The sequence below is a fragment of the Dermochelys coriacea genome, chromosome 1 (assembly GCF_009764565.3).
Source record: "Dermochelys coriacea isolate rDerCor1 chromosome 1, rDerCor1.pri.v4, whole genome shotgun sequence".
Lineage (NCBI taxonomy): Eukaryota > Metazoa > Chordata > Testudines > Dermochelyidae > Dermochelys > Dermochelys coriacea.
Genome location: NC_050068.2, coordinates 340,003,886 through 340,965,162, shown reverse-complemented (window position 1 = coordinate 340,965,162; position 961,277 = coordinate 340,003,886). Strand labels below are relative to the sequence as shown.

The 961,277-nt window shown below is 41.2% G+C and overlaps 3 protein-coding genes and 2 long non-coding RNA genes across 51 annotated transcripts; 3 read left to right on the top strand and 2 right to left on the bottom strand.

The window, feature by feature from the left end:
• Positions 1-77,481: 77,481 nt before the first annotated feature.
• On the top strand, positions 77,482-627,139 carry CELF2 (CUGBP Elav-like family member 2). Of its 43 annotated transcripts, none has more exons than XM_043498695.1 (17): positions 77,482-77,502; positions 258,265-258,300; positions 472,402-472,598; positions 517,266-517,348; positions 544,853-544,901; positions 554,170-554,304; positions 564,423-564,452; positions 566,298-566,377; positions 570,610-570,768; positions 572,410-572,473; positions 583,381-583,515; positions 586,291-586,422; positions 608,657-608,776; positions 614,635-614,832; positions 617,899-618,042; positions 621,373-621,544; positions 622,871-627,139. In XM_043498695.1, exons 3-16 carry the CDS (start codon positions 472,421-472,423, stop codon positions 621,498-621,500), a joined length of 1,635 nt encoding a protein of 544 aa, XP_043354630.1. In that variant the 5' UTR covers positions 77,482-77,502; positions 258,265-258,300; positions 472,402-472,420; the 3' UTR covers positions 621,501-621,544; positions 622,871-627,139. The 43 variants fall into 43 exon arrangements, with proteins under 43 accessions (XP_043354630.1, XP_043354590.1, XP_043354605.1 ...); XM_043498655.1 differs by lacking the exon at positions 77,482-77,502 and adding an exon at positions 172,476-172,893; XM_043498670.1 differs by lacking the exon at positions 77,482-77,502 and adding an exon at positions 172,485-172,893 and having other exon boundaries at positions 614,653-614,832.
• Positions 627,140-721,987: 94,848 nt separating this feature from the next.
• USP6NL (USP6 N-terminal like) lies at positions 721,988-952,785 on the bottom strand. 5 transcript variants are annotated; one of them, XM_038397301.2, is made up of 15 exons: positions 952,749-952,785; positions 946,401-946,490; positions 848,128-848,201; positions 841,925-842,007; positions 811,777-811,816; positions 802,519-802,599; positions 775,965-776,072; positions 771,398-771,507; positions 766,910-766,958; positions 764,710-764,830; positions 759,948-760,042; positions 749,084-749,149; positions 748,895-748,994; positions 742,522-742,674; positions 721,988-725,841 (listed from the first exon to the last, which is right to left on the bottom strand). In XM_038397301.2, exons 2-15 carry the CDS (start codon positions 946,402-946,404, stop codon positions 724,400-724,402), a joined length of 2,526 nt encoding a protein of 841 aa, XP_038253229.1. In that variant the 5' UTR covers positions 946,405-946,490; positions 952,749-952,785; the 3' UTR covers positions 721,988-724,399. The 5 variants fall into 5 exon arrangements, with proteins under 5 accessions (XP_038253229.1, XP_038253222.1, XP_043354558.1 ...); XM_038397294.2 differs by lacking the exon at positions 952,749-952,785 and adding an exon at positions 952,672-952,708; XM_043498623.1 differs by lacking the exon at positions 952,749-952,785 and adding an exon at positions 947,633-950,496.
• On the bottom strand, positions 772,101-775,958 carry LOC122456867. The gene is made up of 3 exons (XR_006275991.1): positions 774,445-775,958; positions 773,908-774,254; positions 772,101-772,269 (listed from the first exon to the last, which is right to left on the bottom strand). It is a non-coding gene; the product is annotated as an uncharacterized LOC122456867 (long non-coding RNA).
• Positions 951,676-953,793, top strand: LOC119853818 (leucine-rich repeat extensin-like protein 2). The gene is made up of 3 exons (XM_043508372.1): positions 951,676-951,823; positions 952,682-953,234; positions 953,544-953,793. The coding sequence occupies exons 1-3, from the start codon at positions 951,676-951,678 to the stop codon at positions 953,665-953,667; spliced, it is 825 nt and encodes a 274-aa protein (XP_043364307.1). The 3' UTR covers positions 953,668-953,793.
• A 714-nt stretch (positions 953,794-954,507) lies between these two features.
• LOC122456866 lies at positions 954,508-958,055 on the top strand. Its single transcript, XR_006275990.1, has 2 exons — positions 954,508-956,991; positions 957,236-958,055. It is a non-coding gene; the product is annotated as an uncharacterized LOC122456866 (long non-coding RNA).
• The last annotated feature ends 3,222 nt before the right edge of the window (positions 958,056-961,277 follow it).

Here is a 961,277-nt window from a genome sequence, read left to right as displayed (position 1 = left end):
CACTTCACCGTTCAGATTAGATATAAATGAGTATAGTGTATGTGTGGTGTACCCAGATATGTTCAAGTGACTTTTTTAAAAACATTAAATAGCCTCCTGTGGCAAAAAGTAGGTTAATCAAAATTACACTGTCAAGTGCAGGGTACAGACCTTCTTATAAAAGAAAATTAAGTAGAACTGGTAATTATAACTAGCGTACAGTCTTTGAATGTAGTCAATAAGACAGTCAATTTGCTTAAAATAATGAGGTACTCTGGCATGAACAATCTGTTCATACTTTGTTCCCAGGAGCCTCTAGTGGAAATCACAGCCCTAGCTGACATTTGATACTTTCTGTCAATTTATTAACTCCATGTCAGCCTGAGTTATAAAATGGTGCTGGGAGGTTGTTTAGGGAGAGATATGAAACTGGGAATGTAGAGATCCTTTTCAATGCAGCACATGTTTATTAAATGTAGATAAATAGCTCACATTTCTGTCTACATTAGTCAAATTTGCATTAGGATTTGATCTTTTTTGTGGATAACAAGAATTTTGGGAGGGATGTTAAATCTCATGCTTCAGGGTTTAAGACAAACTAACTATTAGTGATCAGGCTAAAACTTAATGTGCAGGGTAGATTGCCACACGTCTGCTTACTGCAGGGTTCTTACACCTTCCTCTAAAGCATCTGATACTGGCCGTTGTCAGAGACGGGATGCCGAATTAGATTGACCTCAGGTCTGATGCAGTCTGGCAATCCCTATTTTCCACATGTTCCAAGAAATCAAAGCAAGCCCAGACATCTTGGATTCACTTGGAATGCCTTTGCCCCAAACACAGCATCTGAAAAGGTTCGTGAAACCTAACTCTGAAAAAATACACAATCAACAAAGTAGTTGAGGGGGCCTCTTATTGTGGCCTGTGGCTCCTCTTTACTGGGCCAACTTGCCCCAGTCTACACCCAAACCAGGACTGAGACCTTCACAACTTCAGAGAATGCCCCATTAAAATTAGTGGTGCTCTGGGCGGGGACAGTAGGTCTTCTGAGAGTGGCTTACAAAAGATATGTCTGTACATATGTAGGTAGTAAGCTAATGGACCTAAGTTTGCCTATTTGCTTGAACAGGTTGCAGCGTCAGCAGAACTTAAACAAATTCCATCCTCAGCGTATCACAACCAGTTAATGGCTGAGCAGAGGTCTGTTGAGATTTCCAAGAAATTGCTAATAAAGGCATACTGGGATAATAAACCCATGGACAGCATTAGTAGACTTGTGGAATAAACCAGCAAAAGGCATGGGCAGCAGCCCAGTACAGCATCTCATGTCCCACTGTACATGGTCAACATGCCTACAGCAAATAAAGTTTTGAAGCCAGCAGCAGAAACAGATGATGTAACAAATCAAATAGCGGCATGACAAGTAGTATGATGACAGAGGTATCAAAGAGCTCCTTGAACTCCAGTTTGGACAGCCAGTAACAGTATACCCAGCACCTATGTGACATTCCACAGGTACAATCTGTACTGTTGAATAGCGGTGTCCCCTTAACGCTGTATTTTGGGGTGCCTTTACACTGTTTTGCTGTCAGAACAGTCATACCTGGCCTGTTCACACAGCCTTCAGCATGCAAAATCATTGCCAGCTGAATACATGAATGTTCTCCTAGCCATCTATGAATTACATACAGTGCGACTCCTGCATATTCCTAGACCCACCCCAGAAATATTCATCTTGCATTGCTCAGTATCCCTCTGGACAGTACAAGCTCATAGTAAGTTTGTCATTTCAACAAAGGAAAATGAGTATGCACCAACTTTGTGCCTCAGATGTAGTTTCCCAAACACTTCAATCCAGACACACACTGGATTAGATAAAATAATAAAATCAGTTTATTAACTTCAGATAGATTTTAAGTGATTACAAGTGGTAAGGCATAAAAGTCAGGATTGGTTACAAAAGAAATAAAAAGATAAAAACACAAGCTAATTCCTAAATTTTAACAAGCTAATAGGATTTAAAGCATGTATCTTTCTCTCACCACAAGTTTTAATAGTTCACAGGCTGGATTTCCTTTCAGCCAGAGATCCCTCCCCCAGTTTGGAGTCCATCAGGTGTTCACTGATATCATAAGCAGAGAGATGGGAGGATGAAATGTGAAGTCAATGTTTTCCTCCCCCTTTATAACTCAATTTCTTTTGATAGAAACATCATTGCTGAGTCTTGGTGTCACACAGTCTGTTGTGGACATGAGGTTTGAAATATTCCTGTGATGCAATGTAAATTTCTTGTTTACACTCTCCACATGCTGAGGAGATGGCTGCTTAAGACAGTGATCTTCTTTAACACCTGGCTGGAGTGCCAGTGAGTCATTGCCTCTAAAAAACTGGCTTGGACCTGCTTGTCTGAACCTTGGAGCACATTATAACAATGATACATGGTAGAAAAAACTATAACTTCACATACAATATTGATACATGCATTTTACCAGGACAATAATACTCATCAGATTATGACTTTTCAAATTATAGCTCACCAGGCATATTTTACACAAAACATATCATGCCCTTATAAAAATGGTGAACATGGGGTACAGGATGTCGCAACCTAATGACAGAGAAAAGAGATGAGGTTGGGGACATATGTGCAGTGTAGTACCAAGATCATATAAGGTATTAGGACAAAGACAACTCTACCGCTGCAACTGTTATTTCCCAAGAACAATGAAGGTAAGACTCAAATGAGTCACACTGCCTTACTTTGGCTAAAAGCTATGACTGGGAAAGGAATTTGCCTTTTAGTGACTGTCCTGAGTTGGCAAAGACAATGCCATAAAATCTAGCACAGAAATTTCCAGTGAGCAAAGAGCAACAGATAGAAGAGATATGGATAGGGAGAGCAGCAAGTCATTTCAAAAACTTTATAATTAATTGAGATTGTGCAGTTTCCTTTATAGGAAGAGAAATGGTCCAAGAGTGGACCATGTCTGTCTAGATGTTAACAGTTAGTTCATGGGAAAAGTCCCTGTAGATGGTGCTCAAGAATAAGCAGCATTGGTCATAGATTAAAAAGCTTAAAGAATGTAAAATGAATATGCACACATTAAGTGGATTAAGAGCTGGCTATCTTCTAGATCTCAAAATGTAATTTGTAAATTGGGAATCATCATTGAGTGGGTGTGTATCTAGTGAGGTTCCACAAGGACTGGTTCTTTGCCCTACCTATTTAACATTTTTCTTAATGACTAAAAGAAAACATAAAATCATCACTGATAAAGTTTGCAGATGAAACAAAAATTAGGGGAGTGGTAAATAATGAATAGGACAGGTCACTGATTTAGAGCGAGCTGGATGACTTGGTAAACGTGGTGCGAGCAAACAATATGCATTTTAATATGACTAAATGTAAATGTATACAGCTAGGAACAAAAAATGTAGGCTCGACTTACAGGATGGGGAACACTATCCTGGGAAGCAGTGACTCTGAAAAGATTCGGGGGTCATGCTGGATAATCAGCTGAACATGAGCTCCCAGTGAAATGCTGTGGTCAAAATGGTTAATAAGATCTTGGAATATTAAGTATGAGTAAAGAGATTATTTGACCTCTGTATTGGCACTCGTGTGATCACTGCTGGAAAAATGGGTTAGAAAACATGCCTTATAGTAATATTCTCAAGGAGTCAATCTATTTATCTTCAAAAAGAGACAGTTATGGTGTGACTTGATTGCAGTCTCTTAGTACCTGCATGGGGAAAAAATATTGAATAAAGGGCACTTTAATCTAGCAGAAAAGGGTATAATGTGATCCAATGGCTGGAAGTGGAAACTAATCAAATTCAGACTGGAAATGAGGAGTACATTTTTAACAGAGAGTAACTTACTGTTAGAACAACTCCTGGTGGCATGCTGGATTCTTCATTACTGACTATTTTTAAATCAAGATTGGATGTTTTTTTCAGAAAGATTTACTTTAGGAATTATTTGGGGAAAATTCTATGACCTGTGTCATGCAGGAGGTCTGGATGATCAGAGCGGTTCCTTCTGTCCTTGGAATCTGTGAATACAAGTTGTTGTGCCCACGTGCCAGAGACTACAGAACTGCACATCACTTGGTGTCACACGGGCTGATTCTGGCACACTGACTGCTGCCACGCCCCCGTCTTCAGCTCTGGCACTGGTTTGCGAATGTTCACTAAGGATACGTGCACCCTGCAGTCAGAAGTGTGAGTGCAGCACACATAGACATACCCAAGCGACCGTTGATCCAGCTAGCAGTACCGATAGCAGTAGCTATCGGTACTGAATCAATAGCCAAGGTCCCAAATGGGCTTATACGGCCTGTGCTGAAACCTGTCCTGCTATATAGCTTTACTGCTTGTGGTACTAGTGCTAGCTAGATTAAAGCTAGCTCCGGTATGTCTGTCCATGCTGCAGGCACACCTCCACTTGCAGTGTAGACATACCCTAAGTCTCAGAACTCTTCAATACCTATTTTACAGAAGGGAAACTGTTCAGCACAAGTTAAGTGACTTCATGAGGTCATGCAGTGAGTCCGTGCCAGAGTTCAGGAGAGAACTCAGGAGTCCTGATTCTTTGTCCCCTGCTCTGACCTTTAGTGAACTTGTTCCTTCCACCACACAGTCAGTGCAGAGGCTGAACACATTTGATCTTTAACCTGGGTTCACAGCCCGTTTTCTAGGTCTGTTGATTTGCCCTGGTTCTGCTGTTTCTTATTCCCCATTTATAACACAGTGTCTTATACAGGGCTCTTCATCACAGAAGGATTCTTATCATGCACGTTGCTGTATTCATTAGGATGTATATTCTACCCCTAGTGGTCAGGCAGGAGTTAACATGAATGAGAGTTATGTACACATGTAATGCTGACAGACCCCGGTCATCGGTGGGCAGGATCAAACTGAGGATCTCTGGAGCTTAGTGCATGAGCCTCTACAGCATGAGCTAAAAGCCAACTGCCTGTTAGCTAAGGCTGTAGAGAGGACTCATTTTATCTCTCTATTTAAGTGGTCTCAGTGCCGCTAGATGGGACAGAGCTGTCCCAGAAGGTGTCTGGGTTACACACACACGGGTCAGCCACCCAATTTGTTCAAAATTTCAGTGCAAATAGCATAAATGGACAAAGTCACATATTGACCATCCTTCCCCCCACCAGTCAATTGACTTAATTTACTCCCTCATCATGTGATGGCATTTCCCAGGTGTTCTTTGAAATAAACATTCTGTAGTTTATCTCATGACCTCCTTCATAGTTGCCATGCTGCCTGGCAACTCACAATAGCGGAGAAGAAAGAATCCTCATCCTCCGATTCTACCATGCAGGCTCCTACTGCTTGAGCCAAAGAAGAGTCTTTGTTAGGTGTTTGCAGTTTATCAGTTCTGATTCAGTCCTCACATATACACTAATTGGTGGATGGCAGTATGATTGGAGATCCTGTTTAACTGGATGCGTGATAAAAGTGTATGGCCAGATGAATAGGGACTAATGTCTGGATAATAATTCTCCTTCTTTCTCCTTGCTGAAGTGTGAGCATATTGTGTGTGGTTCGTTTTAATGAATCAGCCCCACAGGGATTTTTTTATTATTAGTTTTGTAAAAATGTCTTGCCTAACCGTTGCTAAGACCATCTCCTGATGGAGATCTATTGGTTCCAGGAATGAAAGGCATTTCAAATAAAAAAATAACAATTCTCAAGTACCTATTTTAACTAATGTTCCAAGCCCATATAGTCCTAATGATATGTAGCAGATCTAAAATATTTCCCTTTGAGTTTGATATGCTGCCTGACTATTTAGTGTATTTGAAATGCTAAAGTATCCAGTGACTGATTTCTGAATCTGTAGACAGCATACATAAAACATGAGCATGTTTATTGAATGTTGTCTTGATATCGCCTCTGGAAATATTTTATAGATTTATGTCAGTCATCACTAGTTCAGAAGTGTTTTCCCGTTTACCATATTTCTTCAGGGACCTAGCAGTGAGCAGTGTGGAAGGACTCTGACTTGTATTGAACAGCCGTAATGATCAAGACTGAAACATGGGACAAAGCTGCAGTAGCAAAATGCTTATTAACATGGAGATGCGTGTGTAGTGAAAGTGACTCACTGTAATGCTGCTGGCAGCACATTTGTGTTGGTGTCTTATTGTTTTTATTTGGTCATCTGATAAACATCCATAACTGAGAATTACAAGCTCATTAGTTAAAATTTAGTGTTGTGTCTGGAATCAGGTCAGGCTGCTGAAACTGATGTTTCATGAAAGCTATTAATAGCCACAAAAAGTTCTCTCAGTAGGAAACATTGAAAGGAAATATTGTGTTTATAACTGTTCAAATAGTCTGACGGTTGTCTTGTTTGTTTATCTGATTGTAATGTATGCAAAGTATATTTTCTCACCTTTTGGTGGGGGAGGAGTGGTTATGGTGGCAACTCATAAACTCCTAAATCTTTTGTATAGAAACTTTGTGCTCAGTCTGTTTTTAGAAACATACTGTTAAATCGCTAGCCATTTTGGTCAGTGAGCATTGTGGGTATGACAAAACCTATATATAACTGTATAAAAATCACTTATAATAACTTATAAAAACACCTATCTTCTGTGTCTTATAGTTTTAAACCTTGCTAGTGTGTGTTTGATCCTTCAATGGACTTAAGATTTTCACAGCATTAGTTACATTGCAGATGTGGAATTATAATTTATATGGCTTGCTTCTGAGATCCATGAGACTGGATGTTTAGATGCAAAAGAGCATGATTTATGGGATAGTCCCCAAATTATTACTGGGCTTTCAAAAGAGCTGGTCAGATGATTTGTGTTTTTTTAACAAATGTAGCCATTTCACAGGGGGAGAAAATTGCTGTCTGCAATTCTTCCTAGAGCATGCCATAATCTTGACTGTAGAACCCAAAAAACAAAAATCTGGCATTGTTTGGTTATATCCTGAGAGCCATCATAAACCAGGGAAGTACTATTGTCCCCATTTTACAGATGGAGAAATATGGCACAGAGAGACTAAGTGACTTGCCTATGGTCACACAGGAAAGCTGGTGCAGGAGGTGGCTGAACCCAGGTCTTCTGAAGCTATTACCCAAACCACAAGATCATCCTTTCTGTAATAAATATGTATGCATTCCTTTACATAATAACAAATATTAGGGGCAGTCCATGCAATGCAACCTGGTCTGCAACTGCAGTTGTCTCCCAGGGACGGGTTGAGACACTGTGTGATGTTTGCTGGTTGCACTCCTGCACTGTATGGAGCACAATCTAATTTGTGCTGACAGAGCTCTATGGTGATAACTTGAATCTTGGAAGAGGTAAGGTTTCAGGGGGTTTTCTCCTTTCTGTCACCACAGATCTCCTCCCCCCACCTTTGGTGTTGAACAGGAACTCCCCACCGGTCATTTTACCAAGTCTCTACAGAAACTACCCAGCAATGATGGACCTGTAACTTTCTATCTGTCAAGCTGGCAAGGTATATGAGTCTGGGACTGGTAGGATGTGGGAATAGGTTCAAGTTATACACTGAACCTTTGCCCTTGAAGCCCAAGAATGCCAATCAAGGGGTCTCAGACTTCTTTGAACCAGCCCTGCCGTGCACGGCAGTTCTACAATCACTAAAGCCACTGGCCTTATAAGGATTCAATAACATCTTTTCACAAGCATCTTCCTGTAAATTTTGACTTCTACCGTCTTGTGCCAACATATTGTTGTGCCTTGTCCCTGAACTCTGACTACTGTAGCCAAACTTGAAACAGCTTTAGCTGCAAATCCTTTTAAACAGAGGGAGATGCGAGAGGGCTTAGTTTGTGATGCACAACATTACTGACACCTTAACACAGCACCCTTCGATCCAAATAGACAGACTTAAAATCTATTCTGCAACCATGTTAACCATACTGAAAAAGCAAAGATGGCTTTGTATAGCTTCAAAATGTGAAAAACTGTAAAGAGGACACCGAATTGCAGGTAGAATTATTTCCCATATATTGTGAAAACTTAGGAAACAGGATTTTCATTCAAGCAACTGCTTCAATGGGTAGTGGAGTTAGCACCATATAGGTGAAGATATAGATTACTTTTGTAACCCATTGTTCAGTGAATATCACGTCTCCTTCCGTGCCTGATTTACAGAAGATGTAGCTCTGTTATAGCCCCCAGCTTGCTGGCTTGCCTCTTTAGCTACAACTTTAAACTCTGAAGGTTCCCGGTTCAGTCCTTGATGTTGGCCAAGATAGAAGTCATCATCCCTTCACTCCACAAACCAGCCAAGTTTTTGGCAGCTCCATGTATGGAGGAAATCCCCCACCATGGAATCCCCCACCAAACACTGTATGCCAACCATTGGGAGCAAATGTGGCTGGGAGTTAAAAGTCTATCCCGAATGTGAGCACCGGAAACATACAGTGAGAGGACACAGTGGGAGGGTGCCCTGGGTCATTGAGACAGGTGAAGGAGGAGATGGGGCAACTGGTAGGCTGGAGAGAGAAGGGTGTTGGCAACCTGGGTGTTGGCTCTGTGGGGAGTACCTGGGGCAATCTAGTGAAACGTTGGGGTGTGAGAGGTTGCCTGAGCAGCAGGGGTTTGTAGGGAGAGTCCATTGGTGGTTGCATGGGTCAGCTGATGGGGGAGACTTGAGGGTGAGTTATATTCAAGGGGATAAGGAGTGCCTCATGTTGGTGGGTCAAGTGCTCTCCTAACTTCTCTAGGCTGTGCATCCCCATTGCTGTCTCCCCACTCTCACTTCTGCTCATCAAGCCAGACACCAGCAGGGGCAGTGGGAGCAGCAAGAGAAGGGACAGAGCAGGCACCAAGACAGCTTCATACAGATACTAATATCTCAGCTGGGCCATGAAAGGACTGTCAATTATGTGGGTGTCATGCAAGATGCCTGACACTGGCCAGCCTTGATATCTCGGCTGCTAGGTCCTTTGTGTGTATTTTTTATCATGGCATTAGGTTCCTGTTTTTATCTTTTTTAATGCCAGTCAGGTGAAATACTGGCTTGCAGCGTGAACTTTGAAAGGTTCTTCTTTATCTACTTCATTTATTTATTTTTAACTTGCACTGCAAGTTCAGTGTGATGCTCTTGAGAGTTGCTACAGTCGGAAACTGTTACAGAACTATGGAAATTTCCTCTGGGAAGGGAACCATGTTGCATCTTTAAAAAAAGGTTCAGAAGGAAATGCTGTTTGATGCTGATATTTAGTGGAGGATTGGAGTTCAACTAGATCAGAGCCAAACAACGCGGGGCATTGAAGCTGTTCAGATCTGGGCTTCAGACAGCAATAATAGGTCAGGCCACCTACAAATTTCCAGTGTCTATATACTGCTGATTACATTTACATCTATGGCTGAAAAGTCAGTGTAGATCATACACTTCAAATGAATAATACACATGTTATTTGGCCCACCACATATGTTTTATTAAATGTATTTAATTTTACTTTTGTGGGAATAATATTAAAATCAGGGTATGGCAGTGAATCACACAGCTCTTTAGGAAACCAGGTAAGAAGGGGAATAGATTGTGGCTTTTGGCCCATCTCTAAGCGAGGGTGGTAAACTGCACCAACTCACATGGAGATGGGACTCAGACATCTGTCTGAGAGCATACCGCTCCTGCTTATTTATATGCTGCTAGACCAGAAGTGGGCAAACTAAGGTCTGCGGGCCACATCCAGCCCCCAGAACCGTCCTGCCTGGCCTCTGAGCTCCCGGCCAAGGAGGCTCGCCCCAGCCCCTCCCCCGCTGTACCCGTCCCCCACTGTACCACTCCCCCACAGCCATGCCGCCGCACAGGCAGTGTAGTTTGCGCCCGCACACCTCCCAGGCTTTCCAATAAGCCTGTCCTGCCGCTCTGAGCAGCGTGGTAAGGGAGCAGGGGCGAGGGGGTTGGATAAGGGGCAGGAAGTCCCGGGGGGCAGTCAGAGGACAGGGGGTGGTTGGATGGGGTGGAGGTGGTCAGGAGACAGGGAGCAGGGAGGGTTGGATGGGGGTGGGGTCCCAGGACGGGGGGGACAGGGAGCAGGGTGGTTGGATAGGGGGTGGGGTCCTGAGGGGGGGCAGTTAGGGACGGGGGTCCAAGGAGAGGGTAGTCAGGGGACAAGGAGTGGGGGAGGATAGATGGGTTAGGGGTCCCGGGGGCCTGTCAGGGGGCAGGGGGTGTGGATAGGGGGCAGGGTAGGCAGGGGACAGGGAGACGGGGGGTTGGATGGGTCGGGAGTTTTGAGGGGGGCGGGAAGTAGGAGGGGGCGGATAGGGGGCATGGGGCCAGGCTGTTTGGGGAGGCACAGCCTTCCCTACCCGGCCCTCCATACTGTTTCGCAGCCCCAATGTGGCCTTCGGGCCAAAAAGTTTGCCCACCCCTGCGCTAGACCCAAAATTCACATAGTTCAAGTCACAATCAAGATCTAATGGGACTCTGTTCTGGGCTGAGACTTCTTGATTCTGCTGTACTACGAACAATAAGTAGCTCTTCAAACCCATAAAATACAGTGAGGAATACTATATCCACTTGAAATTCTGTAGGACATAATGAAGTTGCCCAAAGTCCAGTTTGCTCGTTTAGCATGTACTGCACATTTTCCCCCTTTGAGACCAATCTGACGGGGATCTACTAAAAAGCATAGTTTATGCAGAAAAGCCGTACTATTTGCATGTTCTTCTGCTTAAATAATGCAATATTATGGAAAGGAATAGAAAAAGATTATCCTCTTTTGAATTCCAGTACTGAGATGAAGGTTGAAAAAAAAAAATTATTGTAGTTTGCATCATTACACTTGGACAAAGAATTTGACTATCAATAAGCTGAGAGATTTTTAAATGGATATTTACATATAATATCACTGCGTGTTTACAGTTAATATATATTGGATTTAATTTTATTACATTCAAGAAAGCAATTGGGTGAAGAATAAACACTGTGTGATAGTATCTCATTGATATGCAGAATCAATATGATAATCATATTGCTGATATGAACTCATACGAAAAGCTTCTGACATTTCATCTAGGCTTCTTAATTTAGTATTTACAATGGATGTATGAAACTATATACTGTAGTCTTATTGTTTAATTATAAAGAGTAAACTTTGTATCATATTTTTGATTTTTTCTAATGACTCTTATTTTGCTTTCAGATTATTTTCAAACTACCAAAATGTCATGAAGACATTTCTTTTAGATTTTTTTTATTAACAAAGATATAGTGAACATATACAACAAAAGGCTAGATGCAATCTACACTAAAACCAGCCTACGAAGCGTGTGTGTGTGTGCATCCCTAATGTCGCAAACTCATTCAATCCTCCAAGGGGACATCCCAGAGTTCATTTAAATGTATTAAATGTAGTAATTTGGACATATTCCGAGCTAAAAACATTTAGGAATAGGGTGACCAGATGTCTCGATTTTATAGGGACAGTCCCAATTTTTGGGTCTTTTTCTTATGTAAGCTCCTATTACTTCCCAGCACCTGTCCCGATTTTTCATATTTGCTGTCTGGTCACCCTGTTTAGGAATCATGGACATGGCACTGGCCTGAGAGTCAGGAAAACTGAGTTTTATTGTTTCCAGCTGTGCTATTTTAGGCAAGTTCCTTAGTTCCTGCCGTGAACAAAATAGACAAAAAATATCTTATGTTTGTACAGCACCAAGCATGCTGGTACTCTGATCTCTGTTGGTATCTCTCATCGCTACTGTAATACAAATAAGAAAAGGCCCTCCAACTCTATATAATCTTGTGCCTGTTGAGATAAAGGAAGACTCAGTAAGATAACACTGGAAGTAGGTCTCTTCCTCGCTTTCTGGGTCATCAAGTAGAGGACAGCATCACATACAAGGCCAGTACATTACAATTGCACTCTTACAAGCAAAGACAACAATGACAAAATATCTTTCACGAGTGTCTTTAACGATGAGAGGCCCCGTCATAAAATATATTTCACTGTTGTGTTAAAACAAACTTACTGCATTGGAGAGGGTTCTGTAAAAAGTTATAAAAGTCCAATACCTTGAAAGCTGATATATCATTAAAGTCACTACAACATTCCAGGCACCGCCACAAATAATTTTGTGAGGTAGGATTGGTTGAGTCTCTATTCAAGAATAAAAAACAAGCAGTGTGCCAAGAATGTTGACAAGGAGCGATATGAATCCAGTCTTATCTCAGTGTTATTGCTCTTGCCAGTCACTATCTTACTATTAAGATAAAGCAAGTTACCCTGCTGTGTAAGCCACTGATTGAAGGCTGGATAATGATTTCTGGATTTTTCACTACAAGTACAATATTGGACAGAGTCTGGAAGAAGATGGATTGCTAAATTGGAATTTACGTTTTAGGATGTGCACCTAAAAAGTAATTTAATACATTTAGGTATCTGTACATATATACATCTCTCTCTCTTTCGTCAGGTGAAGCAAATCACATCTAATCTTTATAAATACATACACCTAAACATTCTGTATATGCTTATTTGTATAATACCATATATGTGCTTTGCATTTCAGACATAAAAAGACACGATTCCAGATCTGAGGAGTTCTATTGTATATATGTCTCTCTCCTTACCCAACAGAGGTTTGTGTAACATATACATTGTATATTCATATGCACTATTTGCATATGCAAAATACATGCATAGTGGGCCTGATCCTGAGCCCACTGAAATCAAAGTAAAAACTTTTATTGATTTCAGTAGCTTTTGGATCAGATCCAGAATGTGTAACACACTCATATGATATTGCATATTTTTGTTTAGAGGGGGCAACTGTTAATACATTAAGTTTTGCCTGTAACTCCTAAAAGGGTGATCTCTGCTTACAAGCACACAGTCTTCATTATCTGCATGCCTTACAAGTTATTATGGATTTACCTTCACAACCCTGCTGTGAGGGAGGGAAGTATTATTGTGTTGTATATGTCTGTGCAGCACCTACCACAACAGAATTGAAAGCATGTTTGAGCAATTAGGTGATAATACAAATAAATAACAATTTTGATGTTACAGATGGGGATCTGAGGCACTGAGTGATTAAGTGACTTGCCCAAGGTCACAGAAGATGTTTCTGGCAGAGCCAGAAATTGCAATCAGATCTCCGGAGTCCCCATGTGTAGGCCCTTAATCATGACACTATTTTTCTTGATTAATGATTAACAAGCAAAGGAGGCCTCAGAAACAGAGGGAGGGAGAAGGATATCATATAGGTCCAATCCACTGGCCATTTAGACACAGTTGCAGAGCAAGTGCTACAAAGGTGAAACTGGCCACAGGGTTGCGGGGGAAGGGGAGGGGAGAGGAGATTTGCCTAAGAGGAGAAGCTATTAGAGATTGCCCAAGACAGTGACTAGCCTTCCTTCCCCCCTCGTGTTCCCTTCCACACACCCTCCTATTTTTAAGGCAGGTAGACATTGCAGCCCTGATGGGGGCTCTGGATGCCTGCTCCTTGTCCGTGCCCTGTAGTGGGACTTGAGGAGCAGTGCCAGGGACTGGAGATAATTGGACTCAGACTCAGGAGTGAGCCCAATTCCCAGTGGTAACAGTGAACTTGCCTAAGAGCAGGGATGCCGGACAAGGTCAAGGGACGTAAAGAGATTATAACTGAGCCCAGGTTGAAGGTCGACTGACTGTTGGCCCTAACAGAAATTTCAGATTCACTCTGTATGATTTTGTTCTCCCCCTCCTCGCCATTTAAAAGCAGCTCTTTATTCTATTTGGGTGCGTATTACAGCTGTGTCAAACATTTCCAGTGAAATCATATGAGATTTGGTTGGGTTTGGATTGGTTACGAATCTGAAACTGGGCACATTAGAAGCGTGAGGTTTGTGCACCTCAGGCCAATTTCTGGTTTTCAATTGAAATCCTGCAGGATTTGTCATTTCACATGGTTTGGACCCAAAGCCAAGTGAAATTCAATGGTTTTGACTGTTTTGCATAAATATTTTGGTGAGAGTTAGTCGATTTTTTTTTTAACAAAAATTCTTTCATTCAAAGATACCTTTTTTTTCCTAAGTAGGAAAAATGCTCAAAAAACTGGATTTTTTCCTGAGAATTTTTCTGTTTCTTTCACAAAATTGGAACACAAAAAATGTGGTTGTGTGAGGGGCAATTAAAGGGGGGCTATTTAGGATTTTATCCCATCTTTTTTTTTTCTTGTTTTCTGCTTTTTCATTAGCCAAATGGAAAGCAGAGAAAAACAAAGATAGGTGGGTGGAGAGAAGGAAGGAAAAAAAACACTCAGGAAAATCTTGAAAAACCCCCATAATGAAACAAATGGGTATTTCCATTAAAACATTCAAAAATTTTTGACTAAACGACAAAATGTTCTTTTTCTGAACTTGTGGAATTAAAATAACTTTGACATTCTCCAACCTTTTTTTTAACTATCTATAATTTAGGGTTTGTTTGAACGTGCAAGTCTAACCGAGATTCAGGGATTGTAAACCTGAGCAGATTGAAACGAAGGGAAAATCTGCATAGAAACCATTATCCAATTATAAATGTGTGTGGAGCTGAAGAACCAAAAGTTCTGAGCCCAGTATTTAGCTCATCATTAACTGTTTACATCATGCAGGTTTGTTACACACTGTGCATTTTCCTAAGCAAAAAAACCCATCAATAGCCACTGCTAGGTTAAATATGGATATAATTATTCATTATCCTGCTAAAGAGAGAAGCACACTTACTGTCTTCCATACAATTTCTTTAATATGCACTGTATTAGATGACTTAATAGGACTTTTCCATGTCTAATTTCTGATTGTGTGATTCATTTGGTCTCTCGGCAAATGTTTTCCAATAGAAATTTAGCTGACAATTGAACAGTGAAGGGGAGAGGAATTGTTCAGAGTGGTCAAGGGTATTAAAATGAATCATGCAATGTAAATGATAAATGAAAATTTGGGCTGGATATCAGGTAAGTTCCTAACACTGAGGACTATTAAACTGTGGAGTAGCTTCTTGAGAACCCATTGCTTGTACTATTGTACCAGACTGGACAAAACACTAGAATATATGCTGCAGGAAACATTCCTAATTTGGCCAGGGAATCATAGAGTCACAGAAATGTAGGGCTGGAAGGGATCTGGAGGTGTCAGTCCAGCCCCCTGTGCTGAGGCTGGATCAAGTAGATCTAGACCATCCCTGACAGGTGTTTGTCCAACCTATTTCTTTAAGACCTACAATGATGGGGATTCCACAACCTCCCTTAGAAGCCTATTCCAGAGTTTAACTATTATGAACTATTTTAATGGATTAGCTAAACTAGAAGAAGTCTTTTTCCACCTCTAATTTCCAAGGATCTCTCCTCAACAGCATTTTTGATAGTCTTAGCACATGAGACTATCAAAAATGAGGTCATGAAATGTCTGAAACTCTAGCATGATGCCTAGAAGTGGTCCCTCAGGGTTAGACCTGAGGTGCATTGACATGATGTAATGAGGCTAAAGCTCTCTTTGGTATGCTCAACAAGGCTGGGAGACAGAGTTTTGATTCTGCCACAAAACTGTTTTAGTTTCAGACTGCTGTTGATTTTTGTTTTGTCCTAAGCAGACCAGTTCACCTATCCCTAGGATTTTTTTTTATCATCTCATGGAACTCATAGGGTCCCAAACCCAAAAAGCATTTCTAAAGGTGATTTTTTCCCCCCAACATGGGCCATGATAATAAAAGCAACAGAAGCCAAGTTATCAGTTCTGGGCTCAGATAGACTAAGACATTTGTTCACCAGGCTTTGAAATTCTGGCAACCAGCCTGCCATGGGCTCTAGTATAACTGTCCAGTTCTAAATCAGAGCTAAAGAGAGAACATATTATGTGGTGTGAAATCAGAAATAGCTAACAGAGAGCCAACAGCTTGCTGCCTAGTTTGATCATTATAAGGCAGACTTTGGACTTATTTCTTTAATTGATTGCATTAAAGGATCGGGACATGTTTATACAATGTAAACTTTCTTCGGTTTCTAATTAGTCCTTAACTGATTTTGATTGAATCAATGTGTTGTTTTAAATTGCACTGTGACAAATTAGATATTTTAAGGTGAAATTAAAAAATTGAAATTAACACCGTTTTCACTTTGTGTTTATGGGTTTAGAATTTGCATAGGGCCGTGTGTACATTTTGCTTACATTACATATATTCATGTCTTTCTTCTGAGGATCTCAGAGCTTCACAAACATCAGCTAAGCCCCTTGTAAAGTAGAAGCAATCATTATCTCAATTTTATACATGGGGAAACAGAGGTATGGAAATTAATTCAAAGTCATATTTCATTTTCATGGGAAAGCTTTCTAGCTGGTTTCTTATATGACCCCCCGCCCCCCTTTTCCCGTGGAAGGAAAAGGCCTGGGTAGGGACCGTCGAATCGTGGAGGTCAACGAATGGCTACGCAGGTGGTGTCGGAGAGAAGGCTTTGGATTCTTTGACCATGGGATGGTGTTCCATGAAGGAGGAGTGCTGGGCAGAGACGGGCTCCATCTTACGAAGAGAGGGAAGAACATCTTTGCCAGCAGGCTGGCTAACCTAGTGAGGAGGGCTTTAAACTAGGTTCACCGGGGGAAGGAGACCAAAGCCCTGAGGTAAGTGGGAAAGCGGGATACCGGGAGGAAGCACAGGCAGGAATGTCTGTGAGGGGAGGGCTCCTGCCTCATACTGGGAATGAGGGGCGATCAACAGGTTATCTCAAGTGCTTATATACAAATGCACAAAGCCTTGGAAACAAGCAGGGAGAACTGGAGGTCCTGGTGATGTCAAGGAATTATGACGTGATTGGAATAACAGAGACTTGGTGGGATAACTCACATGACTGGAGTACAGTCATGGATGGTTATAAACTGTTCAGGAAGGACAGGCAGGGCAGAAAAGGTGGGGGAGTAGCACTGTATGTAAGGGAGCAGTATGACTGTTCAGAGCTCCGGTACGAAACTGTGGAAAAACCTGAGTGTCTCTGGATTAAGTTTAGAAGTGTGTGCAACAAGAGTGATGTCATGGTGGGAGTCTGCTATAGACCACCGGACCAGGGGGATGAGGTGGATGAGGCTTTCTTCCGGCAACTCACGGAAGCTACTAGATCGCATGCCCTGATTCTCATGGGTGACTTTAATTTTCCTGATATCTGCTGGGAGAGCAATACAGCGGTGCATAGACAATCCAGGAAGTTTTTGGAAAGCGTAGGGGACAATTTCCTGGTGCAAGTGCTAGGGGAGCCAACTAGGGGGAGCGCTTTTCTTGACCTGCTGCTCACAAACCGGGTAGAATTAGTGGGGGAAGCAAAAGTGGATGGGAATCTGGGAGGCAGTGACCATGAGTTGGTTGAGTTCAGGATCCTGACGCAGGGAAGAAAGGTAAGCAGCAGGATACGGACCCTGGACTTCAGGAAAGCAGACTTTGACTCCCTCAGGGAACAGATGGCCAGGATCCCCTGGGGGACTAACATGAAAGGGAAGGGAGTCCAGGAGAGCTGGCTGTATTTCAAGGAATCCCTGTTGAGGTTACAGGGACAAACCATCCCGATGAGTCGAAAGAATAGTAAATATGGCAGGCGACCAGCTTGGCTTAATGGTGAAATCCTAGCGGATCTAAACATAAAAAAGAAGCTTACAAGAAGTGGAAGGTTGGACATATGACCAGGGAAGAGTATAAAAATATTGCTCGGGCATGTAGGAAAGATATCAGGAGGGCCAAATCGCACCTGGAGCTGCAGCTAGCAAGAGATGTCAAGAGTAACAAGAAGGGTTTCTTCAGGTATGTTGGCAACAAGAAGAAAGCCAAGGAAAGTGTGGGCCCCTTACTGAATGAGGGAGGCAAGCTAGTGACAGAGGATGTGGAAAAAGCTAATGTACTCAATGCTTTTTTTGCCTCTGTTTTCACTAACAAGGTCAGCTCCCAGACTGCTGTGCTGGGCAACACAAAATGGGGAAGAGATGGCCAGCCCTCTGTAGAGATAGAGGTGGTTAGGGACTATTTAGAAAAGCTGGACGTGCACAAGTCCATGGGGCCGGACGAATTGCATCCGAGAGTGCTGAAGGAATTGGCGGCTGTGATTGCAGAGCCCTTGGCCATTATCTTTGAAAACTCGTGGCGAACGGGGGAAGTCCCGGATGACTGGAAAAAGGCTAATGTAGTGCCCATCTTTAAAAAAGGGAAGAAGGAGGATCCTGGGAACTACAGGCCAGTCAGCCTCACCTCAGTCCCTGGAAAAATCATGGAGCAGGTCCTCAAAGAATCAATCCTGAAGCACTTAGAGGAGAGGAAAGTGATCAGGAACAGTCAGCATGGATTCACCAAGGGAAGGTCATGCCTGACTAATCTAATCGCCTTTTATGATGAGATTACTGGTTCTGTGGATGAAGGGAAAGCAGTGGATGTATTGTTTCTTGACTTTAGCAAAGCTTTTGACACGGTCTCCCACAGCATTCTTGTCAGCAAGTTAAGGAAGTATGGGCTGGATGAATGCACTATAAGGTGGGTAGAAAGCTGGCTAGATTGTCGGGCTCAACGGGTAGCGATCAATGGCTCCATGTCTAGTTGGCAGCCGGTGTCAAGTGGAGTGCCCCAGGGGTCGGTCCTGGGGCCCGTTTTGTTCAATATCTTCATAAATGATCTGGAGGATGGTGTGGATTGCACTCTCAGCAAATTTGCGGATGATACTAAACTGGGAGGAGTGGTAGATACGCTGGAGGGGAGGGATAGGATACAGAAGGACCTAGACAAATTGGAGGATTGGGCCAAAAGAAATCTAATGAGGTTCAATAAGGATAAGTGCAGGGTCCTGCACTTAGGATGGAAGAATCCAATGCACCGCTACAGACTAGGGACCGAATGGCTCGGCAGCAGTTCTGCGGAAAAGGACCTAGGGGTGACAGTGGACGAGAAGCTGGATATGAGTCAGCAGTGTGCCCTTGTTGCCAAGAAGGCCAATGGCATTTTGGGATGTATAAGTAGGGGCATAGCGAGCAGATCGAGGGACGTGATCGTTCCCCTCTATTCGACACTGGTGAGGCCTCATCTGGAGTACTGTGTCCAGTTTTGGGCCCCACACTACAGGAAGGATGTGGATAAATTGGAAAGAGTACAACGAAGGGCAACGAAAATGATTAGGGGTCTAGAGCACATGACTTATGAGGAGAGGCTGAGGGAGCTGGGATTGTTTAGTCTGCAGAAGAGAAGAATGAGGGGGGATTTGATAGCTGCTTTCAACTACCTGAAAGGGGGTTTCAAAGAGGATGGCTCTAGACTGTTCTCAATGGTAGCAGATGACAGAACGAGGAGTAATGGTCTCAAGTTGCAATGGGGGAGGTTTAGATTGGATATTAGGAAAAACTTTTTCACTAAGAGGGTGGTGAAATACTGGAATGCGTTACCTAGGGAGGTGGTAGAATCTCCTTCCTTAGAGGTTTTTAAGGTCAGGCTTGACAAAGCCCTGGCTGGGATGATTTAACTGGGACTTGGTCCTGCTTTGAGCAGGGGGTTGGACTAGATGACCTTCTGGGGTCCCTTCCAACCCTGATATTCTATGATTCTATGATTCTATGTAGTATGCAAGTATCTCCCAAACATTAATAAATTATATATAAATATATATATTATATGCACACACCTCTGTGTGATAGGGAAGATTTTATAGATTTTATAGATAGAAAACTGAGGTACCAAGAGATTAAGAGACTTTCCTAAGGTCAGAGACGAAGTCTGTGGTAGAAGCAGGATGTGAACCAAGGTCTTCCAAGTCCTGGTCCAGTGCCGTAAACAGAAAAACATCTTCTCTAGAACAGAACCCACATTTTCTGACTCCTATTCCCTATTTTAGCCACTAGGAATATTGTTATTTAGTATCTATTTGTTAGGTCTGAGGACACTCTCAGTAGCTGAGTACAAGAGACAGAATATATGGCCTGTAACGCTTTCTCAGAGGATCCAGAACTGTAAGTCAGTCACCCTGTAACCTCCGCCTTAGCAAGTGGAATTTGTTGATGATAAATTGGGTGACAGCTCCCTGCCACTCCAGTCTATTAGCCATCCAAACAACTCATTGGGACTCCATCTGTCCTAACTTTGTCTTGCAGGTTAATCTTTCATGGACTTCAGTTCCCAAACTCTCTAGAAGCATCTTTCTGCAGCACCCAGTGCCTGACACTGATCATTTGCAGAAATTACTAAGTCTTCTGTCTCCAAAGAGACAGTATACACAACAGCCTGTTGGTTCAGCTAAGTATTCACATCTTACTTTATTAATAAACGTATTCTTGGTTTATTATAAATTCATCTCATCTCAGTTCTGTTATATTAAAGAACAGAGATTTAAGTGACACTAAGCAGAGATAATAGAAAAAGAAATGGTTACACATAAAACAAAAGTATAATCATGCTCCCTAGTGTCTAAAATTTAATGAAACACAATCCTTGACTAAGCTACATTTTTTATCTTAAGTAACCTTTCAGCATTACCCACCCAACGTGGTTGGTAATCCATCTTTCACAGAATTCAAAGAGCTCTGACCTCTTTGTTCCTCAGTGATCAGTAACAAAGGGATTCTTTCCCCTTCTGATAGTCAAGTAAACCTTTGAAATGTGTTCTTTTGAAGTGTATCCCCAGATAAAGTTTTTCTCCCCAACTGTTTGTACTCTAGTGAGCTGACCCCATGCTGTTTTCTAATTTCCCTGATACCTGTTTTTTTCTGTAAACTTTTTCTGATGACTTAAAATGCAAATGAAGTGTCCTTTGTGTTGGTTTCACGATGCTTGATTCACAACAGGTAACGAGGCAGACGGGTAAATTAACATTATTTTGTCCGAGGAAGACTTGTTGATGAACCCAGCTTGGTTACATGATTTTAAACATATTTGTAGTATACACATACAACTTTTTACTTAACACCCAGACATACATCACAATGCCAATGATCACCATTACATCACATTTTCATTTGATACCCTAAATGATGTTCTTTATAGCTAAATACCAATGTGTTGTGCATAATGAGTTTATCAGTCTTGATAGGAATTGCTGTTATGTGGCAGTGAACCCTTTGCCAGTGGAAATTGAGGGGTTGTGAGGGCCACATGGCCCCTATTCTGATGAGTTTACAGTCTAACTACACAAGCAACGAATATACACAGTCAGGCTTCGACATAAGGTTCAGTCAATTGGGAATTATCTTTTTCACCTATTCCTTTAACTGATGGTTTGGAAGGATGGAGCATTTGAGCTTCCCAGAAGTAGAGAGTCCTGAGAAGGAATTTCAAAGGAGAGAAGGTAGGCACATAGGCAATAGCATGGGGGAAAGGCGTGAGGACTGGAACGTCAGAGTAGAAGGCAGTGGAAGAGATGAGGTGGGATTTGTCGGCGGAGTTTGGAAGGGGAGTAATTAGAAATGACAAAAGAGTTCTAAGTAGCTGCAGAGCTGCTCAGAGTTTAGAAGGGGAGGATAGAAATTTGAACTTGACACAGAAGGCCAGAGGAAGCACTAGAGAGATTCAAAAGACAGAGTGATGTGAGATCTGATTTAGATCCCATAGAAGTCAATAGGATTCTGTTATTGACTTCAGTGGAAACATGGTCTGGAGGTTAGCAGCAGCATTTTGACTGGATCGGAGGGCATCAAGAAGAAAGTCAGGTAGATCAGAAAGCAGGAGGTTACAGTAATTGAGGCAGGAGAGAAGCAAACAATGGATGCATATTTTAACTGCAGGGATGAAAAGGAAAGGTTGGATATTAAGAAATTGTGGAGAAAAGAGCTCCCAGAACTTGATGACTGTTTGGATGTATGGGAAGAAGGAGGAGAGGGCATTAAAAATCACCTCAAGGTTGTAAACCTGGGCAATGGGGAGGATGACTGTAGTATCAATAGTGAGGGAGAAGGGATGGTTTGGGAGGAGAGGTGATTTGCAATATAAAAATTTCACAGGGCTGCTGATCTTCAGCTCCGGTAGACACTTCTCTAACATGCAATAACCTAGAATGGAAATATTGGTCCTGAAATTATCCAAAATAAAATGGTGATGCTGAGTTTTATCTGTCCAAATTGATTTTAATTTATCTGGCACACTTGTGTGCCTGTACCAAACTGTAAAATGTGTTGGCTGTTTTACTGATTTGCAATATAATTTACAGGCTCTCTCTGATTAAATTACAGCTTGGTGCACAATAGCACTTGGGGTACCAGGGTTTCATCATTCGAGATAGCTCATTCATAGAATGAGCTTATGTTACAGTTCCGGACCCACGAGTGCATGGATGAATTTGTATTGGGTAATGTATGGACTAAATGCAGTAAAACCAGACCAGAGGCTGTAAATCTTAAAGCAGTTAGCAGCATTTAGATTCATGTGATTAACAATCTCATGCATGTAAGGCGGCTCTGCTAGCTGTCACAGAGAAAAACCCAATTATACATAAACAGATCTTGAATTCTCCCTCTGGGCTTGTTTCTCTTAGCTAAAGATTTTCATTCTTACTTCTGATTTTTTTTCAAATGTAATATTTAATACATCTAAAGATTGCTGTTTTATTGAGGAGTTCAGACAGTGTAATCCCTTGGGTAGCATTCTTTGATTGAATGCGATACATTTTAAAATTGAATATATTGACAGCCTATTATAACATGCTTTGTCCTATAAATTAACATACAGATTTTTGTATGTATGTTGAATGTGGATTGTAATTACCTATTTATATTTGTATTTTACTCTTTTAACCACTCTTCACATATGAGCCCCAAGACCTGGAATACAAATGTCTGGTGATAACAGTCAAATAATAGATTTTTGTTATTCTTAAAGCAAATTTGTGAAGGAAACTAGATGACTTAGCAGATTTGTAAGAGTATAAAGGGGGCTATTCGCCTCCTATGTTATTGGTTAGAATTCAGGTGGACAGACATTTAAAGAGAGTTACCAACCACCCAATTGCTTGTTCAGCTTGCGCAAGGCAGGTCAGTTCCCAACCAGTTCATACTAGACAACTGCCCACATCTCAGAATCCACCTTTGCAGTTAGTATCTTTGTAGCCTCAGCAGAGAGATCTTGAATTAAACGAGGCTGAATCTGAACCATTGTGCTCGTAGACATGGTCCTTCCAAAATAGCTTGAGGTATGAGACGTGGAGGGTCTGGGGAGCTTGCTCTGCTGCTGCCCATGCTGTAGGGGTAAATAAGGACTCATATCTCAAGTTTTGTCCATCTAGGACATTTCATGAGTGCTGAATTAATTTTGTTTTTAAGTATCTTATATTAATAAAAGGAAACGTAGAAATGTTAGATATTCATTACTTGGCATTAGCTTTCTTTTTGTGCATGTTTCAATACAATGTACCAGTCAGTAATTAAAGACATTATTTATGGCCTGAGCAGTCCCACGTGATCTGAGGCACCTTTTTGGGGGCACATAGTGAATTGTGGGGTATATGTAATATGGAAGCCCCAGAGTACCAGGAAACATGCAATAAGTGACCCATTTGGGAAGCTGTGAAGGAAGGAGAAACACGGGGTAATGGGGTTGGGATTGGATCTAGGGTTGTATGAGAGGGAAGGCAGGAGGGGCAGAGGGTTATCTTCCACAAGAGTCAATTTCTGAATTATCTTATTATTCACTTCCCCTCCTTCTTGCTTTCCAGCCCACAGTTCTGATCTCCCCTCTGACCTTGAATTCTTGTACATCCATCCCAAAAAAATGCTGCTCCTAATTCACCTCCCTGCTCCTCTCTAATCAACTGTCAACTGCAGCAAATCTGACCCCAAGATATTAACCCTCACTACTGAATGAACTTCAGGTCTCCCCGCTCAATGTATTCCTGACATCAGCTTCTCCACTGCACCTCCCGCATTCCCTCTCCTCCCTGCACCAACCTCAAAAGATCAGCACTTCCCACTGCACACTCTCTTCCCCTACAAATGTGGGTGGAGCCTTGATTAGGGCTGGTAGAAAATTTTCTGTCAAAACTGTTTTTTTCCAATGAAAATTGGGTTTTTAGTTAAATGAAATATTTTGCAAAAAGTTTAAAGTTTATTGAAAAACAAAATCAATAGGAGAATGCCACCGCAGTGCCTCTTGGTAGGTGTAGTTCAGCTGCCTTATGCTCCCATTCTCTTCTATGTATTGGGCTCCCCAGTCAAACTACATCTCTTGTGATGCCTCACAGGCATGGATACCCATAATGCACCGTGGTTGCTCAATAAGAGGGGGATTCCATGGTTCATCATGGGAGAGATAGTCCAGCCAGTGAACCTGGCCCATAGAAAATGGAGCATGAAGCACCTGAACTTCAACTCCCATGGGGCCCTGTGGTAGCATTTCCAAATAGAAATATTCAATTTTCAGCCAAAAATTTTTGGTTGATATTTTTTTTGCCAAAAAATCAAAATTTTCTATGAAAATTTTTGATGAAAATGATTTTTTTTTATTTTCATCAAACATTGTCCGTGGGGGAATGGGGGGGCTGAAATATTTCCAACCAACAGTGCTAGATTTGACCCTTCGACAGCAGGGCTGTTGGAGTCTACTTACAAGCTGTGCATAAGATGAAGAGCCTGCTCAAAGAGCCAGTATCTTGTCTCATGTGGTGGTCTTGACTGCTATCCCTGGCCTCTGGAGTATTTAGCCCTTAGGTACTGCAGAAATAAAATTCAGTCTTACAATGTGGAGATGAAATTGGATACAAAATGTGACATACTTAGATTAGAACAGCCAAAATATTGTAATTCTTACAAACTAATTGGAGTGCTTAAATGATTCCCATTATACAAATCTAAAGTGATGACTGCATAGAATATAAGTTAAGCAGTAGGTGGACAAGTTTAGGACAAGTATATAATTTCATTTCAGGTTAAATAAAAGGGGAGGAAAGCCCTTTCATTCTAAAAAAAGTGACTGATTATTGGTAACAAAAGAAACACGTACTTTGTATTTATGTACATAAAAGAAAGATTAATGTGAGACACTCAAGAAACTCGATCTATTTAGCTTCTCAAATAAAAAGTGAAGAGGCAACTTAACTCATGGTCTGTAAGTATTTATGCAGGGAGAAGATATTCTCAGACTACAGGGCTCTCTACTCTAGCAGACAAAGACCTAACAAGATCCAATGACTGGAAGTTGAAGTCAGCAAAGTTCAAACTGAAAACAAAATGCAATTTTTAAAGAAAAGTTTTAATTTGTTTTAAGAGTGAGGGTAATTACCAGATTACCAAAGGATGTGGTGGATTCTTAGTCATTTGGAGTCTTTAAATCAAGACTGGATGTCCTTCTTCTACAAGATATAGCCTAGCTGAGTCACAAGTTGCTGGGCTAGATGCAGAAATCATTGAATGAAATATGGCCTGCGTTATTTAGGAGGTCAGACTAGATCATAATGATCCTATCTGATCTTAAATTCAACGAATCTGCTCATTTAGTGGGATTGTCAAGATGTGCACATAAAGCTAAGTAACTGTAGGATCTTTTGATGCATTTCCTCCTTTTGCCCTAGTCACACCCAATAGTTTGTTGTATCACTCTTCTTGCAAGCTCTTCAGGATTGGGACTGGGTCTATATTCTTCCGGTGAAGGGTCTATTTAAAATGTATGAGCAAGCACTTGGGTTTTTCCCAGGACCTCATTTAAAATACCAGCGCACACATCTGTACTTTTGCACACATCTGTACTATATGCTCACAGGGCTGTGACATGATGGAAGAGCATATGCTGCCAAATAAGGCACATTACATCTGGTGTGCGCATGACCAAGTCCATGGTTCTCCCGAATGTTTAATGGATCTAATTTGAGCTGTACTTTGAACAAAGCATGTTTTATTTTGGCCTGTCTGATAACAGCAGGGCGCAGTGCTGTGTAAGAGAAATGTGGTTCAGATCATGCAGGGGGCTCCTGCTTCTGAAGAGGATTTAGGCAGCAGCATAACGCTGATATGCTAGGGCTCCTGACAGAAGAAGTAGGAAGAAATAGAGAATGTGTGAACTGTAGCTCCGGAGTATTAAGGTACGTCTGCTCAGCAAAAAAAACCCCGACGGCAGCACATCTCAGATCCCAGGTCAACTGTTGGCGTGGGTCCAGCTCCCTCCTCCCTGTCAGTTTTTAGACATAGTTTGCTGCAAAATAACAGTTCAGAGTTTAGTCTGCAGGCAATTTTGTGGGTTTATTGGGGCTAAATAAGCAAGCATCTTTTGAAGCCTTTTATACCAGTTGGGCTATTTTTATAGGATGATACAGTTGGTTTGTTTTTCATGATAGTTTTATATGCGGATGGAACCGCCTTCTTCTCTTAACCCCTCACTTTGAACGCCAATGGAGCTCCCTTTTCTTCCCCTGTTTTTTGGCAAACTTAATTATACTTGTAGTACCCTTTTTTTGGTACCACCCTTTCCAATACGTGGTCATGTTCTGTTCTGGGGTGTCCTGAATCTGGGGTCAATAAGGCCACCATTTTTTGTACCTGATGGGAGAGGTAAAGAGCGGGGTTTCTTTTGCTCATAGTCACTCTTTTGCAGACTTTGCGTCTCCTCCTTACAGCCTTCCCTCCTCTCCATTTACTTGGTAACCATTGCAACCCCATTCTCTATTAGCCCCTTATCTTCAAGGCTACCAGCTGCCGGGGGAAATGGGGGGGGCAGCCTTGTGTTTTCACTTATATTCTCTTACTTGCTTATTCAGCCTAATTAAACTAAAAGCAAAGCCAGAAGCAAAATGATTATTGTTTAATGTTTATCTTATTTACTTTTACATTCTCCTAACGTCAACTGACTTGGCTCACAGGCCTTGTGTTACAGGGCTAAAAATACCAGTGTAGATGCTTGGGCTGAAGCCTGGGCTCTGAAACTAGGTCATGGGGTTTTGTGTGTTTTTTTTCTTGTGTAGACATACTTTTTTTGTATAGAAGGATTGTCTTTCTTATAGGCACTCAGTTGTTTACTCCCTGCAGGAGAGATGGAATACAAGACTCAGATTTTCAGAGGGACTGACCTACGGGTATAGGCACCCAACTCCCAGTGACCATCAATTGGAGTTGCAGCCTTAAACTCCCATGGGCCCCTTTGAAAATCCCAGCCACAAGGCCAAATAAATTCCTCTTCAGCACCTTCTACCCTGCTAAGCAATGGGACAGCAGCTTTGCTTCCTGTCCAACAGAGTAAACTGTCTACCTTAGCCTTTCAACTGGAGCACACAAGAGGTGATCTGTTGGAGGCTATGGAAAATTATGGTGAAATGAGAGAGATCCCAGTGAAAGAACTGACAGATTTTGCTTGCCTTTGGCTCCCAGACGAAACACCCACCACCAAACTTTAACATGGACTCATGAAAGGAGAAATGTAGCTTGTGATGCATAAATTAAGCAGAAACACATGAAAAGAGCATGAAAGCTAAAGGAAATATGGATATGCCTGTTTTTGAAGCGCTCTCTCTTGGGACGTAGGGAATTATGCAGAAAATACAAATACACTTCCATTACCAGTGCAAGATAAGTTACGGTTGCCACAGCAATTTTATTTTGGTTCCTTTTTGTAAATGTAGTATTTTATATTGTATTAGCTGTAAAATGTATGTCTTAATGTATTGCAGAATGTACAATGTGCTCAGAGTAGTTTTTGGTATATTTGAATTTCCTGAATTCTGTGCATTAAATTTTTCAACCATAAAACCACATTTAAATACTGGCTGGTGGGAGAATGAAGGGGGTTGTTGTACTGGATTTTCTTGTTTCTGAAGGGGGAAAAAGTGCGTGTATAATGATAACTTCACATGTACCCTATATTCATGTCAGAACCTGGACATGATTCTGTAGCATATAAACTCCATCTCAGTGGAAGTTTGATCCGAATAAGAAAGGCAGGAGTGGTTTCTTGAAGCTGGCTGGAGGGAAGCCAGTAATCAAAATAAACTGATTTTTTAACATCTGACATCTTTGGGTTCGTCTACACTGTGGTCACAGGGTGTGATTGAAGCTTATGCCAATATCTGAGCTATCTGTATCTGAGCTAGCTTTCACCAAGCTAGCTTGGGTACTGGAGGAGTGAAGTGGCAGGACTGTGTGCTTCAGCTTCAGTAATTACCCCAGGGTTCTAAATGGGCTTGTATGTCCCTTGCTGAAGCACATGCTGCTGCAATTAGCAAGCAAAGCTACCTTACTGAGGTCAGAACATATAGGGATAAAGTGAGAAAGGCCAAAAGCCATGTAGAGTTGAACCTTGCAAAGGGAATTAAAACCAATAGTAAAAGGTTCTATAGCGATATAAATATGAAGAAAACAAAGAAAGAAGAAGTGGGACCGCTTAACACTGAGGATAGAATGGAGGTTAAGGATAATCTAGGCATGGCCCAATATCTAAACAAATACTTTGCCTCAGTCTTTAATGAGGCTAATGAGGATCTTAGGGATAATGGTAAGACGACAAATGGGAACGAGGATATGGAGGTAGTAGATATTACCACATCCGAGGTAGAAGCCAAACTCAAACAGCTTAATGGGACTAAATCAGGGACCCGGATAATCTTCATCCCGGAATATTAAAGGAACTGGCACATGAAATTGCAAGCCCATTAGCAAGAATTTTTAATCAATCTGTAAACTCAGGGGTTGTACTGTATGACTGGAGAATTGCTAACACAGTTCCTGTTTTTAAGAAAGGTAAAAAAAGCGATCCAGGTAACTACAGTTTGATATCTGTAGTATGCAAGGTCTTGGAAAAAATTTTGAAGGAGAAAGTAGTTAAGGACATTGAGGTCAATGGTAATTGAGACAAAATACAATATGGCTTCACAAAAGGTAGATCATGTCAAACCAACCTGACCTCCTTCTTTGAGAAGGTAACAGATTTTTTAGACAAAGGGAATGCAGTGGATCTAATTTACCTCAATTTCAGTAAGGCATTTGATACGGTTCCACATGGAGAATTATTTGCTAAATTGGAAAAGACGGGGATCAATATGAAAATTGAAAGGTGGATAAGGAACTGGTTAAAAGGGAGACTACAGCGGGTTACACTGAAAGGTGAACTGTCAAGCTGGAAGGAGGTTACTAGTGGAGTTCCTCAGGGATCGATTTGGGGACCAATCTTATTTAATCTTTTTATTATTGACCTTGGCACAAAAAGCAGGAATGTGCTAATAAAGTTTGCAGATGACACAAAGCTGGGAGGTATTGCCAACACAGAGAAGGACCGGGATATCATACAGGAAGATCTGGATGACCTTGTAAACTGGAGTAATAGTAATAGGATGAAAATTAATAGTGAAAAGTGCAAGGTCATGCATTTAGGGATTAATAACAAGAATTTCTGTTTTTAACTGGGGACGCATTATTTGGAAGTAACAGAGGAGGAGAAGGACCTCGGAGTATTGGTTGATCACAGGATGACTATGAGCCGCCAATGTGATGTGGCCGTGAAAAAAGCTAACACGGTCTTGGGATGCATCAGGCGAGGTATTTCCAGTAGAGATAAGGAGGTGTTAGTACCGTTATACAAGGCACTGGTGAGACCTCATCTGGAATACTGTGTGCAGTTCTGGTCTCCCATGTTTAAGAAGGATGAATTGAAACTGGAACAGATACAGAGAAGGGCTACTAGGATGCTCCGAGGAATGGAAAACCTGTCTTATGAAAGGAGACTCAAAGAGCTTGGCTTGTTTAGCCTAACCAAAAGAAGGCTGAGAGGAGATATGATTGCTATCTATAAATATATCAGAGGGATAAATACCACGGAGGGAGAAGAATTATTTAAGCTCAGTACCAATGTGGACACAAGAATAAATGGATGTAAACCAGCCATCAGGAAGTTTAGACTTGAAATTAGACGAAGGTTTCTAACCATCAGAGGAGTGAAGTTCTGGAACAGCCTTCCAAGGGAAGCAGTTGGGGCAAAAGACATATCTGGCTTCAAGACTAAGCTTGATAAATTTATGGAGGAGATGATATGATGGGATAGCCTAATTTTGGCAATTAATTGATCTTTGATTACTAGTGGTAGATATGCCCAATGGCCTGTGATGGGATGTTAGATGGGGTGGGATCTGAGTTACTACAGAGAATTCTTTCCTGGGTGTCTGGCTGGTGAATCTTGCCCACATGCTCAAGGTTTAGCTGATCGCCATATCTGGGGTCAGGAAGGCATTTTCCTCCAGGGCAGCTTGGCAGAGGCCCTGGGGGTTTTTCGCCTTCCTCTGCAGCGTGAGGCACGGGTCACTTGCTGGAGGATTCTCTGCACCTTGAAGTCTTTAAACCATGATTTGAGGACTTCAATAGATCAGACATAAGTTAGGGGTTTGTTACAGGAGTTGGTGGGTGAGATTCTGCGGCCTGTGTTGTGCAGGAGGTCGGACTAGCTCATCATAATGATCCCTTCTGACCTTAAAATCTGTGATTCTATGATTCTATGCACTTCTCTGTTGCACAACCCAAGCTAGCTATATTAAAGCTATCTCTGGTATGTCTACATGAGCTGCAGTCACACCCAGTTATTGCAGTGTAGATATTCACTTCTAAACTGTAAGGGCTACAAATGAATAGTTTATAGTGCTAGCGAGTTGAGTTCTCAGTTCCGGTCTTCTATTTCTACACAATGGCATGAGAACCTTCATCGCTGCAACTTCTGCCATCTGAGACAGCCTTTCCTGTATCTTTGTAACTCATTGGCTTCTAGTGTCTGATGACTCTGATGCAAAGCACACTGAAGTTAAGAGATTTCCATTGACTGCAGTAGGGTTTGGATCAGGCCCATTAATAATAAACTCATAGAGTCTGGTACTGACTTAATTTTGTCTTGTACAGCCTCTTGCATACTATTGAAGCTTACCAAATAATAGTGGTAACTGGCTGGCTCCCTCTTTTTACACATCTTATTTGGAAATGTACCTTTTCCTGTCTTGCCTATCTCTTTGCTTCCATCATCTTCTGCTTCTACAGGTACTACACAATTTAAACATGTATCATACTGTATGTGTGTGTGTATGTTGGCATAGTTCTATTGAAGTAGTATGGTCAACAGTGACCGTGATCCTTCCGACTCTAATAATATTTTCAGAGAAGGAAAATGTTCAGATAGGCTTGGTGTTCATTTATTATTACAAGGTGTCTGTCATTTATAAGTGGCAAGAGTCCTGATTTCAAGTCAAAGCACTGAGTTTGTGGTATTAATGCTATTTTGCACTACCCCTTGTGATGACAGTGTTAGCCGATACGTATAGGTTAGGCACAGTATTAATATAAGTGTTGAGAAGTTATGTTAACTGAATGTATTATACTCTCCCTACAATTCTCTCCATCCATGTAAAGTAGAGCCCTGCACGGATACAAATCTATATCCGCAGATATAAATCAGTATCCACAGAACCGTAGGGCTCTCCCGGGAACCGCAGCGGCGAAAGGAGCAGAATTTGGGGCTGCCACTCCAAGGAGTAAGCACCCTGCGCCAGCAGCTCCTCCAGCATGTATTGCCCCAAGCCAGTGGGGCAGGCACCAGGCTCACCAGCAGCTATCCCTGGTTGCGCTCTTGTGTTCAAGCAGCGCGTATGCCCCCTGACAGAAGATGCAGACAGCTGTGTGGAAGGGATGGGAGCAGGGCTGGGGGCGGGGATGGGGACTATACAGCCACGCTGGAGGAACTGCTGGCATGGGGTGCTGGCTCCTGGGAGTGGCAGCTCCACATTCTGTTCCTTTTGCTGCTGCAGTTCCCAGGAGAGCCCTGCAGTTCTGCGGATACCGATTTATATCTGCAGTTATCCGCCTCCGCACATATAAATTTGTATCTGTGCCGGGCTCTGATGTTAAGTATCCCATAACACCTTGCATTAGCTGAAGAAAGTTTTGTCTTAAATGGATAGGAAAACTGTCAGGATCAGGACTTGTGTTTTACCTTAGCAACAGGTACGGAATTACTCTGACAGGCTAATGTAATATCCTAAAGGAGAAGGAGACAATAGAGCAATGCTTTATCCTAGGAGGTGCCTTCATGACTCTTGGTACCTGGGATGCATGTTCAGAACAAAGAGATAAGGGGTACACCATAGTACCAGAAAAACAAGGTAGAAAGTCAGACTGTTTAAATCTAGTTTCAGATGATGTACACAATACCTTTACTTGAATACAGGTAAGGTATAAAAAGATGGCTTTAGGGATATAACTTAGAGAGAATACCTTCTGTATCAGGTGAATGGAACAGTGTTGCACTAGATGGCTTCCTGGAGACCCAGGAATCATATTGAACCTCTTTCCTGTATTATATTATTATTGACTTACAAGAAGAAACCTGACTGAGATTGGTTATTTGATCTCTTGGATATATTTCATAACGAACCAAAGTGTGGTCAAGCAATTGACTCTATGATTTATCAACAACAGAAAACATGCCCAAGAAACTTGCTGAAGAATTAATGGGCTCTTAAAAATATTATGTCCAATTCTGTTACCTGTGCAACCTCATTGAAGCTCTCAAGCAAGATTTTCAAAAGGGACCTATAAGGGAGTTTGAAAGTCATTGGGAATTGGACACCTATCTCCTTTGAAAATTTGGCCTAACCGATGGGGTTGCTATCTCAAATCAGCAAAATTTAGGCCCTGGGGCAGCAAAACATGTAGGCATATGTTTAGATTTCACCATGTCAGTAGCCTTCCAAAGGATTTACTCCCATGCTTAGTTAAGCAAGTGGTTAAATTCATTTCTAGATCAGGTCCTCAAGATGTTACTTTTATGTCTAATGCTTTTAATCACTTTTTGAATTATTCCCTGTCGATTATCAATATTACTAATTAAAATATGGGAGGGAGAACCATTATTAATACAGTCCTCCATCCATGATCAAAAAGACAGTTTCTAAATGTAACTCCAAATGGTTTGCTGTGATACAGACCTAATAATTAGCTTTTCAACCTGCAATAAATATTCCCTTCCCTGTGCTCTTCTGATTGCTCTATAATTATCACTAGGAGGACACAGGTTTAACTCTATATTACAGATATTAAAATACAGATATATTTTAAATACCTTCTGCTGCATATATTAACATCTCTCTATGTACCTTTTTAAAGCAGCTTTGAGTTCTGCAATAAAATCAGATTCACAGTTTAGTTATGTTAATAGCCCTAAGTGGTAATAGAATGGATCAGTTTGCAGGAAGGAGAGGTGAATCAGTCAACATAATTGTGTGTGTTTACACTATAGAGAAATGTATATAGAGGAAGCACAATGGTAACATATGACTCACATAAATATCACTTTGGCTGAATAAATTGTGGAGGGAAGATTTGTAGAATGGAGGATTTAATTCCATCAAAACACATGTACCCAAAGCATACATTGATGCATTAACTGGGTCTTTCCCTTAGCCTTTGTATTTTTGGAAACAATGCAATAGCAACATTTATTCTGATAGTTACCCCTATGTAATTGTTTGAGGGGAACTTCACCCTTGCGTACCACTCAAAATAGGGGCTTAAGTGAGAGAATATCACTACTGATGAGTACTATATAAATTGGTTTCCAGTCTCAGCAATTCAAGCCAGACACCACATCGGTTGTGAGGAATCTTTAAAAAGTCTTTTATAGCTACAAGTGAATTATTACAGGATACTACTTGCATGGGTAACAACCGCTGCCATTTGCTCTTAATTCATTGCATTTTAAATACTGAATGGCATGGCATGTCAACTGATATATGCACAGACATGTATAACCAGCTCTTCTTCAGTGTCAAAAGGCCCACATAGCGATCTCAAAAGTTCATACCTCAATGCACCGTTGACATTTTGGCTGTATGATTTACGTTTCACCTTGTAATAGCAATGTTGGGGATTCCTGACAAATGGGCTTGTGCAACTAGAACATAAACTTTATGGTTGAGATTTTCAAAGCCAACTAGGGGACTTTGCCACATAACTCATTAATTTCATTGGATGTTGTGTGGCTCAATCCTCCAGTCAGCTGTGAACATCTCAATCCATAGCTCTCTGTGTTTCCCAGTGAAATGTGAGAATTTTCATCATGTGCTACTCTATGAAGGATGGGATCAGGTATCTTTCCATAGGAATATCCCAGCTCTTCATTTTGTATTTGCTACCGGTGAGAATTTGGTCATTTTGCCATTATCTGTATTTTAGTCATTACAAATCTGAATAGTGATTTTCTTTTTAATTTAGCCACCTTTTGCAGTAGCATCCTCCTACAGCTTGAGCTAAAGAGATATCACAAGTCTTGATATGCTGCAAGCACCACTTTCAGTTTGTATCAGCAGCTTCCTTTTTTGTATCCTAAACCAGAAGATTCTATTCTATTCAGGTTGTTTTACTGCTTTCGTCACCGTGGTACCTGAGTGCCTTCCACTGATGTATAAAAGGACATGACTAATATCTATCACATGTGGTTTGCCCTCTGTCTAATTCTCTCACCAGGGGAGGAATTATGTGTGCTGCATACTATTTTGTTTTTATATGGATTTGGGTTTTTTTAATGTATATTCTGATGTGTAAAAAGACTATTACCAATAATAAAGCAGTCACAGATGGAGGAAAAGATTAGTTTCTGGTTAGATGTATTACAAAAGACTCACAGATCAGCCTGTTTTCCTCAAATATTAGAGTTTGCAACCAGTTCTCGGGGTGCTGAGTAAATATTCAGGCAGCTAGACAGCATTCTGCTGGCTACTTATCTCATGTGCAGGGTACAGATGAATCCTACCAAAGTCAGTTGTAATTTGCACTCAGTAAATTGGATCCAGATCCACTTTTCTGACAGAAGCATAGAAATAACAAGGATTTGGTGTTTCAGAGTAGCAGCCGTGTTAGTCTGTATTCGCAAAAAGAAAAGGAGTACTTGTGGCACCTTAGAGACTAACAAATTTATTAGAGCATAAGCTTTCGTGAAGTGAGCTGTAGCTCACGAAAGCTTATGCTCTAATAAATTTGTTAGTCTCTAAGGTGCCACAAGTACTCCTTTTCTTTTTAAGGATTTGGTGGAAAGTGCCCATATTTGGTCAGATGACTTCTTGTTGGGGCTCTGCCGTCACAAACACAGAGGGGATGTAAGAACAATCATTTGGAGTTCAGTAAACCTTGTCGTCTGAAGATCTCCAAGTGCTTTCCAAGTGTTAATTAAAGCCTCACAACATCCATGTACTCAGGCATAGCAGCTTTCAGGTTGTTAGGCTCTTCCTGTGATCACGATGGCTCACTAACCCTGCGTAGCACTGATTACAAAGGGAGACTGCAGATTCCTCCACCTCTTGCACTTCCTGCTCAGAAATCAGAGCTGTGGTCCCCAGCTAATGGTTTCAAGACCCAATTCATACAGGGTAAAATTTTCTAAAGCACCTACGGGTATGTCTACACTGGAATAAAAGACCCGCTGCCCAGCTGCAGTTGGCTTCAGTCAACTGATTTGGCCTCACTGGGCTAAAAATTGCTATGTGTTCAGGTCCCGGCTGAAGTCTGGGCTCTGGGACCCTCCCATTTTGCAGGGTACCAGAACTCAGGCTCCAGCCCGAGCCCAAATGTCTTCACAGCAATTTTATAGCCCCACAGCCCAAGCCCCGGAAGCCTGAGTCAACTGCCCTGGGCCAGGCACACATATTTAATTGCTGTGTAGACATACTCTAAGTGATTTAGGAGTCTAAATGCTTCAGAAAATGTAACTTATCTTACACAAGTAATATTTTATCATCAGTTTTAGAGAAAGTAGCATAAAAATAAATGCAATGCAGGCATTCAATTTAGGCATAAAATAGTGAATATTTACCCAGAATGGCAGTTCCAAGCAGTCAAAAATCATGAGTCAGGCTCCAAAATGTTATTTTTTTTCTAATGATGATTTTATTTGGCTTCTGTTTTTTGAGACTTTAAAGTTCATGTGTTCAGGCTTTCTCCACAACTGTGAAGATAAGAAAATTACATTTGTAAATGAAGGCTGGGTTTAATCACATGACTCCAGGAGATGGGACTTTAAGGAAAAATACTAAATATTGCGAGACTCACTAAACAATTGTGAGACTTGGCACCACAGTTTACCTGGCATTAGCTTGTCTTCTTCTCTGAGCAGGACAACTTCTGATGCAAAAAATACTCAAAGTGTTTGTCAAAGAAGATCCTCCAATCCCTGTCCCAAGCATCTCTGTGTAACCCACTGAGCATAAGTGAGCTGTAGCTCATGAAAGTTCATGCTCAAATAAATTTGTTAATCTCTAAGGTGCCACAAGTACTCCTTTTCTTTTTGAGGTTCCCATCTGTGTCCCATCCCCAGAGGCTATGCATCCGTTATAGCCCCACCCAGGGAGCCTTAGCTTAAATTGTAGCAGTTCATGTTTTTAGCTTCAGAGGTCCTGAGTTCAATCACCAGTGTGACAGCCATCGCATGTGGATACTAGTAAATATTCTCCCAGCCTTTTCTTCATAGTGTTTCTTTCCCCTCAGATATCATCAATGGTACTTTACAGAAATTCTCAGCGCAGTTTGCAGGAGAATTAGTCTCTTAAGGACATGGCAGCGCTTCCATAGTGTTTCACAGGAAGCATGTGTGAAACAAGAGCAATATTAGCTGGCAAACTTCAGAGTCAAGACATAGCAAGTAACAAAATAGATTTCAAACGTGGCTTTATCTGACATTGTTATTAAACATGAAGCACCTTGTTTAATTTATAATTGTCACAAAAACACAAAAAAATCCCATTGTCTAGGAAAAAATATTGCTTTCTTTGTATTATTTGTATGTGATTGGCATGGAAGTTATGAAACTCTCACTAGGAACCAGAACACAATACCTAAATGTCTTGATTTGTTTTTAATGGCTAATATCATTGTCAGTTTATGGCATGCAGTGTTTTTAAATGACAGAGAGGATGAATGCCAAACTGAATTAAATACAGGCTGCAAAGCACATTTTAAATGTAGAGTTTGGTTTGCCTTGGCTTGATATTTAAAGTGGTCTCCTGTTCCATTCTATATATAATACTGACAGACTTCGGTCGTCAGCAGGCGGGATTGAGCCCTGGACCTCTGGAGCTAAATGCATGAGCCTCAAGCCATATGACTGTTAGCTAAGGCTGTAGAGCAGACTCATTAATCTCTCTCTCGCTTTAAGTGGTCTTGGTGCCACTAGATGGGACAGAACACCGCACCCAGGAGGTATATGGGTCACATATACAGTAACTCCTCAGTTAAAGTCATCCCAGTTACGGTTGTTACCTTGCTGATCAATTAGGGAACATGCTGGTTTAAAGTTGTGCAATGCTCTCTTATAATGTCCTTTGGCAGCTGCCTGCTTTGTCCACTGCTTGCAGGAAGAGCAGCCCGTTGCAGCGAGCTGGTGGGGGCTTGGAAGTAGGGTGGGCTGGCAGCCCCAGCTATCAGCTCCCCGCTCCCTGAAGTTCCCTGTGCAGCAGCCACCCAGCAGGCTATCAGTTGCCTGCAGTTCAGCTGTCTCTCCCCCCACTGCCATGTGCTGCCCCTGCTCTCTGCCTTGGAGCTGCTCCCCAAGCCTCCGGCTTGCTGGGGGGGAAGGGGGAGGAGAAGACGGGGGCTAATGTCAGGGTGTCCCCCTCCCCCTTGCTCCTGCACCCTGCTTACCCCATCTCCATAGAGCAGGGGGACACACAACAGGGCTCAGGATGGAGGGAGCTTCCTGGAAGCAGCTGTGGTCTCAGCTTGCTGATTAACTTAACAAGGCAGTGTACTTCAGAGGCGGTCACACACACACACACACACACACACACAGAGTGTGTCTCTGTCTGCCATGCTGTCTCCCCTCCCTCCATTCCTGCTGCCTTGTAGAGTGTGAGGCTACATTAACAAGGCTTACCATATGCCCGTATTTTCCCAGACATGTCTGGCTTTTTAGTTCTTAAATTGCTGTCTGGGAGCAATTTTAAATATCTGAAAACATCTGGGAAAATACAGATGTATGGTAAGCCTTACCAAAGTCCCAGGGCTGGCGGCACTTCCTGGGACAACTCCCAACGCCTGCCCGCCGGCAGGAGCCTGCAGTGTGGGTGGCCGCTAGGCACAGAGGCGATGGGGTGTCCACATGCTGCACCGGCTCCCTCCTGCCCAATCAGAGCTGGGGGGCCAGGGCTTGCAGGCGCCAGCAGAGAGCCCTCTGCCCCCGCCCCCGACCCGACCCTAGGAGCCAGAGGGACCTGCCGGATGCTTCCCAGGAGCCACCCTAGATAAGCACCACCAGGACACCCCACCTCTCCCCCCAGCAGGTCCCTCTGGCTCTTAGGGTCGGGGTGGACAGGGCTCTCTGCACGCTGCCGGTTCCTGCAAGCCTCGCTTCGCAGCTTCAGCAGCTCCCTTTGGTACTTTTCCTGGCCAATGGGAGCCACAGAGCTCGCGCTTGTAGCAGGCGCAGCTCGTGGAGACCCCTCGGCTGCCCCTCATCCTAGGAGCCAGAGGAACCTGCAGCAGGAGGGGTGAGTAAGTGAGTGGGGCGGGGTGAAGAGGCGAGCAGCGAGCCAGCAGGGAGTTGGGGGTGAGTAAGCGAGCAGGGGGTGGTGGTGAAGAGGCAAGCGGCCAGGGAGCCAGTGGCTGGCTGGTGGGCGGGCAGGTGGGTAAGGAGGCAAGAGGCAGATGGGGAGGGTGAAGAGGTGAGCGGCGAGCCAGCGGGGGGCAGTGAAGAGGCGAGCGACGAGGGAGCCAGCAGCGGGCAGGAGGGTGAGGAGGCGGGTGGTGGGCAGGGAGGGTGAGGAGGCGGGTGGCGAGCCAGGGGCAGGCGGGGGGAGTGAAAAGGCCAGCAGTGGTTGAAGAGGCGAGCAGGGAGGGAGCCAGCAGCAGGTGGATGGGTGGACGGGCGGGGGTGAGGAGGCAAGCGGCGAGCCAGCGGCAGGCGGGGGTTCTCGGGGCAGGCATGGGGGTTTCTGGCAGGGGAGTGAGGAGGTGAGTGGCAGGTGGGAGGAGGTGAGCAGTGAGTGGGGGACTGAGGAGGGATACCGCAAGCCAGCAGCAGGCCAGGGGGTGAGGAGGGGTGCGGTGGCGGGGCCGAGCGGGGAGGGCTAGGACCTGGGGAGGAGCGGGGGTGGACCGTGGGCAGGGCTGACAGCCCCCGTAGAATGTCCTCCCTTTTGAATGTTCAAATATGGTAACCCTACATTAACGAGTTAACCCTTTGAGGGCTCAGCCAATAGTTAGTTCATCATTTAGCAGTAAGGCATTCCCTGGGAAATATCCAACCCTCTGACTTCACCACCTCAACCAAGTTTCACAATCATCATTGCTGTGTACAGTATTAAATTGTTTGTTTAAAACTTATACACTGTGTGTGTGGGTGGGTGGGTGTATATATATAGTCTTTTTGTCTGGCAAAAAAAAATTCAGTGGAATCCCCCCCCCCTTTTACATTCATTCTTATGGTGAAATTGCATTCGCTTAACATCATTTCACTTAAAGTTGCATTTTTCAGGGTCTCCTTCCCTGATCTTTGTTTAAAATGCTTGGTGGTGGCAGCATACTGTTCAAGGACAAGGCAAAGTTTGTACCTTGGGGAAGTTTTTAACCTAAGCTGATAAGAATAAGCTTAGGGGGTCTTTCATGTAGGTCCCCACAGCTGTACCCTAGAGTTCAGAGTGGGGAAGGAACCTTGACAGCATGAATAAATACAGATTTTCAGATCATAGTGTGCACATTTATCGTCTTATATGACAGGGATAAATCGTGCATGCAAATCACGCATCAAAGTCATGAAATGGGCTACCCATGCAAAAAAATAAGGTATTCAAAAATTTAACAAATGGAGGGGGACACCTAAGGTGCTAACGTTACATGCAGAGTTACTGTACATGTTCTTATACAGTACTCACTACCTTCCAGCAGAGCATTAAGAAATGTGACTAACGTCTGTCATGTGTTTGTTCTCTCACCCTCTTCCCCAGGATTTTTTTTTTATAATGCATGTGCACACACATTATATTAGGGAAGGCAAGGTCAAAGAAGTGCACCTTGCACTTGAAGCAGAAGGTGGTAAGACCTTAGTGATAGTCCTTAGTTCCTATGGGAGTTCATTGCACAGTCTTAGGGAGGCATCCAAGAAAGCTCAATTTCCTTGGTATTATGCACAGCCCTGACGTTTCAGGACATCTACCACATCCATGGCAGCCCTGGTCTTTCTCATGGCACATTCTGTGTAGCTTCCCACCTCCCAGATGACATTCTCCAGGAAAACTTTTAGCACCCCCGGGTCTCTTTATAGTTCAGCCCCTAGATGAGTTTCACCACCATCACCAGCCCTGCAGCGGGCGTGGCGGTGGATCACAGGCCTGGTAATGCCCTGGATGTAGTCCTGCAGCACTTTGTGGTCCGTGCCTTTTGGTGCCTCCCTTCAAGACATCCTGAGACACCTTTGTTGAGATCACTGGCTGGAAGTACCCTCCAAATGATACACAAACGTTTTTGCCCAAGAAAGATCCTGAACCATTTAATCCAAGTATAATAGGAGAATCTCCTATCTATCTAGGAAGGTAATACACTGTAATTCAGAGCTGGGAACTACATCCATGTCTCTTGAGTTCCATTAGAGCGTATGAACCAAAAGATCATCCTTTCTCCCCAGATTTGTCTCAGTGGGAGAAGAGAACCAATACTTCTTATACTGACTTTACCGTATGTGTACAACAGTATATACTGCTAAAACAATATATACCACCAGTGCAGTCTATAAACCAATGTATAGGTCTCTTGGCAACCTTGCAGCATATTTAAGCTTTGATCATAAATTTAAAAGGCATCACTTTTCTGTGTCATGACTGTACTCTCCTTTCAAAGCCTTGTTTCTGATGAAAAATGGGATAGGACGTCTTTGAAGTTAATAACTATCAGGATATCATTAATGTTATGTTGACCCAGTCCTTCATCCTTCTGACATAGATAAATTGAGAGTTCTGTGCCAGTTTCTCTGTGGATGAGACCTGAAAAAGTGTCTGCTTATGACTATTATTATATGGCTTCAGGCAAGATCACAGCCCCATTATAGGGAGGCAGTGTGGCCTACTTGACAGAGCACTGGATTGTGACTCAGGAGACCTGTGTTGCATTTGTGCTGGCTGACTGTTGGTAAGTCTTTTCTCCTCCCTGTTCCTCAGTTTCCCCATCAATAAAATGGGAATAATATTACTGACCTATTTTGAAAAGCACTTTTCGATCTACAGACAAAAATCCATTATGTAATAGCTGGGTATTAATTATTATTAATTATTATTATATTAGGCTCTCTGCATATACATAGTAAGAGACTGCTGCCACTCTGACAGAGTTTACAATCTAAACAGACAAATCAGAGAAGTGGTGGGAGAAAGGCAATATTATTATCCCATTTTTAGATAGGGAATCTGCAGCACAGATTAAGTGTGTTGCTCAAGGTCACACAGGGAGTGTGTGACAGAGCTGGGAATGCAAGTTGCACTCCAGTGCTTTAGTCACAAAACCGTCCTGTGTCTTCCCATAATATTAACCTAAGTGTAATCCATGTGTTCTGCCTGGCTCTTGAGGATCCAATGGCAGAGGGTTTGCTCCAGTGTCTGCAGCTAGGATTCTTTCCATCTCACTGTGTTGTGCAGACTGCTGTTTGCTGGCTGCCTCCCATGCCCTAAATCAAATGGCGCCCCAGGTGAGAAGCATCTTAGGTGCCCCCCTCCATTTGTTAAATTTTTGTATACCTTATTTTTTTGCATGGGTAGCCCATTTCATGACTTTGATGCGTGATTTGCATGCATGATTTATCCCTGTTATATAAGACGATAAATGTGCACACTATGATCTGAAAATCTGTATTTATTCATGCTGTCAAGGTTCCTTCCCCACTCTGAACTCTAGGGTACAGCTGTGGGGACCTACATGAAAGACCCCCTAAGCTTATTCTTATCAGCTTAGGTTAAAGACTTCCCCAAGGTACAAACTTTGCCTTGTCCTTGAACAGTATGCTGCCACCACCAAGCGTTTTAAACAAAGATCAGGGAAGGAGACCACTTGGAAATGTCTTCCCCCCAAATATCCCCCCAAGCCCTACACCCCCTTTTCTGGGGAAGGCTTGATAATAATCCTCACCAACTGGTACAGGTAAACACAGACGCAAACCCTTGGATCTTAAGAACAATGAAAAATCAATCAGGTTCTTAAAAGAAGAATTTTAATTAAAGAAAAGGTAAAAGAATCACCTTGGTAAAACCAGGATGGTAAATATCTTACAGGGTAATCAGATTCAAAACATAGAGAATCTCTCTAGGCAAAACCTTAAGTTACAAAAAGACACAAAAACAGGAACATACATTCCCTCCAGCACAGCTTATTTTACAAGCCATTAAACAAAAGAAAATCTAATGCATTTTCTAGCTAGATTACTTATTAACTTTACAGGAGTTGTAAGGCTGCATTCCTGATCTGTTCCCGGCAAAAGAATCACACAGACAGACAAAACCCTTTGTCCTCCCCACCCCGCACCAGATTTGAAAGGATCTTGTTCCCTCATTGGTCATTTTGGGTCAGGTGCCAGCAAGGTTACCTTAGCTTCTTAACCCTTTACAGGTGAACGGGTTTTGCCTCTGGCCAGGAGAGATTTTATAGCACTGTATACAGAAAGATAGTTACCCTTCTCTTTGTATTTATGACACATGCCAACAACAAAAACAGCACCCCAAGCCTGGCAACCCAGGTGTTCGCCACATAAGCACATATTCTGGGGACCATTCAAGGTAGAGTGTCCTGTTAACATCTCTACAGTCAGAAGGACAAAAATGGGGGTTAGTGGCTTATAGATTGTTGTAAGAAGCCATAAATACAGTGTCTGTTCATGGTAATCACTGTGTTCTTCACTTTTTCAAGATTTATAGAGTGTCCAGCTTCATACTTATAAATTCTTATAAACTGCCGAACTTTTTCCAGGATCTGACAACAAATGTCATGTACTACTATACATTTAATGGAGCTCTGTTTTTAAAAATATACACCTAAGTTACCTCACCTGGAAGTGCCCAAATCTTAATAATTCATTATTATGAAGAATAAAAGGTCTATCAGTGAAACTTATTCTAAACATAGTAGAGGACATACACATTTATTCTCTCTCTCTCCCTTCCTGTCCATTCAGTTATTTTTGAAAATATCAGTGTCTCAGGCTGACTGGCTCTTCAAGGGGAGTTGGGCCCAGCCTCACCTTGGATCCTCTACCTCCCTGTTAAAAGAAAAGGAGTACTTGTGGCACCTTAGCGACTAACAAATTTTTTTGAGCATAAGCTTTCGCTCACGAAATCTTATGCTCAAATAAATTTGTTAGTCTCTAAAGTGCCACAAGTCCTCCTTTTCTTTTTGCAGATACAGACTAACACAGCTGCTACTCTGAAACCTCCCTGTTGACACTGTTTAGGTGGGGATTAGGTGATTATAAAAGCCAGCAAGTGACTCAGTTGGGGCGGAGGGGTGCTGGGAGTAGGAGAGTTCCTGCAGGAGAGCCTGGGGTGGGAGAAGCTGAGAAATCAGGCTGGCTCCTGTGGAAGGTCCTGGAGCAGGGGGAATCCCAGGCAGATGGCATGTAGAAAGACTGGGGAAATTGCTGCCTGGAGCAGGGAGGTTCCAGCAGGTAGCCCCTGGGTCAGGGGAAGGGACAGGTTTGGATTGTGGAATTTGTGTCACCAGTTGTATATAGAAAACATAATGCTGATGCCTTGAGAAAGGAGCCTGACGCAGACTCTGGGTATGGTGTCAATCTTTCCTGGGCTCAGGGAACTACTAATTTGAAAGATTTACTGGCATTTGAGATTGTAATGCTGTATAAAATTATGGTGCAGCAAGAGTTCTAGCAGCACATACAAAATACATGTGTTGTCCTTTAGGTCCCTAGCAAACAAAAATTGAATAGTAACAATTAAATAGTAACAATTAAAAAAAAAAGTGGGAGAGGTTAAAGCCTGTTAACATATTGTTGCAATTTTGGCTTCCTTTACAAAATCATGTCTAGTGTCTACTAGCTCATGATAAATAGAAGTTGTACTGCATGACACTTGTGAACAATGGGTGAAATGGATATTAGAAAAATCTCATTTATCTTCAGCCTTATTTCTTGATAGAGGCCCTTGTCACCAGGACTATTATGTGACTAGCCCTAGAAAGGCCATCTCATTAGTTTCCCTTATCAAGATAGCAAGATCCCTTTTAACAGGATAGCACGTACATTGTAGATTCAATTAGAAAATGGATTTTTTATTTATTTATTTATTTTTAGTGCCGTTACTTCTTCTTTGAGAAGAGTCTGACTGTTTGGCTGCTTGAATGCATATGTTGTTTCCATAGTTGCTATTACTGTCATCGTGCTGAAATTAACACTCCCATCAGGAATAAGGTATCTATGGGCTACAGATGCTGAAAACAGTGTTTTATGTGCAGATTGCTAGTATTTGCCATGTGTATTTCTTTAATAAACAAAAAACATCAAAAGCAGTCCTGTGACTCTGAATTCTGAATATTTTTTCCCTTTGTTTCCTCCACTCACAAACATATTCTCCAATCCTCTGACAACCGCTTTGAAAATTTTACTCTGTTGCCACCAAGGCAACAGTGTGAATGTCAACAAATCAGTAACAATTTAGATTATGTCAAATGGAATTCAACTTCTTAGACTCCTTTCAAAAATCTTAATGACAGCTCGATCAAGTCGGACAATGCTATCTCCATTGTCTTTCTCCAAATTTAGCTGGGGATTTTTACAAGAAAGAAAGCTTAGCAGATTTCTCCAACAGACATGTCAGGAAGACTAATACCACTCGTGCAGAGCTAATAGCACTGAATTGTCCTATCAGCCACATCTAGTTTTATGCATAATTAAGAAACATTTCAGAGATTGTGAGAGAAAAGATCAATGATTACACAATCTATATTGTTAGTTTCTCTGTGTTGAATCATGGTGTAAGTAGAGATTAGCTGTCATACAACACTGCTAGGTTTTGATAAAAATCAAATGAGTGGATACTGCTCTACAACTTAGCAGGGAAGAGTCTCAGTGGAAAGAGGCAGACAGTGAAGTGAATTTGACAACACTATTAACTTTTGCTATAAATCATTGTGACTCATTTCATTGCTATTTAAATGAAGATAAAATACTAAATACAAAGAAATTATATTAATAGAACATTAAGGTTACTAATTTAAAGGCATATAAATCAGGAAATGTAAACATTAATGCTCTCATAGTAGCAAACTCTATTTCATATTTATTTTCAGTGACTAATTTGATTGACAAATGTTATACCTAAACATGTAAAATATATTTTATTTGCATCTTTCTCAAGCTGTAGGGCTTGAAATGTTTGCATTACTTGTTAATTTATAATTTTGAATATAAGAAAATGCAAAACATGGCATGGGATTTTCCTAAAAATTTCTGCATGTACTGCCACAACCATACTGAGATCAGGACTGAGGCCCAGTGTATGCTTAAAATGTAAGTCAGCATAAATATGGCTCTCAGGAATGTGAAACATCCACAACCCTGAGCAACATACCAACCTAACCCCCGGTGTAGACATAGCTAGGTGGACAGAAGAATGCTTCCATTGACCTGGCTGTCATTGCTCTGGGAGTGGAGCTCCAACAGTGATGGAAAAGCATCTTCTGTTGCTGTAGTCTGCGTCTCCAGTACAAGGTTATGCTGGCATAACTACAGCACTGTAGCTAAGCCATGATAGTCAGGGTAGCGTAGGCACTTTCCTACATGCAATGCTGCATGTGTGTGGGTTGCCGACAGTTAGGATTGAACCTGGGAGCTCTGCATCCAAAAGCATGAGCTAAAATAGCCACCTCTGTTAGCCAATGCTATAACGGTTTCATCAGCCTCTGTGACCAACCCACCACTAGAGGGAAACAAAGTGAGCTGTAGCTCACAAAAGCTTATGCTCTAATAAATTTGTTAGTCTCTAAGGTGCCACAAGTACTCCTTTTCTTGTTGGTGCCTCACTGACTCACTGAATAGGTTTCATGTGTATTGGCTGATTGTTTGGTGCCAGTCCTCAGAGAAGAGAGACAGTCTCACTCCTCTACCGTTAGAGCTTGTGTTGCTGGAACTTAACCATTTCAGGGATGATGGAGGAACAGTCAGTGGCTTCATGGCCTCATCCACAGGGAGCATGGGGCTTGCTCATGGGAGCTTCTTTTCTCTCAACCTGCTGTATATAGGGTAGGGGCTTGGCTTGTTTGCTTTGATATGTGTTGTTTTGCGGTTACAGCCACTGCACAAGAAACACAAAAGAGACCAACATGATTGTTCAGCATAGGTCAATGAAAAGTCGCCAGGTGTATGGCCTTGAACATTGATTCGATCTGGATTCAAGCTAACTAATGACCTAAAGGGGAAAGGTCATGGTTTCTTTGGAATCTGTACTGTGTGGAGTGCCTGTTCCATTATTAATCTTTATTATTTTCACTACAATAGCATCTAGAGGCCTAAACTGATATTGGGTCCCTATTGTGCCAAGCATTGTAGTGTTAAATTAGAAGATATTTATGGCTGCCATTAAGCATTTCTTTGATCTATAAATCAGTTGCAGACCTGGTGAAAGTCAATGGACGTGCTAACCACCCTTCTTTCAGACTCAGTGTAAGGAAGAATTAAACCTCTTGTCGTAGGGTATGCACACCCCGTCCTCTTCTGGAGTGGGGTGGGGTTGTGATACCACTGCAATTACAGTCTTCCAGATCATCCCTACACTGGATGCAGCACAGCTCAGTGGCTGGAGTCAAGATAGCTGCCTTCAGGTGCAGGGCAGTGCAGCCTGATGGCCAGAGTCAATATGGCTGTTGTTGTGTTCAGGATTGCGTGGCCTAGTGGCTAGAGTCTGTTCAGCTACCCTTAGGGTCAGGGCCGCTTGGCCTAGTGGCCAGAGTCTATACAGGTGCCCTTGGGGTCAGGGCTGCGTGGTCCAATGTCCCAAGTCAATATGGCTGCCCTGGGGATTGGGGCTGTGTGGCCTAATGGCTGGAGTCAATATGGCTGCCCTTAGGCTCAGGGCTTTTCAACGTGATGGTCAGAGTCAATCTAACTGCCCTTGAGGTCAGGTATGTGTGGCTTAATGGCTAGAGTCAGGGGCCACCACCTTGGGAGTGATGGCCGGGATGGTGGGACCTGGGCCCTCCCTACTCCATCAGGTCCCAGCCCAGGGTCCTGTCAGCAGTGAGTGTGGTCACCACCCATCCAGCAAGGATCCTCTGCAACATGCTAATGTTCCTCAGATGGGAGATACCACTCACCCTACTGCCCTGGGCTACTTCCTGCTGTGTGTCCTGAAGTTGGGGTTCATTATTCATCGGGGATTCCAAGCTCCTTGGCGCAGGTAGCTGGCTGGGATTCTGACTCTACTGACCAGCCGTAGCACCAGGTCTCCAGACCGTGCCTCGGGATCTCTGGTTCCTGCGGTCAGGGGCTGATGCAACTCCTGGGCTGGAGTCTCCACCAAATATCCTTCCTCAGTCAGCATAGAATGAGCTGGGTTGCTACCTTTTATATTGAGGCAGCAGTTGGAGCATGCCCAGCATGGCCTGAGGGGTGGGACTTCCGCCATCCATAATGTGGGATTAACCCTAACTTGTCCCGTGTGGGGTATGCATACCCCGTCACACCTTTTTATGGTGTAAAATAGCTAGAGACAATGCCACTGACCAAGACACTGGGCCACATGGCAAAGCCAGAGTAGGGCTAAGCAATGGGGTCTGTGCAAATTTAGGGACAAGCGGATTGTTTTTGGCAAGCTCTGCGTGTGTGTGTGTGTGTGTTAAAACAGCCAGAAAGTCAACAGACGAGAGAGGGAGGGTAGAATCTACCTGAAAAGGAGCAGAGGGAGAGAGCTCTTTGGGGCTGGAGAGGCAGGCTTGAAAATTGTGAGCAAGGAAACTTGCTTGCCTACTGTGGTTAGTTTATACTGTGTTCAGGGAAATGGGACATTGTGCACGTTCTTTGTAAATAAACAGGACCAAAGAACATACCTGACTCAAAGTCAATTGTTCCTTCTAATGGAAACAACCCCACAAGGCCTCAAATATTGGCTCAGGGCAAAGTGGCCACAGTACAAACTGCTGAGAGATCGCTCTTCAGGGCTGGGATTTATAATAACTAGACCAGACAGGCGAAGGATGGGGGGAGAGAGATACAGAAAAGTAATGCGAGTTGCCCAGAGACCATGCAGCAGGTCTGTGGCAAAACAAGGACGAGCACCCAGATATCCTGACTTCCAAGCCAATGAACCTCACTGGCTCCTGTCCTCTGAGCCCATCCATTTCCTTCTTTTTTTCTTATCCCAGTCTAGTGCAAAAATACATCTTTTAAAAAAAATGTCTCAGACACCCTGAATTCCACCACCTCTCAAATTCTGGAGGGTTCTAAACAAAAGAAAGGGGAAAGGTGGCTAAGTCTTTAACTTCCTTTGTCATGCTCATGTGTATATTGATCACCTCTATGGTTCATTGACACCATCACACAGACCAAAAAAAACCCCACAACCTAGGTCGTATAAATACCACAGGTATTACAAATCTTTATCTATTTACTTTTCTGAACATTAGATCGATCTGTTATGATCTTTGGTCTTCCCACAATCATAACTATTATTGTTTCCCATTCAGTGCAACTGCTGAACTATCAGGTGTACTGCTAACAGAAAGACCATGACCTTACTTATTACACCACTGATGCACCCTTGAGAGCCCTGTAATTGAAGCATTACATGTTGACTCACCTTTTTCTCGTAATGCATTGTTACTTCTCAAGGCTAGACTTTTCAGTCATGGGTTTTCATAGCTGTAGCACTGAAAATGATTTCAAATCTATTCTTCTCTGAAATAGGCTGCTCTCCCTCATGAAGCTCTCAACCTTTCCCAGATATTTTTACTCCATTGAAAAGGAGGCTTTTGAAACTAACTTTTTAATTTTTTTTTACTCTGGTTCATTCTTTATAAACAAACATTATGTTAACTGGAACAGTTTGTCATTTCTGTCAAACAGTTCAGAGCCAGCGTTGGGGGATCTCTGAAGCCAATGGCTGATGGGAATGGGTGTTTCTATTAAAGGGAGCCTCTTATATGTGCATCAATCCTGAATTTTAGGTGGTACGGTGATATCTAATGCTATCCAATTTTACTGATAGGCCCTCAGGATGACCAAGAAAGAGAGAGCTATCCATCCTTTCCTCCCCGCATCTCCTAACAACTGGGGGAAAGAAAAGGAAATAAATGTCTGGTTCCAGAAACATATTAGGCCAGATTCTGTATTGAGATCTGGCCCCTTGCCCCTCTTACGCAGCTCAATGGGCTGCAAATGGTCATCAGAAATTCCCTTGGTGTAGGAGAACTCCATGCTGGACCAAGTGTGTCTGGGCTTACTGCCTTCCCATGTACCTGTCGGGGATGGGTGGGTAGGGAGGCTGCCTGGCAAAGTACTGCTATGCTACACCTATCCTTCACTGGTGTAGAACTCATTAAAGAACCTAAGCAAGTAAGTTAGAGCTGGAGGTGGCTTTCTGAATCAGGAAGCTAGAACCCGCTTCCTGATACTCCCCATTTCTTCTGGTCCAAGCTGATCTCTGGCATAGGAGAGAATCCACCCAAGCATATTTATTTATTTCACTTTGAATACTCGTACTTTAGGCTGTGGCTACCTTGCCGCAATTAAACCCAACAACCCTTCCATGTGAAATGTAGAATCATTAACTAAAACCCCAATAAATAAATAAATAATCACCAGGCTCTTCATGCTAATATGTAGGTAGACAATGCAAGCAGTGCCGGAATGCCCTGTGATTCCATACATCACTAAAAGCAGAGGTATCTATTCAGAATGGATGCTTCTCTAGTTTATAGGAAATCATGTTATTCCCTCTGTGCTGAAGCATAATTTAATTTTAATTATAAACCAAAACACCCACACCATGTTCTGGTGATCATCCGATGTCTTTGCAAGCCTCAACACCTTAAATTAGCAAATTACTCGTAAGTGCATTCCAATGATGGACATGTCACCTCCTGCAGTAGTTACAGCAGGGAGTATTTTACTAGATGTTACAACTGCAGAAGGAGCTGCTTACTGAAGAGAAAATAGACTCAAATTTGGGGTAAGCAATTGAGCATCTCACTTGATAACTAACGATAGGGTTGCACTATAGAGTTGAATCATTGGTAATTGAGCTGGTGCAAGTAACACTGGTTCATTCAGTTACTAGCGTGGACTTGCATGGGGCTACACCACTGCAGATGCAATGCTTTCTGGCTACTTATCCCTTAGTTCCAATTTTGTTAACCATTTCTGGAAGTCTGCAAGGGTTGCCTAAAGGATATGGAGCACTAGATTGGTTCTCAGGGGACCTAAGTTCCAATCTTGGCTCTGTCACTAGCCTGCTGAATGACTTGGGGTAAATCAAGAGACCTATCTGTGATGCAATATTCCCATCTCTAGTACAGGGATAATGATGTTACCTTCTTGGTAAACCACTTTGAGATTTACTGATGAAAATTTCTATATTCGAGCTAGGTATTATTCAAGCAGTATGGGCAAAAAGGTTAAATTCCCATAGTGCTCTAGGAAAATCCAATAACTGGTGGGGATAGAGATCACTTGTCAGTCTTTGGTCCTGGCACCATAACCTAGTTGTCTCCTCAAAATGTCATGCAGACCATTGTATCCCTATTCTGTATATTTTAAATGATGAATGTTCTCTTTTACAAAAAAAAATAGCCTGAAAATTAGGCTTGTCTTTAGTTGCTAGACTTTGATACCAACCATGTAGATTACTATTACAAAAATGTTATTCAAATGTTTATGTAAGTCTACCTTAAGAGCTTAACCATGAATGGCTTTTGTTTTTCAAGTTCTTGACCTGCATTATCCTATGGTTTAAATTCATGTGGGAAAACAGAGGTGTATTAAGGAAATCATGCTCAGTGTACAAATAATTTTTCATTATTTGCATAATGAGGAAGTAGTCTTCCAATAACGCTCTCTTTTCACTGAAATATTTCTTCTTGTCTAAAAGATATGCTGCCTCAAATCAGAAACTTCTAGCATATGAAAAATATTCAGTGCAAATCATTTAAAATGAACTGTACCAGTTGCTTTCTGTACCAGTTCTGTCAATTTATAGGAGTAAAAAGAAGTTTAAAGGATTTATTTTGTTGGTCTAGGTGCAATTTCCTGGGTGATTTGTATATTTAAAAATAATATGTCATAGGAATAAAGAAACCTAAACATTCTATCATTCTATTCAAGAGGCACAGAGGAATTCCACACCGGAGAAGATATTTAGCACCAGCATTCTGAAGATGTAAACATAACCTATGTTAGTACAGTATGGCTCTTTGTCCTCATATATTGGCTAGCCCACATATAAAGACCAAGATGTCTGCTACTGCTTTCAAGTTAATGGTTCTGGTACCCTTGCTCAAGCAGTAGACATTCATGTTTCTAGATGTCCCAAGTTCAAGTCTCACAAATGACTTGCCTACGATGGTATTACACAAATACTTTTCATACGTTAGTCCTCATAACACATATGGACAGAGGGTATGTCTACACTACGAAATTAGGTTGAATTTATAGAAGTCGGTTTTGTAGAAAGTGTTTTTATACAGTCGATTGTGTGTGTCCCCACACAAATGCTCTAAGTGCATGTAGTCGGCAAAGTGTGTCCACAGTACCGAGGCAACCATCGACTTCCGGAGCATTGCACTGTGGGTAGCTATGCCACAGTTCTCGCAGTCTCCGCCTCACATTTGAATTCTGGGTAGAAATCCCAGTGCCTGATGGGGCTAAAATATTGTCGCGGGTGGTTCTGGGTACATATTGTCAGGCCCCCCTTCCCTCCATCCTTCTGTGAAAGCAAGGGCAGACAATTGTGTTGCGCCTTTTTTCTGGAGTTACCTGTGCAAACGCCATACCACGGCAAGCATGGAGCCCGCTCAGCTAACCATCACCGTATGTCTCCTGGGTGCTGGCAGACACAGTACTGCATTGCAACACAGCAGCAGTTTATTGTCTTTCGGCAGCAGACAGTGCAGTATGACTGGTAGCCATCTTCAACGTAGTCCTGGGTGCTTGATGAGATCAGGGGCACCTGGGCAAACATGGGAGTTACTCAGCCAGGTCATTTCCCTTTTAAGTTTCGTCTCATGGCGATTGAGTCCTACCAGCAGTGCACTGTCTTTTAATCGGCAGCCAGCAGAAGATGATGGCCAGCAGTCACACTGCACCGTCTTCTGCCGAGCACCCAGGAGATCACGATGGCTAGCGCTCGTACTGCATAGTCTGCTGCCAGCAAGTTGTATAAAGATAGATGAAAAAAGAAAAGGAGGACTTGTGGCACCTTAGAGACTAACAAATTTATTTGAGCATAAACTTTCGTGAGCTACAGCTCACTTCATCGGATGCATTCATTGGAAAATACAGTGGGGAGATTTATATACATAGAGAACATGAAACAATGGGTGTTACCATACACACTGTAACCAGAGTGATCACTCAAGGTGAGCTATTACCAGCAGGAGAGCGGGGATGGGGGGGGAACCTTTTGTAGTGATAATCAAGGTGGGCCATTTCCAGCAGTTGTCAAAAACGTCTGGGGAACGGGGGGGGAATAAACATGGGGAAATAGTTTTACTCTGTGTAATGACCCATCCACTCCCAGTCTCTATTCAAGCCTAAATTAATTATATGCAGTTTGCAAATTAATTCCAATTCAGCAGTCTCTCGTTGGAGTCTATTTTTGAAGTTTTTTTGTTGAAGTATTGCCACTTTTAGATCTCAGAGGAGCAGCCGTGTTAGTCTGTATTTGCAAAAAGAAAAGGAGAACTTGTGGCACCTTAGAGACTAACAAATTTATTTGAGCATAGTGAAGTGAGCTGTACCTCACGAAAGCTTATGCTCAAATAAATTTGTTAGTCTCTAAGGTGCCACAAGTTCTCCTTTTCTCTTTCCACTTTTAGATCTGTAATCGGGTGACCAGAGAGATAGAAGTGTTCTCCAACTGGTTTTTGAATGTTATAATTTTTGACGTCTGATTTGTGTCCATTTATCCTTTTACGTAGAGACTGTCCAGTCTGACCAATGTACATGGCAGAGGGGCATTGCTGGCACATGATGGCATATATCACATTGATAGATGTGCAGGTGAACGAGCTTCTGATATTGTGGCTGATGTGATTAGGCCCTATGATGGTGTCCCCTGAATAGATATGTGGACAGAGTTGGCAACTGGCTTTGTTGCAAGGATAGGTTTCTGTGTTAGTGGTTCTGTTGTGTGGTTGCTGGTGAGTATTTGCTTCAGGTTGGGGGGCTGTCTGTAAGCAAGGAGTGGCCTGTCTCCCAAGATCTGTGAGAGTGATGGATCGTCCTTCAGGATAGGTAGTAGATCCTTGATGATGCGTTGGAGAGCTCGTTGCCAACTGTGTCCCCATATCTATTCAGAGGACACCATCATAGGGCCTAATGACATCAGCCACAATATCAGAGGCTCATTTACCTGCGCATCTACCAATGTGATATATGCCATCATGTGCCAGCAATGCCCCTCTGCCATGTACATTGGTCAAACTGGACAGTCTCTACGTAAAAGAATAAATGGACACAAATCAGACGTCAAGAATTATAACATTCAAAAACCAGTCGAAGAACACTTCAATCTCTCCGGTCACTCGATTACAGACCTAAAAGTGGCAATACTTCAACAAAAAAACTTCAAAAACAGACTCCAACAAGAGACTGCTGAAATTGGAATTAATTTGCAAACTGCATACAATTAACTTAGGCTTGAATAGAGACTGGGAGTGGATGGGTCATTACACAGAGTAAAACTATTTCCCCATGTTTATCCCCCCCCAACCTCCGTTCCTCAGACATTTTTGACAACTGCTGGAAATGGCCCACCTTTATTATCACTACAAAAGGTTCCCCCACCCCCGCTCTCCTACTGGTAATAGCTCACCTTGAGTGATCACTCTGGTTACAGTGTGTATGGTAACACCCATTGTTTCATGTTCTCTATATATATAAATCTACCCACTGTATTTTCCAATGAGTGCATCCGATGAAGTGAGCTGTAGCTCACGAAAGCTTATGCTCAAATAAATTTGTTAGTCTCTAAGGTGCCACAAGTCCTCCTTTTCTTTTTGCGAATACAGACTAATACAGCTGCTACTCTGAAAGATAGATGAAGTGGCTCAAAACAAGAAATATACCAGATTTGTTTTGTATTCATTTTCTCCTCCCTTCCTCCGTGAAATCAGCAGCCTGCTGAACCCAGTTTTGAGTTCCATCCTTGAGGGGGCCATTCAGTTTCTCACAAAGCCACCCCCTTTGTTGATTTTAATTTCCTATAAGCCAACTCTGTAAGCCATGTCATCAGTCGCCCCTCCCTCCGTCAATGCAACGGCAGACAATCATTCCGCGCCTTTTTTCTGTGCGGACGCAATACCACGGCAAGCGTGGAGCCCGCTCAGATCACTTGGGCAATTAGGAGCACATTAAACACCACACGCATTATCCAGCAGTATATGCAGCACCAGAACCTGGCAAAGCGAAACAGGGCGAGTAGGCGACATCAGTGCGGTGATGAGGACATGGACACAGACTTCTCTCAAAGCATGTGCCCTGGCAATGTGGGCCTCATGGTGCGAATGGGGCAGGTTCATGTGGTGGAACGCTGATTCTGAGCTCGGGAAACAAGCACAGACTGGTGGGACCGCATAGTGTTGCGGGTCTGGGACGATTCCCAGTGGCTGCGAAACTTTCGCATGCGTAAGGGTACTTTCATGGAACTTTGTGACTTGCCCCTGCTCTGATGTGCAATAATACCAAGATGAGAGCAGCCTTCACAGTTGAGAAGCAAGTGGCAATAGCCCTGTGGAAGCTTGCAACACCAGACAGCTACCCGTCAGTCGGGAATCAATTTGGAGTGGGAAAATCTACTGTGGGGACTGCTATGATACAAGTAACTAACGCAATCAAAGATCTGCTGATATCAAGGGTAGTGACCCTGGGAAATGTGCCGGTCATAGTGGATGGCTTTGCTGCAATGGGATTCCCTAACTGTGGTGGGGCCATCGACGGAACCCATATCCATATCTCGGCACTGGAGCACCAAGCCAGCAAGTACATAAACCTCAAGACATACTTTTCAATAGTGCTGCAAGCACTGGTGGATCACAAGGGACATTTCATCAACATCAACGTGGGATGGCCGGGAAAGGTACATGACACTCGCATCTTCAGGAACTCTGGTCTGTTTCAAAAGCTGCAGGAAGGAATTTTATTCCCAGACCAGAAAATAACCGTTGGGGATGTTGAAATGCCTATAGTTATCCTTGGGGACCCAGCCTACCCCTTAATGCCATGGCTCACAAAGCCGTACACAGGCATCCTGGACAGTAGTCAGGAGCTGTTCAACTACAGGCTGAGCAAGTGCAAAATGGTAGTACAGTGTGCATTTGGACGTTTAAAAGCACGCTGGTGCAGTTTACTGACTCAGTTAGACATCAGCAAAACCAATATTCCCACTGTTATTACTGCTTGCTGTACGCTCCACAATATCTGTGAGAGTAAGGGGGAGATGTTTATGGTGGGGTGAGAGGTTGAGGCAAATCGCCTGGCTGCTGGTTATGCACAGCCAGACACCAGGGCGGTTAGAAGAGCACAGGAGGGCGCGGTGCACATCAGAGAAGCTTTGAAAACCAGTTTCATGCCTGGCCAGGCTACGGTGTGAAAGTTCCGTTTGTTTCTCCTTGATGAAACCCCCTGCCCCTTGGTTCACTCTGCTTCCCTGTAAGCTAACCACCCTCCCCACCTCCCTTCCATCACTCCTTGCAGAGGCAATAAAGTCATTGTTGCTTCACATTCATGCATTCCTTATTAATTCATCACACAAATAGGGGGATAATTACCAAGGTAGCTCAGGAGGGGTGGTTGAGGAGGGAAGGACAAGGTCACACAGCACTTTAAAACTTATTGAATGTCAGCCTTCTGTTGCTTGGGCAATCCTCTGGGGTGGAATGGCTGGGTGGCTGGAGGCCCCTCCACTGCATTCATGGGCATCTGGTTGAGGAGGCTATGGAACGTGGGGAGGAGGGTGGTTGGTTATACAGGCTGAAGCTGAAAGGTGGCGGCAGTGTGATGAGAGGAGATAGGATTCAATGCTGAGGCTGCTGGAAGATCAAACTAATATGCTCCAGCATATGGATGAGCTGCAGGAAAGGCAACAGAAGCACAGACCACCGCTACAGCTCTCTCTTCAGCCCGCTACCTCTCCTCCCAGTCATTTTGTTCTTTCCTGCACTCTGACATTCTCTGCCTCCACGCATTCGTCTGTGCTCTGTCAGTGTGGGAGGACAGCATGAGCTCAGAGAACATTTCATCACGAGTGCATTTTTTTCACCTTCTAATCTTCGGTAGCCTTTGGGAAGGAGAAGATCCTGTGATCCTTGAAACACATGCAGCTGGTGGAGAGAAAAAAAAAGGGACAGTGGTATTTAAAAAGACACATTTTATAAAACAATGGTACACTCTTTCACGGTAAACCTTGCTGTTAACATTACATACATAGCATATGTGCTTTCGTTCCAAGGTCACATTTTGCCTACCCCCCAGCGCATGGCTAGCCCCTCCCCCCTCCCCGTGGCTAACAGAGGGGAACATTTCTGTTCAGCCACAGGCAAACAGCCCAGCAGGAACGGGCACCTCTGAATGTCCCCTTAAGAAAAGCACCCTATTTCAACCAGATGACCATGAATGATATCACTCTCCTGAGGATAACACAGAGAGATAAAGAAAGGATGTTGTTTGAACGCCAGCAAACATACATTGCGATGTTTTGTTCTACAATGATTCCCTAGTACGTGCTACTGGCCGGGAGTGGTAAATTGTCCTACCATGGTGGATTGAATAAGGCTGCCCTCCACAGAAACTTTTTGCAAAGGCTTTTGGAGTACATCCAGGAGAGCCGCGAATGCCAGGGCAAATTAATCATTAAACATGCTTGCTTTTAAACCATGTATAGTATTTTAAAAGGTACACTTACCAGAGGTCCCTTCTCCGCCTGGTGGGTCTGGGAGGCAGCCTTGGGTGGGTTCAGGGGGCACTGGCTCCAGGTCCAGGGTGAGAAACAGTTCCTGGCTGTTGGGAAAACCGGTTTCTCCACTTGCTTGCTGTGAGTTATCTTCCTCATCCCCAAAACCTGCTTCCGTGTTGCCTCCATCTGCATTGAAGGAATCAAACACGGCTGGGGTAGTGGTGGCTGAACCCCCTAAAATGACATGCAGCTCATCATAGAAGCGGCATGTTTGGGGCTCTGACCCGGAGCAGCTGTTCGCCTCTCTGGTTTTCTGGTAGGCTTACCTCAGCTCCTTAAGTTTCACGTGGCACTGCTTCATGTCCCTGTTATGGCCTCTGTCCTTCATGCCCTGGGAGATTTTGACAAATGTTTTGGCATTTCGAAAACTGGAACGTAGTTCTGATAGCACGGATTCCTCTCCCCATACAGCGATCAGGTCCCATACCTCCCGTTCGGTCCATGATGGAGCTCTTTTGCAATTCTGGGACTCCATCATGGTCACCTCTGCTGATGAGCTCTCCATGGTCACCTGCAGCTTGCCATGCTGGCCAAAAGGAAATTGAAATTAAAAAGTTTGTGGGCTTTTTCCTGTCTACTTGGCCAGTGCATCTGAGTTGAGAGTGCTGTCCAGAGCGGTCACAATGGAGCACGCTGAGATAGCTCACAGTGGCCAATACTGTCTAAGTGTGTCCACAGTACTCCAAATTCGACCCAGCAAGACCGATTTCAGTGCTAATCCCCTCATCGGGGGTGGAGTAAGGAAATCAATTTTAAGAGCCCTTTAAGTCGAAAAAACGGGCTTCGTTGTGTGGACAGGTGCAGAGTTAAATCTATTTAACACTGCTAAATTCGACCTCAACTCCTAGTGTAGACCAGGGCTAAGACAATTTCAGTAAATTGAGAAAAAGAAATTAAGTCATCTGAGCAAGATCATAGAAAGGAGTAACTGTGAATACAGAGATTAGATCTCCCAGTGTAATGCCCACTCCACAACCATCCTAAAACAATACTCAAAACCCAAAATCTATTTATTATATTCTTCCCTTGTAAAAAGGAAGTGAGACATGAACATTTTGTATTTTTCCCTTACTGAAGTTGCAAAGATTCTAGTATGTGGTGGTAAATTGCTTCCCTCTCTTGGAATATGTTGGACCAAGTATTTTCACCACCTCATCCTTGCCTTTTGAGAAAAAGCTGCCTGGATTTTGTCACACCTACTCTTAGGCCAGAAGAAAAGATTGGGAAAATTATGAGGGGAATCAAACAATGTGTTTTGGAGAAAACGAAACTACTGATTTTTCCCTTTTCAGAAGTGTTTCTGGTTTTTAACTATTTCAAAAACGACTTTGGTCTAAAATTATAAAATTAGATTTCTGCATTACTCTTCAAAGGGGTATAATGAAGTGGAGCATTTGTATTAATGCTGGGCATTAAACTTTGGTGGTGTTAGGTGTATAGGTGTGAACCTGTGGGCGTTTCTTCAATACCTGCAAACTTTATAAGTTCCTGGAGAGGACTTGCACAAGCTCTCACAACAAGCATTCCTGTAGAGCTTATAAGTCCCATGAAACAAATACCTAAAATTGGAGAGTGTGTCTCCATGATAACTCTGATTTCTATTCTTCCTATCTGAATAAAGCTCCATTGTACCCAAAATGTGTCACATGTGGGGCACATGTAACATAACATGTTGGGTTTATTTTAACATTTTGAGATAGAAAATATAGGAAGATTGTCCATGGGAAGGATGGCGGGGAGGGGCAGGAGAAGGAGCAACTGACTACTCAGAACCCAAATCCCTTAGTCTTTCAGCATACATTTGGTCTGCAGATACATATTAGGGCCTGAATTTTCAACTGTAATTAGTGAGTTAGGATGCTCCATTTCTGGCTGCCCAACTTGAGATATCTGAAATGGCCCTGATTTTCAGTGGGTGGGTTCTCAGCACTTTCTGAAAATCAGGCCCCTCTAAGGTATCTCAAGTAGGGTACCCTAAAACTGAAACACCCAAAATCACCATTTGCTTGTGAAAATTTAGGCCTGTTTGTTTTTCCATGAGAACCAATGCATGGGACCATTTTTGTTATGTTTCTGTGGAAGATTTGAGCTATTGAAAATTACATTTTCGACTTATGGGAATCACAAGGTGGTCTCAGGGAAGGAGTATGCTCTCATATTTACCAGCTCCAGGATTGATTACTACACTATATTATAGCTGTGGTAGTGGGAAATGTCACAAAGATACTCCAGATAGTTCAATATGCTTTGCACATCTTCTGAATAATTTAGATCACTGAGAGCATATTGCCTTGGTGTCCTGCGTGCTGCACTAACTCCTTCTTCACTCTTGGGTCTAAGTTTAAGAAGATCCAGCCCTTCGAGCAATCAATATACTGAACTTTGTCTCTCTCTCTCTCTCTCTCTCTCGAATGGTTTCTTTCTACAATGATGGCACTAACAGCACAAAGAACAATATGCAGTTGCTCCAGGAAGACCAGGTCTTTTCAGATATGAGCACCCAGGAATTCATAGAATATCAGGGTTGGAAGGGACCCCAGAAGGTCATCTAGTCCAACCCCCTGCTCAAAGCAGGACCAAGTCCCAGTTAAATCATCCCAGCCAGGGCTTTGTCAAGCCTGACCTTAAAAACCTCTAAGGAAGGAGATTCTACCACCTCCCTAGGTAACGCATTCCAGTGTTTCACCACCCTCTTAGTGAAAAAGTTTTTCCTAATATCCAATCTAAACCTCCCCCATTGCAACTTGAGACCATTACTCCTCGTTCTGTCATCTGCTACCATTGAGAACAGTCTAGAGCCATCCTCTTTGAAACCCCCTTTCAGGTAGTTGAAAGCAGCTATCAAATCCCCCCTCATTCTTCTCTTCTGCAGACTAAACAATCCCAGCTCCCTCAGCCTCTCCTCATAAGTCATGTGCTCTAGACCCCTAATCATTTTCGTTGCCCTTCGTTGTACTCTTTCCAATTTATCCACATCCTTCCTGTAGTGTGGGGCCCAAAACTGGACACAGTACTCCAGATGAGGCCTCACCAGTGTCGAATAGAGGGGAACGATCACGTCCCTCGATCTGCTCGCTATGCCCCTACTTATACATCCCAAAATGCCATTGGCCTTCTTGGCAACAAGGGCACACTGCTGACTCATATCCAGCTTCTCGTCCACTGTCACCCCTAGGTCCTTTTCCGCAGAAAAAGGAGGTATAAAAGGAGATTCCACCACCTCCCTCCGTAACCCATTCCAGTGCTTCACCATCCTCCTAGTGAAAAAGGTTTTCCTAATATCCAACCTAAACCTCCCCCACTGCAACTTGAGACCATTACTCCTTGTTCCGTCATCTGCTACCGCTGAGAACAGTCTAGATCCATCCTCTTTGGAACCCCCTTTCAGGTAGTTGAAAGCAGCTATCAAATCCTGCCTCATTCTTCTCTTCTGCAGACTAAATATTCCCAGTTCCCTCAGCCTCTCCTCATAAGTCACACGCTCCAGCTCCCTAATAATTTTTGTTGCCCTCTGCTGGACTCTTTCCAATTTTTCCACATCCTTCTTGTAGTGTGGGGCCCAAAACTGGACACAATACTCCAGATGAGGCCTCACCAATGCCGAATAGAGGGGAACAATCACATCCCTCAGTCTGCTGGCAATGCTCCTACTAATACAGCCCAATATGCCGTTAGCCTTCTTGGCAACGAGGGCACACTGCTGAATCATATCCAGCTTCTCCTCCACTGTAACCCCTAGGTCCTTTTCTGCAGCACTGCTGCCTAGCCGCTCAGTTCCTAGTCTGTAGCAGTGCATGGGATTCTGCCGTCCTAAGTGAAGGACTCTGTACTTGTCCTTGTTGAAACTCATCAGATTTCTTTTGGCCCAATCCTCTAATATGTCTATGGCTCTCTGTATCCTATCCCTCCCCTCCAGCTTTTCTACCACTCCTCCCAGTTTAGTGTCATCTGCAAACTTTCTGAGAGTGCAATCCACACCAATGAAGATATTGAACAAAACCAGCCCCAGGACCACCTTTGGGGCACTCCGCTTGATATCAGCTGCCAACTAGACATGGAGCCATTTATCACTACCCGTTGAGCCCGATGATCTAGCCAGCTTTCTATCCACCTTATAGTCCATCACACTGATGTGAGGCATCTCACCACCACCTTCCTTTAGAGTGAGGAAGTCTTGCCTGTGCCTATGGTGGGTCAGTTCCCTGACTCTATCAGACTGTGGCAACACAAGCACTGCCTTCCCGGCCTCCAAAGGCTTTGCTCTTTCTGTATAGATAGTGATAGGCACATACAAACCCTCAGTCCTCTGAGCATTCCCTGTAGTGTCCAGTCCCTTCTCCACTGAACACTCAGAGAATTACCAGGCCTGTTGTTCCCAAACAAACAGTATTTCACAGCTTATTTGTTATTTCTTAGAACTTGGCTCTGTTAAACACATGGCATTTATATATATTAATAGTGAAAACAAGAATAAGTTTATTCTCTAAGTACACAGATTCAAGTGATCATGAATAAGAATATTGGAAAGAAATGGTTACATATAAAACAAAATCATAACATGCTTTCTAGAGACTACACTTAACTAGCAGTTAATTTTCTTTCTTTGAAGTTTTCACAATCCTTCATTAGCATTTGGTTCAGACTGGTGAGTAGAGGTCCACTGTGAACCATACAATATTTAACTTACATGTAAACAGATATGCAAACGATTTCCATTTCTGACCTCTCAGTCCTTGTCCTCAAAGGAAACCTGCACAATGCTTCCAAAAGTCAGTCCTGGGAGCTTACATTCATTACTTTGCTGGACAGGAACAATCATAGTCTTAATAAAGATACTGGATTTATGGCTTATCACAACAATCTGTAACCCACTAACTCCCGCCTTTTTGTCCTGTGACTGCATAGATGGTAACCATTCAGCTTCAATGGTCTCTTAGAATGTAACTACTTATGCAAAGCAATCTGTTTCACCTTGTAATAGGGTCACACTCACCTCTCATAAATTCCCTCTGGCCGAGTGCCCATGCCTGCACACTCTCTCTCTCTCTCTCTCTCTCTCTCTCTCTTTGTGGTGGGACTTCGGTGACTCAGCCCTCCGGCCAAGTCACACACTCTGTGATAAAAGCAGAGCAAAACCCCTTCCAGGGTACAAATCCAACAAGGGTATTTCTCAGTGCCCTCTCTAATGTCTCTATCCCCTCCCCCCCCCCAGTTATCCTTGCTCCAGGATAGAGCAGTGCCCCACAGCTTCATGCCTGGTGACAAAGTCTTTGCCCTCTTAGGGCCTTTCCGGTCATAGAATCATAGAATCATAGAATATCAGGGTTGGAAGGGACCCCAGAAGGTCATCTAGTCCAACCCCCTGCTCAAAGCAGGACCAAGTCCCAGTTAAATCATCCCAGCTAGGGCTTTGTCAAGCCTGACCTTAAAAACCTCTAAGGAAGGAGATTCTACCACCTCCCTAGGTAACGCATTCCAGTGTTTCACCACCCTCTTAGTGAAAAAGTTTTTCCTAATATCCAATCTAAACCTCCCCCATTGCAACTTGAGACCATTACTCCTCGTTCTGTCATCTGCTACCATTGAGAACAGTCTAGAGCCATCCTCTTTGAAACCCCCTTTCAGGTAGTTGAAAGCAGCTATCAAATCCCCCCTCATTCTTCTCTTCTGCAGACTAAACAATCCCAGCTCCCTCAGCCTCTCCTCATAAGTCATGTGCTCTAGACCCCTAATCATTTTCGTTGCCCTTCGTTGTACTCTTTCCAATTTATCCACATCCTTCCTGTAGTGTGGGGCCCAAAACTGGACACAGTACTCCAGATGAGGCCTCACCAGTGTCGAATAGAGGGGAACGATCACGTCCCTCGATCTGCTCGCTATGCCCCTACTTATACAACCCAAAATGCCATTGGCCTTCTTGGCAACAAGGGCACACTGCTGACTCATATCCAGCTTCTCGTCCACTGTCACCCCTAGGTCCTTTTCCGCAGAACTGCTGCCGAGCCATTCGGTCCCTAGTCTGTAGCGGTGCATTGGATTCTTCCATCCTAAGTGCAGGACCCTGCATTTATCCTTATTGAACCTCATTAGATTTCTTTTGGCCCAATCCTCCAATTTGTCTAGGTCCTTCTGTATCCTATCCCTCCCCTCCAGCGTATCTACCACTCTTCCCAGTTTAGTATCATCCGCAAATTTGCTGAGAGTGCAATCCACACCATCCTCCAGATCATTTATGAAGATATTGAACAAAACGGGCCCCAGGACCGACCCCTGGGGCACTCCACTTGACACCGGCTGCCAACTAGACATGGAGCCATTGATCACTACCCGTTGAGCCCGACAATCTAGCCAGCTTTCTACCCACCTTATAGTGCATTCATCCAGCCCATACTTCCTTAACTTGCTGACAAGAATGCTGTGGGAGACCGTGTCAAAAGCTTTGCTAAAGTCAAGAAACAATACATCCACTGCTTTCCCTTCATCCACAGAACCAGTAATCTCATCATAAAAGGCGATTAGATTAGTCAGGCATGACCTTCCCTTGGTGAATCCATGCTGACTGTTCCTGATCACTTTCCTCTCCTCTAAGTGCTTCAGGATTGATTCTTTGAGGACCTGCTCCATGATTTTTCCAGGGACTGAGGTGAGGCTGACCGGCCTGTAGTTCCCAGGATCCTCCTTCTTCCCTTTTTTAAAGATGGGCACTACATTAGCCTTTTTCCAGTCATCCGGGACTTCCCCCGTTCGCCACGAGTTTTCAAAGATAATGGCCAAGGGCTCTGCAATCACAGCCGCCAATTCCTTCAGCACTCTCGGATGCAATTCGTCCGGCCCCATGGACTTGTGCACGTCCAGCTTTTCTAAATAGTCCCTAACCACCTCTATCTCTACAGAGGGCTGGCCATCTCTTCCCCATTTTGTGTTGCCCAGCACAGCAGTCTGGGAGCTGACCTTGTTAGTGAAAACAGAGGCAAAAAAAGCATTGAGTACATTAGCTTTTTCCACATCCTCTGTCACTAGCTTGCCTCCCTCATTCAGTAAGGGGCCCACACTTTCCTTGGCTTTCTTCTTGTTGCCAACATACCTGAAGAAACCCTTCTTGTTACTCTTGACATCTCTTGCTAGCTGCAGCTCCAGGTGCGATTTGGCCCTCCTGATATCTTTCCTACATGCCCGAGCAAAATTTTTATACTCTTCCCTGGTCATATGTCCAAGCTTCCACTTCTTGTAAGCTTCTTTTTTATGTTTGAGATCCGCTAGGATTTCACCATTAAGCCAAGCTGGTCGCCTGCCATATTTACTATTCTTTCGACTCATCGGGATGGTTTGTCCCTGTAACCTCAACAGGGATTCCTTGAAATACAGCCAGCTCTCCTGGACTCCCTTCCCTTTCATGTTAGTCCCCCAGGGGATCCTGGCCATCTGTTCCCTGAGGGAGTCAAAGTCTGCTTTCCTGAAGTCCAGGGTCCGTATCCTGCTGCTTACCTTTCTTCCCTGCGTCAGGATCCTGAACTCAACCAACTCATGGTCACTGCCTCCCAGATTCCCATCCACTTTTGCTTCCCCCACTAATTCTACCCGGTTTGTGAGCAGCAGGTCAAGAAAAGCGCTCCCCCTAGTTGGCTCCCCTAGCACTTGCACCAGGAAATTGTCCCCTACGCTTTCCAAAAACTTCCTGGATTGTCTATGCACCGCTGTATTGCTCTCCCAGCAGATATCAGGAAAATTAAAGTCACCCATGAGAATCAGGGCATGCGATCTAGTAGCTTCCGTGAGTTGCCGGAAGAAAGCCTCATCCACCTCATCCCCCTGGTCACAGCTTTCCAGGTGGGCTGATGCAGTTTGGTTACCCCCCGGGGTTCCTCAATGTCCAGGCCACTTCCCCCAGTGGTTAAGGGAGATTGGGGGGGGGGGACCTGGGACCACTGTCTACTCTGGGTTCCAGCTCAGGGACCCTGTAGATAGAAGCTGTCCGCTGTGTCCCTTTATCTAAGTCGTGCTGCTGCTCTAATTCCCTGGGCCACTTTCCCACAGCCCTGTGCCATCTTCAGCTTTACCTCAGGGCCTTGTTCTGATGGGAGTCCCCGTGACCAGGTCAGGGCTCCTTCTCATTCTCATTCTCCACAGCACTCTCTGGCAACACTACCCTGTCCAGGGTCCTGCAGCTCCCTCAACCATCCACACTCCTCCAGCTCTAGCAAGGAACTGAGCTCAAGCTGCCCCTACAGGTCTTCTTATACTAGTCTGCTGGGCCCCGATTGGTTGCTTCCCACATAGCCACTCTTGGCAGCTTAGAGGACCTCTCTGCTGCCCTTTTCAGAGGTGGGGTGTGGCAGGGCTGCAAGGCCTCCAGCAGGGGGCCTCAGGGCCTAGTCCACCCAGTCACACACCTTGTACAGTAACTCCTCACTTAAAGTCGTCCTGGTTAACCTTGTTTCGTTGTTACGTTGCTGATCAATTAGGGAACTTGCTCGTTTAAAGTTGTGCAATGCTCCCTTATAACGTTGTTTGGCAGCCACCTGCTTTGTCCACTGCTTGCAGGAAGAGCAACCAGTTGCAGCGAACTGGTGGGGGCTTGGAACCAGGATGGACCGGCAGCCCCAGCTATCAGCTCCCTCTTCCCCTAAGTTCCCTGTGTGGCATACATATATGTATGTATATATACATTATAGTCTTTTGTCTGGTGAAAAAAAATTCCCTGGAACCTAACCCCCCCATTTACACTAATTCTTACGGGAAAATTGGATTCACTTAACATCGTTTTGCTTAAAGTCGCATTTTTCAGGAACATAACTACAACATTAAGCAAGGAATTACTTTATTTAGATGTGATAACTCTGAGTATCTTTTCCAGACCTGAAGAACAGCTCTGTGTAGCTCAAAAGGGGGTCTCTTTCACCAACAGAAATTGGTCCAATAAAAGGCATTACCTCAGCCAGCTTGTCTCTCTAATGTCCTGGGACCAACACAGCTACAGCAACACTTCAAGAAACATGTAAACCGACAGCTAGATAAACATTACTTACCTAAAAGAAAGAAAACCTGTGTTTTCACTTTTCCTGGTGACCAGTCCCTAGACATAGACCTTAAGAATGTTAATATTCATAACTCCTTACACAACATCCATTATGCATTTTGCAATGATACTGATGACCAGTGTGACAGCAGCTTTTATTTGGGACCTCACATGACAGTCTTTGTTAAACTAGAAGGTACATACCAGATCCAGGAGATCCCTGTAACTGCTAAGCACCCCCTTTGTGCCCCAGGCCAGTTGGTATAAAGAGGTCTTTGGGTCATAGGTACAACAATGTGACACAGACATCATGCTTATTCAGTGTACATGAATGAAAACCTGGGCTCATTCACATAACATATTCAGGCAACTCCAGCAAACATCAGTGGATGGGATCGGTGACCAAAAAAGGGTGGTTTAAATCTGTATAATCAGTTTTCCACAACGAAATATTCAAATAGCTCCAATCCAGACTGTGTATGTTTGAATCTCTTTCTTCACTGTGCGTGCTTGTATTCTTATCTATGTGCAGCAGTGACAGCGTGGGTGCAGCTACTGTGTCTGTATGGTGGGGAAAGGCAGGATGGTTCGGATGGAAAATAGCTCAAGGTGAAAGCCGGGTTAGAGTTGGCGTTCGATGTTTTTCCATTTTCACTCATGATCTAGAATTTAAAATCAATTCAAATGACCAGAGTGCCAGAAAGGCTTCAATAAAATTGCAGGTATTGGAATTTGGAGCCAGCTATGCCATAGGCTGAAGCTTAAGCAGATTGCAAGGTTGCAATGGTCAAGCCATTGAATTGAAGAGAGCGGTGGGGAGATGCGTGGGAGTCAGAGGCATAAACATACTGAGTTAATCTAGCCTCCCTCCTGCCCGCTGCCATCATTAGATTCCTACTCTACCACTGAATAGTCTCAGGTAGGGTTTTTAGAATTTGACAAAAGAAAGCAATTTGAGGATTTTATACTTGGGGATACATTGCAGGATTTACTGTGTGACTTAAAAGCGTTTTTTTCCCCCTGTAAATCAGGTATTACCTAGGAAAATAACAATGCTGGCAAATGACACCGGTGAGGTGCCACTCAGTCCTGCTCTAATCATGTTGCTTTTAGGGAATGTAAAGCTTTTAATCATGCAGGGCTGCAGAGATTGGGGTTACAATTCATGGAAACCTACAGATCCCATATAAACACAATGGGAAACCTATTGACAGAGTGAAGTCACAGTAATTTTTTTGTAAAAAATGGAATATAATAACTTCACATTTCAAAGCCCAGGCCTAAGTTCCTTCATGGCACATTTAATGAAAAGTAGGTTTAATTTACTGTGTGTTTGGATCTTCAGGACCTCTGCAGCCTGTCTATATATTCTCCCAGGCTAGAACATTAAAGTAATAGTAGAGACTGACTCTATGCAAAAACTCCAAGCATATTTTGAATGTATGGTACAGTCAGAGCAATAGCTCAGCTTCCCTATCACAGCCTTGATCCTGAACTAACAGCCACATGGGTGGACCCTTGCACCAATGCTGCTTTCAGTGAGGTGTCTGGGTTAAGTTTCATCCTGTATAGGACACAGGAAAGCTACTAACTGCCGGGGGATAGGATGAAATGTCCTTTATTAGGTGATTTCATAATTGTGTGTAATGGGACACTATTTATTTGTACTACAGTAGCACCTGAAGGCCTCAACCAAATTGGGGGCAGTGCTAGGCCTGTACATAAATACGGCGAGAAACAGTTCTGGCCTTGATGAGCTTACCATCTAAGTAGAGGGTGGGAGGGAGCCTAAAGATAAAGTGACACGCTCAAGGTCAAATAGCAGGTTAGTGGCAGGGTCTGGAATAGAATCTGACTTGCAGTTCAGTGCCCTATGCACTATATTCAGATGATTAGTGGTACATTGATCTCATTTAGTATGGCAATTTCTAGTGGTCCAGGATATGAACAAAATACACAAACAGAATTGCATCTGTTTCAGCAAAAATGTATTAAGAAACCATCAAACATGGTGCATTTTATTGTATTTTTTGCTTCTCCCTAAGTTTGAAAATGGTAATGTCAGAGCAGCCTGGTACCAAGTTTCAGACTACAGTGATCTGAAATGGCATGTGGTACAAACTTAGAACTCCAAAACTTAGAAACAGTAAGAAACCTGAATCTACAGAGGTACCCACTGGTCACCATTATAAGTCAATACTGGACAAATTCACCATAGAATAACTACCATGTAAGCCTGATTTTATGGGATATGTAGTATGAATCTAAGCCTTTTGAATATTCCTCCAGCTGCAATATTCTTCTTATTGACAAATCTTTTAAACACCTTATGCAAGCATTGGTTTATGCAAATCAGATTTTCAAAGGTGCCATGTGAAAGCGCATTAGATCCAAATCCACCAGAATGCCAGGGATAAGTGCATGTTACAGAGTCATGGGAAGATCAGGGAGGAAAAGAGGGTGGGGGGAGCAGCTTTTCCAGAGTCCAGATTCATTTTCGTACAGCACCACTTTCCAGCTAGATTTATTTCTGAACATCAAAAGTTTTCAGTGCATCTTAGCTTGACTTTCTAAATCCGAGGACTGTTTGAACAGCTATCTATTTTTTCAGACATTAAAATTAATCTATTCATGGATATGCATGGCTTGTAAACCTACTTCTACACACTGATCTTAATGAGATTTTGCTCTCCAGACTTCTGGTTATGGGCAAAACAATACAATCCTGTGACTCCAGTGCATATGTCTTGAATATGAAATGTATCTATGCATTTCTAAGCTGTCCCTCACCTTGGTATCTGGGTGTTAATACATATTATAAATAAATGCATAGGTTTTAAATTAATAATAAAGCCATCATAATCTTTCTAAAACCTTGCAGAGCTCATGTATTTGAAACCATGCATAAGCACAGAACAAGCTGCTGCAGCTTGTGTCTAACAAACGGAGCTTTTAACAAAATATCTACATGCTGCTACTCTGAAACCTATCTACATGCTGTTAACATTGAATATAGTGGGTCTATGCTATTTACAGTGCAATTAGAGCCATTTACATCAGAATGCAGTACAGTACAGTAGATTTCATTTTTTGTGCAAGGTAGGTTACTATTGAAATTGTTAATTAACTGAACAAAATTAGCTAAGCAAAGTATAAAGGACTGTATCACCATAACCCAAGTTGCTTAACCTTTAAGTGCTCTGATTTATTAGCGTTATGGAGTTGCTTTGAATACAGTCTAAAAATCCAAGCTGATTCTACTCAGCTGTGGGCTGTGTAATTTCAGAAACATATTTTATTGAAGAAGATGGAAACGCATACCAGCCTAGATTAGCTGACACTAAGGGCTTGTCTGCATGAGGAAATTGGTCAGCATAGCTATAGCAGAATAACTTTTGCTATAGCTATTTTGATATAACTCCCTCCTGTGGATATTCCATTCTGGAATAAAGTGACTTTAATTCATCCAAAATAAAGTCACGTTTATTGCTAAATAATGTCCACATGGGGGAGTTATACTATGACGCTACACCCCATATTCTTCAGGGAAATATGGTTATGTTATAGATATGACATAACTGAAATGTACTTTATGCAAGATGGCTCTTATAAGATATCATTGGAAAGGTTATAATTTTCTGAATGTGTTTATCCAATTTGTATGCAGCTATCATTTTTTATCTGAAGCTGGGAATATTGACCATGTCTCTGTATTTCAAATGTGCTATGTTGGATGAGGCCAGTCCAACAACCCTCAGCAAGTTTGCAGATGACACTAAGCTGGGGGGAGAGGTGAATATGCTGGAGGGTAGGGATAGGGTCCAGAGTGACCTAGACAAATTGGAGTATTGGGCCAAAAGAAATCTGATGAGGTTCAACAAGGACAAGTGCAGAGTCCTGCACTTAGGATGGAAGAATCCCATGCACAGCTACAGGTTGGGAACCAACTGGCTAAGCAGCAGTTCTGCAGAAAAGGACCTGGGGATTACAGTGGATGAGAAGCTGAATATGAGTCAGCAGTGTGCCCTTGTTGCCAAGAAGGCTAACGGCATATTGGGCTGCATTAGTAGGAGCATTGCCAGCAGATCGAGGAACGTGATCATTCCCCTCTATTCGGCACCAGTGAGGCCACATCTAGAGTATTGCATCCAGTTTTGGTCCCCCCACTAAAGAAAGGATATGGACAAATTGGAGAGAGTCCAGCGGAGGGCAACAAAAATGATCAGGTCGAAGCCCATGACTTACGAGGAGAGGCTGAGGGAACTGGGCTTATTTAGTCTGCAGAAGAGAAGAGTGAGGGAGGATTTGATAGCAGCCTTCAACTACCTGAAGGGGCGTTCCAAAGAGGATGGAGCTGTTTGGGAACTGTTTGGCCAAGGTCACAGCAAAAAAAGCTTTCCAGCAAGTGGGGGGAAGATATAAAAGAGGGACAATGACAACATAACGGGTCCTCACTCTCCCTACCACAACACACCTGAAAACACCTGAAGAACAAAGACTGGACTGTGAGAAATGATGGTCCCAGGCTAAGATCTTTAACCTGTGTATGAAAACCTGGGAAAGCCAAGGCAACTTGTGCCGTAAGAATCTGCCAGCCTATTTATCACTCAGGGTGAGACTTTGCTAATTTGTATCCTACCTATCTAGAGCGTCAAGCTTAGTTTGCGTGTTTTGTTTCATTTGCTTAGTAATCTGCTTTGTTCTGTTTGCTCTCCCTTGAACCACTTAAAATCTGCCTTTTGTAGTTAATAAAATTCATTTTTTTTATAATATAACCCACTTTCTGTAATTTCTACCTGGGGGTGGAGGGGTGAGGAGGTGTGCATACCTTCTTTCACGTTGAGGGACGAGGTGGATTTCATAATATACCTTTGGGTCTGCACTCCAAGGGAGGTGGACACCTGAGTTTTGAAGCAAGTCCCTTAAACTGACTCTTCCCAGAGCTGATCTGTAGCTGGGTGTGGCTCTATCTGTGTGTGTGTTACATGAGGCTTTAATAGCCTGGCTCAGCAAGACAGGTTAAAGGGGTCCCACGCTGGCCGAACAGGTAGACTCAGTGGTATCTCAGCATATTAGGTGACATCCCAAGGGGCCCAACCTGTCACATAAACCATAATAGTTTATTATTAATTATTATTATATTTATATAATATCTTTGTATTTATATATATATATATATATATATATATAATTTATAGATATATATAATTTATATCTTCCCACGCCAATGTCAGTGCACAAGGCAGAAACTCTTCTTTTCCATTCCTCTCTGTGATTTGCTGCTGCTTCCAGCTGCTCTCTGGTGTAGAGATCAACTGTTCTGCCCTACCAACTAAGGGTTCTTTTTAAGATTTCTCTTGGGGTCCCTCGTTTCCTCACACCAGTTGTTTTCCACATGATGATTGCATGTGGGAGTTAGGTTGTTGGCATCCGGAGTACATGCCTCAGATATGTTCAGTGCTTCCTTCTGATTCTCATGTTGTTGGTTGGTGATTTCTCTGATCTCTTCATTGGTAATGACCAGGGTCTCCTGTGGGCACTTATTTTTGAAAGGGTCTAGTTTTCTAACATTTTGGTAGATCTCTTGCAGCCATATGTTAGCACTAAGATTATGTTTGAGTTGAAAAGTCTCAGTTTTGTTCTGGTGCTGTATATTTTTGATTTCCATACACACACACACACACACTCACACACACACATACACTATATATAGGGGCTTGCCTACATGGAAAAATTTACCAGCATAGCTACATAGGACAATCATCATTCTGCTAACTATATATATATATATATGCTAACTATATGTAGTTAGCAGAATGATGATTGTCCTATATAGCTATGCTGGTAAATTTTTCCATGTAGGCAAGCCCTTAAATTCCAGAATCCTATGCTAAGGCTCACACCATGAAGCACAAATGGGACTTTTTTTCTTTGTGGGAGGGTCCCCATCCAAGGAAGGAGAAGAAATTTTTCAATAGTACTAGAAAGGCTGATAAGTTTGCAGTAGAGTTGATAAAGAAGATTTTAGAGGACTGTATTGTTTAGGGAGTTTTGTTTGTTTGATTGTTTTTGTTTTTTTTAAAAAAAGATTCCAGACCAGGTCTCTTGTATGAATCTGTGAAAGATTGAAAGTGACCAAAAATTAGTCCTTTGTTTCTTATTTGTTTATATTATGGTAATGCCCAAGAACTCCATTGAAGGGGCTCAATTATGTACAGATGAATAACAAAGGAGACGGCTCTTGCCCTAGAAGTTCACAATCTAGGTGGTGCACAGGATGCAATAACTGAATGAAACAGACAAATGGGAAATTGGGATAACAAAATGAACAGCCACTTAAGCAGGAAAATTGTAATCTTGGCTTATCACTTGCTCAACAAATAAGAGAGGTCGTGTAAGCATCCTCACCTTGAGGGTGCCTCCTCATGCCTGGATGCAATATTGCAGAAGACTTCACCTATAGCCAATAGCTACTTCCTTGACACTGGAAAGGCCAGTCCAGCCAGCATCTTCTCCCAACTTTCCTCTTTGGGTTTCTTGTGGCTTGTCCCTCCGGCCATCTCACCTAGCAGTTCACTCCCCTTCCAGAGTAATTAAACTTAAAGTTCACAGACAATGTTGAAATGTGTAGTTCAGCATCTCTCGGGCCTGGGTGAAAACCCATGCTTCCTGGGCCAAGCAGAGATTCTCTTGAGCTGTATCTTCCCCAACATCTTTGCCCCACTGCTTCCATTTGCTAAGGACTCCAGCAATTACATCTGAGAATCTCCCTGCTCCTTTTAGGCCCTATCTCAGGGTTCCCCCAGAGAGGAACCTCCCCTGATTCCTGTGGATGACAGCTTGAGTTCCTCAGGCTCTTTCCCAGAAGGGAACTCCCCTTGTTCCTCTCTCAAGGATCTTCTTTCCTTTACTGAGATCCCAGCTCTATTTAAGTAGTGCTTTCCCTGCTCTACCACCAGAGCTAGGTTCAGTCTTTCTAATTAAGTCCCATTACACCCAGTTGGGGTCACAATTTAGCCCTTATGTTGCCAGCTCATCAGTGGGGCAGAGGGAGAACTACTAAGTCACAGGCAAGTCTTAGTCCAGCTGGCCTCGAAGGGCCAGCCAGCCTTTGACAGGTGATGATCTGTGGGCATCACAGCAGAAGTAGGTTATCATCTCACAGCTTGATATGTGAAATGAGCTAGTGGTGTCTTTATTCCTAGCAGGCAGGTGTCTCTCACCTAAAACATTTCAGACATGGACAAACGGGTGGATTACTCTGGACTTTCGTCCCAACTTGAATTGCAGTGGTAAACGAGAAGCACATGGATATAGTGTGAACTTGATAAGATTGAATTTGTTGCAAGGTCAGGCTCCTAGATATAAATCAAACTATAAACATCAAAAAGAATAACACACTTTAAAGCCTTATCACAGATTCAGCTGATTCCAAAAAATATTTTATAAGCTTTTCAAGATTTATTGCAGTATGTACCCAGATAAAGAGAATTTCAAACCAATTTTTTAAAAAAAATATTAATCCCTGAAAATATTGAAGATAACTTAGCATATTCACTATTTTTATTGAGGCTTAGAAAAAGCTTTTGAAAAGGCTTTCAAAAAGTACATATTTTTAATTTTTAATCCCCCTTGTACTTCCTGATTCTGGCTGCACATGGAAGTATCAGAAATAATAACCATACACTGTTCTCAAACTATTTCTGCCCCAACAAGAAACAGGGAGTATTAGAAATCCCACAAGAAAACTTGTTAGATTTCCATCTGCTCTTTATAACTTGAAGTTTGAATAGTTTGGCCTCAGGCCAGATAAAAATCTAAATCTTTGGGTGTTTGTTCATATTTTACCTCTGCGTCTTTGGAGGTTCCTCCTTAATAGTGCCTTGAAGGCAGTCTGTGAGGCCACAGATTTGAATGGGAATTGAAACAGGACTGTCCTCTCAAACCTGCTCTGGAAGGAACACAAGTCAGGGTATATTAATGGGACAGTGTGGGAAAGCCTGTATTGCTATTGATTCCATGGCATCTCTTCTGTGGAGGCTTTCAGTCTCTAGTGTTCTCAATCTGGACTCAGCTACAAGTGTTAATTTTAGTTGTTACAGAAGAGAATAGCAAGGACACATCTCTGTACTGTATTTAAGACAATAAGAGAAAAGAAAAGGTGAAATCCATTATAAATATAAGGTATTGATTGGACAACAGTGACCACAGGAGGAGCCCAAAGATCTTTCCCTTTTCTCCTGTTTGAATGTTGTTAAAGTCCTACATCACAGCAGTAAACCTTTCAACTAACTGTTGGCTCACGGTTAGCTGGGACTCCATTCTTGAGTAGGGGTAATGTTCCTTTCCTGAAAATTAGGTACCAATCTAGCTTCAGTATAGATAAGGGTATTTACAGGCAGGTCTAAGTTCTCCTGGGAAACTTGGTAGTTTTCTCACACAGTAGCCTGCATTAAGCTCTGGGCAGCCTTGTTTAGGCACTGCAATGGTTGTAAATTTTGGTTAGTCCCTAGTTAAGCTCATGACATGATACTTTGAACACTTAATGGAGAACAGGTCACTGACAGCTCCTGGCAGCTGTTATATGATGCAAATAATAGATTAAGTATATTATGGTATTTTAAAGTGTAGCTGTTTGAGCTGATAGGACTACACATCTAGCAGCTAAGAAAGCAAATAGAACAAGATCTATCATCTCCTAATGCTTTGTTCCTTGTCATGCTAATGGTGGCCCTTGCAATTTTTTTATTTCTATAACTTTAAGGTTGAAATGTTGGAGTATTTAGGTAGTCAAAGTTGTATTCAGGAACACAGCTCTGCTTAATATCTTTCAATTCCCTTAAGCCTCAATCCAGCAAAGCACTTAAACACATGGATAACTTTCACCAAGTGTGAGGTCTTTTACTCAATGGTACCATCTGTGTGTTTAAAGTTACATGTGGGCTTAAATGCTTTGCTGGGTCTACAGAACTAATTTTTTTTTTTTTGGTCCTGACAGTTGCTTAGAGCCTCTGGCATGCACAAACTTCTTCCCACTGACTTGCATATGTACATTTAAGGGATGTATCTGGCATTTAATTCCTGTCTTTGTGTAGTCAAATGCTTTATACTTTCATCTCCGCTCTAAACTAACGTTTTTGTTAGTGGGGTTTTTTCATTCTTTGTGTACCAAAATGTGAACATACCAGCTGCATAAACTACACTCTCTAAACAAGCTGATTTATATTGTGATGAGAGTGAATCCTTTTAAATCTAAACTTTTACTGCTTTAGGCTCTGATCTTGCAATCCAATTACAACACTGGACCTCAGTTGCTAACACTACTGTTATTCAACTGAAAGAATGACTTGTATGGTTTTTTACAAAATAAAATGAGGTGCTAATTATGTTAATATGAATAAATAAAATGTATCTCTTAGGGTTGAAACATTATTTATTATCTTTAATTTCTGTTCACAATTTTGTTTGTTAGGTCTGTGGATTTAAAGATCTAAAGGCGTTAGCCAATTGAATAGGTAAGAATCAAACTTTATCTAGCTTTAAGATTCACTGTTTTCATAAGTCATCCCTTTTCTACTATTTATATTATAGATCTAAATTATCTGATTTTGCTTCCAATTTTTATATTCTATTTGTTATTCATCTTATGCATTCTCTTTGTTAATATGGTATTTTATTGTTTTCTTTTTGGCATTTGTTTATTTCTTTCATATTGTGTTATTGCTTTTTCTTGTGTTTTCATTTCTAGTTATTTTCCATATTTTATTTATTAAATTTTCAGTAAAAAAAAAAGATTGTCAACAACATACCACTAATTTATTTTGGTCAGTATACAGAAACACAGCAGGCTCGTGTATTTTTAACTACTGGGAAGCAGGAAAAGGTATGAGCTAAAGAAATTACATGATAATCATTCAACACCAGGTTCCTAATGCTTGAACAAATTCTCTATATTAATATTTGCTCCTGCACACACACACACACACACACACACACACACACACACACACACCAAAATGCCCAAATATACACTTAAAAAAGATAAAAACCGAGCATAGTCTTTCTCAAAAAAAGAAAAGGAGTACTTGTGGCACCTTAGAGACTAACAAATTTATTTGAGCATCGGATGCATTCGGTGGAAAATACAGTGGGGAGATTTATATACAAACAGAGAGAATATGAAACAATGGGTTTTATCATACACACTGTAAGGAGAAAAGGAGTTCTTGTGGCACCTTAGAGACTAACAAATTTATTTGAGCATAAGGTTTCGTGAGCTACATCCGATGAAGTGAGCTGTAGCTCACGAAAGCTTATGCTCAAATAAATTTGTTGTTCTCTAAGGTGCCACAAGTACTCCTTTTCTTTTTTGCGAATAGAGACTAACACGGCTGCTACTCTGAAAACTGTAAGGAAAGTGATCACTTAAGATGAGCCATCACCAGCAGGAGGGGGTGGGGAGGAGGAAAACCTTTCATGGTGACCAGCAAGGTGGAACATTTCCAGCAGTTAACAAGAACGTCTCTGCCATGTACATTGGTCAAACTGGACAGTCTCTACGTAAAAGAATAAATGGACACAAATCAGACATCAATAATTATAATATTCAAAAACCAGTCGGAGAACACTTCAGTCTCTCCGGTCACTCGATTACAGACCTGAGAGTGGCTATCCATCAACAAAAAAACTTTAAAAACAGACTCCAGCGAGAGACTGCTGAATTGGAATTAATTTGCAAACTGGATACAATTAACTTAGGCTTGAATAGAGACTGGGAGTGGATGAGTCATTACACAAAGTAAAACTATTTCCCCAAGTTATTTCTCCCCCCCACCCCACCCCCCACTGTTCCTCAGATGTTCTTGTTAACTGCTGGAAATGGCCCACCTTGCTTGTCACCATGAAAGGTTTTCCTCCTTCCCCCCCCTCCTGCTGGTGGTGGCTCATCTTAAGTGATCACTCTCCTTACAGTGTGTATGATAAAACCCATTGTTTCATGTTCTCTCTGTGTGTATATAAATCTCCTCACTGTATTTTCCACCTAATACATCCGATGAAGTGAGTTGTAGCTCACGAAAGCTTATGCTCTAATAAATGTGTTAGTCTCTAAGGTGCCACAAGTCCTCCTTTTCTTTTTGCGAATACAGACTAACACGGCTGCTACTCTGAAACCTGTCATAGTCTTTCTGTGATCAAATGAATTTTATCAACGTAATTACTGTATAAGTGAAATGAAAACTGCTTCCTCTGATGTATTATAAAGCTGCAGTTAGACTATATTTATTGTTTCTGTAACAAAGCTTCATTAAAATGTACAGGGGTTCAAAGCCCAGAAGATAAATTACAGCTAATATCAATAGTTTACTTGACCACAATTTGGTAAATACATAAATCTTTTTCTCTTTTCCTTAGATATTCAGCTGTTTGCAACTGAAAAATAAGGACTAGGTAAGCAATGATGATAAATTATTCCATCCACTATCATATTCTATTTATAGTATTTTCATTCATTAGGGTTTTTAATTTGTTTTGCTTTTGTTGGTTTTCATGCTTGCTCGTATTTCTTTAGAAAAAAATTCATTACAGTTCAGATTTCTTTCTTGTCAATATTTTAATCCAATTACTTTTCTCAGTAAACAAGCATTCTTCCTATCTATTTGTAATGAACTACAACCAGAAGTGATTTTTGATTAGACAAGCTAATTTTGAAAGGACAGAAGGAACCAAGCAATAAACTGGATAAAAATAATTATGGAAGATACCTTGTTAGATGACAGATAGAACAGATTAAGAACATGTAGTAAATAGAGGAGATACTTAATGCTAAGATATATAAATAGGCTTTGTCTTATGTATTTATTATTTATAGATCAGTTATTTTTTAAAAAGCAGCTTACTTGAAACCATCTAGCTACCTACATAGCTACCCTTTATCAACATATGTTCTTATTACTGTTTCTCTCTTCTTCATCCTGTTTTAAATTAAGCCCTAGTCCTCTCTGCAGGATTGCGGTGTTAGGTTGTAAACTCTTTGAGATTGGAACTTTTTATTTTCCATTTCTACAGAATCCTCACTCTGAGGCTCTTATCTTGTTTATGGCCTCTAGGTCCTACCCAAACACAAAAATAATAATAATAAACAGTTTTGTTAGGAAATCTGCAAAATGGAAACAATTACGCAGCATGTTGTTCAGACAGTAAGAACCTAAATAAGCCCCCAGTTTGGCAAAACAATTAAGTATGTGCTTAACTTTAAGCATGTGAATACTCCCACTGAATTCAGTGAGATTGCTCTTCTGCATACAGTTAATCATGTGCTTAAGTGCCTTGCTGAATTGGGACATTAAGTATCATCGCCTCTTCAGTTTGATAGAATCCTCTTCAGTTGGAACCTAAGAGCCACTATCCTGTGAGTTGTATGTATTATTGTTATTGTTAATGGTTTGTCACCATGACACACATGACAAACTTGGGCATGCCGGGGTGAAAAGTGGAAGTTCTGAATTTATGGCTTAAAAATATCAAAAGGAAAATCTCCTTTAATTGGCAATTAAAGCTGGGTTTGGGACACTAACAAATACTCCAAAATAACATAAAATTCTTTCCCAGTGTCTGCTAATTCTGGATCTCCACAACAGCAATGCTGACAGGAGACAGCTGCTTTCCTCTTTTCCCTTGCTTCCTTGTCTGCTACGGAAGAAGTATCACACATCTTTAACCAGTTATGCAAGCTGCAGAACGCCCCCCCAACCCCCTCCTTCCCCCAAACCATGTCCTCCCTTCTTAATGACTGCATGAAAAAACAAGTATCTTAAGTTTTTAGTCTCTTGTGTTGCTTAGGTCACTGGAAGGTTTCAAGCTTTCCATTTGGAACTGGCTTGACTGTTTTTCAATTGCATGCTCTCCTCTCTTCTTCTTGCACCCCACCTCCTCCCATCTTTTCATATGCTGTGTATTTATACCTTCTTACTGTATGTTCCACTCCATGCATCTGATGAAGTGGGTTTTAGCACCCCAAAGCTTATGTCCAAATACATTTGTTAGTGACTAGCAAGATTCTGTATCTAATTGCAGTAAAAGGCTTGGTAATTTTTTTCATACAGTTTGTTTGGTTTTTTTTAGTTGAATCCTAAAGATCTGCATTGCAAGGGATAGGGCTTGATTCTCTTGTCTCAAATTGTATACTGAACTTATATAACTGATTTATCATCCTAATAGAAACAACCTGGTAATGCTGTGAATTTCAGCTAACTGCTTGGACCAAACAGGCAGCAATATCAATGTCTAGAGGGGAAAAAGAGTGCAGAAAAAAAGTTAAACAAAATTAAATGAACCTGCTTAGCCCTTGTTATAGGGGAGTTACAATAGCATGACACTAACCACAGTTGTTTATGCTTAAAGCCAAAAGGTAAGCAATTAGTGGTTGAGTCAGGCCAGCTCACATGCAGTTTATTTGCCTTGTGTTCAGGATCTCCCCTGTGTTTGGAGCAGGGAGGAATTTTACATAAGACCAGTACCATTGTCTGTTTTAATGTATTTCCTTTTGTTAAAGTTTTTGCAGGTTTTCTTTATTCTTTCTTAGAAAATCATATATAACTCTCCTTAGGTAATCTTGAAGATATTCTGCATTCAAACAGTAGAGAAATACTTTCTAAAACTATTAAGAGGTCAAAGTTTGATCTCATTCTCTAATGGTATATTATATCATCATATTTTATATCAAACAGCAACATTTACTGCTGTGAAAGACTCTGCAAGAACACTATGAAGTGAACAGTCACTGAAGAAGGCGGCAGCAGCAGCTGCAGGAGCAGCTTAAGCAGGAACTGCTGCACTGTGGAGGGATAACTAGGGCCACCCTTCTCCCCAGCACCCAGACACTCAGAATTGTGCAGGGGAGACCCTCTGGGGCACTAGGTCCTAATCAGCACCCCCCCCTTCTCTTCTTGCATTTCGCCTTTGGGAAAGAAATTACAGGGAGGAGCCAGCCAAAGATGGTAGGGGCAGCTGCAGAAGTAGCTTAAGAAGGGACCAATACACACTGATGTTGAAGTATTTGCTACAGTTTTGACTGGGCATCCTATTCCCTGTGCTGATGACTATTTGCTCCAACACCCTCCCATCTCCTCTTTCACAGTGTCTTCACCTCAGCCCCACCTGCCCTGCATTCCCTTCTCGTTCCTATCCTGGACAGTTCTCCCTATACTCCTCAATGTCCTCTCTCCTTTACTTTGTTGTTCTGTTTAGCATATCTCCTCCCAACTCAAACCCCACCTCCCCAACATAAATCATGGAACTAACGGGATGTTTTCTGTCATCCAATTGTTCATTTTTGTCTATTTACATTGCAAGCTTTCTAGGGCTGTGAATGTCTAGTACTCTGTGTTTGTATAGTGCCTAAACCAATGGGGCCCCAGTCTTAGCTGGTGCCCAGGCACTAATGAAGCAAATATGATTAACAGGAAAATGTGATTGATGAGTTGTATGTGCAGATATGCTACAATGTATAATAACTTCTCAGTATACTATACAGACCAGGGCTTCTCAACTAAAGAGATTGTCCAATGGTCCTCTCCCATTCAGAGTCACATGGACCACCTCCTCTTTTGTTTGTCATGTGTGGCCACTACAGCAAACGGTTACATAGAAAAGTGATACTGAGGTATTTTACACTGTTTCACTGATGAGCTCCCATCCTTGAGGATAATTCCTGTTCCCTCTCTTCTTATGTGCTATTAGGAGAAGGATGCGAACTGGCTCCTCCTCCATGTTTCCAGCTGAGTTTACAGGCACCCAGGCTCTTCTTTGCAACATCCCTAAGACCTCTGGTGAGACAAGGAGGTACAGTCAGTGCCATTTGACTCACCAGCTCTCTGGAGACTACCAACGAGAGCTAAACAGACCACAGTCTGAGAATCACTAGTAGAGGCTACACGTAAGGTTTGCTATTCAAACAGGTGCCTAATGTTAGGCCCTAAGGATGAGATTCCTCATTCCCACTTTGCAGTCCCTGTATGGCAGGTAAAAGGACTGAAGCTGCATAAAAGGTTACTAAAAGTCCCTGTTCCTCCTGGGAGTGGATTCCCCCCACCGCAGGCACTAAAGAGAAAGCTGAAGACCCTTTTGCAAGCCCCAGCATAGGGGACATGCTGGCCAAAGCACTGTGCAGATTCCAGGCAGGGCTGCAGGCCATATGGTAGCCCAGGGAGGCTGCTGTAACTTTGACAGGCCCCCAAGGCAGACCAAGGATATGTCCGTACTGCAATCACAGGGTTTGGCTGCAGATCAAGTAAACATACCAGAACTAGCTTTCATCTAGCTTTAGTCAAGTCCTGGAGCAGTGAATCTGTGGCAGCATGCGCTAGCCACCTGAGTAAAGTGCGTGGCTTTACTGCTCCAGGACCCAAACTGGCTAGATTAACACCACTTGGGCATATCGACAAGATGGGCAATCACACCCTGCAATTGAGGCCTGGACATACCCTAAGTCACAATGGGGGCTTCCCCAGCACTCAGAGCAGAAGCCTGACTTTTGAAAGGGCTGGGCACTGAGCAGCTCACATTGAAGTCAGTCTCTAACTCTCTCTGTGCTCCAGGGATTAGCAGCTGCTTAAAATCTAGTTGGAATTGAAGTTGGGTGGGGTCAGCAGGGCTATGTTACTTTATAGTTATTTCTAGAGCTACTGTTACCTTGGTATCTAAATCCAGTGTGAGAAAATCATCGGAATGATGGGACTTGAAGGTGTGATGGCCTGCAACCTGTCATGGTAGAACAATAATGAATACTGTCTGTATCAGTAAACTCTGCCCAACATGGGTCAGGTGGGGGGAAGACAGGAAGAAATATAAACCATATATTACCTTTGGCCCCTATTGTTTTTACAGCCAGTTATTTTACACAACTATCATGAGTAATTCAGGTGTCACCAACACATTGCTGTTAATGGGGAATATTCTTAATGCATCTTTTTCAAAACAATTACTTGAATCCTATGTGAATTATTTAGATTCGGTCTTTGAGGACCTGCCCCGTGGGACATTCTTCTTACTGCGTCCTGCATTCATGCTTTCACAAGACAGATGAGCACAGTCCCTCTGCTTCCGTCATAATGAAACCTCCGATTGATTTTTACATGACTTTCTCATATGAAAATCTGCACCCATGCCTTTCGTCAGGAATAAAAATATTCTTTTAAATGAGTGGCTTGTTCTATTAACAAAATACTAACTCATTCTACTGTGTTTGTTTCTCTCTTCCTGATTCCAATTCCTCACCCATCAGGCATCTACCAGCAGCAGCAAGCCAAGAGGACTCTTGATGGCCTTGCTGATTGCACAGGAACTAATCTTATTTTGTTCTAAATGATACATTCTTATAACTTAAACATGGACAAAACTGAGCTCTTTATCTTCTCTCCGAGCCATTTCCCTTCCCCCATTCTTCATGTGCTCTTTTAAAGGCAATACACCATTCTCCTTGTCACTCAGGGCCATAACCAAGGTTGATCTCTGCCTCTCCTCCCTCCCTTTCCCCATCCAACCAAGCCAGGTCTATATCCTTTCACTTCTTCCTGCACAGTACCTCTACGATCAGCCGCTTTTTGTGTTTTTGCAGCTGAAACTCCCATCCAGGCCCTAATCATCTCCGTTTCTGTAACCTACTTTTCTCTGTACTCCCTGACATCCACATCACCCCCCTCCAGTCCACACAAGCCGCCTCCATGAAGAGCATCTTTTTAGCTGTGTTTAGCTGTGGACACTTATATGTGTCCTCCTTTCATAGCAGTCAATTCATTTCCTGTTGCTCTCACCTTTTCTGTCTGCACTGCAAGCCAACACTATACTTATGGGGCAGCAAAGAGTGTCGCACACTGATCACTGTATATCTTGGAACATTATCTGTTGCAGGTTAGTGGCTTAGTCATTGAATTTAGTTCTGGTGAAAGGTGTCACATAGGATAAAGAAAGCAAGTTCTCCCTAAGTATATCCAGGATATTATGACATGAGCAGTAGCTATTGAAGATTCCACATATCCATCGCCACCTATGTGTCAACATCAAGACTGAAAGGATGTTCTGTTCCTTCTGTCTGTCATATCCACTCAAGTTGTAACAGGGACTATATTATGGGGAGGGACTATATTTTTGTTATGTGTTTTTACAGTGCCTAGCCCAATGGTTCCAGTTTCTAGATCACGTTGTAATTAATAATCATAAAGATCAAGGATGAATTCTCTAGAAGTGTGAGGGTATTTGAGTTTCCAGACTTATTTAATGAAAAGGCTCACTGCTGATGCTAATGCAAAGAAGCCTATAAATTGATAAAATGATGCTGCAGATAACCAAACCACCCAGAATGAGTAAGCAATACACAGTGTTTGGATTGTCATTGGACGATCTGGCATATGAAAAATGTGCACACCAATAAAATTTAGGCTCTTACCACTTCAGATGCTTAATTGCAATATTTCAGCTAGTGCCCTGCATTATATAGCTAAGCTGATTTATAATTTAGATGAAAATCAGGTTAATTTTTCTCACTTCTCATATATAGTTCTGAAGTTTAGTTAACGTTCTAAGTAGCATAATTTATTTTTGCTCTAATTTTCTCTATTCATGGAGGGAGAACTATGATCTAATGAAACTGACATTAAATTATCAAACAATATTGAACAACCTAATGAAAATCTTAAGCAAAAGTCACTGTAAATTAGTTATTTACTATACTGACAACACAAGCCTTTGTAAACCTGATATTGTTCTTATGTAAACTCATGAATGGAGACTTTCTCAAATAAATTACTTAATAACATCAGAGAGTCATTGGCTGTGTAAATATTTCCCGGGGCACACACTCAGTTTTCTGAATTTAAATGTTCAATAGAATTTCATATTTGTCACCTTTACTAACGAGTTTTTCCTTATGAAATCATTATTAGCATGAAAAGTTACATTTTGTATCTAACTTCTTGAATTAATGCTGTTTAAAGACCCTGAGGGTTAGAAAGTTCTTTTCCTGGAATGCATCATTTACATAATTTTCATAGCCCGAACACTTTCATTCTCTCAACTATGACTGCACATTGTCATTTTTTTTATGCTTCAAGGTAGCAGCTTTTATTTTTCCCCACACAAAACAATTAACAGAAAATAACAGGTAATAAACATACTTTATTTTTCAAAATTATATTAACAATGAAGGGCCATATTTCATGGCTCTGCGGCAGTACTGTCTGCTAAATAGTAAAACAGCCTATGATGCTCTTGTAAGTTTTACACTATGAAAATATTTGATTAGAAAGGGGAAACAATTGCATTAAATGAGATCAGGAAGCTTTCCATCGTTTTCGATGTGAGACATTTGCAAGCATGCAGCAGCATGGCCAGACTTTTAAATAGACTAGATGGTATTTCCTCAGACATTATATGGGCATAGTCGATCCCACTTAACGTGAATGGATTAGTTACCTGACAGATTTTGGTCTACCTGTCCTTGCTGATATAGCTTCCCTTTATGACTTCTCTGCTCCCTGAAACATAGTGGAACTTTCTGTCTCTCTCAGTCCACAAGTTTACTGTCTTAACCAAAAATGTTCCTGACTTTGACCCATTGCTGGTTATTATTTATTATTTGTATTACGGTCGCACCTAGAGGCCCCAGATCAGATGTGGTAGGCATCGTGCAAACACGTCATGAGACACGGCCCTTGTCCTGAAGAGTTTCCAATATGTTGGTGCTAGAGCTAGGATTAGAACCCAGGATTACCTGGTTTACAGTTCAGTGTCCTAAATATTAGACCCTACTGCCTAATTTAAGTGAATGTTATAGATATTTAGGGATAGTTCAGGGGCTGAAGAAGGCTTGTTTAGGTAATCTGTTTTGGGACAGACTGTTAAGACTCAATTATTAAGCACCCAGATAGGTGCATGAAAAATATACTACAGTTAACACACTTTTAGACGAGTGCATTGGAATAATTTAGCCTACCACTTCAAACCCGAGGAAAATTTTCCCCATCAGCTGCCTCCCCCTTGAGCCAAAGACAAGTTAAGAGAAAAAATGCAGTGCAATAGACATTGACTTTTAGAGTCAATCTGCTGTATCTCAGATTTCCCTCAGTTTTTTCAAGCTCCCACAAATATATGGTAGGCAGGACTATTTTGGACTGGAAGAAAAAAATTGTCTAAGTAGCCACAGAGTTTCTAGAAATTTCTAGATGGACATTGGTCACACCCAGTATGGCCGTTCTTATGTTTTTAGATGACTAGATGGATCAGTGGCTCTTCCCATCCTAATTTTTGACTGTACCCTATCCTTGGTATTGGTGTTGTTGGGCCATCCCTTTCAGGGCAGTGTCAAATGCGGAAAAGAGAAGCGCTTAATCAAAACAGAATTTACTGTTAAAAGTAAAATCCAAATTCTACAGATTCTATAAAGTATGAATTATTATCCAGCATAGATTGCTAGAAATGCCTTGTGGCTGGTTATAATAGGATTGGTAGGTTACTTGCATGTGCATGTCAAAAAGAGGGTTAGACATCCAAGTCTCGTCATCATCAATCTTTCCTCTTGCACTGGCTGAGTCTGATTACCCAGACGCTTGCAGAGCTGTAATGGCCACTCATGCCATCCAAATTAGCATGTGCCCTTTTAATTGTGTCCAAACACCATAGGTCCACATGTTTTTTTCTCCTGGAAAACTTCATAAAGAATGTTGTGTAAATAGTGAATGTCAATATCCAGATGGCAAAGGATTTTAAGTGATTTTAAGCCACTTGCTGCCTCCTAGGTCTTTATGCTTGTAAGTTGTGTGCTGAGATGCTAAATGAATCCAGATATTGATTTCTCTTGTGTTTTGCATGGTATCATCCAGTGATTTAGGGCCTAATCCACAGCTCACAGAAGTCAGTGAAAAGACTCCAATTCACTTCAGTGGGTTTTGGATCAGGCTGTAAGTGAGTCTCCATGCAGCATTACCCTTGCCTATTGAGGACTCTCAACCAAGGTTCTAGCTGAGCCCTGAAACATTCTACAAACATGTCATTTTTGCTTCCATTTTGCAATATGCCTTAGATTCCTGGTTCATTCCAGTGACACTGGCTCCAGGGTAGAGAAGGCATCCCCAAAACTCAAATGAAAACATGTAACTCAAGTTCTCTATGTATTAGCAGTGTTTGGCTAGTTTAAATATTTTTTTTAAAAAGACCTTGCATTGAATTTGGTACCACATTTAAACTTGGGGTGAGGTTGTTGCCCTTGAAAGCCAAGGACTACCATAGAGTCAGAAAAAAACAGGAGTAATAGCACAAGGACAATGGCATTTCCTGCTTAGAGTTCCATATTGTAATCAGTGTTTACCTGTTGTACGCTGAATAGTGCTTCGACATCCAAGGCTCCAAGCCTGTTCTGACACTGCTTATACTTTAGTCACTAAAATGTTGTTCATCCACAAAAACTGGTAGCCCAAGAGTACTCCCACATGCCTAACCTGGGATTCACTGCACCACACTTTTACCTTTCTTTTTTTCTTGTATTTATTTTACAAATTAAACTCTAAAAGACCTAGCGGGTTAAAAGTTCTTCAAACATGCAAATAGTTTTCATTATTGTACATCTCTCTCTTGCAATGTAAGAAATAAACAATACATCAAGGGGTACTTTGTTTCTCAATATAAAATTAAATTATAGTTTGGATGATAGACAGGGAAAAGCTAGGTGTCCAGTTTTATTTTCTGAGAAATATATGCTTAGTAATTCTGACTTGTCCACTCAGCATGCCATACAATAGCATGCCATACAACTCCACTGTTGCCTCTTGACACACACTTACCATTGTGACTTTTATTCTATGGGATTTGTTTTCTCCACTGGCTTTTGGAAAGAGAGTGGACTGAGTGGTTGGAAAATCTTTGAATTTATTATACTCACTGTATTTGTGGTGTTGTCAATGCATGATAAACACAGGCTTTTGTACTGTACTGGTGTTTAGATTGTGTGTTTCAATTTAGGTAATGGGTGCCCACTTTATAGAGTGGGATGATATACATCTTAATTAAAATGAGAAAAGATCAAGCTATTTAGTTTATTGAAGACAGAGGTTAAAAGATGACTTGATCATAGTCTACAAGTACCTACATAGGGAAGAATTTATGATAGTATAGACAGCTCTTTAATCTTACCCAAAAAAAGCACAATGAGATCCAGTAGTTGGAAGCTGAAGCTAGACAAATTCAGACTCGAAAATATGGCACAAGTTTTTAACAGTGAGAGTAATTAACCATTAGAATAGCTGCCTAGGAATGTGATACATTCTACATTCTTTGCCATCTCTAAGTAAGACTGGACGTCTTTCTAAAAGATATGCTGGCGCGCAAGCAGAAGTTATGGACCTGGTGCACAGCTTATTGGGCAAGGTTATTTGGCCTGTGTAATGCAGGAGATCATACTAAATTATCACAAAGGTCTCTTCTGGTCTTAAAATATATGAATCTACAAATGCATTCTATAATTCTTTGATTAGCCAAATTAATTATAAGTTGCTAGCACCACTTCGTGCATCAAAGTAGGGTTATATCAGTCACTGTAATACACACAGGTTTCAGAGTAGCAGCCGTGTTAGTCTGTATTCACAAAAAGAAAAGGAGTATTTGTGACACCTTAGAGACTAACAAATTTATTTGAGCATAAGCTTTCGTGAGCTACAGCTCGCTTCATCGGATGCATTCAGTGGAAAATACAGTGAGGAGATTTATATACACACACAGAGAACATGAAACAATGGGTTTTATCATACACACTGTAAGGAGAGTGATCACTTAAGATGAGCTAGTACCAGCAGGAAGGGGGGGGGCGAAGGAGGAAAACCTTTTGTGGTGATAATCAAAGTGGGCCATTTCCAGCAGTTAACAAGAATGTCTGAGGAACAGTGAGGGGGTGAGATGGGGGGGAGAAATAACATGGGGAAATAGTTTTACTTTGTGTAATGACCCATCCACTCCCAGTCTCTATTCAAGCCTAAGTTAATTGTATCCAGTTTACAAATTAATTCCAATTCAGCAGTCTCTCGTTGGAGTCTATTTTTGAAGTTTTTTTGTTGAAGGATAGCCACCCTCAGGTCTGTAACTGAGTGACCGGAGAGATTGAAGTGTTCTCCGACTGGTTTTTGAATGTTATAATTCTTGACGTCTGATTTGTGTCCATTTATTCTTTTACGTAGAGACTGTCCAGTTTGACCAATGTACATGGCAGAGGGGCATTGCTGGCACATGATGGCATATATCACATTGGTAGATGCGCAGGTGAACGAGCCTCTGATAGTGTGGCTGATGTGATTAGGCCCTATGATGGTGTCCCCTGAATAGATATGTGGACAGAGTTGGCAACGGGCTTTGTTGCAAGAATAGGTTCCTGGGTTAGTGGTTCTGTTGTGTGGTGTGTGATTGCTGGTGAGTATTTGCTTCAGGTTGGGGGGCTGTCTGTAAGCAAGGACTGGCCTGTCTCCCAAGATCTGTGAGAGTGATGGGTCGTCCTTCAGGATAGGTTGTAGATCCTTGATGATGATTCTGTTTTTTTCTTTGTTGGGCCTGTCCTGTAGTAGGTGACTTCTGGGTACTCTTCTGGCTCTGTCAATCTGTTTCTTCACTTCAGCAGGTGGGTATTGTAGTTGTAAAAATGCATGATAGAGATCTTGTAGGTGTTTGTCTCTGTCTGAGGGGTTGGAGCAAATGCGGTTATATCGTAGAGCTTGGCTGTAAACAATGGATCGTGTGGTGTGATCTGGATGAAAGCTAGGGGCATGTAGGTGGGAATAGGTCAGTAGGTTTCCGGTATAGGGTTGTGTTTATGTGACCTTCGCTTATTAGCACCATAGTGTCCCGGAAGTGGATCTCTTGTGTGGATTGGTCCAAGTTTTTTGTTGAAGGATAGCCACCCTCAGATCTATAATCACTCTCACAGATCTTGGGAGACAGGCCAGTCCTTGCTTACAGACAGCCCCCCAACCTGAAGCAAATACTCACCAGCAACCACACAACAGAACCACTAACCCAGGAACCTATCCTTGCAACAAAGCCCGTTGCCAACTCTGTCCACATATCTATTCAGGGGACACCATGATAGGGCCTAATCATATCAGCCACACTATCAGAGGCTTGTTCACCTGTGCATATACCAATATAATATATGCCATCATGTGCCAGCAATGCCTCTCTGCCATGAATATTGGTCAATCTGGACAGTCTCTACGTAAAAGAATAAATGGACACAAATCAGACGTCAAGAATTACAACATTCAAAAACCAGTCGGAGAACACTTCAATCTCTCCGGTCACTCGTTTACAGACCTGAGAGTGGCTATCCTTCAACAAAAAAACTTCAAGACCAGACTCCAGCGAAAGACTGCTGAATTGGGATTAATTTGCAAACTAGATACAATTAACTTAGGCTTGAATAGAGACTGGGAGTGGATGGGTCATTACACAAAGTAAAACTATTTCCCCATGTTATTTCTCTCCCCCACTCCACCCCCCACTGTTCCTCAGACATTCTTGTTAACTGCTGGAAATGGCACTCCTTGATTATCACCACAAAAGGTTTTCCTCCCTCCCCCCGCCGTTCCTGCTGGTACTAGCTCATTTTAAGTGATCACTCTCCTTACAGTGTGTATGATAAAACCCATTGTTTCATGTTCTCTGTGTGTGTATATAAATCTCCTCACTGTATTTTCCTCTGAATGCATCCGATGAAGTGAGCTGTAGCTCATGAAAGCTTATGCTCAAATAAATTTGTTAGTCTCTAAGGTGCCACAAGTACCCCTTTTCTTTTTGTAATACACACAATGCTTATTTACCCAGTGCATACAGTAGAGTGAATATATCTTGCATGTTTCACAAAGGATATTTTTAAACAGAAATCACAGAACACTTATCCTAACTATACTTATAATATGGTGACAAGAGCATGTTGTTTGTGCATCCCCGTAAATGTCTATGGTGCTTGCTGATATATAAAACACAGTAAGGAGATTTTCAAGGTACAAATGACAGTTGGGCACTTAACGCCATTCACAGTCACTGGGAGTGAGGTGCCTACCTGCCATTTATGACTTTGAAAATGTCTCCCCATGCTGCCTTGTAAAGCTACAGTCACAAAGGTCAAGATATAGGTTATGATGGAACAGTAGAGAGGCAAAGAGAAAGGAGGAGTAGGGTATCATCAATAAGATCTGCTTTGGTTATTAGAGCATGCTTTTTGAAAGTTAGCAGTGGTTAGAAGGTTTCAAAGAAGAAATGTATTTTTAAATAGGGATTTGGAATAGGAGAGGGTGGAGATCTCTGGCAGATTGGGTCAGAAATGGGGCTCCAGGCATAGGGGACTGTATGGAAAAAGTCATAGAATCGAGAGAGAAAGAAACAGAGGGATTAAAGGATGAAATCAATCAATCAATCAATAAAAAAGACTAAATCCCTTATTATTCATTGGCTCTTACTAGAAAGGATTTAGGCACAGCCAAAAAGGGATTAGGACAGACAATCCTGCCTTCATGCAGATAGTTTCAATCTCAAATTCCCATAACTTTTCATTATTGGAAGAGTTCCAGATCAATTCTTAGTTTAAACGGATTTGTTCCTTTTCACACTGATGCCACACACTGCGGCACATTCTGTCTACTTCCTTGTTGTAAAATAGATGGATTTATGTGGGTGGGTGAGAGGAGCCTCGGGGCCCTCTATACTGAGTGGCATCCATTCCAACGCAACAGCACTGGAGAGTTTTACTATTAGGAAGACACTGCATCTGACTAGTGTCATTAATGTCAACTCTAGTGTAACCATGAGGTTCCTAACTATTTACGCCTCCGAAGTGTGTTAGTTGGGGTGAATTTGTATAATTGTATGATTCTGTGAATCGGGTTATGCTGAGCAGTTGGTTCCAAATCAATTACTCAAAATGCTGATGTAGAGTCAAAACTCACCACCGTCCCAGGATTTGATTTTATTAAGGCAATCTAACAAACTCTAATCCTAAACTTCTTCCCAGGATGGGATGTTCCTAGAGTTAATCTCTTTGGAGTTCTAATCCGCACACTCTAGACAGGCCAATCCCACATCTTCTCATCCAGGCTGGGGTTACACTGTTACACTTGCCACAGTGAGTTAGCATCTCCCAGCAAAGTTCAAACACCTGCTAACAGGTCAGGTCAATTGAAGAATCCAGCCACCTACAGTTAATGTTACATAGTTCATAAATGGTGGACATCTATACAATTTGACTATTTGCATAAGACATTTTAAGAGGAAATCTGATGGGAAGTCTGTTCATGTGAGATTGTAGCCCTATCCAAAACGTAACCAGAAAATGGGCCTCTTCTAATTCTAGATCTAATGACTAACCCAACCCATGCAGTCCAATCCAAGGATTCTAAGCCAACTCCTCCAGGAATTTTGAAAGTGTTTGGATTTGATTTTCTGGTTTCAGCCCACTTCTGGCTATGGTTATTGTAAGAAGACATGAGCTACCAATCTGAGTCATATGAATATGTAATTGAGCTTGAAATATCAGCCCTGTAGTGAGTGAGGTAGTTAATTCTGCCAGTAAATGTTGAGCAATGCTAACTGCTAAACCGAAATTTAACAATTAGTTTAGAAAATTTAAAGATTAATTTGTAATGGGAGATGAGAAGCAGGGTGCATCTTGTGATAATCATTCTTTTTGAAATGCCTACAGCAGGTTAGGAAAAGAATGCTACAATACAGTGGGAGTATGAGTTTCCAATAGAGAAATCTGACCAAGAATTGAATGCATGCCTAATTATCTTCAACCAAATTTAACACATGTACCTACTGAATTAGACTGAGCTATTGCTACAAAACACAGTTTCTAACAAATTGCAAATGGACTGAATCTTTTGCTTTCCACATTTGCCAATATTAATGAACTGATATTCACTTAATTACTTATTTATTTATAACAGCAGTTGACATTGTCATAGCATAATAGTTGGGTGGCTATGAGTCCTATCTATTTCCAGTCTGTTTAAAGAGGAGTGTCTGCACGTTCCATTCCCTGGTGTTGAGATTAAAAAGAGATGGCAATACCTTTAGCCAAGCTGCATAACTTCAACAGTGGAAATCAAGACATTTTGAGCTACAAAGTTCTTAGAAGATGATAAAACATTGGCCAATATTTTCAAACCTGCATGTTTAAAGTTAGGCACCTAAATTAGAGCTGGGCTTTTTCCCTAAAAAAAGTAAAAAAAGAAAAAATTGAATATTTTGTTTCAGAAATGCTACCATGGTGCCTCTGGGAGTTGTAGTTTGAGTTCCCTCCTCCTCCCATTCTCTTCTCTAGGTTAGGCTTCTGGTCAGCTTACATCTTCCGTGATGCAACTGCCTCCCCTCACATTTTGTCCAAAAAAAAAAATTCCATTGGAAAACAATTTCAACAGAAATTGTTCATACTGTCCTGACCTAAAACCATAGCTAAGTCTTGAGACACCACCTGGTCTTTCAGAGAGTGGGTGGTCAATGCTTTCTCAAAATCAGATGTTTTCAAGGTGGATACACAAAATGGAAGTTCCCAAAATCACAAGTCATTTGTGAAAATGTAGGTGTAAATATCGATTTAGCTGCCTAGCTTTAGACAACCAACTATGAAAAATTCTGGCCTTTGACTGGTTTTAAGGTAAGAAAGAGAAAGCTATGTCTCAGGAGAGTTGTAAATTTGCGAGAAATACAAACAAGTTGAAAATTGTGACTGCTCAAATCTAATAATACAGAAAATGTACTCATCAGGCTTTCAGGTTTTTTTCATTTGTGTCATACCTTCTTCTGTTTCCCATCTCCCTTCATGATATGAAAATCAGTGGTCATTTACCTTGGGTATTCTGATTTTTGTCAGTTCTATAGCAATGTAATTATAGAGACACTGCAGTTTGCTCATCTGCAGAATCCATAGTTGAGTACAGGATAAAGCTTGGTTTATGTAACTTTGTAATCCTGGAAATAGTTACCCTTTTTGAAGGGCTAGATCCTCAGCTGGTGTAAACTGGCATAGTTCCATTAAAGTCAATTGGGAAATGCAAATATGTGATAGTGGAGGATCTGGCTCGAAAGGCTTAGCGTAGGCAAACTTCATGTTCTGATACCCTGCCCATCTTTGTGGATTCTGACTTAATGAGTGTTCCATGACTGCAGAATAGATCAGAATCAAGATCTGCCAGACAGAGCTGAGAGCAGGATTTTGCCCATGGATTAGCAGCACAAATCCAATCGACCAAGAAAATACCATAGAAGGAGAGAATGTTCATATATTTCAACTGCCCTTTAAGCAGTGTAGTATAGTCATAGTGTACTCACTGCACTGCACCAGTATGAGGGAAAACAGTTATTGAAAAGAATTTTAATATATGAAGCAGAGCCACATCATTCTGAAATGCTTTGAAAGGACCTTCCCTCCTGATGCATCATCCTTTGTATTCTCTTGGCTTGTAAAAATGCCTTGATTTTCTTTTGCACTGACTCCTCAGAAAGTATCATTTTCTAGCATTATAAACAGAGTATTCAGGGTGCCCCATTCTGTATTGACCTAGGTGTGAAAGGATGGTTCATTATTATAGAGAGTCAGTACTGTATATCTTCTCGTCCATTTTTCCTTTGTTTCCATGATGTATTCTGTATGCAGTCCAGTGGTCCTCCTGGGGATTGCAGCCACAGAATTATGGAATGCTCAAGCAACACTAATAACAACCACGTTTGAGCCTTCTAGGCAGTACTCTGTACTGAAATGTACATTATATGGCCACAGTTGCAATGATCAGAAATGGTTTTGAAATTTAAGGATGCACTAAATGAATCAAACATTTTGTTATAATGACTAAATCTAATGTGTAATGACTCATCTAGGTCAACAGATTTTCTCCTCTATATTACAGATTTGCATTCTAACCTCCTTTCTTAAAAGAGAGAGAGAGAGAGATCAAATTGTGAGTCTATCATAGGCACAGAAGGGGTTGAATATGTGATAGATGTTTCAATGGAAGCCTGTGTATGATTGCTCTGATAACCACAGAGCCAAACTGAATACAATAGATTTCTTTACACTTGTGTTGTAACATCAGCAACACCTTTCTAGTTCTCTTAACCCAAAATGAAACAAATGAAATGATCCTAAAAGCAAGATATGTTATATTTTACCTTGTAATCAGGAAAAATGAACAAGATTATATTTCTATTCATTTCCACAAATAACTTCAAGTTCTAAATATGGATTTTAGTGCTCTCTTCATAAAGTACTAAATGTGCAATAAATTAGTAAGTTACTGTTGTCCATAAAATCAAATTGTAAATATAATGCATCTCAGTCAATGTAAATTAACTTGCTTAGGGTTTACACAGTAAGATAAACCTGTCGATTATGACAAGTATTTCTGTCTCTTTCTTACTGTACATGAATTTCAGAATGTGTTTTAACTCGAGTTTGTGAAAAGGAGATTAAGACTGAGCTTTCCAAGGGGTCTAGTCTATGGAATTTAGGAACCCTTAAGATCACAAAAACAAAACAAACTGATGGGCATGGAAGTTTTTAGCAGCTAGAGTTTGGATGGGCTGTAGCAAAGCAATATGGGTGTCAAGGAACCTAGAGAGCAAAATACTGAAGTCAAGATGTGAGATGATTGAGGCTTAGACAAGAGGTTTATCTGTTGGGCTTTAGAGGATGGGATAGAATAATATCCAAGATCTGTCTATGACCTGGACAAGTGGGAAGGAGGAGACAAAGGACTTTTTCATATGGAAACTTAGTGTGTGGCACAGCAGAGTGTGATTGTGCAGTGCTCCAGCCTGACGCACACCAAGTCGTTATGTGCAGTATGTCCTACTGAAGTACGTCAAAGCGCACATTAAATGCACAGTAGCATGATCAACACTGCCAGTCAGAATACAGCAGGTTACAGTACTGTAGATTTAAACCCCAGCTTGCTGTGCACTAAATGACTGTGTAGACAAGCCCTAATGTGACTGCCAGCTTATGAGCCACAGCCATAAACAATTCTTACATTTTAAAAAAACCTGAAATAGTAGGGAAAAAAGTTTCACTTCCTGTATTATTTATCCTTCAAACACTAATGTAATAGTGAAAAAATATATGAATAAAATTGGACAACAGTCTTACCAAATAATGTGCATTCTGTCCAACACAGGCCTAACGCCGATCATTGTTATTTGTAAAGCTAGTCATTGGGCTTATCATCTGAGGCACTATACATGTAATAGAGAATTTCAGCTTATTTTTTTAAGCGGCTAGCCCTTTTTCTTGCAATGATAGACTTGAAAAATGGAAATCGATGTAACCCAAAGTGAAATCAATCACTAGGTTGAAGGGAACAAGTAGCTGGTTTCTACTTCTGTATTAGGAAAGTAGGAGGAAAATGTATATAATGCACACACACTTTCTGTGAACCATTTAAGTTTGGGTTGTCTTCCAAAGAACCATCTCACTAGCCCAGTCCAAACATTTAGGTCAACCCCATGTATGATGGTGTGATAATAATAGATGGGAATCTGTTATGTCTGTAGACCAGAGGGGCTACAAAAAACTTGTTTTGCAGGCCTACTCAAATATGCTAAGGTTGGCTGTTGTTAATAAGCACTAAAGGTGGGATGCTTAATAGCATTCTGTTTTTGCCTAGCTCTCCTTCCATTGAAGTCAGTGGGATTTCCATTGACTTCAGCAGGAGCAGAATTTGCCCAATACTGAGTGCTTTTTAACATTCCACCCACAGAGCATTATAGCAAGGGAAGAAAAAGTCCCATGCTTTTCCCTACCTTACATTTATATTACAATTATTTTAGATTTTGAATTAAATATATAACTGGGAAGCCATCGATTTTGCAGTAGTTTTAGTCCTGGAGCATAGAACTAGTCATCATAAGTTCTGGCCTGGAACTGGAAAAAAAGGTAAACTATATCCCTTTTATATTAATATCCCATATTAATGTCATATTAAACAAAACCTTACTTGTATTATTAAAAGCATACTCATTTTTTAAATCTAAGTTTCTTTTCACCATTGATTCTGTATTAATTTTTCATTTTATGTTGCTTGGACAATAAAGTTTAACTGGTCAGTATCATTTCCTGGTTCTTATGCAATAGCATAAGGCTCTTGCTTGTGTTTCTAGCCCTGCCAGGGAATGTTTAATTCTCCCAAGACACTGTTTATGACCACTCTTATTTGCATCAAACATTTCTGTTCCTATTCTATGTTGTAAACCTCAAAACTTAAATTTGGAACACATGCTTGCAAACAGTGTCTCTTTAATAATACATCTGTGTTGCTAATCAATGCGAGTGCAATGCATTATATAATGAAGTGGATAAATCCAGAATTTCTAACAGGTGAGGATAAATCATGTTTGCCTGTGAATAACAGTTTTTATCAGTGACTCAGTGGGATCATAATGTATTCTTTCAATCTGCTCCAAAGGTAGTAGCAGGAAAGCTATTTTATAGATTTCTTGGTAATCTGAGCTGATGTTATACCTGTTACAGGACATTTCCAATAAAATAGAAACACAGCAGGATAAAAAAGATACAAATGGTGTTTTTATACCAGTCAATAAAAGCATGACTCTGTAGTAACAGAAAATTTGTTCATGAATTGTGAAGTATCAGCAGCTTGGTTGGTAAGATATTAAAATAATTCATGTCCGACCTCTGTAACTGTTCTTACCATTATGTTAGCATGTGCCTTTAATTTGCTGTCTTATTTTCATTGTCAACTAGGAAAAAAACAAATCAAGTACATAGAGACACTGTATAATCAAAATAGCATATTGGAATGATTTCTTAAACTACTTTATAAGTCATTAGTTTTGACAAGGGAGGAAAAGTCCAGCGCATTTATACATACCAATTTACCTCTCATGATTGTGTTTCATACTACGGAAATGATCTAGTAATGACACAACTTTGTCTTTTCCTATAGCCTAAGGCTATTTAACAAAGCTAAAGCACATTTGTTTTTAACCTCCTAAGAAATCATAGACCGCGATTGTGCAATCTGAGACCTGTGGGCAGCCACTTGTCCGATTCAGAAACTGCACTGATTTCAGTGGGACTTCATGAATGAACCTGTCTGGATCACGTGGCAGGATTTGAGGCTGTAATTTGTACATCACAGCTAACCAAGCCAAGTCAGGTGAGCCAGATTCTGATCTCAGTTACCCCAGTGTAAATCTGGAGTAATAAAAGACTTCATTGATGTTACATTGGTTCATAATTTGGCCCATGGATAAATCTCTCTCGTGAAGCTCTTTAGGTTAATTTTAAATCATATGCTGACAATTAAAAACAAAATCCAAGAAAGAACAACATAGGAATTGTCATACTGCATCAGAACTGTGCTTCCCCTAGATGCTGGAGATGATTGAGATATAGGTGATTTTGTTTTCAATTTTGACCAATTCTGTTAGTTTTCAATATAGCAGAAGTACAGTCTTCTGCCCTTCCCCTCCAAATTTCGCATGTTCCTCACATATGCAGGTAAGTTGCTATGCTATTTGTTTTGTCAAATGTAAGAAAGTAATTTTTTTTCCTTGACGGGTTTTTTTTTGTTTTATACAAACGTGGTGTAATTAAAAGACATATTCTACTAAGCACATTCAAAACCATAAGGGATTTTTCTTTCTACCTTCCATGCAAAAAAAATATATGAGTAGTATCAATTTTACATTTCTGATCTCTTTTCCTCTCTCATATATAAATCTTGCCCAAAGAAAACAGGAGTTGCATTATCTCTTAAAGATAAAAATGTTTCTAATGTGGATAGTCCACATTTCCTCAATAATATTCTTGGTGGAAATGTTAATAAATAATTAACTAAATGCCCTATTTTGCAGACTCCTAGTTCATGATGATGCATCTTTCTTACATATTTCATTACATTTCAATCTTTATTAGAAAGGGTTAGTGGAAAAATTTAGGTTCTCTTGCATAGGTTTATTTAATACTGAGTTATGTAATAAACAGGAAGACTTGTTACATTTTTGTCTGTTTATCATCTTCTGGTGCAGCTGTTCATAATTTTACAGTGGTTCACAAGTGCAGGAAAAGCAGCTAAATTTCCATGATGCTATCCGTGGCAGGCATGCTGGCTGCCGCTGCATTAGCTGAAGCACTTGTCAAAATGATTTCAGGGCAGTTTACTGTTAATGGGGAAAAAAGTCAAGAAGATTTGAGAAGATTACACTTAATATTTGAACAACAATGTCCATCTGAGCCATTGTCAGACAGCTCTAGTAAGACTGCTTATGCAGGCTCTCCTAGTCCAAGTTATCCAGAGCTTTCAACACTGAATAAATCCCAGTAATACGGGAGGTTGTGGATATTTGCTGTCACTAGCCAGGGAGGTCATCTCCAAGGTCTGCTGAATTATTGTAGCTTTTAATGTTTTGTTCTTTTAATTTCACTTCAATGGCCCATTGGTCAGTGGGAAGGAAGAATACCTTGTGCTAAATGGACTCTCCTGCCTCTGACTGGATGTTGCTTCCTGGTTTGGTTTTGTTTTTCATTATTGTCCCATAGGTTATCTTGCACAATGGAGTGAACTTGGGTAAAAGTTTCAAAAAAGTCCAAGTGATTTAGGAGCCTTACGTTCCATTTTCAAAAGTGACTTGGGCACAGAGAGTCTAAATAGAAAAATGAGATTTAGACTCTCTATGCCCAAGTCACTTTTGAAAATGGGACTTAAGGCTCCTAAATTGCTTAAGAACTTCTGAACACGTTACCCTTGGTGCCCAGGTCTGAAAATTGACTTTTAACCAGTGTTAGGATATTTAGATTTTTGTTTAAAATTTCTCTTTATTTTATGCTTAACATAATATTTTAACATTTAATAAGTTTGCTAGAACTCCTACCACCTGTCTGCGAGCCCCATAATTTCAATCTAACCCTTTTCTTTTTTTCAGCGTATGTTTGGCAATTATTCTTAAAATCCTGGATGGTAAGTTACAGGCTCTGTCACTACAGTCAGTTACAAAAAGACGCAATAATTCCATTGGAGACCTAGCTTTATATTAAAAAAAATAATAACCGTGACCTTTCAATACTTTTACTAGAGTAATGGCAATGCAGAAAATGCAACCTACGTGGAGTGGGACTGCCATGGCAGGCCAGAGTTGTTGCACACCAGTTATAGGAGGGAGAGTTTTTGTCAGAATCAGTGTTTGCTGAAGACTGATAGAGATATAGTTAGAATTCTGTATGAGTCAAACTTTTGGAATTAGTCATGAGACTGGTTAGGACACTGACTTTAGATATGTAAAACTCACGTTCAGGTAAAAGGGGACTTGAACCTGGGTCCCTCACATCCCAGCTGAGTGCCCTAACCATTTAGATATGGCCTATTCTAAAGTTGCTGTCTCTCTCTATTCCCATTTTGCAAAAAATTTCAAAAGGTCTCATTTTCATTGATACAAAACAAAAACAACTTTTGAAACCTCGAAGCTTTTGTGAAACAGAATTGATTTCGAGACAGCTCTGATATTTATTATCTCCATTTTAGATAGAAAATTAAGGCACAGAGATAGTAAGCGAGAAGTACCATTGACTTCAGTAAGACTTCTTGAATAATTAAAGTCAGGCACATGCTTAAGTATCTCATTGAATCATGGCCTAAGTGACTGGCCCATGGTCACGTGGGAGGTTTGTAGCAGAGGCACGAATTAAATCAAGATGCTCCTGAGTCCAGTCCTGGACCTTAACCACAAAGCCTTCATTCCTCTGTGTAGTTGCATATAATTAATCAAGTGAACTGTTAGATGTCCCAAACAAAGGGGAATCTACCACTGAGCTGGGGCGACTCTTTGACAGCCTAGGCGATCTCATTGGTGGGAAGTGTCTCCAGATATTACTTGAAATATTTATTTTATTAATTTTACTTTATTTCTAGGGTGATTGGAATTAGTTTTGAGCCACAAAATAGTTACTTTATTTAGTCTGAATTTGTATTTACTCCAGTTTTGATGTTATTGCACTGGCATAGTAAGTGAGGGTCATTTGGGACTTTGAAGTTCTTCTGTGACTGTCTAGCATTACCACCAGTTCATTGGTTGCTTAACTCTCAATTGCTTTGCTTTCTGTACCATTTGCTCTTTTAAATACTATGCGCATAAAAACATCTGTTACCCTTATTAGTGGACATTGTGTTGCAGAACATCATATTTATCTATCTATATACATGTAGATGTTTCTCTATTATTATATGTGTGTGTTTGAGTATACTTTCAAAACCTACATGACACTGGTGCCTTAAACATTCTATTTGCAATACGCAGAGCAAGAGAGGGATATTTATTTATGGAATCACTTCATCTGCCTCCAGAATGCCCCAGGGTAAAATGTGGCAGCTGTTTAACAGTGCACAGCATAGTTACATAACCATTTAGGACAGGAAGTGAAGACAAATTCCACCTCAGTAATGGAAATCTAATTATCCTTTTGGAATTGGGCCAAGACACTAGGGCTAATACCCATATGGTATTTTTACAATAAGTAATATGAGTTCTTAAGAACCACATGTGGTCAAGATTTCTGTTCCACTTTCCATAGTAAAGACACCTCCACTGGCATTGTGTCCCCTAACATTATAACAAAGACATTATGTCAGTACTAACTCAGAGGGAAGCATGCCATCTATTGAATCTATCAGTATAGTACTATTTCCTGCAGTTGTCTGGCCTTGCCTTAGAAGTCTCCAATGCATGTATTCACCAGGCGAGAGCCTGCTAAATCTGTGAGATCTGATGTGGTGTGGCGGCAGATAGGATAAGGTTGAGTACAAAAGAAAAGGGAGATTAGAACGTCAAAATCTTAATGGTGAATCGCAACTAGATCCTACCAGCACAGAATATTAATTCCTAATGTTGACTTTTTTTCCCAAGGATATTTTAGCTACTGTACTGACATAGTTCATTAGTTAGTCACTATGGCTGATCTGGAGTTATTGGCTTGCCTTTCATCAGTCTCCTCCTTACAGAGCATATTTAGCATGGGTACCAAATGCCTTTGTATTTTTTGCAGTAATGGCAGTCTGAGGGTTTATTTTGCCAGAAGACAATAGCAATGCTTTTCTAAATTCAATGCATTGTTCCACATCAAATTGCCTTCTTTCATTGAAAATGCTGTGAAAATTATGCTCTGAATTTTGTTTGCTGCAGTTACTTTTCTCTTGTACTATGCATCAGTATGTAAACGGTTCTGACTTCTCCCAAATTATCAAGTGATGGTAAAAGTCAAAAGTTCCTATTACAAGAATATTTTATAGCTGGGACAAGGGTGTCCTATTGGTGCTCTAAATATCTAAATGGATTCCAAATATTTATATGGACTCTGTAACATGCTAAAATTCAGTACATAGTAGAGTCCCTATTCTCAGTCACAGTATATGTGCCTGATGTAAATATGAAGGGAGAACTAGGTCTCTAGATAAATCTATCTATAAACCCCATTCAGCAAGGTTCTTAAGTGTATGCCTAACTTTAAGCACATGAGTAGTTCAATGGAGCTCAAATATCCAGGTTCTTATACAGTCCCCTACACCAAAGTATCCTGAATGACTCAGTTTACTTATACAACCTTCAGGATAATTTAAAGATATTCTCTTGTCTAATTTGTTTAGCCAGCAAAATTATGACTGATCTTAAAATATTTTGTTATGATGTTGTCATAGTCCTCCTTCAGTGCTGGGAGTAGTGTATTTTCAAGATAATGGATAGAGTATTGAAAAAGACACTGCACGATAGAATCTCTATGGATAGAAATTCCATGCTTGAGTAATAAGAGAATAGCAGTACAAATATACTACCGACCACCTGACCAGAATGATGGTGATTATGAAATTCTCAGGGAGATTAGACAAGCTATAAAAATAGAAAACTCAATAATAATGGGGGATTTCAACTATCCCCATATTGACTGGGTACATGTCACCTCAGGATGCAAGGGTAAAGTTACTAGACACCATTAAAGACTGCTTCTTGGAACAGCTCGTTCTGGAACCCACAAGGGGAGAGGCAATTCTCGATTTAGTCCTGAATGGAACACAGGGTATGGTCTAAGAACTGAATATAGCTGAACTGCTCAGTAATAGAGACCATAATATAATTAAATTTAACATTGGGAAGAGTGAGAAAGGGAATACAAAACAAGCCCACCACTGTAGCATTTAACATCAGAAAGGGGAATTACACAAAAATGAGGAACCTAGTTAAACAGAAATTAAAATTCACAGGAGTGAAATGCTTGCAAGCTGCATGGAAATTTTTTAAAAACATCACAGTAGAGGCTCAAATTAAATGTATATTTCAAATTAAAAAAAAAGTAAGAGGACCAAAAAATGTCACCGTAGCTAAACAACAGACTAAAAGAGGCAGTTAAAGGCCAAAAGGCATCCTTTAAAAATTGGAAGTCAGATTCTACTGAGGAAAACAGAAAAGAGCATAAACTTTGGCAAGTCAAATGTAAAAGTATACTTAGGCAGGCCAAAAAATAATTTGAAGAGCAACTAGAAAAAGACTCAAAAACTAATAGCAATTTTTTTCAAGTACATCAGAAGCAGGAATCCTGCCAAACAATCTGTGCGGCTGCTGGATGATTGAAGTGCCAAACGAGCAAGCAGGGAAGACAAGGCCCCAGTTGGAAAGCTAAATGAATTCTTTGCATCTGTCTTCACTGCAGAGGATGTGAGGGAGATTCCCACACCTGACCCATTCTTTTTAGGTGACAAATCTGAGGAACTGTCCCAGATTGAGGCATCAATAGAGGTGGATTTGGAACAAATTGATAAATTATTTAAGTCACCAGGAGTTCACCCAAGAGTTCTAAAGGAACTCAAATATGAAATGGCAGAACTATTAACTGCAGTATGTAGTCTATCACTTAAATCAGCTTTTGTATCAGATGACTGGAGGATAGCTAATGTAGCACCGATTTTTTAAAAGGGCTCCAGAGGCGAAGCTGGCAATTACAGACCAGTAACTTCAGTACCAGACAAATTGGTTGAAACTATAGTAAGAAACAGAATTATCAGTCACATAGATGAACAAGATATGTTGGGAAAGAGTCCAAAATGGCTTTTGTAAAGGGAAATCATTCCTCACCAATCTACTGGAAGTCTTTGAGGTAGTCAACAAACATGTATAAGGGTGATTTAGTGGATATAGTGTACTTGGACTTCTTTCAGAAAGCCTTTGACACGGTGCCTCACCAAAGGCTCTAGAGTAAAGTAAGCAGTTGTGGGATAAGAGGGAAGGTCCTGTCATGGATCAGTAACTGGTTATAATACAGGAAACAAAGGGTAGGAATAAATGGTCAGTTTTCAGAATGATTAGGGGTATGGAACAGCTTCCGTATAAGGGGAGATTAAAGACACTCGGATTGTTTATCTTGGAAAAGAGACGACTTAAGGGGGGGCGAGTATGACAGAAGTCTATAAAGTCATGAATTGTGTGGAGAATAGAATAAGTGAATAGAGAAGTGTTATTTACCCCTTCATCTAACACAAAAACCAGGGATTACCCAATACAATTAATAGACTGCAGGTTTAAAACAAACAAAAGTAAGTACTTCTTCACAGAATGCACAGTCAACCTGTGGAACTCATTGCCAGGTCTTCATGATGAAGGCCAAAACTATAATAGGGTTCCAAAAAATTAGATAAATTCTTGGAGAATAGGTCCATCAATGGCTATTAGCCAGGATGGGCAGAGATGCAACCCTATGCCCTGGATGTCCAAAGCTTCTGACTCCCAGAAGCTGGGACAGGATCAGAAGATCACTCAATAATTGCCCTGTTCTGTTCATTTCCCTCTGAGGCATCTGGCATTGGCCACTGTTGGAAGACAGGGTTGTGGGCTAGATGGATCATTGGTCTAACACAGTATGTCTGTTCTTATATTCACCATCAACTTAGAAATCACATTTTTCTCAAAGTTTTTCCACATGCTGTTATTACAGATAGCACCAAAGATTCTGGAACTGAAAGACTCAAATATTTTTAATGAGTTTTTCTTTGACCATTTGACAATGCTTTGTGCTTAGTCTTCTTCACTAGTTCCTATGTATAGGCACTCAGTTTTGCCTTTTGTTTATGTGGGTCTTTCACACAGCCATGGGGGAGATAAGTATTTTTTTTAACAGGACATTGTGATAACAAAACCATGACTCAGGAGCAGGTATAGAACCTGAAACTACTTTATCTCATGTTTTGAAATTAAACTGTCCCTTTACCATGCTTATTTTATTTAAGGGTTTGGTTATGGCAATTGACATCATATATCTTGCTGGATTTTAGATATAGTGGTGGTGATTTCAACAAAATCAAGGTGAATTGATACCAGGATTATTGAATTACAGCAGGCAGCATTAGTTTCTATGAAACGGGTCTCAAGTTGCACTGGAGGAGGTTTAGGTTGGATATTAGGAAAAACTTTTTCACTAGGAGGGTGGTGAAGCACTGGAATGGGTTACCTAGGGAGGTGGTGGAATCTCCTTCCTTAGAGGTTTTTAAGGTCAGGCTTGACAAAGCCCTGGCTGGGATGATTTAGTTAGGGATTAGGTCCTGCTTTGAGCAGGGTGTTGGACTAGATGGCCTCCTGAGGTCCCTTCCAACCCTGATATTCTATGATTCTGTGAAACAGATGTGTATAGAAAAGAAATAACATCTGGCCATTACCAATTTAGCAACAAAATTGTTATCATGGCAAACGTACTTTAGAATTTATACACAAGATGTAGTTAGAAAAGTAGAAACTGAACTTGCATAATAACAGTCTGATACAGCTGTGCTTTAATTCTTAAACCATGGACAGGTATTCTGAATTTATATCTTTTCATCCTAATAGATTCCAAAGTGTTTGTACTGAAATGTAGGCACCTGGGGGTGGAGTGCAACTGCCATCTGATGCAAAACACACAACATATTTGTTATGTTTCCTGGCCTGTGAATGACGGCTATATTTTAAGCTTTGTGGACAAAGAAGCCAAAAGTTTTTTTAAATGCCAGAGGTGCTTGATACAGAATTGAACTGTGCTCCGGAAACCTTTAAAGAAACATTTTAGTCTGCAAAATTATAGTCTAACTTTCCAAGTCATTTCTATGTTTGTATCATCCTTGACAGATAGTAAACAGATAGTACTAAGTGATAGTATTAACTATCTAACTTGTTCTTATATTACTTTTTATAGTTTCTATTCCTTTTCCCTCTATTTCTTTAGATTTATTAAGGGCCATTACTGGACTCTAAGCATTTAACAAATTTAAAATTACTGTGCATAAAATAAAAATGCCAAAATAAGGCTAAGATGACCAAGTCATAACTCAGTAATATCTATCCTCCATGAAAATAAAACCCATAAAATCTCCAAAATATCCATACCAGCTTTATAGAGCCTAATCCTTAAAGCAGAGATGACTACCCTGTGGCTCCGGAGCCACATGTGGCTCTTCAGAAGTTAATATGCCTCCTTGTATAGGCACCGACTCCGGGGCTGGAGCTACAGGTGCCAACTTTCCAATGTGCCGGGGGGGTGCTCACTGCTCAACCACTGGCTCTGCCACAGGCCCTGCCCCCACTCTACCCCTTCCAGCCCCCTCCCCTGAGCCTGCCGTGCCCTCACTCCTCCCCCACCAACCCCCAGAGCTTCCTGCACACCACGAAACAGCTGATCAGGAGGTGTGGGGAGGGAGGGGGAGGCGCTGATCGATGGGGCAGCAGGTGGGCGGGAGGCTCTGGGAGCAGGGAGGATGGAGCTGATGCAGGGCTGCTGACATATTACTGTGGCTCTTTGGCAATGTACATTGGTAAATTCTGGCTCCTTCTCAGGCTCAGGTTGGCCACCCCTGCCTTAAAGGCTTTCAACCCCCTCCCCCAAATGCTCTGAGTTTAGTAAGAGACAAGGTGGGTGAGGTAATATCTTTTTCTGGACCGATTTCTGTTGATGGGAGAGACAAGCTTTCAAGCTCCAACGAGTTCTTATTCAGGTCTGGGAAAGATACTCAGGGCTTGTCTACATTGGCACTTTACAGCGCTGCAACTTTCTCACTCAGGGGTGTGAAAAAACATCCCCCTGAGTGGCTGCAAGTCTCAGCGCTGTAAAGTGCCAGCTTAGACAGTGCACCAGCGCTGGGAACCGTGCTTCTAGCACTGGTAGCTATTCCCCTCATGGAGGTGGGGATTTTTTATAGCACTTTAAGGTTGCTAGTGAAGACATTCCCTCAGAGTGTTACAGCTAAATACAAGGTGAAACAGATTGGTAAGGGTAAGGAATGTTTCAAGAAATCATTCAAAATGAAGTGGGCAATTAACACCTCTGCAGTCAGAGAACAAAGGAGAGTTAGTGGATTACAGATTGTTGTAATGAGACAGAAAACCAGTGTCTCTACTAAAAAAAAAAAAGGAGTACTTGTGGCACCTTAGAGACTAACAAATTTATTTGAGCATAAGCTTTTGTGAGCTACAGCTCACTTCATCGGAGGAGTAGCGTAACTTAGGTCGACTTACCCCAGTAGTGAAGAGAAGCCCTAGTAGACCTATGAATGTAAGTTTAGTTTAATGTAATTCGAGTTTAATCAGGTAGCTTACTTAGTCTGGGTGATAGGAGTATTTGATGAGCATTAGTGCATATAAATGCTGATCAAATAAATGAAATTTCAGAGCATTCACATTCCATAAGCACTTGCAGGGTTCTCTGAGAGCCTCAATCTTGCCTCAATACTTCAGAACGTTTACACAAGAAACACAATGTGGAACATATAAACACTACTGGATTGCACTCAGCATGCTGTGCAAATGGACTGCATCTTGGATGTTGCCTTCAGTTCTGTGTACCTCAATTCCAGAAAGAAGTTGACAAACTGGAGGTTGTTGAGAAGAGCATCACAAATTATTAGAGGACTGCGAGGGGAGTGGGATTGATTTAGGAGGATGGGAAAAGTAAAAAACGAAATAGGACTTAGCCAAGCTATTCATATCTAAGGTGTGTGGCAAAATTGGTTTCCAATAATATCTTTGTCCAGGATCTACTGCCACTTAAGCAATTTTCATTACTGGTTCAGATGCATCCATTGCAAAGCTGCATGTTCACAGAGGCTTGCTCACTGATCCTCTGTAGCTGAACATATTGTTTGTCATATGGTGACAAGCCATTCATTTGGAAAAGGTGTTAAATTATTGATGCACATTCCTATAGTATACACAGAATGTTCTTTTTCATTAGGTAAATGCAACACAGGTGTAAACTGATTATCTGATTGTCTCAAGGGACAGCCAAAACATTTGGATAACTGCAGATTCATATCAGCTAATTTTAGTTGCTATATAAATTTTGCATTCACGGAACAACTCAATTGCTGATAACCTAAAATCTGGGTTCAGTTGTTGCTTTCCATTTCTATATCATCTTCTATGGGATAGATTCAGCAGACGTTGCAAACTTTAGCTTCGCCACACACATCCCCTGGGAGGTAGGTAGGTGTAGCCACAATTTTCAGACGGGAAAAGTGAGACAAAAAGCAGAGGTTGCTTTTCCAATGTGTTTAGCACATTTGGAAAGAGAATGCAGGTCTCCAGACTTTTAGGTCTGTGCCTTAAACACAATGCCATCCTACCTCTTTGGTACCAACCTTAAAAATTAGGGTAAAATAGATGTTCACCTGTCTAAAAAACTTGGTCCAGTATTAGCAAAGACAGCTAAGTATAATAAAGAAGCAAATATGAGGCCAAGTGCTCCCCTTCACTGTGTGAAGTAAAGGAGGGAAACCAAAATAATTAAGGGTAATTAAGGTGGTCCTGAAACTAGTTGATACAGTGAGCTCTGGCAGACCTGGGACATGCTCCCCAACTTCCCCCAAATCCTCCCCATGAACACTAGCTGGTAGGGGTTCTGTGGGTTTAAGGAAGCATGCCAAGCTAGCAAGAAACCCCTTTTTGCTGCACAAGTCTCTCCAAAATTTGACAGCAATCCATGTGGGAGTTAAAAGGCTGCTTATAATAGCATTAACTCCCACTCAGTGAGGGGGAGTACTTCATAGTCATATGGGAGGGTGCCCATGACAGCATAGCAGCTGTAAGTGAGACATGCTGATGGAGGGAGGGGAAGCAGAATAAGACAGAGAGGCCAACAGGTTTTGCCTGCTGATCAGTACGTCATGCTAGTGCATTCTGCCTCAACACAATCCCCTCTCGCCAGAGTGGAGAATGTAGCAGGAGCTAAAAAAACCTCGGGAGGTACCTTTCCTCTAAACTGAGGTCTTGCATGTATATTGTGGCCTCTTGTCTTTCAAGTCTCTCTGATACTAACACATCCAAGGAGGTCTCACAACAAATTTTTTGGTGGCCTCAGAATTTGGCCACCACCTCTTGCTGGCGGCTGCTCTGACAATTTTTCCTAAAATACTTAATTAACTTTAGGGAAACAAACACATATGCACAGATACATGTCCAAATCATTGTAATTTATTTATAGGATTTTTTTGCAGATAAATTCATTCATTCATTATTATTCAATAATAAAAATAATGGACAGTTGTCTCTATCCTTTACTGGACCTAAGCAGAATAGAAACACAAATAAGGTGCTTTGCATGTTTTGCCTTTTTTTTTTTGGTTGATTTTTTTTTAGACTTGCTAGCTAGTAAGTCTGCTACTGTGAAAAGTGATATTTGTATATTTGTTAATATCACAGCAGACTTACTTATCCCCTGCAAGCTAGGGGACAAATTAAACCCTGGATGGGGAGGTGGGTAAGGAGGCAGGAGGGCCAAGGGTGATGCAGGACTGGATGGAGGGCTGGAGGAGGCAATGGTGGTCATGGTGATGCAGGAGAGGGATGAGTCCAGGGCTGGAGCCTGAGATCCTGCTGTATGGCTGGGGGCTGGCCGACGCAGCAAGGGCCAGGGGCAGCTTGGGTTGGCGGGGGAGGTTTGAGCCTGGGGCTGGAGCCCAAAGCCTTGCAGCTGGAGGATGGAGCCTGCTGCCACATGGCCAGAGCCTGCCGCCCACCACCCCAGAGCTGATGCCCAAAGCCCAAGCCCCATCGCCTTTGGGAAGGTGGGGAACTCACACTGGTCACCTGCTCCTCCAGTGTTTGTGGCTCCAGAAGGAGGCAGGGACCAACCCCTGCCGGTGGCAAGGGTCCTCTGCTTCCTTCTTCCCCCTGCCCCCTCCAATCACCACCCAGGAGGCAGTGGTCACAAGAAAAGCCCCTGTTGGCCGCATTTGAGAAACGCTGCTCTAGAAGCACTGAAGCAGGGTTGAGGTACATTGCTGTGGCATTATGTGGAAGTTCGTGTTGCCTTTAGGACACAAATCAGCCTGTTATGGAGGTGAGGAAGAAATTTTACCCGGGAGGTAAGTTATTGCATAACAGCTTACTGCAATATCTAGTGCTGGCTACTGCTGAAGGCAGAATAATGGACTATATGGATCACTGCTGTCATCTGGGATGGACATTTCTGTGTACTCTAGGAGTTTTCCATACAGCACCTTGCACAAGCACTACCATTCACTCATGCATGTCTGTAATGAGAATCTTATTTAGAGAACTGACCTGCTTCTTTGTACTTGGAAGTGCATTGAGCTTGAGTTTTATTCAGAAGATTTCAGGCAGGCCTAGACCTGTCCCAAAAGTTGACAAATATTAAAAATATGCTTGCTTGTCCTTAGTATAATTTATCCATGTTAACCTGTACCAGAATGTCACTTGAAAGTTAATAGCAGTTTATACACAAGCATCAAATATGTTGTCGCGGTTTAGGAAAATAATGTGTGGTTGTGGGCTGCATCAGTTAAGACTGATTTTAATTGAACTGAAAAAAACATGTAATGGAAACTAAATGAAAAATGTCCATTGTTTCAAAATTTCACACAATTTTGGAGGGAGACTTTTTGTTTGACATTTTTGACTGGGGAAACCAGTTTTGTTTTGCTTTGTCTTTTGACAAGCAATAGTAAACATCCATTTTTAGCACCCTTACACTAAAGGGGTGATAGCGTTGCCGAGAATTCTATGTGTATGGTGCTGTGAGAGCTTCAGATGAAAGGGGTCATGTGAATGGCCATCCTTAGTGCTCCTTCCCTTATGAAAACCTGAAGAGTTTGAAATGAATTTAGAACTGGAAGGTTTCAGAGTAGCAGCTGTGTTAGTCTGTATCCGCAAAAAGAAAAGGAGTACTTGTGGCACCTTAGAGACTAACAAATTTATTTGAGCATAAGCTTTCGTGAGCTACAGCTCACTTCATCAGATGCATTCAGTGGAAAATACAGTGGGGAGATTTTAAATACACAGAGAACATGAAACAATGAGTGTTACCATACACACTGTAAGGAGAGTGATCAGGTAAGGTGAGCTATTACCAACAGGAGAGCGGGGGGGAGGAGTGGGGGAACCTTTTGTAGTGATAATCAAGGTGGGCCATTTGGGTCATGTCTTGAACCAGGATCGCATCTTGCATGAGGGGAGGCTGATGACTGTTGTAGAGGGACTTAAAGACTTTATAGATTATAGATTATTGATGTGATGCTAATGTTTTAGGGGGGGGGGAATCCCACAAAATTTTCTCTTTAACTGTGATAAACCCCATGTGGCAGGATGCAAATAAGCCAGTTGGTAAGCAATCATAGTACATTGACATGAAAAACTCATACATTTTCTCTTTTGTAAAGTATCTTGGTTCTGTAGCACAGTGCTCAGCTTGTGATACTTGAAAAGGTGGCAGGAAATGAAACCCTTGTTTGGGGTGCGGGGGTATTGTCTCCTGGGAAATCTTTTGAGATTATTCACCTTTTGGTGCAATCTAGTCCATTCCAAGGGCAAAAAAATTTGCTCTTCAGAAGTATTTTTATGAACCCCAGGGGTTAGTCATTCCTGGCAAGAATGATTTAGCCTGTATCCAGAGAGGGGGTGGACTCCATCAGAGGCAGGGAAATCACTCCCACTGTTTTCAAACTGGTGGTGAAATTTTTAACAAGGGGCTCTTTTAAAAGGCCCCCACTTGTGTGTCCTTTGAAGACATTTTCTGGAGACTTGGGGCAATATTCTTCAAAGGGTAATGCATAGATATCCTCTTTGTACAATTTTAGCAAATAAACAGCAATCCTTTTAAGTGATTCTTTCACTTCCTATAGAAATTATGTTCTATGAAATAGTTTAAGCAAATGGTTTCATTAACTGTTTCCAGTGTTAGCATCTTAGAAAACCAGTGCCAATTATATTGTCTTCTGGACATAAACTATAGAACCAAATTACCATAAATTTGGGGGAGGAAAAGCAGATGAAAGAGCGATCAAATGTTCAGATTGCAGTTACATACATGTGTGGCATTAGAATAAAATCTCTGACATATGTACACTAGTATTTCTGCTCCTGGTGTAGACATGCATTGTAGACATGCATTGATATAATTGTATCTACCCTAGACTTGTTTTGGAATCACCATTTTTAAATTAAATTGATAAAAAGTCACACTCTTTACCAACACCGTTATACTGGTAAAACTTTTTAAGGGTATACCAGGACTTTTTAAAAGTTGTAGCTTTGTGCTTATTGAAGGACACCATATGCAACTCTTGTTGGTCAAGGGTGTGAAAAAACACACCCCTGACCGACATACGTTTCACCAACAAAAGTGCCGGTGTGTACAGCTATGTCAGTGGAAGGGTCAGAGGGTGATTTAATCATGCTCACTGGAGAGCTCTCTCCTGCCGGCATAGAGCAGCTACACGAAAGACCTTACAGTGGTGCAGCTACAGCAGTAGAGCTGTGCTGCTGTAGTGTAGACATAGCCTAAATCTGCTATGCTGTAGTTTGAACCTATTGCCTCTTTTCCAAGCTGAAAAGTCCCAGGCATTTAATCTCTTCTCATATGGAAACTGTTCCATACCCCTAATCATTTTTGTTGACCTTCCCTGTACTTTTTCCTATTTTAATAAATCTTTTTGAGATGGGGCAAGCAGAACTGCACACAGTATTCAAGGTGTGGGTGTACCATGGATTTATATAGTGGTATTGTGATATTTGCTATCTTATTATCTATCCCTTTCCTAATGGTTCCAAACAGTCTGTTAGATTTTTTAACTGTCCCTGTACACTGAGCCGATATTTTCAGAGAACTATCCACAGTGACTCCAAGATCTCTTTCTTGAGTGATAACAGCTAATTTAGATCCGATCGCTTTATATGTATAGTTGGGATTATGTTTTCCAATGTGCATTACTTTGCATTTATCAACACTGAATTTCATCTGCCATTTTGTTGCCCAGTCACCCAGTTTTGTGAGATCCTTTTGTAACTCTTCGCTGTCTGCTTTGGACTTAACTATATTGAATAATTTTGTGTCATCTGCAAATTTTGCCACCTCATTGTTTGTTTTTCCAGCTCACTTATGAATATGTTGAACAGCACTGGTCCCAGTACAGATCCCTGCGGATCACCACTATTTACCTCTCTCCATTCTGAAAACTGACCAGTTATTCCTACCTGTTGTTTCCTGTCTTTTAACCAATTACTGATCCATGAGAGGATTTTCCCTTTTATCCTTTGACTGCTTACATTGCTTAAATACTACATGTTAAGTACAAGTTACAACATGTTTAGCTAATCCATAGTAAAAACACACCCTTTTTCCTAATGTGAACATACTGAAAGTGGTTTTTCTCTTTGTCAGAGAATTTATATTGATGTTCATTCTGGTCTGAGAGCTTCCTTTTTTCTTTTTTTTTCAAAGGAGGAGTGGCAGGAACTAGGTGTTTTTGTTTTGGTTACAGCATTTTTTAACTTATTTTTTTTTATTTTTTATTTTTAGAAACTGTAATCTTTTTAGATTAAACACAGCTGAATTTCAGGTCTCAAGGGGAAAAAGATCTTTCTTCATTCCCAACATACCTTCTATTTAATTCTTTTAAAAAGAAAAGAAAAAAGGGGAAAAACCTTTGGGTGGAAAAACTTGGTACTTTTGAAAAGGTATTAGTAACAACTTTTAAATTTTCAAGAAGCAGAGCTTGAGAAATATTCATTGTGTATATGATACCAACACATGCGAATGCAAGATACAAAGAATTTTTAAAGCTTTTGGGCCATATTTATGATGTGACCCAAAGCATAATACAGTCAAGTCCACATAAGAACCCATTAAAATGCAAATTCATTCCCCCAAGGTTTTCACTAATGTAATATACACCTAGTTTTTCACCTTGAAAACACTCATCCGCACAAAATCCCTGGGAGAGAGAAAGAGTTTTTATTATCTCCATTTGGATAGAGAAACAAGATCAGAAATCAGCTCACTTTACCAAGACCCCAGTCTTGCTGTCACAGTCAGGATAAGAATGGACTTCTTGGCTTGTGGGCATGGGTTCGGGCCATTAAAACAGATGGGGGGAAAATGGAGTCAATGAGACCGAATGTCTGTGCTCAAACTAGAGATATAGTAAATATCTAGTGAGTTTCCACCTGACTCCCATTCCTCTGCTCAGACAACTAGACTAGTGGTTCCCATTGGATATTGACAGCAAATGATTCCCTTTTCAATGTCAATTAAAAATCAGCAACTTTCTGCTTCTCACAGCATTTACCATTGCATGTAGCACAGAAGTTGTCTACTTTATTCAGTTAGCTGCACTATACATTTTAATGTTTTCTGCTGCCAGGTCGGTTTGTAAAACAACAACCTGTACAGGAACTGAACACAGATCTGAGTCCCACTCCACGCCTTAACTCTAAGACCATTAAACCCTCATTCACTGAGTCAAAATTAAAATAAGTTGGTCAACACTTCAAGGACTGTATGGACTGTAAAGCACCCAACTAATTTTGGGGACTGTAGAAATAATTAATTTTTATTACTCAGCTGCTTCATGAGTAATAGGAGAACAGATCTGCTTCCAGATGATTGTATTAAGGATAACTGGTATAGGGCATCTTCTTACTACTGTCCATGAATTGATTACTACTAAGAAATAGGGCATCTTCTTATTACTGTCCATGAATTGATGCTCCTCAACTATAGCCTGTTTTATGTTTAATGACTGGTATCTTCTCCATTTACAGTAAGCACTGTCAAATGTGTCTCTTCTAAAGAGACTTAACATATAACATATATAGAGACAATGTACTGTATTATGGTGGGCAACCTGAGGCCCGCAGGCCACACGCGGCCCATCAGGTTGCTCACCACTGTCAGTATAAGTATTTTGCTAGCTGCATGAGATTTACTCAGCCAAACTGTAAAGCTAAACAGCTAGCCGGTTTCTATATTTACAAGAACCGAAGCAGTTAAATGATTCAGCTGCCTCCTAATGTGGTTTATATTTGAATTCTTGGGGGGTGGGGGAGAAGTTATTGCCATAACAAGGTCTACTGCTAAACTGAACATATGTTGCTCATAATGTCACTTTCTAAATCAATGAAATTATCATTATAGAACATGTCGACAAATTAGACATGTAAAGTGCAGGCTGTATGTGGGAGAGATGTAATTTGGCTCTATAAAAAGAAATTAAACAATAAAATATCAATGACAGATGTAGTTAGCTAAAGGTTTTGAGGTTTAAATACCAATTTGTGAAAAAAAAATTATGCAGATCCAATCAGGATACAAGATAGAAATACCAGCTTTCATGCAACAAGATGATTAAGTATTTGGACCAGATGTTCGGAGACCTTAGCTGTGCCCTTTATTTAACTGGCAAGCAGGCTGGCAAGTTCTTAAATTTGTAAAATCCAGGTAACAAAGGTTAGCTCAGATGGAAGTAATAACACAATCAAATATCTAGAGTCATTCATGTCTGTGCACTATAGACGTTTTATAGTTCTGAAACATATTTTCATGCACACCAGCATTAGTTTTAAAGAAAAAGGCAGGGAGGACGGGGGTTTAAAAAAGAAACTTACTTTACATTGGAAAAAGGAAATATTTAATTTTGTTTTCCAAAATGGGTCCAATCATTGAATTAATTTAACACATCGTAGATGTTATCACAGGTTATCAAATTTTATAGCTCTCAGGTGACAGCTAATATCTCTATGTCAGGATTATGGATTATATTCCAGGTTTGCAGTTGCAGTGTGACTGTGGTTAACTCCTTTAGGACAAAATTTTCAAACGGTCACAGGTCCATCAAGGATGGTCTTGTAGTTAAAGCCCTGGTTTGGCATTTGTAAGATATGGGTTCCGTTTCCAGCTCTTCCACACACTCTGTCATTTAGTCTCTCTGTGCCTCAATTTCCCTTCCATAAAATGAGAATAATAATACGTTCTTTATGTGACTCCGAGGTAGGAACTGACTCTTATTCTATGCCTAGGTAGTGCCTAGTGATCTTGGCTAGGTCCTCATGTTATTGTCATAATACAAATAATAGCTATTTTAGGTACACCTGGGGGCATTCTGTGCCAAAAAATTAAAAATTCTGTGCACAATCTTTTCAAATTCTGCAAATTTTATTTGTCAAAATAACACTACATAATCATGCCAGTTTCAATTATTTTGGTAATTTAGTAAAATATGTCTATCAGCAAATATGTCTGTAATATATGTCCCCCAGGAGTAGAGAGCTAAAGAAACCACTACAAACCAGTTCCTGTTTCTCTGCCCCTTTCCCTGCCCAGAGCCCAGCCAGGTGAGCATGGGTGGGTGCCTCCTTGCCCAGATACCCACACCACTTTCCTCCCCAGAGCTCAGCTGTGGCCCCCCAGCCAGACACATGCCCCCTTCTCCCTCCAGAGCGCAGGGATCCAGAGGGAGAAACAGCCTGATGCTCGGTCCCAGGCTCACACGATGTTTCCTGTGTCGCCCTCTCCTTCCCTCATTGCACGCTGGGAACTGCAGCTGCCAGGAGCCCTCTAGCTCCCTTTCCCTCCTCACAGCAGTGTCTTCTATGTGTGAGCTGGGCTTTGCCAGGCCCAGCAGCCCCTAGTGGCAGCCAGCAGCTCTGCAGCCCATTTCTGTGGGGAAAAGGAAATTCTGCACACTACAACATTAATTCCTGCTAAATTCTGCCTTGTGCAGTGGTGCAGAATTCCCCCAGGACTATTTAGGCCACAAATAGCAGCTTCTCATGCATGGATTTTTCAGAAAGATGGCTGGGTGCATGTAAGATCTTTGCCCTCCAAAGAACAGGCTCCTGAAAATGGGCTGAGTTATGGAGGTGGCCTCCCTCAAGCTTATTTGCACCCACAGCTTATTTTCCAAATTGCATGAGGCTGTCTTATTTGTGCATAAGTTAGCTATTGTTCAGTCAGGTGGAAGTCACTGGTGTAGGTGGTCTCCTATCACCCTCCACAGACTACTGGGCCGTGTCACTACAGGTCAAAGGAGGCAGTTGTAGAGGCATTCTGGTGCATAAATTGCTTGTTTGCCAGCCTCTGTGTCCACCTCAATATGGCATCTCCTCTCCATTCAACATATTGGGCTTCCTTTCAGGATCTAATCCCCCTCCCTAGCTATTTAGACCACTGCTTCCACCAGCAGTTTTGACAACATTTAACCATAGAGCTGCACAGCCTGGCCTGCGTTGTAGTGATAGTTTTATATGCATGGAGCCAGTCTGTATAGGTTAATAATATCTGTTTTTTTATACTTAGGTGACCGCAAGAGGTGTTTTCCATGTAGTGCCAAGCAGCCAGCCTTATTGACACCCAAGCTTTCAAAATTGGCTGAATGGAGGAAGCTGCACCTCTGAATAGCATGTGTCCAATCTGCCAGCCCCCCCGGGTGAATGAGGCAGCTGCAGGCAATTTAGAATCTTGGCTGTCCAGAATAAGTGACTGCCCTTGAGGGGAATAGCAGCCTGGTGATAAATGACTATTTTCATTTGGTACCATGCGCTCACACCAAACCTTGCAGCACCATCTGCTCTAGCAGAGAAACATACTGTCCTATACCTGCCCTTCTCCCCTATCGCCTAGTGACCTAGTCCTGAACCCCTTCTCCCTCCTCTCCGAACCCCTTCACCAAAGGGAGGCACAGTTTGATTTCATGGTTCTGCTCCATAATATTTTTATTTTGCATATTGTCCCTGGGGTAGGGTCTGGACACAAGTTACTAACAATCTGTTGCTGCCCTGGGGGAAGTGAAAGTGGAAGGAGAGCCCACCTCTACCTTTGCTGCACTAGCTGATTGATATGGGCTCCCTCATTAGTGTAGAGGCAGAGGAAAGTTAGGAAAAGTTTTGAAATAAGAGAAACCATGCAGGCTTTAAAATGGAAGGAAACAGCAGGCTCTGTTGCTTAGTATAACGAGTATGCCTCAGGCACCAGTGACCTGTCATGTATATTTCTCCTCAGAAGGAGTGTCCTAATGCCACTGCTATGGAGAGCAGAGTTCCAAGTCCATGCAAAGCTTTGTCCTGGATCCAATTTTTCTCTGATCTGATGTTGCCAGGTTGATAAAACACTTTGCAATCTTCTCCTCCAATTTAGCCACAAGTTTCCAGTCCTTATTTACAGGGTCAGAATGCTGGCTGGCAGGAGTTGTTTGAAGGATTCCAGCCCACCCTCTCTCTCGGCGTCCATGGCCCGGGCAATATAGCAACTCACATGCAGAGGACAGAAGAGCTGGGACTTTTAGGGTGAGGTACCTGTGGTTACCTGGGGCAATGGATATTCTGTTTTCAACCTCTCCTGATTATGATGCAACAACCACCACAAATCTGTCAAAATGATCAAAAAGCATATTTGGCTATATTTTAATTAACCCTGTGGCCACATCAAACTATTGCCTAGCCAAGAAATGTGTAATCCATGGATAGGAATTCAGGAAGGAAATGATTTGCCCATCCAGCCATTTTATCTCATGCACATTCTAAAGCTTGCAGCTATCTTCTAGTTCTTGAGCATGTCATTGCTCTACAGCAGGGATCTCAAACTCAAATCACCACGAGGGCCATGTGAGGACTAGTATATTGGCCTGAGGGCCACATCACTGACACCTTTTAATACAAAGATACAAAAGCCCCCCTGCACGCCCCCAGCCCCACTCTTTCCCCGCCCCCATTCCAACCCCTTCCCCAAATCCCGCCCCGGCCCTGCCCCTTCTCTACCTCCTCCCCGAGCGCACCATGTCCCTGTTCCTTCCCCCTCCCTCCTGGAAAGTCCTAAGCACTGCTAAACAGCTGTTTGGTGGTGGGAAGCACTGGGAGGTAGGCAGAGGATTAGGGACATGGAGGCGGAGGGTGAGGGGAGCTATGGCGGGCCGCCTGTGGGCTGCGTGTTTAAGACCCCTGCTCTACAGGATCAACAATCACCTAATTTCCTCTGCTCATTTTTTGAAGTAGCCCATCCCCTGGTACTCCTTGCATTATTGCACAGGAAGTTGATGCCACTCTGAACTGCTGTTGCCTGGGGAAGGGTCAATATAGCTTAATGGCACACACAAGCCATATTTCCACATTAAGAGCTTCAGGTGCAGGCAAGTCTGTGTGTGCAACCCGACTTTGGAAACAACCATTTATAGCTTACTTATGAGCCCACCTAAGCTTGCACACCCATCGTTGAAAAGAGCAGAAACGTTATTTAAGAGTTTTTCTCCAGACCGGCTTTAAGAGATAGATCCCAGGCTATGTGTGCCAGAGAGCATGCGCCTCTGAGCTCCACTGCATGTGTATGTAATTCTTTGAAATGTGAACTTCCCCATTTCTGTTACCATGCCCACCTCTGTGGATAATACTTGCAGTTCTTCACAGGAGGTGGAAAGATTTAATGAATGTTTGTAAAGAAAGAACAAATGAGTCTCAGCTGGCCATAAATAAATTTAGTCTGGAAACTAGAAGAAGGCTTCTAGACATCAAAAGAAGAGAAGTTCTGGAGCAGCCTCCAAGTAGGAATAGGGTACAAAAAACCTCACTAGTTTTAAGATGGTGCTTGATACATTATGAAAGGGCTTAAATGGTTGGGTTGCCTGCAATACAGGAAGGGGAATAGATTTAGGACTAGAAGGGGCCTCCTGGGTCATTATGTCCTTCCTTCCTAAAATGCTTTCAGTTTCCTTAAGTCAAGGATACCATGAGCTGGCTTCTGTATCCCTTTCTCATGGTGAGTAATACCTCTAAAATGTGACTAAATTTGACAGAATCTGGTCCTAAATTAGCAATTTATTATTTGCATTGGGGCAAAGGAATTTTTAGGGATCAGATTCTGATACCCTTATACTAAAGCAAAAAACCTAACTGGCTTCAAGACTGAGCTTGGTAAGTTTATGGAGGGGATGGTATGTTGAGACTGCCTACAATGGCATGTATCCAATTTGCTACTGCTAGCAGTAAATATCTCCAGTGGCTGGTGATGGGACACTACATGGGGAGGGCTCTGCGTTATTACAGAGAATTCTTTCCCTGGTGTCTGGCTGGTGGGTCTTGCCCACATGCTCAGGGTCTAACTGATCACCATATTTGGGGTAGGGAAGGAATTTTTCCCCAGGTCAAATTGGCAGAGACCCTGGTGGGAGGAAGGGGGGTTCGCCTTCCTCTGCAGCAGGGGGCACAGGTCACTTGCAGGTTTAAACTAGTGTAAATCGTGAATTCTCTGTAACTTGAAGCCTTTAAATCATGATTTGAGGACTTCAGTAAGTCAGCCAGAGGTTAGGGGTCTATTACAGGAGTGGATGAGAGAGGTTCTGTGGCTTGCAATGTGTAGGAGGTCAGATTAGATGATCCTGATGGTCCCTTCTGACTTTAGAATCTATGAGTCTATGATTCCTCAAGTAGCCCCATTGACTATTCGCAGAATAGTAGCTAAGAGTCCCAGAATGCAGCCTTTGATATTTAAAGGCACTTGAATGCACTGACTACTTTCTTTTTAATGTTTCACATACTAGTCATTCTCCTATTAGTCCTCTGTTTTAAAAGTGACATGGATTGAGGGAGTGCTCATATCAATCTCTCGTGGTTTCTAAAAGTGCTTACAACATCTTTGCCTGTAGATTTTACATGCTATATGGAGAGTTCCCATAGAATTCCACTTACATAACTGCATTTGATTGAATGATATGTTTTCCTTGTGCATGGGTCTAGCTTGCTATAAATAGGATGACCAGATGTCCTGAATTTATAGGGGCAGTCCCGATATTTGGGGCTTTGTCCTAGATAGGCTCCTATTACCCCTACCCGCTGTCCCGATTTTTTCACACTTGCTATCTGGTCACCCTAGCTATAAATCACATCTGCAGAGTAATACCTGATTTCTGAGAGTCATTACCCTTTTTTTTTAAATTCTTCTGTCCTTTCATTTCTATTGTACTGTATTAAGTACACCAACTTACACTAAACTACATCATTACATTTGAATCAGGATAGCAAAACACCATAACCTGGGCTAGCCAGAAGTCAGCTAAGACTCCCTACTTGCTGCTGCTTGAAATTTTGGAGCATTCAACACATTTCTGTTTCTAGGATTGGGCTGGTGTTATTTTTAATTGTGTTTTCTTTTGTCCAGACACGATTAGAAATATATTCAATATTTTTCTAAGATGCCTTTCAAAAAGAAAAACCTGCTGATGCCTCACAGTAAACTTTGCAATGATCCCTTTATCTGCAAACAATCTATTCATCTGCACATTATCAAGAGCTCTGTTATTAAGGACAGAATTGCTTTGCACGTTGAACTTACGGAGAATGAGATCCACCTACCCTACCCAGCTCCTGATATTCTTTTCTTCTTTATTGTGTGTGTTTCTACGGTGCAGTTTACCAAATTGTCTGGGCATCATTTAAGTAAGAGGAATCAAGATTTGTCAAAATCAGGATCAGTGTTGTCATCTCCTATAAAGCCTCGCATAAAACAGTCTTTACAAAAGGACCATATCCTGCAGGTGAGTGGCCAGGAAATCAATTGTCAGAGAGAATCTGATACTCAGGAGACAGCCTATGTAGAGAAATGTATGGCATCAAAAGGTGATGGGGCAAAACTCCAGCTTTATTGGGAGCTAATCGTCTATAGCTGAGGTCTCTCTTGCAAGATTGCCTTGCCCCTATGAGTTTAAACCTGGCAATCAAAACCCAAGCCTATCGATTGCATCTGCCATCGCATTTTTTCACCAACAGAGAAGACATTCTGTAAACACAAATGAAGAACAAAATAATACAACATTTCTCCAAAATAGAAACCTTCTTCCATGTGACCTGAGGCCTGCTATACTGATTCATACTTCTTGTATTATAAATACAGACATAAGGAGCCCAAATTGGTACAGCTAGAGGTTTAGTAGTGAAGTCACTAACAGATGTGTGACTTTTAGAATATGGACCAATGGCTTTTAATTTGAGCTTGTTAAAGATTTTTTTCTCAACATTTTTTGATGGATTTTGTTGTAATGAAATGGAAACATTCAAAGACCATGTAATTTTCATCAATAAATTATGAGTTTTTGTTGGAAAAAATGAAAATTGGAAAGTTCATCAAAAATCTTGAAAAATGTAAAATAAAGATTTTGACCAAAATATTTTCATTGTTGTCAACATTATTTGTAGAGAAAAGCAGAAATCATTTCCTGGGCTTGCTCTCTTTTTAATACACATTTTGTATACTACATAGAAGTTCCTCTTCTTCCTCTAAATTGCTGTTAGCAAAAGTAGATTATGGGCGTGAATCCAAAGAGCTGGCCTGAGTGGTACATCTTCCCTTGTCATGCCCCTGAATCCAAACACTGCAGACAACTATTCTGCAGTGAATAAGTCACCCCTTTCTTACTGTGCTCCGATTACATCCATTGCTGTATTTTTTGAGGGAGGACATTTCAGTTTTGCAGCAGTCCCCAAGGCAGCTTTAAGCTTGTTGCAACATCCCAGTTTGAACTCTCATGAATTGGAAGCAGTTGAACTCCACCATGATTCTCATATACCACAGCCCCGTGAGCAATGTCAGAACCTACACAGGTACAATAGATTGATTGGATTAGACATTTTGGGTTAACTCAGGCCTTGTCTACCCTACCGGGTTAAGTTGACCTAAGTTACGCTATCCAGCTGTGTGAATAATGTAGTTAGAGTCGACGTAGCTTAGGTCAATTTACTGCTGTGTCCTTACCATACTGCGTGGATGGGAGACGCTCTCCCATCGACTTACCTTACTCTTCTCATTCCGGTGGAGTACTGGAGTTAACCAGAGAGCACTCTACGGTTGATTTAGCTAGTCTTCACTGCACCCGCTAAATCAACCCCCACTGCATCAATCGCAGCAGTGTCGATCCCCGGTAAGTATGGACATGGCCTCAGTGTCCTGACATCTGTCAGAGATGTGAATCTCTATGGCCAAAACAACTTCCTCCTGATAGAAGGTAATCTGATATTTCTGTATGGTCAATAGTAAAAGGCTTTCTCTAAAGAAAACTAGCACATTGGTGTATCTCTGTAAATTTTGTCTCCTCCTATGTCATGTAAATAAGAGGAGTTCCCCCCAAGTAAATAATAAAATGTAGTCTCTTAAAGGATACTCATTTCCCATGCATTTTATACATCTTGTGAATTCAACATCTTCTGCCTCTTTTCTTGATCATATTTATAAATGTCATACTCCTTTAAAAAGATGAAATTAAAAGGTTTTCAAGCAGAAAAAGTGCAAATCTGATAATGGCTTTTTTAAAATCTGTTTTGTCTTTTCTTCAGTCTTTAGTTCCCATGAAACCAGAATGTTGAGTCTATAATTTCCTGTTATGTGTTGACTATCTGAAGTCTTCATCCTTCTTGTGATATCTTAATATATAAGCACTTGAAATGGAAATGATTATGGACAGCAGATTCTAACTCTGATAGAGCAATTCCAAAAGCATGTGAAATCAGGAAACAGAGATCATATTTCTGGTCCCATTCTTGCAGAGACTTATGCACCTGCTTAACTTTTTAGGCATTCTGAGTAGTTCCATTGACTTCACTAGGACTACTCGAAAAGTTAAGCCCATGTAATATGCTTCATATGCTGTGTGGTCTTATTGGTTAAGTAAACTTTACACAAATATGTCACAGGTGGCTGGTCCTTTAAGAGCAATTGGGCCCAGTATCACTTGTGATGGATCAGCTAGCTCACAGGTGAGACTGATCCGTTACGGATCAAGTGATGATAAAAGCCATCAAGTGGCTCAGTTGTGGTGAAGAGGTACAGGAAACAGGTTGGTGGCTGTTAGAGGTTCTGAAGCAGATGGCCTGGAGACAGACCTGCAGATAGGAGGAAGAGACAACTGGCATGTTGAAGAAATGAAATCTGAGGGCCTGAGAAAAAGGGGCCTGACACAGACTCTGGATATGGTGTCACACCTTACTGGGCTGAGGGGACAGGTCAGCAACCTGCAGGCCAGTACTCATCACGCTTTTTCAGAAAATTCACTTGTTTTTTTACAGACACTGTCAATCAATTACTGCAACAAAATATAACTGCAGCAGGTAACTCAGCCTTCATCATGTTAAAACACGTCCAAAGCAGCTAATAGGGACAGATCCAAAAGCCACTGGTGTCAATGGGCTTTAGTCAATTTCATAGTTTAGAAAATATCCTGCCTTCCTTGCCATGAAATTCTGTTCACTCAAGTAACTCAGAGCCTGTCCAAAAGCCTGAGCCAATGAGTGGGCTCTGCAGCCTGGCTAACAAATGTTGGCAAATAGCTTTCCACTTTTGTTATTACAGAACAATAAATAAAATAAGTTTCACAACGCTAATTGTTTGTTGATCATCCTAATCAAACCCACTTAATTCATATTCTATCTATACCATAGTATATGAGTATCTCTGAATTTTTAATGTAGCTCACAACATCCCTGCGAGGTAGGGCAGTGCTATTATGCCCATTTTAGAGGTGGGGAACTGAACAGAGAGGCTAAGTGATCTGCCTGATTCACCAGGAAGCCTGTGGCAGAGTAGGGACTTGAATTCAGGTCTTCAGCTAGCTCCAGAAGCACTGAGCCATCGTTCCTCTCTCTCATTGTCAAATCCTCGTGCTTAGGTGTTTGGCTGAATTGGGACCTAACACATTTGTTTTCAGCCAGTTTTATCTTAGTTCCTTTCCCAGAACTGTTTTACGTTGTTGACCTTCAAAAGTCTTGTATGTAAACAAAATATGTCTTAAATACCACAGATTGCTCCCTGAGGAATATTCTTCATTTAAATGTTCGGTCCAATTATAAATGGCCAAAGTTACTGAGCTCCCACCTCTTCCCTGGTGAAGCTATTCAAGACTCTAACTTCTCTCACATAACAGTCAGCAAAATTTGCATTCGTTTAATTTCATCTTATTACTCTCACAGCCACTTGTAGTACCTAAAAATTAATTTTCACTGAGGGTGACCAGATGTGCCTATTTTATAGGGACAGTCCCAATATATGGGGCATTTTCTTGTATAGACACCTATTACCCCTCCACCCCCTGTCCCGATTTTTCTCATTTGCTGTCTGGTCACCCTATTTCACCTGTACTGTATTGTGATGCTTTATATAAATCATTTAACTTGCTCTTATACATATCCTTGTCTGACCTTTTGGTCAAATGACATATGAATGGAAACATATGGCGGGGCGATTTTTTTTACATGTTTTACAATCAAGCTTGAGAGTTAATTCCATAAACCTCCCATCTTACTCCCTTTTATTATTTCCTGTTTTAATTGTCTTAACATGGATAGCCACAGCAAAGCATTCATCCTATCAGCTGTGCCTTTTAAATCTAAAAAATCTTTGTCCAGATCAAATCAACAGTCTTTTTTGTATCCGTCCTCAGCAATCCTCTTTCTGGATTGTATCATGTGGTAAATTGTTTTATTGTTTAAAGATGAGTTGGAAAGAAAAAAAATCCTAAAAACTATTTTTTAAAATAATTTATCTGATGTTAGGATTTTCAAACCCCTCTAGGAGATTTACCCATCCAGTTTTGATAAATTCCCATAATCTCAGTTTGCAAATATATATTATAACAATCAGCTTCTCCTCTGTTTATCTGTGAAGATCTTTCCTCCTCCCTCCCTCTTTTCACCTTCAAGACATCATAGACACTTAAAACTGAGGCTGGGCCTGGATCTGACCTTCCCACCTTCTCCCCGAACTCCTGAAAAATTTGGATCAAGATCTGAACTTTGTAAAATAAGACCCTCTCTCTATTTAAAGGGCTGGGAAAGCTGGTTTAGATTTAAAAAAAAAATCTTGTCTAAAAAACACAAAAAGGTAATCAAACCCCATTCCAGTTTCTACACTACAAGGCAATACATGTTCCCCAAAACTGACTTAGCAGTGGAGAAGTCAGATGGAGTTTTTGTTGAGTCTGGATTCACTGAAGATGAAACCAAAAATGGGAAGCAGAAACTAGAGAGGAAGGCTGGTGTTGTGGTTAGCACGCTAGACTGGGACTCACCCACTCTGGCCAGGGACTTTCAGTGTGACCTTGTACATGTGGCTTTATTTCTCTGTGACTCAGTTTTCCCCATCATAATATTTATTTCCCTCCAACCTGTATCTGATTTGTCTGTTTGATTGTAAGCCCTTTGAGGCCAGGATGAGATCTCTTACTATGTATATGTTCAATGCATGGCACAATGGAGCCCTGATCTCGACTGGGGTCTCAGGTTGCACTAATGAATGCTAAAATGCAATCTCAAAATGTGAGCATATATAGCATATACCATCTATTACTATTAGTATTTGTAATGCAATGGGTGCTAAGACAGTTGTTGTCCCATTTAGATTGGGACCAGATGACATAGAGGGTGCAGATGCCAGAAGTAGAAATGGAGAGAAGAAATGTCAGTAATAGGAAAACAAGGCTGTACATATTGTTAGCTAACCAAACAAAGCTTTTTTCACTAGTAGCATCATTTTTCTTTAGTCTTTGCTCTCTCCCCAATCAGCTGATTATGCAAGACTCTGTGCACCTCCCAAAACACCCTTAACTCGCACTGAAGACAATGGCATCCAGCACATTGTAAGGTGAGGCAAAACAAAATTTAAATAGACACAGCTATAAAAATGGTAAATATAGCTGTTGAATAGCAAAATTTGCCTGTATAAATACTGTATATATGTTGCTTTTAGACATAATTTTTATTATTGAATTTAGCTTTTACTCATTTAGGTGGCAATTTTCAATACCACTCTTTGTACCCTTTAATTATTGTCACCCTATAATAGTTGCTGTTCACAAAACATATATCAGAGTAAGAGTTTGTTTTCATTCAATAAAACAAATTCAATTTGTATGGAACTGAAATGCAAACTGGTAACAGTAGCATTAGTTGCTGTGCTCATCTGTTCATGACAGTTGTGTTGTAGTTCCTGTGATAAAGTGAAAGATCATTGCATTGACATCTGCCTGTCTCCTCATCTATCATTAGGCTAGAATTGGTTAAAGAGTCACATCCCCTGATTGATGTAGTGGGATGCGGTTCAAAGTAGGTTGCTATGGGTGTAGATAGCGAAGTCCCACAGTCACTAAATCCCATTTTATTTCAGTTCAGACTCCAAGTCTATAAAACTACTCCATCCCTTTGTTGAAGTCGAGTTGACACTAAATCCACTGCACTGACTCACATCACTTCTTAAGATAATAGTTGGAACTGCAGTATCTAAAAATCCTTCAAGATTCTCTCTGCTTAGTATAGAATGTGGGGGGGGGAAGGGGTGAAGAACACAACTGGTTTTGTTACAGTCATCACCAGACTTAAAGAATATTTGGGAAATGAGCATTTAGGTATGCTGGCATTTGTTCTGTATATGCCCAAGGCTTGATCCAAGGCTCCCTGAAGTCAATAAGAGTCTTTCAGAATGTACCAGTCTTTATTTATTTTTTTTTTAAATAGAGCCACACAGGAGAGCCACTTAAGTTTTGGGATAGGAACCTGTACAAGCAGTGATGTTGTGTAATGCATCAGAGACAGGCCGATTGAAGGGCAATCCCAATCAGTGGTCAGAGTTTGCACAAGAGGTCCGATCACCAAGAGACCCAATCCAAGGGGAAGGTACCGCAAGGTGGCTGGTGGGTTGGGTGAGACAGGAATGTAGGGTCAGATAGGTGCAAGCAGCAAATAGCAGGCAATGACTTGTTGTCCAGACAAGGCCAGAAGGGAAGCAGGAATTTATATATAGTCACTAGCCAATCAGGGCCAGGACCATGTGGCAAATCAAATAGTACATCACAGAACCCTGGAAGTTGGCCCACCCAAGTCTGAAGAGCCATGATGACCAGAGCTGCTGCCTGAAAACCTCGCTGGTAAGGGTTTGAGACCAGTGTCCTGATGTGTTGGAATTGTGAAACCAATATAAGCCGTTAGTCACTCTTCACTTCCAGTACAAGAATGTAATGTAGTTGCGACGGTTTACATTTTCATTATATTTGAAGTTCAGAGGGGTCTAAATTTCTAGAGCCTAGTATGGAGAGAAAAGGAGTACTTGTGGCACCTTACAGACTAACAAATTTATTTGAGCATAAGCTTTCGTGAGCTACAGCTCACCTCATCCGATGAAGTGAGCTGTAGCTCACGAAAGCTTATGTTCAAATAAATTTGTTAGTCTCTAAGGTGCCACAAGTACTCCTTTTCTTTTTTGCGAATACAGACTAACACAGCTGCTACTCTGAAAACTAGTATGGAGAGAACAATTTCAATTATTTTACATTATCATTGTTTTAATTTGTACCATTTCTCTGTTATGATCTTGATTGGGATCAGAGCGTTTCAAAAGTCCTCACAATCAATTTGAACCTCTAACACAAAACACAGCATGTGTGTTAAAAAAAAGAAAAAAAAAGTAAAACCAAGGTGGCATTGTGGGTAATGTTATGCTAATTGCCATAAACGCAAGCTCAATAATGCTGACTTTTCAGCAATACCAATAAGTGTCCTGCCAGCTATTTGCATGACATTACGCACAACTGCTGATTTTACTTTTACATTATAAGTTGTTCTATACAGCAGTCATATTAGAATACTTTTTCTAGAGCAAATTCTGTTAGAGATTCATTTGATTTCATAGAGCAAGGTGAAATCCAAGTGACAAGTATAAACCAATAGCCAGAAAAAGGCTATTTAGTATTTCTTTTTATACTGAAGCTGCCTCTTATTGATATTTGTAGCTATTGTATTTTTATTGAGTTTTCATTATACTACAGATCTTGATGTGATAACAACTAAAAAAACACATGGAAAAATTCATATCATTGTACATGAAGTATTGTTATAGAGAGGCATAAAATATTAAGAGTCTTAGGGTTTGAGTCTGGAAATACTTACAGAAGTCATTTTAAGCTTGTAGTCCTATTAAATCCAATTGGCACTAACAGCATATATGATTGGGCACCATTTAATTATGCAATAATTCTTTTTCAAATAGATGCCTGTCTTTTTTTAATCAATAAGTACAGTAGCAAATGTTTTCCATTAGATTACAATCAATTAGAATCCACTATGAGAAAAGAAATATCTTCAGCTGTAAATATTGTATTTTAAAACCAACCCCCAGTGCTGTCTGACTAAACCAATGTTTAAGCAAACAAATATATTCAAAGATATACTTGATGTCATAACACTATTGCTCAGCCTAATTCAAAAGTCATCACATTGCAATAAACAGAGTCCCTCCTCCCCCCACTAAAAAGCCTAGAGAATATGAAACAAGCCAGGATTGAACTGCATATTAATGAATAATAACCAAGATATATTCAACTGTGAATCTCATATCAGTGAAAGAGATCAAGTTCCATGTTAAATATAAGAAGCATAAGATGGATATTAAAAAAAATAATAATTGTATGACTAAACAACAGGAAGTCTTCAACTCTACTGCACCATTTCAGTGTTGCCAACCCCAAATGTTTAAAATTCATGAATCAGGCACCCAAAGAATCATGAGATTTTTTTTTTAAATAATAAATTTGGATTCTTCGTATTTGCCTTCTGGTTTCTGAGTCTCTAGGGTGCGCTCGAGTCACATTTTCAAGCTCTGCTCCACAACCCTGATGGCTTGCAACTTCTATTTTATAAATGAAAGAAGAGATTCACATGACTCCAGCAGCCTGGAGCTCTAAGAAAAACACCAGCTATCCCGAGACTCACAATAAAATCACAAGAGTTGGCAACACTGCTATCCATATTACAAGGGAAGGCCAGACTTAATGTTTAAAAAATTCAGTTCATTTAGGTCATGATTCATTAAAGCATTTAAACATGCGCTTGACTTTAAGCACTTGCTTAAGTCTCATTTCCTTGAGCACATGCTTAAGTACATTGCTGAATATGGGCCTTAACTTCTTCCTGGTTCTTACATTTTCTGCCAATCCATAAACATTTGGTTCTGGCTCTTTGGATCAATGTTATATGGTTGAGAGAATACTCTCATGGCTGGGGACTTCAATGAATGGTCAGTACTAAACATGCCAGATGAAATTTGTATGCAGTGCAGCAGCCTGATCAGTAGAGGCAAGGAGAGATTACATTTCCCACTGCTCGGTTTAATTGGTGTTAAGTAGATCTATTATGTCTGTGTGCCCCATAGACTAGCTGTTTATTTTGATTAATGTATACAATGCTATGAGTGAGGGTTTGTTTTGTTCTGTGGTGGTTTTGTGTGTGTTTGTGTGGAAGGGCATTTAATTAAATAAATGAACAACAGGAAAGTGTTATGTTTAACTAAATTTTCCACAGTGACTAGTTCATTTTAGGTGGCCTCAGGGTGGAGTACCCATTTTCAGCCTCCTTAAAGGGGTCCTCTTTTCAGAGTAGGTCCCAATCAGCGCATTCTAAAAATTGTGCACTTCTCAAGGTGTCTCCAGTTGAGCCCCCAAGAACTGAGGCACCCCCAAATCATCAGTCACTTTCGAAAATTGAGGTTATTGTATAACTGTTCCTAAATCTAGCCTATGCCTTCTCCCACCACCTCAATAGCTGGGCTTTGAGGGGATGCAAGACTGAGAATGCAGTTATTTTCTGCAGTTAAAAGAAATGGTTTCAAAATAAGATGTGGAAATAAGATGTGGAAAAGTGAATTGAGAAGAGGCTTTCTGTCATGGTCATAAATAGATATTATTTAAAACGGGATGAAGGGTTATTGAACTAGAAGGAGATAGGAACCTTATTTTTATGTTTCACTTTCTTTGTACTTCCTTGTCCATCTGTATCCATCTGTTGCCTCTTGTCTTATACTTAGATTGGAAGCTCTCTGGGGCAGGTACTGTCTTTGTTCTGTTTGTAAGCACCTAGTGTAGTGGGGTCTTGGTCCATAACTAGGATTCCTAGGACCTACAGTAATATAACTAATGCATAATAATTTTCAGTCCGAAACAGAAGGTTGGCGCATTAGCTGGAGGTCAAAGGAGAAAGCAGGTGTATTGAAGCCATGGCGCACATGACTTACAAGGAGAGGCTGAGGGAACTGCGGTTATTTAGTCTGCAGAAGAGAAGAGTGAGGGGGGATTTGATAGCAGCCTTCAATTACCTCAAAGAGGATGGAGCTCGGCTGTTCTCAGTGGTGGCAGATGACAGAACAAGGAGCAATGGTCTCACGTCGCAGTGTGGGAGGTCTAGGTTGGATATTAGGAAACTCTATTTCAGTAGGAGGGTGTTGAAGCACTGGAATGGGTTACCTAGGGAGGTGGTGGAATCTCCATCCTTAGAGGTTTTTAAGGCCCAGCTGGACAAAGCCCTGGCTGGGATGATTTAGTTGGTGTTGGTCCTGCTTTGAGCAGGGGGTTGGACTAGATGACCTCCTGAGGTCTCTTCCAACCCTAATATTCTATGATTCTATGAAGGAGCTACAATCAAGTCAGTGGCATGTGATGTAGTCTGTTCCACATAGCAATCATTTTTTTGATGTATAAAGCTATTGTTAATCTGTTTTGACTGGGTCATAGGGAGAGGGGAATGTCTCTACTGGAGGATGAGAGACGGATTAACTTTAGTTGAGGGGAAAAAATGAGAATCAGGACAAACCTTTTCTAAACAAAACTTGAAATTCTATCCAGGTCTCGTAAAGATCTCCCTCTCCCCAGTAGTTTCTCTCCTTCCTAGCTCACTGATAAGAGGCCCTTTCCAATATACCTTACCCTTACCAGAGCATGGTAAATCTTTGACTGAGGAAGAATTCAAATCTAGCTTGCGGTGGAGCACAGCTCCTTGGAGAGAGAATGCAAAATTACAATGTACTGGTGCACTGCTACTGGGTCCCCACAACATACAGTGAAGCAACTATTTAATGTAGTTTCCAATCTACCTATATGTAGGCTCTCTGAACTTTGGAATACAAGTGCCAAACTTCAAATTTCATGAGATCATTGGCTTGGGGAAAGCTGTTGTGTATTTTAGAACTTGAGGAAAGGAAGAACCTACTCTGAGGCTTTATTTTGAGCTTTGTAAAAATGTGCCTAGACTTACAATATGTGATAACAAAAGTGTAGAATCTGCAAATATCAACTCCCTGAACTCCTCTGAAAACACTGCTCAGTTCATCCCACTCTGTCACCCTCCGCAGGGTTAAAAAAACAGCTGAGAAAATCCCACAGGCCTCATAGTATCCTGAAAGTCAGCAAACTTGGTCTGTGCTGAGGCATTCAACAGGAGATTGAGTTCCAGAGTCAAAGTCCCTCCACCGAGAGCAACCGCCCTTTCTCTGTATCTAAAAAGACCAAGCTCTGATTCTACTAAATATTTAGCTTGTGCCTTGTGGTGGCAGCTCTGCTTTATTTTGTGTCCTATTCCAACTGGCTATGCACAAGGAAAATTTTGCTGTGCCCTGCCCCGAGTCTCTGTCTGAGAAGCTCAGCCCTTAAAGGCACAGTCCTCAATACCACATGCCTAATTCTAAGCATGTGAGTAGTGCCATTGCTTAAAGTTAAACATGCTTTAAAACCTTGCTGAATTGGGGGCTGTTAGCAGAAACTCCTCATCTGATCTTAGCTCCTGCACTGATACATAGGGAGAGTAGTGTGTAAGTCAGAGAGGACCCATATGGAGCCTTGTGGAATCAAATCAACCCTTTGAAATGTGCTGTGGGTGTACTGGAGGCTTGGGGCTTTTATTGAAGGTCATGAGAACAGGAGCTGAGTCCTCTTGAAAAATCAGGGAGAAGAAAGGGGAGATTAACTCAAAGTTGCAATAACTGCTTATAAGCACTCAAATTTTCTAGATGATTATCCCAACAAAAACTGAACCTCTGAACCTTTCGAAGTTAACATGTTACTGCTTATAACGTAATTAAGAGATAATGTCAATGGAATGGAACATTGTCCCAAGATAGTAGTTTCCCGATGCTAAGTAAATGCTGAGCCAAAGCCAAGATATTTATTTTCGAAGTGGGAGATATTTATCCTATAAACATGTTCTGTTCCAGTGACTTTATTTCTATTACACCAAATTACTAATGAGGTGGACACTGTCTGATGCATATGGATAAACTAATAACGCTTTCTCTGTGTCCTACTATTAACGATCTGGATTCTTTTTGGTTTAGAGAACAGATTAGTTCAGCCTTTCAGCCAATCTGAAAGCCAGCGGATTCACACCATTGTGTTTTCTAAAATGTGTCCTACTTCAGTGGCGCACAAACTTTAACAGATGGAGAGCTACATTGTCATTAAATGGAGCTACAGAGCTATCACATAATGGCCTTGCAAGTATGACATCTGCAACTTGGAACTGCACTGAGATGCGAAAACAACACAGGCTGAGATTTTGAAAGCCACTTGGGAGACTAAACAGGCTTCCTCTTCAGCTCCTGGAAACCCTGGATGGTAAGCTCTCTTTGTGACTTAAGCAGCATGCACAGTCTACCAGGGTTTCTCTACCAAGTGTCTGTATTACTTATATACCTCAACATAGCAGCAGTTATATAGAGCCCTCCTTCCTATTCTCTGACTCAGCCTTTTATACTGCTTTGCTTTCTTCTCAGAACTAATGAGCTAATTACTTCATTGCTCAGGCTCCCTACAGCTGCAAGTGATCCTTTCTACTCTTCCAAACCCAAACAACAGAAGCCCCTCCTAGTTTAACTACACCTACTTCCCTGGGTGTTCTAAGTGACCAGGGTGCTCATTTCCAAAGGGATCAATTTATAGCAACTAACAGCACCTGTCACAGAGATTTAGATGCACAATTCTCTTTAATTTCAATGGGAGTTTTATATCTAACTCCCCCCGCCACCACTCCCGGGCAGTTTTGAAAATCTCAGGCCCCAGTTTCTGACTGAAGTTTCAGTCTGAAATTAATACAAATTCAGTTTGATTTCATTGCACATATGCTTTAAAAAAACCATTTCAAGCATGAAAATAATAAATCATAAAGTTAAGATTAACAAATATACCCTAAAAAGGCTTTATCCTAGCTAGATCTTGGAAAACCCCTCCAAAAATATCCCAGATGAAATGAATAAGTTCTTGGAAATAAATTGAATAGCCAGCAAAAGGACTTCATGCCTTAGAGTTACCAAACAAATCAGAGTTCATTCCATTGCAAAGCAAGTGCCTATTAATAGTTGTGCAGCCCTCAGCTGGAAGCTGACACAACCAATTTAAAACATATAGACTGAGAAGGAATGCATATATATTGCAAGTTTCCTGGTTACAGATGTTTTTTACTGGTTGATTTGAACTGAACTGAGAGTCGACTTTGTCATTTGCACCAATCTGCTTCCCTAATTACCTTCATCACTGGGGCTTTCTCTGGCCTTAGCCCTGGAAACTGGATGGGATACCCTAATGAAACCATTAATCCTACTCCTAGATTGGCCATAGAGGCCTGTGCAGAACTGTGCTTTTCTGTGTACATACAAATCACTTTTTCTCTCCTCACTCCCTTGTTAGGCCAGGGAGCACAATCCATTTTTATGGAATGAAACATGCTCTTATTTCAGAGCATTAAGCACAAGTAGGGTTGCCAACCCTCCAGGATTGGTCTGGAGTTTGCAGAAATTAAAGATTATATTTAATTAAAGATTACATCATGTGATTAAATCTCTAGGAATATGTCCAACCAACATTGGCAACCCTAAGCACAAAGCCTCCTAGATGGCCCTTATAACATATTTTGTTCCATTTTCTTGCTTTTGTTATGAACTCTCTCATTGTTGTCCTCAGTTCTGTAAGGGCTAAAAAAGGAATGCAATTTCCAGGAACAATACTAGACAGTCAACAAAGGTTAAATGCTTCTAGTCATGCATCATCTGGGGATTTGTTTGTCAACATTCATCTACATGGAAGAGGCATTCACTCTTAGTCTTTCATAATCCCCACTGTTCACAAACCCCACAGCCTCCTCTACATTTTAGGTTACATCCACACCGTTTGCTCTTTCAATTGTAACTAAGTTCATTTTAGGATATTTCTGGAGAAGGTGCCATTGGGATCTAATAATCACAGCTTATTGGGTGGATAGGGAGTGGGTGAGGGGTGGGACCCCAAACATTACTTTGTATAGGGCACTGCAAAACCTAAACCCAACTGACCTCCATCAGTTTACCCGTTAATGTAGAAATAGGGATCCTTTCTCCCTCTTTTAATTTTCAAATAAATTCAATATTACCATGACTTCCAGGATCAGGAGACATGGATCACTGAACCCTACTGTTAGTTTCTATTCAGCATCTTCCAAAAGCTTTATTAATTTAATGTTGGCTTCCCTGTTAATCCCCATATACCAGTAACAAGTACTGGGAAGTGTCGATTTTCTCACATTTGTTGTCCTGTCCAATACCTGCTTGGAGACCAGGAGATGTGAAATGTTAGAGTATCATCTCCTGATGTTCTTTAAAAAAGTTTATTATGAAGCTGTTTCTGATATTATGAACTGTTTTCAGTAAATTGGTATGATTTGGGACGTATTAGTTCCTTCCAATATTCAGCTCAGTACAGTCTTATTGTTCTCTAAATAGATTCTGGATAGGAGGGGAGATTGTATGTCTGAGGGAATTTGTAATGGGATTATGATGGTTTGAATCCAGCCCACATTGGTGGTGACTGAAAGCCACCTATGTGAAAAGCACTGGTGGTCTTGGTCCAATTCCTAGAGGATAATTATTATTCACAGTTGACAAATATCCCTATATCTGACATTAAATGGTATCTTTTTGGCAGTCACAGCAGAGGACAAAGGATTGTCCACCCTTTTACCTGGGCCTTCAGGTCAGGGTTTGAGTCACATTAATGGAGCCAGGTGGAGAAAGCTTGAACTGCCACTGCCTATGCTTTGTGTTCTGTGTCTTTCTCCAGGGCTGTCAGTTTGTCGCCTTTCACACACACTAACCACAATTTGAATCTTAGCACTGTTTGCCTCCAATGCATTGGACTCAGGAATTGTAAAAGAGAAAGTTGAAATACTCTACTTTAAAAAAAATTGCATTCCTTTCAACAAAAATTTTAATTGTTAATAACTGGAATCCATCGCAGACACTGAATATGTAGTTTTAGTTTAAAAATCACTTTTACCATAGAACTGTTGATCAGAATCCCAACTGATCAGCACAAAAAGCAATTGCAGACTTAAGTCTTGTATATGCTGAGCTTTTTACCTGATCTCATCCATCACTTTCCTGCCACCATTGTAGATGCACCAGGGAAATTCCCTAGGATAAATTGTAAGCTGCCATTTGCACTGGGATAGCTAACCCCAATTTCAAACAGGGCTATATATACCAGTGCTACTATCAGCTTTAGAGCTGGTTGAAATTTTTCAAACTAAGAATATTTTTGCTGAAAAATGGCCTTTATCCTAAGCTGCAAATTTTTATGAAAAAAGTTCATTTATTTGAATTTTTACTTTTTTTATGAACGTGAAAAATTAAAAATTAAATTGTTTTTTCTGTTTTTAAATTTGTTTATTTTTGTCCTTCTTTGTAAGTGGCAATAAGGGGTCGGGGGGGGGGAGAGGAGAGGAGAGGAAAACCCCAAATGAAAAATTTCAAAAATGAAAATTTTGGCTAAAAATGTTTGTGGCAAAACTTTGAATAAATGTGAAGTTGTTCTTTTTCTAAACAAAAAAAGTGAGTTTGAAATTTAATTATTTTTTTAACCATCTCTAGCCAACTTTGCTTGATAACACTAGCAGTTACATCAGTGCAGATATATCAATGGCAGGCCAGCAATGGCAGAAATCAGGACAAATTCCCAAGGTAGACATGGCATGAGGAGAATTTTTATGAATATACAAACATGCATACCAACATTTTAATGTACCCACTATTCCAGATAAAAATTCAGTTCACAACATGTAGGAGAAGATTTGAGACATAAAGTCTGTTGCAGTCTAAGAAGAAAGCTTAATTTGTATATTCTATGTTTATTTATAGGTATAGTTTTATTATGAACAGGATGTTCATCTGATCAAATGCAATGATGTAATTAAATTGCTGCTTGTTGAGACAGGTTGTATACTGCTTATTAAAAGTAAATATAAATAAATGTTTGGAGATTTGTGTATTCTGAAGCAGTTCTTGATATTGGACTGAACTATTCTGGCAGATAAAATGTATTAACCCTTAGAATGCTGCAGAGGATTATATTAATCCTCACCATGGTGGATTAATATATAGACAGTTGACATAATTTCTTTGGATTTTCAAAAGGCTTTTGTTAAAGTCCCTTACAAAAGGCTATTGAAGAAACAAGGTAATCATGGATGAGAGGTAAAGAACTGTTATTGCTTAGAAATTTGTGTAAGAGGTAGAGTACAAAGAGCAGGAGTAGACTTTTCAATAGAGCAAAAGGGTAACAGTGAGGCACTCAACGAACTGTGTAGTTTAATATATTTGTTAATGATATGGATAAGTAGGTAAACATTTGAAGATTACACAGAATTATTTAGTTTAATGGAAACTAAAGATTTTGATGAGGAATGTTGAAGGAATAGCAAAGCTGAATGGGCAGTATAATGGCAGATGATATTTGATGATGTTGACAAATGCATGGTGTAATGTCCATTGGGAATAAAACAGTCTGAATTCCTCATTCACATTGCTGGGTTCTAAACTAACCGTAACAACTCAGGAAAAAGACCAGTCACCATTGTGACTAGCCCAATGAAAGCAGCTGCTTAATAGTCTTAAAAATAGATTATGTCTGGTTAATATACATATTACATATAATATACATATAATATATAGCATAGATGGATCTTTGCAGTTGTATGACATTGGGTTGGCTATCAGCAATCTGTAGATTTTCATGTTGAACTCTGGCACCTTGGAATAAGATGGAGCAGAACTAATATCTCTGCATTGTGCATCTGAGTCCAGAGAGATCTAAAGTTCTGTTTACTGATAGGCAATGAACTATATTTGTGACTGAAGAGTGTTTTTTTTCCTATTGCAGAAAAAATAATGATTGAACTACTTTTATTTGAGGAGAAAAGCAAACAAACCAAATAACTCTGTATTAGGCTCAAAATTCACCTTAGGCTCTTTATCTACTTATTTCATCCAGTTTTCTCCTTGCTTTATTCCCTTCTCTGGCCTGTAAGGATTTGTTAGCATCACTGCCCTTCAGCAACATTTGCTGTACATGGGAGGGCAGCAAAATATTGGCTAGTTTAATGACATACTCCTGCTCTCTACAAGAGCAGCATTCATCATCATTATTTAAGAAAATCCCTCATCTCCGGTAGACAAGCTCAAACAGATTATTACATCCACATTTTGTCATGAAAGTGGTTACATCTACCTAGAGGTTACCAAGAGTAACATACATTTTACTACTATTTCATAGAGAATTAATGTATTGAACCGCCATGTTAGTTAATTATCTGGATCACTGGCCTTGATACCTTAATGGAAAATATTGTTCAACCAATGCATGACAGTTCATGCAGAATTAGTTTTGCATTCAAGATGCTATAATTAAGGGTTATAAGCTTCATAAACTATTAGGAACAAGGAAAGGCCATTCAATCCAAATTGCTAGGCCACTCTTGGTCTACGTTAATCCCACCTTCCTGCTCTTTCCTCAAATATATATTTTCTTTCTTTTTCCAGGCATAACTCTGTGTGCCTTGAACTCATTTACTAGACATATTTTGTTTCAATTACTTTCCTTAGTAATATATTTCATATATTTATTATCCTTCTCATAATGCAGTTCTGAAGTCTCTATTTACTTATAATTTCTAGATGGCCATATATTTTTGAGCCTCTTGAAAATTGTTATGCTCCCTTTATAACCTACTTGTCAGTTCTGTTCTTAACTTTGAAGACTTCTAGTAGGTCTCTTGCAGACTCGACTTTTTCTGTGGAAATCAGCCAGACTCCCAGACTGTTGCCTCATAGCTTAGTCTTGGAATTAGCTCCATTGTCTTACCTTGTATTGTTTCCAAGACACACAATTTTAGTATAATTACTCATGGTGAATGAAAAACTTAGAAAAAAAAAAAGCACCCACATTTTGTTTATAGATCAGAATCTTATGTTCATGGCCAAAACCTGCTCAATGTCGTACAGTGGGATAGAAATGTCAACAAGTATTAATGGGACACTTTCCAGTCCCTCCTTTCCCACAGGTTGGAAATATCATTGGAGATGCCTTTGATCAGTATTTCAATCCCTCTGCTTCTACTCCTTGCTGGAAGCAAGAACTGAGCTTAGAAAATAATTGACATAGGAGGAAGTTTCAGTTTGTCAAGATATAGGACTGGGAGATATAGGTATTGTGTAGCTTAGTTCTGATTTGTCCCCGATGCTTCAGTGGGTGTGCATTAAGTGGGGATAATGTTCAAGTACGTATGCATAGTAATTTCAGGTAACTAACTGACAAGCTTTTAAAGGTTACCATGGTATTGGAACAGTTGCCATCTTTAGTAAGAAGCAAGAGACCATCATTATGGAACTGAGGTACTCGGGGCTTGTCTACATGTAAAACGCTACAGCAGCACAGCTGTGCCATTGCAGCTGCTCCACTGTAGCACTTCAATGTAGGCACTCCCTATACCAAAAGGAGAGTTACTCCCATCACCATAGTTAATCCCCTGCCCCGAGAGGCAGTAGCTAGGTTGAGAGAATTCTTCCGTTGACCTAGCACTGCCTACACAGGGACCTATGTTAGCTTAATTATGTCGCTCAAGGGTGTGGATTTTTCACACCCCTCAGTGACATAGTTATGCTGACCTTATTCGCTAGTGTAGACCAGACCTCAGTCTCTCACAGAACACAGCTGGATGGACAATGCTGAAGTCTCTTTCTTGTTTGGGCCTGTAATGGGGCACAGTCACCCAGCGGCGCCTCCTGCTGGCTGTCTGGGAATTAGCTTTTTACCAGCTCCGGAGCACCCTCTGCCAGCGTCTCACCGGTGCTAGCTCCCCATGTCCTTCCCCTGTTTGCCTGTCCCCCCCCTTGTGCTACCCCTCCAGGCAATACCCCCCAGATCAGGGTCTCCCCTCCCTGGGGAACCCCCAGCCTGCCTCAGCCTATGGGCTATTGCCAGTCACCATCTAGCCCCCTTTCACTAGAGCCAACTGCAGTCTGTACAAGCCAGTCATCATAGGCAAGGGGGGTTTGGACCTGCTGCCTCCACCTACCCTTGGGCTGCCCTGTTGCAACCCCAGTACCCTGTTTTAGGCCATCTGCCAGGCCTGCAGCCTGTTGTTTTTCCAGTCTGGAGCCTCCCAGCTTCTCTAGCCTTCCCCAGCCCTGCTTCACCTCAGGTACCCTGGTATGCTCCCTAGCAGCCAGGCCCATCTCCCTCCACAGCTAGAGAAGACTCTGTATGCACCTGGCCCACTGCCCTCTTATAAGGGCCAGCTGGGCCCTGATTAAGCCAGCTGTGGCCTGACTGAGGTATGACCCCCAGCTGAGGCTGCTTCTCCCAATCATTCCCACTTTTCCTTCCCTGCCATAGCCTTCTCCCTGGGCTCTTTTAAGCCTTTTAAGGCAGGATGGGTGACTATCCTGCTCCAGAAAGGAGAGATCAGTCTGTTCAGGATGCCCTGCTGGCTGGAGCTCTCTGCCTCTCTGGGCTGCTGCTGTTTGGAGCTCCCTCCCTGGGCCTTTGCTGCTGGCTGGAGCTCTCTGCCTCCCTCCCTGGAGGGCCGCTGCTGGCTAGGATCCCTATTGCTGCTGCTGGGGGGAGGGGGGGAACCTTGCTGGCCTGTCCCCCCCACCCCCCTGGAGGAAGGAGAAGCGAGGACCCCATCACCACTGTTGTCACCTCTTCTGTCTGGGTCCTCACCTAGCTGGCTGCCGCCTGCTTGCTGCTGCTCCTAAACTTGCTGCCTCGTAGAGGAGGAGGAGGAGGAGGAGGAAGGCCGCTGTGAGGAATTATGGAGGGGGTTGGTTATTGGACTGAGTGACTTGAACAGCTGGGCTCCTGGGGTGGTGGTAGTAGCCTTTTGCTGCTGTGGGGGGCTGGGGGAGAGGCATGGAGCCCTCCCCCAGTCCAGCTGCCCCCCACCACATCCTCCTTCACCACCACCACCACCCCTTTTTGCCACTGTCCCCTCCACCAACCTAGCCGACCATCAACACCTGCTGCTCGCCCCTCGACGGGGCTGCTTGCTTCTTTGCCCGCCACCACCCGGGACTGTTTCCAGCAGCGAGCAAGGACTGGAGCGAGCCCCACAAGTGCTTGTGGGTGTGCTCCCCCTCCTCTTTTGTTTGGACTTGATCCCCCTCCCTCAGTTGCATTTGGGTGGGGGGGCCTCCCTGTTACCCCCCAGCCCAGTTTTTTCCTCCTGTAGCTCCCTGGAGAATTTTCCCTGGTTGTTTTCCTGTCCCACCCTGACCCCATCCTAGGTTGCAGGATTTGTTGGTGTGCCTGCCCCGCCCCAACTCTTGCAAGTTTGTTGCTTTGGCTGCCCCAGCCTTCCCCAGGAGTTTGGTCCCTCCTTGTGCTCTACTTGCCCCGCCCTCAGTTGTTTGCTGTTTCCCCCTGACTCCCGCTGACCCCGTCCCACCCAACCCCCAGTTTGGTGTGCCCATCTCCTCTTTTGAAGTGCTTGTGCCCCTCCCCCCTTTAAGTTGTTTACCCTGATCACTGCACCTCCCCTGATGCAATTGTAGTCCTTCCCCGTCTGAATGCAGCCGGAGGAGCCGGCGCCCCGCCCTGCGCCTGTGATTGTCACCCTCTCCTTTGTTGTCCCCTTATCTTTCTGTTGTTAGCACCCTCCTCCCCTGCCTGCAGCCTAGCCGGGAGGAGTGGTTGCTTCTTCCCATCCCCCGGTGCCCCTCTACAGTTCCCCCCCCACGCCCACGCTGGTACCCTCCTTCCTGCATACAGTCTAGCAGGGAGGAGTGGTTAGCCCTGTCCCACCTTCCCTATTCCCAATACCCTGTTTGCTGGACCCTCCTCCCCTGCCTGTTGTCTAGTGGGGAGAAGTAGTTGTCCATTGTCCCACCCCTGATTTAGGGCCTCCTCCTGCCTCTTTCCATTATGGAGGAGGACCCTGCCCCTGCTCCTGTCCCTACTGCTCCCATGGTTCCTCCCTTGCCCACCCCAGCGGCTACCCTCTCAGCCACCACTAGCCTAGACTCCGCCGCTGCCATGGCTGTCCCTTCCAACGGCACAAAGGGCAAGGGGAATAAAAAGGGCAAAGGCCCTGCCCGGAAAACAAAACCTCCCATCGGCGGGGCTACCCTCCCTGCCGCAGCCCCGACATCTGCCGCGGCCCCTTCCTCCCCAGCCATTCCTTCCACCAGCTCTGGGGGTGCTCCATCCCTAGCCCCCAGAGCGTACGCCCAGGTGGCCGCCGCCCCCCCACATGCCGCCGTGCCATCTGCCCCGACTGCTGCCTCCGGTGCCATTCCTGGCGGCCAGGGCCCCTTCCCCTCACTGACCGGGAGCCATGGCGTCCGCTGCCTCCTGGTGTCCGCCTCGCCCCACGTTGAAATGTATGTGCGGGCTCTGGCAAGGGTGGTAGGGCCCACGGCCATCATGGCGGCCTCCAAGATGTACGGTAAGGTTGTGTTCTTCCTAGCGTTGGAGGCTGCCGCTCAGGAAGCAGTAGAGAAGGGCATGGCGGTGGGGGGGGTTCATTCCCCTAGAACTTCTGGAGGACTTGGGCGTATGGGTGGTATTGACCTCTGTCCCGCCCTTCTTGCCCAACGTTCATAGAATCATAGAATCATAGAATATCAGGGTTGGAAGGGACCCCAGAAGGTCATCTAGTCCAACCCCCTGCTCAAAGCAGGACCAAGTCCCAGTTAAATCATCCTAGCCAGGGCTTTGTCAAGCCTGACCTTAAAAACCTCTAAGGAAGGAGATTCTACCACCTCCCTAGGTAACGCATTCCAGTGTTTCACCACCCTCTTAGTGAAAAAGTTTTTCCTAATATCCAATCTAAACCTCCCCCATTGCAACTTGAGACCATTACTCCTCGTTCTGTCATCTGCTACCATTGAGAACAGTCTAGAGCCATCCTCTTTGAAACCCCCTTTCAGGTAGTTGAAAGCAGCTATCAAATCCCCCCTCATTCTTCTCTTCTGCAGACTAAACAATCCCAGCTCCCTCAGCCTCTCCTCATAAGTCATGTGCTCTAGACCCCTAATCATTTTTGTTGCCCTTCGCTGTACTCTTTCCAATTTATCCACATCCTTCTTGTAGTGTGGGGCCCAAAACTGGACACAGTACTCCAGATGAGGCCTCACCAGTGTCGAATAGAGGGGAACGATCACGTCCCTCGATCTGCTCGCTATGCCCCTACTTATACATCCCAAAATGCCATTGGCCTTCTTGGCAACAAGGGCACACTGCTGACTCATATCCAGCTTCTCATCCACTGTCACCCCTAGGTCCTTTTCCGCAGAACTGCTGCCGAGCCATTCGGTCCCTAGTCTGTAGCGGTGCATTGGATTCTTCCATCCTAAGTGCAGGACCCTGCACTTATCCTTATTGAACCTCATTAGATTTCTTTTGGCCCAATCTTCCAATTTGTCTAGGTCCTTCTGTATCCTATCCCTCCCCTCCAGCGTATCTACCACTCCTCCCAGTTTAGTATCATCTGCAAATTTGCTGAGAGTGCAATCCACACCATCCTCCAGATCATTTATGAAGATATTGAACAAAACGGGCCCCAGGACCGACCCCTGGGGCACTCCACTTGACACCGGCTGCCAACTAGACATGGAGCCATTGATCACTACCCGTTGAGCCCGACAATCTAGCCAGCTTTCTACCCACCTTATAGTGCATTCATCCAGCCCATACTTCCTTAACTTGCTGACAAGAATGCTGTGGGAGACCGTGTCAAAAGCTTTGCTAAAGTCAAGAAACAATACATCCACTGCTTTCCCTTCATCCACAGAACCAGTAATCTCATCATAAAAGGCGATTAGATTAGTCAGGCATGACCTTCCCTTGGTGAATCCATGCTGACTGTTCCTGATCACTTTCCTCTCCTCTAAGTGCTTCAGGATTGATTCTTTGAGGACCTGCTCCATGATTTTTCCAGGGACTGAGGTGAGGCTGACCGGCCTGTAGTTCCCAGGATCCTCCTTCTTCCCTTTTTTAAAGATGGGCACTACATTAGCCTTTTTCCAGTCATCCGGGACTTCCCCCGTTCGCCACGAGTTTTCAAAGATAATGGCCAAGGGCTCTGCAATCACAGCCGCCAATTCCCTCAGCACTCTCGGATGCAATTCGTCCGGCCCCATGGACTTGTGCACGTCCAGCTTTTCTAAATAGTCCCTAACCACCTCTATCTCTACAGAGGGCTGGCCATCTCTTCCCCATTTTGTGATGCCCAGCACAGCAGTCTGGGAGCTGACCTTGTTAGTGAAAACAGAGGCAAAAAAGCATTGAGTACATTAGCTTTTTCCACATCCTCTGTCACTAGCTTGCCTCCCTCATTCAGTAAGGGGCCCACACTTTCCTTGGCTTTCTTCTTGTTGCCAACATACCTGAAGAAACCTTTCTTGTTACTCTTGACATCTCTTGCTAGCTGCAGCTCCAGGTGCGATTTGGCCCTCCTGATATCTTTCCTACATGCCCGAGCAATATTTTTATACTCTTCCCTGGTCATATGTCCAACCTTCCACTTCTTGTAAGCTTCTTTTTATGTTTAAGATCCGCTAAGATTTCACCATTAAGCCAAGCTGGTCGCCTGCCATATTTACTATTCTTTCGACTCATCGGGATGGTTTGTCCCTGTAACCTCAACAGGGATTCCTTGAAATACAGCCAGCTCTCCTGGACTCCCTTCCCTTTCATGTTAGTCCCCCAGGGGATCCTGGCCATCTGTTCCCTGAGGGAGTCAAAGTCTGCTTTCCTGAAGTCCAGGGTCCGTATCCTACTGCTTACCTTTCTTCCCTGCGTCAGGATCCTGAACTCAACCAACTCATGGTCACTGCCTCCCAGATTCCCATCCACTTTTGCTTCCCCCACTAATTCTACCCGGTTTGTGAGCAGCAGGTCAAGAAAAGCGCTCCCCCTAGTTGGCTCCCCTAGCACTTGCACCAGGAAATTGTCCCCTACGCTTTCCAAAAACTTCCTGGATTGTCTATGCACCGCTGTATTGCTCTCCCAGCAGATATCAGGAAAATTAAAGTCACCCATGAGAATCAGGGCATGCGATCTAGTAGCTTCCGTGAGTTGCCGGAAGAAAGCCTCATCCACCTCATCCCCCTGGTCCGGTGGTCTATAGCAGACTCCCACCATGACATCACTCTTGTTGCACACACTTCTAAACTTAATCCAGAGACACTCAGGTTTTTCCACAGTTTCGTACCGGAGCTCTGAGCAGTCATACTGCTCCCTTACATACAGTGCTACTCCCCCACCTTTTCTGCCCTGCCTGTCCTTCCTGAACAGTTTATAACCATCCATGACTGTACTCCAGTCATGTGAGTTATCCCACCAAGTCTCTGTTATTCCAATCACGTCGTAATTCCTTGACATCACCAGGACCTCCAGTTCTCCCTGCTTGTTTCCAAGGCTTTGTGCATTTGTATATAAGCACTTGAGATCACCTGTTGATCGCCCCTCATTCCCAGTATGAGGCAGGAGCCCTCCCCTCACAGACATTCCTGCCTGTGCTTCCTCCCGGTATCCCGCTTTCCCACTTACCTCAGGGCTTTGGTCTCCTTCCCCCGGTGAACCTAGTTTAAAGCCCTCCTCACTAGGTTAGCCAGCCTGCTGGCAAAGATGTTCTTCCCTCTCTTCGTAAGATGGAGCCCGTCTCTGCCCAGCACTCCTCCTTCATGGAACACCATCCCATGGTCAAAGAATCCAAAGCCTTCTCTCCGACACCACCTGCGTAGCCATTCGTTGACCTCCACGATTCGACGGTCCCTACCCAGGCCTTTTCCTTCCACGGGGAGGATGGACGAGAACACCACTTGCGCCTCCAACTCCTTTATCCTTCTTCCCAGAGCCACGTAGTCCGCAGTGATCCGCTCAAGGTCATTCTTGGCAGTATCATTGGTGCCCACGTGGAGAAGCAGGAAGGGGTAGCGATCCGAGGGCTTGATGAGTCTCGGCAGTCTCTCCGTCACATCACGAATCTTAGCCCCTGGCAAGCAGCAGATTTCTCGGTTTTCCCGGTCAGGGCGGCAGATAGATGACTCAGTCCCCCGGAGGAGAGAGTCCCCGACCACCACCACCCGCCTTCTCCTCTTGGGAGTGGTGGTCGTGGAACCCCCAACCTCAGGACATCGCATCTCATGCCTCCCAACCAGCGGAGTCTCCTTCTGCTTTCTCCCCCCAGACATATCATCTGGTCCACTCTCCGCATTGGTACCTGTGGAGAGAACATGAAAGCGGTTAGTTACCTGTGTCTGTGTTACTGGAACCCGGACATTCCGCTTACCTCTTCTGGAGGTCACATGTTGCCAAGCTTCTTCACTGGCCTCTTGGCCCCTCTGTGCAACCTGCTCTACATCTTTAGAGCTTTGTGCCCCTAGAAGGCTATCCTGAGTTTGGTCCAGAAAATCCTCAGTCTCTCGTATACAACGCAGGGTCGTTACCTGTTGCTCCAGACCTTCAATCTTCTCTTCCAATATGGAGACCAGCTTGCACTTTGTACAGACAAAGTCGCTTCTGTCCTGTGGAAGAAAGACAAACATGGCACATCCAGTGCAGGTCACAACAGCTGAATCCCCCCCTTCCATATCACCTACCTACTATGAGCTTCCTCAGAGACGTTGGCAAGATGTAAGCCTCACTGGGCTCACTCCAGGCGAACTCCCAGGCAAACTCCTGCTGTGAGCTGCTCTGCTGTCCCCGCTGCTCCGCTGCCGCTCAGCTGGTTCGCGAGGCTCTGGCTATTTTTAAACAGCCAGGCTTCCCTGACGCAAACACACAGACACCCTAATGCCCGCCCCCTGCAGGCTAGCAGCCAATCAGACACTCACTCAGGCTCTCTCCCTGCCCTCCCAGCAAACACACGCTCGGATACTTCCTCAGCAAGCAAACACACACACTCGGATACTTACCAGTCCCAGGCAAACTCCTGCTGTGAGCTGCTCTGCTGTCCCCGCTGCTCCGTTACTCTGCAACGTTACTCTGTTGTCTGCCCTCTCCACCCTGGGGAAACCCATCTCCATCATCAGCACCCTCCCTCTGGGCTGCAAGGACCCCACCCTCCGCCATGTTCTGTCCTTCCACGGGCAGGTGCAGATTCAAGTGCTGCCAGCAACGCATGGCAGGGTGGCACTCGAGGGGTCCTTCTTGGTGCCCTATCAGGGGGCCCATTACCAGGTCCATTATTCAATGGGGGAGGCCTGGTGCTTTCTCTGCCAGGTGACGGGGCATGTCCGGAGGGATTGCCCTCTGGCCTGGCCTGGAGAAGCATCTGGGACCCCCAAGACCCAGGAGGGCGTCGGCTCTGGCATCGCTGGTGACCCTGGCTGCCACTGCCGATGCCCCTCCTCCTGCGGAGGAGAGGGCAGCAAGACCTCTGCCGGCTGAGGGAGAGGGCCTGCCCCAGGGTAGGTTTCCCTTCCTCCCGTTGTTCCACTCTTGCCGCTCCAAGCCCCAATACAATCGCCCATGCCCCTTGGCCCTGCCCCTGTTGACCAGCCCTCCACTTCCACTTCGGAGGGCTGGGTGCTTGTCCGGGGGAAGCACGGCTCCCGTAAATTGTGGGCTAGATCCCTCCCCTCTGACGTAGAGGGAGAGGAGGCCCCCCGAAAAATGCTGCGGGGGGCTGACGATGTTACATCTTCTGCCGCACCCCCGGATGGAGCCCTGCAAGAGACGCCGGCCATGGCAGCCATGACAGCAGCCATGTCACCTCCCAAGGAGGCCTCTGTAGGCGTTCCACCCGGTCCCTTTGCCATCTGTGCCCCCTACCGCTGTCAATAGCGGGGCTATTACTGCCCTGATTCCTGGGGGGGAGGACTCTGAGGCCGCAGGGACTGAATTTATTTCCATATTTGAGGAGATCAAGGCCCTGGGTCTGAACCCGGTCACTTGGGGAGAACAACCCCCCTCAGCCAGCGGGCCTCGATCTGGGCAGTGGCTCAATTCCACCATCCCCTCTTCCTTCTCCCTGCCCTTCACTCCCAACTGTAGCCCCCGCTCTGGTCCTGGAGGCGCCCCTGGCTCTCCCTCTTTGCCCAGCCGTGGATGGCACCTCACTTGAGGCCGCTGAGCCCCTACAGGCAATGGCCGATGCCGAGCGGCCGGGCCCCAATCCTGTGGGCGTCCCCTCTAGCACTCGGACGGAGCGCTTGGCTTCCCCTCTGGAGGGGGGCCCCACTGAAGTTTCCGTAGTGCCTGACGCCATGGCTGCGGGTGACGTGTTTCTCACAGCTCCTGTGCCCAGCATCAGCAAATGCCCCTCTCTAGCCCCGGTCCATTTGTCTCCCAATCCCGGCCGAGAGGAGCCACACCCTGATAGCCCGGCTGTGGGGGACCGTGAACCCATCAGTGTCCCTGCTCCTGTTCCTACCCCTGCTCCCGTCCCCTCTCCTGCCCTGGTCCCAATATTAGCCCTTATCCCTGCTCCCGTTCCTTCTTCTGGCCCCATCCCCACACCCACCCCGATCCTATTTCCATCCCCAATGAGTCGCTCACCTCCTTCCCTGCCACCACCCATGTTATTGCCGCCCCCGAGGTTGTCTCATTTCCTCTGTCTATGGACAATTCTCAGGGGGCGGTTTTCGTGTCCCCTCTTCCCAACATTATGGGGGCTGCACTATTCCCTCCGCTGCCCCATCCTGTGCCGGGGATGGGGATGGGCTGCCTGGCGCAACTGCACCAGGCTTCCGCTCCATGCTTGCCCATCTCTGCAGGACGTGAAGATCTTTTAGGGGCCTCATCGGAGGACAGCAACGGGTTGGCTGCCACGTCTCCCTCTGCGCTGAGGGAAGAGCTGCGCCGTTTCCTGCTGGACACTCGTGGCTCAAAGGGCAAGGTGCAGCTCGCCCTCCAGTGCGGGGGGGTCTTCCACCGCGTCCTCTGGGCCGTGAAGGGCCTTTTGGGGGAGGGGAGAGGGATTGGGAGGCAGGGCCTCGCAGCCTATCGGCGGGCCCGTAAGTTTCGTGACTCCCTGACGACCTTTGGGGTCGAACATGGGTTGTTGCGGGGCCCGCTGGAGGCCGTCAATTCCCCTGCCCGTGAGGATTCACCCCAGGCCTCCCTATGAAGGATACCATCTTTGCTACGTTGAACACCAGGAGCTGTAGCGTGGGTCTCCGCAGGAGCCAGGTGTTCTCCTTCCTTCGGGAGGGGGGGTACTCTTTGATCTTCCTGCAGGAAACCCACACGGCTCCAGCCGTCGAGGCTAGCTGGCAGCTGGAGTGGGGGGAAAAGGTTTACTTTAGCCACCTCAGCGCCCGTTCAGCTGGGGTGGCCACCCTGTTCTCCCCCGAGCTATGGCCCGAGATGCTGGGGGTAGCCGAGGTCATGCCGGGTCGCCTGTTGCTTGTCCGGGCCAGTGTGGAGGGGCTGAGATTAAACCTGGTCAAAGTTTGCGCCCCAAACGTGGGCCCGGAACGAGTGTGTTTCTATCGGCAGGTGTCGGCCTTCTTCGGCACTCTGGATCCTCACCAGTGCCTGGTCCTGGGCGGGGACTTCAATGCCACCCTCGAGGACTGGGACCACTCAGGAGTCAAGATATCCCAGGCAGCCACGGGAGTCCTCAGGGAGATCATGGATTATCACTCCCTGGTGGACGTCTGGCGCAACCACCACCCGGACGACGATGTTATGTTGTTTACTTATGTCCGGGTGGAGGGGGATCGGTCGCGCCACTCCTGGTTGGACCGCATATATATTTCGTGTTTCCATCTGGCACGAGCCTAAGCCTCCGGCGTCTGGCCGGCCCCATTGGTGACCGTGGCAGCCTCTCTCAGTTTGGAGAGGCTGGGGCCGGCCTATTGGCATTTTAATAACCGCTTGCTGGAGGACGTGGGCTTTGTGGCATCCTTCCGGGAGTTCTGGCTGGCCTGGTGGGGGCAGCGGCGTGCCTTTCGCTCGGCGAGGCAGTGGTGGGATGTGGGGAATGTGCGCACACGGCTCTTCTGCCGCGACTACATCCGGGGCACCAGCCGGCGGAGGGATGCGGTGATAGGGCAGTTGAAGCGGGAGGTTTTAGAGCTAGAGAGGCGTCTCACCTCCAGCCCCGAGGATCCACCCTTCCACGCAGTGTACTGGGAAAAGCGGGAGGAACTCCGAGCCCTGAAGGACCATCGAGCCCGGGGCGCTTTTGTTCAATCCTGCATCCGCCTCCTTCGGGAGATGGATCACAGCTCCCGCTTCTTCTATGCCCTGGAGAAAAGGAGGGGAGCCAAAAAGCATGTCACCTGGCGGAGGATGGGACCCCCCTCACGGATCTGGAGGAGATGCGTGGAAGGGCCAGGGCCTTCTACACTACTCTTTTCTCCCTGGATCCAACCGATTCTGATGCCCACAGGGTGCTCTGGACCGAACTCCTGACGGTCAGCGTGGGCGACCAAGACCGGCTGGAGCTACCTCTCTCTCTGGCCGAGCTCTTGGAAGCCCTCCATCGCATGCCCACTAATAAATCTCCAGGCATGGACGGGCTGACCGTGGAGTTCTACCGTGTGTTCTGGGACGTCCTCGGCCTGGACCTTGTCATCGTCTGGGCCGAGTCCTTGCAAAGCTGGGTCCTCCCTCTCTCGTGCAGGCAAGCTGTGCTCGCCTTATTGCTGAAGAAGGGGGACCTCCGCGAGTTATGGAATTGGCGTTCCGTCTCGCTCCTCAGCACAGACTACAAGGTCGCAGCGAAGGCCATCTCGCTGCGGCTTGGGTCCGTGCTGGCAGACGTGGTCCATCTTGACCAGACCTACGCCGTCCCGGGCCAGATCATCTTTGACAACTTTTATTTGGTTCAGGACCTCTTGGAGCTGGGGCGTAGCTATGGTCTGTCGTTCACCCTCCTGTCCCTGGACTAGGAGAAGGTGTTCGACAGGGTGGATCACGGGTATCTCCTGGGCACTCTGTGGACGTTCGGCTTCAGGCCCTAGTTTCTGGACTTTCTCCCGGTGCTGTACGCCGATGCGGAGTGTCTGGTCGGGCTCAACTGGAACCTGACCAAGCCAGTCAGCTTCAGGCGGGGAGTACGGCAAGGGTGCCCCCTCTCGGGCCAGCTGTATGCTCTAGCGATCGAGCCCTTCCTCCGTCTCCTCTGCCGGAGGTTAACGGGGTTGGTGCTTCGGGAGCTGGAGCTGCGGCTGGTCCTGTCGGCGTACGCCGATGATGTGGTCCTTGTGGTCCAGGACCCGGACGACCTGGTGCGGGTGGAGGCCTGCCAGGCTGTTTGCTCGGCGGCCTCCTCCGCCCAGGTCAACTGGGTCAAGAGCTCTGGCCTGGTGGTCGGGGACGGGTGGCAGGAGAGCTCCCTCCCACCCACGCTTCAAGCCATCCGGTGGAGCGCGGGTCCGCTGCTCTATCTTGGCGTTTATCTATCCGCCACACATCCTTCTCCACCAGAGAACTGGCAGGATTTGGAGGCCAGGGTGGTGAGCGGCTGCAGAGATGGACAGGACTGTTCCAGTGTCTCTTCCTGCGAGGGAGGGCGCTGGAGCTGAACCAACTGATCCTGTCCGTGCTCTGGCACCGACTCAACTCCCTGAGCCTGGCTCCAAGGATCCTGGCCACGCTCCAGAGGATGGCTCTGGAGTTCTTCTGGCCGGGGCTGCACTGGGTCTCTGCAGGGGCTCTGAGTCTTCCCCTGGAGGAGGGAGGACAGGGCCTGGTTTGCTTGCGCAGCCAGATCCATGTCTTCCACCTCCAGGCCCTGCAGAGGCTCCTTTACAGTGCATATAGTCCAGCGTGGAGCACGTTGGTGCACGTCTTCCTCTGCCGCATCCAAGGGCTTCAATATGACTGGCAGCGCTTTTTTCTCCATCCGAGAGGCCTTCCGCGAGACCTCTCCGAGCTGCCGGTCTTCTACCAGGACCTCCTCCGAACCTGGAAGCTTTTTTCGGTGACCAGATAAATTGTGGCCACCGAGGGAGCAGACCTCCTCACGGAGCTCCTGCTACACAACCTCAATCTCCGTGTGCAGGTGGTGGAGTCTCCCTCGGTGTGTCGGAGGTTGGTGCTGGCAGAAACCACCAGAGTCAGAGATCTCCTGGACTACAACAGAGGGGATTGGGGGGAGCCCCGTGCACTCAGACAACGCATGGGGCTTTCCACCCTTCCGACCCCAGGCGCGTACTCCAGGAGGTGAAGGCTGCCTTGTCACCAGATTCTCTCGCTTTCCTGCGGCGAGCCCTGCGAAAGGCCATTCCCTGCTCACCCCTGGCTCTCTGGACATTTTTCTTGGGCCCCTGTTCCGCGAGCCCCCCCCACCCCCACGGCCTCTCCCCTCCCACACTCCGAGCCAGCTGCGTACCCTGCAGCCAGTCCAGTTTCAAACCGTGCCCAGAACCCATCTGTACACACTCATGCTCCATACGTTACATTTCCTCACCCTCGTGTCCTGCCCTGACACCAAATGGTGGGACTATCTTCCATCTAAAGAGGGTGAGAAGCCCTGGTGGGCCAGCATTTATTCCACTTGGGTTCCACGGCCTGTCGGGGACATTAGTTGGCAGCTCCTTCATGGAGCTGTGAGCATGGGCATGCATCTGGCACGGTTCACCCCTACACCTGAGGCCTGCCCCTTTTGCGACGTGAGGGAGAACCTGGTGCACGCCTATGTCAAATGCCCAGGTTGCAGCCCCTATTCAGGTTCCTCCAGAACCTCTTGTTGAGGTTTTGGCTGCACTTTTCCCCACGCTTGTTCCTCTTTGCACACCCTATCTGTGGCCCCACGAAGATGCAAGACCTCCTCGTCAACCTCCTCCTGGCTCTGGACAAATTTCCATCTATAATACCAGGAGGAGGATGTTGGATGAGAGGCCCCGCAGTCGCAGAGCACCCCATTTCCGTTCCTCCCTAGTTTCATGCAACCAGGCAGAGTTCCACTGGAGTAGTGGGCACTGTCTGGGGTTCTCTGCTCGGTGTCCCATCTGGTCTCCTCATTTTGAACCTCTCTGACCCTCCCTCCAGTCCCTGTTTTTCATTAGTTGTCCCCTGTAATCAGTTGGTCTCTGGGTCCAGTGGTCCCTCCCACTAGGCTTGGGGATGGGCCTTTTAGCAGTGGGTGGGCTTGTGCCCACCCACTTCCCAGATTTTCCAATAAGATCCAGCTACAAGGCCCGATGCATGAGTGACAGCTTTAGTACCGACTTTTTTATACACTCGGAGTTAGGCACGGTCCATGGACTTGGGTTACAGACAGCTTAAACCATTCATTTAGAAAACACTTTTTTGTCTATGTATTTTTAGCTCTTGGGGATGTTGGTCTGTAAGGGTAGCAATTTTTCAAAAACTGTGAGCAAAAAATGACAAAATACTATAAAATTAAATTACCAACACGTAAACATCAATGTGTGATATCAGGACTAGAAAATAAAGCAAATACAGTAAATCTGTGTACATATTTTAGTGGATTAGATGTATAATACAGGTGGATGACTGTCCTATACTATGTCTTATTTGCTACACTTAATGCATCACATTTTACAGACCACAATGAATTGTGCTCCTGTATTAATTACATTTTAAGTGATTTCCTAAGCTTTGGACCATTTAAATATCTGACTCTGTTGCAGAGACAGTGAATTAGAATTTCACACAGTGACTGCTATGTGAAAGAATTTAAATAATAAGCAAAAGCTCTCCATTTTCAGTGTTCTTTCAGCCATTTATTTCTATTAGTATTGAAGTAGGTTTTTTTTCAATATGCAAACATTCCTAGCAAAGGCAAAAGCAAGTTGGAGAGTAGGCAAACTTGTATAGAAGAGATGTATATGATTACAAAATTTCTCAGGATATGTATGTTAAACTTCCAACGTTGGCTTCAAAAGAAATCATCCTTGATATAAAAGAAAATCACTGCAGCATCCTAAAGCAAGAGCATACAATACTATGGAAACACTTTTATTAGATGGAAATTGTAGGATGTATTCTGGGTTGTTACATTAGATTACTGTACTTTTTAATAAAGGATGGTGTTCTAGACCCTAGCATAATAAAAGAACATTAAGGATCTGAGGTAAACCTACAAACACAAAGGTAATTCTGAATAAAGCGTGATATTTTGGTATAAAACATTGTCTTTATTTATCTCAACAAGTTAGGCCTAGATATTGCTTCATTGAGGTGATTTATGGATGCAATGTTGCAATTGCTGTGAATTTCTGTGCTGTTTCTAATCTTTGGACCCACATCTGAACTTTACAACATTTTGAGGATTTTCTTGTGCAATAGTTAATATAATAAGTTAAAACAGTTTTATTCATAAGGCTGTAGGAAATCAACAGTACTCTTGAAGACAGCACTGTCTATTAAAAAATTGGAAAAGGTGCATTATAATAGAGCTGGTTATTTTGTGAAAATGGATTTTTTTAATGTCAGTTTTGTTAGTTTTTTGGGGGTTTCTTAAACCAACAACCTGGGCACAGATAAAATTTTTGGTTTTACTGAAAATGTTTGCACAACCAGACAATCTTTTCCAGCATTTCTTGTGTTAATAATACCTAGCCTTTCCTCAGTAGAGTGCTTTACAAAGGAAATCAGTATTAGTATTCCCATTTTATAGTTGGGGAAACTGAGGCACAGAAGTGCAATGGCATGCCCATGGTCACTCAGCAGACCACTGCACTGGAGTTCATTTTTGCAGAGATGGACTCCAGGCAAAACTCTAGATCCAAACACCCTGAAATCTGTGCTGTGGATCTGACATTCTTTGCTGGCCAGGTCCAGCAAACCCTCACACACATGAGCAATGTTACTCACGTGTGTACATATCTGCTGGATGAAGCCCCAAAATCCAGGTTGTAAAATGTTCCTCTTACCTTCACTCTCAAGCTTTTGAGTTTTAGGATCCAGATAGCCACCTTTTGTGGCTCTAATTTTCATTGTTCTTCTTTTTTAGCTCAGCAGCAAGAAAGGAGAAGGGAGCAGGTGCAGGAAACAGGGTAGAACAGTAAGACCCCTTCAAGACAGGAAAATATTCTCAAGCATGGGAAGAAAAAGAAACAGGCTGCTATATGGAACTAGTGCCTGCAATGGGGGACCAAAATCCATTCCAAACAGTGCTTCAGCTGCTTTATCTGTACACCTCATTTGTTTTCATAATATGAGAAATTGACACATTGTGTTGCATTAAGGATAAGAATCTCATTATTAGTCCCTGTGGTTTGCATGGACCTGCTCTCCTATGTACTGTAATTGGTCAGGTTACAATGCTGGACAGTCAGGCTCCAAGCACATCATCAAACTGGTATATGGTTCTTATTGTCCTGGAGCACAGATTCTCTACTCACCCTTCACTGACACAGATGTTGAACTCACTGCAGGAGCTGCCAAATAAATTCAATGCTGGTTGAGTCAGATCTGGGGAGCAGCTGTGTTTGACACTTCGGGCAGCACAAGACCCTTTCCAACCCCAAAAGGTCCTTATGATTAAGACACACACACTTCCCGAGTGTCCCTAATAAAGAAAGAGGCAGTAACCTAAACAGCGAGAAAGAAGGGCACAAGTAGGAGCTAGAATCCAGGAGAGTTACTGTCTCACTTCAGAGGTTTTGAGAGGAGACAGCTGGATCTCACTGTGTCTTGATTCACTAATGACAGCTGCACTTCATTGCTCATAGAGGGACCTGAACAGAAAGGTCAGTTCTTAAAGAAGAGAATTGCCAGGAGCCTAGCTCTGCATTTTCCCCAGGAGCTTGGAAGTTTACCAGTGTTGTATCTGAAAATCCAGGTTATTTCTGTTTACTTTGATTTATCTGAGTAACCAGCTTCTGAGTCAGAATTCGAACCACTGAGTCCTATGTTGAGATAATAACAAACCCAATAAATGAGGTCCCTTGAAGGAGGAGGCCTGACTATTGGTTCAGGGGAGCTGCTAGTGATTGTGCAGGAGACTGGAACTAAGGTCCAGCAATACACCCCATCATAAATATAAAGGGAAGGATAACCACCTTTCTGTATACAGTGCTATAAAATCCATCCTGGCCAGAAGCAAAATCCTTTCACCTGTAAAGGGTTAAGAAGCTAAGATAACCTCGCTGACACCTGACCAAAATGACCAATGAGAGGACAAGATACTGTCAAATCTGGAGGGGGGTGGAAAAGGCTTTTGTCTGTCTGTGTGATACCTTTGCCGGGAACAGATCAAGGATGCAAGGCCTCCAACTCCTGTAAAGTTAGTAAGTAATCTAGCTAGAAAATGCGTTAGGTTTTCTTTGTTTTGGCTTAAAGAAAAGGAGTACTTGTGGCACCTTAGAGACTAACAAATTTATTTGAGCATAAACTTTCGTGAGCTACAGCTCACTTCATCGGTGCATCCGATGAAGGTCCCCACATCTGTACCGCAGAGTTCAGAGTGGGGAAGGAACCCTGACACACCTGTTATCAAACACCGTGAAAAAGCCTAGGGTACGGCCACAGTCTCAGATTCCATGAGGTTCAGACAGAGCTCAGGTGAGTTAGAGATGAAAGAGTTTTGAAAAGGATAAATCCTCAAGTTTCAGGACTTAAACCCAATAAGGATTTGCTCTGCTTTGGAGTCAGCACCAGAGTCTTTTGTCTCGTAGGACTTCCCGTTTCTGTCCTAGAAGATGGAGATGCTGGAGCAGCAGACTGCAGCATGCTTAAATTATTATTATTTATTATTTTTATTATGGTAGGACCAAGAGGCTCCAACTGAGATTAATGTCCCGATGTGCTAGTGCAGTAGTCACCAACCTGTGGCTCGCGATGGACTGGTCGATTGTCAGGGGCTCCACGATCGACCAGTCCGTCAAGATCTAGGGTTGCCAGCCCTCCTGCAGCCAGCTGCTAACAGTCCGGCAGCGCAGCAGGGCTAAGGCAGGCTACCTGCCTGCCCTGGGCCCCCGCCGCTCCCAGAAGTGGCCAGCTTGACCGGCGGCAGCTCCAGAGGGGGAGGGGAGGGCCTGGTGGCTCTGCACGCTGCCCCCATCCACGGGCACTGCCCCCGCAGCTCCCATGGGCCGTGGTTCCCCATTCCCGGCCAATGGGAGCTGCAGGGGCAGTGCCTGCAGACAGAGGCCACCTGCCCTTCCCCCACGCCCCAGGAGCCACTGCCGGTCATGCTGGCTGCTCCCGGGAGCCGCACAGGGTCCGGGCACGTAGGGAGCCTGCCTTAGCCCCGCTGCGCTGCTGCCCAGACACCACCTGAGGTAAGCAGCGCCTGGCTGGAGCCTGCACCCCCTCCTGCACCCCAACCCCCTACCCCAGCGCTAAGCACCCCCCAGAGCCAAACTCCCTCCCAGAACTGCACCCCCACCCCCTCCTTCACTCCAACCCCTGCCCCAGTACTGACACCCCCCAGACCCAAACTCCCATTCAGAGCCTGCACCCTGAACCCCCTCCTGCACCCCAATCCCCTGCCCCAGGCTCAGCCTGGAGCCCCTCACATACACCAAACCTCTTGGCCCCAGCCTAGCGTCTGCACCCCCTCCTGCACTCCAACTCACTGCCCCAGCCTGATGAAAGTGAGGAAAGGTGGGGGAGAGCGAGCGACGGAGGGAGGGGGAATGGAGTGAGTGGGGCAGGGCCTCGGAGAAGGGGCAGGGCAGGGGCATGTCCTCAGGGCAGGGGCAGAGCAAGTGTGTTTGGATTTGTGTTATTACTGTTATTTCTACATTTTCTTTGCAATAGATCCTGGGTTACATTTAAATTAAAAAAGTGATCTTGTGCTTAAAACGGTTGGAGACCACTGTGCTAATGTAACACACACAGCTCTTGGGTATGGTGCTCTGTCCTATCTAGTGGCACCTAGACCACTTAGAGAGAGATTAATGAGTCTGCTACAGCCTTAGCTAAGGGCCATGTGGCTTTTAGCTCATGCAATAGAGGCTCATGCACTAAACTCCAGAGGCCCCAGGTTCAATCCCACCTGCTGACAACCAGGGTCTGTCAGTGTTACAAGTTGGAGCTCATTTGGGATTTCAACTGGGAAGTCTCTGAAGCTCAGGATACACTTCGTCAGCTAGGGGAATTATGTAACCCACACACCTCCTGAGTGTGATATTCTATCCCTCAAGTGGCACCAAGACCACTTACAGATTAATGAGTCTGCTCTACTGCCTTAGCTAAGGGCCACATGGCTTTTAGCACATGCAGTAGAGGCTCATGCATTTAGCTCTGGAGGTCCCATATTTGATCCTGCCAACCGATGACCGAGTTACACTAGGCATTGTTCCAGCACAGAAAGGGTCAGGCCCCGCCCCAAAGAACTTACAGTTTAAATAGACAAAGTAAATATTATCATCCCTATTTAGCAATTGGAGAGCTGAGTCAGAAAAAAATTAAGTGACTTACCCAAGGTCACACACAGAGTCTGTGGCCGAGACCAGGTCTCCTAAGATCCAATCCGGTGTCTTAACCACAAAGCCATTCTTCCTCTCTTAAGAGCTGTTGTCTATGCTGTTTGATCAGTGCACATTGCTTTCAGCATTTATCCTTTATCCTTTCTAATTACCATATCCCTATTAAGTTTCCTGTAGATGATGTAAAACGTCAGGTTAAAAAACACCTGAACGCATGTCAAGAAAATACCACCGCTTTTCTGAAAGCTTACTGTAAAATAAATAAATAAAGCAGTACTAAGAAAAATTACCAGAGATGTCATGAAAAGTTAGCTTTAGGCCAGAGAAATGTTACTTTTCATTTCTGTACAGTACACGAGAATATTTTGTGGCCTAACAATGCATGAATAATGTTTTATTAAAATGTATATCTTTAAAGCTGTATTTTATCAGGTTCCTCAAGGCTCAGCATAAAAACGGTTTAACAAGTTTGACACATGCTGATTTAGCATTTATACCACGTACTGAATCCGCTGCTTTGTGAGGGGAAAATAGGCCAGCTTTCAAAATACAAACACTGTGAAATATTCAAAGTGAAACAAAACAAAAGGGAGAGTCCAGAGAACCAAAAAAACCAAGCCATTGTCATTCCAAAATGTTGTGTGGGTTGCCAGAAAAGGGCTTTGGACTAACTTGGAGGATTGATTGCATTAACTTTTGCAGCAGCTATTGTCTTGGGATCCAAGTACTGTGATAAAAAATGCGCATGCAGAGCCAGATCCAAAGCCCAGTGGAAACAAGAGGATTTCTCCCATGGTTTAGAGTGGTCACTGGATCAGGCCCTCACAGGGCCACTTTACTGCTCACAGCAATACATTTTTGCAAAAAAAGAAAGCAAACCAAACATCTGAAAAGCGGCAACAGATAAATGAGCCTCATATTGTGGTCACACACTAGGTCAGTAGCAGAGCCAACAATAGAATCCTGATTCTCAATTTAGCACGCTATCCACTAGAGCCAGTGTTTCTCAGCTCCCAATCCGTGGACTGGTGCCAGTCCCCAATAATCCCTGACACAGTTTAGGAAGGCAGCAAGGCGATCCATGGTATCAAAAGATTGAAATGCACTGCACTAGACCACACCTTTAGCTGTCTTAATGCCACGGAACAGGCTTTGACACACATACTATCAAAGGCAAGGAGTTCCATAATGGCAGCTCTCTTCGTGAAAAAGCTCTGTATTCATCCTGGAATTCGGTCAAACCACAGAAAGAGTATTCCAGCAGATCTGAGTAAAGTCTCACAGGTAGATGCATCTGAGGTGCATTTGGGGCCTTTAATGATGGTCAGCAATATCTTGAATGATGAAAACCTATGTCACAAACTCATTTGTGGTCTAGTGGATAGGGCAGTAGAAGAGAAGTCAGGAAACTTGGCTTCTATTCCCTGCCCTGCTACTGATCTATTGTTTGACCTTGGGCAAGTCACTTAGCCTGTGTTTCATCTCTCACCTTCTTTCTTTCATGTTTATTTAGAGCATACAGGAGAGGGGCAGTGCCTAGCACAAAGGGGGCCCAATCTTGAATGAGATCTCAAGACACTACTGTAATATAAATAGTATTACTAATACTTGAGATGGAGCTAATCAAACTACAGGGTGCAACCATGTTAGGGCTTTAAAATATGTTTGCACGAGCTTTTCATACAGTTTAAGGGCTCATAGTCAAAAGAAGAAAGAAAAGCCTTCTCAAAGCGGGCCCATGTATATAAATCATCGAGAAAGCACTTTATAATCTCCTTTTTTATTATATTTGTATGTATTATTTGTATTACCATAGCACTCGAGGAGCCTCAGTCATGGATAGGTCCAAATTCACGGTCCATTTTGGTCAATTTCACGGTCATAGGATTTTAAAAATTGTAAATTTCATGATTTCAGATATTTAAATCTGAAATTTCATGGTGTTGTAACTATAGAGATACTGACCCAAAACGGGACTATGGGGGGGTCACAAGGTTATTGTATGGGGGTCACGGTATTGCCAACCTTACTTCTGTGTTGCTGCTGGCAGCGGAGCTGTCTTCAGAGCTGGGCGACCAGAAAGCAGTGGCTGCTGGCCAGGTGCCCAGCTCTGAAGGCAGTGCCACTGCCAGCAGCAGCGCAGAAGTAAGGATGGCATGGTATGGTATTGCCACCCTTACTTCTGTGCTGCTCCTGGTTGGGGTGCTGCCTTTAGAGCTGGGTGCCTGGCCAACAACTGCCACTCTCTGGCCACCCCGCTCTGAAGGCAGTGCAGAAGTAAGGGTTGCAATATCATGACGCCCCTACAATAACCTTGCAACCCCCCATAATTCCCTTTTGGGTCGGGACCCCCAGTTTGAGAAACTGGTGAAATCTGAGGGTAAAAGTACACAAAAGACCAGATTTCGCAGTCCGTGACACGTTTTTCATGGTCCTGAATTTGGTAGGGCCTTAATCATGTACCAAGACCCCATTATGCTAGATATTGTACTCATAGTAAGTAAACATTCAGTGGTATAATAAAACAGTAGTGGTATACTTCAAATTCTGCCCTTTTCTTGGGGAATCTCTGGGAATTAAGATGTCTCATAATGTCCTCTAGTATCTTAAACAACTTTAAAGAGTTAAACACATACAGTAGAGCCTCAGAGTTATGAACACCTCAGGAATGGAGGTTGTTCATAACTCTGAAATGTTCATAACTCTGAACAAAATGTTATGGTTGTTCTTTCAAAAGTTTACAACTGAACATTGACTTAATACAGATTTGAAATTTTACTAGGCAGGAGAAAAATGCTGCTTTTAACCATCTTAATTTAAATGAAACAAGCACAGAAACAGTTTCCTTTCCCTGTCATATCTTTTTTAAAAACTTTTCTTTTTTTTTAGTACTTTACATTTAACACTATACTGTGTTTTCTTTTTCTTTCTTTTTGTTTTTTTCTTTTTTGATCTCTGCAGCAGCCTGGTTGCAGTTTCAAATAAGGTGTGTGGTTGAGTTTGTAACTCTGAGCTTCTACTGTAAGTGTCTTTTCAGCTCAGATTAGGGGTGTATGTAAATGGGCTACTTAAACATCAGTAGAGGGCAAGCCTCAATTTACCTGTTTAAATGACACGTTGTACGGCTCGTAGGCCACATCCTTTCAGAATATTCATGTGAGCTTTCCCACTGACTAACTCCAGGAGTGTGTGTGTAAGCAGCTCTAGGTTACCACCAGAAAAATATCATAGGTCAAAAAATAGTGGAAGTATTATTATACGGACATATACCTATCCTCTAAGAGTTAATGTGCATCCTCATCTGCAATGATCCCAAACGATCAATATGAGTCTGTATGTTAAAACCCTAACTTCCGTCAATTATCCATTTTGAGCTTTTAAGCTCCACTTTTTACTGTAAAGCTTCACTCTTCCTACATCTCTGCCAAGATGGAGATAGGAGGAACTTGCCTCTAATATGACCAATTTTTGGACCTCTACTTCTCAATCCTTTGAACAGTAGTGACCTGATCTGCATAATAGTGTCTCAACGTGCATGTTGAAGATGTGGTTGCTGATTCGTGATGTCTGTAATTTTGTGTTGTGTCTCTGACAGTTTAGACCAGAGTGGGTTTTCGAGGTTTCTCTGTTTTCCTTACTTTAAGATGCCTCAATTTCATAGTCCTTTGATGCTGAGAGAATTTCAATCATCCCGTAAGTGATTAAAATATTTTGGATTTAGATTGAGTTTCCCTGCCAAAACTCTTTCCAAGCTTGAACAGATGCACAAAGAGCTCCTAGGTATCACTTCACCTTCCAGCTGTTTAAGTGGATGCAGACACCCTGCATAACAATTCAGGAGCAGGAAGCAATGGTAAAAATCCAGTTGAAACTTCCATAGTATAATTTCTTTTAAACACAAACCTTCACAAAGCAGCATAATAGAGTGGAGTCACATGAAGCATACAGCATGTTTTTGATGAAACCAACACTCCTTAAGTGAAAGATCTACCAGGAACAAAAGACTATGGGGAGTATATGCCAGAAATTCTGTAATTTACTTTTCAGCTTTGTGAAAGCATTCTTTGTTCTGTTGAAAAGAGAGTGCTTTGTAGTTTTAGCCAATAGTTTTTATCGTAACTCTCTCATCTACTGTAAGTCTTTCCTTAGCAGTCTACATTGGCAAAATAATAAAATAAAAAGCAGGGTGAGAGGGCAGCGTTTCTTGCGATAGCAGGTGTGGCAATGTTTACTGAAATTCAGAGTAGCAGCCGTGTTAGTCTGTATTCGCAAAAAGAAAAGGAATACTTGTGGCACCTAATAAATTTGTTAGTCTCTAAGGTGCCACAAGTACTCCTTTTCTTTTTACTGAAATTGTAAACCATTTTGTCTGTTTTCAAATCATCTCTCTCTAGTGTGGAACAGCTTCACGGTCTATTGAAGATAGCACAACTCTGTAGAACGGCTGCCAAAATGTATCCACCTTTTTTTTTTTTAATTGCCAGATGATTCAAAAGTAGATTTGAAAAATGCTGAATGTCACCTAGAAACAATTTAGGGAAGAAGATAAGTTTGGAAAAAAAATCTGAAAGTTGGCCAAATTTTTAGCTTTGCTGTAAGGGAGTAGATAAGGAGATAAGATTCCTGGGGCCCTGTTTTTCAGAAGGGCTTTGACAATCTAGCAGGACTAATCTGGTAAATGAGAAAATTGTCTCCAGATATATAGTGCAAATCCTATCAGCCCTGCAGATCTGACATTCCGGACATTAAGGCAGCCAGTTTTTTCAGTTACTTCCACAGGAGATTTCAGCTTTTACTTTAGTTTAGAACAGCTCCATTATTTTCTTCAGGTGGCATGTGCACAGGATAGCCCTTTTTCATCTTCAGAGAACTTCAAAGCCCTATGAACTCTGTGGCACAAAAGGCGCAAATTTCACAGCAACAATCCTTAAATTCCAGAGCAAGGACTCCTAAATTATGCTGTAGTGTTAATTGATTCTGTTGCATCTGATGAAGTGAGCTGTAGCTCACGAAAGCTTATGCCCAAATAAATTTGTTAGTCTCTAAGGTGCCACAAGTCCTCCTTTTCTTCTTTGCGAATACAGACTAACTCGGCTGCTACTCTGAAACTTGATTCTGTTGAGATCCTTCATTTCCCATTTTTCCACCCCACACAAACTATGGCCCATAGTTGAAAATGCTCATTGACATAAAGTTCCTTGATGTATGTTTGACAATTATGTTTGAGAATGGGATTTTTCCTGCTAAGCTTTCCAGATGGCGCATCTGACTTCTGCAGGATTCAAATTCCACAGTGAGGCCTGGTTCCTTTTCTCCATGTGTGAGGGAAAGGGGGAGCTTGTACCCAGTGTCTGATTTATCACCCCAGCTCTCTGAGCCTCAGTGGCTGCACTGTTCTTTAGGGATACCAGTTCACACTTCTGCCTCTGTCCTCCCCTCCCCCACTTCCTGACTCTAAACTGGACTCCGGCTCTTGCTCCCTGAGCCCTGCTCAGGGGATCACTGTCATCCAATGAACACCTCCTTGTGAGGAAAACTGGAGAGCAAGAGGAGAGCAGATCCTGGCAGGGTATTGAGACATGGCAGTGGCAGCTATCAGGCTGCATGCTTAGTATTCTTGAAAATAAGACCAGTTATTTAGGAGCTGAAAAATGGATTAATTCAAGGTTCCTGGGGTTTTTTAATCTTGGACTAAGGACTTTTTTGGCTCTGGTCTCCTGGTTGGTGCTGGTCTTCAACTACACTATGAAACAAGCATATAAGAATCACTATTGTACCACGGTAGAACAGAGCTCTCAGAAAGCCAGTCCTCCCTTGTAAAGCTGGGTTTAACCAATGAGAGTTGGGCCTCGAACTCAGGGTATGTCTTCAAAGTAGAATTAGCCTGGGTGATCTACACCGAGGCTGAGCAGCTGGGTTAGCCTTGCCCAGGTGTGGCCAGGCAATCTGTAAAGCCATACCCAAGTTACTGGGTCTTCACTGCACTCCCTCATGTTCACTGCTAGAACATATTGCATGGTTCTCTGTGCTATGGTAAGCTGAGCAGCTCTGTGATTCTTTCCAGTGAATTGTGGGACCACTTGTCTGTTCTTCTGGGCACCCGGAGAGAATTGTGGGAAGTATGGGAAGACTATCAGCCCTCAGTGGGTTTAGCCTGCATCCTCACTGCAAAGGGAGTGGATTATAAGCCTAAGTGGAACTCAAGTTCCAACCCACCCACCTAGCTAGGCCAATTAGCTTGGGTGTAAAGCACCAGTAAACTGGGTGAGTGGTTTTCTGTGTGGACAGTGGAGTTAGGTACAACACTCAGATAAGAGCTCATGCTAACTCTGCAGTGAAGACAGATCCTTAGCTGTTTGGGCAACAATTTATGTCTAGTGAACATACAGGTTTAATTCTGAAACCTCCTCAATTGTTTTAATTTTTAATCATGATGTGTATATGGGAGGTCATTGATAATGTCTTGGATTTTTTTTTTATAGATTACAAGTCCCAGATTTTCCATGCTGGTAGCAGCTATCTATCTAAAGATATTACACCATACAGGCTATATGAATTTTATTACAGTGAGAGGGGACACAGATGGTATTTCAGTTTATTTGCACCTCAAAGAACCTTTAGTTTCTATGTAAATGTCACATTTTGTTATTTTGGGAAAGAGAGAGTGCCACAAAATTATCAACTTTGGTAGCTTTCACTCAGTGAAAGGTTTCAGAGAAGCAGCTGTGTTAGTCTGTATCCGCAAAAAGAAAAGGAGTACTTGTGGCACCTTAGAGACTAACAAATTTATTTGAGCATAAGCTTTCCGGAGCTTTCGAAGTGAGCTGTAGCTCACGAAAGCTTATGCTCAAATAAATTTGTTAGTCTCTAAGGTGCCACAAGTACTCCTTTTCTTTTTTCAGTGAAGGGTGTTTTACATTATTCTAGGTTTCCACTGTTTTTGTGAATGAGTGTTATCCGTCCTTCCCAGATAGGGAAATGGGTCACCAGAGATATGACATGACTTGCTTAAAGTTATGCAGGGAGTTTGTGGTAGGAACTGAACCAAGATAACCTGTCTAGAGCCTTACTTAACCAGCAGCCATCCTTTCCATTCAACACCTATAATGGATAGAGGTGCATATTTCAAGGAACTGATTTGAAAGCACGGAGTAATATGCACTAAAATATTATGCCATTTGGACACCACATAATTTAATTCGTCTTTCCTGAGCTCAGATTTATATTTTAATAGCTCATGCGATGGAAGTCTCCTTCTTAGCATATGAATGCAGCTGCGTGGTTTGAAAACATGACATTCACACCAAAGTGATGGTTAAGGTCATTATCTAAGTTTTTTATTTCCTGGGTGACATAATGGAGGCCGCCTGAACAATGAGCTTTTCATTGGCTATTCATAAGGCCCTCTGGGCATACACTGTGTGACCTGACACGAAATGGATGGAAATGAAAAGACAGAACAATATGCAGCTTTGGCATCTCTTTCCAATGTGGCAGCGGAGGGGTTAACAGCTGCTATGTTTTTGAGTGTTCCAAAATTGACCCCTGACTCCCCTGAATGGAATAAAAAGAAACAGATTGCGGGGTGCGACCAGCCCTTTCTGAAAATGCTTGACAAATACAAGGAGCCTTTATTTTCTCCATTCTTTCTTTCTTTCTTTTGAGTTGGGAAGGGGAAACCCATGTATTGGAAGCCTCAGAAGTTCTTTTCCTCTGCCAAAGCCACAAAATTAAATCACTTTCTTCTTGGCCAATAGCATGGGATTCAAATGTTTGGTACATAGACTGCACATGGTGAGCTGCAAATATTTAGGGGGCGTTAAGGTGACTGTCTTTTCAGAGACACTGCAAAGGTTTCTGTGATGATAAAGTATGCTGTAAAAGTTACTCTCTGCTAGGTGAATAGGCATAAAACCACATCTTTGTTCATAAGCTTTTTATTGTGCCAGTTCTCATCATGAGCAAAACCTGAAAGTACTTGAAATTCCATTAAAATCACATTCACATATAAAAATGCCATCTCCTTGAAAGTTTGTCTCTGTAGACTTTGTTAAAGTGAAAAGTCAATATGTATGAGACACATTTATGTAATTTAAGATGAATGGTTAACTGTTAAAGTGCAGGTCTCACACAATTATGCTGGCTGCTGATCTAAGAAATGAAACACTTAACTCTGGAACTGTTGGTTGAAGTCAGCTTCTGAGTTGTTTTGTGTGATAAGATGCACTGAAATTCAGATGATTTGGCTATAGAGTATCTGTGGGTATAAGTGATCACTAATTGTCTTATTGGTGCTCAGCCACAGTAAATAATCCGACCCTGAAAGCGGAAACTGTCTTTAGAATTTACTGAATTCTTGTATTTGGATAACGCTGCTTTTTTTGAAATTCTTCCATATTCGTAAAAACAAAAGGAGTACTTGTGGCACCTTAGAGACTAACAAATTTATTTGAGCATACAGCTGTAGCTCAAATAAATTTGTTAGTCTCTAAGTGCCACAAGCACTCCTTTTCTTTTTGCGAATACAGACTAACACGGCTGCTACTCTGAAACCTTCCATATTTGAGCGTATCCTTGTGCACCTCTTAAGCTTACGGCTTCCAGTTGTGGTGAAAGCAAATTGTGTGTTTAACTGAGTGAACCTGGAATTGTTTTTAAGATTCTGAATGCACTCAGACAGCTATTAATATTGGTGTGTTTTGGTTGCAACAGAATGATTAAAAACTGGGCAGGGTTTTATCACTCAAGTGGGCCAAGAACAAGTGCCTGGGTTCCCAAGTTTAAGCAATGTTTTGCCAATGATAAAACATTTGTCTGGTCAAGAGCAAAGGAAAATGCATTTTCAATTAGTCATGACATTGCTTAAAAGAAGAGGCATTAGGCGCTGTGGGGAGAAGATGGGGGTTAGTAAGATGGGAGAGGAGAGACAGCAGGAAGCAGACATAAGAAGAGCCTTTATCAGACCACAACAGACCACAGCTGAGTTTGAAGCCATTCTTGAATAGAGATAAGCTTTTGTTTAGCAGTTGGCTCCCTTGGGAGAGAGGAGGTTTAATAGTAAAAGGAGACCTGTGTTTCTTCCAAATAACTTAATATTTCTGTGTGCGTGGAGGGACGTGCTTATAGGATGGAGTGGGGCTCTGGGAGGATGCTAGAAGTGCATATACTCCTCCCAACTGCTGCTTTATAAGCAGATTATTGGTCTCCCTGGCTGAAAATGATTCCTTTGGAGGACTTTCCGACTCCCTCAAATCTCTTGGACAAGATGCCACCCCTGCAAAAGAATTAAATAACTGAACAAAATTTGCTCTACTTTCCTCTCTGACACGGTTAAAACCTCAGCTCAACAGGCTTCTGATGTACAATCGTCTGGAGAAAAAAAAATCACATTGTGACACAAAGCCAGCCTGAGATATGCTCAGTGGCTATCGTGATTTATTAAAAAAAAAAATTGTTAACACTGTGTCCTGTACTTGACCTGCAAATGCTTGTACTAACTGATCTAGGACTTTTTTGACTGCTCACAGTGTAGCCAGCTGTCTAAACGAGAGATGGTTATTTTGTTAAGAGGATTGTGTGTGTGTGTGTGTGTGTGTGTGTGTGTGTGTGTGTGTGTTATTTTGAGGGTTTTTTTTAAAAAAAAAGTCTAACTGAGGAAAATCTTGGATGCAGTATGTGTGCATATTAATCATATGAATGGAAATGTGTGACTCTCTAATTGATGGTGCTTCAGTACACATTACAACAAGACAGACCTGAATTGTATGATAAGTAGGCTGGAATTCTTTAACGGGTAGAGGAAACTTTCAGCTCCATTGCCTCCTGGCTAACTGTAGTAAATTTACTTAGTAATATTTTACAGATGTCTTCGTCATTGCCATTTCTTGGCAAACCAGCTAAAGTTCTTCCAATTAAAAAAAAAAGCAGCTTTGAGGGGTAAAGTCAGAAACTACAACAGCAAAACAATTTGGCTAAAAGGGGCAACTGTGAAAGCATGAAAAGCAAGTAATCAAGTGCTTTTTGGTTTGGTTTGTATTCCCTCCCACAGCTAAATATGTTACATAAACTACATGAGTCTGTTTTGGAAAATCCATTGCCTGTTGCAAGTTTCTCTATGCTAAACTTAACCTTCTACATTTTATTTTTAGAAAGCTTATAGTTGCTTTATTCAGTGCTGTGGAGAAGTTGAAAAAATGTCAGCCAGGTCAGGAGAAAGAAGCAATTGGCTTTATTTCCAGAGGGGTAAAGTCAGGCAGAAATAATAATAATAAAACATGTAAATAATTCTGACGGGGAGAGAACTATCTATCTTTATTGTAAATGTGTTCTTTTAAAGGAGAACCATTGGAAAAGAGTAGTGGGGTGCTTTCTGAGGGAAAGCCAAAAATTGTGCAAAAATGAATGCACATAAATCATAAAGTATACTTACTAGAAATAAAATTCTTGACAAGGAGCTAGATTTTGAACTCTGCCACAGCTGAAGCTTTGTAGACTAGTGAAATCAGTTGGGTCTAGGTTTGAGTTCTCTGCAGATTTTAATACTGACATGCTGTGTGACTTTGGGCAAGTCACTTAGCTATTGTGGGCCTCAGTTTCCCCATCTGTAAAAATGGGGCATAGTGATACTTGCACTCCTTTGTGTATAGCTCTTTGAGGAAACATGCTTGATAACAAAGTGCCTTTAGAGTGTGATTTGGCTCAGGCCCATCTCTATTATGTGTATTTCAAGTAATAAAAGCGTTATATCCCTAAAACAGAATATAAAAAGAGAACAGCTCTCACTCCTCCCAGCCTAGGCTGTGCAACGCTGGTCATTTTCAACACGCAAAGGCTGGTGGTATGGTTGCAACAGACTTAAAACAGAGGAAGCTTGAGACGATGGGACATCTTATTTTATTTTTCATGTGTTAAAACATAGCTTCAGTTTTGCACTTTTGATCTTGGTAATTAACATGAATTAAACAGTGAGAGGTTTGTGTGGGATAAGATGTAAATCTGGCTTTAAAACAAATGACATATCTGGAAGTGAGTGAAGAGAGAAGGACACATATTCATTGTCTATATTTTAACAAGACACTCCCACTAAACTTTTCTGCTCGGTCACGGGTTTCTGTTCTTTCAGCAAGAAGGAAAGACTGGAATCTGTTCATTTGTTTCCCCCATTTAAACATAAAGGTTTTCTCATCACCATAGCCAAGGAAGAATACAACAAGTGGCAAATGAACTTAAACTAGGCACCCTTCATTGCAAATCTCTCTACATGGCCCCCAGTACTGTGATAGCTGAGCTCTTCACACTCTTCAATGTAGTTGTCATAACACCCCTGTGAGGTAAGGAAATGCTATTATCCCCATTGTACGGATGGGGAACTGAGACAGAAAGAGACAAAGTAACTGACACAAGGTAGTCTATAACAGAGCATAGAATTGAACCAGAGTCTTCCAAGTCCCAGATTAGAGCCCTAACTACAGGACCATCATTCTCAGCACTGGTCTTCCCTTCAAATCATGGTGTGAGCACATACGAGCATAAGACTGGCTAGACTGGGTCAGACCAACATTCATCTTCTGACATTGGGCAGTGCCAAATATTTCAGAGGCAATTATTGATATCTATCCCTTGTCACCCAGTCCCAGCTTCTGACAGTCAGAAGTTTAGGGACACCCAGAGCATCCTAGCTAATAGCCATTGATGGACCTGCCCTCCATGAACTTATCTACTTCTTCTTTGAACCCAGTTATACTTTTGGCCTTCACAACATCCCCTGGCAACGCACAAGTCAATTGTGTGTTGTGTGAAGGAGTACTTCCTTTTGTTTGTTTTAAACTTGCTGCCTATTAATTTCATTGGGTGACCCCTGGTTCTTGTGTTATGAGAAGGAATAAATAACACCTCCCTAGTCACTTCCTCCACACCAGTCACGATTTTATCGACCTCTCTCATATCCCCCCTTAGGTGCCTCTTTTCAAAGCTGAGCAGTCCCAGTCTTTAATCTCTCCTCATTCGGAAGGTATTTCCATGCCCCTCATCATTTTTGTTGCCCATCACTGTATTTTTTTCCAATTGTAATATATCTTTTTTTTTTTAGATGGGGAGACCAGAACTGTATGCATTGTTCAAGGGGTGGGCATACGATATGGTGACATTATGATATTTTCTGTCTTATCTATTCCTTTCTTAGTGGTTTCCAATACTCTGTTCACTTTTTTGACTGCCACTGCACATTGAGCAAATGTTTTCAGAGAGCTATCCACACTGACTACAAGATTTCTTTCTTCAGTGGTAACAGCTAATTTAGACCCCATCCTTTTGTATGTATAGCTGATAGTATGTTTTCCAATGTGAGTTACTTCGCATTTTTCAACATTGAATTTCATCTCCCATTTTGTTACCCAGTTCCTCTGTTTTGTGAGACCCTTTTGTAACTTTTTGCAGTCAGATTTGGACTTAGCTATCTTGAGTAATTTTGTACCAGCTGCAAATTTTTCCCTTTCCTCCAGATCACTTATGAATATGTTGAAAGCGCTGATCCCCCTACAGATCATTGAGGGACCTTGCTATTTAACTCTTTCCACTGTGAAAACTGACCATTTATTCCTACCGTTTGTTTCCTTTCTTTAACCAATTACTGGTCCATGAGAGGATCTTCCCTCTTATCCCATGACTGTTTACTTTGCTTAAGAGCAGGGACGTTGTCAAAGCTTCTGAAAGTCCAAGTTCACTATATCAACTGTATCACCCTTGTCCACATGCCTGTTGACCTCCTGAAAGAATTCTAATAGATTGGTGAGGCATGATTTCCTTTTACAAAAGCTGGGTTGACTCTTCCCCAACATATTGGGTTCATCTACGTGTCTGATCATTCTGTTCTTTACTGGAGTTTCAACAGTGAGGAACAGTTCAGAGGAAGGATGGTCCTGAAGTTAGGGTACTAGCTTGGGACTTGCGAGACTAGGGTTCAACTTCCTGCTCTGTTACAGACTTCCTGGGTGACCTTGGATACGCTCTCCCTTCCAAAGATTTGCTTTGAAGATGCTTGTTTTAATATTAATAAGGAGGTGTGTTATACCAATAAAATAAAAACCGGCAGGATCTTATTAAAGGGGAAAAGGCCAAATGCCACATATATTGTGAATACAGAAAGAATCATAGTAAGCAGTTAGTTATAGCTATAACATTCCATTCAATTTCATATTTATTCACACATTCATTCATACACACACACACACACAGGTTCTGCAAGGTTATTATCATAGTTACCAGCCTTAGAGTTGCTCATGCCAAGCCACTGGCCAGGTGGCCTGGACATGAGGAAGGAGCAGGGCCTTGTCAGATGCTCATCTGACGCTCCTGGAAGTTGGTTTGCAGAATCAGACCCCAAAGTTCTCACTTTCTAGAGTCCATTTTTATAGGAATTTCTTCCTATGCCAGTCTATGGGAATTGCTTCATCATGCTGTTGCTGAATCAATCAGCAGATGGCGCATTCCTGATAGCTCCATGCTGCCAGATGTTACCTTGTTCTTTGGTTCTCCCATTCTTGAGGCTGTTGGGTGGATTCCAGTCTGCCTTCTGGGGGTCCTCTGGTTATTTCCACTTGATGCCTTCTTCAGCCAATGAACACTGGATTCTTAGGCTGGCACCTCCCTGATCACTCAGTTATTAAACACACCAAGCATCCATCCACATACATCCTCTATCTCTATTTTAATCACAATTGTTAACAAAGCCAGATGAATACAACAAAAGGACGGGGAGTCTCTGGGTGCTGTTTCTGTTATTACAGAGTATTGCTTTGAGTCTCTCTCTGTGTGAGTAGTTGTTGTCACAAAGAATTGGTTTGAGAACAGACTTTGTCTTAGAATGTACTAACGCAATTAGCAGCTTGCAAGTTTCACACATAGAGAGAGAGAAACAGTACCAAAAACCAAGAGACCTCTTAATAGTAATATCCTGAAATTTAAACTATGGGGAATCAAACTCATTTGTGATTTTAATACAGAACTTCTTTAATTTGATCCAACAGGTGGGCTCCCAGGAACTTCTTCCATCCATCCAATCAGTGGACACGAAGGGGAGAGGACAATCATTTTTATAATGCCTTTCTTTGAATGGAGGACATTAAAAGGAGAAAAACTTAAAACAGACACATTTAAGTGCAGTGGAACCAGTGCTAAAAATTTTAATCAAAAGTACAAAGGAAACAACCCCTTAGGTTTTTTATTACACATTGGCCCAGAGCACCGTAGTTACAATACTAAACATTGTAATGATCTGGAGAATGCTGTAGTAGTGGTGTTTTTTTCTTTTTTAGAAGCAACAAAAAGAAGAAATGGATCTGAAAGAATTAAACAGATGCCTTTTCCCCTTTCAAGCTTCTGTGGAGATCATCCCAAGTTTGCTTTTTATTCTACAAAAACAGCAGCCTTGTCAGAAATCAGGCTGCTTTGAATTGTAGCTTAAATTAACAAATATGTTGGAGGTTTAAAAAACAAAACTAAGCCAAATTTGTAAAGCTTCTGAACAGCTTGAAGGGGGAGGGAGAAAAGTCCCTGCTTTAAAGTGTCAGAAAATCTAAACTGCCTAAAATAAGGGGGAAAGCAGAGACACTAAACAATCTTAAGAAGAAATACACAGAAGGAGAAGACTGCATGCAGCTTGCAGTAATCTGTAAATGATTGCTGGCAAAGTCTAGAGGCTTCAAGCTTGATCTGTGTTTGTTCCAAAAGAAAGCCAAGGAGGACGGTGTTAATAAAGAGAGATTTAACTGAGAGCAATTCTTGGAATAAAGTGGGCTACAAAAAGGTCAAATTTGATCAGTTGGAGCAGATTACAAGGGCTTTAAAAGATAGTGGTGGAGAAATGAAACTGGGACCGTGAAGCAATATAGCACAAGATTGATTTTGGGGGTGGAGAGAAGCTGGGACAAGTGCTTATCAGCTTGAGAAGTAGAAAGAGCTGTGCTAGGGTTGTTTTCATTCCCACGCTGAGTAGAGTACTCTGTTGCTTTTTGTGGTTAGCCTTCTCTGCAGTGTTTTTATTATTATTATTTAAATACAATGGTTTCTATAATCTCTGAACTGGATCCACTGAAAGGCTGGAAAGTTTTAAGGTAGGCCTATGTTTTCTTCCTTTTGGTACAGTGGTTCACCCCCAAATTAACTGAAACTTGAGTTGTAATTGAAATGTGAGCCCTGGGCTTAAGTAACAGAGGAGTTTCTAGTAATTAGATCCCTTTAAGATACAGAAACCCTTTAAGCAGATGTTTAGAGAGACTCCAGGGAGCATTTAAAATATACTTCTCCGTGTTACAGTGCAGCAAGGAAGTACTGATCATTTTTTTTAAAAATGGAGATTACTCTGTAAATTAAATTTAATAGTAAGTCTAACACCAGTTGATACTGCAAGAGAATTAACTCTTTCCTTGCACTGTATTGCTTCCTAGAGGAACATTTAGGAAACTTCTGAATCGTTAAAGAGGGGGTAAGAGCTGATCAGTAAAGGATGAATATTCTTTTAGGGAAAAGAAACAGAAATGTGCTGTTGTTGTATTTTGGGCCGTTGAATTTTTAGGTCGTCTGTTGTTTCTCTAATGCATACATTTGAAAATTGCTAGAGATTGTTGCTTTATCCCTGAAATGTATTTTAAAATAATAGTGAAAGACAGAGAAAATTTAAGTGCTAAAAGTGACTAAGATTGTATTCGACCTGATGCAGAGGTTGCAAAAAATTTATCTGAAAACTCTGAGGCACTAACTGATCAGGCTTACTGAAATTCTAACTGCATGTCTTGTCCGTTAAGAGTATTGAATTATAAAAGTTGGAAGATAAAATTACAGTAACTTATTTTTTTAGAAAATAGTTGGTGATATCAGACTAAATTAAATCTGACTGACAAGTTTGTTTCCTAACTTTTGTACACTCTCCCAATACACAGAGGTAGCACATAACACTTTTGGATGTGTGCCACATATATAAAAGGAGCACAGCACAGATATGTTTAACAGTCAGGTATATTTTATCTTTTTGGCATATACATTTTAAAGTGCTTAGATATGTATGTTCATGTTTTGAATTTCATATTCTGCAGCTTAAAATAGAACATCACTAATCTATCTTAAATGTATTGCTTCCCTGAATCTTTTCTCTCATATTTGCAAGGTGTTGTGCATTATCAAAAACAAAATGTTTCTTTGGCCCTCATCTGGATCTGGGGCTATAGGGCATAGCTGAATTTACAGCAAGCTTGCTTTTCTAACATCTGGGATTGTCAGTATTTATTTGGAAAGCTTCGACTTATCTTTCCCATAAGAAAAATGCCACAATTCCTTTAAAAAAAATTTTTTTTTAATTCAGCGTAATTGTCTGCTTGCTTACAGCAATAGTAATACTGGATATACAATGTGCATAAAAATAAGAAAATATGTTATGGTGTAGCATAAAGGTTTTAATGGCATGGGTTTTGGACGACCATGTTACTTGCAAGTGAATGAAACAATGAGTGATTTTTTGCAAGACATCCCAAATGAGTGCCAGTAAAATATTTGTTATAACACTGTAGCATCTGTATATGTCACGTGAATTACAGGAAAGCTCTTTCAGGAAAGTTTCAGAGAGTAAATTTTATTGGGACTACTTTCGTATCCCTATGCTAGTAAAGCCAGATTATACTGGGTTTGCACTGAACTGGGCCATGAGACAATGGACTTAAGCACAGAGAGAATGCCACTGACCTAGGCCTGAAGCATGCCTGATGAGTGGAAGAAACATTTCTTTGACTTGTTGTTGTTGTTGTTGTTGTTGTTTTTAAATGGTGACTGTTTGCAGCTGCCCGGTGCTTTGGAAAGTTTGCCTAAGTTCCAGGGCAGGTGAGAGGGTCAAAGGCTCATGATAATTTATATTAGGGTTGTGCAACTTCTCATATGGATATCACCTGTAATTTTGATTGTGGTGCATGTATATGCTAAAATTATTTTCCAAACAGAGAAGACACAACTAAAGATGACCCAGATAGGTAACTTTGTATGCTGCATCCCTTTAGCGGAGGGATAAAATGATAAAGCTTATTAGTTACATGTTTATTTCTCGGTTAGTCCTACTTGATTAAGTTTAACATACTACATCCATCTTTCGTTTCCCCTGACAGTTCAGCCTGTCATCTTCCTCATATCAATTTCCAACTTAAGCTTCCGTGTCCTTCCCGCTCAACATTTAAGTCTCTCCTTTCATATAGCTGCGAAGTCATTGTGGTACCCAGAGAAATAAGTCTTCGGGACAGATTTAAATGTGGCGAGGGGAGTGACTTCTGAGACCAGCACATCATTACCTTCTATGAGCAAAAGTAGCATGCAGGAAAATACACAGTTATGGAAGAAACAGACCAACAGGGCAATAAAGCCAGCATTGGTTGAGAGTGGCAGAGACAATATAATAAGACAGAAGGAAGGGAAAGAGTTAGGGCCTTCAAGAATTTTCTGCAAGCCTTCAGCTTTACAAGGTGAAGCCAAAAGAGCTAGTAGAGAGATTCAAAGAGGTAGGTACCTGTCTATATACACATGTAGACACTGAATGAATGCCTTCTGCTCTGTATGGACCAACTGAACTTGGATCCACCTTTTTGGCCTTCTCTTCACTATGAATAAGAGCAGTGTCCTTAATTTATTAGATTATTTTGAGGTGAAATCCTAGAGAAGACAAGGCAAGTGAGCAATCTGAATTAAAGCCTATACGAGAGCCTTGTCTTTGACACATGTGAAAACTACAAAATGCCTTGAATTCCACAGGATGTTAACGAGAGTTAGTTCAAGTTCAGAATATACTTGTGTTCAGAGTGAAGACGAGGCTTTGATGTGATTTGTAACCTTTTTCAATCTTTCCTGCAGGACTGAACCCCCTTTTTCCCCCCTAAAGCAGCCGAACCCCACCCATCACAATTTAAACGGTGGTGAAGACCTATTTTGCCAAAAGGCTTTTCCCTCCACACATTGTCCAAATCTCATTGTAAATAAGGTTCAGGGATAAAGTTCTTAAAACTTACGAAAATTTACATTTGGGTAGTGAGAGACCAGGAGAAAGCATGATTCCAGTCTGTTGTTCGGTTATTTGTGAGTGCAACACCAACAATTCCCTGTAGTATTTTTCCCCCCAGGTTAATTGCCCGCATATTAAGATAGGTCTCGTTGCTGCATGGTGTTCTGCTTATAGAATGGGAAAAGAGGGTTGGACTGTGGTATGTTTGATTGCCAGTTTCAGTTGCTGGCATGGGATTTTCCTGGATTTTGTTTTCTTTACCATTTAACTGAAACAGCACCAGTATTACTGTGTGATATGTACTTTACCTAATAATCTGCCAGAATGAAACCTCCTGTATACAAATAAGTAATAAACAGAGATAACTTTGATTAATGGGGAATGGATGGTAGTTACTGATTATTTTACTTCTGCCACTGTATCTCATTGGTACTAATGAGCATGGTTGCAAGGGCTGCTGTACCCTATCGAGGATGTAGATAGACCATTTCAATACTATATGGTCACCCAATATGTAACAGCTTTTGGAAAAGAATTTTACAAGCTATATTTTACTCTGAGGCCTTAGGGAACCTCTTCCAACCCCCTTTAAGAGGCCTGACTGTGAAACACAATCCTGGATTCCGTCACTACTCTGAAATATAGATAATGGAATTTGGATGTTAATATAGAATCCAATTTCCCTTGTAATAGCCACAATATGTTTGTTAGGGGAAAAATAAATATGTGAGGAGAAGGCGTGTACATTTTGATGATGACTGAAAACACATTGAGGAAATTGCTTTCCAGTTAACTCATTCAAAAATACAGATCATATAGTACACTAAAGTCAAGGGAGGCCAGTGAAGGTCAGAGTTGGTTACACAAATGATTGATGCTGGGATGAAGTTAGAATTTATGCACAAGAGTTCTCTGAGGCTTCATTCTTTTAAAAAGTAGGGTTAGCAAAATACAAGTGGGTTTCTTCTCTGTAACCCTTCTGCCAGGTTGATCTGGCAGCAACCAGGGCCGGGTTCAATATCTAGGGGCTCCTTTCAACAATACAACACAGAACTGGCTCAAGCCAATTAAAATGGATAGTATATGCATCAAGGGTAAAGACTAAGATCCTTACTATGTGTAAGTATGGTTCCTTTATCCATCTGGAGGTGGAAGGTGGGGTCTGTATTCACTTCACATAGCTGACATGTTTCTCCAAATGCTTTCCCCTAAATTCACAGTGGAAAATACTGGCAAGGTAGTTTGAGTTAGTGTTCCCATGTTTAGGTTCTGGTTACATGCAAAGCCAAGATATGCAGGGGTTGAAGTAAAAACAGAATAGAGTATTTCAAAGAATATTAAGTGCAAAATAGTACACTAGCAAATAGATCAACATAGGTGTGAGAGACAGATTAAACCAATGAAGTCATCAAGTCCATTTTTCTATCGGTGCAGGATTGGTCCATACATTGTATTTTTTTTTCAAACTTGCTCAGTATACCTTTAAATGGGGTTTCCACCATTTCCACAGTCTTATCAGAAATCTTCTTCCTTTATTTTTTTTGTCAAGGTTGCTAACAAACTCACTGTGCACCTTGTTCACTTAGACACAAATTGCTAAATTTTCTAAGTGCTGCATTGGGGATTAGCCACCTGACTCCAATTAACAACATGATCTCCTATTGAAGGCAATTCCACCATGTTTGTCGGCAGTATGTTCCACTGCCTAAATGTTGTGGTAAAATTATTCTTAATCCTGAAATTAAACTTTACTACAGCAATTTAAGTGTAGTCTGGTTCTGCACTTACTAATTGACTAGCTTCTGATCCCCTTGAAGTCCTTAGGAGCTTTACTATAGAAAGGAAGGATAGTCTTGTAGCTTAGGCAGTAGACTGGGACTCGGGAGGAGAGGGTTTCAATTTGCAGCTTGCCACAGACTTGTGCGTGACTTCAGTTAAGTCACTTAATCTTTCGGTGTCACAGTTCCCCATCTGTAAAAACAGGGACGATAATAGCCTGTCTTGTCTATTTAAATCAATGGTTTTCAACCTGGGGGGCTGCAGACTATGTGTAAGATTTCCAAAGGGGTCTGCACCTCCATTCAAAGTTTTTTCATGGGTCCGCAAATGGAAAAAAACGTTGAAACCCCTGATTTAGATTGTAAGCTCTTCAGTGCAGCTATCTTCCTGAGTTTGTACACCACCTCGCACAATGGGGACCAAGTCTTGGTTTGGGGCCTTTAGGTGCTACCATAATACAAATAATTAACTTATTTAATTGGGACCAAAATGTAGCTCTAGTGAGGAAATGTCATCTCTGGCTCATTTATAACGTCTTTTTTTTTTCTTAATCCAGTGTCTTGTCTTTAGACTAAACATTCTTGGAGTTTCCTACCATTTTGGTTGGTTGAACTCTGTAATTTGAAGTCTGTAGAACCTTCTGTTCTAAAGTGCAAGGCCTGGAACTGAACACTGCAGTTGTGGCTTAACCAATGGTGAATTGCCTTGCTTGTTTTTCCTGTAATCCTCCTATTTCGTACAACTCGGTATAACATTTTGCAACCTCAGTGTAGCTTTTTGCAACCTCAGTTACATTCTTGACTCTTACACTTTATCAGCTACTGTGTAACACAAGTTTCTTTATTGCGTAGTCATCCTCGTCTGCCTAGTTGTTATTCCCTGGTTCTATATGTGTGTATTTGAATTATTCCTTCCTATATGGATCTCTCCATGCTTATACTTATTGTTCCTCATTTTCTAAACTCCAGCCCATTTTTCCTCTTTATTGCATTTTAATCCTATCTTTTGTTAGATCTCTCCTTGCTTTATGATTCATGAACTTGATATGCATACCCCCCTTCGAACCAGCTCCAAATCATTGGTACTGTAATCCGCTGATCAGGGTGTTTACCTCTCCTCTCTTTGCCTGATCCATAGAGGATGTGAGTCTGTTACCATCCCCAACTATGGAGCAGGAATCTTTCGCTTCAGCTCTACATATGCTGAAAAAGAAACACCATTTAATGGTGCAGGATCAAGCCTTAAAGTTAAAGTGAGTTTTGCCAATGATTCCAATGGGAGCGGGATTAGACCCTTTTTGTCTAGTTGCATCTGATTTTATCCACGTTTACATAGAGAATAACCCATTTCTTTTATTTAATGGCTAGTCGTCAAGATTGCATCAGCAATTTGAAAGGGAAATTGGATCTTGGCTCCTAATAGAGTTCATGCTATCACTGCCTCTGGGGCTCCTAAACATACCCCATGTATCAGGTGTTTTAAAAAAAATATTTCCATGTGCAGTATAACCCCAAACCACCCTACAAGTTCTTAACTCCTTCCAACCTTCATTTCAAACTCCCCCAGTTGAACACTCTGCTAGACTATCAATATGCACTGTATTTTCCAGGAACAAAATGTTTCCTGCGAATTGTACTTTTAAGTGCTGTTTCCTTGGCTGTGACAAAGCATCTTTTGTTATGAGTGGGAAAACCAAGTGAATGGATTCCAGTTCTTCTGTACAAGCACATTCACCCCAGTTTATGGGTCATAGAATAAAGGTGGAGGTGGGGGTGGACTGAGAAGTCCCCTTTTATAAAACATTGATAACATATCACTGCCTGGCCTGTTTTGGACTGCCAATAGAGGATAGCATTCTCATGATTTAACGTTATCTTCTCATTCACACTTTGAGCTCTGAAAGATCCCCCTCTCCAGGTCACCTGTTTAACTGTTAAGATAGCATATTGGTGTAAATAGTTCTGAATGGAAGATTTACTTTTGATTGAAACTCTGAATTTGATCTTGAATGTTGTGGTTTTGGTATACATTCTTAGGAACAAAAAGGCTTTTAACTTAAACTTTTCATCTGCCTTTCTGTATAATTTAAGTTAAATTAAGAGAGTTGTCAGTCTTACAGGCTCTAGAGAGGAACTTTTACTTCCAAGCGAGGAACAATCGTGTGGAAGGTCGTTCTCTAGTTTGCAGCTAATGCACATGGATTCAGTGGTCTGTCTGCACACACAATAGGTTTAAAACTTTCACAGACAGCTTTACATGGCACCCAACGTTCTACTTCCCATGGTATTTATATTGCAAGAGGAATATTAATCCTGGATGAATTTCAATCTGGGTGATCACATTCTACCACCTGTACTACTAAATTCCCCGTAAGTTTTAATAGGATGACATTAACATCATTTCCTGTCCCAGACTCTTGTGCCTTACTGCTCTAGCAAATAGTTGCTACATTTCACCCAGTGGTGGTTCCATGTCATTGGTGGATTAACATCATTTGTATTCCAGTTGGTAGCACTTTCAGGAGGAGAAGTGTTGCATAAGTTAACTTTATTGTGCATTTTAAGATTTGATGTACTCTAGATTGCACTTAAAATGGAGGTGTCAGGCATATTTGCTAATGGTCCCTGTTTACTGACCTAAAGGACAGCCTTAGTTCTTGAACCCGATCCTGCAGGCTTTGAGCGCATATGCCAAAAGCTGGCACTGTTCATTACTAGAGGTCTAGCAGCCCCAGGGTCTTCAGTACAGAAATTGTCCCCGGCACTGTTTTACAATTTTGGCAACTAGGGTCAAAACTCAGTCAAACACTCCAATTGATCTTTTAAAATTAAAGGGTTCGTATGGACCTGAGGCGTGTCAAAGGCCAGGGAGGAATTTATTTGGGTGAAAAGAGAAGAAAAGAAGGGCCACGAGGCTTGTACTGTGCAGAGGGGTGGCATTAGGTGCTGATCCCACAGCATTCATGCACATGTAACTCCCATTGAAGTCCATGGGATTTTTTCATGTGAAAGCACTGCTGGGCTTAGATGCTCAGCTGGTGTAAACTGGCAAAACTGCAATGACATCAGTGAAGCTATGTTGACTTGCTACACCACCTGAGAGAATCTGTTTTTAAAAAGAACTGTATATCTTTTAATACAGGAAGTTTCTGTATCTAAGGATGGGGGAAACTGTATCCAGAACACTTATTACATAAACTATTTCAACCCTGTTGATGTCCAGTTTTTTTTATGCTGCATCTCCCCTGCAATGTGGACTCCAAAACTCTCCTGGGGATAAGGCTATATTAAGCTTTAATTCATTAGTTAAATAGTTTTTCTTCTTTTAAAAACCAGGTAAAAATAGATGACCCTGTCTTCTGCTTGTGCTCTCCGGGTCATCTTTCAAATAGACTCATAAAATCAGCATAATCCACTGACCATCCCAGGCTTGTTAGACTGGGATGGTAGCTACACAAACTGCATATAAATTCAAATATTGGAAACTGGAGAAACAGAATTTGAAGTCCTTGATGTGGTATTTTTATAGTGTGTAAAATATTTTTAAGTGTTTGTTTTACACCCATTCTGGTGGTGGTTGTCATGATTTTGCAACCACTATTTTTTGCTCCCTGCACAAAAATAGTGTATTTGTTTAACCTTCCGTAACCGGGTTCCCACACACAGCTTTGGGACTGCAGTAACTCAGAATGCTGATCCCACAACCATACAGTGATAATTGAAACTACATATGTAGGCAGCGAGCTGCTCCGCTAGCCATCTTGCTCCATGAAACCTCTTGCTAATGAGAGTTTAGACTCTGTGAGCAGTTAAAACAAGTGAGACTCTAGAGGGTTGCTGCACAATGCCTTAATGTCTGGTAGACCACTGCTTTACCTGGAGATCTATGGGACTTGATATATTTTGATCAGAGGGATTAATTGGATGCAATCTTAAATACAAGAAAAGCAAGGTGCTTACTTTTGACTTCTAACAGTTATACATACCCCCAAAAGTACTCTCAGCAATATTAATCCTGCCTAGTGATAGCAATCAAAATGTTTCTAGGGTAACAAGTGTTTTGAAAACAAGATCTTTAATTATTCCATTCCTTTTACTTCAGTTGTCTTGGGGGGGGAGTGGCACCTCTCTCTCTCTCTCTCTCTCTCTCTCTCTCTCTCTCTCTCTCTCCTATTCAAAACACATGAGAGAAAGAGATTCAGGAAAATGCACAGCAACACAATGTCTATATTATTTTATAGCACTGAAAGTGTGCTAGGCATTTTACAGAACAAATAAAGAAATGAACACTGTGTGGAAGAGTTTCTGATATAATTTGTTGACGTAATGTTTATTACTCCCACTCAATCACAATAGGCATGAAAAGGATAAGAAAAGAAACAAGTTACAGCCATAATATCATTCAGTAACTTAGTTTAGATACATGCGCATCATAGCGGTAATATTAGTTTGGAATTGTGTTATAATTACACATCTTTGCTTGCAGGCATTGTGGAAGAAATGTGTCTCCGAAGGAGGGACTTGAGTAAACTGACAGTTAACCAGAGAAGTGCACATGTAAAGTGATAGTGAACAAAACTGTACAGAAAAACCTGACATGAATATACTAAGTATTCAAACAAATCCTATTTGGACTAATTCACTGCCTTGTTTTCCTATTAAACTCTGCAGGTGACTACATATTTCAAAATTGGGTCTAGTCTATTTGAGTTTCAGGTTATGGATTAAGCTAAGCAGATACTATGAAAATAGAGAATATAGCAACAGGAAAGATTAAGCTTCATTGATTAAACTGAGCCATGTACATAATCAGTCTATGATTTGGACGTGAGATAATGTTGGAGTTTGGATTTCAGTATACTTAAAACACGTGACAAACTGGAGGAAAGAAAGGACTAGTTCTCCATATTTTGTATCTGTTTCTGCATTCTGCAGCCACAGTCCGGCCACACAGGATGTTTGCACGTATCTACCCTATACAGTGAAAGTGGGAAGAGGAAGTAGAACTAGTTCAGCAATAGGGTGTTGTGGGGGGTGGGTATTTTTAAAGATTCTCCAGAGGCTAGAAGCTTAGACTGTTAATTTTGACTAAAATGTGCCTTTTAAGAGAGGAAGTTCGATGGTTAAAGTCTGTCTGATGGCTGCTTAGCAAATCCTAAAAATGTAAGAGCTGCTGTACTGTAACAAACCAATTTTCCATATATGGGAGTGTGGCATTCTGTCTCTCTGGTATATGCCAATTCTGAATGCCTTCAGGAAGATGATAGAGAGAGCAACTTTTAACAGAGGGCTACCAAAGATGGTTGGTTGGTGATTAGAAGCATGGAAAGACTTCCATATGAGGAGACAGTGAAAGGTTAGAACTGTTTAGTTTAAAGGGGAAAGGACATAAAATAATGGACACTGTTCTGTTCACGCTTGGTAATAATACAAGGACAAGGAGATATGCAACAGATTTAAAACTGATAAAACACTTTTTATACTCACAGGCCAATTAGTCCATGGAATACAGTGGCAGTATATATCATTGATGCTAAGGATTTTTAAGAAAATGAAAACATCCACTAGACAGGATACAAAATAATTGGAAGTGATATAAACCCTCATTGCTTTAACCAGCCACAAACTTTTTGAGGTTAGGAAGAAACTTCCCATCTTTGGTAGGTTGTCCATAACTTGGCCATTATCACACTTTCTTGGTACATGTTAGATACTGGAATATCGGATTAGATCAATCATTGGTCTGGTCATATATGGCAATTCCTACATTCCTATGATGGGACTAAAACCATACAAACAATGTAATTGTACGATATAATACAAGGGGAGATTTCTTCTTGATGCCAGCCCATGATCAGTATATGCTATGAAGAGAGAGCGCACTGACATTTGCCTTTCCTTGTGTTACTGAAGATGACATTCTTAGTAAATAATTTCTGTTTTTAAAGTAATGTCTCAACATACCCTGTGACAGTGAGTTCCACCAATTAATTTTAAGTTGCATTAAAGCGTTATTCCCTGTAGCCATTTTAACTTCAATTTTCTTTGAACTACAGGTGCTCTCAGGTAGGTAAATAACAAATTTTTTTTGACATTTAGGAATTTGTCCCTTGTTGTGGGGGATATTTACGTTGGTGAAACTTTTTTTTCTTCTTTATTAAAGCTACATAGAAGAAAATATTACTGCTGCACTTTATGATGACACTGTGTGTAAATCTCAATGTTACAAATGTGCCAACCTAACAAAATCTGGTAGAATAATGTAGTATTCCTTATATTTCAGCTGCAAGGCTGTTCATTTTTAACCTTGATTGGGTGGCAGCTAGCCATACCAACAGCTTGCACATGGTTGATTTATATTACAACAAAGTTGTTCATAAACACAATTCTTATTTCATTTTGGGGAGTTTGATCTCTGATGCAGTGCTGGTCATAGATAATTTCACAGCATAGCCCTGAGGCTGGGTATTGTGTGATCTTGAAAGCTCCAATCTTTTCTATGTTTGCAGCACAAACTTTCCCAAACCATACGATCCAACTTTTCCCCTTTGGGGTGTGTTGAAAATATATAAGTTAAAAATTGCAATGTGAGCACATATTACTTTGAAATGTCTGTTGTTGCGTTGGCCCAGTTTTGGTTCCTGTTTGTTCTAGTTTGAGGCAGTCACTGAAAGACCCATATATCCAGGCAGAATTTCTTGCAGGGAGCATTTGCTTTTGAAAATACTACATTTATTTTCCTTTTCATGTGATTCTTTTTCCCTCCACACCACATTAGAAAGGCATAATGCAGCGAAATTGACTTTCTCAGGTTTCTAGATAAGCCTAAACATACACCTCTAAACTTCAGTGAGATTGGATACATTAGGATCTGGATAGCAGCTTTGTAACTAGCTCCCATTCCTATGCTAAATGGAATAAAACCCCTACCTCTGAACAGCCCTGAAGTTTGAAGAAAATCTTCTAGATCTAGATCTGGAATTCATGTCCAATTTCTACAAATGTTGGAGATGGACAAACCAGCTTGAATAAAATAGAACAGACTCCAAACCTCCACTAGCCCACAACTGGAAGTGAATCCAAACTTTTTATGATGTTTGGAGAATTTAATTTTAAGTTTGTTGTTTTTTCCCTGCACTTCCTGTTTCTAGCTGGGAGAGGAAGAACCAAATATATTGCAAGAGATACTGCAGTGTTGGCAAGTCTCATGATTTTAGTCTTTCAAGATTTGATGTTGTGGTTACAGCTCTAGATCCTGGAGACAAGTGACTATGTTGGAATCTTTCTTGTTTAGTAACTTTTTAGGCATTGTGGGTCAGAAAAGAGAGAAGTGTGAAAATGTGACACAAGTACACCCTGAAGGCCCCCAATTAGCAGGCAAATACAAAGAACCCAAAATTTTAATTAATTTTTTTTAATAAAAATCTCATGATTTTTGTTGCCTGATTCATAATTTTTGAACATTAGAAGCTGTCAGTTCTGGACTGTTAGTGTAGCATTTCAGGTTGAGGCAGAAATAGGAAATAATGTAATCCTTGCAAGAGACCCACTTCACACAAGATTTCCAGCCCCATTAAGTTTGGAGAGGTAGTTTTAGATTGGACAACTATCTGAACTGACAGGTTTCAGAGTAGCAGCCGTGTTAGTCTGTGTTTGCAAAAAGAAAAGGAGTACTTGTGGCACCTTGAGACTAACAAATTTATTAGAGCATAAGCTTTCGTTAGCTACAGCTCACTTCATCGGATGAAGTGACGAAAAGCTGAGGTCACGAAAGCTTATGCTCTAATAAATTTGTTAGTCTCAAGGTGCCACAAGTACTCCTTTTCTTTTTATCTGAACTGAGTCTTGGAAACTTCCGATTTACTCTACTTCCGTTGTGGTATTTTTATTTTTCACTCTACATGATGATCACTTATGATCCAAAGTAACAACGTTTATTCAGTCTGAATGGAATAATCTGCCTTGTCGTTGACCCTAAGTTTCATGGTAAAGAGTTTTGAAGTACATACAGGAGACATAAAGCAAAAATTGCTACCTAACTTCAGCAAAAGATGTCAGAGATGTTTAGGCTGTGCTGATTGATGAGCTGCAAATGTGCTTAGGAAAGAATGAAGGTCATCTTAAAAAGTATGACTTGTGCTGGCAATAAATATAAAAGCACAGTTAAAGAGGATGAATTCAAAGGTTTATTGTTTTTGTATAACTCTTTTTTGTGAACAATTAACAATCCAATATTCTTATGATTATACTCTGAGACACTGTATTTGTGCTTTTGTTTGTCCAAGAAGAATCTAAATCAAGCCAAGGCTTGTGTAATCTCAGAATGCTGGGTGGAGTCCTTTCTGTTTAGTTTTATTTGTCCTGGAGACAGTGCTGTGCAAAAGTGGTGGTGTTTTGTTTTGTGTTTTAAAACCACAAGTACAAAAATTATAATTTTCAGGGCCATGTTTTCAAATGAGCTCCACACCTATTGGCTCCCATGAGACAACTGAATGGAAAGGCCAGACATTCAAAAATGCTACATATCCATTATCTCCTACTATCCGGATCCATAACAATCAGGCCCTTAATCTACATAATGAGCCAAACATGACTCATCTTTTCAGTGAGAACTGCCCAAAGTTGCAGGGTTTGTGGAGCTGTGGGATTAAGGCCCAGTCTGGTCCTGAACACTTCCTACAACATGCCAACTCGACCCAAAACTAGTCATGAGTTTGACACAGATGTGCCAAATAGTTTCGGCCAAAACCACTTTTTTTTTTTCTTGCTAGATTTACGTGGGTACCATTCACAAAGTCGGGGGGGGGGGGGGAAGGTAGATGTGAAAGCTTCGATGTGAAATTGACTTTTCGTTTTGTGGGCTTTTGATTGAGGCTAATCTCTTGTTCTGTATATAATATCTATCTTGTATTTTTAACATGATATTTTAGTTGGCAGATGATCATGTTTGCTTCTTTGGAGCAGATTTGGTTTGAATGCTTTGCTTAAGTTTCCTGGTCTTCTCCAAAATTGCAGTTCTTTACTTGGGAATCTTGCCAACATTTTAAACAGGTGATAGTAAGATTTGTGTTTTCATATGGAGCTTACATAAGGTTAAAGTTAATATTTCAGGGCATGTTTGGTGTTTTGGGGGAAGGGTGGGTGTGGCTGTCACTAGTTTGAGTTATGTTGGCTGCTCATTGGAATTCTTATGAAACGTAGCATGGACTCAACAGGTTATCTGGCAGAGGGAAAGTTTTAATCCATAACAATGACACACACAAATCAAGAGACTAGTGCCTGTCCTTTATACTTTGAAGAAATATTACAGAGAGCAAATAGCTTTTTCACTGAGTGTTCATGTATTTTATCAGAATCAATGTACATATTTAAACACAAGACTTTTTTTGGACCATTTCAAATCAGGTGACTTTGCAACAAGGCACTTTGAGAAGTGGGGAAATAAATGTATATAATTTTTATGGACTCTTCAAACCATCTGATTCATAAACATATTTAGGAAACAATTTTTATTACCCTGTTTTAATCAGTCCAGTCTGATATTTTAAATAGCATTTCAAGCATTCCAAACTATCACTTTAGCTTTAAAAATGCCAAAATCTTGTATAACAGAATTACAGTTTCTGAAAAAAGTTCAAAAATATACCAGGAAGATGCACTGTGGGAGAAGTTCTATTTGTTTCTTTTCAGCAATTCTGTTAATATTCCAGAAGGTACTGATTTCCTTTTTCTTCCCTTTGAAAGCCATTGCATTACATCTAATCTAGGCAGGACATAATTTCTGTTCAGAAGTACACAGCCTATATTTCATAAAAGGCCTGCTTTAATGTAACAGATGCCCACCCCTGGATATATATGGGTACTTGTTTAGGTGATGTGATGTAGCACTTTTCAAAGCACAACACAAATACTGGCTATTAAATTGAGTAGATAAAAGAAAAAAACCTGCACACTGTAAGATCATATGGAATTATAGTAAAAAGCTTAAACAGCATTTATAGTAGATTGTTGGGCTGTGAATAGAAGTGTAATCATAGGTATTTTACAGTGGTGATTGTGGATGTCACTTTAATGTTAGTCTGTTGTCCAAAAGTATAAAATAGAACAGGTGACATTAATTTAGATTAGAACTGTTAATCTGCGAAGAGTGGCCAAGATTAATCACTTCCCCTTTTTGTCTCTTCATTTAGGTCCTTGAAGATATCCTTTCATGCAAACTAATTCACCCCCATTCATATTTTTAAATCTACAAACACGAATATAATCGGTTCTTAACTTTCTCTCATATACTCATGTATCTTATGAAAAATTACCCAACACTAGGATGGGTTCTTGGCAACAGTGGGAAGGCAGCTAGTAGAAGGATGATGGCAGCGTGTGAACTCAGTGAGTTTCTGCTCTACACCTTTTTTTGGCCCACCAGTTTTAAAGTGTCTTGACTAAGGTCACACCCAAAAATCAGTGGGAGAGCCAGGAGTAAAACCAGCTGTCTTCCTTTTCAGTTCCATACTGCCACCCATTGCTATAGTATCTGAAGCCCACATCCACAAAGGGACTAGGCGCCTCGGCTCTCTATACAATGAATGGGGAGAGAAAGGTGCCTCAAAATACCGTCCACAAAAGCCAGCAATCATTAGGCCACAGAGAGTGAGTGAGAACAAATCTGTAGTCCGGTAGGTAGGGCGTCCAGTTGGGAGGTGGGAGACCCTAGGTCCATTCTCCACCCCCCGCAATCACTTTAATTAAAATCTACAGTAAACGGCTTAGAATGCATTCCACAAAAGCCAGCATGCTGGGTGGTGAACCGCCTTGCTCCACAGAAAACTAAGGAGGTAATCATGCCCACTTTATAACTTCTTTCCCAGTGGTTAGAACACTCCTGAACAGAGGGCTTCCCTCTTCCATTCAGTCAGAGGGGAGTACTTTAAACCCAGGTCTCCTGCAGCCCAGGTGAGTGTCTATAATTTCTTTATCCCAGGAGACCCAAGTTCAAGTCCCGCCCCCCAACTTGAAGGGAAGAAAGGATTTGAATAGGTGTCTCCCATATCTGAGGGAGATGGGGAAATACCCCTGAGCTACAGGATATTCTGATGTGGGGCTCCCTCAGTCTCTCCTATTTAAAGCTGTTCCACTGTGGATGGATAAATACTCCATTGGAGCAGAAGGGATTGCGGTCCTGGGGATCCCACCTGCCAGTAGGTGCCCTAAACTCTCTGGATTATTGAGTCATTCTATTTCTGATTCTTTAATTGTCCAAATATCGTCAAAGTAGGGGATTAAAACAAGCTTATTTTGTTTCAGGTTCAGTTGGGGGCTGGGACTTTCAAAGGAGCCTTAAGGCAGTTCGGGGTTGAAATCGTATTGAATTTCAATAAAAACAACAAGGAGTCCGGTGGCACCTTAAAGACTAATGGATTTATTTGGGCATAAGTCTTTCTTTAAGGTGCCACCAGACTTCTTGTTGTTTTTGTGGATGCAGACTAAAACCGCTACCCCTTGATGATTGAATTTCAATGGAATTTGGGAGCTTAACTCCCATTTGTGCTTTTTGCTGCACAACTGTCCTGTAACTTTTTCCTCCCCTCCTTCTGACATCATCAGACCTGTACCTCCATTAGGAATGGGTCAAAATTGGATTTGAGTCAGACACCACTAATTTGCATTTAGAGTAAGTGCATCAACCTTTCAAAAAGGAGTTTTATTAGAATAGGTCAGATATAACTACTGTGTACTTGCAGGTACAGATGTGGTTGCAATTGCAAGTATTTCCATATAGTGTTTGTGTTAGTAACTTCTGTCATATAGTAGCAAATATAGGGGAACCTACGTGCCTGTGTAATTCGGTTGGCCAGATAATGTATGATAAATGTCAGTTTTCCTGATAAATTGAAGCTGCTTGGCCTAATATGCTACATTTTAGTATTTAGTTGATCATTATGGATATGCATTTTTCTAAAAAGACCTCAAACTTAAATAAGATAAGGGCAAGTAATGGTCAGGAGGTCAGACTAGATGATTATTAGGAACAGTAGGGCAATGGAACAGACTGCCTAGGGAGATTTTTGGAAGCTCCTTCACTGGAGGTTTTCAAAAGGAGGTTAGACAGCCATCTGTCTTCGATTGTTTAGACACAACAATCTTGCATCTTGGCAGGGGATTAGACGAGATGACCCTGGCAGTCCCTTCTAACCCTGTGATTCTATGACCTTAAACCTTCAAGTCTATGAGTTTGTGACTGAATCCTTCCTAATTTGGCAGCAAGTATGCAAATACTTCTTATATTTGGATCAAAATCCCCACCATTATCATGGAACTAAGAAGTTAATCTTGTTAGCCATCAGTCCAGCATGGCTAATATTGCACCTTGTGTGACATGCTGAAGGGCGATGCCAGTAATGATTTGTAAATTTCACACTTTTTATATGATTTCCCCCCCCCCATCATTTCATGGATTGTTTTTGTGTTTCTTGTACTATTGCGGTAATTCTCCATCATCTCTACTCTGTGGGTCACTTTGTGAGAAAATGACAGGTTTCAAAGTAGCAACCGTGTTAGTCTGTATTCGCAAAAAGAAAAGGAGTACTTGTGGCACCTTAGAGACTAACAAGTTTATTTGAGCATAAGCTTTCGTGAACTACAGCTCACTTCATCGGATGCATTCAGTGGAAAATACAGTGGGGAAGATATCCACTGAATGCATCCGATGAAGTGAGCTGTAGCTCACGAAAGCTTATGCTCAAATAAACTTGTTAGTCTCTAAGGTGCCACAAGTACTCCTTTTCTTTTTGTGAGGAAAAAGATTCTTTCATGGAGTATCATCGCAACTCTGAAATCCCCACTGCTTGCATCTCAAAATATTTCATCCCAGTGCAAAAATGGGTCATGACACGTTCGTTGGTGTTAAGCCCAACTGATGATGATCAACTCATTGTGGATGCTTTAAAACAGACTATGACTATGTGCCCCCTATGTGTTCCTTATGCCCTAAACCAGTGGTAGGCAGCCATTCCCGTTGCCCACCATTGCCCTAAACAATGATGTCCAGACACTGTTAGAAATTTGTGCACCGTCTCATATAGCTGTAAAAGGCCATACAAAACAATAAGTCCTACAAGTATATTTCTGTTGAACATGATTCAAGGCATATTCCTTGTGGAATGATTAGAATACTCATTTAATAATAAAAATCATGGTCATTCCCTCCTGAACTTCTTTTTCCTGAGCAAGGCTTCCTTTTGGTTTTTATTTCCTTTTTTCTGTACAACTTGACTAGTTTAAGAGCTTCAAAATTGGTGATAATGCAGGTCATGACAGGCATTGTGCAAGTTCTTGCCAATGGCTATGCTAGTACTTTCCCACTCTTACCTGCAGCAACCCTAGAATCCTCATATTGGGCCCAAGCAGAAATTGTCAATTAGTTTGAGCCTTGTGATTGTCTTTGAGGAAATGCTCCTTAGCAGGTAGATTTTTAGTTCTTAGCTTCTGTTTTCCCTGGGTTTCTACGTACACTAAAATGAAGTGCCTTCCTGGTGGAAAAAAAATATCTATCCAAGTGAAAACCAGATAAAGCAGCTACTCTTGCTGAACTCAAGAAAGAAATGAGAGTGTTTGATGAATACCTTGAGGCCAAAACAGTGATTCTCTTGCTGGCTTCTCTTGGAATAAAATTGTAAGAAGCAAAATCTAAGTTATTTCAATTTAAACAACACAGAGGATTGTGCTAGAAGAGGCAGAATAGCCTGTTTTATCAGGTCTGCATTTGATCAAGTGGAACAGGGAGAATTGGGATCCTTTACGTAGTTAAAGTTGGAAGTTATTGGTAAATGGACATAGGACCCCTGTAGAGATGCACAGTTGTGCGTTCTATCCTATAACGTCGTGTTTGTGTGAGTGCTGATTCAGTTGATATGTTTAGTGTGTGGCATTTAAAGGAATATGGCATGGTATGAGTCAGTTTCTCCGTGTCCATATCCTCGAAACCAGAGCCAATTGGCATGCTATGAATGGACAACCAGGAGGGCTGCTAAAGACTCGAAAGGGCCATAGTGATCTTCCAGAGGCAATCAGATGAAATTGCAATCTGACCATCTTTAGGACACATTGCAAAACCTTCCTCTCTTTTGATTAAATCTTTTCCACCAGAAATGACACTCACAATATGAAAAAAGAAAAGGAGTACTTGTGGCACCTTAGAGACTAACAAATTTATTTGAGCATAAGCTTTCGTGAGCTACAGCTTACTTCATCGGATGCATTCAGTGGAAAACGGTGCCATAAGTACTCGTTTTCTTTTTGCGATTACAGACTAACATGGCTGCTACTCTGAAACCTGTCACAATATGAACAGCCCCTTCTGTTCCCAAACCTCGACCCCAGGCAGAGCTTGGAAACTGAAAAGGGGAGAAATGTTAGAGACTCCATGAAGTCCACTAGGGCTTTTGCTATTATTGCTATTGGACTGGTTTCATTTTTGGTTTTGCTTTTCTTACATGAAAGGTCTTCAGATAGTTTGGTGATGGGTGATTGTGTAAAACCCTAAGATAGAGGGAACACTCTCATCTCACCCCTAGAGATGGTCTCTCCACATTGTGGTTTAGACAGAGGCTAAAAAGTGTGGGGAAGCTTTGCTTAGCTGCTGTCTGAATTCTGTGTCTGGGCTTCATCCTCCCTGGCACTTTTCAGAAGCTCTAATGTGCTTTATCCCTTTTTTTAAAAGGCAGAGAGAGAATAAGCTGCTTATCACAGCTTTCTGCTATTAAATATGACATTTCTTAGACCTTCTAGGTGTCTTCACCAGCAGGAGCCATACGGAACCGATGATGTATTTAGCTTTGTGTTTGGGGAGAGCTTTTCAAATGTATACTGTTGCAGGTTAACATGCCAATCAGATAATTCTGCAGCCATTCAGAAACAAGATGTTTTTGAGAGATGTGAGTTTCCCCATCCCCCTTTTCCTCAATGGGCCATTAACCGTGAAATCTAATTATGATCACGTGTATTTTGAAACTGTGGGATATAAATTATGGGTATACCATTTGGTCCTCCATTCCAACCCCTGATCAACATATTGACAAAAGTGATGCCATGTGTGACACTGGTGTTCCTAGTCTACTGCCAGGAAATGGTAAGATAATGATGAGAGAGCTATGGAATATTTGGCTGTCAGCTTTGTAAATCATAGCAAGGACCCTAAATTCAATCCAGAATTTGTGTCTGGATATAGAAGCTGGAATTCTCCCGAGAACTGGTGGGGAAGAGGATTGTGTGTGTGTGTGTGTGTGTGTGGTTTCTGATGCTTGGTCTTTCCAAGGTTGTGAAATACTACAGGAAAAACCTACCTAACTGAAGTTCAGCTCTTCTTGTCCTTGCTGGGCTGGGGTCTGCATAAATATACAGTATCCACAAAAAATATTCAATTTGGGAGGAAGTTCAAGATTTATCTTATTGAATATTTGTGTTAATGTTACACCTATACAACATAGCCATCATTGTGCTTGGCACTGTGCATATGCCTATTAAGGTACTGCCCTTCCCTCAACGAGTTTATAGTCTAAATATGCAAGATGTCGGGGAAAGGAAATATTCCTATTTTACAGATGGGGTACTGAAGCACAGAGAGGTACTTTTCCAAGGTTACACAGGAAATCTGTGGCAGTTCTGGGAATCAAACCCAGGTTTTCAGAGTGTGAACCCCTATGGCTTTCTTTCCTCTTCAAATTCTAAATTTCTCCAAACCCTGGACCGCTTTCCTTGCTGTCTGCCCCAAGATTTAAAATATGGGGTGGAGAAGAAAGGATCTTTCTGTTTACTCTTTAAAAGTAGTGTTTTTTAATATTTAATAGTCCATTTCTTAGCCATTAACAATAAAGCAGAAGGGCAGAAAGTATCAGCTGACATTGCTCTTCTATATACAGTTGGTGTTACAAAACGTCATCACTCTTAACCAGCGGGAAGCTCAAATGCCAGTTTATATATACATTTGAAATTTATTTACTTTTTGTGTGTGTAAAAGTAAATAAAATTCAAAAGCTGACGGGGTAATTTTGTGGTAGAAAAGGTTCCTTCTTCGCACGATTCTGAGAATGTTGCTTCAAGTAAAATGGAGGTAGCACTTATGCTTCCCATGAAATTACAAAGCAGCTCCTTGTTTGTATTTCTTTTGTCATTATGAGACCGTGTAGGCCACCAGCTGATATTGAAAACAATTGTTTTTGTTCATGAAGATTCTGGCCTGTTTAAAGTGAATTTACTAAATTATTGGGAGTAACATTTTATGTTATTGCCATCTTTAAGCCATGTTGAACATCTTAATTCTCCCAGAATAATCTTTGATTTGCCTTTCATCTCCATTAGTTCTTTCATCACAAGGGCATGAATTGAAAACAACAGAAAACCCCACAATCTTAAAAATGGTTTGTAATAAAGATGTTTTTATCATCCCGATTTTGTTGAGTTGTGCTTTTAAAGTTGCATGGCTTTCAGAGAGTCATAAAATGGCAGCATTATTTTTGTGTTGTATTGCCTTGTACCCTGAGCTTCCATTTAAAGCAAAGCAAAGCAGAGAGATTTGATAATAGGAAGCTTTGAAAGCCATGTATATGGATCCTGATGTCAAGCCATATCTTACTGAAGTAAGATTCCTTTTTAATTTGATGACAAGCTCTTCTCTACTGAAATAAAATGTGAATTAGGTTCTAGTGCGAAGCTACATCTTGTTAAAACAAGATTAAACTAATGTCAAGCTCTGCTATTATTTTTTGTAGGTTAAGGTAGTGGAATTGTGTGTGCCTTAAAGTATAATTTTATGGAAACTATGAGTATTTTAAAGTAAATATTCTCAGCAGTTTAAGTTAGACGTAGGGACATTTTGAACACTTCAGCATATACTCTGTACTGTACAGTTGTTTTGGGAGTTTTTTGGGGGAGGAGGTTTGTTTGTTTGTCTGTTTGTTTTGGGGGCTTGTTTTTGTGCCCTAGAGGTATCAGTCCATCAGATATCCGAGGACCGCAATTTCCTGCTATATACTGTGCATATCTTTTCAGATTAAATCCTTTTTGAGCAAATTTCATTTCCTCTTTCTATATAAAATTGCCCTTTTAAACAAGTACGTTTTAGATAAAAAGCTTTTCATATTTTATTTACCTCTTTATTGCTGTGAAAACAGAGAGGCTATGAAGGCCTGCTTTTCAAGAAGGTGTTTAAAGTAAATCTGCTTGTATGTCAAATGCCTGAGTTGACTTTATTTAATGTCTACAGCCAAGGCGAGAAAATTAGTACCAGATAATGAACAAAACTGAGGATTATTTTTGGGTATAGTAGTATTACATTGTGCCTGGGGATGGGAGTCGGAGGGGGATTTGACTAACTTGAAGTTGGCAGTATTTTATTGGCCAAAAAAGTCTTTGGTCATTCTCCAGGGAAACAAGATTGGAATTAAGATTACATTTGGGATTAGCGAAGGAATCTGAAACTGCTTAAAAACCAGTGAAGCCTCTGGTTCATTTTTAATGTTTCATATCGGAGAGCAATCCATTCTTAAAAGATGCTTAATAAATGCTAATGAATATATGAATGCGGTGTTTACAATGAAATATGGTACCACAACATTTTACTTTGCACTCAAACTGTGATTTCAGTGATGCTAGCATGTCATTGTCTCGGTGCTGCTGTCCCTTGACGAGGTTCTCTGGAAAGTGGCACTGTGAAAATGGCATAATTGTTCTCTGTTTCTTGTGTTACAGTGACTCCAACACAAAATGTGCTTAATTGTAAAGAAAGAACCATTTTGTTTCTTCTAATTGCCAGTTTTGCAATCTCAGCCTAAAATCTGAGTGTCAAGATGTATTCTTTTCTTCTCATGCATCATTGGTAATGAAGGGCTTGTCTGCATTGTCCTGTAGTGCAGACTGTGGGGGTGTGGCTAGCAGTGTGCACTACACTGCTGCACTGCATCTTCCCCCATGTGGATACTGTGGGTGCAAACTAAAAGTTCCTAATTCACATTAATATAATCCTCTTTGGCGAGGATTAATGTGAAAGAGAACTTTTTAGTTTGCTCCCACAGTGTCCATCTGGAATAGATATAGCTCAGCCCTGTGGTGTACATTGCTATTCGCACCCCCTGCACTCCAAACTCTGGGGCAGTGTAGACATAGCCAAAGCTTCTGTATTCTGTTGCAGCTGTGCCCTTTCTTCATGTGAAACGCACTGTCAGGGTCACAAGGCAGGGTGGGGTATTTTTGTTTTTTAATCCAAAATAATTCAAGAGGCCAAAATTATTGCATTAGTATTTCACAGCTAGGGTGACCAGACAACAAATGTGAAAAATCTGGACAGGGGTTGGGGGGTAATAGGAGCCTATATAAGAAAAAGACCCAAAAATCAGGACTGTCCCTATAAAATCACCCTATTCACAGCCACCAGTGGTTGTTTTCTGTCCAAGTGGCATAATGCTGCGTGTTGTTTTGATACTTTTTGTTAATGCTTAGCTAGGCATACAGGAAGTGACATAAGGGTGGCAGCTCTGTCAGATGTATGATTAGTATCCTTCAGGAGGAAGGCAGGGTTTGCAGTTACGTTACTGGATGAGGGCTCAGGAAACACTGCTTCAGTTCTTAGTTCTGTCACAGGCTCCTTGTGTCACCTGGGGCAAGTCTCTGAGCCTTACTTCACTTTCTGCAAAGTAGGGATGTTAACATTTCTTTTGTCTATCCTGTCTCTTTGGGGCATGTACTGTCTCATAATTACAGTACAATCATGTAGTATCCTGCTAGGCCCTGTGCTAGGTTGAGATCTTTTAGGTTCTACCATAACACACATAATAAATGCTAATGGAATACAATGCATGAAACACGCTTCATCTGTTTTTTGGGGCTGTACCTAAGAGTTGGATGTTCTTTGACTCTCTGGTCTCTCATCCAGTGTAACGAGCATAAAGGGAATGAAGTCGTACAGGAAAGTCTCCTCCTCGTTTTCTTTAACGCCCACAAAGAGGGCATAAAACAGCAAACGGAACCAAACTGAGGCTGTGCATATTTGGTTACTTGGCCACTTCAGAGGGTGAGGTGAACTCTGTAACCTTGACTCTTGGCAGTGACAGAGCTGATCCGCAGGTGACATTGTCAGCCATGCACTCCTACGCAGAACCTGCCTGTGGGTGTTTCACATATTTATTTTATCCTTGGGACATGTCTGATGTTTGTTAAAGGTTTCATGGGCCCCTGCTGCAATACAACATGTCAGTTTGGCAGCCTTGTTTATCTGGGAACTCAGTGGCTTCCTTTCCAGTCTTGTTCAGATGCTCTGTTTTGGCACGTGTCAACAAGTGTGATCAGGTGTAAAGAGGCAGATGGCACCAAAGTGACATAGCTGTCACAGAGGATGGACTTCCAGCAGTCAAGATGGCACCTCCCGCAGACTTGTGCAGGCTGCTCTTATAAAACCCACTGGCACCTATGCCCTAGTGACACTGGTTTACCTTTTCATCGACTAAGCAATGTCACGTATTGAACATGAAACTGCTGTTTTGTCCTGTGCTGCTTTCTATGTCCATGTATGGTCAAGCCAGGGAATGTGTCATTGCTAAACCAGCTCCTGGTTTGATTACTGTTTTTCAGAATTATAGAACGTCACTTTAGGTGAATTTTGCTCATAGTGAATCGGGATCAGGCTTTGGAGGGTGAAAAAAATTAAATAAAGAAGCTCTCCTTTTTTGACATTTAGCCGAAAATTTAGCAGACTCCTAAAATAGTTCAGTGGGGTGGCTGGATTTTAGTTGTATAGACTGAGATTCTATTCCGTAGGCTGGTGTGCCCTTTTTCTAGGGATCATATCTGTGCCACAGAGGGTTTTTGATGGAACTAAGTCTTCTCTCCTTCAGTCAAAGATGAGGCACATGGGTAAATATGAAGCTTGCCACGTTGCCTGTGATGTACCAGTGGTCAGTGGCTTCAGACTGTAAAGCTGTTAGTCTAGTATCTTTCACTAGCTTTCAATTAACCTTGAAAATCCAATGGGAAGCAAAATCAAATTAGAGCTAGTCTACAGCTATGTTTACTGATCACATGCACCAAGGCAAGTGGTCCAAACTAAGAAGATGCCCGTGCTGTTTTTCAGTGGCCTGTACAAAGCTCCTGGAGTGAGACAAAAAATAAAAATAAAAGGAAAGCAACAGAGAAAAGGAACACAACTTAGTGAACTGTTTAATACTCTGTTAGGTTTGTCTGCCCACTTTCAGATTGTCCCCAGCTTCTGTTGGCCATGAAATTCTCTCTGAAATTCTAAAGTTAAGTGTAGGAATCCAGAAGATCCAAAGAACTATAGTTCAAAACACCCTAATCCAACAGAGCACTGTGATTAAAAATTGAATCCAAGGACACAGTGCAAAATTCCAACCATAATTGTAGTTTTGCTGGGTCAGGGTGTTTGTTCAGACAATGAACAATTGAAAAGCTATTCATATCACTCCATTTTTTTTTAATCTTGTCGTTAATGTGTTATTAATCCTCTGTTAGGTTGCAGTTAAAGGTGTTGAATTCTTCATTTAGTTCTTCACAACTTTGGGAGTGAATTTAAAACCTGTGTGAACAAACGTTGCTGGATGTTTACTTGACAACATGTCTCATTACAGATAGAGACCTCTGAAGGGATTTGCACTCAAAAAGTTTGGGTGCTCTTATTTGAAATATGACTTTAAAAGGCTCTCTTCTGGAGTTTCCTATACTTCCTGCTTCTGGTCAGATAGAAAATGCTGAGAGAAACCACCTCTTTCATGGTATTTTGGCACTTTCACTTCTGGTCTCACCTGAAAACATAAAGTGAAAATGAAAACTTAAATTCTTCAACCTACCAAAAGGATATGGCTCACATGTTGGGAATGAGTTTGTGGTTTTGTTTTGTTTCCCCCCCCCCCACCCAAGCTGATATTCTCTCCATTCTCTAGTGCCAGGTTCAATCTGAAGCTTTGTAATTCTAAGGGATTTCTTCTCACTATGGGTTGCTAGAAGCTATTTCTCTCTCAGGTTTTTATATGGCACCTATCGGGCATGGCATCTAAGGTATGTGCTATACAGAGATGATGCAGTACATCTTCACAAAGCAGCAAAAGAGGAGCTAACTACATTTATGTGATCCTCCTTCTGTTTCTTTTAAAAATTGGTTCATAGGATGCATTTGTTGCAATAAATATAAAATTAATTTCAAGTTGTGTCAAGGTGATTGGGTTTGGGGTTTGTTTTTTTTACTGTTTTACTCTACAGAAAATAAACTGATAAATAAAGGAATATATGCAAAATGTTCCAGTGAAGTTCCATACTCCCAAATTTCTTTATACAGAGATCAGAGTAGCAGCCGTGTTAGTCTGTATTCGCAAAAAGAAAAGGAGTACTTGTGGCACCTTAGAAAATTTGTTAGTCTCTAAGGTGCCACAAGTACTCCTTTTCTTTTATACAGAGAGATGCTTTAAACACGGTGACAATTAATTTTCATGCTCCCATTGTGTTAGGATCTGGAAATGACAGGGTTTGGGGTACAGGTAAAATTCCTAATTTTTCAGGTTGACCATTCTTTCAGACTCTACTAACAGAAATTGGGATTTGTATTGGGACTCTGCACCCTGCATTGGGTGGAAGGACAGGAACTTTGTCACACCTGGGTATTCATTAGGGGCTGTTGATTAATCACAGTTAACTCGCATGATTAATCGCACTGTTAAACAATAGAACACCTATTGAAATTTATTAAATATTTTTGGATGTTTTTCTACATTTTCAAATGTATTGATTTCAATTACAACACACAATACAGTGCTCACTTTATATTTTTATTACAAATATTTGTACTGTAAAAATGCTAAACAAAAGAAATATTTTTCAGTTCACCTCATACAAGTACCATAGTGCAATCTCTTTGTTGTGAAAATGCAACTTAAAAATGTATATATTTTTGTTACATAACTGCAGTTAAAAACAAAACAATGTAAAACTTTAGCACCTACAAGTCCACTCAGTCCTACTCCTTGTTCAGCCAATATCTAAGACAAATAAGTTTGTTTACACTTACAGGAGATAATGCTGCCCACTTCTTATTTACAATGTCACTTGAAAGTGAGAACAGACATTCACAGGGCACTTTTGTAGCTGGCATGGCAAGATATTTATATGCCAGATATGCTTAACATTCGTATGCCCCTTCATGCTTCGGCCACCATTCCAGAGGACATGCTTCCATGCTGATGACTCTTGTTGTATTAAAAAAAAAAAGATTTAAATTTGTGACAGAACTCCTTGGGGGAGAATTGTATGTCTCCTTCTCTGTGTTTTACCTGCATTCTGCCATATATTTCATGTTGGGTCATCATCTGAGACTGCTATAACATGTTTGTTTCAAGAACATTTTTCACTGCAGATTTGACAAAACGCAAAGAAGGTACCAACGTGAGATTTCTAAACACAGCTATAGCACTCAATCCAAGATTTAAGAATCTGAGGTGCCTTCCAAAATCTGACTGGGATGGGGTGTGGAGCATGCTTTCAAAAATCTTAAAAGAGCAGCATTCCGATGCTGAAACTACAGAACCCAAACCACCAAAACAGAAAATCAATCTTCTGCTGGTGGTATCTGACTCGGATGATGAAAATGAACATGTATTGGTCTGCACTGCTTTGGATTGTTATTGAGTAGAACCCATCATCAGCATGGACATACGTCCTCTGGAATGGTTGAAGCATGAAGGGACATATGAATTTTTAGCGCATCCGGCACGTAAATACCTTGCAAGGCTGGCTACAACACTGCCATGTGAACATCTGTTCTCATTTTCAGGTGACATTGTAAACAAGTGGGCAGCATTATCTCCTGCAAATGTAAACAAACTTGTTTTTCTGAGTGACTGGCTGAACAAGAAGTAGGACTGAGTGGACTTGTAGGCTCTAAAGTTTTACATTGTTTTTTTTTGTTTTGTTCTTGAATGCAGTTGTATTTTGTACATAATTGTACATTTGTAAGTTCAACTTTCAGGATACAGAGATTACACTACAGTACTTCAATTAAATTGAAAAATACTATATTTTTACAGGGCAAATATTTATAATACAAATAAATATAAAGTGAGCACTGTACACTTTGTATTCTGTGTTGTAATTGAAATCAATATATTTGAAAATGTGGAAAACAAACAATACTATTTATATAAATATTTTTGGATAACAGTGTGATTTAATTGCACGATTAATCTTCTTTTTTTAATGGCTTGACAGCCCTAGTATTCAGCTAATGAAGGGGTAAATGCCCATGGATGCTTAAACAGAAAGCCAGCTGTCCTCCCCTTTGAAGATTAAGTGTGATTAAGATTGGAGTGAGACTCGGATCTCCTATTCCCAGTTTTGCCACAGAGTTCCTGTGGGATCTTGGACAAGTCTTTAGGCTCAGCTATAAAATTGGGATAATAATTCCCCACCTCACAGAAGTCCTATGAGGATGAAATTCATTAATTTTGGGAGGTGCTCAGCTCTCTTCACCATAGTATCTGTGATTCTTCTGTCTAGATAAGTCAGCTTCCAGCAGGTGGGTATAACTTTCTGGTTTGCCTATATTCAGTCAGATTGCAACCTATTCTGCTGGTCTTAAGCACCTCTGTATCCAGGTTTCTTTTTGCATGACCTTGGAGATACCAGTGTTGTAGAATTTTAACATGCTACATTTTCGCTAAAATTACATGAAAATCGAAGGGCATGTGGGGGAAACCATACCTGGATTGAAGGACAATATGTTATAGCAGTTAAATGGCTTCATCTGAATCCCTAACATGGTTATCTTTTATATAAGAAAACAAAAATTCATGTTCACAAAAATCCATTCCTTGAAGACTGTTCAGGAAACAAAGGCTCTTTTGGTAGGTTCTATTTTCTACCAAAATGTTGGCTTTTCCATAATTTAAAAAGAAACATATTCTTCATAAGCCTCTCTTTTGCTTCAGGATCTCCAAAGGAGAATGGTGAGATAGGGAATATCAATGGAGAGTCCCATTCTTGTACGAGTCTAGCTGGTTTTTTGTTGTTGTTAGAAGCCCATATCAGAGGTAGATCCTATTGTGCGAGGCATTGCAAACATAGAATAAAATATAGTCAATGTTCCAAAGAGCTTGCAGGGTAATTAACAAGATGCAACAAAGTGAGGATTTGAGAATCATAATAAGAACATGTGTTCACACAGAATAGCTGCGAGCACTGGTGGGCACTTTTGAGTCTTTTAAAAATAGACTGAGACATAGATGAATACATAAGGTTAATATTAGAGACTCATACTGGCTATCGACCTGGACATTATCAATTGGCAGTTTCCCTTTGGTATCACAGTAGAAATGGATGTTGAATGATTTGTAGTAGAACAGGTTAGTGGCTTTATTGACTAGTTTGGGGGATGGTTTTCCACTAATAAGTGAGAAGGAGCCATGCAGCAAAGAGCAGCCGTGCTTGCTCTATCCTTGACAGAGAGGAGAGCATGCAATGGAGTGATGCTAATATGGATAAGAAGGGACAGGCTAAGTGACTGCAAAATGAATGAGGAGAGAGTTTTTACCACTGAGGCAAAATCTGGGGAGGTTTTAAAATTCAGCCATTAAATCTCTGCCATTTAAAATGTTGTGATATTGTGTCTTGCTGCTGGAGAAATTTTTTTTTTGCTCTATTTTAAAAATTCATGATTATTTTTATGAGACTATTAAAAATGATTGTACTTCTACACAGTATTCATATTAATAGATGCTTTTTTAAAAAAAGCAACTTTCACAAATCTTATTTCATAATAGGGATTAGTGTCTGTGAATATTTGAGTGAGAGATGCCTAAATCAGGATAACAGGCATAGACCCTAAGTGAACTGGAACACGTGGAGTCTCATCCTTTTCCTCTGAGCTTTCTGTCTCTTCTGGGTTCAAGACAGACTGCTAACGTTACTTTTCATGTATATGTGAGTTATGAAGAGACACAGTAGAGACTCATACTAAGTTAGAAAAAGAACACTATCTATACGGGAAGAAAGCTGATGTGGAATCTGAATTACCCTGACAATATCAAGCCCTGAAACCAAATTATTTGTGTGTGCTTCATAGCTCTAATCACTCTGATATATATTTGTATCACTCTCACTCAGAGATCCATTTTAATAGGAGCCTGACTCTATGGAGCAATATATAGTGAAAATATAAGGGAAATTTATTTTCTTAATAATCATCTTTCCATGTGTTACTCAAGATGCAAAATACACCATTAAATAAAGCCAATTTGCATGAGATTTTTCATGCATACAGCTCTTGCTGTGAACTAGAGAATGTTTCCTTTTATATTCAGAGAAAAATATGAGAACCTGCCAGTGGCAAGATTAACATCTGTAAACCTATCTGGATGTTAACCAAATACTGTGTAGCCTAGTAGATAAAGTAATTTTTATTATTTCAAAGATATGAAGTTCAAATATGGCTGTGCATTTTCTTTTATCTTCTGTGTCCAATCCATTACTATGTTTTCAACACTCAGTTCTCTTCAAATCCCCAAATATTTTAAACTGAGAGTGAAATTCACCTCTGTACAGAGGGCCTTGCCTGGATAGTATGATTAAAACGAATATGTTTTGGTAAATAGATTCATTTTTCATACAAGTATTCTATTTAGCCATTGTAGATTCAAAGCACATGATGTTCAGTTTTCACAAACTGTTTCATAAATATATAGTTCTTTGTATAAAGCGCTTTGAACTTTAGAGCCTTATTAGATTATCTCTTATTAGTTTTGTCATATTCTATAATTCATTTGGTTTTAGTGCAGTCTTTTACTGGCCCAAGCATTCCCTCAAAACTGCTGTTCAGCATGTTGGATAAAGTTTCTGCTTCCTATTTCAAAGATATAGAGATCGAATTATTATAATTGTTTATAGGCCTTTCAAAAAATATTCTGCTGGATGCAGAGACTAATGGTGGAAAACTTTAGGTTGAGTGGTTTAAAGTTTGGCAAAGTTGCAAAGCAATTAGGAACAGGGAGCTAGAATGGGAAGCGTTAGGGAATCCTAATAATTAATTACTTGTCTTGTGGTAGTGCCCGTGGGCATCCATCAGGACCTGTGTCTAATACAATTGGGCACTGTTAAGAGGACACGTTCTACATTTTGAGGGGGTGCAAATCTGGGGGGGGGTTGTTTGGGACCAAATTTGAGGGGTGTTTGGTTTTTTTTTGTTTAGGACCATCTCCTTTTATTTTTTTAAAAAACTCTCTGACAGGGTGGCCTATCCCTTTTAAGGGATGGAGGGCCTAGGGCCAGGCAGCCCTGATAAGTTATCCGCCCCAACTAGGAAAGGGTCAGGTGATCCCTATAAAGGGCTGAGAGCACTCGGCAAAAGGAGCTACTGGAGGGAGACTGGCTCCTACAGTGAGGCCCTAAAGCCAGAAGAAGTGGGAGAGGCAAAAGGGGAAAGCTTCTAGGAGCTATAGCCCAGGCTGGGCCAAGAAACTGTTTTTGTGTTTTGATGTTTTGCCTAAGTTGTACATTTGGAGAATAAAACAATACCTAGAAAAAGACTAGGCACGGCCATGAGTGTTTCATGGGCTGGGGAGACAGGTCAGCAGCCTACATGTGATTAAAGAACGATCAGCCCTTGGAACTGAAACGGAGGCAGTGGCTAGCCTGAAATCAGATTGGGTAAGGCAGCCCTGCTACACTCTATTAATTTGTTTTAATCCATGGGATGCTAGATCAATTCTCACCCCTTTTCTAAAACAAATAGGGGAAGAAAGCAATAGTATTTGATCCTTAATACAGCACATCAAAATTAAATATAAAAAAGCAAAATTCCACCAGCATACATGTAATATCTATAAAAGCACCAAATGGTTTGCTCTGTAGGGGCTCAAATACTGATGACTACTCTGAGGATTTGAGACCTGTCGACTCTCACTGAAATCTGTGAGAATTGAGGGCTCACAGCACCTTTCATGATGAAAGTCTAACAGCTCAAGTTAAATGGGACACAGGATGACCGAGGAGCCAACTAATTCAAAGCTTCCCCCTTATTAACAGGCAACCAAGTTAAGCCAAACGTTTTTTTCTTTCGTCTGCCCGTATTTTAGCTAATATCTCCCTGGTCCTGATTAAATGCCTTGCTGAAGCATAAGAAGAATCTTTAGCATTGCTGAGGTCAGTGGGACTACAGCAGGGGCCTAAAATTAAGCATGTGCTTAAGTGGTTTCTGCCCTGGTGCTTGTGTAGCCGATCTCTTCTTTTTCTAAGTTAGCCTTTTTAATATGTTGGGGTTTTTTGTGTATTGTTTCGTGCAACATTTTTTTTTCCATGCAGCATAGGGGAGTATAAGGTCTTTTTTCTCAAGCAATAAATTATCAATCCCTTGCCAATGATGATTTTCTGTGAATGGCAACTAAACCCACAAGGAAACCTGATGCTGAAAAATGTAAGTCTGTTTGCATGCTCTCTTCCAGGAACAAGAAACCACTATTCCCTTGAAGCTAAGAAAATGAACTTTGAGAACTTTGTCTAACAGCCATTTCTCCTCTTGAGTGAAATAAATGAGCCCCAAGATTTAGCCCCATGCCTATGTTCACCCTTCAGAGAGAGGCTTCTACACTGATTTCTCTCAATGAGCACAATTTTTTATTTTGGTGTGCAATTAGGGCAAATTTAACTGTCACCTCTGTTCAATGTCCCTTAATTAAGAATGTTATGAAGGGGTGGCAGGTGACTTGATGTGTGAGGCTGAGACTGCTGTGATCAGAATTAGAGCCACAGTTCACACCAATTGTCTGCACTTGCTAGATTAAAAGGAAGGGAAATTAAAGGCGGGGGGAAGCCAAAAACATGATGGTTCAGAAGTGAGCTAGTCTTTTTTAATATAGAGGTGTCCTTGTGGCAACTTAGACTAACAAATTTATTTGGGCATAAGCTTTCATGGGCTAAAATCCACTTCATCGGATGTTTTTGCTGATATAGACTAACACGGCTACCACTCTGAAACCTGAGCTAGTCTATGACAACCAAGTACAGGTTAGCCTTCATCTCATGTGAGACAGAGGGCTATAATAAGCACAGCATTGTGATTGCCAGCTGGTGGTTACATACTGTTGGGGGGCATGTCTAATTAGTGGAGTACAAAGCCAGCGGCAGGACTCATTGCATCCTTCCTGCATGTTAATTCTGCTCAGACTATTAGCAGAAGACCCAGCCCCAGATGAATGGAAAGAAACTTTACCACTTGTCAAGTCAGCAAGTGCTGTGCTAATCATGTTAGTGGGGCAGTCCTAGAATCATAGGCTTTAAATGATCATAATGGTCCCTTCTGACCTTCGTCTGACCTCCTGCACAATGCAGGCCACAGAACCTCACCCACCCACTCCTGTAACAAACCCTAACCTATGTCTGAGCTATTGAAGTCCTCAAATCGTGATTTAAAGACTTCAAGGTGCAGAGAATCCTCCAGCAAGTGACCCATGCTGCAGAGGAAGGCGAAACCGCCCCAGGGCCTCTGCCAATCTGCCCTGGAGGGAAATTCCTTCCTGGCCCAAATATGGCGATCAGCTAGACCCTGAGCATGTGGGCAAGACTCGCCAGTCAGACACCCAGGAAAGAATTCTCCGTAGTAACTCAGATCCCACCCCTCTAACATCCCCATTGGAGGCCACTGGGCATATTTACCGCTAATAGTCAGTCTCCTGTTCTGAGCTCAGGGCTGGGACCCAGAAATAGACATTAACTCCCTCTGTGGCTTTGCTTAACCTCTGTTTCATGAGCTGTAAAACGGGACTAATACTTGTCTATTATGCAAGGGTTTTAATATTTTCATCTTCAAAACACTTTGAAAATCCTAAGTAGTATTCTGTGTCGGCTGGATATGGCCACTGTCCAGCCATGCTGGAACAATTTTTCTAGTGTGGGCGTTGAACCAAACTGTAAACCCTGGATATAATGGAATCCACTTCAAGCTAGGGGATGTGACAGCACCCTTAGTTCCAGCACCTATGCCACTGTCTCTATCTTCCATGCAAAATCACCCATGGAGGTGCATTGGTTTGTCACATGGGGGGGCAAGGAGGAAGAGGAGGAGGGGAGAGAGAGAGAGAGAGAGAGAGTGTGTGTGTGTGTAAAGAATGATACAATAAAGTTTATGTAGAAAAAATGTCTTTCATACAAGCCATATTCCAAAATGTTTTACAGGGTTCAATAGTACAGCACAGGGTGGTAAAAGGCATTCATGAAATATAGGGAGAAAAGATGTTTTCAGCTGTGTTCTGAAGCCAAATGGAGAACTGAGGAAGCAGAGAGGTACAGGAAATATCAAAACGGAGGAGAAGCCTCTTGCACCAATAGGTGATGGCCTCTGTTCAAGGACAAAGAGGAGGTCAGTGCTGATTGAACGGGCACAGTGAGGTAATCTGGGGCAATGACGAGAACTTTTTAAAAAGAGAGAAGGGCAATTTTTAAGTCAATCCTAAAACTAGTAGGAGAGAGAGTGGCATTTACTGAAGACACTGATGCACTTCTCTGAATGGGTTGAGGAGGCAAGTCACTACATACAGTACATGTTGGGATATGGAGGAAGGCCTTGGAGGGGCGATCAGTCGATTTGAGAATGTGATTTTTCTGTCTTTTTTTTTTTTTTTAAATGTAACCTGGTTGTCTCAGTCCATATTTTGTCTGTTAGAAGCTATACAGTAGCTGCTCCCAAATTGCTGTAAAGTGCAGCAACCTGTTATTGCCCTGTAAATAATTGAATAACCTCTTCCAGGCAACATGGTCAAGATGCAGATTTAATTTACTGACAGGCCAGGAGTAAAGATGGCATCGATTCAGTTCACTGTCTGTGGTTGGAGATATAGCATATTGGTACATAAATATTTACTTAATCTGTCAGATTCCCTGCAGAGAATAAGCATATCCTCTGGTCTGTTACATGTGCTTATATGAAACAGTTCCTCTTCAGTTCTCAAGCAGCAGGGAGTAATATATTTTTCCAATTCTTTTTGGAAAGACCTAATGAATCATATTTATTGTAGCAGAAATGTATAAGGATTTTTTGATGGTGGTATAGCGGGAGAAAACCCAACTTGACTAACTTGGTTTCTTGTTTTCCTGTGAAATGGCATGGCCTAATTTAAAGGAGATCTGGAAAGCTCTATGTATACCAGAATCTGAGGTTAGAGCTCAGAGTTGTTCCTACTACAGATGCTACATCACTAGTACCTACAATAACTTTTGTTTTAGTGGTTTGTTATTTAAATGTTAATAAGACTGTGAAACTGAGCACTGGGAATTCAAAATTTATATGCTCAACATTAACGCAGTGACCTCACTCATTCTGTGTATATCATGGGGCACAATAAATATCACAGCCAAAAATTTTATAGGTAACTTGTGATTTTTAGGTGCCCAGCTTGACACTTCTTATCAGGGCCTGACTTTCAAAAGTACTGAGCACTCACCTATTGGAAACCAGGCTCTGTTAAAGTGTCCCATGTTGGGCAACTAAAAATTGAGGCACCCAAAACCAGTAGTGTTGTCCCATAAATGGTGGTGTATTAGATTACACTTAAAGCAAACATCAATAGAGAACACGTGGCTGCTTAAATGTTGTGCTTAGAATCCTGGGGTGAAATCCTAATTCTAGTGAAGTCAATAGCCAAAGTCCTATTGACTCCAAAGAGCCTAAGATTTATTTTCCCCTTAATTTTTGGAATATCCTGACTCTTACATCTGTGATTTCTGGTTTTATATTGCATTCGCTTTATTTTTTGCCTTTACTGTCTGATTCTGTAGCCTTTAGTTCAAACAGCTGTGCAGTTTTGCTTGGGTAAGGATTACTGGACTGAGTCTTTTGATTCTCCTTTGGTTTTGTTTTGTTTTTGTTTTGTTTCCTTTTTTTTTTTTTTTAGGAAAAAGTAGATAGAGGAAAAAGAGGGAAAAATGTAGCTAAACAGAGCCCTTTATTGAGGGAGTCCTTAATGGAGGCATCCTCATGTGAAGACACCCCACATCCTAAACTGCTTTTTCAGAATGATTCACAAAACCTGAGTTCATTTTTCTTGTGCCCATTAATTTATGGGAGCCCCAGCCCCTAAAACATGTTGACAACTCAATTTGTCAACTGCTGCCATTAATAAAAGGCAATGATACAATAGAACCATAGAAGTTCCATTTAACAATCTGTCTTTGTAAAACCAGCAAAAGGCCCTAATTACCTGTTATCATTAGAGAGATTACTTTGCTCTTTTCACAATAGTAGGGGAATTTAAATCCCCAGATTCCTGGCCATATTCCACCATGGGCAATTATTTTCCCTATCTAAATTCCCTTTGCACTTTTTATTGGATACAGTACTTTTCTTCACTTGCTGTTGTAAACTCTTTTATGTAGTGTCACTGTGCACTGTTAAACAGCTGTGAAGTTCCTCTCCAGAGAAAGATGCACTTCAATGGTGCTATATGCCTAAATAGCTATAAAGCTTTTTTTTTTTTTTTTTTTTGCTTTTTTTTTAACTTTCAGATTGGGATGCATTATGTAAATTCATGGTTTTCTTTGAATTTTCTGAACTTTGAAGGTTTTTAGATATCCTTTTAATAGACAGTCCCATGGCTCAAATTTGGCTGGGTTGCTAACTCTTTGCTGTGATTTGAGGTGGTAAATTTGTTCTATAGAATCTCAGCTTTCAAGGGTTTTTTTTTTCCTTTAAAAGGGGGTTTCACCACCTCATGGTGGTGCAGAAAACTTTCAAAACTGAAGAGAGAAGTAACCAATGCAAAGATGTCTGCAGAGAGCCTTAATCAATAGTTGTGAGAGAGATATGACCTGCCTCATTCATCTCCCTGGAATGTTAACTCTAATGCCCATTGATTGAAATAGTGATCATCATTTAAATGATCACTGCTGATCACCACATAAAGGAAAGGGAGAATCCCAGATCTGCTCAGTCTACTGAGAGTGGTTTCTCATGTTAGTGTAGTAAGAGGATGGAATTTGGGAGAGTATCACCTCTTTTTATTCTTCCCAGTTTGACCTGTGTGTCCCATCAAGGAGGCTCTAATCTCACAGACTCCAATGAGAGCTTCGAGTTTTTCCTCCAACTGATCCCCACCCCCATGCCTGTATAGCAGAGGCCAGGTCTGCTCTGGGGCTGAATGCGGGGCCAAAAGGATTCTTCCCTGATTTTAAGTGACAGCCTCTGGCAGATGGAAGAGTAGCAATCTGCAGACTCGGGAAAATATTACTGCTTCAGGTACACTTGGAACACGTTTTGAAACCTTTTGTTTCCAAACATGAGGGCTAGAAACTTTTTGTAATGAAAGCTTAGAGTCCAGTGTAATCACATGACTTTGGGAGCTGGGGACCTAGTCATGTGCCTTTTGCCTTTATCAGAATCTCCCAAGGATGTGTGCAGATCCTACTAAAGGAGAATCCAGCCTGCTTGATGTCCCCTGCAGACATAATCTGAAGATCAGCATCCAAATGTGGTGTTTTACGTTTGTCTCTCTAGGAGATGGAGCTTGTCTGGTGGGTGGAGTTTAAGGGACTACCACTACTTCTATTTTCCCATGTGATCCCTGGACAGCACCTGTGTTTGTAGTGGTTTGTTGTAAAAACACAAAGTGAGGATGTTATTTTTATGGGTTCTGAGGTTAGGCTTTCCTCACCTTTTTAAATGCTTTGTTGGCACTTAGGATTTTTCTTGGCTGTTTTACTAAGGTTTTACTGCTTTTCAAGTATATTTGCTTCCAAAGATCTTTTCTCCCTCACATAGATATGTATGTGCATCTATCAGTGTATATCATTAAGCGCATGTACGCATATTCAGTACTGATGGAACAGCTCTGTGCTGTTTAATAGTTTTTCACTTAGGTTGCAAGTTGACATAAAATCTATGGCTGCTGTAGGGCAAAGGTATAAAACTTTCATGAGTAATATAAAATATACAAAATGTTCTTGTTAATATTTAATACAATTTTTCAGCAGTCCAATGAGCAAAATCAATGTTTATTAATTAAGTTGCTCTGTTGTAATAGCATCCTTCACTTTTTTGGGGGAAGAGGAATGCATGTTTTGCAATAGAACTTAGCTAGCTCTTTTTAAAACAATTATGGCACATACAGCAATTGTATTAGTCACGCTTATGCTAATTGGTTGCCTTTTGCTTCAGCAAGTAAACAGGGTTCTTTCAGTGACATCTTTTATTTAAACATGTTACATGACAAGAAAGCTGGGTTTTGTCCAAGGTGTTTAAGTGAGGTAAATTGCAGTTCACACTGGTTATAGTAGGCACATTTAGTGCTCCCAATATCTGGTCTATTCTATCCAGGGGGGTTGAAGACAAAAATGTTTTTAATACGAGTTTGTCAAGATTTGTAATAAGTAGTAATTCAAATAAATAATAGGCAACTTGATAACTTGCCTGATGTATCTTTTTTCCCTCCCCCCGGCCCATATAGGCCTGATGCATCAAAGTCCTTAAGCCTGAGTGCCGAACTTTAATATGACTACCCCTGTTCCTTGTTGAATCAGGGCCTATGAGCCCAAACACAAATTCACACGTGAGGTAGGGTGACCAGGTGTCCGGTTTTTAACCAGTATGCCTGGTTGAAAAAGGACCCTGGCAGCTCTGGTCAGCACCGCTGAATGGGCCATTAAGTCTGGTTGGCAGTGCTCCGGGGGCTAAGGCAGGCTTCCTACCTGTTCTGGCTCCATGCTGCATCCCAGAAGTGGCCAGCTGGTCTGGGAGGACCATGGAGCTCCACACACTGCCTCCACCCGGAGCACCTGCTCCGCACCTGCTCCGGGAACCATGGCCAAAGGGAGCTGTGGGAGTGGTGCTTGTGGGTGAGAGCAGTGCACGGAGCTGCCTGCCGCGCCTCCGCCTAGGAGCCGGACCTGCTGGCTGCTTCCAGTGCAGAGTCAGGATAGGCAGGCAGCCTGCCTTAACTCCTCCCCACTGTGCTCCTGACCAGGAGATGCTGAAGATGAGCCCATGTCTCAACCATGAGCCCCTACCCCAATCCTGAGCCCCCCGCCCAAACCCAGAGCCTCTCATCCCTGGCCCATCCCAGAGCCTGTGCCTCCAGACAGAGCCCTCACCTGCCCCCTGCACCTGATCCCCCGGCTCCAGCCCACAGCCCCCTTCCATACCCTGAACCTCTCTGCCTCACCCCCCCAGCTTGGAGCCCCTGCCTGCATCCCCAGCTGGAACTCTCACCCCCTCCTGCACCTCAACCCCCTGTCCCAGCCCACAGCACCTTCCTGCACCCTAAACCCCTCAGTTCTGGCCCCACCCTGGAGCCCACACCCCAATTTAGAGCCCTAACACCCTCCCACACCCCAACCCCCAGCCCAGTGAAAGTGAGTGAGGGTGGGGAGAGTGAGCCATTGAGGGAGTGGGGAAATGTAGTGAGCAGGGGGCAGGGCCTCAGGGAAGGGGCAGAGCAGGGGCCATGGCCTCAGGGAAGGGATGGGGCTAGGTGTTTGGTTTTGCGATTGGCAACCCTAGTGTGAGGAGTCCTGTTGATGTCAAGGGAACCACTCGTGATTTAAAGTTATTCATGGCATAACTGTTTGCAGGATCGTGCCACTTACCAGCAATAATTTAAGTGCACTGTTACAACTCAAGTCAGGTCTGTTTATGGCCAGTTTAATCAAGATAGTATAAAAAAATGTTAGCCTTGAGGTCTGTATGATATGAATCTCTGACCAATTGTGATTAAAAGCAGACAGCTGCAGATAGTGTTATGGCCATAACAGACCATCTTTTGATTAAATTGGATGTCCAACATTATTTCTGTCACTAAAGGAGCTCATTAACTAATCATGGTGTGGTTTAATCTTCCATTTTCCTATGGCATGTGCCTCTTTTTTAAATAAAACTAGATAGTGTCATGTTTAAAGTATGTTTCAAGAAAAGGCTATTTTGGTATAATGTGAATTTACTGTAAGGCACTAAAACCTTGCTGAGCAGTCTTCTGAATCTAACACAGTGTTAATGGGTGAAGCACATAGGCGTGGGAACTAGGGGTACGGGTGGCAGCTCTCCCTGCAACTTTGGGTGGCAGGGGCCAGGGTGCAGACACGGGTGGGCATGAGGTAAAAAGCATGGGGGCCACTGCTTTACAGTTTTGGTGGCTTTCAACACTACCACTTTAAAAAGTGTTCCTGCGCCACTGGTTAAGAACTTACGTGCTACCTGACATTTTTGCAAATAAAATGTATGGCTATATCATTTCATCTTTACACGCTGACTGAGGGAGGGTGTAGCAAATGATAGAGCTGGGCAGAGAAACTTGAACAGAATATTACTTTAGAACATGAGGTGCTATCAAAACACTTGGGAAATTGGGTAGATTTCTCTGGAATTTTGTTTTGGAATAAAACTGGATAAAGTTCTGACCATGTTGAAATGTCCCATGTACATTGGCCAAACTGGACAGTCTCTACGTAAAAGAATAAATGGACACAAACCAGACGTCAAGAATTATAACATTCAAAAACCAGTCGAAGAACACTTCAATCTCTTTGGTCTCTTGATTACAGACCTAAAAAGTGGCAATTCTTCAACAAAAAAAACTTCAAAAACAGACTCCAAGGAGAGACTGCTGAAATGGAATTTAATTTGCAAACTGGATACAATTAACTTAGGCTTGAATAAAGACTGGGAGTGGATGGGTCATTACACAAAGTAAAACTATCTCCCCATGTTTATTCCCCCCTCCCCTCCCCTCCCCACACTGTTTCTCAGACATTCTTGTCAACTGTTGGGAATGGCCCACCTTGATTAACACTTCAAAAGGATTTTTTTTCTCTCCCTGCTGGTAATAGCTCACCTTACCTTACACACTAAGGAGAGTGATCAGGCAACACCCATTGTTTCATGTTCTCTGTGTATATAAATCTCCTCACTGTATTTTCCACTGAATGCATGCAATGAAGTGAGCTGTAGCTCACGAAAACTTATGCTCAAATAAATTTTGTTTAGTCTCTAAGGTGCCACAAGTCCTCCTTTTTTCTTTTTGCGGATACAGACTAACACGGCTGCTACTCTGAAACAACGGCCTAAGTATTCTACTTCCCAGAGAGGCATAGGTGCCAACTCCGTAGGTGCTCTCGGGCTGGAGCACCCTTGGGGGAAAAATGGTGGTGGTTGCTGAGCTCCCACTGGAAGCCCCCCAATCAGCACCTACCTCTCCCCCCCAGAGCCTTCAGCCCACTGGCAGGCCCCACCAATCACGCCTCCCCGCACCTCCCGCCCGCCGTAATCAGCTGTTTCATGGCATACAGGACGCTGGGGGTGGGGGAGAGGCGAGGAGCGAGGATGTAGTGCACTAGCGGGAAGGGGTGGAGCAAGGTGGGAAGAGGCAGGGTGAGGGTGGGGTGGGGCTGCGGCTCTGAGGGAAGGGGAGGAGTTGGAGCAGGACCTGGGGCAGAGCTGAGGGTCGAGTTCCCCCCCAGCACAATGAAAAGTTGGCACCTATGCAAAGAGGTGATAGCTGTGTCAACAGGAGAAGCCCTCCTGTGGAGGTAGCGCTGTCTACACCAGAAGTTCAGTTGATATAGCTGCGTCACTTAGGGGTATGGATTGTCCACACTCCTGAGTGACGTAGTTAGTTATACTGACATAAGTTTGTAATATAGACCAGAGCACAGTATAGCTGCACATTGAGTGCTAAAGCAGCATGAAATGGTTATGAATTTATTTTGTCTAAGATTCTCTCTCAACTACACCTAAAAGAAAATTCTTATTTAATATGTACTTTGGGCCAAAAATGACTTGAGATTACCAAGGATTTTAGTTGTAATAACTTTTTTCTATAACTGTGCCATATTATTTTCTATTGCACTTTATTGAAATCTATCCACCTTATTGCTAATAATTCACAGACAGTTCATTTCAGCAATATAGAATTCAATTTACCAGAAATGTGATATTCCTTCTGAAATTCAAAATTCCCAGCAGATGTATAATTCAATTAAGTCCAGAAGATTAAAAAAAACTGAAATCATTCTCTCTACATACACTCTTTCTGCTCAGTTCCAAAATAATGAAAAAGTACAGCTGTTCAGTTGTGGTTCATCTATCACTTTGTACAATTTTTATGGGTTTTATGTGTAATCACATTTGCAGAGAATTTTTATACAGTCTGCTCCATTTTTTCAGTTATCTTTCCACATTAAAAACAGATTGTAAAAATTGATACACACCTACAATCATTGGTTCCACTCTTTAAGAAAAGTAAAATGCATTCATTAACTTTTCTTTTATGAACTACAGTTGTTATATTTGATTTGATTGTGGGACAGTCCTTTTCTTGCTTCTCCCTCCATGTCATTTTGTATCTATTGGGACCAAACTTGCAATTGTTGTCTATGCAAACCTGACTTTAGTAGATATTAAAGACCTACAGAGACTGTAAGCTTAAGCCCACTATCTACAGTTATATCTTCTGTTACTGATGGTTAAACTTCCAAAGAAGAGGAGGTTCAGTTCAAATAAATATTCGCATGGTCAGAGACGTATCCAAGGTCTTCAGGTCTAGAAATTAGACTAAAAATATTTAGAAACGCAATATTCCCTGCAAATCTTGATACTGTCTGAGTCATAAATACTGAGAATAGCCTTTCTTAAGGGGAAGGGGAATGTGTTTGGTGGTTAGAGAAGTGGTCCATTTTTGACACAATCTATAGACTTGGTGTGGTCTTGGAAAAGTCACTTAACTCTTTGTGCCTCAGTTTACCCACATATATAGTGGCTGTAATACATACGTACTTCGAGGATTCTTGTGGGAGTGTGTGTTCTGGCAGGGTGATAAACTGCAGACGAAGAATGGCATATGCAGCCGATCTGCAGTTATCTCATTTATACAAGACTGAATTAAGGTCTAAACCGTACTTTCTTCAGTGACATCCATTCTCCTCCTCCAGTCTTGGCTCTGCCACTGATTTGCAGTGGTGTTCAAATAAACCAACTTCTCTATGCCTTAGTTTCCTCATTGGAACAATGGGGATAATACCTTTTACAAATCACTTGGAGATCCTGCATCAATAAGCACAAGGTTATTCTCTTCCTCTTTGCCCATCCCTGAGTTGTAATCCAAAGGGCAAGAAGCTTCTCTTATTAATGAAGTTGTGAGTGAATTGTGATCGACAACCATCCCTTTGCAGACTGTCCACGTTGTAGCTGCCTGTGCACCCCATGTCTGGCAGACAGTAGTGTAAAAGCTCTCTCCACGTAGCTCTGCACTTCCAGGCCAGCCTGCATACTTCATTTATATTCTGCAGAAACTTGAACACAGCAAGAGGAAAAGCTTACAAAGAGGGATCATAAATATCACCTTGCGTGGCATCGTTCTAGTTACCTGGACAGTCCAGATGGTTAACATTAAATGCAGTTGCACTTTACAGCTGTCTGCTGCTGCTGCTGGATGAAATCTCACAATTACTCTGACCCCCAACAACTTCTTATGGGCAGGATCAAACCGGGGACCACTGAAGCTTAGTGGATGAGCCTCTACGACATGAGCTAAACACTCACACCTACAGCTAAGGCTGTAGAGCAGACTCCTTTAACTCTTTTTCTCTCTTTAAGTGGTCTCAGTGCCACTAGATGGGACAGGACAGAACACCACACCCAGGAGGTGTGTGGGTTACATAAAAACTATTTGAACCTTTATGAAAACTAGGCTGATGAGACCCTTTATAATGCCAAACTTGGATATCTGTTGCCGTGGGGTGGGTAGAGAGCTGGCCTGCTGTGTTTGACAGGTGGGATGGAAAGATCTGCTACTTTTCTGCATTCCAAGCTCTTCTTCCAGTCCTCCCTTGTATGTAGCCTCACACTACTTGCATGTCCCTCCATCATTTTTACCCTCTCAAGTACACTGAGTGCCCAGCTGACTTTGTTAAACCCTGGAGCTGCTTCATTGACACATGCCATTGGGCCAAAGCTGTAAATGGTACTTGGTCCAGATGAATAGTATTGCTTTATCATTGAACTTACCATGCCACAATGCAACAAAGCATTCTGGATCACACCCCACTAAGCCAGAGATGGTAGCAGACATAGGCTCTAACTCCCTGGTGCTCCAGGAATGGAGCACCCATGGGAAAAAAATAGTGGATGCTCTGCACCCACCAGCCACAGCTGTTTGGTGGCTCAGAGAGTGGTTTTGGGGAGGGTGGAGAGCTGTGAGTGGAAGGCAGGGGCTTTGAGGGAGGGGGAGCAGAATGGGGGCAGGAAGAGGCAGAGCGAGGGTGGAGCTTTGGGGGAAGGGTCAGGATGGGGACGGAGCCTTGGGGCACGGGTGGACCACCCCAGGGAAAACTAGTAGTCTGTGCCTATGGTAGCAGACGCATTTCATAGAGGGAACAACCAAAGGGGAGGCATTCAAGCTAGGGTTACCACCTGGCCAGTATTTCATCGGCCTCGCTGGCTTTTTTTTTTTATGGATTTGCCAGTTGCCAGAAAAATTTAATTTGCGGTGGGTTTTTTTACGTGGGTCTAAAGATTTTCATTATTATCGCAGTACACTGGGATATCTAATGTTAAAAGTTTGAGTGTCCATCTAAAGATACTACGATGTTGCCTTTAAAAATAAAAAATGGCTGGAAATGTCAAAATCAAATGGTAAATATAAATTCAAGCAATAGACTCAATAGATTTTCTTTCTGTATCAAGTTCAAAAACATTCACATTCAAGTATATAGTTAAAATATAGAACCAATGCAGTTTGGGGAAAAAATAATCTCAATGAAGACCTACACAAACAAAGCAGCTCAGAGAAACATGACTGATAACATTTTCTTACTTCAATCTTACCTATATGTGTTATCTCTCTAGGTACTATAAATGGCTGTTGGTGGGGGGAGGGTTCTGGAGTTGCCTTGTGGTTGGGAGTTGGGGTTGCGGCAGGCTTGCCTTGGTGGAAGGGGGTGGGGGTTGTGCAGGGGAAGAAGGGCTGGATTTTTTCCATTTCAAAGGTCGTAACTCTAATTGAGGCCCAGATTAGATAAGGCACTGCGAGGCTGTCGGGAAAACTATCTGGCTGGTTCTTGTGAAACCAGGATGTCTATATATGAGGCAATACAAGAAGTAAACCCTGTCTTTAAATGTTTGCACGTTGTTACCCAATCTGTGTTCAAAGATTTGGGGTTTTTTTTTTTTTCACCCCATGCAAGTAGTGTGTGTGAATTTTGAATGGCTGTCCCATTGAATAGAACTTTAAAAATTGTGCCAATTCCTTTGTTGACAATGAATGGGCAGTTACTTAGTGGTCTGATCACTGTATAATCAGGAATATCAGTCTGTGTATGTGACCTTCTTTCACTAAAGTTTACTTGGACTTTAAAAATAAAATTTCTATCCAACACTGAATTGCCTCTGAGTTCTGTGTAAAATCTTCAGCTTTACAGTATTAAACAGCCTTTCTAATTTGTCTGTATGACAGGTCAGGTGATTGGAGTTGAATTTCTTACCTGCCACTCCAGTGCGTCTCTCTGCCTTATTGCAGTGACCATGTTTCATGGTCTGCATAAACAATCTTTTAGAGCTATTGCTCCCAGAGGAAGCAGCATGTTGTCTATGGTAGTTAGGGCCCTAAAGTAATTTCTCTGTAAAAGTTTGACAAGTTTATCAGACTCTGCTCTACCTTCTATAATTAGAGTCACCACCTCTTTTATAAGGCTTCCAACAGCTGTTTAAGAGAGAGGTTGGATTGGGCGTGGAGATGCCATCAGCAACCTGCTCATGGTTGAACATGTGTGCTGTTTCTCTGGGAATACTCAATCAATGACAGCCATCCTTCCTGCATTTTCTTATGTTTCCATCATGCTTTGGTAGGGTTGCCAGGTGTCTGGTTTTCAACCAGAACACCCCGTCAAAAAGGGACCCTGGTGGCTCCAGTCAGCAATGTGGACTGGGTCGTTAAAAGTCTGGTTGGGGGTGCTGCTGGTGCAACAGGCTTTGTGCGCAAACCTGCCAAACCTGTGGAAAAAATGCAGAAATTGGGCTTGATTTTGGTTTCATTGGCTTGTGTGTTGGTTGTTTGGTAGTTTTTGCCTTGTAGCTTGTTGCTTCTTTTTTGATCAACTCCCGGCAAGCAGGGGCAAGGGGGGGCAAGTAGGAGCATGGAAGGGGTGGGGGAGAGAGTTGGAAGCATGACGGGCCCATCACAGTCCCAGACTGCAGGCTGGGGGGTTGTAGTCACATAAAGTGTTGGGGTTGTTAGGGATTGGCTTGTTTTGGCCTTGTTTTGAAATGGGATTCGCTTGATATCTGACTTATTGTGAAAGTTGTGGTGCTTATTTACCATGTGAAAGTTGGCAACTGTGTCCGTGCGGCTCCTGGAAGTGGCCAACATGTCTGTCTCCTAAGCACAGGGATGGCCATAAGACCATGTGTGCTGCTCCACCCCGAGAGCTGGCTCCTAGCTAATAGGAGCTATGGGGGCAGTGTCTGTGGGTGGGGGAAGCATGCAGCAGAAGCCTGTGGCCACCCCTTTTCCTATGAGCTAGCCAAACATGCTGGCTACTTCTGGAAGCTGCCTGAGGTAAGCACCACCCGGCCAGATCCCACACCACAACCCCCAGCTTGGAGCCCTCACCCCCCCACACCCCTTGTCCCAGCCCGGAGCCTCTTCCTGCACCCTGAACCCCTCATTTCTGGCCCCACCCCACAGCCTTTACCTCCATCCCAGAGTCCAGTCCCACGCCCAGAGCCCCCCTTGCACCTCAAACCCCTCAGCCGCAGCCACACTCTAGAGCCCGTGCCACCAGCCAGAGCCTTCACCCCAGCCCGGTGAAAATGAGCAAGGGTGGGGGAGAGCGAGCAACGGAGGGAGGGGGAATGGAGTGAGCAGGGTCGGGACCTTGGAGTAGGGATGGGGAAAGGGTATTCAGTTTTCTGCTATTAGAAAATTGGCAACCCTATGCTTTGAATATGCTGCATGCTCCCCCGGTTTGCAATGGCATTGCCTTTTTGTTCTGAAAGTTTAAAATCTGTATTATAGGTGTCTAGAGAAAATGAGATGGGGTGGAGTTGTGGTCATGTTATAGGTATTGTCCTTTTCCTTTGTCTTATATCTGGATGCACATTAGGCCTTCAATTACTTTGTTTACATTGAAAGAGGAAAAACAATGCTGATGTGGTCAGCTGTTGAGGTAATCAAATGAAAGCAATTAATTCCTTGCATGCACAGCTATGCACTTGTTCCTAATGGAAAATAAACACTGCTGCTCTCCATAACTCAGCTGAACACTAGATGAAAGACCCAGTGAACCTGGATCTCATCTGCCACATTTACTGTAGTACTGTTCCTTTGTTTTATTTTGGGGCACCCTTGTTGGCCATTTCTATTGCAGAACCACCACCTCAGAGAAAGGAAATTGCAGAACTGGTGAGACTGGCGGTGTGTGATTATTGAAGCATTTTACCTCTGGTACAAATTTCCTTTTTGAGGACTAAGTGTTTTCAAGGAGCTGCTGGTAGTTTTCTCCCTACAACACCCTAAAGTATTAACAATTAGCTGCTGGAAGCAGTTGGGCCCCTGTACTGCATCATTTCAATCTTAGCAGCACTCTTAAACCTTCCTAGAACTTGCAGTTTACAGCATGGTGCTTGACGTGAGAAGTGTGTGATTTCAGAAGCAAATGTGGTCAAGTCCTAGGGAAATCCCAGAGTTCTGCTAAGCTGAAAGACAGCTGCAGTAGCACAGCAGAGAAAATACTTTTCCTACCCAGCTGCAGCCACAGTTAATATGGGGGTATCCCAGCATTGTCAACCCCAAGTGTTCAAAAAATTATGAAACAGGTCCCAGAAAATCATTTTAAATATAAATAAATGTGGGGGTCTATTTATATCACTTTTGGTGTGGAAGCTTTAGGGTTCATGTTTTCCAGCTTTTTTTGTATTAATAAGGGCTAGAAACTTTATTTTTTAATTGAAAGCTGAGGTTCTCATCACATGACTCCAGGAGCTGAGGCCTTAAGAAAAATACTGAGACTCTCAGTAAGATTAGGAAGTGTTGGCAAACTGCAGTCCTGCCTCCCCAAAAGAGGGTAAATCTGATAGAGACAGGGAGGGAGAGAGAGAGGAGGGCATCTATCAATAGATGTGAGAATAAGACCTTACTGAACTTAACTCCAGTTCTGAAAGTGATGAGTAAAGGTTCAAGACAATTCTTAGCTTACACAAATATCTTTTTTTTTTTTTCCAAACTACTCCTGTATTTTGCTTCCTTACCTTTGCCGATGATTTCCAAAGTATCTGAACAGAAACGGAAGTGAAGAAACCTCCCTCTTCTCTAATTCATTCACAACTTGTCCATTGATATGCATGAGTGAATAGATTGAGTGAGATTAAAATAAAGCCCAGCCTGAACTGTCATCCACACCTCTAACCAAACACTTTTTGAGCATCTCAAAAAAGCTTCATTCTATATATTTATTTAAAAAGTTTTTTTTTTTCTTTTTCACTATTGCTGCCCTTCCTGGTTTTAGCAAGGGCCAGATGCAGAAGTAAAGTTTTGCAAGAGAGGCTATTTTCAGTCTGGCTACAAACAGGAACTTAATGCATGTTTGTTTTTGTTCATGATTTGATAAATTATTGAGTAAAAACTACTTGGAATGCTGGGGGAAAGGAAATGGACAGCAGGAATATTTCCTTAGGTAGTAGTCTGCCACCAAATCAGAAATGGACAATGATGACAAATCAGCAGAGGTGATAACATCTGAAGGACTACTGGAAAATCCCTTCTATAAGACAACTAGTTTACTACTTACAAATACCCATGGTGCCAGTCCTTTTTAAACTGCGGCAATACAGCTTGACATGTATAGCTTGTATGGCCTATCATGCCAGTAAAGTATTAAGAATACTCGTGTGTGTGTGTGTGTGTGTGTGTGTGTGTGTGTGTGTGTGTGTCTTCTCTCACTCATGTCTTCAACTCTTTTTTCATAACTAGTGTTAATGAACAGAGTCACACACACACACACACACACACACACACACACACACACACACAAAGGGTTGAAGACCAGGTTAAAATACTAGAGGAGTCCGAAAATATAATGGTTTGTCAATCATGGCCACAAGCGGTAGTAGACTTTCCAACGGTTGGCATTAATGCTCTTAAAAATTCCAAGCTCAACATATTCAATTTAAAGCACTATATAATATAATATGAGGAACCTAGCCTTCTCTCTCCACTTTCTACCCCTGACAGTGCATACTGAGGCCAATTATGATAAGAATCTCTGTCTCTTTTACTGGTGAGATGATAAATACTCTGAGGGCCTTAGCAATACATAAGGCCTAAACCAAAGCCCACTGAGTTCAAAGGAAAGACTTCCATTGTCCTCCCTGGGCTTGGGATCAGGCTCTAAAAGTAGCAGTGTTTTTGTACTATCTTAAAGTCTGTCGGTTTTTCCATTATAAACCTGAGTTTACTTGGGATTTAGAGTAGTAAGGTTGGGGCATACAAGTGGCAACTACTATGACATTTTCAAACCAAATTGCACTGAAACTTTTTGTCTCTGATAGGAATCGCTGGGCATAGGTGATTCATCTCAAGTCAGCTTGAAAAACTTCCCCATTACTGCTTGAGGTTCTCTGTCTCTTGAGCACACCAGAATTTGATGCTTTCTCTTGGGATTGGGGGAAAGGAACTGCAGTAAGCTGCTTCTTTCTAGGATTTTTCCACTAATTCCTAAGGTTACTAGAAAGATCAGATAAGAAAAGGTAGAGCTAGTTCTCTGGCGGCCACACTCGGGTCCTGGCTGTTGGAACTCAAAGCATGTGAAATAGTAAGAAAAACTGACTAGGAAATTTGTCAAAGTGCCAATAGGTCATCTCTTGGACTCTTGTATGACATTACTGGCTCCATCTGTCCTCCTCTAAGAAATTTTTGCAGCCAAAAAGTTCTTCAAGCAGTACATTAAGTGAACTCTGTACCTCTGATGTCTGTTGACTGATTTCTATTTATAGGATGGGAGAAGTGGGCATACAATAAGAGGAAAATTATTTCCTGGTAATATATTTTTATCCTTTTCTCCTCCTATACTACATTGCTCCTTTCTTCTGGTCTGGGGATGCTTGTTGATTTTCTTACCTCACTCTTTCTTTATTGAAAAGGAGTACTTGTGGCACCTTAGAGACTAACAAATTTATTTGAGCATAAGCTTTCATGAGCTACAGCTCACTTCATCGGATGCATTTGGTGGAAAATACAGTAGGGAGATTTATATACATAGAGAGCATGAAGCACTGTAACCAGAGTGATCACTTAAGGTGAGCTATTACCAGCAGGAGAGCGGGGAGGGGACCTTTTGTAGTGATGATCAAGGTGGGCCATTTCCAGCAGATGACAAGAACTTCTGAGGAACAGTGAGGGTGGGGAGGGATAAACATGGAGAGATAGTTTTACTTTGTGTAATGACCCATCCACTCCCAGTCTCTATTCAAGCCTAAGTTAATTGTATCCAGTTTGCAAATTAATTCCAATTCAGCAGTCTCTCATTGAAGTCTGTTTCTGAAGTTTTTTTGTTGAAGCATTGCCACTTTTAGGTCTTAATCGAGTGACCAGAGATACTGAAATGTTCTCCAACTGGTTTTTGAATGTTATAATTCTTGACGTCTGATTTGTGTCCATTTATTCTTTTACGTAGAGACTGTCCAGTTTGACCAATGTACATAGCAGAGGGGCATTGCTGGCACATGATGGCATATATTACATTGGTAGATGTGCAGGTGAATGAGCCTCTGATGGTGTGGTTGATGTGATTAGGCCCTATGATGGTGTCCCCTGAATAGATATATGGACACAGTTGGCAACAGGCTTTGTTGCAAGAATAGGTTCCTGGGTTAGTGGTTCTGTTGTGTGGTGTGTGGTTGCTGGTGAGTATTTGCTTCAGGTTGGGGGGCTTTCTGTAAGCAAGGACTGGCCTGTCTCCCAAGATCTGTGAGAGTGATGGGTCATCCTTCAGGATAGGTTGTAGATCCTTGATGATGCGTTGGAGAGGTTTTAGTTGGGGGCTGAAGGTGATGGCTAGTGGCTTTCTGTTGTTTTCTTTGTTGGGCCTGTCCTGTAGTCGGTGACTTCTGGGTACTCTTCCGGCTCTGTTGATCTGTTTCTTAACTTCAGCAGGTGGGTATAGTAGTTGTAAGAATGCTTGATAAAGATCTTGTAGGTGTTTTTGCCTCTGTCTGAGGGATTGGAGCAAATGCGGTTGTATCGTAGAGCTTGGTTGTAGACAATGGCCGATGAAGGGAGCTGTAGCTCACGAAAGCTTATGCTCAAATAAATTTGTTAGTCTCTAAGGTGCCACAAGTATTCCTTTTTCTTTTTGCGAATACAGACTAACACGGCTGCTACTCTGAAACCTGTCTTTCTTTATTGCTTTGCCAGTCATATCTGATTGATAGAAAGTGGGTAGGCTGGTACTTGCATACAATACCATCCTTGACTGCTAACTCTTTTGCCTCCTCCTCTTCTAAATGGAGGCAGAATCACTACTGTCTGTTACTGATTTCTAATCACACAAAGGAGGAAGAGAAGACTATGCCAAAAATAATTACCTAAAGACAATTTTATCCAACCCAAATGCCTAACCTTCACTACAGCTCTGATCCAACAAAGATTTTAAGTACAGACTTTAAGTATGTGAATGGTCCCAGTCACTTTGAAAGTTAAGCACACATTCAAGTGCCTTGCTGGATCGGGGCCTAAGTTCAGTTCAGCTAATGATCCAAAAAGGTTTAGTTTGAGGTTTTGATCAAAAATTCAATTTTTTTTTACTTGTTCCAAATCTGCTTGCTCAATCCTAGCATTAATTTCTGATTTTAATAAATTTCTATATCTAAGTGAGATTAGGGACTCGGAAGGTGAGGAGGTCTCTGTAAGTACCAAGACAGAAATTAGACTGCTTGCATATTTTCAGTGACACTTTGTTTTGTCAGCATGATATTGTGTTGCAAGTAAGTATTTACAGAGCAGCGAACAGGCAGAATAGGACTTCAACTCTTAAGTCACTTAAGTGCTTTCCAAAGTTACCCAGCAACTGGCACTTTTGTTGGACATCTGTCCTTTGCCTTACATCCTCTCTCACGTCATGTTATGTCCTATCTAATATAAGGTGATTGTATGCCCCTTGGGACAGCGTCTTTGTTCTCTCTTTAAATCACCATGCAAATCTATGACTGATGTGTTTCTCTCTCTCTCTCTCATATATATATAGTTTCTAGGCCAGGATTAGAAAGAGTGTGGAGGCGAAATACTCCTCACGCCTAAACAAGTTCCTACTGGGCAGGGGTGAATCACCTGCATGCTTCCATCTAAATACTGCTGTTGTAGCTTGAGAGAGGACTTCAGACTCTAGAGCTGTTGTTCCAGCTACTTTTTCAACACCATGAAACCCAAAGTCCAAAAACCTCAACAAATTTGTATTTTTTTTCTTCTACCAACTTTTGGTGAAAATAAAGTTTTGTTGTTACCAAGGTAAGAAGTGCACCAATTAAAGTTGCTAAGGCACCTGATACGACAAGAGCATCTGCCTGTAAACATTTGACAGTTGTGTCCTGTGTATCCTTTTATCTTCATCCTCTTTACTGTGTATCATTGCTAGCACACAAAGTTCAGCTGTGTTTAATAGAGCAATTTCACCATTAACTTTACTAGGGCTTTGCATAGTAAGAAAAATGCAGTAGCTGATACATCTTATGTGATGTTGTGTAAGCAATTTAGAAACCATAAACGCATACGATTATTATAGTACAGTACTTTGCAAAGTCTATTTGAATTTCATAAGGGGCTCAAACTATTGATTTTGCCAGCACTTTGTGCACTGAGAATCGTAAACAGTGATAGCATGTGGACAATTAGTGTATGTCGTTAGAATATTTTGATTGCTGGTATGTGTAATATTACAATACTCATGTCAGTTGAATGGTCTTCGAGTCCAGAGAAGAAAGCAAAGCAATAAAAGAAATGAACAGTGTAGTCTAACTCAAAACTCCATAATCAGAAGTACAAGGAATTCAGCCCTGACATTCATTATGCTTTGGTAAAGCATCTCACACTGCATTGCATAATTATAACTTACAGAAATATTTTAATACTTTTTAAAATTAAATACATTTTATAAATTGATCAGACCTGAGAATAGCATCCGTATTTACGTTGGCGAGACATAAATTAAATGGTCTTGATTAATCTTTCTGAAATTTACTTGGAAACAGAGAAGTTTAAAGCATGGTCTCCCAGTTTAGGATTTGTATTAATTAAATGTTAATGGATTGTTTATTTGCTCTATTTGCCTTTTGGTTGACCTTGAAAGTGTGATGGTGTATAAGAAGGTGTTGCATTATTGTTAAACCATTTATTAAAAGGAGCAATTAAAATACACTTGTTTTTAAAGTTAAACAGAATTTCTACCCTCCTATACTTTATGAGGGAGCAAAAAGAATTTCCACACTCTTGGTACAGAATTGAATACCTTTACACCTTTAGGAGCAATCAGCATTGATTACTCTGAGAGAGAATCTGTTTTGGTGCTGCAGTTCTTATGTTCTTTTAACTGCTTATTAGTCATAGCAATACAGCATTAAATGTGGATCTCAGATCTGTAAGGACAAACGATTGGCACAAATAGTATAAATTATTGAAACAACCTTAGCTCTGTGAGTGCACATCTTACTTTTTTTTTCTATTCAGTAGTATCCCTGAACCATTGTTCTCTATTCATGACAAGAGTGGAGAACAGTGCCCAGTAAGACACAGAAGATACATGGAAAGGATGCTGATACAAAATCATAGCTGTATATGTGGATTGTTTGAAACGACTGCAGAATAACCAAACTCTTGATGACAAAATAATGCATTCAAAGTTATTCCATGTTGGATTCAGTCACTCTGTCTTCTTTATCCTTTTTACATCAAATGATTTGCTGAAACTATAAAAAGAACAGGAGTACTTGTGGCACCTTTTGAGACTAACAAATTTATTTGAGCATAAGCTTTCGTGGGCTATGGCCCACTTCATCAGAATAGAATGGAACACAGAATGGAACATATAGTAAGAAGACAGACAGAGAACATTAAAAGGTGAAAGTAGCCATACCAACTGTAAGAGGCTAATTAATTAAGATGATCTATTATCAGCAGGAGGAAAAAAAAATTTGTAGTGATAATCAAGATGGCCCATTTAGACAGTTGACAAGAAGGTGTGGGGATACTTAACATGGGGAAATAGATACAATATGTATAATGACCCAGCCATTCCCAGTCTCTATTCAAATCCAAGTTAATGGTATCTAGTTTGCATATTAATTCAAGCTCAGCAGTTTCTCATTGGAGTCTGTTTTTGAAGCTTTTCTGTTGCAGAATTGCCACCCTTAAGTCTTTTACTGAGTGGCCAGAGAGGTTGAAGTGTTTTCCTACCGGTTTTTAAATGTTATGTTTCCTCATGTCAGATTTGTGTCCATTTATTCTTTTTGAGTAGCGACTGTCCAGTTTGGCCAATGTACATGGCAGAGGGGCATTGCTGGCACATGATGGCATATATTACATTGGTAGATGTGCAGGTGAACGAGCCCCTGATGGAGTGGCTAGTGTGATTAGGTCCTATGATGGTGTCATTTGAATAAATATGTGGACAGAGTTGGCATCAGGCTTTGTTGCAAGAATAGGTTCCTGGGTTAGTGTTTTTGTTGTGTGGTTGCTGGAGAGTATTTGCTTCAGGTTGGGGGGCTGACTGTAAATGAGGACTGGTCTGTCTCCCAAGATCTGTGAGAGTGAGGGATCATTTTTCAGGATAGGTTGTAGATCTTTGATGATGCGCTGGAGAGGTTTCAGTTGGGGACTGAAGGTGACAGCTAGTGGCATTCTGTTTTCTTTGTTGGGCCTGTCCTGTAGTAGGTGACTTCTGGGTACTCTTCTGGCTGAAAATGTGTTCATTAAAAATGTAGGCATTGTTTTTTGTAGAGGACTTTAGGCCATATTATGCTGTCACTTTTTAAGCAGAACTCCCATTGGCTTCAGTGAGTTCTGGTTAAAAGCAGATGGCACACTTTTTGGCCTGGCCAAGTCTACAAGAAATAAAATTGGGGCTTGAACATTCTGCTCAGCAAATCCTTTTGAAATTGGGGTAAATTCTTCTGGCTTTCTGTGATCTGGGTCAGATCACAGAGAGTTGGAATGTCTTGCACTTCTTTGTGGATAATTTCTTACTCTATAGTGTGAGCAAAGCTTTTTCACATTCCTGCTAATGGTGAAAAATTATGGTGCCCCCATTTTGTTCCTAAGAATTCTTCCAATTAGGAGGGGTCCTATGGCATTTACACATAGAGATTAAACCTTCCTTGGGGTTTAATGCATGGTATACTGACTTGGTAGCACAGAGGTCCATAAGAGCAAATTGCCAAGTGCCTTAGGGCTTCACCTATTTTGCATATACATTTACATTAATGTTGAGGTGATTTCTATATCCATCCCCACCTTGTGGTGGAATTTACAATACATTTTGCATTTATGAATAAATACAGTTTAACTTATGAATTTTCATTTTTTTTCTTACTTCTTTCTTTTCTCTGTTTCCTTCCGAGGGCCTGAATACAGCTAGGCGATTAAGCCCCCGATTAGCTTTAAGCACATGAGCAACTTCTTTGACTTCATCTCAACTAGTCATGTGCTTAAGAGCTTTGCTGGATTGGCACCTAAATGCAGCAAGTTTGATCATGATTTCCCAACAAAAGTGAACTTAAGACATCTCTTCCGGGTGCTCTTCTTCCCCTACCACCCTGAATCTAGTGTTCTGTTTCCATTTTCCTTTCATAGGAGCTGTGTTCCTTTGCAGTTGTTTCCATTAAGGTTTTACCCTCTTGCTACCTTTATGTCATTATTTATCTTACATATGTTATTACCATAGTATCTGGAGCATCTCGCAATCTTTAATGTATTTATCCTTACACCACCACTGGGAGACAAGGAAATGCTGTTATCCCCATTTTTCATAGATGAGGAACTGAAGCACAGAGAAACTAAATGACTTGCCCAAGATCACACAGGAAGCCTATGGCAGAGGAATTACGTGGGACTCCTGAGTCCCAGATTAGTGACCAAATTCACTGAACCATCCTTCTGCTTAAAGTTATCTATCTGCTACTCAAGAATCTTTACAGTAGCATTTGAGATCTGGCTCTGGTACTCTGCCTCTTGAATATTTTAGCATTTCTTTAGTATTTCCACTCATTGTAAAACTGCATATTTGGCATGCTCTTTTGAGTATTAGAGAAGATTTTACATAAGTGAAATCTAGTCTTCATTTTTCATTTTACATATTAATAGCTGTATCGTTTAGGAACATGTGGACAAGTTTTGCTTAATTTTGCACCCACCAGCATATAATGGGTTGAAATATTGACATTTTTTGGGTTTACATTCCACTTGAGAAATTTGAGGAAGAGGGTCCAGTATATATGTCATACATGGGGCATAGATAAGTTCCAGCCTGGGTTTTGGGGAAGGGGAGAGAGGGCAGAAGTGCATGGCATGAGCTTGTCTTTACCTGGAACATGGGTTCTCCACCTTGGGACTGAGACCAGAGAAAGATGTGGGAAGTATGGTCTAATGGATAGAGCACTAGACTCTGAGCCTTGGGTTCAGTTCTCAGCTTCTCTCTTCCTTGTGACACTGGACTAGCCACTTAGTCTCTCTCTGCCTCCACTCCACATCTGTACAGTGGAATGATGGCACCTGCCTGCCTCGCAAGGGTGATGAGGGTACGTTCATGTGAGGTGTTCAGCTACTGTGGCAAAGAGAGACCTATAGGAAGATAAATAGACAGGCAGACCACTCCCTGTTTCTTTATAGCTCATAGCTGTAGTTGAGGTCTGCAACAATTTTCTGTTGTAGCATGGGGTCCTGGTATAAAAAGAGTAGCAAATCACTGACCTAGAACATTTTAAAATAGTTAACCTTAACTTAAACCCCAGGTTTTTCCATGAGAGGAAGACTGAGACTTAAGAATAACTTTTGGAACACTGGAAGCTGGAAAAAAAATATCTGGAGAGAATCGCAAAACCAAAACTCCATTGAGTTTTGCTCATCCTTTGTATTTCCAAACACGCATTGTAGCTGTTCACTTGTCCATAGATACTATAGTATAGAGCAATGATACTCTGGACTCAGTGGTTCAGGGGCCGAATTAATGAACAGCATTAAGCAAAAGAACTGTAGTATTGTGAATTCATTGTTTCATTTACTATAGTACTAATATATTCATATTTAAATGGTATGACGGCCAATATTTAGTTATATTCTCACAGCAAAATGACCAAGTATTAGTATTTTATCAACTACAATTGGTTATAACATAGTAAAAGCATCCTGATTGGTTAATAACTTAGACTGGTTAATAATTAAATTGCACACTATTGTGCTGTAAAGAGCCGCAGGAGAAACATTAAAAAGCCACTTGCAGCTTGCAAGCCTCAGTCTGAGTATCGCTAATATAGAGCAACATTTGTAGCATTATTTGTTATGCAAGAAAGCATGCTTAGCTGTTACATATTCACTGGGCTGACTAAATATAGTGATTCCCCCATTTAATCTAATGGGGACAGGAAATGACCACACACATGCTACATGTCTAAGGTATCTATGCATTTGGGTAAATAGTTACATGGAGTAGACTGGACTTGCCTTGATGCTATTAGTCATATGTGTACACGTACTATTGATTGTATTTTCTTTGTGACTTGGTGGGGGAGAGTAGTGGAAATCAGGCGTTGCTCAGCACAGTGCTTTGGTAGTACATGTAGTTTCTAGTGCTTACGGTGATTACTGGTAATGGCTGTTCAAAATGTATTCAGTGGATGATGAAACTGGACAGTAGAACACAACTAAAGGTACTGTGTAGATTCTTTTCTCTTCTGTTACGGTTTATGAACCCAGTAAAAGCACAGCAGTTGGTAAAAGCATGATTTATTTGTGTGTATATCATTAGTTTTTTAATCACAGTGTAAAATCTCCATGTATTAGCTGTAAGATAGCAGGGTAAAGGATGACACAGGATGTAAAATTTAAAATCCAACCATATAAAATGTTCATGTGTGTGGATTCAACAGAGAGAAGAAACTAAACCAAAGGGATTTGGGGTCTGAAATCCCTGGATTTGCTTTCTTATTGTTCACTATTCTTGGCTGTAATTTCAGGAGATGGAGACTGTTTAAGTGTTAAGCTATACAGAATGAAGTTTCAGAGAAATCCTATACTGTACTTAGGGTGCTCTAACTGTTCTTGGAGTTGTGTGTGTATAATAAATAAATATTACACATTAACCAAAGAAACTAGGATAAGGTATACAATACACTGTGTGTGTGTGTTACGTTTCTTATGGTGATAGCAAATAGCTAGAGTTTATAATATATTTATGAAGTAGATCTGGTGGGGAATTTTTAGACAAAACAGCTTTTTGTCAAAACCATAACTTTTTGTGGAAATGTATAATTCTCAACAAAACTTTTGGGAAAGGTCTCTCAGGCCCAGCATGGAATTTCTGGTCAGAGAGAGCAAGACACCCCAGAATAGCCAAGAATAGTCCAATGGTTATGGCATTGGCCTGGGAAGTGGGAGGACAAGATTCAAGCTCTTGTAGTGCTTGATTTAGAGGGACTTGGTACTCCTAGATGTGAGAGACCGAGAATCACCTTTAGAAATGCGCCCAAAAAAAAAGGGCATGCCCCCCATAAGGCAAGCCCACCGCAACCCTAACCACAAGGCAACTCCGAGTCCCCTACCCCTTCAACAGCCACTTATAGCATCTAGAGAGATCAGATTGATAGGCAACATGTTTGTTTTATCAATGATGTTATCAGCACATTTTGCTAGTCAGTCTTTTTGTAGTCTGTTTCGTTTAGCCTGTTGTTGAATGTGCAGTTTCTGATGCGAGTCTTCCCCCCCCCCCCGCCCCTCCCCTCCTGGAGTGTAGAAAGATCCATCTCACCATTGCATTGATCTTCCGTTTATTTAATATGCCTTGCATGTCTCTCCACTCTCATATGACTCAAACCTTCTCCCACTCATAGGCACAGTGCACTTGTGTGTTGGTGGCAGACAGCTGCTGTATTTTCAACAGTTTTAATCTGTTATCACTTAAACTGCAGAAGCAGGAACACTGCAGCATCTTTAGCTGGACGCAGAAACTCTTAACATCAGCTATCCCAGTGTATTGTGATAATACTGCAAATCTTCAGACCCACATTTTAAAAAAAAAAAAAAAGCCTGGCAGATTTTTCTGGGAACTGGCAAATCCATTTAATAAAAAAAAAAAAAATAGGCCAATCAAATACTGGCCACATGGTAACCCTACTTACATCCTAGGGGAGTGTTCTGGGCTGGGATGTAGGTGGTCTGGCCTAGTAGTCAGCCCTGGAGTCGGATCTAGTGGGTGGAGTAAGTGTCCAGGTTGGGGGATGCAGCCAAGAGTCCGCACCAGAGTCAACTGCAAGTTGCCGGAGTCAGAATGAGGAATTGAAGCTGAGGATCAGAGCCGAGATCAGATACCAGATGCCATAGCCAAGGGTCAAGCCTGAGCCAAGTTCAGAAGTCAGAAGCTTGGGTCGGAGCCAGGACTGGCCAACTGATGGTTGGAAGTGAGGTGTAAGGGCAGGAACTGGAGGAGAGGCAAGGATCAAGCATGGAGCAAGAGCGAGGTGGGAACAAAAGCGAAGACTGGGTAAGCCAGGAGTGGACTAGCAACAGGGTTGGGTGCAGGAGGCAGGCACAAGCAGGGTCTGTGCAGTCCCAACAGAAACTAACCTTGTTGCTCAGACAAACTTCTTGTGCCTCCTGACTTTAAATAGCCTGGTTGGAGCAACTGGTGGAGCCAAGCGATCATCCAGTCAGGCTCTTGTGGGTGGTGCCTTGTCTGAAGCTCTAGTTTTACTATCTTCTTGGCCCGCCAGGTTTCAGCAGACCTTGAGTGGATTCCAGGTTGCAGCAGCTATCTGGAGACTCCCAGGCCTGGATTCAAGACCTGGGACATCACCAGGAGTGCCCTGACCACTGGGATAGTGGCTATTCTGGTGTGGGTCTCCCTCTAAAAAATTTTTGAAAGACCTCAGTTTTGTCTCAAAGCACAATAGAAAACAATTTTGAAATCTCAAAGTTTCATAGGATGGGAAACTGTTTTTCCCATCAAGCTATAATGTTCAGTTTCTTATACAGTTTGATAACAAATAGCTGTATCATCATTTTTATTCCATTCATTAAGGAGGGAATACTTCAAAACCACATAGAGGACTTTATAAGTCATATGCACTGCTATGAAAATTAAGCCATAGCTATTTAGGTCTAGGCTTCGAAACGATAGCATTTCCTCCTTTTTGAATAGCTATTACAGTAATGAATAAATCCAACTTCATCATGGTTTCCTTTGTAAATGGGTAACCTAGAAACATAGAGTTCATAACTTGGGGAAATTATAACTAGTAATATAAGACAGCAAATGTAATAGTAAACATATGATAAAGAAAACAGGGAAAATGTGGGTGCTGTATGCTAGTCCAAAGGGTGGTTGGGAAGAAAATAGAGCAAATTGTGAAAGTTCCGTAAAATGAAGTGATAAAAGAATAGAGCTGGTCAAAAACAGGAATTTTATACATCAGAGGGATAAATACAGGAGAGGGAGAGGAATTATTTAAGCTCAGCACCAATGTGGACACGAACAAATGGGTATAAACTGGCCACCAGGAAGTTTAGACTTGAAATTAGACGAAGGTTTCTAACCATCAGAGGAGTGAAGTTTTGGAATAGCCTTCCAAGGGAAGCAGTGGGAGCAAAAGATCTATCTGGCTTTAAGATTCTACTCGACAAGTTTATGGAGGAGATGGTATGATGGGATAATGTGATTTTGGTATTTAATTGATCTTTAAAGATTCAGGGTAAATAGGCCTAATCCTCTGAGATGGGATATTAGATGGATGGGATCTGAGTTACCCAGGAAATTTTTCTGTAGTATCTGGCTGGTGAATCTTGCCCATATGCTCAGGGTTTAGCTGATGACCATATTTGGGGTCGGGAAGGAATTTTCCTCCAGGGCAGATTGGAAGAGGCCCTGGAGGTTTTTCGCCTTCCGCTGTAGCATGGGGCATAGGTCACTTGAGGGAGGATTCTCTGCTCCTTGAAGTCTTTAAACCACGATTTGAGGACTTCAATAGCTCAGACATAGGTGAGGTTTTTCGTAGGAGTGGGTGGGTGAGATTCTGTGGCCTGCGTTGTGCAGGAGGTCAGACTAGATGATCAGAATGGTCCCTTCTGACCTTAATATCTATGAATTTCCACCCTGAGATGGATTTTTGTTTTCATCCCAAATCAGGATGTGTAACAGGGATATACTGGCCTCTTAAAAGTCTCTGGGGGGAGATAAAAAGGGAAAAGAACATGAGGAATGTCATTATAGGGGTCTACTATAAACCACCAACTCGGGAGGAGAAGGCAGATGAGGCATGTCTAGAACACACGACAGAAATATCCAAAACATAAGACCTGGTAGTAAAGTGGGGACTTTAACTACCCAGAATTGTATTGGAAAAGAAATACGGCAATACACAAAATGTCCTGTAAGTTCTTGTAATGAACTGAAACAAAAAGTTTCAGAAGATGAAGGAAGTAACCAAGGGGACAGCCATTTTAGACTTGGTTCTGTCTAACTGGGAGGAAGCAGCTGCAAATCTGAAGATTGAAGGCAGTCTGGGTGAAAGTGATCATGAAATGATCATGATCCTAAGGAAAGGAAGGGGTGACCAGAAGCAGAATAAGGACAACTGAATTTAAAAAAAAAAAAAAAGGCGGACATTAACAAACATAGAGAAGGTCCTATCGGAAGAAAATCTAAGGAAAACGGGTTTCAGGAGAGCTGGAAGTTTTCCAAACAGACAATATTAAAGTTGCAACAGCAAACTATCCTGATGTGAAGGAATGATAGGAATAATAGTGAGAGGCCAATATGGCTCCATCAAGAGCTCCTTTTTTTATGATAAAACCTACAAACAGTGGAAACGTTGCTAAAGAGGAGTACAAAAGAATAACATGAGCACATAGGGATAAAATCAGAAACACCTAGAAAGGGACATCAAAGGCAATAAGAATTTGCTTTATTTACATTAGGAGCAAGAGAAAGATGAAGGAAAGTGTAGTCCTCTACTTGGAGGATAAGGAGAGTGAGGTGTTTGTCTATTTTGCTTCAGTCTTCACTAAAAAGGTAAATTGTGATCAGATACTTAACACAAGTAATATTAACAACAATGGGGATGGAATGCAAGCCAAAATAGGAAAAGATCAGGTTAAAGAATATTTAGATTAAGTTGGATGTATTCAAGACAGCAAGGTTTGATGAAATTTACCCAGGGTACTTAAGGAACTAGTTGACACAATCTCAGAACCGTTATTAATTATCTCTGAGAGCTCATGGAGGACGGGTGAGGTCCCAGAGCACTGGAGAAGGGCAAACATAGTAACTATCTTTAAACAGAGGAGCAAAGAGGACCCGGAGAATTTTATAAACCAGTCAGCCTACCATTGAAAGTTGAACAGAAACCAGAACAAATGCTTAAACAATCAATTTGTAAGCACCTTAAGGATAGTAGGGCTATAAGTAACAGCCAACATGGATTTGTCAAAAACAAATCATGCCAGACCAATCTAATTTCCTTTTTTGACAGTTACTCACCTACTGGATGGGAGAGGGGAGAAGATGTAGACATGGTTTACAGTGATTTTAGTAAGGCTTTTTGACACAGTCCCACATAACATTTTCATAAGCAAACTAGGTTAAATGTGGTCTAGATTAAATTTCTAAAAGGTAGTTGCAAAACTGGTTGGAAAACCATATTCAAAGTAGCTAGGAATGGTTTGCTGTCAAACTGGTGGCATTCCAGGGATTCCACAGGGTCCAGTACTAATCAATATTTTGTTAATGACTTGGATAATGGAGTGGAGAGTACACTTAACCATTTGTGGATTACCCCAGATTGGGAGAGGTTGCAATCACTTTGGAGGACATGATTAGATTTCAAAACAACTTGGACAAATTGGAGAATTGGTCAGAATTTAACAAGATGAAATTCAGTAAAGACAAGTGCAAAGACCTACACTTTGGAAGAAAACATCAAATGCACATTTACAAAATGGGGAATAACTGTCTAGATGGTAGCACAGCTGAAAAGGATGTGGGGGTTATAGTAGATCATAGATTGAATGAGCCAACAATATGATGCAGTTGTAAAAAAGGCCAGTATCATTGTGGAGTGTATTAATAGGGGTGTCCTATATAAAACACTGACAGTAACGGTCCTGCGGTGCATGGCACTGGTGAGGCCACACCTGGAGTACTGTGACCAGTTCTGGACACCACACTTTAGGAAAGATGTGAACAAATTGTAGAAAGTCCAGAGTACAGCAACAAAAATAATTCAGAAGTTTAGAAAACATGATCTATGAGCAAAAATTAAAAAATATTGGTATATTCAGTCTTGAGGAGAAAAGAAGATTGAGGGGGGGGCCTGATTAGTCTTCAAATATAACAAGGACTGTGATCATTAGTTCTCCATATCCACTAAAGGCAGGAAAAAATAAGTAATGGGTTCAATCTCCAGCAAGGGAGATTTAGTTAAGATTTTAGAAAAAACAACTTTCTAAATATAAGGGTAGTTAAGCCCTGAAATATGGTTCTAAAGGGGGTTGTGGAATCCCCGCCATTAGAGGTTTTTAAGTACAGGTTAGACAAACACCTGTTAGGGATGGCTTAGTTTGGTCCTGTCTTGGTGTGTGTGTGTGGGGGGGGGGGAAACGTGGACTAGGTGACCTGCTTGAGGTCATGTCCAGCCTTACATGTCTATGATTCTATGAAAGGAACCTGGATCTATGGCTGTAAAAGGAACTTTTGGTGAAGGTAGCGAACTGAGGGAGGATGGGAAGAGTCGGAGTCAAGGGTGGACTTTTTGAGGACAAGGGAGGTCAGGGCATGATTGTATTTATAGGAGAAAGTAACAAACACTAATATAGGGGTGCAGGTAGTGGAGGAAAGGAACTGGGGCCCACTCAGGCTTCTTGGGGATTAGCAGTGGAGAATAGGTGAGAAATCTTGGTATCCACCACCGAGGAGTGAGAGCAGAACATGCTAGAGTGGGATAAGGGAGATAATGGCAGATCTGTGAGTCTCCTTTTTGGAAAGGGTGTTAACATTTTGTGCAGACAGCATGCAGGAAGATAAATCCACTCCTAAAGAAACTGAAGGGAGGAGTTCTATAGATGAAGTCAGAAGCTGGAATTGGAATTTGAAGTGCTGTGTGATCTTTATCATGTGGTCAGAATCTCTCTCTCATTTATATCTCATCTGAAAAATGGCACTTCCAGCAGCACAACTCCCCCTAGCATCGTTCCAGGGCATTGGTTCAATACTGACTCAAATAAAATAATACTGCTTATTTGAGTCACCAACTATTACTTCCTGGGGCATCTTGGGTTTCCTTGGTGGTTTCTCGCCAAGTACTGACCAACCCTGACCCTGTTTAGTTTATGAGATCGTAGCCTGAGGTAGTATGGTTGCTTTAAAAAGCTCTGTAGATTCAAGTAAAAGGACAGAATGGGGTCAAACTGATGAGATTTAGGTTGACGTGTATTTCCTGAGATTAAAAGGTCAGGTTTTAATGAACCACATGCATTTTTATTTTTGTATATTCTCCTGAACTTTACAGTTCTTAATCGGATCCGCAAAGTTAGAGGAATGTGGCTACCTCCGAACATAAGGGCATTGAAAGGATAGCTGGCAGAGTGGACATTTTGTCCACCTTATTTTTCTCCAGAGCCCCTTTGATTTTTTTTTTTATTTTCTCCAGACCCCCCTCCCCCACCCCAGTATTTTTGAGAACATCACCCTTCAAATTAGTAACACCAAAATGGCATTGCAGCAATGTATGACTGCTCTGATATCACTCCCATTCCAGAGGTCTGAACTGTAGCACTGAAATCTGGTGTCCCCAACTAGTTGCAAAGGCTCCTCATCCTTGCAGTACAAAGCCCTAGAGGTGGGGACACTAATTTACATAAGAATAAACCTCCAGTATAGATGTGCTGCATTGGTGTAGTGTGGTAGTGCTCAGGTGCCCTAGCCATGGAGCATGACCCCATTGTGCTAGGTGCTGTACAAACAGAATCCAGTCCCTTCTCCAAAGAGCTTACAATGTAAGTAGGGCTTTTACTAGTGAGAAGAGTATCTTAGCAAGCAGGCTGGCTAACCTAGTGAGGAGGGCTTTAAACTAGGTTCACCAGGGGAAGGAGACTAAAGCCCTGAGGTAAGTGGGGAATGGGATACTGGGAGGAAGCATAAGCAGGAGAGCACAAGAGGGGAGGGCTCCTGCCTCATACTGAAAAAGCAGGACGATCAAGTGTCTATACACAAATGCAATAAGCCTGGGAAACAAGCAGGGAGAACTAGAAGTCCTGGAACAGTCATAGAATATCAGGGTTGGAAGGGACCTCAGGAGGTCATCCAGTCCAACCCCCTGCTCAAAGCAGGACAATCCCCAACTAAATCATCCCAGCCAGAGCTTTGTCAAGCCTGACCTTAAAAACTTCCAAGGAAAGAGATTCCACCACCTCCCTAGGTAACGCATTCCAGTGTTTCACCACCCTCGTAGTGAAAATTTTTCCTAATATCCAACCTAAACCTTGCCCACTGCAACTTGAAAGGAATTATGCTGTGATTGGAATAACAGAGACTTGGTGGGATAACTCATATGACTGGAGTACTGTCATGGATGGATATAAACTGTTCAGGAAGGACAGACAGGGCAGGAAAGGTGGGGGAGTTGCATTGTATGTAAGAGAGCAGTATGACTGCTCGGAGCTCTGGTATCAAACTGCAGAAAAACCTGAGAGTCTCTGGATTAAGTTTAGAAGTGAGAGTCCTCTATAGACCACCAGAGGGATGAGGTGGACGAAGCTTTCTTCCGGCAACTAATGGAAGTGACTAGATCGCAGGCCCTGGTTCTCATGGGAGACTTCAATCAGCCTGATATCTGCTGGGAGAGCAATACAGCGATGCACAGACAATCCAAGAAGTTTTTGGAAAGTGTAGGGGACAATTTCCTGGTGCAAGTGCTGGAGGAACCAACTAGGGGCAGAGCTCTTCTTGACTTGCTGCTCACAAACCGGGAAGAATTAGTAGGGGAAGCAAAAATGGAGGGGAACCTGGGAGGCAGTGACCATGAGATAGTCGAGTTCAGGATCCTGACACAAGGAAGAAAGGAGAGCAGCAGAATACGGACCCTGGACTTCAGAAAAGCAGACTGTGACTCCCTCAGGGAACTGATGGGCAGGATCCCCTGGAAGAATAACATGAAGGGGAAAGGAGTCCTGGCTGTATTTTAAAGAATCCTTACTGAGGTTATAGGAACAAACCATCCAGATGTGTAGAAAGAATAGTAAATATGGCGGGCAACCAGCTTGGCTTAACAGTGAAATCCTTGCTGATCTTAAACACAAAAGAAACTTACAAGAAGTGGAAGATTGGACAAATGACCAGGAAGAAGTATAAAGATATTGCTCAGGCATGCAGGAGTGAAATCGGGAAGGCCAAATCACACTTGGAGTTGCAGCTAGCAAGAGATGTTAAGAGTAACAAGAAGGGTTTCTTCAGGTATGTTAGCAACAAGTAGAAAGCCAAGGAAAGTGTGGGCCCCTTACTGAATGAGGGATGCAACCTAGTGACAGAGGATGTGGAAAAAGCTAATGCTTTTTTTGCCTCTGTCTTTATGAACAAAGTCAGCTCCCAGACTACTGAACTGGGCAGCACAGCATGGGGAGGAGGTGACCAGCCCTTTATGGAGAAAGAAGTGGTTCAGGACTATTTAGAAAAGCTGGACGAGCACAAGTCCATAGGGCCAGATGCGCTGCATCCGAGAGTGCTAAAGGAGTTGGCGGATGTGATTGCAGAGCCCTTGGCCGTTATCTTTGAAAACTCATGGCGATCAGGGGAGGTCCCGGACAACTGGAAAAAGGCTAATGTACATCTTTAAAAAAGGGAAGGAGGAGGATCTGGGGAACTACAGGACAGTCAGCCTCACCTCAGTCCCTGGAAAAATCATGGAGCAGATCCTCAAGGAATCAATTCTGAAGCACTTAGAGGAGAGGAAAGTGATCAGGAACAGTCAGCATGGATTCACCAAGAGCAAGTTATGCCTGACTAATCTAATTGCCTTCTATATATATTTTTAATTTTAAATATAGCAAAAACATTTTGCTCAAAATAGAAGATTGATTTAGTTCCAGCATCTGGTGTGTGTTAATTTTGAAATGGTAACACAAAAAACACTAAAATTAGAATCTCAACTGCAGTTGAGTCTCCATTTCGTTACTTTTCAAACTGAATAAGGACGCTTGTCATGAAACTACAAACAAATGCCCAATCTCTTTTAATGAACTGTACAGGCCTACCTGCTCGCTTTCCCAAATCGTTTACAATTTACATTGGCAGTGGGCTCAAGGCTAAACATTTTCAATCTAGATTTTAAACGCACCTTATGTTTGGATCTGGGGCTTTGGTTCAGGGCAACATCCAAATGTCCATGATTCTAGTTACTTCTTGTTTACCGTTATGAACATTTCTGTTTGTTTGCAGTGTTTCTGGGTACAAACTAAAGTCACATGAAACTTGTGGCTCGGCTGCACATCGGTTGAGTGAATCTTATTTCTGTTTGTGGTTGGTTTGTTTTTTTTTCTTGCTTCTTCAACCTATCCCACTTTCCGTGATATATGCCATGTGATAGATTTTATGTTGCTATGATTTTCTTTGTAGCTGTGATCCTGACTTCTGTGCATTGCACGAACAATGTCTCTGTCTGTCTGATATGGAGGGATTAAACATGGAGGTTCTAAGAATTAAAGAAATCTCCTGCTTTTCTTTCTCATGGGTATTTTATGTTCTTTCTTTTTCTTTAAGGGAAAGGTAATCATAAACAAGACTGAGAGAGCATGATTTGCACTTTGGGAGGGGGACTCGAATGTTTCTCACTGAGATTTACTTTGTGTTGGATTGGCCTCCAGTTTCATCAGAGTTGCAGCCCTGAAAACTTCTAACTTTATAAAGTCTTTTGGCAAGCCCAGCCAAAAATTTTTTGGCTTTGTAGGCCTCATCTCAAAGTTTAATTACTGAAGTTTTTTGTTCAGCCCTAATAGCAAATTCAGGTCCCAGTTTTGGAATAAGAGCCTAGAAGATTGGTGGTGGGAAGGAGCTTCTTAGATTTTTAAAGAGAACCTCTGCAAACCCACTATCTAGAAGACTATTGTGCGTGAATCTCAACACCAAAACAAACAAACAAACAAAAAAAATCTAACTCTCTCTTTGCCCAGAGTACATTCTCTCATTCTTGCAGGGGTATTCACGTCCATAATTCCAACTAATTTTAAAAGACACTTAATCAGTTAAATCCATCTGACTCTGGGAGAATGAGCTCTATCCAGCAAGTCAAGTCTGCTTCATCTGCACATAGAAATATAGGCAATGGTTACTTTAGCTACCATGTAATACTTCATCAGTTAAATGCATATTTTTTTTTCCACTGGCCTCTGTCATAGTTGTTAAGTCTGTGAAAAGTAGTTAAATGATTAATGTTGCCAAGCCTAGGATAAAGTGGATTTTTGTTTGATTGTTGCGGTTTTATTTAAGATTTCAAGAATACCAGAGGGGTGGAGTGAGGGGGTGTGTGTGTGAGGTTTGGGGCTTTAAAGGCTTCCTTTAATTTCACAAAGTAATAAGTGGATGGGTTACTTTCATAATGTCTTCCAATGTTTTTATTACAACATTGCTTACAGTGCCCCAAAAAGATTGGCCCTCCTTTGGCTATGTGTTCTACAAGCATGTGATCAAACTTGGGTGGGAAAACCAGAGTCGCACAGGGACTAAGTGGCTTTTCCAAGTTTCCATAGTGAGTCAGTGGCAAGGCCCAGATTTGCTGATTCCCAATCCACTAGCCCATGCTATCGAAGTACCCAAAGGGCTCCATCCTGTGGAAGATATATGGGACTGGAAGGGCTCACCAATATGAGCCAGCGTGTGTAATTTGGTATCTGTATTTATGTAAAAAGAAAAGGAGTACTTGTGGCACCTTAGAGACTAACAAATTTATTAGAGCATAAGCTTTCGTGAGCTACAGCTCACTTCATCGGATGCATTTGGTGGAAAATTTGGTTTTTTCCACCAAATGCATCCGATGAAGTGAGCTGTAGCTCACGAAAGCTTATGCTCTAATAAATTTGTTAGTCTCTAAGGTGCCACAAGTACTCCTTTCCTTTTTGCGAATACAGACTAACACGGCTGCTACTCTGAAACCTGTATTTATGTAATGACATCATTTTGTAGCATTAGGAAATGATGCATTACTCACCTGGAGAATTTCACGTGACATATCTTGATGTAGAAAAAGCTGTGGCATACATTAAATTTAATTGCTGCTCCTCTGTGGCTTAAAATTGAGGGTGGCTTCTATTAAATTTAATTACTTCCCCCTGCAGCTTGCATGGTTAGTAATCGGGGCAGCTTCTAAACAAAGATTTAGTTGCTAACTTTTAATGAATGGGAAGTGATGGGGAAGTAATCTATAAAATACAGACACACAACATACCTTTTATACCAACCTTAATTTAATGATGATAATAAAAAAGCAAGCTGACTGTAACATCCAAGTGCAATGTTTCAAATGTTACTTTCTTTTAAAAAAGCATTTTCCAAGCTGAATTTGGCCTTGAAGCATTTAAGCAATGAAGCCTTCAATTTGTTCAAGTTCCTTTACAGATTTATGAGGTGAAACAGGTTAATGACAAATTTTTTTTATAGAGTGTTCTATTGACTATAGCTGGCAGATCTGACAGTTAAAATGAAAATTGTTCCAGAAGCAACTTGAGTCAAACTAATTATTGGAGATGTTATAGGGATGTATAATTATATTCACCTTTTAAAAAAAGAAAGGGGGAAAATTATTACAAATGTGCTTTTTAAAGAATAAGTGGAGAAATAAAAGTTGTAATTGTTCTTAATTATAGTTAACTGTAATTGCACACAATTGCAATATGCAGCACATCAGCCTTAGATTAAGAAATCCTGGCACACACACATATATATATTGCGCACAAGCAACTTCAAGAGAAGAGCGAGAGTTTTATGAATGTTGTGTATAATTTAGCTCTTTTACTTTTGATTCTATCCTTGTTGATTTGATTTTGGTTTTCATGGTTATTGTAGGGAGATAATTGTCAATGGGGTGGTTCTGCCACCGTGAGTTATCCTCTGCAGTTGAGTCAAAATTATCACCTTCCAAAGGAAACTATTACAGTTTTTAGATTAAAAACCGATGCCCGGACCTGCACTGGCCAGATTTTCAAAGGTATTTAGGCACCTATGGATGCAGAAAAGAGCCTAACTCCCATAGATTTCAACCTGCTTAGGTGCTTTTGAAAATCCTACTTGGTACCCATCTGCATCTTTAGGTGCCTAAGTACCTATGTATTAATGGTTCAAGTCATTAACTTTCAGAAAGTGTTCTTGGGCCAAAATCCATGAACTTGGGTACCTAAAGTTAGGTGGTGGTTTCCGTATTATTCACCCAACTATAAGAGTCCTAATTTTTCAAAAGGGTACATGCAGCTCCCGTTAACTTCAATGAGACTCGGATCTTTTAAAACATCACGCTGCTCTTATTGGGTGTGTAAATATGGATTTAGGAGCCTGGACTAAGACACCAGGTTTTGAAAATATTGGCATTGATATATTACTTACAAAATTGGTCATTTCTAATATCAGTTTAGAGGGACGTGCTTATGTAAACTATTATTCATCATTGTACACATGACTTTGATGTCCATTCTTGTACATCTTTGAACGCTTCAGATGGACTCTACCAACTCATCTGCCTGTGCCGGGACTGCTTCTAATATTTCAAACCTCTCAACTTCTTCATATTGTTTCTCTTTTAAAAAGACAACCTGCCACAGAAGTGTGATTAGCCTTCCTTCTAAATTGTTTGTGCAGAATTGGCAATATTCAGTCTTGGACTGCAGCAGGTTTCAGATCTAATAGGTCACTAATTTTAAGACCAGAAATAAGTGCTGTATAATTTTAGAACCATCACGTTTCATTTATTTTTGCATGCCATCAGCTTGCTTAAATGCATGTACAAAGGGAAATTATAGTCCCAGATCCAAGGAGCTGTCCGTCTAAATCACGCTGCATTGTAGTTTGGGGACACAGGGCAAATGTCAGCTCTTGAAGAGACGGAGATATGTTTGGGAGATAATCATTCAAAGGTTTTTCAGAAATATTGCAAGTTCTGAAGAGAATCATTCAATCAAGATAAGTAGTAGGTTGATGCACAAGGAGTTTTGAGAACAGTTCCGGGTCTAAGGCATGATGCTCAAGATATCTAAAGACTGGAAGGGAGTAAAGGGGGGTAAATAGGGGTGGTTAGGTGAATGGGCAGGTAAGGAAGGGATGGGAGTAAAGCTGACGGTATGGGTGAAGCTATTTTTGGAGTTAAGGATAAACATTTTGAACTTGTTGCAGAAGAATTAGGAAAGGGAGAATAGAAGGAGAGCAGTCATGGCAACTGGCAGACTCTCTGAAAGAGCTCACGTGGCCGCACTATAGCGTTAGCATAACTGTTACAGGGCTCCTAATGAGCCAATTTAAGTAATATTGCTTGACAGCAGGGTTTTTTTTATGCCTCTTCATTAAACAGAAAATATATAAAGGCTGACATCCAAATAGCATCCAATTTGGATACAGTTTTATCATTCTGACATTAAGTATAGATGGATGGATTGACCCTGATCTGAACATCTTGAAGGATAATGCTAGTTAGTGGAAGCTACTTAATGTGGAATTAACTGTGTATATATTTGTGTATTTGTCCCGGGAAAAGCTGATTCTGAATGCAAAACATGTTCACCAGTCCCCTTTGTTAATACATAGCATTGCTTGTGCTCTCCAATAAAATATTATTTCTGTGCTACTTCTGTAATTACATTTAATAATCAGCTCTCACAGACCAATAGTATTAAACGTAGGAGTCTTTTCAACAAACTATGATAAATAGCTGTTTGCAGAACTGTTGTACTTGAGGAAGCTTTATAGCTCCCTTTGTAAGATTTGTCATTTTCCTAATGCAGCTTCAAAAAGCTCCTAAGCTTTGCTGTGTGGCTTCGCTTCCTCCCTCTCCCCTCCCCCCTTTTTGTCTGTGAATGTAGCTGAGTAAATGAAGCTTAATGTGCCATTTCCAAGCACTATGACACTCCTCCAGGGCTGCTTACATTTACAATTGCTAAAGTCTAAATAAGTGAGTTTTAATGAGCAGGATGCTCGCTAATAGCGGATTCAGGTACTTAGTAGTCCATGGTATTTAACTGTGGTAGAATTTCAGACCATAAATGGTCTGATGATTAATAGATGTACCTGCTATGTATTGCAGCCTAATAGTTTGTGCCATTAAGGAACTATCTTAAGAACATACTATTGTTTGGAGGTTCATGTGGGAGAAAAGGCCTGGCTTAGATTTATATCCTGCTGGCATTTAAAAAAAATCCATAAAACCATTAAACCAGAGCAACAGGCCTGGGACTACTTGCTGGATCTGAGGAGCAAGCTGGAGAATGAGATCAGTCAGTACAGCCAGCTGATTGAGGGAGTGACAGACTCCAGGCTCCCGGAGGCAGACCATTAAGAAGGTGGTGGTCACCACCCAGGAGATTGTGGATGGGAAAATGATTTGCGCAGCGATCAGAGGAAGTAATTCAGTAAACAGGCAAATCTCGATCTGCTGCTGCTGCATTTAGAGCTCCTTTTAGTCAGCTTTAACAAGCCAGGGTGTGGGTTGCATTGTCTTCTGTAGAGGTCTGTGCTCTGCTGTGATTGGAATATTGCTGAATAAAGATCTTCCAAGCACTTTAAAAATAAAATAAATAAACAAACTAGTGAGAGAAAAGTAGTACTTATGCACTTTGGCTTCCCCAAGAGGCTTGGTAGCAGATTGTTTGTTTAGAGCTGAAGAAGAGTTCCATGTAGCTTGAAAGCTTGTCTCACCAGAAGAAATTAGTCCAATAAAAGATATTACCTCACCCATCTTGTCTCTCTGTTGTTCTGGGATTTACATGGCTATAGCAACACTGCAGAAACTCTAGTAGGTTGGTTTTGGTTTTATTTGTTTTTTTGATGCAGGCAGAATGACCCAATAGGCCAGATTCTAGCCACATTCTTGTCCATTCTCACTCCATTTCTGTGCAGTGGCAGAATTTAGTTAGTGAAGGCAGAATTTGACCATATTGTTTTAAATGGATTGGGGAGGGGGTGCGGGGGACGACAAGAAAAAAACCAAAGTAGTTGTAGATGGAATAAAGAAAACTGGACAGCCACAAGTGGTGACTAAAAGAATTGTGGTATGTGGTGAGTCATGGGAGAATCAGGTAACTCAATCCAGAGGGATAGACTTCAGGATACTTACGAAAATCGTGCAAGTCCTAGAGCTCTCATCCCCCAGTCAGCCCCATTTTTGTTAGTGAAAGTCATGGACAGGTCCTGAGCTTCTGTGAATTTTTGTTTATTGTCCATGATCTGTCCCTGACTTTGACTAAAAATAACCAGAACAAAATCTTAACTTTACTCATTATCTCCATCACCACATAGACTTTCAAGTCAGAAGGGACCATAATGATCATCTGTGGCCTCCTGGGATAAGAGTATGGGGGAATATTATCAGGAATAAAAGAGTTAATTGGTGATTGTGTATAATGGCTTCATTCTTAATTTAATCAATAAGGTATGCACACAATAACCATCACAACAGATGGACAAGAGTTTAAATATGTTAATGATTGGAATACTAAGTATTATTTACAGTCATATTATTTTAGTGTCCTATTATCTTCATTGAGTTTAGCCTGTTTCTCCCAAACGGTTCAATCATCTTTGCCCCAGAGACAATGCAATGAGGCCATGAAAACAGATTTTCTCATGAGATTTCAGGTACTCTCTCATTTCTGCTGGTCCTGAAGTGCAGTGAAAAGTAGCTGCTCTCCATATTAAAAGCAGGAAGTAGCAAAAATATTGAGCCTATTGTCTTGTGTTTGGCACCCCAGTTTTGCAGAACCAAGAAGCGTGCATATTAAATCAGAGACCCCCAAAGTGTCCCCTCAGATCTAACTAATCTAGTTTAGGTACTCCTAACATACTTCTCCCATTGGTACCTAATCTAGATCCAAACTCCCCTTAATTTAAGTGTGTTCAAATATCCAAAGTTCATGCATGTGCCCACGTTTACTTTGAATAAGGTTCCGATCAGCATTTGAACCTCTATGTACTTAAATAAATCTCTCAACATTACGGTTTGCCCATCAGTAAGTTTAATGTAATAGTTTCAGTCCAATGATATTTTTCTAGATCAGAGGCAAAAATAAACTTCTTTAAACTTGGCACTGAAGGAAAATCAAGGGTTACTTTTCCAAAATTACAGCACTTGACTAAGCACAAAGCTCCCTCAGTGGTGACAAGTCAGTGTGGGTTAGTGAAAATGTCCAATCCCATGAAATCCCCCAGGTTTTAGGCTGTTACAGTGTGTAAAATCCTGCAAAGTCCATTGATTAAACCCAAATCTAAATTAAAAGGAAACAAGTTAATGATTAAACTGAAATGTGCACAACATTCTGCATATTTTATCCATTAAAATGTAAAACTTTTTTTTAAAAAACTGACTGAACAGATTACACATTCAAGAAAGAGTATTTACAATGTAATAAAAGCCTGTTTTCAGTACCAGAAGATACATGTACAGATTTTATACAGAACCTTAGCAGTCAGAGATGGAAAAGACCATAATAGGTCATACTCCATCCTTCAGTGTAGGTATGATTACTTCATGAAGTACTACTTAGGTTTAGTGTTTTGGTCTATTTCGTATATCACAATGATTAGATGTCATGTGAGGTGTTAATAATGACATATTGAGAGCCAAATTCTGCCTTTAGTTATAAAGCTGTGCAAAGTCTCAGTTATACAGAGTCAGTCTGACCCCAAACTATTATTAAGATCTCGGGCTTAATTCTCAACTACCTTGTTGTCACTTATACGTTGCAGTCTGATTTACTAGCATTTTACCTTCAAGTTTCAACACAGCGTGAAGGGCTGTTGTAGATGGAATTAAGAAATTATGAGATCCGACATCTGGTGAGAGTCACACCCTCAAATTTTCTAGAAAGATGTGTATAGCTACCACTAGTGGGAATTCTCCCTACCTACCACAGTAGGGAAATAATAATCTGCTCTGCTCCATGTGGGAATAGAGGAGAGAAATGTCATCACCACCACCGCTATCCATGGAGCAATTACAGACCCCTGAGGCTGCTGGAGCATCTCAGCCCATTTTCTCTCTATATAGGTAGAAGGAGGATAGGGCTGACAGAGCAAATCTTCCTGCATGCTCCTCCCTACAGTCCCTTCTGTGTCCCCAGGGAGCTGAATACTGCACTTTGCCCATGATGATGTATGGACCCCCAGCCTTTTTTCTTTGAGTCCTGTTGTCAGCCTTGCTCACAGAACCACACCAGTGGAGCCTGCACATACACAAAGAAGGAAGGTCTTGCAGCTAATGCACTGGATTGGGAGCTCTGGGTTCAATTCCCACCTCTGCCACAGACTTCTTATACCTTCTTGAATAATTTACATAATCTCTGTGCCTCCATAACCCATCTGCAAAATGAGGGTAATACTGCCTCTCTCCCACCATTTTTGTCTGGCTCTTCTCTATGTAGATCATAAGCTCTTTGGGGTGAGGGTTGTCTCGAAATACATGTTTGGTCAGTACCTAGTACAAGGTACTAGTTGGGCCTCTCCTAGGGTGACCAGATAGTGTGAAAAATCAGGATGGAGGTGGAGGGTAATAGGTGTCTATATAAGACAAGGCTCTGTGTAAAGGGGTGCAAACTCACCTGGCAGCACCTCCTGCTGGTAGTCTTGGGGAATTAGCATCTAGCCTCCAGAGTGCCTCTTTCAGGCCGGTGTCTCGCTGTCCCTGGCCCCCGTGTCCCTTCTGGGGCCCCTTCATTGGGTGCTGCCCCCTGGCAGTACCCCCCTCCCCTCTGGGTCTGCCCGTCCCTACCCACTATCCCCACCTCACCTCAATCTTAGGCTACTGCCAGTCACCAACTAGCCCCCACTCCCTGGGGCAGACTGCAGTATAAGGGGGTTTGGACCTGCTGCCTCTGCCTACCCATGGCTGCCCCTGCAACCCCTGTACCTAATAGGCCTTCCCAGGCCCAAGCTCCACGGCTCCCTTGGCCTTTTTTCCCCAGCCCTGCTCCCAATCAAGGTACTTTTGTCAGCCCTTGCAGCCGGGTGTCCCTCTCTCCAAACTAGAGACTCTCTCTTCTGGAATTCCTGGCTGAAAGCCTTTATAGAGCCGGCGTGGCCCCCAGCTGCTGCCACTTCCCCCAGTCAGCCGAGGTTTTATTCCCTTCCCCAGCCCTCTGCAGGGCTTTTCCAACCCCTTCAGGGCTGGAGCGGATGCTCGCCCTGCTACACTCTGAATATTGGGACTGTCCCTCTAAAATCGGGACATCTGGTCACCCTAGCCTCTCCATTCTACTGTAATACAAATCATAAGGCATGAGAGGTTTACCCTATAGTGTACTTTATAAAAAGCCTTCTGACCTATATCACATTTCTAAAATTGTTTCTTTAACACAGCCAGAATTTTAGAAAATAAATAAATAAAAATATTCTCGTTTAGAAGGATATGGAAAATACGGTATAAGTCTATTGGAATGTATATTGCATTGAGGGCAAATTATATTGTTACGTAGTGCAAGGATTTAAACCTTAGTAATATATGCAAGTCAGAAATGCTGGAGAAGCAAAGTTTTATAATAGGGGAAACAACTGCCTTTATAAAATCATCCTGGGGCAAATGAGAAGCACGTCTGCACATATCCTCTGTCTGTCTTATCACAGTCACGTAGTTTTGCAAAGTGTCAACCTGTACAGAAATAGAATGTCCATGTGAACTTGTTTGAGAGTAGCAGCCGTGTTTAGTCTGTATTCGCAAAAAAGAAAAGGAGTACTTGTGGCACCTTAGAGTACTCCTTTTCTTTTTTTCATGTGAACTTGCTCCCTCACTTCCTAAAAAGAGTGTTCATATTTGTGCTTGAACATCAAGCTCAGCAGCAGTATGTGCAAACAATATTATTGCAAACAGTATCAGTAGCCTTAGTTGAATTCTATTTCTATATTTTTTATAATTTTGACCGATACTGGTCTATTTTTAAGCAAACTTTTAGTTTTTATTTTTTTTAAACTTGAAGTTGTGTAAAATTATGGGATTTATGCATTTTTTTTCTATTTTTATCTATTTAAATTTTCACGGTTGCAGGAAATTATGGGGGAGTCAGATAATTATTTAATGACAGTTGATGTTGAGATCCAGAAAGTTAAATGTTTATAACCCATTAAAACACAAACTGTCAGCATCGCATTTCAAAATAATACAAATGCCTTAAATCAACAAGTCACACCTATTTTTATTATTTATTAGGTAGTCCATTGCTAACTAGCCTCATTCAAAAGTCAAAATCACAGGATTTTGAGTCATACATTCTCAAGCAATATTTTTCTTTTTTCTATCTTTAAATTTGTATTATAAATGTAAATATATTTTTCATCTGTGTGTGTATAGTAAAATCAATGTTTATCAACATATATCAATTAAAAATTGAATCCTTCCATGCCTAATTATGATACCCATTTGATAGCTGACTCTATCATAATTAAATGCATGTGTGTGTGTTCAATAATCAGGACAGATGTTAGTACTTTTTAACCTTTTATACCATGGAAATCCTTGATTTTGGAGAGTAGGTCCATCAGTGGCCATTAGCCAAGTTGTTTAGGGATGTAACCCCTACACCTCTGACTGCCAGAAGCCAGTAGGGGAAGACGGGTGAATCTCTCAAAAATTGCCCTGTTCTGTACACTCTCCCTGAGGCTCTGGTACCAGCTACTTTTGGAAGACAGGATACTGGACTAGAGGGACTATCTATCTGACCCAATATGGCAGTTTTTATGTTTGTGATAAATTTAAAACAAAATTTTTTGAAGAACTTTTTGTTAACTTTTTAAATATAAAATAATTTAACTATTTTGATTGTTGCCAGTATCAGTTTGTTTATTTTATAGAACTTGATTCTGAAGAGGGGGCATTGCAGAAGTATATCAAATAATGAGTGAATGAATATGTAGAAGAGAAAATAGCCATCTTGTAGAAGTCTAAGCCAGTACGATCACAATAGAAAAGTATTTTCTTTTAAAAATTTAGAAGAACAAAACTCAAACTACATACTGTATTGCAGTTGTTTGTTTATAGTGATGAAATCCCCTCAAACCAAGGAAGTGTCCATATTAAGATCAGTAAGATCTCTTGTCTCAAAATGGAGTTTCAGTAGGTGCCATTCATTCCTTTAAGTCAATATTGAACCAATCCCCACTGCAGTACTGAGATGAGGAGACACAAGACAATGCCTTTGAGGGTGCCATTTTTCAGCTGAGATGTAAAAATAGTCTGACCATTTGTGGTCATGAAAGATCCCTTGGCATGCTTCTGCAAGAGTAGAAACATTCACTCCAATGATCTAGTTAAATTCCAGTTTGGGTAGTCACATTCTTCCTGCCTTAAATACCCCCTTCAGTTTTAATCGGATGATTCTTCATTTCCTGTGGTAAACTATTGTGCAATTTTGCTTTGCACTGTTCAGTAGTCACTGTCTTTTCATCTCTTAGGTCACGCATTTCAGTAGTGGGTAAACTAGTTCGTGTGTGTGTGTGTGTGTGTATGTATATGTATATGTGTATGTGTATGTATATGTATATGTGTATGTATGTATGTATGTATGTATGTATGTATGTATGTGTATATATATGGAGTCTGGAAAGTTGTTTGTTACGGGTCCGGTTCAAACCCAACTGAAGTCAATGGGATCAGCCCCTAAGTTATGGAATACTTTTGACAGGAACTGGAAATTACAAATCTAAATTATTATGATTATCATTATCCACTATATTACAGGATGCTTTCTTTTGTGTGTTACATCATGCCTATGGCAGATATTCCTGGAGAAATAATCAAGTATTGTCAAATGGTCAAATAAGATTATTTTCTTTTTTAAATTCTTCTTCTATTTTATTCCTTTATTTCCATTTATAAAAAAGGCTCCCTTCAGGGCTACGGGTGCTTGTACAATCTTTAGAAAGCTACAGGACCTGACAATGAAACAGCTGTGAATTGTCATCCAAGTGAAAACCCTTTCCAACTCTTGCTCCTCTACAAATTGCTCCATCCCTCTAATATGACCTGAGGATTAACAAATTTCAGCTTTGGTCAACCAGCAAGTCAAGTGAATTCTAAAGTCAAGGAGTGGGACCTGAAAACACCCTCTGCAACTCTCCTGTTTAAACCAGGGACTGTTGTTCAGGTACCCTCAGCTGATCTCACCTGCACTGTCACACAGTTGTCTTTGACTGTGCAAAGATTGATCCTTGGAAGATGGAAAAGCTCTTGTTTCAGCCTCTTAATGAGCCTCTTAATTATAAGATTAATGACCGAACCGAAGAGCCAGATCCACAGCTGTAGTGAATCGACAAAGCTCCATTGGCTTAAATAGTGCTGCACTGATTTATGCCTGTTGAGGAATTGGCCCTGAAGAGTTTAATATGGTAGAGGAATAATTTATGTATTTTTTTTAAATATAGACGAGAACACAGATGGAGGTCACAAGGGAATTAGAGTAACAGTCCAACTGTGTGTGTGTGTGTGTTTATTTCCCTCCATTTATAGCTATATATTGTGTTCAAATCAGTAATTTACATTTTTTTAAAAAATACCCACAGGTCTTACTAGAAAGAGGCTGTAATAATTTTCTAAATCTGAGTGGCCAGGTCAAAATGGCTTTTGGAATCGTATTGTATTATACAACCTGATCATATGCTGTCTTTTACTGGGTTTTACAATAGTTTTAAAGCACCATTTTAGAGAAGCGAGAACCATTTCTAAGCATGCTTCTGACTAACATAGTTTGAAATCTACTCTTGATAAATCTTCTAATGTGGATATAAAGAGCTCCTGAGGCAATATGTATAACTCAACGCTCTTCTCCTTCCTGCACCTCAGTTTACCTCTTGGCAGAAGCACAGGCCAGAATTCTGTCCTTTCAGGACTTTCAGAAAAAAAGCAAAACCTTTGAACCGTGAAATGGTGGTAGGTGGTAGTAACAGCTGCGAGTCAGCCTCAGTCAACCATACAATTTCTTAGTAAACAAAACAAATACAAACACAACACTTGGCAAACAGCATTGGGAATAGTTTTGAATAACTTTCTTATGCAAAACTATTAGGCAACAAGAATTTTAGTGCTTTTTATACAGATTTCCCTGCGTTTCTACTTGTACATATCATTGAGTGAGGTTTTGACAAAACACTTACACTTTGTGTGTGTGTGTGTGTGTGTGTATGCGCACACATACACACACCCCTCTGATTTCACAGGGATGATTTCTCAGTTGTTCTAGTGAGGCCTCAAAACCCATGTATGTGTGTCACCTGGATTCCCCAGAGCCCAAGGAGAATGGTAACTTCTCAGTTCCCTCGAAATACTGCAGAATTTCCACAGTCTGAAGATCCTCACTGCGAGTAGCAGTTTCAGTCCACTGTGCAAAATCTGGCTGTTTTTTCTCTTTTCCAGTGAGATTTGGGAATCCGCAGCCTGTTTCCAAAGTGATGCAGGTATTGGGATGCAGACTCCTCAGGAGACGTATCTCTTGATCCTGGGTTGATCAACTGCTGAATCCACAGGGCTGGATTCAACTCCCATATTTATAACTTTCCTCCCTCTGAGCTGTGATTGGTTCAGTCAAGTCAACTTTCAGATAGTGGATGTGCGGAACCTGCAAGACTGCTTCCCCTTAATGGAAACTTCCTCACAGCTTCAGAAACAGCTACTGAGCATGTCTAGTAACTGTCATCCCACCTCCCTACATCTGGATGTTTCTGGGCTCCTGGAATTTGTTCTGCCCTGTTCTCTCTCCATGTGCAGAGAGACAAAGGATTCAAATAAAATCCATATCTTCTCCCCTCCTTGGGACTGAAGAAAAATCTAACACTGCAGAATAAGCAAGTGGGTGACATAGAAGTCTTGACTTATACATGCCATGTCAAAGAAGGAAATATGCTCAGTTGAATTTAGATTGCACCTTCCCAAATGGAGCAGTAGCCTCATTAACTCTCTGATCTGATAACTGACAATTTAAGAGGCTATAACGTAATTTTTATAGCATTGGTAAAATCATGCTCTGGTTTACACCCTTTCTACCCGCCTTGACTTCAGCGAGGTTGTATGCAGTATTAATCAGCCCTGTATCTTTTACACTGGATTTTCAAGGTCCTCCCAAACTTTTGGCAGGATCTTACAACATGATGTTATGTAGGTTTTTCCCTGGAGTGTATTTTCTTGCTCTTGTTGATGTATCCAAGACTGATTGACTTTATTTTTTTTAATAAACTTTTATTTTTGCTACAGATTCAATAAACACAAATGATGATTTACTGTGTTTGTCACTTGAGGTTAGTAGAAATATGAAAATGAGTTATATAAATCTATATTCTGTTTCTTGAAATATTGCAGCATGGGTTTCCATTTGTTTTTGAAATAAACCCTTTTTGGGTATTGCTAGATAAGTGACCTGCACTATAAAGACTGGTTCTTTACTGCACCAGGAATTTACTTTTAGACTACTATTGGTGCTATTCCCAATACTTGCAGCAGGATATTTACTGTGGTAAATGTAACAACTGCAGACAGTAAATATTCAGTTTTTTTATTGGCACTCATTGCAAAGATTTATTTATTTTTAGCAGGGGAAACCCAGGTTTATTTTGTAGGAATGTCATGTGTTGTGTACCAATTTAAAGGGTTGCTCTTGCTAGGTCTTAATTTTTTTTTTAATAGGGCTAAATATTTGCTCACACTGCATGACAATATCTTCAGATAGCCGGGAAATTGTCTCTCTCTATTTATTTTTTTTAAAAGAAGCTTTTGTTGGAGAGTTATATTTTGGATTTGATCATGGGGGGAGGGATAGCTCAGTGGTTTGAGCATTAGCTTGCTAAACCCAGGGTTGTGAGTTCAATCCTTGAGGGGGCCATTTGGGGCAAAAATTGGGGATTGGTCCTGCTTTGAGCAGGGGGTTGGACTAGATGATCTCCTGAGGTCCCTTCCAACCCTGATATTCTATGATTTCAGAATGTATTATCTTGTTAAAATAAAAAAATTGATCTACCAAAATGTGAAATTGACAATGCAATTAATCCCATAAAAAGTTTATGCTGCAGAGAGATGCAAGTTGATTGTTTTGTTTTTAAATTAATTATTTTAATTTTAAATTAATTTCAAAGGTTGCTTTTATAGGTCTAACTTCTTTACTCTTTGCTATGTTCAGGACTCCATATTCCAGCATTACACTTCTTTTTAATTATCATTCCTTTACCTTTTCATTTCTCGGCATTAAAAAGCAAAGTTTAAGTACAAGCATGTGGTATGTGGTCAGAATACTGGGCCACAAGTTACGATGGGGATTGTAGAATTCTGGTTTTGATCATATCATCACCTCCTGTGATTAAAAACTAGGCAGTTTGGGAAAAGGAATTGATATCTCCTCTCCCACCTTAGGAGCTTCCTAAAAAGTTCTTCTATAGAAGGGGAAAGGGTAGAAATTACAATATAACAGAAAATGGTTAGTACTGAAACGTTAAATGACCCTGTTAATATGTAACACAAAGCTTAATGCATTAGTGACTTTGAAGTGTATAAATTGTGGGTTAAACTTGGGAAATCTAATCTCTTGAAACCAAAGCTCAGTAGATCCTAATGGAAATAAAATGTCTACGAATTATAGCTACACAAAAACTCTACACGGAATCAAACCCAAATATGTGCTGCCCCAGTTTAGTTCTTCTCCTCACTCTATTTCCCTTCCCCCCCCACCCACCCTTTTACATCCTAACAGGTCACTAGTACTACTGCACTTTTAATAATAGGTATCTGAGATAGAGAACAGCTAAATACTTAGCTAACTGATACAACTGGGTTGAATTTAATGGCAATACACCCCTAACTAGGACCTTTGGAAGGGCCAGATTGTGCCTGGTTGGTCTGCAAGTGTGTGTGGTAGGGTGGAGAGCATAAGTCGCCCCTATGCTCCTGCACACTGGGTGAAAGCAGTCCCTGTATTTCCTGGAGCAAATAACTCCAAAGAGGACAGTGAGGTCTGGGGAGGTGCCAACGTTCTACTCCTGTGCACCAGCTAACAGGACTGGTTGTGCACACATTGAGAAGGAAAAGGGCGTAGCAACTCACATGGTGCATTGCTAAGCATAAGTGAGCTTCTCTCTGAGCCAGAACTCCACCTGAGCCACCCAGAAGTCTTTCTGGCTCCACACTGACCCCAGCCTGCCAGATGTGCCTGTATGATTCAGTGAAGACCCCAGCTGGGCAATACAAAAAGAGATGAAATTCAGTGTCCAGAAGAGCAAGGCAATGCATGTTAAAAGGAACAATTTTAATTCTTATAGAACCATAGGAGCTTCTCGATTAACTGTAACCACTGAGGGAAAATATATTGGTATCATTGTGGACTGCTCTAGGAAAACAACCACTCAACGTGCAGCAGTATCTACAGATGTCAAATTGTATTATGGAAAGGATGAAGAAAAATCCTTACAATATTGTAATGCCATTAGCATGCTTTTGTTTTGAATATCCCGTATGCCTCTAGTCATCCCATCTCAGAAAGTATATCGCAAAAAAACAACAGGCCTCAGAGGAGAGCAATGAAAATTATTAGAGGCAACGAAAAATTTTCTGTATGAAAAGAGATTAAAAAGATTAGGACTACTTTAAAGTAGGGCAGAAAAAAAGAGGTGACTTGGTAAAGGGGTGGGGGTGTGTGTGTGTGTGTGTGTGTGTGTAAAAATAAATATAAATGATGGTAATGAATAGCATAGAGAAGGTAGATCAAATTTAACCATTGTCGTAATACAAGAGCCAAAGTGACACCCAACGAAAAGAAAAAGCAACAAATTTAAACTGATAAAGCTTTTTGTACGAAGCATAATTAATGTGACCCTTGCTACCACAAGGTGTTATTGAGGCCAAGAGTTTAGCAGGATTCAGAAAGGATTATTGATATAAATTTATGTGAAGAATACAGCAGCTGTAGCAGACCAGGTAGAAATCTATGAGATCTTCCATCATGCTTTATGATGGCAAGGGTTCCTACATTTTTCACTGCGTGGACTGCCTTTTAAGGCCAAGGATTGCTTGTGAGCCAGATGCCCTCTCATTTGTGATTCCACAGCGTACCTATGACAGTTGCGTCAATTGCTGACATGGAAAACTACTGTTAGGAAAGCACGTAATGTCTTTCAATGTCATGTTAGGAAAGTGTAGGCTGTCTTGCAATGTCTGGAAATGAGGAGACAGCATCATGTGACCAGTGGCCTCTCTGCCGACAAGTGTTCACAGGCCATAGTTTGGGAACCTCAGCTTTGGAATATCAATGGAAGTTAGAAAAAAAAAACTTCTTATTGTTTTTCTCCGTTGTGTAGGTTTAAATGGTTGTTTGAAACTGCTGGTAGTGGACGCCTTAGAAGGTGGACCATTGGTGTGGTCCAGTATAAACTAGGTGGACCATTGGTGTGGTCCAGTATAACAGTCCCTATGTTTTTTGGTTTTAAGGTTTTACACAGAGGGCGGGAGGAAAAAAAACTAGTTAAAAATTCCAAAATTCAGTGAATGGTTGGATGCTGGAATAAATCCAGGCCAGATGGATTTAGAAGGTGGAGAGCAGGTGTAGTAGTATAGTGATACATTTTATATATACACCACTTGTGTGGAGGTGATAGCCATGAGATGAATTGTGATAAATCATCCACCTTAGCCTATCCTCCCTGCCTTCTGCTCACCAATCCATTTCCCCTGAAATTTATTTCCAACCCAAGAACAGCTTCAGGCAGACCCTTTTTTTAAATCACACCTGTCTGCCAGTAAAATGCTGCTTCATCTCCCAAATATGGCACTTCCCACTTAAAAATTACCACTGCCCAAAGCCTAGAATGGGAAGATTCAGTCCTGAATCAGTGGTACTTCTGTAACATCACAGGGTCACAGATTTAGGATCCAGTAGCTGGTACAGAGATAGAAGGTGGGAGCTTTTTGCCATTGCGAAATGGGCCCACTGCTTGGTTCTAGCCCTGGAGGAAGCTGCAGGGTTGGAATTTAAAATAGCAATATAATTTTATGGATAGAAAAACTACACCTGGATAATGTAACAGTCAGAAACTCACACTAATAAAAATCTTTTGTATTGCTCTCCACCATGATGTATTTCCTGTTTGTTACATGCTTGTGCATATTATCGCATGGACATCAGCTCCACATATGGGGTGTGCGAGATCTTTGCCTTTAAAATGTTATAACCTCTGCAAACGCTAACCAATTTTCCCTTCGGTATATCTTACAGAGAGACTGCCACAGAGTTAGCTGGAACATTACCAAGGTAAGCAAGCTGTTCTAAACTAATCTGTATATCTGCTTCTGGTAGCTGCTGAAGGAAGCACCGCCTCTTGAGCCAGAACATCATTCTTTCATGTAGAAACCTGTCAAGGTGTGGGGAGGCAACATGGGTATATGGAGAAAACAGCACTTTGATTTGTTTGCCATACCCAGTAAAATGGCTGTAAAGAGCTGTGCCCCCCCCCCCAAACGGATCATTTTAAATCAACATGTTTAAACTGCTTTGAGGCTCAGCTCAGTTGGCTACCACCTGAAGAAAAGCATCCCAGATTTGGTTTCCTGCCACGTTCAAACTATGTATGTTGTAGGTGGTTTCGACGTTGCTTTGTATTTTATCAGTGAGGGAAAAGTCAGTTGTGAAGATCCAAATGTTCTTTCATTGGGAAAGCAGAAGAACCATATAGATCCGATCTTCCAACCTTTCAAAGAATGGGCGACAGAGAGACTACCTCCCTGTAGTCAGAGGAGACAAATATAAGGCTGTAATCATGGAGATGAAAATTATTCAAACAACTGAAAAAATATGGGGTGGCATTACATTTTGAATATCAAGGAACAATGCATGTGTTGTTCTTGCATCTCATTTCACCACAGCTTCTTTATTGAATTGCGTGGGGGTTTTTTTAACAAGCTTAGTTATTTTTCGGTGAATATTATATTGTAATTTGACATTATATTCATAATGAAAATATGTAAAATGCAAACCATGAAATCCTCTTTGCAGTTATAAAATCAATTTTTTAACAACATGGTGGTAAAGATATTTGACACATCAGCTATTTTTCATTCTAAGGCAGCTAAAAAAAACTGCTTAACTTTTTTGGAGGGTCATGTGAGATCCAAATGTTCATTCATTGGACAAGCAGGAGAACCACATTTGTTTATGGTGAGAACCATGGCTTGACTTAATTCCAACATATAGTAACAAGATGTATTTTTCCTTCATTTGACGGATATTTTTCTTTGGTTGTTTTCCAGGAATGTTTGCAGGTACACACAACCTAGTTGAATATAGCTAGGTCTTTCAGCTATCATTCTCTTTTTAGGTTTTCTGTCCTTTTATTATCTTCAAATGTGCAATGAAATATGTTGGTGCAATTTAACAAGGCATCTGAAATTCTGTTTATTATCTGGCTAATGATCTGTGTGGTACATGACACTTGGGGATTTGTGTTCTTTGTAGTCATAAAGGAATGCTTACAATTCTGCATCTGGGAAAAATGAAAATAGAGATTCAACAGCAGCTGACTAGTTAATCCTTGCTTGAAGACATTGGTATTTACTATGTTTCATAATCATGTAGTTGTGTCATTTTCCTTAGTTTTAAGGGTAGAGTATTTCCAATCTGATTGCACTGCATGTCATTAACTTAACTTTGACTTGGCATTAGTTGACAATATGAAGTGAAAATATGAAACCTTTGTACAGCAGAAGTGAATTCTACCCTGGTAGTTTTAAATGCTTTGAAGTTAAAATGAGAAATCTACACTAGGAGCTTGAGTAAGCATCCAGTTTCTATCTCACTGCTAATGGAAACCTAACTGTGTGTTTGAATTCTTGCCACAGCTGAAATTAAAGTCTGGTGGTAATATGTCACAAGTAGAAATTAGATTATATGAGCAATGTGCATGAGGCATTGTAATTGTATTATAAATATTAAAGCCAATGATCTTGTCTGGATTAAAACAAATGTTTACAGCTGTGTGAGTGTTGGCATTCTTCTTCTAATCTTCAAGCTTTTTTCTGGTGTGACCTGTCGTTGCTTTCGTTTCAGTAGTAGACTTCTTTGATTTACTCTTTATTGATTAGTTTTTGATATATTCTTTGTTCAAACTACAAATGAATACTTTTGATAATAATGATTCATAAATTTAGAACCTAACCCAAGAATTTTTTTCTTCTGTTGATGCTGATTTTCTTCCCAAAATGATTCATTTCAATAGACACAGTTTTAGGTATTGGGATTTTAAAAACATAAAAGAAATAACTGTTCTTTTGTGGATATTGTGCTATCCATACATTTGCCTAATGAGACAAACAAACAAGGCCACTCCGCCACAGTTCAGAATATTAAAATTTATTTATGTAACTAAATAGAGAAAAGTCATTACGTTTACAAATAGTCATAAGCATATACATGGTATAAATTGCTCATATCCTTTCCTTCATTAGTAAATTGGCCCAGAAGAATCTCTTCTTTAACCCTTCCGAGTGTATGGAAGTGTGTATATGTGTATGCTATGTATTTGTCTGCTCATGTGAAGGATGTCAGCATTTTCTGGGTTAATGGTGCCTCCAGGGGTTTTCTGGCTTTGTCAACATATTAAAAATAAATATTCTTTCCAAATTTGTACACAGATTAATTGGATTATATATATATATATATATATATATAAAAAAAGTGCATGCTCCAATTTCCCAGAAAAGAGTTAATAAATTAGGAAACCATGTTTTCTTTCTCTCCTGTCCTAATTAAGAGACTCATAAGTGTGTGTTCAAAAAGTAAAGGTAAGAAAAGAATCCCTGTTGAAACACAGGAGGGTGGGTTGTGTTTTTTTTTTTCATGTTGGCATCAGCCATCAAATGCTGTTGAGCATTTTCTAAATAATCATTTTAAATAGGAAGAACGTTTTCTTCTGATTTACTTAGCCAAAAGATTCATTAACAGATTTCATAAGTGCTTAGGGTCAAGATGGGAGAAAAACTGAGTTTTGTAAACTTCTGTTAGAAGGAAATTTAATTGACAATTTTGTGTTTGTAGAAAGATATAAATTAGAAACAAATATATGACGGGATTAACTGCAAGAACTTGATAGCTAGGTTTTATACTATGTGTCTTTTTCTTTCCTGGCTTATTTCTTTCGATATGTTTAGATAATACAGAATAGAGAGAGAATTGATTTTAAACTTAATGCAATAGATTCAACTTCATTATTTTATATTATATGAGCCCATGGATTTTTGTTTTTCTAAGAAAGGTTTTCTATGTATAACAGCACATCAAAGAAAAGATCTTCATAATATTGTTAGGTTGTTCATTGCATGACCTATTTAGAGTACTCAGATTATTCTTGTTGTAGACTATATAATTAAATTTTAAATGGAACATGATAAAGAAATTATACTGGTGATCTCCGGAGACTTGAATACCCTATTTGGCTCTTTACAAGAGTGTAGCAAAGGCATATTTTAAAATTTAATAAAGGTCTGGCCTCATTTTTTTTCCTTTTAGATTTTCTAGAGCTGCTGTGCCAATCCTGTTCCAAAGCTACTTTTGCAGATCTATACTATGTACATGTTACCTGAAATAACAGATCAAAATATAGTTCTTAAAAGCATGTTTATCTTGACTTGAGAAATCCGTTATTTAAGCATGATACAGCAAAGCTAATCAATCAAACTAGTCTCATAAAACCTACAGTGCCTGAATTGATACCCGTAGAAAATTGGACTTCATCTTGTTTTGGTAACATTTGTGTTGTCCTTAGAACTTATCCAGCAAAAGAGGTAGAGTATTATTTTGGAGCAACAGGCATTTTGCAATGTAGACTGCCTATTCTCAGAGCATAAATTGCACTCCATGAGGGGGTCAAAGAGACAAGACAGCACAGCCAAGGAACAAATAAGAATACTTGGCTTCCACATCTAAGGAGCCTTTCTCATCTCTAGGGTAAATAAAACATGTTTTCTAACCTTCCATGATTTTTTTTTATATATCTTTAAAGAGAAATAATTTGTATAAAATCCTATATTTTAAATATTTATCTCTTTACTAATATACTAATAACAGCTTAGGTTATTACTGCTAAAAGAAAATTTAAGATCTTATTTACTTGCTATGTTTTGTGCTGCTGGCTTAATTTTGCATTTCATTCATCAGTACTTGGGAGAATGAAGTGAACCGGTCACTTCCTGTACTAACCCAGGGCTCTTGTTTGCATTTCCAGAACTCCAGGGAAAAGTGTAAAATGCCTGTGTAAATGAAAGTAAGAATAGATCCAAGAGTTGTTGTTGAAAATTGATCAAAATTTGGGTAAGGGGTTTTTTTTATTACACTATGCTAGTAATTGGCCTCTTCAAAAAAAAAAAAAAAAAAAAAAAAACAAAAACAAAAAAACAAAAAAAAAACCACCATCTGCATTAAAAATATAATAGATGTTAAAATACAAAGCACCTAAAGAAGACAGGGATGTACAGTATTAAATACAGACTATTAACCTGTATTTTGAGTTCTGTGACTGTATGTGTGTCTAAACAATATATATGTGATCAGCTAAAATCAAGGTTTAGAGTACGTTATGACTTTGAATTTCTTGGCATGCATTTGGGATTTGTGTGTAAAATTTTCCAAAGGTGCACAAGTCCCATTTTCAAAAGAGAGTTGCTCATTTATGCACAAAGTCTCACTGAGAACCAATGGGATATAGGCTACTAAGTGCCTAAGTCACTTTGACAATGGAATGTAGGCTCTGAAGTATGCTTCAGCTGAAGTAGGCTTTTGAAAATTTTACACGCAACTTCACTCTTGAAATATAATACAGTTAGGCTTTTATCTAAAGGGAAAAAAAATTGACAACCCACCATATGACAGGCAAAGTGAAATCTCTTGATTGCTAATTGACAGCCATTTTTATGGTACCATTGTGTTATGAAATGATCTGTCTTCCAAGGAGCTAAGTATACAAGACTTTGAAACATTACTGCCTTGACAGACATAATCCAGGTAACTGCTTGTAAATTCTGGGTGAATTATAAAATCTGTGTGGCTATTTCAAATTAGTTAATAAAACATCCATGAAGATTTTAATGAAAATATCATCATAAAAAGGAACATTTTGTAATAGTAGTAGCAGAGAGTTGATTAAAGGCCTCCTTGAGATTTGTATTGTCTCGCTTCCATTAATCCATACAAAACCCGGTTTATAGGATCATCTTCATTGCATGTCACTCCAATTGTACTACCATGCCCTCCCTTTACATTTTTTCACTGATTTTTAAACAGCATCAAGTTCAACCTTCTTTTCTTTAAATTCAAGAACGTCCACAACTCTGAAATTCTTTGCCATTCATGTCTCTTATCGAGACACCCTGTGCTCTGCCAGTGGTACCAGTCTTGAACGCCCATTGTCTGCTTCTTCCATATATATCTCTCTGCTTTCTTCTACTCTGCCTTTATCCATGAAACCCTGTATAGAAGTTATCCCACCAGTTATTGGGCTCAATACAGTAATTACTGGTGTAATTCAGGAGCTTGGACTAGATGCTCATGATGCCTTTAAAATCCATTAATTAGTTAGTTTCCTTTTCCTCCTGCATATCCCTTCTCAAGATGCCCATCCACTCTGATAGGTCAACTATGATCTCTAGGTTGGTTGGCAATTGGGAATAACTGATATTGATTATTTTTATTTCAAATTATTTGGATCCTTTCAGTTGTGCCCATACTAGTCTCTGTGAAAACATGATCTTATTGTTTACCTTGTCCTCCTTCCCCACTACCTTCCTACTGTTTGTTTATGCTCTCTTTTTGTGTGTTGTTTCAAACCACCTTTTCAATTTTAGGATGCTCAATCTGTGACACATTATAAAGGCAGGGTTTTCAGAGGGAAGGTGCTCTGCACTTTCTGAAAATCAGATCCTTTTAAGACCTCTCAAATTGGGCATACAAAAATGGAGGCTTCCAAAATCTCTAATCACTTTTGGAAATCTTGTCCCTAATCTTTCAATGCCTAAGTTCCCCATTTGTGAATGGATACTTCCTTTGTCTTGTTTAGTTAGCTTTAGGGAAGAGACTGTCTATTACTGTGGATCTAAATGGCACAACAAAGCCCTGATTTTGGGGGGGGTCTCCAGACACTACTATAATACAAATAATAAATAGTAATTTCTTTGCTATGGCAGAACACTTAAGTTGATTTATTTGAAATGTACAGTGCTTTTGAACAAATTATACCAAAGTTATCAGTTAATTTTCTGAAATTTTTCAAGTAAAGCTCCAACAACCTTAATAAGTGAGTTGAATATTTGTTTGTTCAGGTACATACTGAAACAATTTTATCTTCATTCAAAACTATTTTTTCAGATGAAGTTAGTCATGAAACGCATTGATTTATATGGTCCTATGAAATTCACCATTTGTGTAATGAAAATGGGCAATTTTCCATTGAGGAATAAATAGTATTCTTCATAATTCCTAATGTTGTGTAGGATCTGATTCATTTCTGAAGAGGTATTTTTAAAACCAACAAAGGAAACTGTTTGCAGATTAAAATAAAAAAGGACAGAGGGTGATTTACTATCCAGGTAAATTTTCTAGTGATCATTCCAGGTAAAAATTTCAAAAGTGCCAAAGTCACTTAGTGCCAGATTTAGATGCCTAAAGATGCAAATAGGCCCTTTGGGTGATCTTGAAAATTCCACTGGCGCCTAACTCCCCTAAATACATTTTAAAGTCTGGCACTTAGCCTCCCAACTTACTTGAAAATTTTACCTTCCATCTTCAAAAGTCCTCTGACCAACAGCCTAGGTGTTCTGATGGTCATTGGCAGGTGGTGAAAGTAGTTGTTGATTCAAATGATGGGTAATTTGATAGAGTAACTATCTCTCTTACTTGAATAAATTTGGTTTCACATCATCTCCAAGAGTCTGGTAGGTGTTATCCACATTTTACACTTAGGGAGCCAGATTTACATTCATTTTTATTCATCTATCCCAGACTCCTAGGTACCTTTTTAAACTTATGTTTAAAACTATAGCAATCCAAAGATATTCAGTGCTTTGTGTGGCAGAAATGAAAAGAACTCAGCTGATCACATTCCTGAGGGTGAATCCCAAGATGATGATTTTATTTGTACAATGCCTGAAGAGTGTGAAGTGCTTTATAGAACACATTAAATACATTGTCCCTTTTTCTAGGAGGCCTCATAGCCGAATTTTAAGGCAAGGCACTATGAATGTGAACGCTAAAAACCAGGGAGAGAAGAAAAGAGAATATTTGTGAGTGTTAAAATAGTAAGACTGAGTGGTTACTTATCTATGCTTCTTAATGGTACCACTTTTACTTGTCTTACTACTTTGTTAATGTAAATGTACGCTGGGCTATGGAGAACTGTTAATGAACATGGGATTAATATTTCTTGGCTTCTCACAACAAGGGAGCCTTTTTAAAAAGGCTGAATGATGAGAGGGAAGGAGGCTTAGCAGAGTGGGATTTGGAAAGTCATTCCATGCATAGGAAACAGCATAGAAGAATATGTGGAAAGTGAAGGGTCAATCCTTGCTTTCTCCAACTAGGCCCCCATTCAGCAGGGTCAATGAGATCAACAGAAATACTCATGTGTTTAAAGTTAGATGCAAGCTTAAGCACTTTGCTGAATCAGGGCCCTAGTGCTCAAGCTCACCCAGAATAGTATTCTTTAGAAACTTGGTGCTGATGATGAGGCTTGTGTGAGTAATTTTGGGAATAATTTCAGACCTAGATATAGATTTGGAAACTAAATATTAAGGTAAATATCTGAGGTTGGTGCAGAAAAGAAGGCTAGCAATTTAGGTCAAGGAGAGGATTCGTTAGTATGATCGTGTAGAGAACCTTTCATTTCTAATCTATCCCTGGTAAGAGTTTATACCAACTGATGGCTATTTGACAACCTATTTGAAATGAGTTGGTGACATCAGTCCATTTATTTACACTCGCATCACCTTACAATGGTCAGCCGAGACCAGGAGTAAGGCAAGTTGATGGACAAATGGAAGAAGTTTGCATTGCCGCTCCTTGTGTAGTAGATAAACATGAGACTTCAATCTAGCCTCTTTTCTCAGCAGTGCTTTTGCTCATTTTAATGTACACAAATCAACTTTATTTATAAAGTCTAATAATCAGAGAAGCAATGTAACAATTATTTTAATTCCAAAAGATCCTGCTATGAATTATGTACAAGTCTTTAAGAATTCTAAATAAAATATTTAAAAGATCAAAAGTGTAATACGTCTCCCCAGTGTTCAAGGTTAACAGCCTATATTTCATCTACATTATATTAAAAACATTTTTATTGGAGTCTATAAATGTTAAATGTTTTTAGGAGACAATGATCATAATGGAACTGAATGCAAAACTGTGGACAAAGTTTCAAAGCAAAAATTAGTGGGTTTTTTTTTGCATGTTTCCATTTTTGGATGCCAATTTGAGATATCTCTTAGCGTCAATGAGAATACTCACATGAGTAAGGGTTGCCAGGATTGGGTCCTTAGGTATCGCCACAAGAGCAAGGTAACAAAGAAAATAAAACAAGACAAGGTTTTAATGGGGCTAAAACGCACACATGCCAGGCCAGATCTTCAGCTGATGGTATAACACTGGTGGCTGTAATGGTGCAATGCCACTTTAAGCCCATTTTTCCTTAAATTGCCTGTGACTCCCAATAGGCTTTGCAATAGGTTGCACGCACAGCGTTTCTACCATAGCAAAATGAAAACTTTGCAATTAGATTATCATGCAATATATTTTTCATCCAGACATTGGAATCTTTACAAAATTAGTGTAGCTTTCAGCTGGGAATATTTATTTGTCAGCACAGGAGTTGCGCTGTTTTGATCAGGTCTGAGTTGCATTTGTTTTACTTATTTTGAAGTTCATGGGAGTATGCTGAGGAAGAGGCAAGAGACATGGAGGGGAAGGACTCGTATCTCATATGAGAACAAAGACTTTGCCACCCAACATTACTCTAGCCTCCGCTCAACGTTCGCTTCTTGAGATAGAGAGAAATAAGACTATCTGCACTTTTTAGATCTCAGACCCGCAAACACTGATATGCTTAACGGATGTCTGTTACTGCTCTTGGCAGTAAGATTAAGCATGTGCATGAAGGCTTGCAGCATTAATTAGTAGTCAGACCTTTCTTTCAATGGACACCTCTTTCGAGTCAGGATAGTAAAGCAATATACACACATAAAAACTAAATATTGGGCCACATTTGATTTGGCAGTGTCCTTTGAAAAGATACTGGCTGGGATTTTTTTAAATGTCTGACTAAAATTTAGGCTCCCGCGTCTGTACTGAAAACCCCCCAAAAGGGGTTTGATTTTCAAAAGTGCTGAGCACCAGCAGCTTCAACTGAAGTCCAGTGGCCGTTGCAAGTGCTCAGTGCCTCTGAACCCCAGGCCATTAATTTAGGTGACTGCTGGGGGGACTTTCAATGGCACAAATGTGAGTTAAGGGCCCAACTGCCAGTTGCACTTTTAAGAATCCCTCCGCAGGTTTGGATCCAGGAGCCTGACTTTAAGGATCCGTTTTTTAAAAATCTCGGTTGATGAAATTGGCTGCTATCACAGGCAGGTGCTTATGCCAGCAGTGATTTTTTTTTTTTTTTTTTGTCTCACTCAGTGCTGAGTTTTGTTTCATGATCACATGATATGAGGGACCAGAAGTTTTGCTGCTAGGAAGTTTTATTTAACAGCAATGAAATATTAGTATTCATGTCATGAATAATTGAGTCCCCAGATGTTCTCATTCTGTATCAATGACTGTGGACAATGACACTAGATAGACTGGTTTCAGAGCAGCAGCCGTGTTAGTTGGTATCCGCAAAAAGAAAAGGAGTACTTGTGAGACTAAAACATTTATTTTAGCACTGATTATCACTACAGAACGTCCCCCATCCCTCCTTCCCCGCCCTCCTGCTGGTAATAGCTCACCTTACCTGATCACTCCCATAACAGTGTGTATGGTAACACTAATTGTTTCACGTTCTCTGTGTATATAAAATCTCCCCACTGTATTTTCCACTGCATGCAACCGATGAAGTGAGCTGTAGCTCATGAAAGCTTACGCTCAAATATCTTGACTCTAAGGTGCCACAAGTACTCCTTTTCTTTTTACTAGATAGACTATGACAGCATGAATTGGTTTTGTTTTTGTTTTTTTTAACCTGTAAAGTGGCTGTGGCTTTTTAACTGGTTACTAGGAATTGACGTTGCAGGCATTGCAGTTGTAAAAAGGGCTTTTTCATTTTCTTGTAGAATAAATAAAATAAAAATTACAGAAATAGCATTTTTTCTACCTGCTCCTAACCAAACTGAAATAACAGAGGTGTCTTTGATGTAACCATTGAATTTGTAGAGGCTCTCAAGATAAAGATTGCTGTTTTAACACTGAATAACCAGAATGTAATAATAAAAATAATTGCTTTAGCAAAAGGCCACCTGTTGACTTTTTCTTGGGGTTTATGTCCAAAATATTGATTTTAAAAAATAGCACAGAAGGGAAGGTTTTGACCCTTAGAAGTATATGATTAAATGCAGGGAAATAATTTTGTATTTACTTTAAAAATAAGTGAAGCAATACACATTAACATGTCTAAACCTGCTAATCATGGTCCTTACCACTAGGGAGTGAAATAGTTAAAGAATTACTCGTACGGCACCTAATGTACTGTGAATACAGCATATATGCCTGGATTGCTAAATTGTTAAATCGCACTGAATAATTTCTCTAATAATAGAATAGCGATCACATCTTCCATCACAAGGAATGCATGGCTCTGTACAAAACGCAGCCAGCCCAGGAGGGATGGTACCTCATGCAATAGGTTCATAGCATGCCATCTAAACTGGAGAAATGGAGAGGAAATGTGGAACTGTGCTCGAGTCAAAGAAAGTTCATGTGCAGTTAGAAAAGGAGTACTTGTGGCACCTTAGAGACTAACAAATTTATTAGAGCATAAGCTTTCGTGAGCTACAGCTCACTTCATCGGATGCTTATGCTCTAATAAATTTGTTAGTCTCTAAGGTGCCACAAGTACTCCTTTTCTTTTTGCGAATACAGACTAACACGGCTGCTACTCTGAAACCTGTCTTCATGTGCAGTTGTCATCCTACTGGCTGAATAAAAATAAATCAATAAATAGGCTCTTTTATCATTAACCTCGCCTATTCAGATCTATTTTCAGAGACGTTTTTGAGTTCTTGCTTTTGGAGTTCTCCTTTACCTTTCTGTCTTTGTGAATCTGGTCAACATTGCCAAAGTGTATGTGAAATCCGTGTGAAGGACAGTTGCTGAGACTTTTAATCAGCATTTTAAGGCTCAGGTTTTCTTAGTTAAAGAAGCCAAGGCATGATAAAGCTCTTATTTAAATGTTTCCCTCTATTATAGTATGGAAACTGTCTAAGGAAGCTCAACAGTTATATGATTCGAGCAAAAAGCAAATATGCCCCCCAAAGGGATAGTAGACATGCAGAAGTGGGAGAGGAAATTCTGTAATAAAGAGGCCTTCAGTCAAACAGCAGTTATACATCTGTCTTCTCAAAAATTGAGAGGCAGAGAAGATTGCTGTGGCTTAAAGCTGACATTGATTAGCTCTAAGTTCTGCATAAACTCGGCTCATAATTCCATTCTCTCTCCAGTGTCTCAATTTTATAGAACCTATATAAACCTGTGATGATGTGTCTGAAAAGGGAGTGAGGGTGGCAGATGGCAAAGTTTCCATGGGAGGCAGGAGGAAGCATACTTTGGGGACTGCATAAGTTTAACTCATGTACATTGCAACTGCTTCCAGTGGTCTTAAACAGCTATCGGAAGTGAATGAGAGAATTGGCTTCTACTTTGTCATTGTTGTGCCTTGGGAATGATTGACTTCCTTTTGTGGCTCTATCTGTTAATGTAACATAAATGGAGAGTAATTTCACATCATGAACCTGATGCCAGGAACATAACTACCATCCTTGACATCTGTCTAGTTGAAAAATCGGAACTCAGGCAGATGTTGAGAATATGGCACTCAAATCTGGATGGCTTTTTGGATATATGTTATAATTTGGATATTATGCAAATTACATTTTATTATAGCATACTGGCAAATTTGCAGGGTGTTATTAACAGATGTTTCACTGTATGAAATATGTGGCAGGAGCTCTAGGTGTACAGAGGAACATACAGCATAAGAACAGTTGCCAAACAGTATAAGAACAGTGGTCCATGTAATGCAGCATTCTGTCTTCTGTGGTGTCCAGTACCTGCTATCGCAGAAGATGGTGCATGAAACTCTGCAGTAGGCAGTTATGGAATAACCTTCCACAGGGCAAACTTCTTCCAAACCCCCATTAGTTGGAAGATGATGTATGTTCTGCAACATAAGGGTTTATATACCTTCAAAACCCCCTGGTGGTCTATTAATCCTTACAGTTGTAACTTTGGATGATGTTCTCTATCAGTATGTCCAATCCTTTATTTTTTTTAATCCAGTTTTCAATGGTATCCTTAGAAATGAGCGCTACAGGATAATTATGTGCAACATTTTTTTCTTTTATAGGATTCAAGTCTGCTGCTTTTTCCATTTCCTTGAATGTCCCCTTGCTCTTGTATTACGAGAGAGAGAAGCAGGTTCATGGTCTTTTTAAATAGTTTGGCTAGACATCAGAGTACTGTATGGACTTCGACAAAATAAGAACAAGCCCAAAACTCAATTCTCACCTAAGCAAAACCACTAAATTGGGCTGGAGAAATTCCCTTTAATTCTTTGTTTTACTTCCTGGCTTCCCCCAGGATTAGATCTGGAAGTGTCTAAATACAGTAAGAAGCTAATTTCAAGGGGCTGGATCATGTGGTTTAATGTGTTTGTTGTGGGGTTAACAAACAATCTTCAAAACTGCAATGTAAATAGAGTTATTCATTCTGAAGAGTTCAGGGGCTGGTCTATACTATAGAATTTTGCTGACATAGGTATGTTAGTCAGGGATGGGAAGAGATGTGATCTCTGGCTGATGTAGCTGTGCCAACAGAGGTGCCTAGTATAGACACAGTTGCACCTAGAAAGCTGACTTTTTACTGGTATAGCTTGTTTCAGTTGTGGAGTGTGATTTTACTATACTAGTACAAAGCACAGCTTGCTGGTATAGTTGCTTCCAAAGTAGGAGTCCGTTGCCGATATAGCATACCGATATTCCTATACTGGTAAAGTGCTTCTGGTGTACACGTGACCTGAGTCATGCCCTCTGCTTTTCCTGTTGTCCCATTCTTTTGATAAGGAACTAGTCTTGAAGCAGTGGAGGTGGTTTAAAAAGTTGTGTTTTATATGTTAATGGTGACACAGGGAAACACGGTATTGTGACATCCAAACCTAGTGTCATTTGCAGAGTAAAAATCCTGACAAAGTAACGCACATTCAGGCCGTATTAGCTTCAGCTCTAGAGTTTCTATGGGGCAGCAAGTGAAGCTAGCAACATCCTGCACAGGCTGTCCCTGCACTTGATGTGGTCCAGGGGTATTCCCAAGCTGGTGGGGCATGCCTCTACTCTTACACCATGGGTCTGCTGCACATACTTCTGGTAAGGTTTTTAGTTAAGCAAACAGAATTGTTCTGCTGAATTATATATGTAATGGGCTAAGGCAAACTTAAGGGTGTTCTTTAGAGTCAGAAGATGGCTGGGAATCCGATGTACTTTTAGACCATTTTAATTAGTACACATTGAGAAAACAGTATTTTGCTCATCCTCCTTTCTCCTAGCAATGGCACTGTGACCACCTTATTTTATGGCATTAACCACACCTCAGGAGTCTGCTGGAAATTTGTTGTGTTTATTTATTGAGGGGCTTGGCATTTCTGGTTCTGCTGTTGTAGAGAACCTGGACTGGAACAAATGTAAAATAATGGTAGAAAAAGAACATACAAACATCTCTGAACTTTACAGTTCTGATGAGGTTCAGAACTTCACCGCCAGATTTACTCCTAAAGTGAGCTGATCAAAAATCTGGTCAGAATCTCCCAAAGTTTCCATGGAGTATAGATTTGGATTTGACGTGTGGACTTGGGTCCAATTCTTCGTGTTAAAAATCAAATAGTAACTCAATATCTACAAGAAGCTCAATTTTTTGACGATTTCTAGAAATTGGCAATGATTCTTGGTGCTTCTGAATACATTCACTTGTCCCTCTCTGCTACTAGGTCACACACGGTAAACTTTACAAATTTGTATTTAAACGTGTCATTGACTGAGCATTGATCCTTGCAAGGAGCATTGTTCAGAAATGCAGAAGGCCTGTACTGAAACAAAAATGAAATAAAAAGAGAATCCAGACTAGATATCCGCATTTATCTTTTTGATAGCACAAAAGAAGAAAAAAGAAACATTGAACTTCTTTAGGACAGGGAAACCTTTATCCTGTTTTTCTCCTAGACTTTATACTAGTTGTTTTTTGTTTTGTTTTGTTTTTACTCTCAAAACTGTATGGTGCTTTTAAAGTGTTTTTATTTCTAAAATATAGAACTACAGTAATGTTCTGAGAATATTTGTGCACCACCCCTCAGTATACTTACTGGGACATCAATGTGGAGTCATTTTGCAGTATACAATACATAGAGGAAGACATTTGCCCTGCTTCAAGGGGCTTATACTCTATATAGCCACAATGGACCGTGCAACACTATGATGTCATCAATCATTCCTCCCCCAACAGGAGCCAAAGATTTATGATGCACAGCTGCTCCTCGTCCCCAAGAACTCTACCATGCAGACTTCCACAGGATCAGTGCTGCTGGCTCCCTTCCCATATACTCACACAGAACCTCATGGAAAGGTTGGGAGATGCTGTCAAAGCTAACTCTGCACAAATGAAAAAACACCACTAAAGCAACCCATGGTCTTGTTCCCAGGGTGTAAAATGTGCTGAGACTGGGAGAGATGAAGAGTAGAGTCCGCTATCTAATTCACTATGGACATCCTCATGCAGACCTTGCTGCATTTGGCAGTCAGACACTACAGTGGTGAATGCTGCACAGTACATTTCAGGCACATAATATACCAATTTTTCCATAGGGGATCAGCATTGTTTTCAGATATGCGTGATCGTGTCAAAGGTGATTTGCTCACTTTCCGCAACATTCTCTTCTCCGATCCATGCAGTGGATTTGAGTGTCTCATCTTCCTGCATGGATAGAGCTCCCACTTCTGTCAGAAAGAAAGCTGTGCTATCAAAGATGTGAGGGTCCGTATTGTTATGGGAGTAGAATTTTCCTCTTAGTTCTTTGTGTTCATAAATTCTACCCTACATGCTCTCCCAAAACACAGCAACAACAACAAATCTCCTCCTTTACTGGTATTTCCTTGTGAAACATCATTCCCTTGTTTATCAGCTGTTCAGTACACATTTTGGGATACTGAAACTTGATAACTGAAATATGACTTTTATAATGAAAAACCCCCGAGGGAAGCATGCAAATGTCTTGTAGAAAGCTATTGACATATTATGCTCTATTCCCAGTGAGTATATTAACATTTTCTAACAGAAAACAATATTTAAAATAATGCATGAGTGCGAATTCATGGGTCCTGAAGATAACTTCGAAGTTATGATTGAAAACTACACACATACATTAACATGGTCCCCAATGATGTATCAAGTTGAGACCTGGCTACCTCTATTGCCTGATCTGAGAGAATCTGAGAGAATGTCTGACTGCTCCCCTGCTCTCAATAAAGTTTGTAACCATTTGAACTACCTACATGGGGAAGGGGGAATTCCACAGCTACAGATTGCACTTGGCTTCTGGTAAAAGGAACTATTGATGGAGGGGTCCATGCCTGAAGGTTATGTTGTCTCCCGTGTAGGAGGAATGCAGGTGTGATTGTGATATGTAAATTATTTTAGACTTCATCCAGAGGATTTAAATACATCTAGAATCCATCTAAAGGGTTTAAATAAAGTGTAATTTAAAGTATGGAATAGAGCTAACCTGCTCACACAGAGGATGCATCAATTAAAAGCATGTAACAAGAAAAGAAGCACTGTGATCTATTAAAATAGAGCTTCCCATGGTAAAACCTGTAATTGCTTTAAACTTCTAAAATCTATCTCTCTGCTCTCATCTCATCCTACGCACTCTGATACTCCGTATGTTCCTCACTCTCTTTTCTCAGAATGACTCTCCGTATCCTTCTTCTCCCACTCCCAGCCTTGGTCCTTCTTTCACCCTCTACACTTGGCACAGCCTTCCACTGCCCAAACATCAACCTACCCCTACCCCTCTCTCTCTCCCTCCCACAGCCTCCTTGAGTCCCACTTCTTTCTTCAAATTCCTCTCTGCTTATGTCCCCACCTAAATCTTCATGTTTCATAGGCCTAAACAAGACCCTAGAGATGAACATTCCTGAACCTTGGCTCCAGATTCAGAAAAAATGTCAAATAGTTAAAACGCAATGATCCTATGCCCAAGACCTTAAGATGGATCTCAGTAGATAATATAAATATCCAATACTAGAATACATGCAGGAGGTTTGAAAGCTTAATCACCAACCTGCTTTCTAGGCCCTCTTTATTCCTTTCAAATATTTTTAATGTAAGAGCTTAATTGACAAACGTCTTTCAAATGCGTATGCCAACTCGGCTTTGCCGTTGCCAAAAAATGTTTCCTTTTAGATCATGACAGATTATTACATTAATCTTTTATAACCTGTGAAAGGAAAATGCTGAAGTGTAGATGTTCAAATCCACCACAAGAACTAGGAATGTATGGCTATGGGAGGGTGACTCTGGACTGTAGCTTCTGCATTTAATTACCACTCCTTACTTATCCATTAGGTAACTTGATTCTAGAGATTCTACCTAACCTACCCTCCTAGCTGCAGATGGTCTTTCACAGTGATAGCAGCTATTGCAAAAGAGAGGATGAAGGAAGGTATCAGAGATGCTTAACAAATTTGTAATGAGACTATTAAACTGTGTATTTTATTTTCAGGTAATATGTCAAAATCAAGTGTTGCTGGTTTGATAAAGAATGAATAAACAGAGTACATGGTACACCAATGAGTGTGTACTCAAGTGATGTGAAATACAGGATTTCCTTAGAGGTTGTTTTCTTTTTCACAGAATTTGCCTTCAAAGACTGAACTGGATTGTAATCTTGCACAAATTGAAAAGGCATCTAATGAATAAAAATTACTTAGATTAACAATATAACTCTGTAAATTATAGCATTGTGACTGTCGCCCTGGAAATAGATGGCACTATAATGGATTTTAGCTGATGGGAGTTTCAAATGTAGTGATGGGAGATTTATAGAAGTGCAGAAGAGATTGAATTGTACATCAGAAGGAAAAAAATAAGCATAAATGAAGCCCGTATAGTTATTTCTTTCTCACTGATGAATTCGCTCTTGTTAATATTAATAGATAATTGTGAGAATGTATGTAGAGAATTATATAAAATCATAGAAGATTAGGGTTGGAAGAGACCTCAGGACCTTTAGTCCAACTCCCTGCTCAAAGCAGGACCAACCCCAACTAGATCATCCCAGCCAGGGCTTTGTCAAGCTGGGCCTTAAAAACCTCTAAAGATGGAGATTCCACCATCTCCCTAGGTAACCCATTCCAATGCTTCACCACCCTCCTAGTGAAATAGTATTTCCTAATATCCAACCTAGACCTCCCCCACTGCAACTTGAGACCATTGCTTCTTGTTCTGTCATTTGCCACCACTGAGAACAGCCGAGCTCCATCCTCTTTGGAACCCCCTTCAGGTAATTGAGGGCTGCTATCAAATTCCCCCTCACGCTTCTCTTCTGCAGACTAAATTTAATAATCTGTTTATCCATCTATATAGGTACAGTGGTTGCTATTAAAACTGCTCACAGAATTTTTTTTCTTCTGTGAAATTTAAATAAAAATGAAAACAAAATTGTTTTCATCAAAGTTTTATAAACAGGAATTTTCAACTCCTCCCCCCCCCCCCCCACACGTCAGAAATATTTACCAGAAAACTTCAGCCTGAATACAGATAAATTCAGTTTCAGTTTCCTCATCAGAGTTGTAGTTGCGTGCCTTAGGTCCCCATTCTCTTCATTCTACCTGATCAGAATACATCTCCCCTCTTGCTGAGCCACTGTGAAGCATTATAGGAGTTGTAATCTACCTGGAGCCCCAAAGGAAAATTGAAGGCATGAGGCACTTTAACTACAACTCCTATAAGTCATTTCCAATTGTAAAATGTTCAGTATTAAACCCACACACAGCAAAGTTTTGGTGTTTTGTTTTGTTTTGTTTTGTTTTCAGGAGCTTTGTGGGGTTTTTTTGTTTGGTTTTGTTTTAGGTTTTTGTTTTTGGGGTTTTTTTGTTTTTGTTTTTTTTTTTTTTAAACAAGAAGTCAAAATTTTCTGTGGAAAGCAAACACTACTTATGAAAAATGTTGTTCAGTCAAAAAATCAATTTCTTGCTGAAAAACAGTTGACAGAATTTTTCAACCAGCCCTTTTTGCTGTTAAAAAGCCAACAGTTGCTAACAGTTTACCCTACAATTAGGACTTGATCCAAAATCAGAGAAGTCAGTTGCCATACAGTGCGCTTACAATGAGGCCCTTATTTCCGACACTTATCTTGGGGGAAACTGTAGGATCTTAAGTGTCACTATGTAGTGACTATTGATAAATGCTGTATATGTTGAAAGAAGAGACATTATGGTTGTCATACAGAATAGTCAGAATGAAGAAATTGCTCTGTTAAAAATAAAACGTGTTTGTATCCTTCAGCACTTAATACCTAGTTCTAATATAACTGTTTACATCAACAGATCCCAAACCACTTTACAATGGAAGTAAATTTCATTATCCCCATTTGACAGATATAGAAACTGAGGCATGGATTGTTGAAATGACTTGCCCACAGTCGCTGAGCAGCGAGTAGAACTCCGGTCCTGAGTCCTAGTCCAGTGTTCTAGCCATGAGGCACCTAGACTATGAATGGCTATGTATTTGCTTACCTTTATGGAGCTTAGGCAAACCCAGTTTTGTTGTTTTGAAAACAGACATTTTGAACATTAAGGCAAATGATTAGTTTCTTGATAAGCAGCTGTGATTCCTTTTATATTGCTTGTTGTGTGCAGATGGACAGTTGGAGAGCACATTAAAAATTGCACCTGTCAGAATTTGCTCAATTGAAGGTCCATAAAATGTAAATAGGAATAAAATTAGCTTGGTGCAGCTGTTTGGGGGGGAGGGAGGGGTTGTTTTGTTTTTGGTTTAAAGTTGACATGTTAACATTTGCAGAAAGTCCTAAAATACAACATTGGTTATTACCATGTGTATACAGTTGATGAAGCTAAAGTATCTATTTGAGGGGATTGGAGGTCTCATTCAATCAATCCACTCATGAAGATGAGTAGAAAGCATTGGAGGTCTGCTTCAGCCAGTTTCCTGTCTTCTCTCTGGTGTTGGATGGGCCTGGGCCAAGCTTTGGAGTGGAGAGTTGATGTAAATGACTTTATATCCCTGAGCAGCTCACTGCCTCATTTAACAAAGCTTTACAGGACTACAGAGGAATTGTAAAGCAATAATAATCATCCAGCTCAAAAATAGATGGTCAGCTGAATTGATTTTACCAGCTACTGGCTAGAGAACTACTACTCCTTTGTTTAGTCTATTTTTTTTCTTTTTTTAGACGTGCTCTCCTTTCTCATGGCTGGAGAAATTGCTGGGTCAAGAGCAGCTCCCTTCAGTGAGTCCGATTGGCTACAGTTGAGCGGGGGACAGTGTTTAAGAGAGAGCCGCATGCTCACTGAGGCCCAGGGAACAGTGGTTTTTTTTTTCCTATCTGGCCCGAGAGTGCCAACCACCTAGAATTATCAGTGGACTTGTGCTGGGTGACATTCACTCCAGTGCATAGAGCTCACTCATACCTAGGCCTAAGCATCACTTAAGTCCCACTAAAGTGGTGCACAGGGCTTTGTGTGGGCTCTCTGCACTGTGGTGAACTTCACCTTCAGTGAGTTCTGTTGTGCATATTACCGTGAGCCCATTTCATCTATGCTACCAGGGGACAGTCCGGCTTGGACTTCATGGGGAGGGATGTTGTGGAAAGTCAAAGATGATCTACTTTGATCACTACCATAAAACTCTGTAGAACTGATTCTAATCATGCTTATATTGGTGTAGATTAGGAATCAGTGCAGTTGCACCTGTGCAAAACTGATGGAAGCTCCAAATCCAAATGAGACTGGATCCAGAATTACCCCTGCAGGCTAGGTGTACACTCATTGCCCAAAGTGAAAGAACTCATTATTTCTGAAGAATAAAGTCAGATGCTCTCTGAAGTGGTTTTCCAAAATGGAGAAGGTAGCTTGTTTGCAAATTCTTTCCTTCCCTTAAATGGGGAGAAAAAAAATCTTCCAGCTGCTAAATTTCCATTAATATAAATCACTTACCAAAATATGAAAACAAAATGTTATGAATAAGACAAAAAGCACAACAAATATTAACTGAATTTCTATTGTCTAACAGGGCCAAGCACCTTCAGTTAGATTTTTTTTTTTTAGTAGATATGGTTTCTGATTTATTGCTTATAGATGTAGCTTGGATAAAGTGGGAATGGTTGCAAAAACTACATGAACATTTCTGGATTTAAATTTAGGGTGTAACATCTTTTATTTTTTTTCCATTGAGAGGACCTTACACCCAAATCTTAGTGAAGAACCTTTTCACGAGGGTATTAAATAAATTAATTTGACTCACCAAGCTGACATTAACTAGCCTCTGGGGCAATGCACATAAGAGCCAGCCAAGAAACCAGACAGTAGGGTCAGACTTACTCATGTGCAACAACTGGAAGTAATAGATTCAGGGCTTGACATCAGGGTCTTGCAACTGTCTCACATATTCAGAGTCTGGCTACAGGTGTAGCCCCTAGTGCCTAAGTACATTTTTTAAAAAAAGCAAAGGTGTTTGGCTTTACATGTTAAAGAATGCAGAAAACAGAAGAAGGATTTAAATCATTCAGCTTGTATGGCTCGTTTTTGGTTCTGAAATTACAGCACCATTTAGGCACATCGATGATGTGTCCGTAGAAGCATGGTGGAGTAGCCATGGACTCTCTGAAATGTCACAGCATAATAATGTGGAATTGCTGTGTGTTGAGGAAGGGGGGAGATTTCTGTCTTTGTAGGGATTCCGAATAAAGAACCAAGTCTTAACACAAGCACTTGATTCATATTTTGAACTCTGCCACTATTATGTTAACTTCCTCTCTCACACCATTAGCATGTTCCAGGAAAAATGAAAGATTTAAAAAAAAATCTGAATCCAGCTGTTTGTGACCTTGGCAAGTCCCATCATTGCTTTGAACATCTCTTCTCCGTTCCACCCTTTGTCTTGTCTGTTAAGATTGTAAGCTTGCCTCGGGGTGAGCGCTGTCTTCTTATGTGTATACAGAGTGCCTAACACAATAGGGCACTATCTGAGTTAGGGCCTGTAGGGGCTAATGTAAGACAAATAATAAATAAAACAATATCTTCTGGAACACAAACCCTTGTCTTAAATTGGAGTCATGCTCTTAAAAATTTCTCTAAAACTGGCCCAATTGGTTTCTGTGCTTATAGTGTCTCAATGACTTCTAGAAAAATGCTTTTAGTTTACAAGTAAAAAGACGCTGGTTATGATTTTCAAAACAATCTTCCTTTAAAATGGAAGATGGCTAAATCCTCTGCACTGCTTTGATAATCTCAACCATTGTTTCACCCTTCCAGCCCTGCTAATGGAATGTAATATGAAAGTGTGTTTTTCTTTTGTCACCCAGCAATGAAGATTCTGCAACTGAAACGAGGTTAACAGTTCTGTTGGGGATGCACCAGCCAGAATAGAATTCTGTGCTAACAGGAAGAAACAGTTACTAATAAAAAGCCTCATTTTGTGGTTTGAGGACACATAAGGAGTTAGAAGTTGCATATTTTATTAGCAATACTTATTTTAATATTTATATTGCTGTAGTGCCTAAAGTCCCCAACTGGAATCAGGATCTCATTGTGCTAGCTAGACATGCTTGTTCCCTGAAGAGCTTACAATATACATATTGGTATATGATCATATCAGCACCTTAAGGAAATCCCCAGGAGATTTCTGGCAGAACTTTCTTCCACTGCTGCCAGCAACCATTTCTTGATGGCCTGACTGGGGAAGACCATTTTAAATGGGTTTCACTGTATACTGTAATGACAGAAAAAAATCATATTCAAAATATTTCTGCACCGTACAAATGTACAATTTTCCCCCTAATTGTCTGACATTTCTGATATCCTGTTCTGTATGCCAGACAACTAATCATTATTGCTAAATATCAATTTGTGCTAATTGGCCTGAAACAGCGAGAACTCAACATGAATTCCATGTGTAAACGACCCATTTTCAAAGTATGTTTTAGACTTTGAAATGTCCCTGATTTTATCATGTGTTGACATTTTCTTCATTCATTTCCTTGTAATTATGTATTTCACAAGTCTCAGACTTTGGAGCCACTTTCATATTTTTCTCAGGTAGGCCTTTATGGAAGTGTTTGTCACTTAGGCATTGAAAAGGATCTGTATTGATTCTGGCATCTGTTAAGGCTATAAAGTTTGTTAGTTTGTTTTCCAGGGAGCGCTAGTTGAGATGTTATTACACATTGGTTCTTTGCTAGAATAAAGGGTGTTTTATAGTCTGCCATTTTGTTGTTGTGTCAGAAATCAGTTTCTGGTAAGATTCAAGTGTCAAAAGTGTTTTAATGGTTAGTATATTTTTGGATGAGATCTCAGGGCATTTGTTTTAATGGCAGAGAGAAAATTATCAGCTTAAATTTTCTAAAGGGACTAATTATTTGCAGTGTATTGAATTTTGCCTACTTGACACCTTAAAGGGGACTGATTTTTTCCAGAGGGCAGGTGCTCAGCTCTTCTAAAAATCCAAGCCCTTTTATGATGCTTAAAATTGGAGATGCCCAAAATTACTAGTCATTTTTTTTTGAAGTATAGGATTTTGTGTCTCTGGAGAATGCCAGCTATGCACCTGTAGTTGTAACCTCTTATGATATTAAAGATCAGTTTGAGATTGAAGGTGCAGATGTTAAAAATATTTTTGTTTTTGTCCGATTTTTGAGAACAGAAAACGGAAATTATCATTGCACCCTAGTATGACCTCTGATTTCAACTGAGATGTTGTACAGGACTATGAATGAGACATGATTCCAAATGAACTCAATTTGAGTATACTGGATTTCCAATTATATTGTTTGTGAAAGCTTTCATTCCTTCATTTGTGGGATAAATAATGTCCTAGGACCAATGCTCTACCAGCTGGCTCAATTGTAAAGGTATTAAACACTGAGTGCAAAGTGGTGTTTCAAAGCTGCCTCAATTAAAAATCAAACATTTTTTCCTAATTTGCAACCTAACCCTACTTAATTTCCTAATCCAGACAAGGAACAGTCATTCATTAGGTAACAGAAGGTATGAACACTAAATTCAGTAAATCAGGAAGAAAACAAACATAAATTTGAGATTTAAAAAAAAATGCTTAAAGTCATCATTCAATTACTACTCTGTGCTGATTAGGCCTCAACTGGAGAATTGTGTCCAGTTCTGGGCGCCACGTTTCAGGAAGGATGTGGACAATTGGAGAAAGTCCAGAGAAGAGCAACAAAGGTCTTGAAAACATGGCCTGTGAGAGAAGATTGAAAAAATTGGGTTTGTTTATTCTGGAAAAGAGAAGACTGAGAGGGGACACAATAACAGTTTTCAAGTACATAAAAGGTTGTTACAAGGAGGAGGGAGAAAAAAATTTCTCTTTAACCTCTGAGGATAGGACAAGAAGCAATGGGCTTAAATTGCAGCAAGGGCAGTTTAGGTTGGACATTGGGAAAAACTTCCTAACTGTCAGGGTGGTTAAGCACTGGATTAAATTACCTAGGAAGGTTGTGGAATCTTCCTCACTGGAGATTTTTAAGAGCAGGTTAGACAAACACCTGTCAGGGATGGTCTAGATAATACTTAGTGCTGCCTCAGTGCAGCGGACTGGACAAGATGACCTCTAGAGGTCCCTCCCGATTCTATGATTCTACTGTGCTCACTCTTTTTGCTACCCTTTATACTCTGCTTTGTTTGCAATCTAGATAGACAACATACCATCTCTTTGGAATACAGGAGCCTTCACATCTTACCTGTCTCTGTAGAACACCGTCAGCACTTTGCTAATGCTATGTAATAAAAATCAATTGCAAGAAATGTAGGAGTCATATGATGGCTAATGAAGCATCTCAGAGGTTTCTGAACTGAAAACTAAGATGTTTGCTTAAGTTTTCAGGTTCAGTCTATGCAGATGTTTATGAATGAAGGCCAGGGCAGTGCTGATACCCTATTACAGGATCATTTGGGCACCTGAGTTAAAGAGGGACCATAATATTCTATAGGAAGTGTGATGAGAAACTTTGCAACACTAGGTGTTGTTCTTCAGGAGAACTGGATAGGGAGTCAGGTTGTTATTTGCTTAAAGTGCCCTTGAGATATGCAACATTAGTTCTGATTGGGATGCCCCTCTTCTTGTGTTCTTCCTTTCTGGAGTGTTTCTGGGAAGCTGGTAGATTGGCAATGACACAAGCATTTTGAAAGATGGGGCAACTTGGCCTACAAACCATAGAAACCAAGTTTTTCAGGTTGCCAAAGTTCCCATTATATTAGAGAATAATGGAAGATATAAATGTACTTAGTCTCGGACAGACTTTGTTTTCTGCCTTGTCTTCAATGTCTTTAGCAGGTCATTTTATAACTATCTGGGATATGGATGATAGGGATAAGTCAAAGTCCCAGCTAATGTTCTTGTTATGAGGCTATATGTCATTAATGCTCATTGGGAGAGCAAAATCCTCATTTAAGTTTCCAGGTATCTGAAATTGACTGTTACTTCTCAGAGGGCTTGAGTATAGTGTTTTTACAAGCAGATGTTAGGAAATACAGAAAATGGATAGCTGGTACTGATTACTCCACCATATAAACATGTCATAAAAATGTCATTACCTTTGCCTTGTTACATAGCATGTAAAGGATGAAATGCTAAACTCGTTATGGAAAGAATGGTGAGTGTCTCTCTGCATCCTCAAGCTATAATCAATTGCACTTCATTAACACAGAAAATCTTTACTAATTAGCTTTTATGATCAAACAGTTATCACGAAGCTGATTTCAAAGAAACTAAAATTAAACTCCAGATAGCTCTGCAAGACAGAATTATTGAAATATAAATGCCTGGGTCATCTTTACAAGTTAGAGTAAAATGGTCTACAATGGTTCATTAGGTAATTGTAACTACTTGAAAGAAAAAATAGTTACTCATTGATAACATGTTGCAATATCCTTGAGTATTGGTAACTGATAAAATTAAGATGTTATTAATAAATGAAAGTCAACTGTAAAAGAGAGAAGCAATGATGTGTTTCTATCCACTGGGGCATTGAATTAAATTTAGTGATTCAAAGAGCCATGCATATAGATTCTGCTAATCACTCCAAATGTTGTAATGCAGTTTGCAACCTCCTAAACATTTTACATTAAAATGAGACTTTAATTTTATATTTTAATTTACAAAAATTCAGCACACTAAAATGCTATTGGTCTTTGACACACAATAATCAGTTCCCAGCATTGTATTTGTAATGTAATCTTAAGAACTGCTTAAATTTCTTTTGGTTTGCAGGTATTTGTGCAAATCCTTTTTACAGGTTTGCATTTGACCTTAATTTTTACTTTCAGGTTCAGATGAACTGAAAAAGAGCAGAGCTTTGCTTTGAGTTTCTAACTGCTTTTTTTTGCCATACCCTTCCATATTCTTTGCTGTATATGCTAAATAAAGTGTATGTAGCATATTTTATTTATATACACTATGGCCAAAATTTTCAAAGGGGTTTAAACAAACGTGTTTCACAGTTTCCTAGATGTGCTGCCATTGAAATCAAGGGATTCTTACTCAGCACTTTTCAAAACCAAGCCATTGTGTTTAGCTGCCTGTTTTCTCAGAATGGCTTTAATAAGCAATTATGAGACACTGGGAATGACATCCCAGAGGATGTAGAGGGGAGCCTCTTCACTCGGGAGTCTTGAGTTAGACTATGGGGAGACATTTTTGAATGGCACATAAGCATTTGGGAGCCTGAATGACGGAGGCTTAGGTTTCTATGTACCAAAGACACTTTTGAAAATGGGACTTGAAAGCTTTTTGAAAAGTTTACTGTAGACCATTTGATCTGAACTAGGGCATCACAACCACACTCCATTTCCTTATGGCTAATTGGAAAGGAAGGTGGCCATGTCCCCAAACTACTTTCTGGCTGTACCATGGGGTCTGGATATGGAAAAGGTTGAGACTCACTACACTGGACAGTATACCAGTGGGATCAATCCTGAACTGCCCAAGAACAGCAATCAGACTGGATGACCAAGTAGTCCTTTTCAGTCTCTATCTTCTGTGATGAAATTGTCCTATTTCTTTTACATTGACTAATACTGGAGATGATTTTGTAGCAAAATAAATAGGCCTTTGTAGCTTGTTGTTAGATGCAGAAGTGTTTTATTTTGACTATTTCAGTATTGTTTTGTGATCGGACTCTGCTTTTAGTTCTACTAAATCTGTGCTGGAAATATTTTTGCAGTTCTAAAGTGTGTTTTACATATGTGTGAGACTCCCTTACACACTCCTTTCTTTACTCTGTTGATAGTGTTTGCCTAATCAAATAATAAAGTGGTGTGGGGGGGGAGGAATTAAAGAAGGATACTGTAAACAATTATACTCCAGACTATTCTATATCCTAGAATCAATGAAAATCCAACACTCTCTCTTACTGAGTAGCACAGGATGAATAGGGAACATTTTTATTTGCATGTAGTATTCTTCAGCCAAATGCTTCCCTTGTATATACATGTATAAATCTCATTAACCTCCTCATGGTAGAATTTGGCTCCTTCAAAGGTGCTGGATTTAGAGCCTTGAAGAAAGTAAAGTCACAGGCAGGACAGGTTTCTCCACATTTCCCTGCCAATTCTATTCTAAACTGGTGGGACCACTTTTGGTGGTGAGAAAGTAGCTTAGCCTTGATGGCCCTTTAAGATCTTGGCATCTTTTTTGATACTGCCAGCCTGGGTGCCAATCAACGCTAAACACTTTGAATTTTACCAGTTCTGGAAAGTCTCTGTAAAATAGGTCCTTGTGCTTAGGAGACTTTACACTAAAAGAAATTTGCCCCCATTATATTAGCAAGTGAATTCACTGCATATTTATAAGTTTATGATATTGGGTTCTGCTTTAGCAAATTTAAAATGTATGCTATAAAACCCTGTTGTGTGGAAGTGAGTGTGTGGTGTTCTGTTACAAGTTAATTTCTTTCCTTGAATAATTAGAAAATAGCGTGACTTGCAAAACCGGGGGGTGGAGGGAAAGGAAGGTATATGCCCGCACCTGTGCTTAGATTTTTTTCCTTTTTTGGCTTCTCCTTTCATTTTTCTAGTCTGCTGCACTTCTTCTTTCACTGATTTGGATGCTGGATGCCCATTTCCAGTGCATTTAGTGTCTTACAAGACTGGGACCCTGAACAGAGAATTAAAAATGTACATGGCACAGAAAAATATTTTTCTACAGTACTTTAACTCACTATGATCACAGCAATAATAGAATCCAGTAAAGTATAGCTGCAAAACCTAACAGAATGTTTATTTTGTAAAGGTTTATTTTTTTCAATAGGGACTAGGCTGGCTGCACTCTCATGGCTTACAATCTGTAGAGGAGTCTTTCACAGATCAACAGACTATAAGATTGTTTTTCTGGATATGAGCCATTGATGGACCCATACAGGCTAGTGTGCTAGCTCTCATTTAAGAGTCTTTTACACCATCTCAGCAGGGACGTATTCCGTATAGGTTTTGTGAAAGAGAATGTTTTCCTATCAGCTGATTTAATAGTAGAGGGAAGGGGATGGAAGGAAGATTAATGGTCCTGCCAGCCCCCCAGCAAGATCACAAAAACAATTGGCTAGAGCAGGGGTGGGCCAACACCGTCGGGTTGCAGACTTTTTGGTGTATGTACAATGGCATGTTTTTAATCAAATGTGAAATACAGCCTTCGCAGGCTGAATGGATTAGCTCTCCTTGTAAGTAATTCTGTCTACTGTAGTCAACGGTGTAACCACTTTTTCTAACATTTCATACTTAAGGTTGTCGTTTTTACCTGCATCAGTTTAATGGGCCTCGGGAGTTTTGATATCAAAGGTGGGAGCTGCTTAATTCCTGGATGTGTTTTAAAACATAAACTGTACAAGATGCCAGGGTCTGAAGGTTTTTGTAGATTGGCACTGGGTGAGACCAAAACCTGACTGCAAGAGTAATTCACTGCAGCACTGAAGTGTGATCAATTTTTGTGGCTTCTGTAGTGATGTTTCAAAGCTGGATATCCTGCTTTTAAATATTTAATTTCCCTAGATTTGGATTTCTGAATCTGCCTGGATTTTAAAAAGTTTTTGGCTTGGATGTGTTCAAATGTAGATAGTTGCAAAACATGTTCTCAGAACTGTACTGAGGAGTTGTCCCTCTTCTAACTTGGGTACTAAATTTATCAAAGTCCCCTGATTTTTATGCTGTCTTAAAAGATCCCATTAATGACTGTAGAGATTTCAAGTAGCTCATTTCCAGTTCACATTAGCAAAGCTACTGATTAATTTAGGTTACTGTAATATTATGGTTCTCTGTTAGCCAAATGTACTTGTAGCCATTACAGCTGGTTGAAGCCAAATAAAATATGTGGGGATTTAGTTGGAGATTGGTCCTGCTTTGAGCAGGAGGTTGGACTAGATGACCTCCCGAGTTCCCTTCTAACCATGATAGTCTATGAAAATAATTTGTTTGAAGGATGCCAGATTGTCAGATTTTGTAAATTTATACTGTTCTGTTACATTGAACACAGTTATACCGATTTATACTTGCTAAGCATCTGACACATGCATTTAAAATATACATTTTTTTAAAAAAACTACCCTTTAGCATTCAGATAAAAGGTGCCATAATATTCAGTGACATAATACCATATTCTGTGTGAAACTTCTTCATGTTGCTTCCTGTAACCCAACCTTTTAAAGTTCCAAAATGTGAAGATTGAGCCTGACTAATTAAGAGTGGTGCTGAAAAAATAAATTAGGCTGTGCTATGGAGTGTTGGTTAGGCAATGTTAATTAACTCTCAGACTTTTCCAAGGACTCACTCGTTTCACAGAGAATAAGAATTTAATAAAGGTTTATAGAAATATTTTTGTTTTAAAAGGGAGTGTATTTAGTGAAAGCCCTGGGATATAGAGAGGAAGGAAGGAATGTGAGAGGATAGGGGAAAAGGTGATTCTGTCTGTTTTCGCAAAAAGAAAAGGAGTACTTGTGGCACCTTAGAGACTAACAAATTTATTTGAGCATAAGCTTTCGTGAGCTACAGCTCACTTCATTGGATGCATTTGGTGGAAAATACAGTGGGGAGATTTATATACACACACAGAGAACATGAAACAATGGGTTTTATCATACACACTGTAAGGAGAGTGATCACTTACGATGAGCCATCACCAGCAGCGGGGGGGGGGAGGGAAAGGAGGAAAACCTTTCATGGTGACAAGCAAGGTAGGCCATTTCCAGCGGTTAACAAGAACATCTGAGGAACAGTGGGGAGTGAGGTGGGGGGGGGAGAAATAACATGGAGAAATAGTTTTACTTTGTGTAATGACTCATCCATTCCCAGTCTCTATTCAAGCCTAAGTTAATTGTATCCAGTTTGCAAATTAATTTCAATTCAGCAGTCTCTCATTGGAGTCTGTTTTTGAAGTTTTTTTTGTTGAAGGATAGCCACTCTCAGGTCTGTAATTGAGTGACCGGAGAGATTGAAGTGTTCTCCGACTGGGTTTTTGAATGTTATAATTCTTGACGTCTGATTTGTGTCCATTTATTCTTTTACGTAGAGATTGTCCAGTTTGATCAATGTACATGGCAGAGCGGCATTGCTGGCACATGATGGCATATATCACATTGGCAAATGCGCAGGTGAACGAGCCTCTGATAGTGTGGCTGATGTGATTAGGCCCTATGATGGTGTCCCTGAATAGATATGTGGACAGTGTTGGCAACGGGCTTTGTTGCAAGGATAGGTTCCTGGGTTAGTGGTTCTGTTGTGTGGTTGCTGGTGAGTATTTGCTTCAGGTTGGGGGGCTGTCTGTAAGCAAGGACTGGCCTGTCTCCCAAGATCTGTGAGAGTGATGGGTCATCCTTCAGGATAGGTTGTAGATCCTTGATGATGCGTTGGAGAGGTTTTAGTTGGGGGCTGAAGGTGATGGCTAGTGGCGTTCTGTTATTTGCTTTGTTGGGCCTGTCCTGTAGTAGGTGACTTCTGGGTACTCTTCTGGCTCTGTCAATCTGTTTCTTCGCTTCAGCAGGTGGGTATTGTAGTTGTAAGAATGCATGATAGAGATCTTGTAGGTGTTTGTCTCTGTCTGAGGAATTGGAGCAAATGCAGTTATATTGTAGAGCTTGGCTGTAGATAATGGATCGAGTGGTATGATCTGGATGAAAGCTAGAGGCATGTAGGTAGGAATAGCGGTCAGTAGGTTTCCAATATAGGATGGTGTTTTATGTGACCATCGTGTATTAGCACCCTAGTGTCCAGGAAGTGGATCTCTTGTGTGGACTGCATTTTCAAATGCACTCTGAATTCTCCTAACTGCTCCCATTGAAGTTGGTGGGAATTTTATTATTGTGTTCAATGGAAACAGAATTAGACCAACTTTTTTGAATGCTTTTGAAAATCCCACCATAGATATTTATCTCGCACTCATTCCCACAGTGTGTGGGGAAAAAATGACTCCTGGTTCAGCTGCAGTCATCAGCAATTTCACTCTAGCTAGCCCAGAATCTAGCAATCCATGCTATGAGATTAGAAACAACATAGTACAGCGCACTGATGAGATTAGATCATGTACTGAGTTTTAATTTGATTAAAAAGTGGATTTAGTCCTTTGATTCCCACAAGAATCCTCTTCCAAACAATGGAAAGTGACAAAAATAATTTATCAAATATATAATAGAGTTATTTTGACAGAATTTAATCTTAATTTGTACAGCCAAACTTTATAAAGGAGGCTGTTTAACCTGTTAGGGCAGAAGATTTAAGAGTCAGGACTTCTTGGTTCTTACTCCTGACCCCCTGCATGACCTTGGGCAAGTCTTTTAACTTTTCTGTTCATCTTATCTGTCCATAAAGTGGGCACAATAATGACTTATCTCACAGTGTTGAATCTTAATAATGTTTTTAAAACTAGAGCACTGGCTTCCAATAGTTAAGGCCGTGGTTCAGGAAAACACTTGAGTATGTGCTTGCGTCCTATTGACTGTTAGACTTAGGCATATTAAAGTCTTTGGCTAAACTGAGGCCTGAGTTCGTATGTAGAAGCAATTATGTTACTTGATTTTATTTGATCAGTAATTGGATGGCATTTTGTTGCTTTTTATATCAAGTTGCTTTTTGTTACTTGGGTGCAGATTCTGTTTGTGTAGCTGTTCAATTGCACACATGACAAGGTATTGAATTTAAAGCACATCCCTCAACCTGAAAAAATATTTGACTTACATAGTGACAATGCCCTTTTTAAATATCACTATATGACCAAAGTGAGGGTTTGGGTTTTATTAGGAATGCCATCCAAAACGTATGTCAAATGAAAAAAACATTGAAGCCTTCAGATTTTCTATGTTGCATTTTAAAGAAGCACATTTCTATATGTAACATGATGTGATGCTTATTTGAACTAAGTGAACATTTTGCCTTCAACTTGTTTCTCTCCCATTCCTGCTGCTCTACAGATATTAATATAGATATATATGCACAAATAAACACATCTGCAGCAGAAATGCTGAAGTTTTTTGAAGGCGAGATGAGAAAAAATAATTGCAATATTAAAACTAAGGAGTAATTATATTATGTGAAGCAGTTTCCCAGTATTGACTTCAGGGGAGGATGAAAATACACACATACGAAAAGTAAGGTTAGGCCATTATAAGTTTTTTGGCCCAAATGATCAATTTAGGAATTGAATATTAAAAATTACATTGCATTGATGATCTTTTTTACCTTGCATTCTCCTAAACTAAGATTACCAAGTATACTACCAGATAAAGACGGTTTTCAAAATTGTGTGGAAGACTTAATATTAGTACTAAGCACGTATGTAATTTTTTTTTTACCTTAAAAGTACTTGCAAACATTATTTATATAGTGTCATACCTTTGCATGGTGCTTTACAGGATTTTAAGTAAAGGTGATCCTTTCCCAAGGAGTTTACAGTCTAACAGTCCAACCTTGTAAGCACTTAAAAATGTGTTTAACAACACTTTAAAGTTACACGTGTAAATGTGTGCAGGATTGGTGAAGCCCTAGTCTTACAAAGTCAATCAGTCTTGGTGCTGGGGGATCCCTACAAGATTGAAACCTAAGTAAAGAACATCACAGTGAATGATGACCTACAATCAGAGCTGGGCAAGAAAAGGTTTTCCTGTACTGAGAAACTCTTTGAATTTCCACACATTTTCCCATTCCACTCTGGGACAAAACTGAGACCTCTTCAAGTTTTTCATAGAAAAGAGAGAGAGAGAGAGAGAGAGAGAGAGAGAGAGAGAGAGAGAGATCCATCCTCGAATAACCAATAGCCTGTGGTTAGGGCAGTCCCCTGGGATGTGGGAGACCCAGATTCTGGTCTCTACTCTGCATGTATCAGTCCAGCAATTTAAACCTTGATCTTCCACATCCCAGGTGTCTGCCCTACCCACTGACCTATAACCACTGTCTCTCTTTCTAGCTCTCTTGTCTTGGAGCTGTTCCAGAAATTAAATATTCCCTGTGACAGAGAGAGCAAGAGACTGACTCGGTAGGCTAGGGGGTAAGGTACTCACCTGAGATGTGGAAGAACCAGCGTCAGGTTTGTGCTCTAATTAATATTTATTTTCTCCAAAATGGAACAGCTCTAACAGGAGAGATTGAGACCGATCCTCCCTAGAATAGCCAGTAGTCTGCTGATTAGAGCACTCACCTGGAATTTGAAAAAAAAAAATGGCAGAGCAGGGACTTGAACTTGGACCTTCTACATCTCAGATTAGTGCCCATGCTGTTCTGGCATGGGTTTCTCTGTCTTCCTTTCCCACCCCACCCTGCAAAATTCCATTGTGGGTTTCAGAAACCTTTCCACACAAAAGTTTTGCTAAAATTTGAACATTCCCACAAAAAGTTTCATCTTTGACAAATTGACATTTTCCACTGAAAATCTGTTTCGTTGAAAATTTCCCAACCTGCTCCATGCAGCGGTGGCTGGAGGAAAAGGAAAGATGGAGGTAACAATAAATAAAGCTCCCGGGTTTTTTAAACATATTTTTATCCATTGGTGGTGGTGGGGCCTGGTTGCTTTGTTTTTTGTACTAATTGGTTTTTACAATGTGTGACTTTACAAAATCCAACATTTAACAGGAACTTAATTGTTTCCCATTAAGCTTCTGAAAAACTGGATTTATTTATTATAGTCCAATTGCATTATGTAAGCACTATCCAAGTGCTGGTTTTGGTCCTAAAATAATCCGCAGTAATCTATTCTATGTAATAAAGATGTCCTTTTTTGTTACTGTTTAATAAGAGCTCAGTTTCCAGATACCTATACAATACCTGCATTGAATATCCCACCTCTCTCTAAAGAAGGGTTTCTGTATAGACCAAATGTTATTGCTAGCAAAGGTGATAATATTAGTCATGGGTAGTGATGCAGTCTCCTGATGCCTGGAGCTGGATAAAATGAGCTATTTATAACTTTGGGACTAAAAAAAAAAACAAAAACCCTTCCACTTGTCCAGAATGCAATTATGTGAGCCTGCAGTAAGTGATGACTGAATGAGATTAACAAGGACCTCCTTGCTTCACATCACTAAATAGGGGGTGAGGAAGGAGGTGGCCAGAGTAACAACCATTGACAGTGTGATGGGAGATTCAGTTCGCTAAATAAAGGGAATTTCCAACAGGATAGTTCTGTTTTATTTTATTACATGAAAATCAAAGGTAATTAATTGATTCATGACATAAACCACTAGGCATGACATTATTTGTATTTTGTTTGTTCCATCTTGCAGTTGCTATTTTAAAAAAAATTCAGAATCTACTCTCCCCATGGTTTTAAGAGAAATCAGAATATCTACTACCTAAATGTTTAGATCCAGCTAAATTAGTAAAAATAAAAACAGAGTCTATATAACTGGAAAGCAATTTCATTTACCAAAACTATATTAGTATACAGAGTGTGTTTCATCTTGAATTAGTAGGAAAGCATTTTATACTGGCTGAACTTGAGACATAATCTGCTCTTTGTTTATACCACTGTAAATCCAGAGTAAATCCAATGGGCCTAATGGAGTTATTCCAAATAACAGAGATCTGAATTTGAGGTAAAGAGCATCTGTGACAAAGTGGGAATGTTCTTAAGAGAAAACATTAATACTGTGTGGATGCCTCAGTTTTCCCTATGCAGTTCTTAAGTATCTAGGTGGTGGGATAAGCTGTGTGATTGTTGCAGAGCCCAGTGTGATGGTGTCTGCACAGAGAATGGCTTGTACCCTGTCTCCTGGTAACTGATGGCCTGGGCCCCTCCTCTGCAAAGGTGCCAACTGAAGGTGTTGGAGAACAAAGAGATCAGGTGGCCTCTGGGCCTGGAAAAAGACAAAGGCCAGAGGAAGCGCGGGAGAGTTTCTGTTTGGAGCTGGCTGGGGAAATGGATGGAGGCCCAGATGGGGCTCTGGCCTCCCTGCCCCCAAGACGGACCGGACTGAGGGGTCCTGTTCTCTGTACCTACAAGCTCTGTTTTAGACCATGTTCCTGTCATCTAATAAATGTTCTGTTTTACTGGCCGGCTGAGAATCACATCTGACTGCGGAGGTGGGGTGCAGGGCCCTCTGGCTTCCCCAGGAGCCCTGCCTGTGCAGACTCGCTGTGGGAAGCGCACGGGGTGGAAGGGGATGCTGAATGCTTCGAGGTCAGACCCAGGAAGGTCAAAGCTGTGTAAGCTTCTTGCCCTGGAGACAGTCTGCTCAGAGGAAAAAAGAAAAGGAGTACTTGTGGCACCTTAGAGACTAACAAATTTATTTGAGCATAAGTTTTCGTGAGCTACAGCTCACTTCATCGGAGAGAGGAGGCTCCCTGAGAGTCCTGACTGGCTTTGTACGGAGTAGTTCCAGAGCATTGCCCGGTGACTCCATGAAAGCATCTCGGTGTCAAATTGCAATAACTATGAAGTCAAATGCTTTATAATTTCCTAATGGTATTATCGTCAGTAAAATCTTTTGATACTTGGATGAATGTTAAAGAATGTACTAGGCACATGATGTACACAAATATAGGACTTAACATTGACGTATTTTGTGTTTGTTTTTCATTCATTGGTTGGTTGGTGTTTTTAACAAAGATGACTGAAAAATCCACTGCTGTAATTGATGATGTGTGGTAATCCATTCACTACATAATAAGGAGAAAAGACTTGAAACTATAGTATTAAAATCTGTGAAACTTAAATTGTATTGCAATTTGATAAACTAGTTGGAAAGCTACCAATCTTGACACTGGCTATGTGCAGTAAACAGCAAAGGTAGGACCAGATTCTGATTTCATTTACGCCAGTGTAAATAAGGAATATTTCCATTGAAATCAATGGTGGTGAAAATTGCTGTAAGATAAAAATAAGACCAATAAAAAGTAGGATATGAGCCCTTTACACGTTTTTCCATTATTATTGATTTGGAATGGGTGTATAGTAATTGTGTGTGTTGTGTGCACTCATGCACATGCCCGTATGACCCTGGTTCTCTTTCGCACTCAGGACCTTTTGGACTATTTACGTAGGTAAAGTAGCCTTAAAATAGTGCTAAATTACACTTACTCCCGCTTTAAAGGGACATTAATGTAAATGAGAATTGGGTTCCTGTACGTGATTTTAAGTCTGATTGCCCTTAAGCATCCACATGCAAGTTGTGTCCTGGAATGTGCCTACATGGCTCTAAAACTGCCCTGTTTTACACCCAGGTAGTGAATGTTTACTCTAGGCAAAAATCCATTTTAAAAAAGCATAAAATACAAGAGCTGAGCACAAAGTCATTGCTGAAATATGCACAGTATTTGAATCATAAGGAGCAAGGAGTGATCAGTTTCATGTTTTTTTCCAGTAACTGTGACTGTCTTTTTGTTCCAGGGCCCCCAGAACAGTGAAGCAAATAAATAATCATCATATTGCAGGCGCAAATCTGAGTACTTGTGCCTGTAGCTACGTGGCTGCAAGTGCACATCAGGTAGCTAGAGGGGTATAGACTCAGATTTGTGCCCACCGTTCAGTCCTTTCAAAAATATATCCATCTAGATCAGGCAAATATTACTTTTATTAACGTTTTCTAATGGAATAGGTTATTTTAATGTGGCCGGTCCCTTTCAGTTTTTGTGCCTCAGGAGGCTCCTTGGAAAATCTATAACAATTATCACATTACATAAAAGAGGACATGCAAGTATTAAACATCTAGTAGTAATGATGATGTGCGCTTCTAGAGTAGTCCCTGGATTTCGAGTGGGGTAAGCAATATTTTCCCCTTCTTACAGGTGAGATAACTGAGCCACAGAGATGAGATTTAAGCACTCAACATCCCTTTGAATATCCCAGCCTTTCATAAGTGTCCACTAATCATGGAAAGAGAAAAGGAGTACTTGTGGCACCGTAGAGACTAACAAATTTATTAGAGCATAAGCTTTCGTGAGCTACAGCTCAGTTCATCGGATGCATTTGGTGGAAAAAAAAGTTTTTTTCCACCAAATGCATCCGATGAAGTGAGCTGTAGCTCACGAAAGCTTATGCTCTAATAAATTTGTTAGTCTCTACGGTGCCACAAGTACTCCTTTTCTTTTTGCAAATACAGACTAACACGGCTGCTACTCTGAAACACTAATCATGGGTGTCTCATTTCAAGGTCAAACAGGTCCTGATTTTTAGACCTCTGAAGTGCACGTAGCTTCCGTTGACTTCAACTGGTGTGCATGCTCAGAAGTTCTGAAAATCTGTCAGGCAGGTGGGGATGTAATAAATGATAACTAATCAGGTGACACTGGGGAAAGGAAATCCTTAATTTTCTGAAATATTCTTTGTTGCTTTGTTTGAAGATGTAGAAGGTGGTGGTTGGGGTTTTTTGTTTGTTTGTTTGTTTTGGGGGGTTTTTTTAAGTGAATGACATTTTTGGTGAGAGGAGAGGGAAGTGGAAAGGGATTAATTGTGATCCACTGAAACTCACTTCCAGCCTTTTTAGAGTGGAAATTATTGGTTAGCTGGATTTACAGAAAAGTCTCTTTTTGTATGATGTCATTTTGTTATGCACAACAGTCCTCTAAATCTAACCTCTTTAAAGACTTAATTATTTCTGGGGACAATAACTAAACAAATATTTGTTTATACATTTTAGTTTTCCCAAATTGTTTTCCAGGAACATAAGCTGAACGTGACCGTTTGGTAATTTGAGAATAGTAATGGGAGAAAGAAGAAGGTGTACTATAGGACAGTAGCTTTGAGTCATGGAAAACAGAACTGGTCTTTGAAGAAGTTTTTGTTAGTGTGTTATCAGGAAATGTTGATTTTGATGCCCTTTAAGTTTGAATAATAACCAATCTTATTATTCTCCTTTTCTTCAACAAAGTCACTGTTCTGAGTATGTGGCAGATATAGCCTCAATCAGGAAGTTATTGCATTATTATTGTTTTTATTTCTTATAGTTTTGACTCTCTTGAAATTAGACAAAACTTTGTGCAGCATTGAGGGGGCTTCTTTCTAAGTTCTGATCAGACCTAGCCCTGCTTAGTATGACATCTAGCAGGGTCATAAGCTGATGCACATCCAACAGCCTAGGGCAAAATTTTCAGACACCTAAGGGTATGAGTGCACTGCATTGTAAATCCGGGTCCAGGGCTTGTAGATTCACTGTTTCCAAACCAACACCTGAGCATCCGTGCTGCATTGTAAATCTGGATTTGTGTACATTGTGTAAATAAATAAATTACACTAGAAAATACCTTACGCCTGTGACACTAATTGCTCTTCTAATGATGTGAAGCCCCAAAATCTGCCACTGGTTGGCAAAGAGTCAAGTGTATTAAGGCTGGTGAGTGGAAGAAGTTGGGTCAGATTCAGGACTCCAGACTCATGGTCTTGTGCTGATTGTACTATAGACTAACATCTTCTCTTTGGAAATGTAAACATCTATTTTGTATTTTTATTTTTTTTATGTTTAAAGATTCTCAAACCTGGCAAATTTTGTCAAAACTGACAAGTACTGACTTGTTGAGAGTTTTGTGCAGTGCCTAGCACAACTGGGCTATGGCCAAGGACCTGAAGCTACTGGGATCTCCTGCTATTCAAATAATAATAATAACAATAATGTTCATAATTAATATTTCATCCAGACACAGAATTGCCTCCAGCATGTGCTATTATGCATGAGTCTAGTGAGAGGATCTAAGTGTGGGAAATCCTAACTGGACGTTTTGTGGCATGCCGATAGTACCGCAAAATCCTAGTTTTGTTTAGAGGGAGCAGTAAAACTAAACATCTTTTATTTCAGATATGTACACACACAGACATTTGCAAATGAAGCAAATCTGATGCTATGTGAAGGTTACTTCCAACTACTTCAAATGTTAGAAAGATTTTTAGCCTTAAATATCCATAAGCAAGAAGACCTAGTTGACATTTGGCAGGCTCATACTCAGCTACTAATATCTTTCAAAACAAATTAGTCCCAAAGGATGTTTAAAATTGCAGTGTCTCTGGGATTAAAAAACCTCCCTTTCCTGAGTGGCTTTGCTAGAGTAAAATGTATAGTTTTAAGACTGAGGAGTGACTCAATTTGGGCATTATTGAAACCCGATGATTGAACAAAGCAGTCTTTCCTAACAAGCACATTGTTCCCCAGGTACAGAAGAGGATTTGCAATTTTTTTTCTTAATGAAAATGGAATAGCAAGGAAGTACATTTCATAGACCCATTTCAGAAGTGCTAATGCAAAAGGCACAGTGATAATGAAAGCATAATTTCTCCTGCAGATAAAGGAGAGTTGCTAAACATGTAATATCTGACAATGGTCACTTTTCCCCCCATATTGTAACAAACTTTCTAGAAACTTAATTATGAAATTATTTGACATTTAAACATGGAAATTTTATTAAAGATCAGTGGGGAAAGTGTGGGAGATGTAGTACTGTTGTCTTACAACGAAGCCTGTACACAGAAGGCACATCTGTGATCCACAAAGAAGAAACTACACACCATATTTTTGTTCCCTTCTAGAAAAGCCTGCAGGATAGTTGAAGATACCTGGGAAATTATTTATTTGTCCAAACCCATGTAGTTTCCTAGGTAGAATGCCATCTAGGGTGTGGGATTTTACTCTCCCCTAGCCGTGCTTCACAAAGTCTTTGAACTTTTGCAAGTGCAACATCCCTTGGAGTCTTGTGGACCTAGCAAAGACCACTCACCTCTGGAGGAAAGAGGACGCAGGGTGTTGAGTCATGTAGAAGAGCAATTATGTGGGCACTGGGGTACATGGAAGTGGATTCAGGAGGTGTCTGCACACCTTCATTGAAACGGGTTTACCCAAAGATGAGAGACGTACTTCAGGGCTTGACTGTAGAGGTGCAGAACGATAGATGATTGGCACTTTGGTTGTGGCTCTCCTAAACGCTATATGAAGTCAACTCCACTAGTTCCACAGACCTTGAAGAACAGCTTGTGAAGTAATGAAGTGGTCTTTGAGGTCTTCAGTTTGGCTCCCCAGACTTCCCATACCCATACTGGGCCTTCATCTGCAGTTCATTCATTATGGTCCTTGAGAATGAATTCTTACCATTTGAAAAAAATTCCACAAAGACTACGTTTAAAAGTACAGTCTAATGTCGCCCTAGATCATGTACTATAAACCATATGACATTACAAAAGTGTTACCTGAAAGGTAGTCTGAAGCTACAATAAAGTATTAAAGTGTGGGCTCCCATTATCTGCAAAACCTAAAGATTGTATTATATTTAGAATTTTGTACATTTATTCATAATAGAGCTCCACTTTAACTTGGGGAAAATTGGTTTCATTTTCTCTCCCTTGCATTAATGGCTATTAGAGTTGAAAATAAGGCTTTATACATATCATTAAAGTACACTTAAGTAACTTGCAATTGAAAATTAACTCAGCATGGTAATACATTATCATAACATTTTCTCCTGATAGGTTTGTCTTTTAAAAGGCACAAGAAAAGACAAAAGATACCTTTGTAAGACCTGCATTAAAGCTATTCTTGTTTTAATTGTTCATATTATATACATTATCTCAGTAAAAAATACGTATACATATAATGGAAGACCATTCAAAACATTTTTTTTGAGCTTTTGACAATGTATGATTCTGATAAGAAATTGTGCATTGTGTTTTGAAAGATCATATATATGTAGGTGCAGTAGGGAAGAGGTGAGAGATATCAACTAAAAAGATTGAATCTGGATTTCAAGAACCCTCAAAGTTCAGGGTTATGTGGTGCTGAGATTTCTGAGTTAGTCTATTTTATTATATGGCATTCTGAATAGGGATAAACTGCCATCTTTTAACTGGATTTCAGAGTAACATACTGTACACTTTCTCCAAAAAGACCATAATAAAATGTGGTAGTCTGAAATTTAAACCACTATTTGGCAAGCCTTATATAAAAAGGTAAGATAAAGAGTTAAAATTCAGATTGCTTTCTCGCTCTGCATAGTGACCAATGAATGCCTGCTTGCAAAGCTTAGTTTAAACGTTACTATGACAATAGCCACACTGATGGAATTCTTATGTAGCCAATGGGTATTGACTTTATCCTGTCAAAGAATGTAAGAAGCAATGTGGGCAACACTGGCTTTGTAAAAATTGGACACTTTTATTTATCTAGGACATTTCACCCATTGCCATATATTGAGTTGTAAAATTGTAGCTCAAATAGCTACTGTATTCTGTGTTTTTGCAGGGCAGCTAGATATACAACAGACAACTATAATCTGTGTGAATATTACTGTGATGCTTCAGAAGCAAAAAAAAAAAAATACCAGTGCCAAACATATAAAATCCCACCAGCTCTATGCCCCATGTTTTTTATTTTAACCTTGTTCTCAAAAGTATTAGTTTGATGATCTAGAGATTAGAGGTCAGTAGTCTGGAGATTGGGAGATAGGCTTCTATTTAGCATATTTAAATCTGCAGAACCTAAACAATTTACATAAATTCTGCAGAAATCAACAGTAGCATGGTATTTTTGAGTGCAGTGCTTCCCAGCCCATTTCTTTCCCTCTCTCAATCACAGCTTGAAAATTCCTTAATAATAAGCTTATCCAAACCATAAATATGAAAGTCAAATAAGACCAAAGGAGCTTTATCGTCCTCTGATTCTGCATTCCTCTTCTGATTAATAATGACATTGATTTCTCTAGAAACAAAACAAAAATTCATGTAAAGGTTCTGATGGGTTTTTGTATTCAGTAAACTTTGCATATTGAATGAGCATAAAACAATTATGGATCTTATTATCAAAATTAGCCATGGCAAATTTACCAGAAGGAAACTGTTGCTATTTAGCTCTCTAATTATGTGTCACTATTCTTTTCGACCAAAAGATGTAATGAAAATAACTTGATCTACTCATGCTGCATAGAGAATTTTCTGGGAGCAGTGGAATATCATAATCAAGGTCAAAAATAGGTTTTCCTGGCCTTATGTTTCAGAATAGCAGAGGTCAAGGGCTTCGAAGAACTTTTAAATGGAGTGAAGTTGAACTGTGCTGGGAAGAATATGAAATAATGCTCTGTTCTTACAAATGCTATATGAAACAGGTATGTTTATGCTGCAGCTGGAGATGTGACTGCTGCTCGGTTACAAGGATGCTTCAGTACAGGCTAGCAACATCAGTTTGTAACCAAAGGCCTTGGGCAGGTTTTTACATCCCATGCTGAAGCCTGTGCCACTATGTCTTGGCTGCTATATTTAGCCATGCTAGCTAGATTAAAGCTAGCCTGGGTGCCTACCTGAGCTGTAATCACATCTCTGGCTGGAGTGCAGTTGTATTTTAACATTGGTAAGCTTTTCTTTTTAGTTCTAACAGTTAATCCAAACCAGAGCTTCATTAAATGATAAACACATATGCTCCGGTGGTAGTCTGCTGGTCACTCTTGAGTGGGAATCCAAACTTCGATGTTTAAAGATGCACAGTTTTGATTCTTGGATGCCAATTTTGATTCATCCGCTGTGACAGGGTATCATGCTATCATAAGTGAGTGGGGCGCTAACCCCCAGGCAGATGTACAGTACATAGCAATGATCAATTTAGATGACGATCATATGTAGCTTTGTGAATCTCATCTCTTTTAAGAAACTTGTTTCTGCTATTACTAAAGCACCAGCATCATCACTCGCGTGCTGACCCAAAGCACACTGGTCAGTGCAAGGGTGGCCATTGACTTCAATTGGCTTTGGACCAGACTTCTTTTGCTTCAAGAATAAACCTAAAAGGTAGAAGAAAAGAAGATGCAAACGTCATGAGTTTCTAGCTATCAACAAGGCCGGTTGTATAGTTGCAACAGGTTATTTAGATCAGAGGTTCTCTAATTTTTTCATAGTGTAAACTCTATTTGAATACAAAGGTTGTCCCCTGAATCATCTCCCCACTCATTCACAAGAGCTCTTCCTGTTCTAATTCTAAAATCCTTGTAGCAACTGCAGTAATTAATATCTCTTCACTTGATTGTTTTAGTGCAGTTTAGGAATTGAAAATAAGGAGGCACCAGTTCCCGTGAACCAGCAGCAAGTTCTCTGCAGACCATTAGTCCATAGACCACCATTCAAAAACCTTTGCCTTAGATTATACCAGTGAACATCCATCTAGGTATGATATAGTACAGTATTAAAGTATGCAAAGTATACAAATCAGAGAGCCCCTGTGAAATGGAAGCACCATGGTAAACATGGTAAGGTACTTGCACACTCTTACTAAGATGCTCCTAACGTGAAGTGGATCTCTTGCCCACTATTCTTGTTCCTTTCCACTTCTTATTGCTTGTGTTCTCTGGGAAATGTTTTCACAGTTGTTTCATTATTTAATGCATCCTAATTTTAACTACAATACTATTGTGCATTAAACATAAGTAGTACGATACCAAGCCATGGCAGCACACACCACCTGGTGAGACTCGCTTTATAATTTATATCCTAAAGGAGATGAGGAAAGTGTGTTCTTTCTCCAACCTGTAATAAGGCATAAATCACATCTACCTCAGTGTGCAACATTTTTTTTTTTTTGCTGTTGGGACTACAACGTGTGTGTAGCAAATAGTGCTTCTGAATGAATGACTGGATGAGCAGTATCCTCTGTAGAGATGATGGTCAAACATCGAAAGGTTAGGAGGTTTGCATCAGATGATTATTTACTTGTTTACTTATTATTCTGGCAACACCCAAAACAACCCAAAAGTTCAGGTGCTTTATCTGTTCAAGTTCTTACACTGTGTCCATGGTTGTGGTATTTGAGTACCTTATCTGAAGCTTGTCCAAATCTCTTGGGTCTGCAAAATTGCAAAGAATATCTCATGAGACAAGGAGTTTTGTAGGAGCTTTCTGAGTTCTAGTTGGGCCTGAAATACCATGAGAGCAGCATTTTCCAAAGTATTTCAGCACCTCTGTTCTGACTGGAACAGACAGGAACGTAAATGCAAAATAAATGCATATGTGTGTAAATTAACCTTGGGTTGGGTGAGATTCAGGTTGTTACTAAATTTCACAGACTTCTCCATGGTGCCCCTCTGGTGTTTATCTGTCTTGCTATAGGTGTGACATGCTCTGTCATGTGGTGCAGTAGTCTTCCAAATGAATGTGATGTGTTGTAGCGTTTCTTTGAATGAAGGGACTTTGATACCCTGTGGAAACTCTAACAGTCTCCTAGCGTAATATTCAATATGCAGCAATGATTTGCAAATTATCAAGAGGAACCATGTCATTTATTAAAGTCTATTATGTTAAATGAGAAATGAAACACTCTTGTGCTACCAAAAGATTTACAATAGGTGTTGGAATAAAAGACTAAATAACACAATTGTAATTCAAGCAGTCTGTCAAAAACAGTTTATGGCTTGTGGTATTTGCACATAACTGGCTTACAGAGGAAAACACAACTCACTTTGTGAAAATCAGACTCACAGCCCAGACACTAACCTTTCCTTTCCAGAGTGCTGCCATGATGCCACTCGTTTCATCATCACGTACTGAGCTGTGCTGTGACACCTTTCCGTCTCTCCTTATTCTTATGGTCCCTGGTATGTAAAAAATCTAGGTGGGGGTATTTTATTCATACAGGGTCAGCCATCCATTGACCACTCCTGGTCAAAACTTCAGGCAGCACAGAGTAAGCCTTGCTTAGCTTACTGTGCACTCATTAATTAAGAGCACTCTGCTGTTTCTGAGCTGTTGATTGCAGTATCCATCTTCCATGAAGACATCTTGCTACAGCTTTGGAGCCCCCTTCCAGAATTTGCACCACACACTATTGGAACTTAATCCTATATTCCCTGAAGCTCCCCCGTAGGAGCTGGGAGGGTGTAGGGAATGCAGGATTGTGTCTGCTGCAGTGTTAGTGCCTCCACAGAGAGCCTGACCAAGGAAAATGGAGACACTTTGTTTACATAGCAGCTGCGAATGTCACATTCAGTTGGGATGAAGTTGCATTTATTTTTCCTTTTGATTCTGAATGGGGCAATGCCTGCAATGCTCCAATTCATAAACAGGCGTTTAGTGGATACATAGCCACTCCGCCTAACCAGCTCTTATGAGGTAAAGCAGTAACTAAGAAAATACTGTCCCAGCATATGTTCCCTCTGTGGTGGTGGTGGTCTCTTCAGTCGTATTTGTAAAATGCACTCACATGCAAAGAACTTCTTTCTTTTCTGAGGCTGATTGGTATTAACATTGTTTTTCACTCTGACTTTTTGAAGTGTACTGCGTACACGGCGAGTCTGGCGTTGGTGGGGGGTGTGTGTGTGTAACTTTGGCATATATGAAACAGCATCATTAATCTCAGATTGTGATTGACATCAAACAAAAGGGCCAAAACTCCCTTTGTTCTCGAGCACAAAGGGTGTTTGTTTGCTCAGGGTACGTGAAAGGCCCCATGAAGTCCAACTGAAGATCTTTAATGAATTTGGCAGTCTCCAAGCTGTCTGTCCTACAGAGTAATCCTAATGACAGAATCATCACACAGCATTTAACAGAATGTGACAGAAGAATCTCTGTTTGAGAGAGGCTGCAGGGAGCGTAGGGAGGGGGAAGTTATTCAGCTATTATGCCACAGAGCGGTCCCTTAAGGTCATTCCTTTCTCACATGTCAACGGGTGCACTTATGTGTCTAACCTGAAAAATCAGTGTTTTCAGGCACAGGTTCTTAACCCGCCTACACATTGATGTAGAATCCCTATTTAAAGCAGGAGGGATTGATGCCCTGTGATTAGGCTGGATTGGGAGTTCAGACTCTTGCAGCTTTCTTGTTTATGGTTTGTAGCAATGCTATTAGTATACTTGATTCTGTAGAAGTCAAAATTAAGATGAGGTCCCTACCCTCTAGGTATTTAGAATCTCATTGAAACAGACATTACAGTGATGTAAGGGGGATAGACACCAACTCATAATGGAGGAATGGTGGTGAGAGGGATACAACACAAGGAAATGGTCTTCTTTAGGCAACAGGCCATTTAGAGTAACAAATATTTGAGCTGTGGTGTTATACTGACTTGGGTTTTTTTTTTAAATTTAGTTACTAACATTTTGTTTAAGTTGAGTAGAATTCTTGGCAGTACACAAGTGTTAAAAGCATGCGTGTCCGATATACAAGGGAATACCATGGAGTTGGGGCATTGCGTGGTGACAGCAGTAAGTAAACCATATATGTTATATCCTGGTGTTTGTATCAGTATTTCTGTTGTTTTGGAATGATTAGGATGGATGAGACAATGGGGAGCGACCAAGTACAGATTAGTGGCAGAATGTTATCTGAATGAGATGAATATTTCAGAGAGATTATTCTGACTCTGTGTGTGTGTGTGTGAGAGAGAGACCTTGAACAACTCGAATTACTTTTCTGTGCCACAACTTCTCTTTCTGTAAAATGGAGAGAATCATATTTATCAGCCCAGAGGGGCATGTTGCAACGCTTAATTACTTAATTTTTGTAAAGCTCTTGGAGATCTTCAGATGAAATGTGCTACTTCAATGCAGAGAGAAGAAGAAGAAACTGTTCCTTGGGCATTGAAATGATTTTTTAGCTTCTTCATGATAAGAGTCAAATCTTTTCCCTGATGCTGAACATGAATTCAAAAATGCATTCATACTTCAAATGTCAAGACACTGCAGATGCTCCCATAAGGCTAAGCAATACCTGCTGGTCCATTTGATACTAAGCCAATTGCCAGACAAAACCACAGTGAACCATTATAGTGTCAAGACTCGTATCTGAGATTTGGACCTACTGACACTTATAATGCGACAGTAACATTTCTATCCTGGAAATTGATACTCAGCCCCTTGTAAGAGTCCTCTGCCTGGCAGATGAAGTAATTGCTCATTTTATCTTCTGGTTGTAAAGAGCATTGTAGGATCTAAAATATCCAGCCCTGTTTACTATCCCCCCTTATCAAGTCAGATGTCAGAAATCGGGTGTCTCCATGCTTCCCTGACAAGAACAAGGATGTTATAAGGAGTAAAGGCTAGAACAAAACTGGCTCAAGGTTTTATAAAACGCATCTGGGAACTTGGGCTCTAAATGAGCCATAAAATTCCCTCCATGAGGTAGAAGTGGGATTTCTGCAACATTGGATCTGAAGTGGAAAATACCATTTTGGAATGCTTATTTTTCCTTGTTGTTTCTATAAGATGTTCTATATAGATTTGCCTTCATGAAGATGCTATAAAACTAGTAATGATTTCCATAAAACTACTGAACAAATAGCAGGAGTATATTTCAATACCACCAGCAAAAAATAAGCATTTCTGGTCTTCACGCGAGCCACTCAAGCCAATTAGCATGAAATTTAATTTGCATTAATCAGCACAGGGTCAGCAAGAAATTAACTTGACGTGTGGATTTTCACATATAACAATTTAGGGGGTGTGGGGGGGGCTGTCCCTGCAGGGTGCTGAGGTGGAAGTGAAGATGCTGAGCAGTTTTAAGAGCCCAATCCTGCAAGGAGAATAGAAAAGTGGGAGTGTGGGCAGGATTAGGAAATGTTTAAGGCACAAATCAGTATGATGTAGTTAGAAATCACTTAAGGCATTTATATATTAAATTAAGAGATTTTTAACAGAACCCTTGCCTTTTCCTTGTTAAGACCTTGCAGGTGTTGTTTTCCCTGCAGCAGATGGTAACATTGCTAACACCTAAGAGCTCTGTCCAGCTGAACATACATGCTGTCTTCTGCAATGTAGAGGCCCCAGAAGGCTGCAGATTGTGACTATGCAGTGGATCAAATGATTCAAGAGCTTAGGTGTGCAGCTGGAAAGTACATCCCTTCTTCCAGATCCACAGCAGTGTCTTGAACACCTTTGGAAAGGAAGGAGCTTGTGCAAATGAATAGTTTCCTCTTGTATACTCCCTGTTTAGATTCAGTTTTCTTCCTGTGCTGACATCATGGATTTTTACTCCAGAGCAACGCCCTGTCTATAGATCTAGGTCCTTTTCTGGAACTTCTCAGAATGGTACCTGCCCACAGGGAGTGTATGTGCACTATGGAAATTGGGAACAGAGAAAGGAATATTCTGTGGTCCTTGGGTGAGCTGGCAGAATTCTTGGGGAGGGTGTATGGCATTTCTTCATGTCCCTGACCGAACTGCATTTTAGAGTTGTTGGCCCTGGCAGCCTGAAGCACGTGTTCTCCTTGCCAGTGAACAAACAACCTACTCCTTTCCTCAAGACCTTTGGGGACATGCTAAGCTTATTTCCTTATGTCATACTGATGAGCCCAGTAGCCTTGGAAGGGGGAGAATCTTGAGCAAAACTACATGGCCAGTTCCTAGAATGAGTAGCCATATAATCTGCAAGGCCCACCAAAGTCTCCACAGCTGTAGCATCACAAGGGGGCATATCCTCGGGGCAGGATAAAGTCTGTAAATGTTGGACAGTGCTCATGGCCCTTGACATTAGATAACACCAGCTGGAGATGAGCACACGCAGCATCTCATAGAATCAAGATCAGTTTGTTTATGATTTGGGGCTAAATCTTCGGCTGGTGTATTTGAGTTTAACTCCATTGATATCAATGGAACAACACCGATTTACACATGCTCAAGAGCTTGGCCCCTTCATGTCTTAAGCAATATTTTTCTTTGTTTTTTATATATATATATATATATATATATATATATATTTATTTAAACCTGTCATTTGTCTTTGAATGATATGTCAGAGCACATAGTAGCACTTTTTTGACATTGGGATCTTTGTGATTTAAAAACCTGTGCTCTGATAGATCAAGGAACATTTAGCACAACAAAACCTAAATTTAGCCAAGAATTTCAACAGTGATTAGTGATTTCAAATGTCTCCATTTTTTGGGTGCCCGACTTTAGACACCTTCAAAGGGGCATGATATTTTCAAAACATGCTGAGCACCTAATAACTGAAAATCCAGTCCCTTTAATGTGACTCAAGTTGAGCACCAAAAAAATATGGAGGCGTCCAAAATCATTAGCCCCACTTTTGAAAATGCTAGCCAAATTTAGGTTTGGGCAAAAATATTAACTATATGATAGCAGGAGAGAGGCACTTGAAATCAAACTGAAGATTTATATACCAGGCAATTTTTTATTTAATCAATCCTAATGCTTTAAAAAAAATATGTACTGCATTTAAAGAATTGAAAAAGTGAGTGATTATTATTTTATAGCATGTAGTGCAATTAATTAGTCAAAGATGAAAGCTACTGAAACAAGTGTTTATAGTTGCTTGATTATGAAATTTTTACAGTTTTTCTTGTAGTTCTTAATCAGTTTTGTTTTATGGTAACTGTGTATAGAAATTCATCATTTTCCTTTTCTTTTAGTCTTTCAGTGCATGTATAGTATGTAATATATGTCTGAAAATTTTCATCTTCCTCCTTCAAAGTCTTATATCCTAGAATTCTAGCAGTCATTTATTCAAGAGTCCTCAGATAGCCATCAGCCTCCCCAAGTCAGTAGGAGTTTGCCTTCAGTCTTTTTCATTTGTATGTAGATTTCTGGAGCTAACATGTCATTTGCTTCCATCACATTGTTCACTCTGCTTGTGCGTTATATCCCTTCCCTCACCTTGCCTATTCGTACTGTAAACTCTTCAGGGCAGGGACTGTCTACTATTTTGCACAGCACTTAGCGCAATGGGGCTTCATTCTTAGTTGGTCCTTAGGCACTATCATAGTAAGAGAGAGAGACTGATCATTCGGGATTACAGAAACAATAGAAGAGTAAAATGTATTGTTTTATTTCTGATTTTAATCTAAATTGATGAGAAATCATAAAACTCTCATACGTGTTATTGCCCGTATGTGTGCCATCCATTCAAGCAAATATACAGTATTTACCTGAATGTAAATAGATACATATGTAAGTACACTGATCATGTGATGTCATATGGTTTACGATATCATACATGGCAGAGCCAAAAGTGGTGACATAGGAGCTGCAACCAGTTAAAAATAGAGACCCTAGTTTAGGATGTGCAGTGTTCTATTTATATCAAAGACAGTTTAGTTTATTTTCTATTTTAAGTCACAGACTGTAACTGGAAGTTGTCATCTCTCAGTTGCATCTCTGCTTGTCCTATCTATTTCTCTCTGTGCCTTTGATCTGCTTTCTTCTACATTTTTTTAGCTGCTGATTGGATTCTATTATGATATGTAGACCCTTCCAAATAAATTATTTACTTTGCAGAGGGGAGCATGTCTGAAATCACAACGTAGCCAATTATCTGTTTCAAGTTAAGAATTTTCTTTAAAATGTGCTGATTTATCATGTTCAAAATGGTGATTTGCCATGATTTCACCTTATTTTTTTAAACTGGCGCAAAAGTAGTACTGAAGCACATGATTTAAGAAACCTTTTTTTAATTCCTTCTGGAGCCTCTGTCCTCCAGCTGCTGAGATGCACTGCGTCAGCTCTGTTGAATGGAAGAATGCTTCTTCTCACAAACAGAGAGGAAGAGCTGCAGTAGGACCATTGGCACCAGCTGTGGTAGGAAACTTAAAACAAATCATCTTCTCTTACTGCCTTAATAATTATTCTTATCATTTACACAGCACTTTACATCTCCCAAGTGCTTTTCATACATTATTTAATCTTCACCACACCCCATGTGAAGCTCATACACATACAGTAATGCTAGCAAAAATCTCTTCATCACTCAGTCTGACCTACATTTTACAGGTCATTAAATATTGTCACTTCCATTTTTTAGATAGGAAAAGCAGACAGAGAAGCTAAAACTCTTGCCCAAGGCCCTGAAAAGTTAATGCCAAATCTGACACTGGGAAGTTCCATTCCTCTATCCTGTGTTTTTACACTAGAGGACCATGGTGTTCTGTCTCTTTGCTTCATTTTTATCACAGGAGTTTGAAAATATGCCTTCTTCAGCTGGGGTGTTTCATCTTAGCATAAAGATGGCAACCCTAGCAACTGCAGGCATGAAGGTTTGCACAATGCACCAGTACATTTTTCTCAAGTATCAGAGGGGTAGCCGTGTTAGTCTGGGTCTGTAAAAGCATCAGAATCCTGTGGCACCTTATAGACTAACCGACGTATTGGAGCATAAGCTTTCATGGGTGAATACCCACTTCTGAGATCAGGGCTCCATTCTGCTGGGTTCTGTAGAAACATAGGAAGAGACAGTCCATGTACCATAGAGCTTACAACCGAAACGAACTGTATAAACAAAATGTGAGAGGGGAAACTGAGGCATTGAAAGGCAAATTGATTTGCCCAAGGTCGCACACAGGTCAGTTGCAGAGCCAGGAATAGAATGCAGGTCTCATGACTTCCAGCTCATTGTCCTATCTACTGGGCCATGTTGCCTCCCATTGTTTATGATTTGGAATTTTTTTTAAATATTGGCACATAAAGAAAACATTGTGGTTCCTCTCCCAGTGAGAACGTACCAAAAAATCCCACTGAGTTCAGTGCTAGCAGAATCAGTCCCTCTGCTCTAAAGTACAGTGGTGCAAATAGCAGGTTTTTCAGTTTTATGGCAGTCCCAAAAAATTAGGGGGAAAAATAGCTTCAGGTAAATACAAAAAAAAAATTTCCGAAGAGATTTTGGCAAACCAAAATGCTGGAGAGAGAATTTTTTTTTGCGTCAAATGAAACATTTCATTTAGATTTTGAATTGAAAAAATAACACTGACCCCCCCCCCCCGCAAACTTTTTTACAACCAAAACAATTTGGCAAAATTTCTGAAATGTTTTAGTCACCCCAAATCTTTATTTTTTTTATACCAAAAATGTTCAGCCAGCTCTACTCTGAAGTTCGTATTGACATAAAGACTTCAGGCCGTCAGAGTGGCTCTCATTAGTGGGAGACTTCAGAAGAAGCAGCTGGCTGCTCTTGATGGTGATAGAACCCGGGTGAACCATCCAACTCCTCTCCCAAGAGAGATGCCAGAAAGGACAGCCATGTTACTCTTTTGAGTGGGATGTTGATATCTGCTGCCTGAAACCTTGCATAGTCACTTCAACTAGTGCAAAGTGTGTGTAAAATGTTATTGCATCAGAACTGTAGCTCTTTACAGTATCATTGCATTCATTGTGCACAGGAGTAAATGACAGCACACAATCTGGCCTTGGTTGGAGTTGTAGGTTCCTCTTGTGGGAATGTTCTGTCTATCTTAGGCACTGGCTTAGTCCATTATTATAGTCACTGAGGACTTCACGATCTTTAATGCTCTACCTTAATACACCCTATGGAGATAGGGCAGTGCTATTATAATCCTCATGTTACATGTGGGAAACTGAGGCACAGAGAAGCTAAGTGACTTGCTCAAGATCACAAAGGCAATTTGTGGTGGAACTGGGACTTGAATCATTCAGTTTATGCAGCACAGTATAATTAGTATGAGAAATGCTTACATAATTTCTAGGAATCCTGTAGTTGCATTAAATACTAGCTAAAGGAGTTGTAAAGCTTTTAATGGCTACCACTGCATATGTTTGTATATAAGAATCTACAGTATATATGTAGAAGTTACATATTTGTGATCTGATGTTAGTGCTCAGTGCTGTATTTACCTTAAATTCTATACCTGGGATTTCATCCTGACAGAAATCAGATAGCCCAGTGCATCTGGTTTAATCTTCCCTTAAGACATATTATTTTAAAGGCACTCCTATTTAGTATATCCTGCAATGGAAAGGTAATAGGCATCACACATTCCCACTTATCCTCAGCAGCTGTGATCTCACTGCTGATGTTGCTAAGTCAGTCATTTCATTTTGTATGATAGAAAAATGGGTTGTTTTTGTCTTTTAGTGTTACCACTTAGTGATTTTTGCTTTGCTTTCTTTACACTGTGGATGAGGTCAAAATCCTTACTTAGTTTCCCATAACTGCTACTTTTCCTTCCATGTAGGAGCAGAACCGATCAAGGATTTCCCAACACAAGCTACGTTGATTCCATAACTAGGCCCAAAGGACTCTACAGAAGCCATTTTAATCTGTCCTGAAAAGAAACCATTGTACTTTCTTAAGATGGTGATTCCTCCCATGTTTTTGGATGGTTGTAGCAGTTTATCAGCCAGTGCCAGACACTCCGCATTCATCTGTGCATTCTCTCACATACCCCGGAGCTTGTAGTCCTCCAAACATCAATCTTATGAATCTGAGACTGGTCTGGACCAACCCAATCACCATGGCAGGTTACAACAGGCAAAACTGATTTGGAGATGGAAAGCATTGGTGCACCAGTACAGAACCAGAACTTCACGTTCAGGGAGGGAGGGAGAGAATCTAGGGAGTCAGTGAATCTAAAGTACCAGTCACCAAAGCCTGAAATGGGAGTACTGGAGCTAGGGTTTTAGGATTTAGTATTTGGGGTTTGAGTTGCAGGACTTGTCATGGTAGCATAGCATTGTCCCAGCCAATTCTCATGATTGCTGCATGAATTTTCAGTAAAAGCTAAATGCAATGCCTTTTAGTGCACTTTGGAGTATGTACTTTTAACAATGAAAATGCACTATTTGTTTTGCAGTAGTACCTACAAGCCTCAGTCATAGACAGGACCCCTTTGTGCAAACACAGAACAAAAAAGACGGTCACTGCCACAATGAGTTTACAATGTGTAAGGGCTTTTCTTCACAGCAAGTTACTGCCTGACAAGCCGGGGATGAATCTACAGCACCCCAGCTTGCTGTGCAGTAACTTCCCCTGTAGACTAGCCCTATGTACAAATCTAAGGACAAACCTTTGCCTGCCATAGTATCATGATTTCCTTTCACTGAAGGTGAGAACCCACCATCATATTTGTTGGGTTGGTGACTGCTTCCCCAGAGCCCCTCAATCCCCTCTCCCACCCACCAATGAGACCAAACCCAACCAGTAACAACAACATTCAGTAAGGGAATCCTCCAGCAGTGAAATTATGTTCAGCAGCAAATAGGTATAAGCTAGTAAATAGTCCATATAAGATACCGATGTGTGGTATAAAAAGGGGGACTGCCAGGAAAAATCCTAAATCAAAACACACCTGAATTTTGGGAAAGTTTGAGATTCAAGTCTGTCTGTAGCTTAATGTGCATGGCATACACTCCAGCCCTTCAAATAATTCTGCATTTGAGGCCTGATTCTCATTTACCCCGATTGCTCTTTGCACCACTCTGGTAGCATAAAGGAGACCTCGTGGAATTGGTGCACGCTTTAAGATCTATTTACACTGCCAGAGTGGTGTAAAGAGGCCACAGAGTGAATGAGCATCAGTCTCTTGGTGTTTTAGGTGTTTTATGGGAACCCACATATCTACATATCTGGTTTAGACCTTAAATACACGAGATAGAGATGAGGCACAGAGGTTTCTCCAGCAATGGCACAAATGAGCCCAGACGTGAAAGTACACTTCATTTTGACTCCATTGAAGACTTGTCATTAAGGGCCACTGTTTCTATTGAAGTCAATAGCGAGGGTCCCATTGTCTTCAATGGGAATAGCTTTTGGCCCAAATTGCTTTACAGATGTGACTCTGTGGTCTCTTTCACAGACTGAAATTGAATAAATAGTAATGCAACCCCTAATGGCTGTGCAGAGATGTCTGTAAAAGCCATACATCCGCATAGCCACCGGTGAGGCTGAACTAGGTCATTTGCTAAGGCAAATGGCAAAGGCAAACTGAAAACTCTCAAAAGTCCCTAAACTCTCTAATCAACAATCCTCAGTTTCTCTGATCAGGGCTAGTGGGTGCTGTAAAACCATTCTGACTCAAACAGGGAGGGGGATGAGAGAGAGAGAGAGAAATCCTACTGTGAATCCAAAGCCCCAGAACGAGATCCTAAGTAAAATCTCTTAAAGCACACAAGCCTATCCAGCCAGAGCCTCCGGGTGCTGCAGTATTGATAATTCACAAGGCAAACAAAAGATGCATTTCATATTTTCATTTCACCAAACAGAATAGGAAACTCATTAATTAATTTTTTTTGAAGGGGGGGGGAGGTTACTAATTTTTTTATGGTAATTAGGAGAGCTAACACCAGCCAGGCAATAGTGAATGCAAACAAGACCCCTATAGGCAGCAGAGTGCATTAATGTAAAATATGCCCAGACAACATAACTTGTCAGAGAGGATTATTTCTGCTTAGTGAATCTGCAGGGGCCCCTTTGCTCCACCACTCAGTGTCTGACTAGAGAGAGAAAGAGTAGCCATTAGTGAGTAGCAACTGTGGCATTGATGTTTGAGCGCACTTCTGAACTGGCTTTTGTTGAGAATATCGGTGCAGAAAGCATGCGCTGTCCCAAATCCGCTGTTACTATGAGAAATGAGGAGCTGCTTTTAAGGTATGTTGTCTCCTTTGTTTAATGTGTGCTTTCTAGTTGCTTGGGCCCGCTGCGACTATAATCATGCTCTGTATTAAGTAGTTTCCCTATTTAAAAATTTCAAAAAAAAAAGACAGAGGTATCACTGTGTGCAAGCAGCATTTCCATGAGTTGCAATTGGATTTAACGTGTCTGATGACCGATTGTATTAAGAAAAGCAGGCAACAAATATAAAAACAGCTGAAAGCTGGTACTTCTTTTATCATCTCCTTTGCAATATTTTTGCCTGATTCATTATTCTGCATTGGGTATGGAATAAACATGGAAAGAGACTCCATATTAGAGCTAGTGCCCTAAATACCACTTTTAATTTTCACTTAGTCTCCATAAATAGCCATTAACGCTCTACTCGTCCCGATCACTTGAAGCTGTTCAAAAAATGTGTGTGAAAACATGTACATATGTGTGTGTATTCTTAACGTACCATAGCATAGTGGAGAGCAAGAGACGGCTACCTTTTTCAGAGGGAGAGAGACAGAATTATGCTAGAATTGGCACCCTGCTTTGAAAAATGTAGTCTTTTGTTTGTTTGCTAGCAGACATTGTAGCACTGAATGCATCTTTTGGTCTGACAATGGGACAGCTGAACAATGGAGCTGTCAAACTAGCTTAATGCATGTCTGGGGCTTTTTTTTTTCTTAGCCCATTTTGTTTATTTTTTATTTGTATAGCCTGGATAGTACGAAATGTTGTAGTATTACTTGTTTATGGGTTTTTAAAATGTGATATCCACTATTAATAGTGGGTGTTTCGCATCTTGTAATTATGTCTGTTGCGTTAAGTTGGAGATTTATTGCTATCTTCTCCTTTAACTGTAGAGAGAAAACTTACTGATTCTGAATGCTTACAAAACTGATGTCCATCTGGCAAATACAAGGTTACTGGACATGTGTTTACAATATTTTATTTCTGACCATTTTAACTTTGACTGTTACGTAGATGCCCGCTATTTTAAAATTTGTTTTGGCAATGAAAACTAGCTACAAAGCAGACAGAGATATATACCATTTTCCATTTTTGTAATCCAGCTGCTCGTATTACACTAGGATTTTTCAGGTCAAGCAGAATAATTTACATGGATGGTTCCTGTCCTAAAATCTACCAAATTAATACATATGACATTTCTTGAATTATCCATCTATTTAGAAAGACCTTGTTTATGATTAGAGTGTTGAAGAAATTTTTGTTTATGGATTGATGTACTCTTATAGTCTCGTAAAATACAGCATTATGAAAAGAAACTCATTTACCAAGCTTTCCAAAATCTTTAAATCATTTATCAGGACAACTGCATATACCTTAAATGGGATACTGTGTTGTCAAAAGCCTGGAGTTTCCACAACTCTTGAAGTCTTTAAATAGTTTACAGCTTAATTAACTAGATCAATGCCTTTGTTAATATAATAAAAATGTGGACTTAATAATAGAAACGATTGATACGTAGCTGTGTTGTTTGGCTTTTGTTGAGAACAGTTTCTTTACAGGGCTTATTTTTCTTTACTGGATTCCCTTGTGTTAGTTTTATGAAATCATACTGATGTTTAGAGGAGAGTAAATGACTTCTTAACAAATAAGGATATATTGCTGAGAGAGAGAGCTCTTAGCAGCATACATTTAAATAAAATTATTTTACTGGAGCCATTCAGAGTGCTTTGTGCTTATGGTGGGTTGTTCCCCCCCCCTTTAGGGATAAAACAAGGTGAACTGATAACTCCTTTGGTAAATAAAAAGATAAAAAGACAAGTCATAAAAAGTGCATGTGTTTAACTTAAAATAAATAGAGGTTATAACATTGAAAACTTTTGCTTGCAGGACGTATTTTGCAATCAACCACCATAAAAGTTAAGCATGGTGTTTAACATAATGAGATCATGCTCAAAGCCTGCTATAGTCACTCTTTTTTTCTGTACCGTAGAAGAACTTTTTCCTTCCAGAGAACTGTTAACTAGTCCCCACATGGCCAATTCTTTTCTGCCCAGAACCGTGCAGCTGGGTGAGGTATCTTTTGTCGAGTTACCCTTGCTTATGCAATGCATTCTAGCAGCTGCTCTTATCATGGTCCCTTGAGATTATCAGGCAAGAAAGTATGTGGTAGCTTGCTCCAGATTTAATGTAAATACCCCTTTAATAATCACCAAAGCTGGGTGCTAATGACAGAATGTCAATTCTTCAACTTTATCTGTCACTAACATGTCACCTGTACAACATACCCAGCTTCCTTTGTTGAGGAGTCTCGATTACCAAACCTGTTTCTAAACCCAGACCTCACAATGAGTTCATACCATACTGCCACTAGTACATTGCTTTGCATATTTTGAGATTAGGCTAACTGATAAAACGCAGAGGAAAATATTCTATACAATCAGTGTTCATCTTGTCCGGTATACTCCAATGGCATCATATAACACTTTATTCACATTAAAATTGAAACTTACAATACAAACAAAACTCCTAAAATATTATCCTTATTCTTCTGTGGATATTTACTGGTTCATTGCTCTTTTAGTCTTTTATTTAATTATTTTAACAGCTAAGATTGTGAAACAGGTTCTTATTTCAGAAGAATTTGCAGGTTAGAGGTCTCCGGCAATAATACTTCAGGGGTCTTTACCTTTAACTGGTTGTGAATGGGTGAGATTCAAAGAGCAATGTGGCACCCAGAAATTGGTAAACTTGTCAACATGTCTTCCCGGAACAGTGACAAGATAGCTAATTCACACACTGCAGTAAGTAGTTGTTTGTTCCTGCAATGATCAAGTGTAATGCTAGAAGGAATTACAGTTCTTTCAGATGAGCTTGTGTGTGAACCTGGGAAATGCCTTATCAGAGTGCTGTAAGAAGACAGTAGCTGTAATGTATTTACTTATTAGTTTGTAGTCTTTGTCTATATTTTCTTCAGATTCATGAATTACTATCTCTAACATCAATGTGCTAATATTGTCTTTGGTAAATTAAAATAAAACTGAAGTGTTTCTGTTATCAAATTTAAGTATGTAAGATTGCAAACTATACCTTTGTGGCTGAAAAACAAAGGACAACATTCAGTTAATATTCATATCTAGAACTTTTACGGCAAGAGTAGATTGTGCTTGAATACTTAAGAAGTCATTCAGGAGTGAATCAATACTAATTATTGTAATCAGGAGTGTTAATTAGCTGAAGATGCTGCTGATGGAAAGTTCATTGCTTACAGCCCTGAAAACTCCTAAATTGATGAAATCTGAAAGCAAGATGTCTAAGAGGACTTTATATCGAGAGCAGAGTGGCTTTCATTTGGCATTTGAAGGGCCGGTTCTTTCAAATAAGAAAACATAGAAGTTTTGCATTTTTATATCTATAGAGGAAATGAGAAGAGCCAACTGAATCTCTCTTGAAGAGCTTTCTGTAATAGTTTCTAACTGAACACCTTTTGAGTAACCAGAAAGTCTCAGTGTAACATTCATTTGTTGATTACCTATACATTAATATAGATAACCCTATACATCTGAAATCTTGTTTCAGCAACTTTATTGGGTATCCCTTTACCAGTTTATTATTTGGGTCTTTTTACTGCACGGTTAAGCAACTTTAAAAAATTATTGCTTTTTGACTGCTCTGCCCTCTAAGATACCTGTCACATTTGTTCTATTGAAAGGTATTGAGCTTCTCTTAATTAAAAGGACAGTTATTAAATTACCAATTTGTGAATTTAAGTTACGTGATATGGAATAAAGGCTGAAAGGGAAAAAGAAAATGTTGTTCATGAGTGTTCTGGGGTTCCCACACTTCACATAATTGTGTTTCTTAAAGTGAACATCACTGAATTCAAGAAGAACTTAGATATATAAAAGCTTTTCTCATAAGTGAATGGTGAGAAGTTTGGTCCCCCCCCCTTCCCCACAGTCATATCTGTTAAGATTACAGTCCAAATGAATCCCTGTGTTTGTTTGAACACAGTCAAAAAAAAAACCCACTAGTAAAGTGTTGTTTTGAAAGGCAGAAATTCTTTTTCAAAACATATCATTCTCCGCTCTCGAATGTCATTAGAGATTATCTAGTACAGGTGCTATTTATCTTTGCTTTCCTATGACTCTTTTACTGCTTCCAACACATTTACTTGTATGTCAGCCATATAAAAGGTAACTGAAAATGGCAGCTGTTGAGAAAGCATGTCGCCATGCCTGGAATGACATGCATTATCAGGGCAGCATGAGCTGCTGGCACTACAGCCCATTTCTACTTGACCTGTCGAATGATTGGCTGCCTGGGATAGTGATGAATCACTAGAGTTTATGAAACAGGACTGCTGGCATTCCCACAGAGGAAATCAAAACTGGAATTTTCCTCTAACACTATTGTCGTGGCAAAATAAACTCCAGCTTTTTGTTTTGCTTTTGCTTATTTTATCCTGCAGCTGAAGCAAATGTCTCAGTTAAGCTCATTTCAATGCTGTCCTTGGCAAGCTAAACATTGTGCCGAGGTTACCTATCTCTATTAAAGAGAGTAGGAGTGATTGAAACCCCATATCTGAGCACTCCCAAGTGTTGGAAAAGCTGGGATCTGGATCTGAATTTGGGAGGATCAGCCACATCTTTATTTTTTTTATTGGTGTTTACTGAGAATGACTATCCAGGAACTGGCCCAGTATATGAGTAAAATATAATAAATGGCTTTGTTTGTCTGGTGTAAGAGTCAGGTGACCATTTCAAGGTCTGATATTTGATGTTCCACTAGTTCTGTGAACTCATGGTACACACTTTGGAAGAGCCGGGGCTCACAGGTTTTTTGCTTGCCCATGATGTATACAATTTCCTCATTCATAAAATATGAAACCTAAAAACCAAGCATTATTTCGATTACACGGTTTGTCCTCTGAGTCTTGTGCTTGTGGAAGAGCATCTTGGTCTGTGAACCTTCCAGTGTGCTGAAGAGATTGAGACTCTTAAGTGGGTCACTAGCTGCTTTGCAAGGACGTAGACATGTGACTATGCTGCTTTGCAATTCAGTCTAACCAAGTTCAAGTTTTTTTTAATTTCTACATGCAAAATATCTGGGGAGTCCGCTAAACACATCACTATCTAGCTCTGGCAATAACTTTCAGTTTTAGTCCCCATTCAACTTTGTGATCCAAGGGCATGGGCACCATTTCTATTTAAATATATATGCTGTAGTTGCTATTATACTTTTTAATCTTCTAGGGTTACCATATGTCTGTATTTTCCTGGACATGTCCTGCGTTTTGGTTCTTAAATTGCCATCCGGGAGGACTTTTTAAATATCTAAAAATGTCCGGGATTTTGCCTTTTATTACATTTTTTTATTACATTTTTCCCCAAAGAAGAGTTGATCATTCAAGAAAGAGAGTGAATGTTCAAGTCAAAGCTGCAGAAGCTATCGGAAGTCTGCATCCAAGAAAGGGGGAAAAATTCATAGGCAGGAGTTGTAGACCAAGCTGGATGAGCAAGCATCTCAGAGAGGTGATTAAGAAAAAGAAGAAAGCATACAGGGAGTGGAAGATGGGAGGGATCAGCAAGGAAAGCTACCTTATTGAGGTCAGAACATGTAGGGATAAAGTGAGACAGGCTAAAAGTCAAGTAGAGTTGGACCTTGCAAGGGAATTAAAACCAATAGTAAAAGGTTCTGTAGCCATATAAATAAGAAGAAAACAAAGAAAGAAGTGGGACCGCTAAACACTGAGGATGGAGCTCCCAGCACTAGCGGGGGGTGGGGGGAAAGGGGGAAACGCGGTGCGCTCAGGGGAGGAGGCGGGGCTGGGGTGGGATTTGGGGAAGGGGTCCGAGGGGGCGGGGACTTTGGGGAAGGGGTGGAGTGGGGGCGTGAGCAAATACCTACCTCCCTCCACCCCTGTGGAGTGTCCTCTTTTTTGAATGTTCAAATATGGTAACCCTATCATCTTCTTCTGAGTCATTCAGCAATTGCCTCTTAGAGACAGGATACCTGAGTGCATGCATAGCTCTTATTATTTCAGCCCTCCAAAATTTCAGAAGCATTCTAGGGACAACTTCTCCCATTCAGCCACTAGTTGGTGGTTGCACCCCCTGAGCTGTCTTGTCTGACCTCGAGGTGGATGAGGAGTAAATACTGCACTCATTCTGGAACATTCCCATGATAGCAAATCAGCAGGTCATCTTCAAGAAAAGTCTTTCAGCATAGTGCTAGACAATAGCCTGCCACTGTTGAATAGAAATGGGGATAACTGGAGGAAGAAATAAAGGGTGTGGAAACTTCTTATCCCATTGAGAAGAGAGGATAAAGCTGCAGCAACCTGACAGAGACCATTAAGATAACAATGCCATTTGCACAGGTGAATAGCTGCCCACATTTATAAAGAGATGTGGATGTTATGTTACTGAATTTAAGGCCTGATCCAGCAGCTACGCTCAGTCTGCATCTGCAGTATCAGGTCCCTGTAGAAAGGAAATTCTGTGAGTGATCAGTAAATCTAAGATTTTATATATTCATTCTTACCGACCTTATTTCATCTATAAAAGACCTGTGGTTTTATTTTAGCCTTTTTCCTAACTAAACATGACTGACATATTTTCAACCAAAATGTGAGGAAAAGCTCACTCTAGAGCTTGGGAACTTGTCTGCAGCATTTCAGCCCACATTTAATTTTAATGAGAGAGTTATATAACTCCTTTAAAAATCACAGCTACGAGCTGTCCCTGAACTGCAGCAGCAACATCAGGTTTTCCCCTGCAGTGCTGTTCAAGTGAATCATACAGAGAGACTTCTCTGTGCAAAGTTGATACATGCACATTTATTATTTAGTGAGACCCCAAAATGTACCCATCAGAGCTGGTTGAAAATTTCCTGATGGAAAATGCTGATTTGTTGAAATTGAAACGTTTTGCAGGATTTTGTCAAAATGCTTAATGGGAAATTATCAAAATATTTCATTTCTATCTCAGTTCCACTCTGTTTCCAATTTTATATTATGAATTATAATATAAATGACATAATGATAAATTAAAACAAAATGTTTCACCCTCATCAAAGATAAAGCTTTTGACAGCGAGTAAAACTAAACCATTTTTTAAAAAGTTGAAATGAAATATCCATGAAAAATTCCAGTATTTTGACTTTTTTTGCCCTGATCAGGGACGAAACAAAATTTCAAAATCTCAAAATTTGCCATGAGATGGGAATCCCAAATGTTGATCATCTCCAGTACCAGGAGTCTCGGCACCAACAGGTTTTAATTTGGAAATGGGAGTTCAGGAAAAATTAAAGTGAGATCCTCTTTTAGAAAAATAACCAAGGGAAAAGGGTGTTGCTTTTGTTTAGAACATCTTGCAGTTTTTTAACTGCCCTTCCTTTTCACTGCCGTTGTTTTGTTCTAGTGGACTTTGCCTGTTGGAAATAGCAGTCTTACGTGAAGATAGATTTTTATGTATATCCATAGTAGTGTAACTTATTTCTGAGCACCCAGGTGCGTGAAACTTATTTCACAAACCAAAAACACCCATGGAATGCCCTGTCCAAAAGAGCACACAATTTAAGAATAAGGTAAGATACAGCCAATAACAGCAACAAATGATGAAAACAGAATGAGGTAAAGGGAAGGTGGAAGTTACATTAGTCATGTCTGTCTAGCCAATCAGGTGGGCTACAGACATCTTGGTAGTTTAACAATAGAGGTAAACACTTGAACTAAAATCCCCGATCCTATTTGCATCTTGTACCCCCCCCTCCAAAAAAAAAAAAAAAAAGTCTGGTTGGGTCCATGTTCTTTTCTAATGTTTCTCTCCCTGCCCCGCCCTGCCATCTTCCCCTTTTGATTCCATCCCATATTTTCCCTCCTACCTTTACCCGTTCTTTCATTGATGAGTTCAACCCCTCACCCTACACGCCTACTGGTTTAATTCAGTCCCTTCTCACTAGCTACTCACTCACTCTCACCTCCCCCACATCCACCCCCAAACAGTCAATCTCCCAACTGCACAAAACAGCCCACAGAATCCCAAGCAGGCAACATATCCTAGGTGATCCTGGAGCTCCACTTCTCTCCTCTGAAGGGAGGCAGGGACTTCTGCACATGTTGAGGAGGGATGGCCCAGTTTACAAAGCCAGATATGCAACTCCTCCCATCAGTGCTTAATTTGTATTGAAAGAGGTGCCGGGTTCAAGCAGGTTTTTTTTTTTTTTTACATTCTGACTGATGCAGCAAGCCCAGAAGTGCTCGGGCTATGAACTGCCAAGTCCAGAGGTGTCGGGGTTCAGCCATGGCAAACCCTGGCACAAATTAAGCGCTGCCTCCCACCTCAGCCACCATAATATTATTCCATTTCACTTGGGAATGGACTAATACCCAAATCCAGCAATAATGAAGTCCCATCCTATATTTCTTCTCCATCACTGTCTGGAAAAGAGGCTTTTTTTTTTTTGCTCAGTGAATAGAGCAGCTGTTACTTAGTAGGAAATCGGAACTGGCCAGTGCAAGCAGAATCCTAGATTTCTCTCCCGGATAAGCAACGGCTGTTCCATTCACTCTGTTGCTAGGATCATTCAGTGCTACTTGTGCTGTGGGGAATATGCCAGTTATAAAAGGACTTAATGAATAACTGGGTTATGGAAGGACTAGGGATGAAAGAGAATGAGGTCTTAAAAATTCTCTCACATACGTGTGCGCGCGCGCGCACACACATACACATATGCGTATACATACGGAGGTATGCAGTAGTACACATAAGTAGTGCCTACACTTCAGCAGTAATGCTTTTCTTTAGAACTATAAATTAACAATGGGATTTTAGAGCCCCATCCTACATGGCATGGTCCCAGTGAAGCCACTGGAACTACTGTAGTCGTGGTACTAAGCTCTACATTCAGTTGTAAATGTTTGCAGGCTTGGGACCGTACCTCTTACAGATGACTGACAGTATTTGCAGAACAGAAGCCTGAGTAGGAACCATTTTAGAGCCAAATACCTTTAAAACCCCCTCCTTAAAATGTAAAATACGCTGTTAATAATGTTCGCCTTTTGTCATAAAATCTTGCCTAATTGCTTTAGGAAGATAAAGTTATTATTACTCAACAAATAGAACAAAGGCCTTATACTCAGTCTGATTAAATCACCTTTTGTATCAGTATAAAACAGGAAAACAAGAGGTAGTGGGAAGTTTTACTATAGCAACCAAGTTTACATAATATCATTGTTTTTCAAGCGAAGGCTCTGGAACTGCCTAATTCAAAGTGCTGTACTAATTTTAAATTACATTCATTTCTGCGAATAACTAATTATGGGGGAACAGACCATAGACTCAGACAAAATCTCTGAAGTACCTAATGTTTGTTGGTATTTAAATTGCATTGACTAGACCTAACCAAAAATTGATGATTTTTTTTTTAAATCAAATCGTCCCTAAGCACTTTTTAAAAAACAAAACAAGAAACATTTATACAATTTTAATTTAAGAATGTGATGCGGTAAAGACAGGTTTGATGCTGGTTTAAAATAAAGAGCAAGCCTTGGAGGTATAGTAAAAAACAAAACAAAAAAAACAAAAAACATAAATGAAGTTTAGGACCTGATGTTATACAACCTCACTCCCAAGAGTAGTCCTGAATCTCTCTTCAGGAATCGGCTTAAAATTAATGAATTACTCTCAGGAGTAACGGTTTGCAGTCCCTTTGATTATGCCACACAGAGAAATAGGTTTGTAGCTTTTGTGAAGCTGTATTTATAATAGTTTTGTTGATTCTCAGTAACATTTAGGGAAAATAGAGTAGAAGCTATACTAATTTTACAGAAAGAAAAAGATCACTTATCTTAATGCTTGTTTCCCTCCCTTCCTGCCCCTCCAGAGATCTGCTACAAAATTAAGCCCTTACTCACTGGGAACCATGAAATGAAAGAATTCATTACCTGCTAGTATATACACTACTACTTTCTAGCCTGTGGTCTGTGGCTCAGGTATTTCTTTGTGAAAGATAGTGAACATTTTATGTGCATAGTATAGAGCTGCTTGGGCAGATTCTTATCTCGCGTACATGGGTGTAAATCTGGAATCACTCCACTAAAGTCAAGGGGGTTTGCTCCAGATTTACACTACTGTAAGGGAGATTAGATTTCTGTTAGAAGCTTGCTCTGATGCCCAAGATCAGCTGAAGCTAGAGCAGTGCTCGTTGGCTTAGAGGGGGAATAAAGTAGTATATTTGAACTCTCTAGACAGCCTTGCGAGCTCATTATGTAATGACGTCATTCAGAAACTTTCCCTTGAAGTGCTTCCAATAATAGCATTTCCTATGTTCAAAAATGGATGGGAAGTTGACTAAAAGAATGACAGTTAAACTTGCGGGGGGAGGGGGAAGCATGAGCACCCTGCCAGATTTGACTGAAAGGTTTACAAGGGGGCTCTGCTTGATTTCTCACAGACTGAATTAGAATAAAAGGCAATGATATCAGAATGAGCTCATACCTTTGAAAGTGATGCAACACTTAGCTATCACCTTTCTTCCAATTTGCTCTCTTGTGTGGGCCTTTCCTATAAAAACAGATTTTTATAAGTCTGAGCTGCTCTAGAATACTTGGCATGGACATAGTACATAGTTCAAAGAACTGTACAAACAGTGACTAATCCACAACATTGTTAGGTAAATTAGTATTATCGTCCCCATTTTATAGATGGAGAAACAGAGACAGAAAGATTTAAATGAGTTTACTAAGGCAGCCAGGGCCAGATCCAGTTCTTCTGAACTCAATAGGCATTGGATGGGGGCCTACCACGGTGGCATAGATGGGATTAGAAACCAAGACTTTCTGACTTCCGATCCTGGGTGCCTTCCTCTAGACTAACATAACATGGTCTTTTGGAGCATCAGTTATTGGCTGATTTAGTCACTGTTGTTTTCAATTGGTATAGTTTATATCTATTGTTTGATTTATGCTGTGAAAATTAAAGGGACCATTCCATTTTTTCAATATTTTTCAGTATTTGATAGTGATAAGTTCTGCCAAAGCATTCTTTCTTTAACTCAACAGTATTTCTTAACATTTTTTTAAAGTCAGTATTGCGTGAGCATGGGCTTTGATCACAGAAATGGAGTCAGTATTAAAAGTAACAGAGAACCCTGGTTGTAATATTGCTGTGTGAAACACTAGGAATTTTTTTTTCACTTACCCTGTGGATACTATATTAAGTGAATATGCAGCCACTACATTATTTATATTTGGAAATTAAACTCTTCAAATACAGCTCTCTCTCTCTCCCTTCCCCAATAAGCTTTTCTTGATTAAAATCTCTGTGTCCTTTACAGAGTGGGTTTCCTTTTGTATTTGACCCTGGTCCTGCCTCTAACTTTTAAATAGCAAAAGCAAATGTACTTTGAAAAGTGTGTTACACTGTAGTTGTTAAATAAAGCAATAACCTATGCACTTGTAATGCTTTTGCTATGACCTACTTACATACTACTTCACCCTCCTTATAGTATGATTAAAAGCTGCTTTGAATCCACTATTCCCTCAAGGGATTTGAGGCTAGAATTTAACAAACTGCTGAGAAGGCTTAAGTCAGTAAGAGGGCTTCCCTACAGCGTCTTCCAGCTAATTCACATGTAATTAAAAGGAAAATAAATATTTCAAAAGAACATATGTTTTAATGAAGCATTTTTAAGCATTCATACCTTAAGAAAGGGACAAATGTATACAGATGTCCTTATTTCATATGCAGATTTTGAGCACAATTCTTTGTGATTTCCCCCCTGCCCCCCCCCCCCGATGCAAAGAACTGATTTACTTAAGGTGAAATCTTTTATTCATTAAGACTGTCTTCTTCCTAAATGATCCATGTAAAGCTTGAGGGCCAGGAATCTCTGTATTTCTCGGAAATTAGAAGGCACCACAAAACTTTGTCTGATGGGAAGTGCATGGGTGAGGCCCCAAAGGGTCAAATGGTGATGGAGGCTTTTTATTTTAAATAATATCTTCATCCTCATTGAGCTCTCTTCCTGCTTCGTCAGGGCTAAAACCTGCCCCTTCTCCAGTTGCAAGATTTTGAAATTGAAAGTTAATCCAGCTCTACTCTAGGCTGGATTAACCACCAGGAAGGCCTCAAATCAAAAGACAGGGGGCTGCAGCCAGAGAAAATTGTACTGACTTTCCTTCATTTCTGTTTCATGCTGATTCTTCTGCCACTCTGTGGGTTTGCTCGCAGATAGGGTGGCATAAAAGGACCTATATAGAACTGCTTAATAATACTATGAAGTTATTTCTTCAGGTTTCCGGCTCTCCTAGGCTGGTCAGAGCAATAGTTTAAGTGAGCCCGTTTTCTTTAAACTTCTAAAATAGAAAAACCCTCAGGCTCCTAGAATTTTTGCCTTTCTTCTACTTGGGAATGATAAAATGTCTTAAGCAGTGAAATAAACTTTTTAAAATTAGCCCACGTTGTTGGATATTAACAGTAAGTGACAGTTGGCCCGAGTTACAGTATTGATCAGCGAGAGTACATTTCGGTGTAAAATTTGAAATGCTAAAGATGAAATGTGCTCAATGTAGTCATCTTTGGTTTCTTCGTTTTGTTTGATTTTTTTCATTGGTTATATCCAAAATTACAAAATGTAAAAAAAGGACTCAGAAGGAGAAGAAAATGGAGTAGAAATAAATTGTCTAGCTAGAGTCCTCAGATCACCCAGTAATCTTTGTAAACATCAATTATTTTGCCAAGAGCTTGCATTGCATTGGAGCAAACAAGTATAAGAACATAAAGGAAAATGTACACAGCTTTTCACTTTGTTTGGTTTTAGTAATTGGGTGAGTGTGTATAAATTTCTGTGTGTGTCTTATTTGTTTTCTATATCAGCTGTGCTGAACTCCCAAGTATATCAGTGGGGGGCAAGGATTTTGGCAGATTTATATATAAAATGATTGCCATTGTTATTAGAATGACTACTTTTTATCATGGTTAGCAGAGAAGATATTATCATCCTTCATATTCCTATGGGCTGCTACATAAACCTGAAATGGTTGTTTAAGCTTAATGGAAGCCAAGCCTTGGATGTGGGAATTTTGAATATATAAAGCCATTACCGAGGAATTGTCTTTGTATTGTTTCAATGCTTCTAATGTTTTCAGGTTATATAGTAATTGTCTTTCCACCACTAAATGGCAATTTAATATTCTTACTGTGAGGGCTGTTTGTGTTTTAACTAGCATGTTTTATAAATTTCAGAAGTGGAATTATTTTTAACAAGAGGCTCATTAACAATACTCAGATTCGTATTTACATGGAAACATGCATTATCCTGATGTCATATAAGTGTGTGTGTGTGTCCAAAACATTAAATTGTATAGGATTGCTAATAGTTAATTTATTTGCCAGTGTCATGAGTATTGGTTTGAATATTTTAATGGCTTTTATGGAGTTAATGCATTTTACTTTTTAAAGTTTAGTTAGATGAGACTATATGCTGTTTAAAATCTTACGCCCACTTCCATTTAACAACAAGAAGTCAAGATCCTGAACTATATTTTATGTCATAATTGCTTTTACTGCTTGAAAATGTAAAAGGTTAAAGGAAGTCAGTGCAATTAATCTACATACAGATTTTCTCAGTTTCCAGTCGTTTTACAAGGTTTGATCTTGCCTACATTCTTAACATGCATTTTCCAACCCTTTGTGAACACCTACGGAGGTGCATGGGTTAAACTCTAGCTGCAGTGGGAAAGAAGCTCCGCCTCCCATTTCAGCACCTGGTGTTCTATAGACAGTTGCCTCAGCAGTAGATTTCAGAGGGGATTGGAGGAAAACAGGAGGGGGAGAGAATGTGACAACTGCTGACTCTGGCTGCTGCCTTGGGGAGGCCTCTCGCACCTGTCCCTGCCTGTCTCTTGGCCAGCACAGTTGTTGAATCAGACAAGCATAGAAACATTCTTATTTGCCAGACCAGAACGGTGTGCACAGAAAAGAACATGACTTCTTCATTCAAGCTGGATTTTCTTCCGGAGATGATGGTTGATAGCCGTTTGCTAGTTTCTGACAGACTGTAAGTAGAGATTCAGTTGCCTGACAGCGTACAGATATAAAATTGAGCTCCTCTGCCTCTAATAAGGGAGCTTTTTGACATTCATATTTCTTAGAGGGTTGGGCATATAAACAAAGCACTGGCTTTGCCTCTGACTTGCTGCTGGGAGTCTCTGTGAGGAGTGTTTAAGGAGAGTAAGGATTTTTCCCCCCGGTAACTTAAAATTGCTTTGTGATACGTACTTTGCTGGCCCCCCAAAAAGGCAGCAGATGCGGGTTTGATATTTAGTATTCTGAGGAGGCAGATTGATAACGATGGCTCAGGGAGGAGAAAGATAAGTATGATTTTTATATTTTGCTGATGCAATATGGAAAAATGCACACAAACCTCACATAAATAAATGCACTCTTATGTCCAGTGAGAATTCCAATACAGATATTTGTCTTCTGCATGTATCATTTAAATTTGGTGTTGGTATGCCAAGTTGCGTATTTCCTTCAGTAGTATAAATAAAGATTCACTTATAAAAATTAACCACTAGTCCAGCCTCGGATTTGTAATGTCAATTCCCTTTCCGATTCACATGAAATACTAATAATCAAGTGTAAAAATAGCTAGCTGTAGCATAGTGCAGAAATTAGAGGCAGTTTTGACTTAGTCCCAATGGTTTTATGGTAAATATAGTGTTAATTAATGTGAGGATGGTTGTTTCATTTGTAGTGGAACCACTGATAAGGTTTATTGGAATATGTCCAGTGCTGGAATTTCAGGGAGAAAAGTATCCCTGTAATTTATGTCTGTCCTATTAATCTTGATCTAAAAGTTTCTATTATCATCTGGTTAGGCATTGTCAAGTGGTGAGTATTTTCATGTACTCTGGGCGTATAAAATAAAAAGAGAATGAAAGAAGTAACCAATTGCTGAAATGTATGAAAATTGAATACCATGTTATTGTATTAAACATTCCTAAAATGCCTTTTATTTTGATGCTTTTCTTGTAGTCAGAATGATAAATGTGTTGAATTTTAGAATCAGGTAAGAGGCTTTGCCATTGGCTATATACCATATCTGTTCCGATGGAAGCAGTGCTTTAAGTTTAAAGTGTAAATAAAGCTATGTATGTGAAATAATGAGTGCCATCTACAACTTGCTTTTCCCAAATCATCTTGTATATTGCGCCCTGTTGTAAGACCATTCTGAGTTTTATTACTTACTTTGCTGGCAACAAACTTTCTTGTAAGGTGTTATGTTCTTTCCCTAGTGTAAGAAGCTTTTTGAGTAGAAGTATTCAATAGTAGCCAGTTGTTCAAGCCTCTGAGATTTAATAAAAAGGGAAGGGAGGAAACGTAATTCATGTGGATGACCGATACCATTCCAGTCTTTTCATTCACTGTGAAGAATGGCTAAGTGTTTGCATAAATGACCAAGTCCAGTGTCTCAATTCAGGTAATCTTAAATTAAAATAATGAATTTCTTGCTTGAAATTTTTCTTTAAGAACTTGTCTTTATTAACACCATTCCCTTACTGCTTAATTTGAAAGGATCTATATTTGTCTCCTTTTACATAAATTGCCTTGTAAGCATACATTAATGTGCAAAGTTACAGCCTAAACATTCAGATAGCTTCTCTAACAGTCTTTCGAGATGACCTGTCAAAGCCAAGAATTACCTTGTTTTCATCATCTCAGCTTGCTCATATTCCTACCTGCTCTCCTTCCAGTCAATCAGAAAAGATATTGCTAATAGACATCTTTGAACTCCATGGGTCTGTTAACTAAATTTGACGATGCCCCAGTTGTCACTTAGGCTTATGTAAATCTATCTTCTTCTTGCCCCTTGCAGGGTGAGTTCCATGTGAAATTGTTCCTTCTGCAGCTGCCTTTATACATTTCTCTAGGAAACTCCTATCCTGTATTCTAGAATATCCTGAACAAAATAATCATTCTGCAGACGCAGGTCCTATTGCTTGTCCAAAGCAATACAACTTTTTTTAGACATACTTCAGCCTCTTCTAAGTATATCTCCAAAAACTCATGTCTTAATGATGGAGAATTTTGGGCATTTTTAAATGCTATTTAATCTTTTCTTTTATTTGGAAACTTTAGTCCTCTAAGTTGCAAGTATTGTATATTTCCTGAGAGAGTATAAGTAAGTATTGTATATTGCCTGAGAGAGGAGAACTTGCTTATTTATTAGATTTTATTGACCAAATTATGACAAGTTGCTCCATCATAATAAGAAACCTTTGCTTTCTGCTGATCTAATAGCTGTGAAGTTTTATGATTTCCAGGGATCATTTGCCACGCATATAAATTAATATTCAGACTAAGTTGGTATCTGCTAAGGGAGAAAAATTCCTAAAAGAATTTTAAAATAAATGAAATGTGGAGGCTTTGCTACACATAGTTTTAGAGATTGATTGCACATGATGGGCCATTTGTCATGTAAGCATATTACCCTTAAAATGGCCTGTTCCAGACATCCAAAGTGACACCATCAGAGTATAAAAGAGTTTCAACTTTTGGCACAATGTATTGGAGAGCATACACAAAGTTATCATCTTAAACAAAACTTTTAACCTTGCCAGATGATCTTCCTGTAGAACATATCTTAATTCAGTCTTAGCAAGAAGGAATGCCCTATTTTAAAGAATAGTAGCTACCAATGAGCAGATAAAAATTGGCATTTTTATTCACTTGACCCCTTCTAAAGTATTGAAAAATTCATAACTTTTGTTTTTTTGGGGGTTTTGTTTTTTTAAGTAAACTGGTACAGTACAATACCAACTACATTTCCAGAACATCTATGTATTTAAGAAGTATCTATGAAAGAAATTATTTCTTCCCTCTACCGCTCAATCTCATCCTTCAGTTCAACAAGTAACAGAGAGAACCACATTATTTTAATACTTGTCAATGCATTTTAGTAGCTTATTTGAAAGTTAGCTGACCTACTTGATAATTTTGGGTTATTTACTGTATTTAATAACCAACAAGGTAAAAAAACTTTAAATACTGCCTTTTTTTCTTAGTACTTTACTATTTTTTTCCTGACTTGGGAGATTTAAGGAAAATATGACATTTGGTATCTGAGCTTATCTGTAAACTAAAGTGTCCTACTTGCTTTCATGTATTTTAAATAATGAACTAAGAGAATCAAAACAACCTGCAAAGTAAGTTAAATATGAATTAATTTTGTTAAGGAATTTGAAAATTTCGTTCATGGGGGAAAAAAGGGTTTTAAAGACATCATTAATCATCAATAATTAATTTCAAATTGAAAAATATCGTGGTTTGGGGCAGTGTATGGGAAGTTGGACACTACTTCTATCATGAACAGATTGAAGAAAGAACTTTAACTAGTTATTGATCTACCTCACAACAGCCAAACAACTTCTGATCTCTTGTATGACAACCTATTAACGGTCCACATGCGTTGCTTATTTATATGTAATGAGCAACTTTTGGTCTTCAAAGAGAAGGCCTAAATATACATGAATATTTTAAAAAACAAATTTGTTAATGAACCATAATCTAGTAAATAAGTTAACTGAACTTGCTTAGCGAGCGCCTTCGAAAAGATACCTCCGTATGCAATTTGGGATTCTAAAATGACTTGCTGTGAAATCAGATTACTGAGAATTTCTTGGAGAGATCAGGCTCCATTGTCTACTACACCACCAACAAAGATTTTTACTTCTATTGAGAAATTTGGATTAAATGGAATAGCTTAATATTAGTATTATTCATTATTACTGACTAGAGGGACAAACTTGGGTTCACTTTCACTTTTGATGACTGTGAATAAAGTCATTAAAGTACATGATACTGATGTTGTTGGACGGGTCTAGAATAGGGCCACATGCAACTGATTGGGTTTCATAGCAAATTGCCATAAATTATCCATAAAAACCAGTCTTTAAATTTTTGACTCTCTCATCTCAAGGATGAATCAAATTCATATATACGTACAATACACTAATTAAGCAACAAGTGGGGATATATTTTTCCATAGATTATATTTTTGCCTTACAAGGCATTAGCTAGACAGAATTTCATGAGTAAGAGATTTCATTATTTATATGGATTATTTGCATGTGTGCGCGCGCACACACAGGCGCGCACACACGTGCGCACACACCCCACAGAAAATACATTACAAATAACATTCAGTCAGAACTCCATTCTGTAGCATGCCATACTAAAGTGAATTTAATAGAATGATACCCCATTAAGAAATGACACTTATAGCCAAAAGTAATTTGTTTGCTAGCTCATTTTATAGTCGGACATCAAAACATGAATTGCCAGCTGAAAATGTGTATGTTGATATCAGTTATTCTCTCAGACTGTAACCTTACCCTGTGTTGGTATCTTGGAAAACAATCCCCTTTTTGATTTGGTTAGTGGTATTATTTTAATTGTTATGACTTGCTACTTAATTGTAGTTTGCTCAACTGAGATTACATTAGTGTCCATTGATGGAAAGCAAAGAAAAGGAAAAATATATCCTTGAAAGAGCAGATAAAAAGCTTCAGAAAGGAAAAAGGATCTTCAGATAAAAACCCAATAATTAAGATTTTATTTAGTCACTTAACATTTTTTTCTCCTACAATTTTTCTAGCAGCCTTCCTGTACTAGCAATGTTCAGTATCTGATAAGTCTTATTAAAATATATTTTTCCAGTAAGATCCCTCACAACATATTAATAATCACATAGGTTTTTTATTTCTACTTCTTGATATCTAAATTAAACATCAATTACTGATTTGTTTTTAAAAAAGTTTCATAATTCTAAATATTTCAGTTAATTGTTTGATATTTTATAGTCATCTTGGCTCAGGAGATATTTTCATAATTAATCCCAAATGTTGTTGTTTAAAAATATTGTACACGAATGATAGAGGAGAAGATTATGCAAAAATAACTCAGCTTTTTAAAAATTCATGGAATGCAAGGAATGCATTTCAACAAGAAATGACCCTCTGGAGAATGAGAGAAGTCACTGGTGTGCTACAGTGCATGCATATCATCTAAACTCTTTATGTCCAATGTGGAGAGACTAGTCTTTTTGTTTCAGCAATCCCACATTTCCTGTAGTGCATTATTATTTTTCAGTTTCTATAATCACAAAGTACGTTATATCTTGTGGCAGGATTTTCTTTGATTAAATATAGTGATGGTGGGGGTTAGGTAACAAACGAAGGTCACAGAATATAGAAAGCTTCAGTGCTCTACATATAAGAGAGAGAGAGAGAGCGCACAAAGCTATTTCTTGCGCGGGTAATGGGTGGGAGGGAGGTAAACTGGAAAAAAAATCCCTTGATAGATGTAAGAAAAATGCAGGAACTAGAAAGCCTATTTAGAAAATAAAAACTAATTAGAGCAATAAATGTGATGCTCTCAGGTAATTGTGAAATAATTATTCCCCTTTAGAATCATCATTGTATAATTGCTTCACCCACATTCCTGTGCTTCTATATTCAGATGTGAAGTGATGGAACCACTTGTTTCCCTCCAGGATTTCATTTTTCATTTTCAGTAAGCTGCTGGCTTTCTTTGTAAAGGTTTTCAGAAATGTTTTTGGAAGGCTTTAAACTGTGTTGTGTTTTTTTTTTTTTCCTGTGTGGTGGTAAATGTAAAAGGAGAATGGCAGATGCTGAATTATTCTGAAGCTATAAATTCATTCTTATGGTCCAGATAAATCTTCCTGAGATTTACTCATGCAGTTTTATCCATCCAGTGAGTTACAGATTTGTAATCAATTTCTCCTTATCTGTGAGCCTATATTACATAAATATGACACACTTCAGTGATGTATTCTCCTTGCTCACAGCTTGATTCTTGAAAATCGGCTGCCAATAGTCAAAATTATAACATTAATAAAGAAGAAATATCTGGCTTTCAAAATGACATCTGAAAGCAGCTTCTGTTTTGTGTTAAATCTTAATTACTGTATTTAAATGAATGCCTAGATGAGCCAATTCACGAAGGAGTTACATACTGTACCAACAGTGCTTGCTGGTTTATTTTTCCTTTGGATTCAAACAATTGCTTACATTTAACAGGGAGCAAGGATGGTCTCTTGCCTTCAGACCACAGGACTGAAAGGCAAAATATCCTGGTTCTCTTTCCTTCTGTGCCAGAGGCTTAATTAACTTATCTTTGCCCTAGTGTCCCCATTTGTAAAATGGGGATAATAATACTTATCTCCTACTAATGTTGAGAGACTTGGGGCCTGATTAAAAATTCCATGGAAGTTGATAGAAATGTTTCCATCGACTTCCAAATCTTTTGCATCAGGCCCCTAATTGAGTGCCAAGTCATCGTGACATAATGAGCCACTGCCTGGTGAGCTGTAGCTCACGAAAGCTTATGCTCTAATAAATTTGTTAGTCTCTAAGGTGCCACAAGTACTCCTTTTCTTTTTGCCTGGTGTAAGGGACAGCACGTTGTTGCAGCTTGAGAAGGAGATTGTAACTCATTTCCCCTGCAACTCACGAGAGGGAGTAAGCTATGCCGGATCGACATATAAGCACATCAGCACCACTACGTTGCCTGGAATGCTGAAAGGGGAAATGGAACCTTCCCTCCCCTGCCTTGCCAAACTATGCCAAGCCTGGTTCCCTTCCTACACTGCTAGCCACCATTCAGATGTCTGTCACTGGGGACAAAGGGGGCACTTGCAATCCGTTCCTTCCTTGCTCCACTGCAGAAATGGAGGCACAGTTTGGCCCTTGTTGATGTTTGCATAGTACTTGAAGATACTAGTTGCTAGAGAGGTGCAGAGTATTTTGATGCTTGCTATTATAGGATTCAGAGTAGCAGCCGTGTTAGTCTGTATTCGCAAAAAGAAAAGGACTACTTGTGGCACCTTAGAAATAAATAAACAAATTTATTTGAGCATAAGCTTTCGTGAGCTACATTCATAATGCATCCAATGAAGTGAGCTGTAGCTCACGAAAGCTTATGCTCAAATAAATTTGTTAGTCTCTAAGGTGCCACAAGTACTCCTTTTCTTTTTGCTATTATAGGAGTAACCCATATACTAAAGATGCCTAACACTGGTCATTATAAAACAAAACTATAATTGGTTTATTAAAGAGTCGTCACTACACATGGCATAGAGAGCTAGAGGTTAATCAGTTTGGTCTTCCAGATAAGACTCTGGTCACATACACAAAAAAACCTATTGGTTGACTGAGGTGCAAACCCATGCAAATGATCTAGTGCTTCCTGTAGAAACATGTAGGAAACATGATTATAGTTCACCCTGTTACAATAAATAAAGTTTAACTCTGACAAAAAGGTCTCAAATCTTCTCACCGTCACTGGTGTCTCACCATTCCAGCACTAAGGCTGCAGCTTTTCTATGCATTGATATTAAAAGACTGTGGCAAGTAACTTTTAAACAATATCATAAGTGATGCATGAGGAATGAACATCTCAACTCTACGTTAATGGTTGCTGCCTATCTTTAGCTGGCCTGTGTTAGCTCATTGCTTCCAGAGAGGTGGGAGTGTGGGGGACAGTTCCTGTTGAAACAGCTAATGCTCCCTCTATCAAGAACTGTACTGTTTTGTGAGGGCACTATGTGTCCTTTGAGCAACTCCAGATTGAATGGGAGCCCTGGCTGAATAGAGCTATCCTTTCTCTCCCAACTCTAATAAGTAATGAAGACCCTAACAGTGTCCCCACCCAAGGTCATGGTGGTGCCTTCTTGTCTACTCAATCCTGGCTCTTCCCTGGTAATTTTTTATGCTATTTTCCTGCTAACTCTGATTTGCAGACACAAAACAACATAGAAAATGCACAGCCTGGTGTCAAATAAGTGATCTTCATGTGCCTGAAATGGTCTCAGGCAATTGAAAGTTTTTAACTTGTGGCTGAGGACAGTGGTCTTTGAAAATCTGCAAAATCAAGGGATTCTCCTAATGCTTTTCCTGGCTCGTTCAGTTGTTTAGGTCTGTCAGGTCTCCTTCCTTCAGACCATCGTTGACAACAGTGAAATGTGACCACACCAATTATTGACAGAACCTGCTTGCAAGTTTACCACAAGTAGAATTTGGGGCTAACCAGGTATTCTTTTTGGAGCATGGCAACCATGACCTGTATTCTATCCTACTGCTACTTAGGGCTCTGCTCTTACTTCACATCATTATAGATAATGATTCTAGTTTTTGGTTTCCATTTTTTCTCCATTTCAACATTTATTTTAAGTTGCTCGATTGCCTTGCCACGTCTATGAAAACTTTTTTATACTTACGTAAGTGTGACCTCAACTTGGTCATTTCATTTGCCAAGAAATGTACACATTTTTAAAAATGCATATGTTTAACTTTTTAAAACAATTTTATTTATTGTTTGCATGATATGTATTCACTCTTTATGTAACCAGACACACACGTCACTTTATCACACTGCTGTTCAAAGCATGAATGATAGAGTCCATGAACAGGAAGTGACATGGGCTGTCATTTACGTCAGCTAATATGAACAGAGCATGAAAGGAATCTGGCCATTTTCTGGGTTAGTTTTTGCCGCTGATTCTTGAGAACTTCCTGTTGGGGCTGTTTCATAGACCTTTTTCAGCCTAAGCTCAAAACCAGAATCCCTAATTATAGAATGGGCACAGGTAGATGCTCTCAGCATGGAAAGAAGCAAACACAATTCTCATAGTCTAAAACAGAGATGTGTGATTCATCTTTCCTTTGAGCACTGAAGTAGGTCAGTGCTAAACATGCCAAGTGAGCAGAAGCTTAGCTTTCGTTGTTTTACTCCCAGCAGGATCTGAGTTACCAGCTTTTCTGTGGAATTAAATGGGGGGGGGGTAAGGAGGGAAGAGAAAACAAAAAGTGTGATTTGTTTTAAGGTTTAATTTTCAGAAGACAAAAAATATGGGAAGAAGAAAATGAATTGAAAAAAGAGTTAATAGGGGGATTTGACTGGACTTCTGCAACGGTGTTGTCTTTATTTTACTATGGACCAGATCTTTTTGGTCTCCAGGCAAAACTCCTGCTGAACTTCCTGGGAGTTCTGCTTGAGTAAGGAATGCAGAATTTGGCCTTGTACTCCCTGTGTCTTGGTACCAAATACAGATCCATGCGTTGACACATTACACACATTTTTGCTATAGTTCCTAGCCCCCTTTGAGCAATTAACTCAACTTTTTCCTTACTATAGATAAGTCTTCCACATGTGCTGCCCTTGTTGAAAAGGAATTAATTGACCTGAACCCAGATATGTTATGGGCAGTGTAATGTGGCCCATCCCAGTATATTGACTTAATTTAGTGTGAAGCAAATACATCTCTGGTTGCTTTTATGGGGACCACTCTTTTCCCCTTTGTTTGGTTTTGGATACATTTTTGTTGGACTTTGAGTAAAGGACTCTGTGGCCCTGGAAGGGCAGGACTTGTCAAGTGCTCTAGCTGGAGGACCTAATGGACATTGGGGGAAACTGAGGCAAAAGTGCAGCAATGCCACATCCAGCCAGGAGGGAATGTGTTGGGGTGGCAACTTTGCAACACTGCCTCAGATGTTACTGTACACATAGGGCCTCTACCCTCTGTTCTCTCTCTCTGTTGTGTAGTAACTTCTGATGCACTAGAGAGCTGAGCAAAGGATATGTGTATATGTAAAGAATGGCTGGAATGGGACTGCTGAGCAGCTTTAAAAGTCTGCTCTTGCCACAGACTCTATTATGCTGTTCAGCACTTCGTTATTTAGGGTTTCACTTGAATCTGCTTAAATTCTTCTTACATTGCAGAGCACAGAGCTCTGGGGATAGCGACTGTCTTTCTGTTCTGTCTTTGTACAGCACCTAGCACAGTAGGGTCCTGGTCCTTGACTAGGGTAATTCAAATAATTCATCATAATAATAAAACTCCTCAGCAGGTCATGCAAACCCTTCCTTTTAGAACATGTGGCAATACATGAATCAGAAATATTGCAAAAGAGGCTTAATTGGGTCTGTGAAGTCATTAACCACACTGACTGCTGTCCATGTTTGCAGGATAATATGTTACTTCAGAATCCTTAGATACCGGTTCTTCCTTGCTTTTTCCTTTGAGCAAGCCGAGTGGGCACATCTGTGTACTTTGGGACTGATCATGCCCCCCTTGTGAGGGCAGGATAGTTGCCTTGAGCCCAAGCTCAGGCAGGGATCCCATCATACCACCATCGGGTATGAGCATCTGGGGAGAGAACAGGAAGCTACTTATTGCTGCAGAGATGCAGGGGATCTAGCAAGATGCAGTTCAGCTTGGCCCAAATGAGAGCCAGAGGCTGCCTCCTAGAGAGAGAGGTTCTGTGGGGGCCAGACCTTTTCCCTTGTAGCACATTGGCCACCTGTCTATCGTTAAGTATCAGAGGGGTAGCTGTGTTAGTCTGGATCTGTAAAAGTGGGTATTCACCCACAAAATCTTATGCTCCAATATGTCTGTTAGTCTATGGATGCCACAGGACTCTTTGCCTCTGTCTATCGTTGTGTTTCTTTGGTTCTGAACTCCCTTTGGGAACAGGAGATGCCAGTGGCGCTTTTAAAAAGATCTCTTATTTCTCTGAGAAAGGGAGTGAAGAGCCCTGTAGGTGGCTCAAGTTAATCAGTCCTTCTCTTAGTTTGCTCTCTTGGATATGAAGAGGTCAGGATGGGGATAGCTGCAGGTAGAGGACAAGTGTATGTGGGATGGACAGACATATTTGGTGTGTGGGAGTGGGAAAAGGGGGGCGTATTGTGCCAGACATGTGCTTATGTGTGAGGTACATATTTGTGTTGGGAGAGCTGCCCTGTGAGTAGGGAAGAGTACTACATGCTTTATATGGGTGTTCATAGTATAAACATTAGAAATGATGCAAACTTAGCAGAGAAAATATTTTGAGCTCCATATATACCAATTTTAAATGTCATAATTTGCATTAAAAAGCAAGAAAAAATAGTTTAAAAAAAACCCCAAACAGCAAAATCCCAAAACCCTGAATATGCAAAACTGTCATGATGATGCTGATGATGCATTTAAAGTGTGACTCCTGAAGTCCTTTGTGAAAACTTAGCAGGAAATAACCAAAACTAAAAATGCATTTGAAAAAGAAATATATCTGTAAATAACTAAAGATAAAAAATAAAGTATCCAAGAGCCAGCAAACACTCTCTTTCCATCTGAAAACGTACTGTAAATAATGAAAAACTCTCATAGTGCCAATGAAAAAAAAGTAAATTTAGAATATAGTACTTCAATATGCCATCCATACAGCTAAAACTGTCTTCCAGACTCTCATGGTCTTGTGTCTTGATTTCTGTAACATCCTTTTCTCTAGCTTTGAAAAATATAATCTTGCCCCACTCATATCCATTCAGAATGCTGCTGCAAAGATCATTTTCCTACCTTTGACTGCTCTTTTCATCCTTCACTTGAGGAGTGTCACCCTTCTCTATCCCATCAAACATAAGCTACATATCTTGACTTTCAAGGCCCTTTATAACTTATACCTGCCCTATTGTCTCTCATTCACTATTAAGATGTTGACACTTGCCTCTGATTGACCTGTGATATTAGTCACCATTGTCCACTTCTTAAATTTTCAAAGAAGCACCTTTGTACTTTCTCCCATGCTGCTCCTCTGGCTTGGGAGAAGCTCCCCAGAAACATCTGCAAAGGTACCTCGTTGTTCTCCTTCAAATCCCTTCTTAGCACTCTCCTTTGCTATGATGCTTACAAAAAACTTGATGAGTTAGCCTCTGATGGTACTAAGACCACTGGCTATGATACTGACCAATATTGCCTCATTGCTTCCTTGTGGTCCCCAACTGTATGTTCTGTTTTCTCTTGTTGTGTGCTGAGGCTACGTCTACATTTTAAATGCTGCATCACTGCAGCTGTGCCGCTCTAGCATTTTAATGTAGACACTTACTATAGCAATGGGAAAACCCCTACAATTGTTAGAGGTAATCCATCTCCCCGAGTAGTTATGTCAATGGAAGAATTCTTCAGTTGACTTAGTGCTGTCTGTACTGGGGGTTAGATAGGCTTAACTACAGCACTTGGGTGTGGATTTTTCACATCCTTGAAAGACATAACTGTGCCAATGCAACTTTTCAGTGTAGACCAGGACAGGAATTATCCTTTTGGTAAACTCTTTGGGACAGGACTCATCTTTTTGTTCTGTGTTTGTACAGCGCCTAGCACAATGGGATCCTGATGCATGACTGGGGCTCTTATGCACAAATAGAAATAATAATAATAATAAGTTATTATTATGAAAGAGCTGTTGTAATAGAAATTCTGTTGGCCAAAATATAATGCATCTTAATTAAAATGGTTAGATTGTTTTTCGCCATAATCTAGTAAGAGATTTGTCCCAGCTGCATCAGAGCAGTAGTTTGAGAAGTAGGAGTAAATGGCAGCCCCTGTTGTGAAGATTTTCACTGTAAAGTGCTGCTAATCTGCTCATTTTCTCTGTAACCAGAAATTGTGACCACCTACCACCTGTACCTGAGTGTGAGTTGTGTAACACACCCCTTCACACAAACCCCAGCTGCTAAGCTGGAGGATCAGCTGAGTGTATAGAGGGCCATATCAAGACCTCCTAAAATGTGTTACAGCTCCAACTAATGATGGAATTTCCAAAACTTTAACATACTTAGTTAAGCTTTCTGTACTGGCAATTGTTTAAACATTAAGGTGTTTGTGTTAATCCTTTGTCATGTACAATATTTTTTTTCACCAGTACAATTAATATATGTGGTCTTATAATTAAGATGCACCAGGAACATCCATAGGACCCTTTTTGGGGAGGCATCATTTTTTATCATGTATCTGCAACCACAATGGGAAGGAACGTACTTTTTAAAATAAAATGAAAGCTGAGATTCTCTCCTAAGCACATGACTCCAGGAGCTAGGGCTTTTAAGTGAAACATCAGATACGGCAAGACTTGGCAGTGCTGGATTCTTCTGGGTTTACTGATCATCCTCAGTATTTTTCTTGCTGTTTATCCATACAATACTCCTTACATGTGCTGTGCAGGTTCAAGCTCCACATCAATGGTCTCCCAACTGTGGAGTGCGCCCCTTAGGGAGGCATGGAGGAATGTTCAGGGGCACGGAGGGAGTGCCACCCAGCCCCACTCTGCTCCCAGCTCTGCTACAGTCCTGGCCCTGGATGCAGCTCCACCCCTGGCCCCATCCACAGTTACGGCCCCAGCCTTGGCCCCTTGCTCCCAGCCCGGCCATGATTCTGCACCTGGCTGTGGCTCAGGTGCCAGCCGTGGTGGCCTTAGCCCCTCCCCCAGCCTCAGCCCCCAGTCACAGCCCAGCCGAAGCTCCATTCCCAGTGCGGCCCCAGCCTTAGCCACCAACTGCAGCCCGGCTGCGGCTTTGCTTCTGGTCACAGACCAGTCCCCACCCTCAGCTTCGGCTCCAGCCCTGAGCATGGCCCAGCTCTGGCTCCCGACCCTGGCTCCCAAAAAAGGGGGTGTCCATTTACGGGGAAGAGCAGGCGTGAGGTAAAAAGTGTGGGGACCACTACTCTACATGTATGTGTAGGTCTATCCAGTCTCTAGTATGAAGAAAGATTTACCACCTGAATTGCCTTTGAGACAGACTCATAGGCCTGTTGTTTGCTCTGAAGTGAAAATGTCCACCTTCTTCCTTTGCTTGGCTGTAAACCTGTGTGCATATTATACGCTTTATTGTGCGATCAGGTTAATTTCTGAGGAGCTCAAAGCACTCTGAGGGATCAGTCTGTTGAAAGGGGCACAAAGCAGCATCAAGATCACTTATTCCTCAGGCTGATTCTGGTTTACTATTGAGGCGGCAGAACAGTTACTTTAAATGTACAAATACCAGACATTTTTATTTAAGATTCAGTTAATTTACATGATGCCAAACTCCTCTGATATGGATTTTTTTTTAGATCAAATATATACTTTTGTTTTTTCCCCTAAAATCTTATTCACTCTGAGCTTGACTCTACAGGACAAATTGAAGCTTTGATTTCTGCTTCTTATATTCACGCAAACAACTGGCCCCGTTAGTTCTGACATCAGCTTTCCTCTCATTGTTAAGCAGCGCCTGGTTACTCCATCTCTGAGTAAAGTGACATCCCTTCTTGCAAAATTTTATAGGCCTCAGGTTTTCAAAGAATCTTGAGTTGATCTTTGTTCTGATTTATGTGTAGGTTCCTGATGCAGTAGAATAATGGGAAAAAAAATAGAAGTAGAATTCGTGCATGGGTTAGTATAATGCACACGTCATTTCAGACTGAATATTAGCGTGTCAAAATACCTCTGCGCTTGGCAGGAGACAAATTTCATAACCTAAGAGGATACGATTTGAGTGGAGTTTTCATGCTCCATATGTTCATTGTGTTCTTGCTACTGATGCAAACATTATCTATAAGTACGTTTTCAAGAGGCTGAAAATTGCAGTCTTTTTGCTGAACAAAAAATACACCTTGAAGAGTGGAATGTATATCCTCTCCATCCTCATTTATAAGGTTTTCAGAAATCAAGATACAAGGCCCAATACTATGGCTCTCAACTACATGAAACCAACACCATTCACTGATGTTAGATCCCTTTCCATTTTAAATGCTGGCCTTTCAAAGATCGTATTGTAATGAGGGTGAATTGCATTATTTTTACACTGTCATGTTTGTGCCACTAGATTCAAGGTCATGGATACTTCTGTTGTTAGAAAGATTGCTTCTGATTAGAGTTCCACATCCGAACTTTCCTCCAGAAAACTAAACTCTTCTTCAGAATTTTTTTTAAAAATTAATTTTCTAGTTTTGTGTGTTACAGTTGATAACATCTCGGAAGTTTACAGCTTGCAGATTGTCTTCAGTATTCCCATTATCAGAGGTGTGCCGTCTATGTATGGAATGCATCCTTTGCGTGCCCCAGAATTCACAAAAACGTGGTCCAACTGGTGGCCTGTGCACCGGATCTGGCCCAGGGGATGATTCTGACTGGCCCCCAAATGCAGATTGTAGAACAAAATGGCATCCTCTGTGTGGTGTGATCTTGCATGAACCATACATGCAAGGTCACACCAGATGGAGGACACCATTGTGTGGAATGTCATTAAAAAAAGGTCAGACCACCTAGGGCATGCAAATGCAGAATCGAATTGTCCATGATAGAACAGCTAGCGGCACAAATTCTTTGTGAGGATGGAAAGTTTAGTACAAAATTTGTTCACTAAAAATGTGTTGTATGCCATACTACAAAATGTTACAGCACACCACTGCCAACTACTCAAAAAAAACTTTGGTACACTAGGACTGGAATTTTCAAATGGGCCCATGGGATTTGCGTGCCCTGTTTCTACTGATATTTCATTGATACTTTTTGATTAGGATTCTCTTAGAAAATCCAAGCCCCTTGTATATCAATGTGTATAAATATATCTATTTGAAAGATTTACCCTAACCTGCTCCCCCACCTCGATTAGCTTCAGCCAAACAGCTGGCATTTAGTTTTTTCTCTGGCATGTGGATTTAAAGTTTCCTTCTTCTCAGTAAAAAGAAAAGGAGTACTTGTGGCACCTTAGAGACTAACAAATTTATTTGAGCATAAGCGTTCGTGAGCTACAGCTCACTTCATTGGATGCATTCACACTTCTTCTCAGTGTGAGTTAGGGATGAGAGAGAAACCATGAATGAGTTATGTGGATCTCACAAAGAGACTGCCACTAAATCCTTTACACTATACTAGACCATCAAATATTCATCCCATAGGTTGCCAAAAATATTTTACAGTTTTAAAAATGTGTATTGGGACCACTGTAGCATCCTGCTATAAAGCTGTACGCCTTATTCACCATCAGTAGTGCTGTACTGGGAACAGTGGGAGCCATAAAACCTAAGTTACCTAAATGTTTTATCTCCAGTCCTTCCAGGAAAGCTGGGACTATGTCATTAACTCACAATCTTACTATTACATCACTGGAAACACTTCCCATTTTTATGTATAAACCTCCAACACCATACCTATTCTAGGCCTTAGGCTCATAATTTAGGAATGGGGACGGGGGGACAACATTTTGGGTGAGAAGGCTAGTTTTGTTTTGTTTTTTAATAGTGTGGTGGCAGTTTGATACTTCTCTGGTGTTTGGAATGGCAGAATAAGTCCCAGGTTAAGTGGACTAATGGGCTGAGTACAGGTAGGGTGATCAAAGGTACATGAGGAATTCTGAGGTTTGTGATGTCTCACATGGGTATTACCTTCACATGTGTGGACGTACACACACACACTTCAGTATATTACTATAGAACATGGGAAGACAAGGTGGGTGAGGCAATAGCTTTTATTGGACTAACTTCTGTTAGGGAGATAGACAAGCTTTCAAGCCACACAAAACCCTTCTTCCCATTAGGGAATGGTACTACCGGCTTCATGGCAAACTGCAAGGTGAAACAGATTGTTTAGCATTTGCATATTATAAGGGACCACTCAAGGTAGAGTGGCCCGTTAACACCTGTGCATCCACAGGACAAAAAGAGGAGGTGAGTGGGTATCAGATTGGATTTATGGCTTCTTACAACAATGTCTCGTTCAGTCCATGATTTTTAGTAAATAATAAATTTAAGCCCCCAGGATCCTCTTTTGAAAGTATTTGTGCAGGTTTCCTTTGAGGATGACAACTGATTTTTGCCCATGATTGCAGAGGTTCTAATAGGCCACTGTACCTTAAATGATCCCTTACAGTATGTGCTAACTACTTATGCCAAATCTGTTCCACCTTGCATTTTGACTTGATATCGAGAGTACCTTTCCCAGACCTAAAGAAGAGCTCTGTAACTCTGTGTGGCTCAAAAGTTTCTCTTTCTCTAGCAGAGGTTGGTCCAATAAAAATATTACTTCACTCACCTCATCTCTCTAATATCCGGGGACCAACACAACCACAAGTACACTGCATACATGTAGAGGTTATATATAAAGTTTTTATTGTCATAAATTTGCAATGACTGCATTATTCATGACTGGTGAAGCTACAAGTGAATTAGATATGTCATTCCAGTAGATTGATCATGAAACCTTCATGCGAGAGCATAGTGTGTTCTATATAAACTATATATTTTGTAGAAAAGGGTTTTGAAAATTTTATTCTCACTGTAAAAAGAAAAGGAGGACTTGTGGCACATTAGAGACTAACAAATTTATTTGAGCATAAGCTTTCGTGAGCTACAGCTCACTTCATCGGATGCATTCAGTGGATATTCTGAATGCATCCGATGAAGTGAGCTGTAGCTCACGAAAGCTTATGCTCAGATAAATTTGTTAGTCTCTAAGGTGCCACAAGTCCTCCTTTTCTTTTTGCGGATACAGACTAACACGGCTGCTACTCTGAAACCTGTCATTATTCTCACTGTGTTTCACATCCCTTCATCTGCAAACTAATACAATTAATCCAACTATGTAGAACTAGGAGGAGGGGAACAAATAACTATTGTACAGGGTTACACTGGACGAGAAGCTGGACATGAGTCAACAGTGTGCTGTTGTTGCCAAGAAGGCCAATGGCTTTTTGGGATGTATAAGTAGGGGCATTGCCAGCAGATCGAGGGATGTGATCGTTCCCCTCTATTCGACATTGGTGAGTCCTCATCTGGAGTACTGTGTCCAGTTTTGGGCCCCACACTAGAAGAAGGATGTGGAAAAATTGGAAAACGTCCAGCGGAGGGCAACAAAAATGATTAGGGGACTGGAACACATGACTTATGAGGAGAGGCTGAGGGAGCTGGGATTGTTTAGTCTGCAGAAGAGAAGAATGAGGGGGGATTTGATAGCTGCTTTCAATTACCTGAAAGAGGGTTCCAAAGAGGATGGATCGAGGATGGATCAGTGGTAGCAGATGACAGAATGAGGAGTAATGGTCTCAAGTTGCAGTGAGGGAGGTTTAGGTTGGATATTAGGAAAAACTTTTTCACTAGGAGGGTGGTGAAACACTGGAATGGGTTACCTAGGGAGGTGGTGGAATCTCCTTTCTTAGAAGTTTTTAAGGTCAGGCTTGACAAAGCCCTGGCTGGGATGATTTAGTTGAGGATACGTCCTGCTTTGAGCAGGGGGTTGGACTAGATGACCTCCTGAGGTCCCTTCCAACCCTGATATTCTATGATTCTATGATTGTACAAAAATCAATTTTCATTACCCTAAAATACCATTTCAGTGCATACAAATGGATGCATTTTTAAGGTTCAGTAACTGAGCCTTGTCCTGGTGGAAAGGGTATTCCTGGCCTTCTGTAATAATATAAACAGTCATTTTTAGCCCTGAAAGATCATGAGTTACTAATCCTCTGGGCTGGACTAAATATTTCCAGTGTAAAACCATTGGGTCATGTCAAGCCTTGGGTCACTGGGCCAGTACAATGTTGGGGAATAGAACTTCTCCATCTTTGGGGGGGGGACAAATATTACTCTGTTGGGGTTTTGTTTTCCCAGTTGGAGGTATTTGAATCTTTTCCAAAGTTTGGAGTGTTAGAGGCTGCCTCATTGGAGTTGGATTAGTGGGCAGAATGCAGCTGAAATGGTCAATGGTACACTTTCTGCCAAATGGGGGAGATGGTTTCTGGATCTATCAGATGGCTAGTTTTACAATGCGTGTACAGATTTTTAATGGTTTCATGATGAATGCTTGAAAATAAGTTAGGGCTTGATCCTGCAAGCACTTACATATGTGAGTGACTTTGTGTGTGGGAATAGTCAGTATTACTGATGTGAGTAAAATTACTCATGAGAATAAGTGTTTGCAAGGTTGGGCCAATAGTGGGTATGCACTCACTTATTATGACTGTAGTTCATTTACTGTAGTTAGTTTTTGTGTTGCTGAAAATACGACAGTGCTTGATGTGAGTGGGTAATACATGACTTAAAAACGTCTACCACAAAGTGACCCTGGCCCTTTAAGAGGGAGCATGTCAAGTGCACTTGTGCCTCATCAGCTCACTCCAATTTGGGCTTAAAAGAGGGCACCTGGGCCCTAGAAGGAAGAGAGATGTGGTGAGTCAGGGCCACCTGGGAGGAGATTGGCTGGAGATTAGAACTGCCAGAGTCAGAACATGTTCCCCTGGAGGAAGGCTGAAGGCAAGGAGCAGCAGTAAGAAAGGTTTGCCGGCTGACTGCCCCAAGCCAGAGAGCCAGGGATGGATGGGTGGAAAGGGGTGAAGGCAGGAGCAGCAGCAAGAGGGGTTTGCCATCTGACCGCGCCCGAGCCAGAGTCAGAGGGCTGAAGGCAGGAGAGGCTTACCCACTGATGTCTCCATGCTGGAGATCAGCACCCAGGAAAAGAGTCGGGGAGTGACAGATGCTCCCCTAATAAGAATGACCTCCCAGCAGAAAGGCTATGGTGGTTCCTGCTGGAAAGACCAGGATTGCACACCCACTGGAAGGGCTGGGGTCACTGTCTTGGCAGAGGGACAGATGAGGAGCCTAGATATGGGGGAGGACACTGGAGTATGGTGAGGATGCACTCCCAGCAGAGAGCTTGGGCTGGATCCCACTGGCAAGAGCAGGGTTTTAAATTCTACATGCACAGGGGGTGGAATTGACTATGTTTTTGGACTTCTTGTTTGCACTATGTTTTGTAACAAGGTGGCCCCCAAGTGGGTTATTACTCAAGCAAGAGAGCCTGGTATAGAGTCCTTGGGTAAACTGAGAGGGAAAACTGAGGCAGGCATGCCTGTCATGCCACGGGCTGGGGCAGGAGGGCACTTTTGGATAGGGACACCTTCTTACTGTGTGTAACAAAATATACTAACTGGGATTAATATTCTGTTTTTGGTTGTCCACCATTTGTAGGAAGTGGACTGTAGTCAAGAATTTAATAGATAACTTGAAATATTATAGAGTGACAAGACATGAAGCTAGATTAATGCACTTTATCCATTTCCTGCCTAAGTTGATGATTCTTTCACCAAGTTCCACAGTCTGGTTAGAGCAGGTTATGCACATAAGTACCAATGTGACTTGGTACACCAATGTGTAAATGCAAGAGTTCCCTGGATAGCATCTATTCTTAGAGGTCCAGCAAAACTTATTAAAAAAGGTAATTAGAACAAAGCCAAAATACACTACATTAGCCTCCTTAATGTTCCTGAATTCTCAGAGCTATCTGTGAGCATTGGCAAAGGCAGGTTATATTTCCACTACAGGAGTCCATGAAAAATACTCTCGGAAAGTTAAACTCACGTTTTTTCACATCTGTTAGTTCACTAACGGAGGTATATATTTTCAAAGTCAAGTAGAGCTGTCCAGAGGATGACTATTCCATCTTGCAGCAGCTTTCAAAATGCATTGGAATGAAAACAAAACTTTCCAAGTGTTTCTGCAACAATGGAATAGTGCCAAAATGTGCATTTTCTTATTGAAACCTGAGCTTTTTGGTGAGGGAAGGTTTGAGACTCTCTATAGTCTTATTCTGTAGGGAACTGGACTATGATAGGTTCAGAGCAGAGATTTTCATCCCAGCTCTTTGAATCTGACAAAGAAGGGACTTGAACCTGGGTCGTCAGGCCAGTGCCCTAAACACCAGGCTATATAGCGAGACTCGCTCTCACATCTGACTGGAGAGCCTTGGACCTGAATCTTTCTGACAAAGTAGCATATTTTGACAACATGTCATTTGTTGAAAATGTATCTGGTACCACATTGACATGTTGCACCCAATTATCTAGCAGATTGGTCTGGTCAGTAAAAACCAGCTGTAACTGTTACTATATTTGCTAGTCAAAACTCTGTGTCTAGAGGTCCTGAGTTCTAAGTGTTTTGCAGCTGCCTTCCCAGAGAGAGCTGCTTTCACCATGATGTCAGCTCCTGAGCTTCAAGAGATGTCAGGTGGCTACATCCATTTCCTTTTCAAGGAAAGCTCTTTTAAGAGTGAGAGGAAACCAGTCTTCCCCCCCCCCCCCAGGTCCTAGATCTGCGGATGGGGGTTGAAATACAGGTCTTCCTCTTTTTGCAGTGTCATCCTACATTTCTGCTATAAATCAGATTTTTTTTTTTTGGAGTATCACTTTGCTGAGATGATCTTACTGCTTTTGGTTTTCCCATTGGACTCCATAATGCATTTTCAAGCCCGTTCAGATTGTCTGTCTTCTCTGCTGAGCCAAACCTGTCTCTCTGCAGGCTTTTGGGGGATTTCTCCAGATATTAGGTGCACAAAAATCTCAGTATTCTGAGAACTGAGTTCCAGCCACTACATCCATGGGAACAGCTTTCCGTAATGAGATGGGCCCCACCAAACTAGGCCACAAAGAGGACAATTCTTGAGTTCATCTCGTCAGTTGCCCACATTCATTGAGATTAGGTATATATTATCTTCATATTTATAAAAAGAAAATGTGCCAAATAACAGAAAATAAGTTGAGGGAGGCAGGAATCAACAAAATCTCAGGTTTCTCAATTATAGGCGGATATGGGAAGCCCCATAATATTAAGAATTGGGCTCTTCTAAGCTTTACAGTCCCAAACTACTCATGTTTACTTTTGCTAGCAGCCTAGTTTGATATAGCAGCACTTTTTTTGCTTTCATCATGCCAATTACTGAAGTATTCCTTCCCTGTCTTCAGTCATTCTCAGCTTTTGGCTATGTTCTCCCATTGTTTCACTGCAGTCCTTGAGTCTTTCTGCACTGTTAGCTCTGTAGGTTGAATTTAGTATCAGCCACAGCTACATGTCTTCCTGTAGGGTGAATCCCATTGAATAATACTAAGTTCCGCCTTAAAAAAAAAAAGAGTGGTGGTGGGGAGGGGGGATGTCTTCATCCAGCAGAACAGATTGAACTTCAAGGACCCAGGACTTTATATTTTCCTTAACGCCTAGAAGAGCATTTTGGAGAGGGATCACTGTGTGGTTCATTTCATTGCCCTAGAATTCAGGCCACCATCACAGTAGTCTTGAAGGCTTTCAGGGGGAACCTTGTTTCCCACCAAGTTGTCTGTTTTTATTTTTTCTTATTAAACAAGATAATGTTCAGCTTTTCCTAGGCACCAAGCTGTCTGGCATTCAGTGAAAAACAGTAATGAATTTAAAAGTAAATGATTAATTTTAAAAGATTCTCTTTGTCAGGCTGTGAAAGATACGATTGAAGTGTGCCTGAATGAAGCTAGCTGATTTTCACCTGATATCACAGACAGTGAAACTATAACCATTCCATAAAATTGTTTGACTAGTAAACATTACAACAGCCAGAAAATAATCAGCTGTTACCAGCTTTAAAGTGACTGGTTCCCCGTGTTAGGGATCTGAACTCCAGTCCTCAGGCTATTGTATTCTGTAATGCTAATAGCACTAGTATGGTATTATTGTGTTTGAGACTTCAGAGATACTGTACAAGCATTTTCTTAGGATTTCCTGATCTTTGCATTTATACCCAGCTGTTTGTTATTCAGTTCAGCCATGAGCATCTGAGTCTCAATGGACCATGTAATGTGCAGCTGTAGCCAGATGTAATGCTTCCTATTCCTAAATGTTTCTGTTAGAAGCTAAGAGTGGCAGCTAAAGACTACTGATAACAGTGTTGCTTGCATTAATTTAAACTCTAGAGCTACACTGATTCTGTTTGGCAAATTTATTCCATAGCCAACAAGCAGAGCAATAGTTCCAATCTTCATCGTTGCTAGCAATGTTGACATTAAATACATCAAGTATGTCTGTGCTGATATTGCTAATTCAAATAGTGTGAAGATGTCCAATCTACATAAACAAATACATTTTGAGTACAGTTCTATTTGAGAGAAAGAGAAGTCAGCTCTAAACAATATCTTACAAAGATTAAAACAATTCAGCAAATGCTCACCCTCCCTTAATTTTTCATTTTGCTTGGATAACAGAGAAATCTTAGGTTTCAGAGTAGCAGCCGTGTTAGTCTGTATTCGCAAAAAGAAAAGGAGTACTTGTGGCACCTTAGAGACTAACAAATTTATTAGAGCATAAGCTTTCGTGAGCTACAGCTCACTTCATCGTCCGATGAAGTGAGCTGTAGCTCACGAAAGCTTATGTTCTAATAAATTTGTTAGTCTCTAAGGAGAAATCTTATAACATCTTAATTCAGATTTCAGCCTACCCTTGCTCTGTGTGACATTTGTGGCTGGGGCAGTGGACTGGGAGTCTGCCATTGTGTGATTTTGGGCAAGTCACGCTGGCTGTGATCCTGGAAGCTTTTCCAGGTGAACAGACACAGTGCCCACATGCCATAACCGCTGGCATTCCACCTGAGTAGATCCGTTTGCTGGATCAGTGCCATAACTCAGTGCTCTCTCTTCTCATTTACCCACCTGTAAAATAAGTAGAATAAGAATTACCTGCTTCGCATCCATGTTATGAAATGTTTAATGCTCCTTAGAACCCTTCGAGTCTTTTAGCTGGAGCACACTTACACTTGCGAAGTGGTAGGGGAGCTGCAGGTTCTGAGCACATCTGAAAATCTTTGTTTAGATAACTTTATTTAGGGCCTTAACTTGGCTCGAGAAGCTAACTTTAGGAATCTAGGTTGGAAAATTTTGGTCCTAGCTTTTACTATTTACAGCTATCCTGGAACATTCAAAACATTTTTTCCTTCTTATTGTGACTCATTTTTCAGCATATATATTTTTTTCACACAAATAATCCTCAGAATCCACCCAAAACGGGAATGTTTTCTTCTTTCCTCTGTGCATAGTTAGAGTGTTTAGTACCACAGAGCAGCCGGCAATCTGTACTCATGTGCTAGGCAATCTGCAAACATGTTTTGATTTCAGAGTGATCAGCATTGCACAAAGGATTTGAAGCAATTGTAACGAATTACATAGGGGAAGTGCTTGTTTGAAATCAACTCCATTAACATGGAGCACAAACCATTGCAAAGTCAACAGTTTTCCAAGTGGCCAACCCCAAGTATCTCTATTGAAAATGCTAACAGACTGTTTAATTAGGGGGTGAAAATTGTTTACAGTCAGTGATCCCAAGTTTTGTCATTTTAATAATGGTTAAATTCAATCTTTTTTGATGCTTGGCAACTCTATAATTGTTTCAAAAACTGCTTATGTCTAGTTCAATTCATTTGAATGTATTAAAATTGAGCCTCCCTACTGCAGTAGTGGTGTTTACTTAATTGCGCTGTGTCATCATGGCAAGCAGAGAATGACTAATATACAGCAGTGGATGTTAAATGGGTATTGTGTTGCTAGAGAATATGTATATTTGTGTGAGATGTATGGCCAGTTTAATGGGAAGTACTGGGTGGGAACCCTTTTGAATATCATGGTAAGTGTTATTCAAGATTTTAGATACGTATGTGTCTGAAAAGTTTTTGTTTTTAGATTGCAACATCTTCTGTTTAGCCCCAAACTTAACATAACCTGTCACACTGGGAATCAGAGAGGAGTAATACCTAAAAGTGTCACATTCTGCCCCTACATACGTCCACTTGATTTCAGTGGGAGCTGCATGCTTGTGACTGAGAGCAAGATTTTTCTTTACCTCTTTTTATTTTCTGATCTTCGCCTTACACAGTAACAGGGGGACTGCATTATTGAAATGCAGTGATCTGGTCATATATTGTTTGCATAACAGTAGGACATAGTCAGCCCAGCAGCTTTTGGGGCCCACTGTGCTAGATGCTGTATGAGCATAGTAAAAGACCAGTCCATGCCCCAAAGAGCTTGCCATTTAAATAAACAAGAAAGACAAAAAGTGGGAAAATGGTGGCACAGAGATGAAATGACTTGCCTAAGGACACACATCAGATCAGTGGGCCTTCCAGCCCCTCAGAGTTTCCCATCCTTTGTCAATGTCCTGTTTTAATGTAGGGCCTTACTTACACTGAATAATATTTTGTTCCAAAAATGGGTCCATTGCTGGACAAGGTGCTCGTCAACATGAGTAAAGATACCAAACCTGGCCCTTAGGTTGTAAGCTCTTCAGGAACAGAAAGATGGAGAAAATCCTGTTCCCATTAAAAACCAGTGGAAGTTTTGCCACGGATTTCAGTGCAACCCAGGTTTCCTAAGTCCCAGTCCTCTGCCAAGAATTATTATGACTTTGTTTATGGTAGCACCCTCTATGTGCCAGATAGTTTCCAGACACTTTGCTCCAAGGAGCACCGTGTAAGCACAGGCACATAGAAAAGTAGAGGTTAGGAGGAAGGGGACACACTTTTTTTTCTTTCGTTTTTTATTTTTTTTATATATATATAATCCACTCATCACAGCAGAAGTGGATCTTCAAAAAAGGACTTGAATTTGGAAAGGGCAGGGGCCTCGCAGATGAGGCCAAGAAGGATGTGCCATGCATAGGAGACAAAATCGAAGAAGATACAGCAGTGTTTATCTGAGAAGCTGACAGAATAATCTAGTCTATTCAGGAGACGTGGCTTTCTGGTGTCTGGTCCCAAGACTATGGAATGAATCCCAGCAGGATCTAAGGACCACAGGAAACCTGATAAACTTCCATTCCAAGTGTAAAGCACACTTCCTCTGCCTTGACTTTGCTAACATACAAATGTATCACAGTGTACATATCATTATGAAAGTTCTCACACAATTTCTCCGTGGAAAATGATGGGAGGAAGAAAAATCCACATGACACATTAGTTGTGGGTAACATCACTGCCTAAGTGACTTAAAAGCCTAAGCCATTTCTGAAAATGACAGTGCACCTCTGTCACTTTATTATTTATTTTTTTGTATGTATGCTTAGTGATAGTGCCTAGGAGCCCGAGTCATGAACTAGGACCTATTGTGCTAGGTGCTGTACAAACACTGGACTAAATGTGCTTCTGAAAGGCACTCCACTCCCATCATGATGAGTATAGAATACTGTATAGAACAGAAGCTGTACAGAATAAAATACTTATGTGACATTACTATTGTTTCGCTAATAGCATCATTGAATATAAAAACCCTAGAAAAGTACAAAGAAAATGCAAATGTTCTCAATTTTAGTCCATTGTATTCCTGGAAAGTTCTCTAAACACACAGCACTATAGAAGTACAAGCAAAACAGTTTCTTGCTTCCAATTTCACACTATTGAGCAAACAGGCAAACGTAAATAGATACGGTTTATTCTAATGTTTCAGAGATAATGGTGTGTGATCTAAATAATAGCGAAACATCATGAATGCAAGGATTTGCAACAGTTTGTCTCTTGTCTTTATTATGTAATCAATACAAAATAACTTTGTATTTGTGAAAATCATAATCATAATCCTATTAAAATATTATAGTCCAACATAAATGTATTATAGGAATGTCACTTACAGAGCCACTGTTGTAAAAGTGGTTCAATATCTTCTTGTAAATGTCCCTATTGTAGTGGTTTATTACATAGCAGTAAAAATGTTCTTGTGCTTGAAACTTAATAGACCTCATTGCAGGATGGAAGCAGTTATTTTGTGTCTTAATCAAAACTCTATTGGTTTTATTGCTTTAAAGGGTAAAGAGGCAGGGGAGAAGGATGTGGGGTTTAGTTGGGGTTTTATTATTATTATTATTATTATTATTATTTGCATTCCTATAACTTAGAATAAGTTTTAATTAAAATAAACCATTTTGTATACGTCCATTGTGTATATTCCATGCAGGAATGGTATTTAGATACAGGATCTTTCACCACTGGTATACCAGATTTGATTGGTAATCTGACTTTTTTCACCCTCTGACAGTGCATAAAATGAGTTGGTGGACCAAGTCCAGTTTATAGCATGAAAGTCTCCATGTCACAAGAACCACCAACATAATTGGCTCTAACTAGCATCCTTGTCTCATCATAAAGGCCAGAGATTAAAGAGCATGAAAAAATGAACTACCCTCACCCTTGGAGGTGATCTAAATTGGTGTCAGAGCAATGTTGGGAAGCTTTAGATTCTTCTTGCACAAAGGAAGAAGATCCAGTCTTTACATCCAACAGCATATAGTTTAAGATGGCAAACAAAGAAATGATGCAAAGGAGCTTTATGTATTTCTGTATGGCCAAGATATTCAGCTTTAAATAGGACAGATGATGTACAAAGACCAACATTTTCAAATTTGGATGCCTAAAATTAGGCACCTAAATTAGTGGCCTGATTTTCAGGCACATTATTCCCAAACACAGAAATGCATTCAATTGACTTCTATTCATTTTCTCGAATGCAAATAGTAACTACAATAATGTACTTTACACGGATATAGCTCTTTCTGTCTGAGGATCTCAATGCCCTTTGCAACTATTTGTGTCTCAGTGCCCCGCAAAGTAGGTCAGTCTTATCATCCCCATTTTGTCAATAGGCAGAGTAAAGCACAGAGAGTTTGACTTGTGCATGGTCACGTAGCCTGTAACAGGCAAAGTGAAGGAAAAGAACCAAGGGCTCCCAGCTCTCTGCCTGTGCTCTAACCAATAGTCTACACTGTGGATAAGAATGGTATTTGTAAATACCTACAGTGTATCAAAATCTTATCTCTTTTTTCTATGCTGATCATACAAATATAAAATAATTAAAAAATAGTTACACATCAGAAATACAATGAAAAATGAAACCTAAGTATAATATTAATAATAATAATTTTATTATGGTAGCACTGAGTCTTCAGTTGAGAACAAGGCCCCATTGTGCTGTCCACTCTGTGTATGTACACGCACGCACGCACACACACCACACGTATGAAACAGTCCCTGCCTTGAAGAGCTTAGTCTAAACAGAGGCATGATTAAGGTGCAGGAAAGTGCATAAAGTAATGAGTTGATTAAGTAGATCATTCTTGTTTTGCAACAAATTCACAGGTCTTAGTGGGTTTTTTCATGGGTTTCTGTAACCCATGCTCGGAGAGAGCAGGTCTTTGTCTCCCTTTAGGACTTTCCCACATACTTCTGCTACAGCTGGTAGATGGAGGACTTAGTCTTTTTGCTCAGGCAGTAGATGCTCATGCTTTTAGCTCAGAAGGTTACCAGTTCCAAATCTGCAGGTTTTATCAACCCCATTTGGGACACCAGAGGTTTGAAGTGGGGTCAGACCTGTCAGGTAGTTGCTGAGAACTAAGCCTTTCTTTCTGAAGAGCCTGCCAGAAGACATCTCTGCTGTAGAGCTTTGAGACCAAAATTGTCTTCCTTTTTCAGGTTTGTCTTTAGATAAATTAATAAATAAGTAACCGATCTCAAATCAACTTCCTACTATAGGCCAATTCTAAGTGGTGTGCTTGTCAAGGCTACAGTTGCCAGGTGTCCGGCTTTCGACCGGAGCACCCAGTCGAAAAGGGACCCTGGTGGCTCCAGTCCGCACTGTTGACCGAGCCATTAAAAGTCTAGTCAGTGGTGCAGCGGGACTAAGGCAGGCTCTCTGCCTGCCGTGGCTCCACGCAGCTCCTGGAAGCAGCGGCATGTCCCTTCTCTGGCTCCTATGCGTAGGGGCAGCCAGGGGGCTCCACATGCTGCACCCGCCCCAGCTGCCAGCTCTGCAGGTCCCATTGGCTGGGAACCATGGCCAATGGGAGCTGCAAGGGCAACACCTGCAGACATGGCAGCGTGCAGAGCTGCCTGGCCACACCTCCACGTAGGAGTCGGAGTGGGGACATGTCACTGCTTCCGGGACCTGCCTGAGGTAAGCGCTGTCCAGAGTCTGCCTCCCTGACCTCTTCCCGCACCCCTACCCCAACCCCATCCCCCTCCAAACCCCTTGATCCCTGGCCCAGGGATCCCTGGCCCAGAGCACTCTCCTGCACCCCAAACTCCTCATCCCTGGCCCCACCCCAGAGCCCACACCCCCACATGCCCTAACTAACCCCCTGCCTGAGCCCTGATCCCCCTCCCACCCTCCAAATCCCTCAGTCCCAGCCTGGAGCACCCTCCTGCACCCCAAATCCCTCATCCCCGACCCCACACCAGAACCCGCACTCCCAGCCAGAGCCCTCACCCAATCCCGTATCCCAACCCACTGCCTCAGCCCATACCCCCTCCCGCACCGTGAACTAGTCATTTCTTACCCCACCCTGGAGCCCGCACCCCCAGATGGAGCCCACACCCCCTCCTGCAGCCCTCGCCAGCCCAGTGAAAATGAGCGAGTGAGTTAGGGAGGGGCGAGCAAGTGACAGAGGGAGGGGCAATGGAGTGAGCGGGGGCGGGGACTTGCAGAAGGGGCAGGGCAGGGCTCAGAGGAGGAGAAGGCTAAAGGTGTTCAGTTCTGTGTGAGTAAACAGTTGGTAACCCTAGTTCACTAAACTCCAGTGGCACCTCATCAGCCACTCCCTGCAGCCCAGCCCATTTCAAACAATAGGAAAAAAACAAAGCAAAAGAGCATCCCAGGTCCACGCTTTGTCTGAGCAGCTCTTCATCCCTCACTGAATGTGTGGATGGAGATTCAAATCTGTACTGTGATCAAGAACATAGTCTTCCCCTTGCAGAGCAGGGGAGGTTCACCCAAGAAGGGCAAACTCCACCTTTCCAGATCTTATAAAAAATCACAAGTATTTATCTCAGATCATGCCCATCTTCTTGCAGTGAATGTTGTGAAATCTGCTCTTGCCCTTCTTTATATGATCTGCAATTATAGATCTGATCAAAGCACTCAGGGTAACTTATTCTTTAGCCTTCAATGTTTCTTGTTGTGGACAGACCAGAACCAGCAGCTCCCCTTGTTAATCTGTAAGTCTGACCTTCCTGCAAAAGTCACCTTTAGCATCAGGTTGTGTGTAAGTATGTATGCTAACCCTAAATCAAATCGGTTCCTGCTGCTGCCCAGAGAGAAACACTAATTTTGCTCTTCTCCAGTAGCAGAGAGCTTCTTGTTCCTTTGCATTATGGTATGTACCTAGAGGCATTACGGTGCTTGGCACTGTACAAACACAGCAGTGGGACATGGTGACTGAAATGCTTACAAGGCAAGACCTTGCAGTCAAACCAATGTTGTCTCATTCGTTCCTTCTGCTCTCCAGTCTTTGTTGAATCCACCTGTTGTTTCTTGTCCTACAATTAGATTGCAAGATTTTCTGCGTAGGGATTATCTGTTTGTGTTTTGCACAGCATCTAGCACAACTGGACCCTGATCCAGCCTGGGGACCCTAAAGCCTACAGTGATATAAATAAATAGGAATTCTGGGAAGTGTAGTTTTGCAAAACCAAACCACATCAGTGTGGAAAGTAGGTAGTAAAAAGTGTGTAAAGAAGGTGGCATATTATAGGATTATCTACAAACGGGTTATCTGCGGACCAGCACTACCAATATTGAGTGTCTACCATGTAAGCATACAAAACATTCTGGAGCTACAGCGAAAAAAATCTACCTCTTCACATTTTTTGGCTGGTTTCACCTCTGTTTATTCTCTTCTTCTGCTCCCTAAGGAATGTAGATGAGGTTTAAGTTAGTTGCAATAGTAATAGCTTTGGAATCTAGCACACTTGCACAAAATTAACTTTGCTCATGTTGATTTGGGAATTAAAATGCTTCATTAATTTAGAGAGTCCTGAACTGACAGCCAAATGGTTCATTTTGTGATTTCTACCTTTAAGTGCAAAATTCTTATCTTTGAGCTACCCTGAACATCTCTGAGCCCCACCACAGCTTGCAGACCCATATGGCCTGGAGGGGAGAAGCTGTTTGTTGTTGTTAGTGTATGTCCATGTCCAAGCATGTCTTTAAGCACAGGGTAAGTAGGAAGCTGCCTAGTGCTCCATACCCAAGGTAGTGCCACAATAGGTCAGCACAGTTATTGACTAACAGGGGGTCACTTAGGCCTGGTCTACACTGGGGGGACAGGGGCAGAGATCGATCTAAGTTATGCAACTTCAGCTACATGAATAATGCAGCTGAAGTCGACGTACTTAGATCTACTCACTGTGGTGTCTTCACTGCAGTGAGTCGACAGCTGATGCTCCCCCGTCGACTCCGCCTGCATCTCTTGCTCCAGTGGAGTACTGGAGTTGACAGGAGAGCGCTCGGCAGTCAATTTGTCATGTCTAAACTAGACATGATAAATTGACACACACACACACACACCCCGGATCAATCGTTGCCCATCGATCCTGCTGGTAATGTAGACAAGTCCTAAGTGTCCTAAATTCTTTCCTCTGTTTTGGAATCTCTGCTCACTTGATCTCTCTTGTCAGTGCATACAACTGAGCATAAAAAGACAGATCCCTTTGAAAGGGGGAAATGAGTCAGAGGGCAGATAGGTTGCTGATCTGTGTAAGAAGGGGGCAGAGGGCAAGAAGGCATATGGGTGTTTTGGGGGTGGGAGCAGGGAGTTCATTATATCCCTTCTTTAGCACGTCCTGTCCAGAGTCCTCAGAAGCTCCAGAGATTCCTATGCATTCAGGTGCATTTGATTCACTGTTTGTTTTTTATTCCCTAGAAGCTGTGTGTTTTATGAACGGTGAACAGTTTGGGTGCTACTAAACTGGTGGCTCCACTCACACAACAGAATATTGTATTCTAGACATTTTATAATGAGGAGGGGTGGGAACTGCATGAACCATCCCATTATAAAGCTAATGCAATCCCGGGATGCATAAACTGAGGAATCTTAAGTAGGAGTAGAGATGTGATTTTACCTCTGTATTTTTCACTGATGGAATATTGTGTCCAGTTCTGATACCCACAATTCAAGACGGATGTTAATGAATTGGAAAGAGTTCAGAGAAGAGCCACTGGCTTAGAAAAAATACCTTAGAATGATAGATTCAAAAAGCTCGATCTATTTAGTTTAACAAAGAGAAGGTTAAGGGGTGGTTACAGTCTATAAGTATCTACATGGGGAACAAATATTTAATAATGGGCTCTTCTATCTGTCAGAGAAAGGTATAATATGATCCAGTGGCTGGAAGTTGACAAATGCAGACCAGAAATAGACATTTTTGACAGTGAGGGTAATTAACCATTGGAATTTGCCAAGGGTCATGATGGATTTTCCATCATTGAGAATTTTAAATAGAGACTGGATGTTTTTCTAAAAAAAATATGCTCTATGAATTATTTTGGGGAAGTTCTATGGTCTGTGTCATACAGGAGGTCAGGCTAGATCAGGGGTTCTGAGACCTTTTTTGTTCTGGTGACCCCTTTCACACAGCAAGCCTCTGAGTATGACCCCCCCTTATACATTAAAGACACTTTTTTATATATTTAATATCATTATAAATCCTGGCGGCAAAGTGGGGCTTGGGGTGAAGGCTGACAGCTCGCGACCCCCCCCCATGTAATAACTTCGTGACCATTTGAGGGATCCCGACCCCCAGTTTGAGAACCCCTGGACTAGATGATCACAGTGATCCCTTATGGCCTTGGGATCTGAGGATTTATAATGTAATGAGTTTGTGGACTCTGCTTTCCATTGTTCTTCACTGTATGGTGACTGAGTGGTTTCTTCCAAGCTTTCCACACCACAGAAAATAATCTCATTCTTTAAATATGTTCTAATGTATACAGGGCCATGAGGTCACCTCTCTTTGCATTATAGTGTGGTGCACCATGAAATGTTCTGACTCCAGGCTATAGGAGTGCAGAGTGAAGCCAAATGTCCCAGACAAACTCTGAATGATAGAAATAATACAAAAAAGTGGATCCTCAAGGCACCATAAAAATGTATTATAAAGCACTGAAATATGAAGCAACTTGAAATAAAATGTATTTTATTACCTTTTAAGAGTATGTTTCCCTTCCGTGTAACTTCCAAATGGAGTAGTCCAGCCATTTTAAAATGGAATGATATAAACACAGTTATTAGTTCCACAGCACGAGGCATCCTCTCCATTCCAAGTTATAAGGCTGAGAATGTTCAACCAGTCCATGTTCAGCCAGCAGAAATCTCATTGGCTGAATACCTTTAATTGCTTTGTGATGTAGAATGTAGCATGCTAAAAACTGATGAAGCAGAGTCAGATTAATTTGGACTTTGGTCATTTTGCAAATCCTGTAGTTTGTAATATAATATTCATGCCCATTAAAATGCTGTACAGTATACCAGCCTTGTAAAATTCTGCTAGCTTACTCACTTGGGAGTGTTGGGGGGTTTTCCGCCCAGTAGTTGAGTGAATTGTCTTTAGTTTTCTATTATAAACTTCATTAGTAAAATTGTAGCTGTAGGGTTCATTAGTAAAATTAATAGATTTTGTACCTGAGTTTATTATATATTTTACCAGGCTGCTGTCTGTATACATTTTAACAACATAGTATCATAACTTATATGCGTTGCCTTGCATTTCTTAGATTGTTGGGTTTTTAATTGCATTCAGTTATCAACATTCAATATTTCCCCATTATTTTGGGGGGAGTTAATTTTATTCTTGTTTCCTGGGAACCAGTGATTATACTTACTCACTTTTTTTTTTTGAAAAGGAGATATCAAAATTCCATATTCAGAGAGTAATAAGATAAAGGGTCATAGATTAGGAGTTCAAATTAGGTACTGACTCAAGAACAAGATATAAATTAACCTTTGATAGAAACTTCAGGTTTAACAGAAATTAGAAGTAGCAGGACCCAAGATCAGTCTTAAGATGTGTTGTGCTCATTCTTCAAGATGCCATGGACTCTGGCCTCGATCCAGCAAAGCATTTAAACGTGCTTTATCTTTAATGACATGAGTCCCACGGATTTCAGAGTTAAGGATGTGAATCCCATTTAGCTCAGAGTTAAGCACATTAACAGTTAAGAGCAGAGTTAAGCTTAAATGCTTTGGTGATCAGCACTTTTATGATTGAGCCCTGGGTATGTAATATTAAAAAAATAACAATAATAATAATAATAATAAAACACTGCTGAATGGATGACTATGCTGAAAACAAGCTCTCCATCTCAGTTTGTACTGCAAATGATACTAAAATTGGAGGCCGAGTTAATGACAAGGAACAATGCAACAAGAATAAAAAAGGATTTGTATAATTTAAGTGATTGAGCCAGTAGATGACAACAAACATATTCAAATGCAGACAAGTTTAATATGATTATTCTTGGAACAAAGAGCTAAAGTATAAAACGAGTGCTACATGCATCTCTGCACATTCAACAGGCAAAGTAGGTTATATACTGTATGCTAATTCGTGTCTCTGTTTATGCAGAAATCTATGCTCAGTTCATATGAGATATTGGTAGGTAGATTTTCCTGCCAAAAAAAGTTCTGACTAAATCCTTTTGCTGCTGTTTATTAATAGTTCCATTAGTTAGAATGTGTGTGTATCTCTCTCTCGCTCACACACATGCACACAATTTATGAGACTCCTCTCTTGAAAGTGATACAGCAGAAGTGTGTTTTCTGGAGGGATTTGAATTAAGCCAAGTTTGATTAGGGTATTCCATGCATATGGAGCAGTGTGAAAGATTGCACAGAGTTGGGAATCACAGGGTTAGCAGGGACCGACCACAAGACTCATCTAGTATAACCTCCTGCCAAGATGCAGGATTTGTTGTGTCTAATAAATGAAAGACTGAAACAAAAGGATGTGAAGGGGAGGAAACAGCAGAAGAGACAAGACTGGAGATTTAAAACAAACAAAAGGAAGTATTTTTTTCACACAACGCACAGTCTACCTGTGAAACTCCTTGCTGGAGGTTGTTGTGAAGGCCAAGACTATAGAGGCAAGCTAGTGACAGAGGATGTGGAAAAAGCTAATGTACTCAATGCTTTTTTTGCCTCTGTTTTCACTAACAAGGTCAGCTCCCAGACTGCTGTGCTGGGCAACACAAAATGGGGAAGAGATGGCCAGCCCTCTGTAGAGATAGAGGTGGTTAGGGACTATTTAGAAAAGCTGGACGTGCACAAGTCCATGGGGCCGGACGAATTGCATCCGAGAGTGCTGAAGGAATTGGCGGCTGTGATTGCAGAGCCCTTGGCCATTATCTTTGAAAACTCGTGGCGAACGGGGGAAGTCCCGGATGACTGGAAAAAGGCTAATGTAGTGCCCATCTTTAAAAAAGGGAAGAAGGAGGATCCTGGGAACTACAGGCCGGTCAGCCTCACCTCAGTCCCTGGAAAAATCATGGAGCAGGTCCTCAAAGAATCAATCCTGAAGCACTTAGAGGAGAGGAAAGTGATCAGGAACAGTCAGCATGGATTCACCAAGGGAAGGTCATGCCTGACTAATCTAATCGCCTTTTATGATGAGATTACTGGTTCTGTGGATGAAGGGAAAGCAGTGGATGTATTGTTTCTTGACTTTAGCAAAGCTTTTGACACGGTCTCCCACAGCATTCTTGTCAGCAAGTTAAGGAAGTATGGGCTGGATGAATGCACTATAAGGTGGGTAGAAAGCTGGCTAGATTGTCGGGCTCAACGGGTAGTGATCAATGGCTCCATGTCTAGTTGGCAGCCGGTGTCAAGTGGAGTGCCCCAGGGGTCGGTCCTGGGGCCCGTTTTGTTCAATATCTTCATAAATGATCTGGAGGATGGTGTGGATTGCACTCTCAGCAAATTTGCGGATGATACTAAACTGGGAGGAGTGGTAGATACGCTGGAGGGGAGGGATAGGATACAGAAGGACCTAGACAAATTGGAGGATTGGGCCAAAAGAAATCTAATGAGGTTCAATAAGGATAAATGCAGGGTCCTGCACTTAGGATGGAAGAATCCAATGCACCGCTACAGACTAGGGACCGAATGGCTCGGCAGCAGTTCTGCGGAAAAGGACCTAGGGGTGACAGTGGACGAGAAGCTGGATATGAGTCAGCAGTGTGCCCTTGTTGCCAAGAAGGCCAATGGCATTTTGGGTTGTATAAGTAGGGGCATAGCGAGCAGATCGAGGGACGTGATCGTTCCCCTCTATTCGACACTGGTGAGGCCTCATCTGGAGTACTGTGTCCAGTTTTGGGCCCCACACTACAGGAAGGATGTGGATAAATTGGAAAGAGTACAACGAAGGGCAACGAAAATGATTAGGGGTCTAGAGCACATGACTTATGAGGAGAGGCTGAGGGAGCTGGGATTGTTTAGTCTGCAGAAGAGAAGAATGAGGGGGGATTTGATAGCTGCTTTCAACTACCTGAAAGGGGGTTTCAAAGAGGATGGCTCTAGACTGTTCTCAATGGTAGCAGATGACAGAACGAGGAGTAATGGTCTCAAGTTGCAATGGGGGAGGTTTAGATTGGATATTAGGAAAAACTTTTTCACTAAGAGGGTGGTGAAACACTGGAATGCGTTACCTAGGGAGGTGGTAGAATCTCCTTCCTTAGAGGTTTTTAAGGTCAGGCTTGACAAAGCCCTAGCTGGGATGATTTAACTGGGACTTGGTCCTGCTTTGAGCAGGGGGTTGGACTAGATGACCTTCTGGGGTCCCTTCCAACCCTGATATTCTATGATTCTATGATTCTATGATTCTATAACAGGGTTCAAAAGAGAATCTGATAAGTTCATGGAGGATAGGTCCATCAATGGCTATTAGCCAGGATTGACAGGGATGGTGTCCCTAGCCTCTGTTTGCCAGAAGCTGGGAATGGGCGACAGGGGATGGATCACTTGATGATTACCTGTTCTGTTCATTCCCTCTGGGCCACTGTCTGAAGACAGGATACCGGGCTAGATGGATCTTGGTTTGACCCAGTATGGCCATTCTTATGTTCTTATATAAGTTGGGGCTGAGGGTAAGGACAAAGAACTTGATAGAGAGCACAATGATGAGTCAGTGAGGGGATTTTAAGTGTTGGGTGGAGAGGAGCAAGGGAGGGCATGATACCCGGGGGAAGATAATGGTAGATGAGAAAATGGCAGTCTCCTTTCAGAGTTTCTGGTCACTTTGAAAAAATAGAAATCTATTTGCTTAAAGTTTCATTCTTTTTTTCTTTTTTATTGCTGATCCCAGGTAATACCTTCTTGAAAGAGACTTCCATTAACGTACAAATGTGCAGACCACACATTTAGCTAGTAAATTCTGAATCCGGTACAGGTCTGAGAGACAATCAGAAAAATAAACACCAAAGATGGAGAACAACAATGACAGATTCAGGATTACTTCCAGGGTTATTAAGGGAAAGTCACCATGAAGCATGAGAGTGGAACACAAACACCCAGTCTGGGATAGCTTTCTGGTTTAATTTAAAATACTTTATATCTATGATATTTTAAATTAAACCATATATATAGATATAGATAGATATAGTCAAAGACAAAGATGCTTAGAGGGTCAAATTATAGCTTAGAGTACTAAGTAAGGAGCAGAATTTTGTGCACCCCTTTTGGAGATCGTCATAATGACTGTGGATATAATAAGCATCCTTGAAGGCATTAAGTAGTAATATGGCTCCTGTAGGCAAGGTGTAGCCTGCTTTCCCCCCAGTGTTTACCAGTGTGCACAGAAGTCAAGGATATGACCTACCCCGATCAACCCAGACATACCTTATCAGGGGGTTGTCAGTACTAGACCTCACCCCCCTGTGTACCTCCCATTGCTAGCAGTAATGGTTGCTTCTTGTGCAGTGCATTATGGTGGGGAAAGGAATCTTGTGTATCCTCTACACCTCTAGTGCCTCATGCAGGACCAGCAATAATGTGACCTCTATGGTACAAAAATAAGAAACCCGAGTTATAGTTCAAAGTAACCCGTGCATTTCAGTCTGAAGGATTGCCTTCAGAGTACTCTCTCAGGACCATCCATGCCGCATGACAGCCTTTCTCTGCACTGCTGTCCACTGATGCCAACCTCTCGGGCTGCTGCAGCCTTATGTAACTGCCCCAGCTCTCCCAGAATGCCCTGTTTTTGGGGAGGAAAATGCTGATTCATACTGTGCACAGGTGCTTCATTGCTGCCTTAACTACTGCACTCAGCTCAGGTGGCACTGAACAGAATGTTCTGTGGAATCCTAATACACAGAGGTAATGAAAGGTAAAGGGGAAGGAGCCTGAGCTTTGTTTTGGGGGGAAGGCCTCATTGCAGGATCCTTGTTTCTAGCACTCCTTCACAGTTGCAGTTGGGAGGGATGGGAAGAGAAGAAACAGATAATAGGCTGTGTTAGTAAAAACACAGAATACAAAGCAGGTGATTCCAGCACTTATCAGACATTGAGCAATGCTCTGCCACGTTCAAGTTTACACCAGCATAACAGAGCTGAAGTAACTACTCTCCCTTCAAGTCAGTTGACTTCAAAGATGTCACTTGAGGCTTATGCCAATATAACCGAGAGGAGACTGTGACTCATTCTGTACAGCGCGGCAAAGATATTGCCTGAGAGGGTGCAACAGAGGCTTTCCCACATGTCAAGAATCTTCTAAATTACATGATGAGAGATGAAGGGAATTGGGTTTGTTTATTATTAGAAAAGAGATTTTTAGGGTGACCTGAGAACACTTTTTGTTGAGTGCAAATTTACTTACTTAATTTATATGTAACACCAACCCACACGGGGCTGTTGGCAGTGGGGATCAAACCTGGGACCTCTGGAGCTAAATGCATGAGATGCTACTGCATGAGCTAAAAGGTATATCTCTCTTAGCCAAGGCTGTAGTAGGCTCATCAATCTTTAGCTGGCCTTGCCACCACTAGAGGGGGACAAAGCACCATTCCCAGTAAGCAGAGTTTGCATATATTAAATTCCTTCACTTTTTTTTCTTATAATAAACCAAACAAATTTTAAGTGCCAACATATAGCACAAGTACAAACATATTATATATGAGAAAAGGCCAAGAGCTTTATACAGAGCTTGGATTCCTGTGTATTAATCACAGTGTTCCTAGCATAGGGATTCTTTATGGTACTTATAAAAAAAAAATTAAGGTTATCAAAGTCAAGAGGGAAAAAGGCAGAAGGAAAGAAGAGACACAGAAGAGGGGTTGGTGAGGGAGTTTGTCGATCTCTCTCCTGCCTCTCATCTGGGCCTGACCCAGGCATCTTTAGTTGACCGGTTCCAGAAAATTGTCCCAAATGGACTGAGATTTTTTCAAGGTTTGCCATCTATTGTATGTGTGAGTGCAAATTTCTTACAATAGGCATGTTTGAAAAGCATCTCTCTTCCTCTGCTGATGGAGACCATCAGTGCCCAATAAAAATAAATCATTTAAAACTACAGTAGGTTGACATGATTGACAATTAATTATGTGCGGGGGGGGGGGGAGGTGGAATGCTTACAGATGAACAGAGCCCTGTTCTCAAGCAATCAAACTTGGTTGATTTCCTAAAAGTAGTAAGTTAAAGAGAAAGTTCTATCCAATAAGCTTACACAAAGAGGGCATTAGTAGCCTTACCATAAAGTAATTTACAGGGTTATCTACACTGCAGCTGGGAGGTATAATTCACAGTTTGGGTAGATGTATAGGTGCTAGCTCTTATCAAATGAGCGTGCTGAAAATAGCAGGATGGCCATGGCAGCTGCCTGAGTATGTACCTAGGATCTTGCTCAGACATCCCGAGGCGTCACTGCGGCCACTCTGCTATTTTTAGCACGCTAGTTCAAGCAGACCTAGTGCATCTATGCTTACCTGAGCTGGGAATTGCACATCCCTGCTGCTGTGTACACATAACCACAGTATGATTGACCTATATAATACCAATTCTAAGAAAACCCGCATTGCAAGCAGACATGTAACTTCTGTTACTCTCGGGAATGTGGCGCTTGAGAATATACTACCAAACCAGGTGCTAAAAGCCTAAGGTAAATACCTAAGACAGAGATAAAGGTGACCCATGCACATAATTTAAAGGAGAATGGGCTCCTTCAGTCTCTGCACTTGCAGCTGAGAGGGTAATGTGTCACAACTTGATTGTGTGATTCCTGTATGAAAAAGGAACAGAGAACTAAATTCTTTCTTCTTGTCTGTCTTTTTTTTTTTTTAAAAAAAAACAGTTAATTTAATGCTGGCGAAAGGTGACAATCCTTGAGACTGAAAGTCTCAGTTTATCCACAAAAAGGTACAGCATGGATAATGGCAGAGCTAGAATTCCCACACTGCCTCCGCAATATGCTTCTAAAATAGTTTATTTGTCCCTTACCAAAGATTTTCTAAAGGTAAAAATAAAGGTTATCCATTCAGTCATTTATAGTGTGTCTGTCTCTGTCAGATCTAATAGAGCTGGGTTATTCTGTCTGCAAGAGTTTTCAAGATTTCAAATTTATTTCCCATCTCCAGTCGGTACTGCACAGACCCTAGTGAGCATCCACTCCTGTAAGGGAATCCAAACCTTTGTGCTCTGGATCCCCTGGGATGTGTTAAGCTTCTGCAGAAGTCTGCAGCACTGGTTCCTCCTGTGGCCTCTATGGCAGATTTCCTGGGCACTGACTCTGTCTGTTATCCCTTCTTGGAAATGGTGTTCCTCAACCCAGCTGCCCTTGGCCCCAGACCAGTGCTAACTCCCAAAATATCCCAGTTACTTAAATGCACCCCTCTCCCAGAACTCCATCCCAAAAGTGTGATGCTTCTGATTCACAGTTTAACTCTCTCCAGGACATGCAGCAGTTGTGAAGCAGTTAAAATACAGAGAAATGCTTTGCTCAGAGTCTAACACCTTTATGCTCTTTTATTCTTAATCATGTAAAGCACAGGAGAGTACAGATCATATAAAACCATAAATACTAAACATGTGTCCCTGTCCAACTTTCCTCACCATCCATGTCCACAAAGGCAGGCAGGTAGGCATGGTATTTGTGGTAAGTAGTCTGTCCTCATGGACTAGAGAAAAATGGCTCATAACCCAGTTTTTAGAGTAGCAGCCGTGTTAATCTGTATCCACAAAAAGAAAAGGAGGACTTTTGTGGCACCTTAGAGACTAACAAATTTGCCACAAGTCCTCCTTTTGTTTTAACCCAGTTTGTGTAATCTTGCTGTATGCTGCCCCACGTGTCTTCTGTCTTGCTCTCCTCCTGGTTGGTTCATTATTTAAACAGCTGCTGGTCACCTGGTCTCTTTTTATTCTGTTCTTGCTAAATTTCCACTGTTCCTACCTTGTCCCCTCCTTTTAGAGGAATCATTTAACCCAGGTTTTCTAAGGATGCAGCTACTTTTTAGCATAACCTTTGTGAGGTCTAAGGAAAGTCATTTACCTTAAGTATTTTCCACAATCCCTGTCTCGTGTACATCTGTAACTAGAGGACCTATCAGCACTGGTGCATCCACATACATATAGGCATTCATAATACAGCAGTTTTTCATAATAAAACTTCACAATATCCATCAGAATTCATAAGTTGTACAGATACATCCCCGATTCATCACAGGGATGAAAAGTGGAAACCTCAAAAAATGTTGTCAACTGATTGTCCAAAAGAGAAAACAAATTGTTTCGATAATTTTGAAATGTGTCGTTTCTATTTTGTCCTTTTTATTTGTTACCTTTTTTAGAATCTGTTAAACCAAATTTTGAAACAAACATCATTTTGAACTGAAAAATGAAACATTTTTCATTTTGAAAAATGTAAAAATGGGATATTTTCATAGTTCTGCACTTTTTTCATTTTTTTTCCAATCATGAGATTTGTCAAAACCAATCCTTTCCTGCAAACAGTTTGTTTCCACAAATTGGCATTTTCTGAGGCAAAACATTTTGTTGGAAAATTCCTGAACAGCTCTAGTATCTAAGCACCTTCACAAACTTAACGTTGGTATGTCATGAGAAGTCCTACGAGATGGCCACTTTCTGAAGCTTCAAAAGCTGTTTTTGTTAGAAAATTCCTATTTGAACAGACTTGCAAACACTTAGGGAGAAATTCTGCAGAGGGACCTACAAATATGGCCACTAAACTGGGTAGTATTCCTTTAAACAAATAATGGTTACCAAACTAAGAACAGGTTTCAGAGTAGCAGTCGTGTTAGTCTGTATCTATAAAAAGAAAAGGAGTACTTGTGGCACTCTAAGGTGCCACAAGTACTCCTTTTCAAACTAATAACAGAATTTAATAGCACGTGTACACCTAAAAATTGCAAATAAATTAGTTTAAATCAAAATATTGAGAAGTCTTTTTTTTTTCCTTTTCTCTCCTGCCAAGGTCCACCCCAGAGCTTTTGTTTATATTTTTGTAGCACAGACATTGCTAACCCCTAAAACTGCATAAGCAGTGTGTCCTTCTCCCTGCCCTGCTTCAGTTAATGTCATTGTTGCCAGAGAAACACAGAACCTTGGACTGGAATTCTGGCAGAATAAAAGCCTTTCAGATCATATTTGATCAAATTTAAAAAGGAGAGGAGAAGAGGGACCTTGTAAAAATCCTGTTTGTCCACTAGAGAGCAATAGGCAGTGTTTCTCCTCCTCAGAGGAAATGTGTCAAACTCGTAATATACACAATAATATAATACAATGTAAGTGTTTACAACAGTTGTACTCTTCTCAGTAACATACAGACAATACAGTAAATGAAAATTGGTAGACGGCTTCATAGATAAATAACTGATGTCCAAAAGCCACATATATCCTGTTACAGTAGCTGCTTAGCATCCCGTTTCTTTCTAAGGCTTTGTGTATGCTGGCAGTGAAAGACATAAAACTTTTGTTGTTCAGAGGTGTTTAAACCCCCCCCCCCCCAAAGAGACAAAAGTTTTGCCAACGACAAGCACCAGCGTGACAGCGCTTTGTCGTCAGGAGTGCTCTCCTGCCGACAAAGCTAATGCCGCTTGTTGGGGGGTAGAAGTTTTTTGTCGGCGAGAGAGCTCTCTTGCCGACAAACAGCGGCTACACTGCACACCTGTAGCGGCACAGCCATGTTGCTAAAAGCTGTATAGACATAGCCTAAATGTCAAAGCATTCACATGCTAACAGTGGCAAGATAAATAATTAGCAAAGTTCTTTTGAAAAAGAATAGTGGAGTAAGTTTGAGCCAGGAAATAGCAGACCACCATTCCAGCAGTTTTTGGTCGCTCTATCAATTTCTCTTGAATTTTAAGGTTTTTTTTCTAGCTCTTATGGTTGTAAAGAAGTTTCTGAATGTAAATGGATGTACTGTTTTACTAGCTCTGCAGATGGCCAGACTTAAAGGTTAGATCTGAGAAGGGCATACTTTGAAGGCTGATGATAACTATTTAAGTGTCAAAATTAACTTTAACTAGAAGCTGCATTCAATTAGGGACAGACCTTGAGCAGAGTACCTCTCCTTTTTTGTTTCCATTTTGATCCCCTTTTTAATTGACCTCTTCTGAGATAACTTCTGTTATTCCTTTTGTGTATTTGTGTAACTTCCTTGTAATGTTAGGATTTTATACTTAAAAGGATGAAGGGTGATAAACCCCATTATATTACCTGCATGCTATTTTTGGCAACCTGCTCCCATAATTAAATACATTTAGATATATTATAATTTTTTTGTGTAGCCTATAAATGTTTGTCTCCATGCTGTCTAGAAAAGTTATTCTCCCTTTAATAATACTCTGTGTTGCATGTGGGAGGCTGCTTTTTCCAGTTGACTTTCTCTGTTACCTTAGTTGACCTCATTTTCTCTATCTGTAAAATGGAGACTATTCTACTTATATTTGCATTGTGCTTTGGGAATGCTGGATGAAAATGCCTATATAAGAGGTAACTACATCTTGTGTTGTGCATCTTTTCCTCCTATTGCTTTGATTCTGCAGTGCCTATTTAATTTGTAAACTCCTCAGATTTCAGGATGCATGTTACTATAGTCAGGTAAAGCAACTAAAACCTCTTTGGTGTGATAGAAGTAATAAATGTAAAGCATTATTATTTATGATTATGTTGCTTCTCCCTATAACTTATACAGGGTGCATTATTATTTACCAAGCATCACAAGAGTGCTCAGAGCTTTGCAAAACACTTGTGTATTACTCAGAGGCTGAATGAATTCCTCTGTGAATGTCAAATGACAAGGGTGGAGGTATATAGATGCAGATTATTCTCATAGCTGGCATTTGAACATTTGTAATGCCTTTATTCAGTGAGCAATTGATTTGTCTGTATTGTATTATGGAGCCGGTAGCAGAACAGTAGATTAAAATTCATTTTATTGCAAATAGATCTATTAAAGTCAATACTCTTCTGAAAATTTTTTTTATTGTTTTTAGCCCTAATTGTCTCAGTGGTGGACTGGTGTCAAAATAAATGGTGATGGCATTTAGGATCAGAAATAAAGAACACAGCGCATCCAGTTATTTTGGATAGCTTTGCATTTTGAGTCTGCTTGATTGTCTCGTGTTTGCAATATGTATGCCTACCAGACAAATCTCCAGTTCCATGTATTTTATTTTATAATGTGGCAATATTAACTTCTGGAACTAATTAGGTCTCTTATTTGACAGCACATTGTGATTGTTAAGATCCACTTGGTTGTAAAACTGCACTATTAAAACATCTGAGGAGAATTTAAGAATACCTACCCATACTGGTTTCACCTCCAAGGTTCTCTAAAAATAAAACTTAATATGTAACGGAGAGCAGCATCTGTTTACACATCAGCCCGTAGTTTGGGTGGGGTTTTTTCTCATTCAGTGACAGGAAACATTTTGTGTGCACATGTGTGTGAGGTAAATGTTAAATGACTGTATTGGAGTAAGTGCACTCTAGATTTTAAACTAATGGTAGGACGTTTCAGACTGAGTGGTAGCAATAGGACAATGAAGTGAGGTAACTATCCCAGCTGGCTGTGGTATTTTACAAAAATATGTAACCAGAGAAGCTGTGAATTATGTAAACTGTTCAGTAGGATTCTGGGTGTAACCTATTACCGTTATTGTTGGCAGGGAGGAAATACTACTTGTTAGTTTCCTTGCATTTTCTTAAGAAACAGATGGTCTCTCTTTAAAAGCATGAGATTTTATTATTTGACAAAATTATACATTTCAGGGATTGTGTCATCTTTCTAGTGTCCTGGAGAGTAGACATCTAAACTTAACTTGTACTGAGTACAACTCCTAAATAGATGTATGCTAAGTTACTCAACTATCAAACTGTTCCAGGCATAGGGATGGGCTAAATGACATCGTGGCTCTTGGAGATGGCAAGTTCTGTGATTCTTTTGTACAGTGAGATGAGCATGGAAATGACTGGCTTTAGGTGGCTGGCTACAGTTTTGTGTTCATTAGCAAAGAAATGCTTCATATATGTGTGTGTGTTTGTTTTCTCCCATTACATTTTTGCTCCTGTCTCTTCAGTTCAACTGAATGATGTAATGTATTTCATATATTGCTTGAGTCAAACTTCCCCCTACCTCTAGGGTAAGTACAGTGTTTGAATCTGGCATTTCCTGAAATCCATGTATGATGGGGCAGCACTCACCTCTTGCGAGCGCTCCTTTCAAGTTGGGCGTGTCTGTGCTCTTTAGTTTATGGTGACCTGTCAGTGGTTTCTCAGGTGACTCAGTCCAACCGAGTCACAAGCACTGTATGTATGTATGTGAAACAGAACAAACCCCTTCTGGCGTATACAGTCCACCAGGGGCCTATCTCAGTAACCCTTAGTTAGTCTCTCTCTAGGTCTCCTGGGCTCAGTCTTTAAGTAGTCCCAGTCCTGGTATGGGGCCATACCACTCTCAGGGCTTCCTTCCTGGAAACTCTACCTTCTTGCAGCCCTCTCCGGCCTCAATCCCAGCAGCCAGCCAGCAGCTCTCTCACTCCCCCAGTCCCTGCCAGCATTGAGCTGTCTGTGGTCCTTCTGCTCTTGCAGCCAGCCAAGAACATAATCCTCTTTTCTCCATCTCCAGGCAGTGACTGACTGCTGCTCTGTTCTACAGCCCCTTTTTCTGGCCCTGCTGGCCCCTGATTGGCTACTCCCTGCAGTATCTTTCATTGCCTGCTTCCCCACAACCACTCTAGGCCCTTGGAGGACTTCTCTTCTGCTCCTTCCTGGGACAAGGTGTGGCAGGACCCTGAGGCCTCCAGAAGGAGACCTCTGGGCCTACTCCACCCTGTCACACCATGGTATTAGTTTTAATGTATAAAACCAACAGGACTGCGCTGGAATACTTACATTTTAAAATTTGCTGCTGCTAACACTACAAATGAGAGAGAGATCCAGATCCTGAAATCAGTGACAGTTAGGCATCTACATACCTTTTGAGGTTCTGAGCCAGAGCTGATGTTAGGCAAAACTTCGTTAACAGTGAAGAACATAACCGCAGTTACTACAGTGATGCAGCAAACGTGCCTATAGGATAGTAAGATGACAGAACAAGGAGTAATGGTCTCAAGTTGCAGTGGGGGAGGTTTAGGTTGGATATTAGGAAAAAACTTTTTCACTAGGAGGGTGGTGAAGCACTGGAATGGGTTACCTAGGGAGGTGGTGGAATCTCCTTCCTTTGAGGTTTTTAAGGTCAGGCTTGACAAAGCCTTGGCTGGGATGATTTAGTTGGGGATTGGTCCTTCTTTCAGCAGGGGGTTGGACTAGATGATCTCCTGAGGTTCCTTCCAACCTGATATTCTATGATTCTAAGTACTGTCTTTTCATGCTAGACCAGCTAGTTCTGCTGAAGCCTAAAGACCACTGACAGAACAAGTAATCCTCTTAAAGCCTCATCCTGATAGTGACCTGGTCCAGCTTTATCACACTATTTATTATTCATACAGCACTAGCAATGTGTTTATAGACATAAGGTCTAAATTCTTCAAAGTGACTAATGATTCAGGGGTTCTGTATTTTTTTAATGACATTCTTTTAAAAGGTCCTGGTTTTGAGAAAACGCTGTGCCACCTCTCTCTGAAAATCAGGTCACATTAAAGTGTTTTCAATTATGGCCAGATTCCCTACCCCCAAAGAAATAAGTCCAAAGCTTTTAAGGCAAATCCCCACCCAGATCTTTAATCATATCCCTTTACAGTCAGGATGGCCTACTCTAAGCATTCAAAAATCATGAAATTGGGTTAAAAATCATGAAACTATTTTTAAACAAAACAATAGTTGGGTTCTTTTTATTTCCTTTCTCGTTTCTGACCCTTTCTGACACTTGCTTCACATTTTCAACCTTATCTCTGCAAAAGTTGGCAATGCGGTAATGTAATGTGTGGGAGTGAGAGAGGTGTAAGGAGAAGGTAGGACAGTGTTGCCCTCTAATGATTCTAGCTCCCTCTGGGTGGGTGTTTTATATAATAATTGATCCAATTGTCTTCAGCACAGGAAATTTACTGTTATACATACCAAGAAACAAAATAACCAGAGAAGAGGAGATCTTAGTTTCAGAGCCATAGGATAGATGCGTGGAAAGGAATAACTGCCAGAGTTTTCAGTCAAGAAAAGAGGGTGCGCATTGCATTGATGAATGATGTTAAGTTGGGCTCCTGAACTCGGCCTGCAGAGTTCTGACCTTTATACAGGAGGTACCATTAGCAGAGTGGAAGCTGAGTACAAAGCAGCCCGAGTCTTTACAACAGCTTGCCTGTGGTTTCAATGTTGTTTGTGCAGCTCAGACAGAAAGAGCAATCAGCAGCGCTCTGTGCAAGTGACAGGAATGTTTTTCAGTACAATTTTCATTGTTTTTGTTGCCCAGAAAACTCACTTTTTCCAGAACATCTACCTAATGGTTACTTTTGCATCAAAACCTTGAAAATTAATAATTTCAAATCTTTTCACGGGAAGTCTTCCCCACCCCCGACCCTCACCCCTTTTTGGTCTGAATTAAATTTTTCAAATGGATCTTATTTTATGCTTTAAAAAGATGTTTTGAATAAATATGAACCCATTATCACTCAAAAATTCTCATTTTGTGTACGTACACACACACACACACACACACACACACACACACACACACACACACACGTAATAGCTTTTTATGGAATTGGGCCAGTTTTTGAAAATTCAAAAACTCAACAATTTCTCAATGTTTTCAGTGTTTGAATGTAGTCTGATTTAATTTTTACCACAAGTAATCAGGCACTGTTAGCAGTAATGGCAGCTCGAGCCTTCAAAAACCTTGTCAGGCCTCAAAAATCATGAGATACAAAGAACACAAAATGTATTATTTTTATATTTGGCTTCTGATTTCTGAGCCTTTAGGACGCATTAAGATCATGTTTCCAACCTTCCCTATGAGGTCTACAAACTTATTTTTAAAATCAAAACTGAGATTCTCATATAATTGCTTCACTCCAGGAGCTGGGGCTCTAAGAAAAACACCAAATATTGTAAGATTTGTGGGAAAAAAAGAAGGGACAGTTGGCAACATTGTTATCCATTTCACCTGCAGGCTCATGGTAGATAGCACAGGCAGCTGAGAGTACTGCTTCAGAAGAGTAGAAGTTAATATATTTTTCCTCCCTCCCACCTCCCCTTCATATTCTACCTCAAATATCTTCAGCTGAAAACTGGAAGCTTCTGAACACACCAGTACTCTTCACACAAGCTTTGCTTTTAAAGACCCTGAGGTAGGAATAAGAATTATTACTAATTCATTCATTTCTAACAGGATTTCTATCAATGTAGGTTGTGTTGGGTTTTTGGTTGGTTTGGTTTGATTTTTTTTTTTTCCTCCAGAGAAGAATTTTTGTGGCTCTTTTGCTGTTACTACTGTTGATCATTGTGCTGAGACTAATTTGTCATGTGTTCTGACGAACCACCATTATCATGCAATGCAAAATGCATTAATATCTGTGCCCTTCACAAAATCATTCAAGGGAGCTTAAAAAAATTAAATACCATCTTAAAAAGCCACATCAAAGACTTTTTTCAGTTTTCATATTTAAAAAGGGATACAACTTTTAAAACCTTAAGTGGGAACTGATGCCTTACTAGAGGAGCATAATTAGAGAGAGCTTAGAAATCCAAGAGACTTCAATCAACTCTATGGACCAGTCAGACAATCAGCAGTTTTTCATCTCAAGCCCCTTCTTAAGCAGAGTTAAATGTTCTTTGGCTGCCCTTGGTCTGACATTTGGTAAGTTCATCCTTGCATAGAAAAAGTTTATCTTGCATTCCCATACCACCTACTGTTTTCTGATTGGGTTTACGAATCTATGAATTTCTCACTTGTTCTAAGAGTTGGTCTGTGTCGGCCTTCACTATCCCCTTGAGCACCTTGAAGCTTTTCACAATTTCCCCTCTAAACTGTCTCTTCTACAGTAAGATCAGTCCCAGTTTTCCACATGAGCTAACTTTTTAGCCTTGTTATAATCTTTAGTGCTTTCCTCTGGACATTTTCCCCCCTCTCAGCCCTTATCTGAAGTATCAGGGTACTGTGCAGAACTATGATTAATTGCCTTTTGGAAATCCAAATAGATTGTTTCCCTTATTTTGCTTGTCTGCTTTCTATGTTCTCACAAACAATTCCACCAGATGTGTTCAACGTGATGTTTTTTACTTTTTGTGAAGCAGTTCCATAGTTATTATGAGTGCTTGTTTCTCTGGAAGTGCTAGGTTGTCTTCGTACTAAGACTATGTCACTGGAGCTGGAGGTACAATATCCAGCTCGGGTAGACATTCCGATGGTAGTCAAAATAGCAGGGTAGCTGCAGCTGTGTGGATGGCGAGATAGGCTAACTGCCCCAAGTACCTAGGGTTTCAGACACTGCTGTTTTTAACACACTTGCTTGAACAAAACTGGTGCCGGTGCCTATGCCTCTACCTGAGCTGGAAATTATTTCTTCAGCTGCAATGTAGACATACCTTAAAGGTGTGTCTTCACAGGGGCGGGGGGGTGCGAAGTATGTTCTTAACTTGGGTTAGCAAACTCGGATTAAAATAGCAGTGAAGACACAGCAACTCAGGTTTTAACTCAGGTTAGTAGCTTGAGTCTATTAGGGGAGCCTGGGATTGTATTTGAGCTGCTCTAATGTGAGTTGAAAGCCAAGTTCATTGCTATTTTACCCCAAATTTGCTAATCTGAGTTAAGAACATGCTGGCCTCTGGCCCCGCATCACTAAATATCTTCAGCATATGCTATTTAAGCACACAATAGGCTCATTGACTGACTGAATTGGGGCATCTAGGATTTTCCTTAACACTAAAATTAAGACAAACGGGTCAGTAACTTCCTGGTTTGCTCCCCGCAGACACCTGTTTTTGTGATTCCTTCCCTGAAGTCTTAGTTATCTCCCTTTCTTTCAGCATTAGTCAGATACTCAGCACTTCCTGACCGACGTGCCTTTTCTGCACATGGTTCTGCTAAATGACTCAAGTACTGCCCATTATGACTCAACTGGTCGTATTTTACAGTCTCCAGGTTATGCTGCAGAAATTGTACAGCTGTGCAATGTGCTCTGTCTTTAGAGATTTAAAGTAAAAAATGGCTATTGAGCTGGACCCTCAGCTTTCTCTAGGGGAAAAACAAGTCAGTTTCTAGCCCTTTCCCTCGTGAAGCTAGCCTCAAGCCCATACCTTCATGTAAACCAATCACTAGAGTGGAAAAGAGCAAGCATCAGGTTCCACTTTTGGAGCAAGAGACTGGGAAGGACCTTCCCTTTGCAAGACACAGAGCCTCATCCAGCTCCCACTTAGGTCAATAAGGGGTCTTTGCACTGATTTCAATACGAGTTAGATGAAGATTGCAAAGAGCAAGCAAATACACTTGCATTCATTCCATGCAAAGCACTGATGGTCTTACACAGTAAAAGAGAAAAAGTTACAAGACTGGAATGTATTGCCAGCCTTCAGAGTTTAACAGTTATGAGTCAGACCACAAAAAAAATCATTACATTGGTTTAAAACCCAGAAGATTGTTTGCAAGTCTCCTTCTTTGCCTTCCAGTTTCTGTGACTTCAGTGCTTCATGTTTTCAAACTTCTCTCTGCCATCATGAGGGTTAAATCTTTCTTTAAAAAAAAATGCTGAGATTATAATACAATCTATTGATTCTAGCAACTGGAGCTTTTAAGAAATACACCCAAAATCATGAAACTCATGATTAAATCATGTGTTGGCAACGTAGCAGTAGCCAGCGGTACAATTGGAAACTACAGTGAACAAGTGAAAAGAAAAGGAGTACTTGTGGCACCTTAGAGACTAACAAATTTATTTGAGCATAAGCTTTTGTGAGCACTGTAGCTCACGAAAGCTTATGCTCAAATAAATTTGTTAGTCTGTAAGGTGCCACAAGTACTCCTTTTCTTTTTGCGAATACAGACTAACACGGCTGCTACTCTGAATCCAGTGAACAAGTGGTATCCCAATTTAGACTGTTTAAATATAGTCCCAAAATAAAGTCTGCTGTTCCTCCCCTGTTTGAATGTGACAAGTAGCTGTCATTTTTTTTCAGATGGTAGTAGTATTTTATTATCTTATGTGCTGGTTGTCTTTGGGGATTTCTAAGTAGATATTGTTTCAAGGTTGTTGGGTTATTTGTTTTGTTTTACTCAAATAAGTTCTGTTATAGTTTGACTGCAAATGCTTTTTAATTTGATTTGAATTATGCATGTATGTGTTGATTTTACTCTTTGCCAAAAATCTTTGCTTCTATTTGTAACATCTCACTCCTTATGAACATGGAGGAGGGGAATATATTTGTAGGACATTTCTTTGGGTAATTAACTTCCCACTGTTTAGTTTTTTGTTGTGGCCTTATTGAATGCTTCCCGGCACCACCTGTGCATAAGATATTTAATGGTGGAATTTATTTTTATATCAGAAGCAAACATGGGGAAGACCTGTCATAAATCCTGGAAGTGCCTTTTGGCTTTTGAAACAGAGCCATCTTTACAGTGAATCACTTCAGCCTATCCTATAACTCCTAGAACGGTTATATTGGCCCAGGACCTTAAGAACCTCAGTGGAAGTCAGGCATTCCTGAGTTCTAATCTTAGTTTTGTTACAGATTTGCTTTGAAGCCTTGGGAAAGACTTAATTGCCCTACCTCAGTCTCCCCACCTGTAAAGAAGAGATAATACTTACAATTACCTACCTCCCAGGACTGTTGTGAAGATTAGTAAGCACTTCACAGACAAGAGTTAAACTTAGCGTTGTATCATGGGTTGGTATTATTATTATTAATAATTAATTAACAACCCTTCCTGCCCTCATGCTATCCTCTCCTCCTCTCTCTCCCACCTTCCCGCCCCCGCCCCCCCCCCATCGTTGAGTAAAAAAAAAAAAAAAGTAGGTTACTCAAGGTTACAAGGTTACTCAATCTGGGCAGTGGCTGACAGGGATAGCATAGTTTATAGTCATGTGACCCCATGAAGCTACCAATCAACATCAAGTGTTGGCCTCTTGATTAGATGCTTGCACATTTCCCTCAGACATAGAGACATTGACAATTTCCACTGTCTTATTACTGGTCTTTATCAGCCCTGAAGGACATGTGTCCAATACACAGGAGAGAAGTTAGTATCCTAGTATTTTGGACCTGACCAAAAGTAAGAAAGCTTTGAAAATCTTCCAATCTCTGGCCCATATTTACTCACCCAAGAGGTTCAAACAAGCATCAAAACATCTGTGTGTTTATCTGAATCAAACCTGTGAGCTTTCTGAGGCCCATCCAGCATTTTAAAAAAAATCTGACCTGATAAAAAGTAAAATGGAGTGTTTCTAAATGTGAGAAGTCAAATGGGTGAATATCAGAAAATGTTAATTTGCTACAAGCACTGACCTAAAGTTAAGGAATTTTATAAAGGTATGAAGAGGGGAAAGGTGAAGACTACTAAACTGAAATTTAAGTAAAAGCTAATAAAAAATGATGTCTCTTAAAGATTTAAAACAGATCAAGCAGTGAAGAGAGTTGGGGAGAGCATTACAAGAAGTTAAATACAGTTGTACGTTCAATGTGGTCTAGGCAGAGCATGTGATCAAGCGAAGGTAGGTAAGTGAAGATGAAAAACACAAGAAGCCTGATTCACTATTGTGTTACTCTAATTGTCAGTGAAATTGTTGTTGTTTGTATAACAGTTCCACTTAAAATGCCTCCATAAGATCAGGGCTACATTACCCTAGGTGCAATTGCAAGAGACAGCCCATACCCCAAGGAGCTTACAATCTAAATACAATGAAGTCACACCAGAGTAAAACTAGCATAATACAGAGGTGAAGCAGGCCCAAGAATGAGAAGATCTATGAGAACTGTGTGAAAGACAAAATATAAGAGGCAGAAGAAAAAAATCAGAATTTTCACTGGCAAAGCTCCCCCTCCAAAAGATAAAAACTTCTGCCGTTTTAACTAGGATATAATTTAATGAAATTACATGACCTTTGCAACTGAATGTCTTCAGAGGCAATCAGCCACAACTGAGTCTGTACTGTGGTGATTAGGAAGCAGCCGAGCCAAGCAAACCATGGTATCATCTGCATAGCAGTGAAAATACAAGCAACATTGCTTTAAAAAAAAAAAATCAGTCCATAAGGCAGCATGTAACTACTGAAGAATGTAGGATCTAGACCAGAACATGTGGCCCACCAAAGTACAAACTATGTGGGTCAAATGAAAATGTGCTAGTAAAATCAAGATGAGAATGTTGGTCAGAAGAAAGTCAATTCCAGCTAAAGCTATGCCAGAGAGCTCCAAATTGCATTCGTAACTGGAGTGAAGTGAATCCCAAATCTACCACCTTATTATGTTACCCCCAAGCATAATCTCTTGCCAAAGGGAACTATAATTTTTATGACTGCCTTGAAATGCAGCCAGGTAATTACCTGCAGGAAATGTTCATTTCACTATGTGTTAATCTAGAGAGAGGAAAAAACAAGTTAAATAGCATGATAAACAATCTAGTTACCATGGAACCCTTATAAAGGAAACCCTAGGTGTGGTCTTGTGGGAAATATTTCATTGGAATAAGTGTTAATCCAAAGGGAAAGCTTCACCTTTGGTGGGTACACACAATGCCTGCATTTGAGACCGAACGCCTTGAAATACTATTTCTGAATGACTAGAAATTGCCTTTGAACTGCACAGGCCCTAATATAAAGATGCTGATTGTCAGACCATTACTTGTGGTTTTTCAGCAATCAAAATATAACATTTCTGCTTAAGAGGCTGGTTATCTTCCGAGGTATTGATTTATTTTACTTTGGCTACAATTATTAAGTTATTTATTGCATTCCATAAAAATCTGACATTTACAGGTTGGGGAGCATGGAAAAATTTAATTTGCAAAAAAAAAAAAAAAAAAAAGGGAGAGGGAGAAGACAGGTTTTTGCTTTCAAGACTGACTATGTCCGATACCAACAAGATTTTTTTTTCATATCTATTGGCTGGTTTCCTATTGCAGCTTTGATTTTGCATGCAAAAAAAATGGGACAGTGTAAAAATTCTCTGAGTAGTTTCGGGGAGTTAAATCATTTGTCTTTTTTTTTTTAATGCGAATATAATCCTTATTATGATTCCACAACCACTGGAGAGTTTGACATTATCACATTAGCTGCTAATGTATAAATGCAATGCTAATGTACTAGAATTAAAATACTGTATACAGACTTATCCTTAGCTCAGCCATTAAAAATACATTAATGTTCTTCTTGCAAATTGGCCCTTATATGTAATTTATTCAGCAATATCTATTTGTGTGTGCGTGCGTGTGTTTGTGTGTGTGTGTGTATAGATATATTTCCCTGGAAAGTTAATATTCTGCCTTTGAAAGCTTTTAGTTTAAAAATACAAAATATGGCACACTGATAATAGCCTTTGTTATTTTTAAGAACAATGCAGTTTAATGGCCAGAACAAGGAAACTAGGACTTCTGGGTTCTATCCTGGCTCTGCTATTCACTTGGGCAAGTTCTTCTTCCTCTATGTGGCATAATATACCCATCTATAAAATAAGTAGATTTACTTACTTCATGTTGAGTTTGAGACTTGTTTGACAGATGTTTGTAACAATTTTCAGATCCTCATAGGAATCACACTATATAAGTGCAAAGTATTTGTTGTTACAAATAAGAGCTACCAATGTATGGTAGAAAGAAATTAATCTGTCTGCTTCGGGGAGGGGGAAGGGTTTAAGTGCTTTATTTAGATAGTGCAGTGTTTAAAACTGTGTGTGTTTGAAGTAGGTGGCGCATACAATGACAAAAACATCTCCCACATAACTGCTGCTTTTTTACCCCATGCAGCAGGGTTTTAAAGCCTTGAAAAGCAAGCTCAGAGCTGAGTAGAAAGCTTTCTGGAACAGCAATAGGGATGTAGCAGCACACTTCACGATAACAGCTTTCAGGACACAGGAGATGAAAATGCAATGAAGTATCTAGGCTATAGGAAAAACTTGGCCTCAGGCAGTGTGCATTCACTTCGGTAGTTTTAACTCTTAAAATACTACAAGGGACTTTAAGAAATTTCTTTGTAGGTTGTTTTTGAATATTAAAAAACTAAAAATATGCTGTTTTTCAACCAGCGAATATTATTGTGGATTGGGGCTTTAAAGTATAGATGTTGCATTTAGATAGATCGGCTTTTAACTGATTAAGAACCAATGTGTGTTTCCTCTGATGGGAACGACCACAGACACTTTAGTCAGTTGCAATTTCCTCTTTAAATATAAATTAGAATATTTAATCTTGGGCTACAACTTCGTATGCTCTCTGCCAACTGATAGAAATGGGTTTGGGCAAAATGGCTCAGGGATGAAAGTCCCTGAGCTGGAGGTATACATAATTGCCTCAAGAAACTGAAAATCTTTGAAGTAGTAGGCTCTAAACCAGAGTTCTTGAAGTTCTTCCTCTTCATGGATTGCAGTTTATCTAATTCACTGTACACTGTGTCTTCATACGAGTGTCTCTCTGTGGCAACTGTATGAACACAAAAATCAGACCAAAGTGCCAGATTCTGATTCCAATTTTGCCAAAGTAAATCTTGAGTAATTCCCTCTACTTCAGGTTTCAGAGTAGCAGCCGTGTTAGTCTGTATTCACAAAAAGAAAAGGAGGATTTGTGGCACCTTAGAGACTAACAAATTTATTTGAGCATAAGCTTTTGTGAGCTACAGCTCACTTCATCGGATGCAGTGAGCTGTAGCTCACAAAAGCTTATGCTCAAATAAATTTGTTAGTCTCTAAGGTGCCACAAGTACTCCTTTTCTTTTTCCCTCTACTTCAGTGGAGCAAATCCCACATATGGCCTATAAAATGGTAATAAATTATATAGTTATGGTATTGCCAATCCCACGAGCTCAAAAATAATGAGTCAGGCCTCTGAAAATCATGTGATATGACTTAACATCACATGATCTTGAAAGAAAAAAAGGAAGAAAGAAATTTGTAATCTTTCATATTTGCCTGCTGGTTTCTGAGCTAGGGTGCAGCAGAGTCATACTTCTAAGCTTTTCTCTGCAGCAATGTGGGCCAGGGCTAGAAAGTAACTTTTTTTTTTTAAATGGTGAGATTCACATGCCTCCTAGGAGCTGAAGCTTTATAAAACACAACGTCTATCACAAGACTCTCTGGGCAAATCACAAGGGTTGGCAACAACTGCAGGTGTGTGTGTGTGTGTGTGTGTGTATGTATAGTGGTATGGGTGTATGTGGTGCTTCCAAAGCAGACAAAAAAGACAAGGTTTATGTTTTCAAAGGCATCCAGAAGATTTAGCCACATTACTTTCAGTAGGAGTCTCAACCATAGTTTCGAATTTGAAATCACCGGACCCTATCCTGCAAACACATGAATACCCGTTTATGTAGGGCTTTATACCTCAAATAGTCCCATTAATACTAACGGTAGGAAAGCAAAATGATAAGTAGTAAGCATTCATAGGATCAGACCTGAGATTATTTCAAGAACAAAAGAAAAATAACAGATCATCAGGGATAGCAGTGTGACAGCAGAAATATCTGTCAATGAACAGCCTCTAGGACAGCAGTTCTCAAACTGTGGGTCAGGACCCCAAAGTGGGTGACCCCATTATAATGGGGTCGCGAGGGCTGGCGTTAGACTTGTTGGTGCCCGGGGCCGAAGCCCAAGCCCCGGGGCCAAAGCCAAAGCTTGAGGGCTTCAGCCCTGGGTGGCAGGGCTCAGGTTACAGGCCCCCACCTGGGGCTATGACCCTTCATCTTTGGCCCCTCCACCCGGGGCAGCAGGGCTTGGGTGGGCTCAGGATTCATTCCCCTATCCTGGGGTCCTGTAGTAATTTTTGTTGTCAGAAGGAGGTCGTGGTGCAATGAAGTTTTGAGAACCCTTGACTTAGAAGAAGATACTCAAGAGAGCAGATCATTTGTGTTGATTATTTCACATACTTCTCATGGGTTCCGTATACTGTTTGAAATTTTAATTAGTTCACTTTTTATCTAATTTATTATTTTTAATTATTTCAAATGTTATGAAAGAACCTAGGGCCACTGAAGTCAAAGGGAGTTTTACCATTGCCGTCAATGGTGCCAGGATTTCACTGTATATTAGGACTGTCCTGGAAGTAATTAAATTGACAGACAATTCTCTTAAAATAAAATAAATAACCAACCAGTGTTAAAAAAGTTTGAAAGTCTTCAGTGAATTTTGTTTCCTGCCCACCCACCTCCCGCACTTTGGCTTTCTTTTATCCATTTCTGGGTTGTGGAAATTCATGTTCCTGTACCAGATTTACAATGTTAAAAGGCATGGATAATTCAGAAAAGCCTGAAGTATACAGACTGCTTAAGTTTGCCCATAACTAGTCATAACATGTCTAAGAAACTTGTTTAAACCAGGTTAAAGAGAAGTTATACCTTTTTTAAATTTTTGTGATTTTTTTTCCCTATTTAATCCAAGGATAAAGAAAAAATATTCTTTATCCTTCCAGGTTTCAGAGTAGCAGCCGTGTTAGTCTGTATTCGTAAAAAGAAAAGGAGTACTTGTGGCACCTTAGAGACTAACAAATTTATTTGAGCATAAGCTTTCCGATGAAGTGAGCTGTAGCTCACGAAAGCTTATGCTCAAATAAATTTTAGTCTCTAAGGTGCTGCAAGTACTCCTTTTCTTTTATCCTTCCAATATATTAACAATTCATTGTATTTGTTTACAGTCAACTCTTATTACCCCAGCTGTACTCCTTAATTTGTTAGAGCTGGTTTCTCAGCTGATGCTGATCAGTGTAGCTTCAGTTAAGGATCTGGTCCCTTAAAGTTTAAAAAAAAATAGTTCACAAAAAAGAAAAAATAAGCTATACTCACTAAGCATACTATTCACAATAAGTAATTTGACCAGCTGTATTTGTAATAAACTTTATGGTAAGAAAAATATTTGTCTTGCTTGGTTATTTTGTTTTTTATTTATTTCAAGTTAAACTTTATATAGCTTGCAATTGTTAGTTGTCTATTGAACGGCAACAATTGAGCAGATTTTAACTACTCAGCTGTTCAGAACATTCCTTTAGGCAGCATTAGATACTGTGGTGAATAGATACTATAGAAAACCCTAGGATGCATAGCATTAGAAAATGATTGACTTTCATGGGTCAGATTGTGCCCTGTAGAATTCAGTAGGATTGCACAGGTGGTAAATTAAGGGTAGATTTTGACCAACAGGATGTTTAAATAAAGTTTTAACAGCATTACTTTGTTTCATATATTGAAACCCAAACATTGTTGGTATTACTGTTGTAGCATATTTTACATCAGTTTTGTGATTATAAAGTTAAATAAGCAAATGGTTAGATAACAGGTTCATGAACCATATGTGGAAGTCTCCCTGAAGGCTTGACTTTAAAACATATCAGTAAAAAGCATGACTCAGGAGATTAAGAATGAAAGGGGCTTTCAGTGAGTTCTGCTGCCATTTCTAATATAGCCTGAGTTGGTAGTGATTGAAAGTGTTGCAGGTTAATGGCTGTCCAGTGGCGTGTGTGAAACAAGTTGGTGGTCTAAGTCCTGCTTCAAGTGGACAAGGCACAACCACATCCTGCGCACATCTCAGCAGACAGGCCAGGAATTGGATGGACTGTGGAACTAAACTATCCTTTCACCCCTCCAGGTCAAGTTGTTATGTTGGTGGGGCAACGTGGGGCAAGTTCACATTGTACAACTGCCGGTGGCATTTGAGCTGTGACTAAACAGAGCATCCCTCTACAGAGTTGTCACTCGCACACCTTACACCTGCATTAAATACAGTTAGAAATTAAAATGTATAGATATGAGCTTCTACTAATATCTATTTGTCACTGTTTGTCTGAAGGAAAGCTGAATTATTGCAGCTTCCAGTATATTTTGTTTTTCTCCACCAATTATCTAAAATCTTGATATCGAGAGCATGAATGCCAAGGATAAAATGTGCATTCAATTAGAAGACAACACGTAACTGACCTATATGATAGTTCATTCATGAGATAATGTGACCTGCGGTCATAGAGATAAGTCAGTTGATTGAGTTGGGTTGGCTGTAAACTCTCCAGGGATTGTGGAATCATCTAAAATTAGATGACACTGCACATTATGGAGAGAGCTTTGAGATCCAGTCTCTATTTCTAATATTTCTTTTATGAGATGGGTGTATAATTTGTCCCATAGACTATCCTTGTAATCCTTTAATGCTTTTTTTATTATCTTAAAGTATTTGGGTATCAAATGAAATGAGCAATTAAGTGATTTATATTTAAGGTTTACGCTTAGTTCAGGGTGTAGCTACCTAACCTCCCATGAAAAGGAGAGAGACCTTGCACAGTATTTACCACTTCCTTCCAACAGCTACAAAATGGTGCTTTTTGTAGCTGAATCTAGTTGTGCGTATAAATCCCAATTGCCCACTGCTCTGCAGCAAATTAATATTTTTATATCAGGTTATTGCATTTGTTTAGTGAACTACAGGATAGTTGTCCCACTCTTCCTCAATTTCAAAACAATAAAGTCAAAGCATTTTGCTCACTGGGGGGAAAAACTTTACCAATGAACGGATGGTTTAGCATAATGATCAAATGACACTTTTTATATTACCAAGCCACAAAGGAAGCTCAGAGAGAGACTGTAGATCTGATATAAACCTTCACAAGGAAGCTCATAAAGAGAAAAGGTGCAGAGAAGCCGCGATCGCTTGCTCTATGGGATTGTGAGGTATTTTAACAATTTTCTTATCTTATCTGTCACATTGTTTTGAAAGATATTTTAATAGAAATGATCTCTGGGTCTGATCCTTTGGGGGAACTAAGGGCCCTTTCAAAGGCAGTTAGGAATCGCTGTGCCATGCCAGATGAAGCCATAGGTACAGTTCCTCTGAAATTCAGCCACCCTGAGTAACGCACATAATTGGAAGAGGGAAAGGGACATTTTGTACAGAGATTCTGGGTGAATGCCTACTTTTCCAAAAAGTGCCGTGAGGTTTTTACATCCTCAAAGAGAAGGACAGTGGTTTATAAGGTCTTTTCTGTTACCAGATGAAAGTGCATTTGAAAGACACACATGCATATTCATATGATTTTTCTTTTTCCCCCCTCCGATTTGGTGGTGATTTGCTTGTTTTGTTTTTAATTGCACGTTGCCACAGTGACAAATCTACTGTTGTGGGGGGGAAGATTAATCAAAAAGCAAGGGAATTTAGATTTAAGTCTGTGGTTCAGCAACTAATCCACCTCATTATGATTGTTTTGTACAGTGTATAGCATTTGTAAGATCATTTTTTGTTTAGGGAAGCTGCCATGCTTTGGTACATTGGGCGAATTAAATACTGTCAGTTTAAAAAAAAATGCACATCGGTCTTTATTTTTTTTTTAAACCGTTGTTACAAATGATACCTAAAATGACTAAAACTGAAAGAGATGGGGGGGAGGAATAATGGCTCCAATTTTTTTCATTTGGTTTACTTTGCACACTTTGTATGGTCAGTTTCTGGTGTTTATTTTAGGTGGGGCCTTCACACAAGTTTTTCTCTCTTCTCCTCTCCTGGTGCTAACTGTAAAAAGAGGTCAAGCCACAACAATTGGCAGAAAGATTCAATTTTTAAATTGATAAGATTTCAAGCAAAATGACAAGATCAAGCAAAGACTCACTTACTGTAAATAAGCTTTGAAGGATTTGATTTGTATCAGTAAATATTGATAAATGTTAACTTCATCATACCCACACACAAACAGGCAAACAATATTTCCATTGGTGATAACTGAAATTTACAGGTAGCCAATCTAAGAAGAATGCTGCTTGAGAACTTGGAGTTTGATTTTAATACTAAAATTTTGACATGAAGATTCATTTGTGTTTTGGTGATTACGAAGCTTAAACTTTTGGAATCTCAGTGTCTATTGTCATTAAATAATTGTCTGACAGCCTCACACACTCATTTCCCACAACTGAAAACATTTAAATAAATAAAAATTAAAAAATGCTTTTTAATTTTAATTTTCCACAACTGTGAAAATTTAAATTGATAACAGTTGAAAAAAAAGCTTAAAAATAATCATCAATATTATCCATTGAAATTATTTAAAAAAAATAGAAATCGGAGTCTGCCAAGGCTAGTTGCAAACAAACTTCCTTATCTTAGCTATTAACAGCTTAAAGCATTGAAAATGAAAGCATGTCAGGGAAGTGACATCATCTGCTGAGAGTGGCTGCATATCGGTTTAAAATTAGGGAACGTGTTGAGCAGAAAGAAGCAAAATTTCTAATGGTATCTTGTTCCCCTTTGGGGAAAAAAAAATCACTCAAACCAGTCAAGTTGACAAGTAGAATTCTGCAAAGCTGAAATGGAAGTTAATACATGTTTAAACAATTTTTTACAAACTGATTTATTTTCAGAGCTCTTTGTGTCTTAGAAATCTGTCCTGCATAATATTTTAATCAAATACTGTTTATTTAATAGACCGTCATGGTTCATGCAAATGAAATGCAAATCTCTTATAGGTAAGACCACAGTAGCTCTGAGGGAGTGTGTAGGGAGAATCTTTTGTGAAAATATACACACAATATTTATATCCATCATTCCCGGAGTTGCCTTTGGAGTCACTAATCTATCATGAAATTATATAAACACATACTTATCAAAAATGCACTACAAAATTCTATGCAGTTAGAATGAATGTACTTGGCAGTGGGGAAGTCTCTGAATACATCCGATGAAGTGAGCTGTAGCTCACGAAAGCTTATGCTCAAATAAATTTGTTAGTATCTAAGGTGCCACAAGTCCTCCTTTTCTTTTAGCAGAATTATAGTGTCCAGTTTTAGGTGCCACACTTTAAGAAAAATGTGAACAAATTGGAGAGAGTCCAGGGGAGAGCAACAAAAATTATACAAGGTTTAGAAAATCTGACCTATGAGGAAAAGTTTTTAAAACTGGACACATTTTAGTCTAGAGAAAAGAAGACCAGGGAGCGGGGAGGACCTGAGAAGTCTTGAGATATGTGAAGGGCTCTTATAAAGTGCACAGGGGTCAATTGTTCTCAATGGCCATTGAAGAAATTATGACTTAATTTGCAGCAAAGGAGATGTAGGTTAGATTTAGGAAAACTTTCCAACTGTAAGGACAGTTAAGTACTGGAATAGGCTTCCAGGGGAAGTTGTGGAATCTTCATTGTTGGAGGTTTTTAAGAACAAGTGAGACAAAAACCTGTGAGGGATTTTGTAGGTTTACTTGATCCTGTTTCAGTGCATGGGGCAGGACTAGATGACCTCCCAAGGTCCCTTCTAGCCCTATATTTCTATGATGCTATGAAATACAGGGATTAGGGCTTCAGATCGGGACAGAAAAGAGGGAGTTAGTAGCTAGGCTTTGACTAATCTTACAGCCAGGTATGAATACAATTAAATTAGAGACAGTCCTGAACCAAAACCCATGAGCTATGAAGGTTTTGGAATGTAAACATGAGGATGGATGCAGATTTACAATTATTCCATGTCTCTGCAACAATCCAGACTGAAGTGTTGGAACTTAACATCCTGTGCCATTGGAGTTAGAGTGACCAGATAGCATGTATGAAAAATCAGGACAGAGGGTGGGGGGTAATAGCGCCTATATAAGACAAAGTCCTAAATATCAGGACTGTTCCTATAAAATCGGGACATCTGGTCATGCTAATTGGAGTCCAGATTGGAGTTTTATTGCTTGAATCGGTCCCTAAATGAAATCTTCTAATAGTGGCCACCATGCTAATTTTCTGACTGTTACTTATATGAGGTGGTTTCATAACACAGTGTAATTAAAATTATGGCCTTGCTGAGAGTTCTTCCATATTACTGACCTTTAGGCCTGGGGAAGGCTGACATGGGTTTTGCTGTATATAAATGAATATAAAGAGAATACAAAAAATGGTGGGTCTTCTCTTAGTCTTCTCTCCCAAGTAAGTTCCAATCTAAAAGCCCCTCCTCCTCTTGTAGGGCATTTTTTTTCAAAAATAGGCAGTAATTTGGAAGAATTAGGCATAATTCTATATTCTTGATTTCTACTACAAAAAGGTGTCATACATTGTATGGTGGTACTGGGAACACACCAAGAAGGAGAGAATCACTGAGGGCCAGATTTCCTGCAAGGTACAACTCCAGTGACTTCAAAAAGAGTTTAGTGAAATCCATTAGGGACTAATTCAGTTCTTTATCTTAAGTAGAAAGAATAAGATGCAATTTTACTCAATATAATTTCCACAGAAATAAGCAGTACATTGGCAGATCATCCTGATCAGCAGAATATTATCAGATCGTGTGGATTAAAGAATATTATCCAACGTTCAAATAAAACTTCCATACCATTTCTCAAGAGGCCCTAGCAGATGCATCCATTTACGCCCATTCTTGCAACTAGAAATTGGATTGTTCTATTCATGGATCTCCATTCTGTACTTAATGGTGGCATTTATTTTTAACTCTGCTGCTGTTGCCTTTTCTCTCCGTCTTCTAACCCTTTGTTTGGGTTTCATTAGCTCCAAAGTGCCACTGCTAAGCTCAACAAGAGCAACCCATGGATTAGCAGTGAAACAAACCCAGATATAAGCTACCTTTTAGCTTATAAAGTTTGTAAACTCCAAACTCGATGTGGTGATGCTGAAGTAATGCCTGTCCCAGGATGGATTGTAGGTGAAAAACAGCACAGAGTTCTTGGTTTAAATATTGCCCACAGTCTTCTGCCAGCCATGCACCAGTAGACGTTCTTTGCTATTTGATGAAAACTGATTTGGGTTTATTCAAGTGTTTGTATAGTTTGTGTGGACCAGTCACCCAGTCGTATTTTGGAGCATACAGAGCAGAAAGTTGTGATAGCTGCATAATACGTGGAAGGAAAAGCAGGTTATTATACAATGTAATACACTGAATCATATTAATCCACAGATGCAGAAAAAAAGGGAATTAACTTTGCACCTATAGTCATTCTCCAAACTGGCCAGCCATGAAGGTCTGGCCCACCCTGCAACCAGGGCAAAAAGACCAGCTGTGATTGGCCAGTTCTGCTGATCAGTTAGAAGTGTTTTGAAATATATTACTCAGAGAGTTCCTACTAGACGATGAGGAAGGGATTGGTGCATTTGGCTGCATTGCAACATCACAGTTCATTCATTCCCTTCACAGTAAAGGGAATTTCTAATCAAGCTGCTGAATGAACCTTCTAACAGGAGCGGGGTAAGGTTTCCTAACAAGTTAAAGGATTTCATTCAGACTGGTTTATCAGTCTTTAAAAAGTGATTGTGAATACCATTACTTACTGTCTACCTCTAATGTTTCTCAAGCATGCCACTGAAAGTTAGACAGCATTCTGCAGGTTTAGCAGTAATCTGAATGCAACAGATACATACCTGCAAACTACAGATGTTGAAAAGACTCAAAATCCAAAGGTGCCGTATGTTGCTAGTAATTGAAAGCAGGTGCCCTGAAGCAAGTAGAGATTCTGTTTCACTTTGTGAAGTATCCAGTGGCAGTGCAGGCAAAAATTACTTTCAAAAGCTTCATTTGTTAGGGCTAGATATAGCAGATTAAAACTGCTTTTACCGTCTATATCACAGTAGCCCTAAGAGAAGCTGATCAAGGCTCCATTTTGTCAATGGGAAAACTGTAGAAAAAAGCAGTAGACAGTCCCTGCAAAAGAGCTTAAAATCCAGGTTAATGACAAGATCCAATAGGGTATGAAGAATATGGGGCAGAGGAGAAGGTAACAATAGTGGGTGTAGATTTGAACCCTGATCCTAGTGGAGTCCTGCTCCTCCAATACTTTGGATTTGATCCTGCTGGACAAACTTCCACTTGTCCCTCCCTTCTAACTCCACTATAATGGACACTTATTTTTCTCCCAATCCTAAGTACTCTCTCTTCCACCACTACCACCTGTTGTTATTGAGACAGCCTAACCCAACTGGTGGACTACTGACCATTAGCAACCAGCCGTGTGGTGTGCTGCTGACAGAGCCTAGTCCTCATCATTGGGCAGGATTGAACCTGGGGCTTCTGGAGCTAAATGCATGAGCTAAAAGCCACATGGCTCTTAGCTAAGGCTATAGCTGACTCATCAATCTCTAGGGTTAGATGCCACTAGAGGGTGACAGAGTGCCACACTAATCAGACATGGGTTACACTACCATATTCCATGTTGCCTTGACTTCCCTGTTTGGATCCCAAGGATTCCAGCATCTGGCCCTGCAATTGTGTTCATCTTGATAATGAATAAAAGCTTCATAAGTGGTCTTTATGCTTTGCTGCCATTGGATTTTTAGGAGGGCATGGTAGGGATTTGTTTGTTTTTGAATAAACTGATGTTAGGAATGTAGGATTTGTAACACAAATGTATCAGCAAGATGGAGAGGCATGGGAAATGTGTTGGGACTCCAGTCAGGTATATAATTATACCACCAAATTGGGGTCAGCCCGTTCATTCAGTCTAGTTTCTGTCATATGGCAGTAGCAAGTATTTGAGACTTCATAAAATGGTCCCCAGCCAATTTTGTAGGGCTGGAGGTTGGAGGAGCTGGAATTCTATTTTGGTCTCTGTCACAATTAGCTTACATCGTGAATCATAATCGCTAATTTTCAGCAGACACAGGCATTAGATACATTCTTGGTTATAACATTTTCCATCCGTTTAATCCCTTGCAGTGGATAGTGTCTAATGGAATTTCACCATATCACCAGTGCAACTCTGGTCCTGCCCCACCGAAAACACCTAAACCAAGTTCAGAAAGTGCTGCTCATCTTATAGTCACTAGACTCAAAGGCTAAAGCCCTCTATGTTCATTCCTACAGAATGACTTTTTAAAAGCCTAGTGTGCTTTATATATGCAGGGGTATCTGGGTTACCAACAAATTCGTTCTCTTACATATATAGTTGCAGTCAATATTTTCCAAAAAATATAATTTTTCCCATCGTTCAGCTAACACCATCTGTCAGAAAGAGAGAACCTTTCTTTCGCTATTTTACATTCTGAACACGAAGCATAGATTTTTTTTCTGGGGAAAACAGATTTATTTGAATGCTTTTTAATCAGTGGCCCAAGATTTTCAAAATAAGATGCGTAAAGTTAGGCTCCTAAAACCACATTTAGGCATCTAAAGAAAAGGGCTGATTTTCAGTGGGAGCTGCCCAATGCTCATCAATTCTGAAAACCAACCCCCTTATTTAAGTGCTGCAGGTGCTTACCTTTGGCCAAGATTTTAAAAAATAGCTGTCTAATAGCTATTACATTTGCTGGTTTTATTTCCACCATCTCTCAAAATGGAAAGAGCACTTCCCAAGCCTTCTTTTATACTTAAGAAACATAAAAGAAGACTCTGTCTCTTCCATAAAGAGCTTTCAATATAAGGTTTTAAAATATTTAGTCCTGGTTGTACCATTGGTATGTAGTAAAGCTATATGTAGAAGCTAAAGATAAGACAAAATATAGTGTAGTGGTTAGAGTAGAGGGCTGGAAGTAAGGAATCTGGGGAATTTCCAGCTCTGCTACTGTCATGCTTTGTGATCTTGGTCAAGACACTTGATCTCCCAGTGCTTCAATTTTCATATCTATATAATGTGAATAATACCTTACAAGGGTACTGAGAACCTACATTTTGTCACGTTTATAAATTGCTTGGGATTCACTGGTGGAAGGCACTATAAAAATACAAAGTATAAGTGGTACATTTTTTCTTAAAATTGTAATTTTTTGGTATACACATCATAAAAGTATAGAACAAAAGCTGAAATTAGTAACAGTTGTCTGTGAACTATAATGTTTCATGTAAAACATTTGTAGGCGCACATCTCTAGAAGGCATATAAACAGTTCTAGTTAATCTTACAAATAATTTCCTCCTATTTTAATGTGAACTGCAAAGGGAGAAAAAAGCTTTCAATTTTTATGGTTTGTAAATATTTGTATAAAGATTGAGCTGCATATGTATTCCCTCTGCACATGTTGGCTGGCTATACCCTCTGTATATAAAGATTTTTTTTTTACAAGTTAATACAATTTACTAGTGTGAAGAACTAAATTATGATTTTATTAAATACTGTTGAACAATCAACAGCTTTCAGTAGGTGCCATATAACAGTATAGTCGCTCTATGGCAACTCTGTTGCCTACTTAACTGCAACCGCTATATGCACAAACAGGCAACAAATGACCAAACTCAGTTCTGCTGAGCTCTGGACAATGCGGTGAATCCCTTATACTTTGTGTGTGTTTCGAAATTTCAAAAGTCATAAGGAAGTTTCTCTGAATTAAGGCCCTGATTCTGCAGTTGGAAGCATGTAGGTGGATTCTTGAACTGGTGCTTAGTGCTCTCCAAGCAGGCACCCATGTAGATCCATTTGCACAGTCAAGGTGTATATTTTTTTTTCAAAGAGCTCCTCGAGGCTTTGGTTTTAAACTCCCAGTGAAGTGCAGTGAGGGTTGGGCAGCCAAAGCCTGCTGAGAAAATGTAATGGAAAGAATCATAAAATTAAGTGCTTTGTCCAATCTAAAGCGTTTTAAACAGTGGGTTTTCCCCAACTTCCCCTGGGAGGTTATTCCAGTCAGAGGGCTCGTCTTCACTGCAACAGCTTGCTCGAGTTAGCGTATTTGAGATACTGCAGTCAAGCTAGCCTAGTGAGAACAACCTCACTTCAGAACAACACTGAGTTATTTCATTAGTAGAAGAGTGATTGGATTAGCAGAGTTACTGTTCATGAGTTGCCATAATGGGAGCTGTCGCATCCCCACTGCATTAGTAGCTGGAGCATCAGCTTCACTGAAGTCTCAACCGACCCCCACAAGAGTATGTCTTCACTGCAGCTGGGACCGTGCCTCCCAGCTCAGGTAGACCGAGACGCTAGCTGTGCTTGAGCTACAGCACTAAAACTAGCAGTGTGGCTGCAGCAGCACGTGTATTGGCTGGGGCTAGCCCATGAGCTTGGACCCAGAGGGTCGGGCGAACTTGTGCTTGGGCACCTAGTCCACACTGCTGTTTTTGGCACAGTAGCTCAAACAGAGTTAATGCGAGTCTGTCGCTTCCAGCTGCAGTGTGGACATACCCTAATAGGCCAGCGAGCTCAAGCTTAAAGCACTACTTAACACAAGCTAGAGACTTGTGTGTGGGGACAGGAGTGGAGTTGGGGTAAAGCTTGAGTTATAACTCAAATTAACTGTGCTGTGAAGACATTTTCTTATAAATCTCACTGTTAGGATTTTTTTCCCCTGACAACCAGTGTCTAGCACCAATCTTGCATCAGGTTCTTCTAGTCTAATCCATTGAAATCAAAGGGACTCCATGCAAGTACAGGGTCTGTGCTAATGGATCCCAGTGCAGGATTAGGGTTTATTTTCTTTTATTTAATTTTCTCCCACTATACCATTTTGTATTTATTCTTAGGTACCCCAAAAACCTGTCCACCTGCAGTTTAGCAGGTGTGACTTTCTGCTGGAGGATATTTATTTTTGTTCCAGGTTTGAGGCTAATGACAAAAGGTATTCTGGAGAAAAAATTGGGAAAGTGAGTTTTCTCACTTTGGAAAGTTGTGTGTCCAAAAATGTGTGGTGTAGCCTCACATTTCCGAAACGGGCTCATTTCCATGGAACATAACAAAAATTAAAATTGTAACAGGGAAAAGTTCCCATGTCTACACCATACAGAAACATAAAAATTAGGTATAGCTATAGTATATCTTTTGTGTTGTGACAGAAGCACATGCTGAGTCATATAGTGAATGAATATGAGGAGAGAGAGAGTGAGTTGAATAGCAGATAATACAGAGAATGTGGCCATTCATGAACATCATGAGAGCTCTACTGAGTTGAGCTGCACTAGTCTATCACCCATATAGTATGGAAAGGAATCTGCAAGATTCATAGGCCCATCCCAAACCACTTTTTTCATATTTATTTTCTTATTAGCATGAATCACACAATTAGCAGAGAAACATGGACAAAAAACCGTTCTGTGGAGGAGGAAATGAAGGAAAAACAATACAAGAATTTAGACTGCCTTGGACTGGCATGGATTTCTCTGCTGACACAAATGAACTCAGCTGGTTCAATGAGCTGTACTTTACACATTCCTATCTAACTTTGCCAGACTTGTCCCATTCAGTGGGGGAACAAATATTTGGACAGTCAAAAGAGGGAGGAGATTATGAAATATTTGGGCACCAACATTGAGAAAATCTAAATGTGTTGAATTTCTTTCTCCTTGACTTCATTGATGAATGGTTTGGCGTGCTCTTTTGAAGTTTGGGGATTAGTTTCAGAGTTATTTATTATGAATATTTGAACTTCTGAGAAGTGCATCTTATTTAAAAATGGATGAAATTCAGGCTTTAGTAAATTTCTCCAGCTGGCTTTCAGTAACCAAACCGATATAGTTTGTGAGTTTTGGAGGTGAACTGGCTGGGCTGAAAAACCTTGCAGAGTTTGTAGGTACCAGGAGTTGACCTACTTAACATCTGAAATTATAAATTCTTGCAGGAACTGTCCCTCAAGCTGCTTGGACTGAAAACGGTTCCCTACTACAGGCCCAGATGGCACCAATCTGTTTCTCTCTCTCTCTAAGCATTCCCCTGACTGAGATAAAACTTTGCAATTTGTGAATGACTGTTATGGAGATTAGGAGTTCCCACCATGAACCCCTCAAAGCCCTATGCCTACTGCTGCAGAGCTTCTAAACTGCATAGAGACTGTTACATACTTTCTCAGCTGCTTTAGAGGTTTGAAGCTTCAGAGCTACTGCTGTGACTCTCTTTAAAAGCTCCAGAGTCACTGCTACTTTACAGTTAAGTACTTAAATGTCTTAATTTGTTATTTTAAATATATTACTTTATTTATCTGTGCTTTCGGGCCTTTATATCCTTAATATAGTCTATAAGGTGCCACAGAACTCTTTGCCGCTTTTACAGATCCAGACTAACATGACTATCCTTAATATGTTATATCAGCTGATAAAGGAAAATTCTTCTTGCCTTTTCTATATGTCTATAGTATGGTCTTCGAGAGGACTGTATCATGTTTCAACCTACGTAGAGCCTTCCATTCTGTTTCAAACACAGAATCTAAGGCCCATCTTGCCAGGATGTTCAGGGAATTGAGCTTTGTGGTTTATATGTTGAGGACAGGTATTTAAAATGTTGATCGGCAATCTCTATCTAGAGCAGCGGTTCTCAAACTTTAGAAACCCAATGACCCTCATTTTGATTTTAAAAAGTTCAGACTCCCCAAGTCTCCCTGCTTCCCGCAGTTCCCATTGGCCGGGAATGGCAAACCGCGACCACTGGGAGCTGCGGGGGACTGTGCCAGCAGAAGGTCAACGTAAACAAAATGTCTTGCGGACTGCCAATGGATTACCGTGATGGGCTGCCTGCTGAAAGAAGGTTGCCAACCCCTGGTGTATGGGGATGAAGTCCCAGTCCTTATCCTCTAACTGTGGGTGGTTCACAATTTAAAGTCTATCTTCGGAATTTTAAGGATGTGAACCTCAAAGTATAAAAATTAGATTGGATTGTGGTGGAGGACAAGAGGATGGTTGTAATGTTAATATTGGAACAAAAAGTAAGTATTTCCAGACTTTCTGATGTTTAAATTTTTTATAGCATGTCAGCATTCCAATTTACCTATTTTCAAATGTTGTTTTTTTTAAATTGTTGAAGTTGAAGTTGAGTTGAAGTTTTATCTGATACTGCTGATAGTAAATAATTAATGGAACTTTATTTACTGTTTTATCTTAATGAAGCTAAGTATTTGTGCTTTGAAGACATTGAAACAGGGAAATGCTTTATAAAAAAAAATATACTGTCAGATACAGATACATATGGCCATGTTTGTGAACTTGAACAATTCTTGCCTTTTGGGTTGGATGGCTTCTATCACATGCCCTTTCAAATTGGGCATCCCATGTTAACACAGTGTATAATGTGATATGAATTACTATGATGCAAAGAGTAATACTTGATAAGGAAACAGGAAAATTGTTTGCAGATCAGACAGGCCCTATCAATTTGTGTAGCAGCCATCCAAACACAAACTTATGTCAAAGCAAAGCAGTGTAACACCCAAAGGCAAAAAAGAGATGCACCCGTGTTCACAAATGCCTTGAGAACCTGGATTCTATTAAAATAAAAAAATCTAACAGTACTTTACATATCTGGTTGGATGGCCATTTAACAGCTGGGAGCATAATGTTGTATTCTTGTTGCATTTTTCTAGTATTTCTTATTTCCTGCATAATATGGAGAGAGAAATTCTATCAAATTATTAGTTATGAATGAGACTCCAGTGTTTAGGAAGTTCAGCTCATATAGGCACTCCAAAATTTCAGTGCATATCCAAATTTTGAAGGAAAGCATGACAAACTGCATAGTTCAAATCCATGACAAGCTGCAGACCCAGTGTAGATCAAACTTCTGCAGAACTCTCCTGCGTTTGATTGGCCAAATAACAAAAACTGGCTTCCTTAACAGATTTTCAGTATTTCCAGTTCTTCTGTTCAGTGTGGGTACAAGCCCATCTTTCCTCACTTTTGGGTTCTGCTGTGGGCTGAAACGCCTGAGTTCAGAGGATCATGAAAGAAAAAATTTAACCAAAGATTTAGGATCCTTTAAAACAGGTTTTGTTCCAGACATCAGCGAAGGTTAAAGATGTTTACTGCCTCCTTTATAATAGGCTTGCATATATCTGCAAATTAGTATTTTGTATGTTAACTGGCATTTCTTCTAGATTTCAGCTCCAGCAAATATGAATGTCCTACCCTCTTGCTTTTATTCTCTTAGAACATATTAGTCTATTTTCCCCAAGGCTCCCTTACATCTTTAATTTAGTATAAGACAGTATAATGCATGGCTCTAGATCCACATCTGGCTCTGTTCTTTGTGGACCAACTTATGGCATCTGGGGCATCCAAAAATCTAAAGGGTCTTGCAATGGTCTTCATGAGGCTCTAGTAAGCAGCCTTGAGTAAACAGATGGGATCCTTTCACCCCTGCAATCTTCAAAGTAGCTAGGAAGTGAGGAGAGACGGAGAAGGATGCATTATGCTGTGGAGAGGGAGAAGGATGTATTCTCTCCTTCTCCACAAATCAGGAGAAGTGATGGGAGAAGAATGAGAGATGTTTCCTCCATCTTCCCAATAGTCCGAAGGTGGGAAGAAGGGGAAGAGTAAATACACCCTAGTATTTCCTTCCAGCAGCAGGAAGGGGACATGTTCATTGAATGGAATCACAAGATGTTCATGTCCTGATGTTGATGTGATATTTGCTTGGTATTGCATGATGGTGAGCTCTGATGCTACCGTCTCGCACAACAAGCATCACAATGTGTTGTCAAAACTGTAATTATTTTGTAGCTCTCTGCGACGCCATCTGGCCAGCTCTGTCAGGGTGAGTACCACATTAAGATATGGTCAAAGTAGGCAATATAGGGGACATTTTGTTCTCTGTCCAAACTCCTTTTGATAGTTTCGACAAGGGTCTTTGACAGATCACTCCATCCCTCCCCAAATAGTACAGCTTTGAGAAAGGGAACTCCATGTTATAATGATATCATTGAATGCTGCTCCAGTATTACAATCAAGGCACTGCTGTTTAATGCTGTTTCTGAACTATATTAGTATTGCATTACACTGATTCAGTGCCTGTGCCAATATGTGGCATCAGAAAAAAGTGTCTGGGAGTTGGGAGTGGATTTCCACATGTAAGCATGTAAATATGTCAGTTGCTCCTCCACGCCTTCCGAATTGCCAGTGAGCATGAAAGAACAGTGCATAGTTCTGCACTTATTAATAGGGTCTCCCATATGTTCCATGTGAGTGGGTTTACTAGTCCTAAAATATCCACATCATGGTATGTGAAGGGGGAAACCAACACAGTAGTTCTTATTCAAGAGTAACTTTACAGACATTACCGCACCCTAGAATGCATGGGCTGCATAGCCAAACTGCATGTCTAAACTGATTTGTCATTAAGTTGCGTTAGCATTACTTACATAACTTGGATTTAAGATTCGGTGCCGGGGATAGTTAAGAGGCAGCATTGATATCTTCCTTTTAAAAAAAAATTATATTTACAATCCTGGCACCTAAAATTCCCCTTTCCTTTTCCAGGAATTTGTAATGATGCAGTGGAATTCATCCTGCAGGCTAGGATATGCTCAGCATGGTACATGGCATTTTAAGGCTTCAGCACTAGGTACAGCTTGAAAGCATTGACAAATAGGTGCAATGCAGAAAAATGTGTTTTAATAAACCAAGAAATGCTTCCTGGACCTTTTTCATACAGAGAAGTAAGACTACCCAAAAATTCCCAGAGTACATCAATTCCTCAGTACATAGCTTCATCCTAATCTGTCTAGCAGTGGGGTTACAGGTCACAATGACTTTCCTGTTCATAACACTGAATCTGTTGACAGCTGACACCTCCGTGGGAAAATAAGAATGTGAACTGATGAAAGCGCCATTATCATTTTGACAGATGCACGTTATAATGGCCTCTTTGGCAGGTTTAGAAGCACATACAAAGCTCACGTGTCTTAAAAAAACATATTTACACTGCAGCTTTTGGAAGCAAAAACTTCCTTTTTGAAATGCACCCAAATAATTAGGTTAATTGGACAAAAATTAGATGGGCCACAGTCAGACTTGGGTTTTAAATAACACACAGGTTGTGGAGCAAGGTGCTAATGGTCTGGAAATTCATAGCTGAGCCTGTCACTGTGTCTAGAATGTGCATGATTATCTCTTTGTGACATACACTGTGGGCACAAAGTAATCCCATTGTTTACTTTCAGCATTTAAAAATGGTAACATAGAATAAAAAGGAGTCATCTGTGGGCAAGGCGTGATAGGAAGTTTCAGGTTTGGCAATCTCTGCTTCCTTGTTAGAGCCCCTGGAAAGTTGGGCAAGGACCTGACAGATATAGGGAAAAACACAAACACTGGTTGGCTGTAGCTGAATGTTATAATTTACATTGCGGTCTGAGTTTAAGGGGGCCTCCAAGGCACTTCAGAATGTCTTCTCCCTGATTTCTGTAAATCTGTTACACTGCTAAGCACAGCCCCTGCTTTCCAAAACCATAGAATTTAGGATTGAGAAGCGAAGTCCATGAGTGAGCGTGATTAGGAAATCCCAGGTGTGACTTTGGAGTCCATGGATCTAGGGGGAAATGTGAATTTGAAAGGATCTGATCCCTGCAAGCCACCGAGAACTAATAAGAGAGGCTCATCACCTCGTATTATTGGACCCAAAATTAGTGACTTCCATTGACAGGAAAGATCATCACAAACTTGCCAGCTGTGAAATCTCACAGTTTATGAAGATGCCTTGCAGACGGCACAGTTTCAAATATTTAGTAACAACGCAGTAGCCTCGTTCTCCATTTGCAATTAATACACGTCTCTGTTTGCATTTGTTATAGGACTTTTGACAGTGCCAACACAACAAGAAAAACGAACAAACCTGAGTAATAAATCTCTAGGGACATTCAGCAAGTGCCACAGGGCTCATTAATCTTGATTATTCCCTGTAATAGATAACTTCACAAATCATCTATTATTCCCAATCATGCACATAAAGATAATGTATATATAATAGCTTCCTCTGTTGGGGGAAAAAACAAATAATTTCATTTTTAAAATATAAGTCTTGACAAATGCAAGCTAAATATTTGCTGGGAAAGGGTGGAGCCCTTTATGCCTTTTTCTTTGAGTTGTGGCAAAGTGGGGGAAAGAAATCCAGAGTGCAGAGACTGCTGTGGGAAGAACATGACAACTGTTTTGTTTGGGGGGAGCAGAGTATTTACATTTAAAATCTCTTTATTTTAATTAAGGAATTCATTCATTTATAGCCTAAAGTAGTTGGGATTTTCTTCCTAAGAGTTTTGGCTATGGAGACAAAGGAGTCTGCAGCTGTAGCATCTGTGCATGAATTTCAGGCAATTTAATATTTATAACTTGCACTATGGCAACTGGCTCACCCTCCACATTGTACCAGTCCTACCTCTAAAAGGGGTCACGCTCTCAAAAAGAGGCTAAGTCAACAAAGGGAGTAATGGCTGTGATTCACAACAGACTGCACCCATCCATCAGTGTTCCCCTGCCTTCCCCCCATATACCAGCACATTAAAATAGATCTGCCATGAGAGAGATCAAATTTACAATAGGATTTGACTCTGTTGTAGTCATTCAGTATGAGTAATAAACATACCACGAAATGCCCATAGTTGGCATCCCATTACAAACCATGCTGCAGCATACAATCTCTTGGCTGTCTTTTTTTAAAAAATAAATAAATAAAATAAAGTGCACTGTGTAAGCGGGAAGGAAAGATAGATAAGATCAGACCATTTGTCCATCATGCCCAGTTTCTTTCCATGTGCACTGATGTATGCCTGATGCTTAAGAGTAAGGTGTATAATTCCTATGAAGCAATTAGTCAATGGTGCAGTGCTCCATGCATTGGAGATAATTCCTTCCTTATACTTGTGGTGATCAGTTTATATCTTGACACATGAGCTTTGATTGCCCTTGTCTTAGGCTGCAAAATCATAAATGAAATTTCATATATATATATATATATAAATACCAGATGATTTAAATCCTAGCCCAGTATTTGACTTTCTGACTTGGGGGCAACAAGATAGCATCTCAGGGTGTGTGGGAAGGATTTAATACAGTGGTGCATTAGCCAACTGAATCATTTAAACAGAGTTTACTTCTCTTTCCCCCCCCCCCGACCCCCGTTCTGCATTTCAAGCAGTCAGGGTTTTTGGTCAAATCTAATAGAAGAGAAAACAAAAGGAAAAGTGCATTAACTTTTGGAATTAAAACAGGAACAATCTCAACTTTGGACCAGCCCACTTTTTGCACATCTTTCTTTTGTAATCAGTATTGCTGCATACATTCCTTATGCATCAATACAGTGAACACCCACAGAGCACAATATTCCTTTAAGACACTATAATGCATACCTGCCTTGTGTCTCTCCACATTTTCTGCACATCTAATGCATTAACAGTATTCAAATCATGACGTGATTGCGTGTACAGGAGAGTGTACTTATTTGATTTGGCTTCGGCGTCCTTTTGGGGGCAGTTGCATCTCAAGTGAGGATGTAAGTGAACCCTGCTTGTCCTGTCAGGGGGTGGTGAATGGAGCTATCCTCTAAGGGAGAAAAATTAGGAACATGAAGATGCAAGATCTTATAGATTTTCATTAGCTGGTAAGTATTCATGTTTAGCACCGTAGATGCAAAGAACCTGCAGTGGTGACGATACCGTACAATAGCACATGCACTTTATTGATTCTTTTGGTAGACAGCACTGTCTAATAGTGAGACCCTGGGCTCGGAGTCAGGAGATATAGGTTCTATTCCCAGCTTTCTTACTGGCTAACTGTAACACCCTGGGCAAGTCATTTAATCTCTCTCTGCCTCAGTTCTCCTTTACAGCTATCCTAGTAATATTTTCCTTTGTAAAATGCTCCATGACACGCTGATGAAAGGAACAAGTTAAAGTTTCAAAGTGTCATTCTTAATGAAAGACGGGACTAGCTTCTTACTGAAGAAATGCATGGAATAAACATGAAAGAACCGTATAGACCAAGCGTTGTTCCTCCACTTGGTGCTTTTGTCTCTCAATTTGCAATGTTGTTTTCTCTTTCACCTCTCCATTAATGGGAATATGTTTGCCAGTGATTTGAATGTGGTGTGCTACAATCCCATCAACGCCAACGTGTGCAGTTGAACTCAGCTTAGCGATTGGCATCAGCTGTAATTTCCTGTTCTGTCTGAGAATTAGCATGCCAATAGATGCAAAGTGATGTGCAGTCACTTGTAATTGTTGTCCTTCCATTGCTGTGCTTCAGTTAGTGTGCTCATTCTCTAACAACATAAAGAGTTAATGTTGGAGATAAGCTTGAACCTTGCAGTTCAGATCAAGATGCAACAGAGGTTTGGGCTTGGACCTAGCTCTAGATAATGCCACCGTCAATCATCTTAGAGGGTAAAAGTTTCCTGCTCCCTCACTGGGGGTGTTGATCAAAATGTAGGAGTTCTTTGTCTAGGAATTAATATAAAAAAATCCACATATTCAGAAAATGATTGAAATGTGTGGGTAGTCACCAAAGAAAAAAATAACCAGATGGGAAATATGATACTCTCTCTACTGGATTATACTCATTGAATTTTTCAACCCTGGGCCGCTCTCAAACCTGGCCATCTACCTCTTTGATCCAACTATTTCTCCAGATCTTTTCTCTTTGGTATATTGAACAGAACTAAGGTTCCACTTATTTTCATTTCCCAGTGGGGATTTTTCTGTCCTTAGCCAGCACAGTGCTTAAGGTCTAGGATTCATAGGACTTCTAAAAGAAGTGAGTTTTAGAAGAGAAGGTGAAAACATAGCAGACCAGGTTAGGAAACTGGTTCCAGGAATATGGAACAACATGCAGGAAAGCCAGGACTCAACAGTAGGACAAAGTCCAGGGTATGTCATGTAGCATGGGCAACAAGGGGAGTGAAAAGAGACAAGTACAGACGGAGACAAGAACCTCAGGTTGTGAAGGGCCTTGAAAGACACACTTGTGCAGGCCTAGAAAAATGAGGAATATCTTTTTTGGCCTGATTTTCCACTGCCTTGTTGCACCTTGTGTAGTCAATAAAGGTCTTGTCTACACAAGAAATTTGCACCAGTTTAACCTGAATCATTTTAAACGGATGTAAAATGGTGCAAAAGGCTGTATGGACACTGATTTTGGTTTAGCTTCAGTCAATATTTACTCCATTCAAGCTGTATTTAGCCTACCTTTTGAGGATCTGGGCCCAAGTCAATAATGGATTTAACCGTCTTAAATTTGTGATCACGATTTTTCATGTGTGCAGCATCTTTCATATGTAAGCATCCAAGCAGACTCCATCAATGGATTTACAATATATATATATATAGAATTTATTTTGCTCGTCACCGGAATGTAGCTGCCTGGCCAAAGCACAAGGCCAAAATTTGGCCTAAATTTGCCAAAAGTGCCATGGTATATTTAGTGATTACATATTGTTACTCAGGGCATGAAATGCTACAGCAGCACAGCTGTAGCAGCACTGCAGTGTAGATGCTTACCGCAGCAATGAAAGGGGTTTGTCTGTCAATGTAATAAATCTACCTCTTCAAGAGGCAGTAGCTAGCTCAACGGAAGAATTCTTCTTTCGACCTAATGGTGTCTACACCAGTGCTTAGGTGGGCTTAATTTTTCACAGCCTTAAGTGATGTAGTTAAGCTGACCTAACTTGTTGGGTAGACCAGCCCTTGGATTGTAGGGTCTTTGAGACAGGGCCCCTGTTTCTGTTCTGTGTTTGTACAGTGCCTAGTACAATGGGATCCTGATCCATAACTGGGGCTCCTAGATGCTACTGCAATACAAATAATAAATAATCAGGACTTGGATTTTAGCTCTCATTAGAAAGATTGCAACTGTGGCACCGCCTAATACCCCAGTGAGGCATCGCTTCAAAGCAAACTCGGATAAAAGCGTGCCCATACTCCTGAACGCTATTTCCTATAGTATCCTTGTTTTTACTTAGGGGGGTCTGCTAACTAGGTACTGATCCAACCCACCCCTGCTTCCTTTATTATATTGGACAAGACCAAAAAACCTGTTGCCAGTGTAAATGGCAAAGTCCGGTAAGTCATTTATTTTGGAAGTTGTTTGGAAACTTGATGAACGCAATAAAATTAATCCTGAATGATGGCTGACCCCCCAAAATGTTGTTCTAAATGTCTGAAAAATTGTTGATATGCCCTCAAATCACTTAGAACATGAACTATATTCAAAGGCCAAAAAAGTATGTTTAAAGTTAGCTGCCCAATGTGAGAATAAATATGTACAATCTTTTAGTCACTAGAATGGGACCGTGTTATGGAAAAAGTTTATGTAATGCTGTTTCCATTATAAATGGAGACTAATTTTGTCAAAAAGGCTCTTAATACTAAGCAAACAAGTAAGTTAGTACTAAAAACATTCTCAGTGCTTCATTGCCTTGGGTTTACAATATCATTTGCACATCAAATTGTATTTCATCTTATGATTTAGTAATGCCAGAAGAATAGATCTAATTCCGTGTCTCAGGATACCCTTAAAGATGGAAGATTGCTTTCCATGGAGTGTAAAACTCAATTTGTAGTCATGTGTATAAAACATGACTTTATGGCAGATTAGCTTGCTGTAGATGATTTAGTTCTCTGACAGTGAACTGAAATATATTAGCATTGCACTGAACACAATATCAAGGACAAGAAGAGAGTATTAGAGTAATGTAAGAAATATAGAATGGGATTTTTGAAAGTAGGACCAGTAAGTGGCAGAAAAATGTTTTTAGAGATTTGCAAGGAGTTTAGATAGTTGGTTTAACTTTTTTTTTTTTTGTGCAAGTCATTTTGAGAAATGATAGTGAATTTGCAAGTTCAAATTAAAGTCCTCCATTTTTATTAGGAACATAAGAATTGCCATACTAAGAGAAGACAATGGGCTATCTACTCCAGTATTTTTCCAATGAAAGTGCAACAACCCACCTAGTGGACAATTAGGGAATAAATTCTGGTAGCGGAAGTTCTTTTCTAACTTCCAAGAAGCAAGAAATTGGCTTATGCCCTGATTCAGGACGGGTTGTATCTCTGAGGATAAAAATTTGTATCTAATGTAACTGTGGAATTTCTTATTAGTCATATAAATACATGGATCCAAACAAGGATCAACTAAGTTCTTGGCATCAGTGATATCTTGTGGCAGAGAGTTTCACAGGCTTATTTATGAGCTATATATAAATTGTTAAAGGCTTCTTTTAATCAGTTTGTAAATTGGTTGCTTTTTAATTTTGTAACTTGTTCCCTTGTTAGTGTTATGGCAAGAGGTTAAGCAGGAGCCCAGAATGATCTTTTCTGTACAGCTCATTATTGTATATAACTCTGTGGTGGTAATGTCTCTTTGTGAAAGTTAGCTCTGTGTCTAATCCCACTTGGAAATGTTCATTCAGCCAAGTCACTTGGTCTGCTGAATATTACTAACAGACATGGATCTGAGCCAGTTCCATAGAGCTAAAACCATCAAACTGATGCTTTATAGTAGAAGGATAGAGGAGGAAAACAAGTGGAATACAGGATTTTTATCTTTAAACAGTGTTTTAAAGGAAGGTGCATTACTGAGAGTACTTAATACTGTCTCTGCAAGGCTCCTTCTGCAGTACATATCCAATAGCAGTCTGTCTACCAGAATGATCCAAAACTCTCAGAAGGAACCACTCTGACAGTGTGGTAGATAAACATAATAGCCTTATAAATCTATTAGAAGCACCAAAAACACAGGGTACAAACTCCTCCTGCGGATGCAGACAGCCTCACAAATATATCTGTGCAAAGGCTGAAAAGTAGCCTATGCTTTTATTTAAATTGAATATTTTTTTATTTATGAATGTGTCCATTTGTATTCCAGAAAATGGAAAGTAACGATGTGTGAAAAGAGCATAATTACATTTTGATATTTCTGCAAGAGTAATAACTGAATTGGATCTGCTTTGATCCTTCAAGCAATTTATTGTATCCATCAATCATTTATTCTTTTAACTAGCTTTTTTGTTCATTCCACTCTTTTCTGTTAACTAATTGTCAGTGGGTCTACTGCTTCTTTCTGTCACTGCATGCTCTGTATTCTTTTAACATCTCTTTAAAACTGATTTCTGTCATTTTGCTGCCAATTAGATGAGCATTTGAAATTGCAGATGATGTGCTGAATTGCTACATTTTCTATAGAATATCTTTCCACAACCTACAGAATTACAGTTATTTCACTGATACTTTTTAATAAAGTTTTGATTATTCCTTCCTTCATAGAGTTGCTCTTTCTTTGTCTGAGCTGTAATTTGCATGTTAGGGGCCAAATCCTGCTAACATGCACGCAAGGAGGAGTTGTTGTTTATTACGTGTATTTTTCTTACAGGACCCAACTGAGATCAGGGCCTTGTTGCGCTTGGTGCAGTACAAACCCATAGTCAGAACCCAGTCCCTGTCACAAAGAGCTTACAATCTACATAGAAAAGAGAAAGATTAGGAAGGAAAATAGAGGCACAGTGCTGTGAAGTGACCTGCTCAAGGTCGCAGAGCTGAGTTAGGTATAGGAGGTTTTTGGGGGTGTTATATCTGTAACCTTGCCCTTCATGAGGAGAAGGTGGTGAGATTCAGCAGCTGGTCTGACTCCTGTGTTTGGCTATGAAGGGTTAGGTAAGATTCCCAGTCTTGTAGTTAGTTGTATGGCTTAAGGCCAGTTAACCTATTACGTTGGGAAGGAGCACTACTCCTTTAGTTATTAGATACATGATAAACTTGCAGCTGGCCGCTCTGAATCCAGTCTTTGTGTCTGCTTTCTCCTGAGTGAGCTGATGAATGGTTGTTTACCTGCATAACTGGACTCTGTGTAGCGCAGCTGTCGGTATTGTGATTTTAAACCTTTAAATGAAACAACTATGTAATAATATTCAGATGGTAATTAGATATCTTTTGTAATCCGATGTTCAGTACTGGTAATTTTTTGCTATTTGAATGCAAGGAAAAACAGGAAGATGTTGAAGTAGTGGTGTGAGTATTGCCCATGTTAAGCTTTTAAAAAAACGTAAGTCACACATCCCCAACCCGAATAACAGAGATTTTTTTTAAAATTTATATTTGATCCTTTAAAGTTCCTGTTGTCAAGCTTTTCTCTGCAACCCTATGGGCAAGAAACTTTTTGTTTGAAAATGAAAGCTGGGAATCTCATGTTGTTATGACTTGAAGAAAAACACCAAATATTGTAACACTCTTGTTAAGTCACAATAGTTGACAACACCGTTCCCCCTTTTTCATTTTAAGGTGGTTAATTTAACAGCCACTAATAGACTACCCATAAACAACTTCATAAACTTCAAAAGCTTCCTTCTTTACTATGCATTCAAATGTCATCTGCACCCTCTCAAATCCTACTATACATCCCCAGATGCTGCTGAGTAGGGACATTAAAAAGCAGCTACTAGAAGACTATTCTCATTTACAGAGGCAGTCAGATCAGGCCAAGCTGTTTTGGATTTATTTTTAGCTAAATATGTTTCTATGGTATATTACTTATTATTAATCATGTTTATTACAGTAGTGTCTAAGGGCCAACCAAGAATGGAGCCCCATTGTGCTAAGCTAGGCTAGAGTAATAGATCGTCCCTGCCTCAATATATTATATAAGAGGGGCAGCAGAACATATAGCTGTCTCAAAATAAAATTATCATGGATCTACTAATAATAATGGCACTGCCTACCTCATGATTCCATGGTAAACTTATACTGGTCTATCTACTTACCTTTGGGGTTTTATACTGCCACCCATCACTACAGCATCTGACAGCCTTCCCGATGAAATGGGTAGCAAAAGCAGAGGTGCTGATGGGGCTTCCAGAAGTCTCTGGGACTTCTCCTATTTCAGGGTAAAAACTTTGCTTGGACTAGGGTTGTCATCTTTGGCTTTTTAAATACTGTTAATTTTCTTGTAAGTTGGTGGGGAGGGAGGAGTTGATTGATTTGTTACTGGTGGGGGCAGTTTGGGTAGAAGAGGATGTCGAGGTTGGGAGTTGCTATTTGTGGGAAGGCATTTTGAAGAGAGAGAGGTTTTTCAGACTCTGGATTTTCCTAATCTCTCCAGGAGATTTGTTCCACACCTGGAATTCCACAGCTGAAAACTTTTTGCCCTCAGCTCTCTCAGGCTTTGCTCTGGGTTTTGTGATCTACCACTGTATTAGTAGAACAAATCCTTTAAGTAAAACTGGGTTTGTTTACAAGGTGAGTTACAGTGCAGCAAGCCAGAGTGGTGATCTACAGTGCACTAGCTTTCCGCGCACTAACTCGCCAGGTGGACCCTGCCTCCATGCACTGAAAGTGCCATAGTAGACTTTGACCTACTTCTGTTTGAAATAGGAATATGTCCTAGCACACAGCAGAACTGTTAGTGTGCTGTATCAGGGTCCAAATGGTGAGTCAGTGCACAGCAAGCCAGAGCACTGTAAATCCCTACCCTGGCTTGCTGCATGCTAATGGGCCATGTAGACAAGTCCTGTGAACCAGAGAGCACTCATATGCATGGTTACTTCATTCTGCCGATTTAGCTTGCAGAGGCAAATGCTTGGTTCTCTTCCACAGCTGCAGGGGTATCCAGATATGGCTAAAAGGTCTAATTCTGTGGCCATGATTTATGGACCATGCAAAAAATCTGCTGTACCCTCTGCGTATCGCAGTCCCACTCTGTAAGGACTGTCTCTACATCCGTGTACAATGGGGTCATGGGGAGATGGCTGCAGCAAGAGCAGCAGTGGTGGATCTAGTGTGTTGCCCATTTTGTGTACATCCAGTAGCCCCTGGAGAAGCAGCTCTGTGATCATCGTGCAACTCAGCTGTCACTCCAGAGCCTGGGAAGATTTCCTTTCCCCAGCCCCTGTGGAATTCTAATGCACCAACCAACTCTTCAGCTTTAGTGACATGATGGGTAGGCAGAGACCAATCCCTCAGTAAGCACAGTATGAAAATTAGGCTTCCTATTTCTGACTAAGAAGCCCAAGCATGTTTCTCTTGCTTTCACCCATTCAGTAGAGAAAACCGATTTCAGGAGCGGTTGTGTTAAAAAGCACTCCTAGTACTAAAAGAGCTGTTCCCTCCTTGGTTATGAAATCTGTTGTTCTAAAACAATGACAAGTTGATTAAGAGTAATTTTCTAGAGAGGAAATAAAGCTACCTAGAGGAGATAGAGAAGAGAAGGATATTAGGCTGCGTCTGAACATTTGTGTTTCAGTGGTTGTGCTCCAGTAATTAAATTCTGACAAACAGATGAACAAACAATCTCCAGGGGTAATGAGGCTCAGTCAACGAATCATAAGTGTTCACAAGTACTAACATTAAGAGAAAATACAATTGAAACTACTGCCTGTGTGTTACTCCAAACACAAGTCAAGAATTAATGGGAGGGATTTTTGTTTATCCTTTTATAGCCTCAAAATTTAGGAGTGGGTTTGTACAATATTTTCTCACTGCATGAGGATTTTTGGGACTGGTAGGAATGGATGGGGTGGGAGAGTTTATCAATTTCCTATACGCTCATGTGGTTTATCAAACCTCTCTCTTGAGATCCCTTCTCGGACAAGTGCCCCTAAATGCTATTGCCCCTTTTGTTTATCAGCCAGAGGACATGTAACCAAAGAGGAGTGCAGTTCTTTAAATATAATGTGCCTGCCCTTTAACCAGACTGGAAAAAATGCAGACTCATGAAGACAGTCATAGAAAATGAGTATTGTATTAAAGTACCTTCTAACATTTTTGTTGACCGCATTTTTTCAAAAGCCCTATATGACTATCTCCTTTGCTCTTCAGGAAAAATGGTGACATGTGCCATCACAATAGCCTTATAGAACAGTAACTCAGAATCAGTGGAGCCCACATAAAATTGTCTTGTGTCAGATGGTATAAACATTTTGGAATTTTTAATTTTATTTTTTTAATAAAGAAAAAAGTCTTTTCCTATCAACTAGAGCACAGTCCTGCACCCCACCGAAGCAATAATATCTCAACATGAAGTTTCTTAAGGGTTGATTCCTTAGCCCTTTTAAAAACAAGTGTATGTTTCTGCCAGAAATGATGGCGGGGAAGGTAGCAAATTTAATCTAAGGAGTACAACTAGGAGAATTGTCAGTAACAAGAATGTCCGTTTTGCCTTTTACTGCTGCTGTTTGACTACAGAAGTTAATCCCATCAGTAATTACCGTCATTCTAATGTCAGTGATATTTTGTAATCTGTGTTTCCATCCTCTCTACATATCTTAACTACATATCTAATGGCCCATATGCATTACAGTATTTTTTTCATTTGAATCTATTACAGGCAAGGATCGTGTGAAGCTGCTTGACAAATACTGTAGATGGTGTTTTGTTCTTTATGGATCAGGCTTTTAAAATATATTCATAAAGGCTATTTGAGTTATTTGGATGATACTAACTACAGGCGATTAGTTCTTGGAATTGCCCACAGTATATAATTCCTGAAAGACAGAGAGAGGAGACCTTAGAGATGTATGGTAACACATCCTTAACCACCTAGGTCTCAATGGTGGTCACTGCGTGCTACATATAAGACTATGGCCTCTCAGAACTTCTTGATGGCAGCAAATACTCTTAATCGAAAAATGCAACCCTATACCACCGAAGAGGAAAAGGAATCTCCTCTTTGTTAGCAGTTTAGGGCCTATGATGCATAGTGTGGTTCTAACTCCATCCAGTAGATGGCGGTGGCGTGCGTGCAGTCCCTTCTAGGAAAGTACATTACAAATGTACTGTAGTTTCATTTTAAACTTTCCCAAAGTCTTGAAGCGGTTTGGATCTGTGATTTTTTTTTTCTTTGGTGCTATCTCCAATTAAAGATGAGGATGATTCATTTGAAAGTAGAGAGCTCTAATTTTTGTTTTGTTTTGTTTTGTTTTGTAAAGCCAAAACCTTGGGGTAGTTCAGAGCTAGATTCCATTTTCTCTCTCTCTCCTAACATGGTATGGAGGAGGAAGTTAATGATTTTAGTTTTGGTCCATCTCTGTGTTGAAAGTAAATTTCTACATTATGTTGAGAAATGTAAATAAAAAGGAAATAAGGAGGACAACCTATGTGTTACACACCTTGGGTCCTTCAGACCCTGGCAGAACCTGTTGCACTCAGATGTCCTATATGACATCCGTGTTTTTTTGTGCCTCCTTGGATCAGAAGGATTCTATATCACAAAGAATAGCAGGTCTTTTTTACATGCGTACACACATGTGCATGCATCTTCCATATTATGTGTTTTACACATTTTCACAGCCTAATTATTACTAGGTCAGCAATAATGGCAGATGAGATGGTCTGTTGAACTGATGTGGCCACTGATGATGATGGATTTTACCTGTAGAGCAGAATGTTATCCATAATCCTAGCTTTAAATCCTCTGATAGTCATCTGGGATATGAGCTCAGCAAAAAGAATGAGGAGGTTAGGAGTTGGAGAGAGAGATCTGTTAAGGCAGACAGATTTCAGAAATGCAGTGCTCACATTCGAGAAACTGGTGTCCATCAATTTAATCCTTTTAAATTTAATTTTATCTAGAGGCTCCCTGCAGCATGGGATATTGCAGCAACAACAACAAAAAGTTTTTTAAAATGTATGTAATTGGTAACAGTAGCCCAAAATCTGGCAAATTGAATTAATGAAGTTTAAATGAATCCCTTATATTTAAAAGGGAATGTCTCAGTAATATGTTAACACAACAATAAACGTGCTAGAAATACTCCAAGGAAACTGTAGTATATAGCTGCATACAGTCCATACTCAAACTGCCTAGAAAAATATGTTCTAAACTAATTTTAATAATACTGTATTACATTTTGCCATTCACTCAAGGATCTCAAAGCCCATGGCAAACATTAATTAAGCCTCCAAAATCCCCTATATATTACTGTGTTCATATTTTCAGATGGTTAAAGTGAGGCAAAGAGAGTAAGTAATTCTCCCACTAGCAGAGCCAGGAATAAAACCCAGGAGACAGACAGCTGCAGCGGCACAGGAGCTAGCAAACAGAGCTCTAAACAGGGGAGTTTGAGTGGGAGTTCTGTTGGAGGAGAAGGTAGTTGTACTTGGTTTTGTATTTTTAGTATTTGTATTTGTATTTGTCTTTGTGTGTGTGTAGGGGTTTTGTGCTGGGAGAGCAGCTGAGCCTGATTAGGGGGTGGGGCTTTGTGCTGAGAGAGCAGCTGAGCCCTGCCTAGGGGGTGGGGCTTCTGACTAGGGGCCCTATAAAGGTAGCCAGCCAGTCGTGCAGCGGCACAGACAGCTGCAGCGGCACAGGAGCTAGCAAACAGAGCTCTAAACAGGGGAGTTTGAGTGGGAGTTTATATTGTGGTGCTTGTTTGGGGTTTGCTTTTGCTGGGGGGTGTGTGGTCTTTTTGGTGTGGCTTGTGTTTCCCAGATTAACAGGATTTAGGTGGGAAGGAGATGACAGATACAGAGGCAGCTGTGGGAGTGACTCCTGCAGTGAAAGACACATTGAGGATGACTGGATGTGGAAGCTGTGGTATGTACATGATCCTGGAGGGGGGAACCGGAAAGAGTTTTGTCTGCATGAAATGCCGTCTGATAGAGCTGATGGAGGAAAAGATCCGAGGTTTGGAGATGCAGGTGGAAAGTCTGGTTGAGTTTAGGAAGGGGTTTGAGCAGATGATGGAGCAAAGATATGAGGTATCTGAAGGGAAAAGCTCAGACTCGCAGATGGAAGCAGGGCTGGGGAATTTTGAGGGGAGACTGGATGACAAAAGTGGTCAGTGGAAACATGTGACTCAAAGAACCAGGCAGAGAAAAAGACAGGCTAGTGCAGGAGAAATAGAGCTTAGGAACAGGTTTGCAGAGTTGGAAAATGAAGAAGGGGCTCAGCAGGTAGTCGCTGAAGGTGGAAGGGTAAGGAAGAAGAGAAGAGAGGCTAGCCCTATAGAAAAAGGGGAAGAGTCAAGGGAGACTACACCAAATATGAGCCCCAGGAGGATACAGGATGGGTTGAAGAAAATTGTAAGGGAAAACAGGAATGGAAAGAACTTGCAGCCAGAGGGAACAGGGGAGAGACTGGAGAATAGCACTGTCACCAGGAAAAGGCAGGTCTATGTGATCGGGGACTCTTTATTGAGAAGAATAGACAGGCCTGTAACTAGAGCTGATCCTGAGAATAGAAGGGTGTGCTGTCTTCCGGGTGCTAAGATACGGGATGTAGACCTGAGGTTGAAAAGGATCCTCAAGGGAGCGGGAAAGAATCCCCTAATTATCCTTCATGTGGGAACAAATGATACAGCCAGATTCTCGCTGGAAAGTATCAAGGGAGACTATGCTAGGCTGGGGAAGACGCTTAAGGAAATTGAGGCTCAGGTGATCTTTAGCGGGATCCTGCCTGTTCCTAGAGAAGGGCAACAAAGGTGTGACAAGATTATGACTGTCAACAGATGGCTTAGGCAGTGGTGCTATAAGGAGGGCTTTGGGATGTATGGCCACTGGGAGGCATTCACGGACAGAGGTCAGTTCTCTCGGGATGGACTTCATCTGAGTAGGGAAGGAAATAGACTTCTAGGATCGAGGCTGGCACAACTGATAAAGAGAGCTTTAAACTAGGAATTGGGGGGAGATGGATGGGAGATGTCCAGAAAATCTCCACGCCAGATTTTAGCATTGAGAGGGAAGAAGATGAAGTAAGAAAGGATACAGCCATGGGTAGGAGAATGTATATAAGGAGCGAGGGCGGTGTGGATACTAGTCTAATAGGTTATACTGGCTGTAGAATGACTGTGCCTAATAGGGTACAAAATGTGAGCAAGGCCAAACAGCAAAAATTAAGATGTTTGTACACCAATGCGAGGAGTCTAGGTAACAAAATGGAGGAACTAGAGCTACTGGTGCAGGAAGTGAAACCAGATATTATAGGGATAACAGAAACATGGTGGAATAGTAGTCATGACTGGACTACAGGTATTGAAGGGTATGTGCTGTTTAGGAAAGACAGAAACAAAGGTAAAGGGGGTGGAGTAGCATTGTACATCAATGATGAGTTAGAATGTAAAGAAATAAGAAGCGATGCAATGGATAAGACAGAGTCCGTCTGGGCAAAAATTACATTGGGGAAGAAAACTAGTAAAGCCTCTCCTACGATAGTGCTTGGGGTGTGCTATAGACCTCCGGGATCTAATTTGGATATGGATAGAGCCCTTTTTAATGTTTTTAATAAAGTAAATACTAATGGAAACTGTGTGATCATGGGAGACTTTAACTTCCCAGATATAGACTGGAGGACCAGTGCTAGTAATAATAATAGGGCTCAGATTTTCCTAGATGCGATAGCTGATGGATTCCTTCATCAAGTAGTTGCTGAACCGACTAGAGGGGATGCCATTTTAGATTTAATTTTGGTGAGTAGCGAGGACCTCATAGAAGAAATGGTTGTAGGGGACAATCTTGGCTCAAGTGATCATGAGCTAATTCAGTTCAAACTAAATGGAAGGATTAACAAAAACAAATCTGCAACTAGAGTTTTTGATTTCAAAAGGGCTGACTTTCAAAAATTAAGGAAATTAGTTAGGGAAGTGGATTGGACTGAAGAACTTATGGATCTAAAGGTAGTTGAGGCCTGGGATTACTTTAAATCAAAACTGCAGAAGCTATCGGAAGCCTGTATCCCAAGAAAGGGGAAAAAATTCATAGGAAGGAGTTGTAGACCAAGCTGGATGAGCAAGCATCTTAGAGAGGTGATTATGAAGAAGCAGAAAGCATACAGGGAGTGGAAGATGGGAGGGATCAGCAAGGAAAGCTACCTAATTGAGGTCAGAAGATGTAGGGATAAAGTCAGAGAGGCTAAAAGTCGAGTAGAGTTGGACCTTGCAAAGGGAATTAAAGCCAATAGTAAAAGGTTCTATAGCCATATAAATAAGAAGAAAACTAAGAAGGAAGAAGTGGGGCCGCTTAACATTGAGGATGGAGCGGAGGTTAAAGATAATCTAGGCATGGCCCAATATCTAAACAAATACTTTGCCTCAGTCTTTAATAAGGCTAAAGAGGATCTTGGGGATAATGGTAGCATGACAAATGGGAAGGAGGATATAGAGGTAGATATTACCATATCAGAGGTAGAAGCGAAACTGAAACAGCTTAATGGGACTAAATCGGGGGGCCCAGATAATCTTCATCCAAGAATATTAAAGGAATTGGCACCTGAAATTGCAAGCCCATTAGCAAGAATTTTTAATGACTCTCTAAACTCAGGAATAGTACCGAATGATTGGAGAATTGCTAATATAGTTCCTATTTTTAAGAAAGGAAAAAAAAGTGATCCGGGTAACTACAGGCCAGTTAGTTTGACATCTGTAGTATGCAAGGTCCTGGAAAAAATTTTGAAGGAGAAATTAGTTAAGGACATTGAAGTCAATGGTAAATGGGACAAAATACAACATGGTTTTACAAAAGGTAGATCGTGCCAAACCAACCTAATCTCCTTTTTTGAAAAAGTAACAGATTTTTTAGATAAAGGAAATGCAGTGGATCTAATTTACCTAGATTTCAGTAAGGCATTTGATACCGTGCCACATGGGGAATTATTAGTTAAATTGGAGAAGATGGGGATCAATATGAACATCAGAAGGTGGATAAGGAATTGGTTAAAGGGGAGACTGCAACGGGTCCTACTGAAAGGCGAACTGTCAGGTTGGAGGGAGGTTACCAGTGGAGTTCCTCAGGGATCGGTTTTGGGACCAATCTTATTTAATCTTTTTGTTACTGACCTTGGCACAAAAAGTGGGAGTGTGCTAATAAAGTTTGCAGATGATACAAAGCTGGGAGGTATTGCCAATTCGGAGAAGGATCGGGATATTATACAGGAGGATCTGGATGACCTTGTAAACTGGAGTAATAGTAATAGGATGAAATTTAATAGTGAGAAGTGTAAGGTTATGCATTTAGGGATTAATAACAAGAATTTTAGTTATAAGTTGGGGATGCATCAATTAGAAGTAACGGAAGAGGAGAAGGACCTTGGAGTATTGGTTGATCATAGGATGACTATGAGCTGCCAATGTGATATGGCTGTGAAAAAAGCTAATGCGGTTTTGGGATGCATCAGGAGAGGCATTTCCAGTAGGGATAAGGAGGTTTTAGTACCGTTATACAAGGCACTGGTGAGACCTCACCTAGAATACTGTGTGCAGTTCTGGTCTCCCATGTTTAAAAAGAATGAATTCAAACTGGAGCAGGTACAGAGAAGGGCTACTAGGATGATCCGAGGAATGGAAAACTTGTCTTATGAAAGGAGACTTAAGGAGCTTGGCTTGTTTAGCCTAACTAAAAGAAGGTTGAGGGGAGATATGATTGCTCTCTATAAATATATCAGAGGGATAAATATAGGAGAGGGAGAGGAATTATTTAAGCTCAGCACCAATGTGGACACAAGAACAAATGGGTATAAACTGACCACCAGGAAGTTTAGACTTGAAATCAGACGAAGGTTTTTAACCATCAGAGGAGTGAAGTTTTGGAATAACCTTCCAAGGGAAGCAGTGGGGGCAAAAGATCTATCTGGTTTTAAGATTCTACTCGATAAGTTTATGGAGGAGATGGTATGATGGGATAATGGGATTTTGGTAAGTAATTGATCTTTAAATATTCAGGGTAAATAGGCCAAATCCCCTGAGATGGGATATTAGATGGATGGGATCTGATTTACTATAGAAAACTCTTTCCTGGGTATCTGGCTGGTGAATCTTGCCCATGTGCTCAGGGTTTGGCTGATTGCCATGTTTGGGGTCGGGAGGGAGTTTTCCTCCAGGGCAGATTGGAGAGGCCCTGGAGGTTTTTCGCCTTCCTCTGTAGCATGGGGCATGGTTGACTGGAGGGAGGCTTCTCTGCTCCTTGAAGTTTTGAACCATGATTTGAGGACTTCAATAGCTCAGACATGGGTGAGGTTTTTCATAGGAGTGGTGGGTGACATTCTGTGGCCTGCGCTGTGCAGGAGGTCGGACTAGATGATCAGAGTGGTCCCTTCTGACCTTAGTATCTATGAATCTATGAATCTCTCTAACTCCCAGTTTCCTGCTGCCTCCCTATATACCTAGATCAGTTAAAATATGATTACATGCCACCTTTTAAATCTTTTAATATCCTAAATGTAATAGGACTCTTCTAACCTGCTGCCTGTATTACTGGGGAGTGATGACCCTATTATCTGATGCATAGGTCAAAGTTCTGATGGGTATTTATTTCATGGAATGCTTTTGCTCCTTCATTCTAATCTCCCTCACCTTCCCATCCCCCCAGTTTAAGTCCATATTTTCACTATTCATCAGCCATGCAAAGGATGTTGTGGAATTGAGGCCTAAATTCCTACATTACACTCTTGCAGGTAGAGTTAACAGCAAACAGTAAGGCAAAAATTATTCCTTGAAGATACTATTTTAATGGCTTCTATCTTTTGAAGGGAAATCTCCTAACTTGTGTCTTTAACCCCTTAGTGGAGAGCTGGGATGTTTTTTTATGCCACCTGCACATGCTGAATTCATAAGCTATAATGGCAAGAGAAAAGGCTCCACTGACAGCAAAAGGTTAATTATACACAAAATCAAGCCCCCCCCTCCCCCCCCCCCGTTATGCATTTCCCTTTGAGAGCTCCCTATCTCGGAGAAATGAAGGCTTGTTGTTGTCATGTCTGGCTCCAATCAATCCTGTTACCATTAAACTCTTCTCACATAACATAAACAAAGTGGACTTCTGCGTACACTCTCCTGATTTCCCCACATTGAGCCGTCGGCCCCGTTTCTCTTGCTTGCTCCTGTCACTGAGTTGCAGCAAAGAGAGAAATTTTCCTTCCATGGATATGTGAACAAAAAACCTACTTTCCCCTTTTCCTGGAATAATTTTGTTTGAGATAGTCCTGTAGGGATCTCAGCCAGTTTGCCATTACCCACTTCCTACTTTCTGTGGGATTATAATGGTCTTTGCTTTTGTTGACAATTTGGATAATGATAGAGAAACACAATAACTGAGGAAACATTTTGGTTCAAAGCAATTTCCTGTGGGAAAAATCAATGCCTGTGTTAAAATTGTAGACCAAATGGAACAAATTAAATTTTTAAAGGTAATATCTTTCAGAAAGAAGCCACTACTAATTATAATGATGTGTGGTGTGGCTAGGATAGTTGTCTTTAAGCATATCCATTATGAACCCTTATTTGCTAAAGGTTATAATTTAGGCCTTGTTACAGCATCTGGCTGCATTCAGAGCCCCACAGAAATCAATAGTATTCATACAGTCATAGGAATCCACCTGTAAAGATCCAGTTTAAGAGTTAGTGCCTTAGTCACTGGAATTCACATTGGGCTGTATATTGGCAAATCATTTACAGGCAAAATACAGGGAGGTCAGATTTTCTTTGTAGTTTATTAGTTTTTAAATAAACAGAGTAGCATAAATTGCTAAATCAAATCACCAGATAGATTTTTGTGTTCAACTTAAAAAAAAAAAAAAGCTTAATTTTAAAACCTTACGCTATAACTACATTTTATCATGTACATACGTACATTACTGTATATAATGCCTTTCATCTCGGAAGCTCAAAGCACTGCTTTAATCATTTCATAAAATTAATTAGACCTCACAAAGCATGTGATATAGAAGAGCATTAATACTAACTGATAATACTTGACATTTACAGTATATAGTGATTTTTTTCTGTAGATCTCAAAGAAATTACAAGAACAGGTTAGGCAAATGCTTGTCAGGGATAGATTATCTTGCCTCAGTGTGGAGCAATGGACCAGATGACCTGAGGTCCCTTCCAGCTCTAGTTTCTATAAGAGAGGCTTATCTTTACCCCCGTTTTATAGATGGAAAAACTGAAATGTAGAGAGTTGAAGGGACGCACCCAAGGTCATGCAGCAGGTCATTGGTATGGCCGGGAATACAACTCAGGGCTCCTGATTGCCAGTTCCCTGCTGTAATCGCTAAACTGTTCCAGTCCCCCATAACCATTCCACTGTATTCAATTCAGGGTACACTTTCTTAGCACAGGTTTTCCCTTGCTTTGTTCTATTAAGCAGCCAACCGCTTCCAGAGGAAAAATGAGAGTATTTACACAGATTATTTTTATACATTTAACTTTCTCCTGTTTAAATTCTTCTGTAACAAAAAGCAGCCAGATTAAATTTTCTCATAAAAGCTCTCTCCTACCCTGAGACCACTTATATTCATACAACAGTTTTTTACAGCTGTGATATAAACTCCTGGAAAGGGAAAATTGAACAATGGAAATTTTGGCAAGCCATAACTTATGAAAGACTCCATGAGAGTACTATTTTGGGTTGACTTATGTGTTAATCATCGATTAGCTTTGTGATGGTTGCTGAAAGAAATCTGCACTTCACGCGGCACTTTGACACAGGTGTAAAAACAGATGTTGAGTTAAAGAATTGTGACTTTAAACCAAACAGATATGTTAAAAAACTGTACTTAAAGGTTAATATGATAAAAATTAAGTTCATGTGAGAGTGATAGAAATATTGATCATAAAAAATATAGTGGCCCAGAAATTCAGTTGAAAAGAAAACAAAACTAGTTGATGTATGAAGAATTTGAGTTGTGACACTAAGATCAATGGCTGTATTTTCACCTAGTGAAGCATGAGAGTTTCAGATAAGGGCAGTTTAGTCAGTGAAATACTGACTGACATTGCCCTTTTACTGTTGGCATTTGGTCTCCAATATTGATCTTGACTGTCACAGCCAACAAAGTACCTGAGGCCATCTTTGTGTTCAGATAATGCCGCATATGATACTTTATGAATTATGTTCAATAGCTGAGGGCTTTTGAGGGGTTAATTTTAGTAGTCTTCCTCGTTTATTTGATTGCATCTTGTATATTGCTACAAGCCATTATAATCTTCTGCCAATCAATCAGAAAACAGGTAACCCACCATAATCTGCCAAGACTCTTCAATCCCAATATTCAGCTTCCATGAGAAATGCTGTAGTGTGTTATAAGCAACAGCTATACATCACATTCATGAGATATGAGCAATACAATATATCCGAGAATAAACAATAATATCTGTTAAACTGGCTAAAGAATAAATCGGTAATAAAAAACCCATGACTCATTCTCCAGCAGAATGGTGGACTTGATAGGAATGAAGTTGTAGATGTTAGAAATATTGGTAATATTAGAGATAAAATATAGGACTGTTGTGTCCTATCGTAACAGGCAAATATCAGAAGTTTCGGTGTCTGTTTTGATAAAGCCCGTTGCCTGGAGATTGGGACAGGGAATCTCATGAATACAAGATTGCTTTGTAAATCTGGTGCTTTTTGGTTTTGTTTGAGTCAGAAACGCTTAGAGAACAGTTTATTCTTCCTGGTGTGTTATGTTATCCTGGCCAACAGCAGGGAAAGCACAGAAATGAGTGAATAACTTATGAGTGGCAACATGGGTACAGTATGAAGAGTGGAACTGCAGAAACAGTGTCAGGTTTCAAGTGGGATTTAGTTTGGTGTGGCAGCCGGGGTGTAGGAATTCAAGTTTGGGCCCAAGCTGTTGCATATAAAACTTCAGCGCATGAACATGTAATGCTGGATACTCGGCATACTTGATAAAGATCTATATCCTACAGTGCTGTCTGCCTCTGCATCCCTTATTGCTAATGAAATAATAAATATGCCATAGTTACCTGCCAACCAGGATATTTCACTTGTGTCCACCTATTCCCAAAGTACTTTTATATTTCTAGAAATAAGCTCTGAATTTCATAATACAGTTATAATTCTTTAGTGCTATAATTCAAAACATCTGCTGCTCCCTACAGCATCAGCATTGTTTTTAAAATGCAGTCACTTACAATGAGAGACCACTCAACAATTTTCCTTAAAAAGATATTCCAGGTGCATTGAGCATTGGTGATGGGTTTCAGACAGACCCCTCTGGAGACTTGAGCTCTATGTGTATCCATAGAACAGAGTGTGGGAAGCAGCAGCAGTGTGTACGTCCCCCAGACCTGTGTATCAGTGTGCATCAACCCTGACATAGAGGAGGGTTTCTCTTCATTTTCCACAGCCCATACAGTTTCAGGGCTCTCTAGGTATTGATCAGTGGTAGTGGGTCTTATGATGAGGACTTTCGTCTATAGAGCCCTACATTGGGACTACCTATTTCATTTCACATAGGCCAGTGAATAGTTGTCTGATGGTAACTGTGCAGTTACATTCAGACTACACTTTGAATTCTACTTTGTTCACTCAATTGCAGGAGACTCTGGGTATATCTATATCGCAATCACTGGGTGTGGTTACAACTTGAGGAGACATGGCCAAGCTAGCTTTCATCTAGCTAGTTGGGGTACCAGAGCAGTGAAGCTTGCAGCAGCACGCATTTCAATACAGGCTATAAAAGCGCACTCAGAAACCTGGGTAATTATTTGCGGGGCTAGTTAGGTTTGTCAGGTTGGCATCCAGAGACTTTTGTAATGGCATTGAGTGAAAATGTGCCAAAACAGGTTCCAAGATGGTGCCATCACTCTCACTCTTTTAGCACAAAGATAGTGAATGGCCATTCACTAACATGAAATAAAACAGAGTAGCTTTTGCAGCAATGGGAGGAAATTGACAGGCCAACATTTTTGTTTTCTTTTCTGTTTTTATAACTGGTGGGAGGAGAGAGTTATAACAATGGAGAACATGTAGCTAACTAGGGAAATACGGTTGTCAGGTTCATTTCATTAAAACGTATAAAGTTCTTTTAGATCTTGGGTAAATGGTGCCTTGTAATTTGGAAACCATTTTGTATATTCTCAATTACCCCATGAACAGCAAGATATTTTGGTGAAACAGGTTTGAAAATGAGAAACCTTCTGATTTTTTTCTTTTATTTTTTTTAAATCACCTGACATTGATGTTAAATCAGGAATCTGTTGTTTATAAGAGATTGTGAGCAAACGCCTGTGAGATGCACCCAATTCCTGGAGGGGCTGATTGGAAGTCAGCAGAGAGGGACTCGGTATCGAGGAGGGTTGTTGGTGCTTCTCGTCTGGAAGACCGGTTGCATGCCAAATAGATCAAGCAACGTTTAGAGCCTGGCTCAACACCCCGTCTTCCTGGGTCAATGTTTAGATACTATTAACTTAGTAATCAGTTATAGTTCTAATCTGACTCTTCCTTTTCTTTTTTTCTGGCGGCAAGTCAAGATGTTGGTGATTAAATGATCCTATACATGCTATCCTATAAAAGTCTATAAATGATCTAGAACCCAATAATCCTAGATAGATATTTCAGATTCCCTAAGAAGCAACTATTGTCAGTTCCTGGAGCCCAAAGAGCTTTCTCAGCTGGCTGAGGGCCTTCATCTTTGGGGATATGTTCTCCTTGACATGTCCCTGTAATTTACTGGAATTGGTGTTGCATTACCAGGGTCTGATGGAAGATGTATCACTTCGGCTTTATTTATTTAATTCCTATCCCCATCATAGTATTTGTTCTAAATATAATTTTTACTGACCAATGAAACCACCCAAAGATGGGGTTACAACACACTTCGTTAGTAGCTTGTAAAGATGTGATCAAACTAAACTCGTACCGTACTACTCGCTTTAATGTAATGACAATTTAAGAGCATCAGCAGTCCATATCCGTGTTGTCTTTAGCCCACTGAAAAAGCAAATGATAATGTAGTCAGTTACGGCTAGTGTCCCTTTTACATTCCGTTTTGTAGTTTTGACATTCTAGATACTTGCTGCCTGTTATGACTTATCTGCCTCATCTTCGCCATTTTCTGTTTCAAACCTCAATTCTTCATTTAATGTTCCTGCGAGAGGAGTAAGCCATTCATCCTTTTGGAGGGATTGAGAGCTATTTCCAGGTCCCTCACCATCTTATCTCTTTCTGAGATTTTGTTTCCTTTGATCGTTTATATGTAATTTGAATGCCATTTGATGACTGAACATTCGTCATTTCAGTAATGATTTTACAGCACTTTCAGCATGTGCCTTGTAAATATCTACTGTGATTAGGAAGTCTGTAAACAAGTGCTTCGGTCCTGATTTTAAGAGGTGCTGAGCCCTGGTTTCAGAGTCAGCGGGAGCCATGGCTAAAGCATCCCTAAAGAACAGATGCATTCATTGCTACAGCCATAGGCGCTGTACAAATCATTAAGCTAAATAAAATGCTAATGTATTTGTATTGTCGAAGAGTACATCAGCACTTGTTTAAGATTGGAGTGTTCTCAGTGTTACCAACGGAGCAACATGGCCTCAAATTAGCAGGGTCGTGATTTCAAATGACTGAAATGACTTTAATACATCTAGTTGTATTATGAATGTGTAGTAGAGTATGGCAAAAAAGCCTTTGCTCTTTTTGACTGCAGTAGACCTAACTTAATGCCCTATTCTGCAGCCACTCCACACATGCTAGTCCCATTCTTATCAGTGGTGGCTCCCTACATAGAGCTCATTTACCCATCGTGTGCATCTAATCAAGAGCGTTGGCGGTGCCGTGTTTGGAAATTTTGCTAGTTCGCGATGTGTCTGAAAAGAAAAATCAATATTTGTTTGAGCAGTAACTTGGGAGAAATCTCTCCTAAATCTGGACACGTATCTATGAGAGAGGCAGGCATTTTACTATTGGTTTTAGGTAGTTTGGGATAGCTGTGCAAATCAACCCCAGAGGTGCTTATAACTCATTACTATGCTACATTGCAAAGGGGCAGCTATACCTTACATCTTTGAGTCTCCTTTTGTTACTAATGGGGTGTCAAACTATTGCTTTCGATAAGGGTTAGGCAGCTGGACACAAGCAATCAGATTAGCAGAAAGGTTTGGCACAGATCCTAAGGCATGGTCTACGCTGGGGGGGGGTGTCGCTCTAAGATGTGCAACTTCAGCTACGTGAATAACGTAGCTGAAATCAACTTACTTAGATCTATTTACCGTGGTGTCTTCACTGCAGTAAGTCGACAGCTGATGCTCTCCCGTTGACTCCGCCTGCTCCTCTAGCCCTGGTGGAGTATATCAGAGTCAATGGGAGAGCACTTGGTGGTCAATTTATCGCGTCTAGACTAGAAGCGAAAAATCAACCCCCGCTGGATCAATCGCTGCCCCGTCGATCCAGAGGGTAATGTAGTCAAGCCCTAAGTGAGTGGAACGATGTTGAAAAGTGTTCAGCACCCAGTCACTTCCCTTGTTCTCATTGGAAGCATTTGGGTACTGAGCACGTCTGAAAATCTGGCCCCAGTTATGTTTGCTGAGCACATATTAAATTCCATTGCAGGAGCTCCAGTAACACTTTATTACAGGCATTTGACAAATACTGCTCTCCATTTGATACATGCTTCGCCTAACAGATTTCTAGACTTCATTCTGTGTTCTGTTCACCATCAGTTCTCTCATCAGGTTGTCCTAGATCAACAGATGAGAGCAGAGGCCAAAGGTTGAATCTGCACTTAAAGCAATGGACCGTCTCTCTCTCTGCTAAACAATTCTGATTAGGTACATCCCGCTGGCAAGGAGGCTCATCCACTTACCTCTGGGGCTGAGCCCTACAATGTCCTGATCATTACTTCTTTCACTTAAGTAAAGACTTCTCTTTGCCTCAAAAGCTATTCGTGATGTGAGCACTCCGGTCTCTCTCATTTACTCCTGTGTGACTTTGGAGCTACTCCTCTGAAATCTGTGGAGTTTCTCTAGATTTATGCTGGTGTACATGAGAGCAGAATTTGGCACTTAGTAGGAAGCACACAGAAGTAAACACACTACATACAAAATCTTCATAAAAATCTTTAAATTTTGCAAGTCTTTACTTTTACAAATATGTTAAGGGCTTTGGGATTTGCTTTTGAGGGGAAGAAGGGGCAGGTGCTTTGTTTGATCCAGGTTTCTGTCTATGCCGGTTCCCATTGACTCTTGGGAATGGAGAGAAAAGAGATGGATGAAATTCTAAATATGTACATTTTAGCAGAGTCACAGCTGAGGGAGATGCGGTGAGATGGTCCAGTGGTTAGGGTGCAAAGCAGGGACTGAGGTTCAATTTCCTGCTTTGTCACAGACTTCTTGTGTGATTTTGGATAAGTCACTTAATCTTCCTGTACCTCAGTTCCCCATCTGTGAATGTGGATAATAGAATTTACCTACCTCATAGGGCTGGCATCAGCATAAATACATTCACAATTGTGTGCATCTCTCAAATACTGCATTGATGGGGGCCATATCGGTATGAAAGCTAGATACAATATTTGAAGGATGTACACACCAATGGGGGAGAGAGAAAAGGGAAGAAGGGGTAATCTGAAAAGGAAGGTATCGCTATAGGAGCTTTTGATTTGTAGAATAGTGTCCTAAACAGGTTTCAGATTAGCAGCCGTGTTAGTCTGTATTCACAAAAAGAAAAGGAGTACTTGTGGCACCTTAGAGACTAGCAAATTTATTTGAGCATAAGCGTTTGTGAGCTACAGGTTTTTCACCGAATGCATCCGATGAAGTGAGCTGTAGCTCACGAAAGCTTATGCTCAAATAAATTTGTTAGTCTCTAAGGTGCCACAAGTACTCCTTTTCTTTTTGTCCTAAACAACATTATATTTAAAACTAGATTAATAAATTCCAAGGCCAGAAGGGACCATTGTGATCATCTAGTCTGAGCTCCTGTCTCACACAGGCCAAAGATCTTCCCCAAAATCATTCCTACAGCAGATCTTCTTTTTTTTAGAAAATCATCCAATCTAAGTTTAAAAATGTCCAGTGACTCTTGCTAAATTATTCCAATGGTTAATTCCCCACTGTTAAAAATTTACCCCTTATTTCTGAATTTGTCCAACTTCAAGCCACTGGATCGTATTCTACCTTTCTCTGCTAGATTGAATAGCCCATTATGAAATATTTGTTCCCCATGTAGATACTTATAGATTGTAATCAAGTCTCTCGATAACCCTCTCTTTGTTAAACTAAATAGATTGAGCTATTTGACGTGTTTTCTAATCCTTCAGTCCTTCTTTTTCATGGCTCTACTCTGAACTGTTCCCTATATATCAACATCCTTCCTGAATTGGGAACACCATAGCTGGACACTCTATTCCAGCAGCAGTCTCACGAATACCAAGTAAAAAGATAAAATAATCTCTCTACTCCTACTCAAGATTCCCTTCTTTATGCGGCCAAAGATCTCATTAGCCCTTTTGACCATAGCATTGACTGGGTGCTCATGTTCAGCTGATTATCCACCATGATCCTCAAATCTTTTTCAATCACTGCGTCACAGGATAGAGTCACCCATCCTGTGAGTATAGCCCACGTTCTTTGTTCCTAGATGTGTACATTTACATTTAGCTGTATTAAAACAAATGCTGTTTTCTTGCACCCAGATTACCAGATCTCTCTCTAATGACCTGGCTTCATTATTTCTCACTCCCCCATTTTGTGTGTCATTTGCAAACTTTATCAGTGATGATCTTATGTTTTCTTCCAGATAAAAAATGTTAAATTCACAATCCTGCGCCAGAATAGATATGGATTAGGTGCCAGTACTGGGTACATATTTTTCATCTCTAATTTCTATAATATTAATGCAGCAAATATTACATTTTGCAGATAGCTAATTGATTTGGTTCTTATAGCCAGTTACATTTGTGAAAAGTGTCTCTAAAGCTCTGAAGCTAAGTGAATGTTACTCAGATCAATTATTAGTGAAAAGTGCATCACTAATTGAGTTAGGAGAGTACTCTGCCCAATCAATTGTCCGAGTGATTCATCGAATATGACAGCCTGGCTTGACTGGAATCCACTAGTATGTGTGTATACGCTCGTGTGTGTGTGTGTGTGTGTGTGTGTGTGTGTGTGTGTGTGTGTGTTTAAAGCGTGGCTGATGCTTACTGAAAGCCTGCATGTAGTGAACTAAGACACATTAATAGTGAAATCAAGGTTCACTGGCTGACAGACATCAATTTGCCAGAGGTGTTTTTTCCACAGTCTCTTCTGTTCTTTTTTTTTTTTATGGCAAATCCAATAGATACTTGGAATATGTGCTCTCAAGAAATTTGCCAACCAGACCTTCATTCATAATGTCTTCTGTAGTTTCCTCCAGGCTGAAAATATAAGTGAGAAGAATTACTGATGATTCAATTAAACTGAAATTGTGCAAAACAAACTCAAAGCAAATGCAATTTGGGTAGTGTTTATGTAACTTAATTATCTCGTATCTCCTCACTCCCTTTTTAGAATTTACAAACAATTATGATATAATTGACAATACGGAGATTGGTAGATGTGCAGAAAATACCCCTCATTTCAATAAAATTCTCCCTATCAAAAATGGGACCTTATTAAAAATGCACAAATTTATTGGCATAAAGTCATCAAATGACCATCAGGAAATAAAATTCTGTAATACTATATAGCAAGAACAGACACAGTCACATATTAAATTAGTGAACCAGTTAAAATAGTTATGATAATTCACTATATATTCATAAGACATGAATATTTTTGACACTTGGGGCAAATGCCTTGAACTGAAACCTTCTGTAGTATAGCTTTGACATCACTGTTAGGGTTTGTGGGGGGTTTTTTGGAGGAGAGGTTTGGGGGCACATTTTAAGATCCAAACGTACCTTTTTGCTTGAATTAGTAACACGTTTCAGAATTTACTAACAGCTTTTTAATGTGTAATCTGCTTGGTTTAATGGGGAAGGAAAAAATCTAGATCATTAAGAATCCCCTACTGTGTTCATACATTCATGAGGCAAGAAAGTGCCCCGCAGTATGCAAGGAGCGTTTTGGAATTCTTGGGATCCTTTACCCATATCTGCTGAAGTGCTGTCAGATATGAAGTAAATTTAGAGACCTGCTTGTCCCGTTAGCTATTCATCACTGTTGACTGGCTCTAGTGGCAGCCAGAGGTATTTTTAGAGAAGAGAATGATATGGAATTTCTTCATGTACAGAACATTAGCTGATCCCATTACTCAAAGCTACTCAGAAAGTCACAGCTGACACTTCACGTTGGTGCAAAAGAAGAACAATCGGCTTAGAAGGCAAAACACAGAAAGAGATATGATGAAAATGCATTTGTGGGGGTATGACTGAATTGTTTCTATTGTCAACCAGAATGTTTTGTTACTTGGAGGCAGTAAAATAATAATTTAGTAAAAAAAAATTTAAATGCATATTTTCCTGGTACTGAATAGAATATATTTGGGTATATTGAACTTGATGGGTAGAATGTAACCAAGAATAATAAATGTTTGTTCTCTATATAAGAGAGACCAGGTGTAAACCATCTAGTATTCAAAGATTGTTTGTCCTGTGCCTTCAGATAGTTTCAGAACAATATGGACAGCTAACTACAAATAAGTTATTTTGCAAACAACCAAAGTCATTTGTGTTATTATTTATCATTATTTCATCAAAGAAAATCCATCTAGTTTAATGTTAATTTAAATCGTGTCTCTTGAAGACCTCCAAACCCTAATAATATGACGAACATGCTCCAGAATGTCAAAATAGTAAATAGTGTGTAATTTTCTTTGACAGTAAGTGGCTCAGCCCTTGCCAAAATTGTTCCCTTTTACACCCATTGTGAAACTATTGCTTTTTTGATGCAGTGATATTTGATTTTTAAATTTCAGAAACAAAAACACAGCTGACCTTTTTTTAATAACATTATGGAGAACAAATTGAATCTAACGTGATTTGTGCTGTTTGAGTAGGGGAAACCAGAAAATGGCCAGCTGTCTGCTGGATCCGAAGTTTCATGTGATAAAGAATCAAGAGTGGACATGTTTGCTGAGCATTTCAAAAATGTATGACCCTCTAGAGAATGTACCTTTTGAGTCACTCTAGTATTGACCCCAAGCAATGTGATACTGAAGTTCCAGAGCTTTAGGCTCACAATGAATGGCATTTATCTTAGCTCCTTAGTTCTGATCTTGTAAAAGCTAACTCATGCATGCACAACATGATAGACCATGTCATGCCTCAGAGCCTTTTTCAGCACTATCATCTTATACATTTTTTATAAGCTGGAGAGCATTCATAGAATTCTGCCTCAAAAGGCATTCCACTTTAATGACTGCACTGAAATGTGTACTCCCAGTCCTTGTGTTTTTGAAAACAAAACAGTAATCAAAAATATTTAATGTTTTTATGTTTCTCTTTAATAATAAAAAGCAATTAAAGCACTAAGGTTTAAATGTTCAAAAAATGTCTGTAAATAAAACTGGCTTCAGTTTGAGTCTTAAACTCCAGTTGCTAAGAAGGCATGCAATATAGGTTTGTGTGTAAACATTTCTCTGTGTGTGTGAGACACAGAGAGGTTTTCATCCAAGGTCCTTGTCTTTTTAAAAAAAAGTATATATTTATCATTTTAGTGAGTCATGTTACTTCCATACAGTGGTAGTATAGATAGCAAATAGAAATAGTTCACAGATGCATATTTGTAATATGATCCAGCGTACCAAAATTAGACATTAAAAAAAAAATTGAGAATCTAGGACAAATAATGTATTTATGCCTTTTCGGTTAATGAGTAAAGTCCTATGAACATAATTTTCTCTTCTTCTCAATGTAATTTTCAAAACAAAATAGAGAAAATTAATAAGGTATATCAGATTCAGTAAACAGTGCTCTTGAATGTAGTACAGAAAGCAGGAATATATTTATTTTGCTTTATATGACCCATTAAAAAGTTACCACTCCAGGGCTCTTTTGACATATGAGAAAACCGTCACAAATGAGGATAAACCTAACTAAAAATGCAGAAAATAACCACCTGAAACCCCATGAGCTGCAACTACCAGCCCTTCATGCCCACTCCATCTCTAAAGCTAGGAAAAAGGATGGACTTTGCAACAGATTTGGCTATTTTGGAATGGGGGAGGATGAATTCAATGCTGGGGCCCCTTCCATGAACTCAGTCTCCTTTTATACTGAGGATGCACCTCTGCTAACCACAGTTGTAGCAATATGGCTTAAGGAGACAGGTGATCTCCAAACAGGTCCCAAGCTCTTTAGTGCCCCATAGGTCAAAGCTAACACCTGAAACTCCATTCAGAAACTGGCAAGTGGACAGTGCAGATCACAGAGCACTATGGTATCATTGAATAAGTGGGTTGCCACCATCCGCACTAGCTTTGTTTTCTAAGTGGATTTGAAGTGTAGAGCACTTTGTAGTGGTCTCATCTTGGTGGGACAAAACATGGATCCCAGTAGCAGGTTCATTATCAGATGCTACATCTTCATGGAGAGCAATGGATGCAATTCCTAGCTCGCATATACATACTCGCACCAGCACGATAAGAGCTAGCGCATTTAATAAAGAGTAGCCACGGTAGCACGGGAAGCAGCAGGGGGCATGTTCTCGTCCTGGTATAACACCCATGGGTATGTTCTCAGCCTGGCTAAGCCCTGCTGCTGCTGCCACTCCCATGCTGCTGCGGCTACACTATTGTTTATACTCTCACTAGTTCTCCTCAAGCTAGTACAGGTATGAATAAGTGAGCTGGGAATTACACCCCTACCTTGTAGTGAAGATGTACCCTGAGAGGAAACAGCCATAGCCTTCTGCCCAGATATAGATGGCAGGAGGGCGAAAGCAGTCCCGGTTTTATGTATCGCCTTAGTCTTAGCCACATTGAGCTTTAGTCATCTATACCCCAGTCTGTACCAAATGCTCTGTAGAGCACTGGCTGGATCAGATGAGACCAATGTGGAACGGGATGTCCCCAGCATACAGAAAGCACTGCACTCTCTCCTTACCTGCATGTACATATTCTAAGAGTGGGGTGCAAGATGAAACCCTGTGGCACTGGTACTGGAGCTAGGGATGCTGCCACACCCCCTCGCATGAAGTTGTTTCCATCATACACTAGGCGTACAGTTTGGTTCAATGGCTCTCAGCACCCCCACTATACAAATTGTTCCAGCACCCCTGTGTGGCTCACACACAAGAGAGCCCCCAGAGCAGGAGAGTGAGTCCCCAAACTACTCACTGGGGTTTCTTAGAGAGCGGAAGGATCACAGCCACCAAAGAGCTGCCTGTTCCATTCCTGCAAGGGTTCACAGGCAAGTCAATAGCTCCTACTATCAACAGCACTGCAGATCTAACAACATTAACATAGACCCGTGACCTTCATCCATCGCCAGGTCATCTGAGGGGGTCATACCATGGAAGACAGACCTGCTTGTTAGGGATGGGATGAGATGCACTCCAGACACAGGGATCTTTTGGCCCATCTGCTGCTATATGGAAAAACTAGAACGTAACAGTTACAGAGGTTCTTGCACTGGAAAGTTGTTTTCACATTCCACATTGTACATGAAAGGGAGTTTGGTCACGTGATTAGAGTAGGAGACTGAGAGCCAGGAGACTTTGGGTTCAACTGTGATACCTTGGATACGTCGCTTCATGCTGTGCCTCAGTCTACCCACCTGTAAAATTGGCACGAGAATATCTATGCTGCTAGGCTGCTTGTGGCTTGATGTTTGTAAAGCATTTTTGATTCCCTAAGATGAAAGATCCTGTATAGGTAATAACTTTACATATTGTAGAGGAACATTTTGTTTAAAAATGCCATGATGGCAGCAACACGTGCCTCTGACAAGTGCTACCGTTTACATGGCTATGCTGAGACAAAAATTGTTGTTTGCTCCTTGAGCCTAGAGAGTGGTGGCAAAAATGGGACTCAGATCTGGGTTTGTAATTTCAGACATCCCCAAAGGTCAAGAGAGGTTTTAGATTCCAGAGTTTTGGACCCATTTCTAATGTGAGTGATGGGACCACCCACCTTCTATTAGTTTAAAAGAAAATTATTCATACTGATAACATTGTTTTCCAATGGGACGAAAAAGGAAAGAATATCTGTGTGTGTGTGTGTGTGTGTGTGTCTCTGGCTATAATCAAATTAGATTTGGGGACAAGCAGATCAGCATTTTAAAATAATACTAGGCATGTCTTTTGGAAACCTTCTCCAGTAGTCCAGAACCTTTTTAAAAGTTTGAAGAGAAGGCTAACATTTTGGAATTACCATGCTTTCCTCTCGATTGGCCTGCTCATCTCTGCTGCCATCATACAGTCTTTCTACTGCCATCCCTGTTTGGTCTGGGCTCATTCCAACAGCAATGGCACAAATTTTGTGCTTGCACACTCTAGCCTATCTCAGGCTCTCCTACATTTCCACGGGGTTTCATCAGGGGCTTCAATAACATTTGTTCAGCTGCTCGAACATCATGTTATCCACATCAGGCTGTGTGAGAGTCTAGAAGAGAACGGGGACTTGGCAGCAATAGACTCAAGCTTGACTGAACCGGTGATTAACAAGGGCTTTTAACGTGTGTGTCAGTATCATTACATCATCCATGCAGCATAAGATGAAAACACTTTAAGAAGCTATTAGCATAAGCTACACGAATGACCCAAAGCACCGTAGTAAATTGTCGTGCATTACATGATTGACATGGAATACCATAATATATTGTAATGAATCCGTAGTTTTCTAGGGTCATCGTGGTGGTCACTCTGTTTCACACCATGCCCATTTGGATCTGTTCTGATAATAGGGGCTACAAATTTACCCTTCTTGTAATCGCAACTGTAAAAAGTATGTGAAAGTCCTCAGATGTCACAACAAATGTTGGTGGGAAAAGATACAAAGACAGACTGAATTAGTCCAACCAAAAAGGCCTCCTGATATAACTCCAGCACTGTGTTAAGTTCATGCCCGGTAAACTAAAAAAGTGTGGAACCGGAAATCAGCTAAATGAAATTGGTGTGTCAGAAACTCGGCTCACCTAGTGGACAAAATACTGACGGGAAGGGCTATTCCTTAAAGAGAACTTGTATTCACTTTTTAAAGTTAAACTCGCAATTAGGGTAAATGTGTAGACCCGATTATCATTACAGATCTCCATGCTGACAGTGCAGATTGAATTCAAATCTTCCTGCTCCATAAAGCCCCAACCACTTGAGCTAAAGTTAAGGGTTGAGCAGTTCTGATTCCATCCAGTAGAGGGCACAGTGGTTGTGCCTAGAGATCCCAGTAGTGATTCAAGCAGATTGCGTTACATGCAGTGCAAACACTGGCTCTGTGCTGCAAACACTTACACACCCGCATAACTTTAAGCATGTGACTTGTCCCATTATCTTGTCGTGTGAATTGAGTTAAACACATGCCCGTTTGTGGGAGCAAGGTCACATGTGAAGACATGACCCATGCCCTAAGAGTTCACCACCTAATTTAAGACAGTATACAAAAAGAGAGTGTTGCAGACAAAAGGAGGACTGTGGAGGAGGAATGAGGGTAGAAGTACTGTAATACTGTCACATGATCATGTAACTAAATCATTTCAACAATTGTTTAAAAATATATGAATTAATCCTTGTGAGCAGTCCCCACCAGCCAGTTTATTACCATATTTTCAGCAGGGTAGAAATTGTGGATCACAACTCTTAAGACACAAAAATAAAGAGTTGTTTCAGTTTTTTTCTAAACTTAGCTAAAAGGTTATCAGATGGGGAACAGGAGGCTGTGCCATTGGAGCACCCAGGAACCAAGGAGGTAGCGATGAACCAAAGGGACAGATATGATGAGGTTCAGATAAATGCCCATGGCTTTCTGTTGCTTTTCAGACCACCAGGACTAGCAGATCTATCTAACCCAGGGATCTCAAACTCAAATCACCAGGAGGGCCACATGAGGACTAGTACATTGGCCCGAAGGCCACACCACTGACACCTTCTCACCCTGGTGCCCCTGCCCCACCTCCTCCCACCCCTTCCCTGCCCCATTCAAACCCCTTCTCCAAAGTCCCCACCCCTTCCCTGCCCCATTCAAACCCCTTCCCCAAATCCCTGCCTCTTCTTTGACTCCTCCCCCCTCCCTCCTGGAAAGCCCTAAGCACTGCCAAACAGCTGTTTGGCAGCGGGAAGCGCCTGGAGGTAGGCAGAGGAGTGGGGACGTGGCACACTGGGGATGGGGGGGCGGCGGGTGAGGGGAGCTTGGCGGCCTCAGGAAATAACTTGGGGGGTGAGGAGGGTCTATGGGGAGCTTGGTGGGCCGCAGCAAATAACTCCATGGGCCGCGTGTTTGAGACCCCTGATCTAACCTGTAAATCTATTATTAATTTGTATTACTGTTGTGCTTAGCAACCCAAACCAAGATCAATGACCCATTGTGCTTGGCACTACATAAACACATAGTAAGAGACAACTTGCAATCTAAACAGATAGGACAGACAAATGGTGGGAAGGAAAATAGAGGAACAGAGCGGTGAAGTGACTTACCCAAGGTCACACACCTGGTCAGCAGCAGAGCTTGGGATTGAACGCAGGTCTCCTGACTCCCAGTCTAGTGCTGTATCTAATCTATTAAGGGTTTATACCCCCACGCTTATCACCATGGTATCAGCTGACGGTTACCATACAACCTTTTTGAAATGTAAAGTGCTTCTTAATATTAGGTTGGACGTTTATCCAAGCTGATTTCTACATCAAGGCCTGCTGCTGCGCACCTGTATCTCTTCTGAATCAGACAGCCTGTCATCTCAGGCAATTTCAAAAGCTTTACAGCCTCACTCAACATTTCTGCAAAAACACCAGTAACCACTGGAATAATATGAACCATTTACTAATCAGTTTGGTAAGCAAGGATATCAGCTTTACATAGTGCAGAGGCAAATTAAGGAGGCTGTCATACTAGTCAGAAATTGCCTGGTAGACAAAGGGGAAAAAAGAAAAAGAAAAGAAACTAATGGTAAATAAATTGGCCCTTAGTGCTGGTTTTCATCCAGATGTATGCCCCTATAACACAGCTATCTCAGAAAGCCACCTATTATTTATGAATTCAGGATGACTCCTGAAAGTGTGCCCTTGTTGCCAAGAAGGCTAACGGTATATTGGGCTGCATTAGTAGGAGCATTGCCAGCAGTTCTAGGGAAGTGATTATTCCCTCTATTCAGCACTGGTGAGGCCACACCTGGAGTATTGCATCCAGTTTTGGTCACCTCACTACAGAAGGGGATGTGGACAAATTGGAGAGAGTCCAGCGAAGGGCAACAAAAATGATTGGGGGCTGGGTCATGTGACTTACGAGGAGAGGCTGAGGGAACTGGGCTTATTTAGTCTGCAGAAGAGAAGAGTGAGGGGGGATTTGATAGCAGCCTTCAATTACCTGAAGGTGGGTTCCAAAGAGGTTGGAGCTAGGCTGTTCTCAGTGGCAGCAGATGACAGAACAAGGATAAACAGTCTTAAGTTGCAGTCGGGAAGGTCTAGGTTGGATATTAAGAAAAACAATTTCACTAGGAGGGTGGTGAAGCACTAGAATAGGTTACCTAGGGAGGTGGTGGAATCTCCATCCTCAGAGGTTTTTAAGGCCCAGCTTGACAAAGCCGTGGCTGGGATGATTTAGTTGGGGTTGGTCCTGCTTTGAGCAGGGGTGATCTCCTGAGGTCTCTTCCAACCCTAATCTTCTATGATTCTATGAAAGCGATTCCTCCATAAATTCCTTTCCAATAACCTTCTAATCTCAAGTATCAGAGGGGTAGCCGTATTAGTCTGGATCTGTAAAAGCGGCAAAGAGTCCTGTGACACCTTATAGACTAACAGACGTATTGGAGCATAAGCTTTCATGGGTGAATACCCACTTGCCGCTTGTAATCTCAGTAAGTCATTGGCAGAAGTTGTGCTTGAAGAATACTGTGTCATAGATCATACGTTTCTCTATTGTAACTCAGAGATAAATTTACCTATATACACTTGGAAGAAATTATAGCATTTCAAAGCACACGCTTTTGTATCTGGACTTGTCAGCTAGCTGGTGGTGTGGCCAAAATGCTCCTGCCTGCCATGCAGGAGGTGGAGGAGATACCGAGGGGCTTCAGGGAATATGAACATCTCAGAAGTGCTGAGTTTGGTTTGCTTTATTGGGCTTCTCATGTGCACCTGCTCTTCCATCACCCTCCTGGTAGCAGATCTAAAGAGCAGATTTAGATGCACTGCTGAGCTTTGGATGCTGCAGGTAGTACAGCAAGTATCTTACACTAGATGCTGGAGAAAATAAAACCTTTCAGGAGTGGAGATGTTAAAGATTTCAATCCCTCTGCTTTAAACCTTCAGATAGGAGGAAAATGTATATATTTTATACTTAGTAATATCCCCCATTCTCATCCAAATGTTTCCTGGTGCAGAGGATTCTGGGGAAACCGTCTTTGCTTGCATTTTGCTGATGGTCAACTAAAGGTAACACTTGTCCCACTTCCTCCCACTCAATTTCTCTTAACTGAAAAGAGTAATAATTGAAGCCTGTTGTGGAATTTATATCTATATATTCCCTTTTAATAACCACATTCTGGATGTGTGTGCCCTTTTCTCTCCTTGGAGTTGCAGACAAAAGGAATAAAGCTAAACATAATGGTAAATGATGCCATGCAAGATGCTTAAAGCACTTCAGGAATTATTTCTGATTAGGGTCTGAGCAGTGATTGTAATTGGAAAAGTAGCGAAGTTTAAAAAGTGTCTTATTTTTTCCCTTTAAAAACTGAGTGCACAAGGAAAGTGCCAGATTCCTGTCTCTGGAAGCCAAAGTTACCTATCTCCCTGGACTGGACTGGTAAATTATGGTAGCAGCAATGCAAGTCTCTACCAGGACATTCTGCTATAGGCCTGACCTGAAGTGGGGGGAGAGTACCATTTTTTTGTGAGCCATTCAGTTTTTGGCCCCTCTGGTGATGGGGGCCAATGGTGACTGGTGAGCCTTTCCAAACTATTGCCCCAGTCCTGTATGTGTGAGTGGACTCCCACATTCCTGCGTGTGAGCTTGTAGAACCAGGGCCTAAATAGAGAGCTCATTTCACATAGGACCTTGAACAGTCATCAGACTGGGTCAACACCGTAGTGACCCAAAAAATGAAAGGACTTATATCCCATTATCACTTTAGTTATCCAGCCTTCTGCTGCCTGATTTCTCATGATCCAGTTAATGTTTGCTAAAATTGTGGTTCCGATGGAGCTAGTGACGGTAGTGAGCGCTGCATCAGTAGTAAGTATTTGTAAAATCAGGCCCTACATCTAACACAATTTAAATAAACAGCATTGTTAAATGACAATAGCTAAATTTAATCAAACATTTTTAGTTTCTGATCCCCATCTCCTAATATCCACTGTCTGCCTTTTTTTCCTCCATAAAAGTGTCCGTCTCTTTTACTCAAAATTTGATGGGTGTATTGAGCAACTTATTCTGTATGTTTACTGCTCTTTGGACCAAATAATTCTTCATGAATTCCTTGCTTACTCTATCGCCTGTTTGTTTTAACCGTTGCTTTTTTTTTTTCAAATCCTCGTTCCGTTTTATCCAATCTTTATAATTTATTTTTAATTAGGCTCGCTCAAAGTCTCTCTCTCCATCAGTAGGAATAAACTCAAAAGCACAGTTCTCTACTGTGTAAGAAAACAGATTGTTGGGGAACCAGTTATGGCTGCCCAATTCTCAGCCTGGTCCAAGACACAAGATAGAGCAGCCTTAGGACTGCTCCACCCCCCACCAGTCAGGGACCAGGAGCCAGCTGGAGATCACTGGAGTACACTGCAGTCCTGCCATGCCCCCTCTCATCCCTTCCTATGCCTTCCTACCTACAGTCAGAGCTGTGGGTAGGAAGGTACAAGAGCTGGTTTCAACAGCAGGGGACCGAGGACTTCATGCTCGGGGAATTCCCCAACAGGAGACTTGCAGGTACTTAGGTAGCACAAAGGGAATGGGGGAGAGCTGAGAATTTTCCCCCAATTTCTTCAGCCTTCCATTTAGCAAATATTTTTGAATCCTAGCAGTGTTCTGACTGGTCTTACATTACACCATCTCCAGAGAAACAGCCTCCTTCCTACATTAACCAAAGCCATCCATATAGCATGTGCTAGGCCAAATGTACCCATTGCCTTTGTAGACTAGTTACCTCACATCAACATCTTGTATCCCCTGTTGATGCATGCTAATATTCTGCTTGGTGCCCCCCTGCCCCCTCCACACACACCCCCCAATACAGCTGGGCACTGCTAATGGCTTCAAGGATTTTTCAACAACAGCCTCCGAATTCCTCCCCTATTCAGGACTTTCTGTGGGCATCCCCATTGAATGAACACCTTCCTCATTTGATCCTCGACATATAACTTTATATTTGTCTGAAGTAAACAAATGAAGAGCTAGAGGCGATGCAGTTATTGAAAATTCTCTTCGACAGGTGCCTAGCAGAGGGCAGGATGCACACTTTAGGGTCAGACGTGCTCCCTGAGACATCTGACAGTTATAAATATCTGCCTAATTAATCATTAGTAGCTCTTCTTTAGTACTGTTAGTTATAAAGTTGGCATGCAGTGGTTACCCTTGAAAATGAACTGGTTGCCTTAAATGACTGACTAATATTCCATCATTATTTCCTAGGTAAATATAGGAAATACTGATACAACATTATCTAATTGAGGCAAAAAGTAGCTTGTGTTTAAGGGCAACTGCTATACAAATACAAAGTACCTAAGAGTAGAGATGGGCTCAAGCCTCAAAGTTCAAATTTGAATCCAAATATCACCAAAGTTCAGAGGGGCTCAGATGTGGGGATTTGATTAAGCCCTATCATTAATAAGACAATAAAATCTCTGCCCCAAGACATTTGAAGCTAAAAGAACTCCATACAAGCAATGGGTGTGGCCACCAGAAGGATTGGGGACAAAACTCCTTTTCAGTAAAATTCCATAGAGGTGTCAGGGTCTACCTACATATAAATCTAAGGAAATTGGCTTAAGCTTAAGTCAATCAGAAACAATTGGGGATCATAAGTAAGAGTTGGAGCAGTTTGTAGTTCTTGACTGAGTGGCTTTTACTTTATCTTTAACTGTTAATGTGAAACATTTTAAAGAAAAGTCTTTTTTCCCCTCTAAGCTGAAATTAGACCTAAAGTAAAATTTTCTGGATTCTAAAACTTCTATTTTTTTTGAAAAAGGAATTGTTGGCTAAATTTTTTTAAAATAGCCCTGTTCCTCTGAATAAAATGTGTGCCACCTACCGATGATTGTGGCACGAGTTAAGCTGTGTTGGCATAAGAAGGTTACTTTTCAGTAGGAATGATATTATTTACCTTTTTTGTTCCATCTTATGCAATTCTGCTCTTCTGGATTTTGTCCCTACCTAAAAGTACTGAAATACTGGAAGAGATTAGAGTCAGTGTTGAGTGGGTGGGTTAGTTGGTTGGTTGGCTGGCTGGCTTTTTTAAACCTGGTAGAAACACACACAAGAAAACCTGTTCTTGTGAGATGGCCAGTCCGATGATTAGATTAGAGAAGTCTGGATAATACTCATCCAAACACAGCCTCTGAATTCATTTCCAGGTTTGGCCATACTGCTTAATAAGTTGGAGATAGTTAGTTATTCAAAACAGCTCATAAATTTCAGCTCCGTTCACAGTTCTGAAAAAGAAATCAATAGTTGCTGAGTGGAAAAGGAGGGGGAAAATGGCTGACAATGGAATAGGGAGGGGAAATATTTTCATGCTTTAAAGAAAAGGGAAAAATTCATTTTAAAGCACAGACTTGCCAGGTTCCTCCTTAGACAGCTTTTAAACAAATGCATCCGATGAAGTGAGCTGTGTTTTTTCCACCAAATGCATCCGATGAAGTGAGCTGTAGCTCACGAAAGCTTATGCTCTAATAAATTTGTTAGTCTCTAAGGTGCCACAAGTACTCCTTTTCTTTTAAACAAAGGTGAGCTTTTTGATACTTAATGCTATAAAACCAAGTGGCTGTGGAGGCAGACACGGGATTCTGAGTCTTCAAGTTTCATTGGGGAGTTTTCATGGATGGGGTCTGATTCTGCACTGCTTCACACCTTGTAGAGACACACTTGTGCCGAATGAATGTAAAATGCTAACAAGTCGGACTGGCTGTGCTTTGCACAGGTTGTAAATGACTGAGCAAAGTACAGGGCAGTATAGAATGAGGCCCCCGGTCATTTTTGCGGCACCCTCTGCTGTCAAGTTCAAAGTTTTACATTCATTATCCCAGGTGGGATCTAGACTTAAACTGGCAGCTTCAAAGACAGGCCTATGAATAATAAATAAATATAATTTTGGATTAAACTCCCATTGACTGGAATATACTAACAAATCCTGAAGACAACATTTACCTTCTACAGAATCTTTCAAATACCTTAAAATCAATCTCTCTCTCTCTCTCTCACCGCTCTTAAGTTGATATTGGTCGTGAACTGTAATGGCAACTGCAGTGAAAAACACAATACTGTTTATGTATAAAGAGCTGGATCTCAACACTAAACTGGCTTTGTTATTTCTTTAGCGAGAGAAGGTTTCAACTTGACTGGGATACAGCAATAAAAGATTTAGTCCAGGTAATGGGGAGCTGTTTTGCGCCTGGCTGGCTGCAAAAGCCAGGACTCCCAGATTACAGTTTCTAATCGAAGAAAAATAACCTGACAAATGCATAAAGATAGGCGTTAATTGTGAATAATTTTCAGTTAAGAGTTGATTTGAAATCAATCCGTTATGTAATAGGGATCCATTATTGTGATGCAAATTAATGTGTTTGAAACATGAATGTTACATGCATGGGTATATGGAAATCTAGTTAGAATAAATAATTTTAAATAGCAGATAGGGAAGTTAAGGTAGGATGTAAAACTAAAGATGTCCCAGTCAAATCTGCAAAAAATTATAATCAAACAATGAAAATAGTTCCCTGTAGTAACGAAACAAATATGAATGACAGAGGCATTAGGACTGTATTGCAGGGGCTTGCAAATCAGCAAGATCTTGAATAGTCAAGGGATTACATGTTAAGCAATGACAGGACCCAATGAAATTGTCTTTGTGTTATAAATGTTCAACTGCAGAAAGTTACAGCTCATTCAGGATCTAATATCCATAATGCACTCTGACAGCAGCGAATTCACTCCACCTTCAAAAGGTTTAAAAGAAAAGCAGTGTTCAATGCTATCAGCATAGATGGGAGAGAAAACTGACACAATTGCATCTAATGGCTTCACCAAAGAGGAGCCTATAAATCAAAAGATTAGGGCCACAAATAGAACCCCAGGTTCTGCCTGTGCGGAGTACATGTCTGTGAGATTTCCCGTTTGCTGAAAATAAATTAGCCTTCTCCGGAGGGATATAAACAGAACCAATTAAATGCAGCGCTGCCAAAATGGCCAGTGACTCCAAATAATCTTAAAGAGTACCACCAACAATTGATGGAATCAAAAGCAACAGTGGTATCAGGAAGAAAGGCAGGCCAGTGTCACAGTTGATAAGAATTTCATTAATTACTCTGAGGAGTACTGTTCAAAGACTAAATGCAGCATTGCAGCTCTTGCTAGATAGAGCTCGGAGATAAAGGGATCTCTTGATTTTACAGAAGGTGAGACAGTATGAAGATCTCTCCTGTAATGGCTAATGTGAACATTTTAAATACAAGCATCAATAATGGGATCATTAAATGGGGTCCTCTCTGGGGAACTGAAAATAGCATTTTCTAGCCCAAAACTATTGACCAAAAATAAATACCTGGGGTCCAGTTTCCTACTTTTTAAAGGAGCGGAGATGTGTATCTGATAGAAGGTCAGACAGATTTAGCTGTACATGGCTGTTCAAGGGTTGGTAAATCTAAAAGAATAATGAGTGTTTAGGTTCTTAACTACTTTATCTTATCTTAACATTATTTACCTACTTCACAGAGTATTGGGAGCTCAAATAATCCTTGTAAAGGTCTTTCAGCACCTCATATATAACATGGAATATAACTTTAATTTTCAATTGTTAAAAAAAAAAAAACAGAAAAAGAATAACTCTGGCAAGCCCTGATGAATGCGTACAACAACGGATTGACCTCTCGGACATTTCTATGGTCGTTTTTTGGGCCATGTTTTTAACAGTGAATTAACTTCCTAGTGAATAAGGGCACCTGAACAGAGTAATGTTATATTATTTGCATATATTTTACTAAAGATTCCTTCACACCAGTTTAGAAATTAATATTGCGGTTGTTTTCCCTAATGCCTCACTTAACTTAATACCACCAGGGCATGTTGCTCAGTAAAGCCAAGTGAAGAAAGAAATAACTGCAATAGTAACATTAAAATGGAACAGTAAGGAATGGTTTGCAAGAGGCCAAGAGCATTACTCTAATCAGCTCTCCTCTGTGTGTAAAGCAGACATGGTTTTTGCAGGGGGGTGAGGGTGAAGAGAAAACAAAGAAACCTGGCTTGTGATTGCTTCTAACTGAAATATACAGCATACTGTTTACTGGGCCTTTTAAACTTCCACCTGTGCAGGCACAAGTGATTACAGGAAATCAGTGTTGTTCAGTGGAATTCACACTGCAGGTCAGGGAAAACCTTGTGCGGCACACCATAATTCTGTGACTTCAGGCGTGTATGTGCCATGTCATTTTGGCTGCATCATTGTTCAAGCTGCAAGAACAGGCTTTGCTTCCAAATGGTTTGTATGACATTTCACTAGTAGCTTGAGTGTCATTCGTGCGTCTCTCTCTCTCTCTCTCTCTCTCTCTCTCTCTCTCTCTCTCTCTCCCCTCCTGCCCCCATCTCTCTAATGTTTAATTTTTATACCTGTCAAGAAATGGTTGAGGTCGAAAGTCAGCACAGAGTGCATCATTTGTGCATTGTATCTCTTTTCCTTGTCTGCCTCATGTGCCAGAAGAACTGAACTCTCATCCATTAAAAATCCATTTATTGTGTCTTGACTCCACTGAACTAACATACAGGATGTTTAATCAAACAGTACAATTTAAAAAAATTAAACTGTGCTAAGTGTATTAGTGCCCAGCAAACGTGACAGGATAAAGAACTTCGTCATTTAAAAATCTTTCTAAGACCCTCCAGAGATTGTACTTACTGATACTTCAATATGTACTTTAAGGCCATGATTTTCAAAAGTGACTAGTGATTTGGGTGCCTCAATTTTGAGAGCCCAATAAGGAACACCTTAAAGGGACCTCTTTTTTAGAGAAGGGGTGCTCGGCGCTTTATGAGAATAGGACACTTTCAAGTTAGACACCCAAAAACTGAGGCCCTAGTCACTTTTGAAAATCTTGGTCTAAATGGTTCCCAGTCACTGACCTTGGTAATTCAGGTTTCAGAGTAGCTGTCATGTTAGTCTGTATCCGCAAAAAGAAAAGGAGGACTTGTGGCACCTTAGAGACTAACAAATTTATCTGAGCATAAGCTTTCGTGAGCTACAGCTCACTTCATCGGATGCATTCAGTGGAAAATACAGTGCGGAGATTTATAGACACAGACAACATGAAACAATGGATCTCCGACTGGGGACACCATCATAGAGACTAATCACATCAGCCACACTATCAGAGGCTCGTTCACCTGCACATCTACCAATGTGATATATGCCATCATGTGCCAGCAATGTCCTTCTGCCATGTACATTGGCCAAACCGGACAGTCTCTAGGTAAAAGAATAAATGGACACAAACCAGACATCAAGAATTATAACATTCAAAAACCAGTCGAAGAACACTTCAAGCTCTTTGGTCACTCGATTACAGACCTAAAAGTGGCAATTCTTCAACAAAAAAAACTTCAAAAACAGATTCCAGCGAGAGACTGCTGAATTGGAATTAATTTGCAAACTGGATACAATTAACTTAGGCTTGAATAAAGACTGGGAGTGGATGGGTCATTACACAAAGTAAAACTATTTCTCCATGTTTATTCCCCCCTCTCCCCTCTGTTCCTCAGACGTTCTTGTCAACTGCTGGAAATGGTCCACCTTGATTATCACTACAAAAGTTTTTTTCCCCGCTCTCCTGCTGATAATAGCTCACCTTACCTGATCACTCTCATTACAGTGTGTATGGTAACACCCATTGTTTCCTGTTCTCTGTGTCTATAAATCTCCCCACTGTATTTTCCACTGAATGCATTCGATGAAATGAGCTGTAGCTTACGAAAGCTTATGCTCAAATAAATTTGTTAGTCTCTAAGGTGCCACAAGTACTCCTTTTCTTGGTATTTCAGGGAATTATGACTGGTATTCTACATCCCTCCTCATCCCCTAAAACTAGAAATGAGCCTCTATTGGACCCTATTATGCCCACTTCACAATGATTTAGTTGTGTGCTAGAGCTGCCATCCACAGTCACAAGATGAGATTTTAAGTGACCAGCTAGACTATACACAATTCAACAGGAGATGGCAAGAGTAGACTGATTATAACCCAAAGTCATTGGAGATATGCCCGCTTAGTGACTTTGGACCATGGTGTTGACTCTGATATAAGTGATATAAATGCCTCAGGAGACTGGGGACCACAGCTTTAAACAGTGAATTGTTCAGCTGACAGCATCCTTTATTGCCCTTATGCAACCACAAAATAGGGTCAAAGGACTAGTTAAATATATTTACTGTCTAGCTGGAGGTTTCCATAATATTGATGCCTCAAGTCGGAGAGGATGGTAGTTCCCAGATGGATTACAGAATTGAATTGTTCTAACTTGCGTTGCTCTAATGCAGGAGGGCATATGAACAGGATTTCTGCAAATCAAACCAGAAATTGGGAAAACACCCGCTTTTACCAACCAGCAGAACTGATCACATGGGCAACAGCTGGAATTCACAGGGGCTCCTTGTTCAGTTAATTTTCAGAAGCCATTATGTTGCATTTTCCCCTGAGCAAAGAAGCAGTAAAAACAGGCTGCTAAATATAACTTCACTATTTCCCCTACTGCTCTACCTCCCTGCCCCCTTTACATTTGCCAAAGAGGCAACCAGGGACCGGGAAAAGAACAGCAAAATGTTTTAAGAGAATTCTGCAAGCCTATTGGGTTGTGCATGTGATATTTGTATTGGTTTCCATTCCTCATTTTAATGCATTATAAAATTGTTGGGGCTCTCATTATAGCTTGCTTCTCTGCAAGACATGTCTGGGTATGTGAGAAGCAACTTCAGCAAGATGGGAAAGAGGGATTACCAGAGTAATAAGTATTCATTATTTATAGGATACCCTACTAAATAGGGTTCTAAAGCTCACACAACATAGAGTAATGCAAATATGCTACTACTGCCCTTGATTTAAAGTTACATGTTCACTTTCCTTTTTGGTATTTATTGTTGGCGCTGAATATATAAGGATTCTTAAATGATTTTTTTTGGAATCTGCTTATCTTTCATGTATATAAATGAGAGGTGTCTAATCTGTTTGCATACAGGACAAATAGAACCAGTCTGATGATTTTCCTGGGTCCCAGGCTGCTAGAATAGAGGATCAGGTCAGGACACGTATTCCTGTCTGGTCCCACTTCTGGAGGGGAAATCACGGTTTGGCCCATGAATTGCAGAGATTATAATATAATGCAGTGGCTCCAAAAGACTGAGTCCTCTGTTGGCTGTTTGATTTGCTTCTGTTTGAGGCCAGTCATGGAGAAAGGAGGTGAATGAAAGTTAATAAACTGCCTGGGTTTACGTTGGCTGGCTTGCCAGAAGAGTCATAGACTAAAGATCATTCATCGTTTCAAGTGAAATATTGTTGAATGACCGAAATCTTAGAGAGGTCAAAGAAGGCATATTTTGCTTTTCAAGATCAAGACCAGAGATGTTTGCATCTGAGTTGTATTTTTATCTGAATCACCAGGTTCAGGGCATAGGGAGAGGGGTTCAAATAAAAGCTTTTGTCCCATCCTTGGGCTAGGGATCCAGGTTCCATTTTGTTCTTTCCAGCAAAGTTGAGCTGGTTCAGATAGAAAGACCTATCTTTGGCCTTTAGATCTGGATCCAGAATTTTGATCCCTGGGAACACACCTATAATTTTAATTGCAAATCTTGTTTTATATCACCATCTAGCTTTGTTTTAAAGAACTCTTTAATTTAAATTGCATCCTTTTCTTGTTTTCTTTGACAAAATTACTAATATGCAGCTTGGCAACTGCTTCATGAACAATATAGCATCTGACAGTCTACACCTGATGGTAATTGGATATGCTTAAAATATTTTGCTGATGCATAAAACATCAGTACAGTAATAGTAGCAATGGGACGGCTAAGCTTAGAGAAATTATTACTGTACTCCTGTACTGTTCTCCTACAGCTAAAAGATAATGACATATTACAATAGTTCTATAATAAAAATACAGCTGTAGTATTTTTTATCTGAGAACCTCAAATTGCAGTACAAACATTAACTTAAATTTTCCCGGTAACTGGGAGTTGTGTATTATATCCATGGTACAGATTGGTAAACTGAGGAACGGAGAGGTTGTAATTTATCCAAGGTAGATGGAGTGTATTACTAAGCCCAGAAGTTCTGCTCTGCAGTTTCCTCTCTTGCCAGAGGGCAATAATACATAATGTCTTAACGTTACTGGAGAGCACTGACTATATCCTGTATCTACCTAGCGCCAGTTACTATAGTATCTAAATGCCAAATGCAGGAGATTTGAAGCTTTGTTGTTGTCATGGTTAAGATGATGTTTGCACTATCTTTGTGGATTCTAGATTCATATGATGTTTGTGTACTACCACCTATACTGAGGAAAAGCTAGTACAAATATATTAGACTTGTATTGAGCTCTGCAGGGCTCACTGAAATGAGCTCATCCCAACTTTTCTGCTGCAGAGGCTTCACTAGCCAGGTGTCCTGTACCAACAATGCAGTGTCTCCTGTTCCCATGAGCATCATTCTAGGTACTAATGTCTATATCATACTTGTTGATCACAGTATTCTAGGGGTGAGACTTCGGGAGAAGTACTTTAATTCTTTCCTCTTTGCATGATGTTGTTGTTGTTGCACTTAACATATTGGCTTAAGTATAACATTGTTTGAGAGAAGAAAAGGAGTACTTGTGGCACTTTAGAGTTTAGTAGATGCATCCGATAAAGTGAGCTGTAGCTCACGAAAGCTTATGCTCTAATAAATTTGTTAGTCTCTAAGGTGCCACAAGTACTCCTTTTCTTTTTGCGAATACAGACTAACACGGCTGCTACTCTGAAACCTGTCATTGTTTGAGAGGGTATTAATATGTGCATGGGATTAAAAATAGTATCAGCCTATGAATGACTTGTATTTTGGGAAATATCTGTTCCTTCCAACTATAAAGTTTAACTATAAAGTTTCAATCCTGTGCAATATTCCCACTATTTTTGTGAGATGCTTAGTTAGAGCGTAGCTGCTGTTTAGATCTAAAAATAAGACTTAGGTTAATGAAATGCTTAAGAAATGCCTTACTCAACATTTATTAAGCATTGACTTCAACTGCTTAGAGGAAACATAAATGACTCTCTGAGAGCTAAGGACAGCTTGATAAAAGTCAAACAACTAGCTAACTGCTTGCTAACAGCTTGAGAAATGTTAAATAAGCAGTTTAGCTTGGCATGGGATTGTAGTCAAGCCCTAGACTACTGAGGACTTAGAATATGAGGACCCAGAACTGTGAATTGGTCCTTGGTAGCCAGTGTAGCGGGGGCAGAGCACCAGTGTGATACGGTCACATCTGTTCTGCATTCTGGACTAGCTACACTTTCTGTGCCTTTCCTACTGTCTTCCCCAGGTGGTGAGCACTGCAGTAACACATCCTTGAAGTAACAAAGGCATTGATGACTGTGGCCAGGTTTTCATCTCAAGAGTTGTTTCAAAGTAGCATGGCACTGTTTTCTTGCTAGTTGTAGGTGAAAGCAGACTTAATATCAAATTAAGTTTTTCTCCTAGGAGCTCAAAACAGCAGGGAAATCCACTCAACACTCTTTGTGCTAATGAAAGATGAAGTCTATAAACACAATTATGGACTAAATCATCCAGTGCTGACATGAATTTCTGAGGGTGAATAGCCTTTTGCTCCAATACATCATGAAAATACCCTTCCTTTTTGCCCCCCTGGTTTCATAATTAGCAGCGATTTAAAGGAGCAGTAAAGGTAGCGTATGAATGTTAATAAAATTCAATGAAAAGAAAAGAGACATTGAATGCAATTATATGTGATTGAGTTGATGGGGTTAATATTTTTTAGAATATAGAGTTAGCCATTTTTATTCTAAGTAATGGTGTAATATAATTATAAGTAACTCAGTAGATGGACTCAATTGCTTAAATAATGATAATTAATTTCCAGGATCATGCTGAGGTTGTGGGATAGTTATTTTTCTTTACTCTGTACGTGAAGAACTAGAATGTTTGTGCGTAAGACTCACAAAGACACACACGCATGAAATGACCAAATCCTGTGCACCATACTGATGTGATTAACGTTGCTGACTGACCTTCAAGGGGGCTATTTGCATATGGAAGACAAGCCCATAAGCCTTCTACAAACCACCTAGACTAAAATATTGTTTAAGGAATTTGGGAGATGAACAGTATAAAAAAGTGCTGCGATCAATAATAATAATAGTACCTAGCTCCTGAATAGTGCACCAAGCATTTCGCAATCCATAATGTATTTATCCTCACAACAGCCCTTTGAACTAAGGATATATTACAGTCCCCGTTTTATAGATGATTTGAGGCCCAGAGAGGCTAACAGATTTGCCCATACAAGATTTGTTCATGCAGGAAGGCTGTAGTGGAACCAGGAATTGACCCTGCGTCTCCTATGTCCTAGGCCAGTGCACTAATCACTAGCCGCAAAATGATAATAGCAGTACTTCTCATCCACAGATTTCAAGGCACTCTACAAAGGCATATGAGTATTATTTCCAGTTCATAGATGGGGAAACTGAGGCAGTGTCTTGCCAGAGAGCCTTCAGCAGAGTGAAACTTCAGAGTATTCCCTTAAGTTTTGAAGAGTGCAAACCTAATATGCAAAGCTAACATGATTATTCTCATGTTTGTAAGGAATAAAATGGACAAGAATGCAAAAGGAAACATCTATGTTAATGGTATTTTTTTTGTCTTCATGGCAACAATCTTATGGAAAAGCCCTATAGAATGTAATGAGGAATGTATAGGATTCTATTGAAATTTGTCTAAAAACCTATTGAATTTTAGAGATACCAGGTATGTTTACAAGCAAAGTAAAACCTGCAGCTAGCCTGTGTCAGCTGACTCGGGCTCAGGTTGTGGGACTTCCGGTTTTGGGCTGTGAGGTGGGAGGTCCCAGAGCTCAGGCTCCAGCTGGAAAGTCACCAAAGTGCTATGTGGTTTACAAAACTTAGGGTAGATCTACACTGCAGTTGGAGGTGTGATTGCAGCTCAGGTAGACATATGCAAGTTAGCTTTGGTCTAGTGAATACGAGTATTAATAGCAGTAAGGAAGTAGCAGCATGGGCTTCAGTGTGCGCTAGCCACTCAAGTAACTACCCAGGGTCCCGGGTGGGTTTCTACAGCCCATGCTGAAGCCCCTACACATGTCGCAATCACATCTCTGATTGCAGTGTAGACATACCCTTAATTACAGGGGCCCAAATTTTCAGCAGCTGTAAATCATTTATATCAGCTGAGAGTCAGGCCTGGGGTCTGAGTTAAGGGAGATGACTGGTCCTACAAAAGATATTAGCCAGTCCTTTGTCTCTTCTGCAAGCAGTTTGTCATGTCAGGACACTCCAATCCAGTGCATGCAGAGTTAGGCTCTATGGGTAAAATCCTGTGCTTGCTGAAGTCGATGGAAAAACTCCTGCTGATTTCAATTGGGCAGGATTTTATCATACGATTTTGTTTTAACTATTACTTTATTTTTACATTGTTCCTTGAAAGTGTGTCTTTTTAGCACTTTAAAGTAATTGGGTTATGTACTTCATACAGTAGAATGGCAGCTGTGGTCTATGTTTCCCTCCTTCCCTAGCATTAGTGTTTCCTGTCACTCAAAGCACAGATTATCAAGTATTAGCAGAAGAAAAAAAGAAAACCTAGAATTTCTCTGACAGAGAATCCCTTGCTTAGAAATTCAAAAATAGTCCAAATTTACTTGCAAGTCCACATATGACTGTGCAGTAGCCCATTGCTCTGTTAACTTCTGTTTTCAGAACAAGTGCGTAATGGTATTTGATTATGACTAAATACTCTCATTAATGAAACAATCTACATTTCTATAGTGCAAGAGCAAAAGATAATCTCTGTGTTAAGCACTTTCCTTTGCAATCCCTGGAGAGTCAGAACTCTGAAAACAAATATTGTATTTACCATAATCCGCGAATGGAAAGAACATTTGCTATTTTATAATTTATCCTTGTAAAGTAGAGTTCCTTTTGGCATTCTGTAATTGTATGGTGTGTACACAATTTTTTATATTGTATGTAATTTGAGGTAATTCCCATGATTACAGATAGACCAATAATGGCTTTAAAATTTTTGGCCAAAGCGTAAAAGGACTTTACTGGATGTGATGTGCTGACTAAACAGTTAACTGAACTAGAGATCATATCACTGTATTTTTTAAATGAAGGATTTTAACTAATGGTAATGGAGTAAAGTAAAAGTCAATAAATGCAGCACATAATTAGAGCTGGGCAAATAGTTCATAATGAATAACTTATTCTGTGAATGTTGCTTCTAATTGACCAGACCACAATTTTCTAAAATTTATTTATTTATTCAAAAATTGTTGCTGAATAATATCTGCAACTAATTTTTGGATAATCATGAAAAATCATGGAGCAGATCCTTAAGGAATCAATTCTGAAGCACTTAGAGGAGAGGAAAGTGATCAGGAATAGTCAGCATGGATTCACCAAGAGCAAGTCATGCCTGACTAATCTAATTGCCTTCTATGATGAGATAACTAGCTCTGTAGATGAGGGGAAAGCAGTGGACGTGTTATTCCTTGACTTTAGAAAAGCTTTTGACACAGTCTCCTACAATATTCTTGCCAGCAAGTTAAAGAAGTATGGGCTGGATGATTGGACCGTAAGGTGGATAGAAAGCTAGCTAGATTGTCGGGCTCAATGGGTAGTGATCAATGGCTTCATGTCTAGTTGGCAGCCGGTATCAAGTGCCCCAAGGGTCGGTCCTGGGGCCGGTTTTGTTCAATATCTTCATTAATGACATGGAGGATGGCGTGGATTGTACCCTCAGCAAGTTTGCAGAGGACACTAAACTCGGAGGAGAGGTAGATATGCTGGAGGGGAGGGATAGGATACAGAGGGACCTAGACAAATTAGAGGATTGGGCCAAAAGAAATCCGATGAGGTTCAACAAGGACAAGTGCAGAGTCATGCACTTAGGACGGAAGAATCCCATGCACCACTACAGACTAGGGACCAAATGGCTGGGCAGCAGTTCTGCAGAAAAGGACCTAAGGGTTACAGTGGACGAGAAGCTGGATATGAGTCAACAGTGTGCTGCTGTTGCCAAGAAGGCCAATGGCATTTTGGGCTGTATAAGTAGGGGCATTGCCAGCAGATCGAGGGACGTGATCATTCCCCTCTATTTGACATTGGTGAGGCCTCATCTGGAGTACTGTGTCCAGTTTTGGGCCCCACACTAGAAGAAGGATGTGGAAAAATTGGAAAACGTCCAGCGGAGGGCAACAAAAATGATTAGGGGACCGGAACACATGACTTATGAGGAAAAGCTGAGGGGATTTTTAGTCTGCAGAAGAGAAGAATGGGGGGGGGGGGATTTGATAGCTGCTTTCAACTACCTAAAAGGGGGTTCCAAAGAGGAAGGATCTAGACTGTTCTCAGTGGTAGCAGATGACATAACGCGGAGTAATGGTCTCAAGTTGCAGTGGGGGAGGTTTAGGTTGGATATTAGGAAAAACTTTTTCACTAGGATGGTGGTGAAGCACTGGAATGGGTTAATTAGGGAGGTGGTGGAAACTCCTTCCTTTTGAGGTTTTTAAGGTCAGGCTTGACAAAGCCCTGTCTGGGATGATTTAGTTGGGGATTGGTCCTGCTTTGAGCAGGGGGTTGGACTAGGTGACCTCCTGAGGTCCCTTCCAACCCTGATATTCTATGATTCTATGACAGTAACTTGTTCATGAGCAGTTCATTGTATGTAGTCTATATTCAGCTGGTCTGGATTCACAGCCTGGGGTATAATACTTAAAATCAGAATTCTGGTGCAAATACTCATGACTAATTAAAAAGCCACTTTGCATGAATTTCATGTAATGTGTATTTAAAATTCGCTCTTGTTTCCATGAACTCTTCTGCCAGTAAATTGAGTTGCTAGAATAGTAATGGAAAAGAAACGCAGAAGGGGCACAAACACAATATGTTTAAAATTTGGAATGAATATTAACAGAATTTTTTGCAGTATTCGCCCAACTCCACCCAAACTAGATAACTTAAGGGAACAAAGTGAAGATGGGAGAGACAAGTGGGTCTGAGTCTTCATTGCATTGTGCTTTGCAAAGTCAGTATAAAACGCTACTGCTTGGCATGAGTGTAAGGGCATGATCCAATGTCCATTTAGTCAACGAAAGTCTTCCCATTAATTTAAATAGGCTTTGAATCTGGGCCTATCATGACACAAAGTGCAAGGCAGTGGAGAATTAGGCCCAAACTTTGAGCTAGTCTGAATATAGGATCCAGTTGAATGCTACTAACTGCCTTCTCTCTTCCAAAATACAAGAAAATGGGAATGTAAACATGTAGCTGTTGCTAGTTTGAGTCAGATAAAAGCTGAGGTAGTAGCTAAACAACTGTTGGGCACTGGAGGAAAGAGGGCTAATGTGTGTGTTGATTCTCTTTAGACTACAGCAAGAGAAGAACTAGTAAATGTACAGCAGGGAACAATTCTACAATGGCCAAGGGAAGGATTGGATGATAATAGGTCTTTTCCATTTCTAACTTCCTTTTCTCCCTGTGCTGTGGGGCTGTACCACAGGAGCTAGAGCCAGATGGTAGCTGTATGAGATCAGGGATAAAGGATGCTGAAGAGAAATAACCAAAAATAGGAAAGAGAAATAGATTTGCAGCATAGAATGTGTGTGGAACAGTCACCGCTCAAATCGAGAATGGGTTGTTGGGAATCATACAGAAGAAAGCCATTTTTAAAAAGAACATATTGAGTAGCTTTAAATTGTTAAGCAAATCACGTTTTCCCCAAAAAAAGCTTTTACATTCTATTTAGCATCCCCATATGTACTGGCCCTATCATTTTCTTTCTCCTATGAAAAAAAATATATATATATAAAAATTAGGAAGCTCCCTCACTTCACTCCATCCTTTTCATTAGCTGAAAGTCCCCAACATGCAACTGCATAGAACAGACTTTGTGTAATTGGGCACGATGGAGAAATGAGGCTTTTCCAATAAAATGTATTCTAAAGTATCCTTTGAATACTTTCGCTTCTGAGTTATTTTACGAACATGAGTAGTTCCATTGAACTCAGTAAGACTACTCACAAACATAAAATCACACATGTTTATTGTAGGATTCGGGCCTAAGTGGCTTGGGCCGTGTGGTAGTACTGTATGTACCGAAGGTATGCAGTGTAGTTGTAGCCGTGTTGGTGCCAGGATATTAGAGACACAAGGTGGGTGAGTGAGGAATTAGTTTGTCTCTCTCACCAACAGAAGTTGGTTCAATAAAAGATATTACCTCACCCACCTTTGGTTTAAGGTGTGTGATTATTTCATCCTTTAGTGGCTAGCCAGTTATAGAATGTAAGAGCCTACCATTATCATCAATATCTGGTTTTTATAATGTTTCAAATATTTTTTAAGAAGGGTCTATTTTGAATCTTGTGAAATAGGAAAAAACTTCAAAAAGATTGTTAATTTATATTCTTATTTTTTTGGTCTAATTCTAGTAATATAGTACAATCTCTTAACACTTAAAAAACTATATAATAGGATCTTCTTCACCTACCATTGAAAGGCAACCACCTCTGATAGTTGTATAAATGTGCTGCACAATAATACCCAATAATTTTAGAAGAGCTAAAAAGAACAATGTAGCAATCTGAAACTTCAGTGGAAATTTAAGGAGGCAGAATATAATTACCCACATTTAGATTTAGCCAAGACACTGGAAATAATATCCTTTCTTTTACAAGTGTCATGGAATTTTAATGACAAGCGTACCAGACCTCAGTTTTACGTTTGAACCAAACGACATCACCTTCTACTTCACAGTGTCCCTATATCAGGCAGGGACGTTGGCACAGTATAAAGAAGGAAAGTGCTACCTATTAAATCAATGGGGTCTCCACTGAGTATTTAGCATCCACTGAGCACCAGCAACTGAACTTTAACATTTTTGAATTACATTTTCTACCTATGTCAGAGTAGCAGCCGTGTTAGTCTGTATTCGCAAAAAGAAAAGGAGTACTTGTGGCACCTTAGAGACTAACAAATTTATTTGAGCATAAGCTTTCGTGAACTACACCTCACTTCATCGGATGTATTCACCTGGTTGATGAGAGGGCTGCATTCAGCCGGAACAGCTTCAACATCTGGAGCTCATTTATTCCAAAAGGAACACTATCTCACTTAAATCAGATCCCTATTTGTCTCTTTCTGCTCTTACAATATTTGCCTTGTACTGATTCCCTTTGCTAATTGCAGTCCATCCAGCAATGTATATGAAAAACCATTTCTGTTGAATGCTTTAATGCTTTTAAGTCACCTTGGCTTTGCTGACTCATTGGTCAACCTTGAAAATCGTAACAGTGCAAACATAGCAATGTCACCAGAGGACTAGTAGGTTGTGTAGGAGCTCCTAGTACTAATTGGTGTCATTTTTTTTAAGTTGAAAGAGCTATTGTGTTTAAGACCATGAGATTTAAAATTAGTAGTAGTTAAAAGCCAAGACTCCTTCCTTTATATTTTTTAAACATGAAGAGCCCCAGGAGCCTTGGTAGTCATTAGAAAATCCCGTTCTTGTGCTAAGCTTGTCTTTTTAAACAGTTCTGTCGTTAGCTTCTCTGAATGTAAAGCAGGATCTTGTTCAGAACAGTTGCTGAGGGGGAGGGAAAAAATGCCATAAAGAAGAAAAAAAAGAGGAGGGGGAGGGGAGATATTCTGTGGGTTTGTACTGTGTCCTTAGTGATTGGATTTCTACTCTGCCTACTGGGAAAAAACAGTTGGTGGGAAAGTAGGTCACATTTGATCCATGACCTAAAAAGACAAGTGTAAAAAAACAAAATAAAAATCAACTCAATCATTAATGAGGTGAAAACTCTTTTTTAATATATGGATCATTCATGAAACTGGGCAAAAATGTTATTCGGGTCACCTGGCTACATTATAGAAAATGTGGTTCATACTTTAAGGGACAACATGATTGCTGCAACGTTAAAAAAATGGTTAAATTTGTTTTAAATATGCTCAAGCAACACAAGGATTAAAAATGACAGTCTGGCTGTGGGGCCTTTCTTTCAGTTCAGAAAAATATAGAACATCGCTGAGTGGCCCTTTCCTCGTAAATAAGGCCATTAGTAAGTCTGTGTATAAAGTTCTTCAGCAACAGAAGAATAGATTTAGAAAAACCCTCTTCCATCAGTGCCCTAAAGCAGTGGTTCCCAAACTTGTTCCGCCGCTTGTGCAGGGAAAGCCCCTGGCGGGGTTTACCTGCCACGTCCGGTTTGTTTACCTGCCACGTCCGCAGGTTTGGCCGATCGCAGCTCCCAGGGGCCGCGGTTCGCTGCTCCAGGCCAATGGGAGCTGCTGGAAGCAGCGCGGGCCGAGGGATGTACTGACTGCCGCTTCCAGCAGCTCCCTTTGGCCTGGAGCAGTGAACCGCGGCCACTGGGAGCCGCGATCGGCCAAACCTGCGGACGTGGCAGGTAAACAAACCAGCCCAGCCTGCCAGGGGCTTTCCCTGCACCAGCAGCGGAACAAGTTTGGGAACCACTGCCCTAAAGTTTCAATCTCACTTACACCACTCCTTCCGTTATTTTTGCTATAAAATCAGAAATCACAAGCTATAATTTAAAGTTAATGACCCCTCAAGGATGTGCTGTTTTGATTTAACCGTAAGTAGCACAAGCACTCATGTACCTCTGTGCACTCATAAGAGGAATGCTTTTGCTGACTCTCTAAGCTTCTTATTGTTCCATATGGCTAAGGGAAAGTGTGTTGTAGTCTGTTTCCTTTTCCAGGAGGACCTTATACTTTCTGAAATATTAAAGCGATCAAAAGGACATTGTGTCAACATAGATTTTATAGTTGTCTTCTTGTTGCTTATAAGAAGCACTTGGAAGCTTGAAACTTTTATATAATAATAATAATTTTTCACATACAAACTGAAAATTGACTTTCTTACCCAAGTTATTTTTCCTTGCTCCTACTGATGAGCTGTTATAACGCTGATGAGATTACAGTGCAAATTTATTTGCTATAGTGTCCTTACAAACTCTATCCCAGAATGTTAATATAATTAAATATTACAAGACAGCAGAAGGTCTAGTGGATAAATGACCAAAAACAGTAGAGTATGGCTTGACATGGAGCATCAGATCTGAATGCTCTCACCGTTTGGAATTTCAAAGGGTAGGTTTGGATTTGAATCCCCACAGCCAAACCTGCCCATGCAGCTTTAATTCTGGGTTGGATCCAAATTGGCCTGCTTTCTTGATCCAGTTTGGATACAGTTCCTAGATATAAATGTAAGATCAGCTAATTTTGATACGATTTCTGCCATTTTGGGCAGAAATCTCACAAGAACATCTTGCAAGATTTCGTAGTTCTTCAACCTCTGCCCTACAAATCCTAGTCTCAACCCCATTGGGAATGGAAAACCAGTTGCTCCAACAGTGTCTTGAGAAAATACATTGTTTAGGAAATTGAGACAGCTGCTTAGGATTTAAGGCCAATCACATAAGTGAGGGAGAAAATGTGCTTCAGTATAGTTGGGGATTGGCCCTGCTTTGAGCAGGGGGTTAGACTAGATGACCTCCTAAGGTCCCTTCCAACTCTGATATTCTATGATTCTATGAATATGTTTGATAGAATCATTTAAAAAATGTTTAGGTACAGTAATCATTCATCTGCTGGGTGAATTCCTTTCTGCACATTGTGTTCCTATGGTTGGAGCAGTGGCTTGGGAGCCAGGAATCCTAGCTTCTCTTATTGGCTCTTCCACAATTTTTCCTCTCATCCTTGGGCTAGTTATTTTACTGCTCAGTGCCTCGGTTTCACTATCTGTAAAAGGGAGATGGTCATAATACACAGGGCAGGGGGAAGTAAGAAGTAATGTTTATAACAGGCTTAAGTGCTGTAAAAGAGCAGAGTATTGTTATAAAGCCTCCAGTTCTCCAAAGACTTGTCCTCACAAATTAGCCTTTTCTACTCTCTGGAAACTGTGGCATGAAGAGTGGTGATTCTTATAAATCACAACACATCTCACAATAATGTAACTCCTGACGAAGCCCTGGACTCATTGCTTCCACAGGTTAGGCAAATTACAGTGAGCCTAAAAACATATCTACAGATACTGAAAAATCTTTTCTGTTACCCAGTGCAAATTTAAACCGAAAGACTTTGCACTTTATGTGGTGGCTACAAGGGCCCATCATGTAGTCTCATCTTTTTTCCTCTCCCTTCTCATGTACCTCAGCTGTATCTCTCCTGGAAAGCTGTCAAACTGTCCACCAGAACTGGAATCCTTTCTCAGCTGCTAATAAAACCACTATGGTAAACAATAAGCCATCAAGATAAGCTCTTCCCCAAAATATATAATTAGGAAGTTACCTCATCCTTTTAAATTCCCCCAGCTACAAGTATTTTCTGTGACCTTAAAATACACAGTAGTGGCAAATTTTCAGGCATATTTTCCTGTCAATTGGCAAAAGTTCCAAAATGGCTGCATTCTAATGTTTTCCTACCGATACGTTTACTCAGAATACCATGGAAACGCAAAACAAAAGATGGATGTTTAACCTCAAAAGTGTTTCCCTAAATCACTGCCATATGATTTTGGAATGGTACTAGGGGCAGGTGGTGGTGGTTGCTGGGCTTTTTTTAATGGTTAATATATGTTTTTATTGCAATATATTCCAATTCTTGTGAGGTGTTCATTTTTAAATGTCTTTAATGTGGCAGTTGCTGATTTTTTTTTTTTTTTTAAATTTGTGTGTTTGTTTTTTCACAAACCTCAAAGTAATGTTGCAACCACATTGTCCTGTGGAGCAAAATAATTTAATTGCAACATCAGGATAAATAGCTCTAGTACAACTTCAAGCATAATAACTACACCTTTCAGTTTACATTAAAAGGCTGAGATCCTCTGATGGCTAATTTTGTGCCATCTTGTTTCTTCTGTGACCAACATTTTCACAATCGTAAAAACATGAAACTTTGGCAACCCAAAATACTAATGAAAGCTAGTCCTTTACAAAGGGTTTAGAAAACACATTGCAGTAGAACATGCAGTTCTTAACATATGCATCATGGAAACAGCGACTCACTTCAACATGGGCACAAATAGTTTCCTTCTGTCTTGCAAATTTGAATCAATCGTTGTTGTTAAAAATTGTAGCAGTAAATCTCAACGTTTGAGGTTCCACAGATGAAAGCCTTCCCAGCTGTAACCCATTATCATGGTTGCCTACTTGGGCATTGAGACTTGCATAACCTCCCAATGAGTTACTGAAGATAAGCTGAGTTGAGGTATACCCCTCAGTGTTTGCACTCTGCAAGGGCCTGATCCTGCCACGTTTCTTCACTTTGAGTAGTACCTTACTCCATAGGCAAACTCCATTGAAATCCAATGGGACTATTCATGGCATAACGTACTGTTCAAAGTACTGGCAGAATCAATCCCTAAGGATGCAATTTTCGTAAGCACCCAGGGGATTTGGGAGCGCATTAAAAGTCAGTGGAACTTGTTCTTTTCACATCCCTTAAGTGCTTTTGAAAAGCCTACCCTAAATGATTACATTTAGTGATAATATAATGAGTCACTATAATCTCTCAGCTGTTAGCAAGATTCCCTCCTGCACAATGATGTCCAGTGGTTAGATCATGGCAGTGAACAGCAAAATAATTGGGTTGTATTTGCTACCGTGAAAGCTTAGGCCAGTTATTTATCTTTCTCTTTACATGGGGGTTATCATTATCTTCTTTGTTGACCAGTGATGCGGAACTAGCATCATTCAAGTAGGTTTTTCATTATTAAATAGGAAAAAGATGGAAGAGGAGAGAATGGAGGCAAATCTCACCCTTCTTTTAAAAACGGTAAAATCTGCGTTTCTTCCAACTTGTGCACAGAACTGGCTAATTTAGCTACCTTTATAACAGCATCCACCACTTCAGTATCAGAGCACCTCCCAAAGAGTGGATAACCAAAAGCAATGGGGCTTTACTTTCCTGCCTACTTTCTCTGAGGCAGTTGGGGCTATGGAGTTTTCAGTTTATGTTTAAATGCTATTTCCTCCTCCTCTCCCACCGTACCATGCCAGTCCCTGAATTTGATTTTCATCATTTTTGTTTGTATTACAGTAGCATTGAGAACCCCCAGTGGAGAGCAGCGACCCACCGAGGTAGGCACTGTATACAGACTAAGAGTCTGCCTACCCCCAAAAACCTTACAATCTAAACAGGCAGACAAAGTTTGGAGGAGGAACAGAAGCAAATTACCCAAGGTCACACGCAGCAGATCAGTGAGAGAAAAGCTGAGAATGTATCTCGGGTCTCCTGATTCAAAATCCAGGGTCTATCCATTAGACCACACTGCCTTGGAGTATCTGCCTTGTAACTTTGTGAGCTCAGGATGAGACTGGAAAACCTAGATTCCCACATAATTAACTCATTCACTTAAAACTCTGATTTTCTGGTGCTGTCCCCCAACTGCAAATCAGACCCTGAACTCAGCAGGGAAAGTAAGGGCTCAGTCCACATCCCAGAAAGTCCTTTTTCAGCTCTGAGTCATTGAGCACCTTGTTGGCAGAGTCTCTGTCACACCGGGCAGTGCCATGTTAAACTCTTTGAGCCCTGCATCAAAGTGGACTAGCCGCACAAATCTGTGAGGGGTGCATTAGTGGAGGATGGTGGGGCGGGGGATTCTCCTCCAAGGTGCACATCTTTCTTCCTAACAACTCAGGTGCTGTAGTTCGAGAGCCTGGTATCACAGTCACTCGCTTGGCTGTATCCCATGTACCAAGAAGTGGGAAACCAGCTGAGCTCCTTAAGATGTTTGGCATTGATAAAGATGCCATAGTGCTGGCTGTTAAAGTGGCAGTTTATAAATCAAGGAATGCAGAGTCGTTTGAAGCATCGCACATTGTGTTACATCGGACCAGTGTTCAAAACTATACTGTAACTTGGAGGATAAGGTGCTTAAAATATATGCAGAGAAGGTCTAATAAAAATACAAGATTTAAACAAAAACACTCTCAGCAGCTGTACTGGTGCATTATAAAACACACTCCTAAGTGCATTGTGAAGCAGACCATTCCAACCACATGTTGTAAGAAAACAAGTGTCATACTGTGCAACAATGTGTCTGCACTGTCAGCAAAGTGATCTTTTGGAGTGATAGCAGAGTGTGAGAATTTCAGAAGGAATTAAGCAATTATATTTAGAGCCAATATCTTTCCTTAGGAATTCATTGTAAAGTTTCGTTTCAAATAAAGATAGTTACACACACACTTTTATTTTATTTTTTTTTTTAATATTCTCTCCCCTTGTTATATTTTTTCCTGGACAGGTTATACATATGCTAATAGAATTATGCCTATTACTGCAAGCATAGTGCTGCTTGTCAATGAAGCTTCATTAACAGCGTTATCGCTGCCTGACATTTATCTTATAATTTTCCAGAATTGACTGTTACATCTCCATGGAAACCCAAATTGCAATTGAAACAAGTGAGATAATAAAGGTATCCATAGCAATTGACAGCATGCAAGCCCGGTATATTTGCAGGATATATTTTTTGTAGTTCCTTAGATAAATCTACTGCATTAGAGATTTTTAATATTACCTGTCCACTCTCTTATTGTGATAGCTGTTTATTGCAAAAGTTTACCACAACATTTTTGATGCTAGAGTTGAATTAGGTTGATACATTTTATTGGACTCATCAAGAGATATTAGAGCACTGAAGATGTAAATTTCACTGTCATTTTTCTGATTAAATATGAAATTCTTTATGGTTGATTATGACACCATAAAGAATTTTTTTTTTGAAACAGCAGTAACTTGTGATTGGTAGGTTTTTTTTCCTTTTAGTATGCAAGAAAGATCTTGTACTATTTTTTTTTCCTTATACCCAAGGACTTGAGCTCTTTAAGTTCATGACTCTAAATCAATTTAGGTAGTGCCTCAAAGCATAGAGTCATGAAACTGGAGTGGGTCCAGAGTGAATTAATCTGAAATTAATTTGATTTTGAAAGGCTCCATCTGGCTGTGTTTGGAAAAGGCCGTTAGACAGATATATAAACAAATGATCGTCTGTATTCTATATGCCAGATGTGGTGTCAAAAAAATGAAGAAATGACTTTTAAAAAAAATCAGCTGAGGGGGATTTTGATATAATGCTCATCCACTTGAAATTACAATTACATTACAATTTGGGAAATCTGTTTTTATTGATATTGCTAAAGAGGGTACGGGAGACAAAGGAGGGCCGATAGTATATTATTTTTAAAAGTAAGAAAATTGAATGTCACAGCTTGCTTTGACTATTTCAGGTATTTCACATAAATAAGCACAGCTGAATGCAACTGGCTAAATCCTTAATATGTGCAGTGCTGTGATCTTCCATTCCATTTTTAAGAAAGCTACTTAGATAAAGCAGCAATATTGGATGTGAGTTGTTGGCCTCCCCCTTTTTGACACATGCGTTTGGACCCTATTAAAATAACATTCTGGGTCTCGTAAAGCTCAGCAGTAAGCTGGTGGATGTGTGTGTTTGTGTGTCTGTGCCAGTCTTGGAACCTGTTAGTCTAAAGTACTTCCTGCAATAATCATTTGGCTTTACTGCAGGGGAACTGATACGGTTTTTCAAAACAAATGTTTTTCCCCCCTTGGACATTGTGTCCCATTTACAACTAAGAAAATCCTTGTAAACCTCAGAATAATGTGGATAAATACCATTCTGGAAAGACAACTCACTAAAATTGCATGTTAGTTATCCCCTTTAGAAAACATTTAAAAAAAACCCTTTCATATCTGGTGTCTGAAGTCTTTTGAGCCAAGGAAGAAGGGAATTGAGTAATAACTTAGTAAATGTTTAGCAATAAGTGTTTAGAATCTGTGGAGAGGCTGAGGTTGTTGACAAGAAAACAGATGCTCCTACTTGATCTGAATTTTAAGCGCATGGCAGTATTCTAATTCAATTGCCGGGATGTCACAAGTGTGTGAGTATTTTGGTGTAATCAAATTTTTAAAAAAGCAAAACCTGTTAATGCCAATAAATGTCTCCTGTCACACAGAAAAGAAGTACACTTCATTGTGAAAAGTGTCTAATTAGGAAAGCATAACGTTAGTAATCATTGCCATTAATATTAAGTGGTCAGCTACCTCAAAATCGGTTACATTTTTTAAAAATATGTACATTAGTGTTCCAAGTGCATAATTATGACTGAACTACATGAGCTCTTGCACTAATTATCTGAACTGCAGTAGTAACTAGAGGCCTTTGTTGGGGCCCCATTGTTTATGCTAGACATGATACAAGCTTTTAAGCAACAAAGACAAGTCTCTGCTCCCAAAGAGTTTACAATCCCATGTGAAGATGCAACTGGAAAAGATGTGAAGGACTAAAACAAACTAGTGTACCATAAGCAATGCTCATTGTTCACCACCCTAGTGGCGGTCAGCTGCCAGTGTTTTATTGTGGCAGAGGTGCGTTTTGAGAAAGGATTTGAAGAAGAATAAAGTTAATGGTTTTTACAAACCTTGGTATCCTTACAACTAGAATGTCCAATTGAAAAACACGGAGACAAATATGTATGAAGCAACTGTCTTTGAGTAGGTCAAAAGAAAGCAAAGAACATTAAAATGTAAAGCTCCCACAATGGGTGGTGGTATGTCATGGCTTTGTGTGTATGTGAATCACTTCTCTCTGCAAGATAGAATAAGGCAGTCGGTAATTAAACGCACATGTTAAGCGCTCCACAGCCATTGGCCACATGCAGTTACAGTTATAATGGTAATCAGCTATCTACACACACTAAACATCAAGGAGCAGAACTCTGAACCTTCAGCTCCCAAAGCACAGGTCTCTGCAACCTGAACTCTAATCTTTTCCTTTTAGCTATAGCTGTGTGATGTATAGACTAGGATTTTTTAAAAAAACCAAAAACCTAAGAGTGTTAAACACCCAAATCAGTAGGCTCCTTTGAAAATCCATTTAAGAGGATTAGACCATTGAACACGTAAACAGAAGGAGTTGGTACCCTCTCTAGGTTGATACATATGGTCAGTTTTGTGTATATAGCTGTTTATGCTATTGGCTGAGCTAGCAAAGCTATTTTATAAACTTACTAAGTAGAAGCCTTTGTCTGTTGGAGCTGAAAGGCGTATATTTTATTCCTCATGCTGCATATATGTGGGTAACTATACGAATTAGGCATGCATCCGATGAAGTGAGCTGTAGCTCGTGAAAGCTTATGCTCAAATAAATTTGTAAATCTCTAAGGTGCCACAAGTACTCCTTTTCTCTATACAAATTAGGTGTCTGTGTATAATATGTATGCATCCATAAATCATTACAAATTGTTCTGAGAGAGAATGTGCAGGCATAGTTAACTGGAAGAGCTGGGATCTCTCGGTTTCTCTGATTTTATTAATTGATTTGAACATAGCTTTTTTGAAGATTTGATGCAGCAAATGCACAAAGGTTGCAGGTATATTGTTACTTGACTGCACAATTTAGGAAACATTCACTCTCCAAAAATATTACATTAACATAAAGTTAATCTGTAGTTTGACTTGGCAAAAGTACAAGGTATTCAGAGTTCAATCTGAAATCATGGCCTTAAAACAATCGGTTTTGACTAGACCCATAAGCAGTGCTGGCTCTGCCGTGCTGGCTAAGCAGCTGATGGCCTGGGGCAGTTAAACATCAAGTAACTGTTTGCATGGTGACTGTAATTTGGTAGGGGCAGACATTTACAGGTTTGTCTTGGGCAGTAGAACTCCTAGAGCCAATTTATGAAGCTGTAAATCACCATAATAAAGGATCCTATTTGCTACAATATGTGCAGCAAGTTGAATAGTTAAGGTCCAATTGACAGAGATTATTGGGATTTTCCTTGTCGCTTCAGCTGCTCCTATAATAATAATATATATCCAATAATGTATAGCCTTGCATTGCATATGTTAAATTTGGATTCAGTGGGGAAACAAGAGAACATCTATTACAGCAACTGTGGTTTACATGATATTACATAGTCAGACATTTAACAAATAGATCAGTGCCAGAAGCTGGGCTCTGCCAACACCTGAAGAAATGACGTATTGTGAATTATTTGGGAAAAAATAATTAAATTTGTGAATTTTGAACTATTTGCTGGCCCAGTAAAAGGGATTTCCTCATCTACTGTCTTTCTAGAGCACTAACATAGCTGCAAATATTTTCTGTAAACCATGAAGGCTGTGAAAAATATCTTTGCATTTATCATTCATTGCTTATTACTTGTTAATTATTAGACATTGTCAAGGAAAAATATTGTAATGAACTGGTTCACTCAGAGCATTGCAAGTCTGGAGTTAAAATTGTAATCCAAATAGTTAATATCATAGTTTAAGTATGTGCCATTGACTACTGGATGGAGTCAGAACTGCTCAGCTGTTTGTCATAAACAATAATCTGTTAACAGAATGAGTAAGGGTCAATGATTTGGGGGCTGAAGGGATGGGCGTTCTCTCCCTACTGTGTTGCTGTGAAGTTCCAACTGCCCTTGATATGCAGAAGATAGTGACAACATAAGAACGGCCATACTGCGTCAGACCACTGGTCCATTAGCCCAGTGTCCTCTCTTCCGACAGTGGTCAATGCAGGTGCCCCAGAGGGAATGAAAAGAACAGGTAATCACCAAGTGATCCATCCCCTGTTGCCCATTCCCAGTTTCCGGCAACCTTGCAATTCTATGTAAATACCAGTTTGTTATACAAGCCCCAGGGCAGCATGAATAGAGTTGCAAAGCAGAGAGGGGCATTATAAGTCTTGTATTACTTGTGTACAATATGATGGCATGCACTGGAGTGAAAGCCCTGCAGTGCGCTGTTGTGTTAATGAGCTATGGTGTCAAATCTATTCAGCAGTCGCTTTTATGGATACATATGGAACTTAATTTAATTAGAATAATGAATCATAGTGGTTTATAGGAGTGTAGCACAGGGTATCACACCAAGAGATAGTGATGATTTGCAAAGAAGCATTCTTCTGTCTGAGTACGTTTTGAACCACTGCTCCAGGGAAGTGCTTTGGGACAATAAGCTACTGGAGGGGCCATCTTTTCCATGAGATATCGTCCTGATTAAGTGTGATTATTAAAAACTCAAAGGCACTTTTTTATTTTATCATGCAAGCGGTGGTGTCCCTTGGTGTCCTGGCCAAAATCCAATTTGGGTAATTACATCCTGCATCTATAAAATCCCCCACCCCTCACAGTTTCAATTGGATATGATATTGTTCTTTACTTTCTGGCTTTCAACTGCTGTGTGGTGTTATGCTTCCGTTGCATGTCACGCGAGGATGAAGTCATTCCTGCATATGGTAAGTTTGTAAAGCACCTTGTAACCCTTCCAGTAAAAGGTGCTTATAAACTACAACAATATAGTAATGTATATGGTCAGCACATCAGCTTTAACTATAAGGATTTGAGGGCAGGGACTGACCCTTTTCCGTGCGGGCCCAGAACCCAACTCAATTGGTCCCCATTCCCAGTTGGGGCCTATGGGCACTAAATATTGACTACTTTGAAACTAAAGTACCTCTGTATTAAGATGGATTTAATAGTTCGTTTATCTGCAGCCTATTATTTCCTTATACATTTCCCAGCCTTTCTACATCTATAGGGCATTATTACTGTTAAGCGGGGGGGGGTGGAGGGGTTAGTAATTTGTTTACAGTTAAGCCCATGTTTTGTAACCCTGGATCATAAAAGGAAAGGTAAATCTGGACAGAACATTAAAATAATTGGAGTCGGATGAGGCTTGGGACGGGAAGAGGAGCTAACCAAAATAAAACTGTCAAAAGGTTCACATCAGGCCAAAAAATGGGCCTGAACAGAACCTATTTTTGGTCACTGCCACTGACTGTTGAACAATTGGTTTGTTATTGGAAATGAGCCTAGACCGGTATCTTAAGATCCAGACCCAAACACTGGTTCCGGGGTCCATCTCTAATTAGTAATAAATTCACTCCCAGTAGATTTGCTGGGATTAAAAATAAGGGTGGGGTGCTGCTAGTAAACGTAAGTAATATCAAAACAATCTATCGCTCCTCAGAGAGTGGCCCTGTCAGCTTCCTGAAATGATGGAACAATAGGTAGGTTATTAGAAGGAAAATTGGCACAAATTGAGAGAAAGGATGCTCTGGCAGCAACCACAAGCAGTCAGCCACTCATTGGTTTAATCTCTGCCCTCAGGCTGCTCTCCACAATATAGATGACACCTTGTCAGTGATTAGTATAACGTGCTGGGTCACCCATGAGTCCAGTGGACTAAATTGGCCATAGAGGGAGGCTTACTGCAGCGCAGAGGCAGCTGGCCACATAACCTAAATTTTCTTTTCGATATATCATCATCTGGGTGCTGACAGTAATTGTCTTGGGATTCTGCTCTCGTTAGTGTGCCCTAGACACAGCTCCCTTTTTGTGCTCACACTTTCAAGAAATAGTAGAGGCCTTAAGCTTTCCAGAGTATTGGTTTGTTTCCTCTTGGAAATAAAGTTTTGTGTGTGGTTTCTTTTTTTTTTCCTCGTTACTTCCTGAGTAAGGGGGAGACGGGAGAGAGCTACTTCCAGTGAGTTCCGGTGTATCAGCAAAGCCAAGTGACAAAATGGCTCCTTCTCATCAATGACTAACAAGTCTCAGCCTAATACAAAATATTTTCTAGGCAAGAGAAAGTTAAGGGCCTAGGGATTTTTCCTCCTTTAGTTGGGGTTTCCTTTTTTAGGTTGTTTTTTTGGGGGGTCGTCTTGGAGATTATGCCATTCATCTTATCATCTGGACCATACCCTACTCAAAAGGACATTGTCTGTTTGGGGAAACAATTAATGTGATAGTTGAATCTTAATGCAGGTGTTTGTGGGATTGTGATTCTCAGCATGTGCTCAGAGTAGACCGTAGGAATTAGATTAATGAAAACCAGTTCTTCCCCTCCCTATTGTTCCCCCAGTTGATTGTCTTTATGATTGGTCCTAATGCATTAGCCTCCTATGGTGATGGGCTCTATTGTAAAACCCTAAAATAGATTGTGGGCCCAAGGGATGTGTTAGCTTCAACTCTCATTGAACTCAGTGGCAAGTGAGAGAGCTCCAAACCTACAAGGAGGCATTCAACACCTTCAAAGACTAGCCCATGTATGCTCACAGAAACACATCCTATTTATGTGGATATAACTTGCCTACCCCCTTTTTTTTATTGGTGTCAATATTCTTTTAAGCCCAACACCACTGTTGCAAATAGGAAAACATTATAAACCCATTGAACAGTTAGGTAAGTTTACGTGCACGAGGACAAATTTTGTTCTCCCTTCACCCACCTGCTGTGTCAATGAGCTTGCACAGGTGTTGCAAAGAAATTGTCACAGAAAGGTTTGAGTGATTTGCCCAAGATAATGCAGTGAGTCAGTGGCAGAACCAAGAATAGAAACCCAAGAGCTTTAACTTCCATCGTTCAGTTGTTCGTTTAGGTCCTGATTCAGCAAAGCACTTCAGCAAGGACTGAAATTTAAACTCAAAATCCATATTCAGTAAAGCACTTAAGAACATGCTTAATTTTATCCCCCTTAAATTCCATTGAAGTTAAGCACGTGCTTCGGTGCTTTGTTGAATTGGGATGGATTTAATCATATACTAAGGGCTTTGCTGAACCAAGGCCATAATGATGACTGGGATTCATTGGAATAAACACCGACTTTGTTTGTGTTGATGTGTTTTCTAAAGGTCAGTTCCGGTTGTTTCATTAGTTAGAAACAGAGTGGTACCATTACATTGCCTTTGTTTTTTCCTCTTACCCAGAACAACTCTACCAATGTGTACACTTGTTATCCCACATCAAGTGCAATTTGTGGCATAATTTTGACCCAATACCTTTGTGTGTATATGTGGAATATACACACCAGAGGAGAAAAGGAGTGGAGAATATAACTTAATAATGAATTATGTGTATTAATGTTTCTAAAATATTGCACATGAACATAATAAGGAAAAAATCAAAGTGCAAGTAAATATAAGAGTGCAAAATAAAGTGCAAAATATATGAACCAATATAAAGACTATCAAAATAGAGGGTACATTACAGAAGTTAGCTAGTCAGTGTTTCTAAAATGGTATGAAATACATAAGGGGGAGGTTTTCAAAGGCCCAAATGGCAATTAAGTGTTTGAATCTAAATGATGGGGAGTTCTGTGTCTAATAGTTATTTATGTCTTTGAAAATCTCCTCTGAATAGATAGATTTTTTTTTTTAACTTTCAAAGGAAAGGCACTATGTAAGTGTGAAATATGGTTCCACAGTTCTCAATGCCAGAGGGGATCATTATGATCATTAGGTCTGACCTGCTGCATAATATTGGCCATAGAATTTCACCTAGCGATTCCTGCATCTAACTCTGATAAGTAAAGTATTGTGGCCCCAAACTTACAAGCTGCACTGTATGGGTGAACCCCTGTGTTACATGGAATCCCAGGGAAGTCAGTGAGCCTCTGCATGGGTGGGGAAGGCTGCTTGCATGGAGCAGCTTGCAGGATTAGGGCCTTTTGTTTTTTCTGCTGCTATTTCTCTTGTTCATTATGCTGAAATGGATGGATGATGGCAATGATCCCACAAATCTCCGAAGAGCCATATTAGAGTTCTTGTGATCAGTGAAAGAGCTTTGAAACTAAGAAGGGGTGTAAGACAAGCAAGAATATTTGTACATTAAAAACCATAGAAAGGGATGAGCAAAATCGTTTGTCCCTTATTTAGGCCAAACTCCAACTAGAATCCATAGGAATTTTGCCTCAGAAGAGACTTGCATGTTTTTCTCCTGCAGTAATTCAGGGAAGAGATGAGTCATTGAAGGTTAATAAGTGAGTGAAGTTTATTCCATTGCTCATTGAGCCACATTAAAGACACTTGACAAAACGGATGATCGAACTTTTCATCATCAGTTTTGAAATGTGCTTTTCATGTAACTTTTTCTTCTCCCTTCAATAACTAAGAAAAATGCAAAAGTTAATATGGGCATAGTCATGTGTTCAGGTGCACTGTGCTTCAGAGGAAGCAAACTTCCTAAGGCAGGGAAATTATGCAGGGCTTCAAAAAAAAAAAAAAAAAAAAGGTAGAATGTATGATTTGGTCTTTGTGCAGTCTCCAGCCCTTGAGTGATATGGGTGTTCTCTTCTGGGCAGGTATCAGCTAGAGAATCTATGATCCAAAGCCAAGATTTTCAAAAGTGACAGGTGATTCTGGGTAGCTCAGTTTTTAGTTGATCAACTTTTGACATGCCTTAAAGGGGCCTGAGTTTCAGAGGATGGGTGGTCAGCACTTTCTGAAAATGAGGCCACTTTAAGGTGTGTCAAATTGTTCACCCCCAAATCACTACTAGTTACTATTGGAAATCTTGGTCCAAGAAAATAGTTTTGGAAATGATTATTGTTAATTACCGGTGTTATGCATTTAACCTTTATTCAGTATATAAAATGATTTGTTTTCCTAACATTCAGGAAAAGTTGTACTCTGTGATATGCAATTTTCCTACTCCGACAAGTTCAAAATTATCAGCAAGAATACTTTTTTTTTCAAAAGGCATAGTTGTTTCAAACGCAAATGCACATCTGGAAATTAGATAGAGAGGGAATTTATGGGGTGTGAACGATTTGAAACATGTAATGTTATTTACATGGCGCTAAACTTTTTGAAGCAGTATTCTCATTTTCTGAACAAAGCAGGCAATTTTGCATCCGTCTTCCCCTTCTGAATTGTGCTCTTTGTTCCAGGGTGCACCCATTCCCTTTTTAAAAGTGTAGGCAACTAATCGGCAGCAACCAGCCGCATAGCTGGAGTTTTTTCCATTCTAGGCAATATTATCCTAATTTGATGCACACATGGATGCCCGCATCCACACAATCTGCAAATTCATCGCTGGCATCTTGCATTAGTCATCTGACAGATTGCCAAGCATTTCATATTCCTTTCATGTGACTTATTACCACACACACACACACACACACACACACACACACAGAGCCTTATTTCTGCCAGTAGCTGGTTTGGTGCTGTTTACAGCAGCTGTATTTAGAAATCTCCACTTATTCATAATTATCCTTCACTTTAAGATGCAAAAGTACTGGCTTGTATTTTCCAGCTCTTTTCTGCTATAACAGTATGAAGCAGCAGTCTGCAGTGAAAACCAGTCTCAATGAAAAATGTAATGCTCTTTTTGCATTGTTTTTGTTCATAACGTTTATACTGTTAATTAAGCACAGTTTTTCCCCCATTGTGCCCGGTTGACATCTTTTTCTGCATCTACTATACATCAAAAATGCTCAGTCTCCTAACTATGCCTGTTATTTTTGTCTCTTTGTTCCACTTTCTAGTAACGGCACAGCTAACAAGATGAATGGAGCTTTGGATCACTCAGACCAACCAGACCCAGATGCCATTAAGATGTTTGTTGGACAGATCCCACGTTCATGGTCGGAAAAAGAGCTAAAAGAACTTTTTGAGCCTTATGGAGCTGTCTATCAGATTAATGTTCTCCGAGACAGGAGTCAGAACCCACCCCAAAGCAAAGGTACAGTAGTAGGATTGTGTTTGTTTACTTTCTGTTTCAAAACTCTCGTATGTGCCTTCAGGATTTCCTAAGGGATGTCTGTTTTTTGAAGCATATTGTATTGAGCCAGCCAGAGACCTAAGAGACGAGAACTTCTGAATACATATAGATTACTGGCTACCTCTTCTTCGTAAATTGCAGTTTAAATATCTGTTATCTTGAAAAGACCACTCTGGCTGCACAAAATATAACAAAAGAGTGCATGTAGCCCTACTGTAAATTATTATTGCCGAGAGAAATGGAAATGTGAGTGGTCAGTTTTCTTGAATTAGCTCATGAAAAATATAATCCACTTCCTTTCACTTACTCTCTCGGCACCACAGGTGGGAATAATTTGAGGGCTTTAGTAGGAGAGAGCACAGTGCTGGGCTTCTACTACATCACCTATCTGGAGGCAATAAAAGAAGTCCTGCCTCATTTCCAGATTTCTCTCCTGAGGTCACATTAGGGACTGGCTCACTTGCTGTTACTTATCCAGAAAATAGCGTCCCTTTGTCTTCATTTTTGATGTATATGTAATATATTTATCCCTACCTCTATATTTCTCTGAGTTATGTATATAGGTATGTATCTATCTGTGTGTCACAGAATGCTTTTCCTCAGATAAAATCCCCTTTGTTGTTTAATATTTTTGGCATTTTCTGATCTTCTCCAGAATGTGTGCGCTAAATTTTTAGCAGTGTTACAAATAATGAGTGTTAGCCTTCAGGCATTGGATCTCTCCAGATGTGCACCCATGCCTGTTCCTGGCAATACTTGATAGTTTTCTTCCTTAGTTTCTTCTGACCACACCTTTAAAACACACATTCTGTGGAGAACATCAGAACGGGATTTTATAGGCCAGCAGCTGATTAACAGGGCTGAGCAACACTCTGTAAAGATTCCCATTCAGGTGGAGGTGATCACTATCCTCTGAGTCAGGATCCAAAATTTTGGCTGTTCCCATGTCTTGTAGCAAGCTCATCTGTATATTCTTGGTCAGAATTTTCTTTTCTCTCCTGCGGCAATGGTACTGGTAGGTGTAACAGGGTCAACTCTCTTTGACCTTTTTCCTTACTGCTCCCCACCCCGATAAACCACCAGGACAACTTAATCTGTCCTTGTATATTTTCCTATAGTGCCACTGGTGCTTTTGCCGATGCCCTACGTAGATTACATCTGCTCACTAGGCATCAGGTAGCCATATAGGAAGAGTAGCATACAATTTATGTAACTAATAAAATTCAAGTTCTAGTATTTGAAACTGCATCTTTGATTGGTACCCATAAAACTGAAGGCATTTTCTTCTTGCAGCATCGGTGCCGTTCTCCCACCCTTGGCTCTACATATTCTGTCAGCAAACAGAAGATGATGTATCTTAGTGAATAGACCCCTGTTATTCTAACAGAGTTTTCTCGTTATGTATTTTTTTTCTAATGCTAGTTAAGAGGTCAGGCAATTGGATTTACTGTAGCCCATGCCGCTATGGATGAGCAGACGCCTGCTTAGTGTAAACCACCACAGTGCTGAACTTTGAAGCTGGCTTTATTTAAAGAACTGATTCCTGACTCTCAGAAAAGCTTTCCCACTAAGCAGAAAATGAAGTGAGGATGGCATTGTAGTGAGACTGAAGAAGCCCATTTCTTTGATGTTTCCCATTGTTCAATACCTGTCTGTCAGGCAAGTTAAGGGTATGAATAAACTTCACAGACTAATTCTCAAGACTTTATTAGTGCCCTCCCAATCAATCGTTTCTCTAGAATGCTGGTCTTTCTTTTGGCTGTTGTTCTCAACCAGGGGAGCGGGAGAATTATGTGCCACTACATTTTTTTTTAAATGTTGAGTGAGTTTAATCCCAGAAAAAGCCAGACAAGCCTGCAGACTTAAATTCTGGTGATACGGCAGCAAGCTGCCCCTCCAGTGAGTTATTCCTGTAGAACCACCTCTGGGGTATGGAAATGTGGTCCCAAGCCTATTCAATCCTTGCTCTGCCAGCGAGGGTGCTTGCTGTAGACACCTCTTCAAGTTCTGATTGGGCACCTCTCCTCTAGGAACAAGACCTAGATTTTCTTAACCCAGTTATACAAGGGTTTCTGTTTGCCTGAATGAAGATTAGAAAATATGCATTATAACCAGGAAAAATCTCTTTTTACTGAAGGCTGTTTCTTATATTGTCTGTGTCAACAACACACGGGAAACACTTTGCCACATTTTAGAAGCAGGGACAGACTTTAGAGTTGGTTTATTCTGAGAGGTGCACTAAATCCGTGCCTGCAGACTACTCAACCACTCAAACCAATTCTTATTTGAGATAGATGGGTTGGAATTGGGTTGCTGGCTACCCAGAATCTCTTGGGATTGCCTAGAGTTTTATGGGATAACATGTCTTGTAAGGTTTCAGAGTAGCAGCCGTGTTACTCTGTATCCGCAAAAAGAACAGGAGTACTTGTGGCACCTTAGAGATTAACAAATTTATTTGAGCATAAGCTTTCGTGGGCTGCAGCCCACTTCATCGGATGCATAGAATGGAACATATAGTAAGAAGATAGATAGAGATACACACATACAGAGAACGTGAAAAGGTAGAGTAAGAGGCTAATTAATTAAGATGAGCTATTATCAGCTGGAGAAAAAAACTTTTGTAGTGATAGTCAAGATGGCCCATTTAGACAGTTGACAAGAAAGTGTGAGGATACTTAACGTGTACATGGCAGAGCAGCATTGCTGGCACATGATATCACATTGGTAGATGTGCAGGTGAATGAGCCCCTGATGGCGTGGCTAATGTCATTAGGTCCTATGATGCTGTCACTTGAATAAATAGGTGGACAGAGTTGGCATCGGGCTTTGTTGCAAGGATAGGTTCCTAGTCTGTCTTGCTTACAGACAGCCCCCCAACCTGAAGCAAATACTCTCCAGCAACCACACAACAAAAACACTAAACCAGGAACCTCCGCATCTACCAATGTGGTATATGCCATCATGTGTCAGCAATACCCCTCTGCCATGTACATTGGCCAAACCGGACAGTCTCTACGCAAAAGAATAAATGGACAAAAGAATAAATCTGACATCAGGAATCATAACATTCAAAAACTGATAGAACACTTCAACCTCTCTGGCCACTCAGTAACAGATTTAAAGGTGGCAATTTTGCAACAGAAAAGCTTCAAAAACTGACTCCAACAAGAAACTGCTGAGCTTGAATTAATATGCAAACTAGATACCATTAACTTGGGTTTGAATAGAGAGTGGGAGTGGCTGGGTCATTACACATATTGAATCTATTTCCCCATGTTAAGTATCCCCACACCTTCTTGTCAATTGTCTAAATGGCCCATCTTGATTATCGACTACAAAAGTTTTTTTCTCCTGCAGATAATAGCTCTTAATTAATTAGCCTCATACTCCGCCTTTTCATGTTCTCTGTGTGTGTGTGTGTGTGTGTATATATATATATGTATATATATATATATATATATACACACATAAATATATACATATATATACAACTTCTTACTATATGTTCCATTCTATGCATCCAATAAAGTGGGCTGTAGCCCACGAAAGCTTATGCTCAAATAAATTTGTTAGTCTCTAAGATGCCACAAGTACTCCTGTTTTTTTTTCATGTCTTGTAAGTATAGCTTTTGGTAGCAATAGAACAACTCCCTGTTTTGCATTGCAAGGTCATGGCTTTGTGTCATGTACAACAACATCATGACATGGCAAGATCAAGAGATTACTACTTTACATTCTTCAGGATGTGAATTGCAAAAGTGAAAATGCTGGTTGCCATTAGTACCTGTTTTTAAGCACTCTGAATCTAAAAGTTGAATAGTGCTTGGTTTTAGAAAGCCTTCACTCCTGCTAGACTAGGGCCCTGTATTTCTGGTAGCTTGGCCAAAGAGATTTCTCTGGTTTGGGCATAGGATCTCTCTGATGAGCTGTTCGTCAGGCTGCAATCTGAGCCTTTTACAACTCTGTCAAAAATAACTAAAGGCTGATTCTTTCTCCTCTGCTGTCATTAAGACAGCCTTCTGTACCCTCTAACCATTAATGTCCTAGTTCACTCATCTCCTAGCTTTTTGTTCCGCTTGCAGATTTTACATAGCTGAAGTTGGAGGAGGAGGAGACAGGTGGAAAGAAGCACTTTACACTTCAGAGAAGTACCTATTTCTCTTTTAGAGTACACGTTGCTCTCTCATTACATGAGATGTAGAAGCTATATCTTAACCACTTGTAGCCATTAAAGATCCCATGGGACGTTTTAAAAGAGCAAGGGCTATTTAAATTCCACCGACCTAAATTTCTCTCATATCTTCAGTTGGATTTAAATTATGTTCAGCCCTACTCTGTCCTCAACGTCTTGTGAAGCATTGTTAATCATCTGTTGTCTTCTGTCCCGGGGTGGCTGCGCTGCAGTGCTTGGGATCATGATGTTCTCTCTTTAGGTGCCAATCTGGTGGAGCATTTGAAGGGTTTGCACCTCTCCATATTATTTTGGGGGATTGAAGAGTTCATAAAATATGACATTACCCTTTTTTTCCTCCTGTAGCTTATACCCACCCATGTGTTTCTTTCCACCACAAGAGAAATTCAGAGTAAAAATATAAAATGTTCTATAGAGAATTAATAATATTGAATTAAACTTTTGAATTTATCATATGCAAGTGGGTTCAAAATTTAGGCAGAACAAATTTATCTGTTTCCTGATAAAGTATGTGCACTTCACGTACTTTATATTTGATGGAAAGATGCCAAACTTCTTGTAATTTTTGTTAATGAGCATTTTATAACACTAGAAATGGACACAACCCTTTACAAATCAAAGTAAGATGTGGTGAAGATTTCCCTTCTTCCTCTCCTCTTCCAAGATCTCCTTTATTCCATTGCCTTGCTGCTTGAGAATAGAGAAAAGCTGGACAGAACTACACTTTTCCTCTGGAATATGATGGGTGGTGGGACTTGGGCTCAGAATTTACTTACAGCTCTCCAGGTTATATCCACCTTTACTAAGGGAGGAATATTGTGGAAAGCAGAGAGGCTGCCTTGTAGTGAGTAAACCTGTGTAATCCATGTAGCCTTTTATAGATTAAGAGAGGGTGTGCTGTGTGAACAATGAGGTGTTCTAGTAAAAGGCTGGTGCTATGTATTATCCTACTTCACATGGTAGTTTGTCTACTGGCAGGCAGTAGGTTTTGATAACACACGGGTGCATGTGCTACAGGTGTGGGGAGATGGATGAGTAAAGCATGCTATGTACAAAAACTGTTTGTCATTCTTTGTTATCTAAGAGCTCAGTTATGGTCAATCTGATGCAGGTGCATGAATCTGAGAGGGATAGGGACAAAGGGGCCATCCCTTCTCCCTCCTTCTCCAGTGCACCTGTTAGCTATCAATCTGTGCTCTGGCAGAGCAAAAGAGGAGCCCAGGCCGCATTGGCACAAAGGGGGCATGCACAAGGGAGTGCACGGATATGTCACCATGCTCCTCCCATAAATTCACCTCTACTGTGTGCAGCTCAGACCTGGAGAAGCTAAGCAAACAGTCTACGCCTATCTAACAGGTGTCATTGGTTGTCAGTGAGAATGCTCCACTCCAGTGCCCCCGAAGGTGTTGTGACTGCATCTGGCTTCTGCAAGCATGCAAACTCCCAAGGAACCTGCATAGTGGTGCACCTGATCCCCTCTCCAGCACTGTAGCATCTTGATTTGGCCATAAGTATCCTGTTCCCTATCCATAACTCCCCTGTGGTCTAATGCCACATGCTCTATATATGGAATAGCTTTTAGCTATCAGTTCTAATGTGTTCTGCTAATGCTAGATAGAATGATCTCTAGTACCCTTGAGCTAATAAATGCCACAAATCATAAGTTCTACAAACTTAAATGATGCCATGTGTGCGCATGTATGCATGCTTTGTAGAGCTCATTGAAGCTTAAATAAACTCCAGTCTTCTGACTTTGTGTACAGTACGGTAACATATTCTACGTACCATTGTTTAAGAAATTGTAGTGATCACCATTTCAAAGTTAACATTTTATACCTATAGGAAACAGCTATTCTACACAGTGTGGTAATGATGATTTTAAAGGCAAACACTTATATTTCATAATATATTAAATGACAATTTATAATGCTATAAAAAGATATCTTGTTTTTAGGCACAAGTAGAAGGGGGCAGAGTTAAGGTTGCATTATCCACCGCGACACTGGCATTTCTGATTCTTGGATGCTCAATTTCTAAACCTTAAAGAGCATTCACTCCAAACTTATGCATCAGATATACACAACAGTATAAAAGATAGTATAGATGTGAGCTGATTTCAAAAAAGGTAATTCTTATTTTACAAATCTGCTGGAGTTTTCAAAGAGGTTTCTCAGAAAGTGGACTGGTGTGAAATTGTGTATATAATCTACTTAGATTTCCCAGGAGCAGTTCACAATGTCACATAGGAGACTAATACACAAAGCTGCTAGCAAAGCAGAGAAGGGGCTGTTTTCAAATGGAGAAAGCAACCAGTTATGTGATCGAGGACAGATTTGAACAGGGAAAGGTTATGGGTCAGGGAGAAAGGGGATGAAGATTGGAGAACCACAGGGATTGGTATTGGAGATCGATATTTTTTTCACTCTGTATGTAAATGACTTTAAAGAAAGGACCACTAATGTTATCCAAGTTTTTAGATAATACAAAATGGATTGGATGGAGGAAGAACCAGCAAATAACGTGGAGAAAGGGAGCAGATACGAAGGAATCTGGCTGGATAAAATGACCCAGGAATAATGAGAATAAATTTGAGATTTGAGTCATAGTATATGTTAACCTAATACATTTTGCAGATTAAAGAGCAGGAGAAGGATTTTGAGGAGTCATAAAAGCTAGAGCCATGAAAGGACTAGCATGATGCATTGTATGACTGTGGTCAAAGAGGCATTGAGCAAGCAAAGCACAGAACACAATTTAAAAGGAAATAATGTAACACTTAAAAAGGGATATTTTTTTAAAGATCATATTTAACTACTGTTCCTAATATTTAGAACCATTCTATAGAAAACCATCAAGGGCAGTGGTCCAAAGTAGAGTATCATGAATCATAACAGGTCTGGAAGGGTTAAGCTATGGTGAAAGGGCTACAAGGGTTAACTTGAGAGGGTCTTGGAGGGTTGACTAACAAGAAGGTGGAGAAGAGAAAAGCGGTGGAAAAATTCAGGACTGTACTTGGCTTTTGGGACATTAAAAGTTATAGGGGAATCTGATGGAAGTTTTGCAATGTGCTAAAATGCATAGTGAGGGTAGAAATAGATAAGCTCTTTCCATTAAATATTAAACCCTGAGATGACACAGCATAGATGTGGGGATTTTTAAGAGCCAGTTGGACAAACACCTCTCAAGGATGGTCTAGATAATACTTAGTCCTGCCTTGAGTGCAGGGGACAGGACTCGATGACCTCTTGAGGTCCCTTCCAGTTCTATGATTCTATGATAGAGAAACAGGAGGCAAAAAAAGGTGTTTAAACCAAACTCTGCCCCCTTCCCTTCCATGCTGAGGGCAGGATGTTCTTCCACCAGGGGAATCAATGAATATTCCTCAAGAAAGTTATTCCTTCCACCAGAATTTCAGTGTGCTGCTTCTGATACATAGAGCAGCACACAACCTGAGCACTGCCCCCGTACCAGGTAAGGTAAGGTTTCCTCACTCAAGCAGCTAACAGGATAGAATGGCAAGTCCTTTGTGGGCCCAGCTGATAGTTGGTGAGCTGCATTCAGCTTGATGAAGGTGTGAGCCTTCTTGTGACCCATGATAGTTTTGCACTGCTTGTAGATAGGGGGCAGATGAAGCTAATTTCCCATCACATATGTGACTGTGAACTTGTTTACATAAATCTGCCTCATCGTAAAATCCAGTCATGGTTTATTGCAAAAGAAGGAACTGCATCAAAACCGACCCAAAGCCCACTGACAGTCGGAGACAACTTCATTGGTGAGCACAGCTCACGAAGATGTTGTAAAATGAGAGTTATTTAAAATGACCTGTAAAGGGGAATAGTGGGTTTGCCTTTTTTTGCTGATGCTTGGTATACAGAGGGAGCCTGGAAAAGATGTTTTCTGCTTGAATTTCGAAATTAGAAATTTAGCTCTTGTTCTCCTTGTATCTCTGGATGAGTGGAGAAGCAACACTTTTTAATAATCTTTTCATTCTGTGTTTGTACAGCACCTAGCGCAGTGGAGTCCTGATCCATGACTTGGACTCCTAGGTGCTACCGTAACACAAAAGAAGAATACATCTCAAGAGAGGGAAAGAACAGCTTGTTTGCACAGGCTTGTCTACACTATTTTAGTAATGATTTAACTATATTGATTGAAAACTTTCCAGGAATCTCCAAAAATAGGCTATTCCGATAAAAGCACCTTTACCTGTATCCACACTAAGGGATTGCACCCGTTTAGCTGTATTGGTTTCTAACGCAACATGGTTAAATTGGTAGAAAAACTGTGGGTTGACCAGCCCTTAGAAGAGAATGGATTTTTAGTCAAGGTAACCAGATCAGCTACCTCTGGAGCACCTCCTTAAAGCTTGGGGTGGATCTGTGGTAACCCTGCTTTGGTTTCCATGGTCCACAGGACACCTTCTGCACACCACATCAGACCAAGATATTCAAAACAAGGTTTCCCTACTGGATCCAGTGTATTAAGTCCTGCCAACAAGATGGTATAATGGAATTCAAAACAAAACAAAAAGTCTTCAGCCCAGTCTCCGGCTGCCACAACCCATCCTCCCTGCGGGTCTGTCTTCCTGCTCACCCAGCAGTGATTCGCAGGACTTCTTGCCAGGAGTTTAGCCTCCTCACCCTGGAGAGGAACCAAGACCCTCTCTGCCTTTTCCACAGGCCACCTCTCCAGCCTTTGCACTGGCCTCTTTTTTTATATATCCTAAGCCTGATTGAGTTCCATGACCCACTGGTCACATGACCTCCTCTATTTTCATCACCTGGGAAGGTGAGCTGATCTTGTCACAGGTGGGGATAAGGCTCATCTCTCCTTGAGGGGGTCAGCCAACCTGTGACAGTCGGACTGTTTGCAGCTTTGACTTTTGTTAACAACTATTTAATTCTAACCTCTAAGAAACACTTGGGAGAAAGGAAGGTTATGTTAAGAGATCGTTGTCCCTGCCTTTTCAATTTAATGATGAGATACAACCCAATCTATATCTGAGACCCCCAGTAAGCCCAGGGAAAGTCCAACTTAGCACTCCTAACATTTCTAAGGAGAAAAAAACAGAAATTCAGTATTTTATTTATTATGAAGAAGAGAAAAGGGGCACAAAACCTTTTAAAAATTCTTTTCAGATTACCTTTCAATTCAATTGCAAGGTAATGGGGGAGAAATGTTAAAACTATCATTTCTCCCAACTGAGATTGCTCTGGGGGAAAAAAGCATATTGCACCAATATTGATCAAGAAAACTGAGTAAATAAGTATTATCTTCTTTGAAGTTAGAACAGATCTTGTCACGTAATTAAGACCCAACATTTATTTGTGGGTTATTTTGTAATATTTTTACAAAATCAAATATGATTAGAAATGTTTTCATAAATGTAAAAGGATAAATCTATGAACATATATATTTAACGTATGCATTGCCCTGCACTGTTGGAAACACACAGAAGAGTTAACATCATCATGCTAGGACACAAGACTAGGAATATGAAATTGTATATAAACAAAAATGAAAACAACCAGTCTAGTTTCATTTTCCAAGCTGAATAAAATGCAAAAATATCCATAAAGGCAAGTTGGCAGGGCCTGATGATACTCATCCTAGGATATGTAGGGAACTAGATGAAACAATCTTGGAACTATTAGTATTTTTTTTCCAAAACTCAAGGAGGATGGTTGAGGTTCCAGAGGACTGGAGAAGGGCAAACATAGTAACTATCTTCAAAAATGGGAACAAAGAGGACACAGGGACTTTTAGACCAGTCTGCCTAACTTTCTTACCTGGAAAGGTACAGCAACAAATTATTAAACAATCAATTTGTAAGCTCCTCAATGATGATAGATGTATAAGATATAGCCAGCATGGATTTGTCAAGAACCAATCATGCCAAACCAACCTAATTCCCTTATCTTGATATTTAATAATACTTTTGACACAGTCCCACATAACATTTTCATCAGCCAACCAGGGAAACGTGGTCTAGATAAAATTACTATAAGGTGGATGCATAACTGGTTGCAACTCTGACATCATAATCAAAAAGGCTGATAAAGGAGGTGCTGTAGTCATCATGAATAGGTCAGAATATGAACAAGAGGCTGCTAGACAACTCTGACACCACATTCTAAAGGCCATTACTCTCTGACCCCATTGAGGGTTACCAAAAGAAACTACACCATCTGCTCAAGAAACTCCCTAAAGAAGCACAGGAACAAATCTACCCTTCACACCCCTAGAGCCCCGACCAGGGGTATTCTACCTGCTACCCAAAATCCATAAACCTGGGAATCCTGGACGCCCCATCATCTCAGGCAATGGCACCCTGACAGCAGGATTATCTGGCTATGTAGATTCCCTCCTCAGGCCCTAGGCTACCAACACTCCCAACTATCTTCGAGACATCACTGACTTCCTGAGGAAACTACAATCCTTCAGTGATCTTCCAGAAAATACCATCCTGGCCACTGTGAATGTAGAAGCCCTCTACACCAACATTCCACACAAAGATGGACTACAAGCCATCAGGAATAGCATCCCCGATACCATCACAGCAAACCTGGCGGCTGACCTTTGTGACTTTGTCCTCACCTACAACTATTTCACATTTGGGGACAATGTATACCTTCAAGTCAGCGGGACTGCTATGGGTACTCGCATGGCCCCTCAGTATGCCAACATTTTTATGCCTGACTTAGAACAACGCTTCCTCAGCTCTCGTCCCCCTACACCCCACTCTACTTGCGCTACATTGATGACATCATCATCTGCACCCATGGGAAGGAGGCCCTTGAGGAATTCCACCAAGATATCAACAATTTCCACCCTACCATCAACCTCAGTCTGGACCAGTCCACACAAGAGGTCCACTTCCTGGACACTACAGTGCTAATAAGCGATGCTCACATAAACACCACCCTATACCGGAAACCTACTGACCACTATACTTACCTAAATGCCTCCAGCTTTCATCCAGACCACATCACCTGATCCATTGTCTACAGCCAAGCTCTAAGATACAACCACATTTGCTCCGATCCCTCAGACAGAGACAAACGCCTACAGAATTTCTATCAAGCATTCTTAAAACTGCAATACCTACCTGGTGAAGTGAAGAAACAGATTGACAGAGCCAGAAGGGTACCAAGACGTCACCTACTACAAGATAGGCCCAACAAAGAAAGTAACAGAATGCCACTAGCCGTCACCTACAGCCCCCAACTAAAACCTCTCCTGCACATCATCAAGGATCTACAACCTATCCTGAAGGATGATCCCTCACTCTCACAGACCTTCGGAGACAGGTCAGTCCTCGCTTACAGACAGTCCCCAAACCTGAAGCAAATACTCACCAACAACTACACACCACACAACAAAAACACCAACCCAGGAATCAAACCCTGGTACAAAGGGACACCATCAAAGGACCTAACCACATCTGCCACACCATCAAGCGCTCATTCACCTGCAAATCTACCAATGTGATATGTGCCAGCAATGCCCCTCTGCCATGTACATTGGCCAAACTGGACAGTCTCTACGCAAAAGAATAAATGGACACAAATCTGACATCAGGAACTATAACATTCAAAAACCAGTAGGAGAACACTTCAGTCTCTCTGGTCACTCAATAACAGGCCTAAAAGTGGCAATTCTTCAACAAAAAAACTTCAAAAAGAGACTCGAACTTGAAGCTACAGAACTGGAATTAATTTGCAAACTGGATACCATCAGATTAGGCCTGAATAGAGACTGGGAGTGGTTGGGTAATTACAAAACCTAAACTTAATTTCCCCAATACTAATTTCTCCCCACTATTACTCACACCTTCTTGTCAATTGTCTGTAATGGGCCACTCTCTTACCAGTTTAATAGTTATTTTTCCTCCCTTGGTATCCTGCTGTTCATTGATGTATCTCGTTAGACTGACCTCACACTTGGTAAAGCAATCCCCATCCTTTCATGTATTTATACCTGCTCCTGTATTTTCACTCCATGCATCTGATGAAGTGGGTTCTAATCCACAAAAACTTATGCCCAAATTAATTTGCACTTTATTCACCTGTAGTTCCCAAAACCTCTTACACAGCTGCATCGGCACAGGAGCCAGCAAACAGAGCTGTAAAAAGGGGAGTTTGAGTGGGAATTTGCCAGGGGAATGTGGGGGAAAGATTAAGAGCCAGGCAAAGGAACAGACAGGCTAGTGAAGTGTGTGTGTGGTGTTCTGCTCGTGTTTTCCTGCTTGTTGGGGGTTTGTTTTGCTGTGGGCAGCGGCGTAATGCCTATGCCAACAGATTTGCAGGGGCGGCAAATTTATAATAGCAACCAGAGGCTGCTTCCCCTGCCGCCGGATCGTGCCACTCCTGCCCCAACTCCACCCCTTCACCACCCCCTCTCTGCCCCTATTGGTCCCCTTCCCCAGATCTCCAACCCGGCCCCACCTCCTCTCCTGAGCGTGCCACGTTCCTCCCTCTTCCCGCTCCTTCACAAAGCTGTTTCGTGCACGAGCACTGGCAGGGAACGGGGAGAAGCAGGACCCGGCGGTGCGCTCAGGGGAGGAGGCAGAGCAGAGGTGAGCGGGGGCGGGGGGAGCCGCAATTATTTCATGGCCTAGGCATAGCAAAATCTATAATCCACCACTTACTGTGGGTGGGTGTTTTGGTTTGGTTTGTGTTTCCTAGACTTACAGGACTTAGGTGAGAAGGCTATGACAGACACAGAGGCAGCAGTGGTATTGTCCCAAGTAGTGGAAGACACAATGAAGGTGACTGGATGTAGAAACTGTGGCATGTATATGATCCTGGAGGGGGTACCTGGAAAGAATTTCATCTGCACGAAGAACTGCCTGATAGAGCTGATGGAAGAGAAGATCCTAGGATTGGAGATGCTGGTGGAGACTCTGGTTGAGTTTAGAAGAGGGTTCAAGCGAATGAAGGAGCAAAGACATGAGGAAGCTGAAAGGAAAAGCTCAGACTTGCAGATGGAAGCAGGACTGAAGAACTCTGAGGGGATACTGCTTGGTGAGGAAAGTGGACAGTGGAAGCATGTGACTAAGAGAACCAGGCAGAGGAAAAGACTGGGCAGTGAAGGAGAAATAGAGCTCAGGAACAGGTTTGCGGAGTTGGAAAATGAAGAAGAGGCACAGCAGGTGGTCACTGAAGGTGAGAGGGCAAGGAAAAAGAGAAGAGCAGCTAGTCCTATTGGAAGAGGGCAAGAGTCAATGGAGATAACACCAAATGTGAGCCCCAGGAGGATATGGGATGGGTTGCAGAGGATTGTGAGGGACAATAGGAATCGAGAGGACTTGCGGCCAGATGGAACAGAGGATAGACTGGAGAATCGCACCATCACGAGGGAAAGGCAGGGCTACGTGATTCAGGACTCATTGCTGAGAAGAATAGACAGGCCTTTAACAAAAGCTGATTCAGAGAACAGAAGAGTGTGCTGTCAGCTGGGTGCTACGATACGGGATGTGGACCTGAGGCTGAAGAAGATCCTAACAGGAGCAGGAAAGAATCCATTGATTATCCTTCATGTGGGAACAAATGATACAGCTAGATTCTCACTGGAACATATCAGGGGAGACTATGCCAGACTGGGGAAGACACTAAAGGAAATTGAGGCTCAGGTGATCTTCAGTGGGATTCTTCCTGTTCCTAGAGAAGGGCAACAAAGGCATGACAAGATTATGATGCTCAATAGATGGCTCAGGCAGCGGTGCTATAAGGAGGGCTTTGGGATGTATGGCCACTGGGAGGCATTCATGGGCAGAGGACAGTTCTCTCAGGATGGACTACACCTGAGTAAGGAGGGAAATAGACTTCTAGGATGGAGGATGGCACAACTGATCAAGAGAGCTTTAAACTAGGAATTAGGGGGAGATGGTTGGGAGATGTCCAGGTAATCTCCACACCAGTTATTCTCTTTGAGAGGGAAGAAAACAAAGTAAGAAAGGATACAGCCTTGGGTAGGAGAATGGATATAAGGCAGAAGGGCAGTGTACATACCAATCTAATAGGTAATATTGGTGGTAGAATGTCTGTGCCCAATTGGATAAAGAATGTGAGCGAAGCCAAATGGCAAAAATTAAGATGTTTGTACACTAATGCGAGGACCCTAGATAACAAAATGGAGGAACTAGAGCTACTGGTGTAGGAAGTGAAACCAGATATTATAGGGATAACAGAAACATGGTGGAATAGTAGTCATGACTGGAGTACGGGTATTGAAGGGTATGTGCTGTTGAGGAAAGACAGAAATAAAGGCAAAAGTGGTGGAGTAGCATTGTATATCAATTCTGAGGTAGACTGTAAAGAAATAAGAAGAGATGGAATGGATAAGAGTCTGTCTGGGCAAAAATCACATTGGGGAAGAAAGCTACTAGAGCCTGCCCTGGGATAGTGCTTGGGGTGTGCTATAGACCACCAGGATCTGATGTGGATATGGATAGACCTCTTTGATGTTTTTAAAGAAGTAAATACTAATGGGAATTGTGTGATCGTGGGAGACTTTAACTTCCCAGATATAGACTGGAGGACAAGTGCTAGTAATAATAATAGGGCTCAGATTTTCCTGGATACGATGGCTGATGGATTCCAAGTAGTTGCTGAACCGACAAGAGAGAACGCCATTTTAGATTTGGTTTTGGTGAGCAGTGAGGACCTCATAGAAGAAATGATTGTAGGGGACAACCTTGGTTCGAGTGATCATGAGCTAATTCAGTTCAAACTAAATGGAATGATAAACAAAAATGACCTGTGATTAGGGTTTTTGATTTCAAAAAGGCTAACTTTAAAAAATTAAGGAAATTAGTTAGGGAAGTGGATTGGACTGAAAAAACGTATGGATATAAAGGCAGAGGAGGTCTGGAATTACTTCAAGTCAAAGTTGCAGAAACTATCAGAAGCCTGCATCCCAAGAAAGGGGAAAAAATTCATAGGCAGAAGTTGTAGATCAAACTGGATGAAGAAGCATCTCAGAGACGTGATTAAGAAAAAGCCAAAAGCCTACAAGGAGTGGAAGATGGGAGGGATTACCCAGGAAAGAATTTTCTGTAGTATCTGGCTGGTGAATCTTGCCCATATGCTCAGGGTTTAGCTGATCGTCATATTTGGGGTCGGGAAGGAATTTTCCTCCAGGGCAGATTGGAGAGGCCCTGGAGGTTTTTCGGCTTCCTCTGTAGCATGGGGCACGGGTCACTTGAGGGAGGCTTCTCTGCTCCTTGAAGTCTTTAAACCACGATTTGAGGACTTCAATAGCTCAGACATAGGTGAGGTTTTTTGTAGGAGTGAGTGGGTGAGATTCTGTGGCCTGCGCTGTGCAGGAGGTCGGACTAGATGATCAGAATGGTCCCTTCTGACCTTAGTATCTATGAATCTATGAAATCTACCTTACTGAGGTCAGAATATGTAGGGATAAAGTGAGAAAGGCCAAAAGCCATGTAGAATTGGATCTTGCAAAGGGAATTAAAAGCAATAGTAAAAGGTTCTATAGCCATATAAATAAGAAGAAAACAATGAAAGAAGAAATGAGACCGCTTAACACTGAGGATGGAGTGGAGGTTAAGGATAATCTAGGCATGACCCAATATCTAAACAAATACTTTGCCTCAATCTTTAATAAGGCTAATGAGGATCTTAGGGATAATGGTAGGATGACAAATGGGAATGAGGATATGGAGGTAGATATTACCACATCCGAGCTAGAAGCCAAACTCGAACAGTTTAGTGGGACTAAATCGGGGGGTCCAGATAATCTTCATTCAAGAATATTAAAGGAACTGGCACATGAAATTGCAAACCCATGAGCAAGAATTTTTAATCAATCTGTAAACTCAGGGGTTGTACTGTATGACTGGAGAATTGCTAATATAGTTCCTATTTTTAAGAAAGGTAAAAAAAAGTGATCCGGGTAACTACAGGCCTGTTATTTTGACATCTGTAGTGTGCAAGGTCTTGGAAAAAATTTTGAAGGACAAAGTAGTTAAGGACATGGAGGTCAATGGTAATTGGGACAAAATACAACATGGCTTTCCAAAAGGTAGATCGTGTCAAACCAACCTGATCTCCTTCTTTGAGAAGGTAACAGATTTTTTTAGACAAAGGGAATGCAGTGGATCTAATTTACCTCGATTTCAGTAAGGCATTTGATATGGTTCCACATGGAGAATTATTAGCTAAATTGGAAAAGATGGGGGTCAATATGAAAAATGAAAGGTGGATAAGGAACTGGTTAAAGTGGAGACTACAGCAGGTCACACTGAAAGGTGAACTGTCAGGCTGGAAGGAGGTTACTAGGGGAGTTCCTCAGGGATCGGTTTTGGAACCAATATTATTTAATCTTTTTATTACTGACCTTGGCACAAAAGCGGGACTGTGCTAATAAAGTTTGTGGGATGACAGAAAGTTGGGAGGTATTGCCAATACAGAGAAGGACTGGGCTATCATTCAGGAAGATATGGATGACCTTGTAAACTGGAGTAATAGTAATAGAACGAAATTTCATAGTGAGAAGTGCAAGGTCATGCATTTAGGGATTAATAACAAGAATTTCTGTTATAAACTCGGGACGCATTACTTGGAAGTAACAGAGGAGGAGAAGGACCTCAGAGTATTGGTTGATCACAGGATGACTATGAGCCGCCAATGTGATGTGGCCATGAAAAAAGCTAATGTGGTCTTGGGATGCATCAGATGAGGTATTTCCAGTAGAGATAAGGAGCTGTTAGTACCATTATACAAGGCACTGGTGAGACCTCATCTGGAATACTGTGTGCAGTTCTGGTCTCCCATGTTTAAGAAGGATGAATTGAAACTGGAACAGGTACAGAGAAGGGCTACTAGGATGATCCAAGAAATGGAAAACCTGTCTTATGAAAGGTTTCAGAGTAGCAGCCGTGTTAGTCTGTATTCGCAAAAAGAAAAGGAGTACTTGTGGCACCTTAGAGACTAACAAATTTATTAGAGCATAAGCTTTCGTGAGCTACAGCTTACTTCATCGGATGCATTTGGTGGAAAATACAGAGGGGAGATTGATATACACACACAGAGAACATGAAACAATGGTTTTATCATACACACTGTAAGGAGAGTGATCACTTAAGATAAGCCATCACCAGCAGCGGGGGGGGGGGAAGGAGGAAAACCTTTCATGGTGACAAGCAAGGTAGGCTATTTCCAACATCTGAGGAACAATGGGGGGTGGGGTGGGGGGGGGAGAAATACCATGGGGAAATAGTTTTACTTTGTGTAATGACTCATACATTCCCAGTCTCTATTCAAGCCTAAATTAATTGTATCCAGTTTGCAAATTAATTCCAATTCAGCAGTCTCTCGTTGGAGTCTGTTTTTGAAGCTTTTTTGTTGAAGGATAGCCACTCTCAGGTCTGTTGTGGAAGGTTGGTTCTTTATGAGAGTATCCAGTTTTGAGAGCTCATTCTTAATCTTTCCCTGTTTGCTGTAGAGGATGTTGATCAGGTGGTTCCGCAGTTTCTTTGAGAGTGTGTGGCACAAGCTGTCAGCATAGTCTGTGTGGTATGTAGATTGTAATGGATTTTTTATCTTCAGTCCTTTTGGTATGATGTCCATCTGTTTGCATTTGGAGAGGAAGACGATGTCTGTCTGTATCTGTACGAGCTTTTTCATATATGCCATCATGTGCCAGCAATGCCCCTCTGCCATGTACATTGGCCAAACTGGACAGTCTCTACGTAAAAGAATGAATGGACACAAATCAGACGTCAAGAATTATAACATTCAAAAACCAGTTGGAGAACACTTCAATCTCTCTGGTCACTTGATTACAGACCTAAGAGTGGCTATCCTTCAACACAACAACCTGCCTTGTGGGGGTGGGGGACATCCAAAAGCAGCCTCTGGCCTGCGTCCCCGCCTCCTGCCCCTTTCTCCTGCCCTGCGGCTCCCCAGAGCAGCCCAGGCAGCTCTTACCATGGCCCAGCTCCAGCTCTTCAGTCCTGCCAGAAGGCAAAGCCAGGTCCGGGTAAGAACTGCGTGGGTTGCTGTGGGGAGCTGTGGACCCACCACCTGCCCTGGGCAGCCACAGAGGGGGCAGGGCCTCGTGCCCCCCGACCCCCCACAGACACACAAACCCCTGTTAGGCAGAATTCGTCGCCTCTGGCATAAGCCTAATATGAGCAATATCTAATAGTATTAACATAGAGAGTCCCAAGAATATCTTAAAGCTCTTTACAGAGGCCAGCAACTAGTATTCTTTAATGAAATGAATACTGCATGATTCTCACTTCTGCATGATTCTAAAATCCTGGGTTCAGATAGGTAGGCAGAAAAGTGTAATCTGGCATGATATTCATGGAAGCAAAAATACAGATAAGTAATGTTACCATGTCCCCATTATAAAATGGGAATTCTGAGATGCACAGGGGTTAAAATACCTGTCTCAAGGATACACAGCAAGTCAATGGCAAAGCCACCTACAGAACCCAGTTCTCCTGACTTGCAGTCCACTTCTGTAACCACTAGGTAAAGACCATGATTTAATTCCCTTCAAAATACTTTTCCCAAGAAAATCAATGTGTCAAAAAGACCCTTGAAGAATAGATTTGTTTTAGAGGAGTAGCTTGATACCATTTAATTTTTCCTTTGTATATTTTGTTGTATCATTTTATAAAACATTTTTTAAAAAAAATTGTGTGTTGCATTAACTAGAACAAATGCCAAAAGGTCCGGGGGGGGGGCAGGGAACAATGTTTTAAATGATGGCTTTTTCTTCAAATACAAACTGATCTTTTGTGGAAATTGAAAAACAGTGGAATAATTTCTAAAGCTACTTTCTTCATTGCTGACTGAATCAAATGGCAAAAGCTGCTATTAACCTACGCATCTAACATTTCAACGAACTGTGTTTCACTCCTGATTTCACCCACCCTTGCTTATGCATGCTGTTGGCATTCTGTTACAGTCAATAAGGCACACTATTCAAAGAGCTATAGTGTGCTCTTTGTTTAAAAAAAAGTATATATTGAGTAATTGCAAAAGTCAAATAATGTTTATGGGGAAGAATTGTCCTTTTTAAAAAAAAAAAAAAAAAAGGGGGGGGGTATCTGTTTTTTAACATGATGAATACTTAAAATATATAAAATCTCTGTTTATAAAAGAGATGCCAATACAGAATGCAGAAGTATAATATTCCATATTACAAAGAGATATAGTGCAATATACAGTCCACCAAAATAGAATCAGATGCATTTCCTACATATCAGAAATACCTTCATTAAAAATTGACTATGGTAATAATCAAAAACACTGTAGGTAACATTATGGTAAGAAGTAACATTTGGAGTTATTGTTTGTAAGAACGTAGAGATTTTTTTTATAAAGGTAAATATTACCTACAAGTGTATCAATACCCGGTATAATTTTTGCTGGGGTAAATTAAGGTAGAATGTGGTATGAGCTATTCTATTTATTTTTCCTAATTTTTATCACTTTGCTATTTTAAGGGGGAGATTTCAAAGGCACAAAGGACACTAACGTGCCCAACTCTCATTGGCTTTCATTAACTTTATGGCTTTGAAAATCTCTCCTGAAATACAGATTGCTCTGTCCCATCTTTTTTCTGCACAGGTGGAATTTATAATATTTTACATGGTGCACCCATTAGAAATTATATATAGACAGCATCACACAAATGCAGCCACCTCGGTCGAGTTTTGTTAAATGCCCAGGTGCCATCCAGTACTGAGGATAAAAACAAGATCTCTGTCCAGAAGCGCTTACAGTCTTGGGACTCAATCCTGCAATCAGACCGTTGTTGTTATCATTTATTTGTGTGATAGAAGAGCACAGATGAAATCAGATTGTGAAATATGCTGTAGAAACACATAGTTAGAGATGCCCCCTTCCCTTTAAGAGTTGCCAAGTAAGTTGATAAGACAGACTAAGTGAGGGAGAAAATAGGCAGTAGTATCCCTATTTTACAGATGAGGAACTGAGTCCTGAAGAGCTGAAGTGACTTGCTCAAGGTCACACAGGAAGCACATGGGCAGGGTGCAGAATGGAACCAACATTTTCAGAGATCTCGTCCAATGCCCTAAGCACAAAAATATCCTGTGTCCCTTGTTTCTGTCCGGAGCCCAGCTGTGGCAAGGGTCTGCCCACACCAATTCAATTGCAGGGTCAGTTTTAGACAAGATGCAAAATGAGAGCATGATGATCACTGAAGAAGGAATAAGGGAAAGGAACACCTCCTGTCCATATACTTTAACTTCGCCATCCTGCAGTGTTTCTCCTAGAATTACCTAACTGCATAGGGGGAAAGGAGGTGACATTCCATGTTCAGATGGTCAACCCAAGTATTAGAGCAAGGCTCTGGGGGGAAAAAAGTCTGCACAACCTAATGTTAAAGCTTGATGACCCAAATATGGGATGCACTATTCATGGAAACTTTGAGACACTGGAAGTGAGAACAAGAGAGAGACTCTGAAAACTTGGCTCTCTATCTTAGGCTATTCAAACATGAAAAAATTAACATCATACAAAGAGATAATCCCCTTTGGCCTCTCCGCTACCTTTATTAAGAAAAACAAAACACTACCTAGCATGAGATAAACAGAGTGTTTTACCCCTTTAAAAGGTTACTGAGGGTTGGTTGATTTGTTTGTTTTGAGGGTTGAATATTAACATTCATTGCAGCTGGACAATTTTTGGAGGCGGGACTCATTTAGTGAATACTGCACAGCCTTAGAATTTGTAACATGGCTTAACCCTGTTTATATATTTTACTGAATCAATAAACAAACTGCATAGTTTCAAAAGAATAAAGAGCTGCTTTGAGTCTAAAAACAGCCCTTTCAAAGTTTACTGCAGCTTAGGAAGAGGAGAAGCTAACCATCTCAGAAAAGTCCAGCTGCTCTGTTACATTTGTCAATAAAATTATTAGAGACTAAAAATATTTCAGCATTGAAATATTGCTGATAATCTGGCAATTACTGTAACCTGCAATCAAAACAACTTGAGTTATTGATTCTTAGTATGCAGAAAATCTTGTATTAACTTTGTGGTGGCATAAGATCTATTACAGGCCACAATCAGCCAGGTACCTAAAGTTTGGAGGAGGTCTCTCTCTTATCCAGACTGAATGAAGCTGCAGCTTGACCAGTCATTTAAAAAGAACTATAGGAAAGGACCAACTGCAGTTAGAGGGACTGAGAAGCACTGCATAATAAGCTCACATGGGTGACCGCAGTGATTCTTCTACTTGGTGCCTGAGCATCCTTAGGACCAAATCATGAGAGCTGCGGATCATCAGTGTAATCCACTAAGTGTAGCACTCTGTTTTCCTCTACTGGTGGCTGAGACACAAAATAGAGGTTGGTTAGCGTGCTACGTGCTTAGCTAACAGTGTATGGGTATTTTAGTTCAGGCAGCAGGAGTTTGTGCTTTAAGAACCAGAAGTCCCTCCCCACTGCTAACACCCCAGGGGCATAGCATTACTTCTACAACTCCTGTGGCAATCAGTGGGACTAGTCACATAAGTAAATGGATGCTAGACCAGGGCCCTCTAGGTACTGCAGAATCAACCAGGGAAGAAAGGAAAAAGACCTGTTAAATCATCCATTCCATCTCCCCGCCAACTATGATGTTGTTCCCCACAGTGCATTTTCAAATGTTTAGTCCAATTTACTTTTGAATATAACATGCGCTTCCCCTGAGAGCTTGGGTATGTTTTCGCTGCACTGTAAGCACGTGCGGTTTTGGCATCTCATTGGGTATTTTTTTTGCCTCCATTTATTTCCTAATAGTTTTGTTACCCAAACTCCGTGCTAATGTTGATAAATGACAGGGCTACACTTTCCGTCGCGTAAAACAGTACAGGGGATAAACTCTGCTTAAGTTTTTGGCTGACCCGCTCAACAGGCTTAGCTCAAAAATTAATTTGTCATTACCCAGGTGCTATGCACTAAGCTTTATTGGCAGTGAGAAGCTCAGCATACTGTATGTTCTCTGGAAGGAAAAAAGTGGTCATGTAATCACTGAGACACTGAACAGTCATTTCCAATCTGGTAATATTTTATGTGAACTGGCACTGTATGTTGCATATCATTTATCTTCCTAATCCTTGTTCCACATTGCCTCCCACTTGAGGCCAAGAACATTACAGCTATGCCAAAGAGTGGGTGGAAAAATAGCCTTGTTATTAACCTAAGTTGAAAACATAATGGCTTTTTGAATGTCTTCATTCACAGATGCAGTCATACTAAATATTAATACCCTTAAGTGTGGCAAAACAGAACGTTCATTTGTTGAAAACTCCATTGTTCATGTGTGTTGCATAAAAAAAGGCCCAATGAAAGGAATAGTGTCTTGTCAATGGCTTCATCTTGTCCCTTTTGCTGGGGCCTGTTAACCCATACATTTCAATAGTCTGCCTTAGTGCTGCCATCGGTGGGGCAAATTCTGCTCCAGTGTAAATCCAGAGTAACTCCACCAGCCTCAATAGAGTTACACAAGTGTAACTGAAAGCAGAATTTGTCTAGTAGATTCAGAACAGAGCGTCAGTATGTAGAGTGTTACTGCAACACACAGAATGTTGTCATAGCGGCCTGAGCATCAGAAGGCTGCAGCGTTGCCATTTCAATCTAAACCCCATAAGAGTAGGGCAAATTATCTATTTGGGACAAATTATCTTGCCAAATGGAATTCTCCAAGAGCAGCTGTCATAAAATCAAGAGGGGGAAATTGTAAATCTCCTCAAATTAGTCTTCAGGGTATCCAAAAAATCTCTATTCTTAACATACAAGCAAGAGAACCAATAAGGTAAATTAGTTAACCCCCAGCACAATTAATTCCAATAGCAAGTCATAGAAATTAGAGATGAAAACTATTCCTTATCCACCCACAGCCCAGCCAGTGGAGATCATTTCCTAAAGCACAATGTTTAATGTTTATTGGTCTATTTTTTCTGGAGGCTGTAATTCATTTCCGTAGAGGATACCTTCCAATGTAAAATGTTATTCCAACAGAGCTACCAATGACATTTTTTACGAGTTACCGTTGAATCTTAATCTTTGGAAAAATTGATTGTGGGTGATATGTGACAATGCCTTCCCATTTTAATATGAAAAAACGGACTGGATCTTAACCTATTGTATATCAGGTCTTGTATTGTAAATCAATCTGTGTCAGAGTTCACAAGTGTTTCATCACCTTAAACGGGGCTCATTTGATATTTAGTTTCACATTTTTGATAACTGCAGGACTAATCTGAGGCCTGCTTTTGCACATGAAAACCTCTTTTCATCCATTCTTTTAAGACAATCAAATATAAAATGGTTGACGTGTAATTGCTTCGTTATCTCTGTATCAGAGCTTGTGATAGACAATATAGTGAAAGCCTGTATTATACAATTGCTAAAATAATTGTACTCCCAGGGGAAATGCTGCATTCACACTGAGGGCTTTACATGGCTTGGAGATGTCCTTAGACTTTGATTTCTTGAGGCTTAGCATAGCCAAAGTGGTGTACAAGTCTTAGGCCCCAGTCCTGCAAGAACCCTATCTCTCATCCCTTGCACAATCAGAGTCTTACTAGATAGAGTGGGGGACTTCAGAAATCTGGTTGTATTTCCAGTTCAGCCACTGACTCATAGTATGAATCTACAGACAGATTTTTGGAAGTGCTCAACCCTGCGTGTTCCCAGTGGGAGCAGCTGAGCTCATTTGAAAAGCTGGACTCTAACTCTTGTGGGTCTCAGTTTTCCTGTCAGTGACGGTGATCTCATCATATTTACATACTTTGCATGGATGTTTTGAGATATAAACATTTCTATAACATTTTGAGGTCCTCAGAGCAGAGATCCTGTATACATGAAAATCATAATTTGCTGGTAAGTTTAGTAAGGTATATTGTTAGCAAAATAGTGTAATTGTTCGTGGCGGTCTTCTTGGGAAAAGGACAGTGAGGCAAGCAAACTCCCCTTCATCTGCTCCCCCCCCCCCAAAAAAATCAGCCAGGGAAAAATCCTGTAAAAGGAGCCTTTTTGTGTTTTCTGTCTCCTCTGCCTCAGGAGCACAGACCTTCTTCAAAAGCTCTATATATTTTTGGTAGTGAAACAAACTCACACAAGCACATCTGTAACATCTCATTGGATTCATTCCTGCAGCTGCCCCAGTGACCCAGGCAGAATGCTGTAGAAAATCATGCCTATACTGCAAGTGATTAGACATATTCAGGATCCTCATGCTGTTGATGCCAAGGAGCGCTGAATAGTTTCATCAGCTCTGCAGACGTGCTTCAGTGTAAGCCCTCTTGCCACTGCCTAGTCAAGGCCACCTTTGACAGCCAGCAGGAGCCAATACAGAACTGTTTAGGCACTCATTTTGTTCCCTTTCTCTGTTTGTCTTTCTCTCCCTGATTAAGTTGCCAATCATTCTCTTACCTCTTTCTCCTCCTGTCTTGATAAGGTGCCAGTCATTTCATACAGCCTTGTCGTCCCTTGCCAAATACTTCTCTTGTCATAACTTGGAAACAGACTGCTATAGCTTTATTTTATATCTTGATCTGATTAGTGGTGCCAAGTATCAGATATAAAGGCTTAGAGTGCAGCAGGGCCTATATATCATTTACTGTCTTGAGCTTGGATTGGTAGGGTATGGTATTAGTTAAGGACCTTGAACTGATTGATGATCTCGCCACCTCTAGAACATTAGTTTCCCATATATAATATATATGATATGGTGTATCCATTTTTAGCTTTTTTTTTCTAGCCCAGATTTCCAAATTCTGCATGGTTGCCTATTGCAAGGAAAAGATCATCAATAATTTAAGAACCCTGACAGGCAATTTGGATATACCTCTGTGATTAAATGCTCAATTAATAGAAATTTCAAAATAGTAGCATTGAGGGTGGTTCAGTACAGTATAACTATGAATAATGAGTTGAAATTAAGCAAAGGACAATTTAACCTGAATACTAGGAACAATTTCCTAGCACTGAAATCGAATAGATTGTGGAATTGTCTCCCAAGGGAAGTGGTGAAAACCTCAACGCTGGGAAATTTTAAACCGGACTAGATAAAACTTTGGAAAATTATACTCAAAAGTACAAATCTCTGCTGTCAGGGAGAAGTGAGCTAGATGATTTTGTTGTCTTTTTCCATTTCTAATTTTTATGATTCTGTGAAAACAATTTTCATATATTTGTAAGATAGTATAAATACCAGAGGGAAGTACTGTTATCAGCTTTTAGTTTGTTTTCCAACCATGAGCACAAGGCTCCATGAATTATCTTGGCTTTTCTATCTATTCAGCAGTATGTATTATGTGTACCAGTATCTGACTTCATCAGTAGAATGACTTCTACATTAGTAGAGTTTGAGTTCAGTTCCTTTTTGCCACTGATTCTGTCCTTCCTCCAGCTTAGCTGCTGGGGCACTGTGAAATCTCAGCTGCTACTTTTTAATCAAAACAAGTTTTTACACTGCTAATCTGCCTGCGCTTTTTAAAACTGTGGTGCCTCAACAGCTGGGATGCTGTCAAAACACCCGAGATGTGTTGGGCCAAAAGTCTATTCCCCAAATGCCTAGCGAACATTTTGGGCTTGATCCTGGCAAGTGCTGAGCATGGCCAGCAAGATTCTCTGCTCTTTGTTCCCAAACCAAGTCCTTATAAGGCACCGCCATTTATTTTTGTGTGCATGTACAAATATATGGTTTTATCGCTAAAGTGTTTTGTTTATCTTTGCTGCTGTTGCATTTATTTTAGTACTCATCTAGACAATTAATTAGGAAAACACTTGAGTGCTGAATATGCTTCTTCAGATACACCACTCAGTTGTTGTTGTTGTTGGGTTTTTTTTTTCAGGAACATGAAGCAATTAAAAAAAAAAATCTATTGCAGTTTTCCTAACAATGGCTTCTTCCCTCCGCACCTTCCATCTCAGTTGCTCCTCCCTCCCCCATTCAAAAGGCAGGCCCTGTTACTTTGAAAGATCTTGGGCACCATCAAGAGCTCAAAGCAAAGTGTGGTCCTTAAAGTTCAAAGGTTCCATGGTGTTGCATCTTCATCTGCATAGAACTGTTCCAACCAAGTAGAAAGATTCAAGAGCCAGCAGGAAAGATTTTAATATTTTTGTTTTGTTTGGGTTTTTGGTTTTAAGATTTAATAGGGGAATAAATGTGTCCCTGGTACCAAGTTAGGGAAAATGAATCTTTTTAGATTGAATGTTGTTTGAAGGTGCAGGTACAAAGGAATAGATTTGACATATGCTCTGACCCTCCTGGAGTGAAACTGCAGATGTCTTGAAATCAGCAAAAGACATGGGAGAGTTTATATCACTGAAGTTAAGAATAAATGTAACTTTTCAGCTTGGTTTTATTGTGCAAATGGAACAGGGAGCATAACATACATTCAGAGAAAGGTGAAGTTCTTAGTATAAATTGGGAGATAGGGGAACCTCAACTCAGGTGAAGAAGGGCTCTCAAATAAATGAGGATCAGAGAATTGAAGTGGATATGTAACAGATATTGGGTCACAACCATGCTGATGTAAATCTTTGTAGCTCAGTTAACCAGCTGAAGATATGGCCCATTAACTGGCTCTGAGGGCAATAGTGGTAAACTATGGCCTGTCTCGGGGGAGGGGGATAGTACTTATCATTGTGCTATATTGGCCAAAGCTGAGGACAGTGGAAGGAACTATTTCCTTCTCGGCTTTTTTTCCCTTTCTGTTGCCCTGGAAGCTAGTCTGTGTTTGTTTTATTAAATCCTTCCTCTTCCTACATGCAAACTTTTGGAGGAATTATGTAGGGCTTGTGTTTTCTCAGGCAGAAGCACAGTTTTCAGATAGTGATGTTCTTCTGTCTATCTACAATACTTATCTGACCCCCATTACTCTAGTATATGAGCACCTCACAATCATTTATGTATTTATCCTCACCACACCTCTGAGACTTAGGAAAGTTCCATTATCAACATTGTACTGAAGAATAGAGAGGCTAATGGCCAGGTTTTTAAAATGTATTTAGATGCTTAAAGCTATAGTTAGGCACCAGTAGGATTTTCAGACATTTAATTCCCACTGGGCACCTATCGGCATCTTCACATGCCTAAATACCACTAAAAATTTGGCCATAAGTGAACTGTGCAAGGTCACATAAAGAGCCTGTGGCAGAATTAAACCCAGGTCTCCTAACTCCCAAGATAGTGCCTTAACCAGTGGGCTATCCTTCTTCCCACCATGTTTGTAAGGAGCAGGCTCCAGAAAGGTAGCATTTGTTTGGTTCCACCACGGTTCCCTGCTCTTCTTCTGATTATTTTGTCGTACTCTGTCTATTTCTCTCCTTATTTTGTCTCCTTAACCACTTTATGCTGCTAGATCGGGCCTCCTTCTGAAGCCTGTGTTCTGCAGAAAGCAAGCCTAGGTTCCAGAGCTGTTAGTGCAGTGTTGGGGGGGCAGGTGGCCTGCAATTGTGTGGTCTTCATACTTAGACACTTCTAAGCCTGAATTTCCTATTTGGGATTTAAACTAAGTCCCATATTGTAGTGGATATGACAGTGTTGTAGAAACCTGTAACTAAACAAAATGTGTGTTAATTCCAACCCTTTAATTCACAAACCTCTGAACTTAATTCTGAAAACAGGGTGTAACGTGGACTTCTGGATCCTTTTTTGCTTTACAAGATAGAACACTTTAAGGTCATATTGGATCTGCTTTTATTCTCTCACAGGACAAATTCATATGCTATTTTTTCCCCTTTCTATAAAATTAACTAGTTATTGAGCGATTTCCTGAGAGAAGCATTTCTGACACTCTGGCAATACAATACAATGACAAAACATACCAAATTTAGCAGTTTAATCCCTGACGTTGTCAATTAAAGTTAAATGAGTTAGCAAGATATATCTAAAGAAGTCATATTTGTTTGGTGCGGCATCTTTGACTAGCATGCTAAATGTCCTGGTTCTTATTTCCCCAGATAAATTAGATTCCAGTACACACATGTAGGTTTTTCATAGTGACAGTATATTTACAAACTGCTACTTACTGTCTGGATAGTCAAGGATTAGAGGGTTGAGTGATGAAATAGAAGCTTTTTTTTTTTTTGGTTTTGGTTTATTTGGTTTTGATTTTGCCCCATTGCAACTTCCTGGGAAGGAATTCAAGGATTATTTTACAGCATGTGTGATATTCAGAGTAAAGTTGCAAGAATAACTGGTTTTTCTAGTTTATTGGCTGTTCTGGAAAATTAATTTTTATTTGACCTGGAAGCATTTTTTTTTAAATGGCAAACTGAAAAGTTTAAAAAAAAATTGTGGTCAAATATTAGGTTTTTATTTGGCATAAAACTAAACATTTCATTTAGATTTTGAATGCTTTAAATCAAATTGAAGTAACGCCATTTGAATTAGAACATCAAAATGTTTCATTTTGAAAATGTAGAATTTTGACTGTTTTGGATATTTGTTTTGTGCTCTTTTCGCCAACAATTTGAGGGAAGTGACACAAATTCACAAAATTTTGGTGTCAGTGAATCTGCATTTTTGTCTAAAAAAGGTTTTAAGCTGAAAAATTTCATCCAGCTCTAAGTCAGAGTATTTCTCACTGCAGAGTTGTCCCACTGCTGAGCTGGTATTTGGGACTGTGCACCAGCTTCTCCAGGATCATAGTGAACTCTGGTATGAATTGTAGGGTCATCAAACAAATCAGTGGTCTGGAGGTGTTGTGAGTGAGAAGCAGCAGGCATTTCTGTGACTTACCTTTATCTCTTAAGAGTATTAAAGTGAGAGAAAGCAAACATGGGAATTCTGAAATTCTAAGATCTGTGCTCTGGAGTTCCATACAGTACTACTGGGTGTCTAGGGGTCTGATAAGTATTAACATTGGGAACTTTAACCAACATTTGGGTCACCCCGCAGTACCAGTTCTGCTTACCAAAAGTGGCCCACTAGGCGCTCACATTCCACACCCAACTCTTACCCATTTAAAATTTGAGGACAGGTTGAGATCATTTTAGCTCAAATACTGCTAATCATTAGCTTTATCAGATAAAATTGTGGATACGGACCAGTGCCAGCTATCTCTTAAAGGAGATTTCAGAGGGAACCACCTACTAGACAATTTGAGTAGGCCCTTTTCACAAGAATTGAATTAAGATACAGTTTTATCTCCACACCCATTTTAGGAACTGATTGATAATGGGGAGAGTTTCATTTTTCCAACATTTTTAATTCTGAACCTTTCTTTCCCTGTAGTTTCCAGAAATTTATTTAGCAGGGGGAAGGTTTGCTACCTCTGAGGGTGACTGCAAAGGGGCTGAGAAGGTTTTAACTCATTTCAGAGACAGAATCCCCAAACCACTTACTTGGAGCAGATAGAAAGGGAACATTGGACAGGTGACCTCCTACTGGAGAGAAAGGGGAATGGCAGTACTGGTGGGATACAGTGTGAGGCCTGTGAGTGAGGATGTGACAGAAGAGAACATAAGAGCGGCCATAACGAGTCAGACCAATGGTCCATTTAGCCCAGTATCCTGTCTTCTGACAGTGGCCACTGCCAGATGCTTTAGAGGGAATGAACAGAACATGACAATTATCAAGTGATCCATCCCCTGTCGTCCACTCCCAGCATCTGGCAATCAGAGGCTTAGGGACATGCTGTCACAACCAGGACATGGGTGGTCTGACCTAGTGGTCAAAGCAGGAGTCAGGCCAGGTCAGATACAGGGAGGTCAAAGTCCAAGACAGGCCAGAGGGCAAACTGAGAGTCAAGCATGAGGAGGCAAGCAGGGTCAAGGTACCAGGAAGTCAAGCCAGGGGAACAGGAAGCACACATTCCAGAGCAGGATGGATTCCATTCATGGACAAGTTCCTGTTCCTGTGCTGGGTTTATATAGGAGCAGTAGACTAATCAGGACGCCCAGCATGCTGTCTGTCCAGTTCCAGGTCTATATGGTTTCTGCTTCTGCTCTAGCAACTGTTAGCAGGTGGCAGATTGGAGCTTACTAGCTCCTAAGAGTCCTGTGGACCCATGTTTGAAAGCCATCGTCCCTGACCATCTTGGCTAATAGCCATTGATGAACCTATCTTCAATGACCTTGTCTTTTTTTGAACCCAGTTATTCAATATCGCTTGGCAATGAGTTCCAGAGGTTGGCTGTATGTTGTGGGAAGAAGAATGTCCTTGCTGCCTATTAATTTCATTGGGTGAAACAAAGGAAAAAAGGAAAGGAAAAAGAGAGGAGAAATATAATACTTAATAACCACAGTGCTCAGTGCCTTCATTTTATATCTCCTTCAAAAGATGATTTGTTTATATAATATTATTTGTATTATACTAGCACATAGATGCCTTGAGTGAGCGCAGGGGGCTCATTGTACATACACATAATAAAAGACAATCCCTGTCTCTAACAGCTTACAGTCTAAATAGGCAAGACCAATACAATATAGGAGAAATAAAATATGATTGTCCCCATTTTACAAATGAGGAAATGAAGCACAGAAGAATTAAACTTTCCCAAAATCACACGGGATGCCCATGACAGAGCTGGGACTTGAACCTAGATCTCCTCATTTCCTGCCCAGTGGCTTAATCACTAGATCATTATTCCTCTCTGTTATAAGCACTGATGGTATTTTTAGTGCTGTTTAAGATCCAAATTACTAGTATTCTTTGTCTCAAAGAGCTAGAATTCTAAGTAGGGCAAACTCAAACTAGACAATATTCACTGGGGGAAATTATTTGGATTTTTAACAGTTAATATTAGTGACTCGCTTTCTGCGAGTGTTGCAAGAGAAGTGCGTCTCTAGGAGGAATTTGAGAGGATAGTAGCTTGGGTGAGCCACATTGCCTATGCATGGAATGGTTCCAGCAGCATTCTGTCTACTAACAGAGGGCTGGGGCATTGGTTCCGCACTGACTCGAGGATAGAGAGCTGCCTACTGAATTATCAACACTGCTGCAGCACTTTGTGGGGTTTTATTTTTCCCCTTGGAAGCCTCCTGTCTGCAAACAGTGCTGCTAAGATCATATCCCATGGTGGAGTGGAGGTTGCCTTCAGTCTTGGAATAGTTTTATTAATTACATGAAACCGCTATTATCAAATCTGTTTTTTTTTCTCTCTTAGTGGATACTGTCCCCATACAGCTGCATTTATCACTCTGTCTGGCAATATCCAGAATCTAATTCTGAACCTTTTGTTTACCTATTACCATCCACTGTGAATGTCAAATAGTATTTTCAAGTTTCAGAAACTGAATCTAATCAAACTTTCCCCCTTTCTTCCCACAGCAACCCCTGGTGCCTTGCTCTAGGAGCTTACTGGCCATAAACTTTCCATTCATTATGCATACCACAAGAAAGTTCAAGAATCTGCTAAATCTGCTAATTTACATTAAAATTCCTCAAATACTTTTGCAGCCATTAGACATTTAAAATTGTTTAATGTAAGAGGCTTATTTCAGAAAGCAAGAAAAATGCAGATTCTAGCAATTTTGTCCTTGATATCTTTTCTATCTGTGTCGCACTTTAGTCAGAATTTACATAATAATGGATGGGGAAGTGTTGTAGCCCACGAACCAGTGCACATTATTTCTTAGTTGCTTTCCCAAAAGGCTTGAAAATGCAGCAGATTTAATCTAGGTCAAAAAAAGACCTCAATTTTCCAGGCAGAGGACATTTATAGAGAGCATTTGTATTCACAAGGGTACGGGAATGACTCCTCCAAAAGAACTCCCCAATGCAGCTGAAGGATGACAGGAAACTAGGACTTGTGGCCAATTAACAGAAATGCAGTCATAAAGAGAAAAAACTAAGCTTCATGGGATTGTTTTTTACTGGCCATTTACAAGGCTGTTACAGGCCAGGTACACTGGTACTGTAATGTGCTAAGGGGTGTTCAGGGTATAATATAGCTGCTATCACTATCCTGGACGTTATAATCAGAAGAAGAAAGGGAGCAGAAGAAGCACAAGTGTTGAATTTAGTTCATCCTGGTTGGAATAGTAGCACTCCCCATCTCCAGATAGCATGTTAACATTATAAATGGCAGCACTGTAAAATCTGCTGCCATTACAATTGAGAGTGAGTGGCTTTTGTGTTTCCTGGCTGGTGGCCGGATTGGTAATATGGTTTCCATCAGGGTGCCAATTATATCAAACTCTATAAAACTGAGCTAATTGGAATATGGTATCATTAAAGGGTTGATTTCTGCAGGATATGGCAGTTCTATCTGTTTGATTGCCCCCGAAATGAAAGGCCCCATCTTACACACAAGTTACTCGATGTATTACAGAGCAGCAGCATGGTACTAAGAAATAATGCGAAAATGCATCCATAGCTGTTCCTTTTTTTCTTTTCTGTTAAGTGAGAGCAGAGACGCAGCTTGATTTCACCTTCCAAATGTGTTTTATTTTCCTGTGCAAGTCTTTGCTTCTATCACCAATCTTTCCCTTTCAGCCCTCGCTTATATGCCTCTATGTTTAGTATTGCATGGTTAGAGGTACAAGATTAAGTAACCAAAGCAACTCTCCAAAGCTTGTAACACTCTCCATGTGTAACCCACATGCCTACTGGGTGTAGTGTTCTGTCCCATCTAGTGGCACCGAAACTACTTAAAGAGAGAAACAGAGAGATAAAATGAGTCTGCTTTACAGCCTTGGCTAACAGCCAGTTGGCTTTTAGCTCATGCAGTAGAGCAGGGGAGGCCAACCTGTGGCTCCGGAGCCACATGCGGCTCTTCAAAGGTTAACATGCGGCTCCTTGTATAGGCACCGACTCCGGGGCTGGAGCTACAGGCGCAAAGTTTCCAATGTGCCGGGGGGGTGCTCACTGCTCAACCACTGGTTCTGCCACAAGCCCTGCCCCCACTCTACTCCTTCCTGTCCCATCCCCGAGCCTGCCGTGCCCTCACTCCTCCCCCCTCCCAAGCCTCCTGCATACCACAAAACAGCTGATCGGGAAGTGTGGGGAGGGAGGGGAAGGCACGGATTGGAAGGGAGGGGCTGCTGGTGGGTGGGAGACACTGGGAGCTGGTGGTGGGAGCTGCTGCGGGGCCACTGCTGTATTACTGTGGCTCTCTGGCAATGTACATTGGTAAACTCTGACTCCTTCTCAGGCTCAGGTTGGCTCATGCAATAAGCTCCAGAGGCCCCAGGTTCAATCCTGCCTCTCCCTCTTCCCCTCCCCCCCCCCCGATGACACTCATCTCTCAGAATATTGGAATGGCATCTTCTCTAGAAGGTAGTTAACTGCATAATAATCCATAGTGCAATATAAATACAGCTCAGGCCTCCTCATAACCTTCCCCTCCCCGACTCCCATCTAATGCAGTTGAAAGTGGCTGTTCTCCAAGCACATACCTAAACTACTGTAGCAATAGGTCTTCTCTGTGGCTTTAATGGAAAGACTTTCTGACGTCTTAATTGCCTGTTGGAAAATGAAAGCACTGGTCATGGTGTGTTTGGTTGAAAGTCATGCTGTTTAGGCAGTTGTTCGAGGTTCACGAAGCACGTATTACACTCTTCAGGGGAACAGCTGGAATTCAAGAGACCCCTATAAATGCAGCCCCTTTAACTCATAATGTAATATTTAAAATGTGTGGTGGGAGGTGAGGTCAGAAATCAAGATCAGAACTCCTGGAGAAAACCCTTGTTTGATTTATCTAGCTTGAACTGTGCCGGATTGACAAGAAGCCAGTGTCCCCATTGAGATTCCAAGCATGCGTGAAGCCAGCACCTGTTCTGCTTGCTAATTCACTTACAAAAGTGAGCTTCATTCACAGAAAGAGAGAAACATAGCAGGATTTCACTCATTTAGCCTTCCAGGGCCTTCCGCCTCTAGATCTGTCAGTCCCTTAGAATTCAAACATAGCCTTTAAAGGAATTTTCAATTCACAACATGATGACTTTGTTGAAGTCCTGAATGTGAATGTATCTTGAATTGAATTTGTCTGCTAGGATTCCATTACTTGCTAAAAGAATACAGAGTTCAATCATCAGATAATCATTATAGCTGTTTTGAAGTGTTTATTTTATTAGTCTAGAAGGTAAAGCAAATTTCATACTTTTAAGTTGTTGCAAGCTTTGAAGACACACTGATAAGCTCTTGTATTCCTATATCCTATGGCTAGGGTTTAGATGCTGGCAGCAGGTGATAATATGCACAACACAGTGGAGCTCCAAACTGACAATTTTGGACAGTTCAAAACTATAAAAGCTTAAAAATCAGTCCAAGAAATATGTTGTTTTTTTCTATTTTTTTTCTCCTTTTAACCCAAAAAGTTGTTTGGGCCTGGAAAATCTGCTCTACGGTTTTCTCTGAGCCAAATCATTACAACAAAGCCCTTATAAGAAAACGGATTTTGCAATTCCAGCCAAAACTAAGGGTTATCTTCCGTTCCTCTCGCACATGCATAGCTCCCCATTAACCATAGACTGGCAACTATGAACTCATCTTAAAGGAGAAGAAGAAACAGGAGCTTAAAGAGCATTTTCACACCAAAAGCTAAACAGACATTTCCATCCTCACTTGAGCATGTAATTCCTGGTGTAGTGATTCTCTCTTGTGTGCAAATGTCAGGGGTCAATGTCCAGGTTCTGTAACCAGAGGATGACCTCAATATTGAGGGAGAGTAGATGTTGTAAACTGCACTCTAGATGTCGGGTTGGGAACTTCCACCACGTGAGTTATTTTTTGCAATGCTGCGCCCCCGGGCATAGCACAGGAGCCAACGGTGCATGGTTTTGGTAACTCTGATCAAGCAAGAAAGTAGCTTGTTGAGCACTGGTCCAGCATCTGTGATCAAGTGGAGAAAGAGGCAAGTGCAGTGATGGACTCCTGAATTTACTTAGGCAGTCTACACTTAAAAATTAGATTGACCTAACTATGCCGCTTAAGGCTGTGAAAAATGTTGCACCCTGAACTCCATAGTTAGGTTGTGTCCAGTTTCGGTCCCTGCAAGCCAGAAAGGATGTGGACAAATTGGAGAGAGTCCAGTGGAGGGCAACGAAAATGATTAGGGAGTTGGGGCACATGACTTATGAGGAGAGGTTGAGGGAACTGGGGTTATTTAGTCTGCAGAAGAGAAGAATGAGGGGAGATTTGATAGCAGCCTTCAACTACCTGAAGGGGGTTTCCAAAAAGGATGGAGCTCGGCTGTTCTCTGTGGTGGCAGATGACAGAACAAGTAGCAATGGTCTCAAGTTGCAGTGGAGGAGGTCTAGGTTGGATATTAGGAAACACTGTTTCACTAGGAGGGTGGTGAAGCACTGGAATGGGTTACCTAGGGAGGTGGTCGAATCTCGTTCCTTAGAGGTTTTTAAGGCCTGGCTTGACAAAGCCCTGGCTGGGATGATTTAGTTGGTGTTGGTCCTGCTTTGACCAGGGGATTGGACTAGATGACCTTCTCAGGTCTCTTCCAACCATAATCTGCTATGATTCTGTGACTCTAACCCCCTAGCAAAAGTGCAGCTAGATTGACAAAATATTTCTTCCATCGACCTAACTCACCTCTTTGAGAGGCAGCAATAAACTACATCAATGGAAAAACCCCTTCTGCTCATGGAGGAAGCGTCTGCACTACAGCAGCATAGTTGCAGCTGTACCACTGTGGTGTTTGTAGTGTTAGCCTGAGTGTGTTAGTCTCATTCCCACCAATACTTCCACACTGGAAGGATGTCATTTTCAGCTTCCAGGCTGCACTGATTGTCCGTGCATGGTAAAAGACTAGCAGCACTCTTTTTCTAGAGTACTTGTGGCACCTTAGAACAAGTACTCCTTTTCTTTTTGCGAATACAGAGTAACACGGCTGCTACTCTGAAACTTTTCCTAGAGTGTTTCAGCTGCTGTGGCAAAGAGATGTCGTGAGATCAGCTGTGGCACTATAGTGATTAAGCCTCTTGCATAGATTCCAGTACCATTAAAGGAAGTCATGGAAGATGCCAGTCACAATTCCATACAGTTCCTTTGTGAAAGAGGCTGTACTACTCAGCAGTTTGAAACTAGGCCTTTAAATAGTCTTCGCTGAGTAATTTGCCTTTGTTTGATTTGGGAGAAAGTGATAGAAAACTCACCTCTGACTATGTTTCATGAACATCTTCAGGGATACTTGCAGTCCAGTGAAGCCCCCATTCCTTTGGTGGCATCTTTGAGCAGATCTGCACCTTTTTCTTCACATACTAGAGTGCAGGTCGGATTCTCAAAGATATCTAACAGACACAGACACCCAAGTCCCATTAAAAGTTATCAGAGTAAGCTACTTAAATGATTTTGAAAATCCCAGACTGCAGCTCTGAATTGGCTGCTGTAACGATGTGCATGAGGAAAGTTGCATTTCTTTCGCTGTTTTAACAAAACAAAACAAAACAAAACAAAAAAAAACAGAAAAACAGCAAAATCTTTCCCCTAATTCCCCCTATGATTTTAGGGATCTGTCATTTTTTTTCTATATTTTGCATATTCTGAAACTTTTAAACTATCATTTAAAAATTCAGATGATGCAGCCATTACAACACAAATTCATATATTCTGCTGGTGTCCTGTTTACCTAGATTGGCAGAAAGGTGTTTCCCTCCAATCTCACTGAACAGATCCCTACTAATAAACAGAGAGCCTCCACCACTGGCACTAGTTGGTGCCTTTGGTAGCCTCAGCGAAGGCCAGAGATTGAGTATGTCAAGGAGAATAAACCACCTTATCACTCCTAGAAACTGAGGTCCTTGAGGTCTTTTTCTAGCACTAAATTTGCTTTTAAGAAAAAGAAAAGGCATCTGAGATAAGAGACCCTATTTTGGTGAGGCTGAGGTGTTGATGTTGCAAACTTTGGAGTACCTATCTGCAGTGATGAGCTGCCAAAATCTTAACAACAGGTTTCCTCCTCACCCCACAAGGGGGTCATTGCCCAGCCCTGCCCCCCAGGACTCCTGTCCCATCCACCCCCTCCCCTGTCCCCTGACTGCCCCCAGAACCGGGCAGGAGGGTCTCGTGGGCCACCGTAGTGGGTGCCCACCCCACCCCACCCCTAAGAGCCGGAGGGACCTGCCGGGGGGCAAGGTGGGGAGTCCCGGTGGTGCTTACCTGGTGCGGCTCCCAGGAAGCATCTGGCAAGTCCCTCTGGCTCCTAGGGGTGGGGGAGCGTAGCTAGGGGGGAGCAGGGGGAGCAGCCACTTCCCCACTGATCACATCAAAAGTGGCACCTTAGGCGCCGACTCCCTGGGTGCTCTGGGGCTGGAGCACCCACGGGGAAAATTGGTGGGTGCAGAGCATCCACCGGCCACTCCTCGCCCCGCGCCCGGCCCCAGCTCACCTCCGCTCCACTCCTCCCCTGAACCCACCACCCCCCTCTGCTTCTCTGCGCCCCCGGCTTCCCCCGAATCAGCTATTCGGCGGGAAGCCGGGGAGGGCTGAGAAGCAGGCCATGGCTTCCCGCTCAGGCCGAGGGTGGCGGAGGTGAGCTGGGGCGGGGAGCGGTTTCCCTACAGGCCCCCCCCCCAGTTACCTGCTGCGTCGCGGGCGGCCCTCCTCATGCCCACCCTCCCCCCCCCGCCTGAGCTCACCTCCACCTCCCTAAGCCTGAGCGGGAAGCTGTTGCTTGCTTCTCAGCCTGCCCCGGCTTCCCGTATGAACAGCTGATTCATGGGAAGCCTGGGGGGCGGAGAAGCAGAGCAGCGCGGTGCATTCAGGGGAGGAGGCAGAGGCAGAGGTGAGGTGAGCTGGGGCCGGGGGTGGGGTGGGGATCTGCCGGTGGGTGCTCTGCACCCACCAAATTTTCCCCTTGGGTGCTCCAGGGCTGGAGTACCCGTGGAGTCGGCGCCTAAGGCACCACTTTTGGCCGGTTAAATTTAGAAGCCCTTTTAGAACCTTTTGTCCTTCGCAGAACAACCAGTTCTAAAAGGGCTTCTAAATTTAACAACGAGTTCTAGCGAACCGGTGCGAACCAGCCTATTTCGCCCTCAGAAGTTTGTGGAAATGGAGATGCTTCCTCTCTGTTTTTGTCCTCCATTTCTCAGACATTTTGTTTTTTGCCATCGTACTCTTTCTGGTGTGATGGCAATTTTGTTTTGTTCGTTCAAACATCTGGCACCACAGCCAGGGTATTTTGGCTGATGTTATTAGGACATTACAGACCTGGGAAGGTTGACTTTTGTGCTCCATTCAATGTCTCTTCTTGGTATGTAAACAACAGTGTGTGTGTGTTACTGTAAAAGCTGTTACCAGTAGAGCTCAAACAGCTGTTGTACCAAAATAGTGAAAGTATTCTTTTTATTTTTCATGAGTTAGCGATTGTACAGTTTCTCTACAATCAAGAAGATGCAGTCCCACCTGGATTTATCTCAGAGTTAAACTAGTTAAATGTTGGTCTGTTGTAGGCAGTCATGGTACCTTCCGCATCAGATACTTTCAAGGTTGCCAACCCCCAGAATGGACCTTGACAGTTGCCCTGACCTGAGGGATTTTCATTCAGGCTTCCAGTTACTTGGGGTGCAGAGGGTTTCATCCTGAGGGACTTACAAAGCACCCTCTTTCTTTTAGGAAAGAAATAATCCCTCCCTAGATATCTGCAGGTAACTCACATGACTCTGAGCTGCCTTCAGAGCCAAGTACTGAGGTACAATCCTTCACGTACCATCGAGATGCAGGAATTTTACACTGAATCCATATTCAAATCTAGGTCTGCTCTGTGGAACTACAGCAGTTCAAGTTGGAGCCACCTATTAGTAAACTCCTCTTGAAAATTCCCTAAAATGAGGTGTAAAATTTCCTCTGGGAGTGTGTGAACTTTGCCAATCTGTTTTTCTCTTCACTCCCAGCCCTACCCTCCTTAGCAGATCTATTCAGACCCAATCATTGTCAACTGTGGTAGTTCTGCCCAGTTGTCCATTAGAGATGATTTTTTTAATTAAAAAAAAAAGAGTTTAAATAGATGTAAGTAATTGAAGCATTTCATCTTTGGGCCTTTTTAGATCCACAAGTTTTAAGGCCAGAAGGGACTGTTGTGACCGTATAGTCTGACCTCCTACCTAACACATTTCTGTGTTGCCTCTTATACTGCTATTGTCTCCCAGTTTTTGTTCACAAAGTCACAATCCTCTCCTCTTACAGATACCCCTTAAAACCACTTTTCTTTCATGAAGCCCACAAGTAGCAAGCCCATGATAATTTCCCAATATGTCCTGTATTGCTGTGTTCATCTTTCAGATGCAAGCTCTTGGAACCAATGCCAACTATGCTCCTCTAGAAGGTCTCAAACTTTTCCATACCTGGTGTAATAAGCTCCCTTCTCTGCCCTTTGGACCACCATAAACAGACTGCATACTTCCGAGTTGATAAACCCCAGTGTGTTGTTGATTGAATCCCCTCCACCCAGTACAACCTTATGCAGCAAAATACAATTGGAAGTAAGGCTATGTCTAAATTAGCACTTTTGTCGGTATAATTTACGTCGCTCAGGGGTGCGATAAAACACCCTTCTGAGTGACACAAGTTACACCAACAGAAGCACCAGTGTGGACAGCACTATGTCAGTGGGGGAGGCTCTCCTGCCAACATAGCTACCACCGCTCATTGGGAGTGGATTAATTATGTCAATGGGAGAGCTCTCTCCCATCAGCTTAGAGCAGCTGTCATTGCATTGGTACAGTTGTGCCACTATAAGCTTTCTGGTGTAGACATGCCCTAAATTTCCCCCATGACTTGCCCTCCTGGGAGGGAGAGGGAAAAATCTCACTGTCCAGAGACCCCGCATCCCATCAGCCTGCCTTCCTGTCCTTAGTGTTCCCAGCTGACAGGATGATTGCTCTCTGAGCATCCATTCCCCAATTAAATCCACTCCAGAGAGTGGAATATGTCTGCACTGCAAGAAAAGACTCACAGCAGCAAGTCTCAGAGCCCAGGTCAACTGACTTGGGCTCCCACTAATGGGCTAAAAATAGCAGTGTAAACATTCAAGCTGGAGCCTGGGCTCTGAAACCCAGTGAACAGGGAGGGTCTTGGATCGCAGGCTCCAGCCCAACGGTGAACATCTACACAGCTATTTTTTGCCCTGTAGCACAAGCCCAAGTCAGTTGACTGGGGCTCTGAGATTCGTGGCCATGGGCTTGGGATTTTTTGCAGTGTATATGTAGCCATAGTGACCAGAATGCTGGGTCAGCTCTCGGCTCCTAGCACTCTGTCCCACTTGGATAACTCCAGGATTCTCTTCCCTTCCACCTGGGATTTAGGCTGGGCCCCACTCTCATCTAGCAACATGGGAAGGAGCGTAGCAATCATGGATCCCCTGGCATCTGTTTACAACCCCAGGTCGAGAGCTCATGTATTAAACAAATAAAACTAACCCAAGAGGCTATGATTGACGGTGTGATATAAAATTGGCTGGTAAAATAGAGAAAAATCACTGTTGCATTTCTATATTGTTTTATAGAAGAATGGCACAAATACAGGTTTAATTCTGGAGTAAAATAATCTGAAATCACAAGGCTTGCTCTCAGTGGAAGGTTTTAAAACTCTGACCTTCTATAAAAAGCACAAGCGGCTAACAATCAATTGCTGACTGATTGAATGATCCTGCTGAATGACCCACAAATGACTGAAATCATTACCAAATGGGCTCTTTTGTAAACTGTGAAATTTTAAGGGGATCTGCTGGCATTTGTTTGTGAATGGTGTTTCTTCTGACTGTGATAAGTCTTCATTACCTGCCTGTGAGTGTATTGTATTGCCTGTGAGTGCATTTCTGTGTTAGGGGATAAGGTCCCCCATGTATTCTGGCTGGGAACACAATTACCTTTGCTTGTTATAAAGGTAACATTTGTAGTTGGTCCAACTTCAAAGCCCCAGAGAGCACTCAAAGCACAATCTGCAGCTTGAACCAAGAGAAAGGTGGCAGGAGAGAGAATTCTGAAGATTCCAACCTTCCTTCTAGACTGGGATGGTAGCCATCTCTACTAATTAAGGTTCTGTACTTGTTGTATTCTGTTCTGTCTCTGTCCACATCCTGCTGACCACTCGTGTCTATGCTAGAGGAAACAAAAGTGGATGGGAACCTGGGAGGCAGTGACCATGAGATAGTCGAGTTCAGGATCCTGACACAAGGAAGAAAGGAGAGCAGCAGAATACAGACCCTGGACTTCAGAAAAGCAGACTTTGACTCCCTCAGGGAACTGATGGGCAGGATCCCCTGGGAGAATAACATGAGGAGGAAAGGAGTCCAGGAGAGCTGGCTGTATTTTAAAGAATCCTTATTGAGGTTACAGGGACAAACCATTCCGATGTGTAGAAAGAATAGTAAATATGGCAGGTGACCAGCTTGGCTTAACAGTGAAATCCTTGCTGATCTTAAACACAAAAAAGAAGCTTACAAGAAGTGGAAGACTGGACAAATGACCAGGGAGGAGTACAAAAATATTGCTCAGGTATGCAGGAGTGAAATCAGGAAGGCCAAATCACACTTGGAGTTGCAGCTAGCAAGAGATGTTAAGAGTAACAAGAAGGGTTTCTTCAGGTATGTTAGCAACAAGAAGAAAGTCAAGGAAAATGTGGGCCCTTACTGAATGAGGGAGGCAACCTAGTGACAGAGGATGTGGAAAAAGCTAATGTACTCAATGCTTTTTTTTGCCTCTGTCTTCATGAACAAGGTCAGCTCCCAGACTACTGCACTGGGCAGCACAACATGGGGAGGAGGTGACCAGCCCTCTGTGGAGAAAGAAGTGGTTCGGGACTATTTAGAAAAGCTGGACGAGCACAAGTCCAAGCATCCGAGAGTGCTAAAGGAGTTGGCGGATGTGATTGCAGAGCCCTTGGCCATTATCTTTGAAAACTCATGGTGTTTGGGGGAGGTCCGGGACAACTGGAAAAAGGCTAATGGAGTGCCCATCTTTAAAAAAAGGGAATGAGGAGGATCCAGGAACTACAGGCCAGTCCCTGGAAAAATCATGGAGCAGGTCCTCAAGGAATCAATTCTGAAGTACGTAGAGGAAAGGAAAGTGATCAGAAACAGTCAGCATGGATTCACCAAGGGCAAGTCATGCCTGACTAATCTAATTGCCTTCTATGGTGAGATAACTGGCTCTGTGGATGAGGGGAAAGCAGTGGATGTGTTATTCCTTGACTTTAGCAAAGTTTTTGACACAGTCTCCCACAATATTCTTGCTAGCAAGTTAAAGTAGTATGGGCTGGATGAATGGACTGTAGGGTGGATAGAAAGCTAGCTAGATTGTCGGGCTCAATGGGTAGTGATCAATGGCTCCATGTCTAGTTGGCAGCCAGTATCAAGCAGAATGCCCCAAGGGTTGGTCCTGGGGCCGGTTTTGTCCAATATCTTCATTAAAGATGTGGAGGATGGCGTGGATTGCATCCTCAGCAAGTTTGCAGATGACACTAAACTGGGAGGAGAGGTAGATACGTTGGAGGGGAGGGATAGGATACAGAGGGACCTAGACAAATTAGAGGATTGGGCCAAAAGAAATCTGATGAGGTTCAACAAGGACAAGTGCAGAGTCATGCACTTAGGATGGAAAAATCCCATGCACCACTACAGACTAGGAACCGAATGGCTAGGCAGCAGTTCTGCAGAAAAGAACCTAGGGGTTACAGTGGACGAGAAGCTGGATATGAGTCAACAGTGTGCCGTTGTTGCCAAGAAGGCCAGTGGCATTTTGGGCTGTATAAGTAGGGATATTGCCAGCAGATCGAGGGACGTGATCGTTCCCCTCTATTCGACATTGGTGAGGCCTCATCTTGAATACTGTGTCCAGTTTTGGGCCCCACACTAAAAGAAGGATGTGAAAAAATTGAAAACGTTCAGCGGAGGGCAACAAAAATGATTAGGGGACTGGAACACATGACTTATGAGGAGAGGCTGAGGGAACTGGGATTGTTTAGTCTGCAGAAGAGAAGAATGAGGGGGGATTTGATAGCTACTTTCAACTACCTGAAAGGGAGTTCCAAAATAGCAGATGACAGAACGAGGAGTAATGGTTTCACGTTCCAGTGGGGAAGGTTTAGGTTGGATATTGGGAAAAACTTTTTTCACTACGAGAGTGGTGAAGCACTGGAATGCGTTACCTAGGGAGGTGGTGGAATCTCCTTCCTTAGAAGTTTTTAAGGTCAGGCTTGACAAAGCCCTGTCTGGGATGATTTAGTTGGGGATTGGTCCTACTTTGAGCAGGGGTTGAACTAGATGACCTCCTGAGGTCCCGTCCAACCCTGATATTCTATGATTCTATGGCTGAATGGAAACTGGAATACCAGGTGTCCCACCATCTTGGTAAGCAGCAGGGGGTATGATGCAGTCAACATCCTAGTCCTCATTCACCACCCAAAGGACTAAATGTCTTACCTCTGCCCTGCCTTGCCTTATCTCTGCCATCCCAGGAGCAGGAACGCAGTATTGAGGTCTGTGAACCAGGAAGTTTCTTCTGTACTCTGGGTATTGTTCTAAGCTCCTATGAATCGTCTGCAGCTGCCTGTGTATAGCTGATGGTTTTCTGAAACTCTAGTACAATATATAGCATCTTGACCTATACAAATAATGGTTTTCACTTTAGTAGCACCTTTCATCCTAGTATCTCAAAGAATTGTATAACCCCCCTCCCACCATGTATCCCTATATGATATGTAAATATACTGATCCAAATTCAGCTGAGGAACTGAAGCACATTTATCTGGCTCACTCATGGCCACACATGAAGTTTTATGGTAGAGCTAGGAATTGAATCCAGGGGTTGAGAGGCACAGCACAGAACTTGCAGTCCTAGGAAAGGGTAGGGAACTATGGTGGTTTTAAGTGCGCTTGCCCACAAATCCATTCCTCTACCTAAGAACGGGGAATGATGCAGCTAAGGACTGTCAAACAGCATCCACCGATAGCAGCAGGCTCCAATGTCCCTAAAAAGGCACATTGAATTCCTTCTCTAAACTGAGGCACTTCTAATCACAGGTTTCACAGTGCCCCATTCCCAACCCTCCTTAGGAAGCATAATTGTAGTTTATCAGAAAAGCTTAGCTCCTGTATATGTCTCTTTCAGTAAGTTGTGCTTTTTAAACCCACTTTTCTAGCTGGGCTGCTTTGGTAAATTTCTACTGCTCTGAGCTTGCAAGCTGCTTATAATCCTACTTTAATGGAGAACCTATACAAAATATAACTTTGTTTACGCTATGGGGTCGATTGAATTTTAGTTAACTTAATATCAAAGTGGTTACAGCCTGCTAAGGATGTAGGCGTGCTATAGATGCAACATGTGGCGGTGGCTTTTTTTATACTATTATTATTATTATTATTATTGTATTATTTTATTTTATTTTAAACAATACAAGTTTCCTTTGATTCATAGCATTCATGCAGTCTCATTATACTTCACATTTTCAGCCTTCATAATGCATTATTCAGTCATTTTTCCCCCCTATTGTAGTCTCACAAACTATTTGTCGGTAATTTCTTTTCATTTCTCTCCTTAGGTTGTTGTTTCGTAACATTTTATACAAGAAAAGCTGCACTTGAGGCACAGAATGCACTGCACAATATTAAAACTTTACCTGGGGTGAGTACATTTTCTTTTTGAACCTAATCACTTTATCACTACAAAATAGCTGCTTTTCTGAAGATGCTAGTTATAGGCTCTTAGTGCCAAAAATGACTTTGGTCTTTTAGAAGGAGGGTTGCTGACCTGATAATTCACATACAGTAGCTATGCCAATTGGCCAGTCCAGTAGCAATGGCATTAGCTTGGAAGAAAAGTGCTCTTATACGGAATGTCCCCTGGCTGGAAATAATAGTGATCCCTGCTGGGTAGCAGCAGCTGCTGAAGTGTAAGGCGGACTAAGATTTTGGGTGGGGTGGGGGGGGGAGGCAAATAGGAAAACAAAACTTCACACACCAGGATTTCTTTTTCTCCTAAGTGTCTGGTTTGGTTTGGTTTGGTTTTTTGAGGGGGAAGGGCGGAAAAGGACAAAATGTAGCCAGCATAGGCATAATGGTTTCTAAACAATACGCAGCAGTTACTTCGATGTCTGTGTACTGATGTACATTAGAAAATAACATGTAATTGTATTCAAAATGTTCTCCCATTTTGTTTTGTTTTTCAGCAATCTGTAACCACTAACGTATTACAGTGACAGTTATAATAGATACAGTTGTACTAGTGATCAGTTGCTTATGTGTGTAATATGTAATAAGTAATCTTTAAATTCTAAATTACAGTCATAATCATCACATTTCAAGGTAGTAACTTGATAACCACAAGTCTTCAGAGTTAAACAATCGGTCAATTTAATATTTTACATCATTCTGTTGGATACAGCTGCGTATTGGTCACATGTGGAATAAAAAACTCAAATACTTGTTTGCAGTGTAAGGTTCCAAACAGAAATGAAGACAAAAGGCACAGTAAAAATATAACTCTTGTTGATAAGCATAGGTTCCACACCACTTGATTTAACAGATACGTGGCAAAAAAACCTCTTCTTTAGCTCCCATGTGCTGCATGTGAATTCAGCTCCATGTGTTTGAAAAATAAGGATCTGGCTGGTCCACCTTGTACAGGTGGGAGAGTCATGGAATTTACCAGGGAAAATGACCTACAGAGAACATGGGTGAGGTAATATCTTTTATTAGGGCTGCCCCGTTGAGCCTCCTTTCTCTTTGTGCAGCCCACAGAAGGACCTGTCAAAGTTGCACTCCCAGCTTATGAGGAAGCCCAAGAATGTTCCCTAAATGGAGCAGGAAGAAAAAAGGGGCCATGTGCCTCTCCCCACACTCCCTGCGCACCAGGCTGTAGTGTGGGCCAGCCCTGCCGGAGGCTGCTAATGCAGCCTGCTCCATCCACAAAAAGAGTTCAGTCTGCATGCCAGACATCTCAGAGAGGCACAATCCTTCCCTGAGCCCCTCATATGTGGTTCAGCTCTGCACGGCTCTGTACTTGGGCCAGTAGCTAAATGCTGCAATTTGCATCTCCCGCTTCTTTTTCACCAGTCATTGTGGGGCTGGTGTCTGGACTGTTTTTACCAGTGTTGCCAAGCATTCAAAGAACATCAGACTGGCTCAAAAATCACAAAAAATTTAAAAACTATAGATTTTGGATTCTTTGTTTAATTTTACCTTCTAGTTTTTCAACCTTTAGGGGTCACACTTCCACGTTTTGTTCTGCAATTTTTAGTGTAAGAAACTTTTATCTTTTTTTCAAAAAATGAAAAGTGAGATTATCACATAATTACATGATTCAAAGTTCTGGGGCAACACTGGATTTTACTTTCAGAGCACAAGTTGCACCTAATTATTAAAGGAAAATAGAATAATCCAAGCATAGATCCATCACCAGTGTTGGATGCACACATTCTACTATATTCTGTATATTCTGCATGCTAATATTTTATAGAGGTTCTAGCACCTTGTTACACTGAAGCAGTGTTTTCACAAAACAACTTCATTGTAAGTCAGCAAGATTCACTCTTTCTGGAGCTGCAATTTGCATACCGAGAACATTGGATTCTACTTCCCTTTAATTGGAGATCTAGCCCAGTTTCATTGCAGGCCGGATCTAGTCCCCACTGAAGATTATGAAAAGAATCTCATTAACATCAGTGTCTTTGGATCAGGCTACATTAGCAGTTTCTACTGAATGTGAAGGAACCAGCATACAGATTTCATGGCTGAACAGGCACCTAATCTCTTTCTGCACAAACAGGAACCATCTCCCGTTGCCGTTGGGCACCAGACTGGATTTGCAGCAGGGGAGAATTGGGACCAGTATGTGCTTGACATTGTGCCTCATCCTGCTTCATTGTAATACTAGATTTTGTTTTTGTGCGGTTCAGTAGTAAAAGACATCTCCTGCAACCAAAAGAATCTCTAGGTTCTTGGATTAATTGAATTGCTTTTGTGCTTCCTATGTCTCATCCTCTAAATGAAGGCCTGATCCAAAGGCCACAGTGAAAGACTCTGATCAGCTCCAGCGGGTTTTGTATTGGGCCCCATATGAAAACCAGAAAAAGCTTCTTAATGCTTGGGCTTTGTTTTGCATTCATTTGCTGTATGTTCCACTATCCATTTCAACTTATCTTGGCAATGCACTGTACTCTGCTCTTTTTATTCTAGTTTTAGCTGGAAAACCTCATCCTTAGCAGAGAGATGAAAACATTGATGTTGCATCTACTCCTTTGAGTTTCAGCCTTTTAGTGAACATGAAGAAAATGGGACCAGACATAAATGATTAAATACAGATTCTTGGAAGAAAATATTGCAGGGTGCCTGGCTGTTTGATTACAAGCCTGGGAATTAGTCAACATTTCCATAATTCTAAACCAATATACACCTGTTTTCCCACTGTGATGTGAAGGCACAACTTAATTTAAAAGAACCCCTGCTGTGCTAAATCTCTCATTAAATACCAAGCTAGTTCTGTAATTTAAAGTTGCAGCATCACTATTTTAACCAAATTTCCTTTGTATTATGAAATTAATAAATTAATGATGTACTCCAAGACTTTTTCTTTTTAACAACAACGACAAAAAAGGAAGCTGAAGAAGAACATAGCACCAGCTGACATCTCAAGGCTTTTCTGGTTTTAATCATATTCAGGAAGTTACAATCATGTAAAAGCTTTTATATGCATCAGTATATATAATTGTGTCAAACATTTTCAGCATAAGCCAGGATCCAATAGCTTCTTTCTACTCTTGATTAGTATCATTTTTCCTTTAGCTATGAAAATCCTTGTCATATAATGGAGTTTTTATCATCCAAATAAATTTGTGTTTTTAGGTACCATTTACAGGATAGTATCTTCTCTTGACAGAGAACAGTGTCAAAGGAATACAAGCTGAAGTTGATATTCCGTGCATATCAGCAAAACAGATAAACTTCTCTGTTGCTTACTCTGTCTTGATGTCAACATTACTAATAGTATTTACATCTTCTAAACAATGACTCTGAACTTCTGAACAAATGTTATATTAGAAATTATATCACAAACTATTCTAGTTCATGGAGAAAGGCCATAGTAGATGCAATTTATAAAATTCTAATTACTTTTAAGTTATTTATTTCTATGTGGAAGTGTTGGTTTTAAAAAAAAAGTAGAAAACCTAATTCTTCTTCGAGTAGCATCTCTATGGATGATCCACTCTAGGCATGCTTGCGCCCCTGCATTGCTGATCAGAGAACTTCGGTAGCAGTGTCTGTTAGGCCCTGTATTGGTCCCCACTCGGGGTCTGGTTGGGAAGCGTGGCCTAGTGGTCACAGCCACAACCCCAGACTGCCAAGGGGGTTTTATATTGTATAGGCAACACACTCTTTGTGACCAGGTCTGCCAGGCAATATGCCGTTTTTCAAAGGGCTCTCCTATATCATGTCCATCTCCTATATGGTCGTTGGCTGTGACACTGTGCACCATAAGCTCATCAGATCTCATGAAATATGGTCCGATTATTATTTGTGAGGGAGACCTCCCAGGGCAATCCAGGGTGCTGCATGTTAGTCGTGTTAGTGATCCAGTAGCTGGCACTTTCCCATATGAACCAGTAATGAAGCAGTGCTACAGCAAGTTGCTAGGGAGCACAGTACTGTTGAAGATGCTATATACTGGCTAAGAGGTAAAACCTAGATCATGACCACTTAGTAGTCATCCAAGGTCCCACTTTAAAGATAGCACTTTCAGAAAAAAACAAGTCTATTAATCCCAGTGCCTACTTTAAACTACAATTTGGGGTAATTATGGCATGTCTACTTAAAATATTCCCTCTCCAAATTCAGTAGAAGAATTTAATCTTCACTTCCACTGCTAAAAACCTTTGTGTAATGTTGCTAGTGCTGAACGACTGCTACATTCCACCCAGAGTTTTGCGACACTGCTATACTTCAGTGACTGTCCGGTGATCCTTATTTGTCATATGCAGTCTATAAAGCCCTTTTTATGATTTTTCTGGATGAAAGGGTCTGTCTGCAGTACAACCCTGTTTATGGGATGGTCTCTGTAGACATCTGAAACCTTCAGATAAAGAAAAATGTGAAAGAAATGTCAGAATTGGCCTGCCAGCAGTAAGAAGGCTGTGTTGTGGATGCCCATCCCAAATACATAGCCGAGGATATAGCTCGATGTGCTTCTGGAGATCTGAGATTTCAGAACAACTGGGGGATGTAACTGAATATTGCTTAGTTCAGTGTTTTGGTTATGGGTTTAGATCCTCAGCGCACATAAATCAATGTAGCACTATTGTAAACAACTCCATTTTGCACATGCTGAGGATCCAGCCCAATATGGTGTGTTGTCAGGGTGCACATCTCGTTATCATTACATACTGCTTTTTATTTATAGAAAGTAACATTAAAGGATTTAAATGCTTTTCATCTGGAAAAGAAATACAAGGATATATTTGAATGCCGAGTCTGGTGTTTGTCTTATTCTGGAGCTGTAAATCATTTCACTTGCAACACTACTGGAATCTCTTAATGTCTTTGCTCCCAGGATACATTCTGTAACTATTTACAGCAGTGGAGAGGAGCAGTCATTGAAAAGCATGCCACCACAACTCCATGTATTAATAAAAGCCTATTTCTCATGCACAATGCCAGGTCAATTAAAAAGGCAACCAGTGGATATAGAAAACAGTTGGCTAAATAGAGTCCTAAGCAATGATAAACACAATGAAGTTTCCTTTGTGGTTGATTTTTATCCAGCTGCAGCCAAATATCAAAGTGATATCAAAGGGAAGCTACTCATTAATTAATTCAAACTGACTTCACAAAGCAATCCCATGCCTTTGCTGATATCTGATTCTGACAACTTCCTAATCTTCACAAGTTGTCATTAGGAGTGGCATTAAACCAGCCTGCAATCAATCCCAGCTCTTGCTCCAATGTATCTCAGAGATGCATAGTCTCTCATCATGCTGGGTGGGGGAAGCAAATTTTCTTCTGAGAGAACAATTTGCGAGTAGAATTTACAATCTGCCAGAGAATCTTACAAGCAGATCGACCTCTATCATACACACCGGACACCCCTCTCCCCCTCCCCCCACCCACCAGTTACAGCATAAATAGGTGCCTGTTTCACTTGGTGGAAAATACTCTTACAGGGCAAAAAGAAGCTTTGCAAGGAAAGGAATAATACTTGGGAGTCTGTAATGATCTTTTTAAAGCATATGTACTTCCTTATTATTGATTCAGAACTACAGAACCTGAGATACAGGAGATGAGATTGGGGGGGGAGATAAAACATTAAGCAGGAGAAGAGAGACGTTTTTAACCATGATTTAAAAAGAATGTACCTCCAAAATGTAGATAAATGAAGATAGCAATTCCACTTGTGGACCTAAACAAAACACTCTAGTGGTTCTCACTGTTACTAGAATCCCTCAGTGAGATTACAGCTTCATGTAGAATTTCAAGGAATGCGATGCCTTTTATATTTTCATTCAAGTGTGAATGATCTTAATGACTGAAAGTAGCTTCTGTTTGTGTTCTAGACCATCACTCGAGTGGATATCCACTAGACAGCAACTAATATTATTTTGTGGCCAAATCATGACAATACCTCCGAGCAAAATGTGCTGGAATATTGTATGGGGTGTTTATTTCAAAGACTGTGTTAAAAACAAAGTGTTAAAATGCTGTTCTGTGGGACAGCAACCCCAGCATCTACAGCAGCCTTGGTGTAGATGGTGCATTTATATCTATAAGAGCAAGAGAGAGGGACAAGAATTGTTTTTGATGATGCATAGAGGGGAGGATAAAATTATAAAATATGAATAAAACTACATGAAGGAAAAATTAGTGACTATCTGGGAAAAAAGGGATCTGTTCAGTTTTCCAAACGAAATGAGACGAAAGCCCAGTCCTTAGAGGTACTTGAATTGGGAAAATGTTAGAAATCATACTGTAGGGAATAATCCTACATTGGCTTGAGGACGGTCTAGATGACCGAATAGATTCTTCCCATCTCCAATTCCTGTGATAAGAAATCGGTCTGGTTGTTTGAACGCACAATCCTCACTCACTATATATGCAAAAATAAATATGGTTGAAAAAGAAAGAGATGGTATTTAAGAATGACTGTAAATTGGCCATGTATTTAAATGCTTTGTTTATATTAATAATACCTCTATTATGTAATTCTGGTTTCGTTTGGTAGAGTTTGCTATGCATGCTGCAGGTATGAAGATATAACCCCAGCTCATGTGGTATGGCCCCTTTGCGTAGTACTACTGGTGTAATCTTTCCCTAAATTTTGTTGACCCAGGGAGGATAACCCCAATGGAAAGCAGGATGAACTGGTAGCATAGAGCTGACAGAGTCTTCTTTGCCGCTCATCCTCCCTGCTGATAGTATGGCAAGCAAAAGAGGGGGTAGCTAGATAAAAGCAGGTCATGGCTGTGGACCACAACAGTCTTCGGCTGTTTTTTCATTCAACCTCTAGTGGCCTGATAAAAGTTGCAGCATCCTGGTTGCTGCTTTAACCTTGTGCAGGGGAAACCGCCTGCACAAAGCAGTTGCAGGTCCAAGACAGTGCATAGCCAGTAATGTGACCCCTGGCTGCAGGGAGGGTGAACAATGTCTGAGCCTTCGTGTTAGTTTTATGCCATCAGAAGATCAAGCTTATACTGGAGATATCCTCCCTAGGCCAGTTAAACTTTATGCCACTTGTGCAAAGCATCCCTTGACCTGTGCTCTTTGGCTGTAGCTGAGGGTCTGCCCCATAAAACACAATACAGAGAGAGAACCCTGTAGTCTTTGCACAGGCAAAGATTCTAGTGAAATGTAAGGGAGTTTTCCTGTATAAGGAATAAGTAAGGAAACAAGTGTTTGCATATACTATATGTTATGTGTGATGTATAAAAAAAAAATCAGAATACATTTTTCAGGCTAATCGGAGGGCTCAGTCTTTGGGAATACCATATGTGGACCATATTCAGGATCAGGTCCTAACCCAAATTATTACATGGGCTTTGTAAACATATTAAAGGGGGAAGAAAGTTAGTTTTGATTACACGTTGATAGGTTCCCCTTTTGCCAATAAAGTATTCACCTTGATCACCTTGATTGATGAGTCCTTCAGTCCTCATATAGATTGCGCCAATGAGAACACGTCTTATATTCTTCTTGTATCCTGGCCTTCCTATTCCATGTGTGGCCAAGTCTTCTCACAATAAAGCCTTGCTATCTCTTTTTGGAGCTCGGCTGAGTGGTCATTTCAATTCCCCTGGGTACCACTTGGCGACAGCTGCAGTCCATCAATTGTCAGTGAGCCTAGATATATGCACAGCCCAACGCATTTTACTATGCCTGCTCTCAACAACAACGTCCTGCACTCCACTCTGCTGTCTGACCACTTCACTGGGGACTCTAATTAATATTAGAGTATCATTAATACTCTAATAAAGTATTATTAGAAGAAATAATGGAGATGTTTCTAGAATCATGTTTCAGTGTAATAACCAGTTAATACAAGTTTCTTTAAATATCGTTCACAGCTGGAACTTATTAAAAGAATAACCAAAAAACCCTCAAGATTTATTTCTATATTTCTTGCTATTATTGCCCATTAGATTTTTTTTAAAGGAGGAACTATTTTCAGAGAGAGAGTGGAGAGCACACTTTAGTTGAGCAGAGAATGTTAAAGTAGGGTTGCCAACTTTCTAAGTCACAAAACCAAACACCCTTGCCCTGCCCTCTGCTGCACCCCTCCTCCAAGGCCCCACCCCTTCTCCGAGACCCCGTCCCCCCGCCGCTCTTTCTCCCCACCCTCACTCGCTCATTTTCACCAGGCTGGCTTTGGGGGTTGGGGTGCAGGAGGGTGCACCGGGCTGGGACCGAGGGGTTCGGAGGATGGGAGGGGGATCAGGGCTGGGGCAGGGGGTAGGGGTTCAGGAGGGTGAGGGCTCCGGCTGGGGGTGCAGTCTCTAGAGTGGGTCTGGGGATGAGGGGTTTGGGATGCAGGAGGGGGCTCTGCGCTCGGATCAAGAGGTTCGTAGGGCATGAGGGGGATCAGAGCTGGGCAGGGGGTTGGTGTGCAGGCTCCAGGTGGCGCTTACCTCAAGCAGCTCCTGGAAGCAGCGGCGTGTCCCCCCTCTGGCTCCTATGCAGAGGCACGGCCAGGGGGCTCTGCGCTCTTCCCTATCTGCAGGCATTGCCCCCACAGCTCCCATTGGCTGCGGTTCCTGGGCAATGGGAGCTGCGGTGCCGACACTTGATGCAGGGGCAGTGTACGGGGGCCCCAGGCAACCCCTACATGTAGGAACTGGAGTGGGGACATGCCACTGCTTCCAGGAGCTGTGCAGAGCCATGGCAGGCAGGGAGCCTGCCTTAGCCCCAGTTCACTGCCGACCAGACTTTTAACAACCCAATCAGCAATGCTGACCAGAGCCGTGCATTCCAGTCAAAAACTGGACACCTGGCAACCCTATGTTAGACATGTAAAATGTATATTCCCTGCCACAAAGAAAGATCTGATAAGGTGCATTAGATATGATAGAGAGACATCAAGGAAGTAAGAGAATGTGTTTACACAACAGAAGGTTATGAGGTTACTTGACTACTTAATGTACACATTTTTGCTGTTGCTGTTTGTAACTTTATATACCTACACAGTGGATTGTAGGTAATTTTACAGGTGTGTTCTGTTGTCTGTGTATAATTTAAGAATGCAGTAACATTCCTGTCCTCATAGAATATCAAAATGTTTTGCCATTGTAGAGTATTGTACTAACATTGATGACTTTCATTTTGACACAGTATTTGACAGTTAAAGAGAATTAGTAAAACTTAAGCTAATTAGGATACAGTGGGGTGTTAAATAGAATCTAAGGATCAGATCCTCAGTTGGTATAAACGGGCATAATGCCATTGGTTTCAATGCCCATGTACACCAGCTGAGGCCCCATTCTGTTTTAGTCCCGGGCAAGGATAAGAGAAAATCATAAGGAAACTTTGGTAACTTCTGTGGTCAGAGATAAATCCATAAATAAAGTATTTGCAGTTCCTTGCTGGGGAGTTGATGTTGGCCCTCTATTAGTCAGATTTTCAAATACAATACACATTATTGGTTAATGAGAACAGTTTAACAGTACAAATCTGGCTGATCTGCTCCTGTCTATCTGTTGATCAATTGGTTTTCAGATTTATACTACCATGCATCATCCTAGTACCCGAACAACTTCCATGTAAAGTCAATAGCAGAGTCCCTACTTTCTAAAACACTTTGAGAGGAAAGGTGGGTGTTGATAACCCAGCCCTGTTGATCAGAAAGTCTCAGCTGACATCTTGATAAACAGATATTTGCAAGAATGTGGGTGCTATTAGCCATGACTCCTAGCTGAATTTTTCAATATACCCCAGTCTGGAGACTTGGAACCCTGGCATGTCATTCATTCAAAACCCCTTTCGGCTAAAGACCGTGGCTAGTCCTTGAAATCTTGAAATTGTTTTATAAACTTGCACATTCCAAGGTAGTTTGGGGGGGCCCATTCAAGACTTTCTAAGAAATCTGGAAGGGACTTAGGCTATGCATACACTACGAAATTAGTCAAATTTCTAGAAGTCGGTTTTGTAGAAAGCGTTTTTATACAGTGGATTGTGTGTGTCCCCACACAAATGCTCTAAGTGCATTTAGTTGATGGAGTGCATCCACAGTACCGAGGCAACCGTCGACTTCCGGAGCATTGCACTGTGGGTAGCTATCCCACAGTTCCTGCAGTCTCCGCCGCCCATTTGAATTCTGGGTAGAAATACAAATGCCTGATGGGGCAAAAACATTGTCGGGGGTGGTTCTGGGTACATATCGTCAGGCACCCCCTTCCCTCTCTCCATGAAAGCAATGGCAGACAATCGTTTCACACCTTTTTTCCTGGGTTACCCGTGCAGACGCCATACTACAGCAATCATGGAGTCCACTCAGCTCACTGTCACCATATATCTCCTTAGTGCTGACAGATGCGGTACTGCATTGCTACACAGCAGCAGCTCATTGCCTTTTGGCAGCAGACAATGCAGTATGACTGGTAGCCATTGTCGCCATACTCCAGGGTGCTCTTTTAGCCAACCTCGATGAGGTCAGTCAGGGGCACCTGGGCAAATATGGTAGTGACTCAGCCAGGTCATTTCCCTTTTAAGTTTAGTCTCATGGCGATTCAATCCTGCCGGCAGTCCTACTGCACCGTCTTCTGCCGAGCACCTAGGAGATGACGATGGCCAGCAGTCATACTGCACCGTCTGCTGCCAGCAAGATGTACAAGGATAGATGAAGTGGATCAAAACAAGAAATAGACCAGATTTGTTTTGTATTCTCCTCCCTTCCTCCCTCCCGCCGTGAAATCAACGACCTGCTAAACCCAGGGTTTTGAGTTCTATCCTTGAGGGGGCCATTCTGTTTCTCCTTGATGCAAAGCCATTCCCTTTGTTGATTTTAATTCCCTGTAAGCCACATTGTCAGTTGCCCCTCCCTCCATCAGAGCAATGGCAGGCAATCGTTTCGCGCCTTTTTTTCAGTGCAGATGCCATAGCACTGGGAACATGGAGCCCACTCAGATCACTGCGGCAATTATGAGCACTATAAATACCTCACACGTTATCCAATAGGATATGCAGAACCATAACCTGCAAGAAAAGCGAAACCAGGCGAGGAGGAAGCGACATCAGCACGGTGACAAGAGTGATGAGGACATGGACGTAGACTTCTCACAAAGTATGGGCCTCTGCAATGTGCACATCATGGTGTCAGTTGGGCAGGTTCATGGCGTGGAACGCCAATTCTGGGCCTGGGAAGCAAGCACAGACTGGTGGGACCGCATAGTGTTCAAAGTCTGGGACAATTCCCAGTGGCTGTGAAACTTTCGCATGCGTAAGGGCACTTTCATGGAACTTTGTGACTTGCTTTTCGCTGCCCTGAAGTGCAAGAATACCAAGATGAGAGCAGCCCTCAGAGTTGAGAGGTGAGTGGTGATAGCCCTGTGGAAGCTTGCAATGCCAGACAGCTACCGGTCAGTCGGGAATCAATTTGGAGTGGGCAAATCTACTGTGGGGGCTGCTGTGATGCAAGTAGCGAACGCTATCACTGAGCTGCTGATATCAAGGGTAGTGACTCCGGGAAATGAGCAGGTCATAGTGGATGGCCTTGCTGCAATGGGATTCCCTAACTGTGGTGGGGTGATAGATGGAACCCATATCTCTATCTTGGCACTGGAGCACCAACGCAGCGAGTACATAAACTGAAAGGGGTACTTTTCAATGATGCTGCAAGCACTGGTGGATCACAAGGGACGTTTCACCAACTTCAACGTGGGATGGCCGGGAAAGGTACATGACGCTCACATCTTCTGGAACTCTGGTCTGTTTGAACAGCTGCAGCAAGGGACTTACTTTCCAGACCAGAAAATAACCATTGGGGATGTTGAAATGCCTATATTTATCCTTGGGGACCCAGCCTATCCCTTAATGCCGTGGCTCATGAAGCCATACACAGGCATCCTGGACAGTAGTCAGGAGCTATTCAACTATAGGCTGAGCAAGTGCAGAATGGTGGTAGAATGTACATTTTTAGGGTTTAAAAGCATGCTGGTGCAGTTTACTGACTCAGTTAGACCTCAGTGAAACCAATATTCCCATCGTTATTGCTGCTTGCTGTGCGCTCCACAATATCTGTGAGAGTAAGGGGGAGACATTTATGGCGGGGTGGGAGGTTGAGGCAAATTGCCTGGCCACTGATTACACACAGCCAGACACCAGGGTGGTTAGAAGAGTACAGGAGGGTGTGGTGCGCATCAGAGAAGCTTTGAAAACCAGTTTCAGAAATGGCCAGGCTATGGTGTGAAAGTTCTGTTTGTTTCTCCTTGATGGAAGCACCCCCCTGCCCCCAGTTTCACTCTACTTTCCTGTAAGCTAAGCACCCTTCCCTCCCCCCTTGGATCACCGCTTGCAGAGGCAATAAAGTCATTGTTGCTTCACATTCATGCATTCTTTATTAATTCATCACACAAATAGGGGGATAACTGCCAAGGTAGTCCAGGAGGGGTGGTGGAGGAGGGAAGGACAAGGCCACACAGCACTTTAAAACTTATTGAATGCCAGCCTTCTGTTGCTTGGGCAATCCTCTGGGGTGGAGTGGCTAGGTGGCCAACGGCCCCCCCCCACCGCGTTCTTGGGCGTCTGGGTGAGGAGGCTATGGAACTTGGGGAGGAGGGTGGTTGGTTACACAGGGGCTGTAGCGGCGGTCTGTGCTCCTGCTGCCTTTCCTGCAGCTCAACCATACGCTGGAGCATATGAGTCTGATCCTCCAGCAGCCTCAGCATTGACTCCTGCCTTCTTTCAGCAAGCTGACGCCACCTACCATCTTGAGCCCACTACCTCTCCTCTCAGTCATATTGTGTTTTCCTGCACTCTGAGATTGTCTGCCTTCATGTATTTTGCTGTGCTCTGTCAGTGTGGGAGGACAGCATGAGGTCAGGGAACATTTCATCACGAGTGCAGTTTTTTTGCCTTCTAATCTTCGCTAGCCTCTGGGAAGGAGAAACATATGTAGCTGGTGGCGGGAGAAAAAAAGGGAGAGTGGTAGTTAAAAAGACACATTTTATAGAAGAATGGGTACACTCTTTCACAGTAAACCTTGCTGTTAACATTACATAGCACATGTGCTTTCATTACAAGGTTGAATTTTGCCTCTTATTGAGGGTATGCCTGTTTGGTGTGAGAGATCACTCAGGCAGGGCCGGGCAGCAGAATTCGGCTTGCAGGCAGCCATTGTAAGCCACAGTCTTTTGGCTTCTTTAACCTTCAGAACATGTGGGAATGGTTTCAAACAGCAGTGCCCTCATTTCTCATATGAAGTAGCCGTTGAGTGGGCCATTAAAAATGGGTTGGCAATTTAAAAGGAGGGGCTGTGGTTTCCGGGTTCACGTGCAGCAGAAATCCAACTAACCCTCCACCCCCACACACACACCCAATTCTCTGGGATGATGGCTTCATCCCTCCCCCCACCGTGTTGCTAATAGTGGGGAAGATTTCTGTTCGGCCACAGGCAAACAGCCCAGCAGGATCGGGCACCTCTGAATGTCCGCTTACTAAAACCACCGTATTTCAACCAGGTGACCGTTAATGATATCACTCCCCTGAGGGTAACACAGAGAGATAAAGAATGGATGTTGTTTGAATGCCAGCAAACACCGGGACTATACACTGCAATGCTTTGTTCTGGAATGATTCCCAACTACTTGCTACTGGCCTGGCGTGGTAAAGTGTCCTACCATGGAGGACGGAATAAGGCTGCCCTTCCCAGAAACCTTTTGCAAAGGCTTTGGGAGTACATCTAGGAGAGCTTTATGGAGATGTCCCTGGAGGATTTCCACTCCATCCCCAGACACGTTAACAGACTTTTCCAGTAGCTGTACTGGCCACGAATGCCAGGGCAAATTAATCATTAAACATGCTTGCTTTTAAACCATGTATACTATTTACAAAGGTACACTCACCAGAGGTCCCTTCTCCACCTTCAGGGTCCAGGAGCCCGCCTTGAGTGGGTTCAGGGGGTACTGGGTCCAGGTCCAGGGTGATAAACCAATCCTGGCTGTTGGGGAAACCGGTTTCTCAGCTTCCTTGCTGTGAGCTATCTACAACCTCCTCATCATCATCATCTTCCTCGCCCCCAAAACCCGCTTCCATGTTGCCTCCCACTCATTGGATGGAGTCAAAGCACAGGGTTAGGGTAGTGGTGGCTGCACCCCCTAGAATGGCATGCAGCTCATCATGGAAGCGGCATGTCTGGGGCTCTGAACCAGAGCGGCCGATTGCCTCTCTGTTTTTTTGGTAGGCTTGCCTGAGCTCCTTAATTTTCACGCGGCACTGCTGAGGGTCCCTGTTATAGCCTCTGTCCTCATGCCATTGGAAATTTTTTCAAATATTTTGGCATTTCGTCTTTTCAAATGGAGTTCTTCCAGCACAGATTTGTCTCCCCATACAGCGATCCCGTACCTCCCGTTCGGTCCAGGCTGGAGCTCTTCGGTGATTCTGGGACTGCATGGTCTCCTGTGATGATGAGCTCTGCATGGTGACCTGTGCAGGTGAGCTCACCATTCTGGCCAAACAGGAAATGAGATTCAAAAGTTCGCGGGCCTTTTCCTGTCTACCTGGCCAGTGCATCTGAGTTGAGAGTGCTGTCCAGAGCGGTCACAACTGAGTGCTCTGGGATAGCTCTGTGATACCATCGAATTGCGTCCACAGTACCCCAAATTCGACCCGGCAAGGCGGATTTCAGCGCTTATCCCCTCGTCAGGGGTGGAGTAAAGAAATCGATTTTAAGAGCCCTTTAAGTCGGAAAAAAGAGGTTCGTTGTGTGGACGGGTGCAGGGTTAAATCGAGATAAATTTGACCTCAACTCGGAGTGTAGACTAGGCCTTAGTATTCAGTTGGTAATGAGGAGAAAGGTTGACCGATTTGCACTGGAGAAACAGGAATTGTGAATAAAGAAATGAGTTCCTGGCTCAAAGCTCTTCCTCGCCTTTTCTAAGTGAAAAGTGCAGAAGGTCCACATCAACACCACTAAGACTTTCTATAAACCTTCATGCCCTCCTTTCTAATTTGAAAGGAAGCATTTCAATGGACATTATCTTTTTGCCTATTTTAGGCTTATCATGATCATATTCTTTAAATATAAGATGTTCTTGCTGTTATATTGTAATGCAAATATTAAGTACTCCAATAGCAATGCTTTAAAAGGTGTGTGTGTATATATATATATATATAATAAAACAAGCTAGAATTTTAGTTTTGAGTTAAATAATAGACTTCACATTCTGACAGAAGACTAAGTGAGCCAGTGGTCCAAGGTGACCTTTCATTCTGCACAGCGAATCAGGCAGAAGGTTTGCTGGTAAGATGAACTAACATCTAATAGAAACCCCCTGGTGCGAAACAGAAGGAGTGGTTGGAGGTGGCTGTGTCCCAGAGACTTAGAGAAGTCACAAATGAAGGAGAAGACAACTGGATCTGGGGTGTTGTCACTGAAAAAAGGGAGCCCAGAGGTATACTTTCTTGCCCTATGTTGCTGCCTTTCACATTTTTGCCACCTGGTTGTTCATTTTAAAGTGTTAGTTTGATCTTTGCAGTGATACAGCTTGAGGTATGGGATATGTCGCACTTCAGTAATCGTATCATGATTTCCCCATGTGCTGGGGAAGGTGCTTACAAAGGTGCTTACGCAGAAAAGTGCAGAACAAAGTGATATGGTCAAATGAAGCTCCTACACGATAGGCATCTTTGTGTCACAGTAGGAATGTTCTAAGTCCTAGCTGAGCAGGAACTTTCATTATAGAAGACACTATTTTCTGTTAGGTTTTTTTTTTCTAAAAAGCTTTTATTTGGGCTAAAAATTTTGCTTGATTATTCCTAGCCTGAGAGTGAATTCTCTTTGGTAAACTGGTAAAATTAAATGTAGCTGTTTTTGTGGACTCAGAGCATGAAAAAGAGAGAGTTTCCCCAGGGCCAGATTAAAGCCTAGGCACTGTCTTACAGTGCCTAGTGCCTCAACTCCTGCAGTCACCTGATAAGGCTGGAATCTCAGCTTTCATTTAAGGAGCAAGGTCAAAATAAGGTTTTAGCCAGCATGATTGCAAGGAAAATGTTGAAAACGTGACCCCAGTGTAACCAGTGTGGGGGTCCTCTTCCGGAGTCTACAGAGAGCCAGAAATGATAGCTCTGAAAAGGGAGAACTGTCCTGTTCATCTCAGGGGGGTGTTAATGCCAAGAGCCACTGCTCTGGGGGAGCCCCCAGCAACACCTATCCAGCAGAGGACTCTGCATGTGGAAGGAGAAGAGAACAGCAGATTTGTCCCGCTCACTCAAGTGTATATGCCCTGCTGCTGGAATAAGTACCCCCACTCCTGGGGAGAACATAGGGACTCCATTCTGCTGCCGTTCTGGGGGGCTATAGAGTAGAGACGTAGGTAGGCCTTATGTTATGGCATGTCTGGGGCCCCTGGATTGCTTTGCTCCAGCCCTGTTTTCCATCCAAGAACGTGGTCCTTTTGCACTCACATGATTCAAAAACTACTTCATTGAAAACATTACCATTGATTTGGAATGCATGCCAAAGTCTGAAATGCTGGTCAGAGCTTGAGAATAAAAAATTAGGGGGTGTTCTTATGGCCTGAGTTTCCTAGTTGTACTCGTGAGTTGTTCTTTTCCTCGTGCAAAACAGGCAGTTGTGTACACATTTGAAAGTGGCACGTAAGGAGATCGCAGTGTGCTTGCACACAGCTGCATACTGCAATCCTATAGTCATTTTAGTTGTTTGTCTCCGGATTCTAGTGAAGTTCAGTATTTTTCCTTTCTGTGAGACACTTCTCCTCATGTGATGCTAGTATTCTTTACGGTAAAGGGATGCAAACTAGCTAGTGAAGAGAAAATGAAATGAATCCACTAACGGGTACATTTAATAGCTCTGAGTAGGGAGTTACAGGGTACAGTTTCAAAGTACCTGAGTGGCATGCAATAAGACTTAGGCTCCTAAGTACTTAAGTCACTTTTGGAAATGGGACTTGGGATTCTAAATCACTTAAGCGCCTTTGAAAACTTTACCCAATGGCAGTAAGGAGGCCTGGTGCCCTTCTGGTGATAGTTCTTGTAGGAATGATGACCCACTGATTCTGAGATTTGAGAGACCTGGGTTCACATCCCTGCTCTGCCACTGGTTACCTGTGTGACCTTGGGAAAGTCACTGAGGGTAGAGCTACACTGCATACTAAGCCCAAGGGCCCTTCTGTCCACACACAAATCATTCTGACTTGGGTCAGCAAGCACCCAAGTCCTAGGACACAGCTAGGTGGGGTTAATCAGAGTCCATGTCCTGCTGTGACTTGGGTCCAAACCCTCTTATTTTGCAGAGTAGATGCAGATCACTCCACAGACCTGAGTAAGAAGGTCTGGGTGCATTAGCATGGCTGTGAGAACTGGGCCAAGCAATTATAAATCCAGATTTACCATGCAGTGTGGACACCCAAGCACAGACTTGCTAACAGCAAGTCCATAAGCCCAGGTCCCACAGACCTGGGCTTACTGTGCAGTGTAGACATACCCTAAGTTCCTCTGTGTCGCGTATAAAATAGGGATAATTGCACAACCCTACCTCATACATTAAATACCAATATATTAGAGATGGTGAAGAATTTATATACTAAGGTCATAGGGGCTGTATAAGAACCATAGATAGGCAGAGCAGTGACGCCTGGGTTCTAATCCACGCTTTGGCAATGACTCACTGTATTACCTTGGCCATCACCTCATTGTGCTTCATTTTCATTTTCTTCAGAAGTAGGGATAATTATATACCATACCTCAAAGGGAACTATGGGGCTCATTTGATGATTAGTGAAGCGCTCTGTGATCTTTGGATGGATGGTGCTGTAGTAGTGTGACGAAGGAAGAAAATATTGGAGTGCAAACTTCAATTGGCAAAATGTCAACAAAAGTTATTGCTGCCACAGATGAGATGAATAAATATCACTGTTAAAACAATATCTGGTGTTTTGCTCAGATGTTTTAATGGGTTTGTTTTTTAAGCACGGATAACACAAAGTAGCCCCAAGGCATTATTCCAAACAAGATGTAGAATCCAACTTGATATTATTTTTATGATTGAATGGGTTTTGTAAAGGCTCATTTGTCTGAAGAAAAGATAGTTAATCATTTTTGTTTGTAGATGATTATGAAGGGAAAATGTCAGAGCGAAGTTAAGGAAGGGAGGTACTTCTATCTGACTTGCATATGTCCCAAAGTCACAGCAACATGGGTGGGTGGAAAGGAGTGAGGGGATTCAATGAACGGGAGTGTACATTATGAAATGAAGTTGTCATTTCTAAAACCACCAGACTGGAGGTGGGGGGTGTGAGGTTATAATTTTTAAAGAAGACAAAGTGTTATATGCTAATTTATAAAGGTGGCTGGCAGAACAGCAGGATGTGGGAGGTAAACTGTGGAAGGGATCATTAGAATACGAATTTCAGTTCAGGTCTGCAGATGATATGACCACACTACTCGTTTACATCAGGGGTCAGCTGAGTGAAATGATTGTTAGTTTAGCTTTAAACCAGGTGCTCGGGTACGTAGTATCTTTATCCAAAGTAGATTACAAGACGCTTAATAAAATATCAGGAATATTTACCAAAAGAAATGCAAGCTGTTGTTTGGGGAGACGTATGGTATTTACCATTCAATATATATCTCAATTTGATATGCATTTATTTTAAAGCGCAGCATTATTTTAAGTCGCTCAAGTTCATGTTCAATTTAACTTGAATATTAAAATATGAAATATACTGTGTTTTTCAAGTTTCAGAGTAGCAGCCGAGTTAGTCTGTATTCGCAAAAAGAAAAGGAGTACCGGTGGCACCTTAGAGACTAACAAATTTATTAGAGCATAAGCTTTCGTGAGCTACAGCTCACTTCATCGGATGCATTTGTGTTTTTCAAATGACTGACTTGGAAAACCTCCAAAAGTCATTGAATTTCAGCAGTGTCAATATTCTCGTATAAAAGAAACAACTTGTTGAAACGAGCTCTTGGCTTGTTCCTGTGTTCTGAATAGAACATAATGATGTTATGCATTGTGACAGGGACTATATTTGTTGTGCACTAACCCTAACCCTATTCACATATATGGATATGTTAAAGCTTTTCTTTGTTCGTATGGCATTAACATCTAGGAGCCCCAGTCATGGACCTGGAGACCTTTGTGCTAGGTGTTGTACAGACACAGAACAAAGAACGTGGCTTATGGACTTGTGAATGGAAGATATTTCTTATGAACGCATTACACATATTAATTGATTGAGCCTGACAACACACCAGTGTGGTAGCAACATATTAAACTCTTTTTTACAGATTGATAAACTGAGGAAAAAGCAACTTACCTAAACAAGCCAGTGCAGGGAATCAGAGTCCTTTCTCCAACCACTAAACGATGCTTCTCTAATCAGGGAAGCCCACTGAAGCCAAGAGGAGTCTTTCCACTGTCTTCAGTGGGCTTTGAAACAGACCTTTTTTAGTCATTGTTGGTTACCGCAGTTAATATAGAGAATATTCTACAGCTTACAAATTCATTATATATTCAGAGTGCTAATAATTCATTTTACATGAACACCCACTGCATTGAAGTCTGGTTTTACTGATAACATCTTGGGTGGATGTCAAATTTGTTTAGTAACTAATGTATACCTTCCCCTGAAGGTACATCTCGGTAGAGCCTGTTGCTCTTGAGTCATAACTACAATATTGGCAGCATATTGCCAAATGAATTTTGTGCAAACCAAGTGGTTCTACACAATTTTCTTAGATAGGAAAATTCCCCTAATCAGAAAGTCACTGTGGACTCAGACAATTGGTGACTGGCAAAGGCAAACAAAATATGGGTCACCAATGAAATGATGTGAAAATCTGACTGTTAGCTCTTCTGAGCGGGGACCATCCTTATGTATTTGGAAAGCTCCTAGCAAATAGCGGATGGTCCTACAAATAATATATAAAGAACAATGATCTGAAAAACTTATGCTCTCTTAAAACACTGGGCCTGATTAATTTCTTGCAGGGTTCTCTCTCTTGGGGAATGGTGGGGAGAATTTCCATGACTTTCACGTGCTGGAAAGGGCTATCATAAAAGGTAGAGGGTGCAGTTTCACTTTTCTTTGGACTACTAATCCAATTAACAGCACAGGTTAATTGGCTCAGTAGCTTGGAAAAAACTGAAATATATTCCCTATGCTATAATTAGGCAATTCACTTACACTTATATTTTCCCCTTCTCTTTCTGTTGCCTCCCCACATCTGTCACATTCTAAAATATTGTCCCTGTCTTCAGTACTCCCCATTCCACTTTTCCCAAGAGGCCTACATACCATAGTCCTCCCCTCAAAAAATGATTTAGATATACTTTTAGGACCTGGCTTCCCCCCTACACACACACACACACACACACCTTTATAAATAGAAAGACAGGGCCGGATTCTCAGCTGATGTAAATCACCACTAACTTTAGTAGAAGTACACTGATTTATCCCAACTAAGGATCTGACCTTGAAAGGACAGAAATCACAAGATGCCTGAAAACTGTCACTGTCTAATCCTGTTGCTTTTTGTTCCACCCCTTGCATGGTTAGGACATCGTTGATGTAGTTGAAGTTCTGCAGGGAAAAAAGTCTATATAACTAACAAGAATCCTGGGATTTTCTTCTTTTGGTCCCCATCCTGAGATTTTTTTTCAAGTCCCCTCTCTCATCTGTTTAGTTCTCTCCTCCCCTCTTGCTTTATTGACCCTCTGATCATCCTCTACTACCCCTGCTTTTTCCATTGTCCCTTTATTTCCCACCTCCCTTGTAGGCAGACTTGGTTAAAACAGGCTGTGTGGAGGTATCTGAACTCCTCTTCATCCCTGGAACTGCTTATATAGTGACTCTGGTAAACTCCTAGGGGAGTTCTCTGAAGCCTCTCCAGAACATTTGGCCTAATCGTCCAAAGAGTTACATCATATTTTCTTCAGAGGTGATCTGCAGAACAAGGAGATGTGAGGAGTGAGACAAGAGGGAGCACAGTAAAACGCAAACAGCAGTGGGGAATGGGGGACAGATGAGCCAAGAGGAGAAGAGGTAACAGGAGAGACCATGAAATGGGAAGAATAGGGTTAAGAGCTCCAGGGAAATGAGGGGTATTGGTGGGCTAGAGATTTTGAAAGGATTAAGGGCTGGGGAGTGAGCAATATTAAGAGCCACAGAGATAGAGGGTCACTCTCAGCATGCTCAGCTCTTCTAAGCCCCTTGCTTGGAGTCACACTGTGCTGAACTCTGAAGGAAACTCCTCCCTTCACCCAGAATTGTAGGGGCCCATGGGCGACCAAAGTGTTGAACTGGTTGAAGCCAAAGGATGATCAACAGGGACACATGGAACTGCTTGGTTTGTGGTTTTCTTTTGCATCAGAAACAACAAGGACAGGTTGGAAAGTGGGTGATCCCCATAATCAAGCATGGAAATTAAAGTACCTGATTGGGACTAAATAATCCCACATCATTTTTTATTTTTTTTTGTAATGAATCCTAAAATAGTGACTATTGGCCAAAATCTACTCATGGTACGGTATGTGCGTGGCACTTGAAGAAAGTGTTAAGCAACTGCTGCTAGTGTGGCAGTTACTGAATGCATACCAATGTCTGCTGAGAATTCTCTCCAATTCACCTTCCGCACTCTTTTTGACTACACCTGTTTTTTAATATTCTTTGAATAAATAAAACAAGCTGTAAGCTTATGTTGTTGTGCAATGTGAAAACACAATAATAATCACAGCTAATGACTCTTCTAAATGCTAAATTGTGCACACCTCCTTGTTTGGTATTTGTTTTGTATACAGAAGGTAACATACACGGAATAACTAGGACGCCAAGTTACAGATGGGGCTGTGGAATGGTATTTGACAGCCAATTAGAGTAGTCTGACAGAAATGATGACTTAATCACCACGACAGACTCCAAATTCCCAGATAGAATTCCACCCAGGTTAATCTAATTTCCTTGCAAAACTTTTGCCAGTAATAGACTCTTACCTTGCTTGTTTTTCCCCCTTACAGATGTCACATGGTTTTGACAAGAATGTAAATAGGTAGAGTTATTACTGTTGAAAAGATGACTTTGAGGCTTGAAAGCGAGACAGGATCTGTACCTTTGAGAGAGTTTTTTCCAGCACAGTTGTATTTACATATGGTTGTACCTGCTCAGAAAAAAAGAATGAAAAGCACCTAATTAGTCATCTTTAATTTATAGGCCATGACTTGGAGTCTGCTCCTGATCCCAGAAAAGCCAACAGTAAAATTCCTATCAACTTAAATTGGATTGCACATCTTGCAAGCAGTTGTTCCAATTCCCATGTGGACCCATGTTAGTATCCATTTGTCAGATTGGAGTCCTAGTTTTTATGCTACTTTGCACTGTGACCTTGTGTGGTTTAGTGGGTAGCGCACAGTATGGGGACTCAGGAGTCTTGGGCTCTATTTCTGGCTCTGCTGCTGGCACACCTTGGGCAAGTCACTTTACCTCTCTGCGCCTCAGTTTCCTCATCTGAAAAATAGGGGTAATAATGCTTGCTTCCTCTGTAAAGCACTACATAAGAGCTAGTTATTGTTGTTGTCTGTCTAGCATCATGCACATCAGTGGAGCTACAGAAAACCTTGACAATGCAGGATTGTTCATTATTACGGTATATTTCTCCAGTTTGGTTTCAGAGAGACATGGGGCTTCTACCAGATCTCTTGGGAGGCTGTTCTTCAGTCAACCTTGATGATAGAAAATACCAGTTGCTTCCTTTTACCATGGGGTCTGAAGTGCATTCAGGGTATTGTTGATGTGCAATTTTTTTTACCTGCATTACTTTGTTTCTTCCCTATTTATTACCTGCAAAATCATTCTCATAAATACTGAACTTTTATAAGCAATGCTTCCTTGAAGCCACAGAAAAGCGTCTCCACTGTTTTTAGTTATGAAAGCATGACATATTGAGAAATCACTCACCTGGAGATACATAAGTGTATGGCTTTCTGATGTATATCTAAAATAACTGCTTTCTGATAACACATGAAATCCTTCATTTCAGTAGATGACATGATTCTAGTGGGTGGCATCTAATTTGAAACAGGTTTATATTATCTGTAATCTTTTGGAGGACCTCAGAAAGCGCAGCTATTTTATTACTTTATAGCCTACAGTTATACAAGCAAGTTATAAAATGCTCCAATTATTTTCTCTCTTGCTCATTGTAGAGGGAAGGGAAAGTACCTATTTAGCCCTTGTCTCTGCCCCCTTTAATTTTCTTATTCATTGCACACCACTTCCAGATTCAATTCCCCCCACACACACACTTTTAAATATTTTATGGGTAGAGAGCTTATAATATGTATTGTCACGGTAGCTGTCTCTAGAGGTCAGCAATGAGTTTAATAATGAGATGCGAACCAGTGACTCTGTAAAACCCATTTCAAGTTATAAATGGCATGTTTTATTGAATCTAGTGTTAAAGGTTGCTAACTTATCAGTTGGTGATGGCTAGGGTTAAACAAGCTTCAACATGAGCCCGCTCATGTAAGGAAACAGTAACATTTTTTACCACCGTTTTCTTTCCAGATGCCCTGTTGCTGTGTTTTGTACCCACCTTACTGTGGATGTTCTGCAGGTTATTCTCACAGGGCCTGATTCTGATCTTATGCTAGTTGGCCCTAATGTAACTCGGTTGAGTACAATGGAGTTACTCCTGATTTACAGCTGGTGAGGAGAGAATTAGGCCCACAGTTTTGATTGAAAAATTCTGAAGTTCAGTGCGAACCACAGTCACAACTGAGTCATGCGTAGCACTGTGAATTTTTTTTGCAAAAAGGACAAACTAGTGGCTTAATAGCAAATCAGTGGTAATTATGCCATGATGAAAGTTACAAGGTGGGTGAGGTACTATCTTTTATTGGACAAGCTTCTGCTGGTAAAAGAGACAAGCTTTTGAGTCACACAGAGCTCTTCTCCAGACCGAATATCAACAAGCGCTACAGAAAAGGTTTTAGGGAAAAGGCTGTCTCAGAGAAGATTAATTTGCTAGAGTTAACCTACTCTACCAGACTAGAACTTATCTATTTTGTTTTATTTGTAACCATATCTGTTTCTATTCTCTTTGTTTAGTATCTCTGTTTTTTCATAAACTTATTCTTGGTTTTACTATAAGTTCTTCTCAATGTGTGAATACAAAAGTGTGACTTCTCAGCTCAGCTAGCAGGCTGGTGTGCATAACTCTGAGACTGTCTAGTAATGGGGCTGGATACTGGTGAACAACCCATTTCAAGGAGGTTCGGGAACTAGGGTGCATCAAGTGTTATCTGCAAGGCACAGTTAAAGCTGGCAGAGCTTTAGAGGAAATTGTGTGGTTGGCTAACAGACTGACAGGGAGCTGTCACTCAGAGCTTGTCTTCACTACCAGGGAGATCGACGCTGCTGCAATTGATGCAGCGGGTGTCAATTTAGCGGGTCTTAGACCCGCTAAATTGTCGGCAGAGCACTCTCCAGTGGACCCCGGTACTCCACGTCGCCGAGAAGAATAAGGTAAGTTGACCAGAGAACATCTCCCGTCAACTCAGCGCAGTGAAGACACTGCGGTAAGTCAACCTAAGCTACATCGACTCCAGGTACATTATTCACGTAGCTGGAGTAGTGTAACTTAGGTCGGCTTACCCCGGTAGTGAAGACAAGCCCTTAGTTTAGCTCCAGCAGGTCTCTCTGTTGCTAAGGCAGAGGGGTAAGAAGGCCACCCATAGTTCTGGGCTCCCTGAAAAACATTACTTTTGGTGATAAAGTGCCAAATGATTATGGCTTTTTGATGCTAACCACTACAAAGAACATTTTCCTTATAAGCTTGATCTGCAATTGACATCTATGTCTAACCTCTCTAGGATGAAAATAAAAAGATCCTTCACTTTAGAACCCTAAACTTGTAGAAATTACAGATGGAACCAGTTCTGGTCTAAATATATCTGCTTAGATGCTGTAGTATTAAGTGCTGTATAAATTCAGGACGATAGTTTGATTCCCCATCTAGTGTAATAGGTAGGTTGGGTTGGTTTTTCATGACTGCATGTTCTCCAGGGCTTTGTCAATCTGACATTACCCAAGCAATGCGAATTCTAGCACTTCCCTCATGTTCTCCATTAAAGACCTTAATGTCAGACAATATATCTGGAACAGTCAGCCTAAATTTTCCTTTGCTCATTGCTCCTAGTTACGCCCTCTTGCATCACCCTAGACAATTCCTTTAGCTCATTGATGACTTCATCTTTCAAATGCTTAGCAAAGAGGCAATGCAGATAATGGGCTTATTTAAGCAAGTTACACCACTTTTTTCTTGTTTGATTTTTTTCCCCTTGATGGGCGTGATGCATTTTCCCACATTCCCATGAACTTAAATTCCTCTGCAGTGCACATAGAAACATAGGACTGAAAGGGTCCTCACAATGTCATCTAGTCTACCCCTTTCACCCAACCCACCCCACATTGAGACAGGATTAAGTATACCTTGACCATCCCTGACAGATGTTTGTTAAACTTGTTCTTAAAAACTTCCAAGGGGTTTTCTCAACCTCCTCAGGTAACCTGTTCCAGGGCTTCACTATCCTTGTAGTTAGAAAATTTTTCCTAATATCTAACCTAAATCTCCCTTAATATTGCTGATGTCAAGATAACAATTAAACATCAGGTAAAGGAAACAGAGCATAATAGACATTTCCCTTCCCTAGATATTAGATGAAAATCAGAAAGATGGCAGACAGGCACTGGGCTGTTAGACTCCAGTTGGGAAATAAATGGATCAAAGAAAATAGGATTGTTAAAATAGAAGTATTTTACACATCCTGGTGACTACGTGCACCATATGGCTCTGTTTGTTCCTTAAGGCACTGTAGGGGATGAAACAGAAGAGGTTTTGCAAGCAGTGCAGGGAATGTATTGATTTGTGGGACTGAGGGACATTCTGAACTTTGAGCAGATTCTATGGAAGATTCACAATAATGTTCTCTACTTGCCAAGGAATCCAGCAAGTACAGCATTGAAAACTAAATACCACTACCAAAAACCACACATGCTAGTCATTTTCTCTTCCTCTCTGGCTCTAAGCACATTTGACATGATTGTGTAGTTCCCATCTTCTGCTTAATTGTTGATTTTCCAATTCCATATTTGGCATCTTTCTTAAATAAAGCTGGAATAGCAGTTGACGGTTTCAGGCAGCACAAGCCCTGTTGCGCTCATAGAGTTCAATAATAGTACAGACCGTTCAACATGCCTGTGTGAAATGTGGAGGAATTACTGAAGAAAGGTCTATGGCCCCAATCCTGCAATGAGCTCTGCGTCTTCACACCCCTGATCATGTGCAGAGCACCACTAAAGTCCGTAGATCTCTATGCGACCTCAGGTGTCTTTCCCAATAGAACAATTTTCAGGATCAGTGCCTAAGGCTTGAGAGCAGCAATAAGAAATGACCACTGAGATGCAATGGGAATTTGTACACCGAAATTGCTCTGGAAGCTCCTCAGATATATTCTCTTAATAGCTGTTATGTGCTTGTACCGTGCTAAGAAACGAGTACATGGTGGAGATTTGGGGGAAGGTGTAAAAAAACAAAAAGAAAAAGCTCCAGTTTGTAATGTGTTTTCAGATCAAAAGTCTTGTAAAAGTCTGCCAGGGGAGTGACTGGTGCAGTGCCCCATTCTGAAAGGCAAAGTCTGCCATTCCAAATGAGAGAATGTAGATTGCCCTTGTGTATAGCACATTGCGTTAATTGCTATATAAGGCTACACACGGGAGTTTGCCTATTGTTTAGAAACAGGTTGAAAAAGAAAAGTGCATTAGGAGGTTTGATGAGGCCAGGATTGTAGTCACATCCTAAGGGCAGCTTGGTGAATGAGTGATTAAAGTGTTTTGAAGAGAAGGCCTGTCACTAAGCAAGCAACACCTATGGGAATCACAAATCTTTTCCCCTTTGGTACTGGATGAGTTGTTATCATACACTTCTTAATCACAAACCAAAGTTCATTTGTTAAACCAAACAAATCAAGACGTGTAGTTGCTTCCTGACACTTGTTAGATTACTTTAGAATTTTGTCTTTGTTCTGCTAGTTGTTAACAAACTCAAGAAAGAAAAGTTATAAGCTGGTAAAACAGAAATCACGCATGCCATAAACCAGCGAGGGCTGTAACTTGAGAGGTCTTCTGAAACTAAATACAACAAATTAAAGTTTATATGAGTCCTATGGGCCCAATAAACTGGGGGGGGGGAGTTAAGCTTGCTGGTTATAAAATACTCCTTTAACATTTTACTTTCATTTAAAAGCCAATATTAAGGTATCATTTGAAATTTATATCTTTCTGACTTGACAGCCTGTTTAATATTGATCGTGTATCGTTTTAGCTCCCTGAGCAACAAAAGTCAGCAGTGCCAATAAAAGTAAAATGCTTGACTTTGTGACTGTCTAACCTGCTTTACTGTCTTTTCATTTATATTTTAGATGCATCATCCTATTCAGATGAAACCCGCAGATAGTGAAAAGTCCAATGGTAAGTGATTATCCTACTTAATGTGTGTGCATGTGTCTCTTTTCATTTAAAAAACAACTGCAAGATATGGCTTATGCTTTTCTCTTAATATAGCTAAAACCTTTTAAGGACGTGTCCCTATAGCTGAGAGGTCTGGAAAAATGTTGACCTGTTTTGAACTCCCAATTCAGTTTAAAGAAGGGAGGAAATGTTCTTCTTTTCCTTATACATTCTCTGTGTCATGGCTTTGTTTTGTTTGTCTCTTGTTGGTATCCTGCTACAGTAGTTGTGGAATTCCTTAGCAATCAGTAATACCTGATGCTGATAACAGTCTGAGATTAAAATAACATTGGAGTGGAAAGAGAAGTTCCCATATTCAGTAAAATATTTAAACGCTGTCTGAATTGGACTTAGGTTTCAGAGTAGCAGCCGTGTTAGTCTGTATTCACAAAAAGAAAAGGAGTACTTGTGGCACCTTAGAAACTAGCAAATTTATTTGAGCATAAGCTTTCATGAGCTACAGCTCACTTCATTGGATGCATCCCATGAAGGGAGCTGTAGCTCACGAAAGCTTATGCTCAAATAAATTTGCTAGTCTCTAAGGTGCCACAAGTACTCCTTTTCTTTTTTGTGAATTGGACTTACGTATATTCTTCAAGTTAAGCATGTGTCTAAACACTCTTCCTGAATAAGGATGCTTCTCTGACTCTAGGCTCAATTTAGAATCAAACTGGATGTTTTGCTCTTAATTATGAGACCCATATTGACGTTAGTTTTATGTAGGGTACTCTAGACCTCTCACAAATAAATATGATGACAATAATATCTATTCAAAATATAGCTTATTGACTTAAGGAATATATATGATGTGCAAAATATACAGTGTGCTAAATCTATAAAATACATCAGATCTGCATATTACAAGCATTAGACAATCTGATGGTAGGGCTGCCTGTGTGTGTTTTGTTTAAAAAAAAATCTATACATCTTTTCCCCATGGATTCATTCCTATAATTTACTAAAATATATGTTAAAGAAATCACCTTCCTTCCTCAACTGCAAGAGCTTCTTTTCCCCATAAGGCTGACTTAATCAAAGCCAGTGCCTTCCAACAGGCATCTCTGCACCTCATTAATTAGTAATCAGGGCAGAAGCCATGCACTTAGAGATCTACATATCTGCAAATGTAAATTATGATTGGGCTCTAAATCTCTCCGCAAGGTTCTGCTAATTGTACTATGTCCCATTTTTAGCCTTCTCCACAGACTAAAGTTAGAAGGAAATTAAAACTTTGTCCTGTGGCCCTTTCCACATTGAGGACAGCTTTAAAAACTGGCCAGGTTCACAGCAGAACTGGGCTGGCCCCTGAGTGAAGTGGAATGGGGAACTCACTCTTCCGTTGGAGAGGTGCTCACATAACCTAAATCAAAAAAGCCCGCACCACTAGCACAAAGTCGTCACCCGTGTTTGGATGCTCAGCAGAAAGGCCAAGTAGTCTGAGTATGCAGACTGGGTGAAATCCTAGCCCCACTGAAGTCACTGGGAGTTTTTCCACCGAATGCATCCAATGAAGTGAGCTGTAGCTCATGAAAGCTTATGCTCAAATAAATTTGTTAGTCTCTAAGGTGCCACAAGTACTCCTTTTCTTTTTTGCGAATACAGACTAACATGGCTGCTACTCTGAAAACTGGGAGTTTTGTCACTGACTTCACGGGGAACAGGATTCCACCCCAAGTATTTATCGTGCTGTCAATGGACAATTTTTTTCTCCTCTGCAAGCATACTGCACAACTCCCTATGAACTAATTAAGTCCAACGTAAGCTGTACATGGGCCTTTCTACATAGAGTAAATTTGATTCTAAAATCTCATGGACAAAATAGAAGTGCAATAGATAATTGACCAAAAATGAACTACCCCCTCATCCCTAGAGCTTGTCCTCCCAGAACAAGACTCAAGCACATTGGCAAAGCATTGTAGGGAATTTTGCAATGCCTGAATCGGTACCATGCATAAATGCCTTGCTCTCCAAGGCATTCTCCACCACCCTTCACCAGCACTAAATACAGCTAAGTTACTTTTTTTTCCTTCAAAATTCTCCTAGATTTTGGGAGAAGGCACAGAAGTCCCAACTGACCAAAGGAAAGTAAGCAGGTGGAATTGCCTCCTTTAAATTAATCTTCTGAAGAAAAGCAAAAGATGTCTAATTTTCATATGCACATTTAGAATATTGAGAACTCTTTGTTGTTTGAAGCTGGAGAGGAAACCTACTACTATGGTGATGAATGTAGTGTAGCACCTTAGAGATACAGGAAGTAGGATCAAAGCCAGAGAGTGGGAGGTGAGGTAGAGATTTGGCAACTAGGGGGAGCAGAGTGGTGCAATGCAGAGGAACAGCTGGTATCTGTTTTCCGGTTGCCACTGTGCCAGCAGCTGAAGAAGGGTGTGTGTCTGTGCCAATGGCACACTGGAAGGAAACATCAGCAGGGCACACAGTGTGAAAAGGGCTCTGGAGGAGGAGAGACAGGTCTGGGGAAGAGATAAAGAGCTAACCAAGGTGGGTTGGTCTTTGTGATGGGAGTTCTTGAAACCCTTTGATCTCTCACCATGGAAGCTGTGCATCAGAACTGAATGGTCCACTAGGTTTTATTGGTAACTAGAACTTCTAAAAGTTCAAAGAGCTTGAAGACTCCTGTTGATCAAAAGTTCCAAGTAGCTCATAGATAGATATGAGAGAACGAAAGCGAGCGCAAACTGCAGTTCTCTTAGGTGTACCCACTTCTGTGTAGGGCTGATGAGACCTGATGAAGCTTGATATGAGCTCTGATGTTCCCTTGGTAATTTTACAGGATTTCTAAGACTCGGTATTTGCTGAGTGACAATGTTGAAAATCCTTTTAAGCTGGATGATCTGGTTTGACACCAGTTTGCCCAGTTCTGGACTCAAACCCAAAATTTGTGTGAAGGCTTTGCAATGTTCTGTTTAGTGTCTTTTTTTTTAATTGCTCACTTCTGAATTCCAGGGCTTGGCTTGCAATGCCAAAATATCATGGGAAGAGAATTTCTGCCCCAATAGGAAGCAGAAAGCACAGTAACTCTCACATGAGCTTCTTGTGAGACTTCCAGATGCAAGAGGGTTTGGATGAGCATCCAGACTTGTGGGCAACTTGCATGAAGTGGCCTTGAACTGTGACCCTCTTGTGCTTTATGTGTCACTTAGGAGCCAATCCTCTGCTTACTTATCCTCATATCAACCTCCAGAAGCCAAACTTGAGTCAGGGACCTCTATAGGAGTGATGTGGTACAGACATCTCCCGCACATGCCTGGTTATGGAATAGCAGTGGAGCAGCACCTCACCACTTCTACAGTTTCAGGGCATTCTCAGCCTTTGTGTCTGCCTAATCAGGGTGGAATGGCTGGTGAATATGGGTAGCAGCCTCCAGACTTACACTCCATCCCTCTGTATGAAGGGTGAAGGTGGGACTCTGCAGAGCATGACAGTACGCTGGCCTTCAGGTCCTGTCTCCTCCTATGAAGAAGCAGCAAAATGTAATCCTTTTTATGGTACTCAGGGCTTTCTGCAGCTAGTGCAAATGGAGCAGCATCCTTAGTGCTAATGAATTTATTTCACTGGAGGATACTTAAAATAATTAGCCGATAAACTTACCTTCCCTAAAAGTTCTTCCTTCTGAAAGATGAAATATACAGTATATGGTGCTCATGAATTCATAGAGTTTGAGGCCAGAAGAGAGCATTGTATCTTCTAGTCTGTCTTCCTGTACATCACTCAGTACTGAGCCCAAGAACTCGTGCCTGGCTAAAAGAAAAGGAGTACTTGTGGCACCTTAGAGACTAACAAATGTATTAGAGCGTAAGCTTTCGTGAGCTACAGCTCACTTCATCGGATGCCACAAGTACTCCTTTTCTTTTTGCGAATACAGACTAACACGGCTGCTACTCTGAAACCTGCCTGGCTAAAGTATCTCTTCCAGAAAGGTGCGTAGTCTTGATTTGAAGATTTTAAGAGATGGAGAATCCATTGTTTCCCTTGGTAGTTTGTTCCAGTACCAGTCACCCTCTTTTTTAAATATTTAGGTACTGGGCTCTAATCCAGAAAACATTCAAACTCTTGCTTGAGCTTAAGTAGTCAATGGGACTTATTAACATGCTTGAAGTTAAGCACATGCTTAAATGCTTTGGTGGCTGCCTCTACCTTCCATTAACATTAATGATGGACCTCAGGGCAGATATCCGGAGGACAGTATACACCCGTTTTTATAAAATGCGAACACTTCGGGAAACCAAGAAAAATTCTCCATTGCAATATCCTGGACTTACTTTCTGATTCACTGAAAGGGTGAAGAAATGGTTTTGAAATCCTAAGTGGAGAAACTTGCAGATTTGGAAGCAGTAATTAAATGCCATATGTCAGCACTAACACATAGAAAAGTTGTTAATTAATTTAGGCAGTTCCAGATCCAGGTGTGACTTTGACAGATTGTACACTAGGGTTTTTCGCCAGCTTTACAAATAAGGATAAAAAATCTTTTTTCCTCCACTCTGGGGGGAAAAAAACATTTGTACTTAAATAATTAACCATTACTTGATTGGCTTAAAAGCAAGGACAACTTATTCTGCGAAGGAAATAGTGTTCTTGATATATTTAAATATGTTAGCTTCAGTCACTTAAGAGTACACTGCCATGTATTTTCACAATAGAATTTTAGCTTCAGGGAAGAAAAAGAAAAGTTTAGCAAACCTTAATAGCATTTTTTCATTACTTAATTGTTGTTTAAACATTCTCCTGCAGTGCTGTGATCTCAAACACAGCCCCTTGGTTTTAACATATGAGAATCCATAACTGAAATGATGGACTGGGAACAAAGAAGTGAAAAAAGATTAGTCAGTTTTCACTGTCCAAACAAACCATAAGTGAAATGTAAAAATCAGACATGAAGGTCTTTCTACTGCAATGCAGTGACTTCAGTGGGACTCGTCACAGGGTCCACCCATGCAGACACAGCTTCAGGATTGGGTCCAGTAGACATTTACAGGATACACTCTAGCTGCTTTGTCCTGCTCTGGCAATGCAAAGCAAACATACGTTTGTTAACTGTCAGGTTATATCAGGTTGCATCTGCTTTACATTGCCAAAATAGTGCAAAGCAGCAGGACAGCAGTATTGAGTACAAAATCCACCAATCAGAACCAACTCCTCCTCCCCCCCCCCAAAAAAAGAGATTTAAATAAATAAATCATCCTTTTTGGTCTGTCTTCTGAATTTTGAACTGCTTCTGTCTACCCCAGATGTGTGTGGGTGGCAATTACAGGGCGAAAATAAGACCTGAGAAACAGGAGGCAGTGTTCTCTAGTGGGTAGGGCATTAGACTGGGCCTCAGGAGACTGATTTGCTGGCTGACCTTGGGCAAATCACGTCCCCCCTCAGTTTCCCCATTCATAAAATGGGGATAATGATGCTGACCTCCTTTGTACAGTGCTTTGAGATTCCAACCTCTCCCTACCCCCCGGCCAGGCTCCAACAGCTGGCCCTTGTTTCTAACCTGCATGGGATGGGCTTTTCTCTGGGGTCTTATCTCTATTAACTCTGCACTTTTCTGCACTATGGTGGGAGGTGAGGCCACTGCTTCCAAGATCGGAGGAAGGAGGCCTGCTTCTGTGGTCAGTGCCACAAGTAGGCATTTTAGCACCTGGGGTGAGCAAGCATATTTGAACCCTCTACTGTTTTTTTTTTTTAGTTACTTCTCCACTCCCAGGACTTTACACCCTGGGCGACTGCCTCGCTTGCCCCACCCCCAGCCCCCAATTAAGGTCTTGCCCGCTGTGCGTGCCATTTCTGGGGCTCCGCTCAACTCTGAGCACACTGGTCACCACATACTGCAAGCTGCTGCGTGGCCTGTAACACATGTGGCACAGCAACCTCTAATGGTTAAAGTAAGGTGACCAGGTGCCTGGTTTTCGACTGGAACACCCAGTCGAAAAGGGACCCTGGCAGCTCTGGTCAGCACCATTAAAAGCCCAGTCAGTGATACTGTGGCATTAAGGCGGACTAGTCCCTACCTGTCCTGGGGCACCACGCTGCACCCCAGAAATAGCCAGCAGATCTGGTTCCTAGGCGTGGGGACCACCGGGCTCCATGCGCTGCCCCCGCCTCAAGCACTGGCTCCGCGCTCCCATTGGCCGGGAACAGGCCAATGGGAGCTGGGGGGGCAGTACCTGCGGGCGAGAGCAGCGCGTACCATGTAGCCTCCTGTCCCCGGCCCCCCACCTAGAAACCGGACCTGCTGGCCACTTCTGGGGCGCAGCATGGACCCAGGACAGGCAGGCAGACTGCCTTAGCATCGCTGACTGGGAGCTGTCTGAGGTAAGCCCTGCCCCAACCCCTTACCCCAGCCCTGAGCCCCCCCACAACCTAGAGCCCCCTCCTGCACCCAGATCCCTCATCCCCTGCCCCACCCCAGCCCCTGATCCGGCGGGTAGTGCAGACATGGCCTAAGAACCCAGGAATTTGTGGCTTCCATCCTGTGCTGATAAGAATAGATCATGTCTTTCTCTGCATGAAAGTATATGATATTGTTTTAAATTGATATCATGCCTTACAACAGAGGTAAGGCACCTATGTAGGTTTTATCTTGGTTTTATCTTTACCTTTAAACATTCTATATGGTTAGGCATTTAGTCAAGATAAAATTACAAATTTCTTAAAGTTTACCACTGATCAGCAGTACCAAACAGCATTGGATGTGAGGCACGTCATCCTACCGATATGTCGTCTGTACACTGAGCATTTTCCTTGAAATGTGCATTTTGAAGATGTACAGTACACAGGAGCTGGGTGTTTAATTTACTATAAAATCACCCTCCAGCTGAAAACCTTCAAAATCATTTTAGTTAAATGGCATATTTATAGATTTACTAGTGAGAGTGAAGGATGCCAGTGGGGAGTTTGTCATCTGCTAGTATTTGGAAAATTAAAAAACATCTTAGCATTTGACTTTGGGGGAGGGGAAGTTAAATGGCGGTTTGGCAGAGCAGCATCTTCCACTTTTAGCTGGAGGAAGGGATCCCCTGCATCCGTTAAGGTTCCTTATTTTTTTACCTTCCACTTGAAGATAAAAAGTCTTCACCCTTCCCTGTAAACAGGAGCAGATGGGACACCTTTTGGGGCAAGAGTGCAGTTGCTTAATTGGCTGAGGCAATGTCGTTTGTAGGATTGAGCATGGAGCTGGGAGCTAGGGACTCTTGAGTTCTGATCCCTGCTCTACTGCTCAATCACCATGTGGCCCTAGACAGGCCACGTGACTTCTCTGTGTCTCAGTTTCAGCATCTGTAAAACGGGTGTTAATAGTACAAATACCTATAAAAAAATATGGGTCACACTTTGTGTTATGGTTCTGTTTACAAAGGATGAACAAATGATTAATAGATGTAATAAAGAGTAAAACGATCGAGCCCAGTAGGGTACGTAGCTTGCTTATAACCCTGGGTCACAACATCATCTGCTGATGTGCTTATATGCATCTATAACCCATACTTCTCAAGTTGTAACATCTTTATATCATCTATTAATCATTTAGAAACCTTTTATAAACCATATGTAAATGGGACCTTAATATCAAGTGTGAATGAAAGTGCTGAGACTGGACATATCTCTGCTGAGCAAAGCATTCCCTTTTCCTGGGCATTAAATTCACGCCTGTTTCCTGCACAGCAAGAGGCTGGACGCTAAGAATCAGTCCAGATGGCAGTGCATCGCCCTATCATAGACCCAACCTACATCTAAATTCTCTTTTTAAAAAAAAAAAATGCATTTCCATTAGCTTTTGGGGTTCTGGAAAATGCATTTTCCCTATGCTTGCTTGTGTAAAATAGCAGAATGCCTTTCTTAACCATTAAGTAAAGAAATACTACCCAGTAAAAAAAAAAAAATTACTCCAAATACCCCCTTCTGTCTTCAATAAACATTAGCCTCTGTTTTTCATGCTGAAATTATGTTAAGGGTACTAAAAGTGTCAATACCAATAAAATCCCATGAAAATGTATAGGTTTCTTCCTTCTCAGCTGCAATTTATTCCATTTGACAAACGCATGCTAATACATGCAGGGTGGGTTGGGGTGCAAAGGAAGATTCATTTTTCATAAGCACAGAAATGAAAATATTTCATTAGAAAAATAATTTGCACAATAGAAATAAATAAGTGCACCACAGATACTCTGGAGTAAAGCTTTCCGTCTGTCTTTGCTTCCCGCAAAATTCTGGCAGTCTGCTCATTAACAGTGAATTGGATTTGCATGCCATTTCAATAGCAGAAGAAAGGAGCATATAATAACCCCTTAGATATTTTTTTTTAATATAGGGGAGATAGTGAGTTAGAATTAAGTCTTCCAGATCGGAGCTGGGTTATTGCAGTTTATTCTATCTTTGACACCAGCCTGTGGCTTGAGCTTTTGTTAAACTTCAGAGCCAGCATACACACCCAGCTAGAGCGACCTACTTTATGCTGGCCGTGTGGACGAGATAGAAAGGAGATAATCTACCGATATCTTTGGCAAAGTTCCTGTTGTATTTCCTGCAAACGCAATATCATTACCAATCAAATGATTTGGCTTTTGGAAAGTAATATGCACTCCCCTTGTTGAAGTGCTGCCCCTGGAACATACATTGTGTCCATTTGAAGAGAGACTACTGTGTCATCGTTGGAAAAGAGAGAGGAAAATTTAATGCATTATTCTTTTCATTGCAGTCACTACAAACCTGCTTCTGAGTGCCATGCATTACAGCTGCTTGAAATTGAAAGCTAGGATCCTTTTCATATAAGAATGTTTCTGCAGAGTATTTTTCATTATCTCATTTTGTTATGTGCACTCCCCACCATCACCACCACCCATTGCCTGTTTTGCTTCCTTTCATACATTTCGGAGCTGGGGTGGGGGGAGAGGGAACATATTCAAATTAGAATCTATGCAAAAATATCTTGAGTCTCTGACACAGGATGCTTCTTTCTCTTAGAAATCATGATGGGGAGGGGGATGAAAAATGTCTTATTCATGCAAGTAATATGACAATAGCACCCACAAAAAGAGAGAGAGAGAGAGAGATTCAGGGAGGAAGAGGGGGAAGGGTGTTAAGTATAAAGTGTTTGCCTTAGGACTTGTCTTCAGTTGCAGAGCCAGACTCACATGACTGGAACTTGGTTTGATGTGGTAATGAAGCATTGATCACAGGGAAAAGATGAAATGGCCTTTGCTCATTCATTATTTTTATCTTCTAGCTGTGGAAGACAGAAAATTGTTCATAGGAATGGTTTCGAAGAAGTGTAATGAGAATGATATCAGGGTGATGTTTTCTCCATTCGGCCAGATAGAAGAATGCCGAATTCTTCGGGGACCTGACGGGCTGAGCCGAGGTGAGTGTGCAGTCTATAAAGTCTCTTTCCTTAAGTGCTAATTGGAGCTATATGTCACAGTGAGGGTAGATGTAGCCACTGTCTGCAGCGAGAGGTTACACTGTAATATGTCCCACGTGACGGAGTTACCCACATGAATTTTTCACAGTGACTAAAATTATCACCTTTTATTTCAAATGTCAGAAAGGTCTCAGTGCCAACATATTAACTTGTGTGATCACGCTGTTTGTCAGATTGAAAGGGTACCATTGAACCCTGACATCTCCTATTTTCCCTACCACAAAATCAAAGAGACACACACACACGCACATTTGTATTTTGTACCAGGGAAAACAAATGACTGTTTTATGGCATCTGGGACCATGCAAACTGGTCCATGCTATAGTATCCCTCTTCTCCCGCATTCTTTGTAACCATATGTAAAACGTGGCTTTGTATTGCCTCTGGAATAAAGGGGCAACTCCTAGAGTTTTGCCCAGACAGAACTCATAAAGGGAGCTTTCATAGCTCAAGTCCCTAGGTCCAATTAGAGCCACCGCAGGTGTGCCAAACTGCAGTGCATAGTGCAGTCATATGAAAGACCTGAATTCTGGACCCCATGCCAGACTCTTACTTTATTGTGTTGGAAATTAAGCGCAATGCAGACTTTGTTACTGATCGCCCCCCTCCTCCACCCATTTAGATGTGCAGAATATAGCATTTTGTACCTGGAAAAGGCTCTTGAAAATATATAATAAAAAGAAAAGCAGAACTATATCAATGACCCCTGATGCATATTAAGCCTTTTGTATTGTATTGTTGTATTGACCTGGAATTACTCAGACAGAACAATCCTTCCCACCAGCTAATGACATATGAAATTGAATTGGGAAGAGGATCAGGGCAAGCTTATTGGCCTTTGGGGAACAGTGCCATGATATCAGCTACCACAGCTTAAAGGCACAGGGAGTAAAAACTACTCTAAAATGTGGGGTTGTAAATTTCATTAAGGAGAAGCAAAACTCAATCATTCTGTTTTGGATATTTTTCCCCCTCTAAACATGAAAAAGTACATAGGAATCACAGTTTATGCATTTTATTACATTTTCAAAACACAGAAAAATGTAGAGAAGATTGTGTGTTTTTTTAACTTCTGAAGCATATTGTTTCTTTTAGACTCTGGTTTCTATAATATGTGTAGCCACTTGTGGTTTTTAAAAAATTATTCTGTGCAGCTGTTTGTCCACAACGGATATAAAGTCCAGCAGAATAGGTTGGGAACTGGGTGTTGGTAGGTCGTCTGTGAAGGTGGAAAGCAGGGGCCATAGCATTTCCATGTAAATAAGGACAAAAAAAAATCACTCACTGAAAAAAATGCTCTGTCAATTAATGGGAAACCATATGTTCTGTTTGTGAGCATTGTACCGAGGTAAATCAGGGCCTACAATTATACAGACTTAGACTCTGATCCCACAGCTGCTTGACCTTCAACAAGTTGCATGATCCTGGCTCAGGAGTCTAACTTTAGATAGTCTTTTTATTTATTTTTTAAATCTTGGCCATAGGAAAGTAAACTTGCAGTAGGGAGTTGCTGGATAACTATTTAAATATTTAGACTAGATTATAAACTAGAGAATCAAGTCTTTGAGTCTTACAAGAGTTATTTGACTCCTCTGCAGAATTCCAAGTATTCCCCAAGTTTTGTTCAATAGAGGTTTTCCATCATAATCCCAGATCACGAGAGCCTACAGGAAAGAATAGGATGGGGGTATTTGTATTCCTCAATAGGTGGCAATTGCTATCGCCAGTTACAAATTGATTGAGTATTGCAGTGTAGCCCATTGAGCAGATGTTGTGGTAGTTTAAGGTTAATGTGCAAGGCTTTCACCTCTGGAGACAGAAGAGCATGTTCCAGGTACGTCACACTCAGACAGGTATTGGAATGTATTGGCTTAGCAGAGCTATAGCCTCTCTAATATTCAAGTTTATTCTGACAGTCACACAATAATATGATACCAGGCTCTTTTGTTTCCTGCCTGTTAAACTTGAATTGCTTTCTACACCCATGCTACAGCCCAGTTTCCAGGCAGATGTTTGTCAACTTCACAAAACCACCAGACCAAGAGAGAAAATCAAGCACTGGGAAAGTGCCGAACGTTGAAGAGCTGAACTGAAGTACTGCAGAAGAGCTTTGGGTGGGAGGACTCTTGCGTGGCATGGAACCGAAATCGGGTTCTTTAAAAATAGAAGGAAAATTAATACAATTAAATCCTGCAACAAATTCCAACATTTAAATGGATTCTCATTCATTTTACTATTTCCAGTATGTTAAATTCCCAATTGCCACATGCCATCTTTCTTCTCATGTGTAAGAGCCCACAGCTCAACCATGCTTCCAAATGGGAAGTCCCTATAAAGAAAGGAAGGATGAATGAAGAAGAGTCACATTCTTGTGGGACTGCTGTCATCTCAGCACATGGGTATTTGGGAGTGACAGTCCTCACAGTCCAGCAAAATGAAAATACAATCCCTTAGGCTCTGCTTGACTATTTCATCTTCTTCTCAATCAGTGTGCCTTAAAAATTAGCATATTATGATACCTCAGAAATAAAGAGCATGAAAAACACATTTACTGGTATTTATACAAACTTTGGAGCAATGTAAAATGTGTTAGGAAAGGAATCTTTAGTATTAACAGATGTGAATTCTCAGTTCCAAAGGACAGCTACTGGCTAGAGTGCTAGGCAGAACAATTCAGTTTTATGCTGTTATTTTTCTCTAAGTAAGAAATGAAAGCTTTCAGTCAGCTTTTAGAACCTGCTCACAGTAGAGTAGCAACACTTTTGTTTCTAGTATAGCAATTTTAGACTATAACGTTGTAGGATAGGCCTAGCATCATAGTCTACTCACAGTTTGAACAGGAAAAAGAATCCCTGTCTACAATGGTAAAGGAAAATATAACACTCTGTGATGAGTGTGATATAAGTGCTTAGATAAGGAGACAGAGAGATTGAACTGGTTGTTGCTAGTGTAGTTTCAAGCCAAGAGTAGATACGGTTCTAATAAATTCACATCCATTCTGCCACTGTAGATAAAGGTCCATCCTCATTTCCACTCCAAATCTGTATTACCAGCTGTTTGAAACTTGTGTAAAAGTAGCCTAAAGAGATCATACAAAGTCTCAGTGATGGAGCAATATATTTTAAATGCCCTTTCTAGTGTCTCCATTTAATCACTTTATTCCCACTGATGTTTGCTCCTGCAGCTGAAAAATGGTTTTGTTTTTTTCATCTGTACCTGGTTTGGTTGCAATCTAGGTACAGTGAGTAGATAGTAACCAAAAGTCATTACCATCTGATGGCTGTTTTACAGCCCCTGTGAAGTTAGTGGGTTGATATGGAGCAGATCCCAGTTGGTAGATGTCTGTTTAAGAATAAGAAAATGCAACTGGCTGTCTAAGCAGAAAACCTGACGACTGAAGAGTATGGAGACTGTCCTATTCTCTCACCACTACAACTCAGGTTCATGGGGCTGCATAGGGAATCTTGTGAATGCCTTTCCTGTATCTGTTCTATAGGTACAGGGAGTCAGCCTCCAGCTTAAACCACTTTTTAAAAAATTCCCATTGTTGATGTCCTGCACTACCCCCCATTGTCATGTCAAAGCAAAAGTGAACCGACTAGAACAATTAGAGTTTTAAATCACTTATTGCAAAGGGTTTCCAGAAATCTCTGAACTTTTTAAAGAAACCCCTATGTCCTGGCTCCTAGTCCTGAGATCTGTCTACAAGAACACTGCTGCCACCACAGACAGCTGTAAGCTTGTGGATGGAACATTCAAATGGTAGCCAGAAGGACCTGAGTTTGATTCACAAGTCTGCTGCTGACTTGCTGTCTGACCCCAGGTGACTGACTTCATCTCTTTTTGTGCCTCAGTTTTCCCATCTACAGTAGAACCTCAAAGTTACAAACACTTTGGGAATGGAGGTTATTCATAACTCTGAAATGTTCGTAACTCTGAATAAAATGTTATGGTTGTTCTTTCAAAAGTTTACAACTGAACATTGACTTAATACAGCTTGGAAACTTTATTACACAGAAGAAAAAAGTTGCTTTTAACATTAATTTAAATGAAACAAGCACAGTTTCCTTACTGTGTCAAATTTTTTAAAAACTTTTCCTTTATTTTTTAGTAGTTTACATTTAATACAGTATGGTACGGTATTTGTTTTTGTCTCTGCTGCTGCCTGATTGCATACTTTCAGTTCCAAATGAGGGGTGTGGTTGACTGGTCAGTTTGTAACTGTGGTGCTCATAACTCTGAGGGTATACTGTACCTTTGTAAAGTGCTTTGAGATCAGTAGGTCAAAATCATTATACTATTGCTAAGCAGTATTAGTCAATAATAATAATAAAATCCTCTTATCCTTATCATAGGAGCTCCATATAGCAAATTACACAGATGTATTGCTAATTACAGATTTATATAACAGACACTGTAGTCAATTGGGTCAAGAGCATGCATTGAAAGAACCTGCTAAGTATGTGTACAGACAGGTCTAAAATGTGCATTTGATAAGGTCTCTAAATGCATATTGCCAAAGCTTTTAAAGTCTTGTTTGTCTGATTTCAACATGACAATATTAAGCAAGTCAGGCAAGTGCACGCTTAGAGTATTGTTAAAAATCTGGTAATAGGGAATGTCTGTTTTAAAGAGCAGATAGGAATGGTGTGGGAATCAGCCCATGATCAGGCAGAAATTCAGCTTTGCAAAATTCCATTCATCTGCAGTAAGTAGGGATTGTTGGTTTGTTCGTTTAAAAAAAAGGCAAAATATCGTTGTTCATTTTTTGCATTATCACTTATGGTAAAGAGCAGGTCAGTAGTTTCTGTGCCTGGAGCAGGAGATTTTCTGGCTCATATTCAGAGCAACTTTGCAAGGCTGAAGTAACATAATGTGCTACCTCTGAAAGCAATCTGGGTTTGTGGCTAGCCTGGCACTCCTCAGGGTATGTCAACACTGCAGATAGACAGTGGCTTGTCTTGACCCATGTTAGCTGACTTGAGCTCATGGGGCTCTGGCTTAAGGGGCTGTTTGGTTTTGATGTAAAACGTTCAGGCTTAGGCTGCAGCCTGAGCTCTGGGACTCTCCCCCACACAGGGTCCTGGATCCTGGGCTCCAGCCTGAGCCCAAATGTCTACACTGCAATTGAACAGCCCCTTAGTCAGAGCCCTGCGAGCCTGAGTCAGCCGGCCTGGGCCAGCTGCAGGTTTTTAATTACAATGTAGACATACCCTAAGTCTACATGGGGCGGGAGACAACACTACTCAGACTATATGTTCAGCTTCTTGAAGGGAGGCGTTGATAGTGCCTTTTATATGAGGCCTTTATACTACAAAGCCCTTTATACTACAACTTTGCCACTCTGCCATTTTTCAGGTTGTTGAAAACTGTCACAAGGTTAGTGTTTCATTTGCCCTTTTGCCACTGTGTAACTTTTGAAAAGTTGGAGAAGTTTTGATAAGAGGAAAAAGCATGTGGGAGCAGGGAATGGGAACCAAAAAAACTAGACATTATTCATGGTGTCACATTCAATGTCAAAACAGAAAATTAAGAGAGAAGGGCAAAAACAAACATTTGAAATTAAAAAACAAATCAAGGGAAATTTGTCTGATTTGAATCAAACTTGAAAATTTTGAATTGAAAAAAAAATTCTCATCAAACTTTTCCCATGAAAAATTTCGCATGACAATTTTGAGTTCAAAATATTTTGTGAGGGGGGGAATGTCTTTTTCAACACTCTGTAATATTAAATGATCTCCTTAAGGCTGTGTCGGAAGTCAGTGATAGAGATGGAATAGAACTGAGGCACCAAGACTCCAAGCTTCTTTCTCTAGCCACTCCATGACAAAGCTAAGTATCAGATTTCCCTCATTACATCTTCTCAACATTCTTTCACTAGAAAGGTTGGCTTGAAGCAGGACAATAACTGACAAAACTTTCCATTTCCAGAAAGTGGGTCACTCGGGTTGCCAATAAAAGGTGGTCTTTAGTGTTGGTCTAACTCTAGTTTGGCTCTGTGTAAATTCCAGCTACTGGGGCCTACGTTTTCCAAAGTCATTAGTGATTTGGGGGATCCAACTTTGAGACACCTTCATGGACTCTGATTTTCAAAGGATTTTCTCTTCTTTTGCCACTAAAATGGGCATGAGAAATTGAACCTGTCTTCTGACCTCTAGGTGACAAAGGCCAATCAAGGCCAAGATTCCAGCACATTGACAGAGCATTGTGGGAAGTGTGCATTGCTGTTACCTTGCTGTGTCTCTGATATGTATAAACAGATGGCTTCAATGTCCAGGACTCTCAATCCAGCACCTTTCACCAAAACCCTTTTTTCATTTGAGCTGAGATAGTAATAATAATACTTCGCTGTTAAGTAGAACTTTTCATCAATGGATCTCAAAACACTTCACAATCTTTAATGTATTTAGCCTCACAACACACCTATGAGGCAGGGAAACATTATCAGCTCTGTCTTTACAGATGGGGAACTGAGCCACAGAGCAGCTAAGTGATTTGCCCAAGGTCAAACTGAAAGTCTGTGGCAGAGCAAGGAGTGGCACCCCTCTCTCTCAAGTCCTAGGCTAACTGCCTAATCACTGCACCATCCTTCCTCATGCTTTCTGTACTCATTCTCAGGGCTACCAGATCTGTAGAAAACAACATAGAGTAATCCCTGCAATTAGCAACCACCCAGGGGCCTACCAAAAATCTAAGAACATAAGAAGGTCCATACTGGGTCAGACCAGTGGTCCATCTAGCCCAGTGTCCTGTCTTCTGACAGTGGCCAATGCCAGCTGCTTCAGAGGGAATGAATGGACCAGATAATCATCAAGTGATCCATCCCCTGTTGCCCATTCCCAGCTTCTTATCTGTGCTATAAACTATTTTCTGTCTTACAATAAATATGTAGCAGAATTATACTTGGGGATATTTTGGAGTGGTCTCTTAAGATGGAAGGTTGCCTAATTAGGATGGCTCCTTGTACAGGTTACACTGTACTACTTGCCCAAGTTTTACTTTTAATGAATCACATGAACATGTGAACCAGAGAAATTCTTAGGCACGGAAAACTCCTGTGCAAACCCAACCAGAAATAATTGGACATGAATAGATCCTTTCTTTTTATAGACCTGTTCCAAATTGCTTGTCAGTTTTCATTTTAACAGTGTCTTCTATTTCTATAGTGCCTTTCTTCCCAGAGACGCCAAAGCACTTTACAAATTTAAATAGTCTGCATTCAGGGATCACTTCGACAGTCACTGATGTACGATCACCTCTGGGATGAAACGTGGCAGCTGATCGACTGGACACAACACCCATATCATTTAGGAGAAGAAGTGAAGAAGAATATTGTATCCAGTTGAACTTGGAATTTGGAAAGGCAAAACACAATCACCAGACCGCATGCAACCTGTATAGCCAGAGGCCGAGATTTTGAAAGCAACATTTAATGGGATTTGAGCATCCCAGTCTCTTATCTGGCTTTCAGAATTTCATCTTAAATCTTTCTTCTAGGTCACGAAATAGTAGATTGATAAAAAGCCACTGAGATATTTTTAAATAAATTTGATTCTTTATTTGATGTTTAGATCCATTCAGGCCATCAAACTTCCATTCTTAACTCTACCTTTAGCCACATAAGTAAAAGTGACCTGATTCATAGATGTCTGTAATCCTCACAGCTCGCATTGACATCACTGTGAGGTGTGGGTTCTTAGCACCTCTGAAAAATAGGCTAGTTTCATTTAGGTGAAATCACATTTGAAAATGTTCTACTTCCTGTGTCATTGACCAGTCTCGGTACAGACGTTCTTATGGAGTAATGTGCATATGCTTCTGGGGTGGCAGCTCCAAAGGAGATCAATGCCAGCATAAATAAATGGGGCATCCTTGACTTCAGTGGGAGCATGGTTAGGCCAAGACTTAGCGCTTTTGAAAATCATCCTGGAGCAGAGATTCCTGGGGTTTGGGGGGAAGAGAGGGGAGAGGCATTAGAGATGTATTGGTGATAGGTGAGAAAAGACAAAACATCCGAGTTTAGATACCCTTTCAACTGACATGACTCACGTAATAGATGTGTTTCCAAAATCTGCTCTGTGGTAGGGCAACATATTTCCCTCTGATTCCCTCAGTAGGAGGAAATTACTTTGAGAAACCTTTCCCCAATCGATCATTTATCTGTTCTAACAGGTTAAAACCTTACAGAAATAAGGGAAATCCCCCCCCTTTCTTTTCTGTTAGTGATCCCTGACATTTTGAAAGTAGAGATAACAAATAATTGCAAGGTGAATTACAGGTTGGCCACAATTACAAAATGATTTTTGTTGTTACACACTTGGTGATTTAAAGGGAAGTAATTTCCATGTTGTCTTGGCAACAAAAAGTTGTCTTCGTGTTCTTGTTACTATATTTTCCTCTCCTCTTCCCCCCTCACACCTACCACCCTTCCCTCCCCCCCGACTGAGCTCCACTGCTCCTATTTGTAGTAAGAGAATTTCCAAGGCAAGGGGCTCGGCCATCTAAGGAGCACAGGACTTGCCATAGCAGATCAGACGATTGGTTCATCAGGTCCAACCATGCTGCCTTTGTCAATGTCCGATAGCTGATGCTTCAGAGGAAGCATGCTCCTTGCCTTAGGCAATTATACAGTGTTCTATATGATGAGGTGGGGGATCTAGAAATCCTTCTTGATTCCCACAGCTTACACACTGAAGCATGAGATTTGATTAGTCTTACCTTAACATGCATAGCTACAATGTTATTAATGGTTGTAAAGCTGTCTGGTATGTATCTCAAATAACCACCTGTGGCCATGAATTCTACAGGTTGATTGTACGCTATGTGAAAGGAGTAATCCCTACCATTCACTCAACATCTACTACCTATTAATTTCGAGAGTAAAGAGGGGTGTGCAACAGCTGTGGGCCAGAACTGCCCTAAATAATGTATTTATCTGACCCCTCCTCCCCAACATGGCAGATTTGGACTTTGCAGAAGGAAAGCGCATGCACGCGCACACACACCATTGTTTTTAGCCTGAAACAATGGTTAGAAAGAGTTGTGAACTGATTCATCTCAACATTATGCTGATTCTAATGATGACACTTTAAAGGCCAGGTTTTCAAATAATTTAGTAGTGCAGTTGCACATTTAATTTGTGCCCACAATTGTTTGTGCAAATCGGGTAATCGTATGCACGACTGGCCAGTGGTTATCAGTTGGAAATTTGCTGTGTATTGTGGGTAGAATATTGACCTAGCTTTGTAATCCTGACCCCACCGACCATTATGAAAATGTAATTCAGCCTCCCTCCATCTATAGAATGATTTTGAGCATCTTGGAGTAGAGCAAAGGATGCACAACACATTCATCATGGGCTTCACAGAGAACAGGTTTCCTTTAAATAAGTAGCTCAGTGTATGGTACTTTACTGTTATAAAAATCGTTTCACGCCAGAAAATAACAGTTAGAGGCTATTCTAATGAACTTGGGTTGGGGGTGAAGAGGGAGGCTATGCCATAATATTGGTAGTGAAAGCCCCACAATGATTTAGCTTTGTGGTTAAAAAGGGAATGAGCGAGGAGCCGGGTGGGGCGGGGGGGAGGTAATCTGCTCCATCTATATGGCCACAAAGCTTAATTGTCTGCTGCTTCACTTTTTTTTTTTTTTTGAGACCTGCTAATTGCAACATCTCTCAGTAAGTTACTTACAGCTGTACTGCTGGGTAGAAATTGTGATAAATGCATAAACTGTGTCTTATTGATTCTTGACATTTTACATGCTTCTTTTGCATTCTTAACCTCCACTAAGTAATTGTCACTATGGTACAAGCTCCTGGATAATAAGAGCAAGGAAAGTAAATGAAACAGTTCCGTGACCATTAAAAGTAAAATTATCAAAGGCTCTGTATGTTTTCCCCCTAATATATCTCTATTAGTTTGTCCTCTCCCCACATTGAAGTCACAAGATAAGAAATGAAAACGCTTAGTGTTATTTCCTATATTAATAATAAGAGTAATGTTTTTAAGAGAGATTACTTTGAGACTGATGGTAAATTTGGGCCTCTTTAATTTTAGTGCACAGCATCAATATGGAATCTAGCAGAGGTACTGTAGCTTATTTACCATTCTACTACACATTTTGTCTAGAATGCCTTATAGAAAGATGTTTCTGAGATTATTTTCTTTGACAAAAAAATTTTCTGGATAACAGTAGTAGCATCATAATGTGTCTAAATAATTAAAACATCATCAGCTGTTCTGTTATCTGAGAAATGTATAAAGTAACGCAACACTACTGTAAAATCTGCATAAAGAATTCTAACTTTAAAATTTATAATGCTAATCTATCAATAAAATGCATAGTAGATTAGTTTCCCTTGTATCCAGGGATTTTATTTTTTTTTAAATTACCGCATGATGCAAAAATGCATTGACTTTATTTTCATGACTAGATGTAGTGCTTTTGGGTAATGATCAGGCATTGCTTTCTCTTACTGTTGTTTGATTAAAATGTTAATACAGTCTTGACTTGATAATCTTACCAGGTACATACAGATCAAAAGAGAAAAGATGTTTTATGGCTCACAAATTGATTTACATAAACGAAGCAATCTGTTGCTTGCTGGATTGCAAAATGGCTTATTTTGCGCATTGGCCACAGGGGCAACAATATTGTATTTTTGGTGCCAGAACATAGCTTTCATGCATTAGCTCTAAAATTACAATATGCTTCAGCCTCTCTGTGTTTAGATTTGCTTCATTTGGAAATCTTTTAAGTAGTAATAATAATAATGTTTTGAGGAAATTGAGTGGAACACTAAATTATTCTCTGAAACCTAAGTTCAAACTGTGCAAGGCTAAGGGAGCTGAAAATCAATGCACTGTTAAAGTCATTAGAGATCACAAGTGAAATAAGTCTGTGTTGCTTTAGCTAAGCTTTTAGTGTGCCATGGTATTATTACAAAATCAGCCTGAATCTGGGTTAATTTCACAGTCTTTTTCTTTAAGATGCCCAAGGGTGCATGAAGAAGAATAAAATGTAAATTTCAGAAGGCAGTGTTTTTATTAGTTAAAAGGGCAGTGAGCCATGCAGTACTAAACTTGACCTACACCATGCCTAGTATTGGTATGAGTAGCAATAAAGGGGAGGCCAGCACGGGGAAACAGCTCAGGCACTAAGCTATTCTTTTTTCTATGATTTAAAAGGGAAAAAGTGGTTTTCAATTATTCACACATACACAGCTCCAGTATATTTGAAGGTGGTCACAGTTTTTATAGATCAAAGAATTATGCTTGTACCCATAAGTATCAGGACTTCAAAAAAACAAAACTCATAAAGATTTTTATTTGAAAACTTCATTTTAAAAAAATATTTAAATTCCACCTGCATTACAGAATTTGGTCTGGCAGCATGAATGGGTCCTCTGGCATTTAGTATCAAAGCATTTTATACATGTTTTCCTCACTCTTATTTGTGTTCACACCATCTTGATGAAATTTACCAGTGGCATTATGAGCCCTTTAAATTTGTACTTAATTGCCAGTGATGCTGGCAGTTTATTTTAAACCAACCATAAGTAAAAAGAAATAGCAGGTAGCTGCTAATGTATGCTTTGAAAGGGATTAAAATATACAATCCAAACTTTACATTTTAGAGCATACAAACAAGCTTTGCTTATTTCAAACCCTGTGGCTCAACAAGAACAAAACAAAAACCTCCAAACCCTTTTCTCCCACCCCCACCAATCTATTTTTTTCTTTCATCTATGGTCAGATTAGCAAGTCAGCACTGTCAATAAATAAATTAGAGGAGTTGTTTACTTTTATGTACTACTGAGAACAGTGTCGTCTTGTGGCCGTTCTCGTAGACTGTGTTGGTTTAACAAGTGTCCAACCCTTTTGTCTTGTTGTTTTTTGTCTTTCCTGCTCCCTGTCCCCTTGTTCCCACAGGCTGTGCGTTTGTTACATTTTCTACAAGGGCAATGGCACAGAATGCAATCAAAGCCATGCACCAGTCTCAGACCATGGAGGTACAGTACTGTATCATCTGCCCTTTCTTTGTTTTCTTTGTGCAAATGATTGTGAATGGTAAAGCCATGGTCTCCTGGAGAAGATCAGACACATGACAATCTCACAGATTTAAACTTTCACAAAACTTGCTCTACCTCTTTGTGAAATTTATTTTTCTGAATAATCTTGAAACACAAGTAAAAAGATCTGTGTTGAACCCAAGCATTGCTTTTATAATGTGTCCAGTGGCATTCAGTAAAAAATAAACATAAATAAATAAAAACATATCTGGGGACTAAATTATCTTTTATCTTAAACCAAAAAAAAACCCAAAATGCCTGACTTTATATGGATTTTAAAATATTGCAGTTTGTGCTACTCTGGGAAAAGGCTCGAAAGAGATTTTTAACCTGGCCATGCCAAGTTCCTAGTGCATGTGTTTGGGAATTTGGGGGTGGGGGTTGCATATGGAATCTCTTTTTAAGTTAATATAATTTCTCCTACTTCAAGTAGCCAATAAAAATGCCAGTTATGTAAGAGCACATTGAAGAGCTGGACTAGCCACCGAGCACTGTCACAGCAGGCTCTGTACAAACAGCAATCTCTTACTCCCTAAAAGCTGCGTCCCCGGCATCATGCTTTCTAATAATGAGCAACACAAAGCTTTAACTTTACTTACCTGGTGCGACTACAGTTTCAGGGTCAGATCCACTTATTGGCATATTTATCTCATTGCCACAGCTCGTCTGGTGGTCTCAACTTTTTTAGTCTGTGATTTATGTCATGGTCTTTCAGAATTTTGCACAAAAGGTCTCACAAGAGTACTAAGCCTTTACTTATTCTGGATCTTCTAGTTTAATCATTTGAGAGTGCATGTTATACTGTATTATGTATACCGTATCTTTGTGTACTGATGATCTTCTCAGAGATGGTATTTTGATGTTATGTGCACTTGTTTCTTCTTTTCTTTTTTTTTTAATTATTCTTTTTAAATGAGGGCCTTTCAATTTTTCTCAAGTAATTTTTCTTTGCAATGCTCTAGTCTCCCAAAGCATGCTGGGTACTAAACAATCATTATTGCGTCATGTCGTTGAGCTGCTTTGTGTAATGAGCTAAGGGAAAGACAGAGGGAAAAAAAGAGACAGTGCATGGAAATGTCAGCTGTTTTCTGTATTCTTCCAGTAATGATATTGGCATTGCAAAGCTATTGTCTTTCCAAACATCACATTTGACTTTGGTTAAGATTATTTTATAATCAACGTGTTTTCTTTTCAGTGCAATGCATTTTTATAGACCCTGAATCTACAGTGTTAGATGAGAATCTGCCACAGAGAAAAATCAGAATTATTGAAATTATCTTCACTAGGAAGCTGCTCTTACCTAATATATTTTACTGTGCACTATGACACTATATATGGAATAAAAAGTGACATTTTAGTTCATTGGAATAATGATTCTTTTTATTTTTCTGCCATGCACTGCCCCATTAATTTGGGTCGCTATATTTTTGCTACTTTTTGGTTCCACATAAAACAGAAGTGTTGTTAATAATGCTGTGGTTTTTATGTGTATTTTCCATGTGTTCCCATGTATTTTTGGTCTAGGGTAATAAGTTTCACATGAATCACCCTCACGTCAGAGGATATTGTAAAATGAAATCATTAAAGGTCAGATTCTCCCTTTCATATGCTGAGTATTGTACCGTACTTCAAACACAGCTCCATTGTGATATACTTCCTTATGTTGAATAGTACCTTATGCCACAGGTATTCCAATTGTTTGAAGTGAGCTAGTGTATCACAATTTAGTCCTATATAAATAACTACTCTCAGAGAAAAGTACTACTCAACAGCCTTAAAGACTGGAGAATCTGCACCTATAATTAGCATCGTGATGTCAGCTGGGCTCAGGTCCCTAGCAGAACTGATGTGCTTACTCTTTTGTGGGAGGTGGAGCAGCCCTTCCAGCTCACCAATTCATGGCATGGTACCGTAGGAGTCTGCATGTTCTACCTTGCCAGCAGAAGGAAAGGTACACAAGCAGTGCTTCCCATTGAGAAGGGGAGATAAAAAGCAGCCATAAAATAATGAGGTAGGAGATACCCCATACCTGCTTGCATAATGGGGGGTACCTCTCCAGATGGAAAGAAGGTATTGCTCTGGTCAACATTCAAAAGCATTTCCTGCCTCTTGGTTATTAATGTCAATGCTATGATGGTAAAAAGTTGACTTTTGAGAGCTGCGATTAAAATCTGGACACTCTCTGAAATAGTATTGCCCCTGGGCACTTTGATTTCATGTTTTATGGGGGGGGCGGGAAAGACTTTTAAGATGGAAGATTATGTATTATGCAATCAAGTTTCAATTCAACCACTGAAGTTATTTTTTCTGATTTCATTATTTTCAGTTCTTTGGCACACATCATTGACTAAAACGTATTTTTCAAAGTGACGCAAAATGATGAGAATGTTCATGTTCAGAAGAGCAAGTGTCTCCTGGAAATAATGAATTTTCCTATTGCTCTTTGCATTTTACTCTCCTGGTTTAAGCAACTCCATTTTTAAAGCCATAATTGCTGCCCTCATTTTTGGCTTTTCTGCCTCATTTTTGTATTTTAAAAAAAAAAATCACTCAAATGGAGGGTTAGTAGGAGACACCAATTTGTTGACATGGAATAAATAGCAATATTTTTCTCATATAGAGCCATTTTGCTACATATAATTTCAATCTTCAGAATGTTTGCTTCTTTGAAAATGATTAAATAAGAGCAGAAAGTGAAAAAAAATTACAGCTTCCTAAATCGCAGAGGTATTGTTTTTATACAATGTACTGACATTTCAGAATTCATAAATATGATATCAGCTGTTGTATTGAGCTGCTGAGCTGAGTCCTGGAACAGCCATATACTATTTCTTCCTTTTGAAATTCATTTATATTCCCTTTGAAATGGACCTAAGAGTTTCACGTATGTACATGTAGCAAGCAGTAAACTATCACCACACTTAGCCTAATACCACCAAAGCCAATCTGAAATGGGATACAAGCTTGCTATTACCTTTTTTATTAGCTAAACTGGAAAAATATTTCAATTTAAAAAAAAATAAGAGCTTGATTTTAATATTAGTATAAAATCACTGAGAAGAGGCAATTGTATACCAAGCTGAATCTTCCATAATCTTTATTCAATTGCTGAAGTGGTGTATCTCAGTTTTTACTCACTGAAAAATTGAAAGACATTTTTACAATGAAATATACAAGCAAGGTACTGGGGGTGGAATAATACATCTCAAGTGATCATTTTCTAAGATGATAATTCTAAAGGAATGATATTGATGGGAGGTCTTCACACAAAAGATATTATTACCGTGGCTTATTTCATCATTTTGTCTGTTGATTGTGAATGTTCCTATCATTGTGCTATTGTGAGGTTCCTCTGCTACTCTTTGTAGAAATAGAGAATAGGAACTTTTCTGAAGAAGCTCACGGTGTAGTGAGAGTAGCCATGGGATGAGTTTGGCTAGCTATAAACCCCCATTGCACATTGTAAACTGTGTATAAAATCATGCTGTATTTCTGGATCTGAGGCACCCAACGTGGTTTTTGGATTGGGGGTGGAAGAGAAATTGGCATGACAGTGGGTAGGGGATAGAGGGGGACTCAGACACTACAATGATGGGCATCAGGATAAAACTCAGACAGATGGTTTCTACAAATCATGAAATGTTCTAATCCGTTTGCCAAAAGTAAACTGGAATCATGATGATGCTACATTGTTCTGTAGATTTAAAACAGAAAAATCTCAAGGTTTATATCTGAAAGCAAACAGTTTCAAAAATTAGATAAAAATAAGGGATCTGTTTTCATTCATGTGGCACTGTTTATGTCCATCATTGTCTTTGGCTATTACTTGAAAACAGACAGAAAACAAAGAGACAAGTCCATCTTTAAAACACATGAACCGTGATGCTTAATTAAAGAGCATTGATAATTCTGTTGTCTCTCCAGGGGCATTCAGATAGTTGAACATACACAAAGATCTGGAGGGAAAGGAGTTCAATGAAAAGAGAGAGGAAATTAATAATTTTTCAAGAGCCATGTTTTTAAAATAGTTGAATAATAATTAATAAACATCATTTCAGAAAGCATTTCAGGTTATTTCAAATGGATTTAAAGGTGGTAAGAACACGTGAAAGTAGAATCATGTAAATGTGTGTGATGTTAACATCTTTCTTTTCCAATCTGTCCAATCATAGGGCTGCTCTTCGCCTATAGTGGTGAAGTTTGCTGATACCCAAAAGGATAAGGAGCAGAGGCGTTTACAACAGCAGTTGGCACAACAGATGCAACAGCTCAACACTGCCACTTGGGGGAACCTCACAGGCCTTGGAGGACTTACACCACAGTACCTAGCTGTAAGTTCTTGTGAAATGTAGTGACCACGTGATGCATCTGAGGAAGTGAGTTTTTTACCCACGAAAGCTTATGCCCAAATAAATCTGTTAGTCTTTAAGATGCCACTGGATTCCTCGTTGTTTTAGTGACCACATATTTAGACTTAAACCGATATATTTATTTTAGCACACTGGAAGCTAATTATAGTGAACCCCGATAAAATGGAACTCCCTACATTTTAACATAGGCTCTTTGGGGCAGATAATGTGACTTATTTCTGAAAGCACCCTGTAAACGTATGGCACTATATACAAGATTTTGTAATAATAACAGCAATTTAGAATGAAAGTCGCAAGTTATTTCAGTGCCTTGCTGTCCTCTGAAGGTTAAAATTCTATTTCAGTTGGAAAATACATTTTTACTCTGATGTTTCCACTGAACATTAAATTCTGCTTTTTTTAAAAATGTGAATAAATTTTTTGAAAGCTTTCTCTTATCAAAGTAAAATCTTCACCTTTCAGAGATCAGGTAGACATCTGAAAACATTCTTCAACTGAATTTGAGAACAGCCTTTTGAATCCACAATGTTTGAATTTAATTCTACTTTGCATATCAGTTTCACATGGAAATATTCCCTGTACTCATTCAAGTTAATCTTTTAATATATTTGAAAATGGCTATCACATTAACTAGTGAAAGTCTGTAAATTAAATGCTTTTTTATTGGTACTAAATGTGCAAGGTTCATATTACTTTATAGAAGGTAGATTTCATGGGCGTTTGGACATTTTTAAATGACATTTTCTTTGACTCTTTGAAAGCTATGAGGGAAAAATGAGCTGGCTACCTTACATTGTTCAGCTGCCCTCTGCTGGGGGGAATCTGGAACAGCTTGAATGTGTCATAAATCATAGACTGTTAACAAAGATTCTCTTATTGTTCAAGTGGTCAGGGGTCTCTGTCTTTTGCCGCTGTAAAGTTGTGAATGGTCACAGTGTATGGCATATTGACAACTGGGAAGTTCCCACATGCTCAGAGATCTGTTTCTCTGTATCTGCAGATTGCATAAATCAATTGTGTTTGTACATGGGATGGGGTGGTTATAAATCTGCATAGACATTCATTTAGCTGGCAGTCTTTAAAAAAAATACCCAGTATATCAAGGGTTAACAGTGAATCTTGACTGTTATATCAGCTAAGTGCCAGCCTATGAACTAATGAATATCTGTGCACTTGATGTACCTTGTTCTAAGAAAGAAACCTGAATTTAAGGGGTTGGGTGAGAATGGACCATGATTGACAGAGATGAGTTATGGTAAGTACTAGACTGCAGAGGTTTATAATTAGTCACGCTATGTTGGTTTAAATAGATTTAACACCTGGTTGTTAAAAAGAGTAAATTGATTAATTGTTTTAAAGCAGCGATGTTATTGAGTTTCCCCAGCGTCTGTGTTTCTTAATAGAGATTAGACATTAATATGGATTTACAGCATCATCTCTGGGGATGTTCATTCCAACAATAGGCAGAAGTGAGAGATTATATAAAAGTAAAGGAAACTATATGTATTCCAACTTTAATTTGATGGATAATTTTGTTTTAATCTTGTTGCTTTTTTGTAACATCACTTGGATGACGATGATCGTCTTATTATTAATTTGCAGCTTCTACAGCAAGCAACTTCCTCCAGTAACTTGGGTGCCTTCAGCGGCATTCAGCAAATGGCTGGTGAGTTAAAAATCATTTCATTTTGGCCAATTATATTTTATTTTCTTAGGCTCTTAAATTCTGTTATCTGTAATGATCACATTATGTTAGTCTTTGTATATAAAATGTGTTGTGTGTATGAGCAGGGGGCAACTCATGATTCGGATTCAATCCCTCTTTCAAAAACTGAAATTTAAACTAACCACTGCTCAGTTGTACAAACAGTTTGTCTTGCATTAGTCACCTGCCATTTGTCCAGAGTAACGAATTGTAAATTGCAGGAGAGCTCTTAGTTCCTGCAGCTATATCCTACCTAGTAAAAGTGGCAATAAAGCAACAGCAGGATTACATTTTAATTTCCAGTGAGATTTCTGTGGCCTGAAAATCAAATTAATGGTAGCCCTCAAACATTTTAATAATAGGTGACAAATAAAAATGTTCTGACCTTCTTAATGAAACCCAAGATTACAGGCCTACCATTGATACAAGCTTGCAGTCTTCTTTTTATAATCATGGGAAATTAACTGGGTGCCTTTTTGACTTCAAAACCCTAGTTGACAAAATTACACAACAGAAGCTTTTATGAAAAAGTATAATCTTCGTTCTGAAGGAAAAAAGAGAGAGAGAAAGAAAATCAAAGTGTAAGCATATTTGAAAGCCAGCTAGTTGGAGGATTTCTTGGTAATGAGCTGTGTGCCAGTAGTAAGTGATGTGTAGTGATTAGTAAAAGGTCTCTCCCACTGTGTGACCTGCCATGCTGATACCCTAACTTAACATGATGCTAGAGAAGGCAGCATGTGCAGTAAATCAGACCACAGATGCACATTATGCCTGCCGTGAGGAACTGTTAAAAAGCTTTTTTTTTCTTGCTTGATTTAAAAAAAAAAAGGTATTCTAGTTTATTTTAATCATGAACTCAGTGAATCTATGAAATGTAGCAATGGACTGACTTTGCCATCACAAAACAACGGCTGAAATATTTGTGTATCTTTAGAACATTTTTAATACTCTTTTTTTTTTTAATCCAAGTCTTCAGCTTCTTCTGGCTTCCCTTTGAATGAATCTTGAAATACCTTTTAACAAGTATAGATATTGATATAGCCATACTGCATAGGTATTCTCTGCTCAATCATTACATTATGCCATTATTGCAATGGCATCAGAGACTAACGTGAATCTGCTGTCTGACAATATAAATTGGCCTACAGATGACAATATCCCTGAATTATTTTCTCTTCCTCAGACCTGCTGGCAGTTCTTGCTGTTTCTATTATGTTACACTTACAATCTAGCATTTTTCTCATAAAAAAAATCTTAATATGATAAACAGAGCAGAGTCATTCAGTAACATTTTCACAGTTGGCATTTTTGGAGCTTGCTTTGAGCTCAAGGATTGTGTTTAATCTTTCATATTTGGTTAGCTCTACAGAATGAAAAAATTGAGAGACCCAAGGGGGGGAAAAATACTCAGGGAGATTTTTCTGTATAGCATACTCTACCGTACTTGTATCCAAGTAGGTTCCCATTGTCTGTTGTTCACAGTTATTGTAGGTTTAATTTTACCTCTAATAACTGAACCATACCTGGACTGAAATTAAGGATTTACCTAGGGTGACAGCAAATGTGAAAAATCAAGATGGGAATGGGAGGTAATAGGAGCCTATATAAGAAAAAGACTGTCCCTATAAAAATCAGGACATCTGGTCACCCTAGATTTTCCTCAGATTAATCCTAGGGTGTCTCTCAATCCAATGTATGAATCAGTTATGCAGAGTAGGCCATTTAATCCAAGGAAATTATCTTCTGAGGTCATAGTGGCATGTCATGTTTACAAGAACAATGTACTACTTCAGCCAAAGGCTAGATTTCTAATGGGTCCATATATTGGATAATAATTTAAGAACTGTATGTGCCTCCTGGAATGTTTTAACAAGGTGGTTTTCTTACTTGCATATTAACCGAATTTAATGCTTTTTTGGGTTTACCTTTTCTTCTCCAGAAATGCAGGGCTCTTAAATTTCAATGTCCAAGGTCAAATTCATGATGTTAAATTTCTCTCCATACTACAACTCTACACAAAAGGGCAAAAGTCTTAGCACAATTGCATCATTAAGTTTGAAAGTTCAAAAGTCGTATATTTTCCCCAAATTTCAGGTTCCTCCTGCAGCATTTACCAATTTACATTGCACAGCGACTATATCTGATAGTATACTTTAATAATGAGTAATTTATTAAGGCTTACAAGAGACAGAAGAATCGAAAATTCTAGGTGTGTGCAACATGGATGGGTTAATATTGCTGGAGCATTGATCTCACAACCTTAATGTAGCATAAGAGCTAGATTTGTTCCTTTTCTCAAAATGTATTTTTAATTACATTCTATCCATACATCTTACACAAATAAATATAATAATATTCATTTCCAGCTGATATGGAGCTTGTGTATTAATACTGGACTAGCTTTTCTTAAAGAGGAAGAAAATCTAGAAGCAATCAGCTAAGATACCAAACAAGCTCCATGGTTAGACCTTGCAAGTTCTTTGAGTGAAAAAATGTTCATTTTGAATCAGATCTTTTGCCCCCCTCCTTGTGTTGATTTTAGTGGGAAGAGTAAGATCCTACTCAACATGAGCAATGGTGGCCAACTCTAATCTTAAATTTACCTGTACACGTATGTAGCACCTAAAAGTATTTCTGTTAGCTCAGTCCTGCACCTTTAAAGTCAATGGCTGTGTTTTCTGTGGCTTCAGTGGATCTAAAGCTCATTGAAATCAATGGACATCTTTCCATTAATTTAAGTAGACTTTAGATCGGGCACCTAATTCTCTAAAGCATTTAAATGTGTGTCTTTAAAGCCCATTAAAGTAGGAAAACACTTAATATGACGAGTGTCGTCAATATCCCTTTTGCTGTTTTAGTAGCATTGCAGTCTTGATTACAGGAGCTATCATTGTCTTGCCAAACTCTGCTTTATCGTTCTAACATAACACATGCACATACTTATGTCACTACTCTCAATCATACTGTAGTCTTTTTTCCACTGACTACTGTAATGCTTAACAATTTAAAGGCACTGCTTTTACTTTTATGCATAATATTAGGCTGCAGTGTATGGATTGTACTTGCTCATTGTTTGTGGGGAATGTCCGTAATACGGGTGAAGTAGATCACGTGATTTGATTGTCTAATAAAAAAATATAAGCTACAGTTAACGACTGTTTAAGCCAGAGAGTTCCCTTCTTCAAATGTATACAAGTTACATTGACGACCTGATGCAAAGCTCAGTGAAATCACTTGGATCTTTCCATTGACTTCAGTAGGTTTGGATCAGACCTTAAAAATCTGATTTACATTAGGTGAGCTAAGTTAACCTACTAGTTTTAAAATCCATTGAAGATACGACGTAAGATTTTACATTATGTGGCAGAATGCCAGGAGTTTGTAACTCAGAAGAGATGTCAAAAAATATTTTTATTTTTCCCCGTGAAGGTTTTCCATTATCAATACAATTAATTTCAAATCTTTTGTTATAAATGTAAATAGATATATGCATATAGATATTAGGTATGTTTACATATGCATAGATACACACACACACAGGGTTATATTGATTCAGTTGGATAGTGTGAAAGCAAAAAAAAATAGGTTGAAATAGAAAAAAGTGATCCATACTTTTGCATTTATCTTCTTTGGATTTCAGATTAATAAATGCTGTCCAGCTGGGCCTTTTTCTGTTTTCTAACATATGTTCCTAATCCTTTTGAAATTCTCTCATGGTTCGGTTTGAGATTTGGGCTGAGCTTCTGACTGATCCTGATTTTGATTCAGTTAGGTTCACCCCTTCCCTTTGACCTGAGCTAGGTTTCCTGACTCCGTGGGAGCAGATAGGTGAGAGAAATTCCACGCAGTTCTGCTTACTGAGTGTTCCCTTAATCATTCCATTGGCTCGGAGGATCTTGAGGGAAGGAATAGAAGCCAGGACCTTCTGCATAGAGGCGCTGTGTTTTCGCATTGGCTCTCACATCCTTTCCCTCGGCTCACTCCTTCGCAGCACTTTTCCAATGGAAGCATACTGGCCGGGCTTCTCCTGCTGGGCCTTGCCCATAGGGCCTCTTTAAAGGGGTGTCCTGTTCAAAGTGAGAATCTCTGTCGACTCCAGGAATAATGCCATATCATGGCTGCTTCTTACATAGGCACAACTAAAAATGTTGGGCAAAGGGACTCAAAGCAATGAGGTCAAACAACTGCACTTCCCCCGAAGGTGCCATTTAATCAAAGCCGATCAGTCCACATTTTCTAGGTTTCACGATGAAGCTTTGGTTGACTTTTTGGAGAGCACATCATTGAAGGGAAAGGGTTTGTTCTCTCGTTAGTGTACACGCAAACTCCTGCAAACAGGAGTGGCACAAGCACATTGAGGAGACCACCAGCCCTCCATAGCCTGGGAGATTTGAGAATACAAAATGGACTCTTTGGGTTAGGTTCGCAAAAAGAAAAGGAGTACTTGTGGCACCTTAGAGACTAACAAATTTATTAGAGCATAAGCTTTCGTGAGCTACAGCTCACTTCATCGGATGCAAAAAAATGCTTCCGATGAAGTGAGCTGTAGCTCACGAAAGCTTATGCTCTAATAAATTTGTTAGTCTCTAAGGTGCCACAAGTACTCCTTTTCTTTTTGCGAATACAGACTAACACAACTGCTACTCTGAAATTTGGGTTAGGTTGAGTCAGAAGGAAGGGACTGCAAGTCTGCCTGAGCCTTACACCAACTGTGAAAGGCCTGGAAGAGGCTCCTTATTCCCTCTCCCATATTGGGCACTCGCATAAAGACCAGGCAGAATGTAGCAGGAAAGCTTTGACTCAGCAAAGCACTAAAACATGTGCTTAATGTAATTCCTATTCAGGAAAACACGTAAGCACACACTTAACTTTAAAGCACATGTTGAAATCCCATTGAGGTCAATGGGAAGTTACTGAATTCAATGGGACTTAAGGATGTGCTTCAGTGTTGTGCTAAATAGGGATGAATTTAATATATGCTTAAAGTTAAGCATGTGCTTAAGTGCTTTGCTGAATCAGGGTTTCACTAATTAGAAAAAAGTAAAGTACTAAATATTAAATAAACAGCTGTTCTAAAGATGGATTCAAAATATATGTGATTTGGTGGAGCTGGAAATCTAAATTTTCTATTCTATCCATCTTGACTGGTGCTTGTAATTTCAAGAGTACTATTCTGGACCACTCCCTGTCCCAAGTAAAGTCCTTGGAAATCTGATTCAACTTTTTAAAATAAAAATCTGAAGTGTCTGATAACATCAGTGTGAACAAGTAACTTACTTTTTTGATCAGAGATGATCAACTGTATTTGTTTTGATCATTAGTCCATGTTTCTTAAACTTCAGTCAGGATTTAATGTAAAGGGAATAAACCCTATGTTTGGGGAAACTAACGAGGAAAAAGGTAAATAAATAATTGGGCCAATATTACTGATTGTGGGGTGCCTCTGTGTTGGGGTGACCAAGCTGAGACACTGTAAAGGGACCTGGTCAGAAAGTGCTCAGGAACCATCCTCTGAAAATCAGGCCTCTTTAAGATGACCAAGGCTGGGCTCTAAACCAATGAATATTTTCCCAGAAAGGAAGGATTTAAGCAGCAATTTCTTCAATGTGAAGATGCAAGTGATCCTCAATTATTTTAATACTTACTAAATGTTTTGCATGTAAAACTGAAATAAGCATAAAAAGCTTTTAAAAATGGCCCATGATTCTGCTACGTCCTATACAAACAAGCCCCTGATCCTTACCACTTGCATTTATCACAAGGAGAAAAGCTGTGGTGACTAAAGCAAGGCCGATTGCCTTATGGCATGAAAGTTTGCATTGGAGGTAGCACAAGAAGTTGTAAAATGTAAATCTTGTGCTCTCAAATTTACCAGTGTTTTCACAGAACTGCATCTGTGACTGTGCAGCACCACAAAAATTTCTTGCGAATGTGCTAATAGGCCTTATGAGAATGTTCTATAACGATCCATCTGTCACTTTTTAACAGGCCTGATTGGCAAGCACTTGTAACAACTGACATCTGTTCTTGCTTATTGATATGTAGATTTATGGTAATTGCCATGAACAATAAGATACGAAATTACCTAAGGTGAACATTAAATTAAATTTTCATGCCCTATCCTTATAAATAATTTTTTTAAAAAATCTTAAGTTTCAAGCAGGCATATTGTGCATCTGTTTTGTACATAATTTAATTGTGTTTTTTTTTTAATTTGCCAAGTAACAAAATGAAAGTTGTGTTCCTTGTAGTTCTGACTATTTGCCAGGCGGATGGCACATTGGTAAATACACATTATTAAAAATGGAATCAAATTGTAATGTGGCCCTAGCGCTTTATAAATCATTTTGCTTTAATTCCCAACATTTTCTCCATCATGAAGATCAAGAGTTCTTTCTTATCAAGGAGTTCTCTCCCTGCAGGTGAAATTTCACTCTTTTTTTTTTTCACATGTCTATGAAGCTGTTCTCCAGTGTTAAGCAGCTTGCATTTCTTCAGCAAGAGGTACAGTTGCTGAGTGTGAAGCAGTTTCGAATAAAAAGAATCGAATCACTTTCTCTCTAAGTTTGCTCCGATGTTTGAGGCTGTTTTAAAAAACCTGTGGGATGTGAAAAGCATGAACTGCAGGAAAGGAGACCATGTGAAAGGATAGTGTGTGCCAGGCAGCAGACTAATCCCCAAAACTATACATTAGTTAGAGGTTAATTGAGCCGGAATCTACTTCTACTGTGTGACCAAATCGGCTGTTGGATCTGCGGATCAACAGTACTTGGTTCCGTCTTCTGAGTTTGTTCTAGCAAGCTGTGATGTTGACATATTTCACATAAAGGAAAAAAGCCAATAAACAGGGAGCAGCAGTGATGATAAAACATCTGGAGGAAGTGAAATATAGTAATGATGAGGATAGATTATTTGTGTATTTTAGCCGACAGCCTTTGGGATGGGAGTGAGGAGATACGCCTGTTGATTTCATCAGTTCTACAGCACCCTGGGCACTGGGTATGTTCTCAGTCTGTTATTAACATTCACACTCTTCAGTTCCACTCAGTTCGATTCTTTGGTTTTTTTCTCTGATGCATTATGACAACAACAAATAGATCTTTTCTGGAGGCCCCATAGCTGACACCACATAACATCTAAAGAGCTGTTTTGTGGCCAGTGTGTTGTAGTCACTTTTTCCAGTGACACATGCAGGGTGGGGAGAGGACTTCTTTGATATGTTTCTTGCTTCTTAATATTCTTTTGGGTTTGAAAAATCTTCTGTTAGTGGAGGAGATCTCCCTTTGCTTCCAGAGGAAGCTAGTCTACCTGCTTCTTTGTGCTATAAAAAGGTTTTGTGAGATGGAGAGACATGGGCATTCATTTTGCCTCCACCTGGCTGCTAGACTGGCTCCCCAGGCTCAGACAAGCTGTTACTTTTGGTGCTGCTGATTAGCCTTGTTTCTAATTCTTTGTGTTTTGTTTTCCTCAAGCACAGCATGTCTCTCAGCAATCATAGCCTTGCACCCATGTAGCTCTTCACTGGCCACAAAAGAGAAAGCAATTGTGAATTGTTTCCAATTCTTTTTGCTTACAAAACGAGTTTCAGAGAAATCTGCGCGCATGTTGTGGAAATTGGTTGGATTCCACCAGTCAGAAGCTATCTCCTAAAATACTTTTCAGCATTGCTGTATGCATCTTTGTTCACCACTATTTGGCTGTCTAAATTGTGAACTGTTTAAAAGTACCACGAGGAAGCATCACCACACACACAATATAATTCAAATGCAACCTCCTTCTGATCAGCAGCCAGTCCAGTGGAGAGAGAGGCAACCAAGATATGCTGCTTTATTGCGTATTTCTACTAGCCAGACCACAGAATGGCATTAACTGTGGCCTCCATGAAGATTTGCATTGTTTGCTGGAGTCTTGGTGTTGAGCTGTGTAGACTTCTAGTGGACCTGAAACTTTATGAAGGGACACTGGGGCCAAAGAGAAATCCAGAATGAAACCTGAGCCCACATCCCATCCTTCAAAATGTTTCCCCCGCTTGCAAAGAGATGGAGTCAATAAGCTAATAGGTCTCCTCTGTCTCTAAATTTGGTGATCCACTGGCTGAACTATTCTGGAGGCTCTCCATGTAAATCAGAATTGTAGAACGTACTTTACACACCCAGCCTCATTTAGTGGCAGATTGTGGGTGGTCTATATGAGTTCACAAGTGTGTGAACAAGAGAATTCTAGGAGCTTCTCTCTCTCTTTCCTCCCCTACTTTTGTGCCCCTGGATAAGGGCCAGGCACAATCTTTACCCTTGTGCTTCCTGAGAGCTAGGAGATGAGGGCCTCTAATATCAGAAACTCTGAAAGGTGGGGAGGGGCCATAGCCAGTTTCCCTCTCCATACCAGACAGCACAACTTGTTTGTTGCAGGCTGTAAAAAACCATAAGCAGTGGCCCTGCTCTTCAAGAGGACTTGCACCTGCCTCCAGCAGGGACAACGTACCTCCCAATTCATCCCTTCGCTATCATTGCCGCAGTTGATGAGCAAGTATTCAGCTATGGATAATGTCCTAAAAAGATATACATAGAAATTTCAGATTATTTAGTGATCGACAAGCTCTTAAAGGCATGGATCAGCATAAACAAATGTGAAGCTTCCCCAAGCATCCTCACTTAACCAAACCCATGCATTGAAAAGTACCTAGCCACACCACTTTATGTTGTAAAGCTCACAAGGGCCATCTCTCATAAGAAATTTCCATTATTCCCTAGGTTTAGCCTCTTAGGAAACACTACTTGGTATACTTTAGTATTTCCTTGTCCTATCCTATCTGAAATGAAGAAATTCAAGGCTCAACCTTTTCAAAAAGTTCACCAAATTCTTTCATGCTTCAAAAAAAGACTTGGTTGAAGAAGAGTTGTGTTTCAGGCTGTTTATTTTTTTCAGACAGGTTTGCCTGTCCCTAATTCTTTGACAATTGTAAAGTTTCCATGTAATTAAACTACAGAGTTTTTAAAGTATTTTTGTAAAGCACTTTGAACATGATGAGTGCTGTGTATAATCATGATAAAGCTCTAGCTTAAAAAGCTGAGCAAACTCAATGACAACCTGTGATTACAGGATACAGTAGTTACACCTAATTACCTTGGTTATTAGTCCCTTGTAATTAGAGTAGTTATATGTTTTATTGTGCCTTGTAAACTATTATAGGTGATAGGGTTTGAGACAAACCTTATGGTTTATATAGTGCTTAAATTCTATGAGAAGTCATGAGAGAGGTTTTCCTCTGTTAGTCCCTCAAAGTGTATGATGTTGGTCCCAGACTCTAAGTGATGGATCTTCAGACACATTACCAGTAAGATCATCCATCACCTACTTCTTTTTTTTTCTTTGGTAGAGCCATTATTGAAAAGTGCTTGACACCCACAACTGGGGACAATTTTCAGAAGAGCTCCGTTCTCAATTAGACACCTCAATAAAGTGACCAGATTTTCAGAAGTTCTCAGCGTTCAGAGGCTCTGATGACAGAACAATGGAAACTTCTGAGCGCTGAGCATTTCTACGAGATTGGTTTCTAATATCTAACCTAATTCTGTCCTGTGTTAGTTTCAAGCTATTGCTGCTCTTTATTACGCCACCTTCTCTCAGTCTCTGTAAAATGTCCCTCCTGCTCTTTTATTTTATTAGCTCTCAAATACTTGTAGAGTGTTGTGATAGCCTCTCTTCTCATTTTCTCCAAGTTCATATTAAGTTCTCCTGCTCATATGGTCATAGCTTAATTACTTTGACATTCTTCTCTGGATTTCCTCTAATTTATCAATGTCCTTTTCATATGGCATATGCAGAACACCTGCGTGTGGCCAAACCAAGGTGCGGGAAAGAGGCATTATTTCTTTCTTTGTCCTACAAATGATGCCTATGTATATAGCTGTGATGCCCATATATATATACAGACTCGGTACACCATTTTCATCTTTGAGCAGCTGCATCACATTGAGATTTCAAGTTCTTTGTCACATTGTTGTTCTTTAATCATTTTTCTTCCATTTTGTATGAGTGTTGTTTAGTATTTGTCTGTCAACAGATGTTCCATTTCATATTTATCTAAATTAAATTCCATGTTTTATAAATTTTCCCCTCCCTTGAAGGTCTTTACATCATTCTGAAGTGTAGATGTATCCTTCACTACATCTCGTAAAGTATTGAATAAACTAACAAGTGGTTTTGGGAACCTGGATGGCTTACATGATACAGAACCTTCTGCCTAGAGTTCAAATCTGGCCCCAAATGATAGTGACTGAAAATCATTACTGTCTGATATCTGTTCTGTGCTGAATTTTAAATGAATTTGATGGTCTCGATTCAGTTCCAAATAGACAGAAGGAATTTCCGGCAAAAATTGCTCTCACAATTGGCTGTTGTTATGTGGTAGACTAAGTAGAGAAGCAAAGAGGGGACCTGGGGATTGAACTTGATAGGATCCAAGTACCTCTCAAGCAATAACTAATTTACCTTCTCTCTACCTGCATGAGGTCAGGAAGTATTATTATCCCCATTCTTCACCCAGAGAGATTAAGTGACTTGTCACACCACAACTCTTTGACGGAGATGGGAACTGAACACAAATTTCCTGAGTTGTAAGCCCGTGTTGTAACAACAAAACCGTCCACCCTCTCTCCTGTAAGACAGATACAAGGCGCGTTGGCTGGGGCCAGTGTGGGGTAACTTATTCTACCCAGGCTGTTCTGAGAATGAAAGGAGGGTTTAAGTCACTGGTTAGACTGTCAATCCGGCAACCTTTACAAGTCTTACATTCCTTTAAAATAAATACAACTTTTAAACCTCTGCATTAACCCTGTTGCTGAAGCTACGTTTTGTTCTCTGCGCAGGCATGAATGCTTTACAGTTACAGAATTTGGCAACCTTAGCAGCTGCAGCAGCCGCCGCCCAAACCTCAGCTACCACCACCAATGCAAATCCTCTCTCCACAACGACTGGTGCTCTGGGAGCCCTCACAAGTCCCGGTAAGAGTAGTTTACTTTCCATTCAGATTCTGCAATAAAGACAGGAAGGAGAGCCTCAGAATGGTGATCCTCTATCTGTTTATCACCTCCAAAAGCAACAAACTTGCACATGAAAAGCGTGGAGGCTTTTTTTTTTATTGAGTAGCATTTTTTAATTAAAAATGTGTGTTTAAGCAGCTAAGTAAGGCCTGGATTTTGCAAGTTGTTCCATGCGGGCACAGGGGTCTGCTCTGCCAAGCTCGCTGCAGGATTAGGGGCAACATTGCAGTCTTGCAACACCCAGCAGGCACAAGAAAACTTTAGCTGCATGAGGAACTCAGTGAGGTTTAACTTTTCAAAAAGAATCCAGAACGTGAGCCAAGTCCTCTCATGCTAGAAAAAAAGACAAACTGAATTTGTTTCCTCCTTTTTTTTATTTTTCCCCCTTGCCTTTTCTTTTTCTTCCTATGGTGCCTTCAGAGATTGCTCCTGCTGGTAACTGAGAGGCGATTACGGAAGTAAGACCAGATGCATAGTGAAAATCTTGCCAGATTCTGATCTCCGTTACACTGGTGTAAATCCAGTATACAATAACTCCTCATCATCTCCAAAGCCAGTGGAGGGTAGAGTTATTTACATTGGTGTAACTGAGCTGAGAATCTGCCCCCTTATCTATGTTTACTTATGCTGGTCTAAAAACATTCATATCATTTTGGATGCCACTAAAGAACATTTGTGTTTAATCTTGTTTCTAAGTATATTCATCCCTCATGATAAAATAAGCTGTGGCAGAAGGTTTGAGCTCAACCGCAAGGAAGGCAATCTTTGACATATATTATAGGCAGAGATTGTAATACCACCTATTATTATTAACACTTCCATTATAAGACTCTGTTTTCAGTGGCTTTTACCTTTTTACCAGACTGTTGGACTGAATTTTTCCATGCCTGGTGTCTGCCTCAGGCTGAATGTGTTAGGAACGTTTCAGAGATAATGGTACAGCCATTTCCAAGGATGAAGCGAGGGCGGAGTACTTCATTTTGCAATGTTAAAAAAAAATCTTTAATCTTTTCTTTGGGAAGCTCTAGAATACCAGCCTTTGGAGTGGGGACTCGAAATTTGTCAGGGATGAGGCCTTTGTGTCAGAGATGTGTCTTTTTCTGTTTCTCTGGAAATCTGCCCAAATTTGGTCAAGTTTAAGTATTCAAAAAAACCTCAGTTCAGACATGTCCAGTAGCGACTTGTTAGGGTATGTTTAATCACTTGAGCTGGAGGTATAGCTCAGATAGAAGTCTGCATGCTAGCTTTGCTCGAGCTAGCGCACTAAAAATAGAAATGTAGCCGTGTTGGCACAGGTGGGGGGATGGACTAGTCACCCAAGTAAGCACCTGGGATTCAAGGTGGGATTGTACTCAGGGAAGCTAACCCCTCCTGCTGCCTATGCTGGCTACACTTCTGCACTTGATCATAGCTAATGCACTCATGTCTACCCAAGCTGTAAATTACATCTCCAGCATAAGTATAGACATGTACCCTTAGTGCTTAGCAGCTAAAATCTCTGAAGATTCCATCCTCCCTGAGCATGCTCCATCCCCATATAGCTCCTAGTGCTCATCGGACTGCAAATATACCATTCCCACAAAGCAACAGAGCAGGATCCAACCCAGGGGGTATGGGGCTTAGAAAGACTTTCTCTTGAATTACTGCTTCCCAGCCAGGATGGGGCTGGGCATCAGAACTGACAGCAGAAAGCCTGTCTCTCCTGTGCTCTCGATGACACCCCTGCTGGAGCCCAGGCAGTGTGGAGAAGGAAGGTGCCTCACTCAAATGCAGAGGAGGCAGGAGCTAGACGAGGGGAAGGGGGCTGGTGAGACTGGGACGATGGTGAAAGAGAGAGAAAACGTGACTTGAAGTGTGTGGGGAGAGTGGGACTGATTGGGCCAGGAAACTGGGACTGGGAACGAGTGGTGAGTAGACACATCTGACCAGGAGCTTAGATGAGAGGGACAACGGGGACCGGCTAGATAAAGAGACTAGGACAAGGAGCCTGACGCAGGGGAGACTGGGACAGAGACCGGGGCGTGGAGAGGGGAAATAAAGACTGGGAGCCAGTGGGGAGGGGGAAAAAGAGGGCAAGGGAGCTTGATGCTGTGGGGAAGGCAGAGAGAGATTGGACAAGGAGTTGGGGTGGGGACTTAGATGGGCTGGGCAAGGAAACTATGAGTGGCAAAGGAAAGATACTGGAAGGGTAGGGAGACTGGGACTCAAATGGGGACCTTAGAGGGGGAGACTGGGTAGGTGAGGAGAATGGGCCTGGGCGTGGGACGAGGAGCCAAGGGGTGGGGATACTCAGGACTGGGACAGAGACAGATTAGAGGGGATGGGAAAGAAGGGGTCAAGCTTAGGGGAACTGACAGAAGGGTCTGTGATGACTACTGGAACACACACTCCTCCTGGAATGGCACCCAAGATTCCCGAGTCTCACTATTCTTTCTGCTGTCATCAAATCTGTGAAATCCACTGGCAAAGTGTGTCTTGCACTGCTGTCAGAAACTCTGTTAGCTCAATTGGTAGATATCTGTGCAGTGGATCTAAAGGTTCCAACCCTGCTGATGGCCCATGTGGGCATCTGTATGTGCCATATGATGCAATTTCTGGTTTTTTTTCAGTTTGCTCTTTTAAAAACCTAGGAATTAGCAAACAAAACACTATGTTAAAAGAACATTAAGGTTGCAAAGTCAAGCACTCAAAAGCTAGGAAATTCCATACTGAGGACCCTTGCCTTATTTGTTGCAGAACTTGGAAATTGTGTAGTGCATGAGGCAGGGGACTGCATGAAGAGGAAGGACAGTCTCATGGTTAGGGCAGTTGAATGCTGCCCTGGAGAACTGGATTCTATCCCTGCCCTGCCAAACTACGTGATGCTGGGCAAGTCACTTAACCAAACTTTTCACAGGAGGTCACTATTTGTATTTTCATCGTGTTCTGGGTGCTCAACTTGAGACCCAAGAGTCTGACTTGCACAAGTGCTGAGCACTCACAGCTGCAACTGAAGTCAATAGGATCTGTGCTTTGAAAAGATAAAATGTTATATAATGCCAAGGATCTGAAAAATCATGTTATAGGCATCTCAAATAAGCACCCACAATTAGTGGATACTTTTGACATTAATTTCTCTGTACATCAATTCTCCATCTGTAAAATGGGTATAATACCACCCTTCAACAGGGGCTTTGTGAACCTACATTAATTAACGTTTGTGAAGCACTCAGATACTATCCTGATGAGTGCCATAGAAAATTCAATGAGGAAATGAATAATTCTGAATTTAGAGCAGGGTTTGAATAGTGTGCAGTAAATAAGGAATGAGGCCACGCAGTGAACAATGAGGAGAAAACAAAATATTCAATAGCTGCTCATTCAGTAAGCACCATTCATCCTATGTACTGAATGAGACAGGGGTCCTCCGGAAAAAATAGTGTGATAATATAGTAATGACTCTATTATCATGCATATGTACAAAGGGGCTGAATTAAGGTTGCAGAGGCAACCTTAATTCTAGAATGACTCTCCATGAGGTCTGTGGTATGAACAGCTCTCTTGAGGATTCTACACACTATAGATTTTGGAGATGAAAAAGATTCCTCAGATCAACTAGTCCAACTTCAGCCAACACAGGATTGTTCTAAAGGGCATTTCCAAGTGTTGCTTAACCTGAATAACTCCAGATATGGGAATATTTACACTTCCCTTCCAATATTATTTAATGACCTAATTAACCTTATTGTTAGAAAATATTTTCTGGTATCCAGCCTAATTATTTGCTTGCATCCCGCTTTTCCATTAGCCACTTTAAATGATTCTTTCCCACACAATCAGAGCATTTTAAAAGTTAGGGATGGCCTATTTGGCCATCTAGCCCTTATTGCTACCAAAGGATTGTTCACTACTGTATATTTTTTGCTGTGTTGGGAAGACTAGCTTTGAATGTCTGAATATATCCAGGCTTCTACTAGTATCTTAATCATCTTTATCACCTTTTTCTGGACCCCCTCCAATGTGATTATGCCTTCATTGAACTGGGGCACCCAGCACAGCATGCAATGTTGCAAATGTATTTAATTCAGTGCTTCATGAAGATAGGCTAACCTATGTAGTTGTGCTTGTGCTTTATATAATGCAGAATATATTGTGCAATATATCACATTGTAAAATTATATACATATATAGCTATTCAATTATATCTTAGCATCCATGCTGAGCATCTCCTCGCATTTATCTCTCTCCATGTCATATTGCCAGTGTTTTAGATTATATTTCCCAAAGTTATGTTGGTTTTGTATTTTTGAGATAAAATTTCATTTTTTGATTCCTTCCGGTTTCTCTGATCTGGCAAGAAATACCTTAACTCTTCTCTACTTCCCTTGAAAAGCGTGGAAGACTTAAGACCTTATATGGGAATGCAGGCCTCCTCTATTGAGTCAGATGCTGAAGCCCTGAATTAAGAGGCAGAGTAATTACTCCACCCAGGAAGGAGGTGAAGTTTGGACACTCCTCAGCTAGTGTAAATCAGCATAGCTCTGTTGGCTTCAGCGGAGCTCTGCCGTTTTATACTGACTGAGCACCTAGCCCAGAGATTTCCCTATGAAATCTGGGGAAGCTTTGGAAGAAGCCGGAGGTGGCCTTTTATTTCACTGTAATTTCATTTATAAAGCTGAGGGTACTGTATGGACGCTGTTTGCATAATACAAACATCCCAAATATGCAATAAAACTAAATACTAATGAGCACTAGCGCTAAGAAAACAAACTTGTACCATCCCTGAAAATCAAAGGGCCTAACAGTGGGAACCTGCAAATCCTCCTGGGAAAATGGGTGTTTTCAGATGATGACTGTGAATGGGATGTGCTGAGGCAGATGTTTCAGATGGGATGAATAAATACCTCTTAGGTGGCAACACAGAATGGGGGGCAGTGGTGCCCCCCTAGTGGCAGAGATCATGATTTTCAGAAATGACTCGTGATTTTGGGTGACACCTTGATGATTTTCAACATGGGCTGAGCACCCAATCTCCCAAGTTAGGCACCCCCAAATCACACATCCCTTTTCAAAATCTTAGCTGGAGTTAATAGCCACAGGAAAACCATTTTCAGCATTTGAAAGCTTACTGTGAAACTGAGTGCATATTTAATAGTCTCCTTATGCCCAAACGCACTCCACAACTAACCAACCACTGTTAAAATGTCCTTCCATTTAACCTTTCTTATCTGGTTCCACATTCTTCACCCTATTAAGTATTTTGTAAACCTGAACAATATCTTCATGGATTCTTCTCTGCTCTATGAAAAATACATTTAGTTCCATAAAGTCTTTTATAGTAGCACAAAGTATTTCCATTAAAACTTGAAATAGATTGGCAGAAAACTTTTGACTCTGCCTTTCAGTATTGGAGGTTTTGTCAGAGGAATGGGGGTACTTTGGATCTAGTTTTCTTTTAATTGAATTCTCCAGTTTGTCTGGTTTAGTGGGAATAAATTATACTGTCTGATTACAAAGCCCAGAGTAAGCACAATAAGAAATGTTTGTTTTTTCTAGATAAGACATTAAATTAGTAGGCCATGATTCAGGAAAACTCCCATTTTCAGGACCGCTTCGCTTTAAGCAGATCTTTAAGTCCCTTAGATGTCAAAGTGCTGTCCTGAATAGGTATGTATGTACATAAATACTTTTCTGAACTAGGTCATTAATAATAGTCCAACACAACAAAAATTCAAATCCAGATTTATCCCCTATTCCTTCAAAGTTCATTTCATGCTCAGATCCAGGGTTTTGGTTCCATCCAGAAGTTGGAGCTAGCAGTAAAATCTGGCATCCTCAAAATATGGGTGTTTGAATTTGGACTCCTCTTTAGACCTGGTCCTGTGAGATTCAGAGTGCCCTGGACTTGCACTGAGTTCTGCAAATGCTCAGACAGACTTGGATCCACTCAGTGCCTAATGGGGACACAGGCATAGAGATGACCCCAAACCAAAATCTTGCCTGATATTTGAGGATGCCACATTTTGCGGCTGGCCCCCAAGAATGCTTAATAGGACTTGAAAGGTGATCAGCATCTTGCAGGACTGGACCCTCTAATACTAACCGTTGAGTTTATATGAAACGCCTCCTTTCAAAGTACAGCCAATTATATATTTCAAAACAAAACTCTGCATTTTACTATGAACACAACCCAGTACAACTCCTAAATGGCTTTGACTCCAATCTATGAACAGTCATTCCCTTCCCTGTGCTGAACACTTTAAAGCATTCTCTCTCTCTTTCTAAATACTTTGTATTAAGCTTCAGACAATATTAATCCAGAAAGGACAGAGACAATGCAATCCCCAAAACTATTAATTTTTTTATAATTGTAAATTTATATTTTCAATTTTGCATACCCATGGAAGTGTCTCCCTACAGCATTGTTAGAAATTATTTTTTAAAAGCCTTTGCTTAAAAAAAACATGAAAAATTAAGCTTTCATTTTAGAAAAAAAAATCCCCTCAGGCAATAAATAGGTTCTTTTGTCTAGTGGCCTTGGGAAAAAAATTAAAATAGTTTAAATTGCCTGTGGTTATAGAGTAACAGTTTTTTGCAATTATTAGATGGTAGTGGATAAAAATGAAAGAATAAAAACCAGGTAAATGCATATTACTCTTCCATGAGTTTCTCACGGGTCTTTAGAAGCTTCATTTAATCATTTTTCTTGTCTTTTATTTTGATATAATTGTTTTTTTTATTTACTTTTAATCACCCTATTTAGTTAATGAATTCTTCACTCTTTTTTCCCCCACTTGCTTGGAACACTTTTTTTTTTTTTTAAACCGTTGGAACTGTATCTGTATAGAGAGGCAATATTTTATAATGGTTAAAATTTGGGACTAGAAATAAGGAATCCTGGATTCTCTTCCAGACTGTGGCTAGAGCTTATAAATAGATGCACTAGCTCAGTTCCCAGTGCCTGCACAAAATGCCAGTGAAGTCAATAGGACTCCACATGGGTGCCAGGGGGTACACTAGCAAATGTATGTTCAAGAACAGGGCCTCTGCCTCTAATTCACTGTGTGATGCTTAGCTTGCCTTGATTTACCCACATGTAAACTTAGGGATAATATAATTCACCTACCTCACATTGGTGGTGTTACGTTTAATTAATGTTTACACAGCACTTTTAAATTCTCTGGTGAACGGTGGTATATGAGCTCCCAGTATTATATAAACTGATATTATATTCCAGCAAATACACTACAAGACGGGAACATTTAGGCTGCCCACAAAAGTCAGGAAATACAAAAGTACGATTTCACATACACCTTTAATTCTGCCCTCTTGCATATGTGCATCACAATACAGTTTTTAATCACATGATCCTGTACTGTTTCCTAAATATAATACGGTATACATTTTTTTCAACAGCCAGTAGCACCGCCCTCCCAGGTGACTGCAAAGAGAAGGGAAGAGGCCTCAAAGGATAGAGCTTATTGTACCTGCATACATACACACAATGCAATTTTCTGGTACCATGGGGGATAATGTAGCTAACTCAGAAGCTAATTTAGCGGTGCACATAAGTAGCCTTTGTATTCCATCACATTTTCACAATTGTCCTATGCTGCTATAGTAAATATGCAGTATGTTGTGTAAGAATAGTTTACTATGTATCTTGCATATAAATGACCTTCATGGACTGTGAGTATACACTGTAAAGTACTACAGGATGCTAGAGATATGTATCGAACATTGTAGAAAACAATTCTGTGGTGATGGAATGTTTTTGAGAAAGAGAATATGATTCTGTGGTTACAGAATATATTATAAGTGCATATGGGGCAGTTAATTAGACATGCAAAGGTGGTTACCCCTCCACAAGATATTTTATAGGATTGGAATGCAGGCCCCAATTTTCAGCCCCAAAGCACAAACCTCCACCACCTGAGCTAAGGGAGTAACTGTGTTTGCTCCCAGCCATAGTAGTTTTATGTGCAACGGCTGCTAGAAAGGAACATGACATGCACTCACTTTACGAGCATGCTATACAAACTTAACTTTGTCATTTCCTGACTTTTGAGTGCTTATCCATGCTTGCTGAAGGCCAGTTTCAGTCCTTACGGAAGTCAATGAGTAGTCTAAGACAGGTTTTTAATAAAATTTTCTAAAATGTGTTTTTGTTTTTTCTTAAAGATGCATATTTTTTCTAAAAGTAAAATCCAAAAGGTTGAACTTCTTGGCTAAACAACACTGGAATGACTTATCCCAGATACTGTACATTATAAGGAGCCTCTTTATTCTGCCAGAGTTTGCAGCTTTTACAATATAAGATGAGCAGTGAATGAGGCATAGTTCCCTGAAAAACCTGTCTCATTCACTGTTCACCTACACCACACAGCTAAGCTGGCCCTGCATGCTCAGGTAACATGACTTTCTCAGCCTGCAAACTTGGAGCCTAGAAGCAAGTGTCTATGCAAAATATATTGTGTGTGCAAAGAATATGATTTTCAACAGGACATTACACTCAAGTCAAAACCAGTTTTGACTGTGCTTTTTCCATGCCAAAGTTCAACTTTCTGTTCCCATCCATTTTAAGCAGTAGAGCTGTTATAAAAATAAAATATAAAAAGCTGCAAACATTTTTAATTAGGATAGTAAATATATATAAAACCCATACTCAAAATAAGCTACTTCTGGGCAGATGCCAACACTGGAAAATTTCATCCCCTAAGGAGGAAGTTTCTGAAAGTTATAAAGCAACTGAAAACGGGGAGTTAGAATAGAAATGCTTTCCCAATTTAATGAGGGCAGTTGATGCCAATCCCATTACAATTAATCTGTTTCCCTTCTTAAAAGTAGGTGGTCACTTACAGTCAGTATCTGTGGTTCATTGGTCAAAACTTTATTTGCATCAACATCATCTCTGTTCACTTTTCCTTAAAGATTAAGTAAAATTATTCTTAGGACATTTATTATTTTATTCTACTCAATAACATAGCAAAAGATTGCCTTTGTTAGTTAAAAGTATTCAAGTTGGGAACACAATTGTTGAAACGTTAGGCATTTTACAGAAAATTTAAGATACCTCAGCAGAGACGCAGCAAAGAATGTTCAAATAGACCTTTTTAAAAGCTCCTCTTTTTATTCACTTCAATACAATACCTATTTCTCCAATCAGCAGTTCACGTCTGCCACAGTGACATTTTGTTATAGGCCAATTCACCCACTGTGCTGTCTATGATTTGCTTCCAGGATGATCCAAAAATAACCATACCTGTAGGTGAATATGAACCTTGGACAGGTTTCTAAAGAATGAATCAAGGTAGATGGTTCACGCTGGAACAAATCAGTTTAAATCGCAGCGGCTTTCTCTTCCACTTCCAACAGTTAACCAGTTATATGTCTTGGCATAGAATGAACATGATCAAGTACAATATATTGTACTATCATTTAAAAAGCTGTTCATTACATTTGGGGGAGGGAATTCACCTATCTTAACATTCTTTATTTTTAGGGCAAAAATATCTATCAGATAAAGTAGTTTTTAAAAGGCATGTTCTGTGCACTTATGTAACAAAAGTACATAAATTCTTATGATGTATTTTAATCAAGACTGATTTCTTTTGTAAGGTTTGGGTTGTGCCTTGTACATTTGAGAGAAACAAGACAGAAAGGAAAATCCTGATAGAGGGTATGATCTAGTTGTCTGAACATGGGACTGAGAGGCAGGAACTTCTTCGTTCTAATCCCAGCTCTGACACTGCCTTCCTTTATTTGGCCTTTTTCAAGTCATGTAATCTCTCTGCCTAGCTTTACCCATATGTAAAACAAGAATAACATGTACTTGCTGATTGCCTGTTCTGGAGTCTTAGTTGGTATTTGTGAAATGCTTTGAAGATGAAAAGTGCCAAGTAAGAGCTAAGTACTATTAGGAAGTTGTGTTGCAGCTGTTGATACACTTTGAGGCAAGTCATTATTTCATGGATAGGCACCACTGATCCCTGGTGTAATTATTGCTATAATGGGCATTGCATGGGGTCAATTAACTTTCTATGTGTGATGCAAATAATGTTAGTCATAATAATGTTACTTATTATTAATGGGAAGATGTTATTACCAAGCAGTGGATGCCCATCTTGGTTCACTCACCAAGGACTGAATTAGAGGCCTCTACAGCTGAAACATGCAGTGCTCAAGTTAAAGAGCAAAGACTCGATTCTTAGATACTCCATGGATCAGAAACAGAGGTGAACACACAACATACATTGACCAGTGGGTTACACTGGCAAATGCGTCTTGATTTTCCTAATGTATAATAGGCCATGGCTTAAAGTAGAATTTTTGTCAGCGAAACATTCCCTTTAATTGTGAGACTTGTGACCGAATTTTTTCACTCTTTGATGCCTAAATCCATAATTTAGGCACTTCAACAAGTGACCTGATTCTCAAAGGCTCCAAGCCACGAACAGCTCATGGTGACTTCAGTGAGATTTATTGACACTTAACACCTCTGGATCTAGGAGCCTACATGTAGACACCCAGGTTTGAGAATATTGGTCGAGATTTAATGTTTTTAATAGCACCACAAAAGTAGGCTACACATCTCCCAATAAAATGTGGCCTGAGGAGCTCTGAAACTAAAGTCCCCATCTTGCAAAGAGCCATCTTGAAGTCAGGATGTCCCCATCCTATCTCCCTCATCTGGGAGAACGACGGTTATGATAATGACCTGAAGGGTGAAGTGGGGACCCATAAGAGTCGTCAAGCAATCAACAAACCAGAATGGTCTGTTTGTAAAATATAATTGTCCCTTAAAATGCATTAGTTCCTTTGCACATATTCCTAGAAAGTATATTCATCTCAGATCAGGGTGTATTGCTGTAGTATTGTTACTAGGACCATAAGGAAATTAAATTGATAAAATGCCATTGAGTGGTATGGTGAATAAAATCAACAGAACTTGCAAGTAAATAAGTTTGTCTGTCCTGAAACTTTAGGAAGGGTCTTTCTACAAAATTTCTTGTCACCTTTTAGAGTGACTATTAACATTGTATGAGGTTAGACCTAGAAAAATCTGACTCTGTTTCCTCAGGGTTACATAACTCTTCTTTACAGTAAGAAAGAGCAGGAGTGTCCTACTGTATGCATGGAACAAGATTTTTAAAATACCAGCTGCTGTAAAAAGGATAGAAATGCATTTGTATTTTTCAAAGCATAGCATTGTTCTCGTTAGTCCAATATTTTTTTGAGGAATTGGAGTATAGCACTTAAACTAAACTCTAGATTAGAAGGATCTATTCAACACAAGACGTATTTGGGTTTTTTTATATATAGTACATTATCTTCTGCCTAAGGTATTACATCCATTGTGTTAGCACATTTCAGGTTTTACATTTTGTGATATGTACAGGTAACGCTATGTAATGTAGTACCTTTTGGCAGTGTGTCTCTACCACATGATCTGTAATAATTTTCAGCTGTGGTCAGCCATAAGAAATTGAATATAAAAAATAAAAAAAAGCTTATCAGTACAAGTAGCACATAAGGCACAAACCACGGCTATATTGCTGGCTTGTTCAGGTTTATTTTCTGCCAAAGAATCAAGTGCTGCTGTCACCTCTGCTACAGAAGGTGGACACTCAACCTCAGACACCGTGTGCTTTGCAGGAAGATCTGACTGAGAACAGGCTGGAGTTGCTAATTGTCATGAATTAATTTAAATCTTGATAAAACCTGCACACATGAAGAAGTTTAATAGTAATGGTTCACCACACCAGTGCTTTCCCCACACTGCCCAGAATTGTACATTGTGCCCAAAGATATGCTTGTTGTGATCTCCTGATATTCTGTGGTATGTTACAGGACAAATTCGTGGAACGTTTTTTAACCACATCCCGTTGTTTCAGTATTTAAAAAAATGCTTTGTCTGCTGTGACCTAGTGGATTGAATATGGTGCTAAGAAACCTGGGTTCTGTTTCTGACTTTGCCACATCTATGAAATATTTATCTGCCTTCAGAGGTTTGTAAGGCACATTGCTATCTCTGAAAGAGATGTGCTATGTTAAGTGCAAAGTGCTATTGTCATACTGAATTGGCACCAATACATTATTTTACAGCATGTACAATGTATTGCTATGCAAAGGGTAGGAAAGGAATATGAAACTAGTAGTTTACAGCAGCGAAGGCCGATCTTCACCAATCAGTACAGTTCAAACAGAACAGAAGAAGCCATTTCAAACCTGCCCAATGTGTTACCTGCTCTTCCCACTCTCTCCTTCTCCATAGTCTCTCAGGCTCCCCTGCCCTTAACGCAATATATTTGCTAACATAGTCGGCTTCCTGTAGGTAGAGAGATGTGTGGTAGAAGAAACACACACATCACTGAAAGAGAAGACAACAAAAAATAATCACCTAGTAGACGTTTCCACCGTCTCTGCAACAGCGTGGATGTTCTCTGATTTCTCCTCTTTTCTTTTAGTTCTATGAGAGGAATTATGCTCTTACAGGGCTAGGAGCTAAGGCCATGATTTAAAAAAAAATGGAGCCAGAAGTTTGGCTCAGAAGAAGAAACGCAGAAGAAAAAGACAGTCCTTCCCCAGTCTAAGTATAAGACAAGAGAGAGCAGATGGCTACAGACAGACAGGGGAATACAAGGAAACAATGAGACAGTATTGTCTATATAGACAAGACAAACACAGAGTGGGGGTGCTGAGCACCCAGCAGATCCTATTTGCACTTTTGAAAGTCAGGTCAGCTATTTAGGAGCCTAAATCTGGGTTTAGGAGTCTAACTTTGGGCTCCGATTTTTGAAAATTTTGCTCTGGATTCCTGGGTGCTGTTTCAGCTCTGTTACTGAAATGCTGTTTAGCCTTAAGCAAGTCACTTCATCCCTCTGTGCTTCATTTTCCCATCTGTAAAACGGGTATAAGAGCATGTACTCACAGGATCTCACAAAATGTTAATCAGTATTTGGAAAGCCCTTTGCAAGGCTTTGATTAGAGCTCCTTAGAAGAGCTATGCTAAACTCCGATAGAAATTGAGACATTCCTGCTAAAATGTCAAGACAGCTTTGAGTTGGGCTGGGAGGGTCAGCCTGAAAAAAATCTCCTTGGTCTCCTTTGCACATGGGAGATTTGAAGCTGAGGTGGCAGCTACTACTGCTTTTCCTTCCTTCCATCTAGGAGATGGTTGTCTTGCAAGACATCCTTGGCCTCTTTCTTCCTCAAGCCTGGATCAGCCATTATGGAAGTCACTAGGCCTTGACGTGATGATGACAGGGAGGGCCTGGTATCTCTGAGTCATCCCTGAGTTGTTATTGCACAGTCTCCCCTCCCTATGTTGTCATTCCACTGCTTCTACGTGACACTACTGCTCCCCTGTCTCTTTGTTCTATCCTGAGCGTGGGTAGAACACTTACATTTAGTAAAATCTTGATCTTTGACATGTCAGGCAGCACTTCAGAGATCAGCGTACCAGTCTTAAGTTTTTAGTTTTCCTTTCAGCCCATCAACAGCGTGTTAATTAGACAGCCTGACAGAAAGCCAGCCTCTCTAACCCAAGAAAACCCTCTTGCCAGAAGTTGCCCCAGAACACAGAATTGAATTGGTGCATGCCTACCTATACTTATGATACAGACTATAGCACCACCAGTTTGGATGGGAGTGAATCTTCTGATTTGCTGGAGATCACCATAAAGGGCAGACATTTTAATGCCAATTGCATGCGCTAGCTAGATTAGAATACTGATGAGCCCTTTTGAAAGGCCAACTGCGTCTTCCTCCAGCACAAATATTGAATATACCCCCCATTTTCCTCACCCCACCAAAAAAAAATCTTCACAGGAATAAATTAAAACTTGGAGGTGTGGTGGTTATCACAGAATAATTAGACCGCATGGGATAAGAGACGCTTGAAGTTTGTTAATGCCCCGGGTTGTGATTATCTAATAAAGATGATGCCTCTGACATTGCTTAATTATTCTTCCCTTTTAGAACGTTCCTTATGCAGTCAGAATCTGTCATGTGTGCTCATTTCGGACAGAAATACTACCGCAAATCCCACCATGCAGTGTTATGTGGGCTGTTTGATTGACTCGACCAGTTTCCTCCTTCCCCCCTCAACCCCCATGTTTAGAATTTTTATTTAATAAACTACAGCATCGCTGCACTTCAGTTGCTCATTGCTTACATGGCAGACATTTAACAGATGCATTAGAAGTGACATCATTGGTCACACTTTCTTGTAAACCAGCCAGTCGCTGTCAGTGGCTATGTTGGTGGGGTTATGTAGAGAGAGCTGGTTTGGATGCTTAAGGTCAGTTTAGCACTGATTCTAAATAACGTCAGTTGGATGGTGTAAGTCCCATGCTGCATAAGAAACTACCCACAATTCAGTGAAATTAGTCTCTGTCTTCAGGAGAGGGCTGGGACTGAAAGACCAGGGTATGTCACCGATCACAGTTGAGTGGGAAGGTTTGTTTAGAGTCTGTCCAACAATGGAAGATTCTGGCCAGTGTCCTTCATCTCTCGCTTTTGCCAGCAATAAAATTCATTACCTTCACTTAACATTTGAGAGAGAGAGACCCAGTTACCATTAAAAAGAAAAGGAGTACTTGTGGCACCTTAGAGACTAACAAATTTATTTGAGCATAAGTTTTCGTGAGCTACAGCTCACTTCATCGGATGCATTTGGTGGAAAATACAGAGGGGAGATTGATATACTAATCTCCCCTCTGTATTTTCCACCAAATGCATCCGATGAAGTGAGCTGTAGCTCACGAAAGCTTATGCTCAAATAAATTTGTTAGTCTCTAAGGTGCCACAAGTACTCCTTTTCTTTTTGCGAATACAGACTAACACGGCTGCTACTCTGAAACCAGTTACCATTGTTTTACAAGCTGAAGAGTAAAATGACAATGGAGAACTCTGCCTTCACTTGATTATCCTTAAAGCCAACTCTTGTTTAGCTTTGCCCTCCCTCTTGTACCAAGCGAGGGATTAAAGAAGATTTTTAACTCAAGGGACTTTCTGGGGGAACTTGTAAATTCCATTCCCTGGAACTAGCCTTCTTAGATTTTTAAAGAACTTTTGGTCCTTACTTCCACCCCACTGCACATCTCTTCTTTCTTAATCGCTAACTGGGGAGCTGTTAGATACTTTATTAGAAAAACAACATATACATCTTTTTGTATTATTCTTATTTATTTTCACTACAGTAGCATCTAGCGGCCGTAGCCGACTCAGGACCCCATTGTGCAAGGTGCTGTACAAATACAGAGGCCTTGTCTTCACTGCATTGTTAGCTCAAGGTATATAACTCCAGTGTTGCCCCTAACCCAACTCCTGTGCATACACAAAAATCTCTAGCCTCAAGTTAAGCAGAACTTTAAACTCAAGCTAGCTGGCCCTTTAGGGAGAGTGGATTGAAACTCAGGTGCTGCTGGTGCTTGAGCTAATAATACAGTGTGGACTCAGATACTCAGTGCTGCTCTGCAGTGTGGCATCTCTGACTCTAGTCAGGCTGTCTTGAAATGGGTCAAGCCACCATTGCAACGAAGACATGCCCAGCTGGTCTGACACTCTAAATACACAAACCAAGGAGAGGGTAAGAATGGAAACAGACACACACCTTGGTGAAATGATTTGCCCAAGGTCACCTGGAACATCACTGGCAGAGCTGAGACCAGAACCCAGCTCTGTAGACTCCCAGTCCAGGAGGTGCTCCACTAACCCATGCTCATTCTGATGTAGCCTAGGGTCTTCGTCTATGACTTGCACTCAACTGGAAATCACTGCGCTCCTCTTCCGCTTTTTTTAGTCAGGAACAGATTAAATCAGGATCCTATGCAATCCGCTCCCTGAAGTCAGAGGGGGCTGTGGATGCAGTGGTGAGCCAGAGACAGACTCACAGTTGAGGGCTGCCTGGGGGAGGAAGATAAAGGACTCAAGAAGGGAAGAAAAAGAAGAGTCTGTCTTGGTAGCTTTGAGAAGAGGAGACTTTCCCAGAGCAAGAGTGAGCCTAGGCTGGAAATCTGTACATGCTTGCAGGGAGGAAGCTGAGCCTAAACGGTAACATTCCGTTAAGAAAAACACCAAGAAAGAACAAAGTTGAAGTCTCCATGAGCAAGCACTGGGGGTTTGTTGATGAGCATATGTACATCCTCTGGAACTGGCTGCAGAGGATGAGAGAACAAACTGGCTGCTGTCTCCGAGCAGGATTCTTAGAAATGGAAAAGGTGCAGTCTCCAGAAAACAAAATCACCAGAGTCAAGCTGCTTCCGCCTGTATTGACTTGTAAAACACAGGCTGTCATGGGGAACATAACTGAGAACTATCTAAACAGCACTAAGGGAAAGGTTGCGTGCACAGTGAATTCAAGTGCTCTTAACCCAGTTACTGACATGAATCTTTTATGAAGAAAGCACCAAAACAGACACCAATTTCACAGACCTTTTTAAAAAAAAAATATATGTGATCAGAATTATTTCCCAGTGCATCGGATGGATAAATGGATGGATCTCTTGCAGCAAAGCACTGCTTTCAGAACTGTACAGTGGAGACTAGGATGCAAGCTGGCCATCGCTGCAAGCTGTCAGAGATCACCAGCACACAGAGATGGCCAATCCATACCCAAGGTCATGCCCCCATCCTGGGCTTAGGGTGGTGCAGGAGCTGATACTGTATATCCCTTGGGTAGGAAGAATCCTTATGTAAGCAGGGGAATAGTCCCGCTCTTTTGGGGAACTTTCCTGGCTTCTGCACTTACCCCGGTGAAGTGGGCTAGCGAAAGGATCAGAGTCCTCACTCCCACTTCCTTTACCCAGTGGCCTCCCTGCTTTTGAGGACTCCCCTTCCACTCTGTCTGGCAGAGTCCCTGTAACCCAACAAGGCTGGGCCCAGGATTCCTGGGGGGCTCAACCCCCAACCCTGCTGTGGTCACCTAGGACAGGAGCCAGGGTGTCCCCACTCCAGGGTACTCTCTCTGCACTGTGCACTTCTCTGACCATTACATACAAGTTAAAGCAAATGCAAGTTATTTAATCAACAATTAATTTAAAAAAGAATAAGGAAAAATGGGAAAGGTTAAAGGAAACACATCAGCCCGCTCTGTGGCAGGGAACCTCACAAACAGTGTCTCTGGAATGTCAGGGCAGTTCACAGTCTGTTCCTTGTAAGTCCCCGGCCTTCTTCTCAGGCCCTGGCTGTGCTGCAGGGATGCTGCGGGTTGGACACTTGCTCTGGTGGTGGCCACGCGCTCTCAGGCTCTCAGTGGCAGGACCCTTCTTCCCAGTGAAAGCCCCGCCCTGTCGGGGTTACGATCCAAGCCTGGCCTGCAGAGCCTCTTGGCTGAGGCATCTCCCTGTGCTGGGCCCACTGCCCAGGGTCCCCCTCGCTCTCCCCCGCTGCTCATCACACCCAGCTCCAGACTGCTCCAGCCCCAGCTGCACCACTCGGTCTCAGCACGGCTGCTGCTGCTCTGCCTCCAGCTCCCTGGGCTGCTTCTCTGGCCCCTCTGGCTCTGGTTGCTGCAGCTCTGCTCCCAGGACAGGTCTGCTCTGCAGGCTGCTTCTGTGACTCTGCTCCCAGCACTGACCTGCTTCCTGGGCTGCTTTTCTGGCGCCTCTGGCTCTGGTTGCTGCAGCTCTGCTCCCAGGGCAAGTCTGCTCTCTCTGGGCTGTGCCTCTGACTTTAGGGCTGCAGCTCTGCTCCCAGGACAGGGTCTGCTCTCTCTGGGCTGCTTTTCTGGTCCCTCTGGGTCTGGCCCCCAGCTTAGCTTGGGCCCCATTCTGTCTGACCCAGGCAAACCCAGCTCACATGGAGGACGTGACCTCCCTGGCCGCCTGACTCCCTGATTAGCCTACTCACCCTGTCATTCAGGCTGACCTGGAGCACTAGCCTCTCCCCATTTGTCCTGGGGGTTGTCAGTCTCAGGGTCCTGATTCCCAATCGACCCTTCCCTCTTTTTAATACTGGGAGCTAGCAACAAAAACACCCCCACTGGATGTTAGTAAGGGGGCAACAGTCCCCTTACACTTAAATTGCTGACTAAACCAGAATTGTGGCTGCTTTGAAACACTGGAGCATCACAAAGCAGCCTTGGGACAAAGCAGTATCTGGCCCAGTGGATCTTGACTCCTATATTTTGCTCTCCGCAGTTATATGGAACTAGTGGAGAATGTGCTATAGGGAAAGCCTCCATGCAGCTAGGAGGCCCTCGCTGAGGCTTGGAGAGGAGAATTCTGCCCTTATGTTGTTTGCATACTCTGACACAACAAGAGCACAAACCTTCCTTCTTTTTAAACTAAGGCTAGGGGGGTGGGGATGTTAAATAGGGTTACCTAAAACAAATACAATAATGTTAAAAAGAAATAAATCCCACTTAAAAATCATAGAAACCGCCATCTGGAATGTTGCTGTTTGATTTTTATGCCTTGAACCAAGCCGATATTGTGTTATTTTTGTGGTCCTGTTATCAGACATCTGCTTCAGTCTTTTGGAACCCAGCACGTTGCCCAAGAAAAGGTGGGACGTCAGTGACAACCTTTAAGCATATGGTATGCAGCTTCATAGGGATGCGCCTTTTCCGTGGGATGTCTTTTCACTAGGGAGTCATCGGAGACCATTATAATCTGACATTTATCACAGAGAGTGAAGATGGAAAAGGTCTATTAGATCATCCAGTCCGTCTTCCTGCCAGTGCACAGTTGTGGGCTGCATGATCTAACAGGTCCTTTCATCCAGAACAATGATGATAATTAGCATTTATTCAGCACTTAGTTCATTGCAAAGTATTTTATGAGCATTAACGGATTCTCACAGCAGCCCTTTGAGGTAGATAACGGGAGCCAGCTTATAGATGAGGAACTTGGGGCACAAGAGGTTGTGAGTTGCACAAGAGCATGCCAAATGAATCTGTGTCAGACTCAGGAATATGGTTCTAATTTTATCACTTGTGTTACAGTCACTCCTAAGGGCCCAGCCAGGATCATGGCCTCATTGTTCTAGGCTTTATGACAAAATACACATAGGAGGAAAGAGTCTCTAACCCAAAGATAGTACAGTCTAAGGAAACAAGCTTGACAAAAGGTAGGAGAGAGGAAATATTAGTATCCCCATTTTACAGATGGGGAACTGAGACAGATTAGGTGACTTGCCAAGGGTCACACAGGACATATGTGGCAGAGTTGGGAAATGAAACTAGCTCTTTTGACTTTGAGTCCAGTAACTTCACCGCAAGATTACCCAATACATTTTCATACAACACTGTCATTCTTTCTGTGCTCCATGTCACCATACTCTCTCTTTGCCCAAAGCACTGACTGGTTGTGCAGTGCTCAGACAATGCGGAACAGGGTGTAAGTAATATTACACATATTACTGACTTCACTTGCATAGCTACAGATCTGACCATCCCTGAGCTCTGAGTGCCAGCCTTATGTAAATTGTCATCACTGCATTGACCTCAGCGGAGCTTCACCAGTCTGTAGTATCTGAGGGTCTTTACATCAGGATTGGATGTCTTGCTAGGCTGGCATTTCCAAAGGATTTTAAGGGAGATAGGTGCCCAGATTCCATTGAAACTTTACTACTTTAGGCTCCTTCAAAAATCCTAGCCCTAAGAGGTAATGCCAGTTGCTGGGCTTGTTGCAGAAACAACTGGGTGAAATCTGTGGCCTGTGTTAACACAGAAGGGCAGATTAGATCAATGTATTGGTTCCTGCTGGCCTTCTGTGAAATCATAATTATTATTTGAACACAGCTATAGGTGTGACTGGTGCCTTGCACTTCAAAGTTAGACCTGGCCCCTGACCCAAAGAGCATGCAGTCTGAGGTCCAGATCCTATTGCCACTGAAATTGATGGCAAATCTCCCACTGATTTAAAAGGGAACAGGATCCAAGCCTTAAATTCAATATGTCCTGGTAAAACAGCAGGTAAGGGTGGGACAATCAGGTGATGAGGTACTCCTTTTAGTGACATGCCCTGTGACTGAATGCACCCCTATATTCACACCCTCCACTATACTGTAATACTCTTTGTACAAAATATGCTTTGTGCGATATCATTTGAAAACTAATAAGTCACTGGTCAATAATATTATGGCAGATGGTAACACAAGACCTCACTAGTCTGGACTGCACACACACACGCGCGTGCGCACACACACGCACACATGCATATCTAATCTGGATATGACATGCCCCCATCCTAGTTTAGACTTTTATGATAACTTTGATTTTATTCATTTGCATGGGTATCCATTGAAAAGAATGGGGGTGAGAATGAGGTAATAGGAAGGAGAGCAAATAATTGCATGAGATACTGGATCAGAGAAATGGTTCCCGACATGAGGTGCAGGGAGGGGAGTATGAACTAAAGAGCAGAGGCTGTAATGGGAGAACAATCATCTTGACCTTCTTATCTTTCACATATAGAACCTTTCATTCCAAAGAGGTCCCAAAGTGATCTACAAACTCTTTATAGAGGAGCAATGCAGACCCCTCCTGGGGAGAGGGCAGCAGGCAACTGGAACAGAGTACAGCATTGGGAACTGGGGAAAATTTGGCCCAGGATTCAAGTACAACCCCTAGCCTTAAAAGTGCAACTGGATCTTTCAGCTGGTTGCTCAGATAGTTTTTCATATTTTCATAATTTTTAAGATCAGAAGTCACTGTTATGCTGATGTAGTCTGGCTTCTAAAACAGGCCGTAGAATTTCACCCAGAAATTCCTGCAATGATCCCAATAACTTCTGGAGGAGCTAGTGCAGTGTTTCTTAACGTCTGGTCTGTGGTCCAGCATGAGTCCCTGAGATCTCCATGACACAGTTTAGGAAGGTAGCAAGCCAGTCCCTGGTATCAAAAAGATTGAGAAACACTGAGCTAGTGCATGTCTTCTAGAAAAAGACATCTAGTCTTTCCAGTGACTGGTATCACAGTGATGAGTGCTGTAGAAATGCCTCTAAGCAATAGAATCTTGTCTATCATGTTACAAATGATTATAAAATGGATCCAGCCCTTTAAAAAACGTGAAAAAATTCAGTCATAGTCTGAGGGCAGCCCTGTTCTCCTACCATTAGTTCACAATCACCCAACATTCACCTGGCTAGAACACAAGTTGCTTTTTTGTTCCTTTTATCTGTCTCTGCGAAGCTAGCTAGCTTCCTTGATGCTGCTCATGTAGCTTATTGAGGCTCAAATGTGTATAGGTTTTAAAGGAGGCAGGGATAAAATTCCCAGTACAAAATGAAGAATAATCAATTTACTGTTACGAATACAAGACTCCATAAGGTAGAGCTCCGGAAGACTAAGCCATTATGCACATTTTGTACATTTCAGTTTTTCTAACCATTAGACTAAACGTTGGTAGAAAGGCAGCATAAAGAAAAACCTTCCTAACAGTGCTATCGGTCAGCACATCAAGCTTTTCTAAGAATCTGGAGACAGCTACTTACTGCATATTAAGCACTACTCTGAGACAATTCAATTCAGAGCAGCAATGTTCCAAACTTTTTTATTATTATTATTATTTGGTGACATAGGGGCTCCAGAAGAAAGCAATTTATAAATTCAGTAGGTATCCAATAGATTTTTGTCACCTGGACAACTAAAAGCAATAAATATAAATATAATATATAAATATAAAATAGCACTGTGGTGGCACTGAGTTCTGCTCCCTTTGCCATTGCTGAGCCCAGGAGCTTGGTAGACGCTCGAGAGTTTTGCTGGTTTCCCAAATGAATGGCACAATATTCTAACTTTACCACAAACTGTGTGATTTTTTTTTTCTGTGTATTCATCATACATTACATTTCTAAAGCAAGGTCATTTCAACTGAAGGAAAAGAGGGAAGAGACAGGATAAGCTCCTGTAATCCTTAGCTTGAGACCAGTTTCAGTGTACGCCACAGGTAGGAGAAATCAGTTGAGATAACGGGCTTCTATATGTAAAGCTTCCATGGTATTTTACCTTTTTCCTTTACTACATTTTTGTGTTCTGTAAGTAAAACAATGTTTCATTTACTGGTGGTGTCGAGCACGTTGTAGAAATTTTTTTCAGCTATTTTTCTACCTATGGTACTTATGCGGCCCCTGTTGCCATAGTATCTCACAATCTTTAGTATATTTATCCCACCAACACTCTGTTGAAGTCCACAAATTCTCTAAGCTCCTTTTTACAGCTGGGGAGCTGGGATGCAGAGACTGAATTGCCCCAGGCTCACACAGGAAGTCTGTGGCAGAGCAGGGAATTGAATCTGGGTTTCCCAGGTCCCAAGCTAGTGCCCGGACCACTGGGCTGTTGTCCTTCCTGCTCTTTACTCCATACTCAAATTATATTGTGTGCATGTAAAATCTTTAATCCTACACCCCTCAAAGTAGCAGTCATCAAAATAGGAAAGACCCTCAAGTGTATCTGACATGTCTCATGGCTTATTCCTCCCATCAGGTTTGCAGTGCAGATCATTGCAAGGCAGTAAAAATAATTGCAACATGAGACCACTGATTTCTGGGCTGCTTCAGTGCCCTCAATGGCATTTTATAGTAGTTCTGAGTCACCTGAATATTCACTCAAATTAGGATAATGTGAGCTCTAAATTCAAATTTATGAGAAAATCTGAGGAGCCTGATCAGTGTTGACTGATAGAATACCGAAACTTGAACCCAAGAATACGCCTTAAATTTGGCCCCAGAGTTTGGTCAGTCACTGACTATCCATTTGAGTTGTGTAGATCTGACACCAGAATGGAAGAGAAGGATTTGGACTGCCTTCCTCATTCACAAGGATGTGTTAGCAAGCCATCTGCTCATTAATCTCTCACACACGAGGAGTTTTAATCTTAAATTTTATGATTTAAGGTTCTTATCTAGTTTTGTTCTGAATAAAACAAATTGCTGATGTAACATGGAGCTGCCCACCAGATAGCATTAGCCACAGGGAGCTTATTACACCACGCATTTAGCCACTGTACAGACTCCTTATTTGCTTCTGGATACAATTAGACTTCTGTCTACAAGGCTTTACGTACCTTGGATCCTGGCTGACTGAGAAATCACTAGTCTCCACTACATGCACACATGACAGCAGGGTTTAAGACAGAGGTGGGCAAACTGTCCTGCCCAGCCCCTGAGCTCCTGGCCCGGGAGGCTGTCCCACCTCCCCTGCAGCCACGCCGCCATGCGGCGCAATGCTCTGGGCAGCGGGGCTGCGAGCCCGGCCTGACCCGGTGCTCTGTGCTGCGTGGCACAGCACGGCTGCCTTTCCTGGTGCAGCCGCGCCGCCAGCCACTGGTGCACCAGGCAGCACGCTAAGGGGGAGGGGAGGGGGGGTTGGATAGAGGGCAGGGGAGCTTGAGGGGTGGTCAGCAGTGTGGGTAGAGGTTGGGGTTGTCAGAGGGCGGGGGAACGGGGGTTGAATGGAGGCAGGGGTCCCAAGGGGGCAGTCAGGAAGGAGAGGGGGAGTTGAATGAGGTGGTGGGGGGCAGTAGGGGCAAGGGGTCCAGGGGTTCCGGGGGGGGGCAGTCAGGAAGGAGAGAGGGGGGTTGAATGAGGTGGTGGGCAGTTAGGGGTGGGGGGGGGCAGTCAGGAAGTAGGGGAGGGATTGGATGGGGCGGTGGGGGGCAGGGGGTCCAGGAGTGGCCAGGGAACTGAGATCGGGGGGCTTGAATGGGGCAGGAGTCCCGGGGGAGCCATCAGGGGGCAAGAAGCAGGACGGTCGGATATGGGGTGGGATCCGGGCCATGCCTGGCTGTTTGGGGAGGCACAGCCTCCCCTAACCGACCCCACCATACAATTTCAGAAATCCAATGCAGCCCTCAGGCCAAAAAGTTTGCCCGCCCTTGGTTTAAGATCAGTGCGGGCTCCCAAGCTAACAGCATCTGCATTGCAAAGGCCAGAAGGCTTGTTGACTCTTCGTAATTTGTTGACCTTTAGAGCAGGATGCAAGGAAGTTTAAGGGTGTCTTGGAGTTGTGGGGAGCTAGGTAGATAGATGTGTGTATGACTTTGTTTAAAGTGGGGAGGAATTACTTGCACTTTATTTGGACTCTGTTAAGGCCTACTCCTTCTTTGATAAAATTGTCTTCCACTCTCTTTGTTGCATCCTATCAGCCTAGAAACTTTAACTTCTTGGGTATTCACTGCCCAGCTGAGTGCCTCTGATGGAGGAGACGGCCCCAGAAAGGATGAAGAGGATTAGCGACAGAAAGCCTTCGTGTCCATTTCACCACAGCACAAGTAGAATGTTCACTTTAAAATAAGATGTTGCCATTTCAGATAACACTGCTACAGAGGAAAGATGGTCTTGCGACAGTTGCACTATACTGGGACAAAGGAGATATGGCTATAAATCCTACGGCTGCCACAGATTCTATGTGTATTATTGAACATGTCCCTTAATCTTTCTGTGCCTCAGTTCCCCATCTTTGAAATGGCAATGATAATACTTCCCTCCCTCAAAGGGAATAAATACATTTCATATTTGTAGTGTGCTCAGATACTGTGCTGATGGGGGGCCACAGAAGTACCTACCTAGATACTACAGTGGAAGCCAACAGAAAAATTAATTGCATTTGGTATTTCGTTAGCTATTTTTTAAAAATTTTATATTTCAGTACTTTATATTCCATTTATATGGTGCCCTAAAGATACAATGCCATGATGGTATCTCACTTAGGACAGAACAATTCAGGTTTTGCTTGAGCCCAGAACAGGAACTGTTTATGAGACCAAATCTCAGATATCAATCCCCAGCCGTATGAGTAACATATGGTTGCTTAACGGCCATGTTAAGAAGGGGCAGGATCTCTGGCAGTTTGGCTGGCTGATCAGCCCTTAGTGCTTTATTGATACACTTTTGAGAATGTGAGAGATGTTTTTTAACTGTTCACAGTTTTAGTGTTTCTGCAAAGAAAGCCAAATTACTTAAATTTCACTATCAAATCCACACCGCTAAAAAGTTCAGCAGTGCTTTCCATCAGCAACCAATACAGGAACTTACTGAGAAAGGTTTCAGTGTTGGTCTGATTACTTACATTTTTGCAAGAAGTCCAGTTATTAAGATTAGAATCGGTGCTTTTGTGACTGATACGTTTCAAGTTCTATTTACTTTAATTAATATTGCTCTACTTTCTCCCCTTTTAGTGGCTGCGTCAACTGCTAATTCCACGGCTGGTGCGGCCATGAATTCTTTGACTTCTCTGGGTACTCTCCAAGGATTGGCTGGAGCTACTGTTGGACTGAATAATATTAATGCACTAGCAGGTACCGTAAACAGTGAGTATTTATTGCTGTGGTGGACAGCCTTCCCCAGTAATCACTGTAGGAAAACTATCAATTATAAACAGATTGTTACTTTTAACAAATATGCAAAACAGCGGGTAAAGCTGATCAACTTCTATTCTTGGCATATACCTGTATATATAGGGCCCTACCAAATTCATGGCCATGAAAAACATGTCACAGACCGTGAAATCTGGTCTCCCCCCATGAAATCTGGTCTTTTGTGTGCTTTTACCCTATACTACATAGATTTCATGGGGGGAGACCATCATTTCTCAAATTGGGGTCCTGACCCAAAAGGGAGTTGCAGCGGGATCGCAAGGTTATTTTAGGGGGCTCATGGTATTGTCACCCTTACTTCTGCAGTGCCTTCAGAGCTGGGTGCCTGGAGAGCCGGGGCTGTTGGCTGGGCACCCAGATCTGAAAGCAGCGCCCCACCAGCAGCAGCACAGAAATAAGGGTGGCAATACCATACCCTGCCATCCTTACTACTGCGCTATGCTGGTGGCAGCGCTGCCTTCAGAGCTGGGCTGCCAAACAGCTATTCTCCAGCTGCCCAGCTCTGAAGGCAGCGCTGCTGCCTGCAGCAGCACAGAAGTAAGGATAGCAGTACCGCAACCCCTCTACCCCCCCACACACAACTCCTTTTGGGGTCAGGACCCCTACAATTGAAACACTATGACATTTCAGATTAAAATATCTGAAATCGTGAAAATTTACGATTTTAAAAATCCTATGATCATGAAATTGACCAAAATGGATTGTGAATTTGGTAGAGCCCTACATATATACAGTCCTTTAGCCTTCAGGTTTCACTAATCGTGCCCTCCAAGGTGGATTCTGTTGAGTTCCTGGGGGGAAAAAAAAGACTCCTTTTCTTGCAGGACATGTGGAATTTTAGGACCTGTGCTAGATAGTCAGAATGGATTCTGGAGATTGGTTTTGGTTATATGAAAGGCTCCTTTTGATTTCAGAAACCAGAAACATAAACCTGTGAAAACAGGTACAGCACCCGAGCACAAGATATAATTCAGGAATTAGTTTATTAAGAAACACGCACTTGTTGCAACTTTTCTATCAGTTATAGAGTGAGAATAGGACACCTTCTCTGACCTGGGAGCTGCATATTTGCTTAAAAATTAAAACCAATTTCTTGGTTTTTAATTTGCAAGTATGTGAGGATGGCTCAGTCATCTGTAGTACTAGCGCATGTAAATTTCTCCCATGTGGTGTAAAACAAGCACTGACATTTCTAGCTAAAAGGAAGATGTCAGTCGTTAATCAGAACCTTCATCCTCATTATCAACCACAGTAGCCAATCACAATCAAGCTTCTACTGCAGAACAACGATCCCTTCTGCTCTGTTTCTGTTACAATGACTTCACTTTTGCCTTCATTGGAAGAGACTCATCTGGCTGCATCTACCCCCTGCTGCCTAGCTTTTTTTAGCTGCTGCTGTTCCTTGCATCTAGCCTACAATGCAAGGAATCTATTTGGTCACCACCAGTTTCTAATTCATTAGCCATCATAATGTACCCACAGGAATGGATGTCCTCCTCAGTATCACTTGCTCACTCTGATGCTCTGCATGATGTCCTTTTTGTCACTGTTATCTAGCTGCTCATCCAGTCATTTTGTTACTTGAGCTCTGGTTGTCATTGATGGGAGGTAGGGGTGGAGAGGGTTAATTGATGTCTGTGAAATTGTGGAGAGCGCTTGCATGGGGCCTTGTGTAGGACAGGTCTTGCTTCTGGCAAGGACAAAAATACTAGAAAACCAAACAAAAAAAACCTTCCCAGTAAATGTGGTTCAAGGGCAGTTTAGCAAAAGCAAGCAAATCCAGAACTGCCCCTTGTCAGAATTTGAAGCAACATATGCTTTTTGTTTCTATCAAACCGAGCCATTGAAAATGGCACTTATGACGGATCTGGTCTCATTAATGATATTAACAATGTCTAATATTAATATTCTTATCCTTAGTACATACTGAATGTATGTTGTGGGGCATATAAGATTACAGCATCAAGGATAGAGTGTTGCATGTCACCTCTTTACACATGTACTCAGAACCCAAGCACACTGGCATGCTCGGAAAGATAACATCCCTTCACCAAGACTGATCCACAGTAAGCCACCTATGCGGTTTCAGCTCTTGACAGCATGTGGGAATCATACCATCACCCATTTAGCAATATTTGCTAAATTATGGATGATAGCTTTAGATTTTCCTAACAGGTATTTTCAAATGACATGAATGCAAATCCCATTTGCATGTGACGTATTATTGGTGAGTACACATCCAAGGACCAAATTTGATTCCCATGGACTTATACCAGGGTGGATTTGGTTCAAAATCTCATTATTTATGAATGTTTCCGCAGATTGCATGGAGAGTGTTTGCACATGGAATATCTGTGTGTGTGTGTGTGTGTGTGTCTATATCTATAGATAGATTAGATATAGACATACACACACATACAGATATTCTATGTGCAAGTGTGTGTGTGTGTGTGTGTGTGTGTGTGTGTGTGTGTGTGTGTTCGAAAGAAACGTTTTGCAGTGAGATTCAGAGAGGGCACTGCTTTCTCATATGCTGTGATGTGAGTGAACCCTCTTTCTCTCTTGAGAAATACTATGACACTGATTATCAGCCTCTGGTGCTTGTGGCACTAATGGTAGTTAACTCTTTTGATACTGTAACTAGAGGCATCCCCTTTCTGTATTGACAATATGCTGCTTCTGGGCCCAGGTGTGCTCCCACTGACCATCTCCCATTCAGTTGTTTCCACTCTAACCTGTCATGGAGCATGTAGTCATGCAAATATGGTTTGGAACCCGCTGTATCCCATGGCAGGGCTAGACCATGAGCAATTTAATGGGATATAGAATCAATGGCTGGTAAAACCAAGCTTTCAGTTGCGTGAAATGGTATAATTGCCCATAAAAGCTGGAAACCAATGATACATGCTTGTGGAATTAATGCTAGCCTTCTGAAGCACAAGTGGAGCTAGGTACAAGCCATGAATGAGTTAGAAAACGGCACTGAAGACAAATGCAGATTTGATTGTGTGTTTACACAAATGGTTGAGATTATAATAGCTGAAAGGAAACAGGTTTGAGAAGTGGACTCTGATGTGGCCAATGGTAAGAGGCAATCCTTTAGGAAGTGCAGCCAGCCACAACCTATCCCTAAGTGACTTTATTTCAATTAAATTTCTATCCTGGGAACAGGAAGATTCAGCAACGAGGAAGACCCCAAAATCTTTGGATAACTAAAAAGCCCAGTTCACGGAGACTGGGCGGCACAGTGGGATAATGGCAAACTTTTTGGCCAGAGGGCCACATTGGGGTGCGAAACTGAATGGAGGGCCGGGTAGGGAAGGCTGTGCCCCCCAAACAGCCTGGCCCAACCCCCTATTCGCCCCCTCCGACTTCCTGCCCTGACTGTCCCCCCCCCGACCCATCCAACCCGCTGGCTCCTTGTCCTCTGACTGCCCCCTCCACAGTTCTGCTGCTACGCACAGGTCCTGAGACCCACAGGACCTGTGCGTAGGAGAGCCAGGTTGGTCTGGGCTTCACCCAGGGCCTCAGGTTTGGTTACCCTGCCTGGGGGGTCTACTTTTGGGCCTTTTCTGGGGCCCTCCCACTCTATTCCTCGGTCCCCTTCCCTGTGTTACATATGAGGGCACTCCTTCAGCCCCTCGCCCTCTACTCCTCTCCCGTCTCCATTCTGGCTCTGTCATCTAGGGTTTGTTTCTCATTTTCCCTGGGGACCTGGCCCCTCCCCCTCATTGGGGTCTACTAGCGTAGGTGTTTTCCCTCCCTTCTTCAGGGTCCCTCCCCTCTTCCTGCCAATGAGTCCTCTCCCACAGCCTCCTTTCCCTTTTGGGAAGGGACCCCAGGTACCCCCAGTACCACAGGGTATGGTAACCCCTCTACAACCCCAACCCGTTGCCAGGCAAACCTGCCCCCTACTTCCAGGGGCACCTGGGCCACAGGGCAGGGCTTAAAATCCCCGTGGATGCATTCTAGTTTCATCCTTGCCCCACGGATAAACCAGTGTGGCTTCTCCAGCCCCCTCTGAACGAGGGAGCAGGCCGAGGCTGTGTCCAGCAAACCCCTCTGGGGCTTCCTCCCCACTCGCACAGGGATGGTGGCCAGTCCTGGCTTCAAATCCCCGGACAAGCTCCCACATGGAACAGGGTTTGCTCAGCAGTCTCTGAAAGTCAGGCCCTATTGAAATTCCCTCAAGTTAGGCACCTATAAATTGAGACAAACAAGTTCACTAGTTGCTTTTGAAAATCTGGCCTGATTTTCAATTTTTCTGAGTCCCTGCAGCTCCCATTGCCTTTGGTTGGAGGTATGGGTCATCAGCTCTTCTGACAATCAAGCCCTTAGTTCTTTTAATTATTTTACTGCTCTTCTCTAAATTTATTCCAATCTGCTGCCCTTTCCAGTACTGCAGGTCCCATATCTAAATATAGGAAGAAAATTCACTTTTATTCCATGAATTGCTGTAAAAATTATTAAAACTTTTCACTGTAGTACTTTAAAGGTAGGTCTACACTACCCACCGGATCGGCGGGTAGCGATCAATATATCAGGGGTTGATTTATCGCGTCTAGTCTAGTCTAGACGCAATAAATAGATCCCTGAGCGCTCTCCCGTTGACTCCGGAAATCCAACACCGCGAGAGCCACAAGTGGAGTCGACGGTGGAGCTGCAGTCGTCGACTCACTGGTGTGAAGACGCCGCAGTAAAACAATCTAGGTACGTCGACTTCAGCTACACTATTCTCGTAGCTGAAGTTGCGAACCTTACATCGCCCTCCCCCCCCCGTGTAGACCAGGGCTCTGATACATGTGACTCATTTAACAACTGTAATAGGAAAAAAGTGGCATAGACGGCTGCACCACAAGACGTTTTTGCTGTCAACCATCCATTCATAGATATAAAACTCTCATCACAGACATGCGATATAAATGGATTGGGTGTGCTATTTATCCATAGCTTAGAGTCTTTGCCCTGAATGTCTTCCCTGGCAGTCATCCCAGTTATGTTAATATGCTATTTATCAGGGTGCAGACCAGTGTTTATAAAGTGATTTTACTGCCAATAAGAAGTGAGGGAATGACAACACTAGAGACTAAAGATTTCTCTTTATCAGCAGGACAAGCACAGCTTAGGCTGCAGCACTGCTAGCTACCCTACGCCACACCGCCAGTGCTTCCCAGCCCTGATCAGGAGATACCAGGAGTGAGAGGCTAGCCATGCCTCCATGCCCATTCAGTTATCTTGCCCATGTTCTGCATTGCACATAAGGGTGCCAATGTAGTGGTGGTGGTTTTGGAATGTGCGTAACTGAGATTGGTGGCCTATGTAAAATTAATTGGCAAACTTCATTCATATGATAGTAATTTCCGGTCACTAATGACCCAGTCTGGATTTGAACTGTGTCGCTTTGAACACTCTTCCCCATTGCCAATCCAACAAGGTATCCACCCTTGATCAAGTGGATTCCTTCCTACAGGCTTTGGATAGCCTCAAGATCATGAAGCCAAATGTGTGCATCTTGGGGCATGTGGAAGAACAGCATTTCAGAAGCACGGTGTTACAGTACTTGCCAGTAGCAGATTGCATGTGAATAGATTTGGTCATCAAACCATTGTGCTGAAGTGATCTTTACCGAAGTTGTGTTTCGTTGTTTTCAGTTCCATTTGGTGAAGTGCTGGCTTGCATGCACTGCCATCATTGTCGGTGTCATATAATGCCAACTACTTTTGGAAAGCACTAATGAACAAGTGCAATTTCTTTTCTTTATTGTTGGGTTTTTTGTAAAGTTGCTCAAATGCTCTCAGGTATGGCGGCCCTGAACGGAGGACTTGGCGCCACAGGCTTGACGAACGGTACAGCAGGCACAATGGACGCCCTCACCCAGGCCTACTCAGGAATTCAGCAGTATGCTGCAGCAGCACTGCCAACATTGTACAGTCAGAGTTTGTTACAGCAACAAAGTGCTGCAGGCAGCCAGAAAGAAGGTAAGCAGTGCCTGCTAGGGCCGCAAAGCACACATCTCAAGCAGCAATATCAAATTGTACAATAAGCTAAATTCAGCCTTTCTACATTGGTTGGGTTTGGCTTATTTCTTCATAGATGCTTTCTGAAGAAACATGATGAGCCTAACCATTGATTTTTAACCTTTTCTTCTTTCCTGTTCAGTGTTGTTTTTGTTTTATCCTTTAATTTAATTTTTGCCATCTATCCTTCAAGGTGTATTTTACCAACCCATCGTTTGTTAATGTAAAAGTACCCATTGGCGGCTGCTCACAAAAGACACTGCTAATGAAAACCATCCTAAAAGCATTTTTTAAAATTATATATATATATTTGTTGTTGTTGCTGCTGTGAGGTAGGTGAGGGAGGAAGTGTCGTGTGGGTAACTCTCCCCTTCCCTCTCCTCTTTGTGGTTTCTATGTATGCTATGATCATCTAGCTGCTATTAGATTTTAGTTTGCAGGTTAATGACGAGATCCGTCGTTACATCCAATGGTTCTTTGTTTAATTGTGGGTCTTGAGGGGAAGTAAGTAAGTGATTGATTGCCTCTCTTTCTGTGCCAACAGAGCAAAATAAACCTCAGGAAGTTAACGCTAAGAATAAATTAATAGTCATCACAAAATGTTTAACGAAATGAGGATAGCCTCTCTCTCTTTTCTCCCCTGCAGCCTTCTTGGGGTTTTGTTTTTAATTCCCACCCCCTTAACTTTCAGCTAATTTTAGAAAATAAAAAAGTTTTGTATGCCTTCTAAGAAAGAGTCTTCATTGTATTTACTGTTCTTGCTAAAGGCATACTGGAACAAGGGCTAGTGAATGGCATCAAAAGAAGTTTTTTATCCTCTTTTAAAATAGTCTCTTGAATCATTATGGAACATGGTGTCTCTTAGGCAGACAATATTGAAACCCCCAAAACTAGGGATTTAATAGGGACACTGTCAAGTTAAAGTAAATATGTGTGTTATAATTTTCTTACCATTTTTACCATTAACAATTTAGATTATTGAAGTTTCAAGAATTTTTTTAAATTCATTTATTTTTCTCACTATTTTGGCTTCCTGGCTTTGATTGTTTTTTGGTTTTGATTTGCATTTCATTCAATTTGACAATGAAAATGGACTGGATAAAACCATAAACAGAAGCTGTTTCTCTGTTGTGACTGGGTAGCAAATAATGTAGGGCTAGCTTTTTTTTTAATTATCTTCATTGTTTTTAAGTTCACAAAAGCATTTTTATCAATAGTAAGTTTTATCATTCCCCATGTGACAGTGTCCCTTATAAAATAAAGGCCTTTGTCATCTTGCTGTCTTTTCCAGTGGGGAACTGTTAAGGTGAGCAAGTTTCGTTATTAAATTCTGCTGGCTGTGTTTGTGTTTCAACATATGACTTCTGATGGAATGACTAGGAGTCTGGAATATTTAAAGGAGGATAACCAGCTACCAGAAGAAAATATTGCATTAAATGTTAAATGAAAGGGGGGTGAATTGTTTTATGCATCCTGCTATCAATCTATGTTAAACCAGTTTTGCTCAGTGATTAAGAAAGTTCATTTTGTTGAGAGGACTCTTTTTTTTTTTTTTTTTTTTTGTGTAAGAAGAAACTTCTTTTGATTTCTCTTCCATATTGCCAGGTGATTTTTTTTTCCATTTCATTTTATCAAATTCTTTTTTTTTCCACACAGTTGTTTTGTTGTTGGTTTTTTTTGTTGTTTTCTTCCAACCCATTCACCCCCCTGTCTAGGGCAAATATTGCAGCCCCTCCCCTCAAGCTGTGAGAGGGCAGGCAGTCTGGTTCCTCTATTCTGAACACCAGTGCGGTTCCATGAATCTGCTGCAGAAGGTACTCCATAAGTGTCTGGCCTGCACTTTCCTCTCCTCCCCTAGACAGTATTCAAGCGCAGCACATCTGAGACACATCTCATCTCCACTCAAGCCAGGGAGTATCCATTTAGTCTGCTCCAGAACCTGCCTGCACCAGAATTGTGTGGTGTCTTAGAATCCCAGTGATGCACTATTGCTGGGAAGGCCACATGTCCAGGTTCACACTGGAAAGTCTTTCCTTAGTGTCTTCTTTTTATTTCCAGATTATTATGGTAATAGGGAAGCAGAATTGATGGCGAGAAGCTTCTGACTAGAGCTCGGTGAAAAAAATCAATTTTATTTCTGTGGACAGGCTTTCAAAAACCAATACAAAACTCAGTTTGAAAGAGGAAAAAAAATGCCAGTTAAAAACAAAATGGATATTTTCATATGAAATTTCACAGAACTCAAAAAGATTTTCCCATTTCAAGGAAAAATCATTTTTTTGTTGTTAGGGGAAAAATCAGTTAAAAATCTTGACCAGCTCTTCTTTTGACAGAGTTCCCTGCCAAGCGGTGAAGGCTTTCCAATCGGATTCTTTGTTGTTAAAACAATACATATACTGTGAATAATGACTACACATTTTATTATGAGCATTCCTTTTCTTTTCTTTTTTTTTGTCCCTCAGTTATTTGCAAAGAAAATTGGCCAGCTCAGTTTGTAAGTCAAAGGGAGGTTTGTGTTACTTCCCCCTGCCCCCAATTGCCTGCCTTGCAGACTTAAACCTGGGATCTTTAGAACTGAGCTGGGCTCTATCTCTTAGGCTAATAATATCTCTGGTTTAGCTGGCAAAACGGTTGAAGATGTGTGAGGCAGCATAGAACTCAACTCGATCTTCCATAGCTGGACAGCTTAAAGAGATGCAGAGAGCAGAGTTGTCCTAAGAAAGTGCCACTTTCATGCAGTCACTCTTCTAACCATAACCCTACTTTAGGACAAGCTTGGCAGTCTTACATGAGTTTAGGAAGGAGGCTGCAGTTCAACTTCTCTTATAATAGAGATGTCAAGTACAAATCTGTAAAAGACCCACTGCTATTTTGTCCATTTGCTTTGTTTTTGTTACTTCAAAAAGTCTAAACTGAACTGTGTTTGCCCATCACCTTCTAAATTGCCAAAAAAAAGATAGATGAAATAGAACTCTTCTAATCGCTCTTTTCCTACTTTTTTTTTTTGTGGTTTTCCTGTCTCTAAAGGTCCAGAAGGGGCAAACCTCTTCATTTACCACCTCCCCCAGGAGTTTGGAGACCAGGACATTCTGCAGATGTTCATGCCCTTTGGGAATGTTATCTCTGCTAAAGTCTTCATTGATAAACAGACCAATCTGAGCAAGTGCTTTGGTAAGCAACATTTAATCAATTGCAAAGTAAAACTGTACATGGTGAACCTGATCCCAAAGCTATCGCTTGTAATCCTCAAAAGTACAGAAAGATGCCCAGACAAAGCAGTTCAAACTAAAAACTGGATTTGAAAAAAAACCTCGTCTGACACCTACTTTGGATGTGTCAAATACATGAAACTAATTACACCTTATGTGGGGGAATGCCATTTACTATACAATTAAGCTGCCTTATTATGGATACCTAATTATCCTCTATTGTATATCTGAACCTCTTTAAAACTCTGTGTTTAACCCATTACTTGTACTTCTGGGTTAAGTACAGTACTGTGCAATTAGTGTTTGTATAGTGTACATATATATAGCATAGAATATGTTACAGCTAGCTGCTGCCTATATGTGCATATACAATTATTACAAGTAGATTCAACTGTACAGGTAGCATCTGCTGTTATGATAGGGCAGGAGATGAAGAGGGGTACAATCAATGTCAGGTTTCATGTAGAATGCTTGAGCTTCAGGGAAATTAGATAACTAAGGATCACCCAGAGAAGTGTGTCTAATGCTTAAACCCTTCTGAAATAAAACAGGATCTAGGGTTGATCAGATGCATACCAATACCTTGATTACATACATACACTGTCTCTATACTTTGATACACGATATTACAAAATGTAAGTAAACAACTCTGCTTGGAGCATCAATGTATTAAGTTCATATAGCAAGTAAATGATATGATCAGGATCTATGGTGGAGACAGTCTACAAAATAAGCTAGTTTTACATAAAATATCACAGCCCCTCAGTTTTATTTAGAAGCATGTCCCTTTCATTTTATATTTTTGGCATCTTATTTGACTTTAGAAAAGCCAGTTTGTGGTTTCTTAATGAGAGTTCTCATTTTTTCCCTGAAAACGGAGATTGTCTGTCTCATGAGCCCATTTCTCTCGTGTCAGATTTGGTCATTGCACATGGAATAGAGTTACTTGGGATAACAGTAATGGCAATAATACTTTGCAGTCATCTAGCACCTTTTAATCTGAAGATCTCCCAAGTTTTATAAAGGTGGGGGAAAGCCCTTTCTAGATGGAGAAACTGAAGCACAGAGGGGCTAAGGGACTCATCCCAGGTCTCTCCCTGAATCACTGGTAGAGTTGGGAATATAGCCCAGGTGTGCTGACTTCCAGTCCAGTGCTATAACTTAGATACACACTGCCTCCAAAAAAGAGAGAATCCATTTTCAGCAGATAGGTGGCCAGAGGCACTAATTGTATTCTTGTTGTCCATCTCAGCAGAGGCTCCAAGGTTTGAGGGGAATAAGGATGAACGCTGCCCTTTCACATCTAGAGAGGTCCCTCCAGACCAGGGTTTGCATGGGGTGGTGTAAGGAAGTTTTCATAGCAGCTGCCTCAGCAACGCCTGCTGTGTAGATGAATCAAAGAGTTTCAGTCTACAAGGCTGTTGATCCAGCATCACAAAAGCGAGAAAGTCTGAAAGGAAGGGGGGGGATACTACAGTGAAATGGTAAGTGCAGTCTGCAATGTGAGAAAGAAAAGCACTGGTACTAATTATTATTAAAAATATTTATCATTTATGTTACAGTATCACCCAGAGATAAAAATCAGGATGAGGGCCTCGTCATACTAAATTCTTTGCAAATGCATAGAAAGAGGAAGTCCTTGCCCTGAAGAGCCTACAGTCTAAATTTAAGACACGATATAACAAACAGATACAACAAGGAAAGGCAAAAATTAGAGAGGAGGCCAGATTCCCACAGGCAACATAAAAGAAATGGTTCTTGATGAGGGACTGGCGGGAGAACAGGATAGCTATTTGACAGACTAGTTTGGGTAAAATGTTTCTTGCCTAGCGGCAGAATGCAGGAATTGTGAAAGTGCGTGTGGGAGAAGTGAATAAATGATTGAGCAAGGCTAACTTCCTTGACCAAATAGAGTGAAGGGGGTTGGATCTATTTGATAAAATGCGAGAGTGAATAAACAAGAGGGTCAGAGGTGGAAAAACCCCCTACATGTAAAAGTTTGAATCTGATGTGGTGGAGAAAAAGGAAGCCAGTGAAGGGACACAAAGAGGGAGGCGATGATCAGGCAGATGATCTTAGCAGCTGCATTTTGAATGACTTGAGAGGGAAAAGTGAATGTCAGGAAAGCCAGAAAGGAGGAAATTGAGTAATCAAGACAAGATATGGGGAGGCTCTCGGTGAGAATTTTATCTGGGTTAACACAAACTGGGTATGATGAAGGGGTTAGCAGAAGAGTGCGGGCAAAAAACCTCAGTGCCGGGGAGAAGGAAAAGAGGGTGATGAGTAAGAGAGGGATACACACTTTAATCTAATCTAAAATAATTCATTAAGACAATTTCAAGTGGAAATTAAAGGGAGCATGTCAAAGCAGATGCATAATACCAGGCTGCAATGCAGTAATTAGCCAGAGCGGAGTTAGAGTGGTAGTCAGGAGTGCTTTTCAATTAAGAGTGGGAGGCTCAGATATGAAAATGAGTTGGCGCTTCTAGGCTCAGGGAGATTAAAGTGCATTATGAAAAGAGCACTTTTAGTCTCCAGGGGACAAGAAATTTAGACCAAAACAGCCATACTGAGTACAGGGAGAGAATACTATCTAAAGGTCAGTACTGAAGATTGGGAGGCAGAAGACCTGGGGTTCTATTCACAGCTCTGCTATTGACCTGTCATTTAACCTCTGTACTTGCCTACCCCATTCCAGGGCCATGACACTTAATTAATTAAGGTATGCAGCGTGCAGTAGGATCCTGAGATGACACGTGCTCTAGAAGTGCAAAGTATCATTATTATTAGAGCCATGGGAAACCCATGTTTCATCCCTGCTCTGCCATAGGCATCCTGTGTCACCTTGAACAAAATCACTTAGCCTCTCTGTACCTGGGGATAATAGCACTGCCCTACCTACAGGTGTGTTGTGTGGATAGAGACTTTAATGATTGTGAGGCACTCAGACACTGCAGTGATGGGGGACTATCTAAGTACCAGAGAGAAAGATACTGTACTGCCCCTTGTCACATAGCTCATGGACACTACATCTGTTTGATTGCTGTCCCAGCTGGAGATGGTGAGGTAGCAAAATGCTGAACACTAGCAAAATAAGGGGAGAGTTGGGATGGATTGGGAGGGAAGGAGTGTGAAACATAATCAAAGGAATGAAGGAAAGTACTGAAATGAATGTGTCACTTAAAAGAAAAAGTACTAACAACAAACTTTTTTTGTATATTGAGCCAGTCCCCTCTTCTGTTGTTCTAACCTGTAGTTCACTTTCTTTCCCCCTCCGTTCTGTATTTTGTAGGTTTTGTTAGCTATGACAATCCAGTCTCTGCGCAAGCTGCTATCCAGGCTATGAACGGCTTTCAGATTGGCATGAAACGCTTGAAGGTTCAGCTGAAACGCTCCAAAAATGACAGCAAACCCTACTGATCTTAACCCCAGATGCTCACTGCTCTTATTTTAGCTTTCTTAGGGTAAGTCCCATGAGCAAACCTGCCCTTCTGGGGGAGGGGGGGCTAAGGAAGAACATATTGCCAACCTTCACCAAGAGACAATTATTTTTACAGTTAACGCTTCCATTTCCCCACTCACCACAATTAAACTTGGCTGCTGTTTCCAGGCCAAGTAATTACTGAGTTGTGTTACTGTATTTTATTTTGCAACATAATTTATCTCCGTTTATTTTATTTACTTTTTTTTTAAAGAAACGACATCTTAAGAATTAAAAGCGACCAAAAAAAAAAGGGTGCAATTTAACTCTGTGAACCCTGGTGCCATCAGCACACTTTGGGGAAATAAAAGCTGTTTTGTATGTATGGACCCAATCTTATCAGGGTGGCACCAGCCGTTTATAGGTTAAACATAATGGTCTTATGCCAGCAGAAGCACTTATTGTGAGACAATGACAACAAAAAGTCTTTCCACTACATCGGTTTGTTTTTGAAAATGGTTTTTTATTTATTTTTTATTTTTTTAGGGGTTCAAATCAACATAACATTCTATTAGTCTGATATTACACTGGTTGTCTTTATATTTCACTTTTTTTTAAAAGTTTTCTTGAGTTTTTTGGAAAGGAATAATGTAAAAAAGATTTAGAGATCTGTTTCTAAAGCTACAGGGTTTAAAATAAAAATAAAATAAAATAAAATGAGTGACAATACTTGATGTTTCTTGAGAGATAAATTTAATAATAATAATAAATAAGAAAGCCACAGGCCTGTAAATTTTATTTGTAAAAAGCATTTCTATTTTTATACAAAATTTTTACTGCCTCAGAAATAATGGAAGTTATTTATTGCCTATTGTTAACTTATTGGATACCTAAAGAGCAGCTCTCTATGCTAGCTAGATCCTTTGAAGTAGTCTCTAGAGTAATTGTGCCAAGAATGGGCGCTTTTTCACCGTTGAACCCTACACGCTTTACAGTTCATGCTTTTATCCTCTTGTTTGTACTTGTCTGGTTATTTTGTTCGTAGTTTCCATTTTCTAGTTTAAAGTTCAGTTGTCTGACTTTTTTCTTCCCCCTATCCCTTATGTTACATTTGTTGAAAATGGTTCTTTCTTCTCTCCTCCCTCCAAAGATGAATCCATCTTCTCTAACTCTTTTCAGATGGATTCTTTTGGGGTTTCATTGTGCTGTTGTTGATGAGTATTGTAAGTTAATGCAAATTATGTGAATGGCTCATAGATTCTAATGATGAAAGATTTGCATTCGTTTTCTCCTGCACCCATAAAAGTGATTTTGTTTCTGCTGCATAGATTCTATGTAACTTTTTTCCTCTTCCTTGTTTTTTCCCTAGACATCTCCATGCCCGTTAGTTCATCGTTTGCCTAGCATGTCCCTGTGGCGTCTAAAAAAAAAAAAAAAAAAAAAAAAAAAAAAAAAAAGTTTCATCGTCCCGTCATTGTTTCTGATGTCTTTCTGACCTCACATCATATTTGGTTCTCCTACTGACCTTTGATCTAGTTTGACCTTTGAAATTTGCATGTGACCTCATCTAGCTATGAATTCTGGGAAGTCAATGTGAAAAAACATTGCTGCATTCATGCAAGACTGAAATTTATTATTAGACAAATTAATAATAGGGTTTAAAACAGAAAAAAAAAAACAAAAAAAAACCTGTGGCAAAAATGTTTTTGCTTGCTTTCTTTTTTTTTTTTTCTTTCTCTCTTTTTTTTTCCTTTTCCAAAAATAAATAAATAAATAAAATAACAGACTTGAAAGTATTATACAGGGATTGGCATTCTGCCTGGTCACTGGTGACAATAGCAATATGTGTCCAGAGGCACAGAATGTTGGTTTCTAACAGACTACTTCCAAAACAGTTTGAGGAAAAAAAACTGTCTGATTTTAAGTCTCTAGAGGTCTGTAATAGTTTTTACATTTTTCAGGCAGTGTAAAGTTTTTTGATAAGGCCATTTTAGGTGGCTCACTTTCTCATTAAAATATATATATAGAACCACTTTTTGTAGATTAGTATAAGAAAATATTTACCCTGTTTTAGGGCAAATGCTACCTATTTGTGTCACCTTTTGCTGAACTGACTCACAGTTAGACAATCCATGGTTTAATGCACATGAAATTACCTATATTTTATACTGTTTCAATGTACAGGAGAAAGGTTACTGTAAACTGTGTTACGTTGGTGCTTCTGTGAATTAAGTTGTGGTTTCATCATGAGTCTTACGGTCTTAAGTGTTCTGTGTTTATAAAAGACACGTTTAAAATTGGTTTACTTGAACAACAACAACAAAAAATGAGTTTAAAAAAAGTTGTTTGCTTAAAAAAAAAAAATTTCATGTGAAAAATTAAAAATTATTCCAGAATAAGTTTGTGTTGGCTTGTGACGCATTGATGTCATTTTTTTATTGTGGACAATTTAGATGTGTTTGTGTTCAGCAAAATGTGATCAGTTTTTCTTTTAAAGAAAAAAAATCAGTGAAAATATAGTGCCAAATTCCAAAGGTACTTTCTTCCTAGAGCTTCAGTGTGTTTCTTGTGTGAAGTAATTTGATAACATGGGTATTTTATTATGTGTTTTGTATAAATCCCTAATATTTAAAGAAAAAACAGAGGTTAAAAAGTTTGTTAACTTGCTATCCTGTGGTCTTGTTGCCTGAAACTGTTATTGTTTGTTATTTCTCTTTGATGTTTTTTGTAAAACATTGTATAAGTGCCCATGTTTCACTTTTTTAACCACTCTGCACATCAATGCTGTGAAAGCAAACCTCACAATGTATTTTCTTCATAATGTATGGAAACCTCTAAGGTGAGAAAGTTTTGAACTTTTAACCCTTTCCACCCAGAGCTGTCTTGAGTGTTAATACCTTTTATACATTCACCATTTTGCTGTTTATTTTTATATATATATCTATATATATAAATATATATATATATACTTAGTTTTTTGTGGTTTATTTAATTCATGGTTGAAATCAAAAAAATGCACAGGGCAGATCTGAAGGACAAAAAATTATTTTACTGCTGTCTAAATTTCTTCTGTATCTATAACTAAAATTATTTAAAACAGTAATTAACTTGTGGTTTTCCTTTTTAGATTTTGGGTTTTTTGTCTTAAAGAGCTTTTAATATGCTGCTGGAATATGCTATTCAGTATTAATAAAATAAAATAAAAAAACAATTCTTTAATTATCTATTGCGTGAGCCACTCCCAGATTGGAGTGGTTATTCCACCATTTGAAAACATTGAGGAGAAAAAACAATATTTTTGTAATTAAATAAATGAACTTTTGCTTAAATCAGATGCACTAGATCTTCCTGGGTGAAAATTCAATGTGCACTGCAGTTAAACTACTTTTTATGGATAAAGTTTACATATGCTATAATGCTTGGTGTTATCTGCCATTATTCATATTGACAATATATGGGCCCAATCCTACAGACACTCACCCAAGTAACTTTACTTGCACCAGTAATCAATGAGAATATGTATGTCACTTAAGTGGTTGTTTGCTGGATTGAGCCCTATGTAAGGAACCTGAAAAAAGATGCTGGTAGCCTTTCCACTGCCTTTTAAATTTGACTGGATTGCATGTCTAGAGCACCAGTGACCAAATTCGGTTCTTTACTCCTGGAAAATAGAATCCATTGCCAATTCAATGCATGTGAGCAGCAGTACCTGCTTCTGATAACAAAGTGCCATATCTTCTTCCATTATCTATTCCTATTTGGTTATATTCAAAGCGAATATAAAAAATGTAAAATTAAAAGTGAAGCCCTATATGAACAGCATAAAGACACAGGTGGTGCACTCTGTCTCTCGTCCCCAACTTTGCTTAAATACTCATTTTTGTAGAAGCCCTGGGATGGAAAGGACTAGCCTCTAGTGATGCAAAAAAGTTTCCTCCTTATAGCACATGCACTTATAACTAAATGATCTATATTATTCTCACATGTTTTTACTACTGCTGAGGCCTTCCTACACCCTTTGAGGGCTATTTTGTACTTCTTGCAGCAATTTTGCTATTCAAAGTATCATCACACATTATATTATATATATGCATATATATATATATATATATATATATATATATATATATATATAATATGAGAATATAATTTGATTTTTTTACCGTTTCACTAATTCTTCTAATTTTATCCACCATATAAATTTCCCTATATAAAAGGGTTTTTCAGATCCCTTCAATGCAGCAGCCCCAGTGCGAACTGCAGGTTTAGAGTCCAATTAAAATGTCAGAGTTAATATCCAAGAACCCCAACTTCTGTAAACCGGCATAGCTTGATAGACTTCAGAAGACACACTCACATCCCCGCCCATGCTTTACACCAGCTGAGGATCTGGCCTAGCATTTTTAGCAGGGAATTTTTTTGTGTTTCCAGGTGACAACTATGGGTCACTGGGGGGAAAGTTTGCCTTTACGAATAATAATAACAAAAATAAAGCTTGTACCTCCTTAGAGATGAATTATCTACCAGTTCTCTTTCAAAATATTGAAAGGAAAAAAGCTGCAAGGGTGCAAAGGGCCTAATAAGAAAGGAAGAAAAACAAGGGAAATTGCTTTCCAAAATTCTAATCAAAAGAAGAGACTAGTAGTTTTTCAAACAAATTAGCTAATTGCAATGGAATGGCAGTCCTCAAATGACTAACAAGTTCATCTTTCTTTCACCATAGGGGTTATAGTTCCTTGGCTTGTGCTACTCTGAAATCATATTACTGTTTCTGTTTTTATTATCTTAAGTGCTAATTAACAAAAGGAAAAAAAACCTGTAGTTTCATTACCTTTTGGATAATGTCATACAAAAAAAACTATGTATTTGTGTTTTGTTTTGGGTTTGGGGTTTTTTTTTCGTGCTGTGAGAATTGTTGTTTGTAGATTAATAATACTATTATTTTGTTTAGAATTACAAACTAATTTTTAAGTATTGTCTGAGAAAAGCCAAAGTTAATGCAACTTAGTGGAAACTGTAAGACCATTTGAGTATTGTTTCTGTTTTATTGATGCATTTGGATTTTGTTGTTTGATGGAATTTGAGCCAAAAAAAAAAAAAGCAGGCTTTCCTATTTCTACAACTTGATTGTACTTATGCATTTTGTACCAGTGGAACTTTTTATACTGGAGATTAAAAAAACAAATGGAATTTTTTGTGGCTTACTCTGGTGGGCCCCCTGACCTTGATTGATTTTTGAGTTTGATTTCTGGTTGGTAGAAAGAGAGTTGGTTTTGTTTAGAGAATTAAAAACTTTGGCTTGATATATTTTTTTTTTCCTTTTGCTTATATCTAGTGTTTAGAATTTTGTCTTTAAAAAAAACAAGCGGTAAGTTTCACTTTTTATTCTGTATTGTGCAGTTACACAATAAGATAATTAGAATTAGGAGTACTCAGTCACTTTACGTGGATAAATGTATTAGTTACAACTTTAGGGGTTTGCTTTTTTGCTGTTTAGATCAAAGTTTTTTCTGATTCTTCTGTCCTCATTGTGAACATAACCGTGTAGTTGAAACAGTCAGACTTATTTTTGTAATGTATGTTATTGTGTGATGCAGTTTTTTGCTTCTGTCTCCAATATTAAACCATTTTCCTAATACTTGTCTCTCTCTTTGTGTGTTGTATTGTTGATGGTCATTATGTGTTGGTAATGCATCTATACACCTCACTGTTTCACGTCCCTGTTTTTTTTTTCCTATTTGTTGTGTACAAAAGATACAGTCGATTCCACCTAAGTGACTATCTGATTGGGGGGTGAAAGAGGACTTGCACATGTCAACTGTCTTTGGTTTATTTTACCTTTTTTCCCCTCCCCTAGTGGGTTTATCAGTTTGTTAATCTGAGCAGGAGATCCTGCCTGCAGAGTCAGTTGCATTTATTAGTCTTCTGACCACGTAAACACACACAAACGGAGAAATCTGAGGCTATGTGAAAAGTTTTTTTTTGCTTTGCTGTTTCAATCAGTCTGGAAAAAGTGGATTACTTAGATCAATTCAAGTGATTTTTTTTTAAATGGCAGTGCTACTGCTTTGCAGAGGCATCTGAAACATACAAGAAAAGGAGTACTTGTGGCACCTTAGAGATTAACAAATTTATTTGAGCATAAGCTTTTGTGAGCTACAGCTCACTTCATCGGATGCATTCATCGTGAGCTGTAGCTCACGAAAGCTTATGCTCAGATAAATTTGTTAGTCTCTAAGATGCCACAAGTACTCCTTTTCTTTTTGCGAATACAGACTAACACGGCTGTTACTCTGAAACCATACAAGAAAAGGAGGATATAGCCATGGGGTTTCTTCCAAACTGTACAGTAATCTGGTGGCATCTGGTGTTCATCAAAGACTCTTTAAAAACTAATCACAATTTAACTAGAGCATTCACAGACTGAGAAAAATCTACCAGGTGAACAAGCTGCTTGTATGTAGTATATGTATAGATATAAAAAATAAATAAAGCTAAATTAACCCAGGCAGAGCTTTTAACTATTAAAGCCAATAGAAGTAAAACCTTTTTTCCCCAAGTGCACAAATGGGCTGTTTTTTTGCTGGATGCTTACAAAATGGATCTTTCTCAGCACTGAGTATTAAACTATAAAATCTCCATGCAAAAAAGAAATATGGTAGCAGGAGGTAGGGGTTGGCTCACAAGAATCCCTCCACTGTCCCTTGGACTGGTGTCCAATAGCATCAAAGAAAATCTGCAAAGGAAAATAAATGCTGTCATGGTTCGCAAAGTCTCTATTCACTCTTTTGTCTGATCACAGATATAAAACTTTGGAGAGTAAAATAATCCCATGGGATGGGGGGAAAAGCACTCCCAAGTGTTCTCTGGAACTCAAGCCATATCCCCCATCCCCTTCCCTTTGTCCCACTCTCTCTCTGATGCTCAGGAATCAAAGACCACTTAAAAGTGCTCTTATGAGACCCAAACAACACTCCTCCCTCTTGTATCCTCTTTTCCAGTCTCTCTGGTGCTCTGGCTTTGGCTCACACACACAAACATGCCCTAAACTAACATCCTATTCAGAAGGTCATGGTGCACTGAATGTTTCCTTAAGGTTTTGGCAGCTATGTTGGCTCCTGTGCTTGGAACAGTTTTGAAATTTTCTGGCTTATGAGTTGGCCTCGTTTTGCTTTTAATTTATTTGTCTTTCTCATTTTTTTCTTCTGTAAGCATAAAAGGCAAGTGGGGCATGAGTTCTGGAGCCCCAAGCAAGCTGAAGTCATAATCTACAGGCTTCGTTGTCAGAGTTCAAATTTCTAGCAAACACCTCCCGGGCAGTTCTGATTTTAATCTAAAATTACAGGGGCCTGTAAGGGACAATCCTACACTGGGAGCAGAAGGATGGTCTGGGTGACCTAATGGGTGTTTTACATCTCTTGATTCTATGGTGCTGATTCTGATAACATTTACAGCAGTGATTTCAATTGAGTAACTCCTGTTTATACCAGTGTGCGATCAGAATTGAGGCCTATGTGTTTAAGTCATCGTAGGTGGTTCTTTTGACACTCATCAGTTTGTTGGCAGGGAAGATCAAGCTGAGTTCAAGATCGTTTCTTCCAAACACAATTTAATTATTAAGATCCAACATTACAGTTTAAAAAAAAAAACATCTCATAAGGACAAAAATCTCCAGTTCTTTACACACAAAAAATCCACCAACAGTGGGGGGAAATGAGTTCTGTAAAGCCATGCAGCTGTACAGTTTGTCCTGCTTAAATGCATGCTTTTAATTTCAATTAAGTTAGGCACCTTGCAGTGTTAGCAAAATGTCTCTTTGTTAGCTGTATGTGTATCACCATGGGAAATTACCAAACTGTCACAAGACTTGCTGATGAAAGAATACCCTGCCAGAGTATGTGTGCCTTTGCCCAGTTTGGTTCTTAGGTATTAGGCTAGGGAAAACAATTTAACGAACAAAATGTACTGTGAATCATTCCTGATAAGTGAATAAAGAATTGTGACCAAGCAATCAGATTATTCACTTATCAGGAATCGACTGTACTATTAGCTTGCTTGACTGTTTTTGTTCCTCATCTCTGTTGTAGTTTCACTACTTTGCTGTGTTCTGTTTTTCTCTCTCATGCTCTAGCAAAATCACTGGGAGTATCCCTTCATGTGACCATGAAACATGCTATTGAGTGAAAAAATTATATCGTAACAAAATCTATGCACTTGCTATCAGGAACACAATACTGGATGTGTCTTATATATATTGAACTATAATAGTAATCGATTTCTTAAATAAAGCTGAAGAAAGGATTCTGTTGTCTGTAACATTTTATGAGCATTAAAAGGAAAAAAGTGTTTCTAGGGTTTGTATTTTGTTTTATTAAATCTCACTGGGTACACAAAGTTTAAAAATACCTAGGCAAACTGATTGTACAGAATACTTAAGCTTTCCTTAGTAATTGAGAGCTTAGACAAGTAGGTTCCTGGAATTGGGGAAAAGTCATATCCCCACTGAGATTTGCAGCAAAAAAATATCAAAAGTCAGCACTTTCCAACACTGTTATCAAGATATGTTTGTTACAGTGTTAAGACTATATCAAAGAAAATAGAACATTACTCTGTTGCTACAGACTTCAGAGAACAGTTACAGTGTAAGATTCCTTCCATACACCTAATAAATCTATTCTGTTTCTGCATGTGATCTCTTTTCTTCTTTATAATTCTATAGAATATGCTTAGAATTAAAAAAAAAATACACAAGTAAATAGAAAACATATATGCAATGCTCTACAGGTTGCTATGTCTTTTGAGAAAGATATAAAGCTTGATATATATATATATATATATTGCTGCATTCAAGCCTTAAAAAAGCAATAAAAGAAATATTTGATCATCAAAGATGACTCGGGTAAATTTTCAAAGCATTCTGTGGAATTGTAGCTGCATGACTCGCATGGATTTTAATGGGAGTCTCGCAACTAAAACCCTGCAAAATGCTTTGAAAAGTGTATTCGCTAAGGTAGTAGATTTGGCATGAAGACATAAAGTTGAAACAATCCCTCCACTTGGATACCTATATTTATGGAAATGTCTAGACTTATTCTGATTAGTAAACCTACAACAATCTCAGCCTTTATGCAGGATATAGCCAGGAGCATGTTTGTCTTAACTGAATTACTTGGTTCATTTTACATCCGCCAGTATCGTTATCAAAATTCCTGGAAATCTAACAGTTTCCACCTAGAAAACGGTCGTAGGTGATTAGCAAACTAAGTTAAGAAGCAACATCCAGCGCCCAGGCCTTTGGGGAAGAGACCATGCGTGAAATCCTGGCCCCACTGAAGTCAATGGGACGTCAATGAGATCAGGACTGCGCCCCATGTCTTTGTGTTTGCACAACACTCAGCAAGGTGAGCCTGAGCCTGATGGCGCTTCCTGGGCACTGATGTAATATCAATATTAAATTGCATGCAAACGTTACACAAAGAACATTAAAGGTGCATAGTCAAGCAGTCAAAAGTTAGGAAATGCCAGTTTAACACTGCCCTGGCAACCTTAATTCTGCCCCCTTGTGCCTGTGCATCATGATACAGTCTTTGATTACATGATCACATACTATTTTTCCCACAGGACCTCTGTCTCATTCAATGCACAGAACAGACCTATTCTGGGGATGAATCAGGGTTGTGTAATAAAGGAGATTGTTATAGGATCCCCTTGCCTCATTTGTAGCAGAAGTTGGAAGGTCTGACCAGAATGAGGCAGGGGACTGCAGGAAGAGCAAGGATAGTCTCAGGGTTAAGGCAGTTGAATGCTACCCTGCAGAATTAGTCTGTCCCTGCCTCTGCCACAGAGTTCTTGTGTGATGTTGGGCAAGTCACTTAAGCCAAATGTTTACCAAGTGGTCACTAATTGTGTGTGCCTCATTTTCTGGATATATTACTTGAGACCCCAGGGTCTGATCTGCAGAAGTGCTGAGCGTTCACAGCTGAAGTTAATAGGATCTGTGCTTCGAATATATAAAGTGCTATCTCCCGTTCAAGTCTCAGTCTCTCTCATCAAGTCCCAGGCTCCATGCCCAGCCTATCCCTGTTCCCATTCCCAAGCCCTGCTCCTCATCCAACTGCCTGTCTCCTCCCCTCACTGACTCTCCTAGATTTGCTCTCTGGGCCCCTCATCCAAACTCATGCGCCTCTTTGCCCAAGTTTCTTCTCTCCAGCTCCTTATCCGATCTCAGTGTTCCCCCTAGCTACCAGTCTTCTCCTCTTGCTTCCAGTCTCCCCTTCAGTCCCAGGTCCCAGTCCCTCACACTTGTTGCCCCTTGAGTCCCAGTTTCACCAGAACTGTTGTCTCGGTCTACTTCTTTCCCATCTCCTGGTCCAGCTTTTGTCCCGATGTATTTGAATCAGACTGTGTTCTCCTCAGTACTGTCTAGGAACCAGTGAGAACACCGGAGGGGTAGGCTCCCTGTTATCAGTGCCCATCCCCGAGTAGCCATTTCAGGGAAAATCGGCCTTTGCCCCTGAAGCGAGGGGATGGAGATTGAGCAATCTGGTCAATACTATGAGCTGTGAAAAGCTCAAGCACACTCAGTGAGGACAGAATCTTCAGAGCTTTCAGCTGTGACACTTTAGCAAGTCTCTACTGAGCATGAAAGGCTGATAACTTGGCCAGATTTTCATGGGGATGGCAAAAAGGCACATGGCTGATACAAAGGCCATGTTTCAAGTCCCTGTCCAAAGCATGTGTGCACTAGAACTGTTCAAAGAAAAGGTTGCCAGAAATTTTTTTTCAGAGGCAAAACAAAGTAGTTTTCCCTAGCCTCATTCCCAGAAACAGCTGAACTACTTTGGCTGACATTTTCCAAAAAAATTCAGCCTGAGGTGCGTATACACAGCATGGAAAATTTCAGCCCAAACATTAAAGACTGGCAAAGTTACAAGCAGCTGAAGACAGGGTTTTACAATGGGAATTGTCAGGCAACCTGAATAATAGGTGGTGCTACTAGCTCTGCCTATTACAGTGATTACCCCATGTTTACATTCCCTCTGATTTTTCTCATCAACATACTTTCTTTTTCCACTAAAGGACTCTGCAATCATTTTCTGAATCATTTGCCCACTGTTACTAGCCTAATTGTTTTACATGAATGCTAATATTTCCTTCTCACACACATCTATATACTTCAGCTAAATCAGCAGTAAAGTTAACACTTCTGGGATACATTCCTATATCAATTAGCAGGGATTTATGCACCAAAGCCCCATTAGCACTAATGGAAGTACGTTTTTTAGCATAAAAAAGTTGCTTATAGGTCTGGTGGACCTTGTAATAGAAACAAGCAAGCATCCAGCTGACATTATTGCCTTTTGAAATAAGAGTGATGTCCTAGTCTGAGCTGGCTGCTGTTGGGAATACCTTCAGGTACAGCATGTGAGTAAATTGCCGGGTTATCCATGAAATGTGTGAGATCAACTTGGCGATACTGGACCCTTTGATTAACTTTTAGTAAAGTTTTGTTGCTATTTTTTGCTGAGACCAAAATAGATTTTTCTCAGTCTTCCTAATCAACATGCAATGGACAACACTGGTAGTTTCTGATTACCAGAATTACCCCCATTAGCACACTCTGGGTAAAATTTCAAAAGCACCTCAATCACTTTGATAGTTTTATTCTCTAGCGCACATTGCATATTGTAACGTAGCAAGGGCCTTATGCTCCAATAGCAAAGGTCTGTGCTTTGATGATCATAGAATCATAGAATCATAGAATATCAGGGTTGGAAGGGACCCCAGAAGGTCATCTAGTCCAACCCCCTGCTCAAAGCAGGACCAAGTCCCAGTTAAATCATCCCAGCCAGGGCTTTGTCAAGCCTGACCTTAAAAACCTCTAAGGAAGGAGATTCTACCACCTCCCTAGGTAACGCATTCCAGTGTTTCACCACCCTCTTAGTGAAAAAGTTTTTCCTAATATCCAATCTAAACCTCCCCCATTGCAACTTGAGACCATTACTCCTCGTTCTGTCATCTGCTACCATTGAGAACAGTCTAGAGCCATCCTCTTTGAAACCCCCTTTCAGGTAGTTGAAAGCAGCTATCAAATCCCCCCTCATTCTTCTCTTCTGCAGACTAAACAATCCCAGCTCCCTCAGCCTCTCCTCATAAGTCATGTGCTCTAGACCCCTAATCATTTTCGTTGCCCTTCGTTGTACTCTTTCCAATTTATCCACATCCTTCCTGTAGTGTGGGGCCCAAAACTGGACACAGTACTCCAGATGAGGCCTCACCAGTGTCGAATAGAGGGGAACGATCACGTCCCTCGATCTGCTCGCTATGCCCCTACTTATACATCCCAAAATGCCATTGGCCTTCTTGGCAACAAGGGCACACTGCTGACTCATATCCAGCTTCTCGTCCACTGTCACCCCTAGGTCCTTTTCCGCAGAACTGCTGCCGAGCCATTCGGTCCCTAGTCTGTAGCGGTGCATTGGATTCTTCCATCCTAAGTGCAGGACCCTGCACTTATCCTTATTGAACCTCATTAGATTTCTTTTGGCCCAATCCTCCAATTTGTCTAGGTCCTTCTGTATCCTATCCCTCCCCTCCAGCGTATCTACCACTCCTCCCAGTTTAGTATCATCCGCAAATTTGCTGAGAGTGCAATCCACACCATCCTCCAGATCATTTATGAAGATATTGAACAAAACGGGCCCCAGGACCGACCCCTGGGGCACTCCACTTGACACCGGCTGCCAACTAGACATGGAGCCATTGATCACTACCCGTTGAGCCCGACAATCTAGCCAGCTTTCTACCCACCTTATAGTGCATTCATCCAGCCCATACTTCCTTAACTTGCTGACAAGAATGCTGTGGGAGACCGTGTCAAAAGCTTTGCTAAAGTCAAGAAACAATACATCCACTGCTTTCCCTTCATCCACAGAACCAGTAATCTCATCATAAAAGGCGATTAGATTAGTCAGGCATGACCTTCCCTTGGTGAATCCATGCTGACTGTTCCTGATCACTTTCCTCTCCTCTAAGTGCTTCAGGATTGATTCTTTGAGGACCTGCTCCATGATTTTTCCAGGGACTGAGGTGAGGCTGACCGGCCTGTAGTTCCCAGGATCCTCCTTCTTCCCTTTTTTAAAGATGGGCACTACATTAGCCTTTTTCCAGTCATCCGGGACTTCCCCCGTTCGCCACGAGTTTTCAAAGATACTGGCCAAGGGCTCTGCAATCACAGCCGCCAATTCCTTCAGCACTCTCGGATGCAATTCGTCCGGCCCCATGGACTTGTGCACGTCCAGCTTTTCTAAATAGTCCCTAACCACCTCTATCTCTACAGAGGGCTGGCCATCTCTTCCCCATTTTGTGTTGCCCAGCACAGCAGTCTGGGAGCTGACCTTGTTAGTGAAAACAGAGGCAAAAAAAGCATTGAGTACATTAGCTTTTTCCACATCCTCTGTCACTAGCTTGCCTCCCTCATTCAGTAAGGGGCCCACACTTTCCTTGGCTTTCTTCTTGTTGCCAACATACCTGAAGAAACCCTTCTTGTTACTCTTGACATCTCTTGCTAGCTGCAGCTCCAGGTGCGATTTGGCCCTCCTGATATCTTTCCTACATGCCCGAGCAATATCTTTATACTCTTCCCTGGTCATATGTCCAACCTTCCACTTCTTGTAAGCTTCTTTTTTATGTTTAAGATCCGCTAGGATTTCACCATTAAGCCAAGCTGGTCGCCTGCCATATTTACTATTCTTTCGACTCATCGGGATGGTTTGTCCCTGTAACCTCAACAGGGATTCCTTGAAATACAGCCAGCTCTCCTGGACTCCCTTCCCTTTCATGTTAGTCCCCCAGGGGATCCTGGCCATCTGTTCCCTGAGGGAGTCAAAGTCTGCTTTCCTGAAGTCCAGGGTCCGTATCCTGCTGCTTACCTTTCTTCCCTGCGTCAGGATCCTGAACTCAACCAACTCATGGTCACTGCCTCCCAGATTCCCATCCACTTTTGCTTCCCCCACTAATTCTACCCGGTTTGTGAGCAGCAGGTCGAGAAAAGCGCTCCCCCTAGTTGGCTCCCCTAGCACTTGCACCAGGAAATTGTCCCCTACGCTTTCCAAAAACTTCCTGGATTGTCTATGCACCGCTGTATTGCTCTCCCAGCAGATATCAGGAAAATTAAAGTCACCCATGAGAATCAGGGCATGCGATCTAGTAGCTTCCGTGAGTTGCCGGAAGAAAGCCTCATCCACCTCATCCCCCTGGTCCGGTGGTCTATAGCAGACTCCCACCATGACATCACTCTTGTTGCACACACTTCTAAACTTAATCCAGAGACACTCAGGTTTTTCCACAGTTTCGTACCGGAGCTCTGAGCAGTCATACTGCTCCCTTACATACAGTGCTACTCCCCCACCTTTTCTGCCCTGCCTGTCCTTCCTGAACAGTTTATAACCATCCATGACTGTACTCCAGTCATGTGAGTTATCCCACCAAGTCTCTGTTATTCCAATCACGTCATAATTCCTTGACATCACCAGGACCTCCAGTTCTCCCTGCTTGTTTCCAAGGCTTTGTGATGATGAAAGTCTGGGGTTCAAACCCTGCCAGTGACCTGGGATGGTGAACGCTGCATCTGCTTTGTTCAGATTTTCCATGAGTCCTTCCACCATAGAGACAGTTGCTAGTCGAGTATCTTAAAGCACTGGAAGCATCCCAGGTACCGTAATGTTTTGTATTACAAGAGCCTGAATCAAATATTGGCTCGTAAAGGCTTTTAAAGGAGAGGAAGTGCTGAACCAAGTCACTTTTTTGTTGGGACAGATGGCTATATCTGATTTCATGTTAAACTGTTGAACTTTCATGTGATTTCTCTGCAGGGAATGCACATTTATAAATCAACAGGGATAGGCAGACCACAAATATTTCATTTACCCTAGTCTGGATAAGCACACCCCTAACTTAATGACATCAGATAAATTTCTAATGGTGCTGTTTAAAGGATCTATTCCTTTAAAGCAGGCTATGGAAAAACAGTAACCCTTCCTGGGGGTACAGAGAATGTGTAGATATATAATACATGTTGGAAAAGAGCATCATTTGGAAAACAGAAGAAACCTTAGTCATACACATCAACCTGAAACCAGTTTTATGGGCGTCAGGCAATATCCCCAAATGCTAACATAGAAATTAAACTTTCAAACCAGCGTCTGAAAGCCTTGGTGGTTAATAGAGCTCAGAGAGCCTAGGCACATGACCTCAGCTGAGAAGAAACTGACTGCTTGTCTAGTGAGAGAATTTGCTGCAACACAGCCTTCATGATGAGAGCCTGACAAGATGAGCAGCCTTGTAAGATGAGAGTCAGAAGATGTAGCTAATATGCTGGACTTGCCACAAGCTTGTTAACCTGGCTAGCAATATTAGTCTGCATCTAAAAAGAGTGGCAGCATTTCTTGCTAACCTGTTCCTCATTAAGTCCAGCTGATATTTGAGCAGTGGTTCGCAACAAGGGGTGTGTGTAGTGCTGGGGGAAGTCTTCTGAAGGGACAGCCAAGATAGGAGGAGAAGAAACACCTACTTGGGGTTAGGTGCTGAGCAGCTTGGTGGCATCAGGACTTAGGTAGCTGTGCTCATGCCCACTGGCAGAAATTTAGGCACCTAGAAGACTTTACCAGTGGAAATTTAGGCACCTACAGCCTTAGACAGCAGCTGAGCAATAGTTTTGTGGCTCTAAAATTCAAACTCAGATACTTAAAGTAGCAGTTAGGTAAATCCCTGTAGCATTGGTATGACAAGCATTAATGCATACTTTTTTCTGCAGGGAGAGTGGTTTTAAACAGATGAAGATGTATATGTTGACTTTACAAATGAATATGCAAATCTGAGTCACGTAGGTCAAAATTTGAACAGAGCGGCCTCTATGAAGTCTCTAACCGTTCATCAGCATTTTGAGCTTTGTGAGGCCAGCGTCCAAGGGTCCTAACAGGAGCATCACCTTTCTAAAGCCTCCCTTCCCCCATCTAATCTATTTTATTAAAATATAGCCTTGCCAGAAAAAGAGACACCACTGCACACATTTCTTCCCAAGGGAGAAGATAAGGGAACAAACTACATGTACTAGATGCCTAGTCATGTTATTTAATGACATATTGGAAGGTGCTCAGATACAGTGATAGGTGTTGTATTAGAACCTATATAGAATAATGTAGACATTCAGGTATAGCTCTCTTTTGCATATTCTTGGTCCCTACTCTGTAGTCTACAAGTATTTGAAACCAGCATGGCCGATTAATTATTTAGGGTGGCACAGGGGGGGATCTAAAGTAGGTGCAATGGAAAAGAATTAATAGAGAGAAAGTTGAGGCCAAAGAACAGGAAAATATTTCCCAATAATGAAATGTGTTAGACTGTGATGTTACCCTTAGGAGGATGTGTTAGAAGTCCCAAACCTTAGGACTTTTGAAAATGGACTGTAGGGAACGGTGCCGCAGGGACTGGGAGAGAGAACCCAAGAGGGCTGTTCCATCTCTAATTTCTAGGCCCAATTGTGGGACACGTGTGACCAAGTTCCAAAATGAGGAACACAGAGATTTATTCATGCAGGAAACTTAAAATGCTGTAGGATTTTTTTCTTTCAGTGCAAACAACTCTGTATATAACCTCGGTTTCATGATTCTTTGCTTCTGATGCAATTAATTTTCAACAACAAAAGTGAAAAGTCATCAAATTAGTACAGCAGGTATGTAACTTTGGGACTGAAATGAGCGACAGCCCTTGAAATGAGGTTATTTGAGAAGAATGCATCTATGATTCCTAATATTACTCTGAGAAATATCAGGGGGTTTCTTCTTTCCCTTGCTGTGCTGTCTCCTTTCATTATTGAATGTCCAATCACAAACCCATCTGCCATGCTATTGAATTCTTTTATCTCAGTTTTCTTATCATTTGACCATTTCCTGCTCATGCTAAGAATGTTACTGTGTTTTCTAGGACACATCCATCCTGCCACAAAAGACCCACAACAACTAGTCTCCGAGTCTGGGTCAATTGGCTCAGGCTCCTGCTACAGGATAAAAACAGCCGTGTAGACATTTGGTCTCAGGCTGGAGCCTGGGCTCTGAGAACCACCCTCCATCACTAGGTCTCCAGAGCCTGGGCTCCAGCATGAGCCCAAACATCTTCACTGTTGTTTTTAGCACCAAAGCCAAGTCCATTGACCTGGGCTCTGAGAGTTACTGCTGCAGGCCTTTTTTTGTAGTGTATACATACCCTTAAATTTACATAGACTAGATGACCCTTGCAGTCCCTTCTAACCCTACGGTTCTATGAGTCTAACTCCTTGCCAAGATGCAGGATTTGTTGCGTCTGGTCCTGTGACACAGATTAATCTCTGTGACTGTATCACTCTGGGTACTGATAGACATCCAGTACCCCCTAGTAACACAGGGCAATGTTCCACAGTCAGTATCCAAGGGAATAGGCTCCTGTGGTAAGTCTGGTTTGACGCAAGGAGACTGTATCAATGAAGACAAATTGGGAGGAACTGAGACAGAATGGGAAGCGTGGTATATCACCAGTATTGAGGACATCTTGGTGCTCAGCAAAGGTACTGAGAAGACCAAGGGAGTTGAAGGTGCCACCCTTTTAGAAGTAGAGTGCCTAGACTCCTTTCCTGCGATGTCCTGCTTCTGCAGTACAGAGGACAGTCTCATTACCAAGGCATGTTTGGTGCCATCGGTCTTGGGAGAGCTCAGAGCCCATCCACAGGGTCAGTACGAATGGAGCCTGGAGCCTCAGTGGTACTTAAGGCAGGATGTGAGGTCTCCAAGATGGTTTTACTTTGAGGAGACTGAGGATTTCTCAAAGTGGACTCTAGGAAGAGAATGAGACCACATTCCATGGGTCTTCCCTGAGTCTTCCATCATCCTCTTAGTTTGAATTCACTGGTCTACAATTATGGGAATTATTTAAGGGCTCACACCTCAGGTCACACTGATTGAACCAAAACATCTTCTTACTAAATGGAACCGTCCATTTTTTCCTTTTGTAAGTTTCATATCCTACACTGAAATTATACATGCAGTTGCTGCTCATTGTGGTACAGTGATGGTTGGAGCTAACACATTATGGCTATAAACATACATGCATCACAGCTCGGACACGGCCATAAGGTAAAGGAGAAACTCACTTAACTCTCTACAATGAGCAGGGTACTATTGTAATGGAGATAGGGGGTGCTGAGCCAATATTCTGTATAACAATCACACTCCCCTTCTTCCTGCACCTCAGTTTAACTCTTTGCTGAAACACAGGCCACAGTGCTGGCTTTTTAAGCCTTTTCGGATTACACTGAGGTAAACTTCAGGGATACTGTATGTAAAAGCTTGATAAATAGATGTTAATAACTCCAAATCAATGTCAAAGAGCGAGTACCAGCTACTTTCTTAGGAATAAAAACCAAGCATTTAATGCACATAGATAACATTGTAAATATTATAAAGCACAGTAAATCGTATTTGGACTACTATGACTAATTTAAACAAAGCTATTAGACAGTAAATCTACTGGTGTTTCTTATACAGACTTTCCACCTTTGTTTCTCTCACATATAGTCAAATGTACAGTTTCAACATAACATTTTCTATTCTTCAGCAAAACATATCCCCCTCTGATCTTCTCTCAGAGATGGCTTCTCAGTCTTTATAGTGTGACCATAGTATGTAGTGCGTGTGTCACCTGGACTCTTCAGAGCTTGCAAAGAATGAATGGTAGCATTTCATTCCTTCGAACACTTCAGAAGCCTGTCACTTAACCAGCAGTCTGGTGCTGGCCACAGGTAGGAGCAGTCCAGCTCTGGGGTTGATAGCTGACTGGTCCTCAGTTGCTGGAGAAATCTGTAGCCTGTACCCAAAGTGGTACAGGAATTAGAACCCAGCTCTCACAACAGACATTCCTTTTGGTCCTGCATTGAGCAGCCCTTGAGTCCACAGAGTTGGCTTCAACACCTTTATTTATAACCTACCTTCCACCCCCACCCTTGCACTCTGATTGTCTTAAGTCTCAGAGAGTGACTAAGGTGTGACTTGCCAGGTGGATTGCCCACCGTTTGCTACAGAAACAGCTACTGAGCATGTCTAGTAACTGCCATTGCCACACCGTGTTCTGGATTTACTGAGCCCCTTCTAGCTGAGTTGCCCTGCCCTGAACTTTGTATGTGTGGAGAGACAGCATTCCAGCTAAAGTCCAGGACCTCTCCCTACTGCCTTTCTCCCTTTCTTTGGACGAAAGAAAGTCAAATGCTATATTTAGGTTAGTTATCTTTGATGGAGCCAGTCAATTGCCAAAGATTTGATCTCCTGTGCCAGCGCAGAACGATAATGTAAATCATCCGGAGGTAGATTAGTATTCCTGTCCTTGATTACTGCTCTTTCTGCAGAAGTCACTATCTTGCTGCCACATGGTGATGGCAAAAAAATAGTGCCGCTAATTGGTATGAACTTTGCCATGGCCATGTCACCATTCCGTGTGCCTTTTTTCTGTATGAAAGTGGCCGGTGCCCCACTGAGTTCGTTGTGGTAATGCCTTGCGCCCTCTTTGGGGACTTGTCAAATTCACAGTCAAAGAGAAGGCACCAATGAACTTGAAAAGTGGGGTTGCACTGCAACAGGGGACTGTAGCTACACACTGGCTAGACTAGGCCGATTGGTTAATAATTAGCAATGGTCTAATAGCAACAAGGAACGCCAGCTCACTCAGTCTGTGCATTTTCCTAGCCTCTTGTGTAGCACAGAAGCTTGATCTGCCCTCTTTTTGCTGAGACAGATTTTTTTTTTTCCCCAGATCTGCAGCACCACAAAATTGCTGCGGCTGCTGCTTGCAGATGCAGCCAAACTAACGAGGCTGAAGTAGCAGAAAAACAATTTTATCCTAGTTTTACATTACGGGCGCTGATGCTTCAGAGCTACTCCCAGACACAGCCCCTGAATAGCAGCAGGAGCAAGCGGGGAGGTTTCTAATGGCTCAATTTACTCCCCAACCCTCCCCCGCTACAATTAGCTGTACATGGCTGCCACAAAATATAGTGCAGGTGCTTTAGCTTGGCACAGTACCTCCCTTCTCAGCTCTTTATCGAATCTGCTTGATAACACTATCGCTTCATCTTCTGGCTCCTCAGCTGGAATTTCCTAGCATACCAGCAAACAAAACAAAGCTTTAGGATGTCCTGATGGTTTACAATTCACTCACACTCATTTAATTAGCTGTTGTAGTGTAGCTAATGGCCACTCGGTCTGCTCTATTTCTCCCCACTGGGTATCAGTGTATCATTTATAAACGTTCTGGGGAAGGGCCGGTTCGGAGGGGGTGCTGTGCCAGCTTTCTGTTTGCTTTCTGCTGATTTAAGGCTAATTGCTGCAGCAAACAGAGTCTCTGCCCACAGTAGGTGGCACCAGGGTGTGGGAGGAGTAATTCCCTTTTCCCTGCTCTGCCATTTTCTTGGGACTTCCTGGCCCTACAAAACTAACATGCCTAATTGAGATTTGTCAGCTGCTAGCCCTGGGTTCTACCCTCTCCTTTCCCCCTGCCAAAAAATTTCCCTTATAAACACACCCCTTTGCTGCATCGTACCATGCAAACCACTGGGCATAACCGGGCAACACTTCCTGATGGAATCGGTGTCCCCAATGCCCCGTCTGCTTTTTAACAAAGGAATCTAGATAGACAAGGTCAGCCCCGTTTAGCCTTTTGGAAATTAGCTGATCTTCAGGTGACTTTTCCCAGGGACTAGCTCATTTCTGGGTAAGAGGGGCCTCTTAGAGGACCCAGCAGTGAATAAGAATCATCTCTGGCTATTGCTTCCCTTTTTGGGTCCCTTCATCTCCCTACTCTCTGTTAGGAGAATGTGAAGTAAATAGGGCAGAGAGTAAACAATAATAATCTTGCTTCTGGCCTTGCTTTTAGTTTAAACAAGCTGACTAAGCAAGCAAGAGAATGTACGTGAAAGCACAAGGCTGCACCCCTACCCCCTACCCCAGCTGGTAGCCTTGCCTTTCAGTAACAAGAAAAGATAAGGGGCAGAAGCAGAGTCTGCAAGAGAGTGACCATGGCCAAAAGTAACCCTGCTCCTTACCCTCCCCTCAGGTACAAAAGAAGTGGTTTTATCAACCACAAACTCAAGACCCCCCAGAACAGACCATGACCATATACTGGAAGGAGTGGTACCGGGGAGGGACACTAGAAGGATAATTAAGTTTGCCAAGAAGAGGAGGGGAAGAGGGAGCTCCATCGGCGTGCGGAGCTGGGGTCAGGAGAAGAAGGGGGTTACTACTACAGAACAGTAGTCGCGGGAGGGAAAGAAGAAAACTATCGGCTATAGAGATAGCCCGACTGGTGTGAAGTTCTTCAGAATATGATTGCTTGTTTAGCCCCAATAAACCCATCGAATTGTCTGAGGACTGGACTCTGGACTGTTATTTTCTGGCGAACTGAAGGCAGGCAGGAGCAGGACCCCCGCCAACACTCTCTCCCAAAGGTCCTAAGTGACAGGGCCAGCTCTAGGATTTTTGCCGCCTCAAGAAAAAAAATTTTTGGCCTCCCCCACTTTTTTTTCCATGCCCCCGCCAAGGCTCCGCCCCAACTCCGTCTCTTCCCAACCCTTTCCCAAAAACCCCGGCCCCGCCTCCTCCCCCAGGAATGACACATTCCCCCACATTGCTTCCTGCAGCTTCCCCCCCGCAACGCCCCATCCTAGCTCCCCTCCACTCCACCTGCTCCCCTGAAAGTGCCACTGCTCCCTCTCAGGCGAGGGAGAGGCAGCGCGTTCAGGGGAGCAGGTGGAGCGGAGGTGAGCGAGGGTGGGGGGAAGCTCAGGAAGTAATGGGGGGGGTAGAGGAACCGCTCCCTGTCCCAGCTCGCCTCCGCTCCACCACCGCTGCCTAGAAATGTGATGCCCCAAGTACCTGCTTGTTTTGCTTTTGCCTAGAGCCGGCCCTGCTAAGTGATGTCCTGCCTCACCCCATTACCTAGCAGCGTATAAGGGGGTCGCAGATATGGCCACAGCGGGCAAGGGATGAAGTCTGGAGTTGCTTCTTGCTGGTGACTGGAAGTAGGCAAGAAGCACCAAGTTTTGTGGGAGGACATGGACCCCTCTTCTAAAGCATACAAAGGGGGCTATTGTCAGCCCACCTAAAATGACTGGGGCTTATTTGCAGCAGCTCAGTCAAAGGTAGCACCTGACAGCTGCATTTTAAACACCTCCGTGCTGGAAAAAAAACATTTGCCATTTTGTCTTTTGTACTGAAAAGGTTTCAATTCTACAGAATAGCACGCCTTTTCCATTTGTATTTGCAAATAAGCTCAGGAAGGTTTCCATTTCTATGTCCTCTCACTAGAGCAGTAAAATGGCACTAAAAGAGTTGTCTCCTGCTCCTCTCTGTTTCTAAAACGAAGCATCAGACCCCACCATGAACCTTTCACAGCAAAGCTACGAAACGTATTCTACTCTGTAGGGCACAACACCACCAAGTCTTCATTATCCCTCTGGCAACTGTTAATCATTCATTTATAGTAACCTGATAAATCCATGCCCGAAACCAGAAAGCATGTTATAAATCACTGGTACCCTTGGAGCAGCTCTGTGTATCACTGAGTCACCTGAAGACACGTAAGTAGAACAGGATGTATTTGTGTGTCAACCAGCACCTATTACTCAGCAGGCATGTAAAGTAAGGCCTACTCTCCAAATGTTTCATAGTCATCTATTTTTTGCCTTAGTAACTGCAAATGTTTGTAGTTAAATGGTGGCAGGTTCGCAGGCCCAGGGGGGATAGTCATTTATTTAGGTAAAGATCTGGAACGAAAGCAACAGAAACCCTGCAGGTGTCCCTAAGCTGCCTCTGTCTTTGCCTTGATTCAGACAGACCACCTTAAAGAGTAAGGTCCAGAGCCTCCAAGGCATTTAGATGCCTAACTTCAATTGAAATCAGTGAGTACCTTTGCGGCGCTGAGCCTAAGAGTCAAGTAGTCGTTAGACTCTCTTTTGAGACATTAAGAACAGCCATACTGGGTCAGACCAAAGGTCCATCTAGCCCAGTATCCTGTCTTCCAACAGTAGCAATGCCAGGTGCCCCAGAGGAATGAACAGAACAGGTAATCATCAAGTGCTCCATCCTGTCGCCCATTCCCAGCTTCTGGCAAACAGAGGCGAGGGACACCATCCCTGCCCATCCTGGCTAATAGCCATTGATGGACCTACCCTCCATTAATTTATCTAGTTCTTTTTTGAACCCTGTTATAGTCTTGGCCTTCACGACATCCTCTGGCAAGGAGTTCCACAGGTTGACTGTGCGTTGTGTGAAGAAACGCTTCCTACAACTATCGAAGTTGCCACCAGGGGTTTGTGATGTGGCCATTGTGCAATAGGAATTGGCCTGCAACCACCACTGAACAGCCGTGGTCAATACCAATCTGTAATGCTATTAAAATCGCCACCCTTAAGTCTGTTACTGAGTGGCCCGAGAGGCTGACATGTTCTCCTACCAGTTTTTGAATGTTATGATTCCTGATGTCAGATTTTGCAACAGAAAAGCTTCAAAAACAGACTCCAGGGAGAAACTGCTGAGGTTGAATTAATATGCAAACTAGATACCATTAACTTGGGTTTGAATAGACAGAGTGGCTGGGACATTACACATATTGAATCTATTTCCCCATGTTAAGTATTCTCCCACCTTCTTGTCAACTGTTTAAATGGGCCATCTTGATTATCGCTAAAAAAGTTTTTTTCTCCTGCTGATAATAGCTCATCTTAATTAATTAGCCTCTTACAGTTTGTATGGCAACTTCCATCTTCTCTGTATGTATATATAAAAGCCACAAAAGCTTATCCTCTAATAAATTTGTTAGTCTCTAAGGTGCCATAAGTCCTCCTTTTCTTTTTGCGGAAAAAAACTCTAACACGGCTGCTACTCTGATCCCTATTGGTTATTATTTATTCATTTTGAACACTTCATTATTCCTCCTGTGTTCAACTGAACACAAAAAAATCCTATAAAATGTGCATGAATAGTTGTTTCCTACAGTCCTTAGAGATGCTAAAATTGCAAAGAAATCAATGGGAGTAAGAGCACCAGGGTTGGGGGATGGGACAGGGAATCCTTTCATGATATTTTGACCCAGCTCCAGCTTCTGCATAAAATGATTGTGCTACATATTTACAAACTCCCATATTTCTTAAGGGAGGTTAATCACAAATCGTGAGATAAATGTTTCCAGGGGAAAAGATTATATGGAAAGTGTGCATAAGAAGTAATAGTGAGATATACTGGATATAAGTATGGCTAAGGAGTTCCAGAATACCAAGTACTGTAGAGAAAGAATAGAATAGACAGAATATTCTTACTGTATCTTGATTCTTCCATTGCACTCATCACCATAATAGCCGAGCATCTTCCAGTAGTGCATTAAACAATGTGACTAACATCCAGCTCATGCTTGTTCTCTCAGCCTCTCCCCAAGTGGGTGGGGGGAGAGAGAGAGAGAGAGAGAGAGAGAGAGAGAGAGAGAGAGTGTGTGTGTGTGTGTGTGTGTGTGTGTGTGTGTGTGTGTGAGTGAGTGAGTGAGAAAGAGAGAGAGAAAGAAAGAAATGCGGCGCTTTGTTATATTTTGTTTTTTCTAATACACACACACACACACACACACACACACAGAGGCTTCCTTTGCTATAGGTTTATGATAGAGAAGGCAAGGTAAAAGAAATGCACCTTGCACTTAGAATAAAAGGTGATGAGGTTTTGCCAGGGTCCATGTAAAGACTAAGAACTGGAAAGAAGACATTGGCAGTTTTAAAATTCAAAAGTATTTCCCCCCCTTCGAAATCTTGAGTGGTTGATAAAAGCAGCATGAGCAATGGCTAGGAAAAACAGAGCAGTGATCAGTCCTAAAGCAAAATATTAAATATGTTTTTACAGTGAAAAAATAATAATGAAAGACAGAGTGTACATGCTGTAAACACCTTTAATGTAATGCTAATGTTATTGTTGCTTCGAGAGTCAGATTGTTATGGCAACAAAATAGGGGGAGAAGGGATACCAGATCGCAGCATTAATTTAATATCTCAGCTTCATTTGTTCCACATTTATGTTTCAACTCATGCATAATAAGCAATTACAGTTAGAGGAAAAATAATATTGAAGCCCTAATAATGGTATAATGTAATATCCACTCAATCCTTGAGTCTTGTTTTTAAAATATGTTATGAGTCTATTCCAGTGCCAGCTGCAATTTACAGTATAATCAACAACACTTGAAAAGCAGGAAGGCTAAACAGTCCTTCTGCACACTGAAAAATATTAACCTAACGACAGCTGACGTGGCCAAACGTCTGAGACGCAAGTCCTTTACTTTGCCTTGAAAGAGACTCAGCTTCAACATTAGCTCCTTGCCTCTTGCCTTGTTCTGGCAAACAGTGGATGCACCACACATAAGCACCCTTCAAGAGGAAGAAATGCAACAGTGACACAATCCCCCTAAGGAAAAAACATGGTATTGGAGAAATGGAAAATATGACCCGTACTAAGCTAAGGAATCTGATGTCTACAGCTTATTCAGGATATAATTCCAGAGGCTTTGATGTGTGGTTGGGTTTTTTTAAGTCTGAAAAGTGACCTGGTAAAAACAACATCATGAGATTCCATAGTCATAGTGTCTCAATGGTTTATTGGGGGTTAATTTGATCATTTTATTAGTAAAAATATTTCATTCCCCAACCCCAGAACCCATGGGTGCCAACTAGCAGAGGACATAAGAGGGCATCACAAGCCCCAACTTCCAGTGCTGTAAATGTGGCCAAGGATCTGCACATTAAGATGGGTTCTTTCTAGCTCATCCATAACCACCAAAGGTTGCTCCTTGAGCAGGGCCGGCTCTGGGTTTTTTGCCGGCCCAAGCAAAAAGGATGGCCGGAATGCCTCCCCAAGCATGTGCTTGCTTTGCTGGTGCCTAGAGCCGGTCCTGTCCTTGAGGTTGCACGAGCTTAACAGTTTGAAGGCAATGGGATTGCATAGTTGGCCCTACAATTAGAAATTAGTTATCAATTCTGTGGATGATGCAACAAAGCAGAAAAGAATCCAATTTACTCTCCCTCAACCTGTGTTGGTGGAGTAAGGCTGACAGTAGTAGAAACATACAAACTTTCTTTAAAAAGAGTCAGAACATACAGCTCTGAATACACACAAGGAACATGTCTGCTGAGTGATAGGGTGCAATTTATTTAGACCCTTTTCAGAACAGAACGTGCTCTTGCTTCTTCAAGAATTGGAAAGACTATGACAAAGCCTGTACCAGAGTAACTTGAGGATCAGGAAAAAATTAATGCAGTGTTAATATTGTGCACTGAATTAAAACAGAGAAGACTGGTTTGTGCAATTTGCTAATTAACCAGCAAACCAGAAATCTTGGTGATGGGTGCATTGCGTTTTCTCAGTGAGTGACCTATGCAAATAAGAGTACAAATATATGGAATCCATAATAATTAGGTTTTGTCTTTCATCGGCTGGGAGGTAGGCAACCTCGTTTTGGCCAAGTGGGTCCAACTGCATGAGGATTAGAATGTGAATGATGGATCTCACTGTTATCACTGAAGGAATAGGTCTTGCAGCTAACTACTTTCTATGGGGTTTTATTAGCATCCAAGTAAAAGAAAGGAGTTTCTTTATAAATGACTCTCAGGTTCATACTTGCACCTGTATTTCTAAACCACAAGCAAGGAAAACAAGTTCAGCTGAAGCAGTTTCTAGCTAGCAGTCACAGTACAGCTTATTCAGGAATGTATGACCATTTTTAATCTCTTATTTCATCCCAAATTGTTCATGGAGGACAATATTGCGAATAGTGTAAGTAGTTGCTTTAACTACCCTTGTTGTTTGATATTAAAAAGGGTCAAAAGACCAAATCACCAATCTGAGCCAACAAAGTAGTACCCCACCACTGCCTCCAGGCAGCTGTTTCTTGCAGCATATATTTATCTTATACACTAGGTAAACTCTGAAGTATGACCGCAAAACAACATATATTTCTATCATAGCCATTTACGAGCTCAAGGCACTTTATATGTGACCTAAGATTGAACCCACCAGTACCTTAATTTGTTTTTCTGTACCTTTCCTTATCTCTTGTTTTGGACAACACATTCCAAGTGCTAGAGGCTGTGAAGGTAACTCCCAAGCTCGTACCAGGGCAGAACATTCATATATCTTGTGTCCGACAAGTTTCATATCTGCCTATGCCAAGTGCTGAGTTGTGCAGGTGACTGTTGGATATATACCTTGTCAAGAGTGAGCAGAAGAGAAGAGCACTGTGGGAAAGACCAGTATAATTTGGTTAATTTGACTACCCACATGCTGGGTATTATGCAATATTAATGTGATGTGTACTATGCAAATAGGCCTATTGCAGATATGTGTTGGCTAACAATAGTAGCATAAAATAGCATTATACTACATAAACTGTGAGCAGCATTGTTACACAGAATGTGCTGTGAAATTCTAATAGATCAAAGCTGTTGCTGTTTCTTTTGCCAACACTGACCTGAAAATCACATGAAACAGTAAGAAAAACCAGAAACCAGAGTTTAACCCGTCACGCCATAACACTTAGATCTAGATTTTTCAGACATGCCTAGGGATTCTGAGTGTCCAACTTAGACAAATCAAAAGTGGACTGATTTTCAAAGGGTGGCTGGTTAGCTCTTTGAAAAATCAGGCCCTTTTGGAAGTGTTGCAAGCCAGACAACCAAAATCTCTAGTGACTTTTGAAAATCTTGGCCTTAAACCCTAGTAGGAGTAAACCAAACATAGTCTTTCAAGTTTTACAATGCAGCTAGCAGCTGCTTCTGTTTTTAATAGAGCAAGCTGAATAGCACACACAGTGTTGGAAGAATTTGTTTGCATGGGTCAGCAATTCATAGCTGGAAGCTGAAACTTGACAAATAAAAATAATCTGAAAATAAGGTGCAAAGTAGGGGTAGCATTAGCAGGGTTCATCGATTCAACTGCACCCACAGAATCAGTACTCTATCCCCGCATCATGGTGGCATCACCCCACCCATATGTCCATGGTGCTTGGAGACTGGGACACATGGGTGCATCCCACTCTCCTCCCCGCCCCGATGATGTGTGAATTCCTGAGTGGCAAAAATGCTAACGAGGTCTGAGCCAGAAGGAACAGCCTTGTGTAACAGTCTCATAGCTCTTTTCACAGCTGATTCCACCTTACCATTACTCTGTGGGCATGCGGAGGAGGTGGTGTAGTGGTCAAACTTCTATTTTGTGTGCAAATTCCTTGACATCTTCAGAGACAAACTTGGGTCTGTTGTCAGTGAACACAGTGTCTAGAATGCCATATCTTCCAAGGTGGGCCTTTGGTTTGCCAGTCACTGGCTTGCTTCTTGCATCAGGTAGGACACTGACCTTCCAAAGGTTTGAATAATAGTCCACTGTGATCAAGTGCTGCTTTTCCATAATCAGGTGGGCAGCTCCTATGGTAACAGTCTCTTTCTGCTAGTGGTTATCACATGAGCAGCAGGTCACCTTTATATCAAAAAATGGAGTTGTGTATTAATTCCTAGCCAGTAAACACAGTCTTGAACCTGTCTAAGACAGCTGTCCATTCGTAGGTGTGAGGCAGGTATTTTTGCATCACTTCCTTATGTAATGAAATGGGGACGACCGCTCTCTGTCCTGAAAAATATGACTCCCTCCTCCACACTCAGCTCGTCTTTAATTTGCAAATATGGTTCTGCTTTCCCTAGCTTTCGTCTTCTGGCCACTCTGCTAGTATCACTCTTGACCGCCTGTAGCTGGATGTCCTTTTCCATCAACTTCACTCTTGAAACTGGGAGACAGTGCGGAATGTTAATGGATTCAATGTTCTCATCCCCTTCCCCCCGTTCACTGATGCTGGGTATATATGCCCGACTCAAGGCATCAGTTAACACCAGTAATCACTCTGGACAAAATCTGATCTCTACCTGGTAATGCTAGAGGTACATCAACATGAGCTGCAAATTTTTTGAAGCACTGAGAAGGGCTTTGCCTTAATAGTTTATAGGGGCTTGTGGTCTGTTACTGGCTGGCCATGGGGGGTACTGATAGACTCACTGCACTCCAAATACCACAGTCAGAAGCTCTTTTTCTATTTGGGTGTACCCCTGCTCAATCTCTGACAGGGCTCTGCTGGTGTAAGCCACCAGCTGCTCCCGAAAAGAGCTACAGCCAATCATTTCTCTGGTGCATCACACTGAGGTGTCAGTGGCCATCGTGCCTGGTAGTACTTCAGGACAGAAGCATCCATTATCATTTGTTTCAGCATGTCAAATGTTTGCTATTGGGAACCGGCCCAGTTCCATTCAACAACGTGGCTTATGAGCTAACATATTGCTACTGCAGCCAGGTGTGGACAGAACTTGGACAGAAAATGCATCATTCCAATAAAGCACTTTTACCCCATTCTCAGCTACTGGAGCTGGCATGTTTGACTGCCTTGATCTTACTGGGATCTGATTTCATTCCCTCTGCTGTGAGCAGATTGTCCAATGTACGTCACCTCACACTGGCTGAGCTGCATTTTTTCTGGCTTGAGTTTTATATTCTTGTCCCTGCACTGCTGTCATGGTCTTGTTCAGCTTCTACATTGTTGCTCCCTTCACCTATGATGAGGATACGGTCCGCAATTATTTTCAGCCCAGGCAGTCCTTCCAGTGCTTGGGTGAGTCTTCTCTGGAATACCACTGGTGCTGGCTTATGCCCATTGGCATACGCAGCCATCTGCAGTGACCAAATGGTGTTACAAAGGTTGTCAGCATGCTGGACTCTATTCAGGCTCATGAGCCAAAACCCATTCCTCACCTCACAGACCATAAAGACTGTGGCTTTGGAAAGTTCTGGCAAGAAGTTATCAATTGTGTCCCATGGTTAGTGTCATATTTTCAAAGCCTGGTTCAGTGGTTTTGGGTCTATGCAGATGTGTAACTTGCTTGTTGGCTTCTTTTCCACCCCCATGCTACATACCCAGGCTGTACTGGCCTCTGAGTCTAGAGGTACTATTGTACCTCGGATCTTCAGACTTCCAAGTTTCTTGCACACTAGATTACGTAGTGCCACTGGGATTTTCCTTTGTGATAAGCCATGGGTTCCATTGTGGGGTCTACTTCCAATCACAGCTTTTCTGGGAGGCACCTGTCACTTTTGAAATCATCCCCATGTTTTAAAATTGTCTCCATTGTCCATGACACTCCCCCTTTCATTTCTTCCACTGCAGCTATAAAACTCTGATGCTGCACCCTGATCAGATCCATGGGTTATTGTGGCTGTATTCTCCAAGAGGGGTCTGTGATTCTTACCATTCACTACCACAAACTCAGTGGTACCATCTTTTTTTTTTCTGGTTAGTTACTATGCAGTCACGTTTTCCTACGGGCTGCATTGTGCTCTCATTGCACATTATTAGATTATGCCTGCTGTCTGTAATGGGTGTGTCCAAGTCAAATTCATTCTGAGCCATCCTATTGCAGGGGGACCTGTTATCCAGCTGAAGTTGCACAGGTTGTTTCCCTATTAACAGTGTTACATGCACTGAGATTGGTATGGTCCCTTGTTGCTTTCCTGTCCTGACAGCCTGAACCTGATATGCTCTTGGACTCAAGGAGAGAGTCACCGCTAGCTGATGTTTCATTCCCTTCTTGAACAAGTCTGAATGAATCTTTCTGAGTCCTTCCTCTGCTCTTGTACACACTGCTAACATGGTTCAACTTGCCACATCCCTAGCAATGCTGACCTATCCTAGGCACTTCTCCTTTAGCTGCTCATGCTATCTCACACACTAATTTCATCTATGGATATGGCACCCTGGGCACTTGCTCTTCTTTGCTATTGTCTCACCACATGTCCTTCTGGGTTGTTGGACCTCCTACGACTTTCATCTTTTCTGTTGAGTCACTGCATGTCTAAGCATCTGCCTAATGTGAGATCACCTTTCTGGAACAGCCACTGCCACAATTGGTGATTCCAAGTCCCGCAGACTATCCTGTCCTGAATCAGGGAGTCTGTCGAGTCCCCCAAATTAGGGGTAGCAGCCAATGTGTTTAAGATAGTAAAATAAGGGTCTGGTCCCTCCCATTCAGCTTGGGCTTTAATGAAAAACCTGTGTCACTCCACAGTTATACCCTGCTTTGAAAATAGGGCTGCTGAGAGTCTCAGAAGTGCTGACTCTGTGGATGCTCCAGGAATGGAGCACCCCTGGGGAAAAGTAAAAGTCAACACCTATAGTGAGTCTTGAGGCAGTGATGAGCTGCAGTGGGGTGCAGAGTCTTATTCACCAATAAGGTTGTCATCATCCTGCATGGCCAAGTCCATGTACAGATCAAACTGCTCCTTCCACCAGATCCACTGTTGGAGTAAGTTTGTGTTGGCAAAATCCAGAACTTTGGAGGGCTTCAGACTGAGTTCCATGGCTCATGCTGCCAGCCACTGCACTTCAGAGAACTCACCAGTCAGACCCTGCCACTATATACACGTAATCCCTGTGCACTGCTCTGTCCACATGGCTGAGTTGTTTCCACCCTTTTTCCATTTCCCTAGTGTCCCCTCCATAATTGTCCCTCCAGGTACATGGGCTCACCGACTCCAGTTCCACTTATCATGGTACAATCCATGCATATAATGCTCCATCTTGGCCTGGGTAAACAGATGTTTAGATCAAGATGGAATGTTGCAGCAGGGGACCAATTGTTTCAAGTCATTCCTTATGTCAGAGCAGGGTGCCGGGATTTAGCAAGTGGGAGGGGGAACATTGACAGTTTAGCTGGTGCAGCTTCTAGCAAGATGCAGACATCTTGAAAATGGTCCCTGGGAGACAATGTTTGAATTATAATGAATCACCCATAGGACTGCTTCCCCTTTGTCCTATTATTGACCAGTTTCCCTGACCATCTGCTATTTTCCAGAACAGTTACGGAGAATATTTCTCAAAGAAATATTCTCTGACTGGGGAAGTTATTAGCACCCTAGTCAAATTCAGATTTTTTTTTTCAAACATAACAGTGACACTTGTAAAAATTTGCTTCACAATTGCCTGTCCAGCCAGCCAACTGGGTTTTTGGTCTCCCCACAAAATCGCACTGTATCAATACCTCTGAGGGCTGAGAGCAAAGACGGTGAGCATGGAGCACAGACGATGCTGGCAGTGTGTCAGCTTTGACCGGAGCACAGCCTTTGACATTTATAATGGTAAGAAAGTTAAAAACATCTGCTGGTATCTCTCAGATGACACTGACTTCATTTGAGAGATAAAGTCTGTGATTTGTTCTCCTTCCCTCACCCCCCCCCCCACACACACACAGCAGCAGATCCACAACCTCCTTAAAATAAAAATGCTTCTGACACTGTCCATCTTTTTTGGCTACATTATCCCAGTTGGGATTAATGTAACAATATCTGTATTGCTTCTAATCCTGAAGCAGATCTTTACAGTGGGTTTGAATTTTTTAAACTTTGTAATATTGACATTGGTTTGCTTTTCTATAATGCTCATCTTCCAATGCTCTCTAAACAATTCATGTACATTAAGGAAAGCCCCACCACACTTCCGTGTGATAGACGAGAGAAATACAAAGGTTCTGCAGATTTCTCTTTTAGGATTGAAAACTGCACTCTCTGAGCTACGTGATAATTGCAGATGAATGTTGACTTTAATGGCTCTTGGGGAGCTCTCATTCAGTCACTAAAATTCAGCAAACTCAAGGGGTGGACTATAGCTTCTGTTTGATTATTCACAGCCACAATAAGCAGTAGTTTAGAACAGGGAATGAAGATGATATCCAAGAGGAATTGTAGGTAGGCAGAAGGTTGTTGGCATTTGACCAGGACGTAACAGTCAACAGCTCAATTCTTAAAACAAAAACAAAAAACCCCACCACGCCATGGGATCCATTTTGCAATGATCACAAGAAGTCAGGACCTTCGTTTTACATCTCCTCTGAGAACTGGCACTCCCAGCAGCACAGGGACCCATAACGACATGGTGCAGCATTAGTTCAATAGGTTTATGTTTGTAGTATAGTAGCACAAAGAGGCCCCTACTGAGATCGAGACACCCTCCCCGTCCCATGCTATGTGCTTTGCAGACACAGTCCAGGCTACAAAAAGCTTATAATCTAAACAGAGGCCTAGAGTGGTGAACAGTCTTGCCCAAAGCAGGTCAGTGGCTAACTCAGGAATAGAGCCCAGGTCTCCTGACTTCTACTCCTGTGCCCTTTCTACTGATCCTCACTGCCAGATTTTATTGCAGTCCCTAACCAGAACCTCCTCTCCAGGCCCTCTGTCAGGCTTAATATCATGGCAGGGCTTGGCTTTCTGACATTTCAGTCTTTCATCTACCTTCCTACTGTCACTGACTTGACTTTACAATGAAAACAAGTGAGAAAATTAGCTGTGCTTAATGCAGTCAGCACTCCACATCTCACACAGAATGGCATTTCCTGGCAAAAAGGACCGATTTTCTTTCTTGGCATAAAAGCAGTAGAGGCCATTATGTAAATCTTGGAACCGGAGAACTGTTCCGCCCCCCCCCACCCCACAGATAATATGGAGCCTTGGTTAGCTTAGGAACCTACTCATTGGGTTTGCCACGCCTAGACCCCTTGGCACTACAGGTTTACATGTCTGCCACAGACAGTGACAAACCATCTTTCTGAGATTGGTAGATGCAGCTTTAACATGAGATTTAAGACCGGAGGCCTTGTCAGCTCTGTGCTGGAATTCACCTCTGTGCAGAGGGCTGGAGCTTAAGCTATATAGGCTTTATATAAACCTTATATAAAGCTGTCAACAGCAGCAAAAAAGGCCACACTCAAATAGAAAGGGGGTAGCTCTGAAAACTAATGCGACTGGCCTAAGCTCACCCACCCTGCAAAAAAAAAATTTCTGGGCAGACAGAGCAGTGTGAGCCAAACAACCTTATAACGGAACATTGCACGACTTTAAATGAGTATGTTCTCTAATAGATCAGCAACCTAATAACGAAACAATGTTAACCAGGACTACTTTAGGTCAGGAGTTACTGTACTTGCCACTATGGAGACACTCCTAGCACAAAGCTAGAAGCCCATGTTCCCCCTCCCACTTCAGCTCCATTATCCAACCAATTCTGAGTTTGTATACAGTTATAGTGACTTGAGGAATTCTGGGCAGAAAGTTTATGCAAATGAGCACTCTCTAGCAGAGCCATCCCGTCCATAGGACGGACTGGGGCAACCGGCCCGGGCCCCGGGCTTTGGGGGGCCCTGCATTTCAGGACATGGGGTCCTGGGCAGCTAGCAGGGGGACTGGAGCCAGCAGCAGTGAGCAACCCAGCCCCAGGCCATCCCGCCAGCTCCTGGCGTCGCTCAGGGAAGGGGCAGGGGTTTGGGGTGGAATGGGGATGGGGCAGAAGCAGAGTCGGGAAGAGCGGTGGTGGGGGTTTGGGGGAAGGGGCAGGAAGAGGTGGGGAGGAATAGGGGCAGAGCAGGGGTGGGAAGAGGAGGAGCAGGGGTTTGGGGGAAGGGGTGGAGTGGGGCCAGGGCCTTGGGTGGAGGGGGAAGGGGAGGGGTTGTCCCGGGCCCCACACCTCCCTAAGGACAGCCCTGCTCTCTAGTCATACTTCCCACTGTTAACCAACTGATGGGACAGAGAGCTCCTTACCCCCCAGAGCTTCAGGCCACAAGGGTTACATTTGCACTAGCCCTCTGCACATGGGTGAATTTCACCTATAATTAATATTGTATTGCTTTGCCACACACACCCCAATTCCCTCAGCTGTGCAGTTGCTGGTAGCATCTGTCCCAGATGTAGCTGTAGTTCAGTGGTGCTCCACAGGAGAATGATTAAGGCACACCACAAGAAATCTGGGTCAGATGAATTCAGTGGGAGTAGGTGCTCACATCTGAAAAGAATCAGGGCAGATATTGAAGGGTCTAAATGGCCTTAGGCCCAGATCCTCAAAGGTACTTAGGTGCCTAACTCATTCATTTAAGTGGGAGTTAGGTGCCTAAACATCTTTGAGGATCTGGACCATAGTTGTCTAATTTAAGGCATCCAGGTTTTGGCCTTCATCTGTGTGAGCTCATGAAACTTCCCTAGCCCACAAGAGTACTACCAAGCTAAATCCATTCATGACTGTAAAGCACCTTGAGACCCTTGGATAGACGGCACTATGCAAAGAGTTATCATTAAATAGGGTCTAGAGCATGGAGGATGAAAGGCACAACAGGAATGTAAAATATAACTGCTACTAAAAGCATGTGAAATATAACTGCTATATTACCCTACAGGCTGGATGGCGATACCAGAATGCTGACCACATCATTTAAAAAACCAAAAAAAACCGAGTCCACAATATTCTTGCCAGACACAGGAAATAAGAGCAGAGATGAACTTTCAGTATACAAGGAAAGGTCCCCCTGCATCTTTCCATTTCCCTTTGGTCTGCAAGAAACTAGAACAAGGTTCAGTGGAGAAAATGGGGAGCCATTATTCAGAGAGAGATGAAAGGGGGAGAAAGAATAAGGTTGAAAATAGAGTCTGTTAAAAGGGAGGCTGAATTAAAAAAATGGGCCAAGTGGCCCTGCAGAGAAGCCTTACGCAGGGAGGGGGGGAAGAAAAGATCAAAAGGACAGAAAACCAATTAGTCAATCACAGGGTAAGGAGCCCAGTTTGGAAATAATGGGGAATCGTTTTAAGCAGTTGGGCTGCGAGGAGATTAGGAGCGGGTTAGCAGACGGCTGTGTGGTTTAGCAGAATGCAGGGCGACACAAAGCAGCAGAGACACAGTTGTCCTCACTGTTATTTACTCCCCTCCCTCCTGCCTTTGCCACTAATGTATTTTGTCATTTTCCTCTGCCTTGGAACCCTTCACTATCACCACCTTGGTTTTTCTAATCTGTTCCCCAGCTGCTTGAAATTGTGCCCCTTTGTGCCTGAACACTGCTCCTTCCCCTTTGATCAAATAATTGCCTTTTTATCAGCAATCCCTTTCATCTTCTCCACTGGTAGCCTAATCATTTATCACCTAACTCTTCCCCCTGTGATGTCATCCCTCCCTTTTTATCACCAACTTCTCCTGTATCCAAATAACCTTGCTCCATCTCCATTCCTCTCCAGAGCCAAAAGCAAGCGTCTTGGTTCCACACCCAATGTGGCTATGCTAGGGCTAATCCCACTAGTTCCAGCATTCATTTCACTGACATCAAAGTGTAATGCCAAAGCAGTGCCTGTATCGCTCACCGGGCAATTAATGAGCTACAAATGTAAGATTGTTAGTAACTAGGGAACATGTTTTCACAGCTTCCAAGTGCTCAGGAAGGTCTAGGCTTGAGGAAGGGGCTATGCCCTTGTTGGGAGGGACATGAGTTCACACAGATACTAGGTTTTTTATCCTAGTCCATTTATTTATAATATGCACACTTAGGGAGAGAAATATTGGTTAAAGTCAAAACATCAAAAAAGCAACTCAAACTGTTTTCAACCACAGTGTGGTCCCAGTTCTCTGTTCCAGCCAATCTCTGCTCAATGAGGGATTGGATAAAGAGGGAAAAGGTGGCTTTATGCCACCTTTCAGCTCCCTCTTTTCTGGCTTCCCCCAGGAAGTGGATTGGCACCCAATGTAAATTAGAACAGCCTGAAGTTTGCTCCGATTTGTGTTCATCTGCCTGTAAAACTGAAGTGATTCTTCCAACCAGACCACAAGTAGGCATTTTAGCACCTGGGGCAAACAAGCATATTTGCGCCCCCTACAATTTTTTCATCATTTCTCCACCCCATTTTTCTGCCCCTGTGGCTTTGCACCCTGGGCAGCTGCCCCACTTGCCCTGCCCTGGTTACGGCCCTGCTTCCACACTGCTTGTCCCAGCTGCACCCCCACACATGGGGCTGCACAAGGGAAGGGAGATGTAGCCAGCTCTACACCACCCAGGGATTCTCCCAATATTTATAGATTTTTAAGACCAGAAGGGACCATTAGATCATTTAGCATGACCTCCAGTGTAAAACAGACCATTAAATTTCACCCTATTACTCCTATATTAAGCCCAATAACTAGTGTTTGACTAAAGCACATCTTCCAGAAAGGAATCCAGTCTTGATCTGAAGTTTTCAGGAGATGAATAATCCATCCCTTTCCTGAGTAGTTTGTTGTAATGGTTAATCTATTTTACAGTGAAAAGAACATGTGCCTTATTTCTAACTTGAATTTGTCTAGCTTTAAACTTCCAGCCATTATTTCTTTTTGTGCCTTTCTCTGCTAGAGTAAAGAATCCATCTAGTACCAAGACATTGCATATCCATGTACTAGCCATATTGGACTAGAAGATCTCTCAAGGTCTCTTCCAGTCCTACAATTCTATGATTCTATGGATGACCTTAATCCCAATTACAACAGGACTCTTAGAAGCACTAACAAATTGAAAAAAGAAAAGGAGTACTTGTGGCACCTTAGAGACTAACAAATTTATTTGAGCATAAGCTTTCGTGAGCTACAGCTCACTTCATCGGATGCTTATGCTCAAATAAATTTGTTAGTCTCTAGGTGCCACAAGTACTCCTTTTCTTTTTGCGAATACAGACTAACACGGCTGCTACTCTGTAACAAATTGAAATCCTTTTTAAAAAGCTAGCTATTCTTCATACTTACAAAAGGTAAAGGTCATCCAAATATTAAGCCCTGGTGTACTGGCCAGCCAACAGGCCTCAGTCTCAAGTGAAGGGACCATGTGTATGGATGAAGGGGATTCGTTATCCCTACCCATTCTTTGAAGTCTCTGTTGAGCCAGATGCAAACAAGACAAGTTGGTGACATTCAGGATGTTTCATTATAAGTGTTCACATCATGAAAATTGTCACTGCCAGCTCATTGCACATAGGCCACAAAACGAGCCAGCTGCTGGCAACAGCTCGGGGTCACAACCAACCTTTGCTAAATTCAAGCTAGCCACCTAGAAGAGAGAGCCTCCCAAATCTCACTGTTCATACCTTCCACCATCCAGTGCACCAGCCAAACAGTTCATGACCATGCTATAACTATCAGGGTACAACAATTCAATAAGTGAGAACCATTAAACCATAGTTGCTCATCTTGGGGGTTATGACCACGCTACCCTTCCCATATGGCTAGATGGGAGAGGGGTCCTAGCATTGGTACAGAAAAGGTTGAGAACTACAGAGCCTCTGGTGTGATAGTATGAACCCATAAATGTTTAGTTTCTAGATTGAGACATGAATGTTTTTCTGCTAATAAAATTTTACTTAGTGTGCAAATTTAAATTTAAAAAAACCAACCTACCATAACAAAGTACTATGCTATCGACACAATTCTCTTCCTGATTTTGGGTGACCTGATGTCCCAATTTTACAGGGACAGTCCCAATATTCAGGGCTTTTTCTTATTTAGGTGCTTGTTACCTCCCCACCTCCGTCCCGATCTTTCACACTTTCTATCTGGTCGCCCTATCCTGGGATGAGAGAAAGGAAAGAACGAACTATGCATGCCAGATATTGGTCACATAGCTTCATACACTGCTGAAACATACTCAGATACTACATTGATCTACAATCTATATAGACTGGAATAGAATAACCCAATGTATATCAAACAAAAATCACACCAGCCTACCCATGAAGCCCACAGCTGAAGACAAAAAAATTAATAATACTGTTGCCTCTCTGCTGAGTCATGGCAAAATCTGGGGGCCTTGCAGTCAGCCTTCTAGTGGAAAATAAATCTATGGACATAGAATCTGGGAATGTTCTCAGTGTAACTTGCTCTATCTACACACATGCACCAGTTATGGAACAGAGGCCATCATAAATGGCATACAGGAAACCCCTCTTCCAGAGATCTCAGCCCATACACCCAGGCCTGGTTCCCAGGAAGCTACTCTGTCTTAAGAATAGCCTCCAAATACAGAGCATAAAGCAGACAGCAAGCTCTCTGCTACCTGCCACAACTTCTTTCAAAGGTCTGTTGCATAAAAAAAAAAACCTAGCAACAATACAGCATTTCTTCAAAGACTAAACACTTGTTTGCACACACAGAAAAAGAATTAGTAAGGTTTTCTGTAACAGAGCCCCTGGTGACTCCGGCCATACAGTACTTGCTACCGAGCACCTATCAGAGGGCTTGTCTACATGGAGAATTGGTACATGGCAAGCTGGGCTGTGAACATACAGTGCACTAGTCAACCATGCAGCAAGTCACCGTGTTGACCCTACTACAGAAAACCAAAAGGTCCATAGTGCACTTGGACATACTACAGCACTTTTAGTGCATGACAGCAGGCACAGACCAGCTGGCAGCACGATTCCCAGCCTGAGAAGAGAGACTTGTGCTAACTGGGCTCAAGCTTGGTGCGCTAAAAATATCTACATGGACATTGCAGCACCGGCAAAGGCTCTGGCTTCACATGCAAGCTTGGACCTAGGGGATTGAGTGGGCTTGAGAGGCCAAGTTGCCACCCAAGCCACACCATCCATATTACTATTTTTAGTGCAGTAGGTCAAGCTGAGCTAACACAAATGTGTTTACCCATCCTGGGAGGCACGCTCCCAGCTGCAGTGTAGACATATCCATATTTGCATGGCAGGCTAGTGTGCTGTAGATTTACACGATTTACACAGTTTGCCATACACTAAGTCTCTGCATAAACAAGCCCAAAAGTTAACAGTGCGCCTCATCATTCTCAAAAAATGGTGGGGGTTTTGCACACCAGAGGAGTCAGATACCAGATGGGCACAAAATGCCCAACCAGGAGCCGCCACTCAGAACACAAAGTTGAGGTGCCCAGTGACCACTTGTAGCTCCTTCAGCGTAATTTTCTTTGCCCCTTTGAGAGCCTGTATCTGTGCCCTGACCGATTCCAACTTCTCTATAGGTAACATAGAAACACCCCCAAACTGTGTCTAGCTCAAAGCCCAAACATGTTAAACTTTGGGCAGGGCCTTCTGGTTTTTTGTCATGGTGAGGGCACTTGGCTAGGATCTGAAATGCAAGAAGCATGTACTCGCATTTGCCTGTCCCAATCTTCCTGCAAATAAGTCATTGACATAGTGCACCGCATGATGCAGTCCAGCCTCTTGCACAATCACCCACTCCAATGTGGAGCTGCAGCTTTTGAAAGCAGCACACGACACTGAGCACCCTGTGGGCATGGCTTTATCAAAATAGACATGCCCTTCAAAGTGAAACCCAAGCAAGTTAAAGTCCCTGAGATGTGACTGGAAGCAACTGGAATGCTGACTTGATGTCTTATTTCACCAACATTGCCCCAGGGCCATGCTCCCTGACCATGGCTACCGCAGCATCAAGAAGGTCAATATAGTCATTTACCAGTGAGCCCCGGCAGCTAGAACAGGTGATGGATAAGCCTATATTCCCTTTGTCTTCTTTTCGTACCGCACCCAGGGGAGAGGTGCACAATTCTGGCACGGGAGGGGGCCTGTTAGTCTCCCTGCTGCCAACTCTGAGGCGATCTTTTCCCTTACTATATGCTCAAAGGCTTTAACAGACTTAAAGTTATCTGACCAGGTGTGGCACCTCACTCCCTCATATGGGATTTCAATATATCCCATAAATAAGCAGTGTCTTTTTTCCTGGAGTAGTCCAACAACAAATTCCATAACACCTCAACATGGTTTTTGTAAAAGGAAATCATGTCTCCCCAGTCTGCTAGAATTCTTTGAGGGGGTCAACAAGCATGTTGACAATGGGGATCCAATGGATATAGTGTATTTAGATTTTCAGAAAGCCTTTGATCAAAGGCTATTAAGCTAAGTAAGCAGTCATGGGATAAGAGGGAAGGTCCTCTCATGGATTTGTAACTGGTTAAAAGGTAAGAAACAAAGGGTAGGAATAAATGGTCAGTTTTCAGAATTGAGAAAGGGCTTCTATCAAATGAAATTTTAAAGAAAACTTTATTAATATTGTTTTAATGAACAATGTAGTGCCTTTTTTCAAAATTAATTCTTGAAAATGTTATTAAATGTTCTAGAAACTCGGGTTTCCGGTAAATGGAAAATGTCTAGAACTATTTTTCAATCTGTTTTTCAAAAACTGGTTTTCAAGAGTCTAAAAATTAACTCAAACATACACGCATCCATTTCAGTCACTTGGAAATGAAAACAACCTCAACATTTGTCCCAAATGTAAATTTTTGTTTGTTGGCGAATGTAATTGGTGAATTAGTGAGAATACTAAGTGATGTAAAGAGCCTTGTCCTTCATAAGTCCATTTTCATTCCTTAGCCACTTGCGCCTTTTCATCCAATATTTACCTTCAATGGTGGTCACACACTCACAAGAAAGAAGGGAGAAAACTAATATTTGCTCATTAATTTATAGGACTACTAAACAGAAGGAACAGAGAGGTAAGCAGTGAACAGAGTGAGGGGAGGGATAGCTCAGTGTGTTGAGCATTGGCCTGCTAAACCCAGAGTTGTGAGCTCAATCCTTGAGGGGGTCATTTAGAAATCTGGGCAAAAATTGGGGATCGGTCCTGCTTTGAGCAGGGGGTTTGACTAGATAACCTCCTGAGGTCCCTTCCAACCCTGATGTTCTATGAACTACCTAGTTGTGCCAGAAACTGTCTCAGTTCAAGTTACCTAAATTACACATCTTCAGGAAACTCCAATAAACCAATGATTCTCCAATCGCCTCCTGTCGTTCTTTTTCTTTTTCTTCCTAAATGGGACCTGCAAAGGGGGGAGGGGGAGGTTTGAAGGGTTGTTTTTGGTTCTGCTTCATGATGTATAAAGGCCTGAAATATTTTTGTTCGTTTGTTTATAAATGGGCATTGGAGGAGTCTGGATCTTTCACAAAAGAAAGCTTCCTCTCACAGCAATTGCCAACAAATTCAGTTAAACAGGTGTTAAAATCAGCCCAAGATTTTAATCAGTAAGACTCAAAATTCTCTTTCTCCTTCACCTGTCCATGATTCCGTCTCTTGTGATGTTGTAATTCCAACAGTCCTCTGGAAAACCCCAGGAAGCCAAGACCTAGTATTTCAAGTGGAAAACACAAGCTAGAATTATTGTTCTTGTGAGAACGGTGAAAGGCAAAGTACTGTCATGGATCAAAAACTGGCTGAAAAAGAAGAGGATGAAATGGTCAATTTTCATCATGGCAAAAGGCTATCTGTGCAGTGTCTCTGGTAGATCCAGTGATGTTAATATATTTATTAATTACACTCTCAAAAACTAAGTTAAAAGAATATTAAGGTTGCAAAGTCAAGCACTCAAAAGTTAGGAAATCCCAGAATTCACTAGGTAGCATGTGCAACCTTAACTCAACCCTCCTGTGCAGATGCATTATGTCTGTAATTACATAATCATACACTATTTTTTCTAAAGTCCCTTGCCTCATTCAGTGCACATGATGGACAATGTTTGTTTAAGGAGCAAATTTATATTATTTAGTTTCTCCTCATTTCAGTGTGGAGCCTTATTTACTGTACACTGTTCAAACCCCACTCTGAAAACAGAATTATTAATTTACCCATGGGCTTTTTTAGGGTGCTCATCACATCTGAGTGCTTCTTAAATATTAATTAATTTATCTTCACAACACCCCTGTGAGCTGAGGTATTATCCCCATTTTACAGATGGCAAGCTAAAGCACAGAGACATTTAAGGTCAAAAGTATCCACTCATTTTGGGATGCTATTTGAGATACTAAGCACCTTTACATGTTCAAAGCACAGCTATGGTTGACTTTAGTTGAAACTGTGAGCGACTCAGCACTTCTGCAAATCAGGACCTCAAGTCAGGCATCATGAAAACCACTGTGAAAAGCCTGGCTTAAGTGGGTTTTTCTGTATAATTTCCTCTGTTTTAAAAAAAGAGGCAAAACCCAGACATCCCATCATGTAGCATATTGTCATCCACATGGTTTGTCACCAGGATCAGGAACCTTTAGCTTCACCTCACAGATCTCTAACTTGAACTAGTGGAGTAACTGATAAAAATAGTAGGTTGTCATCCTCAGTATTGTTGAGCACTTGATGGGGGTGAGACATTTCAGGCTCTGGAGGGGAGTGGTTCCTCGTGGGCATAGGCTATTCTGCCTGTTTCCACCCAAGCATGACTCCTATTGCCCTGTCCTTTGAACCTGTGCTTATTCTAGTCCTGTCTCTTCCCCAGCCCTGCCTGTTTGTCCCCATCCCATTTTCCAAATTATCAAAACAATTCAGCCAGAGGCCGACACCCGGAATAGAAAATTTCAGTCCAAATGTGCCTAGCAAAGTTATAAGCAACTGAAAACAGGGTCTTATAATGTGAAGTGTCAAGCAAACTTAATAGGCAGTGCTACTAGCCCTCCCTGTAATGATCTGAAAAAATGACCAAGTAGTGAGCTAACAACATTTGCATATGACACAAAATTCCGATGAAGTGAGCTGTAGCTCATGAAAGCTTATGCTCAAATAAATTTGTTAGTCTCTAAGGTGCCACAAGTCCTCCTTTTCTTTTTGAAAATTATTTAGGTTATTCAGGACCAGAGAGGACTGTGAAGAACAACAGAGAGACTCAAGGAGTTAGGTGAACTGGCATCACAGTAATGAAATTCAGTGTCAATGAATGTAAAGTAATACACATTGGAGAGAAAAAATTAAACTACTTGTATACCTTACCAGGTACTAAATTAACTATGAACCCAGGAAAGGGACCAGGGCATCACTGGAGACCAGTGGTTCTCAACTTATTACACATTGTGGACCTCCACATATGCAGCTCTCAGTGTGTTACCTGGCCACAGGGGCCAGGTGGCAAGGCAGCAGCAGCCCAGACCCCTGCCCTGAAGGGCATGCAGCTGACCCGGACCCCACCACATGGGGCGGGCTGGTTGCCTGAATGCCTGGAGCTTGTGGGGCTGGACAGCAGCCCCGGACCCCACCACATGTAGAGGCTGGCTGCCTGGTCCCCGGACCCCAGAACTCACGGTGCCAGGAAGGAGCCCTGGACCCCCACCATGGAGGGCTGGCCACACTGACCCAGAGGCTGCCCCAGAGCTCACGGGGCCGGCCGTGAGCCTTGGCTCCCCGCCGCGCTGGGCTGGCCAACTGCTCTGACTCCAGGCTCCCACCGCATGGCTACCCTGGACCCTGAGCCTCAGACCCTGCAGGACCAGCCAGGAGCCCCGGACCCCAGACTCCCGCCATGCGGGGCAGGCCGGCAGCCCTGACCCCTCCATGCTGGGCAGCTGGGAACCTAGCGACCCCAGCACACTGGCAGCCTTTAGCACACAGCTGAGCTGGGCCGCAGCTGTGTGCTAACTGGGCCGCATATAGTCCGCGGGTTGAGAACTGCTGCTGTAGACTGCTCAATGACATCCTCTGCTTAACGCGCAGCTGTACTCAAAAAAGACTAACAAGATGTCAGTATTAGAGGTGGGCGAACATTTTTAGATGAATACTTTATTTGCCACAAAAGGAAGTATTGGTGGACCCTGGACTATTCACAAATGTGTTGAATAATTTTGGCCAGAAACATTGGGGTGAGGGCGGCTATATTCACAAAAACGGCTGAAGGAGTCGGTGAAGGTGCCCTTCTTATAAATTTTAGCTGAGTGGTTAGGACCCTCCCCCTAGGATGTGGGAAACAAATGTTGGAATTCCCACAGTGTGTAGGAATCTGAACCCTCCCATGTGAGTGCCCTAACCACCAGGCAATAAGCTATTCTGAAGTACGCCTCTCTCGTTTTCTATTGTTGAAGCTGTTCCACTGTGTGTAAAATACTTGAATAGTCTTTGGGCTACAGATTGAGAATGAGACTAGCCTGGTGGTTAGACCCCTGTTCAAATCCCTGCTCCAAAGCCCAGAAACAAAACACTTTGGGTCAAATGACAGTTTGTTTGACCTGAAATGGACATTTTTGATTTGCCAACATTTTTCAGACTTTTTAGATCCAGTTAAAACTAAACTAATTTTTCCCCCAATGTTTTGGAACTGCCAGTGAAAAATCAGTTATTCACTCAGGTCTAGTTAGGCTGCATTAGGCACTGAATGGATAATAATACAGAGAGCATTATAATTCCTTTGTAACAAAATCAATGGTGAGGCCTCACCTGGAACGTGCACGCTCTTGGTCATCCTTTCCTCCAAAAGGATATTGCAGAATTAGATGGGGTTCAGAGAAAGGCAATAAGAATGATCAAGAGCCTGGAAAAACTCATACGTAGAGAGATTAAAGGGAACTGTTTACTTTAGAAAGAAGATGAATAAGAAATGACATGTTAATAGAATATTAAATAATGAATGTTATTGGGAAGGTAGATCAGGAACTTCTGTTCTCCCTATCTCATAGCTCAAGAAGAAGGAGACATTCAGTTAAAGTAAAAGGTGGTAACCTCAAAACTGATGAACGGTCATATTTTTTCACACATATAATTAAAATTGGGAACTCATTGCCACAAGAACTGGTTAAGGACAAAAATTTAGCAAGATTCAAAATTGGATTGGATGCTTATTTAGATACCAAGAGTATCCACATGTGTTTATATTTAAGGATAATACATTTTGCAACAGATATTAAACTTCATGCTTTAAGGCTTAAGCCAATGTACAAACTATTGGAGATCAGGATGAGATAACAGGGGCAGAGGGCTAGATTATTGCACATCGGCCTATCGTGCGGGTTTTATACCTTGCGCTGGTGCTGAGCAGGGTCAGAGAGAGGGTACTAGACCAGATGGGCCTGGGGGCTGGCGATTCCTATGAGAAAAGCCTATTAGGCCCTGGCCACATATGAAGGTGCACAGCAAGACTCTAAAAGAACTTATTCGTCCAATTAATGCTGACGTTGCACCCAATTGCAGCCACGGGATGCCGCTGGAGATAGTTTTGTTAAAAGTAGAGGCGAGTGAAATTCCTCATCAAAGCTTTTATTTAAGTGAAAAAAAACACGTTTGGTCAAAAAAGAAGTCTGCACTGAAAATATCCATTTCAACTAGACGTTTCCAGGTTTTTCATTGGAAAAGATTTTTCTGTTTTCAGCATCTGAAAATTTTTGGCCACTGAGTAAAACTTTTCAGTTTGGAGGGTAGCAGTATTGCCAGTTGGCTGAAGTTTGTTGGTTTTCAGCTACCAAAAGTAAAAAAAATAAAATAAAACAAACAAAAAAAATGGGTTTTTTTGTTTGTTTTTTTTTGCTAAAACTCATCCCCCCAAAAAATTTTGGAGAAAAATTGCAATGTTCTATATTTTCATTGAAATTCTTCATGGGAGGGGGAAAAAAAAAACATTTCCCAGCCAGACATAGTTAAAACATTCATGTGACCATCTTGCTGATGTCAGCAGTGCATGTGTGTTATGAACAATCAAAGCTGCAGAAGCTATTGAAAGCCTGTATCCCAAGAAAGGGGAAAAAAATTCATAGGAAGGAGTTGTAGACCAAGCTGGATGAGCAAGCATCTTAGAGAGGTGATTAAGAAGAAGCAGAAAGCATACAGGGAGTCGAAGATGGGAGGGATCAGCAAGGAAAGTTACCTAATTGAGGTCAGAACAGGTAGGGATAAAGTGAGAGGCTAAAAGTCAAGTAGAGTTGGACCTTGCAAAGGGAATTAAGACCAATAGTAACAGGTTCTATAGCCATATAAATAAGAAGAAAACTAAGAAAGAAGAAGTGGGGCCGCTAAACACTGAGGATGGAGTGGAGGTTAAAGATAATCTAGGCATGGCCCAATATCTAAACAAATACTTTGCCTCAGTCTTTAATAAGGTAAAGAGGATCTTAGGGATAATGGTAGCATGACAAATGGAAACGAGGATATGGAGGTAGATATTACCACATCCGAGGTAGAAGCGAAACTCAAACAGCTTAATGGGACTAAATCGGGGGGCCCAGATAATCTTCATCCAAGAATATTAAAGGAATTGGCACCTGAAATTGCAAGCCCATCAGCAAGAATTTTTAATGAATCTGTAAACTCAGGAGTTGTACCGAATGATTGGAGAATTGCTAATATCGTTCCTATTTTTAAGAAAGGAAAAAAAAAAGTGATCCAGGTAACTACAGGCCAGTGAGTTTGACATCTGTACTATGCAAGGTCCAGGAAAAAATTTTGAAGGAGAAATTAGTTAAGGACATTGAAGTCAATGGTAAATGGGACAAAACACAACATGGTTTTACAAAAGGTAGATCATGCCAAACCAACCTGATCTCCTTTTTTGAAAAAGTAACAGATTTTTTAGATAAAGGAAACGCAATGGATCTAATTTACCTAGATTTTAGTAAGGCGTTTGATACCGTGCCACATGGGGAATTATTAGTTAAATTGGAGAAGATGGGGATCAATATGAACATCAAAAGGTGGATAAGGAATTGGTTAAAGGGGAGACTGCAACAGGTCCTATTGAAAGGTGAACTGTCACGCTGGAGGGAGGTTACCAGTGGAGTTCCTCAGGGATCGGTTTTGGGACCAATCTTATTTAATCTTTTTATTACTCACCTTGGCACAAAAAGTGGGAGTGTGCTAATAAAGTTTGCAGATGATACAAAGCTCGGAGGTATTGCCAATTCGGAGAAGGATCGGGATATTATACAGGAGGATCTGGATGACCTTGTAAACTGGAGTAATAGTAATAGGATGAAATTTAATAGTGAGAAGTGTAAGGTTATGCATTTAGGGATTAATAACAAGAATTTTAGTTATAAGTTGGGAATGCATCAATTAGAAGTAACGGAAGAGGAGAAGGACCTTGGAGTATTGGTTGATCATAGGATGACTATGAGCTGCCAATGTGATATGGCTGTGAAAAAAGCTAATGTGGTTTTGGGATGCATCAGGAGAGGCATTTCCAGTAGGGATAAGGAGGTTTTAGTACCATTATACAAGGCACTGGCGAGAGCTCACCTAGAATACTGTGTGCAGTTCTGGTCTCCCATGTTTAAAAAGGATGAATTCAAACTGGAGCAGGTACAGAGAAGGGCTACTAGGATGATCTGAGGAATGGAAAACTTGTCTTATGAAAGGAGACTTAAGGAGCTTGGCTTGTTTAGCCTAACTAAACGAAGGTTGAGGGGAGATATGATTGCTCTCTATAAATATATCAGAGGGATAAATACAAGAGAGGGAGAGGAATTATTTAAGCTCAGCACCACTGTGGACCCAGGAACAAATGGGTATAAACTGGCCACCAGGAAGTTTAGACTTGAAATTAGACGAAGGTTTTTAACCATCAGAGGAGTGAAGTTTTGGAATAGCCTTCCAAGGGAAGCAGTGGGGGCAAAAGATCTATCTGGCATTAAGATTCTACTAGATAAGTTCATGAAGGAGATGGTATGATAGGATAATGTGATTTTGATAATTAATTGATCTTTAAATATTCAGGGTAAATAGGACTAATCCCCTGAGATGGGATATTAGATGGATGGGATCTGAGTTACCCAAGAAAGAATTTTCTGTAGTATCTGGCTGGTGAATCTTGCCCATATGCTCAGGGTTTAGCTGATCACCATATTTGGGGTCAGGAAGGAATTTTCCTCCAGGGCAGATTGGAGAGGCCCTGGAGGTTTTTTGCCTTCCTCTGTAGCATGGGGCATGGGTCACTTGAGGGAGGCTTCTCTGCTCCTTGAAGTCTTTAAACCACGATTTGAGGACTTCAATAGCTCAGACATAGGTGAGGTTTTTCGTAGGAGTGGGTGGGTGAGATTCTGTGGCCTGCGTTGTGCAGGAGGTCGGACTAGATAATCAGAATGGTCCCTTCTGACCTTAGTATCTATGAATCTATGAAACAGTGATTCCAAGAAGACCAAGACAAAACCCCTAGGTCTTACAAAAAGCGCCCTCGGATCTTTAACATTCAGGTAGAGCATAAAGGACATTGGGCCCAAATTATCAAAAATGACTAGATTCATAGATTTCAAGGCCACAAGAGACCATCTCTCCAGAGTAGGCGGTATTTTTCGTATTAGCTAACCTCATTATTATGTCATTTTAATAATTACCAGTGACTAGAGTGACCACTGCCACTTTCCCAGAATACTGAACATTGAGGTACTTCTGGGAACAGCATGACCCTGACCCCATCAGCATGACCTCACATGCTTAGTGCATGCAAGGTTACACCACGTGGAGGATGCCATTTTCTTCCTGAAAACACCATTCTGGCCACCATGGATGTAGAAGCTCTTTTCACTAATATTCCATACGAGGATGGAGTACAAGCTGTCAAGAACAGTATCCCTCATGAGGCCATGGCACACCTGGCTGAGCTTTGTGACTTTGTTCTCACCCACAACCATTTCAGATTTCGGGATGACTTATACCTTCAAGTCAGTGGCACTGCTAAGGGTACGCACATGGCCCCTACAGTATGCCAACATTTTTATGGCTGACTTAGAACAACGCTTCCTCAGCTGTTGTCCCCTATCGCTCCTCCTCTACCTGTGCTACATTGATGACATCTCCATCATATGGACCCATGGGAAAGAGGCCCTTGAATTCCACCTGGATTTCAACAATTTCCACCCCACCATCAACCTCAGCCTGGACCAGTCCACACAAGAGGTCCACTTCCTGCATACTACAGTGCAAATAAGTGACGGTCACATAAGCACCACCCTATACCGGAAACCTACTGACCGCTATTCCTACCTACATGCCTTCAGCTTCCATCCAGGACACATCACACGATCCATTGTCTACAACCAAGCCCTAAGATACAACCGAATTTACTCCAATCTCTCAGACAGAGACAAACACCTGTAAGATCTTTATCAAGCATTCTTAAAATTACAATACCCACCTGGGGAAGCGAGGAAACAGATTGAGAGAGCGAGATGGATACCCAGAAAGCACCTACAAGAGGACAGGCCCAACGAGGAAAATAACAGAACACCACTGGCCATCATGTATAGCCTCCAGCTAAAACCTCTTCAGCACATCATCAACTATCTACAACCTATCCTGGAAAACGATCCCTCACTCTCCCAGACCTTGGGAGACAGGCCAGTCCTCGCTTACAGACAGCCCCCAACCTGAAGCAAATACTCACCAGCAACTACACACCACACCACAAAAACACTAACCCAGGAACTAATCCCTGTAGCAAACCTTGTTGTCTACTCTGTCCCCATATCTACTCTAGCGACACCATCAGAGGATCCAACCACATCAGCCACTCCCTCAGAGGCTCATTCATCTGCATGTCTACTAATGTGATATATGCCATCATGTGCCAGCAATGCCCCTCTGCCATGTACATTGGCCAGACCAGACAATCCCTATGTAAAAGAATAAATGGACACAAATCGGACATCAGAAATGGTAGCATACAAAAGCCTGTAGGAGAACACTTCAATCTTCCTGGACATTCTATAACATATTTAAAAGTAGCTATACTTGAACAAAAAAACTTCAGAAACAGACTTCAAAGAGAAACAACAGAACTAAAATTCATTTGCAAATTTAACACCATTAATTTGGGCTTGAATAGGGACTGGGAGTGGCTGTCTCATTACAAAAGCAGCTTTGCCTCTCCTGGAATTGACACTTCCTTATCTATTATTGGGAGTGGACTAGATCCACCCTGATCGAATTGGCCCTGTCAACACTGGATCTCCACTTGTGAGGTAACTCCCTTCCCTTCATATGTCATTATATAATGCCTGCATCTGTAATTTTCACTCCATGCATCTGAAGAAGTTGTGTTTTACCCACGAAAGCTTATGCCCAAATAAATCTGTTAGTCTTTAAGGTGCCACCAGACTCCTTGTTATTTTGAACAGTGTACTGCCTTGCCCCCTTTGGCATGACTTCACCCACACCATGCATGCAAGGGGGGACAGGAAGGCACACTCTTCAAAATGGCGTCTCCGAGCCATGATACCAGATAAAATCACATCCGGTTTTGTCTCAGTTCCAGACAAGGACAAACCTTACAAAAAAGAGAACTGTCTGTCTTAAAACCAGACGAATGGCTTGCCTACCAATGTTAAAAATTGAAAACAGCTTGGACAAAAACCCAATAGTTTCTGATGGTTCAGTTCAATGTGTCCGAGCCAAAGAAAGCATTCAATTTGCAGCCTACAAGTCGCACATGTGTAAGGGGACTGTTGCCCCCTTACTAACATTCAGTGAGGGTGTTTTAGTTGCTAGATCCCAGTACTCAAAGAGGAAGGGTCGATGGGGAATCAGGACCCTGAGACTGACAGCCCCCAGGAACAATGCGGAGAGACCAATGCTCCAAGTCAGCCTGAATGACAGGGCGGGCAGGCTAATCTGGGAGTCAGGAGGCCAGGGAGGTCCCGTCCTCCATGTGAGCTGGATTTGCCTGGGTCAGACAGAGTGGGGCAGAGCTAAAGAGAAAGCAGGGGTGCAAGCTGAGCTGGGGAGCAGAGCTGCAGCCCCAAAGCCAGAGGCACAGCCCAGAGAGAGCGGACTTGCTCTGGGAGGAGAGCTGCAGAGCCAGAGGGGCAGAAAAGCAGCCTACGAAGCAGATCAGTGCTGGGAGCAGAGTCACAGAAGCAGCCTGCAGAGCAGACCTGTCCTGGGAGCAGAGCTGCAGCAGCCAGAGCCAGAGGGGCCAGAAAAGCATCCCAGGGAGCTGGAGGCAGAGCAGCAGCAGCAGTGCTGAGACCGAGTGGTGGAGCTGGGGCTGGAGCAGTCCGGAGCTGGGTGCAATGAGAAGCTAGGGAGAGCAAGGGGGACCCTGGGCAGCGGGCCCAGCACAGGGAGACGCCTCAGCCAAGGGGCTCTGCAGGCCAGGCTTGGATCGTAATCCTGACAGGGCAGGGGTGACACTGGGAAGAAGGGTCCTACCACTTAGAGCCTGACAGCGTGTGGCCACCACCAGAGCAAGTGTCCAACCCACAGCATCCCTGCAGCACAGCCAGGGCCTGAGAAGAAGGCCAGAGACTTGCAAGTAACAGACTGTGAACTGCCCTGACATTCCAGAGACACTGTTTGTGATGTTCCCTACCACAGAGCAGGGTGATGTGTTTCCTTTAACCTTTCCCATTTTTCCTTATTCTTTTTAAAATTAATTGATTAAATAACTTGCATTTGCTTTATCTTGGATGTAATGGTCAGTGGGTCAGAGAAGTGCCCAGTGCAGAGAGAGTACCCCGGAATGGGGACACCCTGGCCCCTGTCCTAGGTGACCACAGCAGGGTTGGGGGTCGAACCCGCCAGGAATCCTTGGCCCAGCCTTGTTGGGGTTACGAGGACTCTGCCAGACAGGAGAGTGGAAGGGGAGTCCTCAAAGGCAGGGAGGCCACTGGGTAAAGGAAGTGGGAGCGAGGACTCAGATCCTTTTGCTAGCCCACTTCACCGGGGTAGTGCAGAAGCCAGGAAAATTCCCCACAATAGCGAGACTATTCCCCCACTTACACATGTATTTTAAACTGGAGCAGGAGAGAAATATGCCCTGGAAGTTCAAATTAGCCATCCACATACTGCGTTGCTAAATGTTGCTGCATACTTTCATGTTTTCCTTTCCAAAAATATCTTTGGAAGCCTGATTCTCATGTCTGGTACATGGCTCACATCTCTGCATATCTCAGAATATGCACTCCTGCATGGATTTTCAAGACATAGTGGCAAACACCAAAAAGTAAAACCTCCCACAAGGAACAATTAGCAGGTTGTGAAATTATGCAGAGAAATCAAGAGCCTACACATCAATCTGCACTGTCCTGCTGCCCAAGGCTCATAGACTGGACCTGGACACATTTTCCAGATCGACTACTTGTTAAAATTAACCCCAAAATTCTTCGCCTTCTCTAGTTTAAAGATAGCTAAGCCCTGGAAATCAGATGCATACCTTGTGTAACTCCATAAAGGAGTCATTTGATGCTGGATCTGTAATAATATACAGACAAGTTAGGTCTCTTGGCTTGTTCTGACAGAATTTTGTATGAACAGGGCCAAAGACTGCACTCATAGTTCTCATCTCTAGCGCTTTCAAGTCTGCTTTGTCTTACACAGCATAATCTAGTAGTAAAGTTCAAATAGCATGACCAGATTTCCTGATTTTATAAGGACAGTCCCGATATTTGGGGCTTTGTCCTGTATAGATGCCTATTATCCCCACCCCATCCCGATTTTTCACCCTTGCTATCTGGTTCAAGAGTAAAACTTCACTTACTCCCTCTCCCACGATCCCACCTGAGTGAGCACAGCCAGCACCTGAGGCAAGAGTTTGACACCCTTAAAGGGCCATACCCTACAATGGCAGGGTTTTATGCCATGATCCAGTTTAATGAAGCAAAAACTACTGGCCATCCTGAGTAATTACTGCATTTGCAAATTCCCAGTGAAGAAAACTTACTGATTAAACAGTAAGCTTTTGGGAATAAATATATTTTTTTAAAAAACTTCAGGCTTAGTCATCAAATGACAACAGCATCTCTTCCAGTTTCACTAGCATAGCAACATAGGTGAAGGTGAAATTTTGGCCGAGGAGACCAAGACTAAACCTCTAGTCTTACAAAAAGTGCCTTGGGATCTTTAACATTCAGGTAGAGCAGAAAGCACATTGGGCCCAAATTATCAAAAATGACAAGGTTCATAGATTGCAAGGCCACAAGGGACCACTGTCATCATCTAGTCTGACCTCCTGCATAACACAGGCTAAAATTTCCCCAAGATAATTTCTAGAGCAGATCTTTTAGGAAAACATCCAAACTTGTTTGAAAAATTGTCAGAAATGAAGACTCCACCATGATCCTTAGTAAATTGTTCCAGTTTAATTACCCGCGCTGTCAAAAATTTACACCTCATTTCCATTCTGAATTTGTCTAGCTTCAACTTCCACCCAGCAGATTGTGTTATACCTTTCTCTGCTAAATGGAAGAGTCTATTAAAAAGTGGAAGTTAAATTGTGAAAGGAGTGTGCATTCTTATGGAACATGCAGTGTGTACAATAAAGGGAGTAAAAGAAATGTAAACAAGACAAACAAAAGCAGTGGAATGTAGACCTGCCTTGACATAAGTAATTGAACATGAGTGAGGCCTCATTTCTTGGGAGAGAGCTAGGATAAGAGGGAACATTAGGGTGACCAGATGTCCCGATTTTATAGGGACAGTCCCGATTTTTAGATCTTTTCCTTATATAGGCTCCTATTACCCCCCACCCCCTGTCCTTATTTTTCACATATGCTGTGGTCACCCTAGGGAACATCCAGGGAACCATGGACAAGACAGACCATCTCAAAAAAAGATGTATTAAAAGTGGAAAAGTTACAGAGAAGGACAAGAAAAACAATTATGGGTATGGAACAGCTTTCACACAAGGAGAAATTAAAAGGATTGGGTCATTTCAGCTTTGAAAAAAAGATGACTAAGGGGGTAATTATAGAAATCTATAAAATCATGCATGCATCACCTTTGGGTGGGCTAGAGTTCACTTCATTTCCCATCTCCAGTGGCTTAAAAAAAAACCCCAACTCCCATAGAAAGTAGTTGGAGACACAGTTCAGTCTCAGAGTCTAAGGATTTTCAGCAAGGCTTGCACAGGGTCAACCTCCCCACATTCAAGTCCCAAAAGGAACTAAAGAAATGAATTTAAATAACTTTAAAAATCTTATAACAAAAATTAATTTTTATAGCATGACATGGCTATTTTATAATCCACAGACCTTATCTTCACAGTTATATATAAACATAAATAAAGAAAAATTAAAATCTAAACAGTTCAGTTCCCACAGAAACAGTGAGAGGAAACTGAAAGTTCCCAAAAACTTAGGTTTTGTTCACCTAAGTTTCAAAGTCTTTGATCATCAAATCTAGACAGTCTGCTGAGTCGAAAACATCATCTTCCCTCCACTTGCTTGTAGGAATCTTCAGTTGGAATCTGGGCAGACCCTTCCTCTGCTGAAATCACTGCTAGCCAGTCAGCTGACTGATTAACCACCCCCACCATTAAGTGTATAAATTTAAAGAAAACCCTGTTACAAGAAAATACAAAACTGAGAATAGCAAAGTAGAAATTACTCTTTCACCAATATGAGATTTAAAGAAAAGTTGGTGAATCAGACTAGTCAAGACAATGGAACTAGAACAGTTTGGCTAAATCAAAACCACATTCAAAGCCCACAATTAAAACAGACGTTTTTTTCCCTCCCGATTTCCCCTTGCTATAATTAGCCTTGCCCAGGCTTCCCTGTTGGAGGGTTAACAATATCACTAACCTGCTGCAAAATGCTTCAGAGTTAGGGACAACAGCATGCTTCCTGCTCCCAGCTCACAGAGGGCACATAGCCCCATGCAAAGCAGCTGCCCTGACTGCTTGCCCTCATGGAGTCTGACCACAGCAACAGGGAATCTATTGAAGCATCATATCAAAACCACCACCCCCAATTCCAGAAGCTTCTGGATGTGGAGTGCTTAATCTGCCCAGCAACAATGACCCAGACACAACTCACTCCTACCTCCCCGCAATGAGTCTCTTAAACAGATATCTCCTTATTAGGCACGTAGATTACACATGGTGTAGAGAAAAAGCGTTATTTACCCAGTCACATAATACAAGAACCAGGGGTTGCCCAATAAAATTAATAGGCAGCAGATTTAAAACAATGTACTTCACACAGTGCGCAATCAACCTGTGGAACTTGCCAAGGAATGCTGTGAAGGTCAAAACTATAACTGGGTTCAAAAAAAATTAGATAAGTTCACAGAGGATAGGTTCATCAATGGCTATTATCCAAGATGATCAGGTATACAACCCCATGCTCTGGGCGTCCTAAGGCTCTAATTGCCAGAAGCTAGGAGTGGACAATAGGGGATGGATAACTCTATAAGTGCCCTGTTCTGTTCATTTCCTCTGAAGCATTGGGCATTGGCCACTGTCAGAAGACAGGATCCTGAGCTACATGGACAATTGGTCTGACCCAGTATGGCCGTACTCATGTTTTTATGTTACTTAATTCAAATCCTATAAGGGCTCCACAGAGGAGCCACAATAGGTTGTGTTTTTTCTTTTCAGATGGCTGCGTGCTTTGAAAATAGAAACTAACCCAGCACCAAGGAAAAAAAATCAGTAAATATAAGGAGTGACGCCCAACCATCTAAATCCTACTCGAAAGTGCCTTCCAAATTTTGTTTTCTTTGAACAGGTTATTAATTATGGATGATGGAGCTACACTGAATGGTGCAATGGCCATCCAAAAACATGACAAAATCTCCACCACTCACAGCCTATGCAGCAGTTCCGTTTAACTGTGGTGTAAAATAAATGTTAAAGGAGTAAAAACAAAAACTATATGGAGGAGTTTTGTAAATTAAAAAAAACTAAGATGGCCTAGACTAGAAACAGGTCGAAGTGGATTAGGGTTAAGTCCTATTAATGAAAGATTGTACCAAAATGTTTAGTTTATTTATGGGTTAGTGTTACTGAATTTTACCAATCTGCAGTTACCTAAAGGATTGTGCCCACTTAAATTTGCTGGAATATAGTTAAAAACTGTTGAAAGGAATTTCTGTACAAAAGGTATACTTTAGAATGCATAAAACTGCCAAGGCAGGAGGTAACCACATCAAAAGAAATTTAACAGGATTGGCACAGGAACTGTTTGAAACTGGTATGTAGCTGACAGATATGCTGTGGGAACATGACCAAGCATTTCAGCAGAATATAGCAGCAGAATCACTGCATCCACAGAATGAGCATAACCAAGGGCTCATTAATGAAGCTTTGTTAACTGTGTGTATGTGTGCGCGCACGCGCTCGATGTTGCAATTGCTTTTAAGGAAGTACGAAATTAAGTCAACGTGTTCTAATAATAACATGTGTAGTATGTGGGGGATACATGCTATACAAAGTAAAAGCCACCTTAAGTGATATGGAGCAAGTATCACCACAGAAAAGTAAAAAATTTGGTACAAGACAGGTGACAGTTGTTGCAGGATAAGAAAATTAACAAGGATCCAATACCGCAAAGGTAAAGGTGAAACCCACAGCAACCCCATGTGGAAGAAGCTGGTTTTCCCTCCTCTAATACTGTTGCAAGACAATGCAAGGCCTGGAAAACCGCAGACTTACACTGCAGTTTGCACCTGTAAGGCACTTCCATGAGCAGGTATAATCTCTCACAGGGAGTGTTATTGGCATGTAAGTTCACTCTGGGGGAAAAGTCACTCAATTGCACAGTATGGTTGAGATGCTAGGATGTTGTTAAGGTGAAAACTGATGGTGATAACATGTATTGTATGGTTTCAGAGTAGCAGCCATGTTAGTCTGTATCCGGAAAAAAAAAAAAAAAAGCAGCAGCAGCAGCAGAACAGGAGTAATTGTGGCACCTTAGAGACTAACAAATTTATTTGAGCATAAGCTTTCGTTACTGAATGGAACATATAGTAAGAAGATAGATAGGTAGATAGATAGATAGATACCCATTCAGAGAAGGTGGAATTTGCCATACAAACTGTAAGAGGCTAATTAATTAAGATGAGCTATTATCAGCAGGAGAAAAAAAACTTTTGTAGTGATAATCAAGATGGCCCATTTAGACTGTTGACAAGGAGGAGTGAGGATATTTAACATGTGGAAATAGATTCAATATGTGTAATGACCCAGCCACTCCCAGTCTCTATTCAAACCCAAGTTAATGGTATCTAGTTTGCATATTAATTCAAGCTCAGCAGTTTCTCATTGGAGTCTGTTTTTGAAGCTTTTCTGTTGCAGAATTGCCACCCTTAAGTCTTTTACTGTGTGGTCAGAGAGGTTGAAGTGTTCTCCTACCGGTTTTTAAATGTTATGATTCCTCATGTCAGATTTGTGTCCATTTATTCTTTTTGAGTAGAGACTGTCCAGTTTGGCCAATGTACATGGCAGAGGGGCATTGCTGGCACATGATGGCATATATCACAATGGTAGATGTGCAGGTGAATGAGCCCCTGATAGTGTGGCTGATGTGATTAGGCCCTATGATGATGTCCCCTGAATAGATATGTGGACAGAGTTGGCATCGGGCTTTTTGCAAGAATAGGTTCCTGGGTTAGTGTTTTTGTTGTGTGGTGTGTGGTTGCTGGAGAGTATTTGGCTTCAGGTTGGGGGGCTGTCTGTAAGTGAGGATTGGTCCGTCTTCCATTATCTGAGAGAGTGAGGGATCATTTTTCAGGATAGGTTGTAGATCTTTGATGATGCTCTGGAGAGGTTGTAGTTGCGGGCTGAAGGTGACAGCTAGTGGCGTTCTATTATTTTCTTTGTTGGGCCTGTCCTGTAGTAGGTGACTTCTGGGTATTCTTGTGGCTCTGACAATCTGTTTTTTCACTTCAGCAAGTGGGTACTGTAGTTTTAAGAATGCTTGATAGAGATCTTGTAGGTGTTTGTCTCCGTCAGAGGTATTGGAGCAAGTGCGGTTGTAACATAGAGTTTGGCTATAGACAATGGATTGTGTGGTGTGCCCTGGATGGAAGCTGGAGGCATGTAGGTAAGTATACCGGTCAGTAGGTTTCCAGTATAGGGTAGTGTTTATGTGACCATCGCTTATTAGCACAGTAGTGTCCAGGAAATGGACCACTTGTGTGGATTGGTCTAGGCTGAGGTGGATGGTGGGATGGAAATTGTTGAAGACCAGTTCTGGTATGAATTCAGGGAATGCTATTTTAATTGATCTGTGCTCTGTTTCACACCTAAATTTCCTATAGTGATAAATGGACAGATTTTTATATTTTGTACAGTTTTTTATCATGTAATAAAAGCAAAGTTAAAATTACAGAAAGACGCTTTAAAGGCCAAGCAAACTTATAATGCAAAATTACACTCTGGTGAGCTATCCCGGAGCAGGTGAGCTTGCACCCTCTGGTTCATACTTTGAGCCTAGTATTCATGGTGGTTCAGATGATTACAACTACTGTGATCTTGCTGGATAGTGTACTTAAAGAAAGCACAGAAAGACAGGAATATGATGCAAATGAAACAAATGCTAATATAAAAAACAACAACAGCAACAATGGAATGTAGGCCTGGCTTGACATGAGTAATTGGACATGGGTGAGGCCTCATTCCTTGGAAGAGAGGATTAGGGAGGTAAATGGGTCATCAGGCTGGAAAAAGAATGTCTGTACTACCTAAGATAAGGGGGAAGAGCCAGGTAACTATTTGTAATTGACAAGATAGGCCTGGAACATAAGATGAAGAAAAGAGTAAGGTGTTCACAGACAGCATGTGCTGTACAGAGATTGGTTCCTACAAAGTTACCAAGCCAAACCCAAAACGTGTGACGCAATATATAGTAAATGCCATGTAATGTGTAAATGTTCATAAAGGAAGAGGTTTCCTGTGTGACCTTGGATGTGTGGTATGCCCTGTACCCACCTCTCTGCTTGAGTCAGCTCACTCAGTGTAACTTTGCTGTAGGCCAAATAAAGGAACCTGATTGACGTGACTTCAGTCTGACTGAATTCTTGGGCAACCAAGTGGAAGAGGTCTCAGGGGAACCACAACAATAGACTGTGATCAAGTCATCCCTTAATCTTCTCTCTGATGAACTAAATAGATGGGGCGTTTTTGAGTCTATCACTATAAGGCATGTTTTCTAGTCCTTAAATCATTCTTGTTGCTCTTTTCTGAACCCTCTCCCATTTATCAACATCCTTCTTGAATTGTGGGCACCAGAACTGGATGCTCTATTACAGCAGTGATTGCACCAGTGCCAAATATAGGGGTAAAATAATCTCTCCTACTTGAGATTTCCCTGTGTATTCATCCCAGGATTGCATTCACTTTTTTAGCCACAGCATCACACTGGAGTTCATGTTCAGCTGATTATCCACCACAACCTCCAAATCTTTTTTAGGGTCACTGCTTCATAGGACAGCTTTCCCTATTTGTAGGTATGGCCTACATTCTTTATTCCTCATATGTTCATTTACATTTAGCTATATTAAAATGCATATTATTTGGTTACATCCAAAAGTGAGACTTTGCACTGCTAAGGGAGAGTGTGTTCAAACATTTAAAGGACAGGACAAAACATTACTCCACTCTATTTTAAAAAACTTCTGAAATATTCTCATACATTATTGTTTGTATGGCTAACATAAAACACAGTATAACCTAACTAAAAGTTGTGAGTGGACTAGTCCACATGCAAGTTGCAAGGTATTATTCTGCCCCGGAACGGCAACTCACTAACTAGACAATTTATAAGTTCAGGCACACAACTGGATTTCACTCTTTCTTGGTGGTGGTAACGGTGCAGCAGTGTCCTGAACAGGTTGGTATGGAATCAGCTGGGTCTGGTACCAAGGGTGTAGACAAAATGGACCAGGGTCATGCTGAATTTGCTGACACATAGTACAGTTCTTCACCATCCTCTCAATATCTGTGTTGATCCTCAGCCATCAAACACAACTCTGGGCCCTGGCCTTCATCTGTGCAATGCCAAAATGACCTTTGTGAAGAGCTTCCAAAATCTGAGACTGAAGTGATTTTTCAGTGATCACTTGCATTCACCATAAGATGCAACCATGATTCACAGATAATTCACATTAACTTGACATGAATTGTGCAAACTGGGGATTCTGTTGATCCAACACTGTACCTTGTAGTACCATTCCCTTCACAAGAGAAAGCAAATCATCCTTAGCAGTTTCTTTGTCGATGTCTGTGCTAGTGATGGGTAACCAAGTCATCAAATCGAGATGGAGCTCTTCATCTGAAGTTTCTTTGGGTTTGATGACAGCTGGCATGGCAGACATGACAGCCCATCACATTGCTGTGCCAAGTTCCTTTACAGAACTGAATAGTATATGAATGAGCTGAAAGTAGAAATGCCCATCATTGCATGCACCAACTAATGACGGAATTCCATGTTTCAGTCCAAAAACTGAAAGCAATGGGCAATGATCCATCAGCAATGTAAAATGCAGATAGGTATGGAGCTTCCAAATTCCAAAGATAATGCTAAGAGCATCTCATTCTATTTATGCATAGTTCTTCTCCGGTGTGATGAGTGTACATGATGCAAAGACAATTGGTTTCTCCCTGCCATTCGAAAGAGTGTGGGAAAGAACTGCTCCCACTCCGAAGCATCACAGGCCAATTTCTCCAGTATAAGTCTTCAAAACCATGGAGTTTTCTTCCAGAGGAACTTGTGATGACATCTGCTGAGAGGTATCAAGCACTATTCTTGTATGAACTCCTTCAATCAAAGGTGTGACCCAGATGACATCTCTGACTCCAGCTTCTGATAACAGATTGCAGTGCTAGGTCTTGGTCGGTGTCAGAGTTCTTGTCTTTTTCCAAGTTATGAATTCCCAACTTCTATCCTTTCGTAGGTTCAGTCTTCACAGGAGTCTTCTTGGCTTAATGGTTACTCCATGTTGCTGGTCACTGAACTGTGCAACAGATCCTGGTAACATGTCTGTCCTTCTGACAGTTTCTGCAAATAATCTGGTGTGCCCAGCAATCCTTGTCAGAGCGCATAGTTTGTGCACAATGGCCACATGGAAATTCCATAAATTCTCATGGTCCTCCATCTCACCAATTCACAAAATGAACTTCTCAATTCACATTAAATTCCAGAGACTCCTCTGCAGTTTCCAATGCAACTGCTGTTTCAACCGCCTTCTTGAATGTAAGCAATAATGCAGTCAATAACTTCTTCTGGACCTGGTCATTGCATAATCCACAGACTAACTGGTCACACAAGGCATTGCTTAACATTTGTCCAAACTGACAGTGCTCTGGCAACTGCCTTAGAGCAGCAACAAATGATGATACTGACTTCTTGCTTCCCTGATGGGACCTATATTCTGCTATCATTGGTGGGATAGGAGAAAAATATTCCTGCATTACTGCAGTAGGTGTGGCGTTCATGCCATTCTGGGCATAGTGTGAGACAATAGGTCACACAGCAGTGCGTATGCTTTTGGACTTATCGCTGTCAGAAAGGTTGAAACTTATCGCCGTCTGGATGGTGTTTCAGGATTCAAATTGCTCAAAACGTTTGAGGTACACCACCCTTGATTCTCAGTTCACTGACCTTGCCTACAAAAGTTGCCATTTTCTCTGCTCTCCTGTTGGACTTTACAACTTCTTGGACGCCTTTTCTGTCACACGGAAACTTTTTTTTTTTTTTTTTTTTACACTGAACTATCCGCACTTGGCCCGCTTCTTCTGGCTGCATGCCAACACTGTGGACTGCAGAATTCTTCCTTTAACTGTGCTTGGCCTCCCTCTGTTGGCTATAGTCTTTCAGCGCAGGCTAAGCCGCTTTTCCTCTTTTGCCTGCTTACTTCCCTCTCACGGCTTTTTTTTGCAGTAACTCTGGGCAGCAGCCTATTTCTCTGTTGTGTTTTTATTTGCCTACACCCTCCTCTCTAGCTGGCTGGTTCATGCTGTCCCAGCAGCAAAAAGCAGCAGTTTATCACCTTGTGCCTCCAGTTGCCTCTGGTATTATTTGCTTATATTTCCTTCTTCAGGCAGAGGCAGCACTGAACACACGTGGGATAGAAATCCTTCATCATCAAATGTTCTATCTGGACCCACCAGAGGAGGAGATAGACACAGTGGTTTGCTCGGGTGGTGGCTTTATTGTTTTGGCTGCAAAATGGAATTAACCCAAAAGTGATGCTTTGCACTGGGGAGGGGGAGAGTGCTCGAACAGCTAAAGGAATAGGACATCATACCTATTGTGGCCAACTGTCATGATTTTATCACGAGTCTCATAATAGCTGGTGTTTTTCTGACAGCCCCAGCTCCTGGAGTCATATCAATATGTGAAATTCTCAGCTTTCATTTAAAAAGAAAAGATTCCAGCCCAGGTGGTTGCAGAGAAAAGCTTAAAAACATGAACCCTAAACATTCTGATACTAGAAGGCAAATAAAAGGACCAGACATTTTAATTTTAAAATTAGATCATTAGTTTTATGCCATTCTTATGATTTTGAGAGGCTAGACTCATGATTTTTGAAAGCACAGGATTGGAACTGAGACATCCACTTTGAAGATGTAGGCCTCAGTTTTTACGGTTTTGATGAAAGACCTCTGGCTCACTAAATAAACTGCATAGTCCTCAATTTAACTACCACAGAAAGGTGGAAAGGTCAAATTAACCCTGCTGGGATATGGTTCAAGGGAGCATAGGTACTTAAAACCTGAGGCTTAGCCCACCAGAGTTGGGTAATGTCACAGCTGCCTGAAGAACAATGAGAATGTGGAAAGATCTCCTCAAGAAATGCATGTCGGTTGCTGTGCCTGTCAAGGAAATTGTCAGCAAAATTTCAATTGATAAACACGCATACCCCAGCCTCAGCGCTACCATAAAATGACAAACCCAGCAAACCAAGGAAGAGTGATTGTCAAACACCTTCAAAGAGTGCACTTACTGCTCCAAGGGCAAACAATTCATAGGAGAAAAATAAACCCAGTCCAGTGGAAACTGCCATGCTTACTGAGAAAATGGCCTGTCTCAGTCCCAGAACAAGAAAACCCCTCAGACATTGCCAGAGTGGGCAATGAAGTACCAAGGTGCCATTCTATTCCCCCCCGTCCCCATTCTCCTGCCTAACTTCCCTTCAAAAGAGATAGGCTGAGAAACTCCCAGACTTTCCTACCAAGAGCGTAGGGTGAGGCAAACACCACCACCATCTAGCTTTCATATAAAGTTTTTTAATCAGTAGATCTCAAAGCACTTTATGAAGGGAGTAATCATTATCACCATTTTACAGATAGGGAAGCTAACGTATAGAGGGGTGAGGTGACTTGTGCAAGGTCATCCAGCAGGCCACTGGCAGACCTGGGAATAAAACCCAGGTCTCCTAAATCCCAATCTAGTGTGGTAGGCCGTGATTTATTGCATAAAATGCTTGACTTCTGGGTGTTGTCTCAACACTATTTTATAAAGAGAGTTCTAAGGGTGGAATCTGCACTGCCAAAATTAGGCATGGACCCTGCAGTATCTCTATTGCCTTCTTGGGTGTTTAATACACACACACCCCTACCACTTCACAGAGGCCTGTCACCAAGCTGATGCATTAATAGGTACCCATCACCCACAAGCTGGCCGACATGGGTGGCAGAGAAATGGGCTCATGCAAAATGTAAAGATTTCTGTCGCCCTATACCAGCACAGACTGGCAGCTTCCATCACAGCCTAATGGCTGTGAAATGTGGAAAGCTAACTCCAAGAAAGAAGAGACTGGGAAGAGCATGCCTACTGGATCAGGCCCCACAGGCAAGATGGGTGAGGCAACACCTATCTTCACCTGGTTTGAGGATTGTGCTGGGGCTTAGGCATGAGACAGCTGCCCAGACGCCTGCCTGATGCAAGAGTACATCTGTTCAGAGACAGAAAAACCTAGGCTCCTATAGAACTTTTATAGCAGAAATGTAGGCACCCCACACATTCAGTCAGGAGCTGACGGGGAGGGGAGGGGGGTATGCAGAACACTGACTATCCCAGTCATCAGCAGTAGGGATACAACCTTGAGCTTGCTGCATAAGCCTCCACTGCCTGAGCTAAGAGACAGATGTCTCTTAGTCAAGGCTGTAGCAGGCCTATCAATCTTTAGCTGGCCTAGCCTCCACTAGAGGGGGACAGAATGCCACACTAAATAGGCCGGGATTACATACTCCCCCTGGGCAGGGCAGCACAGTCTTGAGTTTTAGAGAGTTCCCAGTTGACTTCCCATTATGGGCCACTACTGGTAACACCAACCAGCTCAGTCATCAGCAGTGGGGATCAAAGCTGGGACCTCTTGAGCTTAATGCATGAGCTTCCACTGCCTGAGCTAAAAGACAGGTCAAGGCAGTAGCAGGCTCCATCAATGTTTAACTGGCCTAGCTATCATTAGAGGGAGACAGAGCACCACACCGAGCAGGCAGGGGTTACAAGGGGATCACAATAGCACTTAAATCTGGGGGTCAGGTGCCTAAGTCACTTTGTGGACCCAGGCCTCATAAAAATCAGTGGGAATATATCCACATTACATCTATGAAAGGTTGATGGTTAATAAAACCATCTTGTGCATGGGAAAGAGTCTGCTTTTGTAACAAACATCTTGAACGTTAGATCACAAAAGGTAGCTACCATCGTCCTTACTTAGGGGTACGGAACTTTTCTGCAGCCTCTCCAGATCTAACTCTTAAATCTGACAAACCTAATTTCATGTCTACCTATTTAAAGCTAGCACAGACAACTGGAAAGAGATGAATACCTGTTAAAATGCCTTAAAAAAGTGCATTTTTAAAAACATAAAAACAGCAACCAAGACAACCTGAGAGCTTGTGTGCCAATTTTAATCACCTTGTTAATTTAAAACAGCTGAATTATAACCCTCTTCAAAAATTGGGATTACAATGGAAATGCCAAGCGAACAGAGCCTTCGCTGTAACAGCGCTGATGGCACCTCTAGAACATAATCACAAAATGGCAAAACACATTGGCGCCTCCAGTATATGCAACTGAAATATTCGGTGCTGTCTCTTCCTGTTAATTGCTGTGTGAAAAGTGGTCCCCTTACAACCTCTTTATCTGTCTGCTTCAGGAGCATTGCCTACCTCTGCGATCTCTCATGGGGTGCAGTTGGCTAGGCTGCAAGACACAAATGCCAAGCACTGAAAAGGAGCTGGTATTTTTTTCCCCCAGCAGTGGCATCTGGATCTTTGTTTGGCTTCTTGTCTGGTGCCTTGGCTGGTTCTCTTCTTGGCTTTGCGGGGCTCTGGAACAGCTTGCATGCATCGTCTTGGAACAGACTCACTGCTACTAGACTAGTTCAGAATCTATATTTTTTCTTTTTCATTTTACTAACCCTTTCTTGTCAGAAGTTTGCTCACTAAACACATTTTTCAAGCAGCCCCTGCTTCAATAGCCTTTTTTACCACGGGTGGCAGTGTGGAATAATGGATGAGGTGCTAGACTGGGAATTGAGAGACCTGGTTTCTAGTCCTGGTCAGCAACTCACCTGCAGCATGAACTTCTCCAAACCAATTCACCCCTCCCTTTCCCATCTCACCCTTTGTCTGTTCTATTTAGATCATGAGCTCTTCAGGAAGGGAACTATCTTACTATGTGAGTATACAACTCCTAGCTGCACATAGTGCCTGTGCAATTATACAAAGGGGCCCAGGCTTCTAGGTGGTCAGGTAATACAAATAATAAATAGAATTAAACTGCAGGTGTAATCATAAAAGTGAGTGTAAAAATGGCTCCTCCTTTCTCAAGAGACCTATTTCCTGTCTGCAGCCAGATCCTAAACTGGAGCTATGCCAGTTTATACTAGCTGAGGATTTGGCCCCCAAAAATTGTTTTTAGTGCTGTTAGGTACGGCAGTGTCAGTGCAGCTACAGAAGTTTAACCTGGATTCTATTCCACCGCGTATCATTACCAGAAGCGTCAGCTAAATCATGATTGCAGAATCTTTATTAGCAGTGATGATATGAGAGAGTGAGGAAGAAGCAGCTTACAGGCTGAGTTTTACAAGGTTGACAGAAACATGATATTCTTGTCTTGGATTGGGGCGTTAGTCATTGAGAAATAACACTTTTCATGTATATACCACCTACCAAAGGACCACGGAGGAGCTTTACAAACATGAATTTCCAACCCCCCATCCTTTTATGCTGGCTAATATCGCCCACAGTATCCAAATAGAGAACTGAGGCACAGAGAGATTAATTGACTTGTCCAAGGTCACACAGCAAGTCAGTGTCAGAGCAAGGTGGAGTCTTCTGACAGCTTTAACGTCAAAGTCAGGGCTTAGGGCTGAAACTGCATTGCCTTAAAGTGCACTAGGGAGCCATTAGTGCACACCAGCAGGGTTTACGTGAACCAATTAACGTGCAACATATCAGTGCGCTTTAGAAATCACACCCCTTATAGAGCGCACTATGGTATACAACCCCTTAGAAAAACAAAGCCATTTCTTTGGAAGCTGAGCTATTCAATTGTATAGTTTAACTGTTGATAGTGAAGGAAATGAAAATAGCTCTGTGAGAGAGGAAGAAAAAGCTTTTAATTTCCCCCATAAGATGTTCTCTAGATTGACATGACTAGAAATATGAATGGAAGAGTTTAATTAAACAAGGCTTGCTAATGTTGCTGTTCAAATTAAACATTTTTTAAAATGTAAATAAAAAGACAGATAGACAAGGCTCAGCATGTTATAACCATTTGCATAGCTGTTAATCAAAGGGGATTAGAAACATATAATACAGAAATGCAAGGCATGGCAATATTTGATCAAGCAAACTACTCTAATGATTTCCCCTTCCTAGTTTCATTAAGGTCATACCATTATGATTTGATACAAAAATACATGAGGGGGACAAGACAGCGCCATGGGGAATTTTTCAAAATCATCAGGGTTCACTGAAAGTTTTGTAGAACTTCTGCTTTTTTCATTTTGGCTTCCTCTTGGCCCCATCCTATGGAAATTACAAAAGATAATTCTGAAGATATTTATCAACTCATTAAACTATGAGCAAAAGTTGTAAACGGGACCAAAAGCCAATAGAAAAATGCCAAAAATTCTAGCCAGGTCCAGCTCTAGAATGGTTATGGAATAATAAAGCATCACGTAGGGCAGACTTTTGAAAGTGGGACCAGATTTTTAAATGAGCCCAGCACCCAGAAGCTCCTAACGAGATTAAAAAAAGGAAGGGTTTTTATTATTTGTATTACAGTAATAAAAAAGAGGCCTCAAATGAGATTGGAGCCCCATTGTGATAGACACTGAACAAATACAGAGTGTGAGACAGTCCCAGTCCCAGAGATCTGCCAACCTAAACAGCCAAAGCAGACAAAAGTTGGGTGGGAAAACGAGAAATAAAGCAATTTACCCAAGATTGCACAAACCCAGGTCTCCTGACTCCCACTCCAACGCTCTAGCCATGTAATCAGGCTGGCTTGGCTGAGTTGTTCGGTACTGAACACTTGACACTTTGATCATGTCATTTAGATGCCTATCCCACAGCTCTTTTGAAAATCTGGCTCCTAATATTTTAGTACAGGCCCACTTTTAAGAGAGCTGAAAGGCAACGAGGATTGCTCATGGGGCCCCAAAGCCTTTCACCTCTATAGTGTGATAGAAGTGCAACCCTGGTCAGACTGCTGCTTCCTGCTCTTCTGAAGGCGTGAAATGCACTGATGGTCTCAGTTAAGATCCTAGCAGCAGGTTACCATCAGTACTGCACTGATAGAGCCTCCTTGACAGTTCAGCACTTGAGAATGAGACTGCCTGAATGGTTTTAGTTTGAAAAATAAACCAACTCAACCTTTGACATTTTCCCCAAAGTGCTTCTTTCTAAATGTTTGGATCAGATAGAGAGACAGCCTTGTTGTTCAAATGGTATATTCAATGTGGGGAGGGGAAAAGACATCCAAGAAAACCAAGACACTCCACTGCACATACTTCTCCCTCTGGTGAAAGGAGGAGAGAACAAGCAATACACAACAGACATGTGGTCATGTTGCTTAATGCACTACTCAAAAGTGCTCAGATAAAGTGATGAGTGAAGTACAAAAAACGAGATAGAATAGTTGAGCATTAACAGACATGACTAACATATGCAATAGGCAGCTCTTCCTTTCTCCTTCCCAGGGGAAAACTGTATGGGTATTTATTCTTTTAGTTGAGAATACACATGCGCGCGCACGCGCGCACACACACAGAGTTCTGTTTATTTATATTAGCAGTGTCAAGGTTACAGAAAAGCATCTTGGATGTAGAAGGGAAGGTGGGAGCCTGGAGGTGGTCTTTAGATTCCACAGTAGTTTATTATACTGCCTTGGCCCTGCCTCCCCAGAAAGCTGTCTCCTGCAAAAAAGACAGTTACCTGTTCTGTAACTGGTGTTCTTTGAGATGTGTTGCTCATGTCCATTCCACATTAGGTGTGTGTGCTTGCGAACTGCACCGGTGCCGGAAGTTTTTCCCTCAGCAGTTTCTGTAGGGGAGTGGCTCTGGTGCCCTCTGGAATGGCATCCACATGGTGCGGTATAAGGGGTGCCAATGGCTCCCCACACCCTCAGTTCCTTCTTGCTGGAAACTCCAGCAATGGGGAAGGAGGGCAGGTCATGGAATGTACATGAGCAACACACCTTGAAGAAGAAAAGACAGTTACCTGTTCTGTGACTGGTGTTCGAGTGCTTGCTCATGTCCATTCCACATTAGATGACTCCAAGCAGTTCCCGTGGAGGCGGGTAGGAGTTCACAGCTGCACAGATTGCAATACAGCTCTGCCTAACTCTGGCCTGCTTAGTGATGGCATAATGAGAGGTAAATGTGTGGATAGAGGAACACATCATGGCTCTACAGATGTCCTGCATCGGGATGTGCACCAGGAAGGCTGCCGAAGATGCCTGCACTCTAGTTGAACGGGCCCTGACAATCGGCGGCTGCAGGACCTTTGCTAGCTCATAACAGGTCTTTATGCAAGAGGCGATCCAGTTGAAAATCCTCTGCGAAGAAACTGGAAGACCCTTCATGCTATCCGCTATAGCGATGAAGACCTGTGTCGATTTATGGAAAGGCTTGGTATGCTCCAAGTAAAAAGCCAAGGCCCTCTGGACATCCAGCATGTGCAGACCCCTCTTCTGAACAGTCTTGTGCAGCTTGGGACAGAACACTGGCAGGAATACATCCTGGCTCATGTGGAAGGAAGATACCACCTTTGGCAAGAAGGCCAGGTGGGGCCACAGCTGGACTTTGTCCTTATAAAACACCTTGTAAGGCGGTTCCGAGGTCAAGGCCTTCATCTCTGAGACTCATCTTGCCGTATCATTGCCACCAGGAAAGCAACCTCCCAGGACAAGTAGGAAAAGGAGCAGGAGCTCAGTGGCTCAAAAGGCGGGTCAGTGAGCCTGAAGAGGACCAGGTTAAGGTCCCACAGCAGGAGAGGGACCCGTACCTGCGGATAAAGCCTCTTGAGGCCCCTCAGGAACCTGACAGTCATGTCATGAGAAAAGACCGTCTGAGCTTGGATCGGCTGGTGGAACACGGCGATTGCTGCAAGGTGCACTCTGATGGAAGAATGTGCCAGACCCTGGTTCCTGAGCTGCAGTAAGTAGTCCAAGATGGACTGCACTGAAGAACATGAGAAAGAAATGCTGCGCTCCAATGACCAGCGGGAAAACCTTGTCCACTTGGACAGGTAAGTTAGTCTCATGGGTGGCTTCCTACTTCCCAGGAGGACGTGCTGGACCTCCTCTGAACAGCTACGCTTCTCCGGGTTCAACCACAGAGCATCCATGCCGAGAAGTGTAGAGACTCGAGGTTGGGATGTAGGAGCTGACCGTGATTCTGTGACAGCAGGTCTGGGCAGTAGGGAAGGGGCCAGGGAGGGGCTGAACCAGTGCTGGCGAGGCCACGCAGAGGCAATCATGATAACCTGTGCTTTGTCCCACTTAATCTTTACTTGGACCCAGGCGACAAGAGGAATTGGAGGGAACACGTACATCAGACCCTTGGCCCACGACAGGAAGAAGGCATCGGAGAGGGAGCCCTTGCTCAGGCCATGCCGGGAGCAAAACCACTGGCATTTTCTGTTTTGCCTGGTGGCAAACAGATCTATTTGGGGAGTTCCCTACCTCTGGAAGATCATGCAGGCCACCTCTATGTGGAGCGACCACTTGTGGTGAGAGGAGAAGTCCCTGATGAGGTGATCTGCTAGGGCATTCCTGATGCTGGAGAGGTGATCAGCTTCCAGATGGATGCCATGGTCAATGGAGAAGTCCCAGAGACGGAGAGCCTCTTGGCAGAAAGCCGATGAGTACGCTCCTCCTTGCCTGTTGATGTAGAACACCAAGGCTGTATTGTCCATCAGGACTCTCACCACTTTTCCCAACAGGTGCAGCGGGAAGACCCCGCAGGCCAGCCGGCCGTCTCTGAGCTCCTTGACATTTGTGTGTAATGTTGCCTCCTCCAGGGTCCACATCTCCTGGGTCCAGAGATGTCTGAGGTGCGCCCCCCAATCAAGGCCCAAAGCATCTGACACTAGCTCTGGATGGAGCGGGACTATCGAATAGGACTCCTTCAAGGACCTTCTTGCCATCAGTCCCCACTGCAATGAGGTGAGAACCTCCAGGGGAACAGTGATGATCTTCTCCAGGTGGTCCCTAGATTGGGAATAGGTTGACGTCAGCCATTTCTGAAGGGGTCGCATGAGGAGCCTGGCATGGCAGACCATGTATGTGTAAGCTGCCATGTGGCCTAGCAGGCGCAGGCACACCCTGGCTGTTGTCAGGGGAAATGCGGACACTTCCGCGATGAGGTCCGTCAGGGCCTGAAACCTGTCTAACGGCAGGAACGCTCTCGCCCGGGTCAAGGCGAGCATGGCCCCGATGAATTTGATCCTTTGAACTGGAACTAACGTGGACTTTTTGTGGTTGACCGGTAGTCCCAAGGAGTGGCATTTTTGTAGTACAGCGACGTTGTGTTGTACCTGAGCCTTGGAACTGCCTTTGACCGGCCAGTTGTTCAGGTACAGGTAAATCTGGATACCTGATGCCTGAGGTAGGCTGCGACTACCACCATGCACTTGATAAATACCCTTGGTGCTGTAGCCAGGCCAAACAGAAGGACTGCAAACTGGCAATGGGCCAAACCCACCGTAAAATGGAGAAAGCATCCATGTCCTGGGAAGATCGCTATGTGAAAGTGTGCATCTTTCAGGTCGAGAGTGTCATACCCGTCTCCTGGATCCAGGGAGTGGACAACAAAGGCCTGGGACACCATGCGAAACCTTACCTTTTTTAGGTAGCTGTTGAGGTCTCGCAGGTCCAGGATAGGACACAGACCACCCTTGGCCTTTGGGATCGGAAAATACCGGGAATAGAAATCCTTCTTATGGTAAGGAGGCAGGATCTCCTCCACCACCCCCAGCTGTAAGAGCCCCTGGACCTCCTGCTCGAGAAGACACTCGTGAGAAGAATCCCTGAAGAGGGACAGGAAGGGGGGGTGGAAATAAATTGGAAGGTGTAGCCATGTGCCACCATACTGAGGACTCAGTGCTCCAAAGTTATCACCAACCACCCCAGAAAGAAAAAAGAAAGGCGGTTGCAAAAAATTAGGAAAATCAGATCCAGGGAATAAACTGGTTGGTCACTCTCGGGCGTACCCTCAAAATGACTTTTTAGCTCCTTGCTTGGAGCGGGTCAAGCCCGACTGGGCAGAAGGTGGGGGTGGGTGGCTTGTGCGCTGTCTATAGCCCTTTGGCTTTTTGTGCAGTGGGTCCTGCCTGCCGGGGCTGGTTCCCTTGCCCCTGGGGTAGTTGCGGTTTGAACCGCTTACATGCCAGGCCCGGAACATAGAGCCCAGGGTTTTTAGGGTGGTTTGGGAGTCCTTCAGCCCATGTAATTTGTTGTCCATCTGCTCTGCAAACAGGGCCTGGCCATCGAAGGGGAGGCCCTGAATTGACTGCTGAGCCTTGGAGGAAAACCCAGAGAGGAGCAGCCAGGATGTTTGCTGCATGGAGATGGTGGACGCCATGGTGCAGGTGGTGGAGTCTGCCATATCAGACACCGCTTGCAGTGGCCATGCCCTCATCAAGGATTGCCCGGAATTCTTTACAGGAACCTTCCAGGAGGGCATTCTCAAACTTGAACATGGTCTGCCACATATTAAAGTTGTAGTGGCCAAGGAGGTCCTGGTAGTTAGCTACCCTCAATTGTAAGCTAGACGAGGAATAAATTTTCCATCCAAACAAGTCCAGTCTCCTGGAGTCTATTTTTGGGGGTAGCTCTGGGTTGCCCCTGACATTCCCTGTGGTTAACTGACTCAACCACCAGGGAATTTGGGACAGGATGGGAGTAAAGGTATTTGTGCCCCTTAGTCAGGACAAAGTACTTATGCTCTGCCCGTTTGGAAATGGGGGGCAGAGAGGAGGGGGTTTGCCACAAGGCATTGTATATCTTCAATACTCCTTCATGAAGGGGAAGGGCCACCCTAGCAGGGGCTGTGGAGGAGAGGATGTTCAACAGCGAGTCGGCTTGCTCCTCCAACTCCTCAGCCTGCAGGCAAAGGTTGGACACAACACTCTTCAACAGGTCCTGGTGCACCTTAGCATCATCCTGAGGAACCGGGTGAGGGAGCTCCGTGATGGCCTCAGCCAGTGACTGTGAGGAGGAGGCTGGTACCGCAGGTCCCACAGCACCCACTGGTTGTCCAGCAAGCTGTTTCCCTTGGTCTACAGGGATGTGCGGGGTCTTATCCCCTGGGGTATCAAGAATAGGAGGGAGTTGGGTCATCGAGGCCACCGGCCTGTCCGAGGCTCCCGACACCGAGTGGGCAGGCTGGGAGGGCTGAGTGAACCCCATGGTTTCCAGGGGTACCACAGGGCCAGCCACTGGGCCTAGGGCCATGGGGCACATTTCAGTACCGACGATGCAGGCAGCACCAAGGATCTGGGAGGCTGCCCCACCAATGTGGAGCCTTCTTCCGTACCGAAGCATAACCAGAGCGATTGCTACATGGTGACCAGGATCCACGGGAGCGACAACTGTGCCTAGCAATAATCGCAGTCAGACCTAGAGGAGGACCAGTCTGAGCGGAACATGCACCTCCGTGGGCACCTCAGTTACCAGCAGCGCTCGGCAGATCCACAACAGAAGACAGGTGATCCACGCCTCGCGCTTCAAGACCAGTGTCGGGACAAAGAGCAGGACCTGGAGGTCCCGCAGGCTGGGTGCCAGCAGGATCTCCCCGAATACGGTGACTCCCATCTCAGGGATTGTTGGTGGGTCCCATGGCTCCGGTCTTCCAATCATTCCCGGGATCTGTAACAGCATTCCAAAGATGCAAAGGGCCAGCCCCAACATTCCTGCCAGGGAGCACGTGGCTTCGTGGGTCTGCGTGAGGTAACCAGCGAGGTCCGCTGTCCAATAACCATAGAGGGCTCCAATGCGTCCGTGTCCCTAACTCCGAGGCATGATGGCTTTGAGCAGGTGAACGGTGGCAGGATGTCTCCCACAATGGGGAGTGGAGCCGTTGAGGCGAGGATGGATGGAAAGGTCCTAAGATGGGTTTATTCCGAGTTCTGGGCAGCACCAGGAGCATCAAGATCTCCTGCACAGCCTGAAGCACTTCAGGCATCGATGGGACTTGAAGCTGATGAAGGCCTGCCTTTGTGTCCAGGCTTCCAGACAAGGAATGGGGTGGGCTGCATCGCTAAACATGAGCAGAGTCCTGACTTCCTGATGGGGGAAATGAGCTGCCTGGAGTGGGTCTTAGCTTGCCCCCAGCCCTGTCCTTCCCCTTGCTGGGAGTAGGAGACCGTCCCCTACTGGCCTCCTTCAACTTCTTGGCTGGGGCCATGGATGGGGATCGGTGCCCGCTCGTCAATGGTGCAGCACTATGCACCAATGCTGTGGTGCTGGGGGCAGAGTTGAAACCTCTGCTCTGGGGCTGGAGTGAGCACCGACTCCATCAGGAGTACTTTGAGTCTGATCTCGCGCTCTTTCTTGGTCCTAGGTTTAAAGAACTTTCAGATACGACACTTAGCACTTATGTGCCCTTCACCGAGACACGCGAGACAGCTACTAAGCGGATCGCTCACAGGCATGGGCTGTTTGCAGTGATCGCAGAGCTTAAAGCCTAGGAACCGGGGCATGCCCTGTCCCCCGGATAAGTCTCCGACGGACTAACAAAACTCTAACTACTGCTAAGGGCTAACTAACTCAACTACTAAGTATGTACACTAACTTTACAAGAACTCTAGTTCGTACAAACAAAGCCTTAGCTACACTAGTAAGAGCAGCAAATGTTCCGTGCACCATCGCTGGCAGCAACAAGGAACTGAGGGTGAGGGGAGCTGGCGATGCCCCTTATATTGTGCCATGCAGGTGCCACTCCAGAGGGCGCCAGAGCCGCTCCCCTATGGATGCTGCTGAGGGAAAAACTTCCAGCACCAGGGCATGTGGTGAGCACACACACCTAATGTAGAATCAAGTATCAGGGGGTACCCATGTTAGTCTGTATCCACAAAATACAACGAGGAGTCTGGTGGCACCTTAAAGACTAACATTTATTTGGGCATAAAGTTTCATGGGTAAAAAACTCATGAAAGCTTACGCCCAAATAAATCTGTTAGTCTTCAAGGTGCCACTGGACTCCTCATTGTTTTTCTAATGTGGAATGGACATAAGCAAGCACTCAAAGAAGAACAAGTTTTACCCTTGTGGCAGATGGTTCCATTGAGCTTGAGGAGCAGATTTGATTATCGCAGTCCTCCTGGAGCCTTACATGATCTATTCATGTAATAAACAGAAATATATACACACACACACACACTTTATTAAATACAACATTTCTGACCTTTGATTTTACAAAGCATAAAAGAGTCACAAGAGGCACAAACCTAAATCTTGTTCCTTCACAGGTCCCCTCCATCTTATTACTGGTTTCTGTAAACAGTTGTTGATTTCCCATGTGTCTATCCTTAGCCTTGAAGTTTGATGTTTCTTCTCATACATCCCCATCAGCAATACTAAATGCAGTCCATCTTCTACTGAGACGGATGTGGTCTGTTGGCTGCTCAGTCATGACCATCTAGTCTCATCGAAATTCACAGCCAACATTTATTCAGAGTGTTCAGTTATTTACAAGCTACACAAAAACTTAATATAATGCTGCTGGGGAGGGGGGAAGAAATATAGTTTTCCCCTCAATATCTTCCATCAGTCAGAGTCTAAGCTGTTTGCAAGAACCTCTTGAAATGAAGAATCGAATATTTAATCACAGAAAGATTAGCCTTTGCCTATACTGCACTCTGTATTCTACTGGAACAATTGATAAGATAAATGTTATGCAGCAAGAGATTTTATGGAAGATGGAGGACCAGGTGGCACAGTGAGTTGATATGTTAGCCTCTTGGCTCTGGAAACCTAAATTATAAAGTCTGATTTTTGCAAAACCTATTTTCAACCTGAGAGAGTGGGTTCATTTACATGAAATGCACAACATGTGCTTCTCCACCATCCTCTGAATGGGGTGCAGTGGAGTCACCACTCAAATGGATTCTATAATACAGGGTTTGGGCTGACCTGTGTTACAAGAAGAACTGGAATTATTTTGGAGAAGCCCATTAAAAAGTAAAGAAGTCCATGCTGACAGTGGCTGTTGAGGGTCTTCACAAGATTTACATGAAAGCAGCTAAGGGATTATGGATCATTAAGCACTAGATCTGGATCCAGGAGATCTGGATTCGGTCCCTGTGTCTGGCACAGACTACCTGAGCCTCTTTGGACAGGTTATTTAATCTCTTTGTGCCTCATTTCCCTCATCAGTAGAGCAGACAATTTCCTACCACATAAGCTGTGAGGGGATAAATTCATTTTGGTTTGTGAGGTGCTAAGATATTATTGAGATAGGGCCCAGATGAGTACCTGGATAGACAGACTTCATGTACTTGGAACAAATAAATTTACTAGTTTATATTCTCTCTCCACATAATTTTCTAGTGTAACTTTGCTTTCAAGATGGCTCATGTCCTTAAGACCAGAGAGAAGGATATTCAGTATGTGCATGTGTCATTATTACTTAGGTCTAAGAACAAAGCAAGTGGCAGAGTGGGACCGGTTGTTTCTCTAGAGTCCTGGATCTCGGTCACAAATGAAATTAATTAAGAACTTTCAATCTCATGCTCCACTTAAAGACCCTCTCTCTACTAACTACCCTCAGTTCTTTGGTACAATTATCAGATTGCTCCAAAGTTATTTGTTACAAAGATAAGGAAAATTGCCCATCATTTATCAAACCACTTTTAAAATTGACAACCATTAAATCAAGGTAGCCTGAACCAAACATTATGTAAACTCTGGTGGATTGAGACAGTTGAACCAGAAAAAAAATCTGTCACAAAATGTGTTTTTCCCTAAGGTTTAGTGACACAGTTTGTAATGAAAGAAAAATATTTTTATAAAGATTTAATTAAACAGCAAAAACACAACTTGGATTTAGTCCAAATCCTTTTTAAACTTGAGGCATTTATTTAAAAAAAAATAAAAGGTTTCCACAGAGCTCAAGTTCCAACTTTGTCCCTCTTGTTTACCAGGGACTACATCCTGTCTAGAATTCTATGCTGTGCAAAGACATCTAGAAGCTGAATAATATAGTGCAAGTAAACATCGTTACAAGCTACAACAAAGCCTTCTAGCAACTGGGCATTGAGCTCTCACATCAACAGGGTTCCCCACCCCCACCAGCTTACCAGGAAGCTGCCTTCCATCTGGAAAGGACTTCTGACCCCATTTTTACTTTACCTGTGTGAGATCTAAGTAAGGAGGACCTTGTCTCACACAGTTTGGGATGAGACCAATTTGGGTGTAAGCAGAGCTTAGAAATCACATTCTGTATTATCATGTATCTAACTGTATTTAATAAGGGGAGGATGCATCCTGGATGTTCTTTTCCCCTCGAATTTTTTAAACTTGAGGCATTTATTTAAAAAAAAAAAAAAGGTTTCCACAGAGCTCAAGTTCCAACTTTGTCCCTCTTGTTTACCAGGGACTACATCCTGTCTAGAATTCTATGCTGTGCAAAGACATCTAGAAGCTGAATAATATAGTGCAAGTAAACATCGTTACAAGCTACAACAAAGCCTTCTAGCAACTGGGCATTGAGCTCTCACATCAACAGGGTTCCCCACCCCCACCAGCTTACCAGGAAGCTGCCTTCCATCTGGAAAGGACTTCTGACCCCATTTTTACTTTACCTGTGTGAGATCTAAGTAAGGAGGACCTTGTCTCACACAGTTTGGGATGAGACCAATTTGGGTGTAAGCAGAGCTTAGAAATCACATTCTGTATTATCATGTATCTAACTGTATTTAATAAGGGGAGGATGCATCCTGGATGTTCTTTTCCCCTCGAATTTTTTGAGTATTGGACCCTCAGAATCCTTGAGATAAAGGGTATGAATATGGGCACTGGGAGGAAGCTGAAGTAGAAAGATGGGGTGGAGGTGGTGCAGGGTTCAGGTAATGGGAGGCATGCTAGGCAGTCAGAGGCAGCAGGTGGAGGAATCCAGGCAGGAGAAGGGGACCTCATGACATCGGCCAGGGGTTAGGGAAGAAGCAGAGTAAGCAGTGGAGTGTGGGCACAGCCAAGGAAAAGGCAGGCAGGGACTAGGGATGGGTGGCAGAGAGCAGGTGCTGGATATCTGCAGATGCCAGGAAGGGCAGTGGATTGAAGCTAGACAGCAGGAGTGGGAGAGAATCATTGTAAATCTCCAGTTCCTATCCTTGATATTCATATCAGTATGAATCAGGTCAACATGAGCGAGCTGTGTATGCACATTGTGTATGAACTGGAGATTCCTCCCATCCCCAGCATTTAAGAGTTGATTAAAACAGACAATTTAGAATTACTTCAGTCACACTCCGGCTTGTTTTTCAAACACTGCAAAACAGAATTTGGCTTCAACCCTGTAATTTTTCATTCCAGGGACACAGACTGTTCCCACCTTGCACACGAACATATTCCAAAAGATTCAAATTCTCTCTCGCAAGATTGTCAGATGCTGCCTTGGAGTTTCTCTTTCTTGTCATTTTCAGAGGCACAGCTGCCAGCCTGCAGTGTGTGTGAATTTAAAAAGATTTTAAAACTTTAAAAAAAGAGTTTTATGGGAAGGGAAAAAAGAAAGAGGAGGCTACATAGTTCCATATGAAAAATACTGACCTTTACTCCTCCGGAAAGTCAGTGCAAGTGCATGCCTGGAGGCAACGGGCGTTCTGCAGAAAAAATTCAGTGGTTCAAATGTGCAATCACTTGACACACGGAAATTGCCAGGAGAAGGTCAGAGCTGACCTAGCAGAGAATCTGCATTGGTGACCCGTAGAGAGAAAACCTCTCTTGTAGAGCCATAGTTGGAGACCATCAGCTGTTGCTCCACAGAGAAACACTGCATTAGTCATCTCTAATGTAATGGGTTTCCTAGCAGGTGACATTAGTATCAATTGGGTGTAACAGAGGAAAATTTTGAAATGAGTTTGTACATGGAGGGTGAAATTCTCCCCTGTGCAGACGCCAGCACAAGGACCTATGTACCACTTAGCCCTCTGAGTAGGGCGTAAGTGGTAGGTAGGCCCTTCTGCTTGGCTCTCTACACAGGATGAACTGCACCCTTATCGGAACAGTGGCCCATCTGAAAAACCCTCATCACAAATTGCAGTTTTACTTTCTATGAAGAATAGTTTAAAATAGCTTCTTTTTTTGCAGACCGAATGTTTAATCGCAGCATTCACAGATTGAAAGAACCACAACAAAAAACCATCACCACACTGGCTCCAGAGATTATGCTGATGTCTGGCATTAAAAAAGCCACCGAATGACAATGCATGCTGTGGTAATTCATGTTCCTGACATTAGAGTGATTGACTTTTAATATACTCTTCAATAAATTACCCCTAGTCAAATGAACGGCTCTAGGGAGAAAAACAGAAGAAGAAATAATCAAGAACCTTGAATGTTCATCAGTCGGCTGAAATGTTCAGAAACAAAGAGAGCATTATACAGTATGGCCAACGCTCACCTCCCAGCAGTGCCTAATTTGTAATGAACGAGGTGCTGGGGCTCAAGCAATGATTTAATTTAAAATTTTAAACATATGTTTTTGAACGTGCGGCAGTATTATTGCCATTACCAAAAAATCGATGGTTGCCGTACGAAGCACTGACGCGAATGCATCATGCAAGCAGCAGCGCAACTTTCCAGGGATGTTCTTCTGGCAAGCTGAGTGGTGTGTGAGTAGAAGCGGAGCGTTGCCCAGCTGTGCTTGAATCTCTTACGCGCACAAAAGACCTTGCAGAATGGATAAGTAAGGGTGGTAGGATATGCGATGGTCACCCTTAATTCTGCACTGCTGCTGCTGGCAGCGGCGCTGCCTTCAGAACTAGGTGGCCAGAGCCCAGAGGTGCCAGGGCTATGAACTGCTAAGCCTAGAAGCGCCAAGGCTCAGCCCCAGCACAGATTAAGCATCGCCTCCCAGATTAACAATCTTTCATGCACATAAAGGGGAAAGTTACATTTCTATTGAGGAAGTGGGGAGGGCTGGGGGAGAACCACACACAAACACTGTAGTTAGTCAAGAGGATGCTGAAAGGCTGTGGATTCTAGCAGCTAGAGAGACCGGAGAGTCACAACTCTTAAGATTCTATTCTTGGCCACACCAATGACGGTCTACGAGTCCTCAGCCCGGTCACTTGGGTCCCAATTCAGGAAACCACTTAAGCACAGGCTTAACTTTAAAAACTTGTGAGGCAGGGAAATATTATCCCCATTTTACAGACAGGTAACCGAGTCACGGGAGAATTAAAGGTTTGATCCAAACCACACTGACATCAACGGAAAGGTTCCCATTGATATGAATCGGCTTTGGATTAGGCCTTGGGTGACAAAAGAAGTTTGTGGCAGAGTTAGGAACAGAACTCAAATCTCCAGAGTCCTAAACCATGCTCCCTAAAGGGGACACTATCAGCTTAAAAACACGTTTTAAAATTTGTGTTACTTAAAAGTACTTTAAACTTCCAATTTACCTTTCACTCTTTATCCTGCACTTCACTCAGCACAGTCAAGGAAACCTCCTAAGCAATTTCAGCTTTTTCCTATAGTCAGTTTCGCCCACTGGCGCTCATGCACTAGCACAAATGCTGCAATATCTTGCTTGAGACTAATGCTCAGCAGACTACTTACATCTGCACAAAACATTGGTTTTCACTGGCATTTTAAAAATATTTCACGGAAACAATTGGGTTAAACATTCAGATTTGTCCACACATTTAAAAACTAAAATCCAAGTTTCAGGTCTAATCCCCTGCGTGTCCAAATGTTATTCATTAGTAAATTGGATCCAAGACTTACCTTCTGAGTACAAGGACTTCATCATGTGGAAGGTGCAATGTTAATAAAAGGAAACATCAGTAATAGAAAAATCATTCAACTCATGCTGCTTATAAACACCCCTTGGAAGCTTGAAAATTTAATATTTCCCAACTAACTTTCCTCTCCATCCCATATGCACACTGGTTTGTTATTGTTCACGAGCGCTGAAGCCCTGGCACTGTTTGTTTTTTTTTTTTTTTTTTTTAAGAAAAGCTTTAAAATATCTAAGGTGAAAAAAACCTAATACTGAGACTATGCTAACAGTATGCCATCCCACCCTCGATAGCATTCCTCCAAATGAAGTGAGGAGCATGACAGCTGGTTCTCAATTTGGTCTATGCTGGATGATGATATAAGCAATAATTTCTACATGAGCAATGGGAGATAAGGACCCCTGATGTTTTGAATTGCAGCCATGTTGGACTGAACGCTGGTGATAATTTAATACTAACGTTTTGTGACAGAATATTACTGCATATGCTAATCTCTTCTCTTCATCTCAAACAGTCTTTCACATGATAATTTGTCATATTTATCCTTGTCACTTCCAAAAAATGAGACAAATAAGGCCCGGAATGTCCTGTATGCTTGCTAAATGTTTTGCCATTGATGCATATTTAACGCAACTTATTGAAGAGTTCCCAGTTCACCGTGCTAACGCAGCATATGCTGATGTCATTCTTAACACTTAAATACAAACCTCCCCAACATCACCTAGTGTTGCTATTAGCAGTTTATAAACAGGAAAATTGAAGCAGAGAGAGTTCAAATAATTTCCCTGTGGCTGCATGCACAGTAAGCCAGTGCCAGGGTTGGGCATTAGAACTCAAGTGATTTCTGCTATGCAGGCCTTTGAATAATTCACCAGTTCACTGTAACATTTGAATATTCATATCTGAAATGTTGCTCATTTTGGTCCTCTGTATTATACAGGAACAGAGAAGATCTGGGGAGAAGCTAAGATACCTGGAGGAAAGATTAGGCAAAGAAGAGAAGAGAAACAGAACACACACACACACACACACACACACACACACACACACCCTTCTCAGTAGGGTGTTAATTCTGAAATTTTCCCTGGAGGAAAATTTAAAATGTCAAATGCTGTTAATTTATTTCTCCAGGGAGAACCAACCATAAGCCTCCCTCTTCAAAATCCAGGTAGCACGACAACAGGAAACCTATAGGACTCTCATCAGTCATTATAAAGGAGAAAATAAAATACACTGACAACAGCTATTGTCTCACAGACCTGGAAAGGCTGCATTCACACAACCCATAGCCACTGCTGGTGCCAGCCCATGCTTCAGAGGTGAACCTCATGGGCGGCGGGTGAACCCCCCCTTCGGAGATGCTAACCCCCTTGCCCTGCACCTTCCGCCCAAGGCCCCGTCCCCACCTGTTGGAGCCCCTAGTCCCCCTTTCCCCCGGCAACCAGAGCCCAGAGTCCCCCGTGGCCAGAGAAGCCCTGGCCCAAGCCACCCATGGCCCGAGCTTCAGGGAAGAGGGGGACTGAGGATGGGACTTCAGGGTGGAGCATGGGCAGGGCCACAACATGGGTTAGAGGAGATTTAGCCTCCCCTGGCCTTCAATACCTGCCACCCGTTCACCATGGTGAACATCATGCCTACCAATACCAGGATGGAGTCTTTTCCTAGCATCTGGAGTCCAGTGAATGATTATAATCAAAAATTAATAAGGGGCTATTGAATATTTTATATACTGTATTTTAATCCTCAAACAAAAACCTTTGCAAAGGTCTTGAGAACAGCAGTGCCCAGCTTATCAGGCAAACTATAAACCCCTTGTTTCTCTTTGTTTAGTCATGTCTGATCCTCCTGTTTCAGGCTTCTTTGTTCTCTTGCATTGGGCAGAAGTTTCCAGCCTGGCCAGCCTTTGCCTTCAGCTGGTTTCTGAAGGGATTATTAATACTCTACTCCTCTACTTGCTGTGAAGTTGCTCTCTCTGAACAGTTAGTTTTGCTAGGAAGCTCGTGGTATGGCCACTGGGCAACTTACATTCCGCTCCATCCACACTTTATTTTAAATGTTCTTTTTAATGTTTCTTCCCACCAACCAGCTGCTATAAACTTCTCTTCTGTACTTGAGCCCACAAGACATGCTGGGAGCGCTCATCACCCAATAGCATCAAGTTTTAAGTTTTCCTTTATAAAGGTGGTTCCTTTTTCAAGCCATTTTAGCAGCTGCCATAGAGACCTGGAGGGCTGCAGCATTCCTCATACAATGTACATCTCATCCATGTGTGTACCCCATCTGGAATCCTGGGAACACTGAGGACAAATACTACTCTTACCATGAGACTTCCCCCCATGCTTGACCCTTTTCTAAAGGGCATCCCTGCAATTGCTCGAAGAACTGCACACTCCCCATATACTGTACCTTAAAAACTGCCTCCCCACTCAGAACCTCTCTGTGCCAAAGCAGCAAGGAGCGTCCCTGTTGATAACTCACAAGGAAAGGACCATACCCTGGAGGAAATCTTTCCCAACCTGCCTCTTCTGGCCTTCAAACAACCCAACCTCTTTAAGCTTGACATCAGAAGCCTGCTCCCCTCAGACCAGGCCACACCAACTCAAAGCAGCACCAGACCCTGCCAGAACAGACGCAAAAACTTCAGACATATTTCCACCACTGCAATGACCAACACTCCCCACAACACACCTCTCAAGATCCATGGGTCCTACGTATGCCTATCAATACATGTTGTAGACCTCATCCAGTGCACTAAATGCTTGTGATGGGGTGTACCAGGTCCTTTTAGGCCCCCACTGCAAATCTAAGGAGACCGGTGCTGGGAGTGTCATAGATCAGCAAGTATTCGGTGCCAGCGCCGGGAATCAGTGCCAGTTCACCCTCGGAGCTGGAGAGTAGGAGCACCTCGCCGGTGCAGCGGATGGTGCCAAGCTGGGGACTGTGAGCACCGCATTATGGCTGGCTTACCTCTAGACAGTACTGGAAGTAGTGGTACTGGAGGTTTGTCCCTCAGAGCAAGGGGCTGTGAAGCCATCATTTCAATTAAGTCTCTGGCGGCTTCAAAACTGTCTGGGATGGAGGATGGCTCAAACTCCTCCACCTGGCACTGCCCTTGCGGCGAGTCACTGCGTACCGGACTCAACAGTTCCTTCCAGCAAGCCGAAGTCAACGGCTCGGGCTCGTGTTGTTTTGGCACCGATTCCGGTTTGGGGTGCTCCTGTGCATCCCCAGATGGTCCCGTAGCTTTTCTACCCAGTGAGCGCCCCTTATCAGTCTTCTTATGGCGCTTATGCAGTACCAGCAGAGTCGGCGGTGCATGGACTGAAACCTCTTCTCAGTGAGTGCTCTAACCCCCAGGCTACAGAGATGCTCACTCTTTCTCCATCTCTGGACCAATGAATATTTAATTATCCATATGAAGTGGAGTAGCTTCAACAGGAGACAGCCACACCCACCCCAGAATACCCAATAGGCCAGTGGTTAAGGTCACTCACTTGCAATGCGGGAGACCCAAATTTAAATCCCTGCTATCCATCAGGCAAGTACCACTACCACCACCACCTCCTCCTCCTTTGTGAATGGCATTTCCAAATTTCCTTTGCGTCTTAACAAAAAAAGTAGTTAAATGCCCTACATTAAAATGAATAATTTTGTTTCAGATCAAATGGAACATTTAGTTTGACCCAAAACAAATGCCCCCCCTTTTTGTGTGTTTCACAAAGAAAACCAAAAAATATTGATTTTAGCTTGATCCAAAATGACTTTTATTTTTCAGTTTAGCCAATGAACCAAAAAAAAATCAATTATTCATACAGTGCTACACCTGGTAGGTGGGAGGTACTTGCTGCAGACGCAGGTACTAATCTAGCCTTGCTTCCCAGTAGCTAACGACTGGCAAGCTCGCTGGAGCAGCTCATGAGCAGTTCAGGGAAGAGTGTTACAAACCAGGGCACAAACCCCAAACTGGGGTTCTATGTTCTATAATTAAATTTCACCAACCAAGTATTAAGTGTGAACTCCTCAAGCATTGTAATAGCCTTAACATGGAGTCACAGACAGTTCCCTTCTACTCCAGTCCAGGGCTTAAATTCAGCTGGCGCTGTCCAGAGTGGAGCTCTGCTAAATATTTTGGCCGCGTAGGGCTAAAGCCCTGAGCCCCAGCACCTTTCCTCCCATGCAGGGCTGAAGCTCCAAGCCCCAACATCTCTCATGGAGAATGGGATGTGTGTGTGTGTGGTGGGCTCCAGGAAATCCTCTATGAGAATTTAAGTCCTGCTCTGGTCTATCTTGCCACTTAGGCAAGCTTGCCTTTATGACAGATGGCTCCATACACCAAAAATCACAATACTATTCAGGTTACTCCCAGTCCTAAAGGACCAGTCGCTTACAAGGTGAAGTGCAACCTAGCTCTCTCACCAAAGACTATACTTGAACAAAGGGGCTCACTACAGCTTGGCTGGGCTAACCAGATTGGACTATGCTTTAACTTTCTTTTCTCATACTAACCAAAGGACTTCCTATGCTGTGTTCCAGCTGACTAATAACCCCAAAGTGCTGTATGAGTGTCACTGCAAAGGCTTTGCGAGGTGCATTAATCCCTAGAGCGTACAAATCTCCATCCAGGGTCTGTCTCAGTTGGACTTGCTGAATAGACCTCATGGTGAAGCAGGAGTGCTGCAGACCTAGAGTCCCCGTTTAAGCTTTCCCTGGAGGAAGTGAGAGCCCTAGGTGGTCTGGCACACTGCAGGGCCTCCTCTTAAGGACAGTTCCAAAGTTCGGGCCATAGCCCCATACCTGCAAATCCATGACTGGAAACCATGCTCCAGTTTAAAAGATTGGTTGAAAAATTTTCATTTTTCAACAAGCTCCATCCATATGGATACAGGGAGTTCCGAAAGAAAGTGGAATGCTCTGTGCTTTCATTCACACTTGTATCCCTAGAATGCTTTGCCAGCTCCCAGCTAACTGCAGATATCTGAGCTGGGAACAACTGGGAGATGTGAATGTGGCACTGGGGGCAGGATGCTTTTCTGACTCTCTGATCTTCAGATACTGTCTCTCTCTCTTCATGAAACTGTAAATCCCCTGGCTGGTACATGAAACCATTTAAGCGATGTTACCAGCTTTACCCATTACTTTGGGGTATGCTCATTTATTAGGGTTACTCTTCTGGGGGTGGAGGGGTATTCTGTACTACTATCAATGTACTGCTTGTGTCACTTGTGTTCTCATATGGAGCTCTACTTCTCCCTTCTTCAAGTTCCCTCCCAGTGGAACTATCCTGCAGGACCTAGGTTCCCCAGGGCTGGCTTCTTCCTGCCCCAAGATCAGACGAACACACAGACACGTTAACAGAGTGCGTCTGAGAGGACGGGGTTAATCAGAATGCCCAAGCAGACCCCTTATATGTGTCTGAACTCAGCAGGCTGGGTCAAGCAGCACCTCCAAGCTGTCACCCTCATATGCCATGGGCACCGCACCAGAATAGAGCACGCCAGGTCGAGCAGCACTTCCAAGCTGCCACCCTCGTATGTCCCAAGTTCAGCACATCCCTATCCCCACTTTCACGTTACAATTGTTCTGGTAGTAACCAACTTGATGAGCAAACCCCACAGGACTTTTGGGCGCTGCAGGGATCTTTTAGCTTAAGTACAAGGAGTGTTCCTGCAGAGTGAATGAGGAAACTAAGCAACACGCGGGAGGAGGAAGGGAGAGAAAGAGAGAAGCAACCAGCTTAATAATGAAATTTATTTATTGCCAGGTAATAACCTTAGGAGAGCCAAACAAACAAAACAGTTATAATATTAAATCTGACTTAAATTTGATTATAAAAGTCAGGTTTACAAAACTATAACTGATTACACAAGTCAGGGTCAGAAGGCTATACAGAGAGAGAGAGAGCGAGCGAGCGCGAGCATGCTGGGTTCTCACCACTCCATGAAACTGGAATCGATCGGTGGTCCCAGGTGGTGGTGGTAGCTGAAGGTCCGGAGTGCTGGAGGCAGGCAGAGCCCCCAGCATGATCAGGCAGGAGAAGATGAAGTCCCAATGGAACTGATGCAGATTTTGGATCCAGGCATCAGAACAGTTACTTGAGCATGGGTAGGAGTTTTTGGAGAGAAAACGATTCAAGGGAAAATGCTAGATTTGTTTGTGTGTAAACAAGGGAGTATACCAAAGTTGTTTTGTTCAGGCTAGGCCATGGGAACTGATTATTCCTGCTTTCGGTGGTGTTCCTTGGAGAGAGCTTACAATGCATTTAGGGAGCTTCACCAATAGAGGATTTATTACTAGAATTGGTCTGATAACTACTAAGTTGGGTGCGTGCAGGCGTGGGTTCATTAGCATCTGGAGCAGAGTCCCCCATCATGCAGTGCTTCCCTGCTTTTCTGGTCCCAGAGTTCAGTGCGGTTCTTGCCTTGGAATCTCTGTTCTCTATTCCGTATGTTAATGGAGATGCCTCCTTGTCCCATCTTCGATACAAATGAGGCTAGGGGAGTTTCCTTAATCCTGTCATCCTTATCCCAGAGGTTCAGGTGAGTCTCCCACTGCCTTTTCATTGCTTTTTGTAAGTCTTTCTTCTGATGCAGATTTGGTTCAAAAAGAAGCTGGGGGAGTACGGGGGGGGGGGAGGTTTTTCATGAGTCAGACAGGCTGGATACTGTGCCCTGGTTCACCAAAAGCACAGAGCTGCTAGGTAACAGCAATTAAGAGGGAAACGACTGATGAAACCCAGCAAGCAACATTACAGGTCACATAAATGAAGAGCTTTCCCTGTCCACCATTATCAGGTACATTAGATCCCAGCAGATAGCAATTGCCGTTGTACAAGGGCCATAAAGCGTCCCAACAACAACTAGTAATCACCAAAAACATTTAGCAGTTTTGCAATAAGTAGTAAAGTTCACAATGCCTCTGCCAGGAATTGCTCCTCTCTCAGCAACAAACTCTGGACAGTAAACACTTGTAATGAAGACAAGAGCTTATAGACTTTTAAGAGGTCATAAATCCTTTGGCAACAACATGAGGAAGTTTGGGGAAAAAACACTCACTACAAGTATTGTGAAATCTATCTGGGTATTAAAATGGCCAACAAATATGGCTCTCCTTTATAAATACTATATGGACGGGGGGATTGGAAAAAGGGAAAGTAGCAAAATATAATGCACTGCATTTTGTGCCAATGCACAGAGGAGCTAAACACCAGCCATCCCATGTTTACAAATGCTGAGTGGGTTGTTTTCAGAACTCTCTAAAGGAGAAAGCCAACAACTCTCTACATCAAAATATAAAATCAATGTTGTTTATAAGTAACCAGAGTAATAACTACAGTGAAGAATTAACTTTCAGTGCTTCAGCCAATATTGGCTTAGAAAAAAAAATGAATGCCTGTGAGTGTCTAGGGACATGGATGACAGTACATTAAATGATGCAGTTTGCATTGAAACATTGATCAATGTGCTTAGGGTCAAAATCCCTTTTTTTCAAATGCAGAAACAGATGGTTCCTTTCTGCAGTGCTGTTTCAGAGGCCAATGTCTATGGAGGTGTTTTTGCAGCTCTGAAAAAAAAAATATGAATGCACCCCACAGTTGTACATGAGGCTGCTGATCGATGTTAGTTCCTCAGCACATCTCGGTACTGTTTAAAGAAAGAAAATATTTCCGATGAAGTGAGCTGTAGCTCACGAAAGCTTATGCTCAAATAAATTTGTTAGTCCCTAAGGTGCCACAAGTACTCCTTTTCTTTTTGCGAATACTTCCTTAGTAATTCAGGTTCTGGGTTCGCTACCCACCCTGGAACCTGCTTCTCAGGCACAGCCTCCTGACCGGTTAGAAGTTTTTGGCACCATCCACGTCACAAAATAATTGTAAAATCTCAATACAACTCTTCGTAGACAGGAATCCTCAGCTGAAACCCTCAGTGGCAGTTCTTGCAGAAAAACAAGTATCTTGAATGGGCAAAGAGAGACTTACCTACAAGGTACTGTTAGAGGATGTCCCTGCAGATCGAGGTGAGGCAGAAGATTTCAAGCCAAGAAAATCCAGAGTAACGAGTGATTTTGGATGCTCAGTTGAAGGCAACTCAAAGGGTCTGATTTTCATAGGGCAGATGCTCAGCACTTTCTGAAAGTCAGGCTCCCTTTGAGGTGCCTCAGGTACAGATGTCCAGAAACCAAAGCACCCAAAATCATTGGTCACTTCTGAAAATCTTGGCCTAACTCTCCAGCGCTGCCCATCTGGAATCACTTCTTTTAAAAGGAAATTGGAATTTATATATTATCATCATTAATTATTTGTATTACCATAGTGCCTAAAAGCCCTGGTCATGGACCATGACCCTATTGTGCTAGGTACTGTGCAAATACAAAACAGACAATCCCTACCCTAAGAACTCAGAATCTAAGCATAGGACAGGAAACAGAGGTATAGACAGACACACCCAGATGGAGGAGTATAAGGAAACAATAAGAGAATACTGGTCAGCATGATAGGCTGTGCAGAACGGAGTTCCATGTACACGGGTGAAATGGAAGAAGGCATGGAGTCCTTATGTGAGGAGCCAATAAGAGAGGCTTAAAGGTAAGCAAAGTGGATGAGGGCAATGTGAAAAAAAAGCTAAGAGCTGATAAACTGGGAAAGACAGAGGTACACAGATCTTCAAGGTTAAGAGGCTTGAACTTGACGCCTTGGAGAAGAGAGGGGAGCCCAGGGAGGACTTCAAAGAGAGGGGTTGGACTGATAGGTTAATAAGATAATTAGCAACTTCTTTTAATAAACTAGAAGACGGCAACATGAGTTTCAATGAGGCCAGAGAAGAGAGATTTGCAGCAACTAAGATAGGAGAGGTGTGTGCCTGAAGAAAAGTTTTAGCTGCAAGGGTCCAGGGAAACCAGTGGATCTTGGTAATGTTAGGGTCAGAGAAGTGGTTGGAAGATTTCCAAGTTCCACTGGTTTGTCTCTATCACTAGAGCTAAAATATAAAACTATAATCCCTACTGATGGACGTTCCTTTACCATCCCTTCTTCACCCTACGGCTGGGATTCTGAACAGTGGTTTAAAAAATTCTTCATTTTTTAAATGTCTAATTGTTATTTTTAAACTAACTTTAGGTTCTGAATTTAGACTGGTAACTTGTGATTCCGTAGCCTACCAAAATCCAGTTTAAATAAAATTTAACCTTAGGGATAAGATTGTAGCATGTATCACAATAGTCCATCGCTATATGTAATTATCAATGAAGAATCCATTTAGTCTCAGAGGCCAAAGACAGCACCGCTTGTTCAGCCTTTGTGTTCAGAACTGTTGAAGGTTTTTTTAAATTCTGAAAGTCATCAGAATGAAGAAATGAAGCTTTCATACAAGTATTGGCCGTAAACCCTCCATATTCCGGCAGTCTTTGTCTGTATCTTTGTCCTTGATTTCAACACTTCTTTATACAAGGACCTCTGAACCAAAGCTGTAAAGAACTTGCAGAGCTGCAATAAGTTTCTTGAAGTCTGTTAGAATTAATGCGATTCATTTCCCTTCTGCTACATCTTAGCATTGTATTGCCACTTCAAATACAGAGCCCACTTAACTTGTTCTGGAAGACTTCAGATGTCAAGGCTATGAAGTTTTTGAGCATCCTGTAGCATTTACAATGCAATTTCATTTCAAACAGCATATTTTAAACAATATCTTTAAAGAAAGAAAAGCCACTGCAAAAAAAAAAAAAAAAAAAAAGAAAATGCTTTCCAGGATGGATTAACAATGAGCGCACAGAGTGAGAGGTTTGTCTGACAACTAAAGCAGACCCAAATATTTGGTAATGTATAAAAAATGCTCAGCATCAACCAGAGCTCAGATCCTTCATTTTTAAATGGACACAAAAGCTTCACCATTTTTTAATTAAGAACAGAATAAACTGAATGAAATAGAAGATTCAAGAAATATTTATTTTTTAAAATGGGAGGGTGGAAAAAACCAGTTATTTTTATATTGCAATTACTGCATGAGATGCTTTACAATGAGATAGAAACACCTCCCAGGAGTTTATAAAACTACAGCCCTAAGCCTGCAAACACTAATGGAAATATCTAGATTTACTCCCGTTGGCCTCAATCTTCAAGCACTGTAATGCATGTGCTTCCCTTTTCTTATGCAAGTAGTTCCACTGAAGTCAAGTCCTGTGTATTTTCAGGGGGATGGTCTCAGACAATATATACACTAGGAATAGTGAGGTTGGGGAGTTCATTCGCAAGTTTGTTCTGCAGTTGTCTTTCCTACTTTAATGTATATCTGTTCTGCTCCCCAGTTAGACTGATTTTTCCATCCATGGCACTAGTTGAAAAGTTAGCAATGGTAAATCAAAAAGCAAACAAAAGGAGTCATTCAGAACTGGTCCTATAATAATATATACAGTGTACATCTAATATTTAAATATCCATTTGAGTTGATAGAGAAACATGGTGGCCAAGTAACTACAAAAGAATATACCTCAAGCCAGAAATACAAGCAGTCAGAAGGTCAGAACTGGTTTATCAAAAGCATTGGAATAAGAAATATTTTGAGATACATTCTGCTAGACAAAAAGCACTGAAGTGAGGATTTTTTGAAATGAAATGTTAAAATACAGTTTTGGGGGAAGCAGGTTAAATTTCTCCAGGGTCCTTTTAAACTCAGGAACAATCACTTTCCTAATGAAGGGGAAAATTCCATTCCTGCTTTGTCACTTAAACTTACTATCATTCACTCATGAAGTTACCATAAAGTTTTAGTTATACCATAAGTTATAATAAAATGCCAGCTGATTTTCATTACAAACTGCACTGCAGTTGAAGTATAATTTAGAAAATGCAAGATTAGGAAGTGTTGTTAAATATATTATTCTAAAATAAAACTATGGTCTAGTAATAAAATTAGGGGTGTCTGTTGGTCTGAGCAGGGATCCAGATACGAGGAACTATGATGCCCCCCCCCGGACTGCGGAACACCTCACCACCACCTGAACCTAGCATGAATCAATCTTGTCTCCACCTGCTGTAGCTCAGCTCCCTTAAACCAACAGCCTCTGGCCATACCAGCATGTATGATCCCAGGTATGTGCAGAGTTCACCCTCTCCATGCAGGCTAGTGATAGGTACACACCAATCCCCACGTCCCCAGAGCACATACCTGGCAATGTCCAGCCCTTCACGACTGAACACTCAGAAATTACCAGGTACACTGTCACCAAAGGAACAGTTTTCAGAGTAGCAGCCGTGTTAGTCTGTATTCGCAAAAAAGAAAAGGAGTACTTGTGGCACCTTAGAGACTAACAAATTTATTTGAGCATAAGCTTTTGTGAGCTACAGCTCACTTCATCGGATGCATTCGGTGGACAAAGGAACAGTGCACACATACCCAATTGTTTAGCTCAACTGAGGATGCGCTCCAAGATAACATCACAGCACTGAGATATATTTACAATGACAACAACAAAAAAATACGAATAAGGATAATTATGGAACCAGAAATGGTTAATATATAAAAAACACAAAAAGCATAAAGCTTCTTAGCCTCTAAACTTAACTTTAACAGGCTGAAAACTTTTGTCCAAAGCCTCTTCCCTCATCTAAAGGATTTCCATTCAACATGGTAGGGATCCCACTTTCCTGAATGCTAAAAGCGCCCTTTTTTGCTTCCTCAGTAAAAGATAAAATGGTGCCCTTTCACCTTCTTTTTATACTCCCCAAAGTGCATTGTTTTGTCTCCAGAGTGAGGATGAGTGCCCCCCCCGAGTTTATTTTCTCATGTTTTATCCCCCTGATTACTTGGAGCTTTCATTGTGCTGACCTACGGTTCTTAATTGACATTGCCAACAGATAGGTGAATTAAAATCCTTTGTCTAACCTCCCTTGGATACAGATTTTAAAACTTTTTTAGTATACACATACACAAGTAGTATACACGTACACAAGTATTCTTAAGTACGTACATCTCGTAACAATGATGAGAATCAGTACGCTATCAGCTTTTATTAGATACCTCACTTGCCCCGCTGTGTATAAACACTATGAAAGCAATGTGTTGGGTGTGGTGAGTTTGTCAGGCCTGTCAGGAGTTACTACTACAACACAGTGAACCCTTTACCAGTTCGTGTTGAGGGGTTCTTAGCATCACGGGACTGTCTGAATCTTAAACCCAGGATTCTCTCTCTGCCCTTGGTAAGTCATTTAGAGCCTGATTTGCAGAAATGCTAAGCCCCCACATGTTCTATTGAAGTCAACAGAAACTGTGAAGTGCTCAGCTCTCTGAAAAATCAGACACAACCTTTTTAACCTCCTTTAGTCATTGGTACACTAAAAGTAGGACTAATAATACATAACTACCTTATGGGGGTGTGGTGAGCATTAAGTGCTCTGTAAGAGCAAAGGAGTATCTCTGTGGATAGAAGCAATTATAAACACATGACTATTGATTTTACATATTTTTAACAGTACAGTAAGAGAGGAATTTCAGGATAGCAATACAGGTTGTGGAGTATTCCAGCTTCCGCATCCTTGGGCTTAATCCACAGCTCACTGAAACCAGTGGAAAGACTCTGACTACAATGGCCTTTGACTCAGGCTTCAGGTTGCAGTGGGAAGGGGGTCCTGGGAAACTCAGCTCCTTCCTCCATTATCTCCTCCACCTGAGTCCTGTGTGCTCAGTGCCCAAGGTATGAAAGATGATACTACTGGCACCCTCCCGCTCCCCAGAGCATAAAATCAAAACCTAATGAATCAAACAAAAACTGCCATTAGCTCCCATAACCTGGGAGACTTTTAAAAATATCTGATAGTCAAATTGTGTAGGGCTTGTGTGCCTTTCTATATATCTGGCCACTAATCCAGCACTCCATTGGTAGGTAGGATTTTTCCTTCATTATTCCAACCAGGAGCAAATGAGAAGTTTTGAAAGTTTTTGCCTCCCCTGCTACGAGACCCATTAATCCAAGTGAAAAGGAAATTATGAAGCCCAAATTTAGAGAGCTGTAGCTCACGAAAGCTTATGCTCTAATAAATTTGTTAGTCTCTAAGGTGCCACGGGTACTCCTTTTCTTTTTGCAAATTTAGAGAGATTCTATAGAGCAGACCATGATTCATGTCTAAAGAGAGGATGGGCGAATCTACCTTTTGAGAGGTCATACTGAAGTAATTACCAGGGCTGAATAAATGTTATTTTAGAGGCTAAACACCTCTAAGAAAGAAGCCCCTTCGATGAGAAGGGAAAAATATCTGACAAAAAGTATTAAGGATTAAGAGTCATACATTGAAAGTGACCTGCTTATACCCTTCCAAGGCTACACCCTTTTTGTACCCAAAGTCATAACTTTTGAAAGCATTTTGACATACTTCAGACATAGGTTTTAGTAAGTTAAATGGGTGCACAGTGTACTGCAAGTACCCAACATAATTGGCATCACAAAGATTTGGTGGGGTAATTCACATGACTGGAATATTGGTAAAGAAGGGTGCAGCTTGTTCAGGAAGGACAAGCAGGATAACAGGAGGGTGTGTTGCCTTGTATAACAGATGTATACACTCACACTGAGGTCAAGATAGGAATGGGAGGAAGACCTTTTGAAAGCCTCTGGATAAGGATAAAAGGGGTAAAAAACAAGGGTGATGTTATGCTGGGGTCTACTATACACCACCTATTCAGGAAGAAGAGGTGGATGAGGCTTGTTTTAAACAACTAACAAAAACTTACAAAGCACAGGACTTGGTGGTAATGGGGGACTAGCATTAGAAGTCAAAATGATCTTGACAAACTGGAGAAATGGCCTGAAATAAAATAGCCTGGAATTCAATAAGGACAAATGCCAAGTACTGCACTTAGGAAGGAATAATGAATTGAACAAATACAAAATTGGAAATGATTGCCTAGAAAGGAGTACTGCAGAAAAGGATATGGAGACAAAAATGGATCAAAAACTAAATGAGTTAACAATGGGATACTGTTGCACAAAAAGCGAACATTCTGAGATATACTAGCAGGAGTGTTTTAAGTAAGACATTAGAAGTAATTACTCCACTCGGCACTGATAAGGCCTCAACAGGAGTACTGTGTCCAGTTCTGGGCACCACACTTTGGGAAAGATGTGGATAAACTGGAGAAAGTCCAGAGGAGAGCAACAAAAATTCTTAAAGTTCTAAAACACATGACCTATGAGAAAATATTTTTTTAAAAACTGGTTTGTTTAGTGTGGAGAAGAGAAAACTGAGAGGGGGACATGACATCAGTCTTTAAGTACAGAAAAGGTTGCTAGAAAAAGGATGATGCATTGTTTTCCTTATCCACTGAGGACAGGACAAGTAGTAATGGACTTAATTTGCAGCAAGGGAGATTTAGGTTAGATATTAGGAAAAGCTTCCTAACTGTTAGGGTAGTTAAGCACTGGAACAAATTACCTAGGGTTGTGGTTGTGGAATCTCTCTCATGGAAGATTTTTAACAACAGGTTGGACAAACACCAGTCAGGGATGGTGTAGATAATACGTAGCCCTGCCTCAGTGCATGGGGGCTTCACTAGATGACTTATTGAGGTCCCTTCCAGTCTACATTTCTATGATCTAAGATTCATCCAATACATGCTCTTTTATAAAGTTATTTAAGAATCTAAATTCTTTTCTTCCTCTCCTCAATTCCTTCTGACACAATTTTACTCCACTAGGAGCACAGAAGAACAGAACAGAATGGTACGAGTTTCAGCAATTTTAGAGCCCGTGAAAGTTAAAATAATGGAGGAACTATGCAGCATTCAACAAAAGTCTTATCATTCCCATTAATGCCTGGGCAAAACTTGGACTGTCCAAGGAGGGACGGTGGAGGAAAATGATTAAAATTGAATACCTCTTTGTGCCTTTCCATAAAAAAACAAAATTTACTATCTGAACAGCCATGAATGCATACAAGGCACTCGTTTGATTGTTTATGAATATAGGCTTGCCCAGTGAGAGTTGAAAACACTGGTAAAACAATTGCTGGAAATGGAATTTAAGTTACCAGCTTAGTAGTTTGACTGCAGAGAAAGAGCATCAGATGATGTTTCTATTAACACATTTTGTAATAGTGTGCTATGTAGCAATATCATGTTTTATAGCAACAAAGGTTTAGGTACAGTTATGAAGAGTGGACGAACTCCCTTATTTGCAAATTAGTTACTGACTGTAGCAGCGAGTTTCCTAATTCTACAGCTAAAATAAGCTATTTATTTCCTGCTGAGCTTGCATCTACTTATTAAATATTTCCACAGTGGCAATGTGCCCGGTTTATCCCAGTCACGGTTGCCCTCCCCCCGCACCGTGCCAGCCACTATATAAACATAGAAAGGTAGACAAGGTCCCTGACCCAAAAAACTTACAACCCAAGGCCTTGATTATGCAAAAACATACGCAGGTCAGTCAATGGGACTGTTCACGGTGTACAAAGTCTAGCAGGTGCACAAGTTTCTGCAAGATCCGTGGCCTTTGATGACAAGCAACACATGAAGAGGTGGGGAACATGGAGACCATTAACTAGATGTATTTTCAAGCAGCCATTAATATATGTTTAAAGTCATGTATACATTTTTTTTGATAATCACCAAAAGAGATTTACTTTCTCCAACTGTCCCTCAGTCCAGCCGTCGCAGATTGGCTGATTTCTTGTAGTCAGTGGAGGCAGTGGGTCTTGAGGAGGAGCTTGAAGGTAGTATTTAGAATCAATGGCAGGCAGGGTGCATCATAGAAAAGGTCATCCAGGAGCTAGAGAGAAGACATTTGTTGGAGTGACAGACAGGTGGGCAGGGCAGGGCAGGTCTGGCAGCAGTGGCAGAACTGATGAAACAAGGAAGGCAGACAAATGATTGAAAGGGGCAGAGTTGTGAATGGGATCCAAGGTTAGGATAAGAAGCTTATCCTAGGATGGGATCCAAGGTTAGAATAAGAAGCTTGAACTTGAAAGGAAGCACTAAATCTCGTGTCTGGATTCTTTGCCTAATTAGTTGGTGTCAGGTTAATCTCTTGTAACACAATTAGTTTCTTTACAGAGGAATTAATTTGTGGCTTTCAAGGAAACTTCCAAGGTTTTCAGTTTTTTTTTAAATCCATGCTGTTCAGTTGGGTATAGAAAATCTTTACTATGCACATATTTATTAGGCCAGACACTGCTAACTTAAGCCTGGTCTATGCTAGGAAATTAGGTTGGTGTAACTATGCAACTCAGGGTGTGAAAAATCCACACCTCTGAGAGATGCAATTAAGCCAACTAACCCCTGGGGTAGACAGTGCTAGGTCAATGGAGGAATTTTGTACTGCCTCTTGGGGAGGTGGAGTACCTGGGCTGATGGGAGAACTCCTGTCAGTGTAGATAGCGTCTTCACGGAAGTGCTACAGCAGCACCGCTGCAGTGTTTTGAGTGTAGACAAGCCCTTACACTCACATGGGTTCCAAAATGGACCCACTGCCCGATTTTTTTTAAGTGAATGATCCTGCACATCAGGGTGCCTGATTTCAGAGGGTAGGTGCTCAGCGTGTTATGAAAAACAGGTCCCCAAAAGGTGGTCTCCAGTTGGGCTCCCAAAAATTGAAGGCAACCAAAAATTGCTAGTCACTTTTGAAAATTCAGGCCATCTTCTTTACAACTTATGATCAAAACTCAAATTATTGCAGGTACTCAGGCATAATCTTCACTAAGTATCCACTTCACCTGATGCTTGTGCTGGATTCCACAGTTACAAGGTTTGTATAACAGGATGGCTGTTTGCCTCAAAGGCCCTCCCTACCTAGTAGGTGGTGATGATGATGGAAAATGTTAAAATATGGTTTTCTGATTCAATCTTTGCAGGTGGCTCATTAACTGCTAGCAGAGGCAGATGTCGCTCTTAAAACAGAGGATCAAAGGCGTGGGCTGAACAGCCCTTGAGAGGAAACACCAGGAATAGACAAGCATGGGCTTGACCTGGATTTTGTCTCATTGAACTTGGAGTTCTTTTTGTGAATAAAAATAACCATTGCGTCGACTGCATTTGGAGCATGGTGGGGAAGACACCTGTTCATAATTATCTTGAACACATATCTTCCAAAAAGAAAAGGCGTTGCAAATTCAGACTATACTGAATATCTTAATATCCATTAAGAAGGCTGACATACCTTTTATCCAGTTGATTCCCCTTCTGAATTGCACCTGCATTGCTAAATATGGAGGGAGAGACCCAGATAATATCCTTAGCAGTTTCCATAACTCCAATCTCACCTCTAATGTGTTGTCTCCCTATGCAGCATCATTTTAGCCACTGTTCTAAAAGAGTTCTTGGACAAAAAAAGCAGACAGACCGGCATCACAGTCAGAGCTAAAGTGGCAAGAGAGGGAGGCAAAAAGATGAAACAAAGACAATAAGTGGAGTGGTGAAGGGAAATGTGCATACATATCCAAGAAAGAATTTGTCCCTACCTCTTTTGTATTTTTGCAGTGTAACATGATCTTCAGAGATTACCACCAATATTTCACACTCTCTCTCTCTTACTTACATGCACTTCAGAAAGTCTTTAAAACCCCCTTAAAAAAAGTTTCCACAACAAGAGAAGCTTAGAACATGTATAATATGTAACCGTGCCCCTAAATAAAACTTTTATCATTAAGACCTGGGGATAAATGCATTCAATGCACAGAATACAGTTTTGCTTTGGACATTGTCTGGAAAAAGCTGAAGAGACACATGATAAACTCTGTTGTCTTAACCATCTTGACAGCATTACCAATGAATAGCAGTAGATGAGTAAGAATGGAACACAGTTGTTCAGGAAACTCCAGAGAATGGGTCAAGGGAGGTTATCAGAATGAAGGGAGAAAAGAAAAATGAAGTTCAGCACACCTTAGTTTTGTCTGACCTACCCAAACAACACAAGCAGAACAAACCAATTTCAAAATCAGTGTCAAAAGCCAGAGGATGAAATGTTGGTTCTCAGAAGATTCAAACTCTCTAATTTTTGTACCTGTAAAAAGCATGAGTGGTTTTCTATTGATGCATTACAATATAAGTACAAACAAAACTAGTCAACGCTAGGCAGTGGAGGGACCAAGAAAGTCAGGAGAAATCAGGTTCTTTGTTCCAGGAAAAAATTCCTTTTGGCACAAAGCAGCCCCAAAACAGTTTCTTTCCTCATGCCTGTTAGATGTGGCAACCATTTTAAAGGCCATGTTCAAATTACTGCCATCATGGTTCTGATTTTTTGTTATTGATCTAGCTATCTCCTTGTTGTGACAGTGCATTGAAAAGCATTTGCGTTGGCTTGACATCCCCTAAAAAGGAAAAACTCTAAGAAAACCACGAAGGTTAAAATGTTAAACTTTAAGTACGCTACATTCACAGATCTTCATAAGCATGCCATGTTTACAGAACTGTAAGAAGGGTCTTTTCCTTACTGAAGTACTGGCAGCAGAATACACACTGCTGGAAAAGAAAAGGTGGGCATTTGGTGGCATATACTGTGCAGGCAGTGTAATGGGACTCACGGGGGAGAAAAAAAATCTATAATTTGCAAGTCCAATTTCAAAGTCATATCTAGGATAATGTGAAACTCAGAGTAGGAATCTTTTAAAAAAAATCTTCTTGGAAAATGTACATGTGTTCCACAGGGAATCAAAGGGATTTACCTCTCTTCTTCGCCAGGCTGTTCTGCCTTTTTGACATTTTGATGTTGTTTACTGTTCAAATCTAATTTTGGAATTATTGAGTGGTTCACTTCAAGGGTGTACTTTTGACTAACATTCAGACAGCTCTCCTAAGTCATGGCCCAGGAGCTGCTAAGCGCCTCAGCATCAGTGCTGACACTTTTAAATTTATTTTTGTGAGGGATGTTGGGATATGTTTTACTTTTACCATAAAGGCTCAGTTCTGCTCTCAATTATGGGGATACAACTCCCACTGAATTCACCATTGTTACTGAAGGAAAAAATGGGCCCTAAATTTGTTTATGGAGCTATATTTATTGTTTGCACGTTTTAGAATTATAAAAAGCAGAGAAGGAAAAGCTCCAATCAGGACATTTAAACCAATACACCAGCCAATGCAGAATTGTTTCTTACTGCAAGCTACAGATAGAGTTGTCTCCTACTGTTGCCTGTAATATTGAGCTTTTTGGTAACTAACATGAATAATTCCTTTGATGCTTGCAATGCATTTACCTTAAATTGGCAGATGAAGTTTACCCATAAATAAGACTTTTATTCTATAAACTATGATGTGCCAGTTTCTCTTTAGCACAGTACAGATCACTCTGCTATATAAATCCTTAGTAAAATTATATTTTTCAGTCTGATTAGTAAACTTTTATAGGCCTATCATGTCAATAAGTCCACTGTTGTTGACAGATATAGGGTGAGAACACTGGAATAGGGCAGGAAAGTTATGACAGTTCAGACTCCTTGTTTCTAAAGCCATTACTGAGGGCTATGTTTAGCAATGAAGAAGACCATAATCAATACGCTGTAACTTCTGAAACAATGACAAGGCATTTTAGGAATTATATTGATATTGCTCAGTCTGAAAGAAAACACATACAGACAAATTAAATAGGGCATACATTATACAAGAGTATATCATTAATTTTTAAAAAATAATAGTTTATCCAGGGAAGACCAGAATTATGGCTTTTGCCTACAAGCATAATCAAACATGGTAAAAAAGACACAACATAGACTTTATTATTATTATTATTATTACTACTATTATTATTATTATACATGTTAAAAATGCAACCACATCAAAATAGAATACACAGTTAAAAAACTGTTGCAGATGACATAAGAAAATAGTGTGTATATATTTTATATATAAAAATCTACAGTATTTACTAGTGTTGATACATATTTTGGAGCAGTCCCAGGCTGCTAGCACAAAGTAAATTGTACAGCTTTATTTATTATGAATCACAGAACCATGGTTAAAACTTTGTGATTATTACACTTAACCACATTATATACATACATTGCTAAGCTGCTATAAGCAATCAGAACCAAGGTAAGCCCAAGTAATATTCATCATCTCAATTTCAGTTTAGAGTTTTTCAGTGTAGTGCTTAGCTACTGTTACTTCACTGCAGTTTGCAATCTTTAAAATATAAAACTGCCCAGTTCATTAAAAATTACACCGCTCATTATATACACAAAAGAAGTGTGTGAAATATACTAAATGTTACTTCCATTTTTTTTTTAAATTGACTTTTGTACCTTAAAACCTAGACGGCTAACCTGCAGCAAGAATAGGCACTACAGCTCCTTCTTTAACAGAAAAATTTATCTATTTTCTAGTGTTCAATGTACTCAACTAACTCACCCCAAGAAAATGCAAATGACAAAAACCTCCCCAAACAAAGACTGATTTTTAAGTGTCCCAGAACCTACCAGTGTTTTGGTATTTAAGTATTATAAATCTTTTCTGTTAAAAGCTCTAAGGACTCAGTCTTGCAAGAGGCCTGTCACCCTCAGCTCTCATTAACTTCAGTGAGAGTTCAGAGTGCTTAGTAATTCCTACATTCAGCAGCTCACAAGCCTGCACCCCAAGTACGCCACTTAATCTGCAATTTTTTTCTTTTCACAGTGGATGAAAGCCGAGGAGAATGTAGAGTACAAAAGGCTGCAAACACTAATTTAAAAAAATATTTAATTACAAAGAGTCTATTAAGCTTCTTATTAACAGTCAGGGTTGCCCATCGCATAATCTCTCAATAGCCTGACAGTGCAGCAGCACTTGCCCAACCCTGGATATGAACCTATTGCTTTCTGGAAAAAGGAGGGCAAAAGCAAAACATGTCATTGAACTGACATTATCGAGCTCGTGGGAAAGAGCACTGAATGCATGCATATAGCACTAGGTTTGCCAATTATGGTTGGATGTATTCCTGGAGATTTCATCACATGACAATCTTTAATTGAAGATTCATCTTTAACTCCTGGAGACTCCATGACAATCCTGCAGGGTTGGCAACCCTACGTCACACAAAGAGGGTCAAAATAGCTACACAATCCCCATATTCTGCCCCCAATTTTCAAGTGACGGGCAATTCTCTTGTACCAATAAGAGGACTGTTTGGTAATCCAGCTCACACTATGACTGGTTTGCTAAGTTAGACCCCATGGGAAGCTGCACACCATGAGAATGCAACACAGTTTCTGCTTCTAGCATTGTATACGTTGTGCTCAAATAGTTCAGAGGACTTAAATGGGAACACAAAGCATTGCTTTGCAACATTGGATTTGGGTACAAAGGTACAGATTCCGTGCTGAAAGTTCACCCATACCCTAAAGACTTGCTACGCTCAGACTGCCCTGATTTTAAGCACCATTTGTGGGCCAGAATAGAGTGATACCCTTTTTGGCTCCATGGTTTTGCTTGTCTGTTCCTTCTGGCTGAGGGAAAGGCAAAATAGCAGCCAAAGGAATGGAGATTAACTGGGAAATAGCATCCCATGTAAGATTACATTAACAACCCAGAGTATCTCTCCAACTTCAATCAGATCCTGGGTTACTGAGGCAGTTTGTATACAAAGACAGGGAAGGCCATCCAAAATGAATGGGTCATTTATCAAATAAATTACAAAGAAAATAATTAAACTGAAATAAAAGTATTTCACTAACCTAGCCCAAGAGTAAATGCATCTACATTTTAGTCTCTTTAGTTCTTCTCCATGTAAATGGTTGTGTACTTGCACAAGCACACTTACTGCATTCTAATGTCAGTCAAAATACAGCTTGCAAATGTGTTACAGTTGCTAGGCAGAAAGATCATAGCTCTGTGCAAATTATTTAAATTTCAGAAACATGGTAGTGTTAGACACAATTTGCAGATGACTCTACCACTATTGCTATGTTTATGTGCATCAGATCCCTTTCAACAGGTTCAATGCAAGTTTAAAAACTCAACTACCTTTCAGCCAAAGTTTAAAACTGCTTTGAAATAATGTTACTACTTTATCAGAGAATTGCATGAACTGCCCACATTCTTTATAAAATACTGACTTGGACAATTATAAACACAGCAATATATATCTAATGTTTTCAGCTCTTGCTCTTTCGTTAGCATTGATTGATTCTCACAGAAGCACTGATTCATGCATAGACATCCCATCATTTTGGTTTCTGTAGTGTTGGGCAGGGGCTGGTGGGCCTGAATATTGATATTGTGCTGAACCATGTTCTTCCAAGGTTGGTGAAGTCCTATATCTTATTGGACTATCCACGGAAACAGTTGGAAGATTATGGTCCTGAATAGGTGTTGGCTGAAAGGCTGGATACTTCTGTAAATTACCCAAATGGCTTTGGTTAGCATCTTGTTTCCAGGGCTGCCCATATATCTCATGTCTATACATATAAACTGCATCCAGCCTCTTTCTGTTGTCTGGCAAATAATCCACTGGAGGAATTATAAATTTGACACCTGCAGATGATCTAGAGTTGCCAGGATAGGCATCAACAGGTAAGACTTCTATTCGACTAGAAGGTGGAGAAATAGGATTTTGGCGATTGGCAGGATAGGAGTTCATATGTGGTATATCTGGAGAAAAATCTGTTGAAAAGATATCATATGGTCTACCAGAAGTGTTGGTTCGATTCCCATGATTATACTGTGAAGGTATAAAACTTGCACTAATTGCGCTGGAGGCATGCTTTGGAGTGTTTCCATGGTACATAGATGGGTTACTATAAGATGGTGGTGGTTGTTTAACACTTGATCTGTGATCTGACCCATCAGACTGAGATGAATATCTTGGGCTTCTCGGTTGGGAACTGATGGCATAATTGTTGGATATTTTTAGTGGGCCAGGAATTTTTGCACCTTGCTTTCTAGGACTACTAGAGTATGTTACATTCCTGGGAATTTGCGGATGAGCTCTTTCTAGCATCTCCTCAACAGGATTCTCATGGTCAACACCTGGAATATTGTCATACTGCGATGCGTTAGACCCTCGCTTACCTTCATCAACATCCAAATCTCTCATCTTTTGCTTTACATTCAATGGCTGTGATTTACCAGGACTTGGTGGCGTACCTGAAATAGCATGGTTTACTGACCTACCTTTTATCTCCACAGTAAGTTTTGTAGTCTTTTCAATAACTTTGATATCTGAAGGTTTATTCCATTTAGGTACAAATTCCCTTCTTGAATCTGAAGTAGCATTAGAATTTTGGTTAGCAGCTGCATTGTTATATTGTCTAGAATTGTCTTGTACTGTTGACTGAGGCTTTTTTCTGATATTTACGTCATTCTTAGATAGCCCACTCTGGTCTACTGGTCCAGGCTTTTGTTGTTTTAAAGAAGGCTTCCTTTCCAGTAAATTAATTCTTCTTCGGTTATTTGGTGAATTTTCTTGTACTTTTTCAGGAGATAGTCTCCTTTCTGTCCTTCTTGCTGTCTGTGTTCTTGAAATACTAGTGTTGCTCTGTCCATTGAGCATACGAGTAAGATTAAGCATGGCAGGCTGAGGTTCCAATGGAATTTGTCCCAATGGCTTCTTTGGAAATTCATCTTCTTTACCTAAAAAAGAAGAAATAAAGTAAATTGAGGCTTCTTCATTTGGAACTCTGTGTGTCAGTTTAACACACACACAAAGGCACACACACACACACCCCAACAAAATAAAACAAAATACATAAAAGACAAAGGTCCAGACAGCCAAATTCAACTCTGGATTTAGATCTCAGATCCAAAGTTCAGTTATATTTGGATCTAGGGTTTTTGTTCTGGTCCATATATTACGTACATATTTATGGACATATACACATATTTTATATAGCTTTGATAGGAGTTTATCAGCTTTGAAAATCAGGCCACTTATTTAAGTGCCTAAATATGATTTTAGGTATACTTTGTCTAAATTCCTATCTTTTACAGTTGCAAAGATACTAGAAGAACTAAATATGCACTCAATACTGCATTGATTGCCTCCCTGAGTCTGCAGCAGCTATCCTGCTGCTCAGAGTTTTCCCAAGCACTAGAGTGCAATTAACAAGATCCTGGTCTGTTTTACCACTGTTATATTGAACATTGTGGAAAGAAGTGAAACTGAGATATGTCATGTTTCAGAGTAGCAGCCGTGTTAGTCTGTATTCGCAAAAAGAAAAGGAGTACTTGTGGCACCTTAGAGACTAACAAATTTATTAGAGCATAAGCTTTTGTGAGCTGTAGCTGTAGCTCACAAAAGCTTATGCTCTAATAAATTTGTTAGTCTCTAAGGTGCCACAAGTACTCCTTTTCTTTTTGAGATGTGTCATGTCATTTTTACATGACTGCTGCTTGGGAAAGCAATTAGCAGTGGAGTACTGGAGTATTCATAGAGGGAAACCTCTTCATCCCCACAAAAACCTTATGAGCAGGAGTAGATTAGTGAAGTCCCATTCCACTGAAGCAGTTAAGAGGCTCTGGAGGAAGGGGAAAGAGATAGCAGTTTCTCCCTTCCAGAAGATACATAGAGAAGGAAGACTTCAATTTTATTAGTGACCTTCTACCTTGAGTCCTAACGGGTTGAGGGACAAAACCTTGGTAAGAATCCCAGCCCCATCCTGCTTCTCAGAAGTTGAAGGTGAGATGCTGGGTTTCTAACAAGGCCATTATCCTTGAGCTCCTACTTCTTCCTTATTGAAATATACTTATTAGGTTTAGACCACTGGCTTGCAGCTGTCTGGCAAATTTTTGAAGCCCTTTATATCACTCACTCTCTCTCTCACACACACACACCCCCTAACGACCCAAGAGAAGTCAGAAATAAATTAATCATATAAATTCTTGTTTCTTAACTTTGTTAGTATAAGTAGGCAATCAGGTGTGCAGTTATGCTAGACAACTATACCATGCAAGGTGAAACACAAGGCCAAGAGACTTCAAAACACAAGAAAAATGGGTACCCAGCGTAGCTATACACACCCAAAGTATACAGGAGCTTTTATTTTTTAAACAAAAATTTTTGTTAAACACTGAACAGTAAGGTCACTAAAATGGACTAATGGTTACATTAGATAAAGCATTTAAGTGTAACTACTGTATCAGCCAATCAGCCTCTTTTCATAAAGTACAGTATACCTAAAAGATTATGCTTACCACCTTCATTTTTTAACTTCAGTTCTTTTTATGGTCATTGTAGTTAGAAGAGAATTTATTTAAATATCTAGGTACTACTAGGGTCTCCAGCACCATAGAATCTGAATGCCAAATGGGAACACGGATATTTCTGTTCTAAGATGGCAGTGAAAGACAACAGCATTTACTTAAGAGCAGTATATAAATGGAGAGTTCTCTTTTGGTTATGAGCACAACATATCTTACGTTATTCAGTGTTTTAATGTCAGTCTCTTAAGGGGGACACAATATTCCAGATTGCAGCCATGTAAAAGACAATTATAAACAGAGAAATGATAACTATACAGCCTGTCTGATAATGCCCATATGACTATTTATACCAACATTTCTGCTCAAATTACGCTTTCCTTTCAGCAGTCATAGCTATTTCCCCCTTCTAAATTAATACTGGTAAATATTTATTTTATACTGGTAAATATTTAATCTTATTTCTACACCTCATAAAATTGTAGCTTCCCTATGCACAGCAATTTCTTTCATATTATAAATAGAAAAAAGTTAAGTATGTAATTTTTAAATGCATCTCCACACAATCTGTTTGAAAATTTGCCTGTAACTTTTAAAAATCAGACAGCATAGCCAAATAAACTCTATCATATCAGCTTACTAAGTAAAAGGACAGGAAAAAAAGCCCTGGTTTTCCTGAAAAATTATGTAGAAAAGTTATGTAAAATGGTTGGTAGAGAAATAATTTAGTATTTTGATCCTCATTGAGGCAGTAGAGACACAGGACCATGCAACTTTCGTCTATCACTCGAAACTCTAAAGTTAAAAGTTAACATCTCATCGGCACCAGTTATTTGTATGAACAATTCATTTTGCATGTCTGTACAGTGCATCTGAACAAACACTCAGATATACTTGTCTCTCTAAAATATAGTGCTTAGAAGTATTAATCGCGTCATGGACATTGTACAAACAATAATACGAGTTAAATCTTTGACAGCTGATTCTCATTAGAGGGGGATGGCAGAAACTGAGATCATCATTGGATAGCACATAGGAACTGCCATCAAGGATCAGGGCCACATCATGCTAGATTCTGCATAGGCAAATAACAGAATTTACAGTCTAGGTGTCAGGCAGAAGGCGACAGGTGCACAAAACAGAAACATGATGAGGGTGGGAGAGATGACAAAGTAACAAAATGAGAGTTTAACAGAGAAGTCTCTGCTTGTTACATGCCTAAGTAATGCCAGTTTCATGCTTATTGTATGCTCATGGTCATTTTCAATCTGCTCCAAATGAAGTCTACAGTGCTGTGTGAGGTCAAACTTACCCCTGCCTGAAGTCTTGCTGCACTGGTAATTTAAAACAATCATCAGCCTAAACTTAATCCTTCCAGCCTGACTGTTCTTAAGTTTTCCCGTGTCTATCACTAGTTACACACTAATCAGAAGGTCTCATAACTTGGCAAAGTTAACAAGCTTCCTGCCACAAAGAGTCAGCAGAATTCACTCAGCTCATTTATGCAGGGCACTAACTCCTGCTAACCTGATAGGTCACAGAAGAGTCCAGCATCCCTATGCAGAGTGGTAGATCGTGCCACTCTGTTAGAGTTATATTTCAAAAGAAGATAAGTGAAACTTTCAAGTTGAAGATTAAGAAAATAAAGTTAAGTTAGAATTGTTTTCCTACAAATTTCCAAGACAGAGAAAGAAAAAGAGAGAGGAAAAACTATGAAGGGGCAAATGTCTTAGAAAACCTGAATCAGCAAATCACACAGATGACATGATCAGTAAGAAAGAACTGACTGTTGTTCTGCATTGTTCTGGTTTTTTTTGTTTGTTTTGTTTTGTTTTTAACACAATCCATGTAGAGTACACAGAAACTATGATGACAGGTGCTTTAAGAATGCGGAGAGATTTCTTCATAAAGATGGCTTTCCAAGACAATATACTGAACACTTCATCACACAGTTAAAAAACTGTCTCATATTCTTTTTGGGGTGGAATTCATTCCCTACAGAGGCTCTGCAAAACCTTTAAATCATTTATGTCCCACTTATGCCCTCCAACTAGGGTGTATGCAGAACTTAAAACCTTGTGCTTGTCTTCTGCACAGGGGTGAATTTCACCCTTAATAAATATTCCCAACACTAGAGCCATATGTCGTTAGTTTTTCCCATCTTATTTGTCTCAATTAAATTTTTTAAATTAAGGAGTGCAGCATTTCAGAAAAATGAAGCACTTCTGTGTAATACTAAACTGTCTATTTTAATGATAAGAATGAAATCTGAATTGGGAAGTAAACACATACAATATGAGCTTCAAAAAAAAGTTTGTGTAACATTAGATAGTGAAATATAGAAGTGATCTTGGTTTTATATGCTGTTAAGTAGTTTGCAACTTTCAGGTGATCCGTAACGAGTTTGGGTTGTTGTAAGAGCAACAAAGCCCATTGCCAACTATGTCCACATATCTATTCAGGGGACACCATCATAGGGCCTAATCACATCAGCCACACTATCAGAGGATCGTTCACCTGCACATCTACCAATGTGATATACGCCATCATGTGCCAGCAATGCCCCTCTGCCATGTACATTGGTCAAACTGGACAGTCTCTATGTAAAAGAATAAATGGACACAAATCAAATGTCAAGAACTATAACATTTGAAAACCAGTCGGAGAACACTTCAATCTATTTGGTCACTCGATTACATAATTGCATAATGACAGGTTTCTGAGTAGCAGCCATGTTAGTCTGTATTCGCAAAACGAAAAGAAGCACTTGTGGCACCTTAGAGACTAAAATTTATTTGAGCATAAGCTTTCGTGAGCTACAGCTCACTTCATCAGATGCATTCAGTGGAAAATACAGTGGGGAGATTTATATACATAAAGAACATGAAACAATGGGTGTTACCATACACACTGTAACGAGAGTGGTCACTTAAGGTGAGCTATCATCAGCAGGAGAGCGGGAGGAAAAAACCTTTTGTAGTGATAATCAAGGTTGGCCATTTCCAGCAGTTGACAAGAACGTCTGAGGAACAGTTGTGGGACGGGGGGGAAATAAACATGGGGAAATAGTTTTACTTTGTGTAATGACCCATCCACTTCCAGTCTCTATTCAAGCCTAAGTTAATTGTATCCAGTTTGCAAATTAATTCCAATTCAGCAGTCTCTCGGCATCTCTATTTGAAGTTTTTCTGTTGAAGAATTGCAACTTTTAGGTCTGTAATCAAGTTACAAAGAGATTGAAGTGTTCTCCAACTGGTTTTTGAATGTTATAATTCTTGATGTCTGATTTGTGTCCATTTATTCTTTTACGTAGAGACTGTCCAGTTTGACCAATGTACATGGCAAAAGGGCACTGCTGGCACATGATGGCATATATCACATTGGTAGATGTGCAGGTGAACGAGCCTCTGATAGTGTGGCTGATGTGATTAGGCCCTATGATGGTGTCCCCTGAATAGATATGTGGACAGAGTTGGCAACAGGCTTTGTTGCAAGGATAGGTTCCTGGGTTAGTGGTTCTGTTGTGTGGTAATTCTTCAACAAAAGAAGTTCAAAACCAGACTCCAACAAGAGACTGCTGAATTGGAATTAATTTGCAAACTGGATACAATTAACTTAGGCTTGAATAAAGACTGGGAGTGGATGGGTCATTACACAAAGTAAAACTATTTCTCATGTTTATTCCCCTACCCCTTCCCCCACCCCCGCTGTTCCTCAGACGTTCTTGCCAACTGCTGGAAATGGCCCACCTTGATTATCACTAAAAAAGGTTTTTTCCCCCCCCACTCTTCTGCTGGTAATAGCTCATCTTACCTGATCACTCTCTTTACAGTGTGTATGGTAACACCTATTTTTTTATGTTCTCTTTGTATATAAATCTCCCCACTGTATTTTCCACTGAATGCATCCGATGAAGTGAGCTGTAGCTCACGAAAACTTATGCTCAAATAAATTTGTTAGTCTCTAAAGGTGCCACAAGTCCTCCTTTTCTTTTTGCGGATACAGACTAACATGGCTGCTACTCTGAAACCAATTACTATAATGATGTAATTTTAACACAGATAATTTAATGTGCTTGTATGTAATAAACGTCGTCTTAAGAAAAAATGGTCCTCCTTTGTCAATAATGTCTTCCATGCTTGAAATGTAACTATTCAATCTATTTTTAAACAAAAAATAATTTCATTCATATTTAAATATGCATTCCAGTGTTCTTCCAGTACCTACATCGATGCTTTCTGTATTTGCATATACACATTTAAAAGCATCAACTGTTTTCCTTTCTCTTACAGTCTTGAAGAAAGTCACAGAGCAGATTGGAATCCTTTGATATGTGCTTGGTTGAACAATAAGTTTTTGTTTTTTTAAATTTGACACACTTAAGATCTCTTAATTACCTTTAAGCTTTCATAAAACCCAAGCGAGACTATTGGAGACATTTTTTATTGAATATACATTGCTTTGAAGATTATTTTCTGTAATCTTTCTCGCATAGTTCACAGTAACAGAGTGCATTAGCATTGGTGTGTGTGGTTTATATGATGTATGCAATAACCTGAATTATAGTTATAAAAAGGATGTCAGAACAACCCTACACAGTAATATTAGTTATGGAACACTGTTGTGAAGCTGTTAAACTTTAGAATGAATTCTAAGACCAGAGTAACAGCCAAAATGTTCCAAGCCTACAACTGTTCTTTAGAAAGATACAACCGTGGGCACTCTAGTAATGTGATACCAGGCTTTAGCTTTCTATGATTTGATGATACTGGAGTTTAGAGTCTGCATAGAAAACAAAAGATAAGATATAGGATGAAAAAAGACACCGCTTTACATCTTCATCATAAAGCCTCCATACAACACAAATTAATTTAGCCTCACACTCATACATCGAAAGTCTTGTCTGGATCAGTCAATAAGCATTTGCAGGCCACCCTTTAGATACAGCCATTTTATTAAACTCTGTTAGCTGTGCTCAGTTTCCCTAACAGGCGAAGCAGGAAAACACATACCTGAACCCCAGGGTCAGTCATGCTCAGATTAACACTCACTAAGGTTTGCCCACCTCTTACCATAACACAACCAGGACTAAAGACATCATCAAAAGTGATGGGGTAGTGGCATGGTCCACTAACAAGAATCTTGCAGCATAAAGGCATATTACAAACCACTGCCACCTCCTTAAAAAAAAAAAAAGCACTTTGTTTTAAGCTATAAAATGTGTTTAATTCCTACTAGAAATCAACAAACAATCATTCTTGGGGGCTATCAACTGCATTAAATGCCAAAAATAATTTATTGCCCTTGAAAACAATAAGAGCTCTTAAATTAACCTAAAATTAAAGAAAATGAAATCCTTTGAGGCACATGAAATAAAAACAGGAAGAATAATTTGCACAGCCATCACCATGCATATTAATGCAAATATATAGGGCTCAAACTCACAAAGAAAGCATGCAAATCATGTACATGAATGTTGTGTAAAAGCCAGAGATAAAATACCAGGAGACACTTGGGGGGTAGTAGCGAACAGGAAGACCACGATGTCGGGTGCTGGTAGGAACAGAGGAAAAAGAAAAACAGGTTCACATCCTCACCTCTAAAAAAAGCAAAATGAGAAAAAAAATAAAAATAAATACCCAGAGTGAAAGAGCAAGCAAATAACTATAGAAACAGAGAGAGAGTGCGCAAGCCCCTCTGTTGAGGAAAAAGTATGCAAATAAAACATCTCATGACTTGTCACAATAACATGCCAAATATTCCCTTGCAAGTTCTGCATCATGTTCCACCACACTTCAGCCTAAAGCTTCACCTGCAGCCTCAGGCATGCTTTTACCTTGACCCCTTCAACAGCAATTTTTAAGCTCAATTGCTAAGAGTCCCCAGATCTGAACACCTAAGAATTAGCAACAGAGTGTTCTCAGTGTTGCTGCCTTAACTGGAATTTGTTTCCACCACTGGTCCAAAGATTGAGTTTATGAACATTCAAGGCACACTCACTTGTTTGACTGCAGGGCACATTTTTATCGTGTTAACAGTAGTTTCTGGGCTGGGTATTTTTATATAGTTTACAAAGGTTAACAAATCTTCTCTTTAAGATGCATTTGCACCAAAAGATAATATTAATAGGGAAACTGAAAAAAACAGAAAATATGAAGTGGAAACTATCAGCCGGTGGCTGTTTTGGTAGTAATAATTATCATTATTATTGCCCAAACGTGCTGGTTTTGTTTTCTGTAGCTTTCTGGGCAACTGGATTTTTCTTAGCCTGCCACTATTAGATGCATAGCGAGGTGTGAAATTGTATTCTTCTTCCTCCTCCTCCCCTTTAACATACCAAGAAACTAAACAAAAGGTTTAATTATTGGGCCTTCCTCAAAAGGAATCTGATAGAAACTCTGCATGAGAAACTATAGACAGGACCGGCTCTAGGCACCAGCAAAGCAAGCACGTTCTTGGGGTGGCACATTTCCAGGGGTGGCATATTCATAGGCATTGACTTTACCCTGCTCCGGTGGGTGCTCCCCCCCCCCCCGTCCACCAGGGAAGGAGGGAGGAGAAGCGGAGCAGAGGTGAGTTTGGGTGGGGGGGCGGGGGGCGGAGCTGCCAGTGGGAGCAGAGCACCCACCAATTTTTCCCCAGGGGTGCTCCAGTCCTAGAGCACCCATGGAGTTGGCGCCTATGGGCACATTTCCGGGGTAGCACATTTCCAGGTGCGGCATTCCAGCCAAAAAGGGGGGTGGCCAAACATTTTTTTTGCTTGGGGCAGCAAAAAACCTAGAGCTGGCCCTGACTACAGAGTTGATACAGTGCCATTTTTTTGTGGAAGCATGTAATGATTTGCTTGTCCTGTGACTAAAGTTAGGGAGTCCATTCAGCATCAGTACCAAAAACCAGAGAGAGCAGCAAAAACGGAGGAAAACAATACGACTATTCCTAAAATGATCTGAAATTAGAGTCACATTAAAAGGGTTTTTATTCTACTGATTTACTCTTGATCTAAAAAGTCTCTGTCACCACCCAGTGGAAATCAATCCCAACTACAAGACTTTACAGATGAATTGCTTCAGTAGGCACTAACAGCTTCTTGTATTGAATAACAGACATATAATTGGAGTAAAGTGCTTTAAGTGCTCTCTCCGGTGAATAACAGTCTAGTCCTTAATTTCAGCACAAGCATATACACACTTTGTTCTAATATAGTTTTCAAGCATGGTAAAGGGTCAGAAAAATTATTCAGTTAAAATGACATCTTGGTATTTTGTGTTTATTTAGCATCAGTGACTTTCTCCATCTTATTTGCTCCATTTACAAGTCCAAACGGACTTTTTAAAATGTTACTGATTGTACCAGAAGTTCAAGTTGCTATCAGAAAGTCAGGCTACCTTCTTGCTCCTCAAAATGCCATCATCAACAAAAGGGGATTCTGGAGTTATAACTTGGATGGCAATTTTGATGGAGCATGAGGCAGACGAGAATATACAGTTTGCTTTTCTGTAACTATATTAGGTTTGCAGTGCCGATGGTAGCAAAAACTCACTTTATAAACATTTTTATTTAGAATAAAAATAATGCCATTCATTAATAATGCTTAACAGACTTACAGGGTAGTTTTGTGTCAAAGCAAGTTGACTTTTTTATAGTCATTTTCTAGTTATAGTCACATTATATTTTATACCACTAATTCTTACACTGCTTGAGAAAAAGTCTAGTTTGCACTGAAAGATTCAGTTCAAAAAAACTGTGACCCACCACCAGCTGCATCATAATTTAATTTACAGTGATATAAAAATGTGCAAGCTAAAGAGGTCAAGCAATAAAAGATTTCTAAATAGTGCAGAAGCAATATATAAAATTGCTGGAAATATCACCATTCCATGCCCTACTATTCTTTTAAACATCAGAAAATACACATTAGACAAGCACTAGAAAAATTATAAGAAACACATGATAGAAATGTATTTTGGTTTAGCTGGTTAATAAATAAGGCTGGAGCCTTAATAAATTAGTTGGTTAATAAATAAAGTGCAATACAAAAATAAAAAAATAGCTACGTTTGTTTTCTCCAAACATATAAGTGAAAAATCCCCAATTCCTCTGAAACAAAAAACAATAAAAGATACATAGCATTAGAAATAGTAAATCAGGCAGAGTTTCATAATTTTGTTGCCTTATGAGTGTCGTAAGATGCATTTCACTGTCTAACATTTACGGCTAATGGCATACATCCTTTGGCAGATTATCACTAAAATATTATATACATGGCTGCAGAATTAATAGAAAAATATGAAACTGAAAAACAAAACTTGTGAAAAACATGATATTCAAACTTCCCACTAATTTTTCTGCACACAGAAAAGCCAGAAATGAGGGTGCAACTGAGGCAGCCAAACTTTAAAGCAAGGGTTACTACAAACACAGAGTGTAAAATGACAGATTCTAGGTTGGAATTTGACAGAAATAGTGGCTATATAAAAGTGAAGCAGTGCCTACTAGATGACCTCAGGAGAAATTCTCAGCTACTGTAAATTGGTGTAGCTCCATTGAAGGCTTTACAGACATGAAGAAATGTGAGATTTGGGTCACAGGATGATTTCTGAGGCCACTTTTGTGCTTTGTGGATCACAATATGGATGGTAGGTTGCCGCAAGAGCGGACTTTAGGGTCTTCAAATTTTGAATTCTGACCTGACTGACTTGTTCAGGAACTTTAGATTCAGGATCCAGTTTCCACCGAACTGCCTAAGGTCTATAGAGAAGGTGGAGGCTGGCTTCTTGGAAGCACATTGATTTTTGTTACTGGTTCTGTGACTAATTGAGAATAGGTGGGAAGTTATTCCCATAATTTAGGAGAATTTCAAAGTATTTTTTGAAACTGGGCAAGTAAAGAATCTGTGTTGCGGAGTTTTTTTGTTTTTTTTTAACTCAGTGGCATAACGCAATGAGTTACTTCCATTACCCATTGATCTACGGAGCAAAGTACCCACAGAGCAACACCCTGTTCCAAAAGGGTCCATCAGGAGGATGGAGACTGGAGTCTTGCAGACTTAGGGGTAGTGTGCATTAGCAGATTTCAGAAGTTGTTCCATGGCCGTGTACCCCTCACTGCATTGCAATGGCCCCAGGCGATGTTATTTTCTCTTCCGCTAAGACTGTTTGAGGGGATGCAGAGGAGAAATCTCAGAAGGGTTGCTTGCCTCTACGTGAGCATTTGTAGTCCTCCTCCTGGTGGCTTGATGAAAGGAGGGGCTTGAAACTATGAGGCATCTTCTGAAGCACTCCACATTCCTAAAGCTTCCATCAGGTTAGCAGAGGCCATCCTGCACAGACTGACTCAAGAGGATTCTGCCAGATATGCAATCTGCTCTATGAACAATATTCCTGGCTTTGGTGTTTGACATTTCAGTGGAGTTTATGCTTTATGGCTAGCTCCATGGCAACTAACTTGATTGTGATCTCATTGTGCTCCTGGAACTTGGATGTTCACACTAAGTATTTAATGGCTTCATCTCAACACACATAGGCAAACCATTTAAACAAACAAACAAACCCCAAATATTTTTAACGTTTTTCTGCCTCTTCACCCCCCTGCCCTTCTTCTGAAGAAAGGGAGCTCTTTGGTTCTGAGTTTAAAGCCACACAAGAAGAAACCAAGGGAATGCAGTTCCAGGAGGAAACTTGCATTACTTTAAGTGCTGGGCAAAGTTAATACCTCTTTTGATATCTGACCACAGCCTGCCCTAACAGGGTGTCTGGATTTTCCTGTACTAACAGAGACTGACAGATGGAGAATTCTGCTGAGCTTAATTAGCTCTCTGCTATTTTTGGATGACTGATACTGATGCAGTCTGATGAAGGCTATAGTTTTATGTTCTTTTTAAATGGTTTTTGGTTCATAGCAATTAAAGATGTTAAATTTGCTCTGTGCAAGAATATAAGAAAGGAAGTAGTATTTCTCTCCAATTTTAGTTGAGGAAAAAAAAATAAAACAAACATTTTTTTCCCCTAGACTCTAATGGATGCTTACATGCCCAGACTAGCTTTTCTATGCATTGCTACATGGCATATAGTAATTTGACAAGTTTATGTAAAAAATAAATAAATAAATAAATAAAAAGGCTAAAGATCATGCAAGTAGCAGAATCAGACAGACATGGTTTGAGCAAGGTTAAATGTCAAGAGAATGCAGAGAGCCTGTAGAAAAATATTATTGCCTGAAGACAGTGATTAGAAAAACCAAAATGAACATCAGAGTGAAGAAAAATCAAAGGCTTGTGAAATTCATATGAAGAACAAATGAGGCATCAGACTTACTCAGCTAAGGATAACAAGAGACAAATCTGCTAGATTTCTGAGGATTAGGATAAAGGTATTTTATATTTATTTTGTTAAAAAAGTGAGTAATATTTCCACTCACCCCAAACAAAAATATACCACACATACAGAGAATTTCCCAGGCTACTAAGGCAGAAATAAAAGAAAATCAAAGTCTCCTCCCCCACCATCCAGCAATAAAACACAGTTAGCTTTGTTTGCAGTGATCTTACCTAAGTAGCAGCTCACCCCATGTTAAAAAATAGTTATTTTTTTCACATCCGTGGTACTTTGGCTACCCAAAAGTAAGAGCAAAAGAAATTCTGAAAACAAACGATTATTGGCTCAAGAGTCGCACCTTTTAACAAACAACATCTGCATTGCATCCAATGAAGTGAGCTGTAGCTCACGAAAGCTTATGCTCTAATAAATTTGTTAGTCTCTAAGGTGCCACAAGTACTCCTTTTCTTTTTACGGATACAGACTAACATGGCTGCTACTCTGAAGATCTGCATTGTCTACTGTGGAGTATGACTTGTATTCCAACTAATTTCCTCATGGTAGAGATACATGCCCTGTACCTCCATGGGTTATCATTCCTCAGAGATATTTACTCCTAAATAGCAAGCCCCCCCTTCCTTTGTGATACATCAAACACTCAAATACACGCATATCCAGTGCACACCTCACTCCCTTAAAGAATATGCCGGCTCCCTTCCCAAGGGAGACCTAGGATTGGACACTTGTCCTATTTCACTACCATTGGTGAGAACTTGGTATAAATCCAATCCTCCTTTCTGCTTTAAAGTGACACTCCAGGATGAGTGGGCAGCAGCAAGGCCTGAACCAGGGACCTCTGGATGTAAAAGGAAGAGCCCCTACTGCCTGACCTAAAGAATCCAGCTTCTGCAGACAAAGGCTGTAGCCCTGTATATGGACTAGCCCCTAGAAGGGGGTTAGAGCAACATTGTATAAACGTGGGTTACACACTGAAGAGAAGTATGATTTCTATCATGAGAAGAAACAGCATAGGGCGGTCTCCCTCAGTCCGACACCTCTCCTTCGGAAGAAGGAAACCAAGTGGAAAGTGCTTTCACACTTTTACTCCCACCGGAGCATACATCTGATTGGGAAACTTCTCTTAATCTCTTTCTCCTTTCAACGGGAATCTGAAAAATGGGGAGAGAAGGCCTATCTAACCTGATTCTTACTTCAAGATGAGGGAGGGAAGCAAGAGACAATGAACAGCAGTGTGTGCATATTTCCTCTATGCTACAAACCCAGGCTCATTCAAGCAGGCTGGGAGGGATGGGGCAGGGGAGGAGAGAATAATAGGGTTCCCAAAGGGGAGGAATTGAGATCTCCAAAGCAGGGGACTCTCACACTTCTGTCAGATGCTCCATGGCTTTGACAGAGGCACCTCAGAGCTGAAGAGCTGTGCGTAGTCCAGCAGAGCAAATAACATACTTGACAGGCTCCCTATCCCAGGAATACTGGATGTGCTGAAACTATTAGGTAAGGACGGACCCTATAAGTCACTGCCTAGTTAGCTCACTCAACTGTCCCATCTCATTTGTTGATGGAGAACTAGAGTCCCCCATCCCATCTCCCTGATGCACCAGGATGAGATGAGTTGTGGGGGAAAACAAGTCCCCATTCTCTACCAGTACCCAATCATCCCTTTTCCAGCAGAGCTTCCTCTGCCTCATCAGAGTCCTGAGGATGCCAGGGTAGAGAGACACATACCAAGATGTTCCAGTTCTCCAAGCCTCCCTTGTCCACACTATTCCCTCTGATCATTCTCTCCCCAGATCTCCGCCTCAGACATCTCCAGCTACTTCCATATTCCTGTACGCCTCAGGGGAAGTCAGAGTGGGTTCCTGACTCTCTAATATAGAACCATAGAATCGCAGGAGTGGAGGAGACCTTGAGAGGTCATCTAGTCCAGACCCCTGCACTTACGGCAGGACTAAGTATTATCTAGACCATCCCAGGTTTGTCTAACTTGCTTTTAAACATCTCCAATGATGGAGATTCCACAACCTCCCTGGGCAATTTATTCCAATGCTTGACCACCCTGGCAATTAGGAAGTTTTTCCTAATGTCCAACCTTACCGCCCTTGTTGCTTATCCTATTAATTGTCCTATTAAAACCCTTGGAAATTCTCATTAAGAAAAACTTCATTGAGTTTCCCATCCCCCCCAAAATAAACCCTAAAGAGCAAGGAAATGCCAAGTTAGGGGACATCTCTTAACACTCATACTCCATATTTCCACTGACAGTAAAAATTCTGCACTTCACAACAACTCTTCTGCTTCCAACAAATAAAGAAACACTAGATATTGATCTTCCTCACAGGATAATGTAAAAACCCATACTTTCCCCACAAATACATAACACACCACACACTTGAATGAGGCACTGGTCCAGTGGAAAAAACAGCGTAAGATCATGTAACTAAAAACTGTATCATAATGCACAGGCAAGTGCAAAGGCCAAATTAATGTTGCTCAGGTACCTTTATTCTGGAATTTCTTAAATTTTGATAGGTTGACTTTATAATGTTATTTTAGCTTAGTTTTGAGTGTGTAATTCCTAGGTTTTTAAAAAAGAAAACTGGCATTATGTTGCACCATGTTGACACGACCTGGGTCACCAGCAGTTTTGAACCTTAAGATCCACCATACAGACCACTACCACTTGAGTTAATGGAATAACTCACAGCAGTAGTTTGCTGTCATCTTCTGAATTGACCAGCACAAGAAGAGGATGAAAGATGCTTGGTCAGTGGGTTTCACAGATATTTGGTGACAGCAGAGGAATGGTGAGACTAAGAAATCAAGGGTTCCATTTCTGGATCTGGAGAGGAGTGCGTTCTAGTGGTCACAGACCTTTCTTCCCATTTCTCCTGTGGTTCCTCATCAGATATGTCCTCCTTCCCCTTCACCTCCTTCCATTTGCCCCACTACTTTCCAGTCCCAGATTCCTTGCCCACCCAGTCCCATTCTCCCCCCGGCTCTCAGCCCCAGTCTCCTTGCCCAGCTAGCCCCAGCTGCCTTCCTCGTCATCCTCCAGTCCCAGTCTCCCACCCCCCACCCCACAAGCTTCTTGTCACAAGCTACAAGTCTGGCTCTTATCCCCTCTGCATTCGAGTCAGGCAGCTTCTTTCTCCAAGCTGCCTGGGTGTCAGCAGGAGGAACACAGGAGAGAGAGACGCTCCCACCTTCTAGTGCCCAGAACCAGCCTATACTGGGGTAAGTAGCACTGCATGTTATTAAGGCAGCCCAACCCTTTCCATGATAAGCAACAGAAGGCAGGGTCTTATAACTTTACCCAACTTCAACCATTTCGGCTGAAATTCTCCATGTTGGGTATCTTCCTCCGGCTGAATTTTTGTGGAGAATTTCAGCTAAAACAGTTCAGTATCTGAGACCAAATGTAGGGAAAAATACATTTTGCAATGTTAAAAAAAATTCTGGTGACTGTCTTTGGAAAGCTCTAGCTTTCAGACTGCACTTGTGCCATTGTTACTGAGCAACTAAGTGTGCCCCATCTCAAGGCTGGAGGTGCGAAGCCAGACTTTTCCATAATTGCAGCTGCCAGCTGCTCTGGGCTGTGGTGGGGTTGGCACTGGAACTGAGGTGGGAAGCCTGTTTCTCCTGTGCTCACAATGACCCCTCTTGCTGGCATCCAGGCAATGTGGAGCAAGAAGCCTGACTCAAATGCAGAGGGGACAACAACCAGACTGCATGGGAGAAGTAGACTGAACAAATAGGTGGGAGGGGGAAAATGCATGAGGACATTAATAATTCTGTTTTTGGAGCACACTTGAATAGGGTGCACTAAATGAAGTCTAGGGCCACAAAATGAACAAGGATAAAAAATAATGAGTGAGCATGTAATTAAAGACTATATCACAATGCATATGCAGGAGGCCAAATTAATGTTGTCCGAGCAACCTTAATTCTGGCATTTCCTATTTTTGAGTGCTTGACTTTGCAACCTTAATAATATTCTTTTAACATATTTTGTGTATAATAAAATTGTATTATTTATAGCTATAAAGAGCTGTAAATAATCATAAGATAATTTGATATTTTTAAAGATGGAATTTTTTTTTTGTTTTTTTTAAGGTGAAAGAATATCTACGTAGAAAGGAGTGCTCCATTACGCAATTCATACATATTGCTTAAAGTAAAAAACACCCCTTTCCTTCTTCTACAGAACAGAGAGACAAAGTTTCTGAGGGAAAGGAGGAGATGAATCAGTTCAAGATCTAGGAAGTCTTACTAGCTAGAAGGCATTCAAAGGGTGTTTTTGACTAAAAGGAGGATTTTTTTGTTCTGGTTATATTTCGGGGGAATAGCAGTTCTGTGCAGTTGTTAATCTATAAAACAATCTAGAACCTTGGACCGAAATCTGTTGGCTTGAAAAGTAAGCATCCCCTGATTTTTATCTTCTTGCTTATAAACATCTCCATTTTAAAAGTTCAACTTAATAAAGTTAATTCAACTCAGTTACCTGAACCTCGGAAGTTTAAGTGTTTTGCATATAAATGCAATTAAGTGCTAACTTTTTTTTTTTTTAAATGTAGCAGGCTCACGATTCAAGGAGACATTTTTGTTTTGTGAACCTAAAAGTCATTCATATACCATAACCACTTTGTAGTGACGAGGAAACAATGTATTCATGGATGTTAATGACAGGCAATTAACACTTTACAAGTGGGCAACTATATACTTAAATTTGTTCAAAAAGTTCTTAAGGTACAGATCAGTATGTGTGGTGGAAGTTTCTTACCAGCTGCTGGTAGATCCACCTTTGCTCGTTTCAGTTCAGACATCGAATTTTGGAGCTGCTCTATTACAAAGTCATCTTCTAAGAAGAAATCCTTCGATAGAGTCTCCTGAAGAAATTCCACAAGTTCTTCCATTTGTAATTTCAGCAGATGTTCTAGATCGGAACAAGAACATTATTGTGGACAAATACGTTTTTATGATAAAAATCCAAAGAAAAAGTCTACTAGAGAGTTGAAATGCCTTTACAGATTCTTTTAACAATTTTGCAAATGGAATGAAACACATCTAACTAATTAAACAGAAAAAAAATCACAGGCAGTTATTTTATACTAGACATTTACTAAGCATGCTATAAAACACACTCACTCATTACCCCTCTAAATATTTTCTCTCTTTTTTGTACCCATATATTTCTCTCTCGGTCAGTGTTTGAAACTTTAAAACTAAGGTCCCCTTCAGAAAAATGAAACTAATCACACATCCCTAAAATTCCGATATGAGACATTAAAATCTACAGATTTTTTTTCATTTATATATCTTTCATCTCCTGCCCCCCACCTTGGGAAATGGTTCATAATAATACTTATCCTCCTTTTAAAATGCTTTGAAGAGCAGTGAAAATTTAAGACATTTAAGTTGCCCTCATCTGCAAATGAGTCAGTACTCTTTGAAATGACTGTGGTAGTTTAGAGCAAGAGAGACTGTTTCAGGCTCTCTGCAGATTCAGGTATGTATTGCTGCATCAGTTACATTCAGGTCATATTTTGAAGCTTCATTCTGCAGTCATAACAGCTAAACACCAACTTTTTCTTTTATATATATATAAAAAACAATTCTACTCTTAAAAGTTTTATCAGCATAGCTTTGTCAGGTAAGGGGGATGATTTTTATTATGACAAAAGACTGGCAAAAGACCTTCTGTAGAAGCAGTTATACTGGCAAAAAAATGCTTTTTTTCTGGTATCGCTTATTTTGCTCACCGAATCAGAATAAGCTGCATCAGCAGACACACTCTTTAGACAGTATAAATGAATCTACACTAGGACGGTTTTGCCTGTGTAGCTATAAAAACAAAACTTTTAAGCACAGACAAGACTGAAAGCTGAGACTCTGGAGAACAAATGAGAGGTTTGATCATGATGCCTCTTCTCTGCCTCCCAATGTGGTCCATTCGTTGGTGCCTCCCCCATCTTTCCTTCAGAAAACATTGCTCAAAAGATATGTCTACACAGCAACTACACACCCATGGCTGGCTCGGGTTGTGGGACAGTTTCATTGCTGTGTAGATTTCTGGGCTTCGGCTGGAGACTGGGCTCTGGGAGCCTGTGAGGTAGGAGAGTCCCAGAGCTCAGTCTCCCACCTGAGCCTGCAAGTCTACACAGCCTCACAGCTGGAGTCCAATGAACCTGAGTCAGCTACCATGAGCCAGACGCAGGGGTTTTTTTTTGTTTTGTTTATTTTTGTTTTTTTTTTTTTTTTGCTATGTAGACATACTCCAAGAGTTCTCGATATTTTTACGCAGTGAGGTGCTATACTGAACATGTTTAAAAGGCCAGTGTTAAGGTAAAAAACCTGCAAATTATCACTATTGCTTCTCGGAGGCTTGAGACTGAACACTCTTCCCTTAAAACAAACAAAATCAAACCAAAAAAAGGGGGGTGGGACAAGAATTATATTGGTTTTGTTTTCAAATAAAGAGGAAGACTCAAATCTGATTCCTACCATTACTTGTTCTTAAGATTCTTGAACACTCTAAGAATTATAATAATTATAAACATTCATCTTCAAAACTTTTTATGAACAAACTAATAAGCAGCTCCTGAGAGAGAGAGTGATGCAGCATCCCCATAGTTAAATTCGGTAAATTACTCAGCGAGATTAAAATATTAATTCTGCAAACTCCTCCACATGGACCTCTGCACTCTCATGGAGCCCTGGAGACTTCTTTGATGGACCCATATAACTTATTTAAGGCCACAAAAGAAGGCAGCATTGAAACCACGACTAGGGGTAAAATTTTCAGAAGCATCTAAGTGACTTAGGAGCCCAAAACCCACTTTCAAAAGTGACATATGCACTTAGGAGCCTAAGTCTGATTTAAAGTCAATGAGGCTTGGACTCCTAAGTCATTTCAGAAAATGGGACATGGATGCTTTTGAAAATTTTACTCTGGCAATATGATGTTCAGGCTCCTAAATCATATGCTCAGATCATTAGACCAACTCTCTCTCAAAAAAAGCTGCAATACGTACAGTCCTTGATTGTTTGCTTTTAGATTTCAGAACTCCAGTTCAGGTGTTGGCTCCCCTGCTCCCAATATATACTAATAAAAAAATCTACAGCAACCTTATTACTTTTAGGTGTTGGTGATTATTAGTATTTAAAGGGTTTACTCATCAAAATTTAAAGATTTAACTCATGTCTGTATTTCTTCTTTCTACAAAGTATATGTGAAACAAAAGCTAATAGGAGTACAATTTCAAACTATGCCTGTGGACTGAAATAAACTTATTGCACGTTGGTAAGGTATTGTGGTAATGTCCCGAAACCCCAGTCAGGATCAGGTCTCCATTGTGCTGAGCACTACACAGATACAGAAATGGTACATTTCTCTAGATAGGGATGTCCATCTAAGTAATCAAAGAGTTATCACCATGTAGTAAACCTCGGTATTTTGTTTTATATAGCACCTTTTGCCAACAATCTCAATCCACTTGAATAAATTATTGTCCTCATTTAACATATGATAAAACTGCACTCTATGAAAGTAGTATCTTGTCAAAGGTCAAAAAGCAATTCAGTGGGAAGTGGGGTCCAAAACCAGATTTCCTAATTTGAGATCCTCCTGCTCTAATCATTGAACAACACTTGTTTTTACTAGAGACAAAACTGTTCTAAAATGCTTCTGTAGATTTTGAAATACAGACTCGGAAGGTGAACTTAAGACTAAGGGCAGCTCTACACGAGAAATTTACATCGGTCCTGCTGTAGTGTATCTGGTGAAGACCCTTTAAGCTGACGAGAGAGCGCTCTTCATTTGGCTTAATAATACACCTCCATGGGAAAGCCTCTCCTGCTGACATAGCGCTGTCTACACTGGGGCTTAGGTCAGTACAACTAAACACACCCCTGAGCAACATAGTTGCACCTAAGTAATTTTGTACTGTGGACTAGGGCTAAATCTTTCAAAACTGTTAACTTTTCCTTCCAAAAGCAAAGTGCTTTATAAATTAGAGAAACAAGGTGGGTAAGGTAACATCTTTTATTGGACTTTTATTGGTGAGAAAGACAAGTTTTTGAGCTCACAGAACTCATGTTCAGGTCTGGGAAACTAACACAGAATATCACTGCTAAATATAAGGAGAAACAGATTGTTTAGCATAAGTAGTTACATATTTCACTGGACCATTCAAGGCCCATTAACACCCCTCCAATCAGAGGGAGGAAAGAAAGGGAGGTGGGGGGGGGGGGAGCAGCAGGAATGGGGATTACTAGGGGTTACAGATTGTTGTAATAATCCATAAATCCAGTGTCTCTATTCAGTCCATGATTTTTAGTGTCTAGCAAAGCCTCTCTCACCAATAAAAGTTGGTCCAATAAAAGATATTACTTCTCCCACCATGTGTCTCTAATATCCTGCACCAACACGACAACAATTACACAGCATACTAGAATATAAATGAGAGCAGAAGTTTAAAAAATGAGTCAGCAATGTTTTCAAGGCAGTATAGCGTGCATATAATGCTGTAAAATATATCGGAGTCTGACTGTGGAGATTTGTCCAAAACCATGTTCTGGCTGTACCTTTTTGATATCACACTCAGCATCATATAGTTAGGACCTCATAAATGAAAATCAAAAGAAATACCTATGGTATTACATATACACACAAAGTACATAAAAATTACTTTAAAGAACATGAAGGTTGCAAAGTCAAGCACTCAAAAGTTAGGACAGATGGTGCTCAATTAATGAGCAGTGATTCAATATTTTATTTTACCCTCATTGGTCAATGTGTGGCCCCATGCCTTATTTACTGCACAATATTTAAACCCTGTGCTTAAGACAATAATTAATTTAATCATGGGCTTTTCTAGGGTACTCATCACTATAATATCTGAGAGCTTCACAAATATGAATATATATTTCACAATACCCTTGTGAGATAAGAGGGTATTATACCCATTTTACTGATGAGGAACTGAGGCCAAGAGAGATGAGGTCAAAAGCCTGCTGGTTTTGGCTGCTCAATGTGAGATACCTGGGACCTGATTAATAGTACTTTATACGTTCAAAGCAGAGCTCCCACTCACTTCAGTTGCAACTGTAAGTGCTCAGCAATTCTGTAAATCAGACCCCAGATCTTAAGTCAGGCATCCAGAAAATGAGGTCACAATTAATAGGTACTTGAGGAAAGTTTAAGTGACTTGTCCAGCATCACATGGATACTCTGTGTCAGAGGGAGGGATAAAATCCATTTCTCCAGGGCTGCATTCAACTGCCTTAACCATAAGACCATGTATTCTTTCCCTGCAATCTCTTACTTCATTCCCTACACACTTTTCAAACTTCTGAAACCAACGACACAGAGGTCTTGCAAACAAGTCTTGTTCACTACAAAACCCTGATTCATCCCCAAATCTGATCCATCCTGTGCACTGCATGAGACAGGTGTCCTGTAGAAAAAATGGTATGTGATCCTGTAATTGAAGACTGTATCATAATGCACATGCACACAAAGGGGCCAAAAATTAATATGGCACAGGGCAATTTTCAATCTGGAATTTCCTAATTTGACTTTGCAATCTTAATAGTGTTCTTTTTATGGTAGTTGTGTGTGTAATTTTCCTAGTTTTTAAAAAAATGAAACTGAAATTAACCCTAATTTAATCATGTGGGATCATATTAACACCCATATTGCTTATGTGCAGGGTTTGAACCTGTATATCCACCACACAGATCTTTGCCACTTGAGCTAATGGAGTAACAAAGTAGTAGTAGGTTGTTGTTATCCTCTGTGTGGACCAGCACTAGAGGAGGATGGGACACTGACATATTTCAAACACTTTCAAAGATATTTGTTGACATCAGAGGAATTACACCTGTGACACATCAAGGCATGTATCTATGCCATGCGAAGAGTCCTAGACCACTGTAGTATCAGAAGTAACTCAATCACCATCCTTATTCTACAGCTAATTTACATGCAAAGATTTAATTGGTTGTATGAGGGAGACTGGCTTTTAGTGCACTTCCCTCGTGGCTGAAGGTACCATGTCTTAGATGTTGTCTCTCTCAGTGCATCAACAGCACAGTAATGAACAACCTGTTTTAGCTTATTGTCATATTAACCTATGATGAGTAACTGCACACAGCTAGGAAACTAACATGTTGGTTTGCTTTAGGAAGGCAACTGGGGGTGGAGGGGAGAGAATCTGTTTCAGCTATGAATTTTTTCTAAAACTACGTTTCACACAATTGTTTTCTGCTGCTTACAATAAGGGGAGTTTAATACCTTATATAACAGCCAGAAACACAGAAAGACTGCCTATATACCAGATTTTTATGTAGCCATTGCACTAAGTCTACAAGCCAAGAAACAGAGTTAAAGAAAAATTATACAGGTGATTATTTTAGCAGCTGGTAAGGAAAAGAGAAGCAGTATCTACCACAGAGTGGCATTAAGTATAGATGGTCCACCAAAGAGTAGAATTAGGCTTGGATGCATCATGTCATCCCCCATGCCAGCTAAAGGAAAAAGCTTCTGGAAAATTATAGTAGGGAAAAAGCAAAAAACAGGAAAGGGCCAAACTTGAGACTCTTAACCCTCTTTTGATCTAGCAAAACACTGCATTAAAGGATTACCAGAACCCAAGTAACTACAATGCTTATTCCCACAATTTTCTAGAGGCTGTGTCATTTACTGAGTAAATACAATTGAAATCCCTTTTTACTATTGTTCAACTGTATAATAATGAGTAATTTACTCTACCAAATAAGACATTTCTTCTCCTGAAAGTCACTTAAGATTTCCCGGCACAATTACCCAAGATATCAGATAATTAGCTTTTCAAGTCCTGCCATGCAATTGAACAATATTCTTTGTCAGTTCCTTGCAGAACAGTAATTCCAGCATCAGCTATATAGCATGATCTAGAAGATTGTTAATTTGTGGGCATCACAGTCACACTGTGCTGTGATGAAAGATTATGCAATCACAAAGGAGAGATCAAAACAGGAGAAAAAAACATTTGCAAATATATTTTTAACAATAAAAGCCAAATAGAGGAAATGACTATTTTTAAAAAACAACAGACTACTTAAAAACTAGTCAAATCTTTGTTTAGCATTTAAGTTTTTGAGAGATCTCTTACTTCTATGTAGTTTCAGAATTGTGTAAGACATAGCAGTGAGAACTCGCTCTCCTTCAAGTATGTAGATATCCCATATCCTGAGAGTTAATGTAAAGGGAGTCTGCAATGACAGAATCAGCCAGAAATGTCAAAACACCTTACCCCAACATATGACTAAAAATAGAAATACAAAAATATACAGATACTTACACGATCAAGGAAACACTGAAAAAACCACTTCATTGTGTAAAAGCTAGTGGAAATCTCCTGGGAGTCCTGTAAAAAGCAACAATTTATAAATACTCTATTAAGAACGCTGCAATGTACTGCCGAGCACATAAAGGCCTCCCACTTTTTAACCTGGAGCAATAGCAAAGTACCTTCAGCCCAAAACTCAAAGTGAGCTGTTAGACTAACTCCTGCCCTAAGACTTGTTCACTGTACAATTGAACTTAGCTGCTACTGCTGTCTGGGCATAGCGTTCAGCCATTCTTCACACAAAAGAATTCTGACTATTTCAAACAACTTCAGTTGCTTCAGTCCAGCTTTCTCTCTCTTGTTTATATTTTTCCTTCATCTCCTTTTTCTGAAGAGAGATGTAGATGTTTGAGGATGAATATTAACAGGTACCCCTGGAAACATTAAGTCTTCCACTTATTGTCAGAACAAGTATAGAAGAGAGTGCATGTTTCTTTCATGTTCTGGAGGAGCCAGAGCTCAGTCTGCAGGCCCATTTAATCTTTACCTTCTCTGCTGACAAGGCTGCTAGCAAGGGTGCCTATTAGTGCTAGATGAGGTGGTGATCTATCCACCAGGAAACAGACTAAGATCATCAATTCATTTCACATAGGACCTCGAATCATTAGAATGATAATGAATTTCACTTCCTATTAACGGGGCTTAGTTTGAACTAGGGGTTTAAGAGATGAAAGGTTTTGTATTCCATTAGTCATCTGCTGTCTTCCCACCATGTACGCAGTTTATATTTCTGCATAGGAAATAATTACTTTCCTTCTAAATAGGAAAAAGCCTGCTATCGCCTGAAATAACTTTCCATATCTTGAGTATCAATACCAGCTAACAGTAACAAGAGACAAAAAGACATGACATGCTTATACTTTTCTGTAATTGTAAAACTACTGCCATTCCTGTCACTTGCATTAGCACTGTAGCATTAGTTACAATGTGAAAGTCTTGAAGACTAGGCTGCTGTTTGACTGGCCAGGCAGCCAAGAAATTAAGTGACACTGAATTTGTCTTCTCTGATGACTATAGGATAGCATAATTTTAAATTAAGCCTCCATGCTTGTCATAGACAGCTATTTCACAGGTTTCGGAAACATAAGTTCTGAATTAATGAGGGACTGACAGTACAAGAGTCAATAGTCATCTGGCATGGTCACAGGCCATACATGTTTTGCCATTCCTTGCTATTCTTCATTGCTCATACAGGTTCAGCAGGGATCATCACAATTTAGTACATAACCAAATTCAGTCTCTTTGTTCAACCTGTGTTACAGCTTTCTCTCTTATCTGAAGGTATATATAATGGAAGTTTCTAAAGAGGTGGAGTATTTGGAAAGATAAAACTACTGATTATTCTCTGGATTCAGGCCTGTGTTAGATCAGTAAAACCAATGGCATAGTTTAGTCTTGCAGTTTTGAGATATAGAGTAGCGACTGGTTAATTTTATGTCCAATGTTATATTATGTTATAGTCGAGACTCTGTAAACCATAACTTCCATTTGAAAATAATTATTCATAGGTACTATTATTGTAAGAAAGATGTGGCATATCCCCTGTGAGAAATTGTGACAATTAACTTCTAAAAGCATATGAAACAATCCTAAAAAATAAAGAATTTATCTATAGGATGAGTCATTAAAACAAATAGGCATGTTTGGGGATTTCCCAGTAAAACAAGGTGAATCAACAGTCTACTACATATAAGAAAATATAGTGGGTCAGGTTCTCAGTTGGTATCAATTGTTGTAGTTCCAATAAAAAAAATCAACACAGCTAAACTGATTTACTCCAGCACATGGCCTGGCATATATAATTCAAAGAAGATCTAGCAGCTTCTAGTAATGTATGTTTATTAAGATTTCATATGTTCCTGTTTGCAACTGGCTGAAAAGTTCCCTCAGAAGGTGAGTACTATTAAGATACTCTAAATAAAGTATGTCTACACTAGAAATACTACTGCAGCTGACACACTGTCGATCTTTCTCAAGAGGTTCTGAGGAAAAACTATTCTTATTAAATATATTATAATGGATATGGGCAATAACATCATATCAGCAGAATGACTGACCACCATGAAGTTTTATTATCTAGTCATATCCTATTGCTCTTATTAAATACTATTTTACTTGTTGGTTTACTTTGATTTATTAAAAGCACCTATTCAAAAACGAAGGACCGAGAGCATAGCAGTGTCCATTATAACCAGTGGCTCTATGCCTGGTAAGCCAAAATCTTCCAAAATTAAAGCAATAAGTAGTTCTGACCTATAGTCCAAAACCTGCATGAACGCTACTGTGAAAACGGAAGCCATAATTTTCATTCCAGAGGCAAGTGAGCTACTGGATCTCTGTTTTCACTACACAGTAGTTTAAAAAAATCGTAAGATATACCCTGTGATTTTGGATTAATCTTTTACTGTAATGAAGAGAACATTTCCAAACTAATATGTCATAGCATGGCCTGAATAAGTTTCAGCATACTGTAAAAAACAACAACATTGATTAGATGTTACTATTAATGTTCAATAGAAACAGATTTTAGTAGTATCTGAGCTAGCTACAGTCATCAGGAAGTTATTCTCGCCATAATGCATGTGTGTTGCATTCCCACTAAAAAGGTTACATGAACATTTCTTATTGTTTGGCTTGAATGTGCTCAACATCGTAATGAAAACAACAAACGCAGTCCCAGCCCAAGGATTTCATAACCGAGAGGTACACAGAGTGTACATTCTATTTCTTATGCCCAAGTTCTGAAAAAATTTCATTCCTCCTATCACAGAGGTTACCCATGTGCAGTAGTTGCAGTTCCTCGAGATGTCCCCCCCATGGGTGCTTCACCTCAGATGTGCCTGCTCCCCTCGAGCCCTTGATCAGAGATTTTTCTAATAGCCGCATCCTTTTTACCCACTTGCATCTCCTATGTATCCTTGTGCTGCACACTGAGGGTATTGAGGATATATAGCCCTCAGTTCCTTCTCCAGCCAAATATCCTAAGAGAACAGTCTGAAGCAGAGGGGAAGGAGGGTGGATAGTGGAGCATGCATTAGGGGACACATCTTGAAGAACTGCAATTTCTGAAGAAGGTGACCTCTTCTTCTTGAGTAGGATCCCTAAGGGTGCTCCACTTCAAGTAGTACTTTGAAGAGGAACCTCTTTTTCTGCCTCTTCTTCATTAGGTGTCCTTATGGATGCTCTACTTTAAGTGACGCCCAAGCAGGATCCCCAGAAGGAGGAGGGAGCTTCAGAATTGAGTCTAGAACTGAAGATAGTACTGCATTACCAAGTGCTCCATAAGATCTGGCGGCACAGCTCAAAGCAGAGTGCTTAGACAATGTATGTGCTGAAGCCCATGTAGCAGCTGTACATATCTTCGATACTGGGATGTACTTGAGTATGCTGTGGATGTTGCTTCTCATCTGGTAGCGTGTGCTATCACCCTTTGGAAGGGTTGAGCAGCAGCTGTATCATAACAGGTAACAATAACAAGAGATCCACTTCAACAGTCTCAGAAGAGAGACTGCAAACCGCTTGCATTTGTCTGCAATAGAAACAACTGCCTAGGTGACTTCCAAAGTGTGTGGTCATATGTAGGTAGAAAGCCAATACCTTTCTAACATCTAAGGTAGGCAAACAGTTCTCCCATTGAGCTGACTGCAGTTTTGGAAAAAAACACTGGTAGATGAATGGACTGCTTAAGATGAAATTCTGATAGTACCGTAGGTAAGAATTTAGGGTGTGGGCGTAAAGAGACCTTGTCCTCAAAGAACACCATAAAGGAGGGATCCGCCATCAAGGCCCCAATTTCTCGGGGCTAATGTGACAGATGCTAAAAAGGACATTTTCATATACAAGTGGAACAGGTTGCCATTGACTTGTATGCAGGTCTCGTGACACATTTAAATACCAGATTGGAGGTCCCAAGTCAGAGCGGGAACTCTAACATGGGGGTAAAGGTTCCCAAATATTTAATAAATCTTGAAGACAGGTTGAGCAAATGGTTCTAGCTAAATATTCACCATCTGAGATGATGGGCTAAAACTTCCTTTTGTTCCTGTGGAAAGTATTCAATAAAAGCCAGTTTATAAAATTTTATTTGGCCATGATTACCTATAGTTTGTGATCTGAAATTGCAGGGTCATCAACGAGTAAGATTTCCATTCAAAAAGGTCTAGTCTCTTTTGGTCCTTGTCATACAGTGTAGACTTGGAGTAGCATTGCTTACCCCATTCATTTATTGCATCTATCACCAGGGAGTTAGGTGTGGAGTGGCAGAACAAAAATTTGGAGTCCTTGGGAAGAAAATAATATTTTTTATTCTCCCATTTACAAGTTGGTGGAATAGCAGGTGGTAGCAGTTGGTGTAGTTGGAATAGTTGGTGGTAGCAGGTCTTTGCCGCACTGTCTTGGCCAGGAGCGCCTCATTAACAGATAACACAACCCTACCAAATGTTGCGGACTTCAAGATTTTAGACCTTGACCTCTTGGAGTAACATTTGAAGAGTGTCAGCTACCTCTTTATAAGGTCCCCAAATTGCCAGAAATTGTCAGCCAGGGACGGTGGTGGAAGCATAATCACCTTATCTGAAACAAGGCCACCACTCAAATAAGACTGAGTGGTGGTATTCTTATTCACCCTAGCCCCCTACTCCTCCTACTTCTGTTGGTGGGCTGGTTGGGGAGAAGACTGCAGAAAAACTGCAGAATGAAACTGCAGAAAAGCCTGAGTGTTTCTGGATTAAGTTTAGAAGCATGAGCAACAAGGGTGATGTCGTTGTGGGAGTCTGCTATAGACCACCGGACCAGGGGGATGAGGTGGACGAGGCTTTCTTCTGGAAACTAATGGAAGTTATTAGATCACAGGCCCTGGTTCTTATGGGAGACTTGAATCACCCTGATATCTGCTGGGAGAGCAATACAATGGTGCACAGACAATCCAGGAAGTTTTTGGAAAGGGTAGGGGACAATTTCCTGGTGCAAGTGTTGGAGGAACCAACTAGGGGCAGAGCTCTTCTTGACCTGCTGCTCACAAACCGGGAAGAATTAGTAGGGGAAGCACAAGTGGATGGGAACCTGGGCGGCAGTGACCATGAGATGATCGAGTTCAGGATCCTGACACAGTGAAGAAAGGAGAGCAGCAGAATACGGACGCTGGATTTCAGAAAAGCAGACTTTGACAACCTCAGGGAACTGATGGGCAGGCTCCCCTGGGAGAACAACATGAGGGGGAAAGGAGTCCATGAGAGCTGGCTGTATTTTAAAGAATCCTTATTGAGGTTACAGGAACAAACCATCCCGATGTGTAGAAAGAATAGTAAATAGGGCAGGTGACCAGCTTGGCTTAACAGTGAAATCCTTGATGATCTTAAACACAAAAAAGAAGCTTACAAGAAGTGGAAGATTGTACAAATGACCAGGGAAGAGTATAAAAATATTGCTCGGGCATGCAGGAGTGAAATCAGGAAGGCCAAATCACACCTGGAGTTGCAGCTAGCAAGAGATGTTAAGAGCAACAAGAAAGATTTCTTCAGGGATGTTAGCAACAAGAAGAAAGTCAAGGAAAGTATGGGCCTCTTACTGAATAAGGGAGGCAACCTAGTGACAGAGGATGTGGAAAAAGCTAATGTACTCAATGCTTTTTTTGCCTCTGTCTTCACGAACAAGGTCAGCTCCTAGACTGCTGCACTGGGCAGCACAGCATGGGGAGGAAGTGACCAGCTCTCTGTGAAGAAGGAAGTGGTTCAGGAGTATTTAGAAAAGCTGGACCAGCACAAGTCCATGGGGCCAGATGCGCTGCATCCGAGAGTGCTAAAGGAGTTGGCTTGCAGGATGTGATTGCAGAGCCACTGGCCATTATCTTTGAAAACTCATGGCAATCGGGGGAGGTCCCGGACAACTGGAAAAAGGCTAATGTAGTGCTCATCTTTAAAAAAGGGAAGAAGGAGTATCTGGGGAACTATAGGCCAGTCAGCCTCACCTCAGTCCCTGGAAAAATCATGGAGCAGGTCCTCAAGGAATCAATTCTGAAGCACTTAGAGGAAAGGAAAGTGATCCAGAACAGTCATCATGGATTCACCAAGAGCAAGGCATCCCTGACTAATCTAATTGCCTTCTATGACGAGATAACTGGCTCTGTGAATGAGGGGAAAGCAGTGGAAGTGTTATTCCTTGACTTTAGCAAAGCTTTTGACACAGTCTCCCACAGTATTCTTGCCAGCAAGTTAAAGAAATATGGGCTCGATGAATGGATTAAGGTGGATAGAAAGCTGGCTAGATTGTCGGGCTCAATGGGTTTCGATCAATGGCTCCATGTCTAGTTAGCAGCTGGTATCAAGTGGAGTGCCCCAAGGGTCAGTCCTGGGGCCGGTTTTGTTCAATATCTTCATTAATGATCTGGAGGATGGTATGGATTGCACCCTCAGCAAGTTTGCAGATGACACTAAACTAGGAGGAAAGGTAGATATGCTGGAGGGTAGGGATAGGATCCATAGGGACCTAGACAAATTAGAGGATTAGGCCAAAAGAAATCTGATGAGGTTCAACAAGGACAAGTGCAGAGTCCTGCACTTAGGACGGAAGAATCCCATGCACCCCTACAGACTAGGAACCGAATGGCTAGGCAGCACCTCTGCAGAAAAGGACCTAGGGGTTACAGTGGACGAGAAGCTGGATATGAGTCAACAGTGTGCCCTTGTTGCCAAGAAGGCCAATGGCATTTTGGGATGTATAAGTAGGGGCATTGCCAGCAGATTGAGGGACGTGGTCATTCCCCTCTATTCGACATCGGTGAGGCCTCAGCTGGAGTACTGTGTCCAGTTTTGGGACCCACACTACAAGAAGGATGTGGAAAAATTGGAAAGCGTCCAGCAGATGCAACAAAAATGATTAGGGGACTGGAACACATGACTTATGAGGAGAGGCTGAGGGAACTGGGATTGTTTAGTCTGCGGAAGAGAAGAATGAGGGGGAATTTGATAGCTGCTTTCAACTACCTGAAAGGGGGTTCCAAAAAGGATGGATCTAGTCTGTTCTCAATGGTAGCAGATGACAGAACGAGGAGTAATGGTCTCAAGTTGCAGTAAGGGAGGTTTAGGTTGGATATTAGGAAAAACTGTTTCACTAGGAGGGTGGTGAAACACTGGAATGCGTTACTTAGGGAGGTGGTGGAATCTCCTTCCTTAGAAGTTTTTTAGGTCAGGCTTGACAAAGCCTGGCTGGGATAATTTAATTGGGGATTGGTCCTGCTTTGAGCAGGGGTTTGGACTGGACGACCTCCTGAGGTCCCTTCCAACCCTGATATTCTATGATTCTATGAAGACTACTGGAAAACTCTAGCCTTCCTATGTGATGGAGTCAGGGGTCTGGCAAACTGCTGCCGATACACAGCCCACAGATCTCAGTATGGCCATTGAGAGGGTTCATATGGGGGAGGGGGTGATATTCATAGTCAGTTCCACCACACTTCTTGTTGTGCACAAGGTTCTTTCTACAAGCGTCAAAGAGCAGATGCATAGGAGAACCCCATACCAAGATAGAAAACACTAACTGGAGGTCTCCTTCATTTTCCTCAATATCCTCTAATGGGGGGTGGGTGGCGGGGAAGGGGGAAGAGAAACAGCAGAAAAGGGTAGGCAGTCCTCTGGTAACAGAGCGCGATGGTAATCCGAAGATTGGGGTTTCGGTACCAAGCAACACTCAGTACCTATGAGCAGCATAGACTCCAGTTTCTCCATCACTGACAACTCACTAGAGTACCTGAATTCCTGCTGTATTGAGTAGATCAGTACTGATGTGGTAGCCAAAGAAGATGGTACTATTGACTGGGAGCGTACTGTACAGGGGCCAATGGTGCCTGGTGCCTTGGTATGCCCAGTACCAACGGTGCAAAACAGAGAGGTACCAATGGCAGAGCTGTGTCAGATGGTACTGGTCTGCAGGAGTGCTTATCCTTGCCCCCCTTGTCCCTCGTAGACAGTGATGGGGCCCTGTCAGAGCTATGGTCTTCTTTAGAGATCTGGGACTTTCCAGCCTCGCCAGTACTGGAGGAAGTGTTATGAGACAACAGGACTTGACATAACTGCTGCCATCTTGTGTATTCAGCCACCATTCCTTTGAAGTGAGAACACCACGTAGTCGGGAATAATTTGGTCTTTGCCAAAGCAAGCAGACAAAACAGCTGCACAGCTGCAGTGTTGCTAATAAGGACTGATAAAGTGACAGATTCATGAGAATGGGAGAGGGTGTGGATAGCTGACCTTGGATCTGTGATCATGAGGTTTTTTTTGCTGGAAATTGTTTTGCTGATAAGTAGAATTATGAGTTCTTTGTTGTTACTAGGAAAATTGTTAACCCACTAGAGGTTACTATAAGTTATGTGCTTTGTATTGAGCAATCTATAAAAAGATTACTTAGAGTGTACAATGTGGAGAAGTTCAGAGAGAGATTATGACGAGCTAGGAGACTGACATCCAACTTCCCAGTGGCTAGGATGAAGGCGGGCCACCAGAAACCTGCTGCTGACCACTCATCACCATCTTAGAGTTTGGGTAACTATATCTGGGGTGCTCTTGACTATTGTTATTTTAGATGTGTGCTTGGGATTCAATAAAAACAAGGATTTTTGGGTGAAAGCACTCTTGTGTGTACCAATCATGTAGCACATGGAGAAGCTGTGTCCCCATTGAATTATGTCCTGAAGCCGCTTAGAAAACAAAGACTATTTACCACAGTTTTGGGTTCAGAAAAACCCAGGTAACTGAGGAGTCTTTTGCGTCTATGGTATTGAGTCGAGAGGTTGAGGACTTTTAGGAGCCAGCTCCTTACAATGAGATTTGGGATTTTCCTTCATGTTCTGGGTGGGAAACTGGCAAAGGGATGGGGATTAGTTGGAACACAATGTCACAATAAATTTGGCTCAGGGAGATGAAATGACTTGCCTAAGGAAACACCAATGAATCAGTGGCACAGAGATAGAACCCAGACAGAGATAAAACCCAGCATGCTGCTCTAACCTTTAGGCAACATTATATTAAGTGTTCCCTAAATTTAGGCATTTATATTTTTAAAGGAACCTCAGTTTGGCCTCCTTTTCAGATTGTTGCATATACAAATGATTACGTGTGCAGAATTGTGTGCCACAAATGTAGAGTGTTGGGGTTCTTTTAGCTATAGGCTTTAGGAATGGGTCAAATAGCTTGACTGCCTTTCAGTGTATTTATTGTCATGTCTTGGAAGTTCAGACTTATTTCTGGGAAGAGTTTTTATACAGAGATGAAAGATGATCCTGGGGGTTCAGCAATAGGAGCTCTGTGTTCAATCCTCTGCCCTAGACCTCCTGCCTCCCACGGCTGGAGTGTGCAGTGGGGGCAGTGTAGGGCTGCCTATGATTGCACAATGCAGTGCCCATGGCAGGGGAACTCTCTGGCTGGTTTGGGTGGGGCCGGGGGGACAGAATGCCACCTTGGGTAAATCAAAATCTCCCTGGGCCTCAATTTCCTATCTGTAAAATGGCGATAGCAATCCTTTTGTTTATCTTGTTTCTTTAAACTGTAGTCTCTCTGTAGGGCAGTGAAATGTCTCCATGAGTGTATACAGCACCCTGCACAATAGGACCATGATCTCAGTTGGGACCCGAAAGTGCTACTGTAATACAAATCCATAAATAACAACAGCTGTAATTGTTCCCCACTGGGACCTGAATTATGGTGTTTGCATGCTGAAGTACCTTTAGATACACTCCTAGTCTTTTGACTGGTTGTCTGGAAATACCTTTAAAAAAAAAAAAAAAAAGAGGCAGGTCTCAGCTGGTTACTAGGGTGTCAGGTTACCTCTGGCCTGGGGAAGGAAGGGAAGAGGGAATTCTTCACTGCACTGCAGATTCCAGACACAGAGCCTTCAGGTAGTGACATCATTACAGAAAATGCCATTTATTCTGCCTTATCCTCCAAAAGGCCAATGAGAGGAAACTCCTTTTGGGATATAATGGGGAAGAAGCTGAGTGGTATCTGAGAAACAAACAAATTCTGAAGCAGCTCTGGAGCTTGCACCAGTCCCAGGTGGATGGGAAAGGCAGCTGGATGGAGACCCATGGGGAAGAGCTGAAAGTTAGGATCTCTGTGGTTGGTAAATATGTATTAGAGAAAATGATCCATAGAAACACAGACAGCAGGAGACTGGGAAAGAAGCAAAGGTTCTCCTGGGCCCAACAGTAGGAGATGCTGCACCCATCCTTTCTAGGGGACCCACTAACTGTTCTGCCCTGGGGCCCAGAATTGTCACTGGGCCTGCCCCATATATGCTTGTATGAGGCATAAGGATACACTGGATGCATGAGTTTGCCGAGCAGATGCTGCTAATGGAAAACCTCTGATCAAGGACTCAAGAGGTGCATGAGCACCTGATATGGAGCACCCATAGGGACACTACTCGAAGAAGAGTAAGTTGTCTGATTACAAAGTCTCCCTGGCCCAGAGGCACTGTGTGGTCAGTTCTGCACATGACAAATTCTTTACAAAGGCATTCAGTGCCCAGGGGTTTGCTAAATAGTAAAATCTTGAATTGCATTTACTGGGAACACAAATATTTTCAGGAAACCAGCACTCAGAGATGTGACTCCCAATCTGATTATTTTAAGAGCCCAATCAATGTCCCAATTCAGCCAATACTCCATGACTTCATTCATATAACATCAATAGGACTTTTGCCGGTTAGAACTCAACATCCATCCCCCAAATTCGTAGCATTCTAAATCTATAGATTGGACTGGACTGAAACAAGATGATTAGCTTTAGTGCAATAAATGCTACTTTTATCTGGCAGATTTACTTACAAAGTGTTGCTTAAGTTTAGACAAAAACTTCTTCAATATTTTCTCATGATGTTCTTGAAACCGCAACAGTTTTGGAAAACCAGGAACAAAAAAGCCTAGGAAAAGAAGAGTAAATGTGCAGCATGTAACAGGGATAAGTTTCACAAAAAAGTATCTAAAAGATATCTAAAGATTTAAAAATGTGTTGGTTTCAATTACACAAAGTTTCAATTACACTCAAAATAATTTACACAGTACATTTTACTAAACTGATGCAAGAATAAGTGTAGGCTTTATTGTTCAAGCTACTGTGGTAAAATCTCAACCATTTTCCTATTGCCTATTTTCAATTTAATAATAGTTATGATGGATACAAGCTGCATCGACTCTGATTTAGTCTGCACCACTATAAAAGCACATGGCAAGCAGCTTTTTTTTTTTAATGACAGATTCCAAAAAAGGTTAAAAACAGAAATCTGAAGCGTAGTTTTGCCCTCAACTGTGAGCACAGAAAGGCACCTTCTTAGCAAGTCTGCTCTCCATGTGTATTCACAGGGCAGACACAAACCACACAGCTGCCAGAACTTGTGCAGCAGCAAGGATAGAGACAGAGAATATTAGGCAGCGCTCCCCACACAGATGTGGAATTAATAAGGAGAGAGCGTAATTTGAAGACCATGGGCTTGTACAGTGAATCTAAGGGCATAGGTAACCTGCAAAAACTTTACTGGTGATACGTCTGAGAATGCAAGCACCCAAATTGAATTTCATTGCTTCAGTTGAATTTGCAGGGCAGGCAATGAGGGGAAAAAAAACACATTTCTACTTATAAACTGAGATAGCTGATATGGAAGTTAGTGAGGAAAGGTGGGTGAGGTAATATCTTGTATTGGATCAACTTCTGTTGGTGAAAGTAAGAAGTTTTTCAACTTATACAGAGCTCTTCTTCCTAATATTTTTTCAGCAAAGGTAGTCCAATAAAAGAATATTTCCTCACCCACCCTGCCTCTCTATTATCCAGAGACCAACATGGCTACAACACTGCAAACGACATGGAAGTTAGTGGCATAATAAACAAGGACCCCAAAATACTATTTTAACGGAACCAGTTTTCAGAATAGAATCAAATTTTAAAACCAAAAGATGCCTTCTGGCCACTTGCCAATTCAATAATTCAGCACGATATGCAGAGTGACTAAATATTCTCCTATCTCAGGATTATGGAACGTACGTTAATATAGCGACTCCTCTGTCATATGAAAAAAGGAATGTCTGATGTTACCGACATTCAGCTAAGCAAAATTGTTCTCTTTTTACGTAAACTGTTAATCAGTACCTCAAAACTAATTGCGCATCATTAATCATATTCAAAGGTACTGCTGCTCTTTCCCTTCATACACCAATTCTTTAGCCTGAATCTGGAAAATAGTTATGGAAATCCTAAGGGAAATAGCTTTCAAAAATCTAAATCATTTTCATGGTCAGCTACCTACATTTTATGATTTGGAGACTTCATGCCATACAGATGGAAAACGTTTAGGGTACATCTACACAGGGTGGGGGGAGGTGCACATGGCGGCAGAAAGAAACACCCCAGCCTCCTATTGGCAAGTCTCAGACCTCAAGTCAACTGACAGGACTAAAAGTAGAGTGCAGACATTCCTGCTTGGGCTGGCATCCAGGGTCTGAAACCTGACAAGATGGGTCTCAGAACTCCAGCTCCAGCCTGAGCCAGAATGTCTACATTGCTATTTTTAGCACTGTAGCACAAGCCCAGGTCAGTTAACCGAGACTCTCTGCCACATTTTGGATTATTCCCCCCCGCAGTGTAGATGTACCCTTACAGTCAAATTCATCCCTTGATTTCAGTGGACTTATACCAGAGGTTAGTTGGGTTGTGTATTTTGAGAGACACTTGGTTGCACTGGAAAAACAGTCTGAGTCCCCAGTCACAGGTGGGTGGCCGATGAAACAAAGTGCTTTATTTATTATAGGGAGGAACTTTTTAGCCCTGCTACTCTAGGCAGCACCTTTTTTTAATTGCACTATTCAGCCATCACTATCAGCCACTGATTTGAGTTCAATCCTTGAGGGGGCCATTTAGGGATCTGGGGCAAAAATTGGGGGATTGGTCCTGCTTTGAGCAGGGGGTTGGACTAGATGACCTCCTGAAGTTCCTTCCAACCCTGATATTCTATGATTCTATGATTTCAGAGGGTGATGTCTTGATCATGGGCATCAAGTGTGAGAGGAGACAGTTCCCTCCGGTTTAGAACTGAAACACATGCATAGCAACAATTTAGACTTGAAATAGTTTAAGGGCTGCTTTTTTAAAGATGTACACAGAAAGAAATGCAAATAGCAATGTGCATGCATACTTCACATAAATCAATTTGAAAGTTTACTCTTTAGCATCTTCAGTGTTTACAGTAATGCTTTCACTGCTGTAAATGGATTTTAGGTATATAAACTGAAGTGCATTTGGTTATTTGGGGGCGTGGGTATTATTCATTCAAACTATAGTTAAGGTTATATGTTGCATATCTATAAACACAGACTTCCCCACTGGGGTGTTGTAAGGCTTAGTTAATACTTCTAAAGCACTTAAGATCTTCCATTTGGGAATCTCAAAGTGCTAAGTATTTTATCAATCATGTTTTTATAGATTTTATAGCCCTGATAGAAAAGAATTTGCTCCAAGCTCAAACTTGTAAAGCAATAATTTGGCCCGGCCAGAAATATTTTAAAACAAATTTCATAAAATTAAATCCAGCCATTTTCATCTTACGCAGGTGATGGTAATGGTTTGCGAGGGGGAGATGGGACACACTTATTTTTATTCTATTCCATTTATTCCAGCCTGCTCATAGCACAATTGTTCATATATGTAAAAATGTGCATGCCCAGCACTGGCAGTAGTATTTGTTAGCTACCAGCTCAGTGCAGACAAGCAAAAAGATCATACACTCGTGACCATGAACACACACAGCAACCCTCATGGAGCTCCTTCACCATCTGCCAGTTGGGTGCACTTGCACTCACTGTAGCAGTATGAAATGACCCTGCAAAAGCTAATCGCTTTAGACATTTATTCTATGGGAGTTCCTCAGAGGCATCATGTTAAGAGCACAAATCCTAGGGCAAGAATCTCTCCTGACAACAGTGTGATGTGCACCAACATTTAGAATCTGGAGGACATTCTTTATCCTATTTAATAGTTTATAGAAGACTAGCTTTTGGCCCAAAACAGCATCCTTGGGTGGTGGTGGGGAAAAGCCTACAGGTGTACAGGGGTCATATGTACTACAGATGGATGAACTAGTTTGGAAAATAAGAAGAATGGATTAGTTTAGTTTACATTGGTTTGGAAAAGGTACAGAGAAGGACAACAAAAATGATTAAGGGTATGGAACAGCTTCTGTAGGAGGAGAGATTAAAAAGATGGTGACTGGGCTTAGAAGAGAGATGACTAAACGAGGCTATGACAAAGGTCTATAAAATGAAAAATGGTGTGGCGACAATGAATAGGGAAGTGTAATATTACCCTTCACAGAACACAAAAACCAGGGGTCACCCAATGAAATTAATAGTCAGCAAGTAAACACAAATATGAGGAAGTACTTCTTCACACAACACAAGTCAACCTGTGTGACTCATTGCCAGTGGATGTGGTGAAGGTCAAAAGTATAACTGGATTCAAAAAAGAATTAGATAAGTTCATGAGGAAAGGTCCAAGACAGTCAGGGCTGCAACCCCATGCTCCGGATGTCCCTAACCCTCGAACTGTCAGAAGCTGGGAGTGGATGACAGAGGATGGCTCACTCAATAATTGCCCTGTTCCATTCATTCCCTCTGAAACATTTGGCACTGGCCACTGTCAGAAGGTAAAGAACACATAGAAAATACTAAAATTTAAAAGTAACAAATAAATGGGAGAGAAAACACAATTATATTTAAGTAACAAAATGGTGGAACGATAGAATTCTGTGTGGCAGAGATAAAGCTTGCAACAGTTTACCCTTAGCTCAGACCATTGTGCCTACCTACAGCATTAGTTTTAACTGTGGATTTCCAGCTTTGCCAGTTGATCTCACAGCCATTTAACAGGTTTTTTTATATAATTTTCATTATTATTCTATTGCTATATAAATGTCTGCATAACCAAATTTCAACACTGCCAGGCAAAGATAACTACAGTAACTTCCATGAATATCAGCAATGAAGTCCAGAAACACAGTCCTTAGAATAAATACCTGTAAGTGCAGCATTTAACATAGAATAATAGCTTTATCTGCATTTTACAAGGCTCTGACAAAGTGGCATTTGTAACATTACTGTACAGAACAAATCAGTGACACTAAGAGCTGAAGCAGAGACACTGATACATTTAAAGTGACAGCTCTACGAGAACTTCTGGGTATTTTCCCAGAATAAATCACACACTCTCTCTCTCTCTCTCTCACTCACACACACACGAATTTTTTAATTGGACACAAGTAGAACAACATTAGAGGATGGGAAATTTTCATTGATGACTACTCGTAGGATATAACCTATAAAACAATCATATGAAATTGCAGATAAGTGTTAACCATATATATTAAGAGATTATTAAGCATCATTTGTACTGCAATAGCATGCAATAGCCCCACACAAGATAATGGCCCCCTTGTGCTAGGCACCGAACATACACAAATGGATATGGCCCCTGTCTCAAACAATTTATAATCTAATTAGGACACGTTTAAATTTAAATTGTACTACATGAGCTGAAATTCCATACCATGCATAGCATGTTTAGGACCTGAGAGTAGTTTCACCAGGGCCCAAAAGGCATCTTCTTCATTCATGTACATGAGGAGTAAAGCTGTGATCTGGCTCATTCCCTGACAGTATCCAACCTCCTGAAATGTAGAGGACAGGAAACATTAACTTTGTAAACAAACAAAAGAACTATTTATGTATTTTTTAACATGAGAAAATACACCATTTTTGGAATAAGCTCTCTAAATTTGGCAAACCCACATGCCCCTCAAATTTTCATGGTTAAAATTTTCCTTTAAACTCTATTACCATCGCTATTCAAAGACAAAACATATTCTACTAGAAGGGATAATTTACTGTCTTCCAACTGGTGCTTGAACTGGCTTTGTCTTTCATTAAAATACAGTATATTTGTACACTAAATACTTTATTTTAAAATGTTTGCATATAATTTATATGAACCTACACCCAGAACAGATGTGTTTTCTATTCTCCATGTGGAGCAGCACAATATATAGCAAGAAGATATTGTAGATACATAAACAAGCGAGACAGAGAAATCTCTCCTCTTATTCAAAAACTGTAGCAATGAGAAACAGGAAACCCCACAAGGCTACTGTACTAATATATTAACTCCTATGGTGGGAACCAGCAATAAGAAACATCAGACTGCTTAAGTAAGGATTATTACTGACTTTACAAAACCAGCTGCTAATGTATATTTGATGAGAAAGAGATAATTATTGAGAAAGTCTTTTAGACAGATGGGTTCATTGCAAGGACTTTGGCCAAGGAAGCCTTTTAATTTGCTTTAATGCCGAAAGATAAAAAGGAAACTAGCTAAGAAGTCTGAAACTGTGATATAAGAGAAAAAAAATACAACAAGCCTAAATACTAATCTTTTTCCACTTGTTTAAACACTGCCAATGTTTGTATAATATCCGTTGATTTTAAACAGCATCTTTCATGTAATATAAATTATTATTAGTTAATCCAAACAATGTGCTGTGGAAAACAAAGAAAGTCCCTGCTATCAGAGTTTTAACCCTAAACACCATACGATCAAAAATCTAGGGTACCTATTACATGACAGAAAACATAATTCTAGAATTAAAAACAGTAATATTAGCTTCTTCTTGCACCAAAAGAGAGAGCTTTCAATCTGGTGAGAGCAAAACTAAAACTTCTTTTAAATAGATATGATGCTGGAAGGGAAGCAAAGTGATATTTAATAAGAAAGATGACCTCTATATTTACTTATAATGAGAATAATCCTGCAAACATTTCTGCACAGACTCAGCTCTACATTACAGTCTCATTGACTTAATTAGAACTACTTAAGTGTAAAGTTAAACACAATTATAAAAATGTTTGCAGGATGAGGACATAATGTGTAAGCATAGAAGTGGACATCTGACATTTACATTACTTATGTTTTTTTATAGGCAACTCAGACTTAGATGCTACAAACCTGGAACATTTCTGGCACATAACATGAGATCTAAAAACCCCGTTCGGGAAAGCACCGCCATTCAGGATAGGAATGGAAAACTTACCTTACGAGAGAAGACTCAAAGAGCTTGGCTTGTTTAGCCTAACAAAAGAAGGCTGAGGGGAAGAGATATGATTGCTCTCTGCAAATGTCAGTGGGATCAAATACGAAGGAGGGAGAGGAGTTCTTAGTTAAGCGCCAATGTTGACAAAATAAACTGGCAATCAATGTATTTAGGTTTGAAATCAGACGAAGGTTTCTAAACATCCGAGGAGTGAAGTTCTGGAGCAGCTATCCCAGGGAAGTAGTGGGGCCAAAACACCTAACTGGCTTCGAGATTGAACTTGATACATTTATTGAGGCAATGGTATGATGAAACTCTCTACAATGGCATATAGCAGTAGTGGGCAACCTGCAGCCCACCAGGGTAACCTGATTGCAGGCCACGAGACATTTTGCTGATGTTGACCGTCCGCAGGCACCATCCCCCGCAGCTCCCAGTGGCTGTGGTTCTCTGTTCCCAGCCAATGGGAGCTGTGGGAAGCGGCGCCTGCAGGCGAATGTGCTGGCCACTGCTTCAAAAGCATTTGAACTCAAGCTCCCAACCCTACAACAGCCAGATTGAGCTGGCAACAGTTCAGATCTTTATGTATGTTGAGAAGTATGTTCAGCAACATTATTTAAAAGACCCATATTTTATCTTAAGTGTACATGAAACATGACTTACCGTATTATATATCGAATATGCAGCTAAAACATGGAATAAGGATTGTTGCCTGGAGAAACAAGACAGTAAGTAAATGAAAATATTTAATTTTTTTTTTTTAAACAAAACCATACAAACCAGAAAGCTATTGAATCTACTTTCTAGATATGTTTCTCTAATCTGTCTAATTTCAAAAATTTAGAGAACTATATTTCATAATCAAAACAGATGTATTATAATCAAACAATACTTACTACTTATAACAGTTTACATGTTCAAAGTACTTAATATCTAACTAATACATGTAACACCTCTAGGAGATAAGTGGGGAAGATATCAATTTTACAGCTGGGGAAACTGAGACATAACCTGGGTAAGAGTTACGTTTTCAAAGCATCCACTAGTTTTGCATGTCAGTACGGTTGCCAACCCTTCAGGATTGCCCTGAAGTAACCAGGAACTAAAAATTAATCTTTCATTAAAGACTGTCATATGATGAAACCTCCAGAAATACGTCCAACCAAAATTGGCAACCCTATGTGCCAGATTGAGATTCCTTGGACCTGATTTTTAGAATTGCTGATCAGCAGCAGCTTTTATTCATTTTAACAGGAGCTACAAGGGTTCAGCCATTCTGAAACAAAACAGGCCCAATGTGTCTTAAGCTGGGTACTCAAAAATTGAGGCACCCAGAACTAGAGACCAATTTTGAAAATTTAGTAGGCCTAAATGACTTTCCTGAGGTCCCACACACACATGCTTCCTTCACTAATTTCTTTTTGTTAATCTTTAGGTATATACTTAAGCAAAATATTCTGACAGTTTTGATTGCTCTTGTTTTAACAATGAAATATTGAACTTGCTTTTTAAACTATTTATATTTTAACCTACATTGCTTTAAATTCTTTTTAGCGGAACAAACTAAGAGCCGGTCTTCATCATGTTTGAGCAATTCTGCTTATCTTTTTCCACAGATTTTAGAACCTGGACCTGGACCAAACTCTCAGAGTGTCCATGCAAGGGAAGAAGCGTCTGAAGAAGTGGATTTTTTACCCACGAAAGCTTATGTCCAGGTAAATCTGTTAGTCTTTAAGGTGCCACCGGATTTCTTGTTGTTTCTGAGGTCCCACGGTGCATCAGTGGCCGACCCAGGAACAAGATTTGGGAGACTGACTCCTATTCCTGTGCTTAGTCTTACACAACTTGCTGACTCTCATACATGCTTTGAGAAAGCTTTGCCCTATTTAATAATTACTCTTCCTTTTTCTTTCTATATTACCCCATTGTGTTCCAATTACTATTTGTTAATATATTAAAATTGAAAGTGTGAATTCTGCTTCCTCTCCAATTTAGGAATTAAGTAATGTTGAGTGTAGAGTTGTGCAGAACTTTCATAATGAAATCCAAGACTTGATGGAACTGTGTGTAAACTTCAGTAAACAAACTTCAAGGTTTGTTCAGAATTTAGAGTCTGGGAATGTGAGCCAATATCAACCAAAACTAAAAACCACAGAAATGAAACTGCTGAATTTTGCACAGGCCTAATCAGTATCCTGCATCCCCAATGCATTCTTCCCTTTCCCCATCACTGAACCAAAACTTGTAAATGTCTTTTTACACTTCTGCTGACCGTCAACAAAAAATGTTAAGTTTTCCATTAATGGAGATGGGAGGGAATAATCTGTTAGCCTTGGAGAGCACTTCCCCAGGTCAATTAACAGTGTTTCCTCTGAACATGCTCACTGCATGATTATGTGAGTGGATACCACTTATTTATAAGTGTGTGTGTGTGGGTGTGTGTGAGAGAGAGAGATGGGCAAAAGAATGGAAATTGGACTTCAGTTTCAACCTTCCTTTAACTGATGAATGAAGATGAATTACTATGGTACTAGATATTAAACTTGAGTCTTATTTCTTTGAAAGGACAATTTCTGTCTTTCACTTTATTTGGTCTTTGATTGCATTGCGTGATTAACGCATGTTTATTTTCATTTCAAGAAAATTTGCATTTAACCACATATTTCTTAGTCATCCAACACAGACCCACTTCATAAGGAAAGGGGGGATATTTTAAAGACAATCTGCATTGGCAAATAAACAAAGAGCTGAGTAAAAGGCTTCATTCATATCTACAGGTGGGCTTCAAAAACAGATTGTGTTCTGCATTTTAAAATACTGCATCACACTGCATTAATTCAGTTTAAGAATTTTAAAACAAAAAAGAGCAGTCAGCTTTTTCTCAAGGTTTAATGTCAATGTACGTAAGAAACACTACACTTTCATATAAAGAAAAGGAGTACTTGTGGCACCTTAGAGACTAACAAATTTATTAGAGCATAAGCTTTCGTGAGCTACAGCTCATATGTCAGACACATGAAAATTATATTAAGAATACATTAGATTAGAAAATCTTGGTCTAATTTCTCCTGGGGTAAGTGGTCTAGGATTTAACTGAGCAAAGACATCTTTGCTTTTTAAACTATTTATATTTTAACCTACATTGCTTTAAATTCTTTTTAGCAGGACAAACTAAGAGCTGGTCTTCATCATGTTTGAGCAATTGTGCTTATCTTTTTCCACAGATTTTAGAACCTGGACTTGGATCAAACTCTCAGAGTGCCCGTGCAGGGGAAGAAGCCACCCTAACTTCAGAGCTGCCTTCAGAGAGTACAGCTGCAGAGCTTCCTGAAGCCAGGGGAGGTACCTGGAAGTGGGACTGATCTCCCCACGAGAGCAGCCATGCAGGGGAAGAGGAAGTCCTGTCCCTTCCCAGCGTGGCTGTGACCAGAAGCTAAGAGCCCCCAGCTAGGGCGCTCCAGCAGCACGGAGGAGATCAGACTCACCGCCACGAACCTCCTCTGGCTGCAGGAAGCTCCACGGTTGCTGCCTTTGGAAGCCAACTCTGAAGGCAGCAAAGAAGTAAGGGTGGCAATCCAGCAAACCTCCTACAACAGCCTTGCAACCCCCCCCCAACCACCAGGATCCCTTTTTGGGTTGGGACCCCGACAGTTACAACACCCTGAAATTTCAATGTAAACTTCTGAAAACATGAAGTTGACTAACTTTAAAACCCTCCTGCTGTGAAATTGACCAAAATGGACCCTGAATTTGGTAGGGCCCTAATTATGAGGTATCAATAAACTTCGCAGGGACTCTGTGCACAAATCAGATGGCAGGAAGTAGCCAAACAGAAACTAAATGTAAAGGGCACAATATCACTATTATTGTCTAACATTAACTAGCTTTAACTAGTAACATTTTAATACTATTTACCCTAAGTGTTCCCACTAAAGGCCTAAAACAGGATGAACACAAAACATTCAGAAGAATACAAATTGTTGAAAAGGTAAGGAATTTACTTTCAGGAAAAAAAAACTGGACTCCATTTCTTTAGTGCAGGATATGGTTACTGAACTTTCCCCAAATGCCATTAGAAGTGGCACTGGAAATACACAATGTGGAAATTCCACGTTCTACCACAGATTTAGGGTCACTGCCCAAAATTTTTATTTCTAGATGTCTACAGAATTTAAGGATTTTATTTAGACTCTACATTCTCAAGGACACAGATCCTGGGGTATTTTTTACTTGTCTGTGAAGTATCCTACGCAATGTTCTACAATAATATGAACAACAAAGTAGTAAACAAAACAACACATTTTAGTTTATCTCACTTATAACTGTGAATATAACCTTTGGAAGGTGAACAAATGCAGTGAGGTCTTCCAGAAGCTACTGAAAAAGAATGAAATGATACATTTGAAGAGGAGTGAGATGTGTCTCATTCATCTCAATGGTTGATCCTGAAGCCTAAGAACAATGCTGTCATTTGGTATGTTTATGTTAAAAATGTTTAAATAGTGAAATAGTTTAACATTCTTTATCCAACAACTGTAAAATAAAATATTGCAAAAAAATCTAAAAGTATTAAGGTGGCAAGGTTTAATTACATAAATAATTACATGTTCATAGCTAAAAAGTTGTTTTATTTGGTTCTAAAAGCTACACTGCAAAAGAGGGAAAATACAGAAAATCTAGGGGAAGGCTAAAAGGCTAGAGGGGAGAGATTAAAGTTAGCAGAAAAGTAAGAAAAAAAATTGTTTTTATAATATTACTTTATACAGATATACATAATTTATTAAAGAATTTAGTCTTTTCTTGTGCTTTGAATTTGCTTTTAATAGAGACCAACAAATTTTCTCAGATTTTGTAAAAATGTCTACAGCATCCGGGGGATAAAGAATTTAGACTTTTTCCTTTAGATTTCCAGTGGCCATAGCTTTAAATCATTAAAGGTTAACCTAGCAGGTTGGACATTAAACAAGCAGATTTTGAACTATTCAGAGACTACATTCCTTTAAGCTATATGTGGTACTTTCTGAAATCTGAAACTTTTACATTCAAAGCTTTATCATACTTCTTGGAAAGTAAAAGGAGTCTTAAGTAGTAAAAATCTATCTGAAAGACAAACAAGAAATGACTAAATTAAATACATTTTTATTTACTTACTTAACACCATATCTGTCTCTAAACATGATATGATCCCTATATGTTCGATTTACATCAAGATCGATTTGCCTGATATCTGGTGAAGACCCCCGTGCTCGATGTTTTAATTTCTAGGAAAAATGGCAATAAAGAAATGAAATTAGGCAAAACTCTGCGGACATTTAAAATAGGAAGAAAAACTGCTTAAGGCCATAGAATTTATTGGTGGACAAAAACATTTGTAATCTGTGAACTTACAATGCTTATTATAGAAAATGATGGGGAAGCAAAGAGAAGCAAAGCAGGAATTGGGGATGGGGACACACATGGGCCCTCTCACCACACACCTGGATCCCCCTCACACTAAGCCCCTCTACACTTGGATGCTGCTGAGCTGAGCCTGCCTGTCTACACCTGGTGCAGAGAGGCAGGGCCCTGGGGTGTTTCTGAAGCAGGCCCAGCCCTTGCGCTGTGTCAGGGTTGGGTGCAGCCTCACCACCAAGTCCCTGTCCCGGGGAGGTGGAGAGGTGGCTGCAGAATGATCTCCCAACTCCATGCAGCCAGTGGCCTGTGCTCCCTACTGCCATGCTGGAGTCTCCGCAATTATTTATTAACAAATAAAATTTGCAGAATTTTTATTTTTTGGCACAGAATTTTTAATTTTTTGGTGCAGAATTCCCTCAGGAGTATAGTTTTCAGTTTCCCAACTTTGCACATAGCTGGCACCTTTCCAAATTGGATGACGACTTTTTTCATGATTATTATGAGAGGCCTTGATAAAATCCTACCAAGGCAGAAAAGGATAAGTGAAGACTGCTATGACAGCATTAACTTACAGGTTTCATTGTTTTACTTATTGGTCTGGCCCTTTGGCAATATCTAAGTTAGAGATTCTTTTGAAAGGTTTCAGAGTAGCAGCCATGTTAGTCTGTATTCGCAAAAAGAAAAGGAGTACTTGTGGCACCTTAGAGACTAACAAATTTATTAGAGCATAAGCTTTCGTGAGCTACAGCTCACTTCATTGGATGCATTTGGTGGAAAAAACAGAGGAGAGATTTATATACACACACACAGAGAACATGAAACAATGGGTTTATCATACACACTGTAAGGAGAGTGATCACTTAAGATAAGCCATCACCAGCAGCGGGGGTGGGGGGGCGGGCGGAAGGAGGAAAACCTTTCATGGTGACAAGTGGTATGATCTGGATGAAAACTAGAGGCATGCAGGTAGGAATAGCGGTCAGTAGGTTTCCGATATAGGGTGGTGTTTATGTGACCATCGCTTATTAGCACTCGATCCATTGTCTACAGCCAAGCGCTACGATATAACCGCATTTGCTCCAACCCCTCAGACAGAGACAAACACCTACAAGATCTCTATCATGCATTCCTACAACTACAATACCCACCTGCTGAAGTGAAGAAACAGATTGACAGAGCCAGAAGAGTACCCAGAAGTCACCTACTACAGGACAGGCCCAACAAAGAAAACAACAGAACGCCACTAGCCATCACCTTCAGCCCCCAACTAAAACCTCTCCAACGCATCATCAAGGATCTTCAACCTATCCTGAAGGACGACCCATCACTCTCACAGATCTTGGGAGACAGACCAGTCCTTGCTTACAGACAGCCCCCCAATCTGAAGCAAATACTCACCAGCAACCACACACCACACAACAGAACCACTAACCCAGGAACCTATCCTTGCAACAAAGCCCGTTGCCAACTCTGTCCACATATCTATTCAGGGGATACCATCATAGGGCCTAATCACATCAGCCACACTACCAGAGGCTCGTTCACCTGCGCATCTACCAATGTGATATATGCCATCATGTGCTAGCAATGCCCCTCTGCCATGTACATTGGCCAAACTGGACAGTCTCTACGTAAAAGAATGAATGGACACAAATCAGATGTCAAGAATTATAACATTCAAAAACCAGTTGGAGAACACTTCAATCTCTCTGGTCACTCGATCACAGACCTAAGAGTGGCTATACTTCAACAAAAAAGCTTCAAAAACAGACTCCAACGAGAGACTGCTGAATTGGAATTCATTTGCAAACTGGATACAATTAACTTAGGCTTGAATAGAGACTGGGAATGGATGAGTCATTACACAAAGTAAAACTATTTCCCCATGGTATTTCTCCCTCCCACCCACCCCACCCCCTACTGTTCCTCTGATATTCTTGTTAACTGCTGGAATTAGCCTACCTTGCTTGTCACCATGAAAGGTTTTCCTCCTTCCCCCCCCTCCCCCCGCTGGTGATGGCTTATCTTAAGTGATCACTCTCCTTACAGTGTGTATGATAAACCCATTGTTTCATGTTCTGTGTGTGTGTGTGTGTGTGTGTGTGTGTGTGTGTGTGTGTGTGTGTGTGTGTGTGTGTGTGTGTGTGTGTGTGTGTGTGTGTGTGTAAATCTCTCCTCTGTTTTTTCCACCAAATGCATCCGATGAAGCGAGCTGTAGCTCACGAAAGCTTATGCTCTAATAAATTTGTTAGTCTCTAAGGTGCCACAAGTTCTCCTTTTCTTTTAGAGATTCTTTTGTATTTCATTTCTCTGTATGTTGTTTGGGTTGAATTGTATAATCACTTTACAAGTTCCCAATACAATTTTACATTTAAAATATATTGTAGGACGGGAGGTGGATAGACCATGCTTCTGTGTCTACCCTGTTTTGGGGGTTAGACTGACAATCATAACCAAAGAACTCCAAATATGTCCTCACTTCCACACTAGAAAAAGGATCTTCTCCTATATCTTATATGTATTCGTCACAGAATAGGTCTCCTCCTTGTTTGGCATTTTCCTTAATATTTTCATCTTTGTCCTCCAAATGCCTGATACACCACAGTAATTGAACCTGTACTATGTATATAGAAAAGGAGTACTTGTGGCACCTTAGAGACTAAAAAATTTATTTGAGCATGAGCTTTCGTGAGCTACAGCTCTCACGAAAGCTTATGCTCAAATAAATTTGTTAGTCTCTAAGGTGCCACAAGTACTCCTTTTCTTTTTGCGAATACAGACTAACACGGCTGCTACTCTGAAACCTGTACTATGTATATGATAGTCTACCAAAAAGCTATTCTTATGTCTAAGCATACTTTCTTTGTAGAAAGTTCCCCCATCACAAATTTCTGTGACTAGCTTGTAAATTCTTTTAGATTTATAAAAGGCATATTCATTCTTGTGTGAATTCAGCAGAACCTCACTTATCCATATTTTATGGTAAAATTACTACCTCCATTTCTCAGCAAAGATTTAGCAACAGATAGCTGAAATGGGTTGCAAAAGCCAAAGACTTAAAATATGTTTACACAAAAAACTCGACAGAAATGTACTTTACTCCATTAGAACATTGGCTAAGACATTATGAAATATTATAATAAACTAAAATACAGTTGTTAAAATAAATCAATAAAGCACATTTCATGGTACCTAGCTTTGTTTATTTTTATTGTGCTTGTTCTCTTAAGTTCTCAAAATTCAGTAAATTGCAATATTCTCTCCAATAATTACTGCAAACTAACAAGGTTTTGTTTTATAAACATTTGCAGAGTACTTTACATCTTCAAAGTGCTTTACAAACATTAAATTAATTCATCTTGGTTATTCTCAAAGCTTGATTTTAATTGCTTTCCCTTTGACCAAACATTCAAATACATGAAACTCCTCTGGATTCAAACAACCCCGTTATTGTTTTATTTTTAAAACTTACGGAATATTTACCACCATACTTTCTTTTTTAAAGAAATTTGCCTCCAGCTCCAATACAACAGTGGGAACCACTGCCAAAGTTTCACAAGATGAGGGCAGGACCATGAGATATAGTGCTTCAAGCTTACTTTCTGGCTAGTGATTAGTATGGTCTTTCACCCATGACTGCCTCCTTCTGCAAAGCAGAAATCAAACTTACAGGGCTTCAGGGTTTTTTTAGGGCTTGTCCGCACATGAAAATTAATCCAGAATAAAGCAGGGGGTGAATGTGAAGTGGATGAACTATATTCCTTATTGTTTGTTTGTTAATATTTCAAATTAACTTAATAAATTTCCGAAGTGGATTAAGCTAATTCAGAATAAGGACTCATTCTGGAGTAAGTGTGCACACGTGGGTAAAAGCTCACTCCCACAAAGTTGTGTTGGTTCTGCAGGACTAATAAGAGTAAAAAACAAAAAACAATACAAGGAGAAAAAACTCACACAAAGGCCACCCCCCACCAATTACTTTTTTCACTGAATTAAGCAGATAGGGCTTTTGGGGCGGGGGGAGGGGGAGATTCTGCCGAGTAAAATGATGCTACTTTTATAGTCATTTTCTGAATAGAACTTTGCACTTTATTTATTTGATTGATGGGGGAGGGAATCTGAAGAATTATATACATTACAAAACCAAAAAGTAAGTGGGTCAAATGCTGAGCCCCCATGGGTTTCTCTTTGGCTACAGAGTTGAAAATACAGTTAAATACAATTTCTATTCCTTTCACTACATTGCGTAAAATAAAAGCTCAATATTTCCCAGCATCTAAGAGTTTGCGATTGGTAATTCTAATGGGAAATTTTGCAAACTCACATTATAAAAGTCTTTCATTTCTTCTTTCATTTTAGGGACATCAAGTAGTAAACACCAGACTTCACCTCTCAGCTGCAGTGGGATTCCTTTATAAATTCTCCTATGGAACTGTAAAAAGAAAAAAATAATCTGAATGCAGAACAAGCCAGAAAACCTTGAGCTGAGCGAGGGCCTTCCCTGCATCAAGCATTATTATCAAAAGAAGAAGGTCATAATATTATCAATCAGCCCTGAAGTAGTACTGGAAGTAGTTTGGCAGGTTCAGCGTGTCTAATAAATACTGGTAACTGGGATCCCTGTTGGCAGCCTTAGCAGAGAGGCCAAGAACTAGACATGGAGACCGAACTACCCTCTCATTCCTGGAAGAGGTTCTTCCAGGTCAGGACATGCACAATGGCAGGACTAGTTGGAGAAACTTGTGTTGCTGCTGCCTGTGCTATATTTATTCCATGAGTAGATACCTGAAGCGTTGTCCGTCTGGCACTGTACATAAGCACTAAGATCAAACAAAATTAGTTCCAAAGTAGTCCACACGTAACTCGCTATTATTATGCAGTGTGAATTAAGTTTCTGAGAGGGGGGGAAAAGATAATCCAGTAGTATACTACAACTCTGAAAAATTAGTAACACTCAAAACATGTGGCACTATCCTTTTTGAAAATGTCCTGTAGGACTGTAACGCCGAGGATATGTCTACACAGCAATCAGGAGGTGTGAGCGCAGCTCATGTGTCATACCCAAAACAACTTTGATTTAGCTCAAAATGTAGCCACAGCAACATGGGTGGTAGCATGGCTAGCCACTTGAGTATGTATCTAGAGTCGTGGGCAGGGCTGTACATAGGAGGCTAGCCGTCCCGCTGCCCTTGCTACCATGGCTACACTGCTATTGCTACTCAAGCCAGCTTTGATCTCTAGCTAGCTCAGGTATGCCTACAGAAATGGCACTCAAACCTCCTGATTGCAGTGTAGACTTACCCTGAATTAAAGTGCATGCAAGTATAAGACCATCACAAATACAGGAAATATTACATATCAAACGAACAGATTTCAGGTCAGATATTCTGGTAACTGTCACATTTGGAGAGATCTGATCAAAGTCAACTAATAAGTAATTAGACATTTTTTCTGCTTAGCTGTGCATTATGCATTACAAATTATACAAAAATGCATTCTTAAAAGGATTTAATGCTTTTGGCTGCAGTGACAAATACTGTATGGTAGATAGTCATGATGTAACAGTATTGCCCGATTCATAGATACTAAGGTCAGAAGGGAAAAAATAGCCAGAGCCTCGCGAACCAGCGGAGCGGCAGCGAACCAGCGGAGCAGCGGGGACAGCAGAGCAGCTCACAGCAGGAGTTTGCCTGGGACTGGTAAGTATCCGAGTGTGTGTGTTTGCTTGCTGAGGAAGTATCCGAGCGTGTGTTTGCTGGGAGGGCAGGGAGAGAGCCTGAGTGAGTGTCTGATTGGCTGCTAGCCTGCAGGGGGCGGGCATTAGGGTGTCTGTGTGTTTGCGTCAGGGAAGCCTGGCTGTTTAAAAATAGCCAGAGCCTCGCGAACCAGCTGAGCGGCAGCGGAGCAGCGGGGACAGCAGAGCAGCTCACAGCAGGAGTTTGCCTGGGAGTTCGCCTGGAGTGAGCCCAGTGAGGCTTACATCTTGCCAACGTCTCTGAGGAAGCTCATAGTAGGTAGGTGATATGGAAGGGGGGGGTTCAGCTGCTGTGACCTGCACTGGATGTGCCATGTTTGTCTTTCTTCCACAGGACAGAAGCGACTTTGTCTGTACAAAGTGCAAGCTGGTCTCCATATTGGAAGAGAAGATTGAAGGTCTGGAGCAACAGGTAACGACCCTGCGTTGTATACGAGAGACTGAGGATTTTCTGGACCAAACTCAGGATAGCCTTCTAGGGGCACAAAGCTCTAAAGATATAGAGCAGGTTGCACAGAGGAGCCAAGAGGCCAGTGAAGAAGCTCGGCAACATGTGACCTCCAGAAGAGGTAAGCGGAATGTCCGGGTTCCAGTAACACAGACACAGGTAACTAACCGCTTTCATGTTCTCTCCACAGGTACCAATGCGGAGAGTGGACCAGATGATATGTCTGGGGGGAGAAAGCGGAAGGAGACTCCGCTGGTTGGGAGGCATGAGATGCGATGTCCTGAGGTTGGGGGTTCCACGACCACCACTCCCAAGAGGAGAAGGCGGGTGGTGGTGGTCGGGGACTCTCTCCTCCGGGGGACTGAGTCATCTATCTGCCGCCCTGACCGGGAAAACCGAGAAGTCTGCTGCTTGCCAGGGGCTAAGATTCGTGATGTGACGGAGAGACTGCCGAGACTCATCAAGCCCTCGGATCGCTACCCCTTCCTGCTCCTCCACGTGGGCACCAATGATACTGCCAAGAATGACCTTGAGCGGATCACTGCGGACTACGTGGCTCTGGGAAGAAGGATAAAGGAGTTGGAGGCACAAGTGGTGTTCTCGTCCATCCTCCCCGTGGAAGGAAAAGGCCTGGGTAGGGACCGTCGAATCGTGGAGGTCAACGAATGGCTACGCAGGTGGTGTCGGAGAGAAGGCTTTGGATTCTTTGACCATGGGATGGTGTTCCATGAAGGAGGAGTGCTGGGCAGAGACGGGCTCCATCTTACGAAGAGAGGGAAGAACATCTTTGCCAGCAGGCTGGCTAACCTAGTGAGGAGGGCTTTAAACTAGGTTCACCGGGGGAAGGAGACCAAAGCCCTGAGGTAAGTGGGAAAGCGGGATACCGGGAGGAAGCACAGGCAGGAATGTCTGTGAGGGGAGGGCTCCTGCCTCATACTGGGAATGAGGGGCGATCAACAGGTTATCTCAAGTGCTTATATACAAATGCACAAAGCCTTGGAAACAAGCAGGGAGAACTGGAGGTCCTGGTGATGTCAAGGAATTATGACGTGATTGGAATAACAGAGACTTGGTGGGATAACTCACATGACTGGAGTACAGTCATGGATGGTTATAAACTGTTCAGGAAGGACAGGCAGGGCAGAAAAGGTGGGGGAGTAGCACTGTATGTAAGGGAGCAGTATGACTGCTCAGAGCTCCGGTACGAAACTGTGGAAAAACCTGAGTGTCTCTGGATTAAGTTTAGAAGTGTGTGCAACAAGAGTGATGTCATGGTGGGAGTCTGCTATAGACCACCGGACCAGGGGGATGAGGTGGATGAGGCTTTCTTCCGGCAACTCACGGAAGCTACTAGATCGCATGCCCTGATTCTCATGGGTGACTTTAATTTTCCTGATATCTGCTGGGAGAGCAATACAGCGGTGCATAGACAATCCAGGAAGTTTTTGGAAAGCGTAGGGGACAATTTCCTGGTGCAAGTGCTAGGGGAGCCAACTAGGGGGAGCGCTTTTCTTGACCTGCTGCTCACAAACCGGGTAGAATTAGTGGGGGAAGCAAAAGTGGATGGGAATCTGGGAGGCAGTGACCATGAGTTGGTTGAGTTCAGGATCCTGACGCAGGGAAGAAAGGTAAGCAGCAGGATACGGACCCTGGACTTCAGGAAAGCAGACTTTGACTCCCTCAGGGAACAGATGGCCAGGATCCCCTGGGGGACTAACATGAAAGGGAAGGGAGTCCAGGAGAGCTGGCTGTATTTCAAGGAATCCCTGTTGAGGTTACAGGGACAAACCATCCCGATGAGTCGAAAGAATAGTAAATATGGCAGGCGACCAGCTTGGCTTAATGGTGAAATCCTAGCGGATCTTAAACATAAAAAAGAAGCTTACAAGAAGTGGAAGGTTGGACATATGACCAGGGAAGAGTATAAAAATATTGCTCGGGCATGTAGGAAAGATATCAGGAGGGCCAAATCGCACCTGGAGCTGCAGCTAGCAAGAGATGTCAAGAGTAACAAGAAGGGTTTCTTCAGGTATGTTGCCAACAAGAAGAAAGCCAAGGAAAGTGTGGGCCCCTTACTGAATGAGGGAGGCAAGCTAGTGGCAGAGGATGTGGAAAAAGCTAATGTACTCAATGCTTTTTTTGCCTCTGTTTTCACTAACAAGGTCAGCTCCCAGACTGCTGTGCTGGGCATCACAAAATGGGGAAGAGATGGCCAGCCCTCTGTAGAGATAGAGGTGGTTAGGGACTATTTAGAAAAGCTGGACGTGCACAAGTCCATGGGGCCGGACGAATTGCATCCGAGAGTGCTGAGGGAATTGGCGGCTGTGATTGCAGAGCCCTTGGCCATTATCTTTGAAAACTCGTGGCGAACTGGGGAAGTCCCGGATGACTGGAAAAAGGCTAATGTAATGCCCATCTTTAAAAAAGGGAAGAAGGAGGATCCTGGGAACTACAGGCCGGTCAGCCTCACCTCAGTCCCTGGAAAAATCATGGAGCAGGTCCTCAAAGAATCAATCCTGAAGCACTTAGAGGAGAGGAAAGTGATCAGGAACAGTCAGCATGGATTCACCAAGGGAAGGTCATGCCTGACTAATCTAATCGCCTTTTATGATGAGATTACTGGTTCTGTGGATGAAGGGAAAGCAGTGGATGTATTGTTTCTTGACTTTAGCAAAGCTTTTGACACGGTCTCCCACAGCATTCTTGTCAGCAAGTTAAGGAAGTATGGGCTGGATGAATGCACTATAAAGGTGGGTAGAAAGCTGGCTAGATTGTCGGGCTCAACGGGTAGTGATCAATGGCTCCATGTCTAGTTGGCAGCCGGTGTCAAGTGGAGTGCCCCAGGGGTCGGTCCTGGGGCCCGTTTTGTTCAATATCTTCATAAATGATCTGGAGGATGGTGTGGATTGCACTCTCAGCAAATTTGCGGATGATACTAAACTGGGAGGAGTGGTAGATACGCTGGAGGGGAGGGATAGGATACAGAAGGACCTAGACAAATTGGAAGATTGGGCCAAAAGAAATCTAATGAGGTTCAATAAGGATAAGTGCAGGGTCCTGCACTTAGGATGGAAGAATCCAATGCACCGCTACAGACTAGGGACCGAATGGCTCGGCAGCAGTTCTGCGGAAAAGGACCTAGGGGTGACAGTGGACGAGAAGCTGGATATGAGTCAGCAGTGTGCCCTTGTTGCCAAGAAGGCCAATGGCATTTTGGGATGTATAAGTAGGGGCATAGCGAGCAGATCGAGGGACGTGATCATTCCCCTCTATTCGACACTGGTGAGGCCTCATCTGGAGTACTGTGTCCAGTTTTGGGCCCCACACTACAAGAAGGATGTGGATAAATTGGAAAGAGTACAGCGAAGGGCAACAAAAATGATTAGGGGTCTAGAGCACATGACTTATGAGGAGAGGCTGAGGGAGCTGGGATTGTTTAGTCTGCAGAAGAGAAGAATGAGGGGGGGATTTGATAGCTGCTTTCAACTACCTGAAAGGGGGTTTCAAAGAGGATGGCTCTAGACTGTTCTCAATGGTAGCAGATGACAGAACGAGGAGTAATGGTCTCAAATTGCAATGGGGGAGGTTTAGATTGGATATTAGGAAAAACTTTTTCACTAAGAGGGTGGTGAAACACTGGAATGCGTTACCTAGGGAGGTGGTAGAATCTCCTTCCTTAGAGGTTTTTAAGGTCAGGCTTGACAAAGCCCTGGCTAGGATGATTTAACTGGGACTTGGTCCTGCTTTGAGCAGGGGGTTGGACTAGATGACCTTCTGGGGTCCCTTCCAACCCTGATATTCTATGATTCTATGATTCTATGACCATTCTGATCATCTAGTCCAACCTCCTGCACAGCGCAGGCCACAGAATCTCACCCACCCACTCCTACAAAAAACCTCACCTATGTCTGAGCTATTGAAGTCCTCAAATCGTGGTTTAAAGACTTCAAGGAGCAGAGAAGCCTCCCTCAAGTGACCCATGCCCCATGCTACAGAGGAAGGCGAAAAACCTCCAGGGCCTCTCCAATCTCCCCTGGAGGAAAATTCCTTCCCGCCCCAAATATGGCGATCAGCTAAACCCTGAGCATATGGGCAAGATTCACCAGCCAGATACTACAGAAAATTCTTTCCTGGGTAACTCAGATCCCATCCATCTAATATCGCATCTCAGGGGATTAGGCCTATTTACCCTGAATATTTAAAGATCAGTTACTTACCAAAATCCCATTATCCCATCATACCATCTCCTCCATAAGCTTATCGAGTAGAATCTTAAAACCAGATAGATCTTTTGCCCCCACTGCTTCCCTTGGAAGGCTATTCCAAAACTTCACTCCTCTGATGGTTAAAAACCTTCGTCTAATTTCAAGTCTAAATTTCCTGGTGGCCAGTTTATACCCATTTGTTCTTGGGTCCACACTGGTGCTGAGCTGAAATAATTCCTCTCCCTCTCCTGTATTTATCCCTCTGATATATTTATAGAGAGCAATCATATCTCCCCTCAACCTTCTTTTAGTTAGGCTAAACAAGCCAAGCTCCTTAAGTCTCCTTTCATAAGACAAGTTTTCCATTCCTCAGATCTCCTAGTAGCCCTTCTCTGAACCTGCTCCAGTTTGAATTCATCCTTTTTAAACATGGGAGACCAGAACTGCACACAGTATTCTAGGTGAGGTCTCACCAGTGCCTTGTATAACGGTACTAAAACCTCCTTAACCCTACTGGAAATGCCTCTCCTGATGCATCCCAAAACCGCATTAGCTTTTTTCACAGCCATATCACATTGAAGCTCATAGTCATCCTATGATCAACCAATACTCCAAGGTCCTTCTCCTCTTCCGTTACTTCTAATTGATGCGTCCCCAGCTTATAACTAAAATTCTTGTTATTAATCCCTAAATGCATAACCTTACACTTCTCACTATTAAATTTCATCCTATTACTATTACTCCAGTTTACAAGGTCATCCAGATCCGCCTGTAAAATATCCCGATCCTTCTCTGAATTGGCAATTCCTCCCAGCTTTGTATCATCTGCAAACTTTATTAGCACACTCCCACTTTTTGTGCCAAGATCAGTCATAAAAAGACTAAATAAGATTGGTCCCAAAACCGATCCCTGAGGAACTCCACTGGTAACCTCCCTCCAACCTGACAATTCACCTTTCAGTAGGACCTGTTGCAGTCTCCCCTTTAACCAATTCCTTATCCACCTTTTGATGTTCATATTGATCCCCATCTTCTCCAATTTAACTAATAATTCCCCATGTGGCACGGTATCAAATGCCTTACTGAAATCTAGGTAAATTAGATCCACTGCATTTCCTTTATCTAAAAAATCTGTTACTTTTTCAAAAAAGGAGATTAGGTTGGTTTGGCACGATCTACCTTTTGTAAAACCATGTTGTATTTTGTCCTATTTACCATTGACTTCAATGTCCTTAACTAATTTCTCCAATGCCAATACATGTTGTGAAAGCTAGTTTTAATGATGCAATACAAATTAATTTCCCCATAGATATGTTGTTACACTAAGACACATACAGAAAGGATGAGAAATGGGGGAGAAAGGCACCACTCAGTACTTGTACATCTCCTTCCAATTACACGGCCCATCTACCAACACGTGAAAGTAATGACTATGTTTTTCCATGCTTTTTGGAAGTCCTGCCTCTAAAACATTCTACTGTACTTGGGCTACAGAAAACAACACCAAAATTGTCAAACACTGGGAAAGTCCTGCATGAACCAGAAGTAAAGGTTAGATCAGTGAGGACTCATCCAACCCTCCATTGACCACAGGATTTGTGGCCCAGTGTGGAACCCTTTGAGGGAAGGAAATGAGATAAAGAACAGAAATGGATGATACTCTCGAGCATTCTTCCCACTTACAAAATAAGCTGAATATCTGCACCAATCATTCATGGAAACAATGCTTTTAAATGATGGTATTTCTTTGAATGCCATCTACAATATAGGTTTCAGAGTAGCAGCCGTGTTAGTCTGTATTTGCAAAAAGAAAAGGAGTACTTGTGGCACCTTAGAGACTAACAAATTTATTAGAGCATAAGCTTTCGTGAGCTACAGCTCACTTCATCAATGCATCCGATGAAGTGAGCTGTAGCTCACGAAAGCTTATGCTCTAATAAATTTGTTAGTCTCTAAGGTGCCACAAGTACTCCTTTTCTATCTACAATATAGTATCCTTTTGGAGATACGGTAAAGCAAGCACATGCACCTCACCCACAGCAGGTCTCAATAGCTCTGTGGTAAGCAGAAATCCCTCTGAACTTAACATAGCTAGTTTGGTTAGCAGTAGAAATATCACTAAAATAGTAAACAATAGGCCAGTATTAAATCAAATAGTTCTGATGCTCCTATATGCAGTGCAATACATTTCTCATTCCCCTATGGAGCAAGCAGCATGTTACAGTGTTAATATACTTCAAGATATAAACCTAACCAATATGTGACTTTAACATAAAAATATCTTTGAGTTTATATATTTTGAGGTTTTTTAATAAATACACACACACACCCCATACACCCAAAGAGGAATATGTAGGATATTGCAAATTTTAAAAAGTATATTTGGACAAATGGACTGGAGGTTAAGAATGAATTGTTTCTATTTACTTTTCCATTTGCAGCATCTTATGTTGTACCACCATTGTAGTACTTGTGCAGCTAAAGATTTTGCTGTTATTATATCACAGAAAATCTAGACTGACTCTTACTATGTACTGCATTTCTTCTCACCCATTACCCTAGTATATCATAACTGAAAGCATGAGACAGTACACAATATCAGCATAATTAAAAAACATAGATCTTTCTTCTGAAATTTCGTAACTGGTTTTGTAGTCATTTCATGCAGATAAAACATTGACTATAAACCAAACGAGAGGTAATTCAATAATAGATCTATTGGATTGTTTTTTAATTTAACATGCTTTGAAAGTCACAATAGATCAAGTGACACGTTACTGCATACATAAAGCATCTATATGAATTATGATTGTAATCTAGGCAGCAATTTAAAAACAACTCTTCCACCCCAAAGAGAGAGAATCTTAGTCTTACTTTCATTTATGATTTTAACTCAAGTTTCCAGAGGCGAAAGGCTAGTAAACAAGCCACTGGGGTAAACCTTGGGCTATTTGGGCAACAGAAATCCCTATTTTAAAGATACATTTTCAAGTAGTTCAGATCTAAGCTTTAGGTTTAGGAATGTACTAAATGTACTAGGTGATTATTTAAATTTTTAAAATTCTTTCATTTTTAATAATCCAAGGACCAGAGGTCCATTCAAAAGTACAATGTGGAAGGCTAAAAAGCATGAAGAGTAGTGGCCAACTTAGAGCTTCTCAAAGATAGGGAAATTTATCACTCAATTGCCCTCTCTACTATACAAGGCAGATGTACACAATCCTTCACCATTGCAAAAAGTATATGCACATCAACCAGAAAGACTGTGATCTCAAAAAGCTTGCTGTCTAAAGGCACAATCAGACATACTGGGGTTGTGTATAGATTTTAGCACATACATTTTGCTGCTATTATTCCATAACCTAAATTTCTACATGATTTTGTCAGCTTCATGCACATTAAAAAGGCTGGCAAATGCTTGGGTGAGAATTTTCATTTAAAAATTTTGGGTGAAATGTATTGCTTGTAAAAGGAATTGGATTGCCCATCTTGGAGGCTGCAATCCTCTGTTTATCCACAGAACAGACATGGTGACAGCAGTATTGTAAGGCCTTGTCTACATTAGAAAGTTTTGCTGCTTTAACTATACTGATATAAAGCACCTGGCAGGTGTGCAACAAATGGGGTGGGGAGACGTGCTCCCCTCCTCTCCTCTCCTCTCTTGGGTCGGCATGCTGCAAATGGGAAGCACCTTTTTTCCTCTTCCTTCCACACACTCACTGTGTGTGCAAGTGGGTGGGACCTTCTTCTCTCTTAGGTACTAGTGGAAATAAGGGTTGTCTCTCTGCCAATCTGGGCATCTGTATAAATGTAGGGGGGAGTCCTCCCTTTCACCCCAGCTGTACATGCAAAAGGGGGAGTTCCCTTCCTCTGCTCTCCAGAATGGGTGTGCTAATGAAGGAAATCTCCCACCATGTGTGTATGAAAATGGAGTTCAAACAAGTGTTTGTAAAGGATGTGTGGTCAGATGTACCTCAGAGGTAGCAACCCTACCGGGGGAGAGGAGCAAGTGATGAGGGCGGGGCTTCAGGGGAAACTGGTGAAGAAGGGGTGGGGCTTTAGGGAAAAAGGCTGGTCAGGTTACCAGCCATTAGCAAGGAGGCAACCTCCCCTGCCCAGTCTGTCTCAGCCTTCATCTGCAGGGATAACTAACCATAAGTGAGAAGGTGATTAATTCTTCAGGGCCCATTTTCGGACACCAATCACCAGTTGTGATACTTTTTGTTTGGAACTTTGGAATGATGCAGCTCTTTTCCAAATATCCATCCAACAAACATCAGATACTAATGACTTTCAGTAGCTATCAAACTAGGCTGAAATTGATCTAGAAATCAGTAAGTTAAAGGTCCTATCCTATTACCAGTCCCCTATATCATGCCATTCTCCTAATCAGGTGATAATTATTGCAGTACAGGTGTACTTTAATAAACTAGCATTTTTGCCATTTCATAACAATGTTGTTGCTTGTTTCTTCATCCATTTCCATCAATTATTCTCTTAATCAACAAGCTATACATTGGAGAAAAATTTACTAACAGATCTATATTCTAAATAAACACACAGGGTTGGAAAAAGGAGGAGTGGGGAAAGGTCAGCAAGATACTGAGCATCTGCACTTAATGGACGCTCCATAATCTATACTTTGTGATACAAACTTCTTGCTGAAATAAAAACAAAACCGAATCATGTATGGAATAACAGCCAAAGGCCTGAGCACTGCATTATTGAACAAAATACCCTTTGAAAATGAGTGACACTCAGAAAGGAGAGAGATTTGTTTTCAGGGTCTCAACAGAGTGGGCAACTCTACCACGCTATGTGCCCACTCAGGCTGAAACAACCAGCAACTAGGACAGCTCTCTGAAATCCTGAGTTGAAGGTTGATGATAAAAGAGCTAACAGAACTATTGTGAAAGCGAAGTTGGAAGAACAGTCAGCATAAATAACTTGAACAAACAAGTGAAAGGTTCACAAAGCAGAACATCCTCCATGGAAAAAATATTAGGACCCAACAGGGCTATTCAAAGCTACGGGAAAATATTGATGTGAGCAAACATTTGTAATTGATTTGATCAGAAGTTCTGCAGTATTGGAGAGGCATGTAGACAACCTGCAGAATAATGCCACACCTCATTTTGGTCTTCCCTGCAAGCCCTACAGACTCAAATCCAGTGACTTTGCTCTCAAAACTATTGCTTAATTTAAACAGAGGCAGATCCTGTCATTATTGAGAGATGTTGCAAGATTCTGACTAGAAACACAACAGAACACTAGATTAAGGACTCCCATTGTCTGACAGGTTTCAGAGACAGAAAGAAGCTCAAAAGCTGCCAGAAACAAGATTGATATCTCCTTTGAAGGAAGAAAATCTTTCATGACATAGGCTCAATTACACAGGCAATAAGAAGGGAAAGGAATGTGAAAGATTTTTTTTTTTTAAATAGGAGGGAATAGACAGAGCCATACCATATCCAGCAAAACCAGGAGCTTTATACAGCAGAAAACCTCTCCTTTATGATAAGTCTTCAGCTACCACATTGCTAAAGGACAGTCAAACGAAAAAGCAAATGGAATATTAGCATATTTAAGTCTATCACCATTAAGTTGTACATTGCTATTATCCTATATAGCAAATATACAGTTATATACCTGCATTGGAAATAGCTGTTTTTGTACATTATCATATGACTTGCATGATCATAAACAGATTTTGTATTCTCTCTAGATTCAAAAATAAAACAAAATACACACACTAGAACTATTACAGTCCTCCAGAAATGGAGGAATTTTCATTAACCGAACTATAACAATATCTGATTTAAAAGAAATTACAGTGCTACGTTTACATATTTGTTTTTCTTGTTAGAGATATTATATATTTCAGTAAACTGTTATTGTCTGAAAATATTTCTCCATAACAGCATAGCATTATGAAATTGGAACAGCGCCCTTAGCATTAAACATGATGAAAAAATTATGCAAGTATTACATATAAAAATGTAATCAATTTTTTTTTTAAAATGAAGGCTTCTACATCTGGCACACTCTGGGGTTGAACCTCAGCTCGGGTAAATTGTCATAGCACTATTGATATAACTGAACTCAGATTTCAATGGAGCTATGACAATCTACACTAGCTGAGAATATGTCCCCCTGCCTTTGAGAGAGAGAGAGAAGTGGCTGTAGAATTGAATCCTTAAGTAGTTCTTTCCAACTCTGAAGTGAAAACACATGGCATGAATTAAAATGGAAAAGTTTAAAAACAAACTCATTTTGATTTGCAAAATGAGTATCTGTGATGATTTGGGGGATCTGTTTGTACAACTTAAGAATTCTGGTTGACATTATGAAGTTGTTCTTCTGAAACTGCTATATCATGGAAAACCCCTATGTATGTGTCTCCACCATTGCAGACAGGACCTGCAGCAGGTACACAAGACTGAGGATAACGGGGAGGACATAACTTAAATAACTGTGTTTTGACTACACAATAGTTATGCTAAGGAGACTGCTGGAGTGGGAAACCAGCTCAGCCAAGTTGATCTGCAGGGGGCTTGGGAGTTGGAGAGAGGAAATTTCCCAAGTAGCACAAAGCTACAGACTAAAAGAAGGAGACTATAAAAGGATTCACAAGGGGAAGACACATAAGACGTTTGAGCAGAAGAGGGGAAAGGGACTAACAGGCCATAGTCAGAGAGGAGGAGCTGCGGGGGAGAAGGCTCCATACTTCTGCACACAAACGATGTGTTGCAACAGAAAAACACTGGATGACCTCGAAGGATTCTGACCCCAGCCCACAGAATGGTCTGTATTAGTGAGGAAACTGAGCAAGGAAATGCATGTAGGGTTCATTATATCTTTATAGGTCTGTATTTCTTGTGTGATAAGTAAAGAGCAATACTGTATTTGAATTCTGTGCAAAGTTCTATGGGTTATGTGCTATACCTTATCACATGGCCCATGAGAAAGTTAACAGTAACCTAAAGACTCGTACCTTTGATGGAGTTCTGGGAGAGAGTATGTTTGGTCTACAAGGTAATTCTGAGAGCTCTGCACTGCTTTCAGGGACTATGCAGTGGGCCACATGGTCTAAATTCTCATGACAGAGTGCTCAATTGGGGATCTATGCACTCTGAGCTGGTGTCAAGACTAGGCTCTATTCAGACTCCAGAGGCTTAAAACGTGAGCATCTGGATCCCCTCACAGCAACCTTTTAAGTGGCCACAAGGTGGGTGCTCAACAAGATCTGTTACAACAGCCAATTAGTCAATCTACATGACTGTAAAATGCACACCACCTAATGAGACTTGCACACACACCCCAAAAATGTTCCCACATACTCTGTGGGCCACTGTGAAAACATCTGTGAAAAATAAAAAAACAAGACACTTCCAAGTCCTCCAGAAATGAGCAAGAGCAAGTTCACAAATCTAATTGGCTCAGGAAGAGAAATGAGGCACCTATCAGAAAACCTAGTTGTTAAGAGTGAGAATTGTCATTTGGGCACCCAGGAGGCTGAGGGAGGCCACCAACTGAAAAAGAATCAATCATGGCAAGGATAAGAATCAAATCCTGAGGTCCTAAAGGAACGTATTGCTATAATGGAGCTTTCCTTAGATATTTCATCTTTCATGGGTTTTGTAACAATAACAGGAGAGTGCAAGCATAAGAGCTCTGCACTATCTTATTCTGAAATCTCGGAGAGGGGAAAGTGATACTTTATTCAGGCTTTGAAGACTGAACATAAAGCAAGTGGAGATTTGACTATCACATCCTCTATGAATTCTAAAATAAAATTTAGCTACCTTTTCTTGGCAGTTTCTCCTTCCCTTCCCCAACCTCCTCTCTGTGGATAGCTTCTCAACTCAAGCTAAAGGCAGACCGTGAAAGGCAGACATATAGTGTTGTCAATATTCGAATGGGAAGATAGTAAGTGGAATTTTATTTAATCTTTCCTGAAAATTGTGACCACATTAAGTCGGGAAAGCTTTAATATGAGTAGTGACTGATGGCTTGATGTACCTTGGCTTGTTACACTGTAGAATACAATTAGGAAGTAAAAGCATAAACTAGAATAACTGGTGTCAAGAACTAGAACATAGAAATTGAGGAACTTTGCCATTCAATAGACATCTTCTACATAAGAAGCTGCTGCTGGAAAAGAGTAGTATTTTATTTTGACAAGCAACAGACATGAAAAAGGCAAAAGGGTAGTTATGCAGCTTCAGGAGACCATTACACAGTCTGAAAGTGCAACCTGTTCTTTAAGAGGTTTCTGAATAATTATTATTTTGCAACCAATGGGCTTCGTTTTGAGATGCAGCTATCGAGTTACCTTTAAGATGGTTTCCATTAAGACACTTTTGATTACCTTTAGGTCATCAGTGCAAATCTGACCGAGACTTGACATTTTAACTTCAGATGGCTGTTTGGTCTCAGTCCAGTTACTAGAGGTCAGATGTTCATAATCCATTCAAACTAGCACCTTTGTAAACTGCGTCAGCAGAGAAGTTAAGGACTGAATGAACTCCCTTCCTCACTCCTATCTCTGCAACACAGGTTAGGAATATGGGCAACATAGTGAGATAAAACATGACTAAAGAAGAAATTCAGCGTCCAGGACTTTGTCTTACATCTTTCATAACCTCTAAAGTATTTCCTAAATCTGAAGTGGCAGATCTAGTTTAGCCTAAAAATTATTTCTCTCTCTCACACACGAATGCTTTCCCATTAACGCCACCTGAAAAATTAAGAAGGAAAGAATTAAGGAAGCAGTAGATAAGCAGCTTTACAAAAGAGAGGATTAAAGAAAACTGTATTTTGCAATTATGAATAAAAAAGTTTTAGAGGAATATAATCAAATAAATTCACTCTCATACACAGATACGAAGTTTCTTGAAGGCAAAACCTTCTCAGTTATGTATTATGAAAGGTCATTACAGAAGTCCTGCCCAACTACTTATACTAGTTGTTCTCATGGTTATTCTATCCTTAGGGCCTGCACCTCCTCTCTTTTTTCTCTTTGCATAATGACAGGTTTCAGAGTAGCAGCCGTGTTAGTCTGTATTAGCAAAAAGAAAAGGAGTACTTGTGGCACCTTAGAGACTAACAAATTTATTTGAGCACAAGTACTCCTTTTCTCTTTTTTCTGCATTCCTGGAATATCTCATTACCGCATTTTCCAAAACACATTCACAACTACAATTATAGTCCACAACTCTGCAATAATATGGTGCTATTCTCTTTATGGTGCTTTATAAATATACTGATTTCAGGAGCAGTCCTCCCCAAACTGCAGGGATGTCAGGTGGAATGGGACGCTCTAAGATAACGTCTGTAAGTTTTCTTTAGGTACAAGCTGCTTCTCTGGCTTTTAAACACACAAAGAGAAGACAAAGAGAAAGACAGGAGTTACTCCAGCAACTGTGGCACTGTTCCTTGCTGCCTTAAGGATTGCAGCTTTGAGGAGCTACCACATTCAATGCCTATCCCCCACTCACAATAATTGCAGCACTAGCCACACACACATCCTCTTTATTAGAGCTTTTACTGAGAAGCAGCAACAGCTCTCTAATAAATAATAAACAAACAATACTTTAATCTTACCATCTATGGCATATTTTGGGAGGTTGGAAGTCTACTCAGTTTGTGCTTTGGATCATTCATGTTGTGTGTATGGGGAGAGGGTGGGAGAAGTACTCAATCCTTGCTTTAAGAGTCTCTGTGTGCTCAGTAGTTCATATGATCAGGGTGGACAATGAGTTCCTAGCCTTTGGCAAATAAAGCCCCTTGCTGAATAAAGCTCTATTATCCCTGCCTTTATTTATAGTGCTTTGTTCAATTAGCTGCCTTTAACGAGGTACTCCCCATTCTACTGGGAACAATAAATGTCCATCTTAATGGCATGCACGAGTGGCCATTGTTTCAATCATACCCACTTTATAATTGCAATATGATACTTCAGACAGCATCACCCATCACACCTGAGGTACAAATTTACTCAGTACAAGTACAGTCTCTATTGTCTTATTGGGAATTAGGAAGTGTTATTTAAAAAGCAAATTTCTGCCCACAAAATGCTGCTCAAGCTGTATTATCCACAATCAGTACTAATCCTGATCCAGCTACATTTACACTGACGATAAAAAAAGATGGGGACACAGACAAAAACGTAATCAGCCAATCTCTTGCACTTAGTCTCCAAAGTAACAACTAACTTTATTTAAAACTCAAAAATTGAGTTTCATATTTGAAAAAATTCCTCACTCATTTTTGTTACTAGTAACACTTTGGGTTAACTTTTTTCTTTCAGTGTAATTTATTAATGTGCTCTGTATTATTTTAGATACATATAAAATTAAGTTACAAATAATTCACATAAAACCAAACACACACACACACACACACACACACACACACACACACACACACACTCCACTCATCTGAGCAGGCACCTGAACCGCGCACACATACATCTCTCTCAAATGAAACTCAGGAAATAAAGTGGCCCTGTGGATTTTTAAAGGGACACTATCAGCCTGAAACATTATCAGTTTTAAAACAAACAAGCACAAGTTAAAAATGGTTTCAGCTGCAAGAGAGTCCAACTGTGGTTTTACAATCACATTTTCCTATTTTTAAAAATGATGTATGCAAGACCCACAAATGACAGAGAAGAACGTCTATAGCGGAACAAAAAGAAAAGGAAGACTTGTGGCACCTTAGAGACTAACAAATTTATTTGAGCATAAGTTTTCATGAGCTACAGTGTACAGTGTACGTTACAGCTGTAGCTCATGAAAGCTTAATGCTCAAATAAATTTGTTAGTCTCTAAGGTGCCACAAGTCTTTTCTTTTTTCAGATACAGACTAACACGGCTGCTACTCCGAAACCCGCCATATAGCAGAACAGTGAAGCTGACTGTGCATGAAGGTCTGTCAAACACCCAAAGGGTGCGTCTTCACAATCCAGTAAACTCGAGTTTTATAACTCAAGTGTAACCTCTAACGCCACTTCAATCCACACACAAAAATCTCTAGCTCAAGTTAAGTGGTGCTTAAAGCTGGAGCTAGCTGACCCATGAGGTGGAACAGTTTGCAATGAAGACAAGCCCAAAGTAAAACTGGAAAATAGTGAGAAATACTCTTATTTAATCTTAGGTAACAGCAGATAAATACTGCAGACTGAAAGGACAGAAAAGGTGATTTAAGTTGATTGTCACTTTAATCTAATTTACTCTTTAATATTTAAACTACTAAGGCTTGTTTACACTCTGATAATGAAACTAGACTGGACAGTGTGTTTTCTTTCTCTGTTTCATTTTCAGTTATCCCTCTTAGTATAATGCTGATATGCTCAGGTCTACAATGCTACAGAAGAATGGTTTAAATCCTTTACCACCAAAAAAAATAAAAATAAATAAAAAATAGAAATATTGCAAGAGGTCAATCATATTAGGTTTTGTACCCTCTTCCTCTTTATTCTTTTTTATAAATTGACTTTAATATGAAGCCTAAAATATATGAACTGTTTCTTGAAGATGAAGGAGGAAACTATTGGGAGATGTTAAAGGGAAGAAAGGAAAACAAGACAAGAATTCAGAGGTATAAACTGAACAACATTTTCTAAGAGTATCATCAAAATACTAAGGGCATGGCTACACTTGCAAATGTAGAGCGCTGAGAGTTAAACCAGCCCTCGGAGAGCACAGTAGGGAAAGCGCTGCAGTGTGTTCACACTGCCAGCTGCAAGCGCACTGGCGTGGCCACATTTGTGGCACTTGCAGCTGCATCGGGAGCGGTGCTTTATGGGCAGCTATCCCACAGAGCACCTCTTCCCATCCAGGCACTGTGGCTTGCGGGAAGGTGAGGGAGTGTGGGGCATTCTGGGTCTTGTCCCAACACCGCGTGATGCATCGCTTTGCATCCCAGCAATTCCTGTGCTTCTGTCCACATTTGGCGCCATCTTTCAACATTCTTTTGTACTGTGCACTCGGTCTTCCCTTTCGGTCCGCGGGAATGGATCCTGAAGTGCTGAGGAATATGCTGATGAGTCTCGCCCGCACTTCACGTTTCGCAGTCAAGTTACTCCTTAAGCTACAAACTGACAGTGAGGAGTCTGATGATGTTGATTCATGTAACGCATATGACACGAGATTGCTTGTGGCATTAACGGACATGCTCACCACTGTGGAATGGTGGGAAACAAGAATTTTTAGTGAATCTGTAAACTCAGGGGTTGTACCATATGACTGAAGAATTGCTAACATAACATATTTTTAAGAAAGGAAAAAAAAGTGATCTGGGTAACTAGAGGCCTGTTAGTTTGACATCTATAGTATGCAAGGTCTTGGAAAAAAATTTGAAGGAGAAAGTAGTTAAGGACATTGAGGTCTATGGTAAATGGGACAAAATACAACATGGTTTTACAAAAGGTAGATCGTGCCAAACCAACCTGATCTCCTTCTTTGAGAAAGTAACAGATTTTTAAGACAAAGGAAACGCAGTGGATCTAATTTACCTAGATTTCAGTAAGGCGTTTGATACCGTGCCACATGGGGAATTATTAGTTAAATTGGAAAAGATGGGGATCAATATGAAAATTGAAAGGTGGATAAGGAATTGGTTAAAGGGGAGACTACAGCGGGTCATACTGAAAGGCGAACTGTCAGGTTGGAGGGAGGTTACCAGTGGAGTTCCTCAGGGATCGATTTTGGGACCAATCTTTTTATTACTGACCTCAGCACAAAAAGTGTGTGTTCGCTAATAAAGTTTGCGGATGATACAAAGCTGGGAGGTATTGCCAATTTGGAGAAGGACCGGGATACCATAAAGGAGGATCTGGATGACCTTGTAAACTGGAGTAATAGTAATAGGATGAAATTTAATAGTGAGAAGTGTAAGGTTACGCATTTAGGGATTAAAAACAAGAATTTTAGTTATAAGTTGGGGACACATCAATTAGAAGTAACGGAGGAGGAGAAGGACCTTGGGTATTGGTTGACCACAGGATGACTACGAGCTGCCAATGTGATATGGCCGTAAAAAAAGCTAATGCGGTCTTGGGATGCATCAGGCGAGGTATTTCCAGCAGAGATGAGGAGGTTTTAGTACCGTTATACAAGGCACTGGTGAGACTTCATCTGGAATACTGTGTGCAGTTCTGGTCTCCCATGTTTAAGAAGGATGAATTCAAACTGGAACAAGTACAGAGAAAGGCTACTAGGATGATCCGAGGAATGGAAAACTTGTCTTATGAAAGGAGACTCGAGGAGCTTGGCTTGTTTAGCCCAACCAAAAGAAGGCTGACGGGAGATATGATTGCTCTCAAAAAATATATCAGAGGGATAAATACCAGAGAGGGAGAGAAATTATTTAAGTTCAGTACCAATGTGGACACAACAACAAATGGATATAAACTGGCCATTGGGAAGTTTAGACTTGAAATTAGACAAAGGTTTCTAACCATCAGAGGAGTGAAGTTGTGGAACAGCCTTCCAAGGGAAGCAGTGGGGTCAAAAGACCTATCCGGCTTCAAGATTAAACTCGGTAAGTTTATGGAGGAGAAGGTATGATGGGATAAAGATCAATTAATTGCCAAAATCATGTTAACAATTCGTGGTAAATAGGCCCAATGGCCTATGATGGGATGTTAGATGGGGTGGGATCTGAGTTACTACAGAGAATTCTTTCCTGGGTATCTGGCTGGTGAATCTTGCCCACATGCTCAGGGTTCAGCTGATTGCCATATTTCGGATCAGGAAAGAATTTTCCTCAAGGGCAGATTGGAAGAGGTCCTGGGGGTTTTTCTCCTTCCTCTGCAGCATGGGGCACGGGTCACTTGCTGGAGGATTCTCTGCACCTTGAAGTCTTTAAACCATGATTTGAGGACTTCAATAGCTCAGACATAGGTAAGAGGTTTATTGCAGGAGTGGGTAGGTGAGATTCGGTGGCCTGCATTGTGCAGGAGGCCAGACTAGATGATCATAATGGTCCCTTCTGACCTTAATATCTATGAATCATCATGCAAGTCTGGGATGACGAACAGTGACTGCAGAATTTTCGGATGAGAAAAGCCACTTTCACGGGACTGTGTGAGGAGCTTGCCCTCATCCTGTGGTGCAAGGACATGAGATTAAGAGCTGCCCTGATGGTGGAGAAGCAGGTGACTACTGCAATCTGGCAACTTCAGACAGCTACCGATTGGTCGCTAACCAGTTTGGAGTGGGGAAGTCAACTGTGGGAATTGTGTTGTTTGCAGGGCCATTAATTGCATCCTGCTCAGAAGAACCGTGACTCTGGGTAACATGCATGACATTCTAGCTGGCTTTGCACAAATGGCTTTCCCTAACTGCGGAGGGGCGATAGATGGGACACATTCCAATTCTGGCACCAGCCCACCTTCCCTCCAAGTACGTTAATTGGAAGGGGTATTTCTCTATGCTTCTCCAGGTGCTTGTGGATCACCATAGGAATTTCACTGACATTAACCCAGGCTGGCCCGGAAAGGTACATGACGCATGCATCTTTTGGAACACTGGCCTGTTCAGGAAGCTGCAAGCCAGGACTTTCTTCCCAGACCAGAAGATCACTGTAGGGGAAGTCAAAATGCCCATTGTGATCCTTGGGAGACCCCACTTACCCTTTAATGCTGTGGCTCATGAAACCTACACAGGGAGCCTTGACAGCAGCAAGGAGCAGTTCAACAACAGACTGAGTCGGTGCAGAATGACTGTGGAGTGTGCTTTTGGCTGTTTAAAGGGCCGCTGGCACTGTCTGTATGGGAAGCTGGACCTGGTCAATGACAACATCCCCATGGTTATATCTGCATAGTGCCCTCCATAACATTTATGAAGGGAAGGGTGAAAGATTCACTCAGGCATGGAACTCAGAGGTTCAACACTTGGGGGCTGAATTTGAACAGCCAGAGAGCAGAGCTATTAGAGGGGCCCAGCGCGGGGCTGCAAGGATTAGGGATGCCTTGAGGGAGCAATTTGAGGCCGAAAGCCACCAGTAATGTTTGGTGCTCTGCACGGGAGTGAAGAGCAGTGGTTCCAATGTTAGTAGGAATCTGTGTTTGCTACTTGGACTTGCAGTGCCTGTTGCTCTCCTGTGCTCAGGAATCTTTTACTTAATGCAATAATAAAGAATGTTTTCAAAGCCAAAAAATCCATCTATTGAAAAGAAAATTCATTTATTGAAAAGAAACACAACTGCTTGGGAAACAAAGGGCAAGGGAATGGGGTGAGGAACGGTTCAATCACAGATTTGCATATGTCCTGTTATCATACCCAGCCTTCCTGTCTAGAGAGCTGTGCAACGAGTGCTGCACTTCAAAGGCTGGCTAAAATGCATGATGATGGGGGTTTAGTGCAGTGGGTAAGGGTCGTAGTTTGCAGGACTGGGTGGTGAAGCTACAGGTGTTGGAGGCAGCTGGTGGCGATAAGAACCCAGATACGGGGGAAAGTGGGTTGGAGGTGACATGGGGGCACAAGGAAAAGCGTTTTGGGACAAGGGCTGCAGGTGGGTGGACGCGGTAGTGCTCCGCCTGCATTGAGTCTGCTTGGCACTCCATAACGCCAAGCAGCCGCTCCATGCTTTGGTGCTCGCGATCTGCATTCTGCTGGCGGACCCTCCTTACACTCTCCTGCCACTCCTGCGCTTTTTGATTTTCATTAAAAAGCTGCATTACTTCATGCAGCAGGTCCTCTTTGCCTCTACACGGCTGCTTCCTAATTCTTTGCAGTCTTTCAGCCGATGATAACAAGGACGGCTGAGATCTCAAAGTTGCAAAAATCTGTAAAGCCAAAATGCAACACTTAACAGAGGCAGTATTGTTCACACCAGACAGAGCAATGATTCCCCCGTACCTAAAGACAAGCACAGTCTACACAATAGCAGAATTTGCCCATCCCAAAGCGAGTGCACATAACCCATAGGAGCCCCAAAATGGTAAGTAAGCACAGGGGCAAGGGGGACTGATTGTTTTATGGATGTACTGTCATCTGGGGTTCTGTGCCTTGGGGAGAGCTAACAGCTGCAGGGGGCTCCTATACTGAACACTGTCCCCACATTTTCCACAAGAGTTCATTCTGGAAGATATCTCACTGCTGAGGGTGACCTGGGAAGCAAGGGAGGGTCTTCTACTACAATGCAACTTCTGCCCTGGCCCATATGCAGTTTGCCTATGTGCAGAAATGGTCCCCTCGTCCCTCAGGGAACAGTGGCACAGACACATTAGCCTGACTGGGACAAGGAGCACAGTAGTTCTGCCAAGGAACCTGCACAAGCGCATTGCCCAGCTTCTACATGAGACCTTTGAAGAGATCACAGGCAGATTACCATGATGTGAGGGAGCACATCAACGCCCTATTCCACATCTAGGCATGCATGCAGCCCTAATCCTCCTAGTCCCAAGAGCCCGCACCGAACAACTTCCTTCCCAAAATAAAAGCCGCTTACTGGGTATCTCTCCTGGTGTTTGGTTTTCCCCAAGCACCGTCCACTGCGACTGGCTACCTTCCTCCTGGCTTGAGAGCAGCTCCTGGCTGCATGCATCTAGGGATGCCGGACTGTCTCCCTCCTCCTCAACACCCTCACTCCCGCCTTCCTCCTCCTCCTCCTCCTGCCTTGTTGAACTGGGCTCTGAAGCGTCCATGGTGGTACTTGGAGTGGAGGTGTGGTCGCCCCCAAGTACTGCGTCCAGCTCTTTGTAGAAATGGCAGGTTGCAGGGGTAGCACCGGAGCGGCGGTTTGCCTCGCAGGCTTTGTGGTAGGCATTCCACAGCTCCTTCACTTTAACCCTGCTCTGCAGTATGTCCCAGTTATGGCCCTTTTCCATCATGTCCCTTGATATCTGCCCAAAGGTATCGTAATTCCTACAGTTGGAGCGCAGCTGGGACGGGACAGCTTCCTCCCCCGAAACACTGATGAGGTTCAGCACCTCACCATTGCTCCATACTGGGGATCACCTGACACATGGAGGCATGGTCACCTGGAAAGATTCGCTGAGAGCACCCTATGCCTTCCTGAGCAAACAGGAAGGGGATTTTCAAAATTCTCAGATAATTTAAAGCGTGGGTCCGACGGTTGGTCACCTGAGGTCAGTAGAGTTCAAAGTGATGACCAGAGTGGCTAGAACAGGCATTGTGGGACGCTTCCGGAGGCCGATCAGAGCGCATTAATAGACCAGGGCGTCCACACTGACGCCACGGCGCTCCAGCTGGGGCGCATCAAGCGTTATGCTTCTTGTAGAGGTGGAGTACCAGAAGCGCTCCAGCCGCGGAGTCCGGGCGCTCTATGTGCCTTGCCAGTGTGGACATGTTGTGAGTTAGGGTGCCCGAAGCTGCTTTAATGTGCTACAACTCGCAAGTGTAGCCATGGCCTAAGATTCCCAGTCTGAACCGGCAAAGGTGTTTCTTACAGAAGACACCATCTCTCTCACACAACTGGCCCCTATATCACTTAAAGCTACTGTTGCTATAGTTACAGTCTAGTACTTTTAAACTATGTATCAAAATAAACAGTTTTGTAAAACCTGCCATAATGGGCCATTTGTGTGTTGCCCTTTACAGAAATATTTATGGGTATTTTTAAAAGACGTTTGTAGGAATGGAGGGCAGAAGTCTATCGTAGGTAACCAGTACCTCTTCCATCTCCTTCCAAAGAGGGTGATGGAACAGCAAGCACACATTACTTGGCACTTAATTGTGTAAACGTCATTATGCTCATCTTACAGATGGGAAGTGGTACTAGAAAAATGAAGAGCTAGATATGTCTATGCAGCAACTGGGAGGGTGCTTCTCAGAGCAGGTAGTCAGACACTTGTTAGCTCTGCTTGAGTTAGTATTCTAAAAATAGTAGTGTGGCCACACCAGCACAAGCAGCAGCTCAGGCTAGCCACCCTGAGTACAATCCTGCGCCTAACCCCCTGGGTACACACTCAGGTAGCTAGCCTGACCTGCCATCCTTGCTACTGTGGCCACACTGCAATTTTTAGCACAATAGCTCAAGCAGAGCTAGCAAGTGTCTGTCCACCCATGCTGAAGTACCCTCCCAACTGCTGTGTAGATATATTTTGAGAGTTCACTCTCAGTCCACATTAGGGTTACCACGTTTTAGTTTCCCAAGAAGAGGACACTGCCAGAAGGGGGGAGGAGCTGGAGAGGGGTACAGTTGGGGATATCTGCAGCAGGGGTACTCACTGGAGGTGGGAACAGTGTTGCTCCATCACAGTGGCAGGGCTACTGGTGTAAGCCCAGGATGCAGCAACAGCCACCAGTCAGTGCCTCCCTGCGGGACTCCCTCCCCAGAGTTGGGGCCTGGCTGGGTGGGATCCAGCAGCTGTGGCTTGCAGGAGAATGAACCGATCAGGTATAGATGCAGGGGAGGGACCAATCGGGGCTCTTTCTGAGCTACAGTTTGTCCGCTCTGCAAAAAGCTGGGACATTGACTTATTATTTGAAAAGTCTGCCTGGACAGAGAAAGGAAGTTCAAAAAGAAGGCTACGTCTGGGAAAACCTTGAAGTATGGTAACCCTAGAAAGGGTAGTGTATATTCACCACTCCAGCTTTGGGAAGAAACTCTGATTCAGAGAGTAACTATTCCTTCCTTCCTTCATTCCCCCTTTCTCCAGCAGGTTGTAACTTGCTGTAGCCAGGGAAACATGTAGGTTGCTTCTCCCTTGCAACACCAGCCCTATTCAGCTTGCTATTGCCTAGAGGGACACAGCCGGGCTTCTCACCCACTTCTGGCCTTTTTCTAGCCCCTCCTCACCAATTCACTCACAGTAAAGGAGGAGGGAGACAGTGAGAATGCAAGGGCTGTGCGCTGCAGGAGACAGAGAACGAAGATCCAAGTAGATCTTACACGGCCTCATGGAGGCTACAGGCCCTAACTCCCCTATTTGGCTGTGCAAGACATGGACAACACCTCACCCTAAGTGAGCTGCCTAAGACAGAGCTAGAAAAAAGTCAAGGTTTCCTGACTCTCAGTCTAGTACCCTAACATTACACAACTGTCTGTCCACATGAGGAAGCCATTACACACACAAGTACAGCTATTACACATGTAGATGTAGTCTATTTTCATTTGTTGTCAAAACTTGTGGTCATTAAAAATCCTACAGCCATTTTCAAGACAGTTAGTGATGTTAACCTCTGGCTGAATCCTGAATTAAAATACCAAATGGCTAATTATACCTACTTAAAATTTCCCTGTAATTTCAGTTGAACAATGTTTTTCTTTACATTTTGTCCTGACCTGTTGTGTGGCATTAACGTGCACTTTTAAATAGCTACTGGCAGTATTTCAAGGATGGCCCCCTATCAAATTCAGTAAAACCAGTGCACCAACATGTAAGCGTCACCCTCTTAAGAGAGATATCATTTCCACCACAGGGAGGATCCACCTGTATCAAGGGCACTTTGCATTTTTTGCTTAGTCACATGAAATCAACACAAGGAAAATGTAACTAAATAAGTTGTACTTAAGGTTTAGGTTTTAATTATTTGTTCTGTATGTTAAAGCTTACTTTAGGCACCCACTTCCAAGAGAATCTTAAAAGCATCCTTTAAAGCTACTTTAAAGCATCCTCATGGTGTCTGGTTTGTTCAACATGTAGTTAGATATCACAATTTATGACTGGTCAGACTCCCTGGGCAGGAACGTAAGACAACTTTCAGTATACAAGTAGCAGAGGCTCTCTTTGCCCATCCACCAAACCTGTGGCTGCAAAAGGAGGCTGTTTATCTACATAGCTACCTGCTTAATATCACACAAAGAATTTTAAAAGGATTCAAAATGAAGAGCCAGCAGATTCCATTATGAGTATACATCACCTGCATATCAGTTTGATTAAAAATTTCAGCATTAAACACAACAATAATGTTCAGCATACAAACGGGCACAAAGTCAAATAATAAATTTAAGATTCAGAACCAAATTTTTCCAGAGTTCAAATGTTCTGATCTGGACTTTTGGATTGGGCCTCTCTCTGCTTAACTTTATAAAAGCTTTTGTTTCTGTTTTTAAACTATTTTCAAATATAATTGTGTGCTGACTGTTCCTCCTGAAGACCAGTAGTTTATTCTCTACTTACCTGCTCGTCTTGTGATGTACAGTTCCCCTTCTACCACAGATATTATGCAGCATGCACGCTAACAGTGTGTACTCCCTGGCCCTGCATGTCCCAATCCCACTCCACAATTATAATGCAATACAAGAATTTACAGGCAATGGTAGTTCTGAATACGCCATGTGGCCCCCAAAATGCTGTCCTTAAAAACTCCTGTATTTTAACACCAGTTTATTTGTTAATTTATTACATTGTTGCACCATGCAATCATAAAAACAGCTTTTCATTTTTATTTTTAAATGTATTTTTCAGAAATGAGGTATGAATTATCACTGTACTTAATTTAATACTGCTACATTCAATAGAGGAAACTGACCAAAAATATGAATAAGTTACCTTTTCGCTGTTCTTGTATTTTTCCCAGCTTTTCAGCATTTTTAGCCATTTTGTAGTTCTTTCAATTTCAAGGTGCTTTTGCTGAAATAAAATGACAATTAATAATTTCAAACCTAGTTTTTTCCAAAATATCTACTTTAGAGTCCTCTAAAAGTATTAGAAACAAATTTAGCCAAGATATTTTTCACTGGAGGAGCATTTAACGTCAAGAATTATAGTGGCACTAGTGGCATTACCTTTGCTAAATTAGTCTCCCTTGGAAAAAGCCATTTCTTTGCATACAAGCTGTCAGCTGGATGTGCTTTTATTTATTTATTTATATAAGGGCTGATAATTAATCACCATTAACTCAAGTGATTAACTCAAAATAAATTAACTCGTTTAAAAAAATTAAGCACAATTAATTGCTATTTTAATGGTACTATTACACAATAGAATGCGAATTGGGATTTATTATAAATATTTTTTGGATATTTTTCTACATTTTCAAATATATTCATTTCAGTTACAACACAGAAAACAAACGTTTCAGAGTAGCAGCCGTGTTAGTCTATTTGCAAAAAGAAAAGGAGTACTTGTGGCACCTTAGAGACTAACAAGTTTATTTGAGCATAAGCTTTCATGAGCTACAGCTCACTTCAGCGCATGCATGCAGTGGAAAATACAATGGGGAGATTTATATACACAGAGAACATGAAACAATGGGTGTTACCATGCATGCAGTAACGAGAGAGATCAGGTAAGGTGAGCTATTACCAGCAGGAGAGCGGGGGGGGGGAGGGGGGGGAGGACCTTTGTAGTGATAATCAAGATGGGCCATTTCCAGCAGTTGACAAGAACATGTGATGAATGGGGGGGGGGGGAATAAACATGGGGAAATAGTTTTACTTTCTGTAATGACTCATCCACTCCCAGTCTCTATTCAAGCCTAAGTTAATTGTATCCAGTTTGCAAATTAATTCCAATTCAGCAGTCTCTCGTTGGAGTCTCTTTTTGAAGTTTTTTTGTTGAAGAATTGCCACTCTTAGGTCTGTAATCGAGTGACTGGAGAGATTGAAGTGTTCTCCAACTGGTTTTTGAATGTTATAATTCTTCACATCTGATTTGTGTCCATTTATTCTTTTACGTAGAGACTGTCCAGTTTGACCAATGTACATGGCAGAGGGGCATTGCTGGCACATGATGGCATATATCACATTGGTAGATACGCAGCTGAACGAGCCTCTGATAGCGTAGCTGATGTGATTAGGCCCTATGATGTTGTCCCCTGAATAGATATGTGGACACAGTTGGCAACGGGCTTTGTTTCAAGGATAGGTTCCTGGGTTAGTGGTTCCGTTGTGTGGTGGCTGGTGAGTATTTGCTTCAGGTTGGGGGGCTGTCTGTAAGCAAGGACTGGCCTGTCTCCCAAGATCTGTGAGAGTGATGGGTCATCCTTCAGGATAGGTTGTAGATCCTTGATGATGCGTTGGAGAGGTTTTAGTTGGGGGCTGAAGGTGTTGGCAGCCTGTCCTGTAGTAGGTGACTTCTGGGTACTCTTCTGGCTCTGTCAACCTGTTTCTTCACTTCAGCAGGTGGGTATTGTGGTTGTAAGAATGCATGAGAGAGATCTTGTAGGTGTTTGTCTCTGTCTGAGAGGTTGGAGCAAATGCGGTTATATCGTAGAGCTTGGCTGTAGACAATGGATCGTGTGGTGTGATCTGGATGAAAGCTAGAGGCATGTAGGTAGGAATAGCAGTCAGTAGATTTCCGATACAGAGTGGTGTTTATGTGACCATCATTTATTAGCACTGTAGTGTCCAGGAAGTGTATCTCTTATATGGACTGGTCCAGACTGAGGTTGATGGTGGGATGGAAATTGTTGAAGTCATGGTGGAATTCCTCAAGGGCTTCTTTTCCATGGGTCCAGATGAAGAAGATGTCATCAATGTAGCGCAAGTAGAGTAGGGGCATTAGGGGACGAGAGCTGAGGAAGCGTTGTTCTAAGTCAGCCATAAAAATGTTGGCATACTGTGGGGCCATGCGGGTACCCATAGCCACATATTCTATTTAAATGAGCAGGAGAAGGAATTTTTAAAAAAAATCTAATCTAACTCCCCCCCCCATATCTACACTACATACCTTGCAGCGGCACATCTGTGCTGCTGTAGTGTCTCCTGTGCAGCCGCTCTTTGCCAACAGGAGAGAGATGCATCCGATGAAGTGAGCTGTAGCTCACGAAAGCTTATGCTCTAATAAATTTGTTAGTCTCTAAGGTGCCACAAGTACTCCTTTTCTTTTTGCGAATACAGACTAACACGGCTGCTACTCTGAAACACATTTCAAGGGACCATTCAAGGTGAAGTTATGAATTTAAGCTCCCAGGCTTTGCTAGACACTAAAAATCATGGTCTGAATAGAGACACTGGATTTATGGATTATTACAACAATCTGTAACCCACTACCAAACCCCACCCCAGCTGCTTTTTCCTCCCTCCCTTCCTTTCTTCCCTATGACTGGAGGGTTGTTAATGAGCCACTTAAGCTTGAATGGTCCCTCAAAATGCATGTTAACCACTTATGCTAAACAATCTATTCCACCTTGTTTATAGCAGTGATATACTGAGGCTATGTCTACTCTAGAGACCATACAGTGCCGCAGCTGTACCGCTGTCTAGGGTGACAGGAGAGAGCTCTCCTATCAGCATAATTAAACCATGCCCAATGAATGGCAGTAGCTATGTCAGCTGGCAGTTACACACTGGCACTTCTGTCGGTTTAACTTATGTCGCTCAAGGGTGTGTTTTTTCAAGTCCCTGAGCAACATAAGTTTTACTTACTGAAGTGCTAATGTAGACATAGCCTGAATTAGTTTCTCAGACCGGAAGAAGAGCTTTGTGTAGCTCGAAAGATTGTGTCTCTCACCAACAAAAGCTGGTCCAAGCGTGAACTAGCAGAAATAGGGCTGAGGCCAGGTCTAAACTACAGACCTATATCGGTATAATCACATCAGTCATGGGTGTGAAAAATCCAAACACCTTAGCAATGTAGTTATACTGACCTAACCCCTGTGTAGACAGCACCATGTGGGTGGGACAGCTTCTCTCACCGACAAAGCTACCTTCTCTTGGGGAGGTGGATTAACTATGACGATATGAGAAGCTTTCCCATCAGCACAGTAGCTTCTTCACACACAGCACTACAGCTGCGCCACTGTAGGGCTTGATTTCACACACAGCGATAAGTGTCCTTACAGTTATTTTCCATCTTTAAATTAAATTCCTTGATAAAATTCATGAATTGACCTGGAAAAAACTTGTTTTTAACTTGTTTATTGTTATCTTCATCCATCTAGCCTAAGTCTAGAGGCAAGGACAGTCCACTTCTTGTATTAGATATCTTTAGCTCACGAAAGCTTATGCTCAAATAAATTTGTTAGTCTCTAAGGTGCCACAAGTACTCCTTTTCTTTTTGTGAATACAGACTAACATGGCTGCTACTCTGAAACCTGTTATTAAACCATGTATACTACTACTGTTTTGTGTAATAAGATAAAGGCCAACTATTTCAGAAATGCTTTTAACAGCTGTGTACACAACTGCACACAAAAGCTTAATTTACATACATACACACACACACACACACACACACACACACACACACACACACCTTCTGTACTGTCACACAGGGTTTAGCTAGAAAAAAAAAGTTACACCATATTGATAATTGCCACAGAGGATGTGTGGAACAGTCAAATGCCATGTGTAGACTGATGATAGCATTGTACTGCTGTATTAAATAGAAACACACCAGAAATAAGCTCCTGCCAGTCAGAAGCCATAATAGTGATTTTATAGCATTTCAGGCCATTATAATAGAGTAGAAACACAACTTGCATAATTTTCTCTGACTCTCACCTATAAATAATATGGCAAGCTATTCTTAGTTCATAAAGTTTGGTATTAAAAAAGGAAGGAAACACTCATGAGATAGCTTTAGAAAAATCTGAATGTGGATGCACAACAAAAATTTCATTTTTAAATATGCTGATCCGTAATTTCATAAATGACCCCATATCATAAATTGACCCCATGTGGATTTACACTTTAGGACTAGGGTAATAGTTAAGTTCTGATCAGCAGAATTTATGCAGAAATAAAGCAGATGGATATAACTAAAGGTCTGAAAAGCTGAAAGAAAGTATTAGGAAGTTAAAGGTGTCCATAGAGCGTTTTCCACAATAAAGTGAAAATGAAAAATATGGTCATAGTAAATACATGGATGACATGTATAATGAAACAATAATATTATATCATTTTCTTGGGTGGTTTAATACCACCAGCTATTAAACTAACAGGGTCGAGTCAGATATTGCTACTTTGCCAGTCTTACTTATCCGACTTTTCACATTGCATTTCATTGCCCTGAGGTTCTCGTGGAGTTTCATGCTGTTGAGGCACCTTTATGAGGTTTTGCAGATAGACACTGGCATCTTCAGCTTTTAAAAATATTCTTACTTTCTATCTTGTAACATTTAGCTTAAAAAGGAACTGTAGAAAAACTGCTGCCTCCCACTTATCTTAGGTCTAGCATCATTGCACATTTTTGTTTTCACAGTGAGGCTGAGAAAATACAGTGATCCCTTATAATAACCCTGTAGCAGAAGTTTTCCAAATTATTTCTCTGGATGTATTTCAGGCTGGGAGGGAAGGGGGGTGAATTGCATACAAGTCTCCAGTAAATCAAGCCAGATCTCTGCTCTGGGCAAGTTATTGAGTTAGTTGGTCAGAAAAATAAAATCCCATCTTCTCCTTGAGCCTCTAATGCTGAACTCATTTCAGCTTTAGGTTAATTCAGGCTTCTTGTCTCCTGGGTCAGTCTATGCTGGTGCTTAAACTCTTCTAAGTTTGTTTTTTGGACAGTTGTGGGTTTGGGTTTTTTTTAACCTAAGCAATGTGCATTTTCACATCCAACAAGAGTAGCTTGGATAAAATGGCTACATCTCAAGAAGCACATTGCAGAGAAGATGGTTACTACTGCTTTATCAGGAAATCTAAAGTCCATGTAGTAGTCTGAAGAAAACCATTGTTCTGTCTTCTGCAGTAGGTTTTAAAGGCTACGTCTACACTAGACACCACTGTAGATGGACTTCTGTAAGGTCTCCTGTGTAGCTGCTCTCCCACCTCTAACAAGCAGGGGTAGCTATGTCGGTAGGAGAGCCTCTTGCACCAACATTGTGCTGTCCGCACCGGTGCTTCTGTCAGTGTAACTTATGTTGGTCAGGGTGTGTTTTTTTCACACCCCCGACTGACAAAAGTTTTACCAACAAAAGTGCTAGTGTAGACATAGTCAAACTTTGAAGTATTTTTGCCTCTGGGAATACTAGAGTCAAACTGAAATTGGGAGGGAATCTTATTCCAGGTAAAATAAATAATGGGCTATTGGAAAGGGATGAATCTTGACTTGCAAATATCCATCTTTGTGACACTCTCTTATTTATTATTAATATTGCAATAGCACCTAGGAGTAGAGAGCCTAGGGTAGTGCCTTGGTAGAGATCCCAACTAAGATCAGGATTTCATCATGCAAGGTGCTGTACAAACACATAGTAAGAACTATTAAAATTGGAAGAGTTTACAGTCTAAACAAACAAGACAGAGTGAGGAGAAACAGACACAGAGTTAGGGGCAGACACAGAGAGATGAAGCGATTTGGACATCAGAGACAGAGCCAGTTATAGAACCCAGGTCTTCAGTTCAGTACTCTATCCACTGGACCATGGTGCCTCTCCTAATTTTACTTTTTAAAACATTGCATAAATTTGAAGGTGAATTGGTTTATAACATACTTCAGTGGTTTCTGGCATTTAAGCATTCAAATGACCTATGCAATGAATTGTCAAAAGTAGTTATTGCGCAGTCACACTAACCCCATCCTAAAGTATTTTTACATGTTACACAAAGAAAAGCAATTTAGGCTGTACAATGGAACATGTATGAAGGGCAGGTTGTGATCAAAGGGAAAGAGTTTCAAATTTAATGGGAAAGAAGTAAAAGACTTTTTATGTAAACTACAAACTGGTCAAAATACCACCAGTATTTGTTTCTGGACATCATACAAGGTCAGAAATGATACAGAAAAAAGCCTGGGCTTCCCCACTGCCAGATAAGTTAATTAAAAAACTCTCCATCTTTTCTTTATTATTAGCCAACAATGAACTTGCATGCTAATTGTCCTATCAACTACCGTGGTAACAGAGAAATTTCAGAGAACTAAGCGTGACTGACTGGAGTAATGCAAATCTCAGCCTCAGGCCAGCAGGGGTCAGGATATCACCAAAAGTACAACTAGAATACAATGTAATTATAAAAAGTAACTACATTTGCAACTTAACATTGGAAAGTGTACAATAAATATAGTTCCTATGCAAACACTCTGTCTGGGACAGTATTATTAAAACATGGGATATGAGAATTAGACACTATTTTCATAGCATAGCTTAAGGATATTATATATCTCATGCTTAGTTAAGTGAATCAGAGCTTCAAGTATCATATATGACAATGAAAAATAAATTGTCAAGTTGTCTAATATTTGAGACCATGAACATTCATAGCCTCACACACAGCTGTGTCCTTCTGATTAAAATGAAGTTAACAATATATGTTCATTATGCTATAAATGCAATGAAACATTCCAGGAAAACAATGCAGTTTCAAGTTGCAGAAACATGCTGTCATGAACGAAGAACCACCTAACAATACAAAAACAGACAGGGACTCTGGGATTTTTCTTCTCCTCTCATAAGCAGCACTCCTTTCTCTTCTCTCTCACACACACTGCCCTATACTGATCCCCGTTAGCTTCTCTCGGTAGCTCAGCATATTGCAGTTTTCCAAAGAGATAGCTTTTAAAGGCTATGAGAGTTGCATTTGTTTAAAACACACACTCACCCCCACCTCCATTCACTAGGAGGAGCTGATCTGAGCAGCACAGAGATGTTAACTTGAAAAGACAATAGTAGAGGGTATCAATTAACCAAAGGGAATTGAACTAGGGCAAGAGCCAAGCATAACTTGAAATATTTCATTAACGGAATTGCCTTTTTATTAAGCAGCAGCTCAACATGCAGCCACATTAGGGACTTTTGTCCGTAATTCGTCCAGGCCAGCAGAGCCTGGGATGAATGTGAAGGCAGCAATGTACAAAGAAATGCAGTGACCTTTTGTGGTTAACCCAAGAGAGGTGTTAACAGTTCCAGAGGGACTCAATGGCATCAAGTCGTATATGAACAGAAATGCAGTTCAACCAAATGTGTGATTTTTAAGAGGAGATTCCCATCCTCTAGCAGATGCGAGAAATGTGTTTCTGTCAATATGAAAGTCCATAGTATGACACAATATCCTCCAATTATAAAAAACTTATACATATTATAAAGGACACACTGTCAAGTGTTTCAGAGTAGCAGCCGTGTTAGTCTGTATTCGCAAAAAGAAAAGGAGTACTTGTGGCACCTTAGAGACTAACAAATTTATTAGAGCATAAGCTTTCGTGAGCTACAGCTCACTTCATCGGATGCATTTGGTGGAAAAAGCAGAGGAGAGATTTATATACACACACACACAGAGAACATGAAACAATGGGTTTATCATACACACTGTAAGGAGAGTGATCACTTAAGATAAGCCATCACCAGCAGCAGGGGGGGGGAAGGAGGAAAACCTTTTGTGGTGATAATCAAGGTGGGCCATTTCCAGCAGTTGACAAGAACATCTGAGGAACAGTGGGGGGTGGGTGGTAGGGGGAAATACCATGGGGAAATAGTTTTACTTTGTGTAATGACTCATCCATTCCCAGTCTCTATTCAAGCCTAAGTTAATTGTATCCAGTTTGCAAATTAATTCCAATTCAGCAGTCTCTCGTTGGAGTCTGTTTTTGAAGCTTTTTTGTTGAAGTATAGCCACTCTTAGGTCTGTGATCGAGTGACCAGAGAGATTGAAGTGTTCTCCAACTGGTTTTTGAATGTTATAATTCTTGACGTCTGATTTGTGTCCATTCATTCTTTTACGTAGAGACTGTCCAGTTTGGCTCCAAACCCTCAGACAGAGACAAACACCTACAAGATCTCTATCATGCATTCCTACAACTACAATACCCACCTGCTGAAGTGAAGAAACAGATTGACAGAGCCAGAAGAGTACCCAGAAGTCACCTACTACAGGACAGGCCCAACAAAGAAAACAACAGAACGCCACTAGCCATCACCTTCAGCCCCCAACTAAAACCTCTCCAACGCATCATCAAGGATCTTCAACCTATCCTGAAGGACGACCCATCACTCTCACAGATCTTGGGAGACAGACCAGTCCTTGCTTACAGACAGTCCCCCAATCTGAAGCAAATACTCACCAGCAACCACACACCACACAACAGAACCACTAACCCAGGAACCTATCCTTGCAACAAAGCCCGTTGCCAACTCTGTCCACATATCTATTCAGGGGATACCATCATAGGGCCTAATCACATCAGCCACACTACCAGAGGCTCGTTCACCTGCGCATCTACCAATGTGATATATGCCATCATGTGCCAGCAATGCCCCTCTGCCATGTACATTGGCCAAACTGGACAGTCTCTACGTAAAAGAATAAATGGACACAAATCAGATGTCAAGAATTATAACATTCAAAAACCAGTTGGAGAACACTTCAATCTCTCTGGTCACTCGATCACAGACCTAAGAGTGGCTATCCTTCAACAAAAAAGCTTCAAAAACAGACTCCAACGAGAGACTGCTGAATTGGAATTAATTTGCAAACTAGATACAATTAACTTAGGCTTAAATAGAGACTGGGAATGGATGAGTCATTACACAAAGTAAAACTATTTCCCCATGGTATTTCTCCCTCCCACCCCACCCCCCACTGTTCCTCTGATATTCTTGTTAACTGCTGGAATTAGCCTACCTTGCTTGTCACCATGAAAGGTTTTCCTCCTTCCGCCCCCCCCGCTGCTGGTGATGGCTTATCTTAAGTGATCACTCTCCTTACAGTGTGTATGATAAACCCATTGTTTCATGTTCTCTGTGTGTGTGTGTGTATATAAATCTCTCCTCTGCTTTTTCCACCAAATGCATCCGATGAAGTGAGCTGTAGCTCACGAAAGCTTATGCTCTAATAAATTTGTTAGTCTCTAAGGTGCCACAAGTACTCCTTTTCTTACTGTCAAGTGTTGATGCTTACTTACAGTTTTAAGAGATGTAAGCATAGGACTTACCCTTTCTATTGCTGCATCATGAAAAGGAAGCTCCTCTGAACTAAAAACAAAGAAAAAGAAAAAGATGTTAGTCCTGCTTAATTGGCACAAATTCATTTTTTCATAGGTTCTTACAAGTATGTAGTTACCGAGGTGAATGCAGAAAACGAACTGTTAACTCAAATTACTGCTAGATTTCCGGCAAGCGATCACAACAGCACAGAAGAGCGTTGCAAGATTTTGTGCAGTAAGAGAGTCCCAATAATTTTAAAAAGCAAAATACAGATGGCATAAATAGAAAGTAAGCCATTTGAATCAACATGGGTTAACCTAGCTTCAAAATAGCGTCAAATGCTTTTATGGAGCTTTCCGGTTGGTGAAGTGCTTGATAAAACAGCTTTTATTATATATCAATTAAACCATATTAAAGTAAGCCTTCAATTATACTCAATCTCACCTAAAATTAAACTACTTTGAATAAAATTTGTAATAAATAAATACAACTTCACTCAAAAAGAAGTGTTTTCCAGTCTTCAGTCACCACCTTCATTTTCCCCAAGTGACAACTCTCTAGTGTCTTGTTCAGCTGCTGGCACCATCTGCCCGCACCCGGAGATCTGGCTTCATTTGTGCTGTATGAATATACAGTAGTTGCATTCTGCGTGACCTTATGGATTACACAAGCAACTAGTTCCAAACACACAAGAGAGGCCTTTTCTCAATGCCAGGGTATATCACCATCAGCAGCAAACAGGATAGTGTTCTAAAGTCTCTATATTTCTATGCATCTCATATAAGACACACAGCTATTATACCACCAAGCTAGTCTGGTTTGGCAGCTTAACTTTTTAATTTGTGGTTTGCTTTGGACGCTAGTTTACTATGTACTGCATGTGTTCTACACTGTCCTACCTTAGTCTAGCACACTGAATAACTCTAATTTTGGCTTCACCTACAGAAATACAGCAACTGACTTACTAAGGAACTGCGATATGTAAACTTTATACAGAACTGCAGTGCTTATCCACACAAAGGAAGACAGTCAGCTGGGTCTGCTAGTAGATCCAAGAAGGCTCCTTTCTCTTGTCAGGTATGTGTGTGTGTGTGTCTCTCTCTATTCTCTTTATAATAGATTATAATAGATGAGGTCCCCCAACTGTGAGGCACGCCCTTAGAAGAGGTGGGGAGGAATGTCGGGGGGGGGCGTGGCAGACATAGGCCAACCCCCATAGGGGACAGGGAGGGAGTGCCACCCAGCCCCTCCCTGCCCCCAGACCCGCTCTGGTCCCAACCCCAGTCATGTCCTTGACTCCTGGCCCTGTCCCCAGCCTCAGCACAGCTCTGCTCCTGGCCCCATACCAGCCCCCAGCCTTGGCCACTGCTCTGTTCCCGGGGCTGAGGCCGGGAGCAGAGATCCACCCAGCCGTGGGTCCGGCTGCAGGTCTCCACTGCAGCCCGGCCGCGGCCCTGCTCCTGCCCTCAGCTACAGTTCCAGCCTCGGCCCCCTTAGCCTTGTCCACATTCCTCTCCTCCCTCCCGCTCCCCAGAGCCACGGCACCGCTCCAGGCCCCAGGGTGGCGGAGGGAGGATGCGACCCTCAAAAGTTTGGGGACCGCTAGTTTAGTTAAACTGATGAACAAATTAAAAAACTTAATCCTTTAATGATGGGCTTGAACAATAATATAACCTAGTACCTTGATAGCACATTAGAACATTGAAGCTCTCTACAAACACTAAAAAATCCTCATGACCACTCTCTGAGATATTATTCCCATTTGACAGATGGGAAACTGAAGTAGAAATGTTGAATGACTTGCCTAAGGCTTCAAAGTGAATCAGTGGATTGGAACTCAGGAGTTCATAGCTGCTGGTCCTACATTCAAGTCCACTACATCACACTGCCCATACACATATACCAACACAAGTCTATCACTAAAGGGTTGGAGAAAGGCACACAGCTGATGAGCTCCCTCATCTCTTAGGATATTAAATAAAAAAAAATCAGTGAACTTCCCTTTTCTCAATATGTTTTGTAAGTAATGGGACTAATAAACTTGAATATAAACAGCCATTTGTTAGTATCAGAGATAAGGAAATAGTTAGTGGTCATAACTGAACCTAATTTTATTATTATCTTTTTTGCAAACCAATTTGTGGCTTTTTTGTCTTTCAAAGCTGTTTAAAGTTGCATTCTTCTATTTTTAGATCAGTGCACACTGTCCAGTAATAATGTGAATTTGTAAATTAACTATTATCCTCCTACATCTATTTTCTACCTTGTGAAAACAACTTTAAACAGTTATAGTAATATGGATATGGGGGGGAGGGAAAGAGTATCAGGCTTTAATATAAACACCTTCAAGACATGCTACTTGATATTCAAAGAGGGAAGCAGGGAGAAAATTTTTAGCCATGACAAATTTAACACACATCTAAAATAAGGATGCAAAAACTTAAGTCTTTTATTCACTGTAAAAAGGATCCACCAAACTGCACTGTACAGTCAGTTTAAATGGGCAGAAATTAAAGGTCATTACACCTGGATGTGTTTTTTGTCCAAACATACATAAAGAGAAGGGCTTGGTGTACTGGTCTAGGCATAAGACTGGGACCCAGGAACTCCAGAGCTCTAATTAAGTCTGTCAGAGCCAATCTCTATAGCAATGGCCAAGTCACTTATTCCCATCTATAGAACTGGAATACTACCACCTCCCTGCCTCATAGAAACATTGAGGATTAGTTCATCTTTGCAGAGTGTGCACATGAAAAATACTTTATCACACCAAAGAAACCATATTTATTTTTGAGCAATACAAGGATTTTGCTGGCAAATGCACATTTCTATTAGGTTTGAAGTGATGAATGAAATTAGATCTTCCAATTTATTATGGCCTCTAAGGGGCTGGTGCAGGGTTTCATACATCTTTCAAAATACAGAGACCCTCACATTACTCATAAGTTGTCGAATATAAAATTGTTTGCAGATTTTATAACACTTTACCACATTATAACCACAGATATACGTGTTTGGCCATTATTACAATAAGCTGCATATAGTAATTAACAAGCTCCAGTGTCAGTGAAAAGAAAAGGAGTACTTGTGGCACCTTAGAGACTAACAAATTTATTAGAGCTGTAGCTCACGAAAGCTTATGCTCTAATAAATTTGTTAGTCTCTAAGGTGCCACAAGTACTCCTTTTCTTTTTGCGAATACAGACTAACACGGCTGCTACTCTGAAAAGTGTCAGTGAAATAAGTCAAAAATGCTGCTGTCCGAAAACAAAAGGAAAGAGTATAAATTCTTAGACTATAACTGAATACAACCTACTGCCTCTCTATAGCAAATTCATATACAGCTCCACTGTTACAGTTTAAAGCACAATATAAACAATATAATTGTATATATTTATTTTTATTAATAAAAATCATAAAAATAATATAGTAGACTTCACCCCATTCAGTCATCAGGTTTGTTTGATCTTCTAAATTCAATAGCGTTTGTTTAATCCTAAAGGACCAAATTCACCACTGGCACAGGCCAGTACACAATTTGGCTCAAGGTATTGTGACAGAGTTCCTCCTCTGCCTTGGTGGGCCCTGTGCTTATGGGCGGATTTGATTGCCTCAGAGATTCACGGCAGCCCACAGTTCGGCCACTTTTGCTAGTGGGTCAAACCTGCCGTTCACTCAGCTAACCTCATTGCTGGCCAGCATGGGGAAAAGGAAGAACAATCCTAGCAGTCTCTGCTGATCCACCTAGTGGGTCGGAGGACAGGCCAGGGACCTTCCCCTCTGGTGGGACCCACAGTCCAAGTCAACTCCTCTTGTATCCAATGTGGAGGGATAGGAGGAACCCACCCCCTACTCTGGGTTCCAGTCCAGGGCCCTATGGATCACAGCTGTCTACCATGCTTCCTGTAACAGCTGTGTGACAGCTACAACTCCCTGGGCTACTTCCCCCTGGTCTCCTCCCAACACCTTCTGTATCCTCCCCACAGGACCTTCCTCCTGATGCCAGATAGCGTTTGTACTCCTCAGTCCTCCAGCAGCATGCCCTCTCACTTCCCACTCCGAGTGCCCCTCCCAGACTGAAGTGAAGTCCTTTTTAACCAGGTGCCTGATTACCCTGCCAGTCTTAATTGATTCTAGTAGCTTCTTAATTGGCTCCAGGTGTCCTAATTAGCCTGCCTTAATTGGTTCCAGCAAATTCCTGATCTGGAACTGCCCCTGTTACTTTACCAAGCGAAAAGGGACCTACTTAATCAGTGTAGCTGTTGCACCATGTTTGCTGTATGAGTGCACTGCAGCCAAATCAATACTAAAGAAATTGGCTTTAAAAATGTAATGAACATTAACATTTTGAATACTCCAGTTTAGAATAAAATTGTAGTAATAATGGGATTTATACATCATCTTTCATTCTGAAGGATCCCAAAGCTCTTTATAAACTTCACTGATATATACCATACTGAAATGAAATCATGTCTGGGAGAGAGGGCTACAGCCAAGCCAAAAAGCACACAGTGTGGGGGTAGGGGAACGCTGGCTGGGAATGCTGGCCAGGAACACTAGATCACATCTTTACTTGTACCTAAATTGCTATAGGGCCTTCAGTGCCCATGCATAGTCGACAAGATCTTGGTTTTTTAGACTGTTTCTGAAAGACCTTCTGTGTATGGTACATGGTTTATCTGTTTTAGAAATATGAAGGACTGAATTTATTCTCTCAGGATTCAACTTGATGGTTCTAGGGAGTATAGGCATTTCAAAACTGATGTTTAGACCACTAACCATCCCTCCAGATTGAGATAGGGAATGCTTAAATAAGGAACGCTGAAAATCAAAGTTCTAAACTACAGAAAAGGGAGGACATATCTATTTCCAAAAGACATACTGTGACAGGGTTGGGCCAGATGGCTACAGGAGAGTGATAGAAGGCCCCAATCCCGCTCAGTTCCTTCACACCAAATGTCAGAGACTAGGCTCCAACGCAGAGGGAATGGAGGGTGGGTTGTGGGTCTGTATCATATCTCCAAGAACCACAGTTACAGTAAGTAACTGTTTCTTCTGCTTCGAGTTGATGGTCCCTAGACCAAAAATTTGAACACTTTGGCACCTCAGATAAGTGTCCACTGGCACTATGCACTTTGTGAATACTCTTGGGGCTGATGAGACACCAAATGGCAGCGCTGTGAATTGGAAATGGCGCTGGCCCAGCACAAAAAGGAGGACGCGCCTGTTCCCTGGGAAAATGGAAATATGCGTCCTTCAAGTTGAGGGCAGTGTATTACCTCCAAGGTGGGAATAATGGAGGCCAGAGAGACCATGCAAAACTATCTTCTTGAGAGATTTGTTGAGATGGCGCAGGTCCAGAATGGGTCTGAGGCCCCCTTTTGCTTTTGGGATTAGGAAATAGTGGGAATAGAAACCTTTCCCCTTCAAGTCTGGAGGGACCTCCCTTACCGCCCCCAGCCGTAGGAGGTTCTCAACCTCTTGAACGAGGAGTTGCTCGTGAGAAAAGTCCCTGAAGAGGGATGGGGAAAGAGGGTGGTAAAGAGGGATGGCCACGAACTGCAGGGTGCAGACCGAAGATTTTATGTCAAGCACCCAATGGTCCGAGGTCAGTCGTGACCAGGTCGACCAAAAGGGGCGCAGGCGATTGAGGAAAGAGCAGTGGGGTGGATCCTGGGAAGTGATGGGGACACATCCTCAGAATGTCTGCTTCTGGCTTTCTTGGCCTCTAGAAGAACCAGGCTGGGCAGAGGAACGAGAAGACGAAGGGTAATGCCATTTAAATCCTTTGTCTCTGTCCTTCTTCCTGTAGGAACTAGACCAGGGGACGCCCCAGGACCTCGACGGAGGTGGGGCACAGAACAACTTTCTAGCCTGCTGAGGGGTGCGTATGTCCAACAAACGATGGATGGCATGGCAGTATTAAGGTCATAAAGCCGTGCATCAGTCAGCTCCGAAAAGAGCCCTGCTCCTTCGAACGGGAGGTCCTGAAGGCTAGTCTGCATCTCCTGGGACAGTCGGGAGGATTGTAACCAGGAGCTGTGCCTCATGACCAACGCAGAGGCAACTACCCTGACCACCGAGTCCGTAGCATCCCAGGCCATCTGGAGGGCGCCTCTCAGGTGTCCTGTGCCTTGTAGGTGGAAACCTTGGCATCAGGGACCTGTGTCTTCTAACTGGGAACCGAGGCAGCGGTGATATGGTCCGGGGATCAGGCACACTCCACTGCTTTAGAGGGTGGTCCCATAACCGGCATTCCCGTAGATGCAGGGCCCTTAGCCGGGTCCCTCACTTGGCTTGGCCTCTGCGGTGCTGGACAACCTACTTGGCTGCTGGGCCCCCTTTGGGCACAGATGACCCTACTAAGGGCCGGGACCCCCTGCCACTCCCAGGAGTCGGAGGTGAGTCCCTGGCTGGGCTAGGGGGTCCAACCACAGTAGTACCCCTAAGCAGCTCGGGGCAGGCACATGGCCTGACAGGTTCTTTGCCTGAAGCCCTCTTTTTCTGTGGTGTTGTCGGACCCGTCAACATCAGATGCTTCTTAGGCACCAGGGAAGGGGAACGGTGCCGGTCGTGGAGTCCAATCGAGAGGGCTCCGAGGTAGGACAAAGCACAGCCTCCAGGAGGGCCCTGAAGCAAATATCCTGCTCCTTTTGAGTTCGAGGGTGAACGTTTTTGTAGATCCTGCACTTGTCCTTTCTGTGGAACTCCCCTAAATATTTTAAACAGCTCTCGTGGGGGTAACTAATGGGACTCTAACTCCTAAACTACTATTCTAACACTTAACTTAATGGTCCAAGTACCTATAAACTGAAAATAAAGGAGACAGAACAATGGACTGTAAGAACTGCTAACGCTCTTGCAATGCAAGACAAGGCGCTCTGACTAACCGTCATGGGCGGTAAGAAGGAACCGAGAGGGCGTAGGGTCAGTGGTGCCTGGTATACCAAAGCATGAGCACGGCATTACAGCCGACCCTATAGATACTGCAAAGGCAAAAATCTCTGATGACTGTGCAGGTGGATGCACACACACCTACAATGGAATCGACATGACCAAGCACTCGAAGAACATCATTAACCTTTTGGACTGAAATTTTGAGATCTGTGCAAAGACCTAGAGCAGAAGGTTCAATTCTGATCCTCACATTAACAAAAAGAATGACAAAGTGAGGGAATTCACAAGCAATCAATATGATCATGAAGTAAATTTTCAGAGAGCTAAATATGCATAGATTTGATAAGAGATTAGAAGCAGCAGCAATGTAAGTCAGCAAATATTTGATGGATGGAAAAACAAAGGTGGAAATTAAGTTTAGTGTGTTATATGAGGGTAAAACTAGCATAAATATGATAAAAAAATTAAATATATGAGGAAAAACTTCCTTAGAGTGAGCTATTATTGGGCTGTGGTATACCTAGCCAAAGAAAAAAAGCAGAATTTCCAATAGTTAGGACTTTTACATCATGGCTGGACAAAATATTAGTAATTATACCTTAGGGAAAAATGCCTGCATTGTCAGACATATTGACTAAATTATCTAATAGAATCAAAAAGGTAAAAGAGAAAAAGACCTATGACGCACAAAAGTTGTCAGAAGACTGATACTTAGTATAAAAATACTATGATATTTAGCAGTAGGATATATTCTAGTTTTGTGTATGCAAACATGTCACTCTTTCATAATAGCTTTCAAACTGATGTCCTATAATGTGAAATGAGGCAATAACAAAATATTCTAGACCTGCTGATCTCCATTTAGGAATTAACTGACATTGTCATACATAAGGTAACTAAAACTAATAGTATAAATCAGAGTTTATAATATCAAATCTTACATGGGATGAGTTTTCATATTTATCACTGCATTAAATTATTGTAAACAGAATGTGTCAGAAAATAAACAGACCTTTAAAATGAACCAGAAGATACCAATTACTTTTACAAACAGGAATAAAACAATGCATTAATTTTACGTTTGTTCAGCCTCATCTTTAAATTGTTCTACCCTTATATAGAGTACATCTAAATGTTAATTTTGTTTGTGTTTCTTTCCCACACACACACACCATTATTTTAAGTCCAGTGCTGAGCTCAGAACAAAAACCAAGATATCCTTTTGTATAACAAAACTAATTTGGAGGTGGGTAAGGAGGTAGCTTTGTGGATGTTTATGGAGAATGCCTCCCAAGCATAATGGGTAACATGGGTCAGTGCTGTGCATATCTACCTTCAAGTCCCTCCTCAAAACTCTTTGTTGCCATGACGCTACACAAAACTTGACAACAGTTAGACTGCCTGTGTGTATGACCAATGCTTATCAGCAATATGGCTTGGTACTGTCCTGTCTGTATCCATCTGCTGTCTCAGACTTTATGTAATGAGTGAAGAAATGGTACACAAAGTTATTGAGGATAGCATAAGAAGAAAACATATAAGGAAAATCCATCCTGAGACACAGATTTTCCTTCTCACTTAAGGTAGACAGATAACTAGGGCCCTACCAAATTCACGGCCATGAAAAACGTGTCAGACCATGGAATCTCATCTCCCCCAACCATGAAATTTGGTCTTTTGTGTGCTTTTACCGTATACTATACAGATTTCATTGGGGGGCGGGGGGGGGGGGAACAGCATTTCTCAAATTAGGGGTCCTGACCAAAAAGGAAGTTGCAGGAGGGTCACAAGGTTATTTTAAGGGGTCATAGTATTGCCACCCTTACTTCTGTGCCGACTTGAGTGCTAGGCGGCATACCATACCATGCTACCCTTACTTTTGCGCTGTTGCTGGCAGTGGCTCTGCCTTCAGAGCTGGGCTCATGGCCAGCAGCTGCCACTCTCCAGCTGCTCAGCTCCGAAGGCTATGCCACCGCCAGCAGCAGCGCAGAATTAAGGGTAGCAGTGCCGCAACCCCCATCCGCCCCAATAACTTTGCAACCTTTCCCACAACTCCTTTTTGGGTCAGTACCCCTACAATTACAACACCATGAAGTTTCAGATTTAAATAGCTGAAATCATGAAATTTACCCCCTTTTAAAATCTGATGACAGTGGAAATTGACCAAAATGGACAGCGAATTTGGTAGGCCCTAAAGATAACAGTAGAAAGAGGTGGAACAATGTCCTGAATGCTATCCTTCTGATCATGAAGGAACTGGACACAGAGATACTAGCTATCATCCACAAGACTGTTGGGAACAGACTCAAACTTGACAAAAAAAGTGCTTTTGGAGGGGCAATAGTGATCATTAAAGAATTTTCCAAAGTAGCCAGAACTAGAACTCACTTTGCAGCACCTATTTCTCACCACCTTTCAGTCTACAACAAAATGCTGATTTCAGAAATGGGTGCAATACTACGGCAAAGGAAAGACATGTGCCATATGCATTCAGAATCTTCAAACACAGAAGCTTAAAAAATTGTTTATTAAAAGGGAAGGATGTGTGATGCAGCTGTCATTATTATATAAGAATGTGGATGTACAGATCAAAGCTCATCCTCCATTTTGGAAAGTAGGGTCCTGTACTACAAGAGGCATGGCTGAAGTTTACAGCACGTGCACTATTGCTATGTTATGCAATATTTAAATAAAAATAATTTGTTGTTAAAATACAAAGTTATCTATACCCTAAAACGATCATCACATCGAGAGGTTCGCACAATTTGAAAAGGCCCTGAATGCCATTATTCTGTATGCTCCAGAGTTCAGAATTCAGTCAGACTTGCTGCTTAATTTTTAAACAGGAATGATAATAATTAAGAAAAAATAATACAGATTGTTTTGTGACCTGAAACTTGTACATCTTCAAGAGTATTTGTATATTATACTGTTAGTTATGTTTTGTAATCCTTCCAAAATATGCAATACAAATATTTTTTTTAAAAATTGCTGAATGCCTTTGAAATCACGAAAAATATCTTTTCTTGTGCTAGTAAAATGAATCTTGAAATTTATTTTGACTTTCCATTACTAACCTAAGAAAAAACTTCCACTATGCTCATTTTAAAAAAAACTTGACTGCACAATAGGTTATAAAGGCCAAAAAGTTAATTGGAGCTGAATTTGCTTTTTAACAGCATTTCCCCGACAATTCCACCAGTGCTGATTAGCAATGCACAATTTCAGAGAGTAGAATCAATCTAAGGAAATGCATCACATATTATAAGGTAGAATTCATGGTACACTAAGTAAGGTTGTATTATAACTGATAGTAATTCCCTATTCTCAGGAGTAAAAAAAAAAAACTTCGTAAGAAAATAAAATCTCTGCCAATCAAACTCCCATATACAAGGTCTCAATCCCAAAGAGAATTTACAAAAATAAATTAAAAATTAAGTTTTGAACTCTGAATTTGTTTGAGGGTCTGCCTGTGGCGGAGACTACTCAGATCTCCCCAGAGAAGTGGGAGTCAAGTCACTATCTTGACTGACAGGCCTGACTCTTATAGATTCATAGATACTAAGGTCAGAAGGGACCATTCTGATCATCTAGTCCGACCTCCTGCACAGCGCAGGCCACAGAATCTCACCCACCCACTCCTATGAAAAACCTCACCCATGTCTGAGCTATTGAAGTCCTTAAATCATGGTTCAAAGACTTCAAGGAGCAGAGAAGCCTCCCTCAAGTCAACCATGCCCCATGCTACAGAGGAAGGCGAAAACCCTCCAGGGCCTCTCCAATCTGCCCTGGAGGAACATTCCTTCCCGACCCCAAATATGGCAATCAGCTAAACCCTGAGCATATGGGCAAGATTCACCAGCCAGATACCCAGGAAAGAATTTTCTATAGTAACTCAGATCCCATCCATCTAATATCCCATCTCAGGGGATTTGGCCTATTTACCCTGAATATTTAAAGATCAATTACTTACCAAAATCCCATTATCCCATCATACCATCTCCTCCATAAACTTATCGAGTAGAATCTTAAAGCCAGATAGATCTTTTGCCCCCACTGCTTCCCTTGGAAGGCTATTCCAAAACTTCACTCCTCTGATGGTTAAAAACCTTCGTCTGATTTCAAGTCTAAACTTCCTGGTGGCCAGTTTATACCCATTTGTTCTTGTGTCCACATTGGTGCTGAGCTGAAATAATTCCTCTCCCTCTCCTGTATTTATCCCTCTGATATATTTATAGAGAGCAATCATATCTCCCCTCAACCTTCTTTTAGTTAGGCTAAACAAGCCAAGCTCCTTAAGTCTCCTTTCCTAAGACAAGTTTTCCATTCCTCGGATCATCCTAGTAGCCCTTCTCTGTACCTGCTCCAATTTGAATTCATCCTTTTTAAACATGGGAGACCAGAACTGCACACAGTATTCTAGGTGAGGTCTCACCAGTGCCTTGTATAACGGTACTAAAACCTCCTTATCCCTACTGGAAATGCCTCTCCTGATGCATCCCAAAACCGCATTAGCTTTTTTCACAGCCATATCACATTGGCAGCTCATAGTCATCCTATGATCAACCAATACTCCAAGGTCCTTCTCCTCTTCCGTTACTTCTAATTGATGCGTCCCGAACTTATAGCTAAAATTCTTGTCATTAATCCCTAAATGCATAACCTTACACTTCTCACTATTAAATTTCATCCTATTACTATTACTCCAGTTTACAAGGTCATCCAGATCCTCCTGTATAATATCCCGATCCTTCTCCAAATTGGCAATACCTCCCAGCTTTGTATCATCTGCAAACTTTATTAGCACACTCCCACTTTTTGTGCCAAGGACAGTAATAAAAAGATTAAATAAGATTGGTCCCAAAACCGATCCCTGAGGAACTCCACTGGTAACCTCCCTCCAACCTGACAGTTCGCCTTTCTTCACATGTAGATAAGAAGGAGGAAAACCCTGACAGAAAGCCTGGATGTGAGGCAGAAATACCAATAATGTAACAAGATTTGAATTCATAATTAATCTTTGTAACGAACAAACATTTCACTGATATTTTTTAGTACACAGGCGCAATTTGGTGCCACTTGAGTTCATTAATGCCTGGCTGCGCCCAGGAATTGAAGGATATTGGTTATGCCTCACCATAAACTATGGCTTTATCACATTTTCCAAAAACCTTACTTAATGTTAATACAGCTTTCCTAATACACCAAGTTAATACAGCTTTGATGTATGGGTTTTTCTATTTATTTCTACCTCCAAGATCAATTAAAGTTACAGTACTACCATTTTTAATATTACTCAATGCAAAGCTTCAGCAGCCTGGTTTTCATCTTCAATTTATATTCCCTTGTAAATCCCTACTACTTTTATATGCCTCACTATAACACACAAACATGTTTGACATCCAAATTCAAGTCAGTGAGACCAATTGCATGAATAAGGGTTGCAGGACCCAGGTCTACGACGGCTTTTGGAAGCCATGGTGGTCTGAGCTATGTAGAAGTGATCTTGGCAATGTATAAATGATGGAGTGATGGTATTAAAAGGAACTAATGTTTTAGAGACTAAAGACAATATTCCAACAAGGTCAATGCATAAATAAACTGAAATGAAAAGAAGAAAAAAACCAACATTATGCTTATCAAATGTTTCCTACTAACATTAGATAGATAAAAAAATCAATGTCTTCATCTGGAGGCATTTAATGGAGTATCTAACAGTTCTTGATTGAAATCCATTTTTTGCTTCATTATTTTCATTTTTGCTGCCTGCTGCAAAAATGCATTAGGCAACTAATAAAAATTCAAAACACTTAAAGAATACAGTTTGATAGGAAAAAAAATGGGTACATATCAGTCTCTTAGTGAGAGAAAAAGTACTGATGGCTGCTGCTTGATGTATGCCCCAGGCAAAGCAATAATCTCCAGCATTAGCAAACTATTCTGAAACATGTTCAGTATTTTAACAGATTGCTTAGAATAAAGAGAATAAGACTATGAGCCAAAAGCTCAGCTATTGTAAATCGGTGCACCTCCACTGAAATCAGTTCACCCGCCTCCCATGCTTGCAGAACAAATATAGTGGTCTCTGCCCTGCAGCGTTATACTCCAATTTCAGACATGACAATGGGTGACAGCATCAAAGTGGGAGATGGGATGAGGAAAAAAACAACTTAAGGGACGCTTAAAGCAGGTAAGATTAAGTTTATTATTACATGTCTTGATAGTTTTCTTTTTAAAAACTATAAATTGATAGCAGAAAAATCTCCATCTTATTGCAGTATATTTTTGACCAACAGATTTTGAGAGTCAAGCCTTGATCAACATCTATCCCAGAATTCCAAGTAGTTGTTGCCTTTGGCAGCTCTCAAAAAAAATACTACACATCCTTCACAGATAGTAGAGCTAAAGATAGAGGAGACAAAAGATATACACAATTCTGCAGTGGATAATATAGATCTCCGTAGCTGATTAAACAAAGGAAATACAGGTGTAGAATTTGAGACCTATTGCTTAATCACTGTATACCAGATAAGCAACTGAAGTAATTAGCTCTGATTGGTGCCAAATGAAGTATCCAAGCATACTTCAGATGACTGAGGCTGCTTAATCTTGCAAGGGGATGTCTTTCAGTGATTTGGTAGGTGAGCGAATATCTTTTATTGGACCAATTTGTGTGGGTGAGACACAAGATTTCAAGCTGACACAGAGCTCTTCTTCAGGTCATATTTCAGTGACTTAGTGATTTCCATATGGAGGAGCGTGAAGGCTCTGGCTGCATGTTGCCAGAGGCATGCCTGATTGGAGAAATAAGAAAGTGAGCGTGCTTTTTGCTGTCCTGACTTATCTACAGGCTATGCCCCTTCTACCCTAGGAAGCTGCTGAGACTGCTGTAATCATATTAGTCTTTAGTTCTCCCTCTGATGCTGAATAGTCTGAAGATTAGGAAGTGCAGGTGTCACCTCATGCAAAAGCCACTGATCTTCAGGGCCACCAAATACTGCCTCTCCTACATCTGTCCTATGTTTTGGGAACATGGGAAGGAGGATATAGAGGTAGATATTACCATATCAGAGGTAGAAGTGAAACTGAAACAGCTTAATGGGACTAAATCGGGGGGCCCAGATAATCTTCATCCAAGAATATTAAAGGAATTGGCACCTGAAATTGCAAGCCCATTAGCAAGAATTTTTAATGAATCTGTAAACTCAGGAATAGTACCGAATGATTGGAGAATTGCTAATATAGTTCCTATTTTTAAGAAAGGAAAAAAAAGTGATCCAGGTAACTACAGGCCAGTTAGTTTGACATCTGTAGTATGCAAGGTCCTGGAAAAAATTTTGAAGGAGAAATTAGTTAAGGATATTGAAGTCAATGGTAAATGGGACAAAATACAACATGGTTTTACAAAAGGTAGATCGTGCCAAACCAACCTAATCTCCTTTTTTGAAAAAGTAACAGATTTTTTAGATAAAGGAAATGCAGTGGATCTAATTTACCTAGATTTCAGTAAGGCGTTTGATACCGTGCCACATGGGGAATTATTAGTTAAATTGGAGAAGATGGGGATCAATATGAACATCAGAAGGTGGATAAGGAATTGGTTAAAGGGGAGACTGCAACGGGCCCTACTGAAAGGCGAACTGTCAGGTTGGAGGGAGGTTACCAGTGGAGTTCCTCAGGGATCGGTTTTGGGACCAATCTTATTTAATCTTTTTGTTACTGACCTTGGCACAAAAAGTGGGAGTGTGCTAATAAAGTTTGCAGATGATACAAAGCTGGGAGGTATTGCCAATTCGGAGAAGGATCGGGATATTATACAGGAGGATCTGGATGACCTTGTAAACTGGAGTAATAGTAATAGGATGAAATTTAATAGTGAGAAGTGTAAGGTTATGCATTTAGGGATTAATAACAAGAATTTTAGTTATAAGTTGGGGATGCATCAATTAGAAGTAACGGAAGAGGAGAAGGACCTTGGAGTATTGGTTGATCATAGGATGACTATGAGCTGCCAATGTGATATGGCTGTGAAAAAAGCTAATGCGGTTTTGGGATGCATCAGGAGAGGCATTTCCAGTAGGGATAAGGAGGTTTTAGTACCGTTATACAAGGCACTGGTGAGACCTCACCTAGAATACTGTGTGCAGTTCTGGTCTCCCATGTTTAAAAAGGATGAATTCAAACTGGAGCAGGTACAGAGAAGGGCTACTAGGATGATCCGAGGAATGGAAAACTTGTCTTAGGAAAGGAGACTTAAGGAGCTTGGCTTGTTTAGCCTAACTAAAAGAAGGTTGAGGGGAGATATGATTGCTCTCTATAAATATATCAGAGGGATAAATATAGGAGAGGGAGAGGAATTATTTCAGCTCAGCACCAATGTGGACACAAGAACAAATGGGTATAAACTGGCCACCAGGAAGTTTAGACTTGAAATCAGACGAAGGTTTTTAACCATCAGAGGAGTGAAGTTTTGGAATAACCTTCCAAGGGAAGCAGTGGGGGCAAAAGATCTATCTGGTTTTAAGATTCTACTCGATAAGTTTATGGAGGAGATGGTATGATGGGATAATGGGATTTTGGTAAGTAATTGATCTTTAAATATTCAGGGTAAATAGGCCAAATCCCCTGAGATGGGATATTAGATGGATGGGATCTGATTTACTATAGAAAACTCTTTCCTGGGTATCTGGCTGGTGAATCTTGCCCATGTGCTCAGGGTTTGGCTGATTGCCATGTTTGGGGTCGGGAGGGAGTTTTCCTCCAGGGCAGATTGGAGAGGCCCTGGAGGTTTTTTTGCCTTCCTCTGTAGCATGGGGCATGGTTGACTGGAGGGAGGCTTCTCTGCTCCTTGAAGTTTTGAACCATGATTTGAGGACTTCAATAGCTCAGACATGGGTGAGGTTTTTCATAGGAGTGGTGGGTGACATTCTGTGGCCTGCGCTGTGCAGGAGGTCGGACTAGATGATCAGAATGGTCCCTTCTGACCTTAGTATCTATGAATCTATGAACATGCAGAAGCTCTAGAAAGATATACTTGCACACGAGACATGCAAATATAGGTCATCTAGGCTCCTTTGAAAATCCCAGTTTAAGGCACTGAAGTAAGGATACAAGCAGGAAAAATTGTACAAAGTGTTACACACACCTATCAGAGGATGCAGAAGAGGTAGTATAAACCTTAACTATAGGTATACCTGGCAGTCCACTATAATGATGCATTGTTTTGTGTGAGCAATAGTAGGGGCTCATGTAAAGACTACTAAAATGAATTTGCACAAGGGGATAAAGTTGGAGTTGTGGGTTCCACTTTAATTTTGGCATCTCTTGACTCTGAATGCTTAACTGTGCAACCTTAACATTGCCTTACTGTAGTTTTTAAAATAGACCTTGCAAACAGAACTCCAGCTATCTAATAGGAAGATGATGTGTGAATTTGAACACAACAAAGATCGTAGTTAGAAAGAGTTAAGACAGAAGATGTGCTTCACTGGAGTTCTAACATCAAAAATAAAATGTTTCAGCTTCTTAACAAAAATTTTACCTCTTAATAAAAACAAGCACAAAGGCCTGAAAAATGAACAATTAAGGAATTCAGCAAGTTCCAAATGGCATACAAATCATTCAGTCATCAGGCCTTTAAAATCAGGCATTCTTCAAACTGCTCCCACTACATGCATTGTATGATGTAAAAATCATCAGACTCCAATAGTGATCTTCATAGTACTTGCTAGTGCTCCATGAACAACAAGCTGGTTACATGGTTCTTGTTTCCAGCTGCTAAAATTCATTAACCAATCAGCTAAAATAATAAAGGTAAAATCCTGGATCCAAGGACATCAACAGAAGTTCTGCCATTGACTTCAAAGTAACCAGGATTTCACCTTAAATTCTTTCCTAAAATTACTTACCCATGCATTGTAAATGGGAGGGGAAGCATCAACAAGATAAACTCTCTATATTAAGGCAAAGACCACGATAGGAAAGTTTGAAAACGCTTGCTGGTGGCTAGTTGATGAGACATGGTAGATTGATTTGAAGGCTGTCATCTCCTTGAGGGCCACTATTTCTGGCCTTGTAGCTCATATTGCCTGTGTGTCTGCGTATATGGTGTGGACCGGAATCTTTGAGGGTTGTAATATCTGCCTTGTAGTCTTTTTGTCCAAGGAGATACACAGGGACTTCGGAGTCACCCTCAAGTCCTTGAGGGTGTGCAAAGACTCATCCATTTTGGCCCCGAAAAGTTTGGGCCCTTCCCAAGGCAGATCCTCCACTGTTGCTTGTACCTCCTTGGGGAAGCCAGAGAGATGCAGCCAAGACGCCCTTCTCATTACGATCACAGAGGCAGTAGATAATGCTGCTGTATCTGCAGAACGTACAGAAGCTTGCAGTGCTGTCCTGGAGATCATAGGTGCCGATTCCGTGGGTGCTCCCGGGGCTGGAGCACCCACAGGGAAAAATTAGTGGGTGCTCTACACCCACCAGCAGCCAAGCTTCCCGCCCCACCTCACCTCCTCCTCCGCCTCCGCCCCTGAGCGCGCTGCATCCCGGCTCCTCCGCCTACCTCCCAGTGCTTGCCGCCACCAAACAGCTTTAGCAAGCTCTGGGAGGGAGGGGGAGGAACGGGAATGTGGCACACTCGGGGGAAGAGGCGGGGAAGAGGTGGGGCCGGGGCAGGGATTTGGGGAAGGAGTAGAATAGGGGCAGGGAGTTGGGGCGGGGACTTTGGGGAAGGGGTTGGAATGGGGCAGGAGGGAGCAGGGTGGGGGGGCAGAGAGGGATCTAGCACCCACCAGCGCCATTAGAAGTCGGCGCCTATGCTGGAGATCAGTTGGCCATCGGAAATGATTGCACCGAATTGCTCTTTTCTCTTCTCAGGAAGAAATTCAATATAATCTGATAGTTTGCCATAATTTGTGTGGTCTATTTTGCTACTAGAGCCTCATAGTTAGCAATTCTAAGGTGTAGCATCGCTGAGGAATACGCTTTTCAGCCAACGAGGTTGAGCCTCTTCCAGTCTTTGTCATATGGTGTGTTTTTGAGGTATGACCTTCTGTTCTTTAAGAGCACACACTACCAGAGAGTTTGGTGCACGATGTGAAAAAAGAAACTGTTCCCTTTGTAGGGACATAATATTTTCTGTCAGACCTTGGGAAGGATGGAGGGATTGTCGCAGGGGTCTGTCAGGTGTGTTTGATAGGTTCCATGATCGCATCATTCATGGGTAAAGCAATTTTAGACTATGCTGACATTTGCAAGATGTCAATGAGCTTATGTTGGATCTCCTGCACATCCTCTAGTGAGATGTCTAGTGAATCTGCAACTCTTCTATAGAGGTCCTGGAAGTGTTTAAAGTCGTCCCCCATGTTAGGAAGAGTGGGCATGATAGTGTTGTCCAGGGAAGATGAAGAAAAATGGGTTGTTGGTTCGGCCTCCTGATCAGAGGTTTCTTCCTGTTTTCAGTGATCTCTTCAGGGGGCTCAGATGGTACTGGTACCAACGGCACAGGTGACTGCTGTATACCCTCCCTGTGTCTGCTAAGAAGTGTGAGGTGGTGCAGGTGATGCATCATTCATGGGGCCCCATACTGCCACTGTGGCAGGAAGGGCATTGGTGGGACATGTTTGATCCATTTGCGGATGGGAGAAGTGTAGTGCTCGGGGTATATTTCTCTCTTTTTCTCATCCTCTTAATCGCTCGAAAATGGGGGAGCAGATGGCGGTGGAGCAGTGAGGCGGCTCAGTACTGACAGTGCTATCGTGACCTCGGTGTCGAGAACGGGAGAGCCATGAGGTCTGTAGGTAAGAAGAAATGTTGTGGTATCGACAACAACAGTACTGGGGATGTGGTAATGATGGGTACCGGCTGCCGTGGAGGAGTTGTCAGTACAGGTGAACAGGTCAATTGCACTGTGCTGATAGGAGGTGGCAGCATAGGCTGCAGTTGTCTTGATATGCCCAGTGTTGGGATGACTCCGCTGGTGCCGAGGCATGGGGTTTGTTTCCCTTTGTTGCCTGCACTGGAGCTAGCTCTCAGGAGTCCTTAGCTCTCATGGTACCTATGGTACGGGAAGGTCCTGCTATCTTGGCTGTGGAGCCTGTTGGTGTTGTCGGTACCGATGAGGTCCCCCGGTTTGGGGAATGGCATTTTTTTGGTCAGTTCCCAAGCCGGTGGGGACAGAGTATTCTTTTTAGCCATCCTTTCAGTTGGGTGGTCTGTCACGAGTCATGGGCAAAGAAGAGCCCCTGTCAGAGGCTGCAGTCAGTGAACTGTGTCCTGGGGGTATCCGTGCTTCTGGCTCAGATGCCAGACGGAGAGACTTCTCCTTGAGTAGCAGTTTAAGCTGCGAGTATCTGGCTTTCCTGATCCGGGCTGTTAGTTTGTGACAATGTGAGCACTTCTGAGGCACACGTGTTTTGCGTAAGCAGTGAACACCCTGAGTGTGTCCGTCTGAAACAGGTATTGAAAGCCTGCAGGTGAGGCAGTGTTTAAACCCCGGTGAACTAGGCATGCCCCTGAGAGGAATATTTCCCTTCCCCGTAAGGGGAGAAGTAAACACTATTCTAATAGTTAAAAAAAAAAAAAAGTTTATTTCTTTTGTTTAAGAAAAATAAACGGGAAGATAAACAATATCTATTTGAGGTAGAACTAACAGAAAAAGGGTTAAGTTACTAAGCTCTGAGGCACTGCTGAATGCTCCAACTCAAGCCAAAGGCAGTAGAGAAGGAATTGAGGAGGGGTTGGTCGCAACGTACCAGTTAACTGCCTGAGGCAGCATGAAATGGGGACCGCGCGTGTGTAACCCAACCAGACACTGCTACCACAAATCTCCAAATACAAGCACAGGGGCGCTCAAACACCTAAAGTGGAGCACTCACAGGAACATCACTCGAAGAACAAAAAACAAGTTAGAGTCTCAATCTGATGAAAATAAAATCAGAGGGAAGTTTTTTGGTCACAGGACCAATGGAACAAACCAAATATTGCAGCTTCCTTTCAGTTGGTTCAAGTGTTCACAAATACAAGGCAGATTAATTCAGCCAAGGCTCAGTTGCAGATGGAAATGTTTTTTCAAGAGAGGGACCAAAACTATAAAAAGCCCACCTCATTCTCCATACCTGAGAAGACAAAGGGAAAAAGCCGTTGGACTCTAGGGGAGGGGTCCTGACCTCCACGTTTGATCACTACTCTGCTGGAGAATGTGGTAAGAAAGTTTGCTTTGCAACTAAGGTATTTTCTTAAGTAGACACTAGCAAGCATTTTATCTTCTTCCTGTAACCATTTCTGATTTTTATGCCTCATTACTTAAACTCACTTAAAATGTCTCTCTATGTAGTTACAGGTTTCAGAGTAGCAGCCTTGTTAGTCTGTATTCGCAAAAAGAAAAGGAGTACTTGTGGCACCTTAGAGACTAACAAATTAAGGTGCCACAAGTACTCCTTTTCTTTCTATGTAGTTAATTAGATAAAACAGTAAAACAAGTTTATTAAGTGTTTTCGCAAAAAGAAAAGGAGTACTTGTGGCACCTTAGAGACTAACAAATTTATTTGAGCATAAGCTTTCATGAGCTACAGCTCACTTCATCGGATGCATTTTGTTAAGTGTTTTGACACTGAATTTTCTGGGTAACTCCATTTGACATAATAACTGGCATATTATTCCATTAAAGGAATAACAGACTTAAAATATTTCTACTATCCAGGAAAGAGTTGGGTAGTACAGGACACACATTTCTGGGGGAAGATCTGGGACTGGGGGTATGTTGGGGATCATCCAGCAGTATAACCAAGGCTGATGAGAGCTGGGGTGTAACTGGCAGGTTGAAGTTTCACACAAACACTCAGGGTGAGGCTTGCATGCTGGAAGGAAGTTTGCGAGCAGCCCAGGTGGGAGCTATACAGCAAGGCATTGTAAGGCATCCAAGGTTGCAGGGCAGGGGTGACAGCCCCATCCTAGTCTGGATTCTGCCGCAGTATATCACACTCTTCTCATATGATCCATACCCTTCATAATTTTTGTTGCTCTTCTCTGTATCTTTGCCAATTCTAACTGAGCTAGGGCAACCAGAAATTATGCAGTATTCAGTATGAGGGACCATGGATTTATATACTGAGATAATAAGACAGAAAATATAATACACCCCTTTCCTAATAGTTCCTAGCATACTGTTAGCTTTTTTGACTGCCACTGCACATTGAGCAGATGCTGTCAGAACTATCCATGATGACTTCACGGTCTCTTTCTTGAGTGGCAACAGCTAATTTAGACCACATCATTTTGTACATATAGGTGGGATTACGTTTTCCATAAGCATTATTTTGCACTTATCAATATTAAATTTCATCTGCCATTTTGTTGCCCAGTCATCCAGTTCAGTGAGATCCTTTTGCAGCTCTTCGCAACCAGCTTTGGACTTATCTTAAATAATTTTGTAACCTCTGCAATTTTTGCCACCTCACTATGTATCCTTTTTTCCAGATTATTTATTAATATGTTGAATAGCAAAGGTCTTAGTACAGGCCCTTGAGAGACCCTGCTATTTATCTTTCTCCATGGTGAAAATTACCATTTATTCCTACTCTTTGTTTTCAATCTTGTAACCAGTTATTGATCCATGAGAGGACCTTGCCTCTGATCCCATGACTGCTTAAGTTTCCTTAAGAGCCTTTGGTGAAAGACCTTGTCAAAGACTTTCTGAAAGTTCAAGTACAATATATCCACTGAATCACCCTTGTCCACATGCTCGTTGACAAACCTCAAAGAATTCTAATACTCTGGTGAGGCATGATTTCCCTTTAAAAAAGCCATGTTGCTCTTCCCCAACATATCTTGTCTTACATGTGTGATAATTTTGTTCTTTACTGCAGTTTCGACCCATTTTCCTGGTGCTTAAGTTAGACTTACCACCCTGTAATTGCCAGGATCACTTTTGGAACCTTTTTATTTAAAAAAAATAAAGTTACATTAGCTATCCTCCAGTCATCTGGTACAGAGGTCGACTTAAGCGATAGCTTACATTCCACAGTTAGTAGCTCTTCAATTTCATATTAGAGTTCCTTCAGAACTTTAGGGTGAATACCATCTGCTCCTGATGACTTCTTACTGTTTATTTTATCAATTTGTTCCAAAAACTCCTCTACTGGCACCTCAATCTGGAACAGTTCCTCAGATTTGTCTCCTAAAATGAATCTGTCTAGTGGGAGAATCTTCCTCATACCCTCTGCACTGAAAACCGATGCAATACATTTTGCTTCTCCACAACAGCCTTGTTTTCTGAGTGCTCCTTTAGCACCTTGATTGTACAGTGGCCCCACAGATTGTTTGGCTGCTGCTGAACTTAAAAAAAAAATTGCTGTTAGGTTATATCTTTTGCTAGTTTCTCTTCAAATTCTTTTTTGGCCTGAGTACTTATATTTTTAAACTTGATTTGCCAGAGTTTATGCTCCTTTCTATTCTCTTCACTATGATATGACTTCCAATTTTTAAAGGATGCCTTTTTGATTCTAACTGCCTTTTACTCTGCTGTTTAGCCACGGTGGTTTGGGGGAGGTGTCCTTTTTCTGTTTTACTTTGGGTTTTTTTTTATTTTTATTTGGGTTATAAGTTTAGTTTGAGTCTCTATTACGGTGCTTTGAAACAGTTTCCATGCAACTTGAAGGTATTTCAATCTGTGACTATTTCTTTTACCACTTCCCCTGGAGTCTATTCTGCAACCTAGTATATCTGTCAGCAGGCTTTTCTGGATATTCAGCTTAAAAATTTCCCTTTATTAATTTCATACTGTTAATCCTTATTACTGTACTGCCTTGTACTTCTCTGACAACACTGCCCTATTTATGGCCCCTATTGCCTTAATTTACCAGCAATTTATTTTGACAATTTGTTTTTAAAAAACATTTTAATAACTGGGCCACACCAATTTCTTTTCAATAGCCAGCATCAATAGTACATCCAAAATTTATCAAAAGAATTACAAAATGGAAAACAACATTCATGTGAATAATCTGAATAGTTTTCCTGATGCAGTAGTTATTAAAAATGGAATAGTATGCATTAGATGCAGGCAGTACTAGACATTGTAAACAACAAATTACCACTATAATAATCATTGGAACTGACCAAAGTTTCACAATTGATATTTCACTGTGGTTTTAAATTACAGTTAGTATCAAGGTTAGGAATTCACCTTGAAATGAAATCTCACTTTTGTACTATTTTTGTTGTCCTTGTAGAACACCGTATATGGAGGCTCCAATGTCAGGGCTTTAAGCTCCGACACTGATCTCATGGATATTAACGCCACAAGGAATGCGACCTTCCATGACAGGTGAGAGAGAGAGCAGGAGCCCATTGGCACAAAGGGTGGGCCAGTGATCTTAGAAAGAACCAAGTTAAGGTCCCACTGCATGACAGGAGCCCGGGCCAGTGATAAGAGTCTCTCAAGCCCTCTCAGGAATTGGACCGACATGTTGTGTGAAAACACCATCTGACCTTGGATTGGCAGATGAAAAGCAGAGATAGCCACAAGGTGCATTCTAATGGAAGAAGGCCAGCCCCTGGTTCTTAAGATGGAGCAGGTAATCTTAGATAAATTGTAAAGAGGAGTGCATTGGAGAGACGCTACACTCAGATGTCCAGTGGGAGAACCTCATCCATTTGGCCAGGTACTGGAAGGCTCTCCTGGAAGGCTTCCTGCTTTCCAAGAGAATTTGCTGGACCTTGTTAGAGCAGGCCCGCTCCTCCAAGTTCAGCCAGGCAGCATCCATGCCAGGAGGTGGAGGGGGGTGAGGCTCGGTGTAGGAGATGCCTGTGATTCTGCGAGAGCAGATCCAATCGGTCAGGAAGGGGCTGGGGAGCGGCCACTGCCAGGTCTATTAGTAAGCTGAACCTATGTTGGCGTGGCCATGCTGAGGCAACCAGTATGACTTGGGCCTCGTCTCTCTTGACCTTTGACAGGACTCTGTTGATGAGCGGAATCGGTGGGAACGCATACATCAGACCCCTTGACCATGACAGGAGGAAGGCGCCGGAGAGGGAGTCTTTGCCCAAACCTTGTAGGGAATGGAAGTGATGACATTTCCTGTTCTGTCTGGTGGTGAACAGGTCCACTTGGGGAGTTCCTCACCTCTGGAAGAGGGTCCGTGCTACCTCCAGATGGAGCGACCACTTGTGGTAAGAGGAAAATAATCTTCTGAGGCAATCTGCCCATGTATTCCTGATGCCAGGGAGGTGACAGGCCTCCTGCTGGATTGCGTGGTTGATGCAGAAATGCCACAGTCAGAGTGTCTCTTGCCAGAGGGCCAACGAGCATGTTCCCCTCTTGCCTGTTGATGTAGAACATCCAGGCCATAATGTCCATCACCACTCTCACCACCTTGCCTGCCAGGTGCAGTAGAAAGATTCTGCAGGCCAAATGTACTGCTCTGATTTCCTTGATGTTTATGTGGAATGTCATCTCCTCTGGGAGCCACATGCCGTGGGGTCTAGAAATTGCTGAGATGTGCTCCCCAGTCTAGGTCTGAGGCGTCCAATATCAATTGATGGAGTGATAAAGGTCATCAAATGGAACTCCCTTCCAGGACCACCCTGGGGTCGAGTCCCCCATTGCAGCGAGATAAGTGTCGTCAGTTTGATGGTAATGATCTTTTCCAGGTGATCTCTGGACTGGGAATAGACTGTCACTAGTCACTGCTGTAAGAGCCACATCTGGAGCCTGGCATGGCCAACAACATATGTACATGCTGCCTTGTGACCCAGCAGGAGCAGGCAAACCCTGGTTGTGGTCAGGGCGAACAAGAAGACTCCTGCAATGAAGTCCACCAATGCCTGGAACCTCTCCTGCAGTAGAAACATTCTGGTGCAGATGGAGTCGAGCACCGCTCCGCGGAACTCAATCCTCTGCACCGGAACAAACCATCGACTTTTTGTCATTTACCAGCTAGCCCAAAGATGGGCACATGGCCTGCAGCACCGCAACATTCCTCTGAACTTGGGACCTGGAGCAGCCTTTGACGAGCCAGTCGTCGAGATACAGGTAGATCTAGATACCTCAATGTCTGAGGTAAGGGGCTACTATTGACATGCACTTGGTGAACACCCTCAGGGCTGTCGCAAGACCGAATGGGAGGACTGCGAACTGATAGTGGTCGGGTCCCACCGTGAAACTTTGTCTGTGACCTTGAAAGATCGCTATGTGGAAATATGCATCCTTCAAGTCGAGGGCAACATACCAGTCCCCGGAGCCAGGGAGGGGATGATGGAGGCCAGGGAACTTCAGCTTCTTTAGGTATTTGGTGAGATCTTGCAGGTCAAGGCTGGGCCATAGACCGCCCTTGGCTTTTGGGATTAAAAAGTACTGGGAACAGAACTCCTTCTTTCTGTACTCACGAGGAACCTTTTCCACTGCATCCAGCTGCAGCAACCCTTCTACCTCCTGCACGAGAAGACTCATGAGAGGGGTCCCTAAAAAGGGACTGAGAAAGGGATTGCGGGGTAGAAAACTGGAGGGTGTAACCCTGCGCCACAGTATTGAGGACGCAGCAGTCCAAAGGTACAGTGGTCCATGTGGGGAGGAAAAAAGAAAGGCAGTTGGAAAACAGCAGGAAAGACTGTTCCGGGGTATAGTCTGGTAGTTGCCCTCGAGCTCACTCTCAAATCATTTGCTTGCCCTCCTGCTTATTGCAGGTTGGGCCCAACTGGGCAGAGGGTGGAGACGCGTTGCTTGGACAGCACTTGTAGCGTCTACTCTTCTTATGGGGCAGCTTCTGCTGGGGTTGGCTCCCTTGATCCTGAGATGGCTACGGTTTGAACCGCTTACGGGCTGAACTGGGGACGTACAGCCCTAGAATTTTCAGGGTAGCACTCGAGTCTTTCAGTCCATGCAGCTTACTGTCCATCTGTTCTGCAAACAGGGCCTGGCCATTGAAGGGGAGGTCATGCATCGACTGCTTACCCTCAGTCCACAGACCCAAGAAGAGCAGCCAGGATGTCCTCAGTATCGAAATGGTCGAGGCCATGGTGCGAGCTGTAGAGTCTGCCGTGCCTGAAGCTGCTGGGAAGGCCGCTCTAGCCACCCCCATGCCCTCTTCAAGGATCACCCAGCAAACTCTTTCCTGCACCTTGAATTTGGCCAAGGTCTGCCCCATGTTGTAGTCGTAGCAGCCAAGGAGGTCTTGGTGATTGGCCCCTTTCAACTGAAGGCTGGAAGACTAATAAATTTTTTGCCCAAACAGATAGTCTCTGGGTCTTTATTCTTAAACTTTTCTGCCCTGTCAGCTCAGTCAAAGGTGTATGTCCATAGAGCCACCAAAGGATGATACAAACAGGATGCAGCCTTCTAATGAGGAGGAATGAAAAATACAAACTATGGATGATAATCATGGCCCACTGAAGTCTGTTACTAGTGAGACCTAATCTTGTGATAAGTTCCCTACATTCTGCGCATTTCTCTGCATCAGACAGAAATTCTGCAGCAGTTTAAACTTTTAAAATGAAGTTTTAAATAAAATGAAGATTAAATATACAATCACTACAGATTTCCTTATTTTTTTATTTTGATGTCTCGTTGAATTTTACACTGTCCCCACATTTCCAATTTTCTATATTCTACATTTTTTTTTATTTCACAATTCAAGGACATTATAAATGCTGTCAGGAAAAGTCAGTCTTGAAACTGAGTAAGGAACAGCTGGGAAGACAAAAGCCTTCAGATAAGCTTGTTCCCATAAAACTATCTATCAGTGAAATCGTTAATGCAGACTTTTGTTACCTTTAGATTTCAGAGTTAACGGCAAATTGAAAAGAATGGGGCAGTTCACATCTCTTGGGCCATTGTTACAGGCTTTCTATAAACTGCACTATGACTACACTGTACATATTTTCACGGTTATCTTTAAAACCATAAAATTAGAGTCTTATTTTTTTCCTTATATGAAAGCTTACAACTTGAATCACAATTCTTTGGCAAAGGGATAAATTCTGACGCTTCAGCACTGCAAAAGATACAAGACCATGACCATAATTAAAAAAAGTGAACCCAGTGTAAAATGGCTTTCCCACAAAGGGAGTTTGACATTCCTGTTTTGAGTATATTCTTCTTTGGGCAGTATGGCACATCTCAGAATAACAAATGTCATCTGGAATGAGTTCTAGGTTTGAGAATCATGGGGCTGCAGTGATGGCACTCAAGCAAACTTTCATTCTCAAGGATTAATGCATAAGTACACAGATACCAGGTCTCTTCTCTAATTACACAGACCTAAGATCTTTGCTAATTTATACAATCTTTGTGTATTATAAATCTTTCAGTTTCCATCCCAGCGAGTTGACTACACAGGGACTGGATTTTGTACAGTACTATGTACCAATGAATGATGTCAATATTGGAGAGAAAATATGATCTAATGATTAAGACACAGGACTAGAGTTCACGAGATCTGAGTTTCCAGAACACTGACTAGCTGAACAGAAAAAAGAATTATAGTAAAAGTGAGGGGTTGAGTGACCTTCAGAAGTTAGTCAAGAGAGGGAGGGTTATTCAGGTAGCAAGCATTAAAAATCAACGTAAAGGAGTAGTTCATAAGCAATGCCTAAATGCAGAATCTGTTTGCAAATTTCCAGCAGTTTGATTCAGCTCCTCTTAAAATCAATGGGAGACTTTTTCCATGACTTCAGTGATCTTTGATCTAGGCCCTAGGAAAGCAACAAGAAATAATTTTTCTTCCATGCCGCCCACATATGTGTTTTTCTCTTTTTTACCCAAAATACCTGCAATGTAACAATAGTAGTTTACAAAGTACACCATCTTTCATCCCACTAAACTCAAAAGCACTTTATAAACCAGATATGCAAGAATCAATTCACCCACCTCTGGAATAATGAAGCAAAACCACCCCCAAGGCAAAAGTTGACAGCTAATTAACAGCTTGTAGCAACATAGAACAGTATGGTCAGGAAGCGAGGAAGAATGCTATGAGAACATATTTATTAGGCCTTTTAAATAATGTCTTCATCAGCCATCAAACAATCTAGACTTCCCAATTTCTGAACTTTTTTTTTTTTTTTTAAAAACAGCGTTGGACAAATTTTCCATGAAACGCTAAGGCCTAGTCTATGCTATAAAGTTAGATTGACATAAGTCACCTGCATCAACCTATTTGTGCATGTGTCTATGCTCAAATTTGTCTCCAGCTGACAGCGACACAGTGAAACCACATCCTGAACAGCGTAGAGCTATGGTCAACCTATGCAGAACACTGAGGAGGAAGAGAAAGAAGAGGATTAGGGAGGACACATTTTGTGAGATCCCATAAACCAGTGCTGCATCAGACCGTGAACAAAGGGCTTGGTGGGGCAATATGACTGACTGCATGGAGAACCAGTCAGTGCTTGTGTCTCAGTGAAGCACCACGTATGGACCTGTCTGCAGCTGCTCCAGAAACACCACCAACAGCCTTGAATTGTTTCTCTCTATGTCCCTCAGCAAACTGGCCTAGAAGAAATCCTCACATCCCTCATTATTGCAGTACATTTTGAAGGTCTGCAAACACAGGAGAATCATGAATCCTGTATTTGCAGCATTCATGAGAATATTGCAAAGCTCTGTGGGCTCTATGCTTCTGTCAGAGATTGCAGAGACAGAAAAGTGCCATGTGGATTTGTGGGATTTTTTTTTTTTTTTTTGAAAAGGCACAAAAATTATAGAATATGAATGGTATTCTGAGATGGAAAAAGATGCATGCTTGGAACTTGACCCATAGATCCCAGAAATTCCTGGGCAAGTAATTTCTATCCCACAACACATGGCAAAAATTTCCCAAAAGGCACTGTACCCGATGATGGTATGTGGCACACTGGGACATTTACCCATGATGCACCACAATTTGCATTGACACAAGCACCCTGGTGAGTACACCAGCACCGACACCAGCAGCCAAGTATGCACAAGCCCAAGCGATATAAAATCTTCAGTACCAACATAACTTGCATCCACCACAGTTTGTAGTGTAGACATGGCCTAAAAATGCTGAAGAACCCTGATTGGCTAGTAGAAAGGTTAGCAAATCATTCAGTGCTGTTCAATATCTGTACATTGGTCTTCTAATAATATACTCTTACATCCATCTAAAGGCACTAATGGAACACAGACAGCTTTGGTAAAGACATTTCCAGGTCTTGAGGCCTATTTATGGCCTGATCTAATCCTCTATGAAGATAATGTTAACTGACAATGTTAACAGACTGTCATGACTGTGTTACCGAATACAGAAAAGTGAAGAAATACCAATCTTCCCTCTGCCTCCTTTTGTACATTTGTTATGCTGGTCTTTACTTACAATACCACATACTACAATTTAATCCTGTATTTTTATTTATTTTTTTATAAATAGTACATGATCAAATCTATACTTAAATGCGCCAGGAGTGCACACAATCTGGATTCTGGCATTTCCTGATTTTGAGTGCTTAGTTATGAAATTTTAGGCCCCATCCCTGCAAAGACTTAAGCACAAGCTTAACTTTACACAATATGAACAGTCCCAATAACTTTAATGGGACTAGTCAGTGAACAGCCTGAACCACAGGCATGTGTGTCTTTGCAGGGTCAGGATCTTCCTTTATTAATGTAGAATTTTGTATGAAATTTCCTACACTTTTTAAAATGAAAAAGATGGAAAAATTAGTGAAAATATCAAAAGAAGCTTCCCTCTCTAGGACTTCAAAACTTCTGATCTTCACTTTTCAAGTATTTTATATGTATATTACAATTTTAATTTTAGAGAGACGCGCTAGATGAAGTAATAACTTTTATCGGACCAACTTCCGTTGGTGAGAGAAATTTTTGTACTTACACGGAGCTTTTTTCTTCAATTCTCTAATACTCTTGGACCAACATGGCTACGATAACATTGCAAATTGTAATTCAAAAAATACAAATAACTTATCAAATCTTAATTCAGATGCATTATAAGTATCCACTGTAACTAAATATAACATTCACACCCAAATAAAGTAGTCCAAAAACTTTTCTATTCCCAACAACAGATCAATTTCAATCATAGAATGAAAAAGTTGGGCATATAATTATAGAAAAACCACAATGCAAGACCATTTAAAATGTATACATTGAATGGAATTCTGTTCTCACAGCAGCTCTATTACAAGTAAGCAATCAATATTTTCACCAATTAGGCATAGAACTTATTAGTATTTTTTGATGCAACAAAATTTTAATCTTATTTCCTTTTCAAACTAGCAACTTACTGTAGAAAACCAAATCTATCTGTGACTTTGTATAGAAGGTAGTCTGCATCTTCCCAAGGTTCAATCTGGGCACCCTCTCGTCCCTAAAAAGAAAAAGGGAGGCAACAATGAAGGCTTATGGCACCACATAGCAAGCTGATCTAAAACTTAAAAAGACAGGACATGAGTTCTAGTTGGAGGCATATTCTATATCTGTCCCCCAGAACACCACCACAGAACTCCCAATGACAGGTTTCAGAGTAGCAGCCATGTTAATCTGTATTCACAAATATTCATTTTTTTTGAGTACTTGTGGCACTTTAGAGACTAACAAATTTATTTGAGCATAAGCTTTCGTGAGCTACAGCTTACTTCATCGGATGCATTTGGTGGAAAATACAGTGGGGAGATTTATATACACACAGAGAACATGAAACAATGGATTTTATCATACACACTGTAAGGAGAGTGAGCACTTAAGATGAGCTATTACCAGCAGGAAGGGGGGAGGGGAGGAGGAAAATCTTTTGTGGTGATAATCAAGGTGGGCCATTTCCAGCAGTTAACAAGAACGTCTGAGGAACAGCAGGGGGTGGGGAGAGAGGAGGTGAAATAGCATAGGGAAATAGTTTTACTTTGTGTAATGACCCATCCACTCCCAGTTTCTATTCAAGCCCAAGTTAATTGTATCCAGTTTGCAAATTAATTCCAATTCAGCAGTCTCTCGTTGGAGTCTCTTTTTGAAGTTTTTTTTGTTGAAGGATAGCCACTCTCAGGTCTGTAATCGAGTCACCGGAGAGACTGAAGTGTTCTCCAACTAGTTTTTGAATGTTATAATTCTTGACATCTGATTTGTGTCCATTTATTCTTTTACGTAGAGACTGTCCAGTTTGACCAATGTACATGGCAGAGGGGCATTGCTGGCACATGATGGCATATATCACATTGGTAGATGCGCACGTGAACGAGCCTCTGATAGTGTGGCTGATGTGATTAGGCCCTGTGATGGTGTCCCCTGAATAGATATGTGGACACCACTGGCAACGGGCTTTGTTGCAAGGATAGGTTCCTGGGTTAGAATGTGGTTGCTGGTGAGTATTTGCTTTAGGTTGGGGGGCTGTCTGTAAGCAAGGACTGGCCTGTCTCCCAAGATCTGTGAGAGTGATGGGTCGTCCCTCAGGATAGGTTGTAGATCTTTGATGATGCGTTGGAGTGGTTTTAGATGGGGGCTGAAGGTGATGGCTAGTGGCGTTCTGTTATTTTCTTTGTTGGGCCTGGCCTGTAGTAAATAACTTCTGGGTACTCTTCTGGCTCTGTCAATCTGCTTCTTCACGTCAGAAGGTGAGTATTGTAGTTGTAAGAATGCATGATAGAGATCTTGTAGGTGTTTGTCTCTGTCTGAGGGGTTGGAGCAAAAGCGGTTATATCGTAGAGCGTGGCTGTAGACAATGGATCGTGTGGTGTTGTCTGGATGAAAACTAGAGGCATGTAGGTACGAATAGCGGTCAGTAGGTTTCCGGTACAGGGTGGTGTTTATGTGACCATCGCTTATTAGCACCATAGTGTCCAGGAAGTGCATCTCTTGTGTGGACTGGTCTAGGCTGAGGTTCATGGTGGGATGGAAATTGTTGAAATCATGGTGGAATTCCTCAAGGGCTTCTTTTCCATGGGTCCAGATGATGAAGATGTCATCAATGTAGCGCAAGTAGAGTAGGGGCATTAGGGGACGAGAGCTGAGGAAGCGGTGTTCTAAGTCAGCCATAAAAATGTTGGCATACTGTGGGGCCATGCAGGTACCCAACGCAGTGCCGCTGATTAGAAGGTATACATTGTCCCCAAATATGAAATAGTTATGGGTGAGGACAAAGTCACAAAGTTCAGCCACCAGGTTAGCCGTGACATTTTCGGAGATACTGTTCCTGACGGCTTGTAGTCCATCTTTGTGTGGAATGTTGGTATAGAGGGCTTCTACATCCATAGTGGCTAGGATGGTGTTTTCAGGAAGATCACCGATGGATTGTAGTTTCCTCAGGAGGTCAATGGTGTCTAGAAGATAGCTAGGAGTGCTGGTAGCGTAGGGCCTGAGGAGGGAGCCTACACAGCCAGACATCCTGCTGTCACGGTGCCAATGCCTGAGATGATGGGGCATCCAGGATTTCCAGGTTTATGGATCTTGGGTAATAGATAAAATACCCCAGGTCAGGGTTCCAGGGGTGTGTCTGTGCGGATTTGTTCTTGTGCTTTTTCAGGAAGTTTCTTGAGCAAATGGTGTAGTTTCTTTTGGTAACCCTCAGTGGGATCAGAGGGTAATGGCTTGTAGAAAGTGGTGTTGGAGAGCTGCCTAGTAGCCTCTTGTTCATATTCCGACCTATTCATGATGACAACAGCACCTCCTTTGTCAGCCTTTTTGATTATGATGTCAGAGTTGTTTCTGAGGCTGTGGATGGCATTGTATTCTGCACGGCTGAGGTTATGGGGCAAGTGATGCTGCTTTTCCACAATTTCAGCCCGTACACGTCAGCGGAAGCACTCTATGTAGAAGTCCAGTCTGTTGTTTCAACCTCCCAATCTCACCTACAAAGGATGAGAAAGCTCCACAACCATCCCACCAACTTTACTCATGTAAACAGTATTTCCACTGCAGAAGAGTTCATCAGGTTGTCTTTTTTGTACAACCCTTCAGGTCACTGGTGGAGTTGGGGTGCAATGCGGTAAAAGAAGAACAAATGAGTAGTGAGGAACAATGTTTTAAAAGGCTTTGAAGGACAGGATGCGTCTTTAACTTGATGTGGTGGACAAGGGAGCACTAGTGGAGAGATTAAAAAGGAAGGGGGTGATATGGATTGATCAACAGGGAAAGATTATTTTAGCAGCTGCATTTTGTAGAATGGGTGGGAGTAATATGTTTGTCACAGAAGTCTGAGGAAGTGGTGGAGGTGGCTGAAGATCATAAAGATCAGAGATCATGCAGCATTTTAGCTGTATGGGCAGAAAGAAAATGATGAGTCTTAGACATATGTGAATGAAGAGCAGCCAAACTTAGATACTGTCTGCGTAAGAGGAGCTAGAGGGAGGTGATGAAGATTTCCCCAAGGTTACATACAAGCCTGAGTGATACAGAAGATGGCAATTTCTAATAATAAATCAAAGTTGATGTGAGTGTATGCACACACATCTTTGTTGTTCATGACAGGTGCCATTCTGACAGCCAGTATGCCTCAGCACTGACCTGCCCAGGCCTCCTCCATGGGCAAGGCCAGTCTTTGATGCCTATACATTCAATAACTCCTGTGATAAAGGTGCTAGAAAAGGTCTCCATTAGCGCCAACTGTGATGGCTATTTTATAAGAATTCCTGTCTCCCAGTATATTGACTGGACCACCAGGACCATGGTAGAGCTGGAAGTGCAGGAGTTTTGGGTGCACTTGCAGAGTTGTGGAGTGAATGGAGAGTTGGAATGCAGGGCTCTGGAATGAACTGGCAGGGTTGAGATGCAAGAAGCTTGAAGTTCACTGACAGCTATGGGGTGCAGGAGTTGTGGTACACTGGCAGAGTGTTTGGTGCAGAAAGATTAGGGTGTAGGAAGGTTGGGGTACACTGGCAGAGCTAGGGAGTGTGCCCCCACCCTCTCTTGCCTCCTCTACCATCCCCATTTATCTCCCTCCTGATAGCCCCCTCCCCTTGCTGGAACCCCAAATCCCTATTCCCCTAACCCCGCACTTCTTCATCCCCTAATGCCCCTCCCCTCCCAGGATGCATTACATATCCAATTTCCCTCCCCATTGGAAGACTTCAATTACATTCCCCCCAAAATAAAACTGCCACTCGTGACTCACAAATTGCAGCAGCCTCCAGCTGCTCAGTTAAAAAAAAAAAAAAAAACACTCCTTTTATCTTAGGTGGGGGCTTGTGATTAAGTTATCCTTAATTATGTTAACTGAAGGGTAAGTTCACAGCCATCGCGATTTATCCAATCATTAACGTGTCTCAGTACAAGACTGCACTAGGAAACAATTTTTGAAAGTGCCTGTAATTCAAGAACTCCTTGGCTGAATGACTGCAAATTTGAATTCCTAATGCTGTCCTGCACCCTGCTGCCCACGAGGGGCACTAAATTTCAATGTAACACAAGCAACTATTCAGATTTTAGACTGCTTACAAGAATCAAGTTTTAAAGCTTATAAAATGGCAAGAATATAAACCTTCTAGCTGATTTTCTGTATTGATGCATGCATCATATTAAAAATGTATATTTTCTTAAATACTGTTCTCAGCATGGATACCCAAAGATTTAGTGCACCACCTTGGGTAAAATGTGACAGATTAGAACCATTTTGACCTGCTGGTGCCACAAGAATTTCTGGTTATCATATCAACAGTTTGACCTCTAGCTCCGTACAATGAAAATAAAAAATAAAATAAAATAAAATAAAATAAAATATATATATATAAAAAAACAGACACACACACACACACACACACACCACCTAGCCATTTTTTTAAATTTCTATTTTTTTCTGAGCTTACATATCTGGAACCCCTGGCTCAAATGACTCCAAATTTAAGTCATTAACGCTAGCCTGCACACTTCAGAGGCACACCAACTTTCAAAGAAACCTAAAAAAGTGTGTCTATTCTAGATTACTTAGCAAGGTCAACCTTTAAACAGATGATGTGATGCAACCTCAACTATAGTGGCACTGCTGCACCACTATCACTAAACAGTCTTTCAGCCATGATTGCTACCAACTTTGCACTAAAACTTTTGCTACAAAACAAATATCTGAAAAGAAAATCCCTATGGCTCCCTTAAAATCATACATATTCCACATTATATAGGTACAACTTTACTTTATATAAAATTTTGCATAATGTTTCCTTAACTCCACAAATTACCGTCTACCACAGTGATACTCACGGTATGTCTACACTACCCGCCGAATCGGCGTGAAGCAATCAATCCAGTGGGGATCGATTTATCATGTCTAGTGTAGACATGATAAATTGACCCCCAAGTGCTCTCCCGTACTCCACCACTGCGAGAGGCGCAGGCAGAGTTGACAGAGGAGTGGCAGCAGTCAACTCACCGTAGTGAAGACACTGTGGTGAGTAGGTCTTAATATGTCGACTTCAGCTAGGTTATTCACGTAGCTAAAGTTGCATAACTTAGATCGACAACCACCACCGCCACCACCCCGGTGTAGACCAGGGCTTAGACTGAGGTTTGGGAGCCACAAGTGGCTCTTTAATACGTCTCCTGCGGCTCTTTGCGACACATATTAAAACATTGTGTGATTTAATTATAAGCCAGTCTAAGCTATTAACCAATAAGGATGCTTTTATTATGTTATTAACCAAATAAGTTAATAACTTAGTGCAGGTTGATAACTTATTTGCTGTGAGAATAATATATACTACTATTTTATAGATATAAATTTATTATAGATATAGATATGTGTGCATGTAACTAAGTATTTCCTCTGTCATACCATTTAAATATGAATATATTACTATAGCCAGCTACTACTGTGGCTCTATTGGGTAATGTTGATCACTAATTTGGCTCTTGAACCACTGACGTCTGAGTATCACTGGTCTAGCATCTAGTATGGCTACCAATGATACCGTGATGAGCCTATGCAAGTAAGATGTAGGCATGCATAATCCAATTGTATGACAGTCTTACTTGCTATATGGTTCAAAAATAGCACAGGCTGAAATTATTTTCTTTACATAAAATAGGTTACTATAGCAAATCAATGTGGTTATTTTTTTCTTTTCAATTGCCATTACTGATTTAGCATTAAATTTATATCATCATGCATCAATAAAGAGTTAAAGTATGTGTATCCTAAAAAAAAAAAGAAGATAGTGTCTCTAGATCAATACATTGGTTTCACTAAACAGCATCAATCAGAATAAATAAAACCCTACTGGTTGTAAGACACAGACACCTCAATACAAGTGAGAGAAAAATGACAAAAATCTTAAAATAGCCCTGAAGCAACTTACATACATCTGAAACTTATCATCAAACCATCACCAAAAACACGGAGAAAAAAATAAAGCAAGCTCTCCTAATGTTAATGTGTACTGAACATGATGCAGATTATCACACAGAATATTTTAGAGAAGGCTTTTTATTTTTCAACTTGCCAGAGGAAGACCACATTTCAATTTCTAATAGTCAGTGCCAAAATTACACTATTAACAGGAGCACTTACTTTGTCATACTTGGCAAATATCTCAGCTCGTTCTTGGGCAAGTTTGATAGCAGCATCCTGCTCGGCATCTGAATCTGTTCAGGATTAAAATAAAAAGTAACTGAGATTTGCTCTCTCTAATCGAGAATTGTTGAAAAATAATTAGAGAATAAATCTTATCACATAGAGACATTAGGTCTCAGGAGTACCAAAATAAATATAGTGAAATGAAATCTGGTGGTATAACCTGAAAAGTAACAATCTGAACACTGTTCAAGATCAATAAAATTGTGCACTGTTCCAACTGCTGAACAGATGTAACTTCAACTCTCAAACCTGCAATCTAACAACATATTTTATTTCTATACCATTATGAGAAACAGAAGAGCTAAAGCTTCTTGCAATAAAATTCATTAGGAACTTCTGAGATACCACTACTGAGTTTTTGTGATTTTCACAATTTTCACTAACCATAGTGCTTCATTCATTGATTTTCTCTCTTTTTTAAAATTACATCCATTATGATTTGAGATATTACAACGCTATCTTATGTGGAAAAGGGTTAGCATGCCAATGCTGAAGTATTTTCTCTAACCTTTCCAGAAGATGGATGTTTAAATCTTGAAAATAACTGGAAGACTGAAAGCCTCAGGGCTACAACTTCCATATGCGCCTTAACCTTAAGAACTCAGATATTGCAAGTAATGCTACAATACAGGTTATTACCACTTCTAAAAAAAAATCTAAAATTAACAGTGTACGAGTAATTCCCAAGATTCATAGAGTTGCAGGATTAGAATAAACCAGAACTATTAAAGTAGCAGCACTTGAATTAACTCTTAGGACACGGGCTATTCCCAAGGAAGCAGTGAAGGAAGAGACAGGTCAGGAACTGAAGCTAGGGCAAGAAAGAGCTAGTGCAGCGGGAACAGCATGACACATCAGGATGGTAAGTCTGACACATGCGAGAAGATGGAGGCTTCCAGCCAACTGAAGTAACATTTCAGTGTAGCACTGGTGTCAGAACATTAGCCCTTGTCTATACAACAAGTTTAGGTTGAATTTAGCAGCATTAGGTTGATTAAACCCTGCACCTGTTCAGACAACCAAGCCTGTTTTGTCAACTTAAAGGGCTCTTAAAATTGATTTCTGTACTCCTCCCCAGCGAGGGGAGTAGCACTAAAATCAACCTCGCTGAGTCGAATTTGGGGTAGCGTGGACGCAATTCAACAGTATTCGCCTCCGGGAGCTATCCCAGAGTGCTCCATTGTGACCACTCTGGACAGCACTCTCAACTCAGATACACTGGCCAGGTAGACGGAAAAGTTCCGGGAACTTTTGAATTTCATTTCCTGTTTGGCCAGAGTGGTGAGCTGATCAGCATAGGTGACCATGGAGTCCAAGAATCACAAAAGAGCTCCATCATGGACCGAATGGGAGGTACTGGATCTGATCGCTGTATGGGGAGAAGAATCCGTGCAGGCAGAACTCTGTTCCAAAAGATGAAATGCCAATATTTTTGCCAAAATCTCCAAGGGCATGATGGTCAGAGCTACAAACAGGGACACACAGCAGTGCCACGTGAAAGTTAAGGAGCTGAGGCAAGCCCACCAAAAAACAAAGAATGCTAAAAGGGTCGCTCTGGGTTAGAGCCCCAAACATGCTGCATCTATGATGAGCTGCATACAATTCTAGGGGGAGCCCCTATCACTTCCCCACCACTGTCCGTGGATACCTGTAAGGGGGGGAGTCTCACGCAACAGAGATGAGAAAGATGAGGAGGAGGAGGTGGTTAAGGATAGCGCACAGCAGGCAAGCGGAGAATTCCTTCTCCCTGGCAGCCAGAAACTGTTCATCACCCTGGAGCCAATATCCTCCCAACCCTCCCAAGGCGGGCTCCCGGACCATGAAGCCAGAGAAGGCACAATATTATATATTGTAAATATAATACATTAAAAGCAAGCGTGTTTAATGATTAAATTTGCCCTGAAGACTTGAGATGCATTTGTGGCCAGCATAGCTACTAGAAAAGTCTGTTAACGTGTCGGGGGATGGAGCAGAAATCCTCCAGGGACATCTCCATGAAGCTCTCCTGGAGGTACTCTCTGTGTTAGCCTCAGGAGAGCGATATCATTCATGGTCACTTGGTTAAAATACAGGAAATTTGTTTAAGGGGACATTCAGAGGTGCCCATTCCTGCTGATGTTTGTCTTTGGCTGAAAAGAAATCATCCCCACTGTTAGCCAAATGGTGGGGGGAGGCCCGTTCACTCAGATGTTCGTATTTGGCTGACGGGGATCTTCCCTGATACTAACCACGCATTGGGGAGGGAGGAGGGTGTGTGAAGAGATCATCCCAGAGAATTGGGGTGGGAGGGGTTGGGTTGTGCTGCACATTCACCCTAAAACCACAGCCCCTCCTTTTAAATGGCCACTCAATACAAGAGGCAAAATGCAACCTTGTACCAAAAGCACGTGCTATATCATGTGAATCTCTTGATTCAGTGTGAAACAGTCTTTCCTTTGTTCTCTAAAATGTATCTTTTTAAATACTACTCTCCTTTTTTTCCCTCCCGCAACTGAAAATTTTCTACGCTCCCCCTATCATCTCCATCCCAGAGGCTAGCGCAGATTAGAAGGCAAAAAAAACCACACTCGCGATGAAATGTTCTCAGAGCTCACGCAATCCTCCAGCACTGAAAGAGCTCAGCAGAATGCATGGCGGCAAACAATGGCAGAGTCCAGGAAAGCATTAAATGAACGCAATGAGAGGAGGGAGGAGCGCAATGAGAGGAGAAAGGATGCAATGCTAAGTCTAATGGGGGAGCAAACAGACATGCTCAGGCATCTTGTGGATCTGCAGGAATCCACAGAAGCACAGACCTCCGCTGCAGCCCTTGTATAGCCACTTGCCCTCCTCCCCAAGTTCCATACCCTCCTCACCCAGATGCCCAAGAACGCGTGGGAGGAAAGGGGGAGAAGGGGAGGAAGCTACCGGCACCCAGCCACTCCATCCCAGAGGATTGCCCAAGCAACAGAAGGCTGGCATTCAAGAAGTTTTGAACTGTAGTGTGGCCTTGTCCTTCCCGCCTCCCATCATCCACCACCCCACCCGGTGCTTCCTTCCTCACCCACCCCTCCCGAGCTACCTTGTGAGATTTCCCCCTATTTGTGTGATGAATTAATAAAGAATGCATGATTTTGAAACAATGACTTTATTGCCTCTGAAAGTGGTAATTGAAGGGGGAGGTTGGTTGGCTTACAGGGAAGTAGAGTCAACCAAGGGGGTGGGTTTTCATCAAGGAGAAGCAAACAGAACTGTCACACCATAGCCTGGCCAGTCATGAAACTGGTTTTCAAAGCTTCTCTGATGCACAGGGCGCCCAGGTGTGATCTTCTAATCGCCCTGGTGTCTAGCTGTGTGTAATTGGCCGCTAGGCGATTTGCCTCAACCTTCCACCCCACCATAAACGTCTCCCCCTTTCTCTCACAGATATTGTGGAGCACACAGCAAGCAGTAATAACAATAGGAATATTGGTTTCGCTGAGGTGTAACCTAGTCAGTAAACTGCACCAGCAATCTTTTAAATGTCCAAATGCAAATTCTACCACCATTCTGCACTTGCTCAGTCTATAGTTGAACTGCTCCTTACTACTGTCCAGGGTGTCCGTGTATGGTTTCATGAGCCATCGCATTAAGGAGTAGGCTGGGTCCCCAAGGATAACTATAGGCATTTCAGTATCCCCAACAGTAATTTTCTGGTCTGGGAAGTAAGTTCCTTCCTGCAGCTGTTCAAACAGATCAGAGTTCCTGAAGATGTGAGCGTCATGCACCTTTCCCGGCCATCCCACATTGGTGTCGATGAAATGTCCCTTGTGATCCACCAGTGCTTGCAGCACCATTGAAAAGTACCCCTTGCTGTTTACGTACTGGCTGCCAAGGTGGTCGGGTCCCAAGATAGGGATATGTATTCCATTTATCACCCCACCTCAGTTAGGGAACCCCATTGCAGCAAAGCCATCCACTATGATCTGCACATTTCCCAGAGTCACTACCCTTGATAGCAGCAGCTCAGTGATTGCATTGGCTACTTGGATCACAACAGCCCACAGAGTAGATTTACCCACTCCGAATTGAATCCAAACTGACCGGTAGCTGTCTGGCATTGCAAGCTTCCAGAGGGCTATCGCCACCCACTTCTCAACTGTAAGGGCTGCTCTCATCTTGGTATTCTTGCGGTTCAGGGCAGGGGAAAGGAAGTCACAAAGTTCCATGAAAGTGCCCTTATGCATGTGAAAGTTTCGCAGCTACTGGGAATTATCCCAGACCAGCAACACTATGCGGTTCCACAAGTCTGTGCTTGTTTCCCTGGCCCAGAGTCAGCATTCCACTTCATGAGCCTGCCCCTATTGCCACCATGATGTCCATATTGCCAGGGCCCGTGCTTTGAGAGAAGTGTGTGTCCATGTCCTCATCACTGTCGTGATCGCGCTGTCGTCCCCTCCTCGCCTGCTTTTGCAGGTTTCTGCACATACTGCAGGATAATGTGCAAGGTGTTTGCAATGCTCACAACAGCAGCAGCGAACTGAGTGGGCTCCATGCTTGCCATAGTACAACATCTGCAGGAGAGCAGAGTTGCAACAGAAGCGGTGGATGATCACGACAGTTAGCAGTCCTACTGCACCGTCTGCTGACAGCAGTATGGCATCTGTATGGAAAAAAGGCACGAAACGATTGTCTGCCGTTGATTTCACGGAGGGAGGGGCGACTGATGACTTGTACCCAAAACCACCCGCGACAATGTTTTTGCCCCATCAGGCATTGGGAGCTCAACCCAGAATTCAAATGGGCAGCGGAGACTGCAGGAACTGTGGGATAGTTATCCACAGTGCAACGCTCCGAAAGTCGATGCTGGCCACAGTAGCGAGGACACACTCCACCGACTTAATGCACTTAGTGTGGACATACACAATTGACTGTATAAAATCAAATTTCTAAAAACTGACTTCTATAAGATCAACCTAATTTCGTAGTGTAGCCACACCCTTAGAAAGGATCTTGTTGACTGAGAGAAGAGAGTAGAAAATAAAATGAGAGAATGAACAACTCGACTAGCTTATCTGGCTCCAATCACAAAGTAAAAAGTAAACTCAACCCTTAGTTTTCCAGTGGTAAAGGAGGCATGTAAGATGAAAGAAAGTTAAGATATCTTACCAAGCAACATTTGACAACGATCAAGTAACTAATTCAAAAACGGTTGTGGCATCAGAATTAATGAAGGAAACCATCTTCCACCAATGGAAGATTTTCATTTTTTTTTTTTTTTAATAGCAATAAATTTTGAAAAAACACTGTCAAAAAAGATTTGGTATTAAAGAATACATTCATTTCAAAACTCTATTTTCATTCACCATTTAGTCCTTGAAGTGGGCATCCTTGTAGTGTATGATTTCTCTAGAAAGGGAACACTCCAAAAGTATATGCCATGAAAAATGGTAAATTTTAAGGGATTCTATATTATATATATATTCTGTAATCACTCTCACAGATCTTGGGCGACAGGCCAGTCCTTGCTTACAGACAGCACCCCAAACTGAAGCAAATACACACCAGCAACCACACACCACACAACAGAACCACTAACCCAGGAACCTATCCTTGCAACAAAGCCCGTTGCCAACTCTGTCCACATATCTATTCAGGGGACACCATCATAGGGCCTAATCACATTAGCCACACTATCAGAGGCTCGTTCACCTGTGCATCTACCAATGTGATATATGCCATCATGTGCCAGCAATGCCCCTCTGCCATGTACATTGGTCAAACTGGACAGTCTATGTAAAAGAATAAATGGACACAAATCAGACGTCAAGAATTATAACATTCAAAAACCACTTGCCGAACACTTCAATCTCTGCGGTCACTCGATTACAGACCTGAAAGTGGCTATCCTTCAACAAAAAAACTTCAAAAACAGACTCCAACGAGAGACTGCTGAATTGGAATTAATTTGCAAACTGGATACAATTAATTTAGGCTTGAATGGAGACTGGGAATGGATGAGTCATTACACAAAGTAAAACTATTTCCCCATATTGTTTCTCCCCCCCACCCCACCCCCCACTGTTCCTCAGATGTTCTTGTTAACTGCTGTAAATAGCCTACCTTGCTTGTCACCATGAAAGGTTTTCCTCCTTCCCCCCCCCCCTCCTGCTGGTAATAGCTCATCTTAAGTGATCACTCTCCTTACAGTGTGTATGATGAAATCCATTGTTTCATGTTCTCTGTGTGTGTATATAAATCTCCCCACTGTATTTTCCACCAAATGCATCCGATGAAGTGAGCTGTAGCTCATGAAAGCTTATGCTCAAATAAATTTGTTAGTCTCTAAGGTGCCACAAGTTCTCCTTTTCTTTTTGCGAATACAGATTAACACGGCTGCTACTCTGAAACCAGTACTTGTACAGTAACTTCTCACTTAATGTTGTAGTTATGTTTCTGAAAAATGCTACTTTAAGTTTAAATTTTTACAGCATCCCAGCCTTAGAAGACAAAATCTTGTTTGGCAGACAACTGTAAAGATGTAGAACCCTGCTTTCACTCCTGAAACTCTAGAAATGCATTTCTAAACAGGATCAAGACATGAATTCTGCATTTTGGGGAGCAGAGCTATGTCCCTATTTAAATGAACCTTCCCTTACCGAGGGCAGAAGTACCAAAACTTCATGCTGCTGTGGGATGTTTTTCCACAGCCTCCCCACATCTTCCAACACTATATTCCATTCCCTTTATTATATCTCTCCTCCTTTCCTTCATTGCTGAAAGCAAAGGAGTACTTGTGGCACCTTAGAGACTAACAAATTTATTTGAGCATAAGCTTTCGTGAGCATATGCTCAAATAAATTTGCTAGTCTCTAAGGTGCCACAAGTACTCCTTTTCTTTTTGCGAATACAGACTAACACGGCTGCTACTCTGAAACCGTTCCTTGCTGAAGTCATATTTCCTCATGTTATCAGGGTGATTTATAGTGTAAATTCCTCAGAGCAGGGAGCTTGTCCTTTTCAGTAAAAACAAGGAGGAGTCCTTGTGGCACCTTAGAGACTAACAAATGTATTTGGGCATAAGCTTTTGTGGGCTAAAACCCACTTCATCAGATGCCAGGAGTGGAAAATTCAATAGGCAGGTATAAATACACAGCACATGAAAAGATGCAGGTTGTCTTACCAAGTGGGGGGATGGAGAAGGTCTGTGCTAACAAGCCAATTCAATTAAGGTGGAAGTGTCCTATTCTCAACCTTATATTAAGCTATACCAAACTAATTTAATTATATATGTTAATCCATCCACACACAAAAATTGGAGAACAGCTTGCAAGGGGGACAACAGGTCATATTTTGGGAAATAAAGGACATAGCATGGTCTTCCTTATAGAAAGAGTGCTTAAATATTTCCAAGTTAGAAGTTACGTAATGGCTTATCATTGAGTCAAATCTGAAAACAGAAATCTGATAGAAAAAAGTTGTTGAAATATCTGCGCAACTCCAAAAAAAATATAATTTTACCACCTTATATCACAATGAAAAACAAAATTTACAAAATCACTTAGGTGTAGTACTGTATGGAAGATCTACAACAAAAATGATTAAAAGCATTCTAAACTTTTCTGATTTAAAATTTGCATTATTCAAAAAATCAATGATTTATTCAAAGGCCAACTGATAAGATTTCAAATGAGGTTGACAATGGGGAATTATCAACCTGAGTTGGTAAAGGGACATTATCATCAACTCATCAGGTTCCTTTGGGATCTGTTCTTATGATGCTATTCAATATTTTTATCAATTACCTGGACGAAAAGATAAATTCACTCCTAAGCAAGGTTGCATATGACCAAGATTGGCAGTGAGTGAATAATAATGAGGACAGCTCACTGACACAAAACAATCAGGGTCCCTTGGATGGCTGGATGCAATGAATCAAAACATATTTTACATAGCCTAACTCAAGAAAAGAATGCAGTCCTTACTCACAGGATATGGTATTGTATTCTGGAAAACAGTGACTTCAAAAGGGACTACAAAGTCATTGTAGTTAGCCACCAGAATATGAGCTCCTACTCCATGATGATGTCACAAAAAAGAACTAACACAATACCTGGATGTATTAACCAAGTTAACACTGAGAAGGAGTAATATATTACCCGTGTACGGCACTGGTGAGACCACTAGTGAAATACTGTGTCCATGCTTTTAAAGGGGAATTGAAAAATTGGAGACGGTAAGGGAAAAAACATTAGAAGAACTATAAGAATGATTTGTGAACATCCAGGAAAACTGGAAAACATTCCTCACAAGGAGAGACTAAAGGAACTCAATCTATTTAACTAATCAGGGAGAAGATTAATAAATGACTTATCTTTCTACGACATATTTTTAGTTCAACCGCAAAGTTGGTGAGCTACACATAGGAATCACCAATAGAAATTAATGGTCTGCATTATAGAGGACACGAACATGATCATAACAGTTCCATGTGGCCTTAAAATATATGAATGATGCTTAACAATAATGACATTTGTCATGGTCCATTGTGGTACTGAGTGGATTTTGTTTCTTTAAAGATTTTTTTTTTTTAAACCCACAGGTAAAAACACATGAAAAACAAACTTCCTGGTTAGTTAAAAGGCTCTAATCACAGCCAGTTTATAGTCATTCATGAACATATGTTTAATAGCTAAACATTGAATATGGAGGAGTGGTGGGGAGAGAACGTTCCTTTTATATTAGCAGGGAAAACACTCAGAATGACACTTAGAAATAAAGCAGCTCATCTTGTACATTTGACTTTTCCACATTGGTGTGCTACTTTAAAATTAAAACCAAAAGCTAACCTTAAGTAATAAAGGTTGAAAAAGATATGTTTATACTTCACGTTAGAGAAATATACTGGCAGGCTTCAAAGATTAAGTCCCCTATTTATCCACAGAACAAGAACAGTACTGATACCACCAGTGCAGGTTTCTAATGTACCAATGTGCCTCCAACCTGACCTGAAGAAACCCAAAACTTCCAAGCCCGTTTAATACTTGACCTCTCTTCTGAGGCTGGCAACAAAGGTGCCAATTGTGCTAGTATTTTTAGATGTGTTCACTTGTCCAAAAAAAACTGGACTCCAACTGCAAACTAACTTCATACAGAGCACTAGAAAGTAGCAGCTCTCTTATTTGCAGCTCATCTTCTATTTTTAAATTAACCAAAGGGAAAGTAAGGCCTGCTGAACTGGGTAGGTGTGGACTGGCCTCAGAATTAGGGTTGCCAACTGTCTAATCATATAAACCCAAACACCATTGCCCCGCCCACCCATCCTTCCCCGAGGCCCTGCCCCTGTCCCTTCTCCAAGGCCTCGCCTCACTCACTCCATCCCCCCTCCCTCCATCACTCACTCTCCCCCACCCTCACTCACTTGCTGAGGCACAGGGATGGAGCACAGTCCGGGCTGGGGCCGAGGGTTCAAGTACAGGAGGGGGTGAGGCGTGCAGGCTCTGGGAGGGAGTTTGGGTGCAGGATGGGGCAGGGAGTTGGGGAGCAGGAAAGGTGAGGGCTCCAGCAGCGGCGCAGTGGGGCTAAGGCAGGCTCCCTGGCTGCTCTGGCCCTGTGCCACTCCAGGAAGCAGCCAGGAAGCCTGCCTTAGCCCCGCTGCAGGAGGCACCACCCTTTCCTGCAGGCACCGACCCCTGCAGCTCCCACTGGCTGCAGTTCCCCAGCCAATGGGAGCTACGGAGTCACGTGCTGCCCCCGCCCACCCCCAGTGCCCAAGACCTCTTGCTTCCCGCACACACCCCAGGGGCCACAGGGAGCCTGCCTTCGCCCCGCTGCAATGCCAGACTTTTAGCACCTAAAATTTCCTGGTTTGGCTCCTGTAGTCTCTGAGAGATAGAGCCTGATTCCTGGAGACTCCCAGCGAAACCAGGAGGGTTGGCAACTCTAATCGGAACAGGTATAATCAGCAGTATAACTGCTTCCTCCTCTGCTATCTGAGCAACATTTAGCACAGACAACTTATTTTGCTCCCTGTTCCCCCACTTGGGGGCGTAGGACTATCCTCTTGTTTCAGGAAGAGTTAGAATACCTTCTGAAAACAGGAAGTAGGATTGGACACCCTGATGAAGCAAGCTGATGATGTAAGGCAAAACATTACATAGCCTTATTCAAGAGATGTAGGCAACACATTTTGAGGCCTAAATAGATCTTCTGTAAAAGGAAAGCAAATGAGTTTCGGATGCCAGCATCACTCACAAGTGACAAAGCCACAAGTGAGTTATGGCAGTCATCCCAAATGAATATCAATAAAACTTCCATGACAACCAGGTTTGCTGCACGTGTCATATTTTAAATGAAAACAATATTTTAGAAGAGGTTTTAAAAACATTTAGACTCTTGTATCTCTCCACCTGTTAGGGAGTCCAGCATATTGGAGGAGGAAAACAAACTGAAAACTTCCAATTTAAGATACTGTGATGTTGGACCCCATAATGCTTTATGGAAATATGCTTATGAATCTATATGACATAACTGGAATATATTTTATGCTACATATGCCATGTAACATATCTCTGCAAAGCTTATGAGCTACTGAATATAGTCATCCTATTTGTAAGTACGTATCACTTTTGTATTTGAAGTTATGAATATTGGCTGTGTACTTATTTGATTTTAAGTCGCCTCAGTAAGGCATTTGGTCAGCTTCTTAATAAAGGAATTTGCAAGTTAAGTGCCCAATCAAGAAACACTTAACAGACAATGGAACCTTGGAAGACTCCAATCCACATAAGAATTCTACCCAAGGACGTTCAAGGTAGCATGTGAACAATGGCTGCCATCTGTAAAGTCTTGAGTTATGCATGGACACTTGACTTGCCCATGTGATTCCCAAAACTCCATCTTGTAGCTAGGTTTCTGCATAGGAGAAAGGAAGGGGTCTCCACCCACAAGAGAAAATCTATTTAAGCCACTGGGAGACCCCTCCATTTTGTCTTCAGCTGGCTCAAGAGACAGCCTCTCCACCCACAAAGGATACCTGAAAGAAACTGGAACAAAGGACAGTAACTCCAGAGGTGTGAGTGATTGCTGGACCCAGACTAGGAGGAGACTAGTCTGTAAAAGAAGCTTACTGGAATATCTCTGAGGGTGAGATTTCATCTCTAATCACTTTCTTACTGGTTTCAGAGTAGCAGCCGTGTTAGTCTGTATTCACAAAAAGAAAAGAAGTACTTGTGGCACCTTAGAGACTAACAAATTTATTAGACCATAAGCTTTCGTGAGCTACAGCTCACTTCATCGGATGCATTTGGTGGAAAAAACAGAGGAGAGATTTATATACACACACACAGAGAACATGAAACAATGGGTTTATCATACACACTGTAAGGAGAGTGATCACTTAAGATAAGCCATCACCAACAGCGGGGGGGGGGGGAGGAGGAAAACCTTTCATGGTGACAAGCAGGTAGGCTAATTCCAGCAGTTAACAAGAATATCAGAGGAACAGTGGGGGGTGGGGTGGGAGGGAGAAATACCATGGGGAAATAGTTTTACTTTGTGTAATGACTCATCCATTCCCAGTCTCTATTCAAGCCTAAGTTAATTGTATCCAGTTTGCAAATTAATTCCAATTCAGCAGTCTCTCGTTGGAGTCTGTTTTTGAAGCTTTTTTGTTGAAGGATAGCCACTCTTAGGTCTGTGATCGAGTGACCAGAGAGATTGAAGTGTTCTCCAACTGGTTTTTGAATGTCATAATTCTTGACGTCTGATTTGTGTCCATTCATTCTTTTACGTAGAGACTGTCCAGTTTGGCCAATGTACATGGCAGAGGGGCATTGCTGGCACATGATGGCATATATCACATTGGTAGATGCGCAGGTGAACGAGCCTCTGATAGTGTGGCTGAGGTGATTAGGCCCTATGATGGTATCCCCTGAATAGATATGTGGACAGAGTTGGCAACGGGCTTTGTTGCAAGGATAGGTTCCTGGGTTAGTGGTTCTGTTGTGTGGTGTGTGGTTGCTGGTGAGTATTTGCTTCAGATTGGGGGGCTGTCTGTAAGCAAGGACTGGTCTGTCTCCCAAGATCTGAGAGAGCGATGGCTCGTCCTTCAGGATAGGTTGTAGATCCTTGATGATGCGTTGGAGAGGTTTTAGTTGGGGGCTGAAGGTGATGGCTAGTGGCGTTCTGTTGTTTTCTTTGTTGGGCCTGTCCTGTAGTAGGTGACTTCTGGGTACTCTTCTGGCTCTGTCAATCTGTTTCTTCACTTCAGCAGGTGGGTATTGTAGTTGTAGGAATGCATGATAGAGATCTTGTAGGTGTTTGTCTCTGTCTGAGGGGTTGGAGCAAATGCGGTTATATCGTAGCGCTTGGCTGTAGGCAATGGATCGAGTGGTATGATCTGGATGAAAGCTAGAGGCATGTAGGTAGGAATAGCAGTCAGTAGGTTTCCGATATAGGGTGGTGTTTCCACAGCCTCAGAAACAACTCTGACATCATAATCAAAAAGGCTGACAAAGGAGGTGCTGTCGTCATCATGAATAGGTCGGAGTATGAACAAGAGGCTACTAGGCAGCTCTCCAACACCACTTTCTACAAGCCATTACCCTCTGATCCCACTGAGAGTTACCAAAAGAAACTACAGCATTTGCTCAAGAAACTCCCTGAAAAAGCACAAGAACAAATCCGCACAGACACACCCCTGGAGCCCCAACCTGGGATATTCTATCTGCTACCCAAGATCCATAAACCTGGAAATCCTGGATGCCCCATCATCTCAGGCATTGGCACCCTGACAGTAGGATTGTCTGGCTATGTAGACTCCCTCCTCAGGCCCTTCGTTACCAGCACTCCCAGCTATCTTCGAGACACCACCGATTTCCTGAGGAAACTACAGTCCATTGGTGATCTTCCTAAAAACACCATCCTAGCCACTATGGATGTAGAAGCCCTCTACACCAACATTCCACACAAAGATGGACTACAAGCCGTCAGGAACAGTATCCCAGATACTGTCACGGCTAACCTGGTGGCAGAACTTTGTGACTTTGTCCTGACCCATAACTATTTCACATTTGGTGACAATGTATACCTTCAAATCAGCGGCACTGCGATGGGTACCCGCATGGCCCCACAGTATGCCAACATTTTTATGGCTGACTTAGAACAACGCTTCCTCAGCTCTCGTCCCCTAATGCCCCTACTCTACTCGCGCTACATTGATGACATCTTCATCATCTGGACCCATGGAAAAGAAGCTCTTGAGGAATTCCACCATGATTTCAACAATTTCCATCCCACCATGAACCTCAGCCTAGACCAGTCCACACAAGAGATCCACTTCCTGGACACTACGGTGCTAATAAGCGATGGTCACATAAACACCACCCTATATCGGAAACCTACTGACCGCTATTCCTACCTACATGCCTCTAGCTTTCATCCAGATCATACCACTCGATCCATTGCCTACAGCCAAGCGCTACGATATAACCGCATTTGCTCCAACCCCTCAGACAGAGACAAACACCTACAAGATCTCTATCATGCATTCCTACAACTACAATACCCACCTGCTGAAGTGAAGAAACAGATTGACAGAGCCAGAAGAGTACCCAGAAGTCATCTACTACAGGACAGGCCCAACAAAGAAAACAACAGAACGCCACTAGCCATCACCTTCAGCCCCCAACTAAAACCTCTCCAACGCATCATCAAGGATCTACAACCTATCCTGAAGGACGAGCCATCGCTCTCTCAGATCTTGGGAGACAGACCAGTCCTTGCTTACAGACAGCCCCCCAATCTGAAGCAAATACTCACCAGCAACCACACACCACACAACAGAACCACTAACCCAGGAACCTATCCTTGCAACAAAGCCCGTTGCCAACTCTGTCCACATATCTATTCAGGGGATACCATCATAGGGCCTAATCACCTCAGCCACACTATCAGAGGCTCGTTCACCTGCGCATCTACCAATGTGATATATGCCATCATGTGCCAGCAATGCCCCTCTGCCATGTACATTGGCCAAACTGGACAGTCTCTATGTAAAAGAATGAATGGACACAAATCAGACGTCAAGAATTATAACATTCAAAAACCAGTTGGAGAACACTTCAATCTCTCTGGTCACTCGATCACAGACCTAAGAGTGGCTATACTTCAACAAAAAAGCTTCAAAAACAGACTCCAACGAGAGACTGCTGAATTGGAATTAATTTGCAAACTGGATACAATTAACTTAGGCTTGAATAGAGACTGGGAATGGATGAGTCATTACACAAAGTAAAACTATTTCCCCATGGTATTTCTCCCTCCCACCCCACCCCCCACTGTTCCTCTGATATTCTTGTTAACTGCTGGAATTAGCCTACCTGCTTGTCACCATGAAAGGTTTTCCTCCTTTCCCCCCCCTGCTGTTGGTGATGGCTTATCTTAAGTGATCACTCTCCTTACAGTGTGTATGATAAACCCATTGTTTCATGTTCTCTGTGTGTGTGTTTATAAATCTCTCCTCTGTTTTTTCCACCAAATGCATCCGATGAAGTGAGCTGTAGCTCACGAAAGCTTATGCTCTAATAAATTTGTTAGTCTCTAAGGTGCCACAAGTACTCCTTTTCTTTTCACTTTCTTACTGTATCAGACTTAGACTTGCGTGTTTTATTTTATTTTGCCTCGTAATTAATTTTGTTCTGTCTGTCTGTCTATTACTTGGATCTACTTAAATCCTACTTTTTATATTTAATAAAATCACTTTTTAATTATTAATTAACCCAGAGTATGCATTAATACAGAAGGGGGAGGGGGAAGCTGTGCATTTCTCTCTAACAATGTTATAGAGGGCGAACAATTTATGAGTTTACCCCGTATAAACTTTATACAGGGTAAAACGGATTTGGGCTTTGGATCCCATTGGGAGCTGGGCATCTGAGTGTTGGAGACAGGAACACTTCTTAAGCTCTTTTCAGGTAAGCCTGCAGTTGTGTGGGACGTGATTCAGACCTGGGTCTCAGAGTAGCAGCCATGTTACTCTGTATTCACAAAAAAGAAAAGGAGTACTTGTGGCACCTTAGAGATTAACAAATTTATTTGAGCATAAGCTTTCGTGAGCTGTAGCTGTAGCTCACGAAAGCTTATGCTCAAATAAATTCGTTAGTCTCTAAGGTGCCACAAGTAGACCTGGGTCTGTATTTGTAGCGGGCTAGTGTGTCTGGCACAACCAAGCAGGGTTCTGAAGTCCCAAGCTGCCAGTGAAAACGGGCTTAGAGGTAGTCCCAGCACATCAGTTGCAGTTCCCAAGGGGTTTTCTGTGATCCAACCCATCACAGATACCTCTAAAACTGATATAGAATAGATTGCCTAAACATAAGAGACAAGATTTTCTTTAAAAATATATTCAAAGCAAAGACTAGAGTGACCAGATATTCAGGTTTTTGACCGGAACACGCAGTCGAAAAGAGATCTTCACACTGCTGACCAGGCCGTTTACTGTCCGGGTGGCAGCGCCACACAGCAGTATTGGCAGGCTCCTTGCTAACCTCTGCACCCCGCGGCTCCCGGGAAGCAGCCAGCATATCCCCCCTCTGGCTCCTATGTGTAGAGGCAGCCAGGGGGCTCCGCTCGGCCAATGAGAGCGGGGGGGGGGTGGCGCCTGCAGATGGCGTCTGCAGTACGCAGAGCTGTCTGGCCACGCCTCCGTGTAGGAGCTGGAGGGGGACATGCCGCTGCTTCCAGAAGCTGCTTGAGATAAGTGCCTCCCAGAGCCTGCCCATGTGAAGGCCCTCCCTGGCACCCAATCCCCTGCTCCAGCCCTGATCCCCCTCTTGCACTGCAACTCCCTCATCCCCAGCCCCACATCAGAGCCCGCACACACACCGTGTACCCCAACTCCTGTCCCATCCCGGAGTCCCCTCCTGCATCCTGAACCCCTCAGCTCCACCCCTCCAGCCCGGAGCCTCCTCCTGCACCCCAAGCCCCTCATACCAGGCCCCACCCCAGAGCCCTCAACCTCACTCACACCTCGGCCCTCTAAGCCAACCCAGTGAAAATGAGCACGAGTGAGGGTGCAGATAGCGAGGGACAGGAGGATGGAGTGAGCGGGAGTGGGGCCTTGGAGGAGGAGCAAGGCAAGGGTGTTTGGTTTTGTGTGAGTAGAAAATTGGCAATTCTAGCTAAAACTCCTAAATCCATATTTAGACTCCTATATAAGTGACCTGATTCTTAAAGAACTGAGCACCAAGCAGTTCTCACTGAAATGCTTTTGAGAGAAAAAGGAGAGAGAGGACAGACAACTGAAGACAACTCTGGAAAAATAGATAACCCTGAAGTATTCTAGGAATGTAAAAGAAAATTCCAGTGAACCTAGGGACAGAAGGTGCTAAACAGAAGCAAGAGAGATGTAGTAAAACAAATAAATATATAACAAATGCATTTATCTTTGGAGTAGAACACAGAAGCAACTTAGCTACTGAAATGTGTACAGCAACCATATTTATCAGTTAAGGAAACAGAGAAGAATAATGTATTCAAATGAAAATAAAGAATAAACCACACTACTTTTAAAAAATAATCGGGAATACGATTTCATGTGAACCTACTATCATGAAGGGTCCGCCTCCCCCCCACCCATTAAGGGTTTTTTCTTTCAGGATAACCATTCAAAGAACAAGATCACTTAAGATAGAAATGGTACTTAAACAATACATCTCTCTGCAATGTAATTTACAAAGTCTAACGTTTAACACAGCTAAAACAGAGCATGTCAATCTCACAAGCCCTTCAGTGAATATACACTCAGCTACCTCAGAAGAATACTGAAAGCTGAGACACAACAGAACTGTGTAGAAGGGACAATATATCAGCACAACATATTTTCTTAGGTCGTTTGATGATTATAAAACAGTTCTATGTATACACTCTTATTTAAGGACTGGATCCCAGTTCACATGAAGGGTACTTTTATACGTAGTTCATAAAGAGTGAATAAATGATTAAAAGATGCTATAAACATGTTACAGATATGAGTGGTGTGTGTTTTAGAGGATTATAAATTATAGATGATTTTGAACCCTGGCTACAGGTAACCTATTGACATGTTAGAGTATATTTTTAATATATATATATATACATACATACATACATACATACATATAGCAACTGATTAACCATTTATTAAAGCAACTATTTATCATTTATTAATCCTTTATAAGTTTATAAATTGGCCTTCAAGAAACTTAATACACCACAATGTTCTCTCCCTAGAGAGTAACACTAGTATCTCTCTTTCCCTATGGATAAAAGATACCTACCCCACTTTCTCTACCCATTGTCATTTGTAGTTTCTCAGATTCGCCTCCCTCCAGTCAATGTTCCACACTTCATTCTCTGCTACAAGTATCATAACTAGAATCCTACCAAATTCACGGCCATGAAAAAACACATCATGGACCATGAAATCTGGTCTTTTGTGTGCTTTTACCCAATACTATATAGACTTCAGGGGGGAGACCAGCGTTTCTAAAACTGGGGTTCCTTACCCCAAAGGGAATTACTGGGGGGTCGGTATTGTCACCCTTACTTCTATGCTGCCTTCAGAGCTGGGCAGCTGGAGAGTGGCAGCTGTTGGCCGGGCGCCCAGCTATGAAGGCAGCGCCCCGCCCGCAGCAATGCAGAAGGGTGGTAATACCATACCAACCCATCCTTATTTCTGTGCTGCTGCTGGCGGTGACTCTGCCTTCAGAGCTGGGCTCCTGGACAGTACCTGCCACTCTCCAGCTGCACAGCTCTGAAGGCAGCGCTGCCGCCAGCAAGAGCACAGAAGTAAGGGTAGCAGTACCGCAAGCCCATCCTACAATAACCTTGCAACCTCCCCATAACTCCTTTTTGGATCAGGATCTTTACAATTACAACACTGTGAAATTTCAGATTTAAATAGCTGAAATCATGAAATTTACCATTTTTAAAATCCTATGACCGTGAAATTGACCAAAATGGACCATGATTTTAGTAGGGCCATAATCGGAACACTAATCCAAATAAGCACAGAAGACCTAGTAACATGAGCAGCATGGGCTGCTGAAGCACAGCATTAAATTTTTTACAATTAAAGTTATGAGAAAGTTACTGAATTTTAAGATGTCCAATGAACTGCCCTACCACCCTGCAAACAAAAGACTATCAGAGAGCACTGGGCTGGGAATCAAGTGAACTAGGTTATAATCTCAGCTCTGCCAGTGATTCACTATTACTTCTCTGTGCCTCAGTTCCATCTGCTAGTTATAATTAGATGCTGAAAGACTAAGTTAATTTAGTTCTGTAAACTTCAAGGTGCTCAGATGAAAGGTGCAATAAAAGTAAAAAGCTACAGCTCACTTCATCAGATGCATTTGGTGGAAAATACAGAGGGGAGATTGATACACACACACACACACACACACACACACACACACACACACACACACAGAGAGAACATGAAACAATGGGTTTTATCATACACACTGTAAGGAGAGTGATCACTTAAGATGAGCCATCACCAGCAGCGGGGGGGGAGGGGAGGAGGAAAACCTTTCATGGTGACAAGCAAGGTAGGCTATTTCCAGCAGTTAGCAAGAACATCTGAGGAACAGTGGGGGGGTGGGGTGGGGGGGAGAAATAACATGGGGAAATAGTTTTACTTTGTGTAATAACTGATCCATTCCCAGTCTCTATTCAAGCCTAAATTAATTGTATCCAGTTTGCAAATTAATTCCAATTGAAATAATGAAATAATTGCAGGTTTCAGAGCAACAGCCGTGTTAGCCTGTATTCGCAAAAAAGAAAAGGAGTAGTTGTGGCACCTTAGAGACTAACCAATTTATTCGAGCATAAGCTTTCATGAGCTACAGCTCACTTCATCGGATGCAACAAAATCTTTCCGTTTGCTGTAGAGGATGTTGATCAGGTGAAATAATTACAACTCCTCCTACTCAACGGGGACCCCATCCTGAAAGAAATCTTTCCTGGCCTTCAAAAATCCCCCAACCTCGCCAAGCTCATCATCAGAAGCAAGCTCCCCACAGAATAGGACACACCAATTTAAAATGGCACCAGACCCTGCCAGAACAACAGATACAAAGTCTCAAGACATATCACCACTGCTACAATGATCAACACCCTGCCCAACACACCTTTCAAGATCCATAGGTCCTACACATGCCTATCACAACATGCTGTACCTTTTCCAGTGCATTAAATGACTCAATAGCAACTATGTGGGTGAAACCAGACAATCACTATGCTCTCAAATAAAGTCACGCAAGAAAATGATACAAGACAAAAACGCCATATCACCGGTGGGTTAACATTTTTCACAAAGTGATCATTCTATATCTGACCTATCAGTCTTCCTCCTCAAAGAAAACCTGCACAACATTTTCACAAGACAAGCCTGAGAGCTTAAATTCATTACTTTTCTAGACACTAAAAATCATGGACTAAATAGAGACACTGGATTTATGACTCATTTCAAACAATCTGTAGCACACTAACCCTTCTTTTTGTCCTATGACTACAGAGGTGCTAACAGGCCACTGTACCTTGAATGGTCCCTAGAATATGTGCTAACTATTTATGATAAACTATTTGTTTGATCTTGTATTTAGTGTGACAGTTCCTTTACTGTCAGTACCTTTCCCAGACCTAAAGAAGAGCTCAATATAGCTCAAAAGCTTGTCTCTCTCACCAATAAACATTGGTCCAATAAAACATCTCTTACCCACCTTGTCTCTCCATTTTAAAAATAATAATTTATCATGGCAAATATCCACCCCACAAACCACACACACACTAAACCTGTTCTAAACAGGAGTTGGAAAATATTAAATCCCTTTTACTGTATTTATCTCACACACACACACACACACACACACACACACACTTACACTTCAAAGGCAGGTTTCAGAGTAGCAGCCGTGTTAGTCTGTATTCGCAAAAAGAAAAGGAGTACTTGTGGCACCTTAGAGACTAACGAATTTATTAGAGCATAAGCTTTTGTGAGCTAGCTAGCTCACGAAAGCTTATGCTCTAATAAATTTTTTAGTCTCTAAGGTGCCACAAGTACTCCTTTTCTTTTTACTTCAAAGGCAGATTTTCTGAGCTGTGAAAACAAGTTAAAATTAGGGTTGGAAAAAAGTTGAAATACCACTTAAATAATAAGATTTGTCAGAAAAGAAATGGTATTAAAATTTAAATTACATTTCTTCAAATTTCTATTGTTAAAGCCAGGGTGCTTTATTTTAGTACTATTAGATGTCCATCAGCAAAGTAAAACAGAAATTAGATATGTTAGGATAGTAAACAACCTCTTCTAATTCTTAAGGAAGCTAAATAAGAATTATAGATTCTTAAATTAAAGCACTTAAATTAAAAATGTTTTACCATTCTTTAGATTTTGATTTCCTGTCTGGTCCTGGTAATTACACACTGTCTTAGTCTTCATGGCGTAAATTCATTTACTTTTGGATCATATTCTAAATTACTGTATCGAGTAAATAGTAAGTGGCGTAAAACATGCTAATTTTCTCTTTCCTCTTTTCCAGCTGCTTCAGACAGCTATAATGGGATACTGCAATCAGAAAAGGGGGAAGCACAATCATTCAAACAAAGATTTTGTTTGTTCAAAAGAAGAGTCTTTCAGCCTACACACAAGTATTATCCATTGCAGCCTACAGCCAGCATTCCAACTAATAATAAACAAGTGAATCTGAACAAGCAGCTTCACTATACGTTGTTCCTGAAACACATCATCCTCATAGCCACGCTCTTGGCTAAGAATTTTTTGGTGTTTACCACAAACTAAAGAGACCTTATTCAAAACTTTTGGAGAGGTATAGTTCCAGGTGTCCCATTTTGAACTTTGCTCATTTAGAAACAAGTTTAATTTTGAAAGCAGGAAACAAAGTAAATCTGTAGAAATATAGTTCAGTTTTCCAGTCTCTGCCTGAGCTGGAGACCCATCTGGAAGTCCCTGGTCAGCACTTCTTAAAAACAGACTACAGGGTTCCTTGTTCTCTAAGTTATTGACAGAACCCTAAGTCTCTCTTTAAGTCTAGGTATCTAAGTTTAGAATCTGAAATACCTAGCAACAAAACACCACACACTTTCAGGAGTTGATGGCAATCCTTTCCTAGACAAACTGGCTCAACATTCAGAAGTGACAGAAGCCATCTTTTTCCTCCTCCTCCTTAGAGTATGAGCAACATGCCTCAGGTAGCACATGACCACGATTCATCACCAAATTTGGTCCACTGGTTGGATCATTAGTTTCCCTAACCCAGGCCAGATATGATGAGGAGTGTGACGTGATGAAAGCTTGTAACTGTGAGTACAATACCCTCAGAACTGGAAAGCAATCCCAAATTTCACATATTCATTCATACAGATCAAGACATCCATCTAACCTTTAAGCATGTTTAGCCTTTAAGCATATTTTCTTCAACAAAATGCTAGTAATTATCCAGGGGTTACATCTGGGGACTGGGAAACAACAACAAACTCTGTTGCAGATCCTGTAAGTGACTGACTGCATAACTTGAACTTTGCAAACTCTAGATGCAAGACATATTTGGGTCTGATCCAACTCCTATGAAGTCAAAGAAAAGATTCCCATTGATTTCAGTAGGCCTTGGGTAGGGCCCTTAAAGTTCGAGGCATTATTACAGAAGTAATCAGTTTCATTTTTATTATTTCTCCTATTCACTGGTGCCTCCCACCGATTCAAATGACTTTTCCAGTGGTTTTAACCCTCCCCCTTACACCCTTCGTTGTGGTATTGAATCTGGCAATTATCTTTAGCTCCAATGTATTTAACATTAACTGCTAGCCTGTATCAGATACTCAACAGTAATACGTTTAGATGGTTTATCTTCTAAAAGTAGTATGTCAATAAAATGTACCAATACCAAATGCCTTTGTAATTATGGTGAGGATACATGATCAACACCAAAGAGTTAATTGTAATTGAATGCAGGCCTATTGGGTGTGCTCTCCACTACTCCGCATATTTGCTTCAGGTAGTGATAGTTCCTTGTGGGTAACAGTTTTTCTATATAATTTTTTAAAGTATTTTACCAACTTTTCTTATGATAAATGACTAACAAACCTGGTAAAAACAAATTACATTTATTTTTCCTTATCTTACAAACTATTCCCTTACTTTTCAATGTATAACTTTGGTGGGGGAAAGAGCGTGAAAGGGATTTGTACAAATTGACTAATTTGCTCATTACACAATAGCTTAGTATGTTTCAATATAGATACCTCGGAATTATGTAAAAATAGATAACTGACATTTTAATGATCCTGAAATTCTTATACAAGGTTCAAGGTTAGTGATTGTAAACAGGTGTGTTCTCCTACCTTTTTTTGTTTTGTTTTTAAATGTATTTTTTTAAATCAAACTCATAAAAGGAATTACACAAAATATACCCAATAAAATGAAAAAGACTCACATAGGGTAAAAGGGCTAGTTTTTGACCTGAGAACTAGAGTTATTTTTCCAGAGGAGTAGTCAGACAAGAGGAAATACAGAGATTTAAAAAAAAAAAAACACAGGAGAACTTGTGGCACCTTAGAGACTAACAAATTTATTTGAGCATAAGCTTTCATGGGCTACAGCCCACTTCATCAGATGCATAGAATGGAACACATAAGAAGATATATATACATACAGAGAACATGAAAAGGTGGAAGTTGCCATACCCACTCTAAGAGGCTAATTAATTAAGATGAGCTATTAGCAGGAGAAAAACTTTTGTAGTGATAATCAAGATGGCCCATTTCAGACAGTTGACAAGAAGATGTGAGGATACTTAACGTGGGGAAACAGATTCAATATGTGTAATGACCCAGCCACTCCCAGTCTCTATTCAAGCCCAAGTAAATGATATCAAGTTCGCAAATTAATTCCAGTTCAGCAGTTTCTCATTGGAGTCTGTTTTGGAAGCTTTTCTGTTGCAAAATTGCCACCTTTAAATCAGTTACTAAGTGACCGAAAAGGTTGAAGTGTTCTCCTACCGGTTTTTGAATGTTATGATTCCTGATGTCAGATTTGTGTCCATTTTTTTTTTTTTTTTTTTTTTGCATAGAGACTGTCCGGTTTGGCCAGTGTACATGGCAGAGAGGCATTGCTGGCACATGATGGCATATATCACATTGGTAGATGTGCATGTGAACGAGCCTCTGATAGCGTGGCTGATGTGATTAGGCCCCATGATGGTGTCCCCTGAATAGATATGTGGACACAGTTGGCAACGGGCTTTGTTGCAAGGATAGGTTCCTCGGTTTGTGGTTTTGTGTGGTGTGTGGTTGCTAGAGAGTATTTACTTCAGGTTGGCGGGCTGTTCAGAAGCAAGGACTGGTCTGTCTCCCAAGATCTGTGAGAGTGAGGGATCGTTTTTCAGGATAGGTTGTAGATCCTTGATGATGCGTTGGAGAAGTTTTAGTTGGGGGCTGAAGGTGATGGCTAGTGGTGTTCTGTTATTTTCTTTGTTGGGCCTATAGTAGGTGTAGTAGGTGGCCTGTAGTAGGTGACTTCTGGGTACTCTTCTGGCTCTGTCAATCTGTTTTTTCACTTCAGCCAAGTGGGTATTGTAGCTTTAAGAATACTTGATAGAGATCTTATAGGTGTTTGTCTCTGTCTGGGGGATTGGAGCAAATGCGGTTATATCTTAGAGCTTGGCTGTAGACAATGGATTATGTGGTGTGTCCTGGATGGAAGCTGGAGGCATGTAGGTAAGTACAGCGGTCAGTAGGTTTCCCTATACTGGAAACCTACTGACTGCTATACTCATCAGCAACCACACAACAAACACACTAACCCAGCAACCTATCCTTGCAATGAAGCCCGATGCCAACTCTGTCCACATATCTATTCAAGATATATATATCTATATATCTTCTTACTATATGTTCCATTCTATGCCTCTGATGAAGTGGGCTGTAGCCCACGAAAGCTTATGCTCAGATAAATTTGTTAGTCTCTAAGGTGCCACAAGTACTCCTGTTCTTTTTGTGAATACAGACTAACACAGCTGCTACTCTGAAACCAGAGATTTTTAAATAATTTTCAGGTTTCACTATGTAGCTATTTTCTACACGAAAACACATTCCAAGTGTGTTCAAACATGTGCCAAAAATAAGCTGAACACTATTAAGGTTTCTTCAATAGAATTGGCTGTAGTTATAGGCATGTGGGGGATGGGGGAAGAGGGGAGAGAATGTAACATATATAACACAGGAAAGCAAAAATTTAACTAGGCTGTAGGGAATTTGACTCAACACTCACCTTTACGAACGATCCAATTTCATTGCATCAGAAGACTGACAGTTCTGTAAGATTTCCTGTGAGATTCTGCATATTACACTGACACAATAAGGATTCTTTGTAAACCAGGCTCCACGATAAATTATTTATAATACTACTACAGCAACTGTCAACTTCAAAGCACTTTTACAATCAAAGAACTCCAATAAAGTAGATATTAATCACTCTTTATAAATGAGGAGACTGAGACAGAGGTGTTAAGCAATTTATCACAGAGTGAGTATGTGTCAGAGACAAGATTAGAACTCAGGAGTTTGTCACACAGTTACAAAAAAAATTAAAAATAAACTATGGCCACTCCACACTTAAACAATAACTCATCTGAGAATCCAAAGAAGCTTTACAAACATTAAAATCAATCCTCAACATCGTTATTAAGTAGGTATGAGTTTTTATAGTAGAGCTTTACTAATGTGTATTCCTTATTGAGAGAACACTGAAAATGATTGAATTTTACCAGCAAGTAAGTGAGCAAAGAAAAAAGCACATCACAAAACGTATTTTAGTAATTTGACGCGTTTGGTTTTAATTAGTAACACTTCACATTATAGTGTTTTATATAAATTACTAAGAAAATCTTAATATTTAGCCTTTACACTGCACTTTACTATAACTAATATTTTTATCCAATTTGGAAGGTGTAATCAAACCTCACTACAGCATCCTACTATTCAATCTTTGCTCAGTACACTCTTTAATCATGTGAATTATGGGGTAGAGAGATCATCAGTACACTGGGAATTAAATGCCCATTTTTCAGCTGCACCCTATGTGCAAATGGATAAACACTTGTGGATGAGAGACAGGTTTTAATTTACTGAAGGTCAACACAGCAAATCTCTGCCAGAGCCCAGAGATATCCGGGCTGCTAGACCACTGCTCTAACTACCAGAATTCCCTACAAACGATTTGACAATATTCCATTCAAGAAAAACAAACAGGATTCTGGAAATACAGTCAAAATGTTTAAGACAAATATTCTATGGGAGAAAAGTTAAATGGAAGACTTGGGCTGGGCACACTTTTGAGCTTGGCAGGACAGTATCTATGGCCCAGTTCTGCTTGTGCTACAACTAGCTAATTTTGTATGTTCTCAGATTAAGTCATCTTTAGCTCTCCTTCCTCCAATGGGTGTAGTCAGTATCAGTCCTTGTTTACAGTTAATTATTTCCTCTCTCTCACTGGTATGAATGAATGGTACTTATGATATGATCAAGTATCACTCACTTCACGTGTAAATCATCCTAGATGTAGAAATTAATCATTATTCTGTCTAGTTTAATGACAACCCTGCAACCAGCTGTTGGTGATCAAAGCATACTGCATTGCCACTGTTTAAGAAGACAGGAAGCACTGTCTCCATAAATACTATAACCAGAAGCAATGAAACTGTACAGCAGTCTCTATAAAACACAATATGCTTTCTAATATTCATTTTACAACCTTCCATGAAAAAATTGAATTGACAAAAAGAATTCATAAAACTCCTATTCTGGCTGTAATTCACATACTTGTAATGTATTTTTGGCATCCCACATTTGTTTAAGTCATTGTCAGCCTTAAACATAAATTTCACAACTTTTCCCAATTTTTGCCATAAATAAGTAAATCCATTTATTCATGTCTGAATACTGATAACATTATAGCAGAATTTTCAGAAGCCCTCATGACCATCTCTAATTTAGAGCACTCAGCAGCTGACCTTCCAGGGATCGGCTGCATACTATCCATCCATTTTTATACTATATTTCTATCCATACTATCCATCGCTGATCGTCCTATTACTATGATCCTCCATCGTAATAACTTTGTCAAGGTTATCTGCACCTCCATATCTGTGTCCAAAGTACATAAGCTTGCATCTGTTGATTTCTGACACCAGGGTCTATCTCTCTCCAATAATTTGTGCCATAATCCTTATACTATTTTATATTTTATTAAAATACTAATACAGCAGTTAATCTACTGATGTTAAAGTGCATTGAGGCATGTTACCACACAAGTGGTATTAAACATTGCCAAGAATTTTATCACCACCACCATTGCCCCTACAGTCTCTCAGAACACCCCCCCCTTTAAATTACTGCTCCAAAGATTTATTTTGAAAGCTGAAGCATCAGTTCAGGATGATAATCAATCAATCCCTGTAATCATGTCGTATTTTGTTTGAAATGTAAGCACAATTAGCTTTCACTTAAAACAGATTGTATAGTTCTTCAGGATATGGTATTTCCTTTTTATTACATATTTTGATAAGCAGTGAAATAGTTAACAGTGATGTCATTTAAACTATCATCATTTGCACCTGATATAACACCCACTGAAATGGGTCACATATCAGAGCTGTTTGAGGCCCTTTCCAAACTCACTCAGACATTGCTGCACGGTGACACGGAGGGCCAAGGTTCTCTTTACAATCATAACAGCTAGAAACTTGCATGAAAATGTAAAAGAAAAAGAGAAAAGGAAAAAAGGAAAAGAAGAGACCGTAAAATAACTGAGTCGCCTGTCTACCCCATCTTTTGGGTAGTGTTTTACTTTCCTTAGGGAAACATTAAGTATAAAAAGTCACTTGGTTTTTCAGGTCATACATTAGTAAATGTAAACCTATTTTCACACACATTTTTACAAATAGTATGTATTTCATATACGCATATACTAAATACGAACAAGAAAACACATTGTGAAATCCAGTTAAGTTAAACTGGATATCTTTTTTTTTTCCCCTCTTCCTATCTCTATCAAATGAACACTACTCAACCAGTCACCAAGGTCAACCCGAATTCCCTTTGTTTGATGACAATGTTCTTGTAGAATTAATCTTTATTTCCTACTACTTGCAGCTTCAAATTTGGCATAATTTCCCCTTATGAAAATGGTGTGTGTCAATAATTGTTAATATTTTGTTTTTCCCTCTATCATTTATGTTCCTTTGGCTATGTGTAGGACCCTACCAAGTTCACGGCCGTGAAAAATGCATCATGGACCTTAAAATGTAATCTCCTCCCTGAAATCCAGTCTCACTTGTGAAATCTGGCAAGCGTAGGGGAGAAGCAGGGCTGGGAGCTCTTTATCTTGTACTAGTCTCTAGATGCCAGTCTCAGCCGGGCTGGGACTTCCTCTTTCCCTGCAGGGACCGCTTCCAGGGTGCTGCAGGTAGCTCCACGACTGTGGGTTGGGAGCCCAGCTCTGGACGCGGCAGCAGCAGCACAGAAGTAAGGGTGGCAGTACTGCGACCCCCCCATAATAGCCTTCTGACCTCCACAGTTACAACACAATACAATTTCAGTTTTAAGTATCTGAAACGGTGACATTTATGATTTTTAAAATTCCATAGCCGTGAAACCAACCAAAATGGACCGTGAATTTGGTAGGGCCCTAGTTATGTGTCATTAGCAGTGTGGTTGTGTTGATTTCTGGTATCTATACTGCTTTGCATTATTTCTTATCCAGGAAACATATCAAGGTTGTAGCAAGGATTTTTTTCCCATTCAATTCATAGAGGACAAAGTTGGAGTGTCTGGATGTGACCTTCCTTGGTGACTATGACTGAGCAACACTGATTCACTAGGAAATTGATGGTATATGTGTAGATGTCTGCGAGAGATGCTTATGTAGGTAGATATAATTGTCTACATCTAACTATATAAGCTTCTCTCACAGACTCTCACACATTAAGTATAGTGCACAATTCTTCCATCCAAAACGTTCAGCATTCTGTGTTGCTGTCTAAAACACTAGAATCCCTACCAGTGATCTAGTTTATATTAAGCAATGTTTAATGGCATTATAAAGTTCAGCAAAAAGACTTCTAAATGTCCATTTAGTTTGTGGCAGATTGCAAATATGCTTTCAAGGTTTTCAAATTTAAGGGTTTAACTATCTTCCCTTTATTAAAAAAAAGGGAACATTTTTCAATACATTTACTTTTACATTTATTCTAACATTTTTAGTTACTTTATTATATTATCAGTAATAATATGTGAATGTTTTACTAGCACTAAGATTTGCAGCATTATTATGTACAGCTCTAATCACAACATGGTTCCAATTTTAGACAAAAAATTCTGAACATTTTATACAAACGAGTTATACACTTCACAGTAATAGACTTAGCTTTAAGTAAAGACACCATAATGTACTCATCATTTTGTGTCTTCTAAATCAATCATTTTTTTCCTCAAGATTAGCCAAAATTAATTATACAAAAGATAAAGCTGTTTTAAAATTCATTGATACTAGTGCACTTTCTATTCCTGGCTTAGACTTTGCCCAAAAAAACCTCAGAAGAGCACAGTTGGTTTGGGACTCTTTAGTGAGGTTGTTTCTTTTTTAAAAAATGAACTTGTATCTGACCTCGTCCCATGTACATGGTGGTCTTAGCAGTACAAAGTTTGATCATGTGCTCATTCCATTCTACAGATTTTCCCAGCTTTCCCAGTCCCCCATCCGCCACCCTATGAATTACATACTGGCTAACGACAGAAATCCACTATCAATAATGTACCCACATTGAATGTTTCACAATTTTTTCACAAGTTACATTAATTGCCTTCTTCTCCAAACATGTTCTAATAGCCCCTCTACCTTGTGATCCAGGGAGTATCTCCATGAGAATTTTCTCTCCAGAGGAGGGTATGAGGGGGATCAGATTATTTAGAGTAGAATGCTACTACTTAGCCAATTTTGGGATCAGCAAGCCACAGATCATATAAAATCAATCTTGTCCGAGTATCTCCAGCCACCTGGGCGAGGCAATGGAGAAACGTGCTGCCCAATACCCTGATGCCATCCTTTTGATAATACAAGAGTATGGGTGGCAAGGACTTATTCAGGGCTTGTCTACATGGGGACACTTAGGAAAATTAATCTAGTTAACTAAAGGTGCAAATTAAAAGTGGATTAGTTAAACTGCATTAAACAAACCCATATGTGGGGACACATTCAAAATTCAAGTGACCTTATTTTGGATCGGTTTAATTCATTTCAGTTCTCAGCTAAAGCAAGAACTTACTCCTCTCTGCACCTCCTCCCTGGTTCCAGGCCATACAGAGGACGGTAAAGTGGTCGGGTCCCCCCATCTGACCAGGGCCTCTTCATCTTATACAGACAGCCTCTTCAGGCTACCACATGATTGATACATGTCTAATATGTATCCATTTCTAAAAGTTTATCCAGTGAAACAGAAAGTGCTGGAGGAGGATACAGGATTCCCTATTTTCCTCTGGACCATAGGGAGTTTCCTCTGAAGCCACTGTGGCGTACAGAGAAGGAGGCTGGCAAAGTGGCTACCTAGGGTACGTCTACTTTGGGAGACTGCATAATCTCCATGTAACCTTCTTCAATTTGAGGAGTTCTCTAGTGGGATATCAAAAATTTTGGCTTCTGCTACGCCCCATCAGCTACTCGAACTCCAGAGACATGCTAAGTAGCTGAATATATTGGAAAATACTTGTGTTTACAAACAGGATTTTTAAGTTTGGCTCCAAAAGACACAAGGAAGAAGACTCAGATCTCAAAATAGTTTAAAAAGGAAGGAATATTCCAATTTAAAAAGTTTTTACATAAAAAGGATGTTAGATTTGAAGCTATATTTCCCTGTACTACAGTGACTAAAAAAGCAACCTAGATAAAAAGATGGACTATTTTTAATTACAAATAGTTAACTTTTATACCATTGGATAACTGTACTGCTAGTGTTTAGTAACTTTATAAGGGTTTGACAAGTCACTAAATAATATTTAATTGTTATTCCACAAACAGACTGGAGGAATCAATAGCAGGACTGGAGGAATTAGCAGGTATTTGCTGGGTGCTAGGTTTGTGCCAGACACATTTTCATGAGAAATATATTCCTTTATGCTTTTCCCAGAAGAGGGAAATTGTGTTTCCTGGACAATGTTCTTATTTTAGTTTGTGTTTCAAATTGTACATGGTCTTATTAAAAAGGTATACCAGCAATTAAAAAAAAAAATCTCTGGTCTGATTTCCCCGCCATTGTTGTTGCAACAAAACACCTATGGTTACCATAAACTGAAAGATTAGAGAAAAATCTCTCTGGTTTTCAGTATTTGTCCATATGACAGCACCGTGAGCAGCTTTTCCCTAACAAATAGTCAGTCAGTTTCCCTTGTTTGTGCTATTCTTCCACACCAAGATTTTAAAAATAGGACTATAAAACTACAAGTATAGGCAAGGGAGACTGGTTTAGTACCTGAAGTTATTTTAATTCAAGTTTTGGGGTTTGTTTGTTGTTTTCTTAAAATTTGCATGGTTTCAGTTTAAGGGTATCCCTTTAACTTAACAACTTTTTGAGGTCAAATTAATTAGTTATGATTTAGAAATATGAAATATTTACCTTATTTACCCTATCCTATGTGAACTGAGTACTAACGAAAGTATCATTCAGGCTAGAAGATATGGGGTGATATTTTGGCCCTGCTAACAGCAAAACTCCCATGGACTTAAAATGGACCAGGATTTCTCCCTTGGAGATTGCCAGTACCCTTTTTATTTAACAGTCCAAAAAACTCTGTGGATACTTAATGTATGCCCTACTACGGACAGCTAGATCCAAGAATTGGTAAGCTATCTTAAACTTAATTCTTAATTACACTAAGAAAACAACTGCACACACTTTATAAACTTTGATTAGTTTATGGTCTCTACCTCAGTCCTGAAGAATAAACTTGTATCATTTAAGTATGGAAAAAACCCATCTCAATGAAGTGTTAAAGACCAGTTCTGCTTCAAGCAATCCACATATTCTGACAAATTTGTTCTGAACTGTGCTCAGAGAATTGCTTCCCTAATTCAGCACAAAATACAATACAATACAATACAAAAAATGGAAATACTGGTCATCTATCTAGAAGTAATCAACCAACCATGATATTTGTTCATAAAGTCCAGTCCCTGCAGCTGATTTTTAATGTATTGTATATTTTGTGCTATTCCAATTCCAAACCTATTGTGTGGACTTGTCTAAGAAAACTAAAACTATTATGCAAATAGAAAAGAATTGTTTCTAACCCTTCAAGTAGTGAACAAGTTCTTCCAAATAATCAATACGAGAGAGAGAAAAAAAACTTGCAATTCCTAGAATTTTCAGAAACAATTTTGTACTTCAAAATGTGAAATTAAGAAGTTCCTAAGCATTGCATTTAATAAACAAACTTCTGGGATATGGGCTTTGGAGTTACTAAAAGCAAGTAGCTTGATGGTCATGAATGGAAGAAGTTGAGTACAACTGAAAAAACTAGTATTTAATAGTTAACCAAAATTACAAACTTTTCCTGTATACCACATTTTCAATTGTTCAGTAACAGAAAACTATATTAGCTTTCTACCTATAAATCACTTGTTGGCTATCTCATGCTTCTCCACATTATGCTTTACAGTCCAACTCAACAGCTACACCACACACACTGGAACACCATCCCTGTCTTCAAGATAAATACACTAACTCTGAATTACACTCAAGTCCCCTACAAATACAGCAGACCAGATTCTAAGGACCACTCATCCTCCTTTGCATTGTTTCTCCTGAATGACGCAGCCATCTCTCTTATGTTGGGTATTTCCACAGTGTGGGCAAGTCACCAGAAGGCACATAGCTAGTATAATTGGCTTCTACTTCACCATCCTACCTCCCACAGTTCCCAGAATAGAGAATAGAAAGAGTCCTAGTCCAAGGACATTGTCCTCCAGTTATCATTGGCTGGTGGACAGCCTCCTTGTGAGCCATAGCCATCTGGTGTGGTTTAAGGCAGCCCTCCAGCCATTCTAATGTAAAGTGAGAACAGCAGAGAACCAGCCCTATAATCAAGGAGCTGCAACTAGATCCCTTGTGATCAGCCCCCTTTGGGTGTGGCTCAGGATCTAGACCCATTTCTCTAACCTACATCTCACTTTAAAAGCCTCATTCTTTGAAGCAGTACTGTCTCCACCAAATCACTGAGTAAACTAGTTTTAAATTGCACGCTGCAATTTTGTCAACGACTTGCTGCAGGTTTAACCAGCTTTCTTCTGTTACAGTTCTGCTTTTGAAAGTTAACCAACTTAGAGCAGATAAGTACAAACATACTTATATATGACAGTACAAATGGAAAGCCTCCGGGTGAGATCTGTGAAAAGTATGAGTGGTGCTAGGAAGCTCCCCGTGACAATCTACTCATTGCTTCAAGTTATATTTGAATAAATCTGCTGAACCACATTTGGGCAATTTTAGATACCTGCCCACTTATACATTAGTCATATTTATGCAGCACTAAGTACACTAATTTTAAAAATCTGAGTAAGCAAACATCTATATTAAATCATGGTGCTCATATGGATTCTATTAAAAGATTAAAATAGGATTGGGGCAGAGAGGAGGAGAAAAGTCCCCCCTACAACATTTTAAGTGCACTTAATAGTCATGCACAATCAGCCTCATGATTTTTACATCTACAAGCTGGCTAGGGGATGAGTGGGAGGTGATGGAAAAAAGTAGGCTGGGAGAAAGGGGTGAAGAGGGTTACTAGAAAAGAGAAGTGGACCTTTAGGAGAAAATGTACAAACTCCATTTTGTTTAGGCACTTCGCCATCTTGTTTCTAAATAGTTGTTGTTTGTCCACCATTTTGGTGACCTTCATGACACAATTGGCACCTTTTTCCCTCTAAGGTGGGAAAAGAGCAAGGGTCACATGGTAAATATTTTGCCTAGTAAAAAGAGAACATAAATGACTGCTGCACCTGACAGAAGGGGCTGTTCTTCCTGGTGGCAGCACATTGCATTTCCTAGCCAAAACTTCTGTAATCTTTTGTAGATCTCTCAAAGAAGATCCAAACTCCTGTTCCAGCTACCTATTGCTCATCAGTTCCTGTCTTACCTGTGTTTGAGGTTCCTGTTGTACCTGGTCCATTAAGTCCATCGTCGTGGGTCCATTCCTCTGAACTTAGTATAGTATCTGTACCTTACCTGTGGTAAACTCACTTGTCTTGTGGTTGTGGGACTTTGACTTCGTATCAGTTTGTTAAGCCAACCTGTACCTGAATACCCTTTTGTGTACTGTTTTATTTGAGGGTCCTATCAGTTACTGTTTAAATCTTTGTTAAATAAATCAAATCTGTTTCATTTGTTAAGCCTGTCTGTAGTGTCTCGCTGATGATGGATGCGGGTTAGGGAAACGAATCTACTGGTTGGGGTTTTAAGGTGTGGAATCTAGGGCATATCCAGTTAACCACTAACAAAATATAAATAGAGCATATTCCTGGTTAACAGATCAGGTAGGGGTAAAAATGTAGCTTGTGCTATTGCTTCTTACTTTCTCCAACCTTATTGCCTGATAGGGAGGTCACACTCAGCCAGCAAATATTCCACTATTTCCAGTCCCACTGTTGGCGGAAGAGGGGAAAAGAAATCAAGCCATCCTGGGAGTTCCCCAGCCAGCACTAGAGTGCAGTTATCAGAGGGTATCTTGTACTCTTTGGGCCTAAAGAGACTACCCCAAGTTCATGGAACATGTCAGAACAACCAGTGAGACCTAGGCTACATGCAGTTTTTGCACCAACTTAACAAAATCAGTGCAGACCCTTAGGATAGACACTCATACCAGTTTAAAACTATTCCTCATCAGTTCCTGTCAATACAAACTAAACAAACAATAACAAACAATTTAAACCAGTACGAAGTGTCACCTATCAGGACAAATGCACCTATATTCCCTGCGTCTATAGCTCAGCAAAGGCACCCACTCTAGGTTTCTGTTTGGCTGTCTTGGGTGGAGACACACGTCTCCCTCCCTTCAAACCAGGGTGTTTCCAGACTGCACAATCCCTGACTATATTGTGAAATCCCCAGCAAAAGAGAGGTTGCCTTTTGCCTTCTCTTCAGAGACAGCAAACAGTGCAATTCCCACAAGTATAAATTACCATACAGCTTTTTTTAAGCAAGAACATTTTATTCCTAAGGTAAAAATATTACAGAGAAAACATTAAAAACAATAAAAGAACCTACACACATGCTAATAAGCTTATTAGAGATTACCTTTCAAATTCAACCTGGGCTCTAGCAGATGAGCAGTCCTTCAAAATGCCACACAAGGGTGTTCCTGTAGTTTCAGATTCATGACAACCTTTTGCCCATAACAAGAACTCCTATTATCAAGTTTGGGTCTTTGGAAAGATCGTGAATAGATAATCAGCCAGACAATAATTTGCTATTCAAGGAGTAACTTCAAAGGGAAATTCCTAGGAAAAACACTTCACACACATTGCCCCATGCAGTCCTTTCTAGAGATTGCATTAGTCATGTCTTCTAGAGAAGTTACATACAATTCCACAACAACAACAAAAATTGCATTTTTAAATACAGTGGACCCCAAAGTTATTAAACTTAATCCCATAAGGTTTGCCAAGGATATTGCAGGACAAGTCATATCTGCCAACATCTCCATAGGTTAGTTAAATCAATACCAAAAAAGGTGTTTAGACAAGCCCTGAAAAATTAATTTTTGCTTATCCACTGACCAAATTCAGCAGTAGCAGGACAGACTTTCCCATTACACTTTGCCCAGGTGCCTGAAGTGTGACCTAGAAGGATCAGCTCATGAACTACATTCTTCCTTTTTGATTGTTGGTCCAAGACCAAGGAAACATTTGCTTGCCCTCATAGGTCTGTCAGGGTTTTTGTAGTACGGATATTTGTGATAAATTGGATCAAGTGCCATGTCATTCTAATCACCTTATTTGTTCCACCACCTTCAATATCACTTCAAATTTTAGTACAGTTTTAATAATTTATATTATTTATTTGGATTTTAAAATCCACCTATGCATATACTAGGCGCATCTCACCAACGTGCATTTTGACAATCCATTGGAGACACCTGGTATGGTAAAGTTACACTCAATCCTACATAAGTATGCTTTACTCCTGGTCTCCACTGGAGCTTAGAAAAAAAGCAGCAGAAAGCAAAAGGAAAAGAAAAAAGAGGCACAAACTATATAAATGAATCGGAGCTCTGGACAAAAGGATCACACTCATGTTAAGCGTAGTTCGCACCCTCATATACCTACAAATAGTATGTATTGTAAGATACAAGAATACTTCTCATTCGGTTAATTCCTATGTTGTATTGAAAATATTTGATAAAAACTTATTTAAATTTAAGAAATTTCTCAGTCATTTATTCAGTTGTGATGTCCATGTCAATACGTTCAGTGACAGGGATCAAAATATTTTATTACATCTTTTCACTTGAACATTTATCATAAAATTATAAACAGTACTATATCTTAATGCTACCACTGCAACCTTGACAATGTCTGCAATTCTCTTCCCTCAGGAATGTTAATACTTGCAACTTCTTTCAGCACTAAAATGAAGAAACAGCAAAATTCATTGCGAAGAAAGTGGGAGATATCTATATTTTTATGAATATTCTCTCTCTCTCTCCGTTTGCATGTTGTAATGTGGCTGGTTCTATAGAACACCACGGCTTAATTTTCTGATCCGCACATGTATTCAGGAACCAGGCAATTGACAGTGCTCAAATGGATAGTATAGTAAATCCACAGCTGAAAGTCTACCTGCAACCACCCTGGAGAGGTGATAAACCAGATTTAAGTGCACAACAAACAAAAGGACTTTGAAAAAAATAAAACTAGGGCAGACACACACTTACTGAAGATCAAAATAAGTGCAGAAGCTCCAAAGGTACAGCCAATTTCACCCAGCCCCCAATATGGAGGGATGCCTGGAAAGAGGGGAGCTTATCTAAATATGCAAGAAAAGGATAAGATTTAGGTAACAGAATAATCATACAGGCCTTCTGTTGTTTTAACCCATTTCCTCTCTCTTTGTTATATTCCTAAGGATGGATAAATACTTTTTCATTCTGAACTAGCAGTATTCTGTCACTCTCCTTTCCAACTGCTCATAGGCTCCCAAAGGAAAGCCTATAGCAGGGGCCAAAACCCAGTTGGACCTGCTGAGGACAGGGTTAGTAAACAGGGTACTGTATTGTAATATGGTGAATCAAACTGAGTGCAGATGAATTGCATGATTCCACCCTGAGAAAAAAGATAAAGCTCACACTGAACCACAAAAAGAAAAGGAGTACTTGTGGCACCTTAGAGATTAACAAATTTATCTGAGCATAAGCTTTCGTGAGCTACAGCTCACTTCATCACATGCATGCAGTAGAAAATACACTGGGGAGATTTTATATACACAGAGAACATGAAACAATGGGTGTTACCATACACACCCTAACGAGAGTGATCAGGTAAGGTGAGCTATTAACAGCAGGAGGGGTGGGTGTGGGAATGGGGGAACAAAAAAAACAAAACACAAAAAACCTTTAGTAGTGATAATCAAAGTGGGCCATTTCCAGCAGCTGACAAGAACGTCTGAGGAACAGTAGGTGGGGGAAATAAACATGGGGAAACAGTTTTACTTTGTGTAATGACACATCCACTCCCAGTCTTTATTCAAGCCTAAATTAATTGTATCCAGTTTACAAATTAATTCCAATTCAGCAGTCTCTTGTTGGAATCTCTTTTTGAAGTTTTTTTGTTGAAGAATTGCCACTTTTAGGTCTGTAATCGAGTGACCAAAGAGATTGAAGTGTTCTCCAACTGGTTTTTGAATGTTATAATTCTTGACGTCTGATTTCTGTCCATTTATTCTTTTACATAGAGACTGTCCAGTTTGACCAATGTACATGGCAGAGGGGCATTGCTGGCACATGATGGCATATATCACATTGGTAGATGCACAGGTGAACGAGCCTCTGATAGTGTGGCTGATGTGATTAGGCCCTATGATGGTATCCCCTGAATAGATATGTGGACAGAGTTGGCAACAGGCTTTGTTGCAAGGATAGGTTCCTGGGTTAGTGGTTTTGTTATGTGGTGTGTGGCTGCTGGTGAGTATTTGCTTCAGGTTGGGGGCTGTCTGTAAGCAAGGACTGGCCTGTCTTCCAAGATCTGTGACAATGATGGGTCGTCCTTCAGGATAGGTTGTAGATCCTTGATGATGCATTGGAGAGATTTTAGTTGGGTGGGGGCTGAAGGTGATGGCTAGTGACTTTCTGTTATTTTCTTTGTTGGGCCTGGCCTGTAGTAGGTGACATCTGGTACTCATCCGGCTCTGTCAATATGGTTCTTCACTTCAGCAGGTGGGTATTGTAGTTGTAAGAAAGCATGATAGAGATCTTGTAGATGTTTGTCTCTGTCTGAGGGGTTGGAGCAAATGCGGTTGTATCATAGAGCTTGGCTGTAGACAGTGGATCGTGTGCTGTGGTCTGGATGAAAGCTGGAGGCATGTAGGTAAGAATAGCGGTCAGTAGGTTTCTGGTATAGGGTGGTGTTTATGTGACCATCGCTTATTAGGACCGCAGTGTCTAGGAAGTGGATCTCTTGTATGGACTGGTCCAGGCTGAGGTTGACGGTGGAATGGAAATTGTTGAAATCCTGGTGGAATTCCTCAAGGGCTTCCTTTCCATGGGTCCAGATGATGAAGATGTCATCAATGTAGCACAAGTAGAATAGGGGCATTAGAGGACGAGAGCTGAGGAAGCGTTGTTCTAAGTCAGCCATAAAAATGTTGGCATACTGTGGGGCCAGGCAGGTACCCATCGCAGTGCCGCTGATTTGAAGGTATACATTGTCCCCAAATGTGAAATAGTTATGGGTGAGGACAAAGTCACAAAGTTCAGCCGCCAGGTTTGCCATGACATTATCGGGGATATTGTTCCTTATGGCTTGTAGTCCATCTTTGTGTGGAATGTCGGTGTAGAGGGCTTTTACATCCATAGTGGATGGGATGGTGTTTTCAGGAAGATCACCGATGGATTGTAGTTTCTTCAGGAAGTCAGTGGTGTCTCGAACATAGCTGGGAGTGCTGGTAGCATAGGCCTGAGGAGGGAGTCTACATAGCCAGACAATCCTGCTGTCAGAGTGCCAATGACTGAGACGATGGGGCGTCCAGGATTTCCAAGTTTATGAATCTTGGGTAGCAGATAGAATACCCCTGGTCGGAGTTCTAGGGGTGTGTGTGTGCGGATTTGTTCTTGTGCTTTTTCAGGGAGTTTCTTGAGCAAATGGTGTAGTTTCTTTTGGTAACCCTCAGTGGGATCAGAGGGTAATGGCTTATAGAAAGTGGTGTTGGAGAGTTGCCTAACTGCCTCTTGTTCATATTCTGATCTATTCATGATGACGAGAGCACCTCCTTTGTCAGCCTTTTTGATTATGATATCAGAGTTATTTCTGAAGCTGTGGATGGCACTGTGTTCTGCACGGCTGAGGTAATGGGACAAGTGATGCTGCTTTTCCACAATTTCAGCCCGTGCACGTCGGCAGAAGCACTCCATGTATAAGGTAGAAGTCCAATCTGTTGTTTCCACTTTCAGGAGGAGTCCACTCAGAATACTTCTTTTTGTAGTGTTGGTAGGAAGGTCTCCGTGGGTTAGCATGTTGTTCAGAGGTGTGTTGGAAATATTCCTTGAGTAGGAGACGTCGAAAATAGGATTCTAGGTCACCACAGAACTATATCATGTTCGTGGGGGTGGAGGGGCAGAAGGAGAGGCCCCGAGATAGCCCAGCAGAAGAATCTGTCCTAAGAGTATAGCTGGATAGATTAACAATATTGCTGGAGAAAAGATTGAAGAGCAGAACTCATTTAACAATCTTCACTAGCAGAAACTAAAACCACCATATAATTTGGAGCCGGGGGGGAGGGGGGAAGATAACAATATTTCACTTTGAAAAGAGTTCTCTTTGAACCTTGCTACTGAATACATTCTCTTCAGTACACTAAAATCCCAGCTTAGCTGTCCTCCCTTCGACCTGAAATCCTTTTCAATAATATAGCCAAGGTTTCTCTCTGAAGAAGGTAACTATAAAGCAGTAAGAGTGCTTCCCTCAACTTCATAAACACATATTAAATATACCTGGCTCTTGGAAAAGATACAATAAGGTTGAACACTCTAAACATTTCCATAATTATGGGACGTTGAAAAGCTACAAATTCAGTGACGATCTAATAAATTAATTTTTCATCAATGTTTGCTCATCACCAAGTCAAAGTTATTTGCTATCATTTTATTTACACAAGCAAGACAAAAATTTCAAAAACCAGGTACATGGCCTGCTAACGCATGTGAAAACTACAAACATTTCATTTCCTTTCAGAGCTACAGTTTGCTCCCTATCCACGAGGATTTTAAAATGTGCTAGCTAGGAAATAAATATGCACTATAAATCAAGCCCTACCAAATTCATGGACCTGAAAAACATATTGAGGACCGTGAAATCTGGCCTCCCCCCTGAAATCTGGTGATTGTAGCGGGGTCCCAGTATTGCCACCCTTACTTGGGCACTGCCTCCAGAACTGGGAGGCCAGAGATCGATAGCTGCTGGCCAGGCGCCCAATTCTGAAGGCAGTGCCGCTGCCAGCAGCAGCATAGAAGTGAGGGTGACATGATATGGACAGGGTCGCTGCTTTTTGGGGAAGGGCAGGGCTGGCCTTACAAGTGGGTGATGAGGGCGACCGCTCAGGGTGCCATAGTTGAGGGTGTGCTGTGGTCACCCAACACACACACAGGCAGCCCAAAGTCCCTTTAACCCCCAAGCACTGCGGAAGGCCAGGGTTGGGGGCACACCAGCTGGGGGGCTCTTACAGTGCACTAGGCTCCAGCTGCTAATCCCAGCCGGGCTGCAGAGGGTCAGGACTTCCTCTTCTCCTGCATGGACCGGGTCAGACCCACCTCCGCCAGCAGCACAGAAGTAAGATTGGCAATACCATACCATGCCACCCTCACTTCTGTGCTCTACTTCTGGTAGCACTGCCTTCAGACACTGCTCTCCAGCCACCCAGTTCTGAAGGCAGTGCCACCCACCAGCAGCAGCACAGAAGTGAGGATGGCAATACTGTGACCCTTCTACAATAGCCTTGTGACACACACCCACAACTCTTTTGGGTCGGGACCTCCACAGTTACAACACCGTGATATTCCAGATTTAAATATCTGAAACTATGAAATTTCAAATATTAAAAATGCTATAACCATGAAATTTACCAGAATGGACCATGAATTTGTCCATTCTATATAACTATAACTATAAAAGTCAGTGACAAAAAACTCTCAGTTCACAAACACACAGATGTTCTACCACACTAGAAACTGCAGACAAATGGGAGGTTTACATAGCCCCAGCGGCTGACTTTATGATAACAGCACTGTCGAAGGTTCATATACTATGGTGATATGTGCTATAAATAACTGGTAATAAGAATAAAAACATCAGATAGGTTATTTAACACTGAATTCCTCTCCAAAACTGAATGCTGAGAAGCTTCCATGAAAATATGATTCAATTCCTGGGCAATGTTGTTATACTGCCTTTATTAAAACAACTCCCAACGTGTTATTCTGTCGGCAAGTGTCAACTGAGGAGATGTTCTGAACCACTGGTTTTGTAAAGTAGCTAAACAAAGTTTTTTCTTTCTTTTCTTTAAATAAATCATTTTTATTCATTTTGTTTTTGTTCTGTTAAAGTAAAAATGTTAAAGAATAAAAAGACTTAAAGTACATAGATCTGCAATTAAACTAATCAGATTCTAATAGATATCAGGCTATGATGAATGTGTAAAACCAGACTGTTGTTCTATCAAAAAATTATCCAGATCTGTTGTGATGAGCCAGCTATGAACTACCACAACATAAATGTAGCCATACAAGTCAAAACTGCCTTTTAGAGGTATTCACTGTGCAGACCTCAGTATTATAGTTCAGCTCCAATACTACAAAATGAACCCAGATGCACAAAATTTTGCAGAGTCAATGACCTGTATAATTACTTTGTCGTAAAATGGCAGCACATTCTAAGTTCAGAAAAGCAGAAAACTGATTTAGAAGTTCTGTCTAAGTGGCCAAAAAACACCATGCATGAAAGAAACAACAGAGAAGATATATGGGAAATGAGAAAAAAAAGCAGCAGTGTTAAAAATTATGGAAATAAAGCCTGAGAGGTTCAGGTACCAAAACAGCTTGACACAATAAGCTTTCAACTTAAAAAGTTAAATCATGTAGAGTGGAGAAAGAGAACTGTGACAAGACAAAAAGAAAAGGAGTACTTGTGGCACCTTAGAGACTAACAAATTTATTAGAGCCTAAGCTTTCATGAGCTACAGCTCACTTCATCAGATGCATCAAAGGTGCCACAAGTACTCCTTTTCTTTTTGCGAATACAGACTAACACGGCTGCTACTCTGAAACCTGTGACAAGACAATAAAGGTATCAGAAATAATTCAATATATTAGTTTATATATATATATATATAAAAACTAATATGTTGAATTATATATATATATATATATATATATATATATATAAATATATATATATGGACGATAAGCAGACACCAAATTAGATTTTTAGGCCAGTGTATTATTGAATTGTTCTGGTATCCTACTGTCTTCTCAAACAACTAATTATATCATATATTGGGCCTGATTCTTCACTGCCTTGCAACCATTAAGTCATTTACAGCCAAAAGTTAGAATAGTAGTGTTTTATACCCGATTTGCACAGGTGCAAAGCAATAGAGTGAAAAGTCAAAGCCTGAGGAAAGCTTCTTAGAGCAACTTCCCTCCTCCGAGTCCGGACACTGGGAAGAGATGAGTCTGCAGCTCCAAAACGTGCATCACCAGAGGGAGCTGTAAAGCCACAGCTTAATTTTTCCTGGGCTTGCAGTGGCTCAGCCCCAGCATCTCTTTTCATACTACTTCTGTTATAGCATCTTACATGCATTATGAGTGTGAGGTTACGTTAGCAGGGGGCATGCATAATGGTGTCCTCCATGCAGGGTGTTCTGCTTAAGCCTTGGCACCTCTTTCCTTACAATTTAAGCACTGTGTAAAGCAGGTTGCTGTAGGGGAAGGAATGATACAAAAAGAACTTATTTCTGTCATGGAGACTTTAAAAAGATGGAAAACCCAGCCATTTCCTAAAGGCCATGAAAAGGGATTAGAGAGAGATGGATTGGAAGGGAGACCATTCTAGTTTGTGTTTATTAAAACTGATTTACTGGAATTAGTCATCTTAAAAAGATATAGATAGCTGCCATATACACAAGCTGCTGTATTTATTCAACAGTGAATCCGATGAAGTGAGCTGTAGCTCATGAAAGCTTATGCTCTTAACAAATTTGTTAGTCTCCTAGGTGCCACAAGTACTCCTTTTCTTTTTATGAATACAGACTAACACTGCTGCTACTCTGAAACCTATTCAACAGATGTGCCCTACCCCTATTTCACCATACTTTCACCAAGTATTTGGAGTGTTGGTCTAAGATGACCGTAACTTAATGTAATTGTCTCTTCCAACTTCACCATCATGCTATATTCTAGACAGTGCAGACAACTAGACAGACAACTTCCATACGCTATTACTAATCTGGGCTCACAGACAGAATCCTAGTTTAAATGATGTACCGAACAGGTGGCAGGCTCTTGTGCTGAAATCCAGAACTTAAGAACAAACCTAACCAGAGTACTTTTCAACAGATTTGTCTCAAACAAAAAGCATTGGAAAAGAACTCATCTGAGTTTTAATTGCAAAAAAGAGATCATTAAGAAAATAAGAGGGAATTGAAATCCTTTGCTTGCTAAAGCAATTTTGTGACATCTTTTCATCAAAAGAAGTTCTTTTGAAGTCCAAAGTTGAAAAACATTTTTTACCTTTTATTAGAAATCTGTTTTCCTCCCAACAAATTAATAAACCAAACTGAATGAAAGCCATGAAACACACAAAAGGAAGGAAAGAGGGGAAGAGGAAGCTTATACAGACTACTGCAGAGGGCTTGACTTAGAATTTCAAGGCATCAGAAATGCAAGAGACAGCTGACAAATACCAAAGCTAAAATTTCACCACTAATAGTACATTAATAGCCATGAATATGTTCAAAATGTATATCAAATAGGCTCTGCCAAACAAATCACATCCAACAGTATTTCCCATCAATCTTAATCCAGTTCTCTCTTAAAAGCTTCCTGTATCATGCAGTCTTTACTTCTCTTGCAACATGGCCACAATCTGTCAATCTGTCAAATATTTTTTTAGGGCACCAAGCACTGCAATAGCTCTACCACTCACTAAGGGGAACTGCCACTACACATTTTAAAAGAAGCTATATTCATACATTCTAAACTAAGTAGTATTGCAAACCTGAACTGTTTACATCTACATATGGATTCAGTAAGATTTAACAAAAAGAAAAACAAAAAACTTAAAAGCTAGTGCAAACTAACTTACATTTGGCATTAATACTAGTTCAACCTAATAGCAGTAAAACGAGAAAAATGAAATTTGACTTTTTTCTGTAAGTCAATAAAAACTATGCTTTTAGACGATACAGCAAACATTCCATACTACGTTCTATGGATGTATGTTGTATCACCTCATGACTGAACCAAAAAAATGTGTTCACCTCTAGGTAAGAATGGTTCAGTATTCATGGACTATTCTTACTGCACAGGACAAGCTGAATCTAACCACAATCATTCCATTCATTGGGAAGCAAGGAGAATTATTAAAACTGCCAGCTAAAGAAGATTTAGGAATCAGTCAAGTACAGTAAGTGAAGCAGGACTACAATTCATTCTAAGCATACACACCTCAAAAAATATAAGCAGATATTTAACAAAAATTTCTTTATAATCATTTCTTTATAAAATGACACCTCAGTGCTCTATATATTTGGACAACCACCTTTTCAGCTGGTTATATTTCTTCAGATGACAGCATATATAACAACTGAACATATAACATTATATAAGAACACACAAATGGCCATACTGAGTCAGACCAATGGTCCATTTAGCCCAGTATCCTGTCTTTCAACAGTGGTCAGTGCCAGAGGGAATGGACAGAAGAGGGCAATTTTGCATGATCCATCCCGTCATCCAATCCTAGCTTCTGGAAGTTGGAGGTCTAGGGCAGCGGCTCTCAACCTTTCCAGACTAGTGTACCCCTTCCGGAGTCTGATTTGTCCTGTGTATCCATACATTTCACCTCACTTGAAAAATACTTGCTTACAAAATCAGATATAAAAATACAAGTGTCACAATACACTATTACTGAAAAATTGCTTACTTTCTTATTTTTACCCCATCATTATGAAAAAATCAATTGGAATATAAATATTGTACTTACATTTCAGTGTATAATATATAGAGTAAAATAAAAAAGTCATTGTCTGTATAAAATTTTAGTTTGTACTGACTTGACTAGTGCTTTTTATGTAGCCTGTTGTAAAACTAGGCAAATATCTAGATGAGTTGATGCAACTCCTGGAAGACCTCTGCATTCCCCAGATCGAGAACCACTGGTCTAGGGACTCCCAGAGCATGGGGTTGAGTCATTGACTATTTTGGTAAATAGCTCTTGATGGACCTATCCTCCATGAACTTATACAATTCTTTTTTTTTAACCCAATTATACTTTTGGCCTTAACAATATCCTTTGGCAATGAATTCCACAGGTTGACTGTGTGTTGTGTGAAGAAGTACTTCCTTATGTTTGTTTTAAACCTGCTGCCTATTAATTTTATCAGATGACCATTTTGTGTTATGTGAAGGGGTAAAAAAAACAAAAACAAAAACACTTCCCTATTCATTCTCCATATCATTCATGATTTTATATACCTGCATCATATCCGACCCTAGACACCTCTCTTCTAATCTGAACAGTCCTAGTCTTTTTACTCTCTCCTTATATGCCCTTTTCCGTACTTTTTCCAGATGGGGAGATCAGAACTGCATGCAGCATTCAAGGAGTGGGCATACCATGGATTTATATAATGGCATTGTGATATTTTCTGTTTTATTATCTATCCCTTTCCTAATGGTTTCTAACTTTGTTAGCTGTGTTGACTGCCACTTCACTCTGAGCAAATGCTAGAGAACTATCAGACTCCAAGATCTCTTTCATGAATTGTTACAGCTAATTTAGACCCCCTCATTTTGTATGTGTAGTTGAGATTATTTTTTCTAGTGTGCACTTTGCACTTATCAACACTGAATTTCATCTGCCATTTTGCTGCCCATTCACCCAGTTCAGTGAGATCCCTTTGTAACTCCTCACAGTCAGCTTTGGACTTAATTATCTTAATTTTGGATCATCTACAAATTTTGCCATCTCACAATTCACCCCCTTTTCCAGATCATTTATGAACACATTGAACAGTATTGGTCCCAGTACAGACCCCTGGGGGAACACCACTATTTACCTCTCCCCATTCTGAAAACTGACCATTTATTCCTATCCTCTGTTTCTTTTTTTTTTTTCTTTTTTTAAAAGCAGCTTACTGATCATGAGAGGACCTTCCCTCATATCCCAAGATTGATTAGTTTGCTTAAGACCTTTTGGTGTGAGACCTTATCAAAGGCTTTCTGAAAGTCCAAGTACCTTACATCAACTAGATCACTCGTCCACATGCTTGCTGACACCCCCAAAGAATTTTAATAGATTGACGAGGCACGAATTCCCCTTACAAAAGCTGCGTTTACTCTTATCCAATATATTGGGTACATCTATTTGTCCAATAATTCTGTTCTTTAATGTAGTTTCAACCGATTTGCCTGAAGTTAGACTAACTGGCCTGCATTTGCCAGGAACACCTCTGAAACCTTTTTTAAAAAATCGATGTTAAATCAGCCTCCATACTAGATGGCTGGATGTAAGTGATAGGTTACATACCACAGTTGGTAGCTCTGCAATTTCATAGTTGAGTTCCTTCAGAACTCTTCAGTGAATACCATCTAGTCCTGGTGACTTAGTATGGTTGATCAATTTGTTCCAAGACCTCCTCTACTGAAACCTTAATCTGGGACAGTTTCTTAGACTTTCACCCAAAAACAATTTTTAAAGGATGCCTTTTTGCTGTTAACCACCTCTTTTACTCTGCTGGTTAGCCATGGTGGCATTTTTTTTTCCTTTTGGTCCTCACTATTTTTTACTTGAGGTATACACATTTAGTTTGAGACTCTATTATGGTGTTTTTACATAGTCTCTATGCAGTTTACAGGTTTTCATCCTTTCATTTAAATTAGCTTCCCCATTTTTTATTAGTTCCCTTTTGAAGTTACAGACTCCACTCCAGGGGTGCATGCACATGAGATCAAACTCTTTTGAACAGCATCAGGGGCTAGCTGTATTCCATGGGAGCCCTGCCAGCTGCAGAGTACCTTGGTGTTCCCCAAAGCCAAAGGCAAAAAGAGCGAGGTGGCTGCAACCCAAACACACTTCCTTCATCAGTAAGAATCCCAAAGAAGCAAGACTCTGATCAGCAGGAAAGTCATGGAATCTGTGTGGACAACACATCTCGAAGTACCACATTCACTGTTAGGTAAGTAAGCATTCTTACCTCAAGTGATTGTCAATACAGATTCCACTCTTGATGACTAACAAGTGTTTGCTCAGGTGCTGGTAAGCAGAGGCTTATTTGCAGGGTGACTGTAGGACAGCCTTACCAAAACTATTATAAGATTTCAGAGTGGATATCAGAAAATAATAATAATGCCTAATTCTTACATAGCAGATCTCGAAGCACTTTACAAAGAAGATTAGTATCATTTTCATGGAACTGAGAAATTTTCCTATCAACACAGAAAATTTCACTGACCTAGCTAATATTTCTCTTACATTGGTTTCACACTGCCTGTCTTTGGGTTCTATATACTGCCGTCCACCACTATCATATCTGAGCACCAGGTCCCTAAAATATATAGAAAATAGCCTTGCAGCTGGAGATAGAGAGGAAGACACAGCTACAGCTTAAAAGAAATAAGTACGGCAAGAAGCTATTGAGAGGCAGGTAATTTGAGTAAATACATGTAGACCAGGGGTTCTCAACCTGGGGGTCGGGACCCCTCAGGGGTACATGATATTATTACATGGGGGGTTGTGAGCTGTCAGCCTCCACCCCAAACCCTGCTTTGCCTCCAGCATTTATTATGGTGTTAAATATATAAAAACATGTTTTTAATGTATGTGGGGGGATCGCACTCAGAGGCTTGCTATGTGAAAGGGGTCACCAGTACAAAAGTTTGAGAACCACTGATGTAGATGTTACTGCATAATATCTATTAAGCACTGAGTTAACCATTTTTCATCTAAGAATGTACACAAAAGGTAATGAAAGGATTTCAGTTCCCATTTCCCTCACCTTTAGTGCAAATACAGCTTTACTAAATGGTCAAGGGGTTCGGAGTGTAGGAGGGAGTGCGGGGCTGGGGCGCGGAAGGATCTGGGAGCCGCTCACCTCGGGCAGCTCCAAGCAAGCAGCGACCTGTCCCTGCTGCTCCTAGGTGGAAGTGTGGCAGGTGCCGCCACTGCAGCTCCCATTGACCGCGGTTCCCAGCCAATAGGAGCCCTGGAGCCAGTACTCGGGGCGTAGTGGGGGCAGCACGCAGAGCTGCTTGCCATGCCTCCACATAGGAGCAGCAGGGACAGGTCGGCGCCTGCAGGGAGACGCCCGAGGTGAGCGCCCCCCGGATCTGGCATCCTGAAACCCCTCCCATGCCCCAACCCTCTGTCCCGAGCCTCCTCCCGTGCCCCAACCCAATTTCTTATTGTTAGTCCCTAAATGTGTGACCTTGCACTTTACACTATTACACTTCATTCCATTTCTATTACTCCAGATTTCAAGGTTGTCCAGATCTTCTTGTACAATAGTCTGATAGTCCTCCATACTGGCAATACCTCCCAACTTTGTGTCATCCACAAATTATATTAGCACACTTCCACTTTTTGTACCAGGGTCATTGAATTTTTTTTAAATAAGACGGGTCCCAAGACTGATCCCTGGGGAACTCCACTAGTAACCTCCCTCCAGCCTGAGAGTTCACTTTTCAGCATGACCCATTGTAGTTTCCCCGTTAACCAGTCCCTCATCCACCTTTCAATTCTCATGTTAATCCCCATTGTCTCCAATTTATCTAATACATTTCCCATGTGTAACTGTATCAAATGCCTTACTGAAATTCAGGTAGATTAGATCTACTGCATTTCTTTTGTCTAAAAAAAATCAGTTATGCTCTCAAAGGAGGAGATCAGGTTGGTCTGGCACTATCTACCTTTTGTAAAACCATGCTGTATTTTATACCAATTACCATTTACCAATATGTCCTTTACTTTCTCTTTCAAAGTTTATTCCAAAACCTTGCGTAAAACTGAAATCAAACTAATAAGCCTGTAGTTTCCTGGATCGCTTTCTTCTCACCACTTCCTTAAAAATAGGTACTATATTAGCAGTTCTCCAATCATAGGGTGTCTCACACATACACACACCCCGAGTAGGGTTGCCAGGCGTCCAGTTTTCGACGAGAACACCTGGACGAAAAGGGACCCTGGCGGCTCCGGTCTGCACTGCCAACTGGGCTGTTAAAAGTCCAGGTGGCAGCGCAGCCAGGGGCCAGGGCCCAGGGCTAAGGCAGAACCTGCCCTAGCTCCACAATGCTCCCAGAAGCAGCTGCCAGGTCCCTACAGCTCCTAGACTCATGGGCTGCCAGAGAGGCTCCACATACTGCCCCCACCCCGAGGGCTGGCTCCACAGCTCCGACTGGCCAGGAACCACGATCAATGGGCGCTGCTGGAGCAATGCCTGCGGGCATGGGAGCAGTGCACAGAGTCTCCCTGGTGACCCATGTGCCTGGGGGCTGGAAGGACCTGGCAGCCACTTCCTGGGAGCCGCGGTAAGTGCTGCCAGAAGCCCGAACTCCCTCCCGCACCGCAGCCCAGAGCCCCTTCCTTCACCTCAAACCCCTCATTCCCAGCCCCGCCCCAGAGCCCAAACACACACCCCAACCCCTCGGCCCCAGCCCAAAACCCCCTCTTGCCTCCACATCTCCTCAGCCCCATCACAGAGCCTGCCGGAGCCCTCACCGCCCCCCAACCCGGAGCCTTCTCCCACACCCTGAATCCGTCACTTCTGGCCCTACCCTAGAGCCCGCACCCCCAGCTGGAGCCCTCACCACCCTCCGCATCCCGACCCTCCGACCCAGCCTGGGGCCTTCTCCCACACCCTGAATCCCTCATTTCTGGCCCCACCCTAGAGCCTGCACCCCCAGCCACAGTCCTCACCCCCCCACACACACACACCTCAACCACCTGCTCCAGCCCGGTGAAAGTGAGGGTGGGGAAGAGCAAGCGATGGATGGAGGAGAGATGGAGCAAGCGGGGCAAGGGACAGGGCAGGGTTGTTTGGTTTTGTGCAATTAGAAAGTTGGCAACCATAGCCCCGAGATTACAAGATTTGTTAAAAAGCGTTGCTATTGGATCTGCAATTTCATGTGCCAGTTCCTTTAGTATTCTTGGAATGAAATGATCTAGGTCCCCCAATTTAGTCCCATTAAAATGCTTGAGTTTGACTTCCACCTCAGACGTGGTAATTTCTATTCCATATTCTTGTTCCCATTAGCCACCCTGCCACTGCCCCATGCTCCTTATTACCCTTATTAAAAACTGAGGCTAAGTATTCACTTAGATGTTGGACCACACCTAGATTAATGTTTAATCTCCACCTCCCCTCTGTGCTTAGTGGGCCCACTTCATCTTTGTTTTCTTTTTATTTATATGGCTGTAGATCCTTTTACTATTGATTTTAATTTCCTTTGCAAAGTCCAACTCTGCTCACTTTTTCCCTATACTTTCTGACCTCCAAGAGGTAGTTTTCCTTGCTGATCCATTCAGGGCTGGCCTTACCATAAGGCCTCAGGTGCCAGACTGTGGAGGGGCGCCACTAGGACCCAGAGTGTAGAAAATTGTGCCTTCTTCTGGTAAATATGTATTCTTTCTGCTCTAGATGCACAGAGATGGTGGAGTGCTGTGCTGGAGGAAGGAGGGCACAAGAGACATAACAGGCAGGCAGGAGAAAAGGTGAGAGGGAATAACAAAGCAGCAGCAGCTGCAGGGAGAGAGAGGAGGAGCAGCAGCCCCTTATGTACCTCTCTAGCACCCCCAGAAGCCTGGACTGATTAACACCAGCTTCTCAGGGAGCTTCCTGTTTCCTGCTGTTTCCCTGAACCCACTTGAGGAGAACAAGCAGTCAACTGAAGTAGCAGGAGCCAGTTAGGCCCTTAAGATGCTGATATCTTCCCTCAATCAGGCTCTGCTACCAGACTGCTTATTTGTCTCCTTCAACTGAGTGTTGAGAGCCACTATAGCTGGCACAGAACAGCAGTCATGAGTGAAAGAAGAAAACGTCCTTCTGGGGCAGCATTCAGAAAAAGAAAAAGCAAAGGAAGCTTTTCTATCTAAGTAGGAAGGAGCTCTCCTGAGATACATAGACACAAAAGTTCACGGTTAGCCTTCCGGCCCCAGTGAGGATGAGAGTGGTGAGGAGATGCCTGATCTTCCAGTTAGTCAGAGTGCAGGTGACCTGGCACCTACTGCAGCATCCATATGTCCATCTCAAATAGATGTAACCATGCACATTCCTGAAGAAAAGTGTAGATCAGAGAAGAGTGTGGTGGAGGCGCAAGAAACAGCTGTTGCTGAGTTCAGTTCCTTAGGTCTAGATGATCCAAGACTGTGGACCCACTTGAGCAATAGCCTGAGGGACTTTCTTGTACTGCATGGGCCAAAGCAAGTGAAAAACTTCATATTCCCCAAAGACAATGAAAATAGAAGTTTCCATCCAACACATTACTGCCGTGAAATTCCCAATGGTGACAAAGTGGAGAGGCCATGGCTTACGTACTCAAAAACCCAGAATGCTGCATACTGTTTTTGTTGCAAACTCTTCCAGTCTAATGTTCCAGCCACATTGGGTTCTACAGGAACAAAGGACTGGAAAAATCTAGCATGCCATGAGAAGGCAGCAAATCACCAGAGAGCATTCCACAGGTGAAAGAGCTTGAGGTGAGACTAAGGTTAAAGGCCACCATAGACTATCAGGTACAAGAGAAGATTGCATCAGAGTCTCTTTACTGGCAAAATGTTTTGAAAAGGCTCATTGCCATTGTGAGAATGCTTGCTACCCAAAACCTAGCACTGCATGGCACTTCAGATCATCTGTATGTGCCAAACAATGGAAACTTCCTTAAAATTGTGGAGCTGATGGCTGAGTTTGATGCTGTACTCCAGAAGCATCTAAGAAGAGTCACCACCCAAGAAATGTACACACACCAATACCTTGGAAAAAATTAAAAATGAGATTATACAGTTACTGGCAACAAAAGTCAAACAGAAGATTGTGGCAGATCTGAAGTCAGCAAGATATTACTTTGTTATTCTGGACTGCACACCTGACATCAGCCATATGGAACAAATAACTTTAATGATGCATTTTGTAAAAACCACCGAACCTAGTGAAAATGTCCCTGCAATGGTGACTGTCAGAGACCATTTTCTAGAATTTATTGACACTGATGATACTACAGGAACTGGTATGACAGATGTGCTTCTTAAAAGGCTGGAAGATAGGGGAATTGCGATAGCTGACATGAGAGGTCAGGGCTACGATAATGCCAACATGAGAGGAAAGAACAAAGGAGTGCAGACACGGATCCTAGAGTTAAACCCTCAATTTTTTTTTGTCCCATGCAGTTCTCACTCAGTGAGCTTGGTGGTCAGTGATGTAGCATCAGCTTCTTGTAAGGCTGCTGAATTTTTTAATGTAATTCAAAGCATCTATTTATTTTTCTCTGCATCAACTCATCAATAGCAAATTTTGAAGCTGAGCTCTGACACTGAAATCACTGAGTGCCCCATGATGGGAAAGATGAGTGGAGGTGATAAAGCCTATCAAACACCAAATTGGGAAGATAGATGATGCCATAGTTGCCATTATGGAGGATAATGCTAGGACAGGAATTGTTCATGGGAGAACAGTGGCAGAGGGAAATGGAATCACCAGAAATATACATAACTTAACATTTCTGTGTGGCTTAGTGTTGTGGCATAACATACTGTTTGAAATAAATGTTATAAGCAAGAGACTCCAAGGTCCTGACCTTGATATATCTGGAGCAATGGAACAACTGGACAAAGCAAAGTCATACCTACAGTCTTACCGGTCAGATGAGCGATTTCAAAATGTTCTGAAGAGTGCACAGAAGTTGGCAGAAGCTATTTTCTCCCCCATTCAGGAATACAAGAGTCACAGAAGACGACATTTTTATTACGAGGCACAGGATAATCCCATAAGAGACCCCAAACAACAATTCAAAGTTGAATTCTTTAACTGGGTGCTAGATTGTGCAATACAATCAGTTGAAGAACGTTTCATGCAGCTCAAGGAACACAGAAGTATATTTGGGATGTTGTATGATATTCCAAAACTCCTCATTATACCTGAAGAAGACCTACACCAGCAATGCAGGGCACTAGAGACAGTGTTGACACATGATGACATGCGCGACATTAATGTGAGTGATTTAGGTGATTAACTGAAAGCCCTTTCAAGATACATTTCATCAGGATCAACTCCAAAGGCTGTTCTGGAATATATGTGCATGAATAAGATGACCACCCTCTTTCCAAATGCTTTTGTTGCTCTGCACATACTTCTAACACTTCCTGTAACAGTTGCCAGTGGAGAACATAGCTTCTCCAACCTGAAGTTAATAAAAACACATCTACACTCCACAATGAAACAGGAGAGGCTGGTCGGCCTTGCAACCATCTCAACAAAGCATAAATTGGCCCAGACTGTGGACCTTCGGGAAGCAGTTCAAATCTTTGCAACCAAGAAGGCATGGAAAGCACCACTTTGATTATTCAAACAGATACAAATGCTAGTGTTTACTATGCAGACAAGAAAAGTTACATTTGCGGTTCAGGGGTCTGAAAGTTAAGTGTTACTTACAATTTTTGAACAAGGCATTTTAAGTTGTTAGTTCTCCTTTACTGGGGTAGGTAGCAGAGCAATACCAAGAGGAGTAGAACAGGAAGAAGGTAGAATTGAGATCTTTCAAAGTTCTGGCCCAAGCAAGGAGGCATGGGGATGTCATTTGAGCTCCCCACCTCAGGTGCCAAAATGTTGTGGGCCGGCCCTGAATCTATCACATCATCTATTCCTTGTAGGCTCTCTCTTAATAACCTGTTTGAGATCTTTGTTCATCCAGCTTGGTCTGGTGACTAACATTATCAAAGGAATTTTAGCAAGGTAAGTATGGATGAAGTTTCTGTGTCTATAGGCAGAAGGCTATTCACCACAGCTACGCGTGATGTCTGTGCACTTTCCCCATAATGAAGCCTCAAAGAAGCTCAAGATATGGTAACACAGGTGAAGTTAGAGACTGCTTTTTGCTAGCTTCTGATTAGCATGAGATTTGCACATTTGTTTACTTATTTTCCCATTCCCACCAAGAACTTAATTAACTGACATTAATTAGGTTTTCTGTTTGAACTTCAGATTCGGGTTGAATTAACATTTTTCTGGGTCGCTTAACTGCTAACATTGATTTGTAATTTTTGGGAAGGGCAGATTGCTTGGGCTTCCAATGAGACTACATACTGAAAGACACTTTTGTTGATCTATAATGGTTTTCCAATTCTTACAATGGAACTACTGTAGCCAGCTGGGAAGAGACAAAATATCTTCCACTGGGAGTGTAGTATTTAGATTTGCTATGACATAACTGATTAACAGTGGAAACTACTGCCTAGTACAGTGGTTCTCGTATGTATTTGATCACGCCCCCCCTTCTTTGTGTCTGTAGTAGTTTGCACCAATACGATAGCATGCCACCTTCGGGTACCCAGCTCTGACGGTGGCAGCTCTACCGTCAAAGCTGGGTACCTGGCCAGCTCTCTGGCTGCACAGCTCTGAATGTGCGCAGTAAGGTTGTCTTTTTCCCCTAAAGCTTCTCATGCCTCCCTAGAATACATTCCACGTTCTCCCCATCCTCGAGTTTGAGAGCCTCTGGTCTAGTGGTGTGGAAGCTATTTTTCGGTTCAAGGCATCTGGATGCTAGATTGCCTATAAGCCATAAAGAGGTACAGGTATATGAAAGCATCTAAAGACAAGACACTTTGCAGAAGCCAGACAAACTATCCTGGAAGCTGTGTGAACTCAGGAAAGAGGCCAAGACATTATATTAGTCTGTTGCCTCATAATCATTTGTTGTTGTGGCTGTCTGGCTGAGACCGTCTCACTTTGAAGATTTACCAGGTTCTAATTCACCAAATAATCCACTTAATGGCATTTGATTCTGCACCATATTATTTTCCACACACCAGTTATTTTCTGTTTTTACTCTTTATTCTCACACACTGTATTTTAACACAAACACAAAACCTCACCTGCCACAGGAGTTAGTGAATAAAAAATTCTGCGTACATGTCACAATTGCTAAACCTAGAGGCTAATATTCATATTTAACATATTAATTCCAAACTTGATAAGCATGAGGGTATAAAATTGCTCAAGGGTTACAATAAAAGCAATAATTTTAAAATTAGGTCAGCTCTAACTGCTTTATGCATATACATCATATTAACATTGCAAGTTTATCTTTAGGGAAAAGAGGGCCTTTTAATTGTCTAATAAAAGATAGATATTATTGTATAATTTATTGTAAATGTAACACTAAGGATCCAAAAGAAAAAGCCTGTGTATGGGCCAAAATAATCTTTGCTATCATAAAAAGCTGCATAATCTTCACCATATCCCTCAAATATAAGTATCAATGAAATGTTCATCTGAAAGTACATCTACATTAAGTTAGTAAAATGATTTACTTTGCCACAAATTCTAAAATACTGGGCTAATATCCGATGACATGCAGTCAAATTTACAACTCCCTTCCTAGACATTTCTTTATACCAAAAGCAGAGATGTACCTATGTTGCAAAATTCACATCAAGATATATCATCTCTAAAGACCAGAAACTACATGATGAGTCAACCCATAGCCTCTGGCTTAAAAAAAAAATTGACAAAATATTGAGTAAGCATTTGAAAAGTCACTAATTCCTCATGTACAAACTGTTTTTCCTCTTCTCTTTCAAGAATCTCCTTAAAAATCAGGGTACTTACAAAAACTACCTTATTTTTGGTTGGTCTTTGTAACAGACTGCCAGGTTTCCTCTGCTATGGCAGACTGAAGGAAAGGCTATTTAAGAGATATCGGTCTTGGCCAAACAAGCTCTCAGTTTGAGGCCAGCACTCCCAGCATTTTAGAAGATGTGGATAAAGATGGGTGGATGTGCAGACTATTTAGCTTCACTCTGTTAGTTAAAAGAGCCAGTCAATTCAATACCTGATATGGAAAGATTTTTAATAGGGATTTTCAATTTTGATATCTTTTTGTTTCTTAGAAAAGAAAATAGTTAAAAGATGCCTATATATTTAAAAAAAAAAATTGCCTATTGCAAGGATCTAGCCAGCCAGCTGAGGTAGTAAAAGTACTGCAGTATTAATGACTAGTGCCAGCACCACAAAAGTAGGCGAATTTCTGTTTCTCCAACAGATCAAATATGAAAAGGCAGGAAATATTGTGACCCCTGCTCCCGTTCTAGTGCCATGGGTAAATGTGCAGGGCATGCAGACAGGGAGGCAGATGTGACTCTACTGGCCTCCATGTATTTATTTCTGTTAATACCACAATATGCTAGGAGCTGTAAAAACGTAAGACCCTCAAAAGCTTATATCCTAAAAAAGTATACAATTTGTTTAAAACCAAGAATGCACTCAGCACCATATAGTAGAGTCCTTGATCTAAACATCTTGCAATCTTAAACAGAGAGAGAGAGAGAGAGAGAGAGAGAGAGAGAGAGACAGAGACAGAGACAGAGACAGACAGAGAGACAGACACACAACATACATATCTATCATCAGGCTGGCAGAGTTCTCTCTGTTTAAAATGCCCATGAACAGGCAGCAGTCATGGCATCCAGAGTGCAATCCAGGATGAGTGAGGGGGTGTGTCATCACCTGACCTGTAGTCCTGAGTGCCTCAAATGCTTTGCTGCTGTAACTCCCCATCTGAGATATAGGCATAGCCAGCATACCATCATACAGGTAACTCCTGGAGCCTCTGTGTAGTAAACAGCCCTGGTTCAAAGAAAAGGAGTACTTGTGGCACCTTAGAGACTAACAAATTTATTAGAGCATAAGCTTTCGTGAGCTACAGCTCACTTCATCGGATGCGAATACAGACTAACACGGCTGCTACTCTGAGCCCTGGTTCAGCAGCTCAGACCCCAGCAACCTATATATACAGCCCCACAACCCCACTCTGGCTTCCACCAGCCTTGTTTACAACCAGCAAGGTAACCCCCAACACACTCCTTTCCCAGATTTTCCCAAAACCATGTGCCCTGAAATGTCCAGCCCTCACCGGGGACCACTCAGAGAAATAATAAGATTTGTTGCTCCTTTAAAGAGACAAAAGCACATTACAGCTTAACTGTACTGTGGTACATATACCCTTCCCTTCAAACAGAACTGAGCTGGTTTGTAGTAAAAATAAAACCATTTTATTAACAAAATATACATGGGATTTAGTGAGTTCAAGTATATGGAATGAAGATAGAGTTACAAGTAAAAACAGAACACATTTTTACTGACTAAGATTTATAGTCTTTGTTCAAGGTAGATATCTCACCAGTCTTTCTTCTTTCCAGCCATAGCTCACTCTCTCTCAGTCAGGATCTTCCACGAAGAACAAGCAGCTGGTTTCCCTGGTCTTCCTAGGTGAAAGATCTTTGCCTAAGCAGGTTTTTCCATCTATATTCACTTTCCAGAGACTTCAACTCCCCCTTGACTGAAGGACCCACTTTGTCTGCTTGCAAGAGCTCTGTTCCTTTATGTTCATCTACCAGCAGATACCAAAAATTCTGTCTTTGCTTATGACAGGTTTCAGAGTAGCAGCCGTGTTAGTCTGTATTCGCAAAAAGAAAAGGAGTACTTGTGGCACCTTAGAGACTAACAAATTTATTAAATTTGTTAGTCTCTAAGGTGCCACAAGTACTCCTTTTCTTTTTGTCTTTGCTTATATCTTTCAAAGTTGAATGATCTTGTTTCAAGAGGGAGAATGACCTCATGCTGTTCTTTTCTTCCTCTGGTCTTCTCATCCCCCTGCTAATTTGAATGTAAAAAGGGCTTCCATTGTTTTTGGTCACACCTTCCTGAATTTTATTAGAGTCAGGTAGATACCTGCCATTTCTGCCTTCAGGGAAAGCCTGTTTCTCGCTTTGTTAGGTCACAGACTGTAAAGCATAATATCAGCGAGTATTCATAATTCCTCATATAGTGTTAATACATACATTTCAGGATGATATCACCAGTGTGTCATAAGCTTTCATAAAAAACCTCCCTCAGCATACTTTTATAATATAGTAATATTTGTATACAGTTGATTCAATTGCTCACCACTTGAGATTCAACTCATGTCTTTACAGACCAGCAAACCTTGCAACATATTCTTTAGAAAGTAAAACCCAGACCAAGCTTCATTCTCATCCTTTCATCATGCTGTCTCCTCCCACATTTATAGTTTGATAGCTTTGTAAACAAAACTTCACTGTCTCTCCCTAACCCTGGGACTGGTCAGAGAAGCAAATACATTCCTTTGTCTAGGACAGACCTATCTACGAACTCCCCCAACATGCTTAGTTTAAACACACTTTACTCCTAATTCCAGCGTATATCCATAACCCAATATATACCTTGTACATATATCAAGCAAGAATATTAATGATTTGTGAGTTAATGGCTTTCCAATGATGTTACAGGACACCTTTTAGATACAGATTATAACCCTAGTGAGTTGGGGTACACTGAATTGGTCAGGCCAGCTGAAACTCATTAATTTGATACCAGTGAGCCCCTTGCCTTCTGGCACAGAGATGCTCTTAGGGTCACACCGCCACCCTCTTTTGCTGCAGGAAGGTTAGCCAGTGGCTGACCTGAGACAGCAGGTCAGAGCCCTCTTTCCTGGACAGGGTGTTTGCCACGATACTTTTTCAATATAAAGGGGAAAGAAAAACCTGTTTTGTCTCCTTTCTCTGCTCACAGCCTCCAGGACTTAGAATCAGAGAGTATCTATCATTTCACCTACAGAGTTGTTACAAACATTTCAGTGACATAAATGACTCTTATCCATAACTCTTAATACAGACCCTGTAATGCAAGAATATTAATGACCAGGGAGATATTAGATTTTAAACTATATGTTATGTGTCACCTTTTAAATAAATATCACAACAAGTGTATGAGGTGCAGTGAATATGTCAGGCCTGACTAGAGTTGCTGACACAGAGTAGTAAACCACAAATGGGCCTCTGTGTCACACAGGGCTAATGGAAATCCATGCTACACAAAACGCCAATTTGGTTCAGTTTGCTCCTGCAAAATCTGCTTAAGTGACAAAGTACCATGAAAATTCTTCTCCAATGGCTGGACCAAAATCACATTCTCCAGTGTAAGAGCATATGATCACACACACACACACACACACACACACACACACACACACACACACTTTTCATCCCAAAAGGGTTGGCTGGTGCCTATCTTATGCCTCTCTCTCTCTACCAAAGATCACAGCAATTACAATAAAAAATAAAAGAGTTCTGGTAAATAGGGAGGAAGAGAACAAGATGATCTCAGAGACAGTGAGAAAAATTAAGATTTTACTGTGTCTGCAGAAGCAAGAATTTAAATTAAGTTCTCAAGTTAGTGTGTGTATTTAGACACTCATTTATATTTTTTACACATTTGAGTGCCACACTGTGATAGGAAACCCAGAGAGCAACTTCATGTGCTATGCCTATCTCAAGCCAGTTTCTTTGCTTTCTTTCATTGACCTCAAATTCACACACAAAACAGTTATTTCTTTTTCTCTTTTTTGCTTTCATTGGCTAGATGTACATTTTAATGTAATGAAGTTGACTGACAACACTCAAGGGGCAAACACCACAAAACAAACCAACCCTCTTTCTCAGACAATAACTGTTACTCCTGGGGGAATTCTGTGCCACCACGCGTGTGCAGAATTCGTGTCCCTGCAGATTCCCCCCACCCATGCAGAAAATAGATTCTGCCAAAGAGGCACTGCAGTCACACCTTTTGCCCACCAAGGGCTGCTGTGGCACCAGAACAGAGAGCAGCCTGCTCACGGGCCAGAGCAGCCAGCCACGGTTAGGGAGGGGGCAATGGCTGCGTTCCTCACAGCACGCAGACCCTGGAGCCAGGTGAGGAGGCACAGGATATGGGGGGGAACAGAGTGGGCCACAAAGGGCTGTTGATGGGTCACAGACTGGGGCTCACAAGGGCTGGTAGGAGGCACAGAAGTAGTAGGTTGACAGCAGTGAGCCAAGGGCTGAATGGGAGAGGGGGTACAGGGACACATGGGGATGGTGGGTGGCTGAGTAGGGGTGAAGAGATGCATGGGGGCAGGAGAAGAGGGTGCAGGGCCACAGAATAGGGAGTGGAGGACCAAGTGGGGATGGGGGAGTGAAAGGACACATGGGGACAGGGCAGATGTGCCTGACTGAATGGAAGAGGCTAGGGGTCAGACACAGTCTGCATGGGGGAGGCGCCCCAACTTCCTAACAGTCTCTCCTCCCCTGCAAAAGAAACAAAAACAAACAAACAAAACAAAGGCTCCATACTTCCCAGCAATTACTTCCCTCTCCCTCAACTTCGTTACCCCCGACTCCCTCAAGCCTTTGCACTGCTTCTAAGGTGTGGGAAATATGCTTCTGTATTGTAGCTTAAATGGATTATTACTCAAAGTTCTGTATTAATATGCCTAGTAAGGAATCTATTTGTCAAAGAGCTTTTCCTCAATCTTTTTGGTTGTTTGTACGCTTACAGACATACCTACTGACAGGAATTTTGAAATAAAATTACCAAAATAATTGAACTGGCATGATTATATTGTGTTATTCTGACAAATAAAATAAGCAGAATTTTGCAGTTTTAAAATGTTGTGCACAGAACTTAAATTTTTGGTGCAGAATTCCCCCAGAGTAAACTGTAGTTGACCAGCACTACTGTATACAAATTCACATTACCTCCCTTTTCTAAAGTTTCATTAAAACCAAATCAAACTCAAAATATCTGAACTAATTTTGGTAAGCCACAGATAAATCCCTTGACATAACATCCAAGCCTTTTGTTGATAGTATTGCCATACCTAATACTAAAAAACCAAAACACACACATCTAGTCATTAATGACTAGATATTGCTAAGCAGTATTGAAACCTTTCCTAATCACTTCATCTGATGTCTGACAAGTGAGAAAGATAGATATGTATAAGCCATCCATTTTTAAAGGGCAACAAATTATTTGGATAAGGAATGCAGTAGGAATAGCACATTTACATTCTGTACATGATAGCAGTATTGAAAGTCAGAGATACTGAATGATAGCAAAAACTAACATTACTTGGAGTAAAACTGAACATGTTAGTTAAAAGTCCCCTTAATAAGTTAGAATACTCATAAGTCATTTGTTCTCTAATAAGCATATTATTTAATTATCTGAGAGATATATCAGTCTGGGGTGAAACTCCCCACAACATCTTGAACCTACATATTAAGCTAAGGGCACATATGCAGTACAAGTACAACCATATCAGGGGATCCAGTTACAACATGATTCAATCTGTAGTATAGACAGGCAGCCACTTCTTGCATAAGGTTCCTTGGGAAGAGGGGAGGAAATTTGTTTAAGGCAATAGAGAAAATCCCTGCCTTAACAGAGTCATAAAATCACTAATATCAGTGCAGAGCAGACTGAACCTCAGGTTTCAAGATCTCATCCAAATATAAGATCGCATAAAAATCGAAGACAAAAAAAAAAAAGTTTTTTTCTGAGAAGTGGGAGGAAATGGAGGAAAGTGATATTTTCTCAAGAAAATTTGTTAGTCTCTAAGGTGCCACAAGTACACCTTTTCTTTTTTCTCAAGAAAGGCAGCAGTAAAAAAAGCAAGAGTAATATCAAGGTATTTTTTAAATGACCCATTTCTTCAAAAGTTTATCGTAAGAGTTTCTTCCACTTTAACTATGAAGGGATTTCCTTATATGAAGGGGAAGTCTTAAGGCAGAAATCCCTGTTAAAGACAAAACCCTCAGTAGCTTTTGTATCAAAGAGGCTAGGTTGAATAGAGAGATTGAAATGTGTGAAGACTAGTTTCTGCTGTTTTTCTGGTTCCCATGAAGGACTATGATACTTTGCTGTACCATCACTCAAAGTAACAACAAAACTCCTACAGCAAGTGCCCAGGGCATTTTACAAGAGAAAAACAAAATCAAGCCATTCTATATCCTCCAAAAAAAGATAAACCAAAAAATGCTGCCAGTTTCCTGCCTCACTGATCACCAAGGCTAACACTGAAAAGCACAGCCCAGGCTCTATACTATTTGTGCATAAATTCAGGCAGAAGCTTCAAAAGTTATCACCTATATTACTGACAAATCAAAAACAGGTTATGCTGCCCAAAAGATATCCCGTTGTTCTAGGTGCAAGCTTTTGGAAATCCCCTAACCTTAAATGGAAGATATTCATGGGCTTTCCCATACACAACCAAGAATTCATTGACTTTGGTATAGTTCTCTGCCTACTGATACACAGTAGATTTTGTTCTAAACAGCATTATCCTGAAGTTATGATCCAGTGCTGCTAAATGGACAGTGACCAAATCTATTGTTCCCCACTATAATCTATCAGAAGGCAGAAACAATTTTCTCTTAGGTATGAAGGCGTCTATTACCTTGGTATATAAAGCACCTTTGTAATTCTATGAGTCAAGGTTTTAATTACCTGTGATTTCTAATCTACCAAAGTATTTCATTGTTTCATCCCAATATCCTTGCTATTCTAACACTAAAATGATATATCTGCCTTGTATGGCTGTTCTGTGATAAGGAACAAAAGAACTAAGATGATTTTTTTTTTTTTTTTTTTTTAACTTTGACATAAGTTGAACCCCTAATTCCAGGAGTGAAAGATACATTCATGAACACACCAGCCAAACAAAAGATTCTTATCTAACAGCACCTGTTCATTATACCCAGACAAATAAACTACTAAATTCTGGGGAAAACAAGTCTATGCTTATCAACAATAGGTATTCTTATAGAATAGGTATACAACAATAGATACTGTAACACAGGCCCCCTAATGGCTGTATCTATGCCAGTGCTCCTAAGCCTAAGACACATCCTATAAGTAAGTTCTGCCCCAATCAAAGTTTCAATACAAAAGCATTTGAAGCAGCAGCCACCAAGAAAATGAGTCCTGCAAGATTTTCAATAAAACCATGGGAAGAAAATCCAGAAATCAATTTCAGAAGGCCTAAACCACTAGTGAATATATTTTGAGAACAGGTAAATGCCAGGGGCCAGACTCACTCTCCATTCAACATAGCTGGAATCATTGACAGAAATAAGCATAACACACCTTTTAGAATGGTGATTTAATTGTTGAGGAATGTCTAGCTTTGAATTAGAGTAATTTTGAGAGATTTTTGTCTAGGGTTTCTTAGCTTAAAGGCACTGACCCAGAGTCCATTAAAATCAATGGGAGCATATTAACTTCTATGTCTTCAGATCAGCCCTTTAATAATTAAAAGAATTTAAAGATTTCTGTAATATAGGTAAGAAAAAGCCCTAAGATTTTTAAAACTTAAAGTTCTTACAAATATCATTACCTTTAATATTTCTGGTTTCAGAGTTGCAGCCATGTTAGTCTGTATTCGCAAAAAGAAAAGGAGTACTTGTGGCACCTTAGAGACTAACAAATTTAGTTGAGCATAAGCTTTCATGCGCTACAGCTCACTTCAATATTTCTCTGAGTTTGAACAGTGAAAACTAGCCTGTCACTTGTATTGTCTCATCCAGATACTGACAATATTAATTGGCCTTCCATTAGCATAAAGGTTTGGGGATGGCAATAATACAAAGGAATGGTTAAATAACCTTTCCACTGGAATTTTTGAGAATCATGAAAACAGTTCTATTGTACAATATTTGGTTTTTTTACAATACCTAGTTTGTCTTGGATTTAAACTGACAGCAGCCCTTTAAAGCAAAAATCAAATCTAGAATTTTTTTTAAAAATTTATAAAACAAAATGAAAATTATTGGTCATTATCTGTCATTTTTATCATCAGCATTACATTTTTGACAATCCACTGTACATACTGTTTTGGCGAATAGCTAAATGGACAATGAACCCTATTATTCAGCATTCAGCAATAGCGAATATTAAATACAAAACACAGCTATGGTTCCAGCCCTGCAAAAAAATATGTATGGAAATATTTTTACTCATATGTGTAAGTGTTTGCTGGATTTGGAGCTATATTGGTTAGTCCATTTCTTCCACTTAGGATGGAAGAATCCAATGCACCGCTACAGACTAGGGACCGAATGGCTCGGCAGCAGTTCTGCGGAAAAGGACCTAGGGGTGACAGTGGACGAGAAGCTGGATATGAGTCAGCAGTGTGCCCTTGTTGCCAAGAAGGCCAATGGCATTTTGGGATGTATAAGTAGGGGCATAGCGAGCAGATCGAGGGACGTGATCGTTCCCCTCTATTCGACACTGGTGAGGCCTCATCTGGAGTACTGTGTCCAGTTTTGGGCCCCACACTACAGGAAGGATGTGGATAAATTGGAAAGAGTACAACGAAGGGCAAGGAAAATGATTAGGGGTCTAGAGCACATGACTTATGAGGAGAGGCTGAGGGAGCTGGGATTGTTTAGTCTGCAGAAGAGAAGAATGAGGGGGGATTTGATAGCTGCTTTCAACTACCTGAAAGGGGGTTTCAAAGAGGATGGCTCTAGACTGTTCTCAATGGTAGCAGATGACAGAACGAGGAGTAATGGTCTCAAGTTGCAATGGGGGAGGTTTAGATTGGATATTAGGAAAAACTTTTTCACTAAGAGGGTGGTGAAACACTGGAATGCGTTACCTAGGGAGGTGGTAGAATCTCCTTCCTTAGAGGTTTTTAAGGTCAGGCTTGACAAAGCCCTGGCTGGGATGATTTAACTGGGACTTGGTCCTGCTTTGAGCAGGGGGTTGGACTAGATGACCTTCTGGGGTCCCTTCCAACCCTGATATTCTATGATTCTATGATTCTATGATTCAGTCACATTATCATGAGATCTTCTAAACTATATCCAATTTGACTGGTTGCCTGGATCACCTTAGGCTGAAAACAAGCTCAAGATTCTTTGTGTTGTGCAGTTAGAATGGACTGCTTTGGCAAATTGTTCAACTAGCCTGTTAAATCCACAGTGCAACCAATGAAATTCTAAGTGTGGGTGATAAAAGTTTTCTTTTAGCAAGTTTTCTGGAGTCCTCCAGGAAATAATACACAGATCTGTTATTGGCTTTACTATAAACTCCTGTTTTCAAGTCTTGAAGCTACGGCTGTAAAAATGTGCTCTTGGCTAACATTTGCCATTCCAGGTCTCAGCCTGGATATAAACCTTTTTTTTTTTTTTTGGGGGGGGGGGGGGGGGAAGAGAATTAGTTTTAAAAATACTGATTTATAGGTCATTAGCTCGTACATTTCAATGGGAAAGTAATGAACTTTTTAAAAGAACTATATACAACATGTGAATTCATTAATACATGTATTATACCATTTTATAATACCTCCACCCTCACTGGACCTGAACTAAAGAATATTTAAATGATGCATATTTTCACCTGACATCTGCAGTCCCCTCACCTGGCAAAGACCACTCTGTCATTTTGAACATCAGTTCTCTCTCAGAGAGTTTCTCCCCTCAAGTTTTTTTTGTTGAAGTATTGCCATTTTTAGGTCTGTAATTGAGTGAACAGAGAGATTGAAGTGTTCTCCAATTGGTTTTTGAACGTTATAATTCTTGACGTCTGATTTGTGTCCATTTATTCTTTTACATAGAGACTGTCCAGTTTGACCAATGTGCATGGCAGAGGGGCATTGCTGGCACACGATGGCATATACCACATTGGTAGATGTGCAGGTGAACGAGCCTCTGATAGTGTGGCTGATGTCATTAGGCCCTATGAGGGTGTCCCCTGAATAGATGTGAACACAGTTGGCAACGGGCTTTGTTGCAAGGATAGGTTATAGATAACATTCAAAAACCAGTTGGAGAACACTTCAGTCTCTCTGGTCATTCGATTACAGACCTAAAAGTGGCAATACTTCAACAAAAAAACTTCAAAAACAGACTAATGAGAGACTGCTGAATTGGAATTAATTTGCAAACTGAATACAATTAACTTAATAAGAAAAGGAGTACTTGTGGCACCTTAGAGACTAACAAATTTAGTTGAGCATTTGCTTTCGTGAGCTACAGCTCACTTCATCGGATGCATTTGGTGGAAAAATTTTCCACCAAAATGCATTTTCCACCAAAATGCATCTGATGAAGTGAGCTGTAGCTCACGAAAGCTTATGCTCAACTAAATTTGTTAGTCTCTAAGGTGCCACAAGTACTCTTTTTTTTTTGCGAATACAGACTAACACGGCTGCTACTCTGAAACAATTAACTTAGGCTTGAATAGAGACTGGGAGTGGGTGGGTCATTACACAAAGAAAAACTATTTCCCCATGTTTATCCCCCCTCCCCCTCCCCCCCACTGTTCCTCAGGGGTTCTTGTCAACTGCTGGAAATAGTCCACCTTGATCATCACTACAAAAGCTCCCCCCCCCCCCCCCTTGCTGGTAATAGCTCACTTGAAGTGATCACTCTGGTTACAGTGTGTATGGTAACACCCATTGTTTCATATTCTCTGTGTATATAAATCTCCACACTGTATTTTCCACTGAATGAATCCGATGAAGTGAGCTGTAGCTCACAAAAGCTTATGCTCAAATAAATTTGTTAGTCTCTAAGGTGCCACAAGTACTCCTTTTCTTTTTGCAAATAATTTTAGGAAGTTCAGCTTTATTCAGTACCTGTACTCTTTGGGTAATGGGCGGCCCAATTCTGCACTCACATTCGTTTTACAGTGATGTAGTTCCACTGACTTCTCTGGAGTTACTTTGGATTAATACTGGTGGCATGAGTGATTTAGAATCAGGTCATTGGCCTCTCAGAGCCTACTTGAGAAGGATGCACACGAAACAGGCATACAAATCAAAACACAGATGTTTACATAGTGAATGCCTTAAGGCAAATTACATGCAGTATTTTTCATAGTGTAATAGTCTCAAGAAGTGAATTTCTATAAAAGGCTTTTTTAAAACCCAGTTTTCATTGTAAAGGGTCCTTTCAAACAACACATTTGTCAAACATTCTTCTAAAAATATTTAAATAAACTGAAAATAAACTCAACTAAAAATAGGCAATTTAATTAAAAAACTCCAGCATTTTAACAAGTTTCTAATCAGGTGAAATGTGACACTTTCTGCAAAATATTCTACCACTATAACCAAGAAAAGTAGCAAATATTTGACACATTGAACAGATTAACAAAAGCAATTAATATCAATTAATTTTGAACAGTGACAAAATGTTTCAAGTAATGTTTGGCAACATTTGTTTGCAACAGCCATTTAGGATTTTAAAGTTAGAAATATTCCATATTTGTGTTGCTGTTCAGGGGTTTAAAATGGGTTACTAGACTTTCAGTCTCTCATTTCAATCAGTATTGTTTAAGTCTTTTTTTATTCTTACTCCAATTTAATATACTTAAATTCAAAAAAGCTATTCTGATCAGATTACACAGAACTTTTCACAGTCTCAGATATGTGCACAAGGCAAATATTTCTAGTACAGAAAGAGAAGGAAATGGTCCTTATGAAAAAGTAGTAGTTACAAATACTGAAATAAACTCCATTTTTAGCACAATAAATCTGATTAGGATTCTTTTTAAAACAGCTGCAGTTGCAAATAACAGGTTTAATGTAGTTCAAAGCCAACTACAATAGATGAATGTCAAGAGTGCAACAATATACAACCTTATTATAAGGGTTGGCTATACATTTCAAGTAATTATACTAGAACCAACCTGGGAGATAATCCTAATTGATAAACTGCTTAAAGGGCTAAGAATTAATATTTCAATGCTGCTCCTACCTTTCTTCACAGCATCTGTTCTATGTTTTGCTGGCAACACAAGCTCCTTCACAATCTGTAACACCTGAATCATTACTAGTTAGCAAGATCAAGGACACCAGCTGCTTCTCTAGATTTCCAACAGGTTTCATCACTGCAGATCATTACATATCTGTCTTCAATAAACTCAAACAAAACTGATGCAGGAACAATTCTGTTACCTTTCAGAAAAAAAATTTCTGCACAACAACTATACAGTCTGAGGAGAGGGATTTAAAGTGGCTTCTACATATGGAGACAAAATCAGTCCCTCAGGGACCGCCGAATGTATTAGCATAAGGCATTTTAAATTAGTTACATATTAAAGGCTGCATGAACCTTTTCAATTAATAAAGTTTAAAGAAAATACTTCTCCAAAAAACTAACTGAAGGGGAAAAAAACAGCTAAAATTCCTTGAAATCAAAGTTGACAGATGCAACATAATCCCTCAGGCACATCATCCAAAAAAGCATATTTCAATGCATTTTTTTTATGAAAAACATTTAAAGAAAACTCTTGGTTCAAAGAAATCTGAAAATATAGTAATGAAGAAAAATGAAATGTGTTGTCAGATCTACTAATGAAACTAAAAATCTAACTTACTAAACTCCAAGTTCCCAGCAATGCCAAAACCATCAAGCACATTCTCAAGCACCTGCTAAAAAGACCCTTTTGTTTCCTTTCCCTACCCTCCTTCACACACATCTCTCTGACGTTATTATACAATATCACTAGAATTCTTATACATTACACTGCACACGAGAAATCCTAGGTGTATTTCAAACATTCTTTTCTTTCACCACCAGAGGAACAGAGTTTCAACTAAAGTATTATCATTGCTTCTGTCAGGTAATTTTAACAGCAGAATTGCAACAAATGCACAATTAATTTTTAATACCGTTTTGCAAAATGTACACTGATCATTCAGAAATCTTTTCTGTCAAAGTAATCCACAAAGCTAACAAAAGGTGAAGGAAAAATCATTTTTATAAACGGTGCATAAAATGATTGATAGCCAGCTCTTTCTACTTGAATGTTTTTAAAAACTGAAATCCTATGAAGAACCATGTGGCCTGGACTACACAAAGAGAGCAGTTTAGGAAGCCAACTACATATTCCAGGAAAACCATAACATTAAAACAAACCACAGGCTACAACCAAGGCACAGCACGACCCATGCTCTGGCCTTTAGACCTTTTGTTCCTGAACACACTGCGTGGCTCAAGTTTTGGAGGGGGAGGTAGGTCAGTTCTTTCCACTTTCTAGCTGCAGAGTAAAAACGTCTATGATTTGAACTGTGCTGACACATTTCTGTGCATCTGTCTCTCTCACACACTCACACACACAAAATGCATGAGAAACTACATTTATCACGTTAAACTCATCTACATTCTGCCCATTAATCCATCCCCACCATAAATTACAGCATTCCAAACAGCCATCATAACTGGTTTAAACAAAGCAAAAGCAAGAATTTCGGTCAGACAACTTGTCAAAGAAATACTTTCTTCCCCTTACACCATGAATAATCAAGTGCTAGATCAATAGGAAGTTTAGAAACCACTACTGTGCAATTTATTCCTGTTCAAAAAATGTGCTTTATGCTGTTAGAAGAACAGGAATCCCCCTTTCTAACCTTGGTACATCCCTTAAGACTTCAGGCTTTAGAATAGTGACTTTACTGTGTAGAGAAAAGCCATTTTAGTTCTAATTAAAGGATTTTAAAACTTTGTTGTAATTTCTCTATCCCTGAGATGCCTGTACAGTTGGACATAGGATAGTAAGGCTGGAAATGAAAATGATAATTCCAAAGGGGAGCAAAAAGTACACCTCTAGACTAATTACTAAGAAAGTTAATTTAAAATTAAGCAACCTATTGAATTCATGACTGTGTGGTACAGAGGCTTTTTTTTATTAGCACTTGTTTAGATTGACCTCACCTCACAGGGGGCCATTGTCTGGCTTGGTGGACAAGGTGTGCGCCCCTTTAAGAGCTAGAGAGCCAGGGAGTTACTTTTGACTGCTACAGCAGACCAGAACAATGACCAGGACACTGACCCCAGGTGACTGGTAGCAGGGGAGGGAGAGATCATCTAGTAACGTTGCCAACCCTTCCAGTTTCGCTGGGAGTCTCCTGGAATCGGGCTCCATCTCCCAGAGGCTATTGAAGCCAATCAGAAATTTTAGGCCGCTAAAAGTCCGGTCGGCGGTGCAGCAGGGCTAAGGCAGGCTCCCTCCCTGTCTCCGCACTGCTCCTGAAAGCAGCCAGCATGTCCAGCAGCGGCTCTTAGGAGGAGATGTGGTGGGCGGGAGGGGGTGTCGTCTCTGTGCGTTGCTCCAACCCGGAGTGCCGACTCCGCAGCTCCCGTTGGGCAGCAACAGGGAACCGCGGCCAATGGGAGCTGAGGGGGTGGGGAAAGGTGATGCTTGCAGGCAAGAGTGATGCGCAGAGCCTCCTGATCGCCCATGAGCCTAGGAGCCGCGCTGTTGGACATGCCGCTGCTTCCGGGAGCCACCTGAGGTAAGCACCCACCAACCCGAGTCTGCAACCTGAAACCCCTCCTGTACCCAACCCCCTTTCCCAGGCCGCACCTCCCGCACCCACTTCCCTGCCCCCATGATTAAACAGTTGGCAACCCTATTATCTAGGTACATGCCAGTGCAGGAGAAGCCCTCTTTTACCAGGATCAGGCTAGGCAGCACAATGACCTGCACAACTCATTTGCAGCTTCATCACTTGTCAGTAACGTGGGCATCCGAAACTCATGCTGATATACCAACTATATTTAAGTAAACAAATTCTCAAAGGTGCAGTACACTAGAACCTCACTATTTCCCAATTGATTACATTGCAAAGCCACAGTGAAAAGTTGGATTTCCAAGTTTATTGTTCACAGAACAGAATGCTATAAATTATTCTTACACTGCCCAAAAGCTAAGGTCAAGACTCTTTATAGAAAAAGATAAAAGCATTTTCTCCAAAGAACTTACAACTTAAGTTTGAGGTGGGATAACAAGTAAGGATAAAGAAAAAGTAGGGAAGGAGTGAGGTAGAATCAGGGTTCCAATAAGACTACACTATTACCCAGTTAAACATGAGCATATCTTGAGGATTCTGTTAAAAGAATTTTTTAATTAAAGAGGACTATCTCACTTTCACAAAAGCGAGTTCTTGGAGTGTGTGAATAAGGAGAGTATGGTGACCTTGTAAAAGCGACTCACAGAATAGGTGAAGAAGAGGCTGCACTCTATGCTTAAAACAACAACTGCTGTTGTGTAAGAGGTAGTTTCATAGAAGTTATATTCTCCATGTGCCAACGGGAGAAAAAGCTAGAGAATGTCCCCAAGCCCTTACATGGCTCTGGGGTAACACCCAAGAAAGGGTTATAGAACTTTACTAAATATAGGAGTGATGATGTTTCCTCTTCCTGTTGGTAATAAGGCAGAGAAATGCAGAATGACCAAGCTCTTAGTTGTCTGGCAGTTTTGGTGGGGCTACAAAGGGAATATAAAAAGATACACAAGAGGGGAGGCAGGGAAGTCTTTAGAAAGACTGCTCTCCAATTCCCATGTCCTTCAGTAAGCCTCTGCCTCAATGCTCCAGGTGGCAACGAGCCATGCCATGGAGTGAAAACAAAGATAGCTGCTGCATGCTCCCAGTGTTGAAGCAAGATGCACCAGAACTTCAAGATCAGGGAGAATGGGGTCACCTGCACTGATCTCCTTTGGCATTCAATAACCTGCATTGTGTTTCCCCTTCCTACTCATTAGTGAGGTTCTACTGTAGAAAGTAAAGAATTCTAAGTATTAAAGTGGTCTTGGAAATCTAAACAAGTTCATCTGAACATCCTGTTTGCCAAAAGCGTATAAAGAGTGAAGAAACCAGCGTGAGTCAGAAGCAAAGAGATTATTATTCATGATAAACAATGTAATGAATAATTTAGGAATACTCACTCGCACACTGCAGTATTAGACACCAGTTTTATTGGCTGCTACTTTCCCCGTCCAAAAAAAAAAAAAAAAAACGTGTTGCACAAGGACTCCGGCTTCTAAAGAAACAGACAGGTTTCCCTGGCTTTCCCCCCGTCCCCAAATATTAATGAGACGGTAGTCATTCTCCTTTTATTCTTGAATGGTTACAGAGCAATAGTTTAAGTTTGTTTTCTCATCTTCAAATCATCGGCCACTGATAGTTTTCTTAGAAATATGCATTCGATACAGATGTGGCTTTTCATGACATAATCTTAAAACAAAAAATGATTACCTACAGTGATTCACCTACAGCTGGCCACGAACAGCTTGCAGGAATTCTGAAAATTATGTAAGACTGATTCAGTATTGACACAAAGGAAATTAAGTGCACCTGACATAATTCCACTACATATAACTATTTAAAATCATACAGATTCTGTTCAAAGAAACATTCTCAATTTTAAATTAGTGTTAATGCAATTAATAGAACTTGTTGTGGTAAGAAATCAACACTAATACCTGTCAAGTTGATTATGGAATATACACCTGTTAAAGTAGACTATAGCAACTTATATGGAATAATGAAGAAGGTTTGAAGATTTAAGTGCAGGGTAGTAATGTTCTGAAACCAGTTGTTATATACAGAAAGTTAACTGATGTTGGATTTGATGGATCACTATGATCAGCTCTTAACAATCCTTCACCAAACAGAAAGAATGACCTCCATTCTGATTAGTCAGCTCATCACTCAAGATCAAAAATGCCTCCTTTAACGTAATTACAATTAGCTGTTCTTTGAAAACAGCTTTTTATGAAATGTACTGCCAGGAGGCAACACATTTACAGCACAAAGGGAGCCAAGAAACTATTCTTCAAACCTATGGCTCAATAGAAATCTGTCAGAAATGCTTGCAAAGTCAGCTTTTTATGTTTGAGGAAATCCCAGCAATGTTTTCTCCCTATCTTTCCTTCCAATATTTAGTCTGGAAAGTTTTTTAAATGCTCATGGCATTGTGTCTAGGCTTTTAAAAAGCCATCAAGCATCAGTCAGCATTACAGCTACCCAAAAAAGCATGAGTGTGTTGTGCCGTCATTTAAAGAGGAAGATGTACATGCTACTAAAGAAAAAATGCTTAAGGGAATGCAAACAAGGAACAATAAAACTCCACACATTTTCTAGATGCAATTTTATCATAGCCACTCTGTTTCCAATTTTAAATAAAGCAAGCCTTCCTAGGAATTGAGCTGCATTCTGACTCTACTAGGCAGCTCAGTAATGAGCAAACATCTTAGTTTTCAGAGATTAAAAAAAAACAAAATTCTCCAATAAAAAAAATAAAAATCCATCTTTTTTCATGATTAAAATGAAATGCTGAACTTCAGTTTCCATAGTCACAAAATATATAGGTTTCAGTTGAACACATTTTACTGATATTTTATAAAATTATATACATCATTTTTAAGCTGACAGCAGGAGCCCTGCCCATTCTCCTCATTATCTGATCTGGCCCCAGTCCTGATTAAACTGGATAATTGGGGTTCCACTCTATTTTCCCCCCCAATGTAAAAACTGAAGATTCTCTATAAAAACGTGATTTCCATGTTCTTCTGCGGCAAACAAATTTCAGCACACAGATATATCTATGCAGACTTCTCCACCAACATTAGGGTAACCAAGATGTCCCGATTTTATAGGGACAGTCCTGATTTTGGGGGCTCTCTCTTATATAGGCACCTATTACCCTCCACCACTGTTCCAATTTTTTACACTTGCTATCTGGTCACCCTAACCAACATAATACAGATCTTAAAAGTGGGAGGTGTATATGGCCTTGTCGCCACATACAAGAACTCAAAACATGGTGTCCAAATATGTTCAAAATTAACCAGCCTTAGCATCCTGACAAAGCCAAAGATATAAAAAAAGCTACCAACCATAATGGACAGGGAGACAGTTAAATACCAAATACAGCAAAACAGGGAACATACCTACTACAGATCATCTCGAGCAGAGGCTCTCAACCTTTCCCGACTACTGTACCCCTTTTCAGGAGTCCAGTTTGTCTTGCGTACCCCAACATTTCTCCTCACTTAAAAACTACTTGCTTACACAATCAGGCATAAAAATGCAGAAGTGTCAAAGTACACTATTACTGAAAAAGTGCTTACTTTCTCATTATTATATAATTATAAAATATTGTACTTAAGTTCAGTGTACAGTATATAGAGCAATACAAACAAGTCATTGTTTGTATGAAATTTTAGCTTGTACTGACTTCACTAGACTGCTTTTTATGTAACCTGTTGTAAAACTAGGCAAACATCTAGGTGAGTAGATGTACCCCTCGGAAAACCTCTGCTTACCCCCAGGGGTACGCATACCCCGGTTGAGAACCACAGATCTAGCGGTCCAGTCCTGTGCCGCTGAAATCAGTAACAGATGGATCAAGCCTGTGTCTTGCCATTACCACCTAAAGAAGCAGGTAAGTATGATCAGGGATAAAATGACATGGTAACAAAGAATATCTTTAAGGTCTGTACTACAGTATTTGGTTAGTTCTGCAAATGTTGGTGCCAAGATTTATGTTTATATATTTATCATAGAAGACTAGCCACTTGCATCTTTGTATTAGTAAATCTCCAAAACCTAATGAGACTCAGACACTTATTGCAGCACTCTGCAAGTGTACTGTGTGGAGAAGAGGATCATGAGAGAGATGAAAGGGAAAAGAATCTACTTTCCTCAAGAGATCATAGCGGCAATTGTGGTACCATATGCTAGGAAACTGCTTGCATCTTGTGAAATTTTCCAGTTTAAGATCCAAGGCATAGATTAAGATACTTTAAAAGGGCTCAATTTTCAGAGACTAGGTTCTCAGCACTTTCTGCAAGTCAGGCCCCCTTTAAAAGTGCCTCAACTTAGAAACTCAAAAACTGAGATTCTAAAAATCACTTAACACTTTTGAAAAATTAGGCTCAGAAGCAAAAGGGTTGGAAGTTTTATTTTATAAAGTTTATTAGGTTACAAAAAACAGAAGACCAAAAACGGGCTACGAATCAGTGTTTCAGTCCTTGGATAAAAAGTCTTTTTTCGGAAGAAAGGTACTTTTTTTTTTTTCTTTTTGCTATTTCACACTTTAAAAGGTGACCTGCAAAGCAGGAAAAAAAAAGTGTGAGTCCCCTTTTTCTAATTTAGAATGTACAGAGGCATGAAACTTCTCTCTTTCAGAAAAGTCTGATTTTTTTTTGTGCATTTTTTTAAATACACATTATAAATTCCAGTCTTCTCTACTGGTTTTTCCTGGAAGACTCTGGCCACGTCTGCATTTTAGAACTGGTAGAAGTCATAAGGTGAAATCCTGACCCCACTAAAGCCCATGGGAATTTTGCCACAGACTTCAGTGGGGCCAGCATTCATCCATAATGTACCAACCAGGAACGTAAGAATGACGGGGACGGGAAGAGAGCATACAAGAAGCCAGCTAATATGGATGGTTACATTAAGCAGTAGTCATGAATATTTTTTTTTAAACTTTGAAATAAACTATCAAACTATGCACATAGCTATCATGTGGTATTATTACCATTATTCAAGTACTCCCTCCTCACTTCCCTCCTAGGCCTTTTCTACATTAGCTATAACCCTTATTCTACACGCCAGGCTAGACAAACTCCTGTGCCCCTATAGAGACCTAATGAAGTCAATGGGGTTCTCCCAGATGGATCATCTTTCAAGATCAGGGCCTAAACTACTACCGGCTGATAATGGATGCCGGGCACTGGTGCACTCGAACACAGTTTAGCTCCAAGCACAGCCAAGGACTGATTGTATTTGGCATAATTTCAGAAGCCAGGTTTCAAATATGCATCAGAAAAAAAAAACAGCTACAGCTTTTGAAAGCAATCTTGTAGGGTACTCTATCCTGCCTTTTTTCTGACAGGGATCTGTTTTACACTAATAGTCTCTTCTACCAAAATGCATGAGTTGTGCAGTTTTTGGGTACAGTTTTATGGTAACTGAACCAGTCACATGCAAAACGTTACATCAAATTTAAGCATGTGAATAAATGAGTTCAAGTACCTGCAACAATCTTAGGACTTGGCTACACTTGCAAATTTCAGGGCATTAAAAGGAGCCCCGGACGCACTAGCTCACTACCTGTCCACACTGGCAAGGCATGTAGAGCACACTGACTCCGTGGATGGTCTGCTCCTGGTACTCCACCTTGGGGAGTGGAATAATGTTTTGTGCACCCCCACTGAGTGCCGTGGCTCCAGTGTGGACACCCTGGTCTGTTAGTGCACTCTGATTGGCCTGCAGAAGTGTCCCACAATGCCTGTTCTAGCCACTCTGGTCATCACTTTGAACTCTACTGCTCTGCCCTTGGATGACCAACCATCAGACTCGCCCTTTAAATTCTTTGGGGATTTTGAAAATCCCCTTCCTCTTTGCCCAGCCAGGCGTGCATGCTCTCAGCGAATCTTTCTAGGTGACCATGCCTCTACGCGCCAGGTAATCCCCAGTATGGAGCAATGGTGAGGTGCTGGACCTCATCAGTGTTTCAGAGGAGGAAGCTGTCCAGTCCCAGTTGCGATCCAGCTGTAGGAATTATGATACCTTCGGGCAGATATCAAGGGACATGATGGAAAGGGGCCATGACCGGGACGCACCGTAGGGCAGGATTAAAGTGAAGGAGCTGTGGAATGCCTACCACAAAGCCTGCGAGGAAAACAGCTGCTCTGGTGCTGCCCCTGCAAACTGCCGTTTCTACAAGGAGCTGGATGCAATACTTGGGGCCGACCCCACCTCCACACCAAGTACCACAATGGACACTTCAGAGCCCAGTTCAACAAGGCGGGATGAGGAGGAGGAGGAGCAGCAAAGTGGGAGCGAGGGGGTTGAGGCGGAGGAAGACACCCTGGAATCCCTAGATGCATGCGGCCTGGAGCTGTTCTCAAGCCAGGAGGAAGGTAGCCAGTTGCGGCGGCCGGTGCTTGGGAAAGGACAACGCCAGAGTAGGTTCCCGGTAAGCGGCTTTTATTTTGGGAAGGAAGTTATTCAGTGTGGGCGCTTGGGTTGAGGAGGGTTAGGGCTACATGCATGCCTAGTTGCTGAATAGGGCATTGATGTGCTCTCTCACATCATGATAATCGGCCTCAGTGATCTCTTCAGAGGTCTCATCCAGAACTTGGGCAATACGCTTGCGCAGGTTTCTCGGGAAAGCCACTATGTTCCTTGTCCCAGTAAGACTAACTTGTCCGCACCACTGTACCGTGAGGGGCGGGGGGACCATTGCTCCACACAGGCAATCTGCATATGGGCCAGGGCGGAATCCGCATTGCGGTAGAAGACCCTCCCTTGCTTCCCAGGTCACCCTCAGCAGTAAGATATCTTCCAGGACGAACAGCCTGTGGAAAATGTGGGGATCGTGTTCAGTATAGGGGCCTCCTGCAGCTGTTGGCTCTCCCTAAGGCACAGAAACCCAGAGGACAGTACAGCCGTGAAACAATCCATCAGTCATGCTTGACCCTGTGCTTACTCACCATTTTGGGACTCCCGTGGTTTATGTGCGCTTGCTTTGGGACAGGCAAATTATACTATTGTGTAGACTGTGCTTGCCCTTAAATACGGGGGAGTCATTGCTCTGTCTGGCGTGAACAATGCTGCCTCTGTTAAGTGTTGCATTTTGGCTTTACAGATGCAACCTTGAGCTCTCAGTCGGCTGGTGATAACACGGACGGAAGACTCCAAAGAATCAGAAAGAGGCCATGTAGAATCAAGGAAGACATGTTGCATGAAGTAATGCAGCATTCAAGTCATGAAAATCGAAAAGTGCAGAAGTGGCGGGACAGTGAAAGGAGAATCCACCTGCAGAATGAGGAGTGCCGGCACAAAAGTGCAGTGCTCCGACAGCAAAGCATGGATCAGCTGATAAGCATAATGGAGTGCCAAGCAGACTCAATCCAGGCACTCATAGCCATGCAGGAGGAGCACTACCATGCCCGACACTCCCTGCAGCCCTTCTCCCAAAACTCTTTCCCTTGTGCCCCCATGTCACCTCCAACCCACTTTTCCCAACATCCGGGGTTCTTACCGCCACCAGCTGCCTCCAACACCTGTAGCTTCACCACCCAGCCTTGAAAACTATGACCCTTACCCACTGCACTCAACCCCCATCACCACGCAGTATAGCCATCCTGAAGGGCAGCACTCATTGCACAGCACTCCAGACAGGAAAGCTGAGTATAACAGGACAGATGCAAATCTGTGATTGTACCATTCCCCACCCCACCCCCTTGTCCTTTCTGTTTTTTTTCAATACATGAATTTTCTTTTCAATAAATGGATTTTCTGGCTTTGAAAACATTCTTTTTTACTGCATAAAGTAAAAGATACCTTAGCCCAGGAAAAAAAAACAAGCACTGCAAGTCAGCGTAGCAAACACAGATTCCTACCAACATTGGAACCACTGCACTTCGCTCCCGTGCAAGGCACCAAACATTACTAGTGGCTTTCAGCCTCAAATTGCTCCCTCAAGGCATCCCTAATCCTTACAGCCCTGCGCTGGGCTGCTCTAATAGCCCTGCTCTCTGGCTGTTCAAATTCAGCCTCCAGGTGTTGAACCTCTGAGTTCCATGCCTGAGTGAATCTTTCACCCTTCCCTTCACAAATGTTATGAAGGGTACACCACAGGGATATAACCATGGGGATGTTGTTATCTACCAGGTCCAGCTTCCAAAACAGAGCGCGCCAGCGGCTCTTTAAACAGCCAATAGCACAGTCCTCAGTCATTCTGCACCGGCTCAGCCTGTTGTTGAACCACTCCTTGCTGCTGTCAAGGCTCCCTGTGTAAGGTTTCATGAGCCACGGCATTAAAGTGTAAGTGGGGTCTCCAAGGATCACAAAGGGCATTTTGACTTCTCCCACAGTGATCTTCTGGTCTGGGAAAAAAGTCCCAGCTTGCAGCTTCCTGAACAGGCCAGTGTTCCAAAAGATGCCTGCGTCATTCACCTTTCCAGAGCAGCCTGCGTTAATGTCAATGAAACGCCCACAAGCACCTGGAGAACCATAGAGAAATATTCCTTCCAATTAACGTACTCAGAGGTTAGGTGGGCTGGTGCCAGAATTGGAATGTGTGCGCCATACATCACCCCTCTGCAGTTAGGGAAACCCATTTGTGCAAAGCCATCCACAATGTCATGCACGTTACCCAGAGTCATGGTTCTTCTGAGCAGGATGCGATGAATGGCCCCGCAAACTTGCATCAACACAATTCCAACGGTCGACTTTCCCACTCCAAATTGGTTAGCGACTGATCGGTAGCTGTCTGGAGTTGCCAGCTTCCAGATTGCAATAGCCACCCTCTTCTCCACCATCAGGGCAGCTCTCAATCTTGTGTCCTTTCTTCGCAAGGTGGGGGCGAGCTCCTCAAACAGTCCCATGAAAGTGGCTTTTCTCATCCGAAAGTTATTCAGCACTGCTCATCATCCCAGACTTGCACGACTATGTGATCCCACCGCTCAGTGCTGGTTTCCGAAGCCCAAAAGCGTCATTCCACAGTCCCGAGCATGTCCATGAACGCCACAAGCAAACTTGTGTCATATGCATTACTCGAGTTGATATCATCGTTGGAGCCCTCACTGTCACTTTGGATCATAAGGAATAACTCGATTGTCAAACATGACGTGCTCGCAAGACTCGTCAGCATACTCCTCAGCAGTTCGGGTTCCATTCCCGCAGACCGAAAGGGAAGACAGAGCGCGCAGTACAAAAAACGTTGAAAGATGGCACCAAATGTGGACAGAAGCACAGGGATTGCTGGAATGTGAACCAATGCATCATGTGGCATTGGGACTGGACCCAGAATGCCCTGCACCCTCCGCCCCCTTCCCACAAGCCACGGCACCAGAATGGGAAGAGGTGCTTTGTGGGATAGCTGCCCCTAATGCACCACTCCCAGTGCCACTGCAAATGCCACAAATGTGGCCACGCCTGTGTGTTTGTTCCTGTCAGTGTGAACAGACTGCAGTGCTTTCCCTACTGCGCTCTCCAAGGGCAGGTTTAACTCAAAGCGCTCTACATCTGGAAGTGTAGCCATGCCCATAGTCCAGTTGTACTGTACGCTAATTGTACAACAATGGCTATCCAGAAATCTGAGAAATGTAGCCTGCCTTATTTTTCACAATTGTGTTGTTGAGAAACTTTGATAAAGAACTGTTTAGCTGTAACTCTGAACTCTATAAGAACAACAGAAGATACTGTAGCTAATACGGCTGTTAAGCGATTAAACAAATTAATTGTGATTAAAACCTCAATTAAATAGAATACCATTCATTTAAATATTTTGGGATGTTTTCTACATTTTCAAATATATTGATTTCAATTACAACACAGAATACAAAGTGTACAGTGCTCACTTTATATTTATTTTTGATTACAAATATTTGTGTTGTAAAAAACAAATGAAATAGTATTTTTCAATTCACCTAATAAAAGTACTTTAATGCAATCTTTTTTTATTATGAAAGTTGAACTTACAAATGTAGAATTATATACAAAAAAACTGCATTCAAAAATAAAACAAATGTAAAACTTTAGAGCCTACAAGTCGACTCATTCCTACTTCTTGTTCAGCCAATCGCTCAGACAAACAGGTTTGTTTACATTTACAGGAGATAATGCAGCCCGCTTCTTGTTTACAATGTCACCTGAAAGTGAGAACAGGCGTTCACATGGCACTGCTGTAGCAAGCGTTGCAAGATAACTATGTGCCAGATGCACTAAAGATTCATATGTCCCTTCACCTTCAACCACCATTCCAGAGGACATATGTCTGTGCTGATGATGGATTCTGCTCGATAATGATCCAAAGCAGTGCAGACCAATGGATGTTCGTTTTCATCATCTGGGTCAGATACCACAAGAAGAAGGTTGAATCTCTTTTTTGGTGGTTTGGGTTCTGTAGTTTCCACATCAGAGTGTTGCTCTTTTAAGACTTCTGAAAGCATACTCCACACCTTGTCCCTCTCAGATTTTGGAAGGCACTTCAGAGTCTTAAACCTGGGATCGAGTTCTGTAGTTATCTTTAGAAATCTCACACTGGTACCTTCTTTGTGTTTTGTCAAACCTGCAGTGAAAGTGTTCTTAAAACCAACATGTGCCGGGTCATCATCCGAGACTGCTATAATATGAAATACATGGCAGAATGAGGGTAAAATAGAGCAGGAGACATACTATTCTCCCCCAAGGAGTTCAGTCAAAATTTAATTAATGCATTTTTTTTAAACGCGCGTCATCAGTATTAAAGCATGTCCTCTGGAATGGTGGCCAAAGAATGAAGGGGCATATGAACATACAGCATATCTGACATGTAAATACCTTGCAACACCAGCTACAAAAGTGCCATACAAACAGCTGTTCTCACTTTCAAGTGACATTGTAAATAAGGAGCCAACAGCATTATCTCCCATAAATGTAAACAAACTTGCTTGTCTTAGCAATTGGCTGAATAAGATGTAGGACTGAGTGTACTTGTAGGCTCTGAAGTTTTACATTGTTTTGTTTTTGAGTGCAGGTACGTAACAAAACAAATTTACATTTGTAAGTTGCACTTTCAGGCCAAAGAGATCGCACTACAATATTTGTATGAGGGGAATTAAACAAAAGAAATAGTATTTTTCATCATTTTTACAGTTCAAATATTTGTAATAAAAATAAAGTGAGCACTGTACACTTAGTGTTTGGTGCTGTAATTTAAAATCAATATTTGAAAATGTAGAAAAACATCCAAAAATATTTAATAAATTTCAATTGGTATTCTATTTAACATGCGATTAAATCTGCAATTAATCGTGATTAATTTTTTAATCATGATTAATTTTTTTTAGTTAAATCGCATGAGTTAACTACGATTAATCAACAGCCCTAGTAGCTATTCTTAAGTCCTTTCAATACAGTCATGTAAGCCTAGATTCCTGGATGTTATGAAAACAGTGAATACAAATTCTTAATGATTCTTTACCCCACTTCTTCCACAAAAAATATTTCACAAGACACCAATCCACATTAACCAAGTCTAGACTTTTTAAAAAAATAAAGCCAAATATGATGCAACTATAAATACCGTTTTAACTGATCTATTTTTTAAAATGTTATATCCTCACAGTTCATTTGTAGATCAGATTTCATCTAATAAAATTTGAGAGAGAAATGGAATCAATGGAAACCTTCATAGGAATCCAGGCACTAAATCTCATCTTAGTGTACATTTGTAGGGAAAAAATAAAAGTATACAATTTCTCATACACTATATATTACAGTTAGAACCATAATAAACTTTTTAAAAAATTATGTACATTAACAATTGACAGATTACAGAGGAAAAATTTACATATTAGAAGATTAAAATAGAAATAATATTTTATGAAGTTGAGGTTGTTGCAATAAAACAGTTAGCCAAAAAAAAAAAAAAAAAAAGAGAGATTCAAAGCAGAAATGTAAGTTACTAACATATCATGATAACATGTACAGCAAGATGTTTCTTCAACCTTGTAGAACCTAGCTTTTGTGTCATAACTTTAATGGTATTCAGAACTGCATTTTAATACTATATTGTGGTTTTAAGTGATTCTGTAAAATCTACATATTGTGCCAAAAGGAACTATATTAAAGACTAACGACTATAGGTCAATTCAAAGAGACAATGGAGAAAAAAAAAATATTTTTGTCCTTAAACAGTCTTTCTTCAATTTTCTGCTGAGAAAGATATTAACAAGACCAATTTACCCTGTTACACACCACCAAGGTAACTATACAATTCCTTCTGTCTCTATTTGTTAGCAAGATCAAATTTTTCACTGAATGAAATATGCCTTTGTTGATATTTAATTCAAGAAATAATAGGATGCAGCTGCCCACAGCCACTACAGAGAAGATACCATTCCTTATTTAATCATTGCAAAGTATGTGGATTCATTAGCTGCACAGAACTGAGCTGTTAGTCTCTAAGGTGCCACAAGTACTCCTTTTCTTTTTGCGAATACAGACTAACACGGCTGCTACTCTGAAACAGAACAAACAGACAGCAGTAATAAATATTGTTCACTAAAGTGTGAATTTTCCTTTACCGCATAAGGCCAAGATACACGAAGGGAAATATATTCAAAAGCCTTCAGTTTAAATATATTTGATTAGACTTTGATTTTATTTATCTTTTCATAATAATCTAGCCAACACCACCAGACAAGTGAAACTTTCTTTACTCAACTATTAAATTTAAAATAAATAGTAAAAGAAGGCTAATACAGAGATTTTACCATTTAAAACATTTAAATTTGGAAAACTGATTTTAAGAGCCTACAAACCCATAATGTTCCACCTTCCTTTTTAGGATGTGTGCTCTGTGTGCTCTGTGTGCGTGTGCTCTGTGTGCGTGTGCTCTGTGTGCGTGTGTGTTTATTTATTTGTTTATTTATTTTTACCAGTACTAGCAGTTTTACTCAGACAAAGCACTGTGTTTTAAAACGTATTGTTAACATATTTTAAACTTTCAAGTCAAAATACAATACAGTTTGGCACTCAGAATACACTAGGATAAGCAGCGTTTTAAAACATGTTGGTTAGATATGGTTAACTCTAGGATTATACCGCATCTACAAATCACTGCACCTCTCTATCACAATTTCTCTATCTATAAAATAACATGGTAAAAACATCTGTGTGCCTTTGTTACCACTAGTGGAATTGCACTGATGCTAGACAAAGGGCAGGAAAAGCACTAGTAGACAAGGCCTCTGTATGCAGCAATTCTCACTTAGAAGACAGTCAAATGGGTGTACAGGAGCAGCCAGGACCTCCCTTTTCTGAAAGTAAAGATGATAAAACCAAAATGTAGGAGAATGGGGACCTGACCTAACAAAACTTCCACAATCACCTGTTTTTCCAGGCAGCAGATTGCAGTACACTTGCTTTTCTCAGTGGTCTAGTCTGCAGCCTCAGTCTGACATTGCCCAATGTTCCAACCATTAACCCAACCAGGTTTAGGCAACATTTTTGGTTTGTTTGTTTTTTTAATACAACAAACCCACAAACCTCCAGCCTACCAGTCTGCAGTCTTATCTTAATGCTATCACCTTTGTTATCTCCAGTGGAGATGCACCAATGCTATACAAATGGGGATAAGAATATTAAAAATTCCCATTAGAGAGATTCTTGGGCCCAGATCCTCCACTTTTAGGCCTCAGAAGGCTCTGCACAGATTACTAACTTCTATAAGTTCCGGTGTGCAGGTCTCAGAGTATAAAACGCTGAGGCAGACACAAACTATTCAAGTTAGTGACTATTTCTGCCAAAAGTTTGACTGAGTTATAATTTTGCCACAGAAGCAGAGCCTCATTCAAAATTCATTCAAAATTCACTATCATTTCTTAATATTTCATTTTTAATCCATCAGGCATCACAGAATACTGAATGAATTGGTATTAATAAATAGCCACTAGAACCTTAGATTTTTTTTAATACTTAAAATATGTATAGAGAAAGTACAATTAAACACTGCGTATCTATCTCCCCACCTCTCAAAGGGGAATAGTCCTTACCTCACAGCACTATCATTAGGCTTAATTCAGTATCATCATCCAACAGAAGGAATTACAAAAATGCGAAGTATTACTAATACTAATAAAACTAAGGAAGGCTTTAATCCATGTGTCACCCACAGGCAGTATGATTCCACATAATAAAGGCTCTATCTTGCCCCAAGACATGCATGTAAATGTACAGGAGTATCATGGAGGAGTTACCGTATATACTCATTCATAAGCCAAATATTTTTGGTAAAAAAAAGTGACACATCAAAGAGCGGGGGTCGGCTTATAAACAGATCTACACCAAAATTTGATGATTTTAAACCTCTATAAAATCATTTAATTGAATATCTAATACATTGCCATTTTGTTTACCTGGAGCGTCTGCAGGCATGGAGCACCTCTGTTCCTGTGGCCGCAGTACACAGTTCCCAGCCAATGGGAGCTGCGGGAAGTGGCTGAGAACGGCAAACCACGGCCACTGGGAGCTGAGGAGCTGCATGCCTGTGAACGCTCCAGTTAAACAAAACATCCTGACCCGCCAGCAGCTTACCTTGATGGGCCAGGAGCCAAAGTTTGCCAACCCCTGAAATATAGGGGGTCTGAAAGGGTCATACAATTTTTACTATTTTTAACCTATCCATTTCAGGGGGGGCAGCTTGTAAACGAACGGGCTAATGAACAAGTATATATGGTACTTATTATGTTGAAGAAGCATTTTGACACCCCAGTCAGAAGGGTCATCCCCATTGTGCTAGGAATAGTGAACACATTCATGGATTCTAAGACCAGAAAGGACTACTGTTACCGTCTAGCCTGACTTCTTGCACAACACTAGCCACAGAACTTCCCTGAAATAATTCCTGTTTGAACCTGAACATTACTTTAAGAAACCATCCAATCTTGATTTAACAATGGTCAGTGATGGAGAATCCGCCACAACCCGTGGTAAATTATTCCAATGGTTCATTACCCTCACTATCAAAATGCTTCACCTTATTTTCAGTGTTAATTTGTCTAGCTTCCACCCATTGGATCTAGATATCTTTGTCTGCCAGACTGAAGAGACCATTATCAAATATTTATTCCCCACATAGGTACTTATAAAGTGTGATCAAGTCATCTCTTAACCTTCTCTTTGTTAAGATAATAGATTCAGCTCCTTGAATCTATCACGATATGGCATGTCTTCCAATCTTTTATAATCATTCTCATGGCTCTTCTCTGAACCCTCTCCAATTTTTCAACATCCTTCTTGAATTGTTGACACCTGAACTAAACAGTCGTTCAGTAGCAGTCACACCAGTGCCAAATATAGAGGTAAAATAACCTCTCTATTCTTACTCAAGACCCATTTTTACACATCCAAGAATAACATTAGCCCTTTTCACCAAAGAGTCACATGAGGAGCTCATGTTCAACTGATTAACCACCAAGTCTTTTTCAGAGTCACCGTTCCAGATATTTACAGGATGGGGGACTTTATGGCCTACATTCTTTGTCCCTATACGTATACTTTTCATCTTTGTGTTGTGTATAACAACTAACATAACTGGATTCTGTTCTATGACGAGGGTCTGTAGGCACTACACTAATACAAATAATAAGTAATAATAATTCAGCTGTATTAAAAACACACATTGTTTCCTTATACCCATCTTACCAAGTGGTCCAAATTGTTCTGTATCAGTTACCTGTCTTCATTATTTACCAGTCCCCCAATTTTTAGGATACCTGGAAACTTAATCTGTGATGATTTTGTTTTCTTCCAGAACATTGAAAAAAGCGTTAAATAATATAGGGCCAAGAACCAATACATGTGGGGCCCCACTAGAAACACACCCACTTGATGAGGATTCCTGTTTACAGTTACATTTTGGTACCAGTCAGCCACTTTTTAAATCTATTTATTATGTATAAGGCTATGATTATGTCACGGAATCAGTCACTTCCTTTGACCTCCGTGACATTTTCTGCCCCGGGGCTGGAGCTCCAAGACAGCCTCGCCCACACAGCTCCCAGCCCCTACCTTGTGGGGGACCCCACCGCTGCCTAGCCACAGCAAGCAGCTGGCAGACCCTGCGGCTGGGGGACTCTGCAGCTCTCAGCTGCCCCAGAGGCAAGGGGACCCCACAGCAGCCCAGCCCCATGGGGACCCCAGAGCTCCCATGCAGCGCAGCGGTGGGGGACCTGGGAGCCCCAGCAGCAGTGGGTGCTGAACCCGCCTACCCCTTTTGTCAGGGATATTTTTAGTGAAGGTCAGGGACAAGTCATGGGCTTCTGTGAATTTGTTTATTGCCCGTGACCTGTCCATGACTTTTACTAAAAATATCAGTGACAAAAACGTAGCCTTAATTATGTGCCATGTTAATTGTCTCATTATAGTTTTTGGTTCTTTTTAATTAAAAAACATTATGGAGTACCAAGTCAAATGCCTTACAGAAGTCTAAGTGTATTACATCAACATGTAAGGCCCCAGTAAGAGAGAGAGCACATCTCCCTTGTGCTAGGCACTCTACACACATGTAACAAGGGATTGGGGTATTTGTGAGAGATATGGATGTGCATGCACAGCCTAGAAGGAGGCTGGAAATGTACAGATGTTCATTCAATTTGTTTTCTAGAAAGGACATGGAATTTTTAGACTGATTCAGGAAGTACATTGTGCTTATGCCACTCCATCTAACCTCTTCAGATCTTGGTTTAGAAGAATCTGAGTTATGTTTTAGTATTAGTTTGAATAATTTCAGTACTGTTTGTACTTAATTCTGTATTATTTTTGCTGTATTTTTATAATCAAAAGATGTTTCTGTTCACAGATTGGTGGTAAGTTTCCCTCCCCCACCAAAAAAACATTAAAATATTTAGCATAATTTTACATCTGTTTTACAACAGAATACTTTTAACTCACTACGACAAGCTGACCACATTTACAGTGGTCATCAAAATGATCAAGATCATGCGGCTATTTCCCCATGTACATACCAGAAGTCCTCAAGCTATTTCAGTGTGTGTTCACATCTCAAAAGACATCTCCAATCACATTTGTGCAGATTACATACACACCTGAATAATTGCATGTAAGTTTTTTGTAAGCTTACCAATCACCATAATATACAAACAGCACATTGTGGCCTACCTACCCTACCATTTATTATTGAAAAATACTTTTTTTTTTTTTTTTAACTACAGAAATCACTTACATTTCTATGCAACACCAGGAAAGTATTTGACGTATTTGTAGCTGCCTTTAAGGCAATTTAACAACTGAAAACCAAGAAAACATCCAGCATCATGTAATCAGCCAGCTCTCTCCAGAGTACAAGGGTCCACAGCCACAGTTTGAGAACCTTACAGATTGGTCTTATATATTATGTAGACCAAGGGAAGAAATAAAAAAAATAAAGGTACCACAAACATTTTAACTACAGACTTTTTAATTCAAAATTTCCAAATTTATTCTGAGAAGTTAGAATTAGACAAAAGAAAAAAGTTCTGAATGGATCATTCAGTATTCTACCAGAGAATTAAGCAGATTGTCAAAAGGCTTTCAAATAGTAAACCAGAAAGACTGCATTTAAGAATCTTCTCATGTAGCAAACACAAATGCATTACTTAAAACAAAGTGCTTTTTTATAATAGTCATTTATGAGATTAGTAACTGCATGGGCATCCTACAGTATAGTAGTATCCTTTTCTACTCAGAAAAAAAAAATACTGATTACATAAAATATACCAGAAAAACAGTTTCAGCTTTGTAAGATAGCCTGTAAGATCCACATACAGTAAAAGCTGTTTTATCCAGCATGTTGGGGATATGTGGGGTGCCGAGACATGAAAAATGCTGGTTAACTAAGAGGGAGGGAGTTAGATGCAGTAGGGGAGGGGATGCCAAATTCTGGTGGCACTCACCTCGGCGGCGCCCCGCAAGCAGCAATCTGTCCTGGCTGCTCCTAGGCGGAAGCATGGCAGGCAGCTCTGTGCGCTGCCTCCGCCCACAGGCACTGCCCCCACAGCTCCCATTGGCCGCGGTTCCAGCCAATAGGAGCTGTGGAGCGAGCACACGGGGCACGGACAGTGTGAGGAGCCGCCCGCCACGCCTCTGTCTAGGAGCAGCCGTGACAGGTTGCCACTTGCGGGGAGCCCCCAAGGTGAGCGCCCCCCGGATCTGACACCCCACCCCCCTCCCATGCCCCAAGCCCCCTCCTGTACCCAAACTCACTCCCAGAGCCTGCGCTCCACACCGCCTCCCACGCCGCAACCCCCTGCCAACCCCGAGCCAACCAGACTATAAACCAGAATTTCAATGAAGATCAGAAATGCCGGTTTATAGAGATTTCTGATTGGTGAAGTGCCGGATAAAACAGCTTTTATTGTATATACTTTCCTATTTACTTTAAAAATTTTGGCCAGCAGAGAAGGCACAGGCATGCCAATAGCCTTGGGAGGATGGGGGGGTGACACAGATCCAGTCTGGCCATTCTTCTGTATAATTCTGAGGCAAGGATTTTAACTATAGTTTTTCCAATGAGAGATTAACAACTTTTTCACCAGCTGCTAGATATAATATCACCTCAACATAGCTACCTAATGCACAAAACTTCTGCAAACACCCTTTGAACAACAGTTAAGAGTCAGCAAGTTAGATGATTTAAATGAAGAAAAGAACTTAAGTTTTAACAAAAACAGAACCAGTCGTGGAATCCTGCTGGGATTACTTGCATTACACCACATATGGTATCAATCCCCATCATCTTCCATCTGTACTACAAATCAAAGAGGTTGTATCCAATAAGAAAACATGTTAAGAACAGAGGAATGCCACAGAGTAGTGTAGCTTTCTGGTTAACCACAAATCAATCATTATAGTTTAAAATAAGTGCATATCTTTAAAATCAGTAAATTGATATGCTGAATTAGAACATCTGAGCAATAAGAAACAACCATTTAAAAAGCTGTTCCTTAATGTTTAGTGTTATCAACAATTCTATTCCACTGGTGGATGGTGGTTTCTCAGTCTTTCCAATGCAATGCTGTATATTGCTTGATCAACAGCACAGACAAAAGGAGAGGAACATCATGACTCACATTAGAAAGCTTTCTATTTGCTCAGGATCAGCTGCTTTTGGAAATCTCCCTTCAACCCATCTGAGGCCTCCCAACCCTTCACATGTAGGAGAAAACTGTTCTCTTATGATTAGATTTGGAGATAATTCACATCACCAAGAGATTATTACTATTGCCTACTCCCAGAAGTAGGAAGGCTTTGATGGTATACCTCTACTGGAATACATACCGGCATAGCACTCCTAGTATGGACACAGCTGTCCCAGCATTACTGCACTTTGTACTGGTAAAGTAAAGCCATCCCCCCAGGAGCATAACAAGCCATACCAGTAAAAGCACAGCTTTGCCAGTATAGCTATGCCTACAGTTAGGACTTCTGTCGGAAGAGGTACAGTGGTCAGGGATTGCACCTGTTCAAACCCCTGACCGATGTAGTTACGTCAGCTGAAGTCTCTAGTACAGACCCAGCTTAATACACAAGATCTATCAGCAAATGCATGCCTTGATTCACTGAAACTTGCTATTCTCCAATTCCTCTTCAGAGAAATCATGCTGTCCTTGTGCCAGAGAGAGGCTGCAGAAGTGTACCTTAGATGCTGTATTGCTAAAGATATTATGGCTGTAGAAGCTTAGCTGCCCACAAATTCAAAAGGAAGGAGCTGCCATTTCACTGTGGGTCCTTCATCCTCTGAGAAGTGGGACAGGAAGACCCGACTATAGGGTCCTGAAAGATTCACTGTATGTCAGGCACTAAAGTCCATTCTTCCCAAGAAGAGACAACAACATGGCAATGTACTGAACTAAACAAATGTCTTCAGTCTAAAGGAAGACCCATATAATGGAAACAAAATAGCTTTCCAAAAAGCTAGTGATTAACAAAAACAGGCACTTGCTGGGGGAAAAAAAACCACCATGATCAAATAATCCTCCATTTGGCTCACTTCCTCAGAGGCATGAAGCATAATTGTCCTATGGAGTGAAAACTGGAATTAGCCCTCTGCATATTACCAAAATGCTCATTTTCTATTGGTTGCCACTTGCTTGACAAGCAGCAAAAGGGATTTTATCATCTGCAAGGGTAAAATCAAGGCACAAGAGAAGTTATTTCCTCAAATTTTTGCACTGTTTGTTTTCTTTAAATGGAGGGAAATATGTTGAAATATAGTCCAGGTGGAATCACCTGATCCACTAGAGCAGAATTCACACCATCACATAATATGCTCTGGGACTCTCTACTTAAGAGGTATAGATCAGTGGACAGGGTCTTGTCTGTGGAGGTCACTTCCCTTTAGCAATTCATCATTATGACATATTGTTATCACTGTTTTGCAGACACAAAATGCAGCCTCTAACTGGCTGTCTGACAGTTTGCTATAAAGTAATAAGGATACTTAGCACTTAGTGCTTCACAGTTTCAAGCAGAGCACTGAAATTAAGTTACCAGACTGCACTAGACAAAAGCAGTATAATCCAGCTATGTGAGGTGTCTAGTACTGACCTCAGTGAAGTTTACCCACAAGTATTATTAAAAAGTAAACTTATACTTTATGATGGGCTAAAAAACAGATTATGGGAGTAAAAGTGATAGTAACGTACATTTTTCTATAGATCAGCTGACAGAAATTCCACTTTCAAGTGCTCTGCACATTAAGATACAGTATCTTAGTCCAATCTCTGATCTCTCCAGAACTTCCTAATTACAGCTCAGTCAAGCATTTTCTCAAAGGCAAGGAAATTTCCATAACTTAGTGATTCTGACCTAAACACCAATTCTCCATTTAGGCCAGATACCTGCCTCTAGCATGGTGCTACTGCTGTAACCACTCTGTTCCCTCTAGTGATGACTACATCTCTGAAGTGCAGAGAAGCCAGCCAGGTGACCCACATGCACAGTCAGTATCTAAAAAGAGTGGAAATTAAAGTAAAAAACTGCAGACTGAAGGAAGAGAAGAGTAGACCAAAAGGCAAGATATGCCAAGAACAAAACAGCAAGAGAGGAAAGTATTAACCCCTGAAAGTAAAAGTACTTAAGTAAAAAAGGTCACTAGAAATACAGATTTAAGTTTTTAACTACTTACACACTGTCTTTCTACTATGCCCATGACTGGGCTTAACACGATTATCCTATTTTTTCTCCTTGAGGCCCGAGAGCCATGCCACACCAAGTTACTATTAAATTCCTCTGCTGTGTAGCTCACAGGTCTTTTCAAGCAAGATGTGTGACACTGCATCCCATATTCATTATAGTAATATGATTGTGATATGATTTTGGCATAATTATGATGCATTTTGTACAAGCTGGGTCATGTGAGGTGTCATTGGAAAAGTTATGATTTGCTGAATATGATCATCCTATTTGTGTGCATGCATCATTTTTGTATTCGACGTTATGAATATTGACTATATATCTGTATTTCAAATGTGTTTACTCTGGGTAACACTCACAACTAGCCTTTCAGGCACAACAATGAAGCAGCTAGACAATGCTAATGGCTCATCAACAAAGAAAATGGACTGCAGAAGAGCTTAGCTTTCCTGTGAACATTTCACCCAGCCTATGAGTAATGGTTGCTATGACTCAGCAAGGCATGCATGGGAATGTGATCAGACCACCTGACACTAAACTCCATTTTGGTACCTGTATTTTTCCCACAAGCTGAACTGGGAACGGAGTTTGGAACCAAGGGTTCCCACCATTTGGAAAAACTATACAAGTTGGGAAGTGACATCATCTCTTGGCCTCACTCCCCACATAAGAGAACTCCTGGAAACACCTGAGGAACAAAGACTGAACTGGGGGAATTGCTGGTCCAAGGCTAAAGGATTTCTAGCCTGTGTATGGAAACTTGGTGAACTGCTTGTTTCAGGGTGAGAAACTGCTAATTCAAATCTCATCTATCTAGTATATTAGATTTAGTTTGTGGCTTTTTGTTTATTTGCTAAGTAATCTGCTTTGATCTGTTGGCTATCACTTATAATCTTTCTGTAGTTAATAAGCTTGTTTTAGGTTTTATCTTAACCAGTGTGTTTTGAGTGAAGTGTCTAGGAAACTCTCAGCTCTGTAAATAAAGCTGTTGCACATCTTTTCCACATCAAGGGGGAAGCGAATATTAATGAGCTTGCATTGTACAGATCCCCATGCAGTGCAAGACTGTATATTTCTGGGTTTAAGTTGCCTTACCAAGTGGGAGGTCAGTCTAACGAGACAATTCAATTAATAGTAGGATACCAAGGGAGGAAAAAAATCACTATTGTAGTGGCAGTCACCTACTACAAGACAGGCTCAACAAAGAAAACAGCAGAACGCCACCTACAGCCCCCAACTAAAACCTCTTCAGCGCATCATCAAGGATCTATAACCTATCCTGAAGGATGATCCCTCATTCTCTCAGACCTTAGGAGACAGGCCAGTCCTCCCGTAAAGTCAGCCCCCCAACCTGAAGCAAATACTCACCAGCAACTACACACCACACAACAAAAACACCAACCCAGGAACCAAACCCTGCAACAAATCCCAGTGCCAACTCTGTCCACATATCTATTTGAGGAACACCATCATAGGATCTAACCACACCAGCCACACCATCAGGGGCTCGTTCACCTGCACATCTACCAATGTGATATATGCCATCATGTGCCAGCAATGCCCCTGTGCCATGTACATGTGCATAGAGACTGTCCAGTTTGGCCAAAGAATAAATAGACACAAATCTGACATCAGGAGTTATAACATTCAAAAACCAGTGCGAGAACACTTAAATCTCCCTGGTCACTCAACAACAGACCTAAAAGCGGCAATTCTTCAACAAAAAACTTCAAAAACAGACTCCAACAAGAGACTGCTGAATTGGAATTAATTTGCAAACTGGACACCATCAAATTAGGCCTGAATAAAGACTGGGAGTGGTTGGGTCATTACAAAACCTAATTTCCACCATAGTAAATTTCCCCCTACTGTTACTCACACCTTCTTGTCAAATGGGCCACTCTCATTACCACTACAAAAGTGATTTTTCCTCCTTTGGTATCCTACTGTTAATTGAATTGTCTCATTAGACTGACCTCCCACTTGGTGGGGCAACTCGCATCTTTTCATGTGCTGTGTATTTATACCTGCTACGTATTTTCCGCTCCATGCATCTGACGAAGCGGGTTCTAGCCCACAAAAGCTTATGCCCAAATAAATGTGTTAGTCTCTAAGGTTCCACAAGGACTCCTCATTGTTTTTGCTGATACAGACTAACATGGCTACCACTTTGAAACCTTCTTGAATTGTGAACACCAGAACTGGACACAGCATTCCAGAGTAAAATAACCTCTCTACTCAAGAGTCTCCTGTTTATACATCCAAGGATTGCATTAGCTCTTTTGGCCATAGCATCGTACTGGGAGCTCAGGATCAGCTATTATCCACCAGGACCACTCAAGTCTTTTCAGAGTCACTCTTTCCCAGGATAGAATCCCCCATGGTTCTATCACCAAACTTTTGATATCTGACTAATGTTTTCAAATTTCAGGGATAAAGAGCCGGAAACAAAAACTTCATTTTTTCATCTTCCTATTCTTTAGAAATATAATGACTTATATTTAAAAAAGTTTAAATTCACTTTTTCATTTTCCAAGGGATGCAGTTTATTTTGTGAATATGAGCCACTTGGTCTCTTTTCCTTTTTTGATGTTCTATTGCAACTCACTGGCAGCAGCTGTAACAAAGTATTTTTAAAAACCTTTTTAATTAATCAGTTTTTGAGTTACTTGAAAAACTCTTTATATGGAACACACAAAATACATAACAGCCTCACACTTCATGATAGCACAGAGAACTGTGTGTCTGCCAGCATTTGTGTTACAGAACACCTTAACTTGGCCCTACAAGTTCACTCCAAACACAACCTGGCTTAGAAAAACTGAAAATATAACCCAAAATTCAGATCTTGTTTAACAGGATAAGTTAAGTGTAAATGCCAGAAAGCCCTACAAAAACAGAGGTCCAGGATATTCAGTTCTCAGTTGCAACCATGAGAGCAAATGCGTACACGCAATGCTTTTCTCTATGGTGTCTGTCTGCTCCATTCTCTTTGGGCCCTTTTTTTGGGGTGGGAGGGGTCATCTATGTATGAGTTTATTTCTCATGAAAAAGTGTCAGATTGACAGCTGAGTCCACTTTATCCACAGAACATGTTACCAGTGTCTGTAATGTACATTGGCCTAGAAGAAGTGAAAGGCTTCAGATCTCATCATTACTAGTCCATCGTCTGTTCTTATCTGAAGGCAGCAATATTTATTATTTAGATTGCAGTGGCATCCACTTTCCAAATAAAGAAGACGTCAGAGTTCTTGCCCTACATATATAAAGCGCAGCGTATCTATAAACTAAGAAAAGTTACTGATGCATGCAAAATGGCAAGTTATTTTCCCAAACTTGTGCATTTTAAGATTTTTGGGGTGTGGGAAATTAATGTACAAAAACACATAGTCAAAGCAGAATCATTTTATCCAAATAACTATGACAGCAGAGTTTATTTGGAGGGGTCTGGGGGGAGGGAGGAAAGAGCCTTAGCGCTACATCCCATTGATTTAAAAAACTGAAGCTGTCAGCAGCTTGTTGCAAGAATGATAGTACACACTGTTGTACTAAATACTAACATTTAAATTTCATTGTTTCTAATTCAAAGTTAACATAGAAGCTCAAAGAATAAAATTCACTGCGTTGACCTTCTCTTTCTTCAATGGAGTAAAAAAAAAAAAAAAAAAAAAAAGAAGAAGAGAAAAAACACTAAAAGCGGGGAACCTGTTATCATAGGAAAATTGTAATGACAGCCTGTAAAGTTTCCTGCAGCTAAATGTCACTAAGAAGAAAAAAACTTTTACAAACAGATTGAAAAAACTCCTGCTTATGGGATTTTAGCAAGATTAGGTACAGTCAGGATTTTTGCAATAAGTAATTTATCTTTAAATATGAAATAAATCCAGAATAGTCTAACTACAACATAATACACACCTTTACCATGTCTTCAATGTATCATCTGGTTGCCACACTGTACAAATAATTTTACTATATGTGTGATTTGACAGCTGGATTTAATTGTCTTTCTGTAAACTCGGCAGAAATTTATAAAAAGCACTAGATATCAACCCAGAGAAACAAATACTTCAATAAAAACCACTTACATTTTAACATGTCAGATAATCTATTAAAAAATTATCCATGGGCAAAAGAATCCACCATACACAGAAGTTATCTTTCCATAGATATTCTTCACTTAAACCTGTAAGTTTTTGCAGGATTGGGGCCTAACTTTCAGACCAGAAGTAGTCCCAATGAAGTCAATCGAAACTACTCATATGCTTAAAAGTTATTGATAAGCATCTGCAGTACCAAGGCCTTACATGTTAGCTTTTATGTTCAATCACATTGTTCAGATGAAAAAAAGGAAAGGAGTACTTGTGGCACCTTAGAGACTAACAAATTTATTTGAGCATAAGCTTTCGTGAGCTACAACTCACTTCATTGGATGCATTCGGTGGAAAATACCAATTGTATTAGACAGTATAGATTGTTCTACCATCTGAACAGACAATATAGACAATATAATCTAAAATACTTCATAGCACATTAAAGAGATTGAAATTTTAATATTTTATATTACACATCAAATGGGCTTTTGGAACTTCACTACCAAGTCTGAAAATTAGGAAAAATGAAAACTGCATAGTTAAACTACTTTAAAGGTATCTGACTGCAGATATAAGGCCCTAGCTCTTCTCAGTGCAAGGGTGAATAATGACATAATTTATACGTTGAGAGAGATACAAGTAAATACCTTTTCACGGATACGGGAAATACCTCCGAGTCTACAAGACATTTAGAAGAGCATAATCTAATATTACAGGGAACAACTCTTACTGCAAGACATTTTTAAGGAAGCAAACTAACTAATACTTCCCCCAGCCAGTATAGTTGTAATACTTTCTACAGCTAACATCTGTAAATCAACAAACAAACAAACAAAAACATTCTCCTCTCATCTCATTTAGAGGAAAAGGCATCTTCACAACTCTGTCCTTGAAATCCATGACTTATCATGGAAAGGAGCATCTGCACCTGACCGAGAGATATGCTGTTCCACTGAATACAAGTGACTACATACTGAGTAACATTAATGCCAACAAACAAAAACCGCTCAATTTTCGGAAACAGACACTGATTTCAGACATCCAACTTGAGTTGTTTGAGTTCTGATATTCAAAAGGTGCCGAGCATTCATAGCTCCCACTCAACACTTCTGAAAATCAGATCTAAAGTACCTCAGACTAGCACCCCAAATCTGTGGTCATGGTTGACAATGTTGGCCTTAGCAATGCTAGTGTTAACTGTTATCTGAACTGATTTGCAGAATGGAGTTCTTATGCTTCCCAATATCAGGCCAAATACTCCAATCCATACTCAACCAAAACCCCACTGAAATCATTCATTGTTACAAAACCTGCAATGACTCAATAAACAACAATCACAAGAATATTTATGAACCAGACTGACATAGCAACTATGCTCTGAGAGGAAATTAAATCTATCAGACAAAACGAATATCCACACCTCAGCAGGCACTGACAGCGTCCTTGATGCTGTATCAGATCAAGGAAGACTAAACTAGCAGCATTTGACAAACTGGTATATTCAAGTTTATGGAATGCTTGGTATATCTAATAAGAATCATCAGTGAAGGGTGTTATTTATACAATATTATAAATGTTTTAAACAGAACCAGATCCCATGCAAACTGCTGTGTGCAGGAGAAAACATTTTACTGATTTTACATAAAGAAACAGCATCCAACCACAGTGACAGCTAAATAATACCACTTACATTCAATAAATTAATTAATTAATTAATAATTCTTTTTAGATAACTGCAGTCTTTTTTTTTGCGGGGGGGGGCAGATTAATATTTACTCTATCAGTGTTGCCATTTTCTAATTGACAAGAAAAAATGGTTTTCCCTTGTTTTGAATGGAGCTGAAATTAACATCTGTTTTTCCTCAAACAAAGCTATATATGCAAGGGCCATATTGGCAAAAGTCCCATTCATTTGTAATGTCTTCAACAGGCAGGGATCCAGGCCATAGGTTCTGTGCATGCCTATGTTGTTAATGAAGACTTCACTGTCATGGACATGGTTTTATTAGTTAGCTGTTGCTCACACAGATAGAAAGAGGAATACCATCATGGTTCTTTGTACTGGGAAGTGAAGTAATAGATTTAAAACAAGACATAAACCAGTGAACTCACAATTTAGAAGCAGATTAAGTCTTGAACTAAACTTGATATGGCCTTCTGATTACATAATACAATACCTGTAATTGTGAAAGGGCTGTACTAAGATGCTTCACTGTAGTTTCTATGGAATGTAACTCCAGATAGCGTTGCTGTCATGCATTTTACTAGGTCTTACCAGTGTGAAACTCCCTAACAACCAACTCACATTGATCTTTAAAAAACAAACAAACAAACAAAAAAAAACCCACCACCTCAATTTGCTAGAAAAGGAACAAAAGAGAAACTTCCACAATCAGATAAGGTCTTAGACCCGATATTGGAGCTTTTGACTTCCTTCCTTCTCTATTTTTTGCCAGACTAATCATCAGATTCCTAAACACAAGCCAAAGCACATTTGCTTTCACACCTCTTCCCTGGAACTTGGTTAATATATTTCCCTGTTCCCTTAAATGAAATCCCTTCATTTTATGCTGGATTTGTACCAAATATTCTAATTTAGTGGACACCCACATATTTTGGAGTTCTTTAGTAGCACAAAGAAATTTTCTAGCTCAAAGCCTGTGGCATATTTGATTCAAATGAACAAGATCAACTTGTTTCAGAACTTTCCTCCCTAAATTATACCAAAATCTTGTCAGCACAGCAACTCTTATAAAAACATAAATAACCATATTTTTTATTGTTCATAAAACGTATTCTACTCAATAAATCAATTTTTCTTTGGTTTAAGAATCACCGTGGCTTATTTTTTTTTTAAATGAAAGAGGAACCTTTCCAGATGTCAATTCTACCTAAACATTTTTTGTGAAAGAGGAACTTTCAAAACTTAATACAGAGGCATAGGTTTCTTTTAAATGATGAAACAAGTTTTACAAATCCTTATTTTGAACTCTATTATGAGGATATGGTAAAATAAAGGAATTTACTCACTCATGACTGGAAACTTCTTTGCATATAGCCCGAGACAGGTATAGAACCAAGGTATCTTCTTGGAAAAGATTTCTCAGAGGTATACATGTCCTGAACAAAGAAAGAAAATGGTATTATTCTCAAACTTATACCCAAACAATTAAAAATGATTCTTTCAAAATAAATTATTTTCCTTGTTAGTTTGTCATCCCCTTTCTAAAAAAAAATAAAATTAAAGAAAGAAACCTCGCACCAAAAAAAGTGTCTTTGTTCATTTTTGGATTTCATTGTTTTATGATATGAAACAACATTCTTGAAATTTAATCTTCTAAAATACTCATTTTCTTGTAAAAGTCATTCTAGTAGGTCTTCAAAGACTAATTCATAAACTGTAACTGCTCCCTTATGGGTAATAAATGTTCATAAGGCATAAAATACAAGATTGATCACATTTTTTCTAGTAGATGTAGCGTTATTATAAAAGTCATACTTCCTCCCAAGTAAATTCAGTTAGCAGTAAGATGCAGTAAAAAGTACTCTATAACAAGATGACCATACACAAAATTTAGTAAAGAAACATGGTTTTGGTGCTAATTTCTATACTTTCCCCCTCCTCCAAGAAACCAAGTCTTGAAAAGTGACAACTTCATCTAGTGTGAGTGTAAGCCATCACACCTGTCAAATATAAAAATCCAAACCTAAACAAGAATCAAGTTGCAATGGGGGAGGTTTAGATTGGATATTAGGAAAAACTTTTTCACTAAGAGGGTGGTGAAACATTGGAATGCGTTACCTAGGGAGGTGGTAGAATCTCCTTCCTTAGAGGTTTTTAAGGTCAGGCTTGACAAAGCCCTGGCTGGGATGATTTAACTGGGACTTGGTCCTGCTTTGAGCAGGGGGTTGGACTAGATGACCTTCTGGGGTCCCTTCCAACCCTGATATTCTATGATTCTATGATTCTATGATTCTAAGAAATCTAAGTAGGACAGATGTTGATTTTTTTTTTTAAACAATACATGCCTGGCTTTATCCATAGCTAAACATGCAACATTAATTTGTAATAGTAAAAGCACAGCAAAGTATGCTTTAGAATGTTTATTAAATAACCTCCATCTGCTGCTATGAGCAATTTTATACAGATGTATGAAAACAGTTAAAATTGAGATGACTATCTCATAATTAACTTAAAACCAAAACCAAGAAATGCAAAATCCATTATATATTAGGCTATAAAGAGAGTTTTCTTTCAATACCTGCACAGGAATAGACTTTCTGTAAACTAAGGAATTTTCTCTAATATGATCTATTTCTTCTTTCCAGAACCAAATATAACTTGCAGAGTTTGACCACCTGTGCTAGTCAAGCCAGATAATTCCTTCTGCTGACTCAGATTTCAAGTCTCAACTCTCTTCATCTCATAAGGCTAAAGAGAATACACACAAGGAGAGACAATTATCAAACTTCTTTAAAAAGTGTGACAGAGCATAACATTTACAGATTTGCAGCAAATGCCAAAAGAGTAAAGGAAAGAGCATAGTCATGTACTGTTGAGCCAGCTCCCACTGCTGGATCAATTGCTAAAACCGGCAAAAGGGACAGCTAGAAAGAAGACTGTTAACAGTGCTGTGGCTTTATAAACACCAATGAATATTGCAACCAGGCCCTGTGCACTGGAGGGAATGTGAGAAGGACAGACTTAGGAGGGAGAAGAAAATGGAAGCACGCTGAGTAACCATATTTAAAAGCAAAACAAAGATCACAAATTTGTGAGATGCTGCAATTACTAAAGAAAAAATTTGACATTTCAAGTCCTGTTGATTCTCTCCATGAATGACTGCTAAATTGAACATCTAAGCACACACAGCTTAAACAAAAATAAAATGCCTAGTTAAAATATATCATTAGAACTGCAGTCCTGTCAGTTTTCTTTTGATTATTGATGTCAAAATTAGCAAATGTAACGTTCACTACATTTAATCACTTACTACACTAATTACAGTTATTATATTGGAATATCCTTATGGCTGGAATTATACAGATTTGGGCCCCAATCTTGCAATTGGGACTGCATGTGTGGAGTCAACTGGCGAACCAGAGCCCTGCACTCAAATGCGTTTTCAGGGGGATATTGTCTCACCTACACTACAGGAAAAACAGCATACTAGCACAGCGCTCTGCTTTAGTAGGGGTATCTGTATTACAATACTTTGTATTGCTGACGTGGACAGGAAAACACAGCTCTATAAACAAAAACAAACCCTTAGTTTTGAAAAACAGTCAGTGTTGTTAAGTGACAACATAGCTATCCACCACATCATTTACAAAATCCAAGCACCCTAAAAACTAAGGAAATTAGTAGTTAAGGTAATCATAAATTTTACACTGCCCACATATTAAGTGCAAAGTGTGTGTTTATTAAGTATGAAGAAATGTGTATTTCACTATATTGTAACCTGAACTCTAATCGGGGGGGCGGGGGGGAGAAGAAGGGCAGTGATAAATGATTGCACTATCTAAATATTTTCTTTGAAGATATGCTGTTAAATGAGACTTATCAGTAAATATTTTTATGCTGAAGTATACTTTCTGTTCCTCAAGAATAATGCTGCATATGTAGTTTAAAAAAGGTGTAACGTTATCAAATTTACAGTAAAAGTGTGTACGTGGATTGCATTTGAGGCTGATCAATATGTACATGTAGTTCTTATATTTTTATTTCTTTTAAGATTGTGTGTTAGTATTTTGAGATTACTGATGAAAGAATAATATAGGGGTAGGGGGTAGAGTGGAGGCTACTGTGTTGTGATCAAATATGCATTTTACAGTTAAGAAGAGCATATTTATTACTGTGTGGTAAAATTTGGGGCGGGGGGAGGAGGGGATGTTTAAAATGATGCAGTAAGTACCTATAGCATTGTCACTTAGCATCTTTTTTATTTTTTAACAAAAGGTGTTTGGGGTTTTTGTTTGTTTTTTTTTGCAAAAGTTATAGACTGTTTTCTTACATACCAACAACATTAAAAAGTGTTGTAACACACATGCTCCTCAGTCAGACAGGAAACAGTTAATTATTTGTCTTGTAGTGAAGATGTGTCCCTTAGAAAGGTTATCTTCATGTAAGATGTTGAATCAATGTCTTTTCTGCCTTCCGGTAGCTAGCCAGGTAGAAAGTAAATACATTATGTCCTGTACTCTTTTCTGAAACAGTTAAGCCTGGCCAATATTCCTCTATGAATAAAGCAGGTTCTAATATCCTTCCGAGGTACGCAAGTTATTATTGAGCTTTAAATGCTGACATGTTTGCCTACACAGTCACTGAGCTATCAGTACCTCTTTGCTTTGAAAGGAGCATTTAGATACCTCAAGTATGGGAAGGAAACACCAAATTCACATCTACTTGAAAAAAAAAAAATCCAAATACCTCATATCCCACCTAACGTTGTATCAGCATTGACACTGAACTTTCCTCTTGTAAACTGTAATTTCTACCTAAACTATCATGAATGTAATCAGGGCTGTAACTAAATTACAGGATATGATAGCCTTGTTCTATGCAATTTGCATCATCCATGCAATGCCAAAGTAGAATTTTACAATGCACAAGAGTATGAGATTCCTTTAAAATTATAATTAGAAATTCAGCTCTAATTACTGTTCTGTGCATACTCAATTTTAGTACCATTTTATCTTAGATGCACAGACTTTTCAAATAAGAAAGAATGTACATTTCCAGTCATCAGGAAGCAGAGAGACCATAGGATCTTTGTTCTGAAGATTTACCAAGTGTGTGTCATATACCCACAGAATTTATATACATAAAATCATGATAAAGTGATCAAAACAGAGCCCAAGTGCAAAGAAATTATTTTGGTGTAATTTACTTTCCCCATAAACCTAAACTGCTATTATCCTTCAAAAGGTAACAGATTCAGAGCTTTCACAAGGGTATATCTGAAATTCTGACAGGCAGCAAATGAATAAAATATAACATCTGAAATTATTAGTTTCCAAGACACATAAGGAAAGAGCAAAGGGACTGCTGGTTTAAAGGCAATTTCAGTAATCTAAAAATATTTTACCCTGCACTCAGTTTGCATCTGAAGTAAGAAGTTATAATCAGTAACATTATATAAAAGGTTTCAGAGTAGCAGCCGTGTTAGTCTGTATTCACAAAAAAAAGGAGTACTTGTGGTACCTTAGAGACTAACAAATTTATTTGAGCATAAGCTTTCGTGAGCTACAGCTCACTTCATCGGATGCATCTTTTATATAAAAGATTTGTTAAAGTCTAAAAACAGGCAAGCAGTCAGCTAAGCACAGTGCCACTAAAGCGAAACTTACAACAAATTAAGAACTTAATTTGATCTGGTGTTTAGTTATGCCCAAGTGAGAGAGAACATAAAATTCACAATAATGAAACTGTCATATGGTTTAATGAGACAAGGTGGGTGAGGTAATATCTTTTATTAGCTCAACTTTTGTTGGTGAAAGAGACAAACTTTTGAGTTTACACAGAGTTCTTCTGCCCTGTTCCAATAAACGATATTACCTTACCCACCTTGTCACTCTATATCCTGGGACCAACACAGATACAACACTACATACTACTGTTTAATAATCTAAACTGACTCACTGATTAACCACAAATGAGGAAGCATACAGTAGAAGCACAAATCAAATAAGCACAATGACACACCCTCCTCTTTGAGCACAGCTGGAGTACTTCTACTACAAAAAAAAGTGTTCAGCAAATTGCTTTTGGCTCTCTGCAATGTTAATTGGTTCCTGGATTTAGTATATGTAAGCCTAACAAAATTTGAGTTTCTACTGTATAATAGCAACTTTAGAAGCTAATAGAATACTCAAGTTTAGTGACACATTAAGTAATCATACAAAAGTTACTCTTTTGTGAAGATACTATACAACACTGGTCCCCCGTGAAAGCTACTTATTTGTTGTAGAGAAGGAATATACTTTCATTCCACCAAAATTCACCATTAGAGCTGAAGTCCAGCCAGCCCCTAGCAGTTGAGTTTCTGTGCCACTACTTGTTCCAAACCACAACTACACAAAGAAAGTTGTTCTTTAAGTGTGCATGAGCAACTGAATGGTTCATGAGATGGTAGAAGGAGGCAGACCATTTCTGTCTTCATTTGAATCCAGCCCCAGTCAACAGTGAAATAACTTTGGTTTCATTCCAGTTCCCTGCAGACAGATGTCCACAAAAACCACAATATAGTTTGACAACCGGCTCTTTTGTTGGCAGTCTCAGTAGATGCCAAGGACTGAAAACGCCATGGCGATTGAAGTATGTTGGCAGCACACTATGTGGGAAACTTGTGTAGTCAGGCTGTTCTATACTAAGCGTGTGCACTTCAGTTTCAAGGCTTGGCCAGCTGGCACCTTCAAGAAAATAACCCAGAGTTTTGATAAAAGGAAAAGGAGTACTTGTGGCACCTTAGAGACTAACAAATTTATTTGAGCATAAGCTTTCGTGAGCTACAGCTCACTTCATCGGATGCAACAATGATAGTGTCCATAGTTATTAGCGCCAGAAAGTTCACATTACTACTTCAAATATCCAGACCTCAATTATCCCACACTCCGCCGTTCTCCAACAGCAATGACACCAAAGAGCCCCATCCCCAACAGCAATGACAACAGACTTGCCATCAATCTGACAGAGTGACGTGTAATTCTCTCTCTCTCACACACACACACACCCCAACAGCAACAACACCAGAGAGCCCACAAATTATCCGATCCCCGCCCCCCATCGCCCTGACGCAGAGCCCACCCTCGGCTCAAAAGGCAATGACACCGAAGAGCCCCCAGTTTATCTGAGCTCCCCCATCTCCCCAACGGCGATGGCCTCAAACCTCCCCCTGGATCATCCAAACCCCCTCATCCCGCTGGCACCACGCCCCCCACAGCGATGATGCTTCTCCTGACATTGTCCTCACCGGCCCCCTCCCCCCATGCTGAGGCCCACCTCCCTCCCCCACAGGGGGCGGAGACACACACACAGGCTTAGCAGGGGGGGCTGCGCCCCTTCTCCGCTTTGAAACTGAAAGGGGTCCTGCCCCCTCCGTGAGTGGCGGGGTCCGGCTCCCCCCGCCCGCAATGGAGAGCTCCGGCGCTCCACCCCTGTAGCACTCGCACTGGAGGGGTCCGCCTCCTCAACCCCTCGGAACCTAAAGGTCCGGCCCCCCCCCTTGCCCGCGAGTGGAGGGGCCCGGCTCGCCACCCCCCGCGGCTCGGAATGGAGGAGTCCGCCTCCCCTATGACCCACCGGCCGTGAGGACGGAGCGGGGCGGCCGCCGGTCCCAAGTCGGAGCGCAGTGGCCGGACGTCCCGTCCCGTCCCTACCTTGCCTCGGCCTCCGTCCGCCTCCTCCCCGCAGGCGCTTCCCCCGTACAATGCCCCGGCCCCAGCGGCCTCCAACCAGGAAGCGCCCCGGTGTGTGACACCTACTCCCTGCAACTATGGAAACCCCACTCCCACCCCGCCTGCGGCCACAGCGCCGCCCCATAGGGCGAGCCCGCGGCCGCCGCCATCTTGGGCTCACAACGAGGCTGAGGGGGACCGACTGTCGCCCCACAGGGCGAGCCCGCGGCCGCCGCCATCTTGGGCTCACAACGAGGCTGAGGGGGACCGACTGTCGCCCCACAGGGCGAGCCCGCGGCCGCCGCCATCTTGGGCTCACAACGAGGCTGAGGGGGACCGACTGTCGCCCCACAGGGCGAGCCCGCGGCCGCCGCCATCTTGGGCTCACGACGAAGCTGAGGGGCCCAGGTGCTGGCCTGTGTGGTTCTCCCTCGGTGCAAAGGGAAGGCTGCCCCTTGCTGGAGTCAGGTAAAGCTGGATCCACGGGGGTATGGTTCCCTGTGACAGCGGCTAGGCATGCAAGGTGCCCTATAGGTATTAAATGTGACAGGGGCCCTGGCCCAAGAGGCTTGCAATCTAATGCAGACACAAGGATGGGATGGGATGAGAATTAGGGGGGTAACCATAGACGTAGGCAGGGAAAAGGGAAGCTCAGAAGAGGGATCACCTTTCTTTTTGTAAAAAGAAAAGGAGGATGTGTGGCACCGTAGAGACTAACAAATTTATTTGAGCATAAGCTTTCGTGGGCTACAGCTCCCTTCGTCGGAAGCATTACGGACACTTCTGGTTGTGTTCATTTGAGTTGTACAAGACTCCTGCCCCTACGTCTCCAGAAAGCATTAATCAAGCCCCCACAATCAGATCTTTAAAAAAAAAAAGGGTGACATTTAAAAAGAATTAATACCTTTGAAATGCTTTTTATTATTTTGTTTCTGAAGTTTAAAAAGCACCTGATGGAGCTTTTCTCCACCCCCAGGAAGATCAGAAATGTACTTGTTAAAAAAAAAAAAAAAAAAAAGAAAGAAAACAGATTTTCCCATCATTTCTTTCAGAGCTAGGATCTCAAGCAAAACAGCAAATATCACAAGATCTAACAACATTGCCAGGGTGGTTGGGAGTTTGATTTTTTTATTATTTTTTTTTAATAGCATATAGGGGGAGTGCAGTAGTTCGGGCAGCTGCTAAGAGCTGCAGAAATGAGTTGCTTATGTAGAGGCTGGCTTTAAGAAAAAAGTTGTTAGGAGGGATTCGATTTGAAGAAGAGCAATGAGAGAGATAAACGTAGACATTTTGGAAAAGAGATGCTCTGGGAATTAATAGTTCTGGGTTCTGTTCTTGTCTTTAATGTCATAGTTTTTTAACATTCACTAACTAAGCCTTCTTCACCACACCCTATACTTACTGAAATAGGTAAGTATAATTTCCATTTTATAGATGGAGACTTAGGCAAAGTGAGAATAAGACACAGATCCTCAAAGGTATTTAGAAGCCTAAATACCTTTGAGGATCTGGGCCTAAGTACATAAACTAGGTCACACACACAACTACCAGCAGACAACCATACCCAGAAACAGAATCCAGGGTTCTTAACTCCTCATCCTACCCCGAGATAACACTACCTTCCTAAATTACTTACATGCCTTATTTAGGAACTGCTGAAGGCTCTGCATAGTCACTACCAAACATATGAGAGCTGGTATGCAAGGTAGTGGCAGAACCTTACAGAGTGTAGAGTGGCATCAACCTTAAGTTTACTTGTCAGGGCAGGGACTTCTCTGGCCTTGATCCTAGAACCACATATGCACACATGTAACTTCCTACATGTGAGCCGTCCTGTTAGTTGTGTACAAATAATATACACATACATGCCTGGTGCTTTAAAATGGGCCAGTTTACCAAAGTTGAAAATAATTAGGAACAAAATTGGGAAGGAAAAATAAAACAGAAAAATATGAAAGATAACTGGAGCTGTTTGGAAACATTTCATTAGATGCCTAAAATCTCTCCGTTCCACAATCACGAAAAGCAGCTACTTTGATTTAGAAATAAAAAAAATAAATTGTAGTCAAGAGGGAAGCAAACAGTAGCAGTAAATTATATAACACATTGAAAAAAAAGGAAGGTTGACAGCAATGAACATAAAATAGAAGTTAAGAAATTAAGAAAGTAGATAGGACATGATTAGGAAAAGAGGTATGAAGAATATACAGCTAGGAAAATAAGGACAGTATGATTTTTTTTTAAAACATATTAGGATTCCTTTTTTCCAGATAAGGATATAGATACATTACTACACAGAAATAGTAACTGTGCAGAAAAAACAAAATGTTAAATAAGTTTTGTATTTTGAAAGATGCTGGATAATGTATTCATTTTATAATGATTAAATACTTTCTAGTCCAACAGCAACTAAGGACAATGTTAAAAAGAATCTACTAAAGTTAAACATTTTAAAATGTGCAGCTCCAGATAACTTGCATCCATGAGCTGTGCTCTCTAGACCATTGATGTTGTTTTTAATAAATCTTAGAATACTGATGAAGTTCCAGAAGACTAAAAAAAAAAAAATCTACTGTTGTGCTACTATTTAAAAGAGGTAACCGTATGACCCAAGTAATTACTGACCTGCTAGCCTGACAACAAGCCCAGGCAAAATAATGGAATACCTGATATGGGATTCAATCAATAAAGAATTAAATGATGATAATATAATTGAATGTCTGTCAGCATAGCTTAATGGGAGATCTAGTCAAACAAGCTTTTTTTTTAAAATAGATTTCAAATGTGGCTGGTAACGAAAACCTCTTTTACTAACTGGTGTTAATTTTCTGCCCAGTGCATATTATTGAGCAACATCTCATGTGCTTATCTAAGTATGAGCCCCCTCCAAATTTTACAGAAAAAATAACAGGTTGCACTTGGTTGCTTCTGGCAGAGCTGGAAGTAAAACCCAAGGTTTCTACTATGGCAGATCCCCCATCTCAGTGACACAGCCTCTCAGAAAAAGTCTGGCAAATCAGGGTGCTCGGATGTGAAAGTAGTAGCATTTCACACTGACTTTGTACAGCAATAAAATGACTCCAAGGTGCAGACAGTGGATAATCAAATCTGTAGTGTCTATATGTCTCCTCTATTCTCATCCTGTTCAGAGAAAAAGTCACAAATGGCAGTGATTTTACCCTTTCAAATATTTTAGAAAGTAATTGTGATTGACTGACATGTCAGCACCTCACAAACCTGGAGAGACTTACAATGGCCTGTTCTTACTCCTTCCAATTTAAGGTCTTAATTGTCTTGTTCAAGATTTTAGAAGCTGTTCAAATACATAAACACATTCAGTTTTCTTCAAGCTGCGGATATTTTCCCTTCCTAAATGACTAGTTACTTAAGATAAATGTCTTCCAAAGAGCGGCTCTCTCCCTCACCTAACCCATCTGCCCTCCATTTACTACACATTCAAACTATATGTCATCATTTTCTGTTTCCTGCATGATCATTGGTTTCTGTTATAATGTTACAACAGTGGTTGTGAAATTGTTTTAAAAGTGGAATTTTCAGAGTGGCTGACAGTGATATCATGCTTGTGTTAGCAATAACCCTACAATTCACAGGTAATGTCTCCACCAGCGCTCCTTTTTTATTGCAGTGCTTAGACAGAAGAGCAACAATCAGTCTTATTTATACAGATCAAAACATATATATGTGGTACTTTAGAGGCAAATAAGAGACACGGGGTCAGCTCATCAGCTGGTGTCTTTACTGAAGTCAATGGAGCTGTACTGATTTACATCAACGAAGAATCTCGCCCATGATCCTAGTTTTTAAAAAGTTACAGTCTGTCAGGTCTTAGGCAGTCCTCATGGTCAGAGCAGGAGTCAGGCCTACTGGACAGAGTCCATATGTGAGAGCCCAAGGTCAAGGCACAGTCAGAGCTGGGGATTGGAGCTGAAGATGAGAACTAAAGTTAGAGTCTGAATACCAGAACCAAAGATCAAGACAGAGTCAGAACCAAGGCCAAGGATCAGAATCATTGTCAGAATCCGAATGCCTGAGCCCAGGGTCAAGACAGAGTCAGACCTAGGAATTAGTGTTGATTGTCAAAGAACTGATTATCTGGAATCAGGGAATGCAGGAGTGGTTACCAGGCAGAAGCAAGACTGGGTGCAGGGCTTTGAGTGAGACAAGCACAGGGAGGCAGGTATGTTCAGGTATGTTCATTGAGTAGGTTTCAGAGTAGCAGCCGTGTCAGTCTGTATTCGCAAAAAGAAAAGGAGTACTTGTGGCACCTTAGAGACTAACAAATTTATTTGAGCATAAGCTTTTGTGAGCTACAGCTCATTTCATCGGATGCTCCAAATGCATTTCCACCAAATGCATCCGATGAAGTGAGCTGTAACTCATGAAAGCTTATGCTCAAAATAAATTTGTTAGTCTCTAAGGTGCCACAAGTACTCCTGTTCATTAAGTAGCCACTGATCTACTGCAGCTGCTTGGCTTAAGAGCAAGCCATCTGAATACCTTAGCCCAGTGGTCCCCAAACAGTGGGGCATGCCCCGTGGGGGGGCACAGAGGAACATTCTGGGGGGCATAGCCACCTAGCCCTACTCTGCCTCCAGCTATGCTGCAGCCCCCAGTCCAGCCACAGCTCAACACTCAGCCATGGCCCCAGCCCCACCCCAAGCCTTGGCCCCCAGTCATGGCCCCATCCTTGGTCTCCAGTCCCAAACACGGCTCCACCCCAGGCCCAGCCCCAGACCAATCCCCAACCATGGCCCTGGCCTCGGCCTCTGGTCCCCAGCCTGGATGCGACTCGGGCCCTGACTGCGGTCCCGCTCCCGGCCTCAGCTCCTGACCATGGCTCCCAGAGGGGAAGAAGTGCGGATGGGGGGGGGGAGGGTCGGCTAGATGTAGTAAGTTTGGGAACCACTGCCTTAGCCAATCAGGTGGTTTTGCTGTAGCCAAGCTGCACTCATTGATTGACTGACTGATCAGGCGCAGCTACAAGCCCTTATTCCTGACACAGTCTGAGATCTTACAGTATTCTGTGCATGCTGCATGCCAACTAAGTGAAGGCACTGAGCCCTCTGAAGGTCAGCACTTCTTCTTTTTATGCCTTTACTTAGGACCCAGTACTGCAAGGGGCTGAATGCTGATATTACTGTGCTGTAATAATCAAAAACACGCTATACTCAAAAGACCAACACATCAGGCTAAAGTCTCTCTATAATAAAGTAGCCAGTTTAGGTTGCCAGGCGTCTGGTTTTTTTTTTTTTACCAGAATGCCTGGTCGAAAAGGGCCCCTGGCAGCTCCACTCAGCACAGCTGATCGGGCCGCTAAAAGTCCAGTTAGCCGCAGTGGCCAGCTTCCAGAAGCGGCTGGCATGTCCTTCTGGCTCCTAGGCGGAGGGGAAGCCAGGGCGGCTCCGCGCGCTTCCCCTACCCGCAGTGCAGGCATCACCCCGAGCATCAACTCCAAATCTCCCATTGGCTGGGGACCACGGCCAATGGGCCTGCAGGGGCAGCGCCTGCCAGCAGTGCACAGAGCCCCTATGGCTGCCCCTGTACCTAGGAGCCAGAGGGACGTGTTGCCGCTTCCCAGGAGCTGCCTGAAATCAGTGCTGCCTGGAGCCCACACCCCGAACACCCTCCAGTGCCCCAACCCCCTGCCCCAGCTCAGAACCCCCTCCTGCACCCAAACTCCCTCCAGGAGTCTGCACCCCTGCCCAGAGCCCCCTCCTGGACCCCAAACCTCTCATCCCCAGCCCCACCCCAGAGCCCACACCCCCTCTCAACACCCTGCCCCAGCCTGGAGCTCCTCCCACACTCCAAACCCCTCATCCCTGGCCCCACCCCAAAGCCTGCACCCCCAGCCAGAGTCCTCTCCCCCAACCCCCTGCCCCAGCCCAGTTGACAATGAGCAAGTGAGCGAGGGTTGGGGAGAGTGAGCAACAGAGGGAGGAGGATGGAGTGAACAGGGGGCAGGGTTAGGGTGTTCGGTTTTCTGCAATCCTAAATCTATTCCTTTCTACCAGATGCAAGACAAATGTCAAAGTTCATAATATAAGGACTGTATGATCTTCTAGGCAACTATTTCTCAGTATGCTGTGCCCTTTATTTTTGTCCTTCCATGGAGTCTTTAAAACCTATCGTTCTTTTCAATAAAGCAATATTTTTAAAACATTTGTGAAACTTTCAACATGTGTGCAGAACCATCCAAAGTAACCATGACATCTTAGTGTTGTAACCTTGACTAACAGCAGATTTTTTTATAGAGCCTTTCACTGTAGTATCTACGAGCTTCCCAGGTAAATTGGATTGACATTGTGGGGGCTTCACAGTGTCATCTTCTCCCTTCCATAGTTATTAGAGGCTCTACTTGGGGGTATAATTTGTGTGTCCTCGCTGTTCTGTTTATGGTGGCATTAAATTGAAGGTCTTCCATTGTGTCTTGAGGATGATCAGACTTTGAATGAGCCTCATCTCCTTCACTAGCTCATTTCACAGCTGAACTCTTTGAACCAGGTACATCTTATTTCAAACTCTTAGGTGTTGTATCCTGGGCTTTATCAGCTGTCTTTGTGGGTCACAGTGTAAATGGAATCGCTGAGGTAGTTAGATTCCAACCCATTAATGACTTTGAAAATCGGGACCAAGTCTTAAAATGGATAGCAGTAGCAGACTGGAAGCTAAATGGAAGTATCACAGCATAGTAGTAATGTGCTTGCAGCAGCCTATCCTACTGAGCAAGTCCATTATGCTAGGCACTGTACAAACCCTGACAAAGACACATTCCAGGCCCTGAAAAGCATAACTATGACATTACAGAATGATGCATTCTGGGGCTTTAAATGATAACAGAGGCAGTAGGAATTTGTTGGACTTCAAACAAATTTTAATAGGTTTTGGTTTGCTTTGGTTTTGTGCTGCATACTCATCTTAGCCTGGTTAGTGTGGGGAAATTCAGCACATGCTTGTGTAGCATGTGGGGTTTCCCTTTTTTCTTGCAGATCACTTTTAAGGTGTCTGATTTGGTGTTTTAGTCGGCGTCACTTGAAATGTAAACTGATTATTGCATGGCCATGCAGCCCCGAGAACCTGCAAGTATCTAAATAAATATAAGCTTAGCCTTAAAATCAAACACTCACTGTTCAGTCTTGGAGGCTTATCAATTTTAAAAACTACACTAGCCATTGTAAAGGATATTTTTAAAATGTGATTTGATATGAAATGATTAAAGTAGTAGGAAGAATATGGGCCAGGCTGTTATTCCAGTGTCATGCAATAATGCATGTCAATATTTTGTAAAGTTAAATGTACTCACCTTTAAAACAGGGCCTGTTATTGAAAATAATTAGTGGGGGCAGATTGCAGCAGAGCAAAAGTGTGTTGTGGGAAGGGATGGAACTAGGAATCTGAGTAGGAGTGTTTGCCGTTTACTCCATTCAGGCTTTAGTACTGAATTGCAGTCCTCATTTTTCTGGCTGCCTAAATCTTATTTTCTGTTCCCTTCAGTTCCGATTGTTCATTTGGCCTCGTATAGTTCCATTGTCAGCTGACTTCTTTTGTTTTCTTAGGTTCAGCTCATTTGATTGAGGCCTCCGCTCCTGCTGGCTGCTGTCTTCCTAATCGGTTTTGAATGTATGTAGTGCATCCTGTCACTGCCTGATAAAATGGGCTGTTTCTGTCAAGACAAATTTTCTGCATCTCTCTGCCTCCCTCTCTTCTCTCATATTTTCTGTCTCCTCTCCCATTTTCTTGCCTTTCTCCATTAACCTCTTCCTGTCTCTTTCTCCCTTCTGTTATCTCTGTTTCATATCCTCGTTGTTTCTTTGTCCCTTTCTCTACTTATTTAATTTTGATTGAGCCCTCAGTACATTTGCAGGGTTGATAAAAAGTGTATACACAGAAAAATTGAATAAATAGATACAACAAAACCCCACTTTTTAAAGAATTTCTGTTATACCCCCTTGCCTTTCTGGGAAATTAAAAACTACACAAATACTAAAAAAATACATTACCTGTCAGCAAATGGAAACTGCAAGCAAGGATGCTACATTAGAGCTTTCTCCACGACTCTGTATAGAACAGGCGGCTATACCTGAATGTGTAGAAAAGGCCAAGAGCCTAATTCAGGAAAGCCCTTACGCATGTGTTTTATGATGTGCTGATGCTTAAGTGCTGTCCTGAATCAGGATGTTTTCCTGAATTGGGGTGTCAGTTTAGAATTACCTGGCCTGATCCTGTTCCCAAAGCAAAAATGAGCAGGGAGACAATCAAGGAGAGAAAAAGAGGATATAATCAGATGGTGTATTTTACACCCTAAGGAGAAGAGGGTGTGATAGAACAGGAGAGAAACCAATTAAGTTGTACTAAGATAAAGTAGAGGATTATTGGTGATGATGCAGAACATGAGAAGATGCCAGCTTAGAGTTTTGCATTCCCATGTGTGTTTTCAAGGCTTGCAATTGGAAAAGGTATGTTTTTGTAAACTGTGCAGATCTGAGAGGAAGC

What these genes read in the sequence shown, in the direction of transcription:
- CELF2 (XM_043498653.1), top strand. Translation starts at nt 313,155, where the DNA reads ATGTTTGAGCGCACTTCTGAACTGGCTTTTGTTGAGAATATCGGTGCA. An exon ending in ACCTGACGGGCTGAGCCGAG is followed by an intron (nt 554,305 to 564,422) that starts GTGAGTGTGCAG and finishes CTTTAATTTTAG; the next exon opens with TGCACAGCATCAATATGGAA. An exon ending in ACCAGTCTCAGACCATGGAG is followed by an intron (nt 566,378 to 570,609) that starts GTACAGTACTGT and finishes GTCCAATCATAG; the next exon opens with GGCTGCTCTTCGCCTATAGT.
- USP6NL (XM_043498615.1), bottom strand. Translation starts at nt 915,623, where the DNA reads ATGATTCAGGTGTTACAGATTGTGAAGGAGCTTGTGTTGCCAGCAAAA. An exon ending in TATTTGCCAAGTATGACAAA is followed by an intron (nt 842,008 to 848,127) that starts GTAAGTGCTCCT and finishes TTTTCTTTTTAG; the next exon opens with GGACGAGAGGGTGCCCAGAT. An exon ending in TCCTAAACATGCTATGCATG is followed by an intron (nt 760,043 to 764,709) that starts GTATGGAATTTC and finishes TTCTTTTCCTAG; the next exon opens with GCTTTTTTGTTCCTGGTTTT.
- LOC119853818 (XM_043508372.1), top strand. Translation starts at nt 951,676, where the DNA reads ATGGCGATTGAAGTATGTTGGCAGCACACTATGTGGGAAACTTGTGTA. An exon ending in TTTTGATAAAAGGAAAAGGA is followed by an intron (nt 951,824 to 952,681) that starts GTACTTGTGGCA and finishes ACCGGCCGTGAG; the next exon opens with GACGGAGCGGGGCGGCCGCC. An exon ending in CTGCCCCTTGCTGGAGTCAG is followed by an intron (nt 953,235 to 953,543) that starts GTAAAGCTGGAT and finishes GAAGCATTACGG; the next exon opens with ACACTTCTGGTTGTGTTCAT.